At 35.7% G+C, this 1,153,433-nt stretch overlaps 1 protein-coding gene and 1 non-coding gene across 4 annotated transcripts; both read left to right on the top strand.

The window, feature by feature from the left end:
• The first annotated feature begins 105,071 nt into the window (after positions 1-105,071).
• Positions 105,072-105,197, top strand: LOC150011501 (small nucleolar RNA SNORA28). Its single transcript, XR_016511025.1, has one exon. It is a non-coding gene; the product is annotated as a small nucleolar RNA SNORA28 (small nucleolar RNA).
• A 74,766-nt stretch (positions 105,198-179,963) lies between these two features.
• On the top strand, positions 179,964-1,121,431 carry SOX5 (SRY-box transcription factor 5). 3 transcript variants are annotated; one of them, XM_090275485.1, is made up of 19 exons: positions 179,964-180,078; positions 332,283-332,364; positions 364,704-364,780; positions 442,137-442,233; positions 495,629-495,695; positions 798,640-798,766; positions 841,087-841,297; positions 914,989-915,075; positions 923,697-923,869; positions 928,033-928,101; positions 993,780-993,900; positions 1,016,820-1,016,905; positions 1,044,766-1,044,912; positions 1,075,425-1,075,602; positions 1,086,359-1,086,504; positions 1,104,912-1,105,020; positions 1,107,725-1,107,898; positions 1,114,847-1,115,063; positions 1,120,810-1,121,431. In XM_090275485.1, exons 6-19 carry the CDS (start codon positions 798,641-798,643, stop codon positions 1,121,111-1,121,113), a joined length of 2,148 nt encoding a protein of 715 aa, XP_090131611.1. In that variant the 5' UTR covers positions 179,964-180,078; positions 332,283-332,364; positions 364,704-364,780; positions 442,137-442,233; positions 495,629-495,695; position 798,640; the 3' UTR covers positions 1,121,114-1,121,431. The 3 variants fall into 3 exon arrangements, with proteins under 3 accessions (XP_090131611.1, XP_090131613.1, XP_090131614.1); XM_090275487.1 differs by lacking the exons at positions 179,964-180,078; positions 332,283-332,364; positions 364,704-364,780; positions 442,137-442,233; positions 495,629-495,695 and adding an exon at positions 743,894-744,022; XM_090275488.1 differs by lacking the exons at positions 179,964-180,078; positions 332,283-332,364; positions 364,704-364,780; positions 442,137-442,233; positions 495,629-495,695 and adding an exon at positions 743,948-744,022 and having other exon boundaries at positions 798,640-798,871.
• Positions 1,121,432-1,153,433: the final 32,002 nt, after the last annotated feature.

The following is a 1,153,433-nucleotide window of genomic DNA, read 5'->3' as shown; positions in this document are numbered from 1 at the left end:
CTCTTTGCCCCTCTCCTACCCATCTGGATGAATGTTTCTTCTTCAAATCCTTATTTGTTGGGCTTTCATACATTTCAATTTCCTGGTTGTTTTTTGTTTTGAGGTTAGTTGTGATCCTTCTTATGGTTTTGCAAAGAGGTGAAGTGTGTCCACCCATGCCTCCATCTGGCTGGAACTCAGGCACTGTTTTATTTTACTAAATTTTCAGTGTCTCTCTCTGTTCTGCCAGAAGGTGTTGCTATAATATTGCTAGGCTTGGAAAACAAAGTAATGTGGAATGAAGTGTGGTTAGGCTGGATAAAAATGTAAACCATATAAGTATATAGAATTCAGGCACAAAGATATCCATTATATGGGGAAAAGAGGGCTTTACAGTAGTATGAGTCCCCACTATAAATAGTTCAGCAAAATCTAAACATGAAATATTTCCCCAGTGATATTTGCAGTCATATAAACAGTAGCCTTACTTTTCATTAACTCCCATTTCTTAATAAAAGCATTTCTGTAGGGTAGAGTTTGGGCAAAAATAGCAATGACCTGTAATTTTTTTTATAACAGAGTATACATGGAATAAAAACTGGAATTTGAAACCAGAACTTTTTTTTTTTTACAAACACAGTTTGCTTTAATGTATAAAGTTCCATATGTTATAGAAACAAACACAGTGGGTGCATGAAGGAAGATGAACTAACAAAGAATTGAAGAAACTGTAATACAGTCTTTAAAAAAAAAATTAGGATTTCTTCCAATATTAGTAAACAAAGCAAAAACTGAATACGTCTTTTAAAAATCTCTCATAGTCAGTCAAAATTTTAAAGCAGATTATTAAAATTAATGTCTTTTTACTGAGTTGAAAATATATTTCTACTCAGACTTATTCCAGAATATATTAATTTTACTATCAAAATTCAGACAAGTACAACCAATTTTTTATGAAGAAGCTTATATAACAGGAGGCAAAAAAAAGATCAAGCATTTTAAACATGAGACTACTGTTAACTCCAAGTGAATCCAGCAAAGGTGAACAAACCAAAAATAAACTAAAACACAGAAATCCAGTCTCCTTTCAAATACTGGGCTTCAAACTTCCTTCAGTCTAAATTGGTGAAAATGGATCAATGGGGTTTTTAAACACCCTTTACACCTGGTTTTGCCCAGTTTACAAAATTCCACTTATATTGAAAATGTGGGTCCAACATGAATTTGTCCAGAACGTTTTCTTGAATCCCAGAGCTAGGCAAGCACACCTTGTTTGTATTACTGAGCACTCTGCAGCCATTTCCACCATTGCACTTACTGTATTAAAAACAGGGTCATGCTTTATTGGTCTAATGGTCAGCACTGGTTCAGCAAGTTGAATCAATGTCTGTCTGTAGGACTGAACTGAACTGAGCTGAGCTAAGACTCGGTAATCCAAAATTGTTCTTTGGCAATCAGTTTTGGGTTTCCTTTAGTCCTCATTTGTAATGACCTTTGTAGAGCTTTGTTGAAAAATGAGAATCCTGTTTTTTAAAACAAAGGAAAGCAAACCCTGCAGGGACAGGCCTGATTAAGGAGGCCTGCACCCAGATGTGCTTCAATATTGTGCTGTGAATCAAGTGCTACAGAAAAGCTCCAGAGGATGTAAATAGGATGTGTCTAGGGTTTGAAATCTCCATACCAATTTCTTCTTTAAGAGAGAATGAAAAAGGTCTGAGGAGGTATCAAGACTTCAAATAACCAGATTTCAAAGTTCTGAGAACTCCAAGAAGAATTTTGGAAGAGGGTAAAATACATTCTCAGAATAAATTTATGTATTTTAAATTTTAGATATGTGAGTGGCAGGAGATATATGGAAGCACTCATATGATAAACTCAATTCAAGAATGTTAAGCAAAAAAAAAAAAAAAAAAAAAGCCCTTATAAAATTGCTATAACAGTTTCTGGTTATAGAATTAAAAGAAGTTATTATGAGACTTCAGTACAATAATTTTATTTCAAATCAAAGCCAGAGATGTAGTAATTATTTTAAATGGTTTACTTTATCCATTTTTTATCTACATTATATTTCCTGTCATATATTTATATACTTTACTTTAAACTAAGGTAGTAACCAATAGACAAGCTTTTCCACATATGGGTACTTTGGCTATATTTGAGCATCTTTGGTTTAAAAAAAATTGAGATATAATTGACATGTAACATTATATTAGTTTTAGATGTAAAACATAATGATATTATTTATGTATATACTGTGAAATGATCACCACAATAAGTTGAACACCCTCATTTTTATCATCACCTCTGATGTGTATGGAAAAATTCTTGATTAATCCTGAAAAAATTCTAGTTCAATTACTAAGTCACAAATTGTTTTAAAGGGAAATATTTGTTTTGTTTCTATTTCACAACTAACCATTTTCAATTTTATATGAACAAGTTAAAAACTATTATATATTCTCATGGCAACTTTCACTGATCCCAAAAGAAACTCAATAGTAGATTTGATTCTGTTTGGGAAGGAATAAATTGCCTACTTTAAGGTTATTTTCTAAGTATTTCTGGGCCCTTAAGTAGTGGTGAGCCAATAATCTGAACAATAAGCAGCAATACTTCCCTCAATGTGGAGATCAGCCAATGAAATAGCTTTTCAATATATGAAAGATATTAATAAATGGCTAACTTTGTGTGAAACACAGTGAGATGGAGTTTTACACCTTATAGTTTTATTTATTTAAGAGAGAACTATATCTAGTAATTAGCATTGCGACATGATTTGATGGAATTCTATATACCAATTAGATTAATTGAAAACCAGGCAAATCTATACCTAACTTGGGCATGGACTATTTATTCAACAAATATATGTTAAATGCATACTACGTGGCAGGCACTGTTCCAGGACCTTGGGATACATGAGGGAAGCATACAGACAAAGATCCTTGACTTTGTGGAGCTTACAGTCTGGCAGAGGAGTCAGGGGATAGAAGTCCATGTGGTAAGAGCTGGGTGAGCCAAAGGGAGGGAAGGAGGAAATAAGGTCAAAGGGATTTGGAAGGCCAGGTCACATGGGACTCATAGGTCATTGTAAGGACTTGGATTTAACTCTGAGAAAGATGAGAGACACTGGACAGTTTTGAGTCAAGGAGGAATATGATCTGACTTAATTTTGAAAAGGATCCCTCTGCTTCTGCCTGGGCATAGACTGTAGCTGCAGCTGTAGGCAGGCCTGTAAGGAGACTGTCAGTAATCCAGGTGAGAGACAATGATGGCTGGGACCAGGGCTGGGGCAATGGACATCAGAAAAAATGGTTAGATTCTGGATATATTTTGAAGGTAGAGCGAATAGGATTTGCTGTCAGGTTATATGAAGACTGTAAGAAAGTTCAAGTTTTCATCCTGATCAGCTGGACTATGGAAAATACAGCAAATAGGAAGAGAAGAGTTGGTAACAATAAGTATAAACAACTTTTGGGGAGCAGTATATGTAAAGAGAGGAGCCAAGAAATGGCATGCTAATCACAAGAGTTATGGAATGAGGAGAACATTGTTTGAGGTGGAAGAAATAATCACATATTCATAGGCTGATGGAGGTGGTCTAGTAGAGAAGGGAAATTTGATACAAGAGAGAGGGGCAAATTTCTGCAGTAATGTCCTTAGCAGGCTAGAGGGACTAGGATCCAGGGTACAAATGAGGGTTTGGCTTAATAAACAAGTCAATGATTCACCTGTGGTAACTGGCAGGAAGGTAGCATATGTAACTGAGGCAGCACCGAAACTCAAACTTCTGCTGGACTCAGAGTTCAAGCTTTATCCACTTTCCACGGGAAAGGAAGAAAAAATAGAGCTAATCATGGCATTAAACCATCTGCTCAGATGACTTACATAATCTTCATAATCATTGAAACACAGGAAGTATAGTGTATTAGGAAGCAGAGGCATCATAAGACCTCATCTGATCCATTGGGTGTGTGATTTGTTGTTTGAAGGTGAGAATAATATCACCTGTACTACCCTTATTTCAGAGTACTACAGGTTGTGAAGATCAAATGAAACAGTAGAGGTGAAAGTGTTACAAGATATAAAGAACTACAGAGAACATGCTCTAATACACAAAGAGCAGTCACTGGTCCTTTGCCCTCCTGGGTACCTCTGTTTGGAACACTTTTACCCTCGCTCTTTGCACATGTCCCTTCATTTAGTCATTCTTGTTTCAGCTCCAAGAGATCTTACGTGACCACTTGGAAATGGCTCTATACTTCCTACTGACTCAGTCATACTCTGTCCCATTTTTATACTTTATTATCTTCCTAGCACATATATATATTTGATCATCTTATATAATTGTTTATACATTGATTCTCTTCTCTGCTGAAATAGACTCCATATGGGAGGGTGGTCTTTTTTTTTAATTCACTGGGGTAATATTGGTTAATAACTATATAATTTTCATGTGTACAATATTATAATTCAACATCTGTATACTCTTACTATGTACTCACCACCTGAAGTCTAGTTTCTTTCCGTTACCCTTTTTACTCGCTTTTCCCTCCCGACCCCCCTCGTCCCCTCTGGTAACCACCATTAGGTTGCCTGTACCTATGAGCTTATTTTTGTTTGTTTTGTTGTTTTTGTTTATTACTTTTTGTTTTATATTCCACATTTGCATGAATGGAGGACAGTCCTTTTCACCATTTTCTCCCCAGGGCCTAGGACAGTAACTTGTACATAGTGGGTCTTCAATAAATATCTATTGAATAAATAATTGAATGTCATTATTACCTACTTAGAGATAATTTCCCAAATAAAATGCCAATTTCAAGAAGATACTGAAAAGTTATTACCATTTGAAGTTTTATTATTTAACTGCATAGCAATGTTTAGTATCAACATCCAAAATTGTTTCCTGACAATTCTCCTCTTCTGTTATTTCCTTCCAAGTGAATAATCTTATCTGGTGTGCTTAACTACAGTATTAATGTATCACTGTGACAAACATGAAAGAGTTGTAGTGAATTGCATGTCTTAGGAAACATTCAATAAATATTAAGCAAAGAAAGGAGACCTGTCCCTTATTTTAAGAGTGAGGATCTCCCTTTTTAGAGCATATTAAGGCCTATTTATTTATTTACTTATTTATTTATTGTTTGCTTGATTGTAGTAAAAAAATTCTATGAGCCAAGAGAATGTGTAAGAAGGAAGTCTGGGCCTAAGACACGATGAGCTTCTCTCCCTTCTAGAAGGGATTTCAGAGATAATCTGTGGACCTCTTTAAGCCTTACAAGTGTTTATGTGATTGTGGATGACTCCCATCATCCATGTGAACTGTACTCTACAAAATGGGAGGATTACATGCTGTGGTCATTAGGCATTTGCTTCCAAAGACCTAGTTACGTTCCAGTGAGGCTACTATGCACCACACAATAGAACTGGTCAAAGAAAAATTAACACATACCCTTTGCTAATGGGTAGACAGGCAGGGAAGGTGAAATTGACCCAGTATATTTAGTGATAAATGAATAACAATCCAGTGATCAAGTCGATTTACAGAAGGACTGTACGGTAGCTTTTATTCCCCAACATTTCTTTAGTCCCTGTGTTAATTGATGTTGTGTGACTTGTGGTTATTTTTTATAGCAGAAAAAAAACATTTCTCTTATTCCAAATACTATAGCTATCTAACATGCCTTTATTTCTTCCTATTTTCTTCCCTTTCTTTATTCCTCCCTCTCTTCCTTCCTTTTTTCCCTCCCTTCTAGTCTTTCTCCAATGCATTTTCTACATAATGGGGTCTTTCAAGGAACCTATAGTCCATCCTTCTTAGAACTTGCCAAAAAAGAGATAATAAATCTAAAGTAATAGCAAGCTCATCTCGCCTACATCTCTGTAAGAAAGGGATTTCCATCATCTGTTTTCTTTTCCAAGCAAGAGTTCAGAGCTCTGTGTGCAGCTGCCGAGATAAGAACTGTGAGTTATGCTTCAGAGTTGACTCTGACCATGATGATAGCCCATCAAGCAGCAATGTGAGCAAAAATCAATCACTTTCCTCTCCTTCCCTATACTAGGGCATTGGGGTCTCAAAAGGTAGACATTTTTATTGAATTCTCTTAATTTACCAAGAAGATATTTCCAAGGAAGGCCATGTGGATTTGAAGTGATGAAAATCAAGTTTATTTTTTCATGGAACTGTAAAATACAGCTGCCTCTTCAACTATCATCCATCTTTCTAGCCTTCTGTACAACCTATGTTATCCCTTCTCTCTTTGATTATAACTGTTTACTCACCTTCCTCAGTAGACTATGGGTTCTTAAAGAGTACGTTATTTTAGTTACTTTTGGATTTCCTGGGAATTTATTGTGTGGATCATATAATATGTGCTGAGTAAATGTCTGAATAACAAATGAGTTACATTAGAATATGCTTATTATTGAATTCTGTGCTAAATCCTATGATTTTAATCACATAATCTGTCACTATGCCCCGAGGACTGCATAACCTAACTGCTCCCTCAGTGGCTCAACCTAAAAAACAGTGCTGCTTTTTAGCAAAGCGTGATGATATAGAAAAGGTACAAGCTACAGACTAATTCACATCAAGTAGGCTTGCAAAAAACTTTAATGCATAACCACCAACAGGTAGTGATAATTTCCAGAAACAAAATTACAAGGACATTTAGGTGGAATATTACCATTTTCAAACTGCTTTCACTCACAAAGAAAACGCTTTATATTCAGGTGTATATCAATATGAATGACATGTTCTTGCCTAAACGCAAATCTTCTGATGTCTTCTCTTTTATTTTAATGGAGGAAAAGTAAGATCAAAGTGACATGTAATTCTTCATGCACCAGTTATAGCTGATGCCATGGACACATGGTTTCTGGTGCTGGAATCAGACTAGTAGAACACATCACAGGGTGGTTCAATAGAGTTTTTCCATGTTGGCAATTCTAGTCCATCCTCCAGGTTTGGAAAGGGTCACTACTTGGACTCTGTATGAAATCAGGGCATGCTGGAAGACACTGATGGAAGAGTGGCAGTTAGTATAGCTGTTCTTTTACTATACTTTTCATCAAAAGCGAAGTTTTGGGTCCCTATATTTTAAAAGATGAGGGGGCAAAAACACCCTAGCACTAATTTACAACAAACTCACAGAACACACACAGTATGTTCATAACTGAACCACTAGTTTGTTGCCTGGTCTTGGCGACTGGTGGCCAATACAATTTTACCATTAAGTCTTCCACATTCAGAGGATGCTGGAGCGGGCACATTGCTGGCCATATAAGGAATAAAAGTAATTATGTTAAATTTTTAAAAGAGATTATAATTGTAAACTGTGACTTCCTCGTTGCTTTTGATAGAGAGTTTTGTTTATTTGTCACCCCTCTTCAAAGAAAACAAAATCCAAGCCAGTGAGGATGAGGATGGAAGTCTTGTACAAACAGTACAGCTTTGCTTGAACTTCAGTAGGGCAAGAGCAAGCTGGATCTCTCTGCCAAAGTTAGTGCTTACAGCACTCTCATGAAACTTTGAGAAGACCCTTATTTATGCAATGCAGATTATAATGTCAATGGAAATATGCTTAATCAGAGAATTGGGCATAGAGCATCCTGAATATTAGCTTAATAGGCATAACTTAAAATTCAATCACATGACTAAAAGTTAAAAATCAACCACTAATTTTCTTTCATTCACCTCCTTTCTTACCATTTCCAAGGACAAATGGTTGGTAAGGAAAAAGTGTCCAAATGCACATATTTATCCAATTGAAATTCAGTGAATATTTTTATGTTTAGGAAAAGCCTTAATCATGATGGTAGTTTTTAAAGCAACAGTTCCTGAAATCCTTCAGAGCGGAGCAGCATATTAAGTATATATAGTGTAGCTCTTTGATCAGATTTGTAGGGAAGTTAATTTTATGTTCATGTAGCTTGTATAGCCACATTCATCCTCCTACATAGAACTATTGAGCCATAGCTGAATAAATTTTATTGTCATATATTTTTCTCAATGAACAGTCTAGTAAAATTAATGCTCCAGGAAGCATGTTTATCCTGGGTCATTGAATAGTTCTGGCACATCCATTTAGAGGCCCAAATAAATGGAAATTGTGGAGGGAGATAATGCAACTTGCCTCAGAGTTCTCCAGCATAGTGGGGACGGGCAGCACTCAGTGGTGCCACAAGAAGAGACAACAGCTTCAAACTTGTTTTTCATCTGTTCCCTTAGCTTTTCTTGATTATATTCATTTATCTCTTTTAGCTCCTACTATAGAACAGAGTCATTCTATTTTCTTTTATGTAGTTATTGATGAGAACCTCTAGGTGTTTGAGATATTAACGTGGTCTTCTCATAGAAGACCAGAGACTTGGCCCAGGCTCTCTAATTTACCAAGCCCAGTGGGCTTTATCCTAACCAGGGCAAGCTCAGATAAACAAAAATCAGCCAGAAGTTGGAAAACTTATGTCCAGATGAAAGTCTATTTGATCAAATAGAGTGTTACACACAGTACAATGTATTCAAAGTCTGGGATGCTATGTCAAGAATAAAGAACCTAGGGAATGAATCTGAGTTTGGGTCTGATCTCTAACACTTAGCAGAGAAGAAAACATTTGTTGAGTACTTGATCTAAGGAAGGCATGTGCCCAAGCCTTTTTATACACTTGATTTTTGTTATTTGTGGTAGCTGCATTTTATAAGGTTATCATTAACACTGAAATAATAAATAATAAATAATTGCTCCTATGGCAAATATAGGGTTAGGTTCCTACAAGCCCCTGGTCACAACAGTTTTGTCAACTGATATATACATAACCGTGTTTTACGTGTTTCTGTTTAAAGACATTTAATATATATATTATTGATTTGTTAATATTGAACTTATGGTCAATAATACTATAATTCATGCTTAAATAAATCTTATGTAACACATGAATTTTCTCTGTAAGGTACATCATAGCCTTCTTGTGCTTGGGACCACTAGACAGCACTTAAGCACTGTGCTTGGGGGGCATTATAACTAGTGAAATTGTCAACAAAAATACAAAAATGCAAAAAACATGGCATTCAATCGTCGGCAGCCATCCGTCTCGAGAGACGATGGTGTAGCTTCTTAAGAGTCTACCTGCACCGCCGAAAATGGTTGTGCAGTCCGACTCGGGAGTGACACGGTATCTGTCTCCTCCCGTGTTGAATCGACATCTTGCGATGACGCTGGAGTGTCTTCTCCAGTGAAGCTGAAGCTACAGAGCCTGGGCAGGGTGATATGGAGGGTCTGCTGTTGCCCATGCAGCAGACCCCCCCCTCTCTTCGCAGCTGAAGGGTCCAAGGGAAAGACGGAGTCAATACAGTTTGGCTTCAGGTGCGCCGCAGGAGTTGCCGGTGTTGACTACAATGTCAAACCGCCTTAGGGACTCCGGCTCCGGATTTTCCATCGGGGTTTACTCCCTTAGCCTTTCCCCTGAAGAGGTATGCCGCAAGGCAGCGGAGGTTTTTTGGTGTCAGAGTTTTCCTTCTCTGATGTGCCCTGACTGGAAGATCGAACCAGCGACACTTAGCTCGCAGGCCGACGCTCAATCCACTGAGCCAAACCAGCCAGGGGTCATGGCATTCAATATACCATTAAAAAGACACTTAAAAAAGAAGGCAGAGCGTCACCTTGTTGGACCTCAGCTGGGAAACGTATATCAAGTGACTCAATTTTCTGGCTGCTCTGTCCTTGTCTGTAAATGATCATAAGAGCACTTGAAGGACTGATTTTTGGGTTACATATAAATTTTAGCAAGGAGAAAATTCACAAATAATGAGGATCGATTGTATATATCTATCTTATTTAATCTTGCCCCAAATTCTGGGCAATATATTGTATTCCTCTAAATTTACAGGAGAAGAAAATGAAATAAATTGCCCAAAGACACAAAACTAATACATAAACAATAGGAATCTTATCTCTATTGTGTTTTTATTTCAATTCAGTTGCAAATAATTCAGCATGCATCTTAAAAGTCATGTTTCTTTTTAAAAAAACATAAACACAATACCACTGTCACACCTATAGTAATTAGCAGTTCCTTAATATACCAAGATTGCCCTGGCTGGTTTAGCTCAGTGGATTGAGCGTCGGCCTGCGAGCTAAGTGTCGCTGGTTCGATCTTCCAGTCAGGGTACATCAGAGAAGGAAAACTCTGACTCCAAAAAACCTCCGCTGCCTTGCGGCATACCTCTTCAGGGGAAGGGCTAAGGGAGTAAACCCCGACAGAAAATCCGGAGCCGGAGTCCCTAAGGCGGTTTGACGTTGTAGTCAACACCGGCAACTCCTGCGGCGCACCTGAACCCAAGCTGTATCGACTCCGTCTTTCCCTTGGACCCTTCAGCTGCGAAGAGAGGGGGGGTCTGCTGCATGGGCAACAGCAGACCCTCCATATTACCCTGCCCAGGCTCTGTAGCTTCAGCGTCATCACAAGATGTCGATTCAACACGGGAGGAGACAGATACCATGTCACTCCCGAGTCGGACTGCACAGCCATTCTCGGCGGTGCAGATAGACTCTTAAGAAGCTACACCATCGTCTCTCGAGACGGACGGCTGCCGACGACGACGACGAATATACCAAGAAAGGTCACTGTTAAAATTTCTCCATTTATTTCATAAATCTTTTTTTTTTTTTACAGTTGGTTTGTTTGGGTCAGGAATCACGTGTTATGTCTGAATGATCTCTCCTATTTCTGTTTTAACCTATAAAAAGTTCTACCTCTCATTTTTCCCTTCCCTTGGAGGAATTTATTAACTGAAAAACTATCATTTTTTTTCTATGTTTCCATTTTTCCCCCTAATAAGCCACAAAGCTTATAATAGATTGAAGCTCAACTTCTGTAATTATGAAAGATTTTTGTTCACATCATTAGCATACATACAGGTTTTCTAATTTGCTGTTTGTTCTCATCTTTCCATTCTACTATCATTATCCCTTTATTAAGTTTCTTTTAATCCATTTATATTTTTCACGTTATTATATTGCACATATTATTGTAAATTACCTTAAATTTTTTTTGCATGTACAGGGTTATTTCTATAGACATACACATATGGAAACAAACCTTTGCAGACTTGTCTTGAACTCCTACGTCTTCCTATTCTGCTTGCTGTTTACCTCTGAGCTTTATTTTTCCCTTCAAGCTCATCTGGTAAACAGATATGCTAATAATATTTACTCTTCTCTCAGAGTTGCACTGGGGAGAAGGGAGATAAAATATGGGTATGATACACATAATTAATTGATAAATCCTTGCTGAATGAATGACCAAACAAATGCTTAAATGGAGATGCTTTTTAAACTTTAAAAATGCTATATAAATGTTGCTAAAATTATAAAGCACTGGATGAAACAGTCTAAATAGGAAAAGAATAATTCTCTCTCAGGCTAAGATTTTTATTGCTCATTTGTAGAGCTACTGGTAACCTTATTCATGAAGTGGATTATTTAAGGCTTTGGGTTCCTCCCTTTCTTCTATTTCTCTGGCCGTATTCTTGTCCATAATGCCAACAGAAGAGAATGGGCAGAGAAAGAAGGTAAAAGCTCAACTTGCTTTTCTATTTAAGAATCAGGAAGGAAGTTTTGTCGGAGTAAAGGTATAAATTTATTGAGGTTGTTATTATTCTCTTTGAATTTCAATTATTTATATTTTTTCTATTCTTCACACAAAAATCTAAACTCTATGAGGGCAGAAGTATTTGTCATTTTGTTTACCGCTCTATTTCCTTGCCTAAAATAGATCCTAGTTAATACGTACTCAATAAATATTTGTTGAATGAATTTCTAAGTATCACCGATATGTTGACTAGAGTTAGATTTTGTTCATGGATGCTACCTTAGTCAGTTTAGACTACTATAACAAATTATCATAGACTGGGTGGCTTAAACAACAGGCAGTATTTCTTACAATTCTGGAGGTTGGGAAGTCCAAGATCCAAGTGCCTGCAGGTGAGGTGTCCAGTGAAAGATTGCTTTCTGGTTTGCAGATGGCTGTCTTCTCAATGCATCATTTCATGGGAGAGAGCAAAGAGAGAAGCAAGCTATCATGTGTCTTCTTTATTTTTTGCCCTACAAATTCCTTATTTTATTTTATTTTTATTTTATTTTCATCCAGTAATATTGGTTTTGAACACCTGGTGTCCAGAATTGTTAGACAATAAATTCATGTGGTTTAAGATATTACACTTGTAGAAATTTGTACAGTAGCAATAACAAGCTAACACAACCATCATCCAGTTAAGGGGGAGAAATTAATGATTCATAAGAGAGGATAATCATATTAATGACACCCCTAAAACAACAGTTGTGTATAAGATCCTAAGCAAGTTAAACAGATTGCCTTTTATTGAAATAAGAACATGTCATACAATATTAAGAGGAGTAGGATTGACATAAAGATGAATTTGATGGTATAAAAATGAAAGAGTTCCAGATCAGATGCATTTTTTTCTCATGAAACATAAATGAGAGATGAAAGGAATTAAAAGATAATTGAAAAAAGAAAAGTAGATATGAGATCATCTTTTTACACCAATGGAAACATCACATAATAGGGTCAATGCTGTAGACCAAATGTTTGGGACTGGGTTTGTCTTTTCCAAGAGAAAATGATTCATCATATTTAGTTTGAGATCTCATTCAATTCCTTAACTGCTTTTAATAAATCTCTGGTGTCCAGTGTCATATATATCAATTCACTGAATTCAACATTTGTCCAGCACCTGTAATGAGCCAGATACGTTGCTTCATCTTGGAGTTACCAAGAATAATGATATGGTTAGTGCTCTCATGACTTCACAGTTGAGTGGGTGAGATGCCAGGTCAGATGGTGACTTCAAAATAAAGACACAAATTTTATGTTTTCAGAACACAAGAGGAAGGATGAAACCCAAGCATGGTTCACTAGCCTGATGGACAAGAGAAGCTTTACAGAGCATTACATATCTGCAGGGTCTTGAAGAACAAACATAGGGAAATAAGAAGGCTTGGCATAAGTGGTTTACACATAATTATTATTCATACAGTGTAATTCTAATGTTCTTATTTTGGGATTTGAGGACAACTAATCCTGTAAGTCATACTTACTATTTAGTTTTTATAGATCACATAGCATAGTGTATTCTAGGTCTTTGGTGATATTTTATCATGTATCTTCTTATAAGGGCACTAGTCCCATTCATGAGGGTTCCACACTCACAACCTAATTGCCCCCCTCCACCACGCCCCAAAGGTCTCATCTTCTAATACCATCACATTGGGGTTAGGATTCCAATATATGAATTTTAGGGAGACACAAATATTCAGTCCATAACAAATATAGTGGACAGGTTAGCTACATTGCCAGCTAAGTCCACTTTCCCTCTAAGAAAAATTGTCACACTCATAGTTCCCTCTACTAAGAAAGATGCTTTGAGCTTTTCTTAAGCAGAGTAGCCATGGTTTATGCCTTAGATCTCCTCCACCTTCTGTCTAGACAGACCAAAGTCAGGCATCTGATCCAAAGTTAACCAAATCCATAGTATTGCCAGTGATGAGATTATGATCTCGCAGAAAAATTCTGCCTAAAGAAGACCAATGGGGGGGCATACCATGAAGGACCAAGAGAAAATTAAACTATGGGTAAAGCAAAGTTTTGTGTATACAGAAGCTATCAAAAATAGGAGCCATAAGATAGAAAATAAATGGCATTTATTCTAAAGTGACAACTTTGGCTGGTAATCATAATAACAAAAGAAGTAAAAACAGGGAAGGGTTGAGTCACCTGCTGCAAGGCTTTGATAAACTTCTGTGCCTTAGGATGGGTCTTAGGCCAGGTTCCCTGGAAACATACTCTGAGATAGAGATTTGTGTGTAGGAGGCTTAGTGGGGACAGTTCTCTGGGAAATTGGCTGTAAGAGAGAAATAAAAGCATTAATAGGCAGAGGGAGAGACTGAACTCAGATGCAGTGGCAACAGGGCCTCATCTGATCCAATGGGAGCTCTGGAACCGGTGAGGCCCATCAAAGTTGTGTCTAAGTGAAGGAAGAGCCCTTGAACCCTCACATAGACCAGCCTTTATTTGAAGGCTATTTCCTAGCAGGTTATGTAACTTCAAGCAAGAAGACTCCCTTTTACTAAGGACACTTCCTGGAGAGATACTCAACTATGCATTATCAGCAGTCAACTCATGGTGAGAGGGAAATGGAGGGGGGGGGTGGGGGAGGATAAGAAACTCAGTCCTAAAAGGGGAGTTTGGGCAGTGATTGCTGGTATCCACAACACAAAGTGACAAATTAACTCAATTTCTAGAGCTGTCTTAGATTCTTCTTGTTTTTGAATTATGCTTTTATCTCTGTGAAGCTCAAATACATGGCTGTTCTTGGACGCCCTCAAGATTTAGGGGTTTTGTTTGTTTGTTTTGTGTATGTATCCACATAACAGCCTTTAATCCCATTTCTTGAGGTAGCTTGAGTCTCTCACCAAATATGAGGGGAGAATTTATTCTGTTGAGCACTAAGAGGAAGATCATGAACAGGAAAAGCTTATGCTGGAAGATACAATTAATCAGCTTTAATATTAATAGGCCTACTAACGTTAAATCAATATTGAACCTTCCTAGTTATGAATGAATTCACTGAGATCTATGAATTCCGTACCTACATAATGGATATTGAATCTTTCTTTATGAGAATTTTAGAGTGTGGAAATATCCATGAGGGCAAGGTTTAGATTAATTTTTATGAGTAAAAGTGATAATTTTAAGGAAGTTGCCAAATCCCTGAAGCTATGTAGAATGAAGCTACCAAATAACTTTTAAGAGAAGTCTGTCAGCATAGCCTATTAGCACAGGGATGACCTTTGGACTTAGGAAGGCCCAAATGTGACTCCTGGCTGTCACTGTGTTACCTTGAGCAAGCCCCTAAACCCCTCTGAATCGCCAGCCTTGGTTTCTAAAACCAAAATCACAATGCGTTACTCAAAGAGAATGAAATGAAATCATGTATGTCTTCTATGATAGTACTCACTGTATAGAAACCAGTCTGTATATGATAGCCATTCCTTTTATGCTTATTATTGTCAGTCCTCACTTAGCCCAGAATCTTGATTCATCTTGTTAGCAGTTGAAGGTAATTAACTACGGAATTGAGTTTTCTTCATCCTGTCGCCAAATTCCAGGGGCTCTAGAGCTCTTTTGGGAATATGTGTGTTGGGGGGGGGGGGGGAGGGAGGGGTCTGGAATTCTTACTTTGGCCATAGCCTTCCTGTAAATCAAACCCAGCTGAGGAATTTCTTTGGCACAATCTCTTGAAAGTGGATCCATGGGAAGGCCTCTGCCAATGGCCCTGCTCTAAAAGGATTTGGTTACTTAAACCTCACTTATGGGTTACTGTAGGTGTTCAATACACACTGGATCTCCTCTGGTCCAGCACATCTCTTGAATTTTACAGAATCCCAGGAAGATTCCTTAAAATTTTATCAATTTCACAGGGGTTTTCTTTAAGCCAATATACCAATAATTGATGCAAGTTCCATAAATTATCAGCGTCTAGTTTCCCTGCTAGGCTCTCCAGGTGCTAAATTATTATATCTCATGGTCAGAGTTGGGCCTCAAGGAGTGAAAACTTCTGTCACAAGTGCTACTCCAGGGAATAATATTTCTGGCTTTTGGTCAGTCCCGTAACAAAAACTATAAAACTCCCAGCTGAATGTGAAGCAAACACCGGCACCCTGGGGGGCCATTCCAAGAGCCTGCATTCAAGTCTGTGGTCTCCAAGCACAGAAAATAATCCTGAATTAGATGTGTTCTTATAATCTAGGGAAGGCCTTTTAAAAATGTTGGAACAAATAGTGTCCCAAATTGGTTCCGTAATTAAGGTATGCAGAGCTCGGCTGCAAAGATCCCTTACGTCTGTTTTAAGGGATGCTGTTAGTGAGCAGATAATTGTATAGAGTAGCTGTAGAGCCATTAGACGAGCTTAATCTGTACAGAAAGCTTTGGATATTAGGTGCTTCTGGGACATTGCTTCTACAGTAATGTCTCATCTGCAGATATTACCTCAAATGTGCACTTTTCCCCATTATATTTTATTTTTTTAAAGCCAGGGAGTTTGCATTTGGGTACAGTTTTGTAACAGGATGAATAGGTACCCAAAAGATATTTTGATTGCTATGAAAGGTAACAACATAATGAGAAAACTAATAAAGATTGTGAGGATACAATTCTCATGACCTGTTCAACTTGTGTGGGGGTGGAGAAGCAGTCCCAGTATGGCCCTAGAGAGAGAAAGTTATGTTTTGTTTAGAGTCAACCATGTACCAGACACGTTTTAGGCACATTATCTTATCCTCAAGAAGTCAGGACAATAAGAAGGTATGAAATTGAAAATGAGTCTGGGAGTTTGGTTTTTCCTCAGGGTTTTGGTAGAGAACAGATTAAACATGGGAGTATGGCTAAGAGAAAAATATTGTGGACAAATATTCCTTCTGGATAGTCAGCTTCCAGCTTGCTTCACCCCCCAAATATCCCTGATGTGTAATAAATGTGTATTAATTCTCAAACAACTAAAGAATAAAACCAAATCACCTCAAGCAGTGACAGGGTTAAGGAGAAAAAGAATTCAAATTCCTCACTCAGCACTTAAGTAGTGTAGGGATTATCATTATTATTAAATTCTTTTAAATGTCTACTTATATTCATCTCCTCAAACACACACCCCCTTACACATCCTGTACACACACAATTTTAACTTTTATAGTCTAATCTCTTGCAGAATGAACGACATACAAAGGCATGGTTTAAAAAACAAGAAAAATCCTCCTCCCCGCTTATTGCAATATTTATAAAGCCCTTGCTTTTTAATACATGGTGAGAAGGGCTTAGTAAAACAAAGGACATCATAATTTATTGTTTTAGATTATTGATTCAATAAATTAACAATAATTTCCATGAAGGGTTGGAACCTGGGTGCCGTAAACATTTATTTATTTCTACTTTAACTAGCATTGATTAGAGTATTCAAATTGTCCCAGTGCTCTATAATCACGCTTTGTAGGTGAAATGCCCTCCACTGTGCAGGAGTCAGTAAAATAAACATTCAACCAGAAGCGACAATGGCTCCTTTAAAAACCAGAAACACTAGATTTTTTTTTTTTCAAGAAGGAAGGAATAGTTCAGATAGTGCTTTTAATATGTGCTGTGTGTATGTTGACCCCTGCTCCCTGATATATTGTGAGGACATAGTTTTAAGAGGCTATTGCAATTGTTAACAAACAGATAGGCTCTAAATGGTGATATTTATATCCCATACCTCAGATAAAGAGATTTTTTTGTTGTTGTTGATGCTTGCGTTTAAAGTATCATTATATATTGTATTTAAGAACTAGGTAGATTTTTTTTTCAATGCAAGTATTGTTTCAGTGCTTTTGTTCCTCAAGTGGTTGCTAAACCTTCAAGACAACTTGGTGAGGGCATTGTAAAACTGTTAATAACTGGGAACAACAGGTACTGCTTTTCATTCCATAGCCATGGGGCAGAAGAGATGGAAACAATGGGCAGCCTGGCTCATTAGGCCGTGGAGGCCTGCACGTGGGTCTCTCCATCCTCTGGGTCCCTCTGGGTCGGTTTTCCTTTATGGCATACCAGTATGATAGGGTAATGTTTCGCTCTCCTATAGCCACCCATTCTCTTTCCCTCCTCTCTTTGACATCTGGATAACATGTCTTATTTTTGAGCCTTAATGCTATATTTTCCAACGTGATTTCTTTTCTTTTCCACCAGCAAGAAATCTCCATGCTGAAATATGACTTAGATACAGGCACTTGCAGTAATTAATAAAAATGAAATGAAATAAAATATAATAAACCTCTTAGTAACCAAAGGCTTATGATTTACATAGGCTTTAAATGATTGTTGGTGTTAAATTGTTTCTCAGAATGCAACTCAGGAATTTGAGGTTGTCAGATTAACTGCTGTATTTATTGGTCTGTTTGATTAGGTGAGCATAGTTTATATTCCCTCTTGGAGACCTAAATAGCAACCATTTCCTACCAAAACAGCACTGAGAACAAAAGCCCCATTCACAGGGCAGCGGGCACTGCTCTATAGGCCTTTGTGTCTGAAACAACATGGTTACTAAGCACCTCGAAAGGAAAAGGTGCAACTAATTTTTTAAATGTACACGTAATAGGCAGAAAAAAGAATCACATAGCATACCAAACAAATATATTCCATCAAAAATGAATAGAGTGTTTTTGTTCTGCGGGCCTATTTTCCAAGGCTGCAATAAAAAAATCACTCTGGTCATTTTTGAAGGACACCAGACAACAGCAAGACAACATTGCCAGGGATAATCTGCTCTCACAGTTTTAACTACTCACAAACACTCTCAGGATTAATTAATATTATTTTAGTCAATAACCCTGTTTTTGAAACCCTGCCATAAACCAGCCTCAGTACTAGTCACTTGAGGCATAAAAGCTAATAAGCTCCCTTTCTCCCCTGCTCCTTGGTCCTACAGCTCACCTTCTAGAGCTCAGACAATATCGTGACAATGATTACATTTCAATGACTAAGATGAAGTACAGAGGAGGGGTGGCTTCTTGGAGAAGATGACCTCTAAGCTAAGTCCTAAAAGCAAGGCCAGGGCAGCATTGCCAGGCAGAGGTGATTACATCAGCAAAGGGTAGGAAATACCAGGATCTGTACAGGAAGCTGGAAGAGGTTCCTGGTGCTGAATCATCACTTAGGACTGAAAAAAGAATAAGAGACAGGATAAAGCTGGATCCACAGAGAACTCCCTGTACCATGCTAAATAGTTTGGACTTGATCCTGTAGGGAGACTTGCGAGCCTTTAAAGGATTTTGAAGGTTTGAGGGGTAGGGAGGCAGATAAAATGGGCCAGTCTGCACAGTTTCAACTCCAAAGTAATTAACTGATTAGCTCTGCATTTAGGATCCCAAAGCAAATTCCATCTCACCTGTAATATATATTTTCTTGACCTGCCTTTCCTCACCTTAGTGTCTACACTGTTTGACTTCACCAGGTAGACACTCAATAATTTACTTTTCTTGGAAAGTTAATGCATTATTTATTGAGAGAAATCATTTGTCACCCACAAAGACACACACCAATCATTTTATGGAAGGACTTTCAAATGGATAAACATGTGATAACCCAGCTTAGCATCTGGAGGGTGGTAGCCTTGAAGAAGTTAAAGAAAATTTAGAAGCACCTCCCAGGGTCATGGGGGTAAAGTAAATTGCATTATAAAAATTTTCAATCTGGCCTTCCCTGTCTCAGCTGCCATATTCCAGAATTATTTTCCCTTTTAAATTCTTTTAGATGAAGGAGATATCTCAGTAAGCAAATGTTTTCAACAGTTAAATATCTTGAAAAATGCATATTTTTTAACATAGCTGTATGTCATTCAGATGTAATGTATTTAATGTTTGATTCCCAAACTGATCACTTCAGTTAGTGTAGTGACTTGGCAAGACAGCTGTGTGCATTTGCCCAGACTACAAGTTTTTAATCTCTCGAGTTGAATCATCATCACTCTACAATAGGAGAAATATATATATATAGGGGAGAATGGGATTCAGGATATTAATCAAGGATGGACTCCATTTACCTCTCTTATCTCTATGAGGAGAAGAATCATCTTGGGTGCTTGTTACATTTGCAGATGATTAGATCCACCCTCTGTAAATTTTGGGTCAGTGGGTCTGGTTTGAAGCCCAGGAATGTGTTTTTGTCAAGCACTCCTGATGTTCCTGATCTTCAGGGAACTTTGAGAAACATTGCAAAAATGATTAAGTAAATTGAGTAAAGCCACATTTTTCAACTCACCATATACTATTAAGCTTTAAGAGGAACACTGTAATATAGGACCTTACTGAACATCAAAATAATGAGGAAATAGTTAGGGTTACACATTCTATAATTTTCAAGCCACTTTAGTAGAAGGAATGACGGCAATATAAAAAGCAACTGTGCCAAATTTTTTATTGGGTCTCTAGATTACTAAAGTAAGTATTGCCAATTAGGTTGGGATAAAAAACTGTAGGTCAAGCTATGTTTTCCTTTCATTACAACATGAAATAAATTTGTCACTTGATGTTTTAGTTAAGGAAAAATAAGTGATTTGTTTCTTCCAAATACACTTGATTGCATGTTTATGACAATGAAGGTTATCTTTCGGGTCTGTGGTATGTGCCATGTAATCTTCCTCGTCTATACCATTTTTCCAAACAAGCCATCAAAAATGAAAGTCACTTAAGGCAGAGAAAAACATGATTTTCAGCAATGGTTTTCAAACTGTTTCTAGCAGCTGGATCCATCCCCCCTCCCCCACCTACCTTGCCACAAAGCTCCAGCATATAAGTAAGTAGAAGCAGATATATTTTCAGTGGAAGCTAGAGGAATAGGGGCTGGGTGGGTAGGAAGATGTCTACAGGGTCTTCCCAGCTCTAAATCAACACCTTCATAATGCACCAGCTGGCCTGTGATAGGAGAGGAGTATTCAAGGCATTAGGATAATGAAGAGTTGATGTTATATGGAAAATGATGTTTTGGTCACTCCTAAAACACCTCCACAGACAATGCAGAACAGAGTTTGAAAAACTCTGCTAGAGTTTTTCCTCAAGGATGATAGTCTTGGTTCATTCAGTCAACTCAGTGCCTACAACGTGCCAGATCCTAAAGAAAGATTTATGACAGGGCATTTTTATGATATGCTATGATAAAAATGTTCAGTTTCTATCCTTTCACAAAGAAGGATTATGATTTTACGAAAGCACATAGGGTCTGTGGATAGAATGGCAGAGCATGTTGTTGCTTGATTGAGAAGGTGTGCATGTACTTTCAGAATAATGTCTTGCCCATAATGGTGATACCCTGACTTTGTGTGTGGGCAGCCTCTGGTGTGCAGCTAGATGAACTGGAATTAGAAGGCATGGCTGTTTCTGTTTAACTTGCTTTGCACAGTACTGTCTGTAGGTGGGCACTCAAGAAAAGCTGCCAGTCTTAGCATCTGGAGATGTGGTTGTGATCAGTCATCATATTAGTAAATTATTCATCTCATACAAAGTGACCACGATTTCAACATTGGCTTCTCTTGATAGATGTACAATTCATATAGACTATTGGAACTATATTCAGGGCGTGCTGTGATTTCATTTACAATGCCACTCATAGTGGGAAAACTATGCCACGCTTTTTTAAGCAAACAGGCTTCTTTTCACAGTGGACAGAGAATACTGTTAAACAGAGGAAACACAATATCCCTTTTCATAGCAAGAGATCAAATGTCTGAAGAAGAGTTTAATTTATACTTCCCCATGTGCCAGAGCTCAGACTGAGACATAGCAGCATTTCAGTACTTTCAATCAGGTCATAGTTTCCACCCTGGATGACTTCATCCTTTTTAAAATAGAATAAATGAAATTCCACATTATACTATGGGTAGGGATTATAGGACATTAAAAGATGTATAGTGCTCAGCACACTAAATAATTGTGACATTGAGCTGAGAAAATAACACTTATGCAACAAGTTCTTCTTGGGTGTTACTTGTTAAAGAGAGTTTGCTCTAGCTTTCCAGGAGAGCAGAAGAGAAGTACTGCATTGGGGGCCAGGAAGTAAATTCTATGCTGTGCTCACTCAAAGTGTTCCCTTGTAAAAGTGCATGTCAGCATTAGGTTAGATCAGAGGTCTGACTTGATTTCATTGTCCATCAGCCCTGCAGCTTGACTCTTTTTGGATTTAGTTCTCTGGTTTTCGTGTGTTGGTGATGGGGTATAGACAGAATGAAGTCTAGTGGCTTGCAGCTTGAGTCGAATGCTATTCAAGAGGTTGGGAGGAATCTTTTTCGGCCAAAAGAAGGCTCCCAAGTTAAAATATGATCGTGCACACTGTAAATGCCCTGAAATGTCATTATCCTAAATGAGCTGAGTCATTATAAAAACTAGAGTTTGTTGGTTTATATAAAAATTACCTAGAAGAGAAATCTATGAAGGCCAAAATTAAGAGAAAGGCAGATTCTGCCCTGGAGGACCTTCTCGTCACAACATATATTTTGGCTGACTTTTGACCTTATTTAACATGGTTTTGTAAGTGAAGTAATTTGATGTGTTTCCCGAACAAATGAATATACACACTAGACCCGTCTGTGGCGGGTATATTACATATAAGCCTTCTGTTGATGAGTGACAAAAATACAATATTTTCATTTTGCACATTTGTGGCATTAAATGGTTGCAGTGTTGAGGTTTGCCTGCCTTTTAAAAAAAGCCCAATGAGCAGGGCTTTCCTTGGGGAAGATTACTGCAGGAAAAATGAGGGTTCTGAGAGAGAGTGAATACAAATCCATTGCAGGTGAGCCAGCACAATTTAATCATATAATACATTTATAATATATCCCAAGAAATTCATGTTTGCTTTGAATCTGCCTACCAGATAGGCCACAAGGAGATAGAAATGACTTGCAGTGGTTTCAAGAGTGGTTTCTAGTGCCTAGAGCTGAGTGTACACTGTGTTTCTGTTCACACATAATCAACAAACAAAGCAGGAGGCGGCAGCTGCTCAAAAGAGTTCTAGGGAGGGAGTTGTACAGGTGGGAGTTTTTAAATCTTGACATACTGATAAGATTTCAGCATGGCTTCAAAGCTTGTTCAAAATAAAACGACCTACATTGCCAGTATTTCTTTGAAATCCTAATCTGTTGCTAAAACAGAGCAAACCAAGTTCTCTTTTGTGAACTTGAGTAAACACATTCTTCATCACCATCAAAGATTGTGGCAAGAAGAGGGAAGGACCTGCCTTTGTGATTCAAGAGTCCTCATCAAGTATTCTGTGCATATTTGTGGGTACAGTCATATCTTTCAAAGCACAGCCCAAGCCAAATACTTCTGGCACTTGCCAGGCTTTTAATGTGTGACAAAGCAGGGTAATGGGTTCAGGCGTGTAATTTGGAGCCTTTCTGTGAATGGAATAGCAAATCAATAATCACACTTGCTCTTCTGGGGCACCTGCTTATGGAAGGAGTTCAGAATATTGAAGAAATAAGCATTACACAAACAGATGGGGAAACTAAAGCAATGGAAAGCTCTTGACCTGGCCAGAGTCGATATGATTGGTCAATAGAGGAGCGGAGAGCAGAGAACCTGCATTCTCCAGCTCTCTGTTATGATACCATTTACAGAATCTGATGCCTTTGAGTTCATAAAAAGAGTGATCAGGGTGAGTCTCGAGGTCATAGAGACTAATGTGCTTCACTACAGAAAACAGAATCTCTCCATTTACTTAAATTACAGTTATTGTTATACTTTGTATACATTTAAAAACAGGAAAAATGAGCCCCAATCTTGTTCTTAGTTTCTATGGGTACTTTTAAAAATGGGAAGCAAATTGAAAATGGGTTGGTGATAAAGATGGTGTTAGTCAGGGTTCTCCAGAGAAACAGAACCAATGGTGTGTTGTGTGTGTGTGTGTGTGTGTGTACATGTGTAGAGACAGAAAGGGAGAGAAGAGAGAAATTTACTTTAAGAACTGGTTCATGTGATTGTAGATGCTGGTAAGTCCAAAATCTGCAGTGTGGGCCAAGGAAGAGATGATGCTGTAGTTTGAGTTCAAAGGAAGTGTGTTGTCAGAATTTCCTCTTCTTTTGGAAGAGGTCAGTTTTTCTCTATTAAAGCCTTTTACTGATTGGATTAGTCCCATCTATATTATGATTGTATGACTAATCTCCTTTACTTAAAGACTAATGTAAATGTTATCTCATCTTCCAAAGCCTCCATGGAAACATCTAGAATAATGCATGACCACATATCTAGGTACCATGACCCAGCCAAGTTGACACATAATATTAACAATCTCAGAAACCAAGCAGGATAATTATTCAAATGGGAGACTCCCTAGGAATGTTGAGTGCTAGAGACCTGGCTACACTTATGGCATCCTGATCTGCTCACAGAGGTCATAGGCAAATATATTCTTAAGTGGCTACCTTTCTTTTTTATTGACTATGGTAGAAATTTTTCTGAAAGTCATTTAGAGTAAATTTTATACCCAAAAGGAAGTAATATCTTGGGAAGAAGGAATGTTGAAAAATTATCATCGTAGAGTGATTATACACTCTCATATAGCATGCAAACACATGTATAAACCCACAAAACATTGGCCCCAAATTCTAAGTAAGCCATATCCAAAGGAAATGAGAGAAGTGAAAAAGTAAAATTCAAATAAATATTCAAAACATAAAAATCTATTAACAAATATCTAACTGAGCTCTTACTATATGATGTGACATGGTATCAGAGCCAGATCAATCATTCTCTTTGGTGAAGTTTTAAACACTTGTTTGTGCTCTAGGTAAAAAGACGAACTTTAGAGATTATTATTTTGACAACTCCTGTAGGTAGATAAGTGGGAGTATTCCTACCTATTATATTTCTATATTGCCTTTACATCAAAAAGTACATAGGTCACAGGCGCCCTTTCTTTGGCTATGGGTGTGTATGCTTCCACAGATATGTATTCTTTACTTTCTCCCTTACACACACACACACACCCACACACATATACAAAGGCATAGAATATAAACTTGATTTCTATTGTGATGATACTAATCAATCAACAGACATTTTCTGAGTACTTATTATGTGCTAGGCCCTGTGCTAATCTTAGGAATATAGTAATAAAGAACATGATGGTCATATTTTATCTTATGTGCAAAGTGGAGCTTATATTCTGATGAAGGAGATAGATGTAAAAAGTAAACAGATATGTAAAATAGTTACAATTTGTGTTTAAGAAGATAAGGGAAAGGGGCTTAAGATAGAAATCAAGGAGGCCTACTTTAAATAGAGAGGTCAAGAAGGATATCTCTGAGAAGGTGATATTTAGCTTGAAGGCCAGAATGAGAGCATTACAGGCAGAGAAAACAGTCATTTGAGGCATTTTCAGAATGAAGGAATTGATACATTAAAAAACAAAAACAAAAAACCTGGGGTATTAGAGTGGTCCGCACATACTGAGGAAGAGCAGGGGCAATATGAATTGAGACTGGGGAGGTAAACAGGACCTCACAGGCCATGATAAGGGCTTTGAAATTTATACCAAGAACTACAAGATATAAAAACAGTAGAGTGACATCAGACAAAATTTATATTCTCATAAGATGATTATTGCTGCTGTATTGAGCATAGCTTGGTAATAGGTAAGGATGAAAGAGGCAAGATCAACTGAACTTAAAACAGTTCATGCAATGAGAGGATGGTGAATTGTCTAAGGTGGGAGGGGTGGTGTATAGGGGGCTGGGCAGAAGAGATGTAGAAAAGCAAACTGATTAAGATGTGTTCTGAAAATGGGTTTTATAAGACATGCTTTCGCATAGATATGGGGTATAAAAAAAGGGAAAAATCAAGAATGACCCTATATTTCTCACTTGAGCAACTGAGTAACTGGTGGTGCCATTTACTGAGAAGAAGATTGGAACCTATGATGAGAGAACAGGTCTGAGGAGGAAATCAAGAATTCCATTTTGAATTTGTTAAATTTGAAATGTCTGTAAGGTATCCTATTTTAAAAAGCAATGTTCAGTGTGAGTATGGAACTCAGAAGTGAGGTAACAGTTTGGAGTCATCAAAATAAAAACGGTATTTAAAGCCATGGGGAAAATAAGATTTCTAAGTAGGTTATTTAAAGAAGGTAAGCTTCCTATTTGAGCCTAGATTTCTATTTAGAGACTAGTTATAGGAGAAGAATCCAGCAAAAGAGAACAGGAAGGAATAGCCAGGGAAGTAAAAAGAAAATTACAAAATGTGTATTTCAAATGCCAAGGAAAAAAATCATTTCAAGACAGAAGCAGTATTTACCTGTAAAAACACTCCTGCAAAATTGCATTTATTGAGGATAGCAAAGAGTCCATTGAATTGGGAATCAAGTGGTCATGCCCCTCCTTTGAAAGTGCTTAGAGCAGAAATCAGATTGTGGAAAATTAAAGCACAAATAGGAGGTGAGGAAGTGGAGAGCAATGTAAGTAAGTTCATTCTTTTGAAAGATTCATATATGAAGGAGAGCAGAAATATGGGGTAATTGCAGGAAAGAGATTTGATGTCATTTGTGGTAGGTACCAAGTGTATATGTTTTCTGATAACATTGACTGCCTATGTGTAAGAAAGTACAACTGAAGGATTCAAGAAGTAACCCTTGAACTGAAGAAGAGAAAGAATCAGGAGCATATGTAGATGAATTGAATGGTAGTTTGTAATATAACTTATATGGAAAAGAGCTATAATAAACATTCTAATATACATTTCTTTTTCTAACTCAATGCCACCCTAAACAGATTGTTCAAGGTTTAAGAGATTAACTCAACCAATGAAATGACTTAATATCACTGCAGCGTAACTTTTCAGGAAAAGACAGATCATCATAGAGAAAGTAATTCAACTATAGTATTTCTTAGAAAGAAAATGTGAACATATCTTCAATTTCCTGATTCTTTCCTTCTGAGTCTGGAATGCCCAGTTTATCTGCCTCAAGAGGCAGATGGTAGAAAACTCTCTCCATCCTTTGTAAAAAAACAGCCCCACTATAGCTGTGGCATTCAGGTTTCCAAGCTCTCATGATTTCATGTGCTGATTTTAAAATAACCCTCTACTTGACAAAATATGAATCTCTAAACTCAGTGCTCAATTAATGTAACTTTATTGGTTTAAAACTGGATTTGATCCTTCTTTTGGACAAAAGGCAAAGAACTTACTCTCCGTCAAATCAGGCCTCCTCCATTTTCCTTGGGATTGCTTTTTTAAGATCTGGAGGGATTGGGTAGTGCCATGATATGGGGACAGGAGTGGACATGTGCTCCTCTTCTTTGCAATTTATCCATGTTCTCATCTACTGAGGTGCTATTATAGCTATCTGGTATTTGGTCATTAGTCCATACAGATTAATGCTATGAGTTCCTTGTCCCTTGTAGTCCCTGGGTTTTTTTTAAATATCTGAGCTTCTCTAGGATACTGGGAAACATTCCACTAATACACCACTCTGAACTGCAGAAAACTCAGTCAAGCCGTCTCGCTGCCAAGTGCCTGGACACCTGTTCAGGTCTGTCTGCTTTAAAGTCTTGGGCTACAAAAAAGCAGAAAGCACATTTCTCTCTGTTCTCACATTCTTCAAAACAATCTGGGAATTTCCACCTACTTGGCCTGTGGTTAGGGAGGTGAACAACCTAGGAGGCCCCTTTTCCTAGCAGTGTACATTACCCTGTATTTAGACTTCTCTCTCTCTCCCATGTCAGAAAAATATTTATTTAGTTTAACTGCAGGGTAGCCTGGTTCTTTGTCTTCTTCCAAATCTGTGGATTATGGCCTAATCTCAGCTTTATAACTTTTTAAAAAACAGCTTTATTGAGGTATAATTCTGAGACCATACAATTCATTCATTTTCAGTGTACAATTGAATTATGTTTAGTATATTCATAGGGTTATACAACCACTACCACAATTTCCAAGCTAAACTTTTAAAACTTTTGAAAGCCAAGGGTTTGATTTTATTTTCTTTGCTTTGCATTTAGTGAGGCATTGGAAGACTGCTTGAAGGAGGAAAAGAATAAGAAAAAGCACCCGGGAAAATCTTAATTAATATATCAAAATATTAGCCTGCCACGATGCATAGATGTCAGTTTTCTACAGCTGGACCCTGTGGTGTTCTTGAGTGTGGTAGAACTACCTGAATGTAGGATATAACATGGATGTGGAATGCTGCATCAAGCATGGTTTGGTATGTGTGCAAAAGGTCTTCATCTTTCTTTACTTTTGCTCATTCCATCTTTAAGTTTATATTGTAGATGTTTCTCTTACATGGGTTATCTAAATTCAGAGAATGAAATGGCACAGTGACTCTGTCTCTTAGGTAATTTATTCCCTCTTCATGTTTCTCTTACCTCAGCCTCAGTTTCATCTCGTATAGCTTTTGGTCCAAATTAAAATTTTAACTGTGTTTCCTTGTACATTTAGGTATTAACACCATATCAGGAGAACAGTTTGACTTAGGGCAAGTTTCACCTCTCTAATAAGGATTTGTGGGGTTACCAATGGTTTGAAGCACAGTAAGATTTCAGGAACCCATGAGCCATGAACTCACCCCACGTGTTGAAAGTTAGGCTGAAAAATACAACGAGGTGTTTTTCAGCTAAGCAATTTCATGTCATGGCCCAATCACGAAGAGCCAAAGCAGGAAATCTTGACTCTACCTCTACAACTTGTTAATTTTCATAGATACAGGAAAACCTACATATTGATGTCAATGATCTACATTTATGATATACAGTATCCCCACACTTATTGCTGGTATTATGTTCAAGAACCCCCCACGAAGTAGGAACCTTACATTTATTCTACACTCTTAACCCTACGTAACTTTAACAACATACATATACAGTACCGCAAAATCCCACGATATAGCGAAAAATCCGTGATAAATAATTAAATATAATATTTTCAAAAACCTCATGATACAGTGAGGCTGCGATAAGTGAACCATGATATAGCGAGGGACTACTGTACAACAAGAGAACCTCAATCTTGTCACAAATTTTGACTACCTGGTTTCCCACCAATATGTGGCTATAAAAGAAGAAAGGAGAAAACAACTTTCTCTTTATGGAAATCTGTCATTTACACTTCTTATTTTACTTGAGAATGGGCGATGGAGAAAGAAGTGAAAAGAAATATTGGAAAAACTGCCAGACCAGCCATTAACATTTTCTTGGATCCTAAGAAAATGTCTGGCCACATTTAGTTTTTGGTTTTTTTTTTTTGCTTCTGTCAAAGGTGAAGGCCAACAGGGCAGGTCAAACATTTTACTCTTTGTTTTGCCAACATTTATTCCTTATGCTTGTTGTGCCTCTCTGTCATATTTCAGGATAGAAATTCCCTTCTGAGCCACATGATTAGAAACGCAATGAGGTCTATTAAATATATTTGAATACAGACAGAAAAATTGCCATGCAGCCCATCTTAGGAGACCGTCTAAAAGTGTTCTGTGTGTACATGAATGAATCCTACTGATACACCATCCCTTCATTTGGTCTGTTGTTTTGTCCTTCCTTTCATGACCAATACCTTCAGTGTGAGTGTAGCCTCTCAGTTCTCCAGCAAACTGACTCTTCGACTTTTTCCAACATCAGGAACAAGCAGAGATGGGAAAAGAGAAGGGGTGAGAGAGAGGAATAGGAAAGACCAAAAGGCATGAAATGAGAAACAAAGGGAAAGCTGAAGTTTGGAAAGCTTCTGTCCTGTGGTCTTTTTGGAGACAGGCCTCTGACACACGTCACTACTCTCTCCCAGTGGCTCTGGAACTGAGGGTTCAGCTTTCACCAATGAAAAGAATGTCCAGCGTACCTGTGGTTATTTGAAGATTAAATGTGATATTTGGCAACTTCTTAATATGGCCAGCCAGGTTCCATCTTTTTATGGGTTCCATCTTTTTATAATCTCACGCAATGGAAAAAACAGATTTTAAGTTGAAAACGTCTCAAGAGCAGTAATCTAATGGTAACAATAGCTCACCTCTATTAAGTGCTTACTGTGCTGTGTCCCAGAATATAATGACCTGCTGCCTCTACTATTATCTCATTCAGTCCTTACAACAATCATATGAAGAATGCTCTATTATTATTCTCGTGTCACAGTTAAGAAGCTAAGGCTCCTGAAATTTCTCTGAAAAGCAGGGAGCAGGGGAAGTATTCCTCTGTTAAAAGCCTTAAAGAATGAGCTGTATAAATCTTTGGAATGAAATGTTTTTAAAAGTTCCCAATTAATTTTCCACTTATCAGACACTTGAGTGCTGCATGGAAACCCAAGAGCATGACAAACTAATGTCTCCTGTTGGGAGAGCTGGTGGGGGCCACATCCCACCTCCACCTGCCAGTCCCTCAGAGCACAGTACAGTCCCATTAGAGCCTGTGGGTAGCCAAGGACAACCCCTTTGAAATCAAAGCACTCTTCCCCGCCTATACTGGGGAATATTAGCTGTTAACACAACATAGCTTCATTAGTTATTTTTAAAAGTCTCAGACTTCAGTGGATTTTGGGCAGCGGAACAACTGAGTATGTGTCTCTAAAGATATCATAAAAATGTGGGTAACTGAGGTTGGAAGTGCGCACACATGCACACACATACTTCGCCTTGTGAAAGTAATCTCTTATGAGTGTCAAATGGTTGCCATCCAAGAGAAACAGAAATGAGGAGGTATCCAGAACAGATAAAATGGTGCTGATTAAAATGGAAACATTTACATACATTTATTGAAAAATGCTCAGACCACCTCAAAGTTGTATTTTTCCTTTTGATTAAAGTATGATGTACATGCAAAAAGGTGCATCAATCATGAACATACAGTTTGACAAATTTTCATGAAGGGAACACAGCAATGTAACCAGTACCACGTTAAGAAGAAAATATTACCAGGGCCCCAGAAACCTCTGTTTTCCCCTCCCAGTTACTGCTTGTCCCCAAAGTAATCACTGTCTTGACTTCTGACCCCTAGAAGAGTTCTGTCCATCTCTTAACTAAATTTATGGAATCATATAGTATGTACTTCTTGTGTGACTGCCTTCTTTGGCTCAAGTCTATGTATTCCATTTTGTCCACATGACTCAGCTTATTTATCTCTTCTATTGTTGGTAGACCCTTTGATAGTTTCCAGTTTTAGGTTATTATGAATAGGGCTGCTATAAATGTTCTCGTACATGTCTTTTGGTAAACATATGTTTCTACTTCTGCTGGGATAGCTATAAATGTTAAAAACAGACTTTTACCTGTTTTATACTACCTTCTGGGTGATACTTATCCCATGCATTTCTGACTCTATTATTAAAAAAATACAGTTGTATTCTATTCTTTTTAATCTTGCCTCCTTCTGAACTTTGTTTTCCTTCTTCCTGAACTTTCTTTCTCCCTAAAACAAAACTGACTTCAGACACTGGGAAAATCTAAAATGCATAGCTCCAAGCTCATCATCTGAGGCTGTAATAATGAGTGTGTTGTTTTAAATTACTTTTCATCATGGTCCATGCTGCTTTCAAAGGTCAGGCCTTCACCCATTGTGTGTTCCGTGGGAGTACGTGAGGCATGTGACCAAAAGTAGAGAAGTTTTCAACACACTTCAAAAAGGATTTCTGGTCTTCTCAGAAAAGTATTTTTTTGAGGTAAAAGAATTCACATTTGAGTCTCTGACTTTATCTCATTTTAATATGAGCCATTTTTGTATGCAAAAGACTGCTGACACCAGCAAGTTTTATAGTACTGATTACTATGGAAACATTTATCTATAAATATAAAATCCTTTAAAGCTTAGCCTTTTATCTTTATAGAAAAAGTCCTGTTTATGTCACTTCTAAGATTCCAGCTTTAATGTAGACATGAGCTATTCTAATGCCAAACAAGATAACCTCAGTGCTGGAGCTGGCTAGCTTTGAAAAGTGGGATTTGTACTAAAACGATTTTTTGATAAAATATTAATAATAACAATATTTAATGATGCTCACTTAAATATGCCTATAGCTCTGGTTTGTTGAATTCCTTTTATTGAATTTATAACCATGTCTCACATTTTTTCTCTTCTAGTTCATTGTTCTACTCCATTCTTTTAGCAAGTGTACATGGGTTTGTGTCCATGTTTAAGATAGCCAACCTTTTTCTTTGGCACATTTTTTTATTTTTTTCCCCCCAAAGTTCATGTAAAATCAGACATGATGTTGTAATATCTTTTTATTATTACTTCCTTTCTTTTTCCTCTTTTACTAAAACAACAAAATATACAATTGTCAAGCTTTCAGACAGTACCTTATCAAAGCAGTTTTAACAGAACCCTAGACATGATAGAAATAGAGGAGGAGAGAGAAGCTGAGGTGTAAGAGAAAGACATGTTCTGCAATTTTGTGTGCCCACCAGGTATCAGTGAAGAGTTGCAGTGCTGTAGGGCACACTCCAGGGGCGCTCTTCTTATCATGGCCAGGAGAATGGGACTGAGATGACAAAAAACATGTGGCTGTCACAACAGACCTAATTAACTTTTTAATTGCCAAACGCACACTTACTTATCTTGGTGGTACATAAGTAGAGGTTAAGAAAGTATCTTTAGATAGCATCAGTTTAGGCATTTGGGATGTTGTCAGAACCAACTTCAGTTGCTAGGTCAGTCTTTAGTCTGAAGGAAGTAAGGAACCCATTGACAGAACATAGAACTGTAGAATCAGAGGGCTGGAATTCTGACCACCCAGGTCTTAGCTATAAATTTTTAAACACGGAAGGAAAAAACATTTAATAGATGCTAAACAATAAGGGTCACAGAGTCAAGTCTCTTTTTAGCATTCTCCTTTGATCTGCTATTTTCTCATTCCTTGGAGCACCAGGGAAAGGGATTCAAATCTGAAATATTTGGCTAACACTGTGGATAGCAGCAACACATGTGGGCTATGTGCCACTATTAAGTGGCTGAGACAGGGCTAGCTCAGAGGGGATTATTTCATAAGAAATGTTCATTGGCACGCTCTTACCTTCACTATATCTCTTTGATGTTTCTCTCCACACTTCTCACCACCCCCTCTTTCCTATCCCACACCAAGATGTACCTTACCCATAAGATTAATCTAGCCTTGATTTCTTAACCTATAACATAGAAATAATAATTTTATGCATTTCACAGTGCTGCAAGGATTATTGGAAATAATGTCTATGTTGTCCCTAGTCCCATATCCAGCACGTACTAAGGCCTCAACGATTGATAGCTTTTATTATTTCTGCTAATGGTGAAAGATATAACCCATGTAAAGGAATTTAGAATGTAAAACAGGATTTGAAGATAGAAAAAGCAATTAATGGATGGGACTGACATTTGCAAACAGAGAGCTGCCTGTTCAATAATTATTTTGAGGGCCTCTTTTGTGGCTCAAACTCTCTCCTTCAGGACTAGAAATAAAAGATTAAAACAAATTCATTTTTCTTCACTTTCAGGAGCAGTTTACTGAAGGAAACCAATGATGAGCAATAACCACACAAGTCTTTGTATAATCGCAATGGTAATAAAGGCAATGAAGGAACAAAATAAAGGGAGACAAGAGCAGAGCATGCATAATATGGGGGTCTAATTTCACAAGTGAAGATCAGGGAAGTCAGTCTCAGAAACACCATTTAAGTTGAGTTAGGCAACAAAAGGGCAGTGGGATGGGAGAAAACTTCCTGGCAGCATAAATAGGTATGTTTCTTGGGAGACTGGCCTTGGGGAAAGTGGAAGAAATTGTCAAGAGAAGAAATTGGCCAATGTGGGGACATTCACTTTTTCCTCCTCTCCTCTACCCACCCTACCCCCCCCCCCCCCATCTACTGGTTCACTTGCCAGGAGCTCAAGTTGTACAGTTCAGTGACTTCTGAGGTTGAAATGCAGAGGCCTGGGGCACTTCTTTTACTTCTCACAAAGCAGATCACCACTCCCTATTTCATCCTTTGCTTAATAGGCGCTGCATGAAACTCGGCTCGCTGTCTCTCAGTATATGCCCACCTGATGATTCAGGCTTCTGAGGTTAAGATCTGACCTAAACACACCTTTTAAATCCAAATCATAAGAAACTGCAGAGTTTGCTAAACCTGATACGAACCTGACTTTATTGTTATTTTTTAACTGAACTGTGAACTGAACTTAATCCATTTCAGAGAAAACCTAAGGAACTTGTTTGAACCAGGCCTAAGCTCATGTTTTGCTTTGTTTTGTTTTGTTTTAAACTAATAAATCAAAAATAATTCAGAACATTGAAATATTTTACAACCTGAACCTAAACAATTATTGTATTTACTTTGATCACCCATCCTGGAAGAATATTAATTATGGGTAACTGAAATATTTTTATTTTTGAGTTAGTTGCAATCAGAATCATGCTACTAGATGTTTGATAAATTTCAGTACTAGTTTTCTTTTTTTTTTGAGGAAACTTTTGGCAAGAAGTATGTATTTCTTGTCAGTCTAGGAATTCCACATTTCCCTCCTGAAAATTTCAAGTAGTACCTCTAATCCCTGTAAGAACCCCTAAATCAAGATTTATATGGAAGTTAAATAAAAATTAAAGGTTTGATTTCTTCTTGGGGCTCCCTCTTTCCATAATAATTATGTTTTAACTTAGATCTGGTGAAGGAGAAAAGGATTTGGGAGTGTTTTATTCCTAGTCAAAAGATTCTTTATGTGAGGAAACATGGAAAAACCATATGAGATGTGGCTACATAGAATACACACAAAATTTTTTTTTTAATTTTAACTGAAAACATGAAGTCTGTTTGAGAAAGCGATGACTGACAGTGACAGACATTCTGGGTCTGGACACTGCGGTGAGTAGCATCTTCTCCCTTCAGGAAGAAGCTAGTTCTCCAGGGTCAGTGATTTCTACTTAATGCTTCAACCCTTGAGAGGTGTTTCATAACTTGACTCTGGGTTTTAGACACTGAGTCCTGACTAAAAGCACACAAGTTCGCCTTCATCTGAGCTCCAGCTGAACTGAGCCATCCAGTTTAATGATAACCTCACAATTAGTAATGCTAACAAAGAAAACTTCAAGTTGAGCTAGTTTGAATTTCTAATGATCTGAACTAGTTTTTGACTTTTGAACTAAGCAGAGTTCTGTGTGGGATGTTTCACAGATAAATTTGGATTTAATTGCAAACAAAAAAACCAGCCATATAAACACAACTCTTCCAAATACCCATCCCCTCACAGCAACCCCTACCACCGCCCCCGTAGAAACATGTCTTATTTTGAAAGGAAAATAACATTTTTGAGTTCATAAAGTTCTAAAAATGGGTTGTATTTTACCATTTTAGTCTCATAATAATACTGGGACATGATTTTTATTATCCTAATTTTTCAGATAAGGAAACTGAACTTTGGGTATAACTCTTTCCATATCACAAGGCTAGTAGGGAACCAAACCAAAATTTGGCTTGTTTTTCTGACTTCACAGTTTATTTTACATGATACCATATGCACAAATAACACGAGTACAAAACAAAAAGCACAGAAAACCTTTTATCAAAAGCACACCGCCGTCATTATTGGGTCCTTCATCTTTACAATGTGGCAGCCCCACAGCACACCATGTCAAATTGGTTGGGAGCACCTGTAAGGTGGCACATAGATTTCCTCTGTCATTATCTTCTGTGTTAGAAAAGACTAAACAAGTAAGAAGTCATTTCAAAAAACAAAAATAAAAAAAAAGTCTGCTCCTTTCCCCCTCGCTCCAGTTTGAACTTTGGACCTGTAACAATTACACAAAGGGTAAATACTTGGATGGGGATATAAGTGTCCTGGGATAGTGAACTCTGAAGCCTCTCTCTATTTGTTCTCAAGCATCTCTGAACTTGCTTATTGTTGGACTTTCTGGTTCTCTTTTTCTCCATCTCTTAAATGAGGACCATACTTCCTGGGTCTTCTTCACATCAGTGATGTGGTAAGCTTTAATTAGCGAATACCTACAGAGTCTTTGAACATCTTTGGGGAGACACAGTGCTAAACAATTCTAACATTTGATTTCAAAAGATACTTTTTCTTTAGGGAGTTAACTAGTTAAATGCAAAATTTTAATGCAATAACCGCATGACCATTTTTGCTCACCTGCATTAATGAATCAAAAATGTATATAGATGATTAATGTCAATTTTACAAATTCAGAACTGAAAGAAATTTAATAATTGCATATTTGGCCTTTGTTGTTTATATTTATAAATCCAAAGTTATACTGATTGGAATGGAAAGCTTCTGGCCTTAGTAATGTTTGAGTTAAATCTTTCTTCAGAGACTTTAAAGTTACCACCTCTTTGAGATGAGTTAAAGTGGGAAGATAAGTTATACTTCTGCTAGCATAAAGGTGAGGATTGTCCTGCATGCATTAATATGAAGTGAGTGTCTTTTCTCTCTTTAAATGATGTAGATGTAGCTTTTGAACCATAGCTCAAGGAAATCAAAAGAATGGGCCACCCCGCTACCACCACTTGCCCACATGTACATACCCCACTGGAATATTAAAGAGACAAGACCCCATTAACTCAGTAAAATGTAAGCAATGTAGTATAAGTAATGGCATTGCCTTTCATTTGGTGTTGCCAGATATTTTTCCAGCATCATATCCCCATTAGGAACTACTTGGTCAAGAAAATACAAAGACTTTAGCTTTTAAGAGCCAAATCCAATCCTGAACTCTAATTTACACACCCTGTCACCTCCCATTCAACTAACTTTTAAACTTCAGAGATACGTGGTAATGAGACAAGAAAATAAAAATGACAGTGCCTTATATGCATATCACATACTCAATGAAAGTTTGTTGAATTAAATTAAATTGAATTAAACAGTGACCACACTAATCCAGATTAAGACATTCCATCCTTTAGCAGTTTCATTTTTGTTGTTGACTTTGGACTCACTTCAGAGGAAAAGAACAAAGTATCCCTTTAGGAACTTATTTTTTTTAATGGTCCATTTTGGTTTATTTTAAATCAAGTGTGGAACCTAGAGGAGTTTGAAATTATACTTCTATTGACTTCAGCTCAACAAATGATAAATCACCTGATGAGAAATTAAAATCTCCATAAAAAACCCTCTCTCTTTCATATTTTCTCTTTCTACATCTTCTTCCTCCACTTCAAAGAATCATTTCTAGTCTTTATGGAAAAGGCTTCTTTCCTTTGGAATAGATTTGGTAGTTTTGGTTACTATCTTAAACATAAAGCACTTGATGTTTTCTAAGGAAATCATCTTAATGAGATGAAGATGTAGTGGCCAACATCACCAGAACTGGTGCTGGTGTCTTGAGCCTCAGTTTCCTCATCTATAACATGGAGTTAAACTAATGTCTGTACCGGCCTTAATATTTAATCAAATTAACTCAAGATTGTGAAATCCCAAGAAGCTGAAGTTCAAAGGCCTCTGCAGGGGAAAAGTATCCAGAGGAAATGCCACTTGTAGTGACAGCTTCTGCATCCTAGAAGGGAATTTGTTGGGATATCGTTTATTATTGAAAAGAAGATTTGTGGGACTTCAGAAGTCTCAAAAAGTTCTTAGGTCATATCTACACATAATTTTTCTTTGTTTTGTTTTTTAAGTGCCATTGGCTTACTGTGCCCGCATAATTAAGATTTGCTTTATACAAACAACCTTTGAGTTTACCCTTCTCTCTTTATCGTGTAGGAGTTCTAGACTATAGAAGTTAGAATGTGCCTTAGAATTTTGGTTCACTCCCATCACTTTCTAGTTGAGGAGCTTGTCAAGAAGAAAATTAAAAAAACAAAAAAACAAAACAGAACATAGATTTTCTTTTACATCAGATTTATTTCTGATTTTGTAGGTGACGACAGCAACATGTCTTAGGTTTATGTGACTATAATAGTAAGAATGCTTATAGCCACAAAACTATCATATTAAAAAAAGAAAAGGTATTTGCTTTAGAAAAATTAAATCCTCCATAGTGAGATGCTTTGGTTGAAACTTTCTGATATTATCAATGGTGGGTTTTTATGCACTGGAACTAGAAAAACTTTAAATTTAACTCTAAGAGAAAGATTGTATTTTACTGTCATCTTTCTCCTTGCCATTTTACTTCCCTTCATGAAATGTTTTCTATCTTGTTTTTCTAAATAACAGCAGAAAAAGAAAGCATGCATCTACGCAAATTCTCAAATTGTCACAGGAGGTCATAAATTTGTTTGGTGTCAAGGCTATGAGGGATATATGAGTTTACAATTAAGCTAACAAATTAACCTGTTGCAGTCCATGGATGTTGGTCAAAGACACAAGGCTCTTGGGTCAGAGACACAGGACAGTTTATACTCACAGGAACAGCAGGAGCCAGAGCATCAGCAATTTTACTTTCCTTTCCTGAGTCCCAGTTCCCACAGAGGGAGTCACAGAGGGTCAGGTAATACCTTCACATCAGTGCATTGTGTTATAGGAGAGGAGCTTGTACATAAGAAACTTGGTTCTTTTATAATATAATAGGCAGTAAATACTTATGCCAATTTTTCTGGAGGAAGGCATTATCTTTATTATAGTGAAGTCACAACTCTACCAAACAATTTTTTCATGTTTCTGATACACCAAAAACCCTATGTCAAATGTTAAGGTTATTATTACTGGTAACTTCTAATTCAAGTTTGGGGACCTCTTGACTCTGTAGCCACAGACATACTGCTTTCCAACTGGGGCTCCAGGATTTGTTTTCTCTGGGTGATTTAGGATTGACTTGCACAGCATCAACCTTCTTTAAAGATTCATTTTACTCTGGAGAAACTGCTGGCTGTTACCAAGAAAAATCTTAAATTCTTGCCCAGGTTTACCTAAGAGTTAGGGGAGTTTCCATGGGCAACAATACTGAGCACAAGAGTTTATGTAAATTTCTTTGAGTCAGTTTTTCACTCTCCGTTGGTCAACTTCAACAGCATTGTAAAGCCAAGCAGGGAAAAAAGAACAACGTTCTCCTGGGAGTCTGCTTCAGGGGAGATCTTCCTGAAAAAGCCAGAGGTCCCTTTTATCAGCCAAGATCTATCACCAAAAACTCTGAGAACTTTACTGTCATCTTCAAATACATTTTAGGTTAGCAAGATAACAGAGTGTTAGCCATCAGATGGGCCAACTGTTTTCATTCTTCCTTAACAAGTATTATGTCCCCTGTCCCCCTATATTCTAAGCTATCAGGCCTCGTTTTAATGATACACCTGGTTTCTACTTATACAGTCAGACATTTCCTCCATTGATGCTCAGTGTGGGTGTATATCTCTGCAACTCTTGTTTGAAAGGCAGGTACACTGGGATGAATCTCAGAGCTGTTTGCTACAATGTGGGGAACTTGGGAATGATTGCCAGATTGAAAAGAAAATTGTCTCACCCCCACCCCACCCCCTACCCCAACATACCTAGAGGAGAATTAGCAAGAGCCAGAGTAGTGTGTTGGCAGCTGTCTTTGAACTATTTCCTATTTTCAACTTAAATTATTTTCCAAATGCCTCCTCATTAACAGACAATACAAAGGAGGAACACTTATTGCCTGGTACACGACGCAACTTGGCTAACATTTTCACTACTGACTGCCTAGCCTGTGAGACCTCCCACCCTTCCATGTCGCCATGTCTCAGTAAGCTTCCATCCTCAGCTCTAAAACTGCCAAGCACAGTGAAGGCTCGAAAGTTTACCCCACTCGCAAACAAGCAAGTTAGCCTGCCACAGTATCTCAGATGCTGGTAGAACACCCAAGTCTCCTGGATTAGAGACAAAGAACAATTTGTATCTCACAGCAACAGAAGCAGTCAGAGTGTTAGCATTTTTGTGCTACTTCCGTTAGCTCCCACTTGCACAGGTTGATGCGCAGAAGTCCAAGGGACACCTGCACACACAGTGGGTTGTTACAGGAGAGGAATTCTGAGCTTAGGAAACCAAATTTTTTTTTTTAATTTAACTTTATTGTTTTTCTATTACAGTTGTCCCATTTTTTCCCCGATTGCTCCTCCCTTACCCAGCCCACCCCTTCTCCCACAGTCATTCCCCACCCCGTTGTCCATGTCCATGAGTCATTTATACTCGTTCCTTTACTAAACCCTTCTCCTACTCACCCCTCTTCTCAAAATATTTTATAATAGTCAGTGCTCATACCTGCTCTTTGTCCCAGAGAGAGACACTATTTCCATCTTCCCAAGCTGTTAAGCAAACATGCCCTTTGCTCTGAAGAGAGACACTGTCTCTATTCAAAGCCTATTTGTGATACAAACTTCCTTGAAAAGATAGTCTGGAACAAAGGTCAGTCAATACTTCTCTTTCAAGATGTGCAGAAATACAATAGACCCATAGAGAACTGTTTCCAAAGACTTGGAAGGAAGAGGAAAGAGTACAATTACAAGTAGCCCTTGTTTCAAGATTAGAAGGACTCACTCAAAACAATAGCAGAGGAAAACAAGCTTTGCAAATATTAATGATTTTTTAATAGCTGCAAAGAGCATTTCAATGTACAATATATTTAGCAGTTTATCAAATGGTATATTAATATTACAGGGTTATAAAAGATATGCACTGAGATTTCTTCTGAAAGTTCTTACATGATACATTCTCATGAATCATGATTCTTCCTAATGAGGGAGACAAGATCATAGCAATTTAGAAAATAGGCCTGGACTCAACTTATTTCAGTGAATTCCTTAGATTGCAAAGAGCCATTAAACCTCACAACAAAAGTGAAATCTATAGATGTTCTGCAATGAAAGTATTGAATTGGGCAGTGATAGCAATTTGATTGTTCTATTTCCTCCTAAGAAACATGATAGTTACACTCCTTTTGTCAGGTATACCTTAATCGAGCTGAAGAAAAAAAGAAGAAATATGATAAGATTTTGTCTTACTAATAAAAAGGAGCAACACCTTTTAACTCATGCTGAGACCTCGAACATATATGCATTTCTATTCAGAGGGGTCTTTCCATAGCTGAATATGTTGTGCAAGATTTGGATAGGGCTAAGTGTAGAGCAACCATTTTTTTGCTGGATAGATAGATTTTATGCTCACTCTAGTTGCATTTATTATAGGGAACATCCATTGCTGGGTTAAATTGAGTTAGTCTTATAATACTAACTGAATTAAGGTCTTTCAAATTTTGACACTCGGTAAACTTGAACAGGTTATTTAATCCATGAGACTTTGGGGTTTTTGTTTGTTTGTATTGTTTTGTTTTGTTTTTCCCCTCTGTGAAAACAGAGGATAGAAAACTCACTTATGAGCAAATTTTTGAGTTCTCCTGAGATAAAATTAGATAAAGTACCTTTAAAAACCCTTGTACAGTGCATAGAACATAATCGGTGCTCAATAAAATATGTCCCCATTTTTCCTATGTGATCTGACTACAAATTGATAGAAAGTCCTCAATCTTCATTGTCATCTTATTCATTCATTTACAGATTCATTATTGAACCAAGAATGGAAATTAATCCTTCTTGATAGTTTGCCTTCTTCTACCAGAGAACATACTTCTCTGCTCACTTACTTGATAGCCTATTGTTTATCACGAACTCAAGAACTGCATCCATTTTGAATAGTAAAGATTCACTATATAGACATCAGATAGGTCCTGGGACTGATTCCATGTGAGTGTTCCTAACAGAGGGGAGTATATTAAAAAGCTCAAGAACAGATTTGAAAAGCTTAAAATCCTTAGAATCTCAGCTTCAGATCCTGGCAGGACTGAATTAGCTTTTTTTCCTCTGGAGTAGTTAAACTTAGTTTCATGTGTTTTGTCTGAGTACTGCATGTGGGAGTGGGAATCTATATCATTCAGATGGAAGCTTTCATCTGTTCCAAGACTGTATGTATATTAAAAAAGGCATGAAATTTTATATGTGCTCAAAGCCTAAAAATATCAGCACAGACCTTAAGAGAACCAGACAGTGGGTTGAAGAAAGATTTAATATTCAGTACTTCTCCTTTCTACTTCTTTTTTACATTATGTTTTATAAAAAGTTGAGTTGATGGGAGCTCTAAAAATGTCCTCTGAAAACTGAGCAATTGTCCACTTAATGCTCACTTAAGGTGAAAATTATGAATACTTTAAAATAAAACAAAACCACAACCTTTTCCTCAATAGCAGAGTTTTAGGGCTCAATTTGTCCAAATGAGAGACTACATCTCCTTTTTATTTAACATCTTTTTCTAGTGTTGCCAACGTAATCTTGAGTTTCTTCAGTTTGAACACACAAGTAACAAAATGAAGAAGTAAGAATGCCTCAGAGGGACAAATGGTACCCACGGAAGGGAGTCTATCCTGAAAATGGGTGTTTTGGTGTCTTACATTGAGGTCATGTCCCTGAGAAACACTGGGACAGTGAAAAGCCACTTTCTCCCCATCCAGGTCTTCCTGGAGCCATCTGGGTATGTTTTGGTCTCCTAGGCCGATGGCTTAGTGGCCAAGGAACTGTACGTATATCATAGAACTCATTCATTCCTTGCTTCATGATCTTGAGAAAAACATGCCTTTGCTGCATTCAACCCCACAACCCACACATCTTCCCTTTTATCTACTCCACATGAAAGTAGGAGCTAGAGCATACAAATACCTATTTTTGGTAAATGTCATGGTTTTTCACATCACTGAGTAAGCATGAAAATTTCTCTCTAAATATTTGAATCACTTCATTTATAGTCAAGGACACTTTCTCAAAATGAACATTTTAAAGCCAACAATTTGACTACACATCTGGGTTTGAGTTTAAGAGAGGCAGAAACACTATGGTTAATCAAACTAATTTGTATTACTATTCTTATCTGGTGGTCTCACTTTGAGGAAACCACAAAGATGTCATTTTGGGAAGTGGCAGCTTTAGGGGTGTGGCTGAGTTGGAGGTTTTGAATCTTTTGTTGGTCACTGATTGTATAAAATAACATAAAATTGTGAAAAAGATTTTTAGTGAACTTTTTTTTTTTTTTTTGCTGGACATGTTTTCTTTTCCAGAATAGTAATTTTGAATGATGACAATTTGTAAGGAATGAATGCAAAGAACAAATCACTGAATTTAGGCATTAGGATAAATTGAGACCTAGTCCTGTCTGCCATTTAAAATTTTTTGTTGTGTTGGGAAAATTGCATAACGATATAGTATCAATTTCTTCTCTATAAAATAAGGAATTGGCTTAGATCGGAGTTCTCAAAATTTATACTTTGGACTTGTGAAATTGTCTGCACAAGTAAAATTGTAAAATAAATTAAAATAAGTTGGGAAATTCTGCATACTATGCCCTCCAGATTTACATTAGCATATTATGAGCTGTGAAAAGTTCTGCAGTTAAAGATCCCAACTTATCGTTAGTACAGTATTTTCCCAAAAATTTTTTTTTAGTGATGCATCTTAATATCTTTTGGAAATAGAGTACAGGGATACTTTGGGTTTGGTTCCAGACCACCACCATTGATTATCAAAATGAAGCAGCTCACACAAGTTTTTTAGTTTACTGGTGCATATAAAAGTTATGTTTGCACTGTACTGTAGTTTAGTAAGTGTGAAATAACATTACATCTAAGAAACAATGTACACACTTTAGTTAAAAATACGTTATTGCTAAAAAAAGCTAAACATCATCTGAGCCTTCATCAAGTCAGGCCCTTTGCTGGTGCAGGGTCTTGCCTTAATGCTGTTGACTGTCAGGGTGGTGGTTGCTGCAGATTGGGCTGGATATGGTAATTTCTTAAACTAGGACAACAATGAAGTTTGCCACAGAGATTGACTTACAAACAATTTCCCTGTAGCATGAGATGCCCTTTGATAAAATTACTCAAAGTAGAACTTCCTTCACTGAAGTCTTGACCTTCTCAAAGTCATTTATGAGGGTTAGAATTAACTTCTCTCAAGCTCCTGTTAATGTTGATATTTTGACCTCTTTCCATGAATTATGAGTGGTCTTAATAGCATCTAGAATAGTTAATTCTTTCTAGAAGGTTTTTAACTTACTTTCCTTAGACCCACCAGAGGAATTACTATCTGAGGCAGCTATAACCTTGCAAAAAGTATTTCTTAAATAATAAGGCTTGAAAGTCAAAGCTACTCCTTGATCCACGGGCTGCAGAATGAATGTTGTGTTAGCAGGCATGAAAAGAAAAACATGAATCTTATTACACATCTCCATCATAACTCTTGGGTAACCAGGTGCATTGTTAACAGATAGTTACATTTTGAAAGGGATTTTATTTTTCTTTTTGAGCAGTAGGTCTCAAAAGTGGACTTAAAATATTCAATAAATCATGTTGTTAAACAGACATGCTTTCATTCAAGTTTTGTTGTTCCATTTATAGAGCACAGATAGAATAGATCTAACATAATTCTTAAGAGTTCTAGGATTTCTGGAATATTACATGAGCACTGACTTCAACTTAAATTCACCAGCTGCATTAGCCCCTACCAAGAGAGTCAGCTTATCCATTGAAACTTTGAAGCCTGGCATTGACCTCTTCCCTCTAGCTATAAAAAACCTACGTGGCATCTTCTTCTGATATAAGGTTGTTTCATCTACACTGAAAATCTGTTGTTTAGTGTAATCAACTTAAATAATTAGATCTGGATAACTCGCTGCAGCTTTTACAACAGAACTCACTGTTTCCCCTTGTACTTTTATGTTATGAAGATGACCTCCTTTCTTAAATTTCATGAACCAACCTCTGCCAGCTTCCACCTTTTCTTCTGTTGTGTCCTCACCTATCTCAGCCTTCATAGAATTAATGAGAGTAAGGGCCTTGCTCTGCACTAGGCTTTAACTTAAAGGAGGGTTTTGGCTGGTTTGATCTTCTCTTCAGACCACTAAAACTTTCTCCATATAAGAATAAGGCTGTTTGGCTTTCTTATCATTCATGTGTTCACTGAAGTAACACTTTTAATTTCCTTCAAGAAATTTTCCTTTCATTCAAAACTTGGGTAACTAGTGCAAGAGACTTAGCTCTCAGTCCGTCTCAAGTTTAAACTGGCCTTCCTCACTAAGCTTAATCATTTCTAACTTTTGATTTAAAATGAGAGACGTATGACTCTCCCTTTCACTTGAACACTTAGAGGACTTTATGAGGTTATTAATGAGCCTAATTTCAATATTGTTGTATCTCTGGAAATACAGAAGCCCCAAGTAGAGAGAGAGAGAGAGAGAGAGGGAGAAAGAGAGAGAGAGAGAAGGAAACAGCCAGTGAAGTGAGAACACATACATTTATTGAGTAAGTTCACCATCTTATATGGACACAGTTTGTGGTGCCCCAAAGCAATTAAAATAGTGACATTAAAGATCACTGATCAGAGATCACCGTTAAAAGATACCAATAATAGAAAGCTTAAAATATTGTAATGCTTGCCAAACAGTGATGCAGAAACACAAAGGGCACAAATGCTGTTGGAAAAATGGTAGTGATAGACTTGCTCCATACGGAGTTGCCACAAACCTTTAAATTGTAAAATAAAATTTAAAAAAAATGCAGTATCTGTGAAGGTGATAAAGTGAAAAGTAATAAAATGAGGTATGCCTGTATAACAAATATCTTTTGAAAAGTCTGGATTCAATCATTTCTAAGACCCTTTCCAGCTAGCATTCAATAATACTGTTTGCTCTTGTTATGTTTTTACATTTCATCAATAAGAGAGTTTTTCTTTGTTGATTTTTGGTAATTTCTCAAATAAAGACTCATTAGATATGTGATAGGATTCATTAGAATGAGTCACTGGTCAATCTACTTCATTTAAAGGAACTTTCCAGTATTAAAGTTTATGATTCTAAGATTCTTATTTGGGACCAGGGGCAATTCTTTCTATAAGAAAAATGCTTTGCATTTCTTACCTTCTAGAATGCCATGTTACTTCATGCACCTAATAGCCTTCAAAATGTTTATTTTTTCCTCAAATTATTATCTTAGCACAATGCTAGACTTACCTTTAGGCATCAGAGACATTTTCTAGCCTTATGTCTAGTATTGCTAATGTTTCTGAAATTCATGTTTCTCATTGCATAATCTCTTTAATCTAATTAAAATTTAAGGTATATGTTGGTACAGGTTGATATAGCCATAAAAATGTTTGGTACTCTAGATATTGCATGAGAGTATATATGTTGTTGGTTTTATTTATTGTTTGAAAACTTTTTTTGTCTAAGCTGTCTTCATCTTTTGTTCAGACAAATGAAAAGGAATGCGTGCATGTCTGCACTATTATTTATTTTTAAATATTTTTTTCATTTTTAAGTTACAGCTGACATACAATATTATATTAGTTTCAGGCATACAGCATAAGGGTTAAACATTTATATAAGAAGTAATCATTTCAATAACTCTAGAACCCACCTGGCACCACATATAATTATTACAGTATTATTTCATGCATTTCCTATGTTGTATTTTACATCCCTACAACTATTTTGTACTACCAATTTGTACTTCTTTATCCCTTCCCCTTTTACATACATCCCCCCAACTTCCCTCCCATGTGGTAACCATTAAAAAGTTCTCTGTGTTAGGAGTTTATTTCTGTTTTGTTTATTTTAATTATTTTAGATTCCACATATAAGTGAAATCATATTACATTTGTCTTTCTCTATCTCACTTATTTCACTCAGCACAATACTCTCTAGGTTCACCCAAGTTGTTTGAGATGGCAATATCTCATTCTTTTTATGGCTGAGTAATAATGCATTGTATATATACATCACTTCTTTTTCCATTCATATATTATTAGACATGTCGGTTGCTTCTCTATTCTGGCTATTGTAAACAATGCTGCAATGAACATATGGATTCATATTTTTTTAAAATTGGTATTTGGGGTTTCTTCAGATAAATATCTAGAATAGAATTGCTGGGTTCTCTTTGTCTCTTGTTATAACCTTTGTTTTAAAGTCTATTTTGTTTGGTATAAATACAGTATTGCTACTCCAGGTTTTTTTCTATTTGTTTCCATTTTCGTGAAATCTTTTTCCATCCCTTTACTTTCAGTCAGTGTTTGGCTTTTGATCTGAAATAAATTTCTTGTAGAGAAGATATGTAAGAGTCTTGTCTTCTTAACCATTCAGCCATTCTATGTCTTTCGATTACAGCATCCAATCCATTTACATTTAAAGTAATTGGTGATAGATACGTAGTTATTGCCATTTTATTATTTATATATGAGGTCTGTCCAAAAACAGTCCAGCCATTGTTAATATAATGATAATGGTTTGTGGGACATCAATGTAACCTAGCAGCCAAAGAGAATGGACTGGAATACACATGCATGAACAATGATGACTTCACTGTACTAGTCAGTGGGAGCAGTAGATGCCATTGAGTGAGCATGTGTACTGTGTGGCCATCACATTCAAAATGACTGAGAAGTAGTGCAACGAATCTGCATCAAATTTTGCATTAAGCTTGAACATTCCTTCACAGAAACTATTTGGATGATTCAGAAGGCCACAGCTATAAACACATGGTGATCGGCAGCCTCATCACAACACTCCCACTCAAGCATCATGTCTCATGCAGAGCTGTTTGGCAAAACATCAAATTACCCAGATGACTCAGCCATGCTACCGCCCAGATTTGGTGTTCTGAGACTTCTGACTTTTCCCAAAACTAAAGTCAGCTTTGAAAGGGAAGAGATTCTAGACCATTGAAGAGATTCAGGAAACTACAATGGGGTAGCTGAGGGAAATTCAAGAACTGCGTGAGGTCCCAAGGTGTCTACGTTGAAGGGGACTGAGACATCATTGTCCTATGTACAATGTGTCTTGTACCTTGCATTTTCTTCAATAAATGTCTATATATTTCATAGTGCATGGCTGGATACTTTCTGGACGGACCATATATGTAAAATATTTTAATTATTTTTAGAGAGAGGAAAAAGGAAGGAGAAAGAGAGGGAGAGAAATATTGATTTGCAAGAGAAACATCAATTGGCTGCCTCTCGCATGTCCCCAGCTATGGACCTGGCCTGCACCCATGCATTTGCCCTGACCAGGAACCAAATTGGTGACTCTTCACTCTGCAGGATGGCACCCAATCCACTGAGCCATGCTGGCCATGGCTATTATTTATATTTTTTATTTTTTTTTTCCCTTTCTTCTTCTTAAAGAAGACCCTCTAACATTTCTTATAATACTGGTTTAATGGTAATTAACTCTTTTAGCTTTTTCTTGTTTGGGAAGATCTTTATCTGTTCTTCGATTCCAAATGATAGCTTTGCTGGGTAGAATAATCTTTGTTGTAGGTCTTTGCTTTTTATCATTTTGAATATTTCTTGCCAATCACGCTGGACTGCAAAGTTACTGTTGAGTAATCAGCTGAGAGTCTTATGGAAACTCCCTTGTAGGTAACTGATTTTCCTTTGCTGATTTTTAGATTCTCTCCTTGTTTTTTACATTTGGAATTTTAATTAATGTGTCTTGGTGTGAGCCTCATTGAGTTCATCTTGCTTGGGATTCTCTGCACTTCCTGGGCTTGTATGTCTAATTGCGTCACCAGAATAGAAAAGTTTTCCATCATTATTTTTTTCAAATAGGTTTTCAATTTTTTTTCTCGCTCTTCTCCTTCTGGTACCCTTAGGATATGAATGTTTATATGCTTGATGTTGCCCTAAAGACCCTTTAAACTAACCTGTTTTTTTGGATTCTTTTTGGTTTTGCTCTTCTGAGCTTATCTTCCAAGTCATTAACTTGATCCTCTGCTTTCTCTAATCTATTGTTGATTCCCTCCAATGTATTCCTTATTTCAGTTATTGTAGTCTTCATTTTTGACTGGTTCTTTTTTATGTCTTCTATCTCCATTTTTATGTTGCCTATCTCTTTGTTGAAGTTCTCACTGAGATCATTGAAGATCCTTATAACCAGTGTTTTAAACTCTGCATCTGGTAGATTTCTCATTTTCATTTTGTTTAGCTCTTTTTCTAAATTTTTGTTCTGTTCTTTCATTTGAGCCATATTATTTGTATCCTCATTTTGGCTGCCTCTCTGTATTTGTTTCTATGTATCAGGTAGAGCTATTATGTTTCTTATGTAGATAGAGTAACTTTATGTAGTGGGTGTTCTGTGGGGCCCAGTGTGTGTAATCTCCCTGGTCACCTGAGCCAGGTGCTCCAGATGTATCTCTTCTGTTAGTTTTTCTGTGCCCTCCTATTATAGTTGAGCCTGGATTGCTGTTGGTACATCCAAAAGATGGATTGAACTGCAGACTGATTTGTTGTGAGGACTGGCCATGACTACAGTGGAGAAGCTTTTGTTCAGGGGTTGATCCTACAGAGTAAGATTCATTCTCACAGGGCTTTGGAGCCTGTAGAGTCTGCCCCTTGAGTGTGTCACTTGTGGTGCTTGGGTGGTGCTCTGGTGTGGTTTGAAGTTGGCCAACCAGTGTATTAGTTTTGGGGTCTCTTGGGAGGTGCAGACCAAGGTAATCCACTGCTTGTGTCCTGTCCAGGGCCACCTGGTATTAACTATGAAGTTATCTGCAGATAGTTGCCACTTGTGTTGGGCTTGGAAGTGTCTTGGAGAGGCTAATCTGTGAACAAAGGCTGACTGCCACTAGATCCAAGGCTGGACTTGGGACTGCTTAGCAAAAGGTATGGGGCATGCCCATGCCAGGTGCTGCTTGTTTGGGGTTTGTGAACCTTTGAGAGATTTTAGGAAAATTCACTATGTGAACCAAGACAGGCCATTCGTATGGAACTGGAAGCTGCTGGGTGGGCCTGAAAGTTGGGTGGTGCAGAGTCTGAGAGAATCATCAGGGTGAGGGGAACAGTTTTAACCAGGTTGATGGAGACTCAGATATGGTACCTACCTGGGTCTGCAAGGGGAGAGCTCAGCAAAGGAACAATGACTTTTGCCAGTACTTCTGTCTGAGAGAAAGCTGCCCCTCCAACTTCCTCAAGCCAGACAATTCAGTGCCTCTCTGTATGTCCATGGTGACTTTGGGGCTGCTTCCGCAGTGCTGGAGCTCAGAACAAATGAGTCCATCAGTGAGTAAATCCCTGTGTGGGTCCTTTAAGAGGAATTCCTGGGACTCTAGAAGACCACAATCCCAGTCAGTTTTTATAGGCAGAAGTTATGGGTACTTCTCTGCTGAGCACTGGGGAGCATGGTGTGGGGCAGGAACTCCTTGCTCCTCAGGTGGGACCTCTGCAGCCAAGATATCCTTTCTGATTTTTAACCACCACAAGTTGGTGTGGGTCCAGCCACTTCCATGTCTTCATCCCTCCTACCAGTCTTGATATGTTTTTTTCTGTATATCCTTAGTTATAGGATTTCTGTTTAGCTAGACTTCAGGCAGTTCTCAGTGATGGTTATTCTGTAGTTGAGTTGTATTTTTGAGGTGGTCGTGGGAGGAGGCAAGTTTAGCATTTATCTATGCTGCCATCTTGACTGGAACTTCTGCATCTTTAAATAGACATTCAAGTTCATTTGTAAAGAAGATAATCTTTTTTTAAACATTATACTCTTATCACCTTCAGTTTATTTATTTCATCAAAATGATTTAAGATGCATTGTATTTTAGTAAAAAAATAGTTTAATAGTTTTAGCATCAAAAAACAAATACCATGTGTTTTATTTACTATAAAAAATTGTTGAATTTTTTTCCAGTTACTCCCTCTGTAATTGGTCACTCTCCAGTTATACATCTAGGTTGGTAAAATACTCCCAGTACCCACAAGGTGGCATGGCCTTCATGTGTAATTCAGTTACATTTGTTTCATTTCCACATTAGCTGCTGCTTTATTTTAGCTTCTATTCTTTTATTCAAGTTTTGAATTTTACTTTATAGTTTTATTCTTTTTCACATGCAGCTATGTACAGTGCTTGATTTCTAGAGAGACGTATTTTTAACAAACAGAGGTATTCAAGTAAAATTCCTCAAGCTATTCATTGTTTCAGTCCATTCTGGAGCTGAATTTTAATTGTGTGACTTTGTATAATACCTGGTACTTATCATAATGCCTAATAAATACTAGACATTCAATAAGTATTTGCTGTAGAATTTCATGACTAACCTTGCTGAAAAAGTATTCAATTACTCAATATTATCAGAATGATTTATGGATACTTTTTATCATTCTACTTACTGGTTAAAAAAGTCCCATTGTCCAGGGTATACAGTTATTTTATGGGAGTACAAAATATGTTATGGATTAGGGTAAGATTTTCATCCTATGTAAATTGTAAGAAAGGCATGGTTAACTTAGTTATCTATTTACATTTTGGGGGGAAAACATTTGTGCATGCTTTGTCTATACCCAGCACTGTGGTTAAGTGCTAAAGAATATGCAAGAATGAGTAGAACACAGATCAGTGGCAGGTATTTAATTGCTGTAGTGTAATATTCACACACTCATTCATTCATCAGATATTTATTTAGGGTTTACTGTGTGCTAGGTGTTGTGGATGGTGAATAGAGAATAATAGTAAAAAAGTTTTACATTAGAGTGAGGGAAACACTTGATAAACTAGATAAATAAGATGTATGAAAGACATAGTACGTTCAATAATGACCTATGTTGAAGAGAAAAAATAAAGTGGAGAAAGAGCCAGTAGGGAGGACTGAGAGTAGTTATACTTTTGAGTAATTGAAGACCTCTTTAAGAAGGTAAACGTTGCAAAAATACTTGAAGAAGGTACAGAAGTGAATGAAGTGTATGGTTATCAGGGGAAGAAATGTTTGGGCAACAAACATTTTGAGACAGAAAGTACAAAGGCTGCAAAGTGGGAATGCGCCACGACTATAGTTTGTCCCACTACAGCCTTGTGTAAAATGAGATGCGAGCAAACAGGAGTGAGGGGCTCCTGGGGGGAAAGCTGAAAAGGATTTGACAGAGGAAGGCAAGGTTGCCCAGGACTGAGTAAAGAGAATGGCACTCCTGGTGGAGAGAAGGGCAGGAACAAGCCACAGACACAGGAAAGATAGGATCTGTTTCTGGGGGAAGCAAGAAAATGAGACAGTAAATGGGACCAGCATGCAACAGCCTTGTATGCACAACTCTATTTTCTGTTTACTTCAGAGGAAAAACAATACTTTAACCATACTAAGTTTGAGAAAAAATTCTGAGTTTTAATTAAGGCAAATCTTGAAAAAGAAATTAACAGTATAGGTGCAGGGTAATCGTAACAGATAATTTAGAGCTGTTTTTCTTTCCAGAGAAATTTATATTTCCTGTCATTGGGATCAGGAAGCTTTGAGTCCAGAATGCCTAACAGGACAGACAATAGAAGGTCTGAGTGCCCTATATTTTATAGATGTCAGTTCTGCTTTTGAGATAAAGCCTCCAGTATGCCTATGCAGTGCCTGCCTTGGAATACACTAACGTGTTGATATCTGCAACTTTACCAATGGATAGTTTCTTTTATGAGAGTTTTCACCAGAGGGAGAGCTCAAGTGATTATATCTGATGGCTTTTGCTAGGTTTTAAACCTTTAATAAGGGTCAGATAAGGAGATGGAAAAATATCTTTTAATTGTTTTTGGAGAATCAAAACCTGACATATTCAACTGTAACACCACAGTTCTAAATGAATGTATACATCTGCCACTGCAGTTATGTTTATTTACTTTTTTTTTTTTTTAAAGATAAAATAGTGATTTTAAGTCTCAGGCTATAACATCAGGTGTGTAAGCTAGCATTTATTTTTCTAAAATTCAACTTAATTTCTACTTTCATACATCATTCCACTGGCATGGCAGAAAAGTTACCTTAGGAACTCGGGCTGGGACATTCCCTGGTTGAAGTTCTGGAAAGTGTTTGAAGGCCATGATGAAGTTCAAGGCCCTATGTGGGGTGGGATCTGCTCCACACAGACCACCGCAGAGAAACTGCCAACCATCTGTTTATATGGCACCTCCAAGTCTGTGGATAGCCTGCTAATTCTGTGACACCTTTTGGAGCTGGAACTTGCTGCTTCCTCCCTGGCATGATAAGGCTATGAGCACCCTTGCTAGGTCACCCTTTGTCCCCTAGGCCTGAATTCTGGTTCCCGGCCCAGGTTCATGTCATTTCTCCTGGGTTCTGCCCTAGACATTCTCAGCCAGTTTCCTCTGGGCACTAACTTGTCTCATTTGTCTGTCTTCCTCACATCACAATAGAAACTTTTGAAGTCTGGAAGGAAAGTCTTTTGCTTTTGTGTTTTCTTCAGTAGTTGGTCTACACCCCAAATCATCAATATTCTCCTAAGAGTTGGGCTCTTGAAAACCAGGTATACAAAGAGCAGAGTATTGGGCTGGCCAAAAAGTCTGTTTAGTTTTTTCCACAAAATAAAAGACACACTTGTCATTTTCACCAATAACTTTATTGACTTGGATATTTTGAGTATGTCGGCTATCTCCCACTATTGGTTTCTAGTGGGTAGAGGCCAGGGGTGCGGCTAAACATCTTCCAATGCATAAGGCAGCCCCACAGCAAAGAATTTTTTGGTCAAAATGTCAGTAGTACCAAGAAACTCCCCAGACCACTTTTGACATGTTTGATCAGTCAGTCACAGCACCTTCTTTATACATTGCACAAATTTTTTTTTTTTTTGAGTTTCAGTTGTGTTTTTACCTTTTTTGGAATAACACAGCATAATATGCTGAAATGTTGCATATTTTCCTCCATCTTCAATAGTAAAATAGTTGCACAAAAATTCACCAATTCTGGTAAGTTTTTTTGAAGTGCACACTGATGTGACAGTTGTCATAATACAACCTAACAAAATTGTTTTGAATGAAGTTAGAGGCAACTAAGCACTACTAGAGCCATCATACAGAAAAAAGTAAATGAGCATTTTGGCCAACCCAATATATTTTCTGCCTCTCATGTGGGCCTTCTGACCCAGTAGCTGAAGAGAAATACAGAAGAAGAAAGAAGTTATTATTTCAGAAAGATTTTCATAATTTCATATACATAAAAGTTGTGTTCATAGTTGAAGTATTTATTTATATGTGTTTATGTGTTCCTGGTGGGAAGACAGGGTGACTTCTCTACTGGGCAGTCTTAGGCAACTTCCTTAACATCTCAGAACACCAGTTTCCTAACAGACAATCAGTGCACAGGGAGCCTGCCATTTCTTTCTGAAAGATCATTGGGTGGATTAAATGAGGCAGTTGTATGAGTGTGGTTAATCATTATACATGTCGTCGTCGGCAGCCGTCCGTCTCGAGAGACGATGGTGTAGCTTCTTAAAAGTCTATCTGCACCGCCGAGAATGGCTGTGCAGTCCGACTCGGGAGTGACATGGTATCTGTCTCCTCCCGTGTTGAATTGACATCTTGCGATGACGCTGAAGCTACAGAGCCTGGGCAGGGTAATATGGAGGGTCTGCTGTTGCCCATGCAGCAGACCCCCCCTCTCTTCGCAGCTGAAGGGTCCAAGGGAAAGACGGAGTCGATACAGCTTGGGTTCAGGTGCGCCGCAGGAGTTGCCGGTGTTGACTACAACGTCAAACCGCCTTAGGGACTCCGGCTCCGGATTTTCTGTCGGGGTTTACTCCCTTAGCCCTTCCCCTGAAGAGGTATGCCGCAAGGCAGCGGAGGTTTTTTGGAGTCAGAGTTTTCCTTCTCTGATGTACCCTGACTGGAAGATCGAACCAGCGACACTTAGCTCGCAGGCCGACGCTCAATCCACTGAGCTAAACCAGCCAGGGCATTATACATTATACATGTATACACATACATATAGCAACAAAAAGACATTTCTGTTTTTAGTTCAAAATTCTGTGTTTTGAACTTCAAGTGACCTATGTTGTCAAAAGTAGTAAGCCTAATGATGAAGCAAAATTATTACACTTATTAGATAAAATAGTATTTTTATTCTCTTTCCTAGGAAGAGTGAGGAATCTCACTATTGTTGTAGATCTTCTTCTATGCTCAAACCATAAATCTCTTTCATTCCCTTCATTTCCTTCTTAACAAAAGTAGCAGCTTCATTCATATGGGTGTTATTTTGTCCATATCGCTGAGAATGTTGTAGCATATTCAGAGCTGAAAGATGGGGTGATGTGTGAAAGTTTTTGTACCAACCTTGGCTGAGCAGAGGAGAGGTGGCTGGAAGCTTGCACCTGCCTTGGGACTTAGCACAGCACTGAGTGCAAGCCAGCTTCCATATTACTGTTCCTCCAATAATAGGACCCTGGAAGGTGAAGTCCAGGACATCTGAGAAAATGCCCGCACAAAGGGGCAGCAGGAGTTGGACGGCAATAGAGGGCCTGGAATCCCAGGCATGCCAACTGTTGCTCTCTTTTCTGGCCCTTCCTCTGTCTCTTCCACCTGCCCACAACAGATACACAAATACCCATAATGAATCCTGTGACCTGGGACAAAGACATGAGACTTTTTAGACACTCTTAACCCCACACTTATGCGCATGATGCATTTCAATTTGGGTCCTTTTTCTTTTTCTTCTCATGCTGCTTATTTATCTCTTATACAATTTCTCTGAGATAGATGTCAGGTTGAGATGTTGTTTTTATTTTACATAGAAAAATAACAGCTATCATAAATTGAGCACTTATTATTTGCCCAGCGTTGTGCTAAGCACTTTATATTTACTATGTCAACTGATTCCTACGACAAACCTCTGGGGCAAAAATTATTTCCTTACTTTGCTTACAGATGAGGAAACTGAAGGTGAGAGAAACTAGATGGATTGACAGGATGTCACACAGCAAGTGGCAAAAGTAACACTTTGAATCCAAGTGGTCTGACTCTAGTGCTTAAACACATCAGTTCCTGCAGCCCTGGTTTCCGTAAGCTTTCCCTGATCCAGGGCCTCTGCTCTTTCTGCTTTACTGTCCTGTAGAGGTGGCTCCATGGGACTTAACATTTTGGAGGGGTCACTTTATAAAACACACAATTACAAATACAAAGTTAGAAATATTTATTTATTTAGAATGATAAATGAAGTCAAACCAAGTAACAAACCTCAGAGAGCTAACAAGCACCACAAATACACTAAAATCCATAGACATAATAAAACATTTTTCTTAATGAACCACCTGATAATCTCCATACTACTTTGTTTCTTTATATTTTTCCCTACATAATTTGGATTGCCTTTTTATATAACAACCAAAAAAAAAAAAATTCAGTCATCTCCTTAGGATGGTTGATTGTTTTGTTTTGTTTTTTTAATTCATAGTTGAGATGCACAAAACATCAATGACTTTGCAAACAGGCATATTTTCTCTGGGTAGAGTCATTAAAGGTTTGTGCCATACAAACACAGGAATCCAGACAAATTGTATTTTATGAAATTCATATTAAAAATGTAAAGTGTGCCCTGACCAGTGTGACTCAGTTGGTTGGGCATTGTCCTGCAAGGTAAAAGGTCACAGGTTCAGTTCCCAGTCAGGGCACATGGCTGGGTTGTGGCTTTGTGCCCAGTCAGGGTGCGAATGAGGGACAACCAAAGATGTTTCTCTCACATTGATGTTTCTCTCCCTGTCTTTTCCCTCCCATTCCTCTCTCTCTCTAAGAAAACAAAAACAAAAGTGTGAAGTGTATTCGTAAGTTTATATACAACATTATCAACTATATTCTTGACAGGAGAAAACTTCTATTATGAGTTTACGTCAAGGAAAACTCAATTTCCTATATAAAAGTGTACCTGTTTAAAAAATTATTCACAGACTAACTTCTGATTCCATACATTTCTGACCTTGGTTGTCCTTTCCACATGCTCCAGTGCTGGGTGGTGTGGGACACACTTGCACCACGATAGAACCTCTAACTCTGTGTCTTCACGACGCAACATGAGGAGAGTCAGCACAGTGAGAAAGAGAAAGCCTGGAGTCCAACACCACATTGAGATGGTTCGTGGGGCCCCAACTATGCACGAAAGTGCCTGCGAACCACATTAGAATAATCTACTGAGCCAAAAGATGTCCATCCACAACCCAACCTCACCTTTGTCATATCTGAGAAACACCAGTGGCCACACCAGCACCATCTGAACAGAGAAAAGTGGGACAGAGTGGAATGAGACAGTTACCTTAACCAAAATGTCTTTAGTTAATATCTATTTTTTCAAACTTTACAAAACTCCTGGCCATGTGAACACATTTCCAGAGCCTCTCCAAGAGCCTTGATTGTAAGCTGTGTAAGAGAAGGGGTCTGATGCTTAAATTTCATTAACCTTATTGGGCAAAAGAAAGCTTTCCATCCATTATAATGTCTCTTTTCTTGCATGTGAAACAGACATGAAGGTACTTTCTTTCTGCATTGTATTTAATTATCAAAGTGTCAAACTCCTTTGTAACAAAAGCCTTGACTGTTCAAGATTTATTTGCACTTAGTCTACCATTAACTTAGTCTACCATTATCTTTTACAAACCTGAGGTTATGAACATAGATATCTTTATGAAAATTATGAACCATAAAACATTTAAGATTCTCAATTTATTTCTCTGACCCTAGGTTTTAAAAAAAGCAAAGGCAGAGTTGGAACCTGGCAGGCAGACAACCAGAGTTACAATTATAATACAATTTAATTATGACACAAAAATTCAATGAGTCACAGAGGGACACCAAATGAACTTATTAAAAAGTGTAAACATTTTTAACCAGTTGTTTTGTTTTCCCACACAAACAACTGGTTTAATTTTCACATTGGATAAATCCATTAAGTTTTCTCATCTGTAAATGAACATAATTCTACCTCCTTCTAGACTGTAAACTTAATGGGATAGAAACCATGTCTATTAGTTTACTCTTATATCCTCCTCACTTTCTAGAGTGTTAGCAAACATGTAGTAGCTAGTATGAAAATATTTGGTAAATTAATGAAATTAAAGGATATCAGTTATTCAACTTCTGCTTTGGCACATATTAATACAATTTCCTATTGCTATGGTAACAAATTACCACAAAGTCAGGACTTAAAACAACATAAATTTAGTATTTTACGATTCTGAAAGTTTGGTTTGAAATGAATCTATGGGGGCAAAATCGGGGTGTCAGCAAGGCTGCATTACTTCTGGAGGCTCCAGAGGAGAACCGTTACCTTTTCCAGCTTCCAGAGGCCTCTTGCTCACCTTGGTTCATGGCCCCTTCCTCTTCTTCAAAGCACATCTCTCCGACCTCTCATTCTCTTGTCCCATCTCCTTTTTCTGATTCTGAGCCTATTGTCTCCCTCTTATAAGGACCCCTGTGATTTTATTCGATCAGCTGAGATACTTGAAGATTATCTCCCCATCTCAAGATTCTTAGTCCCATCTGCAAAATTCCTTTTTCCACTTAAGGTAAAATGTTCAGAGGTTTTGGTGATTAGAAGGTAGATTGAGGGGCTTGGCTATCCTATCACAAAAAGCAAAAAACAATCACTCCCAGAATATTTGTTTAAGGAACCATTACTGGAACTCTTCTGATTTATGGGCTAGTTTTGCTTGTTTTCACTGAAATGGCACTTCTACTAAAGAGTACATTTTAAAAAAGCAGGTCATTGTTCAGGAAGATTTACTGGACACAATGACCACAGAAAAGTCTATATTCATACCAAGAAGTAGTACAGATATTGGGAAAATTTGCTCTGTGGGAAGCCTCTCTTTGCTTTAGCAATTTATAATCTGGATGAGTGGATATATCATAGGTATCTGATTCTTACCACCCCTACTTTATCAATTCTTTATTGCTTATTCAATTCTGGTAAACACTCAATATGCTCTATTTATAAGGACTTACTCCCTTTACTCCATTGCTTCTCTTCTCTGTATGAGTTACACAGAAAAACTTAACTCAAGATGTTTGTTTAATGATGCTTCTCAGAGAGCTGATAATAACTTAATTAAAAAGGGCATATGGTAATAACTGAAATGTTTCAGAAGAATATGGGTTACAGAGTGCTTCAATGTGAACTAATAACCAGAAGAATTTCTGACACATTCTAGGTGCTCAGTAAATATCTTTCAGCTAATTACACATTTATAGATAACAAGGATAGTAGGAGGATCACTTTAATTCCATAGAGTAGCTAACTTCCTATAGATGTCCTGGCTGAGATGTAACAATGACTATGAAGGCACAAATTCCATGATTAAATAATGAAAAGATAAAAACAAGAAGGAGGTGGTACTAGGATCTAGTGAGCACCTTGTAGACAGTGGGCATGGAAAGACTTTTTTGAAACTTGGTCCACTATTGCACATTGAAACATCACAGTATCAGTTCTCAAGTCTGACTCAACAAAGTGCCACCATTGAGTCATCTGACCACTTCCTGGGTTTTCCCCCTCAAGATCTTCACACCCAGGGTCTGCTTGTACCCCACCCTGATGGGTGATGATCTCAACAGGGCTCATTAACTAAAGCCTTGACAGACCCTGCTTATGTAATTGTCCCTGTGGAGACCAGAATCCCATCTCTGGAGACTGACATTGAAGAAGGTTTAAACAACAGCAGTTAGTTGGGAATATTCTCTCACATGTCATCTGTGAGAACCATCTGACCTCACAAGCAAGACTCTCAGTGGTGAGGAAGGGTGGTATGTGCCTTACAGAAAGTGCAGAAATGACTTCAGGGCATTACATACATAATTACCCAGAGAGTAATGTGTAGTACTGGAATCTTGCTTCCTATTCTGAGAGTAGAAAGAACTAGGGGGAGGAACAAAACAGAGGTCGTTGATGAAGGCTGGGGTTGATGAAACAATCTGAGGCAAAAAAGAGCTCTTGGCCTTACTCAGTGATGCATCAGACACGTATTGAGCACTTGTGATGGGGCGAACCACTGCTCTGCTCCCTCCTCCTCCTCACCCCAATTTCCCCCCACTGCCAGTTGTCTTTTTGTTGTTTCCGATTTGAATACTTGTCATACTCAGAGCTGTATAAACTTCTCTTCATCACCAGATTCTTTGATCTATGAACAATAGCAGCCCTTTGAATAGCAGAATAGGAATATTTGTTCTATAATTTTACTTTTTCTAGAGACTTTGAATATACCCATGCCAGGAAAATTTAAAATGAAAGGGTTCCCATGGTTGGACCACACCCTGACCTCTTTTTTAGTTCTCTTATTTCCTTTTCATAGTGTTTTTATTTTTTCACCCAATTTGGTCACACTCTTTTGAGGCTAATTATATACTGGCCTTGCAATCTTCACAAGATTTGCACATGACAAGTTCTGATTTGCTTGTTAGTTGGTGAAGGCAATCTTCAAACTGAAGCTTCATAAATAACCAAAAGGAAGATTTTATGCTCAACAGTAAAGCTAATTTATACTTACAAAGATTTTTTTCCATGATGCATTATACAGTGTTAGGCATAATATTTTAATCTCCTACACTTTAACACACATTTCAGCCATCCTGACTTTGATTGACCTATGGCATCTGGATGCTTCATAGTGTACTGCAAGACATACAACACTCTATCATGAGCCATAATATGTTATTATTATGCAATTTCTCTGAACTCTCCCTCTCTTTCTTATATACATACATGTGGAAATGCACATGCATGCACAGACACACTTTGATAATTATATTTAATGGTCCCCAAAGTTAAGTGATATTTCTCCCTCTTCTATTATCTATTAGTTATTCTGTTAGTGGAACAAAAGCAGTTCTGTCCATTTCTGAAAGAATCTAAAGATGTGTTTATATAGATAAGCAACATATGCCAATAACCTAAATATGGAACAATTATTCCTAGGGTTCTCTCAGCACTCATCATCAAGTACCATAAGTGACCTGACCAATAAATAATCTATCAGGAAAAAGATATGTTGTGGTAAACAAAGTGCATAGAGACCTGGGTCCTAGAAATAGTTCAACTACTAATTAGTATTATGACCTTCAGAAGATCATTTAATCTTTCTAAACCTCTTAAACAGACTCTTACCCATCATTGCAGCTTCCTGGGTTCTCAGGACAAAATAGAGTAATGCATGTGAAAGCAGCTTGAACAACTTAATCTTCTGCAGAGACAGCCTTTAAAGTCAACTATATCTAAGTGTATAGAACTGTAGAGTGAAAATGATTTCTTCAGTGTTTATCAGCTGTGAAACCATTTTAAAAATGGGGATTGATTGACTTTCAAGACACTCAACCACACTTATTAAAAGAAACTCTATGAGCCACTACAAAATCCCTTTGTTTACATTCCAAGATTCAAATCGCAGCCCATTGCATAACACTCAGAACTCTTCATCTTTACACCTAATCAGACTTGACCATTTAACAAAGTACTGACAACTTGTGACAACTGTAAGTATAACTCTCCTTCAAAATCCAGGTGGGCCTGAGACTTAGCTTTTCATCTGATTTCCTGCATACATAACCAATGAAGAGATTAAAAGGACAAACCAGTTATAAAATTGGTTCTTTACTGACACTGCCAGTGTGTTGGCACTGTGTTTTGACTACACTGACAGGAACGTATTTACAGGGAAGAATTCTACCTCGATTCCTTTGTTCAGCTCATTACAATTGATTTGTTACTGGTATAAACTCGGGGTTATTATAATAATTAGCGCAGACATTCATATAACAAAATAAATAGTGTTTTCCAGTTAAAGTCATATCCAAATGCAAGCCTAGTTTGCCTCACCTATTAAAAGTGAAGGCCTTTCAACACTGATACCAAGGTGGTTCTTAATGCTCTGTATTAAGCTGAGGTTCTTTTATTTTTATCCTTTTCGGGTTTTTTTCTTGAACCTTTCCAGGTCACAGTTATGCCTAGTTGGTATCATTCAATGCCAATGAAGTGGCAAGCGCTCTCACATAAGTCAAAGGCAGGATTTGAAGAGTGCAGGTGTTCAGAAGATTACATACCACACAACGTTTGACTGTGGGATTCATTATGGCTCATGGGAAGACAGCAGCACTTGAAGGATTCAAATGACAGAAGCACATTTGCAACTTGCTGCCAAGTCATACAGATGTGGAGGGAATGTTTAGATTCATCTGATAAAGACATGTTCAAGACCACCTGAGCCACCCCTGTGGCTCTTGTCTCTGGTTTGTTAGAGGCACAGGCTTACACACCTGACAAGAAGTGTGAACACCCCTCTAGGTCTTTGTAAAATGCATCTGTGTGCAACTTTGATACCTTATTACAAAACGTGCAATTACTGTTCAGAATAAGTTGCCTTCAGCTGCTTTCTAGTCAAGAGAAGTAGGTGTAAACACTTCTCAGTGGGCTGGGATTCCAAATGCCACTTGGATCCTGGGCTTCGGGCCTTTTATTATTGTCTGTGTATGTATTTTAGGCATGTTCCAGCTACGAAGTTTAGGGTTCGAAGGACATGTAGTTTGGAAAAAACACGGGTTTGTGTTAAAAATTCACCTTTGAAGTAATTTTGTGAATGTTGATTGGAAAGTAATCAATAACAAATCATTCGGTTGTGGCAAATGAAATGTGTCAATATGCTTTGATATTCCTATTTAGCAATATCATTTGCCTTTTTATGCATAAAAATCATGAATAAGGAAATTTTAGGGGGATTGGAAGTATAGGCTGAATTGCAAACTCATTAAGATTTGCCTTTTGAAATAGGATAAAATGACATTGAAGTGGTTGCAGCAGTCTTCGGGGTGAAAAGAATAAGGAGTCATAACAATGAGGCAAGAGACCCTATAACACTAATGCCATTATCCAGAACACTGTCCTGCCTGGCTGATACCTGGGTCAAGGGACTCCAGGGCTTTCATAGCATCAGAGGCTTTGGAGTTGCAAATCAAATTCTTTACATTCGCCCATATCAAAATGACCCATATCTTTGGAAAAGTGGAGCAGAAGCAATGGTGACTATTTTACATTAATTTATTTGGCCTGTGGTTAATTAATTCTCTGCCAGATTCCCTTAACATTGGAGTCTTTCCACGAACATGAATTCTTCTTCTCTTGCTTAAATCCTCTTTCCCCTTCACCCTCCAGGTTTGGCTCTGCATTTTCTCAGAAGCTGCCTTGTGGGCCCTCCTCTCCTGCAGGACCTGCTCTGTGGTGGCACTAGAATTCTGTTTGCCCTTGGGCCAGAGAACAAGTTCTTTCTTAAGACTATGGCTTCCCTTTTTCTGCTCTCCCCCTCCCTCCAGGAAGTAGAGCTTGAAATGTCCTCTCAGTGTAGTTTTCACAAGTTCAGCTACTAGAGATGGTAAAGAATAATGAAAGGACCAATTAGACATAGTAAGTGATCACAAATATAAAAAGTGCTTAGAGAATCCAGCTCAGGAAATAACCTTACTTAGAGAAGCTATTCTTTTCTTTTCCCCTTCCTTCTTTCCTTCCAAAATACCTATTAAGTTACTTCTATGTTCTGATAGGTCAGAAAAGCTATAGTACATTTAATTGAGGTAATTTGCATAAAGTTCAATAAAGGGCAAATTTGCAAAGGCGTGGGCTGAGGTAAGGACACTAACAAGGTGCAGTGCCAACCAGGGTCATGGTAACAGTGGGGAGCCTTTGCCACCCCTAGGCCCTAATGGGCAATGGTCCAAAGAGGTTACTACCACCCAGAAAGGAAAGCTGCATGGTGGGGGCTTCCTGAGAGCAACTCTGGCCTTAAAGAGAGGGATGCAGCCAATCCTCAGCAACTTGACTTAATTTCAGACCTCATTCTCTTCTTATCTTTGAATTGTAAGCAGGGGCCTCCCATAGGCCTAACAGCCTAACAACTGACAGCCAAATACCAGAGAACCTGCAATTCAGCTTTCTGAAACACCCAGGTGGGAGAGGGGCAAAAAGTGCATGTGAGGGGACAAGCTGAGGACATGCAGCCTGGTCACTGGAGTGCACCTGGTGATATAAACAGGACAAAAGTAAAACTTGCTACTCACTACTAGGGAAGCTTACATCCTTGGCGGGGGCAATAAAAAACATAATGGAGGATTATAATGTGGACATGGAGAAGCGGAGGACATTTAAACCTGGTTGAAGACTGCTGTGGCAGGAGGAAATGGAGGACAAGGCTGGGGAGCATTGTCATCAAAGGCTTCTCAGAGGAAGCATGGCCTTGGCTGAGTCTTTAATAGGATGTAGGTAGATGGGTGGCAGAGCATTAGAGCAGATAGAGTAGTATGTACGAACGCCAAGAAGTGACAGATGGATTAGATGCTGCAATTACTGGACCATATAATGGTTGAATCCAAATAGCAGCACGTGGCAAACCTAAGGGACACAGTAGTAGAAGGATGTATCACAAGGAGAGAATTGCTAGGAGGGTAGAGGAAAATTACAACAGTTACAATATACTGGGCATGCATTTTGGGATGTGATAGCTTATCTACACGACCTTTAATGCTCATGATAATCCTGTAGGGTAGATGTAATTTTTATCCCTATTTTATAGGTAGGTTCACTGCTGTTCAAAGCAGTTTTTCATTCATCAGACATTTACTGGTTTTAGCTAGATGCTAGGGATAGTGCAAGTTCAGAACCTTTTCCAAAGCCACTCAGCAGGGATGGGTTCTGAACTTCAGCTGTCTTGAGTCAAAAGACTAATCTTGTCACTACACAATTCTCCTTTTCCAATCCAGTTGGTTGTAGCTTTGGAGCAATAGCTCCTTGATTCTATTGTATTAGCATAACAGTAACTTTTCAGAACACTTGTGTTGCTGCAATATTTTCAGACTTATAGGGTTCAGGTAGCATTTAACATAAACTTTGAAGCATTTTAATATTCCTTGAGTGTTTTTTCTCTGTGAGACAGTAATCTAGGCCCTGAAAACATGATGTTTAATATGACACTGATCTGCTTGAGTTTAAAGTCTAGACAAAAAAACAGGTAACAAATAAGAAGACAATTTATTTCAGATAGTAATAAGTAACATAAGGAAAATAAAATAGAATAGTGTATTAAAAATATATATTAAATAGACTAATGAGGGAAGACTTCTTTGAGGCAGTGAATTTTTTTTTCAATCCTCACTGGAGTATATGTTTAATGATTTGAGGGAGAGAAAGAAAAAGAGAGAGACAGAGACAGAGACAGAGAGAGAGAGAGACTGATCAGTTGCCTCCTGTATGCTCCCTGACCAGGGATCAAATCTACAACTTAGGTATGTGCCATGTGCCATGACCTGGAATGGAACTTGCGACCTTTTGGTGCATGGGATGGTGGTCCAATCAGTTGAGTCATCTGGCCAGGGCAAGGCAGTGACTTTAAGTTCAAACCTAAATGATGAAGAAGTTAGAACAGTTTTCTAGAACATTCTAGAAAAAGAGAACAGAGTGCATAAAGGCTACGGAAATATAAGTAAACTAAGAAAAAACAGGAAGAAGCTAATATGAGTAAAGGGGAGAGTTTTAGATCAGGGACTGAGATCACAGATGGGTGCCAGCACCTATAAAGTCCTGTAGGCAATGGGATGAGGTTTAGATTATATAAAGAGGGTCAGAATAGGAGTGTGCCATGGTCTGATTTATAATTTAAAAGATCACCATATAGAATAGACTGTAGAGTTCCAAAGTGTAAATAGAGAGACTTGTTACAGGACTACTGAATAGTTCAGAAGAAAGATGATGGTGGCTTAAATGCCAGTGGTAGAAGTATAAATGGTTCAATATGCAGGACAGTTACAAGAGAACTTTTGGAGGTTGAGCTATGAGGCAATAGCATGAATGTGAGTGAGGGTTATGGGAAGAGAACTAAAGAATGACTCACAGTTTTTAGGTTGAGTAGTTAGGTCATATCATAATTGAGATAGGAATGAGTTGGGAGAAGAGTGGGTTTTTGTGGGGGGTTTTCCTTGATGGGGATTGAAATGAGGGGAACCCAGAGTATTGCTTGCTCTGCCTTTTAGGCATCCAATAAAGATGCCAAGTTGGATATGAGTCTAACACCCAGGAGAGTAGTCAGGGTTGGATATATAAATGTAGGGCTTATTATTGTTTTAACTTATAGATTGTATATTAATTCTTGGGAATGAATGAGATAGCCTTCAATGCAGAAAAATAAATAGAGTTCAAACCTGATTTCTAAGTCAATCCAAATTTAAAGATTAGGTAAAAAGAGGGGATCCAACAGAGGAAATGGAAAGGGAGAGGCCAGTAACTTAAGGGAGGAAATAAGGTGTGAGTGGAGGCCCAGGAAGCCAGCAGGAGGAAGTGTTTCAGGAAGGCACATGTGATCTCTGGTGTTTGCTGATGCTGAGGGGCTGAATGAGATGATGACAGAGAATCACCGCAGAACGATATGGAAGCCAAGGAGACCAAAGCTTGGTGAGGGAGGAATGGGAGGTGAGGAGGTGGAAGTAGCCAGAAAACCAAAGCTTAGGGAGATTGAACTTAATTCAAGATTTGAAACCCCCAAGGAACCTGACTTCAAAGCTAGACTGAGAACTTAGCTCGATGTCAGGGAAAAGAGTAAAGGCAATACTTAGTCAGCACTCCCCTTCTTTTCTGAGTAACCAGTGCTCAGTGACCTCAGGCAGCCAATGATGCGTGGATGTTTTCTGACACTGGCCATGTGGGCAGTGTGAAGGAAAGGGAGCATGCCAGGCAAGGCAGTGTCAGGGGAAAGACCGAAAGAGAGCATATGCATAGGCCTTTACATTTCATAAAGCATTATATTGTACAGTCTCTGAGTTGATTGCTACAGCAACCCAATAAATTAGAAATAGTTCTAATGTGTCAAGAAGACATAGCTGAATGGTAATTCATGAGGCAGGCAGGGCAAGGATTATAATTACAAGTCATTTGAAAGATTAAGGAAGTTATTTTTGTTTTCAGTTAGCATAACTATTTGTCCTCTCCATACAAATGATTGAAAACCATGTTTTATACCATGCATTAATATATTCATTCATCCAGTCATTCATCAAAACTACACGGCACACCTGGCTTTAGGATCATCACAGGATCTTCATCACCAAAGCATGGAACTTATTCTTAAGAAACTTAGGTTGAGATGAAAAAGTCATCAACGTGCACAAGGGCAAGATTTGCCGTGATCAACATGCCTAAGTACCAGGGTGGGCAAAAGTAGGCTTGCAGTTGTTCATACGAAAAATCATACACTATTTAAGAAATAATAATACAAGAATAAACTCTGTGTTTCGCGTACTCACAATAGTAAATCTGCTTTTGCCCAAGCCTGTACGCCTCACAGTGCTAGGGTCAATACCTATTGGAATTTGCTGGTTAGAAGGAATGTAATGGGGCTAAAAGAAGGAATTGATTCATTTTCTCCGGATGAGGTAAAATGGCCTCACTGAAGTACTGTCAGATTGACTTGGTGTATTCTAAAGTACAAGGGTATAAAAAAGGGAGGGGGAGGTGGCAAGGCATTTAGGACAGGCTTTTCAGACAGAAAGAGTGTTATGAGTGAGGACACGCAGGGGTGAAGCAGTATCGGTATGCCAGTGAAACTGCTGTCAGTTTAGCGTGGCTGGGCGCAATTTGGAGAGTGAGAGCGGGTAAAGTGAGAAATTATATTCACTACCTAGTAGTAATAGCTAATTATTATATACAAAAATTATTTCTTTGAAATTTCAGACAAATCCCAATGATATACATCAACATACCATTAATGATATACCATTAATGATATACCAATAATGATATGCCATTGTTACCGTATTTGATAGATGTTAAAATTGAGGCATTGGGACTTTAAGTAATTTGCCCTAGATTGCAAAGCTAGTAGGTGGCCGAATTCAGATTTAACCCAGGTAATTTGGCTGTGAGTCCTATTCCTTTAATGCCACTTTGGGGGTCCATTGTGCAATTCTGGAAAGTTTGTCTTATAATCTATAGAAAATCTGGTGAAACTTCATATACCACCACTTCCATGGAATTTCATGGTTCCTGGGAAGAACTCAAGGGATCTGTGCATTTATATATTTATATGCATTTATATTTATAAGGCAGAATAGAGTTTGTACCACTGTAGCCATAGCTATTGTCACTGAAACGTGTTCACCCTTCACAGTGCTACCTGCCTTAATGAATGAATACGAGTTCCTGAATAGAGTGTTCAAAACGAAGTGTTAAAATCACTTTCCTTCTCGTTTGAATATATTGGTGAAATGGAAAAGGACTACATCTGTGCTGTGACACCATTATTTGAGGTTGCCTTAATGGATAGGGACCTTGTATACAGACAGACAGCTAGTGCAGTGGTACAACACATGTCACTTGGGGGTTATAGATTTGGTTGTGAAAATTCACTGAATCACTTCTGGAACTATGTGTGGCCCAATGTGTTTGAGACATCACCCCATGTAATTCAGGCAGTTATGGGAGCCCTGGAGGGCTTGAGAGTTGCTATCGGATGATGTAGAACGTTACAGTATTATTTACAGGGTTTGTTTCACCAGCCCAGAAGGTCAGGGATATGTACTGGAAAATTTACAACTCCATCTACATTGGTTCACAGCATGCTCTCATAGCACATTACCCAAGAATCTACAATGATGATAAGAACACCTATATTTGTTATGAACTTGACTATATCTTATAAGTACACCTTTATTTACAAAAATGTCTAGTTGTACTGTAGCATTTCTAAAAATTATAAAATTGGATAACAAAACCCCAAGAGTACCTGTGGCTGGAATATTTTCACACCACATCATATTTGTTGCATGCCTCTTGAAAAATCATTTACACTCACTGCTATTCAAAATTCCAATAGTTATTAGACATTCTGCTAGATCTTATTCTTTAATGCATTAATAAAGATACATATTTATTATATGACTAATTTATTTTTAAAATGTTGAGAACCACCTTTCAATATCATTGGTTTCCTTTCTAACCCTATACATTTAAAATCATTTTTAGGAGAAGGGAGCCACAGGCTCTTTCAGACTGCCTAAGGAATCAAGGTACACACATTAACAATGATAAAAAAGTTAAAAAAAAAAACTCTGATCTATCCCAACTTTCCATGCAATATAGAACACCCCTTGGTTTTATTGCTCAGGGGCAATTGGGTAGAATTTGTTTAATATTAGAGATTGAAGAGTTTACTATCCAATAAATAAATACTTTTTGTTTCTTTGAAGCTCAAAATTTCTTTAAAAAAATCTTTTTTATATTGAAAATAACAACTGCATAGTTATACTTTCTCCTCCCTCTTTTTAAAACTGGCTTTTCCTTTGAGTGACATTCCTTTCAAATAATATGAACAATTTCTATATATTTTTAAAAATCTGTTTTCCTGAAGGCCAAGGTATATTTCTGACTCTTCCCATATTTCCCACCCCTCACTCTTACAAATCTGCAAAATATCAGGGCAATCGTCTCACAAGTTTCCTGTCACTGATACATCACCATCTAGTCCTTCCCTGAAATTTATAGTTGAGTTGTAGTTCTCCTTATTGCTTCCTCAACCATGTGAGACAGAAAACTAAAGTAAACAAGTGAAGAATTGGTCAGATACATGCTTCAATAAAATGAAACTTAGAGCAGCTGTCTAGATAAAGCCCCAGCCTCACCCCTGTCACTTCTGAACCCTGTTTCTTCGTCAGCATTACTGGCCGAATTGAGAAAACACCCTGCATCTCCTGTCTTTGGCAATTTAGTGTCAAGTTGACTTTCACAACAATATCAATTCTGTTTCTCTCTCCTTTTGTCATCAATGGCCAAATGGTCTTCACCATATTTATACACTTTGCTTCATGAATTTTCATACAGGTGCATGCCTTCCTGACAAGTTCGATCTATTTCTTTTGTAAATGTGTGTCTTCCCTCTACCATCTTCCAGTTGGCAATCACCTCCTTCCTTCCATCAAGTGACAATGATTTCTGTTTTCCTTGGCTGCCACTGTGAATGTGCAGAAAGGAAAGAATTTTCAGTTCCTGGGGACTATCTATGCTGTGTTGGGTGTAACCACACAGTTAGAAAAGATTGCTACAGGCACCACGCAAAGGAAACTTGGCAATGAAAATGCACTTCCCATCCTCTTACCACAGCTGTGAATGCCATTGTCAAGCAATTTATATTGAACTTTAAAAAAGTGTTTAAAGACAGAAGACTGTAGTGGGAGTTGGTACAGTCAGTGCTGTTTTTATACTTCTCATTTGTTCTTTGGTGTATCAGATATAAGTTCACTCAAGAAAAAATGTCAAGAACCAGTTTACTCCAAATGCCAGAAGAACAGCACTCTCAGTTATTTTCTGACTATAAAGGACAGAATATTACATAAAAGGAATTTATCAATACTACTTTTTTTCTCTTCCCCAAATGTTTTGTTTTTATTTTTAAGTCTAGGATAAAATCTCTCAGGAAAAGTATGAAAAAAATGAAGGGTAAAAATGCCAAGTACCCAGTTTTGGAGTCCTTGACCCTCAGTATATACACTTTTTTCATAGTATCAATAGTATTTCACAGTATTTTTGAAGTTATATTTCCAGAGAACAAATCCATTCATAACATAATACATTTGGTTTATGCTTTTTTTTTTTTTTTTGGTAGAAACTAGGATAAAACCAGCATAATTTTAAGAAGGTAAGAGCCCAAAGCAATAAGAGAGCCTATGGCTGAGAATGCCTGCATGTCTGAGATGTGTGAGGAGAGAAGGTAAGTAAAAAACTGCAACGATTACTGTTACTACTGGATAAAACTTTGTGATGGCCTCTTTGAAAGATAGTAGGGAGTAGAAGCCCAGTAATAACAATAGAGTAAATGTTGAGTAAATTATGTACTCTGATATAGTGAAAGACCTCCATATTTAAGTGTAAAGATTTAGGGATCTTAGACACCTTCTTCTCTAACCTGTTCAAAGGATGAGAGCTGTCAGTCTATAGTACCAGATAGTTATGAAGTGAGGTAAGGGCACAGGGCCAGTAACTGCCAGTCTCTTGGTCAACCAACTTCCTTGAAGGAATTGCTGGATTTAACACTGTCGAGTGCTCTCCCCTGTTCTTTAGTTTCTATAGCACCATTGTTTCTTTGGTTTCCTCTTGCCTCTCCTCTAAATCTCAGTCATTATTCCTTCAACCATATGCTTCTGCTCCTTAAATGTTCAAAGTCCCCAAGTTTCCACCTCTGTGTTTCTTCTTTTCTAAATTGTCATGCTCCTCATGGGCACACTTGTCCATTGCCATTTCTTCAATTACCAAGAGACACAGGGAAAGTGAACAATGGTGTCAAATGAGGCAGAAAGATTTACTAAGGATGGGAAATACCCAAAGAGTTTGGTAAAAGGGGAGTTATGACCAAATTTCAGTATTAAGATTGTTGTTTCATAGATTTATCTATAGTTACTCATAATGGGAAAGTAGATTTCATCTCAGGACCAGCAAAAGAAGTCAAAGTACATGACATTTTTGAAGAAGCTATTTTCACATAGATCTTTGAACATGATAAAATATTAAATCATCAAAATTATAAATCATTGTTATTTCTTAAAAATTACCAACAGGGAGAAATGAACACCTTTTCCTCATCCTGATCCTCTTCCTATTATACTGCTTATTGCTGGAAAGAAATATACCAATGGACTGAAACTGGGGTGAGGATCAGAGATAGCATGAACAGTGGAGTAGAATTCAAGTAACATTTGGTTGATGAACCAAATTTGACCAAAAGTTATTTATTTTCCAATTTTGTTCATTTAAAAAAGTCTCATCAATCTCTGTAAGCTTTTTTAAAAATTGAAATATACCATATTTTTTGCACTATAAGACACACCTGACCATAAGATGCACCTAGGTTTAGAGGAGAAAAACAAGAAAAAAATATTCTGAACCAAATGGTGTACTAAAATATTTAATAAAATTTAACAGAATAATATTTCAACCATGTAAAGTAAACAGCAGTCAACCGTGGTATTAAGAACCATCATCGCTGTCATTAACAAATGAGGAGAGACTTTAAGGTTCAAGTACTCTTCTAGTTTTCTGGGAACCCCAAGAACTCATCATCACTGGTGTCTGAATTTATGAAGCTCAGTTGCTCACAATCATTGATATCACTTTCTTCGCTATCTGCATACTGACCAGACACCCTGAGATTCAGCAGTAAAGTGGGACATTTAAGTGTCCCCAGGGTTTCACATGGGCCCACTGCTTTCTCTTCTAACAGCTGTCACCACTGCTAACAGGTCAGGTAATGCACATCACAGTCTGTGATACAATACTCACTCCATAAGACACACAGACATTTTGCCCCCACTTTTTTGGGGAAAAAAAAGTGCATCTTATGGAGAGAAAAACACGGTAATTAACATACCACAAAATTTACCTTTTTAAAGAGTACAATTCAGTAGTTTTTAATATATTCACAAAGCTGTGCAACTATCAACACTAATTACAGAACATTTCATCACTCAAAAAGAAAATCCCATACCCATCAGTAGTCATATCCTTTTCCCCCTCTGCTCAGCTCCTGGAAACTACCAATATGCTTTTCATTTCTATGGATTTACCTTTTCTGGACTCTACAAATAAATGGAATTACACAATATGTAGCCTTTTGTGTATAAATTATTTTATTTAGCACCATTTTTTCAAGTTTCATTTATGTTGTAGCATGTTTCAGTACTTTATTTTTTTATAGCTGAAAAAATATTCTGTTATATGAGTATACCAATTTTTTTGTTCATGAATCAACATTTGAATTGTTTTTACTTTTTAAATTTATTTTGAGTATCATTTCTATATACCTTCATGTACAATTCCATGTATAAACATATGTTTTAACTTTTCTTAAAACTAGAGTTGTTAAGTTATATGGTAACTCTATGTTTAACTTTTTGAGAGACTGCCAAACTGTTTTCCAAAGTGGCTACATCATTTCACATTTCAACAAACACTTGCTAGTGTCTGTGTTACTGGTTAAAGCCATCCTAGTATATATTAAATGGTATCTCACTGAAGTTTTAATTTACAGTTCACTAATGACTAATAATATTGAACATTTTTTCATTTGTATATCTTCTTTGAAAAAATGTGCACTTAAGTTCATTTTTAATTGGGTGACTTATTTATTTCTATTATTGAGTGGTTAGAGAATTTTATGTATTATGTCTACTAGTTACTTATCAGATATATAATTTGTAAATATATTCACACATTCTGTGGGTTGTCATTTCATTTTCTTGGTGGTGTCCTTTCAAGCACAAAAGTTTTAAATTTTGAAGTTCAGGTTATTTTTTTCTTTGTTGCTTGTGTTTTGTGCCATATTTAAGAAACCATTGCCCAGTCCAAGGTAATGAAGACTTATGACTATGTTTTCTTCAAACAATTTTATACTTTTAGCTCTTACATTTTGTTCTTTGATCAATTTTCAGTTGTTTTTTATATATGATGTGATGTATTCTCAAAGCATTTTGAATGTTCTACATTGCTGTAAGTATTTTGAATGGTCTGCCTCCTAAATACTCTGATTTGTCTCATAAAGTTACAAATTTGATGTTGCTTTACTTTTAGTTAATACATAGATGTATTTATGTAATAATAAATTTTATTCTCCTTTTAAAATATAAATAACAGACAACTCTGTATGTTTTAAGGTTTCTCTTTTAGGCATTTTTCTTTTTTGGATATATACTAAATAGTAATATGGGCATATATATTTCTTAGTCTCAGTTACAGGGAATCCTCAATTAAGTTTTAAATAGCTCTCTTTGTATTCTGTTGGAAGACAGACATGATAGTATTTTTAGGACCTTGCTCTAGAAGACTATTACACTTTTTTGTTTCTGGATATAAAGGTTATTTTTATACCTATCAGAGTCAAATAAGTGAAGTAGAAACTCCAAACCTCCTTTTATCAGAATAGATGTTAAGGAGGAAGAGTGTCATTGGTGTCTGTTTTAAGCATTACTTGGAGATTTTAAAAACTGGATTATTTTATAATTGTTATTTTACATCAGAATGGCTTTATGGAAATATCCTTCATTAGCAATAAAACTTTCTTCAAATGCGTTTTTTATGAAGCACATTTTAAATGATTTTAGTACATATTTCATCAAGCGGACACTTCATCTTATTTATTTTTATTTCAAAATTTTGTGCTTTAAGAAGATTGCAAACTGATTTGTCTTGTCCTGTATGAGTATGCTTGATATTTGGGTGAGCTCTAACCAAGCTTATTGGCTAGAGCTATAATAGTGTATTCTCTCTTTCTCTCTCTCTCTCTTTCTCTTTCTCTCTCTTCCCCTCCTCTCTATCTCTATCTATCTATCAGTCAGTTTGTGATGCTCTTTGCAATAAATAACTATTACGCACCCAAAGGATTTTTGGCTATATTAAAAGAACCATATATGAAATCATTATTTTTCTAAATGTGAATCTCTCAAGGTTTTATTTAATCATTGGTATTTTTACTTTCCAAAGTGAGTGAACTAAATAAGCAATTTTATAAAAAGTAGAAAATTTAGCCCAAAAAGAAAAACAAAAAAATTATTTGTGTACTTGGTAAAGGGACATAGAAATATTATTTATCTGGATGAGGCAGCAACCAGTGAATAGAAAATAATGATTTTCTGAAAATTTTACCAACATGTCATTCATTGTCCTCCCGTGTTTTCTGGAAGGCTCTCCTGTGACACTGACCTTAATACTGGTCTTTGATCCACAATGTAAATCATAGGTTCTGGGGCAGACTGCCCTGCAAAACTATCCAATAGAATGAAAGCAATATAAATGACAAATATATGGAAAGAAAAGAGTGCAAAAATACTTAAGCTCTAAACTTAAAATATGCAGTGCATTTGCTTATTTGCTTTGTCAATATTAGAGAATTTTATGTTACAGGAGATTAGCTGAGGTCGAGAGGCCTTAAAAGGCCCAAGTGAGATATTAAAATCAGTTAACATTTAAGAATCATTAAGAGTTCTTTTCCCTATTTTTCAAGGCATATGCTAATCATCAGCTGAAATACAGTATTTCCTCTCATAGAGCATTATTCCACAGTTAACTAAAAGATAGCATTTTCTTTGAAGTATATGATCACTCCTTATTATAGGGGAACTGACAAGATCAGGCACTCACTTTTTTTTTGGTTCATAAGGGTGACATTTATCTTAGCTATTGTATTGAATATAATATTTCCCTTGGACTATATTTGCGTTCACTCTTGGTATATTGTCCATTATTGTATTTAATCATTCAACTCTTTTATTTAACTGAAATTCTCTCCTTCACTCAATAAATTTGCTCAGTTAGCATTTATTGAGTAGCAAGTAGCACTAGGCACTGGGGTCCCTTTACTTTCTGAGAGAGAGGCCCTTGAGTTATTTGGGGGCTTAACAAGCAATTTAATAAGGGTATAATCGGCCACTGTATCAAAACAGAATTGTGTGAACTCCTTGAGGCAGGGACTGCTGCATCTTTGTATCTCCAGTTATATTGTAGGCACTCAATTACATTTTTGTAAAATTGAATCAAATAGAATCCTAAAGTGTTAGACCTGGAAATATAATGTCTAAGAGGCTTATAGAAGCACCCAGAGATTGCTAGAAGATAGGGTGATAAGGCAGACCTCTGGGAGTCACTTACTAACATTTCACCTAGAGTAGCCTCCCTTTTATATATTAGGCTTTTGGATAAGGTTTCATTTTGTAAAAACCTGTCTATTGCTAAGAAAATATCAGGAAGTCATCGATAATTCAATGGCCTCATTTACATATGAGGTAAATCTTTTTTTCAGCAATCTACATCAGTTACAATTTATTTAATCTTTCTAACTAACAGAAATAGTTTAGATCATGTCCCCTCTTTCTTTTCTTTTCAGTTGTTTTTTAAAAGAGAACGCGGGGGAGGGGATGGTGTGACAGCCTAAAAATAATTTTCTCAAGAAATGATGAAGCAATAAAGCACAAAAGCCTTTGAAGATCTCTAGCAAGCTATGTCAGTGTCTGTAATGTGAAACTGCTTGAGGTCCCTTCAATGCTGTGTGCCCTCACACTGTGAATGAATTCATTAAAACAATGCAGGATTCATCTGGGGCAGGAAAATAAGGAAACTAATTTTTAAATGGCTAAGGACTGAGGAAAAGATTTGCTCTTAATTTCCCTAGCCTAATGGAGAGCACACATATGCTATCAGCTCATTCTGTCATTAAAAATAAGTTAGAACTGAGAGCATGCACAATCACATCGAGGCTTGTCGATTAAAAATAAACCCAAGCAAGATATTTTGGAGATTAACAAGACTGAATAATCTGTTTTGAGATTATTGCTCCCATCAAAACTGAGAGGAGATTGAGAGAAAGCCATTGGTTCATGTTGAGATCTTCGTCACAAAGCAAAGCAGAACTGTCTCATTCAGGTAACTTGGCATCATCTTCTGCCTTAAGAGGACACTTTAAGATGATCAATCTGATTATGTGTCATACATTTAAACTTGGGTGCTCTAGGAAGGGTCAACAAGACTGGTTCAGAAATATAAGAACTAAATTTCATGGAAGGCATATCTCTCCCTTCTGAAGCATGAAATTATGGAAAACACGCCAATAAGCATTTTCTTCCAACTGAAATAGTGGATTTTTTTAAGTTCAGAGGATGGAATGCAACTCTTGGATGAATGTTTGTCTTCAATTTCAAAACTGTTTTATAAGCTGCAAATTTCAAAAACATGGTTGAAAATAAATATTATTTTAAATTCCAGAAGCCTATTAGCTTCCTTTTCTTTACAAAATGGTCATATTGACTCCAACTGAACATTTTGAACTCATGTATATATCAAAAAATGTAGACAAAATAAATTTCTAAGAAGCTAACAGAGACTATGTGATTGTTTAGAAGCACAATACCAAGGTAATAAAGTGAAGGCAGTCCTCATGATACCTTGGGAAAAGACAGTCATTATAGTATTAAAAAGTCAGAATGATGAAGGAAAAAGGTTGGGTAGTTTATCAAAACAGAAGAGTTAGTGGCCAAAAGCAAAATGTCAGTAGTCTTCTGTAGCATAAAAAGAAGGGCTACAAAAGTGGCCAGGAAGGAGTAAACAGTCAATGCAGGAAAGAACAGCTAGTTGAAGAAGCAGAGCTAGAGAGTTGTTGAGGCAGGTAGGGGAGAGATGGGCGTGGTAAAGAAGGGCTGCTTGGCCAGACATGGAGAAGTTCCATTGAGAAATAAGGAATCAGAAGATATTAGACACAAAGTGTTCATTTAGATGGAACACAATAGGTAGTGGGGAAAAGAGATGAGTTGGTATAGATCCTTTCCCTTGATTGTATTCTGTCACTATAGAAGGGTAAATAATATGAGGGAATTGTTTTTTACAATGGGAAAGAAATGTCCATTTTTGCAAGTTATTTGTTTGCCGTGGGTCTAAAATGTATGCTGCACATGTCTTGGTAAGAAAGAATAACTTGTCCTTGTCTCTTAAATCCATTATCTTTCTAATTGTATTTACTGCATAAATACCCCCCAAAGGACAATGCACATTTGGTTGCAGAACCATAATCTTTGAATTTCTTGTTAAGATTTGTCTGTTTTATTTTGTATCCTTCTTTATGGTGATCATTTTATAAAAATAAATTTCTATACTTTAAAAAGTCACATAGGCTTATAACAGAGCTTAAAACAAAATAAAGCAAAAACAATGTCTACTATATTCTTTCAAAGTCTGCTTTCTACAGAATTTACCTCTCTATTTCCAAATACTGTACTCACATATATGCACTTCTGTTATACACACACATGTGCGCACACACGCTTGCCTGGAATAGAAATAGACAGTTTTTCTCACATAAACTATAGACTGGCCCTGAGAGACTTCTTTAGGTGATGTTCTGCTGAACAACTTGAAAGAAAACTTTCCCCATGTCTTCATGAGTCCTTATGATATGTGGCACTGGCCAAAATAGATCCAAAAGTCAGCTTAAGAATATAATGTTCAGAATCCTGGACCCTAGACTGAGTCTCTGGCTTTTCTGAGAGAAATTTTAGATACTACTTGCTAATTTGGATGGTGTTATTGTTATTCAGAGTTCATCCTTCTAATTTGAGTCACATCTGTGACTGCTTAGCTGAGCCGGGAGCCCCAGCATTGAGCTCTATCTTCATTTGCTCAGGGGACACATGGTGTGTGTAGGAGCCATCATGCTTTGTTTTTACAAATCAAACTCTTAATTAATTACTTAACATACTGCAATTCACTAATCAAGCTGTATTTTTTGAGACATTTCTGACTGATAAATATCTAGTCATCTGGCTTTGCAATATATCCTCTTGTCTTTGCTTTAGACAAAAATGGTGGGAGTTATTGGGAAATTTTTTTTTATTTGTGATTTGTTCATCATCATGCATGAACTTGGAAGAAGATAGCTTCCCGTAGAACATGGTCTGTATTCTTTTGGCCTACATTGGAAGGCAATGTTTTCAAATCAGAGGGTTTACTGAATGCAAAATCATGAAACTCTTGGGTTCACATTCTGGCTTTCCCATTTCTAGCTGATTGAACTTTAAATCTCAGTTTCTTATTTGTAAAATTTGTTGTGAAAATTAAGTGAGAAAAACCACATAAAGCACCTACTGCTGTGCTTGGCATGTAGTGAGCAGGGAAGTTTACAATCATTCAGTCATTCATGCACTCACTTACTCCCACAGATAGAGCACATGCAATTTCCTGGGCTCTTCAGCATGGAGGTGATAGTGGTGGGTAAGACAGACATAGCACCGCTTCACATGAAGTTTTCACTCTGGGGAGGAGGATCCATAATAAACCAGAAACAAACAAATGAAATAGTTGCACATACATTATAATAGCTCTCTATTTTGTTTTTAATAATTGCATGCATATCTCATTTTCCATTTTTTCCATTAGATATTATAGAAAGCTTTGTGAGAACAGTACCTTATACCCTCTCTGTATCAAGATCACTATTACACATATTAGGAAACATACCTGTTGAGTAAATAAATGAGCAAATGTAAGAAAATCTCTCACATGTCTATATTTAAAATGGCTTATTGTTATTTAGTAATATTTTAGTAAGTGTATCACTTACAAAATTATAAGTATTCCTGAGATTCTTAAAGAGGCAGTATAGCACAAAGGTCAAGAACAATAAATGTTCTGTACCCAAACTTCAGAGTGCCAGTTATGGGCTGTGTGACTGAACCACTCTGTGCCCCAGTACCCCCATTAGGAAAATGTGGATAAGTCGACAGCCGTCCGTCTCGAGAGACGATGGTGTAGCTTCTTAAGAGTCTATCTGCACCGCCGAGAATGGCTGTGCAGTCCGACTCGGGAGTGACATGGTATCTGCCTCCTCCCGTGTTGAATCGACATCTTGCGATGACGCTGGATGTGGATAACAAATACCTATATAATATAGTTGTCATTCATATTCAAAGAGTTATTTCATGCAGAGCATTTAAGAACAATGGTACATGGACTTGCTCCAGGAGTGGTGTGGCTCTGTGAGAGGAGACAGAACCATCTAAGTGCAGAGGTGTGGGGGTGATGAGGATCCCAATGCTGCTGCCTCTTAAATGAACAAGAGTTCTAAGAAGGAGGCCAAGAAAAAGTAGTAGAGGAGGGGGCCTGTGGAGCCAACTGGGTGGGATGGGACCTTGGGAGCAGCCCTCTTGGGACTCAATGTCTTGTTCTCCAGCTCTGTCCCAGGCTCAGAGTCTGAGGTGGCTGGGACCATCTCTGATCACAGAGATCAGGACAATCATGAAAGTCCCAGGCCCCAGCTGGGCAGACTACTTGCTCCTCTTCCAAGGGGACTGAAACATCTTGTGAGCAGAGACTGTGTTAGGTTTTTTTCAGAAGTGGGGTCAGCTCACAGAGTTATGTTTCCTTACTCAAACACACTGTCCAGGCTTTAGTCATCCGCCTTGGAAATTTACACTACATTTCAAGGTCCTTATCTAACGCTGACGAGCACTGCCCTCTCCCATTATTTGTGCACCACAGATGTCCAGCTAATCAGCCACCTTTGTCTCTGCTTGTGCAGATGGAGCCAGGCCAGGCCTCACCTGTTTGTTTAAGTCAAAACACTGTGGCCCTAGCAATGTTAGTGGTCCCAGTAGTGCCACAGCCAGATCTGAGAGATGCCTGGCATGAGAGCCAGAAGAAGATCCAGGCCAGGGTAATGCCTAGTTCTCCTTCAGAAGATGGAAGGAATTTGGTTGAAAGAGGGCAGGTTTCTTGGGTCCAAACTTTCTGATCCTCTGAAATGAGGGGCTTGTCATTTCCAGACCAACCTCTTCTCACTCCAGTATAGCCCATTCAAGGTGTGCCTTTTGGCTTCCACCTAGTCAATTACACTCCTCACCCCCACCCTGCTGCCAAGTCTTTCCTCCTCTGACCAGGAAGGAAAAGTTTTTTGGGGAAAAAATTGCCCCACATATTAATTTTTTTTAAAAAAGGATAAATGGCACGCACTCAATAAATGTTATCTCTTTTTCTTTAACTAGAGAGCTATTTATCAAACCAGTTTCAGTAAATAGATGGGAGTTCTTGGGAAAATACTCAGGAGTCTTCTATTTTGTATAAGAATTTTAGATTTTGTATTTTCGCATTGTGAAAAATTTCAGAATATTAAAGCTAGCCTATTTTGGAATATCTGCCAATTTCAGTGCCCATATTTGTATTTACCCTTAAAGTTGCTTTGAGTGATCACCTTACATGACAGTGTTTAACTTTTAGTTTCTTAAACTGAGATTTTATATATTCTTGGGTGTTTAAAGTTTTTTAAAATTGAAAAATACTATTTTAGAGCATCAAGCACACATGTTCCATAGACCATAATATAAATGTCCAAAATGCAAAAGTCATCTGTCATTCAACACATATATATTGTGACCATCACTCATGCTGTCTCCCATTTCTTTGGGGTTCTATGTGCTCAGGATACATAACAGAAACTTAATTCTTGGCCTTGTTTATATTTTCCTGGTAAGGGAATCGGTGGCTCCTTTTGGCCAATGAGTGTTGAGCATAGTTGACATGTGATCCTTCTGCACCAGAACCCATTTTTCAAGTTTTAATTTTTCATTGGCTGAAACTCTGAGCTTCCCTGCCAACTTATGTTGAGGATGTTAGCATGCATGAGAAATAATGTATTTGTTGATTTAAGCTATTGATATTTGCATTGTTTTACACCTTTGCATCCTGACTAGTATGTACTCTTAATGCATCTATTGTGTGTAGGACATCATGATAGTTGCAGATTCTCTAGTGCAAACTTTTCTTCTCAGTTTATATCCTGCCAGGCGATATACCCTGAGACAATGTAAATCTTCTATTACCTTAGACTTTCACTCAACTTGTAATTTTATCAGGTTTGTATTGCTTTCTTTTATCAATGAGGAAAATAATAAAACAACTATAGTCTCGAAATTTCTCACCAAATGCTAAGTAAACAGGAAGGATTTACATTTTATTCCCCCAAATGAAATGAAGAGCTGACACCAAAAAAATTATTGCTTGGCAAGATGGTCTTTCTCAGCCTGATATGCTACTCCTGCGCTGGATCTCTAGAGCTGACTAGTAGTGGTTCTTATGGGCAGCTTGAGACAAGTCCAGAGACCAGTGGTCTTTGTTAATAGTGGTTTCCTGATGCTCCATTTTCTCTCTTGGTTCTCAGCAAAGGCCCAGAAATCTTTCAGAAGTCATATCTGCATAAGTTATTCTTAGTCACAAGACCCACTGAGTCCACTGGAACTAAATGGATGTTCTTTAAAATAATAGATCCTTTAAAGAATTGCCTATAGAATTGCTCTGGCAGCAGGCTTAAATCTAGTGATCTAGTGGGAAAAGCAAATGGTCTTCTTGCCTTTATTACTATGCAGTCTAATAACATCTCCACTTTTATAAAATTAAATGTGGGTTCAATGTCCTACAGATTCTTCCTTAATTCTAAGCTCATTTTCCAAATCCCCTCAGATGTTTTTCTAAGAAGTTAGAGTTTATATCCCAATATTTTCTTGTTGCTGGACCTGAACTCAAAGAGACTTGATTGCAATAAAAAAGTCTATTTCATGAACTACCCACTTCCATATGTTTAGTCCAAAATTTTCTCCCAGACATAAAAACGTTCTAGCTCATATTTGAAAGTCTGAAGCATAAACTTTGTTGCAAGATACCCTTTTAGCAACATTTAAACCTTATGCCACATTGAGTAATGCATTCAATAATTTTTTTTTCTGAAACACCAGTATAGGCCCCATGTTGGACAGAAGTGGGGTATGGAAAGGAATAAGGCTGGAACATTTTATGGGAACATGATCATGAAGGATTTGTAAAAAAGTTCGGATTTATCCTGAGGGCAATAGAGAACTATTAAAACATTTGGTGAGATTTTTATTTTAAAGGATCATCCTGGCTACAACAAGATGGTAGGTTAAGACTGGGAGTAAAGATAGAGGTAAAGAAGTTGTTCCAGACATTCAGATGAATAAGGTGGTGGGCTCTGAGTTGATGATCAAGAAGCAGACTTAAGAGGGAGGTACTAATTTGGGAGTCAGCATAGACCTGGGCACTGAAACCCCAGGAGTGGTTGACAGCACAGGGAGTGTATGAAGAGGATGGGATCAGGACAGAACCAAGGAGAATATCAGTCTTTACAGGCTCGGCATGAAAAATAACTAGTGAGGGAAACTAAGAAGGATCAGAGAACAGATATGCCAGGAGCCTGGTATTGGAGAGCTTCAGGAAGAGATGTCTTGAAACCCAGGGTTGTTAAAAGCTTACATGTGTTAGGGACCAGAAACTTTCTAATGGACTTAGTAACTAGAAGGTTTCTGTTTGAGCAAACAGTGCCAATGAGCCATAGTAGAAAAAAAACCAATTTTGAGAGATTGATGAGTAATAGGAAAGAAGTAAAGATAATAAATATCTATAGCTCTTTGAACAAGTTTGTCTTTGAAAGAAAAGAGAGAGGAGAATAGCTGGAAGAAGACATAGGGTCAAGGAAATTTTCGTTTGTTTCACTGCATGGGTGGAGAAATTTAGATATTAGGGACAACATTTCTTCTATTGTAACCAGAAGGAAGTAGGAAGAATGGCTGTGGAAACAGCTAAATTTCTAGGTTTGGTAGCATGCAATTAAGGAGAGTTTACCTTTTGGCTAACCCTGGCTGGTTTGGCTCAGTGGATTGAGCGTCGGCCTGCGAGCTAAGTGTCGCTGGTTCGATCTTCCAGTCAGGGCACATCAGAGAAGGAAAACTCTGATTCCAAAAAACCTCTGCTGCCTTGCGGCATGCCTCTTCAGGGGAAAGGCTAAGGGAGTAAACCCCGACAGAAAATCCGGAGCCGGAGTCCCTAAGGCGGTTTGACGTTGTAGTCAGCACCGGCAACTCCTGCGGCGCACCTGAAGCCAAGCTGTATTGACTCCGTCTTTCCCTTGGACCCTTCAGCTGCGAAGAGAGGGGGGGTCTGCTGCATGGGCAACAGCAGACCCTCCATATCACCCTGCCCAGGCTCTGTAGCTTCAGCTCCACTGGAGAGGACACTCCAGCGTCATCGCAAGATGGCGATTCAACACGGGAGGAGACAGATACCGTGTCACTCCCGAGTCGGACTGCACAACCATTCTCGGCGGTGCAGATAGACTCTTAAGAAGCTACACCATCGTCTCTGGAGACGGACGGCTGCCGCCGCCGCCGCCGACGACGACCTTTTGGCTATTTTTCCTTTGGAGTTGGAGGTGAGAGCGTCCGTTGAGATTGAATGGAGAGGCTGAGGCTGGAAATTTGGGCAGTGAGTGGAAATTCTTTGAAATGATCCCTGTAAAAGACAGAAAGGGATGATGATGGAAATACAAAATGAGAATGAATTCAATATGAGAATGATTAAGTCTTGTTCACAATGAAGGGTTAAATGATGAATGGAAAGTTTTATGTGGTTGGTAAGAAATAACATAATAAATAGTAGCTATTGTTACTATCACTAGTTCAAGCTCTCATTTGTAGCTTCACCTCTTCCTTTAAGTTTGATCTGTTTGGTTTCTCTTAGTTTCCTCCTTCGCGCCACTTTCAGGCACTTGCTTTTTCATCTTTTCACTTCCATCTCTTTCAACTCTTTCAGCTTGGTGATTTCATCCAACATCTTTTTAATACTGGCTCTTCAAAGATGGCCTGGCTCCCAGTATGTATATTTAGTTAGATTCTTTCCCTGCATGACAATTCCTCACCTCTCTCCTGAACTCCTTGTCAGAAGCCAAACCACACTGGGGCCAGGAAAACCTATGAGCATTCTGTAGTTCACTTTAGCTTATTTGCATGTGACATCCTAGTAATAACCCTGAGTTCCAATAGTATGCTTCTATAATAATAATCAAGGAGATTAGAGGATCAGATTTAACACTTATAATACAATGAAGCTGAAAGTCTTAGAGATATTTATGGTTCTAGTATGCAAAATGAGGTCATTATTTTGTCCTTTATATATTTGCAATGGCCAACCCATATCTTAGGTTAATCTGTTTTTAGAAACTTCTCTGTAACAAAACACAACTGGTATTCTCTGCCATCCTCTCTCTTCCACTGTTTGAACTGTTGTCACAGAAACTTCTGCCCATTTGTCTAGTGCTTTATTCCCCAACTTGATCTCTTATCTCTAGCTTCTGACCTTCTCTCCATGTTCCATATCTAGAACTCCAGGGTCTTGCCTCTATATATAATTTATAATTTGAGAACATGGATCAACCATCCTGCCTGTCTCAACTCTTTCTGAATTATTATCATGGCTAAGCTTTTCCCATTTCTTATTTCCAGAGCCCACCCATGTCCTCCTCACCTATTGCCACAACCCAGTGAAGAACACGAAACTGAACACTTTGTAAGTGAGTGACAGCAAAAACGCCCAAAATAGATGGCTACTGAACACCATGGGGAAACTCATCTTCCTCTTCAAAAAATTATAAGCTCTTCTTATTGACTAGCAGTCCAGAAAAACATGTTATGAGCTTGACTGAGCATATGTCAGACTCTAAAACTTTTGCAGCTTATGCCTTGACTGCAATTTTAGGGATATCCAGTATCTATTTCAATTTGATTATTAAGGCAGTGCAGCTTCATTGCTGCTCACTGCACAGGAAATCATATGAAAGTCTGTTATAACTTTAGAAGTACACAAGGCATGTGTTTTTGAAGCCTGGCAGGGGGCACGTGTAGACACACCAGAACATCATCAGTTTCTTTTCCCAGTGAAGTTTGTTTGAAAGAAACTGAGGATACAGGTACCAAATGACTGAGTGATTTTTTTTTTTCTGACCAACAGAGCTGCTCGTTAGCAACTTGAAAGGACGCCTAGATCCAAAATAGTATTAAACAAGTGTTTCTTCAATATGAGATCATTATGTTTCTCTTCTAAATCCAAATACTAATTGCAACCTTGCTGTGAGCATACAATATTAAGGCCATCATAGCCATGGCAACAGAATGCAACATGAAGTGGAATCCTATCATCTGCACAGTGTTGCTAGTGATTTGGGTGGCAGACGAGCACTTTCTTCCAGTATCTCTAATGTTCAGCTCTAAAGAGGGGATTGCATTGCATACCTTTAGGCAATTTTGCCGTACAGATTCTGTTGTCTTTGAATGTTTTGTATATCTCTGTAATTAATTTCAATACAGGATGGCTTGTTAATCCATAGACAAAAATAAAAGCACAAATTAAAATTTCAACAGGCACTTCACAATGGCCATTTATATTTCAAAATTAAACTCATAATAAAAACTTTTGTGTACTTATAATTGGACTGATTTTAACACCCAATGATAAACATCTATGTAAATAGCCTCCCAAAGATTTTACACTTAAGAAAAAAAGCACTTTCAATGAGCTGCTTAAAGTCACCTTCTCTGCTTTGCATGATAATTGTAATGTGAAATAATAAACAGCACAGAGCAAGAGTACAACACTTCTAGGATGATAGGGTGCCATTTATATAAAGATAATTAGACATTTAAAACCTACCAATACCAATTTTAAAACCTACCAATTAAAAAAAAAAAAAAAAAAAAAAACAGTGTGCTTACAGTAAACTCATTGAAATAAATTTCCATTCCCCTTTACCATGCTTTCATTACAAAAATGTCCACAGCTTGTGCAGCCCCAAGGACCCTGCTTTTGTGTGTAGGAAGTGCAGTGCAGATTAAGAGTTCATAACCCAGGCGATCTTTCTATAAAAACAGAGAGAATATTTTGTAGAGACTTGCTGTAAACACATGCAGCATATGCAATTGTTAAAAAGAAAGAACACAGTTGTGCGGGTGGAAAGATTTGTTACTATTAGGAAGACTGAGGGAGGTACAGAACTCCATACTCATTTTCTCCGAAATGATGCTGGGAAGAGCAAAGGAGACAATGGGACCTGCCATCAACATTCGGAGGCAAATGCGTTAGGCTTTGCTTTTGTAGTTAATAAAAGAAAATCAGCTTCTCAAAAATGTACCTGAAAATGAACCATGAAATTCAAGTGAAAACAACAAAGAGGTCATGTAGCTTTCCCAAATATATAAACCATGGTGTCATTTTGACTGCAAGAAAATTTAACACTTTAATAATAAAGAAATAGCTAGCAGATAGGTCAGTAGATTATTTTTACTGTTATTAGTGCTGCATTCATTCATTTATTCACTCCTTTATCAAACATTTACTCACTTACTTTGTGTTAGGCATTATACTACATGCTGGCAATTCAAATAAGAATTCAGCTCTCAAAGAAAATGAAATATATATGTTAACAAGTAATTTGGGTAAAATAGGGAAAAATTGTGCGTGAGCTGTATGTATAAAAAGTGCAATGGAAGCAGAAAGGAGAAAATGACTCAATCTGCTGCTATAAAGGAAGATTTCATAATGAGCAGTGTTTGAACTAAGTGTTGAAAGATAAAGAAGGTGTTTATTGGAGGATGAAGAGAACAGGTAGAGAAATCTGGGAGCAGCTTTAGAAACTGGTGACACCAAGGCATTGGATTTTGGTTCCTGCAAGTAATGACGTCTAGAACATAGGGTGTTCATCTGGAGGGTATTCAGTGTTTTTGTATTTACATTTTCATTTTGTCTTATTTCTTCAACCTGATCTACAAAGCCTTTCGTACAATACAATATTTGACTTAATAATGGTAAAACTCAGGAGAATTATTTCAGGCACGGCTGGATTTAAGTGATTAGAAGAATCCGTCTCTATCTCATGAATTTGCTTTCTTCAGTGTTTGTTCCATTGTCAAAGTTTCACTCCATATATAAGCTTAGCAAACCCACCAGATATTTGCATTTGTATAGGGTTGATTTTTTCCAAAGAAAAAACTAGGATATTGTCCCTGAATTGTTCATGAATTTCCCAGAATCATTTATTGAATAATCAAAGTTGTTTTATATGTACCAAAAATTGAAACAGGCTTTGTTCTTGACTATGGAATTTGGTTGAATTCATGAACTAATTAACTTAATTACTATCTATTAGATGCTTACTGTGTGTCAGGCATTGCTTAAGTGATTTTTGTATATATACTTGACACAGTATTATTTTTTTAAATCTTCACAAGTTGTTTTATTGTCTGTTGAGTCAATATTTCACAATATGTGGAACACATACTTCTGAGGATACTGAGGTTATTTTACAACCAGAAATGAAAGATGTTGCATCAAGCAGCGTGAATTTTTTTCCCTTTCAGTTCTCTGTTAATCCTTCTAATTATGTCAGCAGAAAGTCTGTTTACTACCTGTTGCATCCTTCTTAAAAAAGAGCTTCTGGTAGGCTTCACTCCTAGCCAAAATTTAGTGGCACTGTTTTATTGTTTTATTTATTTCAAAAAGATTTAACTAAACAGCTTTTATGTGATTTTTAATGTAATTAGTTTAGTAACATTTTTATATAAAATTATTTATTATTATGTATATAATTTTATTCTAGTAAAGGCAAAGTGGCTGACTTTACAGTTAAATAACTTTTTTAGTAAAGTTGTTTAATACATGCAAACTGTATTAAAAAGATTTGAAATAATTAAGTTTTTTATGATTTGAGAATAGGATAAAAATCGTGTGGGCAATAGGTAAGCAACTGAAATTTGGAATATTCTGTAACAGGGCAGGATCTTCCTGCCATTGTACAATTTCTCATATATTTGTATATATTCATTAGTTCATATGACCTATATAATAACTTTGTCAAGTTCTAAGAAACATCTCTGATATCTTTTATATATCTATAAGTTAATATATAAATGAAAATTTTCATTGTCATATTCACTCTTCTTGTCCAGGAACTTGGTTCATTTCTTCATGTAAAAATCATTTGTGCATCTTGTTAAGATTCTTTCCTTTTCATCATTAAGTCCAATGTATTTCCTTTTAAACATGTACTTAGATATTTATAATTTTGCTTTTGTTAAAGAGAATCTTAAAAATATTTTTTATCTAATTATTACCTATATATGATACAGCTTTTACTTTTGCATACATTTGTGTCCAGCCAGCCTTCTAAATTATTTTGTTAGGTGAAATACTGCTTTGTTTTATTTTCACTTTATTTCTGGGCAGACAGTCATATTTACAAATAATTATTGTCTTTTTTTCTTTCCAATAGTCATTATCCTCATTTCTTTTTAATATCATACTATCTAAGACTTTTCAAATAAGTTTACAATTGTCAGTGATGATAGCAGGTTCTTATTGGTGCTTAATTTTTATGGGAATGCATCTCTTTCACCACCAGTACCATGTTGCATATTGGTTTATGGGTATTTTTTCGTTTGCTTGGTTGTTGCCATTCAAGAAAATATCCTTCCCCTTCTACTTAACTAAGAGTTATAAAAGCACAATTTTCTATTTTTATAATACAACTGTAATTTTAGTCTTTAAAACATAAAGTGTGTTTTTCACATAATACTGGCCAGAACCAAGACTCTGAATTTATTTTTTCATTTTATAATTTACAATTTTCAATTATAGTTAATTTTCAATATTATTTTGTATTGGTTTCAGGTGTACAGCATAGTGCTTAGAAAAATCACATACTTTAGGAAATGTCCCCCCTCCCCCCAACTATTACCAGTACCCACCTGGCACCATACATAGTTATTACAATATTATTGACTCTATTTCCTATGCTATACTTCATATCCTCAGATTGTAACTACCAATTTATACTTATTAATCTCTTCACCTCTTTCACCCAGTCTCCATCCCCTTCGGCAACCATCAGCCCACTCTCTGTGTCTATGAGTCCAAGACTCTGAAAATAAATTGTTGGTAGAAACTTTGTTTTCAAAATAGCCAATATGATTGCATTCAGCTGCCTCTTTTGCCCTAAACTAAGCTTCATATGTGGCAAAACCAAACTTAACCAACGTTTTGTTTTCTCCCAATATTTTATTGTAAAAGTGCTTACAAATTGACAAAAACATTTTTGTTAAAGTACAATAATTACTATCTAGATTTAACTATAGTTAACATTTCACCATTCATATGTGTGTATATGCATATATATGTATATATATTTTTTGAATTGAAAGATATTGCTGAACTAAAATTTTTGCAACATGGCAACTTGGGAAGAGTATATATCAAGAGGGTAAAGTTTCTTCATTTCTGAAAAAAATCAGAACTTTCAAAACTAGACTAGAATTTGCAGCTTATTGAATTAAAGCACTTATATTTTACAGATATCCAGCAGAATTCTATAGCGTTTAAATGACTTTGAGCAACGTTGTGGACTCTGATTTATTTTTAAGACCCATTTGCATAAGTCATCAGTTATTTATTTTGTATTCGTCTATTAGTTTTAGTTAAGAAAGCGCAAAATTCTTATTCTTTATTGTTTTCAAATTAGTTTATTAAGTTCAATCAGTCTTTATGCTTCCTAATTTTTATTTTACTATACATTTATTTAGAGTTGATGAAAGAAAGCAAGGAGGTTTGTTTTTGTTACACTAGCACTGAGGTTTTTGTAGACTATGGGGTTAGAGATAGCATGAGTTTTTCAGAAGCTCATATGCTTTAAGGAGAGAATTTGGAGTTTGGAAGAACCTGTAGGTAACAGAGGAAATTAAAAAAATGTTGAAAAATTCTCTTAAAATGGAGGGAAGATAGAAAACAGCCCCAATGTGTCTATCAGTATCAAATTAATAGTTAAATTTAATTAGAAAATGTAAAGACTTTAAAACATCAGAAAAATAAAAAATTATTATAAAGAGAAAAGTGGTCATCTATTTCTTTTTTTCTTTAAAAAAAACATAAAATCATGTAGACCTTTAATTTACAGTGTGAAAAAAAAATTACTGTCAGGAATGAAGGTGAGAGAAATTGACTTTTCTTTCACTACATCTCAACGCCACATGATTTCCTTGGCTTTTTTTTTTTATTATTATCTTCAAAACTAATGTTCACTGAGTAATAAATAATAGATCAGATAAACAGAGAAATAAATCTTAAAATACCAAATTAAAAAAGGAACTATTTCGGCTAACTAAAATGTTTGGATATTAACAATGCTTTAAATATTAAATTAGCAGGCAATAATAGATTAATTCTACCATGATTTACTTAAATTATTGTTACATATCTTCATAATTATACCCTAAAACAGGAAAATATAGGATAAATTAAAAGTGGTAGGTTTTAGTAAATGTAAATAATAGTTCATACTAAATTGAGATCACATCTTTTATCTTTTTTCCCACCAATGGCTCATTTTTATTCTTACTATCTTGTTTTCAGTACAGCATTATCACCCACTGTTTTCAATTACAGAGGTGCCCACATTGATTCTACTCTTGATTTTAACTCACAACTGAAAAATTACTCATTTAGTCCTGTAAAGCTGTATTCTGTAGCTAGTTTAAGATCTTTTAAAAAATTATGTGGATTCAAAATACAGAAAGATAAAGCTCATAAACAGTACTGTTCAGCTATATGAAGCTATTGGGAAACAGGCTTTAAATGATTTTAACTCAAATCACCATTAAAATGTAAGAAGACAAATAGTAATCAAAAATGTCATCACCATATGGAGAAAAACTTGATGTCAGTCACAGCATTTATAAAGAACAGGTGGCGCTTCAGCAATCAGAAGCCCCTTATGGAATTATACAAATGTAACCTAAATTCCATAGATCTGTGGTAAAGTGATGTACATAAATTAGACAAAAGATCTTTCATTAACACATACATTTTAAGTTATGTGACTCTAAATTTCCAACGTTTCAGAAGGAATGAAAATATTCTCTTGCATATCACATTGTTTACTCCTACAATTTCTAAGGAAGTAATTGCATCTTTTATTTCCTGTCAAATACTGTGCATATAATTGATTTTAATAGGGATCCATGTCTCTGAAACCACCATAGTTGGTTTAATACCCTCTGTCTCAACAGAGGATTTGGCAGCAGCAATGCGGGAGGGGTGGCTATTGGGGTCAGACTGATCTTGAAGACTATCAACTGAGCTATTTAGAGCCTGACTAGTTCAAAAGTTATCCAGCCCTAGGATCTGCTGTCCAGAGAAACTGTGCTGAATCCCAACAGTTTGAGACAGTGCTGAGCATGCAAATCTTAAACCAGAACCTATTTTTCTGAATTCAAATATTACACGATGTATAGGAAGCTATTTGAGGGATAAAGAATGCTATTTGGAGCAAGTGAAAATGTTGAAACAAAATCAATACTTTGAAATGTTTTGAGGAAGAGCAGATTGATATCATGACCTGTGCTTTTGTAGTACTCTTGTAAGAAAATCTCTTTATACTTTGGCATTTCCAAATAATATTGATGGTTATGCCCATTGATAATTCAAATAAAACTCTCATTTTGAAAAAAACACCCTGGGGTTATATTTCATTTCAGGTCGCCTATCTGACTTGAGGGGAGCAATTAGTGGCTGCAGATTTTCCATTGTTAATAGGTGAGCCTTGTAATTACCTCCGAAAGGAAATTCCCCTTTCTGAGTTCTTCCACATTAATCTAATTTCTGGAATTGACTGAGTGGTGCAAAATCCCAGATGGCGGACTGGAGTGCTACTGACTCAGTTTGTTTCACATTTTTATTCAGAATTTACATAAATGTCAACTTTCCACGGATTTTTTTAACTTGAAAAGAAAACTCAAGGTTAAGTTTTTTGAAAAAAATAAATTGAATTTTTTTTCTTTTACTAACCGGATATGCTAAGGAGAACTCAGGTACAAAAATCAGAACTAAGCTGCTTCCGCTTTTTATGCATTGTATTGCTTTTATGTCTACATTGTTTAGACTATGTTAAAAATATACTAGTTGCATTTGAATTACATGTTTTTTTGTTACCTTCTCTCTGATTAAATTGTTATACCCAACCATAGATTTACAAGATGGTTGATACCACTGAAAGATCGAGATTCAAAGTCATTTCTCACATGCAGAATTACTTTAATCATAAAAAAATTATTATTATTAACATTGCCACATACTGATTCCTATAGCATGTATTCTTTACCTCTCTTTGGGTGCTTGCCACTTTCTATGTGGCTTGGAGTACATTTTAAAAGCTCCAACTGAACCTCTCTGAGTCCCATGAGAAAAGGATCAGGACCTAGCTATGTCTCTATTTGTATGCTGTCTCACAGCACCTGGCATGAAATAAAATCAATAAGTATCTATTGAATAAATAAAAGAAAGAATGAAAGAAAGTGTGTTACATTATCCTCCTAATATTTAAAAATTTATCAAATCAGATACAACTATTTCTTCAGTAGTGAATGAATTTGTTATTCAGCCTTTAATCTGGGGTAACAAATTCTTACATTAGAAATATACTTATTCATATTTCTAGGTTTATTTAGGTAGATTCAGCTCTAACATTATTTTTAAATCTGTAATACTTCCCACCTAATATATTCATACTAAGTGGAGGAGATAAGGGCTGTTCCTAAATTTTATCAAGCATCTTTAAAAACCATTTATGATGAAGAAATTGCTTTCATTTTTTTGAAATTTCCAGGGCACACTGAATTGCTATAATATAAGTAAATAAATGCAAAAATATAAGTATAAATTATATAAAACTAAAACAGGGAAAAATTGAAACAATAATATGAATTCTTCTGTTGAAACATAAAATAACAAAAACAATAACTGCTGCTATTTATTTAGAATTTATAATTATTCAGAATGTACTATATGTAATTTCCAACTTAATCCCAACAATCATCCTATGCTATGGGTGCTATTATTATCTTTTTTTCCCAGGTAAGAACACCAACATTTGTAGAAATTAAATAACATGTTTAAGGGTGACAGATGATAAGCAGCAAGGTAAAGATTAAAACCCAGGTATATCTTGCCCTGTGCCTTCATTCTTTACTTTGCTATATGGTCCCTATATTGTTGTGTGAGGTTGCTGAAAACACAGTAGCCTGACCAATGGTGGGTGTCATGTCCAATTAAAGATACCAATATCTATTTCCTATGTTATATCTTCCTCCTCCGTTCACCCATAAACATGGCAGTCAATGCCATTTTATTGCCAGTCAAATTTCAAATAAGATCTCTTCCTGGAAATGTACATTGAGGTAAGAGATTTGAATTTGTTATCCCCTGACCCAGAGGACGTAGCTCTGGTGCTCTTGTCTAAGAAGAAGAAATAGTTATTTTTTTTCTTAATCTTTAAAAGTTGATTTGAGAAAATGGTGGGGGGAGAAAAGGGGGAGAGAAAGTTGATTCTTTTATGTGCTCTGACTAGAGATCGAACTCATAACCTTGGTGTATCTGGAGCATGATCAAACTAACTGAGCTACCCAACCAGGGCAGAAAAAGGAAAAATGTAAATCTTTCTGCAAAATAAGCTTTTTTTTTTTTTTTTTTTTTTGGTAATCAGGGGATTTTCCCCCACTGGGTTCAAAGGGCTTCCCCCTGCTTTGTTGTGCAATTTCTAAAGCATTGTGCAATACACAAAGAAAAGACCAAGAACATATCATTGCCTTGGAAACTGCTATGGAATTTGACAGACTGTAGGTTGTTCAGAGCAAATGTTCTGTTGCTGCACCGAGTCCATGCAGTAGCAATGACTGGCAAAGTGGCTGAATGCTCATCTGCTGATCTTGATGTCAACTTAACTTGTCATTCCTGCCCTAAGGATAGGATGGAAAGTTTGTCTTGTTTTGCTTTCTTTAAATAAGGACATTCGAATGATTTCTTTCCCAACTGTCAGTGATGAGATGCAAAGATAAGAGCTAAAGACAAAACAGCAACTTTCCAGGGTAATTATCCATTTGGAGATGAGAATTTGCAACCTATATTTTTAATAAATGAATTCTAACAACACAATATTGGAAAACTATACTGCTTTATTAAAACATAATTGTGACTCTTAGGGTGCGTTTCTAATAGCAAAAGGGGAAAAACCTTCTGGATTCAGAGAATGTCACTCACTGTTGTCCTTTTTAATGAATGGCTGGGAAAACAAATAAAATTCTATGTAAAATAGGAACAAATCTTAAGAGATGAAGGTAGGGAGTCAGTCCCTAGGAGCTGTTTCCCCAGAAGGAACTGCTACACTCTGGCTAATTATAGCTTTTTATTTATTTGTTTGTTGGTGGGAATACTGTGAATAAAAATAAAAGTGATCCTTTTGTGATCCTGTTTGGCCGTGACAGATTCCTTCAGCATTGCCATAGTAACTGAAAGAATTGCATTTATGAATAGACTTAGATTTCTAAGGCTTGAGTTTCCTGTCAAGAAGAGAACACAGGGTGGAGAAAACAGAGGAAAGTCAAGGCAAAGGGGAAAGAAAACAGGATCGAAGTTTTGATTTCCCAGCTCTCTCATTTGGGGAGCGCAGGCACGCACCAAGTCTTGGCAACCTCACCTTCTTGGGCCTTCTGAGATGTTCAGGTGTTGAACTTAGTCCTCTTTCAGCTTAATGAATTTAGGCAATTTCTTCAGCACCTTTTGATGCCAAGAAGGGGAAACAATACTCTGGATTATCCAGATTTATGCATAAGAGGAAGGAGGTCACCTCAGACTTGGTTAGATAAGGACAAGGGATGGAGGTGACAATTGCAAATGCTTGTAGGCAAGTAACACATTTAGAAGTGAAATGACCCCAATTAAAGAGAAATCACCCAGCCACTTTGTCCTACTTTTTATTTGCTAAGTGCCTTGAGAAATATTTTTAAACTAATAACAATAAAACAGAGGATCACAGAAAGGTGATAAATGGCAATGACATGCGTTCTGTCCAAGAGAACAGGGTGGTGGGGGGTTCGAGGGGAGCACAGGCCCCAGAGAAGCCCCCGCCGCGCACTTCCAGCTGGTTCCTGGCAGGAAGGAACGTGAGCTCGGTGTTGCCAGATCTTCCTATTTTTCAAGAGAAGCTGAAAGTTGGGACTTTTACAAGAAATCTTCTGATATTTTATTTACACTCAAAAAATTTTAAATACCTTTAGGCCGAAACAAATACGCCTAGAAACTACATTTAGCTCATAGATGAACAGTTTGTGACTTGCAGAATCTCACAACAAACTCTTAGTCGTGTCTCTAGAGCATGAGCCCCCAGTAACAAGGATGTGGCCGGACATGAGAGAGATTCAGAAGGTGGAAGCTGGCAGAGGGGATGATGTCATAAGAAGCCGAAAACAACGACCAGATTGAGAGACAGGTCCTATCAGTCTCCGGGGCTTGAGCTAGAAAGCAGATACTTTGGGCTTCACGTTTTAATATTCAGTATTTGTGGAGTGCCTGCTCAATGTCAGAGAGTATGCTAACCAGGAAACAGCACGTGCTGCTCGGTTTGCCAGTGTGATTTTTTTTTATGTGTCATGTAATCTTTATTAAGAAATAATAAACATGTGTAGGATTAGGTATATTTACAAATATTGAATTATATGGGGGATATTTTGAAAATTTAAGGAATAGTAATAAAATGAGCATCCATCTATCCACTTCCCAGTTTATGAAAGAGGTCATTATGAGGATTTTTGAGGTTCTTTGTATGCTGGTCCCCAGTTATATCTCTCTGTCCTGCTCAGATATAATAGCTATCCTAAATTTTGTGAAAATAGCTCCTGTGCACTTTTTTCTTTTAGTTTTTATTATCTTGCGTGGCTCTTGATATTTTTTTCTATATGGTTACTTCTAGTTTGTTGTTTATAGCATAACATACTATATGTAATAGATATTATATATAATATAATATATAATATACTATTCGTCGTCGTCGTCGGCATCCGTCCGTCTCGAGAGACGATGGTGTAGCTTCTACTGAAGCTACAGAGCCTGGGCAGGGTGATATGGAGGGTCTGCTGTTGCCCATGCAGCAGACCCCCCCTCTCTTCGCAGCTGAAGGGTCCAAGGGAAAGACGGAGTCAATACAGCTTGGCTTCAGGTGCGCCGCAGGAGTTGCCGGTGTTGACTACAACGTCAAACCGCCTTAGGGACTCCGGCTCCGGATTTTCTGTCGGGGTTTACTCCCTTAGCCTTTCCCCTGAAGAGGTATGCCGCAAGGCAGCGGAGGTTTTTTGGAGTCAGAGTTTTCCTTCTCTGATAATATACTATTATCATCACTGTATTATTATATACATATGGCACATTTGTTTTTGGTTGCTTTTTATAAGCATTTGGTTTTTCCCATATTTTAATTCTTCAGAAATGAATTATACTTCGTATATTTTTCTAACTTGCTTTTAAAAAATATATATTGAGATACAATAGTAAGTCCGTTTCAGATGTAAAACACAGTGATTTGACATATATATTCCTACAATGTGATCACCACACAAAGTCTAGTAACCATCTGCCACCATCCAAGCTATTACAATGTTATTGGCTATCTCCTGTGCTGTACTCTACCTCTCCATGGCTTATTTATTTTACAACTGAAAGTCTGTGTCTCTTATTTCCCTTCAACTCTTTCACCCATGTCCCCATCTCTACCTTCTCTGACAACCATCAGTTTGTTCTCTGTTTCTATGAATCTGTTTTAATTTTTGTTTGTTCATCTATTATGTCTTTTAGATTCCACGTGTAAGTGAAATCATATGGTAGTTACCTTTCTCTGTCTGGCTTATTTCACTCAGCATAATACCCTCTAGTCCATCCATGTTACAAGTGATAAGGTTTCATTCTTTTTTATTGCTAATATACACTCAACGTATATACTGTATCCTCTTTATCCATTCATCTGTTGATGGACACTTAGGTAGCTTCCATATTTTCGCTATTGTAAACAGTGCTGCAACCAACATAGGGGTAAATATATCTTCAAATGAGTGTGTTTTTATTTTTTGGATGCATACTTAGAAGTGGAATTGCTGTTCTGTTTTTAATTGTTTGAGGAATATCCATGTTGTTTTCCATAGTGGTTGCTCTAATTTACAATCCCACCAAGGGCACAAAGGTTCCCTTCTCTCAATATCCTCACCTATACTTGTCATTTGTTGACTTTAATAATAACCATTTTGACAGGTATGAGTTTGTATCTCATTGTGCTTTTGATTTGAATATCTCTCATGATTAGTGATGTCGATCATTTCTTCACATGTCTGTTGGCCATCTGTATATCTTCTTTGGAGAAATGTCTATTTGTGTTCTCTGCCCATTTTTAATTGGATTGTTTGTTTTCTGATGTTGAGTTGTATGAGTTCCTTATATATTTTGCATATTAACCCCTTATTGGATATATTATTTGTAAATACCTTCTTTTTGTTTTGCTAATGGTTCCCTTCACAGTGAAGAAACTTTTTAGTTTGATATAGTCCCACTTGTATATTTTTGCTTTTGTTTCACTTGCCTAAGGAGACATACCCCAAAAGACATTGCCAAGGCTGATGTCAGAGAGATTAATACCTATGTTTTCCTCTAGAAGTTTAATGGTTTTAGGTCTTACATTTAAGTACTTAATCCATTTTATGTTTGTTTGTATATGCTGTAAGAGAGTGCTCCAGTTTTATTTTTTCCCACCACCACTTATGAAGAGACTGTCATTTTTCCATTGTTAATTCTTGCCTCTTTTGTCATAGATTAATTGACCAGATGAATGAGGGTTTATTTCTGGGCTCCCTAATTTGTTCTATTGATCTATGTTTCCGTTTTTGTGCCAGTACCATAGTGTTTTGATTGTTACAGCTTTTATAGTACAGTTTAAAATCAGGAAGCATGATACCCTCAACATTGTTTTTTCTCAAGATTGCTTCAGCTATTTAAAGTCTTTTGTAGTTTTATATAAATTGTTAGATTATTTGTTCTTGTCCTAAGAAGAATGCAATTGGTATTTTGAAAGAAATTGAATTGAATCTATAGATTGCTTTGGATAGTACAAACATCTTAACAATATTAAGCTTTCCATTTCATGAACATAGCATACACTTTCACTGCTTTATGTCCTCTTCAGTCTCTTTCTTTAATGTCTTATAGTTTTCTTTTTTCAAATTTTGTTGTTGTCCATTTTCTCCCATTGCCTTCTTTAATGTCTATTAGTTTTTATAGTACAGGTCTTTAACATCCTTGGTCAAATTTATGTTTAGGTATTTTTAAAATTTTTGTTTATTCTATTATAGTTGTCCCAATCTTTCCCCCTTTGCCCTCTTCTGTCCCACCCCACACCCGGATCCCACAGTCTGATCATTTGTTACCAGTATATAGAAATACAATGAATTATTATATATTAATTTTGTAGCCTGAAAATTTACTGAATCCATTTAGTAGTTCTAATAAAATTTTTTTTGTAAACTTTAGGGTTTTATATATATAGTATGATATCACCTGCAAATAATGACAGTTTTACTTCTTTCATTCCAATTTGGATACCATTTACTTCTTTTTCTTGTCTGAACTATGGCTAGGACTTCTAATACTATATTAAATAAAAGTGGTGAGAGTGAGAATTCTTATCTTGTTTTTCCATATTTAAATTCTATATAAATTGAATAATATTCTATATTTTTCTACCTTGATCTTTTTTAGTTCAGCAATATTTTTAAATTAATTAACACTGATATTCATAGCTATATTTACTATATTCTCATCACTGTGTAGTTGTTCCATTGTACTGTATTTTGGAATGTGTATGTCTCTTCTACTGTTAAGAGCCATTTATATGGTTCTGTTTTTTACTGTCATAAACTATGTTGTTATGAACATTTTCACCTATGTTTCCTATATTAGAGTTCTCCAGAGCAATAGAACCAACAGGAGAAGGGAGAGGGAGAGAGAGAGAGGGAGAGAGAGAGAGAGAGGGAGAGAGAGAGAGAGAGAGAGAGAGACAGAGAAAGAGAGAGAGAGACAGAGAGAAGATGAAAGAGATTATAAGAAATTGGCTCATGAAAATATGGAGGCTTACAAATTCCTGGAGCTGCAGTCAGAAAGCTGGAAACTCAAGACAGTTTTAGTCTGAAACCAGACACTCATATGACCACTAAAACCCAAGAAGAGCAGCGGATGTTTTGATTCATGTCTAAAGGTCCCAAAAGACCAATGTCTTAGCTCAAGCAGTCAGGCAGGAGGAGTTCCCTTCTACTTTTGAGAGGACAAGCCTTTTTGTTCTGTTCAGACCTCCAACTGATTGGATGAGGCCTACCCACCTTGGGGTGGGAGGACCAATCAACTTTACTCAGTATACCAATTCGAATGCTATTCTCATTCAAAAACACGCTCACAGAGATACCTAGACTAATGTTTGACCAAAAATCTGGGTACCCTGTGTCCCAGTCAAGTTGACACATGAAATTAACCATCATACTTCCTGATCTACTTGTGCAAGAGTTATTCTAGAAAATATACACAGGGATACAATTTCAGAATCACTGAGTAGGTGCATAGTAAACTTCAGTTTGTTTTTCAAAGTGGTTCAACCAATGTACATTTCTACCAGAAATCTCTGAGAGTTGCCATTTTGACCACAAACTTGCCAGCATTTCATCAATCTTTTTGATAATGTGGTGGATGTGGAGTGGAATTTGACTGTGGTTTTGATAAGCATAAGCTAAGCGTCCCACCGAGGAAGCAGAAAATCTAAAACAGAATATGGCCAAAGAAAATAAAATGAAGGAAATGGTGAAACAGGTGCAGAAATCAATGTAGTATTTAAAAAAGGATACAATAGAGATAAAATAAAGCCCAAAGCTGATTCTTTGTAAAGCTGTTCAAAATATCTTCTAGCCAATGTCATACTAGAGTTCCTGACCAGCAGATAAGGCAAGAAAAAATAAACTTCATATTTTCAAGGAAAATAACTGCTATTATTCACATTTGATTTGATTATCTATATAGAAAACTGAAGAGACTCCATGGTCAATTTATTAAAATAAAAATAAATAAATAAGAGAGTTTAGCAAATTTTCTAAGTATAAAATTAACATAGAAAAGTCAATTTTCTTTCTATAAAGTATATAAAAATACTTAGAAATTTTAATAAAATACAAAACTACTTTAAATAGTAACAGAGTTATATATCATACAGAAATAAATATAATAAAAATGTTCAAGAATTTTAAGTAGCTAAAATGTAAACTTTATTTAAAGACAAAGAAGATATAAATAATGCAGAGACACATCATATTCTTGACTAGAAAGACTTAATATTCATTATATGGATTTAATATTATTTCAATCAGTCTCCGAACAGTTTTTGTAACTTGGTAAACTGATTACTATATATGAACAAAGGGTAAAGAATAGCCAAACACTTTAAAAATGATGTTATCCAGAAATCAAACCTTATTACTACAGTATAGCTAGTATATTCTATACTCTGGCTGGTCAAAACTTGAGTATCTCCTAGATGTGTACAAGCTCCAGCAATACTCAGGTCACAACTTCCAGTGTTTATTCTTTTGCTGGCTTCCTAGAATCTCACCCAATGCATGTGCAGTTTAGTATTCGACCATAAGCTGAAAGAGAACTCTGAGCATATTTCTGGAGCTCTTTGTCTGCTTAGCGGCTCTCTGGTACTCTGTTCATCAAATTCCAGCTTTTTCTCATCTACTTACACTCCAATCTCTGTCTTTTGAACTCAGAGGCTACTGTGCTCCTCTTAGACTCCCTTTCTGTGCCACCTCTGGATTGAAAGCTTGGGAAGCTCATCTTCCTTGTATCCTTCCTCTTGAGCATCCCGTCCTGTGTGGCCTGCTCTCCAGTGTCTGAAGAGAGGTTCAAAATATTGTGCTGTTTTCTGCCATTTATAGCAAGAGTTTTAGTATGGTACCAGTTAGTTCATGGCACCTTCTGAAATCTGAAGACTTTTTTCTCGCTGTTATGACAAAATGTCACATATAAATCTTACAAAAAAACTTTGGCAGCAGACTTGACATTGGTTCTTTGTTTTTTGTTTTTTTGTCTCTAAGGAGACCTCTTTTTTTTTTTTTTAATGGGAAATGGTATTTGAAGACCACAATCCAGATGTTAGAAGAATTCATGATATTGAGTTAATTGCTTTTCTAGATTCTTTCAGCTGACAAAGCTAGGATTTCTCTAGATCTGTATCTACATCAACAGCTACATCTAGATGCACAATAAATTCATACTATTTTTTCTTGAAAAAACTCCATCAGAAATCACCAGTGTCCCAAATCATGCAATCATCAGTCTTTCATCATTTTCATCATATCAGCAGCTGTTAACACAGTTGATTCTTCTCCCTCCTTTTTGAAATACTTTATCCTTATCTTCCAGAATACATCATTTTCTCCTCTTGGATAGCCTCATATTTAACATGTCCAAAATTAGACTCATTATTTTCCTTCTGAAATTTTCTCCTTACATAATCAACTTCATCTCAGTAAATAGTAACTCCACTCCTCCAGTTTCTCAGGTTAAAACATTGGAACAAGTCTTGACTCTGCTCTTTCTTCCAGACCCCACATTCTATCCATCAAATCTATTCTTCTTGGCTCCATCTTCAACATATATCTAGGCTCTGATCACCTCTCACCACTTCCATCACCACAATCCCAGTAAAGGTCACCATTCCTTCTCAACTGGATTATTGTTTTATTCTCCCAATTTGTCTCCCTGTTTCCACAGGGAGCCTACGCAAGAATAAAACCATTAAAATGTAAGTCACTTTACACAGCATGACTCTAAACTCTTTAACATCTTCATATATTTGCAGAGTAAAAGACCAGTGTCATTAAAATGGCCTACAAGATTCTGCATCTAACACCTCCTCTCACTTTACCTTCCTCTCCCTGCTTTCATTCTTGCTATTTCTTGAGCAGGCCAAGGATGCTCCTGTATTAGCAGTTTGTACTTGCTGTTCCCACCAACTGGGGTACACTTTTCCCATATATTTTCACGGCTCATGCCACTCCTCTTTAAGTCACCCTCTCCATCACATTTGTCACTTTCTATGATTATATATATTTTACTTATTTACTGGTTTATTATATATTAATGTCACTAGAATCTAAGTTTCACCAGGGCAGGAAGATTGTATAGACTACCACAGGAATTTAACAAACATTTTAAGGAATAAACAGATATTTATTGAGCACCAGCTATGTGTCAGGGCCTGTGCCACCTGCTAACACATGTATGTAACATATCATCCCTTCCCTCAAGAGCAGTGGGAGGCAAATGGTTAATTTCCTTGTGAAGACTCTGACAATAGTCTTACACCTCCACAAATCTAGTCTACAGTTATTCCCACACATTTTTTAAAGTTTTATATGTATGTACCTTTACTATATTATAGCCCTTTGACCTTTGAGAAAAACACATTCTAAAAATAGTCTAGAGGACCAGCTCTGAGAAAGGCAAATTGGAAACTGATGACACCTCTTTTGTGCCTTTGGGCAAATCCAAGAACCTTTCTGCTTCTGTTTCCCGAGCTGTAAAATAGGATTAATAGTTCCTGCTTCACAGGGGTCTTTTGAGGATTCTTTCATTCATGTAGTAATATTTATTGAAAATGGTAAGTGCTAAGTAGTATTATGCCTAATTAATTAGGTCCTCATCTCCCTGGTGTGGGTTATGGTGTCTGGCTGGTCATTAATAAAATATGCTGGAAGCTTTGCAGATTCCACTCGCAGAGCTCTGCTGAAGGCTGTGTAAGCAGTGCACGGATTGGGCATCCAATCTTGTAGTTAAACACATACAGCTGTTTGAGTTCTACTGTGCTCATATTTATTTAGTTCTCAGACAATACAAAATTGGAAGGTGCTGAAAACATCAGTTAAGAAAAAGAAATACTACAAAGGATCCTAGGGTGGTTAGTAATAAAGCCAGGAAATAAAACTAAAACTCAATTTGGATTTGCCAGATAATGCCAATGGGAATCCTAAGATCTCCTCTGAAAAATGTGATTAGTAGTGAGATAATAGTGAAGTAATAAGCAATGTTGTAACTAGGTGCCAGGGATGACATTATAGAGGAAATTATATAGGGATGGAAGATGACATCACTAAGGGATGATATTTAATATATTATTGTTATATCACATCAGAACAGCATTTTTTTGAATGTACTTATTTTTTTTTAATGTGTTTTATTGATTACAGTGTTACTTTTGTTCCAATTTCCCTTCCCTCTGTTCCCCTCCACCCGGTGGCCCCCCTCCCTCCCCTTGTCCCCCTCTTTTAGTCCATGTCCATTGGTTGTGCATATACTTCTTCTCAACCTCTCTCTGTCTATTCTGTTCCCTCCTACGATGTTTCTTGATTCCTATACCATCTCACTCCCTCTCCCCCTTCCCCTTCCCTGCTGACCTCCCCCCAATATGCTCCCCATACCTATAGTTCTTTTTCCACTCTCATTGCCTGTTTAGTTTGCCTTTGTTTCAATTCCCTAGCTTCTGCTGTTGTTTCTTGTGATGCAGTTTTCATTTTAGATTTCATAGTTTTGATCCTCCTTTTTCTAAACCAGTCCTTTTAACATCTCATATAACAGTGGTTTGGATCTAATGAACTCTTTCAGTTTTATTTTGTCCTGGAAACACTTTCTCTGCCCTTCTATTCTGAATGACAGCTTCGCTGGATAAAGTATTCATGGTTGTAGGTTTTGGATTTTCATTACTTTGAATATTTCTTGCCAGTCCCTTCTTGCCTGCAGGGTCTCCCTTGAGAAGTCAGCTGATAGTCTAATTGGGACCCCTTTGTACATGATTCTTTTCTTCTCTCTTGCTGCTTTTAAGATTCTCTCTTTATCTTTAACTTTTGACATTTTGATTATAATGTGTCTTGGAGTGGTTCTCCCTGGGTCCAGTTGTTTTGGAATTCTCTGTGCTTCCTGGACCTGTAAGTCTATTTCCTTCCGCAAGTTTGGGAAGTTCTGCTTTATTCTATTTTCACTTAATTTTTCAATTTCTAGTTCTTCTTCTTCACCCTCTGGCAATCCGATAATCCGTATGTTGGATCTCTTATAGCTGTCCCAGAGGTTTCTGATCCTCTCATCATTTTCCTTGCTTCCCGTTTCCTCTCTCTGCACTGGTTGACTGTTTGTTCCTTCTCTATGTTCTGGTTTGTTGATTTGAACTCTGGATTTTATTTCCTCACCATCTGTCTCGTATGTGGTTTTGTTCCTTTCAGTATGAGTGTTTTTCAATTCTTTCTCATCTTTTTCCAGATCTTTTGTTAATTCTGTAAGCCACCTGAAAACAATGGCCCTGAACTGAGCCTCTGACAGGTTTCTTATTTGTTCATCTGTCAGGTTCTTCATCTGTTGCCTGGTGAGCTGTGCCACCGGGATTTCTATAGTTGTCTGCCTCATTTTGACAGGTGAGTTTTGTTTTCTTGGGTTGGCTATAGGGGGCAGTGCCTGTGTACTCGTCACAACCCAGCGACTGGCGGTGATCCGCAACCTTTTTCGCCGCGCTGCGGCACTTTGTCATCACTGCCCAGGGACCAGTGGCTATCCGCAACCTATTTTGCAGCGCTGTGGCATTTTGTGTGGGGGCGGGGGTCCAAGATGGATTCCTGCAGTTATTCCGCTAGGAGACCGGGATCCGTCCTCCCGCCCTCTGGGCCTCACTGTTCAGGCGATGTAGGGGCTGCTTTTCCCAGCGTTGGGGTTGCAAGCTGCTGGGGTTCGACTGCAGCTGGGATTGTTCTCCCTGCAGCTGTCCCTGGTGCTACCACAAACAGCACCGCCCACTTTCGCTCTTACCTGCCCAAAGAGCGCCGCTGGTTTATAACTTTGTACGTTGGGCTTCCATGTAGTTTTATTTTCTGGAATTTCTAGTTATCTTTTGTTTTGAAGTAGTTGTATTCCTCTCTAGTTGTAGAGGGGGACTGAGCATGTCCGTCTAAGCCTCCATCTTGGCTGGAAGTCCCATGCATATTGACTTCTTATTATTCTTTACAAATTAAGCTGCTGTAACCACTTTTAAACATACATAAATTAGGGTCACATCTGCATTGGTCTGTTTCTTTTTGGTTCAGAGAAACATTTCATAAGACTCAAAGTCATAGGTTTTCCTTGTACCCATTAGCAGGTGTTTTAGTTTCCTAGGGCTACAGTATTTAATTACCACAAATAGGTGGTTTAAGACAATGAATTTTATTGTCTCACAGTTCCAGGGGCCAGAAGTCCCAAATCAAGATGGCAGTAAGGCTATGTTTTGAGACTCTGGATAGAATTATTCTTTGCCTCTTCCTGATTCTGGTTGTGCCTGTCGATTTTCAGCATTCCTTAGAATACAGCTGTACCCCTCCAATTTCCTTCACCTTCACATGACCTTCTCCCCATGGTTCTGTCTTCACATTGCATTTTCTCTTCCCTGGGCTCAAGCAGAGGCAAGGCAGAGAGGACTGGAGACCCTTGGGGAGAGTTTGGCAAGGTGGCTTTAAGGAGAGAACTGGCTGCAAGCAACACTCTGTGGCAGGTGATCGAATCTGCCTGCCACAATTTGTGCTTACTACAGCAACCGAGTCTAACCTATTCCGGTGCTCTCTGCTCTGTGAGACTGGCTGTTATATGGACTTAGACAGCGAAGAAGAAGGAAAAAAAAAGGAGAGAACTGGGGGAGCAGCCGACTGGGTCCCAGTGCTGACTCATCCCCAGTACTGCAGACAGACCATTCCCCTGAATGTCATCATCGGCAGCCGTCCATCTCGAGAGACGATGGTGTAGCTTCTTAAGAGTCTATCTGCACCACCGAGAATGGCTGTGCAGTCCGACTTGGGAGTGACACGGTATCTGTCTCCTCCCGTGTTGAATCGACATCTTGCGATGACGCTGGAGTGTCCTCTCCAGTGAAGCTGAAGCTACAGAGCCTGGGCAGGGTGATATGGAGGGTCTGCTGTTGCCCATGCAGCAGACCCCCCCTCTCTTCGCAGCTGAAGGGTCCAAGGGAAAGACGGAGTCAATACAGCTTGGCTTCAGGTGTGCCGCAGGAGTTGCCGGTGTTGACTACAACGTCAAACCGCCTTAGGGACTCCGGCTCCGGATTTTCTGTCGGGGTTTACTCCCTTAGCCTTTCCCCTGAAGAGGTATGCCGCAAGGCAGCGGAGGTTTTTTGGAGTCAGAGTTTTCCTTCTCTGATGTCCCCTGAATGTACTTACAATAAAACTGTTATCATCTGAGTTCCCCAGAAAGCAGAATCTAGGTGCTCTTAATTTAAAACCAGGTACAATCCAAGGAAGCAGTAATGAGTCATGAGCAAAGTGAAGCATAGGAGGAGGGAAAAGCAATTCTAGACTATATTACTGACCTGATCATTGCTATCTGCAACTGATGGCTCAATCCATGGAATGACATCCTTCTGGACCTTCTAAGGAAACATAGTATGGGTATGAGGTCTTAGGGCTTATGCTGCCTATCCACTGAAATATCCTCACCCCTCCCTGAGCCTTCTAACCTTTCCTTTCATACTATGCCAAGGAAGAACCGGTGCCCCAACTTTATTCACTCTTGGCCATCACTATATACAAGTGTCAAGGGACCATTCTAATAGACTGTTAAAGCTGGGTCCAGAAATCCTTGACAGAGTATTGACTTCCGAGTGTCTCTTGTCAATAAAGTCACTCCTGCCCAGCCTTCTACCTAACCTCTTCTCATTCCCTGCTCTCCTGTGTCAGAACATACTATCTTAGAGTCGGAAGGATGGACTGAAATGATAGTTGGATGCAATCTTTACCTAATGAATGAATTAACCCAAAATATTGTTTAATGGCAGTCATTGAGTCATTATTTTCATAATTCAGTGATGAGGTGTTCATCTCATAAGAAAACCTGTTCCCTTTTTCGTTGTTCCTGTTAGACAATCCTTTATACTGAGCAAAAAATTAATCCGACCCTATTTTCACTTTTATCTTTTCTATTCTTGGTTTATCTGACCTCCTTTCAGCTTTGGGCATATGTCTGAAACTTTTCTTAGAGTTCAATCCACCCTTAGCCTTTCTGATACCTGATTTTTTTCTTTTATGTTTATTACTACTTCTTACCAAGTCTCATTTATGAGTTTCCCTTCCTCAACTTGTCCTTGAATGGCCATATTTCTCAGGATCTTTCTTTGCTCATCCAATTTTGTCCTTCAATTAGTATTGTGTATCCTTGTATAAGTCGTTCACTTCAACTACATGCTCCCCAGCCTCCATCTCTAATTCAGAGCACTCAGAGAGGTCCAGCTCTGTAACTTCAATTCTCTGCTAAATATCTTTAGTTGGATATGCCCCAAAGGGAACTCATATTTTCCTTTCTAATCACTTATTCCAACAGTTTCCTTATCTTGGTACATGGGACTATCAAGCAACCATCTACCCTACCAAAGATCTAGAAACACAATTTAGATGCTTTCTTCCCTCATTAGCCGGCCCTCTATGTAAATCCTCAAGGGATTCTAAATCCTTCAGAATTTTTCTAACCAGTTAGGACAGTGCTTATCCTTCACCAACATATTTTTAGGAGTAAATTAATTATGATTCAAAACCTATTTCAAGTCAATGCCAAACATGCAGGTATCTTTGGCCATTGATCACTTGTCTTCTCATCACCCCCACATTGCTTTATACTTTGATGAGCTAACCCAGACCTCCACTTATCCCTTGTTTTCTAAACTGTTCATAGTGCCCTCTGGGACTAAGTGCCACTAAAAGCTCATTTCAAGATATCATGAAGCTGTTTTGGAAGTATTTCCCACACCTTCATTCCTGTATCTGATATATCTACCTCTTACTGAAGAATACACTTTCCCTGCAATTCTTCACCAGCCCTTAAATTCTCCCTTCTCACCCATATTCCTTAGAGTGAGAGACTCCACCGTGTTCTTGGTTCTTAGGGATAGGTGTTGTACATAGTAAAAACAAAATAAATATTTTGAGTAAATGGACCCACACTCGTCACTTTTTTCCCATTGGGGCTGCCTTATAACTCAGATTACTAACAGCACAGTTGATCCTCATTATTTGTAGATACCACATCTGAAAATTCTCCTACTTGCTAAAATTTATTTAGAACCCCCCACATCAGTATTTTCAGGCTTTCACAGTCATTCTTAGACATGCTCAGAGTGGAGAAAGATTCAAGTTGCCCAGTGAGCACGTTCACAGCTGCATAAGGCAATGCTCTGCCTTCTTGTTTCCGCTCTCATGCTATAAAAAAGTATCCTTTTGGTGATTTATTTAGTGCTACATTTTTTTGTGTTTTTGTTCTTTTTTTGGTGATTCTGCTGTTTGAAATGACCACCAAGTGCATTTCTGAAGTACTGTCTAGTGTTCCCCAAAGCAAAAAGGCTGTGATGTGCCTTATGGAGAAAATATGTGTGTTAGATAAACGTTGTCCAGGCATGAGCTACAATTGGCATAGTTTTTGTTAATGAATCAGTAGCACGGTACATCCAGAAAAAGGAAGATGAAATTTGCTGATCTGAGGTGCTCGGGAAGTGCTAGAGTAACATCTATAGTGCATAATGAAGCTATGGACAAGATGGAAAAGTGACTAAAATTTGGATTCATGAGATGAAAACCCTGATCTTTTTCCCCAGAGGCAATGACTCAGTATTTGCTAATTCATTGCTTGCCATAACTTCATAGAGCATAACTACTGCAAATAATGAGTTCAACTATACCTTCTAACTGGTCCTAAGCCTTCAGCCTGGCCCCGTTATTGCTTGAAGAATCTTTCTAAAACTAAAATCTAATCATATCACTATCCAGTTTTAAATGCTTCAAGAATCCACATGGCTTCCAAGATAAAGCTCAAATTCCTTAGAGTACACCTCAGGCCTCACTTCCTGTCAACACTACCATGCACATGTCCTTTCTTCCAACAACCAGACCTAGTGTTTTCACCAACTCCTTTATGTTCTTTAGGTTTTCTCATATATTCACACATGCTGTTCTCTCTGCTTACACTGTCCTTACTTCCTCTGCCTACTTCAGCTAGTTAGTGCCTATTTTATCTTTCTAATCTTATCTCAAGTACACTTTTCTCTGACTGCTTCACTAACCTCAGTCTGATCCAGATGCCACTTCTCTGTGACCTAGGAATACCTCTAGTGTAGAACGTACTGTGATGCTTGACTTTCCTTTGTCTTTCTCACTAGACTAAAAAAGTCTTTCAGAGCAGGAATCAAGTGTCTTTTTTTATTTATTTTTATTTATTTTTTAAAGATTCTATTTACTTAATTTTACAGAGAGGGGAAGGGAGGAAAAAAGAAAGGGGGAGAAACACTGATGTAAGAGAGAAACATCGATGGGTTGCCTCTTGCACGCACCCTGACCAGGGACGGAATCCACAACCCAGGCATGTGCCCTGACTGGAGGATTTTCAATTTGCAGAACAACACCCTACCAACTGAGTTACACTGGTCAGGACTACAAGTCCTTTTTTTTTTTTTTTAAATATTTTCTTCCCAGTACCAAGGACAGTGCCTGACATACTTAGCATATAGCAAAAGCTAAATGTTTATTTGTTCAATGAATTCAGAATGAATGAATAACTTTTATGATATCTACTTTTTTAATATTTGAGGAATTTTCAGGTGAAATATTCTAAGTACATACTACTTTCTCAATGAACATGTTACTGAAAACTTCTTTCATGTCTTCTCACCAAGATCCCTCTTGTGTCACAATTCAATTATTCAAAAGTTCATTTTAAATCCTGGTACATTTGAAACACTGTGACCTGTATATGAGATATGGTGTGAAGTGTGTAGAGTGAAATGGTCTTTTATTTCTTTTGATTCGTCGGCAGCCGTCCGTCTCGAGAGACGATGGTGTAGCTTCTTAAGAATCTATCTGCACCGCTGAGAATGGTTGTGCAGTCCGACTCGGGAGTGACACGGTATCTGTCTCCTCCCGTGCTGAATCGACATCTTGCGATGACGCTGGAGTGTCCTCTCCAGTGAAGCTGAAGCTACAGAGCCTGGGCAGGGTGATATGGAGGGTCTGCTGTTGCCCATGCAGCAGACCCCCCCTCTCTTCACAGCTGAAGGGTCCAAGGGAAAGACGGAGTCAATACAGCTTGGCTTCAGGTGCGCCGCAGGAGTTGCCGGTGTTGACTACAACGTCAAACTGCCTTAGGGACTCCGGCTCCGGATTTTCTGTTGGGGTTTACTCCCTTAGCCTTTCCCCTGAAGAGGTATGCTGCAAGGCAGCGGAGGTTTTTTGGAGTCAGAGTTTTCCTTCTCTTTTGATTAGTATGAATTAAATAGAAATCAATGAACGAATGAATGAGTACTAACACAGTGTTAGGATTTCTCCCTCCTCCTACTTCATTTGCCCACATATCGCTCTGCTGAATCCCATTGAGGTTGCTGTTAATTAAAATCCCTGTATCGTTTTCATATCTATTGTTGGTAAAAATATCCTCAATGCATATTTAGAAAGATTGCATTTTTCTATTTTGAATGCAGGATTTATCATTGAATTCTTATTTAATTTTACCCAGTTAGATTTGGTTTATTGTTATACCTTGTACAAACTTTTAAATATGCATTATCTTATATAAAACATTAGCTATTCTTCTTAACTTCATGACATGTTATTACTCATGTCATTGATAATAACATTAAGTGGGCACGAGGACATTGCCCTGAGTTTCACATCTGAAATTTCTCAAAGAAACTTTCGTACAACTATTTATTTATTAGAAATGCTTCCAACCATATTATTAACTGGCTCACATTTACACATATAATTATAATAGAGGCTGTGAAGGACAGGGGAATACTATAGCTTAGGAGAAATCTACATTCATAGCCATCTCTACCTCTACTACTTGACAACTCTGGCAAATTATTTAACCTCTCTGAGCCTCATCTGTGATTTATAAATATTGTACCAATGCAGGGCTTTTGTACGCTTTGGAGGTAATGAACATAAACTGCCCAACACAGTATGGGCATATAGTTTATAAATAGCTAAAATGAGAGAAATTCAAATGGCCTCCTGAAATCTAGATATCAACATCATATTGAACTTCATTTGGTAAGCATTTCAAGAAAGGAAGGAAGGAAGGAATAAAGGAAACCAGAATGAGTTTAATGTTCAATTCATGTGATTTTGATAGAAACTGGCCTACTGATCACTTTTTGCTACCTCTAGTAGTGCAAAGATCTCTTTTAGCACAAAAAATTGTAGGTTGCAATAATTTACTGCTCTGGTCCAATTGATTATTTTTTAGTATTTCCCAAAAGTAGTCCAGAGAAAGATGTGAATTTTGCCCAACATTATTAACACATGATAATAAGGGGTGGTCATATGTACCAATCTATTCTTCTGAAGATCAATACTCGTACCCACTTTGTTTCCAGTCGAACATTAACATACTTCTGCTCATTTTAACATTTCCTGCGAGCACTCACCCAGAGTTCTTTTCCTTTCTAATACTCCAGCTGGCTGCTTTCTTTGCAGTTTTTTTTCCTGCTCATCCCAGTTTTACCATTAGCAACCTAGAGGCAAATACTGATTTGGTCTTTTATTTCCTATACCTCTCCACCTTCCTTTCTTTCTTTCTTTCTTTCTTTCTTTCTTTCTTTCTTTCTTTCTTTCTTTCTTTCTTTCTTTCTCTTTCTTTCTTTCTTTCTCTTTCTTTCTTTCTTTCTTTTCTTTTTTTACTTTGCTTTTTTAGATCATTTAAAATTCCACTCTCTTTCTTCATCCTGTTCCTCACATGATGCAAGAGGCATCTTGGTGTGTTCTGGTCTTAGCAAATCCCTACCGATTCTAAAATGTTGCCACATTCTTCTCAACGTACTTTTTAAATAGCTTTTTTAAAAATTATTTTTTATCCTTATTCTATTAAAGTTGTTCCAATTTTCCCCCCTTTGCCCTCCACCACCATCCCATCCCCACCCCCACAATTGATTTCCACACTCTTGTCCATGTCCATGGGTCATTCATATATTTTTAAATGAAATTCCCTGACACTTTTATAAGGGTTATTGATGATCACAGCATTCCCTTGTGTTTGTAATATACCATTTTCCACTTGCGGAAAATCAGGCCCTTTACTGGTTTCCAGTCTTTTGCCATTACAGCTCTTCCCCAGGAAGATGCAATGGCTGCCACTGACAGTGCTTCTGAGGTCACACCTGCAAATTCCTTGAGTTCCTTGGAAATAATTTTCCTGAATCTGGGGACTTGGATTTATTTAAAACAGTGAGGAGTTCTCTCATCATCTATTCACCTAATTTGGCCATTATTTTCCTCTTAACCATGTTTTTCTTCTTTTTTTAACTTGAAGATAATTTTTCTTGATAGAAAATAGAAGTAAATGAGGACATGAGTTGTTTTTTCTTGCTGTAATTTGTTAGTATAATAAGATGAAAACCCAACACTGAGCATTTTTACCTTGTTCCTTTTTCACTCTAACAGAACTTTGAAAGATTTTTCCCCTCTGGTCTGTGGCTATTTTATGCACTCAATCTTATTTTGTAGTTTGGCTTCCTTGGTGAAATTATCTTATCTTTTCCTTTTTGTTTTTATTTTTAGTTATGTGTTCTCTAACTCTTTTTATGTGCTCTTTTAAAACATGAACCCAATTGCCTAAGTAGTTTTATTCAATCTCTACCTTCTCTTCATCATGTTTGTATAATTTAAAATTAAATTTGATATTTTAATATATGAGTGGGTTCCAATCCCTACCGACCTGAGCCATAGAAGCAGACTGATCTGAGGTGGAGCCCCCACTCTGAGCTTAAGCTGCCACTAGAACAGGTCTTGTAAGCCAGTGTGGTGAGCCTGCTAGACATCTATTTAGTGAGAGACTTGGGAGTTTTGAGGCAGAGAAATCCTGTGAGGCGACGGAGACAGACATGTCAGCTTGGCCCAGTAACAAAGCCTCTGATAAAACAGACACCATTCAAGAAAGAAAGTGATTTTTAGTATGATGTAGGGTGGTGACTGTCACTTGAATTCATCCTTGTCCTTACCTCGTTCTCAGGAAGAGAGAGAGTTCTTAGCTGGTGCAATCAAATATATAAACTTGGCTCACACTCCCAATTCCATGACATGAGAAAATCTAAATCCCTTTCCTGATTTCTGAAAATTCCAATAATTGGGTCATTTTATGAATACTCCAAAAAGTGTGTATGTGTGTGTTGGGGGGAAGTTGTAGGGTCTGAAATCTGCAAGCAGCTTAGAAGCTAGATTTAAGGAAATATGAGTTATTATCATTAATATGATACATTTGAATTAACAACATAGTGAATCTGGAGCAGAGGAAAGGAGTTCTGTTTTTTCTTTGATCTTCTTGAAAGTCTTCAAAGACAAAGACTCTTTCTATACACATACACATACATGCACACAAACATACCCTGGTGAATAAGCAAATATAACACATAGTAGGTTCTTGGTAAATATTTCTGATTTAATAAACCATTTCAATCTGGGGTATATATATATATATATATATATATATATATATATATATATATACAGTATTACTTTATTTGGTTGCTATGAAATTTAAAATGATATACTTCTTTTCTCTCAAATTCCATATGATGCTTACTTGAAAAAGTACCTCTTCTTTGTACTCACAATCAATTTGAGATGCAGTTCCTTCTGTTACTACCTCTTCTTTCTGTGAAATGACACAGCCAGCAGGCAAGTCAGGAAGTTACCAGACATTCCACTTTTAGCAGAATGATTTTCCTAGCAGCTCCCTTGATAATGGAAGCCTCTCAAAACCACTACATCTGATCTCCTTGCCAGTTATATCATGTGGGTTAGAATTATGTTCAGAATCACATAAATGAATACAAAATGTTAAAATTAGACAAATTTTTATTTGTCCTTGTTCTTACTGTTACTCTTATTATGTTCAAAATATCTTCACATCATCACCTTTTTAGTATGTAACCCTGTAACATATTAGTTGTTCCAAAAAAGATGTCCAGTTCTCTATTCTATACACTTCTGACATATTCTTAACCAGGGAGTAAACTTCATATTGGAGGAAATGCATTATCTTCAAGGGTTTTTATTGGTTTTTCAAATTTACCCAAGTCCAAAGATACATGTAAATGAAAGTTTGTGCTACATCACAATCCTTCCTCAGCTGCCTGAAAAACTTAAGACCCATCAAAACTTAAATGGCAATATGTCCTTGGCAAAGTCATCCTTGTATGTCATCTGAACTAGAACTCATTCTTGTATATAGGTGTATTTCTATTACAAGAACATTCACATTATTTCATAATAACTTTGTGTTAGATAAAAAATAGCATGTAATTAATGCTAACCTTTCTTCCATTTCTGGCTGCTAGAGATTATTGGCCCAGTCAGATCTCTTTCTTCCCTTATTCCCAAGATGCTCTTGGGCAAGTTTAAAACAGAATCGAGAGATGAGAATGTTTTGAACAAAATTTCATGGTTGTTATGAAATTGGAGGGAGGTAGATAAACAAATATCCCGGGAGTTTGGAAGAAAAACAGGAACAGCTGCAATGAGAATAAAATGGATGAGAATGGGATTTTCAGAAGGTAAATTCCGTATGCCTCACTTCTTAGAGTTGGAAATACACAAGTTTACTTACTTCAAAAGCACTGTTTTGATTGGCTGTGCTTCGATAACTGCTCTGAGACTGTAGCACATGAGAGCATGGTTTCCATAAGGTTACATTTTGATTAGTCATCTTTCTGATTTTTTCTGAAAGCTCCTTTTGGGCAGGGCCTCATTTGTTTCCATATCTCCAGTTCTTAGCCAATAACAGGTATTTAATAAATATCTGTTGGATGAAAAACTAGAAGTGTTTTATTTAACAAATAGAGAAGTCAGGAGGTCCCCCAAATCTTCCCAGCAAGCCTGAAGTGCTTGAAATTTTAATACTATCAACACTTGATTTAAAATTTCTCCTTAACTAATGCCACTTTTGTTGCTGCTAATTTTAGTACAATATAAAACAGAGGATTTTCTAATATAATCAAACATTATGCCAGAGTGAGCAATTACAATAGGAGATTTAAGGAGAGATATATGTGACCTTCTGACCCTAGGGCAAGTTAAATACAACTGTTAAACATATCTGCCCTGTGACATACCGCTCCCTCTATCCAGGAAGTAACTTGTTGTCTAAGAGGTCTTTGTGGGCAGTGCGCTTGAAGTGTTATGCACTAAAATGTTTGGGGTACCTCTCTCTCCAGAGATAGAATCAAAGCTTTTTAAAAGCACTAACCTAAAAAATGAAAGAGATAATAACCAAGGTCTGATTTTCCTGTGGTATGTATGTATTTGAATTTCTAGAAATTATTAGGTATAAAAATCTTTCACTAACATTTTTTCTTACCCTTTTGAACTAGCTCTGCTAGGGCTCTGTCTATGAACACACAATCTTTCAAAACTAAAGATAGCAAAATGTTCATAAAAAACTTTCTACTGTCCTCTTATTAATGAAGGAAGGGTGGAAGTTTGAAGTGATGGGAAACATAAGCATTTGAGTTTTGGGGACTTAAACACCTTTTCAGGCAAGGAATTTGAAGTCTACAGAGCCCAAGACAAACTTTTGTCAAATGCCATCAATTATGTGTCAAGAAAAATAATCCAGACTTTGACTTCCATTCCAGTATTCTTTCAGCCATACCTGATATTTCAATACAATCCTAATTTTTCCAGAGCAAAAATAATAAAAACCTTCCTATGCCTTTTTTATGTTTTCCCTTACATAAAATGAAAGGAGAAAATATTATTCACTCAAGTACTTATTGACTCTCTGCTATATATTGAGAATTATATGAGATGTCATGAAATATGTTAAAAAGAAGAAAAAATAAAGTATTACGCCTGCCAGCTCTGAATTTATTACACTGTTCTTATTGGTTTTAGAAAATCAGAACTTGTTTAAAGGGTATAAATGATAGTTATGTTACTGATAATTAATTTTAATAATCATAAAACAAACTCTCATTTGTATAGCACTTTAGAGTTTACAAAAACATAATCTCAGATTGTCTCAAGGTGGCAGAATCTGAGCAACAAAGGGAGACAGACTAATCAAATCTTACTTGTACTATAGAGCCAGTGTGAGGGACATAGTTTAAAAAATGAGTGTTTTTCTAGTAAGTTAGTCATGGAAAATCCTGTATTAACTTAATACTGAAAGGTTATAATGTACAAGAACGTTGAACATCAGCAACTATACAGTATTAAAATGATAGAGTGTGCACCCAAAAGAGGAAATCCTCATTATATTTTTTAAACAACTTTACTGCAGTGATGGTATACAATAAATTGTACATATTTAAAGTATAAAGAATGTTAACTAGGCTTATAATATATTATTTCACAATATATACAAGTATTGAATCAGGTTGTACATCTGAAAATCACATATGTCAATTATAGCACAATCAAAAAATAAAATGTATGATTTGATGTTTTGACACATATATATCACCGCAATCAAGATAATGAACATATGCATCATCCCTCAAAGTTTCCTCCTGCCCCTTCCTAATCCATCCCTCTTTTTTTCAGGCAACCACTGATTGGTGTTCTGTGCTATAGATATTTTGCTTTTCTATACTTTCATATTAATATGCAATAATGCACTATGTATTTTACCTCTAGATCATTTTACTCAGCATAATAATTTTGAAATTTTTCTATGTTGTAACAAGTATCAGTAATTCATGCCTTTTTATTGTTGAGTAGTATTTTGTAGGACGAGTATAAGTTTGTTTATCCATTCACCTGTTGATAAACTTTGGGTAGTTTCCAGATATCCGGTATTACAGTACTGTTTGAACATTTGCATATGTCTTTATAAGGACTTATGCTTTTATTTCTCTTAGATAAATGCCTGGGAATGAAATGGCTGGTTTAACTTTGTAAGACACAGCTAACATGTTTTCAAAAGGGATAGTATCATTTTACATTTTCACCACCATTTAATGAGAGTATCAATTCCTTTACATACTCACCATCACTTGGTATGTCAGTCTTTTTAATTTTAACAATTGTAATAGGTATATAATAGTATCTCGTTGTGATTTTAATTTGTGTTTTTCTAAGAACTAACGATAGAAGCATTTTTTTTTCCTTTCTTCTGCTTATTTGCCATCTATGTATCTCCTTTGGTAAAGTATATGTTTTATATATTTTTATTGTTTTTTTCTTAATATGGACATCAATTCTCTACATAGGCTGGATACACATTTTTTTTCTGGTAGATATAATATTTGAAAATATTTTCTACCAACATCTGCTTTGTCTTTTTTATTCTATATACAGTATCTTTCAAAAGCAAACATTTTAAATTTTGATATAATCCAGTTTATCAATTTGTTCTTTTCTTGTTTATGCTTTTGGTGTCATATTCAAGAAATATTTTCCTAACCCAAGAATGCAAGGGTTTTCCCCTATGTTTTCTTGTAGCTGTTTAATACTTTCAGATTTTACAGTTAGGTATATAACCCATTGTGAGTTAATTTTTGTATATTGTGCAGAAAATCTCGCTTTAATATAAGATAACTCTTCCAATTCAGGATAGTCTGCCAAGAAGAGTTGTGGAAACAGTTCTGTTGGAGTAATTTTCAATAAAATTGAGAAAAGCATAAAGAAATTGACTAAAGAAACAGTGCAGCATGTTCAGAAAATGGTACCAACTGGTGAGGCTTTCTATTATGTCATTTGCCTATTTTCTGATTCTTTGCCTGCTTTCCTGAAATAATTTTGATCTGTCAAGGAAAGTAAAATCCCTAAAGCTTGCAAGTTGATTAATTCCACATAATTTAAGGTTACTAGATATTGTTTTCATGCATGTTCCAACTGCTACTCATTTTATTTCTTTGAAAATAAGAGAAGCATAGGTTTCTCCCCAATCCTCTAAAAAATTCTGAGTATCTCCTTTGAGTAGCCCATCTCTTCTATTTTTTGTGACACTAATTGATATCTGGGGTGATATGTAAGAGACTTCTTTGAATTCATTTGCTTCATTTTACAAGGAGAAGATTCTCTTGAGTACTAGCCTTTATATTGAGTTTTAGCTGGGAGATGGTATCTTTTCAAAAAATGATAACTTACTGTCATATCCATTTTTCCACATAGATTTCTTCTTTGTAGTCTAATCTTTATAATTAAAAATTTAACTAGGTGAAAGATAGGCTACCAGAGTTCTATTTAGAATAATGACTAATGTCGCCTTATTCAAAATGGGGTCCTAACCCCTTAGAAGTTCTAGAGAGATTTTGGGAGATATGGAAATTTCCAAAAGTATCTCAGAAACCTAAGTTGTGTGGAGCATTTAGCTAGCTTGCATGTAACCACAGATTTATATGCACTTGGGAAAAAGATGGTTCTTCCATCTCTAGAGTCTTTCCCTGCCCTTTACTATTCTCCACTTTAAACATACCTTAAAATACAGATATTCATCTTGGAATTGAGACCTTCAGTTTTATCCTAATACTTACACTTGCAAAATGAACTGTTTAGTTTTTGTGTAAGAAATACAACATAAAATGAAATGTAAAGCTGAGGAGATTTTAGGGGGAAAAGTTAAATATTTGTGTATAAAAATTACTATGTACATCCAGGATTAACAAATTAGCATCAAGCAATTATTTGTTCAATTGACTTAATTTGCCAAATTTAAATTTATTTTAATTTCCTAATAAACCTAGTGCATCCCATGTCCATTATGTCCCTTTGTTCCTCCACTTCAGGCATAGAACAAAGGCAGAAAGTCCACTTTGGCTGCTACTTCTACATAACTTTTTCAGAGCAGCCAATACATACTTCTGGCAGAGGCTGCTAGATGCTAACCAGTGCCTGTAACCCCTTTTTTCTTAGTAATAGAAGCTCAGGTTTTTCAGGACAGTGTATCCAACCAGAAGACTAAATTTTCCAACCTTTTTGTAGCTGGGTACATCTACATGGTTAAGTTCTGGCCAATAAGATAAGAGCATAAATGTTCTGTGATATTTCTAAGTGAGTAGTTTAAAAATTAATTGCCTTTTTTTTTTGAGAGACCAATAAACTAATGTATTTAAATCTCTGTGTTTGGAGTTTTCTGTTATTTGCAGATGACCATCATCCAACTTGATACGATATGACATTATGATTACAAGCAGATTCTAAAAGGAGATTGTAAAAGGGCAAAATCAGTATCTCAACATGCCCTGGGACATCTCTGAAAACCCTCTTCAGTCTGAAGTTTTTATCTAAATCTTGAGCGTTCACTTTCTGTCTAGCATCAACCAGGAAGGAAACACAGGTGATCTTTGATTTAAAATGAGATTACATCCTGATAAACCCATTATAAGTTGAAAATATTATAATTTGAAAATGTATTTAATATTCTTCACCTACCAAACATAGGTTAACCTAGTCTTCCTTAAACATATTCAGAACACTCACATTAGCCTATAGCTTGGCAATTATCTTGAGTTTCATCCAAAGAATAATTGCCTTCCTCTTCTTACCAGAAGTAGGAGACAGAGATGGGTGTTTTGAAGATGTGAGGGGATGCAAAAGCACAAAACACAACATCCAAAAGATGCTGGCAACACAGTACACTGTCCAGTCAATTGTTCACCCTCATGATCACATGGCTGACTGGGAGCGCTCTTCTTGCCGCTGCCCAGCATCAAAAGAGAGTGTTGTACTGTATATTGCTAGCCTGGGAAAAGATCAACATTCAAAATCCAAAGTACAATTTCTACTGAACATGTATTGCTTTTGTACCATCATGAAGTCAAAAAATTGTAAGTTGAATCATCACCATTAGTTGAGACTATCTGTCTTGTTCTAAGAAATATCTATACAACTCTTTAACATGTTTCTGTACCATATAAATAAATCATATATTATTTTGTACTCTGCTTTTTATTCCTCTTAAAAGATGATAGAAACATTTGATGCTTTATCTACCTAATCATTCACCTATACTGTTGTGTATTTTGGCTTCTAATTGATAATGTGATACAGCAATAGGAAAAATTAAGTGTATAACCCTATTGAAGTTTTGACTCACATAATTTGGTCCCAGATCTGTTGTACATTTAGAGAAGTACAATATAATAGGCAAAAATAACTGGAAAGGCTTTGGAGGGTTTTCCAGGTTCACTGACCCCTGAGTAATGTAGCTGAGTAGTAAGTTGGTAGTTATTAATGCCTACCTACAATACAGTATTCATATCTATGTTGAGGGGTGAAAAGGAGTTCTTCCTAATTCATTAAGAAAGTATTCCTACTACAATTTGAAGAAAACAATGAAACCAATTGTTCACAGCCCAAGAAACTTCCTGAGTTTAATTCACATTTCATGGAAAATGAAGCCAAATTGGATGGAGAATTTCCTATTCAATATGATATGATTCATTTTTTTTATATGCTATTTTGACTTCTAGTCAAGATGGAAGCATAGGTAAACATGGCTCACCTCCTCACACAACCACACCAACAATTGCAACTAGACTACAAAATAAATATCACCCAGAATCTTCAGAAAATAAAACTGTATGTAAGTCTGACAACCAAGAAATTAAATAAGCCACATTGATCCAGACAGGTAGGAAGGGTGGAGATGTGGAGAAACGTGGAGAGGTAGAGATGCAGATTAGGCAGTCTCACATACACCTGTGGTGGATAAAAATCAGGAGGGATACCTCAGGAGTGGGGGACCATAGCTCCACCTATGATCACCCAGTCCAGGGTACCAGCACCAGGAGGATAAATAACCATAACTTCTAGTTGTAAAAGCCAGTGGGGCTGAGGCAGTGAGAGAAATGCGGGATTCTCAGGAGTCTCTTAAATGGCTTGCAATGGACTTAGAACTTAGGCAGACTGATTCCCTCTGTGCTGCAGCACCAGGGCAAGAGCTGGAAGGGCATCAGTGGCATACAAGGAGAAATTGAAATGTCTGACACCAGGGCAAGTGCAAGGAGAGAGCTTCCTCCTGGACAAAACTCCAGAGGTGAGGCAGTGACATTGCCTCCTCCCTGAGCCCTTCCCAACACAGATACTCAGAGTGGTGATATGGGTTGATTGGCCCTGGTGATTAACTAAGGCTCTGTCCCATCCAACTTACTGGTGTGCTTTTCTACAATAGGCAACACTACTAAGACAGGGAGCCAAAGCAGCTGTACCAAATACAGAGAAACAAATACAAGGAGGCTGTCAAAATGAGGAGACAAAGAAATATTATCCAAATGAAAGAACAGAACAAAACTCAATAAAGAACTGAACAAAATGGAGATGAGCAACCTATGAGATGCAGAGTTCAAAACACTGGTAATTAGGATGCTCAAGGAACTCATTGGGTACTTCAACAGGATAAAATGACCCAGGCAGAAATGAAGGTTTCACTAAGTGAAATAAAGAAAAATTTACAGGAACAATAGGGAATTGGATAAAATCGAGAATCAAACCAATGATTTGAAACATTAAGAAATAAAAAAAAGATTATACCCAAAGAATCTTGAAACAGCAATTCAAAAGAACTTATGCACTCCTATGTTCATTGCAGCACTGTTTACAATAGCTGAGTGCTGGAAACAGCCTAAGTGCCCATCTGTAGATGAGTGGATCAAAAAACTGTGGTACATTTACACAATGGAATACTATGTAGCAGAAAGAAAGAAGGAACTCCTGCCATTTGCAACAACATGGATGGAACTAGAGAGAATTATGCTTAGTGAAATAAGCCAGGCAAAGAAAGAAAAATACCATATGATATCACCTAATACAGGAAACTAAAGAACAACACAAACAAAGGAACTAAATAGAACAAAGAGCAGAATAGCAGTCAATAGGGGGAAGGGGGGAGGGAGAGAAGGGGGATAAGTAAGGGAAGGGATTAGTCAAAGAACCTGTATAAATGACTCATGGACATGGACAACGGGGAGGGATATGATTGCGGGAGAGGGGGTGGGTTGGGTGGGGGAGAGAAATTAGGGGAAAAATGGGACAACTGTAATTGAAAAACCAAAATAAAATTTAAAAAAAACGACTATTGTATAAGAGAAAGGATTATATAAGAAGATATAAAAATAAATTATAGACTTGATAAAAAAAAGAAATAAAAAAAATATTTAATCAGGACAGCAGAAATAAAAAAGAATCCAAAAAAAGCAAGGGTAGTCTAAGAAGCCTCTGGAATATCTTAAAACATACTGACATTTGAAAAGAAAGAGAAAGAAGTTGAAATCTTGTACAAAAAAAAAAATAATGAAAGAAAACTTCTGTAATTCGGTGAAGGAAATAAACATGTAAGTCCAGGAAGCACAGAGAGTCCCAAGCAAGATGGACTGAAAGAGAACTACACCAAGGTTCATCATAATTAAAATGTCAAAAGTTAAAGATAAAGAGAGAATCTTAAAAGCAGCAAGAAAAAGGCAGATAATTACTTACAAAGGAGTTCTCATAAGACTGTCAGCTGATTTCTCAAAGAAACTTTGTAGACAAGAAGAGATGACATGAAGTATTCAAAATAATGAAAAACAAGGACCTACAACCTAGATTACTCTATCCAGCAAAGCTATCATTTAGAATGAAAGGGCAGATAAAGTGCTCCCCAAACAAGGTAAAGCTAAAGGATTTTATCATTAACAAACCCTTATTATATAAAATGTTAAAAGGATATATTTAAGAAAAAGAAGCTCAAAATTATGAACACTAAAATGGCAATATATTCACAACTATCAACAACTGAATCTAAAAAATGAACTAAACAAATAAGCAGGACAGAAAAAGAATTATAGATATGGAGATCATTTGGAAGGTTATCAGTTAGGAGTAGAATGAGGGAAAGGTGCAGGGATTAAGAAGTACAAATCGGTAGGCACAAAATAGAGAGGGCGATGTTAAGAATAGTATAGGAAATGGAGTAGCCAAAGAACTTATAATGCATGGGTATGAGATAAGGGGAGGGATTGCTGGAGGTAATGAAGGGTACCCGGTTGAGGGGGACAAAGAGGGAAAAATTAGGACAACTATAATAACTTAATCAATAAAGTATATTTTAAACTATGCTATTCTTCTGGAAAGAAGGTTCTTCATAGATTTTAACAATAGTTAAGATCTTAGAATGAACGACTCATGTGAAGCATAGCATGACATGCTGTTTTTCTCAACCAAATATTGGGTTGGCCAAAAAGTTCATTTGTTGTTTTTTTCATAAGATGGCTCTAGTTGTGCTTAATTGTCTTTAACTTCATTTGAAACAATTTTGTTAGATGATATTGTGACCACTGTCAGATCAGTGTGCATTAAAAAAAAAAAACATCAAAATTGGTGAATTTTTGTATAGCTATTTTATTATTGAAGATGGAAGAAAAAGTGCAACATTTTCAGCATATTATGCTTTATTATTTCAGGAAGGTAAAAACACAACTGAAATGAAAAAAAAAGATTTGTAGAGAGGTGCTGGGACTGGTCAAACATGTCAAAAGTGGTTTGCGGAGTTTCATGCTGGAGATTTCTTGCTAAACAATGTTCCACATTTAGATAGACCAGTTGAAGTTGATAGCAATCAAATCAAGACATTAATTGAGAACAATCAACATTGTACCACGTGCCTCAGTTTACATTTATCTAGTATGTACATAAAAAGAACTAGTTTGTGATTGTAATACAACTGAGTCTTATGATCCACAAAAACAAACTTTTAAACTCTCAGTGAAATGCATCATAAACTGCAAAACATACTTGATCTTCTATTATTATCGATAAAATCAGAATGGCTTCAAAATCACAAACCATAATTTGTTTCAGGAATGGCAAGTGTGGCTTCTATATTGTACATTAAAGTCTATTATCCAAGAGACATATTAAGTAAATCTTGTGTGAGCTGAGTTGATTTTTGTCTTACCACACAGAAAGGCAGTTGGATAAAGAAGATGACCTTTGTTAAAAGGAAAAATCTTCAGTACCTTCAATAGCTGGTGTTCACTGCCAGTGGGTGTTCTGGTATTGGTTCTTAAAAGGAAGTAGAAATCTATTGTCATTTCTTCTAGCTTTAATGATGAAATTTACTTTCAAGTCTGTGTTTAGTCCCAGGCTATAAAAGTTCAGTACCTCCCCAGCACTTGATTCTAGGTCATTTCTTGGGGACCCTCACTATACTCTGAGACAAAATAAGTGGCTATAGAAAAAAAAAAGTAGCTATAGATAAAGAAAAGAAAACTTCAAGCTTCAGTTTGAGAGACTCAGCGCTGTTATCTGGTACAAGAGCAAGGCTGTTAATAGCAACCAAATTGAATTTGAGCTTCAGGAGATTTGCCTCCACCCTGACTCAAGGCTTTGCTCTGACTTAGATCAAAGCTCTATCTGTTTAAATAGACAGAAGCTATATTGTTATAGAGGAGGGGGGAGCAAGCAATAAATTATGAATTACGGAAGCACAAAGAGGCATGCAAAAGCAATCAGGGACTTTGATGGAACAGTATAATTTATAAGCCATTCGGGATATTAAGTCTACATTATTCTTAAGCATTTTAGAAAGAGATTACAGTTGAGTTGACCCAGCTTATTAGTAGTTGAAGGCAAATAAATATCCTTAGTCTGATAAAACATTCATGACTCTAGATGACTCTATTTCAGAGAAGAGAATGAATAGTTTAGTTTGCAAATTTTTTACAATGAAGAACATGAATGTTCTGGAGTCCTCAGAATATATAACTAAGAGATTTTTCACAAGACCTTCAGGATATCAAATATTTCTTCTCATCAGGAAAACATTGGCGAACACTATTTGGTATGCTGTAGCTTTCCTCTCAGGCCATTTTTTTCTCCCTTTGGCAAATTGTGGAACTAACATAGCAGCAACTGACTCAACTTTATCTCGTGAGAGTCCATCTAGTGTGTGTTGCTTCGTTAACGTATGCATTCATTCATTTAAATGGGTGGTTTTTATTCATTTAATTAAAGCAATACTTTATTAAATGCCTGATATAATACAAAAGGCTGGAGATATACATGAAAGCAAAATCTTTTCCCTCAAGGGGTTTCCAGTCTGTTTAATATAAGGCCAAGTTTTCTAATTCATCTATTCCAGAAGTCCCCCTAAAGGTTAATGATGCTTCTGGTTTATTTTTCAACCATGCAGATCTGGAATTAATGCTCAAGCTGCTTTCCGTAGTATAGGTGTAGCTTTTGCCTAGGCTTTAACTCATTTCAGTTTGAAGGCAGGATAGCCGAGAGGAAAGAGGCCCCTCTCTCTTCCTTCATCTCCATCCTCACCCCTAATGCCACTACCTTTAACAAGAAGAGTTTGGATACTTGTGCTAATTCTCATAAAAATTTAGAAAATCAGAAATGGTTTCTCTTTAGTAAATGACAAGAACCTCTGTTGTAGATGCTACTTTGTCTTGCCCTTCCTTGCTCTTTTTTTAAAATAAGTTTTGGCAAGTGAGTTATATATAATAGGGACAAATCGCAACTATTACATCTCAAACAATAGAGACAATTTTAAGTTATTAAATGAAGGCAGGTAAAGGGAGCTCATTAAAATCCTAAGAATTGTATTTGCATAAGAAGTGAAAAACACTTTTGAGTCAAGCAATAGAGTAATTCTTAATTGGATATTTATGACATAATACTACATCCTGTCTAAAGCTAGAAGATAACTTTAGGCATTGTTTCCATTGTAATTTCAAGATTTGGTCATGGTAACAAAACAAGACTTTAAGTGTTCCATATGTTGTATGACTAAACCACAACCTGGGAAATCTTTTAGGTATTTAGTTAAACTTTAATGTGAACATTTCTTTCCTAATAGAGGTTGGAACATAAACAATTGATAAAACATGACAATGATAAGACTATTCATTAGATTTTGGATTTTGGTAATAAAACATTATTTTATATTAAATAAGTAATGAAAAATATATACATATTGCAAAAAATTAAAATGCACAGAAGTAAATAATCCCATTCTTCCCACCCCCACCCTCCAGCCAGTTCTCATTTCCTTCCCAAGAGGGAATTGCTAGGGTATATCATTTTCATGGCATTTATATACATGTATGTGAGTATTTGTATACATACACACTTACACATTTATGTTTTTCTCATAAATGTGATCATATCATTCTACAGTTTGATTTTTTTATTTACTATCATGTCTAGCAGATTGCAAATGTCAGAAAACAAACTGAGATCTGTCCGGAAAAAGTCAAGCCATTACTAATGTAACAAGAATGGTTTGCACGACATTAATGTAACTTGGCAGGCAAGAAGAGTGGGCTGGAATGAACATGCATGAACAATGATGACTTCACTGTACTAGGCAGTGAGAGCAGTAGAAACTGTTGAGTGAGCCATGTACTGTGTGGATGTCGCATTCAAAATGACTCAGTAGAGCAACAAAATGACTGAGTGAATAGAGCAATGAATATGCATCAAATTTTGCATTAAGCTTGACCATTCCTCCAAGGAAACTATTCAGATATCAAAAGGCTGCAGCTATGGGCAACTGGTGATTGGCAGCTTCATCGTGACAATGTGCCTGCTTATGCATCATGTCTCATGCACAGTTTTTAGGTAAAGCATCAAATCACCCAGGTGACTCAGCCCCCCGCATACAAACAAGATTTGGTGTCCTACCACTTCAGCCTTTTCCCAAAACTAAAATCACCTTTGAAAAGGAAGAGATTTCAGATCATTGAGATTTAGGAAAATACAACAGGACAGCTGATGGTGATTGGGAGAACTGTGTGAGGTCCACGGTGCCTACTTTGAAGGGGACTGAGGCATCATTGTCCTATGTATTATGTTTCTTGTATCTTGTATATTTTTCAATAAATGTCTATTTTTCATATTGGGCATTGTCATTCTTGATAACCAATACATTTTATACAGTACTATATGATCTACTTGATTATTCTTCTTAATATGATTATTTGTGAGGTTTGTTGTTTTCACTATTCTAAGCTAGTGCTGAAATAAATACCTTTGCACATTCGTATCTAAGGACATATATATGTATTTTTATAAGGTAAATTTTAGATTAATATAGGTAAAAATTTACCCCAAATGCCATACCTATAACATATCTATAATGTATGTATGTTAGTGTTCATTTCTGCTTTTATCAAAACTAGCTAGTAAATTTTTATATCGAACACTCTGGAGATTATATATAATTGTTCTACTTGAATTTTTAGAATTACTAATTATGCTTTATTTTTACATTATATAAATATATGTTTTTGTCTTTATACAGATACATATGTTCTGATTTGCTTACATGTATTCCATTCCCATTTTTTCTTACTAGACTGTTCTTTTTTAACTGATTGTGGATTTTAACCCTTCATGAGTACTGTAGTTTTATCTTGTTTTCTTACTCTGTCATATGTCTTTTTTCTTGAAGCATTGCGTTAGGGCAAAAAAAAAATTAATATTTTCATGTAACCAAATCTGTGATTATTTTGTGGCCTCTGAATTTGGATTTTGCCTTATGAAGCTTTCAGCACACTAAGATACTAAAACAGGACTTCCGGCCAAGATGGAGGCTTAGACGGACACGCTAGGTCTCCCTCTACAACTAGAGAGGAATACAACTACTTCAAAACAAAGGATAACTAGAAATTCCAGAAAATAAAACTACACGGAAGCCCAACATATGAAGTTATAAACCAGTGGTGCCATTTGGGCAGGTAAGAGTTAAAGAGGGCAGCGCTGTTTGCGGTCAGCAGCGGGGCGGCGAAAAAGCCCGGGGGCAGTCAAGCCCCTGGCGGTGCGCGACTCTGGCGCTGGGGAGAGCAGCCGCCGCATCGCCTTGAACAGTGAGGCCCAGGGGGGCGGGAGGACGGATCCGGGTCTCCTAGCTGAATAACTGTGTGAATCCATCTTGGACCCCCGCCCCCAAAGAAAGCACCACAGGGCTGCGAAATAGGTCGCGGGACAGGCAGGCGCCGGCCGGTCGCTGATTTGTGACGCGTACACAGGCACTGCCCCGGACAGCCGGCCCAAGGAAACAAAACGCATCTGTCAAAATGAGGCAGACAACTATAGAAATCCCGGTGGCACAGCTCACCAGGCAGCAGATGGAGAACCTGACACATGAACAGATAAGAAACCTGTCAGAGGCTCAGTTCTGGGCCATTGTTATCAGGTGGCTTACAGAATTCACAAAAGAGCAGGAAAAAGATAAGAAAGAAGCGAAAAACATTCATAACGAAAGGAACAAAACCACATACGAGACAGATGGTGAGGAAAAAAAATCCAGAGTTCATTTCAACAAACCGGAATATGGAGAAAGAATAAGCAGTCAACCAATGCAGCGAGAGGAAATGGGAAGCAACGATGAGAGGATCAGAAACCTCTGGGACAGCTATAAAAGGCCCAACATAAGAATCATTGGTTTGCCAGAGAGCGAGGAAGATGAACTAGAACTTGAAAAATTGAGTGAAAATATAATAAAGGAGAACTTCCCAGACTTGGGGAAAGAAATAGACTTACAGGTCCAGGAAGCACAGAGAATTCCAAAAAAACTGGGCCCAGGGAGAACCACTCCAAGACACATTATAATCAAAATGTCAAAAATTAAAGATAAAGAGAGAATCTTAAAAGCAGCAAGAGAGAAGAAAAGAATTATGTACAAAGGGGTCCCAATTAGACTATCAGCTGACTTCTCAAGGGAGGCCCTACAGGCAAGAAGGGACTGGCAAGAAATATTCAAAGTAATGAAAATCCAAAACCTACAACCATGAATACTCTATCCAGCGAAACTGTCATTCAGAATAGAAGGACAGAGAAAGTGTTTCCAGGACAAAATAAAACTGAAAGAGTTCATTAGATCCAAACCACTGTTATATGAGATGTTAAAGGGACTGGTTTAAAAAACAGAAGCTAGGGAGATGAAACAAAGGCAAACTAAACAGGCAATGAGAGTGGAAAAGGAACTGTGGGTACGGGAAGCATATTGGGGGGAGGTCAACAGGGAGGGGGAGTGGGGAGAGGGAGGGAGATGATATAGGAATTGGGGATCATGGTAGGAGGGAATGAAATAGACGGAGAGAGGTTGGGAGGAACTGTATGCACAACTAATGGACATAATCTAAAAGGGGGGGACAACTGGAGGGAGGGGGGCCACCAGGTGGAGGGGAGCAGAGGGAAGGGAAATTGGCACAAATGTAATATTTTAATCAATAAAACACATTAAATCTGAAAAAAAAAAGATACTAAAACATCTCTACATTCTTCTAATAATCTCATTGATTATTATTTTATTTTCTTTTTTAAATTCCCTTGTGATTTATTTTCATGTGTTTTGTTATGTAGAACTTAATTTAATTTTTTATATAAATTTCCAATTTCCACATACTATCAATTATAGGATAATTTCTTCTCATTCATAATGCAGCCATTTCTAAATGTTTATATCAGTGGATTGAGCGTCGGCCTGCGAGCTAAGTGTCGCTGGTTCGATCTTCCAGTCAGGGCACATCAGAGAAGGAAAACTCTGACTCCAAAAAACCTCCGCTGCCTTGCGGCATACCTCTTCAGGGGAAAGGGTAAGGGAGTAAACCCCGACAGAAAATCCGGAGCCGGAGTCCCTAAGGCGGTTTGACGTTGTAGTCAACACCGGCAACTCCTGCGGCGCACCTGAAGCCAAGCTGTATTGACTCCGTCTTTCCCTTGGACCCTTCAGCTGCGAAGAGAGGGGGGGTCTGCTGCATGGGCAACAGCAGACCCTCCATATCACCCTGCCCAGGCTCTGTAGCTTCAGCTTCACTGGAGAGGACACTCCAGCGTCATCGCAAGATGTCGATTCAACACGGGAGGAGACAGATACCGTGTCACTCCCGAGTCGGACTGCACAGCCATTCTCGGCGGTGCAGATAGACTCTTAAGAAGCTACACCATCGTCTCTCGAGACGGACGGCTGCCGATACGATATATGTCTATCTCTTTCTGACCTCTGTTACATCAAATCAATAAATATTCATCTCTTTGCCTAAGTGACAATACTTAAATTCCTGTATTTTATAATTTTCCATGGTATATAATAGTGCAAATTCTCAGTATTGAATTTTTGCCCATTCCTTAAAAGTTCCATGGTAATTCTTATACAGTGTCTCTTCTTCGTGAATTATAGAATTAGTTTATCAAGTACTATAACAAATTCTGTTATACTTACTGCAATCTTTATTAATAAGTTAGTAATGATCACAGAAATGTCAATTTCAACATTGAAAATCATATATACCTTAAAAATAACCTAAAATATTGTTGGAGAAAATAATGATTTCTACAAACTCTTTATGGACAGTTTCCTAAGAAGGTCAAGAAAAGCATTTACCACTTGCCTCAAGATCACTTAAAATACTAAAATTATCTTCAGTGGTTAAGTAGAAGTCATTTTTAAAAGCATAGCACAATCATTTTTAAATAGTTCCTCCACTTGAGGAGCTTTAAATACCCTGATAAATGGCATCACCAATATAATTTCTCAAATATTATAATGTCTCAAGTCAGTGGGAATGTCAAACGATTTAAATTCATTTAGACAACAATAATATAATAAATCATTTAATAATAAATTGGTTGTGTATTTGCTTAATTGTATTTTTCTTAAAGTTTTTGAATAAGAGACTATGTACTCCTACATGAACCCATGAAATTATATATGGTCTTTTTTTTTAAACTACAAGCAATAAGATAATTTAATAAGGTGGCATGGGGAAGATAGTACCCAGAAGTGTCCACCAAATGGCAATGGAACATTTAAGTAAATTATGCTACATTCATATAATATGATATTAGGATGCTTTTAAAAATGAAGACACTCTCTATATCCTGACATGGTAACATTTCTAAGATGTATCATTAAATTAAAAAATCAACTTGCAGGACAATGTATACAGTGTGCCTTATTTGTATAATGGATCATAAATAAGCATATTTGTGTAAGGGAATGCTTGAATAATTACAAGAAACTATAAAAGTTTTTGTCTTTGGGCAGAGAGAGTGGAGAGCCTGGAAGCAGAGTGGACAGTATGGAGCAAGGCTTTTCACTGAATATGTTATTGAATTTTGAATCATCTGAGTTTAACACCTATTTAAAAGACTTGCAACAAATACAAAATTTTTAAAAAACCAGCCCCAGGCATGCGAGCAAGTCCAGTGTGGTCTGTGGGAACCGAGGCTTGGCATTGGGCAGACCTGTGTTTGATTCCATGCCTCACTGACTAGTCTTTGGAGCTTATGCAAGTCATGGATTCCCTGAGTCACAATTTCCTCCTTTATAGTTTGGAAATGACAATCCTCAAAATAAGCTTTTAAGTGAATATTAAGTATAATAATGTTTGTAATATGATTAACACAATGCTTTATATAAAATTAGCACTTGGTATTTTATACATGCTTATGATATAAACAAACATATATAAACACATACATATAAATTAATCTATGCCATTAACATATATACTTGTGTATATATCTATATAAGTATGTATATGATTAATACACTGTACTGATATTATCAAACAACCTGCTTGTGTCTTTCTTTCTCTGCATCCACTCTCACTACCCCTCTCCCAGACCCCAGTAGCCATAATTTATTCATGTTTTTATCTCTAGTACAACACATTGTAGTTGCTCAAGAAATAATAGTTAATCTGATGAACTAAGCATGGCCAGTTCTTAAGAACCCTCCGAACAGAAGAGGGAAACCAGCAGGAACAGCCTGAAAATATATGGTTTTAATGCTTCAGCATTCTGCCAACATTTGGCACATCAAAAGCTTCTTTACATAGTGCTTATAAAGGCATTGGAGAGGGAGAAAATTCCAGTATGACTTGATCCATCATATCATACATTTAAAATTATACATTATAGATTCAAATAATAGTTATAAATATCTTTGGTCCTAGGTGCCCCTACATAGACTAATATCTACATACTCTATCCCCATTGCAAACTACACACACACACACACACACACACACACACATATATATACTTTAAATAGACAAAACTTTACAGATGGACATATACATATATGCATATATCAACACACAAATATATATACTTTGCCACATGCATGTGCATACATTGGAAAGAGTAGAGCCAACAAAGAAAATAAACAAGGAAAAATAAAGTTAAAAGATGAAGATACATACAGAAAACACTGAGAAAGGGACCGTGGGTTCAGAGTAAAAGAGAGCATGGGAGAGGGTGAATATACATGAAAAAGGTAAGGAGTGGTGGCGAGAAACCTGTACAGCAGTATAATCACTTAACACGAAATGCAGCTACTTCAGCGGGTATTGTATCTGACCTAGATTGGCTTAACCTTCTCACCTCCCCAAAATGCAGAGACAGGATTTTGAGAAGGCCCATGTAGTTTTCTAAAATTGCATCTGAAATGAGCTTAATACGGTTATGAGGACTCCCTTATTTGGCTAAGAATGAATTCACATGTTTGTTCTAAAGAGGTGTACATACCAAATAAGAAACAGGGTTGTTTTAGAACATTGTTCTATGTATATATGCTAGCAGAAAAACAATACGTTTCTTGGGAAGGGAGGATAGTGTATAGCACCTAGTGTCAGAAAACTATTTCTAAATTTTCTCACTTCCAAATGATTTTTTTTATTAAGAAATAAAAGTGCTTTTATCAAATTTGCATATAATGTAAAAAAGGTGCACTTAGATGGAAAATACTGATATTACTTGAATAATATCACCTTTAGCTCACTATTGATATACATGCTAACACCTTATTTTGGATACCTATGAATGCAGTATTTTTCTGAGTGAATGAAGTCAGATTCATAGACAGTTATTCTGAAGGATATTGTGATTCTAGAATAACATGCTGTGGTTAATGTGCCTCCTGATATATTCATTAAAGATTAGGCATCATGTAAATGAGACATTCTATTTAAGGGGATGCCTTTGGTTCAATGCCAACTTTTATCTTTCTAAAAAGAATGTTTATTGATATGGCAACTTGCACGAGAAATTAATGATGTGATGAAAGGTAATCATAGGGCCATCCCTTCTCTAATAACTAGCATCAATAAAAACATATATTTCTTTCAGATTTGATCAATAGAAGCAAGAATATAAACATCAGCAAAAGCTTCTAGAGGGTGAAAGAATAAGTGGTGTTCTCATGCACAGTTATCCAGCCCACAGGGAAATGATGCTTTTGGTGACCATTGGTGAACACTTAAAGCTTTAAAGTGAAATACAACCCAGTCTAGGTCATTCTGCTGAGGGCCAAAGTGATATATCCAAATATGTGGTCATTTGTTGCTAATGTTAAACTCAGAAAGTTTTGTAATTACTAAGGGAATGACTTGGTACATTATCTCTTAAACCAATATTCCTAAAACAATTTCTCCCACCAAGGCTTTTTATAGGCACTGGGTATAAGACAGTTATCCTCTCTATCGAGAACCTGAAATACTGGTACCCCAATTGCTTTGGGACAGCAAATCAACAAGTAATAAAATTAATATTCTGTTATGAAAATCAATTTATTCTTGTCTGAATAAAAATATATCTCACTCACACATGTAGCCAATAAAAGGGTCTTCTGCAGGAGGTATTCACCAGAGACCATGGCACTCCATTTGGGAGTGCACAGCCAAGATTACTGAGCCTGAGAAATGTTGGATGTGTAAGTGGTCCCAGGCATCCTATCCCTAAGCCATACAATATCCTCAGTAGCCCTTGAAAGGGTCCTTGGTAATAGGGTCCTCTGCTATGCCATCGCTCAATAATAATAGACAGTAAGCCTACATCATTAAATAAGTTAACCTGCTACATGGTGTCTTGTATATCTCCCCCCAGTGTGTTGGAAACTATCTGCCCACCAGGTGTTTCTCAGATACTCATTATAGCCCTTCTTTTTGATAACAAGTACATATTAGACTTACTTATCCCTCTTTTAATAATGTTTCTGATCAATTCTCCACCTAAAAATGGATATTCATGCTATGTACTCTGGCAAGTATCCAGTTCACATAAAATCCATTAATATAGAAAGAATGGTAAAGGAGGTTAAAATGCATTTTTTGAGATTTCACACTTTTCTTTGTATACTCTTCTAACTTCTTGTTTCTTGCCCTTTCTTGGCATCTCAGATCACGCTGCTCTTTTGATCTCCTCTCTTCCTATCTATACCTGACTTCTACCTGTACTCCAAAATCAAAGCTGCTTTAGTTCCTCACTTACCCCGCAACATTCCGTGTCCATAATGCATATGATACCAGCTAGTCCTAACACATTAGGCCTTTAAATTTATTCATATTAAGTTAAAAGGCCTGATAAAACTAAAACTAACTCTCCACAGGGATACTAGCATTTAAAAAGACATGTTTATTACTTCAAATTAATCTCTAATTATGAAATGCTTGGGGAATGTGCTAGTTTGAGCAGTAACTTTTGTCAAACTATACTCCCTCACTCTCCTAAACCATGAAATCAGAATAATATTTATCAACAGCACTTTTGAAAGGTTGCCATCAAACATGGGGGAGGTATAGCTAACTAAGGTCTTCCTTGTGCGGGTGAACCACAGCCAATATAAAACCGTGTTCCATTAAGATATTGTGCCAAAAATTGAGAAAGTATATCTAAGAGTGTTTCAAGCTAATAGTTTAAAGTAATTGATTTAGTCATATATTGTGAAATAATCAACTTCACAAGGACATGAAAGTTAAAAGGAAAAGTACAATTTCACTTAGTGACGTTTTGATAAGGTTAAACACCCAAACCCGGAATTTTGAAAAGGGTTTTATCTAGGAAGTTATCTCCATCCTACCGACATAAAAATCATGAGTAAATTAATTTTAAACAAGCATTTATATAACATTCAAGTTGTTTTTCAGGCATTCGATAATAACCTCAGATAATATATCCAGACTGAAAGCAAGATTCCTAAAGATAACATGCTTTATTTTGAGATGGTTTTATACCATCAGCTTTCACCCTTTTTCTATGATCTAGGTTTTTACAACTATGTGCTAAACCTCCTCTTTATTTTTGTCCCTTTCTTGACTTTCATGTCTACTGGTTTCAAACCCTTATAAGTTCTGATTACATAAGATCATTTGATCCACCTATTTTTACCAATGCCATCCTATACAGACCACTTTTATCCTACTCTGGGTCTATTCTAACAGCTTTCAAACTAGGCACCTCCATCCCCAGTCTGGACCACTCTACACACTGTAAATAATGGCTCTCAACACCATTGCTCAAAACACAGGCTCCTGATGACCTATCAAGTTAAGACAAATTTCATAGATTGAGGTTCAAAGACAGTTTTTGCCCCAAACTACTTTTACAAAGTTTGGCACATTTTCTCTCTCCTTTTTATCATGCTGCAATCAAATTGTACTCTACCCTCATCATTTGCTTGTCCTTTTCCTATGTATGCCCCCTTTGTTAGTTTTGCAGGTTGAAAATATGTGTTCTTTAAAGTAGTTCTCAGTTCCAAAAGCCTTTTCTGATATCCCAGTATCCTCTACTTTTATTCTTAAATAATTTGTATCTAGTCATGTAAAATTAATCTTAGTGTTATCATTTGTGTACTTCTAGTGATATTGTAAGCTCTATGAGAGTAAGAATTGTGTTCTGTATACCTATTTACTAATAATACTTTATAGAAAGTAAAATCTCAATAAATATTATAATTGAGTTGAATTAAAGTTGATATAATTTTTTAATTTGGCTTTCACTTGTATGTGACCTTTTTGAATTCCATGTGTTGTCTTGAGAAATAGCATTTCCATTATACAAATTTAAACATAAATATAAAATTTAACATTTTCCTCCTTTTTCTCTCCCAATGATTATATGTTTTCAAAGATGTGTATTCTTGTGAGGGTAAAACTTTGATGGTACCTTAGAAGCCAAAGTTTTTTCAAAGATGTTCCAAACATGCAATTATCTTTCCTTATTATTGGAAGTAGATTTGAGGCTCATGAGGGTAGTGTCTCCATTTTTTAAAACATTTATATAGTTGAAATAAAACATTTAAGTTAGAATAGTCAAGTGCAAAAACATTTTTTTCTCTCCCTATAGCCACCATGTATGACATTCTTCTTATTTTGATAAATTAAAATGTTTCTGCTTTTGAATTTAAGAAATGTGTCCTAATAGACATTATTTCTCCCTCTCGGGGCAATAGATTGAATGTATCTAATGTTGTAAGAAAGAGTTCTGTGTTTTTGGCCTTATTGTGGCATAAGCTGAAAACTGCTACTTACAGACATTATTATCTTTAAAAAAAGAAAGAAAGAAAAGAAAAAACCTTTGTTTTAAAATTTGCTTGGACTGAGGGCATGGAGTGCATTTCCTGGAGTGTAGAATGATCTAGACTGTTACATAAATAATGAAAGGTACTATAAAACCTGTGTCCCACTAATACTCCCTTGATATTAAACAAGGGGAGTTCTGTCTTAAAATTATAACCCGTTTACTCTTATAACATTCGATCTCTTCTAGGAATTTCAACTGCTTTTGAACTTATAGATTGTTTCAGATTATCCCCAGTGAGCGGCCTGTTTCTTTGAATTGAGAAGTCCCCCAGGGAGGCCAGAAGAGAAGAGTAAGGAAACAAACCTGACTCACCATCGTCTAGTTAGTTTACAGTTTAAAGTGAGTAATTGAGCTACATGACCAGCAGCGTGACCTTCAACTAGTAAGTACTCCTCATGGACTTACAACTTGGAGCCTTTTAATTCAGGCTCTAGTCCTGTCCAATATAAGGCTTAATTCATCCCTTTGTCGTTTTGCAGCCTAACTAACTTGTAACAGTAATACTAACAACTTCTGGAGGTGCTATATTGATTTAATTAATCCATGCTCTGCCAAATGTCAGCATTCAAATACATTTATACATTAACGTTAACTGACTGATCCTGTTCTGGAGGTGGTAATTATACACACACGCGCATGCACGCACACAAATCTGGTATTATTGTCCTTCTCTCATGACATTTTTACTGACATGGTTTTACTGTTTATTTTAAAAGATAAAGTGTTGAAGAGTTTAGAATAATGTTATTTCCCCCATGTTCATAATAAAAGTAACGTGAAACAAGGAATACAATCTTACTTTAAATAATTATATTGGCTGAGGGCCAGTTAGGACAAAAATATTAAATCCCAATCATTCAAATGACAAGGATTTCCTCTTCAGTCAGCTGCAGAGGCTGGTGCATACTTCCACTGGAAGGGACGTTGTATTAGGATTATGTTTTAGGTGCATCCCCTGATGTTACATAGAATTACTTACATATAAGCAATTCTGCTGGCAAGATAGAAAAATAACAATGTATGAATATCAAAGATTAAGAATAGTTATTCTCCATTTTTCTCCAGGCTGAGTCACAATCTATGCTTTTGATCTGGGTACCTCAAGGGAGATTAGGCTGGTAATATTTATTGAACACCTTCAAAGTGCTTGGAAATGTCAGTCAGGGGAGAATATAAGAGAACATAACCCCTGCATTCAAGTGTCTCTATTAAGAAGAGACATGATCTTTTGAGGCTGTTCCAGGTACATTTACTGACTGTAATACTATTCCTAGAAAGATCAATGTTAATTTATAGTTCTGCAAACTGAATCAGGTTTGTCTTACATGTTAAATGTAATCTTCATACCTGCTTTACACAGGACTCTGCCTGTCTGTCTAAGTAGATTCCCTAGAATTTGAAAATCCAGTGATAAAAAATCATTTCAAGGTACATAGAACAACTACTATCACAGTTCTTTCAGTTTGGAGAGGTGTAATGAGCTTGAGACGAGATCATGGGATTTCTCTAGTTTGCTTCAGAAAACAACCTCTACTGGAGTGAGGTACCTGTCTCACATTTCTCAAAGCCAGTGTTAGCTCAGTTTGCTTCGGTGACATTTAATATGGAACCCCTCCATGGGTGAGTGGTTGATAAGCCCTGGATGAGTTACTCCCTGCCAGCGTTGATATGGTTGCTGCTGCTTTTACTCTCCGGGAGAAACTACTAGGCTACAGGAACCTAAGTTGGAACAAGAGTAAAGTTAGAACCACTTTGTGACGAGTTCATGAATTTCTCTTTAGTTAGAAAACTTATTACACACTGTAAGAACACAAGGGTGTGTGCTAGGATGTAGCTTTACTTTTCACCATCCCAAAGAGGTGCCATTTCTCTCTTCTTACTGATGCTAAGAAAGATACAGCTGTATATTGCAAAACACTTAGGTCTCTATAAGTGATTTTCCCACTTCATCCAGTTTAGTTCCTCAGTAAGGAACTATGAATGCTGAACAAGATCAAGGGGACATGGCCTCATGGGATTCTCCAAAGATTCAATTGCCGTAATTAAGACTTAAGTCAGAGCATCTCTGAGAGTATCTTCTATTTGAGATAACAGCATTTCCCCTGAGGGGAAGAAGAAGGACATATTTTAAAATACTCTTTGAGCTTCAGCCAACTTAACTAAAAAGACCATCATCCTATAAGATTTTTAAAACTGGAGTCTTACTGGATTTTCACTTAACAGGATTGGCTTGGTAACTTCACTAAACTCTTTCACAGGCAGGTGGTAGTCAGAAAATAAACTTTTAAATGAGAAAAGAAGTTTTGAGAAAGGTATAAACTTTTTGAAGCGGGGGGACATTTTTATCATTTGAACCTAGAGCAGTTAGAAATTTAGATATGAAATATGTGGGACTTGGAAGTGATATAATCAAAGAAAGTGACTGACCCGAGAAGCAGATGAAGCAGGTGCTGGAACTGGCAGAGGAAAGTGTTGTGATGAGAAGAGTGAAGACTGAAAATAAATTTAAAATCACAATTGTAAAATATAAATCAGATGAAAAACTAAAATCCAGAATACACAAAGAATTCTTAAATTTTAATAATAAAAAGGCAAACAACCTAATTTTTTAAACGGGCAAAAGATTTGAAAAAACATTTCCCCCAAAAAAACATGGAGGTGGGAAGGAACACATAAAAAGATGTTCAATATTTATTATTCATTAGGGAAATTAAAACCACAAAGGGATACCACTATGTACTGATTAAAATGATTAAATTGATAATGACTGACCATACGAAGCGCTGGCAAGAATGCAGAGCAACTAGAACTCTCATACACAGTTTGTTGGCATATAAAATGGTAAAACGAACTGAAAAAATAGTGAGGCAGATTCTTATAAAGGTAAGCATACACTTAATATAAAACTCAGTTTCTACATTTATAAGCTTTTCCTGAAGAGCATTAAAAGCATATGACCACACATAGACTTGTGCATGAATGTTTATAGCAGCTTTATGTATAATGAGCAGAAACTGGGAACATCCAGGTTCATCAGCTGGTGACTAGATAAACAAATTATGGTATATTTATAAAATCAGCTATTACTCAATAACAAAAAGAACAAACTATGGATGCATACAACATGTTGAAAAAAACAGACATACAAAAACTACATGCTATAAGACACATGCTTATGAAATTCTAGGAAAGGCAGAACTATAGTGAGAAAGAAAACTGACTACTTGAGTCAGGATGTAGAGAAAAGGGCATGAGAGGACTTCTTGGAGTGATGAAAAAGTTCTGTATTTTAGTTACGGTGGTGGTTATACAGCTATGTACATTGGTCAAAACTTATTAAAGTTTACTATTGGTGAATTTTGAAGCATGAAAATTATACTTAAATAAATCTAATTTTAAAAATTGACTCCATGTAACTGATTTTGAAAATGAAACCAATGAAGGAAGGGATTAAAGAGAACAGTAGAGATATAGTTGTACTTGAAGCTGAGAGAGATCACATGCTGGAGAGAAAATATTATCTCACTTAACTAAATGGGCAGTCTTGAACAAATCACATGACCTCTCTGATCCTCAGTTTCCTCAGAATTAAAACAAGGAGATTGAACAAAAGGACCTTTCTTCACAGCTCTAAAATTGACAAAAGATTTATGTGTTTTTGTATCAAGGATAACCAGTTTTGAGGAACTTTTAATCAAGTATTTTGGTTCCATTTTATCCGGCTATATCAATAAAATTGAAAAAAGAAACTCTGATTTATGTAGTTTGACAGTATTTCAAAACAAGTCGAAATGAAAAGGTTGAATAAGCAAATACAGGAAAGAAAGTGGCTCCCTAAATACAGCTTTCATATAAAAAATTCCTCTGATGTACCTCTATTTGTACAGAAGGTTTTAACAGTTCTGAGGATTAGTCACTATCAACACAGACCAGCGGAGTTTAGGGTATCAAAAACATATGGTGTTATTAAGTGGTAGACTTGAAAATATCCATTGGTGCTTGTCATTAAGGAAAAAAGGAACAATAGATGAAGTGTTAAAATGGTGGAAATGTAACAGGGAAACCTTGTGTTTTAAGAGCCACAATACTGAAATAACTTCAAGGGATTGGCTTACACTCAAACAGGAAATTGACCAAATCAACATTTGGCTTGAGATAATGAAGTGATAAAAGGAGCAGTGGGGGGAACGCAACTGTGAGTGAGAAGGAGGCAATGGATGTTCTGTGTTAGCCTACGAGGCTGTTTCTAAAAAGTGTTTTTAATTAAACCTCTCCATCCAGCGCTCATGAAACCTAAACACAGTACTGAATTAGTGCCTTTGGGAACAGGTATAATATTAAAAAAAAAACAACAAAAAAAAAAAAAACCGCAGTAACAAATTGGACCAGCAAAAGCACCTCCATCTTTTCCAGTCCAAATGCAACACCATTTTTCTTTATTGATGGTCCTATTTCAGCTAGTAACAAGGCAATTAAGAAAACAAACCTATTGTGAAAGCAGATGAAGAAGTGACCAAATTGCACAAAACCGCCTAAAAACGAGTGCTGCTGTTCCTCAGTCCCCACCTCCTTGTCTCTGACTGTGATTCAGCTCCAGGACCTGGTAGTGGGAATTCCATGTTAGAAGGCAAGGCCTGGCAGTGGGACCCAGGACCAAAGCTGAGCTGAAAAGTAGGCCAGTTGTTAAACCAACTAGCTTTAGAGTCCAAAACAGAGTTAGTAAGTAAGCACAAATGGCCTGGGATTGAACTATTAAGACTTTCAGAAGTTGCACCAATATACCTAAAAACCTCTCTCTTTCTTTTTCCCACTCCCCACCTCTGTAATTATCTATTTTCTTATCCAAATCTGAAACTAGATTGCTGCATATCAGAGTTGTCACAGCACTCTAAATGGCATAGGGTATTTCAGTTTGTATGCTGGGAAGTCTTTGAAGTCATAAAGAATAATAATGGCTAATGCCCACAGAATAACTTCTATGTGCTGGGCACTGTCTTAGCATTCTACAAAACAAAGCAGCAAAAAAGGTTGAGACAGGTGCTGTTAACACCACCATTTTACAATGATCCACCATGTTTAAGTGACTTGCCAAAGGTCACAGAGCTTGAGAATAACGGAGCAGGAATTAAACCCAAGAAATCTGGCTTTAACTCAGAGCTGGTGATGTAGCTTGGAAGGGACCTAGATCAAAATAAAAACTACCTTTAGGATGGGGCTAATCTCTGGGAGAACAAGACTCAGATGCAGCTGCAGGAAGGAACTTGGGTCCTGTGGGCACAGCATGGTGTCCAGAGGGTGTGGCAAATTTAACAGGTGGTGGTACAGTCCAGCAGTCAGACCCAAAAAGAGGTGCAGCCTGGGGTTAAGTTCCAACAGGTCAAGCAAGAGTATCGCGAGGAGATGCAGACAGCCAGTTATCAGCAGGGTCAGGCAACCCCCTCAGGATGCCCCTGTTCTAGAACTAGCTACTAGAAATGGCATGAAAATAGAACTTAAGCAAAGAAATCAAGAATGGAATCTAGGTACCCTTACTGCTGAGATTGAAGCCATCACCGTAAGTCTCAATGTCTTACCCCATCCACTCCCACCCCACCCCAACTACTCCCAGCTAATGACTGAGTGGGGTGGGGATACTAAGGCAGATCATGTTTTGGGAGATGTGGCGCTCCTTGGACAAGAATATTTGGCTCAAAAAGCCTTGCCTGACTTTTCTTAGATGGTGTAGTAAGATTCCACACAACCCTCCTTTCTTCTCTTACTCACTCAGCATCTATTGTGATCTGAGAGCTATCCCGGCACATCCACTCTCCTTCCTACCCATTTCCTCTTACAGATGTTTCTCCTAAAAAAAAAAATCCTTCTACCTTTAATGCGATCTGGGCTTCTGCTACTTGGAAGATCCAGACAAGTAAAAGCATCTTACATATGTTTGTGCTTCAGAGTTTATGAAGCATTCTGGCATAGAGTTGCAGTTTTGAGCTGTCGAGTTCAGTGACATAAACAGGGTAGGTACACTTATACCCATTTTACAGGTTTGGAAATTGAAGCTCAAAGAGTTCAAGTGCTGAGTCTATGATAGGAAGCCTCTAATATTACCTGACAATCCCTGCCTCCTGGTCCTCATGTCCTTGTGTATTCTTCACCCCAACTCTAATGAATAGGATATGACAGAACTAATGGAGTGTCACCTCAGAGAGTAGATTATAAAAGACTGCAGCTTCATCCTGAGTGTTCTGTCTTGCTCTCTCTTGGATCATGTGCCCCGAGGGAAAACACCTGCCATATTGTCAAGCAGCCCCATGGAGAAATCCATGTGTCAAGGGATGAAGGCCTGCCAACAGCATGTGAATGAGTTTGGAAGTGATCCTCCCCCTTCCCTCTGCATTAAGCCTACAGATGAGACCACAGCTCTGGCGGACAGCGTGACTGCAATCTCATGAGATGAACCATCTTGAGCCAGAAACACCCATCTAGGCCACATCAGGATTCCTGATTCACAGGAAGTGTGACATCCTAAGTGCTTATTATTTTAAATTGCTACATCTTAGAATTAATTTTTTTTTTATTTTGGTTTTTCAATTACAGTTGTCCCCTTTTCCCCTAATTTCTCTCCCCCACCCAACCCACCCCCTCTCCCGCAATCATATCCCTCCCCGTTGTCCATGTCCATGAGTCTTTTATACAGGTTCTTTGACTAAACCCTTCCCTTACTTATCCCCCTTCTCCCCCCTTCCCCCTATTGACTGCTATTCTGCTCTTTGTTCTATTTAGTTCCTTTGTTTGTGTTGTTCTTTAGTTTCCTGTATTAGGTGATATCATATGGTATTTTTCTTTCTTTGCCTGGCTTATTTCACTAAGCATAATTCTCTCTAGTTCCATCCATGTTGTTGCAAATGGCAGGAGTTCCTTCTTTCTTTCTGCTACATAATATTCCATTGTGTAAATGTACCACAGTTTTTTGATCCACTCATCTACAGATGGGCACTTAGGTTGTTTCCAGCACTTAGCTATTGTAAACAGTGCTGCAATGAACATAGGGGTGCATAAGTTCTTTTGAACTGGTGTTTCAAGATTCTTCGGGTATAATCCTAGTAGTGGAGTCGCTGGTTCAAAAGGCAGTTCCATTTTTAATCTTTTGAGGTAATTCCATACTGGTTTCCATAGTGGCTGCACCAGTCTGCATTCCCACCAACAGTGCAGTAGGGTTCCCGTTTCTCCACATCCTCGCCAGCACTTGTTGCTTGTTGATTTGTTGATGATGGCCATTCTGACTGGTGTAAAATGGTATCTCATTGTGGTTTTTATTTGCATCTCCCTGATGGCTAATGATGTTGAGCATTTTTTCATGTGTCTATGGACCTTCTGTATGTCCTCTTCGGAGAAGTGTTTGTTCAGGTCCCTTGCCCATTTTTTAATTGGGTTGTTTGTTTTCTTGATGTTTAGTCGTATCAGCTCTTTATATATTTTGGAAATCAGTCCCCTGTCTGTGATGTCATTGGCAAATATGTTTTCCCATATGGTTGGTTTCCTTTTCATCTTGCTGATGTTTTCTTTTGCTGAGCAGAAACTCTTCAGTTTGATGTAATCCCATTTATTTATTTTTTCCTTTATTTCTCTTGCTTTAGGAGATGTATCTGTGAAGAGATTGTTACGTGAGATATCTGATATTTTCTTGCCTATGTTTTCCTCTAGGACTTTTATGGTGTCACGGCTTACATTTAAGTCTTTGATCCATCTTGAGTTTATTGTTATGTGTGGTGTAAGTTGGTGGTCTAGTTTCATTTTTTTGCAGGTCCCTATCCAGTTCTCCCAGCACCATTTGTTAAAAAGGCTCTTCTCACTCCATTTTATGTTCCTTACTCCTTTATCAAAGATTAGTTGACCATAGAGGCCTGGGTTTATTTCTGGACTCTCTATTCTGTTCCACTGATCTATATGTCTGTTCTTATGCCAGTACCAGACTGTTTTGATTACAGTGGCTTTGTAGTATTGTTTGATATCTGGTGTTGTGATTCCTCCAGCTGTGTTCTTCTGTCTCAAGATTGCTTTTGCTATTCGGGGTCTTTTTTGGTTCCATATGAATTTATGGAGTATTTGTTCTAGGTCTGTAAAATGTGTCATTGGTATTTTAATAGGGATTGCATTGAATCTGTAAATTGCTTTGGGTAGTATGGCCATTTTGATGATGTTGATTCTTCCCATCCAAGAACATGGTATTTGCTTCCATTTATTTGTTTCCTCCTTAATTTCTTTCTTCAATGTTATGTAATTTTCAGAATACAGGTCTTTTATCTCTTTGGTTAAGTTTACTCCTAGGTACTTTATTTTTCTTGTTGCTATAGTAAATGGTATTTTCTTTTTTGTCTCTGTCTCTGCTATTTTATTGTTGATGTACAGAAATGCCTTAGATTTCTGTATATTTATTTTGTACCCTGCGATTTTGCCAAATTCACTTATTATATCGAGTAGTCTTTTAGTGGAGTTTATAGGATTTTCTAGGTATACTATCATGTCATCTGCATATAATGAAAGTTTTACTTCCTCTTTCCCAATTTGGATGCCTTTTATTTCTTTTTCTTGTCTGATTGCTGTGGCTAGGACTTCCAACACTATGCTGAAAAGGAGTGGAGAGAGTGGACAACCTTGTCTAGTTCCTGAGGTCAGGGCCACAATGCTACAAGAACTAGAACAACAACAACAAACAAAGCCTAGGGCAAGAAGAAGGAATGAAATCATCAAGATCAGAGCAGAACTAAATGACACAGAGACTAAACAAACAATCCAAAAGATCAACAAAACTAGAATTAATTTTTTAAAGCAATAGAAAACTAATATAGTACCGAATGTTCAGAGTAAGTGGCAGAATACACCATTGAAACTTACCCCAAAACTTTGTCTAGCTGCAGTTAATTCTCATCTGTACCCCAATTTTCAGTACTACCTTCCTCTAATTCTTCTACAAATAAACTTGAACCACATATTCTTCTTCTTTTTTTTTATGATGTGGCCTATTAAACATTTTTGCTGTGGCAACAAACATCCCCCAAATCTCAGTGGCCTTCAACATTGACCATTTAGTTTTGATTCATAGGTCTGTCAGTTGGCTATGGCTCTGTTCAGGTTTGCTCTGCATGAGGTCTGTCCAGAAGGTTTCCAGCCATGTAACACGAAAAATAGAGACATTTATTGAAGAGGATACAAGATACAAGAAAAATTGTACCTAAGATGATGATGCCTCAGTCCCCTTCAAAGTAGGCATCTTGGGATCTCACACAGTTCTCCCAATCGCCATCAGCTACCCCACCATATTTTCCTGAATCTCTTTGACAGTCTGAAATCTCTTCCCCTTTGAAGGTGATTTTGGTTTTGAGAAAAGCCAGAAGTCATTGCTCTACTTGCTCAGTCATTTTCAATGCAACGGCCACACAGTACACATGCTCACTCAATGGTGTCTACCACCCCCACTGATTAGTGCAGTGAAGTTATCACTGCTCATGCATGTGCACTCCAGTCCACTCTCCTTGGCTGCCTGGTTACATTGATGTCTCTCAAACTGTTCTGGCTATATTAAGAATGACTGGACTTTTTCTAGACAGACCTCATATATCTTCACATCCCAGGCTAAAGAACGCAAACTAAAGGAGCTGTCCCTATTTGGAAATGCTGTTCTCATGGCACAGGCAGGGTCACAAATCAAACTCAACCATCCAAATATGTTAATAGTTTCTACTCAGAAATTGGATACATCATGTCCATTCACATTCCATAGGCCAAAGCCAATCATTTAGCCAACCCAACAACGTGATGGGATAGTATATGCTGCTTAGAGAGGCATGAGCAGTTACAAGGCAAAGCACATAGACTTCTAGTTGGAAAGAACAATATAACCTACCACATATTCTATTGAGTGCTTATGAATTTAAATCGTATCAATAATGAAAAATTAATGCTTAGAAATTAAAAAGATAAAAGAAGTATAGCAAATTAATCCCCTTAGAGTACATTATGAAAACACTGATGCTCACTGAAACCATTGAGCAGAAGGGTAGAAAATACTAGACTGTCATTTGAAAGAGGAATGGCAGAACAGCCACATCCAAAATGAGTTACCAGGGTTTAGTCATGATATCTTTGCAGTCATAACATTTAGAGATAGGAAATTGGTTCCTTTCAATTCCACACTCATTTAAGAGGTATTTTTCTACTCTGTTTTTAAAATGAGCATGAAGTCCCATTTAAAAAAAAAAAAAAAAAAACCTGTTAGATCCCTTGCTTAACCCATGAAATAGTTACCACAGCCTATCAACTCTGAATTGGCCTTGGCCAAGAACATTATTAGAATTTCTGAAAAGTTGTTAGCACTATTGCTTAAAGGAAAAAAGAAAAAAAGATGCAAATTTTTTTTTTTTTAAAAACAACCAAATGTTCCGGTAATGATTTTCCACTCTTTGGCTATCTTGATGCTTTAAATAGATTCTATGTTAAAAATATCTGCTATAATAAAATAAGAAATGATCAGCTAACAAATCAGGAAGTAGGCAAAGCTAATTAAAACAATTCTGTAGACTATTGAAGGTACAGTCCTACTAGATTTTTTAAAATAGAAATATCAGTGTTTCAGCCTTTTCTAGACAGTATTTCACAGCTGATTTTGAGGTTAACTTCAATGGCAGTATCGCACTTTTAAACAAAAATATCACAGCAACAATATGTTCTGATGTTTGGCAGTCCTCTTTAAGCTATAACTATATTCTAAGCACATCCCCTGTGCTTTCTGACAGCCCTATACAAAACATGCTCCAATAAGTACAGTGACCACAGTGGAGAAAATTAGAGTTGGAGGAATCAATGGTACCCCCACGTATATCATGCAACACAAAATTATTTTGCTTCAAAGGAACAGCAGTGGGAGAGAAGATACATATACACACATAGATATGGTAGGCTTTCTCTCTTTTCACTACACAAAGCTGAGAGAGACCAACATTTTCAGGTTTGTATGAGCTTAATTTTCCATTTCCATGTCAAAGGTTAGGCCATCTTTTTTTATTTTATTTTATTTTTTAAATTTTTTATGGTAAGAGAAATAGGGAACTTCAGTTCTGTGAGCTACTTCTAGCCTCCAGTTTTTTCAGAGCTAGTTCATCTGAGTAAAAACAATTACTTAGGTGTAATTTACCTGTTTATACCTGAAGTTGTAAAATGGAAACACATTTTTTGAGTCCTATAGCAACATCCTAAACACTACAATGAGGGATTGTTATTCCCTGAAAGTGTGGGTCATTCACTCATTCTCTAGGTCCTCCCCCAAGTCCCTGGATCCCTGGCTCTCCTTCCATTTCCCCCCGCCTCTTTTACTCTTCCAATACATATTTTTAAAATGTCTCTCATACTTAACTAACCATAGAACTGAAAATCATTTTTATGTGTTATGTAGGACTTCAGACTTGCTCTTCTTGTTAGTAATTTTGTAATGCAGATCATGAAACTTTCTGCCTAACTGTACTTTTTTTTCCTTATGTACTTTATTTTTATATTGTTATAAGGGGCCTGATCAGTAAATAACAACATACAAAAAGACCCTCTACTATTTCTGTAACACAACGGGATTGAACATTGGAATGCTGATGTTAGAACCCCCAAGAGAACAACACTTAAACATCAAGTATTTTAGTAGGTGACTTTCATGTTAAATAAGATTAATATATCTTATTGAGTATTTGACTTCATAAAAAGCTATGTAGCTTGCTAATGTTTTAAAAGAATTAATCCATAAACAAAAATTTAAAACTCTTTCTAAATAGATAAAATTCACATAATGGTTTTGGAGTCTCTTGATATATTTATATTGGGCTACACAAATTTTAGGCCTCAGTTTCCTTGTAAAACAAGGTGAGTGAGTGACTTAAACAAACTTCAAATTCTATTAATTTATTTTATTTATTTATTTTCTGAAAGTCATCAAACCATCTTTGCAAGTCACATGAACTTCAATTACTCCTTTTTCAAGAGTTTTCATAGGGAGGATTGTAAGTCCTTAAAGCTTAAAAACATGCATATATTGAATAAAACTGCACATTTTAATTTATTTTTTTATTGGTTTTCTATTACAGTTGTCCCATTTTCCCCCCATTGCTCTCCCCTGCCCCACCCCACCACAGTCATTCCCCACCCTGTTGTCCATGTCCATGGGCCCTTTACACATATTCCTTGACTAGACCCTTCCCCTTCTTTCCTCCCCTTCTCCCTCTCCCCTTTCCCCTGTCAGTCTGTTCCTTGTTTCCAAGACTCTGGCTCTATTTTCTCATCTGCTTGTTTCATTCATTAGGTTCCTGCATTAGGTGAGATCATATGGTATTTTTTATCACTGCCTGGCTTATTTCACTTAGCTTAATATTCTCCAGTTCCATCTGTGCTATTGCAAAAGGTAGGAATTCTTTCTTTCTTTCTGCTGCATAGTGTTCCATTGTGTAAATGTACCACAGTTTTTTGATCCACTCATTCACTAATGGGCACTTAGGCTGTTTCCAGTATTTGGCTATTGTGAATAGCACTGCTATGAACATAGTGGTGCATAGGTTCTTTTGAATTGGTGTTTCAGGATTCTTCAGTTATAATCCCAGCAGTGGAATGGCTGGATCAAAAGGCAGTTCCATTTTTAGTTTTTTGAGGAAATTCCATTTTGTTTTCCACAGTGGCTGCACCAGTCTGCATTCCCATCAGCAGCGCACAAGGGTTCCCTTTTCTCTGCATCCTTGCCAGCACATGTTGTTTGTTGATTTGTTGATGATGGCCATTCTGACTGGGGTGAAGTGGGATCTCATTGTGGTTTTAATTTTCATCTCTCTGATAGCTAGTGATGTTTAGCATCCTTTCATGTGCCTATGGACCTTCTGTATATCCTCCTTGGAGAAGTGTCTGTTCAGGTCTTTTGCCTATTCTTAATTGGATTATCTGCCTTCCTGGTGTTGAATTGCATAAGTTCTTTATATATTTGGAGATCAAACCCTTGTCTGAGGTATCACTGGCAAATATATTTTCCATATGGTTGGTTCCCTTTTCATTTTGCTGATGTTTTCTTTAGCTGAGCAGAAACTTTTTAGTTTGATGTAGTCCCTTTGATTTATTCTTTCCTTTATTTCCCTTTCCTTGTGAGATATATCAACAAAAATATTGCTGTGTGGGATATCTGAAATTTTCCTGCCTATGTTTTCCTCTAGGACTTTCATGATGTCATGGCTTACATTTAAGTCTTTGATCCATCTTGAATTTATTCGGGTGTGTTGTATAAGTTGGTGGTCTAGTTTCATTTTTTTGCAAGTCCTTGTCTAGTTCTCCAAACACCATATGTTGAAGAGGCTATTTTTACTCATTTTATGCTCCAGCTTCCTTTGTCAAATATTAATTGACCATAGAGGCCTGGGTTTATTTCTGGGCTCTCTATTTCATTCCATTGATCTATATGTCTATTCTTACACCAGTACCAAACTGTTTTGATTACAATAGCCATGTAGTATAGTTTGATATAAGGTATTGTGATTCCTCCCACTTTGTTCTCTTTTCTCAAGGTTGCTGAGGCTATTCAGGGTTGTTTTTGGTTCCATATACATTTTTGAAATATTTGTTATAGATCTGTGAAGTATGTCATTGGTATTTTAATAAGGATTGCACTGACTCTATAAAGTGCTTTGGGTAGTATGGACATTTTAATGATGTTATTTCTTCCAATCTCTGAACAGGGTATATATTCTATTTATTTGTATCTTCCTTAATTTCATTCTTTAGTGTTATGTAGTTTTCTGAGTATAGGTCTTTTATGTCTTTGGTTAAGTTTATTCCTAAGTATTTTATTTTTCTTGTTGCTATAGTAAATGGGATTTTTTTCTAGTTTCAATCTCTGCTATTTCATTGTTGGTAAACAAAAATGCCATCAATTTCTGAATACTGACTTTGTATCCCACTATTTTGCCAAATTCACTTACTAGGTAGAGTACGTTTTTGGTGGAGCCTATAGGGTTTTCTATGTATGCCATCATGTCATCTGCAAATAATGACAGTTTTACCTCCTCCTTTCCAATTTGGATGCCTTTTATTTCTTTTTCTTGTCTAATAGCTGTGGCTAGAACTTCCAAAACTATGCTGAATAGAAGTGGGGAGAGTGGACATCCTTGTCATGTTCCTGATTTTAAGGGGAAAGCTTTCAGTTTTTCCTCATCCAGTATGATGTTGGCTGCAGGTTTCTGATATATGGACTTTATTGCACATTTTAAAAAGGAATCTAAATCCATTAAAATTGTAGTCTAATATTTATAGTTGTGATTTTATGAATTAATATTTTGTTATACTTAAACATACAAAATTGTAATTTACCCAGTTCTATTAAACATATTTTAATACAAATAAATACAAATGAATGTGGTTCTGTACAGTTATAAGACTCACATGTTAGTTTACTATTCATACTTTTGTATTCCCTTGTTTTAGAGTAGAAAATCTAAAGTTATACATCTTTGAATGCCAATATTATATGTATAGATTTTGAAAAATACATGAACTTATTATTTTAACCAAGAATATTTGTAATAACCAGAGAGTCACCCAGGAAATGCCATTAAAATCTAGTATAACTAATAGCCACACTTCATTCAAATTCTTCAGTGATTCAGAACACTTGGTTAGGGCTCTTTCTGTCTTCCCAACAGTGCTTCCTGTTCTTGGTAGGATGCACAGCCACACACAGAAGCATCAAAAACTCTCAGAAAAGCCATTGTTGAAAAGAGCTAGAAACTGAGCCATTCTCCCAAGACTTCTAGATACAAATTTAAAATGACAGGGTTTCAGAGACACAGAAGTCCCTGGCTATGCATTAAAACTGTTTCCAAGTATGTAATATGCCTCTATCCAAATTGATGATAAGAAATGTTACTAAAATGTTTACATAAAAGAAATAAAAATCAGTGACCATAAACATTATTATTTATTTCTCTGTATAATGCTACTATCAATACTATGTTTCCATTTCTACTCAAGGCTCTCGCCTCAATGACTAGTTGAAGCAGCCAAAGTCCAAGTGAATCATCCTATTGATGGTCTCTGGCTATGCAACTTGACAACTCTGACAAGGATAGCCTCCTGTCATACTGTATAGACAAAACTGATATTCACAACCTGGTGCTCAAGCTGCCTATTGTACAAGAAAAGCTTTTGGGAGTAGGGCCAGAATTTGGGCCCAGACAGTGATGCTAAATGAATGCTACTCATTATAAATAATTTTCCTTTCATGTAATATAAATTCATTTCTCCAACAGTTGCCAAATAGTTGGTGACAACCAAAATGAGGACTACTGTCCAAAGGAGCAATCCTGTGTGTGCATGACTGCCTTTAGCATATGATTTCAAGTTCTAACTGGAGACTCTTGCTCTTAACTTTTGGTTTCCACTGTCTTCTGAAATTTATCAGTAATAATTCCTTCCACTGAAGTACAGTGGATTATAATACCTCTCCAAATGCCTGTTGTTCAATACAGATATTTTTGGGAGGGTGCTCAAGTTAAATAGCCAAAATCTTAGAGTGAACAGATTTTTCAGGTATTTTATTCATTCACCTTTTCATTCATTCACTCATCTTATTGAGTCTGACAACTGAAATGTACAGTGTGCCTTCTACATGCTAGGCTCTCTTCTAGGTAATGAAAATCTTGAGTTGAACCCTCGAGTAGCTTGTCCCAGGTTGTCAGCAGAACACTGAGCTAATAAGAGTGCCCAAAGGAGGGAAAGAGGCACAGAAAAAGGAAAAGAGATCTGCCAAGTTTGATTCTGCTAGTTCACAGTTTTGCCTAAAGCAGGCACTGACAGTGCCCACAGGTGTCTTGCCCCAGCCACAGTTGGTGAAGCGTGCAAAAACTGCCTTGAAAAGGAGAAGTTGACTTCAGAAATACAGGATTCCCTTGAGTCCATGATTTCATTGATTGAGAGCTAGTTTTCCTCAGCATTTAAAAAATGTGATACAATAAATGCTCTAGTGGCAGAATCTAATTAGTCTCTCAAAGAAGCTGCTCAACATGTTAAGATGCATATATTCAGCAAATGTAAAATTGAACATTTCATGTTCCTGATCAAGCCAACTGCCCTATTTTTGCAAGTGGTACCAGACAGACTTAAAATCATGAAGTCACCTTTGATATACATTCCCGTCCTCTTTTTTTTTTTTTCTCACCTCCCACATTGCATTTTTGACCATGTTCTAGTCATTCTTTTTGCATTCTCCCTTCCTTCTCTCTATCCCACCTAATGTATCAACAACTTCTTCTCCCCTGACCTCAGTAGTTCCTTCCTTCTATCAATCCTGAAAACTGCCACAATAACATTATTTGATTGTGTTGTTTATTAATTATTGCCCTTAGTGGAATCAATGTGAAGTTCCCTGAAATTTAGCTTCAGGACTTTGTTGTACTTCAATCACTATTTGTGCTACAATAGACCTTTAATCCTGCTGAGTGTCACATAAAATCTGAACTCCTTAGCTTGGTATTAAATTTGTACTTAACCACCTCTACCATCTTATGTATAACTATTCACTTTAAGGCTTCTACTTCAGTACAAATGGTTTACTCACCACACAGCTCTTTACCAGCTCTTCATTTTCCCACCATTTTCAACAACTTACTTATAATGGTTTTACAGAGAGAGAGGGGGCGGGGGGAAGAGACTACAAATTTAAGCTTTGTGCTGCTTCTGATCTGACCATTTACAAAACTATGTCTTTCCTCTCCTGGGGTCTTCATGAGGTCAAGAGAACTCATATTTTTATCAACCTTTTGTTATGTGCCAAATAGACTTTGCTACTTTTAGCAGTGTAACATGTTATCTTATTATAATCTTTAGATGATTCTGTGATATAGGTAGGTCTTATTTTTATTTTGCACGTAAGGAAACCGAGGCAATATTTTGTATGCAGATATTCTGTGGACTGAGAAACAACTATAAAAATGTGTAATTTTATCTGTTTTTTACCTCTTATTAAATCTTCTATTTTATGCAATATTAGTGTTTTCTCCAACTAAATTTTAAATTATTTTAAGGTATAAATAATTTTATGTATTTCTCTCTATCCTCTCATGATAATTGTTAGAATTAGTAATTACTTTGAACATTTTTTGAAATTTATTTTGACATACAGCATCTGTGATAGTTGATTAATGGTTTCATTTTTCCATCAGAGTAACATAAAATTGTCTTTCCTATATTTTGTCTATTAGGTGGCAGACACATACCTGACAATAAAGAGGCTATGGGAGAGTTACCATAAAAAAAAGGTAAGTCTCAAATATGTGGGCTTTCTCAGAGTGTGTATACATAAGTATAAATAAGATTTGTTCTGTTTGTAAGTATTTCAATATATATTTAAATAAGTCAATCAAACCTGACCTAATGGAAAGGAAAATATTAAGAGTAATTCAAAATGATTAGCAGCATGTTAAAAAAAATCTTTTAGTGATGAGGCAACTAAGGATAACCTCACTTCACTAGTGATAAATACAATAGACGAGATAATGACAGACACCCATCACACACTAGCTTTGAAACTTGGCTTTGATGATTTAAACAGAGAAAGTAAAACTAGTTTATACTTGAGTAGGGATTTGTTTATTTGATTTACTTGAAGTTAATTCCAACCATCTTATTAGGTTGAATGACCATAAGTCTCCATATTTAAGCAGATCTTAATGAACCATTTGGTGATAGATGAATTCCAGAAAATAAACGAGCTCCCAAATTTGTATGTGTGTATACTACGTATTATGCTACCCAACTCTAAAAACAAATGTTCCTTATAAAGACAAATTTAAACTATAGGTTCTAAATGATTTTCTTTATAAATAAAGAAGCTAAAATCAAAAGGGTGACTCATTTAATTTGTGAAAAGTTACTTAGGTATACCTAATGATTAAAACTTCCTGGTTAAAAAAAGTGAGTTTGATTTCTGCTATTTTTTTCTCTGATTAGAAATAACTTGCTTTTATGGTGCTTTGCTCATTAGAAGTAAACATTTTAAGATGACATCCTCTAAGTCCATTCTTTTCAATATGAAACAGAATACCTGGCATGAACTCAATTTCCTTTATTGCACTGTGTTAAATTCCAAACACTGGTATACACTTTAATATAAGAAATATGTGTGACATAGCACCCTTTACAAGACAATATGCTTGAAATAAACTATGAACTAGGGAAATTAATTCATCAACCTATTAGATGATAACAATTTAAGGAAACCAAATCTATCTTTTCCAGTCATCAAGGCCACGTGTTTTGGCTTTATCCACTAGGGGGGGTAATGTTCTTCCATCTAAAAGGCCATGAAAATATCCCAACAAGATTTAATACACAGTGGCCTTATTTCTTTTGAAACCAGGTTCATTAAAAATTGTTATATAATGGATGCTAGAAATATCAATGAAAGTTTGCTTCAAATGCAGTTGTGATTCAAAGATCAGAAATGGCTATTGTTCTTGTTCATCCTAAAATTTTGCAAAATCTGTGGTTGTAAAGATGGGTAAATTTGTTTTAGTTGAGAGAAGAAATTTTACATAAATTAATGCTTTCTATCACTATTTCAAAAATACTGTATATTTTTCATGCAATTAATTTCAACATATTAAGAGTTGACAATTGAATTGTTTGCTTCAGCAGGGAGGCAAATCAGCTATTTATTTTTTAAGGATCTAGTTAATAAGTAATAGGGGGAATTAAGTAGGTTTATAGAAGTTTATTATAAATATAAATACATAAATTAGACATGGTATAACATGGTTAAATAATGACTCTGTGTTTGGCAACTTGAAGATCAGTAACATATATATAGAACTGTTTGGGTTTTTTTGAAGATATATGTATGATTGTCACTGATTATCATGGTAACAATTTTCCTTTAATAAATTCCAAGTCAGTAAGACAAGAATGTTATTTTTCTTTAAGTCTACTGAAAAACAGTTTGAATTGCAGTATAGCCAATCATATTTGGTTGTTAAAATATAATCAAACTAATTGGTTAGAAATAACCAGTTGCCAAATTGATGAGATGTCATAATTATAATTAACTGTGCTATTAGGTCAGTTGTTTAGTTATTTCTATGCATAAGAAAAAAGCCTAATCAAAATGCAGACTAGTTAGCTCAGTAGAACGAAGAGATATAATTTGTGTAAAGCAAGTATGTTACATCAACCATATTCTGTGTAATTCTAATCATTTTCCAAAATGAAATATATTTCTAGTTCCTGGACATTATTTCCCTTAAGTAATAGCTGCTGTAGTGGTTTCAAATGGTGGGTGAATACCAGACTCACCATTCAGTTTTTGAAAACATCATGCCTAGAGTTCCCCTGCGGAAATGCTGATTCTGCATTCGGGTTGGATCTCAGCATGGGGACTTCTAAAAACTCTCCATATGCTAATCTGCAGTCCTAGCTGAGTATCACTGAGCTGCACAAGGAGTTCACTGTACCTGGCTAGGTTTTTCTCCTTGCTTTTGACCCCTAGTATGTATAGTATTAAAGTCTTTAGAGGCAAAAGAAGAAAATCATAGTGAATTATTATGACTTTTTACAGGAAAATCTCCTATTGTTTGAGTGAGAGTAAAGTCCTCAAAATACTTACGTGTGATAGTGAATTCCACACGATAGTGCAAATAAACATGCTTTTGAAGTCCTGTATTGTTTCTCAGTAATTTGTGTTGCCTGGAGATCTTCCAAATACAGTGAACAAAGGCTTGCAGAAAGGACTTACAGCATCATGGAAAAATTTTTGCTCTAGACAAGAAAAAATATTTACAAACAAAAGTTCCAAACAGACCAAAAACCCCATTAATAACTACTGTGTTCTTGTAAATATATTACCATAAAAATACAGCTATTTTTAAAAGTGAGCAATATATTTATCTACTATATACATTAAAACAAAGTATTATGGGGTCGCTGGGAAGTTAAATTATATGCATCTAAAACAAACTGACCTGGCCCTGACTGGTGTGGCTCAGTGGGTGGGATGCTGTCCTGCAGACTGGAGGGTGACCAGTTTGGTTCCTGGTCAGGACACGTGCCTGGATGCAGGACAGGTGTTTGGTTGGGGGCCTGTGAGAAGCAACCTACTGATGTTTCTTTCTTGTACCAATGTCTTTTTCCCCTCTTTATTCTCCCCTCTTCCCTCTCTAAAAATAAAATAAAAGTCTTTAAAACAAATTGGCCTGTTTCATGATGAAATGTCACCTATAACTTCTTTTATTATAAACAGGGTTTTCTATATATATATTTTTGATACCTGTTATTAACTTACAGCACATGATTTACTTTAATCAGTATAGTAACTAACTTACTGTAAAATAGAAAAAAGAGCCATTTCTTTCCTCCTAGAGAGTCTTTTCCACTCATTTTAAACACACTGAGAAGACAACGTGGCTACAAAGAGCAACAAGGTATAAATCAGAGGCCAGTGGAAGAAATTAATATGTATCCAAATAATTGTAATGTATTAGCACATTTTGCATATATTAAGGAAGCTATGAGTACCCAGAAGAAAAAGTGTCCAAATCTTCCTGTAAAAGTCAGAGGTAGTGAAGGTGGTAGCTATGGATAATCACTGAAGAGTCAGAACTGGTCTCAGGATTTAATAATTCATTCATTTTATCAAAGCTTGTGGGATATTTATTCTGCACAGTAATGGCATTTTCATTCAAAAAGCAAATAATACCTATGAGATATGTCCAAAATTAGCAAGAACAACAATGCAGAGTGTAACGAATACCATGTGAAGTGCTATAGATTATTTAACAAAGGAATGATCTCCAAGAGGTCTGTGGCATTGAAAGGGCTTTGAAATCCAGCTAGGATTGTGTCTGGAGAAGGAGTAGTCTCAGATGGCAGAGGCAGGAAAACCTGGGGGAAACCTTGAGGAGATCTGGGGACCCTTTGTTTCTCCAGTGTGCTTCCAGAGCATATTTTATTCCTTAAACCTAGATCACACCCTCTACTCCAGGAATAATTCCTGAGCTGTTCCACTCAGATCAGTACCTGAGTTTGTACTGGTTTATAATTGGAACCAGTTAAACATTTAATCATATGCAATTTTGCACTTTTTAAATCGTTTATTATATTTTTAACTCCTTAACCCTTTACATTGTGAATTCTCTGATGGCAAAGATTAATTTGTACACTTGTGATACATTTCACACTGGCTACTATACAATTCAGACACAGATTGGACTTAGTAAGTATTTCTTTATTAACTGATATGACTTAATGTAGCAGTGGGATTGCCAGATAAAATATAAAAAACACATTTAAATTTTAATTTCAGATAAACAACAACAAAAAAGTTTTAGTATACGAATATATTAATGGGACTTACATATATCCCAAAAATTTTTCTCCTAAATCTGGCAGCCCTAGGTAGTGGTGTATTTTTTGTGGCTTTGCCAAAATTTCCAATATACTGAGTGTCAATTCCTGACCTTTCATTCAAGAATAAACTCACTTTTTTTGTTGTTTGGAGGCTGTTTATTCCCTGAACAAATGAACTGCGTAATATAAGAAGACTGGAAAAAAAAAAAAAAAAAGGAAGACAATTCTGAACCAAAGAGCGGTGACTGAAGATGACTGAATGAACAAAATCCAGGCATTGAGTCAAAATGGGTGCACACGAGAGCCCAGAGACTGCACAGAAGACAGGGGTGATCCAGATGAAAGGAGAAGGTTGTCTGAAGACATAGACAGGAAGATGAAATGGAAAATAAGAAAGTTAAAAACAGGAAGAGCTAGGAGAGGCAAAGTTTCTTTTTTAAAAAAACAAAAGTAAAAAGAAAATGAAAAGAGAAAAGAGGTAAGAATGAGAAGTTGATAAAAACAGAATACAAAAAAAGCAGAAGATAAAGAAAGAGAATGAGAATTGAAAAAGTATAAGGAGCCAGGGAGCCCTTTTTCCTCCCACCTCCCCCACCTTTGTCCCCAGGCACTTGATCTGTTGCTGCTACTGGTGTTGCTGTTGTCACCAGTCACCCTAGTACACAGTGAGTTTTCATATTGCTCTTCTCAGTATAGACAAGGTGGAGAAGCTGGTCAGCAGTTCCAGGAAGGAGAGTCAAGTGTAATGAGATGTAGACAGGGTTGCAGAGGGGACAGCAGGCTACACACCCCCACACACAGTCATGAGGAAAAAAACCCTCATTATTAGGACGGTATGGCAATGGTAAGTTCTAGGACAGGAACCTCGGCTAAAGATATAAGCCCTTTAAAGTACATCAATACTGGGACAACTGTAATTGAAGAACAATAAAATTTAAAAATGAGAAAAATAAAATACATCAATGTTACATACAACGAATCGTTATTGAACCTTTAAAAAGAAGGAAATTCAGCAATATACGAAAACATGAATGAAACCTGAAGACGTTATGCTAAGTGAAATAAGCCTGTCAAATACTGCATGATTGCACTTACATGAGGTATCTGAAATAGTTAAATTAATAGAGACAGAGGTTGGGGGTTTGATAAGAGGGGGTTACTAATCAACTGGCATAAGGTTTCAGTCAAGCAAGGTTAGAAAGTCCTAGAGCTCTGTTGAACAGCGTGGTACCTATAATCAATAATTTTGTACTGTACACTTAAGTTGTTAAGAGGGTAGATTCCTTCCTATGACAAAGTAAAATAATAAAATAAAATATTATATATTATAAAAATTGTAGTCTGTGAGTATACTTTTTCAAACTGATGACAAATAATGTGTATTTGCGTGATAACTCTGTCCAGATCGTTCCCAACAATTTCTTCTTCCCAAACTGCAGTACGTAGTCAAGGATCTAGATTTCCAAATGTCATATTATTGGCTTTTTGTGAATTGGAAGACTTGTTTTTCTTTCCTTTTGGAGGTGTTGAGACATTAGGCAAACATGAAACAGGCACAGATAAGTAATGCTTTTAAAAATTTTATTCAATTACAGTTTACATTCAATATTATTTTGCATTAGTTTCAGGTGTACAGCATAGTGGTTAGACAGTCATATACTTTATAAAGTGGTCCCTCTGCTATTTCAAGTACACACCTGGTACCATACACAGTCGTTATGATATTATTGACTGTATTCCCTATGCAGCACTTTACATCCCCGTGACTATTTTCTAACTACCAATCTGTACTTCTCAAACACTTCACCTTTTCACCCAGTGCCTCAACTCCCTTCCCCTCTTGCAACCATCAGTCTGTTCTCTGTATCTATGAGCCTGTTTCTAATTTTTTTTGCTTATTTTGCTCTTCAGAATCCACATATAAGTGAAATAATAGATACTTGTCTGACAACAAGTAACAGTTCCGATTAATTTATTTTAAACTCCTGTAACATTTACCTAGAATCTTCCATAACTGCTTGAAAGGCAGTTTTGTAAGCCAAGTACTTGCTTCTCCCCCTAGTTCCGGGACTTCTTGATCACACCAAACTGATACATGGGATAACATTTTTTAAAATTAGAATATAATGGAAATAATTTTTACTTACAACTCTGATTCTTAACATGTATTCTTTGCATGCATGGGTGGGATGGGGAAAAGGATTCACTGAAAAATTGCATTGTTTTGTTCCCAAAACTAATGCACAACAAAGAGAATCTGCCCTGATGGTCCAAGATTGTTTTCATTTCAACTTTAAAGAGAGAAAACCTGCTTTTCTAAGGAACTGCAGGAGGGCTGCTCAGCTGTCCTGCCTTCCACATAAATCAGCTGTCTTGACAGACAGTACTTCCCTGTAAGAAACCACCATTTCTTCCTCTGTCTCCTGTTTATCTTTCATGCATGGCACTTATCAAACCTAGCGAGGATGAAGAATTATGGGCCACATAACCTTGTAATATCATACATTATTACTTCAGTCCAAAAAAATAGGACTGAAGCTCTTATGTCTATTTAGAGGGTGGTCTCTAGAGGCAAGCCTAAGATCTCTATGTTGTCCAAGTCATCTTTTTTTTTTCCTTTTTTTCATTTTATCAGAGACTTAGATGAAGATCTAAAGGAATGCTTATAAAATTTGCATTGAAGTGTATTTTGGGGAGGTGAGAAAATTTCATGTATGATAGAGTTAAGATACACACACAAACAAAAACAGAAACTCCAACATATGATAAGAATGGTCAAATCTAACAATATATAATTTAATGTGAATAAATTTAGAACTTAACACTTGGGTCTCTCTCTCTCTCTCTCTCTCTCTCTCACACACACACACACACACACACACACACACACATGCTCACACACACATGCTCACAAACACACAACTGCATTACTATAGGCTGAGGGGAGCATGGTTTATTGGCATTTGTTTAACAAAGATTCATAAATTTATTTCAATGAAAGCCAGCAATATGATGTGGCTGTTAAGGCTAATGCACCTTTTGAGTGTGGTAAAAGATCTATAAAGTTTGAATGAGGGCAGTGATTGTTCTGCTCCAGGAGCTGGTCAGGACAGTCCTGGTGTGTTACATTCTGGTCTGAGGATCTGGGAAACATAGACCAATTAGACTCTATTCAAAGGGGAGTAATATTTGGATGAAGAAAATCAAAGACTTCTGTAAGTTTCATCTGAAGGAACTGGCAAGATTACCTAGAGAAGAGAAGATTCTTGGGCAATGATAGTTAACTTCAAATTATTCTTCAGAGATCTGAAAAGGTATTTAATGGAAAGGAAACTAGATATTCTCATGAATAGAAGAGCTAGAGCTAGTAAGTTGTTGATGCAAAGAGATAGGCATTGGCACAATATTAAAGAAAACCTGGCTGTCTGAACTTAGTGTAGGTTGTTTTAGACAAATTCCCCAGTTGGGGAAATTCAAGGGTAGTCTGGAATCTGCTGGTTTGCATGTTAGATAATTCAATATCAGAAGAATAAATATATTAGATACTATTTAAGGCCTGGGAGATGGTATACTATAGCCAGTAAAGTTACATTCTTTGAAGTCAAACAAATCACATCTAATATTTAGAGTCTATGTGACATTGACAAAATATAACTTCTTTGGTCCCCAGTTTCTTCATCTACAAAATAAAAATAATAGAAAATAACTCAGGGTTTTGAGGAGGACTGAGAAATGCATATACAGTGATTGGTACAGAGTGATTACTCAATAAATAATGTTTTATTTTAAGATTCAGGTCCATTCCGACTCTGTCAGTTAGAAGTGGTTTGTAAACAAAAGTTTATATTTGATCTGGACAATCTATGCATTGAGTCTTCTTGCAATATTCTCTATTGTTACCAGAGTTTATCTATCTGTTTATCTGTCTATCATCTATAGTACTTAGCATGATACAGAAACTCTGATAAAACTGTAGGACTCATTCACATTCTGCTGGCTGGGACTATAGCATAGTTATAGCCTATTAAGTGCCCAGAAAGTTTTTATTTCTTGTGAGTATCAATGTCACCTTGGGAAAATGCAGGTCTTTATTTCAACCTTATGACAAACTTCTCACATATAATTTGCACCCCATTAATTAACTTAGAGTGCTTTTTTAATCATTGCTTCTGATGTGGCCTATTAAAACATAAAGAGAACTATATGGATAAGCTAGAACTCTCAAAAGTTGAGTAAAGACAATGAAAAGAGGTGTTCTTTTTTTAAAAGAATATTTTATTGATTATGTTATTAGAGTTGTGCCAATTTTTTCCCCTTTGCCCCCCTCTGCTTGGTACCCCCATTCCTGCCAGCAATCTCCCCCCCACCCCCCACCTAGTTCATGTCCATGGGTTGTTCATATGGCTTCTTTAAAACCTTGGTTGTTGGACATTTATATGGTTTGATTTTCTGGCAGTTCTGAGTGTTTTTTGATTTGAGGTTAGTTGTGATCCTTCAGTTGGTTGTACAAAGAGGTGAAGCGTGTCTATCTATACCTCCATCTTGAGCGGAAGTTCTGGAAAGAGGTTGATAAGAAGATAGGGACATATGATGCATCCAGGCTAGTGAGCAAGCTGCCCTTCAGTTCTTACAGTACCCTGGGCTGTGATTCATCTGGACTGGAAGGTCTGAATTATTTTGTGCAATGTGATTGGATTAACACTTAAGTATGGAACCACATGTTTGTAATATCATCTTTCTTTTCTAAAAATATAACCCTGCATTCAATAAAAAGAAAAATAAGAATTTTTGTGTATGTACATAGTGTGTGTGTGTGTTTGTGTGTATGAATATAGAACCAGCTTCATGAATATCCTACCTGTATGTTTGTATAGAACTCCATACTTAGAATTTTGCACTTGGTTTAATGCTCTGTGGTTGAGTATTCAAATTCACAATAGTTTTTTAACATAGAGCACACATTTTATTTTGGGCCCTACCAGTTAGGTAAATATGTGTGTGTGTGTGTGTGTGTGTGTAATCACAGAAGTAAGAACACTTTACCATTTGTTTAATTGAACACTTCTTCCCACCTCCATTTCTTCTACTCCATGGTTTTCTATAACATATGTGTCTCATTATTCATTGCATTTGCTTTTAATTTTCATCTTAAAAATAATACCAATAGTGAATACTTGATGAACATCTTTCTGATTGTTTTTTATTAAAATAGATGAATATATATTATTACATTTTTACATATGCAAGATCATACAATACGTATTCACTCTTGTTTCTCTTGATGATGTGCGTTAGCAATCTTTAAAAAAAAAATTAATTGTTGACGCTATTACAGATGTCCCCTCTTTTACCCCCCTATTTCCCCCTCCAATAAGCTCTGCCCCCACCCCAGCCTTCACCACATTGTTGTCTGTGTCCATGGAAGAGATTTTAATACATTTGCACATATTAGTCATCATGATCACTGAAGATTACTAACAGTAGTTTAGCAATCCATCCATTATTTCTTACAGTACCTTGAGCTGTGATTTATTTGGACTAGAAGATCTGTATTATTTTAATGCAATAAGCACTCTCTTGTTATTTCTGCATATTTTGGACTTCAGCTGTCTTTGGCTACATTTACCATATTCTTTCCTGTTTGAAGAGTTGTTTTTTTTTTTTTTTTTTTTTTTAATAAAAAAGTGGAAACAATGGAGAAATGATGCCATTCTTCCCCTATCCTCTCATCTATTGAACTATATTATCTTGAGTAAAAGACATCATTCTTCCTCTTTATTTTTCTGTTAAGTAGCTGAAAATACTATTTGGTTGGCTTCAAGATTTTTTTTTACTTTTTCAATAATCTCATCTTATTCTGTACTTTCAACTTTTCTGACACTTTTAAAAATTTTATATCATTCTTTTGTATTTATTCTTATCTCACCTCCTTTGTAATGCATGCTTATCTTCAAATCTGAGCTCATCTGACAGTTCCCTAGTTTCCTAACTTACATTATATGCCTTCTCTGATTTATCCTCATTGAAAATAATTAATACTAATCAAGGTACTGCTTTTAGAGAATCCTCTTCCCCAACCAGCCTCTAAATATTTTGTTTGTTAGACTTTCTGATAATTAAGTATAACTTTAGTTTCTTTGATCCTTCAAAGATGTGTTTTGATTCTTGATTCACACACCCAAAATAAACATAAATGAGATTTTAAAGAGATATTTGTAGTCTAGGCATGTGTTAAAGGACTACATATGCTTAACTCACAACAGGTCCTAAGTAGTCCAGTATTGGCAATAGTATTAGTAGAATGAATGAATGAATGAATATATACATGAATTTAAGATCAGGGTCATGTAATACCTGCTTCTTTAGAAAAATATATAATTAGCTAAACTTTGTAGTTGTTATTGTAGAGTTTCTCTCTTATATTTTTTCTTACATTTCAACCTTAATCAACTTAAGGTTGAAATATAAAATACTAACTTAAATGTAACATTCTTACATTTATTGAAAGAATATAATTCTTTTAATATATTTTTGAATTCAATGTTTTAATATTGTGCTGAGGTTTTTTGCCTCTATGTTTATGAGATTATTCATGGTCTGGTTTCTTTTCCTGTAATATCTTTATTTGTTTTTAGAATTAGATTAAGGCTGGCTTCAAAGAATAAGTTGGAATATATTCCCTCTGCTCTTCTGTTTGTTTGTTCATTTGTTTGTTTTTGCAATTGTAGAGAATTAGTCTTATTTTTTTCTTCAACATTTGGTAGAGGTCACCAATGAAATCATTTGGACCTGGTGCTTTCTTTTTAGGAAGATAATTATTGATTAATTTCTTTTGTAAATATAGAGTAATTCAGGTTATCTGTTTCTTTGTCTGTGTTTTGATAATTTGTGTCTTTCATGGAATGGTCCATTTCATCTAAGTTACATAACTTATAAACATGTAGTTGTTTATAGTATTTTATTACTATACTTTCATTGTCCACGAGCCCAATAATGATTATCTCTCTTTCATTTTTTATACTGATAATTTGTATCCTCTTGCTTTAATTCTTGGTTAGCCAGGACAGGATTTTATCAATATTATTAATATTTTAAAATAATCAACTTTTGTTTTTTGCTGATTTTTTAATATTATTTTATGACTTCAATTTTATTTATTTCTGCTCTAATCTTTATTATTTCTTTTTCTTTCTCTTTAGGCTTAATCTTTCTCTTCCTAATTTTCTAAGGTAGGCTTAAATATTGATTTTTAGATATTTTTCTTTTATAAGATATGCATTAAGTGCTATAAATTTCCCTCTAAGCACTTTGTTTGTTACGTCTCACAAATATTGGTTAAGTTGTAATTTCAGTTTCATTTAGGTCAAAATGTTTTAAAATTTCTCTTGAAACTTCCTCTTTGATTATGGATTATTTAAAAGTGTCCTAATATTTCCAAATATTTGGGAATTTTCCATCTATCTTTCTTATTACTGATTTTCTACCTTAAATTGTGGTTAAGAATATAGTTTATATAATTTTTATATTTTTAAATTTGTTGAGGTATGTTTTATGGTCCAAATGTGATTCATCTTGGTAAATGTTCTAAATAGAATGTATGTTCTACTGGGTTGTTAGATGGAGTATTTTATTAATGTTAATTATATCAAGTTGATCAATAGTACCGTTCAGTCATCTATAGTTTTGATGAATTCCTGCCTGCTGGAATAATTAATTACTGACAGAGAGATGGTGAAGTCTGCAATCATAATAGATTTGTCTAGTTCTTTCAATTGCATCAGTTTTTGCCTCATGTATTTTGACACTTGGTTGTGAGGTGCTTACATGTTTAAGATATATTTTTTGGATATTGACCTTGTTATAATTATGTGGTGCCCCTCTTTGTTCCTGGTATCTTGCTTGTTTTGAGGCTGGCTTTGTCTGAAATGAATACAACTACTCTAGTTTTCTTTTTATTAGTTTAGCTTGGTATATCTTTCTCTTAGCCTGAGTAATTATATTTAAATTGATTTATTATAGATAACATATAGTTGTATATTCTTCTTCATGTATTTCTGACACTATATATCTATATTTTAATTGCTAAATTTAGACAATTGACATTGAAAGGATTATTGATACAGTTAGATTAATATCTATCTTATCTGTCACTTTTCTTTTTGTTGCATTTGATTTTGGTTTCTCTCCTTCCCTTTCTCCTCTGAGTTCTTTGGTTTAATTGAACATTGTATAGAGTTGTGTTTTATCTTCTTTCTTAGTATATCAATTATACTGTTTTTTAAAAATTAATGATTTACCCCTAGAGTTTAAGGTACATGTTTTAAACTAGTCTAAGTCGACATTCAAATAGCACCGTACTACTTCTCATATAATCCAAGTTACTTAGAACAGAGTGTTTCCAATTCTTCCCTCCTGTCCTTTGTGACATTGCTCATTTCATTCATCCATTTGTCCTTATGAGCCAATACATTGTTACTATCATTACTTTATACAGACATTTTTACATAATTTAAGAATAAAAAATACTTTATTTTACTTTCACTTATTGTTTTTAAAGTCAGCAAAGAATGCTTTTTCCATTAGAGCCCTTAACATACTGATCAGAGTTACATTAATTTTTGTTTGATAATTCCAAATCAGATCTCTAATACCCAAGTCTGATTATGATGATTGCTTTTTCTCTTCAGACTGTGTTTTTCTTGCTTTTTAGCATGCTTTGTAAATTTCTTTTTTTGTTGAAAGCTGGACATGTTGTATCACATATTAGAAACTGGGGTAAATAGTGCTTTACTGTGATAATTTCTATTAATATGGCTAGGAGTCATGTTGGGTTTATGTCTGCTGTAGTTGTAGGTGCCAGATGCTTCAAATTCTTCTAGTGTTCTTGTTTTGATCTCCCCTCCTGACTTTGGGCTTCCCTAAGTACTCCTCCTTAGAGAAAGTCTGTGTCTGGCAACTCTTTCAGCTGTAATCACTGTTATACTGAAGCCCTACACAGTGGTGGTAAGGTGTAGGGGAGGGGAAACATTCTATAGTCTGATTAAGTCTCAGTTTTTTGGTGAGCCTGCATCTTGGGGCTGAGCTGTGGTCTTCACAGCATTTCTTTTATGTTATAGCCCTTCCTCCCAGCTGCCTACTCCCTTGTCTGGCTGTAGGGATCCCCTTAAAGCCCTGTTGGGTATGCTTCCTTTCTCTTAGACAAGGCAGGTGAGACAGGAAGACTAGAGGGGCTGAGTGGGAAAATGCACTCCTCTAGTTGAAATAAAGCTTTGGTATAGTCTTCTCCCCTGGAGAGTAGACTTTCGCTGTAGAGAAAGCTCTGAGTGTGTTATTATAATGATTACCTATCACCTTCCCTTACCAGGATCATGAGGCAATGCATCTTCCTAATGAGAAGCTGGTGGGGCTCCTGGAAGAAAAGTACATGGTGAAGGCTAAAGATAGGAGTTTCTCACTCTCTCACCAGTTTATAGCCTCCAGAAATTCATCAGAATTACCATATAAGTGTTCCTACAAGTTTATGGCTCCAGCATCTCCTAATGTAGGTAAACAGATCTTGACTGCAACTCTTGGAGTGTGCCTGTCTCTCCATATTCTGGACAGTTTACCCTGTGATCTCAGTTTTCTGATGGACCCAAGAAGAGTCATTGAATTCTAGCTTTCCTAGCATGTTCTTTTCTTAAGGATACAGGGTTGGTCAAAAGTACATTTATAGTTGCAAGTACATAAAGCAGTTTACTCTGATATTATTATTTATTAATTACTATACTATTTTCATACAAACAACTGTAAACCTACTCTTGCCCCACCCTGTATTGGAGTGATGTCTTCGAAGCTCCTTACACATCAGAGCTAAAATCAGAAATCCATTTAAATATATTTAATAATTTTTTCTAGTCTAAATACTTTTTACTTATTTATAGCAGTACATTTACATATCTTTAAAATATAAAATAAGAATTTAAAGTTTTCTTACATATTTGGTTCCATTTTCTTGAGATATAAATTCATACCACAGAGGGTGGTTGTTTTCTTTGCATTTCTCAGCATTTCTATTAGGCATATATTGTGTGGCTTTGGGACAGTTACTTACGCTCTTCGTGCCCCCGTTTTCTCATTTAATATATAGTATGAATAGTACTAATCTTTTAAATAATTGTGGAGGCTAAATGAGATAATGTATACATGAAGGCTGAGCATAGTAAATACCTGGCACAAAACATGTTCTCAATATTGTTAACTTCTTATTAGTACTTTTGTTGCCAGTTTCATTCTCCAGATAGAGAAAATGAAGTTAAAATATTTTTCAGTGCAATTCTCACTTCTGGATTTTTGGGGGGGCAGCAGGAGGGTTTGTTTTAGAATTTTCTGTACTTTGGCCTGCAGCTGGTGGTAGAGATGTCGGAACTACAGACTCGATCACACTGGAACTGGGTCAGATGAAGAGCCATTCTTTTTTTTTTTTTTTAATAATTTATTTATTTGTTTGTTTGTTGATTTTTTTGTTTATTTATTTTTAGAGAGAGAGGAAAGGAGAAAGAGAGGGAGAGAAACATCACTGTGTGGTTGCCTCTCACTCGCGCCCCCAACTGGGGATCTGACGTGCAACCTAATCATGTGCCCTGACTGGGAATCGAACCAGCGACACTTGGCTCGCAGGCCGACTCTCTACCCACTGAGCCACAGCAGCCAGGGCTAAGAGTCATTCTTTTAATTGTGTGCTGGGGCCACAGATCACTGAATTGGTTCTTTTGAATCCTCCTGTCCCTTCCTCATGCTAACAACATAATATAGAATAAGCTTCATATCAACCCAACATGAAAATGGCTCTGGACAAAGGCACAAAGTAGTCTTCTTTGTTAGTCTCTTACAAAATTTTGAAATTAAAAATGAAAGCTTTGTAGTTTTCAGTTATGATAGAAATGCTCTATTTAAAAGATTTCAACTGGTTTATTTTAATTTTATTTTTCTAGGAAGTCATCCTCTCTTGATTTTGCTAGTATTGTATTGTATGTACTAAGATATTGGTGATGGGGGAACATGGGGTTAGCAATCTCCAAGAAGGCCTTGCATGATTCAGAACTGCATAATCGTAAGCTCCTTTCTAAAACTCCATTTGCAGCAGGGGCCAAGGCTGGGAGATTTGACAATGCCTTAGGGGAGCATTCTCCTTGGAAAACTGGCATTGAATGATGACGAACACCAGTGCAAATCAGGGCACATTTAAAGAAATTCAACTTTAAAGGATGCCTGAATCTTATCAAGTCCTTTCATGAACTTACAATAGGCAGATTTTCTTCACTGATATGTAGAAGAGAGAAGTAATCTAGGTCCTATGTCAGAATTCCTTTTTTTTTTTTTTTACATTCAATTCTTGGAGTCTATTTCACTTTTTAAATACAGCTATCATTTCTTTTCTCTTGAAATTATGGTTAATGTTTATACATATGCAAATGTTTTAATGTTTAATGCTTTTGTGTTATTAGTGGGACACTTGATGGGACAGTCAAAGTTTGCCTAGTCCAGCTCTTAGTATGTTCCAATCTGAGAGTTTATCAAAGATGATGGGTTTTCTAGGCTTTCCTTTCAAATGAACAAGAATGGAATTCTATAACCTCCCCATTGTTTTTGATGAGTGTATATATAGTATGTTTAATTTTGACAAATCATTATCCAATAGCACTTGATTTAATCATCTTTGAAGCCTATAAAATATGTTGCCATCCATTTATTTGATCCTTATATAACACAGGAACACAGAGAACAAGCAGCTATTGCTAGAATTCTGATATAACTGAATCTGCATACTTGTCTAGGATTGTGGGTATCAAAACAGTGTCTAGGAATAGTTTTAACATAACGATCTGACATTTCCTGGTGAGATGCACAGAGGATTTTGCATTCTATGTCTCCAGGATTCTCATGCGCAACAAAGAAGGTGAAATTTTCCCCTAATCACTGGTATTTGGCATGAACAAGGATGGCCGGATAAGAGTATTCTGGAAAGCAGGGAACTCACCCCGAAGTAGAAGAGAAAAATAACACTGATCACAGTTTTAGGAAGATCTTTCTTAATTCAAAGTAATTCTTGGTCCAATGTAATTCTTTCTTGTGACAACATGGATGGACCTAGAGAATATTATGCTAAATGAACTAAGTCAGAGAAAGACAAATACTGTATGATTTTACTTACATGTGAAATCTAATAAACAAAACAAGTGAACAAATAAAACAAAACAGAAACAGACTCATAAATATAGGAAGAAAACTGGTTGTATGCCTATCATTGTACACCTTTTCATTTTCTTTAAAGCACTTAACACTCTGTGATATTTTTAGTTGTTATTTACTTCTATAGCATTTGTCTTGCTCTTGTAGAATTTGTGATTTTGTAGAACAAAGATCTGATCTTTTTGGTTATCACTGAATCCACAGGACCTAGAATAACACCTGATAAACAGCAGGAACTTCATAAATACTGCTCCCTGTGATATTAGTTCTAGGTCTGATAGGAATAAGCTTAAGGATCGTGTCTCTTAAATGAGCTCCATGCTGGTAATTTAAGAGTGTCTTAGTCTATTTGGGCTGCTATAACAAAAATACTGTATAGGCTGAGTGCCTAAAACAACAAACAATAATTTCTCGCAATTCTGGAGACTGGAAGTCTATTATGAAGGTGCTGGCAGATTTGTTATCTAGTGAGGACCTGCTTCATGATGCATAGACAGTGGTCTTCTCATTGTATTTTCACATTCTGGAAACAGTGAGAGAGATCCCTAGGGTCTCTTTTATAAGGGACCGGATCTAGATCTTATTCATGAGGGCTTCATCCTCATAATCTAGTTGTCTCCCAAAACCCCATCTCCTAATGTTACCACATTGCAGGTTAGAGTTTCAACATATGAGTTTTAAGGGGACACAAGCATTCAGTCTAATATAGGGAGCTCGCTTTAATTCCTATATTAGTTGCTATGCTCTTGAAGATGACAGAAAGTGATCTTGAACAAACTAAAGCAAAATAAAAGTTATGAAATCTATTGGAATGATAACTAGAGTAGATCAAAGTGAGACCTATAAATGTGAGTAGAAACTAGGGTGGCTTGGATGGCCTTTCAGGATGGAATACTGGCCTCATGTGTCTGACTTATTTTCTCAGGTTTACTGCCATCACAAACTTAGATCCATGGCTGAAAGCAGCTCCTGGGCCTACATTCTCACAAATGAAGCCTGAGTGGAAAAAAAAAAAAACAACAGGTCTCTCCAAGAAGGCGGGTGGGACACGGGAGGAAAGGACACTGTAATTAAAGCAGTGGGAAGGCCTTATCACACAGAGAATGGAGGGCAGTTTCCAGAAGCAGAAGAGAAGGATGCCGGACCCCTCCCCCAAATGTTTACTTTGTAACTGTACTTTGTTTCAAGTAATAGGAAACAGCAAAATTGTGGCATACACATGGAAGTATTATTTGTCTCAGGCAATGAAAAACTCAGAGCTAGGCAGTTGAACAGACTTGGGAAATTTCCTGATCACTTCTAGAGTCTAAATCACTTCCTCATTTCTTCTCAACCTTCCTTAGTATGTACTTGTCAGTCTTGGTCAGACAGCCTCTGCCATCATGCCAATGTTCTGGGTCATTCCAGTAGGGATGTGCTATGACACTTGATTTGGATCACCATTACATTTTTTTGTTTAAGCTGCATGCAATGGCACCAAATAGTTGCAGCCTTGAAGTTATACATGACACACCCCAGGGAAGTGAGGGCCTCGGGAGGAGTGTGCGAATTTGTATCAGTCAGAATGAAATAAGGTTGTGTCAATGTTTATGTGTGTGCATCTTTGAGAGGAGTCACATGTGACTCTGCTCTTAATGGCATCAGGTACAACAGAGAAGTTTGGAGCCAGCCAGATCTGTTTTCCTAGCTTATGGATGGGGATGATGAGCCAGCAGCAGGTCAAACTGCCAGCTGAAACTGCTGCTTCTTGCCAGGCTCCAGTGCTGGATCTGGGAGATAGGATTTGTTTCTCATCATTTCTCACCTTGCCCTTAGCATCGCTTCAGATCTGAGGTGTTCCCTCTGCAAGTGCTGGGATTGTGGTTCTTCCATAGCCATGGAATTAATGTGTCCCCCCCCCCCCCCATAGTTATGACATCACCTTTCTTTAATCAGCTCTGACTTCGGATCTAGACATTTTGTCTAAAAGGTACATGCGAGACAAGACATTTTTACAAAACTGATAGAGATATATGATGTCTTCCATTTTGACCTATGTGGGCCACATAGGGGAGCTCAGTAAGCCATGTACTAAACCAAGTACTCATCAACCTTATAATCTAGGAGTTTGTCAATCCCAAGAGATATTTCTGGGTGGCTGAACCAGAATTAAGTCTGAGGTCTCTGCATCCACTTTTGTCTGGGCTGCCGCTCAAAGAGTAGGTCAACCAAAATGGCTCAAGATTGCTGTTAGGGAAAGAAAGACTTGGCATGTCTAAGAATGGTCATGGGTACGTACTGTGCATGCAGTGGGTTTGCATGGCAGATGAGGAACACTGAGCTTGGAGAATCCACTGCTTTTATAACAAACAGTAAAAACCTATTTTTTGTTTTGGTTGGAGACATTATCTCATCTCTCAATGTCTGCTAATTGTAAACATAACCCTGAGAAATGGCCCATGTAAAGGTCAGGGAATTGCATTCTTCATGGCATGGAGGAACTGAGAGACCACTGAGGACTATGTCTCCCAACAGAACTATAAGAAACAATCTTCTGAAACTCATTACTGTCTTCCAATAAAATGTATGTTTTAATATGACTCAGTGTTCTTGAGAAGATGACCCCTGTTCCAGGAAAGTTTTCTCTTGGTCTTGAAAAAGTGGGCATCTCCCTAATAATTTTAAATATAAAAATAGACCCCTTTTCTTCTTTCCTGAATGCTGAAGAGGTTGAAATTAAATATGCATAGTCTCTGGCACAAGGAAGTCTTCAGTAAATAATGTTAATGATGAATACAGAACTATTAAAGTGGGATGTGCATTTGGTAGTGAATTCTTGGTTCCATTTTATTCCCTTATTCTCTGCTCTTTTATAGCTTTATCTTGGTTTTCTTTCTTTTACTACTGTATCAAAGATCCATATCTTTTATTTTTAATAAGCTGGAATTCAAATCCAGGTCTTCTGATGCCAGTGCTCTATATTGTGTCTAGTTCTATTCTCTTTGAAGTTGGAGAACAGCTGGTCCATATTTCTATCTTTAAAAATTTGTGAGGCAAGTTATTCAATCACCCATCATCTGTCTCTTCCTCTGTCACTACCCTGTTGGTTCTGTTTTCAATGGTTTAGTCAGTTTTGTCATTTTTCTCTGTACTCCAGACTCTCTTATGTTTTGTACACTCAGACCCAGACCCTCTGATGTTAATTTGAAGGTTTCTTCTCATCTTTTTTTTTTTCCAAGCCAATTCAACATTCTCAGACCTTTTAGCTGTTTATATTACTGGATAACCATCTCAAAGCTAATTTTTTCTGCAAACAATACCACACTCAATTATGTCCATTGACCTTCATTCTGTTTTGGACAAATCATATCACTCTTTCTTTCATTTCTTTTTGGCCTGAAAAATCTATGAGTCTTTATAGTTGTGATTTTCTGCCATTGGAAGGCAGAAAAAGTATATTGTAAGTTCCAGCTATGTCCAGATAAACACTCAACATTCAGTCACTACCTACAGGAATCACAATTTTTATTGTATAAATGTTTTGTCATGTTTTTGTTTATACAACAAAAATAAAAAGTGGCTGAAAAATTAATGGGCACATTGCACAATCAAAGGGGTGGTTAAAATAAGTGTAAGTGGTATGACTAAATATGACCAGTGGGACAGTGATCTCAACTGATTACTCTGTCCTGGATCAAAGTTACCTGAAAAGTAGCAATTTTGAGCATGCAAACAGTTTAGTTTATGATGTAATAATGTAGCACATTCTTTTTAAAAATCAACCTATGAGTTAAATTCTAAATTTGTTCAAGGCTGTCAGCCCCAATGAGAAGATGGGAGTAGAAGTCCCAGAGATCTATAGATTGTATTTTTATTTATTCTTCAAGTAATTTACTGGGATTCAAATAAGTACCCTTTTAGTGACTTTTAATAATCACAACCTTCATGCTATTTTCAACCTTTCATTTTGTCCATTCTTTCACTTGCCCACCATATTTCACATATTATAGAATGCAATTGGTAATGCAGTACCAAAAATCTGAAAGAAGTAACAGAAAAAGGAGTTATCATGAGTTCATAGACCCAAATACCTACATCTTACTGGCACTCAAACTTAAAATATTATTGCTTTGCTTGGTAATTAGTTCTGACACTAGTTCTAAATCAGCAAAATATATCAGTCATTACCCTTTTCCTTATAAATAAAATCAATGTATCTCACTGCATGCAAACTTTTATATGTATATTTATGATACAGATTTATTAGCAATAGAGAACACAGAATATATTGTGAAAGCTAAGTCTGAAAGAAATTCACATATAAAAAATGATCTTTCCATGTTTAAATCCTCCCCACATTGTTTACTCATTATTTAAAATTAAAGGACAGAAGTCAGATTGAAAAACAGTAAATTAAGAGACACGATGTAGGGACCACAAGTTGTTTCACTTGAATAGAACCAATCATGTTCTCTCTGGTTTTCCTCCCAGGAAAGGAAAATTTAATAATCAGAATAATAAACACACTTAACTAATAAGAGCAATGCAGTTGTGGTTTTGGTTGTGTAAAGCAGATACATTATTTCTCTTTTCAAAACTGTGGCTGAAATTTTAAAAGTTCACCCTAAAGATTTGCCAAAATGAGAAAGTTTAAAAAAATTAGAATTTACTTTTAAATGAATATGCTGCCTCACATTTCAGTCACCTTCAGTAACAAAAGCAGCATTGGCAGTTTTACCAACTGTTTTTAACTAGTTTAGTTCAGTCTGGCTGTCAGTTGTTAATATAGTACTACCAATCCTTAACTCGTACAACCACAGGGGAATGCTTAAATAAAAGAACACTTGATTTCATAGTAGTTTTTAAATGAAAACATATGTATCTGTAATAGGTCTTTAAAAGTTCTTTTTCAGTAACAACTTAATGTGTGGCATCTGTTAGGTATAGGGTGTCTCTTTTAGTTTTCTGAAGAGGTGCATTAAGCCCAGTAAAGTTAATAGCTTAGATGTTGGTATCTCAGGAGTTGTCAGGATTAAGAGCATCTAAGAAGGGAAGATAGCTGGCAGTTCGTTTTCCTTCTGTAGATAATCCTGTATATTTTATTTAGGGAGAAAAAAAGAAAGAAGAAGATCTCAAAATAGTTTCTGAACACTGAATTTGAAGATGTTCACTCTTAAATTTTGATATGCATATTGTGTTTGGTGAGACAGGTAAAAATAGACATCGGATAAACTACTCATACACTTGGGGTTCTTATCAAATATTTTAAGGTTCCTTTGAGCAGTATCAATGCTTGAGTCCATAATTATTAACCTTAAATAACTAGTTTATAATATACTCTTGTAAATGGAGGATTGACAAATTACCCTAATTTTTAAAAAACAGATAATTCATAACCATTAATATGACATGACATTTTTGGTCTTTCCCATTAGCTAAATTTCCCTCCACTTCTCAGATGACAGATACTTATGCATATTAGTATCCCAATCTACCTTCTTTAGGATTCTTAAGAATCTTGTCTCTGCTATCTTTAATATATATGATCAAATAAATTCAAAATAGACTTTGTGCAAATCAGATAGGGTCAAATATTATATACCCTTAATATTTGCTGGCGTATCTCCAAAAATTTGGGGGGGATTGAGGGTGCCTCCAATATTTTTAGAAGAATCTTGAATACCTTAACGAATGTGAAGCTCTTTCCCATCAATATTTCTTGTTGCCTCAGGATGCAGTTAGAGTACGGGACTGCTGACTGATACAAATCTCAGTTGGTACACCTTTCTTTTTCCACTATGTTTTGAGAGCTACATATAATATATATCTGCCCATGAATACATATATGTACATTGTAAGTATATCAAGGAATGTATATGTATTGAAGTGAAGACTATAAAAGTGATTGAGAGTTTTGAAGCTAGATTACTTCCATTTGAGTCCAGGATGCATCGCCTGCTAACTGTCTAATTTTTGGACAAGTTATATATAATCTCTCATGCACCTCATGGGGTGGTTGTGAGAGTTAAATGAGGTCATACAATTAAAGTACTTAGAACAATACCTGTTAAAGTTACAGGGATTCAAAAACTTCAGTAACTGTTATGATTATATACATCACATAGATATATATAGGGTGGAGCAAGAGTTGGTTTACAGTTATTCCCATCGAAAATAATATAATAATTACTAAATAATAATATAAGAATAAACTATATTTTGCATAGTCACAAATATAGACCTACTTTTGCTCCACACTGTACATATGCATATATACTATATAATTGCTTAGCCTACAAAATAAGACAAGTTCACATATTGCTAAATACCTTTTATATTTAATATGTAGCATGTATGTATGCTCCACATATGACACATATAAAGTTCTTTTTTGAAATTTCAGTTATCTAATGACCAATGTGAGTGAAAATACCAACATAGCTCATAACTAGACAGTATGGAGTATAAGGCCCTGGCTGGTTTAGCTCAGTGGATTGAGCGTCGGCCTGCGAGCTAAGTGTCGCTGGTTCGATCTTCCAGTCAGGGTACATCAGAGAAGGAAAACTCTGACTCCAAAAAACCTCCGCTGCCTTGCGGCATACCTCTTCAGGGGAAAGGCTAAGGGAGTAAACCCCGACAGAAAATCCGGAGCCGGAGTCCCTAAGGCGGTTTGACGTTGTAGTCAACACCGGCAACTCCTGCGGCGCACCTGAACCCAAGCTGTATCGACTCCGTCTTTCCCTTGGACCCTTCAGCTGCGAAGAGAGGGGGGGTCTGCTGCATGGGCAACAGCAGACCCTCCATATTACCCTGCCCAGGCTCTGTAGCTTCAGCGTCATCACAAGATGTCGATTCAACATGGGAGGAGACAGATACCATGTCACTCCCGAGTCGGACTGCACAGCCATTCTCGGCGGTGCAGATAGACTCTTAAGAAGCTACACCATCGTCTCTCGAGACGGACGGCTGGCGACGACGACGATGGAGTATAAATTCAGTATTTTTAATCTACCCCTTTAATGAAATAATATTTCTCACTGGAAAGTGGACCCAATATAAAGTGTAAGTGGTATCAAGATGAAGTAAAAGAGCAAAAGCTTACAGCTGGAGCAGTCTGGATTCGCACTCTGGGACCCCTACTTAGAAGCTGTGTGTTTGGGGCAAGTCATTTAACCTTTCTGAGCATTAGTTTTCTAATTTGCAAAACAGAGATGTAACATTTCTTGCAAGTTTATGGTAAGAAGTAGAGATGACAAACATTAAAAAAGTGCTTGGCCAATATAGTAAATGCTTGATAAATAGATACACTGATCTTCAAATAGTCAGTCTCACTTCAAATGTGGGTGTTTCTGTTTTCAAAGTCCAACACAGACAAACATCCCACGAAGTGTTTGATCATTTATGCTGTTTCTATATAATGATCATGGGTTAATCTGAAGGGCATGTGGTTTCAATAACCATGATGGCTTGGAGTTTCGCTGCCTGTAGGAGCAAAAGGGAAGAGGCTGGTGTAGTTCAAGGTTTACCAATATCTTACCAGTTGGTTTGCAGCTTGGCCTCCTCTCCCTCTGCCCAGCCTCCCCTCTCCTGTAGATAGAAAGCCTGCTTGCCCCCAAAGCTGGTACACTGAAGAAGCAGTACATGCTGAAACCCTGAGGAGGTGGCACCTCTTAACTTGGTGAGGTTAGACTAAGCAGGCACCTTCATCCCCCTTGGCCAGAGACCCAGGGGAAAAGGACTCCCTCTGTCCCTTTATTTATTTATTTATTTATTTCTAGGGGAAATTCACTATAAATGACAATCTCTTTTCAAATGTTATACATATTTTCATATACTTGATAGTGAGGGGCCTTTTTTTTTTTTTTTTTTTGTAGTTGGGCCTGATTTGCCTCTTGCACATTATATAAGGATCTGGACCCGATATAGTAATAGTAATTGTGAGAAGCAGCTGCATAGGTATTAGGAGAATAAATCACTTAATGTATACCAGGAACTCTTTAAAATAAAAATAGCACTTAAATTCAAGGTACAGTACAATTGTTGATGAGTTCTTACATTATTGTTAAACAAGTATCTCTGACTTGAAGTTTGGATGAGATGGGAAATGTGAGAAAAAATAACATGTAGGAAAGGTGTTTCATGTACATATACAGAGGACTTTTTTCACACGGTTGTTGATGCCACATTGATCCAACAATTTAAATATTATTATTCATGGTCTCACTCATTAAATACTTAAGAAAGCAGTTAAATGGTTGAAGGATACACATTTAAAATGCCAGATCCAGAGCTATATCCAAGCAGCAAATGATTACCCTGCTTATACATTCTAGATAGATGATAATTTAGAGTGCCCATGAAAGCCCCGAGTTTATTTGCTTGCTTTCTTAATTACTGGGCTCTGTGTGATCAAATATTTGTGGGAGAGGAAGCTTTTCTTTGTGGGAGTGGATAATAACTGTGCTTATTACACTTTGAAATTTTTGCCTTGAGTTATTAAGATTTGCATTTCTCACTTTTGTTCTAAGGAAAGGTGTTTAGCCAGTTTTAGAAAGCATGTACCAAATAATCAATCATCAAACACCCCAAAAAGTTTCCACTCCAGGCAAGTGCAAAATCTCAGGTATTAGCAATGCACCCCCAGCAACAAATCTACAAAGGGTGGAAAGGGGGGAGAAAGGAAGTATCACTTTTCTAAGTGAATACATTGTGATTAGTATGTGTTGCATGCTTTAAGAAACTGTATTTGCTTACTAGCTGCCATTTAGAAGCCAGCCAGAAGTCTGAGAGATCGCACGGACAGGTAAGCCCTAAGCTTCCCTCCCATGCTGCTCTTCCAGGCGCGTGAAGAATAAACAGACTGTGGTCATTGATCCCCTGCTAGTGGTGGTGCACTCTGGGAAATGCTCGGGGTGCCCAGGGACGCAGCTCACTTAATGGATGCGCGTCTGTAAAAGAATCACCGAGATGAAGACAGAGAACATGCAAATCGGTATAAAGCTAGAGAGGAAGGGAACGGAGAAGAAGAAACGTGTTGCTTGTATTGTTTTAGTCCCCTCTCCGTGGCCTTCATCCAGGCCCGCTGCCTCCCTCGAGACACCTCCCTCCTCGCCCCTTTCTAGACAGCAGTTCTGGGGAGATCAGTCAGGATCCTCCCTCCCGCCCTGGTTTGAGATTTAATAGGATCCCCCCCCACCCCCCACCCCCGGCAAACCGGCGGCGGTTTTAAGTGAATGAAAGTAAGATTGTTAGAGATAAGCGCCGGAGCAGCCCGGGAGCTGTCAAGAGCACACTTAAATCAGTCCTCAGCGCCTGCTCAGGGCAGTACCTAGAGTTCCGTCCGAGGCGGCGTAACTCGGGGGTCTCTGTCTCGCCTTCGCGCGCCAACTCGGGCGTCGCAGAGGAGCCGTATCCCAGCGCGGAGCTTTTTCTCCCTAAATATCATTCCCTGGGTCCTGGGCATTGGGTTTTCGGCTTCACCCATACAAAACAAAACCAGTTCAACCACCCCGGAGAGAGGGTTGAGAACGCCTTAAAACTTTTCTCCCCCCACCCCACCCAAGTAGGAGTCGGTGGGTGCCAAGCGCCGGCGGCGCGGACTCGCGGGCACAGAGCCGGGGTGGAGGAGGCAGTGGTCGCTTTAAAAACGGACCGATCGCGGCTCCAGCCTCCGCGCTGGGCAGTCGGCGGCCGCCTCCGAGAAGGCTCCGTGGACAGCCGCAGCCCCCACACGCGCCCTCGCGCTCCGGACGAGCTTTGCTGTGCGCAAACCCGGATGGGGGCAGGCAGGGGTCCGGGTCACGGCCACCGGGCAGCTGGTGCGGTTCCAGCGCAGGGAAGAAGTTGACAAAGGGGACTTGACTAAACATGAATGCGTATTTATAGACGCGAGCTCCATCGAGATCTAGAGAGAGAGCGCTCTCCCGGCTCCATCCTTCCACTCCTGCCATTTCATTTTATCGCTCCTTTAAGTGGAGGGCAGATTTTTAAAAAACATTCCTGCACGGTGTGGGTGATCACGGCGTTATTTACAATCTAGTTACTCTGCAGCAGCCGGGGAAGCAAACTCTGGGGCTCGTTCTCTTCGCATGGACACAGAGGGCTGCGGGAAGGAGGTCAGGGTGGGTTTGCGGGAGCTTCGGGGCGACCTGGAGGGAGTCCTAGCCCCCGGCACCGCCCCCGCGCCCCGCGCCCGCCCCCGCCGCACCTCCCGGGGCGGGCGCCGGGCCGCGTTGACCGCCGGCTGGTGCGCTGCCCTCGCCTCTCCCATTGTTCCTACTGTCTTTTTGCCTTTTGTTATTTGCACTCGCATTGTGTTGTTTGTCTCTGAAGCCGCCTCATGACCAGCAAAGGGATTTCACCTCGTCCTTGAGAGCTACACGGGGAGCGCCAGCGAGCGAGAGACCTGGGAGAGGGACGCGCGCGCGCACACACAAACACTCACACACACACACACACACACACACACACACACACGAGTGAAAAAGGCGAGCCACCAAAACCCATCTCCAGTCTCCTCCCGGGGGCCCCCAGCCCGCCACTGTGCCACTTTGCATCCCACGCCAGAGGAGACATTAAGGAGACCCGGTAAGGTGCGTGAATCGCAGTGTTTTAACTTTGTTGTTCGTCCCGATGTTGTGGGCAGACCTCCAAGGCGCAGAGCTCCCCTCTGCCGCTCTCCGTGCCGCCACTCAGCGCTCCTTCCCGGCTCCAGCTGGAGAGCCGGCTGGGGAGGGCGGGGGCCGCCACCACCGGAGTTTTCTCAAGTACAGAGGGAGAGGGACTGGAATGGGGGTGAGGGAGAGGCGGGAGGCGGCTCGAGACGGGAAGCGGCCCTGTCATCCTCGAGGGGCGCCTGTTCGGGGACGGGGGGGAGCCCTGGGGTGTGTGCTTGAACCCAGATCAGGAAATGAGAAACTTTATATTTTTGGTGGGGAGCCTGCGTGCTTTTGCCGGTATTGTTTTCTAGGTGGTGATGAGAGCTGAGGGCAGGAGCGCAGAGAAAATCCTAGGCTAGTCTGTGCACCTCGGTTAACGTCAAACGACAGACCCTAAAAGTTGGACAGAGCGCCTTCCCCTCGCTAGAGTATACACTCGACTCCCTCCAGCCCATCCCACAACCTGAATATACCCCCTTTTTGTCTTTTTGTTTCGATTTCTGCAATCCCTCTCCTTACCACTCCCCCTCCCTACCGCCCGGAATTTCGGAAACAAGTCTCATCCTTCAGGATTCTAGGGATTTCAGAGACCGGAAGCTTTATTAATTGCAACTACCCTCCCCCGCCCCCCTCCCTCTCTGCATACGAAGTGAAGACCTCTCACGTGTTGTCACTTTAAGCGCGGGTTTGGGAAGTCTCGCCTGCACTTTGGGGCTACAGTAATAAGCAAGGAAAAGAGTTGAAATCAAATTGGATTTGGAAATGTTTCCATTTGATAGCAGCAGTTTCTTGCGCATTGATCTGCTGGCATCGGATGCACACGAAGCATTATTTACATATTTTAATAGTAATTTCCCTTACACTTTGCAAAGCGAATACGTTAATTAATCGTTTGACCCTGGTGAATGTCTGAAGACGTTGGCCTCTGTGGGTAAATTCAGAGTGTGGTGGATGTGAATTCATTTCCATGTCTTTCCTTCTCGACTGAAGTAGGTCAAAATGAAGAATTCTGTGAATATGCAGGGTGGTATTCTCAGTGTCAGCCTACTCAGGCACCCTGGGTAGCAGTCAACTGTACTTCTTTAGAGAAGTTTAGGAATTTGTGCTATCCCAGTTGGATCCTCACAATATCCAGATATCCAAAGTAGTTTGCCAGAAAGGCATGAGCTGATTTCCCCAGAGGTTGCCTTCAGGCTCAGCACTCTTTTTTAGTCAAGGGCAAGACCAAGGGAAATCTGTGGGATTTTGCGTAGTAACTGTGGGAATCTGCAAAGGGACTAGACAGAGTGATTTGTTTCCTTGATGCTGATAAATAATGTCCCCTAGTATCCTTAAAAAAAAAAAAAATCCACACAAACAAAACAGACCAATGCAGTAGGCGCGTGGGAGATTCATAGGCAATGGACATTTCAAGAAAAACCAGAGCGGAGTTTTTGATCAGGATTACAGGAGTCAGGCTCGATTGCCAAGAGTCATTAGGTTAAGGACCAGATGGTTTTAAAGTATATGGAACTGTTTTTTAAGTTTGGCTTTTATAGAATTTAAAAGGATGACAATTTCTTAGGGTCTTTACAGAAATGCTGGATTTTGATCTAATTTTGAAGGGACTCAGCTGTATTGTGAACTGCTGTGATAGGGAAGGAATCTGGTTTCAATTGCAGATACATGGGACAAAGTTTCTGAGGGTGCTTCTCCCTGATTTAAATATAGCTCCCAGGCTGGAGCCTAGATAAATTCAGCCACAATGATTTAAAATCATGAGTACAGTACTTACACTGAAAGTTCTGTCAGGCATTGTGCAAAGTTCTCCTGCAAATTATGTCATCAACTGTTTACTCCTCCGAACTATACAAGATAAAAATCATAAGCATCACTTAAAACTGATGCAATACAGCCTGAAATCCTTAAACTGGTAGGGATTGCTTTTGTTTGCCTAAAAGGTAGATCTTTCATCAGATGAGTTGTTTAAAAACATTTACTTGTGGGGGTGGGAAGGGATGTGCATAATTATTTAGTTATTTGTGTTAATTATATACTAGCATACTCGCTTGAAATTATTTTTCTTTCCAGTGGTCTTCTAACAACCTTATGCATAAAGAATTTTTAGAGTTTTTTATTTGCTTGTGGGTTTTTAAAAATCTTTTTGTAGCCTTTTGAATGGGCAATAATGAACCAATCTGACATAGGCTTAAAAGATTAAACACTTAATATATGAAAAAAAGAGCTTCGACTCAATACAGGAACCCTGTACTAGTTTTGTTGTTGAGCTTAAACAGTTCTGGTTGAATGGCATGTTATATACAGGCTTCAAAACTCTCAAAGGCATTTGGTAAATAACCGGACATTTGAGATCCAGTAGTTATTTCAAGTTAACTTAGTGCTATACATGTAAATGCACATCCTGTTTAGACTGACACATGGTTTTGTAAAAGGAAAAAAAAAAATGAATGTATGCTTATAAAGATGTTATATGTGGAGTATATGGAGTAAATAGTAAAGAATAAAAAAGTGAAGTTTATATTCAGGTGTGATGGTTTCTTTTTTTGTCCTTGGTGGGGGTAAGGCACGAGCCATCAGGAGAGTTTAAAATTTCATTTTCCAGTTAAAAGAATAAAATTGAAAGTTTGAACAATTTTTTTCTTATAAAGCAAATGAAAAGGTACAATACAATGATTAAAAGAGTATACTGTCTTCTTGAAATAGCTCTATTCTTTTAATGAGTGATAAGCAATCATTTTGAAGGCATGTTCACTTTATATAAAAAAGTAATAAACAAGGCAGGGTAAAACTTGTTTTTAGTTATCTAAGATACACCAGATTTCAAATAATTTAGAGTTCCAATGTTGGACACTGTTGAGATGTTCACAGGTAAAGTTGTTGGATATGATTGATTGGCATAACCTGGATGATTCACCCAATATCAGTCACCTCCAGTGGTAGAGAATGCTGTAATTTGAGTTTTGAGAGTAACGTGGCAGATTTATTTGTCTAGGCCCGAAGTCAATGCATTCCCTCACATACTCGTCACAATTTCTTAGCCTGAGAGATGTAGATTTATTTTAAAGTCGAAGAAAGTGCTTGGCTGCTTTAAATAAACTACATCCTGAACTTAGATTTGTAGATAGTTAATAAAATAAAAGTCCAATTTTGTTGCAAACATTGTTTAAAAACTCCCATTTGTAAATTGTCTACGTTTGGTTTTCATATGTTAATGCTTTGGGATCTGAAACTTCTTTCCAAAAGGCATTTTGGGTTATCTTTAAAAGCACTGCACAAAACTGTCTAAACAACTCTGTAAATAAATGGTTCCAAATGCCTCAATTTGATGAATGAATTAAAGAATTATAGTTCTTAATCCAATTATGATCAGTCTAGTCTTGTTATTACAATTCCCACTTGGGGGAGTGTGGGGAGTAGTAACGGTAAATGATTCTCAAATGTGAATGGGGGCTTTGCTCTTTATTTTCTCTGTGTGATGTAACATAAATAATTAGTCATACTTAACTTTTAGGAGAAGGATTTTAGAGGTAGGGAAGTTAGTTAATGATCATCAATTAAACCAAGAGTTTATTTGCATGAAAAGTTATTCTTAATAGAAAAGTAAAATGAAATTCTTGAGAATATGAAGCTGGGGTTTAATCTTTTGCTTAAAAATAGTGAGTTTTTGTACTGAAAGGGAAAGAAGTAGAGTAGTTGAGACTCAGGAGTAGGGCAGCCACTCTGGCACTTTTAATCATTTTCCCTTGGACCATATTGGGACATTTGGGTGGTACTATTTAATAAGCTCTACTGTAGTCAGTCCCCTTGTCTTTAAAATTAAGGGGAATTTGCTTTTTGGGTTGCTTCCTATAAACCTCTACCCAGTTAGCTGTCTGCATGGGTGCTCTTCACTGCTGTCCTCATCACTGGCCTGAATTTTAGGATGGGCACTTAATAACAGCCCAGTTTGCTTTGATGGACTCTTCTAAATTTCTGGCTCATTTGCCCAGTTTAACCCCTGGCTCAGAAATTGATTAATTCAAAGATATTAATAGTTTATTATTTAATTCTCCAGTTATTATTATTGCTATTATTGTTGCAGTTTATTAGGACCATCTAATTACTTAGGGAAAGACACGTGGGCATTATAAGTATCAAGTGAAACTTCCAAGAAGAAATATTTTTAAACATAGGGATTTATTTTTTTTAGTACCACTCAAATCATACTTTATAGGCAAGTAATTACCCCACTTACAGGTAAGGATGACATTCAGTGGGAGCAACATGTTGATAAAGCTAGAGGAAAAATGAATGCATTTAAAGAGTACATTGAATAATGGCCTTTTAAAAATTGAGCCTTAAAAAGAAAAACAAAACAAAACAAAACAAAACAAAACAACAACAACAAAAAAAAAACACCCAGAAAAATGTGGTTGTGGTGGTGGTATTGATTTCTATAAGTATAGGTCCATTTATTCTTTATTAGTTTAAAGTTTATGATAAGTTTCTTTAAAAAACAGTCTTTGCTGCACATTTATTCATTATTCAATTTATCTTCATGGTTATGTGGTATCTCATGTCCAGCAGAGTGTGGTAGGGCTCTGTTTTGACCTCTAGCTGACATTCCCTGGAAGCTCAGGTGTTGAATTGTCACTAAGTCACCAATTAAGTCTTGGAGGAAATTCAGGAAAGAACCAGGATGTGGAAGAGGTGATCCCACTAGTTTTTGGAACATCTCAGTTTATGTCTATTTGCAATTCTTCCATGATTTGGAGTTCTGAACTTTAAGTGCTCTGCCCCTTTTCTGATCCTCTAAAGCTGGGGATTATAGTGCTTTTTCTTACAGGTATATACATGAATTACACTAGATACATGCCAAATTCCTAGAATAGGATCTGACGTGAACTAGGTGCTCAGTAAATGTTAGCTGCACTCTTCTCTCCCTCCAGCCAAGGTTTTTTGATCATTAACAATGTTTGGAGCTTCATTTGGTACTTGCTTTGAACATAAATTTGAGTCCAAGGAGAAAAATATATCACCTCCTTGAGGCTGAGATCAACATTTTAAAATAGTGATTCAGTTAACATGTATACACAATCTCTGACAATGTGGTTATATTAAGATGCTGTATCTGGTGCAAGTGTGACTTCTATCTTTAATTCATATAAATCTTCCTTTAGTGATTAACATTTTATCCTCATAATAGGCAAAAGCAAACAGAAACTTTAGGATCTAATTGTAAATCTCTTTTCTTGTTCTCCTTTCTGGTTTCCCATTACAGATATAAACTAGTGAAAAAAAATTGTGATTTTTATCCATTGGTAATTATCCACCACTGGGTTATATTAAGTTGTAATACATGTAGATAGAGAGAAATTCTACTTGAAAAAACAAAGAAGTCTGACTTTGCAATATTTTGCCCTATGGAGTCAACAGTTCCTTTAAAGAGAATCTCATAGGTTTGTTTGTTTAAATTGGTTGCAAGGAGAAAGGCACAATAAATATATCATTGCCTGTTTGAAGAGATGACATATAGTAGTAACATGGAGAACTTAGTGGTTATTTTCCCTTCCCAATGATAGAGAAACATTCTCTGCAAGTACAACTGACCAAAGATAAAGGAAAGGCTTTTTAAAAAGCAAATAAATGACTCGGTTATTGCATTAATTTTGCTCCCTCGAGAAGCACATGCCAAAATGGAGTTAAACATGTAAGAAGATTATTAGGGGAGAGAGCAGAAGAAGGCTGGGACACCTTTTGTCAGTGATCCAGGTTTGACATTTATGTAAAGAGAGACAGAAGGAAGGACAGAGGAGTGAGGAGGAAAAAGCTGAGGTTTGTCTAGGCAGAGGAGAGATAGCCATTGGAAGAGAGTCCTCTGTTTCTAAGGAATGGCCTGCATCTGCACCCCCACTGTGCTCAGTCATTGGCTAGGAGCGGCCCCCTGAAGCCATGGCCTTGTGCACAAATGGAGACATAGGGGCAACTGGTGGGGGCACCCAGTCCATTGTAATTGTGCAACAGGAGATCTGAGTGATATAGTTATGGTTTGGCAGCATCGCCCAGGGGTTAATAGCCGTCACTCTGGTCAGGTGGAACTACCACTAAAAAAAGACATGGCTTTTCTTTTTCTTCTGTTGAGCTCTCTGATGCTTTATTTGCCTTTACTGTAAAATGAGCATAATGATACTATCACTTCACAGAGTGCTAGATTAAATGAGATTATGTGAGATTATGTGTAAATCTATAGCATCATGCATGGCATAGAAGAAATGCTCAATGTATTGTACTCTTTTTAATGTACTCATAAAATGCAACTGAGAGGTATAACTAAATTGTATCAGGTGATTGTAAATATATTTAAACAATTTTTATTTCATGTAATCAGAAGGCATTGTTTGTGCAAGCAAACATCCCCAATGTTTGCCTTTTAAAAATAGCACAGTTCATTTCCCATGCTTTAATCCTTAGTTTTACCATGTTATAAACCGTCCGTCCAGCAGATAGACCAACTGACCTTGAGCATCTTCAGGTAAATTGCCTTAAAGCAATAGGTGGACAGAATATTCTCCTAATTTTCTTACCCCTCTAGGCTTCCTATTCAGTTGAGAAGGAATTTGCACTGTAAGTCTGCATTTTATCTTGAGCCTCAAACACCTTGCCAGTCTCTGCTTCCCTGTGTTACTGTTCCTAAACCAACTTGCTGCACCACAAAGCACTGAACTCAAGTGGCCCTCAGCGCGAACGCCTGCTGTGATGAGTCACAGAGCCACCAGCACTTTGTTGCCTTAGATTTGATCACTGCCATGAGCAGTCCTTCACTTGTCAGCTAAGAGACCCTTCAGGGAGTTGTCCCTTAATAGAAAGTCTCTTTTCTTCCCTCCTGTTGTAACTTTAAATTAAAAGAAACTGTAGAGGAGCTGGTGGCATAGCAGCAGTTCATTCTTCTACCCACTGGGAGAACAACATCTGAGAAAAGACGGTATTGGACTGAGAATTGAGTTGTTGCTGTTTTGGGGGGGCAGCATGGGGGCTTGCAGTAGAGGGAGAATACTGTGCCTTTTAGGTTTAGTCAGACTGATTCTCAGTAATGTAATGGAGAGCAGTTCTTCTGCAGAGACAAGGGACTGTTTTATTTTGGATATAAGACATTGCCTTAGCATGTCAGTTTCAAGTGGGATTCATGAGACCACTGGCATTTCGCTCCGTTTTTTAGGTGGTTCTGTGTATTGTACTGTGTGGGAAACTGGCCCTGGGACAACCTCAGAATCCAAGGAGGATGGGAGGCAGGAAAAGAGAGCTAATTTTTGACACATTCCTCAGACAAGTGACCCCTCTGGGGAATCTGTGCCCAGGATAAAGACGGCTCACTGTGAGGCTTCTGGCAGACTTCTCCCCAAACAGTGAACGCTGGTTAGTTACTTCAATGACTCTAGTTTAAAAGGCCAACGAACTTAATATTTGCGAGAAAAAAGAAAAAAAGATTAGTATGTGTGATGGCATGTTTGCTAGATGCTGTTTCTCACTCAACTTCTGATTTAATTCTTTGCTGACCCAGGCTTTCAATTCTCTGGACAGTAGTTGCTGATCTATTCCCATTCTGAGTAGGGCCTGCCCTCAAATCTGATGTCTGCTAAGATTTCCTGGTGTAATTCCTGGCTACTGAAAGCTGAAGTTTGATGTGTAGTACCAGCAGCTGACTGAGGGTTGCATGTGTGTTCTCGCGATGCTTGGTGTTACTATGCAGTATTGGCAATCTGTCGTATGTGTCTGGCACAATCAGTCTCATTTACTCTTGCACTGAGCCCTGCTTTGGAACAAGTGCATACCACTTCTTATAATTCTGTCTTGATTTTTCTTACCTCACTCTCTCAGTCTCATTTCCATCGTACCTTCACTACTAGGAGAATAGTAGGTAGTGTCTTTTCTACATTAAATCAGGAAATAAAGTGATCATTTTAATGCACACTAAACAAACAAACAAGTAAATCTATCAGTATATAAAGAAACTTAACAGGCCCACTATTTATTTCCAGGAACTTTTTCAGCCTCCCAAGATGCTCTTCCCTGCCTTCTTCCCTTTCCCTGTCACTGCTTACTGTGCCGTGTTAAACCTTTCTCTCCCCACGAGGTCCTTATTCTCATGGTGCCATTGACCACTCTGCGCTGTGTTAATCTCACTGGCTGAAGTGAGAAATGAACGGTGTGCTGCATGCATGGCTGCATGGTTTGAAAGGGGTAACCATAGCGTGACAGAACATGTAGCAGGTAAGCTCCCTGAGGACACTGTGTTGTATCACAGCACAATCATGGTGCCTGGAACAGGGCAGCAACAGAATACATGACTGCTGAGCCAACGTATCTCGCAAACCAAGCTTCATTTCGGTTCAGAGCAGCCCTGCATGATGGGAAAGTGGTAAAACTAACAGCAGTTGAGCATTTGGCTATGTTCTAGGCACTATGCTAAGTGCTTTACATGGATGATCTTATTTAATCCTCACAGCCCTCCAGTTAGGTACGTATTATGTCCTTTTCACAGATGAGACAGGTGCTTGCTCCTTTTCCTCAGCTTGAACAGGAGAATTAATGCCTGGATTTCAGTCTCTTTCGACTCCACCATTTGTACTTTTTCGTCGTCTTGTGGATAAGATACTGATGTGGATTCCTATATGTATAACGGGAACACTAATCATACTTGCCTTTCTACCACAGGAAATAGGAGGAACAGGTGAAAGAGAAGTCATCTGTCACCGAAAATGATGCCTGAGCTGCAGTCATTTCTAAATGTCGTTATTATTGTCAAGTATCCACTTCCCATTTATTAACCAAAAAGTATTTATAGAACACATAGAGGCATGTTGCTTACACTTTACTTAAAGAAATACATTCTTGCTTGAAGTGGAGATTTCAAATACATACAAATCGACATCACAGAAAGTTAAAGAACAGGATTTCTCAAAGGAGATTAACCAGTCATCTCATTGAAAACCACTTGGGATATTTAAAAAGAAATCTACCTCTCTAGCCTCAACTCAGACATAAGGACCCCGAATCTTTGTGGTTGAAGCCCCGTAGCCTGCATTTTTAACAAGCATGACTGGCAATTCTTTTGCACAAACCAGTTTGAGAACCAGTAATAAAAAATTGTATTGATTTAGTTTGGTAGTAAGTTATATATGTGGCTTATGGAATTAAAGTACGGTGCTCCAAGAAGAGTAGCAGTGCCAAGATAAAGCACCACTGACTGTTGGATTGCCAGTATTTTGATCATGTGGTTTTAGAAGTTTTGAAATAAAATGTGAAGAGCCTTTAGTAAGTTCGAGCATATAGAATATTAGCATGTTTAAAGTCAACAGTGAGGGGACTTAACATGAAGTGGGTCAGGATTGGGGGAAGGGAGACATTTATGTGCATTCTCACCTGGGCAAGGACTTTCTAACAGGACAAATCTAAGGTGGCTAAGTAAACTGAAGACCAGAGGTCGATTTATGTATCCAGCTGTGTATCCCACATCGTTAGAACAGCGGCTGGCACCCAGTCGGTGCTTAAAGATCTTTGTTTAACGAATAGGTAAAAACAGAGGAAGCATAATATGTAGAAAATTGATTGGAATAGTTTGCGTATGATTTTGTGGATAAAGAAGTCAAGCTAGAGTATGCTGAAAGGACTCCTAGTGAGAAGACACGTATGGTACTTACAGGAAAGTGCCTTCATACATACATGTAAACCATGCAAAAACAGATGTGGGTTTGTGTAAGATCAGATCATCAGGGTCCTGTTTGTATTATCTTGGGAGCAGGAATCACTACATGAGGGCAGGGACAGAATCTGTTTTGCTCTTCATACGATGACAGACAGTACTTGATAAATATATGACAGGGTATGCCCATGGACTGGAAAAACAAAGGCTTCTCAAGATACAAAAAATATCTTGTAAAAAGAGAAAATAATCTTCACAGATGCTAACCATTAGATTGGTGGATTGTGAAAATAACAAATCTTCACAAAACTGCACTTTCTTGGTTTATTTAGAGTTTAGTGATTGCCTGTCACCAAGCAGTGCTTTGCTGCTAATGACACTTTCATTTTACTGTTTCGAATATCCACCATGGTGCTTAGCACAGCGCCTTGCCGATATTAGCTATTTAATAAGCATTTACTGGGTAGTTCAATCAGTGAGTAAACAGTATTGACTTGGGTCTGTGGGTGGGGGCGGGGTAGGTGGGAAATTGAAAGCAGACCAAGAGAATTGCCCTCCTTTACTTCAAATTCCTGGAGTGACATGTGATCCAGCGATCTTTAAGTAGGCAGACTTTCCATATAACTTCAACGCCTGGTTATTGGAATCTTGCACAGAGGGATGTTTTGCTAAGGTAATGACTGCAAAGGTGGATTCAGCATTGTTAGAAGAGGCAACCATTCGTTTGATCTGCGAAGTCAGGCTGGAAAATGTATTGGGGGAAAAAAGTAAAAAGTAATTCTAAACCTAACAGGACTCTCAGCAGAAAAATGGCTCTAATTCAAGCAGCGTAATGTTAACATCAATGTGAGTCTCATGGCTCAAGCCCGCATATGGCTTTGGAAATAAAAGGAGATTGTGTAAAGAATTAGCAATACAAGGCATTTTTAAGTGCTTTATTGCAGAGGCCTGTGATACTCTGTGAAATCTATGCAGCCTCTTTCTTCCTGCTGTGCTTAATTTCAGAATCTGATGCTATTACCTATCCTTGGAGAAAAAAAAAAAACAAAAACTCTCTTTCTGTTAACTCTTAAACACCGAGTTGAACGTTGCCGTTGCTTTCAACATAATCTTTCTGATATTTCTTGGGAAGAGTGGAGTGGTGTACGTAGCCACGGTGGGTTTGTCTCCAAGTTTAGTCTATGGCATAGCTTCTGGGGGGGGCAACATTACAGCAAGGGGGACAATTGGTCATAAATTTCAAAAGCGTAAGTTTAGAAATGGCTTAAGCAGCTTGAGGAATAAGGTCTCTGAAAGAGTCAGAGGTAATTGTGTTTGGCATGAATCCAGCTCAGAAGCCAGAACAGGAGTTAACCCTTTATAAAATAGGTAGCTATTTTCTTGTGTCATGAAGACATGACCACCAAAAATAAGTTTCCTGGCAAGCCATCACTGTGCCCTTGTCCTGTCTAGCTTGAAAGAATAGTTGATGTCAATGGATAATTTACTCTTGCCAGAGTCTGTGCTAAGCAGTTTATTTTTATTGATTCTTTCTAGCAACTCTCTGATGTAGATACAAATGTTGCCCCATTATACAAATTATGGAAAGTGAATTGCCCAAAGTAGTGTACCTGGTAAATGGTGGAACTGAGACTTGAACCCAGATTGGTCTGATTTTGAAGACTGGACTCTTACCCAGTAATACAGGAAATATATTTAAGTCCTATTGAGTCAGGCCTCACAATGACACTGTATTTTCCCTTTTCTTCATATATGCACTTCTATCCATCTAGAAGAATCTTTTTTCAGCTAATTTCTGAGCTGTTGAAAAGCTCCCCATGCTAGGATCTCTCTTTACAATCTGTTCTATTTACCACTGTCAGGTCAATCTTCCTGACATGCTATTTAGATCATGTTGCCCCTTTCTCAAAAATTCAAAGTGCCTGGGTACTACACGTGAATGGAACTGAGACCCTTAAGCCTGTTTTTAATGGCCTTACAATCTATCTCCAAATCTATCTTTTTAGGCTCATATTTGAAGCATTGCCTTTGAGAACAATTTGCTTCTGATCTGGATTCAAGCTGAACACAGTTTCCCAGATGCCTCCCAAACTTTCTGACTCCCAACTCCCAAATACATCTACCCTATCAACTCTTCTCAGAAGGCTGATGTCACAGGCCATGGGCACTGCATAAAAAGCCACTGCTCACATCTGAACCCCGTATGACTCAAGGAATTCCCCTAGACTGGCTTTCCCCATCTACTTCAAACCTCCTCATCAGTTGACTTTTCTTGGTTCCCAAACCACTTAACTCTGTCTTTGGGCTTTTTCCTTTTGTTTTATATCTTCATTCATTCAATAATCAAAACCTATTTATTGAACTTCTCCTATGAGCCGGATACCATGTTAACTACGCAAGAGTCAGTGACGTGTGGAACAGGCACACCCCTTGAACACAAGGATTTAAGTTTTATTAAGGAACATAGTCTTTAATCAAAATATTACCTGCATTCATGATGGCAAATTGTGGAACTGTATTTCACAGTGGTACTGACAACATATAGGAAAAGTATATGATATATTTAGGGGGGGGCAGCCAGAGAAGGCTGCCATGAGGAAGTCGCATTTGAAGGATGGTTAATGAAGTAAAGAAGACAAGAGAAAAAAACGTTGAGATGTAGGGAGTAGCATGTGCAAAGATTCCAAAGAGAAAGGGAGGAGGGTGTGTTCTTGAAATTAGAAGGCCGGCGTGGGTGGAGGCGAGTGACTGGGAAATGGATATGCATTAGGCTGTAGAGGTAGGTGGGGATGACATCATTAGGCCTTAAGGGCCATGTTAGAAAGTTGAGCCTTTATAATAAGGGTGAAAAGAAACCCACCAAATAGTTTTAAACTAGGCACGAATAAAATTTGTGGCTATAGGACATAGATCCAATTTAAGAGAGGTAGGAATGAATTTGGGCACACTAATAAGGAGACTATTGCAGTGACCGGGCAGGAGGCAGATGGTGGCTTGGACTTTTATAGCAGTGATGTTGGAGAGGCACATTGGGGGACTCAAAAGCAAACGTGGAAAGAAAATCATCCCGTTGCAGGTGATCTGTAACAATGCTCCTCTCCCCAAATCCTTACTCCACCAACCTAATGGGATAATCCCTCTGGTAATTACCCATTGTTTTCATGTTCCATAGGTTCAGAAAAGTGAGGGCCATGTCCTTACCACTCCCAGAGACTCTGCTGCTGGGTCTGTGCCTGCTTTAGCCACTGCATATTCAGGCAGAGAAATCTGATGCAGAAAATGTAGTGCTTCCTGTTCACGTGTACATATTAGCCTTCACATTTCTGTGTCTGTCTTTATATATTATCCCTTCATTTAGATTTCCTGAAACACTATCCATCCTTTGATTCCAAATTATATTTTACTTTTTCACAGTATCCTCACAAAATATATTGACCAAAGACTTCTCCTTCTGATTTTATGATATTTATATTTATAACTGCTTTTATGGCTTGAACTCTGTTTTGTACCATATTGTTAGCATGTTGTGAACGTGTCTTACTTTTGGAGAGATGCTGTGAGTTTGTGCCTAGGAATGTGGATATTGTAGTTCAATGTTATACTCTTGTTTGGGGCCATCATTTAACTCCTAACTGGGCAGTTTATGTAACTTTTATCAGTCTCTGATTCCATATCTGCAAAATGGGAATAAATATATTTGCTTTGTAAAGCAGTTGTGAGGAATCAAGACAGAATGAATACAAAGTAGTTTTAAAAATCCTTGGCATATAATAAACTCTCCAATATGATGATACTCTATGGTTATAAATCAGGAACCTGTATTTTATTACCACTTTTGTCTACTTGAAGCTCAGTAAATATTTATTGAATTCAAATTTGAATTTAAGTATTATTTCTGCCAGAGGATACAAATATAAAGTCATAGTTGGTTTCTGCAAGAACCTGGATTTGATAGGGAAGCTAGTAACATAAAGTGGTAATTATAATATATCAGTGTGATAGGTATAGTGAAGGAGTATTCTGAGATCACAGAACAGAAGTTGGGGAAGGTTTTCTAAATGAATTGTATGAGCTGAGTATTTTATTAACCGATTAAATACATACTAAAATAAAGCGTATGTATGTATCGTATAAAACTCAAAGTTATATAATAAAGTATCACTCAGTCTTACCTCTGATCATGCCTACCCCATCTCTACTACTTCCAACTCTGTATTTCTAAATAAAATATTTACCCCTTATATTTCTTATTTTTATTTTTCAATCTTCACCCAAGGATATGTTTATTGATTTTAGACAGAAAGGGAGAGAGGGAAAGAGCTGGGGGAAACGGAGAGAGACAGACGGACAGGCAGACAGACAGACAAAAGATGGGAGAGAAACATCAGTTGTTTGCTTCCTGTATTAACCCTGACTGGAGATTGAACCTGCAGCCTAGGTATGTGCCCTGGCCAGGAATCAACCCTGCAACCTTTTGATGTATGGGATGACAGACACTCCAACCAACTACCCAGCTCATCCAGGGATATTTAAATGTTAGCTGTTGACTGACTTCCTACAGCTTGGTTTTGTTATACTCCTCCTCCCTACCCCTACTCCTTAATATCACACATATTCTTTTTCCTATTGTTCCAGTATCATTTCCTGCTTTTTTTGAGGGGGAGGTAGTTAAATCAGTTGAGAAAACACAGTTACTTTGGCTCTGTAAATGTTGTTTATCGCCGAGAATATTACATATTGATTATTTTACTTTGCATGCAACTTATTTGGTTTTCCTGGAGTTAATAATGGCCTATGTTTAAACCCACATGTTTTACTAGAAGTCCTCAATGTTTGCTGGAATGTCTGAGTCAAGGCTTACCATGTGTGAGTGGCACATTCAGGGAGGGCCATGGAGGTACTCAGCCCAGGTGGGAAGGACCATTTTATTACTGGTATAATTTAGATTGTAGGAGACAGATGATATTCAAAAGCTCATTGACTTTTACTCAGTTATCTTTTGCTTCTTCAAATTTCTGCAACATTGCAGCACCTTATTGCCTCAAGTGGGCACACTGCTCCCACCAACCTGCCCTTGCTAAGGCGCTGTGTTAAGCTAAGTAGGGCAGGGGGTGGTGCTCTGTGAAGGCAGCAGAGTATTCCATGCAGACAGGACAACATGAGTTAAAAAGAAAGGTGGTGAGAAATAGTATGGCTGCTTTTGAAATTATAGAGTTTGGTGTCCATAGGATATAAAGCACATGATAGGGTGCAGTAGAGGTGTGTGGCTGTAATGGTTAGTAGTGGTCATATCAAGGTGATCTTTTCATCATAGACTCATTCTCACCAGATTCTGTCCTATAAGCCATGGGGAACCTTAGAGTGTTGAATAATATGATCTGCCTTGCTTGAGAATGAAGTCAGGACACACTAGCCAGGAAAAAAAAAAAAAAGAAAGAAGAAAAGAAAGAAAAGAAAGAAAGAAAAGAAAGAAAAAAGAAAAAGAAAACTGAATTCATAAGTATGCAGTTGGAAGGCTATCTTTGCATATTTGGTGACATGTTAATACTTTAGGGGTTCCCATCAGTAAAATTTTTAGATTCCACAATCCTCCAGAATGTGTACATGTACATGTATGCACATACACACATACAAGCTCTGTCTTGGAGAAGTCCAGCTATTGTTAATACAGTGAGAGTGGTTTGTGTGACACTAATGTAACCTGGCAGCCAAGGAAAGCGGACTGGAATGCACATGGGGGAACAATGACAATGTCACTTACTAGTCAATAGGGGTGGTAGATGCCATTGAGTGAGCATGTGTACTGTGTGGCCATTGCGTTCAAAATGACTGAGCTAGTAGAGCAATGAATCTGCATCACATTTTATGTTAAACTTGAACATTCCTCTGTGGGGAGCTATTCAGGTGATTCAGAAGGCTGCAGCTATGGGCAACTGGTGATTGGCTGCTTTATCATAACAATGCACCCGCTCATGTATCACGTCTCCCACAGAGTTTTTTGGTGAAATATCAAATCATCCTGGTGGCTCAGCCCCTCTACAGCCCAGATTTGGTGCACTGCTACTTCTGGCTTTTCCTAATACTAAAATCACCTTTGAAAGGGAAGAGATTTCAGACCATTGATGAGATTCAGGAAAATACAGGAAGCAGCTGATGGCAATTGGGAGAACTGTGTGAGGTCCCAAGGTGCCTACATGAAGGGGACTGAGGCATGATTATCTTACATACAGTGTTTCTTGTATCTTGTACCTTCTTCAATAAATGTCTCTTATTTTTCATGAAACATGTCTGGATACCTTCTGGACAGACTTCATATATTGATAATTTATATACATGTGTTGTACTTTAGTTAATATTCAGAGCACAATAAAACTTAGAGCGTGGTTTATGCTAAATGATAGTCAAAGTAATCTCACAGTTCACTGGAGACCATCTCTGACAGGCAAAGTTGCATGCAGTGGGTTTGGTTGATTGACAGGGCTCTTGAGAACAACACCTGCAAGAGGCTGGGAGATGCAGGATGGGCTGAAGGAGAGGATGACTGTGATGCAGCTGAGGCTTCAGCTAACCTGTGGGAAGCTCTGGAACTGGTTGGAGGCCAGGGCGCCAGACCTCTGTAAGCTCACGTTGGTGTTGGATGAGTGCCATCCCTGGGTTGGGGTGGAACTTTGGCCAAGGGCTACTCTTGGGAAGGGCGTTGGATGTGACCATTCAGCAGCCAGTTCTCCTGGGTAGCACACCACAGCATGCACTAGACACACATTTCATGAAACTTATTCCTTTGAATTTTTTGAATTTTCATAGATTTTTCTTTAAATATGGCTGACAGAGAGCAGTGAGTCTAAAAGTTGCAGTTCTGTGCTTTTCCCATACTCACTTATATTTGCATTATTAATATTGCTTGAAAATCCCTGGATTTTGTTTGTTTGTTTTCAAGGAATATTTTTAAAACCACTTGTTACCTTTGTAAGGGTTGATTTAGCTGAAAATTACACAGTATACCCCATAACTACTTCCTTAAGCGTATGAAAACTATAATGTGGCACAAAATGACAAAAGAGAGAAAAGAGCATTAACAGTAACTCCTTCCTCTAGTGATACAAGGGCCCTGTGCCCTGTGACAGCCTTTCAGTAGTTAGCATAGAAAATAAAACCATGGGGATCATCTTGAACTTCCAGCTTTGGAGACCTTTTTTCTTAATGGAATGAGACCAAGGGAACATTTTAATTGGAGGTGGGACAGCTGACTGAACGTAGCCATGTGGTGGGAGAGGAATTCTTGCCCAGTAAGCCGACAGCAGCGTGGCCTAGGTTTTCAGGTTCCCAAATGGGCATCGAAGTCAGTGTTTCCTTATTTGTTTCTGATCCTGTATATATACCATGAATAAAAAGCTGACTTTACTAATATTAAGTGCAAAAATAGAAATTAAAAGGGAATAAACGATACCCTATAGCTTAAGAAATGTAAATAGAAGTTGTAATGTTTTCTCCCAGGATTCCTGTTAACACATTGCATCGTCTTTTCTCACCCATCCATCTTGAAGACATCAGAGCTAGATTTCAAGACCATAAGTTATGTTCTGGATGGGGAGAAAGTGTACTGGAGACAAATTTTGACAATTTTATGAATTTGACTTATGCAACTATATAAATGAGATAAGTATGAACTCCCAAGTATACAAAATAAATAAGGTTTTAGATTATAGTTGTGATGTTTTAAACTATTTTAAAAATGACAGAGGGAGCTTGTGTGTCCATGTATGTATGTGATTTTCTTTCTGTATGTATGTGCCCTAGCTGGGGTCACACTGACTTAGCATTTCCTCTTGTTTAGCAATTCCTCATAATTAGCTAAAAGGTTGGGGCCGCACTGACACTATTACCCCTCTGTATATCTGGCTTCAATTTATGAGCCATATCCTGCCTTCTACTTCAGAATGCTTTTGAATAGTCTCTTGATGCTTCTTTTTCTCTGACTCATAAATTTATAAATCAGTTGCATGCAATAATTAAAAGATATCTTTATTGGTGTTGTCTCAGCAATAGAGAACTTGAAAAGACAAAACCTTTCATAAATGTACTATGTTCCTTCATGTCCTTTTGGGATTCTAAATATTTATAAGCATTTTTCTGGAAAAACTCATCCTGGCTTAAAAGAATTATCCCAGATTCATCTTGTGCCTGAACTTTACATAGCTTAGCTTCCTTATTAGTATCTTGTATTTTATAAATAAAAATTCATTTTAGTTGTTTTCTCATTTTTATACTTAACAGTGCCTGTTGCTTTGAATTTATTGGAAGGAAGGGGAGAAATACATTTCACGTAGCATTATTGCTACTTTTTTATTACAGATAAAATAAAAGGTAGCTGGATTTGAAACCAGCATATAGAAATCTTAATAAGGATATGGTAATCAATGTTAGATGCTTAAGAAAACCTAACCACATAGTCTTAAATATAGTTCATAAGTTAAAAGACAGAAACCTTGTTATGCTAGAGTGCTTTTAAAAATAATAAAAGCTTGGCATTCTTTTTATATATGTACAAATGTTCTTTCCATTATTGAGTAAAAAGTGTATATTGTCTTAAAAAAACAACTGTGCCTTAAAATCTTCAGGTGATTCCATCCATACTTGTACTTATTCTGTTCGTAACTATCTGCATATTGATCTTCCTAGTAATTTAAAATAAACAGTGCTGTTGTTTTTAACAAATCTTAACTATTATACACTTATTTAAAATACTTCTTATTGTGAGTCTGTTCTTTGTCACATATGGCAAATGTTGAGTAATGGGGTTACAATAATAAGCAAAAGAGATGTGGGCCCTGCCCATATAGAGTTTTCAGTCTATGAGAAAGATGGGGATTGATCAGCTAATTGTTCCAACAAGTAGAGAGGATAGGGAAACATTCTTTTCTCCAGTGTGACTGGTAACAGGACTGTTTTTTTAAAATTGCTAGCACATAGAATCTTAAAGAAATGATGGCTATCTTAAATGTTTTATGATTTAAAACATAATGTATTCTATCATATTTCATTGTTCATCAGTGTTTTTCAATTAGCCAATTATTTAATTGATAGTCAAGGCTTTTGAGTATGGATCTGTTGAGTGATGATCCTTGTCATCTTCTTGGGAAGTTAAACCCATAACAATATGTTTTACTTTTTTTACTTTTATTTACTAAAAATATTAGGAGAGCTTAAAGGCATTTGGCAAAGAATCTAAATGCAAAATTTGTCCAGGTTTTTAAAAATTCTTTTTACCATTTTATTAAACTGTTTGACACTAAGCATTCAGTCTAATGTCACTAAAATAATTCTTCTTTGCCCCTTTGTTTTTTAAAAGATTTTATTTATTTATTTTTAGAGTGAGGGGGAAAGAGGGAGAAAGAGGGGGAGAGAAAAGTTGGAGTCTGCACGATCCTTCCCCATGTGAGAAGGCCACCCTCCCCTCCACACCCCCACTCTTATTAGGGTTTTCTGGACCCAAGGGTAGGTAAGACGACGACCATGTCCAGCTTGAAGCAGCTAGAGGAGCTTGAGACCTTCGCCCATTGTCCTTTACAAGATTACAAAGGGTCCTAATATTTGAGAGGGGGGGGATAGTTAATTTTTATGAACCAGGAGTATGGACTTGGGGGGGATTGCTGGGGGAGGGGGGTGCTGGGTGGAGGGGAGCAAGGGGGAGAAAATTGGAATGGTTGTAACAATATAATCAATAAAAAACATAAAAAAAAATAAAAGAAAAACATTCACTGGTTGCCTTTCTCATGCCCCCAGCTGGGGACCGGGCATGTGCCCTGCCCGGGAATCAAACCCGGCAGCCTTTTTGTCCACAGGCTGGAGCTCCATCCTCTGAGTCACACCAGCCAGGGTCCCCCATATTTCATTAGCTACATAATATTTATTGAAGTTGCCCAAATACAAGAACAAATGGAAATGACATAAACCAGACTGGGGATCAAGCAGACAAAATGGTCAAAGTGGAAGTGTGCGAGTTTACTAGAGTAGCCTTTTTACTGGTAAGGGTGCCATTGCCAAGAGTATATTTGACAGAGGGAACGCAGCACATCATTACTGTGGTAACCAGGTGAATGTAGGCTAAGTAGAGAAGTTCTACCTTTAGTCCTGGTGGTAAGCACTATAGAGGAAGAGTTCAGGGAGCTTTAAGGAGTTATAAGGTAGTCCCATTTAGTTTAGAAGTCACAGGAGGCTTTCATGAAGAAGGGACCTTTGGGTTGGGATATGAGGGAAAATAAGGGCTAACTAGGTAAAGAAAGTGTGGGTGAGTATGGAGTCGAGAACTGCATAAGCAAAGCTCTGAAGTGTTGAAGCTTGGAATACTGAGGAAATAAAGGAGACCAGAGTAGTTGGGGCACAGGAGAGAAAGAAAGAAGCTGTGAGGGATGAGGTTGGAGGAAGGGAGGAGGCAGGAGTCATCTCATGCAGGGTCTTGGAGGTGATGCTAAGTTTTTAAGTTTGTATCATAAAAGCAATGGCAAATAATGAAAAGGTTCAGAATTGCATGTAAAACAGATCTCCCTGGATGCTTGGAAAATGGAATGGTGGGGCATCAGTTATATGGTGATTAGCGCAGTCTAAATAAGAGATGTTGTCTTTGTCCTGAAAACTATTTGTTCTACAATTTTTCTGGCCCTCATCCTGTTCCATGACTGAATGGGTCCTCAAAATACCTGAGTCAAAGCAAAACCTAAATGTATCAGAGGTGTAAATCTTTTCAATACTCAGGAAGACCTTGGAAGGTATTTTTTATAGTGCACTTTGCTTACCATTTTCTTCTTTTATTTTTGTATTTATATTCACGATTTCAGCACCACATGTTTTGAAGACAATAGAAAAAAAAAAAAGGAAAAGTCATTCTTTGAAGCTTGTACCATGCTATTGACTTTCTTTGAAAAGACAGCTAGTGTGTTTATTTTATTACTATGGGCCTAAAAATTAACCATGAAACATCATTCACTACTTCTAAATTATGTGTAACAAAGAAATGCTTTATTGCAATTTCATCAATAATTCAAATTCAACTTAAATGAAAGTAGGGCAGCATAAGGAAAAAAAGCACACTTGTTTCAAAATTGAGTAGATTAAATAGTATTGAGTACTGTTATAACATTTATATTGATGAAACAACTTTTATAACTACAAAGAGTCTAATAAGAAATAAGACCGCTGAATTATGAGGCAATGTCATGGACATTTCTATTTTTTTTTTTTTTTTTTATATTATAAAATAGAAGTAGGGAAATCAACGCTGTTCTAGCATGCAATAATGAAGGAACAGCTTTTGAAGGGTGCTTTTACTGGGATTTTAGTATTTTCAAGGCTGTGCGTAATAGCCCAAGCTATTTTAGAACTGTGCATAAATTAGTGTTCTGGTGCCGCATGATACAATAATGTGTGATACAATAATGTGTGAAAAAGTATACGATCACACCTTGTTTAAATTTGTAGTCTTTGTGCATAATCCCACAGTGAGCTCTTGTCAGGTTTTTATTGTACATAGGAGAAAAAGGTTTGTAGAAGCCTATGGACTGGGGTTGGATGTAAATATCTGACTATGAAAATGAAGCTTTTTATTGTATTTTTTGAAATATCATAACAATTAAATTTATATTATATATAATATTTTGCAAACTGACCTGTGGAAACTTCAGAAAGTACATTTATAACCATCTAAATGAAAATGTATATCTGCTCTATTTCATATTTGAAAAGTACAAGTGAAAAGTATGGAGTTTGATTTTTAAAAACAGTGTTTGCACTATAATTTATGTCTTCATATTAATGTTTTTTTCCAGAGTTGTCACCCAGAAAAGCAATGATTCCAATGCTGCCCTTGTTCAAAACATTTTGGAAAACTTCCTCTCCAAATTGTCTTTTGAGTCATTTGCAAGCCTGACTAAAAAACATCCATCTCATTACTTTCTATTCGTATTTTATACCAAGATTCATCATCCCTTTTTTATTCACCAGAGTTGGCTATAAATGTCTCTCTGAAATGATGAAAATGGCTAAAATTGACTTTCAAATTATGAAATTTGTCACCATTGTGGATATTGGGAAGAGTGCATGCATGTGTGTGTTGCAGACTTAGAAAGCAGTTTCTAAACGAGGCAGAACTGGGAAGGCTGATATTTAGTGAGTGGTTGTTCTAAGGTGGCCACTATTTGGACGACATATTGTGTTTGTTTAAAAACCAGTCACATTACTTTTTTAATGACACTGCATATTAGTTTTTACAATGTATACAAAGAAAAATGCAAATATGTCTTTTGGAATGTGAGGCCAAAGTACTTTACACAATTAGTAGCATATTTTATTATTAAGACAATTAAATCATTGAGCAACTATAATGCCAATCCTATGTTGGCAGATTCTTCAGATAATATTCCTCCTATGGGAACGTCTCTGTAAAATTTTATCTTATTTAAATACTGCCACTTACCGTGTGATTTATAAGTATGTGCATTTCAATTAGAACCTTACATAATGCATATTTATTTTCATGTTATTTAATGGTACAGTTTGGTACCATTTGAAATTTTCATTTCAGTTGACCTCTTTATGTAAGTTTTTGACCCAGTTTTCAAAACGATTCGTGCTTGTTTTCTTAACCATCAATTAAGAACCCAAATAAATTGTTACATGTACTTGAAATGTAAAATAATCTGTGACTATTTAGTACAACTCACACCATGTGTTGAAAGAATTATGAATAAAATGAAAATGAAGTAGCAATGTACATATCCAGGACATTCACCCTTTACCTCCACACTGAATGTATTTTCTAGTGCGTTCTTTCTTTAGTGGGGAGGAAATAAAAGAAATGATTGCCAGAGAGACTCAGTTAGTATTTTTTGTCTTCTGAGTATTAGAATTTGACTGAGTGCTAATACAAGAGAGCAAACATTTCAAATATAATTTTGCTGTGATCAGTTTTTGTGACCCTGTGCCCTGCAGTTTCTGATTCCCAGCTTAGGGCATTAACAATAGGGAGCAAATGCTCTTTGAAAATTGGTAGATTGAAGTGCAAACTAGTGTTTGCATACTTTTCCTCCACTTTTCAGTGCAGCTAGCTCACCCTTTGGAGACAATAAAGACTTCTTGTTTAACAGGGCATGCAATTGGTGTGGATGAATTTGTTTCATACTGAAACTTTTATACTGGTTAACTTGCTGTGTTAACATTCTTTTTCTTCAGGTTTCATAGAACTAAATAGGGTTTCTTTTCATGAATTCCTTTCTCCTTGACTATTCTAAAAATTTTTAAAGCACAGGGTTTATGCAGGTTTTATTCCAGACTAATAGCTACTTCCTTCCTATTAAACACCTTAGTGTGTGTTAATAAAATTGAGTGCTGTTTTGTTTTTGCCCAGAAGTTTGTTTATCTAAAAACAGAAAGAATTTTGAAACTAAGCATGTACTATACCTTTAGTTCTCAGGTGACTTTATTTCACCTATTAATTGTTGTGGATATTTGACAACAGATGTTGTATTTAAAATTCCATCGAATAAAAGTGATAATGTTCACTTGCAATTTTTAAAATCTGTTATTAGAAAATAAAATCAGAGCAGTATTTTTGTTCCCCATTAAAAAAAAAGTAGATTTAGAAATCTTGTATTATAAATGTATTATAGTACTACTTATCAAAAGTTGGGGGAAGTTGGGAGTTTTATTCTTGTAGGAGTTAGGCTAGTAAGTAATGTTTATATAATCCTGCTAAACATTTCTCCATGACTGAATTTTGAGTGGAAAACTTTGTTTCCTAAAAGACTCTAAGTGAAAAAAAGAAAGAGCCCGCTCTATTGTGTGTATTGTGTGTGTGCACGTGTCCATGTCTATGTGTTTAGATCCAGCTTAATGCCAACTAATGCCAACATCTGGCACAGAGATGGAGATCTGGGAATTTGTTGCTTGAAACCCTGGGACAAAGTGTTCTCTGATCTGAGTAGCAAACATAGCTGTGGACTTGAACTGGAATCTTCAGGGGCAGAACCGTCTTAAGTGTCTGGAAAATTGGCCTGTTGAGTCACCATGAAGGCACTAAAACAAAACTAATTTTAAGCAGGTCAAAGTTCAGTGATTCCCTCTGGAATTCAAACTTTTTTTAAGAGTCTCATGTTTAAGTGAAAAGGGTCAAAGTTGATGCACTGTTACAATGTTTTGAATGCTTTCCCTTAAGAACAGCCACCCAGGCTGGGATTAGCATGAGGAACTGCAAGGCTGGCACTTCAGAGTCTGGGTTAAAAATATTTTAAAGCAGTAAATGCAGTCAGTACAGAGAGATCCCTGGGAGCCTTTCTATTCAAAAATGTGTGAGCTCAGGGCAGCGACTGCAATGTAATTTAGGGCAGTCTATGCTTCATAGCTTTGGAGAATATTGCTTCCCACTAATGTTCCATCAGAGGATGGTAGGATAGTAGCAATTTTAGAAGGTGATATTCCTAGTTGTCTTACATCGAAAACTTCAAAATAAGTAACAAGACACATCAGCTGTACAGGGAATGTAACTATGGAAAAGTACTAATGAATCTAAATTGGAACTGGACAGATACAATATCAGCATGGCTATAGGAATATTTTTAAGGCAGAAGCTGTGGCAAAAGCAACCCCCCAGGGAATGGACTTTGCAGGTACTTATGATGTATGACACATTGTCTGCAGAAACTCAAGAAAGTGCCTTGTCAACAGTGAGGCGCTTTCACTATGACCAGATATGTAATGCTGTTGAATATTTTTGACTTGAGGAATTATTTTAGCAAATGGAAGCATCGGAGGTCTAATTACAGTAGCTGGCATTCGGATGATATCTAGATGTCAAGAGGATGCTAGTCAGACTTCCTTGAATGAGATTATATTAGGATCCTACGGTGGCATCACCTTGAAGTGTGTGACTCCAGTACTTTTGTTGTTTAAATATTATATCTTGCAGCTTAACCCTTTGAGTGCCATGCATAATTCGAAATTTGGATCAACATGAGAAAAAGTTATATCAATATATAACCTGAGGTACAACAAAAGAGAACAAGACATAAAATACAAATTATTCCATTGTTATTTACATTTATAGCCATAAAAAAAAAAAAAGAATCGCCGGGAGTGACGCTGGCACTTTTGGGAAAATTTGTCAGTGTCGCTCACAGTGATGTTGGCACTCAAAGGGTTAATGTAGTGGACTAGGCATTTTCTCAGTCTGAACATCTTGTTGCTGACTAGAATGAGACCTAAACAATACTCTTAGACATTAAAAAGAGCCTGTCATTTTATGGGTTATATTTAGGAGAAGGGAGAGGAGCATTTGTCCTGCTTTCAAATTTAGAGACTCACTAAAACCTCCATGGATCTATGAAATTTGGCTGATCTCCACGGTCTACTCAACTCCCTATAAAACTTTGATTGTTCTTATGAGCTGTTTTATTTTCCATGGTACCAGTTGCAGAATAATTCTGTTGCTCTTCATCATAAACCTATGATACTCACTTTGAAGAAGCTTTAATTATGTAGTTATTTATTCAATAAATATAAATTATTCCAATTTCAGAAAATACATTTTCCATTGTGTTTACTGTATCTCAAGAGAAATGAACTCAGTTGTGTCTGTTTATTTTAATGAGATAAACTAAACACACATGGTAATTTTTTTTTACCAAAACACAGAATATAAATGCATGAGGAAGAAGGAAAAGCCAAATTATTATTGTATTAGATATTATTGTATGGCATTGTATTGTATAATGACTCTTTCTTGTACAACTGTTAATCCAAAACTGACCCAACTTTAGCTGAAAGGTGAGAAGATGTCATACGTGCTCAATGTATTTTCTTTACTAATATCGGTTAATAGAAAGCGGTCTTCTATTTGGATTCTTGAGCTCAGTTATGTTTATAATTATTAGCATTCCAAATGCTGCTTATTTTATGGTAGTGATGAAGGAAGAAGAATAAGAGAGAATCAAATATTGCAAAGGTTAAATTTTACAAAGTAAAATAATAAATGTTTTCAAGAACTAGAACTATAATACAGAAGTTATTCTAGGGTAAATTTTTAGATTTCACTGAATCTTAATTATGGACCAGAAGTTTAAATTTTTGAGCAGGACATTTCAAAAATGAATTTTCTTTTTTTTTTTTTTTTTCACCATTTGAATGATAGGAAGTAGAAACATCCATATCTTCTATATTCTATTAATTTATTATTTCAACAGGAGTAGTTAATGGTTTCATCACAAGTGACCTTTGAAAAATAGTTGTTGCCCTGCATTTCTGCCCCTCTATGTGTCTTTGCAAAAAGAGCTTTTGAAGAGGACAGTCAAATCTGTCTGATAGTAAAATGCCCTGATCCGTTTCTGTTTCCCACATCTCTGTCAGCGGTTAAGCGTAGGCAGGCTGACTGCTGGCTCCACATGCTGTGCTGATGCTTTTGTTTAACTGGCATCGCCCTTAGCTTCCCCACGTAAACTAGCTATCAGAATCCTGTAGGTCAGTCAGACGGTGCGCCTCATCACAAGCTCTCCTGCAACACCTTTTGAGGTAGGACCTATGATTTTATGACAAATCATCACCTCGGTGGGGAGCTGCAGAGCTCACCTCTATCTTCCAAGGCTTAACAGTAACCTGTAATAATAATTTGGTGACACAAAATGCTTCTTTTTATGCATTACCTATTTCCAGAGGCCTAATTTAGGTTTGTATCAGAATGGATATCACAAACAGTGTAGTTTCCCGCTGCGAAGCGAAGTGCTGCTGAGAGACTTTCTGTGATTCTTTTGGTGGTATCTGGGAGGGGTGATGGGACATGGGGGAGGGAGTTTCGGGGGGGAGAGAAGCAATTGCCAGTCGCTTATCATGGGGCTGGGACAAGCTGCAGTGGAGAATGATTGTCAAAGGGAGAATAGCTTTGTGGAATTGTCATATCAAGAACCAAACTTTGTTCTGTTGTGCTCGGTACGAGGCAAACTTTAGAATGAGGAAAACAGCAGAAGTGGTTTCAAGAGATGCCTTATTTTTTCCACGGGATTTTCATACTTCATGCTCTAGCAACAGCGGCAGCACCTACCGAAGTGTAAATACAAACGTAATAATAGTACGGCACTGAGGAAGCTTTGAACTTGAAGAGCCTGTTGAAAGTCTTAATTCCTCATCACAGAACCCCTGGCTGTGCCAGAGGCAGTTCAATTGGAAAAGCCAGAAAAGTTAGTCTGTCAGCGTGTCCCATCTTTAACCTTTTTCCCTGTTTTTAAATTGCCAGCACCTACCCCAAATGTCCTAGGCTCCTCTATTGTCCCAGTTCTTTTCACAAATGAAAGCACATGCAAATTTATCATAAATTTTCTTACTTAACTATACCCAGGAGTATTTGTACTTTAAATAGAAGCGTATGAAGGGTTGTTTGTCATAAATGTTTAGAGTTAGGATTTCTGCCTATTCCGGTAGTAAGAGATGGGAAAATATGGCAATGTGATTTCACAGAAGGGGTCTTCCAGTGAGCACCCACTTTACGCCTTACTTATAGGCTAAATTCCCATTAACAGCTAAGCCTGGAGCTGCTTTCAGCCCAAATATGGGATGGTAAATGACCTGCATTTTAGAATTTAGTGATGCAGGCATTTATGCATTTCAATTGTTTACTCTATGGCTGCTTCCAGTTTCAGCCTTTGCCTAGACTGTGCCAGTTGTTACACCTGGTAAAGGGATGGGAAAACCTCAGGGACCTGGGCAGATTATCAAGAACTCCATCCCAGAACTTCAGCTCTGGCTCCCACTTCAACATTTTGCTCTTGCATGTTTTCTGAGAGTGCAGGGTTTTTCTTGGCCTGCTGCTTCCCCAAGTGGCCAGCCCTTGCCTCCTTTGCCTCTTTGCGGTACTCTGGGGATGTGTTCTGAGAATGCCCATTTCCCACCCGCCCCTGGGAGCACCATGAAGGAGCAGCTGTCCCTGCTTTCCCAGACCTGCTCCAGGGAGAAGCCTGGGTGCACAGGCTGTTGTCACATACTTAATTGGTGCATCTCAAGCACAGCTTGCTCAGTTCTGCATTCTTGGCTCAGTGAACATGTTGAACATATTCGTATAGGTGGTCATCTTGGGGTTACACTCATGGAAGGGTAATAGATACGGCTTCTCAATTCCCATCTAAAGATATGTTTTTAATGATGTTAAAGAGGAAGGTGGGGGGAGAATGTCGATATGAGAGAATCATTGATAGGTTTTCTCCCTTATGCACCCTGACTGGGGACAAACCTGCAACCTATGTATGTTCCCTGACCAGGAATTGAACTTGCAACCTTTTGGTGTGTGGTATGATCCTCCAAACAACAGAGCCACCTGAACAGGGCTCAAGGACTCAGTTTTTAATGACTATTAGAAAAAGATTAATTAAAAAAAAAAAAAAAAAAAGAGCTGCAAGTGACATGCTCATGGCATTCTTTTGGAGTCTTTAAAAAGCTGTGTAGAAACTAGAATCTTAAGAAGTTTCTACTATAAAGACTGCTTTCAGACACATTATATCTATTTCCTTTTTTATTAACTACAATTCTTTTTGTAAATGTTACTGTTTGGAAGCAGAAAGACATTCTACCACCATGGTCTGAGAGTTCGGTCACTTTTTTAACGATTGCTCAGACTTTCCTGAAGAAAAACCAGAGAAAAGAAATAACATCAAACCTTCAACTGCAGCTTTTGTCCCATTTAAATTGCAAGGGATAATTTTGAAAAACTGTAAGTGGGGTGATGATGTAAGATGGACTTTTAGCTCTCTTTTCAAAGTTTCTTCCAATTTTTGTGCTTATTTCAAAACCTTTACCTAGAATGAGAGTGCATTTGTCATTTAATGCCCTTTGTTTACGTGGCTTTGTTTTTTATAATGATTGGTGGCTAGAAATGTACCAGGGCCACGCTTTGGGATCTGAGCCTCCTTTGGACCCCATAGGATGTCAATGGACTCATTAGGATTTAGCCAAGTTTTATGCATTATTCATAATATACATTCACAGCATGAACACTAACGACCGTCTCCTGTGTCTGCTTAGTCAGAACCATTTGCATGCTGTATTATGGAACCATAATACAGAATGCATTTTCTGTATTATCCTTAATACATATTGTCATCATATTCCGTTATGAGGTATGTGGTGAATGTGTTTAAACAATAGCATGCACTTGTGCATTATGATTTCATAAAAACAAATGTATAATAAAACTCTTGATGGAAGTAATTATTGCATATGTGCAATAATAGTTTCTAAAAAAGGCTTCATATCATTTCTAGTTTGCTGTTATTGTTTGATTATCCAGTTATTTGTTTTATGCTGTTTTATGCCTGCTGGACTGATGTCCTGAAAATGTTAATTTTGAAAACAACGTACCTTCTTTATCCCTCTCATATCTCACCTCATTAGTTTCCCTAAATGAGTAGTTAAAAATGTAATATTTAAGAGACCCAATGATTAGAAAAAGCATGTTTCCTAACTACCAATTAAAGATCTGTAGGGTATTTGTTATAAAGAGCCTGTGTTCCGTGTAGCAACAAGAACTGTGTTATATATAAGAGAAATTAACATCAAATTGTCTTCCAAATTTAAGATAGAGAGGTTCTGAGTTCTGAAGTGAACAATGACTTTAATTCACTTAAGGAGTTAGCACTATTCTTTCTGTCTCCGACACTTGTTTGCAAAATGGAAATGGTCACTATTTAATTGCAATAGGATATCAGATTCATTGTCTTTTTTTTTTTTAACATCAATTTGGAAGAGAATGAAGAAACCTAGAAATTTACCTCTGTGTCACAGTTGTGAAGCAAACAAAGGATTTATTTAAAACTTTACATGATAATTTGTTGAAAAGTTATGCTATAATGGAAAACTTTAGTAATACAGTACAGAATATAGTGAAAATATTCATTGAAATTATACATTTTTTCAAAAGATTGCTGGTGGTTTCTCAATAGTTTGAAGTCATATGGCTTCTGGTTAGCTACTAGTACACACATTTTAGAAAGTTTGCTTTGAAAACCCTACATATTATGTAGTGTCCTCAAAATCCAGTGCTTTTACAAATGACCACTTTTTATTTCATTATGAAACCATTTAGGAACAGATTTGGAGTGAGACGCATATAAAAATTGGCAGTCTTACTGTGAATGACCATTTAGTCTTTTTATTGATAGTGATACTTTAAAAAAAATATTAGGGTGGCATTGGTTAATAAAATTATATAGGTTTAAGGTGTACAGTTTATCACACATCATCTGTATATTGTATTGTGTGTTCACACACTAAGTCAAGTCTCCTTCCATCACCATTTATCCCCCTTTCCCCTCTTCTACCTCCCCCACCCCCTTTCCCTCTGGCAATCACCATGCAGTTGTCTGTGTCTATGAATTTATTTTTTGCTTAATCCCCTCCCCTTTTTACCCACTCCCCAAGTCCTGCTCCCCTCTGACAGCTGCCAGTTTGTTCTCTATGAGTCTGTTTCTATTTTGTCAGTTTATTTTGTTCATTAGATTCCATATATAAGTGAAATCATATGGTATTTGTTTTTCTCTGACTGGCTTATTTCACTTAACATAATGCTCTACAGCTCCATCCATGCTGTTGTAAAGGGTAAGATTTCCTTCTTTTTTTTATGGCCAAGTAGTATTTCACTGTGTAAATGCTCTATAGTTTTTTTTTTTATCCACTCACCTATTGATGGACACTTGGGTTGCTTCCAAATCAAGGCTGTTGTAAAGAGCACTGCAATGAGCATAGAAATGCATATATTCTTTTCAATTAGTGTTTCGTGTTTCTTCAGATATATTCCCAGAAGCGGAATTGCTGGGCTAAAAGGCAGTTTCATTTTTAATTCTAGACATTAAAAAAAAATTTAATCTTTATTGTATTTTTTCCATTTCCATTTTGTCCCCTTATCCCCTCCTCCCCCCAGTAATTACTACACTGTTGTCCATGCCCATGAGTCCTTTTTTCTTTTTGCTCTTCCCTTCCACCCCCTAACTTCCCCCCTCCCCACTTACTGTCATCTGTTCTCCATTTATGAATCTTTCTCTGTTTTGATTGTTCAGTTTGTTCATTGGATTCCACAGATGAGTGAAATCACATGGTATTTGTCTTTCTCTAGACATTTCTTGTACCAATACTTTTTTCTGATATAGCTCATTGGGCAAGGGAAACAAAAGGAGAAATAGATGGGACTACATCGAAATAAAAAGTTTTGCACAGCAAAGGAAACAATCATCAAAATGAAAAGACAGCCCACTTAATAGGAGAACATATTCACCAATGATACACCTGATATCCAATGCAATACCAAAAAAAAAGCGAACAATTCAACTAAAAAATGGGCAAAGGACCTGAATAGACACTTCTCCAGAGAGGACATACAGATGGCCAATAGACATATAAAAAGATGCTCAGTGTCACTAATCATAAGAGAAATGCAGATTAAAACCTCACACCTGTGAGAATGGTTATCATTAGTATCAACACAACAAGTGCTGGCAAGGATGTAGAGAAAAGGGAACCCTCCTGTACTGTTGGTGGGAATGCAGCCACTGGGGAAAGCAGCGTGGAGTGTCCTAAAAAGATAATGACACTTTTATCACTAATCTGTTTTACTTGCAATCAATCTTATGAAATGTATCTGTTCTGTTAAAGATTAATAGTGACTCTGATTCAGATAAATATCACTGAAGATTTGAATTGTACTCTCTTGGTAATGTTGTCAACCATCTTTCTGTAGTCATCTCTTTTCAGCAAGTTTGATATTATGCATCTGGATAAAATGGCACTGTTATTAGTATCCACATTCTTTGGGAATATGGAGGAAATATAAATTTGATGCAAGATCTGATTGGTATTTTTTTTTCTGCCTACTTCAGTATATTATTGTCTATTTTCCCATTGACTTTCATGTCTGCATATTGGGAAGGCAATAAATTAAAAACTTTCTGGTACTAGATACAGTTCCAAATGTGGTGGATTGTTTTCCAAGTAGCCAGACCTAAAAATGGGTTACGGATAGAGTACTCACCAAAACCTAGGTATTTTGGTTGTCTGCAGCAATGTGACTTTGTGCATATTAGGGAGGTAGCTAAAAGGGTCCGACTCCTTAAATGAATGCTTTTCTGAAATACGGGGAAGTATTTCATTGGCTTCTGTTTAACAAATTTTCTTCCTTCTACTTTCATTTGATAGTTCTGCTCAGTAGGCTTACTTCACACAGTTGATCACTTTGTTTAACTTTTTTTGCCAATTTAAATAGCTTTTCTGCACAAAAACATCCAATTGTTAATTTTGGTTATTTTTTTTTCAATTTTGTAAAAAGAGCAATTGATCCTCAATGTATATGTCTGCGTGGAATGAAATGCATGAAAATGTTTTATTTATAGTTTTACTTACTAAGATATATTTATAAGTCAGATGACTAGAAACTAATTCAATTGTTTAAAAATAAACTTTTTTTCAATATAGACAGTTTTTAATGTTATTCAGTGTAGTCACCTTCAAGGTCTTCCAGATATTTCAGGACCGCCTCCTTTGGAGCTGCCATGGAGCCTGAGGCTTACTCTTTTGATAACCTCAGTGGGCAAATATTCTAACTTTGAAGAAAGGCTTTATGTTTCAAAATAGTCAAATATATGCTTGAGCCAAGGCTGTTGAATAAAACAGGTAGTCAGAAGGAGAGTGTGAGTCCAGGACAGCACAAAGGGTGGAACTAAAGTGACAGGTCTGTTTTATTGGGTCAATTATAAATTGGAGGGTTATGAAACAGGGTCTCTGAAAGCGTTTAAGCAATAGTAGCAACAGGGAGATGGGCTTATGGTGTCTTAAGTTTGGTTCTTTGAAGGACCGTTTATTTGTCTGTAAAGATGTAATTATGGCTTAAAATAAATTTAAAATATATTACATTACTTTATAGTCATACCTTATATAATCACAGTAGATTTTATCTTTTTGTGTTTGTGTGTTATAACTGAAATGTAAAGAAAGTGTCCATTTTTAGATCAGTGTACATGTTCTTTCAAAATTATGACAAAAATGCAGTCTTTCGAAACCATTAATTTTGAGCTAAGATAAGTTGTTCGAATGGAAACATAATTTTGATGTAGTTTCTTTTGTTTTTCAAATAATTAAGAATTTTCAGTGTCTAAGTATATTAAATGTATATTTTTGTTCTGTTTAAGCTTGGTCAGAGGTTGCTCCAATTTTCATAATAATAACATTTATTTCAGAGGGTTTCTTCATTTGAGTTTATTTCTTGGCTCAAGACCAGTCTTGTCACTTGTAGACTGGTGCAGTTGCTTGCAAATAGATCATTTCCATAGATAAAGGGTAAAAAACACGCACAATTGTATATATACATGGTGTTTCATGACTAATGTCTATTGAATGACTAATGTCGTTTTAAATAAGTTAAAAAAGACCATAATTTTGGAGACTTATTTAAAACTAAAGTGTATATTCACCAGGTCATATGATTTTCATTTTGTTGTGAATCCCAGGTATCACCATGTCCAAATCTTTTGTTTTGATGGCTCCAAAGATTCAACAAGAATGTTGGATTATGAGGAAACAGTTGCATACTATTTAATCTTATTGCAGATAATTTGAAAACTCAAATTAGGGAATTGCCACTTCTTGAGGAGGGTTATGAAATGGAACACTTTTCCTAGTTAGTTGAATAAAGGGGAAAGTTATAATTAATACTAAAAATAAGGCTTGGATTAATTTGGATGAGTTATTATTTTTTAAAATTTAAATTAAGGTGGCTTAGGCTTTGTAAATTTGTGCTACATCCATACTAATGCAGTGAGTTACCACAGGTAAACTAGTATCACAGAATCCTGGAGTTTTAGTAGATTTTTAACAGATTCTTTATCTTAATATTTCTGTCTAAATTTCAATGACAAAATTTTTGTTTAACTTTAAAAACCTCTCAGTTTACGCTGTACAATTGCCTGTTGCTATCACTCTGTCTAGTCCAGAGAAAAGAATACACTCACTTAGCTAGGTAAGGAAATTTCTCCTCTGTTTCTCTCTCTTTCCCTGTGTCCTTCCTGTCTCCCTTTCTGTTTTTCTTCACTAAATCCCTACATTAGCTCTTCCTGCATATTGGATAAATTTTGGCTTTAATAAATATTGGCTTTTTAAGAAAGTTCTAAATATTATCATTATAAGACTTTTCCTAGTTCTTAGTGGTTTAACTGTATGTGCCCACTCGTCCCATAATACAGCCCCATCCAGTTCTGTGTTGTTACATCAGAAATAGGGTAGGGGATGGGTTTCTGTACTTAGGCCACCGAATTCCTCTGACTTCCCCTTTCTTCATCTTTAAATTGGGTTTAATTCATAGAATTTTTGTGAGAATTAAATATGTTAGTGATATGAGCAGATTTTGTAAACTTTAACCATCAGATAGATGTTAGTTGTTCATTCCTTGATTTAGTGAAATGCAGAGCAGAGATTGCTACAGCTAGAGTTGCAGTTTTTTATCAACGGGTTTATGATCTTTTTTATGTTGAATACATTTTGATGAAGTTCAGAATTCATCACTTTTCAACTGGAATGACACTGGTCCTGCAAGTTATAATCCCTGAAAATCAAACCAAACCAAACCAGGTCTGCTATTGGGTTATGCTCATTGTAGTCATTCTGGAGTTTGGAGAAAGGTTTCTGATGGCACCACTGAGTGCTGACAGCATCTACTGTGACCTTTATTCTTGAACTCTCCTAAGACTCTACCTCTTGTTTTCTTTTTCTTTTTCTTGAGTAATGGAAATATAAATTTTAGTTTAGACCTGGGGGATAATGTATATATTTTCTTTATGTTAAGCGGTATGTGGTATATAAATTGAGTATTTATATCTCTTTATTTTGATAACATGCTAGAAAGATCCCAGTAGCTGTATTTAATACTTGTTTTAGGAAATTTGCCAGTGCTGACAAATTTACTTTAGACTGACTTCTCTGAAGAATGGTGAATTAAATGGTGGGGGAAAAACCCCAATGTGGTAATGTGATATATTATCTGAGTTCATGGGAAACATTTGTAATCTTGTCTCAGAGGCTTTTTTTTCTCCTCACCATATTAACTGCTGGTTTCTATTTTCTGTGTAGCAACTGGCCTCTAGAGGTGGGCCTGTACTGATAAGTTCTAATTCCAAGTGAAGCGACAGAGCCAAATAATTCCAGGTGCTGATTGTGGCACCTTCATTCTGACCTTAAGCAAATCACTTCATCTTTTTCTCTCCTTTACTCTTTTTTCTTTCCTAGCTTGTCAAAGACATAGTTATAACATAGTCCACAAGACCGCTCAGAAGAGTAAATGAGATAATAAAAGCTCAAATATTCTAAAATTGAAAAGTAGCATGCTAGCTATCAAAATACTAAATATTTGCCTATTAAAAAAGACAGACTATAATGGATTTCTGGTGCATTTACCAAATTTTCTTGAAGATTTTTAATTGGTTGGTGGAAATAGAATTTTAGAACTGAGACGCTGTTCTATAGCCTATAAGTCTTCCACTAAAGCCTCAGAAGAAAACTGAGGTCCAGGGATGCCGGATGAAACTTTTAAGGTCCGATAGATATGTAGGAGAATTGATCATAGAACCCTGGTCTCCTGGCTCCCGTGCTGGGCTGTATTCTGCATTCTGGATGTGACCATGTCTACAATTTGGCCTCCTTTGGTATTAAGAAGTCTTTCAAGTGAAAGTGATGTAATGTCAAATAGCATTTACCCGTCTCTCAGAAATGAAGGACTCTAGAGATGAATTTTCCTTTTGCTTTCTTTTTCCCTTTGTGCTTATTGACAAAGCTTGGATCATGTTGAAACTTGTTGCAACCACCAGGAAACTCTTTCAACTTTTAATAGTTATCACCCTGCTACTAATTAACAAGTAGCAAGCATGATTATATAAGTAGTAAGTTGGAAAGACTTGTCAGACTTTAATATTTAGATGAGGAAAAGACCTCCAGCCATGAAAAAAAAAAAATCCCTGTTGCTATTTTCCATAAAAGGGGATGTTCAGTTCAAAACCAGCAGAGCCGACTCTGCCACTTTGTGTAAATGAGATCCTGAGAAATGGCTATGAAGAGAGCATTTAGTCACGGCTTACATTAACGCAGTGTCCCTAGAATTTGTTGGCTTTCTTCTCATGAAAATGCTGCATAACAAGCCATGAAGAGGTTATTCTTTTCCTGTGTTTTGCACTGAAATAAAACAAAAATAATAAAAATTATTAAACTTGCATATATAGAAGTACGTGATAAAGACAGCTCTTTATAAATGAATGTTTTTGCTAGTTTAAATCAAGTAAGTAATGTGCCTCAGAGGAAAACTAACTTTTAAAAATCATGTAAACTTAATTAACCTTTTGTAAGTTATTTGATGTTTACACGTATTACAACTCGTGGTTGGTTACTCTCTCTCAAGGGATAAAATGGGTTTTTTTGTTTTGTTTTGTTTGTTTTCATGAGAAATCAGTAAGACATTCAGTTCCCCTGAGAACTGGTTGGTTAAGTGCTCCTGTCTGTATGTATCCCCCGGCTGCTCCAAGGTGAAGAGTTGGACCTAGATCAGTGATTTGCAACGGGTGTGCTGCAAGAATTTTTGAAACATGCAATTCCTGACTATTTGGTCAGGGGCAGTGGCCTCTTTTCCTTTCGATTGTCAAATAAAAAAATGACAACAGCCAGCATAACAATAGCCGTCTGGTGTGAACGACTTTTTTTTTTTTTTTTTTTGGTTGGATTAGCAAAAAATAGAATGTATTTTTTGGTGTGCTGCAGAATTTTAGTAATTAGTTTATGTGCCATGAGATGAAAAAGGTTGAAAAACATTGACCTAGATGATTGAACGTGATGCGGAGAAATGTTACCTGAGCTTCTTGCAGAATGTCACAAACCTCCCTTGATTTTCTTTAGATTATATTTGGCAACATTTAAAGAGATGAAAATAATCCATACTAGAGAAAATGAGAAGAAATATAGAAATAGAGTCTCCATTACTAATCATGTTTTTTTATTGGACTTTGCAAACTGAATTATGGTGTCAATGTCATATCTAAAGGTCAGTTCCAGCCATGTCCCAACCCAGGTTATAACTAGTTTGAGTGGTCTTGTCACTGGTCTCAGCAAGGATGTGGATGCAGCAAGTTCTAAGTTGAACTGTCCAAGTGATGATAATAACAAAAATACAACTAGATTTACTTCACCTCTCTCTTTTCAGACCCTTTATTTATGTGGGTTATGTCCATTTGAAATCACATTATAGAGAGACACCTACTCTAAGCAGATGTCCCATGTAGACAACACATCTCTGGGGACGTTAAAACCTCCCCACTGTAGCCCATAGGGAGGTGAATTGAGTACCTACTGTGTGTCATGTATTTATTTTTTTTATTTTTGGCATTGGGGATAAAGCAGTGAACAAAATAGTCCTTGTCTTCAAGGAGCTTAAAATCTAGGGCCATGATCAAAAACAAACTATAAAGAAATATTTCTTTAATTCTTTAAATGAAGAAGAATAAATAGCATCATAAAAGGGGGAGTAGTTCTTAGGATCTGCTTTGTTTGGGGTGGTTAGGAAAAAGACAACATGACAGATGAAATCAGTGATGAGGAGGAAGAGGCTGTGTGACCATCCAGGATGATAGAGTTCTCAGTAAAAGTAATAACGTGGAGACCCAGGGATACAGAAGAGCACAGCTTGTTCTGATGCAGAGATCCCATTTCTTTCCTCTCTTCTCACACTTGTTCCACTTGTCATGTCTCCTCTCCCACTGCTCTCAGTCCATGATCTTGCTTCCTATTTATTTTAGATAATTAAAGGAACAGGAAGAGGACCTCTCAAAATCTGTCATCATAGCCACACACCTTCCTGCAGGTACCCTGCCTTCTCCTGGTCCGATGTGTGACCTATCTATGGTCCCAGGAGCAGCTGACTCCTCCACACGTGCACAAGGCCCTGCGGTTCGATCCCTGTGGCCTGTTCTACTTACTCCACCCACATTCCTCTCTCTCCTGTATTGTCAGATTTCCCCTCTACTAAAGCTTTCCCATCAAACTACCAACTTGTTATTTCTTCCATTTTGAGAGGAAAAACACTTCCGATGCCACTCCCCTTTAGCTACTCCACATTTGTCTCCATCTGTTTAAAGAATTCCTTGAAAAGTCTTATAAATTTTCTCCAGTTTTTCCCTGGAAGCCACTCCAGAGAGACATTTCCCTTTATCATGCTACTGAAACTCCTCTCTATTCCATCAGCAGTGTTGCTAGGTCGTGATCAGTGGTCAGTCCTCACTGTGCTTTTTGCATCAGCAGCGTTGCAGACTGTTATTTACCCTTGTTGCCTCACAACCCATTTTTCATTGGGTTTCCAACTTTTTGATTTTCATTCCACTCACTAGCTACTGCTTTTCTTTCTTTGGGCCCTCTTTATCACTAATTTCTGAAACACTGGCCTGTCCCAGGGCATGCTTCTTGAACTGCATTTCTTTTCTATCAAAACATGCCTTCATCCAGTCTAATGGCTCTACATGCCGCACATGTGTTGATGACTTTTAAATATGTATCTAGAGCCCAGAGCTTCTTCCTAAACTTTAAACTCATATATCTACTGCCTACTTGAGGTCTCTCAGTGAATGTCTCATTGGCAATTTAATATAATAGCTACAAAAATGAGCTCCTGATCTCCTTCCATCCTATACCCCCAGCTTCCCTACCTCACCTTAGTTTTGGCAACTCCATTGTTTCAGTGGATCAGGCCAAATCCTTGGACATTCTTAGGCCACTCTTTAATATTCGAGTCCCCTGGGAATCCTGTCTTCTCTACCCTCAAAGTATACCCAAATTCTGACTGCATCTTTTCACTTCCTTAGCTCCTATCATAGTTCAAGCTGTTATCATCTCTAATTTGGGTTATTTCAATAGCCTCCTAACTAGTGTCCCTGCCGCCACCATGGCCCATCTTTAGCCAATTTTTAACACACAGCCAGAATGCGTATGTTAAAATGTGGACAGATCATGTTGTTCTCACATTCAAAGCCTTCAGGGGTTTCAGTTCTCCGCATGGATCAATAGCCTACAAGGCCTTAATAATTTGTTATTCTCCTATGACTCTGACTTCATGGCCAAATACTTCCTCTTTTGCTTACAGCCCCATCTACACTATTGTTTCTGAAACCCTATTTGTATCCTCCCACCCCAGAGCTTTGGTAGTAGTTGCTCTTCCTCCAGTCATCTGCATGCTTGTGTTCTCTCCTTTATGTCATTATTCAAATGTATTTACTTAGTGAGTTCTTTCCTAGCCATATCTAAAATATCTCCATCCTTTCCACTTCTCTCCAAGAATATGCATTCACTCCCTTTTCCCCTTTGTTCCTTCTTGCTTTATTTTCCTCCTTAGCTCCTGCTATCATTTTGCGTTTGCTATATATTTTTTGACTCTTCTTGTCTCCTTCAACTATAATGTAAGCTCTCCAAGGAGAGAAATATGTATTTGTATGATCTGATCATTGCTGTATACCCAGACCTTAGAAGACGTCTCAGTAAATATTTTTAAATGAATTGAATAAATGAATGATTGAATATGAGAACATTCTCGAAACCAGAGGAAAATTAAAGTTAGCAAACACTGCACAATGATTTAATGGGATTGAATTTCATTTCTAGGGTTCCAAGATATAATGCCATGTTCAGTATTCCAGCTCAGCCTTGCTTCCTGGGCATAAACCAGTTTGACTTTAAAAGAATAAAAATTTTTACATTGTCTCTTGGCAGTATGATTGTGGAAATCCTACATCCTCATACCTTATTTAATGAAGTTAGAAATACATAAAAGAACTATAGAAGATTGCTGTATAAGCTGCAGAAACTTTGTTTCCTAAATATTAATACAGATTTCATGTTAAAAGTAAAACAATTTAAGGTAATGTGGTTTTTTTTAAACTTCCAGGTGTAAAAGAGAAGCATATGGTTGAACAGAGATTGCCAATGAAATTGAAGATGATTAACATTCATTAAAACTTTTAATTAACACCTTGGAAAATTCCATAAAATGATACTTCATGTAAATGACTATGTGTGATATCTTCAAGCATTCTTTTACCTGTTTTACAGAGGGGAAAAAAGTGGATCACAAAACTGCTTATGATAATGATTTTCCCTAGCTCTGAGTTTGTTTCTGGTGTTATTTGCTAGTGCCAATCATGACAATTTGAGCTGCCAATATTTTAAATATATTTGGCTGAGATATGAGTGATTCTCTCTATTTTTTGGAGGAAAGAAAAACTACCTTTTAGTTTCTTATTTCTTTTTTCAACATTTTTCTGGTTAAGTAAACTATGGGAGAATTTTAGCTTTAACATGGAGCATTTCTAAGCAGATTTAAAATCAGTTTTGTTTAAAAGCTGATTAGTAACATTTATGATCCATAAATCATATCTAAAATAACACTGAAAGTTGTGAGAAAATGATTTTCTGACAGGTTTAAAACACTGAATTGCACTTCTATATGTGGACACTATGTTTTCTATTCACTGAGGTGAATTCAGAGTGATTTTCCACTTGAAAATAATGGTAGTTGGAACAAATAAAATTTCAGAACTTTTGTAGAGGTACAGTCACAACAGAATTTTTGTTTCTAAGTTTTGAGTCCTGATAAAAGACAGCTGTTTAGTGTTTGGCTGAGAGAGTTGTGGTACAAATACAAGTTGACCTACCTGTTGTTGATTTCAAAGCCTGGGTTTGGGAATGATAAAAGACATAGAAATATGTCTTCTTTGATGGAAATATATTTTAGTTGTTTGGTCAGGGTTAAACATCCATGTGGTCCAGGATAATCATTAAGGGCATGAATTATTCTCCCAAGCTGCCATCTCTTAAAATCCTGAAGGACTACTGCAAAGGGTATATGACTCTTTTTTCTTACGATCTGCTTACAATTGTTCACTTCCTCTGCTTCTCTCTTTTGCTACATTCTCCCCTTCCCACCTCTACTGTTTTATCTCCTCTCTGCCTTTCTCCGGTGAGTTTTCCATGCTTCTGGGTTTAGTGTCTGTTAATTCGGTCATTAGAGCCACACCCAGCAAGTGATGGCCGTCTTGTTGGGCTGCATGCTTATATTGTGTTATGAATGATTTTAGGTGTTCTTGGAGATTTCCATTTTAAAAGTCTATTCAGAATTTATTAATTTGCTGCTCAAGATGTTTCCTCTGTGGTGAAATGACAGCAAAACAAGGCAGAATAGAACTAGATATTGCAACTGTTTCAGATGGCTGAGGTTTGCAGAACACTTGCTACATAAAAGAGGCATTATTATAATTTAAATTACTAAGTATTATTTTAATGGATCAGTTATAATATGCCTGCTTTTGAAAACTAATGTGTATTGTAAGTACAGTATTTATGTTTCTTAGAATATTTTTTTATTCTCTTGTTTATTGCTTAGTAAGTATTAATATTTTAAATTATTCTACAGATTAAGGAGTTAAAGCATTGGAACTAAAATATAAAAGCTTTAAAGATAAAAAAGAACAAATTTATATTATTATTTTTATCTTTTTCTTGTGTTAGAAGCTAAGTGTTTTGAAGCTGAAGCATAAAGAATGGAGGAAGAAACAAAAAAATTACACTGAAAACACCAATTAAGCATGAATGTTGCCTGATTTATAATTCCATGTATAGAGATTATAAAGAAGAAATATAGCTCATGAAGAATGAGATGCTCTAAAATTGTAATTCTGACTGTATAATTGAGAATTATCCTACTGTGAAGAAAAAGGAGTTAAATAAAAGTGTAACTATATCAGGAGCTCTTTGATAAGTTCAGAATTTAAAGGAGTAAATATCAAAGATAGAAAAAGGGGTACAGAGCTAGGGCTTATTAAGAAAGGCACGGACTTGAGGAGAGGTAATGATCACAGTCATTATTCACACATTCACACATTCAATGAACATTTATGGGGAACCTTTTCTATGCCAGATTTTCTTGTTTGCACTGTGGGTACTAAAACGATAAGAGGTTTTTGCTCTCAAAAATCTGCTATGAAAACACTGGAGTATAACATTAGTAATTGACATAGCAAAGGAAGAACTTCTCCACCTCTGTTTTGTTTCAAGAATGGAAAATGGAGCTTTAGCTTCTGTATACCTAGGTGGAAGTGCAAGCCTAGGCTGGGATAAAGAACAGAATAAGAACTTCTTAAAATGAATCCAAGCTTCCAATCCCAAGCAAAAGTATATTTGAGCTTGCAAAAGAACTTGCCCATTTTTTTTGTGAGAAAAAATATTGGGTAAATAATAGCATGAGTTATTTAGGTAGATTTTTGGAAGGTAGAATGACTGAACTCATAGATAATTGATTCATATATCAGTGTTCATGGAATATGGACTCTGACCTTGCCCTTGACTTTGAGTGTTTATCCACAACCTCAGTAAAAGCAAGATTACTGTAATAGATCTATTTTTTCTTCTAAAATATGTTTTATTTGATTATGCTGTTACAGTTGTCCCAATTGTAACCCCTCAAATCCCCTGCCCCCATGCAGCACTCACCACTCCCTCAGCGAATCCACACACCATTGTTCAAGTCCATGGGTCATGCATGTAAGTTCTTTGGCTACTATATTCCTGTGCTGCTTTTTACATCCCTATGGCTGTTCTCTGACAGCCAATTTGTTCTTCTTAATCTCCTTACCTCTTCACCCATTCCCTCAAAGCCCCCCTCCCATCTGGAAACCATCAAAATGCTCTCCGTATCCATAATTCTGTCTCTTTTCTTCTTGTTTGCTTAGGTATGTGTTGATAGGTATGTGTTTATTGCCATTTTGTTCTTTTTCTTATAAATTCTTTTAACATTTTATATAATAACGATCTGGCGATGATGAACTCCTTTAGTTTTTTCTTGTCTGAGAAGCTCTTTATTTGTTCTTCCATTGTAATTGATAGCTTTGCTGGATAGAGCAATCTTGGCTGTAAGTCCCTGCTTTTCATGTCTTCGAGTATTTCTTGTCAATCCCATCTAGCCTGTGAAGTTTCTTTTGAGAAATCAGCTGGCAGTCTTATGAGAACTCCCCTGTAGATAACTAACTTCTTTTCTATTGCTGCTTTTAAGATTCTCTCTTTATCTTTAACCTTTGGCATTTTAATTATGATGTGTCTTGGAGTGGGCCTGTTTGCATCCACCTTGTTTGGGACTCTCTCTGCTTCCTGGACTTGCATGTGTGTTTCCTTCTCCAAATTAAGGAAGTTTTCTTTCATAATTTTTTCAAATAGCTTTCCAATTTCTTACTCTTTCTCTTCTCCTTTTGGCATCCCTATGATATGATTGTTGGTACTGTTGAAGTTGTCCCAGCAGCTGCTTACACTATTGTCTTTTTTTGGATTCTTTTTCTTTTCCTCTTATTCTGATTGGTTGTTTTTTGTCTCCTTATATTCCATATCATTGCTTTGAGTTTTGACTTAATCCACTCTATTTTTGATTCCCTGTAAGTTGTTCTTTATTTCCATTAGTATATCCTTAATTTCTGCCTGGGTATTTTTTATGCTGTTGAGGTACTTACTAAGTTCCTTGAGTACCCTTACAACCAGTGTTTTGAATTGTGAATCTGATAAATTGTTCATCTCCATTTTGTTTAGCTCTGTTTCTGGAGTTTTGTTCTGTTTTTTCATTTGGGCCATGTTTCTTTGCCTTCTCATTTTGGCAGCCTTCCTGTATTTGTTTCCATGTATTAGATAAAGCTGCTTTGACTCCCTTTCTTGGTAGTGTGGCCTAATGTAGTAGGTGTCTAGTGGCATGGCTTCCCCTGTCCTCCAAGCTTGGTACTCAAGGTGCACACACTGTGTGGGATGAATACATCTTCTACTTGTAGTTGAGTCTTGATTGCAGGTCAATGAGAGGGATTTATCCAGGTCAGTCAGCTGCAAGCACTGGCTGTGACCACTGACTATCACCTTCTGTTCTCCATGGAGAATCATTTGTGCAGGTGCAGGGTGGTGGTACTCTGATGTGGTCTGTAGTTGTCCACTGGTTGCCCTGGCTCTGGGGTTCCCTGGGGGGTGCAGGCCAGGGTCAGCCACTGCCTGTGTTTTGCCTAGGTCAATCCAGCATGAGCTACAAAGCAATCTGCAAATGGCTGCTACTTGTGCTGGGCTTGGAGATTCCCAAACAAAGCCAAACTGTGATCCAAAGCTGGCTGCTGCTAGTGCTGGGACTGGGGCTGCTTAGCCAGTGGTATGGGGTTGGGGGCTCACTGAGGCTGCTTTTTGCTTGTTTGATAGGATTTAGGAAGATGTGAAGCCTGAGCTGAGATCAATCTTTCGTATGGAAAAGCCACTATTCCAGCTCGGGTGGGCAATAAGTTGGGTGGGGCGGAACCTCAGGAAATCTTTAGGGTAGGGCAAATAATGTTAGCCAGGTTGATGGAGTTTCAGATATCATTCCCACCTGCCATTTCTGTAGCTCTGAAGATGAGGGCTCAGAAAAGGAACAATGGCCTCTGCCCACTTTTCTGTCTGGGAGGTAGCTGTCTCCCATCTCCAACCTTTATGCCAGACACTTCAGTTCCTCCCTATATGCCACTGGTGCCTTTATAGCTGCTACCCTGGTGCTGGAGCTTGGGGGGAGGGTGAATCTAAGTAAGTTTGTGTGTGGCACCTTTCAGAGTCACTGATCTAGTAGTTCCTTTCACCAACTTATACCTGGTTGGTTTTACAGCCAGAAGCTATGGGAGCTTATTTTTCTGGCACTGGAACCCGCACATGGGTGTGGGGCCAGTCTGTTTGGTGTCTCTGTGTGTCTGCATCTCCTACCAGTCTGCATAGATGTGGTGTCTTTAGTTCTGTAGTTATCAGACTTCCATTCAACTTGATTTCTGATGGTTCTGCATGAGTATTGTTCTGTAGTTAAATTGTAATTTTGATGTAGTTGTGCAAGGAGGTTAACTGTGTTTACCTATGTCTCCATCTTGACCAAAGCCTCCCAAGGCTTCTAGCTTACTAGAGCTTTAGGTGACAAATTTCTTGGATGGGTCACATATATTTGATCAAGTTATCAGGATTCAATATTTAGAAAAGTATAAACATAGTATGTAAGGTTAAAATGGTAGAAGCTATCTTGAGGCAGTTCCTAGGGGAAAAAGAAGAAAAGATTGTGAAGTTTAAATGGTTAATAAACCAGTAGTTTGATGGTACTATTGAAATCGTCCAGCAATGGTGAGGACAACCCTGTAAAGCAATGAAATTTTTGTTATAGAGAAAAGAGTGGGTCATTTACTTTAGGACAAGAATTGTCTTAGAAAATCTTTAAGGTTTCACATCTTTTCACATCTTTGAAATTGTATAGTTCTGTCATTTCACAAACTTGTCATGACAATTTGAGAAGATAAGAGGAATTTGCTTCAGGAGAAATAATATGCACATGAGTGGGGCATTAAAAACAACTGATCAAACTCAGTGGCAATCCTGAAGACTGTAATTAAAGTGAGAATGGGGAGTGGCTATAGCATTTCTCCCTCATACATTCTGTGCTATTCCCAGATAAATACAAAAGCATGTAAAGTTACGCAGTGGGCCGAATCTGACCCCTAGTTTGTCAGAGAGGTAAAACATAGGCATTTAGTGGAGTTCTCTTTAATTATTTCCTAGTGTTCTGCTTCTTTGATTAGAAGGAATACTTGCCAGGTTATAAACAAGAGGTTTCATTAGAGAAACCAACAATTCTTGCCTTTGTGTTGAGATAAATAGGGAGGTTTCATTTGTAAAAAGAAACCATGTTGGATTTCTAAGTACCTAAAAACCACATCAAATGTTGCTCAAATTAACCTCAGTAGGCTTACCTGATACACATTTACTTTTTGTCAAGAAAACTCAAAAGACTCTGGGGGGATTATGTCTTTGGCTGAACAGATTCTTCTTGAATATAGAGATGAGTGTACATTGGGATCCAGGATTTGGGAAAGAACTGAAAGATAAATTAATATGAAATTTCTAATTTTTCAGATACAGAATTTAGTTTTAGAGCTATTGAATGATTTACTAAAGACAATTTTGTTTAGTTAGAACCAAAGTTAAGATTAGAACCCAGCCCTTCCTACTTCCAGTGAATTCACATCTTTTTCTGTTGTACTGCACTATATATTGTTTTAAACAATGCTAAAGGTATGTATTGGTTCAAGATACAGAAAGAAAAAAAGAGCATGTATTCACATTGTTTCCATTCAATTAAAGGTATTTTTAAGTCTTAAGTTTTTTAGTTTTATTAAACTTTGATCTCTGGAAATTAAGTCAGTTGTTAAACTTCTGGTGGAAACAAGATGGAGATAGGATCCTGTGGTTAATTTCCAAAAGGATTTAGAGTTTATGACAGTTTAGTGACTTTCCTAAATTATGTAGATTACTATTCCAGTAGTAGATAGGTCATATATTCATGTTTCAGGACAGCGTTTAAGCTGGGCAAATCTAAGACATCACTTTGCCTAGAGTTGATGCAGGCTTCTGAACTTTCAGCAGAGGGGAAGGTCAGCATGCGTCAATATATTTTTTAAAGATTTTATTTATTTATTTTTAGGGAGAGTGAAAGGGAGGGAGAAAAAGAAGGAGAGAAACATCAATGTGTGGTTGCCTCTTGAGTGCCCCCAAGCCGGGGACCTGGCCTGCAACCCAGGCATGTGCCCTGACTGGGAATCAAACCAGCAGCCCTTTGGTTTGCAGGCCTTTGCTCAATCCACTGAACCACCACAGCCAGGGCAGCATGCTCGAATATTTTGCTGCAAAGTCTTTAAGAGTTAGAATTTCTTTCCTTATGGTTCTTTCATTTTTTCTGCCTTGTTATTGGAATGTAGATTTAAATAGTAGTGCTCATTGTTTTCCAAAATAATTGACTCATGTTGGATTTAATCACAATAATGGATTGTCAGTTAAAATATATTGCAGTAATAATTTGAATGTGGTTTTTATTGAGCAAACTTCAAAATGAGTACTTAACTCACTAAAATTTATGATTAAAGCCAGAGGTGCTCCAAATTGGTAGTTACACAGACAACAGTGTATTGTTTACCAGGATATAAGAAGGCAGGGGGTGGTGGGTATAGAGGGGATAAATGGTGATGGACGGAGACTGGACTTGGGGTGGTGAACCTAAAACCTATATAATTTTGTTAACCAGTGTCAACCCAACAAATTCAATAAAAAGGAAAGAAAACCAAGTTGTTAGTTACAAAATAGTCATGGGGAAGTAAGTAAAGCATAGGCAATATAGTCAATAATGTTGCAATAACTATGTTTGGTGCCAGTTGAGTACTAGAAATATCAGGGAGACACTGTGTAAAGTATATGATTGTCTAACCACTAAGCTGTACACGTGAAACCAATACAAAATGAGTTTTAAAAAAAGGAGATATTTTCCTAAGGCTCTATTTTTAATGTCTATTTTTTTATAGAAATAACCCCAAATACCACACACATCTGTTCCATTAACTGTAACTTATGTATATTCTAAAGTATAAACCACTTTAAAGAGTACATGTAAACCAATTGAACAGGAACCAATTACAGTAAAACAATATTGCATATGAAAAAAATCAGAGGTGCTCAATAAATGTTTATTAAATTCCATCAAGATTTTGAAAAGTGAACTTATACATTTAAAAAAAAAATCTTTAGAAATAATCAAATTGATGCAATTTAATATTTTTGGACTATTCTTGATAAGTAAATTAACAGAGATTTAACATAATAATAGGATGTTGTGTGTTACAGAGAAGGAGGTATGAATAAGTTAAGTGAAATGTGGACAGATTTTCAAATTAATGTTAATTTAGAAAATTAAAAATAATGAATTTAAAGCTTGGATTTATACAGAAATTAGGATTTTTGGAAGTGAAAATCAAAAGAGAAAAAAAATTCTGGTTCATGTGACTTCAGAGTGGAAGACAGAGCAAAGGTAGGAGGAGTGGTTTAGAGATTTACTTGGAATAAAGCAGTTACAGTAATTTATTGCTTATCTTCTGTATACCCAGCCTATTCCAATGAAATATAAGTCACATTCCCTGATCCTGTGGAATTTGCTTTCTTTGGGAGTAGAGACAGAATAAGACACTCACACATGAAGCAGTTTGTTATAACTGCCTAAGATCTGTGTGATTGTGAAAAAAGTGGGATGCGCCCTAAAGACCGTCCTTGGCTTCTTTCTTCATTCGTCCTTCCAGCTAGATGGACTCCTTGTTCACCGTGAGTGCTCATATGCTGAGTCCAGCTCCTGACTGAGATTCATGTGTGTAGGAAATTTTTGTTGGGGCCAGGTCCTCACCTCAATGTTATGCTAGTGACTTTCATGTGTTCCTTCTCTTTGGATCTCCTACCTTGTGCCCGAGACCCCTTGACTTTAGTCCTGGCTGATCATCAGAATCACCTGTGGAATTTTAAAATTCAGATACTTTCAGAATTTCTGGGGCTGTGGCCCAGGCAAGTGTATTTTTTAAAAAGACATGTACATGTGTTTCTGATAACTTGAACTCTCTAGCTTCTGGTGCCAGTGGTCTGCATCTCATTTGCTTATCTATCTGGTCCTTGCTTCCTACTTGGTTATTCTCATCATGCCACTATAATGACCCCTTTAGGTGTTTAATCTGATTTGTCTTAATCAACATTTGGGGGCACACTCTTTTATGATTATGAAAAATTTGAAAATTTGAGCCAGTTAATTGAGTTATAGGGAAGCAGGACTCAGTTACAAATCTCTGCCATATGCATAACATTGATTCATGTCAGTGGAAAACACATTTACTCACTCCATGATTATTGTGTGGAATATCCTGCTTTTTGTATCTTTAGTCTGTGTCCTGTAATTGCTTCCAAAACACACTGTGCTTACCTGTGGGTTGATTATAGATAGTAAGATGAACAAATGTCTATTTTGAACTTGAAAATACACTTGTTTCTTTAGCTACCAGATTGTGAGAGTAATTTGAGGAAAGTGATTTGAGTCTATTTGGATCATTTCTCTGATGCAGTAAACATAAAACTTAATCAGATGACAAGTTTCTTATTTAATCTTAAAATGGTTTGTGAAGCCATTAATGCTGATTAAGTGAAAAGAAATCAGGTAATTTTTAAACTAAACTTTGTGGTCCATATTCACAATGTTTATCAATCAAAGAAAGATCTGGAAGGTCAGATTCATTGTCTGGTCTTTTATGACTGTAAATGGATTTCTGATACTGACATTAAAGTACTATCATTCTGACATGATTTAAATATGTAGTGTAGAGAAGACCAAAGTCAACGGATTTGCCAGAGTAACATGAACTAATTTTTTAGTTATTTGCTTGGCCAAGAGCATGACACCATATGTAAGTGTAGGGCAAATAGGAGTGAGGACCTTTTAATAGCTTGCTGTCAAGGCCAGCACATTCCACATCCATGCATCTCTCTGACTTCCCACAGCTCAGGAGAGTCAGTGCTGTACGCTTTCATGATTACTTGCTGGCTTGATGGCATTTTGGCTATCACTATTAATTACTCTTGATCCCCAAAGAATGTTTTAGAAATTTATTTATTACTCTTTCTTGTATTTGTGAACTACTGGCATAAATAAATGCTGGGCCTAACATATTCCTGCATCTGTCATCTTTTATTTGTTGCCATAAATGTCATGGTTATTTTTCTCTTCATATGAGGTCCATCACTTTCACCCTGAAGCAATTTAGAGATGTCTTATAGAAGAGAAAAAGGCGGGAGAGAAAATGAGGATGAAACAAAGGAAAGAGAGTGGGTAGAGCAGAAGTCCGGCATAAAATGTAACGGATCTCAAAGTGAGCACTTGGCTCTTATTATCTTCAGAGCATTTTAAACCAAAGGATTTGCTTGTGTAGATTTTTAGAATTGAATGTAACCTTAGAGACACTATAGATCACAGGCTGCATTCAGAAAGGATAAATGACATGGTCACGGTCACACAAATAGTGGCATTGTCTACTGACTGGCCATCATGCTGCTACTCATCTTTATTTCTAGAGTGAGCAAAGTAGCTCATTTGCTTCAGAAATTCAGGAAGAGTAAGATCATCAGGTACCTCAGTTTTGCCCAGTGCATGGGACTTTCACAGACCTGATATATCCTTTCTTTAAATTCTCTATTCTTTCTGTGGCGCTGTTGTCTCAGTCCTTCTTCTAGTCTGAACTTTATTGTTCGTTGCCTTCAAGGGACCTCCTTCTGTGTTGACTCCTTAACATTGTGCCTCCAGAGTTCTGTCCTTAGTCCATTGCTTTTGAACTTCTTATGTTCTCTTTGGGCAATCTCATTTACCATTTATTTAATTCTCATGGAGAGCCCCGCACCATGCCATATACTGTGCTAGATATTAGATAATGACAGACACAAGCCCTGGGCCTTTGAATGAGTAATCTTAACTATTCCTGGAAGTTCAGCTGCTGTCCAGATTCTGAGAAGTCTTGAATCCCTGACTCTGGTTGTAATCGATGCCTTGAGGTGTACGTGTATAACTAGCTCAGAAGAGCCACAGAAACATCAAACTTGGCATTCACTTCCCTTTTCTTCTCACCCCTTTTTTTCAAAGTATGCTCTTCCTTTGGAATTTTGTATCTTAATGTCAAAGTCACTGAGCCACTCCTCCAGAAAGTTGAGTCAGCCTTGATTCTTGTTCTTTCTTTCCCTTCCAATGACTAATTCCTCGTCCCTCTACTTTACTCCTGCTGTGTCTTACTCCTTTGTTGTGCATTGTCTTCCATTTTGTAGTAGGCTCCTAACTGGATTTCATTTCTCTGGGCTTGGTTCCCTTTCTACCACCTTCATGAAGTCCGCTCTGCACAGAGTTGCTGGAGTGATGGTCTAGACTAGAGTGTGATCTAACCATGTATTTCTCTGCTTAAAACCCTTGCTAGGTTTCCTGTTCTCTAGAGTGTAGAGTGTAGAGCCCCAGCCCCTTAGCTTGGCATGCAAAGTCCGTGTGACCCGGCCATGCCTGCGCTCCTTTCCCTTTCTACTCAGTGGCTTGCTTCCCTCTGATGATGTCATGCTGTCCTGCTTATGCCATATTCTCTGCTGGGTACACGAGACCACAACACTTGTCTCCCTACTCCATATCTCTTGACTAAACTTAAAAAATTATTATGAAAAGTTTTAAATAATGACAAAGGAAAGGGAAATATACAAAGAATTCTTGTATTCAACATTAAGATTTTGATACCCTGGTTTAAATTTATCCCACCCTCCTTTTTTTTTTTGCACAGGTATTTAAAAGCAAATCCAAGATACCACACAGTTGCACCCCTACTTCAATATGCATCTTCAAAAGTATGGACATTTTCATACATAACAACAAAGTCATTATCAAGCCTAACAAAATTGACAGTAATTCCTTGGGATTATCTAATTACCTAAACACACTGAAAATTTCCAAGTTGTTGCAAAAAAAAAAAAATCTTTTTATAATTAGATTGTTTGAATCATGATTCAGCTAAGCATTACATACCAAATTTGGTTAAGTCTCTAATTTTCACCTAAGAAAAACTGTTCCACTGCTCTTTTTATTAATGCTATTTTCTGGTTGCAAAAATCAGGTCATTTGTCCTATAGAATATTCCATAATCTGTATTTATGTCTTGTTGTGTGTTACTTGTTTCTATATCTACTGTACTTCCTATGAATAGAAATTAGCTCTAGGAGTTTGATTAGATTCAGTTTCTATTATCTATCACCTACCCATCTGTCTTTTAGGATGTTAAGATTGATCAGTGGGTTCAAGTGGTGACAGCCTCATCCCTGCCTTATGAAATTCACCATCAATCATTGTGCAACTAATAGCTTAATCCTTTGATGATACTGATTAAGTCAATTATTTTATTAAGGGTTGCAAAACACTAACTGTATAATTTTATAATTTCTTCCATATTTACTAATTGAAACTTTTCTACAAAGCAGAATTTTTACCTCATCAACTAAGAACGTTTGGTTACCCTGAAATACAGGTTGGACATACAAGATAGGACAGGAAAAAAATGCCTTTTGTAAAAATTTTGATTACCTGGCTAAATCTTAGCCATCCTTCAAGACTCTACTCAGGGGATTTCCCCTGTATGAAGACATTATTAATCCTGTAGGGAAACTACATTTACTTTCTCCTTTCATGAAATTCCATACTTATGTCTGCCATTAGCTTTTTCACAATGTATTGAAAGTATCATATTTTTTAACTGGAAATTCATTTCACTGTAGATGATTTGGTCTAATACAATGCTACTGAAAGAAACTTAATAGAATACAAACTACCCGAATAATTTGTTCAAAATCATCATTGCCACTCTTTTTTTCTCTGGGGTAGTTTTGTAAACTTGTATATATCTCAGGGCATTTTGGGCCATTTTCAGTTTAAATTAAAAAAAATTAATTAGTTGTCAACCAGCTATGTGTACTTAGTATACCTGTAACAGCTAAAGCTTTAAAATAATATAAATGTTTTAAAATGGGACATTGCTTAAGAAAATTATGGTATCCTAAGCAGTGGAATAGTATTCAGTCATTAAACATAATATTCTGAAAATATAACTATTGTCAAGGAAAGATTTCTGTCCTATTATGAAGTGATAGAAGAAGATTACAAAAAATAAGCTATGGTCCCATTAATCTTTACATCACTTATAGAAATGTTGCCTTATTGTTGTTGTTATTACTGTTATAACATGAGGAAAAGTTTAAAAGCTGATTTATAGAGCAAACAAAATATGGCATCAAATTACTCTCAACATTCCCATAAATAGTCATAAAAATGCAGGATGCTCACACTTTGAGGAAAGTGCTAAGCTCATATCTTCCTATGGTCACCGTAGATCAGGTGCATGTGTCCTCTGGGTGGACAGCAGTGGGGAGAGGTGAATGACACTGCTTTCCTGCTTGCATGTAAAATATCTGAAGGACACATACAAGGGTGGTAACAGTGTGTCCCAAAGTGGCCTGGACTTTTGCCCTCAAATGGAAAGCAGAATAAGTTGTCTATAGAAATAAACTGTAAATGGCTGTGGTCTAAAAAGTATTATTAAGACTAGATTTGAGGAGTTGTCCTGATGAAATCATTACTAAAAGTTATATCTATGAAGCATTGTAGTCCATATTAAATTGAAAAACCATGATACACAAATGAACTTTGTAAATGCTATCCTTTCAAGGTGTGTACTGTTTTGTGCCATTTATGCCTTGAATAGGGGTTCTTAAACTAGAGTTCATGAATGACTTTCAGGGGCTATGGCTTCCATGAAATTGTGCATACCGTTGTAGGTATATGTACTCCGTGTGTATGTGTGTGTGTAAAGAAGCCATAGACTTTATCAGATTCTGAAAAGTGTCCATTATTTAAACTAAGTCTCTTAGTTTTTGTGCCCAGAACTGAAATAAAGCAGGTTTCTGCTCATATGGAATTTTGGAAACATCTGCCTGACCTGAAATTTGATTAGTAAGTCAGCCTTGTACACATAATAAGATATATTCTGATTTTTCATAACTTCCACTGTGGTGTGAGTCAGAAGCGTTTACTGTATGAGTCTTATCCCAACAAACCCCCATTTTACTTTCTTTCATTTGCACATGAAATATCACATACATTTAGAAAATATATTTTATGTGTTTGCAGCTTGAAGTAATTGCACTATTTCCATTAATATTCTGACTTTTTCTTTACTAGTTCTGAGCTTTTCAATGAATAGTAACTAGCTCTCTATTTTCTTATGTAAGTTATATTACTTTAATTATCCCTAGAAACTGAAATGATTGGGTAAGAAAAATTCCACACTAACTCAGGGACCTAAGGAGACAGAATTAGGGAATTCTGTCCTCTGGAAGTGGAGCGCAGGAGGCAGGGATGTGCCTAACCAGAAGTGGCAGTGAGTCAAAGGCTCAGATCCCAGAGGTTTCGGGACTGCAGTGGGTTTTTTTTTTTTTTTTTTTTTTTTTTTAATGACAAAGAAATGGGCAGGGCTGTTAGTGCTTTAAAGGCATGTTGAGTTAAATGAGTCATGTGTTGGTACCATTCATTTATTCCAAAAGATAACTTTTAGAAATTCCCTTAACTACGAAAGAGAGGGTAGACACTTAAGAATATCATATATGGCACCAAAATCCCCAGACTACTCTTCTGTATCTCCATTTCCTCATCTGTAGTAATGTAACTCACCTCCCAGTGGTTTTTTGAGGATTAAATTTGCAAATATGTATGAAATTCTAGGACAAAATTCTGTAAATGTGTGCTTCAGCTATCCTGGACAGAGCTGTGGAAAGAGTTGAGAAACACGGAGTGCACAAAATGCCTATGGAAATGGCGGTGTATGTTTGTTGAAGAAATTTCCCTCCCTCTGCTTGCTGACCCTCATCACCATACACAACACACACAGACACCCAACCCTTCATCTTCCAAGTATGGGAGTGATAAGATCTTAATCTTAATGACATATACTGTTAGGACAGTGTTTGGCATAAAAATTGCTGCATTCACGGGGCATATGTTGGAGACGTTATATAATAATTGCCTGTAAAATAAAGAAAAAAGTTGCTTTTTGATCCACTTGGCTCGTTGGTTGCCTCATGTGTAGAGGAATTTAGCTGTGTAGTAGTGGTGTGACGCCGTGAATAGGTTTTTGTTACCAGAGCACCTGTTTTTCTCTGGGTATGTTTACAAAGATCTTATGGTTAGGTTTATTTACCTTATGGCTAAATATTGACATATTCAAAAGAAGTCCCATGCTAAAAGAATGACACATACTGACTCTTCTTAAGTTTTTCAGTTGTTAGATAATTCAATAACATCTCCGGAAACCACAACCTTTTTCTTATTTTTAATTTCCATAACATCTGTTCACTTACATTGATCTTATTCTTCTGACAAGTTTCTACTTTACTCTCTCTTGTTTCTATGGCTTCTTTCTTTATTCCAGATATAACTCAAGGTTTTCCACATTGCAAGCTGTCATTTCAAAGCCCAGTCTTGATATTATACAGGTATTGATCTAATTTAGCAGTTTGAGCCATTGCTTCTGAAGCTTAAAAAATATAGATTGACAACAAATAGGGCACAATGGGGCTTCCTTGTCTTTTCCAGATTTAGGTATTGGTTTACAATGTGATCAGATCCCAAATATTTTGCTAGTGCTACAATTGAATCTTAAAGCCTCCTTCAAATATTCTGGTCTTTAGTCTCTCCTTATCTGTATTTCCTACTCTGTCTGCACAGTTTGCCAGCCCTGGGAGTGAGAGGTAATACTTGAAGTAGTTTTGATTTTTTTTCCCTCAGCTTCCCCTCATCTTATCTTACATACATGCAACATGGAAAAAAAAAAAAAGTGCAAGCAGCCAGAGTGTTGGAAATATTGTAATTGCACCTTTTCGGATTAGCTCTAGGCTCAGTTTGCAAGGCTTTTTAATCCACTCAATTACCACGGTAGATATGAACCCAAAGCAGATCAGGTTTTGTTTAAGAGAGGGAAAAAAACAAAACAAAACAAAACAAAACACAAAAAGCTAGAATTAGAGCTGATATCATTAACCATCGTGAGCAAAAATAAATGAGTAGATTCTATTTGAATGTTTATGTATGCAACTTATTTATATAGTTCTCCACTATTTTTGCATTTGTCATTAATCTTTAAAACACAGGAGGTATTTTGAAAATAATGTACATATACTTTAAATATTAGGTTTGCCATGAAAGAGATTGTGGCATGCTTATAACATTGTTAAGTCTTCTTAAGACAGCTATATTTGCATATTTTGTTGATAACTATTTTTACTCTTAAAAATATATCTGAATTAAGTATAGTTTAAAGCAAAAAGCCCTTTAGTGACCTGTAATTTTCATATTCTTTAAAAAGTTTTATATTTGAATACATTATTTTTAGGACCCTAAGTTTGTTCTGGGCTTATGTTTAGAGGAGTGATGATATAGTCCTGTAAGAATAAGCACAGTGGAACTATGGACATGACCTAGAGTCTGATATTCAGTTTAAAGACATAATTATTGAAAGTATTATGTGGAATAATGATTGGAATAGTCCTATAAGAAAATTAGATTATAAGGTAGCCAATTGAACACAACTAGCTGTAATTACATTTAAAAAAGACTGCTATGAAGCAAAGCCACAGGAAAATAGCTCTAGAGATAAAGAAAATAAAACATTTATTTTATGTTCTCCTATAATTTTGTTGGAAAAAGCTTTGAATTTTTAATCTGAGAAACAAAAAAAATGTAAATTATTCAGTCTGGGTGACTATTCATTTAGATTGGTGATTCTACAATGAGTTTTATCAGCTTCATTGTAGACTCTCTGACACTATCTTCTTTTCCTTTAGACCTATGATTTTTAAAAAAGATTTAATATTTAAATGATTTGAGACTTAGAGAAAAGTTACAAATTAATATAGAGTTTACTTACATCATTTAGGTTCTGCTAATGTTAACAATTAATATAACCACAGTACAATGATCAAAAATAGGAAATTAACATTTAGACAAAATTGTTTCTAAATTCAGACCTTACTCTAATTTCACTTAGTTTTCTACTAATGTTATTTTTCTGATCCAAGTCCCAATCTAGAATCCCACATTGAATTTAGCTGTTGTGTCTCCTTAGATTCCTCCTATCTCTGACATTTCCTTAGCCATGACCTTGTGTTTCATGACCTTGAGAACTTTGATAATTACTGGTCAGTTATTCTGTTGAATATCTCTCAGTTTAGGTTTGATTTTCCATGATCAGATTGAGGATATGCTTTTTTTTGACTGGAACACTATAGAACTGATGTGTTTTTCTCAGGGGATCCTATGAGGGGTTATACTATATTTTATGACACTAGTTTATGTTAATCTTGATAACTTCATTAAGGTGATACATGCTGCATTTCTTCATTATAAATTTGCTATTTTCCATATTGAATTAATAATGTCCTTGGGGGAAAAACAAGATATTATGCAAATATCTTGTTTGTTTTGAACTTTTGCTCACTGATTGTAGCACCCATCAGTAGATCCTGCTTGCAGCAATTATTACTGCAGTGTCCTAATGGTGATGTTGCATTTCCTTCATTTATTTGGAATTTTTCTATAAGGAAGAGCTGTTTCTTCTCCCCAATTTATTTATTTAGACATTCAGTGATTAATTTGTATCACCAATAAATTACATTAATCATACATTGTGGACTCATAGATATATATTTTTTATGATTTGCAGTTTACTAATACCTTTATTATTTTGTTGCTCAAATTCTTTATTTTTTGGCCTTTGCAAACTATTCAGGTTGATTTCCTCTGTTCTTTTAAGAGGTTCCTGCATTATTTCTTTTTTTTTCCCTAGCACTTTCATATTTTCTGGCACCACAAAATGTTACAGGCTCACCTTGTATTTCTCCTGCCCCATCATTGGAATCAACTACTTCAAAGAGTTCTTTTATATCTAGCTACTTACTGCTGGAGGATGGTATTTAGCAACTAAGATCTTGTTCTATTAATTTATTTTAAAAAGACCTGTGTTTTTAAGAGCATGTTAAAAAGAAAGAAATGTTAAATAAGTCAATCAGAATATTTAGAACTGTGTAGCTGCTGCCAAGAAGGCAGATTCCTAGGAGTAGGTTAGGGAGCCAGTACAACGTAGAGTATCCTCTTTAGGATGTGAAGACACTGGAGAGCATTGCAAGTGGATCTTTTCCCAAGATGACCTAGAAGCATTTGTAATGATCTTCACTTTTTACACACAATCCATTTTCTTTTTTTTCCTGTTTACAACATCAGCTAAGAATTATACTGTGCCAGCAAGGAAATGTATTTGTTTTTGCTACTACTTGAAAGTTTGGGACAAGTAACAGAAGCAAAAGCAAAATGTGACCTATTAAAATAAACTGTTAGGTTAAAAGTCTTGGGTTGCAGGAATGTAGAGCTTGTTGATGTTATTTTTCCATGTGCTAGATCTTCTCAGCTGCCATCATGCAACAAATATACATGTTGCCTCTGTCTTGGGTGCTCATCCCTGACAACTAAGTGGGCATCTTCATGGAAAGTAATGAAGACTCAACTAGGTGACAACCTTAGTGCTAAAACTGCTCTTAATTAGGTGCTGTGTATGAATTAATTAAATGAGTTCACCACTCCTCTGGCAAGCTGTGTTTAGTGTTTGTCTGGTTGACTAATTTATGAGGATTAAATTGTGGTAGTCACTGCCTTGCTTGTTTTCATCAAAGAGATGGGCTAATTTGTAATGAAACTTGATCAATCAGATCATGCAGTGGGTTCACCCTCCCAGCTCTGACTAATGACGTCGGGCCATTTTTCTTTCGTAGGTGACACGTCCTGTTGCCTCTGAGGGGGGAGGGTGCCTTGGCTATACATCACCTATAACATGGATTGCTTCTCTTCTAGCAAAGAGAGAACCACCTTTTCTGTTCTCTGTTTCTTGGTATGTTTATAGATTTATGGTTATCTTTTTATGCAGGATATGAATTTAAAGTGGACAGTGTGTAAAAATGCTGGTTTCTATTTGTTAGGAGAGACCAACGATTGTGCAGTGGTAGCTAAGAGTGCTCAACAATGGGGGAAGAAATAATAGTACCACCGGCACAGAAATGGAGAGTTTTGACAGGCAATATTCTTCAACGTTGGGAAAGTAATGGAAGGTCAAAATGAAACTCAATAGAAAAGCCATTATGAAAGGAAGGGGAAGAATTTGGCTTTTATGTTACTGTCAGGATTTGGGATTTGTTTTCTTTTTATTCTGACAAAACTCTTTTGGGGTGCGTTTTTTCTCTTCAATTTCAAACAGTTTATACAAGTGTTATTTTAAACTTCCTTGTGTTTACATCATCATGCCTTTTAAAAAGAGACTTTTTTCAATTTTGTTATCTGGGAAATTTGAAGGACCAAGCCACTGTTTGTAAGGCACACATACACATATATGTGTTAATGTGGGTGTTTCTACTTCCACTGCTTGATTCAGAAAAAAACAAATTAAGTACAGGAGAGTGTAAGGATACTTTGTAAAGGACTTCATTAAAAGTCTATCTATGTATTTTGATGTATTAGTGTGATTACCAGTCCCTGATTCGTTAATATAGGAAACATTTGCCACAGAAAGATTTTATAAATACAGAAATGACATAAAGCTCCGTCTCAGACGGCAAGTCGGTGGCAGAAGTGGATTTAGGATTCTAAGGTCTGACTTCTGTACTGTCATCAGGCTGCTAATCTGCTGGACTTTCTGAAAAAAATTGAGGCCTGAGAAAAGAAGATGCCAGAGACGTACTTCCAAAGAGATGAGTCACTTTGGGTGGTTTGATATAATAAATCTGTGTTTATTTTGCAAAAGGCTTTTGAACAGATATTAGAGAAACAAATTTCATCATTATGTTCAACTTTATGCTTCATAACATTGTACTTTCTGTTCCAATAGTTAACAGCACCAAGCTCACAGTTCTTTTCTTCCTGTTCTCTTTAAGAGAGATTTCTGTTTTAAAAAAGACAGAGATTTTTAATTTAGTTTTCTTTTTAATCAGAATGATTTAAAATGTTATTAGTGTCATTTGCCTGGACTGTTAAATCAGTCTTTAATCTTTCTGACACTTTACTATGCATTGCCTATGTCACTTCCTGGCTATGGAACATTCTGTGGATCCCTACTACCCACAGAGTTCTTTCTCTTTACTCTGAAGACCCTCCATGATGCTAATTCAGTCCACTTCTATGTTTGGATGTATACCTTCCAAACTATACTATTCTATCTTTCCTGAACATGCTCTTGACGTCTCTGCATACTTGCTCATGTTATTCTCTTTCCTTGCAGTGCCCATAGCACTGGTCTCTGCTGAGCTGCCACATCTTTTTTAAGGTGCATATCTCATGCGATTAACTTTGTGAAAATTTTCTTGTCCAGGAGATGCAGGAACAAGGTTCCTGGTCTCATGGGCTTTGCCCTCTGGTTGAGGATGGGGTTGCAGACCATAAACAAGTCAATACAATTTTAAAATACTTAATTGCTCATGGCAATACATGCTATGAAGACAACAGATAATGATGATAAAATTATACTTGGGGTAAGGGGAAAGAGTGTAGGCTGGATTAGGTTGACTCGTTCAGGACAGGTCACTTCAAGAAGGTAGTATTACGCTGTGACTTGACTTCAAAGAAGGAGCCAGCCCTGAGAAGATCTGGGAGAAGAGGAAAAAGGCACAAAGGTCTTGAGACAAGAGAAATCTTGGTGAGTTCCAAGAATAAGAGGAAGGTCAAGTGTCTGCAGCACACTGAGCCAAGGGGTTAGTAGTAAGATTCCCTGAGACCGCTGGGGAGAGGCCAATTCATGCAGGGATTTGTGGACCAGTACAAAGTGTGTTGATTTTAAGATCTCGGTAAAGATTTAGGCATAAGAGTGTAATGATCTGATTCATTGCAATTCACTTCATTTATTTCAATTATTTGTATAGTTCTTTTAAAGTAATGGATTATGAACTCTTTTGGGGTAGGGATAATATGTTTAGTCAGTTTTGTTCATAGATAATAGGCAATCAAATCAGTAAATATTTGTGGAATTGCTGAGTGTAAAAATCAGGGGTTTCTGAGAAATTATTGTCTTAGGTGTTACAAGTTAATGTTTTACAGAAGCAGAAGGAGTCAAGATAATACTTGGCTCTTTACTAGTGGCCATGATCATGACCCTGTGAAGAAGAAAGAGACGGGAAGAGCATAAGCTAATATAATCGGGGCAATACAGCAAAGGGGAGGGGAGTGTGCAGCAGGCCGTCAGACTGTCTGAGCAGAAACTTCAGTTCTGTCACTGACCTGCTGGATCTTTGGGAAGTTACTTAATCTGTCTTAGCCTTTGTTTCTGCACCAGCCAGATGGTGGTCATAATATTATCTGCCTTGCTAGTCTGTCATGAGTCTTCCCTGATATAAGCCATGTAAAACACTGAGAATGATGCCTGGCGGATGACAAAGATCCAATAAATAACCCCCCAAAACGTTAGAACAAAGGCTCTCTGCAGCGTCACTGCTGTGAGGCTCTTGTTAAAGGTCTTTCAAGCTCTCCAACCAATCCTTGACCTCCTTACCCACTTTATCTGGGATTTTAGGATGATTCTGTTGGTAGTTAATAAGGTGAAACAGAGTGGCTTAGTCTTTACAAAATAGACAGACTCAAACAAAAACTTTTTTTTTTTTTTTTTTTTTCTTATTTGGCATCTGAGAAATATATCTTTAGCAAATTATATTTTTGGAGAAAGGGATTACAGCCATTTGGTAAAAAGTCATAATCTAAATGGATCTTATTAATTTTCTTTTGTAATTGATTCAACTATAAAATTATATGAGAAACTATAGCCTTGCTTTAGCCCTGATGATACCATGTTCTAGAATGTCTATCATTATTTATGTTATTAGGACTCTCTTTAGTGTCTTTGTTGAAGGATTGTGTTGTAGGTGAGATCATTTTCTAACAGCTTCTTCAGTATGAAGTTCCAGACAGCCCTGTGTCATAAGAAATTCCATGCCTAATGGCTCTTGTAGAAACCACAAATTGGGGAGAGATGAGCATTTTAATTTCAGGAAGAAGCCAGTAGAACTTGTATATGCATAAAGAGCAAGGTATCAAGTAATCAATTCAGTCTATGTTCTTTAATTAAATTATGTGTAGAAGTTTAATTTCAGGCAACCTCATATTATATCAGCACATTTTTGGGGTGCTCTTTCCTTTTAGTCTCATTAACACACTGAAATATTGGATTGGAAAACATGGTATAAACCAATGGCAAAATTCAGATTGGAGCTCTTTGAGGGTGTGGTTTATTGTTCCTTTTCCAACTCTTAAATAATTCTGAAACATTTTAACCAGCCAAATAGAAAAATCCCTCAAGGCTTTTTGTACAGTTGTTTTGTTTCTCTTCTGCTACTCCCAGTAATATTACATAAGTTACCTGGAAATTGTGAAGCTTGGGTACACTGAGCCAGATGGTCAGAATTTCTGTAATTTTCACTTCCTTAATCATAAGAGTGAAGCTGGATAATTTCTGGAAGATAAGAAAAGATCTGGGAGAGTGTTAAAAATGGTACAGCCACTGTGGAAAACCGTATGGAATTTCCTCAAAAAACTAAAAATGGAACTGCCTTTTGAACCAGCGATTCCACTGCTGGGATTATACCCTAAGAAGGAATTCCTTCCTTTTCCAACAGCATGGTTGGAACTGGAGAATATTAAGCTAAATGAAATAAGTTAAGTGGCCAAAGACAAATACCATATGGTCTCACCTATATGAGGAACTTAATGAACAAAACAAACAAGCAGAATAGAACCAGAGACATGAAAACAAGGAACAGACTGACAGCGACCAGAAGGGGAGGGAGATAAGAGGGGAAAGAAGGGGAAGGGTCTAGTCACAGAACAGGTGTAAATGGCCCTTGAACATGGACATCAGGGGGGGAATTGGCTGTGGGAAGGGGTTGAGGGGGCAAGGGAGAGCAGTGGGGTAAAATTGGGACAACTCTAATAGAACAACAACAAAAAAATACTTTCTGTAATTATTGTTCTTTTCCATATAGGCAAAGCCAAAAAGGACAGAGGCAAACCTTGTCTCCAGGGATTTGTAGCTCAATTTGACTTTTTCAATAAGTTTGGGGGAAGTGTAAATAACTTCTCACTATTTAGGCATCACTCTTCTTTACAGGTACTTTTGCTTGTGTGGGGGTTACTTCAAAATGACCAGAAGTTACAGTTGTTAAGATTCTGGAGCTCTACCCTGCTTCCCCAAACAAACAAACAAACAAACAACCCATACTTTTTGGATATAAGAGTATAGAGAATACTGTTCTTCAACTTTAAATCTCTTTGGTTATGAGTTAGGCTGTTTTAAGTTTGTTCTACTTGCAACAGTTTAGATCATTGTGGCATATTCAGCTGAATTTATTGCCATAGAATAAAGTCATGGGATTTATTTCATGTTTATTTTCAAATATAGTTTAAAAACCTAGAGTAATTTATAATATAAATTATCCAGAGTCAAATCCTGGCTCTGTCTTTGACTTGGCTAGAACAGGGATCTTATGGACCCTCACTATAGATGTGGGTCTGGATTCCGTGCCCTACTACACTCTCCGCAACCCTATGGTTCTTTTGATTTTTATTCTAAATCTACACCTTCTATGGCTATGTTAATTAATAATTCATAAATGAATGCAATCACGGGTGTTAGTGTTGCATGAGATATACTTTACAACCAAAAACACATTCTTTAATCAGATCCTTGAACCTAAACCAGAAACGACTTGGATCTTTTTGACGTTATTATTCTGGAAGTTGACCTCAAAGTAGCCATTGTTCTCAAATGTGCAGTCAAACTGAAAAGAAACCAAAATCTAGATTCATTATTGGTTGATACTTTTTAATGAAGCCAGGTTAAATTCTCTGGAATTAAGTCCATGAGGAGCATTTTGCAAATGATATTTTCTGAATTACTTTCCTAGTACTTTACTTTTGGGGCTTATTTGTAGTTCTAAGAAGAGGAAGGAAAAAGAACAAAAGGACTATCAGAATATTATTCCCTTCAATCTTCTGATTCTGATCTAATTATACCGGCTTCCCTTGGTTACAATTAAGTTGCCAATACTCTGGGGCCATGCTTTATTCATATTAGGTCCACATTGTGGTGCGGTGCCCATGGAAGACATTGAATAGATAATCACTGAATGATTAACCCACTCTGATCCTTTTTTTAGTTGCGGCCGAATTAAGGAACTAAATTTCAGTTTCTTGAGTAAAGGCCATGTTATAACTAGTTATCCTTTATTTGATAATGAATCATTGGAAACAAGATGCGCTTTAACTCTTCTGTTAGAAATTTTATAACAAAAGTGGCTCTCAGTGGCAGATTAGCAAGTAAATATTCCAAGTTGCCATGCTATCATGGTATTAGAGGATAAAATTACTTTTTTAAGGCAAAGATGATATAAGATGCCCTCGTCAGATCCAACATTCATGGCACGCTAGTTATAATATTTCGAGATGAATCTCTTGAATTCTGTAAATAATTAATTCTGAACTTAATTCTGTAACAATACTATTTTTCAGTATTTGTTTTTAATACATGGATATTAAGGGAAAGAACTTTGGCTTATGGTATCATCACCTTTTCACATTATTTATCATTAATGTTTTACAGGAAATTGTGGTACATTGGAACTGCCTCACCATAGACTTCTGTTATACTTAGAATGATGTGCACCGGACTATGAAACACAATATTAAGATAAGAAAATTATTTTCATGAGAGCACATTATTCCCAGGTATGAGTTAAGGTGGGAGGTTGAGAGTTAGATCCTTGCTTGAATTCTGTCACTTACTGATGATGTGACTTTAGGTCAATTTCATAACCTTTTCATCTCTTTGTTTTCTCCATAAATTTATGATAATAATAACCATTATCATCTATGCTGTCTGTTTCATAGAGTTGTGAGGACAAAATGAAATAAATGTCAAGTACTTTAGAACTTTCAAAGGTATTATTAGCTGTCATTTTCATTGGAAAGCCTGGCTTAGAAAACATATTTCTTGCCTTGACAACTGATCATCACGGAGCAGTAAACCCACAAGGCCTCACAGTTATCTTGCCTTTATTTACTTCATAAGTGCAAGAGGAGCTGTGTGTACGGTTTTCATTTCCCGGCCTAGTCCTATGTGCTGTATGGGGCAGAGAAGGATGCGGAGTTCTCCACGTGTATGTGCAACACATTGGTATGATTTACTCAGATATTTTCCCTTTTTTTAAAGCATGAAACCCTCGATGTCATTTTCACTGTGGGCAGGGAATCTCAATAGATATCATTATTTCTAAAGGGCCTGTGTCAATTTTTTCAATTCTTTCACATCACCCAATGCATTCTACAACTGACACAGTTATCAAGTGATACAAGTACTTCTACAATTAAAAGAGTGTTCAGTTGCATTATTACTGGCACTGACTTTTAAAAACACACTTTTTATTTTAGAGGAGTTTTAGATTTATAGAAAAGCAACAGTACAAATAGTTCCCATATAACCCGTGCACTGTTTTCTCTGTTATTAATATCTTACATTAGTATGGCACATTAATTACATTACAATTAAGGCACCAATATTGATACATTATTATTAACTAAAGTCTATACTTTGTTCCTTAATAAACCTTTTTTTGTTTTGTTCTCTGTCCAAGATACATTACATTTAATAATATATCTTTCTAGGCTTCTCTTAGCTGTGACTGTTTCTTAGACTTCTGTTGTTTTTAATGATTTTGACAAGTTTGAGTACTGCTAACATTGACTTTTAACAAGAGATTTCAAGCCTTCTTACTATAAGAAAATGGTAATAGACACCCCCCCCCCAAGCAGACACAAATAAAACCCCATAGTGGGAAGAAGGGTGTCATTTATTGGAAGCTGTAGACTAGGCAAGGCTCACAAAGTCCAACCAAGGAACTCTAACAAGAGATGGGATTCCTTCAGGACACCATGCTTTTCTGGCAAAGCAAGTTGTAAATTAGATAAAAGGATTAAACAGTGGGGAAGAACATGTTGTATTATCAGTTGTGCTCATGGCTCATGACAATTAAAATATTTTAATTAATGAAGTAGAAAGAGAGAAAGACGACATCAAAATCCTTGACTAGTATTCATATATATTTGAATTTATTTCAATGTATTCTTTCTTAAAGTAGTTTTTTAATATACACATAAAATTCCACATCTTAAACCTAACTCCTGAGGCCTTAAGTAGAGCAATAAATATAAACTATTTTACAGCTTATTCTTTCATAAAAGGCCAATTTTCATCAGAAGTATCAAGATCAAAATACATAAGTATTACTTGTAGACTCTAAGAAACGGTTCAGTTATGGTAACATTGTTTAGCATCACTTGCTAGCGACAAGATGACTTTAAGTGTTTATTATAACCCTGATTTTCTGTTTCTATTAATACTTGAGGGGATTGAATCACTGGCTTCAAAGCAACTTCACCAAAGTCTATAAAATGATTACTTATCATCATTTCAGGATCATTATTTGTCTTGTGTCCTGTGATCTAGAACCTATCCTTCCTTTTTTTTTTTTGCAGGTGTTTAGTTTTACTAAAACTTCCTGAAATGGATGTCCTAGAGTATACAATTTATTTTACTTTAGGAAAGGTATTTCCTTTGGGGGGAAAATGTTATCTTTGCTTCACACCAAAGGGGGTGAAACTTTTCAGGGGCTTTTAAATCAGGGTGAATGGGGCTCAACAATCAACCCGAAGGCGTTTATTTCCTTTGTTTCCTGACGTAGCTTCCCACCATCCTCAGTTCTCTCAGTGGTTGAGTTCCATCGGCGCTACACTTGCACTTTGCCCTGTGAAGCCCCGTTAGCCAGCCTGATATGAATGAAGTTAACAGGCTAACATGAAGGGGAGTTCTTCCTTCCTCTTTTGATTAGTTTGGGTTTGAGGATTTCATTATGACCAAAAATTGGGTGAAGCTAACAGGCTAGCGCAAAGGGGAGGTCTTCCTTCCTCTTTTGATTAGTTTGAGTTGAAGGATTTTATTATGACCAAAAATTTGGTGAGTGTGTGTATCTGCTTGTAGTTCTTGCTTTAACCAAAGTTGTTTATGCTTTTATCTCCTCAAAGCAATTAATTGGAGTGTAGATGTTGGGTTTCGAATTTGGCAAGTGCACTCTGAACGTGTAGTGACTTGCTAGTTCATAATTTACCTTAAGAAAATTCTACAAGGAGTATGGAATAGCAAATCCCTACGATGGTGTAAGGCGAAGCATTTTCTCATGCCACAGGGAACAACAGTGCAAGAAGGGAGACTGAGCTCCATTACGTACATTCAGAGTGAGTGTTAATGGCAGTGGACAGCCTTGGATTTGAAATGCGATTCCAGTGTTCATCAGAACTTCATATATCCATTCCTTTTTCTCCATTATTCCCTAATCCCTTTGTTCTTCGTCATGGTTACCTCTGTTAGTCATTTTAATACGTTTTGGTTACTACTTTACTTCTAAAGACTTTTACACATCTTCACTTTTTGATTTAAATATTATTTCTACTATTCAGAACCAAAACTTTATCAATTTGCATTGCCTGAGAGTTTTTTAACCACACGCCAGCATGTGACTCGAGTGAACGTTGCTTTGGGGATGGGTGTGGGAGGGTTGTTCAGAACAATTATGATTAGTCTAACAAAGTATTCTGGCAAAAGCTGCAGTAGGAAGAGTAGGTTCTTGCACCCTTCCCAGAAAGCCTGTTTAGGTGCTGCCACAGGCTGGAAAAATTTCCATGTAAGGGCTCGATTCAAGTTAGGGTTACAGATCAGTTGCCTTGGGTTTTTACCACAAATGTAAACATGAGAACCCGCCATACAGAGTCATCTGTAATTTCCCCATTAACTAGTCCCTTCACTCCAAGTGCACATAAGCCAGAATGAATGGCTACCACCCAGGCAGCTCCCCTGGCATAAAGACAGACAGAAAGAAAGAGACGTTAGGTTTATTGCTTGTTTGTTTGTTTGTCTATCTTGGTTGGCTTTGGGTTGAAAAGAGTAGGGGTAAGCTCTTCTTATGTCTTATTTTAAATGTAGCAACTCTTTTGGTGCTTTGTTATTTTTAAATACTTTTTTGAGGGGGTTGATAGTATTTTCAGTCATGTATTTTAGAAACCTGGTGCTAATAATGGTTACCTTAAAATATGCATAAAGGAATATTAGAGTATCATGCTACCAGTAAGTTAGTCAATGAGCAATAGACAATAAAGAAGGAAATGAGTGAGTTTCTCCGTGTCCATTTTGGATATTTATATGGATCTTGGAGCTCTTCATGTGCCTCCAACCCACCCACACGACACCATTAAAAAAATATGGTGTGTGTATCAAATGCAGCCTGAATTTCCATGAAAGCATTCCAAAAGAAACTGTGAGTTGCCCGTGTAACCAATTTTTCCCTGAATTTTCCAGTGTAAGTGGAAAAAAACTAGCTATTCTGGTTTCAACCATACTCGGACATACTGGCTTCATACCTGTTTCAAAATTTGCTTGTGTAGTACTAATGATCATCTTTAAAGAAAATGCTTTGCAAAAAAGTTCAGCAGGCTAGTTTCCTTTATAGAAAGTAAAAGGAACATTATATTACAAGTGCTATAAAAGCTATCTCTGTCCTTTTTTTCTTTCTGATGTTGATTGCCCATATCAAGAACAGTCTTGGGAAACCACAAGGCAAAATTCCAGGAGGGGGGCAAAGGGGAAAAAATTGGGACAACTGTAATAGCATAAACAGTAAAATAGTTTTAAAAAAGAAGTCCACACAAGCTCAAAATCTAAATCTGTTCTAGTTATCCTGGGTGCTTTTCTCTTGACCTGAATATTGAAAGAATATGTAACCTGAAGAAAACCGTGCTATAGAAAAAATGGGCTCTGCTATTCATTGCGGCATGTGTTTTGTGCCATTGTTTGCCACCAAATGTGACAAAGCAGCACGCTGAACGTGTGAAGTCTGCCATAAACTGCAGGAGGACCTGTGCACCCCAGTGAGGTTTGCTGTAAGGTCTTCAACATCAATTTTGCCTTCTGTCTCTGTGAGCAGTATGGAGTGAGCTCAAACTTAGGTGTCCTTCTACATCACATTAAAAGTAGAAAAATATTTTATGTGCACATGTGGGTTTTTGTTTTTCCCCCATAGGCAGAAACCCTGATGTGTGGTTAGTAATGCTTGAGAAAAAAAATAAGCCCCAGCTGATCTGGAAGAGAAAATCAAAGTATACTTTGTTTTATTTCCATTAGAGCCTTGTTTGCTGTTAAGAGATGTCCTGGTACCCCTCTCTGGGGCAGCAAGGAATATGGCTAACTTGTCCCCTGAATATGGGTTAATGTTAATTGGACAGATGTATATATTTTTACCACTTGACAATTCTGAATTTCACTGAAGCATTTGGAAGCAAGAATGCCTTAAAGCCCCCAGGTATTTCCAAGCCTGAAGATTTTTTTTTTTTTTTTTCTGAAGTGCCATAGCGGGCAACCTTAACTGTAGGCCTCCTTTTCTTTTTATTCCTCTTCCCTCGTTCTCTCCCTCTTCTGAAGGAGGCATGCTCTGAGGAAACTTTGTTGAGTTTTTGCCGGGCCTTGCACAGGATGACTGTGCAGCTTCCCAGAAGCCCACTCAGGTCCCAGGGAATGAAGCATCCCCCTACTCGCAAACAGATTTTACCACGTGCCTCTCTCTCTCCAACAACCTCCCTCTCATTTGATAAATACAAGTTGGGAATGTGCCCCTCTTCAGTCAGACGTTCAGATTTGATACCTGGCTCTGGTAGTTGACCAAGTACACTGAGATCTACAGCAGGAAATGATTCTAATTTCTCCATCAGAGGCATTTAGGAGGAGGGAGTTAAGTAAGTGGAAATCAGAGTGCAAACATCACCGCTGAGCTCTCTAAGAGATTTGGACATCTGTGTTGGCGTACAAAGGTCATTTTAGGCCTGAGGGGTTTCACATTGTTCCTTTAAGTCAGACCTTCAATGTAAACTATTTTCAACACTTGCCATGAAGAACAAATGACCTTTAGTTACTTGCCCAGAAGACAAATGGTACATAAACACAATAAATATAGTTTGCTGGGATCTTATCCTGTCTTGGCTTTGACTTTCTATTAGACTAATTTTAAAACTACAGAATCCTTGAAATCATTAATGGATTAAAATTAATTTATGATATATTACTTTTTGAATTCTGTGGAGATTTCATGATAATGCCTCTAAATGGAAATTACCGTTTATCAACTCTTTGCTTCAGAATACATCTTGGACTAGATTATTTAGAGTGGATACGCTTAAAAGGGCTTTGGATAAGAATGGAGTTGGGGATCCAGGAGAATTTTCAAGTATTAACACTCCTTACTTACGGCAAAATAAAAAGATTCAATAGCAAACATCTCCAAAATTAAATGCAAAATTCTCTGGCCAGATCTAACTGCAGATACAGTGATATTACAGGTCTTTTTGAAACTCATTGAGCAGGAATGCATTGTATCTGGGAACTTGGCAACTCCTAACAGATAAATAATAGGACATGACCTATAGAATAAATGGCTGAGGAATTTTTTTAACCTTAAGTAAAAGCAAACATTTTAAGTCACTCTTTAACAGATCCATGATGGATTATTCAATTATCTGCATTTTTCTCTCTTTTTAAGATCTGTTTCTTTGACAATCTGACAAACTAAATATTTTAGTTTTGCTTCAGGGAAATAATACTCATTTAGTTTTTCTCCACTGTGTTGTAATTGGGAGATAAATGTGTTCCCTGATCCTGCTTTGGGAGAAGGACAAGAGCCAAACTCCTGTTATCATCTATGCCCTGGGTATGGAATGCACTCAAGTTGAATGTCATCCTGACTCTAAAACTCTATTCAAAGTCTATTGAAAGACATTGACTACTGTGAACCTGATGGGTAGAGGCATTTGTTCACTTCCTGGCAGCTGCTTCTTTAGTAAAGCATACATTAGAATTTGTGATGACGGCCACCTATTTGAATGGGATCCTGAACTAAATATTTATTGTCTTGCCTTGGGAGAAATATCTCTAAAAGTAAAATGTTAGCAATTACAGAGATAAGTTTTGTTACTCTGGAGTAACTTCCTATCTTAAGTGGAATGTTGAAGATTATTATTATTTTTTTTAATGAAGAAATAGGCTATGTAAAATAGCCAAAGAAATAGTAGGGAAACGTTTGGCTTTTTTTTTGTGAATCCAGTCTTTTCATGTACCTGTTTTGTGTCCCTTTAAATGAATAGTCATAAAATATTCTGTGTTGTTCAGACTATAGTCTGTAGTATTGACCTTTAGATTTTTGTGAAAGAAATATTGATGATAATAATGAAAATATGAAATATTCATATAAAATATATAAAACTATAACATATAAGTATTATAAACAAAGATTTTTCTAAAGGTTTTTCTTTTATTTTTTTAAGTATAGTTTATTGATTATACTATTACAGTTGTCCTAGTTTTATTTCCCTTTGCCTCTGCCTGGTACCCACCTTCCCTACAGCAAACCCTCACCCCTTAGTTCATGACATAGGTCGTGCGTGTAAGTTCTTCTATTCTTAACATCCTTCTGTCTATTTTGGACCTACCAATTATGCTTCTTCATCTCTGTACCTTTTTCCCCATTTCTCCCCCTTCCCCCTCCCTGCTGAAAACCTTTCATATGGTCTCCCTATCTATGATTTTGTTCCTATTCTAATTGTTTGCTTAGTTTGTTTTTGTTTTTTAAGATACAGTTATTGATATTTGTGAGTTTATTGTCATTTTAATTTTCATAGTTTTTATTGTCTTCTTTTTCTTAAATAAGTCCCTTTAACATTTCATATAATAATGGCTTGGTGATGATGAACTTCTTTAGCTTTACCTTGTCTGGGAAGCACTTTATCTGCCCTTCTATTCTAAATGATAGCTTTGCTAGATAGAGTAATCTTTGTTGTAGGTCTTTGCTCTTTATAACTTTGAATACTTCTCACCAGCCCCTTCTTGCCTGCAAAGTTTCTTTTGTGAAATCAGCTGATAGGCTTATGGGAACTCCTTTGTAGGTAACTCTGCTTTTCTCTTGCTGCTTTTAAGATTATCTTTATCTTTAACCTTTGATATTTTAATGATGATGTGCCTTGGTGTGGTCCTCTTTGGGTCCAACTTGTCTGGGACTCCCTGTACTTCCTAAAGCTGTATGTCTGTTTCCTTAACCAACTTAAGGAAGTTTTCTTTCATTATTTTTTCAAATATATTTTCAATTTCTTGCTCCTCCTCTGCTCCTTCTGACACCCCTATGATTTGGATGTTGGTACATTTAAAATTGTCCCAGCGGTCCCTAATCCTCTCCCCCTTTTTTTTCAATTCTTGGTTCTTCTTTCTGTTCAGAGTGAAAGCTTATTTCTTCCTTTCGTTCCAAATTGTTGTTATGAAACTCGGCTTCCTTTCCATCACTGTTGATTCCCTATTTTTCTTTATCACTTTGTACAACCTTCACTTCTTCTTTTATTTTGTGGCCATACCCAATCATTTCTCTGAGCATCATGACCACAAGTGTTTTAAAATCTGCACCTGATAGGTTGGCTATCTCCTTTTCACTTAGTTCTTTTTCTGGAGTTTTGATCTGTTTTTTCATTTGGGCCATGCCTCTTTGTATCCTCAATTTGACAGCCTCCCTTGTATTTGATTCTGTTTCTTAGGTAGAGCTGTCGCACTTGTTATGTTGTAAGGGGTGGAGCCTCAGGTATTTGTCAGTGTTGGGCAACTTGTTTCACTGTCTTATGGTGCTGTATGTGGGGGAGGGAGCAGAGGTAACAATGGTGTTTGCATGGCACTTACCCCTTTTCTAGTCACTTTACCCACTTACTGTATGTGACTGGTGCCCCTCTAGCTGTTATCCTGGTGATGGTTGTGGGTGGGTTTGCATACGTTCGAAGACCGTGGGGCCCTCTAAACAGATTCTCCTGAGAGCTGGGCACTTTTTTCCACCTCCCCCACCCCCGCTGGCTTTCACAGCCAGAAGCAATGAGGCTTTATTTTCCCAGAGCTGGAAACATGAGCTGGGTGGTCTAGCCTGGGGCTGGGATTTCTTCTTGGGTGTCCCTCCTGGCTTTTATCTGCCACAAGTGAATACAGGACAACTTGTTCCCCTGGTGCAGCTGCTGCCCTTCCACCACTGCCTCACCTCCACCACCCTGTGTCCTCTCCACCTTTGCTCCCCATATCTACCCCTCCTACCCATCTGGATGAATATTTCTTAATTCCTTGGTTGTCAGAATTAGTGTTCAATTTTCTGGCAGTTTTAGTTGTCATTTTTTATTTTGAGGTAGATGTAATTGTTCTTATGGTTGTGCGAAGAGATGGAGTGTGTCTACCTATGCCTCCACCTTGGCTGGAAATTCTTAAAAAAAAAAAATTAAATTTTGTTTTCAGATCAATGAAGCAAGGCATAAATCTTCTTTTGGTTCTAATTCTAGATTTGTAGTAATAATTTATGATTTCTCTTACTGGTGAAGAATAGGGAGATAGGCTGGTCAATGATAAAATTTGATCAATTTTTTGATCAACTTCTGATTTTAATAAGTACCTGTGGCACAGTAGTTTGTTTAGTGTTTTTTTCTAGGTGGCTAACAGGCAGCTATAACCACTTTTTATTTATTTTCTGGGAAAGCCAAAGCGTCATAGCAGATGGTTTATATTTCTTTTCTGAATTAAAAAAAAGACATGTGGTTGATGAAGAGACTACATTAGCTATAATATATTTAGATATCAGCAAGGAATTTGTTAATGACAATGACAACGATGGCATTAGAGCTAAAGAATGCTGATTACATTAATCCATATAATAGTGAAAACTTCTAGTGTTTTGCCAAAGAGCTTTGTCTCTGATCATGGTATATAATTCATTCTCTCAGTGAGTGCCTTGCTGGTTGGATGATCAAAATTGAAGAGCCTTCAGGACTGGAATAAATTAACAGTATGTTGGTTGATAGTATCAAGGTTCAAGCTCATCTCAGCAGCATAAAATAGGTCTACTGGGATCAACTATGTTATTGATATCAACATCAAGTCTCTGCATGCAAGGAGATAATAAAGAAGTGATTTCCTTGTATTGCAAGGGAAAAGTTGATGACTTTAGGAAACTTAGTTGGGTCAACATTGTGATATTATTAACATTGTTCAGGCTGCTTCCCAAACTATTGTGATGTTGGGTTGCATTAACAGAAGTTGAGCTTCTTTTCAAGAGCTATATAATACTGATATGGAACTGAAACTACCCTGTAACATTCTAGGAGTCTTATTTTTAACTAATTTAAAGCCCTACCTTAAAAACGATTATAGGAGATAACCAGAATAAGGGGACTTGAGGAAGAGACAGGAGAAGAGAGACTCTCAACTGTAAAATACCTTTGGACCCACGCGTACTTAGGTGTGGTCTCAGTCAAAGACAAAGCCTCTTGCATAGGTGCTTCAGATTTGAGTGGGCTTTCATTAGAAATAGTGGCCTTCCTGGACATATTTCACAGAAGTTACATTAATTATGTTAAGATGTTAGAGATAAACTTCATACATTTGGCAATGGTTGGACCCAGTTGCTTCTAAGTCTCCTTTAGTTCCTGAGATTATTGAGTTTCACCTGATTGATTGAAAGGGATATGGTTAATCAAGCTATTTGTTTCATCTCAAAAAATAATTACAAAAATTGAAAGGGCTTTTAGAAAAAAAAGTATCAGGAGGCGTGTAGTGAGTATGTATAAAATGTAGTGGATTATGTATGAATGTAATGTAATTCTTGACAGACTACTGTTTTTGACAGGTAGGGGAGGGAAAGAAGCATTTCAGGGTTGAGGGCCAGAGTGATAACATTTAACCATATTACACAAAGAAGCCGTAGAGTGGGAAAGTATATAATAGTAATAGTTACCAATTATTTATACCTATTATATGTCAGACATTTTTAATAGGTGCTTTTAGTCACATATTTCTAATCATAACAAGAAGCAGTAAAGGTACTTCTTATAGACATTTTACAGATTAAAAAACCAAGTGCAGAGTGGTTGCCTCATAGAAAGCCAATGGCAGAGTCACAGAGAAGTCTTCCTGGACAAGTCTGTTCTCTCCACTATGCCACTACAAGTCTTTCTAACAATTTGTTTGGACAATTCTGTGCTTTTAATGCCAATTCTGAGCTACTCATTTCCTAATCTGAACTACTGGTAAAGTTATTTTTTAATAGCCTCCAAGATTGGAGTTTTCATTATGAGTGCTGGAAAAATATTGGAAACTTCATACAATCTGAAGCCAAGAACCCCACAAAGGTTATCTATTTATCTGGCCTATATTCTCATTATTATTTGTTGGGATTTGGTATTCATATTTCACAGTCTTTATTCTGTGGTGATGTATTATTAGTGTTCTGTTGGATACCTTGTGTTTACTTCTATCTACTATTTTACTTAAACCCATCTCACTTTTTCTTTTCAGGCCATACCCCCGTTACCTTAAATACTCTAGTCCCCTCTCCACCTGTCAGAATTTTGTGACTCCTCCTTTAAATCCCAATTCCTGAATCTGCTTTAATTTTTTTAATCCCTCAGAGTTTTCCACCCTTCTGCAATACAAAAACATTTTTTTCTCCATGGGGTTTAAAGTTATTTTCAGTAAAAGGCCTTATATTTAATTCTATCATTTGCTCATTTTTTCCACCTGATTTAAACTTTTTGGATTCAATCTTGTACAAAGCAGTGGGTTGAGAAGAATACATGTTAATTATGGCTATAGTTACTTGATGGACAGAATGCTATCTATTTGGGGAAATAAAGGTCCTGATTCTTCACTGGAAATTAAATTCAGAAATCTATTTACACAAATAATTTTTTTAAAGAAAAACAAGGACTGCTTGTTTTGATGAATATACATGGGTGATTGCCACTGGGACAATATAGTTCAATTCTTTTAAGAAAATTATTTTATCACAAGGCATTCAGTAGTAGTAACCCAACACACACACACACGCACAAACACACACACACACCATGCACATGCACATGCAAGCACACACACAACTCCTCTGTAGTCTGAAGGTCTGAAGGTGCTCTGCTGTGATTCATTCTTCCCTAGAAGGAAGCAATAAATGGAGTGTTCCTAATTAATATGATTTAAAACATTGTCATCTAGCAAAAGGCAAGGTGATGCAAGATTATCTCCAAGAAGGCATTTTATTTCTGTAACTAATTTTTAATTCAAGAAAACATGGTTCTTGCTCTCAGTAAGTTTTTAATCCTTTGAATTGAAATAAGAAGAGGGGGAAGTCTTTAGTAAAATGCAACTAACTCAGTAAATGAAATGGAAACAACCAGAGTCAAGGAGCAAGAAAGATTAATGAGTTAAAAAGACTGACTTATGAGAAAAGACTGAATGAGTACTATGGTAGGAGACATGATAAATAGCAAAATTTACTCCTGTGTAAGGCTGCTGAGACCAAAGACTCTTCGTATAGGCAAGATGATGTTTATCTCTGTTGTAAACATCCTACATTTCTTGCAGCTTTTTTATGTCAGCAGCGTATACAAACTTGAAATGCAATGGACAATACAAATAGAGTTACTGCCTTAGTGACATAATGCATATCTGATTCAGCACACTTTTCTTGCATAAAAAATGAATTGCTATTTTTTAAATCTAGGCAAAGCACTTGGAGGACTTCATGTGTTATGTAGAGACAGAACATTAATGAAGAAAATGTAAAAGATTGTAAAATGAGTTTTGTGTGGATTTTAAAATATGAAAAAGACTTAGAAAATGAATTTGTAGCCAAGGTTGGCTCATTGTGGCCAATTTTTTTTTTTTTTTACCACCTGGTAGCCAAATGAATATCTAGATAATTTGGGTGTTGATCCATGAGCTTACTATGTTTTAGTAAAATGTCCTGTGTGGGCAGATGTCTCTGTTACAAGAGGCTGAGAGGCTGTAGATCGTACTTGAAACAAAAGAGTTGCTTTACTTTAGCAAACCAGAATGGTGGTAAAATACACAAGTACTCATTTACTTTTCAGTTTTGACTCAGAAGAGGGCTCCTATGATTAGCATCTCAACTGAGAGGAAATCTTATTGTGCATTTAAATAACTAAATTAAAGTGACAAAGACTGGGGATGCCCAAACCAAGCATTGGTTTCTGTGGTGAGTGATTCAGAGATGCCCAAAAGAACTTTCACTGAAAGAGAAAATTGCTGTAGAGCTAAGTTAATTCATCTGGTGTTTCCACGGTCCACAAAAATTCCACATGTTGTTATTCTCTTTTTTTGTTTTGTTTTGCTTAAAAGAAAAAGAAACATTATATTCTACAGTTTTATTTTTGAAGATTAGAAAAGCCTGATGCTTTTTAAAAGAAAAGTGAGGAATCTATCTAAAATTACTCTCATTAGTCAACAAACTAAAGAAATCAATATCATTATAACTGAATTTGAATTGTCCTAAACATTGTTTTAACTTTGCATTTTCACTGTGGTTCTCTGTATTTTCACTTTAGCTGCTACACTGGTGTGGAGGTGATGGTTAAATATATTTATTTATATGTATATTTATATATGCACCTGTATATTTATATATTTACATACATACACATTAAGTAACAAGAACATCTAAAGCTGATCTTCCATTAAAGAACAGTATCAACAGAAGTGAGATTATATCAATGTGATAATTTAGAGCAACCTTTTATTTATAGTAACTTTTACTATAAATTTTAAAGTGTGCATACATAATGTATCTGTAATCTACATTTACTTGGTTCCTCTTCTGTGTGGTCCTTTAAAGATACATTGTGCACAAGTTTAAAAGTAGTGTCATAAAATGAAATCACAACAATGAAAAGTTACTCTGAACCAAATTTTCTAGAATGAAAAACTTTAGAATGACTACTTATTGGATAAACATGCTTATAAATATGCTATTTGTGGAAGGGTTGTACAGACTGAAATTGAATTTCAGTGAAAAAGCATGAATACTTTTTTTTTTTTTCCTTAGGAGATTTAACATTTTACATGGGTCGAGGATTACTTACATCTTCACTCTGGTGTATATTGATATGTACACTAGTAATAGTGAGGAGAATGTCATTTCTGGTAAGTGTCAGCATTTCAAAGGCTGAAAAATCTATGAGTAAAATTGTTCTTAATGTGCCATCATTGCCAAATGAAAGCTGTCCTGATTTCCCCATTCTCTCCTCTGGGGAGTTACACTTATCTTTTCATTCTGTGTCAGGAGAAACTGTCATTTAAGGACAATTTCTGTTCCTGTGCTGGCATATTTCTTTTGTTTATGTTCTCTCTTTTCCCATATGGGAATCTTTCTCAGGGAGTGAGTGTACAGTTTACCCATGCAAAAACAGCAGCACTGGCTGCTGCTGCTTGTCTTTGGAGTTGTTGCTGTTAAGAAGTGCTGGGTAGGACGGATATGGAGGAGAATGGCAATTTTATTCTCACGTCTGAAGTTAAAGACAGTTCTTCCGTTCATGTGCTTTGTGATTCTACTTAACATCTCTCAACCTATAAGGCCTTTGATAACTATATTAGTTGCTATCATCATGAATAATTAAGGGTTCTCCCAGTTCACATTAGGCAAATTTACCAGAAGTTATTTAAAATTAATTAAAAGAATTAATTTTAAAATATTTCTGAATTTAGGTACCTTGCCTCATAGTAGCAGAGCATGCAGAATGTACTGAGATCCTTGAGGGCAGAAGGAAGCCCAGTCTTGAGAAAGTAGCATGACACCAGGTTTTAGCATGCAGTGTCTGGGGCCAGACTACCTCAGTCCAGGTTCTTCTTTGTATCTGAGCTAGCTCTGGGAACTTGGCAAGGTAGCTAGTTAGCTGTATCTTGGTACCTCAGTTATCTGCTTCTAAAAATTGGAAAGGTTTATCTCTCAGAATTAAATGAGTTAACATTGGCCAAGTTCTTAAAATGCTGCCTGTGATAGGAATCCAATAAGCATTAGTTATATTTCTTCATGAATTCTCCAGCACCTAACTCATGATAAGTAAATGTATACAAAATTCAATAAATATCTGGATATCCCTTAGATAGTTAACAATGTAAAAATTTATAGGACTTTTTTTCACTTAATATATCTTCAATTTTTTTATTCTCAGCTGAGGACTTTTTTCATTGCTTTCAAAGAGAGAACATGATAGGGAGAAAGAGAGGGAGAAGCATTGATGCAAGAAACATCGATTTAAGAGAGACACATCAATTAGTTGCCTATTTCTTTAGGGCATGCATCCCAACTGAGGATGAAACCCGCAGCTGGATATGTGCCCTGATGGAGAGTTGAATCTACGGCCCTTAGGTCTGTGGAACGATACTCCAGCCAACTGACCCACGCTGACCAGGGCATCATTTGATGTGTCTTTAATTGAAATAATAAGTGCAAATATTGTCACAAACACTTCAGGGTTGGAGATGCATTACATGCTAGCTCATATTTCTCAGCTGCAAAGGGTGGTCACGAAGAGTAAATGACACCCTAAATATAGATATATGTGTGCAAAGTACTTAGCTAGTGACTGGTCATAGTAAACACTTAATAGATGTTAGCATATATTCTAGCACAGGAGTTAAAAAATGTATAAAATAAATATACAGGGTAGAAAATGACACAATAAGGAGATTAATGTGTTAGTTGTGCGTATTTCCAAGGGGCTGCAGTGGAGGTTTGGGAGGAGTGATCAAGGAAAGTTAAGAGGGGTCGGCATTTGACCTGTACATTGAAGGATGCATGGAATTTAGACAATCTCCATGCAGAGAAATGGCATTTCAGGTAGAGGGAGCAACAGATATGGAGACTCAGAGTTAGGACATCAGGCTCTTAATGGGAACGGTGAGAAATTCAGTTTAGTGAGATTAAAGGACACATTCATTCCTACTATCAGCAGGGAAAATAATGAGAAATAAGAGTTGGAAAGGTAGGTTGGAACTAGATAAGAGGAGTTCTTGAATAAGTGGGATGTTATTTGTCAGACATTTGAAAGATTTTAAGATTTCTGATGAGGGGAATGACATGATTGGGACTTTCCTGAAGAATTCAGGAAAGTTTCCCTTGGCATTTATAAGTAGGATGTTGTAGAGATGAAGAAATTGGAAACAAAGGATTTAACAGTAATATGGAATGGAGAAGGAGTTGGGTAATGGATCAAGCAAGAGAGAATGCAGTCCTGAGCCAGTAGCATACGTGAGAACGCAATGAAAGGAACAGACTAAAAACAGGAATTTCAGTGCAAGCAAAAGGATGGACAGACTATGCTCCAAGACTTTTAGTTTCAGGTAACTAAGAAGACGATGCTGTGATGAACAGAAATAGGGAACACAGAACATGGACTGATTGAACAGGGATAGAAACAGTATTGAGTTCCATTTAGAATTTATTGAGCTTGAGATATTGGCCTCCGTCTGGGTCATTTGGGTGGAGAGGTCTTTCTTTAAGTAGGTGGGAAGGAATACAGTTCCTTTTATAAACTGTGAAATTTATGGATAGATGGTGATTATTTCAGTGTTCTGATATAACTATTGAGTTACAGTGGGATAGGAGAGTACCTTGTTTCTTTCTTTCAAGAAAATAAAATGAGAAAAGTACAAAGAGGAAAATGAAAATGTGTTCTATTATCTTAATGCATAAATGGAAATCTGATCCTTTATGAAGTTGGGATTTTAATATCAAATACAACAAATTATTTTTAAATAGTGGTAAGGTTTTATGATAGGACAGGCAAAAGAAGAAAATTCAAGATTATTTCTAACATTTCAGTAGTAATTTTAAAAACTCTTTTAATATACTACCAGACACATTATTTGGGGTGTGACAAAGGAAATAGTGCTTGATTCTGGATTTCCTAGGTATTGGACAATTTTTAAAAAATGTTTGATTGTATTTATTTTTAGGCTTTTGTGTTTCTTTTTTTGGGAAGTTCTATTTATTTATTTATTTATTACCTACTAACAAATAAATTTGATAAGTTAATAAAGTAAGTGATTTTTAGGCAAGCTATTTTATTAACTTGTAGCTTCCATTAAAGGTAACTTTATTTAACTTTTTCTTTTGTTTTAGTAGGCTTCAAGAAAAAGACTACTGTACTGATCAATTAGAATCTAAATAGTATAAATACAAATACATAATAATAAATACTACTTACCAAGCTCTTGAATTTACAATAGCATTTGATGCAAGTTATGACAATAATTTTTCTCATTCCAAAGAGAATCTGAAACCCAAAGAACTGAAGGAATTTGCCTATTTCTTTAAAAGTGGTTCCTTATAATTAAACTGAGACTATTGTTCATAGTAATGAAGAATTTATCTTTTCCATGTGTCCCTCACATCCAGTGTATTTAATGTTTCTAAAAACTGCTCAACAGTGGTCATTTTCAGCATTCAGTGGGTGAGATTGTGATTGTATGTGGGTTATAAAATTCTTTCACTAAATCTAATCTGTGGCAATATATAAAAAACATTTAAATTTTCATCCTAGACCTTAAGTATGAATATGTAAATAGAAATGATATGGGGAGGCTGTTACCTCTTTAATTTTGGAATGGTTAACCTTATTTTTGAAAGGTGGCATGAAATTTACTTCTGATTGGAATTCTCATTCTCATCAAGCCCTGAATCACAGAGTCGTAGATCTCCAATATCATGTCATTTGATCTGGATGTCAGAGATTTATTTTTGCTGTACACTTCATGAGCCTCCATTGTTCTCCGAGACCAAAGGTGAATAAAACATGTCCCTGCCCACAAGGAGGTCCCAGTCTAATAGGGGAGGCGGGTCCACAGAGAGGCCCGCTGTGCAGTGATAACTGAGAAAGGGCAGCAGAGAGCTGTGCCAGTCCAGGCTGGAGGAGGGGCCGACTCCGCTTTCATTCCCCCCTCCACCTTCCTCTTGAACTATTACTACAATGGTCAGTTCACTATATTTTAGGTCAGCCATTTCTACTCTTGGTTAGTTTTCCTTGTTAAAAGTCTCTTTTGCTTTATTTTGTTCCGCTTTGACGATTGACCCAAAATTGACCATCACAGAATATCTATGTATGGGTGCTAGCTAGTCTAATTCTTCAGAGTAGCACTGCAATCCACACCAGTGCTTTGCAAGCTATTCGTGACAAGGACCAGCTTTTTATTTTATTTAATTTTTAAAAATCTAATCTGTCTTGAACATACGCTGTTTAAAAGATAAAGAATTGATTTGAAAAATGGGAAAAAGAAAACCAAAGAGAAACAAAATGCAAGCCCTGGCCTTTCGTTGTTAGTTTCAACAGCCATAAAAGGGCTCTGTGAAACTTGTTTCTGTCCTTCTTCTAGATGCCTACCCCTCTCTCTGCAAACCGGCAGCAGGCGGTGAAGGGACGGTGGGCCACAGAGCATACACAGGTGGCCCTGCTCAGCACGCGTCAGGTTGTCTTTCCGGGGAGCTGGCTGTATAATTTTCCCTTCTGCTTCCAATTAACACTTAGAATTAGCCTGTTGACTTTAATAAAAATTCATTCTTTTTGTTCTTTCTGAAAGGTAGTGTATCTGTAGCCAGGTACTCTTTGTTCCAGTACACTGATAACACATAGGATGGCCAGAGCCAAGAAAACTAGAAGCGGTGACAGCCCTGGTCCCCACAGTCTGTTCAGTGTCTCTCATTACTTTGCACATCACACTCATCACTACCACCTTCAGCTCAGCTTACGTTTGGGCGTCCTTACTTTTTGCAAGATATTGTGCGAGCTGCAGGGGATGTGAAGACAGCACGTGCTTCCTGCCCTCAAAGTACTTTCATTCCTGTGGGAGAGGCTCTGCCCAAAATCTGTTTTTATGTATGTTGAATATACTGAACTTTAATATGCTATCCCACAAATGCTCCAAGCATTATTAACTTGATAGTTTTTTTGAATTTTACTACTTCATATTTCAAATGAATTGTAGAATTTTTAAATATGTGGATCTAAAGCACATGGCAGAATAATTAGTCCATACAGAATTATCATTATTAGTTTCCATAATAAAATAATCTAAAATCACTTAAAATTATGATATAGTAGTCCTCTAAATTTTCTTATAGATCAGATTTGCCCATGATAGACATTAATACTTAAAATGCCACTACAATAAACATATCATTCAGATGGAGTTATTCAAATATGATTTTAAGGCACCAAATATAGGCAACCAATTTCCTTAGTTTATAAGTCAAGTTATTTTTGTTAGAGAAACCATTTTAGAAGGGTTCTGTTTAATCAATCTTGTTAAACCAAGCATTTCTCTCAGCCAAAATTAATTATATTTATATAGTATCATTATTTATGTAACAAAATGTGTATAAAATGAATAAAACCTCATTGTTTTAGTTCAAATTAAATATGATCCTTCAAATCTGATAACTTTTTTCCTTTCCATCTACTTATGTCTTCTAGTCATTTAGTCCCTTAAATGATGATAATTTATAACATCTTTTATACAAATAAAACATATTTATGTATTTCCTTAAAAGTTTAGTGTGCTATAAAATGGTCAATTATGAGACAAATTATTGATTAACAAAGATTTTATCACATAAATAATTTTCTAGTTTTCTGAGCATTGTTTGCTTTCCATATTTTATATATCCACAAATAGCAGTCAGATATGCAAAATAACTTGATAAATTAACACAATAATCACCTAGTTTCTTTTTAAGTTACAAGTCTGCCTTTAAATCTCAGATGTTGGAAAATACATTAGGATATTAAATAAGGACTAGACAGGCTAGACCTTTGAAGAATCTGTTCTGACTGAGGGCCAGCTCCAATCATTCCTGGTAGGCTGTCTCGCACCTATATTCACACTCATGAAGATGAGAATCATTTGGATTAATTCAAAAGCAATTGGACTCTACTTTTTGATTGTTTGATCTGGAGAAGAAAGCCTGAAAACACTCCCTAGATTTTGTGAGATCAGAAGACAACAGATTTAAATATTTTAAATTTAAATAGTGGGATTTCACAGAGGTAGATTGGGGAAAACACCATAGTCAACTTAAGTCCTATTTGGGGGATTTGCTGTTGTACTTTTGAAGGGTTTTGAGTTCATTTAGTGGTGTGACAGTACTGGCTCCTGCAGGCTTGCAGTGGCTCGTGTGAGCCCATGTGCCGCATCTCTTCTCAACTCTGTTCAGTGACTCCGTGGTGGCAGGGTAGCTTGAAATTGGCCATCAGCGGTATTTTACCATGAAATGAGCAAATGCTACAAGTCTTGGCATTCCCCCCACCCCTGCTCCCCCCCCCCCCCTTCTGGAGAGTCCATCGTTAAACGTATACCAGCACAGCATTGGCTTTAGCTTTAACTCTATTATGAATGCAGGTAATAGTGTATGCTGATTATATTTACTTAGTTTTATAAGTGGTTCTTCCAGACACTTTAGTAAGACCCTCCTCTGTGTGGTACTATTCTAGGAACAAGGAATGTAAAGATTAATAGGAAGATGAATGTTTTTTGAGTAGGCAATATTCTGTGAGTAACCAAAGGGGGAAAATCTCTTAGCAGAGGTTAAAATCATATAAAGACTTAAACAATTATTTCATATACTCATTGGTGTTATGTACTGCAGGATCAGTAAAATGTCTATTAATGCATACTGGTTATGCATTAAAAGACTCACTATAGGTGACACAGTAGGTATCTATGTTTATTTTGTTCATGGCTTATATCACATATAGCATTATATATGTGTATGTATAGTAATACTTAATTAGCACATTATTTCTTAATTAAAATAAGGCAGTGTATCTTATACAATGTTCTTATTGATGGCTCTGGCAGCTGAAGCCTTCTCTGTCTCCAGGAACTGCTTTTACAGGCTAAGGAGGTGAAAATTCAACATGCAAACAAGCCCATGTGTTGCTGTGTGAATCAAATAGATTCCAAGTACAATCTTTAAATTAATGACCATTTTGGGGGCCCTAGAAAACTCAGGCCACTCATTGAAGGGCTCTTTGTTTGGACATAAAATTTAATGAAAACATCTGGAACTTCGTGAACCAGTCCATAACTGATCTTTGAACTTACATTTATTTATTTATTTTAAACAATTTTTAAGTTTATTTTTAGAAAGACGGGAAGGGAGGGAGAAAAACATCGATGTGCTCCCCCAACCGGGTACCTGCCCTGCAACCCAGGGCTGTGCCCTGACCAGGAATGAACCAACAACCTTTCTGGTTTGCGGCGCGAGACCCAAACTCACTGAACCACACTAGTCAGGGCTGATCTTTGAACTTTTAGGTGCACCAGGTCCTCTTCTGGCAACGTATGCTAGGGTAGAAGGAACGATTTGTCCATAATTAGAGGTTCTCTTCTAACTAGGACTATCAGGCTTGCTACTGCTTACCACATTCCAAACTAAGGTGCAGTCTTTTGTGAGGGAAAACGATGAAAGGATGGGTAGTTTCAGGCCATGTGCCTCTCAATTCCCTTTAACCTTTCAGAGATTCATTCTCTCTGCTTCACTGGGCTGTCAATCCAAAGAACAGCCCTGACTTCCTCTGGGTTCCTTTCACACACACTTTGCTGATCTGTCTGAGTGGTGTTTGTCTGATCTTTTCTTTTGCATGTTTTTACTTTTAAGATCTTCTCTTTCTTATGTAAAAAAGGCAATTAGACTCGTATCTGTTTATTTTAAACGAAATGGCTGTTAATTAGCGTGATCAAAAACCTTGCTATTGTAGACTATGGGTTCCACTTTGTAGTTGCACTAAATTGAGTATGGTTTGGTGCCAGTTGACATGATAACAACTCAAAGTCTGGCTTTTTAAAAATTAATGAACAAACACATTTATGAGGCTTTGTTTAGTCTGGTTCAGATCTATAGGCTCTGAATGCATCAGAGTCCTTGTTTTTAACTGATTAATGCTGTAGCTTATTAAAAGTGCATAAACTTATTGAAAAACTTTTTTGATAACTTAATATAACTGATATGTGAAAGCTAGAAATCTACATCATTTTTATCTAATTGGTTTGCTTATGATTTTATAAGCAGTAGTACAAAGTGTGCTTATTTATTCCGTTAGTAACACATACTAACATGTCTTTGTATTAAGTTAAAACTTACTAGAACTCTAGAAACATCTTACGTTATCAGCCTCCTGTGTACCTCCTGAGACCTATTTAACATTAAGAACAAGATTTATTTATTATAAAGAACAAGCTATTTGCTTATTATAAAACAATTTCAGGAACATGGGTTGATATGAAATAACTCAATCTCATATATCTTTAACATCCTCAGCACTTATCTTGATAATTAATGTTCAAAATAATGATGATGGGTGTATTGTAAGAGTCTCTCCTAAAGATTAAAATATGTTTATGCTATATACTACTTCTAAGGCAGAAAGCTGTAATGATATGCACTAATATAATTTTTTTTATTGAGGATTTAGATAAAAGTAAATTTCTAGTTAGGTAGTCAGAAAAAATAAATAAAAGTAAAATGTAATTGACCAGAACAACCCAGCTCTTTAAAATTTTGATTAACTGAAGTTCAAAATTCATAATTTATTTTTTCACTTAAAGAGAAAAGAAGCAGCTGACAGGGGTGTCAGGGAACAAAAGACCCAGCTCTCTGAATGTGTGCTGACTGTGAATTGCATTAAAATAAGAGCACCTACTTTAACCTGACTTTTGGTAGATGTCTAAGAAACCTTTGGATTTAAAGCTCGTGCCTCAGATCATTCATAAAACAGCTATGAATCTTTATTTTTGATTGACTACTTTGAAGAAAAAAATATACTTATTTGTGGATGGTAATGGATTAAAATGCCTTACTAATGTTATTTATATTAAAGTTTAAAATCTAATAATAATAACAGATAACATTTATTTATTGTTAACAGCATTCCAGGCAGTATTATGTTCTCAATAAGTAATTAACACATGGATTGATTTATATATTATCATGTTTAAATTCTACAATTACCCTGCAAACCAGGCTTTATTATATTCCTTTGCATTTGTGGAAACCGAGGCTTGGAAAGTTTAAATATCTTGCTCAAGTTTAGTCACTCAGTAAGTGACAGAGGTGAGATTTGACTTCAGATCCTTCTGACTCTCAGTGCTTTGCATGACAGTTTCCTAATTCTTGTCATAATGATTTATTTTGAAAAAGCACGTCTTCATATTTTTGCGAGGAAGTCCCATTGTTAGCCTATTTCTTTATGTTTAATTTTTCCAAGAGATTAAGTGTTTTCCCATTTCTAGCTCTCTCCCCGTTTGGAATCTCTTATCAGACACCATTTTGAATGAAAAGCTGTTCTAAATGGATTTGAGTGTGTTAGTGATCTTCATCGCTTATCTGGGAAGGTTCCTGCTTAATCTGTCCTCACTGTTGAACATTCTTTCTTGGTATTTAGCCTAAATTTACTTCTCGTCATTATACTCATTACTTCTAGTTACCTCCCTTATTGTGGATGTGTCAGTAATAATCTATCTTTAGCCAACTGGCCTTCGTTTATAGTCTTTCCCACAAGATTGAAGCTGATGTTTTAATGATGCTTAGAGATGATATAATATAGATGTGGGTAATTGGGCAATCAAACTCAAAGTAGAGCCTAAATGTAGAATTAGTTGAAATGTAATAAATGGCACTCCGTGTTGGCTTTCTACATCATCTGTACTTTGGTTTACATTTAAAAACATCTGTATTTGATGTTTTAAGCTTATTTAAATACAGTCATTTTGTATGGCTTATAATATTAGCATATGCTAGCCTAATTAATAGTTTAAATGTTTATTATATATATATGATTTGATATGACACCAATCTTTTATTTTTTTATTATTTTGCACTAAATCAACATCTCATACAAAATAACCTTTGATCATATTAGCTTACAGCTTCCTGCCCTCGAGTCCTTGATTTCCATTTCCTTTTCGGTAGTAATTAGACAAATTATCAAACAAGCTCATTTGAGAAAACTCCATTTGTAATCAGTTAGCTTGATGGAGACAAAGATTTTCGGTATGCAACATTCATCTCCCCTCTGGATACCCAGTATTGTAATTTAAGGTTGAGTTTAGTGTATTGAGCACCCACAAGGCGAGCTTTACAAAGTAAAACCAGATTTCTTCATTCCACCGAGAAGAGATAATCTATTCATAAGCTGCTTAGGTCTGGGAACTTCTGTTTTTTTGTGTAACGTTTTCATAATGTGCTAACTTGGGGCAAGAGAGAAAGTGGTTCTTTCTGTTCTTGTACACAATTGAAGCTCCGAAGGCAGGAGTTAAATAAAAAGCATCGCAAAGTTGTGAACCTAGAACCAGAGTGCACATGGGGGAGAAACCGAACCCAGAAATAACAAGCCATCAAACGGGAGAAGCCAATAGGAGAACCCTAAAATGCAAATCAGGAACCGAAGGAGAAATAGAAGGAAACAAGTTTAGATGACAAAATTTAGGGCAGAAGCAGACCAGGTACTGTGAAGCTCAGTAGAGAAACAACTCATCTTTTTTTGAAAACATCCATTCAAATCCCCGAAGACCAAGAAAATGGAAGTGTAGAAAGAGAAATACAAATATTTAAAAATAAAACAGCTAAAGCGACAGATAATAGACAAGAAAAACATAAAGACTTTAAACACTGAAAAACTAGGCATATAAAAGTAATAAAAAACTGTAACACTGGGAATAGGAGCGAACATGCGTTTACTTTTGTGGAAAAACAGCACTGGCTCTGTCAAACTGTCAGATTACCCGGGGAGCTTTAAACATTTTAGATTTCTTGGACTTCATCCTCAAATATTTAATAGGTTTTTGTGGGGGCCCACACACTGAGTTTTTTGAGAAGCATCATGGGTAGTTCTGATGCCAGTTAGGATTGGGAGCTTTTCCTTGAGTGGGTGTGTATGTGAAATATTTGCTGTTTGGTACAACAAGAAGATGCCTCGTATATATTGTTTGGTGTTGTAAACCTTAGGCCATATAGGACCACAGAGACCATGACTAGTCCATGCCCTTTAATTAGCAGCTACACATCATGGCTATCTGCACCTCTGGTAGAAACTAACCAATGTGTGATCTATGGAGTTGTGCCTATGCCAGGATCTTTGGAGGATCAAGATAACTTCCTAATTGATGAGAATTTCAAAAGGAAAGGGTAGTTCCAAAAGGCTTACTTAAAGGATTTTGGAGTAAGAAGTTTTCTCTAATTAAGATCTCCTATTTACTGACTATATCCTCCCATATTCTGTCCCTCTAAATGTATAGAAAATGTATGGAAAAAAAGATCCAAAACTGAAAAAACCAATAAACAAAGCCTTTGCCTGGAGTGGCATATAGTTACAATGGTGTTATTAGAATAAGTGCTATTATGATGTTGTAGTATTATTGGTATATAGAGGGGGTGGGACATTTTCCATCTATAGGGCAGTGCTAGAACACATCATGTCTGTCCTCAATAGTTTTTTTGTGTCAGAGACTCTCTTGAAGGCCTCTAAAGCTTCTGTGGGGTTGGGATGATGGACCAGGAGTGATTTGGAGTCAACAATGATCTCCTTTACTAGAATTTTGGGTGCTGTTTGCAAAATTGATCTTTATCTTAAATTTATTTTATCCCTAACTGATATTTCATTTTGCAGTTGAATTGTTTGCTTCTTTCACTTAAGTGACTGATACAGCTGTGTAGAAAAGATACAAGGTCAGCAGTCTGCCTGGGTTCAGGTCTCACATGTGCCAGTTACCTGTTTGTAACTTGTGCAAGTTAACTGTCCTCTCTGGCCTCGATTTCTCATGGGGCTGTGAGCATAAGACGGACAGGAACAAATCTGTTTTTTTTTTTTATTTTATTTTAAATCATTATTGTATGTTTAGCAATCCAAAAAGAACCCAGACTACTTGATGTGCTCAATAAAATTAGTTAATTGAATGAATAAAAATGATACCTAAAACTGAAATGTAATTGCTGTGGCTGGGTAGCTAAGTGGGTTGGAGCATCAATACACTAAAGGTTGTGGGTTTGATCCCAGGTTGGGGCACATGCAAGAACCAATCGATGAATGAGTGAATAAATGGGACAATGAATTGATGTTTCTCTCTCTCTCTCTCAAATTAATAACTTTTTTAAATTAAAAAAATAAAATTGGAATACAATTTAACTTAGAAAGTAAAAGTAATGTGTAAGGGCACTTAGAACAGTGTCCATCACATAAGTGCCCAGTAAGTGTTAGCTATTATTATTAATTTGAAGGTAGAACACTGTAACCATTAGGAGTAAGGGTGTCAGAGGTAGTTTGTGTTTAGTTCTGGCTATATCATTTATTAGTTGTGTGACTTTGGATCAGTTACTTAGCCTATCTTAGCTTCAGTTTTCCCATCAAAAAAGAAGGACGAAGATATTACCTCTCAGAGTTGCTGAGCATTAAATGAGATATAAAACATAATTACCGGCACATGGTATTTATTCAGTAGTAGGTATCTTTTGTATGTGACTGCCAAGTAGGTACTCCCTATTTGTCAATACACTTTTAAACTCATGAAATTTGAGATTCGTTTTTAAATTTTTATTCCTTTTAAAAAGCAAATGAAACAAATTTAAAGAGAACTACCCAATTTCAGTAGAGTGAATGAGGAAAGAAAGGTTTGTGTTTCTGGTCATGTAAGAAAAAAATAGCTGAAGAGTATAGTGTTCATTTTCAGTGTTCCACAATAAAAAATAAAAATGATGCCCAACCAAGATTGTAAGCTTCAGATCAAAAGGGCAATTTTAGAAAATTGTGGTGAGTGAATGAGAGCACTAATTTATTGAGGAATTCAATTTGCTCTCTTAACCATGGCACCAATGCCATCCCTATAATCTCTGAAAGTAGATGGACACTTTGCAGTTTACCAATCTGATTGCATCTGCTTCCTTACACCTGGCAAGCTCACACACCCTTTTCAAATAAGATAGTATCACAGGAGCTTTGTGGGTTTATAAAGCCACAAGTTTATTAGTGAGATAAAATCTCTGAGCGTTTAGAAGTTTAAAACTGTGTTGTCAAACCGTATTTCAGTTATAATGGCAATTTCCAAAGTAAATATGACACGGTAACTTTTAAATCTTGTCATTCTGTTTCCTTAAGAGTGTGTGATTTGTGATAATCTATGGCAGGGCTTCCTGTCATTGTTTTCAAAGTCAGTTGTGCATAGAGTGCAGCAATTGGCATACTGGAAACGTAGAATCTACAATTGATGGAATGCCTCCAATTGCGCCAAATACTTCTTTGGATAAAGTGGGGCAAAACGTTTAAAGGGAAAAAAAATGGCTTACTTTTTAAAATTTAGATATAATTGACATTAAACTTTAGTTTCAGGTGTATAACATGCTGATGCAAAATTTGTATATATTGGGAAATGATCAGCATAATAAGTCTAATTACATCTATCATCATACAGTGTTACACATTTTTTTGTTGTGATGAAATCACTTAAGATCTACTCTCTTACTGAGTTTGAAATATACAATACAGTATTATAACTGTATTTCACTGTACTGCACATTACATCCCCATGGCTTATTTATTTAGAGTTGGAAATTTGTACTTTTTAACCCTCTTCACCCTTCCCTCCTACCCACCTACCCACACCCTCTGGCAACCACTAAATTATTCTCTGTATCCACAAGCTCAGTTTTTGTTTGTTTGTGTGTTTGTTTAGATTCCACATATAAGTAAAATCATATGGTAATTGTCTTATTCTCCCTGACTTATTTCACTTAGCATAATGTCCTCAAGGTCCATCTTTGTTTTCACAAATGGCAAGATTTTATTATTTTTTATGGCTGAATAATATTCCAGTGAATATAATTTATGCACCACTTTTTCTTAAACCATCCATTCATCGATGGGCACTTAGGTTGCTTCCATATCCTGGCTAATGCTGCAATGAACATGTGGTGCATATATTTGTTTGAGTTAGCGGTTTTATTTTCTTCAGGTAAATACCCAGTAGTGGGATTGCTGAGTCATATGGTAGTTCTATTTTTAATTTTTGGAAAAACCTCTATACTGTTTTCCATAGTGGCCGCACCAGTGTGTATCTCTACCAATGGGTCTATGAGGGTTCCCTTTTTCTCTACATTCTAACCAACACTTGTTATTTCTTAACTTTTTGATAATAGCCATTCTAACAGGTGTGAGATGATACCTCTTCGTGGTTTTGATGTCTATTTCCCTGATGATTAGTGATGTCAAGCACTTTTCCATGTATCTATTGGCCATCTCTATGACTTCTCTGGAAAAACACAAATATGGCTTTAAATGTATAATGCAACAGTCAAGGAGAAACTAATCCTGGGATGGGGGTGGGGGCATTTGTCTCCTTTAAATATCAAAAAGTTCTACAATAAAACTTCTCAGAACTCAGTATTCAAAGGCCTAAATAAGCCTTTTTTTCTTTTCTTTTAACATTTGACTTTAGGAGTAGAAGCAAATCCTAAAGAAATACACTGATAACCAGGTAATGGAAAAGCTAATTGCTGGATGTTCATTTAGATTATGATATTTTCAATCACATTTTAAAAACAGAATTGCTAAATTAAAATGAATTTTTGCTAGGAATTATTAGTGTAAAGTTAGAAAAGTGAAGTTTTCCAGTTAATCCCAGGCTTACTATATTACCGAGATATAATTGTGAACATTTAGCTACATTCTTAACATTACCAAATGTTCTCTGTGAAAGAGTAACAGTAACATGATGATATACATCTTGCATATTATTGGATACTCTCCAGAGCTTTTCCACACATATTATCTCATTGCATCCTCAGATAATCCTATGAAGTCAGAAGGGCCAGAAGAATAAACTTCATTATACAGCTGAGGATATTGTCAAGAGTGGGGAACATGATGTAACCCCAAATGCTGAGAATGTTTCATTATGGAGATGATTATATGAAACACAATTGGTTTATAGTTTATTATAAACCTTAAAACATGGGTGCTACATACATACCAAAAAGGTGTCTCAAAGAGCAACAGGTTTTTATTTTGCTTGGCTATCATCACTGCTAAACTGTTCAATGGAGGTTAGGTCTTTTATTACACAGATTTTGATAAGTTACTAGACATACCACCTAAGCCAAAGTAAATTAGTGCTACTTAAAAAGATGATAATTTCTGATATATTTATGGCAAAGGACTATTATTAAGTTAGCAACATTGTTGCTGTTTTCACCACCAGTCAGAAAGCAGGAATTTCTTCCTAGAGATTAATTAATTAATGTGAATTGCTATTTTAATAGGGATGGAATATAATGGCCCATGCATTTATGCATTTGATGTACCTTCCCATCAAATCGTCACCCTCCCATTTCTCTTATCTAAGGTATAAATCTGTTGGCATCTTTCATATTGCACAGTGCCAGCATCACTAGTAACTTCAGATACAGTGTGTTCAAAACAAGAATCATAGTGGCCACTTTACGACCTACTGAAATGACAGTTGAGAGCATGCCAAACTAGTGCAAGGAATCTGCTTTCAAAGTAGTGTTGCTTGTTGTGCAGCTTGGTCAATGAATTCAGTATGCATCACTGGGTGGACCTGCTGTACTTAGACATTTATTCTTATTCTTCCTTCTGCAAATGTATCATCATTTAGTTGAGAATACTGAAATCTAAATCCAAACATACACAGATACCTGAGAATTTATGTTCTCAGGAGAGCAAGACTAATGGTTATTCAATTATAGGGAATATCAATTTGATAATACCAGTTTCAACAATGTATGGACATTTTAATGTTGTTGATTCTTCCCATCTATGAACATGGTATATGCTTCCATTTATTTGTATCTTCCTTAATTCCTTTTTTCAGTGTAATATAGCTTTACAAGTACAGGTCTGTTATCTCCTTGGTTAAGTTTATTTCTAGGTGCTTTATTTTTCTTGTTGCTATAGACAATGGGATTTTTTTTCTAGTTTCTATCTCTGACATTTTATTGTTGGTGTACAGAAATGCCTTCAATTTTTGAATATTGACTTTCTACTGTGCTATTTTGCAAAATTCAGTTATTAGGTAGAATAGTATTTTCATGGAGTCTATAGGGTTTTCTATGTACACTACCATGTCCACTGGCTGGTTTGGCTCAGTGGATTGAGCGTCGGCCTGCGAGCTAAGTGTCGCTGGTTCGATCTTCCAGTCAGGGCACATCAGAGAAGGAAAACTCTGACTCCAAAAAACCTCCGCTGCCTTGCGGCATACCTCTTCAGGGGAAAGGCTAAGGGAGTAAACCCCAACAGAAAATCCGGAGCCGGAGTCCCTAAGGCGGTTTGACGTTGTAGTCAACACCGGCAACTCCTGCGGCGCACCTGAAGCCAAGCTGTATTGACTCCGTCTTTCCCTTGGACCCTTCAGCTGCGAAGAGAGGGGGGGTCTGCTGCATGGGCAACACCAGACCCTCCATATCACCCTGCCCAGGCTCTGTAGCTTCAGCTTCACTGGAGAGGACACTCCAGCGTCATCGCAAGATGTCGATTCAACACGGGAGGAGACAGATACCGTGTCACTCCCGAGTTGGACTGCACAGCCATTCTCAGCGGTGCAGATAGACTCTTAAGAAGCTACACTATCGTCTCTCAAGACGGACGGCTGCCGAATACCAGTTTACTTTCTCCAACAGAATAAGGTATAACAGGAAACCAATTCCATGTTACCCAAGTTAGTTTGGATTGGCCATGTGGTACATAAAATACCCAGGGGCATCCAGGTGTGAGTTGAAGTCTTCTGGAAGAGTCTATGTGGAGGAAGCTACACTGAAGAGCATTTACCCCTGCTGTTCTCTTGGTAGTACCAGTACAGTGCTGTTTTCTCAGAAACCTAAAATCCATCCTCTAAAAGAGGGGCAATGCATCTCTGGGGGGAGTACATGAGAAAAGAAAAATGGAGTGGTCAGATGTAACCCCATGCAAATTACTCCTCATGATGTGAAACTGCTTTTACAGGGACCAGGGAGATTTCCAAACTGATTCAAGTCCAAGTGAAAATATTTCTGGAAAACACTGTTGTTTGAACCCAATCCACTTAACTTGGTCTGTCTTTAAGTTGCCCACTTACTTAGAAGTTCATTCTTTCCGTTGAGTATCTCTGTCATTGAGGAGTTGTCGGATTAAGTGTGCTGTCTTGCTTACTTGCTGGCTGAAGTCCTTTTTGTTGCTTCTAATGTAAGCTTTTAGAAAGCTACAAAGTACAGTGACAGACACTATCATATTCAATTGGACATGCTTTCTGCAGATTTGTTAAGGATTTACTCTACACATTTGTAGCATTTAGTTGCCATGGAGATGACCTCAGTGGTAAGAGGAACAGCCTTTAGGTTGGACCTCAGATTTTCCTTTTATTTCCATTTAATTTGATTTGGCTGCAAAATGTCACTTCCACTGCATTGATTAAGCTTCATTCCTGCTACCAGCCCTGTTAAAAAGGTGAAGGAGCAGGCCAGCTGCTGTCATTTTGCACCCCTTCCCTTTTCTGATATCAATACAGATAGGCTTTTGAGATGAGAAGCTCCTTCACTACATTGATGTAGACACAATTTCTCTTCCTCAGTTCATGAGATATAATAAAACTAAAATTATGCTCAGTAATCTTTATTCACCCAAAAGCACAGTCTGTGTAACCTCGATTTTTCTGTTTCAGATTCATGTTCCTGTAAGTTATAATATATAATGTATGGAAACTAAAAATTACTATGTCTTAGGTTTTCTTTACATTTTTTGCAGATTAACTCAGCAGTTGGTCATCTTGAAAGAATTCTTCTCTTATAGTTCAGTGAATTATAAATATATTACAAAAAATATATACAAATATAAAGCATTAATTCTTGTATTCCCTTACCAGAACCCCAGAGCCTTCAGTAACCCAGAACTTATCCACCTCTCCTTGTAAGTAGGTAGGTAAATAAATAAACAAAAACACTGTATTTGAAAAAATAAATGTGTTAACTTCTTAGGAATACAGCATTTATAGTTAACTGGACCAGAGGACATTATTATTATTTTTATCTTTTTTATCTTCACTTGAGGATATGCTTATTGATTTTAGAGAGAATGGAAGAAATGAGAAGACAGAGAGAGAGAGAGAGAGAGAGAGAGGAACATTGAGGTGAGAGAGAAACATCTATTGGCCACCTCCCATACGTGCCCCCAACTAGGGACTGAACCCACAACCTAGGCATGTGCTCTGACTGGGAGTAGAACCCGTGACCCTTCGGTTTTCAGGGCAGTGCTTCAACCAACTGAGCTGCACTAGCCAGGGAAAGCAGAGAACATTCTTTAACACAAGAAACTTATTGATAATAAAACTGCAGTTGTAAGTGTGAGAAGACAATTTGACAGGAAGCATTCCAGACACTTTTCAAACCATAGCACCTAGATTTCAGCCTTTAAGTGAACACTTGGTTCTGTGTTTAGGAGGTTAATTTGTTAGGTTTATTAAATACTTCCATGAGTTGAAAAAAAGCAGTCAGTTGCTTGCTGGGACATATATAGGAAACCTGTGAGTTCTTGGCTGGAACACATACAAGTCACTGATCACTAAAGATTTACCAGCACTGTGGGGGCAGAGCACTGTGACTGGGTCATAGTAACTATATTTCTATAAGAAAGGTGACTTTATTATTTATTAACTAGGATTGATGTTAGGGGGAAAAGAAGCCATAATTGCTATTTAGATATCGCTTTCTTGGCTTGTGGGGTTACTGCCCAAATCGGGCGTGCTGTCCTGTGGGAACTGATAGTAGCACTCTATCCAGGGTAGAATGGCTCAGATGATGTCTATTGGAAGTCTAAGGTGATGTGCATTGAGAGAGGACTGAAGATTTCCTTTCTAGCTTCTGTTACAGTAATTGCACTTAACTAGACAAGTGGTATTATTTTGGAAAATTCCAGAATTCCAGTTAATATAGTGAAAGTCATAAGCATGGTGGCTCCATTTCGTTATCTCTAAATGATTTAGAGTAGTGTTTGTCAAACTGTAATGTGCATATGAATAATCTGATATCTTGTTAAAATGCAGGTTCTGATTCAAAAGGCGGTGGGGTGTGGCCTGAGATTCTGTGATTCTTGCATGTTGCCAAGTGAGGCTGGTGTTGGTGATTCCCAGACTGCACTTTGTAGAGCAGGGACTTAGGGCAGGTTCTCAATCTTGGCTGCACCTTCGAATCACCTGGGAAGATTAAAAACATGAATGCCTGGGTCCTATCTGGCCCCCAGTGATCAGTATTTAATCGAGTAGCACATGGCTAGGTAACCGGAGTCTTAGAAGCTCTCTGGATGATTTTGATGTTCAGTCAAGGCTGAACACCTCTCATTAGATAACGACCTGCAATGGTGGAAAAAGGTAACTGTCGATGATGATGGTGTAATATTTTCAAAATCCTCCTCAGGGTTTTCATCTTTGCTATTAATCTGGAGTTTTTAGAGAAGACAACGAACAAAATATATAAATAAAAACCAAGTCATCATTCCATTTATTAATTGCAAGTACTGGGTACAAGTAAACATTTAACATTATTATCTTTAGCAATTTTTTAAAAAGTAATTAGGATAGGTTGCCAGATTTAGCAAATAAAAATTCTGACTTTGAGACACCATCCCCGACGTGCTGAATCAGAACCTCATTTTAACAAGATCTTCAGGTGATTCATATGCACAATACAAATTGCATGGGAGACACTTAAAAACGGTTTCTCTGAAATTTACATTTACTTGGATGTCTTGTGTTTTTTCTCAACCCTATTTTAGGAAGGAATTAACATGTATTTAGTATATGGAGTGTAGATGTAACAGAACCCACGGGCTGTTTAGTTAGGGGCCCGATTGCCCGCCGCCAGAATTATAACTCTCAATACCAGAGTTTGGTGAAAAGAAAAAGAATTGTTTATTTACACATAGTCCTGCCTCCCCCTCCCAGACCTGGCCAGTCTTAGGAAAGTCAGAAACACCATTTCCCTACTTCCTAGACACAGTTCAGCTTTACCAGTAGCTGCCAATGACTCGGTTCTGATTGGGGAGGTCCTTTCTGTGCTGTGGTGCCCTCCAGCTCTCAATGCAGGACTGCCTGGATTCTCAGCCTCCTTGCAAACTTCCTTCTTCCTGCAAACCACGCAGATAGCAGCCTGGAGAGCCCCCTCCTCCAAGCCACATGGAGGGAGCCCACAAAAGCCAGAGAGTAAGGGCGTGAGGGCCAGAGAGGGCCTGAGAGAGACACTCTCCTAGAGCCAGAGCCAGCCCAAAATGTCCGCAGCGCCTCTCTTCCTCCCTGCCTCCTCTCTCTCCCTCACTCCGTCCTCTCACACAGTGAGTCTTGCAAACAGTTCTGACCATTCACGGAACCCTACGTAGGCTCTGTCTGCTTCTTCAGTACCAGCCCACAGTCCAAGATCCCTCCCAACTTCCTGAGTCTTGGAAGTAAAGCGGATCTTTGCAACAATGTTTCCAGCCACTAGCCCCAGGCATGCAAGGGCATCCTGAAAGCTGCTTCCTGCTCCCTATCTCCCAGCCGCAAACTCTGGGGTTTGTTTTTGGACTCCCCTGTTTCTGTAACATAGAGAACACGTTTACTATCTTACCTCTCATTTCACCTCATCTTCCTGTGTCTGTAATGTCTCCCGATTTTTAAGCCTAACAAAATAAAACCAGCTCATGGACCTCATGATGTCACACTGTGTATTGGAAACATAAAGACACATTTTTCTGTGTATTCAGAAATAGGAGGCAGCTGTATCACTTTCAGGGCAATAATAGTTTACATTGAAAACATCCACATTTTCATTAACTTTATTTAAAAATTGTCACAGATTTTACAATTCTTTTATTTATGGGATTCAGAAATCACCTTGTTATGCATACGGTGTAACAATTGGTTGTGCTCATAAAACTACAAACACTAGAATTCCCCAGAAAAAGAATTATCCAAAGGCTTACCTTACCATGAAAACACAGTCCCACAAGATTAAAAATGTTGTCTCTCTATATATGCAGATAACAAATGCTAATCTTTTACAGAATTACTTAGATTAACTAACATGTCCACGTCTGGCATCTTTAAAAGTGACTTCTGTTTAGTAAACTCACATTTAACCTGGCTCCTGTTGTTGACTAGCAGTCTCCTTTGAATCCCAGACATTGAAAAAAACAGATTATAAAGTTTAGTTGTAAAAATTAATTTTCAGGTTAAGGTAAAAAATACATTATTAATATTATTACTATTTTCTTTTAACTGCCTCTCCTTTTGGAGTCTTTGTCACACATCTGGTGCTCTATTAAGAAAGAAGACATTTACATGCTGGTACCGAATGCAGTGATTTGCGCTTTAAAATGTAGTGTTGAGAACTCTATTTGGAATGTGTTGCTGTATATAACATTGAGCTTTAATAGTGTTATATTTCAATTTATAAATAACTTCTGCTTCCTATCTGACATTTAAGCAATGTATGGCATTTGGCAAAAAGTAAACTGCCAAATGATTTCTAAAGTGCCTAGTTAAGGGATGTCGTTGTAAATTTTTTACTATGGTAAAAACCAGTAAGAATGTGCCTTAGCTTTACAAATTCCTCAAATTAAATGATTTGCTTTGCCACTATAAAATCATAGATACTAATCAACATTCTGAAAGGTGTGGCATTGATTTTTATTTATAGTGAGTCAAGCGAACAGGTATATACTGTCATGAAGCTGTACTTAATTCGTGAGAATCAGGAAGGTAAATGATGATTGGCACTTGTAAACACAGCAAAGCAAGGCAGGCTAGAGAGTGCTTAGTGAGTCACTGCAGTGCGTGGACACATTAATGGCTTCATAGTCAAATCTCGCATGACCAAACCGGACCTTAGGTCCTTCATCTGTAAAATGAGAAAATGACTGCTCCTTCCTTCATTGAGTTGTTGAGAAGATTAAGTAAGATAACATGTAAAGCTCCTTACTTGGTTCCAACAGATAATTCAGAAAAAAGTTAGTTTTCACCACAATCACCCCGATGCCCTAAATTCCTCCAACCCATTGAGACCATTGATCATTCTCCTTCCTTGGTAGAGATTTTAGAAATATAATATGGCATGTGGGATGCTGAAAAAAGATCAACTGTTGATTGTTACCTAGTCAGACTTAAGCCCAAATCTGATTTTTGTGCCCTGGATGGTGTGACTCACTGGATTGAGCACCAGCCTGTAAACTGAAGGGTCACCGGTTCGATTCCTCATCACGGCAAATGCCTGGGTTGTGGGCCTGGTCCCCTGCTGGGGGTGTGTGAGAGGCAGCCAATCGATGTTTCTCTCTTATATCAATGTTTCTCTCCCTCCCTTTCTTCTTCTTTTCCCCTCTATTCCCTTTCTCCTTCTTTTCCCCTCTAAAGATAAATAAAGTCTTTTAAAAAGTGTGATTTTATTAGGTAAAGTCAAGTTAAAGTCCATTAAGGAAACTGATTTCTAACAAAGAAAAGAACAGCCACTTACAAATCAAAAGATATAGGATCTGGTTCTGGAACTTCGTAGACATTTGATTGCATATTATTTAATTGTTCTCGACTGAAGTTTTTTTACTTTTACAAAATACGTAGAGTAGAGCTGTGATGTTTCTCTGTTGCTCTCAAGGTCCTCTCAGTAATGTGTCTTGGGCTGGGTTCACTGAAGTGCTGAGTTGGGATCAACACCTGTTAGGGAGTCAAGGCCCTTGGGAGCAGGAAGAGGGAGGAGCTGGCCTGAGGAGCGACTACAACTCAGGCCTCAGTTGATCCCACAGGGAGCTTGGATGAAGCATGGCCCTTGTCGGTTATGTTGGGATTGAGGCAAGGATGCCGGGCCTCTACCGCCCCAGACCCTTTTTAGGCGCCTAAATATAGGCAAAGCAGCCACCTCCTTCTCCTGGGAACAGGTCCTGAGGAGGAACTACTGGGAAATTGTGAGCAGCCAGGCCTCCTGGCAGCTGGGATGAGTGGCTGGTCTGGAGGAGGATCTGACCCAGCCTCTGCCGCGTGAGGTAAGCTTCCTAGTGTTTCAGGGTTGTGGACTTATTGTCAGCAGGATACCAGGCTTTTTCAGAGAGGTCTTGGGGAAATGCTAAGCTTTAGGATCTTTGGATGTACTTGGGAGTGTTATTTTGAGTGTAGTCTCTACTTAGGCATTATCTGTAGTGAAATTAATCAAAATATGTACTTTGATGTGAATTGGCTGCTGAACTTTGCAGAAGGACAGACTAGTTCTAAGGGGTCTCTTTCTTAAAAAAAAAAAAAAACTCTCTGAAGGCACCATGTAAAACCACCCTGGCTTTTAGAATTTCATTTGTAATTATGACCAAAACAAAAAGTACAGTACTAGACGTTTAAAATGTAATAGCAGTCATACAAATCAGCCTACTTTGAAACTCTTAAAATAAGATCCTGTTCCAGTTTTGAATAGGGGAATTCTCATCTCAATACTCTTCACCCATCTTTAATTAACTCATCATTTTTCAAGCTTTGGACGGTATGTTTCCTGGATGATGTGCTATGGACTAGCCCTCTGGACTGGATCCTGCAGTGAAGGAATTTTAATGTTAGTTTTAATGGGGCTGAATGGATAAGAACATTAAAAAGATAAAACTAACTTTATTATCTAAAGAACTTCAGTATTCAAATATCAGGGTATTCTTTTATTGGTCTTATTTGGTGGAATAAAGTGTGAATTTCTATATCCCATTAGTTGGCCTGAAAATGGAATGACAAACAGCATATAATCATCTTTCTTGTTTAAAAAAAGTGAGAGAAATCGATTTCTATTTGTGTCATATTTTAGATGTCTTAATATTCTTTCCTGTCTAATTTTGCAGAAAGTGATAATAGAGTCCCCATCAAATTAGAGGCTGCAGACTTTTAACCTATGTCATGAAAAAACATTAGTTATTATTACCATAAACATATTTCACATAAAAATTTAGTTTTAATACCCGTATGTTGAAATGTGAAATCCAAGCATATAATTTTGCTCATTAAAGACATTAAAAATTCAGAAAGACGGTGTATTGGAGAACGAATTAAAAAAAAAGGTTTTTGAATTAATTCTTTTGCTTTCTAAGATGGAACTTCAATGTAAACTTGTAACTGGAAAAATTAGAATGAAAGTGATTCTCATAAAAAAATCATTCATCTCTGTTACTTATGCAACTGAAAATTAATTTTTAAAATACCGTAACCTGCCACACGTTTGTATCTGTAAGGAGACTAAAGTGAATAGTGTTGAGAGTGAGATAAGATAGAAGCAAGTGGAAAACTCACACTGTATCCAACTTCATGGAAACATCTACACGCCAGTGATATTTCTGATCTTTCCAATGGTTGAACATGTTTTAGTAGTCAGCTGAGAATTATGTGCTTGAGTGGGATTGCTAAATGCGAAAATGACACTGGATCAATTTTTAGAACTTTTCAGACCTCTGTTAAAACCCATGACAAGTTTGACCCTATTATCACATTTTCCAAATGCCGGTAGACAGAGCACACTATTTTGGCAGTTCAAGTATATGCGTAAAATATATAAGCAGGTGAATCTGGGGTGTGAAAACGTATTTTATCAGCCAAATTAATGAAACAGGAGAATAAATGAGAAAACAAAGAGCATAAATCAAGAGAAGAGGTCCACTCTAACATTGCTTTTAGCAGTATTATCAAATTCAGTCACAGATAATTAGATTCATTTGCGTACCCTAAAGTTTTATTTGGAGAAATGTAATGTAGTAACTCTCATTGCTCTTGGATATCTATAGGATACAAGAAAACAGAAACACTTGGCCTTCAAAAATGAGAGTGCTATTATTTCATGCTCAATCAGAGAGATGTAGACACTGATAGAGCATCAACATCTGAAGCCTTTACATTAAACCAAGCGTCGGTATCATAAGCAAAAGTCACAGACCATTGTCTCATATTTTGCCTTTTAAGCTTGCTACCAGTTGGTTTCCTTTAATTGGCTATCGTGTTCCTTTACCAGACATTGGCTCTGCTTTCTAGCTGCTGGATGTCTGAGTGATTTATGTGTATGGCTGTGCTCAGGGTTACACTTGTAAGAATATAGTTTCAAAATCAGTTTTCTTAGAAAAACTACTAACCATGTGTATCTGAATAGGTATACTGCAAAGAAATTACCTAACCTTGCAGCTGAGATGCATTTCAGAGTCTGCGTGTTCCTGGAGACGGTATTGGAAAAGAGGGGTTGTGAAAGCCTCTGGGTGGGCTCTGGTCTACAAGGTATTATTAAGGACAATTTAAGGACAGAATCAAAGGAACTGAAAAATAAATAGTACAGCACAATGTTTGGTGTAGGTATTTTACCTAATATGTGGATAGCTTTTAAACCGACATCTTAATGCTACTCTGATTAGAATGCTTTCATGTTTAGAGCATAACCACTTAAGCATGCACTTTTGCTCAACTTATTAAGAAGTCTGCTTGGATTTTTTTTTTTTTTTCTTATTTGAAATCATAGTGGCTTTTTTTAGAAGAAAAAATTCCAGCATTTAGCTTTGCTTTTCTGAACTAACAAGCATTTCTGGTTATCTAATTACTTTAACCATGTATTTCCTGAATTGTGCTTGTCCGCTAGTAGTTTTAACCACAAATACAGATGCTCTCATTTCTACTCTTCTAGGATTTTTGAATTAGGTCCATTCCTATCATCAAGGAGATGGTTAATGCAAATCTAGAATAAATATTTTAAAAATAGAAGAAGTGGGTACTTTGAGTGTAAAGGAAAATAAATGTAACATTCTCCTGAAACAAGTCTAGTAAGGATTTTAAGTTTTTAAGACTTTCTATTTAATTACTTTGCAGTGAAGCCAGCTGGTTTGGTAACTTTCATGACCTTATATTCCCTGAATGTTCTCATAAATCAAAGGAAGAATATGCTCAATTCTAACATTAGTCCTGGGGAAAATTCCATATTTGAAAACAAAAGAAAGAAAGGTAGAATCAAGGTTGCTTTGGGAATTTTGAGGTCCTTCGTAAGGTTAATTGGGAGGGCATAAATTCCTTTATCCTCAGATTTTTCTTTTCCTTTCTCTTCTCTCCCTCTAAGCTTTTCGGCCCTCTAGCGCATTGATTGCTCTTGCAGCTTCAGCCTTCACACTTTAACACCGAGCCTGGAAATACAAAAGTATTATAACAGGCAGGGGGATGGCCTTGAGGATCTCCAAGTTCTTTTTAGTGCTCTGTTTTAAATTCCAATGATTTCATAGAAATTCGAGGGTGAAATGGACCTCTGGAGGCCATCAGAGTGCAGCTCCCTTGTGGCAAGAATGCCTCCCACCTTCCGGGAGTTGGCATTAACAGACAGTCTCAGGGGACCTCTGCTTTCTCTGGATTTCTTCAGCACTGTGCACTCTCTCACCCACCAAGTGGGGGAAGTAGGTGCACTCTGGAGAATTTTTTAAACTATAGATTTTACCTTCTTCTTAACTTAGATTTTAGATCTGTATATCATTGCCCTAGTGAGCCAATCTTTTGAAGGAGGTTGATGTTAAATATCTAGGTATTGGTTTGAAGGGGAATGGGGTTTCCGGTGGATGAGAATTTTAAGAGGTCAGAATCCATTGACATCAAGCAATTCAATAAACATTAATTGATGACGCCTGTCTAAGAAGTAGCAAACTCAAATGCCTTAGAGGGCAAGGCTGATGACATACGTCCATGAATTAAGTTCTATGTATATAAGGCAATGAATGGTGTGAGGCCTGAAATATTTAAGACATTGTGCTAGCCAGTAAAAACACGTGTTTGGGCCATATTCTTCTGGAAGTGTTCAGTTTGCAAACTCTTAAGTCTCTTTGCATGATTGTTGTTAGGTCTTGTGGGAGATGCACAAATGAACACCTCAGATTTGACTTCACTAAGGTATAACAGTAATTAAAGTTATTATTATTCTGCTGTTAGCTACCATTGATACAGTAGTGGCTGCTAAGTCCCCGGCACCATGCCACTATTATTCAGTCATTATACTAATCCTATGTGGTAGTCATATTCAACTCTTATTTAAAGACAGGGATGTGGAGATTCAGAAAGAATCAGTTACTTGCTTATGATCACTTCTCTAACAACTGTTGGAGCCCAGGTTAAAACTTAAGTCCCCTAAATTGCTAACTTCTAAACCCCATGCTCTTAGCCATTCGTCAGGTATATCTCAAGCTGTCTTCTGTGAGATGTTAATAGATATCTGTTTCTTTTTCCTCAAAGACAATCGATGATTCCATAGTCAGATAATACAAAACAAAATTTGAGTTAGAGAATGTTAAACCCCACACATTACTTACTGTGGAACTTTTTTAAAGAGACTTTAACATAATTGTATGCTGTGAATCTCCCCCAGGGCGATATGTATATATTTTGCAGTGTTTCTCAAGCTAATGTGAATTTTACAAATTATCTCAAGTTCTAGTGTTCTAAGAAACTTATGTAATAATTCTCAGCCCCCTTACTGAGATAAGTGCTGTCATTAAGTAGCAAACTATTCAGGGTACATGCAAAATAGATATTAATTTTACAATCAGAGACTACATCAAAGGGAAGGTAGTGTTTGGAATTGGTCTTAAAAATGGATAATATTTTCACAGATGATAAAATTTAAATAGGTAATGAGGATTAAGAACATTCCAGGAGAATTTATTTCAGTCAGAGGAACACTACAAACATACATAGAGACAGAAAAGCATAAGAGTGAATTTGGGTAATGTAGAAAAAAATCAGTAGGTAAGTGTGATTTGGTGTTTATTATTAATCTTAATTATATTTTAAAAGATTGGCATTATTTATTTATATATTAGAAAAGCTCACTTTTAGAATATTAAGTCAGATGATAAAAGATGTCATCTTTATTTACATTATTAAAATTATTAATTCAATGAACAAATATTTATCGACTGCTTATAATATTTGGGCTTCTGAGACTACAGTCATTAATAAAGTATGCAAGGTTTCTCAGACAACTCACAGACAAATGAAACACAAACATAAACAAGCTAAGGAAATGTTAGCTAGTCATAAGTACAATGCAGAGAAAGAAAATAGGCTGATGTGATGAAGAATGCCTTAATGGCTATTTTAGAGTAACAAGAAGGAAGCACACATTTGAAGATATGAGGGAAACATATTAGGCAGATAGAGCAGCTGGTGCAATATTCCTAAGGGAGCAACAAACTTGAGGCTCCAGAGGAATCGAGAAAAGGCTAATGCAGTTGGAGCACTGGCAAAGAGTAAGAAGAGTTCAGAGAGATTGAAAGAACCTGATCAGAGTAAGGGGTTAAAATATTTTTCTCTAAGTACAATGGTTAACTATTGCAGATATGTAAGAAGGGGCTTGACCGTGTGTGTGTGTGTGTGTGTGTGTGTGTGTGTGTGTGTGTGTGTGTGTGTGTGTATTGAGAGAGAGAGAGAGAGAGAGAGAGAGAGAGAGAGAGTGATGGCTGCTTTGTGGGAAATAAGTTGTAAGGGGAAAGAGTAGAAGCAGGGGCCAGTTAGGAAGTGAGTGTGAGAGTCTAGGAAGGACTAGTTTGGTTGAGGGGCGGTAGTCATGATGTAGAGAGTGGACCCTTGAACATATAGGTTTTAAGGATGTGCTAATGAAATGGAAATGGGGATGGATGGAAGGAAATTAGGTGTAGGTTGGTGGTATTTGCTGATAAGGAAGACTGAGGGAACTGCAGGTTTGGGTGGAAGATCAGAAGTTTTGCTTTGAAGAAATTAAGTTGGGAATGCTGATTAGACTTTCAAGTGGAGGGGTCAAATAAGCAATTGGATAGCTGAGTCTTAAATTAAAGAGTGTTGTCTGTGCTGGAGATATAGAAATATATTATTCCACATTCCATTAATAGAGTCAAGAAAGTCTTTCACAGTTAAAATGCACAGAAGAAAAATTTAAAAAATGCATGAAGAAATGAACATATTTGCTAATAATAAGTTTAAAATGAATGCAGTACACAAATTACTATAGTGTGGTATGGATTTTGGGCTCAACCAGTTTTCTTTTCGTTTATTAAGTGCTGATAGGGAAGCAAGAAAACATTACATTTTAGTATTTTATACGTAGAGAGTCTCCTGGAGTTCAAATGTTAATCTCCTCTACAATGTCTGGACAATGTCTTTCTAGCAGCGGTGTGAATGCTCCGTGTGGGAAGGGCACATTGTTTCCCTTTAGGATAGTGATTCTAGGTGTCTAAGTTCTTCCTTTTCTTGAATAGATGTTTTCTCACTCATGATCATCCCTCCATTTTTACCAAATCCTACAACTTGAGACTAAATAGAAGGTCAAATTCTCACTTTTTATAATAACTCCTCAAATAACTTGATGTAGTTGAGTCCTTCGTGTTTTCTAGGTTAAGCTCACCCAGTACTTTTAGTTGCTTCTCATGTGACACAACTTTAAGCTCTTTGTCCGTCATGGTTACTCTTATTTCCAGAGCGTTTTTCAATGCCCCTCTCCAAGCCTGGCACCTGGCATTTCTACGTTTCCCAGCGTACTATGGCTATGTGTCTGCAAGACTTAGTGGAGGTGGAATTGGCTTCCAGTCTCTGGATGCCATACTTCTGTTAATGGGAACCAATCCAAGGCTCTATGCTATTTCTTCTTTCTTTTTTAAAATAAAACAAACCTTTAATTTTACAATAGTTTCAGATTATAATGTTGAAGTATGATATAGAGGTTCCCATACACTCTCCAAGCAGTTTCCCCTATTGTTAACATTTTGTATTACTGTGATAGGTTTGTCACAAATAATGAATCAACATTGGTACTTTACTGTTTAACCGAACTCTATACTTTATTCAAATTTCCTTAGTTTTTCTGTTTCTGGATCCCATCCAAGATACACATTGTTTTTAGTTGTCATGTTTCATTAGCTTCCTTTGGACTATAATAGTGTCTCAATTTTCCTTGTATTCTATCACCTTGACACTCAGGTGTTTTGTAGAATATCCCTCAATTTGTATTTGTCTGAAGTTTTTATCATGGTTGGACTTAGGTTATGGGTTCAAAGGAGGAAGATCACAAAGATGAAATGCCATTCCCATCCCATCATTTCAAGGGTACATGCTGTCAATTTGGTTTATCACTGATGACACTAACCATGGTCACCCAGTTATAAATATACTTATTTTCTCCCTTTCCATATTCTCCTCATTGGAAGAGAAGACCATACTCAAGAGGCAAGGAATTAAACATATGTTATTTACATCAATTATTTGGAATTCTATATGGATGGTTTCTCTTTCCCCAATTTATTTTTCTATTCAGTCATTTATTGATACCGATATGGGACTCATGGATATTTATTTGATACTTTGGATTGTAATCCAATAATGCATTACTTATTTGTTGCTCAAATTGCTCCAGCTATGGGCCGTGGTCGCTTTTTCAGGTTGGTTCTTATGTCCCTTAGACATAGCCCCATTATTTTGTTTTACCCTGTGCTTTTAAGATTTGAGATATTGCTAACTCATGAATCTCCTGTCTTATGCTTGGTATTAACTGGGGGGAACTGTGGGTATCAAAACAGGTCTTGTGATTACCATTACTAAATTTTATCTTCTTAAATTCATCCATTACCACCATCTCTTGATGACTGTTGCAATAGGCTTTTTACCTGGTCTTTGAACTTCTGTTCTAACCACTCCCATCTGCACTGTATTCAGTTCTTTAAGTAGCAGCCAGAGTGGTCTTTCTAAACAAATCAGTGCAAAAAGCTTTCTGTAGTCTGATTCTTGCTTATTCCTCAGATCTCAACTCTTAATCTTTACATCTTGCAGTCAGTATATTTTAGCCACATGACTGTCCTTTCTGTTCTTCAGAGGTAGTGTAAAGACCGTATGCATAAGACTTTTCTAACATTGTGTATCTGCCAGGAATGTTCTTCCCCCATTCCTTCAAATGGTTGTGTTTTCCTTGCTTTTCAGGTCTTAGCTCAGATGTCACCATGTCAGGAAGACCTTTTCATGAATCTAATCTAGGGTAGCCTTAGTCTGTCCCTATTATATGGCCATATTTTGTTTTCTTTATAGAAATCATCCTAATGGAGTATTTTCTTAATGATTTATTAGCTATTTATTATCATTCTGGACCTCCCACTGTGAGACTGTAACAGGGTCTTGTATCACTTGTTCACAGCTGTATCTCTAGTGCAGAAAGCAATTCCTGGAACATAGGAGATGCTCAATATATATGTGTTAAATGTTGATTGTTAAAGGCCCAGTTATTTCTTTTTTTACATTGTTTATGCTATTACAGTTGGCCCACTTTTTCCTCCTTTGCCCCTCTCCGCCCCGCCCACCACCAATTCCATAATCAATCCCTTCACAATTGTCCATGTCTGTGGGTTCTTCATATATGTTATTTGACTAATCCCTTCATCTTCTTTCAATCAGTCCCCACCTCCCTCTTTCCCTCTTACAGCTGTCAGTCTTTTCCATGTTTCCATGCCTCTAGTAGTTCTATTTTGATATTTTGTTCATTAAATTCCTCTTGTTTCACTTAGCTTAATAGTCTCCATTTCCATTCATGTTATTACAAAAGGGAGGAATTACTTCTTTCTTCCTGGCTGCATATTATTCCATTGTGAAGATGTATTACATATTTTATTTTTTAAAACACTCATCTACTGATGAGTACTTAGGTTAGTTCCAAATCTTGACTATTATAAATAGCACTGCTGTGAACATGTGGGTGCATATATCCTTTTGAATTTGTGTTTCGGGATTCTTAGAGTATATTCCCAGCAGTGGAATTCCTGGGTCAAAAGGCAGTTCCATTTTTAGTTTTTTTGAGGAAATTCTGTACTGTTTTCCATAGTGGCTGCACCAGTCTGCATTCCTACCAACAGTGCACTAAGATTATCTTTTTTTCATATCCTTGCCAGGACTTGTTGTTTGGTGATTTATTAATGATAGTGATTTTGGCAAGTGTGAGGTGATATCTCATTGTGGTTTTTTAAAAATTATATTTTATTGATTATACTATTACAGTTGTCCTGATTTTTCACCCTTTTCCCCCCTCCACCGAGTACCCCCCACAACCTCAGACAATCCCCCCACCATTGTTCATGTCCATGGGTCATGCATATAAGTTCTTTGGCTACTCATTTTTCTGGACTGTACTTTACATCCCCATGGTTATTCTGTGACTACCTATTTACACCTCTTAATCCCCTCTCTTCTTTACCCATTCACCCACATCCCCTTCCTACCTGGAAACCATCATTTTCTTAAATAAGTCCCTTTAACATTTCATATAATAATTGTTTGGTGATGATCAACTCCTTTAGTTTTTTCTTGTCTGGGAAGCTCTTTATCTGCCCTTCAATTCTAAACAATAACTCTGCTGGGTATAGCAATCTCGGCTGTATGTCCCTGCTTTTCATGACTTTGAATATTTCTTGCCAGTTCCTCCTAACCTGCAAAGTTGCTTTTGAGAAATCAGCCAACAGTCTTATGAGACATCTCCTGTAACTTATTTTCTCTTGCTACTTTTACAGTTCTCTATCTTTAACCTTTGGAATTTTAATTATGATGTATCTTGGAGTAGGCCTCTTTGCATCCACCTTCTTTGGAACTCTCTGTGCTTCCTGGCCTTCCCTGCATGTTTATTTCCTTCACCAAGTTAGGGAAGTTTTCTGTCATTTTTCTTTTTTTTTTTTCAAATAACTTTCCAGTTTCTTGCTCTTTCTCTTTTCCTTCTGGCACCCTATGATTTAAATGTTGGACCTCTTGAAGTTGCCCCAAGGGCTACTTTTACAACTTTTTTTTTTTTTGGATTCTTTTTTCTTCTTGTTGTTCTTGTTCTGACTGGTTGTTTTTGGCTTCCTTATGTTCCAAATCAGTGATATGATTCTCAGCTTCATCCACTCTATTGTTGTTTCCCTGTAACTTGTTCTTTATTTCAACTAGTGTGTCCTCGTTTCTAACTGGATCTTTTTTATGCTGTTGAGGTCCTCACTAAGGTACTTGAGCATCCTTATAACTAGTGCTTTGAACTCTGCATCTGATAAATTGCTTATCACGATTTTTTTTTGCTGTTTTTCTAGAGTTTTGGTCTGTTCTTTCATTTGGACCATGTTTCTTTGTCTCCTTGTGTTGGCAGCCTCCCTGTGTTTCTGTGTATTAGGTAGAGCTGCTTTGATTCCATGTCTTAGAAGTATGGCTTAACATAGTTAGTGTCCTGTAGGGTCCAGTGGCACAGCCTCCTCTATCACCCAAGCTGGGTACTTGACGCTCACTTTTTGTGTGGGCTGAGTACACTCTCCTCTTGTAATTGAGCCTTGATTGTTGTTGATAGGTCAATGGGAGGGGTTTACCCAGGCCATTCAGCTGTAAGGAGTGACTGTGACCACTGACCACCATCCTCCACCCTCTGTGGAGGATCAGCTGTGCAGGTGCAGGGTCGTGGTGCTCTGATGTGGTCTGTAGCTGCACAGGCTCTGAGGTTTCCTGGTGGTGTGGACAAGGTCAGCCCCCACCTGTGTTTTGGCTGGTGCCATGATACCTGAGCTATAAAGTAATCCAAAATGGCTGCTACTTGTGCTGGGTTTAGAGATTTCGCAGGCAGAGCAAAGCTGTGAATCTAAGCTGTCTACTGGTAGTGCAGGGCCTGGGGCTTACTGAGGCCAGCTGTTGCTTGTTTGAGAGAATTTAGGAAGTTGTGAAGCTTGAGCCAAGACCAGCCATTCATATGGAAAAACAGCTTGGGTGGGTCCATAAGTTGGGTGGGGTGTAGTCTCAGGGGATCTGAAGGGCTGGGCAAACAGTGTTAGCCAGGTTGATGGATTCTCAGATATGGCATCAGCTTGCTGGCTCTGTGGAAAGAGGGTTCAGAAAAGGGACAATGGCCTCTGCTTGCCTTGATGCCAGGCACTTCAGATTGTCCCTGTATGACACTTGTGCCTTTAAAGCTGCTACCCCAGTGCTAGAGCTCAAAGGGAGTGAGTCTGAGTAGGTGAGTCCATTTGTGGGTTCTTTAAGAGGAGCTCCTTAGGGCTCCAGCAGTTTCTTCCATTGACTCAATCTCTGCTAGTTTTCTGCAGCCAGAAATTGTGGGGTCTTATCTTCCTGGCACTGGAACCCTGGGTTGGGGGGCCTTGTATGGGGATGGGACTTCTCTCTCCTGAGATAACCCTTCTGAAATTTTTAAAAAAGATTTTATTTACTTATTTTTAGAGAGAGGGGAAGGGAGGGAGAAAGAGAGGGAGAGAAACATCAATGTGTGGTTGCCTCTTGAGCGCCCCCAACTGGGAACCTGGCCTATAACCCAGCATGTGCTCTGACTGGGAATCGATTCTGCGACCCTTTGGTTCACAGGCCAGTACTCAATCTACTGAGCCACACCAGCCAAGGTCCCTTCTGAATTTGTATCCACCACATGTAGATGTGGGAGCAGCCTGTTCCATGTCTGTGTCCCTCCTACCACTCTGGATGGATGTGGTTTCTTTACTTCCCTAGTTGTCAGAATTCCATTCAACTTGATTTCTGACAGTTCTGAGTGATGGTTGTTCTATATTTTTTTGTAGTTTTGATGTGGTTGTGGGAGGAGGCAAGCCCTGTCTGCCTATGCTGCCATCTTGACCAGAAGTTCATTGTGGTTTTAATTTGCATCTCTGTGATGGCTAGTGATATTTAGCATTTCTTCATATGCCTATTGGTCATTTGTATGTCCTCTTTGGAAAAGTGTCTATTCAGGTCCTTTGCCCGTTTTTTAATTGTATTATTTGTCTTCCTGGAGTTGAGTCATGTAGGTTCCTTATATATTTTGGAGATTAATCCCTTGTCCAATGTATCATTGAAAAATATGTTCTCCCATGCAGTTGGTTTTCTTTTCATTTTGATGACGGTTTCTATAGCCATGCAGAAGCTTTTTAATTGGAGTAGTCCCATTTATTTATCTTTTCCTTTATTTTTCTTGCCCTGAGAGATATATTGACAAAAACATTGCTATACAAGATATCTGAAATTTTACTGCCTATGTTTTTCTCTAGGATTTTTATGGTATCATGACTTATATTTAAATATTTTGTCCATTTTAGGTTTATTCTGATATATGGTATAAGATTGTGGTCTAGTTTCTTTTCTTTTCTTTCTTTCTTTCTTTCTTTTTTTTTTTTTGTGTGTGTGTGTCCAGTCCTCCCAACATCATTTATTGAAGAGACTGTCTTTACTCCATTGTATGCTCTTTCCTCCTCTGTCAAATATTAATTAAGCACAAAATCATGGGTTTATTTCTGCAACTCTATTCTATTGCATTGATCTATGTGTCTGTTCTTATGTCAGCACCAGACTGTTTTGATTACAGTGACCTTGTAATATAGTTTGATATCCGGTATTGTGATCCCTCCCACTGTGTTCTGCTTCTTCAAGATCGCTTAGGCTATTTGGGGTATTTTTTGATTTCATATATCTTTCTGGTATATTTGTTCTAGATCTGTGAAATATGCCATTAGTATCATAATATGATTTGCATTGAAACTATAGATTGCTTTGGGTAGTATGAACATTTTAATGATGTTAATTCTTCTACCCGTTATTTCTTCTAACACTTTTCTCTGAGGTCTCCATAATCTGTTCGCCTTTGTGTTGTGATACTTTGTTATTTTATGTTATTGCCTTGTAAAAGATTGCCTTATACAATTCTGATTAAGATTATCCAATCATTCTTCAGAAAATAACATATTGTTTCTATCATAGCAGATTTTCTTCTTAGAAAATAAAGCTAACCATGTTCCCATAAACATTTGCTTCTAGCCAGTCCACACCCTCCCTGTGATTCCTTTGCAGATCACCAGGCCAAGGACAGAGAGCTAGAGGCAGAAGTGGGAGCTACCAACCTTTTCCCTTCTGACTAATATCAATTAAGGTAGCAGTTCTCTCTGGATATGGTTGTCCAATATTTTATAACCTCAATTATTTATATTATTATCCAGCTTATTCTCAGTCTTAACCTCAGCATAATCAGCCTGAGGTCAGTAACTTAACTGAAACCCAGATATGGTGTATCTGATCTTTTTTTTTTTTTTTTTTTTTTTTGTTATCACTGTAATGCACTCTGACTCCTGTCATGTCTATTTTGTGGTCTCAATGCTCAAAAGCCATCACTTTAATAATCCATTTTGGAATCTGTTTTTGGATCTAGATGAAAATCAATAGTCTATTGCAATAAAATTTACTTTCTCCTTTTACTACTTTTTATTCCCCTTGAACTCATACACACTTACATAATTTTTAAAAAATTAACAAGCTTCTCAAGCACAAATAATATTTTACCATGTTAAGGAGTATGTAGTTAATTAGACATACCTGATACCATGCATATTTGACCACCATGTAGCCTAGATGAGCTATATAGCTCTTTGTAGTCACTATAAAATTACTCATTAATAATTTCTCACTTAATCCAATGATTCATTTTGTTTTAACTAACCTAAACATAAGCACTTCATGACAATGCAACTACCTGTGCCTTGCTTCCAGTTATAATGGGAATTTCATTAGAAACTAACATTAGCCCATAGAGGTGCCCAATAGAATCAGTTACTACCTTTTAATCTCAGTTTTTTCAAGTGGTATGAACAGCATCATCTAGTATTTATTCTTGTAGTCATGTTGTCTTTCGTCAGTTTCCTTTGGAAATACATGTTGGACTCTGACATTGCATCTATGAGGTTTATAGCTGTGTACTCTTGGTAACAATACCTAGGAGGGTAAGGGAAGCAAGGCGGGCAGATTCATGTGTAACAGAGGGCTCAACCAATGCTATGGGCAGTTCTAGAGCTGTGAGAGACCTTCAGAGCTCTCCTGAATTGAGGTAAGGGGCTGTCCTTTGTACTTTCTCACTGAGCAGTCACTAGATGTTTGCTGCCCCTGGAGAGAAGTATAACCTCTGGCTAGCCAGCTCCCTTCAGCCAGCCAGTGCCCAGAGCGTGTTAGCATGTATATAGTTGTTCCCCTTATCTGCAGGGGATATAGTCCGAGATCCCCAGTGGATGTCTGAAACCATGGATAGTACCAAACCCTATCTATGCAATGTTTTTTTTTCTATAGATGCATATGTCTGATAACATTTAATTTATAAATTAGGCTCAGTGAAAGATTAACAACAATAACAAATATGAATAGAACAATTTTAACAATATACTATAATAAAAGTTAGGGGGATGTAACTCTGTCAGAGGATAGATTACTGTACAGTACTCACCCTTCTTATAATAGTGTGAGATGATACCATGCCTGCGTGATGAGATGAAGGGAGGAGAATATTGCAACCATGGTGACAGAGCCTGAGACTACTACTGACATTCTGAGGGAGGATCTAGAGCCATGGAGATGTCATGTCTTCCACAAATTGAATACCTTTTCCATCTTAACTAAGTACTTACAGTTTGAGGTGCAACAGCAAAACTAACATGGATTTCTTTTTCCTTCATCACAATTTCATGGATAGCAGGTTCATTCTCACCACAGGTCTTAGCAACCTCAGCATATGGTTTCTTAATTTACTTATGGAGAACTTCCACCTTTTCACTTAAGGTATGCATGTTACAGCTCCTCTTTGGCATATTCGAATCACCAACATCATTGCTCTTGTACCTGGGGGCCATTATGAAGTAAAATACAGGGTACTTGAACACAAGCACTGGGGTATGTCCATCTGATAACCAATGACTACTAAGTGGCTAACAGTGAGCAGCGTATAGCACCTGCACACGCTGGACAAAGGGATGATTCACGCCCTGGGCTGAATGGAGTGGGTCGCGTGAGACTTCATCATCACGCTACTCCAAATGGTATGCCACTTAAAACTTACAAATTGTTTAGTTCTGGAATTTTCCATTTAACATTTTTGGACGAGGTTGACTGCGGGTTACTGAAACCATGGAAAGCAAAACCACAGATGAGGAAAAGCTACTCTGCTACTCTGCTGCTGGCAGCTGGGCAGTGAATGTTTCTGTACTGAAGGGACGATTTTACGTTGTGGGGACAGCACACAACAGCATCTCCTACAGGAGACTTCAAATGGAGTCCATGTCTGATTCCTAACTTCCTACTTTGGTGCCATTTGCTTTCACCTTGGAATCATGGCATTCCTGTTCTTGCTGAAGGTTCTGTATTGACCCTGAATATCTCCCCTTTCAGTTTCCTTATCTAGAGAGTGGCTATAATGATATCCATGTGCACACAAATACAGTGACCTAGCACATAGCTGAATGCTTAATAGATGGTAGTTTTTTCTGTTAAGACTTTGGAATGCATCTTTAACTAATGGCTAAAACTCTATTCCTCCCTTTCAAATAAAATAGTTTCCTCTGTTTGGACCCTGTGGGCATTTCAAGAAGGATGTGTCATTTAAATATTAAATGTGTTTGGAGAACCTTAAAAAATCAGCAATCCATTATCCAGAAGTAGCTCGACCCCTCCCACTCCCCCCCCACCAACCCCTGACATTTGTCTCTTTGTTAAAAACACTAGTTTAAAAACTGCAGGCTTCTGAAAGCTTCTTAAACTTCTGAATGCTAGCATTTAATGAATAATAATATAAGAATTTACTGATCCATCGTTTACTCATAGTTGACAAGAGAGCAGTGCATTTTTTTGTGGCTATTATAGTTGTGCTATACTAGAATGTATGTTGAAAAAGCTGCTTTTCCTTGTTCTTTCAAAACATTTTTTCTGCAAAGGAAACTTAGTCTCAACCTGTTACATTGATAATGCACAATAACATCTGATTTGAGTCAATACTGATTATTGTACAGCTTGGCCTGCCAGGAGATTTTATCTTTCCGGCAGCTAAACATTCTCAGTGATTCTTTATCAAATCCGTATATCTGAAACTGTGACAACTCATTCTTGTTCTTTCGTCTTACATGTGCTGAACAAAACAAACAGACATTTGACTGATGTCAACAATGCATGTCCCTTTTCTCTTTAGGAATCTAGTTTATGTAAGGAAATAAATTGTCTCTCTAAGATATGACAGAATCAAATTGGTTTGGAATGCTGAACGGTTACATTATTGGCTGTTACCACAAATCCAATCAGTGATTTTCAACAGGGTATGATGGAAATTGCTGAATTCATGTAGCACCTTAGCTGTTAAGTGAAAGAAAGTGAAGTCCCAGTAACCATGTTAAATATTCTCATTTCAGTCTTCCTGGGCCTATCTTATCATTTTAGGGTTTGAGGCTTAAGAAATGTTTTAAAAATATTCCCCAAACTTAGAAGTTTTAAAAACTTACATGTTAGTTTGTAGACTAAACCCATGGCTTCCCATCTCCCTCAGAATAGATGCTACTGTCTTCATAATGCCTATGATACCCTGAACGTTTTTGGTTCTCTGATTGCTTCTTAATTCATTATGAAGCATCTCACCTCATGCTCACTTCCCACCAGCCTCTCTGTCTACCCTCCCAGGACAGCTCTCACCACAGGACCCTTGACTTGTTTTCCTATCCTCTTCAACTCTGAGCAAATGTGACCAAACTTCTCATTAATATCTCCTCTCACAGCTTCTTAAGTCTAAAACAGCAGACCATCCCATCCTTTCTAATATACCATGTGTTTATTTATTGTTTGCTCCACTCACTAGAATACATTGTTTTGGGGCACATGGAGTTTTACATGTTCTATTCACTCATGTATCCTTATGCCTGAAATAATTCATGAAACGAAATAAATTTTTGTTTTAAATGCAAGGAATACAAATAAAAGAACATAATCTGTATTGAAATGGACCTAAACAAGACATCAGTTATAGGGTGAATGATGATTGGTATGGGATCACATTCCAACAATATAAAAATTTTGCCTCTTATACAAATCTCATTACTCAAAATTTTTTTCAGAGGTACCTTTAGAAAATGTATCTATAAAGTATTTAACTTTTTTTGTTAGCTGCTTCTCTTTTACTTCTTGCTTTGGCTCTTGCGGCATATAGTCCAATTTTTCACACCTTGTTTAGACTTAGGTGTTTACTGTAACTCTCCTGTTTTAAGTTTCCTACCTTCTTAAATCCACAAAGCACTTTAAGAAAGGATTTCCATGTATTATATTTTGTCCAGAAAGCCTTATCTCAGGCAGGCATATTTACCCATTTTCTTTTTTATTAAAAAAGTTTTATAATCATTATACATGCAGTATGCTGTTCCAACAGACTGGGTTAGTATCTTTCCATGAAACTACATACAATAAAACAGTTTCCTTAAAAAAAAAGTTAACAATGCATAAAATGTTGATACAGTGCTTCAGAACACTTAATTATTTCTTTTCCCCTCATTGTTTATCATTGTTTTGTCAACTTTCCATATCACTACCCACAATGCTCTGGGTTCGGTTTTCTTTGAACATTCCTTTCCTCTGAACTTACCATGAACTTGGGCCTGTAGCATTTTGCCACAGAATGCTACAGCCACTTTATAAAGGGGAAAAAAAAATCAACACTTTTGTTGTAAAAGGTGCTAAAAGCAAGCTCAGATAATATAAAATAGTAGACGCACTTTGTCCAGTTGCTGTTTTAGGCTGATATATGATGCTTGCTTTCAAAGACTGTTAGCGTACTAGTTTGCACATACTTCAGAAGAACCAGGAATGAAGTTTGTGTAGGGAGGAGGAAGAGAGAAAAGAATTATGTTCATAAGATTAGGTGGACTGTAGGAGGAGGAGGATTGTCTAAATACCAAATATGATACAAGAGAGGATGGAACCCATTATCACACATGCAGTGGGGGATGATGTAGAGGATTATTTGTTTCATACAGAAGGACAGGAGGAGGATTGCTTTGCATTTCTGATTATTTCTCTGCTTACAGGGTTACATTAGAAAATTATTATTCCTCCTATCAAAGTGTCATAGAGGGACTCTGGATTGGGAATTAAATCCTGGGTTCTCATCCAAGCCCTACCAGTGGATAAAAGTGAATGGGAATGTCCTACAATAAGGATTCCTGGCTCATTGGCAACCTCAAGTGATTATTTGGTAAAAGGAGGATCCATCTTCTCCTTGAACCACTCAAGTCATAGCAAAGTTACGTTTTTCAATAATGTCCCCTATATAACAAGTTGTTAAATGTGACTGACTGTGTTGCTTCAGAGCTGCAGCAAGGCTCTAAAGGACCAAGAATAATGTGTTCAAGCCACCCATTCAGGATTTGCTGGGAGATTAGAGATCTCATTTGTTGTTTGTTTTTACCGGTTGCTTCTCACTCACCTGAGAGGATGCGTGAGGGGAGGAGGCAGAGGATGATAATAAGACTGATGAAGAGTGTGATAATAAGAATTCCTGAGGAGAGAATTAAGAGTGTGAGGTGTTTCTCTCATTCTACCCTCATTCTTTCCCCCACCCCGCAAAAGTGCATGTGAACAGGAAGTCAGGGAACCACTCAGGGAGCTTGATGTGTATAGCCTGGCCTGTCGTGCAGAGGTTCTGGTATCTGATGTTAACAAAGATCAGAAGGGAGGGATAGCAAAGAGGCAGAGAGGCAGTGGGAATTAAGCCCTATTTCTACAACTCACAGGACAAAGATGTAGTTTTCTGGAGGTCATATGTGGATCCTATAGAAGGGAGCCTGTTCTGACCTCTTCCGCCACTGCTTCCCTCCCTGCTCCCAGCCAAGCACTGAAGACTTTTCCACAGGGAGGAAGACAGTTTCAGCAGAAAGAGATTAAAGTTTGATAATCTGATGTTGAAGTTGAAGGGATTCTTCAGTAAGCATCTGTGGCATGATCAGTGTCCAAGAACTACATTCTGAGGACCTCAGCAAGGCGAATCTCTGAGGAACCCATAAAAACACAAACTACGAGAAAGAGCCAGCAATGGGACATTGGCCAATGGCAGAATATGAGTGTCCCAGCCAAGGAAGACTTTTTCTGTCTCTTAAGTCTTCTCCTCCTCCTTACCGTCTATTCAGACAGAAGTCAAAATTTGACTCAGATTTTTCCCGACTAAAATTTTAAACTGTTTTCAACTCAGTTGTTGACTTAATTAGTAAATATTTATTGAGGAAGTAGTACGTGCAAGGCGCCATACTAACATATGTATTTCATGGCCTCAAGGAATGTGTCTAGTAATGAGTTTTTCCTTAATCTTGTCCTTAATGCAGTGCAATTTTAGTCTCCTCCAAAAAATTGACATTTGTATAGATAATTTCCAGAACAAGGAACATAGTTTATAATATGAAATTTCCACTTCCACTTGAGTGAACAAGGTGAGAAGGCGATTGACCTGAGAAGATTGGGCAGGAATAAGCATGCTGAGGATAGTCTCTTTAGACAATGGAGAGGTACAGCAGCAGACCAGATAACTATGTGTTTTATTCATTGTGCTCTGGTTGAATTGTTGAGTTGTTTAATTGTAGCTCTTGATGTTTGGATGTAAAAGTTTCTTTTGCTCATTTGCTTCTTTAGTAAGTATTTATTGAACAGGTACTATGCCTAAGGCATTGTGAGAGACATACATCTTTCCTGCCCTCAAGAAAGATATAATTTAGTGGAGGAGAGAGAGTGCATTAAAACAGATTACTGTGGTATTCAGAAGCATGGGATTAGTGAGAAATGAATGGTATTGGGACTCTTTTATTGCAAATGATCCAATTTGAAATAACAGCCAAGGAAGAGATTTATTGACTCTAATAACTAGAGAGTACAGGGACTGATACCTACTTCAGGCACAACAAATATCATCAGAACAGGATACACTTCCATCTTCCCATTGCTCTTCTCTGCTCATTTCTGTATCAGTTTCACGCACAGGCAGCTTTCTTCTTACAGAAGCAGCTCTAGGCTATGCCAGTCTTTTAACTAGTGTATCCAGAGAGAAGCGTGCATATATTTTGTTTTATTTTTCTGATAGGCCCAGGAGGTTTCTTGTGACAGGCCCACTTTGGAATCTCTGCACTTTTTGAACCACTCACCGTGCTCAGGGAGATAGAGTGCTCCCATTGAGCTGTCCTTGGTTAAATACCTACCTCTTTAATAGTAGAGATAGCTAGTTCCAGACAAATTACTTGGGATGTATCCTCCATAGAAAGGGGTGTTCTTTCACCAGGAGAGAGCATGGGGAGAAGAATACAAGCAAAAACCTACCTCCATTAGCTGGTTGAGTGACAGAATAGAGAAGGGAAGGGTCTTCCTGGTGGTTGCAGAAGATGCACAAGAAGTAGTGGCAGTAATAGGCGAGCTTTTGTGATTTCAATAGAGAATTTGGTGGGATACAGAGGAAGGCTTCCCCTTTCGGCAGAGGAACCAATCTATGATATTTAGAAACCTCAAAAAAATTTAAACAGTACCCTAGGACTCTCTCTATAGATCCTAGCATCTTGAAGGTAATCCATTCTCTATAATTTTTTCCTCAGTTTCTCCTTTTCCCTTCCCTCTCACTTTCTACTGTGATCACCATCCACTCATACTATGTGACTTCCACTGCTCTGGAAAAGGTCACAGGTCACTTCCTAATCTGCAAATCCCGTTGCCCCTTTACAGCCCAGTCTGACTTGATGTCTCTGAGTGTTTGACACTATGAGTCATAACTTCAGGAAATTTTCCCCTCTTCTTCTGAGACACTGCTTTCTCTTGGTACTTTTCTGTCCACTGTGCATTCTTTCTGAGTCACTGCCATGGCCCCTTTATTTCTGACCTCTCCTTAATGTCTTCTTTCTCCAGAGCTCAAACCCGGTTCTCTTCCCATGGTGCACGTTCTTTCTTGATCCTTCCCATTTATTGTCATGCCATCTGTGATCACCTCTATGCTCCTGAGTATCAACAGCCCTACCAGAGTTCTGATCCCTCACTGTGTATCCTAAACTCCGTGAGTCACAAAAAAACACAAATTGAACATTTCCCTTAGGATATTTTTGTATCTCTTCTGTTCTTACCATTCTTGCTGCTGTCACTCTAAAATTTCATTTATAATTTATATCCTGCCAACAATCAAGAAAGATTTAATGGTGCTCTGACTCCTATTTAGGCCTCAGTCCTCTATTCTAACTGGTATCCCTGAATAATTTCATATCGTCACTGACATTGGACATAGTAGACCATGCCCTTGTCCACAATTGAAGGGCAGGAAGCTAGTACTTCAGGTTTAGTTTGAGTTTTAGATACACAACACAGATTTGTAATGCAAAAAGTGAATGTGGGGGCAGTATATGGAGAGACCAGGCAAACAGACTGGTCTGTATAATTCACAGAAAAGGCCTAATGCAGGCAGAACTGTGGAAAGGTTACTGTGGGTCAGGAAAGGGATGAGGAGCACTACTGTATTTTCAAGCCTATGGCTACAAAACGGACCTCAGTTTCCAGTGCTATGGTTTTCCCCCTCAGTTTTTGCTGCATGATTAAAAGCATCGAACAATTCAATATCAGTAATCACATCGCTGCCTTTAAATAAATGTTTATTCTTAGTACTTTATAGTGACTAAATTAAGGCAAAACAGACTTCATTTTTAGTCAAGTGAATGTTCTTACCCAGTTAACTTCCACTGTTTTTATCTAAAAGAATATTCTGGTTGACTGCTTCAAGAAGCATGTTTCAAAGGTCCATATGTTATTTTCTTTAGTCTCACTGAGAAAAATTTGTTATTTTTCTAATTCACATTGTAGAAACATCACATTTCACTGTGGTCAACTTTTTTTGAATAGATAATGACCCATATTATAAACCAAAAATATATTTTGGTGTTAAAAGATATTTGTAATATTTCACCCATGTGAAGATTGTTTAAAACAAATGAATGTTGAATATTATACATTATAGGTTACCCAGGATATTAAAAATATTTAGTGTTAGTGTTGTTTTATCATCTCTGTTGCTTAAAACAAAGGCATCATTTTAACCACCTGAGAACAATCACCTTGAATTTTAACCTTCCTTTACCTAGAGAGTAGGTCATAAAATTGTATCATGGTATAAACTTCTGATATTTTATTACTTAACATTTTGTCTGTTTATAGATTGGCTTTTATTTTATTTTAATTTTTGAAGCATAAATATGATCCTTATTTTAAGAAAAATAAACAGTGAAATATTTGTTACAAAATACATGGTTATTGCAGGATATTCAGGAAACATTGTTAAGGAAGAAAGGAGCAAATTAAATTTTATTCATGATAACCCACTGTTAAGAGCATATAAAGCTTCAAAGCTTAAATTTTGGAATATGACTTATTGTTTTGTAAGAAACAATGGACCAGACGTGTGTATGCGTGTGTGTGTGTGTGTGTGTGTGTATGTGTGTATTTTCTCATTTTAATAAAAATATCATGCATATCCTGGATTTTGCTCAAGTTCAACTTTTTCCCACCATCTAAGAAAATTACTACTAGGAATATTATCCTATCATCAGGATTTCTATAAAAAATGCGAGTTCTCTTAGTCTATTGCTTTTTGATAGTAACAGCCAATTTTTTGTCTTTTTTAAATTAAAAATTTATTTTTAATTACAGCTTACATTCAATATTATTTAGTATTAGTTTCAGGGATACAACAGCTAACTTTTATTGAGGGCTTCCTGTGTGATAGGCACTGTGCTCAGTGTCTTACATATATTATCTGGTTCCTCACTACAATTCCATGAGCTTCCTAGTAGTAACCAGTTTGAATGAACAAGAACCTGAAACACAGATATATTTATTAGTTTGACCAAACTTACAGCACTAGTAATTGGCAGAACCAAAATTCAAATCCAGGGCTTTGGTCTCCAGTCTGTGCTGAAAACTAAAGAACAATGCAGTGAGGACATTTAGAATACATATAGTAAGATGTCACATTGAGTGTGGTTGCTCTCTTGTTTTCTCAACCTGCCAATTTTTGAAATTCCTAAGGTGGGGTAATATTATGACAAGGCTAAAAGGAAACCCTAAATCAGGTGTTAGGAGTGGAATGATTTTCACTGGTAATTCAGAGAATGATCCTGGAATCCTATTGGAAAAGCCCGATAAAGTACATTGTTCAATTTCTTCTCTCTGCTTAAACACTGTCACCAAAGCCCATATTGCTCTCTAGTTTTTAAGAGGTACCATTATCATCAACAAATGTATTATCAACTACCATGTCACTTACATTAATTCCTGCCTTTATAGGCACCTATCAGCAGCTTGCATCGAATACTTGAATTTTACTTCCCTGTTGCAGATAAAAACTCTTTTTTGGGGGTACCAAGAAATGGATAGAACTTGCATAAGAAAAGGAGAGAGCAATGGTGACTTTAGCATTGGTGGATTATTTAATAGATTTAGCCATAGAGTTACCTCTCAATTATCATGGTTCTTAACGAACTTGTTGCTGAGACGGGAAGCATACAAGCTTCATAGTCAGAAAGGTTTGTGTGCCATCCCCAGCTTTACCACTTACTAGCTCTATGATCGTTGGTATATTGAATAATCTCTCTGAGCCTCTCTTTGATAAAAGATATAAATTTATAGATGGAGCTAGATAGATGTACATCATCTGGTCTATAGTAGATGACCAATGAATGTGAAATCTTTCTTAGAAAATACTAAGACAACCTTTTGATTTGTATTTGTATTTGTGGGACGAGGAACACATTTTGAGCACCTCTTCTGCAGTAAAGTTGAATTTTGGTTAGATCCCTATTTGGAAAGTATAACTTAATTATAAAAATTTCAGGCATAAGACACCTCATATATAATCCAGCTCAACACTGCTTGTAAAGATGAGTAGATCTGATGCACAGAACTGAGAAATAAGCTGATTAATGGCAGAACCTAGACTCCACCATCTTGTCCATTATGTTGGCATAATGATTAAAGTTACTGCTGATGGCTGACAAGGAAGATAAACTTTAAGAAGCTTTATTATGTGAATGCTCCTTGAAAATAAATTATATGCAAGATTGACCTCTGTAATCCAAATGAAAACTCAAGTCTTGGAAATGTAGTAGTTAGTACATCAACAAGGAGAATACGGTTAAGTCAGAAATGGTCTCTTAATTCCTAGAACTGGGATCTTTATAATGAGGAACAATTGTTGTCTTCAGCAAAATATTATAATATATCTGTATATGTGTGTATGTAGTACTTTTAATAATTTATTTCATAGAGCAAATATGTGTTTTAATTTTATTGATAAGCTTAAGTACAATAAAGTTTACATATTAAATACAAACATACTTATAAATATCATACACATACATTTAGAATTTCCTTAAATATAACTTTGTTGTGGTTAAATTTTTGTGCTAGTTTTTGAAAGCATACCTTCTTGTCTTAGTGGTAATAAAACTGTGGATTTATCACTTTTTATAACTGTATTTTGAAAGTTTTATAGTCCTTTAGACAAAGACTCATGAGAAACCTTTCCAGTGAGCTAACATCCAAGATTAATAATGTGAATGACTTGATGATTTTGGCATATTGCAAAAATTATGCATTAGGTTTTCTTTAAAGAAGCGTAACATGTATTTTCCACTTTCAGTTCTTCAACTTTTAGCTCATGTTTCAAACAGACTCTTGTGTACTTAAATTGCTCCTCCAAGATTTATAAAAATAATTTGATGAATGATGATAATGTAAGTTCTAGAGTAAAACACATGGTAAAAAAACTTCTATTAATGGATTTGGCTTTTTGGAATAACATTGACTTTTCCTTTAAAATTTGAATTTCATATTAGGCAATATTTGATAACTAGTAATTTCAGTTTTATTTGACCTGACTTGGAGAATATGTGAAAATGCAAATGGCAGATACTATGTATGAGTTTCTCATTGTAATACTTGTCTGCTTTTTTGAGTTGCTGTTTTTCAAACTGAATATATATATATATATATATCGTCGTCGTCGTCGTCGGCAGCCGTCCGTCTCGAGAGACGATGGCGTAGCTTCTTGAGAGTCTATCTGCACCGCCGAGAATGGCTGTGCAGTCCGATTCGGGAGTGACAATCCCTGCCGCACTTGGTACAGGCGAAGGCAGATGGCCGTTGTTGCTGCTGTTGACGCTGCTTCCGCCTCGATCTTTTCTGGACCGCCTCCTCGTTGCGCGCAGCCTCCGCGCGTGACGTACCTTGCCTGACCGCGAGCCTCCAGGCTAGGCGGTCGTCTGCTTGAACTTCCCATGTGTTGAGATTGATGGAGCATTGTGTCATGTCCTTTTTGCAGATGTCTTTGAACCGCAGTTTTGGGCGCCCTGTCATCCTCTTGCCTTCTGCTAGCTCGCCGTAGAGGAGGTCTTTGGGGATACGGCCTGCATCCATTCTTTTGACATGGCCGAGCCACCTGAGGCGTCTCTCGCTAAGAACTGCATGCAAACTGCTCATATTGGCTCGCTTCAGCACCTCGGTGTTGGGGACCTTATCCTGCCAGGCGACATGCAGGACGCGTCGCAGGCACCTCATGTGGAAGCTGTTGAGTTTCCTTTCGTGCCTTGTGTAGGTGGTCCACGTCTCGCTGCCATAGAGGAGAGTGCTGAGTACGCAGGCTTGGTAGATGCGCAGTCTGGTTTTCTCAGTGAGGCTGGAATTGTTCCACGCTCGCCGGTTCAGTCTGGCCATAACTGTGGCTGCCCTGGCGATTCTCCGGTTGACCTCCAAGTCGACTGACAGAGAGCTCGAGATGGTGGACCCGAGGTAAGTGAAGTCGTTGACAACCTCCAGGGTGTATCCGTCGATGGTGATGCATGGGGGAGTCCCCGTGCCTTGAGCCATAACATTCGTCTTCGTCAGGCTGATGGCTAGTCCGAACTCCTTGCATGCGTGGGAAAGGCAAGTGACTAGCTGCTGGAGTCCCTCTTCGGAGTGTGATGTCAAAGCTGCGTCGTCGGCGAAGAGCATCTCACGGATGAGCACCTCTTTGACTTTGGTCTTGGCTCGTAGACGGGCCAGGTTGTAGAGCTTGCCATCGGATCTGGTGTGAATGAAGACACCCTCGCTGCAGTCCTTAAAGGCGTATTGGAGGAGCATGGAGAAGAAGATTCCGAACAGTGTAGGCGCGAGGACGCAGCCCTGCTTTACTCCGCTGCTGACTGGGAAGGCCTCAGAGGTTGCGCCGTTGTAGGACACCGTGCTGTGCATGTTGTCGTGAAAGGACATGACCACAGCAAGCAGATGTGGTGGACAGCCAATCTTCCGTAGCAAGCTGAAGAGACCGCTTCGACTGACCAGATCAAACGCCTTCGTAAGGTCAATAAAGGCGAGGTAGAGTGGTTTATGTTGCTCGTGACACTTCTCCTGCAGCTGGCGTAGGGAGAAGATCATGTCCACTGTTGAGCGGCCAGCTCTGAAGCCACACTGGGACTCTGGGTAGACGCGGGAAGCAAGGGTCTGCAGGCGGGCAAGAGCGACCCGGGCGAATACTTTGCCGACGACGCTGAGGAGAGAGATGCCCCGGTAGTTGTTGCAGTCGCTGCGGTCTCCTTTGTTCTTGTACATGGTGATAATGTTGGCATCTCTCATATCCTGGGGGATGTAACCCTCCTTCCAGCAGAGACAGAGTAGATGGTGGAGCGGCTGTAGCAGGACTGGTTTCCCGCTCTTTAGGATTTCTGGAGGGATTCCGTCGCTTCCTGGTGCTTTCCCGCAAGTGAGGCGGTCGATGGCTTTGCCGAGCTCTGCCGCAGTAGGTGGGGTGTCTAGCTCCTCCATGACTGGTAGGTCTGGGATGGCATTAAGAGCAGTGTCTGTTACGGTGTTCCTCGTTGCGTACAGCTCGAGGTAGTGCTCGGTCCACCGCCGCATTTGCTGTTCCTGGTCAGTGATGACCTCACCTGTCTTGGACTTAAGGGGGGCGATCTTGGAGGGGATTGGGCCTGTTGCCTTCTTGATACCCTCATACATTCCTCGTGCATTGCCTATATCGGCGACTTCCTGAATGCTTCTGCACAGGTTTAGCCAATAGGTGTTGGCACAGTGGCGGGCGGTCTTCTGGACTTTGTTCCTGGCAGCCTGTAGAGCTTGAAGTGTACTGGGAGTGGGCGTGACCTTGTAAGCCAGTAGGGCCTTCCTCTTAGCCTCGATCACGGGTTCCATTTCTTCCCAGTGAGCCTCGTACCAGTCAGCGTTCTTCCGCTCTTTCTTCCCGTAAGCAATAATGGCGGAGTTGTATATGGCGTCGCGGAGACGTGGCCAATTGGATTCGATAATGTCATCTGCCGCCACTCCCTCGCCGAGTGCATCTTCCATCTTGTTGATGAATTGCTGGGTCTTAACTGAGATCCACCAGGTGTCATGGAGGCACCCCCGCTCCCGCCATTGGCACCAGCTTGACCTCGTCATCACCAGAAGAACGGATATTGGCAGCACCCTCCTCACCCGCAGCTACCACAGTGCAGACTGCGACACGGACCATGCCCTCGTGGTAAGCAAGGTGAGCATAATGCCGAAGAGGTTGCACCACTCCAAGATGAAGGGTCGCCCACGCATCAACACCAGTTGTGCCAGCAACCCAGTTATATATATATATATATATATATATATATCCTGTTGCCTGCATGTTATTCTGATGATTCTTGAGATTTTTGTTTGTTTAATCAAATAAAATAATTTAGAGGCTGACTGATAGAAAAACATTTGTGTATTTACCTGTTTTAGACATTGTAAAGAACATGTTAGGTGATCTAAAAAAAAAAAAAAAGAGCTTCTTTCTAATGAATTGAATTTTGAAAGGGAGGGCTTTGTGCCCATGCATGCGTATGTATATGTGTATGGGTATAGGTAGGTAAATGTATATATAATTGTTTCAAGAAAATAGGTAAGAAAGGAATAATTAGTGAATAAATTCTTTTAATTTCTTTTATAGAAGTTCTTCTTTTATGTATCTTCCCCACCCTGTTCCTATTTGAAAAATGTTGAAATCATTTAATTTATCTTTAAGTTTTGAACATTCAGTAAATGTTGCAGGTCTATTGTGATAATAAAAATAAGTAATGCCTTTCACACTGCATGGCATGTACTATTCCAACAATTTTGCACTCCCTAACTCAATTATTTCTCAAAACCATATGAATAAGGTACATAAGATTATTTATCTTGTCCATCATCACACACCAAGTAAATGGTAACATTGGTATTTGAACCCAGACTGGCTCCATCCCCCCAACCCCCACCCAACACACACACACACTATTTACCAGTTCACTGCACTGTTTGCAAGTTGCCAAATATTTTTAGAATGGTCACTTCCTTATTTACTTATGAGAGCAATGATATAACGAGCAAATTATATTCTTAAAAGAAGGGGTTAATGGGACTTTGGATTTTCCAAGTCTAGTTAATCCTTGCTGTGAAAGTGCTATTCCATTGTCCTGTCATGTCTAGTTGTCACATTGATTTTGAAAATGGAGTGAAGCTTGGTTAAGATAGAGAGTTTGTGTCTTTGAAATTTTGAGTAGAAGAGCAATTAAAAGAGTGTAAACTCTCCCAAGTTGTTCCAGTTGGTCAGGATGGTCAGTACTCTATATTCTCGTGTAAAATTAGGTGTTCTGTCTTTTTTGATAAAAAGTATCAGTGAAGTTAACAGAAGATTCATGTGAAAATATATAATATGGAGAGTTAACATAAATAATCAGCTAGTCACAGCATTCACCCCACTCTCACAATAACTGAAAGTTTAATTTGAACTTTCTCCAGAAACTAATTGGGAATATAATGTATTATTTGAAAGGTTTATCAAGCACACCACTATGTTGTTTGTTTTTCAGTCTATGTTCAAAATCTCTTCATTCAACAACAAGCATCAAAGAAAGGATCGATATTTAAGCTCGTAAATTCTTGATGGGGATGTAAGGGCAGGTTTTTCTACCTTTTTAAGTTGCCCCCTGATGTTTTCTAGTTTCCTTGTTCTAGATTTTCTTGAGATTGGAAAAGGGAAAAAAATTTTATCAGCCCTCAGTGGATAATTCCACCATTGTGGATTTCTGCCTGTTGGTATTTTACTGTTACACGCATTCACACCTCATTTATTTCGCTCTAAAAGCAGAACATCTGAGATGATTCTGTGGTTGAAAAATATCTCAGAGAGATGGAAGATAGATTTAATGTTGCCATTTTTTAGATAATGCTATAAATAGAATGGCAACCATCTTCAGATGCGTAGCAGATATATAGTACATATGCTGAATAGAAACAGATAAACTATTGCATTCAATTAATCCTCTCCAAAAGCTACGTTTTAGCCATGGACTCAGTCATCACGTTTTTAACTACAGTGCACTTTGAATGTGTCTTAAGAAGGGAGAAATGTGCTCTTTTCCTCAACTAGGTTTAAAGCAATCTGTAAGATTTTAGTTATTTGCCTTTACCCCTCCCCCCTTTTTATAAATCCTGTAAGCAATTCAGACATTTCTAGAACAACTATTATGTATAAGGCATGCTTCTTGGTGATGAGGGGGATGAGGAAGGAACTATTTCTTATATAGAAAAGGCATAAGCAGAAATTTACCATGCAGGGTAGACTGTGACAGTTACTGTAAGTGAATTCTGACAAATATCTTCACTTCAATAACTGTTGAACATTTGTAAAACAGTATCTCTGCTTCAGTTGTATTGCTAGCAGTTACTGTGGTTAACAAGATGAATTAAGCTCAGTTGTCAAGAAGCTCTCCTCAGGGGAGATGGCATGTAAACTAATAATTACATTCAATAATTGGATATGTAGTTTAAATGTTCAGAAGGAGCAGAGGAAGGGAAGACGAACTCTTCTGGAAGGTGTTGGGTAGGGCAATGTCTCACAGAATAGGTAACGAGAGACCAGGATTTTGAGACATGAATGAAAGTTTAGTAAATAAATAATGGGTGATAAAAGCAATAGAAGGAGGAGAAAGCATTATAGTAAAAGCGAGTATCATGACCAAAGGTAAGGCGGCATGTGACTGTGTGGTTAATTGGGGACACTGAATTGTCTGGGGTTGCCCTCCTCCAGTACAATCTCTGCACTATGGGAAGATATCTGGAATGTTCAGCAAAGACACAGGGTTACGAGAGTCAGGCTAAAGACAAAGGAAATTTTATATGAAATTATTGTTTCTGTGACAGCAACTTATACACTTTCTCTTTAAGACAGACCTAGTTTTGAATCCTGACTCTGAAACTTGTTATTCTGTGATCTTGAGCCATTTTCTAAATCCCCCAGCCTTGAGCTTTTCAACAGTAAATGGGAGTTCTGATATCTAATATAAAACAATGCACTGTCTGATATCTAGTATATAAACGATGACTTTAATTATTGCTTTTTTTTTTTTTTTGGTGGACCATCCTTTGGTCGTTGCTCACTGAGGGGTAAAAATAAACTGCACTCCATCAATGTAATGTAACCTGGAATTTAAATATATGGGAGAGCAAATAGGAAGAGCTCTGGATGGGAGTTTGGAAGACCTGAATTCTAATTCTACCTTAACCACAAACTGAGACTAGTGATCATGACTCCAATGTGTCCTGGGAGTTTATTCTTCACTAAAGGGAGTGGGGGCTGTCCTAAATGTCTGACTCATGTCCTTGTTGCTAAGAGTAGTTACTGAGGAGCAGCCCAGTGACTTGGGAGATATATACCATACAGCTTAATTCCAGTAAAGGCTTACTCAATCAGAAATTTGCTAATACATTTTCTCTTCAGGGGGAAAATTGTCTACGGCCACTGACCTCATTTTAAAGAATGGTAGTTTCCCCATTGTTGTAAAAATGACAAAATATGGAGTTAGTATCCCCTAAAAGTCATTAAACATGCAGAACAGTGTTTGGCCAGCCTTGATATTTCCTGCAAAGATCAAGAATGGTAATTATGGAGTGCGGCTTGATGGTCTGGGGATGCGACTGAGAGATCATGATGGGGTTGGCTCTCAGGAGCATCTGATGCCCGTTGAGGTTCTGTGCATCAAAACGTGTAAAAAATACCAATGAATCATGTTAATAATCAAGGACGTTTACTCCTTGAGAACACATAGATGGTGTTGACTAAGGAACATAGGGCTTTTCTCTCTAAATTGTTATACTCCTGAATAATGAGTGTTCATTCACCAAATACAGAGAAATTAACATCCTGAAGAGTAGGTAGTCAGTCGGGCCCCGTCAAGGAGTGTTAACTGCAGATTCCAAACCACAGCCCTTTGATATTACTTCCTCTCATGACAAAAATCTTAACTGCTGTTTTCGCTGTACATTAATTTTTGATATCATTTTGAAGCAATAACATGTATGGCTTTATAGTTTCTTAAGACAGATAGTCTTATCTCTCCCCTCTAGTTTCCTTGCTTTCTTTCCGCCGTTAACCACTGGTAACCAGCCACTTATTCTACTGATTATCTTGTAATTGAAACTGTAAAAGTCATGGCAGGTAAACCTATGGTAGGCAGATGGTCTTCTCAATATATCAGCTGTCTTGAATGTGGGGCACGGGCTTTTTTTTTGTTGTTGTTGTTGTTGTTACTACAATGAAGTCTGGGGGAAAAATAAAAGCACCAAAGAAAAAAGCCAGATTATGATTTGAAATTTAACAGAATGTATTTGCTAACACTTTCAAAGTTGCCTTAGACCAAAATTGATGATGGAAGCATCTTTTGTGGAGCGTGAAGTGAAGGAAACAGAGGGGAAACTAGAGTGTTAGGAAGAGTATAGAGGCTGTTACAACAAATTTTCAGTAGCAATGCTTTTGGTCTTTTGGTGGACTTAATCTTCGAGGGTCCTGGGGAAGCAGAAAAGCCCCCGACTATTGATTGTTTCTGCTTTGTCTCAAAACAGCCTGAGTGGGAAAGTGCTTGTTTAAATACTAATATATTCCAAAAAACCAACAATTATGGCAACGTTTTTTTAAAAAGACAATTACATTAAAGATGAATGAAGAAATATTGAAATAATTATGTTTTAAGGTGTGTAACATTAAAAGATATTGAATAGAGTATTGACTGTTTTGTGGAAATAGCAATAATGAGATTCCAGTCACCTAATCTTACAATAATTGGGTTATTACTATGCAAATGAAGGTATTACTTTTAAAAAGTAAGGAAACAAGACAGATCCCTGAGGCAGTTCTTTATCTGTTCTTAAAGCTATGCTGTCAATTTTCCTTAGACTGAAGATCCTTTCCCAAATAATTTGGACATGCTTATTTCAATATCTGCCCTAAAGTTCCACTATAATCCTTTTCAGCTCCCACAAGTGGCAGATTAGTGATTGGTGATTTTATATATTTTTAGCTCTTTGTGGAACCCAAAGAAATAATTAAACTATATAGTTTATTGCCCACTATCTTTTTTAAAAAAATGAAATGTTGTGAATTTCCCTGCCAAAAATGCACAGTGAAGCCCTTATCTCCACCTTCCATGCAGCACTATCATTACTGTGTAGTGTCAGGTGGTACCTGAACATCACAAAAGCCACCAGGTCATTTTGGGCTAGCAGACACCTTTGTGGCTGAGGATGAGATTTCATTAGTCTTCAGTCATACTCACATCAATAGTCCATACGTTGCTGTCTCCAGCATGTCTATTTAACCTCCTATGACTCCCATCAAATGAATAGAAATATTCAGTTCAATTGCCATTTTAGTTCATGACCCAGGTAAACAACTGTGTGTTCAGCAGGCAATGGTATTTCAGATTATTGATTGTTGTGGCTTTGGGTAAAAGGTGATTATATTTCCTGTGAATGTTGTGTGATTTTTACACACTGTTTGCTATGTGAAATGCTTTCTGTATAAGGAAAGATACAGAGTTCCACTTTAAAATTTCTCTTGTTTTCCTACATAGAGAAGGCATGAAACAAAAGTCTGGGAATTTGTCATATTGAAATCTCACAATGGACTTTTTATAGCTTCAATACTCTGATATCATATACTAGATAGATCAGAGCAAGTAGATTTGAAGGAGTTATGAAAGACAAATTTCGTTTACTAAGTCTTTTTGGTTCCAAAGATTAAGAGGTCAAGAAAATATAAGTCTTATCAGTTTATTTCTGAATCAGTCGAGACTGAAGAGATTTTATAAATGTCATCAACAACTGCTTTTTACCTTTGGTCCTTCCATAGTTCTTAAGGTAGAACTAGGCTCCAAGGGACTACTGCACGTTATAGTCATACCATTCTCTGTTCAGTAGAGAAATATTGGAATACATTTCTATTTATATGGGTACAGATTTGTTGTTTTATTGCTATTAGGCATGATTTATGAAGGATAGTTGACATTTTCAAATAATTCACAATCCTGCATATATTAATTCTAGTTGCTTACATTTTTGTAAACCAACTAATTGCGTTGGCCTCAGTAAATCAATATGTCCGTGGAAAGTACTTTTGAGAAAAGTGCAGAACTCACTCACATCATTTGGGTTAGAATAAGTTATACTGCTGTTATAAACAACCCTAGAATCTCATTTATGAGTTTAAGTGATTCAGTGGGTCATCTACCTTCCATGTGAGGGTTTGGCTTTCCAGACTTTAAATTCATGGTCTCTCCATATAATCTTGATGGAGAGTTGAGCACTAGTGATTAAAATACATTATTACAGAAGTGACAAACAGCATTTCTTCTATTTCCTTGATCGGACTAATTACATGGTCACTCCTAATTTCATCAGGCTGTAAAAAAATAGGAACACCAGATATTATTTAATATCAGTAACATTGGTTAGATCTAGTATTGATTTATTCCACTTATTGAGAACACCTTTGAAATATAAAACAGCACTCATGAATGCGTGGTGAAATTATAGCAAGGAGCATAAAGAATGATTTTTATTAAAACAATAAACATTTTCTTTCTATTCATTGATACACTCGTTTGACTAGATGTCCAGGGACCTTGCTGTTCTTGGGTTTTATGGAACAGATTTTACCTTGACTAAGGTCACTGTGCAGTCAACCCTCACAGATGGGATTATAGTGAGCTTTTAAACTGAAGCTGTGACCAACCTGCAATAATGATAAACATCACAGAAGAATATCCTTTGACAGGTTTGATAAGTGTTGGTGACATGAAATGCAGCTAAGCTAACAAGTACTTTGGTTGGAAACCAGGCTATTCTATTTGCAAAAGCAGAAAACATTAGAATCAGTACATTCTTTTACTCATTCTGATAGGATCTACAAAGAAAATAGAGCACACTTTTAGGGTAATGAATGCCCCATTATCTTTTTAAACAAAGAAGAATATTTGGAGCTAATAGGTGTTTATCCAGTTACAGAAGTTTGTATCTTATTTAACTTTTTTGCATAGCAAGCGAGAAGAAAACAGGGATGTATTTTAACATGGAAAGGGGCAGTGGTATTTAAACACTTAGGTGCAACAGCTTCCTGTCATCCTCAGAAGGTAACAAAGTGATTTCTTTTAAGTATTGTCATGAAATCATGAATTTAAACATATTTGATGAGTTTGATCTATTACAGTTCTTACCCATTTTGATCAAATTGTCTCATGTTTGACCAATGGAAATCTTTCAGGTTGTCATCTGTGACTGCTTGGTTGGTATCTAGTATGTCAGGATGTTCCAGGTGCATTTTTGTACATATCCTGCCCCCATCCACATATCTAAGAAGCCTTGTTTTCTGAACTCTAGGTATCTCATTGCTACTGGCTTGGTCACTATTTATAGGCTTAAATAGACAGTTCTATTTTATGTGCTTAGACTTTTCACCTCCAGTACTCAATTATTACTTTTGAAATATCAAATTCTATGTCAAAACAAAAAACATTTAAAATTGTCCTAATGTCTATGACGTGTATCAGAAACTTTATTAATATTTTTAAAGAATCACGTTTTAGGCATAGAAAAGTGCCATCTTCTCGCTCTCAACATAATGTATATATTTAAAATGTTCCTGATCTTAGAATTTTTTTGGCTGAATACAGTGGGCAAATTTTTTTTCACAGTTTAATTCATAGTTGGCTCTCTTTTGGCTAGTGGTAATCAAGTCTGCTACAACTTATTATCTCTACAGCTTCTTATGCATAGAGTTCTACAATACTTTTATTCTTTAGCATGATTATTTTATCTTGATCACCATGTACCTTGTATATCTGCTGCAATAATTTCTTCATAAGTTGTCATATATACTATATTACTTATACATTCCTGTAGTTAAACATTTAAAAATTATTTTTAAAAAATAAGGGAATAAACAGCAGAATTATCATTTTACTAAATTAATATAGCCCATATCTTAGTTGATTTAAATGGTTAATTACACTACTGTAAATTATATCCCAATGCATCATTTGGCAATGAAACAGGAAGTCACAGTCAATAATATTTGCTTGTTCAGAAAACCATTTTCAAGCTGGGCCTCATCTATAAATAGCTCTTTAAACTAATATGACCCTAGAATAAAATGCCCCTACTCATAGTAGCTGTGAAGGAGGAAAGAAGTGTAGAGATGTGGGATCTAAAGTTTTTATGTTTATTAGAACCTTGATTAAGTATAATTTTGGAGTACCCTTGTTTGACAAGAATGCCTGGACCAGTCTGGGTGACTTTGACAGCTAACTACTTCATCTTTTCAGAGAATGGTGTTTGCTTACCTGAAATTGATCACCTGGACTAGTGTTTTCAAATACAAATGGATCCTCCATTTCATACCTATTCTGAGTTCTATTTTTTGGAGTCTTCTGGAGGCTCTAAGACTTACCAGAGGGCCATGAGATTAGATATATTATTGGATCACAGCCATTTGCAAATGATACAGAAATACTGGGTCATTGGAGTATTTCAATAAGAAATTAAGGTAGTTTTTGAAACAAAAAAAAAAGGTCCCGTCAGCTCTGGCCAGATGGTTCAGTTGATTAGAGCATCATTCCATCAATGAGAAGGTTCAGGGTGCGCTCCCTGGTCAGGGCATGTGTACAGGAATTAACCGATGGCTGTCTGTTACCCATCTATCTGTCTGTCTCTCCCTCCCACCCCGCCTCTAAAAAAATATCAATAAACATATCCTTGAGTGAGGATTAAAAAAAGGTCCAACCAGATTTATTTATTTATAAATATAATATCTCAAATAACCAAATATTAGAGGTAGGGTAGATTCTTGGGTTGCCTTTGTCCAGTTCTTGCAGCATCTGCTCTCTGCAATTCCCTGAGCTCCACACTTCATAACTCTGTGTGTCAGCTTTATTCTGTAGTTGAAAGCAGATGGCTCTGCAGTTCCAAGTCTGATAATCATAGAGTTTAAGGAAGAGATCATCTCTTTTGGGGGCTATGTCTTAACAGTGAGAAAATTTTTTCCCAGAAGCAAATCTCATGGATGTTTTATTGGCCCACATGGCGTCGTATTTCTGGATTCAAACTATGTTTCCAGGGGAATGCTGTTTATAGATTGCCAACCGAATCATTGGCAACAAAGACTGGATTACCTTGGTTGCCTTAACTTTAACAGGACCCACCCCAGAGGTTGGGTTCACTCCCTCAAACTACACAGCTCTTACATGCTGACGAAGGGATATTTAGGAGAAAACCCCAATATGTATTACATTATGCCTTAGAGCTTATTTGTATATGTATGTTCATTTGTTTGGCTTTAGAACGTGAGTAAAATAATGAGCAATTACAGTTGGAATAGGAAAATTTAAAAAAGCAATATGATAAAATGTATCCAAAGATATGTGATTTGGTGATAAAATTTTTTCAAATAATTTCTCTGGTTTTTATTATTTTTAAAATTTTATTGAGTATGGGTTACATGAGCAACCTAATGTCATTCCTTTGTAGCTCTGGATGAGCTCAGTGAAAACCAGCTTTTGTGAAATGTGATTAAACTTGCCCTTAAGAGCTGTCATCCACATTGCGCTATTTTTTCCAGCTGTTCTTCTGTGGCTTCTCCTTGCAAACCCTGATGCAGGTCAAAGACTGTCCTGGCTTTAGCACCACCACCCAAACTCTCCTAGACCTGTTCCTGGAATATTGTCTGCTCTTCCCCCCAACTTCCCAGATCTTTCCTCAGACCCCAGCTCAAATACTATGTCTGAGAAGCCTTTTGGTGTCAAGCCTGGCTTTGGAATCTTTTCTCTCTCTTTGCTCTGATGACGAAGTATTATTTTGTATTCATTTCATTTCCTAGTCATATCATCTGCTTCTTTTTGAGACTTTTTCTATTTTATGTCTTTGAACTATTATTAACATCTTCTGTTATTATGATCTTGAAAATAAAAATCCCTGATATCTTCATGAGTCACATGCAAAAAAAATTTTTTTCATACAATTCTCTAGGAAAGGGAAGTTTAAAGAATCTCTCATTTTGGACATAAAAATAGCTCAAATTTATTAAGCATTTGCTATATGCCCAACACAATAACAAATGCTTTATGGGTACTATCTTATTTCTTCTTCACATGCACTCACAAAAAATCCCCATGTAGTAGGTTAGACAAAAACCTGTCTCAAAGTAGTTGAAGCTAGAAAGGGAATATAGCGCTACTCTAACAGAAAATAACCTTTAAGATCACAGGGTATTCCTAGGCATGTATCTCTTACTCTGTTGTCCCATGTCTTAGCTTTGGCTTTCTCTTAGTTGAGTTTTTGGGGTTTGAATGGTCTTTAACAACCTCAGTCATAGAGAGAGATGAGGGAGGGAGGGATAAAGGGAGAGACAGAGAAGAGAGACAGAGAGACCTCCAGCAATTGTTGGGGTGATGGGGATGCCCGCATAGGTTCCCAGAACTAGTTAAAGATTACTCAGGCCTAAGCAGTCATGCCTAAAGTGCAAGTGGGGGCGTGGGTCAACCCTTCTTGAGCCATGAAGTCTGAGAATAGGGCTAGCATGTTTTTTCTATAAGATGCTAAATAATAATTACTCTGGTAAATATTATTTCTAATTTATAGATAAGACTCAGGATTAGAGACTAAGTACCTTGCTCCAAATCATTCAGGTAGAAGGATTCAACCCAGCATAAACTCCAGAGTTTATGCTAGTAGCCACTTTGCTATAATTATAGTATTTTAATTAAACTACTTGAGTATCAGTGCTCACAATAAAGGTAGCCTGTATACTGTATGGACCATACTTATGTATCTTCTGAAGCAGTCCTCTTCAGGTGCTCAGTGCCTCTACTTTCTCATAAAATCTCGTCTTTTTTGCCAAATCAGGAAGTGAATGCTTATTTGAAATTATTCCTTGCTAGTTGAGTGACTGGATTTGCTTTCCTAAGGCTTTGTTTCAGTCACGATGTTCCTTTATTCATATCTTTTCATTTGGATACTTTCATAGCTTTTTGTGGCTCAAAAGATAGCTATACTTGACAAAGAGATTTCAGATGTTGTCAGTGGGAGGGACCTTTGTTGAGAAAAAGCAGGTTGGCCGATGAAATCTCCCTTCATTGCCTTGGGAGGTGATGGGGTATAAGGTGGAGATTTTTGAGTATTTTACATGGGCTAGTCCTAGCTCTCTCAATAGAAAGACACTTGGCCAACCCTGAGGTATAAGAAATAGGACAGAGTGAGCTGTGGATGCTGAAGACCTGATTCTTAGAGCTCCTGAGATGAAAGTGTATGGGTCCTGTTATCTCTGGCTCCTTCCGAAATCCAGAGCCTGCCCTCCTCTTGCTTGGGCCTGCCAGCAGGCCCTGTTCTTCAGGTTCTTCCTGCTCTCTCAGTGCCTCCACGAGACCACCCACTATATCCCTGCAACTCTGTTCCCCTTCTTCTCTTTCTCACCAGGAATCCCAGGTATCTCAGATGAGTTTTCTATTATTTTTGACATTATTATATTTTAGGTGGTATCTAATTTTTTATATATTCACACACAAACGTACGGTTTGCAGCAACAACCCCTTCCCTAACATTCTGGAATGCATTCCTCATTTTACTTCTTTCTCTGCTAATGACTTTTCCAACTTTGAAGTAGTTAGATCACAGCTTCTTTATTAATAAGTTTTAATGACTTTGTTTTTTCCACATCATCTAACAAAGTGTACGTTGCAGATATTGCTCAACAATATATTTAATTTGACTTAGTACTCAGAGATAGGTTGAACTTTCTATGACACTAATATGAGGACCAGGAATTTCATCCTGTTTGAAGAGGTGGCCTGAGTACTGTTTTCCTCTTCACTTTCTGCTTGGGCTAAGAGCTGTAGGATGAAACAGTTTACCAGCCTAAACCACCGACTGGTACGTAGTCCTTACTGTCTTTATCCAGTCAGTCTTTAACACAGCTAAGGGGTTAATTTGGGATCACTGTTTGTTTTTAGAATATAGAATTTGGTGTTTTCCCATGCTTTTTGCTTCTAATCAGGAGGAATGGCTTTGTGTTATAAAAAGCATTAAAATATTATATGCTGTCTTATCCAAACTAGATGTCAGTTATCTTATAGTTTACATTAAACCTATGATGGTACTGTAGCTGGAAAGGGGAATGATACTTTTTATGTTGAAAGGTGGCGATAAACAATGAAAAGTGGATTTGTAGATTACTATCCTGTTAACAGTTCATGTTGCATGATGAAGGTATTGGGTCTACTCACCTACTGATTTTTTAACTGACAAACTATACTTTCATCTTTGGTTCATGAACATCAGCATAGAGGTCTATCTAAGTTACTTTTTAATGTGGTAACACACAAAGTCTTTTCTAAATTAGCAGGAGGCATTTACATAGCAAACTGGTGAGAAATGTTACCAGCTTTCATTAGCTGTTTTGGTTTTAGCTACCACTTTGGGGCTTTTACACTTCTCTTCCTTTCCCATCCTATCTGGAGGAGGCAAACAAAGAAATATAATTTGCATCAGCTATACAAATACCTCTGAGACCACTGCTTTATGCGTGCTGGGGATTTGGAGTAGAAATCCTGAAAAAGAGCGAAAGGCCAGGGTAAATGCTCTGTTGACAAGGGAGTTTCATAGGCATGTGATGAGAACGCAACACCGGGCATGTGAATACAAATTCTGCAACCTTTCTCTCCTCCTGTAAAAAAAGGTTCAGAGTGTGGAAGTTCTGTCTGGTTAAAGAGTTGGACACAATGACAGCTGTAGAGCTTACTTTTTTCTACTTTTTTCTTTCTGAGAAAGATACTCCCTGTTGGAGAGTTTAGCACTTCCGTCCTCCTTGCCCTGCTCCTCACCACATGTGGTACCACCGGTTGAGAGGCAGGTAGCTGGCTTGCTCAGTACATGATGGTGATCTGTGTTCTGTCTTTGGGCAGCCCACTGAGCTGGAATGGAAGGGCGTTGGAATTATCACTTTGGTGCAGAGCTTTAGCACACTCACTCTTCTGGCATTGGGTCAAGGAACCCAAGTTAGCCTGTGAACCGAGTTTTTCCCTGGAGTAAACATAGTATGTATACTTGGTAGGAGGTCAGCTGTTAAAAGATGATTTCTTTTTTTTTTTTTTCAGAAAGATCAGATATTTGTTCAAATTTAGAAAGCATAGAGGTAATTTAGACATTTAATCAAAGCAAAAATCTCTTCTAAAAAGAATAGGGAGATCCTATTAAAGTTTCACAAATCTGCATATTTGTGTGCTCAAGGATAATAATAATACTGGAATATGTTTCAGACAAAAGACATGTGTAAAAATTTAAAAAAAATTTAATGGATCTGAGCCCAAGTAACTGAAACTTTATTATTTAATTATAGTATCTGGCTGTGAATATAAATAGGAGATATACAGTAAGATTTTTTTCTACAGTTTGGATCATAGAAGATTCATAACTAAAAGGGGAAGTCTGTCACTCAGGGCAACAGCTAAACGTTTGATCTTTTATAAAATGAATCAAGGAGTATAAAGTATATTTTGGGAATTGAGGACAGACCCTTTTGCACACACTCAAATGTTTTTTACATCTAAAGTGAGTAAAAATTTCATAATATGGAAAATATGCCAGTGTCCTTCAAATTTGCCATTCTGTGGTAACCTGAATAGATGGGGGAAAAAAATCACTGACACACAATGTAAAAGAACATGCTAACTCTTTTTCTGTATGTTTTATTGATTATGCTGTTATAGCTGTACCAATTTCTTTTCCCCTTGCTCCCTTCCGCTCAGCATCCCCCCCACCTTCAGCAGTCCCACCCCCTCTTAATCCATGCCCATGAGTCATACACATAAGCTCTTTGACTTTACCCTTTCCTCTACTGTTCTCAATATCCTCCTGTCTATTCTGCACCCTCATACCATGCTTCTTAATTCCTGCACCATTTCCCTCCTCCTCCCTTTTTCCCCCTCCCAGATGATACCCCTCCCAATGCTCCACAAACCTATGATTCTGTTCCCACTCTGGTTATCTGCTTAGTTATTTTTTGTTTTTATTTTTTAGATTCTGTTGTTGATAGTTATGATTTTGTTGACATTTTAATGTTCATAGTTTTGATGTTCTTTTTCTTAAATAAGTTCCTTTAACATTTCATATAATAATGACTTGCTGATGATGAACTCCTTTAGCTTTACCTTGTCTGGGAAGGACTTTATCTGCCCTTCCATTCTAAATGATAGCTTTGCTGGATAGAGTAGTCTTGGTTGTAGGTCCTTGCCTCTCATCACTTTGAATATTTCCTGCCAGCCCCATCTTGCCTGCAAAGTTTCTTTTGAGAAAGCAGCTGATAGCTTTATAGGGACCCCTTTGTAGGTAATTCTTCTCTTCTCTCTTGCTGCTTTTAAGATTCTCTCTTTACCCTTAAACTTTGGCACTTCAATTATGATGTGTCTTGGTGTGGTCCTCCCTGGGTCTAGTTTGTTTGGGACTCTGTGATTCCTGGACCCGTATGTCCATTTCCTTCCCAAAATTAGGGAAGTTTTCCTTCATTATTTTTTCACATAATTTTTCAATTTCTTGTTCTTCCTCTTCTCCTTGTGGCACCTGTATGATTTGGATGTTGGCATATTTAAAGGTATCCCAGAGGTTTCTAAACTCTCCTCATTTTTAAAAATTCTTGTTTCTTCCTTCTGTATTGGTTGACTGTTTATTTCTTCCTTATGTTCCACTTCACTTATTTGAGCCCTGGTTTCCTTTCCTTCACCACTAGTTTTGTGTTAATTTCCTTTCACTTCACTTAGTATAGCCTACATTTCTACCCTGTTATGCTTAATCTTTTATGTCAAATATGTGAACATCTTTACCATCGGTACTTTGAACTGTGTATTTGTTAAATTGGCTATCTTCTCATCTGTTAGGTTGGCTATTGCCTTGTTGCTTAGTTCTCTCACAGGACCCTTGATCTGCACCCCCTTTTGGGCTGTACTTTCCTATTTCCTCATCTTAACAGCTTTCTGTGTTTGCTTCTGTGACTTAGGTAGAGCTGTTGCATCTGTTACATTGTAAGGGGCGGAGCCTTAGGCATTTGTCAGTGCTGGGGACCCATTTCACCACATTGTGGCACTGTACATGGGGGAGGGGCTTGAGAGGGAACAATGCCACTTGCCCCTCACTTGCTCCTTTGAGACCGGTAGTTTCTTCCTCCACTTTACTCCCACACTGGTTTTCACAGTCAGAAACAATGTGGGTCTGTTTTCCCTGACGCTGGAACTGCAAGCTGCGCGCTCTGGTCTGGGGCTAGGATGGGTCTGGTTTGGGGCTGGGATCGCTTCCCAGGTTTAAAATGTATGCTGCACTTTTTGCCATGGCGACAGTCCCTGTGCCACTGCTGCTGCCGCCAGTCCCTGCTGTCACCAGGCACCATCCCTGCAGCTACTGCTGCAGCATTGCACCTCCTTCTCTCTGTCCCGGCTTGGCCCCTCCTACCTTTCTGGCTGAATATTTCTTCTTTATTTATTTGTTTGTTGAACTTAATGTAGTTTTGATTTTCTGAATTTTCTGTGTTTCTTTTTAAATTTATTGAAGTTCTCATAAATTAATTTTTAGTTGTCAGGAAGATGCAAAGTGTCTAATTACACCTCCATCTTGGCCAGAAGTCTCCCCATATATCGGACATGCTAAGTCTTAAAATTTCATTTTTGGAACCTCTTCTGGGCCAGTGTCTGCAATAATATAGATGACTGGGCCATTTATTGACACTTTTGGCAAGTGGGTAAGTTTAAGCCCTGGTACCCTGGTGCCCTCGTTAAATTCCAGTGTGGATGAGTGATGATATTTCATCTGCCATGTTCTTATTTTGGCTTCCTTAAGGAAATGAAGCATATTGCATTCCCATGCAGATAGTTGATATACTTTAGATAAAATTTTAATATTTTTTAATTCTTCATTGTGCAGTTCAGTAACATCAGACTTTGGTTCTAGACTCACTTCTGTTACTTACTTGCCTGGGATTTTGTACAAGTTAAATTTCTCTCTCTAAAATGTATTTTCCATTAAAGGTGAACAGTAGCTTAGGTAATTGTTAAGCCTACTCATAATTTTAACAGATTATTAATTGTTGATTGTCCATATCCTTGATAAATCCAATAAAGAGAATTTTTTTCAGACTTTAAAAGACTTTTCAGATTTCTACTCTCTTGAATGCATTAAAAAACACATTTTCTTAAACATTACCTTTAAAGTTGTCGATCCAAAATAGTATATATCAAATGACAGATATCTTAGGGTTTCAAATCAGTCAGGTTTTTCCACCCTCACTAATCTCAATTAGTTGCTCAATTATCGTTTTAGTGGAGATATGACTATGTTCTAGATGGGGAAAAACAGGAGAATTTGTGGGAAACAGAAAGAATATCTCACATAGCTACATTGACTCTGATATATATATATATATATATATATATATATATATATATATATTTTTTTTTTTTTTTCATCTCATCATTTTGCAGAAATATTCAGTAGGGCATGATTCATGGAATGCTTCACTCAAACTGGTAAACTGATGGCACCATCAGACTATGATAATTGTTTGAGCGTATTTAGAAAAAATAAAATCCAAGTATATTCTGTCTATAAGAAATTCTCTTTAATTATAATGCTACAAATAGGTTGAGAGTAAAAGATGGATAAAGATGTATTGTGCAAACATTAATAAAAGGAAAGAAGGAATTGCTGTATTAATATCAGATACATTAGACTTTGGAGCAAGGAAAATTACAGTGACAGAGAAGAATATTATATATGACCAAAGAATGACTCCATCATAAAGAATGGTGATGCTAAGTATGTATGCATTAAATTACTGAAATGCAAAATACATGAAGCAAAAAAGAAAATGACAGATTTAAAAGAGAAATAGTCAAGTTCACCAATATAACTGAAGATTTCAATACTCCTATTCATCAACTGATAGAAAACTAGATGCAAAATCAGCAAGGATGCAGAAAACTCAACAACATCTCTAACCAACAGACTAATTGATGCTTCACCTAATAGCAACAGGCCACACATTCTTTTTCTGTGACATGGAACATATACCAAGACAGACCCTATGCTGGACCAGAAAACACATCTCAACAAATGTAAAAAAAAACCAAAAGTCATATTGAATGTATTCTTTGACCACCACAGAGTCAAATTAGAAATCAATAACATAAAGACAACAGGAAAATCTCCGAACACTTGGAAACTAAGCAACATATACTATAAATAATCCATAGGTCAAAAAGGAAGTCTCAAAGGATGTAAAAGTGTGCCATGCTGAGTGAAAATAAAAATACAACCTCCAAATTTGAGGATCACAGATAATAAAGTGCTTAAAGGGAAGTTTGTAGTATTACATGAATACATTAGAGAAAGTTTTAAATCAGTCGTCTGAGCTCCCAGTTCAAGAACCTAGGGAAAATAGAGCTGAATATACCTAAAGCAAGCAGAAGGAAGGAAATAATAATGACAACAAAAACCAATAGCATTGAAAAAAGAAGAACAATCAATTTTTAAAATTTGGTTCTTTGGAGAGATTGATAAAATTGACAAATCTCTAGCAAGAATGACAGAGAAAAAGAAAATGAACAAATAAATAATATCAGGAATGAGAAAGTATTTATCACTGTAGACCCTTCAGACATCAAAAGGGTAATATGGGAATACTGTAAACAACTCTACACACATAAACTGGACAATTTAGTTAAAATGGACTAATTCCTCAAAAAAAAAAAAAAAAAAAAAAACCACAAATTACCACAACTCACCCAATATTAAATAGAAAACTTCAATAGCCTTATAACTATTAAGGAAATTGAATCTGTAATTTAAAAACTTTCAAAAAATAAATACCCCATCCCAGATGACTTTACTAAAGAATTCTAACAAACATGTAAAGAAATAATGCCACTCTACACAACCTAATCTAGAAAACCGTTTGCTTTATCAAAGTATTACCCAGATACCACAATTGGACAAAGACAGTACAAAAACAAAAAACAAAAAAAAACTAGAGACAATATCCTTCCTGAATACAGACACAAAAATCCTTAGCAAAATATTAGCAAATAAAATTCAGCAATATATAAAAAGATCATATACCAGAACCAGTTTGGGGTTTGTTCCAGAGATGCAAGACTCGTTGAACTAAAAAAACTAACACTGTGAATCCCCATGTTAACTAGCTAATGAAGAAACGGCACATGATCCTGTTCATTCATGCAGAAAAAAAAAAAAAAAAAAAAAAAAAACTGACAAAATTCAAAACCCATTCATGATAAAAACCCTTAGAAAAATAGGAACAGAGTACTTCCTTAACTTGACATAGAACATCTATTGGAAAAACACATAAAAACTACAACTAACATTACTCTTAATGATGTAAGTCTGAATTCTTTCCTCCCAATTCAGGAACAAGGTCAAGAATGTCTGCCCTCACCACTGTTATTCAGTATAGTGCTAAACTTTCTAGCGAGTGCAAAGATGAGAAAAATTAATTAAAAGCATAGAGATAAGAAAGGAAGAAATGAACTTTTCCTATTTACAGGTGACATGATTACTTGTATAGAAAATCCCAAGGAACTTCAAAAAAATTACCAAACTAATAAGTGAATTCAGCACAGTAGTAGGATATAAAATAAACATGCAAAAATTAATTATATTCATGTATAATATCAATAAAAATCTGGACACCAAAATTAAAAATATAGTACTGTTTATAGTCACTCAAAAAATCAGACTTAGGTACACATTTAATAAAACATATATATGGACTTCTGGCCAAGATAGAGGCATAGACCGACAAGCTCTGTCTCCCTCCACAACTAAGAAGGACTACAACTACCGCAAAACCAAAAATAACCAGACGTTCCAGAAAATAAAGCTATGTGGAAGTCCAACGTATGAAGTCATGAACAAGTGGTGCTCATCTAGATGGGTAAGAAGTGTGAAACCATGGCTGAAAAATCAAACTGCGCTGGTGGTGGCAGCTGCAGCAGCGAACAGTGGAACCCGGTAAGCAGACACCTGTATTTGGGGGGAAGAGAGAAGTGCCTGGGAGCCGGCCCTGGCTGCAGACCAGACCCATTGGCTTGTGATCTCAGTGCTGGGGAAGGCAAGCCACATTGTCTCTGAGGGTGTGTGGATAGAGGAGGCTCCTCGTTCCTCAGCGGAGAGTAACAGCAGGAATCCATCTTGGACCCCCGCCCCAACACAAAGCACCACAGTGTGATGAGAAAGGTTATCAGGTTGTGACGAGCACACGGGGCTCTGCCCCATATAGCGTAGGAGATGTGACAGCGCCCTGCCCAAGGAGGAAAGATAAACAAAACGGTCAGAATGGCAGAATTAATGATTGAAATACTAATCACCCAGCTAACAAAAAAACAAATAAAGGCCTTGACCGATGAACAAATAGCGAATCTTTCTGAGGCTCAGTTCAGAGCTATAAGGCAGCTTACAGACCTAACAGCGGGGCTGAATCAAGACAGAGAAGGAATGAAGGCTAGTCCTGCTGAAATGAACAAAAATACATACAAGACAAGTGGTGAGGAAGGGAAAGCCAGGAATAAAATCAACAAATTGGAACATATGGAGGGAACAAACAGTCAACCAGTGCAGAAAGAGGAAACAAAAAGTAAGGAATATAAGGAGAGGCTCAGAAACCTTCGGGACAGCTATAAGTGAGTGAACATTCAAATTATAGGATTTCCAGAGGGTGAAGAAGAAGAACTAGAAATGGAAAAATTATGTGAAAAAATAATGAAGCAGAACTTCCCTAACTTGAGGAAGGAAATGAACTTGCAGGTCCAGGAAGCACAGAGAGTTCTGGATAGGCTGGACCCAGGGAGGACCACACCAAGACACATTATCATCAAAATGTCAAAAATTAAAGATAAAGAGAGAACCTTAAAAGCAGCAAGAGAGAAGAGAAGAATTATGTACAAAGGGATCTCAATTAGACTATCAGTGGATTTCTCAAAGGAGACTTTACAGGCAAGCAGGGACTGGCAAGAAATATTCAAAGTAATGAAAATCAAAAACCTACAACCATGATTACTCTATCCAGTGAAGCTGTCATTCAGGATAGAAAGGCAGAGAATGTGTTTCCAGGACAAAGTAAAACTGAAGGAGTTTCTTAGATCCAAACCACTGTTATATGAGATGTTAAAGGAACTTGTTTAGAAGAAGGAGGATCAAAACTATAAACATTAAAATGAAACTGTATCACAACAACCAACAACAGAAGCTAGGGAATTGAAACAAAGGCAAACTAAGTAGGCAATGAGAGGGGAAAAAGAATTACAGGTACAGGGAACATACTGGGGGGAGGTCAGCGGGGAGGGGGAAGGGGGAAAAGGGAGGGAGATGATTCAGGAATTAAGAAGCATAGTAAGAGGGAGTGGAGTAGACAAGAAGATGTTGAGAAGAACTATATGCACAACCAGTGGGCATAGACTAAAGGGGGGGGGACTGGAGTGAGAGGGGATTACAGGGTGGAGGGGAGCAGGGGGAAAAGAAATTGGGACAACTGTAACAGCATAATCAATAAAATTAAATTAAATTAAAAAATAAAAACAAAATCCAACTAAGCAATCCAGGATAGGAACAAAATAATAGGTATGGGGATCATTTAGAGGGTTAACAGCTGGGACAGTGTGAAGGGGGAGAAATGGGGAAATGGTGCAGGGACTAAGAACTATAATCGGTTGGTACAAAATAGACAGGGGGAAGTTAAGAATAAAACAGGAAAGGGTGAAGCCAAAGAACTTATATGCATGACCCATGCACATGAACTAAGGCGGGGTGGGGTTGCTGGAGGGAAGAGGGGTACTGGGCCAAGGGGAGCAAAGGGGAAGAATATTGGGGCTACTCTAACAACATAATCAATAAAATATACCCCCCCCCCAAACAAAACATATATATGACTTGTAGGATGAAAACCACATATCCTGATGGAGCTCTCAATAAATAAATATATTATTTTCATTGACTGGCAGACTCACCACAGCAAAGATTTCACTTCTCCCCAAACTTATATACAGGTTTAGCACAACTGCTATCAAAATCCCAGCAAGATATTCTTTTGTAGATACAGGCAACATGATTCTAAAATTTATATAGAAAGGCAAAGGCATTTGAATAGAGGAATAAAGTGGGAGAAATTAATCTACCCAACTTCAAGTTTTATTATACATAATGTATATTATTATACATTAATCAAGACTGTGTGATATTGGCAGAGGGATAGACCGATCTATCAATGGAAGAGAACAAGGAAACCCCAAATTGACCATACACCTGACTGATATTTGACAAAGATGCAAAATAAATTCAAAGGAGGAAACATGGCCTTTTCAACACATAATATTGGGGCAATTAGACATCCATAAGCAAATAATCAAGCTTGACTTGAGTTTTACTTTTTATATAAAAATTAACTCAAAATATGCTATGAACCTAAGGGTAAAACTTAAAGCTGTAAAACTTTTATGAAAAAAGTAGAAAATCTTCAGGACCTTTGGCTAGGCAAAACATTTTTATCATTATACCAAAAGCATTATCCATAAAAGGAAAAAATGATAAATTTGACTTTATCAAAATTCTTTATCAAATTAAAAACTTCATATATTTGACAAAAGACTAGTATTAAGAATATAAACTTTCAAAACTCTATAGTAAAAAAAAAAAATTAACCCAATTAGAAAATGGACAAAAGGCATGAAGAAACATGTCCTGGGAAAAGATACTACAGACATGAAATAAGCACATAAGAAGGAATTCAACATCCATTAATCATTATAGAACAGCAGAAGGGCTAAAATAAAGCATAGTGATACCACCAAACTCTGCCAAGGATGTGCAGAAACTGGCTCACTTAAGTATTCCTGGTGGGGATGTAAAAAGGTGCAGCCATTCTGCAAAGCAGTTTGGCAGGTTTTTAAAGAAAACTTAACATACTACTCCCATACACCCCAGCAACTGCACTGGTGGGCATTTATCCCAGAGAAAGGGAAACCTCGGTTCACACAAAAACCTGTATATGAATGTTATAATAACTTTGTTCCTAATAACCCCAACCTGGAAATGTCACCGTGTCCGTCAATGAGTGAACGGTGAAACAATTCATACCATAGAACAGTGCTCGGCAACAAAAATGAATAAACTATTGATGCACAGACTAACCTGGATGAATATCCAGATACTTAGATTGTATATATGATTTCATTTATATAGTCTTGAAATGACAAAATTATAGAAATTGTGAATACATTAACAGTTTCCAGATTTTCTTAAATTTTATTTTTCAATAACAGTTTACATTCAATATTATTTTGTGTTAGTTTCAGGTGTACAGTGTAGTGGTTAGACAGTTACATACTTTACAGGGTGTTTGCTCAATATTCCCAGTACCCACTTGGCACCATGCATAGGTATGACAATATTATTGACTATATTCCCTATGTTGTACTTTATATTCCTGTGACTGTTTTGTAACTACCAATCTGTACTTCTTTATCCCTTCACCTTTTTCACCCAGCCCCCAATAAAGAGGGAGTGGGATAAGAGGGAGTTGGGCATGACTATAAAAAGGCAACGTGAGGGATTCTTACGGTGATGGAAATGTTCTCTGTCTTGACTCTATCAATGTCATTGTCTTGGTTTTGATATGGTACTCTAGCTTTGTGAGGTGTTACATTTTGGGGAGAGTGGCTAAAGAGACACAGAGTCTTTCTATATTAATGTCTCATAACTTCATGTGAATCTACCATTATCTCAAACAAACATGCTTACCTAACAAAGAATAGAACCCTCTAGTAGATTTTAGATTAAAATCCGAAGCCTTCCCATGGCCCTTTCCAACCTCATTCATTTGCTACTTTTCTCTCCCACCCATCATGCTGCATGCAGCCATGGGGGGCTTTTTACTGTTCATGGACGTGCTTAGCAAGCTCTCAGCACAGAGCCTTGATGCAGCAGCGCCCCTACCCATGGGGATGCATTCCAAGACCCCCTGAAGGGGCCTGAACCTCTGGATAGTACTAAGCCCTATATATGCTATGTTTTTTTCATATGTATGTATGTGTGTGTGTATATATATACACACTCATACATACACACATATATATATGTGTGTATGTATGTATATATTTATGGTAAAGTTTAATTTATAAATTGGGCACAGAGATTAACAACAAAAACTAATGACAAAACAGAACAGTTCTAACAATATACTGCACCAAAAGTTATGTGAATATGCTATTTTGCTCTCAAAATATCTTGTTGTACTGTACTTACCCTTCTTATGATAATGTGGGATGATACAATGCCTGCATGATGAGATAAAGCGAGGTACTCAGACCAGCATGCAATTTAAAACTTACGAGTTTTTTATTTCTGAAAATTTTTATTAAATATTTTTGGACTGCAGTTGACCACAGGTAACTGATACCACAGGTAGTGAAGCCTTGGATAAGGGGGTGCTACTGTACTTGCCATTCCCTGTCCCTGGAAAGCTCCTCCCTCTGGCTCTGCCTAATCACCCTGGTCTCTGCTTCAATGTCACCTTAAACACTCAGTCTAAAGTAACAGCCCTTGACAATCTGTGCCCTTACCTGGATTTATCTTTCTGCTCTCATTAGAAACAGATTTAATATTTTTTAAATTTTAAGTTCCTAGGATGGGAACCTTAAATTTCTTACTATGCCTCCTCATTTTTATGTGTTCTGGTATTTGGATAATTTGATTTCAAAAGCAACCTGGATTTACCTCAAAAAATTAAAAATGAAACTGCCTTATATCCCAGTGATTCTACTTCTGGGAATATATCAAAGAAACCCAAAACACAAATGCAGAAGAATACATGCATCCCTATGTTCATTGCAGTGTTATTTACAATAGCCAGGATTTGGAAGCAGCCTAAGTGCCCATCAGTCAATGAGTGGATAAAACAGCTGTGGTACATTTACACAGTGGAAAACTACTGGCCATAAAAAAAGAAAGAAATCTTACCCTTGACGACAGCACAGATGGACCTGGAGAATATTACATTAAGTGAAATAAGCCCGTCAGAGAAATACAAGTACCATGTGATTTCACTTATATGTGAAGTCTAATGAACAAAATAAACTAACAAAATAGACTCATAGATACTGAGAACAGACTGTCAACTGTCAGAGGGGATGGGGGTTTGGGGGGCTGGATGAAAAAGGTAAAGGGATTAAGCAAAAAAAAAAAAAAAAGCCTTCATAGACAGACAACAGTATGGTGACTACCAGAGGAAAGGGGGGTGAGGGATGTAAAAGAGGGTAAAGGAGGGATAAATGGTGATGGATGGAGACTTGACTTGGGGTGGTGAACACACAATACAGTGTACAGTTGACATATTATAGAATTGGACACCTGAAACTTTATCATTTTATTAACTAATATTGCCTCAATAAATTCAATAATAATAATAAAAAAAAAAAAAACCTTTAAAAAAAACATTCACTCTGTTTTCTTTTTTTCTGCTGACGGCTCCTTACCTGTCTAGGTAGAATTTAAGGGGTCTGTAGAATTATAGATGCTCTATATTCTGTAGTGCATAGCTTATCACCATCTACTGGTATTTCCCCAAATAATTAAATTTTTAAAATAGTTGGCCTTGACTCCACATACCATGAACCTGCCTCTAAATGACTTAGCTCTTAATTCTTTTCTAGGCTTTTTAATCAGTCCACAGTATAAGGACATATTTCAAGAGGATCCTTAGAAGTTTTGGACAAGCCTTCCCGCATGTGGCAGGTATGTCTTGTTTAGACACTGAGTGTGCAAGAAAAGTAATTTTATTCTTCTGTAGATAAATCTAAATTATATTTAGATTCTCTACCATATTTGGATTGTCCCTTTAACCATGTGGTGACATTCTGAGTTTGCATCTAACTTCTGGGTGAGTTTATGGGGCACCAAGCTTTTGAGTGGTGATGGGCCTGCTCCTTGGCTGACTGAAGAAAGAAGTACAATTCAAGGAAATGAGATAAAATACTGGAAATAGTATACCCTATGTGGTATAATATTTTGAGTACCTACCATGTGATTTTTAATCTTTATAATGGTCCTGACTGTTTTATGTTAAGAATTTGACATAGAAGGAAATCAGATGTATTAATTTGCTAAAGCTGCCATAACAAAGCACCATAAACAGAGGGTGTCTTAAACAACAGAAAGTTATTGTCTTGCAGTTCTGGAGAATAGACATCTGAAATCAAGGTGTCAACAGGGCTGGTTCTTTCTGAGGGCTGTGCGAATCTGTCCCAGCCCTTCTCCTTAGCTTGTAGTTGCCATTTTCTCCATGTTTTTACGTCATCTTTATCCTATGAATGTCTGTCTTCATGTCCAAATTTCCTTTTTCTTTATAAGGACAGGAGTCATATTGGATTAGGACTCACACCAATGACATCTGCTTAGCTAATTGTATATACAATGACCTTATTGTTCAAATGTTCATTCTGAGATATTGGATTTTAACACTCTAAATATGAATTCTGGGGGGACACGATTCAACCGATTACACTAGGGTTGAATGAAGCTCACTGACTTCAATGTCACACAGACCTTGAAATGCCTTTGCAGGGATTCTGCAACCATAACTGGTGACTCTAGAGCCCATGTTCTTTCTGTTCTATTCACTTCATCTCAGATGACTCTTGAATGCAGGTCTGTGCAATGAGGGGGATGCTGTGTTTTCTTTAAACAACCAAATTAGGCTGGGTGAGGCATGGATCAGTCTAGGGAAGGAACTCCTCCTTAAATATAGATCATACCATTGTATAAACTCAGAATAACACACCTGACACAAAGGGGAGACAAGAATGTGTTTGGGGAGATGTCCAGTCTCATACCATCATATGCCATCATACCATAGCCTAGAGCTACAGGTAAAGATTCTGCCCACATTCAGATATATCTGAAGCTACTAAAATGGTGTCAGCTTGAGTTTGGTGGTGTTATTTCCATGACCTGTGGTTTGCATTTTTGGAGCTCTTGCCTTGTATTCATATCTAAATATGCCACATGTATGTGGTCTGCTCCAAGTCGTCGTCGTCGTCGGCAGCCGTCCGTCTCGAGAGACGATGGTGTAGCTTCCCAAGAGTCTATCTGCACCGCCGAGAATGGCTGTGCGGTCCAACTCGGGAGTGACACGGTATCTGTCTCCTCCCGTGTTGAATCGACATCTTGCGATGACGCTGAAGCTACAGAGCCTGGGCAGGGTGATATGGAGGGTCTGCTGTTGCCCATGCAGCAGACCCCCCCTCTCTTCGCAGCTGAAGGGTCCAAGGGAAAGACGGAGTCAATACAGCTTGGCTTCAGGTGCGCCGCAGGAGTTGCCGGTGTTGACTACAACGTCAAACCGCCTTAGGGACTCCGGCTCCGGATTTTCTGTCAGGGTTTACTCCCTTAGCCTTTCCCCTGAAGAGGTATGCCGCAAGGCAGCGGAGGTTTTTTGGAGTCAGAGTTTTCCTTCTCTGATGTACCCTGACTGGAAGATCGAACCAGTGACACTTAGCTCGCAGGCCGACGCTCAATCCACTGAGCTAAACCAGCCAGGGCCTCTGCTCCAAGTAGGGCATATTTAAACAATGTCTGCTAAGACAACATTTTTAAATCATGAAAAAGAAAAAGGGGAAATTCTCTGCTATAAAATTCTTGTAGGCATTACTAGATAATGATAATGTTAGTTCTACTAAAAAAGAATAAAATATGTTGAGCTTCAATGACGACTGTATTTAGGAGAATTATCAGATTATTTTGGACATCTTCCTTTTTAAAATAATTTTTATTGCATCCTAGTGGGAAATAGGAATTGTGAGTGATTCGGAAAAATGGATTTGTGCATATGAACATAATTTGAGCCTTGTAGTATTCATCTGTTTTATTCCAGATGGCAAAAAAAAAAAATTATTATTTTTTTTCAGTCAGTGCCTGAAATATATACCTACAGAAATAAGTCTATTATAAAAATTTTTTTGCCAAAATTCTAGTAGATGCTCACTTACCAAGAAATATGTGTACTGAGAAATATTTAAGAAAAATACACTTTAATGAAGCTGCACTAACGATATTTATTTACCTAATTGTGTACAGGGATCGAAACATGATATCAAGTAAAGTAGACTGTTGGCAATGTAAATAAGCCCAGCACAGGGGTGCAGTTTTGTGAATTAGATAGCAGATCTAATGAAAATCAAAGAAGCCTCAAAGAAATATTTTATTGTAAGTTAGATCTTCCATTATAAAACAAATATAGCCACACAACAAAAATAGTTTTACATAAGGGTGAAAAATTGCTAACAATACCAATAAGTAAAAGCAATAAAAGTAACTTTTAGTATATGTTCTCCTCCTCCTTTTTAATTCATTTGTTCAGTTGAGATTGAGTGAGTGCTCACTTAATGCAGACATTTGGGAAATAAGGAGCACTAGGACAAGGTTTCTTCACTGAAGGGGCTTTTAAATTATCAGGGGAAATAGACAGTGAATGAGCCCTTATAATAGGTGATAAGTGCAACACTGGAGGATTGTGGGCCAAAGAGCTCGCTATTGACCCTTGTTAGGTCTGGGAAGGCTTTATTAGGTAAGTTGGGACAGAAACAGGTGAAGAAATCTGTTAGCCAGATAAGAGGAGAAAGTGTATTTTAGTTTGAGAAAAGAACATCTGCTTAAGTATGGGAGGACTGAAGTAACATCATACAGGTGTAAATAATGCGGCATATCTGTAATGACAGAAAATGAGGTTGGAATAGTAGGTAGAGGTGATATAATAGAAGGATTACTGCCATTTATCCTGTTGACAAGAAAATTTTCAAGTAGGAAAGAAATGTGTTTAGAATTTTATTTTAGAAAAATTGATCTTTAGCAATAAGATTGGCTGGATGGCTGAGAAATTACAGACATTAAGAATGAAGGGTTTTTTGGTAAAGAGCCAGATATAGATAGAGATATCAATAGATACCTATATAGACAGAAAGATATAGATAGATCTATATATATGACATAGATAAATATGTATCTATATCTATCAATTTTGTGTGTGTGTGTGTGTGTCTATACACACACACCAAGAAGCTGTGATAAAGGTTAAATAAATGATAATTGGCTTGCCTGGGCCTCTGCCAGCATTTTGATACAGACTCTATAATGTATTCTCATGGTCATTGGTTTTTATAAAATTTGCAAAAAGTATAAGTCTTTAACTGCAATCATCTGTACTTTTGCTTTCTATACTACTACCTCCTTGTTATGCTTCTCTTAATGTTGGCATTGATGACAGATTTCGTATTTGCAATTTTACCTTTTTCTTTAAAAGGGACCCCAAATTGCATAAGTTTAGGCCTCACCTTGCAGATCCATCCCCAAGATGATATTGCCACAGTCCAGAAGAGAAATGGCAGGTTCTTAAACCAAGCTAGTAGCTGCGGGGATTAAAAAAAAAAAAAAAAAAAAAAAAAGACATGGAAGACTCAGGGGGAGGAATTACTAGCTATCTCTTGTGAGGGAAAGAATAGTTCCAAGATTTCTTGCTCCTATAGCTTGGCTGTTGACAGAATAAAAAATGATAGGGGTAAGTCACTATTGTAAATGACAGCTTATTAAACATATTTGTGTATATGTTTCATATTTTTGAAGTGGATTTACTGTATCACAGTGTATAAGTATTTTAATGGATTTTGCTATCGATAACCAAATTGCTTTTCAGATAGAGTGTACCATTAAACACTGCTACAATTAATGTATAAATGAGTTTTCTTGTCTACTCTTACTAGCATTGGGCATTATAATTTTCAGAACTAAATTATTGGGCAAAATCAGCACCTCCTTTTCATTTTATTACCCTGATGTGAGATAAATACCATCCATTATTGTGAACTCCCATAGGAGTCTATTTTTAAAGGGTGGTTATTGTGGTCTTTTCCTGGTAGTGATATAGGAAACATCAGAAGGTCATTATAAATCTTTTATGTAAGTAGTTATGATACATACTCCAAATGGATGCATACATACATATATTATAAAAGCTAGAAATAGGTGGGGCTAATACAGATTTTTAGATTAGATAGTTTTAGACCCAGTATCAGCAATTTTTTTTTCTGATAAGGACTAGATATAAACATTTTAGGCTTTGTAGGCTATGATATGAAATTGAGGCTAGTGTGTAAATACTTTAAGAGGGAAAGTTTTTTCCACAAAATTTTTATTGACATAGTTCAAAGTGTAATAATAGTAACTGAGTAAATTTGTCAGAAGAAGTCTAATAATGAGAAAAATTGAATTCTTTTTGCGAGGAGGCATTTCACTTAATTGTATTTCAAAGTTAATGTTCTGTATCATCAAATTGATTGTGAATGTTAATTCATTAAGCCATTCTTATTTCACAAGCTGTGCCAACCCCTGTTTTAAACAATAACATTTAAAAGTCATTTTCTTCATTAGGCTTTGTTAAATGTTTTATTTGATAATAAGTTTCAGTTCTCTTGTGTACTTTATTTCAACCCAAGACAATCTACAACTTGCAAAACACCGAAATGCACTTGCGCACGTGTATTTGTGTTATATGTGTGGAGGCATGGATGGCTTAATTCTCCACTGGCAATGGTATTTTGGGATATATATGGGGTGGCAACACTATTACAATGAAGCATTTTGTCTATTTAGGTTAACAGATCAGAGAAGTGAAACAGGAAACTAGACTCGGCAGATCCAAATTTGGTCTGTTGGAGTATGTATTGGAATGACTTTGAATGTTCCCTGTTGTTGACTTCGAGTTGGCCATAATTGGTTCTGCTCATTAACATCTGTTTCTTCAAACTTTGGGAGGTTGTGCTTTGGTTATAGCTTTTCTGTTGCTCAGCAACATTCCAAAATGTCTTAATTCTTCCTCAACCCTCTCTCTCCAACTTATAAAATATATTTTATAATTCACATTTCATTTACTAATGGTTTTGGTGGAAAGGCCACCCAGTTCCTATGGTTTCCTGAAAGAAAAGAAAGAGGAACAAAGAAAATAAAGAAAATGGAAAGATATGAAAAGTTAAAAAGCTAATAAACAAGTCACTTCACCCACTTCAGAGATTGGGCTGTATATCTCAAAATGTCAACTGGAATTTTCCTTTAAGCTCTTACTGAATGGTTTGGGAAGTCTTCTAAAATTTGGATAAGTTCAGCTACTTTTGTGAATATGCTGAATTATGGACTGGGTTTCCTTTTATTTTAATGCTTTTTCCATCTTTAATATAAAATTGTAAACATTTATTTACACAAAGCAAGGGTGTAAACAAAAGTCCCAGCACCTTTTTGAGTCATGCCTGCTTAAGAACTGATGATTTTCATCATTATGGTACAAAGAATTGGTATCTTTCTAATGCATAATCAAATAGAATTCAAATAAAAATATAAAAACCTTATTTTTAAAAATGTAAAACGAATTTCTTACATTAATGCTATGTAGAATATTTTGTTTAATGAATAAATATGTTATACCTATTTATACAACCAACATAGCCATGTGTAATTTTTAGAAATAATGTGTTATTAGATTGCAATTTGTGTCTGATAGTCAGCACAGGAGAAAATTTCATCAAAAATAATTTTGGAATTACTTTCTTCTCTCATTTATTTCCATAAGCTCTTTGGAAATCAAGGTTCCAAATGCATATTTTCATAGTTGTCCTGCCATTGGCTAACTCTTAACTGCTTTCCTCAACCATTATCTTGTTTTTGCAGCTGCTAATATATGTGGTGATTAAAAAAAAAGTTTACTTTCACCTTTTCTTTATCCTTTAGATACTGAAGGTCTTTGTTGTTGTTGTTGTTTAGAAATTTAGTACTAACAGCTTTATAATTTTTTTTTAATTTTATTTTTTGTTTTTCAATTACAGTTGTCCCATTTTTCCCCCATTGCTCCCCCCTCCCAGCCCATCCCTTCTCCCACAATCATATCCCTCCCCGTTGTCCATGTCCATGAGTCATTCATATACGTTCCTTGACCTGACCCTTCCCTTACTTATCCCCCTTCTCTCCCTCCCCCCTCCCCCCTACTGCTTTATAATTTTAAGTCCAAAATTTGCTCCAATACCTTTCTTTTTTATTTTTCACTGACTTCTCCAACTATTAAATACCAGTTAGAATCAGCATGTCTTAAAATAAATTATTTTAATAGAAACTTATAAGCAGTTATTGACAAATATCTGATATTTGTTATTAAAACAAAATTTTTGTTCAACTAGAAAAGGAGTAAATCATTTCACCAGAGGCAAAAGTAAGCCTTAGGGTCCTTCTCTCTTTCCCAGGTTTGTGGAGAAGCTGTAGGAAGTGTATACAATTGATCACACACTTTGTAAAATTTGCAAAGTAAGCTATTTTAATTGCAATTATTTATGACCATTGCCTCTGCTTCAAACTTCCTTCATTTCTTTTCTGTTTTGCATTGGCTTCGGAGAGGTCATGGATTTTGGGGGGGGGAGTATTTGAGGGTATTTTACCAAAGGGGGAGTCCAAATGGGGATATAGTGATTTTAAATTAAGTGGGATATAGTTATATTGTTTGCAAACATTTCTATGCATAGTAAAGCTGTTGATAATGCTGCACTTTGCCAACTCACTGTGATACACAGGTGAGGAACCAGAGGCCATAATGTCCTATGGACACATCCTGCGGCATTGATACCTCACACATGAAGGTAGAGAAGAGACACTAGATTTGAAACATACAGAGCCAGAATCTACTCTGTTGAAAGCCATTCTTGTTATTAGATGTGTAAGATTATAAACAGAGGATATAGTTTGTATCAATGCCCAATCACAATAGAAGTTCTCTCCTGTCAGATTTAATGACTAATGCAGTTAATACTACTATTAACACATCATATATATTTTTCTTTTTTCATGGATATTACATAAATAGAGTTTCTTAGATACCTGTGTTTTGAGGGCACAAACTTGTAGCAATAATACAAGCAGCAAGTACCACTGTGTGTGTGCTATTGCATATATTATGAATCTCAGTTACGTATAGTTAAACATAAATTTTGATTAATTAAACATACTAGATAAAAAAATGGATTGTCTTTCTATTTTTTTAATAGAAAATGATATTTACAAAAAAAGGCAATCAAAGCATATGCAACCAACAACTGCAGGAGAAAAAGCATTAGAGAGGTGTGGTCAGAGCATTAATTAATATGAATAATGGGCTTTACCCCAGATTTTGTGATGTTTGTGATATGTCTCAGAATTTTAAAGTAGTAATTTATTGGAATTTTTCACTGTAAGCAAATATTTACTTTTACATTAAATACAGATTTTTAATTTGTATTCTTATCCTAACATTACAGAAGCTTTAGCCTTTCACAAAACCTGGATGCATAGAATTAATACTTATTAAACATTTGGATACCTTCAAGGCAAGGGTCACTTTTAGCCTAGCATAGAGCCTGATATATAATTGTGACTCATTATGTGTTTGGAATTGAATGCATTTCCGTAATAACAATTAGTTACTTTTTTCAGTGATGACTGGTGCTTTACATGGGCATTAATAATATCTATAAGCTGTAGCTAAGAAGAATTTCTACTTTCTCAAGGTCTTGAGGTGATGAAATCATTTATTCTACAAAGTACTTTCTTATGTGTGAAAAACTATTAAAAGTCCTTCATTTAACCAGGGATTTGATCTATGGAAATAGTATGTACTTTATCATTTACCTAAACTACCTGTTCTGGTTTAACTTGTCAATGACGGTGGGGAGGGGTAGGGAAAGGAAGGAAGGAAGGAAGAAAGAAGAAGACAGGGAAGGGGAGGAGGAAGGGAGGAGAAGAGAAAGCCTCATCAGTCAGAAAACCTTCTGGTCAAAACAGATTTTAATGTTATAATGATAGGACAGTTTCTAAACAGGTGCCTCAGATTCCGAAACATGTCCAGGACTCAGTTGGTGGAACTCCTAGGGAAGTAGTAGCAATGTTTTATTAGGATTCTCTATACATAAGTCCTTTTTCGTGGTAAGTTTTAGACAAAAACTGGTGTCATTAGTATTTGATGGTGTGTACCTGTGTCTTAAATAACTCGTTGTCACAGGGCCATTCTTACAATTTTTCAAGCAATTAAGCCAACATCTTCCCTTGATAAACACATTTTAACAAAAACACTCTGTCCCAAGCATCTGTGTGCTCACCTAACTTCCACTTGTACCTGGAGATTTAGACATATTCTGCACAGGTACAGACAACCCCCTCTTAAAGCACCCATTTGGGTACACAAATGGGCAGGAGTTCACCAAGATGCATCCAGGGATGACTGTTCCTACATCATTCACCTGATTGCTTCAAGGCATGGTGATAGATGGCTTAAAAAGTGTTAGCTGGAGGAAGCCTGAGTGTGGATGCGTGACCCAGTCGGGGCAGCTGCCGTGCCGGCACCAGCAGGGTTAACCAGCCTTGCCCGCATGAACAATGGAAACAGGGCAGCTCTAAATGAAATGAGCTGAATATTTCATTCGGCCACTCAGCTGCCTGCTCCAATTGCCTCCTTTACTAAAATAAGGGCTTAATCTAAAGTGACAACAACATCAGTTTCTGTGTGCTCCAGTCACACTGAACATGATTTCCTTAACATAAACACTATTTACATGGGCCGTCTGGATATAGCCAGGAATCAGGAGCGTGCCCAGCTAAGGCACAGGGTACAATGAAGGACAAGGAGCAGGCAGCTGAGAATTAACATCAGCAAATGAAAGCCTGACCCTCAGAGGGCATGTTCCTGATACATTTTAAAATGAAAGAGCATTGCACCAGTAACCTTAGCCTTTGTAAAGACTATGCCATTTAAAATAAAACAGCACCTTTTTGGTTTAGACACTTAACCAAATGCATTATGTCTGACCCATTTTCTAACTTACGTGACATGAGAGGATGGATCCCTAGCTGCAATTATTAGAATCTTTCAAATGATTGCAACCAATAACCTCCCTCTCCAGACTCCTTCTCATGGCAGTCTGTGCTTCTCTGAGATAAAGAGGGCATTTTGTTCAGTGAGGGCAGGCCAGACAGAGATGTCAGGGGAGTGGGAGAGAAGACATGACACTTGAACTGCAGGCTGTGATGTCAGCGCTTGTGGTGCCCAGGAAATCCCTGTTTGAAAGTGGTTTATGGCTTGATAGTTCTGGAAGATTAGAAGCAGAAGTGTGTCAAGGCACCAGCCTGTCAGAGTCCACAAAATAACTAAAGTTACTTATTTTCAGCACCCCGGAATAGGTAATGCGGTAGATAGCAATCCTAAGTATGCATGATTGATGACTTATTTCCACAGGGAGGATGCTATAGTATTATTTTCACTGTGCCAGTCACCATATGGAGACTTTAAGGGTCACAAAATGTAGAAATATTTAACTTGATCCTATTAGAATTGTTGACAATTAATGGGGTTTAGTGGGATTTTTTCCACTAGCTTCATGTATAAGGAAAGGAAGGCACAGAGAACTTGCTCACACATACACATCTAAAGTCACACAGCACATCAGAGAACAGTAGGAAAAGTTTTTTTTTTTTCCCCCAATTATTTCTACTTCTTTCAAGTCACCATTAATTCTCTCATTTCTAAAATGGCTCTTCTCTTAAAATTTCCCTTGATTGAGCTTTAGAGAGTCGATACAGGCACTGATTTGTGGCTTCTAGGCCCTGAGGACCTGAAGCTGCTGACAAGATGGTAGCTCTTTTTAAAATTTAGTTCTGTATTATGTGTTCTCATCTTCCAGGCTCTGTGCCTGAGTGAATGCCCCTGCAGTCCCCTCTACCCCCTGTGTTGGTATGTCTTAGATAAAGCTCTTGTTCACTGAAAGAGAAAGGGACTGATCTTTTAAAATTAGTTTCTTCTTTTAAGAAAAGCAAAATGAGTGGCAGGGGGGGAAATGAGAGAATCGTCAATATCTAGCTGGCCTTAATAGTACACTCATTAATCAACAGGCTTTTACTGAGAATCTATGAGATCATCAGCATTATGTTGGGGAGGAGAATTTTCTCTGACCTCTGAAAGCCCACAGCTCGTGAAAAGGTTTATCATAATCTGAAAAAAAATTTAGATTTCTGTAGAAAGCCAATAAGAATATTATGATTGTGTAAAAATTAAAATACTAATTTTGTTGTTTGAATGAATGAATGTCTTCCTACTGTTGTTATCTTCGTTTTTAACTTAAGAAAAATGTGAACAAAAGAATACCCTATTACTTAGGAAGCATCGATCAGCTCTTTCAGGGACTATTCTAGAGGTGCCTCCCAAAGAATTACATGTTTTCTCATAATCTAATGAGGATACAGACAACTGAACAAATATTAATTGTACAACTTGGCGAGTGCCTTAATAAGACAGGTACCAAATGCTTGAGAGCAGGGGAGAGGTGGGATTAATAACCACACATGCTCTGTGAGACCTCTTCAAATGACAAGGACCTTGACATCTACCCCCAATAGCATCCAGATTTTCAGCGTGGTCTGGACAGTCAACAAGTGTCGACCTGGAATTGCAAAGCCAGTAGGATGGGGACCCTGCATATTGGTGTTGAGAGGCAGCCTCTGCACAGATATTGAAATAGCAGAATTTGTTGAATGTACATGGGAGGCTGATCTGTGCCTGACACTTCTGTCGTGTCTCTTGGCTTCACTCAGCTATGATAAGGTTCTCGGTTACCTTCTCCTTTCATTTGTCAGGTGAGCCAAGGGTTACCTTCTCTTGGGATGCCTCTACTGCTTTGTTGCCTCTTAGCACGAAGGGTTGTGATTAGCCAGAGAGATGCAGGATTTCTTTTAATACAATCCACTTTGAAGAAATTCATGGCTCTCATGAGAAAGTGCCTGGTGTAGACTCAGGTAGTCTACAGTCTCTTCCATTTTCTTTCAGTCGCCTTCTCTCTAATTAATTGATAGGGGTAGGTCCTCAGTTCTGAAATACTATTGTGTATCATTAACTCAGCCACTCTTAGTTAAGTTAAAGGCCACTTTTCCAACATAGGATGTTTTAAGAATATTTTGCCATACTTATCTTTCTGTAGGTGCATATAGACTATTCTGTAAAATTAATCATAAAACCCCTTCTTTCCTCCTTAACTCTTTTAATTTTAAACTTGTAGGGAAAGATGTATTTGTTGTGTTGTATATGTTGTATGTGGCTTTTCTGTCTTTCTTAAAGCACACAATTTCTTTTTTTTTTTAAGAAAAATATTTTATTTATTTATATATATTATTATTATTTTTACTGTGGATCTATTACAGCTGTCCCAATTTTCCCCCATTGCTATCCAACAAAATTTCTTTCATGCTAAAATAGAAGATACCATTATATGATATTTTTAATGAATAGAAGAGTTTTGCCATTTTTAAATATTTCCACAGCGAGTACTAGTTTTCATGAAAAGGGCCATATTTTTAAGCATAATCCCAATGTAAGCTTATATATTTCACAAGTTTCTGCCTAATAAGTTAATGTTTTAAGTTTTACATAGTTAATTATACATACAAGAATTAACTTTTCACATCTCATCATTCAGACATCTAGTTATTGGGGGGAGGAGAGGGTGAATGGTAGATTCGGAACAAGTGACCCTTATACTGTTTATTCCGCAAGTCCTCGCAGAACCCTTCCCTATAATATGGTCCCTGCAAACCCTTCCTTGTAATCTCGGGCTGTCATTTCATCATCTCCCACCCTGACTGGCCTGTAATTGCATGCCATCCGCAAGACCACAACCCAAAAAGTCAGCATCGTGATTTTGCAGCAGCTGTTGCTGCAGAAGGTGAATGCCTTGCCGATATTGATGAGCTTGCTAATGTGTTAGTAGACAGATTTTAGAAGGGGGAACAGGATTTGTCTGCTAGCTGTCATCATCCATCAGCTCCAGGCTGCCCCAGGCACTGGGTTTGCTTTTTGCCAGATTCCAAATTTACATTATTTTCCCGTAGCTTCAATGTACTTCATTCATTTATTATAATTGGGAGAGTGGGGGGTTGAAATAGGAAAAAGTACCTCTCACCTCAGCTTGAGACTGGAGGCTCTCGTATACCGCTCTTTTGATATCAGAGGATTTGGACTGGACCTGTTGGTCTGCTGATTGATGTACGTAGTGACTGAATACCGTGCTGTAACGCAGGGAGCCTAACGCACAGTGTGGTGGGAAGACTGACCACAGTTGTTCTTAGTCCTATGTGTTTCTCCTGGTATCTACCAAGGTCAGAATTTATATTATTAGACCTGTTCTTTGAGGTTCACATTCATTTCATTAAAAAAAAATTTTTGAGCATCCAACTTGTGTTATTTATTATTATAGATGCTGGAAATATATTGTTGAATAAGACAGAAAAAGCCCCTGCTCTGAAAATGCATAGATTTTAGGGGTGAAGATAGAAATAAGAAAATAAATACTCCATACTTTAGGATAGTGATAAGTCAAATGAAGGAAATCAAGTAGAGTAAGGGGTAGAGTTGGAAGTGCTGTTTTAGATAAAGCAGCCAAGGGAAATTCCCTGAGGAGATGATGCCTGAGACATGAGTGATGACAAGTCCTGTGGAAATCTACGGGGATACTTTAGGGAGAGGAAACGGTCAAGGCAAAGACTCAGAAGAGACACTGAGTGTGTTAAGTTCCAGAAACGCAAAGACACCCAGTGAGGTTAAAGCAGGTGGCGGGGGTAAGGGTGGGAGGGAGCATTAGAAAGATGAAATTGGAGAGGAAGGCAGGGTCAGCTCACTGGATTTTATCTAAGTATGCAACCAGGGTAGCTGGTTGTTACTGGAGGAGTGACTTGACCAGATGAACATTTTAAAAAGCTTTCCCTCGCTACTGTGTGGAGAGTAGACTGTAGGTTCAAAAGTGGAAGCAGGGATATCAGTGGGGAGACCGTGACAGTAATTCAGTGCACAGTGATTCTGGCTTGTTCTAGAGTGATAACAGTGAAATGGCAAGAAGCTGTCAAAATTTTATGTATTATGAAGAGCTCTAGCTGATGGTTTGGATGATAACAGGTATGGAAAGGAGAATAATCAAGGGTGATATTTAGATGTTTTATTTTAGCTACTGAATTGTCAAAGTGCCCATAATTAACCTGACATATTGGGGAAGGATATAGGGTGGAGTAAGGTGGTTACTAACTGACATTGTTTTTGAAGACTCATTGTTATTAAAATTGAAATAGCTTGTAGAAGAAATGAAATGTCAGGAGACCTTAGTAAATGTTACCCTGAATTTAAATGGGAAAAAAGCTTATATTCTAAAAATGCTGTGTGTTAAGTGTTCTAGTAAAATCCCAGGTTCTACTATTATATAAATCATTTCTGAACACTTAGAAGGATAACAATGCTCTCCAGAAGCCAGTATGAGTTCTCTGAGGTCAAATCATGGAAAATGAACTTATTTTTAATATGGTTACCCTGTTATCAGATATTGTGTATAAAATATAATTTCATATCATAAAGTTCTGAGCAATTAAGAAGGAAATTGATGTGTTTGACAGTATGGTAATAAAGACTAATAGCTGAAGAACTGTGTCTAAAGGGCATAGATTAGTACATGATAGTCAACCTGAAAAGAGGTCTGTAGTCAGGTGACATCCATTCTATTCGCTGATTTTTTCCTTTTATTGTTTTTATTAAGAGTTTTGATGAAAGAAGAAAGAAAGGAAGGAAACTAACACTGACCTTTTCTGGCAAGGCTATACTTGGGATTTTAACCCATTTTATCTCATCTGTGCTCAGGAAGTCAGTAATAGACTCAATGTTGCCCAAAACTTAATGAGACGCAGTTTAATATTGTTAAAGTAATTCTCTCATTTGATTACAGGTAGGGGATATCTGAATTGATAGTCCATTGTCAAGATAGTATAGTTGATTTTATGTTTAATGTAAGCCAACAGTAGGACACAGCCGCTGAAACAAGAGGTGGTTACCTTTAATGGCATTAGTAGAAGAATTATAGTGTCCATAACCAATGACATAATTGCCTAGTGAAATATACATTTTTCTGTTTACATATGTCACTTATGGGTAAAATAACTTGAAGAACATTGACAATTTACCATATTTTTTGCACTATAAGATACACCTGACCATAAGACACACTTAGATTTAGAGGAGGGAAACAAGAAAAGAAATATCCTGAACCAAATGATGTACTGAAATATTTAATAAAATATAACAGAATAATATTTCAACCATGTAAAGTGAACAGCAGTCAACAGTGGTATTAAGAACCATCATCACTGTTATTGACAAATAAGGAGAGACTTTAAGGTTCAAGTACTCTTCTAGTTTTCTGGGAATCCCAGGTCAGGTAATACACATCAGGGTCTGTGATGCAATATTTGCTCCATAAGATGCATAGGCATTTCTCCCCACATCTTTGGGAGGAAAACGTGCATCTTATGGAGCAAATGTGGTGGTGTCAAAGGCTAGTGAGTTAGACGAGTAAATAATCTAGAAATGAACAGTGCATTAAAAAAGGAATTGTTTAGCCTGAAAAGAGAAATGTTGGGAGAGTTTCAAAATAATCTTCAAAAATATGAAAAAGAATTGGTCTTTGCATCAGTCAGGGTCTGACCAGAAACAGTTGATGGACCTAAATGAAATGAAACCAGGAGAGTTCACTGTAGGGAGTAATTTTAAGTATATTAACAGGGTTAAAAATACCAAGACCACAATAAGATATCACTTTACACTCCCTAGGATGGCTGCAATAAAAAAGACTGATAATAACAAGTGTTGGTGAGGATATGGAAAAATTAAAGCCCTTGTATACTACTAACGGGAATGTAAAATGGGCAGCTGTTTGGAAAAATATCTGGCAGTGTCTCACAATGTTAAACCACGAGTTACCATATAACTAGCACCTCCATTTCTAGCTTTATTCAAGAGAAATGAAACCATAGGTCCACACAAAAACTTGTGCACAGTTTTCATAGCAGAATTATCCATAATAGCCAAATAGTGGAAACAACCCAAATATCCATCATATGATGAGTGAATAAATAAATCATGGTATATCCATACAATGAAATATAATTTGGCAATAAAAAGAAATGGAGTACCTGGCTGCTGTGGCTCAGTGGATTGAGTGTCAGCCTGTGAGCCAAGTGTTGCTGGTTTGAGTCCCAGTCAGGGCACATGACTAGGTTGCACATTAGGTCCCCAGTTGGGGGCACGAGTGAGAGGCAACCACACAGTGATGTTTCTCTCCCTCTCTTTCTCCTTTCCCCTCTCTCTAAAACTAAATAAATAAATAAACAAATAAATTATCTAAAAAAAAGAAATGGAGTATTGATATGCAATACCATGCTAATAACATGGATGAGCTTTGAAAAATTGTTCAAAGTGACAAAAACCAGTCACAAGAGAGCACATATTATATGATTCCATTTGTATGAAATGTTCAGGTGGCTCTATAAAGATGAAAAGAAGGTTAGTGGCTGCCTAGTGCTGAGGGGTTGCTAATGGAATGGGGTTTCTTTTTATAGTGATGGAAATATTCCAAAACTGATTATAATGATGATTGTACAGCTTTATGAATATACTGAAGACCAATTAATTTTACACTTTAAATGGATGATTGAATGGTCGTGAATTATATCTCAATAGAGCTGTTATCAAAAATAACAAACAAGGATTGGTACAGTACTCCGGGGATAATAATTGTAGGGATTTGTCACCATGCTTAGGCCTGAAGGGACCAGGAGGGAGCTGTATGGAATGTTCTGCTTGCCTGGAGAGATGCCACCAGAATGATATTCACCTGCAAGGAGGGGGCTGCAGAAATATGTATCTTCACTCTTCTCTTTCTTTATGATCCTCTGCTGATGCCTCCTATTTATAACCGAACCAGAAGCTTGGGAGTTAGGGAGTCTCCTAATGGGATTCACAAAGATCAGCATCCTGGGGCACAGAGATGGATGAAAGGTGGATCCTGTATCTGCGTGTGAAAACACAAGTGATTCTGTCCAGAAATGAGACCAGTAAAGGAACATTAAAATTGAATACATTGCCCCACAGTGAAGTAAAATTTGATCTCTGGAAATAGAGTTGTACTGAATCTACGATGATGATAGTGAAATTATGTAGAGGATTCCATTTTAAGTGAAGGAATGAATTAATTAGTTCTGAAAGTTCCCTTGCAACTCAAAGTTTCTGCTTCTAACCATGGGCATATTGGCACTGACTGTATTATCATTTGGCCAGCTGTGATCTTGGAAGTTCAAGGTTTGGCCGTTGGCTAAGAGAACATAAAGTAGGTACATTTTGATGAGAGTGAGAAATCAAAGGGAATAATACAAGTATGGGATGTTCACCTTAAGTTTAACTTCACTGAACAAATAAATTGGACTTTAATGTGGACTGAGACAGTCTGAGGAAAGAATTGACAGAAGAAAAACAGAGAAACTTGTCATCAAAGAAGATGCAGAATTTGGAGAAATAAAATTTCTACTTAGCAATTTTACTAATTATGTATGTTAGCCTTACTTTCCTTTTCAGTTTAAAATGACAATGAAAAGATGGCACTTCTATATTGTCCACAAGAAAATTATAGTTGACTTTCATGACGCATGTAAGATATCAAGGAAGCATGAGTGTCTTAGTTTCTGCAGGACGCCTTCTGGATTTAGAGGGGGAGTGATAGATCTCATATGCAATCCACATCTGACTCTCTGCTGCCCCCAGAAGGCATGCTTCATGTGACTCTTCACCCCTTTGTGCAGTCATTATCTACAGGATTGGGTTGAATGTATGAGAAGACAGTGGAAGGTTACTTAAGTGATCATATTAATGGAGATGCTGTATTCAGCAACCTCATCATTTACAGGCTACTTATGTTGATGACTTTAGAGAAGTTATTTGATGCATTTTATGGTTTTCTAAAATTGGTACTTTTACTTTGTGCCATGTTTTATATCTACTACATTAAATATATAGCAGTATAATCATTTACATGGTCCACTGCCAAAATATAGAAATGAAGATGCTCATTTACAACTGTGGACAATATCCAAATAAACCACTGATATGCCCTGCCAGCTTAAATGGATGTAGGATTTGGAAGAAAGATTGTAGAAGTATATTTTTCTATTTATTTTATTTTTCGACATCCATATATATCTTATAAATACTTGATTAGATATTTTTGTGTTTTTAGAAATTACATTGATTCTTCTTTTCCCTTCAGTATTTTGTACAGTAAACTTTACTATTTACTAAAAGTGAATAGTTTTAGATTACATTTCCTTTAAATTTTTATTAAATTGCAACTCATATGAACTATTGTCAGTTCATTGGAATCAATGGCATTTTACTGGTATGTGACATTATATTTGGTATAGGGTATTTGGTATAGGATTATTCAGATAGGCATCTCCCAGTTACATGACAAGTAGCCAGGAGTGCAACTTTCTCCATTGCCTCCCATTCTATATATTTATATATGCTATTCTATTCTTCACTGTTTTTTGGTTTTACAGTAAGAAGAAATTTCTGTTTACAAATGTTTTCCACAAGACATCTGATTATAGTTTTAGAAATATTTGTGAATAATATAGGGTTAATATTAGAATTAAATAATGTTGTCGTCGGCAGCCGTCCGTCTCGAGAGACGATGGTGTAGCTTCTTAAGAGTCTATCTGCACCGCCGAGAATGGCTGTGCAGTCCAACTCGGGAGTGACACGGTATCTGTCTCCTCCCGTGTTGAATCGACATCTTGCGATGACGCTGGAGTGTCCTCTCCAGTGAAGCTGAAGCTACAGAGCCTGGGCAGGGTGATATGGAGGGTCTGCTGTTGCCCATGCAGCAGACCCCCCCTCTCTTCGCAGCTGAAGGGTCCAAGGGAAAGACGGAGTCAATACAGCTTGGCTTCAGGTGCGCCGCAGGAGTTGCCGGTGTTGACTACAACGTCAAACCGCCTTAGGGACTCCGGCTCCGGATTTTCTGTCGGGGTTTACTCCCTTAGCCTTTCCCCTGAAGAGGTATGCCGCAAGGCAGTGGAGGTTTTTTGGAGTCAGAGTTTTCCTTCTCTATTAAATAATGTAATACATATAAAATAACACACAGGACTTGATATGTAGTATTATAAATGTCATAGAGAAAGCTTAACACACACTAGAGCTTAATAAAAATAGCTATGATAATCCTGATGATGGTTATGATGACTGTAAAGTAGTCTACAATTATAAAAGTCAGTTTTATGTAATGATTTGGGGGAATGTCAGGTAACTTAAAGAAAATTTTAAAACATTTAATCTTTTAAATTTATTTTTTAAATTCCACATAAATCTTAGAGGTAAAACATGAAACTTAAAATGTGCTCAGCATGAGGTCTCATCATACACTCTCAGAAGCATGAGAGGAAGTATCTTTGCGATTCCTAGAAAGATGTGAGACGTGCATATCCAGGGATGGTACCATATACTCGTTCTTCTGGAATGTCTAAACTCCAGTTACTTTTCAAGGCAGACCACAAAATCTAAGCTATTACTTTAGCATGTAATACATGCATTACATGTATTGACAGCACGAATTTTGCTGCCTGTGATTATCAGTATATGATGAGTTTTATGGAATTGTCTCTATTAAAACCAAATGGCTGCACACCGAGGAATGCTCAATGTCACTAATCACCAGAGAAATGCAAATTGAAACTACAAGGAGATACCATCTCACACCTGTCAGAATGGCTACCATTAATAAATCAACAAAAAAACAAGTGCTGGTGAGTGCATGGAAAAAGGGGAACCCTAGTGCACTGTTGGAGGGAATACAGATTAGTGCAGCCACTGTGAAAGCAGTATGGAGATACCTCAGAAAATTAAAAATGGATCTGCCTTGATCCAGCAATTCCACCTCTGGGAATATATCCTAAGGAACCCAAAACACTAATTTTTAAAGAACATAAGCACCCTATGTTCATTACAGCGTTATTTGCAGCCATCAAGATATGGAAGTAACCCAAGTGTCCATCAGAAGATGAGTAGATAAAACAACTATGGGACATTTACACAATGGAATACTACTCAGCCATAAAAAGAAGAAAATTTTACCCTTTGCGATAGTAGGGATGAACCTGGAGAACATTATGCTAAGTGAAATAAGTCAGTCAACATCACCTTGATAATATAATTTTAGTCATATGTGGAATCTAATGGACAAACTGAACTAACAAGGAAAGTGGGGACAGATTCACAGAGGGAAAGCAGGATGACAGCTTGGGGTGGGGGTGGGGTTAAGGGGTGGAGGAACTGAACAAAAAGGATAAAGGACTCATGGACGTGGATAACAGTATGGTGATTGTTGGGGGGGCAGTATAAGGGAACTAAATGGTGATGGGAAAAATACAATAAAGATTACAATGGCCATTTAAAGATTTCTGTACTTTTTAAAAGACCATCATTGAAGACACTGCCAATTCTCTCATGTCTTTAAAATAAAGGTCATTTGAAAACAATGGCTTTTAGTGGTAAGAACGAGGAGAAATTTTGAGAACATAAATCTCTTTTACATGGTAACCACTCTCCTGAACTCCATACACACAAACCTAAATGGCGATTTGGCAACTCCACTTGGTGCGTATAAATGAGCTGAGCATGTGCTCCTCACACCTGCCCCTCTGGAAGTCTTCTCCAGCTCTTAAGGGAAAAATCCATTCTTCCTGTTGCTCAGAGTCCAGACCTTTCCTTCTTGACTCCTGCTTTCATTTATACTCCACCAAACTCTGTCAACACTACCTTGGTAATATTTCCAGGATGCAACCACCTGTCCTCATGTCCAGTCTGGTCTAAGCCACTGTCACTTCTGCTTGTGATGTAGGATCCTATCTGGACTCCTGCTTTTGTTCCCCTTCCGTCTGCTTTCGTTTGACAACCAGGGGAAGCCTTGAAAGTAAATTAGTTTGATTATGTCTTTCTCTGCTCTGGACTCTCCATTGGCTTCCTTCCTCAGGGGAATTCTTAGTATGACATGCAAGGAGCAGTCAGCCCCCACCCCACCCTCTCTGACTTCACCTTCTACTGCTCTTCCCCTTGTTCTGCATTAATCATATCGCCCATAGCTCTTTCTCTAACATGGTGGGTGCTGCCCCTCTTACAGTCTCTGTAGTGCCCTCCACCTGCAGTGTTCTTGCTCAGACTCTGCTGACTCATTCCTGCACTTGCTTCAGGTCCTGACTCAAATGATCCTTCTCAGTGAGGACCTTCCCTCTACTCTATCTAACTGCATCTAGCCCTCCAACAAACACTTTCTGTTATCCTTTGCTTTAATTTTTCTGTAGCACTTCCCTAAATTAGTATATATCTTGTAATTTATCTTTTTTTTGGGGTCTCCTTGAGTAGAATATTAGCTGCATGAGGACAAGGGATATTATTTGGTTTGTTCATGGCTCTGTCTCTAGAGCCCAACATAGGCCCTGGCAAATTGAGGCATTCAATAAATATATGTTGAATAAGTGAATAATGCAAAGTTGATTTTGGCTGGTGTTCTGTATTTATGGCCAGATAAGGCATAAATAATGCATGTTGTTTTCTTCTTGAATTCCATGTAGACAAGCTTTGGGGTTAAAGTCAAATTCTTACTAAATTATTTTGTCATTCTCACTCTCCCTCAAGCATTTGTCTGCTATGATAACATCTATCACACCCCTATTAATTAATTACAACTCTTTTAAATTTATTTTTCCAACTTTTAGTTAGTTAGATAAGACTAGCAAGTAATTTGTATAGAGGGGCTATTTTCAAATATAAGAGACAGATGTTTAAAGATAGACTCTTATAATACCCAACTGATACTTTTCAGAAAAAATGTGCTCTCATTCCATCCGCTGGCTATAGGTTGGGGTACAAGACTTGAGTATTTAGAAAAAGATTTCACAGGTAAGTCCATTAACCCACACAACCACTCATTAGGAACCATTGATGTAACATTCCTGTATGTGTGTGTGTGTGTGTGTGTGTGTGTGTGTGTATATGTGTATATATATATATATACACACACGCATATATACACACACACATAATATATACACATATATATATATTTATATATGTGTGTGTATATATACACATATATTTATTTATCCTGTGCTTCCAGACAAGCACACCTTACACCTTACACACTGTCTTATACACTCTCATAGTAACTGAAAGTTCCCTAACTTAAAGAAACATCCCAAATGTTTCTTTATTAATATAGGAAAAAACCTATTTTAAATTTAAAATAAGCATACATGTTTAATTATACTTGTTTCCTTTTTATGAAACAAGATGTTTTGGTTGCTCATTTGTTTTGATTTTTTAGTTTGTCAATGAGTAGAAGTCACCACTTGATCTCTAGCAATGTCTGGCTTTTTGGGTATTTGTTGTGGCCAGATTGACCTTTCATCTTCCTCAGGCCGGGCTGCTCTTGTGGCTTCTGTTGGTGATTGCCACCTCAGGTAAAAATGACACTAGTGCTAAGTCTGAAGACTAATTTTCTCAATCTGTTGCATATTGCCTTAGAGATGTCCCTCCGCCCCCTTAGAAGTTTTACTTGTTTCAAACTTTGGTGGAAATGTCAGGAACTTTTTTTTCTGAGTAGTTGCCTATTAGTGAACATAGAAGTACAGAACTCTTATTGTATTATCCTCATTCATCTTTACATTGGGGTAAACCATGCAGTATAAGCAATTTAATATTATTTTGACCGTAGTCATCAAATTCTTTGATTTCCCTCAGTTTATTCTCTTGTACATTCTATTTTCCACTTAAAAAATATGTCGAGAGCATGGAGAAATTAAAAATCCTTGCTCTTCAGAATAAAAGTACGGTGAGTCTCAGTTTGGTACTAGGGTTTATCTCTGGGTTCTATGAGCTAGATGCATGATAATTTACTAATGCTGGAATCAAAGGGGTTGAAAATCCTTGTTTTCCCACCAGATGGGTTATTTTAAAATATCACAAAACTTCTGGGGTTATTTACATTACAAATGTGCTTCTTTGCACACATCAGGAATTGAGTACCATGTTTGTGTTTTGACAGTAACTCCTTTATGAAATTATATGTTTCACAAGTGGAGTAAAATTCAAGTCATTCTCAAGGGAGCAGGCTTATGAATCTGGATGAGGTCACACCTCTTTAAAGATGCAGTTTGATAATCCGACATCAAAACAAAGGAATTCTGTTAATCCTCTCACAAAAGTGCAAATTGCTAATCAGATCTCTGGGCTGGGCTGGCAGCTCCGCAAACAATGAGCTTGGCAGAAGAGCAACTTTGGGAGAGAAACTCGGGATACCAACTTTGCCCCTGTGTTAGCCCAGTTGGGCCTGTTGTTTCGAAACAATTGCATGTGTCAAAGGAGGTGGTTCTTGCCATTATTGTGTTCTTGTGCTTTTCTCCTTCTATGTTAATGATGATGCAAATCAATCTTCCTGTCTTTCATTTCACTTTGCTGGCTGGTGTATAGGCTACTATGCCCCTATATTCTTTTCACTTGGATGCGTGTGTCTTTTGAATTTTCATTACACATTCCCCTACAAGCCCAGAGGGTTTCCCTTCCTTCCCATAAATAGCATGGTGGTATTTGAAAAAGAAGGAATAAATCCTAACTTAACTGAGAAAAAGCACCTTTTTGCTGAAAGGTGTAATAGTTCTGATTCTTTTTTTGTAAGTGATAGAATGCTATTTGAGGCGGTGTGAGGGAAAAAACACCTGGAATTTGTTGGGTAAAGGAGTACCGGGAAGCCAAAAAACCAAACTGGGGGCAGGCAGGAATGTAGATGGCCCTCGGGAACAGCAGGAACCAGGGAGCCATCCTCTATAAGGCTTCATGCCTCTCCCTTGTCTCCATGTCACTTTGAATGTCGACTTATGTCTTTCTTGCTATGATAGAGATATATCTCCACGTGGGAGGAAGTGATGCCATTGATGGCAGCACTGGAATGTCACAGTCAGCTGCTTTTTCCATTCTGCTTAAATGAAACATCTCAGGAAGGACTTGATTAGCTCCTCTTAGATCGGCTGCTTGTCCTGAACTAATTGATCCTGTGTAAGTGTATACAACCTCATTTTTGTCAGAGGGTAGAAGGTGCATGCTGTTTGTCTTACTCTGTCTTCTTCGGACTCAATGGAACATGTAACCAGTCTGGAAAATTCTAAAACCTCACAACTGTGTTAGCATGTAGAATTATTTTGCACATCTCAACACATCTTCTAACTTTCACTCTGTTTGGCCCTGTTGGCATTTCCAACCTTCACCTGAACATGTCTTAAGAGTTACTTTGAAAGTGAAAAATACAACTGCCTCATTCAAACAAGGGTTTCTGAATACTCCAAGCTTGTGGCATTTCACCTGTTAAGAAAGTATTTGTGAACTGCTTGAGTGCAGTGTGTGTGTGTTGAGAATGAGTGAAAATTACAGTTTTGTGGTGGAGCCATCTTCCAATAGGCAAGGGCAGTGTACTTTTGCTACAGCACAGAATAGGCTGTGGTTGGCATATTGGTTTCAGTTAGAGCAGCGGTTCTCAACCTGTGGGTTGCAACCCCTTTGGGGGTCGAACAACCCTTTCACAGAGGTTGCCTAAGACCATCGGAAAACACATATATAATTACATATTGGTTTTCTGATTAATCACTATGCTTTAATTATGTTCAATTTGTAACAATGAAAGTACATCCTGCATATCAGATATTTACATTACGATTCATCACAGTAGCAAAATTACAGTTATGAAGTAGCAACAAGAATAATTTTATGGTTGGGGGTCACCACAGCATGAGGAACTGTATTAAAGGGTCGCAGCGTTAGGAAGGTTGAGAACCACTGAGGTAGAGGAATAATATGGAACACAACAAATCTACATCTGAAAGAGGCGAAACCTGTCAAATGGGGAGGTCTGGGGTTGCCCCGGTGGGGCCATGCTACCCGCAGCCAAAGCTTTCTGAATAAGGGCACTGTCTTTTTAAAAGCAATAGGGGGTGAGGATTGAGGGAGTGCTCACAGCAGTAAGTATAACACAGCTGTGCTCTGTTTATGCTTCGGCTACAATAAAAAAGCTATAAAATGTGAGATGTCATAGCTCCACTTTGCTTTATTTATACTATTTCCTCTGAGCTCTGTCACACTGCACATTCATCTGCTAAGTTGCAGCAAGAATGGAGATTAAAATATCACAGCTCAAAATAGGAGTCAAGCGGAAGGAGATTCATCATAGCCCTATTAAAAATATGTAAATACGGGAATGAAGTCATTTTAAAGCCATACAGCACTTCTCCTTTATGAGTTAAGATCCCTTGAGCAAGTGGTGGGCTTTGCAAGGGACAGAGCTGGAGGACTGGGTCTCCGTTTTCCACCCTTCGAAAGCCTTTTAAGGTTAAAGTGTCTTTGAATTGCAAATTATACATGTTTTGCTATAATTACGCCTAAATTAATAGTGGCAGGAAATCTGATGCAAAACAAAAACAAAAGACTTGGTAATTAAAGGTTACACATTGTTCACTTGGTTAGAATTATTAAAATTAATATATGAAATCTCCCTTTGGACCTCAGCTCTTAATGAAGTTCGAGAACCCTCCAGAAGTAGCTGTTTGTAGGAAAGGTCCAAGAAGGAAACTGAGGCTTGGACACATGCTCTGGCTTTCCCAAACTTGGTTACTAATGATAAAGCCAAGGCTGGAAGCTAGGACTCCTCCCTAAGTCTTTGCCAGTACACGACTTTCTTTAGCATTTCCGACGTCCCTGGTGCTGAGAAAACTTTACTGTGCTCTCTGTATGGTGTGTTTAGAAGAGTGAGGAATATAATTTTAGATGGAAAGTCTGGACTATCTCTTGGTATTAACAAGCCTTTTATGCTCTTCTGTGTGCTGCTGAGCGGCTCTTTATGTTTTGGCCTCCTTAGTTTCTAAATGTGTTACTGTAGTAATGGTAAAGGCTAACACTTATTAAGTAAGTACTTTACCAGGAACAGCTCTACATGTTTTATATGTATTCATTATTTTAATTCTCACAACAAATGTGTGCAGTAAGCATCATTACTTAAACGTTACAGATGTGGAAACTGGGACACAAGATCACGCAGCTAGCGAGTGAGAATAGGGATTCAAGCTGAGCGAGTACAGCTAATAACCTGCACTCAACCACTGTTGCCTTTACCCAAGAGCAGAGAAGCACTGGAAAGAGCACTGGGCTGCAGAGGAAGACCTGCCTTCCAGGCGCTGTCCTGCCTTACCCTACTGAACTGATTTTCCTCGCCTGCAGAATGAAATGAAGACATGATTATGTCCCGTCCCATGCCAGTGACATCTATATACTGCTACTGCATGGAAAAAACTTTGGAACATTAACTTCTTACTGTATTCTCATTTAACTTTTGTTTCAGAAATGGTTATGTTAAATATTTCTGATATTCAGTGATTCTAGAACTTCCTTTTTCTGCACTTTTCACTGTGTTTTAGTTGAATTATTTTGGTTGCAATTGAAAGGAATATCATAGCTAAAGACTTTTCTAGCGCTGTGACCATGAGCACATTTCTTAATCTCTCATACCAGTTTTCTCATCTGTAAAGTGGGTATAATAGAATCCTTATCCCATAAAGTTGTGAGAATTAAGCCAGATGCTACATGTAAAGCACTTAGCACAGTGCCTACTCATAGTTACTACTACAAAATATCAAAGTGTTTGATTATGATTACTATTGATCACTTCAGCCTCATCTAACATCTTTCTCTTACTCCTCCTGCTGCCAATTCTCCTAGCATTAGCATATCAGGTACTTTTTTACTGTGCCTGCATTCATGAATTAGAAAGGCTAACGTGCTCTCTGAGTTACCGTCTAATTGAGGTAGACATACTAGGTCAGGGCAGAACTTCAGAAATTGTGTGGGCTATCCCTTTAACACGGTGAGTGTAATATGCTGAAAGAACAGGGGACCCTTCCAAGAACACCCAGCTAACTGGAACAGTGCAGAGGTAAAGCCACAGATTGTAACTACAGTTTCCAACATTACACTGCTACTTATGGTGTTATTAAGTCAAACATGTGAAAGTTGTTGAAATTTCTAAAAGGAACCACAAAGCAAATCATAAGGGTTTGAAGTAGGCAAATTGCTATAGTGTCTCAGATTTATAGCAATGTAAGGTTTTAGATTATGTCTTTTTGGAAGACTCCATAAGAGGACTTCACTAGGAAATGTGCTTCGTGCTGGCCAGGGAGTACAAGTGTCCATCTGTCTACTGACTCTTAAGAAATCGATGTTCTTGGTTCCTTTGGTTTGTAGAGTGAGGTATCATAATTTTCAATAGAATGGGAGAAAATGAATCTGATATGCTTAGAGAAGGAATAAAGGTATAAAGAAATATTTTTGATAGAAATTTAAGTAATTTAAGTAGGCAAATAATCTGATACAACATTGTAATAATTTTTGAGACACATCTAATTGGGTCAGAATTTATCCACTTGTACTCTAACATACAAAGAAAATGGAGCTGTTTCCTTAATGTATCCCTGCTCCTGAGCCCCTACTCTACTGGGCACACTGAAAGGTAGTAAAAAGTTACGTGGTGAGAGACGTTTCCTTATACTTTGTTCCCTCCTAGGTGGCCACACACCTCACATTCATGCTGGCCATGCCTGTGCCCACACTAAAAAGTCAAAGTTTGAGGTGTTTTTGTATCACCGTAGCTGGCGGGGGAGTATGAAACATCACATCTGTGTGAGGCCCTGGGGTTGACCTCCATCCTGGCCTATGCCCTCTGATAGTGGCTCTTGTCCTTGGGGCCTCTGTCCTTGCTGATGTTGTTGGCCCCACCTGGATTTTGAGACAGAGCAGCTGTTGCTGATCTACCACTGCCTTGAACTTGAAGTCCTGTTTTATTTTCCCAATTCGGGGTTTCCCAGTCTTCCTCCGTGTCCTGCTTATGTGCATGTGTGTGTACATGTGTGTGTTGGGGATAGAGAGGACGGAACAGAGCACAGAAGTTTTCAGATTCCTTGCACATGCACACAACCTGTGAGAGTTAACTAATTTTAAGTCAGTCTATCTGTGTATCTTACTTCACCTTTCTTTTTTGTTTTTCCTTCTCACTAGGTTAGAAGGATCAATATTATAACAGGAATTCCCTGAGAGGCCAGAACCCTCTCCCATTCCCTCCCCAACAAGTAAATGTCCATGAAACAGGACTCTCAGCCCAAAGATTCCTTTTATCCACCTGATATAATCCTGCCCCACCTCCTTATAGGTTACATACCCAGATATAGCAGAAGCCTAGCCCTGACCCTGAGCTCTGGCTCTCTCCTTGTCCTGAACATCTCTCTTCTTTCTCCATAGGTACATGGGAGGCCTCATACTGGCTCTGTTTACAGTCCACATTTTGCTTCTGCTTTTGCTTTTTCATGGTGAATGTGAATGTTTTGGACAGCTTTAAGTTGCTTTTTACTTTCAAACTCTGTTATTCAGGATTATTGTCTTACTAAGTAAACTGATGAATGGCCCCTTTGTTCTGGGTAATAGCTGACCTCCAGATTGCATACTGGAGTGTCTACTCTGGTCTGGACATCCAGGACTCATAGTTGAAACAGATTATGTGAAGGTAAGGAGGAACTATCTTCACAGCATACCAAAGACGTGTGGGTAGCATAGGTATTTATCTCATGGGCTCTCATTCCTTTCCTCCTGGCCCAGTTCCTACTCTTAACTTAGAATACTCCTCCTTCATTCTGGATATACCCTGTATATCCCACCCTACAGGGGGTTAGGTCCAGGTTCAGCTTCTCCCAAAAGAACCTACTTCTTCATAATCTCTTATAGCTAAGAATTTGGGGGGTGCATACACTTTCTGAATTTTCTCCCCATTATATTCTTTTAATGGAGGTTGCAGACACAAAATCTCATGTGATACAATGTGATACATTTTATTGTATGATTAGTATTTTATGTAAGCACAGAGAAAGGGTATCTCATGTTGCTTGGGAAGGTCAGAGAGGATTCCCAGAGGGGTGAAGCCCTAGTTGGGGATTAAAGATAATCAGTCTTCTAGTTGAACAAGTTGGAAAGTATATTTTTCAAAGAGAAAATGTCAGTGAAGAGTACAACCTTGCCTATCATAATTACCATTGTATTCTTATCACCGAGCACGGAACTTAGCATATTGTACACACTTAAATATTTTTTGCATAAGTGAATGAATGATTTTATCTTGAAGGTCTTAAACATTGATCATTCTGAGTAGAAGTCAACATGTTAAGATTTGTGTTTCAGAAAAACAATATGGCAGCATTGAATAGATGAATAAAAAGGGAATGAGACAGGGAGCAGTTGTAGTAATGTGTTCTAGGAAGACACCTGGGAGAGATTCCTTTTAAGTGACCCCCAATCTTAGTCCAGACGGAGATTCTCTGTACTCTGCATTGAATATATGGTAGTTTCCCACATATGCCTCAAGAAAGCACAATTCCTGTCTAAGTCCACCCCTTAAAAAGGCCCATGGAAACTTGGAGATGATTTACAACATATTTAAAAGTTACCATCTCAACACCTTCCATAGAGGAAATAAAGAGTTGAGTTTTCCAAGCAATCTGTTGCATTCGTGTCTTAGCATGTATGGGTTGCTGTAACAAAATACCTAGAGGCTAGGAAGCCTGCATTCAAGGCACCAGCAGAATCAGTGACTGGTGAGAACCTGCTTCCTAATTGGCTGTTGTTAGGCTGTAACGTCATGTGGTGGAAGGAGCTAGGGCAATCTGTGGGGTCTCTTCTATGAGAGCACTAATCCCATTCATGAGGCTCCACCCCCATGAAATAAGCACCTCCCACAAGTCCTACCTCCTAATACCATCACATTGGGTTTCAACAAATGAATTTTGGGAAGACACAAATATTCAGTGTCAGGGCATAGATCATGGTACCTTTTCTTTTTGTATTGTTCATTCAGAGTGGGTCCATGCATTTTCAGCACTGGCACTGGTAATCTGGAGTCTATGGTTAATGAAACCTAGCACATAAGTGGTACTTGTTTTTAGAGTGAAAAGCTGGAGAGAGACTAATAAAATACATGTAGAATCCTTAGTTCCTATGTGTATAAGTTTTATATTTGTGTGTATCAAATTATCAAAAACTTAGTGGCTTAAAACAGTGCCCGATTATTAGCTCCAAGTTCATGCATGTCCAGCATGGCTTGGCTGGGTTCTTTGCTCAGAGAATCACAAAGGCCGGAATCAAGGGTGGCCAAGCTGAGTTCTTATCTAGGCTCTTGGGAAAAATCCACTTTCAAAGTTTTTCTTATTGGTGACATTCAGCTCTTTGTGGTTGTAAGACTGAGGTCTTTTTTCCTTGCTGTTTGTCAGCTAGGTGTTGCCTATAGTTCCTTGAGGCTCTGTATATTCCTTACCATGTGGCTCCCTCTGTCCTGAAGCCAGCAGTGATGTGTCAAATATTTCGAATGCCTGAAAGCTCCATCTTCCTCTATCTTTCATCTCTAAACCAAGATTTAAAGGTATATGTGATTACATTAGGCCCACCCACACAATAGCCCTGTTTTAAAATCAACTATGCTATATAATATACCCTATCATGGGAGTAATATCCATCATATTCACAATTCTGGGCATTGTGCTGAACATGTTTATCAAGAGGGGGGATTTTGAGAGCCATCTTAGAATTCTACCTACCAAACCATTATTTGTAAAACTGTTTTTTTTTTTTTTAAGTTATAAGCAGTGTCTTGCATACTGCACTCTAAGCAGTTAGGAGACGCTCAGGTATCCCACTTTCTGAAAGTTGCAGTTATGTCACTTTACTTTTATGAAAGACCTACATTAGTACAATAACAGTTTATAAGAGTAAAAATTCTCTTTGGATTTCTTTCAGTTAGGAAAGCAGGTACTTTACACCATTTCAGTTTATGAAAGATTTCATAGGCACACTCTGTTTGGATTGTAGGGGAAAAAAACATGCATATGATTTAATCAATATTTTGCTTGAAAATCAGTATATCTGATAATGAAATTAATTTTCTCACATTTGACCTTGACAGACCTCGACTACTTACCTTTAAAAAGTTTACTTGTATGTGACTTTTTTGTTATAAATTCTACTACCACTCACATTGCCAAGACAAACCGTTTCTATATCTGTTATGGGGAGAAGTTTTTAATTGTGCAAGGAAAAATAAAACGACGACATACTATCTGTATATAAACACCATCACTTCAAAGTAATTTTTAACACGAAAGCTTTGTTAAGTTCACCTGGCTAGTAAAGTAAGATATCTTTGATAGCTTTTGAGCTCTCTAGATTTTAAGAAGGAGGATATGAGGGTTTCACCAATTGTTAACTTATTGGGTTGGCCAAAAAGTTTGTTTTGTTTTTTCTGTACAATGGCTCTAGTAGCACTTAGTTGTCTTTAACTTAATTCAAAACAATTTTGTTAGACTGTATTGTGACAGCTGTCGTATCAATGCGCATTTTAAAAAACATCAAAATTGGTGAATTTTTGTGCAGCTATTTTAATATAAAGATGGAACAAATACACAACATTTTTGACATATCATGCTTTATTATTTCAAGAAAGGTAAAAATGCGACTGAAATGCAAAAAAAAGAGAAAGATTTGTGCAGTGTATGGAGAAGGTGCTGTGGCTGATCGAATGTGTCAGAAGTGGTTTGAGACATTTCTTGGTACTATTGATATTTTGGCCAAATAATTCTTTGCTATGGGGCTGTCTTATACATTGGAAGATAGTTAGCAGCCCCCCTGGCCTCCACCCACTAGAAGATAATAGGAAGAGATAGCCGACATACTCAAAATATCTAAATCAATAAAGATATTAGTAAAAATGAAAAATGTGTCTTTTATTTTATGGAAAAATCTAAACGGACTTTTTTGCCAACCCAATACTTAACTACAAAGTTTAAGGGAGCCAGTCTTCCACACAAGACCACCCTCAATTCTAACACTAATTGCTAGTCTGAGGGGTTTCCAAAACCACTCTTAGGTTTGACAGTTTGCTTGAAGTAGTCACAGAACTCAATGAAAACTGTTACACTCATAGTCAAAGTTTATTACAGGGAAAGAATACAGATTAAAACCAGCCAAGGGAAGAAGTGTATGAGGCTGAGACTGAAGCTCGAGGAATCAACAACAGAGCTTTCATTGTTCTCTCCCTGTGGAGTCAGGGCATGTTACTTTACCAACATTGATATGTGACGATATGCATGAAGCATTGCCAACCAGGGGAGCTCAGCTAAGCCTCTGGTGTCCAGAATTTTTAATGGGACTTGATCACACAGTGTGCACATGGCTAACCTTTAGTCCCCATCCCCTCCTGGATGTCAGTGTTGGACTGATACCCTTAGTCTTAGTCCCCAGTTCCTTCTGGAAGCAAAACTGATGTGCATAGCCCAAAGCCCCAAACCCCCATCATCAGTCATAATTGTAAGACTATCCCCAGGCCAAGGCTTTCAGGCAAACAAAGATACTCCTATTTGGATTGACATTTGGGGGGCCTGGAGACTACCTCTCAGTGGCTGAAAGCAAAAGCAAGACCTCTTCTTGGTTAAGGTTAACTTTTTACTGCACAAACAAAGAGGGAGGGAAAGACAAATGAATGCAGATTGTAGTTATTTATTGAGGGTATACTGTGTGTCAGGCAGTGTGCTAAGCCCTGTTTCCTATAATCCTTTGAACATTATTAGAAACATACTACAGGTGTCTTTATATTAAAGATAAGATGAGATTTAGAGCGATTAAGTGACCTTTAAGTAGTAAGTGGTGGAAGGAGAATTTGGACCTGTGTCAGACTAATTCCAAAATTCATAATCTCAGACACTTCACTGTATTCTTTCCACCAAAACTGAGACAATAAGAATATGTAATGTAATAAGCACTTAGAAGCAATTAATTATTCTTGAGCATTGAGTTTTCAGACTGAAGTTGTCATTCAGATGTATAAGAATGTACACTGCTACTTTAATAATGTAGGATACAGAGGAAGAGTGTTGATATGTAGAATAATTATTTCACTGAATCCAGACCTTCCAAATGGGTTCCAATTAACCCTATGTCATTTAATTAATTAAAACACGTTTGTGGGGTGTGCATTCTATCCCAGGTGCTGTGCTGGCCCCTGGTGACCCAAAGATGATGATAAATATGTTCCTGCCCACAAGGAGCTAGCGATCTACTGAGGTATGTAAACTGTGCATGTTATTACTTTTAATATTAATTTATTTTAAGCCAAGCAGAGAAAGTTAAATATGTAAGAAATATTGGGCTGGCCAAAAAGTTCATTTGGTTTTTTCCATAAGATGGCTCTAGTGAAGTTTTGTTTTCTTTAACTTTTTTCAAAACAATTTTGTTAGATAGTATTGTGACAGCTGTTATATCAGTGTGCATTTAACAAAAACTTGTCAAATTGGTGAATTTTTGTGTAGCCATTTTAATATTGAAGATGGAAGAAAACACACAACATTTTCAGCGTATTATTCTTTATTATTTCGAGAAAGGTAAAAACACAACTGAAACACAAAAATGATTTGTGCAGTGTATGGAGAAGGTGCTGGGGCTGAGCACATGTGTCAAAAGTGGTTTGTGAAGTTTCATGTTGCAGATTTCTCGCTGGACGACGCTTCATGGTTAGGTAGACCAGCTGTAATTGATAGTGATCAAATAGAGACATTAATTGAGAACAATCAATGTTATACCACGGGGTAGACAGTCAACACACTCAAAATATCCAAATCAATAAAGTTATTTGTGTAAATGAAAAATGTATCTTTTATTTTACAGAAGAAACTAAACAGACATTTGGCCAACCCAATTATTTTCTCTACAAATTTTGCGAGCCTTGGGACAATTTTTTTCTTCCATTGGATGAGCTAATGCTAAAGAGTTGATAATTTGGAGATTGTTGTTTATATAACTGAATCAAATAATTAAACCCACTTTCATTCTTCTGATGATTCTTAATAATAAGGTAGATTTAAAAATTAAGACTACTCTAAGAAAAAACAAAAGAGAACAAAAAGCTCTGAGATTTGTGTGTATTTCCCATTTAAAGTGGTAAATGACCTAAAGTGAAGGGGGAATAGAACACATTACCCATGGCAACAGTGCACATTTCTTATTCATACTTAGAACAGTGACTGTTCTGATTTTTACTGGTTACTTTAGTGATAATTGTTATCTTTCATCTTCTACTTCATTGATTTCTCCAATTGAGCAAAGTCTATATTGGGATAAAGAGAACTCCTTGTTTAGTTTGATTGTTGGCAAATATATATTTTATTTGAGTAATTTTATTTAAATTACAGTTTATAATAGTCTATACTTAGAATACACCATGCAATATTCTGGGAGTAGTTCTGAAGGTTTAAATTCAGTAAATGCAGTAAATGTAAATAAGAAAAATTATATGCTAAGATACTTTAAATATTTTATAGATTAATATAGAGGAATAAAGTTGGAAAATAAAGCAATAAATTTAAGTGAACTTGATGCCCAGTAGTTCATACTGCTGCCACACAACCCTGACAACAATATATTTGAACATACTTAATAACTATATTAATATGCTACCTAGATTAACTAGTATAACTGCTGAGAGTGCAGTTCTGATTATTTTAAAAATGTGAGAAAACCAGGAAAGAACATGTCCTTTTTCTTGGCAATATGACTTTAATTTTTAAAAGCATTTAATTTTATAAACCATATCCATCATCTTTGCATAGATAAATGTTGTGGCAATTTTTGAATGAACCGTTTGGTTCCCTGAAGAAATTATGGATACACTATAAATTTACAAGTGAAAGGCCATTCATCAGAGTTATAAATATAAGTGGCTCCTGTGCTTATGCACACGTAAACTTAAAGTGGTTTAATATCTATTGGCTCTTATACACAGTTAGTACAGCAAAAGACTATAGATATTGTCATACTTACATAGTGTGATAACACTGGCAAAGTGGTGAGAAAAACCTGCAATATTTTTTGAATAGCTTGGCATTTCCTTGAATTACTGCTGGCAATAGAATATAAATCAACCTTTATGATGGATATTCCAAAGATGTTTATTAATCTATTCATTTAATCTAAATACTCACTCTTGTCATTTATAGAGCTGGTTCAAAGGAAATAGCAAATGCTTCTAAACCTCAGCAGTTACTTTTAGGGGCTTCCTAATTAGGTCAGCTGTGTCTAGTTGGAATCAAGATAAAAATGCATAAAAATCCTTTCCTCCTAATACATGGTAAAGATATTTGCTCAAGCATAATTTATTTTCTGAGCTAATCAAATCTCAATTTGTTTGACCATTCGCGTAACTTACCATATGACTTTCTATTTGAATCTTCAGTTTTTAACACTGGATCCCCTCCCTCTCTTCCTACTTCCCTCCTTTCCTCCCTCCTTCCCTTGCCCCCTCAACTGGAAAATAATTCTGCATTGTATAAACTTTGACTGAAAAGGATTGGGAAAGTGACCAGATTTCTGTGTACCAAATTAAGAAATAACACATTGCGTATGATTTTGACAGTATATAATGAGATTAATGACAGGTAGGATGGACTAGGATGGACATCAGTAAAGAGTAGAAAGAGGGGGATTTATATTAGATAGGAAAGGCCAGAGAAAGCCAGGAACAGTTAAGCTGAAGGAGTCAGCCATACAAAAGTTGTGGAGCAAGATGCTATGAATGTGTGTATGTGTGTATGTGTGTGTGTGTGTGTGTGTGTGTGTTACCTGTTTATTAAAATATGAAAAGTCAAGGCAAAGAGCTATGTTCTGGCTTAAAATAATGTGATCAGGACTCAATTTCTCTCCATCTCTCAACTTCTACTAACAGAGCTTCAGTCTCTGGCTTTGTTTGGGAGCAAGATGGCAGCAGTAGCATTACTTCAACTGTAACATCCTCTTAGGCTTCAGATATAACAAGAAAAAGAGAGTATTCTTCCTAGAGGCCCTATCAAAAGTCTCTTTATACTAATATGCTTTGATTAGATCTCAGGCTCACCCAAATACACCTCTGTTGGAGCAGGGGTAGAGTCAGTTTTGTAATTTTCCATGGATTAAGGATTGAATCCCAGAGGGAAATGGGGAGTACTAATGACTGAAAGAGGACACAGGGATGCTAGGTAGCAAAAAAGAGTGTTTTGCTGCCAGGAAAATCCCAATGTATATATACGTGGGAAATTTTGCGTATAATTTCAGGAACTTATAGATTTCCTAGCAATCCATGTATTCTAGGTTAAGAAACTCTAAAAGTAATATTGAATCAGTGCTTCCTGGAACATACAAGAAACAACAATTATATTTATAGGTGTTCAAATAAATGAATTGTTACTGGGATTATTTCTTGAATGAAAGAGTCAAAACAAGTATAATCTATAACTAGTTGTTTAAATGATGATATCAAAGTAAGAATGAGGGAGGGGGAGTGGAAAAGGGGGGAAAGAAAGGGAAGGGTCCAGTCAAGGAACTAGTATTAAATAACCCATGGACATGGACAACGGGGTGGGGACTGACTGTGGGAGAAGGGTGGGCTGGCTGTTGGGGGAAGGGACAATGGGGGAAAAGTGGGACAACTGTAATAGAAAAACAATAAATAAATTTTAAAAAGTAAGAATGAAAAATAAGTTATATATTTTCTTGTTACCTAAAGTGGAAAGTGTGGTTCAGCCTGAAGGTACTTATTTAATGTCATTTTGTATAAGGAAATGAGGCTTAATCTTTTATATAAGGTAAGGACTTTATGTCAGCAGCATTAGCAGACATTCATTAAAAAAAAAAAAAAAAGAGGATGATTTTCCAATGATGGTTCAACAACTTTTATTGCCATGGGAGTCTGAATTTTTATGCATCCCAACCCTTCAGTTTAGTCAGTTTAGTTAAAAAAGTAATAATCAGGTTTATGAAAGTAATTTGTAAAGGAAGTCTTTTCTGATAATTGGCCCACACTATCTATTGATTTGCTGACTTAAAAAAAATTCAGCCATATTTTGTTTTGGATCATGTTGGTGAAGTCATTATTTTCTTAACAATTATTTTTACTTTAGAAATGTAAAAAGAATTGGTAGGAAATATAGATCAATGCTAAGAAAATACAAATACTTTAAAAATGCCTACATAGTGATTGTGTAGTTTTCATTAATACTGGAGAAAAAGTAACCTTTCACAATATGGAGGTTAGAGTAACAGCCTGTGAGATTGCAGGCATAACACCACTTTATTTTTACATAGATTTCTCAGTTTATTGATGAGTAGAAGGCTTTAGTCTGGGATTTTAAGTTGCCTCACTGAACACGAGAGTTTTTCTTCTTAAGTGAATCAAAATGCCACTCAAAAGTAAGAAAGAATTCTGTGATAGCCAGATACATTTAAAGAATAAACATGTTACATGAATAAAAATTCAGTAAGTCACCTTCTCTCTTCACACGAAAAAAGACTTTCAGAGGTTAACACTGTTCCTAGTTCTTGAATAAATAAACTTTTTAACCAAAATCTTCTATTTATGACTAACGTGGGTTATCACTGCTTCTTAAGTTTAATACTCTCAGTTGTGAAAAATTGCATCATATTTTTCCTACCAACTAATGCGACTGAAATTCAGCTAAGTTGGAGGATGCCCAGTTTAAAGAACGTTTCTACAAAAGCCATTGTGTATCTGACATTCCAGATTAACATATTATTTTTAAAAATCTTCTCTGGAAAACCGCTGTTTACCACCAGTTCTCATTTCAATTGGTAAGTGTGTGGTTCTGCTATTACTCTGTTTGAGTATGGTTTTTGTTTTGTTTTTCTTTCTAGATTGCAACACATCTATACACAGTGTTAATTATTTTTGACTAAGAAACAGCAGGTAGTTCATTCATTGAAAACTGGTTTACAGATTTTTCTGCTATATGGTTCTGTTTTCCAGATCCAATTTTAATTTTTACCAATTTAGGGAGTTGCTTCTCTCCTTAGTAATATAAGTCATCAATAGAGTTTGGAGAAGTGAATTTTTAAAAGAAAAATAATTTTTTTTATATATAAAAATGTTATTCTTATATTTTGGCTAAAATAAATCAATGGGCATTTTTAAGTTTGTGAGTTAAGACAGGAATAAAATTTTACTCCTGTATTCTTTCTAAAGACAGAAGATAGAGGGCCAAAATACCATAATAGAAATTCAAAATATATTTTTTATATGATGTCCAATTCAGTTTCAAATAAGATTAAATACTTTTACAGATGTGAACTGTCAAAACATTCCTTTTTATTAATTTTAAAGGCTTTTTAAGGTGTAGGAATGGGTTTAATTCAAGACCCCAAAGCACAGATTTTTAAAGACAGCTGCTTTTCTGAATAGAGACAAGCTAGGGAGTGAACAGACAGAGAAAATCCACATACATACTTGAGTTTCACTTTTGGACTCTTGATAGCCTTGGTCACTGATCGGGATTTTCCTCCCACTAGGAGTCAAAGACACAAGCATGTAATCTACATAATCTTTCCCAGGTTTTTTAAAAGTGCCTGTACATGAAAACATGTCAGACGACTGGTCAAATAGGGTCTTAAGGTTTTCTCTGTTTGTTTGCTTTAAATCCATTCTTTACTGAGAAGAAATGAAAGAAAGCCTGAGGTCAGTGACAGACTTGGGCTTTTGCCACATTCCCAGCTCAGTCTGTGGACAGCTCTCTACTCCAGAGAAAGTTAATATTTTCCAGAGATGTTCCATAGGTATTCTAAATCATACCACAGACACCTGCTCCTTTATATGGCTATGTTATCCACCTAGGGTGAATCAGAGTTGATTTTTTTAGTGTGCTTTTTTGCCCCCCAAAACCTCATTAATCTCAGTGTGCAGAATTTAGCGGGAAAGTTGTATTTTGCCAGTTGACACTGTTTAATGTAAATGATTTATGATTATTCTTTATGTATACACAATAGGCGCTTTATAAATTGGATTGTTCTAGGAGTAACACGATACATAAATGTTATTGCTATAAATCTGAAGTTGGCTACATATTTTTGTATCACATAACCAGTTGACTTACAAATGCTGACTATTCCAACCCACACTTTCCACTCAACATTGTAAATGGTAACTTAGGTAAGCCTAGCGGAGATACACACAGAGGCATTAAAACTGCTCATGAACAGGGCACCTTGGCACCTCTCCAGGTGGCTTATGGCTCTCTTCCAGAGGTGACGGCAGAAAGAAGAAAGAGTGAGAGGGGAAACTGAAACTGTATGTAGCCAGAAAGTGAACCTAAATTATTACTATTATTTTTGCCCAAAAATGTCAGGAGCCGAGAGAGAGAGGGGGGGGGGAAGGCAGAGCAACTAGGAGTAAAGAATAAGTAAAACCAATTGAGCAAGATTTAGTTAGATAACATTTCACATGTAAATGTTTATTACTGAAATAATTTTAAATAGAGATATAGGTAAATAATACAGTAACGGCTTTTTAAGTATATGTGTTTTTGTATCAATAAGTATAGAATATATTTGGTGTGTAATAGAAATAATAATATTTAATTACTTTTTTGCATATTTATGAATGAAATATTTGAGGAATGGAGTTTTTCAAATCACTTGATTCTACCGGTGCATCAGGACATTTTATCACATGTATAATGCTGTTACACTAATAGACCTCATTTTTTAACATGATATCTTAGCTTACTGTGATTTTCTTTCTACAATCCTGAAGAATTTGAAACAACAAAATTGAATAATTGATCATTTTATATCCAAGTAATTATTAAATACAAAAGGAGTAACACCCATCTAATTGACCAGCCAGATTAATAGCCAGTTTTTACTGTTCCTGGTGTTTACTCCTTACCTGACCACACAGTCCTGGCTGCAGGGTTGATTTGAATTGTTCATTGCCCTAATCTGTGTAAAGAAGAACCAGGGTGTGACAAAACCTTACCGTGTTTTTACTGTCTATTCTGATAGTGATTTTATAGTCCATTTCATAGGCTGCTTCAGTTGATTCCCTTCCCCCATGTACTCTTAGGTATTAATGTCTAAACAACTGATCTGTTTGCCCATGACATCAGTCCAAATCAGCTGTTACAGTGGCTGGAAATACAAGATCAGTAATTTTAAAACCTAGAGATGCCTGTTCTGCACAAAAGGACTAAGTGTCATCAGGCAGTCCCCAAATGAAAAGATGATGAGACTGAAACCACCATGTGCATGTGTGTGTGTGTGTGCACCATGTGCATGTGTGTGTGTCACTTGTAATAAACACTACTTATTTGGCCCTTACATTGAAGAAAAAATCCCAACATGCTCCTTTATAACATCTGTCATATTCTTGTAATGGTCATACTTTCTGGGGCTATCCTGGTGCATGCATGGGAAAGAATGTGCATATTCATATACCTCTATATTTGTAGGCACTATAGTCAAAGCAACTTATTTGCCTAGCTGGCTTAGCTGCAAAGCTGACTTACCCACCCACCACCAAACTCCCTAGAGGAACTAGGGTATAAAAAGATCAAATAGAAGCAATAAAGCCAATGATCTTTTACCAAAAAAAGTTATTTACGAAGTTCTCAGTGGCAGTGCTCATCTGCTGGAAGGGACATCACTGTTTCCTGCCCATTCCTGTGTCATCAGCAGTCAGTAGTTTTGGATTCATTATAGAAGAAGAAAGCCCATTTCTACATTGCAGCTGATACACACGCAGGTAAGCCCAGACTGAAGTTCTAGAAAGACTGCTTTACCAGATGAGACTCTGGGAAGATTCTGATGCTGATAGGGGGCTTTACAATCCTCAGTTCACTTATCCTGTAGAATTTTTAACCACCATTTCAAATTCTACTTTATCTTACAAGAGGTTGTTTTAATTTAAATGCAAGACCTCCAGATTTAAATACATAAATATAAAATCAGAAAAAAGCTTCATCACTTTTTATTCACCACAGAATACTTCTATCATGTACTGAGGACTTCTTCTTGCAGGTATTGTTCTTGGCCTTTGCCTGTAGTATCTAATTTAAGCTTTCTAAGTACCTCATGAAGTAGGTACTATTATTATACCTATTTTTCAGCTGAGGAAATTGAGAGAATTGAGTAATTGGCCATGACTCAACAGCTAGAAAGAGGTGGAGCCAGGATTCAAACCCAGGCAGAGCGAGCCCAGGGCTGAAGTACACACTCTATGCTAGGTTGGTTTGTAAGCAACATGTCATCCTTTGTGTATGAAAAGACTGCAGTGGGGCCATCGTTTAGTAGGAAATGGAATTTGAGTGCTTTTGCATGTATGAATGGCCATTGTATGTCTCTCTCACCCTGTTGTGACTGATGGCAAACCTTATTTGAGACAGTCAGAAAAACTGAATAATAGTCTATGACTGTAGAAGAGAAAGAGACCTATCGGCTAATGTGGGGATCTGACCCTAAGACCTTGCTTTCTCTTTTACCATAGTAAACAAGTGAGCTAATGAACCATAGATATTAGTGTGTCATCAGTGTTTTGCAGTTTTGTCATAGGGGTAGCCACCATCAAGAAGGAAAAAGTGCCCTCTATGAATATGTATTTACTATGAGATACAGCAATTTATACTTATGAAGAGCACTTTATTATTTTGGTGTTGATAAGTGTATGAGCAATAATCAGTAGTTAGGAGTTTCAAGCTAAAATGGATGCCATTATTAGTGACTTAGCAACTTGGCATGTGAATTCCACTGTGTCACCAAGATTGGATCATGCTACCCAGAGCTGAATATATTCCATTTTTAGGAAAGCCTCTCTGGTGCTACAAATCCTCTAGTTATGGGAACTATAATAGTCATTAATTTCCAAACTGAATATGTAAAATAGCGTGCTCACACAAAAACCTCGGAGGCTGCATAGGTCAGAACATTTGTTTAAGCTAATATAGAATTAGCTTGTTCAGTTCCAGACATCTGCCTTGCTAATAGGTCTTACTTAGTCCTGTTTAGTTAGCCAGTATCATGATCCCTTTTCTTTTTGTATTTTTTAGTTCTGATTTGAGTGAAACTTCTACTTCACATAGAAAACTTCCATAATAATAACAAAACAGAAAGAGTATTTAATAAATAAGGATTGTGTTAACAATTAAACTTCACCTGAAATGGACAGAAATAGCATCTCCCACAACCAAATTCTAATACATTTTGAAATGTGGTCTTGACTGATATTTCTCTGCCCGAAACACGTGTGCTAGTTCTATTTATATAAGAGAATAGTGACATCCTGTGTGTAGCTAGACTAATTGCCTCTGTGATTAACCTATTTGAGAAGGAAGTTACATAGAAGAAAATGTCACTGAGGACTGAACGAGACAACTTGGTCTTAAAGCAAACCTCTAACTTTACAAAAAGGGAATGGGCAAAATACAAAGATTCAGCTCCTTCCCTTCTTGATTTTTCAGCCTCTTCCGCCCTCCCTCATTCCCCTTCATCCTTTTTTCTTTCCTTCTCTTTCTTGTCTGTGTACAATTCTACTAGTCCTTTACATCCATTTTTATCTCTACTATCTTTATTTAACTTATTATAATGTAAGGATCTGGTGTTATTTTATGTGGATATTCTATTTTTAAAATAGAATTAAGAAAAGTTGTAAGTTAAGTGAAAGGAGGTAGTTTCAGTCCTATTGAATGTATTTTTTGGTAAAGGATAGGATATACATAGAATCATCTGGGTGCCTTACAGCTGAGGGAAAAAAGAGCGTTTTTCCTCTTCCTTAATAAAATATGTGTTAAGTTTAGAGAAAGGTCTGGGATCATGGCAAAAGCAGGGTTTCTCTTGACCCCTTAAATCCAGAAGAAACTCTTGGAAGGCAATATATTACAGTAGAAAAAGAAAAGAGCAGTTTGGGAGGGAACAGAATTATTCTTATCTCACCCCAAATATATGGCTAAGGGGGAACTAGAAGAGCATTTTTCCCCCAAAAGTGCCCTTTTCAACATTTTTAAAGGTAATATGGTGCCAAAACACTTGAGAAAACATCGAGAGAAAGCAAGAGCAAGAGGCATATAGTGCCCTGCTGTTTACGTCCTGATTCACCCGCCGAACCCCAGCAAGAGCAACTTGTAGGTCTTCTTGGCCTAGCCCTAGCCTTGAGCATAGTCCTCTACCCCAGCATCAAAATGTCGTTTCCAGTTGTGTCACTTGTTTAAGTCTTCTTTCGTGAAATAACAAATGTCACGTTATAATTGGTGTATTTTTTAAGTCAGGTACTGAAGTTTGTATTTTGCATGTTACACTGACTTGAAAGAGCTTAGTTTAAAAGTCATGACCACTACTAAGAATTTCCTTGTGAAACATTTGAGATTTGTAAGCCAAAGTAAATGTAATCATAATCATTGAATTATACATTCCAATGATAGCTGAATGTCGAAGAGTTTGAAAGGAAATGGTTTGGGGTATCAGAATGCAGTGAACTTGGATTCCTCAACTTCTAGGATAATCTTTCCCTTCTTCAGTTTCTTTATCTGTGATGTGGGGGTAAAAACAATTTTTTTATAAGGGAATTATGAGACTTGAGTGAAGAAACATTCCTGTAACATCATGCCTAGCATCTGCAAGTAAATGCTTAATAAACAGTAGCTTTATTTTTTCAGATAACATTTGATAAAGCCAAATGATTTGGATACTGAATAGTTTATTTTAAAATAATTGAATTGTATCTGGTTGAGCTCTTCTTCAAATGGTTTTAATTAATGACCTACCTTTGCATTTAGTATTTTATAATTTTTACTGTAGTAACCTTTTATGTCTATCGGTAACTTGTATTAGCAATAACTGGATTGTCATTCTTGAAAGATGGAGCAAGGACATTTTTAGAAAGTATTATTCTTTGGGAAAAATATGAAGCAAAAGAGGAGCAAGAAACACTGCAGAGAGTTTTCTTGAATATCACCTTGTGATTAGTCCCGGGATCACTAAAGGTTATCAAATTGCAAAAGAGGCTCCTTATGAGTAAAGGAAACCCTCAGCTTTACAAAAATGGTCATTTGGTTATGGCTATGTTTTGGCAATTGTGCTAATTAAATACAGTATCTATGATCATTGAGGTGTCCAGCAGTTTTACAGAAGTCTCTCATCTGTTTTATTGGTGGTCTTCAATAATATAGGGAATTACATGAATGAGAAACTCAGAAAACTATCCTCAGGAGATTCAGGTTCAGTCACTACTTATTTTGACAAGATAATTCACTTGTCTGTTCAACAAATATATATCGGGTGCACATTTCCTGACACTCCCCGTGCCTGTCTTGAAAATATAGTCATGAACAAAGTAGACAAAGCACAAGGCCTCACAGATTTTATGGCCTGACAGAAAAGGTACATAACATAAAACAAGTCATTATAATAAAACACATAAGTCTTATCAGGGAGGAAATTTTTTTTATCTTTCAACCAAACTGAGACATGAATTTCCCACTTATAGGCAGCAGTAAGGGTTTTCCTTACTCCTTTGAATTTCCATTATATTTTATCTGTATCTCCGTTTGGAAATACATTCCACCTTGCACTCTAGTTCCTTATGATTGTGGCATCTCTTCCAGACTGAAAGTTCCTGAGGAGCCAGGCAGGATACCTGCGAGATTTGCCTTAGCATCTTTCAGAGACCATACGCTTCTGCGTTACATATAATAGACTCTAAATAAATGCTCCCGAGAGAATGAAGCAAAATAAAAAAAAAAAAAAAAAAAAAAAAAAGAAAGAAAGAAAGAAAAGAAAAGAATATCTTGGAGCTTTACTTCTATTGTCTTTTGCCTTAAATTTGTAAATATTTCACTTTGAAATATTTCCTTCTTCATGTTCACAGTGGTCACAGGGAGGTAAGTAACCAACTGAAAATCATTTTTCCTCCCTCTCACCTACTATTCTCTCAAAATGTAATCCACAGCAATCTCCTCTGGAAGAAGTTAATTATTACTTGTAAGAAACTCAAGACTTCTTGTACAGAAGTTTGACTTCAGTTGCCACATGAAGATAATAATGGAAGAAACATCTATTTTTTGTGGTCTGGCACATTTGTTGGGTGTCACAATTAACATTTTCTATCACTGGACCTGTTAGGAGAACCAGGGGTAGATTAATTAGTAGCTTGTTTTAAAAACTCAAAACTCTCCATTGGTTTTGAGAAAGATAGAACATTAAACCAGCCGTTTGGTTTTCATTTGCCATTGCTCAAGAAAATCACTCTGCAGAAGGAAACTCTAGAAAATTAAACGGAATTCTGACCGTTTTTAAAAAGTGGGAAAATAATCAGCACAGATACTGAAATCCAGTCCATAGCTTCACAAAATTTCGTATTAGAAAAGATAAAGGAAGGCTCTCTGCGAATGGAATGATGCCCTTGCATATTCTGGAAGGAACGGAGCTGAGCTGAGATTGAGAGACCTGAGCTGTGTTGCTTGTGAGCTGGGGTGTAATTTAGTGAGCTGACAGGAGGAGTGAAGTATCTCCTCAATATCTGTGTTTGGCAGAGGAGATGAATGCATACATCAGGAAACAATGTTTAAGTGTTTTATTTCCTTATTTCAGGCTGTCAAACTGTCAGTATAGTTAATGACCACCAAGAGAGAAAGAGGGAAAGAGGGAGGAGGAGGGACCCAGAGAAACAAAGGTGCTTTGGAATCTGCAAAGAAAGAAACCAGGAAAGCATTTGCATGTTTCTGTGGCATAATGGTCGGTCAGACAAAAATAACTCACTAAAGCCAGATGTGCCCGTTCCTACCTGTACCCCCTGCACCCCTTCTGTGCCTTTGCTCACAACCTTCAGAGCTGTGTCACTTAGCTTTGATCTCTGCCACTTTTTCACTGAAGTCTAGATTAATTATCAATATCTAATGTATCATTTCATGTTAGATTGGTCATAATACGATTTTGCTTGGTTTTCAAGTTTATGATCTTGTTTGCATTGTTTATAAAACCTGGTATTAATACTGTTTATACAAAAGTGCTACTTTTGTATAAAAATATTCCTTTTTTATCCGTTTGAGTGTTTATAGTCTGCAAAGAGTAAATTGGGCTGGATTTTGACCTATTGGATCTTTCTTTTTTAAAAAGAAAAAAGTATTTCAAATGCCTCAATTAGACATTTACTCTTCAGAGTACAAAGCTACTTTACATTTCCAGAAGAATCTTATCACAACCAAGGGACTTTTATTTTATTAAAGGGAAACATTTATATCGCACCTTTTTGTATTAGAAATAACTTATTTTTCACAGAAATGTAAACACCTTTTATTATTTATATCTTGTCAAACTTAATTTTAAATCTTTGAATTCATTATAGTGATGAATACTTTTCATAATGAAAATTTTAGTTGCCTTATAAACTGAAAGCATTCAATAAGGAAAAAATGTATTTTAAATATAATATAAATTTGAAAATTGTATAAAATGATCTAAGAAAGGCTATTATGGGACATTCAGGGCAGTGGATTCTGAACCTGGCCAATCATCAAATCATCTGGAAGGCATTTAAATACATAAACTCTTAGGCCCCACTCCGGATTGCCTGGAGGAGAATCTTGGGGATGGGGCCCAGCATGTGTATAAGATCCATGCCCCAGTCCTTAACCCCACCTCTAGGTGATGGGGGCTATCAGCCAGGCTAGGAATCATGCTGTCCCTGTCATGGAAATGGCACTGCACTGGTTATCAGTAGAATTCTTGCTGATTTCTAACATCATCATTTGCCCACTGAGTAACCTTCGGGCTAATCACAAGCTCTGGGGGAGCACATTAAAAAAAAACAAAACAAAAAAACTTAACACAATTTGTATGATTTTTTTTTCAGCTTGAAAATCTTAGGACTTTATTAATGAGGTTTAAAACTGTCTTAAACTTAAAAACTGGGTTAAAACAGTGTCTGAAATTTCTCATTAGTTTTTATTTTTAGTTTGAGTTAATAGAAGTAAGCAAACAATAACAGAAGTCAAAGAATCTCCCCTCTCATCCTCAGTTTGGTTTAAGAGTGCTTGATTGGAAATTTCTTTTCATGAATATTTGCTATTACTAGCTTTTACACCTTCAGATGCAAAACATATAAGTCTTATCAGGCAGGAACTGTTTTCCACCCACCCAAATATGATTTTTCATCAATGCCCCTATCTTAACAAATGACACCACCATGAATCTTGTTGTGTTAGCAAGAAACCAAGAATCACCTTCCCTCTTATTTATCTTGATATTCTAGGTTGATTTTACCCCCTAAAATATTGTTCACCTGTCAACATCTTTTTATCTCTACCACCATCTGTCTTGGGCCAAGGTGCCATCGTTCCTGGATTCTGCAGTAAACTCCCAACTGAAAGATCTTTTATACCATTCTTGCCACCCTGTGCACTGGTAGATGCTTAGTAATGCAAAAATTTTAAAAATGCAGATATGATTATAGGTCTTCCTTAATGCAAACTTATCAATGACTTTCCATTGTACTTAGAATAAAGACCAAAATCTCTGTGATGTCCTAAGAGGCTCTGCCTGATCTACTCTATCCTTGTCCCCCTCACTTTCTGCACTTTAGGTGCGCTGGCCATCCTTCATTTTCTGGTGCACTCCCTTCCCATCTTAGCACTATTGAGTTTCTTTTCCTTCTGTCTAGAAAACTCTTCACGTACCACTCATATTTTTCAAATCAATTGATGCCCCAGGTATGATTAAATCAGCCAGTTCTATGCTTTTGTTGGATACCTTGCATCTTCCTACAGAATATTTTTCACAGTTCATCCTTTTATATTAATATTGATATAATGGTTTGGTTAATTTTAATGTAGTCTATAAGATTATAAGCTTGGTAAGAATAGGGACCTTGACTATTTTGTCTACCACTAATTTCCTAATTCTTCAGTGTATAGTATAGAGAAGGTTCTTAATAAATATTTGTTGAGTAAGAAAATAAATGGATCAGTCGAAAAAAATTCTCACATGTGCAAGAAACCCTTCCCCATTCTCACATATACTCTTTTCAGTCCTATTGGAATATGCAAAGCATTATCATTCTTTTCTTACTCTGTTTCTTTTTACCACAAGGGATAGCTATCTGGCAACCTGCCTGTCCCCCACTTCTCATTCTCTGTTCTGGCAACATCTGAACACCTGGCTTCAACCCTTTTCTGTTCTTCTCTGAGATTAAAGAGTGTAAAAGCAGTTGCTTTAGGCTTGTTGCTGTATTCTTGAGATGAGGTCGAAAGCTGTGCATCATTCAATGCAAGAAACAGAAGTAGGGCAGAAGGCCCTCCAAAGTTTCCTTATGGGAAATGAAGACTTCCATTTTCTGAATTTTTCTATGTGTTCATACAAGATACACAAATCTCACATTTGACCTGGTGAATCAGTGTCAGATTCCTTCCTTAACGCAACATATTGATACAGATTATTGGCAAGAAGGACAGCTTTCAGAGACGGAGAAGATTTGAGATATGGAGTTATTTAAGGTAATTTATTGATGTCTGCTTTTAGAGGAGATTATATTCTCCATAAAATATAGTGATCAGGGAAACTGGAAGCCCTGCCCAGCACCTCATGCATTAGAGGGTCATCACCCTTACTCTCTTCTAGCTGTGCCCCTCATCCCTGGGTGGGTGAGAAATCCACTAGGCCCTTTTCTAGGCATGCTCCATGGATTGCATAACTTGTAATCACCTGTCCAAAGACCTCATACCTGTCCCTGAGGCCTTCTTTGATGCTCGGTCCTTTAGAGGTCGTACTCCACCATAGGAGCGTTATTCCCATAATTAAGAGGAAGAATCAACAGCATAAGTAGAAAGTTAATAGCATAGTTAGAATTTACTGTCACGAAAACACCTGCTCATTCATTGCTGTCCTGAGCGAACAAAATCTCAGTGATACTACTGGAGGAAATCAAGAAGGAACAGAGTGTGGTACTTCTTAGCTTTCAGATGGTTAAACAGTGTCATTTAACAGGCGGCTCTCTCCTTAAGCTATCAGCCTTCTCTTGCACAGTACCTTCAGAATATTTTTGCAAAGTTGAAAGAGCTGTAATTTTAATGTAACTATTATATTCAAGACATTAATGACCTGGATCACTGAAAATAACCATGATAACAGGTGAGAAATCAAAGATAGTTAATTTAATTGCCACAGAAAGAAAATAAGTGCAAATAATGTATAATTCTTCATTCCAAATATGTACATGTTATTTTCTCACTGCGTTAATTATCCAATAGTTAGACAGAAATTATTTAGTTGTTGCTTTGCAACTCCCTGTTGCATCCATGTAATGGTTTTCACTCTAATAACTAACCACTATAATTTCTTACCTCAGCAGTTTAGGCTGCTGAGAACTGGGTAACATGTTCATTGAGTTGACATTAACACTTTTCAATAACAATTAAAATGATATTTTAAGTATAGTAGAAAGGAATTAAGCAGTTCTTTCAACCTAGTTACCTAAAGGCCACTCTAATTCAGTGCCTCTCTATAAACTGCTAATGATCTGGGACTGCTTCTTAGAACAATTTCAAAATTCTTCTCAGTTCCTTAATTTTTTTCGGGGGGGGGGGGATGTTGCTAGGATATTCCCACAGAACCTGGCTCAGAAGTGAGCAGCAAGTTTTAGAATCCAATAACTAGGGACATATTTAGAGTCCCTGCAAGGGCTAGTAAATAGTTTGGTGTCAAATATTTTGTTAGGCCTGGGGATATATAATGGTCAACAGACAAGAATAAAGATAGAGGTGATGAAATAGGAAATGATGATTAAAGAATAAGTTTATATAGTTTTAAATTTCATTTCGTTAATACACTATAAAAGATATTCAATAGGTGGTATTTAAATTTCATGATCGTGCAAGAATATTTTATGTAACAATGTAGGGGATAATTAGTTGTGTAATTAAAAATAATACCTACCATTTATGGAGTGCTTTGTATGTCCCAGACATGGTCATTTCATTCTCATACAAACATACACCCACCCTTGTAAATGAAGTCATTTACCCCATTTCACATCAGGAAACTAAGGTTAAATAGTTGGCCAAGGCCATCTAAGGAAATAAGTTAGACACAGCAAATCCTAGTACAGGCAGGGCTCTACTAGGTTCTAAAGTTTTTACAGAAATAATAATCAAGAGACTTTTCAGCTCTGGTACTCATAGCTAGGGCTATCGAACAGGATATTTAATTTTAATTGATTCAGTTTTCCACTCTACTTCCAGGCTACACCAAAACCATTTCAAAAAGTATCGATCAAATATTTTAGATTAGTCTCAATCTCCTTTGGCAATTCTATCTCAAAAACTTTTAGTAAGAAATTATTTTTAAAAGTGAATAAATGAACAAAGGTAGATATATGCTAAACAGGAAATACAGACCCACCTCACACCCATTAGGAAAACTACAATCAAAGACAAATACCATATGATTTCACTCATACGTGGAATTTAATAAACAAACTGAACTAACAAGCACAATAGAGACAGACTCAGAAACCAAGCAGACATCTTTGTGGGTGGGGAATGTTAGGGGGTGGAGGGGTTAGGCAAAAAATAAAAAGAACTTATGATATGTTCATGGCTAGAAAGAATTAACGTCATTAAAATGTCCATTGTACCTAAAGCAATCTATAGATTCAATGGAATTCCTATCAAGAGTCCAATGATTAATTACACAGAACTAGAACAAATATTTCAAAAATTTATATGGAACCACAAAAGTCCCTGCATAGCAACAGCAATCTTGAGAAAGAAGAATAAAGTTGGAGGAATTGCACACCTAATATCAAACCATGCTATAAGGCCATAGTAATCAAATCAGCATGGTATTGGCATAAAAAGACACATAGATCAATGGAACAGAATAGAGAGTCCAGAAATAAACCCACACCTTTATAGATAATTAATATTTGATAGAGGAAGTAAGGACATACAATGGGCTAAAGACAGCTTATTCAATGAACGGTATGGGAAAAATTAGACAGATACATGCAAAAAAATGAATTGAGCCATCTTTTTCCACCACACACAAGAATAAATTCAAATGGATTAAAGACTTAAATATTAGACCTAAAATCATATAAATCCTAGAAGAAAACATAGGCTGTAAAATCTTGGATAATGCTTATAGCAATATTTTTACTATTGATATATATCCTAAGGCAAGGGAAACAAAAGAAAAAAGTGTTCTGGAGATTTGTTGCAAAGCAATGTGAATGTGTTTAACATGATGATGCTCTTAAAAATGGTTAAGATAGGCCCTGTCCTGGTTGCTCAGTTGGCTGGAGCATCATTCCAATACACCAAGGTGGTGCGTGCCCTGTCAGCGCCAGGGCATGTACAAGTATCAACCAATTAATGCATAAGTAGAACAACAAATCCCCACCCCTTTCTCTCTCATTCCTCCTCTCCATCTCTCCTCTCAGTCCTCTCTCTTTCAAATCAGTCAATCAATCAATCAATCAGTCAATCAATTTCTTAAAAACATGGTTGATAGTAAATTTTGTTACATGTATTTTACCACATTGAACATTTAAAAATGGGAAATATGGAAGATTGTATGACAGAGTACCTAGTGAGAGGGGAGAACCTTATTAAATTTGTTGAGTAAAGATACGCACAAACCCATGCAGCCTACTTTTCCCCAAGCCAAGAATAGAGCTCTCCAGGCTGAGGGATCCTCAAACATAAATCCCCAGAAAGAGCCAGATAGGTTCGAATGAAAAGAAGTCAGTCTAACAGCAACAAAGTGACAGATGGTAAGCTTGGAGAGAGGTAAAGGGGCTGATCATAAAGATTTTGGATTGCATTATTAAATAAAGCATTTTGGCTTTATTTGCAAGGCCTCTTTGCACTGTAGGAGATCACAAACTTTAGAGTACCCATTTTGTTTCAAAAAGCATCTCGTTGCATAATTTTAAAAATATTCAGAAGTGATATGCTTACTTGGTAGGGTTTTATTTTTATTTATTAACTATAGTATTTCCTAAGTGACTGCAACCTGAAAAAATGTCCCTTTATATCTACCTTGGTAAAATACCTGTGAAACATTCTTTAAAACACTGCATTTATTTTGTACTTCAGAGTCCTTCAGTGCGTCTCTGGAAGTTTTCTTCGGCCACGTCAGTTCATCAATTCTCACTACAGAGACTCTGAAGGCCCCAAGTTAAGCAATTAGTATTACTGACTTTGCTGAAAACTGTCTAGGGCTGCATTTAACAGCATCAGTTTACACCAGCAACAAATAGTTTAATACTGTGCCACATCCTAGAGTTGTTAACATACAGAAATTAAAAGTTTATCAAAATAGGAACTTTCTTCATTTAAATTCACTTTCTTAAGTATATTACAAAAAGCAAAAATTGCTAACATTCAATGCGATTATTAGTTAAATGGCCGCTTATACATTGATTGCCTTTGATGGAAAAGTCATTGCTTAAAGTATTCACAATCTTGAAAAATATACCCACTTTAATAGAATAATACTTTTACGCTATATTCTACATCATATATATTTTTCTACTTCAAATATGTCGAAAAATCTTATCCAACTTTGAAATATCGTTTTGTACTATTCAAAATTTAAAATAGTGTAATAGTTCTGAAAATTCTCATCTGACCTTTCTCACCCGACATTTGTCTCAGATTATCAGTAACCTTGAAAGATTCTGGGAAAAATTTCCCTAACTGCATCAATGATGTTCATTCCCCTGCATTTCAATAGAAGGTCCTGAATCTGGAAAATTTGAAGTCTGACTTAGAAGAAAAGCAGAAATATATTCATAATGAGATGACATGTTAGTTAAAATTTAAAGCTGCTGAAGTTTAAGTGTGTTTGGACCAATCTACCACTGAGACAGGGCAGTATGAGTAAATTTATGGAATGGAATGAGAAAGACATCTGATGGGCTGCCTTGTTGACAATAACTGCAATAGTAGAGCAGAAGGAATAGGTGTGCTTAAAAAGCAACTCATCAAGCATTCAGTGAATGTGAACAAGCCCGACACAAAACCAGTAGCACCTGAGCCTTACATGTTCTTCTTCATGACAATTCTATTAATGCCTTCAGTGAAGTAGGGATGATCTTTTGTAGTTAATCCTTGTGTAATTTAAGAAATTAAGTGTTTCAAAAAGAATAATGGAGATGAAAATATTTAATATTTTTAAGTGCTTTTAGATCATAGGACAAAGGTTAAGTGTAATAATCATTTCATCATTCTTTTAGAATTATCAATATTAATTGTGTATTTTTTATTTGGAGTATTAATATTCACAGTCTTACTATTAAAATGACTTCTGGCAGTAATGCATGTAATCAATAACAAGTAAAGGAATATAAAGACCATGACCCTGTTCTCAATAAGATTTCTAATAGTTTGGAAGATCCAGCTACAGCATGAAATAATAGAACAAGAAAGTGGTTTTGGGGTGTCCGAGCAGTGAAAAAGTATCCAAGAAAAAGCACATGGGTTGGAGTTCCTGGAGAGCATTCAGGCACTTAGAACATGAACTTGTCCTTAGAGTGTGGGTAGTCAGAGTATGCCCTGAAGATTTAGTTGCCTAAAGTCTTGGAAAGTAAAAGTTCTGTGCACTTTCGGTCTTTATAATAAATACCTGTGGATTTTGCATTCTGTCCCACAGGATAACTGTGTTCATGCTAAAATAAAATATTGTTTCCATTACGTTTAGATTACTTAATTTTATTTTCCCGCCTGATACCCCAGGAGGTTGTGGCCTGTTTCGTGCTTGTCATTTCCCTACCCCAGCACACTGCCCACATCCCCAGGAGTTTGACTGAAACTTCAGCCTGAGAAGCACAGCTTACATGGGATCACAATGCATTTAAACAGAAGAGCCTATCTTGGCCATTAGCATGTAATCAGACTGACTAATTTACAGTTTGTTTAATCATTAAAAGACTCTTATCCCATATGGTATGTGTACACATTCTTTTGTATTAGGTTGATGGGCTATGAAGCCCAGGTTTTCTTTTTATAAGTATAACTGGGGCACAGATGGTTCCATTCTCTGATAAGAGTATATTTTCAATAATACGCTGTGTGATTGGGTGCAAAATCAACATCCTCCAAGTTTTGCTTTTAAAGTACAAGCCTTTGTTTTGTATTCCCACCCGAAGCCTTTTTAACCTCTGTCAAAAATACTTTTCAGTTATTCAGAACACATTGGTGTGCTCTAAAAAAAGACCACCTGAGCACATCCCTTTCAGCTGGAAAGTCTGCTTAGAATGAGAAGTATAGAAGAGTTCTGTAAGTGATGAGAACTACAGATTCATTAGAATGTTTGAAGAAGGTCAAGACTCTTGTCAGCTCACAGAGGTGGTCTCTCTGGCTCTGCGTCGTCACATTAAGTGGTCATCAGCACTCATTTCAAGTTTGGAAACTTGGCCCAGAAGTATTCAAAGAGAGTAGCAGTCCTTGTTGGTGTCAGAACCACTCCCCGACCTGGTTTCTGTTTGCACCAAATACCAAATCACAGCTGATCAAGTAGCAACGAGAGCATACAATGGAAAAGGTAAGGAACATGAGAGGGATTTTTAAGGCATCATTTGTGTTTTATGTGATTTTCATCCCTTTGATGAATGAGCATGTCAACTTACTTTCAAGTACTTGAGTTCTTAAATTCTCCAAAGTTACAAAGCACTAGTAAAACCCATAGGCCAGAAATCCCCATGTTAACAATGCAGACAACTTATAAATGGAGTTCTGGCCACAATGTTCTTCTCTTGTCCCCATCAGATACCTCTCTTTCTCCATTGCCTATTTCTGCCTTGGATTCTTCTCTTCAAAAAGTCAAGTCTCCAGCTTACCAATGACTCAACCAGAGCAGTTTGTTTGTTTGTTTTTGGAGGGAATATTCATTCAATTATTTGTTGAGTACTTGTTAAGTATTTTTTTGGTTTCATTTATTTATTTTTTTAGAGAGAGGGGAAGGGAGAGAAAAAAAGAGAGAGAGAAACAGCAACGTGTGAGAAAAAACATTGATTGGTTGCTTCTTGTGTGCCCACAACCGGGGACCTGGCCTGCAACCCAGGCATGTGCCCTGACCAGGAATAGAACCAGCAACCTTTCAGTTTGCAGAATGACCCCCAACCACTGAGCCATGCCAGCCAGGGTAGTTAAGTATTTTTCATGTTTCTATACTGTCCTTAGAATTGGCAATATAACCATGAATAAAACAAAGTCTAGCAAATGTGAAGCTGAGAACGATTAAAAACATAGACTAAATGTTATAATACCTTATCCCAGCTCTACATATGGATATATATTCTGTCATCTATATCTATCTTTCAGTCATATATATCTATAGAATATCATTTGTATCCTCATTTTGTCTTTCCCTAATGGACTACAGTTCAAATAGAAAAGGTAATGAATTGGGGCTGGGGGAAGTAAAGTGTCAAGGAGCAAACTGGTTTGTCCTAAATGTCTTTCCTTATGTTACTGTGACTTCAATTCAAAGATTTTACAATAGGAGGGATAAATGGTAAAGAGAAGAACACATAGAGATGTGACGCAGGCAGACCTAACACAGACAGTAGAAGAAGACAAGAAGGTGAGTAAGAAGCCAGTTTGGATCTCCAGGAGGCTCTACAAGCTATTGGCCTGGCACTTATTTCAGATCACACTTTAGATGCATGTTAACCCCTTACTTTCCTACATTTTCTTTGGTACAGGAGAGGAGGAGGCTATTAAACTTGCTTCCCTGAACAACTGAGTGGCTAGTTTAAAAAGGTGGGTGTGGGCATTCCCAGCAACAGACATAAATGATGTTAATTAGGTATTAGGTGAACACGGGGTGAAACGAGCTTGCTGTGGTGAGAGGGAAGTGTAGGTCCAAGGAAATGATGAGGCAAAGAAAATTAGAAAGGAGTCAGATCAAGAAGGCTTTTTATTTATCATATAGTACTATAAACTCTAGGCAAAAAAAAAAAAAAGATTTAAAATCACATCTTAGAACACTGAGTGGCAGTAAATTAGGACCCATTTTTCAAATAATTTTGGATTGCTTATGTGTCAGTTGGTAACAAGATAGGAAAACAGGGCCCATGTTTAGCAGTTCTATAGAAGAAATTTAAATTAATACGGGGACTTAGTTGAGATGAGATTATCAATAACAGGAAGCAACCACTATCTTTAAAGCTGGGGGAACCAAGGCGGGGAGGCAGCGTTTACCAGAAATCAGGAGCCAAGGCTCCCCAGTGGGAGCTGAACCCAGAGTGGCCGCTTCCCTTAGAGGTAGTGGCTGTCTCCTGGGAGCTAGACCTCCCAAAGAAATGCAGCTATTGGTAGACATGCTTCCTGAAGCAGAGAAGATGGCTACTCTTTCTTGCCACTTATTCTACGAGTTCCTCTCATTGCAAGAATCTGACTTATTGCTTATTAGCAATAGATCCTGGAGAAATAGATTGGAGCTTTACCTCCCTGTGATAGATCAGGGTGAGGTTTAGTCTAGCCTGGGAACAGACAGACAATTGACAGGCATTCTCCAAACACATTTTTAAAACATTAAAATTATGGTTATAAAAGTAGAATCAATAAGACGTGACCTTTGATTTTTTAATTATTATTAGACAGGTACTTTTGCTCCCACTTACTTCATCAAACTAAAACTATTACAAGTAGATTACTAATCATCTTTTAAAATTACCTCACCACATAAAGACTTTTATATTGTGACATTTCTGTAAGATGTGCTTTTTTCCTAGGTTAGTAGTGCTTAGGAACAAAAAAAACAAAAAAAAAGCAAAAAATGATATTTGGTTGCCCACAAGGCTTTTAGAGCTAGAACCACTGAATACTCTAAATTTACACGGCGTATCAGTGTTCTTGCTGAGTCTTCTCCCCAGATTTAGCTGCCTCAGTGGGGATGTGCACTTCGTAAAAATGAACTAATAAAAGATCCTTCTGACAATTAGACTTCCCATGCTGGGCTTAAAATAAGGGAGTGTGTAGCTCTGTAGTAAAAGGTGTGCTCTTGATATAGTCTATTTTTAAGGTTCTCAATCAAAGGGCTCTGCTTTTTAGTGAGACCTTTAAACAGCATCAGCCTTTCCCTCAAAAGAGAAAGGCTAAAAAGAGTGCCAGACTCAATTGAACTTAACAGAAAATCTATTGGTGACCAATGAAGTAGAAAGGATGTGCTCAAATCACTGGGTTGAATGCTCTGTTGTATAGATCAGACAAACCCATTTAGTGTCTACTGGTTCACACCAGAGTCAGATACTTGATCGCCAGCTTTAGCTCCCAGATGTTTTAATGGAAGTGTTTACGAGTTTAGTGGGAAACCAATGAACGAAAAATCTGTAGGTGGATTAACTGGGTCAAGCTAGGCTCTTACTTGGATTTTAATTTCCTGGGTAGTGAATTGGGTACCAAAGTTTTGCTGTAATATTGTCATGTTGAGTAGCACTTCGTTTATTTGGTTCAATCTAATACCAGATCTAAGATAATCTTAAAATATACATTCTATAAATAGACTATCTTTTAAAGCAGTGTATTAATTAATGAGCGTGAAATAACATATATGATGATTTTAAAACAGATAAGCAAACAGAGTACACTTTGCTGTCTTAGGCTGGATTCCCTAGGAAAAGGCTGAGAGGGAGATTACATACAGTTATGGAAGAAGGCTCTTGGGAACATCTGTAAGGAATGAGACAAGGAAGACTAGGCAGAGGTTGGTGGTGATCTGAAAAGTACACCCTTCGTTGATAACCCTAATACAGGTGAGCGGGTAAGCCGTTCTTCTACCCTGCCCTCCCCCTCACAGGTAGACGCTGGGTATAGGCTACTGCCAGGGAGGATATTCCCTTGGTGAAGACAATTTTTTCAGCTAAGGGAAATTTCCATTTTCCAGAAGTACCTCAGTTGTGAGCTCTCTGCAGCTAATTTTCTGTTGAGCTGAGGAAATGACTGCCTGGATCCTGAAGGGGGACGTTTGTGGCACACAATAGCATTGCCTGTATCTGATTACTACCTGGTCCCAAATGTCCACTTGTCATACCCACCACTGTAATTCCAGCGTGAGCTACTAGCATCTTTTGGCTATTCTGACACAGTTGCCACATAATGGTGTCTTTCACGCAGTCATCTCTGTGTTTTGTTTTCCTCATTTTACCGAATGATCATTGGAAAATACAAATCCGATTCTATCACTCCACTAAAGAACCCATTCGGTGGTTCTCACTGCACTTAAAATAAACACCCAAGTCCCTGACAAGACTTCAAGTTTCCTACTCTGGCTATCTCTGTGGCTTTATTTCTCTCCATTTACTTTTTTTGCTTCTTGTATTATAACCACCACATCCTTCTCACTGCAAAGTCATAGCAAACGTTGTAGCCTCCACCTAGAATGCTCCAGCTCCCTCTGCTGCTCCCTGTCACACTCACGCCCCATTAGCTCCTACCTCTCTATCAGCCTAAAGCTCCCTGCCATGAATCCTGTCCTAATATTTCAGAGGTGGTCCAATTCTTGTCGCATATTCTGCACACTTCCACTGCATTGCATTCTGTACTTTTCCTCAGTAACTGTGTGTGTGTGTGTGTGTGTGTGTGTGTGTGTGTATGAGAGAGAGAGAGAGAGAGAGAGAGAGAGAGAGAGAGGGAGAGAGAGAGAGAGAGAGAGAGGGAGAGAGAGAGAGAGAGAGAGAGAGAGAGAGAGAGAGAGAGAGAGAGAGAGAGAGAGAGAGAGAGACTGTATTTCCGTTAGACTGTAAGCTCCAGGAGGTCAGAGAAGTTGACAGCTTTGTTCAGCATCACACCCTGCAGACTACCAGGCACATTGTGCATGATTAGTTAATATTTGTGAAATAACTAAGATGGGATAATCAACCTGAAAACAAAGTCTAGAGATGGCTCTGGTCTCTTAACAAGTATAGTATGCTGAACAACCACCATTTTAAACATTAAACAAAGCTTTTATGTCTTAATTATAGGTCCAAAGTATAGTATGTTTTTTTCATTTTTCTACATTTCATTATATTCCTGGTCTTCCTTGTTCTCTTTAGAATATATACATACACATACATACATACACAAGCCTATGTATATCCCATATATATAATATGGGATGAGTTTTATAATATGGGAACAGAGCACACCCTTACCTGGTCTAGTCTTGTTTTATAGATATCTTGGCCTTTTAGCATTTTGACACATCCTAGCATATATACCCATTAAGGATTTCAAACAACTTGTGTGAGGTATAGAAAATAATTGAAATATTTAAGTAACTCGCCACTAAAATATTCACTAAAGCATTTATAAGAGCTATAAAATAAAATGTTCTATAAATGTGAAAGATCTTTGACATCCCATACATAAACAAATGACTTGAAATGTTTTACCCATTTAATTATACAATTAAAAACAACAAGGAGCACACCTCAGTCTAGGTAAAATAACTCATTTTTACACAAATTTTTTTTGTGTCTTCATTTGATTACATGTCATTCAAAAAAGTTCTTGCCTCATTTCTTCATGCCAGATAATTTTACATATAGCTTATATATTGTGACCTAGCTATAGTTCATCTGATGAAACCATATTGAATAAAGTTCCAGTGTTTTAAAAGTTTACTCGTTAGCAAAAATTTCTTTTTTTAAGTGTATTTTATTATGTTGTTAAAGTTGTACCAGTTTTTCCCCCTTTGCCCATCTCCACCTGGTACCCCTTCTTCCCTCCAGCATCTCTCCCCCTTAGTTCATGTCCATGAGTCATGTATGTAAATCCTTTGACTTCTCCCTTTCCTATACAGTTCTTTACATCTGCCTATCTATTTTGTTCCTACCAATTATGCTTCTTAATTTCTGCACCATTTCCCCTATTCTCTCCCTCCCCCTTCCCAGCTCATAGCCCTCCAGATGATCTCCTTATGTATGATTTTGTTGCTGTTCTGGTTGTTTGCTTATTATTATTATTTTTTTTAGATTTGGTTGTTGATAGTTGTGAGTTTGTTGTCATTTTTTTATTCTTCTTTTTTAAAATAAATAGATGATTAATTAATTATTTTAACAGTAAAAATTTGTTTGTTATTTTAATGTTCATAGTTTTGATCTTCTTTTTCTTAAATAAGCCCCTTTAACATTTCATATAATAATGTCTTCATGATGAGGAATTCCTTTAGCTTTATCTTGTCTGGGATGCCCTTTATCTGCCCTTCCATTCTAAACGATAACTTTGCTGGAGTAATCTTCATTGTAGGTCTTTGCTTTTCATCACTTTGAATACTTCTTTTCAGCCCCTTCTTGTCTATAAAGTTTCTTTTGAGAAATCAGCTGCTAGTCTTACGGGAACTCCTTTGTAGGTAACCTCTGCTTTTCTCTTGCTGCTTTTAAGATTCTCTCTTTATCTTTAACCTTTGGCATTTTAATTGTGCTGTGTCTTGGTGTGGTGCTCTTTGGGTCCAACTTGTTTGGAACTCTGTGCTTCCTGGACTTGTATGTCTATTCCCTTAATCAAAAGAGGGAAGTTTCTTTCTTCCTTTCTTTCTTTTTTTGTTATTTTTTCACATAAGTATTCAATTTCTTACTCTTCCTCTTCTCCTCTGGCACCAGTATGATTTGGATGTTGGTATCTTTCAAGTTGTCCCAGAGGTTCCTAAGCCTCTCCTCATTTCTTTGCATTCTTGTTTTTTCTTTCTGTGCTGGTTGAATATTTATTTCTTCCTTTTGTTCCAAATAATTGATTTGAATTCCATCTTCCTTCCCTTCACTGTTGGTTCCCTGTATATTTTTCTTTATTTCCATTTGTATAATCTTCATTTCTTCCTTTATTTATTTATTTATTTTTTTTTTGCCATATTCTATGAGTTCTCTGAGCATCCTTATCACAAGTGTTTTGAACTCTGCATCTGATTGATTGGCTATCTCTGTTTCATTTAGTGCATTTTCTGGGGTTTTGTTCTGTTCTTTCATTTGGGCCATATTTCTTTTCCTCCTCAATTTGGCAGACTCCTTGTGCTTGTTTCTGCGTATTAGGTGGAGCTGCTTTTACTCCTTGTCTTATTAGTGTGGCCTACATAGCAAAGCACCTGTAAATTGTGTGGGATGAAGCCTTAGGTAATTGCTAGGGTGGGGCCACTTGATTCACCCCTTTGTGGCTTTGTTGGTGAGGAGGGCGTGGAGAGGGGACAGTGCCGCTGCCTAGCTTCTATCGATTTTCCCTGCTCTTGCCCCATTTCCAATCACTTCACCTATTTCCTGTATGCAATTGGCGTCCTTCCAGTAGCTGCCATGGGGTGTGTGTATGTTCTAAGACCATGTGGGCCCTTTAAGCTGCGAAAATCCAACAGTTTCTTCCACCGGCCCAACCCCTGCTGGTTTTTACAGCTAGAGGTAACGGGGGTTTATCTTTATGGTGCTGGAACCCTGGGCTCCGTGGTTTGGCTTTGGGCTGGGATTGCTCACTCCACAGGGTATCCCTCCCAATATTTATACCCCACACATAAATGTGGTACCATCCATTCCACGGCTGCTGCTGCTTCTTGACTGAGCCACACAGCCTCTCTGCCCTATCTCTTTGACTCCACCCCTCCTACCCATCTGAATGAATGTGGCTTCTTTGAATCTTTGGTTGTTGGACTTCCATATAGGTCAGTTTTCTGATGGTTCTGGTTGTTATTTGTTTTTGAGGTCTGGTTGTAATTCTTTCTGTGGTTGCATGAGGAGGTGAAGTGTGTCTACCTATGCCTCCATCTTGACTGGAAGTGCAAAAATTTCATTTTCTGCTTTAGTGGCAATGCCATTTTTAAGGCTATTTTGTTGCAATATCATTTTTAAGAACTCAAGTAATACATATCTACCAAACCAAAAAGAGACAACACGAGAATCTCATCTTTCAACAATTTGATTCAGAAATATAAAACCGATAAATAGGATAATGGTATTAATACAGTTGAAATATCAGGGTTGTCTGGAGAGTCCCACCATTGTTAATATAATGAGAATGGTTTGTGCAACATTGAAATAACCTGGCAACCAAGGAGAGTGGACTGGAATGTGCATGTGTGAACAATGACAACTTCACTGTACTAATCAGTGGGGATGGTAGACACCATTGAGTATCTGTACTGTGTGGCTATTGCATTCAAAATGACTGAATGAGTAGAACAATGGATCTGCACCAAATTTTGTGTTAAACTTAAACATTCATCTGTGGAAACTATTTGGATGATTCAGAAAGCTGCAGCTATGTGCAAGTGGTGATTGGCAGCTTCATCACAACAACGCACCTGCTCATGCATTATGTTTTGTGTAGAGATTTTTGGTGAAACATCAAATCACCCAGGTGATTCAGGCTCCCTACAGCCCAGATTTGACTCCCTGCAACTTCTGGCCTTTCCCAAAACCAAATCACTTTGAAAAGGGAAGATATTTCAGACCACTGAAGAGATTCAGGAAAATATGTTGTGACAGTTGATGGCAAATGTGAGAACTGTGTGAGGTCCCATGATGTTTACTTTGATGGGGACTGAGACATCATTGCCCTATTTACAATGTTTCTTATATCTTCAGTAAATGTCTCTATTTTTCACATTACATGGCTGGCTGCTTTCTGGACAGACCTTGTATATCTGAGGATTGTGAACTGGAAATAATGTCTGATTAAAGAACCAGAGGAAGTAAAGTGAATGTTGTTCATGTGCTCAGGTGTTGAAAACCATGTAGACAAAAGAAACTCTGCTAATATTCTCTCTGGAGACATTACTCTCTTTGATTTCCCCCCAAACCACCAAGTGGATTATTATTGTGTGGGATCTGGTTAAGCTTTGGTAATGTGATGATCCCCACGCCATCGAAATCATTAACTGCATCAGAGAATTCTGAGATCTCAGAAGACTACAAGAGTGCATTAATTGACGCTTATATTGTATGCATTTGGTGGGTATGTCCACAAAAGTTTTATTTTGGCTCATACAGATCCTTTTACAAAGCTTATTTGCCTGTAAAATGCTCAGAGGTTTGCATGTGACTGTGAAGTATCTTGACCATATCTTCATTCTTTGCCCAACTTGGTATCCTGTTAATAAAAGAGGATTATATATACACCACTCTGTAATGATACATATGATTACAGGTGTCCTTTCTCCTCCTCTCCTGTACTTCTTATTAGATATTTAATTTTATCCTTATGTCTTATGCCTCTAACAGAGAGGGGTAATTCTCTTTTTTTTTTTTTTTCCTTTTTTTTTAGCAAACTATATTTAGGTAGCAGAAGAAGATGGTTTTTATACTGTGCATTGTATGGAAGTAAGAATTATTTTTGGATGAGAATTTCTAAAGTGTTTTATATTCAATTGCATCTGAATGATGTGTTTGAGTCTTTATGCAAAATTTTTCTAGTTGATATTCTAGCCTCTCAGTGGATGCCATAAATGGGAGTTCTTCAATGGCTAGGATCATGTCTTATTGGTCTTGTACAATCCCCCATATGACAAAACTTGCTCTGTAGTGAAGCTGAGGCAAAATATGGTGGCCCCAGTATTATCAATCCCAGGCAGGACTGATCCCAGTGAAATGATGGTCCTGACTGTGCTCCAGATATGCAGCCTGAACACACTCAGGCTCACTTTCTTTGTCTGTTACTGTCTTAAGAAACAGCTTCCTTCTGCCCCAAGGCCCTGCTCATACCCCTACACAGATGTGTTCTGACCCTTCTTCTACCTTTCATCTTGAATATTTTTTATATCTACCTCTTGTGGAAACATGATTTTGAATTTTTTTCATAAGCTAACCTGAATATTTTTCCTCAAAGGGTAATTAAACTTTTTATTTGTTGTCAAAACTGATATGTTAATCTTAGTTTGTCAGAACTTCTTTTAGATCTACATTTTCTATTTTTAATATATTTTTTGGTATGTTTTCCCTGTTTTGTTCAGTGATTTAGGAGTTACATATTGTATTTAAAGTTCTATTAGTGGTTACCTTTATGTTGTTAAATATGTATTTGAAATACCATTTTCTCTTGTGTTAAAAATTAAGAGCACATCACCAATGTTTGAATTCTACCTTTGTAAAATTAGTAATTTACCATGTTTTTCTGTCCCCTTGTCCTACTTCTAAACCTTTGTCAAGTAGACATAAACACCATATTTATTTTTAATTTCTTAATTTAAGTTGTGCTAAACAACTAGATTGGAAGAATGAGTGGGGAAATTGCTGTTTTATTATAATGAACTAATGTGACTTGCTTTGCAGTATATAAATCTTGGTAGCATTTAGTATATAAGGATATGGCAATTTCTGGGTTTGTCTCTTTTCTGTTACAAATGAGAGAAACTTTAAGAGTTACACATATCTTAGTCTTAGCTCTTTGGAAATCAAATTTTATATCAATTGAAATATTTTTGTGTGATTTTTAAGCTTGCTTCTGCCTTACTGCTGAGTCAGATATTATTTAGGGTTTGTAAAAATATTCCAAAAAAGAAATTACCTTGAAATTTTGGTTTCACATTTTAAACTGAGTAAAGTGGGCTTTAAAGACAAATAGTGTATTAAAGCAACAGATAAATCATAGTCAAACAGTTTGAGGTAAAATGAATTGGTAATAAAGGTAGTTTGCAGCTCCCTCACCTTGGAAACTTCTTTTACTCATTGCTGCTGTTTCTTTAAAATTAGTTTTAATTAAGCCATAGCCGTATTCTGACAAAGGTGAAAGAGTTAAATAATTTTCCTTGCTATCCACTTTTATTTTTTTGTTTGTTTATCTGAATAGCAGCTCCACTACAGGGAGATGTGTGGAGGTAGAGAAATATCAAACTAAGCCTTTGCTCTCTGTGGATAATAAAAATTACCCACTTTCTCACAGATGTCAAATCTGGCAGATTTCCATAGAAAATTTGGATTGAATGTCAACTACCCAAATTATTTTAGTGTCTGCTGAAGTGTGTGCTTGGCAGAGATTTCAGCAGGAAAATAGGAAGTGGGTTTGAAAACATTAATAATTTCTGAATACAACTTTTTAAGCTGATTGTTCCATAGATGAACCAAAGCATTTATTGTCCAGGCACACCATAGCCCCTTAAGAAGTCCAGGTGGACACATTGTTAATGTTTCAAATATGGAAGTTGAGACAAGAGCTGATTTAGGAAACAGGATTTGCTATCACGGATAGATCTTTGCCATTTCCTTGAATAGTTTAGATTGGATAATTAACAACTAAACATAGTTTAAATGACACAAATGCCATTTAGGCAATGAAGATACTTAAGTTTTATCAGCCACAAATCGTTTGTAGAAAGATAGATTTGTTCAGAATTGTACTGAGGTTTGAAGAGCTGAGTTCCAATTCTGAAACACCAGAAATTACCATCTTTCTAGCCCTTACCTCCCTCATCTGTAAATCAAAGGGAATATATTGCATCATCTTTATGGATACTTTCAGCATGTCTTTCCTATGTGTTGATAAGGAATAATTGAGATAACTCAATACTAGATAAATCTGGTTACTTTTTTTCTTATGAGAAGAAACAAAGCTTTCTTGCTTGAGGAAGAAATTGAAACTGCAGTAAATCAAGTAACATAAAATGAATTCTAGCAGATATGCAGTATGTATCAAGAGATTAGCTTAATCATCATATACATTTTCCATTACTATGAATGTATCTGTTGTTATTCATCAGAAGTGCTCACCCTTTCTTCTTCCAAATGCTACGTCATTGTAAGGTTCATTTATTCAACAAATATTCTGAGCGCCTACTATGCCTCAGACATTGTGTTAAATAGTAGGTAATGAGGGAAAAAAGACAAAAACCCTGCCTTTGTGAAGTTTACACTCTGATGTGGGAAGACAGATGATGACAAAAGCATTACAAATGGTGTGGACTGTGTCAGATAGCAGTAAATGGAGGGAAAGTAGAATGAACATGCATTGTGTATGTGTATGTGTGTATGTGTGCACGTACACATTTTAAATAGGGTGGTTGGAGAAGGCTTCACTGAGAAACTGAGATTTGAGATAATACCTTAAAAAGGTGAAGGGCGGAGTCATGCCCATATCTGATAGAAGAGCATTCCAGGCAGAGGACATAGCAAATGCAAAACCCTGAGGTGGGAACATGCTGGACATAGTCAGGAGTAGCACAGCATTGCTTCATGGCCTCATTCAAAAGTATTACTCACCTACTATATGCCAGATGTTTTTTATTGTCTCATGGGCAAGCATATAAACACAAACAATTAAATAAAAATGTGTAGGAGTCCTGAGAGGTTGGTGAGGGCACAGTGAGCCCTCAAGGAGGAAGTAGTCAGTTCTCTGTGGGGAAGTCAGGAAAGAATTCATACCAAGACTGTTCCTACTGCAAATTGCATCAGAGGTTACTCTTAATCCTTTTTATCTTTGCAGCTACTCAGGTTAATGAGAACTATAACATGGCTTTAAATACAGGGGTGGGCAAAGTAAGTTTACAGTTGTTTGTACGGAAAAAAGACAAGCAGGTTATAATTATTACACTTGCTTTATTAACTCAGTGTTTCATGTACTCACAATTCTAAACCCACTTTTGCCCACCCCTGTGTATAAGGAATAGCATGAATAAGATTGAGTATTTTTCTTAAGTTTTTGTGAAAGTAAGGAAGTACTTTGTTTACTAGGTGCCAGGTGCAGTACTAGGCACTGTATATACGTGGTCTTACTTTATTCTCACCCAGAATGCACATGGGTCTCCTGGTTCTTGTTTTAGAGATGATGAAACTTTGACTCTAAAAAAGGAGGTTGTCCTCACTTGCAGAGTGAATAAATAGTTGAGCCAAGTTTCAAAGTGAGGTCTTCTTTCTGACTCTCAATGTGCATATCCCTACTTCACATGTCCATGGTTACATCATCAAGTGGGGACTTGGAGATATTATGGGATAAGAATAAAGGTGGAGGTAACAAAGTTATAAACTATTGGGACTGGAATTGCCCATGATAAAGTTTCCACCTAAACTTGGGAGGCTTAACTTATAATTTTTTGGGCAAGTCTTAATAATAACAAAAAGCTAATGCCAAGTATTGAGCACTGTACCTAACACACACACACACACACACACACACACACACACACACACACACTCCTACTTATAGGGTGGATGCCATTATTATCTTTATATAATAAAGTGTTCTATGTATTCTCAGAACAAAGCTCTGAAGATTTTACTGCCTTCAGTTGGGAGATGGTTTATCCATCTCATTATTCTGTCCTTTTTAATATCATATCTAAAATACTGCTCCACTGTCATGAAAATACATGTCCTTCCTCTATAGATACAGCATAAATTTATTCTTTACCATTCTCTACATATTAGATTTATTCTTTACCATCTTTACATATTAGTATATACAGTACTTGTAGGTGGCTATACATATTACTATATTCTTCACTGAGGGGGACACACTGGGATTTTGTTGGCAGTGCCCTATCTTTTTCTGAATCAAGACTCATTCCATATCCTCCTATGTTGGTCTTCCTGTTGCTTCTCTCTCAGTGGATCTTCCTTTTCTGATTTCTTTGTATGATTATCTAAGATGTCTCTGGAAAGTAAGTCTGTCATAAATAAATTATAAACTATTATAATCACATTTTATATCTTTGGATATATAACTTTAAAATATTTCATAGTATAAGCCCAGCAGAAAGCCTACATTTTTATCTTCACAGTCAATTTCAATATGTATAACAGTTTATTATGTTCCAGTAATGCTCTTATTTTTAAAGTTTTATTTTTCTCAAATTTATTCTTACAAATAATTATAATATTAAAACTGATGAGATTACATAATTTTTTAAAGGTAATACAATTATATGCCTTCTAGAACTGGAATTATCTTGACTTTTAATCAGGGAAACTATATCCGTATTTAACTATTTGCCCCACATTGGTATCTCAGATCATTATTAATATGTGGTTTGTATTTTAAGTAGAAAAGAAGAAATAAATACTTGCATTGTCACCTGTAAGCAATATGAAGCTTCAAAAAGATTAAATAACTTTTCCAAGTATAAAAGGTACTAACTACAGTTATAAGTAACTTTTATTGAATATTTCTCAGGAGCTAAGCATTGTATTAAATAAGTCTTTAACATATTAATTCATTGAAATTTGCAATAGCTTTATAAGCTATATTTTGTTAATATTTTCATTTTATGCCAAAGAACAAGGTACAGAGAAGTTTAGGTAACATGCCCAGAGATAGATAAGTACTCGATGTAGAAAAGCTTATCTAGGTAATTTGGCTTCACCATCTGGGCTTTTAACTGCTATGCTATATATTGATATTTGTCACAATAAAAGAAGAGAGAGAGTTTGAAATAATGATTTAAAAAAAGGTGGAGTTTAAGAACTGCTAATATGTAATACAGAATCACAAAAACTTTTCTTTGTTGAAAAAATGAATAAATGGCCCTGGCTGGATGTCTCTTTTGGTTGGAGCATATGTCCTTACACAAAGAGGTTGAGGGTTTGATCCCTGATCAGGGCACATACTTAGGTTGTGGGTTTGATCCCCGGTTGGAATGCATAAGGGAAGCAACTGAATGATGTTTTTCTTGCACATCACTGTTTCTCTCTGTCTCTTACTCTCTCTCCCCCTTTCTTCTCTCTCTAAAAATCAATAAACATATCCTCAGGTGAGGATTAAAAAATGAATAAATGGCACAATCACCTATAGAATTGCCCATGCAAAATAATCCATCCTTGTACTTCGTTATGAATAGGAAAACTGTTCATAGGACATGCATTGTTATTAAAAAAGCATTTCAAAATCAAATTAGAGATAGAGAGTCTGACAGAACTCTAACAACAGACAGAATATAGCTTATCTTGGAATCATTTTAATCTGTTTATCCATTTCTTCTACCAAAGTCAATTTATGGAAATGTTTGAACCTTGATTTTTGCATCCAGAAAAGTAGAGCACTGAATAGGATTAGGGTTTTTCCAAACAAAAAGTTTAATAAATTAATACCATAAATAATGCTTCATTACTAATTGCTACATTTTGAAACCAACTTCCAGCAAAATAACACTTGAAATTTGTAGACTACATGACTCATCTACAGAAGTGTTTCCTTTCTGCCTGAAGTGTAGAATATGAGCAATTGACAGCCAAAGACTGTCCAGTCCACTTCTGTTTTAACTAAGTTCTCCTAGTCTTAAGGTAAGCATCCTTCTTTTTAAAGGTAAAAACACTTAATCACTGAATTCATGGCAACCATTTTTATGCATAGTAATTTATTGCATTCATTTAATAATTGAGGCATTTTCTACATTAACTGAATATTTCCTCATAGTCATTTTGAAATCTTTATTAAAAATGTCAAGTTCCCGGAACTTAGCTAAGGAAAGAAAGTGAAACTTACCCCCCTTTTAATTTTTTACTTTTCCTCCCATCTGAAGTATAATATACTTTACTTACCCCCCCTTCCGAAACAATCCCTTTACTACCACTTCCCAGCTATATCTGAGTATTAAAGAATGGGTATGCCTTTTAGCTACTCTTTAATATTTCAAGAAACCATTTATATTTTTCCAATATTTAAAACTAGGATAAAATACCTCAAACTTGATAGCAATTAGAAGGGGCATTTTTTTCCTCATGAACATTTAAAATATAGCAGTACTTTTTTATTATTAACATTGAAAACTTGTTATAAAATAAAGTTGATATTATGAAAATATGTTAACATTTAAAACATTATAAAGAAATTAATATCATGAAAAATCTACTGCATTATTTTAATTATGTATCATCCTAAAGAAGGGATATGTTTTAATGTGTATGTGCCAGAAAGTTTGTATGATTTGCGTCTGAAGTTTTGAACTTTATTTCTGTCACTACTTGGTCATTAACTAATTTAATAATGTATGCATCTTCATCCTAAAATTATATATCCTTAACTGTTTGTTTTATTCTGCAACCTCACTAAACTGTCTTGAGAATGAATGAAATAATTCATATTGCAAAAATTAATATATTTATTACAATGGTGAATAATTATTGGAGAGCTTATTAAAACAGATTAATGACCCCCATTGATTCCATTCTGTAGGCTTGTGTGGAGTCTGTGAATATCCATATCCTACAGGTTCTCAGATACTGATGCTGCTGAGACCACAATTTGAGAAGTACTGCCTTATAAAAGTGAATGAAGTTAAGGAAAAAAAACCAAAGAGTCCTGGCCAGTGTGGCTCAGTTGGTCAGAGGGTTGTCCCGTAAACCGGAAGGTCACAGATTCGATTCCTGGTCAGGGCACATGCCTGGGTTGTGGGTTTGGTCCCCAGTTGGGGCTCATATGAGAGGAAACAGATTGATGTTTCTCTCCCTTTCTCTCTCCTCCCTTCCCCTGTCTCCTAAAATCAATAAGCATGCCCTCAGGTGAGGATTTTTAAAAAACAACAACTTAGCAATACAAGAGTAACCCTGTTTTGTTTGAATGGGGGAATGGATTTGATTTTGAATAACTTGAGATTTTGGAGGTAATAATGACTAGAGAGTATGACAGAAATAAAGTTTTGAGATTATGACACACCATTGTTCTACACTGCACCAATCCACATTGCTGCCACATCTTTTTCTGCAGAAAGTTGACTATGCAGTGCAGAATTTCATTAACTGGGGTTTCTTGTTTGCAGGTGTTTATTTTTTCCCTCTTCCACTTTTAACTTGTTATCAAGGTATAACTCAGAGAAAATGTGAGACAATTCAGTATAATCTCTGTGAAAAATGTCAGTTCACTGAAACACCAACATAACAGTTTCAGACTTTTGACAGGAAAGAAGATTTAGGTCAGCCCTAAAGATGAATCTATACAAGAATGGATAATTGCACACACACACACACATGTGCAAGTACACACACTCTTTATCTTTCAAGAATGCCATTACCTCCATTCATAATATCAATGCCTCTCACTACTATAAACATTGTTCATTAGAAATAATAGTTACCGCAGTCTTTGCTACCTATTTAGTTCTTAGCTTCCTAATGCTCTCCCTATCTGGGGGAAGATGATCTTTTTAACTTGTCATAAGTCCCTTCAAAAATAGTGCCTTAAAAAAAAAAATAGTGCCTTAAGCAAGAACTTGAATACACTTTGCTTGCTAATAATGCTAATGCATGACAGCTAATGAGAAACAGACCGATGTGTACCTTATTTAAGTTTACCAAACTGTGACAGGGGCTACTGTCTTGATTTTTTCATCGTATGAATGGGATTCCTAAAAGGCCATGATCAAGCATTTAACTGATGAACAGCCTTAGAAATTGAATGATAAATTTGATCTCACTGCTGTTTAGTTGACAGATGGGAATCAAACCGACATAAACTCTGTACTTCCAATTTATTGCTGGGAAGGGAAATTGTGTGCCCAAAATGCCATAAGACAGGTTGTTCTTCCAGCATTTATAGTCTTCTAGGAAGGAGAAAATAAAGGTCCTGTAATCTTTCAAAAAAAGACAGTTTTAAGCCACTTTCAACATAATATTTCAGACTTCCATTTGGATGAGAATGTGAGTATATCAGGGCCAACTTCTGAACATTCTGAGGTTCATTCACTTAATATAACATTTTTTTTCAATTTCTGTTTTCATTCAAGGTTAAATTAAATGAAATTTTTTTACCCAATCTACTGCAGATGTGTAGTAAATATTCTACTTACAGTAACCCTAAAGATGCTTCCTTGAAATGCTAGAATTTGTTTTATTACAATAGTACATGTTCTGATTTTTCTTGTATTCTAGCTAGATGGTCCAAATAATTAATTGTTCAAATATGTTGAGCCAACACTATAATACCAACATGGTCTCTAGTATGGTATGAATATTAAATGAGCACATGATATTCATGGACCTGAAATTTTAAGAAATACATGTAGAGGCTTATCCAGATTTACTGTATTGTATTCTTTAGCTCTTATGTGGTAGGCCTTTTAATACTTCAATGTGAAAAAATTGCAGTGCTCACCTTTTACAAAGATACCAATATTATATTTCATATATCTCTTTAATTGAAGTTATTTAATGGTTGAGCATCAAATTTCATGCAAATAGAAATAGTAATAATCTTATCAGTATGATTACCCACTTGAGATTTTTCCTCTCAAACATGAATTAGAGTATCAATATCTTAAACACATGGAATTATATTAATTAATGAAGAAATTCAGTGATTCACAAATAATAGTTTGTCACCTATCATGAATGAATATCAGAAATGAGTCTAGAGATTTTTAATCCATGGATTAATTCTAGCCTTGCAAGGAGTGAACCTGTTTGACATTCTGGCTATAGTATTAACTCTGGCTAACATTCTCACAGAAACAGGCCTACTAACAAAGGGGCAGAGAAAGGGGATGTGGATGACTTAGTTCAACAGATAGAAAAGAAAGGCAAAGCTCACATCTTACAAATGCTATAATGAATAGAAATCTGAAGAATGTTGTATTAGATTATCCCAGAAAAAAAGTGTCATGACTTTATAATGAGTTGGTTTAGTCGTACAGGTAAATTATGCCCAAGTTTGTGCAAGAGGAGAAAATAGATATCTCACAAATATAGGTAAGATACGATGAAGTCTTAAACAAAGAAAATAGCATCAGAGACCAAGAAAGAGGGAAACTTTTAAAGATTTTTAAGGGGTAAAATTAAAATATAATGATTAATTGATTATGGGGCATAAAGGAGAAGTAGAGTCTAAGTGACTCCCAGCTTTTTGGCTTGGGGAAATATGTTACTGGTTGTTAATGAGAAACATAGGAATGGATTTAGAAGCAAAGAAATAATTCATAACTTCACTGATGGGGGTTTAGAGTGCAGGGGGATTAGCAAGATGTGGGAATGAAGAGGCTTCAGGGGCACTCATAAATATTTATGCTTGTTTTTAGTAGAATCTAAAGCATGTTTATTGACAAGAGGGAGGTGAGTCAATGCGAAGGCAGAAGTTGAATCTACAAGGAAGAGTTGAAATAAGAAAGGAAGAGCATAGGTATCAAGAGCCAGACAGAAGGGTGAGCCCTGATCAAAGGAACACCTTCTTCTTAGGAATGGCGGAAGTCAAACAGGCAGCGTGTGTGAGAAGACAGACTGGGTTAGAGGTGGGTCACTCTCTGCAGAGGGAGTGGATACCTGGTGGGCTCAGTTTTGTAGTATAGGTGTCATCTGGCGAGGTGAAGCCTGGGTAATAGGGAAAAACAATTGAGGATGGTGCTTGCGTGCAGAATAATCATTGAAGGAAATGGGTTAGGAAATTACTAAAGCAAACGGGAGTATGTCAGTATCACGGAAGGCTCAACAGTAGTACCAATGCCTGTAGTTTTGCAGATTTTCCTGGCAACACAGGGGTTACACCTGGATAGTGCTAATTATAATACCCAACATTTTTTAATGCTTATTTTGTACCAGGCACTATTAAATTCTTACTATTTATAACAAATCTATGAGTTAAGGAAAATTCTTACTCTCATTTTACACAAGAGGAAAACTGAGGCATTGAGAAGTATAAATGTGGAGAAGGCTTAGGTTTGTCTTCCAATAAGAGGACAAACCAAAATAGCAGAGGCTAACACAGAAGATCAAAGTTACTTTCTTTGTAAAAATATCTTAAATCCAGAACTAGTATGACCCTCTGTGCTTTCAGGGATATGAGCTCTTCTATGTCACTGCTGTGCCATTTCCATGCTATCTCATGATCCAATTTGGTTGCTGGTGCTCCAGTCATACTTTACACATTGAAAAAAAAAAGGAGGACAGGAAAATCATGCCTCTTCCCTTTCATTTAAAAATGTCCAGTCCCAGAAATGTCACACCCCACCTTGGCTTATGTTCTTAGAATTTTGTTTGCATGGCTCCATCTAATGAAGGCTGTAAAATATTTTGATGTAGAATACATAAAATTTGAAATAAAGGAAGAGCAAATAATGGGTAGGGTTCTTACCTTTGTTTGATTGGTCTAGATTTTGACAATTTCAGGTTAAAATGGATGAAAAAAAGAAAAGAATAAAGAGTTGAGGATATGAAGAAAGAGTGTTGTTAAGTGATGAATTACAACAAAGAAATGAAGTCAAGAAGGGAAAGGAGGATGGAAGGAATAACTTGTAAAGGTCAAAGAGGTGTTCTCAGCATTACTTTGTGGGGAGTTCCTTGAGAGATTTTATAGATAGTAGAGTGTGGGAGTTGAAGATTTTGAAGGTCAGGGAGTCCCACAGCACTGGAATGAATGCTCTTGATATTTTACTGGTATCAGGTGAAGATTCTTAAGGGTCACGTGGTTAGAGAATGGAAATAAAGATCTTAAATGACTAGGCCAAGAATGTTTCAATAATTATTATTCAATATATATCACAGTAGTGTTGATAAGGATTTGGAAAACATTTTTATTACTTGGATAATGATTATACCATTTCATTTTTGACAAATACTTAGTCAAAGTTCAAGTTTGCTTGATACAGATGACATTGTTAGGTTCAAAATTGCAAGTCTTTAAAATCAATAATGTTTCAGATAACTGAAGCCTTTTATTCAATGCAAACCGTTCAGATAGAAAAGTTTCTAAAAAGTGTTACCGTTCAGATAGAAAAGTTTCTAAAAAGTGTTACAAGTTGCTTTTTAAAAATAATACCCAATAACCGGAATATATTTTATGGTTGACACATACGTTAAATACAACTGTGAGTTATTGTCCTGGAGTGAGAGAAAAGACTCTCAGCTCTTCTCCATCTCTTTCATTATTGGAGTTCCTCCATGATGCACTGAAGTTCTTTGATTTTAGAGAGGTGGCTCCCTCTTGGTCATTTTAACAGTTTGATTGCTCCCTGGCTGTCCAGAATGAGAGATTGTGAGATGCTGACTCCTGGGTTAAGATTATTATAATTTTTTTAAAGCTAAATTTATTTATTTTTTAACTTTCCATTTTAAAAATTTTGTTTTAGGACCAAATTATCTTATACCACCACCTGTTTCTTGCTTTCACACTAGACTGTATTTGTACAAATGGAAAACTTTGATTTTCAGAAAAAAAATTTAAATGAAGACTATCCTATCTAATAAAGAATTCCTTTTAAAGCAAGCCTTTATTTTTAATTTAAAATGTTTTAATTTCTCTCTAAATACATTTTGAAATGACATGTGGAATTTAAATATAGTTCACACAGCTCTATTACGATATCCCAATATATATGTTAAGAGATATTGAAGCTTGTATGTGGAATTTAAATATAGTTCACACAGCTCTATTACAATATTCCAATATACATGTTAAGAGATAATGAAGCTTGTGAATTTCTGTGCACTAATTTGTATTTCTGCAGATTTTCTGCTTCCTTCCTCCTTCCACACCCAAAAGTTAAAGAACCAGAAAAGGGAATTCCAGTCACTCAGGGTGAGCGAGTCATAAAGAATGCTGAAAATTTTGCCATTTATGTGGGAAATTTTCAATTTGAAAAAAAAAAATGGTGCCATGGCAGATCATTAAGATAGATTATGCCGATGTCAAGTCTGTGGTTAAGTGTCAGCAAGAGGCAATTGAACGTATGCCTTTCCTCTAGGTGGCAGAGGTGATGATTCCTCTGGACCTGTGGTTGGTAGGTATGAATTGGTGCCAAGACAGGTGTCCCACCCCTCCCACTTCACCCCACCTTACGCCACTTATACCAAAGATAATAGCAAAAGATTCAACTAATCATTTTAAAACAACTTTGAGAGCACTTGGCTTCCTGGTACTTCTTCATGTGTTAAGGACTCCAGTAATTTTTATTCGGTAACGGCAACCTAGAGAAACCACAAGTTACCCAGGTGTCTGTCCATGGCTTGGCCATGCCTGCAGAGGCTGCAAAGCCTTGGAAGCCACACAGGCAGCTTCAAAGCTGTCTAATCACCCAAGTGATGTGAAAGAGAAGCCTGTGAATGAAGATCTTTAGCTTTGAAGGCAGGTTCAAACAGTCACATGCCTCCATTTTCTGAGGACTGAGTTAGATGAACACATATTTCACACTTTCAGGATTTCTTTGTGGGGCCTAAAGTTGTAACTCATTTGTGCCCAAGGCTTTCAGAATAAAGAAGGCCACCTGTTGGAAATGTGTGGCAGGATGGTTCTTATGGGAACTGGTTTCTGCTTTATATTCGAAACTAGAGGGGATTAGTAAAGCTTTCTCATTGATTTACTGAATGAGAATTATTTTAAAAAGAAACTTTTGTATTTACTTTTGATTATTCTACTCTTGATTCTGGTAATGAAAGTCATAATAAAGCCAGTAAGGGATGGGGAGAAATCAAGTTGGTCATAACCTATATATGTATTAATTTGAAATTTTGAAGAAGAGAATTATTTGTATGTACATTTTTACACAACAATAGAAATTATTAAGATGTACAAACAACTTCCTAAGTATGGTAAACTCATGTTTTCTTAAACTATTGATACTCAAAGAATTGAATGAAGATTCTATAATTTTTTGCTTTATAATGTCTTCATCTTTTAAATGTACATTATTTTGACTAAATAACAAGTAATATATTTTAATTGCAAATAGTTTAAAATTTAATAAATGTGTGTAAACACAGAGAGAAAATAGAAAAAAAGTCTTACCTCAATTCAGCCATTTTTGTAGCTATTTGTCTAGAGACAGCTAGAAATGGAAGTATAACCCAACTAGATCTACTTAGAATATTAATGAAAATAACATGAAGATTGAAAAATCCTTGCGAAAGTGATGAGAGGAGACATACACGAGAGGGCAGGGGAGGGAGGGTAAATAGGCAACTCATTGATTACCAGGAGGTTGCATTATGTCGTCGTCGTCGGCAGCCGTCCGTCTCGAGAGACGATGGTGTAGCTTCTTAAGAGTCTATCTGCACCGCTGAGAATGGCTGTGCAGTCCGACTCGGGAGTGACACGGTATCTGTCTCCTCCCGTGTTGAATCGACATCTTGCGATGACGCTGGAGTGTCCTCTCCAGTGAAGCTGAAGCCACAGAGCCTGGTTGCATTATGTAAAAGCTTTGTTTCTTGCTAAAGTGTCTTATTTAATTAGTCCACTAATTCATTAATTAGTTAGCATTTATTGAATATTAATTATGGACCAAGAACTGTTCTTGAGACTAAGGATGTATTAATAAGTGAAGCATAGAGCTTTCAGCTAGTAGAGGGATGCAGTCATGTTAGCATCCAAAAATAAAGAAATACTGAATACCTACTGTGTTCCAAGCACAGTTCTAGGTACTGAAGCCATAATAATGAACAAAGCAATTAAAAAATTCCCAAATAGTGAACATAGTAAAACCAAACAACAAATGGGAGCATGGCTGTAGTGCTTAAGGACACGCAAGGAGATACATTGGCTGGAGCAGAGTGCATAAAGAAGTGAACAGTGGGGCATGAGGTCAGAGGAAAATTGGGGATTATTTAGATGTCATAGGACATTGCAAAGACTTTGGCTTTGACTGAATGAGATGAGAAGCTTTGATAGGGTTTTGCACAGAGGAAACTGAATCATATTTTCAAAGGGTGATTCTGGCTATGTGGAGAGACACAGGCTTTGGTAAAGGTTGGAAATACAGAGGCCAGTTGGGAGGGAGGCTATGCCAATCAGACAGACAAGAGATCATGGTGCATTTGATCAGGGTAGTAGCTGTGGAGGTGATTAGAAGTGGTCAAAACCTTGCTTTAGGGTAGTTTAAAGATTCAGTCAACAAGATTTGTTGACTCATGTGACAATGGGGTATACAAGAAAGAGAAATCACAGGTAACTTGAGGATTTTGGCCTGAGTCACTGGGAGAAGGCATTTTCCTCTCTGGGATTTCGGAAAGAGAGGAACAGGTCTGAGGATAAAAAATAGATCAGTTTTGAACAAAAGTTTACAATTCCTATTAAATATCCAAATAGCAATGTTGAAGAGAATTGTGGGGTGGAAATATAACTGTGAGACTCATTAGCAAGAAATCTTCAGATCCCATACTCTCCTCACACAGTTGCCATCTCAAGAACTATCAATGAAGTTCTCACATTCAGTAATGCAGACAACACCCCTTTGATTTCACCATGTCTTTAGGCCTTTCCACCCTCCTTTGCCTTCTTGATTTCTTTTCTTCATTGCAATCCATCACTGACCTTATTCTTTCTAAGCATATTCAACTCTTTGTTTTTTAAAAAGTTTTCACCCAGTATAACCTGAAATTGTCAAACTGGATAAAATGGAAAGAGAAAGGGGGAATGTGACTATAGATACAAGGACTAAACCCTGATGCCCAATAAAAGTAATCAACTGTCATGTAATGGAAATAGATGCAGAGTAGTGGTCCTCTGGGACCTGCCAACCAAGGGAAATGGTTTTATATCTAATTGCAAGCATTATGGGAAACTCTTAAGAGCATGCTGGGGAAGGGGCATATGTGATCATAAAGCCTTAAAGAACAAAAAGTTGAAATAAATTTAGCAGAAATTTACATTGTGGTTTAAATCCCATTCCCATATATCCAGAGCCAGTGGGATTTGGAAAAGAATTAGTTATGATCTCAAAAGTTGAAAAGAAGTCATTTTTATTCTCTTGGTTAAATAAACCTAAGTCCTTCATATCTTTTCTTTAGTACCAACTTTTTGAGCAATTAAGCTTAATTCTATAGAATTTTAAATTAATTGTTTTAAAGGGTATTTCATAAAACTTTAAGTTCTATATACTTTTTGGAGGTATAGTTTATGATCTTCATAACCTGCTAAATATTTTCCTGGGACCAAGCATGTATTTATGTTGTTGTTTTATATATTTTAAAAGGCCATCCCAGACATTATACTCCTAATTACAGCTTTAATCAGTATGAAAAAGGAAGGAAAGCACATATTTGTGGCTTTTATAAGGGGACAGGTGTATGAAAGATACCACCTTAGCATTTAGACAAAATTAAATGATATCAAGAATTAAAACTATGACCGCCCATTTTCAAAATATATACTAACAGCCTGGCCTAAAAATAATTTCAGTCAGTTTACATAAAACAGTTTATATTATTCTCTGGTGATAATTGACTTAATCATATTTTTATTTTTACCCAGAGATATCAGATTTGAGCTAAAACAGGAAATTTGTGTAATACTGTGTTCAATCCTACTCCTAAAATATCCCACATGCAAACTCTGATTACTTATTTAATTACTTCAACAAACTTGGCACATAGTAGATATTTGATAAAAAGTTCAAGAAATTTAATGGTGGATGTCTGCTCTTGCAGAACCATTTTAAAATTTGAAAGTATGTTCTTTTAAAGTAAAAATGAAAAAAAAAACAACAGAATATCTTTTATAGCTCAGGTGTTTAATTTAAATTATTAATGAATGTTGTATGTTTCCCAGACATATAATTGACAGGATTGAGTTATTTGCACATGAAATTAACTCCTTGCTTTGATAAAACTCAGCTCGTCATTACTCCACTAATTCTCTGTATCCAATGACTTCTTCCTCTGGCTACAATAGTAGTATTTTCCTCACCTTTCCCCCAAATATAGTTAGTTTGGTCAATATCACACATGTCATTAAAATAAATATGTAAGTATTAAGAGGCATTATAAAATAACTTCATATATAACGTGTGTGTGTGTGTGTGTGTGTGTGTGTGTGTGTGTGTGCGTGAGAGAGAGAGAGAGAGAGAGAGAGAGAGAGAGAGAGAGAGAGAGAGAGAGAGAAATCCTAGGTTGTAGGCTGAATTGAGGAAGTTGATTTTCATGTTAAAGAAAATTTTTTTCAAGGTGTTAATACTGTCCAGAAAGCTTTTAAATATAATGTGAGGGTATGTCATTAAGTGAATGCTTTTTGGAGTGATGACATGGTGGCTTAGGAGCAAGCCCATAGACAGTAATAAATAAGACATGTAACTTTCATACTTATAAAGTACTTTACAGATGTTAAGTTTATTGTCTTGGTTAATGATGTATAGTTATTGTTTAACTGTGATTTGGCACTTGAGAAACCACAGTAGCACAAATAGAGATTACCTTTCTTAAGTCCTGTAAGGAAAAGGATAGAATATAAATAAATATAGTAAATTAAAACTATTTATGACATGTGAAGCCATTTTTTAAAGCAATATAAATTGCCTTTAAACATCCTCATTTGGATCCAACAGGAAGTAATCATTTGATCTTTTGAAACACATATATTTGACTTAGTATTTTTTATCTAGCCATCAGATAGGGAGAATGTTGTAGTGGATTAAACATACTTGCTTTGACAAGCTTATCACAAGGATCATATAATTCTGGCTCACATACTGGAACTGGTACTGATAGGGCATGTTAAGAACTTCTAGTTCTCCAGGTTACTACTTGTAAACATGAGTGTAAGGAATAATATTTATCTTATTTGTATCACTTTTCCTAATGTTTTTTTACAACTGCTATTTCCATCTTTTCTGTTACTTTGTAAAATGGTCTTTTATTTCTAGTTGTTATATATTTTATGCTGTATATGTACCAGAAGAATGGAACAAAATATTTTCAAATCATCTTATGCAAGGTAAAAATCAAAAGTCTCCTTGTGAAATTTGCCTTAATTAATTTATAACTTTTCATGACTATCAATAACTGATATTTTAAAACATCGTTTTATCTAAAAGTATTTTTTTTTTTAAGAAAGAGCAATTTCAATAACAGCTTAACTGTTTTCATAAAAACAACTTTATAATCTAAGGTGTAATTAAGTAGAGAAAGACAGAATAATAACCTACTTTTTAGCAAACTACATTTCTGTGGAAAGTTTTTATAACATTTATTAACATACAGAATTAGTCTCAACCTGCTGAAAAGAAGAGAAAATGCAACACCTTTCAAAGATGCAAATTGACAATTAACAAAACAATAGAATTCTAGGCCTTCCTTTGCCAGAGGTGCAAATTGATAATCAGGTTCTGCTGAAAAGCTGGTTGTTTCTATTTAAGGGTTACTTTGAGATGAAGTCTCCCCAAGAAAGAAGAAAATAAGAATTTGACCATTTTTGTTAAGTAGAACATAATCTATAGTGATATTATTATTCCACTGCTCTCTGCAATTTATAAAAATCACAGCCTAAAGCAGGGGAATGGGGGGGGGGGGTGGATGTGTGAATTCAGTTTCTCTGTGTATTTAATAGCGCTGATTTTCACATTGGTTGCTGATGTCATTCTCTTTTTTAACCTTTTCTTATAGGTATGAAATGGTATGAGACGTGCATATGAAGAATTTCATAATAGTTATTTGTCTGTGTAGAGCTATACAGGGGTAGATGAAAGTAGGTTCACACAACTGTAAACCTACTTTCTATAAATACAGGTTCACATGTTGTGCTAAGTATGTGTCTGAGGGTTCCTATCATGGTTGTCTCCCTCAACGCGTAGTACTCAATTTTCCATAGGTAGAGATTTTAGTTTCTCTGATTTTCTGTTTAATTTGATTTTTATCTGCTTCTCTGTAGTCCCTGACCTGATCATAGATTTAGGTTTACGTTGCCATTGGACGTCTCTGTCTGTATGAAAAGATTTCTTTTTAATTTGATATTTCAGTAGTTATCCCACAGTCAATCTATAGTATTGAATGCTTCTAGGTACCAGGTATTATGCAAAATGTTGTAAAGACAAAGATGATAAGAATTAATCTAGCAGAGCTCTAGGCTCATGAGAGAGAAGTTGTAAGAATTCCTCCCTTACCCACCCCACTTCATTTATTGAGCATTTAGCTAGCTATACAGTGGTGAACAAGAGAGACACCTTTCCTGTCAGATCCTACTTCCTTTATTTGGTCTATGTATTTATTACTCAACATTTACTAAGACAGGTTCTTGTTACACAAGCATAAAAATACATGCAAATATATAAATGAGAAAAGCATAATCTGTGTGCGCAGGTAGTATGATCTTTTGGCTAAACACCTGCACCTTAGCTTCAGTTTCCTTACAAGTAAATAGGAAAAGTAATAGCATATCCAAGGACTTGGCGGGGATAAGGGTGAAGGTAAGATAGAGGAAAGTTCTTCAGCAATTAACCTAAGAGGTTAATTGAATTCTCTTGTTTCAGGAGAGTTCTGTACCATGAATACTATAATTTTAGAAAGAGAGTACTTTAAGTCAAGGAAGAGGTTAGTTATATCATACAATAGATATTCTATTTTATTAACATTTATATTTTTGACTTTTCCCATAGCCTTTGGAGCTCTGTAATGTAGTAAATGTGTAATTTTACTGAGGCAAACATTCAAAATTTGAATTGATAGTCTTAGGGGCAGTAACTAATGGGGATGTGGCATAGCTTGGTGGTCACAGATCTGGGCTTTGGAGTTGGAAAGACCTGGTTTGAGTCCTTCACTACACCATTAGGCAGTCTTTAATCTATAGCTTTTTAATGTGAAATGGGGATAGTAAAATTTATCTCAAAGAATTGGTTGTCGGAATTGCTGTAATATAAAGGGAGTAGACATAAAGATAATTTATAAAGTGTCTGGTACACGGTTAACCCTCAGTAAATGAAATCTACCATTAGTATTAACTTAATTACCAGCTAGAGAAAATTCCTAACTGACTAACCAACATTTGCATCCGATCAAGCTAGGCCTTATTATTCTGCCTTTGCTCTTCTTCTGAAGTATGGCCATCAAGTGGGAAATCAAACTTTAGTGAAAGCTTGATTGTTAACTTGTGGTGTGGAATTAAACTCAGGCAATGCCAGGTTCTCAATAAAATTGTGATGCATGAACAATTAACTCTTGTATACATGTATCTATATTTGCACTTTTGGGACTTGTAGAAGAGTGCAGGATATCATCCCATAGGCTTATTCACTGTACATTTACAAAATGAAGCTTGGAACAGAGAAGGAATGAAATTCAGATTTGTGGTTGGAGGCAGGCAATGAGAAAGTCGCTGTTTAACTCTTTGTTATTTATTTGTTTGTTTATTTGTTCATCCATTTTAGTTATTGTGGATCTGCAGGAAAAAGTCACACATGCTTATAGGAATATGTGAATATACTATTATACTTCTAAATTACTTGAAATTGTTTTGGCAGTTCTCTTTTCATTGGCAAACATGACTATATTTAAGTTTGTCTTTGAAGACAAACATCACAAGTCTTGTGTTTCCTTTGTAAATATATAGAGCAGGTACTTGGTGAACATTACATAAATTTCAATAAATATTGATTGATAATCAAAATTCTTTCACATGGAACACTGCAGGGTGTTACCCTGTGGTGTTTATACCTGGAGGAGTTCTTGCTAACCAACAGCTTCTAAGTCTGGCAATTCCCCTAGCAGTGGTCTCACCACAGCTGAATCGTAAGGAGATTTAATATCACTTTGCCCATTGTTGCCATCTTTAATCAGTCCTGAAACCTTGGGAGGTGAGCCTTGGTCTTTGGCATAAGATGGAAGACATAATTTGGTGGAGGTAACACAGGCCACACAGTATATGCAACTCTGTTCTCTTCCATCCCAGAGTCCTTGTCTTTCCCTGAGTCCAGGAACTGGGCTGAAAATTGAGTAGCTTTCTGACATTGTTCACATTTAGAAGTTGAGAGAGCAAGGTTAGCTACCATTCCCAGCCCGCCTTCCATCCGTCTCCAAAAGGATATTTCCCCCCTTCCCTTCCGTCCTTTGGTTCAGCTATCCTGAATGTGAAGAGAAAATGGCCTGCTCTTTAAGGGTCCTGAAATTTCCAAAGTATTGCCCTTTCAAGCATTATCTGGCTTTCCCCCTGCTGGTCGTGGGTTCTCTTCATGGGCTCTATCTAGGTCCAACAAACGTTTGTCTTCTCCACAAGCAAAGCCAGAAGAATGACTACATTTCCTTATGGTTACAAGGCAGTCTGGAAATTTTCCTTCTGTATGGCTAGCTAGGACTCCCTCTGCTCTCCTTGTGGGGTATGATCTTATATTCCAAATAGCATTCTTTGACTGATCCCAGGCCACAACTTCAGTGGAAGAATTATAGGTTAAGGGGAAATGGCTCTTTGTCCTTTGGGGGTCACTTTGCTACTCCTGGCATTCTAGCATCACCACTAGAAGCTTAGAATTGCCGTGGTGCCAAGCCGCATCTGCTTATCTCCAGGATCTGAGGTGGCGGCACAGCCATCGCCCAGTCTGCGCCCGGCTCCCTGGCTCCTCAGTGGTGAGTAGTGAGTGCCAACTTTCCCCACCCTCCCCATTTTTTTTGCCAGCCCTGAATTCCGGCTCCAGGAGAAATTTGGATGGGTGTGGGACTCAGTCTGACAATGCCTTAAGCAGGACACACTACTCTGTTTACGCCTGCCAAAACCTGTTCTAAATAGGTCAGATCTACACTTTCTGATTCTAACAAAGTTCCTCGGGGAGAACCCACCCCTTTTCAGGAAGAGTTACAGATTTTGTTTGTATTTTGTCTTGTTTTTTAAGAAATTTCGAGTCTGAGGTGGAGACCTTAAAAATATCTTTCCCTGACTCACTCCTAGGTGTTCTCCTAGGAATTGCAGAAAGGATTAATCTCTTTATCCAGATCTAACAAGGCTTCCTCACAACTTCCCTCCAAGTAGTCACCCTTTGTCTGCTTATGGAATTTACAGCCCATTTTCATCAAGAGCCACTGATATTTCAGAAATGATATGTGATCCCCTCATCTTCGTACACCAAGTTTCCAACAGAATGATAATCAGTGTCACAAAGCATATGGGTCCAGCTCTGAGGATTGACATCTCTCTTCATTAGTTATGCAGGCTCCAGGATTTAGCAATCCCTGGAGAGGACACCATGTATCCCGTGGATAAACATCAGAACACAGTCTCATGTGTTTGAGCAATATCATTTTCTTTATTTTATACTGGTCAACATAATTATTGACGTGGCTATCTTATGATAACACAATTAGTCATAATAACACCATTGTTCATTCTCAGGCCACCATTTTAGTAGATTGGTGGAAGATCTAACATGAGTTATTCCTAAATCTATTGAACTCATCCCTTTGATTTGATTGTCGAAACTCTTCCAGGATCTTCCTCAGGACTAAGTCATTGATGAGGATAGAAGGTGCCCCCAGGTTATTCAGTTACCTTTATGTTATGGTAGCAAGACCTTTGACGGCCTGATATAAGCCAGGGATGTTGGGAATGGACAGGAAGAGGTAGAACAACAATCAGTGATGGTGGCTGGGTGGACAAAGGATGAGGGTCTAGATGGCTCATCTCTGTCTTGAGACACAATCAATAATGGTGCTGATGACAAATATAAGGTACGTGAGAAGAGCTCAGGGTTGAAGGGAGGGATGATAACTAAATTGGGAGACACACTACGTTTGCTGTGCTTATTGAGATTTGAATGGACATATTGGAAATGTGGATCAGGAGAGAGATTTGAGCTAAAATTAGAGAGCAAGTAGAGAACATGGCCAGAGGGAGAAGTCTGCAAACACTAGTGCTGTAGAATGTGCTCTCCTTCCTATCCCAGCAGCCACAAACGTCTTTCAGACCATGTTCCTGCCAAACTGCTCACTCTTCTTCCTCTAGGAGTCTTGCCCCATTGCATTTTCCTGAATCTCATGGATGGTCTGGAATCTCTTCCCTTTTGAAGGTGATTTTAGTTTTGCGAAAAGCCAGAAGTTGCAAGGTGCCAAATCTGAGCTGTAGGAGAGTTGAGTCATCTGGGTGACTTGATATTTCAACAAAAAAATTCTGTATGAGACATGATGCCTGAGCAGGCATGTTGTGATGAAGCTGCCAATCACCAGTTGCCCATAGCTGTGGCCTTCTGAATAGTCCAAATAGTTTCAGTGGAGGAATGTTGAAGGTTAATGCAAAATGTGATGCAGATGCTTTGATTTATTCACTCAGTCATTTTGAATGTGACGGCCACACAGTACACATGCTCACTCAGCAGCACATACTACCCCCGCTGACTAGTACAGCAAAGTTGTTATTGTTCACACATGCATGTTCCAGTCAATTCTCCTTGGCTGCCAGGCTACATGGATGTCGTGCAAGCCATTCTTGTTATATTAATAATGACTGGACTTTTTCCTGAGATAACTTGTATACTACAGTAGATATTATTATTTACTTTTGGGTAAGACAAAATCAGTCACTTGACAGAAAATTTGAATTATACAGAGATGGGCAAAAGTAGATTTACAGTTTGTATGGAAATACAATGAACACATAAGAATACAATTAATAAATAATAGTACAAGAATAAACTCTGTGTTTCATGTACTCACAATTGTAAGCCTACTTTTGCTCACTCCTGTACTGGATGTCTGTAGAGTCATATATTTTGGTGATACTAAAAATTCACCTGGAAATTATACTTTAAACCCTTTCTTTTCTTTAGTATATATTTCTGTGCTCAGTGCTTTTTTGATGGCCTTTCTCTAATAACATTAGGTATAAAACTGTCTTTTTAAGCTTTGTCTTATATTACATATACTCTTTCCTTGGGCCTCTCTGGGTCACTATGAATCTTGGCATACTTTTCAATGTGGTACAATTTATTGAGTATGTATTGTTTTTAGAAAATTAGGTTCTTGTTGTTATTACTGTTGTTGTTTTCCCCCACAACTAATGTGAAGTCAGCAATTTCATTTTCCTCACTCTGAGCACTGTTGTCATCAGCTGTCCCTGTACAATGGCTTTTGATATGTCCCATTGTGACACATTGGACGCTGTCCCTCGTTAATCACTCATTTTAGGAGACTGATTCTGGGCAACACTGATTATATTCTCTCTTCACTCTCAGTGTTAAAATCCTTGGCAGTTCATTTTTCTCCACCGTTTTCTGTGGGCTGCAACTTCAACACCCAGCCACATTACAGTCTCCACAGAATGAGCAATGCCTCATTTCTGATTATCCTGAGAGCTGTCTTAACTGCTCTAGTGGCCTGGGACCTTGTAATGCTTAGAAAAATGTTCAAGTTCCATGTGAGCCATCCCTACGCAAACTGTTTTAGAGCCTGCTTTTCCCATGTTTTATAAGAAAATAACATAAACCTTAAAGCTCTTTGAAAGCATGTTCTAAGTCCATACTTACAAAGTGCTTCTAGTGCACATTACAGTGAAAAAGTCTTGTATAAAACTATTCCCTATGGGCCTTTGCAGGTATATTCAGTGATCAAGAAGTCAAGATACTCATGAATCTCAATGATCCTATATTTACATAAGCATACACATTATTATCTTAGCTCGCAGGCCGACGCTCAATCCAGTCAGGGTACATCAGAGAAGGAAAACTCTGACTCCAAAAAACCTCCGCTGCCTTGCGGCATACCTCTTCAGGGAAAAGGCTAAGGGAGTAAACCCTGACAGAAAATCCGGAGCCGGAGTCCCTAAGGCGGTTTGACGCTGTAGTCAACACCGGCAACTCCTGCGGCGCACCTGAAGCCAAGCTGTATTGACTCCGTCTTTCCCTTGGACCCTTCAGCTGCGAAGAGAGGGGGGGTCTGCTGCATGGGCAACAGCAGACCCTCCATATCACCCTGCCCAGGCTCTGTAGCTTCAGCTTCGCTGGAGAGGACACTCCAGCGTCATCACAAGATGTCGATTCAACACGGGAGGAGACAGATACCATGTCACTCCCGAGTCGGACTGCACAGCCATTCTCGGCGGTGCAGATAGACTCTTAAGAAGCTACACCATCGTCTCTCGAGACAGACGGCTGCCGACGACGACGACACATTATTATTTTGTTATACCTTCTTTTAATCAAAGAATGCCTTATGGAGATACATATGTAGTGGTGTGTGTGTGTTTGTGTGTGTGTGTGTGAGAGAGAGAGAGAGAGAGAGAGAGAGAGAGAGAGAGAAGAAAGAGAAGAAAGAGATAGCAGTGGGAGAGAATGAGAATTTATACACACAATATAGAAATGCCTTAAGGGCTGTTTGTTGACCTCTCTGAATCCTCTTGCATCTGGATGGAACCATGTTGAAAAGATGAGAACCTTCTACCGGTTGGATATTAATATTTTATTTTTTGGCTGAAACATCAAAGGGAAACAGTGGAAAAAAAACTATTTTGCTAGTTATTAAGATTTGATAAAGACCTTATTATGTGTATTTATATATGTGAATATGAGTATGTATGTATACACTTTGTAGCAAAACTTACTTTTGTTTTTTGTTTTACCAAAAGTGATCCAATTGGTATGTATTGCCCAAATAGAACTGAAGAAAAACATGTCTGATCACAGTAATTTTATCCTTGATAGCTGCATTGCTTATTGATTTCCTGTAGCCAGAGACAGAAAAATACATCTCTCTCCATCCTCTACGCAGGACAACAAGAGTGTACATGTGGTCACTCACATTGGTTTCATAAAATAACAGAAAAAGAATAACTTCAGAAATAAATGTGCTTTAGTCAGATAAGGAACTGAAGAACTTGGAATCTTTTACTTGCTTTATTTTATAACAGTATTTTATCAACTCGCTAATTACTGTAGCTTTGCTGGAAACTTTCTACAAAATTCCATTTTGGCCCCTGCTCTTCTACTTAATCGTGGAGATGGGGAATGTACATAATTCATGATTATCATAATATATCATAAGATATATTCATGGTTGTATGCAGTTTATCAGAAGATATATATGGTCACCATAAGAAATATTCCAGAGATTGATGCTTTCCATGAATAATCTAGACACATAAGACAAGGCTTTGGGGGCAGCCTTTGGAAACAGCTGTTCCAGCATTTCAGCACAAAGTGGAAGAGGTCTCAGAGCATTAAATTGCTGATTGAAGTGGAATACTTGTTTTCAATAGCTGATATTGGTATTACATGTCAGGATCAACAGTGACTTCCTGTATGCAGTTGGAGGCAAATTGGGAAGCAGAGCTTGCAGGTTTCTCGTGCCTGAGTGTTCCCTATGGTTGGGGGTGGGGGTGGGGTAGGCACAGATGTTGGCCCACAGCTGGAACCACTGAGACAGCCTCAGGGTCGTGCCAAGTGTCTGGAGATCCTGAAGTTTTCTTACTATCATAGTTGCCGTGGTGGAAGGGGGACATTTTCTGCAAATTTCATTTATACACATATAAAATATACACAGCCACAAGATAGTATAGCAGAAAGACATTTTAAAATGTGCCTGATCCCCTCCACATTAAAATCCTGAGGCTGGGTTCTTAAAACTTCTGTCCCGTTAACTATCAGTTACTCAAGGATTGGAGGCTGTCTGAATAGGCAATATACTGTTTTTAAGATGCAAAGTATGAAAATTGAATAGAGATAATAGTTTTGGAAGAACGATTACTGGATGGCTTCCTGGAAGAAAGAAGTTATGAGGAGAGATCAACAGAAGGAATAAAAAGACTCTTGGTCCACAGATTGAAATCCATTTTGATATAGGATCTTTACCACAATTTCGGTGGTCTCTTTTACTGCTCAGTGGGTATGTTGCTTAGTTTTGTTGCAAGGATAATGTCCTGAGTCCAAAATAGCTCACACATCTCTCTTGTGTTTAGTAATAAATTGCCACTAACCATCAGGTAAAAGTTCATTTTACAAGATTCCAGATGGTGCATTTAACACCATTTTTAAGGCTTCCTGTAACTAGCTAACGTGTATAGTTAATGCAGATATATCTGAATCGTAGTATACTTTAATTCATATATGTAGAGTTTCTCTTCTATCTTTCCTCAGGTTTTTCCCTTTATAGCACAGTTTTCTATTTTTCTGAACCCAGAAATTACCACTGGCAGGATTTCAGTCTCAGATTTTTGTCAATCTTTAAAGATTCAGTATTATGGCTTTCAAGAAGTTATTTTAAAATAAGTTTTAAATTGACAACAGCAGTGCTTTATTTGGTTATCGGATGTTCTCTAAATTCCAGCATTGTTTTTTCTTTGCTGAAGTTTATACAGAAAAGTTTGTTTGTTACTTTAGGAAAGTGCCTCTAGTATTTTATTTACTTTTGAGATTGTCTTGTGGAAATGAAAGGTTGTTATGCCCTCTTTAGTCTTAGCAAATTAAATACCATGTAACATTCTGGATACGGGGTCCTAAAATCAAGGATAGACAATAATGAGAAGCATCAGATCAGAAGACATACATTTTTGTCACTGAAAATAAACTTTTGTTTGATGCAAACCTTTGGAAGCACTTAATTGACATAGTAGGAAACAATGACATTCACTAAGGATAGATTAGGTTCCTTTTTTTCTTTCTCAAATTAATTTATTAAATAAATTCATGCCTGTGATCCAGAGGGAAAACATATCAGGAAAATTGAAAGTACTACCACATAAGCTGTCTAACATTTGTTTATTTTGAATTTCTGTAGCCTCTTTTCTCTGGAGATTTGAAGATGCTCTGCAGAAAATTTTAAATCTTCTAAACAATAGATAAGAAGTTGTAAAAATATAAACCCTACCTAAATAAATTATAATCTCTAAGGTTTTTTAATGTATATATATATATATATATATATATATATATATATACACACTTGCAGTTAAAAGGGAAAAAAATACTTAATATATGAGATTCTCACCTGGCTGGACACCAAGAATGAGAGACATTGTATGAGCCTTTATTCTTTCAGAATTATGTCTAAATTTTCCTAGTTATACTGACTTTTGAAGTTAGGGGTTTAACCTCAAATATGAAACATTTTGTAAGTTACTACATGCTCTATCACATTACAGAGGAATTGAGAATCAAAGCTACACCTGCCAGTCATTGAAATGTGATTTACCCCAGGACCAGCGGGAAGAGAATATTGCAGATAGCACAAGAGAATAAAGACTCACCAGAAACACAGAAGTTGACATTGTAGCTCTTTGTGTGGGGTAATAAAACGTGGGTGAATCAAAGTACTTCCCTCATAGTATTTCTCTGAGCTTTAAATGAAAAGAGGATATGTTAAACACTAGAAATGATGTGTAACATATGGCAACTGTTATACTAATATTGACACTATTGCTATGAGCAACTATAGAATATTTGAATATAAAATTTCTACGTCTTTTTTTTTTTTTACCTTATTGCTCACTTGCATGGAGTAAATATATCTTATCATTTTCTTAACTGTTATTAGGAGAACATATACATTTTAATAGTTAAAGTTGGACAGAACTTTGATAGTATTGTGCAAGATCTTTGAAAATCCATTTCTTTTCACTTAAAAATCGTCACAACTGTAGAAAAAGTCATTTTGGGAGTAGCAGTAATGCTTATTGAGGGAGGTTTAATGACTTCTCATTGATAGTTAACAGGCACATATATTCAAATCTGTCATCCAGAATGCAGGTGGAAGTGAGAATTGGAAGGAAACGGGGAGCGGCAGGGGGAGAGGGCAGTAGGAGCCGGCTGCGGAGCACCCCCGTTCTGATCTCGGAAGCTGCGTGGTTGCCCCTGCCCAGCCGACGGTGCCGGTTATGAGCTAGCAGTTGGAACACTATGCCCTTACACGATTCTTTTCCTTCGGAAAATGTTCTGAGCAGTCACACACAGTTCCAGGTTTACAGACACTGTGTTTGCCTGTATAAGTCAACTCCCCTCCAGCTCAGGGAGTGCAATCTCCTTTTCCACCGAAAACAGAAGACTGCATTTTCCCAGCTGGAGCTGGAACACTGAAGATGTCTCACCAGAGCAGACCAGATATGACCAGAGCTGTCTAGTTGGAGAGGGGCCTGGACCCAGGGCTGCCTCACCCCAATACACATCCTATATCACAATTGAGCTGTTTGCACTGAATAGCTTTCTTCTTCCCTGTGCCCCAATTTGGGGATTCCTGTTGGTGTGAATTGACACCAAGGACCTTCAGTTGAAAGGCTCCATCCATCCAAAACCAGTTTTTCTTCTACTACTTGAATACTTCCAATGTCTGATGACATGGGGGATGTTCACAGTATGATGTGACCTCTGGTCCTAAAACTTGCAGGTGAGCCAGCAATAGGATTATTCCTAGAAGCCATTCCATAGAAGAACATGACTATGGGGGATGGGGGATATAAATGCTTCCCATGCAACCCAAACTCACTGTATTCCCCAAATCAACTTTTCTTTACATGAATCTCCAAATGCCCACATCACTCTAATGTTACAAGTATAAGGTGAGACATGATGGAGGGGGAAATGAAATAAAAGTAGTGATACTGTTTTACAAATTTAACTAAAACAAACGCCCATGTTATCACATTACTAGGATTCAACCAGGGCCATGGAATGGATTTAAGCTTCATTCCCTTCAAGGTAAACCACCTCCTGGAGCTTAAAATGTTTTTAACTTTTGTGACCTTAAACTTAAGGTGGTTCCACTGGCCATCAGTTAAATCATATACCAGTTAAATCATATACCATAAACTAATATGTCCTATAAATCTATTATAATAATCCTTTTAGAACATACATGGTCTTAGCTGTACCTACAAAAGGAATCTTCAGCATAACGTACAAATACCTCTGGACACACAGCGTCAGTAATGGAAGAAGGTCATGGGCATACCAGAGACTGCTAAGTGGCAAAAATAAAATAAAATAACAACAAGAAAATTAGGGGGGAAATAGTCATGGAATATGTCATTTAGAGACATATTATACATTATTATTCCAGCAGGTGCACATTTGTATACCAACATCAGCATGGTGAGCTTTGACGCTTTACTGATTTTCCACTTTCGTTCTTTTTTATTTTTATTTTTTCAGCCAAGGGAGTAATCCCACCACCCTGTTGCCATAGAATATCAAAAGTTAAATTACACATTTCTACTATACTATTAAAACTGGGTGTTTATGTAGGTTTTGTAAACATTTCTCCTCCCCAAAAGGCATAAGTTATCACATCTAGTTTATCTCTTTTGACCATCCTATAGCGTGTCTAGTGAAATAACTCACCATGGCACAACAACAAATATTAATAGAACAGCTACATTAAATAGTAAAATGCCAATTTTTAATATTATACTGACAACCTTAAATCCTGCAAAAGCTAAGCTATGGCAGTGGCTCATTGGCTCATGTAAAATATCAGAAAAACATGTGTTTGCCACTGCAGATTGAAAATGCTTATACAGAATTCTGGTGTAGGGACCCCATAGAATTTGATCATATGTATCCATCTGTTCACCTTCGTGTAAATAACGCTAACACAACCAGTGCTGGGACCTCTCCTAGGACAGACCCTGAGACTTTCATTACATCTGTCACCTCCTCTGCTTACAGTTGCCTCATCAGTAACTCACGGGATTTTCTTCCTAAACACTTGAAAACAGCATCCTGAGGAAAAAGCACCAGGAAAAATGCCACTTAGATATTTCTGCTCTTTCTACTTGATTTCTGACTCAGTAACTAATATTAATAGCCAGCGTAATACCCTCTTCATGGAAGCAAGGAAATGCTTCAAGAAAGCCCTCTGGTTTCTCATTTTTGCCTCTTGAACTCCAGGGAGACTATTTCATAAGCAAACAGAAACACCTCCAAGTACACGCTCACACTCTGAGAAGCAGAGTTCCTCTCACATGTCCCACCTCTCACATGCGGCACACGAAATGGAGTCATCAAAATGCACAGACTCCAACTGTTTTAAATCGTCTACACTGTTGTCACCTCTAAAAAAACAATCTCAAAGAGGAAAACAATACTGCACTTTGTACCTTATCTGTGGACGTTTTGGGTGACTGCGTATTACTCAAGGCAACCAAGTTCCCATGAAAGTGACGGGAACTTGCTGCACACAAAGTAGCTCTGACCCAACAGAAGGATGAAGCAGGCTGGGTCAAGTTTGGGAAATCTAATCTATGCAAATTGAAGGATTCATTGCTGTTGGGCTTGCAACCGGCCTCTGACTGCATTTTCTATGCTCTTTCCTTTCCAAGAAAACCCATCAGGTGTAAACTATGAAATTTCAAGTTTGTAGGATTTTACATTTAGTAATGATAAATCTCCTGCAAACTTTTAGCATAAATATATCTAATCATAAATGCGTATTATTTATACATATGAATGTATGAAATTATAAATAATAGAAATTATGTCTCACACACACATTTGTAGTTTGTTTATTGGCAGCAAATATTTACCATAGCTAATTACTCTCTTTATTGCTGGAGGACCTTATTACTATCTTCTACAACTGTTAAGACTTTCCCTCCAATTCCCTCTTGCTTTTAAGCACACATCAACTTTAAAATCTTTAGTGCAACATAGAAAATTGAGTGGAGGAGTGATGTATGTACTGGCTGTTTCAGACATATAAAAATACTTTAATCCTGAAGTTTAAAATCGCATGCCTGGTATATCTAACCTGGAGAATTTTAAGGGAAACATGTGAACTTTAAAGTCCTTACTCTGCATCATTTGTGCTCATTAAAGGATATTTTGTTCCATGAAATGTATACTGTGTCTACACGGTACTTTTCAATTGGTCCTTTTAATATACTGCCTTTAGACTATATGAATCAGGACTTGTGCTTGTGTGTGATACCTAGCAGACTTATGTTGTTAATGAACATGAACTACAAACCTCCTTTTACCCAGTGTATAATTTTGGAATATTCTCTTCTTTAAAACCTGAGCCACTCATAAAAAGAATAAAGGAAAATTAAATCTGAGAAATAACATATCCTAAGATGGTGCTGGAAAAGTTCATAATATCTTTTACTAGAACACTGAGCAAAAATTTAACTGAGACCCTAGCACAGGGCATTTCACTTCTGAATTAGAAGAAATATTTTGTATAAGTTGATTTTATTTTTTTTAAGATATGATCACCAAAATTCACCTGCCTTGTTTTTTTTTTTTTCTTTTTTCATTAATTTTTCAGTAACAACATAGTGTAATAACTTAATGGGGAAAGTTATCACATTATTCTGTTATCGTATTATGGTGAGATAGCTTGATTGACACATTAAGGGAAGTCACAAACATTTAAGGCTATTTTACACTGAAGCCACAATGCCCTTTCTACAGAACCCCTCTCCAAAGCTTTGTGTCCTTGGTTAGGACAAGAGAATTCTGAATAGACATCACAGTGTTTTACAGTAATAAGGTCCTAGACCTGCACTTTTGATGTGTATTTCCCCCTTCACCTTTGACACAGTTGTCTGTTATAAGCATGACTTGGGTATTTAAGTATAAAGTCAGACTTATGAATCAGTAAGAAAAATATATCTTGAAGACTAGAAAAGCAACTGCTGTGGCATTCTCATTGTGATTTTTGATAACCCAACTTTCTGACAATAGAACTGTGCAACATGAACTCTCTCCCCTATGTGACCAACGTATTTTCTGGATTTCTTTCCTAAGGCATTACTACTTCATAGTTCTACAAGGTAAATCTGTATGAATCAGATACTGTGATCAGAAGAAGTACTTTGAAAAAACGCTAAACCTGTTTATTTCTTAGAGAGTATAATTTCTTCCACCGGGACCTTCACACACCTCACATGGGCCTACAGAGACAGACACACACACAACAACAACGTGGCCTACCTCTTTGCCCTAATCCACGCATTACGTGAACTGCCAGACAATTAATTGAATTAATTATTTTTAAAAATATTTAACAGTCACAGACATAAAGGTGGTTATACAAAGTAGGTTATAGTTTTAACTTAGATGAAACTACAAGTAGATTCTTCCTTATTCCTATGCCTACATTTCTTCCTTGTAATTAAAATTGTGGCTCCAACCTATAATTCAGTCACAATCTTGAACAGCCACTGATGGGTTATTACAAGAAGGCTAATCTAACATGGTGTACATTTCAGAGGACAGCATTTATGGTTTTTAAATTGCTGGGTCTTTCTGTGCAAAACAATCAGTGCTGAGCTTGCTCCGTTGCAGCTTTCCCATTCTCAAAAGGCTTTTTGCTTTCTTTCCAATAAAACAAGCTGTTCTTTCCTTTATCCACACATCACCAGCTAAAAAGCAGCCCAAGACTGCAGCATGGGTATCTGGAAAAGGGATTTCATCAACTACTACAAGTGACCCACAGGCTAAATCAATTAACCAAAACAAGTAAAAGCTCTACGCTCTTCCTTAACTGTTGCTAAAGCTACAGAATTGCTTTAAATAATGAATCTAGTCTGTGGACAAGTTTTTCAAATCTTGTTTCTCATAAGAAACTTGATAAAGATTTTCTCAAATTTGATACAGTCTGAAAATTTTTCACGACCTTACCAAAAACAAGTTGTAATGATAGCGTTTTCAACTATTAATAACATCAAGGATAACAACAAAATCTATCAACTATGCCTTTGGAAAGATTAAATTATCTTTCTCTTGTATCTGTGTCTCTATGAAATCATCTATGTAAATTTCTATTCTGTACATAACGTTCCCTCTGTGAAATTATGGTTGATATTTAAAGGTCATAATTTTATATTCCTTGAAAGAGGGCATCCCAAATTATGTAAGTTTCAGGTCTCATAAAACTTGCATCCTCCCCTAAAAAGGACATACTTTGCAACAGTTGCATAAATGCCAAGTGTCTAATGATCCTTTCATTGGTTTAAAACTGATAATAAACAATATCTGCTAATATTCTTTAAATACTGAAAAACATTTGCCACATGACTAGTTGGTTTGAATTAATAGAGTATCCTAAGTTGGATTCTAAGTATTTTTTAATTCCCAGTCAAAATTTTATTTATGCAGCTTTAAGTAGTTTTTCAAGTAATTAAACCTCAAGTATTATTTCCTTTTTAGTCAAATTCTGTTTAACAATATTCAATGTTTTTTATCCCCAAATAATTCCTCAATTTAATGAGATTGAATAATATTGACTATATTGATGTCAGTGATTCAGATCCTAGGCTGTCATTGATCTTGGTACACTGTCCCATTGCTCACTTCTGGTTCTGATAAGAACTGTAAATAATTGAACTTGAAATGCCAGAAGCCCTGAGCACCTTTTCTTCTCCGTAGTTCCAGTCCTCACTTATTCCTCACTTATATTTCTTTAGTTGTCAGCCTATCATCATGACTTGATAGGCACTTCCCAAATGCGTGTTGGATGAATTACAGTAGTTATTTTATTTAGCTTTGTATTACTGTTACCTCTTCTTCCACTGGAAACTATAGGGCATATTCATAGCGTATCCATCTCCATTTTTCCTAGCAACCATTGAAGTAACACTAAATGCAATATGTGTTGGTGATGATATTGCTGTCCTAAAAAAAAATCAATCTGGCCAACCAGGGATATTGTGGTAATATTTTTACTGTTTTGATAAATATACTCCTTGATACCTCACTTCCCAAGTCGGAGTACTGTCTACCAAACCATACTGAATCTCTATTAAGTCTATATGAATATATTGTACTCATGTATTGGGAAGTGTTACAACTAGACTCAAGTCTTTTTATTGGATGTGATTTCCTTGAATTTTTTGCTTTTGTTTTCTGTTCCTGTATGAAAACTTTATGTGAATAGATGAACATTAGCAGATTTATCTACATCTCTTCATTTCTATTCTACGGCAATAGCTCCTTAGAGTAATATATGAAGTTAGAATAATTTTCTTCATATCAGAGAGTTTCTAACTATGTTAATGGAAGTTAGACTGGTTGCAGAAACATTCGTGAGAACTACCTATGCTGTAACATTTAAACAATTTATTTGATCTCTCTTTAGCTTACCTGCTCATGCATTTGGAACATTGGTGTTGACCTTGTTGGAACTTTGTCTATAATCATTATAAGTCCTTCAATAAAATCTAACAGAAAATGATATTTAAATTTCCAAATGATTTGTTAACCCTTTGAATACTGTGTGATGTGCAATGACCATCTTAGCAGAGAGATACTCTTATGACATTGTATTTCTATATTATTTCCTTGAATGCTCAACAGCTAATGATTTCATATTTACAAAACAATAAAAGAGAAGTAATAACTATATAAACACTAGAAAATTCTGAGTGTTGCTTATTGCCTGATAAAGAGTGAAGAATAATTTTTGAGGGCAGCAAGGGATAGTAAAAGTTGAAAAACCATAAAACTACAGCCCTTTTTTTCCAAAGCAGCTATGTAGCTTTGGCCTTGTGTCTCTGAGCTTTCTTTCCTCAAGTGTAAAATCGGAAAATGCATTACCCTTACTTCTATACCAAGCCTACTCCTAACCTTCCTTCAAGATTCATCTCAGTCATTCTTTAGTTCAGCAAACTATGCCTTCCCAACGGGGGTGCTGGTCCCTTCTCGTTCATACTACATTGAAGCCCTGATAGCATTCCTTGAAGGTACTTCTTAATTTCTCTGTCTCTTTAGAGCATGAGCCTCTCAGGGGCAGGGAACATGCTGTTGTACCACTGGTGTGTCACTTGTAGTGGGAAGCAGGAAAGAAAGTTGGTAAGGATATAAACTGAGTTTACATCCCAACTCTGAACCTAGATCCTGGCTCAACATTAGATCTTGGCTCCAACATTGACAGTTATGCAGCCTTGACCAAGTTTCTTAATTTACATCAGTCTTTGTTTCCTCTGGTGGAATGATGATAACAATGGCTGTCTCATCAGTGTGACTGTCAGAATTAACTTAAGTAATATCTGTTAAGCTTCCAATAAAGTGCCTGGCATGCAGAGAACTCTCAATCAATTCTATGACTACTGCTATTATTAGCTAAATGCATTTTTGTTGAAATAAATATAACATAGTATTGTTTGTTCAGATGTTGAAGTCTGTGGTCATTCCATTCTATTTACTAAGAAATAAAAATAGATACTTTTAGCCTTCTGAATTTACATATGGGACAAAATAGCCATCTGTGAAAATGGTATGCTTAATGTAGTTTGCATGCATTGTTAAGAACTGTGAAGGGCTAATACATCAGCCTGCCACTGTTCCATGGATGCTGGCAGAAGACACTGGAATCCTGGATCAAAGACAAATAACAGTTTATCACTCACAGCAATAGCAGTAGCCAGAGTAGTAGTATTTGTACCAGTTCCCTGAGCCCCAATTCCCACATGGTGATTCAAAGAGAACCAGGTGCTGCCTCCACTTCAGGGAGAGAAAATATGAGCTTAGGGATCCCAACTCTTTCATATCAAGTAGTAAGCATGACTAAACTTTGCCCTAGTGAGACATCATCCTTATTATACTGGATGGTAAACAAGCCTGCCTTTTGTTCTGGAGGGAGACACACTATCTCTATCTTCTTTGGCTTTCTCTACACAAATATGCTAGACACAGTACACCTAAAGACAGGATAGTCCCAAAGGGTAGTACCTTGGTGCCTTCATTCACATGAACTACAGAAACATGAGACCCATACAAAAGGATCTCTCAACATGGAAATTTACCTTTCTGTAGAGTGGGTTTATAGCTTTCATCAGATCCTTAAAGGGATATGTGAACTAAAAGTTTGTCTCTAAATCCCTAATTCATTATTTTGGTGCTAACATGTCTGAGGACACCAAAGGGTAAACAGCAAGGAAGCAAAAGGTACTATGAGGCATCTTTATGGCTGAGACAACTCGCTGCCCCAGAATCAGGGATTTTATTTAGCTCACATTAAAGCTGGAATTAAGTTCAGAGATAGTACCCTGGTCCCTGTGCATGGGAAACAGAGTTGAGATTCCTGGCTTCAGTGAAGAATGTTAACAGGGTAAGAACAAAGAGTGTGAGCTTTCTCTTCAAATAGGATGTCACTAATTATTATAATGCTTATTGAAATGACTTAGTACATAAAGAGATCAATTCATTTTTAAGATTGAATGTGCATTTTTTGTGAATTTTTTGATGTAAGCTCTATGTAACAGAGAAATCAGAGGTTATTTTCTTAACTCACATTTTTATTTTCATATTATTGAAAGTTATGCTCCTTACTCTCCCCATTTGCATCACTCTATTTTCAAAATTCTTATAAGTGAACTGCTATAAACACCCTGGCAAAGTATTTTACGATCCATTCGTCTCAGCAATGGTGACCTACGTCACTTGAACCACTGTCCAATGTATTGTCAAACAGCGAAGTTTAAAGCAGAAGTCATTTTGTGCAATTAGTGGCTACCCAAGAGCTGATAGCCGTATGCCAAACCAGTCATTAGCACCCAGCAAATGTTACATCATGAAAGCATTATTACGATTGTGTAACAAAAATAAAAGACAAAAACAGATGGCTTAAATAAAAATGCCGCTAATCCAGGGTTTTTCAACTTCAGCGCTATTTACACTTTGGATCGGAGAATTCTTTGTTGTGGGGAGCTTTCCTGTGCATTGAAGGATGTTTAGAAGCATCCTTGGCCTCTACTCACTAAGTGCCAGTAGTACTGTGCTCCCCACTGCCCTGCCCCAATCGCAATAAAAAAATGTCTGTATGTAAGGTCCCACAGGGGGCAAAATCGTCCTCCATTGAGAATCCCATTTTTAGAAGTGGAAACATTAGGAGCATTCTATCCATGAATGAGAAAGTAAATAGAGAATGTAGTATAATCTTGATAACGGTCATAATTCCCTCAGTGAATTAATGCTTCTGTAGTTGGAGGGAATGGAAAAGGACTTCTCTCTCAGTTCCTCATGTAGTGTGTGTGATCTGTGTCAGAGCATCGTGGACAGGAAGGAAGACCGGACTTGGGTTCTTGACTCTTTTCTACTGCTTTGTGGTTTTGCAATTTGGGGTCATGTCATAATTTTCTTAAGTTTTTTATATTTTTTAATTTTTTTCAGTTTGCAAGGAAGGGCTCATTTCCTGTCATACCTGCCTATGAGAATTACTTTGTGGAGCAAATCAGATAGTTAAATGAGAACGCCCTGAAAAGTTTAAAGAGCTTTTTAATTGTTAAGACAAGAAAAAGTAAAATGATTTTGTTTTAAGAAGTCCTTGACAAATTCAGTTTTCCTTGAAATAACTAGGGTAACCTGCAGGGCATTACAAAATAAGGATTTGAGAATCCCTTCTTTTGAAGATGCCCTTTCTCCCTGCTTAGCTCACTTCTCCGTGTTCGAGTTGCCTTGTGCTGAATGGCTAGGGCAGAAGGCACGGCTGAAGGAGTGACGGAAGGGCTTGGCTGACAGTGGCAAGGGAGCCGCAGCCCTTAGTGCTCAAAAAGCAGAAATATGTGTTCATTTCCTCAGTATCTGAAAAGTATCTACCAATTGTGTAACCAGGGACTTTATAAAAGGACAAAAAATAAAGTTAATATCACAAATTTTAAAAAAAGTGCTGGCTCTGGCCACGTAGCAACTGGCTCTGGCCAGTTGTTATAGCGTTGTCCCTATATGCCAAGGTTGTGTGTTCGATCCCCAGTCAGGGCACATACAAGAATCAACCAATGATTGCTTACATTAGTGGAACAAAAGATCAATGTTTCTTTCTTTCTATCTCTCTCCTTTTTCTCTCTCTAAAATCAATTGAAAAAATGGATATTGCTGATTTAAGTAATTATGTATCTTATGATGTTATGTATGTTTTATTAACGAATAATACGTTATGCTTTATTTAATAGCTTCATCTTTGCTCTAAAAAATAAATACCCTTTTTCTATATGATGCTAAAACCATTTTAATAATGCAGAATTGCTGTAAATTTTTCTCCTTTTTAAACATTTAGTGCTAGTCCTCCTTGCCTGAAATTGTATGAAAATATATGCCTGAGCTTTAAGAAATAGGATAATTCGGTCTCAGATTAGAATGGATCTTAAAAGCTAGATGATCCAATATACCATTTAATTCAGAAATCCTATTCTCAGATGTCTGACAGGTGGCCCTGCAGTTTTGCTCCATCTCCTACCTTCCCTCTGTAAAGGTTGTATCTGAAAGATTTTGCAGAAGAAACAACTGAGTCACAGACTGGTTAAATGGCTGTAAGCAAGATCCCTTGGTAGTTAAGTAGCAAAGCCAGAAAGTGACCTGTTATGTCTGAATCTGGAGCCCTTGCTTAAACTTTAAATCATTTGGCTTTGCTCCAATGAATCTTATTGCTTGATAATTCATTTTTAAGAAGTTATTTTCACAATGCACTAAAACCTACCCCTTGATAACCCTGACATCAAAATACAAACAAAAATAAAACAATACCTTGTTCTTTCATGTGGAGCAAGAGACAATATATCTAGTCTATACTTTTGTAAATGGCCTCCTTTAAAATATATGATTCTACTTAATGATTGCCCTCCTTCCCTAATCTTGAGTTTGATGTTTATAGGTTGAACATACCTTCTCCTCTTCGTTGGACCTGATTTAACACAGTTGTCCAACCCACTCTGTTTCTGGTTGATCTTTTCTGGGTGTCGAATACTTATCCAGTTTCCCACCTAAAAGAAACCAGTATTTGAAATGGGCATTGGTTTTATCTGACTTTCATTTGGACATTCTACAATTATTAGCTATATTTTCTTTTTTCACTGCCACCTCTTGTTCTTTAAAAAAACAAACATTATATATATATATATATGTAAATTTATTTATTTATTTTTAGAGAGGGGGAAGGGAGGGAGAATGAGAGGGAGAGGAACATTAATGTGAGAGAGAAATATCGATCGATTGCCTCTTGCACACACCCCAACCAGGGATCAGGCCCACAACCCAAGCATGTGCCCTAACCGGGAATCGAACCAGTAACCCTTCATCTTGCAGGATGATGCCCAACCAATTGAGCCACGCTGGCCAGGGCTCTGGTTACTTTCTTGCATTATGATAGTTTCCATTAAAGAGTACAAAGTCTTGTGACCTTTTCTTAAAGCAAATCTTTTTATTTTGATATTTTTATAAAATACTTCATACTTAAGTTAAAGTTTCAGCTTGTATATTTAACTCCGTCATTTCAAGTTTAAGATCCTTTTATAATTTAAAATTCCTCACAGATTACAGTTCAAATTTGATAAGTATATATTCATTTAGCTATATGATTACTGCATAATTTTTCAAGTGTTTTGGATAAGGTAAAATCATAAATATTATTTGTATTCTTTCCCATTAATTATTAAGCACATGTCTCTTTTAGGGAAATTTAATCTATATCCCTGATTCATAGTCCCATAATTTTTCAAAGTGTAATTTTGTAAGAGCCATCTAACATCAGTCATTTTTATAGAGTGCTTGTGTGTGTGTTCATTTCTAACATCAGAAGGCCATGCTTTTTATGGAAAACAAATGCTTACATGTTAAACATGTCTTATCTAAGACATAAACTTGGTTAACTAGTCCCTGTCATTTACCACTGGAAAACCATATTTTCATTACAGATTGATCTCCTTAAAGCAGACTGGCAGATTCCCCTGATATTAGGCACTGGGGTATAATTTCTAGGAGAAGTGGTAGATCTCTGTAGCTCCTTTATTGGCCCATAGATTAAGAAAAGTAAGTAAATAACAGTATATCAATAAACAATCGACAAGAGATATAGAATAAGAATAGATTGTCTGATACATGACTGTATTCTGAATATTATATATAAAGAGACATAATTCAGACAGGTAAGTATTGGACCAGCAAGCGGGGATTCATGCTAATGAAAGGGTCCTATACTTTAGTTTTCCCTGGCTTTCTTCAAGGAAGCTGTGAATAAAAGATAAATAATGGTTCTGCAACTCGGTGACAAAAGGTAAACTGAGATATGCACTGTATATGGTGCTCATTTACTTGTATACAGGGACCAAGCAAAAAAAGGGAAACCATTGTGATTATTTGAAAAGGGGACATACAATGTTGGAAAATTATTATACATTGACAATAATAAATTAAAAAATAGCAACCTAGAAGTCTCGGGCAACAAGAAGTTACTACCGCCCATATGCTGGGAGACAAAAAAGGAAGAGGCGAGCTTTTCGGGGTCACTGAATGGAAGCTAGGACAAAGGAGACCTGTCTGGCAGGAGGGCAGCCGGGTAGAGATGAAGCTGCTGCTTGAGACACCTGGAAAAGTAAAGTAGGAGAAGCAGAAGGCAGATAGATGTTGATGCTTTAGGAGCATCTTGATGGTGGTTTGTTTTTACTGGTGTCTCTATTTTGTTTCAAAAGGTAAATGAAAGAGAGGGAGATAGCACGGGGCACACCAGCACATATACAGGCACACATGCACCCATGCACCCATGCACACATATGAGCGCACCTTGGTGTGTCCCCCACGTTGAAATCACTTGGAGGTCAAATACCAGAGGAGCCTGGGAAACTTGACCTACAGGACCAGAGAGTCTGGCTGGCCCTCAGCCAGGACAAATGAGGCAGTTACTCCTCTCACTTTCTGAACCCCTCAAAGGTACCCTGTAGTTAAACCTTTTTGTTGCTATAAAAGTGGGATTGAGCATGCACAATGTGATTTTTTGATTATTACATGCATTCTACATAGTAGACTATACAAGTATTTATAAATTTTGGACAGACTCCAGATCAGTTTGAATAGTCATAGTTTCAATTTGAAATCCTTACCTTGCATGGAGAGTGAAGAGTTGAACGAGAAATGATAATTAAAACTTTGGCCTCTTACATAGTAATGGTGTTTGGCACACATTTATTGCATTTAGTTGATAATAAGAAAATCCCATACTTAAGCTTTTATATGTTCAGTCATGAATAGTGAAAATTAAAACAAAGCGTAGCAACATGGGAGCATGCTAGCTAGGTCGTTATTTGAATTAACATATAAAATATTACTATGCTGGAATTCATCTATACTGATTTTGTATTAAGAAGTGGACACTTGGTCCTCAAAATTTTTAGTTCTAAAGAAGATTGGGTTTAATATTAGAAATAACACCTTTCTAACCACGAAAACTATAAAGTCTCCTCCAATGCCATCCTGTGTAGGTTGTGCAGGTAACACATTTTCTGAATGATCCACCTAATGGTGCATTTCTCGTATTCACACAAAGCTATTTTTTGTGCTGGCAAAAGCCCTGATATCCCAACACTGATACTATTGGGGGAAATATTGTCAAGAGAGGTTTCATGGCCTTCTTGAAAGAAGTTTGACTTTTCGTATCCACATCGGGTTTCTAAGAGGCCCCCTTGCAGACTGTCTCGGCTCTGAGAAGCACAGAGCTACACTCAGGTTTTAGATTTTCAAGTTTGCCTACTTGCTTTTAAAGCCAAGAATACTGTACTTATCTTTACTACTTTCTTGTTAATCCTTTGTGTAGTAGTGAAACTTTTCACTATATTAAGATTAAGGTGGGAATCACAAAATGTGTTTTTTGTTCTTAAATGATTATATTAAGACCATGGCATGTTCTTCGTGTACATGTACTATATTGTACCTTTGGACCAATAGGAAAATTAATATTGGTATATTTTTACAGAAGCTAAAGTATTGGAATAACTGGGTTTAAAGAAACTTGTGTAAGACCTGACAATTTAAATTTTTTAAGTGCAATTTGGTTTCTTTATACAGAGGTGAAGCCATGTACACATTGAGGAAGAGATTTTTCACTTGGGTCAACATGGTTGGACTCCAAGGATCGGAAGGCCGTGTTCGGCTGCTGTGAGGCTGGCAGCTGTGGCATCAGTGTGGGTCAGAGCCCAGAACCAGCACTGCCTTAAGGAATCGAGCGCAATTCCTACCCTCCCGTGCCTCTGTGGGATGACATAGTTTCTGTGAAAATTAGGTCTCATGGATCTAAGGGGAAAGCATTTAGAAAGGTATATTTCAGATAGCATTGAAAAACAAAATCTCGTATTAAAGATTATTTTCGATTTAAAAAGACCAAGTTTTCTTGAGTGATATTTGTTTTCATGTTCAGATTAGGTAACGCTTTCTTCCTAGGCTTTCTTAACCTCCTTGCCTCTTTCCTTGGTAGCCTCTCACCTCTCTCTCAATGCTCGTGCCCTGATACTGTTCCTGAATTGCACTGAGATAGTGAGTTTTTGATTCCAAACATCTGGGCACATAGATATTTGGTGAGATGCTCCTTATTTCTTATTGTGTATTTTTTATTTACATGTATTCTTCATGCTCCTAAAAATATCCTGCTTATCGATCATGTATGTTCCCTTTGTCTGAGGAAGAGGATATTGGAAAATACGGCGAAGTGCGGTGAAATTAAGACTTGGTTGTGTATCTCTGTGTCTCCTCCCAGTTTTAAAATTATTTGAGTCCCTGAATTTGAAATATCTCTAATTTGATAGGTGATACATTTGAAATTACATAGGAATATAGTTTTTCCCATACGTCTTGTGTGTGTGTGTGTGTGTGTGTTTACTCAACATGTGTATATTTCCTACTTTCCCTGGCTGGCATCTGCTTGAGCACCAGCTTCACTAGCTGTTCTATGTCAAGAGTACTTTAGCCTTTTTATTATGAAAGAGAAAGAAATGAAACAATATCAAAAAGAAAACGCTCCCATTATCCTCCCCAACCTCACTTTTCGTTTTGTTGTTTCTAAGCAAGTTTCTTGCCATTTACCTTTGCATTTGCATTGCTTATTGATTGGCAATTTTAAAATTGTTTATTGTGCTCTTTTGTTTCACTGTTGAAGAGCTAGAACAAAAGCTACTAGGCCCTTCGAGGTATACATTTGCATGCAGTAAGCGTTGCCCGAGGAAAAAGTAATTGCTAATGCATATTTATGTGGCACAAATTTGCCATTTGTTTATGCATAAAATTATCAATAGTGCAGGGCGGCCCAGCCATAGAAAATGGTGACCTTTTTAGCTTAATAAATAGAAATCAGCTGTTATTGTGAAGAGATCAGCCATTTATTCTGTGTTGAGGGACATTGCCGGGAAAATGCAGATTGGGGATGGCAATATCATTAAATGGAAGGCCAGTGACCCTTTCGGTAGAGTCTATTATACTTTATCTAATAGGGGATAAATGACTCTGGTTGGCAAATGGGATAAAGAATAACAGTTTTTTCTTTTTTCTTTTGAAAATGTACATCTCTATGAATTTTCAGCCAGTAAAATTGAATAGGAAATCTCATGCTGACCTGTTGCTAAAGTTCTCTCAAAAAGTATGTTTTACAGTTGCTTTTTCTATTCATTATTCTCTATTTCAACTTGTACCCATTGAAACAAAGTAAATCAAATGATATTTTTTCCAGGAAAGTAGGTCTTCCTTTAATTTTTAGCTTTTGTGGATTTTTTTAACCATACTTTTTCTTTTCTTATCCTCATTTGAGGGCACTTTTTTATTTCTTTTAGAGAGAAAGGAAGAGAGAGAGAGAGAGAGAGAGAGAGAGAGAGAGAGAGACAGACAGAGAGAGACAGAGACACAGAGAGAGAGTCACCAGTGTGAGAGAGAAACATCAATTATTGCCTTCTCGTGCGCACCATGACTGGGGATCGAACCTGCAATCTAGGCATGTGCCCTGATTGGGAATCAAATGTACAGCCTTTCTGTCTGTGGGATGGATGATGCTCCAACCAACTGAGCCACACCAGCCAGGGCCCATATTTTTTTCTTTGCATTGCAGGTATCTGCATTTTACAGGGTGGCTCTCTGTTTGATGTCTTAAAAATATTAGAGATAGAAGAAGAGATAATCAAAATAAAGTTCCCAGTAGATTGTAAACTGAGGTTTTTGTTGTTGTTGTTGGACTAAGCATAATACTTTCTAAGTGATACGAATGGCTTTTGAAGTAGTACCTGTGTCCTTTGGATTAAAGAATATTCTGTAAATTAAAAACCTCATCAACATATTTTCTTATCATGTAAAAAACCAACAGTTAGTCATTGTATATTTCTGAATTGCCTTGTTCATGTCTCTGATACATGATGAAATGCCCTCAGTCTCCCCAGAGCTCATCTGTGCCTACATTTTAACATGGTGAGATCTCACACTGTCTTTATTTGATATGTTGTGAACATTTCGACCTTTAAGGATTTTTAAATAATTTTTCAATCATTATAGAATTCACTGTTAAATGGAAGTTATGTTTGTTTTTTCAATATTATCAGGTAATATTTGGTGCACTCAAAATTTCAAGTTGTGAAAAAAGATAAGGAAAGAGAGGCCATTAAACCCACCTCAGAACATGGCAACGTTCTTTGAAGCTACCTGCATGCTCCCCCTGCCGCTATGTCTTGTAACATGCTCAAGGTGCCAGGCTTAACGTATCTGAGGTGTTGGTCTTTCCCTCGCTCTGCACTTGAGCACCACAGTGCTTTCTGCAGCCTATCACCAGAGTGACTAAATAACCTCTTACTGGCAGAAAGGAGTCTGCTGTCCTTTTTTTAAAGAAGAAGGTGTAAATAGGATTTAGATACTAGGGTACAATAGTCCATCAAGTGAATATATTTTAATGTCATTTATAAGGTATTGATTTTAGATCATTTTGATTCCTAGTCTCTAGTGGGAACAACAACAGCAAAAAAAAAAAAAAAAGAAAGAAAGAAAGAAAAACCTACAATGATTGGATTTCCAGAGGAAGAACAATAGTGATTAACCACTTCTTCAGCAGCTCCTTGCCCCTGTTATGTAATATCCTCAAGTAGCTGAGAAGAGGACCGAGGGGACGAGGGGAGGGAGATCTCATCATCTTTTTTCCCTGTACTTTACAAGGGATCACAAAACAAATTTCAACTGGGTTATAACTGTGTTTCTAAACGTGATAGAATGGATTATTCTGGGTTGATAGAAGTTGCCAAGATTATTTTTTATAAGGTGAGTTTTAAGTTAGTGAATACATTTTATTTTTAGAAAACTCAGAGTATATTTATTTAGAGAGTTCTATTTAATATATTGTGTATGGAGATTATAGAATATGAAGGAATCAAATTTAGATTTTTTTTTTTTAAGAAAAAAGATCTTTTTTTCAACTCGAAGAAAGGAAAGTTCATCATGGTGGCATGATAGCTATATCCTTTTGGAGGCAAGTATTCATTGATATTAGTGAGAATGGCCATCGCCATAATCTTTAAAATGGGGTGTTTCCTGTTCCATAAATACGTAGAAAGTTATAGTTTTATATTAGCCTCTTTTGTGATAAGAGGATGGCTGAAATATCATTTTATTGCTGTGTAATTAATTAACCAGTTCAGAGGACTTGTAATAATTCTACTCATTTTTACCCAACTAATGTTGCTACCACCTGAAATGAATTTTCTCTTAAGCTGCTTTGGCAGTTATGTCTTTATTCTTATATCTGAAAAGAAAACTAATTATAATATAGGTAGGAAAATTTTAAGATTTTTAATTACATATTTAATCTTCTGAAATGCTGATATGTTATTGTTGAAGAAAATTATGCCAACTGAAATCTATCTCAAAATTTGATCTGACATAAAGATTACGGTATCAAACAAATTTTTCAGAACTTTATATTTCAACCCAAGTTTTTTGAGTTCCGTGACAGAAGTATAAAAGTATAAAAATACAGGCTCCCTCTTGTGGGTAAAATTATCACCTTTATATTTCTGTTGCCCACATATAGGATATGGCACAATATCTCTGTTTCACTTTTAAGTAAATTCTGTGGTAGTCAGATGTGACATTTCACTTAACTGGGAAAAGAGTAAACTTTGGAGTACATTTTTAAGCAAAATTTTTGATGAAAATACTTTTTTAAACTGGCAGACAACTTTTATTTTACTGCAGCAGTATAATTTCTGATGATCAAAATTTTTAATAAGTCTTTTCATTTTTGAATATTCTCCTAATGGCGTAATTAGTGAACTAATGAAGTAATGTGCTGTCTTTGCTTTGTCTACCTGGAGACTTTGGATTTCTGTGTATATTATCAAGAATTCTGATAATGGAATGAAGTAACATTCCTCCCTCCCAATCATCCTCCAGATAGGTACTCTATGGCAGTGAATTTCAACCCTTGTGCCACAAGAATTTTTAAAACATGCAATATCTGACTGTTTAGTCAGGGGTACTGACCTCTGTTCCCTGAGATTGTCAAATTTAAAAAATAGCAATGGCTAAAAACAATAGCTACCTGGTGTGCATGAATCGGAATCACATCTATTTTTTTTCCAGAACAGCAAAAGATACATCTTTTGGTGTGCTGCTTAATTTTAATAATTAGTTTGTGCTATGAAATGAAAAAGATAGAAAATCACAGCTCTATGATAATAAATATATCAAATATCATTAACCTTGTGATCAAAACTGAATAATCAGTGACATAATAGAACGAGCACTGAAGAATTTACTTGGTTCTCCAGGAATTGACCTGATAGCAAAGAGACTGAGCTGGAACTGATGCTGTGGCTGCCACCATATGTATGTTTCCTGCTTTCAGAGAAGGCTGATGGCCCAGAGGCCATCTCTGTCCACCTGGGGAAACTGATAATAAAGCCAGGGTTTTATTAACTCGTGAAAGTGGCAAAAGCGGTGTTTCTGAGGTTGACCCGGGCAATGACAGCGATATCTAGAGGAAGGAATGTGAATGTAGAGGTAGCTCGGTGACTCTGAGTTGACCATTGCTCTCATATATTTGAATGGAATCAAGTAAGGGGCCTGTGAGGACACCTGATGATCCCTCATAACTCGTTTCCAGAAATAAAAACTTTCCTATCCTGAAGTGTCTGTGGGATATTTACATGAAGATTAGACAAATGAACAACTTCTACAAGGATTAACATATCTATCTATCTATCTATCTATCTATCTATATTCATATAACATAAATTTTATGCATATACATTTTTAGATTAACTCTGGTGGCATTATAATGTCAAATTAATGCCTCTTTATCCATAAACAATATATAAATTTAGTTTGAAAAGCTTAGATATTTCCTGCTTCCAGAAGTCATATGTTGATATATTTACTAAAGAAGAAATATGCACGGTTAATGGTCTAATTTTATTTTTTCTAGCATTCCTTTTGCTGATGACACGATTCCTGCTTGAATCTGTTTACAAGATTCTGAAAGCTGAACAGAGAATTTCGGCACTGCACTGGACAGGAAAAAGGTATGTTCATAAAAAACATAATACACACCTTTGAAAAATTGATTAATACATTTGCTACTTCTCCAAAATGGAAGTTTATATGCCTTCTCTTATTTTTAATGTATAAGCAAAATTTATGACTTAGGCATATGAAACTATAGTACATAGCTTTTTTTTGTATTCAGATGACAACTGGATACGTAATAACAATTTTGAAACTCATTATAAAGGTAATGTCGGTAGGCTGGCAGATGATGGCAACATTTTTTTTCATTTTCTTAATGAGAGACACTTTTTCTTGAAGTTGCAAAAGCGTTTTATTTCCATTGAAAAATGTGTTTGAAAACGGTTGTTACAGCTTCTTGATGTTGCCGCAAAAGAAATATTTTGGGTCACAACAGGTAGGTCACATGTTTTATAACAATTTCATAGGCTATTAAGTATTCCAGGGTATGCTTTTATAAACACATACACAAGTCAATTTGACAAGAGGCCAGCTACATTCCAATTTTCTTGACAGAAAAATTCATGGGTATCTATCTGTTTATGCATTTATGAAATGCTCATTTGTTTTTTCAAAGAAGTTATACTCTTGGGAACAGGAACTGAAAGTTTGACCACAGAGTAGAGTTGAAATTCCTTTTATAATCCCGTGGCTGACTAACGGTCATGTGGTGGCAACCAAAAATTTTGGAGGTAAAGGATCCTGTTGTTCACAGAGGTTTGTCCCTAAGAGCCTGGAGAAGGCATTTTCTTTTGATGCCTAAAGAGAATAATGAAAAGTGGTCTTCCTGAAAGTGAACTAAAACTTATTTGTTCACTAATCCTCTCTTAAAGTCTTGTGACTATGTTTCTAGAACTTCCAAGATACACATTTGTGAAAAATCTCTAGAAACAACAGTGGTTTTTTATCTTTTTAAAAACCTATATTGTTATAAATTTAAATGTGTTAAAATATTTATAAATAAAACTTCATGTAGTCACTGACCAATGAAATATAATATGCTTGGAGGCATAGTGAGTAATAGAATTTATGCTAGTAGAAGTGGAATTAAGTCACAAATATTCCAAATACGAAACTTCTATAGCTTCACAAGTAAAACTACCAGTATAAGTAAAAGTCTAATGACAAACCAATGCTACTTCTAATAAATATGACAAACATAACATGTAAAGAGGTGTTATTATATTATAAGAAAGACTAACATTTAATTTAAAAGATAAGACAAGATGAAATCATTAATGAATAATGTATATCTGATGCAAAAAACTAAGAAAAAATGCTAAGTTACTATCTGTTTAGTAAAAAGTTATTATTACTTTCTAACTAGTAAAAAACAGTTGGAATGACAGTATTTTACTCAGAATGTGGGGAGACGGGTGCTTTCAATAATGTTGGAAAAAGGTTATATTTGCTCAACTTTCCAGGAAGTTGGCCATCTCTGTTAAAAGCCTTAAATGTTTCCAAAGCATTCTCTATAATATTCCCACTCTGTTTGTTTGGGAAACATTTGGTTGCAAGTAATCCAAAATAGTTTTTAAAAGATTGGACTTTATATTTCTTTGATGTGAAGCCTGTATAGGCAGTTCAGAGGTGATTGCTTAGTTCCACATTATCAGGGACTCAGATCCTTCGTCTTTTGCTGTGCTACTCTGAATGCATGACTTTACTTCTCATCTTGGAATATCTAGTGTTGGTATACCAGCAATCATATATTCATATTCCTATAAGAGAAAGGAAATATTTCTAGAAGGAGATCATGTTTTCTCCCTTTAAGGATATCTTCTGACAGGTGTCCATACTCCTTTCCTCTATAATCCCTTGGCTAGGACATAGTCACATGAGTGTGCCACACTGCAGAAGAGGCTGGAACATGTAGTTTTTATTTTGGAATATAAATGTGGGGGAGTTGTTACAGTGGAATAACAAGAGAACACATATTAGGGCCTAACTAACAGCATCTGGCAATTTCACTTCCAAGAAACTAACTTAATGAAATAATTAAAGGAGATAAAAATTTATTATGTAACTGTTAATTTTGATATATTTATAATGGGAAGCATTTGAGATTGACTAAACTGTCCAACAATAAAGTAGTGGTTAGATTAATTTGAGTATTTTCATATGATATGATAGTATATATGTCTGGATTAAGAGTTTTATAGAAGTCTTTTTATAGTGTTCTGTTAGGTAGGAACCTGTGAGAAATTCTTTGCAGATATCAGAGTGAGAGCATTTTACCTCCTGAACCTAAGCAGACTTCACTCTTCAGAACTTGTAATGGAAACATATGTCGAGGAGTATAGGCATTAGAGACACTGTTTCAGCTATTAATTCTCCCACTTATGCCTGTCTGTTGTTGGGCACATTCCTTAACCACTGATTTCCTCATGCGTAAAACCTAAATAATAATAGAATACACTGGATTGTGCCAGTACTTACCCTGTGTCACTGGTGTAGCTATGCTAGTGTTAGACAAGATAGACATTAAAGCCCAAGTCATCACTGAAGATCCTCACTTTATAAATGATTCAAGTTTCAATTCAGTAAGAAGATAGAATACTTTTAGATCTAAATGTCCATAACATTATAAACTTAAAAATCATTAAGGAAACGTTGACATAATAGCAAGGGGAAATAAACAAATCCACACCAACAGTGGGTAGTATCTCATCTCTCTCATCAGTGGGTAGAGTAACGTAGACACAGAACCTCAGTAAGCCTGTAGCATTGAAAGGCAAGATTAAGAAACTTGACCTGATAGACATATATAGAACCTTGCATAGTTTTACAAAAGTCACATTATGTTGAAGAATACATGAAATGGTTATAAAGTTTAGTAGTACACTAATTATAAATTAGTTCTCAATCATTTCAAAGAATTGGAGTCAAAATGAAATTAAACTGCAGATGAATAACAAAAATATACCTTGAAAACATTTCAAAATTAAAGAAGAATCATAATAGAAATTATAAATATGTTAGATTAAACATAAGTGAATATTCTACATATAGCAATTATATAATGCCTATAAGATGTATTTACTAGGAAAATTAAGTCTTAAATAAATGTATTAGAAAAGAAAAAGGAAAATTAACAGGCCAATGGTTAATTTCAAAAAGACCAAAAAAGAACTTACCATAGAAGGAAGAAATTAATTAAAGTAAGAACAAAATTAATGAAGTGAAAAAGGAGACAAAGAAAGTGAAAGATTGATTGTTGCAAATGATGAATGAGTTTTCCAAACCTTTGATGAGACTGAGCAAGAGAGCAGGTGACAGGGGGCAAATAACTGTTATCAGGAATAACAAAGGCACATCACAACAGCCAGTGCTATAAAGCAAGATAAAGAAATAATGTTATTAAAAAAAAAAGAAATAAAGTTATTAGGATTAGAAAAGATACACTTATCTTCATTTGCAGGTGATATGAGCCAATAAGAATATTTAGTAAGTTGTTGCATATAATGTACTGCACTGAAATCAAGCATATTTCAGTATATTAGTATCAATTTTTATCCAGCATACAGTAATAATAGATGTGCAGTACCTCTGTGAAACTAATAAGAAATATTTTCAAGGCTGTAATAAATGATGAGCTAAACCATGATTATATACCAAAAGATCCAATATTGTAGAGATGTTCATTACACCCAGATTGATTAGTAAGTATAATATGATCACAATAAAAATAGCAACTGGTTGTTTTGTGTTTGTTTATTTGTTGAGCTTGTTGTGTGTGTGTGTGTCTGTGTGTGTGTGTGTGTGTGTGTTGTGACAAGTTGATTCTGAAATGCAAAAGGCAAATATAGTCAAGGAACTCTTGAAAAAAAAATATATGGGTAGGAGTACTTGCCCTACTACCATTATAAAGCTCTCAGAAAGGGTGGCATTACTACAGGTATAGACAAATAGACAAGTGAGAAAGAGCAGAGAGCTCGGAAACCTCTTGGATATGTGGACATTTTATTTACAATAATGATGGTACTTAAAAGCAGTATAGAAATTGAAGTAACAGTCTTAAATGCATGGTATTGGGAAATTTGATTATTAATTGAAAAAAATGAGTTGCGTCTCAACCTCATACTACTAGCAAAACATTAATTTCAGTTGGTCAAAAATTAAGTGTAAGAGGCAAAACAAGAAAATCTCCTAAAAGAGTCACCCATATTCTCATATAAGAGAATCTAACAAAATTTTATGACCTGGGAATAGAGAAGGATTATTTAAACAACAAAGCACATATTCTACATTTTTTTTTTTTTTTTTTAGTAGGCAGTTGTTCAGAGCAGTTTTGGTTCACAGCGCCATTAGCAAAAGGTACAGCGATTTCTCATATACTACCTGTTTCTTCTACACACACACACACACACACACACACACACTCATACACACACATGCATCTCCCCCATTATCACCTCCTCACCCTAGTGTGCATGTTTTACAATTCATGATTGATGCTTCGTTATCACCCAGAGTCCATCATTTACATTAGGGCCTACATTAATTTCTTTTCTTTTGTTTATAAGAAGCACCATAATAAGAGTGAAAAGACAGGGCATGGAGTGGTAGAAAAAAATCTGCAAAACATCATCAACACAAGTGGTATCAATATCAAGAATAAATTTGTTAAAACTACAAATCAGTGCAAATATTCACTCAATCCCATAGAAAAACAAGAAATCCAAACGTCCAATAATATATCCAAATGCCCAAACACAATATGTAAAAACGTGCTTAGTCTCAGTATTTGTCAAGGAAATACAAAGTAACTCATAATGGAATCCCACTGTGTATGCTTCAGAATGGGAAAGCAAAAATGGCTAGCAGGTCAAAGCATTGACAAGCATGCAGAGCAACAGTAACAGTCATAGAGTGCTTGTTGGCATCTGAATTGGAATAACCACTTTCTGACCTAGCACCTATTAAAGCTGAAATTCATAGTCCTGCTCAAGCATACCACTCCTAGACATACTTCCGACAGAAATATGTGCATATGTGTATCAGGATACATGGACAAGAATGTTCACAGGAGAAGTATTTGTATTTGTCAACTTTTGGAGACAATGCAGTTGCCGTCAACCAAATGGAAAGTGTAGAGTAGTCATTCAATAAAATATCAAGTGATGAAAACAGACACATTTTAGTGATTTAATTAATAATAAGTGGAAAAAAGCAAAGACATAAGAATACATACAGGATTATTTCAGGCAAACAATTATATTGTTCAGAGATGCATTGTAAACAGTAAAACTATAATAAAAACACAAGCAAAAACTACTGAAAGACCCAGAGAGTGCTGATCTCTGGGAATGAAGAAAGAGGCTGAGCTGAGGAGGGAGATTTGGGTCAGAGCTTTTCTCACCCAAGGGAGAGTGTCAGATGTCACCCTGGGTGTGCTTACACGTGTGCATGCTTTCTTACTATTTGTTACACTGTATATATTATAAATATTCAGTTCTTAATAAATATTGAAATAAAACAGCAAATAGTTATGACAAATTTTATTTCTTTAGCTATGTGTTATGTTTTATGAGGGAGAAACATGGTTACAAATAGTATACATTAAATTGATACATCTTCCAAAATTAGGTAAAATAAGATGCTCGTAAAGAATTTTCCACATTGGAAATGAAGACTAACAGGATATTAAAATCAACATTTATTTTTTTCCAGTATTCTTTTTCTAAGAAATCTAATACAGGCTCTCAAGCATTACCAACACGTTCTCAGAACTATAAAATCAGGAATATTTTGTGTGTGTACATATTGAAGTAGATCACCATGTTAAAACACCCCTTGCATGAATCAACAATATGCTACAAAAAGTTAGTTGAATATCAGATTTTATACTGCCTTGAACAGAAATAACACAACAAAAATAGTACTTCACATAGGCATTGTGAATCTTAGGTTTTGCAGAGGTAAATTGAAGTTATTGGTTAGTTATAATATTGGTGGCAGTTATTTTTGTTTTCCTTATCTCCTGTGATAACATTCTTTTAAAATGTTACTGCATTTATAACCACTTAGCTAGTTAATAATTTGTGATCCTACGTAGTTGTTTTTTTAAACATATCTTTTGGTCACCTTTCTCTATTATTTGCAAAAAGCAAGCTCTTTGCTATAACTGTTTTATCAAATTCTACCACTTTTCTTCTCAAAAATCACCTTCAATCTAGAAAACAAAACTCTTTATTGCTTGAAAAAGAAAAATAATCCCAATATGTTGTAAATTGTCAAGTGAATTCTTTATAATTAAAGATTACTCTGCAATATACAATTTTTAAGGCATTTATCTTGACAGGGTTCACTGGCCTTTGAGAATGAGCCACTTTGTTGACTAATCTATTATCTAAATTGTGCAACATTAATGAGAACTCTGAGCAGCACATGCTTACATTTTAATATGGGTGGCAGTTGAAGGGGAGTGGGCAAACACCACCAAAACAAAATACTGAATATGACTGAGGCTGACTTTTAAAAAGGTCTGCCACCTGTGGATAAAAATGTGCATTACTCCATACACATAATAATTCACAAGAATTGAAAGGCCATGGCAAAATCCAATGACTCTCTGAAATCAAAACCCTGGTTATTAAAATAAAAACATACAAAACAAAAACAGAAAAAAAGAAGGTACCAATTTACAGTTATATAGATACAAGGATTGTGATATTTATACTTGGGTAACTAACTGTCCATGCTCTATGCTCTACCCCTTATTCCACAGTTCTTTGGAAGCATATGGTAGAACTGATTCCTAAAATTAAGTTCTTTTATTTCAATCCCTTGTTTCTTCATTAATAACTCATTAAGTGATCATATGTTTCCTTATAAATCACTGGAAATCCTCTTTTATTGCTACATTCAATCTCTTGAATAGACACCTTTTAAAAATATACTTTCAGCTTAGTTTTCTCAAGTTAATGAAACATAGGCAAAAAACACCGTGAAAAGCATGCTAAAGGAATATTTAACTCTAATAACATTATACTCATACTATTTTCTTAACTCAAAGTTATTTATTTAAATGCCTGATCATGCTCATGGTCAAGCTTTACCTACAAATATTAAATATCCATCTCAATAGTTTAGCACGAAGTGAGAAGCTTATTTTTCTGGGTGTTTCAAGTGTATATACATATGCACTGGGGGCATTTTATTAGCACAATTTGAATTGCAGAGTTCATTTCGAAATGTAACTTAAGTAATATAATGCAATTAAGTAGAGATACTCCATTGTACTAGTCTTGGAACAAGATTTTCTTACTTGAGTGGCCAATGCTAATCCACTTGAAGTAGCTCTAAAACACAAGCCTAGCAGAAAATAATGGTCTGTGTTGAATTCCTTTGACTTTCACCTTCCTGACTGATAAAGAATAATGAGTGAGAATCATTCAAAAGCTATGGGAAAATTAGAATTGCATCATTTTATAAAAGTCAGATAATTGTTTGTCTTACTGATTTAATAACAATTGCTTGAGTATTGTTTTTCTTATTCAGTAATTGTAAATAAGAGGATTTTTCCTTCTAAATAAAATTATGCATGAACGGCTGACCAGAAGTCTTTAAAATAATGTATGTGAGCAAGCAATTGTTTAATTTTGCATCTTTATTTGGAATAGTAAGCAACAAAGAAACAGTTCTAACAATAGTAATTTAATTTGAGAAAAATCCTTGAATGCAAAGTGTCTCCATAAAACTTTTTGCATAATTAGGTTATACATATTCTCAATGGAATAAGTCTTGCCCATGGTCACATTCTGCAAATGAAAACACATTTTGCATAAATTAGTAAAGCTGAACTGCTGAGATTCATTATAAAATGTAATAAATACTTACTAATTTTTAAAGCAGCGATTTTCAACCAGTGTGCCACAGAATTTTTAAAACATGCTATACTTGACTATTTAGTCAGGGGCACTGACCACTTTTCCCTTAAAAAAACAAATGACAACAGCCAAGACAACAATAGCTGTCTAGTGTGAATAAATTAAAGTTATATCTATTTTGTCAGATCAGCAAAAAACATATTTTTGCTGTGCCACAGAATTGTAGTAATTAGTTTATGTGTGCCATAAGATGAAAAATTTTGAAAATCACTGTTTTAAAGTTATTATGAACTATGAAATTTTTTACTTTCTTAGATGATGTATCTATCTATGCATCTTTTATGAGAGAATTAAAAAATATTATATATAACATAATGTAAACATGATGTTAGACCTGTCATCAGGGAATTTAATTCCCTCTTAATGTGAGAAAGCTTTTTTTTTTCTTTTTCTACTGAGAAAGCTCTTTTATACAAATATAATTTAGGAATTTCAAATCTGTGTGAAAGAAATAGTTGTAGGAAAATTTTATAGTGTTTAGAAAAACGTCAAATTTCCATATAATTGCCATTATAAATCCTAGAAGTACTAAAGATTTAACTTCTTAATAAAATAATCCATAAAGTATTAAGAGATCGGGTTGGTGAATATTTATAGGAGTTGGGGAAGGTTGGAAGTTGTTTTAAAGCATTATATCAGAGGCAAATTACAAAAGAAACATTTTTGCTAGGTTTGATCCATAAATGATAGCAGACAAACAAAAGAAGAATGGAGAAAGACATTCGTAATATATTAAACTATATAAATTTCCATTTTTTGTGAAAATGTCAGACTACTAACAATTTCATACGTTCAACTTATGTAACTGAAATTCAATTTAAACTGCTTGCAAATTAACAGAAAAATAAAGAAATAATTCAAATATTCAAGTAATAGGAGGAAATCAAATGAGGAAAAACATAAAATATTTGATTTTCATAAGAATTCAAGAAATGTAAATTAATCATAGGATTTTAGTTCATTTAGCAAGCTGACAAAGATTTAAAATGCCACTGTAACCACTGCTGCAGAGATTACATTGGGGTGAGGCCTCTCATTTACTGTGGCTAGTACTATCAATTGTATTACTGCACCAGAGTGCTATTTATTTTACACAATGCATGCTAATACCTGTTAATGTTGATCTTAATGCTTTTCGAAAATTAATATTTTCTGTATGTGTTTATACAAACACAAAATTGAAAATAACCTATATACTGAAAAGTGGGCTCTGGGTTAAAAAATGTTGTGTCTATGTATTATGGAATATTAATTTTATTTTTAAAATGATGTTTTAATGACATGGAAACCAGAACTCAGGTCGTTGTAAACATATAAGGAATACACATGTGTATCATGAGTAGAATTAAAGTACTGGAAAAATATATAAAAATGCTAAAGGACTATACCTAGACTGGAGGGCTATGGCTGATTAAAATTTATTTGTGCTATTTTGATGTATGTATTAGCTACCTTCCTTTAATGAACATACTGTTTTCATTTTAAGAAGAAATGCACAGTAGTTTTTAAACTTTAAACATCAAGGAGTTTCCCCCTACTTTTCCTCTAGGAATTTTATGGTTTCAGCTCTTTTGCTTGTCTATAATGTTTACTTTGAGTTAATTTTTGTGAGTGGTGTAATATAGAGGTCCAATTTCATTCTTTTGCATGTAGTCATCCAGTTTACCCAGCACCATTTGCTGAAGAGATCCTACTTTAGGCATTGAGTACCATTTGCTCCCTTGCCAAGTTTTAATTGACCATATATGTAAGGTTTTTTTTGGACTCTCAATTCTGTTCTGTTGGGTTATGTGTCTATTTTTATGCCATAACCTTACTGTTTTAATTATTGTAACTTTGTAGTATTGTTTGAAATCAGGAAATATGACGTGTTCCACTTTGTTTTTCTTTCTCGGGATTGTTTTGGCTGTTTGGAGTCTTTCTTGGCTCCACACAAATTTTAGAATCATTTTTTCTTTTCCTGTAGGAATTTCCATTAGTAATCCATAGTTCTTTTTTCTAATGATAGCATTTTCTTTATACATAGATTGCTATCAAGGCGTATCTAAATTCTTGGTTGTGATTTTTTAATTAGAAACAAATTAAGAAAAACAACATATTTGGGGGATATTTTCAACATATTACACTAAAGCCTGCTTGGCTAGAGAATATACTCTAACACTGCCAACAAGTTTACCTAGGATATGCTCAGGAAATCTCCATGGGAAAGGTGGGGTCATACTGCTCTGGAGTTGATCAGTCTCAGGTAATGCCACATGTCATGCTCACTTTTGCCTTCACTTGAATTCTACTTGGTCCCACTGTCACGAGAAAGATCCTCCAGAAATAGGAATTTTAGAATACTTTGAAAATAAATTCTGGACCCTGTATAATGGGAAATAGATAATCACTCCTTATTAATATACTCACCTTTTGAAAACCATCATTAACTTCTACTATTCTAGTGTTTCTTTGATCACTTTTTAAAAGATGCAGATATCTCACTGTTGTAAGCTTAACTCATGTCCATGAATTCACAGATGTATCTACAGTTGGGTTTTTAAAAAGTTCTACTGCATTTTCTCCCTTTTTATTCCTTTTTTAAATAACCAAACACCTCAATAAATAGTGATTATTCCAATCAAATGATCCAGGGGATGATGTACTTTATTAAAATAAAATTAAATATATTTCATAGATTGTTCAAATAAATTTATCTTTTAAGATTTAAAGAAACCCTCTTATGAAATGAATGTTATAGTCTTTTATTGCCCAAGATACTTCAGATGGATACTTAAATAAGTGAATTTTGGTGCATGATCATTTAATCTATTTTTAAACTTTACCTGAAATGGTATTAAAAATCATAGACAAATATTTTAATTTTAGGAATAGAAATATTTTTTCAACAGTAAACAATATGTTTTTAAAAGGAAATTTATACATTAAGACTAGAGATTTTAGAAAGGAGAGACACAGAGACTTACTAGAACTCAAGATATTAATAGACCCTTAAATAGCAAATAGCAAAGTATCCATCTAATACCCTTGACATACAGAAGAGGGGGCTGAATTGAATAGAAAAGGAAGGTCAAGGTAACTTTAACCTTTGTATTTATTAACAAACCATTGCATTTATTATATTTATTTTTCCTCTCTCCCCTTTGTTTCAAGAGTATTATTATTTAGAAGCAAAAGCTACTGATGTCAGAATGCCCAGATTACATTAAATATTAGACCTACCTCAAGATTATCTGGGAGGTAGAAATAATCTGACAATTATGTCTGGTATAAAAAGTGTTTTGAGTAACATCATTTGCCCAGAAGCCATTTTCCAATCTAATAACTCTTGGAATTATAATCTAAAATTTCAAAAGGATTAAGGCTGCATAAGTGTGCAAAAATATGACTAGAGGTAAAATCTGATTTAAAATTTCTTTTCAGAAGCGGTAGTTTGGAACAGTAGCCCTGCGCAAGCAGAAATGCTACCTATGTAAATATTTCTCAGCAAGCTTGTTTTAATTTAATGTATACTAAGTACTTGCATGGCAACCCGTGAGACATTCATTAACTAAGATTTTAATCTATTTTCTTCATTTTAACCATTTGCTTTAGCACTCCTTGAACAAAATAATCCAAAACAGAAGAAAAAATAAAATAAAATAAAAATGGATTCAACACTTTCTGTATTTGTCTTCTTAAGCAATTTTTTTTGTGAGATATTTTGGAAGGAATGTGTGATGTGCACCCAGTCTTTGATGGCAACCCCATTTTGGGTGTGCCCACCACCTATCTGTTCCAGTATTTTGTCAGAGTTATGTTGAGCTGGGGGGAAAAGAAGGAAGCAGGAGGCATCTCTAAATAACAGAGTTGTACCATTAACATGCCAAGCATAATGCGGGTTGTTTCAGAAAAAACAACAATAAGTAAAATGGGATCATTGGCCTCAAAATTGTTAGAAAGTCCTGGGGTGTAAGTGGGGGCAAGGGTGGCAAAAGTACATCAGCTGCTCTGGTGAGAGGCAGAATGAAAGGTTAATAGCTCACTTCTGAGGCCTTTGCATCCAGCTGCTGAATTGCCGAGGCATGTCAGTTTTCTCAAGATGGGGTCAGTTTGCTACTCGTTTAATCATTTGCACTTCATTTAATGTTTGACCATAGAGAATAGATGAACTCCAGTTCTTTTAGAGGCAAAAACCTCAAATCTGCTACCACACCACGTCTAGGAGATATCCAGTAACGACAAACAATATTAAGGGAACATACTTTGAGGTATATGCAGTTCTTTTGAGATGGTCTGAAATGCTTTTCTGAACTAAACCAAAGATGTCTAGAGGTGTGTCCCTCAATGTCTTATTTAAAAAAAAAATTATATTGTTCCATTACTATTTATCCCACTTATACTCCCTTCTCCCCTGCAATCACCACACTCTTGTCCATGTCCATAGCTTTTTTTCTTTTTTGCTCAATCCCTCCACCCCAAAATCCCCACCTCAATAGTAACTGTCAACCTGCTGTCTGTCTATGAGTCTGCCTCTATTTTCCTTGTTAATTCAGTTTGTTCATTAGATTCCACATGAGAAAAATCATTATGGCATTTGTCTTTCTCTGACTGGCTTATTTCACTTAGCATAATATCCTCCAGGTCCATCCATGCTGCTGCAAAGGTAAATTTTTCCTTTTTCTTATGGCGAATTAGTATTCTATTGTGTAAATGTCCCATGGTTGCTTTATCCACTCATCTACTGGTGAACACATGGGCTGCTTCCATATCTTAGCAATTGTAAATAACACTGTGATGGGCATAGTGGTGCTGTGTTCTTTCAAATTAGAGTTTTGGGTTTCTTCTTCAGATACATTCCAAGAAGTGGGATCACTGGGTCAAAAGGCAGATCCATTTTTAATTTTTTGAGGTATCTCCATACTGCTTTCCACAGTGGCTGCACCAGTCTGCATTCCCACCAACAGTGCAGTAGGGTTCCCCTTTCTCCACATCCTCACCAGCACTTGTTGTTTGTTGATTTATTGATGTCAGCCATTCTGACAAGTATGAGGTGATATCTCATTGTAATTTTAATTTACATCTCTCTGATGGTTAGTGACGTTGAGCATCTTTTCATATGTCTGTTGGCCATCTGTATGTCCCTTTTTGGAGGAGTGTCTAGTTGGATCTTTACCCATTTAATAATTGGATTGTTTGTTTGTTTGTTTTTTGGTGTTGAATTTTATAAGTCCTTTATAAATTTTGTATATTAACCCCTTATGAGATGTGTCTGTGAATATGTTCTCCCATTCTATAGGTTGTCTTTTAATTTTGTTGATGGCTTCTTTTGCTGGTTCCATATAAATGTTTGAGATATTTGTTCTAGTTCTGTGAAATACATCATTGATATCTTGATAGGAATTGCATTGAATCTATAGATTGAGTTGGGTAGCATGGACAGTTTATTGATATTAATTCTTCCTATCCATGAACACGATAGGAGCTTCTACTGATTACCTCAAGTAAGTAGCTCTTATGCTCTATGCTTTAGTGTGGTGTCATTGGCCCTGAATAAGGTCTGCTATAAGGAAAAGCCCCATAAAACTCCTTATGCCTACCAAGGCTTGTGTTCTCAGAACATTTCATTGCAACCCACAGTTTGCACTCTGTGATACTGCTTGGGAGACATTTCTGACTCCTCTCTTATGCTGTTCCTGATTAGTTGATCTGCTGATGCCTGTCAATTGTATAAATTACTTTTGCCCCTTTTGTCATTCACTACTAAAAAAGCTTAGTGCCAAATTAGTCTTTGTAGAAAAAGTATAACATTCGTGGAATATATTTACCGTAATTACACCCCTCCTTTTGCATTTATTTCCACTATCTCATGTACTTTTAACTGATGCTCTCTATTATAGTTCATGTATCAGAGAAGGAAGAAATTTCACAGTCAGGGGATGGAAGAGGGGGAGTCTGCCATGTAGAAGAGGGAATTCAAAAAGCTATGGCTAAGACAATGGTGTTCGCATTGGCTTTGTCTGTCAAAATGAGGAGAGAATTGAGAAAGCACGAGCAGCGGTGCAAAGACTGAAAAACTGGGTAGTTCAGTTTGGCTCAGAAATATTAAGTCCTAGGTAGTGGCATGTCAGTCTGTCAATTTCAGGTCCTTAAATTCAACCTAAAAAGCTTATGCATTATCTTGTCTAATTTGATAGAAACGGCATAGAAAAAATTTTTTTTTCCATTGGGAAAATGTTGATATTTTGCATGCCTTATCCAGAGCCACAGATTTCTCTGGTTTGTGGTGTGATGTAGTTTGTGTATGTATGGAAGGGAGGGGTGATATTAAAATTAAAGAGACCCCACCCCCCAAATGTAGTATAAGTTTCTCAATAGAAACTGTAAAATTGCATTTAATGAGAGTAGGTGTTGGTAGCCATGGTAAATCCAAGTAATACCAATTCAGTTAATTGATACTTCACACCAGGGTCCTTTATGGCTTATATTCTCCTAAAGTGTTCAGCTGAGTCCATCAGCTAACTTTCATGCTATAAGTTTTAGTGACATCGATTTAAGGATTAAAAAGGGTGAATAATAAAACTAAAAAATAAAGTTAAAAATGTATTCTTACCTTAAATATATAACAGCTATTTTTTTGTCTAAAATTTAGAATCTCCTATTTTTTTCACATTTTATATTTTAAATCTCAGTGACAAGGATATAAGTACATATATTGAACTTATAAAGTACTTTATAAGCACTTCACATTTTAAAACTCATTCAGTCTCAGAACAATCCTGTAAGATAAGTTGAATTATGTTGGTTTTACATTTGGGAAAACTGAGGCATGGGAAATTTAAAAAGCCTTACACAAGCTTACACAGGAGAATTAAAAACTGTGCTTGGGTTTGTTATACAGTCTTGTTCTAGAGCTTCCATTCTTAATAGTATACTACTTCATAACTCAAAGTTGAAGAAAATAATTGCCTATATTTTTTTCTCCAAAGACTTAAAATTATGAATTTCTTATTAACTTGCAAAATTTACTGTTAATCAGTTAGAACACCAGCTTTTGAGAATGAGAGGGTACATAAGAAACATGTGTTCCAATTTATCATTTATTTCAGAAAACCTCTTCACAACATTATGCTAGATAATTTTTCCTTCTCATCATAAATACTTCAATAAAAATAAAAATTTACTTCTTCTCAAGGTAGTCCATTCCCCTTTGGAGTAGCTCTGTTAGAGAAGTATATCACCCCAAATCATCTCTCCTTGTCTTTACCATAAAGTTCATGCCAACTAGACATATATCATAATGTATTGGTTATCAATAATGTTGTAATATTAATAATAGCTAAAATTTATCAAGTGCTTATAATGTGCTGGAACTTTATCTCAATACTTTGCATGGATTAACTCTTACCTTCATTCACAATCCAGTGATAAGGATATTGAGGTAGAGGGAGGTCAAGTAATGTGTCTGTGGTCATAGTTAGCAATGAAAATTAGATTTTTATCCCTGAGATCTCAGTAGCAAACTTTAGCTGTCTCTTGATTCACTTTTCTTCCATTATGCCCTTATCCTCTATCCACCTCATCTCTTACAGTTGAATTGATGAAAAAACCTCCTGATCATTCTTTTTTTTTAATGTATTTTATTGATTATATTGTTACAATAGTTCCAATTTTCTCCCATCTACTCCCCTCCTCCCAGCATCCCCCTCCCCCAGCAATCCCCCCCCAAGTCCATACCCATGGTTCGTGAAAAATAACTATCCCTCCCTCTCAGATATTAAGACCCTTTGTAATCTTGTAAAGGACAATGGGTGAAGGTCTCAAGCTCCTCTAGCTGCTTCAAGCTGGACATGGTCGTCGTCCTACCTACCCTTGGGTCCAGAAAACCCTAATAATATTGGGGGTGTGGAGGGGAGGGTGGCCTTCCCACATGGGGAAGGATCGTGCAGACTCCAGGTCAGTTGGCTGTCTCTGGACAATGGCGTGCTTGGTTTAACAGGCTGGCATACTTGTTGTGTTCTGGGGGCAACAGATTTGGTGAAAAGGGTTAATCTGATCATTCTTTTGGGGAATTTGCCTCCTTTTTGCTGAGATAGCTTTTTTATTGTTACTTTCAAACCACTCCCCACCACACCATCCTCACCAACCCTGTTCCCCCAAGTTCAAATTCATATTTTTTTCAGGTCTGTTTAACTTATATTTTTCATAAGGGTTTATTATTTCTATCTCTTTATCTTTGCATTTGTAATTCTATTTGTTTGTTTTACTCAACAGTTTTTAATCTCCAATTAATCTTTCAAAGTCAAATTTAATACCAAATTTCTTCAAAATGATTTTTTTTGTAAAGAACAAGTCAAATAAAAGTTCCCTCCCTTGATAATGATTTATTTTATGGAATTGTGGAATCTAAGATGCAAGGTGATGCTAGACAGTACATAGGCTGGCTCAACCTTACAACCATTGCAGAAATTCCTATATATCATTCTTTATAGATCACCACTGGACTTGAGTGATGGGTATTTATTACTTATCAAACCAGACTGATTTCATTGTTAGTTACCTCTGATACTTAGAATTTTTTTCTTTTAATAAGTCAGATATTCCCTCCCTGTAAGGACTTGTCATTGATCTTAGCTCTTTCATTTAATCTACAATACATTTCACAAATTGTATTCTATTTAGTTCTTTGTAGTGTGTTAATTGTATGTTTCTCAAAATTCTGTCTCTTTAGTAAGTGTGAAAACCCCTTTTAGTTGGGAATCATAATTTATACCTCTCAAGGATAGCTGGAGTAATCTGCAACATTTGTGAAACTTTTTCTCTCTGCATACACACATACACACACACAGTTTCACTTTAAATGTACTGACTAAATATACTAAATGCCAAGTTCCAAAGAGGTCCAGCACATTTTTGGTGTCATATTTTTATAAGTATTTCAGTTATGTTCATTTATTTTGCTATTTTGGAAACACTCCTAGAAATCTAGATCCATTGCCTATTGAACAGAAACCTAATTAGGATAATATCTTAGTCCCTGGAGAGGTGGTATAGAAGAATAGTTAAGACTAGAAATTTGGGGCTCACCAGTTCTTGGCTGTCATTGACTAGCTGTGCAACCCTGGACAATTCCCTTAACTACTCATTGCCAGTTTTTCCGCCTCTAAAATTAAGATAATAGTACCTATTTTATAGAGATTTGAGCATTAAATGGGTGCATGGATATAAAGTACATAGAGCACATATGTAGACTTCAATAAATGTTATTATTGCTAAAAAGCACCCATCTTGTATCTGAAAATATCCTATAGCAAAGAAAAAGTAGGAAATAGCTCTAATGATCACTAGTGACCAAATTTACTTTAGTTTTATTTTCTAAAACTTCATACACCTTATTTTTTTCAAGAGAAATTCTTCTGATTTTTCTTTTCAGCAGAATATCTTGTTCAGGAAACTTTACTATATGACTGTTTAAACAAATAGTAGATAGCTACTGTGACATAATTAAGTGTTATTATTAGAAAATGGCTAAATTCTCCTTATTCTTTTTCTTCTTTTTTTTTTGCACTTGTTGTCCTTTTATTATTTGACCTCGTTCACTAATAGTTTCATGATGCGAGGTTACCATACACAGATAATGTCTGCATTGCACATCTATAAGGCTATACAGCAAATGAACCAGAAATAGTACAAATACGAGAACTATATTTACATTCTGTATGCCCAAGCTCCAAATATCAGGTAATATTTACATAATAAAACATAAAAATTAGAATCTGAAATTTACAATGTATATTGTTGCTAATATGCTCAACTCTACTAATGCATTTCTAATTACTGAAGAATTTAAATCTGCAAATAAATATAACAGTATCAAAGGAGTTTAGTTTTATATGCCAATAATGATAAAATACTAATTATGACATAGTATAGCACTTAACAGTTTTAAAGTGCTTTCTTATGTATTGTTATTTTAAATAACAGTAATTTTCATTTAGAGTTACTACTGATATGTAGATCATAGCCCTTGTTTCCTTTTGTCAGCTAAAACTGGCTAAATTAGGGAATTTTTAAGAGTCCATGGGCCAAGTGCCAATTATGGCCTAGTTTTCAGTATAAGAGTTTTAAAATAAAATTTAAAAATGTATTCAGAGCTACCAGTTGTGCAATTCAAAGCATTGTCAACTGATTCCTTATGTGGGAGTCAGGTAAAAGGACTAAATAAAAACTGGAGATTCAATCTGTCAATCTAAAATTTAGATTCTAAATTATGACTTAGAGAAATCAATAGTCTCCCTGAAAAACTATGTGCATAATTAATCCATATACACATGCGTGTAAGTGCATATCATAAATGTGTGAAAATACTATTTCTGAAAAATGTGGCTTCTCCAATATACAGAATATAAGATCAAAAGGAAAAAAAAAAAAGGTACAAAAATGATCATTGATGCTAATTTGGAAATTTTGTTTTTCCTAAGGACTTTCTCTGACTTTTCAATTCATTTAAACATCCTTTCTCTTCAGGAAAGAAACATTTGAAATATGGTTCCATGTGTAAGGTGGCTGACCATGACTTCAAATACCCACAAAGCAAAGCAGGACACACAAACCTCTGAAAGCGCTTTCCTTTTTATTCACACTTCCAGAGGGTTAACTGAGAAGTGCTCTATTGTATTCCTGATGATTTTCTCAGCAGAAGCCCAGTGGGCTCTTTCAAGGGACTCTAAACAATGAGCTCAGTGAGGCTGTTCTGTCTAATTACTCAAAGACAGGGATGCTAAAGAGGAATTAATGACAGTTGACAAGTGCAATTAATAATTATAGCAAAGCCGGGAGTCATGCGGCAGGCAGATGACAGTAACGGGGTAACTGGCCATGGCAGCTTTCATCGGTTTGCGCTCTCTGTGTGTTTAAAGTGAGAGGCTTTGTGTGGGACAGGCCGCCCTTCATACTGACAGGGTAGAAACTGTGATGCAGCAACTCTAATGCTCTAATGGATCGAGTCTGTCGCATTCCTTCTCATTTTCTCTCTTTTCCCTCTTTCTCCCTCTCTCCTCTGCTCCCCCTCCCTCCTTGCCTTTCGCAGTTTCAATTTGGTGAAAGAAACGTAGTGTAACTTAAAACAAAACTTAACAGGAAAGAGCTACACCTCGCTTTCGCTATCAGCTGGTGACAAAGCTACTTAAAATTCCTGTTGGGCAACTGGAAGAAGGGGCCGGGAAAAGGCGGTCGCAGAAGTGGGATTTCCATATCAAAGGGCAAGCCTTTGGCTCTGAATGGTAATTAAAGCACCCCGATTTCATCTTCGTGGTCTAGTCATGAAAGGAGGAAAAATTAGAGAGAATTTTTTCACTCCCTTTAAACTACAAGGAGGGAAGCCGTAAATTAAATGAAAGTTGAGCTAAAAGGTGTCTAACTCTTCAATCTTTACATCTAATAGAAGTTATGATATTTCTCAAGCATTTATTCAGTTCACATCTTCATTCTGCCCTGATTGTGAAGGATATAATGTCTGCTTACATTTATTGGGCACACATCTCTGGCTTCCCCAGTTTGCAAAGGTATCCGTTTTCATTACACTGCCTTGGCAGCCCCACCATTGGGGAAGGGTGTGTGTACTTCGGGCAAAACTAACCTATTTTAAGAATTACTTCTTCAGGTAACAACAACAACACCAACAACAACAAACCCAACCGAAAAATCATAAACAGACTTGTTCAGTTTTAGATAAATGTTGGTACAACTTAACAACTACTTGTATTTTAAAATGCTGCAGATATAACTTTTATTTCCTATAAATTGTACCTCTTTTTGCATTGCTTGCTGGAGCTATTGACTGTCTCTTCTCCAACACTGCCATTTGCAAGGTCATTGCTTTATGAAATAATTATTTAAAATTGAAGTATGAGACTTATAAGCAGTTTCTAATTTGTTCAGGAAGAATGCCACTTATGTTCTGGGAAAGAAGAACTTAGAAATATTATTATTATTATTATTATTATTATTATTATTATTATTATTTTGGATGAGATGTTAAACTTGGACCTACCTCTCTGTTCTTTAGAGATCACAGAGCATTTTTTTTTTTTTTTTCAAATATGCAGAGAAGCCTGGCCAAACTCCAATGTAGATAATTACATTCCACCTACCTAATTCCCTGGCTGCTTTAATTGGAAACAATTCCCTTTTACTGTCCATCCCCCTTTTCTTATCAATAGACTGCCTTGTAGCTTCTTAGGCATGTTTCACACACTACCATATATCTCCCATCCTCAAAATACTGTTTTGGATTTGGGGTAAGATAAATTATATAGCCATGAATTAATATTTAAAGATTTACTCAAAACAAAACACAAATACATAACTATTGCTGAATTTCAACTCACCTTTTAGAGATAGATTGGATCCAATGTGCTAAGCAGAAAGCTGTTTTCCTAACAAGAATTAGTTCATGTGTTCTCAAAGGGTAATTTTGCTGCTAAAGGGGCAAAAATTGATCCTTAGGAGGCAAGAAAGGGTTTATTCCTTTTATGCAGTAAGCACTGATACAAATATAGTATATACTCTATATCTGTTGGGTTAAAATTTCATGGGACGGATATTAGGGAAGATTTTATAAAGAGGTTCATTGGGGGTGATGATAGTGAAAAAATATTGAGAAACTGACTCAGGCTTACATCCACCCTTATTTATTGATGATGTGAGAAGGAAAGAATGGCAGAGTTCAGGAGGACTCAACACCATTCTTTTTGCCTTGCTTCCTTTTCTTGTTTCTCTTCATTTGTTATCAACGTCTGTGGTACAAATGAAGAACCAGTATGATCTACTCCTCTATTTCTTTTCCTTTTTTTCTCTATTTTACTCTTTACAAGTAAAATGGATGGACTAGTGGAATGCAATAGTGAATGACTGAGGAGTTATAAATACACATTAATCCAAGCACTTAAAAGAATGAAGAGTAATCAAATTAAAGCCTAAGGAGAATGGTCATAAATAACATTAAGAGTATAACATATTAAATGCTGACTTAAAATTATCATTGGAGAGATGGTAGGGAATATTTATTAAAATATATTTATAGAGGGAAAAGGCAAATACTGCCTTCTGCACTTTAGTAGTTAAATAAAAATTTAAAAAGTTAATGGATTGGGTATAGTAAGAGAGTATACTGAAGAGTATACTGAATTTGGCATATCACAAAAAAAGTTGAGAATATTTAAAAATTTTGTCCAGTATTATGCAGTGACTGGAATATGATGTTATGGATGTGTTATGAATACATTGTTACCTTGTATTGTTATGAAGTTATAATTATGAGTGCATTGTTACTTTATAGGTTAAATAGAATATGTTAACACCCATAAAAGTAAAAGTATGTTGAGAAGCAATTCATGGTGAAGGTTGTGATGATGTTGATGATGATGATGATGACGTTGATGATGATGTTAATGATAATGATGATTACACTTATGTGGTACTAACTCTGGGTTAGAAGCTGTTCTAAGCACTTTACTTACACAAATTATCTCAAAAACTCCGAGTCAGTTACTATTATCATCATCCTATTTTTATAGATGAGGAAATTAAGGCATAGATATTTGACTAACTTGCCTAAGAATTTATTTTGAGCTGAAGGGTTACAATACTATATTATCTATAAAGCCTTATTAAGACTATAATTCCTTAATTTTTATTCCCATTGCCTTAAGAAGAGTTAAATAACAGAAAATGTGATATTATCTCTTCAAAGGAAATTTGGTGTTTCAAGGTTTTATGAAATAATCTTTTCTCATTCCATTCAAAAGACAAAATGTCTTAAAATTTTCTCTTGAAAACATGTCACATTCCTTTGATATGATAACTCATTCACTTATTTTGTGACTTATAAAATCAATCCTAAATAATATTTATATTGGTATTTCCCATTCCTTTTATAAATAGTCACTGTGTTCTTGCTTCATTTTTGTTTTTCCCTTTCCATCTTTTCCTTAAAGGCAACAAAAAACATAAATGACTTGAAGGGACTTCAGGACATGAATAAAGATAGATTGTGTCTCTTCTACCATTTCTAGTTCTGTTTTTTTTTTTTTCCTGGATGAGTTTTCATGTGTGGATCCTATGTTGATATAAGTAATCAACCAAAGAAAAGTAAGATCTCAAATCCTTTCCAAATTATGTGCAACCTTACAGAACAAAGAAGTAAACAAGGGTGTCCATACGTTTCTCCTGTCATATCTGTGAGGAGCTGGACAAGAATCCAAATAATAACCTTACCCTCAAACAAGTTTGCGAGTGAACTGTGTGATAGAGACACACTTGCCTCTTAAGTCTCTTGGCTCTCTCTTTGTTTCCATTTCTTTCCTCTTTTTTTCTTTTTTTGTCTTTTCTTATCTTAAAGTCTCTATGCATCTCTCTTGTTTTCTAGCTCAAGTGCATCATTTTCTGCTATTGTGCTTAAAGAACTTGGCTGCAGGGGCTCTGAAATGAATAAAAATGTAATCCTCACTGTGCCCATTGTGTGCTCTCATTTGTTTTTGCTGTATCGATTTATCAGCAGAGGGAAATTACTTGCTGGAAGAGAGGATGCCAGTCAGAATGACATTTATTTCATAGTACAAGGAGGCTCTCCAGCGTGTTTCCATGTAACCCAGATATTGGAGCTGTAAAAGGGCTTGTAACAAGGTTTAGTGCTATGATTAGATCGTGTGGAGCACCTTGCTTTCATAACAACAGGCACTCTGCAGGAGCTAGGGCCTCGGGTTATGGTCAACCCCTTTTATTTTTTTTTAAACATAGATACAGAATTCAACAATTCCCTCCCCATCTAAACTCTTTCTGTTCCAGAAGCCAAATCTTGCAGACTTAGAAGAATAAAAGAGGTATATTTTTAGATGCCTAAAGCTTTTATAACATCAAATTAAATGCAAAAAAGTACATGAAACACTTGCCTATTAATCCCTTTAACTTTTTCTTGCCCTTTTCCCTTTTTTTGGAGAAGTTGTTCCATTTTAATTCACCAAAGCAAATCTTTTCATTCAGTGATTGTAAGTTACATGTGCTCAAGGCTACCAATTACCTATGAAACCAAACACATTCTCTATGTAAAAACTAAGGCAAGGACAGCACATTGTAACTGCCGTTGTTTTTGGCTTATTTACTTAGAGGTAAATTTTCATAGGTTTTTGCTATTATTCTTATAAGACTGGTATTCAGGAAATTAACTTGTTTCATTTTCTTCCCAATTTTCATAAAGTTGATGTAATTGCAGTATTTGCCGTAGTCATTTTTTTTCTTCTATGTAATGAGAGATACGAGTGTTTTCCTTTCTATAAGAGTACATAGATATTTTATTTCCCCCTTTTCCTCACAACTGGGCTGACAGTTGTTCATTTTGTAATGTTGGTAAGGCAAAAATGATTGAGATATGTGGAACAAAAAACACATACTAAACGTAAGTTGGAAAATAAAACAAAATTCTGCACTTCTTTTTTGAACAGCACTTCTTTTAACAGCTGGGTTTGCAGTGTTGAAGCCTGTTGGGCTATGATAGAATACATGCCTTGCTAATTCCTTTTTTGAATATCTGGCCATCCTAGTTCAGTAAGGATTGAGATATCCCTTAAAGAAGACTGGAACTTTCAATCAAATTTAGATTTATGGCATAACATGGATCAGAAGAGACAAGGAAATAAGTGGTAGTTATTTATTATGTTTTATTCAATATAGAAAAGTATTTATTTTTTGGAATTCAAAAATGTCATATAAATATTAGGCAAGGGACTAGAACTTTCTGCCACGCTAAGTCACACCCCTCACCTATATTTTTAAGACTATTGTTCAACATGAGCATGCTTTTGGCAGTTAATTAGATTAACATTAACATTTTTCCAATTCCATAAAAAAATTAGGATAAGAATGAACCAAGTTAATTTCCTAAATGCCAGGTTTATAAGAATAACAACTAAAACTTGTTATTTATCTTGAAGAAATATGTGTTAACTGTATAAATCTTAGTAGAAGCTTTTGTGTTAGTCTCAGCTGACTCACTCAGCCTGTTGCTGATACCCAAACACTGTACGCTTCTCTCTTGAGTATTTCAATACAGAGTAGTATAGCTGCCAACTCCAGGAAATTTAGTCTTGGATGTTGGTCTTTACTGTAATACTGGGAAGGTAAGTTTAACTAGAAAAAAAATAAACTGTAATAATTATAAAAGACAGATGATTAGGGATCTGATTTTTGATATTCTGAATGGAAAAGATCTTCAGTGTGAGAGCCAGTATATAAAAATAAGAATTTTGGGTCCTGTGTCTGTTAAGTGCCTTTCAACTTAAATTATTGGGAATGCCCAGTGGAAAGGTAAGATGTTTAAATTAAACTTATTAACATACATCCAATGAACTTTTTAAAGTATTTCTATTATCGCTTTTATTTTTCTTAATTTCATTTTTCAATTACAATTTACATTCAACATTATTTTGTTTTAGTTTCAGTTGTACAGCATAGTGCTTAGACAATTACATACTTTACATAGTGTTCCCCCTGATATTTCCAGTACCCACCTGGCGCCATACATAGTTATTGCAATATTATTGACTGTATTCCCTATCTTTACATCCCCGTGACTATTTTATGACTACCAATTTGTAGTTCTTAATCCCAACTTTTAGTGATCTTACTTTGTGTTTTTCAATGAATTGACACCCTAAATACCTTGATATAATATTTTAAAAGCTGAATTAAAATGGAGTTTTGAAAAACCCAATTGTCCATGTTATTTTTTGTTGAGCTTTATAAATTCCAAGATGTTTCAGAACTTTAAGGAGAAATGCTGCTGCCTTTAGTTTCTTAACAAAATTCAACAGTGGCTGAATCTTTCAGCAAATCTGTCAGCCTCTCTGCTCCAAGAACAACTGTGCTTTCATTTTCGATTCTTGCTAGTGTTAATGGAAAACCAACCTTTTGACGTGTTCAGACTGTGTCTCAAAAGTTCTCTTATCTCTTGTTGGGGTAACAAAGGGTAGAAATCATTGGTTGCAAGCGATTTGCATATTGGCTGAAATTCTTTCCGTAAGACCTGCTTGGAACTGTTATGCATAAATATTGCAGCGATGATGTAAAATGTGCTAGGTGAATAAATTATATTGAGGAAGATGCTCCTCATAAATTTTTACAAATTTATTATATATGTATGCAATATACTGTATAACAAAACTTAGCATCACAGGTTTTCCACTTTCAATTCATGGTACTGGTAGCAAGTTTCTTCTACCATACTTCAAGCTAGAGATGGTTTTGGAAATAATGCCTATTTTCAAATAGAGTCAAATAGTTCAGAGAGATTTCTGAAGTCTTATATCTTTGTGATTTAACTTCTGTTTCCTAACTCCTATGATACTTCATTTACTGAATTTAAAAGCAGTGTTTGGTCATGTTCTAAGTGGAGATATGCCTACTTCTCTATGTTAAGGAGAAGGATTTCCTTATGGTCTAGATACCACAGCACCATTTCCTTTTCATTTATAGAAAATTAACTTGAATAGAAAGGGAAGAAAAGCACTAGTATCAGGATTATGTACCAGAACAAAAGTGCTCTCTGAGTACTGAGTGAAATAAAAGGCCATTTAATTTGAATGTGGTGGTAGCTTTTTAATGGCGAGCTGCTGAGGTTAAATGCACTAGTGTGGGGTCTGATTTATTTCAGTGAGGTGGTTTCCAGCTGCAATGGTTCCTTCTAAGTTGATCAAGGGGCATGTTGGCCTCATATTTCTCACTTCACTCTTTGTGATGCCATGTGATTGTGAAGCAACGTATGTGAACTTGCCTGGTTGACAGCTGTCAACTGTAAATGGCCATATGTAATGATGAGTAAAGTTGTTGTCAACTGTCAATAGGCCATATGTAATGATGAGTAAAGTTACAGGCTGCTATCTGATTAGATGTGAGATTAGATAAAAAGGAAAAGCACTGAAAGGTCTAAAACAGGTATGCTATTTTTGAAAAGGGTCTTGTGTTATGTATTATTTATGTACCCATATTTCTGTCTTGATGCCATTTCTCTGTAGATATATAAAACGAATCCCGATTCATCAATACTGACTCAGTTGAATGGGGAAAGTCTTATAAACCTTACAAAATAAAGGCTAGAACCTGTGATTGCACAGGGGAATGTTCAGAGTAGAGGGAGTTTGGTTTGTAGGGCAAGTACAGGCCTATGAAAGGCCTCTTTGTATTCACTGTCTCCTCCCCAGTACATAGAAAACGTTTCATTCAAGACTAAGCCTTTACTAAGCAGTATTCTGACGGGCAAGTGTGAATTTATTCCTTTAGGATAAATAGTATTGTCAGCCCAGAGAGATGATCAATGGCAGAGGCATGATAGATCGATACAGCCAAGCCGTCATTCTTTGGCATCTTTTCTACTGACAGGACATGTGTTTAACCACCAGCTCCAAGAAAGATCCTTATTGTGTGATTTCTAAGCCTTTTTCTGGGCACCACATTTCTTCAGTCATTTTTAATGAAAAGATCCCCTTTATCATTTCCTTTGTGACTGTCATGCATCCACCTAGAACAAAATATTCTGAAAAACATACATGAGCTAAACCAAGTTAGCAAGAAAGGCACTGTGTAGAGAAGGAGCATGCAACAAAGAAGCTACAGTCAAAAGGAGACCATGAAGGGGAGAGACTGAGAAAATGGGCCGAACAAGGCTAAACAAAAGAAAATGGAAGAAAAGAAAGGAACTTCCCATTTCTACCTTCTTATAGAACAAAACCTGGGTTCCAACTTTTCACATCACACCTTCCTGAAGGCTGCAATCTATTAATCTATTTATCTCAGAAATATTGTGTCTCTGAGCATGGAGTTTGAAAAGACCACTCCAAAGACATCACCACATGCTGAATTCAAGCTCTCTTTTAAAACATGCCTCCCATTCAGGTCTCTCAACATGTGCTTCCAGAAAATTCTGTTTTCACTATTTCTCCTCCTCTGAAAAGGGAGGCTCAACACAATTCTTTATTATTTATTTTCTGACAAGGTCAATAAGACTTTATCTTGAACAATAAGCCCCAGAGAGATTCTCCTAGATTCTCTAAGAGTCTGTATGAGAAATGGTCTTATAGAAAATGTCTTACCCTGACCAGTATGGCTCAGTTGGTTGGTCATAATCCCACAAAGCAAACAAAGGGTCACTGGTTCAATTCCTAGTCAGGGCACATGCCTGGGTTGTAGGTTCTGTCCCAGGTCAGGCATGTTTGAGAGGCAGCCAGTTGATGTTTCTCTCTCACATCGATGTTTCTCTCCCTCTCTTTCTCCCTCCCTTCCCCTCTCTCTAAAAATAAATAAATAAAATCTTTAAAAAATATTAAGAAAAAGAAAACATCTCTGGTTTCTCTTAGCTTTGTTTTTTTTAAAAATTAGTTTATTTACTTGTTTGTTTTATTTATTTATTTATTTTTAGAGAAAGGGGAAGAGAGAAAGAGAGGGAGAGAAACATCACTGTGTGGTTGCCTCTCACTTGCGCCCCCAACTGGGGACCTGACATGCAACGGAGTCATGTGCCCTGACTGGAAATCAGACCAGCGACACTTGGCTCGCAGGCCTACGCTCAATCTACTGAGCCACAGCAGCCAAGGCTCTGTTAGCTTTTTGAACTACCATCAATAGTACTTAATATGTCCACGAGGCTCTGCTTCTCTAGCTCCTACAGAACTTCCTCAGCCTTATCTTACTGTGTTCTGTGCTTCAACCACTCCGATCTTTGCTTCTAATCTTCAAAAGCCCCCAGCTTTCTCCTGCCTTTGGGACTTGGCACGAACTCTTCCCTTTCTCTCTAGAATGTCTTCTAAGCAACCTCATCCTTTTCTGAGTCAATTCTTAATCATTGAACAGATTTCATTTGCAGCCTAACTTCTTCCTGGAGACTTCTGTAGTCTAGATATGGTTCCTTATTACCACCCTTATATTACATTCCTTCCTACCAGAAATATCTCTGCCAAAAATTATATACTATTTTTTTGTCATTGGTTGATTAATGCTTTTATGTGTGTGTGTGTGTGTGTGTGTGTGTGTGTATGAATGCCCCTCTGCGATGTCTCCGAAAATAAATCACTCATGTAAGTTGAGGGCTGGTACATATCTCTCATGTCTCTTTTCTTGAGGAACAGGTAAGCTTTCGTTTATTATTTTTAATGTGTTCTTATATGCCATCATATTTTCCTTTGAAAATGTTTTTTAGAAAAAATATATATATGGAAAAAGTCCAAACCATTGCTAATATAATGAGAATGCTTTGAGCAACATCAATGTAACCTGGCAGCCAAGAAGAGTGGACTGGAATGCACAGGCATGAACAATGATGAGCATGTGCACTCTGCGGCCTTTGCATTCAGAATGACTGAGTGAGTAGAGCAACAAATCTGCATCAAATTTTATGTGAAGCTTGGATAGTCCTCCACGGAAACTATTTGTATGATTCAGAGGCCGCAGCTACAGGCAACCGCTATGGCAGCTTCATCACGGCAACACACCCACTTGTGTATCTTGTCTCACGCAGAGTTTTTTGGCGAAGCATCAAATCACCCAGGTGACTCAGCCCCTCTGCAGCCCAGATTTGGCGCCCTGTGACTTCTGGCTTTTCCCAAAACTGAAATTACCTTTGAAAGGGAAGAGATTTCATATTGTCGATGAGATTCTGGAAAATACCATGGTGCAGGTGATGGCAATTGGGAGACCTATGTGAGGTCCCAAGGTGCCTACTTTGAAAGAGACTGAAGTGTCATTGTCCTGTGTGCAGTGTTACTTTTATCTTCTTCAATAAATGTCTCCATTTTTCAAAATACATGGTTGGTTACGTACTGGACAGACCTCGTCTGTGTGTGTGTGTGTGTGTATGTGTGTGTGTGTGTGTGTGTTTATAATAATTATTATTTGTTCCCAGTTGTTAGAGCTTCTCTTAGTTTTTTTATATGACTGTTTCATAAATCCTATTCTTCTTTTTCATATTTTACTTGTATTTTATTATAAGCCTTTTGGAACTACTATAGGTATACAATAATAAATGAGATAAATTATACCCAGGCAAGCCCATTTTCCTTATAATGATGTTGGAATAATTTATCCTTGTGTAAACATGGCTAAAGAAGAATTTAGTGTTTTTTTTTTTCCCTCAGTTTAGGGGAACATTTAAAAAATTTCTCTTACTTTGCACCTGTACACTACTTCTCTTCCAAGAATATTTAAGCTTGAAGCACTTTCCAATCATTACTTGACTAGCTGCCAACATATCAGTGTTTATAATATGGAGGAACTGAGGCAAAAAGAGCCAAAATTTCAGAATTAAAAAAAAAGTTGATAACATGAGAATGTATTCCTGGCTCTTAGTCTCCTGCAGTTTCACTCAGGTGGTATGATGCTAGGTTGGTAGTCATGGTAGTCATTGCTGTGGAATTATTATTTTGAGGTGTTTTTTTTTGAAGCATTGAGTTTTATATGACTGATATGACTGTCATAAAATATTTTATTTCAAACACCCTTTAAAAATCAGTTTGATAAATTATATAAATATATTATTTCTATAAATATAAATAATGTGAGAAAATCAATGGGAATATAATATCAAAAATTGAAATAAATAATTTTTAAATAGTCAGTGTGATGTGGCACCTATGTAGAGATTTTATGAAAATAATACTATTAAAATATAAGGTTCAACAAGACTAAAACCAAAACTTCAAATACATGTACACCGGTTATATAATGTTGAAGGCATAAATTTATTTCATGACCAAAGACTGAATTTGGCTAAAATCTGATAGGGTCACTTGATGTGAGCCACTGATATTAGCGATTCACAGGTGAGCAAATAAACACAAAATAGTTGATGCTTATACAATTCTACATTGAAGCCATTTTTTTCTTTTGGATAAGTAGAATATAGAATTTCCCACAGGTGAAGACAAAAATATGAAAAATGGATACCTTCTTCTCTCTTTCACTAAGGTTTTTTTTTTTACCTCCTCATTTATTAAATTTGAATTGTGTATTCCCATATATCTTTTTTTAGGCACTCTATATTTTATCTGTGTTATATATTTCATTTATATTATCACTTAGTTGAACTTCATTGTTGTTACTGTTTACATTTTAATTTTTGTTAAAAATTAGCCAAGTTTCACATCAACTAATACTAGTTGTGGGCCAAATAATATACACATATGGCACGTGCAAACATACACTCACAGTCCTTCCTCCATAACCCAAACTGGTTAAAGCCCCAACTCATATTTTAATGAATCAAATGTGTTACCCTATCTGCCCATTTGTATTAAGGTGCCCAGGATATAGAGCAAAATCTAAGATCAAGTTATGGGCAGATTGACTTAGTTTTTCCAGCTCAATCTCAGACAAGTAGTCTTGTTTGCAGATTTCTTAAGTGCGTTGCCTATTTTTCTTTCTTTAAAAAAAATGCTTCTTATTTCCTATTTTCTGTGTTCATTAACTATTGCATTAACTCATTCACTAATATTTATTGGAGTCCTATATTTGAGGATCTGTTCTCTCCCAGTTATAAGTAATGGATATGGTCTTTTAAAATTGTGTCAGTTGGATAGAATTGTAATGTCTCATTGCACTTTTAATTTGCATTACTTTGATTATTACGGTATATTTATTTTTGGAAAACATCTGATATAAGAAGAAACAGATCACTGTTATGTAGCTCAGTGAAAATAAAGATCAGGTTGGCTTAGAAAGTTTAAAATAGATCTTGCACATTAGCCTATTCCATATCTTCCAGTGTTTCCAAAATGCTCTCATGCTTGTAAAAACAGTTTGCAGGTCGTGATGCATACATTGAACCATTTACTTCAGTGGAAGAATGAGCAGAACTGTAGCAAAACCTTCTTTATCACAAAATTATTTTAATACCTTTCAGGCAAGAAATTAGTTTCATCAAGAAAATTGATTCAATTTGGGAGAGGTGCAGTATTTATAGCCATAACCAGGTTAAACATTTTTCCTTACTCCTGTGTCAGAAAATAGCTTCTAACCAGGATATAGCTCCAGATCAATTAGTTCAGTTTAAGGTTTTCAAATTTTATTAATATTCCTCCCATCTTTAGGACATTTAGTTTTCTGTGCAAATCTTTGAAGTTCTTCATATACCTTGACAGAATACACGAAATAACTTTTTATGGCCAGCTGACTGGCGCAAAGAAAAAAAAATTGCCATTGACAGTATTTAATTATTTGGGTTCATAGAGTGAGATAGTGACAAATGATTTTAACGAACTTTTCTGGTTGACTTAATATTAATTTTGTTTTCTTTCCAAGTACCTGAATTCACTGAAAATCTCAAACTATATAGTACAGTAAGAAAACTTACTTTATTCTCGATGGCTTTGAAAATTAGTAGTTGATTGATTTTTATGAATCATCCAATACTTACTGTATTTTAGAAACATAAACTGAAGAGAAATCCAGAATATTGATATCCTACAAATGGTAACTTTGCTGTTTGCCAGACCTGCATGTTATAGCTCTTAGCTGCACAGTTTCTGACTGGCAGCCTAATGAGCTAGACTATTCCAATGGGACCGAAAGAGCAGTAAATATTTCTCCTTGTCTTCTCCAGAGGTGCCTTTGGACATCTGAGTGCTGCAAACTAGAAACGGAGCTTTGATCCATAGAGCACTACTTGTGCAGAACTCATGCAAATAGAGGGTGGCTTTTATTATTCATTGAGTGTTATTTTAGATCTTCTCTGGATGTGCACCTTAGTCCTGACTTAAGAGATCATCTGCCATAATCATAGCCAGTAACAGAGAGAGCGAGATGGTTTTTAATTGTCCTGAATTTTGTTCCTATTTTGAAAAAGTATTCTATGTTTTAAGTTTTCTTTGAAAGAAATTTTAAATCATAAAATAGGATCAAAGAGGCTTTTGGAATCAAAGCAGGCAAAGACACTCATGTATTTAAAATCTGTCCATAATGAAATTATTTTAAGTTGTTACCTACCAAACCTACATTTCTTTAACTAGTAGGAAAAACCTTGTTGTTTTAGATTTATTGATGTATCTTGGTATTAGACTTTAATTGCAAAATAATATGGCTTAGTTACAAATAAGGGAAATCTTGACAATGAACCTTAAGTTTTTTCCAGTAATGTCCAGGTGTGCTCTGCTTAGGTGTTTTTTACTGTTACAGGTTAAAAAACCTGAGGGAGGGAATTCAGAGTACATCTAATCAATCTTTCTATTCCGTGACACAACATATAAACTATTATGCTTAAGTAAAACTCTAGCCATAGAAAAGAGACTTAGCAACCTATTCACAGTGAATACTTGAGTTATACATTTTTTAAAAATCATGTCATTAAGAAAAGTCTGTGTAGTGATAAATATCTCAACTTGAAATTTTATAATACATGTTAATTTTAATGAAAACTAGAATAACTGTATATGAAAAATAATACCATCACCATAGATGTTCAAGAGGAATAACCACGTGGTGGAATCACTCCACTTCACATGTAAATTTTCTCTGCCTGCTCATCCAGTGTTGGTTTTTCTGGAGTGAAATTCAGCTGCCAGTCTTGACAGCCTTACAATTCATAGTTAGATATTAGCTTGGGATAAAGGTTAAATATTTTTCCTACTAATTATATTGGAGGGAGGAAAGGGTATATGACTTACTGCCTAAATAGGAATTTGGCCTATAAAGCAGTAAAGTGTAAGATATGGAATTTGAACGTTTGGACACTTAAGAATTTAATTTTATCATCTGGAAATCTTTGCTTTTGACTTCAAGCTACAGCATAGCCAAATCGCCATACACAGAACATTTTCGTTCTTTTGGAAAGTATGGTTTTATAGGATATGTTACAAGCTGATAAAATGAACTTTCAGCATCAATATTCCCAAGTGAAGAACAGGAAACACAGTGGCGAGTGAGGGATTACAGCAGACAGAGTAATGAGACCTCTAATTTCGAGCCTAACACCAGCTTCCGTGATCTTCCATTAAATAACTTGTACCGAAATCAGAATTTTAAAATTAGTGTTATGATTTAGCTATTCTTACAACTTAGAAAAAAAAAAACACTTTAGATAAACTAAAATGAATTTTTGAGACAGTTTAATATGAATACAACCACTCCGTGGAGTTTTTATTTTTAAAAATGGATAGTCAGACAGTAAATAGGATTTCAGTATGTCACATTAAAGGGTCTGTTTATATAGTGCCATAACTTTGCGTATATAAAAAGATGCATACATTTTGCTAAAATTAGCATAAGACCTCATATCTGGAGCTGTGTGTTCCCTCTGTGGCAATGCAGTTTTATTCTTCATGTCTTCTATACCCTCATCATACGTATATACTTGGGACATTGGCTTGAAAGGCAATGGTTAGGTTAAATCTCCTTTTTAAATTCAAGCTTAAAAAATGGCGTAAAAATAAATTGCAGAAATGTCTTCAGTCCTTTAGAACCATAGGCTGACTCTAAAATGAGACTTTTCCCAACAGAAAACTTTGTTTTCTTGTCTTTAACCATTGAATCCCACTTTCTCTTCTCAGTTTAAACTGGCAGATTAGACATTTTCAAGGGCTTGTTCAGTGTGAAGTTTTTCAGGTGATTTCAGTTTAATGCAGCCAGATAATTGTAGCTCCAGGGCTTAGTTAGGTTGTAAAGCTGCTAATCCAGACAATATTACCCAGTCACATGTCGTGCTTACAGGAGACACCTCTGCCTTTAATGGTCTCTCCCCATGCTGGCGATTTCTAGTTTCAGAAGTCCTATAAAAATGAGGCACACCAGGCCGAGATTAAGTCTGGGGGAAAAAAAAATCAGAATATGCACTTTGGGGCAACAATGTGAAACATGATATTTTTTGCCAAAGATTCAATTGGATATTTTTGTGGCATTAGGTTCTCTTTTGTCCCTTATCACCGCTAAGAAAAGTTAGCACTGAATTTGAGAACTATGTCCTTTCTGTTGTTGTTGCTGACTGAATGAGCCACTGCCAATGCAGCCATACTCTGGGCGTGTGTAAATAGTTTAACCAATTAGTGCAGTTATTATTTGGTAGAACTCTCTCTTTTAGTGTAGTGCAGTAATTCACTTTCCACTCAGAGCCTCTTCTGGACAGCAATTGTAATGCAATATTGAATAATGATAATATTGAGATTTTGAAGGTTGTTACCTTTTTCTCTCATCCTGACCAAAATTTGATCTTTCTCTTATAGTTAACATATAAACAGATGCTTATAAATAAAAGGCAAATCTATTAATTTGTCAAACCTTTGTTATTAGTGCCTGTGGCCCACATACTAATAAACAACTGGGGAAAAAAAAATGACATTGGGGAGAAATGGTTCATTGGTGATTAAACTTTTTTGTTCTGCATTGAATGTTAGAGATGGCAGAAGTTTTCTTTGACAGTATACTTAAATATGGCATGTACCAATGGGAATTTGAGTTCCAGTGTGTCTAAGGCTAGGTTCAGGATTTGGACCATGTGAAATGTGTAGGCTCTAAAAGGACAGAAAGCAAAGTGGGACTTGAGAGCTCAGGCACGGGGATTGTGGAGCCTAACAAGTCACCTCGTGGCAGGAAGACCACTCTGTAAAGTGCCTAACATAGAGCGCGGCTCCCTGTAGATGTCGCCTTTATTTCTGCCTTGCTCGTCCTTTTCTCTTTCTTCCATCTGTTTCTCCCTCTGCCTCTCTACTATCTATCGTGGGAGGGGGGAAGGTTGCATAGTTTTCTCTTAAGGGGTCTTCATCTCTTATCCTTTCTTTCAGTAACTTTATATTGTCCAAAATTTAATGTGTCAGGGTCACAGTTATGAATTATACTCAATTCTCTTTGTTATCCTAGAAGGAGTCTAACAATAAGAAATTGAAGAGTTTCCACTTGTATGTATTCCTGGTACCTGAGGTTACAGGGTGAGCCTTTCCTCTCCAGCTGAGGTTGTCAACACCAGGAGCATTGTTTTGCTTCTTAGTTATTATGGCCCAACAGGGTGCTCTCTGGGCCAGGCTGTGAAGAGGAAGGACCGGGGATGCCTATGGGCTGTACTGGCCATGCTATCCCCTTGCCTACCCTGGTCATATTCCTTCACAGTCTGAAAAGCTGCCACCATCCTCGGTGGACATACATGTGTACCTGTGGCAGCACTGTAGCAAAAGAGGGACGCTAAGGGGGCATGGTTGTGGGGAGGGGAGGGAAAGAGGGAAAAGGAAGAAGAGAGGATCCTTACTTCATTATAGACATGGAGGGATATTCCATATGTTTCTTTAAAAATATGTATATGAATGTCATTATCCTAAGTGAAATTAGGATGGAGTTATTTTGAATATATTCTGGTAACCATTAGATTCTTTTAATAAAAATACAAAATTTTAACATTTGCTTAAAGCATATTTTTACTTTGATCTATTTATACCTTAGAGATGATTATCATTCATGCTTGATGCTATGGGGAATTGGAATCAGGCATACCCCAAAGTGACCTACATGAGCTAGCTGTGTAAACATGGTTTTTACATAGGAAATAGATAATTAAATTAGACAGTAAACAAGTTATAAATACATTATTCATGTTTCAAAAAGTGCAACTTGATTATTTCAAATACTTAATAATTATTATTTTTTTCTTCATCATGTGCTTATTTTTTTAAAAGCCTAAGAAAGATTTCCAGATTTAGAGTTTAAGTTATTCAAATTTTAAGTTACTTTGAAGGAAATTGCAATATAAATTTGGACTTTTAATTGCTAGAATGTTTTATTTTTAGTTTTCAATACTACATCCTCGCTTTATTGATGACTTTGGTATTCACTAGTTGGAGTCCAAATAATCAATTAAGGTTCATTTGTTCCCACATCGCAGTAACCTAGCTAGCTTTTTGAAAATTGTAGAGTATTGGGGTGTGGCAGTGCCCCAAATCTCAGATAGGAAGGATCTAGGGCAGCTCTGGGCAACTGTGTCTCAGGAAGAGTTTAATGAATACCCCCTGTGCCCTGCTTCCCAGGGGCTACCACTGAAATGAGTCAGCTACTCTGACTTCCAGTGGAGGCCTGATATTAAGACATTTATCTGGACCAAATAACATGTTAAATTGAGAATATACTCAAGCCACTGGTGCTTGTACTCTATAGTTATGACACCAATTCCTACAGAAAATAAAGAATGTCTTTGCAGCCACCTCATTTTCCAGGAGACATTTGTGCCTCTAAAGATTAGGAGACTTTGGCAAGGTTCCTTGATCTTTCTCCCAAGTGATGCCCTGTTCTGAGCTTCTAGAGGACCACCGAGCATACCAGATCTGCATTATATTTCTGAGCTGTAGATCCTGACCTATTCAGAGTGGGGGGGTTGCAGAGTTTGACCTTTCACTGAACTCCCCAATGTGTTTATTACTTTCACCTGCTTTCATACCCTTATGGCACTACCTGAATAATTACCAAAATACAGACTACAGTCCTTATGGTTAAAGGCTGAAACTTCCAAACAAGAAGTGGTGTCTGGTAAATGTCTTTTATTGCCAATCAGCTACTTTGCGACCTTACTCCGCTCTGCCTCTTGCTTATATTCCTTCTCTGGTTTAAACTGCTGAATTTTAGATCTTTCTAATTAGAAGATAAGAAAACCATAAGCAAATAGTCCTGTGCACATAAATCAGGGAAAGATTCACCGAGGTAGCGGTGGCTGCAGTGAATCAGAATCGAGGTCTCTGTACTACTGGTCCAATTTCTTCCCTGCTAGCCTGCAGTAATCTGGAGTTTTAAATATTTTTCTGTGGAAATTCTAACTTTCTTCTTCATTTCTGACATTTCCAGATGGTAATACTTTTATCATATAGTTAATGAATTATATGTGTTCTCTGATTGATTAATGCATTGGGTTATAACACTAAGCAGTGCTCCTTAGCACTAAATATACAGATTAACAGAGTATGAGAAGAAAGGAACAAGTCCTATCATATGATTAAAATTAGTTTTTTATTAATTCCAAAATGGTTATAGTTCCAAAATGGTCATAGTTTCACAACTTTTTTACTAATTAAGAGGAAGTCTTATATAAAAGTAACCTTATTTAAAACCTGACTATATTACTCTTGAATACATTAAATAGCTAAAGTTATAATTAAGTTATTAATTAAGTTATAATTAAGTATATAAAAAATTAAGCATATGTAATAAAGGGTACTCTCTTGAAAAGATAAACATTCTACCCTTCCTCTTTTAATACTTGTTCATCAGATTAATTTCTCAATAATAAATCTATTACTCAAGGTAGAAGGCACATTTTAGCTCAGTTTTTCAAATTATTAATTTGTTATTAGTAGATTAATACAGGGTGTTTGTCATTGTTATTTGGTTTCATGTGTTTTTCTGTTGTTTGTTGGTTCTTTCATTTTGAATAAACCACAGCAATACTTCACATATTTGAAGTCTGGTAATCTCTAGTAATTAGGATATGAATTAAAATAAACTCAGAAAAGTTAAAATTATTTCATTAATCTATGTCTCTGAACTACCAAGCTTTACTCATAAGGTAGCTCTAAAGCCTGCCTTTCATAGGCTCTCTGGTTGTATAGTAATAAGCTTTAAAAAAACGTCCAAACCCATATCAGAATAATGTCACAAATCAGAATGGTGATGGGCCATTCTGAAGGCCTCACAGGGTGAGACAGTACAGGGGAGGAACAAAAATAATGCAAAACAAAACAAAACATAAAAATGAATGCAAGTACTGCAGGCGTATTGGGTTGCTCCCATTTAGTGTAGTGGAGAGTTTCTTATCTTCAGCACTGTTGACATTTGAGGCTTTATAATTCTTTTTGTAGGGAGGATGTGGGTGGAAAGAGTTGTTCTGTGCATTATAGGACCTCTGGCAGCAATCTTGGCTTCTATCCACTAGGTGCCAGTAGCACCTCCCCCACTTCCCTCAGTGTTGACACAAATAAAATTGTCTCCAGACTTTGGCAAGGTCCCTTCGGGGACAAAAATCAGCTCCTGCTGAGGACCACTGATGTAGCATTTAACCTTGATAATCCTTCAAAGTATAATTGTGCTATTTCTTATAATAACTCTAGCCATCAAGATGTTTATCTTTAGCTCTCTGTCTTTAAGGTAACAGGTGAATATGTGATATATTTTAGGAACCCCTGTATTCTAGTAATTATAATTTTTAAAAATTGGTAATGCTTATATAGTAGATGTCAGTGATTCAGGAATCCAGATATAATCCTTTGCATTCGTATGACACTGGAAAAATAAATTATTGAGTATCATTATTTTGTGAAATATTTGCCTGCATAATTATCAGTTAGATATTATAGGTCCTCTGGCATGGCCCCTTAAACTGATACTAAAATTATCTTCAGTTTCCTGAGCACACATTATAGGCCAGTGGGTGGAAACAGCCATAGCACAATGGGAAGTAGGAGGGAGTTGGCCTTGGATTCCGTGTTTAGATTTGGACAGCCAAAATTGGATGTGAATCAAGAGCTCACGAAACAAAGAAAGTTTACCTAAAGATTGTTCTTGATAGTTTGGAAAGGAAGTTGTACTTTTCCTTTATTCTTTTGAGCGTATCTTCCTGAATAAGAATCATGACACATGATCTATTCAAAATTGAACATATTGGAGAAGACTGCTTACATTTCCCAGCTTATTCTTTCTATGGATCTATTTTAAAAATCTATCTGGATATTTAATCCCAAATATGCATATAGGACTTCCTTGTGCTGGCTACACCTATATCTACATGGGATCAAGTAGCATAGTGGAAAGTTCTATCTATTATGATTTTATTTTTAATACCTCAAATTCAGAGGACTCTCAGACCTTACCCACTAGGTAATATCTTCAAAATAGCCCAGGTGTAGAAGGACACCTTTGTGGGAGATTGGCTGCCTGTAATTGTTGTTACCTTATGGAATGGGGGGGAAACTCCAAAACCCCCTCAAAACTTTGGATTTTGCATTGCCAACTTAAATTTAACTTTTTGCCTTTACCATCTTTTCAATATTGTTTTTGATCCCCTAGTTTCATAACTTGTACCTGAAATCTCTTACCATAATTTTAATTTATGAAATTAATCTCTTGTTTTTGTGTATACTTTTTATATATGAATTTTTATCATTTGTTTTGCCTTCATAACTGTAAACACTTAAAATTTATCATTATCTGATTAAATTGTTGGTGTATTTTATGTATTTTCATTGTAATTCATATATAGTTTAGAATATTCTATAATTTTTTTATCTTTATCCCCTTTCCTTTGTATTTATGTGTATTATAAGCATTATTCATTTACTAATTTCTTGTGTGTGACTTGTGTTATCTGGTATTTTTAAATTGATTTTCATTTTTGTCTTTTGTAATAAGGCTATGTTTGAGAGGAATAGCTGTAATATCTATGTTCTGAGTAAAAGTTTTTGAATATTTTATTCCTCCAATCCCCTAAAGCCTACTCTAAAAACTCAAGGATCAGAAAGTCAACTAAGCATAGGAGCCCCACAGAACTGGTGAGGACTACAAAGAACCCAAGAGTTTGTATCTCTCTCATGTGGGCACCTTTCATTTAGTATCAGTATATTGCTGTCATGTGCAAGGGTAAACATAGCATTACCAGATCTTCCATGTTTTCAAAAGGTGTCAGAAATATGGGTTTTTAAAATTTCTAGATATTGGAAAATACTTTTTAAAAGTGTTAGTACTGTATGGGTCAAAAAGAACATAAGACAGTGGTGTTACTATTTCTCAAAGCTACTGCAGGTGCTATAAAACTCCGGTGATGTTGCTGGCCAAAGAATAATTAATTAAATTAGAAGGTCACTCTTATCCATTAGTAATATTTAAAAATAGGGTCACAGATTAGTAATATTTACCCTGTTTATCTGTCCTTGGACCTTTCTCTAACAATTTTAATATTAAGGGTCAGGGTCCTTTCCATTTTTAGGAATAGATTTATTTTTCTAATATTTGATTACTTAAATCCTGAACATATAAAGGATCAGTTGATTTCTCTTTGTGTTAAGATGTTGCCCTTATATCTTTATAGTTAGCATGTGTAGTCCTGTCCTATTATTGTTGTTTTGATTTTATTACTACCTATAAAACTCTTATTAGATGTAAAGGGAAATTTCCCAATTTTACTCAAGTTATTATAAGGACAGAGATACTAGAAAAATACATTAAGAATTTTAGAGACTATTACATAACTAGGATACTTCATGAATAGAAAGATGAAATTTGTTGAATGAAGTGAAACTTAGAAAAACTATTGCTATTTTTTTTGAGAAATGATGTGATCTTGCTTGTAAGAAGTCATGGTGAATAGACAAAAAAAGCGGAATTAAAGGCATGAAGAAGTCAGCTGGGATGGAGGACAGAAAGTGATTATTCCTAGACTGATTTCTAAACCTGTTCAGAAAGTTTGAAGAATTATGAAATCTCAAATTGTAATCCTATTGTAGATTTCTAGTTCCTAAATACCTTGTATTTTGAATTCAGTGCTATTCTAGGAACATGAAGGGCAGTCAAATCGGAAGTAAATTTATGGTTTTTTGAAAACTTTGACATATATAGTATCATCTGACACTTAAAAAAAACCCTGTGGAGAATTACTATCCCCATAGAAACTGATACCAAGGAGAATAAATAATCTTTCCTACTACACGCAGTTCTTAGATGTCAGAAATATAACTTTGGGTTCTTTCATTCCTAATCTATCATACTGTTCTGCTATTCTGCCATATTATCACTGGGAAATGGCATAGTCATATCAATCATAAAATGTACCTGGGAATCCTTATTCTTTGTGGATTTGTGTGTGGAGACACTAGATAAGATTCTCAGTAATTGATAATGTGTTTTTCACTTCAAGGTGGAGGGTTTTTTTTTTTTTTTTTTTTTGGTTTATTTGTTTGTTTTTATACTGATTTGAATGTGCAAGCAGCTAATGGGTAAACCTCTAACATTCACTCCCTTTCGATTATATAGTATTTTCAGTGGATTGACCTATATGCTTAAGAATTTTTTTCCTGAAGTTGAGTTTGTGGTTGAGCTCATTAAATCTAAACCCTTCATATTGAAAAAGTGACAAGTGAGGGAAGCAGTCACAAAACAGTCCCAGGGGATTTTCTTGTTTCATCCACATGCAGAGTTTCCATTGATGGTTCTAAACATGCGATTTGAAAACAGAGGAGCAAGACTTGTCGCTGAGCTTTAAAAAGAAAATAATTCTAGTGTGGCCTTATCAACTGAAATTTGAAGAGAAGGAGCCGAGCCATCAGCCCCTCTAATGGCTCCCTTCATCCTCCTGGTCCATCTCAAAGTAAGGACTTCAACAGGAAGTAGAGAGAGTCAAGGGTGCCTCTCTGTGGTCCTTACTGGTGTTCTTATTTGTTCTCGTAATCCTGTTGAAGCCTCACACTTCACGTAGATGGAAAAGCTCCTGATTTGAAATCTGCAAAAATACAAAATGCAAAATGAGATGAGAGCCTTCAGTAATCAGGTTTTGTGACTCAATGGTTTGCTCAATTTTCAGTAGGTATTTTATAATATTTGTATCTGGTCAAAAAACAGGAAAGCATAAGTCAATATAACTATGCTTTTGATATTGATGTTTTTATCTATATGGAAGGTATTAGAAAACCTCTGAAAACTGCAAAAGTTGAGCACTGTGTGGTTTTTACTGTGATAAAAAACTGATCTAAATAGATTTAGTACTCACAGGACAATGTTGCTTTTTTTTTTCCTTTTGTTTTCATCGTCTGCCAGTTCGAACCCTGATCCTAAGAGTGAAAATTCACTGCAACAATTTGTCCTTTTTCATTGATTCCCTCCTGTTCTCTGTCTCCTTCCTCAGCGTCCCCTCCCTCCCCAACCGGGTGCACTGTCCCTGGGAGTAAACAGTAGATGCTACATACATTAGCAGTGTGCTCTGGTACAGTGTGTTTGGGTGTGCTCTCTGCAATTCCCTGGCAGTCATAAATTAATTGAAAGTAGACAGGAACCGCGGAGAAACAAAGTTCTCCCTTTTCCTCCCCCTCCCCCGCTTTCTTTCTTTTTCTGCGGGTAAATAGCTAGCTCCTTTGTCCCCGGCTGCACTATTTCATTTCTGCCATCATTGTCCTCATTGTTCTCAGAAACAGGAGGGGTCTGGGCCAGGAGCACCAAGGTCTCAGCTAATGACGGGAAGTCTTTAAAGTTTGCGCTGCATTTCATCTTCTCTGTGGGAGTTTTAGGACGTATCCAGTGTTTGATCCCCACCGAGCAACTTTGCTTCTAGTTAATTAACAGATCCCCCATTACACACTCTCATCTAGAAGCACATGGGAGGCCTATTGGGAGGTAATTCAAGGCCAATCTGAGTGATGGCAGGAATTAGAGAAATCAGTTGTTTTAGGGCTAATGTTCAAGAAATAAAGATGTCCCATTTTAGAGATCTCATTTGAAATGTTTGATATTTATTCTATTGAAGAAACAAGATGAGGGTGTTATTTTGTCCATTTAACCTTACCTTGACTATTCAGGGAAATGTGAACTTTGAACTCTTTATACCTGCCTGAAAGAAAAATAAAAAAGAATAAAAATAAAGACAGATAATATTATGAGATGTAGCAATGCTGGCAAGAATTCTGGTCTCCCTTTTGTTGCTAGCAGTCTCTTTCCTGCCCAGCCTATTAGCCAGGTCGCAACTGTCCAGAGCAACTTCTCCAGGGCCCACAAGGCAGAATAGCTGGCAGGGACATCTCAGTAGTCGTTTATTTTATAGCCAAGCCTAAATCAGCCTCTGTTCCAATGTTGTTGCTTTTGTTCCAAGGGTGTCGGAGTGATTTACAAATAATAAATAATAACGTCAGTATTAAGATCACCTCCCCTTTTAGCCTCTTTCCAGGCAGACGTTTCAAAATAAAGCAAACTCGCCCAAAGTTAGATGTTCACATGTGAGTGCCAGGAAGAGAACCCTTGTGTTTCAGTGACTCTGCTGTCCCAGATCACAGATAGCCCTGCTTTTTCATGGTATTTGAAAGGTGAATACCTTGTTCAATTTTTTATCCTTCTACCACTTCCCTAATCCTATGAGCAATGACCCCCTTTATTCAATGAATTAGGAGCCACTCCTGCCTTGCAATTCTCAGTTCGACACTTGGCAATGAGAATCAAACCGGGGCTATTTAGTGCAGCGGTAAATGGCCCGCCACATTAGCCCCCTGGCATGCTAAGCTATTAGGTTGTTTTACTGTTGTTAAAGTTACATTTGTTAGGTGGAGTGGCTGCCTCTCCACACAAACTCAGCCGTGCCTGATTCTAGAGGCGGCAGCACGTGTACTGAACGTGTGCCATCCAGGACCCAAACGGTCAGGCCGTGAGTGGCTGTGCTGCGGCTCAGAAGCATTCTTCTGTTGGGAAAAGCAGGGGCGTGGATCATTATGATCGAAAAAAAGAAAGAAAGAAAAGCAGATCGCTGGACAATCATGGTTTTTGCACTTGACTGTGACTAAACTAATTACATGGGCTCGATGAACTATTTATCTATAACATTTGTTAAGTGTACGGCTAATTGTCATCGTGCCATGCAGAAGCAAGGCCAGGGGTGAGAGGCCCTGAGTCAGCTGGCGTGGCGCTCCACAGACCTGCAGCCCGTGCTCCACACACACTGGAACGGGACAGGATCCTGCAGAATCGAAAGATAAGCATGGAAATGAAGGAGAAATATTCAGAATGTTTCAATGGGGTGGTGTGTGTGTGTGTGTGTGTGCGCGCGCGTGTGTAGGGAGAGAGACAGAGACCGAGAGAGAGAGAGAGAGAGAGAGAGAGAGAGAGAGAGAGAGAGAGAGAGAGAGAAAATGAGAATATTTCTGCAAAGAACAGAAAATGCCAGTACTATATAGCTTCATGCAGCCAGCTTGCAGGGTTGAGTTGGCATTTGGTAACTTGGTAGCGGCTGCCAGTGTGTGTGTGGTGGGAGAAGAGGGAATAGACAACAAGAAAAACACGTAACGCTTAAAAAAAGATGTAAAATGATTCACTTCATGCCATATGGACTAAAATGTTGTCACAAAAATAAGGCCAAAAAATAGTGCCAGGTTAGACTTTTAGTTCAAAAATATATGTATAATCATCCCCATGAACATGAATTTTAATTAGTATTTTGATAGAGAGAAACCAGATATTTTTTTAACCTGCTCTGTTCTTGTTTTCTGTTCCTCTCCCAGTTTTAGCCTCCATTAAACATTCATATACTGTATGTTTTGTGTCTGTATGAGGAAAATGCCTTATCCCTGGATCAGTGGGAATGCAAACATCTTGGTTTTCTGTGGCATACAAAATATCTTCCCAGTGAAGCCTGCACGCAGACGCAAATCACTGGGAAATCTAGAGCTCTCTCTGAGCCCAGGCACTCCAGGAAGGAAGGAAGCCATATGCCTTTTTCCTTTGTCAGTGGGGCATCTGCACCCATTTGCTTCCCCAGATCTATGCTTCACACCCATCCACATCTCATCTCTCTGGGATGCCTTTTACAAATGAAGTACATTTACTGTACATACACAATACTCTGTGACAGGGCAGTTTTACAGAAAATTTAATAAGGCTGCGACCACAGAAACTTAAAAAATGGACCATGAGACTTCTTGATAAACATGAAGGCTCACATTTTACTTATTAGTTACACTCTACCTCCTTCTAAGAAGGATTTGGGATGACACTAGACATCAGAAGGTACTGTGCTGAATGACCATCCTTAGCAAAGCTCTTTCCCACCTTAAATGAGGTGCTTCGATTAATGCCCTGCATGTGGTAATGAAACGGTGATACACTAAAATGCTTATATGAGCAATGGTTGTGTTGCTTAGGCAGCCATCCACACCCCATTTTTCCTCTCTGAAGTCATACAGGGGAATCAGATATTTGAATTAAAAATGATATAAGTGAATAAAATAAAAACTGTTATTAAAAATCAGTCAAATCTTGGTGCAAAAGCATTAACCTATTTTATATTCTCTCTGAGAATCCCTGAGCTTTCCTCGGAGCGGTAGCTGTACTGCAGTCTGCTCCAAGGGAAAAGGTAAAATCAACAATAGTTGTAGGGAAGGTACATTTTACCTCCCTCTTGGGATTTCTCAGTCTTTCATTTCTTGGCAAGCCCTAACACAACTATTCTTTTTTTCTTTCCACCTTTCTCCCCTGAGGAACTCTGGTCCATTCAGCAAGAGTGTGATGCCTCACAGGAACGTGTTGAGTAAAACCCTGTTGGCCTTGGCATTTTTCTCTTTGCTTGTTGTCTAACCTCTTCTTTTCCCCCAAACCATTAGTCACCATTCCTGTAACAGTTATGACAACACAAAGGAATGTGTTTTTGGACACACAGTGACCTCAAGCCACGGAACGAGATCCATGTCCATCCGTTGCATTGGGACTGTGGCAGAGATGGTCTTGGCATTATGTTTGGCTGCCCAGTCTTTGGAAGAGTGGAAAAAAGCTAATAACATCTTTCTGCTTTCAGAACTCTTAACTCAAGCTTATATTTCCTGGAAACTATTCCCAGGCCTTTGCGTCCAGGTTCTATTGGATCTGATAGATCCATTCATCCATTCATTACATCCATCACTATTATCAAGCCCCTAATACATGACTTCTCCACTTAAAGAAAGTTAAGGGCTGTTCCTTGCTACAAAGATGTTTGTACATAGGAGAATATTTTCTATCTCTTATGTGTTCAGGACTTCTAGTGAGTTTAGGTTAGTTTAGGCTCTCCAAGTCTTGTGAAATGAAGAAAAATTTAGAAAAGTTCTAAAATAGGTTTCTTTCCCTTCATATCAACCAAGACTATTTCATATTTACTTTATTCACAGAGATCTATATTCAAGAATAGGAGTAAAACTGAGCTCTGATGACAGCATCAAAGGTAATTCAGGCTCACCAAGTTCACTTGGCTCACTTAGGAGATACGGGGAGGCAGCCAACACCAGCTCAGGTAGACTAAGGCGACTGTCCTTTCTGAGGCTCTTCGAAGGATTATAAAATACTCATATAGGTAATTAATTGTAACATTATTTGCCATTGTCAAGTATTGGAAATAACCTAAGTTTCCATCCATAAAAGAACTGTTGAATAAATGGAAGTATGTCCATACAATGAAGTATTATGAAGTTATAAAAAATAATGAGGAATATCTCTGTGCACTAATATGGAGACATTTTTAGGATAAATAGTTAAATTTTTTTGAAAGTTAAAAGAGTATAGGCAGTATGCTATCTTTTGCACAAGAAAAAATAAACAGATAAGAATAAATACATATATGTGCTTACTATTACAAAAAGAATTACAGGAAGGCTAAGCCAGAATTGATGAAAATAATTACATATAATGTGTGGGTGGGATTGAATACAAGGGAGAAGGATGGAAGTAAGTCTCCTCAGAGTTACCTTTTTATATATATATTTTACTTTTGGACCATGCAAATATCATATACATATATTCAAAATTAAAATTTACTCAACTGGGATGGAAAAGTATCGGTGGTGTTAGATACTGAGATTAATAGAAAGCTGAATGATAATCATTGTCAATGGTACATCAGACCAATACTTTACTAGAGAACAAGGAGGAAGTGAGGGGGAAGCATTTAAAAGATTTACACCTACCGAACTATATATACAACTTTGTATTACTGGAATTTTCCCATTAAATTTAATTCTGAAATTTTAATTTTTAAAAAATCTTACAACTAACAGAATCTTTTCTCCCTGTTTCCTGCACCCATTTAATAAGAGAAGAGAATAAATGAAACTATTAATAGCTTTCTTTACTTTGGCAGTAATTTGAGTCAATGACGTGATTTCACATCATATACTCTGGGGAGAAGAGGGACAGAATCCTTTGTTAGTGTCTAAAGTCATAATCATTAAAAACATAGCACATTATAGGAAGTATTACTAGCTTCCTGAGCCATATTGTTTTTCTATTTAATTTTTACTTACTACACAAACAATACCAGCTCCCTGAAAGTGTAACATGCTTTTGGAGTTCACCCTTTCAGAAGCAAGAAAGTAGCAGCTATTAAAATTATTTTAAGAAAGTGAACTATTATATTGGAAAAATAGGGAAAGGTCTGATAATTATTAATTGATTTGACTAATGGGTTTCAAGTGCTCCCAGTGTGTTAAAGAAAGTTTTAGACATTTTCCTAGCTTCTGCCATACATGACTCTGATTCACCAAGTTCATATGGCTCTTATATGAAACAAACCTGCCAAGATGTGTATCATTTAAAAGTTGATTTGTATTGGGCCTACTTTTAAAAATAAATTCACAAAGACAACCTGACTTTGGTGATGGTGAAGTACAGCTGTAGGTTCCTGTTCTCCACGTTTAGTCCTGATGTTACTGTTCACCTGAGGGGAGCAAATGGGGATGGGCTGCAATCATGAAGTTCACCTTCTTTATCTGTGTAGAATTTGTGTTCAATTTAACCAAAATTTATTGGCACCTCCTGTGCGTCTTCCACTTTAGTCATTTCTTTACCCATTGACTTTCTAATTAAATAAGTAAAATGTCATAGCATTTTACACAGTGCAAGGCAGCCTTAGACACATTGAGTAGAGACAAAGCAAGAAGACTGCTAGAGCAAGATGTACAGTGAGAACCCTGGATGTTTCCGAGGAGAACAAAGGGAATTAAATCACCTCTGCTAGGGTAAGGTTTTAGTTATGACATGGGTCAGTGATCACAGTCTTAAAGAAAATTGTATCATTGTACATATCAGTGCTTTGCATCATGCAGTGACATAGGAGAAAATTAATGAAGTAGAAGTGTCAGTTCTCCATATCAAAAGCTGTGAAATATATGTCCTCCCAGCCAAAGAAGGCAAGATCTGGGCTTTTTTTTAAAAACATGGATCTATAGAATAAATATGCAACCCTCCTGATAATGTTGGCTGATGAAATGAAATTCACCAACTGTAATTCTGGCACAGAGAGACACACATAGTGCCTGCATACACACGCACACACACGCAGACCCCCAGCATATCCTTAATCATTTGCTATCTTATTTACATTTCATTTGCTAGAGTAAATTCTATCATTTGAACTTTTAAAAATATATTTCAATGTTACTTAGGGAAAAATAGGAAATAATGTAATTGGCTTTCAAATAGCTTATTGCCATTCAAATACTCTCCAGATAAATTATATTAGGAAAAAAAACACACCCTGTTTTAGCTTCTGAAACATTCTAAATGGAGACTTAGCTCTAAGTAATCAAAATTGCTTTAGTTATGCAGAGCAGCATTAAAAGCCATGTCCACTAATTGAGTGAAGCGGCATTACTGAAGCAGCCCTGTCCCCTCATTAGATGATTGTGCAGGCACTGTTTGTCATCCTGGGTTCCTGGGCTCAATCTAACAGTGCTGCTGGCTCAAATGAATGGTTATTCATTATGACACACAATGTCCTTCCAATGAAACAACATTGTGGAACCCATGGGGCCTCTATCTGTCTGCTGCTGGTACTCCTGGACCACGTTTCTTCCACTTTAGCTCAAGTGACCACCTTTGCATGAACCTTCTAATTTCTTTAGCTAAGTGGTGACTTAAGGTACACCTTAACTGAAGAATGGCATTCAGTTGCCTTCCACTAATGGTCATGGAGAGAAAGAAGGTATCTAACCATGGGTCAAGTCAGTCTGAAAAATGATTCCATGTTCTAAAGGAAGTCAAGTGCAATCTAGTGTACATGCATGTGCAAGGACTTCTTCTGAACTTCAAATACCTCACCTGTATCTATTCATAGGGAATATTAATAGAAAATATTGAAATAGAATTGTCATAAGGTAATTCAACATATTTGGGGGGAAACGTCATGTTTATATGATGAGCTTTGCTTTTATAGTCTAATGAGCAGGCAGAATGCTGTCACTGGGGGAAAGATTCCAGCAGGGATCCAAGTGGATGCTTCCTCCTGGCAACTCTAAGTTGTATGTTTGTATCAATCAGATCCTTGCGCTGATTCAGATAATTACTTTTGTCCTTGAAGAGTGACTGAAGTCTGCCCATAAAGGGTGTCTAAAAAATGCCTGGAAGTAGCATTTTCTCTGCAATCCTTAAATTGATCATGAATGTAGAAAAGGTTGTGTATATTGACCAATTGACTCCATAATGCTGGAAGTGGTGGTGTTGAGTCAGTGTGAGCTACAGGACAGTGGGGGCACCCACTGTTTTCCCAAGACTGAGCTTAATCTCTCTGTAGGAAGTCTACGCCGAGCAATGTGGACCTGGTGGGGCTTTAACAGCATTAAAAGCCTACCTACCCACACAGAGTTTAATGTTTGAAATTCCACTATTGTAGTTATTCCTCTGGATTATTTTAAGAAAAAACAACAAAAAAAAAACTTTTCATGACATAACCTAATTGCTTAAAATAGGTAATAGATGACTATTGGTTATGAGTAATCATTTAGTCATCTAAAGTTTATTTCTGTTAGCCCTGTCCCTCCATAAAATGCATGCTAACACAGTCATCAGTTTAGAACTAGTGCCCGTTACCTCGTTTTACAAAATGTTTGATAATGTATGCCCATCTACTCTTACATAGTCGTTTTTAATGCGTCTTGACTGAATGCCTGCTTTCTTTACCAGATCTGCTCCATCCACATTCAGTCTTCACAATTTCGGTGAATAGCAACTACATCCTTTTATTGGCTCATTCCAAACACCTAAGCATCATGTTTGACTTCTAGCTTTCACTCATGCACACATCTATTTGACTGTCAAATCTCATCTGCAGAAAACACATATATTCTACATTCATTGCTGCCACTCTGGCTCAAGATAACCAACTATAACCTGGAATATTAAAATAGACTCTGCCTTTATATCCAGCCTCAGTCTATTCTTAACATACACCTGGAAATAAAATGAGGGCATTGTGGTTGTCCAAAGGCCTAGAAATTACTTCCGTTAGTTAGTGGGCTGAATTTAGAGATGCTGATGACCTACCATGTGCTCAATGGTCAAGGCAAAGAGGAGTTGCCCACCCAAAATGCCAGTCGCAACACTGCTTAGAAATAAAAACTTAAAAGTCACATCATAACCCCTTCTGCTTAAACTCTTCCAATGGCTCCTAATTTTTCTGAGAACAAAAGCCAGTGTTCTATAAGAGTTACAACAGAAGAGCCTCCAGTGTCTCACACAATTGGCTTTTGTCCCTCCCTCACTTACCTGATTTCGATTTCCAGCACTCTCTCATTCACTCAATGCAATCCAGCCATCCTGAAAATGCAGTCAGGCCAGCTTGCTATTATCACTGTGTGAAAAGTTCTTTAGATCCAATATGCATATGTCTCAATCCCTCAACTCCTTTTTCAGATGTCCTCTTTACCAGTTACCTGTCTTAAAACTATAGATCCTCCTCTCAGATTCCTATTCACCAGATGTTTGGTCTCCGAAATAGTCATCATCATCTAATTTATTGTTATATTCTTGTCTGTCTTCACTCATCAGATTATAAAATTAGTGAGAGATTTTTGTTCCCTGCTATTACCTCATTGCTTAGAACAATATCTGGCATATAATAAGTGCTCAATAAATAGTATTTTAATGAATTAAGTTAAACTCATTAGGCACAATTGCATTAAAGAAATGGGGATATAAAAGCTGAGAGGCTAGTAGATTTGTCCAGAGACATATAGCTAGTAAAGAGAAGAATTTACACATGTCCTCATGAATATATTTATTCATTCATCTACCAAGTGTATATTAAAATCCAATCTAAATCAGGTACTGTTCTTAGTGCTAGAGGTAAGCAATGAACACAATAAGTAGGTTCATGAAACAATCTAGTTTTAAACAGTATTCATGAAATAAAAGCAAAAAAAAAAGGAACAGTGACAGGTGGTGTGTGGATGCTTCCAATTCTTGTATTTTTCCTCACTATAACCTGATAGCTCATTTCCATATTAGTAAGAATTACTTAATATGATACATTAGTCCCCAATGGTGACAAATGCCTTGAACCATGTCTTCTGGCCTGCACTTGTCTGCTTTTGTGTGGGCATAATATTCAAAACCTCATCCTTGAGGGATGCCTGCAAGAAAAAGTCAATGATCTCAGATTCCTTGGTGTGCAGGCAGAAGAGATAGATTTCTTCTAGAGACCTGATCTTCATGTCCTAGACCAGGTGGCCCAGCTTGGTGACGGGGATCCACTCCTTGTCGTGGCCCTTGCCTCCTTGACCACTACAACCTCCAGCCCACTTTGACCCAGCCACGACCTTGGTTCTGAATGTTGCAGCAAAATTTTCCATGGAAGCTGCTGTGGCCTCCCATTTCAGAGCTCCCGGGCCTCGCATTCCAGGGCTCCTGGGCTTCCCACAGCACCTACATCATCTGTCATTTGCTGCTTCTTCAAAGAAGAAGCTACTTTTTATGATGGTTTGGCTTTTAATGTACTAGACGTTTTCCACATTTATCACTGAATTTATACTTAAGTATTTTTCATGCTGTTGTAAATCAAATTTTTTTAATGTTGCTTGCAGAATATTGATTGCTAAGGTGTAGAAAGTCCATTGATTTTTGTATGTTGGGCAAGTCTATTGGACTTGTTTGTAAGTTTTCATATTTTTTAATGAATTCCTTAGGAATTTAAAAATGATGTTATATACAAGTTGAGGTAGTTTTTTTTTAATTTCTTCTCTTCCAATTTGGATATGTTTTATTTCTTTTTCTTTCCTAATGAACCTGGCAATAAATTTCAGTACTGTGTTAATTAGAAGTGGCATGAGTGGGCATCCTTGTCTTAGTCCTCATCTAAGAAGGAATAGAGTCAGTGTCTCACCTTACATATAATAATTGTGGATTTTCTGTAAATGCCTTTTATTAGGCTGAGGAAGTTCCCATCTGTTACTAGTTTGTTAGTATTTTTATCATGAAAAGGTATTTGAATTTTCTCGTGTTTTTCAGCATCTATTCTGATGATTATATGTTTTTTCATTTTATTTTATTAGTATGGTATGTTACATGAGTTGATATTTAGGTGTTAAACCAACTTTGCATTCCTAGGATAAATCCAACTTGGTCTTGGTGTATATTTCTTTTACTATTTTATATACTTTAAAAGAATTTAGGTACTCCAGAAATCACCCAAAATTATTGAGGCCTTTAAAAATGAAAATGAAAAGCCTTATGTAAACTAATAATCAAAAGTTATACAAGTAACCTTGTCCTAGATCACCTGTAAATCCCTGTCTCTAGCATGTTAAGCCAGTACCCCAGAAGTGGGATTCCATTACCCTGAAAGTATCATATTGAAGTTTTACTTAAAATACTGCTCGCATAATCAGGCTGGTGATACAGGTAACTCTACCATCCCAGGGCAGAAGATTTATAAAATTTATATTTTCACAGTTTTAATAATTCTGTTGTAAACAGGATCACATAAATTATTAATAAATGTATAACCATTTAAAAACCATATACCTTAATCATTTTTGGAGCCAAAGCTTAAGAAGCTAAGAATAGCTGATGAACTTCCCCTTCTAAAAATTGATCTGTAGCCACAAATTAACAATAAAATCATGACATTGAATAAAGTAGTTTCATGTATTGTGAGTTTTTTTTTCCATTTTAAGTTCATGTCAAGCCTATGAATCCATTTACAGATCAGTAAAATAAGCTTTCAAGAGGTTAGATAAATTTCCAAAGACATATAGCCCTTCTGTCATGGGACCAATGAGTAAATCTTGTTCTCTATTACACTGGAGTCTGTCTCTGGTAAAGTGACTGAGTATAAATAGAGTGTTTCTGTTTCTATTTTACTGTTTCTGTTGTTGTTTTTACTCTAGAAATTATTCAGTGAGTTTGTAAACTTTATATTTTTGTACAACTTAGTAACCTAGTATAATGTAGCACTGTGCTTTGATAAGTGCTTGTCTGTATTTAATAAATTTTAGTGCCCATTAGCATGTTTTCCATAAAGTACTGTAGCTGTAAGCAATGTTGTATTATAGGGATACTTTAGGTTAACCAGCATTGACTATAAAGATGGTTAAAATTATTTCTCTCAATAAAACTAGGCCCCGAGCTACATGCTCACACATGTATTTATATGACCGAACTAATAATATAAAGATGTTTAAAAAGTGATTTAATCAGTATAGCTCCAAAATAACTGGGGTGTGTGTGTGTGTGTGTGTGTGTGTAACTGGTTCATATTTTTACATTTAAACTGTCATTTTATCTTGACTGTCATTTATAAAAATTTGTTTTTCGACTGTTCATTATTCATTCATCAACCATTAACTGGCACAGTGCTGCGAGTCTGACATTGTTGTGTGACTATGAAACTGATCTTTTAAAAGTTATTACAGTGAAAATCACATAGTATTTCTTCCACAGTTTTGTTGTAGGAATCTTGTGTAACTCCAGAATGTTTTTGTTTTTGTTTTTTTTTTTTACCTGAGTATTTTGGAACTACTTTGATTTCTCGCTAAATTCTTTTCTTTTTTATATTTTTTAGCATTGCAAGCTATAGATAATATCAAGGACATCGGGAGTAGGAGAGATTGGACTGGGAGACTCAGCAGGTCAGGACATTTGAATTATCATTTGCTGATCATTCTTTTGCCACCGGTTCTAGAGGTCTCACATCTCTTGCCACTTATTCTTATATGTGCTGCCTTGGTATGTTCTTAGCTTTTGCAAATCATGACTAACACCTTTATAGAAAAAGTCCAGCATTTGGGTATTCTCTTTTTAGGATTTAAAACTGAAAAAAATAATTTAACAAAATTTTCAAGACTAGAAGAATATTTCTGAGCTATCAAGATATATAGATAGACACCCTGATTTCTATTATTCTTTATGGTATATAAATTGTGTTGAAATGAAGGTTTCTTGTTAACTTTTCCAGGTTTAAAACCTTAAAACATATAAGATGTGATTTGTTATGTAATTGTAGTAGGAGAACACTTGACTCAAAAATCAAGTTTTCTTTCTACTCTGCTGTACTCTTGGGGCTTGTGTATATCTCTGAAAGCTCTTAACACTCTTCAGAATCAATCTGTTTGCTAACATTAATTTTAAGTACTGGATGTTGACTACCATGTGTAAAATGAAGGTTAATTAAAACAGACAATTTCCATGTAAATAGGATGATCCCAACAGTCAAAGGGTCTTTTATGAGCATTTGTCAGCCATTGTGGAAGGTTTGGTGTTAGTCACACTCCTCAGTAAGCTGGAACCATGCTGACATTTGCAGTCCCATTGCCCTGGGTGTTGCCATGAGTGACTGACGGCTTTGTGTTCATCTAGAGCTTCAGAGAAGCCTCCCACTTTCTTTAAACAGTCATTATAACTGTCACTACTATTGCTTAGTTATTGACAGAAGCTTGGGGATGCTTCCCTCTCTGTTGCCCCTCTGGTGTTACTGTTTCCACAGCGCCTCTGGAGTTTGACTTAGCTCCTCCACATGCAGGTCTCCTATTGCACAATTGCAAGTGGGTTTTTAGTTTTCATCACACACAGAGACAAATGCCTTTGTCCTTCAGTCTGATCACATCTCTTTAAGTAAAATGGCTTATTCAGAAAGGAGCTAAGCTTAAAGTTCTCCCTGCATGTTTCAGGGATTTAATGACCTTGTAGCATTAGTATTAGGGTACTACACAGTGTACTGTTGTCATTTATCTTGAGAGAGCACTACCCTCCATCTTAAAGGAGAATAATTTCAAGTAGATCTTGTTGTAGTGCAAATACTGACATCTCTTCATTTTAGCTTACTATGGAGAGCCCTGAAAAAAAAGAAAAAAAGCTATATTTAGAATGATATGCCTAACTAATTTGGTTTGTAAGTATGTCTGCAAGGATTCTTGCAGAGTTGAGAATCACATCTGAATGATACTTTTATTAAGAGTTTTTTGGTAGTAAATATCCCAAATTTTCAGTTCACAAATATCCTTGAACTAAATATTAAAATGAAATTTATTGAAGCCCCAAGTGTTGGTTTTTCTTGGCATCCAGCTGTTAATGCCAACATTGACTTTAAATTGAATCTAGTACTTCTTTGGGTTTTCTATATTTGGAAGCAAAGTCAAGAAGAAAGAGACAAATACCTAAGATATCCCTAATCTTGAGAGGTAGAAAGAACCTCAGTGCGGTCCACCTATTTTACAAACCTAAGTTGCCACCCTGTGTCACATGAACTGTTACTAACAGAGGTCAATCTGTGTCTCTTGACATGATGCAGACCTAGTGCATTACGCTGCCTTCCAGTTTATAGGATACAGATAATCTGTGCACAGTGTTGTGCACACATACAGAAAATACCAACAGCATGTGCTGTCTTTGCTACTTTATGATTTGATACAGGATACAGTTGATACTAATACTTTGGATATTTGAAGAAATCAAGAATTTCAAGATTTTGTTGTTTTACTGTTGTTTCTCTGGAGAAGTTTCCTGTTCTGCTAGATAGAATGAAAAGCTGCTTATCCATCCATTTATTTATTCATTCGTACAACAGAAATTCTTACTCTTCTGGATATTCATTCTAGTGGAGAAAACCATGAACTGAATATTTTGATATATATTTTTATGGGGATAAGTACTAAAAAGAAACTAAAATGGAGTAGAGAACAGTGGGAGACCATATCAGATAATGTCTAAGAAAGGCCTTTCTGATAAAGAGAAAATGGAACACAGACCTGAATGCAGTGAGAATAGGAACCATTTGGATATACGGGTGAAGAGAGGTACATTCAGTGGCAAGAACAAGTATAAGGCGTGTGCTTGGTGTGTTGTTGAAGAAGGTTAAGGAAAGGCAAGAGGGCAGCAGGAGAGGAAGGAGTGGGCAAGAGATGAGAATGGGGAGGATGATGTGGAGTCCATCATATAAGACATTGACTATTATTCTCTCACATGTTTTAAGGTTCACTCAGACTTACATGTTGTATAAATCATATTAAAAATTACACTTTATCCACAGAATATAAATTATGAATGAAAATAAATTAACACTGATCATGGCAATTTTATCTGATCAAGACATTGTCTGATGATTGTGGTCAAGGAACTAATGATTGATAGTACATCTATTTTTCTTTTGCATGTCCTTAAATAGCAAAATTCCTTTGAGTTTGAATCATGTTCTTTGACTTCGTATAATAACTTACTGTTTTATAATAGGGGCATTAATGACAATGACATGTAATAGTTAAAAATAGTGTGCATTTGAATTGTTCTTTTGCATAGTTGAATTTCCCATTCATTCGACATTTATAATTTCCACTGAAACTAACTACATAGTCTCCTATGAAGACACAAACAATTATGCATTTTCTGTGCTATTTGCAAAGGAAGATGTTTGAAGATTATGCTGTGGCTTTACTTATCACATGACTCAAAAGAATATGTATTGGGAGAAACATGAAATAGTTTATCACATAAGAACTTAGTGGGAATTAGAGGAAGTGACTTTTGGAACCAGCTCTGAAACTACTGGACTGATTACTTGGGCTCTTTATCCTGTGTCTGCCTGCAAATGACCAACACTGTTCTCTCCTAAAAAAAAGCACAGTTATTGTCTTTACAGTTCCTTTACAATTTTTAAGCCTGTGTGCTCAAAATAGGTGATAAATAAAAGTTAGTTAAAGTATAAGTCACCTACATTAGAAGTGACCATTTTTAATATAAATGATAGAATAAGGCATATTATTTTATATAAGTAACAGAGATAAATGTCCATATTTATTTTTAGAAAAGTATCAGGTTAGGGATTTGTCATTGATCCAAAGAAGGAAGGATTATTTCTCTTTTTGTATCTTGTTTTTTATATTTTATATGTATATTTTTATTTTACTGTTGTTCTATTATAGTTGTTCCAATTTTTGCCCCGTTGCTCTCCCCTGCCCTGCCCAACCCCACTCCCACAATCAATCCCCATCCTGTTGTTTATGTCATGGGTCATTTATACTAGTTCCTTGACTAAACCCCTTCCCCTCCCCTTCTTTTCCCCCTTACCCCCTTCCCCCACCCTTCTGATCACTGTCACTCTGTCCCTTGTTTCCATGCCTGTGGTTCTAGTCTGCTTGTTTGTTTGTTTTCTTCATTAACTTCCACTTATAGGTGAGATCATATGGTATTTGTCCTTTGCTTCCTGGCTTATTTCACCAAGCATAACAGTCTTCAGTTCCATCCATACTGCCGTGATAGGTAGGAGTTCCTTCTTTCTTTCTGCTACATAGTACTCCATTGTGTACATGTAACATAGTTTTCTTGATCCACTCATTTACTCATGGGTACGTAAGCTGTTTCCAGCACTTGGCTATTGTAAATAGTGGTCCTATGAACATAGGGGTGCATAGGTTCTTTTGAATTGGTGTTTCAGGATTCTTCGGTATAATCCCAGCAGTGGAATTTCTGGATCAAAAGGCAGTTCCATTTTTAGTTTTTTAAGAAAATTTTATACTGTTTTCCATAGTGGCTGCACCAGTCTGCATTCCTACCTACAGTGCACTAAGATTCCCTTTTCTCTGCATCCTCACAAGCATTTTTTTGTTTGTTGACTTGTTAATTATGGTCATTCTGATCAATGTGAGGCAGTACCACATTGTGGTTTTAATTTGCATCTGTCTAATGGCTAGAGATGTTGAGCATTCTTTCATATGCCAATGGGCCCTCCGTATGTCCTCATTGGAGAAGTGTCTGTTAGGTCCTTTGCCCATTTTTTAATTGGATTGTTCGTTTTCCTGGTGTTGAGTCCTATGTGTTCTTTATATGTTTTGGAGGTCAAACCCTTGTCTGAGATATCATTGATAAATATGTTTTCCCATAAGATTGGTTCCCTTTGCCTTTTGATGATTTTTCTTTAGCTGTGCAGAAGCATTTTAATTTGATGTAGTCCCATTTGTTTATCTCCCTTGTCCTAGGAGATATATCAGCAAAAATGCTGTTGTGTGGGATATCTGAAATTTTACTGCCTATATTTTCCTCTAAGAATTTTATGGTGTCATGGCTTATGTTTAATTCTTTTATTCTGTTGTATGGTATAAGTTGGTGATCTAGTTCCATTTATATGCATGTACTATTCCAGTTCTCCCAACACCATTTGTTGAAGAGGCTATTTTTATTCCATTTTATGCTCCTGCCACCTTTGTCAAATATTAATTGACCATAGACACCTGGGTTTATTTCTGGGCTCTCTATTCTATTCCATTGATCTATGTGTCTGTTCTTATGCCAGTACCAGACTGTCTTGTTTACAGTGGCCTTGTAATGTAGTTTGATATCAGGTATTGTGATTGCTCCTACTTTGTCCTTCTTTCTCAAGATTGCTGAGGCTATTCAGGGTTGTTTTGGTTCCATATAAATTCCTGAAATATTTGTTCTAAATATGTGAAATATGTCATTGGTACTTTTTAAATTTACTTGTTTGTTTCTTTCTTTGTTTATTTATTTTTAGAGAGAGGGGAAAGGAGAGAGGGAGAGAAACATCACTGTTTGGTTGCCTCTCAATCACACCCCCAACTGGGGACCTGATGTGCAACCTAGTCATGTGCCCTGACTGGGAATCAAACCAGCGACACTTGGCTCACAGGCCGATGCTCAATCCACTGAGCCACAGCAGCCAGGGCTGTCATTGGTATTTTAATAGGGATTGTGTTGAATCTATACATTGCTTTGGGTAGTATGGACATTTTAATGATGTTAATTCTTCCAATTTATGAGCACATGAATTTTACCGAACATTAAGGAAAAGCTAATTTATATCTTTCTCAAACTATTCCAAAAAATTCAAGGAATGGAGAGGCACACAAACTCTTTTATGAGGCCAATATTTTCCTAATTCCCAAACCAGGTAAAGACACAAGAAAGAAAACTACAGGCCAATATCACTGATGAACATAGATGCTAAAATCCTCAACAAAATATTGGCAAATCAGATCCAGCAATACATTAAAAAGATCGTACACCATGACAAAGTGGGATTCATACTAGGCATGCAAGGATTATTTAATATTCACAAATCAATAAACATAATACACCACATAAACAAAATGAAAGACAAAAATCACATGATTACATCAATAGATGTTGGAAAAGCATTTGATAAAGTACAACACCAATTAATGATAAAAACACTCAGCAAAGTGGAAATCAAGGGAGCATACCTCAATATAGCAAAGGCCATATATGAGAAACCTATAGCCAACATCATACTTAACAGGCAAAAACTAAAAGCTCTTCCCCTAAGCTCAAAAACAAGACAAGGGTGTCCGCTTTCACCACTTTTATTCAACATAGTATTGGCAGTCCTAGCCAAAGTAATTAGACAAGAAAAGGAAATAAAAGGCATCCAAATTGAAAAGGAGAAAGTAAAACTGTCATTATTTGCAGGTGACATGATAGTGTACATAAAAAACCCTATAGGCTCCACCAAAAAACTGCTTGATATAGTAAGTGAATTTGGCAAAACAGCAGGATACAGAATCAATATTCAGAAATTGGAGGCATTTTTGTAGAGCAACAATGAAATATAAGAAATAGAAACTAGGAAAAAAACCATTTACTATAGCAACAAGAAAAATAAAGTACATAGGAATAAACTTAACCAAGGAGGTAAAAGACCTATACTCAGAAAACTATAGAGCACTGAAGAAAGAAATTAAGGAAGATAGAAATAAATGGAAGAATATACTGTATTAATGGAAGGGTTATTTCTAAAGTTATTATTACTATTATTCAAAGAATCAAAGTGACTATTAAAAATGAAAATTTAAAATGAAGAGGTGGGGTACCTTTTACTAATGGACTTGTAGCATTAATTTCCAATTTTCAAATAACTTTATTTTATTAAAAATATTCAAATGAAATCAATACATTAAGAAAATATTTTAAAGCTATAATTATGTATCTAAAGTTTAGAGTCCCATGATTTAGCTGCCAGAATCTTCATACAAACAAGTATATAGAAACCTATTAATGAGTATTAATATAATTTTCCTGAAAATTCTCTTTTATTCTAAAGTTTTTTTTTAAACCATAAGACTAGGAATCATATTTATGATTAAACAGAGGTATTAGGAAAGTATTCTTTCACATTATTTTTTGAAGGAAAGTGCATGTCTACCTCACCTTCACATACACACCTAAAATTGTTGTTAAATCTAAGGTGATTCCCATCCCTTTGTGGGTGAAGGAGGTTCTCTCTCTCCCAAAAGGTTCAGGGTCTTCACCTATACTTATACTCCGTTTTCTCTGACATTTTCAGAAGCATTGATTTTTTGCTCTAGTATCTTGAACTTTACTGAAACCTTTAATATTTAAACATGCTCAGGTTTCTCATCTTAACATAAATAAACAAAAACTTCCCTTTGATCCTGCCTCCTCTAGCTACCTCTCCTTTCAAATACATAGTTCTTTAAATTTTTAATTTATTGTCTTCATTTTCTTTCTTGCCTTTTTAATTTATGTACTTTTTCCATCTTTTTCATCGATGGAATCATGCCTTCTACATCTTAAACTAAGTTTCCTGATTTGCAAGTTTTGGTTAGGGTAGCTATAAAAGGAAGCGATGGAACCCTGACCAGCGTGGCTCAGTTGGTTGGGCATCATCCTGCAAAGTGAAAGTTTGTTGGTTTAATTCCCAGTCAGGGCACATGCCTGGGTTGCGAGTTAGGTTCCCCCTTATGAGAGGCAACTGATTAATGTTTCTCTCTAAAAATAAATAAATACAATCTTTTTAAAAAGAAGTGATGGAGAATGTTGCTTTTACTTTCATAATAACAGGAAATACATTCACTTTGCTGATTGCCTTTAGACACTTGTAGGAAAATATTTAACTCACAGATTATTTAAGTTGTCCTTTTTAATGATGGTTAAACATGCTGATGATACAGAGATCTGACAAACATAACTCTTATCATATGACTAGAGAAAAGTTTGTGGGCAGACGTGCCAGTTAGAAGAAGGAAGCCCCATCTCTGGATGCTGAATGAGCACTTGCCTCGGGTGTCCCCAGGAACAGGAGCTGACAGGTGTTCAGCACAGTTGCTTACTGTTTCCCATCAAGAAGGATGGGGGTTCTTAGCGCTGCTGGTTTGTGGCACTCAGCATATTTGGCAGGCAGTCAGGCCTGGCTGTGGATTTCCCTGGGGAAAATAGAAGCCACAGGGAAGTCATCAGTGTGACCTTCTGCTGGGTAGTTGGCACACAGTTGCTCCACAGGAAGGCTTTCAGTTGTCATTTTCTGAACGGGTAAGATATCAGGTGCTGATGGAGGCTCCCCATTCAGGTGGGAAAAGGAGAAGGAAAAAATGTATTGAACAAAATCTTACATAATAATTCCCAGTCAGGAAGCTTAATACCAGCTGATCTTCTGATAAAGGGACGTTTTTGGGGGGTGATGGTGGGGGAAGAGTTTCTTTGGTTTTGTAAGCACAATTATAAGCTTTCCTATTTAAGTCTGACCCATCATACTGAAATGCTGTCAGTTGTATCATTAGCAAGTAAAGTGTTGATAAAATAGTCAAATGCACAGCAGAGTTCTGGCTCTTGAGTGTCTGGACTAACTCCCAATATTAGGAGTAGAAGTCAAACTGCCATCACTTTTCCCGTGCTAACAGACGCCCTGCCATTAGCAGTCTGAATTCAATTTTAATAAAATACACAGCCCTGCTGAGCTGGTCTCAAAAGATAAATAAGCAACGCAGAAAAGAAGCTTTTGTTTAAAAGTAATTATTTAAACTATGCATTACAGGTAATTTTCTTTTACCAGTAAGGCAAATGCTATCAGAATTTCAATAATGATTTGGTGGCACTTATCTAAGTAATGTGATATTGTCATTTGTCAGAGTTAAAGCATCTCTTTATTTTCACTAATATACAAAATGAGGGCGAATTGGATCCAGGTACCGTGTGCATGTGTTTTACAGTTTATATTACATTTTTTAGGTGAATAGTGTTGTATTCTTAGACAGATTTATGGAAATGTAACAAGCTGGTGATAGAGTTCTGGGAGTTGCAGACTTGACTTCCAAACGCAGATTAGAACAGGAGGGCAAAGAACATCTTTTTATTTTCCTTTGCTGTCAGAAAGGGAATCACATTTCAGTCTTTTAAAAACTCTTTAATAGGATGCTTGTACATAAACCAAGTCACAAAGGAGTAATAATCATGCGCCTGTATTGGTGGAGCCAAGGCTTTGTTTGCCGAAAGGTAAAAATCTCAGAACACTTTTTAAGAGTCTATTTGTAAACCATTGAAACTACCACCTTTCCTTTTATTATTAATAGTGACACAATGGTCTGAAGTTCCTTATCTAGAATTAGCTCTGGCGTTACAGTAGGGAGCGTAGGAAGCTGCCTACATAATTATGACGTAAGAGGTATTAGGAATCAGGAAGTGAAGCAACATGAACTTTGGAATGAAGCAGACCCCAGTGGAAATTCCAATCAAATCCCAATTCTTTTTTTTTTCATGATATATCACTTTAGGTGAGTTATTTGTCTTCCCTAAGTCTTTGTTTTCTCTTCTATAAAATAGGCGTAATAATAAAACCAACCTTGTGTGATTGTGATGAGGGTGAAATGGGACAATGTATGTAAAGTATTTAAGATGGTCTGTGGAGCAAAGTAAACACCCAGGAAATGTTTGTTTTTATTTTAATTAGCTTTTAAAATTTTTATCAGGATAATACTGTCATTAAAAACGTAATGCAGAAGTTTCTATGTTGTGCATTGTGCTAGGAGTTGATCAATGGATGGTTTGACTTTAAAACAGGAGTCTCTTGCTAGACAGGCATTTAAGCAGATAGCTCAAGTACTGTGTGCAACTTGTTGTAATATTGGTATGGGTCTTGGGGATGGATATAAAGGAGACAGGACTTAATCTTGACCATGGGAAAGTTTACTATAAAATCTTATTGGTTTGTTAAGCTTTCAGAGGGAGGATTCTAAGCTATATATTTCTGTCCTCAGCTATTGTGATCAAAGCCAACTATTTTTTTCAAGAATGATTATTTCTCACCTCTTGTTTTTCCTGTTCCTATTCCTTTACAGTTATGTAAACCTTTTCTCTGATTGTTAGCACTATAGTTAGATATCTATAGTCAGAGAGAAGAGGTAAATATAAATCAGCCACTTACATGCTGCTCAGCATCTCTGTGAAAATGATTTTGGGGAACACAGGCTCTATTCTCATAGGTTGCTGATGGTGAGAAAAATTGGTACAGCCTTTTACATAAGAATTAGGAAATATATAACAAATCTACATATACACATCATTTGACCCACAGTCTCGTGTCTAGGAATTTATCCTGAAGACATACCTTCAACAATATGAAAATCACATGCCTAAGATTATTCACTGTGGCATCGTTTATAATTGTAAAATATTAAAAACTATCTAAATGATCATGCATAGGAGAGTAGTTGAATTTACTGTGGCAGCTCTACACAGTGGGGTGCCATTCAACTATATAAGTAATGAGTGGCTATGGAGTGATTTCCAGGCTATACTGCCAAGTGAAAAGAGTTCAGATAGGGCCTAGAAGCAATAATACTTCAAGAGTGATGAGCACACCAAGTACCTAGAGCTTGGTTTCTGAATACCATTATCCAATAAAAGAAAACAAGAATTCTTGTAGAAATGGATGATTTTAGGGCTAGAGCTGGAAAAGCATGTATATAATGAGATAATAGAACATCTTGTGGTACAAAAAAGTAAGGAAGAACTAAAAAAAATGATGGAAATATGTTGAAAGGTCACATAGGCCACCCTGAAGTAGTTCCCCATGGTCACATTTGGGGCATTTGAGCAATAACATTATGATAATAATGGATTATACTCAATATAGTTCATGATGTTATAAAATGTATTGAATAAATGGGCGGGAAAGGAAAGCTCTTTTATAGCAGTAGAATACTAATTAATAACTGTAGAAGTCATAATGAAAGTATAAAATCACCATTTGGAGAACACCACAGTAATACTTTTTTTAAACAACAATCATTTCTGGATGTTAAATCAGTGGTGGAATGCAATCATAAATAGGGTACTTACACAATGTCAAAATATCTTCTCTCCAAATGCTTATTAATTACAATAGGGAAAGCAGTAACTTTAGTGTGGGAAAACCTGGCAGACACCACCTTAAACAAGCGATCAAAGTTAACATCACCAGTAATGAGATATATCAGCATCATGTGCCACTCCTGTAATTCACTGAGAAAAGCACACACAAAAATTATTTCTGTCATGTTCTTGCCAAAAATGCACAATATGAATTTTATCATGAGGAAATATCAGGTAACTCAAACTGAGGGACATACCACAAAATAACTGGACGTTGCTTTAAAAAGTGTCAAGGTCATGAAAACCAAGAGTCTGATGACTTGTCCCAAATGGAAAAAGATTAAGAGGACAACACTGCTAAATATTGGCTCATGGTCCAAGAAAAGGACATTAATGGGGCAGTTGTTGGAATTTGAATAAGCTCTGTAGATCAGCCAATTGTTAGAATATTATCAATTTTAATTTCTTGCTTTTGATCACTATACTATGGTTTTGTCTGATGTTAATATACAAGGAAACTAAGAACTCTGAACTAGTTTTGTAATTTTTGTAGGTCTGAAATTATTTCAAAATGAAATGTTTAACAGAAAAATACAGAATTAAACTGTATACCTCAAATAAAATTTATATATATATATATATATATATATATATATATATATATATTATCTCTCTTTATTATAAGGAAAATAGTTTGCTATATGAGGTTAATATCACTAGGCTCTTGGAAGAAAGGAAAAACTGTAATAGAGTGGTAAGTATGTAGCCTTGTGAATTGGGTTTGATTCTTGTAATGGGCTCTGTCACACACTGTATAAGCCTTGAGGGTCCTCAAGGCTCTGCATTTTCTAGTCTATTTGCCAATAAAATAGGAATAGTGATCTTAGCAATATGGTTTCTAATTATTCCCACCAATGGAGGAGAACAGAGATGTCGAGTATGGAGCCCAGCAACAACCTTAAGAAGCACTCACATGAGGATTAAGATTTAATTACAGAAAAGGAGCAATTGTATTTTGGTAGGTGTAAAACTCCAGGTTATAAAAATATTTCAAGAAAGAGCAAGAGTGAGTATGGTCAGTTCAACACATGCAGTAAAGAGATCAGTAATCACAGAAATGCTAGAAAGTCAGGCACAGTACACAGTGCACCTGGTCAGTCAGTCTCTGAGGGTTCAGAGTCTCAAGTAAGATACAAGGTCTGGTGACTCACAGGTCCCCAAGGCTGATGGTGCCAGTGGGGCAGGGGTAGGGCTCATTAAAGCTTCACGACAGTCTCAAAGGGATAGAGTCCTAATTTAATAACAACTCAGAACAATAGCAACTTAGAGTTGCACAAAGTTCTGTGTACCACTAGCTGGTTTCCATATGCACTCATATTAAAAAGTTTCATGTTCAACATGTTTATAAGATGTAGGCAGAAAGATTGATTTCATTACCTTTGTTTTTATAGGTGAGGAAACTCAGGTTCAGCATGTCCAAGATCATACAGCTACTAAGTACAGAAAGGATTTGAATTCTAGACCAGGATGTTCACTTGAGTTTATGATCCTCCTTCTAACATCAGAGAACCCCTTAAGTTTACATGAAAATTACTGTATAAGATTATTTGGCTGCTTTTTGTTTTCCGAGGAAAGGGTACAGGTCAATTGATTCTATCATATTTTTCAAAGGGGCCTGCGACCTTATGGAGGATAAAATATAGATTTTCTTTTCACATCAGTGCACAATATGGAGTAGAAATGTTTTTGCCAAGCTTGGAAGTGCAGAATTCTCAGAGTGCACATACTCAGGAAGCATTATTATCAATAGTATTTCATAGAGGGATTGTAGAACTTGGCCCACAATCCCAAGAGTTCGTGCCAGAAATAAAACCAGAACTCAGGTGCCAACAGTCAGGGCAGCGGCTATCCTACTGACCACATTACAGATTGTTTCCAGTGCAGATAGTTTGTTGATAGTCTAGCATCAACCAGCTAGAATGGAGCTCTGCTTTCCTGACCAGATATTATATTACTCCCTGGAGGAGGCTGGGCCCAAAGGAGCCTTGAGCAGCAGTCCAAGTTCCATGTTCTATTGAGACATTAATTAGCATTTTGAGTATTAGAGTGATTTGAATAAAATTCTATAGATTGCTTGTGAATCCTGTGAGTGGAGATATGGGCAATAATACAATTATGTAGTTGTCTTACCTATGTAAAATGAAAAACAGTTTAAATTTGACAGATGCCTTGAAGTGAATATTCTGAGTGTGTCGTCTCATTTAGCAACCTGAAAGTCTCCCCGGTGGTTTAGTTTCCTGAATGACTCTGGGGCACTGGAGAAGTTCCTTCTGTCTAGTGGCAGTATGCGCTTTTCTTCCAAAAATACTTTGATGTCAGATACTTTATATGGCTTTGACATTTGCCAAAAAGGTTATAGTATCTGCCAAGAGACACAAATATTGCCCCTATCTATAAATTTGTGTAATGCCATGTCATAGTAGATCAAATTAAAAAACAACAACAGCACTATTTAATTTTTTACCATTAGAATTAGGGTCCTTTGTCTATTATACATATTTGACTTCTCAACCCAGGAATTATGAAAGACTTAATATCAAGATAGGTTATAAAGACCACACAACATTTAAAATTTAATCTGATCTCTAATGACTTCTGTATAATGCTTATCTAAGTCACTGATTTGGTAGACAAGGAACTGAGGCTCAGAGAGGTTAAATTTTGCATAATTTTACACTGTTCGTAAGTGACAGAGCCAGAAAAAGAACCCAGATTTCCTGACTCCTGGCCCAGTTTCCACTCTGACATGGTGCCTCATGACACGTATGAGATTAGAGTGTAATTATGTTTATTGAAATGCATGAAAAATGTTGTGGGTCTTTGGATAATGTTTTGTGGAGGCAGTGAGGTCATTCTATTCTTTCCTTTTTTTCAGTTTTACACTAAAATTAATAAATGACTATCCTTTATCTACCTCAAATTAATAAGGTTCTACTAATTTTTTCTTTTTACAATCTGCCTATAGTTTTGAAAAATACCTTCTTGTTTCAGAATAAACATGTGCATACCTTTGAATTGCTAACACTTGCGTTGTTAATCCATTAAATTACTAATCTAAGAGATCACCTCTCGTGTTAGGTGCACTGGATTGCAAATGCCTTTTGATAGCATTGCAGTGGTAGTGTAGGGATTTGCAACTGGCAGGCAGGAATTGAATTGCCATCATTTGGCTTTAGCAGGAGTTAAAGTCTTGTCTCCAACATAAGCATGAGCCAAGGTACTGTCTCCTTTTTTCTAATTTTAGTTGGAACCATTGGCACTGATCTTACCTAGACAGACTAGTGTTATTTCTACCCAGCACAATCTGCTGGCATGGGCTCTATTCCAAGCCATGCAGTTGAACTTCTCCCCCTGGTTTACCAAACAGAGATACGACTGGATATAAAAGATAGGATCTTTCACCTTTTTTATTAGAAGGCATCCTTTCAGGCTCAGAGATTCTAAGTTTAATGGGTTCAATGAATGACTCAGAGAGAACTGACTGTTGTGACTGAAAATTGCCGCCTGCTGTAATTGTGGGTCACGAAAGAATTGCTCTGACATTTTGGTTCCGGGACATGCCTATTGATACATTTAACTACTCAAGAGTGAGAAGAAAGGCGAGAAGTGCTGTCTGCTTTCAAGCCCTCACCTATTTTTGAGTGGTACGGGTGCGGTTGTGCACCGTCATGATCTCTGGTCATGGACTTCCATCCCTGCTGGCATCTCTCAAGACCTCAGTCGCATGGGCCGTGTTGCAGCTCTCATCTGCATCCCTTTATCACAGCCCTCAGTGAGACCCCTTCAGACTGTCATCACCCTCCATCAGCCAGCTCCCATGCCATGGAAATTCGAGAGGGGGCATCGGGGCCTCTCGACCCTTGACCCTCTATGCAGCCATACCTGTGCCCTCTTTGGGTTTGTCATGGATATGTGAGAGGCCGCTACCTCCCAGAGAGCCATGCGGGAAGATGGTGGTGGTCCTCTTTTTGCTCAGAGCCATCTCATCCCAGTCTCTCCTGTGGACTTGCCCTGCGGTAGGATAGCACAGACCACACACCTCACATAAGCATCTGAGGTCTCTTTGCCCTGGGGACTCTTTTTCCTCCATAAATTAAAAGTGCCCACAGCACTCAAAATCTTTAACTCTTACACATATACAGTGACCTTTCCACATGGAAGAACAGAGGATTTTTCCTTTGATTCCTTGTGACCCAAATGACAAAGACTATACCTGGAATGGGGGGTGGGAAGTGTTGACGCATCAGGTTGCTATTTCATATATTATCATTCAGGGGACTCAGGGGTAAATAGAAGACAGACTCTGTCCTTATGGGGGTCACAGTGCACTCACATGGAGTTTGTTTTTGTTGTTCTTCAAAACAGTAGATATAAACATACCTTTAAATAGAGGGAGTTTGATAAACAATAGAGATTATGTTTAAATTTAATGAAAAGGAGGGCTTTGAAGTAAATATCACATCCTGAAGATCTAGTTGAAAAAAACAAACCATTATCCAAGTGGAAAAGAATGCCACATATTTAAACCACTATTTATTCTCTCTCTCTCTCTCTCTCTCTCTCTCTCTCTCTCTCTCCCTTGTAGCGTGTTTTTGTCCCTTTTTTGGATACTGATTCTGGTAGAAGGTCTAGGTTCCCTGTTTGCCACATTCTGGTGCTAACTTTTGCCTAGTCTTGAGCCATGATGAGCTCCTCTCTTATAAAGGCCCAATAAGATCAGTGACAATGAATAACAATCAATAAATACTTGGACCTTTGTTTATGTGAATTAAATGGATTATGTCATTTAATAATTTCAGTAAACCTTTGGGGAAAGTATCACTATTATCCTTATTTTACAGATGATCAAACTGATGCAAAGAGAGAGCAGGCAATCTAAGAGTGTATGATAAGTGGGCAGACCAGGATTTTATCTGACACCAAATTTTGAGTCCCTTTCACTTAGAAGTTGTCGTCAGATACAGCTAACAGAACCCAAGTGACAGTGGTTTGAACATAGTAGAAATTTGTTTTTCCTCCATAATACAAGAGGATCATATACAGTCCAAGCCAGTTGTTCCAGCATGCTACGTGGGACCAAGGCTCCTTCTAGCATTCTCTTCTACCACACTTACAGTACCTCCTTGCTGTAATGCTTATAAGCAGGCTGGTAGGGTTTCAGCAGGCCAACTCTAGCTCATGTCAAGGCAGGAAGTAGGAGAAGCACAAAGAGCAAAGAGCAAAACTACCAAAGTAGTCAGAGCTATTCCCTTCTAAAGGGGTTTCACTGAATCTACCAAGTACCATTTATATCTCAGTGCTATTATCAGGGTTCTATGTACAAGGTCTGTCCAGAAGGAGTACAGCCATGTGCTATGAAAAAGAGACATTTATTGGAGAAGATACAAGATACAAGAAACATTATACACAGGACAATGATGCCCCAGTCTCCTTCAAAGTAGGCACCTTGGGACCTCACACAGTTCTCCCAATAGCCATCAGCTACCCCGTCGTATTTTCTGAATCTCATCACCAGTCTCAAATCTCTTCCCTTTCAAAGGTGATTTTAGTTCTGGGAAAAGACAGAAGTCACAGGGCACCAAATCTGGGCTGTAGAGAGGCTGAGTCACTTCAGTGATTTGATGTTTCGCCAAAAAAGTCTGCACAAGATGTGATACTTGAGTGAGCCCATTGCCCGGATGAAGCTGCCAATCACCAGTTGCCCATAGCTGCGGTCTTCTGAGTCATCCAAATAGTTTCTGAGGGGGAATGTTCAAGCTTAACGCAAAATTTGATGCCGATTTGTTGCTCTACTCACTGAGTCATTTTGAATGTCACAGCCACACAGTACACATACCCACTCAACAGCGTCTGCTGCCCCCACTGACCAGTACAGTGGAGTTGTCATTGTTCATGCATGCACACCTAATCCACTCTCCTTGGCTGCCAGGTTACATCAATGTCGCACAAGCCATTCTTGTTATACTAACGATGGCTGGACTCCTTATGGACAGGCCTCATATATGTTTAATTGCTTTATTATAGTGAGGGGCTATTACATAGCCATTTGTTATTCTTTGATACAGCTTTTAATCCCCTGTCATACCGTCTTTTCCATTCTTATTACAAGAATGGGGGATTTATAAAAATTATTTAAAATAAACCATACGTTTTTCTTTGTCTATGGTTTCCTTTGGTTACACTTACTAATCTATACACACACATATTAACAGATGCATGAAAATGTGTCTTTCTTGAATGGAAAGATATCCATGCTCTGATGGAATATTTTCTGTAGAATCTTCAACAAATATTTAGCACAAACCTGCTTATCAGGGGTCATTAAGTGAATCTGGAAATAAGAAACTGAGACATTACCCAAATTTAGAGTAACTGTCAACCAATTAAACCCTTTCTCCATGTTTCAAAATGCTAATTGACAAATAGTTATTGGGACAGAAATGTTTTCCTGTAGGATAGACCATTTTGCATTGTATATTTTTCTTTTCAAGCCTGGTGAAACAAAAATTACTGATCAGAATACTATCTGTAGAAAGCAGTATGTTTCCAACTGCAAGGGACTAAAATTTCATGAACTTACTTATCCCTTTGTATCCTAATGTTTGAATAAAAACAAGAGATTTCCATTTAAGCAGTGAGAGTGTGTTGGTTGAAGATTGCTGTAAAGGATAGTAGGTTCTTTACACAATTGCCCTTTCTTTGACAAAAATTTATCTTTTCTCTCTGTTGCCTTGGTTTCTTCATTTAGAAACCCTCTCATAAGGGGAAAAGGGGACAACTGTAATTGAAAAACCAAAATAAAAAATAAAAAAAAAGAAACCCTCTCATATGTATAGGACTTGTTCATGGAGTTTATTTTAGTAAAACATATAATGAAATGACAATTCACAGGAATTCTGAGTAATTCAATGCTGACGTTTTACCTATGTCTGTAGTACCTGTTGTTTTATCATGTCATTGTGAATGCGCTTAGTATATATATATTGTTTTGATAACAAACTGACCCTCAATTGCTTCATATATGGGAACCATGTGCTTCAAAACAGGTAGTGAAAATATGGGCCTAACAAATGTTTTTATAGATGAAACATAGTATAAACAATTATGTAGATTATGCCCATTCCAGGATATTTTAAGTTTCTTCTTAACAAATCCCTAACATCAATGTATTTTCTAATTGATTGAAAATGCTGGTTAATTGAATATTTTGTAATCAAGGATATATAGACTTTTAACATTGAAATCAATTCTATACATTCTTGTCAATTTTGACTTACCTCCATAAGAGGAAATGAAGGCAATTGGTGAATATAGACGAGAGATAAGCAGTTTGGATAATTTAGGTTCATAACTTCCTCTCTTATTCAGTAACTTTTTAATTTTAAATAGAGGTATACTGAGTTCTCCTTCTTCCATTTTTAATATTAAAGTTGCCAAAATTTATCATATGCTCAAAGTAAATATGGATGAAAAGATAATTAATATAAAGACATTTAGCTCTATTTGACTATTTATGTGAAGTACTTAATAGATCTAGGAATAATTATCTCAGTTCTCTCATAGTTTGTATGTTGAAATAATGGCCTTACATCATTACTAAGAGGTTTTTTGGCCACAGGAAATGACTGAGCCTTACACCATTACTAAGAATTTTTCAGCTGCAGGAAGTGAGTGAATTTAAGTCAGTGGTTGTGAATTTACTTCTTTTTAAAAGATGACAATTCAGTATAAAATTTTATGGGATAATATTTTTCATCAATATTCATGATAATTATCATATAAAAATTGTTCTGAGGTTGTTTTCAGTGAACAATTTATTTTAGACAGCAGCTAGTAGATAATTGCTTTGAATTTTAAAGATAAAGATCACTTAACGTTTGTAATCCTCCAAAACACAAATATAGAGATTATATACCATGTCCATTTCTAATGCTAGCCCTTTAGTAAAACTGAACCTTGCTATCAAGCCTACTATCTAAGGCATACCAACCTTCTTTTCTATTCTATGAACTACCATAGTTGGCAAAAGGGATTTCTAAAAAGATAATTGTATTGATTAATTCAATTTCTGGGTTGAACATAGGTTGTAAATTGGAGATCACTCATAGAAATAGAATATAAGGGGAAAATCTTTTTAACTCTCTTTCTATTTTTTTTTTTTTTTGTGTGTGTGTGTATTGAATGATTTATGCTGAACTAAAAGCTTTCCAACCTCACAGAGCTTCAATAAACTTCTAATGGAGTCCTGAATGCCAGCTCTATTTTTGTTGCTTGTACAGTAGGTGGGAAATCTTTCGCTAGTAGGATGGGCCTTTGTTGGTGGGGGAATGGCCTGAGGGAGTATGGGGTGCTGGTTGGAGGGGGCTAAGGGGGAAAACTCCGGACAACTGTAAAAATCAATAAAACATATTTAAAAAACCCCAAAAGATTAGTAAAAACTGTTTTTAAAGAAAAAAAAGAAAAACTCATGGACAAACACTTAGGGACTACTGAACCTTTAGTAAAAAGTTTTCTGGTGTAACCTAATATGTATTTATGTATGTTTAATTATATATTGATATACTGTTCCTGAAGTATGAGTATAGTTTCATATCAATATATTTAACCAAACCCAGCTTTTATGCATATGTATATACAAGCAAATATCTCCACATGTGCATTATAATGTCTGTATTTATTGTATACTAACTGTGATTGGATGTTTCATCATATAATAAGTTCTCTAATGCAGAAACTGTTTTTTCCACATTCCATCACTCCCAACAGAGTATAATATACAGTGTCTTTTACACGATGGATGCTAAAGTAATGGCTGTAGTGAATGGTGACCGAAAGAATACACGTTTATTCCAGGGAAAATATGCCATTTGATTTTGATACAGGGAAAGACGTCACTTAAATCAAGTCCCCTTTATTGTCAGTTACAAGTGTTTTATTCTTATATCCTTAGATGGAAGCTAAGCTCTGCCACTTTTATATAGTTTTATTTATAATTGTAAACACGTAGAACCACATGGGGCCATCAATCAGTAGAGCAATGAGGGCCCAACAGAATTATTTCTGTAGGTGGCCAATTTTTTTCAATCAAGGACAGCTGAAAGGTCATGATTAAAACAGTGATTTTCCTGAAGTTGCAAGTAACTGTTAGTGACTGTTTCCCACAAAAATGTCAAAGCTACTTTTTTCTCTAAAAAGGAAAATTATAAGCTCTAAAACATTGGCAGTTTTCCAAATTTCACTTGCACTACTATAATGCGTTTTAATTACTACACTTGAGTCAATTTCTTTAAAAAAATATGAGGCAAAAGTAAGTTAGTGTGATAGGAAGCATGCAGAGATTAAACAATAGGCATCTAATGCCTCACTGATAGGTGCATCCTCACTACTCAATATTAGCCAAGGAGTAGAATTTAACACTTTTTACTCAAGAAGTATACATAACATTAATTCATAATTCAATATAAAGATAAGGATTATATCACAACATTTTTCTTTTAAAATGTGGCAGTGATACTTGAGATATTTAAGTAATTTGCTTCATGTAGACCAATTACCAAAGGCATTCAAGGGTAGCTGATGTTGCCAGTGAACTCTGTAGTCGGCCCTTTATTTTCCAAGTTAGAATTGACTTCAATCCCTGGGTAGTGGCATGAAGGACTAACTGCTGGTTGTCATCATCTTTCAGATGAGGTGTAGACATGAAGTCCTGACCATTTGTAGTCATTAAAGACTCCTCAGAACACATGTAGCAAGGAGGGTTTAACCATAGTGTCCTGGTCAGTTTCCAAATGGGGTAATTACATTCTGCCTTCTAATGCCTTCCTGCAGCTTCTCTTTTTGTTTATTTGTTCGTTTGGGGGTTTTATTGTTGTCATGGCTTGGCTATATGGAAGCTATAGCTTTTGTGGTGCATCTCTCCTTGTTTTAAGTTCTTGTTTGCTTTTAATCTTCTTTAGGCTGTACTAGAAGAGAACTGAATAGTTTTGTCAGGTGCGTATTATTTTAGCTTGCATTAATAATTTGTGTTCCATACTTTACACTCTGCTTTACTTTAATGTTTTTTAAAGAGCCACACATAAAAGAACAAATGAACAGAAATAATGGCAAGAGTAGCAGAGATATGGTGACAGACATGGGTTGCTATTTGAGACATGGTCCAAGTGCAACTGCTCCTCTTTATCTTGGAGGGAGACACTGGAAAGCAGAGAAGATTAATGACACTGGGGGAGGGGTCACAAGAGAATATGTGGTGTGAGTTCACTTAAAATTAAAAACTGGTTAAGTTTCATTTGAGCCCAAGATTGACATTTCCATGTTATGCCATTCTTTTTTTCCCATTGTAAGCATGTTAAATTTAGATTTGTAAGGCAGAAGGATATGTATCTGATTTTAAGAGCAATATTTTGATATGTCATAATTTTGATGGCCATGTTTTGAATTAGATATTTCATTCATGATTATTTTTTATATCTACAAGATGATAACATTCTATCAAATTAACATTTATTGGATGCCAACAATATTAAAATAACTGCATTTGATGTATTACTTTTGAAGATACCTTATTTAGTAAAAAAAAACAAAACAAACACACCACCCTGTACCAACTATTTATCTTATTATATTTCTACTGGGTTGAACGTGACATTTTTTTTAGTTTTGTTATTTTATTTATTCAATAGGAAAAATGGTAAAACAAAATTAAAATAATTTAGACCTAACCCAAGCATAAATGTCATCCATTTATTTTACAACTTATCTTGCCAACAGCATTATATAGTAGGAGAAGCATAAGCCCATGTGTCAGGAGAGCTGTTTTCTAATGCTGGCTCTTAAAAACTCATTCATTTCCAAATGGGAAGTTGTTTAGCTTCCCTGTCCTAGTTATTTTATTGTGAATAGGAAAGATTCTAATATTTTTTAACCTATCTAAGTTGTAGAAAATAATGTCCCTTTAAAATAAACTCTAAACTTTAATATAGTATTTTTCCTGGTAATACTTTATCTTTTATCACATTAGTTTTACATATAATTCTCAATTAGAAATTACTCTTCATAGGTTTTATGGATTTTTAACTAGAGATTAAACCTGTTCTGGGTTCTGTGTGATGGAGCTGTTTTCTTCCCCAATGTCACAGCCTCTGAAATGTTTTCTTCCCAATACTGGACAGTTCTGCTTTTCTCTAATTCATCTATTTTCCATACCCGGAATCCATAAGATAAAAATAAAAGAGTTTAATCTTTCTCTGCCATGCCTAGTTAATCTGAAAATACCTATACCTGACAGAATCAAGGTTCAGTTGTCATTAAGACTACAGAAGGCTGAAACTGAGTATTGGACAAATGACCAATGAGAAATAGGCTGTTGGAACAGATCTCAGTAATATGAGGAAGTTCATATACATCAAGCATCAGATGATCTCATAGTAGGAAATTCTCTCAGAAGATGGGTGCTGAATGTCTAGCTGTAGGCAGTGGGGGGTATTCCAAGGAATAAGGGTGGAGTGCCATGACTGGAAACTCTGTCAATAAATAGCAAGAAGCAGTCAAAATGATAAACTGGCCTTGAGCAACAGGGAAAGCTGGTAGAAGAAGTAAATTTTCACCCAATATATATATATATATATATATATATATATATATATATATATATATATATATATATAACTCAATGTAGACTCAGTAAGTGAAAAAAATACAAAAATTAAGTTACTGAAATTGCTGAAAAGTGGGATCCTGGCTGCTAGAACTATTAAGTCTGCCTGGTTTTGGGGGCCAGATAGTGAAGTGACAGGTCAATATTAACCCCCCCCCCCTTGGCTTTCTTGCTTTAAGATCTTCTAGTGGCCGCCTCCTTTCTCTCTCCCGAATTCATAAAAGAAAGAGAAAGGGTGTGGTGGGATTTATATACCTTTGGAGAACATGATCCTCATTATGTTCTCCCTTCTCTTCACTTTTATATCAATCAAAGGAAGGTTATTCCCTATCATATTTGATTCTGTTTTCTCTTAACCATCATCAGCTTTCTCTCCTTGGGGATTCTGTAATCTGGCTACAAAATTACACCAAAATTCATTATTTCAAGACACATTTTAGCACATTTTAACGTATGAGATTGGGATGCATCTTACATCAAAAATGTGTCATAATTTAATTGCCAGAGTATTTTTTCTTGGTGCTGCATAATAAAATATGGGGTTGCCCTCAAGTAAATGGCATCTTGGATGAAATACAGAGCTTATCTAAGTATCTATTGCTGCCAGCAATGGCTTCATACTGATCTGACTTATAAAGACCCAAGAATATTTATAGTGTCATATGATGTCACTGACATTGACTGTCAATAGGGTTTGATAGAGCTGCAACAGTTTGTAAAATCCCCAAGTGTCTAAACCACCTCTTCCCCACCTTGCCATGTTCTCATTATAGAGGAAAAGAGCAATCACAGACAGCTCTCTGAAAGGGGAGACTCCTGTACAGGTTTTTAAGAACTATTTTGTGTCTTTCCAGTAGGAATGCATTTATTGCATCACATACCCCTTTTCTCCTAATAGAATCTTTAAATCAGAATTTAGAGAATCTCTGTGTCTTCTCCACCTCCGTATATGTATGCATATGCCCAAAATTGACTTCCAGGCATTTGGAAATGAATACAGGTTCTCCTTTCTTTAGCGGAGCCTATCCCAGTCAAGAACCTCTTGGGCACATTCATGTGTTTTCACAATTCTTCTGAGTTTCCTGAAAGTTTAACCTTGTGTTTTCAGTATTGGCTTCTTCGGTCACAATATCTTTTCAAAATTCTCATCTTTGTCTAAAAGGAGCACAGATTTGTGACTGGGACATCTGCATAACGCATAGAACTGGTTTTTGTTGTTGTTGTTGTTTTTAATTGCCTATCTGAAATGAAATAGATACTTGCAAGGTAACATATCATTGCTTAAATTTCTTTTGAATTACTATATATTTTGTTTTGTCATAAATAGAAGCTCTTCTCCTATTATCACCCATTGGTAAGCTTGCTATTTGGAATGCATCCCAGTATTGGACCTTAATATTTGGGCAATATCTTGATTTCATGATTTTATCAAACATATATACATAAAATTTTTCACGTAAAGTTTTCATAGGAAGAAAATAAATGAGAAAGAAAGTGCTATGTAACTATTTGAACAAATCTGAAAGCATTGTGGGTAAGCACTAGAATCTATAGACTAAGAGAGAACAGCTATTTACAATAAGGAATTGTAGACTGCTTTTCTCAGAGACAGAGACTTCATTTGAAGATGATATCAAGCTTCCATTGAAATGTTAGGATGAGACCTCCTAGGTGAGAAGTGATGACACTCGTACTTACCTGGGGTCCTTGCTTGGAAATTAACCACTCATTTAGCACTACATTTATAGTCGATGAAGTTTTAGAGATGATATTTGAAATCATCTTTCAACAGCACCCCAACGAAAAGTAATGTATCCTGAAAATCTCTGATTACAGGAATGTGACAAAAACTCTCTTACAAAAAAAGAAATAATATTACATAGTTTCAAACTTACAAATTTAAAAAACTAATAAGAGGTTTTTTTAAAATGTGGATGCATCATTGTCTTTTAGGCCTTTGAAGTATTAGAAAAGAGGCAGGCTCTTGTTTCTTAAGCTTTCGTGATACCCTTCACCAGTTAGATCTCCTAGGGAGAGACTCTGGATGCTGAATGTCTGTGCTATTATGGGAGTTCAAGTTCTAACAGCCATTTCAAAACCTTGACTAATGAAAAAGTTTCCAGTAATTGCTAGTGAGTATGTGGAATCTTTGAGACACATATGAGGGAGTTATTGTAGCAAAAATGAAATGTAATATGGAAGTTGACTTGGGATAGACATTTGGTTTAAGATTTCTTTTATGGTAGATAATGTTTTCTGATGGAATATATCTCAAACAACATTAAAATAAAGCTGTATCATTTTCAAATCATCATTTTTGCAATTTGCTTTCCTATAACTACTCATCTCCTTCTTTATAAGGAAATATGTGAGTCATTGTCACTTCCTACTGACACCATTTTGTTAAACTCTTAGCTAGTTTCTCTACCTCCAGGCTCTTTCTATGATAATCCATTGTTCACACTATGAATGATTAATCTTCCTGTTCCTGGTCCTCTTACTCTCCTGCTCAGACATGGTAAAAACTCCCTAAATGACCAGCTGAATGACATCTAACCTTTTTAGTCTGATGATAGTCAAGACCCTATGTGCTTGGTCCCTGTCCTTGATACTGTAGTGAATGCTTAGCCACACTCTTTAATGCCTGTTCAGATATCTTCCTCTTTCTGAAATCTTCATGCATTGTTTTGGAAATAATGTATTTTTTACTTTTAAGTATTAAATAAATGTTCGTTGGTTGACGCCTCCTCTTTCTCCATGCAGTCCGTACGTAATAGATGCATTTGCTATTACAAGGAATGAAAATACATTGGATAAGTTAACAAAATTTCAGTATATGTATCTCAAAGTGCTGATTAGCAGAGAGCTCTTTGTCACTTGTGAATTTTCCCAAATTTTGTTCTCCTTGCCTCATCTTCATGCTGCCTAACTGAAGCGTCTGCCTTACTCATTTAAATTCTAACTTAGGAAGTACACAGATAGAAATGAAGTACTAAAATCACTTGAAAAGAGAAGGGATGCATTCGGCTTTTGTTCTCTCCTGGCTTTTGATCATAACTATAATTCTCTGTAAGCAATCCAATAAAAATTCCCATTGAGTTGCAGTAGTGTTTCCTTTGAGCTCGAATTTACAGCCTGCCGTTGGTAGATTAAAAATCCTTTAAAATCTATAAGAACAGCAGAAGTTACATATTCCTTTTGCTGTAGTAAAGATTTTCTAAAAGATTTTACATTAAAACTCTGCTGCTAAATAGTGATATTAATAGGCCATTTTACAGTCAAACTTGACTTGTCCTTAAGGCACGGAAGACTGCACCGGAGTGGCTTCCCATATTCCATGAGATTGCATTTTGGACAGATGACTGAGACACAGTTAATTTTTTTAATGTCAGAAAGACAATGCTAGACCCCATTAACGAACAGCAGACAACCTCAAGGATAAGTGGTAATGAGGAGTATAGTTGGCAAAGAACATGCTAGGAAAGGGCGATAATAGATTCAGAAAAAGTAGTTGTCCTGTAAATAGCAAGAAAAATGAAACTGAAGAAAAGGTGAGAGATCAAGGATAGAGATATAAATTTAAATGAATACATAGATTAATAGTAACAAAAAAAATCACATCACAATGTCCAATTTTGTAAAAAACACTCAGGTATAATAGAGCTATAATGAAAATGTATTTCCCTGCATTTTTTTCTAATTGATGCTTTCCTTTTAATGTGATGCTGTATACTCTTTGCTATAAATTTATATGCTCATAGCATCTTACTGTCTTTGCAGATATTTAGAATTATATAACTTTAATGTTCAAATGTCACATTTTAGCTCAGAAGGCAAGAAGACTTCAGTGGGTTAGAATACTGTATTTCACTGTTTTCCCAGGTGATTTGCTATCACCTGGTCTTAGATCAATCAGTTACGCCAATAAAATATGATACTATTAAATATTTCCTCTACAGTTGTCTTTGTACTGGATATGATACCCAAACTCTTCTTAGTTACTAAAAGTAAAAGTTATGAATATAATATGCTTGGACGGGATTGATTGACTTTTTAAAAAATATTTAAGCCAAAGTTTATTCCTATTCAAAATTTTTAGACTGTCCAAGGCCCCAAGGATGTGTGAGTTTAATATGAGACTAGTCAGGTCTCCTTGCTAAAGCTGGTGCATACTGGACAGTTCTACAGCTTGAAATTTTTTCTTGTGTGAAAACGGATGGCTGGTTTGCTTCCTAAAAGCACATCAGTCCAGTGATGAAGAAAAACACAGTGCTGGCAACGGTCCTTGTCTTGTCTTTGCAAGGGAGAAAGTTGTATGATTCTATGACTAGAGAACAAAGTCATAAAGACATTTTTTTAAAGAGATGTTAATTGTTTTTTAAAAATATTTTTATTATATTTGTATTTGTATTTAGAGAGAGGGGAAAGGAGAGAGAGAGGAAGAGAAACATCACTGTGTGGTTGCCTCTCACGTGCCCCCAGCTGGGGACCTGGCATGCAACCTAGTCATGTGCCCTGACTGGGAATCGAACCAGCGACATGGTTCACGGGCCGACGCTCAATCCACTGAGCCACAGAAGCCAGGGCATAAAGCCATTGTTGAGTAATAATACTGTTATTGAAAAATAGACTAATTGATCATAGACCTGTGTTTTCCCAATCTCAGTGGTGTGGTCATCTCCTCATCATGTTTAGATCAAATTAAAATCCTCATTCCTCTGCTTCTTCCTGATGTTCTTATTTAATTGTTTCAAAGTTTTGATGATTCTGCTTCTCAGAACATATGTTGGAATTTTCCCCTGCTTTTACTTTTTATTCAATATGTTATATTATGTTTTCTTTTCTACAAAAGCATTCCATGTTTACTGGAGAAATGCTAGGAAGGAAGAGAAAAACAATAAAAAATATTTAAAGTACAAATATACTTCTGCTGCTAAAAGAAGATGACTAGTAAGATTTTTAGCAAACGGTTTCAATTGAAAAATGTAAACTTGTCTAATAGTTAAGATAAATTTATATTAACTATATATGTTTTTATACAGACTGACCTACACTGTAATGTTTTTAGACTCTCCTTTTTAATTTAATGATATGAACATCTTTTCATGTAGTAACATTTTCTTTATGCCCCGTTTTAATGATTGCCTAGTATTTTATATTCTTCTATATGACTGTGCCAAGGTTAATGCATCAAATTATTTTGGGTCAATTAGTTTCAGTTTCTTTTGTTTTTGTGTCAGTTTGCTTTCTCTTGCCTACTTTCTATTGACATTGTCACTCCTGGGGTTAAAGCGCTCATCAGACCTTGATTGGACAATATTAATATTAGTTCAAATGATTGCTTGTTTTCAGTGAACTACTTAATCCTTACAAAATAAGTTACACCCACAAATAAACAAATAAACAACTCATAAGATTGAGGCATGAAGAAACGCTCTGATGACTTTCAGGTTTCTTCAGAATAAAGTTCACGTTTCTTAGCATTTATGTAGATTCTTCTCTAATTTAATCCTGACCTATGTTTTTGACTTGATGTGCATTCATTCACTCATCTCATGCTACTTGTGATTCCCTGAATACCTTGCCACTTGAATGCCTTTGCCCGTCTTCTTTCTTTTCCCCCCAAATGCCTTTACTTTTGTCTGTACCCTGTCACACCTCACCCCTTTTTAAAGGTAAGCTTGAATTCTATGCCCCTGTAGCATGTTGTTTCTGCCCTTGCTGTGCAGTCTAAGGAGAGGACATGATATAATTTGTCTGCTCGGTTTAATCATTCATTTGTTTGTTCACCAGATATTATTAAATACCTCCTGGGTTCCAAGCCTTGTGTGGAAACTCTGAGATACAACAAGGAAATAATATTAGTAATGGGTAATATTTATTATGGAATGCCTATGTGTTTACATGTGTGAACTCATTTAATCCTCACCACAAGGGCTATTACCAGCCCCCTTTTGTGAATGAGGAAGTCCTGGTACCAACCAGTTAAACACCGGTGAAGGTCACATAGCTAATAAGTAGCAAAATAGGGTGGTGTGGTTCCAGAATCTTTTCTTATAGTCAACAAACTTTATTGCCTCCTAAAACAAAGAAAATTAGACATAGACTCTCCCTGTGTGGAACTTCCAAGTTAGTTGGGGAGTCACACATCAAATCAGTAGCAAGCAAACACATATAGAAATGACAGTATGGCACGTGCTGTGAAGGGGAGGGACGTGCATAGTACTATGAGAAACGATAATAGGTTTTACGTATTTATTGGAGTTATGTTTCTTTCCTTTTCTCCTAACATTGTGGCATTTGAGCCTAGATATGAAGGAGAAGTAGGAATGGAGCAGGGAAGGAAAAGAGGGAAGTGTGTGGCACGTGCAGGATGCAGTAGGTGCAGGAGCTCTGTGGCTGGAGGGAACGTGGCGTGTGGGAAGGCTCGGGAACCAGCAGCGAGACTGGAGAGAAACTGAGATTGCAGGTAGTTAGGACCCAGAATCCTTTGGGCTGTGTCAACTCTTATCTATTCTAGGGGCAATGGAAAGTGATTAAATGTTTTTAAGGAGGTCATTTCATGAGTGTATTCTAATTTTGTAAAGATCCCTCCGGCTGCAGTATAAAGGATTTTTTCGGTAAGGATGGTAAGACCTGTTAAGAGAAGTGGGATGATGTATTTGAAAGTATCTATCACAGTGTCAAGCTTGCGTGAACACTTAACACATGCTGGTGTCCTCCGTCCTTTGTTATTTTATTCAACAGATCTAATAAATTGCTCTGCAAAAAGTAGCGAAACAATAAATGCTTGTTGACTGACTGAATTAATAAATCATTCTAGTGACTTTCCCAGAACATTTTCAGAAACAAGGAACTCTGTGCCTCACAAAGCAGTCCATTAAACAACTTTATGTGAGAATATGTTTTCTCATTTTGAGCCAAAAAGATAATTTTCTATAATTCTACTTACTTTTGCCTTTGAACCTCCATAGGATACATATAAATAAATCCTCTTATATGGTAATCCTCCAAATAATTAAAAGCAGTTGTTTGAAACAGTTCTGTTCCAGATCATTTTAGCTGCATAATGTACCAAACAGCCTCTGCCACATCCTGAAGACCCTTTCTTTCTTTAGCTGTAGAGATCATAATCAAAACAGTTCATGTACTCTACCTAGTGGAGAAATAGTGAGGCTATTAGCATCTTTATTTGGGGTCACCATTCTAATTAATACAGCTCAAAACTACAGTAACTATTTTGAAAGGAATCCAATATGTTAACTCACACTGGATTCTCAGTCCACCAAATGCCTTTGTGCTGAGACCAGTTCTTTTATCCCATGCTTGTGCCATGGATTGTTTGAGCTTATCTGGGCAGCTTGACATTTATGAATATTGAATTTAAATTTAATCATTTGGTTAAAATCTTTTTGACTAGTGATTCCATCATATAGTTTAACTGTTATTTCTTTAATATTTTGTTTTGTACATATTTGCCTAAACTTTTTTACAATTTACCTTTGTTGTTGGTAATCCTGTCAAATAAGAGAAAACCCTGCTGAAAATTGGAATCAAATTTTGCCTATTCCTTGCTTTTGAACAAAGCCAGTGCAGATAATGTGAAATTATACATTGTCAGTAAACAATACCAACAACCAACGTAAAGAGTGGTTGCTCTGTGCCAGACTTTTCTGAGTGCTGTTACACATTAAATCAATTAATTTTCACACAAAAAACAATAAAATAAATACTATCAATATAAGTAAGGCACAGACAGTAAATCATTTGGCAACTTCACATAGTAAGTGGTGGAGTCAGGATTCAAACCCTCACAGTTTGACTCCAGAATCTCTGCGCAAACCTTGTTGACTTCTTATGTGCTATACTAATATGAAATCAACCTAGTGTGGTACTTTCCGTAAGAATTATTTGGAAATTTTGGTAATTTGGGAATATTTTCTAATATTCCATATATTTAGGACTTCACAATATGCTTTTTTAAGCCTAAAGCACATTATGCACTATATATCGAAAATGACTTACTGGGTGTCTACTGTCTAATGAAAGCATAGATGAGGAAACTCTGACTCAGATAAGTTACACGCAGGGACAACTTAGTTCTGTTCCTTATGGTGCACTGACAGCATAATAGTGAATGCAAAATAAACTTAGCTGTGAAGAAATACAAGGAGACCTTTGCAGTCATTCATTGAGTGCAAGAAAACACATGCATACTGTTTTCAATATGTTTTTTAAATTGTGGCAATATCAGCTGTTTGTGAAATGGAAAGAAAATGAAGATTCAAAATACTTTTCCAGTAGTAGAGTAGTATACAGTTTTATTGGAACTTAAAAAAAAATAGCCTGATATGACCCAAAATGAATACATAAGCTTTTAGAAAATGAATACCAATAGCAAATATTTACATGATTTTTTTGTATTTTGGTGCCTGAATATGGTTCTTAGCATCTTTGTGGGAGAAATCTCACAATTGATGCATATTATAATCCTGGTAAATGTGGCACTATCTCAATAAGAATTAACTATATGGAATTTCTGGAGTTTGTTTTTAAATCATATAGTTAGGGCTTTTCCAGTGGATTATATCTATCATAATAATCTATCATTAAGATGTATTGGGTAAAGTTTTACTCTCATGGAAAGTATCTTGTAGGTGAAAAGAAAATAATATCAATAACATATTTGTCTTTTTGGGTCTATCAACAACAACAAAATCCTAATTTGGACAACTAATATGTTTAAGTATTTTCCGAAAAGAGCTATAATATATTCAAACTGTTTAGTTGTTCCCACAAATCATTTTGCTTTACAGCTCTGATATTGAAATATGTGGACTGATGTCTGATTTATGCTCTTGGTCCTTGTTGTAGATACTTAAGTGTTCTTGCTTAATGTTATTAAATAAGCCCAAAGCTGCAAATGGGGCTCCTTGACTCAGGGCTTTTGAAAAAGACCTTTCCCTTTAATTATATACCTTGTCCTTTTAGTTAGTTTTGCTGTGGTCCACTAATGCCTTTCTGTCCTTTAGGAGAGTATTTGTTCACTGTAATTTTCACTTGTCATCTCCTGAAATCCCTTTATCTTGATTTATAATTATTATCTCTAAAAATTTGGGAAATAGTATTCAAAGAAGGTTATTTGACTGCAAAATCTTTTATGCTTTATAACCTATGCGTTGTCTTCTAATTTAATTCTACACTGAAGGTATTTCAGATGAAACAAATCTGGTACCACAAAAAATAAAAATACAGTGATCTCTCACTTATTGCAGGTATTATGTTCTAGACCCCCGCGATGGGTGAAAATCCACGAAGTAGGAACCTTACATTTATTTTAGTATTTACTGTAACGGCAGCCGTCCGTCTCGAGAGACGATAGTGTAGCTTCTTAAGAGTCTATCTGCACCGCCGAGAATGGTTGTGCAGTCCGACTCGGGAGTGACACGGTATCTGTCTCCTCCCATGTTGAATCGACATCTTGCGATGACGCTGGAGTGTCCTCTCTAGTGAAGCTGAAGCTACAGAGCCTGGGCAGGGTGATATGGAGGGTCTACTGTTGCCCATGCAGCAGACCCCCCCTCTCTTCGCAGCTGAAGGATCCAAGGGAAAGACGGAGTCAACACAGCTTGGCTTCAGGTGCGCCGCAGGAGTTGCTGGTATTGACTACAACGTCAAACCGCCTTAGGGACTCTGGCTCCGGATTTTCTGTCGGGGTTTACTCCCTTGGCCTTTCCCCAGAAGAGGTGTGCCGCAAGGCAGCGGAGGTTTTTTGGAATCAGAGATTTCCTTCTCTGATGTGCCCTGACTGGAAGATCGAACCAGCGACACTTAGCTCGCAGGCCGACGCTCAATCCACTGAGCCTAACCAGCCAGGGGCAGTATTTACTGTACAGTACTGCAAAATACCACAATATAGCGAAAAATCCATGATAAATAATTAAATATAATATTTTTTAAAATCCTTCAGTACATTGAGGCTGCGATAAGTGAACCGCGATATAGAGAGGGACTACTGTAAAAATAAAAAGTTGGATTTGTTTACAAGTATATGCATAGAGCTAAAAACTAAGAAGATTGTAAACATATGCATTTGAAAACACTAGGCCAAATTCTAAGAAAGCATATATATGGCTATTTTTGAATTATGATTACTCGTTTTATTTTCCTTTCCCACTGAACTTTCAGCTATCTAAGGGTAAGATCTTATTCATTTTTTGATTCCCAAACCTATAACATTATTCAGTACATTGTAAAAACATAATGACAACAATAATAATATGATGTATTTTATTGTTTACTATGTGCCAGGCACTAGCCTAGGTATTCCCATATGTTACGTCACTCAGTTGTCACAATAGCTCTACCAGGCATATATTGTGACACTCATTTGCATGGAAGAAACTGAGGCATGGGGAGTTTAAGAATATTGTTTCATGACCATATAGTAAGTAGAGATGTATACGCTAAAACAATATAAATAGGTAAGAATAACAGAATTTGTGTGTTTTATTTCTGCATTTATTAGTTAGCTATATTTTACTACTCAGTTATTAATTTAGATGTTTTAATTCCACCCTGGTTTTCATTGAGACAGGGTTGGTTGACAGATTATGGAGCAACTGGGGAAGATGAGCAAACCTACAAGGGCAGAGATGAGAGCAGAACTATATTGTTAAATATAGGCATGATCTAATTTCTGTTTTAGTGGAATCAAACCCAAATAGGGTAGTCAGATCACAGAGTCCATGTTTAAGGTGAACAGCTAATATCATGAATTCTTGAAAAACTCCAGTAATTCCTCAGTAAAGAGCAATACAGTGAGTTTTTCCTACAGCACTGGAACATTCTGCTACCTCTTCAGTGAGAGGCAAAGGGAAGTAGACAGCTTGTGCGGAGAGTCACGTAATATGAAAAATGCTCCTCTTTAAACACCCTAATCATTCTAATGGTGATATGCTGACACCGTGAGCGACAGACAAAGGAAATCTGAGACTTAGAAAACTGCAGATTCATCTCTCCCATTTCATGCTTACTCTGGGCCGTTTACGAGCTGAGTAGAATGGTGGTAGATACATCGCTTACGTTAAAACTGCACATTACATTGAAGTATAATATATAATCATGCAAGGATCCTACAATTTGTAACATCAACAATGCGTTAACTTCTATGCAGTTTAAATTTATTCTCCATAAAGTTTAGAAGGGGGCAAGGATGAAGAAGAAAACCAAAAGAATGTTGACTGAGAGAACAGATTCTAGTGGTGCAGGAATGGCAGCTGTAAAAGGGCCTTCGGTGCATTTCCCATTATTGTTAAGTGATTGCAAAATTCAGGACTGGGCTAAATGAGACATTGCAAGTTTCCTATAGTCACTACAGGTCCTTAGACTAAAGATTTAGAAACATATTTGCAGTAGTTCTTCTGGGGGGAACTGAATCCCTGCAACAAATTTGTGTTAACCAAGAAGGCTTTGAACTGCGCAGGTCCACTTATGCACAGATTTTTCTTCAATGAAAACGTAGAGTACTGTAGATGTATTTTCTCTTCATTATGATTTTCTTAATAAAATTTTCTGTAGCTAAGTTTATTTTAAGAATAGAGCATGTAATAAGTATAGCATATGAAATATATGTTAATTGGCTGATTATGGTATTAGTAAGGCTTCCAGTCAACAGTAGACTATTAGTAAAGTTTACGCAGAGTCAGAAGTAGCTTGTGCATTTTCTACTGTGTGTGTCTGTGGGGGGGGGTGTTTGACACTCCTAACCCCTGTATTGTTCAAGGATCAACTGTATACAGTTAAAACATTTAATTACCAACATAACTAGAAATCTTATCAGTAGAGAAGGGACCTGGGTCACTTGTTAATATATTTTTCAGGATTGCTTCATCAATATCGAGGGAGGGTAGGGGCAGTAAGATGCTTTTAACTGAAGTCACAGGTCTCTGAGTCTTCATATGCCCTCTTCTAACTCATTCACTCCCTGAATAGATCAGAATACTTAGCCAAATGTCGAGGTAATTTATCAGAGCACCTTTTCATTGGGAAGTGTAAAAAACGAAATGGCTTTCCCTGTGGTTTCTTTGCTTGTGGGTTTTCTAGATACCACTCAGTTAGATAAAGAGAGCTGCGTAATGTTAAATGTTTATTTAACTCACAGGTTAAATAACTTCCATTAGTTATATTTTAGCTTTCTTGATAACATTTGAGATACAGTGATCCCTCACTTATTGCGGGTATTACGTTCTAGACCCCCTGCGATAGGTAAAAATCCGCGAAGTAGGAACCTTACGTTTATTTTAGTATTTACTGTACAGTACCGCAAAATCCCATGATACAGCGAAAAATCCGCGATAAATAATTAAATATAATATTTTTAAAATCCCGCGATACAGTGAGGCCACAATAAGTGAACCGCGATATTGAGAGGGACTAAATTTAATAAGATTTAAGAAACACGGATATCGTTTATATGTTGACAAACTATGTTATTGAGTCTTCTTTTATTTTTCAGGTGGTAAAGCTTGTCCATTTTGCATTGATTTTTATTAAATATCATTGCAGAGGATTATATTCTCTGAGATTGTCCTCAAATTCTGTTCCTTTGGAGCCTGTCAAAGAGTATTGGTGGGAAAAGTGTGGGCTCTGGAGTGAGGTGGACCGAGAAGAAAGCACTAGCTGAGTGATCTTTGGAATATTACTTGCTCTCACAGTTTGCCCATCAAGTAAAACAGGAATAATTAAACCTATTTGATGGGATGGCATGGAATATAATCATTGTTATTTAGTACGTTGTAAATAACAGCCTCCTTTTCTATATTAAAAAAGTCTTTAGAAGGAAAACAGGATGAAATAAGAAGTCCTTAGATATTACTAACAAGTTTTGTGTTGTTTTGTTTTGTTTTTACCAAAGGGCAAAATATAGCCTACACGTTTTTTTGTTTTTGTTTTTTTAATTTATTTTCGAAATAATAGCCAACTCTAAACATCAGTAACTGTGATATAAAAATCTGTATTTCTAACTTTTCTTTAAGAAGTATATCTTCTGGGACACAGCATCCCCATTTCTGTACAGAACAACAGACGGACGCTGAGTATCAGCTGACCCTTTAAACAGTCATTTTTCTAAACCGTTCACAGCAGACCCTCCAGTCCACTTCAGTCATTCCAATGACCTTGCTAGGCCTTTGCACTTGGGACTCCTTCACTACATTATCCTTTTCCTAATAGCCCTTCATTTCACGATATTTTGAGCAAAGAAGAACAAATGTGAGTAGAAATAGGTATTTGCCATGCTTAAATTAAAAAAAAAAAAAAAAAAAGGAAAATTAAACTCTTGCTTTGGAACAGTCTAAGGTGATCATATTTTCCAAATTGAAAACTCACTTACTCATGATCCAAAGCTGACACTGAGTAGTTGAAAATAAGGCTGCCGTAAGTGAACTTTGTTACTGTGGCTCTGAACGACATGGACACCTAATTAATGATACCAAGTGATTACTGTGTATTTTCAAGATAGTATTCATGGTTTTATTGCCGTTGTCTGGACTTCCCTAGAGTCTGTTGGCAACTACACAACATTTATAAAATTAAACTGCTATGTTCATCTTTGAACAAAATAGAAAAGCTACTTAGGACTGGTTTTAATCTGATATTCTGGAAAGGATCCCATTGGGACACACAAATTAAAACATAGTCCTGGTTCAGTCATAGCAGTGAATATCTTGAATGGGAAAGACTCAGTGACTGGTGACCCCACTGAATGTTATTAATTTCATTGTCCTAAGAGAATAATGAAAATAAACCTATTGCTTGGCCCACAGGAGAAAATTGTACACCATTCCCTTTATGAACAATTTCTGAAGTATCACCCCAAAATATACTTAAAGGAGTGGAAGTTGAGCACAGTTATACCTTTAATATAGAAACAACCATTAAGTATCGAAATGGCATGACTATAAATCCAAAATGGAGAACATATGGAAGAGAAAATTCTGGAAACAAATCTTGGGCTCAATTCCTGGATTATTCTGACACTAATTGTCTCCATGATCTTCTATTTAGGCAATAAATGTAAAGTATTGCAGTGAATTTGACAAAATAACACATTTGAATTTTTAGGGTCCTTCTCATGATTTTTCTGAGTATATCCGCTCAATGAGACACAATAGAGCAGTGGTTAAAAGAGATATTTGGAATTAGGTTGCCCGAATTTGAAGTCAGGAGCCAGCATTTATTAGCCAGTTTGGGAGCTTAACCAAGCTTTCTCATCTCTAGATGGTCTCACTTTCCTCAACTAAAAAGTGGGGTCATAACAACACCTTCCTAACAAGGTTAGTGAGAAGAATAAATGGCAGTAAGCTCTTAGACCACAAAAAGGTCCAAGAAATATGAGTTTTTATTGTTGCTTACCTTGGTTTAAGATTCACTTTACACACAACCCAGGTTTTGATTAAGAAGTGTTCTCTGATTATATTAGTCCCTCTCCATATCGTGGTTCACTTATCATGGCCTCACTGTATCATGGAATTTTTAAAAATATTATATTTAATTATTTATCCTGGATTTTTTTGCTATATTGTGGGATTTTGTGGTACTGTATATGTATGTTGTTAAAGTTACATAAGTTTAAGAGTGTAGAATATGTTTAAGAACATAAGTAGTGTTTATAAAAGTGTGAAAAAGGTTAATAAGGGACTGGGAATGGTTTATAAGTGTGTGGGAAGGGTTTATAAAGCCTTAAAATATATATAAATACGAAAATAAATGTAAGGTTCCTACCTCGCAGATTTTCACCTATCACGGGGGCATCTAGAATGTAATACCCGTGATAAGTGAGAGAATACTTCATTCCATCCCAAATCTAAATCAAATTGATGAAAACAAAGCTTGGCTGGGCTCCTCTGAATGTAGTGTGAAATACTTTAAATTACTACTTCCTAAAGCAATAGTTTGGTCTGTTAGTTGACAAGTAATCATCAGAAATTAGCTGTCTGTCTGTAGCCTGAAGCTGCAAATCCAAGTGCCAAGGAAAAGGCACCTTTCAGAACATTTGGAGGAGTCAAAAATATTAGAAACCTATAATATATAAGTCCATTCTTACCTTGGACTTCTGCTTCTCTGATCTATCCTTGGCCTTGTGCAGTATATACAGTAACAAAAGGGAACAGGAAGAGACCTCTCACTGCTGTGGTGGTCTTGAATTTATCAGTGAACCTTCTTTATTTTAACTCAAACCCTCAGTAGTCTATAGGCTATACACCGTAGGCTCATGGTCACTAACTCTCTAATTCCCTTGATGGGAAACGTGCTGATTCAGCACACTCCTTAAATCACGGCAAACTGTGTGTGGAATGGATACCTGGCCAATGATTTAGTTCTAGATTAACCACCATATGTTTAAATAATATTTAAAACATACTATTAGTAATTTTTTTCTCCACTCATTTTTAAAGATTTAATCATGTGCACTTTCTGCAGTCAATTTACTTCCCATGCTTGTTTGGCTTATTTTTATTTATTTATTTTTTTAGCCCGATTTCCTCCTGTCTAAGGAGTCTCTATGGGATTGTTTTTAATGGGACATGGAAGGCCTTGTCTTTGGAAGAGATGCCAGCTAGCTTTATGATAGAGCGGGTCATTGCCTAGGACAGGTTGTCCAAGATGAGAAACCTGAGATGCCTAGTAACAAGATCTATGACATCAGGGAAGCTCTCTCTAGTAAAAATCTTTTCTTTTCTTTGGGGTGGGGGTGGTATAATTGGCAGATAATGTTAGCATCCACACTCATTTCTAATTCATTTTCTGTTTCTTACCATTCATTCATATTATGATCTAAGGTAATGAATGGTCCCTTCCCATGTTGACTCCAGGGATTTGTGTCATCTCATAGTGCCCACTGGGGATGAACAGAGAAGGAAGGAAAGAAGTATGTATGCACAGGGTCTGTACGTGCAGAAGACTGTGCCCCTGTACTTACGATGAGCATGTGCTGTGCTTGCGTTGTTGGAAACTGACAGTCTACCCACTGTTATGGAAACAAAGCTTCTTAGAGCGGAGTACTGCATCCAAGGAAATACTGTCAACTCAAATCACCACTGTACTGTTTTGAAATGTCCTAGTTTTAATTTGGTTTGAGTTTATTTTACCCCTTTTGGGGGATTCCCCATTTAGTCATCACCCAATCACTCAAGTTTAACTGAAAATACTACTTGGAAAACTGCTGAAAAAGTGTTACTATTATAGGAAAGATGCTGGAGATCGGGAAAAAAAGCAATGCCAGGAAGACAAACTATGAGATTAAAAGGAGGGATATTTAATTGCCATGCAAAACTTAAAGTATGATTCTAAATATAATCAATAAAAGTTGAGGACATTTGCATCCTTCCTGTAATTTTAGGACAACTGTGAACTATGTTTTGGGCTTTAGGTAAGGTCTGCCAAAAAATGCTTCATAATCAAGAAGTAGATCTTAGTCCCTGCACACGCACTTCCTGAGGTATGACTAGTCCAAAAAGGTTGGATGCAATGGATTCCTTTAACATTTCTGTACTTTTCTTTCTGCAGATCTGTAATCATTCATAGGTTGCTTAATGAATATTTTCTCCAGCAAGTTGTTTTCTTTTAAGACCGGAAATGTATTTCTTCCTTGTTTTTGTTTGGTGTGCCCCCGCCCCCCACCCCACCATTCTCCCTCTCACCGATATACCTGGAATAGTAATTTGGCAGGGCCCTAACGAGTATCCCCCCAGGCTCCTCCTAACTCCCCAAGTGATAATAATGTCTGCTAGAATTGACGTCGTTAGAAAACAAAGCAGCTAATTGTAGTCTTTGCAGAATGATTTTCAAAAGTTTGGTGAATCTAAAATTTACCTAAGAAGCCTGTCGAAAGTCAGGCTTTAGGCTTCCACTTTGCAAGATTCTGATTTATTAGGCCTTGGTAGTTCCTGAGAATCCGTAGTTTTGCATGCTTTCCGAGTGCAACATTGCTTATAGATCAGTCATTTCTGGTGTAAATTGGAAGTATATTGTTGATACTGCGTTAATATTAACTGTGACTGAACGTTAAAATTTTCAGTGGCTGTTTAGAAAAGTGCCCAAGCTTTCATATTAAAATACCACTGCTCTCGCCCTGAACCCCTGTCCCTTTCCCCAACAACACTCCACAGGTGACTTTTTTATGTGCAGCCAAGATTGATAACCACTGCCTTAGCCCTTAACCTCATCATGTCCTTATTTGAATACTCCTCTGTGATTACCAGGTAGAAAGCTGGAAAAGGTTGCTTTCCTTGTGAATAACTAATACAGGGCAGGAGAGGCCAGATGATCAGCTGCCCCTCATTTATACATTGATTAGGTCTCAAAATATGACAAGCCAGACTTAATTGTTAGGGGAAAAGTAAAGGAGACCAGCAGATAGCTGGAAAACAGAGACCTCTCAGTCCGTTGCATACATGTCACATCAATCCGCTCAGTTAAGTGATTAAAGCAGAGGCTCTAAACTGCACAGGGAACCAGTCCCTGATTTGTTCAGGGTCATGAGCAATGGCTCGAAACCATCTTGTTTGCAGATACTCCTTTCATGTTATTAGGCTGTCAGTTGACAGACTTTGTAAGATTTATGGCTCAAAACTCAAGTGTCCACATGTGTGTGAGAGGGTGGGATGGTGGGACGGGTGAGATGAGGTGCAAGGAGAGGAAAGACAGCCTCTGAGGATTACTGAGAATGCCGTGGCCAAGTCGTCCGGGCTCAACCTCACAGTCTCTCTCTGTCTCTCTGTCTCTCTTTTCCCTCTCATCCCAGTAAAACTTATTTTTAGTTTCTGGAGTTTTTGCTATAGGAAATTAAAATAGAAAAAGAGTCTTCAAAGGGAAACAGCTAATTTTTATGAAAAGATTCCTAGGGTGACTTTAACCACATCCTATTGAGGGTATAATAATAAAGATGTAGGATACTGTGCCCAGCAATTGACGGCATTCCTTGCTCTCTGGATAAAACTTTCTTTTTTGTTTTTCATAGCTAAACAAACTGTATTTCATTGGGCCTGTTTGCTTCTTTCTGCAGTGTTTGAATGGAAATTTCTGATGTTTAAAATCTCACATTCTCTTCACAGTAGGAACAGTAACCTCCTGCCTCTTTCTCCTTTTCCCTCAGATATTTTTCTTTTTCCTGCCAAAAGGAGACCTGCTGCTCATTTCTGTGAACTGCCCTCCTTACTGGGTTCTCTCCTTCAGTTCCTCCATTCTAAACCGAAACTTTCTAAAGGCAATGTTAGCATGGTACTCGTCTGCCTGAAACCCTTCTGTGCCTCTCCAGGGCATATTAAATCCCATCTAAGAACAGCATGCAGGGCGTGTTTGGTGCCTAGAAGTTGTTCCTAATCCTGATCTCCAAGCCTGTTCTCTCTCTCTCTCTCTCTCTCTCTCTCTCTCTCTCTCTCACGATTCTCTAGTGAATAATTGACATTCCTCAAAATGCCATGTTCCCATACTCCCTCCTGTCTATCCACATTCTTTATTTTTGCTTAGATTTATCTTTCTCTCTGTAAGACCTTAAAAACTCAAACCCTAACTTCAAGACACAACTTAAATTCCACTTTCTCAGTAAACGTGGAGGCTTTCCCCTTGACTCAGAGAGTGCCAGCGGTCTCCTCTTTAGATGCATCTGGAGTACACGGTGCATGCTCCACCCTGGACACACTCTGTTGTCATTGCTTTTTATTGTTTGTGTCCCTCAGAGATGGTATTTGAAAGTAGGTTCTGTGTCTTATTTATTTTTCTCCACTGCCTCATAAAACGCTAAGCAATAATAGTCCAACTTAAAAAAAGAAAAAGTCTATTGGCTAGTAAAGGGAAAAGAAAATTAAAATCAGTACTAGGGATTTCCCCAAAAATATGTTTGGGGGGAAGTGAAAAGAGCTTACAGGTAAAATATTTTGGGAATAAATAATCAAGTTTCAATTTTGTACTGTTTCTAGGGCACGCTAATTTAGCAACCAGACTCACCAAGGACCATTGTGTTCTGGAACCCCACCGGACCAAGCAGAGTGGATAGCTATTTGCCAAGTCACATTTCTTCCTTATGGTGGTGCGGGGAGGGAGAGCAGTTATTCCCAAATCCTACATGAATCCATAATAATGCTGTAGATGAAGTAGTGTAGGTGCAGTGACTTGGCAAAGGCTTCTCATTTGTGACATCTCAATATGCTGTGTCCTCTGAATCCAGAGCATCACTTTGGCTAATAGATTAGCTATACGATTGAAAGCCAAATTCAACACTTTTTTAAAATAATTAGGAAGAGTATTTTGTGCATCTGTATTTCTAATGCACTTGATAATTTATGTATTAAAAAAAAACATGCAGTTATTTTGTTTAAATGTGAGCTAAGTAGTATAAACCTTCATCGATTTTCAAGTTTATTCATATTCAGATGTGCACATGTGTGAGGAGATGGGGTTTGCAGCGGGTGGAAAAATAACACCAGAAAAACTACACCTGACAGAGGTCCTAGCACGTCTTAAGTCTCCATCTCCCATTGCTGTGAATGTCTGAAGGTGAAATCAGCTTTCCCATATCGGGGAAAGCACGGTGACTCTCACCCACTCTCCTGGCTTCGTCCCACCTGAGGATGTGCCTCCCAGTTCCTGCAGATATGGTGCCCGGCCTCCCAGGCCTGTTGTGCAGTGTCTGCCGTGTCTCTTGTTCTAATGAATGCAGAGATGTCACCTGCCACCTTACGATCTCTTTGCAATGCAGCACAAGTTCCCTGTCCTCGCGTTGCTGCTGCCTGCTATTTCATGGGCTGCGAAGGAGAGCGGCCTTGTGTTTTTAGTGCTTCCCATGAATTTTGTGACACAGCTCTTTTATTTCATTGTTGTCTTTTTCTTTTCCCAGGATTCTGTCACAAGCCCCTGAGAGAATTTGTGGGGTCAGGAAACAATCTTAAAGCGTAGAACCTGCTGTACTTAAAAGTGCCGCTCTCCTCTGGAACTAACTCGTTGGCCATAGACTAAGTTTACGAGCCTCTGTTATTGTTTTCTCCCAGGATACCCTTTGTGGGTCAGGCAGATAGACACCTTACGGGCATATTCTGCCAGCCCTCTGCATAGCTGGGTATGTTGAAATTGGGCAGCTTTGACAGTGTGGAGATGAGGATGGCATAACATAGCATAGGTCAGTCAGATCTATAGCTCAATACATATCTATAGTGAAATTTATTTAGACAGAGGGGTAGAACATCCCCAAAGTCCTTGAGGGTAATAATTTGCCCAAGGCTACAGTTATGCTGTATCTCATTTGACACTATAATCTAGGTCTAACTCAAGAGTTCTACGTTTTTAATACTTCTCATTTCTTGTCTAATTTTCTGTCATCAGCCTGGTGCAAAACATACTGTAGGTGTACCGTGAATGTTGAATGAACAAATGAATGCTATGTTTATAGTGGCATCAAATGCATTGTTTGGCAAAATGCTAATGCTGTGGGAACACTGTGAAGTACATCTATTGTGTATAATGTGTTTTTTAAATACCTCTTATTAAAAACTGCTTCTGAGGAACTGATTTAGAATAAGAATTTATGTAAGAGCTTAATTTTAAAAACAACCCAGAGTTTCTATGGTCTGCCCTAGAGCTGATAGTCTGACAATAATGATTTGAAGTGAGTTTTATTTTTTTTTTCCTGGAGACTTTAAACAAATACCTTATGAAGTTTTCTAGAAGGTACCTTTTTTAGGAGTATAAAAATTTAAACAGTACATTTTATAAGTCCAATATCATATTTTTAAAGTGAGAATATAGTAAAGGATGGTAACCTTTGTCATATCACAGTATAAATGATTTTATTTACTTGAGAAGGCCTTTTTAATCCTGTGGAGTTCTTAATTTTTATTTATTATTGTTTATTATAAGAATCATTTCATTGTCCTTTAAAATTCAGCTTTATTTATTTATTTAAAAATAATTTATTTGTTTTATTTATTTATTTATTTTTAGAGAAAGGGGAAAGGAGAAAGAAAGGGAGAGAAACATCACTATGTGGTTGCCTCTCACTTGCGCCCCCAACTGGGGACCTGATGTGCAACCTAGTCATGTGCCCTGACGGGGAATCGAACCAGCGACACTTGGCTCGCAGGCCGACGCTCAATCCACTGAGCCACAGCAGCCAGGGCAGCTTTATTTTTTTAAAGCAGTTTTTGTCTACATGGGAAATGTTACATTCCAGTGAATTTCTTGTTCTCTTTCATGGTCATTCATGTTGTAGTGATAATGTTTATTTTCTGTTATTCACAATAGTGATAGCACACTTGGCTCTGCATAGAAAAACATATATGACACATTTGCATCCATATACATAAATAGATACACAGGAATGAATCCCTAGTACCGACAAACAAATGCCTGCCCGCCCATCTTTTCATAGATATGTAAGGTACTGCTTCCACCCTGGGGGCTAGATTTACATGATGATGGGACTTATTTGATACCTGCTAATTCTATTTTCTATTATATTCCAAAAGACATCATATTATCTGCTGTGTCTGATTTGCTTCTATGTCTCATTAAAGTGGTCTGCCATGAAGATAATTTTTCTTGCTCATTTTATTGATATTTTGGGAGAGTGAGATATCATCTAAGCCATTCTGCTTTAAGATAGGATTGTAGTAGCTGTCAAAAGAAGGCTTTAAAAACTTCTAAAATGAAACAAAATAAAGCAGCATATTTTAGTGTCTCTGTTGATATATAAATTACAGATCATGACATTTCCCCCCTTCCTTACAGTTATTTTAACTGAAACAAAATTTTAAAGCGAGACAATGCAATGTATTTGAAAAAAACAAGTAAACAAACATCAATGATAGGAATAGTACCCAGTATGTAAATGGCAATAACAGACATTTAGTAGAAGGAAAACATGAAAAAAATTCTAGCTTTGTTGCTATTTACTACAATGGAAAACAAAGTGCAGCAATAAAAGGTTAGCAGAGTTTTAAATTAATCTAGTCACACCGTGTTTGGACGTTTTAATTATAAAAGCTGAGATTCGATTATTCATATCAAGTCAACTACTTTAGTTATATATATATATTGACATATATGTATCTTTAATATATAATGAAATATAGAAATATCTAACATATATATGTAATGTATATCTACATAATAAATATAGATGTGGATATATAAAGTATATATATGTGTACATTGGAATGTATATTTTTAAAGAATAAATACTCATGTATAATAATATAATATTTATTTATAATAATGTGTTACAAAACCAAAAAACAGGTGGAGATGATGGCAATACAAGCAACACCCTTTAAGAGACGGCAGTCATGTGCTTAGCCTGTAAGAGGCGGATGGCAGGTGAGAACATGGATGGAGAAATGCCTGTTTTTTAACACTGGCTCAACTGCTTCTCTTCATCTCTTGGAGCCTAAGCTTGCCCTTCTGCAAACTAGGGATAATTAGAGTGCCTAATTTTTATAGAGCCTTTGGAGGGCTTCAGTGAATTTATATTTGTAAAGCACTTAGAAAATAGTGCCTGGCATAGAGTAAGCACTATCTTGTGTTTGTTAAATAAAGATCTTGGTAGCTGGAACTGATCAGAAATAAAATAAATACTGTTTAGAATAACCAGTTGCTGTTTTTAATGGAGCAGAGGAAAATGTGTACCTTCTATGTATCCTCTGAGGATTTGGCATTTTAAGACAGAAGACATTGTTTTCCTTTGCAATAAATTTTTGACTAGAAGTCCCAGAGTGGTGGAGGGTCAGGGAAATCATGGGAGGGAAAGTCAACATCCTGTTACCAGGGGCAAGTTCAGAGGGCCAGCAGAAACCACAGTGCTATTTCTGGGTTTATCAAATCACTGGTGAACGCTGAGTTAAGCTTATCTCCTCCAACCTGCTCCATGGGCCACTAGTTTTATAAATTGTTAATAGATATGAACCTCTTCAGGTTCCTAAGTGAAATAAGTTTGCAGAACACTGAATTAAACAACAATCTTTGGAGCTTTTAAAAGATCTAATATATATTTCAGTGCTACAAGAAATGCACACATACACCGGACCCAAAATTTATTTCACCATTTCTTTCTTTCTTTTTTGTTTTAGACCATATAACTATAGCTACCTTAGAAAATTAAGACATCATTAGGAAATAATAGTTATTTTTTTGTCCATTTTGTACGCTTATACAGAGAACTGAATAAAACAATGTTAGCTCTGAAAAGGGAACAAAATGTTAATAATAGCTAGCAACTGAATAACACTTTACAGCTGAAGCATATTTTATATCTATATTATTTTCTTCAGTAACATATATTCCTTGTTTGTATTCACCAGCCCTCTACCTCATTTGCCATCTTCTGAAATTATAAGGATGGACACCTGTTTCATTATGTTTTAGGAGAAAATCCCAGAGATGGGACTGTTGAGCTACAGTCATGTTTTAGCAATATACATCAATAAATTTTAGTTTTCTTGTTTTGGAAAAAAATGGGGGGCAAACACATTCCAGTTCCAAGTAAATACCTCTTCATTAAACTCTCTGCTTATATGATAAAGGACATTGATTGAAATGCTGTTTTCAGGATCAAAAAAAGTAAAAACCACTGTGTTTACTAAAGGTGGAATGAATAAGCAAAGTTCATGTAGACAATACATGTTAGTTGAAATTAAGGAACTAGCTGTATGTATAAGAGTATGGATAAGTATTAAGCACTGTTTCAAGTGAAAATAAATAGAACAGAATTTCAGAAGCAAAAATATGATTGAATCTTTTAAATCATTAGCGAGTAATACCGAGAAAAAAGAGTTAGTAAAGGTAGCGGTGATGTGAGTATGGTAGGCTAATGGCTCATCAAAGTTTTGGTAATCCGATCATTAATATGAGGCGTAAGAAATCAGGAGAGAGTGCAGTTGCATTAATGCCCTCTCCTTTACTGTTTCTTTTGTTGTTCTGTACTTACTGCAAATCTCCTTCCTATTCATGATTTCATATATCACCCTGTACGCTAATGACACGCACATTTGTGTTTCTACTTCCCACTTGTCTCTTGAACAGTAGGCCTGTAAATCCATGAGCCTGCTGCACATCTTCCTTGGCTACCTCATGGATGACTCAATTATGAAACGCCCCAAACAATTCGATATTACACACCACTCTTTAACTCTCCCCCAAAGAAATAACAATGACCCCTCTTTTTTGTACTTTCCTTTTCCTTACAAATGACACCCAACCTAAAACCTGGCTGACACTGCCAAATTGCCACCCTTCCCCTGCGTCCTGTCATTTCTTCCTCCTAAATTTCTGTTCAGGTCAGCCTGTCCTTTTCATCTCTCTCCCCATTTTCCCAGTTCGTTTATTCTGATTCTTCCTGGGTCGTTGTAGTATCGTCTTAAACATCTCTCTGCCTGTAGTCTTGCCGTTTTCTAAAGATGTCCTGCGCAAGTTTGTCAGATCTTTCCAAACTCCAAGTAAGATATCTCTGCTTTCCATAAAACCCTGTGATGGCTTTCTTTAACTTGTAGATTGACTCTAAACTCCCTGTGGCTTCAAAGGCTTCCTTAAACACTGCTTACCCCTTTAATTCTTCCCTCTATCCATGCCTTCCTTCTCTTTTTCTCTTCCTCATCCTTCTTTCTCCCAGATTTCAGTCCTATCAACCTACACATCTTTCCCAGTGTGTTTCTGTCTGGCTGGGATGCCCTTCACAACTCAGGTGTCCTGGTGTGCTCTTTTATTTCCTTTGTTATTAAGAAATACAGCTATCTTGTATCTTTGTAAATCAAAAACTATGTAAAAGAAGTGACATATGCATTTCTACTTACAGATAATTTTGGTCCATTAGAACAAGAGCAGTGAAAATGAGTGCACTGACTTTCTAAAAACAATGCTAGAGTCTATCGCTCTAACAAATCTAAAGTCTAGAGTAGTATATGATTGGATGGTAATTTCAGAAAAAAAGCAGGAATTTTTATGATTTATGAGGTATTCGTGGGGTTTGTAAATTCAAATAACTCATCCTTTTTGTTTTAAGCTGTTTGAGGAAAGAAGCTATGTTTATTTTATAAGCTTCGTAGTCCATAATTCCACAATTTATATATACCAGGCACTGAACAGGTTTGCTATATTGAGAAAAAAGGGTGAATTAATGGGAAAATGCGATAACATTTTATAATTTGTTATTTTATGTCATAGCAATAATGCAAATGTTAACTGAGTGTACTCAAAAGGTCTTTAAAATACCTTTTGGAAGTGTGAATGCTGTTATGTACTTGTAAATACATGATGAAAGAAAATGGTATTTGCAAGATATTTAGAAAAAACTATATTCAGTTTCCTCTAGACTAAAAGATGGTCTATTAAAAACACTTAATTTTCTTCTGCTTAGTTGTACTCCAGATTTTAAAAAATATGACTTTCAAAAATACCTTTATACTTGTAAAATAATTAGAACACATTGCTATCAGTGCCTTTCAATATTAACACTAAAATTACGTCATAGAATCTAATTTTTTTTTGAAGGCAGTTGGACAAAATGGCATATTAACTATCTTTTAATAATGATTTCTACCAACTTAAAACAGAAGAGTAAGGAAATAAAGCAGTAATATTTTGAGGTAGGAAAAATTCAGGAAACACAGGTAAAAAGTAACCTTTAAGACGTTCTCCCTCTATTTCCCCAATTTTCAATTTCTTGTCATATATACTTACAGAAACACAAAAGAAATAGTAGCCTGCAAGTCAGCACATTGATAATAATTTAGTATAAGTTGACTACTTGCTTCCATTCACAGACACCCAGAATAATTAACAACTGAGAGAGGTGAATTTAATTTACATTTTACCTTTTAATAGAGTTTCATAGGGCATGGACTTAAATGCTAGATAGCATTTTTTTTTCTTGGTAAATAAATTAAACGATCATTTTGGTTTCAAAAGCAAATATATGCCCAAGAGTGAGAAATTAAATGAGAATATATATGTATATTGGAGCTTTTTTAATTAAAAATGAAAGCATATATTATTGTAATGTTTAGGTTTGACAGTAATTTAAGAAAGTTTTAAGTTTATACACTCTGAAGGGTGTACATTCAAACAATAAAGTATCTTGTACCATTGCTACCAATGGGTATTACATCTGTCTCATAACAGCTAGTGTGTTCTGTGTCATACAATACCATATTATTGCGTGCCAAGGGACTCGTGAAAGAAAAGAGAGTGAAAGGTACAAACTTGTGGAATATTCCCTCACTAGAGATTATTCTCTGAGACCATACGTAGAGGAAGGATTTGTTGCCCCATGGGCAAAGATCCATGTTTATTTTTGTAATAAACCACTCAAATAGTCTATAACATATACTATACAATTTAATTTCTACTACATTATTTCTTTTCTATTGAAATAATTTTATCTTGATGAATACTTTGAATCATGTCTGCCATTTTTATTATTTTACAGTTTGCAAAACCAGGGCTTCCGATGCTTTTCCTTGCCTGGGAATAGAGCAAGTGTTGGGGAGGGGGGTAGATATGGATAAATGATAGGTGATAGACAGACAGATAGATAGATATTCATCCATTTTAAAATCAAGGCAAATTATAGAAGAAAACATTTTTTCTGGATAAAACTTAAGTTAATTACTTCCGTCTTTTCTTTCACTGTCACTAACTTTTCTGAAGAGAGTCATCATTATTATCAGAACAACATTTTGAAGACCCATACTGCATTCACACTGTTGAAAGCTGTTTATGTTGACAGAATCCTTGTATTCTAGGTACTCATAATCCTAACCAGATATCACTGGCAGGAATCTACACAACATAGATTGTACAATAAAGCACAGAATAAAGACCAAAAAAGAGAATTGATTTAAGAGAACACCCAGATGCAGAAGTGTGATGATCACTAGACAAAAAAAAAGAACATTGCTGAAGTTTGATCTCCTCTTTCTTAATGCATTTCTGCAAATAACTCTGGCACCAAGATCATTGTCATATGGCTACCTCCCTGAACCTAGATCAGGAGTCTACTCTTTATTAAGATAAATGCAGATATATCTGCAAAGGAGCATTTTCAAATAACAGACTTTCTTAATGCTATGTGACTAGTTTGGGATTTAAAAAAAATCATTTGCTTTTAGGTAATTTCTGAAAACCCTACTGTATTACTAACTAGATTATACTATGATTTGAGCTTATTTCTTCATATCTGAAAAGCTTTCCAGGGCTACCCTTTTATGCTTTGCACTTAAGTGAAATTAAAAGTCTTACTGTTAGGTATTGCCTTCAGACCAGCTGAAATAGCTCCTCCAGCTTACATCCTTAGGGCCTCATTAGAAAGAGGCTCACAGCATGCCTGCCACAGGTTAATATTTGCAGAGCTCATTTACCTACATTGGAAACAAACCAAAAAAAAAAAAGGCCAGACAAGTCCTACTAAAGCGAAGAAGGCTGAGGGCATCAGTGCCCATCATCTGGGTCACCCTTCTCTGTGGGAAGTGAATGACCCAACAGGCAAAGTGAAAAGAGACCTGTTGAAACTGTCTGTTCAGATACCTTTTTTTTTTTTTTTTTTTAAAGATTCCACGGGACAAACTAGGTAACCTGTACCTTGAGAGAAAAAAGGAGTAAGTAAAGCATTCCTTTCCCAAACGAGATATGTTTCTTACATAAGCGTAGTTAACCAGAGTTCATTGTCCAAGAAGATAAGGGGTAATTTGCCTGCGTTGCGTCTCTGTGCTGACAGCATTCTAAGATGATAGTTTTTTCCTTTTCCGAAATGCAGGGTACAGTGATTCACAGTTTCTCTGAGAAAACTGGCCAATATACTCTTCATTCCTATTTTTCTTTTTACTGATTTAAAACTTCACTTTGTGGTATTGTATGATATATGGCATTTGGATTAATGCATACATATGGGGGAAATCTGGTGTGAGTAATTGTTGGTAGACGTCCTCAACAATTGAACTTTGTCTTTGCATTGTATCAAACTTACTTAGGAGCCACTGTGTTTCTTCAATTGTGAAGATGCTTTTGGCTAAATCTAGATAAGTGTGTTTAAACGATATGCACTAGCTTGTTAATCTAGAAGTATCATCAACTATTGTGTATCTCTGGGCTAGCTAGAGATTATGGATTACCTGGTCCGTGTGTTAAGGGGGGTCTGGCTTATTGCACTATTTTCAATAAAAGCATACGATAAAATGTGTCAGAAGCTCTTGGACCCTGGTAGGATTTTCATTAACTTAATTATTGTCCAAAAATTACAGTGATGAATCCTAGGTTCAGGATTTTTTTAATGGTTGCTTTACTTATCTTTTTCTTTCCTTTTACTGCCAATATTGTTAAAGGCATAAAATGTCTTTAAGCATAGCCCAGCAGTTTTCTCACCAATGATTTCTATTAAATTTTTATGTAAACCACAAATTTTTCTTCAAAAATTTATTTTTGTATTCTTAGTGTGTTGATGTAATTCTTATTGTTGTTTAAATGGGAAAAGTTACTGAATTTAGAATTGTTGGGAAATAGTGCACACATATATGGGACTCTTGTTACTTAATACAGCGCTGCTCCAATTGACATTCTAAAGAGCAAAGTGTGACTTTTTCTTTTCCCTGGACTGTGTTTAATTATTTTGCAAAGTTCATGGGTGACAATTTTATTATTATGGACACTAACTTTTTAAATTTCCAAGTTCAATGAAATGTTACTAGCAATCACTCCCTTTTTCTCTTTGCAATATTTAATACAGTTTGGGTATATGCAAGAACTTGAAACTCTTATCTCCTCACATTTTATATTGCTGCTCTTAATTGGTTTATATCCTACCATTGTTATTTGGCATTCTTAACTAATGTTCGTTAATAGTGTACATACAGGCCTTGACACTGACACCTAATATTTATGCTCTAGGAAATAAATCCTATGGATATATTCTGAGTTTACCTCCATATACTTTAAACTTGACATGTGAAACAGGGCCCATTTCTGCTTGATATAGTAGGTATCCTCAAATATTCAAAAAAAAAAAACACCAAATTAAGAAGAGTGCTGGACAGTGCCAAATGTACTTTAAGTACATTATTTTATTTTACTGTCACAACAGCTCAGGTTCAGTGAGAAGTAACTTGCTTGGCCAAGATTATTATATGGTTAATTGGAATAAGTGGTGTATGTGTAAGATTGAAGACTTTCTAGAAGAGGTCCTTTCAGGCAGAAATATAACTTGGTGTTAAGTTCACAACATCTCAAAGTGGGAAGGTTTGGAGTTAAGCCTGCTGAAGATTCACAATTAAATGACCTCATAGGAATAGAATCCTCGTTGTGTTTCAGTATATTCAACTGCAAAGTGGGGGTAATGATACTTATTACAAGATTGTTTTGATCATTAAGGAAAGTATATGGAAACACTTTGTTAACTTTAAAGCTCTGTTAATGAGGGGTGTGCATGCTTGTGTATGTGTGTTATTATTGTTTATGTCTGGGATTTTATGTATGAATTGTCATCTGAAAAACTATTTTTATAACTTTCCTTTAAAATACATCATATCTCCATGTCTAGAATTTTGTATATTAAGCTACTCTTCTCATTGATACCAATCCAATGTTTAGTCAATTCATTCTAGGCCATGAAAATGTAGGGAAGGAAACGCTTCAGTGGAGTTTAACCTAAATACATTAAAGCGTCTCTTGTGTCTATCCCTTCTTCCTGGCACTCAATGTAACCCTGATTTTATTTAATGCTGTCTTCATTTTTTCATCTTATAATCTTTAATTAATTGTTCTTCACCCATGTTCCCCTCTTTCATCAAACTTCCACACTACCAATAGTGATCTTTCTAATAATAGAAACTTTTGGGATTTAATATTTATTGTAATTTTCGCCATTACCATTTTGTCCCCTTCTATGCCCTCCCCCGCAGCAATCGCCACACTGTTGTCCACGTCCTTGAGTCTTTTTCCTTTTTGCTCAATCCTTCCGCCCCCTCACTTCCCCACCCTGCCACTATCTGTCTGTCTCTGTTTTGTTTGTTAGTTCAGTTTGTTCATGAGATTCCCCATGTGAGTGAAATCACACGGCATTTGTCTTTATCTGACTGGCTTTTTTCACTTAGTATAATGTTCTCCAGGTCCATCATACTGTCAAAAGGATAAAATTTTCTTCTTTCTTACAGCCAAGTAGAGTTTCATTGTGTAACTACCCCAGAGTTGTTTTATCTACTCATCTACTGATGGACAGCCTTCTTGGGCTGCTTCCATATCCTGGCAATAGTAAATAATGCTGCAATGAACTGAGGGGCACTTATGTTCTTTCAAATTAGTGTTTTGGGTTCCTTTGGGTATATTCCCAGAAGTGGGATCTCTGGGTCAAAGGCAGATCCATTTTTAATTTCTTGAGGTATCTCCATACTGCTTTACACAGTGGCTGAAAATTCATTCATTCTAAACCTTCAATGGTTGAACATTGCTTATAAGACGTAACGCTAATGCCGTAACAGCTTATAAAGCTCACTGAGTCTCCCATCTCCCTCATCACCTGCCATTCTTCTCCTTTTACCACATGCATCATGATCAGAGTTCAAGAAATATGATGCGCTTTTATTTATATGTTTTCTTACTCTAGATATTATGATCATTAAAACTTCAGGAATGTTACAAAATGTAACATGTCTAAGTGCAAGTCATTTCTTGTATACTCATTTTTCATCATTATAACTTACCAATCACTTTCTGGACTGAATCAACTTTGACATTTTTATCATTTCACTGTCTTTATATTAGAGAAAATAGTGTCATGTAAAGCTGAATGCTACATGTTTAATTTGTGTCTCTTGAGTGAGAGAGTAATATTTATGACAATAATCAGTAGATTTTTGTTTATATTTTCTAAATGTAATGGTTATTTATATTAAACTGTTGATTATTAAAAAATATATTGATTATAAGATACCCAGGGATAGAAGCTTTGCCTAAAGGCATATCCTGTTTTAAAATATTTTATTACCAATGACATGCAAATTTATAAAATGTATAAGAAATAAAATATTGCAAATTATTTGTTGTTTAAAAGATTAGAGATAATATAATGTTTTGTCCAAGTATAGTATCCTGACTAATGTTACATCCATAAGGATTACAGATCTTTGCAGTCTGTCATCATTATGTTTCTGCATAATTATTCACCTTGTCAATTAGTCAGATATGAGTGTTGAATGATACTGATCCCAGAATATTCCCTGGAATCTGTTCCTTAAAATAAACTGATAACATAAATTTGTTTGTTATCATATGCTATCTTCTAAAGTAGAGTTAGAGAACAAGAATAATATATGGTTAAGAGTTCAGCTAATGATATTATGGGCGATAAGTCATTTCTATGCCTAATTGATGTATAGTTAGTTCATCTTGGAAAATTTATTGAGTTTTAAAACCAAGTGACAGGTTATTATAGTTGTTAACAGGAATAGGGAAAACATAAGAATGTCAATATCAGTAAATTCATTGAGTAGTTTCTCTTAGAATAGACTTTTGTTCCAAAATAAATGTTTCCCTCAAGAGTCAAAGAATTCTAAGAATTATTTTTTCTATTTAGGAGGGGACAATTTGCAGTATTTGTGGGAAAAATCTAAGGACACAAAAGAGAAACAAGGACTTATGTCTAATTCATTTTTGCCCTTGGATTTAGCCTGGCACATTGTAATAGTTTATTAAATATTTGATTAATAAATGAATGAGCAGTTAAATGGATGGATGGATAGATGGATAGATGGATGAATGGATGAATGGATGAATGGGTAAATGAATTAATGAAATAAAGGTCCAGAAGTTAGGGAATCAGATATAATAAATGTTAACACTAGTTCACAAATATCTGTGTATGTGTTATACCTAAGGATAATTTCATACCTAAATACATATTCCTTCAAATGATAATTTCATTTTTCAGTATTACTACTTTGGTCTATGAAGGCTAATGTTTAAAGTAATTTTGAAAATATTATTATATATTTAATTTCAGAATAATTTTGAAGTTATGTAAAAAACCAGCCTCAATACTTCATTATTTTATAGGAAAATCTCAAAGATTTAACCCAATATATTACCTAAGTGTTCTTATCCAAGTCAGTAAACATAAACAAGCTTAAAATGACTTCTGAGACTCAAAAACTGTCTATGCTATCAGAGGAGTTTGGTTATTGAGATATATCCCAAAGAATATACTGCAGTTTCTGAAAGACAATTCCAAAATCAACAGAACAATGGAATTACTAGAATAAGTAAACCCCCCACCCCCAGTAAAACTGCTTTGAAGGGGGAAAAACTCATTTTTTTTTTTTGTTTAAAGTTTCACTAAATTATTGCCTACTCCTTCGTCGGCCGTCGTCGGCAGCCGTCCGTCTCGAGAGACGATGGCGTAGCTTCTTGAGAGTCTATCTGCACCGCCGAGAATGGCTGTGCAGTCCGATTCGGGAGTGACAATCCCTGCCGCACTTGGTACAGGTGAAGGCAGATGGCTGTTGTTGCTGCTGCTGACGCTGCTTCCGCCTCGATCTTTTCTGGACCACCTCCTCGTTGCGCGCAGCCTCCGCGCTTGACGTACCTTGCCTGACCGCGAGCCTCCAGGCTAGGCGGTCGTCTGCTTGAACTTCCCATGTGTTGAGATTGATGGAGCATTGTGTCATGTCCTTTTTGCAGATGTCTTTGAACCGCAGTTTTGGGCGCCCTGTCATCCTCTTGCCTTCTGCTAGCTCGCCGTAGAGGAGGTCTTTGGGTATACGGCCTGCATCCATTCTTTTGACATGGCCGAGCCACCTGAGGCGTCTCTCGCTAAGAACTGCATGCAAACTGCTCATATTGGCTCGCTTCAGCACCTCGGTGTTGGGGACCTTATCCTGCCAGGCGACATGCAGGACGCGTCGCAGGCACCTCATGTGGAAGCTGTTGAGTTTCCTTTCGTGCCTTGCGTAGGTGGTCCACGTCTCGCTGCCATAGAGGAGAGTGCTGAGCACGCAGGCTTGGTAGATGCGCAGTCTGGTTTTCTCAGTGAGGCTGGAATTGTTCCACGCTCGCCGGTTCAGTCTGGCCATAACTGTGGCTGCCCTGGCGATTCTCCGGTTGACCTCCAAGTCGACTGACAGAGAGCTCGAGATGCTGGACCCGAGGTAAGTGAAGTCGTTGACAACCTCCAGGGTGTATCCGTCGATGGTGATGCATGGGGGAGTCCCCGTGCCTTGAGCCATAACATTCGTCTTCATCAGGCTGATGGCTAGTCCGAACTCCTTGCATGCGTGGGAAAGGCAAGTGACTAGCTGCTGGAGTCCCTCTTCGGAGTGTGATGTCAAAGCTGCGTCGTCGGCGAAGAGCATCTCACGGATGAGCACCTCTTTGACTTTGGTCTTGGCTCGTAGACGGGCCAGGTTGTAGAGCTTGCCATCGGATCTGGTGTGAATGAAGACACCCTCGCTGCAGTCCTTAAAGGCGTATTGGAGGAGCATGGAGAAGAAGATTCCAAACAGCGTAGGCGCGAGGACGCAGCCCTGCTTTACTCCGCTGCTGACTGGGAAGGCCTCAGAGGTTGCGCCGTTGTAGGACACCGTGCTGTGCATGTTGTCGTGAAAGGACATGACCACAGCAAGCAGATGTGGTGGACAGCCAATCTTCCGTAGCAAGCTGAAGAGTCCGCTTCGACTGACCAGATCAAACGCCTTCGTGAGGTCAATAAAGGCGAGGTAGAGTGGTTTATGCTGCTCGTGACACTTCTCCTGCAGCTGGCGTAGGGAGAAGATCATGTCCACTGTTGAGCGGCCAGCTCTGAAGCCACACTGGGACTCTGGGTAGACGCGGGAAGCAAGGGTCTGCAGGCGGGCAAGAGCGACCCGGGCGAATACTTTGCCGACGACGCTGAGGAGAGAGATGCCCCGGTAGTTGTTGCAGTCGCTGCGGTCTCCTTTGTTCTTGTACATGGTGATAATGTTGGCGTCTCTCATATCCTGGGGGATGTAACCCTCCTTCCAGCAGAGACAGAGTAGATGGTGGAGCGGCTGTAGCAGGACTGGTTTCCCGCTCTTTAGGATTTCTGGAGGGATTCCGTCGCTTCCTGGTGCTTTCCCGCAAGCGAGGCGGTCGATGGCTTTGCCGAGCTCTGCCGCAGTAGGTGGGGTGTCTAGCTCCTCCATGACTGGTAGGTCTGGGATGGCGTTAAGAGCAGCGTCTGTTACGGTGTTCTTCGTTGCGTACAGCTCGAGGTAGTGCTCGGTCCACCGCCGCATTTGCTGTTCCTGGTCAGTGATGACCTCACCTGTCTTGGACTTAAGGGGGGCGATCTTGGAGGGGATTGGGCCTGTTGCCTTCTTGATACCCTCATACATTCCTCGTGCGTTGCCTATATCGGCGGCTTCCTGAATGCTTCTGCACAGGTTTAGCCAATAGGTGTTGGCACAGTGGCGGGCGGTCTTCTGGACTTTGTTCCTGGCAGCCCGTAGAGCTTGAAGTGTACTGGGAGTGGGCGTGACCTTGTAAGCCAGTATGCCTACTCCTTAAAGCTACATTTAATGACATAAAGATTAATGTGATTTACCTATTAAGGAAGTTAGAAATATATATATGAATACAATTCTATGAAATCAGATGATTTTCAAATACATATTTATTCTGGGTAAATGTGAATTATTCCTTTGTCTTCCTGGGCAATGATGGTTCAGTTTGATTTATTCTATAAAATATCTACCTGGATAGAAAGAAATTCTGAAATTTTAACATAGTACTAATGGTTTGTAAATTCCAAAAAGATCAAGAATTTTTGTTTTCTTAAAGAAACATTTTTATCGTGTTAGCTATTGAGGTAACAGCAGCGGCATATGCTGTCTTTTTACCCCCTTTTATGGGAGTGTTATTGTGACCTACATACTAATTAAATTAGTAAATAATTTGAAAGGTTTTTGGTTTTTAAAATGTGTTGGATTTTTCATTTGAAAAACTGACCTTGATACAACTGCCTTTGCTTTAATAACTAGTTCACCTTTAACATGAGTCTTAAAAACTCCCCTTTTTAAGGAACAAAATTAAAATATAATAGGTAAGGTGTTCTGAATTTGTAAATAGTAAAAAATTGCATGTATCATTTTATTTTGTAACATTCAGGATTATTAAATAGAACACAGACAAATCAAATATAAAAGAGGAAGAGGTGGAATCTGATGAATACTGAAGCTGATGTATATTACTATATTATTACTCTATTTATTTCTCCTATGTTACATTTTTTTAATGCAGTAAATATTAGAACTTCACTTAATGTGACAGATGGGTTCAAGGGGAATGACTTAGTTGACTAATTTATTCATCTACAGAATTTTTAAAAAGCAGGGTTTATTAGGTTTCTATTAGGACAGGTCATCTAACAAGAATTCATTTGCAAATCAGTTGTTGAAGGTCAGAGAACATTTGCCCATAGGATTACTGTTGTGAAATGGATCTTCAATCTACCCTAACCAAATCCTATCTAATGTTTATTGAAAACATTTAGTAATGTTGCCCTAGACCTGTTAAATTAATCAGTCAGTGGACAAATAAACATTCAGAGATTAAAAAAAAAAAAAAAGCCTGTTAAATTATAATTGAAAGATGAGAAGAAAGTTGTGACTATAAGAGTTGCATTTTCTTTTGTGCATTTGTTTAATTATTGTTTTAATTAGGCTTATGATTTCTACAGCATGTAATGTTCAGTATATTTCACCTATTTTGAACTTAATGCCATTGTTAAATGTGTTACAATAATTGTATGCAATTCTAAGTATTAATTTAGTTGAATGAAGAATTTTAATGTTTTTTTATTTATATTTACTTAACCAAATATTTATACATTTTAAGAAGTTTAAAAATGTTTAACTATGCATAAGAATGCTAAAATACCATAGAAATGCTAATGGAACAAAAGTAGAGATCAAATAGATTGTGAAGCTGAAATGAAGCGCCACTACAATAAAAATGGAAGGAGAACACTGAAGAGGAAAAAAATGGAGACGGGAAGGAAAGTGAAGTGCCATTAGAGTAATCAAAGAGAAGTACTGAATGTTAGAAAAAATGTAATCACCATGGAAAAGTATAAGATAAGATATGTCTTAGAACTTGGAACACTACGGAGAACTTAAGTACTTTTTTTCATAGCATGTATACCTCTTGTTTCATGTAATGAAACACTATTATTTACAAAAATACATTTTCCCACCAATTTCACCTTCTCAATTAACTAGTTCCTGAAAATATTTTTAAGTGCATGGATGAAATATTATTACATCTTCATAATCATTTGTTTCCTTTGTTATGGACAACATGTTGTTCTTTCAAGAATTAAGGCATTGAACTTATTTCCTATTGAATCTAAGATATGAATACCTAAGTTAATTGCATAATATTTTATTAAGTGCTAAGTTCTACTAGAATTACAGTGGATACAGCTGGTTTAATATGCAGAACAGACAAAGGAATAATGGCCAGGACATGTTCTGGGAACTGGTACCTGGGAGGAATGAATGCAAGAGGGCAGAAGAAGAAGAAGACAGAGGAAGAGGAAGGAACAATGGCTGTGTGTACTGATTTCTGTGGCATATAGTATTAAAGTTCCTCAGAAGCAGAACCAGAGACAAAGGTTCACGTGGAAGTTATTTATTAAGGACGTGCTCACAGGAGAGATCAGTAAGGGACTGGGGGATGCAGGACAGGGAGGGCTGAAAGCCAAGCAGGGTACGATTTTAAGTGAAGTCCTGACCTTGCCTTGGAAGGGGACTTGGAATGTAAATTACACCTTAGAGTTATCTCCTAAAGGCAAATGAGTTGGACTTCCACAGTGACTAGGCGGTCAAGCCTAGGGGCAGAGCATAAGGGGATAAGATACACATTGCCAGGCACTTCCAGCTCCCTGCTCCTGTAGTGCAAGATGCCACCATAGCCTTAGGGAGGGTCCTCAGAAGAAAAGTTGCAGGAGAAAAAGCACCTGCGAATGGTGGTGTTGCGTTCTCAGAACCACAAAAGAGTAGGTCTGGTCTGAGTCCCTATAGTGTTCATAAATAGAATTTCAAAATAGAAGCCTTCATCTTTGTCTTTGTTGCCCCCCCCCCTCTTTCTGCATTTATTTTCACCTCCTGCTCTGGCTCTTTCCAAGTTTTTTCAAGTACCTGATACCCTAAAGCTGACAACCAGGTGCTCAGGTGCCCATATTTAGGCCCACCCTCCTTTCTCATGCTTCACCACCAATATTTTTTTTAATGAAAGTCTCATTTTCTTAGCACAGCTCAACGAAGAGATGGATTCAAATTCATTCATAACTTTATTTGTTCACCTAAATGACTACTTTATTCATAATAGTTTAGATAGTTTAAGTAAAAGAAACCTAACATGATAGGTACAAGGGAAGACGTTTTTTAGCGTGGAGGCCGCCATATGAGCAGAAAGTGGCCTTAGATGGCTAGTTTTGGTTTTTGCACCTCTGAACCCAAAGGTTTTTCAATATCTGCAACTTGGGGGAGGGTTGTTTTCAAAATAATTGCATGTCGTGATAGTGTATCAAGAAACAATGTCCAAAAAGTAGAGAGTTTGATTATAAATAATTTAGGAAGCTCTTTCAAAATAATTAAAATACTTTCACAAACAAATGATAAGTAAAAAAAAAAATCTAATGGAAACATTTCTCATTTATCTTAGATATTATGAAAGACTTTTTTTCTATTTACCTGCCACCAGTAGGATATGGCTGACTAAATCCCCCTATCCTATTTATGTAGGGTTGACATACAGCTAATGTGTCTGAAAGAAACTCCTGTAAATAATATGAATCTGGACTCTTCATTATATCTATTCTTCAGATATTTATAGAAGAACTTCGATGTGCTGAGACCCATTTGGGCAGTGCTGAGAGCACCGTAGTGCCTGTTCTCAAGGAGTATACACTCATTTACATTCAATTTCAATTTCTTAGTGGTGAACAGGGAGTCAAATTTTTAAAAGATAGAAGATATTCTCAAATTGTTTATTCAATAAATTTGTTCCTGATTGTAAGGCATAAGACTTACTTGTACAACTAAGTTTGATAGTTTTACAGATTAGTCTATTTTCAAAATAAATTTTATATTCATTTTTCACATAAAATAACACATTTTAATAATGCAATATACTAATTTTAATTATATTACATTATTATGAAAAATTAAAGCAGGAAAAAGAAGATACACAAAAATGCACTTGAAATGGGCTTCTTTCCCATCCAAATATTTTGTTCTTTATATGTATATTCCTGCACCTTTTTTTTTCAATTAACATTAAAGCATAGCATTTCTTCTGTTGTTACAATCTCTTCATAAATCTTTGTTAATGCCTCCCAAACATACCATCGAATATGTTATTAAGCTAATGATTCTTTGATTGTGGGGCGCCTAACTTGTTTACAACATTTTCCCTTTTGCCCTTTCAAAGCGGGTATCAGCCAGACATTTTGTGATCAGACCTTCCTGCAATAGCTGTGCAGCTCCCAGAAGGGACATCAACACTTTCCAGTCCTTGTTGTTCAGTGAGCCTGGGCAGTGCACTCATGGGTCCTCCTCTCCTGCTAAAGAAACCATCTATTTGGAATACAAATTCATACATCAGCAGCAGGCCCCAGACAGGGCTGGTTAGGCTTGGGGCTTCTCACAACTATCAAAAGGCTAGCTACCTAAATCTATTCAGTGTAAGTCTAAAGGGCTTACACTTCAGAGATCTTTCCACAGGCCTACCTCAGGTAGAAGCAAAGGGGTATTTGTTTCTTTTGAGGTCAGATGGAACCTTGGGAGTTTTGGGAGCGGGATGTTGTGAAAGTTACTACATTTCTCCTTGTTTACCAGAGAAACCTAGAGGACTCTCCTGATTTGCTTGCCTAAAGGAAAGCCCATTAAATTGGGGGTGGGGCCTTCTGGGCACGGTGCTGAGGACTAGTTGATAAGCTGAATGTTTCTTCCCAATCTCCTAATTTACTTCTAGTGACTGAAGGTGTCAAGGCCTAGGAGGATGAATGTACTTTGGAGATAAATACACATTTAGGTGTGTGTGCATGTGTGTGTGTATAAATTATGTTTTATTTTTTAAACACCCAACTAGTGCTTTGAAAGTAATGAAGTCCCTTGCACTTTCATAGACCAGGATAATCTCTCTGATAAGAATTTAGGGCAGCAATTAGTCTTGCCTTGATTTCTACACCAGAACTTTTATGTACGTTTGATATCTTAGAATCACTTTAGTTTTATTGTAAAGTCACTTCTCGCCATTGTTTCAGTGAGGTATGGAGGAAAAAAAAGTAAGTTTACAAGGATTCAGGGAAGAAGATGTTGTTAACCTATATAAGTGTTAGAAAAGGATCATAGATATCCTGATCGTGACCAGCATAAGTGTAGTTATTCCAATAGCCTGAGATTTTCTAGAAAATGATTTGTAAAAGCATATATTACTTTGAATCAGCAGTAGGCAATGTGAGATCAAATTGTGATGTAACCATCAAGAAAACCATATTTGTATTAAGGTTAATTAAATTTGCTGCAGTCTTGAGACAAGCATCCTGTAAGTGTGCCAGTAAACCTGGTCTTGCTTTGTCAAACTGAAGGACACCCCTCCTCCTCCCAGAACAAATAGTTCATTGCCAGGGGACACACACGGGCTGGCAACAATAACTAATTCGTGATGAGAGGCTAGACAAGTTGAAATAGAATTCGTCTCTGAACTGAGGGGCAAATTGTAGGAAATCTCTTTGTCTCCTTGTGATGCTGTAAAATTGAAAGCTCAATGGGAGGTTGGGTAGAAGCAACAAAGGTTGAAGTGACGGCCTGCTGTTTGGAGCAAGCATCCCTGCTCCGTGGATGGTCCAGACATCTGCTAATAACAGCCACTCCTTGTCAGGTTCTGCCCCACACAGGGCACAGGAACACTTTGCACCATTTAACTCATCAGAGTCTTTGAGCTCTACAGTGTGCTTTCCATCAAGAATGTTTATGTAATAAAACAGAGCTAATTTAATTAAACCTTTCAAAGGGAACCATTATTTTAACACTAATTAAATATGATTACAATTATTTTTTCTCTATGCTAGGGCTGAGATGCACTGAGCACCTTCATTTGCCTTTCTTTGCTGAATTTTGTAACCAGGTCTTACCAAATAATGTTATGCTGTGTTATGGTGTTTATTCTAGTATGTTGACATGTTTGAAAACCTCTACCAAATTCAGGCTGATTCAAAAAATGAAACAAAACACTAACAACAATTAAATTGAATGTATTGGTCTGGATAGAAAGACATGTTAACACATCCACCTAGGGCTTTTTTGGGACACTTTAAAGGTAATGTTCTATAATTTTTTATTTCAAAATTGTCATGTTGGTGCGTGAGTAAAGTCCCCATTTCACAGGTGGGGAATCCAGGGAACAGATAGGATAAGATCTTTGGCAAAGCCAGGATGGCTAAGATGTATAGCTTCGAGATTGCTTTCTGGGGGCATCTCTGTACAAGAGCTATCAAAGTACTTTTTGCTCAAGGTAGTTAAAGTCCACCAGATCAAAATTCATAAAACATGCATGGAAGTCATGCTGGATTGATAATAAATAGACAGGAGGCCTCTTTAATCAATGTCATATGAAATGCTAAATATACTTTTAACTAATCAATGGACCAAAAATCTTTGAACTCTTAAAAACCTAGTTTTACCGAAGACATATGTGACAACTTACATTTTTACTTATGTACCTAGTATATTAATGGAAACTTAAAGGAATTCACAAAGATTCAAGATAAGATTTCTACAGAAGAAAAAAAAAAAAAAAGCCTGTTTGTTGGAAAACAAATCAATTGAAAGCATTTCAGTGATATAGGGAAACTAAGGGTTTTAAGTGTTTGAATATTTCTTAATGAATTCAATGAGATGAGACATTTTCCTAGCTTAATCAAATCTCTTTAGGATTAAGAATAAAGTATAGAGAAATGTGTATCAAATAGTATTATGATTGAATATATTATATGTGGTCTTGAGAAACAACAGTAAGCCTACTTTTTTACTTCTTTCCTCAAATTCTGTGAAATCATAATACTTTTTTTTAACAAATAGAGAAACTGGTTCTCTGCAGTCCTAATTAAAAAGAACTTCAGTGAGCTGTGTTTTTTTTTTTTTTTTTTTTTACTTCCAACCCAAGCTTGAGGGCATAGCAGTAGCTGGTGAGTATACTGTGTTCATTTTGCTGTTTGAGTAGTTCAGGAAGGAGGAATCATCTTTCAAGCACCAAGCAACTAATCTGATGCCCTCGGGACACTGCTGTCACATCAAATTCCTTGAAAACACACTGATCATCATCATCATGTCATCATCACCAAATAGCTAAAGCTTTAACAAATATATCAGAGAAAACTTTTCTTCAATTATAATTATGCAGTTAAAACTGTGGCTGTGATTTTATCAATAACAGCAAAATCAATGATAGATGATACACTATCTCATTAAGTCAGCATATCTAATTTTTATAAAACTTCTAGTGACTGTGTGGGATTTCTTTGTCATGAATTATAGATTCATTATGCATACTTTCGCAGGTACCCCTAAAACTTGGACTAGGAGATGAAAGAACAAAAATACTTAGTAAATTAAAATGTTCCTCTCTTCTTCAACCAGGTCTCATACCCAGCTTCCTTATTGCTAATTAATATCCCTATTTTTTTAATTCTGCCATGATTTTAAACATGGAATTTCCTTTTAGTGCTCAGTCTCCTTTGGCCTTTATTTCTACTACATTTATAAGTTATATGATATTTTCTCTGTGATGTTGTGCAGTGTTTTTCCTTGCTATTCCACTGACAGCAATTTTACAGACTCTACCTCACTGCAATGCACTGCTTTACAAATGATCTTCCTTCCAAATTATCTTTAAATTCGCCTCTCATGCAATTACCATGGTATGTTCCTAAAACAAGGCCTTTGTTGTGTTGATTCTTTATTTGAAAACTTCCTTCCCACTGAGACCTTGCCTTTACCACGAACCCCACCACAACCCGATTCTTCCCCAAGACCCTGTGGATTGTGATTCAGCCCTTATTTTACTTAGTACATGTTCTGCATGTGAGCTGTTGACTATTTTTCCCTTTTTAAAGTATTATCTCTATGGGACAATGGTAAATTGGCCTTTTCTCCATCATTCTAGCTACCCTATCTTAATCTTCTTTATATAGTGTCTTCTTCCCCAGTCCATTCCTTAGGCGATGGTTCTCTTGTAGGTTCTGTTTGACCTTTACCTTCTTACTTTGTCAACTATCTTTGAGTAATTTCACTGAAGTCAATGTCTTTGACTACTATCTAACTGCTGGTAGTCACCAAATTTTTTATCTTTAGTTCATAAACTCACTTTATTTCAACTGCTTACTAAACATCTGCATTTGAAGGTACCACAAACACCTCAAGTTCACATTTCCTAATTGATATTATTTTCCCACTTCAACTAAAACATTTTCTTCATTCTGTTTCTACATTTGTGAATGAACCCACTTCTTCTGCACTTGGATGAGTCAGATCCTAAGAACCTTCCTAGACTGCCTATCACACAAATATTTATTTAGCACCTACTATCTGCCAAGCATTTATTTAGGCATTGTGTATATAACAGTAGAGTAAGCGGGCAAAAATCTTTTCTCGAATAAAGCATATATTCTAGTAGAAGAAAAAATATTATGCATATAGTATAATAATAGTTTATATTTTACTGAGGTATAATTGATATAAACTGTACATGTTTCAAGTATAAAATTTGATAAGTATTGATATAAATATAGACCCCTCAAATAGTCACCAAAATCATAGTGAACATATCCATCACCCTAAAGGTTTTCTTATATTCCCATGTCCTTTCTGTCACTATAGATTCATTTTCATTTCTCATATTTAATACATATGGAATCATATATTATGTACATTTTTTTTCTTTGGTCTGTTTTCTTCACTCACCATAATTATTTAGATTTATTCATGTTATGTGTACCAACATATGATTTCTTATTATTGTTGAGTCATATATATAGACAATTTGTTTATTCATCTGTTGATACATGTCTGTGTTATTTCCAGTTTGATTATTACAAATAAAGCTGCTATTAGCATTCATATCCACAACATTATTGGCTCTATTTTTTAGTATTTCTGGAGTAAATATTTAGAGTGGAATGACTGGATCATAGGGTAGGCATATGTTTAATTTTTAAAAGAACTTGCCGCTGTTTTCTCATCAGTAGTAAATTGGGTTCTATAATAGTGCTTCTACATCCTCACCATCATTTGGTATGGTTGGTCTTTTTAATTTTAGTCATTCTAATTAATGTACAGTTATATCTCACAGTGGTTTTAATTTACATTTATCTAATGACTAATGACATTGAGAATATTTTCATTTGTTCATTTGATATATGCTTATCTTGTTGGTGAAGTGACTGTTCATATTTCTTGTCCATTTTGGAATTGGGTTACGTATTTGTTTTCTCATTGAGCTTTGAGAGCCCTTTATACATTCTAAATACAAATCTTTCATCAAAATAATATTTTAAGGAATTTTCCTGTTACCTATAACTTGACTTTTGAGAAATATAACATTTTATGTTTTATGAAGTCAAATTATTTTTTATTTCTATGGTTTATGTTTGATGTTGTATCTAAGAAATATTTGCCTAACCCAAAGTCACAAAAATTTTCTTCTGTGTATTCTTCTAGAAATTCTATAGACTTAGGGTTTATTTTTAGTCTATGATCCATTTTGAGTTAACATTAATATATGACACAAAGTGTGGATCAATGTTTTTATTTTCCCATATGGATAGCCAATTCTTCCAGCATCAATTTTTGAAAAGAGTATACTTTCTCCACTGAAATTCAAATTTTTACCTTTGTCAAAAATCAGTTTTTCATATATTCACAGGTCAATTTCTAAATGCTCTCTAATGTTCCATTGGTCTATTTGTCCCTCTTTGTTTCAAAACTACACTTAAAAAAAACATTAGTGTAGCTCCAGAATAAGACTTGAATTCAAGTCAGGATATTACTCCACTTTTGTATTTTTTCAACAGAATTATGTGGTATTTCAGGGCCCTTAAACTTTGTATGCATCTCAGAATCAATTTGTTCTATTTATAAAAATATCTTCCAAGATTTCAGTTGGGATTATGTTGGAATTGCTGTATGTAACCTATAAAATGAGAAGAGGAGAATTGACATCTTAACAATATTGAGTCTTCTAATCAATTAAAAATGTACAAATTGTATATCTCTCCATTTATTAGATTTTCTTTGTTTTCTTTCAGCAAGTATTTATAAAATTCATTGAATAGGTCTGGTACACTTTTTTCAGGTTAATCTCTGCTTCACAATTTTGATACTACCATAAATGGTATTAGATTTTAAATTTTAATTTTTGAACTTTGTTTTTGGTATAGAGATACAAGTGATTTTTGTATATTGCTCTATTTCTATGACCTTCTAAATTCATAGTTTGGTAACCTTATTGTAAATTGAATCAGATTTTCTGTGTAAAGACAGTTTTCATATTGCTTTTATATTTAGCTGTCCTGTATTGCTTTTTATTGCCTTAATGCACTCCAATACAATCTCCAATACAAAGTTAAATAGAAATTGTAATAAGTGGTCACCTTGTCCTATTCTTGATCTTAGGAGATAGCATTTATTCTTTCATATTAAGTATGAGTCTGCCTTTAAGTTTTTTTGTGGATGTTCTTTATCAAGTTAAGAAGTTCCTCTCGTAATACACTGAGAATTTTCAAGAACAGATGTTGGCCTTTATAAATGCTTTTTCCATACATCTGGTGATATGATTCAGTGTTTTCTTTATTTTTTAATATTGTAAATTACATTAACTGATTTTCAAATTTTAAAGGAACTCTGCGTTCTTGACGTAAACTCCATTTGGGTTCAGTTGGTTATCATTTTAAGAATGTATTTATGTTTATGAGTGATGCTTGTCTTAATTTTTCTTGTATGTCTTTGTCTAGTTTGCTATCAGGATATGATGACCTTAAAGAGTTATTTGAAAAGTGTTCTTTTCTTTTCAGTTTTATCGGAGTTTGCATAGAAATTACTTATTAAATGTTTGAAAGAATTTACCAGTAAAGCAATCTAGACCTAGATTATTTCTTTGTGGGGATGTTTCTCATTACTACAATTGATAATTTTTAAAAAATCAACATAGCTATTTATATCATCTATTTATTCTTTAATAAGCATTGGTATTTTTTATCGTTTAATGAATATGTTCATTTTGTACATATTTTCAAATTTCTTGACATAAAGTTATCATAATATTATCATCATTTTAACATCTGAAGAATTCCATTGATGCCACTTCTCTCATTGGTAATGTGTGTCTTCTTTCTCACTCTTTTCTTTTTCTAATCAGTCTAACTAGAGATTTACCAATTGCGTTGATCTCAAATAGCCAGATTTCAGTCTCATTAATTCTCTCTATTGGTTTTTTATTTAATTGAAGTCATTCTAATCTTCATTACTTGCTATCTTTTGTTTACTTTTTTTTTCTCTTTTTGTTTAGGTTCTTACAGGAGAAACTGGGGATACTGGTTTGAGACTTTTTCTTTTTTCTAAATAGGCATTTAAAGCTAGAACTTTCCTCCAAATATTGTTTAGCAGAATCTTACAAATTTTGGTATGCTATGTTTACGTTTTCTTTAGTTCAGATTATTTTCTAGTTCACTTTTGAGTTCATATTTGACCCCTGGGTTATTTGGAAGTGTAGTATTTAGTCTCCAAATATTTGGACTGTTCCAAATATCATAAAGCCATTGATTTCTAATTTAATTCCATTTGGTCAGGGAACATACTACCCAAGGATGAATCATTTAAAATTTACTGAGACATGTTTTATGGACTGAATGTGGGTTGTCTTTGTAAATGTTTCACATGGACTTGGAAAGTATATATACTCTGCTCTTGTTGGATACAGTGTTCTATAAATGTCATTCAAATCAAATTGTTTGATAATGTTCTTCAAATCTTCTATCCTCAGTTATTCTCTGTCTACCCTTCTGTTAATTCTTGAGAGAAGAATCTTGAAATCTATGACTGTAATTGTTGTTCTGTCTATTTTACCTTGCTGTTCTATCATTTTTACTTAACATATTTTTTCACCTCTGGTGTCTGGTTCATAAATATTTAGGTTTGCTATGTCCTTTTGATAAATTTACCTTTTTATTATTATGAAACACTTTTATCAATTCCTGGTTATAATCTTTTTTATGAAATTACTTTACCTGATATTAATACATCTGCTCCAGCTTTTAAAAATTTGTTATCTTGCAGCCCTGATTGGTGTGGCTCTGTTGGTTGGGTCTCGTTCCACAAAATAATAAGTCACCGGTTTGATTCCCTGTTAGGGCACAGGCCTGGTTTGTGGGTTCCCTCCCTAGTTTGGGTGCAGGTGTGTACATGAGGCAGCTAATCAATGTTTCTCTCTAACTTGTATATTTCTCTTCCTCTTTTTCTCCCTCCCTTCCCCTTCTCTAAAAATAAATAAATAAAATCTTTAATAGGAATTTGTTATCTTACAATATCTTTTTGTATTCATTTCCTTTTAACTTTTTTAATGTCTATATATTTCAAGTGGGTTTTTTTTGTAGCATGTATTTTTTAAAGATTATATTTATTTATTTTTAGAGAGAGGAGAAGGGAGGGAGAAAGAAAGGGAGAGGGAGAGAAACATCAATGCATGGTTGCCTCTTGTGCACCCCCAACTGGGGACCTGCCCATAACTGAGACATGTGCCCTGGTTGGGAATCAAACCAGTGACCCTTTGGTTTTCAGGCCAGCACTCAATCCACTGAGCCACTGCAGCCACAGCTAAGTACTGTTTTTAAATTCACTCTAACAATCTCTTTTAATTGGGTAATGCATACCATTTATATTTAATTTTACTGACATATTTAGATTTAAATCTGCCTACTTGCTATTTGTTTTCTAGCTTTCATTTGGTTTTTACCCCTGTTTTCTTTTCTGTTTTTTTGAATTTCAATTTAATGTAAGATATATAATCTAAGCATCTTCAACTTGTCATACTTTACTCTTATGTTATATTATAGCATCTTCCATTTGGTATAAGAACCTTCCAATATTATATTTCTATATTTCCCTCCTGGCATTTGTGCTATTTGTATCATATACTTTTTCCTGCATATCTTGTAAACTCAATGCTACATAATTATTATTTTTGTGTCAACTATACTTTAAAGTGATTTAAACAAATAGAAAACAATTATAATTTACCCAGGCAGTTTCCATTTCCAGTGTTCTTTCATTCTAATTTGTAGACTCATATTTCCATCTGGTATCATTTGTAATCTTCTGCTTCAAGTGCTTCCTTTAAAACTTCTGTGTGATGGATATACTACTAATAAATTATTTTGACTTTTATATTTCACCTTTGGGTTTTTGAAGACATTCTTGATAGGTATAGAATTCAAGGTTGTCGATTGTTTTCATTCTTCTTTTATCTGAGTTTATGCTTTTCATCATTGTTGAAATTTTTCTGCCATAATGTTTCATACATTGTTTATTCCCCCTCAGCTTCTGTTACTCCATCTGCACATACATCAGAATCTGGAATGTACAATTTCTTGAGTTGTCCACAACTCATTGATTCTCATCTCTTTTTTGTGTCTTTTTTCTCTATATGTTCTATTTAGGATATTACTCATTTCTATGTCTTCAAGTTTACTAACATTTGTTTTCCTTGGTCTTTGACTAAAATCTCATCCAATATGTTCATAATTATATATATTATCATTAAAACTCTTTTTGCCATCAATGGAAGCATTTTAGTTTTCATATCTAAAATATTTTAAAATATTGTACTTAGTTTTCCTTCTTTCCTTTAGGTTTTTGAACATGCGCAATGCAGTTAAATAACTGTTAAAATTGTTTTTTAACATTTCTGCTAATTCTAACATGTTAGTTTGGTGTCTATGTTTAGGGATTGACTTTTCTTCTAAGTCATATTTTCCTGTTTCTTTGCATGCCTGTTTCTTAAAATAGATATCAAATTTTGTGACGTTTACCTCCTTGTATCCCGGATTCTTTTATTTCTATATCCTTGAGCTTTCTTCTGGGACTTGGAGGAAACAGATTAATCCTTTTTTGAGTTCTTAATTTTATGAATTTTCAGTTGAGACCAAACCAACATTTTTTCTAGAACTCATTTTTCTCTACTCTTATGGCAAGACACCTTTGAGTACTCTAAATGAATTGTAAGCCTTTCCAGTATGGCTGGTAGAAATGGGCCCTACTCCCAGCTTGTGTGAACACTAGTTACTCTTTCCTCTAATTGTTTTCCATGGTTCTTTCCCTAGCCTTAGGCAGCTTTCTCACACAGGTACTTACCAGTACTCCATTAAATGCTTGAGGGGGAGGGGAACTCTGTAGCATCTTCCATATTATCTCTGTAGTCTTCTCTGAGAGTTTATACTTTGAATATAGCTGCCTTTGTCTTCTTGGATTCAGCTCTTTTTCCTAAACCCAGAGAACCTACCAGTTCTACCTGAGCGTCCTTTTCCTGAACTACAGCACGAAACCCTTTAAAATGAGTAACCTGGGTCAGTCATTGGACTGATTGTTTCTTGGTCTTCAAGGATCAATGTCCTCTGTGGCCTGATGTGCAATATATTTAAAAAGCATTATTTTACATATTTGTCCACTTATTTTTGTTGTTCCAGATGGAAAAGTAAACACAGTCTCTCTTATTCCATCTTTTCCCAATAACACGTGTTACAAAAACACATAAGTAGATAGAAAATGTAAATGCAGATGAGAATCAAAATAGGTTTACCAGATATGAGGAGGTATCTTTATTAAACACCCACTCTACTAATTTCCCATGGGAAAAAGGAAAATGAAAATATGAAAGATGATAACTGTACACCACTATTAACAGTACTAGCAACAAACCTTCTTTGTACAAAGTCTAGAACAGATTTACTGTAATCCATATATTTTACCTCAGCAGAGGCTTGACACATTAGTTAGGTATATAGAAACCAATACATTAAATCTCTCTTCTGCATTTAGGGTCTCAGTTTTATAGGTATCTACAGTTTAAACCCAACCCCAAGAGATGGAATAAAGAAAGAAGTTGAAGATATCCCCCTTCTCTTGGTTCCTTCTCTCCTTGTCCTATATCAGTGAGTGCCTATCTGTGAGTTTAATTTTCTTCTGTTTACTGGGGAAATTTTTCCTTTGTTGATGATGAGAGATCCTTTTTTGAAAAGGTAGGGAATGAGACATTTTATATATTCTTCTAAATATTATTCAAAAGGAAGCACATGAAAGGGGAAACATAAAGTAAGTACTACATAATTTGAGCCCATCCATTTTATTATAAAGAAACCTCTAGCAGACTTTTAATGCTTACCTCATTTTATAATTAAGAACTTCTTTCCATTCACAAAGTTTACCACACCTAAATGTAAACATGATTCAACCTCTGATTAATTCAACAGTCTGGGTAATTACATTTCCCAGCCTCCCAATAACTATACCAACTTGCTTTTTTATCAGATTTCAGACCTTAATAACATGCATTGTTATTACCACCTGTCTACATTGTTACTAGAATTTGGGGCATATGGCGCATTGATATAGTAGTATGAATAATAAATAATCAAACAGACCAGTTTACAGTATTTGAGAAATACACAGTTATTTAAATCAATTTTATAAAATGCATTTCATTTGTTTATTAAGATTAACCAGTGTCAAAGAAGGTACCTGTCCTTTGGGGCAACCGGTGTCCTTTCTGAAATGGGTAGAGTGATCTTTTGGCTCCTGATGGGTTTTCCAACAATTTACAATGTAATAGGGCCTCTTGAGAAAAAAAAGATCATTTAATGTAGTATCATTTCTTAATCAAAATCTTTCTCCATCCCACAGGTAATATTATTACTATACTTGTGTTCTATTTGTCAATCTATATGCACATTTAGCTGTGAAAACTTTTTAACTTCCTTCAGTATATTCACCATCTTCCATTACCCAAGTATAGTCCACAGCCATTTGTTCATTAAAACTTCTTGCTGACAGATTTTACTTTGTTTAATAATACTTTGCAACACTTTGGATATAAATATGTTTCACCTGGTAAACTATTTTAACAGAGATCTGAATTAAATAATGGCGAAAAGAAATATTTAAAAGGAGGTTTAAAACACTGCATATATATCTTGTGGTTTTTTTTTTTTTAAGCACAAAAGAGAGATGTTTGCATAAAGTCCTCAAAGTCATTTATAAAGTTTTGGGAAGATGTGTCTTTTTCCCCTGAATGTTCTAATGGTTTTATATTTGTTCTTTCATTTCTGATCCAGAAATACCTACTGTACATGCTCTGTTCTTTCCTCTGAAGCTTTTGAGGTTTAGTGATCTTCTCATATGTATGGTTTGATAGAAATATAGTTATATGCTACTTGGAATATTAGGACATTTAGCTCATTTTTATAAATTTAATTGATAATCTGAAGCTGACTTCAGCTGGTATTAAGCAACCTCAGTCTTCTAAAAAAGATTTTGGTGGCACCTATGCATGCTTTGGAACAGTAGAACAATTATTCTGACTTCTTATTAAATGACAAAGATGAATTGGAGTACTTGATGAAAAGATTCAAAGATCTTATAAAGGTAAACGAGTTTGAGTTTGGTATCTATCATTGCAGTGTAAGTTACTAGGTTTAGTCTTCCATCCCAGATAGAGAGCTCTCAAACCTTTGACTTTTTTGTTCATCTGAATATGTATAAAGCACCTCATGATTCAAAACGGAGCTATAAAACCAAAATATATTTAGATGACATTAAATTCTCAATTAAAACAGATCATAGGGATAATCATTACCTATGCAACTATACTTTTTATATCTATAGGGTGAAGAAGATCAAATCCACATGTCATTTTCCAAAAATGATTGTTTTCCTCATTTACAGTCTTAATCCACATCACTTCTCTAGGCATGCATCACTCATTACATCTCGATGAAAGAAGCCTTGGTCCATTCACATTTTCTTCCTAACAAAACCCTTTTTTTTTTTTTTCCTGAACATAACTCCCTCTCTAATTCTCCACTCACATGCCCACCCCATCTCACCCCTGAGTTTCCCATCAGTGACAGCATCTGTATAATTAGTATCAGAAATGCCAATGGGCAAGCATCGACCTATACCATAAGACCATTCACTTTTTGAGACTATTTATCCTCGATAAACCCTTAAATAACTGTGGAATAGGGTATAGGCTTTATGTATTTTTTTAAGAATCAGAGTGAACTTGCTCATAGAAATTAAGAAATAAGCTCTCTATTCAGAAAACAAACCCTAATAAATGGAATCTACATCACATCTATAACTGTCTAAAGGCAGTCATGTTTTCTTTTCAGTTTGAATTCTAACTACTAACATGTATTCATTAAAATCTCCAAAAGAAAGCATTCTCTGATCCATGCAGAGGGCAGGCAGGTAATGCACTTGTGTCCCTTAAGGCTTGCCTTAGAGGTCTCTTCTGAGCACCCCAAGCAGTTTCCCTAAGGCAAAATTCCATTGGATAAAAAGAGTCACCCTCTGAGCCCAGTTTGAATGCTCTGATTTCAAATATGGGCACAGAGAGAGCAAATGTGCTCTAACAGATTAAATATTACAGTATGTATCTTTAAAAATCAAATTGTTCAAAAACAGCATGATAGGTCTGTTTTTTGAAAAACCAGCAAACATAACACTATTTTGCGGGCTAACCACAGAAACAGATTCTAAATACATTAAAATATTTTATCCCATTATTTGTTTTGACCAATTGACCACAATATTAAAAATTCAATCATGGAGCAGCTGACAAGTGCAGTTGCCTAATTTTATTTAAGAGTTTTTTTCCTTTTTCCATTTTTCCATCCTGTTAACGCTGCTGCCTGTGCCCAGACAGTAATGGGCTTCTTGTATGCCCACGACTGTTATGATCATGTAAATTTATTGGTGCTTAGAAGAAGCGAGCTATTAAAACATTACAACAGCCATTACAGCCGGGCTCGTGTTGGCTTTCGCTCCCAATGAACATATGCTTCCGAGTGAATGCCTAAACTCTTATTTATGGATTTAATTTAATATGCGGAAAGAATTCAAAATTAAATTTTGTGTCTGCCTCCAGAGAGTGTCAGTGTATAATAACATGGTAATTTTTACACATCTTTATGAGAAATGGGAAAATTAATTCTTTCTGACAAGTTGTAATTATTCGACTTGGAACAGTTGCAGCTGAGCAGTTTGCAGGCCTGTTGTCTGGTGTTTCGCAGTGTAAGGGGAAAACTCAGGGATGGAGATATATTGTGCATCTGAGAGTTTCTAATAGCTTCTGACATTTTAGCCTTGCATATTATCAGGGTGCTCTTTAAGGAATCAAGGTATAATCTATTATGTTGCCTGGGACACACACCGTTGCGGTAGCTGGAACATCCTGCAGCAATTTTTAAAACGGGGAGGATGTCTCCAGGATTATCCTATAGATGTACATGGTGGAAATTGATGTGACGAATTTTTATGCCTCTTAAGTGAACCTATTGTGATTGCTCTTCCACCTCATATACTGAGAACGTAAGATCATTTTGTTAGAGCAGAATTTGAGGCCTGTATTTTTAAGACTAAATATGTTTAAAATGAAAATATGTGTTTTCTTGTCTGACCTACCAACATATTTTCCCACTCCCACCCAACAAACACACACATGCTTCTGTAAAAAAAAAAATGCCCGCTATCCCCATAAATCTTTAGATTTGATGTTTAAGTGCTCATGAAAATGTAGGATTAACTTAATGCACAACTGAACCAAAACACCACTGGCTATGTTAGCAAAGAAAATATGGAACATGTTGTATGGAAAGAGACGGTATGTTGATTGACAGGCCAGCCTGGAGGGGAGTGGTGTCCTCTCTGTGTGTAGGATCAATATAGTCTTTGCAAAATAAATGCAAACTACAGTGTAAGAAAGTGTTAGCAGATGAACATGAGAAAAATTCAATTGTCAAAAAGCAAGCACATTTCCTTTTTTTTTTTTTTTTTTTTTTTTTTTGCTTTGGTATTTCTGCTACAGAATACAGGGATAAACAAGTGGGTATGCCTCTGTTCTATCAGTTGGTGCACTGAAACTTACTCTGATATTGTATTTTTTTTAGGTGACAGGATTTTGCTAAAAGTTTATATTTAAGAATGAGATGTAAAGCAGAGTTCTACCCACCAGTGGCTTCCAAAATAGCACAATGCCTTCTGCATGTTAAGGCTAGTGTACCGCTGAGTTCTCACCACGTAACTGCATTGCACCACGCACACCTTCCTTGGAGGTTCTATTAGCTACCAGGTCCTTTGCTTTCCATTTCAAACTGCCCAACAACAGGGCCCTCTAATCCAAGAGATGCTGCCTCTCAGCCACTGGTGGTGAAGTTGATCTTCTCTGGTTAAAAGGCACACACAACAACGTGATCATGGATGAGGACAACTTTGGACTTTATGCATTTTCTTTTCAATGATCTCCACAAGTAAGCCCTCATGTATTTTCTCATTGTGATGTTAGATAAAGAAATATGATGTTTGTGAATTATAAACTTAGAATGCTCCAAACAGAGTATAACAACTCAGTAAAAGGAGATTGATATCTGAGTCCTCCAGCCCTCTCCACTCTTATTGCCTCTTCTCACTACAGGTTACAGCAGAATCTCAGGAGAGAGGGTGCCTGACATAGATACATGAATTTGTTAGACCACATTTGCCACCCAAAATTGTCAATAATGATGGCACTTATTTTGGTGTTTATTTGACAAATTACCTTTTTCTTTTTCCCTATGCATCACAGACCTATTTTAAAAAGCTGAGTTTTTAGAAACTGGAAGATTCCTTTGAGATGGGAATAGTCACTTCATTCTTGCCTGTTTTTATAAGATGCAGGTACTTTAAAGTTCCAGACCTTTATTTACTTTGTTCAGGAGTGAGTGATATTTTTGAAATACAACACAAGATTTTGAATGAGAACAGATCTGATAATCATAATAGGTTTATTAAAATTCCATTTTTTGAGGTAGAGTAACAAATTAAAAGTTCCCAATCCAGTCTGAATGCATCAGATAACATTCACATTTACAAACAACCCCAACCAAACAGAAAACAACTTTAGAAGAGAAAACAAAGGTTCCTTTCCAGAATAGGAGTTTAGTGCTTTTATTTTTTAAAGTGGGTACAGAAAGTCATCCTTGTTCAGTATGCTTGTAGGGGGATGGAAAAAGCCTCTGGTCAGTCAAAACTGCTCTCCCCACTCCCACCCCCACCCCAATTCCCCAAAGTCCGAATTGCATTGAAACGCCAGCAGCTCTGGCCAAGCACTCCCCAACCCCTACTCACTTAATTTAGTCAACACAACACCTCTATAAGACAGGTACTATTATAGTCCCCTTTGCACAGAAAGATACTTTGAAGGTTAGAGAAGTTAATAATTGCCAAGTTGTCATATCTAGTACTGAATAAAAGTGATACTTAAACTCTCATTTCACCATAAGATATTCACATCCTTTAGTTGAAAGGGTTGCTCAGGCTCTCTCCAGGATAGCTGTTAAAATAAAACAGACCATATGGGGAAGGGGACTGCTATGGACGGGATTGTGTTGGAATGTAAACCCAAGACTCTGATCCACTGTGTTATCTCTCCTCTAGATTTTCCTACTTCTTTTCTGGGTTCCATAGGTCTTATGGTCGGTTACAATTACCCAAGCTCCACAGTGCAGTCCTCCCTGATTCCTCTCTCTTGCTTCGCATGTACCACCTGTCACCATTGTAGGATACTTGGCCTTTAGTGTCTCTTAGATGTTTCTTTCCTTTCCATTCCTGTTTTCACCATCCTACTTTAAACCCTGGTTGCTGCCTATTGAGACTATTTTAAGAAGTCTTCCATCTTCTAGCAGTCTCTCCTTGACAAGACTCAGTATACTCTTGTAACTGAGCAAACTGGGGCTCCTCCACTTGTCCCCTTGATATATGACCCAACAATTAGTGTTGAAGGAAATGGGTTTTTATTTATAGGATTCAAACCTGGGGTTGGGGCCGGGGACTGAAAGTACTCCTGCTCAGAGCCCTGTTCTCCCACAAGACCCAGCCCTTCCCTTGCTCCCCACCAGGCTATAAGCCAAAAGCATACCCAGAAATTCCTCATTATCTTTATCTGCTCTTAAGCTCATTGCTCAGACAGGTCTCCATTCCCTCTGGAATGTACACGTGTGGGTTTCTGCGTCACCATCCTCTTGCAGCAGCTCTCCTTCAGGATCTAGGGTACGTTGTCCTCAGCCTCCATGTAGTACTTCAGGGAAACATGTGCCGTGTTGCACTGGATCATGGTGGAGTCATGGGAGGCACGCATCCCAAGAGAGTGGCTTCTTTGCACATCATTCAGAGAAGCAGAAGTCAACATTCCTGGCCACAGTTCAGTTTCAAAGCATCTACCGCAAATCCGCGCTTGGTTGGGCAGGTTCCTCCACAACTCCATCAGCTCTCTCCTTACACCCTTTCCTCAGCCCACATGGCTGTCTTCCTCACTACCCCAGACCACATGGCAGAATCCTGACTCCCAGCCAGCATGGCTTCTGCTATACACTTCAGCCCTCGTGGTGGACTGCTTCACTTCAGACTGCGTAGCCGCTTGCTGCTTCCTCTGTCAGACCTCATGGCTGAATTTTCCTTCTCACTCTCAGCCCGCTTTTATTTTAAATGGTGACCTGGAACTTCCTACGTGACCTCATATCCAGCCCCTCCTACAATCGGCTACTTTTGCCAGTTCCCCCATATCTTTTACCTTCTTTCATCTGCCATCTTTAGTCAGGGCAAGAGTTCCCCGTGACACGGGAGCTTCCTACTCCCTGTCACTCAGGAAAGCACTGTATAACCTCCCCAAGCTGCGTGAAAGGCCACTATATGCTCTGAGAGTCACATAGTCCTTTCACCCTGGGGGGCAGTCTGCTTTCCTTCAGGAAGGACATGGCTATCAACTTTCCACTGTCATGCAGTGTATCTTTACTGCCTTTTTGGCTCTCCCTTCCCCCAGTTGAGGTTTGTGGGGAATTTCTCCTATATTCTAGGGATCCCTGCTTTGTACCCCATTACACTCTGAACTCTCTTCTAACTAGGCCCAGACTTCTATGCTTTCTAGTTCCCCACTGCATTGTCTAATTTTAGCAAGAGTCTTGCTGAGTCAGGTTAGCCATAATCCCCTTCCTCAGTATCTAAGTTCTTCATCTTTCACCTCTGCCAGTTGATGTCTGATTACCATGACCTGCCTTCAGCAAGAATCCTGTCAGGTTTCTTTAGCCATACATCTCTCCTTACCCATGATATTTCCTCTTACTAATATTCCATCCACTGACCACTTCCACCCCTCCCTGCCATTCTGCTCCTTTGCTATAAATCCCAGTTCTCCTTTTGTAGTCTGAGTTCAGCTCAATCTCTTTCCCCTACTGCCGTACCCCATTGGAGAAAGATAATCCCTGTCTCTATTGATCTAGTCCCCTGAATAAAGTCTACCTTACTGTTTTAACAAGTATCAAGAATGAATATTTTTTCTTTAACCCTTTCAGTTTCTCATAACATTATAGGGTAAATGACCCTAAAGTGTACGTCTGAGGGAGCCAGTTCTATGTTCAGAAACCTTTAGTGATTTCATATCATCTACCAAATAAGATATATTAACATTAGTCTCAGATTTCAGGCTGACGTCCCAGTAATTTCAAGTGCACACTTTGTGTTTCAGCTAACGTAGGTTGCCATTCTCCTAATGCTCTGTTCTCCCCAGTCTCCACATTTGGACTCTGGCTTCCCATTCACTTAGACTGCCTGCCCCCAGGCTTCATGAGATCTGTTTTAAGGTCCAGGCCATATGCTACTTTTCCTCCAAGCATCCACAGATCTATCCTGACAACCATCCTTCTGCCCTTTGAACATTCAATACACTTTGTTTATACCTGTCTTGCATTAATTATTATATGTGGCATTTATTTGCATTATTTGTATATCTGTCTTATCTTTCCAAAGTAGGAGAACCTCAGGAAAACCAGCGATGCTACTTACTTTATCTTTCCCAGAACACCAGTGCATTCCACATAGTAAATACCCAACAATTGCTTCCTGAATGTATGAAACCTAAACAGTCAGAGATCACCAGGAACAAGTCTGCACTGGACAAAATCAGACGTGTAGTGAGGGAGGGGATTCCAAAGAACCAAGAGAGTCCCTTGACAAGAGCTCAGAGGGAACAACTTTTGAGGTTAGGTTCCTACTGAAGGATTCTAAGGAAAGTCTAAGGGAAGGATGGTTCAGTTTTGGATTGGTTGCTGTTTCTGAGACGGGATCAGGAGCAGGTATCCATTAAGCATTGGATTCTGTCCCAATTCCTGATAAGAAATGAAGTTATTAAAGTGAGTCGGGAATGCCGTTGGTAATAATGAAGGGGTCTTATGACATTTTGCAGCTCCTGCATAACCTTGGAAGAAATAACATTTTCTGGTTTTACTATTTAACTTTCCTTGTCTGTCCTCTTAGTCTGACTCATGACAAGGCTGCTTTCTCTTCTTTTCAGCCTGAGCTGATACTCCTTCTTTTGGTCCAGGACAAATTTTGATTCTTTCAAGACAGTGAATGAATCCTAAAAAATACAGAGGGAACATGCTTTTATTTTTCTGGATTATTACTTAAATAGCTAGAACCTGAAACTAATAGTTTTAAATGGTCAGTAGAATATTATTCTCCTTGTGTTCAGTAGTTTATAAATGCATATTCATGAACATTTAAGTCTCAACTCAATTGTCTACACTTATTTTTACTATTCCTTTGAGTGACTTTCTTTTCTTTGTGCCACCAGATAATTCTGTTTTTATTCAATGCTCCTGTCTCTGGCTTGTTGTTTATTCTTAATATAGCTCTATAGCTATAGAGATGTGCTAAGAACCTTTTCACAGTTTCTTCACTTCTTTTTTTCATATCTTTGTCCTTCAAATGCCTTTGGTCTAATGGATCAGAAGCCTGGGTTTGTTATGTGTGTTTGTGTATCTGTGGTGTAAATAAGTACACATTTACTACCTCGCATCCACACGCACAAAAAAGGGGGTGTGCCTGTTTTTATTAAAGATTTCCCTAGAGAAGAAACAAGTATAATCAATGCTAGAAATTGTAAAGCCATTTTCTTCTAACACTGCAATCTTTCAAATTAGGTTAAAACCCTTTGATTATGCAGTTCTTCATGGTATCTTTAGACACTGTGTTTTGTGTTACAGCATTCCTTATGGCAGACGTTTTTAAAAGGTACTCGATTCCATCCATTCCAGGTTTCTCTCCCTCATTCCTTCTGAATGTACCCACTCATAAAACCCTAAAAATATATTATTTTTTCTTTAAATGGATACCACAGCTGAAATCATATATTATTTGGCTCAATTTAAACATTAATGTTTCTTCACCTGCATTTATCAACCTGTCTGCAACCAGAATGTTTAGAAGCAACAGTTTTTTAAGAAATGACCTCACCATTTTAGAATTCACAAGGAGAGGTGTTCCATTAGCAAACTGCTCAATTTTTGATTCAGTAAAACAAGGTCATTTGTCCTAAGGTGGAATATCCCTTCTCAATTTTGTAGAATATTACCTGGGCAGCCCTGATCACATGACAGAGACAGCATGTCAATATTTTTGGCATGTGCTATATATCAGAATGTGATTATAATCATTATATCCCTATTTGCATTTCTCTGGCTCTCTGTTTTCTTTTTAATTGGGTTATAAAACAATTAGTTAACACCATGTCTTTTTAGAACTCCCCAAGTGGGCCCAGAGCTGTTTGTTCTCCTGGACCAATGGGGGAAGGGACCCTCAGGAATCTCATTTTATTTACAGCAGGGTGAAGGTCAGAGAGAAACAGTTTTTGTTCTTGTGCTGTTGCTTTCTGTTGTGACCTCTCTTGCATTGTTTGGCTTCCCTACCCCCTCTGGTGCTTTGAAGAGCCGAACACCAGGTGTTCCTGTTCTGAATTACACATGAAAGAACTTCATCCCTGGACTAATTAACTAGTAAACTGTACCCCTCTCCCCTGGGTTTAATTGATGCTGCTCTTAAAAGGGGAAAGCAGTTCCTCACCCTTCCAGCTCCCCCACCCCCATTTCACACCACACTCATCTCTTCTTTATCTTTCTTAAATGCACAGGATGTTCCAAAAGATTGCGATATCTAGGTACAGTGCCAGGGCCTGTAGCCTAGTTCATAAACTGATGACGCTGGATGAAAGAAAGCGACGCTGGACTTTCCTTCGTGACTTTTTAAAGCTATGCATGTGACTCTTTCTCCAGGGAGTGATGCGTCCTGTGTGATCTACTTACTCACAGTAGCAAGACCCAGAATCTCATCAGTAACTTTCTACATTTGATTTTTCCTTCTTATTAAAGCAGAACAGGAAGCTAATATGCCGGCCACTGTTCTCTATTTTTTTTAATTGCAGTATTGAAAATAATAGAGCAATATTAAATCTATGGAATCAGATAGTATATCGTCTTGTCTTTCAGAATCACAATGCTAGGTTGATTATATTTTTCACCTACCAGGCTTCCTGATCCCCTGGTGTAGTGCATTTACAATACTGTGGGCGGTCTTCTCTGGGCATGGACATGTATTTCAGGGAAATGCAGCACTAGCTTCACCCTGTGATACTTGCCTTTTCTTTCTCCTCGTCCGCTCCTTTAAAGTGTCTTTAAGAATGTCAGGATTTAACATTTAGTTTATGAATTCTGTAATTTTTTTTTATTCTCATTTGGTTGTGATTTATTCTATTGATGTCACTGGTTTTGCTTTTATTTATTTATTTAAATTTATTTTTATTGTTTTTCTATTACAGTTTGTCCCACTTTTTCCCCCATTGCTTCCCCCCACAACCCAGCCCATCCCTTCTCCCACAGTCAGTCCCTACCCCGTTGTCTGTGTCCATGGGTTATTTATACTAGTTTCTTTACTAAACCCTTCCCTACTTACTCCCCCCCCCCCCATAACGGTTACTCTGTTACTTGCTCAATTTTGTTCATTTGTTTGTGTTGTTCATTAGTCTCCTGTATCGGATGATATCATATGGTATTTTTCTTTCATTGCCTGGCTTATTTCACTAAGCATAATTCTCTCTAGTTCCATCCATGTTGTAGCAAATGGCAGGAGTTCCTTCTTTCTTTCTGCTACATAGTATTCCATTGTGTAAATGTGCCACAGTTTTTTGATCCACTCATCTACAGATGGGCACTTAAGCTGTTTCCAGCACTTGGCTATTGTAAACAGGGCTGCTATGAACATAGGGGTGCATAAGTTCCTTTGAATTGGGGTTTCAGGATTCTTAGGGTATAATCCTATCAGTAGACTTGCTGTTTCAAAAGACAGTTCCATTTTTAGTTTTATGAGGAAATTTCATACTGTTTTCCACAGTGGCTGCACTGGTCTGCATTCCCACCAACAGTGCACTAGGGTTCCCGTTTCTCCACATCCTCGCCAGCACTTGTTTGTTGATTTGTTGATGATGGCCATTCTGACTGGTGTAAAGCAGTATCTCATTGTGGTTTTTATTTGCCTCTCTCTGATGGCTAGTGCTTTCACATGCTTATGGACCCTTTTTATATCCTCCTTGGAGAAGTGATTTTGCTTGCTTTTACAACTAGAATTAAAAGTCAGGTTTTATATGTGAGGGCATTGTAAAAGTCTCTCTTTAAGAATAATGTCTTATATAAGAATAATTTTCTTATAACTGAATATTGTATATTCGAAAGTTGCTAAGAATGTAAATCTTGCAATTTTCATCATGGGGAAAAACTATAACTATGTATAGTGATGGAGCTTAGCTAAACTTATTGTGATAATCATTTCACAATTTATATCAAAATAAAGACAGTAATTTTTGGATACATTTGACTTTCCCGGCCTGGTTCTTAAAATTCCAGCTCAAGACCGAGATATTCCTGATGCAGTTTTGTCCTGAATAATAATTTAAGATTAAGGCCCCTCTTTATCTTTTCCTTGCTTCTGCCTCCCAAGAGCACTGATGGACATTTATTATCCTGGTACTACCTTACAGAATAGGACATGAAAAATGAAAAATAAGTTTTAATCTTACATATAATTATTTATCCAAAGTATTAGTAAGACAAACTTTGTTTTTGTAAAATGTATTAAATAAAATTTAAAAAAAAATCAGTCACCCCTGTTGGAAAACTTTGCTCTGTGGCTGAAGGATTTACTTTGTGGATTGCACACTGGGTACCTGTGATTAGATTTACAAATTTTATTCTGAACTTTTAAGTTTTTTAAATTGAAAGCTACTTGAGAATGGGTGTTGTCTGTATTGATCATCCCTGTATCCTGGCCCATAGCAGAATGCTTTGGATCATGTGCAATCAATTAATGTTTGTTGAACGTAACTGAATTGAACTTTTTTCTAACTTTTTGCTTAGCATTGGGTGTTAAACAGAGCCAGGAATGCGAACTTGACAGAGTGACAGAGCAAACAGTCTTCCTTAAATTATTAACAAAGATGTGGTCATGCTCCCTGAGTTCTTTAGGTTTATAAGTGCGGCTGAATCAGCCTCTGACATGAGAGGGAAAAAAAAGAAAAAATGTTGAGAATCCAGTTCAGTGTAGACAAAATGTGGTAGTACCAGATTTGTACCCAATGATCCTGTGAAATCTGAAAAATACTTGTTTTAAACATAGACACCGTTATAATAACACAGATGTGTATCACTTCTCTCCCTCTCTTTTTCTCACATATCTTGCACATGGCAATCACATAAATTTATACTGTATGCCATTACTCACAGAGTTCATAATTCTTTAAGTGTAAATAATAGCAGCTGCAGATCTAAAATCATTTACCTGATATGTACTTCTGTTGTACATTTTCATCTTTTCCATCTTCTTATGGTGAGACTATAAATATGTGTAAAGTTAATGCTGCATATTTAAAATGTTAATTTGGTAACATTTTAATATAAAATAGATTACTATTTAGGAAATGACATCAAACGGTTTAGATAAATAAATTTTAATGAACAATAATTGAGCTTTTATTATATGATTAATACACTACTAGATTCTGGATTTTGAAAGATGAATTAGATATATATCTCTTGCCCTCGAGAAACTCCCAGTCTAATGTCAAAGAATGCCATGCAAATAAAACCATGTAATATAGTGTTATAAATGCTATAATAAAGACATTTTAAAAGATACTACAGATGTACCTAGAATAGTTTTAACTATGTGGAGGTTAATTAAGTTTTCAGAGGCCATATCATTGAAGTTGAACCTTGAGTGATGAATTTTTGAAAGCAATTCATGTATAGCTCTCTCTCTCTCTCTCTCTCTCTCTCTCTCTCTCTCTACACACACACACACACACACACACACACACACACACACAATCGATTTTGTTAGAATTTTTACCACAAGCATTTTAGAATTCTGCTCTAAAACAAATGAACAAAAACCCAACACTAATGTTGGCTTTTCAACCTTCTAACCTTTGACACTTTTCACCTAATATCTTTTTGGTTTTCTTCATTAAATTTATCTACTTTTATATAGGACTTTGTCAGTTGTAGTGAAATAAACTCCTCAGACTAACTTAAACTAGTTTGATTTGAGTCAACTTCTTTTCTATTATCATCTATTTAATACTGCTCTGAATTCAAGCTTCCTCTGCCCTCACAGACAGTTCTAGGTCTCTGTCAGGAGGGAAGAGGCCCCCTCTATGCACAATTCAAAAAAATGCAGAGAAGTCCTGAGTTGGCTGTGTGCCCATCCCAGTGCCATTGTTCTGTGGTCACTCAGATAAGGTACAGCACCAAGCATGGGCCATGCCCTAAATACAAGTATATAAGAGGAATATCCTTTAAGAAATTTGGATGTTTTTATGAAATGAGGAATAAATGGGCCAATGAAATGTATAGCTAACATAGTCCACAGAATCCCTTTTAAAATATTGGTAAAAGGAACATTAGTCATTACAAAAATTTTATTCCTATTGTACTGAACTTGTTTTTAACAGACTAAAGTTCTTAATATGTTGCTAATGACTATAAAGGGCTTATTCAACTGAAAAGGTGTTTAACATTGCTTTAAAGAAACCTTTATTATGGATGTATTTTCAATATTTTCTCTAAATTATTCTTTGAATTAAATTAGTATCATCCATCCAACTGATTATACTCATTATAATCATAATTTGAACTTAAGTCGTGATTGAATATATAGATTAATAGTAGTCAGATATTCTTGAAAATGTGCATAATTGTGTTTAAATTCATCAACAAGTCCCAATGTTTCTATTTGAAAATTATATCTTGTAGCTCTCCACTTCTGTTCTTTCTCCATTGATGGCTTCCTATCCCACAAGTTTTCTTCTGGACTCAGCAATAGTTTCCCAACCACTTACCCTCTCACTCCATTCCCACAAATCTGTTCTCCACAAAACCCACAGGATCCCTTTCGAATATAAATCAGATTATATTATAACTATGTCATGCTTTTTCCTGTTTAAAGACCTCCAGTATATTCTCATTGTAACTGGAATTAAATCCAAATTCTTTGTCTTCTTCAATAAAGCCCTTCAATATGTAGCTTCTGCTTACTATTGTGATTTCAACCTGAGCCTCTAATCTTTCATTTATGTAGTTAAAATCACACTACAATTCAGTTTGGGGAAGATGGCAAAAGTGGTCCCAAAATCAAGGCCTTTGCACATACTGTTTCTGCTGCCCCTCCACTATGTCTGACTTTGTTTCATCCTTCAGACCTCTACTGAAATATTAAACTTAGAGAATTCTTTACCCTTTCTAAGTGGTATCCTGCCCCTGTTTCCCTCTAGCTTTTTACCATGTTTGCTTCCTTTAGGTGCTAACAGTATAGAATTTTGTGTCATTGTATTTACTTTTTTTCCCCATTACCATTTAGTCCCCTTATATGTCCTGCCCCCGCAGTCACCATACTGTTGTCCACGTCCATGAGTCCTTTCCCCTTTTTGCATAATCCCTCCACCTGCTGACTGATCACCACCCCCAGCTGTCAGCCTGATCTCTATCTGTGAGTCTGTCTCTACTTTGCTTGTTAGTTCAGTTTGTTCATTAGATTCCACATATGAGTGAAATCATACGGTACTTGTCTTTCTCTGACTGGCTTATTTCACTTAGCATAATGTTCTTCAGATCCATCCATATTGTTGCAAAGGGTAATTTTATTCTTTTTTTTTTTTTTATGGTTGAGTAGTATTCCATTGTATAAATGTCCCATAGTTGTTTTATCCACTCATCAACTGATAGGCACTTTGGCTGCTTCCATATCTTGGTGATTGTTAATAATGCTAAAGTGAACATAGGTGTGCTTATGTCCTTTTGAATTAGTGTTTTGGGTTCATTCGGATATATTTCTAGAAGTAGGATTACAGGGTCAAAAGGCAGATCCGTTTTTAATTTTTTGATGTGTTTTTGTACTGCTTTCCATAGTGGCCACATCAATCTGCATCCCCACCAACAATGCAAAAGGGTCCCCCTTTCTCCACATCCTCGCCAGTACTTGTTTGTTGACTTATTAATGATAACCATTCTGACAGGTGTGAGATGGTATCTCATTGTGGTTTTAATTTGCATTTCTCTGATGATTAGTGACGTTGAGCATCTTTTTATATGTCTATTGGCCATCTGCATGTCCTCTTTGGAAAAGCATCTATTCAGGCCTTTTGCCCATTTTTTAATTGGGTTATTTTTATTTTATTTTTTGGGGGTTTTGAGTTTTCTAAGCTTTTTATAAATTTTGGATATTAACCCCTTATCAGATGTATAGGCAAATGTGTTCTTCCATTCTGTGGATTGTCTTTTTATTTTTTTGATGTTTTACTTTTCTGCGCAAACCCTTTTTAGTTTAATATAGTCCCATTTGCTTATTTTCCTTTTATTTCCCTTGCCTGGGGAGATATACCTTATACGATACTGCTATGAGCCATGTCTGAGATTTTTCTGCCTATGTTTCCTTCCACAATTTTTATGTTTTTGGGTCTAACATTTAGGTCTTTAAAATCCATTTGAATTTATTCTTGTGTGTGGTGAAAGAAGGTGGCCAATATCCCTGATGAATATAGATGCTAAAATCCTCAACAAAATATTAGCAAACTGAATACAGCAATGCATCAAAAAGATCATATACCAAGGTCAAGTGGGATTTATTCTGAGAATGCCAGATTGGTACAGCATTTACAAATCAATAAATATGATTCACCACATAAAGAACGTGAAGGATAAAAACTACATGGTCGTATCAATAGATGCTGAAAAACCATTTGATAAAATCTAGCACCTGTTTATGATAAAAACTCTCAGTAAAGTGGGAATATAGGGAACATACATAAAATAGTAAAGACCATATATGACAAACCCCCTGCCAGCATCATACTCAATGGGCAAAAAACTACAAACATTGAAATTGGGAAAGACATGGATGTCGCTTTCACCTTTCTTATTCAATATAGTATTGGAAGTCCTAGCGACAGCAATCAGACAACAAGAAGAAATAAATGGCATCCAAATTGGAGAGAAAGAAGTAAAACGGTCTTTGTGGCAGATGACATGATACTGTACCTTGAGAACCCCAAGGATTCCACCAAGAAACTACTAGAACCAATAAATGAATTCAGCAAAGTAGCAGGATACAAAATAAATTCCAGAAATCAGTTGCATTTTTATAAGCCAATAATAATAAACTAACAGAAAGGCAAATTAAGAAAATGCATTCACAATTGCTTTCAAAAGAACTAAATACCTAGAAATAAACCTAACCGAAGATGTAAAGACCTGTGATTGGAAAAGGATAAGATACTGAAGAAAGAAATTAAAGAATTTACAAATAAGTGGAACCACATACTGTGTTCATAGGCAAAAAGAATTAACATCATTAAAATGTCCATACTACCAAAAGCAATCTATATGTTCAACCCAATTTCTATCATGATTCCGATGATGTATTTCATGGAACTAGAACAAATATTTCAAAAATTTATATGAAACCACAAAAGGCCCCTCATAGCAACAGGAATCCTGGAAAGAAGAACAAAGTTGGAGGAACCATGTTACCTAATATGAAACTATAATATAAGGCCATAATACTCAAATCAGCATGACACTGGCATAAAAATAGAAACTATACTATAAAGCTATAGTAATCAAAACAGCATGATACCGCCATAAAAACAGACACATAGATCAATGGAACATAATAGATAGCCCAGAAATAAACCCATACCTTTATAGTCGGTTAATATTCAACAGAGGAAGCAAACACATACAATGAGCTAAAAACAGTTTACTCAAAAAAATGATGTTGGGGAAATTGAACAGATCCATGCAGAAACAGGTGCTTACTTGTTTATTGTCTATCTCCCCTACCATTTTGTCAGCTTCATGAGGGAAGAGTAAAGGCTAAGGCTGTTTCTTCACAGTGTACTGTTAATATTTAGCACTGTGGTTGACACAGAATTTTTGCTTAAGAAATACTTATTCAATGACTAACAGAATAAATTTAGTAATCTCATTTTAAAAATCAATCCACTTGCAAAATAATTAAAAAATATACTTCTATATGATATTAATAATTGGGGGGGGGGGGCGTGTCCCTGAACAACTACAACAGCAAACTGCTAAAAAGAAAAAGTAAGTTCATTAAGAGGAGGGACCAAACCAAACCAAACCAAATCAAAAAACCCTCCAGAAAAGTTAAGGGATCTGGCTGGATGACTACAGAAAGAAAAAAATAATGATTCACAGGGTAAAAATCATTGTTAATAAAGCATTTTTCATTGAATCCCAGGAGAGTGTGCTAAGTATCTGCCAGAATGGGTCTTATTTTTCTAAGGAAAGTGGTAGGCTGCCTTGGGGACTTTAGGCTAATCTGAGGGCTACAGGGAGCAACTGATATAAAAATTAGATCAAACGAGCCAGTGTGTTTGGCTTGGGGCTCACGCTTCCCAAGTGAGAGTGTGCTGGTGTTAGAGGTGGGGCTGCAGGCATGTAGCACACTCATGCAAAAGGCAGTGGGGATTTGTTGTCTCATTGGGAGGTGCACTGAGGACTCTCAAGAATTCAAATGTCTTGCCAAAGCTATGGCGTTTCATTTCTCCACTATGGCATCAGGGGAGATAGCAGAAATATGGAGGGGAAGCCTAGGAACTTCCTCAACCTCTAACCCTAAATTGCTTATAAATGAATATAAAAATAGATATTTAGAAGTCTCATAGCAGTGACCTAATGGCATTAATAAGGCAAAGAGCTAAACTAGGTAACCAACTTATTGTATTTGACCTTAACTTGAAAGTTTTGTGATATTTGTTTATAAGGTACAGTCTTATGTTAAATCCATCTGTAATATATACCTATGATATCATAGTTAATATAGCCACATAACCATAAAACTAGTTCGTTGAGCTTCAAGGCAGGCATCCCTGAGAAACCTTTTATGATTAGACCTAAAGCAAGATGTGGTACATTAAAGGGTGAGAGGAAAGAAAGAATTTCATATAAGGATCAATTTCTGTGAAGATGGGAGCTGAAATGAGTCAACTCCTCACAGACAGTGACTCCTGAGAACGGTATGCTGCAGCCCAGAGGGCAAGGGGCACAGAGGAGTGCAGGATGGCAAGCTGGAGGGCCACATACAGCTAGACTAAGAAAGATTCTGTACACAGGTGCAAGGTTTTGGCAGAGGGAAGCCAAGCAACTTATTTTAGCTAGGGAGTGACAGGGCCAGATTTGCATTATAAAACAGGGTTTCTGTAGTTCTTTCTTCAGTCCAGAAGGAAGTTGGTAGTGGGCTGAATGGGATGGTGGTAGTGGAGATACAGAGAAGGGTCAGATTAGAAACCTATTAAGGCATGGTGACTCTGTAGGGCATAGTTATTCATTAGTTACGTGGCAAGATAGGGTAGGCTGGGGAAAGGAGTAAGAATGATTTCCTGCTTTTTCTCTGAGCAGCAGGTGCTTTCTGGTATCTTTATGGAAATGAGGAATGCTAACAGGTTTGTACAAACGTAGGCGTCCATTTTGGGGCATGTTGATTTTGTATTTTCTGAAAGGCCTCCAACACAGATGTTGAGTAGATATTTGAATAAGTGGGTTTTGGAGAATGCCATAAGGGTCAAGGAAGGAGATACTGATTTTGAAGGCATTGGCCTGTAGGTGGAAATTTAACATATGGCAGTGGTTGTGATTTTATAGTGGATCAGAAGAGAACCTGGAACACAGCTCTGGAGAACTCATACATTCAGGGTTTGGGCTGAGGAGGAAAAAGTTGAGAGAGAAAGCTGAGTGAAAGAGAACCCATAAAGTAGAGTGTCCTGAAAACCCAGGGAGCAGAGTGCAAATGAAGGAAGTGGCGATGGTGGGTAAAATATCCTGAGACTTCAGGCAGAGCTTGGTACAAAAGTGCCCTTGGATGCAGATGTCATGTTGGTCCAGCTGCCTTGGAAGGATGATGGTGCAGAAACCGAAACAGCATGAGTGGAGAAGAGAGTAACAAGTAAGAGAATGTTTAGAAAGAAAAAAATAAAAAATCCTAAACCCTTTCTATCTTTGCAAGTAAAATCATATCCAAGGAAAGTTTATTTTTTAATTTTTGATTTTATATATTTAAGATGAAAGAAACTTTAGTTTGTTTAAGACTGATGGAAGGGAAGGAAGAGGTTAAAGTATATGTATTGGCAATGTATATTATTTTAACTTCAACACATCTCATGGACCAACAGAGAGACAATTTTTAAATGTTCCCTGATGAGTTTTTTTTTTTTTTTTATTGATACTCAGAGGTCATGGTCAAAGAGAGTTAGGAAAATAGGGGGGCAGTGAGGCTCCTGCAATGACTGGGAAGCATGATATTAGAATACGCCAGAAGTAGTTATGTTGCTACAGATTTCATAAGTACTGGTAGCTATTTGCTGAATGATTGAATGAGTGTTTTGTACCTCACGCTATTCTTGAGGAGAAGAAAGAAATGGGGGAGAGGAAAAGATTTTTGAAACAGGGTTTAGGGTTGGAGAAAAGAGAGGTGAGAAGAAGGAAGGTAGCGAGGAATAAGTTTACAACTGATATCTCCTAACTGGATCTGTGTTTATATCCTCAAGGTCTTTATATCCCTCATTAAATTGCTCTGAAATTCCTCCTTTAGGAAATTTTGACCTGCATAATAAATCCATAAAAAGAAATTTTACAATGGGGGATTCTTTTTGCATAAAAATAAGGGTTTTTATATATTTTTGACCCAGGATTAAAAGTCAATCTAATTTTAATGTAATTCATTATTCTCTTTTTAAGAAAAATTAGCTATATTTATAATCGTTAGGAAATGTCTCTCATCTTACTTTCACAGAGATTCCCTTTGTGCTTAGAACTTGAAGAAGTCTATGATATCACTGCATCATTCAGAATGGAATTTGGGGAAAAACAAAACCCTGCTTTACACATATAAGTGTATCTGATTATGTGTCACAAATACTAGCATCGTGTATTTATGGTTATTCTTCATTTATTATATGTTGAATGACTAGATTATAATAAAGGCTGAATAACCCCTTTTAGATTTAGAAATGATAGTAGCTATCTTTAAGAAATATTTTATTCCAGTAAGTCCATTAGTCTCCAATGGAGACCAGTAGTGAATGCAGCTCACTGGACCCTAATTCTTCTTTTCTAAGTAAAAGACTCTTGACCAAATATGTATCAGGCTGCAGTCCTGGGGATTTGTCCAAAATGAGATCCATTTTCTCTTTTCTGGTCCTTTTCCACAGTATTCCACAAGTGATTCATGTAAGAACATTTGCATAATGGAAGGTGATTCAGTGTATGCTCTTTTCAATGAGGCCTGCACTTTCAAATTGTCCTTTGTGCTGGAGGAATTGCTGAAGTGTACCAGGAGTTGGACTTTCACACTCTTCTGTGAACTAGTCAGTGAATGGTTTTGTGGGAAAAGCCATAATCCAATGTCCTATGGCTATTGTTAGAACTGACCTGTTGTATGTGTTTTATGATTCTGGTTTCCAAGGAATTTGTGTGCAGGAGGTCACAGAGCAAAATTTTTTTCTGCCTTGCATTAGCCAGTAAGAATGGTTTGCTGCTGAGCAGACACATTATGAAAGATTATTATGTGGGAGAAACAGTACATATACAAGGTGAATCAGAACAGCAGGGGATGGGGATAGCTTTTTTAATTAAAAAAAGAAAAGAAAAACTGGCCTATAGTTTTTAAGATGAGTTCATTACTATTCTAGAATTTTTTACAGAATGAAGCTCTACCCAAGTATTTTACCAGCCATTTGATTGAATTTTTGGAATCAACATAACTTCATAAATTTTTTATCACAAGAAGGATGATACTGTTCTATTGGGGAAAGGTGAGACTCTTGAACTTAGAATCGACTTCTGGAAGGAGACAGTAAAAATGAGAGGGGATGGGATCACTTAACCCAGTTTGGATGGAGTACCAGCTGCTCAACTCTGATCCTCAGTGGAGTGAAAATGTTTTAGAAAAAACATCAAAACATCTTCATAATCTACATGTCAGAATGATATGCAGTTTGTTTCGTCCACACAGTTATAACGGTTTCTCTGTTTTGGAATATGCCTGATATTTATGCCAAAATGATTTATCATGAGCTCTTGATTAAATCTGAAGGGTGGTACAAGGAATAAGAAGAAAGAAATATCTCTTATTGTAGTTTATATTGCTTTTGAAATACGTTGTATGACTTACTGCAGCACACACAACTTCCTTATAATGTTCTTAGCTAAAACTTGCTGGTCAAATCTTGACTTTTGTTGGTGAGCTTTTATGCTTAACCTCTCACCTTGGTTGACATTGAACTTGCCTCTAATGGCTTCACTGCACCACAACAGCAATTTCTCAGCTCCTTAAGTAAACATCACATTACTTCAAGTTAACATCACATTGTGTCCTTCATCCATTTTTCCCATAGAATTATGTTCTGCTGACCTCTACTTCACTTACAGAAACTGCTTTTAAGAAACTTCATTTTTTATATTTTTCAGGAAAGAAATATAAACAAAATAGCAGCAAAGCAAAGAGATAATAGTTCAACTCACTGAGCTATTCCAGGGGTTATTATGCTTTATAATGTAAACTAAATATCCAGTAATGCTACATTAATTTTACTGAAGAACCTAGTTTCTTATTTTCCTACTCTGATGTATTTTTAATATATAGATTACCTTTAAATATTCTGATCTTGTGGTTCACTTTTGTTGACAAAATATCAAAAGGTCATGTAACCATCTATGAAGGGACTACTATGCTTGGGGTGATAATATACTTTAATCTGTAATGGCAGTTTGTCTTGAATCATAACCTTCCCCTTCTTAATGAACCAGACTTAGAGCTCGTACTGGTACTTCTGATGCCACTGTGGAGCAATTTAGAATTTTATAACTCTTAAGATTTGAGTACGAACTTCTCTGTGAGGGAAGATAGTGAGAATCCCAGCTCCAGGGTACTTCCTGGCCTGTAGGTCAGATCCTTTCCTATGTTACAATACATTTATAGATCTGTAGTCGTCAATTGTCATAAAATTTTTTTCTAAAATTCTCTAAGTCCTTGATAGCTTGTTATGAAATGTTGGTACCACAAAGCAAGAGTCTGTTTTTTAAGCAGTTAGTCCCCAGAGTTAAGAAGGTAATGCCACTTGTGAATTGGCTCAATGTAAGAATTCAGCTCTGCCCCAAATTTTGATTAGATGGTGGTCAGTTCTGCTCTGGGCCCAGGTTTCATGTCACAGATAATTGGGGATAGTGGGGACCCTCGGAAACTGGACAACACCTGCCTCAATCAAAGGAGACTGTGGATTTTTCTTTTGTTATGCGTTTTTACCCAGTCTTGTTTTTTTTTTTTTTTTTCAAGAAAAGACAGAAACCTAGATGTTTGTGACAAATGTCCTGATTTTTAAATGTTCCTCAAAAAAGAGGGACAAAATCACACTGAAAATTAAATAAAATATATCCCTTGTGTCAGATCAAGTCCTTGGATCATCCATTTGAGTCCACTGACATAAGGAAAAGTTACAGGTATATTGTGCTTCCATTGTTCTTAATGAAATATATTGTCACTTTATTTAGTTTTAAATGACTAATAGGTCAGACAAGAGATGTTGAACCCTCTAATTTTGAAGGCCTGTCATAGTTTCTAAAAATATCTCCCTCTTCCGTTTCAAATAAAATTATTCTGCTTTCCGTTCTTAAGCTAATAGAGAGTTGGATAGTTCTGAAATAATAGTTTGAAAATGTATTTTAGATAATAAAAGCATCTTTCCTTTCTGGATCTTTATCACTTGAGGTATTTAGAAAAGTAATACATTTAAAGTGGTTAACATTCAGTAAGTACTCAATGCATATTTACTGAATTAAAAATAAAAATGCCTTTTCAGCAGAAAATATTGAGTGTTAGGATATGGAGAAACTGTAGTTTTAATACATTACTGGTTAAAATGTAAATTGGCATACAGTTAAGAAACTGATCAGCAGTGTCTTCTAAAGTTGAACTTACGGGTGTCTAACTGTAACTCCAGTTCCTCTTCTAAGTGTATATCCAACAGATAGCTATACATATATATGTTCACTGAAAGATATGTACTAAAATGTTTAGAGTATCACTGCTCATAATAGCCAAAACAAGAAACTACCCAGATGCCTAAAAAATATAGAACACATAAATAAATTTTTGTTTATTTTAAAAATGGAAAACTATAGAGTAATGAAAACATATGATCTATAACTGCACACAACTATATATAATTTTACAAGCATAATGCTGAGCACATGAGCCAAACACAAAATAGAATATACTGTGTGATTCCACACACACACACACACACACACACACACACATATGTATATACATACATATATGTGTGTACATACATACATACATATATATATACAAAATTTAGCAAAGCAGATCTATCCTGCTTATAAAGCAAGAATAGTTGTTACCCTGGTTATATTAGTAACTGGAAAGAAGTACTAGAGAAGGGCCCTCTGTGGTCCTGGTTATGTTTTAATTCTATATCTGGATGCAGCATTACACAGCTATGTTCAATTGTTAGTTATTGAGCTGGATACCATGGCTTGTGCACTTTTATTTCTATGTTTATATTCCTTAATGATGCATTCAAATGGAAAAGTAATAGGTATTTTATATTCAATGAAATCATTATTTGTGACTGAAGGAAATATATTTATTTTTAATATTCTCCAATATCTTATTGCCTATTTTAATATAAATTTAGGATAAATTGAGTGGAGTAGATTGTTAAATGGAAGTACTCTTTATATTATTGTTTTATGTAATTACATTTAAAGTAAGATTCTTGCCAAGTTTAGATATGTTTTTAAGACTCCGCATTCATTTCACAAAATTTATAAAGTAAAATATAACCTCAAGTGTAAATCAGCTAGTATATGTACAGCATACCCAATATAATGCCTCTCATTTTTTAACGATTTCTTACAACACTTAATGGTGAATAGTGCCAATGGTGCAAAACTTTTTTTTTTTATAAAATGGAAAAACCTCTTTTTAATTCTTGTTCACTATTAAAGTTAAGGAATTTTAGATTTCTTATACAAAGTATTATACCCAGAGGAAGTTGCCTCAAATTGTGCTTGCTCCCTTAGTAGTTCTTAAAGAAATATTCCTTCCAAACAACCAAATGCTCATTTAGTTTCTACTGCTAATAAAAGATAACTGTAATAGAATAAGAACAAATATGATTTAATTTAAAAAATTCCAACTTAAATTTAAAACTTAGTCTAAACTCTGAATTTTTAGAATTACGTGATTACAGGCTCCCCCTCCCCCTTTGTTTATTCATGAAGAAACAGACCAGAAAGGTTAAGGAATACGACTGAAGATATATCATTAATGCTTTTCATTGCTGAGACCAAAACTCTTCAATGTATTTCAATGTTTGTCTTTTCAGTCTACTAAGTACATTCACAAGCATAATCTCAGTAATTGCTAGTTTTAATAGAAACACATTTGTGTAATTTAATGTCATTCTCATATTATTTTCCAAATGCTTGTTTACAATAACCCTACATTGGTGTTGGTGTATTTTTATGTTATGTTATTCTCCTTGACACTGTAGATGCCTTGGTTAAGGAATAACGAACGTCATTTAGATTCTATTTTACTTAAAGCTTTTTCAGGTTTAACCAAGTCTGATGTCTGCTTTCATCTGCAGATGAATTTTTCTGCCTACAATTACATAAATACAATTACAGATGGAGAGATTTCATAGGATTTTAAAAACTGATCTGTGATCATGTAGTCTCATCCAATTATTTTGATATTATCAAGATGTTTAATGACCTTTGATAATTTCTTGTCTTTTATTGGGGCATTGAGAGCTGTCTGTATTAATGACTTCAAGGTAAGTAAGGACCTAAGAATTTTTCATTTTTAGGTAATTAAACCAGGTTTGAGAAATATAATGTCTGAATAGCTTATATCATATACCATATTATATCAATCATCATATAATATATACATATACATATGTATGTACATAATGCTTTATATAGACAAGATTTAAATTTTAAGTGTTTTAAATGTTTTTATCAAAGTGATACATACATGTGATTTTAAAAATTCAGATAGTACATGGCAGCAGTTCTATCCCTTACCATAGTCCCAAACCCTATGGAACTTCCCAGGGGCAAATGTTTTTATTTTATTTTGATTTTTTTCTCCATAATTTTATATCAAGAATTTTTAACCAGGAATTGATGAATATGATTCAGGAGATCTGTGTGCTTGGATCTGGGTGGGGTGGGGGTGGGAGATTATATCTAAATTGAAATTAAGCACTGCCAACAATCCATAGTAGTATTAGCAGTGATATGACTTTATCAGATATGAAATTCAGAATTATTTTGTATTACAGTAAGTTATTGCAAAATCTATATTGAAATATTGCTTATACTTATCTCCACTTCCAAATTAGATCTTGTTATTTAATAAAGAGGCATATCTATTGTTATAATTCCCATTTGTTTAGTATTTTTGAATTTCAATATAATTAATTTCTTTGCAATTCTATACATTTTGTTTTATGTAGTTAAAAATTATTTTGAGAGTAGTTCCCTAGGCTTCACGAGACTGACAGTGAAGTCCATTCCAGGGTATGTTAAAAATCTTTGCTGTAACTATTATGTGTATCCCACTGTTTCTTTATTTACCAGATTAAGACATTTGAGGCATTCTTTGCTATGATACAAGAAGATTTACCTCACTATTTCTTTTATTCCTCTTTCTCCCATTCTTTGATATGGTTATATTATTCTACTTTGTTTCTTTATTGGTTATCTTTTAAATTTAGGAGTCTACTCATACTCTTAATTACTATTGCTGTTGACCATATCTCTTGATGTTCCATTTTACTAAAGAAGGAATTAGCATTCCTGTCTTTTTCTTTGGTTTTCATTTCCACCTTCCTCCTTCAAAATTTCTGTCATTTGTACTTCTCTATTAACAATATAATAACATTTGTATTCGGTTCTAAAAGCATAATGATATTCTGAAAACATAATTACATCCCCAGTTTTTATCTGTATGTTGATTCTAAAAGTTTAAAATCAGTAAACAATGTTTACCTTGTTGTGACTGTGCAAATTTTCACCGTGCATCTAACAAGCAAACTGCCATTAGGTCCTCTGTTTTTCATGTTGAAGATTCTAATTGCCTTCCTTTAATCTCATTAATTAATTTATTAATTTGCAGTATTTGCCTGTATACTACCTCAATTTATTCATACTCTCTGATATATTACTGATTCTAGTAAACTCCTTCCTCGTGCTTAGGGTTTTTTTTTTTGCTGGCAATTCCCATTTTTGAACTCTTCTTCTGACTGTTCAATTCACACTATTCACATTGTCTTTTAGCCTTGCTGCAGAGCTTATCAGGATACATCTGAATAGGAACAAAGAAACTTTGCATAACAACTAAAATGTCTCATACTTTACATGTCTGAAAATGATTGTACCCTGCTCAAACACTTGCCTTATACAATTTGACAGACTGACTGATTATGGAATTGTAAGTCAATAATCATTTCAGTTTTCCAAAATGTCATGAAAATATGTTATGATTAGTTGTTTATTTAATTGATATTTTGCTTTAAAAATAATTTTAATTTTGAATAATAAGACTAGGTCATCTATGTGTCCTTTTATTAAGAATAGTAGTGTCTTTTGGATTGAATTTTCCTCCTCTAATTTTTGTCACTTTGTTTTCCCTTTTTTCTTTTTGTATATTTACCTTTTTGTATTGTTCCTTCATAGCTTTTTTCTTGTATATTTCATTTGTATATTTGTTCAACTCAATCTCTAAACTTATCTTGGAATTGGAAAAAAAACTTAGGCCTATTCATTTTTAATTCTTAAATATATTTTTCTGATACTTGATTATTCATAGAATCTTGTCACTTTATAAATTTTGTATCTTTGCAAGTTTTTCTGAAAATTTTAATTTGATATTTATTTAAAATTTTTTCTTCCCTGAATTATTTGTTTCTATTAGCATATTTTTCTTTTAATTTAGTCACTTTTTTCATGCTGCAAACTTTCCTCCAATATTTGCTGATTCATGACTTGTCTATAAAGAGTTGTAAAAAGAAGTTGACTCAGGTCTGTACATCTGGACAGAGCTTGTCAATAGGCAAGCTTTACTTAGGGGGAGGGTCAAATGGCCAGCCATAAATCTAAAACTTTCTCACTCCTTCAAACAGGAGAGGTCATTTTTTTTTGGAGGACTGTCAGTCTGATTAGCAAAAACCCTTCTGGGAATTTGGTATATTGCTGAATTCCAGGCAATATGCATGCAAGGATAAAGCAGGTGATTCAGGAGTTGAGCCCAGTAATTATCAAGTTTCCCGTTGCACATTTCCTTCTTGCCTTCCATGCTGGCTAGAGTTTCTAAGTCCTGAGCCTTCCTGAAATATAAGAGGGTAGGTGCCCAGTTACATTTTCATTTGTAGACTCTCCATGACTCTTCCAGCTTATTGTTTTCTCTCTTTGGTTTTATGTTATTCTTTCGCCCACACCTATTCATTGTCCAGAAATCTGTTGAAAAGTCTTATCCAGTGGTCATTTCATCCCATGTTCTTTATTGTGGTCACTTTAAAAATCTCTTTATAATTCATTATTATACCTGCAAGGTGTCTCTGAGAGATTGGAGAAGTCTGTTCATAATCTTCAACCAGAAGCCCTGAGTATCACAGCGTAATAATAAAAATTGTATATTGTTTGACCCAATGACCTAACTTTGTAGTATATATCAAAACAAAGTATTGTTTGTACAGTTTAATATATATTACTTTTTCAGAAATGCAACCAAAAGTGGTAAAACAAAGAAAGATTATATTTAACTTTGTTCTGAACTTTATTAAGGGTGTTCAACATTTCAAAATATCACTTCACCTTATGATATTTGAGTTACTAAATAACAACCCAATTGTATCAATATGAACATTTACCTCTGGATTTTTAGTGTTCTACATATAGTTGCAAATATTAGACTTGATCATTTTTTCTTCCAGTTCGATATATTGAATATTTATGTACATGAATAATATAATTCTATTATAAATTACTTTCTTTTTATATTCTCTTTTATATTATAGCTAGGAAATTATATTGATTTTGTTGAAATCAGTATCTGAATATTGACATTATTTATGACTTCTATTTGAGAATAGTAAGAGACAATAAAAATCTTCATTTAAGAATTTGTCTTGGGTCTGATAAAGATGATAAACAATAATCTAAATCACAGAATTAAACTTTTTTTGCCTCTCAGCATTTGTAAGGCACATGGAAATAAACTTCCAAATATTAAAAGAAAAATAAAAAGAAACTCTTTCTATTGATTCTTTTTAAAAGCAGTGAATCAGAAATAAGTACCAAGAAGTGTTCCATATCCCTGAATGTGATTGTAAATCAGCAACATTCCATCTGCCTGTTCTCTACTAGATGAAGTCTTATTTGGATGTTCTCCAACAGAAACTAACAAACCTTTCCTATAAAGGACCAGAGATTAGACATTTTAGGCTTCAAGAGCTAAACCACCTCTGTTGCAACTACTTAAAACTGCTATTATCACACAAAAGCGGCCATAGACAAGTTACAAACAAATGAGTATGGCTATGTTCCAATAAAACTTTATTTACAAAAAAATAAACAAGAGGCTGGATTTGGCACCCAAGCCATAGTTTTCCAAACCCTTGATCTTCATGATTATTAATTATTTCAGTTTTAATGGACTGTCTTTAGTGATGACATTATTATCCAATAGCAAAACCATTTAAACATCTTGAAATATTTACCTACATTTTAGTTGTTGATCCATGGTAAACATGCCTTTGGGAGGTTCTTTTTTTCTCCTAAAGGTTTCTTGTTCTTCATTCAGTTGTTTGTTGTGATGATTGATATGCTCAGTTACTTTATACATAGAAAGAAAAACACTACTGTTAAATCTCTCACCATTTTTGATGATGGCAAGATCCTTTAACAAAAGCTGAACCAAGTAGAAATCATTCCATTAAGAAGGAATGTAGAGGGAGTGGAAAACATCTACAGTGGATTAACCTAAAATAATTAAAGGTCAAGAAAAATAATTTATGAGTAATGATTGAAGCTGTGATTAGTAAAGAAAAAGAAAGGCTTTTGAGGGCCTCCTATGAGTCATCACATATTTGAATAATTACCATGAAGAAGAATTCTAAGGTTTAATGGTTGCTGGTTGTTTTTTTTTCAGCCTTGACAGTTTAACAAGAAAAGCTTTCAAACACACACACACACACACACACACACACACACACACACACTTGATTAGAGGTTTACATTTAAAAGCCATCATAGTTATAAGAATTGGTACCTATCACAAGTCAGTTGACAAAATGAAGTATTGGAATTTCCCATTTTTTTGAATGCCTTTTTACTTCAATTATGATATATCATAAATGTCCTTCTAGATCAATAGGAATAGCTCTTAATCATTCTCTTTAATGCCTGCATGATATTAAATCTTATGTATGTACCAATCTCCTGCTGGTTAACAATTAGGTTATTTCAAGTTACAAGCCATTACAAACAATGTTGCAGTACACATCCTTGGGAATATCTACTTATGTGTTTTCCATTTTATTTATTTATTTATTTTCCTTTAAGTGTTTCTTTTTTACTGAATCTATTGTGGTGACATTGGTTAATAAAGTTATATAGGTTTCAGGTGTACAATTCTATAACACATCATCTTTATATTGTATTGTGTGTTCACCACCCCAAGTCAAGTTTCCTTCCATCACCATTTATCCCCCTTTTAGTCTCAACTTTAAAATATATAGATATGATAAACATTGGTTTTTGAACTAAGCTAGACGGATAGCAGATTTGTTTTTCAATGGTATGCACAAAGTAAAACAACTAATATAGTAATGCCTTTCAGTGCTATTAATCATGATAGTAAAATATAGCTTTTATTTCTGGTGATTGATTTAGTTGGAAGTGATAAGACTGCTGGGTTGACTGGCCTAATGTATCCTTATAGGCTGCATTGTGCCCACTCTTCTTTTTTTGCAGTGCAACATAGATGGTGACTGTCACCTTTGCCCTCGGATAGATGGTAACTAATGTTTAAAATGTTCCATGAAGACTTATTCCAGATTTTTCTTGGTAATTTCAAGTTTAGAAATGTATTTGTTTAGTGTAATGCTCCCGACTGGGAGTGATTTTAATCTCCTGGGATCAGTCAGCCATGTCTGGAGACGTTTTGCTTGTCACAACCAGGAGATGCTAAGGGTATCTAGAGAATAAAGTCCTAGAATGCTGTCAAATGTCCTATAATGCATAGCACAGTCTCCCGCAATAAAGACTTAACTGACCCAAACTGTCAATAATGCTGAGGTTGAGAAATTCTGACTTAGTTTAAAATTTAGGGAATATGCCTTCTGAATTCTTCAAATCCATACTGTATAAATGCTCACCAGTGAGGTCAGTATTTTAGGTCTTCTTTATGGAGATATATAAAAATGCAGCATCTCTCTGTATAGCCAAATCATAGGGAAATCAGTGATTGTCAATATTTCTTTCCAGGTCATTCATTCATTTGTTCATCAAATATTTAATGAACTCTTGATGTGAGACTTAGGCTGACTATACAAAACTAAATAAGAGATGATCTTAATCTAAATTATTGCTAGACAGTAAAAGTACCTGTGTGGTGGTGGTTCTCCATTGACTTTTGTTATGTTTTGGTACTTGATAGCAGCTCCTTGGGCTTCATTAAAAAGCAAGGATAGGCTTTTGATGAATTTTTGGAAGCTGTATTTGCACTGGCAAGAAAATAGGGCAAGATAGTTGATTTAGAATCTTCAGTTCTGTGTTTTTGCTTAAGTAACCCTAGGCCAAAACTGTTGAAGGACCACTAGTGAGTGATAGCTCTTAAGAGCAGACAGATGTAGTTAGTGGCTCTGTTTCTTTCAAAAATGTGACAGCGCTATTCCAGTAATACATCACTGCACACAAATTTCAATGAAATTAGCATTATGGCAAGTTTGTGCTATAGCATATTTGAACTTGCAGATATAGTTTTCTCAAGGACTCTGATTCTGTCTTTATTTTTTTGGAAACTAAAACATGGACTGACTGTAGACTTAATTTCCAAATGTGGGTTTAAAAATAATATCTTCTAAAAATAAATATTTAAAAATATTTTATGTTAAAAGATTTTAGCATTTATTCTGTTGAAGTGTTTTGTTGCTGTTGCTATTTACAACAAAGTTTTTGGTACTATTAAGTGAGAAAGAAACAAAGCACTTATCAAGAGACCAATCTATTTTTACTGTGTAATGATCCCCCTAGTGGATACAAGAAGCAGCTAGCTTCAGGATTTGCATAAAGAAGCAGGTGATGGTGGGTGAGACTTGCCCCTGGTTTCTCACTTTCAGAAGTCCTTTACAAGATCAGGGCTGTCTTTTCTACTTTTTATCGAGGAACTCCCAGTGATTCAATTACCTTTGCAGAAACCATTTATGAAGCACAAAGTGACAGAAGTGCATAATCCTTTAAAATTAGAAAAACAATAAATATCTTAAAAGTTGGAGTCATGCATTTACAATTTTTCAAAAACACTTCTTACATGAAAGGGTTTTCCTAATTATTTTGTGTTTTTTTTTTAAATTTAAAATGTCTAACTTTTTAAAAGTGGTCATAATGCAGTCTGGTGCTTTTGTATTTCTAATCAGTAGTTAGAAGATTTTTTTTACGCACAAATAAATGTGTAGGAAAATTGATAATATGGAAGTCAATTACATATGAGGAAAGTGCTTGCAAAAGCCATGCTATCAGACTAAGATGTTTATGCCATCTATTTGGAGTTACCTGTGCAGTAAAACTTCCAAAATAAATTTTATTTTGACTGAGTAAAATATAATGTTAAGCCTGCAAGTTTCAAATATGCTACTCTCTAGAACATAGGAAACAGGACCAGGAGAATAGAGGTAAAGGCTCTGTGAAGTTGTGAGGTGAAGTCTTATATTGCTAGCTCAAAAAGCTTTATAATGTTCAAATAAGAATAATATTAATGATGAACACATGACGGACACAGTATCGATAGAACATTGTATTGCCTAAGTGAACAGTGTTATTATTTTCCTCCTTTGAAAAACATATTACTGCTTCATGAAATTGCTACTGTTCTCAGAAAGATAACACTTAAGTAGAAAAATAGCCGGTGTCTTTGTAAAGGACTTAAACACTGATCTGTTAAATAAGATGTGGTTTTGCAAATGCAGCTGTCAAAAAGTCATGTTTGGTAATAATCATTTTCTGATATAAAATCTATATAAAATATAAAACGAATGCATGTGCTCTTTATGTAAATAGAATTGTTTTATTTTATATTTATTTTTTAATAGCTGTAGTTAATGTCTTTTAAATGATTTACTTTTTTTTTTACTTTGGAAAATATCTATAGAAGAAATAACTAAATACCTAACTTGTTGACAGAAGTCAATGATACAAGGTGTGGGATATAGTACAATAAATGATGCATAACATCAATCAGATAATGAGAAATTCTACATGTTTTGTTTGATTTATTGAAAAAAAAATCCACATTTTTCAGTAATTAACATTCACTGATGACAGTAATGATGATGCATGATTGAATGAGGAGATAGGAAACAAGAAGATAAAAGGATAGAAAATCTATAATTAACAAAAAAAATACACAAACAATAATTAGTGTAAGTGAAATATATTTCTGCAGAATAAAATTGAAACACAGTGAACAATGAAAATCAGAGACAATTAGGGAGGATGTAGCTTGGATCACAGACACGGTGAAAGGCAACAGATAATGTAATGCAACTTGTATGTAGAAATAGTGGAAATCTGCTCAAAAGCTCTTTTAAAAGGCCTACCCCTCATGAAGCATATCTTATTCTGCCTTTTCCTGAGCATGTTTTCTTTAAACTTTCTCATTTACAAAAGGCCTGAGGAAAATAAACATGTGGCTTGGTTTTCAAACTTTATTTGTAGCTCTGCCACATCATATTTTGAATAAGCCATTATATGACATGGGTTTACTTAAACATTCACTTGGCTTTGCTTTTGAGTGGACTGTTAGTCCGAATTGCCTGATATTTAAATGTTACCATAGTGATGAGTAGTGGACACTGTCATCTTTCTCTTTTTAATTAAGGAACAGATGCAGGTAAGGCTGATCTCTCAGTGACCCTCTTTAAGCTGGCATCAACACATTGATTGTTTTCCATTTTTTTTCTCTCCCCTGCAATCTTAGCTTTGTCCTTTTTTCATATCAAGGTCCCCATCCTCTTAGGTTAAAGATTCAGGAACTCCTTTTAAACCCTTCCTTTGGGAACTTTATCTTGGAAGGAATAAAACATACTTCACTAAACACCACTGAAACACTGATGCTTCTTTATTTTTTATATTTTTCAACAGGATGCCCTGACTTTATTTAAAATTCAGTGATGTTTGAGCATTAGTTTGTTAACATTCTGTTTAGCCTATGAAGTTCATAAATATTTCTATACCCATACCTTTTTTAGAAGTAAACAAAATGCTCCTTCACATTTAATGTATTTACCAAAATGGTGTATTTGGAAAGTATAAATGGATGTTTTGAGCACCATCATTCTTCCATGGGCTATAATCTCCTCAACTACATTAATACTGTAAGAAGTATTTATTGAGTAACTTACATTCTTGGCATTGTTTAGATGTTTTTTCAAATAAGAAGAGTTTGAGCCCAAAGATGCTTACAGTTTGTCTGGACATGAGGCAGAGAGTAATGAGTGTTTTAACCCCCTGCATGCTCTGGGTGGAAGAAACAAAAATTTCCTAGAGGGATTTGAGATAAAGATTAATGAGCACCTAGTAGTCAGGGATGCAGGCCAGAGGAATAGTGTATACAATAAAATTCCTGTCTTAACTAATTTTCATTCATTTTAGTTAGAATTATTAATATTAACTGAGTACATTTAGGGTTCTTCTTTATCTCACCTCAATTTTGAGGCAATTTTGCCTCATTTGATTTTTGCATCCGATTTCATTGGTATTTGAGACTAGCTAATCAAGTTTATCATTCCTTTTGGGGTACTTATAGTTTCTTTTATTTGTGCTATATAACATGGATTCCAATGCATTTTTCTTATTTTCAACCCTTTTGACTTTCCTACCTTTATAATCTTTAGCTGTTACATTTTACATAAAACATTTTGCATTTTACATTGCCTTGTTTATCTAGAGACTATGTGTACATTTGACTATTTCCCAATAGAATACACAGTTTTAAAACAATGATTTGTGAAGGTACTTAAAAAAATTATTAAAATGGTTTAGTTTACATTCAATTAACTGTGTTCACTTAATGTATATAATTCAATAAGTTTTGATATATGTATCACTATCACAGTGAAGTCAGTGAGTATTTTCATCCCCCTGAAGTTTGCTCCTCCCTCTTGTAGTCAGTCCCCTACCCCTGGCCCCGGACAACCATTGATCTGCTTTCTCTAAATTAATTTGCCTTTTCTAGAACTTCAAAGTAATGGAATCATACAGCATATATTCTTTTATGTTTGGCTTCTTTCACCCAGCATAATATTTTAGAGATTCATCACATTGTGTGAATCAACAGTTCTTTCATTTTTATTGTAAATTTCATTGTATGGATCTATCACATTCTAGTCATTCATCTGATGATGAGCATTATGATATTTTTACTTTTTGCCTATTCTGAATAGAAATGTTATGAATGTATATATACAAGTCTTTGGACATATAGAGCTTATGTCTCTTGGGCAATTATATATGTAATCTTAATAAAAAATTGGCAAAGCGTGTTCCAAAACAGATATGACATATTTGTGTTTCCATCATCAGTGTATGCATGTTTCAGTTGCTCTGTGTCCTCACAAATATCCAGCATTGTCAGTCTTTTAAATTTTAGTCATGTAAATAGTTATAAACTAGTTTCTCATTGTATTTTTAATTTGTATTTCCAAATACCTAATGAAGCTGATTGCCTTTGTGTGCTAGTTGACCATTCATATATCTCTTTTTTTTACAAAAAGTCTATTCAAGTATTTTGCCTATGTTTTAGTTGAATTATTTAACAAATGAGTTGTGTTTCCTTTTTTCTTTTTCTGAATAAAAGTTGTTTGTCATATACACTATTGCAAATATATTCTTCCATTCCTTGGCTTGCCTTTTGTTCATCAGTCTTGCCTTTTGAAGTGCAAGTGTTTGCTATTTACAAAACAAAAATCCAACTCACCAGTGTTTTTCTTTTATAGTTTGTTTGTTAACATCTTGTTTGAGAAATCTTTGTTTAGCCCAAGGGCAAAGGTTTTCTCCTATGTTTCCTTTAACATTTTTTAAGATTAGGGAAGTAGTAGTATGATAAACTAATTTCTTTTCTTACTGATGGAAGACATTCTCAAGTATTAGGTAAAATAATTAGACATTTCCTAAATTGTGAGAAAGGGAAGAATGCTTGGATTATTTATGATGACACTAAAGCTTCTTTCTGTCCTTTTTATCACTGATAAAAACTTATTCTGAATACTTTACCTATCAGAAAATTCTCTGTAATTCACAATCTCTGAATTTTGTAACATTAAATGACCTGGTGACTAATGAGGAAATTTTATTGTCTTAACAGTGAGGTAATATTTTACATTTATGTACAAATTGAAGAATATCAAATATATATTTTAAGAAATTATATTTCATCAAATATTTATTTTCCTGGTTACAGATTTGTCATGGTTCTGTCTGAACATTTTATAAAGCAACATGGCTTTAAATCACATTTTTCCAACATGAGGACCTAGGTAAAAAAATGATAGTATAAACTCTGAATAAGTATGCTTCAGGGGGAACTTCATCTTTGACATGGCAAATAAGTTAAGATAGAGGCATTGAAATTGATTTATCTGCTACCAGCGATGTAACTGACATTATCAGAAGGACTAAACTAACGGCTGCCTTCATTCTGCAGTGAATAATGTACCATGTCTCTTTTTCTCAGCCGTATCCTTTCCATACAGAGACTTATAGACCATTTTGAAGTGGTGATCTGAACAACTCAAAATAAAGTCAAATCTGACAAAATATGTGACTTGAGTAAAACCATAGAAGTCTGATACTTCATTTACTGATGATAAAGGCCCCCAGTTATATGGCTGTCCTGGAATAAAGCAACTGAATATAAAATCCAACTCTTGTTATGGGACGTAATATTGCATTCACAATAGGCTAGTGCTCTGCTTTTATCTGAGCTCATCTGCAAAAAGCTCCTTTGGTAGATACATTTCTGAAAGGGCTCCTCCTTGTGCTGCTCACTGGCTTAGACTGATAGGATATCAGAATGGTAGATACCATGTCACATGAGCTGTGAGGTAGTAATCGTTTGCAGTGACATTGTATCAAAAGTAATGATTGTGATGTCAATAAGCATGAAAATTAACTTCCCTTTAAAATCTTTAGTTTAATGGAAAAGTTTGAGAGGTTGCTTAAATCCATGAAGTGTCCAGATTGCGTGATTCCCTAAAGATGTGTGTTTGGCTTCCCAGACGTGATCTCTAGATTATAAAAAAAATCCTTTTCAGTGAGCAAATTATTTTTAACCTTTAAATAAATAAAATCTGTAAATGATATAAAATAAATAAGAAACTGAAACTAACATGTCATTTCAGTGAAGAATTTATGAACTCATTTTATTGTGATAATCTTTTCTAATTTCTGTATTTCTCAACACATTAATTTTCAGTTTCAGTATCAACATGCATTCAGTAAACTTTCCTGCATGTGTGTTCACAATGAGCCAAGTGATAACACAGTTAAAATTTTTACCCACTATTTATATCAGGATGTGCAAGAAATTATAACATTTAAAAAACAAAGGTATTCAAAACTTGGTTGCAGAATAAAGACTCAAATCTTTTAGTCCCTGACAACAGAGAAGACTAAATAATTTATAAAATGTAAAGAAAAGATTTTAGTGTTTTCTCAAACAAAAAATCAACTGCTTAGGTAACATCAACAATTTACTCTGAATGCTTCTGAATTTATGCCTTGTATGCGGACCTCTTGTACAGCTCATAACAATTAGAGGCATACTTTAAAGTGCTTCACAATCTGAACTTTGCAGTAACAGTGCATATCTATTAGGATCCTTGGAGAAGCCTCTTGGGCTCTACTGGAGATCATCCTCCCTTCTTCACATCCTCACTATTGCTGTGTTAGCTAGGCCTATTAGTCAGGGATTTCATTTTACCACCTCAAAACTGCAAAGGCAACCTTGTCATTGTAATTTTCACGCCCTTTCTTTTTCTTTGTTCTATGTGTCAGTGAAATCTTATCTCCACAGTCTCTTGTCATAGCTTAATAGCTTGGAACAAAGTTCAATTAGAGTCTCTAACATAATAAAACAAAATGCACAGATGAAAAAAATTAGTAGTCATTGCCCACTCCTGTACTTTATTCAAGCACTGTTTGTTGAATTCTGCCCATCAGTGAAACTTAATTACTGAGTAGGTTGTGGAATTGTCAAATGTGTGCAATCACATGATTTGAGAGACCTTAATACAGCTGTGCTGTTCTAGATATTTCAATGACATGGTATAGTACTCTGGAGAAGTTCTGAGTGTAAATTTTATTCTCTTGATGATGAGAGGTTTAACCATATTGTTAGATCTAAAACTCTGAATAGTGTATGGAAATTTAATATCTGACCACTATCTGAACATTTCAAATCTTTTTTTATACAGGAGTATTGGTTCATTTCCATATACTGCATTTATTCAATTAAAATCACCTTTGCTAACAGGTTAAAGTCATGGGCCACTGTCGGTACTTATTCTTCTTATGCTGCTGTTCAAGGTTATTTGGAAATCATGTCGCAGAAAATTTTCCCGAAGAAATAGATGGTATTATTGCAAATTTACTAGCTGGATTATTTGAGAAGAAATATATTGACATCCCTGAACATTATCAACAATCCCACTGCCATCACTTCCTCCTCCTCTACTCAATGAGCTGTTAAAAGACACAATTTGTTGTACTGTGTAGCTAACAAGAAATAAATAACATGCAGCAGGTGCTACACAGGAAGGCACTGAGTGTTATTGTACTAACTGTGCCTGACTAATTCTAGCCAAAACAACAATTCTGTATTCAGCAAAAAAAGAAGAACAGATAATTTAATGGAGATTTGGAGCCTATTTATTTGTAATGCCAGGGTTATACAGTACTTGGAAAATAGAACCAAATGAGCGACATGGCTAGAGGAAATCCTCTGTTGCAGAGATTCATACTCAACTCATGAGAATCCAGTTGAATGGAAGATCATGGAGTGCAGATGACTTAAAACATTGGATAATCCAAAATTGTTTTCCATATATTTTTAAAAAGAACTCTGTGATTATTTTGGAATGGGTCTACACTCCACATTGTATTTTTGTTTAGCTTAATGAGAAAGGTAACTTGCCTTTCCTGAGTTACCAATTTATGCTAAAGGCAAGTGAGAAGCACAGGATACCAAAGAGGAAGAAACCCAGCATTAGCACAGTTGACCCTTCACTTCTGTCACTTACTCTTCTGTGTTCCTCCCAAGTCACTGGGTGCTTCTTTCTCAGCCTCAATCCTTGCACAGTCTCTTAAAGTTGAGTACTTCAGTGTAAGTTTGGGGACCTCTTTATCTGCACTGTCTTTAGGTGATCTCTCTAAAGCCAATGGCATTAGATGCTGCTGACTCTGGAAAAAAGTGGTACTATTCACCTTTGAGAAGAGCCATTTCAGTGCATTAGTGGAAGTGGAAGCAGAGTGGAAGGAGTGGATGTAAGGATGAGCTGGGTGATTTGGAAGTGGAGAATGGGAGTTTTCGAAAGATGTTCCAGAATGTTAGCTATGGATAAGGAGGCTAAAACAAGGAGAATAGTAGGAGATTTGGAGTTCAAGGTAAACTGTGTTTTTTTAATTTAAGATGGAAAATACCAGAATATGTATTGATATTCTAATACCCACGATCCAGTGAAAAAGGAAGAATTGTAAATGGAAATAGAAGCAAAAACTAAAGTAGATAAATATTTGAAGAGGAGCACTGTGCATATAAAAGATTCTAAATTAATGGATTATATTTGTGTATGTGCATTACATTTCCTTGGGCACAATATGATCATAATTATAGAACAGTAGAACTGGAATGCACATGACATCCAAATTTCTTATTTTATAACTGACCAAAATGAAGCTACAGGTACAAGGTAAGACTTACACCTTGTCTTATAGCTTTATTAATAAATTAGGGAGTGTACAGGGAGCACTATTTGTTGATAAAGGGAGAGTGCAGGGAAGAGAAAGCATTTTCCTACTTAATGTCATAACTAAGGCATTTACACCCATAAGTGAACCTCGTACCTCTTCAGCAAGCCAGTAGCAGTAAGAGTGGCTCAGACTGAGATGGAGTTACTTTAGTACATGCCACTCTGTGTCACTCCTCAAGACTGAAGCCCTCACTCCCCAGCTGCTGCAATTGTTAGCAGCCAATGACTCTCAGCTCAGTCGCTCTCTGAGACTTGCCTCATCTGAAAACAGCTACTTTGCCTCATGTCAAACTCTCTTCCTGTTGGCATGCTGCATCCAATGATTGGTTGGTGAAATGTAACAGTTCAACTCCTTCATCCAAATTTAGAGAATTCTCAATGGCCACCAAAGATTGCTGAAGGATCTGCTGAGGTTTTTGTTTGAATTATATCACAGTTTAGCTCCTCTCTCAGGCAAATCCTCTTTCTTCCCAAGTGGTTGACCCTAAGAGCATACCAAAAAAACTTTTCTACTCCCAAGTTTTCACCTCAGCATCAGCTCCCTTGGGAATCCTGATCTGCAAAACCCACAAAGGATATGAGCAATAATTAAAAGTTCACTGCAACAATATTGGGGTTAATCAGATACAGCTTGGATAGTTTAAAAAGTCACAACTCGTAGTTGGATTATTTTTAGCAAAGAGAATGACTGAAGTCATACTTTATGTCAGGGTTATAATGGTGGGAAAGTGACTCAATTCGGAATAAGACCTTAGCTAGAGGTTGGGAGTTGTGGTTATCAGGTGTGGGCCTAGTGGAGGAGTAGCAGACAAAAAATTTGGAACTATCAGAGCCCTGGGTAAGATGTCCAGGCTCAGAAGTGATTTCAGGTCCAACAAATAGCCTTCTTTTAAGCACAAACCGTGTCGAAGCCCAGTGAACTAGGAAGTTGTACTTAGGGGAAGGCACTGTAGATGCCCAGGGCACGAGTCTGAGAATACAAGTACACAGCTAATTCCAGACCTTTCTTTCTGGTGGAGATATGGCTTCTGGTCACTGCTTACTCTGGCCATTATGAGCTCAGTAGCTAGCCTAGTGTGCCTCTTCAGGGATGGGGGAGGAACAGAGAGCAGCCGAGGAAGATGAGGGCTGAGCGTTTAAGACAAAGAAACAATATAGATTTCTGGGAAGGAAAGCTGCCTTACTAAAGAGAATTTTGCTCTTATTCTCACATTTCTAGATTTCTTCTGAAATCCAAGAGCATGTAGTTTATCAAAGCAGTGGTAACATTCAAATTCATTTTTTGTAAGTTCTGTGGCTATTTTTCAAAACCTTGCCCTATTAATAAAATTTGTAACCTACTGAAAGAGTCCATGGTAGGGTTGGAGGGTAAATGAACTCAGTAAAAGCGTCAAATTAATACCAATATCCCAAGTAATTAAAAATTCTGTGTGCGTATGTGTGTGTGTGTGTGTGTGTGTGTGTGTGATTTGCCCTCTCCCTTAGTTTTTTGTTTTTGTATTTGTTCTTTTGAAACATAATCAAAGTCTAATTTTAGCATTCCTGACAGAAGATTCCTGATGCCTCTTTCTTTTCTTCTGTGTTGGGATCCCTTTGATAGTACTGTCAAAAAATAACTTTTTAAATAGCAACTTATTTCTTTAGACTCATCTTCCTTCTTAGAATCTGACATTGCATTCCAACATTGTACAAGGTGAGAAAGGAAGAGGTCAACTACTTGAGGAAGATGATGTTATGTTAACAGAGTTAAGAAAGAAAACAAATGATTCAAATTCTATTTCATTTAATTGTAAAATCCAGTAATCTGTAGGAATTTTTATTCTGTTCTTTAGAAGGTTGTTTTTTTTTTTTTCTAGAATAATCGGAATCAACCTCTCTCTCTCTCTCTTTCTCTCTCTCCCTCTCTTATTTGTTCTTGTGGCTGAATATAATGAAGAATTAAGAGAAGACTTATAATGCATAGTCTTTACATTGAAGAATATATTACCAATCATTCCCAGAGGGAGACTGTTCTTATCAATTATTTAGAAAAAAGGAAATAGCCAGGACAATTTTGAAGAAGTCCAAATTTGGGAATGACTTTCTCTAAAATCTCATTACTTATTATGAAGCCCAAAACCCTAGACAGTGTGGAACTGGCATTGAGTTTATTATGTAGACCATGGAGGGAAAGAATTGTCAGTCCAGAAACAGTTAAATTCATATATGAACGCATGATACTTCACAGTAGTGACTTTAGGAACTGGTAGGGAAAGTATGGGCTCTTCAGTGCATGGTGCTAGGACAATTAGTTATCCATATGGAAAAAAGTAAAATTAGATTCTGGTGACAGAATAAATTCCAGGTGGCCTAAAAAATCTGAAAGTGGAAAGCAAAACTTTAAAAATTGTACAGTCAAAAATAAAAGTCTTCTTATGACCTCAGGTTAAGGAAGGATTTCACAATTGGCATTTTCTATGCATTAAAAGGGACCATAAGACAATTAAAAATTAAGAAATGAACCCATGACGGAGGGGAGATACTAAAAAGTTTATAATCAGCAAAAGATAAGCATTTAGAACATGAGCAGTAGGAAAAAAACAAAAACCTAGTAGTAAAATGAGTAGAGGGCATAAACAGCCATTTTATAGAAAAAGAAACATAAATTTTCAATAAAATTATCTACAACTTTACTAGTTACGATAGAAATTAAAATTAATACTCTATTCCGTACCCTGCAGAGTGCCAAAAATGAACAACTGTAGCAAAGTTGGTGAGGGTAAGGAGCGGTGGGAACTCACCTATGATTTTGGTGGCAGTGGAAATTCGTACAGTCACATGAGAGAGCAGTTTGGCAACATTCACCTGGAAAAAATGAAAATGTAAAATATTTTCAACAGACAAAATAATTGTAGGGTTTACTCATACAATGGTTAAATGAATGAACTAGGATGACAAGTATCAATGTAGATACATAAGCAAATGTTATATTTTTGATATAATGAATTATTTTTTAGACAAAATGGAGAAAGACTGCTTTGAAGGTATCAATCACAGAACACATAATTTTTAAAAATTGTTTTTCTATTATAGTTGTCCCATTTCACCCCCATTGTTACACCCTACCCTACCCCCCAATATTCAATCCCCACCCTGTTGTCCATGTCCATAGGTCATTCAAACTAGTTTCTTGACTAGGCCCTTCCCCTTCTTGCACCCCCACCCCTGCCCTGGCCATGGTTAGTCTGTCCCTTGTTTACATGCCTCTGGTTCTATTTCGCTCATTTGTGTTGTTCATTAGTCTCCTGTATTAGGTGAGATCATATGGTATTTGTCTTTTATTGCCTGGCTTATTTCGCTAAGCATAATACTCTCCAGTTCCATCCATGTTGTCTCAAAAGGTAGGAGTTCCTTCTTTCTTTCTGCTACATAGAACTCCATTGTGTAAATGTACCACAGTTTTTTGATCCACTCATCTACAGATGGGCACTTAGGCTGTTTCCTGCACTTGGCTATTGTAAATAGTGCTGCTATGAACATTGGGGTGCATAGGTTCTTTTGAATTGGTGTTTCAGGATTCTTTGGGTATAGTCCTAGCAATAGAATTGCTTGATCAAAAAGCAGTTACATTTTTAGTTTTTGGAGGAAATTCTGTACTGTTTTCCATAGTGGCTGCACTGGTCTGCATTCCTACCAACAGTGCAACTAGGGTTCCCTTTTCTCCACATCCTCACTAGCACTTACAGAACACATAATTTAATGACATTTTAACTGGTTGGATAGTCCTATCTCCAAAGTATTGATTAATGGATTGGGTAAGGTGTTGTACCATTAGCATTTCTGATCATTAACAAACCATCCCAAAACACATTGGCTTAAAACAGTCAACGTTTTACTTAGCTCATGATTTTGTTGGCTGGCTGAAATGACTGAGACTTTGGATGGTGGGAGCCTCTCATTATGTGGTCTCACATCTTTTAAAAGATTAGCCTTGGCCTTAGAAGGCAATCTGTGGGTTCTAAAAAACAGTAAAAGAGTACACAGTCCCAAAGCACAGGAACTTTCTTAGACCACAACTAAGGTTCAGTGGTCCAAAGCAAGTCACATGGCCAAACTGAGATTTAGGGGTGGGGAAATAGACCTCACTCTTAATTGGAGCAAGTGCAAAATCACATTGCAAAAAGGTATCCGTGGATGTTTTTGCAATCAATTACAGGTGTTTTTACACAGGTATCTGTAACTTGGACTGTGAAACATTTATATAAGTCACTTGGATAAGGATCCATCACTTAGGACCAGGTTATGATCCAGCTTTTAGTAAAATGGCTTTACCCCCATTTCAGTGCCCAGGGCCATAGTTCTAGCCAGTTTCTGCCAGGAGAAGAGGCTATAGGCTTCCTGGGCCAGACTCTCTCTAGTGAAGAGGGATTCCCTGATGAAGCAGCCTACTTCAGGGGCTTCTTAAGGTTAGGAGAGACATCACTTTCCAAGACTGAGTAAGAAATATATGATTCTGCTTCCCCAATAATGTAAAGGCCCTATTGTGAAGAGAGAGTTCCCCTTGCTGGGGTATTTAAAGTAAATCCAAAAAGATAATTGAAAAAAAAAAAAAAACAAACCAGCAACATTTGGCCCTGACATGGAAAGTCAATACATCCTTCTTTAGATTCATTTCACTCGGAATATCAGAGAGAGAAGACAATGAATCAGAGAACTTCAGCCATATCCACTTCTCTGGAACACGAGAACTTTCCTCATGGATAGGGGTGGGATGAAGACCCATTCCCTTGCTGACAAAGGGACTTCCCTTCTTTGGCACAGACGTTCTAGATACACTCTGATTGAAAGTATGTAGCAGTAGTCAGTTAAGCAGTAACTGATTTAGCTTCTAACTCTGATCACAGATATTGGGGTGAGGGGCAAAGGATGGAGAGAAAACCAGAAAGAGAGAGGCCAAACCTTAATTGATAGCTGAGGTATGGGTCATCAATGTTTTCTTCTTTATGTGTTCTGAAGTTTGCAATAGCTTTAATGAGCACATATTATGTTAAAACTCATGGGAAATGAAACTTCCCAGAGCTAAGGTTTAAATCCAGGCGAGAGACAGTATATGACTTACATTTATACCTCGTACCCATTTTAATCCTTAATAGGTGCCGGTCTCTAAATGTTTATGGCATGCATGTACAGATCATAGGAAGTTCACATTGACTCGCTGTGAAAAAATAATTTTCTAGGATGTAAAGTAGTTAAAAAACGCAGTGCTCTGTCAAGCAGTAAACACCATCCTAAAAGCATCCAGACAGAGCTGGATTAAATATGCAGTGTCTTGGAAAGAGTTAATAAATTTGACTCTAAATTTCAGGTTAGGCATCACTGGGGAGTTTGCATTAAATGGATGAGTAAAGGACAGGGTAGGTAGAAATGAAAGAACAGTTAGAAAAAAATAAATGACTAGATGCCTCCAATAAGCCCCCACTGAACTATAAGTTTCAGGTATCACAGCATGAATGATTGGGTTCTTTTAAAGAAAAATAGTATATTTTCAATCTTAGCATGGATTCCCTATTTTCTAGTAAGTAATTTTTATTTGCATCTATCTCATCCTATAATTGGACTTTTATTAAAATTTATTGTAAAATAGTATCCCCAACTCACTTTATACCTCTTTTGTGAATACCTAATTTGTATTTCCTTGTTTTAGAAACTTTTCAAATTTCAAATTTTGCCATTAGCTTTAACCACTAAAACACCATTAATACAGTATACGATAATAATACACCATAATTTTGTTATGATATGGAGTTATATTTTGTTCACATTCTGTGTCTCTTTATTGTGTAAGATACTTATTAAGATAGTTTGAATAAGAGATATGTACTATTTTAAAAAATCCATGCCTGCTGTGTATTCCTCCAAGAAGTCAAACATTTCTGAAATACTGTAATACCTTGTCAGGCAATGTCACAAAGCAAGTTTATTTTTTGAATCTGTGAACAAGGAATCAAACCTAATAATGCACTTGCGCTTTGTTCTTCAAAAGTTGTTCAGAATGACAATTAAAAAAGAGAAAGTAAAGAAAATATAGCAGCAGAACTCTTTCTCACTGGAATGATTTTCAGGTTTTTCCATAAGGTGTCAACAGTTCTCTGTCAACCTGTAGGCTTGAAAAACAAAAAATGGTCTTGTTTTTCAGGTGTTCTGCTGCGTCCCTCCCCAAATCCTCCAGAGTGCTCCAAGCTCTATTTCAGATGTCCACTGTTAGGTAATTTATTCTGTCTCTAAATGCCAGTCCCTCTCTATCTCAGATCGATGCCTACAGCAGGCTGCCCATTACTCTGAAAGTGCCTATGACACAGATCTTGGTCTATCTGACATTGATAGTGTATTGGTAAAATTAAATAATTAATAAAAATAATGAAAATTTTATAGTAAAATAACTGTGTATTTTGGATGTATTTTAATCCAAATATTTCAATTTATGCAAATATGTGTCAAATATATTGGTATGCTTTTCTGCAGAGTGGGCTCCTAGATCATACAGTTATTTTGTATTTTCTTTATTGCAAGTTATACTACTACTATATAATGTTACTGTCTCACCTACTGGCATTATATATGCCTCTTTGGACTCTTAGGGTGATTCAGTGAGATCTTTGACTGAACAGTAAGAAAGAACATTTTATAATTCCATTAGTGTTCTTTGTGGTCACGTAGAAATATAAGTGAATGTGAGTTTATACTCCTCTTTAATTAGCCAACTATCATTTCAAAGTGAGGTAAATGATTACTTTCACTGAGTTTGAAGTTAAAAATTTGAAAAGGGTACTTGTAAACTACACATTTGCTGTTCTATTTAAAATAAAAAATTAAGTAAATACAGAACTGTGGAAATATTTTACAAGGGTTTTTAATACATTTAAAAAACAGGGTAATCAATTTTTGGAGATTATAAGGTATTTCTAAATCAAATACATCATCTGTTAATTATCTAAAATATTTAATCAAATGTCTTTTGGGGCATACTGATTCGTTATCTTTAAATTGTTCTACCTCGTCTTATGTATCAATTCTTTCCACTGAAGAAATATGGACCTATGTGCTTTCCATTTTTTATATAATTGAGGTGGTGTCATAACTGCAAAGAACCACTAGAATCACCTTTATTACTCTTTTATTACATAAAACCCTTGTGGAGGACCAACTAACCTTCCAGAAATGAAAAAGGAAATACAGTAGCTGAGAATTCCCATATTCAGAATATATCTTACATTTAATTTAACTATTCAGGTCTCATCTTAAAGAATTCCTTATAGGAATCTCTATGGCAATCTGGTGTTTAGACCAGAGAGGAAAGCACATAAGGCCTGGGCATTTTCCCAGTCTTTCTGCTCTTGGTCATATGCTGTTTGCTTATCACCTAGAGGATACTTCTGTGCCTCAATTTCCCACATTATCAAAGATGACAATATAGTTCTGGAGTACATGCACTAAGAAGTTTAACAAAATTATAATTTCTATTTGGTTAAATGTTTTCTGTGCATGACTATATAAAGGCATATATATGAATAGTCCTATATAAATTTTCTAATATTCATATATAAATACAAAACCTAAAGCTTATTCTTTAGAATGGCAGAACATTAATATATTCATGCCAGCTTTTCCAATATATCAATTTTGGGGACTAGGTCTGGCAGAGCTATTAGTTGTAATGACAACTGGAATGCAGTTAGATTTTAGTGACTGTATGTAGGAACCTGGGGGGGAGGGAGTAGCAATCTTTTTTATTTTTTGGAATGAAGCAGAAAAATCTGCTCTTTTCAATATATGGAGGAATTTGTTAGAAGCAAGGACAAAACAAAGAATTAACAATCAGCTAAAAATTACATTTCTTTTATCTTTCCACTTTACTAATATTTTTACCCTCTGAAAATGTATGGATATGTTTTAGGCAGATATATTACTAACTTTTGGATAAATACCAATATTTTTCACTTGCAACCAGGAGTATAGTCCTGGTGTTATCTAAATACTTTTTAACGAATTATCAGCAATTTCATTATAGGCATCTGAGGCAGAAAACTGAAAATTAAACATTTTGTTTCATTTTTAAGTAAGTAGGACAGGATTCTCCATCACAGGATACCATTCTTTGGGGTGCAATTCAGAAGGCCATGTGAAGAAGGGACCTTTAAAAATATACTTCTCTTTTAAATATATATTCCTAATTAAGATTTACTGCCATAATGGGCCACTGTTGCCAGTAGGATCATATAATGGCCCTCAAGTGTGTTGAGATAGAAAAGTTTGCAAATGACTGATGTAGATTTGAAGATGTTTTATTGATATAAGAATCTATAGCTATGTTCAAATAGAAACAACAAATTATTGGAAATAGTAGTGATTAGAAGGTAGGTAGATAGAAGGAAGTTAAATAAGTCACTCAAAATATCTTTATTAATATTAAATTTTGAAATCATTCATTTACAACCAAGTAATGAAATTCATAAATGTCTTTCCTCTTAATGCTTTGCCTGTTCACCAACTAGTGTTTTATTAGCTTTTCCTGATTCAGCAGGTATGCATGCAAAGGTCTGGTAGTTCAGTGTCTACAGCAACCTCACTAAAGCAGCTTTTAGTAGCAGAAGTTGTGATACTAAACTGGTTTTAAACAGAATAATTTTACTACATTATATGATTGACAACAATAGATAGTTGCTAAGACAGCTTATTTGAAGCTTGTAATTACAGGGAATAGGGGGTTGTCCATCCTCAGGATGAGACCCTTTCCCCTAAAATCTACATTCACCATTAGATTGAAGTTGAAAATATTTAATATCAATATGTTTTAGAAGTCCTGTGTTGATATATACATCCTTGATTTTTTTTAAAATATGAGATTTATGGGAAGGTATATTTATGATATCAGTAGAGGATTAAGAGCCCTATTTCTTTCTTCGTTACACCGAGACCCTGATGGTTCTATTAGCAGAGGAGGGAAACAAGACATGCTTGTAGTTTTGCCTATTGTTTGAATAAATGAAGGCTGTGAATATTTAGTGGAGTCTATTTTTAAATACTAAGTTCCTTCAGTATTTTAAAATGAAGACTTATTATAGTAAAATATTTAAGATCAGGTTCTAGAAAAGAAGAATGTGATTTTTCCACATAGTCTAAACGTTTTATCTCTAGTAACAAATTAAATGATCCCAGAATTTATAACTGCTAGTTACACCTTAACATGAAAGTTCATTGATTACCAGTATATCATATTCATAATTCCTTTTCAGAGTATTTACTCTCAGTTGAAATAAAATATACATAATCTTCCATGTAAATTAATTTAACAAAGAAAAAAAGTAATCGAACCCACAAAGACCTAGTAACCAAGTAAATCTACCTAACACCTGAAAGCACCAGATTGCTTTTATCTTGTACACTTAAATAAACACATATGGTAAAAATAAGAACTACCAGGTTGGATAAAGTTTGTTTAGTTTTGTCCACAGCATGGCTCTAGTAATGCTTAGTTGTCTTTAACTTCATTCAAAACAATTTTGTTAGATTGTATAGTGACAGCTGTCATATCAGCATGCATTTAAAAAAAATAAACATCAAAATTGGTGAATTTTTGTGCAACCATTTTAATATTAAAGATGGAAGAAAATGCAACATTTTTGATGTATTATGCTTTATTATTTCAAGAAATGTAAAGATATAACTGAAAAACAAAATAAAAGATTTGTGCAGTGTATGGAAAAGGTACTGTGACTGATCAAATGTGTCAAAAATGGTTTGCAAAGTTTCTTGGTACTATTGACATTTTGGCCAAATAATTCTTTGCTATGTGTCTGTCTTATGAATTGGAAGATGTTTAGCAGCACCCCTGGCCTCTACCCACTAGAAGCCAATAGCAGGAGATAGCTGACATACTCAAAATATCCAAATCACTGAAGTTATTGATGAAAATGAAAAAGGTGACTTTTATTTTATGGAAAAAAAGTAAATGGACTTTTTCACTTTTGGCCAACCCAAGATGCATAATAAAGATAAGAGATATATACTGCTTCATGTTACTCTATGTTACTCTTTTAAATATATATGCAGGATAGGCATTGCAATTAAAGCATACTGTCTCTGAAAAGTTGTCAGTATACTCCTTTTGTTTTATCAACACCTTGCTCATAAATTATGACAACATTTTAGTAATTTATGGAACAATAATCATGATTACTTATTATTTGTATTGCTTATGTAATAAAAGCAATTATAAAATTACATATATGGAGCGAGAGAGAATGAGGACACATACTCGATAGCCCTTTCAAACCTGTGGTTGTGGCGTTGTAGTGCAGCTGCCTAGACAGTGTCCAACATGTAGACACATATGCAGAAGCTCTTGGTACTCAGTTAATTACGTGTATAAACAATTAAAACAGGCCACTCTAAATTTCATGAAACTAGGATATTTATATGTCATTTTTGTTTAATAATATTGGAATCCTGTCTTTGGTACTTTCAGAAATATTCTTAAAATATCACTGTGACAAAAATAAGCATTGAATGAATTAATATAACATTCTAAACCTTGACTATTTGATTGTGTTTTTGTATTTGACAGTTAAGTGTTGACTGAGTTTGGATATTCTCACCAACCTTAGTGGATTTGTATCTAGAGAATAATTTAAAGACAGGAAAAAAAGTGTGACTGTCTCCTTGACTAACTCTCCTGGGCCCATTAGGCCACTCAGATTCCACAGAGACAACCATGGTCACTAGAAATGAAATAATAACATTCCTTCTAAAGTTTGGTTTTGAGGGCCAAACAGAAGTACCTGGGAAATCATTTCTGAATTTTCTCCTTCCAGCTAGCTCCTATGATATGTTTTGAAACTTGTCCTAAGGCATAGCTCTTTCTCCTTCTCCTCTCCTACTTCTTGTTTGCTAAATTCTATAATCCACAAATTTATAAGTTTAAGATCACCTTAAAAGCAAGCAAATCAATTTTCTATTCTTGTGGATTTGTATGAGTTTTATAGGTATTTAGCACTATACTCCCAGTTTGTTTCTTGAATCATTTCTCAAAGGAAAATGGACATTTTAGGAGTCAATGTAGCCTGCAGCATATAGTGATTTTACCCAATTCCTCAGAGTTTTAAATAATTTCCAACCAAGAGTTTCTTAAATAAAGGTTTATTTTGACAATAATAAAGATTACACAGTGTTTTTTGTCCCTTAACAGCCAAATTGTGTTTGCCAATGCTTCCCTTGGAAACAGATAGTAATAGGTAAGATGATTTTGAAATCGTTTTGAATATTCTTGGCTTTCTTAACCACCCAAAAGTAAACTTTTGATTTGGCAAAAGTAGTTTGAGTTGAGAAATACTGTAAGAAGTATTTTACTACCAAGTAAAATATTTTTAGTGTAACTTAAATACTTTTTTTTTTTTTTTTGAGCATATGCTTGCTTGTCCATGTGGACAAATTACCTTTGAGATTTTTAAAATTATTATTAATTTAAGTGTACTGACTAAGCCTTTATTTTGAATAGGGTGTCAGATGATGGAATATTTTCAGAGTTAATTTTATTACCCGTATACAAATTAATAGTAGTTTTATTTTTCTGTTAATGACAAGATTTTTTTTTCAAAATGAAGAATTTGTTCTTCTTTCAAATATGACAAATTTGAAACCATTGGGGAAATACCTTCCTACACTCACTTCCCTCTGATTTATTAGGAAGTAGTTGCATAAGGGAACAGTAGATTACAGTGTACATTTGATATTTACTCAGCCCATGACCACTAACACACATGTATATTTAGCCAAATAATTGACAGCATATAATTATGTAAAGTGTGAAAAAAATTCTTGGTTTAACATAATGATACTTATAATAATTTATTCTGACTAAGAATGAAGGATCTGAGTTCAGAATGGCCATCTGACATTTTGATGTTGCCACTGACTAGCTGTGACCTCAGGCAAGATAGTTTACCTCTATAAAGTGGGCTCAATAATTGTGCCTAATGCAAAGAGCTGTTGTGGGCATTAACAGAGTTAGTGTATATGGAAGGCATAGAACAGAGTTCCTGGCCTGTGGTAAGCCAGAGCCCCACACATGTAGTGTTTACATGGCCCAAAAATGCCCAATAGAGTATATGATTAGGGAGTAAGTGGAGCTGAAATTTACCCCCTGCACATTTTCTGCGGGAGTTGCTCTTGCTTGCTGGACAAGGTCACTCAGAAGGAGGTGTCTTTTTACTTCAGAGATGCCAGTCAAGGTAGTGGTGGCTTTATATGTCAACTCTCTTTATTATCATCACATATCTTACTTTTCCAGTGGTTCTGGGATTTTGAAGTGAACCCCTATTTCATGTAATCATTATGAAAATGTGATGTTAACAATACTTCCGCTATGAGGTAGTTGAAAAGTGTATAAGGCAAATAACTAAGTGATTATATTTCAGCTCCTTTTTGCATCATTGATATTATATAAGACTTATTAATTAGGAGAAAGTTAGTTATAGTTAAGGATTTAGCACTTACACTAATTAAGAAAACCTGCATAGTGTTAGGATAGGGCAATTTGTAGTGGGATGGCTATTAAAAGACAATATATGCTTTTTGAATTTCCACTGGATATATGGAGTAAAATGGGAGGTAGGACATGATTACAAACTGCATGAAGAAGACTATTTTTGAAATTAATAATGATAACTGATACTAAGTACAAAGTTGTTATAACTGGTAAGATGTATGGATGTTTGAATTGGCGAAGTGCTCCATATTCATTATTTAGTTTCAATATTTTTCCAGTATGTATTCTAAAGTAAAATGTACAGAAGATGATTTTTTTAACTGAAATTTCATTTTAAAAACTGTCACCCAGGAGCTTTCATTAAAGGACAATGAAGAAGCAAAATAATATATCAGGTCCCTGAGGTCTTGGAGAGATACACAAAATATGAAACCTGCTGTGCTTTAGAGCTAACACTGGGAAACAGGGGCTCTCCTCCGCTCCAGGGCGACTGAAGAAATGAGGTGGGAATCCTGTCTCTACGAGGGACTGTTTCATGTAACCATCTCACTGACTGTGCTTCACCCTTCTGCTTCCCAAGTCTAAACACAAACCACCTTGTTCTCCTTGGATTTTTCTTCTCTCTTTGCCACATATTCAAATAATGCTTGCATGTATTAGATTGGCAATTTCACATAGTTCAGTCTAATAGGTAGGGCCAGCCTGGTGCAAAACCTTTGTGTGCGTGCTGACTCCCTTCCCCTACTCAGTCACCAACCATATCTGGCTTCCAGAGCACACTGATCTTTTTCTCCATTTCATACATCCCCTCTTTTCCTTTGGCACAGCAGGAGCACTGTACACTCATACCTTCTCAGTTGAAATCCTAAAGTTGCCTTAGAATTCCTTTTTCTGGCTTTCTGTCGCTTTCCACACTGCTCAGGTATACCAAAGGCTAGCATTTGAGGACCGCAGACTACACCGTGGCCCCAGTCTGGATTCCCAGGCCTATATTGCTCTAATTCCATATATATGGCCTCACTGTAGTCATAATGGGCCACCAAACAGTCCTTATGATGATGCATATGTTTCTGTTTCCTTTACATTCCATTTCTTCTTGCTCCTCTGCATCTTCTTCAAGGCAAAAACTGTTTTTCACTCTCAGCCCTAATACACTTACCATGATCATTTTCAAATGAGTACTCAATGAATGCCATGGACAACATTCAGCCTTCCTGATATGGTTATGGGGATTTTGTGTTTGAATTATAAAATGAAAGAAATCCTATACTTATTTGTGTATCTACAGCCCTTCACACAATGGGGGTGATTCCTCTGGTTTAGTGTATGTCCTCTAGCATAATATAAACTGCATTAAGACATCTTCCATGTGTATTGTACTGCATCATTGCTTGGTACATTATCTGGCAGATAGAATATGTCCAGGAAATAGTGTAGAATAAATGTGGCAGAATTTTGGTACTCAATACATGTTTTAAACTACATACATGTGACAATATATATTTGGTCTTTATAACTCAGAGTATCTGATGATGTATTTTAATATTTTTTCTATCTGCTATACAAGAGGTCCCTAAATTTACTTTGCGATATTTAATCTTTCATGTATAGAAAGTAAAAATGAAATTTTTGTATATAAAAATAATTGAATAGTTATTTGAGAAATCATCAGGCATTTTATTGGGAAATGCATTTTTAGATTTCATAATACATGACAACTTATATACTATAAAGGAAATGGTCATTCCAGCATTTAAGAATTGTACAAATCCTGTTCTATGTTTGAGAAAAACCCCTCTTTTAATGTTAGGGCAGCTGAGCATATCCAAAATAAAGTTTGTTGCCATTACAATCATTAAATATATTATTATATCTTTGTAAAATCGTCAGACGAGATAAGATATACTCCTAATAATTAATGGTTTAAAATAACTGTGAAGAAAATAACTTACAAAGTATATTAAGAATAAGCAGATTACCTGATTGAAATCTCAATAGCTTAGATATCTATGAGTTATTAAAAAAAAATAAGGGGGAAAAAGGCCACACTGTATTTGTACTCCTGCATTTCAGGTGAGGTATTTACATTTTCCTTGTCTTTTTCTTTTTCATTAACTGTAGAAACCCATAGAAATAAGTCTCTGTGCAGCTCCAAATTCCCCTCTTTCGTTTTAGATGCTAGTTCCAATAAGGGCAGTGTTTCTTGCAAAGAATATTATATCTCACTAATTGTCCTACAAATCCCATTCTTAATTAAAATCAAAATCTTCATGGTAACAACTTTACTAAATAGCTGGCAAATATGTGTTCTTGTTTGTTTGGAAGATGATGCTCTGGATACATCTTTTTTTTTTTTTTTTTTTTTTCCTTTTAAAAAGGAGCAGCCCTGGTGAGAAAAAAATATACAGGAATTGATTTTGTTTGTTTGTGGCTACAGCCATAAAAACTCCCAAGCAAAACTAAGTAGTGCTTACGGGGCACAGACATGGCAGTTCACTGGCAAACAGTAAGTTTGATAATACAGTTAACGCTAGACAATAAGACAAAGTATAGTAATTCCAGTTTCATCATTTGACTTATTTTATACTGACCTGTACACTCCATCGTGCATATGCTGGCTATAATGTGACATATTTTATTCTGCATTTAGTGGCTGCTTTGTTACTCATGCACAAAAATGGCAAGTCAGCTTCTCAAATGCCCCGTACCAACTCTCTTAACAGCAACAACAACACATTAAATGCAAAATAAGTTTGAATAACAGTAATGGTGGGAAAATCTATCCCAGGATTCATTCTTTTTACAGGGAGTTGGCAAACCAGGAAGAATAGACTTTGTCATGTGCAAATATGGTGGCCATAAATGGTACTGAAGGCTTTTCCATTGTCCTCTGGGCTTGCCATGAGAGAAAGCGGGTGAGAGAAAGAAAGACACGTTTGATAGAGTTGTGAAGAATGCTTGAATGGCTATTGGGTGTTGAGCATTGTCTTGCAGTGACCTCAATTCGGTACAGTAGAGACCCTTGAAAGCACTGTCTGAAGTCACAATACCACTATTCTCTTCCATTTACTAAAAGGGATTAGTTAAAGGGGTGACGTTCCGTTCAGAGAGTTCCAAGTATTCTATGAAACAAAAGGCTCTGAAATGTTTTTGAAGTTATTTTTAATTGAGTTGAACTAATTTAATAAAGGTCCTAAGGAGGGAAAAAAAATAAAGGAATGTGATTGTTTTATGATTCCTCACAGATGGAATGGACATTTATAGCATACTTTTCCTTTAGTGTTCCAGAGAACAGTAGCTCCATTTACAGCTACTGTTAGCAATTTAAAACTGCTCCAAAATGAAGTCTTTCAAGAAGTTGACAGCTTATAAATAAATCTGTCTGATAAAATTGAACATAAACTGCATCTGTGGTTAGTTTGCCAAAGTTAATTCTACATTTAATTAGAGATAGCAGTCAAACATATTTAATAAAAAACAGTCTTGGAGAGTAAATCAAATGAAGTCAGATTTTAGCAGACGTTTTGCATTTTTTTGCAAAGAGTGATGAAATGACCTCACCTCTTCGAATCCCAGTTATATGGCAGCGTGAGCTCTGTAGACTTATGGGGAAGCCAGTGAGTTCACACTGTTTGGAAAGGTTCCTTGCTCAGCTTAGAGTAAAGAGAAAAGACGATCATTTCGTGATTTTGCTTGTCTCCATCATTGGGTTTTACTCTGATGCCATGTGTATTAAACTAACAAGTTAATAGGCATATTATTGCTAATGATTATAGAGACCAAGCTAAGGTACTCCTAATTTATATATGTGCAAGTAAATACAATTGTCCTTACATTTTTGTTTTGTTTTGGCTTCCTTGGCAATCTTGTTTTCTCCCTTAAATTTAACCGTCACAGTGAGATGTATTAAAATGCCATTTTTTCCCCCGCAAAGACTTTTTTAAAAAATCAGCTTTGCTTATCAAATATTTGTGCTTGCTTTGAATGGTTTAAGCAATGTGGCATAGTGCTGGAATCCTGGGGAAGATGCAAAAACACATAAATCAATCAAAATGTAGCAAACAATATTTTGGAACAAAAGTGACTTGCAGTTCAAAGGGCAGAGAAGCAGATCTTCAAACATTGAAGTTTCAACACACAGTCCATAGTCCTACGGAAAGTGTACAGACAATGGAAACTAGTATTAGCAGTATTAGTTTCAAATATGTGTAAAAATTATATGTGCCTGCACAAGGGCATACAAAAATTACATTAATTTAAGTCAAATATTTTCATTCTTTTAAGTATGTGTTGTTACTATATAGCAATAGGGAAAAATTTTTAAAATCTTATGGGAGATAACGTTGTACTTAGTTAATATCAAATTTGAACTAGACATTAAATGTTTATTTATTGAGCTCCTCTATATTCTTCGCATTGCAATTAGAGAGATAATTAATCTATACTAAATATTTTTCCAAAGTGTTTACATGTTTTGGTGTCAGGTAATTTCTGATGGAAATATGCAAAGGCAATTTTTCAGTTTTTTATGTTTCATTTAAATATTTTTCTTTTCAGAGAGTATTTTTATATGAACCACCCACTCAAGTAACTTTTTCAAATTATTGCTAAATTTATTTAGAATAATAGAAGGTAAAAGTAGTATACTTTTTTCTGAATTTAAACAATATATCATTGTTTTGACATACGCACCTTGAACCTTGCATTGATTGTACTCTGAAGAAATAAAGCAGTAGTGAATGTTTACAAAGCAAACATTCTCTCTCTACCAGTCACTTTTAGTTCTGTGTGGAATAATTGTTTTGTTTTAAAACTCATAAGTGGACTTAGATGCTAATGCATTATTGTTATTTCATCGTTTATCAAAATATAAACAACCTAAAGGTCATAATCAGAAAAAAAAGTTATTAAAATAGCAGTCTCCAAAAGAAGAGTTGATCAGTTCAGTCATGGTATAACATCTAAATCATCAATTACGTATCCCAAAGGACTGGCTGATATCAATTTATATATTGAATTTGAGAAAACAATCATTTAAATTAATGGTTTCAAATTAGGTTTGTGTGTTTTAGTGCCATTGCAGAATTAGGATATCTTTAATGAAACTTTGTGAACAATTATTAAATGATTGTCCCTCTCATTTAATAAAAGTATAAATAAAACAAACATCTTCCTTAATTTAAGAACTATAAAAATGTTCAGTATTTTCATGTCATGCTTTTTGTAGGTGCTTGGGAAATAACTTCTTTTGAAAATTCCATTAACAACTTCATAATTTATAAAATAAATAGCTTCTGAATATGAGTTAACAGTTACACAGTTCCTTGAGGTCTTGTTAGAAAATCCTTTTTAACGGTTTATTTTATTTTAGGCAGATTACTTAATCTCACTGGGTCAAGCTTTCTCCACTTTAGAATGAAAACGCTAAATAAATTCTAAAGCAACTTATTAGTCTTTAATTCCACGACTAGAGCCTTTCTACCCATTCTACTTTTTCTCCAATTTCAAACAAATACCATGTCCTCTCACCTTTTTGCCAGGTACATGAAGTAACATTAAGCGGAGCAAAACTAATGGGGAAGAGAGAACCCCGTCTGCAGCAGAACACAGTTGCAGTTTTTGTAGCATCATCGGGTGTAAAAGATAATGACAAACAGAGAAGTAGGTCACTTGATGCTCCCAAATCATTGACCTCGAGGCACTAAGGCCTTGTAACAATACTTTTACTTAAAAAAAAAAAAAAAAAAAAAAAAAAAAAAAAAAAAAAAAACCTACGCTGAGAGTAAAAATTGCCTCCCTTTCATTACTAAAGAGGTTGAGAGGTTTGGTTAAAACATACCCCCCAAAAGGTGCTCTAGAATCATTGCTATACACCTGAAGCTAATCTTATGTAGTATATAAAGTATACCTCAATTTAAAACACAATAACATGACCTTTTGGATATTCTTAAAATTGAAAAATAGGTGTTCTGCAAACATATATTTTCTAGAAATTCTAAATAAACTTTTTAGAAAGCATTGTAGTATTGTATATACTCAATAGGGTTAGAGTCCTATCTAGAGCAGGAAAAGTCTCTGAAGCATCAATGCTCACTGGGAGTTCTCACTCTCTGTCCCGGTAGTGCACAAGTTCTCCTGAGTACACTCCTTGTCTCTTGCTGCAGATCCATCTATCTCATTGATGATGCCAGTTATCTTTTCAAAATGCAAATCTGGTTATGTCATCTCCCTGACTAAAAACCTCTGGTGACTTCCAGTGGCCTAATAGATGAAATCTGAACACCTAAGTCAGGTAAATAAGACCCTTATCTGTCTCACCCCAGCCCAGTCTCCAGCCTCCTCTTTATACAGAGGTTTACCCTTGTCCAAGATTCCAAGGTGTGCATTCAGAGCCTTTAAAAATTATTGCTCAAAATTATTGCTCCAGTTCAAAAGCCAGAACAAACCTCATCTCTTCTGTGAAACTTCCCTTTTCCCGGGTACTTTCCTTCCCTCTCTCTCTCCTTCTCATTCTGTATCTCCCACTCACCTCACCCCACACCCCTTTCTCCCTCCCTTTCTCTCTTTTCCCCTTCCCCCTTCTCTTTTACTTCTTCCATACCTACTATGCTTTTTAATCACCTTTTATGAAACTAGTTTTTAAATATGTATCACCAAGCACAGCATATATATTTAAGAATAAAGAAAAGTTAACTCTGCAGAACAGTAAAACGCAACTGATAGGTGAAATTTATTTGGTTGCCAAATATATTTTATGGAGGTCATTTCACTTGTCTTTTCCAATTTCTAATATTTTGTCTACGAATTGTGCTTCGATGAAAATATAATAATGAAGTTCTCTATTGTTTTTGATATTATTCAAATATTTCCAAATTTGCCTTAAGGTTTTTCAAAGTTTATATATAATAACAGTCATAATTGCTGTGGGTATGTTGTTAAGATTTTAAATTGCCGTTTTGAAGCCAAAACTAAGTTACTGAGATTTCAGTTTATTTATTTACATATTTATTTATATGAAAATATCTTTCAAAGAGAATTACCACCTTATATAAATTAGTAATTTCTTTTAATTGCCTCACATGTTTCAGTCGCATGTGGATTTTTGAAGTTGTATGCAGCTTTGATGTTTTATTAATTATTTTCAAGGTGGCTTTCTTTCCAGAGTGAAGCATACATATTGATTTTGTGTATGATGAAGACTGAAATTTCTCTCTTGGCACTGGTACTTCTTGCAATCAGTTCTAGAAAGGGTTTGATCGTTTTTGAGCAACTCTCCAACAGTTAACTGTTGGCTGCCAAAGTTCAATTTAGATAAGTGGAGGGGAAGAGTTTAGAAATTTCACACATTAAATGTGTGATGGGAAAAACCCAATATAATGTATTAAAGATGCAGCCTTTGGAAGGAAAACATGGAATATCGTAAGAATTGTGTGCCAGTCTCCAAAGGTTTGCAGTCAGGTTTGGTTCAGAAAAGCCCTTGCATGTGTGTTGGAAGCGCATCTTGGAAGGGGCGGTGTGGTGTGTCGGGGGAAGCACCAGAGTAAGTCTTGGTTCCACGGAGACTGTAAAGTCGACGGTGGTAGCGTGACAAAAATGGGTCTGTGTGGTTTGCCACTGCCAATCTTCATGATTGATACAGATTGTTGGAGCCATATCTATCATATGGTGCTCCATATTGATTGTTAAAATCTGCAAAACCTAGTTATTTGGGGTGTATTTTTCCATGTCATTGGCTAATTTTTCCTGTGCCAAAGAGTTTCTAAGCATTTGACCTTTGCTCTGAATTCTTAGTTGTTACCATGACTAGAAGGAAACTATATCACCATTTCTTTATTTATAACTTAAACAATAATATTGTATTCTAATTCTGAAGGAATAAAGCATAGCTGCACATTTGAACATTCATTGTATAAAGGTTATCATAAGTCAGTTCCTTTAGAGATGGCTTAGTTATTTTATTTTTAAAATTGTCATCTAGACTTGAAGATAATTCGAAGTCTCATGTCAAAAATTATTTTAGAAGAGGTTTTGTTCTTACCAACCATTACAATAAAGAAAAAGAAAAAAAGAAGAAGGAAATAGTTTGGCTTTTTTTAAATATTGGGATTGGTCTCTGTTTTTTCTGTAGAATTCAACTGCAATCAAAATGTATATTAAAATACTCCAGCCTTTTTCTGATTGAAAAATTTCAACATGTTTGCAAAAGGCAGGTGACATAAGAGAGTTGCCTTTCAAGCACCTATAATGACAGGATCATTATAAAGTAAGCAACCAGAATGCTGGATTGTAAGACTGGAAAGAACCCACATAAGAATGAAAACAGATGGTATTATCATTTTGTCCCAAGTGCTGTGTGGATTTTTTTTGGTCAGGATTTGATTAAGGTTTCTGAAATTATTAAGTAGAAAGATAATGGAGAATAAGAAAATGAGAGCACAGAGGGTTTGCCAAGTCTTTAATGCTCACTTAAACAAATCTGCCTGCAGGTTCAACAAACCCATGCCTCGGTTTTGTGGGTTTACAAGGTCTCTCTGCAGAAAAGTTGTTTTTGATGATGGTCACCATTTTAATTAATGGAATATCAAACTATATGTTTAGAACGATAATAATAAGCCATCCAAACCCAGATGCTAGATGCCACACATGTTGGCATGTTGGAGAAGGGCTCTAAGAAAAAAAAAAAAAAAAAAACCCAAACACTCCCTCATTCTGCAAGCTGGATTTAAATGAAACCAATGAGGGAAGTTACAACCATTTCTGTTTTCCGTCTTCAGCAGTCTTCTTCCCCACCTTCCTCTCTCCCTTCCTCACATCTAATTATCAGCTATCTCCGTTTCTTCATCTGCAATTACTAACTTCATTTCTTTGGTTTGCTTATCTACATTATACATATGTCATGCTCAGTATGTGTGTTAACATATGAGGTCTGTCCATAAGGTATCCAGCCATGTAATATGAAAAATAGAGACTTTTATGGAAGAAGATACAAGATACAAGAAACATTGTACACAGGACAATGACGCCTCAGTTCCCTTCAAAGTAGGGACCTTGGGAACTCACACGGTTATCCCAATCGCCATCAGCTGCCCTGTTATATTTTCCTGAATCTCACTGACAGTCTGAAATCTCTTCCATTACTGAGGTGATTTTAGTTTTTGGAAAAGCTATAAGTCACAGGGCGCCAAATATGGGCTGCAGGTGGGCTGAGTCACCTGGGTGATTTGATGTTTTGCAAAAAACTCTGCACAAGACGTGATGCACGAGTGGACGCATTGTCATGACGAAACTGCCGATCACCTGTTGCCTAGAGCTGCACCTTCAGAATCATTTGAATACTTTCTGCAGAGGAATGTTCAAGTTTAACACAAAATCTGATGCAGATCCATTGCTCTACTCGCTCAGCTATTTTGAATGCAATGGCCACACAGTACACAGGCTCAATCAACGGGCACCTACCCCTCCCCACGAATAGGTTAGTGAAGTCATCATTGTCCACACATGCTCATTTCTGTCCACTGTCCTTGGCTGCCACGTTATACCAATGTTGCACAAACCATTCTCATTATATTAATAGTGGATGGTCTTTTTCCGGACAGACCTCATATATACATTAAGGGAAGAAGCATCATGTCATTGTGTACAGGCATTTGTGCATTCTGAGTGTTTCCTTTGTATCACATTACACGGTAGTATGATTTTACTCTGTACTGCTTAACTCCTTTAAAACATACATGAACTAAACAGTTTAGCAAAAGTCAAACAAACAAACAAAACTCAAGCCAGGAGATTCTGTGATTGCTTTCAGTATGATTGCAGCTGAGGAACATTTAAATTTTGAGTTTGATTATTTCAACCATGTTTTTTTTAAACTATGGTTCAGCCATGTCTTTTAAGGTACAATCTCCTGAGATATAACAATATCAAGTTTCTCAAATTCAGGTGAGCAGCTTTGGATTATGGCTTTATTCCCTATAGATCTGTCTGCAGTTTTACAGTGACCACTTTTAAACTAAATACATATTTTTCATTCCTTCTATAATATTGTTGACTTAGATCATAGCACTCTGATGTGAAAGTATAGGATGTGTACTGACACTCTTGTCTCTTGAAAGAAGAGTTTGATAAATATATTCTTGATTTTTTTCATTGAAGTCTCACGTGGTATAAAACTAAGAAACCTTGCAGGCTTTGTTTCTAAATACCAATGACTATGAATGAAGTAAATGATCTGTCAGCAGGAAGGTAGCAAATTTATGTTTGGAGGGTAAAAAAGCAAAGCAAGCCAGATTTTTCCAGGTCATGCAGTAGTCATAGTTAAGATATCTGTGTAAGGCACGGAACTTTTGAGAGAGGTGTGATAAATGCTTCAGCTTTGAAAGGCTTTGGAATTTTTTTCTCCTATGTACAAATTTTGTTCATGTGAAAAAGTGAGACATCTTACATGAATATTGAGCTTTTCTTGGTAATTTACAGGAATAAGCATTGAGTGTGACACCAGGTATGTGTGGGAGTAAGGTAAATTTGGGCTAAATGACTGATATACTGTTTGGTATAAACATTCAATTCCATATTGCTGCTGTCTGCCACTACCCTTGTTATTAATCAAATAAATACTAAAACGTACAGCAATGTTTAACAGTATGTAATGCAGTTAGTTTTTATAATCAGTGCTGGTAGCTATCCAAGTACAGGTGGTAGCTATTTATTTTTCTTCCTGCTTTAAGATTGTGAGATCATTCACTGTCTTTCTATAGAAACAGAAACAGAACCTGAGTATACAGGTTTGATTTGATCTGTTGAAATTGGTATTATTTGAGATCTAGTGACAATTCGGGATTTAAATATCATGGGCATTACTTAAGTGTTGGGGGAGAAGAAATAAATTCATTTGGTTTTTTTATGTGTAGCCTGATTAGAGGTCAAGCACATCTATATTCCTATTTGGAAATATCTATGAATTTGGATGTAAGAAGTGAATTTGGAAGAAAATAGAAGCAGTATGGTTCCATTGAACTCTGTCTACATTGAACTTTTATAGAAACAAAGGTAAACATATTTTGAACATGAATTAACAAATATTCAATATTGTTATAATAAATAGTAGTGTTTAATTTCCAGTGGGACAATTTGACTTTAAATCTCACAGATTTAAGATTTAATGTAACTTTTAGAGAGAAGATACCTCTTAATTTTTCATGCTAACATCATTTAAATTGATTTACTCTTTAAAAATCATGCTAAAAGGGACCAGTTGGTAAAAGCAACAAAATTTCTAGATTTTCTGAGAAAGATTATTTAGACCACTAAGATTTTATTAGAAATTTATCAAGAAGTCATCTGATATGTTTCACTTTTTTCTCTAAGCTCAAGTTTGTTCTTTTGTATTTTATCTATCAAATAACCAAAAGTTGGGAGTAAGAATAGAAAAGCAATAAATAAATAAAAATTGTCTATTTGTTCTGCATGGTTAAGTACAATTGCTGCAATTCATTTTATATTATTCCTTTTTTTTTCCTTTTAGAAGATATCATAAGTGTGTAATTGGAGCACTTGCTAGGTAAAAGGTTAAATTTGAATCACTATTGAAAAATTCTGGTTTCTAATACAGATGTTCATTTGAAAAATGATAGATGGTCCTTCAGGGACCCTGAAGTGTTTTCATGGATTCTCATGCCTGGTTGGCAGTTTTATTGAAAATGGCTGCCAACCAGGGAAGAGAGCTGAAAATACATTTTATGTCATCTCTAAAGCAACTGTAAGTTATCATTCCAAAAAGTGAAGAGGCCATTTTTATAGAATGCATCATGATAAGGTGTTGAAACCAATAGAAAAAAGAAAAGTTCCTAGATAATTACCCCCAATAGTTACTCATTAATTACACTGTATATGGGAGGGGTATGGAAGATGAAGATTAAAATCAGGGTTGTCCATGAAACCTACATTTTAAATTTGCAGAACTTGGCATTTTGTGTGTATGTTGGGGAGGGGTTGGTAGTTGTTGTTCCTTTACAAAATGTTTGTTGGCTAGCAAATTGAATTAAGCTCATATGTATAGGAACCAGGTAAACTCACATTCTCCAAATGCATCTGTTGTTTGCTTCTTCCAGAATAAATATTATAATTCTTGATGAACAACAGCTGGAAGGCTTGCATGTGGTTGCAGTTCTCAAGGGTTCACATAATGAAATCACTTGTGCACCATTGACTATTTTAAATGTAGAAGAAAAGTATATTCCATCATAAGATGTCAGCAGAAATTCTTTTTTGACAAATATATATTTTCCATGTTTACTCTCCTTTGAGCTATATATTTTAATAGAGTGAATGAGTCAGAAGATGTATGTGTACCCCAACATGCTCTGTGACTTACCTAGGCTTGTTTTTTTCTTTTATCTGAAAGAAATTAATGTATAATTAAGTGCTAAACTCCAGTTTGGCCATGCTTTCAAAATAATAGCAACTTGATCATTATTCTACTAAGTAATACAATTATCGGTCTTGTTTAAGGCATGTGAGCCATTTCATTAATGTTTTATTTTACAGTTTTGGGTGAAGAGTAGTTTTTCTCTGTCAATGTGTCATGGAGAAGGTGATAAACTAGTGCTCATGGACAGAATCCTGGACTGGAAGTGAGTGGCCATGACCACTCTGCCTACGAAGGAGTCTGTCTATAGGCAAAAACTGCCTTCTCCCTGTGCAGACTTCCTCCTGTGTAAAACAAAGAATTAGCATTAACAATTTCTCTTCTCAAATCTATGAACCTAGGATAACTCCTAAACAGGTCTCCAGACTGTTGATATTTGCTGCCAACACTGATCTCATTCCTTCCTACTTTCATTGTGGGTATTATCTGTTCCATAAATTGTGGTGGTTTAGTTATTTAATGATATACTTTATCATAAAATCTTTTATATGGCAATCTGTTTTCTTCTTTTAGGAGTGCCCATTTTAATAATTTTGACTGTCTCATAAGGTTAATTCTTATCTTGACAATGAAATATCTGAGAATCTAAGGAAAGTACCTTGCACTATATTACTTTTTTCCCCTTTCTCCTCTTAATATATTACAAAATTGTTGTCACAGCTATCTGAAGTGTTGATAAACTTATCAAATGCAATTGCAAACTTATTTAGAACCCATGCGGTATGCTTGATTCAGAACCATAAAAAAGCGCTTAGCTGACACTTGAATGGAAATCAGGGAACCTGAATTCCAGCCCAACTTCCAACATTATCTGACTGTGACCTTGAGCAGGTCAGTCTGTGTTTCAGTTTACTCATCTCTAAAATGAGGGAAAGGCACCAAGTAACATCTAACATTCCATCTAAATTTCAATTTCTGTAATTTTTTTCCTACAAGTTCTATCATGGAAGTGATGAAAAACTTTGCTTATCATTTCCAAAACATAGTCCACTCTTCCTCAAACATTTTTATTCACTCTTTAATGGAATGATTCAACACATATTTTTTGAGTACTTGTAAACCAAGCACTAGGAGTCAAAAAGTATAAGATTTGAATCCACTTATTATTTAAATGTGGGCAAATATTTTCACCTTCTTGAGCCATCTATTAAATAGAAATAGCAATAGCTGCCTTATAGGGTTGGTGTGAGGATTAAATGCAGCAATGTAGTTAATGACTTAGTCCAGTATTTGCCAGATAGAATGGGATCAATGTTGTTATTGACACTGTTATTATGTGATGAATTTAATTTTTAAACTATTAATTGGGGATCATATTTAATGGCATATACAGTATAAGTAGGGCATTACTGATTATTTGAATGTAATAGATTAAAAATGTCGAATGCAATTTCATGTTGAGCTAGCTACTTTATCCTCTCTCTTAGAAACTTGGGACAGAAATAGTAGTCTCTTCTTATACTCAGACTTAAATGAGTTTAAAATGAAATAATGTATGGAAAATTTGCAGGATGATGTTTGGTATATAAGGTTTAAACATGTTTGTTTCAGGCAAAACTAACCTATGGTGATCAGGCAAAACTAGTTTAGCTTTTTTCTAACAAAACTACTCTGTGGAGGTTATATCTAGTGGAGAATTGACTGAGAAAGGGCATAAATAAAACCTCAGGGATGACAGAAATATGCTGTATCTTAATCTGAGAGTTATTACATATATGAATCCATAGGTAAAATTTTATTTTTTCATTTTACTGAATATAAATTTTGCCTGAAAATTGTTTTCTTTCCTAATAATAAAAAATATATTGCATTTTATAACTAGGGAAAAATCTCAATAAATGATAATATTTTCTTGAATTCTGTAACCAAAATACTATTCCCATTCAATATTTTTTCAACAGTACATAAAAATGAAAAATGCACCATGATACCTTGAATCCCTGATGTCTGAGAGCAGTTGGAGGAACACTCAATGGTTCTATGTATTTCACCACCCATTTGCTTCAATTTGCCACACCATATTTTAGGATTTTTATTGCCTGACTAGTTCTCGGATCTATGCTTTTCCCTGGTGTAGACAAACTGTACATTAAGCAGTATAATTCTTACAAGGACCTGGTCAAAAGGACATGACCAGTCCTATTGCCTCTTTCTTTATGTATTTTTCTGAGATGAGGAATAGCTTATGATTTATTCCAATCAAGCTGTGTTTAGGCTTGGGTCTGTAGGAAGGGGTGGAAATGGTGGGGGAGGGAGTGAAAGGGACAGCGTAAATATATACATAGTGTGTGTAAACAAAGAAAGGCCGTTTTTGTTACAGTTGGTTGCAGAAGAAGTTTCTGCTTGCATTGTTGAAGATAGGATGAGATTAGTGAGCGGTGGCAAAGTCAGGACAAAGACAGGCTGTGTGAGTGGGATCAGGTTGTTTGCTCTGCGGAGGTTTCTCTCCAGTTGTTGACAGATTTAACTGGTGTAATGTTAGGCCTGGCTAGCTCCTCCCTGTGATTGTCAAGAGGCAATGGTTGCAGTAGTAAATGGCCATGTGGAGTATACCATGAATTCCCTATTTGTGTAGTAGCTGTAGCTTAGGGTAGGGATTTGATATTGAATGGACTCCAGATTGTCTAAATTGCAATCACAGTGTTTATTTAAATAGTCTGTGGGGACCATTAAAGCATTTTAACTTTTGCTCCTATATTTCTCCTCTGAAATCTTGAAGCACATTGGGGAGAAGAGAAAAATTCAGCCTTGTAAAAGCATTAGGATGCTAAAAGTTCTCCCTGCTGCCAAAAATTGTTCAAGAGTTTTATTTCTATGAACTAACATGTAATGTGATGGATGGGATCCTGCTGTGGTCCCTAACTAGGGATTTTCCTTGTGCAGATATATTAATCTGTCAGAGTGTAATCACTGCTATCTCAGCACACGAGATCTTTCCGATATTATTGGAGCTCCTCTTGTAATGCTCAAGTCTGTTCTTCTCACAATAATTTTTATAATGCTGTAGCTTTAAAATGACATATAACTGTTTTAATCACATGGTTGCTATGAAATCATTAAACTTTTCACTTTACATACAGAGAAGCTGTTTCTTTTACTCTACTGGCAGAGCCAGGGTTACGCTGAAGCTTAAGTTTGGTGTGTGGCGACATGAACTTGAGGTGTGGAGGAATCAATGTATCTATTTCTAAGGCAGGGCTTCTGAATAGAAAGCGCGCCTTTCGTTTCCTTGCTCTGATTTCAAACAACTAAATTGAAAACACTTTACAAATCATTGTCCCTTAACATGCTCACAGAAATTTCTACAATTGTTTCCCTTCTCCAGGAAGATTTGCCTCGGTTTTTGAAGACCCTAAGACTTGCAGGACCTTTTGACAACACTAAACACGATGTTCTGATTACAGAAGCAGCCTCTCTGAATTGCTGAACTCAACTTTCAACTTCTGTTGATTTATTGACTTTAGTTCTTGCTAAGTTTCTAGGAGAGTGCTAACTTGCTTGGTGGTGTGTTAACATGAGTCCCTGTTTTTGAGGCTTCAGTGCTGGGTGAGAGAAGGAGGTGTGTCCCGTTAGGCTAGTTTCAGGGTGCTCCCAGTGCCCACTAAGCCAGCGCTTCCATTGCCTTCTGCCGTGTGTTTATACTGGTGATAACATACCTTATCTATCTCACAAGTTAACTGGGGGCTCATATGCTAATGTATATGAAAGGCTTTGGCCTTTCTTTAAATAAAGATACTAGAAGAGCTGTTTTGCTAAGGGCGTGAGAAAATCAGCAGTGGCAGATTCTTAAAGATAATAACCTCCATTCTGCAGCAGGGCAGTGCCATTTAATTTGACTGAGATCATGTGCAAGTGAAGGTTCTTTTCCATGACAAGTTTTCAAAGTATCATTTTATTTATCATCACGATATATACTAAGGCTAATTATTTCCAAATACATCATGATCTAGAAGTAGATTTTTCCCCACTGAAACTCTTTACATTTCTCTTTATTCCATACTGTGATTTGATGTTCCAAATTCTTGGAACAATATCATCAAAACTTCCCACTGTCCTGTTGCATACTTGCCTCTCATTTCCAATTCTTTTCCTAGGACACAGTGTTGACTAAAATCCATTAACTTTATAGAAGCTCCTTTTAATCTGCTGATTTTCCTTTTATTAGCGCAATTAAAGTTTTTTTTTTTTTAAAGAATTGATCCATTGCTTATTTAGTTTCCCTCTTAGTTTCATCTTGTTTTTCAAAAACCTCCCCTCCCTTCTACTCCTATCCCCTCCTCTCTTCTCCTCTCTTTTTCCTGAGTGTGTAAGCATCGTGCACTGTCCAAAGAAAATGCAAACTGTAGAGAGGGAAGTGAAGAATGTGTGTAATATATAAAACTGTATAACAAGAATAGTGAGAAGTTCACCATATGTCTCCTACTGTTTAATAGGGAGTGATAAAGTATGTATAGTTAATTGGAAGAATCTCTGCTTAAGAGTTATACTAAATAATAACATCTATCTTTTATAAAATATACTTCTACCTTCTAGAAATATTCTTTCCAGGACTATCACTCTCCAGAAAGGATATTTTAACTTAACATAATGATAAAGGCGCTAGAGTTTGGGACTACAAGGGAATCTGTACAGCAATTATTTTATTTTTCTGGGACAAACCCTTGGTATTAATGCTGTTCATGGTTGTTTTGACTATATTACATTTTGCTGAGCCTTGGGACTGCTTTTGGAAGGTTTAGAAGTATCCAGGGAGGCGCCTGCCACTTTGATTATTCATACCCAGCTCTTTATTTTTATTTGAGACATAAAATAAAAACACACCCTGGCTTCTGCTCAGCCTCAACTGGCGTTCATCTTAAAAACAAACCCTAAACTGACCAAATGGCAGTAATGCAAGTTGTATTTTGTGTGTGTGTGTGTGTGTGTGAGTGAGTCATCTTTCATGTCAATCAGAGTTCATTTATGGAAGCATTAAATTCTAGTGCTGGCCAGGCCACCTTTAGACAAATTAAAATGGGTTGGGTTTTGGTAGGCTTGGAACGAAGGACCAAAAGGAAAACCAGGGTGATGTTATGACTCAGAAAGTGACTCTTTTCCTTCTGAATCAGAATTAAGCCACTGGTAGAATCAGTTCTTTCAGGAAGATGGCAATTTTTAGGTGAAAGGTTAAATGGAATATCTGACCACCTGCGTTCATCTTGTTGTGGTTCAACTCTGTGCCATTTTGGATAATTACTTACCCTTCACCTTTTCCCCCATTGCTTAGTTACAAATAGGAGTAACATTTTCCTTTCTGTTTTCTTAAAACATTTTTAAGGATAATTTTGAACTTTTAACCACTGGTGCCTTTTTTACCAAAAGGTGACTTTGTTTCAGTAATGTTTTAACTAATTTCTGCTGAAGTGTAACACATTAGTTTTTCTACTCTGCTCTTCTGATAAACATTGGAGGATACCTTTCTAGATATTTACACTCTGGAATTTGCTTCTTATTTTGTTTATGTACAAAAAACATCACTTCTAGTTTTCACACTTTTTGTTCATTCTGTTTTCTTGTATGTCTATCTATATACTTCTAACAAGGATTTTTCCAAGGACTCATTCAACAGACACTTGTTGAACAATTTATTGTGAGCTGCTAGTTCTTCTTCTTTTTTTACTATGCCTTCATCAGAAGCTATTTAAGGATATTTTTGCCTCCATAATTGATTGATTTCTACTTCATGCCATCGAAAATTCAGGATTTTATTAAATTTTACAGATATCTACATGAGTCAGATTATTGTTTTTTGTTGTTGTTTGTTTGTTTTTGACCCTTGTTAGTTTAGCACCAACAGAAAATTTTAAGATCTTTGTGCATTTATCAGTCCTCCATATCAACTGATAATCAAGAAAAGAGTTTATATATTTTTGGCAAATTCGTAGGGTTAGTTCATCACAGAATTATAGCTATTTTAATCCGAATACACTTGTTCATGTTGTATTTATTGATTTAATGCATAATTATTGATTTCCTACCAAGTATCATTAACTGTAAGTGTCTAGAGGCATTCTATTAACTTATGAATGAAAGAATAAAGAAATACAGGCTCAATAAACATTGTCCTGTCTCAAGAACAAAACTCGTTCCTCGTGAAGTTGAATGTGCCCTCACTTATTCTGAATTAATTAAAGATTCAGGTGGTTTTGTAATTATGGATGTTGAGTGTTTATTTTATTTGCAAAGCAGAGCCAGATAGGTAAGGATGATGTTTTATGAAGACCATGAAGTGAAGAGATGGGAATGTTGACAATGGTCAGTGTGGGTGGGGACTTCACAATTAACAATCATGGACTTTAGCATTGAACCATTTTAGTAATTATTTGTTTTGGAGGTGCTGTGCCCCAGCCTTTACCTTGTTAACTTACATATTCTCAAATCCATCTCCATCTACTCCTAAGTGTAATTAGAGCCAAATGTCATCCTGTGGAAACTGAACTTACACTCTCTGTTTAGCAGGGATATCTCTGCTAAGCGACATCCATACGGTCCTCTTGCTTTCTTCTTCTCACTGTTCCTGATGCCTACAACTAGTTCCCTTTCCCTTAACTTTGAGGGATTGGAGGATGCACAGTGGTCTTGCCAGGAGTGGAGTCCAGGGCACAGCAGCTAGTCAAGATTAGGCTCTTAAACTTAGTATCTCTGCCGGCCCATAGTCATTCTTCTCATAACTACAGGAGAATTTGACCACTACTTATACTCTATCACAAAACTATTATACCTTTTTACCCCTCTTGCAAAGTGTTCTTCTTCATCCAGGAAGGCCTTTCTGTGCAACTGGGTTTAATTTGGGAGTAAAAGCACCTGTAAATTGGAGAAAATTACCTTCCAGTGTGCATTTTTAACCTCGATTTTAAAGTTAGTGTCTCAGAGGAATATAAACTCTCTTTAACTGGTAGCCTATTTTTGTATCCTGTGTCCCCACATTCTTCTGATAAACAGACCTTGGGCTATAAATTCTTTCATATGAACCAATCCTTATGTATGAACAGGTGTACTTTAAGCCAACAACTTTTCTGAGGTGTGCATACTTCCTATATATTTATGTATTCATTGTTCTATTCAACAAATATTTATTAAGCATCTACTCTGTGCCAGACCTTTTTTAAAGCCAGGATACAGCAAAGAACAAAGTGAGGTTTTAGAACCAAATAAAGCTCATCTTCATAGGGAGATACAGACAATAGCCACATACATGTGTTAAGAAAAAACAAACAAACAATATTTAAAATTTATTATGGCCACTACTTTATCTTAATATTGTATCATCTCACATTCCTACATTACTATAAAGTTTTAAAAACCATTTCTCATTGTTTTTAATCTTCTGTTTTATGTATTTGATAGCAGTTTGTAAATTGTAAAGAAGGGGGATATATAAAATATATAAGTTAAGAGCACATCCCTTCTCTGACCTTGTGCCATAGCTACTGGATGTTCAAAAGTAAATTTAAAACCTGTTGTACTAGTGTACATAAGAGTTATCTTGGGTGCTTGATATATTGCTTTAAAATCTTCTTGGATGAGTTTTGGGAGCCTGCATTTTTACAAGCCAACTAGCCAGATCTAATGCTGGCTGTGAGAGGACCACACTTGGAAGAGCATCATATTAGAGAGTTTATCAGAAGGGAGCATGGAAGGGCCACTCTGAGACTTGAATATGCATACCTTGCTGGTGCCTTCAGTTCAACCACTGAGGTCGGTGGTTCATTGAGTTTTTTTTTTTTTTTTAAGGCCATGTGCTATGTAGATGAATTAATGAGATAAATAAGTTATGAACCCTGAGCTGAAGGATCTCACAGTTCAGTCACATCCTAGACTTCTCTGCCATGCTATAATGTGGCATTCCGATGTATATGCTACTTTTGCATATGACATTTGACTTATTAAATTACCTCATTGACCCTGGTTGTATGACTTTTTAAATTACACATAGTTGTCATTACAGATTAATACAGACACTTAGAGAAAACTGGTTAAGTAGAGTATGTATGTGGCAGAGCTAGATTTGCTGATTCCAAGTCCATGTTTTCTGTCCAATTCATCACATTTGGGTGCCTTAAGATTATTAGATGAAAAATTTAGAGTATTTCTTCACCTACCACAGGTATATTATATTATTCAGAGATACTTCAATCTTTGTAAAAGATGTAATGTACCATGTTCCCAGCCATTAAAAAAATTGAAATCATTCAACATTCTTAAGTAAAGCCAGATGTCTCCATTGAGAATGGCAAAGATCTTTTATAATAGGATTACTTGTGCATTCCATAAAGTTATGACAAGTGGCAAATGAACTAATATTAGGAAATAACATATAGATTTTCTGGAAAGGAGCCAGTCTTTGACCACCTCTATTCTAAATATTTCTTGTATTAGAGACTCTTCTTAGTCTAGGTAGTGTCATTACTAAGGTTTATTCTTTGATGTACTATGTCTGACTTATCTCTTTGTTCATTCACTCATTCATTCAATAAACATTTGGATTATATACTAGAACAGGGCAAGTCACTAGTTGTAAAATTATGAATAAGACATGTTCCCTACCCAAATATGAAGCAAACTATATGTAATTACCACAGAGATGTGAATAAGGGTCTGTTCTATGATTTCTCAACTCTGACAGTTACCAGTGGAAATATTGGTTGGAGAAGTGAGTGTGTGGGTGAATTTGCTGAAAGGGTTGAAATTTGTTATAGCTACGCATCTGGCAGTACTTAAGAACTATGAATGATTTCATGTTTCCATGGGCACATGGTACATTATAACACATTATGTAATATGCTGGTTGATAAAGCACTTTGTAATAGCATAATATTGTACCTTTCTTCCCTCATTCCTAAATCACTGGTCATGCATTAATTCTTACAATATTGTTCCTAGGAGTTGTTGTTAGGATCTTTTTTTTTTTTTATTAGCAGTAATAGCAGTGGTAGCACCACCACCAGTCTATAATTGAATAGAGTGAGACATAGAATAACTTGCCCAGGGCCACTCCACAAAAGATTGGCATCATACGATCTCATCATTTTCTGTCCGGTTTCTAAGGCTCTGAATTTCTTTGCAAGAATTGCCGGACTGGATATTTTGATCATTTACGTGCTTATAACTTAGTGCGATGGTTCGTATAAGCAGCAGAATTTTTTGTGGGTGGCCTGCTGGCAAGCTCTAACTCTTTAGGGCCATGTCTTTAGAAAGCTGTCGGAAGGCCCCACCCTGCAACTGCCTACTACTTTTTCCTACAGAGAAACCATAGTCGAAGAGTTCTGGTCTATAATAGTGGTCTGAGTCTTTGTTGGCCTGAATTTACGGTGCTGTAATATATTTCTTCATCAGTTTCTGTCACACAGGAACATTTAGAGCTCCTGATATTTGACCAGTAGCCCAGTTTAGTTTCTTTTTGGCAAATAGCTGCATTATTCTTATATCGCATATTCTCTAACACAACCCCAAAACTAACAATGTTAAAGATCAACTTTGCTGAAACCAGATTGAGAAGTCAGAACTAAAGGTGATAAACTTTCAGACACGATTCTACTCAGTGCTTATTAGCTCTGCAGTAGAGAGGCCTGGAAGAAACTGTAGTGTTTAAAGTCAGAAGAATTTTTTTTGCATGGGTAGTTCAGGTCAGATTCTTGTCCCTTTCTTGCTATTGTTGTACCTCAGTTTTACAACTATACCGTCAGGATGTGAGCCTGCCTCTTGAGTCTATGAACATACAATGTATGGCTTCTATGCAAATTTGATGCTGCCATTTGATGACAATTAGTTGATCCAACTCTTTTAATATTGGTTTGTTTCTTGAATAGAACTCCAATTTTTTTCTCTCACTCAAATTGCTATGTTAAAAAAAAGGAACAAAACTCCCATTTGAACACAACAATTACTCGAAACCATTTTCCACAGAGCAAGAGAATACTTTATACAGTAATAACTAGCAAGCCGTGTTTTAATGTCCACATGATTGACGCAGTGGTTCACAATGGTTCCTCTGGAACCGTCCTTGCTTCTTGCATTATAAGGCCTGTTCAAAGAAGGGAGCCAAAGAGGGAAAGTTTTTGTTTTTGTTTTTTATCATATTGATGCAAAGGGTATATGGCAACCATATAAACCTTAAGTGATTCAGTTATTACCAGGCTCCAATTACAAACGTTAGACTTTTGGGTGACATGGAAGAAAGGACTCAGAACCAGGTTTCTGAGCTTTTTGCAAGGCCCAGTGTTTTGAGTTTTGCAAAAAAGTTATCACTGACACTGCAGTAGCAGCAAAATTAAGCGGGGACTTGGTTTTTATAAAATGCTATTTCCGTCGGGAACATCATTTATATATATGACCCTGCATTGTGACTAAAAGCAGGGATGTGGTAATAGTTGGTTCTGGCCCCTCTGGAGACACAGTAAGGCTAATTTGGAATGCTTACACTGTCTGGGAAGCAGGAGAAGCTAACTTTTAGTGTTCCTTAATACTTAATACTAAGACTTTTAAAAACTTATCCCTTTGTTCTTTGATTATAACTGGCACAGGGAAATTGAACTATGGTCATTTCTTCTGTCTCCATTCCTGCTTTTCATTGGAGAACTCTAATATTGGCATGGAAATATGACAACTGTAATAACTAAAATAACAAGGAAAACAGCCAACACTCACTGAGTACGTACTAATTCCAGGTATCTTGAGTTCTTCACATGCATTGTCTTTGTTAGGCGATTTATTAGCTTGGGCTATTTTGGCTGTAAGTGATAGAAACCCAATTCAAATAGTCTTGGACCTAAAAGAGGAAGGAGTGTTGTTGTTTCAAATAAGGGAAAATACCAGGAGCTGCCCAGCTTCTGGCATGGCCTTCCCGGGGCTCATTCACTTTCTCCATCTCGCATGTTTCTTTGCCTTTCTCTGTGCTGGCTTCATTTTAAGGCAGGCTTTGTGCTTATGGTTTCTGCTCAAGCAGATCTAAGTTCTTTATCCTAAAATTTTAAAAGTTAGGGCTTCTCTCTTTATAGCTCTATCACAGTTCTTATGTAGCTCATCTATTAGTTTAGCTTGTATATTGGGTCCAATACAGAACCCATCCTTGTGCTGAGAAGATAGTGTTTTTTTTTTGTTTGTTTGTTTTTTGTTTTTTTTTTTTTGTCTAGAGCATGGCCATATGCTTAGCGCTTTTTGAGAATGGGAGACCAATTATTTCCCACATAAGATGTTTTTGTTGGTTGTTGTTTGTTCGTTTTAAAGAGAAGATACCAGGCAGGCTAAAACAATCAATCTCCATGACAAAGCTGCAGTATTGTTTTTCCTTGTTTACAAATGTAAGAACTTCACCTCAACTCTCATAGTGAATATATTGGAGAGTGTGGAATATAACCCCATCTGTTTGAGTCTAAATCCCATGTGCCCACAAAAGAGGTATCAAGGTTGAGAGTTTAAGGCTTGAGTTAGAATGGGTATGTGTGATTCCTGGCTCCACTACTGAGACCAGCTCTGTGGCCTTGACGAAGCATTAATCTTTTCAAGCCTTGATTTTATTACATATAAAATGTGGGTACTAGTTTGATCTACTTTTAATAGTTTTATTTACTTTATAGTGTAATTGTGAAGATTAGGTGATATAAATGGATAGACTGCTTTGTGTAGTCCTGAACGTAAGTGCTCAATAAATCCTGGTTATTATTGGTGCTTTATTTTGTTTTTTAATAACTACACAACTATGACTGAAAACACCAATTGTTCTGACTTCACTTTTATTTGCTGATTTACACCAAGTACCCAAATGATCACCCGATTAAAATCTAATTTCTTATATTGCTCAACACAGCCAATTCCATATATTTATTTTTTTACATTTATTTTATTTTATTTTATTATATATATTTCATGGTCTGATACTACTATTTTACTCTTATATTATTACTTGATGAAGTGATAAGTTTGTAGAGAAAGGGAAACACGTATTTTTCTGACTCTGTCCTTCAAGTACTTAGAATCCTGTATAAGTTATGTACTCAGTAAATATTTGTTGATTTTATTTGTTTTTTTTTTTTTTTATACTTTGAATTGTAAGTTGTGTCTTGAAAGATCATCCATAGGGAATTAGCAGGGGAGACATGATTCCCTTTTCTTGAGCTTTCTAGGTGACTACAGATCTGAGGCTGGGACTGGGCTTCAGAGATGGGCTCTCTCTGGGAAGGGAGAATATGAAACCCTCCACCCCTAAACACACACACACACACACACACACACACACACACACACACACACGGCATGTGAGCCCTCAGAGAAAATTTCTTCCTGAGGATCATTCATCTTTCTTTTCTCGTCGATCTCATTTTTAGATAAAGTTATGGCAGCATGGTGAAAATAAATTTTTTTTTAGCCAATCCATTAAAAAACAAAACAAAAAAAGTTTTGGACTAGGCAAGTGGGTTCTCTAAATTGTTTCAATGCTTTGCATTGCCCAAGTGCCAACTGTGGGCTTTATTTATCCGAGATGAAGAAAATTTGCTTTATTTATCTGAGATGATGAAAAGTAGCTATTTAGCAAGTATCACTTTACTAAGCACCAATTTAGCCCATTTCCTTTGCAGATAATTAAAGTTTTTGGTATAATGGGAGTTTTTTGAATATGGATTTACTATCAATAAAACACAGGAGAGCTGTTTTCAGAGTAAGGTGAAACTTAATGCCAGAATTTCAATATTTAAATGTCTTAGAGATTAGGCTGTAATGATAAAATAAAATATGATATGCATACAGGGTTTCTGTATATATATGTATAAAACTATGTATATAATTACATAGAGAGAACATCTCTAGCAAGTTATAATTTTAAACTCTTTAAATGTTACAAAAAGTAAAACAGCAAAGTTAGATTAATGCAGTGTTTCTTGAGTCTTGGCTATAGACTATTCAAAAAGGAAGCACATATTTAAGGTAGTGTGCGCACAAGAATCATGGAAGGCCCCTTGACATTCCTCTTTACCTAATTTGATCCTCCCATCAGAAGAGGAGGCTTGAATAGAGCCTTATACTTAACCATTTAAACTGACTTGATCCATTTTTTAAGGGGCTTATTACAGCAACCTGGTTCATGTTCAAGGTCAGTTTACTACTTTCATGTGATAAAATAGTTTGGTCACTTTCTCAATTGGTAGCATTTGGACTAGCAGCTTAAAGGCTAAAATGCCTATATCTTTTAACCAACTTAAGATGATAACTATTCCCTCTATATTTACAGCTTATTTTCTTTGCAAAAGTAGTAACACTCAGTAAACAAGAATGTGCTGCTAACATCGTGGAATTTTCAACTAATTCCTCAGCAAAGAAAATTTACTGTGTCCTGTTGTATTTAATATAAAAAAATAAGAGGAGCATCTTGGAGACACAAATGATTTTTTTAGTTGGTTACCTACATGGAGATGTATTGATTTCTATTCTTAATACTTGTTCCTGCCTACAGTTGTACATGGTGTCCAGGGATTTAGAAAACAGAGCTTTTAATTCTTTGTAAATAGTAGCATTGTATGAAAGCCCCCCCTCACCCCCCACACCCCCCACCCCGCCACACACACACACCTTTTTTTAAACTGCAACTACAAAAAATATTGTGCACATCAGTTTAAAATGAATTGACCTTTGTTTCAATGAAGGTGGTGTGTTACTTGTTATGGAGTGACTCTATTTGCCCATGCAAATAAGCACCAAGCCAGGATATTATCAGGCAATGGCAAAATTAAGAGGTAGGTCAGATTTAATGGAAACATCTGTCATTAACCCTTTTACAGAAACTGCCTCAGGGAATCCTTGCAGATAAAAGCTCTGCTAAGCTATCTTACCTTGCTTTCCTGAGCTGTAAAGGGTTGGCAGTCATAATGTACAAATTATACACATGTTAGAATATATGGAAGAAAAAAAACAAGGTTTATTCTGTGTGTTTTTCTCTTTACAAAAAATTTAAGACTGTTACTGGTTTTTAGATTTTACACCAGCAGACTTATCGCCTGCTTTGGGCTACGTTATGTCATTCCATTGAGTGTATCTCTATATTAATACCTGAACTCACAGATGAAACTGTTATATGCTATCATCTGAAAACATAAAAAACACAAAATTAGGAAAAAAATGTTGTATCCATAACTGCACGTGGTAGTATGTTTATGCCTGTGTTGTGCCATGGTAATAAGAAAAAGTTCATTTTCTTAACTAAGCATTTATTGAAGATAAATCAACGTATGAAAGTTTAACAAGCATTTGGATGCCGTTTATTTTTGTTGTTTTAAATTATGAGTTACTAGTAACACAAATATATATGAGTTGGTCTGCATTTGCAATGAAATTTAAAACCCAACTTTCAAAGATTACAAGTCAGGCAATAAAATGCACTTGAAAATAGTTATAAAAAAACCCAAAAGTTTATGTAAGTGAACACAGAATGTTAACAATAATTTGTTAGTAGATAAAGAGGATGGAAGTGGGGATCCCTGGTTATTTCCACAGGAAAACAAAAATCTAAAGCAATGTGTCTGATGCTTTAGTTACATTTATTCACAATATAATTTCCCTAAGATTACTTGGCCCGTGTTTTCTTTGTGTTTTTATTTTCACATTTACTTTGCTTGTAATATTTTATTAATTCCTTCTTTACATGATTATTTCTATCTTTTCTTCCTTAACTTTCTTTGTCTTGCACACCATCCTTATGTCAATTTTGTCTGGCCTTGTTTTTCTTTTTCCTTTTTCCTCTTTTTTAAAAATATTTTTGATGGTAGGATGCAGAGAGTAAAATGTACCACTCTTTTGACTACTTTTTCTTCTAAGCTTAAGCTCATCTAACTAAAAGTAAACATTGTAGAATGAACAAAGTACTCACTTTCTCTTATTTAGGACTTTTTTTTTTTGAGTAGGAGGGGCCTGCAGAAGTTTATGCAAGCAGCTGAATGATGAATCATGTTAACATGCACCTAAGTCCTTTAAAGCCATTGGACTGAATTGAGCTGAATTATTCTGACTACTACTACTTTGAGCAGATTAAGGGGTGTAGAATGAAAGAAAAGTAGTGGAAATATGTATATTGATCTGCTTTAAAAATCCAGTATTCATTTTGTGACATTTAGTATTAATATGTTTGAAAACAATTGTTGGTTTAAAAGGAAAGAAAAGAACCTTAAGCTCCAAATATATAATTAAATGAACTTAAAATTATTTTATGCTGTTACAGAATTCACCTATACATACATATTTATCATGCATTTGCATTTTATTTAAAAATATAAATTATCTCTGCCGCATTCATACCGGTGCATCTGTTCGTCTTTGACTCTGAGCTCCTCAGAGCTCAGGCTAACTATCTGCGCTGACCACTGTGACTCACTCATTTCAACAATATACACAGTTCAGTACCTAATTAGTGTGGGTTTGAAATGACAAATGGTTCCGTACACTAATAATACTTCCATTCAGTACATTCAGGAAAGTATGGCATAAGAACATTTTTAAAACTTTCCCTATGACCCTAGAACCGATTAAAGATCCAGAACTATTAACGCCACCCCTTGCTCCCAAATCGCAGTGCTGTGGGCTCTCCTAGAGGTAAGTCTGACCTGCTAAGCTAATTGGAAAGCAATTCAGGCTTTGTGGCATGTCAGGTACCTTCAGTCCATTCACAGGAATGTGGGATTTACCAATAAAACGCCGCCTTTTCACCCAGTTAAATAAACCATGTTGCCTCAAAGATGTCATTGTAGTTCATACTTGTATCCTCATTTAGAATATTTTTTGTATCTAATGGTTGATCAAGATGTTTTGGGATATTACAATTTGGCTAACATGTCTATTTTGAAAGAAATCTTACTGTTTTCATTTTATCGGGAGTTAATGATTCTCTTCTAGAGAACCCTTTTGGTGATTAAATGCTCAGAGCAAGATCTGTCAGTCAACAAACATCAGGTTCCTGGTTTGCAGACAGGAAACACTACGCATTGAAAAGAAAGCATATGCCATTCAGAGCGTTAAAATGAGGATTTATCTTTGATCTTTGCAACTTTTATGTTACAAAGAGAGAGGTGTGTAATTCTCTCTCTGATTTTTTAATTTGAGGCAAGACATTGACTTTTCTTTTCCAAGTCCCATGGAACATTGACCTGTATCTTAGACACCCCTCTCAGTTAGCTGGGCTGCTGAGAACCTTTGCCACTTTTTCTTTCTCTGTGATAATCAGAACATGAATCCTTGGCATCAATCAATAACTGCCTCTTTCTTGAAGGAGTTATCTGGAGAATGAGCAGTATACCTGACCGATGGGCCTATTTGGCCTAAACCTAGATTTTTAGAATAAAAACATTTTTCTGTTGCAGGTTTTACCCCCAAACCAAAACAGTTCGTTGCTATGCTGACAGCGATTCAGAATGGTCTATTGGAATTATCTTTTTATCCTCACTTTTTGAATAATTCAAAGTTTTAAATTGCTTTTTAGAATATAGTCCCATTGTTCAGAATTCAAAACATATTAAAATGTGTACAATGAAAAATATTTCTCCCATTCTCGTCCAACATTTACCCAGTTTCCACTCCCCTTGGTCCCTAACAATTGAACTGGGACCTCGTCTGTTCTTCCAGACTGTCTTTTCTTGCTTGATCCTCTTTAATAGGCTGTACCTATTCACACTTTGACAAGCTATACACGTCCATGTTCACTTGATGTTCATAAAGTGTCTTACTATGACGTGACATTTAACAATGTGCATGTTGAATCTGGGTACTTTTCGCTTGGCTTTGCATTCATCTTTCCACTTATGTTTTGAAGAGAAATTTCATATTTTCTTTGCTCTAATTCTGGTTGCCAGGATGGCTGAATGCCATTCCTGGAAGGGGTGTGTGTTAGAGTTGGCAGGGACAGAACAACTGGCACAGGAAAAGGAAACCATTCCTGTGTCAGAGAGATTTATCTATTCATTATTTAAAAAATTATTTTTTTTTTACCACCATTGACCATTTCTTGTGTATGACCTGTGTCCTGAGTAACATTTTAAACAAAAAACAGGCATGTTCCTGGGTAATGCCCAAGGAACTCCCAACTGGGCATGTTAGGACTCTGTAGTAAGATTATGATTTTGGTAGCCAGATCTTTAACAATAAGTACAAAACAGTCTAAGACAATTGTTTTCACTCTACTCTGAGGAAGGCTGTAGGTTTCTGTAGGTGACTCTGTGATCAGTTAGTGAAGGGAAGAGGAAGGGACATAACTCTACTACTTTAATTATTTTGCAGATTGTGTCCTTGTAAGATTTCTAGTGAAGAACTATTTCAATGGCTTTAAAAAAGTTTGAAATCCACTGTTCTCAAAGGATAACTACCTTAGATGGAGCCAGGAAACCACGTTACTTAGTCGGCTGTGCCTGATTTTCAATTCCATAGAGCATGGGGGTGCAACAATAGAATGAAAACAAGTTTTAGCTCACTTTGCAAAACTGATACAATTTTGAAAAAGTTGAATATAAATGTATGTTATGTAATTGACTTACACTTTTCATGCATTAGAGAAAATCACTGTTCAGAAGGATTCCATAGGAATTTTTTTAAAAAGATGAAGATATCTTTGTAAAGTGGATACACCCGATTTTAATTGTTTGGATTTGAGTATTATTATTTATATTTTATTTAAGGGAATAATGTGTATCAGATAAGAGATAGCACAGTAGCACTGACTTCCTAAATTACTTGAAAGACGCAGGATTAGGTGTGCAAATATCAGAGGACAGAAAAGAAGTAAAGGATCAAAAGAAGCTTTATTTACAAATAATGTGTGAAGTTTTACAGAAGTAGGGGAAGAGATTACAGCTGCAGAAAATAATCTGGCAATAATTTGGAGATGAGAGAATGAAAAACATGATATAGTTTACAGAAGAATTTTTATTGAGAGTTGATAACCATATAATAAGGAATTTGAAGATGCCTATGTGATTGTCTTTCTGATATTTTTGCTTAACTTTACTATTTCGTTACAAATTAGAGAAAGTCTTTTCAGAGTTAATATGATTAAAACATTATCAATTTCTTAAAATTGTTACTTTATATTCTGAAATCAGTTCAATTTATGTAACACCTGGTTGAAATTTATATATTAAAAATGATTATAAAAACAATGTTTCACATGTCACTGGTATTCAATAAATGATTGCTGAATTCTAAATTGCAGATACATCCTAATAAATTTAACAGCACTTGCTGACTTCAAATTCAATAGTCAAAGGGTTAAGAATCAAGATTATGTAAAATTAGAAAACTGGTATTTTGAGTTTAAATTAGAGGTCTACCTGAAAAAAGTTCAGCCATTGTTAATATGGGAAGAACATTTTGTGTGACATCGATGTAAACTGGCAGCCAAGGAGAGTGGACTGAAATGCACATGCGTGAACAATGATGACTTAACTGTACTAGACAGTGGGGGTGGTAGATGCCCATTGAGTGAGCATGTGTACTGTGTGGGGATTGTGTTCAAAATGGCTGAGCGAGTAGAGCAATGAATCTGCATCAAATTTTGCATTAAGCTTGAACATTCCTCTGTGGAAATGATTTCAATGATTCAGAAGGCTGCAGCTATGGGCAAACTGGTCATTGGCAGCTTCATCATGACAATGAGCTCACTCATGCACCACATCTCATGCAGAGTTCTTTGGCAAAACATCAAATCACCCAGGTGACCCAGCTCCTCTACCACCCAGACTTGGCACCCTGCGACTTCTGGCTTTTCCTAAAACTAAAATCACCTTTGAAAGGGAAGAGATTTCAAACTGTCGATGAAAGTCAGGAAAATACCATGGGGCAGCTGATGGTGATTTCAACAAAGAATTTTGCAGTTTTAAACAGTGGAAGAGATGCTGGGAGAACTGTAAGAGGTTTCAACGTTCCTACTTTTAAGGGGACTTAGGCCTCATTGTCTTATGTGAAATGTTTCTTGTATCTTGTGTCTTCTCAATAAATGTCTCTATTTTTCATATTACAAGGCCAGATGTCTTCTGGACAGACCTCATTATGTAGCTGTCAATAATATATGTATGACAAGTGAACCATAGCAGAAAAGACATTCATGAAGTTAAGTATTAAAAACTTTTCATTATTAGCATGGTGGTATTAAACATATTGAAGGTAACATAGGCAGATATTTTCCATGTTGCAATGTGTATTTTTAAAAATCTATTTCATTTAGACTGGAACCTGAAAAGCTGAAAATCATGGGCAACTTTTTTGTTTAATGCAAGTTTAGATATAGTTTTAGTAATAGTTTAGTAATAGTTTTCTGGTTATCTAATTCCTTTTAAACTCTGAACTCCATCCTGTGGGTAAGGCAGGACTTAGCGGGGTAATGGTAGACTTCTGGGGACCTTCCATGTTGAGGAGCAGGTAGACCAAGATGAGGCAGTAAAAGGCTGTGAAAGGCCAAAGAGGCAGGAAAGTTAAGCAAGAGACATTCTTAAAGCTGAGGGAGGCAACTAACTGAAGGGTCTGTGGACTGGTTTAACTGCTAAAGAGAGGTTAAAGAGCTTGAGGCCAGAGGGTCTTGAAGTTACGTGGATATTGGTACCTTTAAGAAGTGAGCTGCAAAAATAGGTAGAAGTGTTTGCAACAGGTTGAAAAATGTCCAAGAGATGAGTTAAGAAGTGTAGACCAGAACCTGGTTTGCAAGCAACGTGGTTGTTGGTGAAAGGAAAGGGAAGCTAGAAATAAGGAAAGCTGGGCCATTTTTGATAATTGGACTACTTTACCATTATCTATGTGTTTTAGTGCTATTTATGACAAATATCCTCCCATAGAAGGCAGTTTTCTTCTCCTTGTAACTTCTATTAGACAAGTCTGGAATGGTTGGCACTTATTTTTTCCCCAAAGACTTTTAAGCTATTTGCCTTTGGCTTTTTACCTTTTGTCTACTATTTTAAGTGCTAAAAGTTACTTAAATATATATCTCCATATTGAACCAACCTTTCATCCTGCAATGAACGCCATATGGTTATGATACCTTATTCTTTAATTTACTCTTGAGGTCTACTTGCTGGAATATTGCTTCTTTATTTTGGAGTGAGTTGGGTCTGTGGCGTGTGTGTGTGTGTGTGTGTGTGTGTGTGTGTGTGTGTGTACACTACACTGGATTGGTCATGCCTTGTTTTCAGAGTTGTACTAAGATTGTAAAAGAACTCTGAGTCTTATACTTATTTTAATGTTTTGAGACTGAATAAACAAGAAAAAAGTATTATTTTGAACTTAGTTTCATTGAAACTATATAAAAGTACCCACTACATGGGTCAGAAAAAAATCTACTTGGCATTTTTTAGAAATGGCTCTTTAACAATCTTTTCAACTTCTTTTATCATTTGGTAGTTTATCTTTAAGACAATTATTGTCAGGGCATTTTAGTATATTTTCAGCTTAAGAGGAGGAATTAGTGAAGAAGGAATTTATGATAAAAACTGACAGAAGAATTATGTAATTAAAGAGAAAATTATTCTGGTGGGAGGAGTGATGGAATAAATGTAATTGGAAGGGCCAGAAAGGAGCAGAGATATCTGCTGTTTCAACTTGAAAGAAAGAGGTAAGGACAGGCAAAAATAGGTTCAATTTAGAGGTGGAGGAAAATTATTAATTAAGGGGGAAGGAAACATAAATTTATTTGTTTATTCTCTTCCAGACATTGTGCAATGTGTTATGTAGATATAGTCACATTTAATCTTCATTCAGCTCTGCGAAGCAGGTTTTATTTTCTCCATCCTATAGTTAAGAACACAGAGAGGTTCAGTAATTTGCATAAAAGTCACTCTGAAAACTATGAAACTTTTATTAGTGTTTACTCAATAGTATTACAGAGCTTTAAGTCAAAATATTTGTTTTTGTTTCCTGTGATTGGGCAAAATATATCTACTATATTATGCATGTATACCTTTATTTGTACAATTTTGCATATAAGTGCACAACTATATGTAGACTTTATGTGTGTCTAAATATACAAATACAGTTTATAAGGTTAGGTATATATTTATATAATTCATATGATCAACTTCTACATCTAGGGATTTAAACCAAAGTAGTCCTATCTAGATTATGTTAATATCAATAATAATTATAATAGCTTCATCTATTGAGCAACTACAGTAGTCCCTCCTTATCCACGGGGATCCATTACAAGACGCCCAGTGGAAGTTTGAAACTGTGGATACTACTGAACCCTACATACACACACCTATGGCAAAATTTAATTTATAAATGAGGTACAGTAACAGATTAACAATAACATAATAAAATAGAGCAGTTATAGCAATATACTGTCATAAAAATTTATGTGAATGTGGTCTCTCTCAGTGTCTCAAAATTGCTTATGGTGCTGTATTCATCTTTTCCCTTAATGGCAGCACCTGATAGCTTCTCTTTGGCATATCCAAATTGCCAGCATCACTACTCTTCGTCTTTGGGGCCATTATGAAGTTAAATAAGGGTTACTTGCACACTAGCCCTGCAATACTGTGACAGTCTGTTTGATAACCAAGATGGCTACCGAGTGTCTAAAAGGTGGGTAGGGCATGCAGCATGAGTACGCAAGACAAAGAAATGCTTCATATCCTGGGTGGGATAGAGTGGGATGGTTTAAGATACCATCACTCTACTCATAATGGCATGTAATTTAAAACTTATGAATTCTTTATTTCTGAAATTATCCATTTAATATTTTCGGACTCTGGTTAGCCACAGGTAACTGAAACTATGGGGTGAAACCACAGATAAGGGGAAACTAATGTTCGTTCTTTCTAACAATTTGCATTTTTTATATTTCTAATCTCACAACAGTAATAAGAGGTAGCATTGTTATCACTGTTTTTTATGCAGGAACTTATTGAAGCTTAGAGAATTTCAGAAACTTGCCTTGGGTATTGTTGCTGGCATATTGCTGGGTAGCATTCAAACCCAACTTTAAAAAACTGTACCACTCTATGTACCTGGACACTGTCTCTTTTGTGCTGATTATTTATTATCTCTCATAATTCTTTAGGATGCCCCTCTCTTTTCATATAAACTATTCTAATAATGATTGCTTACTTCCCAGATTCAGTCATGTGAATCTTTGCTAGATTTTTAAAAAATTATGACTCTACTAAGTAGATATCCTTTCCCTTTGATAGTCTATTTAAATAATCCACATAAAACAAAAAAGACCCTCACTTTTATTTTGCTGAAATGGCTAACCAAGTACTTATGCACAGGGTATACACTCACCAAATGTTTGTTGATGATGCTCATGATCTCTGAGTAACGCATGCCTACTCAACAGGACCGAAGAAACCTTACACCTGTTTATTTGTACAAAAATGAAAAATGCAGCATTAAAAAAAAAAATCCTGGCACCATATGACTGGTGATTTTTCTACAGAATAGAAAATAATTCAATGTAGACTTTGGGAAGAGTCACATTTCAAGAAACTTCCCAGGCATTGGTATGGTCATACACAGGCACTCACTTATCCACTCACTTTTTCTTGTTCCATTTCACTTTCCTGCCTCTGCGCCCACAGCATGTGGAAGCATTGAAAGAAAATAAGAATCTTAAACTCATAAACATACCTGCTTACCATCTGGCAGGCATCCCAGCAGTCTGGTGATCTCCTTAGTTATCCAGCAGATAGTAGAAAAACAAGAGTCCTGTGAAGATTTCACATGTTGCCATATTCCTGCCAGATGGTGATTTGTAAAACATGGACGAATTGCACTGGCTCCACTTCCCTCCAACAATCACAACAGAAACACTGCAGCGATGCTGTTTAATTTAAAAGCAATTTCAATCGAGTAACTTTTAAGGTATAAACATCTAAAAATTATCAGGATAAAATGTGTCAATCTCCAGAGAGCTGGTCCTTCACAAACCTACTATTCTGTGCACTGGTACTTCTAAGATTCTCTCTTAAAACAAACACACAAACAAACATCTATGGAGGCTTGGAAAACGCCAACCTCATGGGACATTTGATTAGTACTTACTGATTCTTTGCCACAACATGATGTTTTCCCATCATCTAATGATGGGCTACAGGACTAAAAATTATATTGATGAAGTTACCAATCGGACAACTTAATTCACATTGGAACATGGGGAACTGAATCGGGGTAGAAGCAGGAATTGTACTCTAAGTGTTAATAAAACTGTAAGCACTTTTAAAATAGGACTTTCCTACTTGTTCAGTTGTTCTTTGTGGTTGTCTACACAATACTTAGATTACTAGTCAGTTCAGATGAAAAATGTCAAACAAGCGGTTTGGCATTAAGTAAATAAGCTACCAGTTTGTGGTTCTAACTTTTTCAACAAACTTTGGTCTCAAAGCACACTTGGCCAGAGAGGGATAGCTTTTCAGTTCTCTCAGTGAAGCATAAGACCACCTGAATCTAGCCAACTAACAATATTTGCTGATGTTTAGGGGAACTGATAGAAGATAACCAAGTCTTCCCTCCTACTGCTAATTTCCTTAGTAGTTTCTCTTCTCCATAGGGGCTGTCCTGCCTACTTCTTCCTGATGATATAGCTGCAAACATCTTACACAACTAAATATTTTTAGTAAGAGCTTTATTGCCTTGACTAGGTTGCTCAGTTGGTTAGAGCATGGTCCCTATACGCCAATGTTGTGGGTTAGATCCCTGGTCAGGGCACATACAAGAATCAACCAATGAGTGCATAAATCAGTGGAACAACAAATCAGTGTCTCTCTGTCTCAGTTTCTCAAAAATCAATTAAAAAAAATTTAAAGACCTTTATTAATATATATATATATATATATATATATATATATATATATATATAAAATATACAATTCATTCATTTAAAGTACATAATTAAATTGTTAATATATTCACAAATTTATGCAAACATCACTGCAATCAATTTTAGGCCATTTTCATCACTCAGGAAGAAATCCTATATTCGTTAATAGACACACCTCATTTCTCCCCCAACCACACAGCCATAGGCAACCACTAATCTATTTTCTGTCTCTGTAGATTTTTCTATTCTGGACATTTCAATTAAATGGAATCCTATAATATGTGGTGTTTTGTGGGTGGCTTCTTTCACTTAGCATTAATGTTTTTAAGGTTCATCTGTGCTATGTGTCAATACTCCATATCTTCTTATTTCCAAGTAATATTCCATTATATGGATATAGCATAATTTATCCATTTATAACTTGATGGGCATCAGGCTTGTTTCCACTTTTTGTGAGAAGGTGGTACAAGATTTTGTGTGTGTATATATTTTTATTTATTTTGGGTATATACCTAGGACTAGAATTGCTGGTCAGTTGGTAGCTCTATGTTTTACCTTTTGAAGAACATGTGGACTATATTAGTTGTAATTTCTTATTTTCTACTGGTGAGAGAAATAGTTGGACTGTAAACACATTGAATTTTTGTAATTCAGTATTTTCACTCCTATTCTAGAATTGAGAAGGGACACTGATTTTAGAATTAGTATTAGCTAAATTTGAATCCCAATTGCACATTTTTGAACTCTGATCTTAAGTATATTGCTTAATAATTCTTAATTTCATTCTGACATCTGTAAAATGAAGATAATAACACTAATTTTGCCTGAAGATTGTGTGCATTGAATGTGATGATATACCTGAAAGCAGCTAGTAGCTAGCACATTTATGATTATGTAGTCACTCTCCAATCAATGCTTTCTTTTTTTTTATTCTTTGCTTTTGCTTCTGAGTACCTGAGGTGTAGGGATGGACTTTAAGGAAAAGCTTGTTGGGATGATTTAGGTATTCATGTGAGAGGCTTCTTGGCTGATTAAGAGGCTCCCTGGAGAAAGGAATCACAATAATTATCAGAAAACAGAACACTATCTAGAAAGTATCTCTGTAACTGTGAAGAACTTAGTGTTACAATGAGACTTTATTGGAATTCTTACACAGTTGTGTCAAACACATTTTAGAACTTGGGCCTCATTCCACATGCAGATCAACTCATACAGAATTGACAGGAAAAGCAAGTATGATTCTGAGGAATATATTTTTGTTTTAATTAAGATATAATTGACATATATTGTGTAAGTTTACGGTGTACTGAGGACTAACTTCTAATGAGAGCTTTAAAGTGAGGCAGGAAGAAAGAAACAATCTATGATTTGCAGACATCTGGCCCTTGTCCAACACAGGGGATATCCACACAGTTCCATAGAAAAGATTAGGGCTCTCTGAAGGAGGTGTTAGAAGTCATCAACATATACAGTCTCTAAGATGTCATTAGGGATGTCCTCCTTACTACAGCATAAATCAAGCTTATGGTTTATAATGACGTGAGTACTGAAAGATCATTAGTAAGGAGGATTTCATTATCATCTTCCCAAATTGGAATACCCATGTGAAACAATTTTCTGCATGCAAGATCTGGCCTTACCTGTAGCTTCATTTAAAGTTCATTTTCATTAAATTTGCTTTCCTGAGGCAAAAGTATTATTAAATAGCATAACAATCTGTTAAGAGCACAGGAAAAAATATGTGTCTAGTTTAGCCAGTTTTCTCCCTGTCCCCCAATTTTTTTTAAAGTATCTCAGGGAGGTTCTGATCAGCATAAAAAGTTTGACCAGTGAAACTGAGATGTTTTCTTTTGCCATGTTGTTGGGTGGTCATCCTGCAGACCTTTGAAATTCTAGAAGGAGTTGAAGAAACCAAGAAAGTTTTATTCATACCTTTTGAAGAGGAAAAAAAAAATGAAAGGAAGAAAAATTATGACAGGTTAGGAGATGTGGCTCAGATAAACCCTTGTTTACACTTAAATTCAGACAAAATCTTAAGCCAATTTCGTGGCTTTAAGTTCCAAGCTTGGGTATCATTTATTAAGTTTAAGTTGTAAAATAATGAACTTGCCTTTATTAATTGTATGCACTATCACAATCCTATGTTTTTGAGCCAAACCAAAGAGATACTTGAATTCCAATATTTATTTTAATTTTAATTATTAAAAAAATTCTACAAATATGATATCATGGATATTAATAAGCTTTGTAAACCATTCTTCCAGACAACTCATGCTTTCTTTTAAAACTAAATTTGAATTTCAACCCTAGATTACTTCATAGTGTCACTGTAAATTGATAACATCTGGAAGGCAGAAAAGAAGTTTGCCTTTTAGCTCTTTAGAACAGATTCCATTTCCAGCCCTCCAGAAAATGTAGACCTGCTGCAAGTTTAAATTTTGCATCAGTACTTTTAAAAAAAATTCTTCTCCTCTCCCACTCCTCCACTCTGGTTATACTCCTGTTCTCTCCTCCCCTGCTCTTAAACGTGTCTATTACCCTCAGGCTTTGACCTTGGGCAGACTGTGAGCACAAAGTCATGTTATTTAGAGTGAAGTAACACCAGTAGTCAGGAAGGAACAATGTAGTTCAAGCCAGATAAAATAAATCTCTCATTTCCTGTCAAGGGACCGAGCCAAAAGCAATGATGAGAGACAGAGGGGGCAAACCGCGCAACTTGAAACACAGACGCTGGGGATAGACGCAACCACAGGCCTCCTTTATATACAGACAACAAAACCAAAACAGCCAGAGTGACAGCAGACTCATAATAGCTGTGGAATAAACCAAAACATATAAAACAGAGGGGAATCTGTGCAACAACTTGGCCACAGAAAACATTCGAATTGCATGAGGAGGGAATCCTAAGAACAAGACTGAAACTTGGGAGGGATTCCCCTGTACAGACCGGTGTTTCATAAACTCTGAAACACACCTGTATAGCTTCCACTTTTGACCAAGTCAACTTCAGAATGAACATCATACACCGTGATTTCTGAGTATCACTGGTCTGCACATTGAAATGTGAAAAGAGCCCGCGAAGGAACTTCCAAATTTTAATTCAACAGATACCGTAGTGGTTATCATCGTCCCCATCTGTAAGAAAGTGGACTTCTAAATGACTGCTGATTTAGTAAACAAATTCCAATAGTGCCTGCTATCTACAGGAGCTGTTTCAAGGTATTTGAAATATTTAATCCTGCTAATCCTTAAAACAACCCTAAGAGGGAGGCATTGTTGTACTCTCCTTTTATAATTGAGAAGCCTGAGGCACTGGGAGGTGAAGTAACTTACAGTCAGTGGCAAGTTAGGGCTAGAGTCTCCATTGGATACCAGGCAGCAGGGGTCCAGAGTCCTCTCTTAATTACTATGGTTTGCTGAATACACGGCCATACATTGTTAACATGACATTTTACAAATCTTGCTTGCTAGTTTGCTAGCCCTGCTCAGATTCTTTTGAAATCTATTATTTGTTTCAGAGCCACAATGAGGCTTCTGAATGTGTATTTCAGATCCAAAGATGTATAAAAAATATTGAGAGAATGCTACGTTCACTAACAATGCTGAGTATTTTACTTTTGTCCAGAGCTCTTTCAAGAAGGTTAGGGACTGAGAGTTCATTCATTCATTCGTTCTTTCAACAAATGCTCATTATTGAGCGCTTACTACACGTGAGGCGCTGGGATGGGTGATGGAACTGTCACCTGGCTGACACACAGTCAGTCGAGGATGTGTTGTAGGTCTAATTAATTACAGGAACAGGAAGGCAAGAAGAGAGCAACATTCTCAAAGATGAGTACTAGTCATATGTAGAGATAGAAAACATGTTAACTCAAAATTAAATATTAGTTAATCTTTTGAAGCAAATATTTTGAAGTTATCGCAGAGATGAAAATATCCTTAGTGCCATGATGACGATGGACAGAAAAAGAGCGTGCCTCATTGAGAGAATGTTTTTAAGAAGTGTTACAGTCTTAATTTGTATCTTTTGTGATCCTTGCCACTTCTAGACTGGAAAATCTTGAAGTATTTTGGCTCTTAAAATATATACACTGCACGTAATACTATTGTTGCACATAGATATTATATTACACTTACCTATTAGATGTAGCAGAATTATACTGTACTTACCTGCTAAACTAAGCTTCCTGAGTAAGGGTATTATGTTCTTCATCTTCATCTTTGTTTTCCAGTACCTGTCACAGTACCTAGTATATTGAAATCACTCCGTATCTGATTATTAAATAAATTAATTAATATATTTTTGCACACGTATAAATAAGAGGCATGTTCATGTACTTTTATATGTGTAATGTGCAAATTGTGGATTGTCCATGACCAATTGGGCTGTTAAAGACAATGATAATTCCTTTTATAAAATAACAACTATAATATAATAGATAATTTATTTGAATGTTTACTATAGAAGGCCTAGTAACACTTGCTTGCATCTTTCTAAGATGGACTATTTAATTTAATCCTTAACCTTAATACATGAAGCATATATGCTTTTTTTTTATAAGATTAAATTGAAAATGAAATAAGTGAAGATGGATATCTTTACTTAAAATATTATGTAATTAAAATTATTCTTTAGTATTACTAATAGAAAAGACATAGGAAGATAAAAATATTATTTCCCCCTCCCATTTCTAAGAAATAATAAAGTATTCCCAAGTTCAAGTGGTAACTATAACTCACATTTTTGTTTTTATAACCAATTCTTAAAAAATGTCTGTATTCACAAAGAAGAAGATTCATGTAGCTCAGGAAAGATTTTCTTTGGGCACTGTATGATTGTATGAAGCAACCTGTGCGTTGTTTGAATACAGAAAACAAAGAAATGCCCCCAAGAGCTCTTGGGGAACCATTGCCTTAACTCCTGGATAAAATCAGTAGGAAAATTCTGTTAGACCAATCGAATATATGTAGGTGGAGCAGAAGATTGTTCCAGCTGTGTCATTCTTTATTTTGAATTGGGCAGTTACCTTTATAGACCTTGAACTTCATTTTAAAAGGTAGGCATTTGTTTATATATTTACTAATCTGTTCATATATTATGCCTACACCAAATGCAGACCATTTGAACAAAATTAGAAAATTAACTCAGACATTCTGAACTTCTGTTCTTGATGCCTTCAATATTTGCATATAAAGGTACCTGATAAATACTGGCTAGTCTTTTGATTTCTGATATGTATTGACCTTTTAACCTCTTTGCTTTGTCTTCCGTTGACAGAAAATGGGACTTTTGCTTAATCTAAGCCAGGATATTTCCTTTAAACAAAAACAATTACTTCCTTTTTGCAGGAAATGCATGAACCAGAAAATCTGTGGAGACAATTCATCTTTTCTTTAGGTAGTTTGCAACACTGTGAACTTAAGGTCAGCTCTGGCTCTGATGGAGAACAATATCAATTATTTTTATATGATCCAACATTGGGTTCTCTGTTCCTATTTCTCCTGTATTAATACTCATATTTAGGATACAACTGTTCAGCTTTGATAAATATTACATAACACATTCTTTAAGAAACACACTTGCTGAAGGTTCTGTGTGCTTCACAGAAGTGGAAAAAGAAAATATTGAAAACAATAAATAACAGCACTGTATTGTCACCATGATTAAAAGATGAAACTCAGATTTAAAATATCCTCTGTATGGACCAATAATGATAATGAGAAATACATTTAATTGGTGTAATTCTTTACCTTTCTTCATGAGGAAATGCCCAATGAAATCATATCAGTTAAAAGGAAGTAATTTTGTACACAACACCGAACTTAACTGCAGAATTCATTGGGGCAGGCTATCATTGAGCAAATGGCACTAAGTATACCTTTTAAAATGGTAAATATTTTTTATGGATATGAAGAACATTTTGATTGCATTATTTATAGAAATGCTAAGAAAGTCTAGTCAGTCAACTTCAGAACCGATCAATAGCTTGGTCAGGAAGAAATATTTCCTTAATTTTTTTTTTAACATAACACACTTGATGTATTATTGAACTCTATATTCTACTGTGAATATTAGGAAATATTCAAGAAATACCAAATTAGGACAAACATTGTATATCTATCAATTTTAACTGATTTATAACTACCTTGTGTATATGATACCATAAAGGTAGATACTGATATTATTATGCTAAAATTGAAACATATTTATTAGAACTAACAATAATATCAAGGCTTCCTAAAATTCGAATTCTTTGTATGCCTTATGTGTGTTTGTGTTTTGTCCCTTGTTTTTGTAATAAGTTATTTGTATTCAATTCTACACTAACTTTATTTCATAATATTTGAAGACATCTTAAAAAGGGTTAAATGCAGTCAGTGTTGCTTTTAACTTTAAAATACAGTTGAAGTGCTCAGGACTGTATCTTGTGCTTGGTAGATGTTAAACAAAAACTTTAATTATTAATTCAAGGCTTTGACAAGAGGACTTGGTGCTATTTGTTGTGCACTTAATTTTAATTTTGAAATGCACATCTAAGCAACAGTTATAACTTATTATTAACAAATTATGGAATAAAGCAAGTCTTACCCAAATTCATTAGTTTGTCATTATCACAAACACATTCTGAAATTTAGGGGTAGTGTTTTTAAAGATTGACTAACAATTTCTTTATAGCCAAGCACTGAAGTTTTTATCTAGGAGTGTTATCTCATGTTCACTTCGGCATCTTCCTGTGTCCTGAGCTTGGGTAGCAATTTTTTTTATTTTACATGTTTTAATTTTTATAAGGATCTTTTAATATTTTGTTCACCATTAGGCTCCTATCAATGTGAACAGTTTGGAAGGTGGTTGTTTTTTTCTTGCAGCTATAAATTCATAAGAATGGTTTAAAGACTTTAACATGTAGTTGTGGTGATATATTTATATAGAAATGACAGAGAGAGAGAGAGAGAGAGAGAGAGAGAGAGAGAGAGAGAGAGAGAAAGAGATGGTCTTTAATCAGAGGAACTCCAAATACTGTGACAATATTTCTTACGCCCCAAATCGATTTCTCTGTCTGCCTTCTGAATCCAAGATTTGACATTTCTCTTGATACTTCTAGTAAGCAGTTCTCTGGAATATTTCATTTCAGTATTCTCACCCTGACAAATATTTCTAATGTTTATGGTAGAAGGACTGAAAGTGTGCGCATACCTAAGGTAGATGTCACTCAGTTAACTGTATTCAGTGAGTCTTAGGATACACAAAACTCTTTAGGATTCAGAAGCTAGGGAACCCTTCTTACATATATCCCAAGGAACATTAAAATTAATATTTTGGATTGTTCAGCTCTGGTTCTTTTATATACACAAATTTTTTCCTAGATACACAAGTTTTCTAGTTTAAGAAATATTAGTATACTTTCATGATTGATAAGGGTGAGATATTCTTTAATTTAGAGGTATACTTAACTTATTAAATGTTAGATATTTTTTTACAAATTATTTTCCCAGTGACAAGTATTATAAATAGTTAAAGGAATTTTTAGTAAGTATTGTAAACATATAGGTCAGTTAAATATTTAATGCATGTAGGAAAATATCAAAAACATTTTTTTTAGTTATCAGAAAATATTCATGCATATTATGAGCAACCAAAGGGCATAATGACTTATGACAATATAATAATATTGCTACAATTACATCCTTGTTATCCTGTGCAAGTATTTGCAAGGAATTTGTGTTTGGTAAATTTGCTATCTTTTTTTCTTGATGAAGTTTCATCACAAGCCATTTATAGTGTAGAAATTAAAAATTCAAGATTGTTAAGCAATTTGTCTAAGGTCACACATAGTGAGAACATTAAGACCTTGGGTATTTTCAACTTTAATTTCTGTTTATTTTTCTAAGTCTAACTGATAAAGAAATGATGTTTAGAACTAAATGTTTTTCCACATGCTTGTTCTTTGGATTTGTCTCATGATATATCCATAATTATGTATTAAACACCCACCATATTCTTACCACAATGGTAAGTTTCAAACATATAGAAATCATTTTATCTTCCTGGAAAAATATTGCTAACATAATTGAACAAGGACAATGCTATAAACTTGCTTGTTTGATCACATTTGCCTGAACTAAATTTTGATTAGAAAAATCAGTATGCCTACCTAGTCTCCATAATAAGATTAAGATGAGGAAGTTTAGAAAACAAGTGTTCACTTCTATTGTATTTACATAGTTTAGCTTCCTACAGGACTGAGCCACTTCCCCTTAGACAAAAGAGATAATTGATAAAAAGCTTCTTGATTAAATGAATGGTTTTTCTTTGGTTAATTTTTAATTTAGTATGTTTATACATTATCTTCTTTATATTTATGTCTGTAGAAAAAAACACAAAAGATTTAAAAAGAGGAGGGGAAATTAATATGTATATATTGTTAGATTTATATAAAATTTTCATTGATCTGAAAATGGCAATATTACTCTATCATCATTATTATATCTAGGAAAACATTTTGCTATTTTTGCAAGCATTTGACCTTCAGCTACCTTAAGTGTATATCTTTTCTCTTTTATTAAATGTGAACTGTATCATATTTGCTAATATACAAGTAAGAATATTATATTTTTAATTGACATTTTTGGTTGCAACAGTGTTGCGAGTATTTTTTTTTTCCTGTTATCAGTGAATCCAAGGATAGCCTTTTGATTCGAACTCATCTCAGTATTACCGATCCAGTGTTGACTTGAATGAAACCTTGAAGAGTCACCACTACACAATATACTTTAAAGTTTTAAAAGCTATTTGTTTTGGCTTGTTTTAGTCTAGCAATTGAGAAATTATTTAGTCATAGCCAATCATACTTAGACACAGGAAAAACCATCAAATCATCGTCTTTTTAAATCTATGATTTTTCGGGAGGTTTCATTACTTCTGGGGATATAAGTGACTCATGTGTGTTGTGAAAACTCACAGTTTCCATGATTGCTCACTTTTTTTTACTTCAGTATTTACCATTAGAAATGGTATTTTTTCCTGTTAAGGATGTAAGAGGGGGGAAGATCTCCGAAAGTCTATTTCCTAATAAAACTACGATTTGGACAGGCTATGCAATAAATACAAGCAATTTGTCTTATTTTGAAGTTAGGGATCAGACAAAAATATAATAAATAAACTAGTGTTTAAAAGCCAGTTCAATTATGAAAATAATATCCCCATAAAAATCATAGGAAGCTCTGCAACTTAGTGGAGCCTAATATTATTGATAGACATCTGTAAACAGTCCGTGGGGGTTGTAAATATTAATGAAAATAGTATAGCTTAGAAGACTCAGAAATAGTGGACAGAGTAATTTCCATTCATTCTCTAGCACAAACCGCACAAGAGTGAATAGTACAAAGTTGAATTATTTTTTATTGGGCTTCAAATCTAAAATACATAATTTCCTACCATGGGTAGTGAATCAAAACATTTTGCCTTTTTTCTTCCTTTACTTGAATTATATTGGGCTCTACCTGAATCTCTTTTTACTCTTTTGAACAAATACAGAGCAAAGTGGGGGTTGAAGTCCCACTTATGTCAATAGGCCTTAAGAATGTGGCAACCTTTGGTTGTGTAATTAATTTGTTTCATGAAAGGAAGAGCCCCCTTTAGGATTGTTGGATCTGACACTGGAACTCCCTAAGCCCAGTCACATGTCACAAGACTGTGGTGAAATGCTGCTCTGCTGCTCTGTGGGTCTAGAGTTGGTATTGTCACTGCTCTCAGAAGGTAACAGGAAAGCCTGGGTGGGAAGAATATTCAGGACCCCTGAATTCCAAGTCCTTGCTGTGGACAGAGCTTCCTGGGAACTCAAGGCACATGTTTTGCTGTGAAGAAACCTTCACATCCACATGGTTTCTGGCTGAAAGAAAGGTTTACTCAGTGACTCATTTATATCTATTTTCCTCTGTTAATTTTGGTAGAGTTTTGTTCTTGCTTCTACAAACTGTGTGGCTAAAGCTCTCTAAACATTAAGAAAATGTACAAAATAACTTTTTTCCTATTTTAAATCTTCATTTCTACTCTTTTCTCCTTTTGCACCTTTTTTAAGGGAAAGAGAGAAATGGCATACATTATTCTTTATGCATTTAACTGTCAAGTTTATGTTACTACTTCTGTCAGTGTTCTGTGTAAAAGAAATTGCAGTAGATCCAATACTACTATCATTAAGTGTACATTTAAAACAAGAGCACATAGTACCATTGAAGTGGAGAGGTAGTGTTGGAAATTGCTAGACAGATACTGATTAGTCTCTATTTTGAGGAAATATTTTAGTGAAGATGAATAAATAATTCTCGTAGCTATAGACATGTACACATTTATGAGATGTAACATCTTTTCATAAAATTTTATATTTAGCTTTTGGAATAGAAATAAGTTTAACATGGCTATTTTAAAAACTTTAAACTAAATATCACTGAAATGATATATTTCATCATATACTTCTCACTGCATTTTATATTTGCCAGCCTCCTTGACACTCCCCTGGTATAATTATGATCATGCATTACATTTTTAAAAGTTATTATAGGAATAAGGTAGCTCCCTCTTTTTCTTAACTCAGTGAGCTCTTTTAGCTATAGTTGATTTATTTTAAGTTTTTATCCCCTGATTCATGGTTATTGATTAAAGTCGTGAAATGTCATTACCTTCTCTGTATGGGAGTTCCACTTGTGCTATCAATGGCAATGCCAAGAAACAGGCTCTAAGATGGTCAATCTGTAGATAGCAACCTATCTATTTCATAAGAATTCACTGTTTTGCTATCTATATATCTGCTCTGTGTATGTGTATTTATGTTACTTATTTGAATTGTCTTAAGTGCATACTTGAATAGCTTGCAAGGGTCAAAGACAGTTCAAATGATAGAAAAATGGTTTGTTTTCTCCCTTCCCCTCCCCCCTATTGCTAATGCTAACTGATGAAGAGTGCAGGCAGTGTCCTTCAATTTAAAGAGACAACCTTGTTCATTTTGAAAGTGTGAATGCCATTGCTGTGAAATACTGTATATAGTAATTCACAAGAGGGTGACTTTTTTATTACTTTTACATTGATGACATGCCTTGTAAAGACTTACAGTTATTCTGCTGAATTTAAGAGAGATAAGAATGGAATGTGTGTGCTAATTTAAACATCTGTACGTACATTAAAAGAACCCTTTATTGTCAAGAAATCAGAACCTTTTATATGTTTACCAGTTTTAAATACCTTTTAAAGTTGTTATTTAATATGTAACTACTTTATTACTTTACTCAGTTTTCCTCCTGCTGCCTCCCTGAAACACTAAGAGGAGGGCTATGATCATAATATACATCACCAAATCTGTGGTTTATAAAAATTAATTTGAATCACATCTTAAAGCAGTTTGACTTGCCACAGCAGCAGCGGGCTGCAGAGCAAGCATTAGCAGCACAAGGACTGAAAGTAGTTGTCAGTGAAAACCGGGATGCAGCTTACTGTTTATTGAATTTTTATACAACTTCTCATTCACCTTAATAAAAACATAATGCCCACATATAAAGGTGATTGGCAAATGTAAATATATAGCCCGGTTCAGTTCTTAAGAGATATAGCAGAGCAATCCCAGTCACTTACCTTGCAGATTAACCTTGTCAGTGTGCCTTCACAGTTTTTAATTATTTGGTTAGGTACAGTAGATGCCTTTGAGAGTTTGAGTGCCCAAAGCTGTTAAGTAAGTGTAGTGTTGGAATATTTGATGGCATCAATTGTCATTTATACATGGAACTACCCTCTTAAGACCCAGGAGGCAATGACTCACTGGGTGTCATTAACTGTTGTTATTGCTAGTAAGGTCAACTTCCTATTCATAAAAATAAAGGAAAAATAATGGTGAAAACAGGTCATTCTATAATACAGTATTTGTGTTTCTAATTAACTTATTCCGTGTTTTAGAATTCTCTTGGCATTTTGAAATGTTGATAAATCTTAATATTTTCATCACTCCAGTTAAAGCCTTTTTACAGGACTGGGAGTGTGCGTGTGTTTGCGTGTGTGCAAATTTTCCTTTCACAAGGGTTATCCTGGTATATTAAAAAAAAAAAAAAAAACTTTCGAAAGATCTGCAGAGGATTTTTGTTTTTGTTTAATTTGATCATTTCTGAGAGGAGCAGAGATTAGTTTGGAAGGCAACTGCCTGGAGATAGAAGCAAACGGTGGGCCAGCTCAGGGCGAAATTTCTCCAGTCTGAGGAGATGGCACTGTACAGTTAAGCCTCTCACACTTTGTGAGGACTGAGGGGAAGGCAGGAATGTAAATAGTTGTAGAAATTTTCCGTGTATAAAATTAAAATATTCTCAATGATATATAGTAAGGGAGACATTTTTCCTCCTTTTATTAATAAATTGTTTACATGTAAGTGCCAGATGAATTGAAGGACTGTGATTTATTTATTTAACCTAATATGCTTATTGCATGTTATTTACGGTCACTGTTCCTGGATGTGTACATGTACTTTTGGTTTCTGTTGAAAGAAGGAAAACTATTCCCATAACTTCCCTTTGTGCTGTTGTTTCATTGCTATATTCCTTTGTTTTAGGGATGCTTATCCATTGTAATACTGTCAAGTGATCTTGTAGGAAAGCAATCTTTTTCTGATTCAAAATCTTTATTTGTAAATGTTTATTTTTAACTGTTAATAGGCATAGGGGTTTGCGTGCTGTGTGTATATGAATACATATAAGAGGCTGAAATGAAAACTGTAGGTGTTATAAATCTTTATCATTTGTTGGCTAAATGCATATACTAACATCCAAGTTGGTAAAATTTTTTGAAAGTAAGGGTCACTAGGATAAGATATAAGTACAAGTTGTCAAAAATAATTATATTAAGTTTTCTACCCTGAGAGTCACTTAGAATCTTCTCACAATGATTGTTACTGCCATCATTTAGTATTTATTGAGAACTCATAATTTTCTAGGTACAGAAAAACACATTGGAAAGAAATGACTGTGCTTTCAGACAGAAATGTAAAACAGGATTTGGGAAACTTTGTGAGCCCGCATGGTCAGGAGATGCTGGGGCTTGGCGTTCTGTTTCATGTGGAGACCCACAGTTAATCTGGTCCTTGTTGAAACCTAAAACAGCTCTATTAGTAGCTTGATTGAGAAGGGGGAAGAAGCGTAGGGTAAACAAAAGTGTGCATTTTCAAGCAGCGTAATTGTATACAAGTACATTTGCTTCTGCAGTTCCCTCTGATCCATCAAATAGGAAAACACCCAAATTTATTGTATTAAAGTAGATAAAATTGTTTGGTGAATATAATAGTGGACCAAAAGGGGAAATAGCATCTGTTTAACAAGTCTCTATTGTTCAAAGGATCATACAAGTTCTGTTGCTGGCCTGTTGCAGTCCATCTAGTTGGGTAAAATGCCGTTTGGAGAAAAGGAAGGAGAAGGCTCTGAAACTATCTGCTTACACCTTTTTTCAAAAATTTCTCTGGAGGGATGGTGATGAGAGTCTCAGGCAGGGGAGAATTCTGTTTTGTGAAGTGAAAGAGTTCTTGGTTTTCCTTCGCCCCCATTCCTGCCTTTGACTTGGGTACTGCCCAGGAAAGCGCGTGGCAGTCGGAACTAATTGTAACTCGCTCAGGAAGGTCTTCATTAGCACTACCACACATGGTCACCAGATGTGCTGAGAGACGAGGGCGAGGTGGGCGAAGCGGGTGAGGCATCCAAAGAGGGGAGAGAAACTGGTAGCTTCACTTCGAACTTAATAATCTGCCTTTTGGTTCTCAGTGCATTATGTTAGAGACATGAGAAGGGAGTTTGGGAAAATGAAATACCCTCTCATTCATTCCCTCCAAGCTGAACAGAATGCTTTGCTTTCTTTAAAATAATCAAAACTCTATTTCTATCAGTGTGTTGGAAATGCTTCACTTTGTCCATCAGAGTAAATGAAAATTAACCTGGATGTTCAAAGTTATGTTTTTTTTCATATCTGAAATGGATAGTCCTAAATTTAGGGTCTCTGGATAAAGACTGGACTTAAATAATTTGTAAATGACTTGTAAAAACATTTACCTGCAGATTGCAAAACCCAACTAAGCATCCTGGAAAACAAGGGGACAAGGTTCTCATTTATTCCTAATTCTGATCCGACTCAGGCATGGAGTGAGATGACATTACATCTTCTTTCCTACAACTGTGTTACAGTCAGTAGTAAAAAGTACTGATTGCAGACCCTTGAGATTAAATATTTCAGTTGTACTACTTACAAGTAAATTCCCTGGGAATTTGGATTTACTCCCACTCACTATGCTCCACAAGATATTAAATGAAGTCATAAGAATTTCTATTATTTCTGAAAATGTATTCACCATCTCCTCACTTACTGTGGACTCATGTCTATACACATAGATTATTTTGGAAAGCCGGTGAGAACTAGTCTGTCTAGATGAAACCACTGGTTTTCAAAATGGGACATTTGGACGTTGCAGAAAATTGTGACTTAAAATGACATCATAATCTGGATTCTCATAAAAAAGCATAGAGACTTTATAACTATTCTTTATTTAGTGCTTGGATTGATAATTTTTAAAAACAATTTCACTTTGTATTGATCCTAGAGTTTCAATACTTTTTAAAGTCAGACATAAAAATCTTGACTAAAAAATAACTTGAATAATTTATAAAAATCTTGAATTTTACAACTGAAAATTTCAAGACTGGCTAGGTATTTTACTAGCAATTTTATGATAGTGCTTTTTGGGTGATGCTTTATTATTTCCAGTCCTGAAGTAAAGTCATAAAGACACTTGGGAAAAAAATAACAAATTAGAAAAGATACTTCAACTGGCTTTGCAAAAACAGGGTTTAGATTCATTTCCTATTTAGATAAAAGACCCACTGATTTTTTAACCTATTTGGGATCATAGAACCATTTGAATTTTTGATAAAATCTATAGACCTTCTTCTCACAGATGTAATTTAGGACCTCCCCAAAATCAGCATCCAGTTTGAGAGTTTGCAATCTAGAGTCTTTCATATTTCCCCCACCAAAATAAAAAATAAAGAAAAACCCTCACAAATTTCAAGTGTTACAATGTATGAAATGTGTGACCTGCTATATTTAGTTCTAATAAGTAGAAGAGAGTATAGTCTGAAAATTTAAATGAAAGGTTCTGTTTTTAAAATGTTCAGTTGCTACTGTTAGAAAGAGATGTACCTATGCTTAGTTTCCTTGGTTAAATTTTAAATTTCTTTCAGAAAGGAATCATGCTTTCTTTTTTACTTAGAATTCCCAAATAGTTTAGTACAATTTTACCCATCCCGTACTCATCTGACGTGGTCTAGTTGAAAGAATGAACGAATGCATGAATGAACAAATGAGTTAATTTTAAATGTCATTTGTTGGTAGCTACTACAGTTAAGAGCAGGGAACACTGTCACACTGAACTAATTCTTCATACAAAATTTGCTATTTAAAATGCATTTTTAAAATTGCACAAGAAAAATATATTCAACCTTAAATTTTTAGTGTATTATATTAAATCTTTGCTATAGAAGTATTTAACTGGTTAATGTTAGTTGATTTTATTATAAGTAAAATTTTTTCAAGAAGTATGTACTAGTATTTTCAGGAACTAAGTTATTTTAAATGCTATTCAAAAATGCAGATATAAATGGATTTTCAATGACATAATGGTATATGACAAAAACTTATATTTATAATGCTATCTCTTTTTTTTAACCACTGTGGCTTATTCTTATACTGTGATTATTTTTAGAAACTCAAATAATATCAAAACATTAGTGTTTATATAGTACTAGCTGTTAGTATAATTTTCCCCATAATTTATTACTCATGAGTAACCCCAGCTGGTTTAGCTCAGTGGATTGAGCGTCGGCCTGCGAGCTAAGTGTCGCTGGTTCGATCTTCCAGTCAGGGTACATCAGAGAAGGAAAACTCTGACTCCAAAAAACCTCCACTGCCTTGCGGCATACCTCTTCAGGGGAAAGGCTAGGGGAGTAAACCCCGACAGAAAATCCGGAGCCGGAGTCCCTAAGGCGGTTTGACGTTGTAGTCAACACCCGCAACTCCTGCGGCGCACCTGAAGCCAAGCTGTATTGACTCCGTCTTTCCCTTGGACCCTTCAGCTGCGAAGAGAGGGGGGGTCTGCTGCATGGGCAACAGCAGACCCTCCATATCACCCTGCCCAGGCTCTGTAGCTTCAGCTCCACTGGAGAGGACACTCCAGCGTCATCGCAAGATGTCGATTCAACACGGGAGGAGACAGATACCATGTCACTCCCGAGTCGAACTGCACAGCCATTCTCAGCGATGCAGATAGACTCTTAAGAAGCTACACCATCGTCTCTCGAGACGGACGGCTGCCGACGACGAACCCCAGCATTTTAAGTGGCTAAATCAAAACTATCTACTGTATATGCTGGTGTTTGCCCCGTTCTCCTCCTCCCACTTGAAATGCTTTAATTTAGGCCTTATTATTTCTTAGTGACAGGTAATAGTACTTAAATAACATCCTTGCCCCCAGCTTAGATTCAATAAGTTCCCCTGTTATGATTCTTCAAAAGTATGGATTTGACTCGGTCATACCTCTACTTAAAAACACTTTGGTTCCTCGTTACCTATGAATAAAATCGAGAAGTCATTACTGGCACCATAGTTCTTTCTAACGTAGCCCCTGCCTCGGTTCTTGCTGCTTTCAACCATACTGTATTTCTCTCAGTATTTTTCTTTTTTGGTGTGTTGCACCTCAGTTATTCTGATTTTTTTAAGATGTGTAAAAACAGAGCATTACATAATACTTTATGGATTAATGTAGTCAGAGTATTAAGATAACAATTTATAAACGACTTTCAAGAAAACTAGTAATTTGGAAGTTAGAAACCAACTTACATAAGAACTCCATAATCTGAGAGCATATTTTGTTCGTGAACTATGCAAACATTACCACTATTTGTGCTCTCCAGAGTTGACATAACACAGCCATATGGAGAATGGACTTCGGAGCCAAACTGACTCCATTCACACCCAAGCCCCTTCCTTTACCCGCCCTGGAAGGAAGCATGTGACTTCACCTTTCTAGGCTTCAGTTTTCCATCAGTAAAACAAAGGTGAAAACAACACCTGCTTCACATGTGTTCGTACATATAAAGCAGTTAGAACCAAGGCTGGCATATATGAAGTGTAACATAGATGTGATAAATTTGAGCCATCAATATATCTCAATTCTTTAGTTAAATAGAGCTGTCCAATAATACCTTATGAAACACAATGTTGAAAGCTGATTGTCCTATTTAAGTAAAATACATTCATCTTCAAAGGACTATATTTTGACATCTTATGGAGTGTCTTTATTTATTTCTTCATCATAAAGGAACTTTAAAAAGCATAGGAACTTATAGGCACTGCCCACCCTGTTGTTCAGGTCCATGGGTCCTTTATATTTGTTCCTTCATTAGACCCTTATAATTGAATGACAATTAAAAAAGCATAGGAACTTAGAAGTAAAGTAATATTTGAAGTTAGTGTTCAACATTTTGAAAAAATATAAATGCAATTAAGAGCTCATCCCAATTAATGAAGGATTTATTGGTCTGGCAAAGATGGGCAAATGGAGTTTTATATATACAAATAAACATGTTGGGAAAGTTTTGGATCTTGGTAAATATCCCATTAAGGCACATTTCACTGTTATATAAAACTGATGAGGAGAGATCTCAATTTAAAAGTAATTATGAAAAGTTGCTAAGAAGTATAAAATATAAAACAATTACAAATGTTATTATTTTGGGGGAAAACTATATTTAAAATTTTCTTGCTGTGTCTCCTATATATGAATATATTCCCATCATCATTATTTCTTATAAAAATAAATTATGGTTATTTATTTATAATATATGATTAGTTTTGCTACTATGTAGCATGAACTCATTTGTTGACTTAGGTTCTTAACATTGTTTTCCTGCATAAAGTGCCCTTTCTGTTATTTGTTTTCAGAAACAAAAATTATATATATATATATATATATATATATACACACACACACACACACACACACACACACATATATATATATATATATGTTTAAAACTGACTAAACATTAAGTAGATGTTTACTTCTAATTAGTGTATGCTTTGAATTGTAATTATGTCATCCAAAGGGACTTACAAATATAGTCTAGTTAAAATGTGATTCAATCTTGAATCATTCACAGCCGCATACATTTATTATTATTCATTTAGTGCTCTCTGGTTTGAGCTCTAAATGTAATCCAAGAAAAGATGGTGGAATTTTAGTTTTATTGTCATGATTTAATATAGCATATCCTGTAGTTATCATACTGTACTAATCCAGGGATTATTGCAACTTCTTATAGTCTGTTATTTGATTTTTAAATTAATCTGTTTATCAAACCAACAAAGCACCATGTAAATACAAGTGGTTAGAAGAAGATGCCACATTTCCTTATGATACAATCAGCATGTATTTTTCTAACTGTACACCTTTTAGTTTAACTTTAAACAAAGCTTCATTTCAGTTATTTGATATATTACTACTTTAAAACTCTTATTCATGGCTCCTATTAACTTATATTATAAAGAAACTACCAACTACATTCATCCAACTAAATGAAGTCAGTAAGTCCTTGCTGTGTGACAGGCATCGGGCTAAGTGCTAGGAGTTTTGTACTGAATAAGACAGTTATGATATCCTGCCCCCAGGGATCTTATAGCCAATGTGGTCATTCAAAAGTGCTATAATTAAGAAAGTGTAGACTGCTGCAATAGTTTTGACTGCACAAGTTGCCTAAGAAGAAAGTATCATAACTTAGGCAGCCAAGGAAGCTCCTTCCACCCCCAAATGACAGAAATCACAGGTGCATTTTTCAAGGCCTAGAGTGAGAGAAGGCATTATGAAATCAGGGAACTACAAGGTTAGAAACATGGGGTAGTTGAGAGAATAGTCAAGACAGAATGAACAGGAACCAGACTGGGGAGGACCCTGGAAGCTTGTTAAAAATATGGGACTTTCCTTAGAATTGTGATAATGGAAAAATATTTGATGTGATTGGATTTGCATTTTCAAAAGTTGAGTTTAGCTATAGGGTGGAGGATGTATAAGAAAGGAACAAGACTGGAAGCAGGGAGGTACGTGAGTAGCACACATTAGTGGTCCAGGGAAGAGTTCTTGGTAACTTAAAAAGGCAGAGCCAGGTTCTAATATTAGGTAACTTGGAGGCAGGAAGATGACTGATTGATGGAAGAGTGGGCACCTGATGAATAGTGTTCCCTATGAGGGCCTCTGTACATGTCTCAGTCTTGCTTCCACAATGCCCTCCTTATGACTTCTCATCCTGGTCTTAAGAAATATCATGCTATATTTCTTTCAAATAGCAACCTGAATAACCTTCCAACAGAAAAAGACACTGCTTGTAGAAATCACGTTGAGAGGGTGCCGTCTTCCCCGATCAGCATTTTGTCTGGCTGTACTTCCAGGTACAGTGCTGTAACAATGGCATCCAAGTTGAAAGATATATGGGAGGATGGATTCATAGGATCTAATCTTTTCCTGAATGCTGGAGATTATTCCTAGATCTCTAGCTATGGAGTTTCAGCAAATGGTGGTTTCACTTAGAAAATGTTGAGGGGAGGGGAGCAGTGGGAGATAATGAATTGAATTTTAAGCATTCTGAATTTTGGGTGCCTGCAAAACATCCAAATGAAGATGTGGAAGGTAGTAGAATATTGTTGTGTGGAGTTGAATGAGGAGTGTCTTTTTTGTGTAGATGGTGCTTGAAGTCATGGGATTGATAACACGTAAAGTAAACAAAAAAGGACCATGAATAATTTCAAAATTGAAGAGTCTGGCATAGTAGGCTGAAAAGTCAGAAACCAAGGGAGAAGATATGTTTTGAGGAAATAGGAGTATTTGGTAATAACAGACTTGCTCTGGAATTAAGCAAGAGAAGGGATATGTGAATGAGTGTCTGCTAGTTTTCTCAATATGAATGAAGAGTTTTGGTGGGTTAACCTGTGCTAAGCAGTGAATTAGAGGAAGATTTTATATATATATATGTGTGTGTGTGTGTGTGTGTGTGTATACATATATTTGCTATGATATATATATTACTTAATATTGCTTAATATTAAGCAATAATATGATAACTATACCAATATAATATAAAGCTTTATGGGTTCACTTGGCTTTCAGATTAACTTTTAATGTTTACCTATGTATAAATCTTAATACTTCATTAGTGCTGTGGTCTAGGGTTTTATATTTACAGTTGCTGCAAAGTCCTTGGGGCCGGGTGTGAGTCTGTGATCGTGATACAGTATTCCCTTGGTGGTTTCCTCTTCTCAGCATGGATGAGGTTACATTCACTCAGCTGCAGAGGTGCAGCGGAAAACTGTCACGAAGTCTTGCCACACACTTCAACACCCATAGCCAGAGTTAACAGCTTTTTTGTAGTCAAGGCCTCATCAGTTCTATCCACAGTATGGGAACTTCCCAGCCACTCTCTAATTATAATTAAGATTTTCTGGGAAAGAGTGAGGTATTTTTAGGCTTCTCTCTTTTGAGATAAGAAACCTTTTATACTCAGAACATCCAAAGCAGAGTTGGAGAAATTCTTTGCACGTTAAGATTATGTTGTCTTCTGTATCCCAGGAGGTATCGTGGAAAGCATCACTCCCATGACCAGCCTAAGTCATTTCTTTCAGGAAGTCAAGGAACTGAACTGCCAACACAAAATTTAGTTTTCCTTTGCTTCCTCTTTCGTGATGTTTACCCGAAATATCATGGAATATTTTGTTTTCTTCTTACTGCTTTTTAAGAGTGTAGCTATATTGAGTGTAACCATTCAAAAAGAAGTTAAGCTGGGCCGGGTTATGTTCAGATGCTACGATTTTATTTAAATACAGTAACCTACTAGGGATGTAGATTAGAAAGAAAATCTGGTCTCCAGGAGCTAATTGTTAAGTACACAGAGTCCCAATGTTTGTTATTCCATTCCTGCTAGTCTTAATATCACCTTAGTGAGATCCAGCTCACTTTTCTAATTTATGTGAGAAGAAGAAATTTAGGGGTCAACAAATGAGTATAGTCATCCCGTGGTATCTGAAAGACGTTGGCTCCAAGACCCCCAAGGATGCCAAAGTCTAAAGATGCTTAAGTCCTTGATATAAAATGGTGTTTGCATATAACCTATGCACGTCCTTCTGTGTACTTTAAATCAACTCCGGATTATTGGTAATACCTAATACCTAATACCATGTAAATGCTATGTAAAGAATTGTTATACTATATTGTATAGAGAATAGTGACAAGAGTAAAGTCTGTATACAGCCATTGTAGGATTAACTACATAGTATTGTCAGTAACAACATAAAATCCGTTTTTTTTTTCCAAAAATTTGCAATCCGAAGTTAGTTGAAACCGCAGATGCAGAAACTGCGGATATGGAAGACCAAGTGTACTGTTATTTACAGAATGGAATGTTTCTTTTTCAGTAGTCATTGTAGTCATTGGTATTGTTTTAGTGCGCTATTTTATTTTGTAAATAACTTTGAAAGTTTTATTGGCATTTTATCATTGCCCATTTGTTTATCAGCTATCAACTAATTTTGGGATGTGGGAGTATTTTACTCTTCCCTGTAATAAGCATTAAGTTCCACTAGGTAGGGGTAGACAGTCTCTACAGCCAAAGAACTCCTCTCTGTTAATATTGAAAGGCCATACTGTTCTCTGTATCTAAAATAATATTATCTTTGAGAAAACTTCTAGGAAATGTGTTAAAAAGAAGAAATGAAGATGTTTGAGCAAGAGAACTAGAGTTGAGCTAGTAACTTTCAGTTCTTTTTCTCTAGACTAGATTCTTTTCATTGTTTATGTACCCTTCAGACCTTTTTTTATGAGTTTAGGAAATAGGTTTCTTTGCTTAATACACACGCTGAGTTTGCTGTGGTCTCAGATTCCCAACATTCATACTCTTTGAATTCCCATCCTTATCTTTCCATTTCTCATTCCAATGCCATCCTTTAAGTATGAAGGCCCGTCTTCTCCAATTTTGCCTGGATCCCCTATGTTCTGGAGTTTTCTTTTCTTTTTTCCTTTCTTGTTTTATTTTTATTTTTAATCCTCATCCAAGCATATGTTTATTAATTTGAGAGAGAGAGATAGGGAGACATCCGTTGCCTCTCATATACCCCCCAAAGAGGGATCGAACCTGCTATGTAAGCGCATGCCCTGACTGGGAATAAAATCCACAATCTTTTGGTTACAGGATGATGCTCCAACCAACTGAGAGACCTGGCTGGGCAATTTTTCCTTTCTTAATTTTTATGTACTATATACCCCCCAAAGAGGGTAATTAACATCTAAAAATATTTTCCACAGGTTTCTTTACATTATTATGAAAGAACACTTTTAAATTAACTGCACATTTAAAATTTAGTAAAAAGAAGGCTTTTAATAAATCTTTACAGAATGCAGGTTACAGTTTATTTTATTTACTAGTAATCAGATTTTAATATACATATAAATTATCATGTTCAGAGAAACTACATCTGAAATTCCCTACAGGATCTTACTCTACTTTGCTCAGTGCAAATCTAAGTGCTTAAATTTAGGCCTTATAATTATCATAATTAAGTCAAATAAAATTCTGAATGCTCAGAGTTACAGGTTGGTTATATTATGGAGATTAAGGATTTAGTTTCTTTTTCACATATTCTGTTCAACCCTGACATATTATGGAACCCCTTCCACTTCTTACTTTGACATTATCTTTGACCATAATAATTTGGAAATAATAATTGAAAAATGTTACACATATTATAAAAATCTATGAAATGTGGTCAGTTTTAGTTAACTAAACTTCTTTTAAAGCAAAATATTCATCTTGAGCAAATGCCTGTGAATTCCCATATTTTCTAAATTCCTGTGGTTATTTTTAAGCTGTACTACTTGCTTTTCATAACTCATATAGCAGTTATTTAGGAGGATAAGAGATTTGTATTGCTATAAAATTTGGTTTTAGTTAATGTGATACAGTGCGATGTAGATGAAATAGACTCTATGATTTAATTGTCTTGATATAGAATTAATTTGATATTTTGACTGGATAATAAGATATGCTTTGTAATATATCAAAAGAAGTTGTTTTGAAGTTAAAACAAAGTATCTTTACAGTGTATAAAATGGAAGTTTTCCATCTTAGAAAGCATAATTAATATCTAATTATTAAACTTCATTTCCATTATATTTCAAAATACAGAAGCAATAATGAATATATTTCTTTGTATTCTAATAACTTGAGAATATTCTCAAAGTACTTATCTTAGTCTAAATTAGCTTCTGATATGAAGGAATCTAGCTAAATGCTTATCAAAAGGTCAAAATATTTTAAGGAAAGCATAGCAGAGTAGTTAAAACCTAACACTCTAAATTTCAGAAGCATGGGTTACCGACTATGTGACCCAGGGCAATTTGCATATTTCTATACGTCATATTTTCCTTACATGCCTAAAAGACAATGAGAGCACCTTGAGGGATGGCATTTGTCTGTTTTTTTTCACTGCTATATTCACAGTGCCTGGCACCTAGCAAACACTCAATAAATATTGAATGAATTAATGAATTGATACCTGCACCTCATGACTCTAAGGATTTAGTTAAAAATAAGTTATTAATAAATATATACATACATGTATATATAGCTGAGTATAGGATACATTTAATTGCTCAACTAATGGGAGTTACTTTTATGATTCTTCCATGTCAACTCTAAGATAAACATTTAAAATAACCCCAAATTTTATACTGTACATGCCAATGTCAAAATTGAGTCAGAGGAAAAATCAAGTTTAGCACTTAATTTGGTTGTTCATTTGGTTGACTCTAATTTGAAGTAATGCTTGCAAACTACCTCAAAACAGTCAACAAGTTCTATACTGAGATATATTCTTGTTCTCCAAATCAGACACCATAAAACTTAAATGTCTACAAGATAAGTGTGCATTTTATATCTGGTATTCAGAAAGCTTTTCTGGGTTTCAGACTAATATAAAGAATGTAACATGCATCTAATTCCCAAAGTTTGTGTTAACTATGCAGATCAAGTAATAGTGCTTTTCATAGAGGAAATGAAGTGGCTTTAAGAGAAACTTGAAGAGTAATCCTCCAAAAGCTCTTGATGCAGCTGTTCTATAATGTGTAACAAACATCTGAATATGCTTCCTGAATGTGCTCATTATTTGATAGTTGCATGTCACATAAGAAACAAAGCTTGCATGAATGCTCCCTGGTAATTATGACTCACAGATACATTTATAACTTTTTTGATACCCATTAAATTGAAATATAAAACTTTAGGTTTCAGATATGTGGGTTAATTTGCAAGAAGGCATGCCATGACATCTTTGGATGTCTCAGACAAGGAAATTATCATTTTCCGGAGAGAAGTCATCCAACCCAAACAAGAGCCATAAATTTCAGGGAGAAAAACATGCTGGCTCTTTACTCACGGTCAGCAGTTTGTTGAGGGTGCTGATGGCCATCTTCCAGTGGTGCAGCTAAGTTAAAAGCCATTCATTCATTCAATGGTATTGAACAACAGCATATTAAAGTGCTTTTGAATTTAATTTACTTGAAATTACCTTTCTTTAAAAAAATGGTTTTCCTTCTCTGAGAAGACCTTCTTCTTCAACAAGCCTCATGGTTCAGGCATGGTGTATACCTATGGAGCAGGTGGTACTGAATTAGCCCTGCCAGTCCTTGAGAGAGAGAGATGCCGCTCTACTGTACAAAGCATTATGTTAGGTGCTGGAAAAGGACAATATTGAATGGCTTTCAGCCACTGGAGATCTTGTAAGATGATGGGCATATTACAATGGCTAAACATTCTGATTATATCTTGGCACTTCCTATTACAGAATTTCCTGTTTTCTACTGTCTTTGGAATGACATTGGGATTCTTACATGGCCTAGAAAGCTGATGTTAATGTTCTAGGGTCCAGCTGGCTCCCCACAATCAGCTCCCACTGCTCTCTGCCTTGCCACCTAAGTTCTAGGCCCATGCCCCTTGGAGACAATATACTTGTCATGTCAGTCAGACAATAGAATCTCTGCTCCTGTCTTCTCTCTTTCTACCAGGTTGAACTTACATTTTACTTCATGTCAGAGAAAAAAGTGCCAGTTCCTCAGGGAAACCACCCACACGCTCTCTTAATAGGTTAAAACCTCATGTTATAATGTACTTTTTAATGAAACATAACACAATTTAGTTTTACATTTATCTATGCATTAATTTGATGATCTTTCTCACTGACTAAACTGTAAAGACCACGAGAACAATGATGTTGTCTGCTTTCAGTTACCCTTTTATCCTTAGTAAAGAGCGTGGTGCCTGACATATGATAGGCACTCAGTCAATATTTGCTCAATGAATAAAGGGATTAATATAATATAATATAACATACATGAGAAAATATTACACTCGATAAAGGAAGTCCTAAGGAAACACTATGGGAGTTCAGAGGAATGAATGAATTTTCCAAGTGACTAAATATAGAATACATGAAAATGACAATGATTATTGCATCCTCTGAAGAAGGCAGAGGCTGGAAATCTTGCCATATCTGCATTGGATGGTACAAATCTTGACAGTCCACAATTACTGAGTGCCTGTCTAATGTAGGGGACTTGCTTAAGTACTCCAGTGAGACACGCAGATAAGAATTCTATTTACCAACATTGCCATAAGATACTGATGCTGATTTCATTATGCCAAAGGGCTGCCTTGGAATTCTCCTTATAATCCCCCAAAGATTATATGTGTGTCCTTTGGGAGAATTACCTACTTTGCTAGAGTTTCTTTTGCAGAGCGTGGGGCCTTGATTCTATAGGCCAATTTGCAGAGCACAGGGCCTTGATTGTACGGGCCAATGTCGCAGTGGTCCTGAGAGGTTACCATTAGTGGCACCTTGGTGTTGACAGGGTGAAAACTGTTCAAGCTGCAGTGTAAGTCATCACATCTTCAAACCACTTAAACCCGCCTTGCTAATGAGAGTCTGCCATTTGCAGCCTACAGCAGTCCTGAGCCTCCAGGGAAGAAAACTCTGAATGTGGATGAACTTGAGAATGGCTGGGGTAGGGGTGGCTGTGCCTGGCGTATCCCCCTCACGTCTCCGGAGGCACTTAGACCGATGTTCCCACCTCATGCAGAGCTTCTAATCTAGCCATGGGAGAGAGCTGTCTTCTGACACCTGCGATCCCACAGACTGTGCTTCTCAGTCACTTTCTTTTTATTTAATAGGCAGAAGTTTTTTTTATCTCATCAACTCTTGATAAAAGTATTGTAGTACTGCAGCCCTACCAAGGCTCTGCCAGTGACATCACCCCTGGGGCGGGTGTGCCTCTGTCGCGGCTGGTGAAGACCTTTTTGGGGAAAGGGAGCAAGCTCTGCAGGCTCTGTGCCAACAATGTCCAGCTTCCTCTGCAAACCAGCAGTTGTTGGGATGTTTTCTTCAGGGCAGATCTCTTCTTCTTTAGTCGCTGGTAATAATGAAGTGTTTGTCATATTAAAAGGGAAAGAAGAAGCGATTGAGAATAGTGTGAGAGGATGACTGTGTCGTCCCTCAGGTCCAGCGACAAGGGGACTACAATGGGTAGCTTTCAGAACCACACATGGTCTTCCTTCTGAGGGAGTTGATTAAGCGACTCCGGATGAAATTGAAATCCTGTGATTTGACCTTTGTCTGGCCTGGGAGGGCTGCAATTCGCATAACAATTTCCTTTTGTTCTTTGTTTGGAGTTATTAATCCAACATGAGCCTTGAATTAATCAGGGGTAGTGCCTAGCTACGTTTCTAATTCACAGCTCTGCTGCTTGTGTCTTTTTAAATTAAGGCGGAATGATAGCAGGCCTTAGCCCCTGATTGCCACACTTGCTAACCACACATTGAGGGATGAAGAGGCTAAACAGGCAGAATGAGATTACTTCAAGGTTTCACTTAATTGTTTTCTTCCTTTAAGTAAAGAGCACTGACTGCATGTTGTTAATTCTTGGTGGAAGGGCTTCTTTTATGTGTGTGCTTGTCTTGACTTTGAGATAGAGTAGACAGAAATCCAGATTCTTGTTTTTACCCTCAGGTGTAATGACCAGAGGAATTACCCGAAATCACAGTTTCAGTTAGATTTAAACCACACAGCACATCTTCATGTGGGTTGGGAGGCTGGCTGATGGTGGGATCAAGTCAAAGAACTGTGACCTTTGGTTATCTATATATTGTGTAGAGTCTGTCACCTTTAATGCTTTAAGGACAGATCAATGTTGCTGAGTCAAAATGGAGTAAATACATTGAAAACTTAATGTGACTTACATTATTTTATAATAAAGTATCACATGGTTCTGTCTTCTACTTTTCCCAAAGGGATTTAATTACTGGAAGGACCTAATTATAGTTCAGCTTCACCAAACAGGCATTGCCACACAGTGTGGAACCCAGCATGTATAATGTGGGATTTTAGTAATAACTATTTTTCCTTTGGTGAAAGTTATTAATTGCCTCCATTCCTTTACCTGCTTCTCATATTTTAGAAGGGGACTATAACATACGATATAGATCAAATGATGTTAAGTAAAATTGAACTCCAATTTGCAGAGTTACTATGTCCCTCTGTGGAAGAAAATGCTTCCCTATAATGCTAAATCAGCTCTGATACTGGTTTATTAACCACTATTGCAGTGAACTTGTTAGGATCTTTATACAACTCCACAGGTAACTTCCCCAAGTGTCTGAGTACCCTAGAAGAAATTGACTCTTCATTGTCACAGAGTTCAGGCTTGGACAAAGGTGTAGAATTAAATAAAGCCACTGAGTGAGTGTCTGATCTTTTTCCTTGTGGGATTCAGCTTTCCAAATAAACAAATAAACATCAAAGAAATATCAGGAAGTTGGGCCAGACAATCTAGGTGGTTCTTTTCATCTTTAAAACTATAATTCTATACTTACATATTCTATTCCAAATCCTAGATTTGGTCATTTATTTTTCTAATCTCTGTTTTTCTCTGCCTATAAAAATTAGTGGGCTCTCATTGGGTAAAGACGTCTATTTTCCATAGAATTAAAGGCTGAAAAGCATTTTAGTTTAAATGTATTATTACTGTATATTTTCATTTGACTTCCTCTTATGGTCGCACTCAATGTCACATTGTGTTTCTTCGTATGTAAGTAAATATTATATGTGAAAAAAATATTTTAGAGACTAGAATTCAATTTATAAAGGAAATAGCAATAAACTGGGAGCAAGGAAACCGTAAGTCAGGTTATACCTCATCTCTTAACTTGCTGTATTATTTCCAACTTAGGCAAAATTAGGAAGAATAAAGCAAAGGTTTCTTTCAATTCTGACTTTCTATGATTCTGATAGTTTCAAATTTTTGAGGCTGGTCAAATGTGTTGAATATTGTTTTCATTCTAGAATATTTCAGCACTTCATTGATAGATAAAAATATCAGTAACATTTTTAGCAAATAATAAAAACAACAGCAAACATTAAGGGAAAATGTATTTTCATGTACATTTTGAAATCTAAGTTTTACTTTCAGAATAATAGGCTGCAAAAGAGACCAATGAGCTTGGGATGAAAAGAAGAATCTAGGAGAGAGGTGATAGGGTGATACTAAAAGGGATAAGAAGGTGTGAGGGAAGGATGGAATAGGATGAGGATGATTTGAACATGTTTATAGGTTAACGAGAATGAGCTGATAGAACAGAAGCTATACCACGATTGGTGAAAAATGATGAAGCAACATCCTGAGGTGATGTGAGCAGAGTGGATCCCAACTATTAGTGGCGAGATTAACCTCCAACAGTAGGAAAGGTGCTCTCTCCTATGACCCTGCGGAGAAGTTGACTAGGTGGGTTGCAGAGACTGGTGTGTGTGTGTGGATGGGTGAGGTAGTGCATACTTATGGGAAGTGAGTTCATCTGGAAGTGGAGTGGTGTATTAAAGACAGTGATGAAGTTTTAGGAAAGCTAACTACAGATGGGGAGTGGAGGTGAGAAATAACAACTAAACTGATTCTTGTATGGAGTTAGAACACAAGGCTGGGTAGGGTAGTGGCAAGGATCTGTGCTGCTGTATAATTTCTCCATTTTGTTCAGCTGTCCCAGGGTGGGTGAGCTTCAGTAGAAGCAGATTGTAGAGCTGACTCAGGATAGGAGCTCCTGGGGAGGGGTGTGCAAGGATAAAGATAAGTTAATATGCCTTGGTGCATTGATTTAGTAATTCCTCAAACAATTTTGGAAGATGAACACATTTATTGAAAGTTTGAAGAGATGGAAACAGAGGTTTCAAGAAAGTAGGTGATGTCGGAAAGTCAGACATTCTTGTCCTTACACTGTCATTTGATAATGTAACAATCCCTCTTCATTATTTCCTTCAAGATTATTATCTTGAGTCATTCAGTGAATTTTATGGATGAGACTATTTCTTCTAAGGATTCCATAAAACTCAAAGTAAACCTTGTTTGGTAAATGGAAAATCCATGGAAAATCTTGTAGCAGAAGCCCAGGTATTTATGACCACCGGTCCTTGGCTTTCATCACTGTGTCACAGCCATTTGCTCTCTTTCTCTCTTGGCTAAGAGTCAAAAAAATTTTTTTGAAACCTTTGGAAGAGGTTAGTAGCCCTTTTCAAGTTAAGATATTATTGCGACATTTCCAAAATGTGGATGCCAAACTCTTGGGGTTGTGATACACCCAGATGGTCTCTTCCTTTTTTTTTTTTTTTTTTTTTGCATTTCTGCAAATGTTATTACCAAATACAACAAATTTTCTTCCAAAGTCATTAGAGCCCATTTGGCACCTTCTCTAATCTGTCCTACTTGTTACCTTTTAATTACTTTGTGAGGGGATCTAGTTGTCTTGTTGCTGAGGGCCAAATGAGCAAGGGGTTGCTTTTTCTGTCCTTAGCCAATTGGTTTCTAGTCAGTAGTTATTTATGGGAAGGTCCAGGGGCCATTAGTTTGCAAGTGTGTGCAGCTGTACTCATCCCAATTACTAGTCCATAAGCAAATATGGACTAACTTTTTGTGTACACTTGTCCCCCCCCCCGATTGGTTAGACAATCTGTTGCCATTTATGAATGATTCTTGTTGATGCAAAACATGGCGTTGAATTCTAGTTTATTATTTGGATTCCATGTTCCATTGGCTGCTGTCATCTTGATTCAGACAAGGCACAAGGGAATACACCTCCTGTCACTGGTGACAAATTGCTCCTGTGTAGCAAAATGTCAAATCTTGCCCATTGCATGTTAGCTGTACTAGTCTCCATAAGTCAGCATAGGTGCTGATGAGCCTCTTTGTGAAATCAGTGACTGGTTGGCCTTGGCCTTTTTTGCTCATGCTCTGTTCTTTTGGACATAAGGTAGAGATTACTATTAATGGTTCTTTCAGTTCCTAGGAGCTCCTCCCTCTGTGCTGTCTTACTGTGATTTTTTTTTTTTTTCCTGTCCTCATTGAATGGTAGTCTTTGATGTCACTCAAGAGAATACTGTTGGCTAACAGTCTGGAGGCGGCTTCATTTGAGCTAACTACCACATGAAAACAAATGTGATCCATCATATTTCATTAACTAGCTGTCCTCCTTTTGGGTGCCCTTTTTTGATGTCAGAGTGCATCCTGACAGGAATCAGAAAGATATGTGTGATTAAGAATAGTAATAATGCTTATTACATTGTATTGTAAATTACCTTCCTGGGCCCTGCTACTTTATCAGCCCCACTTTGACTACTCAGTATATACAGTGTATTAGCGCAATGGAGATCATTATGTGGCCTGTATTTGAGTCATTTTTATTTAAGATGCCAAACAATAAGCTGTTGATTGGGGGAACAAGAGGCGAACAATAATGTTCTGTGTCACATAATACACCACCATTTTCCAGCTTTGCTTTAGAAGGGCCCTCTTTATTGTTTTTGTATAAAAATGGTTCTTAGGAGGAGGAATATTTTGCTGAGGTATGTCATTATTTTGCAAATTTCTATTATCTCATCATGTTGTCTTCATTGTAAATTGCAGCTAATTAGGAACCTAGTTAGAGCCCCAGCTTTGAGGCTGGCTTTTTTGTGAAAAGAGCCCACCGATTACCGCACTACAAGAGAGGAAGGGAGAGAAAAAGGAGATTAATCTGGTTACCTAGGCGACACTCGCTTCCATCTGCGAGGAACAATACATTTTTGTTTCCTTGGCTCAGTTCAGATCTGTTTTGTTTAGAGGGGGAAAAGGAGAGAGAGGGAAAGAGAGAGAGAAAGAAAGAGAGAAAGAGAGAGAGGGAGAGAACCCAGCTCCACAACAATGCTGAAGTCTGTCTAGCCCAGGCTTACAGGCTTGATTCCTCTGCAAGTTAGGGTCTCAGGGGAGTGAGAAGATGAAAGAGATATAAACTCCAAAGTTGCCAAAGGTCATGACCTTGCCACACAAAGCCCGCAGTTTTACCTCTAAATCCCCTTCTCCCAAAAAGCACTTAATGAAATAATATACTGTTCTTCTCAACACCCTGTAGTCAATGTTAGGGAACAAGGCCCTCAGATTGGGGGTTTAAGAAGTCATTCTTCATTTTATACTAAATAACCAGTGACTCTAAGAAGTTACTTATAGCTCCAGTTTTTGTCAAGGGAAGTTAACTTTGACTTTTCTACTTTTTTTTTCCCAGTTGGCTTTCTCAAAACCTACTGTTCTATTGAGGTGACATACAATGTTTAATGATTTTACTTTCCAGTGAATAAAACAAACCTATTGAATCAACCCAATATTGAAGCTTATTAACTACTCACATCTAGTTGCTTGTGTTGTACAGCAAACTTTTAACTCCTCAAAATGAGATAGCTATTTAGTTTGCTTAGGCGCAGTGTGTGAGTGTTGCCAGCCTGTTCGCTGCCTCTTATACAGTCACCAGAGAAAGGGCTGAGTGTGGCACAGAAGCTGAAAGAGTTCGACTAAAAAGCTCAGAAGTCTCAGGGTTTCTTTCTGAGAATTGGCTAAACCCACAGCCTCTGATGAGAATAATGCTTTCTGCATCATGTTCTCACTGGTTGGGGTGCCATCGTGCATAATGAATAGTTACAGTTAAAGGAGGCTCCAAGACAGGAATGTTGGCTGATCTGAGCTTTCTAGTCATAAAATGTATTGATTAAATTGGAGCGACCAGCTTATTTTAAAATACCCTGCAAAATCCATGCTTCACACCCGTGAATGTCTCCTCATCAGTCCACTTTCCAAAAATACATTCTTAATAAAAGGAAAAATAAATCTTCTCATAACAACTATGAGTCACTATCAAATTCTCAATGTGCTACATATGTTAATAGACACCTCTCTTCGAAGGGCATTACCCATTTCTCTTGTTTACTTACATATAAGAAAAGGATACCTACCCAAGTTGATTCTGTGCTTATCACGTGTCCTCTAGAGCATCTGTACTATTTCTTATTCCCATTATAGCATGTGGGCAGCTACACATGATGCATCTCATAGGATTTATAAGCAGTCTTAGAAATCTATGAAAATGTTCATGCAATTCTAATTTGTTCTAAACTTTATTAGATTGTATGCATAAAAACAGAAACAAAGTCTGGTTTCTTATGCCAAATTTAAGCCCTCAAAATTGTACTCTATTTGTTTGAGCCTTTGCAGGCAATTAGATAAGTTTTCTAATTTACTTTTGAGTACCTCAAGTAAGACAAAAGACAAGTTAGTTTACGATGGCAAACCCTCAACAAGAGTCTTCTCCCTGTAACCTCTTACTATGTAAAGACAAATTACCAAATACAATGTTGATATAAAAAGCTGGAACATCTTTCTGAAGTTTGTGAAATCAAGGCTACTTCTGGCAGCCGCAGGGACTAAATGTGCAAATGTATTTAAAATGCACTTTTAAATAGACAAGTGAAATGGTCTCTTCTTATGTGAGTACGAGCTTTTTTCATTAAATTTATAAAGCTATTTTAAGGTGTGAGGACATGTGCTCCCAATACCTTTCTTTTTAAATGAAGAACTTAAGTAAGTTACATACTTATGCGGAGAAATAGTTGTAGCAAATAAGTCAACACTGCTCAGAATAGCTTTCTTTTCAGAAAGTATCTGAGCTTTAAAGAGAACTCTCTATAAGGACCCACACACCTCTTTCCTCATGGACTGACTGCAGAGTCCACCCGTCCAATTCCTGTTCTCAGCTTCCGGGAGTCACACATAGAACCTAATCTCTTTATAAAGGCTTTGATTGATTCTGTGCTGAGCAGATAGAGAAATAAAAACGACAAAACTGTTTAGTATGTGCAGAAACCTATTTTGTCCATATTGGATAAGACAGGATCCTTCACCCACAAAATGTGTTTTAATCTAATATAGGGGTGTAGTGGCTACTTACCAGTATGACTGGAAGTAATAGATATTGAACAAGATTGTCTCTCTGATACATTTAGGAAGGAATTGGTAGTTCTCTAATACATAAGCGACCCTTGTATTCAGTGCTGAGTTATTATTGCTCGCTCAAGACCTTTGGTTTTCCCCACTTAGAAAGTAACTTCTAATATCCTGCCCCGAAAAAGTGGTTCAAATGGATGCATAGGAAAGAGTGCCACCTGCTGATTTCTCATCCTAAAGCAATTCTGAGTTCCTTGGAGGATTCTCAGACAAGATCTAGCAATACCTGCTATTCTTTATTGTCATAAGCTATAAGCAACAAAGGCTGAATTTGTGGGCTACAGTTTTGTGACCATGGAATTAGTTACTAGGTTGATTCAGAGGGCCTCAATGATTGACTACAAAATGTTTTTATTCAATTCAAAATTCTCTCTTTCATTTTATGGCTTTCAAAAAATTCCAATCCGTTATTTCATCAATTTTTAAATATTGTTCTTCTTAGTACTAGAGAGAAAATGACTTCCTTGTCATGTGAAATTTTATTGTTCTGCATTTCTTCTGGACTCTTCTCAATGTGGAGAAGCATGTCTAATGAAAGCTATGTTTTTGACATTGACTTGGAAGTTGCTCCCATGAACATGACTTTTCTTCATTGTCTTGCAAGAAAGTATATTGTTCTAGTCGCCTATGTCACCGTGGAAGAAAATTATTTAAATTAAAAGTAAAGATTAACTTTGCCATAGAAGGCCCATTTGTAAATCAATATTGTAGAAAGTTATCATTTCTGCTTTTCCTGTTAAACTTTGCAGTTGTGAAAATTTTGTAAGTTTTTAAATAATGATTATATGTAATTACTCACAAAGTATTGGCAAGTTAGGAAAAGTGATGTGTGTTTAAGAAAGACATGAGCCTGTAGCTGATGAATAAAAATAGATGGAAGCCCTGGGAATAATTTTCATCTGAGTGTGATTCTGACATCAGAAATATGTGTAATTTTTTTTGCCACACTTATGCCATCAATTAATAGGAGGAAACACTTTTTTATTAGTCAAATGACAGAGGAAATGGTTCCTGCTAATACCCATTCTTAAAAAAAAAAAAAAAAAAGAAAACCTCTCAATTTAAATATAATTTTAAAAGTTGACCAAGATAATTGGTGGGCTGATGCATGCTTATCCAGAGTGGAACTCATCAGCTATTGCAGTTTATTTATTCTTAATTGTTACTTTAGAACACTTTCCATTAACCTGTGCCTCCAGTGTTAAGGTGATTTTTATCTCCAATCAACTCAGGCATGAATCAGGTTGCAGGCACAGCGAGAAGAATGAGCAACAAAGGAGTTGTTACCACAAAGGAACAGCTCTAAAAATGGGCCAAAGCTGTCAATATCGCTTCCTACTGTACCAAATTAAAGTTGTTAACAAAAAAATAAAAAGATGGAATCCTTTTCTTTTGGAGAAAATAAGAGAATTAGACAGAAAGAAAAAATGAGGAAATTTAGTTGCAAAGGGTTCAGGAATAATTTTAGTGAAACAAAACATATTTACCTGTCTTTAGAAAATAGGAAACCATTGATATGTTCATGGTGTCTGTTTTTATTTAGGTGAGGTGAATTTGAGTGTATGTGTGTGTGTATGCGTGTGTGTGTGTGTACATACACATGTGCATTATAAGGAACATTGTTTGCTATTTTTTAATTTTGATTAATATCAAGATAATAGGTGGGCTGATGCATGTTCATCCAGAGTGAAACTCATCACCTATTACAGTTTATTTATTTTTAATTGTTACTTTAGAACAATTATTTAATTTCTAAAGTCCTTCTACAAATAAGCAATCCTGTCTATGCATAAGTAACCCTACCATATTATAAACAAATTTCTAAATAACATTCTTCACTTTATTGCTATATTATTGCTAAAATGTTGATTTCCCCTCTGATATATCTGATATTAACTTTTTAAGCCATGAAAAAATGATTAGCAATTGTGTATTACTTGGAATTTAGTATACCTATATCTTTGTCATCAAAATCTATTAATATTTTAGACAACTATTCTAATTTCTAAAGAAAGATTTTTCAAGAAATACACAGCAACTGGTAATGATGGCAGTTTTTATATAAGGTGCAAAGTCTTTCTTCCATTGCCCTGGATGCTGGTACTTAGTCCTCTGATTTAACTTCTTGTATTACATATTTAGGCTACCTCCTATTTTTGTTTCTATAATATTTTTTCTTCTAGGAATCATACCTAGAGCAATGTGTCACTTCTAGTGACTTCCTTTCAGTACTTCTCCCAACACCCACACACTTAGTAATTTGTTTTCCACATACTTATTGAGCTCCTGTATGTGCCAGGCATTGTTGTGGGGGTATACCTTGGAATACATCAGTAAACAAAACTGACAAAGATCAACTGACCACGTTGAATTACATTCTAGTAGGGAGAGAGGCCAACACATAATAAGCTTATCTTGACTGAAAATGTTGACAAATGCATTGAGTAATAAGAAATAGAAAGTTCCTGGCTCACCATAGTTATTCAATAAATTTTGTTGTTTTAATTGAAAAGTTGTTTTATTGTGAGGAAATACATGGAACATAGTTCTTTTTCGGTTGTAGTAAACTGAATCTGAAACTTATGCTGTAGACAGTGGAATGAAGGTAAGAAAATACCAGGTATGAAGGACCATGCCAGAGGCTGGAAAGATACCTGTTTTGGGAAAACAAAAAAACCCACAAAATAATTCCAGAAAAAAATCTCTACTTTTGTCATGCTCTTTTGTTAACTCTTTAAAACTTGTATCTTAATTTAGGAAATTTTTCTAGTGAAATATTAAGCATATTAGGGATGGGCGGAAATAATACCATTCTGATGAAAAATATTTTAAATGTTCTTAAATTAAAATGTGACCTGATAGCTCTTGCTTATAAAAATTGAAAATATTTTTAAAATTCTTGATCAACTACTGTAGGTTAATCTTTTAGCTTCCATTTTCCTTTTGGCTTTCATAAAATTGTGGAAGTTTGAGACTGAAGGCTTTAGGGATATTTTGGTTTCATTAATCTCTTCTTGGGGTTTGGTATGCCATTGACAATCTGAAAGCCATGGGCCCAAAGTTTAATATATATATGTAAAAGGCTACTCTACATTTTTGGCAATTTGTACATACTATGAATCCATTCAGTGGCCTTTCACATTTGACTTAGATCTAGTCTAGTCTGTTCATATTATAGATGAGAACATAGAGATGCAGGTGAATTGTGATTTATTTAAGACACACGAGTAGTAGTTTCAGCCAAAAAATGAAGAAGCATCCTGATTTGTACGTGGTCTGACTTCCTTTCATTCTAGTTATTTCTCTTCTATTTATCTATAGCTGCATTACAACCCACCCCAAAACTTAGAGACTTAAGTCCACAATTCATTATGCGTTATGGTTCTGAGATTTGATTCGGTTTACCTGGATGATTTTCACTTAGGGTCTTTTATGCAGTTGCAGTCAGAGAAAGCTAGGGCTGGAGTCATCTGATGGCCTGACTGGCTGGATATCCTAGGTAATTTCTTCATTTACATGTCTGCTATCATAGTTGAGATAGCTGGAGTAGCATCCATAAAGCCCCTCCACATACCAGCTCTTAACAAGCACAGCAGTCTATTAGATGGTAACTGGATTCCTCCAGAGTGAGCATTTCAGAAGACCCATATGGAGGCTTCAACATTGATTATGGTCTACCTTTGGAAGTCAGGTAACATCATTTCTGCTATATTCTATTGGCCAAAAAATCTGATCACAGAGTCAGCCCAGATTAAGGTCATGGGTATGAATTTGGGCAAGCAGCATTCATTGAGAGGCTGTCTTTGGAGACTAGCTATATCCTCCCTGCCAAGTGTTAGCCATATCTGACTTTTGGAGAGGAACTTCTTTAAAAGCATAGAAATTTAGCTGCAAGTTTTTCAGAATTTGAATATTTAAATTATCCTCTTAAAATAATCTATTTTCTAATAGAGTATTTATTTTTCTAGTTAATATTAAAATAGGGGCTCATAATACTTTAAAAATTGAACCTCAGGGAATTGAGATATTGTATATTTTCTCTTGGGGACTAAATCTTAAAAATATATGTGCAGATTTAATTGAACCTCTGATCGAGGATGTCCATCTATTCCTGGTAATTGAATTCCACTGACTGATATAATTAGGCCCTATCTTTTAAAACTGTTGTGTCAAAATCTTGAAGTGTCCTCATTTACATATTTCAAATGTTGCAGAAACAATCATAATAGTTGGTTCTGTCAAGTTCCATTGTAGAATGCTTTCATTCTCTGATTGACAGTGATAATAATTGATACTGTGGGTCCTTTCTATTAGAATAGTTGTTTATTTGGCTTAATATTCTAGAAAATGTGGGACAAAAATCCTTAAAAAAGTATTTTGGTAAAAGGAACTTCACAATATTTCATCCACTTTTTTCACTTCTGTCATCTCAGATGGTTTGGGTCAAAGTGTCCCTAAATTAGTCCACTGGAAAAAGAGCAATCTTAGTCTCTTATTTCATGCATTTACTGTTTTCTGTAGTTACTCTTCTCCATAATCATTTACAGTTTACTAAGTGGAATCTATACATAAAAATATCTAAGGGGTTTAAACCAAAGAAAAAAGATATTCTTTTTCTTTTGGCCCATTTGTTAAATTTAATTAGGAAGACTTTCAAATACCATTTAGTAACTAAGGAAACCAACACATTATAAAATCTTTAAAAATATTGATCATTAGAGACTTAAATTCTCCCTAATCCTCACTGCCTCTGTTTTGTTTTGTTGTTGTTATTCTTGGTGGTGGTTTTCTATTTTCAGTTAAGATATTAACACTGGTCAGTTATGACCTATTTCAAATTGTTTGAGGAGGTCTAGGAAAAAGAGCTGCTCTGCCTGATTTTTTTTTTTTTTTTTTGTAAATCAACAATTATAAAAAAGAGTAAGGTAGATTAGGGCTAAAAGGTTACCTTAATTACTGATAGAGGTGATATCAGAGAATGTGGATAGGGAGTCTTGCTAATACTGAATGTCAGAATTAAGCAGATTTGCCCCCCAATTGTATGAGTGAATATGGGCAGGTCTCTTCCCACAGAAATATAAGCAAGCAGAACTTGGGATCCCTGCACAGCCAGGTCCCAAGAAGAAGAGGAAGGAGCTGAGAAACATGTTTAGTGTCTCCCACCGCTCCCCACACGTACACACAAATTACTGTCGTTCCCAGAAAAAGCAGTAATAGGAGAGTGAGAAACCGGAAGTGTATGAAAATGGGATTGACTCCACAAGTAAGGACAACAATAAATAAAGCATTTTGTCACTACTCTTCCCCATTAAAAAAAAAAAAAAAAAGAAATGTTGGGCTTAATCATTAAACCATTCACAAGATAATATATGAAAATAGTTCTTACCTTTCTTTTCAAGAGGGCCTCGTATTTTAATATTCTTTCTGTTCTACCACCCAATGAAAAGATGGGACTGCTCTTTATATGCATAAGAGTGACCATGGCATACTTAGACAAAAGCTGTCATATTCATTGACTGCGTAAAGAGAATAATTCTTTTCTATTCATGATTATTCTACAGGCTTTTGGCATCAAGAGTTCATTTAAATAAGGCCATGTTAAACCTAGCCAAGGGAGTGAATCCAGAATGGATATCAATATAAAACTGTTCTAGATGCAAATAGAGGGTTCAAGCTTGATTTAGGGGATTTTTTTCCCTTATAAATTTTGTTCTACTGGAAAATTTTCTGAAATGAATATATAGTAATTTTTTCAAGTTTTAATAATTCATGTAATAGCTAGTGAAACACATGTACATTTTTGTTTCTTTTAACTGCTCTGTACTTTATAAAGTTTCTTTTAAAAAAACATAGTTTAATGCTGTTACTCATGGTGATAGCTTTATCTGATAGGTCATTCTTTTATTTAATAATAGACTTAAAGGAAATGTAATGAGCAAAATTTATGTAAGTAAAAGGGACAAAAGGGTATAGAAAGCCTATTTTAGATAGAGAAGACTTCTTCAAAGAGCTGGCAACTAGTTAGTTGGAAGTGAAGGAATGAATCGTGAGGATGCTATACTAATTTTGGAAATGGATGCCATACAGAGGGAATTTCAGATGCAAAGGCTCTGAGACAGAAACATACTTAACACACAACTTGTATTAGAATGGACCAGATATGACAAAAAATTGACTTCATCTTCAACATGAATTTAATATTTAGTAATGAGGAAAAAAGCCTAAATATTTTACTGAAAAAATTGTGTTCCTCCAACTTCATTCTTCTTTTTCAGAGTTGTTTTTCTACTCTGCACCCTCTGCATTATTGTGTAAATTGTAAAATCAGCTTACAAATTTCTTCTGGAAAAAAATGGGGGGGGGCCTGCTGGCTTTTTGAGGGATTTGGTTTAATATATAGATAAACTGAGCAAGAATTTCTATGTTAATATATTTAATCTTCCAATTTGTGAACATGCAATATATGCATTTATTTCATTCTCTAATTTCTTTTAGTGATATTTGGTAGTTTTCAGTGTATGTCTTGTACTTCTTTTGTTAGTAATTTCTTAATACTTTTTCTTTTTGATGTTGTTCTGAATGAAACTATTTTCCTAACTCTAAGATGATTTATTGCTCTTATGTACAAAAGTATTTAATTTTTGTATATTGATCTTTTATTCATCAGTCTTGCTAAACTTGTTCATTATTTTTCCAGTTTTTACATCTCATTTAGATTTTCTTTATGTATGGTCAAACAATATGTGGATAAAGACTGTTTTACTTCTTACTTTCCATTATGGATGACTTTTATTTATTTATCTTAACACATTGCACAGCTAGAACCTTCAGTACTATGTTATCTAGAAATCATGAGAACAGACAGTTTTGATTAGTTTCCTGTCTTAGAGACAAAACATTAAAATTTTCACAATTAAATATAATTTTTTCACACTGTATAATTTTTAATTTTAAAGTATATTTCATTGATTATGGTATTACAATTGTCCTGATTTTTTCCCTCTTTGTCCTCCTCCACCCAGCAACCCCCACTCCCACAGGCAATCCCCCCACCTCTGCTCATGTCCATGGGACATGCATGTAAGTTCTTTGGCTAGTCCATTTCCTATACTGTAATTTACATCCCATGGCTATTCTGTAACTCCCTGTTTGTACTTCTTAATCCTGTCACTTTTTCACGCATTCCCCCATACCCTTTCCCATCTGGCAGCCTTCAAGACACTCTCCATATCCATGATTGTGTCTCTGTTCTTCTTGTTTGCTTAGTTTGATTTTTAGATTTATTTGTTGATCAATATGTATTTATTGTCATTTTATTGATCATAGTTTTGATCTTTTTCTTAAATAAGTCCCATTACATATAATAATGGTTTGGTGATGATGAACCCCTTTAGTTTTTTCTTGTCTGGGTAGTTCTTTGTCTGCCTCTTGCATTGACCTACCTACAGCAATTAAAGGCCAACTTAGTGTGTATAGTTCCTTCTCTATATTGCTCAGTCAGTTTGATAATATATTGTTGAGCACTTCTGCATCCATATGTGTGATGAACACTGGTATGCATTTTTCTTTTCTTGAAATGTATTTATCTGGCTTTGGTACCAGGGTGCTATTGTCTTCAAAAAATAGATTGCTAATTGATCCTACCTCCTCCTCTATATTTTTGGGAGACTTTGGGAAGCATTGTTGCCATTTTTCTCTCTAAATAATAGAATTTACCAATGATGCCAGTACAGCTGAGCTTTTCTTTGTAGGGAGATTTTAAATTACTAATTCAAAATTTTAATAATCATTGGCCTATCCAGATTTTTCTGCTTCTTCCTAGTCATTTTTGATGTGTGTGTCCTATTAAGAATTTGTACATTTTGTCTAGTTGTCAGATTTGTTGACATTAAATTTTTGATCAAATGCCTTTATAATACTGAATTTCTACAAAGCCAGTACTAGTATTTCTACTTTCATTTCTGATTTTGGTAATATATGGTTTCTCGCTTTTTTCTTCTTGGTTAGTCCAGCTACAAGTTTGTCAATTTTATTGATCTTTTTAAAAAATCAAAGGTTTCATTGATTTTTCTCTCTTGTATTCTGTTCTCCATTTTGCTGACTTCCACTCTTATCTTTATTTTATCTTGCCTTCCGCTTGCTTTGAGTTAGCTTATACTCTTTTTCTACTTTGTAGAGATGGAAACTAAAGCTTTAAAATTTTCTTAAACACTATTATGGTGACATCCCATAAAATTTATTTTCTTGTTTTTGTTTAGTTCATACTATTTTCTAATTTCCTCTGTCATTTCTTCTTTGGTCTATGGTTTAATTAGATATGTGTTTTAATGTCCAAACACTTGTTGATTTCTTAAATTATCTTCTGCTGTTGATTTCTAATTTAAATTTATTTTCATCAGAGCACATGCTTTGTATAATTTCAAATAATTTAAAGTCATTAAGACTTTTTAAATGGCTTATGATATGGTGTTTTAAGGAGAATGTTCCATGTGCACTTAAAAATAATGTGACAGAAGTTATCTATAGATATTAGCAAGTTCAATTATTTTACATTATTATTCAAGTTATTGAATATCCTTGCTAATTTCTGTCTATTTCTCTTATGATTTGTTTTCATATTCTGCCTTTTCCATCTTTATGCTTTTAACCTATTTGTGCCTCTGAATCTAAAATAAGTTCTTAACAGACTGTATATAATTAAATATTGTTTTAAAATATGGCCTTATAATCTCTATCTATTGATTGTAGTATTTAATACATTTATATTTAATGCACTTAGGTTTACACCTGCCATTTGTTTTCTATATATCTTATGTCTTTTGGTTCTTTTATTCCTCATTTATTTCCTTCTATGGGAAAAATATGTATTTTCCAGCATACTTTTTATTTTGTAAACATAAATTATATATAGGATATATTATTTATTAGCGGTTGTCACATTATGCATTTTTAAATGATGCCAGTCTAGTTTAGATTGATACTAACTTAATTCTTAAAACATATACAGATTCTGCTCCAATATCATTCTATTACTCTCCAATCTTTGTACTATTATTACAATATTATGTATCTATGTCATGTACTCAATAATACAATGTTATAATTATTGAGTCATACAGTCTTAAAGAGGTCTGAGAGAGAAAAAGGACAAAAATATATTTTAAATGATTTGTATCAGTTCACATATTTACCATTTTTGGTGCTCTTCATAACTTTCTGTGGGTCAAAATTACAATCTGCCTATCTGCTTTAATTTTATTGATCTATTACAGTTTAATTCCTTCACCTTAATAAAATGCCCATATACTATGAGCCTGAAAATATATTTTCACAATTATTTCATAATTAGTTTTGTGAAGTTGTATTTTATTAAATTATCTTAAAAGATTTAACAATAAATGTTTTTACTGTCTTTACAGTCACATTACTTATTTATGTGGAGCCAAGTTACCATTTGGTGTCATTTCCTTTCAACCCCAAAGATTTTGTTTAGTATTTGTTTCAGAAAACTGTACTAATAATTATTTCTCTCATTTTTTGTTCATCTGAAAATAATTTTATTTATTTTTTGAAGGATAACTTTGTTGTCTATAAAATTTTTAGTTGACAGTATCTTTTGCCCTAGCACTTCGTTATAGTATAGTATTACAATTATTGCTCTATGGAGTTTATGTTAAATCACTTAAGAGAAGTAAAAGTGCACACACAAACACACACATGCACAAACACACACTGTTGTGCACTAACCTATATAAATATCGTTCCCATAGCCTTCTGGCTTCTACTGTTTCTTTTGATAATTCTGCTGTTAAATTTATTGTGGTTTCCTTGTGTAGCATGAGTCATTTTTCCCTCAATGCTTTCAAAATTTTCTATTGTTTTCTTAGCTTTTAATAGCTTGGCCATTATGTTTCTAAATGTAGATCTGCTTTATCTTATTGAGGTTTTGAACTTCTTGTTCTTGTAATTTATGTTTTACAGGAGATTTTTAAAGTTTGTGGCCAGTACTTCTTCCAATATGATTTCAGCTCTCCCCTCCTACTTTCATTATGCAAATGTTGGTGTAGTTGAAGGTTTTTCACATCTTTGAGGTATTGTTCATGTTTTTGAAGCTTGTTTCTCCCCTTCTATTGAACCTCTTTTAAATGAGCTAATTTTTTTCCTGAAAACTCAAAAATACATCCAATCCCTCCAGTAAATTTTTCATTTTAATTCCTATGTTTTTTCAACTCTAAAATTTTCATTAAAATAACCTTTTGATGATATTCTATATTTGATGAATCATTGTTGCCATACTTTTCTTGCTCCTAAAACATGGTGTCTTTTAATTTTTTAGCATAACTATAACAGTTTGTAACAGAACCCCTGGGCTCCTCTGATTGAAACAGAACCCATGGGCTGTTTAGTTAGGGGTCCGATTGCCCACTGCCAGAATTATAACTCTCAATACCAGAGTTTAGTGAAAAGAAAAAGAAGTGTTTATTTGCACATAGTTCTGCCTCCCCCTCCCAGACCTGGCCAGTCTTAGGAAAGTCAGAAACACCGTTTCCCTACTTCCTAGGCACAGTTCAGCTTTACCAGTAGCTGCCAATCACTCAGTTCTGATTGGGGAGGTCCTTTCTGTGCTGTGGTGCCCTCCAGCTCTCAATGCAGAACCACCTGGATTCTCAGCCTCCTTGTAAACTGCCTTCTTCCTGCAAACCGTGTGGTGAGAGCCTCTTCTTAAAGCAGCCTGGAGGCCTGCCTTAAAGCAGCCTGGAGACCCTCTCCTCCAAGCCACATGGAGGGAGCGCGCGCCCGCTAAAATGTCCGCAGCTGCTTATATATCGCTGACTATGTCCTCTGAGGCATTGGATGTTGCAAGCCATTCTGACCATTCACAGAACCCTACGCAGGCTCTGTAGGCTCCTTCCATACCGTCCCACAGTCCAAGACCCCTCCCATCTTCCTGAGCCTTGGAAGTTTCAAAGCGGATCTTTGTGCAACAAAGTTTCCAGCCACTAGCCCCAGGCATGCAAAGGCATCCTGAAAGCTACTTCCTTTTCCCTATCTCCTAGCTGCAAACTCTGGGGTTTGTTTTTGGACTCCCCTGTTTCTGTAACAAGTTGTTTTGAAGTTTTTGTCTGCCTATTTCAATATCTGGGTCACCCCAGAAGATGTTTCTGTTAACTGTTTTTTCCCAGCGGATAGGTTACAGTTTCTTCTCATTTTATTTTTGGAAACTGGACATTTTTATAATATATTATAGTAACAATCAATTCCTTCCCCTATCACTTGGAGTTGTTGCTGTATTTGTTTATTTGTTTAGTTACTTGCTTGGAATAATTCGTGGATTTTTATCTCACCTTCAATATGCATCATCAATGTCGCTTCCTTGTGTTCTTTATTTATTTAATTCTTTTTTTGAAGTCTGGCTTCCTAGATTTCCTCCAGATCAGTTCAGTGGTCAGCCAATGACTGGTCAGAGGTTGTACTTAAACATCACGAACAAATAAGACTTCTACCCTTTGTCCATGGATACATGTATGAGTTGAGAAACATAGAATACAAGCAGTTTGTTAATATGCCCCAGCGTATATTTTTTCCACATATAGGTCCTCACATGCTTGTAACGGTGAGTAAATAGCTGGGGCTTTCTATGTGGTTTTGCAGTCACATTCACAGTGTTCCAGATCCCCAAGGTTACGCAGAAGTTTACCAACGTCCACAATGTCTATTGCTCTCACTGGATAGCCCCATAAAATTTCGGATTGTCTGCAGGTCTACTGCTTACCCCAACCAGTCTTGTGACCTCATATAAGCTATGACGTTGTCCTAACCTGATTGTTTGTCATAGATATTGTTGTTGGTTTTGACACCTCAGGATATGGACCTTTCAATTTCTGCTTCAAATCAAGTCTTCCCTGAGTGGCAGGAAAGCTGATGTCCCTTACAAGTCGCCAGACCCTGGTGAAGAAAACAGCAATGGGAGTGCAGGCAACCCCAGAATCAAATGCTACATAAACTCACAATGCTTTCCTGAGGATTCGTAGTTTTCCTTAAATAAACATTTTACTACATTGATCAAAAATGTAAAAAAAAGTTTCAGAGCTCTGAAATGGTGATTTTAGCAATTTTATATAGTTTTGGTGTTGCCTCATGTAGAAGATTTTCTGAGCACTTGTCCATTTAGAAAAGCTCCTCTTCAATTATTTTTTATTGAAATTCATGTAACAAAAATTATACATCTTAAATTATACAATTCAGAAACATAATTATTTACAATTTTGTGCAACCACAATGTCTGTATATTTCCAGTCATTTCCATCCTCCCCCCTCCCCCCCAAAAAACCGTACCCGTTAAGCAGTCATTCCCTATTCTTTCATTCCAACAGCCCCTAGTGACTACAAATCTGCTTTCTGTCCTTTGGATTGACCTGTTATGGGTATTTCATGTAAATAGAAACATACAATAAGTAACCTTTGTGTCTCACTTGTTTCACTTAACTTACTGTTTTCAAGGCCCATCCATGTAGTAAGTGTGTTAGTACTCTTTATGGCTAAGAAATATATACATATGTATGTATGTAAGAGATGGTCTGCCCACAAGGTATACAGCCATGTAATATGAAAAATAGAGATATTTATTCAAGAAGATACAGGCTACATTGTACATAGGACAATGACTCCTCAGTCCCCTTCAAAGTAAGCACCTTAGGACCTCACACAGTTCTCCCAGTCACCATCAGCTGCTCCCATTGTATTTTCCCAAATCTTATCAATGCTCTGAAATCTCTTCCCTTTCAAAAGTGATTTTAGTTCCGGGAAAAGCCATAGTCTCGGGGTGCCAAATCTGGGCTGTAAGGTGGCCAAGTCACCTGGGTGACTTGATGTTTCATGAAAAAAGCCGCACGAGATGTGATGCATGAGTGGGCGCGGTGCCGTGACGAAGCTGCCAGTCAACAATTGCCTGTAGCTGTGGCCTTTGTAATCATCTCAATAGTTTCCATGGAGAAATGTTCAAGATTAATGCAAAATTTGATGTACATATGTTGCTCCACTCACTCAGTTACTTTTAATGCGACAGCCACACAGTACACATACCCAATAGCATTTACTGCCCCCATACACTACTACAGTGAAGTTGTCACTATTCATGTGTGCATAATTCAATCCATTCCCCTTGGGCAGGTTACATCGACGCCATGCAAACTATTCTTGTGATATTATGGTTATGTTAACAATGGCTGGGCTTTTTCCAGACCGACCTCATATACATATGTATTTTCACATATATATATATATATATATGTGATTTTGTTTGTATTCATCTGTTACATTGGGGCTGTCTCCATCTTTTGATTACTGAAAATAGTGCCACCATGAACATGCATGTACAAATATTTGTTTGACTACTTATTTTCAATTCTTTGGGTATATACCCAGTAGTAGGATTCCTGGGTAATTTTGTGTTTAACTTCTTTGAGGAACCACCAAACTATTTTCTGTGGCAGCTTTACAGTTTTATATTCTCATCAGCAAAACGTGTATTCCAATTTCTTCACCTCCTCACCCACACTTATTTTCCATCTAAAAAATTGCTATAGTCATCCTAGTGAATATAAAGCAGTATCTCATTGTGGGTTTGATTTACATTTCCCTAATGATTAGTAACATTGAACATCTTTTCATTCTTCTTCAAATTATAAACTAAAATCATAGAACAATCTATGGATTAGTTTTCAGGGCTCTATAATTTAAGTTCAGTGGTCTTTTCTTAGTACAGCAATGTGTTTGGCTACATGTTACATGATGTCATTTAATGTCTTGAATTTGTCTTGCCCTTATTCATTTTACCCAAACAGTGAATAATGCAGGTCTATCTTTATTGAATAAAATAGACTTATTCTAATGGTCAAAATTAATCAAATAAGTTTCTCTTATATTTATATTTAGAGTTTTATTTTTCATTTTTTGAGGTGCCACATATCCTAAGGTAAAACGTATTAAAGAACTTTCATGGTTGAACCTCTCACATTGGACTTCATTTCATGCAGAAATTTAATTTGCTATTGAAATACACAATTATATTTTTGTTTCAGTTATACAAGTTGAAAAAATTCTAGAGATATACTGTATAGCATAGTACCTATCATTAATATTGTCCTATGTACTTAATATTTTTCTAAGAAGATAGATCTTATGATAGGTGTATTTATTACAAAAATAATAACAGTACTCATAAATAAGTCTGAGGGAGGAAACTTTTGGAGATGCCAGATTGGTTTAGGGCGTAAATTGTACATAGTAGTTTCAAAGGTGTATACTTGTCTTGAAAGGCATCAAATTGTGTATATTAATTATAAACAGCTTTTGGATGTAAAAAGGCAATAATGATAATATAAATACTTGAATTATAGATATGGGAAAATATTTTAAACAAACACTTTATCAGGTAAGATATACAGATAACAGATAAGCACATGAAAAGATGATTAACATCATTGTCCATTAAAGGATATGGAGATTAAAACCACATTGGAATACCACTACATATTTATTAGAATATCTAAAATTAATTTTACATATTATTAAGATGCATATATAAGCATGTACATTTATAGTCTTATATTTCACATATATCATTTGTTGGCTTTTGGGGATGTATTGTTAAGAAAAGAAAAACAAAAGCCAGATAGAGAAATTTTTTGTATAGTATGCCACCATGTAACCAAGAGAAAGGGAAAAGGATATCCAGATATCTAAAAAGGGATTGATCTAGATATCTCCCTTATTTAAAAATCAAAGGAAAACCACATGTTGTGTTTTTTATGGGTGAGAAGCATAGACGGGGTAGAAGTTAGACTTACCTAATGCAACGAATTTTGTAGGTTTGCCTTCAACACCAGTAAACACATATATGTTTGAAATGAAATTACATGAAAACTTAAAAGATGAAATTGTTACTTATTAAAAGTAAACTTAACTGAATATAAAGGAAATATCCACTTTAACATTCATACATGGAAAATTTTATTAGGTGAATAATGTTTAACTTTTATGAGCAGAGCATTAGCTTTTGATGTTACTTGCCACCATCCTCATAAATGGAAATTCTCAAATAAGATCTGATCACCTTTGAACTCATCAGCATTGCTATTTTTCTTTCATATTTGAAGATATAGTTATCTTTTCTTCTTCTCTCATTATAGTTGTAGGACTTTGTCACCACACAAATATTAATAACTCTAAATTATTATTTAATGTAAATGTGCTTTTTTTGCCTACATATTTTTTGTCTGTTTGAAGAGCATAGGTTTAGATTGTCTTCAGGAAACTACCAAAACTTTTAGTTCATTAAAAACACAAGAAACATTTTCTAAAAAACTGATAATAGACCTTGAATGTGATTACTCTATGCTGAAAAGCTTATGTTATCAAATAATGAAGATGAGGAAGATAATGAGTGCACCATCTCACCATTTCATTCATTTTTTTAATTTATTTAGTCATCCAGTGATATTTTTTGAGTACCTAACATGTGTACCAAGTGCTCTATTGGCCCTATAAACACAGTTATGAGAAAGAAGCATTATCTTCTCTCCATTCATAGACCTTTCAGTCTAATGGGAGGTATATGTATTAATCATATAATCACAAAAAGTAATAAAATGCAACTTTACCAGTGTGCTCGGAAGCACAGTTGACAGAGCTCTGGGGAAGAGCCACATGAAGGCTTCTCTGAGGGGTGATATTTGAAACCTATAAGGAGTTAATTGAGCAATGAGAGGGCTGGAAGGGCCTTCCTGATAGAAGAGACAATAATTGAAAAAATTCCATTGCAAGAGGAGTTTGGTGAATTTAAAGGCCTAGAAGACTCAGGTGACTGTTGCTTGCATCGAGTAAGAGAGCGCTTGGTACCAGATCAGAATAGAGAGGTGGAAGAGAAAGAGCATGCTTCACCTTGTAGGCTCTAACAATACAGTACACGTGATCCTGGGTGACATGGTCAGAGTCACTTTAAAAAAAGTAATTCTGCTGTTCTGTAAATAATCAAGGAAAGTACAGCACCAGTGGATAAGAATAGACAAAGTAACAGATATTATAGTGTCCCAAACAAGTTGTCACTGTTTCTGGAGCTAAGCTAAGAAGATGCAAGGACCTGTGTGGAATACAGATCTTTAAGAGTTAAAATGTCTACCGTCGGATTCCTTAGAGTATGTATTTATACTACAGATTACCTCTGAGTTAGTTCAGGTGGACAAGTAATGACAAGTTAATTTATCTTTCTCTCTCTTCCCCTCTCCCTTTTCCTCTGCCCCTCCCAAGCATTTATTTTTCCAGCAATATTTATATACCTAATATTTCTTGCTAAATGTTAAATGTATATATTTAAATATCATGTCCTCTGTTTCATTTACAATGCAGCTAATAAGAACCTAATAGACACTAATTGTTATCAAATTTGCCAAGAAAAGACTCTTACAAATCTTGTTAGTTTTTAACATTCTGTTCATTTTGGAGCCTATAATGTATCCCCAGCAGGGACTGTACTTGGAAGCACCAGGGACTCCTTGGAAGAAAATAAACTTGACAGATCTCAGGTCAAACCATAATCATCCTTTGCAAACATTGATTCTGGACATACTGTAGGTAACTGATATATTTTTATACTACTGAGATATTTTTAACTATGTTGTTGAATTGTTCTAGATATTTTGTCCTCCAACTTCTGAGGACCTACAGAGGTGTATGCAATAACAGCTTGTTTTCTTATATTAGAACAAAAATGTTCATTCCAACTTTTCCAGCTCTATCTGCACTTCATATAGCGATCATAAATGTAGATATATTAGCTTATCAGGAAAAATGTCATTATTACTTTAATTTGGAGCTCACCTCTCTTTCTCTGCAAACAACCGCCTTTCAACCATGAAAAATCTTTCTATTTCATTATTGCTATTCTTCCTTTATTTTGCTTTAAACTCTGCTCTCTTTACTGTATCATTTATTTCATTATTCCCATATGTCTTTACTCATTCATTGCATATTCCCTCCTTATGCTAAATATTTTAGAAACATCCTTTTGTATTTATTGTCTTTTACTTTTTCTCACTATCTTTACTTCAAATAATGACTAAAAAGAATCTTTTACCAAGGATTCCTGAAAACATCTTTCTTGTTTTAGATCCCTTGTGGCTTTGAGGCAATGAAGGAGTAAGCTGAGGGTAATAGAGGGAGAGGGTACTGAGTCTGGACCACAAAGGTACCTGGGAGAATTATTTGACATGTTGAAAGTCTGAGATGAAGTTGTCGTGATGCAGTTGTCATGATGACACTTTGGACTTTTGTCTAACTCGACAGCATTGACTTGCTAAGCTGCTCCAACTGAAAAAATAAACATTGTGTCTGGGGACTTAATCCACTTGTGTGTTCTTGAACTAGATTAAAGGTAGATACTAAAATGTCTATGTGGGTGTTTTTTTTTTTTTTTTTTTTTTTTTTTTTGTTGTTGTTGTTGTTGTTTTTGTCTTGTTTTTAGTAGTATAAACTGATTTAACCAAAGTTCTGTTCTCTAATATAGCTCATTTATTGTATTTAAAAGGAAGAGATTTGAAATAGGCATTGGTGTCACTGTAATGTCAGCTTGTTAAAAGTAAAATCCAATATTTCATTGATATATGTTTATTGTTTTGAATAATCAATAAATGTGAAGTGCCTTATGGTGTTTTAATTCCAAATAGTCCAAGATATCTAACCTATGGACCAGAGTGTAGACCAACACTTTGTGGAATTGTTACAATCCTCTGGGTAGGTTTAGTTGTCAGTGTGCCCATTAATAAGGAACGGACAGAGAGGAACAGCATGAGAAAGTATTATAATAACTTTGTTAACCCTTTTTTTTTTTTTACTCTGTATCCTCCTGTGCAAAGTGGTTCAGTAAAATTGTTACCAGCATAGATTTATTTCTCTCGTCATGCATACTTTTATGGTTGTGAGATGGAGCTATCTAAGCAGATTTTCGGTGGTAATAAAGAAAGTTCACATGGGCTTTGAGAAACTTGTTAAATAATGAAAGCAGAGTTTTCTTATTTGGCAGGCCTAAATATTAGTTATATAATATGGACCTCAAAGAAGAAATTATCAAAAAATAGGTGTTGTTGTTAAATGACCATGCACTCTGCAGTCTTTTTAAAAAATAATAATTTATTTATTTGTATGTTTGTTTATTTATTTTATTATTAGAGAGAGGGGAAAGGAGAAAGAGAAGGAGAGAAACATCAATGTGTGGTTGCCTCTCACTTGTGCCCCCAACTGGGGACCTGAGGTGCAACCTAGTCATGTGCCCTGACTGGGAATTGAACCAGCGACACTTGGCTTGCAGGCCGACGCTCAATCCACTGAGCCACACCAGCCAGGGCACATCTGCAGACTTAAGAGTTCTAGAGACAATTTATTTTTCTTAACAGCTACAAAATGGGTATTGGACAGTTAGTGAACTCATGGAAATAGATTTTCTAAAAATTAGATGCATTTATGGAATAGATATAGAAGATATTAAACTTTGGGTGACTTACTGTTTTAATAATTAATATTATAAAAGAAGTTATTGCAAATATATTGAAATTATGTTTTAATAGTTTATTTACAAAGCTTTACTTTGAAACAATGTCAATAAATATATTCAAATTAATATATTGATTAGGGGAATAAATTTTTTTTGTAGCACATCAATTTCTATGCAAATTTCCTGAAATAATAGTCTAACTGAGGACAATAAGGATAAATTTTTAGCTTTTAAAAATGTCTCATTGTTAACTAACAATGTTATTATTGATGTTGTCAGGCCAAGCATCAAAGCTCCTCAGAAAATATTTAAAAGCTATTGAGGTACAGATTTTAAGGACACCTTTTAAGGAAGGTATTTCTTCCTTCCGAAGCTCCAACCAACACTGATCATTTTTTCCTAGGACTACAGATTTATTAGATTTTGCTGTCATTGATGATTAGGCCTCATAATATTATATGAGTACGAATTATAATTTGTGGAGAGCTGCATAGTAGAAAATAGGTTTTATATTGTTTCTCTCTCTAAAGGCTTTCTAAAAAGAGAATAATGCAATTAAGGAGACAGATGCCATTATCTGTAGCATAGTCTTTTGATTCTAATGTGTCAAAACATACCTTCCTGCCTTTCTATTTATTCCCTTTTTTTCCCTCCCTCCCTCCATTTCTCTCTCACTCATTTCTTTCTTTTCTTCTGTTTTTCCCTAGAGTTATATTATTTATGGTCAATAATGACACTGTGTCTTCACATACTTTCATAAATATTTGTATCTCAGTGTCTTCTCTTTCTAAAGTTAACCATTTTTTGTTTTTGGTTTTGTTTTTTTGCTATCTTGTTGTAACAGTGTCCATGCCTCTTTTATGGGTGACTAGTGTTCATGAACTGCCCTTTCAATATCCTCAACCAGTCTGTCTATTCAGCCAGTTATTTGCATGACTAAACCTCATTCCTTAACATCCCACATCTGAAATCATAACTTCCCATTAACACTCTTACCTGCGATTTTCTGTACCTCCAACTTTCCTCCAAGGATGCCACGTAGAATGACTCTAGGGAACACTTCCCACTTTGTATTCTATATGAACACAACTCTCAGGATTTAATACGAATGATGTCCCCTGGAGTAATGCAAAGAAAGCTCTTTCTTGCTCCAACTACACTTGTTTTTCAGTTTTATAAAGCTTCAATCCTTTCAGGCTTCCCTTGTCTCTTAACCCATCCGTTCCTTTAACTTCACTTAATTCCCCGTTGATTCTAGACCCATTTGAACATCACTGTTCTCACTCTTAGGAGAGCTTTAAACTGTCACTTAGTTCTTTTATTATCACTTTTACTACCACAAGGAGGTTGGTTTAAACAACCTTCTTAGTTTCTATATACCTAACTCTTAAACATTTCTGAAGGAAATCAGATAAACACATTATTAGGGCTTATTAACTCATGGTCTTCTCTCTTTATTGAGTTCTTATACCAAACTGCCATATCACTCTTGAGTCCGTTTGATGGAAAACACATGTATCTCCCATAACAGAGAACTCTTCCTTTTTCCACCACCCCGCTTCTCTGGTTTTTTTTTTTCTCCATCTCTATTAATAGCACAATCTTTCAACTGCTTTCTCAATTCAAAAAACATGTACCGATTCTTTATCTCTTCCACATCCAGTCAGTCACCAAGTACTTTGTACTACCCCCAAGAGATAACACAAAGCCAGCCAGTGTTCTTCATTTCTGTTACAATATTTTAGCCAAATCACCATCCTCACTCACTTGGATTAATGTAATAAAATCTCTACTTTTTTTTTTTTTTCACTACCTGCCCCTCCCCCATTGATTATCTTTTCACATAATAGCCAGAAGGATCTTTTTATAATGTATATTAAATAAAATTCTCTTCTTGCTTTAAACCTTTCAATGAATTCCCATCATCTATTTTACCATGGCCTTCAGAGTCCCCTCGATGTGCTTGTGGCTACTTCTCTAAGACTGTTTTGTATTACTGTCCCTTCAGCCTGCTAGCTTGTTAGCCTCCTGTGCTCTGGCTTCACTTGTCTTCTGTATCTCAAACACAACAAACTTCCATTAATGTTCATTTCCATTAGTGGTCCCACCAGACCAGTGCAGTGTACTTCTACCAATCTCTGCATGGTTGGCTTCTCCTTGTTATTATGATCCTGGCTTAACTGCCATCTTTTGAGAGAGGTCATCTCTGACCATACAAGTTGGACATCCAGTCACTGTAGATTACACCATTCATTTTAATTCTCTGCATAACAGTTATCACCATTTGATCCTTGTTTTCTGGCTTATTTGTGGATTTTGGTCTCCCCTTGTCTGTCTTATTTTCTACTATCTGCACACCTTCTAGAATAGTACGACACTTAGTAGGCACCCAATACCATGTTAAAACCAGTTGTTAAAGTTAGCTTCATTAACTGCAGCAGCAAGTAAAATCTGTTAATTAATTAAACTCTACCACATTTTGTAGTTCAGAAAATGAAGTAAATTTTTTTTTTCTAACAAAGACCTAGGAATATTTTTTTAAGTGAGTCTTTGATTAGCACAAAAAGAAGAGGAGCCCAAGTAGAGTTTTAAGCATTTTTTTTTTCCTGGAGAATAATGAAATATAAAGGAAAAGGTTGGCTAACTCGGTAAAGTCTATAATACAAACCTCTCAAGGATCATAAATGGTATTGTAATCTCCGAAGTATTTTTCCTTCCTAGAACATCAAAAGGAGACATTCATAGATACTATGAAAACCTGGCACCACCCCTATTTGATATTACAATGGCCTGCACTTCAGTGAAAAAAAAAAGTTCTTGTTGATGAAATAGGATATCATTCAAATCAGTTATTTAGCACCACATAGCTTAGTTGGCTGAATAATTTTTTTTTTACTTTCTCTATGGGGATTGATGAATCACCCAATTGATGAAAGACATATTTTTTTCTTCTTCTAATAGTACATTATGATTTATGCAATGAAATATAATTGTTATTATTGCAACATTATCACATTAATTTGATTGATGTTGATAATGACAGTGATTATTTCTGTACTTAATGAGTACTTAAAGCGGTGCAAGCTTGTTGTCCCAAAAGATTTCTACTTTGGACATGGGTGTGTGTATGTGTGTGTGTGTGTGTGTGTGTGTGTGTATTTTTTCTTTTTGCAAACTTCATGAAGACAGGAATTTTATCTTGTGTCTTCTTTGAAAATTCACGAAAGTTAACATCACATTCCCATCAGATATTATTGGACAAAAATAAAATATAGTTCATATACAGAGTAGGTTAAAAAATGAATTCAGTTTCTTACTCTGATTGTTTCCATGGCAGGGAGAATAATACCCCCCCCCCAAAAAAAATATCCACATCCTAATCCCCACAACCTGTAAATATGTTATATTACATAGCAAAGGGGACTTAAAGTTGTCCATAAAACTGAGATAGCCAATCAGTAAAAATACAGAGGTCAGCCTGGATTATTCAGATGGACCCAGTGTAATCTAATCACAAGGCTCCTTAAATAGGGAAGAAGGGGCAGAGAAATGGCATTCTCAGAAAAGATCAACATTGCCAACTTGGAACACAGAAGGGGGTCATGAGACAAGTAATGCAGCCTCAAGAAGCTAGAAAAAGCAATAAAATGGAATATCCCCAAGAGACTTCAGAAGGGAATGCAGTCCTACCAATATATTTATTTTAGGTCAATGAAACCCATTTTGGAATTCTGACCCCCAAATTGCAAAATAATAAATTTTTGTTGTTTTCAGCCACTAATTTTGTAATAATTTAGTAAAGCAGCAATAGGAAACTAATACAGTTTCCTTTTTGGTTTTTGCCTCAGAAACAAAATATAAAAAAGCATATCCAGGAAGGGAAGTGGGTGGTTTGTATATATACCACTTAGCAATGATATTACAATTTTTTCAAGTTCTTTTTGTTCATTTTGCAAAATCTTTAGGTCACATATGAAAAACTGTATTTATAAAAATTATGTATTTATCCTTACATGTTTAAACTTCAGTCACCTTCAAAGTGCTCTCCATTTGATGCAGTACACCTATTGAGTTTTTTTCCCACTGCTCAAAATAGTTTTTGAATTCATCAATTTTGTTGCCTTTTAATGCTTCTGCTCTTTTTTTGTGTCACCTCTTCCACATCAGCAAAACATTTCCCTTTGAGGACTTTTTTTACCTGGAGGGGAAAAAGAAGGTCCTCAGGGTGAGATCAGATGAATAGGGAGAGTGGGGCACAGGGGTCATGCTATTTGTTGGTCAAAAAGTGAACAATGAGCGTGGTGTGGGCAGGTATGCTTGTAAATCACCCATCATGAGATGGGTGAACATGTTGAAAGAGTCTTCAAAAAAATTCACTGAAGCCAAACGCAGCCTCTCACAACAACCCCAGCTGGTACACTGATATAGATGGGTTCCTAGAACACTCACCTAGCAGGGGAAATCTATACTACGAGGGTCCTGCCCTCTGGAAGATAATTCCATTTTGGGTGTGCCCCCCCTTGTACTGTGAGAATGCAAAGACAAACTTAGACAATGTAATTTAATTACAAATTTTGTCATCTCTTTTTAGTATGCACATCAGTTAGAAAATAAAATGTATAAAAACGAATACAGTAAAAAACTTACCATCTTAATTTTGCGAAGTTAGAATATATAGCCATTTTACAAATGCTGGGCAACAGCTTCCTTTTTAACAAAATAAAAATAATATAAATTAAGTTTCTATTTGAGCTAATGGGGGGGGGCACTTAAAATACGTAAGAGAACAAATTATTTTAATGCACTTTAAAATACTTTAAGAACACATTTACAAAGAAACAGTTTATATATGAATTACAATTATTCTTACCTGTCCATTATATCAAATGCTTACTCAATATTCACTAAACAACATTTTCAAACTTTGATTTTCTAGATCTACAGCAATATCTAATTTAAGCATAGTGTTTAATGAAAGCAATAGGGTTAAAGAATAAAAATGTAGATAGTTTGAAATTTACCCCCATTTTGGCATTATTATCTGTTTTGTTATTCAGATAATCTTTATTGATTTTCTCATGTCTCAGAGATGGATGCTAAGAACCCAGATTCCATAACTTCATTCTGTCTGCCATCACTACTTCACAATCATATTAGATACCCTACTATTGCCCAAAATGGGTTGCGTTCTCTCTTCTGGAATTGTAAGCACACTTGTCCTTATCCGGAAACGTGCAGAACTTCAGCCAGCCCCAGCTTGCGCCCATTGGTTGGTTTCTAAATCACTTCAGTTTAGAAGTCTTTTCCTGAAAATGCTTTCCACAATTATTCCAGGACTAAGCTAAATGTTTCTCTGTGCTGCTTTGTGCATTTTGTAGGCCCTTGTAATCCAAATTTACTCCTTTAGTAGCACTTAACACAGCATGTTGAAATTGCCTTTTTGCTTGTTTTCCTCCCTCAATATCCATAAGCTTCTTTAAGGCAAGGATTATGCCTTGTGCATTTTTATTTCTCTGATGCTTATTAGCACAGTACTGGCATACAATAGGTTTTTAGTAAATAGTTACTAAATGAATGGACCAATGACTCTATAAGACTATAGAGAAAGAAGTAGTGAAAGAAATCAAAGGAGGAGAGGTTATTCTTTTAATATTTTTCTCTGAGCCCATAGCTTCAAAGCTGGAAAATAATTTAGAAATTGTGCTGTTTCTGGTATTGCTTCAGATGCTTCTTGAGAGTCTGATTTCCAAGGCTACACATTAAGCTTTACTTTGTTTTAATTTTAAAAATATTGTTTTAATTCACTTTGACTTAAAATTGTTTAAAGGACACTACCGTCAACTACTGTTTTCAAAAATAACTTCTCTTTATTCACATTAAATAATTTGACAAATAATAAGTTAGGATAAAATGTAAGAGAAATCTAGTTTGTAAGTTCTTGGTGACATTCTAGTCCACAGAAATCTAATCTACTATTAAAAATAAATAAAAACGTCTTCTCTGAGGTCACATTTCATGATTCATCTTTTCATAGATTTTGATAGCAATTACAATTCTGAATTAATGTTTTGAGTGCATTTAATAAATGATTTTAGATTTATGCTTTTATTATATTTTATTAATTTTTATAGTAATTAGACAGCTTCAGCCCAACTCCTGATATTGCAGATGAGGAAAACTGATTCCCTCTTCTGCAATAACTGCTCAGGTGACCTCAGATAAGAGACATAAACTACAGAACCCAACTTTCTGAATCCTATGACTGTTCACATTATACCAGAATGGCACAGTTCTGTCATTTAACGATGCTTTGGTGACACTAAATGTGTAATCAGAAAGCATGATTTGAGCTTTGGAGTTACCAAATACTTTGGAGAGGAAGGGACCAAGGGGATGCTCACAAATTCCTAACACAGCGCAGTCTGTTCCAGTGTCCCAACACTGATTTAAAGCAGAGAAGAGAACACTGCCTGCCCATTTCTAAATACAGATGCATCAAGCTTTCCTTAGGGATCTTGGGTACCAGGGATTTATCAGCATAATGGACTCCAGATCCCAGCGGCTGGCAAACCTGAGTATTTCCTGGGGCTTGTTCTCCGAGATTAACTCAAGTTCTTGATCATGCTGGGCTTGTTGAAAAGGGCTGGAAAAGGCATAAATGACACATCTGCTGCACTGTCCCACAGGGTAGCACTTGTTATGGATGGTCCATATTGCAATGTGCTAAATTTGTACTAGTTTCAGAGCCCTAGTAAGAAAATATTAATTTAAAGCATATTACTTTTTAATAAAAATACGTGTTAAATTGATTGTATGTTGACCATATCAGGTTAAATAAATTATTAAAATTACTTTCACCTCTTTCTTTTACTTGTTAATTTGGCTACTTAGGAAATTTTAAATTATATATGTTATTCATACACATATTTTTATTGGGCTGTGAACCTTTAAGGATTGGAGTAGGTAAGATAAAAACTCCAGTATCTGTCACTGGTACAAGACTCAGTCGCCAGACTACGATTACCATCACCTGTATATCACAAAACATTCCTAGTTTATTCAAAATGTACAATCACTATGAGGCTCTAGGCACATTTATGCATGTCTATAAATGGACATTTGGGAGATTTTATAGGCTTATGAAATAAAAAAGCAATGATTCTCCACTCCCACTGCTCAGTTCTCTGTACCATATATATAAAGGAAGTGGGTAAGTTACATCCACTTGAATGTGACAAGCATTTCAGTTCTTTCCTACTTCAAAGGTAGAAGTGATATTTCTCCTGACTTAAGGGTAGAAATGGTGTGGTAGGGGAATGCATTGTTCTGTAAGTCATCAAATAGACTTTAATGAAAAGCAGGCAGTATATGTTATATTCATTCAAAAGACTCTTTCCAAATACATTTCCCAAAGCTGAGAATTAAAATTTGAGTTCAGAATGTTCTTCAATGCTCACTTCCTTCTCAAGGAGGTCATGCTATGTACATAGTTCCATCAAGCATACATCATTCACTGACTATTCTGGATGCTGATCATGTATGGAAAACAATATGATCATTGCCCTTTAGGTAGCACACTTAAGACTTATTAAATTATTAAATCAATATTACATATTACATATTACATGTTGCCATAAATATTCCAGGGACATAGGCAATATTTTCCCATATCAAAGAATGTGAATAAATTTTTGTATTAATCATTGAGTACACTAGTAGAAAACAAGGGTTTATATTTATGAGTTGGGAAAAATAATTATTGGATATTAAGCAAGAATTTAGAAAAAATGAACATCAATTTGATAACATTTCTGAGCCTTTATGGGAAATATATCTAAGAATTTCCATCTTGGAAAACAAACAAAACAAAAACAGACAAACAAATGTCAGTCTATATTTTCAGTATTCTTCACTCAGAAATAATTTAATAAAGGCCGCATTCAATGACTTGTTTTTTTCCAGAAATAAGCAATGAACTAAATAAATCGGATTCTAAAATCCAAGCTACTCACAAATGTGTATGTGTGTAAAATGTGGAGAAAATAAATATATGTGGTGGTATAGTCAAAGAGTAGTAGTTAGTCACTGCTGTCAGGGAATGCCCTGACCAGCAGCAACAAGGCCATATGTTGAATAGGATGTTGGCCATTAAAGACTAGGAAACACAATTGAGAAAATTTAATCCAATAGATAAAACCTTAATGTATTTAAATCATTATTCCAACACACCTTGAAGAGGTTTTTTATTTTTGTTTTTGTTTTTTAATTTTGAAATTTCAGTTAAAAGAAGTATCCCCACCCTAACCCCCCCCCCCTTTTTTTTTTCATTTCATTGAAACTTTGAGTTTTCCAGATGGAAAAATTTAGCAGTCCTCTAAACTAGTGTATTGGAGTGGGAAAGGAGTATTAATAAAATTACTAAAGGGAGAGCTACTAACTTCAATTTTGGTTTGCCTCTAAAGGAGGCATGTAGGGATTAAAATTAGAATTGCATCTCTGTTAGTAGTTCCCGGCTATTGGTTGAGGACTACTACCATATAGACTTAATTTAAAAACCTCTTAAAATAGACTGTACAAGCTTCAGACTAACTTCAGACATCGAGTAGCATGGCATTTAGAGGGACCCATATTGACCCTGCTCTGGCCATGACACTTCTTCATGAGAAGATGTGAGGGGCCAACAGTATATGCCCATAAAGACCCAAGATTCGACCTTCTGCACTTCTATAACATACTTCAAAGATACAAAACTAGAAATCCTTACCCAAATAGCCTAAGCCACTAATATGGTTAACCCAGGTCTTCCCCAGCCCAAACGTCAAGGAAGACCTTCTTACTGTAGGTGTTCACCCTCGAGTCCAAGAGGTAGTTCAGGAGCCATGAGGTGGGGACAAAGAGAAAACATGGCTTGTGGTGGTAGTGGTGGAGGGTGAGGGTCAGAAGGAGAGGATTCTGTGTCTGAAATGGTAAATAGGGATATACCAGAAGTATTGCCATACTGGCATATTTTTTGGGGTAGGTTTAAGACAACAAAAAATGGAAATTATTAAAAATATTTATTTTGCCATATATGCGCTTAGATTCTTTGCTGATATTACCTTACAGTTTTGATGGTCATCATTTCATAAACAAGGTCTATGAAGGATGTTTCCACATCTTAACAAATTCTATTCATATTTTAGAACCTATTTCCTCCTCCAAAAATTTATATAAAATGGAGGGGGGCATACATTTAAAGGAATGAGAATATTAAGACATTAACATTTTATCAGTGGCAATGAATACTCAAAATGAATCAATGCCTTTAAAGCTAGGAAAGAAATAAGTTATTTAACTGCATTTTATATTATTCAAAAAATATTTTCAATCATGCAATAACTTAGTATAGTATTTACTCACCCTATATGAAAAAATTTATTCAAGAGGACTCATTAGGTAAACAGAAATGAAATTTTAGAAAAAGGACTATATGAAACACATGTAATTATAGTAGCTAAATATGACCATACAAAAGGAAGGAAGCAAGAATGTAAATGAGAGTGATTTTTTTAGATACTGATACTTGGAAGGTTCCCCTTCAAAAATTAAAAAGAAAAAAAGACATAAGATTACCGTACTTTTTGCACTATAAGAAGCACCTGACCATAAGACTCACCTAGGTTTAGAGGAAGAAAACAAGAAAATAAAATTCTCAACCAAAGGTGTACTAAAATATTTAATACAATATAACAGAATAATACTTCGACCATGTAAAGTGAAGAGCAGTCAACAGTGGTATTAAGAACCATCATCACTGTCATTAACAAATGAAGAGAGAGTTTAAGGTTCAAGTACTTTTATAGTTTTCTGGGAACCCCAGGTCAGGTAATACACATCATGGTCTGTGATGCAATATTTGCTCCATAAGATGCAAAGACAGTTTCCTCCACTTTTTGGGGGGAAAAACTGTGTCTTACGGAGGGAAAAATACGGTACATTTTTTTATGAGCCCAATAATACTGCTCAGTCTACACTTAAAAACAATATTGTATTACTACATTTTAAGTTTTTAAATCAAACTATAGTGGTCCTAAATAATGTGACAAAAACTATGTTAATGATAAACCTTCATAATATAAAAATTAAATTATAGCTAATTTTTTTGAGGTGAGGGAGGCGGTGAGATAGAGAAAAGGTTTACTAACTACTTCACCTTTCATAATAAAAAGTAGGTATTGATGAAATTTTTAAAATTGACGTTTAACTATCTTAAACTTAGAAAGTCAATGAACAAAAAACTAAGGAAATACATCTAAAAACTAAAAGGAGGAGGGAAAAGATGTAATAAGTTAAGTTTCCTTAATACTTATTTAATTTTTTTTTTATTGTTGATACTATTGCATATCTTCCCCATTTAAACCATTTGCTGCCTTCCACATTGTTTTCTGTGTCTGAAGATGATAAATTGTTTAATAGAGTACATATGAATTTTTAAAAATTCTTTTTAGGTGTAGAAAATTAGACAGCTATTAAGTAACTTTAGGTTAATCTTGAGCAGTCTTAAATTTCAAATAAGTGAGCAACATTATTTAAAACTAGGTAAGGAACCCTGAGTGAGAGCAATCTAGATGTTCTCATTGACCTGACTTTAAGTTGGTTTATGATAAAGGCAATAAATTTTTTATCGTATAAATTTAAAGCAAATATTTCACTCCTATTTCTAACACATACTGTGAAGAACAATTGTGTAATGGTTTCAGAGGACATCGAATGAATCAGAAAAGTGATGTATGGCATTAATGGTATGGCTTTTTGGGAAGCTTGATATAGCATCTACAGCCTCTTGTTTTAGTTTTTATGTATGATTAATATTGTGGACAACTTCTATGATTAATTCCAAAGTTTTGCTTCCTGTATAAAACATCAATGAAAGGAAATGGTTTTAAATTTTGATGTTCTTGATTGGTTTGCATTTGTTATTGACTACATTGGTATCTCATTTTTATTTAAGATTGAAGAAGACATGTTGAAATGTGCAACATGGTATTCTTTATTACGGAAAGATAAATTTTTGGACATTGACAATATCGTGAGTCAATCTGTTCTGAAAGTTTACCAGTCAAATTTTGTAGAGGTTTAAATTAAGTTAGCATACCTTTGGGTAGTTACTCCAGATGAATATATTGAAGAGTAATAATAGTAATACAAATCACATGTCTTAATACATTTTTATCAAGTAAGGTGTTATTTAACTTCTTAAATACAAAACACCCAGTATGCACGCTGTCCCAAACTTGTGAACAGGTTGTTTCAAATAGGATTTGGAATTCACAACACCATTTCCTACAGAAATTAAGTTATGAATTGTATTTGAATAACTGGGCCAGCCCACAAAAGCCATTTAATCTATGAATTAGTGTCTGGGCTATGGTGCTAGCAGGTTTAGAAGTGGTAGTCAGAGGGGTACTTGCAGTTCAAGGGGATAAGAAAATCATTTGTTTCTTTTTTGTTTTTTAGGCAGAGGGATGGCCTGGATGAATTAATGAGATAAATTTTATCTTTAACACTTTCAGCCTCTCTTTATGCATCTTTAAAAGAAATTTTTTATCAGACTTTTAGAGTGACAGAGAGTGAAAGAGAAACATTGGTCCATTGCCCTACCCTATTTTGTGTTCATTGTTCACTTCCTGTGTCTCTCCTGACTGGAAATGGAACCCACAACCTTGGTGCCATCGGGATGATGGTCTAACCAACTAAGCTTCCTAGCCAGGGCCTACATATTGACTTTTTTCTATTACACCAATTTTCTGTTTACTCAAACTTCAGTCTCATCAACTCTTACTTTCGGGGATGTGGGAGCTGGGAGGATAGAGTAGTACAGTATCATTTTATAGCATGTTCCAAATTCCAGAATTATTGCTTACTACCTCCCCTTTGAGCCTTCTCCATATTGTGGGGAGGACCTCAGTGAAATGTTGGGAGAAAGTAATAGTGATTGAATTAATTCATATTAAGTTATAGATGATAATCTCTTATAACAAATCTTATCTCCTCCCTATTGTCCTTATTTATCATCCCCAAATAGTTTTAATACAAGTATGAATTCAACGATATGCCAGAGAAGCTGTTGAGGTTAAATGCCAAATTCAGTTACAATAAAGCAGGCAGTGTATTTTTACTATTTTGGGAGAAGGGCCATCTTGCAGAATATGAATCTCTTCCTTCTAATTTCTTACCTTTTTTAAATTTTATTTTAAAACCTATATTTGCTTTTCACAGCATATTTTTCTTCTATTTCTAAAATAACAGATATTTAAAATAAAAGTTAGATTTTTTTCTGTTTGTTAAACAAGTAATGAGTTTATTGTGAATACAGGGTCTTGGTTTTGACTTTCTCTGTACACTCCAATAATATAAAAGGGATTCAATGTATTATAGAGAGAGCTGTAGTTCCTTGACTTCTGTGACATCTATAAATACACCTTCAAATGAATGTCTAATGGACTTCCAAGTCACTTACTAAATAATATTCTTCTGTTATCCAAAACTTAAAATCACATGATTTCTAATCCGAACAAATCTTATGTTCATCTAATCTTTAATAAAATAACTAAAATTAGAACAATCCTGGATTCGTTTTTGAGTTCTACTAACTTTTATGTCCCTCAGTTTTTTCTCACCTTGTTTACACACCTTATCTTCCACTTAGTTTTTTAATAGTGTTGACTTCATAGAAGTGATTAAAGACACAATCAGTAAGAGACCAGAATTCTTTGGAAAGACAGTTTACCTATTTTCCTGAGATTTAGTCAAACTGTCCAATGTCAGTTTCTTAGCAATTTTGACAAAATAAGTTTTAGGCTTATTAAATTTCAGACAGAACATTTTTTGTTTAATCAGTTCAGAGAATAATATTTTATGACTATTCAAGGATTCCATTAAATGCCTTACTCTGAAGGAATTTAAATTACTCCAATTTTATATTAAAATCAGCTGTTTCATGAGAGTCAAATAAAAAGTTGGTTTGTTCTTTAAATTTATATATTTACAATATATATAAAACATATCTTTTTTACTCATTGCTGTGTTTAATAGTTAACATGAGTTATATAAACTATATTTGAAGCTGATGTGCATTATCTGGGGAAAAACATGCTAATTCTAATTTATACCCATTGTAATTTTGCTTACAAGTAAGTTGAGAAGGATAACCTTTTGTTAGGTTAAGTAACATGATGTATTAAATACAAGTCTCAGTATAAAAGTATTGACTTCCTTTCTGGTCTTAATAGCAAAACTACAAGAGTGCATGTTATGTACAAGGCACTTATGCATATTCATTGATTTTATTCTTAGCATAACCCTTGCAAGTAGGAATTATTATTATTAGCCTCCCTTAGCATATGGGAAAACTGAGGCTAATGAGTGGCAGAGAAACAAGTGAACCCTATCTAAAACCCTCAATCTTAGTCAGTCGTGACATCACACTGCCACACCAGAAGGAAATACCTTATATTCCAAACCTTCTGTAACTCAAACAAATGATTCATAGCAGGGCACTAAAAGCCATAAAAAGACAAAATAAACCATACTTCAAAACAACCAGCTAACCAACACAAAGTCAGATTTGAATATATGAGGTATAAACAGGACCATAATCAATGAACTTGGTATTTGATCTTTCATGTTTTATAATTAATCCTGCTTCACTTTTATTATTTATATAAATTCATCAAATTATCTTAATAAGTAGGCTCTGTTTAGTTGTCTATTGTTATAGTACTGAATTGTCAATAAAAAAGAAATCAATAAAGGAAAATTTAGATGGTGCTCTTCACTGGCTATCTACGATAATATTTTAAGATCTTTGAAAAACTATTTTCACTTAAAAAAAGTAATTGAACAGTTTCCATTCCTAGTGCTTAGGAGTTTAGAATGTCTATTGCTAGTGCTTAGGAGTTAAAAAAATAAAGACAAATAAGTTAAGAAATACTGACAAATTAATTTATATTATTCTTATAACTGAAAAATTTAATACACCACAAATTTATAGTAAACTGGAAGTGAATTACTTTACCTATCTTCAAATAGAAATAATTTGCCTTCAGACTTATACTTTAGTTTCTCTTTGTCAACATGTTTTTATGGATTTTTTTGAAACATATCAAGATTACTTTCTTTCTTAATGTTTTCTCTTTTCTATAACACATTTCAAAATGTTCTTTTGTAAATTTTTCCTAATTCTAAGATTTTCTGTAAAGGAGTGTTCCTTATTTTTCATAAGACGAAGACTTCATCCTTAATCATGGTTTGCCTTTTATGCATCAATTAATTTTTAAGATTATGATACCACAAACTACTTTTCATTTTCATTTTCTTATTAGGTGATCCATTCTCTACTCCATACTATCTTCCTCTCATTCCTGGCCAGAAGACTAGTTATTTTACAGAACTAGAGCATGGACCTAATTTTTCTCAGGAAAATCATAATCTGGATTTTGAAAAGAAAGACAATAAGCTGGCTATGAATTTATCAAGCTATGATGAGTCTACTCCCCCTAATCTCATCATCTTTTTTTGTTATTGAATTTATTGGGATGACATTGGTTGGTAAAATATATAGGTTTCAGGGGTAAAATTCTATAATACATCAGCTATATATTGTATTTTGTGTTCCCCACCTCAAGTTTCTTTCCATCACCATTTATCCTCCCTTTACATTCTCCCACCTCTCCCCATGCCCCTTTCCTTATATTATTACCATATTGTTTGTGTTTGTGAGGTTTTTTGCTCCCACTTTTTTTATCCATTCACCTTTTTTGCCACACCCCCACTTCCCCTCCCTCTGACAGCTGTCAGTCTGTTCTCTGTCTCTCTGTGTCTGTTTCTATTTTGTCAGTTTGTTTTGTTCATTAGAATCTACATAAAGTGAAATCATATGGTTCTTGTCTTTCACTGATGGGCATATTTTATTTAGTTAGCATAATGCTCTTGAGGTCCATTCGTGCTGTTGCAGAGGATGATTTCCTCCTTTTCTACAGCCATGTAGTATTCCATTGTGTAAATGTATAAGGTTGGTGCAAAAATAATGTCCGATTTTGAGGTCTATTAAAAATGAAAAAGCCCATGATTATGAAAATATTTATTTATTAACATAACTTCCTTTGCTTTCTAGAACCTCATTCCATCTGTCAACTAGCTTATAAATGCCACACTTACAAAATTCTTTAGGTTTTGAAGCAAAATATGAATGCAACTCATTTTCAACCTCTTCTCTTGATGTCAACCTAAGACCATCAAAATGGTTCTGCAGTCCCTGAAACAAGTGATAATCAGAAGGAGCAAGGTCAGGAGAATATAGGATATGAAACAATATTTCCCAACCAAACTCTTTCAAGAAACTTTTGGTGAGTCGAGCTGTGTGAGGATGAGCATTATCAGGTAGAAGATGATGCCCTATCTGTTGACTAAGGAGGGTCGCTTTTGGTTCAAAGCTGCTTTCAAATGACAAAGTTGTTCACAGTAAAGATCAGCAGTAATTGTTTGATTGTTGTCTAACAGTTCATAATGGACAATTCCTTCTATATCCCACCATACACTCAACATGATCTTCTTTGGATGAAGTCCTCCTCTTGGTTGTTGAACTCTTCTTCCTCCTCGACTGATCCACGATCAGCAGCATTTAACGTTATGGTAAAGGATTCACTTCTCAGCACTTGTAACAAAGCTACCTAAAAATGGTGCCTGAGACAGTTCGTGTGCGACCCATTTTTCAACTACTGAAACCTTTCCAATCCTTTTTAGTTGGCATAGCACGGTTGTATGGGCTGTGTTAAATTGTTCTGCAAGTTCCCTAGAGGTAATAGTGAGGTTTTCTGTGACAACAGCTTCCAACACTTCAGAATCAATTTTTTTCGACGACCCTCTTTTGGCTCATTTTTCAAACAGAAATCCCCACTTCAGAAACGGGATAACCACCTCCTGCAACTTCTTTCAGTCACTGCATCGTCCCCGTAAGCACTCTGATAGACTTTGCTGCTGTACGTGCATTGGCACCTTTATGAAACTCATAGCGTACAACATTTCTAATGTGTTCTTTAGATGGGACGAACATGGGTGCAAATATTGCAGGCCATTATGAACAATACTTCGGTAATCTGAAAAAATAAGGTATAAGTTAGTCACTCTGACACCAAGAAATTATAAGAAGAGGCACAAATTTAACAAATACTATCTAAACCTTTCTCTTAAAAAAGTCAGACATTACTTTGGCACCAACCTGCCACAGCTTTTTTTATCCATTCATCTCCTGATGGGCACTTATAGTGCCAAGGTTTGGAACCCCATCATCTTTAATACTAGATTATGTCTAGGTGAAATTTTATGTTTTGTTTTAACTTGGAATGAGAGAATAGAATTTTGAGTCACTAAGATAAATAATACCAGTGCTAACAACATAAAGCAAAAAGATTTAAAATTAAAAAAAAAATAGGAACTTGTCCTGTGTATGTTTAGTTTCTTAGCTTTTCAGGTTTGTAATATGTGTTCTCCTGAAGTGTTTACGCTCGGTTTTTGATTCCTATATACAACTGCTCAACTGACATTATAGATTAAGGTACACTGGTATCATCTAGTCTTTTTTGTGTGTATCAAACTGCAAACCTATGGGAAACCTTGGAGAGCAACAACTCATGGTGTATGTCCTGACTTTCCCCCCAACCTTTAACTAAAGCAGTACAATTTTGATATCTTTTATATTTGGAAATGCTTTGTAAGGTTTTAATAAATACTTAATACATATTTATTAAATGCAGAGATGAAAAACTAGTAAAAATATTCCCTGGCCAGTGTGATTCAGTTGGTTGGAGCATCGTCCCAAGACTGCAGCTTCAATCCCTGGTCTGGACTCCTATGGGAGGCAACTGATCAATGTTTCTCTCACATCGATGTCTCTCTTTTTCTATCTCTCTCTCCCTCCGTCTCTCTCTAAATTCATTAAACATACCCTTGAGTGAGGATTAAAAAATGAAAAATTAGTAAAAATTTGAGAACCATTAAGTTATTCTAATCCTGCTACTTTTATAAATGTAATTATTTTATAGTCTCACTTTTTTCATCTATACAATGGTAAATAATAATTACCAATTATTATCTATTTTGAGGAATATATAATACACTTCATATAAAAGTGCTTGCACAGTGTTTAGCACTTACTAACTTTCAATCTGTGTTGTATTTTCCCGTCCCTAAATCTGTTAATTTGCAAAATAATTAACAGACTTGGGGAAGGTAAAGGACTTAACAGAGATTTTAGTTCTCTCTTAAAATATCAGAATTATTGAAAAGGCACTCTAGTCTAATTCTTTTTTGTTTCCTAGACCAGCAAATGTGAAAAAAAATTTACACAGCTTACCATCTGTTACTCAATTATATAGTTATTGTATTGAATTTAGTTTATATTTATTTAAATCTAAATTTTTTCCACTATAGAAGTGGGTTAGTAGTGATTGTGGTGATAATTGTCCAGGATAAATTTATACTAGCTGCACAAAAACGAGTCAGCTGGCACACCTACTAGGATGGCTATAATAAAAAACAAAATGCATAAACAAAAAATGCTAAATAACAAGTGTTGGCAAGGTTGCGGAGAAATTGGAACCATCTTGCAGTTGTAGTTGAAATGCTATGGAAAAGTTCAGTGGTTTCTCAAAAAGTTAAACAGAATTGCCATATGACCCAGCAATTCTATTCAGTGACATGTACCCCCAAAATTGAAAACAGGGACTCGAACACGTACTTGTACATCAGTGTTCATTGTAGCACTATTCTCAATAGGCAAAATGTGGAAAAAACTTAATTTTCCATCGGTGGATAAGCAAATGTGGTATTTGCATACAACAGAATATTGGTCAGCCATAAGAAGGAATAATAGATGCTACAGCATGGATGAACCTTGAAAAAAATTATGGTAACTGAAATAAGCCAGGCACAAAGGGACAATACTATACGATTTCACTTATATTAAACATATAATGGGCAATCCATAGAGACAGAAAGTAGATTAACAGTTTTAGAGGTTGAAGGGGATGGAAGGATGAAAAGTTACTGCTTAACGGTTACAGAGTTTCTGTTTACTTTGATAAAAACATTTTGAAAATAATAGTAATGGCTGTACAACATTGAGAATGCAATCAGTGCTCTGAATTATACATGTAAATTACTAAATTTTATTATATATATCCCCAACTTTAAAATTAATAATGTAATATAGTGTAGACCGTTGAAATATACACTTTAAATGGGTGAATTGCTGGGTATGTGAATTATATCTCAATAAAGTTGTTAAATAGCTGAAAGTCTGTGAGGTGCTCCTTTGTTAGGAAGATGGGAGTCCATACTTTTCTGTCCCTGTGATAGGCAGTGGGATAGTTCATATTAATTCAAATATCAGTGTAAAATAGAATGCTACTGTAATAAACTTACAGAGCAGTAATGTGGTATGTGTTAATAGGGTGAATTTGTGCATTTCAGCATGGTATTGTGCTATAAAATGTTTCTGGGCTTCTCCCGTTTGTTGAATTATGTGGTTAGTTGGGGGTAGGAACAGATGACTGCAGAACTTTGTAGTTTCTTAGTTAGAAAGTCATTGTGGAGCTTCGTCCTCACTTGCGTACTTGAGCACCTGTAAAATATCTGCGCCGTATGCTGGTTTGCCCGTGAGAGAGAGGATAATGAGAATTTCTATTGTGGAGATCTCGTCAACCACAAAACTAAAATTTCATATTCTTCAAAAAATTTCTATGTAGGAACACCAAAGCCAGGACAGAGAGGAGAAATTAAGGTCTGTTTATACTGATTTTAATTACTAATAGTTGGTTAAAAAGTCTTTCCAATTTCCCTTTTTTATAATTAAATATTTCTTACATGTTTCTTACTATCCTAAAATGTTTTATTAATGAGATAAAGTACATTATTTTTGTTACATCCATCAGATAAAGTTATTGTGAAATTTTAAGGGTATTTTTAAATTATTGTTTTTAATAAAAAATACATTTTTCTGGGGAAATATTATTCTAGATAACTTACAGACTTTATAATATCTCCTTCTCTGTTTCTACTGTATGTTGCATATTTTCTGTATAATTTTATGGAAAGAAACTTTTGGCAGATGCTGAATTTCTAACTTAAAAATAATTTAGAATATTTTGCATATTTAGTTACTTTTTATATTTCCTATTTATGTATATTCTATATACCTTTTCAAATACCAATTGAACTTTTCTTTCTCTTCATTTCATCAGGTTTTTTTTTGGAACTGTAATGCATCTTTTTAAAACAGAGATGTTTCTCATATTTCAATTTAAAATGTTCAGTTCATTACTATGGACCCACCTAGTGTCGACTTTTCAAATTCATTTCCTTACTGTGTGCATATGCTTATGCTAAACATCATATAAATCATATAATAAATGAAATGCTTAAATAATCATAACATTTAAAAGCTCATTTCAGAATCTTAATGTTGTTGCTTCCTTTTTATAATATGCATTGTATGCAATGTAAACAATCTGAAATAATTGACTATGGGTTAAACATGCAGCTGCTAGAAAGCATCCTATTGCTCTTTTAAGGATCATTCACTGAAGAGGAAAAATATAATCACTAGCATGAAAAGTGGCATTACTGAAAGAGGTCATTTGACCTAAGAATTTGTGTGATTTATCTTACGAATGGAGTTACTTTTCTTAGTTTATAAACAATACCTTATTGACTGTGATAATTGCTAACATAGTTGCATTTCACAATTTACAAAACATTTTTCATGTATAGTAAAATTAAAAATTTATATCATCTTTACAAGATAGCTATCATTATCTTTCCCAATTTGCAAATGAGGTAACTGAGGATCAGAGAGGTATTAGAGCAGAATTATGACTTGAACCTGGGTTTTCTGGCTTCAAATAATAAATGTTTGTATTTATTCACTATATTATATTGTTTCTGAGATTTTGACATATAACTCAATCAATGAATATCTATTATAGCTAATTACATACTCAGTATGAATGTTACATAAAATTTGGACTGGCTATCATGACATAACATGTCAATGTTCAGAAACTGGCCTATTTGCTAGTTAAATTAATAAAATTTAATTAACTTTACTGGGAAAGTCCAGTATATCTTTCTTCATTGCATTTCTATAATCTCATTTGTGGTCAAGTAAAATATTTTATTTAGGCCAACTTAATTTTAATGTGTTTATTTTCAATATATACAATACACTGAAATATAAAACTTATTACTTAAATGTTTATGACAATCACCGTTCCAAATTTCCTGCCCTTCAATTTCTACCTAAATGGAAACAAACTTGGTCCTTTCCCTTGTCTGGGGAGAAAAAAACTCTAGTATAGGCAATTTACCCAGGCAAACCTTGTAATGTAGTCAGTTGTCTTTTTTTTTTTTTTTTTTTTTTTTTGGATATCAGGTTTCCCTCTGTAATGGAAACGAAGAAATGGAGGGTAGAAGGAGAGGGAAAAAGGTGTTGGATTCCCATCCCTTCTTCCCCCACACTACTACCTCTCAGCTTGGAACACTGACTATGCAAAGGGACATTTATGCTGCTTCTTTGAAATCTTGAATAATGAAATAATCTGCACCGAGTAGTAGACCAAACAAGAGTTCTAAGGCTGACTATCACTGTGGTCTGGCAGTAGGTCTCAAGGTGCTACAGAGCCAGTTGTAAGAATGGAAACAGTTATCACTTAGGTCTGTGTATCTGCCTAGTGTTTGTGGTGGTTACACTGAGGGCATCATCAGTGGGAAGGTCAGCCCACAATTTGTGCAGGAAGTTGTACAGTGCCAGTGCACTTTATTTCTGGTCCTTTTTTTTTTTTTTTTTTTTTGCCACAGGTCACCACCACCACCTGGCTGTGGTGGCTGGTGTTTTCCGGGCGGAATCTGCCAGTGGTCTCATGTGCTCTGGCCACCAGGGTTGAAAGTTAAGTCATTGGTAAAACGAAATGACAAGTTGATAGGCTTTTTTCTCAAATGTGGCAGAACCTGAGACTGATTGGATTCTGGCCACTCAGTGTTCAGGCCACCACGCATAACACTGACCACCTGGTCTGGATCCTGTGTGTGGATAAGTTGCATAGGCTTCACCGGAAGGGTGATCGACAGTGCCACAGAGACAGCCCTGTCCTGCGGTACATGGTGTGTGCATAGGGCACACTGTGGATATTGATGTGCACACCAGGCATATTCTTTTCCTGCCCCGCCTGCCCTGAGCCTGTGCCCACCAGCCGCCCTTCTTCTGGCCTGCACCCTGTTGAGGTCTGTACCCTGCCTGAGGTCTGCACCCTGCCTGAGGTCTGCACCCCTAGTGGGTGCTTCTTCAGCTTTAGTTGTTTGCATGTGTAGCCTGCTGGCTTTGTGTTGAGTCACTGTCAAAGATTCGTCTCTCAAGGGGGCCAAACTTAGTGGAAATATGTAAATATATTTTTAATTTTATGGATAGATAGATGTCCATATATGTGTATATATATGTACAAACCTACTATCCATTTATACTTAAAATAATCAAGTAAAGATTTTTTACCCTTTTGAGGTGCTTGATGTGTTTGAGAAACACTGAGGTAAATGATTGCATTGAGTTATTGGTTTACCTGGTATATTTTATACACACACACACACACACACACAAGGTCTGTTCAGAAGGCATCCAGCAATGTAAATTGAAAAATATAGACTAATGGGAGAAGATACAAGGTACAAGAAACATTGTACATAAGACAGTGACACCTCAGTCTTCTTCAGAGTAGGCACCCTGGGACCTCACACAGTTCTCCCAGTCGCCCTCAGCTACCCCATTGTATTTTCCTGAGTCTCACCAGCAGTCTGAAATCTCTTCCCTTTTAAAAGTGATTTTAGTTTTAGAAATAGCCAGAAGTCACAAGGTGCCAGATCTGGGCTGTACGGAGGCTGAGTCACCTGGGTGATTTGATGTTTCATCAAAAAACTGCATAAGATGTGATGCATGAGTGGACGCATTGTCGTGACGAAACTGCCGATCACCAGTTGCCCAGAGCTGCAGCCTTGTCAATCATCTGAATAGTTTCTGAGGAGGAACGTTCAAGCTTAATGCAAAATCTGATGCAGATTTGTTGCTCTGCTCAGTCAGTCAGTTTGAATGTGATGGCCACACAGTACACATGTTCATTCAATAGCATCCACTCTTCTCACTGCTAGTATAGTCATCATAGTTAAGTCATCATAGTTCACACATGCACATCCCAGTCCACTCTCCTTGGCTGTCAGGTTACATTGGTGTCCTGAAAACCATTCCTTTACATTAATAATGGCTCAACGTTTTCTGGAATGAACATATGAACACTTAGGGAGGCATTTTATGCTGGACTTTACACAGCAAAACAATTAACATGCTTCTTTAGGAGTATATTATGTTAGGTTCTCCTTCACAGTTGGCCTAGAAGGAGATATGAACATGTTACATTTTTCTGGATATCTTATATTGAAACCCCTGTGCTAACAGGAGAGCTATGTGTCTTCAAAGAAAGAATAAAATACTTAGTAACTTAGATATGATTTTTCTGCCCCAGGATTGATAGTAACATAAATAAAGGAGATAGTTAGTGATTGTTTCTGAGGAATACATGTGAATAGTATGGAATATAACAATTATATTCACATAGTATTTAGGATAGTGAAAAAAATTATAGATATAGGAAATAAGAGCAAACATGATAAAATTGGGTAATTTATGGTATAACTTATAAAATAACTGTAAGCATCTAGTTTAAATTATTGTAATGTTCCAAAAGTTATCTCCCATAATATATCTTAATTTGCTTCTACAGATATTTAGAATTATTTTGGTGTGATGTTTTATGAACTATACTTTGAAGAAAGGGATTTAAGTGAAATACTCTGTCATCACACCTGTACTCCAAATCCCACCACAAAAACTCACTCCTATTCTTTTGTTTAATATTTCTATTCTCCTCCAGTTTTATTGTTTTGTTTTTGAGAAAGTTTTTAAAAGGCTAAAAGGTTTGAAGACAACTGTTTTAGATTTCTATTAACCAGTTATAACTAGTTTATTAGAAGCCTGTTTTTATTTGCAGAATTCTCATTTAAATAGTGTACACTTCAAATGCAAAAACCATTCACTGAATACAATTTGGAGACTTCTAACCTGTATTGCATTCATTCATGCATATATGCATGCTAGACTCATATATAGTGGGTTGTAATCCTGCTGAACATGTCTCTGAAAGCTTTATAAAGTCAAGTCATTAAATTAACCAGTCTACTTCTCCCTGATGCTGTATTTTGCTTTTATATGGGTAGTCATATTCAGGATCAAGGACAATTCCTTGAATCAGCTTTTATAATTTCTTTAACTGAAAGTATGCAAACAAAAATGTATGTATATGACTTAAAGGCATAATTATATGTATTTGATAGAAATTATAGGAAATTAGATAAATTTATTATTTTTGAACTAATAGAACATAAGTGATATCTCATTTGTGTTTTTCATAACTACGCTTATGCTCAGGCAACATTTCCTATTTTCTCTGGACTTCCTCAGCATGATAATAAGATAGCTTCCTACTTGTCTAATTGGCTTAAGAATTTATTTAAATATATTTTAATTTAGAGGAGGTTATTCGTCCCTTTTTTGTACTTAGATGTATCCATTAGAGTGCTTTTTATGTAAGAGTGTAGTTTCCTTTTGAAAGAATTTGCTTGCTTTCCTTTAAACTACAATAGAGTGGGCATCTTTCACATGTGTTGGTATTTATTGTTCTCCTGCGATGCTTCCAGAATATCAGAATGATGAGGGAAAATCATTAGATTCTCTCCATTTATTTTAACCGTTTTAATTGGACAGAGGGTCATTATTACATTTTCTTCTAGTGAATTGTGGGTTGGTTTTTTTCAGTGAATCAAACTGTTCAGGTTGCTTATGAGGTTCAGCCCTTGGCATAATGTCACTAATGATTTCTACAGGACCTTGAAATAAAGCAACAGGAAAATCTATCAACAAAGAGATATAAATGGAATATTTGTAGATCAAAAATAAGGTTCAGATCTTTGTACTGGAAGGAAAGGGCAACAGTGGGCAATTTCATACTTGATCACTTTAAACGCAATAAAAATGGCAGTGACTGCCTAATTGCCAAAACAGCATCTGGACACATGAAACATCAAAATGACTGTTGTATTGGACAGGGGTGATTGCCATTATGAAATGAATGAAGAAGTCCATTATGGTATAAAAGAAATGGCTAGTTCATTACTTTTTTCTCAAAATCTTTATATGTTTTAATTTTCACATGTTAACTGGTATGTTTTTCCTAGAGTATGCCTTCAGGTAATACTTTCTCTTTTCGGTGCAATTCCTAATAGGGAGACCCTATATTCTTTCTGGAGTCCTTATTTTTGAGGGAAATAAAATACGTGTGTGTGTGCATGCCTGTGGTGTGTGTGCATGTAAGTACAGAGGGGTAGGGGATGGCTATAGAATTTATTATTTCATTTGCCAGAGATGAACTCTCTCCTCCTGGTATTTTAAGAGCATCTCTCACCAGTGACTGCATTTTTGCTCAGATCAGTGGCTTTAACCAAGACCTCTTTAAAAAAATCATTGTTATTTATCCTTTCTTGAAATTTTTAACCTTTTTAGTTTAGTGTTTTACTCAACTTATAAAATAGCCTTTCATATGTATGAATAAAATTTACCTTTTCTATGATATTTTTACATAATTTAGTGGAATATTTCCATCTCTAAGTTGGAAACCTTTACTTATATGTTCTGCCATTATGTCATATTCAATGTAACATCACTTTTCCGACAAGCAATGCCAACTTCCAAACTTCTGTTAATTTCACTACTGTTGTCCATGAACTTGAACACTTCGGGACATGTTGTTTCTTGTACTTCAATACTTGTCCAGGGGATGCTTTCTTGAGGAAAAAGTATTTAAACCTAGATGTAAAGGTAATGATGTGAGCGGGGTGTGTGTTCCAATCTTAGGAAACAGATTGTCAGATTGTACTTGAAAAACACTGAGGTAAATGATAGTATTGGGTTACCTCTTACAATAATAATTATATATATATATATATATGTATATGTGTGTGTATATATATATAGTGTGTGTGTGTGTGAGTGTGTGTGTGTGTGTGTGTGTGTGTGTGTGAACTGGTATATATATACACCAGTACACACAAACTTTGGGTTCTGAGTCTCTGGATTATTTTTTTCTTCTGCTAGACAATGCCATGGGTATTACAGAACTTGATATGGTTGATATAGAGGATCTAACAATGAGCAAATCAGAACCATCTATCTTTATAAAGCTTAGAGCCAAGTAGTGTAGGAACTTATGTTCTACTTGGTATTATGGGAATCCCAGGAAAATTAACAGATGAGGGATGAAGCTAGGAGTCCAATAAGGTTTGACGCATCAACAGATCTTAAAAGACGAGGAGAAATTAGCCTGCCAAATTGTGATAAGGGAGTTTGGAAGATATTCTAGGAAGAATATACAGTTCACACAAAATCATTAAAGGAAAGAACAACAGGCTATTTGCCCACAACTAGACCTGTCTAGTGAAGCAGCAGCATAAAGTTCATGGTGTGTTGGGAGAGAAGAGGCTGAATAAGGAGGCCATGGCAGAGTTAGAGTCAAATACTGATTTATAATAAGGCTGTCACTTCTCAGGCTTGAGTTTACACAAGCTTCATTTAAAGAAAAAAATTTACATACTCCAAGAACATATTGGCTAAGATCTTTGAATTTTTATTAAAGGAACATTTATTCTAGAAAAAAAAATTATATTCTATGAAAATACCTTTACATTGAGAATTATTAAAAATGGGAACTTTTTTCCTACCAGGTAAAATACTTTTTAATAATAAAAATCACACAGTAAGTATAGACCTCTGAAAATATGTGTTGGGTCTGTTTATCTGAATTTGGGAAATATTATATATAGTTGATGGGTAATGGCTGAGGAGATTTTACTTTAATTAGATGTGTTTTTAGATAATTTAACACATATATAGTTACCTACTTTTGAAAAAAAATAGACTCACATTGAAAAATTGCTCCATGTTTTTTCTCATTCGAGGACCCAGGCTGATTGAACAGGCTCTCTTTGGGATATGTTATTTCATGGTGGAAGTCAGAAACAAGATAAGGTGGCTGAGCCAAATGAAACATTAGTTACATGTCTAAAATAAAGTCAGTGAGATAGAAAATAAATGTCATCAACAGGGCAGTATAGTAAGGGAGATTAACAATTATATATGAGTAAATAGTACAATTTAACATAAAATGTTAATCCAAGTTTTGATTTTTTTGCCGAACTGATATTTTTTTAAATGATTATCACATTGTGGTTGTAAATTACATTTCATTAAAAGATGCTGAACATCATTCCTTTATTTAAGAATCATTTTTACTTACTTTGAACAATTTATTTGCCTGTTTTAGATTACCTTTTTCTTATTGATTTCAAAGAATTCTTTATATATCATGGTGGCATATATTTTTTTCCAACCTGTCTCAAGTCTTCCGATTTGTTTAGAGTGCCTTTTGTCATTTAGAATTTTTGGTGTTTATACTATTAGATTTATTAAGAGTAAATGGTCCACAAATGAGGAAGAACGTACACATAGATATATTTTTAAAGATGTGCTTAGAGTGCTGTCATATTTTACAAATGCTTGTCATGCTTTAGTCTATGCCTTGACTTTAAGCAAAATTTAAAATAAATAAATGATTATAGACCCATGATTTGTTTAAAGTTCATTATTATTTAGGTGTTTTTAAATACTAATGTATCATTTGATATCATTAATATTTATAAATTAGTACCAATTTATCTTTTTCCTATTTTATGAAAGTATTCAGTATAAACAATAAAATCTTAATATAAAGATGGTTTACAATATGAGTGTATTAAAGTTCCTAAACATATTTGTTGAGTAATTGAATGGATGCATTCTTTTGGTAGAGTCTGTTTTCTTGCATTTTTTTATCCCGTGCATAGTCTTAATGAATTGATCTCTATATTATTGCAGTAAGTAATTTTTTAACAATAACATGACTAATAAGATGCTATTTGGCAGGAGTTCTATGGAGTGTTCACAAACTTCATTTCAAAAACCAAGTTTTCTTGAATACAATTTGCCTGTCAGGATTTCTCACATTTAACTTTTTAGTCTGTCTTTGAATTTCTCATTTGTGTTTTGAAATTCTGGATAATAGCAGACTTTGCATTTATTTCCCCCTACATGCCAGTCACTGTCATCACACATGTGACATGTTCAGTATAGTAATGAACTGCTTTTAATTCTCTCATGAATTAGGTCATGCTAATAAATGTAATTGTACTTAGAGAAAAACAGAAGTTGTGACTTGAAAATTCAAGCACAAAAATTTTTCAGATTTACAAGTAGATTATCTCAGTTATAAAATTAGTCATTTTGAAAACTTGATCTATTTTTTGTGATCAATTAAGTTCTCCTGATCATATTAAATTAATATAATTTAGATGAATTAACTTTAGCTAGTAAGTGATTTATTTTCCTTACCATCTTATATTTGTGTGAATGTAGTTATGATATACTTCAAAGAGTTAAAAAACTACAAGTCTTAAATATTTTAAAAGGCTATGTAATCATTTTATTTTATTTTATTTTATTTTTTTAATTTTGGTTTTTCAATTACAGTTGTCCCCTTTTCCCCTAATTTCTCTCCCCCACCCAACCCACCCCCTCTCCCGCAATCATATCCCTCCCGGTTGTCCATATCCATGAGTCATTTATACAGGTTCTTTGACTAAACCCTCCCCTTACTTATCCCCCTTCTCTCCCTCTCCCCTGCCCCCTATTGACTGCTATTCTGCTCTTTGTTCTATTTAGTTCCTTTCTATGTAACCATTTTAAAAGTGAGAAGGGTAAGAAATTTTATTTTACAAATTATAAATTGACTCATTGGTTCTGGCTGGTGTGGCGCAGTGGATTGAATGCTGGCCTGCGAACCAAAAGGCTGCTGGTTCGATTCCCAATCATGGCACATGCCTGGGTTGCAAGCCAGGTCTCTGGTTGGGGGTGTACAAGAGGCAACCAACTGATGTATCTCTTACACGTCCATGTTCCTCTACCTCTCTTTCTCCTTCCATTCCCCTCTCTCTAAAAGTAAATAAATAAAATCTTTTTAAAAAATAAATAAATTGATGTATCAAAGAATAGATTATTGAATCAGCATTTGAGAGTAAAGAGACCACCTTAAAATTCATCTTTCCTAAGATGTTAGGCTTAGGCAAGAGAGCATCACTAGTAAGGAAGGAATCGAGGCTCTCTTTAGAACACAGGCCTCCTAACTTTCTTATGCATAATTCGTTCTTGATATTCTAGATAGAAGTACACTGAACATTGTTAAGGGGTAGAATTTTCATTTACTATGAATAAGATTTATTTATCACTTAGTAAGCTATCAAAGGAGAATATAGAGAATAGACAAGTATAAGCAACTTAAAAATGAAGCTAAAGTGTTCAAATGTTTTCAAACTTTACTCAGTTTTAGCTCCTATTTCTGCTCTACTTAGTATCAAGAAATACAAGCAATATCTACAGTGGAAAAATTTTTCTGAAAGATGTGTACTAAAATATTTTGCAGAAATAACATAATAAGTAAGAAACCAAGCCATGTTTTAGCAAAATCATGGTGCTACTACTTCTCACTTTGTTGCTGTCACATTTACAATAAAATGTCACTGTACGGTGTTCCCTGGATTTATTTTCAGGTTGAGAAATTACTATGTGGTAGCCAAGAGCACTTTTTTTCCTGATGTGTTTTATTATTATTTTTTAATTTAAATTTTATTTTTTCACCACCATTTAATGCCCTTATACCTCCCCCCACAATCACCACTCTGTTGTCCGTGTTCACGAGTCCTTTTTCCCTTTTCTCAATACCACTATCCCCTAGTCTTCCCCCCTCTTAGCTGTCATCCTGCTCTCCATCTATGAGTCTTTCCCCATTTTCCTTGTTAGTTCAGTTCATTAGTTTCCACATATGATTGAAATCATATGGTACTTGTCTTTTTTCTGACTGGCTTATTTCACTTAGCATAATAACCTCCAGGTCCATCCATGCTGTCACAGAGGGTAAAATTTTCTTTTTTATAGTCAAGTAGTATTCCGTTATGTAAATGTCCCATAATTGCTTTATCCACTCATCTATTGATATACACGCAGGCTGCTTCCATATCTTGGTGATTGTAAATAATGCTGCAATGAGCATAAGGGTGCTTATGTTCTTTCAAATTAGTGTCTTGGGTTCCTTTGGATATATTCCCAGAAGTGGGACCACTGGGTCAAAAGGAAGATCCATGTTTAATTTTTTTGAGATAACTCCATACTGCTTTCCACAGTGGCTCCACCAATCTGTGTTCCCATCAACAGTGCAAAAGGATTCCCCTTTCCCCACATCCTTGCCAGCACTTGTTGTTTGTTGATTCATTGATGGTAGCCATTCTGACAGGTGTGAGGTGCTACATCACTGTGGTTTTAATTTGCATCTCTCTGATGATTAGTGACATTGAGCCTCTTCATATGTCCATTCCCCATCTGTATGTCTTCTTTGGAGAAACAAAAGAAAAAAATGAACAAATGGGACTAAAAGTTTTTGCACAACGAAGGAAAACATCAATAAAATAAAAAGTCAACCCACAGAAGGGGAGAACATATTCTCTGATACATCTGATAAATGGTTAATATCCAAAATTTATAAAGAACTTAACAAAACTTAACATAAAAAGAAACTAATTAAAAACTGGGCAAATAAATTGAATAACCAAGAGCACTTTTGAAAGATATGGTCCCATTTGAATTGCTTCTCTTCTCATGAGATCTATGGATATTTTACTCACGAGGTATTTTCTGACTTTTACCACCAGAGTGAGCGGTTCATGTCTTTCTCATCCCCATGAACTAACAGCCATTAAACATCACTACTTATCAAAAAGAGAGATGATTGTGTAATGAGTAAAAATATTAAAGGTATAAATTCAATTGGTCTTATCGTCCTAATCTTCCTTGCCTGAAATGATTCTTTCTGTAAGATAGAAATACCACTGCAAAGCAGTAAACATGCGGATTAGAAAATAGGTATTTTACCTCAGATTCCTGAAAATGTAATAATAAGGAAGAGATGTTTATAAATTATTTTGAATAGAGAGCCAAATTATATTATTTCTGCTAAGTCTGGTGTTTATGATCATCAAAAATGCAATACAAGTACTTTCTTAAACTTTTTAATGCTGTGTAAAAATCAACTTTTGTAAAAAGTTATTTGTCAGGATGGGGCAATCACCTAGTTTTGTCCAAAGTTTGGACATTCACTTAGCCTTAAAGCATAATTATTAAGCAATTTCCTTGCACTCAATATATAATTGCTATTAATCTATTTTTGAAATGAATTAGCATTTGGTGCCTTTTGAGAACTTTGGAGGGAGGCAATTCATCTCTTTGATTTCTCCATCTCTGCACTTACTAGTTTTGGGACCTTGGACACATCAATTTCCTCATTTTTAATTGGGATAATACAACTACATATCTCCTATTGTTTTATTTTATATGCATCACAGTGACTGGTAGAAAGTCCTAAAAAATAAAATTATTGTTTTTAAATTTCTTCATATTATTCTGAAAGACATAAAGAGTAAGCTATCAAACAGTGGGAAGTATTACTGAGAATGACATCATTTCTTTCAGAAATTTATGAGACTAGACTTTCTAAAGTGAACACAGTTTTAATGTGTTCTTGAACAACACTAGGTCAAAAATGTGATCTGAGGACAATTCATATTTATATTCCAACTAAGTAACTAACTAACTGACAATACCATAAGTAGGCTTATGTGTCAATCCTCTGCCATAAATGTGTTATAGATAATTGAAGTTTAGGTCTTTAAAAAAGGAAATAAGTGTGTGTGTGGGAGGGGACTGGTGAATGAATGTTAAAGCCAGGCAGAATCGGGTGGGGCCTGGGTGGGGGTGTGAAAAGTAGAGAGGATGGAGACAAATGTAATAGTATCAACGATAAAAATCAAGTTAAAAATAAAATAAAAAAATAAAAAAGATAAGCTATTGAATTTCTTAGGCATTTTTCTGAAGTGTTCCAATTACAAAAATAAAAGTTTTATGCTATACATGTTAAGTCAATGATTAGCTCCTTTCTTGTTTTTTTTTGAAAGCAAAAGGTTCTTTTTTAATGTCTTTGTGACAAAGTAAGGAGAATGAAACAGTGAGGAGAAAAAAATTTGGTGAATATTTTCTTAATGCCTCTGTGTCAGGTTAATTCAATATAATTTTTTACTGTCTGACACCACTTTGCTTTAAATTCATTGTGATTGTAACACTAAAAGTTTCATTTCTCAAAAATCGCCTTTCAAATTCCATAAAATGCAAAAAATAAAGATTGATGGTAGAAACATATATCAAATATTAAAAGATAATCTGTATCTAAGACCACATATTTCAATTTCAGTTATTAAAATAGAAAATATTTACAATTCTCTTAAAATATGGGAACATATATTAGAAATGCTTGCTTGAAACAATACATGTAAGGGGTGAAATTTGGAAATAATTTGTTTATGATCTTTAAAGATCCTGATAGTCTCTTTGAGAATTTTCCAGCAGCATTCAGTAGCGTATCTTACATTTCCTTAGTCTGTGTGAGCCTCCTTTTTATATTTGCAATGGAAACATGAGCTCAAAACACACTTTTTAGGTTCATTCCATTTTCCATAATAACTGCTGCAACTGTGTCAAAGACACTCATTAAATGAAAAATTGTTTTCTATAGGTTTATATTGTAGTTTGTGCTCTGGTCTTCTCTGAAGATGCATTTATTGTTTTTATATTTGTGTTTGTAGATCATTTTCATATTTTCACCAATTTAAGTATTATTCAATTAAGTTCTCACCATTGTCTTTTGTTTATTTGCTTATTTATTTTGGTTTTAACATTTTTCAACATATTTGCTGTAGAGAGTTTGGACATGAAACAATTAAGTTGAATTTTGGTCATATATATTAGATTTGTTAAACATTTTTTCTTGAATTCTTTTTAAAGTCATAGTACTTAACATATTGGTAAGCATTTATTAGATGTTCAGTGAATGCTAAGTGTATCTCAATCTACATATATTATGAAACCTTCTGGAGATCTACTTATAATAGTATAGAAAAGTCATATTCAGATGTTAATGCCTATGTAGAGAATACCAGATACATAACCATTGATTATGTAAAACATTTTAGGTAATTGATAAAGAATATGGTTTTATTTAGCACATATTATATGGTAGTCATTAACATGTTTTATCTTTAAACATTTTAACATTTAACATAAAAGAAAAAGTTTATAATAACAATTTACTATTCATCATTGGATCAATTAGATCAGTCCAGTCCCTTATTGAAATTGCCAATGATAAGCTTTGATGAAAACATTTTGGACCTGCCTTCTCTTTCGCTGACATTCTAAATCTTACAGAAATTCTAATTTGTGATATAGAATTCGAATGAAAGAAAACTTTTATAGCCTGGAGAGCTACACTTAAAAATATTTATTCCATTCAACCATCAAGTACAGTACTAACTTCATGCCAATGAGATTATATCAAATATAATTTCATTAGCAATTATTTGAAAGCTTTTTAGGTCACTTAAAAAGTGAGTGCCATCCTGGGGTTTTCATTCAGCTATAAATTCTGGAGTGTTATTTTATTCTGTATTATGGTGTCACAAGTGAAGTAAGATCTGGCTTCAAGTAACAACTGGACCACTAACCAGTTGCATGACTTTAAATTTCTTTTGCCCAAGTTTAAACACTGGCAACTCAGGGCTATACATAACCCTTTTTTCTGTGCTGCATATGATTCATGAGCTAATCTATGGGAACAAAATTCCTTATGAGCTTCAGAGTTCCATTAGTTCAAAATACCATTATTAAAATGATCATCATTATATTTGGCAAAATTTCTGTCTAGTTTCTAGTCTATTTCAAATCATTCAGCAGGGATGATTGTGCAAGAAATAAATCGTTTGTGAATGGCTACGGTAATGTTTATATGTTGAGATCTTAAACTGACTTCCAAACCATTTACTGTTTTCTTGTATATGCTTTGTGTTTATTTGGCATAGGTATACTTACACATACATATATTAAGTGTCTATAAAAACAAAACCAAAGACAAGGAAGATTCTGATACGAGCATCTTTCCATTATACTATAGTTGTCCTCAAACACTCATGCTCTCTTTCTTACCTGTGCTGCTGACCTTCTGGATTAGAGTTTCAGAGAAACAACCAGAGGTACTAGCTGTAGCAAGACAGCAGCTGGGACCATACGGATCTCAGCATCCTGCCTTATGGCCATTATCTTTGTTTCTATCTTTATGCTGCCACTCTCTCTCCTTGTGCTCTCCCTGCATCCTCTCCTCACTGCCTCCTCCTTTTCCTGACTCCAGCTCCCATTGCCCCTGCAACTTATCTCCCTCCTTCTTCATTTTTCTCTATTTATATAAGAGGAAACAAGATTCTCTAATGAGGAAATTTAAAAAGAAAACTATTTTTAAAGGGTGTGTAATAGCCGTGCAGCTACCATTCCCTAATTCCCACAACCAATATTAACAATAGAAAACATTTATTTTTTGTATACTTTATTAATTAGAGTATATCAGATTGTAGGTCTCATAAGAGCTGAAAAAACAGATATTTAAAATAAATGCAATAAATTTCTCATTTTTCTATGTAGGAGTGGGTTGTTGCTGTAATAAAAAATAATTTGAGGCTAACGACAAGAAAGAATAGTGAGTAATATCCTTCCCCCTTCCCCAACTGCTGAAAATGAAAATCATGTCAGCATCAAGTCATTTTTGCCACATCCCTTCTTAACAGCTTTTTCAGGGTGGGTCATAATTCTGTGTTTTGTTAGTGTCTTAACTCCATAGTGACATGCTTAAATCTTATTCCACATTGATTTTGTAGTAGACATATGTTTATTTTTAGGATACCCTGTGAATGATGGATCTCATTATTAAGTTATTATCAACTTTGTCCCAAAATGTATAAGCTTTGAATGAAGAATAAATTTATTAATATTAGCATGTTAATAATTGATTATGATATGTGGAATATATGTATGGTGTCACATTGTGTATGTCTAAGAAAGTAAACTTACTGTCTGCCTGTCGCCAGGGGAAAAAAAGTGGGACCTAATCAAACTGCTGTGGGGTCAACCCTTGTGGTTTTAAAGGCCCTTAATGTTGTCCAGCTGCAAAATAAAAGGAATTGGGAGGGGAAGTTGGAAGGAGTGGAGGGGGTTGTGGGGGGGGGGATGTGTGGAAAAGAACAGGGAGTCTGGCTTTTATTTTTTTTTAAAGTGAGTTCAGTGCCAGCCTGGACATTGGCGGTGCAGACTATTGAGCCATTGTCTGCTCCATTTCCAGAATAGCCCCCAGTTAATCACTTCGGCTTTGAAGGGAATTTCCTCGTGGAATTCTCCACAGAAAATCTAATCAACTGACCTGCCCTCTCAACAATGGAAGGCTTTTTTTTCTCTCTTTCCCTTATTGGGGCGGGCTCTGTAATGTAGCCTTTTGTGCAGAATGAACCCTCCCAGTAGGAGTGGAGAGCGTGTGTGACTGGGTGTGTGTGTGTGTGTGTGTGTGTGTGTGTGTGTGAAGAATGCACACTATCTCGTGTTGGTGAGAGTGTGCTTACTCCCTGACCAGATGCTGCAGTGCACGGGGCAGCCACCATCTCTGCATGCGTGTCTGTGTAAGTGTCTGTGTGTGTGTATGTGCCTCTGTCATTTCATGTCAAAGGTACATTACCTGATTACCTTCCTCGCCTGCCAGATTTTTATCTAGATAATTGGAACTGCTATGGAGGCTGTGCCTTGCCAGCCAGCTTAGGGATCTGTAAAGCCATAGTTTGTCCACCTTGTTATCTGTGGCTGCCTGGGCAGAGGAAATTAAAGAGACCCACAGCCAGGGGAGTGCTTCCCACCCCTGACCTCCTCAGCGATCCCAAGCAGGACAGTTTCTTAGTCCCATCTTTTTGTTTTCATTTGGGGGGGGGGCGGGTTGGTTTGTGTTTTTTTGTTCCTGTGTGTGTGTGTGTGTGTGTGTGTGTGTGTGTGTGTGTGTGTTATGTGGGCATGTAGATACCTATTCCTCTCCACATCGCACGTTGTGTTTTATGGAGTTTGGAGCTGAGGAAACTTTGGTTGGGTTGCCAGGACGTTCGCACCACTTTGTGGAAAGCAGGAGCTAACAGTGAGACCGACAGAGTGAGTGACAAGTTGTTTACAGGTTTCCTTGAAGGGGCCTCTGCTATATTTCAATCTGTCAAAGTTGCTTTTCTTCGCTCAGAACAATGCCTGATTGTTGTGTGTGAGTGTGCGTGTGTATGTGTGTGTGTGCGTTTCCGTGTGTGCGTGCAGAGAGCCTAGAAAGGGGTGAGAAGGAATAACAATTCTTTGTGTAAAATGCGATTATTATCATTTCTTTGCTTAATAAGTTAATAATGCAGTTTAATCAATTCTGTTAGTATACAGATTTCTCTTTTAATCAGCAGCAAATGCATTTAAAAAATCATACTGGGGTGTGCATATGAGAGAGAGGGGGGTGAGGGAGGCTTATATTATTTAGAGGAGAGTATGGGAGATGTGTTAAATGAGTTGACTTCTCACATTCGGTGATGTCTAGGAGAGAGAATTAAAAGGAAAGGACAGGCATCCTGAGGTTGTCTAGTGCTTTGCAGCCTGAGAGAGCGTGCGGCTCCGTGGAGGGGGGAGCAGCCAGACCCCGCTGCTGGAAGTGCGCTACCCCTTTAAGAGACTGGTCAAGGAGTCCTAGGAGAGGGAGGGGGAAGAGGGGGAAGAGAGAGAGAGATTGAGAGTGAGAGAGAGAGAGAGAGAGGAGAGAGAGAGGAGAGACAGACTGAGAGAGAGAGAGAGAGAGAGAGAAAGAGACAGAGAGAAAATCAATTGGTTCAGAAGGTTTGGACTCACTTGACAGGTTCAGTTGGAGCCGATCATAGGTGCTGCTGTGACAAAGGGAAATTGTGCTTTTCCAGCATGCTTACTGACCCTGATTTACCTCAGGAGTTTGAAAGGTGAGTACAGTTTTTACCCCCTAATATATTGAAGTACAACTCTCCCATTTTACAGTAGTCTCTGAATCAGTTGGAAGATGCTCCCCTGTTTGTTAGAAAAGCCTTTAGCTAGTGTTTCTGCAATCTTGTTAACTGATTTTTGTGGTGATTGCCCAGACCACATTGAACTGATTTGTAAAGTCTCCGAGATTTCAATGTTTTTAGGTTGCGTCCTATAACAGGAAATTAAATGAACATTAAGCATCTCTCTCTCCCCCCACTCGCTGCTTTTCTCTTTCTAGTTCACTCTCTTACTTTCTCCCTTTACTGATATTTTTCTTCCCTTCTACACCTTTTAAAATGCTTTTGTGCAGAGTGTTAACCATTTTCAACATCTCTGTCTGGCAATTCCTGGGGTGACAGAAGATTTTAGTGGTGGTTAAACAGAGGCTATAAGTTCTTATTTGATCCTTCCGTAAAACTTTGGAAGCTACTCAGTAAAGCACATGACCTTTTGTTGATATAAGAGAGCAGATTTTTTAAAAAGAGCATTTAACATAACCACTATCTATTAGCAGATTACTTTGGAAATGTCAAAAAGGGGTGGGGGGTAGTGATGATCTCTTTCTAAGTTTCAGTGGCCACTTTTTGCACGAGCTGTCTTAAAGTAAATTTTGATTTGCTATATTTTCTCCTTTTGCTATGATGAGAGTAAGTGTATTTGTAATTAAGTAGTTCCTTTTTGGAGAAATACGTGCAATATCCTTTCATTTGATGTTGTTGCAAAGAAAGCGGGGCTTTGAAAGAATTTTAGCCCTCTTAGTGTTCCTGTAAGTACACATTGCAGTTTTTAAATTTGAGTTCTTATCCCAGCATGAGTTCATTTTTAGAACTATAAATAGAATTTTGTTTGCCATTAAAAAGAATTCAAACTTTGTATTCTGTATGGTGAATTTTAAAAAATAGCTAAAAAAAGCCAAGATGCATGATACCCAGGCTTTTTTTTTTTTTTTTTTCAATTTCATGAAAGCTACCTTCTGTATAAACATTTGTTGTATCTGACTATGCAATGCAAGCTAGGTGCTAGACCAGCTGGTTAAAAATATGCTAAGTCAAGCTGTTCATCGCTCAAACAACTGAATTTGATATGAAAAGATGAAAAAAGAAAGGACAAAGATTAAAACATTCTAGAATAAAGCAATAGAAGAGAAAGATATTGAGAATAAAATAATGCTTGAATGTGGCCAAATATTAGAGAAGCCATTATCAGATCAGGGCAGAAAGTAAAATAACCAACATATATACTTTACTACTGTCTTCTTTCATTTCCTCTCCGTCTTTTTTTTTTTTTTAATTAAGGTGAATCCTCACTAGATGATTCCAGCAAATGACTGCACTTTCTTAATAGTTTGAATTTATCTTTTCTAAGTTCTAAATATTAACTCTTTAAAATAGCTTTTGTTTGCAAATATAGCCTATTTCAAATGTAGATGTTGAAGTTATTAATATTGGAACATACTATTGCTTAATGTAGCAGTTTGTCAATATACCACAGTAAGTTTTCCAGCATGTGCACAGAGTAGCACTTAAATAACAGTATTCTTCAACTCTATACTTTTTGGAAATAAAACTCTTGAGTCTGATTTCTAAGCATATTAACAGACTGTTCTTATAAAAAGGTAGTTACATATTAACAGGCTGTAGCCTATTTCTCTATATAGGCAAGTTTTCCTGCTGTGAACTTTATTTGTATTTTTTTTCAGTTATCTCTTTTTAAACTAAACTTTTCCCTTTCTATTCTGATGCTCAAATCTCTTTTAACAATTTGATTTTTTTCCTCCTGGTGAAATTTTATTTTTCTTTCTTCTTTTTTTGTTTTTTGTTTTTTGTCACCCAGAAAGAAGCATGCTTTTCTAACTGGCTAATTAAATAAGCAAGTGATAATCAATAAAGTTGTTAGTATAGGTAACATATATGTAAATAGTAGTAGCTAAAATAATTTTGGAAACTGTCATATAAAATTTCTTAATAATTTCCCCTGTGGTTATACTTGATAATGTACACAAAAATTTCAGTGGATCATAACTAGTTTACATTCAATTTATATGAGTGAGTATATATATATAGTCATCCACATAGAGTATATATCTTACATTTTCAATATTGAATATTCATATTCTCCAAAGGAGGTATATATTCTATAACTACACTATGATAGTAAGTTATTTTTTGCCTTTTTAAATATTTGCAACCTTCATTGAATAAGTGGGTTATTTCAATCAAGCGTTAATTTTTATTCTGTTTATTCACCTGTTATAGATGAGTTGTTCATTCAAACTTAGGAATCTGAAAAGAGGACTTCAAAATTTTTTTATGAAATAGAGAAGTTTGTTCTAGAAGATATAAATGAGTTACTAGAGGGTGATGTATTTTTGAAGTTTTATGTGATTTTTTTCCTAATTTTATTGGTGGAGTTACGTCCATCTTCTGTTATTCTCTGCAACCTGTAGACTAGTTGGAACTTTAAAGAATATTCAAAACTTAAATATCAGGGTCAAAATTTGGATTTAGATTTGTTATGTGTGTGTTATCAGCTCTAGAAATATACGTGGTCAATACTGTCAATCTAATAAGCAATTAAGTAATTCAACTCTAGTAACACTTTCATTGTCTGTTAGAAAACATTCAGGAGGTAGAGTGCATTAAATAGTGATTCTGAAAAGTAGATAAGTTGAAATATTTTATTTTTATTTTAAAGCATCCTTATTATAACTGGTTATGATTAATGAAATACACAGTTCTTAGGTGGGAGGTGAATAGGCTAAGTATGTTCTAAGGAATTATTTGTAAGCAAAGTCTTTTAGACAATTTAGAGGAAATGTAATTGGCAACATAGTCTAAATGTTAGTAATAGTGTCATTAGAATGAACATATGAACTCTCCTAAAAATTTTAAAAGAAGATAGTGAAATTATGTATTTATTTGAAAATAAATAATAAAAAATTGAGTTAAGAGTTGTTCTTTAAGAATTCCATTTTTTTGTATTTCTAGAATGAAAATATTTAACAATTGCCTTAAATAGCAGTATTAGTTTGTTTCTGCTGAATAAAAAAGCAATTTTGATACTACTAGTATTCTACTAATTTCTTTTACATTTATTTTATTTGATAATGTAATAGTGTTATGAATAAGCTATTTGTCATTTTCTAATTGCTCTATGTTAGAGACTTCAGTAAAAAGCAAGTGGAAGATACTTGCTGAAAAAAAAGTTTGATAGTAGAAAAAAATGGGATTGACTGTAGTAGAATGCACAAATTAAGTTCATAGTATCACCTATTTGGCTGCTTCTCTCAAAACGGGTGCAGACAACAGACTGCCTCTTTTCTACATGTTGGAGATAACAGTACAAGAGTAAAACCTTCTGTAATGAAAATTTAAACTTATTTATTTGTGGTCATATTGACTAAAGATAATTTTACACATTAAGAAATTTTTAGGTGTTTTTCTGAAGAAATATACATCAGGTATTGTGAAAAACTAATTTGTTAAACTACCATGACAAATTGCTATTAGCGGTCTACAAAAATACCTGACATTCGCATTACTTTAATTATCTAAAGTTTGGCCATATTAATAAAATATTTATTACAGAAACAGATTTATTTGGTTTAATTAGAAATTAAAAAAAAATCATTGTACTCATGTGATAAGCACATTCAAGTTAGCAGGTAATCTCTAGCTGTGGCTCAAAGGCAAGTTACCTTCTCTTACCTAATGGCAACTTTAAACTTGTAACTTTGAAATTAAGTTTTCAGGATGCTCTGATATCTGCCTTTGTTCATTTTATTATTTTTATTTACTTATACTTTGTAGAGGAAAAGTTCCCTATAATTGATTAGACATTTTAATCACCATCTCAATAAGCTGCAAGTTAACTGAGCTAAAATATTAGTTTGGAATGCAGCTTGCATGAAGCAGTGGACAAACTACACCTCTGTCACGCTCACACGGGAGTACTGTCCTGAAGACTTAGAAGACTGACTGGTCACCAAAAACGATTAAGGGTTAAATCAGGTGGCATTGCATACTGCTCAGTGTTTAGCAGGTTAATAGATATAGAAATGTGTGAATATGATGATTACTTCACACGTTGGTATGTTCTTTTCTTATATTTCTCAAGTATAATAAGCATACAATAAAGTATTTACCTGTTCTTAGGGAGCATTAAACTAAAATCTGTATATGCATCATACCTGAGAGGCAAATAATAAGACCTGTTTTAATACTTTAGCACATTACTCCTCCACAGGGCTGGAAGCTATTTCATATGCGTTACATTCATAATGCATTTAAAAAACAAAATTACATTCATGGAAAAGTCTGATTTTTATTGTCTATTGTTTCCACTGTCAAATCTCCAGCCTCCTAATGAGTATATATGCATAATGCAGATATGTATTGTGTAGGTTGAACACCTCCTTTTTTATAGATTTGTTAAAGAAGTGTAACTGGTGGGTTTTCATTTTCTTCTATAATTTGTTATTCATTTATAATTTCAGTGAGGTTAACTAATAGGATGGGAAATAAACTAGGATATTTCTCTTGTGCTAATTCATATTTAGTTTATACTATGTCAGGTCTCTGACTCAGATGATGGCAATCAGATCAAAAGATGTTCATAGATTTAACCATAACATGAAATACTGTCTTTCTAATGGAAAAATTTTGTTGAACAAGAAATGGACTAAAACATAGGAAGTTCTCCTTTACTTCATTCATTCTGTCCTTGCCTTTTCATTGCTTGGTATCATCACCATTTATATTAAATACAACATTTGAATGCTTATACATGTTAACGTACAGTGTTTGTTAGATAGGTAATTAAGTCATTTTGCTAGAGAAGAAAAATTTAAAGACTGATACTATTTGCTTAAGTGAACAGTGCTCATTTGGACATCCTTTCGGAAAATGCTACATATTCCTTCGTATTGATCAGGAACTGATAATGGCTCAGAAGATCTTCTCCTATCTTTTATTACCCTGTGTGTTTTCTCCTGTAGTTTGAAAGCTGCACTCCCTTCCCATTGGTATTATCTATTCTTCTCTTCACTTTCTGGTTGAGAGTTCATACATCTCTTCTGGAGATACAGTGGCGTCTGGTTCTGCTTGTCCAATAGGGGGGTGTTGCATTTCTACACATTCAGTATCCTTTTCCGTTAGAGCCTGAGTAAAACCTCAGCAGTACTCCCTGCGTTTGCCAGCCTGAGGAGTCAGAGACTCAAAGTTGCTCCCAGCTCTTGCGCCTTCATTGTAGAACTGCATTCTGCTCAGTGGGCTGCCGAGGAGGACCAGACCGAAACAAGATTTAGAAGAATTCTGGTGAGAACTGTTTATAGGGATATGGTATTTTAAAAGAATGTAGTAAACAAACAGAATTGTGGCATAAACAAAGATAATTAGCATAAACAATGTCGTTTTACGACAGGTGGTTTAAAAAAACAAACAAAACAAAAAACCCAAATATGAACCCAATTGAATGCTGCCAGTTTGGAACCACTGAACCTTAATCTGTACTTGATGAGAATTACCCAGGTTTGTTGATAAACTTGTTAACGTGCTTTTTCTGATTCTTTTGTATCATTTTCCGGTCATTATGCCCTTTTGTCACCCAGCTTGAAAGCAATTAATCTATTACAAGGTAGTTTAAGGACTTTTTACCCATAATACATGACAGAAGGAAAATTAAAAACAAAAGCTTGTAGATGTTCATAGACATTCGAAATCACTGTCTAACCTTAAATCAATTCAAACCTGGAACTTGGCTTATTGTATTTCAGATCTCTTTCTTTTATTTAAGTAACATTTCAGGCATTTGGCTCTTTAGTTTTATCTTAGCTTTAAAATTCAGAGATTTTTTTTTTTTTTTTTTGCTATGGCTGAATCATCACTTGTGTTACACATTTATTTCTAAGTGTTGCTTATTTCATCTTCCTCTTTTTTCTCTATAAGTTAGTGAAGGTGGTACAGCAATATATAAATGTAGCAGGTGATTATGCAGTATAAGGATGCTAGTTACTGTGAATCGCATTATCTAAAACTACTATGCCATTGTGATGGATTTTGATGTGGAGACATTTAGGTTTATTACTAAAAGATTTTTTTCTTCTTTATGCTGAAATATTTTGACTTAATTTAAATATGAAGTGTGGCAAACAGAAAGCTGTTTATTTTTCTTGCATTAAGGACCAAAGTTCTTTATTGAAGTTAATAAGATTTTTGTCTCTTCGTTTTCTCCTAGAGAATGGGGACCAGGAATTCAAAGTAGATATCTCTGGTGTTCTGTAGCTTTTCTCTTTGCTGAAATGAAGCATTTGTGAATGAGTTTTGGTTTCTTGAAGTTATAAAGATGTGTGTAAACTAGTAAACCATGTCTCATTCATGTGCTACGGAGATTTCTCATACTTCAGGGACAAAAATAATTTGGCTACTAACGAATTAGGGCTACCTGCCAGTGCCGACACATACTGTAGGTAAAAGAACACTATCAAGAAAAGCTTCTGGAAGCAAATCCGTTGCAACTTTCATATGTGACAACATTTCTATTTTCTGCATCTTACATCTTTGAAAGAATGCTTTTTTTTAGAAAAAAATGTTAAAAACACAGAATATATGATAATTCTTAAAAATGTATTAGTAGCTTCACTTTTAATGCCTCTTACTGGAGATATACATATTTATTATGTCCTGTGCATACGTGCCTGCTCTACCCATCCCAATCATTACTGTCACATTGAAAACCAAGAATCAGATGCATTAAGAAAAGATGTATTTTGAAGAAATGAAGTTCACTTCGTAGGGCCCCCAGAAAAGGCACCCTCAGAACCTTATAAGATTTTTATATTGACAGTTTAGAGTTAGGTCAGATGGGACACTGAACAGCAATTTCATAAAAGACATGTTCTCTCCTTTAGGGCTTTAAGAACATTATTGAGAAAAGAAAGGGAAGAGTTAACCTACTTTGTATGTTGATAATTTTTAAATCTAGTAGTAAAAAAAGACATAGATCCAAATAGTGTTTTCCTGCTACATTTAATTCAAATTTATTTTGAAATATAGTAAATCATTTACTTGAGAACTGATTTCAGATTGGTTTTCTGTTTTTCTGTTAATTGGGGTGAAGATACCAAGGTGGAAGATTATTTGAGAACTGGTTGTGGAACTTTCACATATTATCCGTTGACTTTTCATTTTAAACAAATTCATATTTATCTAATAAAAGGGCATCCAGTGGAAAAAGAAACACAAACACTGAAAATGAGAAATACGCGTTCACGTAAGAGAGCACAAAATGAAAAAAAGCAATGCTTTATTTATGCTATTAATTTTTTTATACACAGTTAAAATATAGTGCTTGACAAAGTTTCAAAACCTTTTAATTCTGATTCTTGAGTTAAGGTGTTACTTGTTTGCCCACAACTCTTCCTTTTGGTTATTTACCTGGCCCAGTTTGTTGGGCAATACTTTACTAAGTCCAAAGACTTTTTTTACTCCTCTCCTGTTATCCCTTTGTTTCAACACCTCCCCCTCTTTTTATTTGCTATTGAGTTTCATAATATGTTTGAAAAGATTTTGCAGGATGATGTCGCATAAAACTAATGTTAATAGTCTTCTTTTCTTCTTCTTAATCTGTTCTACAAGAGGTATATTCAAGATTTGTTAAATAATGTATAGTGTTCTTACCCTTTAGTAGAGAAAGAAATAAACTGGTGATCAAACTATTTAATTTCTGATTCATTCAGAAATTAATTTGAGCTTGAATGAGTGATAGCTGAATATACAATAGCAGATTTATATTGTCATCTCTCCCATAGTGTTATCAAGATGTGAAAAAGCATTCATGTAATATTCTAAACACCCTTAATCAAGCAGAAGACCTCAGAATGGACAAAGATAACAATGAATGCTATTTCTGAAGCCAGAACTTCTTTTTCTCTCTAGTTTAAACATATCCAGAATTTAGGAAATAAAACAAGATAGTATTTTTAGAACTCTAAGGATTATGGGATGTATATATGGAAGTGTAATTGTTTCTTGAAAAATTAGCATTACTGGAAAGATAAAATGGTTCTAATTTGACCTAAACATAGTTTAGGAATATTTCATGCTTTAAAAGCATTTTCCTAGAAAAATAAAAACATATCCAGGAGATGCTGATTGCAATTTAAAGATTTAGAGTGAAGGAGCAGAGTATATAGACTTTTATAAGTAAATTAAAAGATAATGGAGAGTCAGTAACAGTTATATGAAGAATTTAATAGCTATACACACATAACACATAAAAAAAGTTGGAAATTTAGGAGAAACTCTTTCACTTATAGGGTAATTGAATTTTGAATAAATCCTACTAAACATTGATGAATCTGCAATCTGGGGGAGAAAATCTTGAAAGGAAGAAATATTTTATGGAAATACAAAGAAGATCCATTCCACTTTCTCACCTGAAACACAGAATCCTTTGGCATCAGCTATAAGGAACTAAGTATTATTCCAGCTTTAAAAATCTATTTAATGGAAAACTTGAATTCAAGAAGTTAGGTACATTATCATTTGCTTGCTTAAAAGCTGAGATTTCAGATTGAGATGAAAAAGTTGAGTGTTAGAGGCCTAAGGCAAACCTATCAAATGAGAGTGTTTTATGGATTTTGAGTACTTACTCCTGAAGCATAGAACAGTTTCCTCCTCTTTAGTAAAAAATATACATTTGCCAGTATCAGCACTAGTTTTGAGGGGAAGTGTACCATAAAAGAAAGTGTTATTAGTTGACTGTAAGGTCTCAAGTTCTAGTTCTTTCTTACAGATTGAGAAGAAGTTTTGGGTCTTAGTGTATGCATCTGTGAAATGCAAAGATGGGCTGAATCATTTCTAAAATCCCTCAAGATCTCAAAATGTCATCACTTTGAACTACATTTGGAAGGTCCCTAGTTCTTTACTTTTGTGGTCAGAATTCTTGAATTTATGTAGCCTTTTGTAGACAGAGTATCTCATATAACAACCTTTAACATGTGGAATCACTTCTCAATTTGCCTTACCTGTCAACTGAGTGGTGGTGTGCAGGAACAAGTAACCGTAGTGTATTTTAAGACTTTCAAATCCAAATAGTATATATAATTCTTATTTAGGATTAAGTACCCAAATTTGCTATGAACTATTTTGAAGCAATGTGTTTCAAAGGTAAGACTCATATTTTATGTATTTGAAACTCTCAGGTGCATCAAATCACCATCCTCAACTATGACAAATATTGTGAAAAATAAATTAAATATGGATTATTAAACAAGACACTCAGGGGTAATAAGAAAAGCATGAGAATAGCATTTTGGGTCAAAGTGGTGAAAATCTTGATAAGACTAAGATAAAATATTTTAAAAAAAGAGTAGGGCATTAGGACAACACAGGGCTTGTAAACAGTATACGTTTTTATATGAAACTATAAAACATAGGGCCTGAAAATGGCACAATCAACTAAGATTACAGATTGGTAGTATAAAAGATTTCAAGTGGTTTTCAAAATAAAATAGACAATTATTAGCATTAGCATCTGGCCAGCCAACCTATCATACATTAGTTGACGTTTGGCAATTTCAAGAAAAGTAACGCTGTACCCTATGAAGCAAGGAGTAGAGGAATAACCAATGAAGGATGCATTTACAAAGCTATATTATCTCAGAGGAGAAGGTTCACATATTAGTAATATCTTGCATTCGGCAGATTGCATGCTTTTTTTTTAATCCAGTGTTCTGAAAATTTTTGTAGTTACACCATCAGCAGCATAATCTTAGACTACATATGCAAGGTCCTTCTTTATTACGTATACCTGGAAAATATGACAGTGGTATCATGAAGTCTTCGTATAAATTAGTTACAAGTTTTAAATATCGTTCATGTATGGGTTAACAATAGAATTGGCAATATGTTAAAATTAATTATATTATTAATAATTATAATATCTATTTTATTCTATTCCTGTCACTCTGATTCCAGAAATAAAAAATTGGTGTTATTTTATTCTCCTGGAATAGATATAAAGGTTGTAAAATACAAGCAGAAAAGTGCCTTATTGAACCAGAACTACATATAAAATTAGGACTAAAGGGAAATGTGCAAATATTCTACTCATATAAGAAAATCTGGAAATCATTCAGTTGGACAGCTTATCGCTAATATATTATATCATCCAGCATTTACTAATATACAAAGTTGGCATATGTTCCTACAGTTTCTAAATCAAGAATTACAACTTCTTGATGTGTAAGTCACTCAAATGCCTTGGGTTTTAGCCCTGCATGTACAAAACGGGCTTTAGAATGAGTATAACATTATTTATCCCTCAATGCCAGTGAGTCATCTTAAACTTAGAAGATTTAGAAAAATATTTGTATATTTATGAATGCAAGCAACTGAATTCAAACTTTGAAAACTAGTTTGAAGTTTTGGAAAATGTAAAATGATCAGCACTTCAGTAAAAATTATATATTTTTGTTTGATAATATTCTAGTCTGATAGTTGAAAATCATTTTATCATATAAAATAATACCTGTAAAAATATATTGATTTATTTTTTTAATTTGTAGTTAATACAACTGTAATTGTTTTAAATGCACTTACGATTACTGATGCCAGGTAAGTTGTACCTAAATAGTAGCAATGTAGCTGTAGTTTCTTCTGACAGCTGACTGTTAATAAAATATCCTAAGAGAGATCTTTCCCCACTTTATATGTAAGAAATCTGATACACTAATCATTTTCGGAAGTATTAGTATATTGAGTATTTAAATAATGAATTTGCTAATTTATCTTATTCTTATGCTTTAAAACCTATAATAATTAAAATGAATTTATTTGTGTACAATCATTATAATGAATAATTTTATAGAACAACTTATTGGACGACAAAAAAAGAGTGATTTTCTGTAAAGGTAAAAAATGGTTACATGCCATTTACTGCTTTTTAAAGTATTTTACAATATTTTGGAAATTAGAAAATATTAAATAACTATAAGAAACATATACACAAAAACAGTACATTATAGGATTTTATAGTAAAAGTAACAAGAGATGTGTTGCATTAGCTAGCTACTTATTCTTTAGACTGTAGGTGAAGCTTGGGCAAATCAATAGATTTCTTTTCATGAACAGTTATATTACATGCAAACAGAAACATCTGAAAAAAAAGAACCCTTATTTTTGATATAAAGTTGTTTTCCACTAAAATAATCTGTTGAAAGCCAGAAGCTATCCAAAGTGCTGATACCAATTTAAGAAGATGATCTTTTGCCTTAATTATACATCTGGGAAATATTAGCTGAACATTTTGTGGAGAACAGTGAATACCTTAGTTGCCAGTTGTCTAAAATGCTGCTAATGATCGACAGAGTGCCAGTGTTTTGATGGCTAAAACCTAGGCTGAATATGAATACAAAGAACACAGTTGGAGGAAAAAAGGACACATTTTATACAAAACAGATTTCAACCATCTGCTTGGCACTTAAGTTTGCGACTATAGGCAATATATGAAAGAGACCACTGTCCACGTTATGAATGGTATCACTTTTATTGGTGCCTTAGAAAAACCATAGGGTTTGAAAGCATATATAACCCATGATTTTCTTCAGCTAAATAATGAAAACAAGGGCCTTATCCAAAATTTTGTTCCCTCTGTAATCTCTTCTATGTCAGTCTTCTTTTCCTAGCAAAATGAGTTTCACTAATAAAGTAAGTCTTATCACTGTACCCCTCAGGACATTAAAATACACCAGACAACAGTACGCAGTGGCCCTAAGGACATGAACCCCAGATGGTTATGAGATAAAGTACTGTTTGTTTTAGGAATAGGTTATATTCCTGAGTCTGTTGCCTGAGCACTATGGTGCATGTCAAATCAGCATGGAAGTTAATGGTCCAGAAGCACTTCTGAATTTAATGCTTTCCCATTTGTTCTGAATTTATAGTATTAAATCAGACTGATGCTGTTTCATCACTAGTTCAGTAAAGAAAAAACATGCCATAAATAGTAAATTATAGGCAAAATCTAATTATTTCACCCATTTCATTTACCTTAAAGGTAAGGAAGAAATCCTCAGTAAAAGAATATTGGCAAGTATTATATACTAGAAGCTTTTACATTTATAGAGCTATTATAGACTGTTACTTAGCACATAATAAGCAGAAATAAACAAATTTTGACTAAGTGATTTCATCTATTTTATTTTCCTCAGTTGAGATATATTTTGAATTTTTAAATATTGGAAAAAATGAGCTATTAGAATGTGTTAGCTTATTGATTTATCTAGATTGTATGAATTACCATAGCTATATTGAGACCACTTTAGCTCTTCAGAAAGAAGTATGTGATTTAGTAAAAAAGGATAAAGAAATGCCCTCAGAATCCTTTGTATCTGTGCTTTCCAATATTGTAGCCAGTACCCACATGCACTATTGGAGCATTTGAAATGTAGTCTGGATTGGGATTTTCTATAAGCATAAATATGCACTGGATTTTGAAGACTTAGTTTGAAAGAAAGAATGCAAAGTATCTTACTTTTTCAAACATTGATTATGTGTTGAAATGATAATATTTGGATATGTTCGCTTAAATAAGTATGTTATTAAAGTTATTTTCACCTATTTCTTTTTACTTTTTTAATGTGGCAACTAGAAAATATTAAGTTACATGTGAGGCTCATATTTGTGGCTCACATTATGTTTCTACTGGATGGTGCTATGCTGTTTTATCCCTTTCTGTGGAGGGAGGAAAATTAAAACTTTTATCTGTATCTAGATTCTAATAGTTCACAGCTTAGTAGGGTAGTAATGAGTCAGAAAGACTTGAGATTTTATTAACTGTCTTCCTTCTTAGCTTTCTTTTACAAGAAGGTGAAATTTTATCACTTTTTAAAAAGCCTTAGTAGTAACACTGGCTTGTACAGATGTTTATGTCATTTACCCAATGAATACAGTCTGTTTCTCCAAACTTCCATGGAGTTAACATTGGAAAGGAAGGTCTTTGATTAAGGATTGTATAGATTATTTTAGAGATTATAGGTTTGAAAGGGGCAATTATATTTACTATTTGAAATGCCACCTTGTATATCTGTACTTTCTCCACTGGGTTTAAAGAAGTTTGTGGTTGGGTAGGAATACTTTATCCCTTTTGGATCACAGCTGAAACTACATACAGTTTCTAAAATTGATCCGCAAGATGTGATCTGAGCTCTTTCTCTATTCATGTAGATATATACTTATGGAGATAGATACAGAGATAACATTAACATTTAACATGGACTTACTATGTGCCAAACTGAGGTCACAAAAACCCTATTTGTTATCTCCATTTTACAAATGAAAAAGAAAAAAAAAAGAAAAAGAAAAAAGAAACCGAGCTGCATAATCCTCATAGGTATTAAGGGGCAGAGCTGGGATATAAACCCAAACATTCCATCTCCAAGGCTCAGGAAGTTTATCTGATTAATTTTATCGCTGCTTTAATGGGCAGGAAGCCTCTTTACAGTAATTTTTAAGTATTTAGGGTAAACATCTTGTATGGTGATATTAATATGGAAAACTTTGTGATTAATTGGTTAATAATGATATAATTAATAGGATATTAATCCTTGGATTTAACTTGTAGCAATGACATATTGATTTTATTGGGTCGCAGGCAGGAATGTTGGTAATTTTGAGTAGAAAATTCAAATTGGTGTAACAAAATATTGTGACTGATCAAAAGATTGCAGGTTCCTGGGAACAATAAGGCATTTGGGAATGGAGATGAACCCCGTGGCTTAATTCTATGTATTTTTTTCAACTTTACTGTTAAATTCATATACTTTGATACAGTTTTGAATTGTTCCAGAAGTCTCTATTGAATCTTAATCTTTTAAGTGTTTTTCCATGTGTGGGTATGGCTGGTTTCTGGTGCTTTCTCTAACTCCTTGATACCTAACTGAGGAGAGATTGTCAGTGGGCTTTGGAGTCAGTGTGCTTATGTTTATTTTACAGCCTCATTGCTTATTAACTACATGATTTTTCAAGTTAAATAAACTCTCCATGCCTGAATGTCTTTATCTGTGAAATGGGGATTTTAATAATTCCCATCATTTAGGTCATTTTATTGCTTAAATAAAAAAGTATATGTAACTTAGCATGCTCAGGAAATGTATATTATTATTCCCTTGAAAAGATTTTACCCATGTAGAAATAATTCTAAGTATATTTCATGTAATATGGCAAATAATACTGGGATACATATTGACACATAAATATCAGGAAATTAGTAAATAATGTTGAAGCCTATGGATTGTACAAGACTAATTAGAACTTCAGATGCTTTCAGAAAAGAGTAAAATGTTTAAAATTATATTCATGGCAACAAAACCACATATTTTACATATCACACATATGTGTGTTATATAAATATAATATATACATATTTTATAAAAGTATATATTATATATAATATAGACACCATATATATTATGTAAGTATATGTGCAGATAAATAAATAACAAAAAGGAAGATAATTATTTCTAAAACTATGGCTAAGAATAACTGTGTTACCTGACAGTCGTAACAAGGATAATGATCATCACTTTCTGATTGAAAAGGAAATGTATTGTTTTATCAATAATCACAGCTTTTTTTTGTAGCCTTGATATCTGAGGGAGTAATTTATGGTATGGATCTTTAAATAATCTTCAGTAGAGGTATTATAGAAGATTTATAAGGCATTCTTCACATTACCATTTTCAGTAGAGACCAGATAAGAGAAAGAATATTGAGTGAAAACTTAGTGAAGGAAGACATTTTTTAAAATAATGAAACTAACATTTGCCAGGTACTGTATGTAGATTTTTTGATGCAAGGATACTGCAGAGTTCTAAGAAAATGCTAATGTGTCCCTTTAACTATCCCTTTAAATAACAGTAGTTACACTGAAGCTGTTGCTAAGAGATGAGGAAGAAGTTCTTGACTGAGTTGTATTCTTGCCTAAATTTAGGAGCACTCGCAACTCTGTCCTTAGGAGTGCATAAAGACAAAGCAAGATTTTTTCCTCAGCAAACAGTTTTGGATCCGCTTGAGTACCCGAAGAGCATCCCACTGAGACACTGGAGTTTGGTGGAGTACAATATAGCAGGGGTTATCTTCATTTAAAGCACATCAAAGTTGTCTATTAGTAATTGTCCGTCCTGATAAATGTGTTGTTTCTGCAGATACGGGACAATACAGCATCTCATTGGGTCCTCTGAGTTGACTCAACTTTGAAAGTCATCCAAGTTAATGAAAATAAGTTAAATTAGCATATCACTTTATAAGTTTTCATATGATTTGGCACTATGTGTCTATTTAGAGCCTACTTATTTCCATGTTAATTTATTCATTTATAATATTTAGTGAATACTTACTATGCAGATGATTTGTTTGGCAAGGTAAAGGTACACATTAATGTAAATAAAAAAATGAGAGAGTGATAAAGCAGAAAAGAGAAGGATAAAAAAGATATTTACAATTTATCACTTCATCAATATGACAGTGTTATTTGAAAGTGCCTCTGTTTTCCATTTACAAACCAAAGTATCCCAAAACCGATGGTTTTGGTTTAGGCATAATTATTTTAGAACTGCTCTTCGTGATAACATTCAGACACATATAGATCACAATGGCAAATATAACTCATTAGACAGAAGATTTTTTACTACATTTGTTACAATTACAAACATCCCAATCATCTAAAATATATTAAAATTACTTGGATATAGAACTTTCCTTAATGTTTCTGTCTCTTTATTTTAAAAATTTGAGATTTACAGGCAAGTTTCAATAGTAGTACAATGGATATCATATATGTCTCAGCTTGTTTCGCTAATTATTAACTTTTGGCCTTTTTGCTTTCTCCTTCTCTGTCTTTTTCTTTTCTGATTCCTTTGTAAGTAAATTGCAGTCTAACACTCCCAAGAAACTGGGACATTCTTCTACATTACCATAATAACATTAGCACATCCTAGAAATTAACCTTAATGCAGTAATATTATTTGAAATAGTCCATAGTCAGAGAAGGAAAACTCTGACTCCAAAAAAACCTCCGCTGCCTTGCGGCATACCTCTTCAGGGGAAAGGCTAAGGGAGTAAACCCCGACAGAAAATCCGGAGCCGGAGTCCCTAAGGCGGTTTGACGTTGTAGTCAACACCGGCAACTCCTGCGGCGCACCTGAAGCCAAGCTGTATTGACTCCGTCTTTCCCTTGGACCCTTCAGCTGCGAAGAGAGGGGGGGTCTGCTGCATGGGCAACAGCAGACCCCCCATATCACCCTGCCCAGGCTCTGTAGCTTCAGCTTCACTGGAGAGGACACTCCAGCGTCATCGCAAGATGTCGATTCAACACAGGAGGAGACAGATACCGTGTCACTCCCGAGTTGGACTGCACAGCCATTCTCGGCGGTGCAGATAGACTCTTAAGAAGCTACACCATCGTCTCTTGAGACGGACGGCTGCCGCCGCCGCCGACGAGTCCATAGTCACATTTTTCCATTCTCCCAATAGTTCTTTTCATACTTTTCTTAAAAACTTAAATCCGGGTTCAAATTCAGCATCAGGTATTGCATTTACTTTTCATATCTCTCTAAGTCTCCTTTAATTATAAATAGTGCCCTGCCATCTTTTCATCTTGACATTCACATCAACATTTTTGAAAAGTCCAGGTCATTTTTGTCATATACAATCTCACAACCAGCATTGCCTGATTGCATTCTCATAGTTAGACCCAGGGTGGATACAAACTTTTTGGACAAGTATTAGACCATTGTCCTTTTTTAAGTCTCTTAGGATTATAATCTGGTCAGTCAGAAGTAAATATATATACCAAGTTGAAATTTGGTGTACTAAGTTCATGGAGACAGTTTTTTTCCTTGGCTTAGATTTTAAGAGAACTAATCTGTGTTGAGAAAGCTATCTGAGTTAGTGATTTCTTTTGCAGAGAGCTGTTTGATGGTATTTGAGAAAATAGTGCTTCCTTCATCCAAGAAACCATCATAACTTATCCATAAAGTCTACTTTGAAAATGGCCACAAATATAAAATTTTATGCAAGTAATACTCTCAAATATTGATTACAAAGTCTATAAAATAGCAAAGTACTGTAAATATGTATTTTGTTGGATTGGGATTCTTAGAACTTCAGTGTTCATTGTTTATGAAAAAAATGCTAGAAGTCAACTATCTCAGCAAAACAAATTGAATTATTTTCCTTAGTCTTCATTCACCATTCTCATATTTTGAAAATCAGAAATAGTCTTTTTAAAGTTTCTAAAATATTTTGTAATTTTGAAAAATATTAAGGAAAAGTACAAGCTATTCATTTCTGTTTTATCACTACCACTCTACTATTTACTAAATATATGTTACGATTAAGGACTGGAGATCTTTCCCAAAATTTTCCAATTCTTAACTGCTCTGCAGCACAAAGCAGTTATTCAATCAGAGAATTTAACACTTTGAAAATTGTTCCTGTTTAGAGGTAGTGCACAGTTCAGACTCTAGAGTCAGATGCTTGTGTTCAGATCCTGATTGTGTATTTCACTAGCTGTGTGATATGGGGCTAATTAGTTAACCTCTTGAAATTTAATTTTCCTTTTATGTAAAAAAATCGTGGCTATTAAGTAATCTAATATAAAGTACTTAGAACCGAAATTGGGATAGTAAGCACTAAGTACATATTAACTACTATTGATGAGGAATTGTTAATATTTGTAGTTACTAAGAGAAATTTTTGAATGGCACTTGAGAGGACAGATTTTTAAAACAATACTAAAATGTTTGTGCATTTCTTTATGAGATATTAATGAGTGCTTTGTATATACAGGACAGTGCTAGCTTCTGGAGATTTAATAAGGAACAAGAGATGCACACAGGTCTCTTGTCCTCATCAAGCTTATAGTCTAAAAAGAGAGACAGACATTAAGCAAGCAATCTCAATATACAGAGTGTAGCAAAAGTAGGTTTACAGTTGAGAACACACAAAACACAGTTTATTCTTGTATTATTATTTATTATTATATTTCTATATAAACAACTATAAACTTACTTTTGCTCCACCTTGTATAAAGGCAGATATTGTGAGTGGAGAAGTATAAGGTGTCCTGAGAGAACACAAAGAGACCTGCTGGTCTATGTGTTAGAGCCTTTTTGAGAAGGGCTGAGGATAGAAGATGAAGATTGCTAGAATTTTCCATAGCTGGGCAGTAGTATGGGTCACAGTTGTGGGCTCTAGTGGAAGACTGTCTAGTTTACAAACCTGGTTCAACCATGCACAAAACTGTTTCCCTTGCATGAGTTTTCTAACCTGTCCATGCCCGCCTGTTTCTTCCTTTACGAATTGGTGACAGTAATATCTACCTCATAAGGTTGTTGAAGAATTAAAAGAGGTGATTCATGGACAACTCTGAACTGTCATTTTGCATTTTAAGTACCCAATAAAATGTTGGCTATCATATCAGAAAATTCAGCTTATTCACAGTCCTGATAATGCCAGTATAATCAACTGAAGGACTCAAAGTGTCTTAATTTATTTCTCAGATGTGACTGTGCCATGATCCTTTGTTGCTAATTTCCTTCAGCTTTCGTTCTCCTTCCCCTACAGATGGTTACAGAGCTTTCTTTTGTAGGTTCACATGAGTCTGATGTTCAAAACATAAGTCAAAATATCAAGCTGAACACATTTATTTTTTTTTCCTGGGTGTGTTAATAGAAATGGCATTTTGTGAGAGCAAGAAATAACCGAGTCAGATTGCTGTAGTCAGGTAAATTTTAAATGGGTTTGAGTGAATTAAAAATGAAGCATTCTACCAATGTTCTTGGAAAGTTTATGGAACAAAGTCTGCTTTACCAATGTGAACAACTTGGCCATTTTCTCTGCGTGTTGCCCTCCTCCCCACATGACTCAGTAACATAGTTACATTTATTGGTTGTTTACTTACTTTTAATGCCCTTCATTCCACTAAGGTTTGTGAGGGGTGAGAAAGGGAGCTCCAGAATGCATGGTTTGAATTGAAAAGAGTTGTGTGGTCAGAATGCGGATGAGTAGAGAAATTGTAGGGACGTTTTAGTTTTGAACAGCCTGTTGATTGTCCCATTTTATTGAATGGAAATGCTAAAGATTGATTTAATTTGATGAAACTGTTAAAGTCATTTTTATCCTGCTCATTAATGGAGTCTGATAAAACTTAAATGCTTTTTTTCTAACTGAAGAATTTCTAAGTATAACATTTTGTTGATTCAATACAAGCTGTCATGTTAGGGCTCAAAAAATCAGAGTTTTAAAAATTGTTTTCTGAAGATATTAGATTTCCCCAGGTGAAAACATGTATGTTCATAAAAATTAAAAATCGCTATACAAGTACAGCTTATACTTATCCTGACATAGGCTTTTTAATTATGTTCTCTGATGTGACCTTATTTATGCTCAGTTGAATTTCCTCTGTTTAGAAAGGTTGGGTTTTGTTTTGTTTTGTTAATTTTCTTTCACAGTGGTCTTAATTTCACTTTTTATTTTCCTGTATTGGATATTATTAAATGATCAGATAAAGGGCAGCCCCCATGATGTTTGAACTTTGACTTTTATTTTGAAGACTCCTTAATTTAATTGGCTGTTCAGTATTATTCAGCTCAAAATATAGAACCTGGCCTTTTTTTTAAATTTAAAAAAAGGGTAAAAAATAAAGAGCAGCATTACCTTTATAACAGTTTCTTAACTGATGGTTTTGCTTTTAATTTATTTCCTTTTCATGTATAGCATGATCTAATATATAACTTTGCTTTTCCTACATGAAACATAGTTTTGTAATATTTTCAATAGGACTTTATATTAGTTTGTTGATTTTTACACATTTTAATGTGAATGCCCATATTTGGGGAGAAATGGGCCATTGTTATGTAAGGAGATGCTCTCTGTAGGATAATATAAAATTCTCTGCTAATTGTTCCACTTCTATATCTCTTTGAAATACTACTACATTTTTAATGTTGAATTTATGTCTGTATTTTTTTAGAAGGCTGGTTTAAGATAACGTTATCATAGAATCTCATAATTTATTATAATTTAAACTTGAATATTATACTTGTATAATTAGTGGTACAGCTAATTAAATATTAATAGGCAATTTTAACATAATGGTGGGTGATAGAAATTAAGACATCTATACTATAGACAGTTTTCTTTTGGGTTCCTGATTTTTAAGAGTTCAAATTTTTACTCATTAGCTCTTGCTTGCCTCTTTTATTAGCTGTAAGGGATGGGATGCTTAAAGATCATTGCCATAAGGACAAGTGAATTTTTTTTAATTGAAAAGTCAGGCCGATGAAAATGCTATCTGTTCTACTGTACCTAAGAGCAGCCAAAATAATTTTCTTACTTATAAATTACTATTTTTATATGGAATGAGTATTTAAAAATCAAGGAGTGTTTAAATTATTTTATAATAAATAAATTTATATTTTCTATACTTTATTTTGACTTAGAGATGAATCAAATACTTAAAAGTATTTTTTTAAAGGTTTAGAAATTTAAGTGTCTAATAAGGATTAAAGGTGTAAAATTTATGCATCTTTCCAAAGTCAGTGTGTTGGGCTTTAATATTAAAGAGTCTCTTTTGGTTAAAGTGTGACCTGTCAATTCCCATAAAATTCCTTGGCCACATGCAAGTACTGAACTCCATTAAGGCCAGAAAGCAAATCCACATTTCTGCCTCCAAAGGACCTTCTGCTCATAGATATTGAATCTCAGAGATCTCAATTTTCTTGTCTGCTTCAACTCACAGCAGGACTTATGTTTTTTCTAGTACCTTGCCCTATTCAGATTTCTTGGTTTTTACTCTGTATTTTGGGGGGCTGGTCTGCCTTCCTTTCAGGTTTTGTTACCTGTTGCTCCTATGAGTCACACCACAATCCAGTGTCCTCTCTCATTTGTTCAACGGATTTTCACTGGGGAGCTCCATGATTATTAGCTGCCCTGATTTCATTCTCTCCCTCTGCTTCTTGATGCTCCTGTTTGGAGTATATTTCAGAGCCCTCAAAATGGACTATAAAACTTTTGGATTCTGGAAAATGTAACACCCATTCAGAGACAAATCAATTTCAAGGTGAACTTCCTTTTGAGTTTTTGAGGATCTCTATGTTTTGTAGAATATATGATATCACACCTTTCAAGTATAAGCCACTTATAGCAAACTACCTATACAGTAGTCCCTCTCTATATCGCAGTTCACTTATCACAGCCTCACTGTATCATGGGGGTTTTAAAAATATTATTTTTAATTATTTATCGTGGATTTTTCGCTATATCGCAGAATTCTGTGGTACCATATACATATGTTGTTAAAGTTACGTAGGTTTAAGAGTGTAGAATATGTTTAAGAACATAAGCGATGTTTATAAAAGTGTGGAAAAGGTTAAGAAGGGAGAGAGAAAGGTTAATAAGGGACTGGGAGCAGTTTAAAAGTATGTGGGAAGGGTTTATAAAGCCTTAAAATATATATAAATACTAAAATAAATGTAAGGTTCCTACTTCATGGATTTTCACCTATCGCGTCAGGTGGGGGTCGTCCAGAATGTAATACCCGCAATAAGTGAGAGAATACTGTATATAGTTCTTGAAGACCCAGCAAAATCAAACAGAAGTACAATTTTTCATATTTATCTAAGGTGAATTTTTACATCATAGTTTGTTCTTTGGAAAAAAATATTGATATAACTCATCATCAAACAATGTTGGACAGTGATTTGTAGGTATTACAGAACCTGTGAGGAAAATCAGAATAACTATTTATTATCATTATTTTAATAAGGGGGAATATTTTCCACTAACTATGGAAAGTATAATTCTTGGGTCTTCTAACCCTACTGGTATGTGTGAAATGGGTGTATATATGCATATAAAATGAGAATGAGAGTGGGGGCAGAAGGGAGAGTGAGAAAAAGAGAGAGAGCAGGAGAAAAAGGCGGGGGGAGAGGTGCCTGCTCTGAGACAAGTAGATTAAGTGATGAAAAATGAGAGGGAGTGCCTTCAGTAAAATGTCATGCATTCTGCACATAAGGGATGTGCTTCCAGTGGAAAGGGTAACTCTACTTTCTCACAGAGGTAGACATTATCATAGAATCAAGAGCCTCCCCTAAAGAGGTTATGGAACTAATTTCAGGTAAATTTGAATAGTGCAGTGATGGTTAGGGGCAGTGAAAAGGGACTTTGCTAATTTATAGGGATTTTGATAATGTTAATACATTCTAACATTTTGGTTGTGGAAGTGGGGCAAAGAAATAAATGTTCATTTTTAAAATCAAGTGTGAAAACTAATTGCAATTGTCCTTATTTTGTTTATATTTGTATTAGGTAGGCCCTTTCTTTTTCATTTTTTTGCACTTAAGATAATAGATAAGAAAAGTTCTCTATCCTATTACCTAGTGTGAATCTATTTAAGTTGTCTTTGAAATAAGCTTCTTGACATCTCCTTGTCTTCTGAGGTGAAGATTGGTGAATCTTCCAATCCAAGTTTTTAAGAATTGTGCTTCTGATTAGGAAGTACAGATTGGTAGTTACAGAATAGTCACGGAGATATACAGTACAGTTTAGGAAAAAGAGTGGCCAGAAACTTATATACATTACCCATGAACATGAGCAATGGTGTGGGGATTGCCTGAGGAAGTGAGGGGTGCTACGTGGAGGGGGACACAGGGGGAAAATTGGGACAACTGTAATAGCATAATCAATTAAATATAATTTAAAATAAAAAAAGAACCCATGGGCAACTGTACCCATATGTATGTACTCTTTGACACAATTTTTTAATCACTCAAATTTATTATCAAACTGATGCCTCTTTGGTAGGACAAAAATGGATGTAGTAATGTTTTAAATCAAAAGAAAAAAATAGATTTTGAATATACTAAGCATCATTCATAAACTCAGTTATCTTCAGTAGAGCATTGGCCAAAATTAGATTTAACCTGTGAATAGAGAAGATTTTATATCTTCATATTTCCTTTTCCCATGTAAATGATTCCTTGCTTGAAAAACACAGTTCACTTTTTTCCCTCTACCTTCCCAGTATTAGAGGCTCTGACAAGTCCTACATGAAAAAAAAAATTGTTTACTGTAGCTTCCTCCTAATTTATTTGATGAGAAAAAAATTATTTCTCACAATGCCCGCTTTCTTCTTGGGAGAGGTACCACTGAATACCATACTGAAAAAGCCTATGTAAAGAGATTGTGAGGGTGAGGAATACCACTCCTGATTGAACCAAATCCAGTAATATAAAAATTCCATAGTGAATAACTGAGTTAGTTAGTAATTACCATATCAAGTCATCTTGGTGTTGTGGCTATAGAAAACTCTGGCATCTTACCCTTACTGAGTCAGTATCCTCTTCAGTGCCCTTCAAGTCTAATGTGTAACAGCTACCACGAATACTGGCTCTGTTGGTTATTGATAGCCAGACTACATTCTCATTGGTTGGCACCATGCTATGCTCCCTAGTGAGATATTTTAATTGTCATCTTTAGCAACAGGTTGTTGTGAGGATTGAATGAAATAAAATATTATGTATCATTGTGTCAGAGCAACATATGCAAGTATAACATTTGCCACTTGGTTTCCAAGATGCATTTATTTATGGGAAAATTGGGATAAACAAATAACTTATATATCACATTTTGGATTTGAAATATTTATTCTGGTAAGATCATTTATGGGACTTAAAACAGATTTACTTAGGTGAGATCATTTATGATATTGAATATTCACCCCAGAACAATGTAATGTGATTATAAATACCTCAAAATTAAAAAAAACAGTGCTATAATTACTTCCTTTTTTTTTCATTTGCATAAACACAACAAGAGCAGCAAGTGATCACTTATGATCTTTAATTCTGCTTTGCTGGAACTTACGCAAGGAACATTTAGGGTGACCTTCAGTCTGCCCTTCAGGGCACAGAAGCTGAGCCACATACCTGGCATTCAGCCTTGACTGTAAACACCTGTCTTTTCCAGGTCCTCCTGGTTTTCCATTGTGCCTTAAGGTCCCTTCTAGCCATCTTTCAGGAAAACAACCTTCATTTCTTCCCTGGAAAGATTGCTATGGACCGCTCATCCATCCAAGGTACCAGGCCTTTTATCTCATGGACTTTTATTACCTTTGAAAGTCAGTCCCAGTTGCTCAGGGTTTTTTGATAACAACCAAAGCCCAAGCATGTCTCCTTTAGGCATAACATTCCATTCAAAGTCTTAGTTAAAAAAACAAACAAACAAACAAAAAAACCTCTATTAACAACTGGTCTTATTAGTTTTATGCAAAGAAACTTAGGTCATTACTTACTTCTTTAGAATGCCAAATTCTGGAGGGATCAGATAGGGAGAAAAATATACAGTGTGAAGGAAAATCCTTGTCCTTCTAATATTCACTGAACTTGCATTTCTATTCTTTATATTTTTATTTTTCCCCCCACTAAAAGTTTTTCTGTTTGTTTGTTTTTCCATTAAAGTTGTCTCACTTTTTCCCCCCTCTTGCTTCCCTGCACCCTGCCCCCCCTTCTTCCACATTCAGTGTCCACCCAGTTGTCCATGTCCATAGGTCATTTATACATGTTCTTTGACTAGACCCTTCCCCTTCTTACCACTTCTCTCCCTCCCATCTCCCCCTTTGTTACTGTTAGTTTATTCCTTGTTTACATACCTCTGGTTCAATTTTGCTCATTTGTTTGTGTTGTTCATTAGTATCCTGTAACAGGTGATAGCATAAGGTAATTTTCTTTTGTTGCCTGGCTTATTTCTCTAAGCATAATTTTTTCTAGTTCCAATCATGTTGTTGCAAATGGTAGAGGTTCCTTCTTTCTTTCAGTACTTATTCATTGTCATTTTCCCCCTTTGTACTCGTGTTCCTCTCTGTCTCTCTCTGTTTCTTCATCTTCTTAAAGCAGACCCTTTAGCATCTCTTGCAATGCTGGTTTGGTGGAGATGTATTGTTTTAGCCTTCTTTTGTCTTGGAAACTCCTTATTTCACCTTCCATTTTGAATGAGAGCCTTGCTGGGTAGAGTATTCTTGGTTGTAGGCCTTTGTTTTTCATTACTTGGAATATATTTTGCCATTCCCTTCTGGCTTGTAGTGTTTCTGCTGAGAAATCTGATGATAGCCTTATTGGAGCTCCCTTGTATGTTATTAGTTGTTTCTCTCTTGCTGCTTTTAGGATTCTCTCTTTGTCTTTGAATGTTGGCATTTTAATTATGATTTGTCTTGAAGTGGGCCTGTTGGGGTTCATCTTCATTGGGACCCTCTGTGCTTCCTGGACTTGCATGATTCTTTCTCTCCTCATGTTAAGGAAGTTTTCTGTCATTAGTTTTTCAAAGAGGTTTTCTATTCCTTGTTCTTCTTCTTCTCCTTCTGGAATTCCTATGATACGGATATTATTACGTTTCATGTTGTCCTGCAGCTGTCTTAGAGCCTCTTCAGTCTTGTTCAGCCTTTTTTCGTTTCGTTGCACTGTCTGTGAGTTTTTGTCTACATTGTCCTCCAGCTCGCTGATTGGATCTTCTGCTTCCTCTAGCCTGTTTTTAATTCCTTCTACTGTGTTCTTCAATTCAGAGATCGTATTCTTCATTTCCTCCTGGCTCTTATTGATAGCTTCCATGTCCTTTTTGATGCTGGTATAATTCTCAGTAAGTTCCTTATAGTTCTTCTGGAGTTCACTATAGTTTTTCTGGAGTTCTTTGTAGTTTCCGCTGAGCTCATTGAGCTTCTCCATAATCCATGCTTTCAATTCCATATCTGATAGTTGGCTCCCCTCTATTTCATTTAGCACTCTTTTTGGGGACTCAACCTTTCCTTTTGATGGGGGGTTGTTTCTCTGTCTCCCCATTTTTGTGACTCCTATTGTTTGTTGTTGCTTCTTAGAATCTAATTACTTTCTGATGTACAGATTACTATTCATCTTTTGTATTTACCATTGATCTTCATATCTGACTGGACCTCAAGATGGAGTTTTCAAAAGAAAATACAACTTCTGGCACCTATCACTAAGTGACCAATGATATTGTTAAATTGCATGTGACATTTTTATGGTTATGTAAGAAAAGAGTCTTGAAGAAATGAGGTAAGGGACCAACTAAGAACTACTTCGAACATCAAGGAGATGCTAAAAATAACACTGATGTACCGCTTGCTTTCCACTTACCTACTCAGTAAATTAATTCAAATATAAAAGAGTTATCAAACCACCATATGCATATTTCTTGTGTAAAAGAAATGCCGCTGAATTTTACCTATAAGACAATGCCAAAATATTTATTCTGATGTATGAAGTTGTATTTGTGGTTTGTAACTATATTACAAAAGCAGTATATAGCTATGATGATTGCAAATTTTTAAATTCATGGTAACATATTTGTGATGATTTATTGTTATGATACATGACAAATACACCATGGCTTGAGTTTTCTATTAAATTATTTCAGAAGACACAAGTAAAAGAAATTTAAAATTAAAATATATGGACTTAACTCTATGAGCTTAACTAAGCTTTTGTTAGGCTGGAAATGTTGACTGTGTTTGATGTCCTGAAGTCAATAGTCGTCGTCGGCAGCCGTCCGTCTCGAGAGACGATGGTGTAGCTTCTTAAGAGTCTATCTGCACCGCCGAGAATGGCTGTGCAGTCCAACTCGGGAGTGACATGGTATCTGTCTCCTCCCGTGTTGAATCGACATCTTGTGATGACGCTGGAGTGTCCTCTCCAGTGAAGCTGAAGCTACAGAGCCTGGGCAGGGTGATATGGAGGGTCTGCTGTTGCCCATGCAGCAGACCCCCCCTCTCTTCGCAGCTGAAGGGTCCAAGGGAAAGACGGAGTCAATACAGCTTGGCTTCAGGTGCGCGGCAGGAGTTGCCGGTGTTGACTACAACGTCAAACCGCCTTAGGGACTCCGGCTCCGGATTTTCTGTCGGGGTTTACTCCCTTAGCCTTTCCCCTGAAGAGGTATGCCGCAAGGCAGCGGAGGTTTTTTGGAGTCAGAGTTTTCCTTCTCTGATGTGCCCTGACTGGAAGATCGAACCAGCGACACTTAGCTCAGAGGCCGACGCTCAATCCACTGAGCCAAACCAGCCAGGGCGGAAGTCAATAGTAATGATTTAAATATTAAATAATATTTCTATGTGTTAATTTTTTCTTCATAGTTAAACTTTTAGCAAATATTCATTTATTCTCTAAGGATTATAATGAATGGAAGGTTAAGTTATTAATAGTCTATAAGTTTTACACCTTACAATTTTTATAATATTTTCCTATTGCACCTAATTTAAATGTGTATCATTTTTACTCAGAACTGAGGAACATCTGATAAAAAGAGAAAAATATATTACTTCATCATTTTTGGTGTTTTGACTAAAACGTCAACTTAGTTTGTCAAATTACATAAGATTTGTAAGTTTAGTTTCAGATACCTTATATCAGCTTCTATAACTTTAAAAAATTAAATTTATTGGGGTGATATTGGTTAATGAGAACATATAGGTTTCTATTGTAGATTTCTATGACACATGACCTGTACATTGCATTGTGTATCCACCATCCAAAGCCAAATCATCTTCTGTCACCACGTATTTGGCCTCCTTTACCCTTTACTAGCCGCCACCCCCTTCCTTGTGGTAACCACCGTACTGTTGCCTGTGTCTATGAGTTTCAGTTTTATATCCCACATATGAGTGAAAGAATATATTCTTTATTTCTTCTGACTGACTTATTTTGCTTAGCATAGTATTCTCTCGGTCTACCCATGCTGTTGCAAATGGCAGTATTTCACCTTCTTTTATGGCTGAGTAGTATTCCATTGTATATAAGTACCACATCTTCCTTACCCTGTCCTCTATAAAAGGATGCTTTGGTTATCTCCATGGCGTGGCCTCCATGAATAGTGCCGCGATGAACATAGGGGTGCATATATCTTTGTGAATAAGTGTTTTCAAGGTTTTCAGTTGATACCCAACAGAAGGGTTGCTGGGTCATATGGTATATTCATTCTTAATTTTTTGAGAAACTTCTATACTGTTTTCTGTATGGCTGTACCAGTTTATATTCCCACCAGCAGTGAAGGAAGGTTCCTTTTCTCTACGTCTCCAACTCTTGTTATTACCTGTCTTGTTGATAATAGCTGTTCAAACAGGTGTGAGATGGTAGCTCATTGTAGTTTTGATTTGCGTCACGACCTTTGGCTAAGATCAAGCATAGGTATCTGTTCTTATCAGTCTATAACTTTTTGATGTTAAAAATCTGCTTCTGGGTAAAAAATAAATTTGGAAAGCTTACCACAATATTTGCACAGACTAAGGAAGTAATGACATGCTTCATGTTGCTTAATTTCTGGTGTTAAATTCATATTTTTTTTGTATTTCTGTTACCTTCATAAATTTTAAGATCACTTTTAAAAAGATTTTATTTATTTATTTTTAGAAAGAGGGGAATAGAGGGAGAAAGAAAGGGATAGATACAGCAATGTGTGGCTGCCTCTTGCATGCCCCAAACTGCAACCCAGGAATGTGCCCTGACTGGGCATCAAACTGGTGACCCTTTGGTTCACAAGCTGGTGCTCAATCCACTGAACCACACTAGCCAGGGCTAAAGTCACTTTCTAAAAAGTAAACAAACATAATGGAATATTTTATCTTAATACAATTCAATTATATTCATTGAACATATACTAATGCAAAAGCATTTTAAGTAACATTTGGGGGTAAAAGAAATCTTTCCTCATGTTTCATTTGCATGGTAGAAAACTTCATGTAAACCTCACAAGAATATATTTTGTAACTACAATAGACACAGAATGCCATTGGAGTTCAAAGAAGGAATACATAAATTCAAACAATGAAGACAGAGGAAGTTTGTATAAGGGTGCTCACTTTTGAACTGGGTTCTGAAGGTTCTTGGGTCACCTGACATAGGGTTGAAAGATTGTTGTCCATTGGCATGAACCAAGCTGTATCACCATGCTCAGCTTTGGACATGGCAAGAATCTTGTGTGACTATGACACAGGAGACTAACCATTAAGTAAGGGACAGGCTGTGGAGGGTGCCACGGCCCTGGATTGGCTTTTATACTGTGGGCAATGAAAGGTATTGATTTTTGTACTTAGGGGCAAGGATTGCATGTTAATGCAATTTTTGTTAATGTATTATTTGGTCATGGCTCTGCTTAATTTAGTCACACCTGGTAACTCTCCAGCATCCTCATGCTCCAGTGTTAGTGAACACAATCTTGGTGTTCAAGACTTTCTGGCTATTTATTCTACCATTTATCTAGTTATTTACCTATCAATTTCCATCTGTACACTATTCTCTAGTCACTCTATATCACTATACTTCTTTCAATTCTGTACTTTTCTCTCTCTCTTTCGTATAACCATATTTTTATTGAATAAGTAACCTTTTGAGTGTTGCCTGCTCTCTAGATCCTCCTTAGACTAACTGAGGAAGTCATGTACTCCCTCCATGACTTTCAAAGCATCCTTTCTATCTCTATTTATACTATTTCTCACTGTTGTGTCTCCTCACTAGATTGTGATGTCCCTAGATCTTGAGTGCATCAGCTAAGATTAATCCTTCTTTACTTCCTAGCACCAAACACAATATCAACATTCAAGAAATGCTTGTTAAATTGAATTGACCTTTTTCAACATATGATTGCAGTTGACTTACATATTTTTAACAATGTATATATGACACATTTTGCCTATGAATATTGTGTAAACTGTCATTTATTTATAAGATCTCATTTTCTCTAAAATATTACCATCTAAAAACTCATTTGAACATCAACTACACATATGAAGTTAAGTGTGGTAAGTCATAGAAAGAAATATTTGTAAGACAGAAGTCACCCATGAATGCAGGTGCATTTCCTGTTCTCTTTGTACTCATACAAATAGAGATACTTTTCTTGACACAAAACCCTGGTTTCATTTTGTGGGTGGTTGATTGTAAATTTAAAGGGGAAAAATATGAGCACTGTGTGTGGGTAGAATTTCAAAACAGTATTTTTTGAAGAATCTTAGTATTATTCTTGTATTCTAAACGATATATTGATAATCAATGGCAACATGGCATTGGGCATTTTGTTCTTTCCTATTATTTTCTTTCTTTCCTTTTTTAAAAAGAATCAAGACTGAACAACAGGAGGCTGTGTTGGCAATGACCATATTGGGCAGAATTTAGGAGTAGGTATGCTAGAAAGGAGTGTAAACAAAGATTGCTTTGGTCTTTTTTTTTTTTTTTTTTTTTTTAAGGAGGAACACACCAGGTAATTTACAGTATTATTCTTTTTTAAAAAATAGTGGGAACCGAAGGGGAAATTGTCCACTGTGTCAACTAGTCTGCTTTCTTTCTTTTTTTTTTTTTTTTTTTTTTCAGCCCTGCAGACGGTAATCATTTCTGTATTCCTTGCTCCTAATGAAATAATTGTTATATGCTGGAAGTTCGTGATTGCTGTTTTGGATAGAATGGAGTTGTACTTTGGAAAAAATAAATTAGTAATGGAGTGGCGGGGAAGAAAAGACAGAACAGCTTTTCTGTTTTCCGGTTTGGATTCTGCTAGTGGCTTTGCTGCCTTGCCTGCAGTGATGGGTATTGCCAGAACTTGGGGGAAAAACAAAGCTAAAATGGCAACATCTCTTAGGAAAATCTGTAAGATTGTAAGAAGGCTGGGTGGTTGTGGGGAGTGCCGAGTTGGAGAGCAGATGCCTTTGGTCTGAGTTTCAGTCCTCACAGTCTGTTTGCTTTCTTGCTTTGAAATATTTTTTGTTTCTACCTCCTTGGTTTACAGGGAGCTGGGTGGCTCATTTTTGTTGTTGTTTTGAAATGTGAGTTTGCCAACAAGTGAAACAGAAAATAACTGCTGTGACAGACATGTCCCCTAAGACCTTTGCTTCTCAGGGAAACACCTCTGTTTAATGTTTAAAAACAGAAGCCCCAACATTGTAAAACCAGATCCTTTTTTGTCTGCTGTGCAATATGAAAAGACAAAATTGTCCCTTTGGATTGTTAATTTTTTAAAAGTTGTATCAACTTTAAGGTCTTAGAGCAATAATTTTGCTGCTGCCATGATTTGCTTTTTTTTCTTCTTAAATTCTTAGGGCAGACATTGTGCTAGTGCTGAACAGCTGCTTTAAATTCTACTTATGAACGGAAATTTGAGGTTTTTTAAATGCTCTTACCTAATCATGATCAGACCTCCTCTGATTGATGCACTGCTCCTGTTGATTATTTTTGTACTTTTTTATTAGGCTTTCTTGGCAGTACAGAGCCTGTTCTACCTAACATATTCCCTTTGAAAGAGTGTATTAGGTGAATTGTATACCAGTAATTATTTAAACAATATAGATGGAAGAATTATTTTATGTATTTGGATAATCGCTCAACAAAAACACACTGTCAGACACTGTGTTAGCCCAAGATAGATAGAAATAAAAACAATATAATACACAAAGTCTCTATCCTCATAAAATTGCCAGTCTAAATAGTGGCTCACTTTGTTATCTATTAAAATTTTTATATATTCTTTCATAACACATTATTCGCTTTTATCAGTATTGTTTATAGCCCTTATCTTAATGAACAAAATTTTTAAATTTGAATCATGCATTCTTACATATAATTTATAAACTGCTTATTTTGAGGCCCTCAGTTACTATAGAAATGTAGATCTAGATAAGATATCTTTTAGATTTTGTCCACTAATATACTCCCCCCCCTCCCCCCATTGATAGGTAGTTTTTGGCACGTATGTTTCATAAGGGCAGCTCCATGGATCAGGCCAATGACAATTTGGTTTTCTTTTGGCTCTTCATGAGAAAAGCCATGGAAACAATGGCAATTAGCTCATACTTCCAATTCACATGGAATCTGTGTGAAAGTTATGATTCCTATACTCACCTGAGACTGAAACCAAAATGAAAAATTAAGTGACATAAACAAGAAATGTCATCGTTCTATGATGGAAATTTTGTCTTGGAACACACTAATCTTAGAGAATTACCTGACCAGACTACCAGATTCCCTTAAAGACTAGACTAGGCACTCTAAAATTTTGTCTCATACTTGAAATACTTTGAGGGCCAGCAGCAGGTGAATTACAAATAATCTGGGAATTAGGAAATTATATTTTGTGTAAATTAAAATTAAACAAATTGAAACTCATATAAATATGGATATTTTTCTATTGTTTTGGCATAATAATATTTTTACATTAGAAAATTTCAATTTAGAAGCTAATCATTTCAAACCAGTTTTTCCTTTGGCAGCATAGATGAGAAAAACTATTTTAGAAAAAGAGAATATACCATAAGTAAATAGACATTTAGGCAAAAAGAGTGCTGGTTAAATAATCCTGATAGTTGGCACCAGGGCTACAGACAATATATTAGATTTAAAACAGAGTCTACTGAAAAAAAAATAAAAAAATAAAACAGAGTCTACTGATCATGTATACAGGATTTTCTGGGATAATTTTAGCATCAAATATAATATACCATCTAGATTATCCAAAGATTTCAGCATTTTGGAGTGTAAATTATATTTTCCAGACTGTCTTACTCATTAAGAGGTATAACTATATTTACCAGAAGATATGTCAATTTTGGGTAAGTTTTTTTGTTTTGTTGTTAAAGTTGGTGTATTTGATGCACCTCATAGACATTTGCAATAAAAACAGTATAGTGGTTAAAGGCACAGACTGTTAGGACTGAATTCTGCCTGTTCCCTACTAACTGTATGACTTTGGGCAAGTCACTTTACCTTGGTCCCTTAGTTTCCTTGGTCATAAGTAGAAACAGTAATAGTGACTGTTTGTAGGGTTGTAAAGATTAGATAGGTAAGTAGGTAGATAATGGATATATATTTCATTTAGTGTTTTATGTTAGGTGTTATGTAAATGTTAGCCACATTTTGTCATTACTACATTTAAGTGAAGAAAGTATAGCTGAAGTGGCAAGAAACGCAAAATTATTCAGAAATAGTTCTAATACCAAATGCTTTCTATTCACTGTTAGAGTCATATTAAACCAAAGGTCACAAACTGATGAATGGGCTAGGGGTACTTGTTGTTCTTGTTTTGCTATCATAAAAATCTAGATATTTGGTTTTTCTTCATAATTGGAAGTTTTGATCACATTGAGCCAACAATGACCTCCTGAAAAACATGAACCTGAGTGAGGTCACAGCAACCAGTCTAGTCTGGTAATATATTCTGTAAATTTCTACAGCCTGCCTGTCACTGATACCCTAATACAATGCAGGCATTTGCACATTTATATTCTTTACTCGTGATATCTGTCTAGTGCCTTTTAGTCTCTGGATTTTTGTGACTCTCTGAAATTCATTCTGATTTCTAGTTGATTTTTTATAATATTGACTATTTAGGCAAAATGTTAAAATAGATGAGTCAGAAGCATTATTATTTTTAGATGTGAATTTCTGAAATATAAGTGGGTAAGCATCTGAGAGGTATGATCAAATATAGCAGAACTTTATTATAGCAGATTCTTATACCCTATAGGGTTGGCCAAAAAGTTCATTTGGTTTTATTTCTCATTTGGCTCTAGTAGCACTTAGTTGTCTTTAACTTCATTCAAAACAATTCTGTTAGATTGTATTGTGACAGCTGTCATCTCAGTATGCATTTAAAAAAAAAGAACTTACAAAATTGGTGTATTTTTGTGCAGCCATTTTAATATTGAAAAATCAAAGATAGAAGAAAATAAAGCAATATTTTTGGCATGTTATGCTTTATTATTAAAAGAAAGGTAAAAACAGAACTGAAATGTAAAAAATGATTGTGCAGTGTACGAAGAAGGTACTGTGACGGATTAAATGCGTAAAAAAGATTTGCGAAGTTCGGTGCTGGAGATTTCTTGCTTGATGATGCTCCACTGTCAGGTAGACCAGTTAAAGTTGATAGCGATCAGACAGAGACATCAATTGAGAACTATCAGCATTATACCACATCATAGATAGTCTACATATTCAAAATATCCAGATCAATAAAGTCATTCGTAAAAATCTTTTTTAAATGTGTCTTTTATTTTGTGGAAAAAAACTAAACAACTAAATAAACTTTTTGGCCTACCCTATATATAAATATAGTCAGCAAACAAAGAACCAGATTTATTATCTGAAATGAGTTATATGGTAAAATTTTTATTCTGATTTCTTTTGGTTGATCCAAGATGTTGGTAATTACTAGCGTCAGGTATTTTAACTGGCATTGTAAAAGTTGACAACAGGCCTTTCTTTGTTGTAGAAGATCACATGACACTTAGACGGAGGCAGGAGGTGTTAAAATTGTATGCCCGTGTTCTCTCAAAATAGAAATCTCTAGGAACCATATGCTTTGAAACTTAAAATGAAATACTTTGAGTAAAGAAAAAATTCCAGATAAACTCCCTAAAATCATTAATAAGTGGAAAAACTTAAATCCAAAGGAAATATTAGAGCTGTATTGTTAGTAGGCATAAAACATGCATATACTATACTGACATGTCTCCCTGTGTTTATAGCAAATATAAATGCATGCTAAAAGAAAAGAACGAGGAAGGAGCAATCATGTCAAATCTACCATCAGTCTTAAAATATAACTCTTATGAACTATTATCAGTTTTTGAATTACTTTAAAACTGAAGGACAGTATACTGTGTAATTTATAAAATAGTCACATTATCAGTTACCATGTTATAAAGAATTATCCGTAATTACATAGCATATAGAGTAGGACAAAAGTAGGTGTACAGTTGTGAGTCCATGAGACACAGGTTATTATCTTATTTTTTTTATGATATCACTTTCCATATGAACAACTCCAAACCTGCTTTGGCCCCACCCTGTATGTCCAGTTGATTGGTTCTCATGAAAATTCCTATTTGTGCTCTTATAATTCTCATTCTCCAATATTTTTACTATCCTATTAGATCCAATAAATGCTATTGTTCATTATAACACATACCATAATAGAAATATTGGCAAATCATACTTGATCTTTTTAAGAAGAGTAAAACACTGAAGCATTGGAAGGAACCATAAAGGTCAACCAGTTCAGTCTTTTAAAGGTATGCACGAGTCCTCTCCGTAGCATTTCTGATATGTGATCTGTCTTCCCTTTGGATGCTCCAAGTGTTGTGGCACACACTGTCCTATGAGACAAGCGATTTCATTTTTGGTTGCCTCTCACAGTTAGAACTAATGTTCTTTTTAACACTGAGCCTAAATGTACTTTCTCTTAACTTTTGCTCTTAACTCTTCTTTTATTCTCTCATCACTATCTGTATATCTTTTGTATATTACATAGCATTATAATTTTCTGTTTATGTACTAGCTTCTGCAAGACAGGACACCCTGACACATAACAGATCTTCAATAAATATTAACAATAAATGAATGAGTGAATGATCCGCTAATGTCCTCTAACACCACACGAAATAAATACAAAATAACCTCTGCCAAAGCAGTAGGTAATGTGTCAACAATTTTCAATATATATATATATATTGAAGAAATGTAGTTTCTAAATACACTATCATATACATCATATATGTGTGTATATATGTATGTATATATACACATATATGTGTATGTATGTATATACACACATATGTGTGTATATATGTATGTATATATCTACACATATATGTGTAGAGAGAGAGAGAGAGAGAAATCCATATATAATATTTTTGAAGTTAACACATTTATATATATTCAAAAATCCCTGATAAAAATTTCTCCATAGGTGGAAATTGCCACACAAGTTGGTAAAAATGTTAAGACCTGAACTTTAGTAGTGGCTCCTGGATTGATGCTCATGTTAACAATGAAGTGGGAATTCTAGTAATACTATCCTTTGTAACGCTCTGTGGGTTTCAAGAATCAGCAACGCTACCTTGATTATTTATTAAAAAACATTTTATTCCGTGTTTGCCTTTAAAATAATATATAAAATAATATTGGTAGTTTGAGAGTTTACATTTCTTTAGGGTTCTGTGACAGCGGTGGTCATTAATTCTGAATAGTTTCTGAATACTCCATTGAGCTGAGGGGATATAGTCTATATGGCAGTAATTGGTGGTTTTTAAACTCTCTTGACAGCACTCAGTTTAGAAGTAGCAGTTACTTCAGTCTGCTTTTTGGTGATAGCCAGAAGATATCTACCTGCAGCTTTACATTTTAGATTGACTTTCCTTTGCCAGATGCTGATGGAGCGTGCTAACTCAGTTGTTTTCTCTCAGAGTGTTTGTGGATAACTTCCTTTGTTTTGAAACATTTTAGTAGAATTACAAAATATTTTTAGGTGAGCTACATGGGTCATTTTAGGAGTGGGGATGGCTAAAATTATCGATTGATAATATATAGGGAAAGAACAGTGTTCATCGGTCATTTCGGTAGCTGAATAGTAACAGAGATTGAAAGTGAATTTCTTACCAGTTTACTGGTTATTTTTTTCCCCACTCTTTTGTGATAGCTTGATTTTTTTCGGGTCAAAACTATCCTTTTTGGGTTTGGCCTCATGGCCCTCAGATGGCCGCACAAAATGTCAGGTATCTAAGCCAAACTGACAGTTTCTAACAATAGTAGTGCAGCAAGTTCAGTGACACAATGCACCTGTCTTCCACATTGATTTTTCACAGTGGAAACCCATCTTTTGGTCTGGAAGTCTTAAGTCCTACACATAGAATGGGGAAATTGTTAATGTGAATAGCAATTTCTAATGAAACCTTTACAATGACTGAATCTAATAATAACATGTACTACTTCCCTTTATCATAAGAGGATTCACCTTACCCTCTGAAAGCAAATGGAAGGGATCTGTTTTATAGAAGTTGTCTGGAAATAAATGTCATGTAGCAAAAACCATGTTCTGAATTCCTAGCAACGGGGTAAGATTTGGGTACTTTAGTAGTACAGAGACTGCTAGTGTACTTCTTGGTGTCCCTCAAGAGTAATTTCTTTGCACTTAGATTGGAACTATAATTATTTGAAGGCCGAACATGCTGTATTGCCAGAGAGTAGAGTTTGATTAGTCACTTTTCCAGCAAGATTCAGAAATCTTATCCTAGTGCAGTGAATTCTAAATCATATTTTTAATTCAAAAATAAAAATATGGCTGTATAGAAATATTAAAATAACTCTTGACTCTTTTTCATAGGTCAAAATATATTAAACACAGATGGCTTCTCATAGCTAATTAGCTGTTGTACCCTATCCTTAATTATGCTTTACAACTGAGTTGTTTAAATTCGATCGACTCAGTTCAATTCCAAATAATAATAACACTAGATAGCATTTAGTCAATACATATAGTGTGTTTTGATGAAGTGCTACATGCTTCTATATGTACTTATTTACTTCCTTCAAAATGCAGCTAATATTTTCTACAGTAAGAGTACAGAAACTCAGAGAGGTTAAGTAACATGATCAAGGTCACAAAGCTAGGAAACAATGTAACAATTTCAGCCCAGGTTTGTTTAATTGAAGCTCATGTTCTGCAATACTACCAACATTCTTCCACTTCGGTTTATTATGCTCTGTGCAAAATCCTGCTTTAGACTGAAAAAATGAGTAATATTGTTTGTGGGTCAAAGAGTTTGTAATTCAAAGTGAGTAACTCACAAAGTAACTCATGAAGTTCAATATCCAACGTGAGTAAACTCACCTTGATTTTGGTTAAAAAAAGCTTCTTCTGGATTAAAAAGTCTGATAGATGGGTTTCAGTATTAGAGATAAAGACCAGAATGTGAGGTTTGTATTTTAATCTAGAATTTTTAATTAGATTGCTTACAGTAGTACAAGAGTTGTGCAAAGATTAAATAAAGATAAAAATAAATAAATGTGAACTATTAGAACAGATGTGAGAAATAATTCTTTAATTATTAAGATAATAGTAGTTGATTTGAAAAGGATCTGGGCCCTTGGGAATCAGTAAGCTTAGATACATAATTTTAAGTTATTATTGTTATTTCACACATGTCTGCCTCTCCTTCTAATTCATTTTACTTCCATGAGAAAGTCTAAATTGTTTTTAAAGAAATAAAATTGAAACACTTGCTTCTAGATTTACCTAAACATTTATTTAACTAAGCCTATATTGATTTAACTTAATTCAATCAATTCAAACTACTAAAGCATCTTAGGATATATTATAGAATATTAATAATCAAGGACCATGTCCTACTTTTATGATTGTGGATATGTATTTGTAAACAAACTACTAAGAAAAATTAAAAACACACTCAGGTTATACATTCTGCTTCCCTACCATAATTTTTAAGGCTTGATTACACAGCTAGCACTGACAATAGTTGATTTGATAGGAAATGAATTAATTTGGGGGCTCAAGATAATTATTTGGAGATGGTTCCACAAATTATTTACAAAAGTTGTGATTTCTTTAGAAGCTTCCGCAGAGAAATTGGAGGTTAAGTTACCTTCCCAAAGCCTTACCTCTATTAACAAGATTGAAATGCTGGATCAAACTGCTCCAGACTGAACTATTTTGGAAGTATGATAACACATAATATCTTTTATAAGCATTTAAATGAAGAAATTAGTAAAAACCCAAGTAAAAATTGATAATCTACCACTGTGAAGATATCATGGGAGAAGAGGAAATCATCGGTCTGATGTGAGCATGAGGAATGACTCTGTATGTTGTTTTCTTCACAGTCGTTAAGTATTTGCATATCATGGTTCCACAAAAAGAGGGTGTAAAAAAAAAAAAAAAAAAAGAACCTAATGAAAAAGACTTAGAAGCAAAGAGAACATTACTGAGTGTAGGCCTCACAACAATATTCAGTGAAAACTCACATAAATAAAAGCAACCAGAAATTATAATTCTGTTTTTGGAGAAAGATATCATTTAAAAACATATATTGAAGTAATTTGCTTTACATAAAATAATCATTTAAATTATAAATTTTCTTAAGATGTCACAGAATTGTGCTATTTTTGTAGTTTGAGGGTTTTTTTTTTTTTTAAGATTTTATTGACTTATTCTTAGAGAGAGTGGATGGGAAGGATAAAGGAAAATGGAGAAACATCACTGTAAGAGAAACATCAATTGGCTGCCTCTCGCACGTGCCCCTATGGGGGACAGCTGCAACCCAGTCACGTGCCAGGACCGGGAAAGAACCAGGGATCTTCCACTTTGTGGAATGACACCCGACCACTTCAGCTGCACCAGTCAGGGCTAGTTTTCTTTTTTATAATAGTGTTTCAGTCGATTCTGTGATTGTTCAATAGATTATCCACAGTTATTTCTGGAGAGTTTACTAAATATGCTAAGGAAAGGCAAGGTTAGAAGTTCATGACTGTAAACAAGTGTTTAACTGTCTCTCTCTTTTGCAATTGAGTGTATTATTATTTTCTCTGAGTCCTACTTGATTTGAAGACAACATTGGCAGGTATTGTTTTTGATACATTTTGAGGTGCTCAGCTTGTTTCATCAGAACCAAATATTTATTACAAGGGAACTATTTAATTACTTTTGAAAGGAGAATACCACATGAAGCAAGTAGGAATGAGTGCCTGTTGCCCTAGTATCTAAACCAGCTGTGCATGTGGAGAGAGATAAACTCTGAAAGCAACACAGTTTATTGTAAACAAAACTATGTATAGTATTATAAATACACACTTTATAGCAGATTCGCAAAAGAATCACATTTACCCCATCTCAGAAAGGGTACTCCCTTTAGGGCATGGACAGCACAGTGTGAAGAAGTCTTACATTGCAGCTGCAGCAATCTTTGGATAAATAGAGACTTTAATAACACTCAAGTATTTGTCCCAACCTCAAAGGACACCCTGAAATAGAACTTTACAGATGATACAGCTCTCTCCATATAGGTTCTGGTGGCTCTTGCCCAGAGACTTCCTTGCACATTTAATATGTTTCCCTGACTCTTTAAATGCAGTGATGGTAGCTCTCTTTGTGTGGAACTTGGCTTTAGTCCTTTATAAATAATGTCAGCGTAGTATGTTAGAATGACAAACGTGAAAATAGGAAATGCGTATTTAAGTCTCTGGAAAATCATCCCCATGGTTTGATGTTCTTGGACACATGAGAAGAAAGTTTTGAAAGGACTAATTAGCTCAGTCTAAACTTTCCTTCAAACTTCAGAACCATATCTCACAGCTGCTACACTGAGTGTGCACATAGCCAGTTCTTTTGAAATGTGTGTTCTACGGGAAACGTTCTTTAAAATGTCCAGCACTCATCCTACTTCAGCTACATATGTTTTATTATCTTTTAAGAGAATATATATTGTTCTGGGGTCCTTGGCAGAAGTAACTATCTTGCAATCAAAAGCTGTTGATAATATTTAGTTATATTAATGGTTAATAAGTTTATATAGCCATTAAAAATGTTTTCAGGGAATGACATATGGACAGTTTAATGGAGAGAAACCAATATTTTAAGAAGTCTTTAAGTGATCAAGCCTTCAGCAATGAGAGAGAGAGAGAGAAAGAGAGAGAGAGAGAAAGGAGAGGGGAGGTGGGGAGAACTCTGTCCCCTTTGGAACACAAAGGTCTTTCAGTTGTGGGGGATCGGAATTGGGGTGTTTGGGTAGTGGAAAAAAAATGTTCTAGCATGTGGTAATGAGGTTTAAAAAAAAAAACCCAGCAATGGATGATTACTTTTCTCCATCAAGGCTCCTTTATCCTCATAAGCTCAGACAGTGGTCAGCATGTTAGACACCCCTCCCTGTTTTATCCATCCCTTAACTATGTTCTTTGACAGGACTGGTTTATACAGCTGGGCCTTTGTTAAGCTTTGGGGGAAATACTACAGAACAGCAGAAAATATGGCAGAGGACCCATAAAAGAGTAAATGGTAAACACGCTATTGAGTGCAAGATTTCACCTTGAAAATTTTACTTTTGGTTGATTAGTTTTTCTTTTATAGATTTGTAAAGTGAACATCTTTAAAGATTTTAGGTTCTTTTACTGACAGATTTCATGGTGATATGGGTAAATTGATTGTGTCAATCAGTAAACTTTCTTATCAGCTATATTTAAGTGAACAAAACATGAAAGAACTCAGCTATGTTACAAATTGAAATTACAATAAAAGTAGACATTTCTGTTGCAGTAATATAGTATTTTAAAGAACATCTACGTTGTATGTGCTTAGCCGTGGAACTGTTTGAGAAGAGAAAGCAAATAGGAAAAGAATTTTTTAAGTTTATCTATATGACATATTTAAAAATACTTTTTAAAATTGAAATTTGATAATTACATTACTGTTAGCCCCGTTTGAACTCTAGTGTAAACCATGTACTGAGATAATTTTCTGTTTTTATACCTGTCATACCTTCATAAGAGTTTGAGGATTTTTTTCTCTACAGAATATGCATATTCATTGAATTTTTATTTCATGGGCAGGAAACTGATAACCTTTAAGTTTCTACTGAACAGTTTGTATCCATTTATAGAAAAGAGCTAACCTTCCTAACTTGTCCACAGTGGCGGTATGAGCCATGCTTTTAAAGCTTTTTTTTTTCCCCCTTAAAAACAACAGGCAATGTGCTAAAACCAGAAAGATTAATGGGGGAAGAAGATAAACAGTTAAGACGTAAAATGGGTTTAGAGGTCAAGCTAGAAAAATAAGAAAGCTTATGGATTTAATTCATATTCATCCAAGCAAAGAAGCTTTGGCATGAAAGGAATCAATGAAGAGCCTCAGCATTCTCATAACATGAGCCCTGGCTGCATCCCGCTGTTTCGGAGTTTGGGTTGATAGATGCTCATCATCTTTGGCATCGCACCCTTACTCTTAGACTTTTCATGATTATAATGGCAAATTCTTTTTTTTGCCGGGAAGTTCAGAAAATGTGTCTCTGCCTAGTTTGCCTAACTTGGACGCCAGAAGCTGTTGTCCTAGGAAAGATTTTTGCACAGTGTATATGTTCTTTGCAGTCTATTTTGAATATAACATAAATATTTTTTACTTTGTTCATATTTCAACAGCTGTTGTAGAAACAGACTGCACCCAAGTGTGTAAGGGGCTGAAAAGGAAGAGTGAGTCCCCTAACTTGGCCAGAATTTAGGAAAGCGTAAACTTTTCCTTGCAAGGGTTATTTTGGTTCCCAAAAGGGTAGGGGTCATAATATTTTTCTTCATTGCACTACTTAGTCATTCTCAAAAATTTTTAAATTGAGGTCCAGTGTTTCTTTTAGTTATATGCCTCCTTTCTCATTTCTGCTAGGAGGAAAAAAAGCAGCACACCATTCTCTAGAGGTTTGCTTTTGAAGGCTTAACTTGCTTGATTTCACAATGACCTTTGAAAACAAAAGAAATTAAAACAAGACTGGTTACTTAATTATTTTTGTCACCCTTATTAGATCCTAAATAAATTAAACATGCCACAGATTTTATTTCAAGGCATATACCATGCTAAGAATAAGTCACTTTTGATTATGGAACAATTTGCTATTTATTTAGACTCAGCCAGTAATGTGAGAAAGGAGGGAGAGAGCAGAGTGGGGGTGGGCTTTTCAGAGGATGCTCAGATATAAGGAGATAGGGAGGGAGGCTCAAAATAAGAACATAAGGGTATTTTGGAAAATAAAAATTTATATCCTATTTGCAGTTCTGCCAAAGAAAGAGTCTCCTGGGAGAGTCAAAATGACAAAGTCATTAAAATAAATGAAATTATATTTTTACAGAGGGGTCAACAGCATTAAGCTTAAATAGATATTCTTTCTTGCTTAAAAACTGTGTTTTTTTTTTTTTGTTTTTTTTTTTTTTTGCATATGCAGCTTACTTGACCAGTGATGTTTATGAGTGGAAGTATATATTCTTTAACTATAAATATGAAAATAGTTATATTGTTATAGGTTATTAGAAGCATGTCCACACATATGTGAACATGTGTACATATGTAAATATGTACATATCCTCATGAGGGTACCATGAAAAAATGACTGGCATTATTTTAGGAAAAAAAAATTATAGGGTACTATCACTCACTATAGTAGTAAAGTTACCTATTACATTTCCATTGGGTTGTTTTTCTTTTAACTTGTTTATAGGTTAACATCTGGAAGGGGTTTGTTTCTACTTCTTTATTTTCTCCTTTAAAATATGCAAAAATTCCAACCAAATAGTTTAAATTTTGTAGTAAATAAAAATATTAGTATATGATTAGGATTAAATTAAAATGGTGTTGTGCAATTCTTAACAGAGAGATGGTATAAATAGTGAGTATTAATTTCCACTAACATATCATTATGCAGTAAAAGTCTTCTCTGAAGTCCTCCTCCGCCTCCCCCTCCTTCCTTCTCTCTCTCTGTCTCCCCCACCCCACACACACAGGGTTGCACATATACACAGGACATGGATACTCGCAAACTTCCCTGTAAGATTCATTCAAGGATAGAACAATAGAAATTGAAATAGTCCCTGATTCACTAGCAATTGTTCTGATAGAGAGCAGTAAAGATTTTTCCTTTGCAGGGATTCTACAGAGAGTTCTTAAAATTTATCTTTGCAAAGGTCTTGAGAATTGATATGCATTTCATACAATATTCTTTCACTATTCCATCCAGTTATCTATACCCTGAAATTTATACATGTGGCAACCACATGTCTGAGAAAAATCCAAAAGGTTTCTGATTTGTTAACTTTATTTCTTTAACTCAGAAGCGTACAATTACTTGTTAGAAAATGTGCCCCAACTTTTGGTCTGAATGAATGGTACTCCTATTAAATGCATGGGCTTTTGCTGCTGTTGTTTCTTCTTATTGTTATAATAGAGTTGCTGTACAGCATGCCCTGCAAGAGATAGCTTTTACTACTTTCTAGATTTTCTCCTCTGATTCTCTGTCTGTCCCAGGACTGGAGTATGTGGCTACTCAGTGCTCAGCTTTCACATTTACAAGGAGCCGAGCATCTGGGGAAACTCAGGAGGTGAGCACTTTCACGCTGACTCAGAGACCAGCCGTATGACTCCAGTCTGGCGCTGTCATGCCTGGTTATGGAAAGGCAAGAACAATGCCTCCCTTGAGAAGGGAGAAAAAAAAGTCTAGTGCAGTCACAATTTTGATGTAAAATTTAAATCATCCCTCCACATCCTGTGGACTTAGAGCTGTCAGAAAGGCAAAACTCATGCTCAAATGGAAAAAGCTTTTTTATTTCCTTAAAAAGTATACCTTCTCTAACTATAATTACAAGTTTTTAGAACCACAAATCTTAATGCTAGATTATTCAAAGTAATTTATAATCAGAACAAAAGAACTTTGGTATTTTTAACCTGTAGGTGGCTGTAGGTTAAATGTTATTTTGTTTGTTTCTGATTAATGACAAATCTATAGCAATACATGAATCAAATAACTTGTAGCAGATTAGTATTTATAGTTTTGATATTTTTCCCTCTAAACTTAAGCATTTTGTCATTTATTTACAACTTTAAAAATTTCTCTTCAACATTTAAAGATCTTAATTATTTATATTGTTTTTTATAAATTCATTTGATTGAAACTTAATGTATTTAGTGATTAAGAAGATTGTGTAATCAAACGTTTAATAATTCCCATATAAGTGTTTTTTGAGATAAGGAAATACAATTAAAACAATTATTAAATGAGTCTAATAAAATTAGATTTTTTTAAAATAGAGAGTGCTTATGGCCATTGCCTTATATTGAAAATTATGAGAAGATTTTTTATTATATTTTTCAAAAACATCTAGAATTCTGTAAAAACACTTAATGGCTCTTCTCTTTATAAAAATGACTTTGTAGTCACCTGTTATGAAAGTTCCCCTAACTAGTTTTCCTTCAGCTTGTCAGACTCATAATGAATTCTATCTTTTTAAAGTAGAATACTATGGAAAGATTACAGTAGGGTTTAGTTAAGTTTAATAATTTTTATACCTTATATATATCAAGTATATTATTGTTTTAGGCTCTTTGTAAGTGTGGATCAATTTTAAAATAATACCATATAACAGAAACATCAGAATTTTTATCTGGCAGATATATTTATTTAGGTAACTTTGGGCTCTAGAGCCCAGCTTTGAGTTTGCTCATAATAATGCAATCTTGTTATTTATATAAGTTTCATGAGGTCTTCACCCAACAACACGTGTTTTAACATTGGAATAAAGTATAATAATTTACAATTATTAGTAAAACAATCAGAAAAGAAAGTAGAAAAGGAATAAAATTTTGAGTTCTGAATCATCGTAGGATGGAATTTTGCTATCGTAAACTATTTGTAAATGCTTACCTTTGGTATTTGTCTCCCTTGATTAGAAAACAAAAATAAATGGAAATTATAAAGGTAATTTTATTACACACTTGGGTTACATTAATTCAAGCACTTCTGAAATATCCTGTGTCCATCTAATAAAGAAGCACTCATTTCTTTCAGGTACTGACAAGAATTAAGTACTTTTTCTGATTCATTCCTTATCACTCTTTAACTTCTGATTTCTTTTTCTTTTCATTTTCTACACATTCTGTACCTCTTTATCTTTTCTTCTCCTTAATGTTTCCCTCTATTTTCTGACTTTTTGGTGGTTTAGACAACTCTAAGGAAAGCTATTTGGTAAGAGCAGAGATGCTACAAATAGGGCAAAAAGGTGCTGTACAAATTATGAAGGGATGCTATTCTTATCAAAGAAAAGAAATAGTAATAAACTAGCTGACTTCATTGCAGAGAACATCTCAGAATCTAAACATATGATAAGGTAAACACAGGGAACAGCCTTAGGAAGAGTGAAAACTCTTAGTGACTACATTGTAAATTAACACAGTTTTAAATACAATTTCAACATTTGTGATATTTTTATTACATTTTAATCTAAATTCAAGTTGTATTCCAGAACAAAATAATAAATTTCCTCCAAAGTAGCTGTAACTCGAAAACTACTTCAATTTTTAGACTTTAGTGTTATGGTAGGTTTTGTTTATAAAGACTAGTAGAAAGAAACGTCTACTCTGGTGAAAAGATAGTAAGTATTAAAAGGGAGTCTACTCTTATTTACTATTCTTTGTTGTCTGTTTTTACATTTGTATGAAATCTGTGTTTCTACTTCCGTTTATAGTATACCAAGATATGATGAACTTGTTCATGCCTCTAAATAACAATATAATGAATGAGGTCATTGTATGTGGGAAGCAAGAGGGAAGGAAGTATAGAGATTGGCATACTCTATACCAGAAATTGATGGCAAAGAGGATTTAGAGAAAAGAAAAGAAAAATGTTAAGACCACAAATCAATTTTCTATTTAAAAAGCTTCTGAACATTATATATGACAGAGTTGGTTATAAAATATACATGGAATGTTCACAGGGTAAACACAAAGCTGACTCTAAACTTGTAGGAAAATGAAGATAGTAAAAACATGTTATAAAGAAAAAAAATTGTAAGATAGGAGGAATAATTGAAATTCATAGTTAAGGGTAATGAACTGATTTTTTCTTTAATAAAATGACATGCTACGTTTGTATAATGCTATGTTAATAAATCACATAAAAATGTTGGTTGTTTCATCCATTTGAATCAAAACTTGTTCATCTATGCTAACTGTCTATGTTGATGTTCCACATTGAATAGATAACATTCTATTGTGAAAATATCTTTGATATAGAGTATCATTTCATTCCTAACTTTGATTAGCCTTCTTAGGTCAACATTAATTGCATAAGGAACCAGACAATAAATGTAAATGTTCTGAACAAATAGTCCCATTGCTAGAAAACCTTGAGGTGCATAACTTCTAGAAAATAGTATAATCTTTGGATATGAAAGATTGTCAATTATTATTTTATTTTGTAATACCCCATATTAATTGTAAGTGTTCTGTTATGCTTAAAATTTAACACGAGAAACTGACTATTAGCAGGTACTTAGGAGAGCAAATCATAGAAGTTATAAATTAAATAAATGCCATGATACAGCATTTTAAAAGTTCATATTCAGAGTATTTAGTTTTCTAAAATTGTTCAGAGAATAATTAAGCTGCTTTGCTTATCACTTTGACTCTCTTTATCTGTCTTGTTTACTCAACCCTTTTTATACACTGGTCTCCCTAACTAGGGTGGACTGCAAGATTCAGATTGTTCTTTGCCTCTCCTCTATTTTCTACTTATTTTTCCCTGCAAAAGACAATTCTGCTCTTAACTGCTCTCTATGATAGTGCCAAGACCAAGTAGTGTCACAAAAAGTATTTAACCACTTTGTGACTTGGTTTTCTTTTTTATAAAAGAAGAATAAAAACAACATTGACTCAGGGCATTATGGACCAAGTCAATGAGAAATAATTACAGTTATAGGTTAACTCTCTGCTTGTGTGTAAAAGGCTGCATGACATTCATTACTTTCACAAAAGTCTTGCATTTTCTGAGTATGTGCTACTTCTTTTCTTAAATCTTACATTCAACAAAGATGTATTTCTAAACCGAATTTCATATTTCCGTACAACTTGGTCTTTCTTTCTAATATATCAATATATTGTATCTAAATATATTTATCTAAGTAGCAATATTCTCTAAATTACACATTCAAGTAATCTCTTTTTCTTTGAAATATCTCGCCACATTTTTCCCCATCTGTGCTACCCACCCTAAACCTTCCTTCATTTACTAATTTCTGCGAAGTTTTCTTCCTAAAATACAAGTTTGATTTTGTTATTATGTGACTCACAAACCATCACCAATTCCTTACTGCTTTCAGTATCAATTTCTAATTTTTGTTTAGACATTCAAACTTGATAGGATTTACCCAAAATCATGATCATATGGTTCCTACCTTTCATTCTTAGTTGCATTAACTCCTCCTAGAATCTACTGCTTACCAAACTATTCTGCTCACTATCCCATAGCATTCTATAATTTTTTTAAATTTGCTGTTGTCATTTCTGCTGTCTGTAATCTTCTCCTCTTCTCTATTGACATCTAATCCATCTTTTATTACCCTGTTGAATTCTTGTAATCTGTAGCATTCTCTGATGATGTCTCTTTATCATAGTACTAATATTTATAAAAAGTAATTTACCTTTAAACACTCTTTATTGATTTCATAATTACATTGCTATCTAAAGGCACAGTAGTCTTTCAGTAAGTTTTCTTTCATTAAATTTTTCCATTAATAAATGAATGGATGAATGGGTATATTTCTTTCTATTTTCATCTAAATTATATTGCTTTAAGGGTAAAACAGAAGGGTCTTCATATCTAAATTTTCTGTTTCCCCATAACACAAAGGTAATTTGCCTAGCACAAAGTAAACACTCATTCAATTCATTCATTTATTTATAGAAAACTACAGTGAGTGCCAACCATGTTCTAGAAATCATGCTGCCATATAATTAATTATATCTCATTCATCATAGAGGATTAGACTACTTAGGGAAAAAATGCAGACAAATGTGAAAGACCTTTATCATGAGTCAATTATAACCTTAGCATTGATCTTAGAAAGACCAGGTGAAATGTTAAAAAATAGACCTGTACTTACCAAAATTTTATTAAATGCAAGACATTCTAAGTGTCATAGTAAATTTAAGAAATGAAAAAATGACATCTGGCTTTCCAAAAGCTTGTGTTTAATTTTAGATACCATATATACTAGTAAGTGGAGAAGGGAAAAATAAATGATCGAATAAATGTCATAGGTTACACTGATGTTCAGTTTTTCACGAGGGCAATAACAAGAGTTGATGTAGCTTGAGGTGGGGTAACATCCCTTTGACTATGGTGGGAAAGGATGTATTTATAGAAGAGCTAGAGTTTGAGTTTCTCCTTTATAGTTATTTTTTTCAATTTTTTAAATACAAAACTACAAACCTTAAAAGAAATACTAACACACCAAAAGGATAACCAGTAGAAGGCACTGCTTCCTACTACTTTATCTCTGAATTAACAACTTAAAGTTTAAAAAACTTAGAGAAAAAAAAAAACGTTAAAGATAAATTTGTGTAAAAGAAAAGCAATTGTTATTCAGAGTCTTCCATTTTGTGTTTGTGCCTTATACAAATTCTTAGACTTTGTAGCTGTCATTTTTCCAAAACGATTGCAGCAAAGAACATATCCTAAGCAGACAGAGTTAAGTTTAGAGGAGTAGTAGATGATTCCTCAATAATAGATCTGTTAATAATTGATTATGCAGCATTTTTATAGTGACCTCGCTTTTTATAATCTTTTACTTACCCACTTGAGAAAGAACTGTAAGATTTTGTAAGTACTTAAAAAAATGCAATTAAATAGGGTTTACCCATTCATTTAAATGGAAACTTTTTAAAAAAGTATACTGTGTCGCTGAGCTAGATTTCCCTTTCTTTTCTGACAATATGAAGACATTGTCTATACTTGTCCTGTAAGACTAGATCTTATAACTATTCATAAAGAATAATAAGAGTGCCGCTGGTTTTATTTAGTAGCTTTCATGAAACAGATATTTACTTAAACACTACTCCTCAGAAATGATTCTAAGTACTTGGTAAGTAGCTGTGAACAAAAATGAACTCTACCTTCTTGTCTCTTATACTGGGAGAGACAGATAATAAACAAAGAAACAAATATGAAAGTTGCCAGGTGATGATAAGTGCTGTGAGCAAAGTAAAGAGCATCAGAGGGAGGAGGTGCTGGTGTAGGGGGAAGAAGCATGGGAGGCCTTACTGGGAAATGATGTTGGAGCCGAAAGCTAAATAAAGTGAGGAACAGGCAAGTGCATATCTGAGGTAGGAGGGTTTGAGATTGAAAAAAAAAAAAAAAAAAAAACTTTGAAAAAGATATGCTTCAAAAAGTGGTATATTAGTTTCCTGTGGCTGTTGTAACAAGCTATCACAAGTTTCATGACTTAATGCAAATTGTTCAGGAGCTCAGAAGTCTTAGAATTAAGGTGTCGGTGGGTCTCATTGCTTCTAGAGTCTCAGGAAAGAATCTGTTTCATTGCCTTTTCTAGCTTCTAGAGGCCACCTACACCCTTTGGTGCATGGCCCCATCATCAAAGTGAGCCTCTCCGTATCTTTTAATGTCTTCCTCTGACTATAATCCTCCTGTTTTGCCCTCTTGTAAAGACCTTTATGATCAGCCAGAATAATCTCCTTATCCCAAGATCCTTAAACGGATCACATCTGCAAAGCCTCTCTTTGCCTTATAAAGTAACATATTCACAAGCTTCCAGGATTAGGATTTGGGTATCTTGGGTGAGGGAGGTTATTCTGGCCAAGGAAAATGATTTGCAAACTTGGTGCATTAGCATGGCCTGGAAGCGTTAAAAAATTCTGATAACCTTGCATGCTCTCAAAGACCAATAATAACAGAATGTCAGGGAGTGTGACCCAGGCAGCCATATTTTTTAAACTTCTCCATATAATCCCAATGTGTAGCCAAGGTTGAGAACCACTGGCTTAGTTTTGTGTTCTAGTCTCACACCCTTTACCCTACTCCTGAACCTGCTACCCATGTCTAAGTACAATTGAGCACATCCTGGTTACAGTTGTGCACACAGAGAGCCTTTTGCCAATAGCAGAGGACTCCAGTAGTTTTAAAATTACTTCCACATATGGACTAGAGTAGACTGATTATGCAGATGGCTGCAGGGACAAGCAAAGGAAAAGCAACTCCTTGTAAAAGCAAGTTACCCCTTACAAGGGAGGCTTTTTCTTATCTCTTCCATGCTGTCACTTAGCAACCGTAGGAGTGTCGTAGACTACAGATGGGATTTTGTCCATATTCCTCAATCTCCCCCTTTTAAAAGGAAACTTGAAACAAATTTATATTGTGTTTTCTAGCATTGTCTCTGCATCTTTGCTTTTATCATTACTTCCTATGTGAAACTTCATGCATCTCAAAGTTTTCAATTCATCCTCATTTTCCTCCAAGTCTGACCTGGTCAGCTGTTCCCTGAAGCACTCCAGGAGGCTTGGGATCCCAGGAAGCCCTTGGGGTCCTTGGCTGAAATGTCATTTTACCTTTAACTAGAACTGTCTTTCATTATTTTTCTCCTTTTATTTAAAGTCTTGTCAACAAATTTATAAACTCTTTCAATTCGAGAGCCTGAATTACATGTTTTAATTCTCATTAGGTAAACATCTTATACATAGGAAGTGCTCAGTAAATTGTTAATGATTGGAAATTCCCCTTTGCCCTGGAATTAAACATCAGTTCTTTTAAGAAGATTTTCTTGTCTACACACCAAACTTAGTTAGAGATTACTGTTGTCATCTTAGCTCCACCAGTTAATTTCACACTGGATCATATTTATCTGTCTCATGTCAGTTTCTTTGAAGTCCGAGTTTTGTTCATTGGTAAGTCTAGCACCTGCCACAGGAATAACAAGAATCACCTCTGAATTAATACATAAGAGCATACCTCAACCTAGTTCCTTAAATTGTTTCCAGGTATCCTTTCACTGCAACACATCCCTGTAGCTTAAGCTGCAGGAATTGGTACCCTACATATCCCAGACAAACGGTATAAGGAAGTTTGCAGTGTTTTCTTAATGCTTTTTAGAAATGAATGAGGCTTTTCTCTGTCCAAAATGAAACCCTTTAGTAGATGAACAAAAATTTAAGAATCTAAAGTTATTGGTAATTTTGTTACCAATATTTTTAGAAGCAGTGCAGATTGATGTCTCTGTACATAATTTGTTGCGTTTTATTATTTTTAAATGAGTAGCCTGTTATTGAATTATAACTATGATTATTTTATTATATTTATTTAAAAAACCTTTAAGAAATATTTTCCCTGAATTGTATAAAAATACTCTTTAAGTTCAACACAATAGAGATTATGTGTCTCTGAAAATAGAATTAAAATAAACCTGAAATGTGTCATATTTCAGGATCAATTACCTTCTGGCACCGTAATTTCTTCATGTTTAGTGTTTTAGACTTTGTAATTTTTGCTTCATAGAAATATTTACTTATATAAAACTTGATATGTATTTATATAGGTATAAGTATTTATCTAGATATAAGTATTTATATAGAATGTTTATCCAGTTGTATTTAAAGATAATTTAGGTATTGAAATGACTGCAAATTTTGAAAAGAATAGTGATATGTATCTGTGTAATGTCTACTTTTGGACTTTCAGTTTTTATAGTTATTATTGACAATCATTTATTATAAATAATTAATAGTTATATTTACAAAGTAGAAGTCAGCAAAAAGGCCATGCCTTCTGAAAGTCATAGAATTGTGTATTAACTTAGAAAAGGCCAGCTGATCCAGCCTTCTGCTTTGATCACCTGGAGATGGTCTCTTTCCAATAGCCTGGAGTTTTCAGACAGTAAGGGATTGTACATAAGACTGAGGCAGACACCAGAATACCAATTTAGTAATTTCCAGCAAGAATGATAATACCCACACAAAATGCACACTCTCCTGGAAGTATACTGCATGTAAAACAAGAAATAATTAAAAGTGCCTTTACTATTTATTCTGATAAATCACAAACCTTAAAACATTTTAAATCTATTCTGTTAGCCCTTTTTTTATTAAATATGGGAATCAGAAGTTCGCTTGGAGAGCATGGAAGCAGGACAGTGGAAGTTAGATATCCCCACGTTCAGAGTTAGTATGTATAATTTAATACATCAGTTTGGTGTTGCCAATGAGACTAAGATTATTCTAATTCTGTTAACTTCAAGCCCCTTATTTCCTTTCTCCTTAATTGAAATAAACCTTGATAATGAGATCAGAAATAGTTAAGGACACCTGAAATCTGTTGGCTCAGTCTACTTCTTTAGAATGTGCTTACATGGTAGCCGCCAACATTTCCTTTTCTTTCTCTGTTCTTCAACTGTTCAAGATCTCTACTAGTAACAAATCTTCTTTAACATTTGCTCATACATTTCATCAGTTTATTGTCAAGTCTGTCTGGCCATGGAATATTTCTCTATCAGGAGCTTTTGTATTTAATGTTGATTTTAGAGTTTAAGTTTTCCAAGGCAATCTGCTGTCCTATTTTTGGAGTTTTGGAGTTTTGTTTTTGGAGGAGGGTGTAGGTCATACTGTAGTTTTAAAATTTGTATTAAAATAAACAACAACTATTGTATATTGAGTATTTACTCTGTGCTAAATGTTCTACAAGTCATTTTTCATATGGTACAGAGTTCATTCTCAAAAATCTTTTTAAGTAGGTATTACATCTCACTTTAAAGATGAGCAAATTGAGATACATTAAAGTCTCTCTCTCTTTGTAAGTAGTGGAATCAGTTTTTTAATCCATATTTGTCTATCTCCAGAGCTCTTTGTTTTGCTACAGCCCTATTATTTCTTAATAGAATGTCTTCAGTACTCCAATACTTTTCTTTTGAAACTTCTAACACTAAGAATAGTATTATTCAAGAAAGGTTAGAGTCATCATGTTTTTGCATTATATTTTAAATTTAAAAGCCAGTGACATGTATGAAGTAAGTGGTATTACAGTTAGTTAATACCCAGCCTCTATCCCACTAGTAAATATAAGAATGGATGATTCTGTTAACACTCTTTGTTTGTTGAACAAAACAGATTTTTCAAGGTCAGATCAAGGTGTATAGAGAAGATTTTATTTTTTATTAACAATTTAACTCTATATACATCTATGTAAAGCTTTTAATGAAGAAAAATGAAGTAAATATTTAAGTAAAAATATTTGCCACATATTTTTACTTCTGATTAAATTCTCAATCAGATGTAATTACAACAAATATTTAATTTTGTTCAGTTTTCTAAATGCATTTTCATGTAGGCATTAGCTTAACCAAACAAAACATTCTTATTTGATTGTTTTTTCTTTTACTTAGGTATACAAGGATTAAATAAGTCTAATAAATCATATCTAAATCTGTCATAGAATTGTGGAAATGATATTGAAATATTTTATAGCCTCACCTTGTTTACTATTTCGCCAATTTGATATTAGAACTGAATGCTTAAATTGGGTGATTTAGAATTTGAGAAAGGAAAAATCCTCAAATGTTTCAAGATGTACAGTGATTTTATAATTTACTCAATTCTTAAGCTTTAAACAAATACCAAACTTTTTGTCCAAGTGTTCTGAGGTTTACATATAACCAATATTTCTGTATTTCACAATGATCTTTTAATAAAATGTAAATTTTTGTCATAGCATTCATTTATTTTGTCTATTTTCGATGAAATAAATTTTAGTTATTTCCTTTCTTTTAACTCCTAACCATATTTGCTATTCATAATAGATGTTCTGTTTTCAGTAAGGTCTATCAAAGTGTAAAACTAGATGGGTGTTTTTCTTTTCTTTAAAATGGAATGGTCTTTCATTGTGCAGTATTCTTAGGTGAATTCTCTTGTTTAAGGAGCCAGAATACAAGAAAGTGCTTTATTAGTGTATTATTCTCCCAACAAACAAGCACTGCTCTGTTGCTACCTGCTTGGCCATTGTTTCTGACTGTGTGTGCTTTGCAGTGGTATTTGGATGGTTTCCTGCTCTCTGCCAGCCCAGAAAGGCATTTCTGTTACAATGGCCCCTAACCACACAATGACGGCATTAAGGATTTATGTGGAGGTTTCATTATTTTCTCCTCTTTTGTTCCTTCCAGGATGTCTTCCAAGCGACCAGCCTCTCCGTATGGGGAAGCAGATGGAGAGGTAGCCATGGTGACAAGCAGACAGAAAGTGGAAGAAGAGGAGAGTGACGGGCTCCCAGCCTTTCACCTTCCCTTGCATGTGAGTTTTCCCAACAAGCCTCACTCTGAGGAATTTCAGCCAGTTTCTCTGCTGACGCAAGAGACTTGTGGCCATAGGACTCCCACTTCTCAGCACAATACAATGGTAGGTTTCTCATACACTATTGTGCCTACACTCACTTTTTGACCAGTCTAGTTTGGCTTCAGTCCTTGCTTTATAATTATCATCTACTTAATAGCCATCCACAAGATTCACTCCTACCATCTTAGAATTCTTTATAAGTAAATTGATATCAGTAGGGAGTAAAAGATATGCTATTTTTTGTTTTTAAAAATCCTGCTTTTGAGATAGTTAAGATTTAATTTGAGGGAAAAACATGTAAATATAAGAATAATTTGAGTAACATACTTAAAATTAGTCAACAAAAAAGGTAGATGTCATACTATTTCTAATAAAAGGTTCTTCCAGAGAGAGTTAAAACATAATTTAAAGATTTGCACCATAATAAATCTTTTTTTCGATTTTTTTTTTTTGCTTTGCTTAAATTGAATTCCAGTATTCCTTAAACTATTAGAAATATAGAATATATTTCATAAGGACTATAGTTTTCAAATGTGATCACACTAATTTCTAGCTCAGTCCCATTCATGCTGTTGTTTTCATACTTCAGTAATTCCCTGGTGCATCCTATTCCAAAATTTGAAACTCCAAATAATTTGTCTGACCTCTCTTCCTGGGGTCTGGATCACTGGGAAACTGTGGTTTCATGGATGAGAAGAAAGAAGGCAGCATACACCTTTGGCCGAAGCTTAAACAGCAGACACACAAATAAGGCTTTCAGTTCCATTTTAGGAACTCAAATACATGGAATCCACTTGTTGGCAAGATGGCAGGGCACTTGGCTGCCAGCAAAGCCACCCTTGCCTTTTCCACATGGCTGCTTGGGTGGATGTCACGTTTTTGTGACCTCTTCTACTCTTCACCTTCAGGAATGACAATGCCAGTAATTTAAACCAGAGTACAACAAAAATGTTTAATAACACATTCTCATACATTTAAAGACAGCTCTCATTCTATTCAATAGTTTTCTTGCTTTCTCTAGGAAATTACTATGCATCATAAATGTGCATAGTACTGAAATATGCCCAGCTGTTTATGTTGTTGCATAAATATACGTGGAGTTAAATCAACAAGAAGAAACAAATGTCCTCTAATAGCTGTGACATAGACACTGATCTTTGATAGTCACATTAGATTTAAATATTCTAATTCAACATTTTAAGCCTTAACATTTCTCTGGGTATTTAACTGTGTGCAAGGTTTTTCTACCAATAATAATGTTTTAGCTAACACTTATGTAGCACTTACATAGATTTTAAGCACATTACTTATATTAACTCCTTTAATCATCACACTATTTCAATGAGGTGTTATTATTAATCTCATTTTATAGGTGAGGGAACTGAGGCACAGAGGGGTAAAATAACTCATCCAGGTCACAGCTAATAAGCAGGAGAACCAGAGTTTTACCCAGGCAGTCTAGTAGAGTCTATGCTTATACACATTATGAGCACTTCCCAAGAGCACTGGCATGTTTTATTTGGCAAGTTAAATAATACTGCCTATAATTCCCCCCTTCTCCCTCTACTGTGAGTTTATGTTAGTTGTGTGCAATGACATGACTTTGTGGCCTCCTCTCCCAGAGGTAAAACTAGGAAAAGAAAGTGGGGAAATGGTGGTGCGCAGTTTAGCAGGGAGGTGGTGTCAGACTCCTCAGTTGACATTGCATCACTGCTAGTGCTTTTTCCCTCAATATTTTGACCCTGGCTTTTTCTCAGGGCCTACCCTATTAAGATGGCATCTTGGTTTGGTTTTCTTGAGATACTACTATAAACATAAACACACATTTGAAGAAGTGGATAGAAATATAACTATTTATATGATTAGAAGAAAACCACAAACATACAGGTGAGATTATTTTAAGTAGAGTCAAGGATGGACATAAAAAAGGCGTATTACATTACATACTGTAGGTAGCATGAAGTGATTCTGTGACGCAGGATGTTAATGAAAATGAAGCCATTCAGTTTGTAATGGAGTATTCAATTTCACTAAATGAAACTATAAACTACCTGCTTTGTCCCAAGTTTTTTGTTGGGTACTCTGGAAATGGCTTTGAATCGGACACAACTCTCTTCCTCAAACAACTTCCTCTAGAGGGAAAATTTTCAACCAGGGTGTATGGATCTGAAAATGAATGGAGAATTCTGTGTGTGCCCATGTGTGAGTAGGAATATAATTGGTGTTCATCAGATTTTCAAAAATATCTGTGACCCAAATAGGTTAAATCTGTTTTTCTAGAAGTTAAAACAGTTGGAATACAAATGATTTAACTTAGCTTTACTGACATCACAACTGACAGTTTTCTCTTACTATATGTCTAATTGGTTTCTAAATTTGTTTCTCCCTCAAATGTTTCTTGATTCTACCAGCTTTTCATCTCTTGAGTAGGCAGTTGGAAGAATCTTCTATGTGATCTCAAGTTCTCAGCTTCTTTTCTTCCCAGTCTTTCCTTCAACTTCCACTAGACTTCTTTCCCTGAGAAATGAGTTAGCTTATTTATCCCACTTTGGAATCTAATGTATCCTTGTTGCTTATAGGATTTAGTATAAAGCTCTTTATCTTAGCATAAAATTCTATATAGACTAGCATCACAACAATGGCTTTGATCTCCTCTCCTGCCACATACTGCCATGGAACCAAAGCTGCAGTCATGCCAGGCATTTGAAATGTGTTCATAAACACACCAACTGACCTCAAATGACACAGCTTTATTCTTTCTACCTGGAAAACCTCTCTTTTTATATTTTACTTTCCTGGGGAATTGTGTATCTCAAAGAATACTAGGTTCAGAAATTGCTTCTTCTTAGATGTTTTCATTGACTTCCAAAGGCAGAATGGTTGCTGCACTGTTCTTTTATCTGTGGCACTTGTTTGTATCTTCTTTAATGGCCTATATTATAAGTTATGTGTTTATATGTCTACTTTTCTACACACTAATTGATGCGTAGTCATATATATTTGTATGTCTGATACCCAGTATATAATAGATAATTAATTTATGATTACTGATTAAGTGACAGATTTTATATGGATAATTAAATACGTGTTTTGGGCAAAGTTTTTAAGACACGTTTCATGGTGAATGTGCTGATTTTCTACAACTTTTAGAACTCAGAAAGAATCTACTAATGTATATTCAGAAAGCAGAAAGTATGTTATAAAATAGCTATGATATATTCAACTGTTAAGCTTATTAAGACATATTTTACCCATTTATCCAAATTATTGAATGTATTTGTAGAATTGTTATTCAACACAAATACTTTATATTTTTGTCAAGATACTAGGTCATTGTTATACTCACATAACATGTCCTTTTATTTCAGTAGAAAAATATATTTTATATATATTTTCCTATTCAATATCTTTGAAAACAAGACAAGGTTTCATGGTCTTTATATCATAGAGTTCAATTAGGGGGGGAAAAAAACAGCTTTTGAGATTTTGTTGCCGATTTTTGTGTGACATTCACGCTACATTCTTAAGTAAAAAAAGAAGATATTGAGAGGTCTACATTTTGTATTTCTCACATAGTTTAGAGACTAAGTAAAACTGATGAGTAACTTTTGTAATGGTAGTTTGAAGTTCTAGAGAGAGAATTTCAATATAAAATTCAAGTTGGAAATATTTCCTGAGATATACGTTCTGTATACTTCATAACTTTTGTCACATAAAAGTTTTGAGGAATTAAGGTCCAGGTCCTTTGTTCATATTCAGGGTGTGCAAGTGCTCACATTTGGAATTACCAGTTAATGATGCAATTATTCCTTTCTGAAGTTGTGTTTTTTACCTTCATATTTTTGAGAAATAAACTAAAGTCTGAACTAAGGGTCACTCCCTAACAGTTGTAACTGATGTGAGTGCTCCAGCTCCTTCAGAGTACACTGTAGATGAACTGTGCTAAGTAGATGGCATACATGTACTTATAAAGTACTGTCAGATTTTTAATGAATATAAGATTGAGACACAGATAGTTGTAAGTATGAAAAAGGCTGTTGATTCCTACTCTGAAGTGCTCATAATCTTGCCAAGCAATTAACAGCAAAATTTGATTCTCACATAATCTTCAAGAAGGTAAAAGGCAAGGTTGGCAAGTCTGAGTATGATATGAATGGAAAAGCAGTCCTCTTTCATTTTTGTGGAAGGTCTGATTTTGCTCTACTTTACTCCTTATTTATTTATTTATTTATTTATTTATTTTTTAATGGAGTTGGAGGCTGTCACATCAGAGTTTCAGAAACAAACAAGATTCACTAATTTCTGGTTCATTTTCAATAGTAGATATGATGTAGATGAACTTATTTCATGATGTGAAGAACTATTCTGAATGTGTTCTTATGTCAATCAATGTGATTATTTATGAGCACAGAGGGAGTAAGTCTGAATAAAAGTCAAGCAGAGCATTAGAGACAGCCCGGGGACTCTCGGGTGGCCGTTGGGGTGCTCGTCCTCTATCATGCTACTCCTGTTGGTGAGATTGTTGTTCTCGTGTCAAATGTGATGTGAAATGAAAGTCTTGACCACCTGTGGTTACTGAATTATCAGTTGCCTTTATTTTTTTTTCCACAAAAATTCTACTCTTGTCTCAGCCAAACTCTCTTGTGAATCCATAAGTGTCTCTTGAGTTGATTGAATGATTTTGTATAATGTAGAGTGGCTGCTTCCCAAGATAGATTTTTAAAATATAGGTATTTATTTTAACAATATAATATTTTATTAAAAAATAATTTGAGTTGCCCACTCTACAGATAGCAGAATTGCATATGAAATAAATACTATGTGTGTATGTAATTTTTTTAATGTTTAAAGATCTATTTGATTTGGAAATTTGTTATGTTTTGATATCTTATATATTGTTTATACTGATAACATTTTCCTGCAATTTTTAAATAACTCTGGGTATATATTAGGTTTAATGAAAAGCTTGTTATATCTTAATGTGTTTAAACATTTCAGGGACACATTATCATAAAGCAACATTGAGTGCAGATCAGTTTCTTCCTTAAGTTCATCAAAAAAAGAATAAGTTGTCTACTTAAGATGATATTCTATAGAAGTTGGACATATAGCTGAGAATCAAGTATAGCATTTGCAAGGCTGCAATATACAAAATTCAAACTTAAATACTGAAATAATTCAGTGCACATGATAGAGAAAGGTTTTTACTTGCTTGGGCTCACTGTCAACTCCTGGGATTCTTTATTTACCTAAAATAATTTTAATTGCTCTATTATAGCTTGTCTTGAAATATCCTTTATGTAAATTTTGCTTATAATCTAATAGTCATTAGTAATGTAGTTAAAATATTTTTCTTTATTGGTTTGAGAGAGAGAGAAAGAGAGAGATTGATTTGTTGTTCCACTTATTTACGCATTTATTAGTTGATTCTTATATGTATTCCCTGACTGGGATTGAACCTACAACCCTGATGTATTAGGACAATGTTCTAACCAACTGAGCTACCTCACTGGTGCCAGTAATGTGTTTTTGATGTGTAACTGTTATAATGTTATGTGTGAAGTACTGCTCAGGAAACCAAAAGAGGAAAAAAGAAAAATGCATGTGTTATTTAAAAATAAATCACAGAATAAGACTTTAATTATGATATGGTAAAGATTCTTATTTTTATATGGTGGTTTTTATAAGCTTTTAAATTTCTGGTACCTTTGTACATTAAACGTAGCATAAGTTCTTGTGATAGTATAATGCATACTGTTGGTAACACCGGTGTGGGTATTATGCCAGTTCTAATAATGAGAATTTCATTGTTTAGGGAGAACATTTTCCTACACTCTAGATAAAAATATAATTACTTTTGAATGATGTGGAATGTGCTCAGTTTAATAGCATGGTGAATAGATTCAGAAAGATTCAGATAAAGTAAGCTTACAAGCCATATGTGCAGTGTGGCAATATAAAACTATGATAGTAGGCAGTATAATTCTATGCACACATACTGGATTTCAAACAGTTTATCTGTAAACTGTTGTTTCTGTAAGAGATAGGCTTGCTTATCTGAACAAGGCCAATTCATTTGAAATAAGGTGAAAATGGTGACAAGTTTGTATTTGATTTTTATGGTAAATTGATGTTTATCATACAATGAAATGATATATTGTTACAAACATTATTCTGTAAATGTCAGAAAATACCACATGAAGTTGATTTTCTAGATAGAAACCCAGGCTTGTGTTTGTATGAGGGTGGTTCAATCTTTACAGTGTCATTGTTTCTGAAAATTACCCCCAGGGGTAGCAGGAATGAGGACACATGAAAAATAATCAGTTGGGGTCCAACAAAGCCATTGGATACGTTGTGCAATAGATCGTTTTGTCTGATTGCTATATGATTCCATTTTCCCTGGTTGGGGAGGGTCTAATATCAAGTTGAGAACCCCTTGATCCATATGATGTCCACAGTATTTGCTGTTGAGTTGAAAGTTAACTGAGCCTTGAGAAATCAATGAATGTACTCTCACATAATGAGTATCTTCATATGGGAGTTGTGAGATAGTTGAGGATAGTTTATGAGGGTCTACTGTAAGCGTCCCCACACAGCGCTGTGCAGTGACAAGGGAATAAGAAAGAACTTCTAATGCTGTGGTAATGGGGGAACATGTGTTTGCAAAGGAAGATTTGGTCTAATGGGATTTAATGACTTATTTAATAGGGAGTGTTGTGCAAAGATTCAACTCAATACAATGAATACCTATCAGCAGAGATAACAGATATAAATAATAACCAGTCTCTTCCTTCTTATAGCTTCTTGTAAAATATGGATGTAAGATAAGCAAAGAAATCACTATAATGTTATATAAAATATTAGAATCCTGACACAGGCTAACAACTGCTAAGGAGATTCACAGTTAAAAGATAACCCATTTGTGGAAACAAAAACAAATTTCTTTGAAATTGTTCCCACAAAAAAAAAATACTAGATGCCAAAATATTAAAAAATATGTAACATTCGATCAATTATTATTAACACAAGATCATTAACTTATAGTATAGTTTTGATTTTACTGTATTTTATCCCAGAATAAATGTGAAAGGAACAGAGCAAATTAAAACAACACTGTAGACAAAGTACACGGTAAAGGTGTTACTATCAAAGGTGGGGAAATTATTAAAATATGTGCCTCATATTAATAGAAATGAAAACAGCTATTTAGTTATTGGAGTTTTAAATGGATGAGCACCTCCAATGATGTGGAAAGAGTGATGATCTGCTTGACTGGGATACTGGAAGTAGCAGGGACACTAAGAAGCCATGCTGGAAACTTAACTTGAATGGCGTTTCTTCAGATTTTGTTGAAAGGATAGGTGTTTCTTTTTCATTTCATTTGCTATTCTGGAACCTGCATAATAGGATCATTTGTACTTGGATGTTAAAAATAATGGAAAGATTGGGAGCCAAGCTTCATTCTATATATTTGATGTTGTGCTTTCAATTCTTCATTAGTTTCTTCTTTTGATTCTTTGGTTCCTTTGCTCCTCTTTTTTCTCTATCCTTTAATTTGCCTCTATCAGAAAGCATTCTTAATGGGCCCTCTTGTGGATCTCAATGGAGCCATTATCAGGAAGGGAGACAGGGTCAGAGAATCAGCACCATTGTGCCCTGATATATACTTCCTTCTTATTTGCATATATTACCTCTTGGGTCTTTGCCAGACCTTCCTGCAGTAAGCCTAAGTTTCTCTTACTGTATGTGATTAATGGATCAGTTGGTTCTGTGGTGAAGTTTTCATTGATTTTTAGTCAACAGGGACAGTATAGTGAGCACAAAACTATATTTCTTCAATTTATTCAGATTACATTCTTTTACTTTTCTCTTATGAGCCAATGTTAATAGTAAATGATAAGTTTAATTTTAATGTCCTTACTTGGAGAAAAACACTTAGAATTCTATAATGGTTCCAAAATTATTTTTTTATTGTACTTACCAGCAAATCCAAATGTCTTTGATCTAGTGTTTTAGTGTTTTTTTTTAATGCCCTTTGTATACCTGTACCAGCTTCCATTTAAAAAATTTTGACAGCCTCTGTCAGTATTTTCAATCAGGCCTCTATTGTGTCTTTAATTTAGTTGATTTTTGTCTTCATATTTTTTAAGGAAATTCAAAAATAGGAATTTTACAGTGTCGGTGCAGGAATTCTAGGAATTAGAATAAAGTCTGCAAGACTCAGTAACTCAATTGCCAGTGGAACCTCAAAATATTTCAGATAATACTTTCACCATGTTCTCCTCTGGCTACATCAGCTTGATACCACTCTCCACTGTACCTGAGAAGGGAGAAGAGATCTTTGTATAGCAGCCTCTTTAAAAAGCACATTTAGCCATTAATTTGGATCTTAAAGTAAAGTCATAATGTAAGAATGTATTAGATTATTATTGTAATTTATTTCTCTCACTTATTTTGGCAAATAGACTCATATAGCTTTCTGTTTTAAAAGTACAAAGACAACTACCTGGATTTGTGGGGCAGGGGATTAACAAAATAGAAAGGAACTCTATAGGATAAAAAAATTTAATGAGAAGATGGAGGGGAGTACTTTCAAGAGAAATGATTCTTTAAGAAATAACAGTCTGAATTCAAAATGCTTAAACACTATTGGTGCTACATTAGGTGCATTTAAAAGTATTATGTGTAATTAAATTGTTTACTTCCTCCGGAGTCTGAGATGTCCATAATTTGTGCCGGCATTAAAGCTGACATTAAATTTATGACAGTATTTTAGTATGCTTCCAGGGTTTGATAATCATGTGCCATTTTTCCCCATTTCTTGTTTTAGAAAGTAAATTTTATCTTTTCTCTGTTTTACTCGAAATGGGGGAGGGATTCTTTGATATTTGAAATAGGAAATAAATATAAAGCTAAGTTGACTATGGTAGCATGTGCCTTTGTTTACATACCTTCTTTGTACAGGCAAAATGATTTCCCTTAACTCTCCTATAGGCCATGGTTAGGCATGAGCTATGTGAACAGATGAGGTGTGATGTAAGGAGAGCAGCTTTGCCCGGCTCAGTGACACCAGCATCGCGTCGTAAAGTAAATGAACACAAGCGACTGGATTTTGTGTCTTATTTAGTCAAGGCGGCTTCTGTGGCAGCAGAGCAAACAATGTTATCATTATATAGAGAAGCCGTGTTTACTTCAGTGTCTCCTCTTAGCTCTTAAAAATCCAGCCTGTCTCAAGGTAAAACAGTTAATCTTGATATCCCTAAACAAGAAAATAATATTCTAAGGGTTAATACAACATTTAAAGTGAAGATAGAATATGAAAAAGGGTATAATTACAAAGGTTCTGTAAAGTAGCTTTGTATATATTTACAAATATAAAATACTTACCATATTAAAAAGTCAAAACATTTATTAATAGGTACCAACTATAAAGCACAATAACTTACAGTGTTACAGTTAATAACATGCTTGAGTCTTGTAATCAGCTCTCCTGCCATCCTGGACCTATATAAACATATATCCTGGAGAGGGGAGTTGGCTGGGCTGTTATACTATCCATCTTCAGGCTCTGTGGCAGTGGCTGGAATGTTTTACACACTAGGGACACAGAGCCAGAGAATATGCTTCTTCTGTATCTGAGATTCTGATTTCCCCAGGGTCACCGGTAGAACATACAAAACAACTTTGAAAGTCTTGTGTGAATATATCTTACAGCCTATCTGATCATTGCAATGCAAATATGGGAGATTTCAAACAATCAGTACTGTTTTGAATATGGTATTTAATAATTACTAATAATATGAATATGTGATTCTTCATGTTTTCTATGTACCAGCCACCTACCTTTATTAGCCAATTTTTATGTCAACTCAGTAAGTTCAGCAACTGTGATTACCCCTGATTTACTGATGGAAAACAGTTTTGGTTGAAGTAATTTGTCTAATAGGTAAGTGGTAGAATTTGGATTCATGACTTCACACTTAATAACTGTGCTCAGTGCCTCACCTCTCATACAAAATTAAAATTATCTTTATAGTTTAGCAGAATAAATGTTTTTAAAAAGCCTCTAGAAGGACTTATAAGGACTCATTGCTTGATTATTCTATCTTAACTGAGAGACAAATTGAATGGACCTCGACATTTAACTATTTCAGAAGGTGTACTAGAAGTTTTACATAGAATGTTAGGCAATATATGGCATTCCAAAGGAATATTTGCTAAACCTTTCACATAAAGATTAGTATTAATTTGTGCTCTGGCTATACAAATGTTGGCATAACATGGTTTAGCACATGGCTGTTGGTGAAAAAAAAATTACTGAGTGTATTCCAAGTTCTTTTGTTTGATGGCTGCATGGCAGTTGGCAAGTTCTTCTAATTTTCTGTATCTTAATTTTTGCCATCTGTAAAATGGGAATGAGAACAATCAATAGCATCTAACTTAGAGTGCTTATAATATTTAAAGTCAATATATATAAATCACTCTGGTGCCTGGAATATATCAGGAACTTAGTAACTGTTATTTATTAATTAAACAAATGTCTAAAAGAAATGGATATATTTGTGATCTTAGAGAATTAAATATCATATGTTTTTAAGTTCTATAAATGTAAGTATCCTACAAGAAAATTTTAAGCTAAGGGAATACATTTTGAAATGAAAAATGTATTAGAAATTTCAATCTCTTGTCATTAAAATTTTTATAACATTTTTAACTATTAGAAACGGATTCAACCTGAGATGCTGTTTCTCAGTGAAATATTTATGACATATTCAATTATTATAAATATTGTTCATTTCTAAAGTTTTGTTAATGTTGTTTAGTCTGTTCATCAAGTGTAACCATCACCACCATGAAAATTTACCTAAGCCAAGTCAGGTGTGATTGTGGGATGTGAAATGCAGTGGTAAAGAACTTAAGTTCACCCTTAAACAGCATGGGTTCCAGCCATACTTCTCCATATTGTGATGTATGTGATGTTGACTGTGTTTTGTAGTGTCTCTTTGTGGCCTTTGTTTCTCATCTGAAAATGGGGATCATAACAGAACCTCCTAACCTACGGAGGTGCTGTGAGGATGGAGTGGTAGAATTCTCAGAAGTGGCTTTGAACCATGCCTGACACATAGCATGAACTTGATAGAGGCTATAGTTTTTGAATGATTTGTACCTTATGAGCTAATCACTATTAATTAATGGAATAAAACCTTCTGTTTTCTTTTGGGCTCCCAATAGTCCTGTTTTCTTTTTATCCACCTGGAGGAATGACACCCATGTTCCTGTCCTACTTTAAGTGGTCCAGTAGTCTCACCAGTAAGTTATGTTGGTATTTTTTAATATAGTTCCTCTTGAACATGCGATGCAAACTCATTTAAAAGAGAAAGCTCTATGGTCCCCTTGGGGTAATATATCTTCTTATTCAACACTGTATTTCTGGAGTCTGGCACTGTGGCAGACATACTGTAAGTTTTTCAAAATAGTTGAATGGATGAATGAAGTCTCCAGTGCACATGCTCATAGAAGACACTGAATGCATCTTTTCTTACCTAAACGTTAAAATTATGATATTTAACTCATACATAGCTGACAGAATGAATAAATGCAATGATTGACTAGCATAGTGCTTGTCATGTAGGGAATATTGATTAATGTGAATTCCCTTTCCCTTCTAACTCTCTCAGACCAATTACTCTCCAAATCACTCATAGAAGATCACAGCATTCTTCTGTAGCTTCACATATTTCACTTCTGCAAATAGTTTACCGGAGAAAAAGAACATCAACACAAACAAAAGAGCAAAAATATTTTGGAACAGAATATCTTTAAACATTGCTGAAGTTTTCTTGCATGAATATCCTAGAGGCTACATAATGATTTTCTTTTAGGACATGGTTAATGAAGTTCTTGTTTATGACTATGGTTTTATTAGCATATCCACTTTTTTTTATGTTGTTTTTATGTTTCCATACATTTTAAAACTTGATTTGAAAAATTTTGGAGGTACTGTGGAGGAATTCAGTCCTTTGTTTGTTAGTATTGCATTTATAGCCTTTTAGTCCTTTAATCTATCATTTCTGTTTACCCAGAAGGGCTGTTTGAGATGAGGAAAACAGGTTGTGATATGGATAAGAGGAATAATACAATGGATAAGAGGAATAATACAATGGATTTTTATATAACAGCTCGACCTGTCAAAAATCTGACATGTTGCGTCTAAAACTGTCACACCTAACCAAAATATGTTCTTCTCTATCTGTTAATTCTTCATGATTAAACATATTTCTCTGCCTTTGTTTTAACAGATAAAACTTGGACTTGTCGCTTCCCTAACGGGCTTCAGGGGATCTTTTTATTTCCTGTCATATAAACTCTTCCTTGTTCGTTTATGTCCTCTTTAGTGATTCTATAATTATTTTTGTTTTACATAGATAGAAACATGTTTTTCCTTCTTTTTTTACATATGGTGTTTTGCTTCATGCAGAGAGAACTACACAGATGACATTTTTTTAATCCAAATTTTATTCACTTTTACATTTTTATGTTTATAACCCTGAATATCTCCAAAATGTCCTTACCTAAAATACTTCATCGTTTCATTATTAGATTTATACCCGTAAAGATACATCAGCTTTCTTAAGGATAATCTTTAAGCAGAACTTAGTAAGACAATCTTTGAAAATTATCATTCCTAGGAAAGTAAATCTCGAATCACGGAACATCAGTTTAATCTCTCCCCTTGACAATTTAACACGACAGATTGAAATATAAAAGCCGACGCAAGTGGGATCAATGGATTATCTAAGTCCCTGAACATCTTCTCTTAAATTGGGGAACTTGACAGAGTGGTTGTGAGAGGGATGAGTATTGTGTGTTTCTTGTCATGTGCAGAGCATTAAGTTTTCAGAGCTTTGGGCTGAGTGCATGTCCTGTACATAGATGTGAAGCGGGGAGAAAGAAATTGGGAGGAAATGAAAGAGAAAAAGGGGGGTCCACAGGAAGTGAGGGATAGAGAGATTTACATGTGAGAACTCAGAGAGCTTTGTCATGGCAATTGTATAAAGTGAGAGTCAGTGCAAATCGACTTGAGCATGTCCCTGGATAGCAGGCGGTTTACAGCCTCCAAGAGCAGAGATTACTGCTTTATCTTGTCATACTAAATTAACATGGCAGCACATTGTTAAACACTGGTGACCTCTTCATCTGGGGAAATTGCTGCTGCCTAGAGGAGAGATGGTATTTAAGTCTCTCTCAGTCTCTCTCTCTCTCTCTCTCTCTCTCTCTCTCTCTCTCTCTCCACATACACATACACACACACATGCACACACACACACATGCATATGTATTATATATATATATAATATATATATATAAAATATTCTATACATCTATATTTATCTATCTATATACCCTTAAAGCATTTTGGGGTTAGATTGTTGCCATTTTTAAAATTGTTATGGCAAAAATGATTTTTATATTAAGGTGACAACAGATAGGTACAATTAGATAAAACAGACATTTTAACTAGAATAATAAGATTTAATTTATCTAATGTTCTAAGCATGGCATAGCATCTTTATACATCAGTACATTGGGATTAAAAATATATTTGCTGCTATTTAGTTCCTTATATTCTACAAATAGCCTAATAATTTGTGCAAGAGTTAATTTCTGTACTTTCCATAAGAATTGATTGATAGTAAAGAAATAAGGGAAATAAGCCTCAGGCACTTGTTTTCCCACTAGCTGGGTGGAGGGATAGCCCAGGAAAACTAGCAATGGTTTTGTGTCTTAAAGAGTAGTACCCAAGTTATCGCTTCTTCCAGAGTTTCCCAGGTACAGGTTCCTTTCTCACATTCTTTATATTTCTTTATTAACCTCTAGAGCAAGTGTTTTCAACATGGGTGTTGAATCACTTTGAGGGTTGCAAGAAGAGCTTTATAGAATCTGTGAACCTCCTGAAACTGTGTGATATAGAGAGTATCCATAGCATTCATTATGTTCTCCAAGAGGCATGAGCCAACAAAATAGATTATTACTTCTCCAGAATTTAAGTGTGTTTTAAGGCATTACTGCAATCTTTATACTGGGGCTATATATCTAGCAATTAAGATAGTGACTTATAGACACAGTTATGATCCCACTTATTTTGTAGTCAGGAACTATAGCCACCAGGCCTGCCTTGGAGTGTTTTCACAGGGCTGCCATGTGGGATTTAGTCCTGTGTCTACTGATGGCTCCCGGCCCCTTAACACTTTCTTTTAGCATCCTTTTCCTGGGCCCACTTTTTGAGCAAAATAGCTCAAGAGCCTGGCTATAATTCTAGTATAAGGATGTGGTTCAATTCTTTAGCACCCTGGATTCAGACTCCAGACCATAGAAACACAAAAAGACCATTTAGCTTGCAAAGGATGTGGAACAATGGTAGTGCAGTTTTTTCTTTTTTTCCTGATAAGTTGCTATCTTCTGTCCACTGTCCCCTCGCCCCTCTTCTCAAGCCAGCATTTTGCCAGAACTATGAAAAAGAAAACACAATTATTTAGGAGTGACCTGCTTAAATCCTTCCTAGCATGCTCCGGGGCAATACTGTTGGACTAACATGGAATTTTTTAAGTCAGAGCAATTTGTTTATGTTCGATATCATCATAAAAATCATGTTTTGTTTTGTTTTTTCTTCAAAGAAAATAAAATGATCAAAAGTTTCACCAAGTTGCCTTTGGATGCTTATAGTATTTGGGAGCTAATATTAAAATGGCTATTGAATTCAATCTGTTTCTCCTTCTCCTGTTGACAGTTTTTTCTTCCCTAGTATTTTGCATCAGTTTAGATCAGCGATTTTCAGTCAGTGTCCAGAGCACACTGGTGTGCCATAATAAATTTTAAAACATGCAATACATAACTATTTAGTCAGGGGCACTGACCTTTTTTCCCTTAGATTGTCAATTTTTAAAAAATGACAATAACCAACACAATAGCCATCTGGTGTGAACAAATAAAAATTATACCAATTTTTTGTCAGATCAAAAAAATATATATTTCTTGGTGTGCCACATAATTTTAGTATTTAGTTTATGTGTGCCATGAGATTAGAAAAAGGTTGAAACTCACTGGTTTAAGTGCATTAGCAACTCTTGGTTAAATTAGAGAATCAGTGAGTGGCCCCTTTTATCTATGTTAAACTATTTCCAGCCTTGAGAAGTAATTCTTTTAGTTAAGTTCAGGACTTAGAGGTAAGTTAATACAGTGTTTGCTTTCCCTTCTCCTTCACTTCTATTCCATCTTGTTTATTTAATAAATATGTTTAATGAGTACTCTAAATAGTCATATATTAAAACATGGAAGACTTTATTTCAGATAAATTGGGAATTTGATTTAGGAAGTTATGGAAAACAGATGCAATATTATGTCTTATAAAACAGCAAGATATCAGTAAGTAACAAGATAGGACTCTGGCAAAATTTACTCTTACCTCCTAACTTGGAGCCAACCTTGGGGGTGGGGGTTCAATCTGTAACAGGCAGCCATAACCCCCAGAAATATGGAATAGTAAAGATCCTTATTCTGGGATTGGATACCTGCAATAAGTAGACTACTTGAATACTAGAGATTCTTTTTGAGATATTTATTATCCAGAAACAGTATTTTCCACAAAAAGCAGAAAAATTAAGAGAAAGAGAGAAATATATATAAACAGACCAGAAGAGAAAGCCTGTAAAAGAAAGGTAAAAATAGTCAGCAGTTATCACACTAAATATAAATGGGTAAACTTTGCATTTAAAAGATTAATATTTTCTAAATGTATTTAAATATAGTTTTATACTTCTTAAAAATGTCAGAAATATAAAAATAACATGAAATATTAAAAATAAAAAGGAAAGGTAAAAATATAGTGGACATCCACAGACAAAAATCACAAGTAGCATTATTATTATTAGATCAAGTTCAATCAAATACAAGGGATCAAAGTCTTTTATGTGTTATATACAGATGAAATGTCATTAATATTTGTATATTAAATTAACTATATAAAGAAAAACATTACTTCAAAACATTAACCTATAGAAAGGGAAAATATTAACAATAGGAGGTGTTAATGGAAAAGTATACTTAGAGGTAATAAATTATTCTTTTCCCTTTCACATAAATAAACAAATGCTGAAATGCTGTTTTCATGTGTCTATTCACCTAAGAATTCAGATTAGGTGATATTATTTTGAATCTTACTGGAAATGAATTGTCTTTAGGTTTCTAGGCCAGAGAAAAAAACTATTCTCATTTTTTCCTTTTCTTTCTGATATGATTTGGCTTTATACATTTTCTTAGGCTTATTTCTCATTCCTTGATGTTTCAAAAAACAGAATATAGTTTCATGAATCACCATCTTCAAAGAACCTACTAGCCAATGTTTTTCTTGTTCAGACAAACCACTGAAAAAAGTCTCACGGTTAACCATACTTTTGCCAAAGAGCCCTTAACTCAATAGTAAAGTCTATCTGTTGGAAGTCTTAGATAATCAAATTATCACAAAGCATTTTTTATTTAATAAGTAACCACAAGTAGGTTTTCAACCTTGCTTCATAAATCTTTTAAGTAAAATTCATCCATGTGTGCTTTACAGTCTTTCCCCAGTGGTAGTAATCCTTTCCCAGTAGATTTCTGTATATCCTTTATACCAAAGAACACACAATAATATAATCTAAATCAGAAATAAGATATTGTTTGGCTTAAAAATGAGTATCATATGGAAATTACAATATACATAAAGAATTTATAATCGACCTGTGGATGACAATGATTTCCTTAACTAGCAGACATGCAAACTGGTACTTTATGATAAAGGTTCATTAGCATGTAAATAAGTGGTTTATTTTTGGTGTCAGCAATGACATTGGAGTTAATTCTTAGCCCTGAAATCAAATGCTCAGAGATATGATTTAATAAAAAACACAAATATCAAACTTGAGTTACAATGAAAATAACATTTTTCCTATTAGCTAAAATAATGTAACTTCTTAAGAATGATTCCTTTTCATTTGTTAAAGCTGTCTCATGGGAAGAAAGTAAGATATCAAACTAAACTTTGCTAATATTTTACATGTTTAGAGAATTTGAGAGCAAAAGTCATTGCATTGTCTATGCATTTGGTGGAAATATTGATCCCACTAGCTTAGCATTGTCACTGAATATGAACAATCTTCCAGGGATATTCATCACCCCTTTGATTCCCAGGGTACATTTGGTTAACGTGGCTGGCTAGATTTGTGCCTCTTTATCTTGCAGTTCTATTCAACCTTCAGCATTCTTTTGAAGGCTTCCATCTTCCCAATTGTTCTATAATCAAGGTGTCTTAATAACTTTGCAATAGAACTTCCATGCTGTATAGCAGCTAGTTACCAATAGTACAGTAAAATAGTAACCTGATCATGCAAGCGTATACTAAGCATCTGTGATTTCATAGTCCAAGAAAATCATGGGAAAAAACTTTAAATATAAATTAACAAGTTTTTTTTAATAGTTCTGCCAGTCTGTACCTAGAACAAAACATACATAAAAGATTCAGTGAGAATAAATACAATAATGCTTGTGTTAAATCAAGCTTTGCAAAGATGTTATACTGCCAAATGTTCTTAGAATAATCAGGAAAAAGAGAAGATAGGGAGAAAAGCTATTGTCATAGACAGGGCCTTCTTTTCCGTTAAGCATTGCTGGCACAGTGCCAAGGGTCCACAGCACTTTCAGGGGCCATTGAGGATGTTTTGGTTTCCTTTAAAATCAGAATAGAAAAAGTGAACTTTTAGGTTGAAGAAAATGCTTTAATTTATATTTCATATGTATTTGTTTTTATACAAATGTAGTCAGAAAATGTATTTTAAAATGTATTGTATTATATATATGTGTGTATGTATATGTCTGTTTGTTTTTATATTTAGGGAAGGAAGAGGTTTATGAAGGCAAAAATGCTTAGAGCCCAGGAAAGTTATGATATGGCCCTGGTGGTGGGTAAAACACTTAAAACAATTTTGAAAAAAATGTGCAAAGATACCCTTTATGTAAAGCCACTACCACTTTCCTTCTTTCTTATCATCAATCCTCATACCCACTCATTTACATTCCATGGTTAGTCATTCTGTGTCTGAAATTGGGATGTCATTTTTATTCAGGTCATTTTGTTATCACAATCCTTTAGTACGGTGGTTCTCAACCTTCCTAATGCCGCGACCCTTTAATACAGTTCCTCATGTTGTGGTGACCCCCAACCATAAAATTATTTTTGTTGCTACTTCATAACTGTAATTTTGCTACTGTTATGACTCGTAATGTAAATATCTGATATGCAGGATGTATTTTCATTGTTATGAATTGGACATAATTAAAGCATAGTGATTAATCACAAAAACAATATGTAATTACATATGTGTTTTCCTATGGTCTTAGGCGACCCCTGTGAAAGGGTCGTTCGACCACCAAAGGGATCGCGACCCACAGGTTGAAAACTGCTGCTTTAGTAGCCTAAATTGTGATATTGAACCTACTGATTTCAATATTCATCTGCTGTCTAGTCCAAAACAAAGATCAAGTTATTTATCAGTTTATACCCATGTTAATTAATTTATATATTGTATAAAATGTAGCCATTATACAAATAGGTAACTATGTAATACAATTAACAATAAGATTAAAAAAAACAGATTTAATAGAATACTAAAACAAGAAAAGATGTTGTTTAGTATTATTTTTCTTTCCATATTTTTTATTTCTTCTTTACTTGATGCAGTTTATTCATACATAATGAAACAATCTAAAGCTAATATCAATAAGACAATTTATGATTGTATGTAATTGAGATGATTTTAGTTTAAGATATGTGCTATATATACATAGGCATTTTGTTTCTTTAAATATTTCTCTTAAGGATGTTATTATTTTTAAGGAAAATGTATGCCTTCAAATTTTTTATTTTATAATTTAGAGGAAAACAGTAGTTCCATCATCTGATTTTGAGTAGTTAAGTATTTTTGTAACATTCAAATAGCTAGAGATTTTCATGGTGGATAAAGGGATTTTTATATGATCCCTGTAATTATGAAGAGATTTCCTTAGTAAGTGAAGTGCCTCACTGATGCACCTCTATTGGAAAAATATTACATCATAGTAAATCTTACATAAGTAGCAATAGTGAAAAAATGGAAAGATCAGTAAAATTAGAAACCATAGCTAAGAAATAGGAATACAGTAAAACCACTGGGAATGGCACAAATCCAATTTAGAATAAAATTTAGCACCAACTCCTGTTTTTATGTCCAAACATAGCTAAAAAGGAAAAGTCAGTTGAATAGTTATTGTTGGTTTGTGATAAGAATCTTAAACCTTATAGGTTAGCTAAAAATAGGCTTAGCTGTGGTGTTGGACGTTGCAAATGTGTCTACATCAGTTTTCTGGTGCAGCCTAAGTAGTTTGAAATATTGCATTTTTTAATTTTAAAAGCTTTATATAATGTTACATATATGTATAAATATACATATATTTGTATTCAGAATTATTTTCTTATTTTAATTACTCTTTATAATTTGCATTGTTACATGCTTTCTTGATTTGTGAAAGAATGGGTGGAGTTTGTATTTGCTGTAGAAATGTATTAAGCTTTGAAAGACCTCTAGATTTATAATGGAGCCCTCCCCCCACCCCCCAAATTGGAACCTTTGGTATAGAAGAAAAGTTTAGAAATCAGGTATAATTCTCACTTTTCTGAAACTATTGGTCCATTTCCTCATCTCCATAATATTCTAGTTGAACAACAGATGGTTTCTTAATACTGTGATTTCTCATAAATCTGTGAGAAATTGTTCAACTTTCCTTTTACTCATGGCATAGACGTCTATATATTCTTTTCTTCATTTCATTTTTAATTGCTTTTTTCTCAGTCTTTGTATCATTCTAAGCACCCTCTATATTTAGCCCTTCTCTCAGTATTTTCTTTTAACTATTGTAGACACCCTGTGTGCATTATGAGTACCAGGATGATAGGAGAAAATTCTCCCAAAGGAGGTGGTCATGTTTTACCTAAATCATAAATGCCTCATTCTGCAGTGTAATGACATGGGAGAGAAATCAATTCAATTAAACTAAGGTTTATCAAATATCTCATGTATAAGATATATTGGATGAAAACATGCAAAAGGCACATTTTCAGCCTCTGAGAATTCACAATCTGATGGAGAAAATGGGTACACACAAACATTCTAATTAAGGCTTTGATAATATTGTGGTGAGTGTTACAGATGGAAGAATTTACGATTTGTTATGGAAGTTTATGGAGGAAGAACACTATCTGACTGAAGAAGAAAGGACATTGCTGAACAAATGGTTTCTAAACAGTGTTTCTCAAAAATGTGGTCTGTGCTCCCTACTTCATTTGAGAATTCTTGTTAGGAAAAGATCATCAGCTGACTTAACAGGGTGATTGGTGCTATAACTGATTTCAGCTCCGGGGCAGCTACTTGTAGACTTGTGCCTCAGGGTTACTCCTCTAGAGAACCATGACGCACATCTGTACACATGGACCAGTCATAATAAAGCAAAGTGACTGGGGTCAGTTTCAAAAGGGCACTAGGATAGTACATGGATGGGTTTTAATGAGAGAGTATTAAGTAAGGGTTAGCATTGAAGAAAGCCTTCCTTGAATGTAAGATAATTAAGCTGAGTCATCTTGGATAGGTATGATTTAAAAAAGTGAGTTGGGGTGGAGAGGAATTAAGGGGAAGGAGATAGTGCAAGTTGACTCAAGGAAGAGAGCTCACAAGAAGGAGCAGACCTTCTTGTTATGGTTGGGAAAGTTACGTAGTGCACAAGCTGAACTATTTGTGTCTTAACAGAGAATTTCTAGGTATGTGTGTGAAAACCTAGGCAACTTGGTGCTTTCAAGGAGTCCAGTAAAAAGGAAGTATCGCTTATCTTTAAAAGGTAAATATAGTATGGGCTAGGAATTATGCTAAGCATTTATATTTATCATGTTATATAATCTTTTCAAACCTCTACAAAGTATTATTATCCTATTTTCTGATGTGGATACGAAAATGGAGATAATAATATAGAGTCACACAGCCAGGAAGAATGGGCCTGACTCAAAAGCTCATGTTTTTATAGGGAATAGTTGAAAAGGTAGAGTAAGGCCCAGTGTGAAGGGTCTTGAATACTATACAAAGTTTGGAGTTTATATAACCCGTCATGGTTGGGGAATGATGAGAGTTTGTGGAAGCATAAATGGCTTTATAAAAATCCTATGTCATGAACTAAATATTAGTATATGGTTTAATTTAGACTCTAAATATGTATCTTAAGGAAAAAGAGAAACAAGTTAAATCCTCCTTTGATTCCAGACTTGATCTAAGCAAAACTGAACCAAGGTTTAGTCTAAGTTGGGGTGCAAATGAGAAGAGGTAGGTGTCCTGTTAAAGAAAAGCCTTCAAATATTTTGGCTGGTAATTGGCTTATTTGTAGTTTAGAGAAACACATTAAGTGTCAAGTAAGTTCTGTGGAAATAAAAAACCAAACTTTTTTTGTCCATTATGTATTGGGGGAAAAAAAAAAAAAAAAAACCCTTGCTCTATGTAAGCCAGGATTGGCTTATACAGATATTGCCACAGACAAAACAAGTAGGCTTGTTAGGAGTTTGAGAAACGACCAGGGCTTTCTCTATTTACTTCTCTTGGTCAATATGAAAAAATAATTTTTATTTGCTTCACAGGACTTGCAGTTTATTTTCTTCTCAGTCTTAACATTATTTATTAAGCCAGGCCAGTCACACTGTGGCAAAATCAGATGAATAATTAAGCATTTTGGAGAGATAAGCAAAAAGAAATCTTGCCTGATGTTCCTAGAAATACTGAGTAGAACTGTAACATAGAACAGCTCACTGCAACCAGAAAAGATAAAATGTGAAATCTAGATTAAGCCAGCTAATATTAAAAGACATTGAAGTTTTAACACATTTGTTGTAAAAAAGCAAGAAAACAGGAATTAAAGAAGAAAGGAAATTAAAGTTACATACCTCAATTTTTATGTCATTTCTTCACATTTTCTTCAAAAGGTCATTTTCTTTTTAATTAAAATTAAAACTACCTGGTTAGCAGTTTTATTTAATATATAAACATAGATATACACAAATACATGTATGTATTTTAGCAATGTAAGTCAAATCTTGTATTAGACATATATATGTATGTAGAATTTTTGTTCAAAACTGTCTTCTTCGTTATTTATACCCAGCTAGAGCTTAATGTACAGATCTGCTTTCCAGAGTAAAGGATACCACTGTCCACTGGGCAGTGGCATAGTGTCTAAGGAAAAAGTTATTCCTTACCATAGGGGCAGGCTTTGGCCATTTAAGTCCATTTCAGTGGTGGAAAATAATAAAAATTCCTAATTGATCTTACTGTAAATTCAGATTTTTTTAAATGTGAACTATTTAAAGAAAGATAGAAAGATCATAGTTTTAGAATGATGAAAGACTGCAGGTAAGACCTGTTGTGTTTTCTTACATTTGTTAGGTAGCAGCTAGGAATGAGCAGTGGGGGTGGGGGTGGGGGTGTGCTAAAGCAAGGCTCTGCCATTACAATCTAATAAAGAACTTAAAACAGGAGGCCAGAAGCAAAAGGAAGACAGGTCTCACCCTTTGACCCATCAGTCCTGAGCCGGGTTTCGTAAGATCGCCAGACATTCCAAACATCACAAGCAAAACTGTAATAGCGAAGGAGGAGGGAAGCCCTTGAAATTCTATGTGTACTATCTTCATCGGCTGGGATAGAAGGACTTTGTAAACTGTCCCAAGGTCTGGAAGGGAGAGGAGGAGGGGGAACCTAGAAACTAACAAAAGTTTATAACCCCTGAACCCCAGTAGCCAGCACACTCAGATTATGTGAGTGGCCACTTGTAGCTGCATGATCAAGTGTAGAGAACAAACTTACTAATAAACTCGCGAACAACTTTATTTCCTCCTCACGTGGGGCATTCAGACTAGCTGGGCGCCTGCTTGCAGCTCTGCTCACGTGCGTCTCATAAATAAACTTGCAACCGCATTTCCACTCTACATGTTGTCTCTTGCCTAAATTCTTCTTTCGCCGGCAAGACAAGAACTGAGGAGAGGCAGCCCCCAGACTCAGGTCTGCCCGGTAACATAGTCACCACTCACAGGCCAGTGGAATTTAAAACTAGCATTATATTTTAGGTGGCTTTTAGTCCATATACTAATTTTGAGATGGGCAAATTAAAGTTCATAGAGGTTAAGAGACTTGTTTAAGATCAAAAATAGTGAATTTTGCTTCACTGTGTGACGGGGATAATGCTGATGCCACCGGAAGGAAGAAAACAAAAGTGAGCCAAGAGCAACAGCCGGTTTGGGTGACAGGATTCTGAGTTCACATTTATGTACGTTAGGTTTGAGATACTGAGATATTTAGGTGGAAAACAGATTATTGGAAATATGTGATTGAAACTTTCCTGCCAAAAAGATGGAAATGTGAAAACTACCTGCCTAGATGCAAGTTTTGAAATTGTGATTTTAAGAAGAGTCATTATTCCACAGATATTCATGGAGAATTTACAATCCCCCAAGGACTACACCTAAACCGCATTTTTTAAAATTTGTTTGTTTAATTGTTGTTCTGTTAAAGTCGTCCCAATTTTCCTCCCACATCCGTATTTTAAAGCTTGAAGTTGCCTTAAAAGAGGAAGGGAAGTGAGAAAATAAGGAATGCATGGCCTGGGGAAAGGAAGGAGGTAAGTTATGGTTGTATCACTAAGTGGAGTGGGGAGTGATGATAAAGTTTACGTATCATACAAAAGAGTTCTAAGTTTTTCCTGAAAGCTGCATGGAAAGACCTTTAATAGATAATGTCAAGGTCATATCCCTAAGAGAGAGAGAAGTAGCAAATTATTATGGCTGTTGAATGCATTTTAGAGGATTTAAGATCGAAACAGGCAGTGCCTGGGATAAGAATGAACAGCAGACCATGGACCGTCAGAAATCTAAGGGAACTGTTCAGTCACCACAAATATTTTGAATATGTTATGAAAAATGTTAGGTTCAACTATATATTAGAAGATTATTCATATTTTCTCTGGCACTCAGTATGATGTTTTTCAAAAATTACACAACGTAGTTAACAATTTTGCATTCATGCCTATTGATGTGTGTTTGGGGAGCAGTGTTCAAAATGTTATTCAGAGTTTGACAAACTGCTTAATTTTCATTCAGAAATACAAGTCAAGGAGTTTGAAATGTAAAATGTAGCCAGTTAAAAGTAGTATAGAGCCCTCGCTGGTGTGGCTCAGTTGGTTGGAGCACTGTGGAACCAAAAGTTTAGGGTTTGGTTCTCAGTCAGGGTACATACCTGGGTTGTGGGTTTGATCCTGGCTTGGGCATAGGATTGGGCACATGCAAATCCCCAGGTCTGGAACCCGACGATTCCTAGTCTGGGAGTGTCCGGGAGGCAACTAATCTATGTTTCTCTCCCATCAGTGTTTCTCTCTCTCCCTTCTTCTCTCCCTTTCCTCTCTCTCTAAAGACAATGGAAAAAATGTCCTCAGGTGAGGATAAAAAAAAAAAAATAGTATAGAAAACTGAATAGGTATTAAAGTATATTACAAAACCAAACTGGAATAGTAGAAATATTTTATAGGATTGAGAGATGAGCTATATGAAGATAAAACAAACTTTAACTAGAAAATTAGATTAAGGTTGGTAAAATTAGAACGATTAGGTATTTTCAGTCCAGTGAGAATCTGTGTAACATAATGATTAAATTTACATTTGAAGGAACTAGAGAGGCATAGGTTCAAATTATTTCTTATTTAACTTGAAATACACAGTTTAAACTCAGTTTCTGTATGTGTTAATTCAGTAATAATAATACCTACTTCACAGGTCTGTTAAAAAGGATCAAAGTGTAGTGATTGACACATTGATACATTTAATAAATGATACTTTTATTATTTTGCTAAGAATATGCCTTCAGGTTATGAATAAAATCTGAGGTTAATTATGATAAAGAAATTGTAATACAAATATATTAAACAAAAGAATTATCTTCACGCATATTGCAAAAATAGTTGTATATGAGTTGGCCCTATAAAAATACACAGCTATTCAAATTGTCAAGTTTTGGAATAGACACTCAAGTGAAAGTGTTGAAAGCTTCATCATATAGGTCATTTTAAACTAGATTTTGCCACACTCAAGAATCTCTGTGGTCAAATTCTTATCCTTTCCACTCGTTGCATAGGTCTTCCATGCACAGACCTGCTATTGACTTTCCTGTTTCCATGCACAAAGCAGCTATTCACTTCCAGGAAAATTGGTGGCTCTGTGGAATTGGATAAGAATTTGGCCTACAATGAGTGATTTGAATGAATGAATTTGGAATTGGCAAGAAAATACAAACATATGCCACGTTTACTTGGTACATTCATGCTTCAAGGGAACTCAGGTAGCACGCAAATTCTATATAAAAAGCCAGAGATTTTCAGCAGGAAGCTATTTCAAAGGCAGCTTAAATCTTCTCCATGTACTTTTGTCATATTCAAAGAACAAGGCAAGAATATATTTAATTACTTCTTACTGGAATGTGAGAGACTGAAGTATTTCTTCTGATAAAGTCATGTATAGAACCCATTCTTTACAATGCTGGTATCAGACAGAAGACAGGACTAATAGTAATGTTATAGGTGAACATGTGGATTTATTTATTTATTTATTTTGATACACTGGATTTTAAGCCAGTCTTTAGTGGCTGGATTGATACTGGACTACTTGCAAGTTAAATGTTATCCTTTGCTTTTTGTAGGCAAAATACAACCAAGGTGTAAAGGTGCCAACTTGTGAGCTGGCATTAAGTTGGAGGTCATCTAAACCTTCTTCTATTTTCAGTAGCAGACAGATTTCTTCTCTTGATATTATTGCTCATGCAATTTTCAGTACCAGATACTTTGGGCCTTTAAAAAAGGAAGAGAAGTTACATTTTTGACAGCTTCTGCCTTCCACTGACTGAAACAATAAAAATAAACATGAAGCTGTCGGAATGGCCTCTGCATATAATGTCATTTGCATGTGATTTTCTTTGCTTCTCTAGATAATTTAATTTATTCAGGCAATTTATTTTTTAAACGTGTAGTGTCTGTGAATGGAAACATCTTAACTAAAGACAACCGTTTTATTTCCTCTTAATGAAATATATATATATGTGTATACTTCCATTAAAACTAAGGGAGTAGAAGAAAAACAATGGAAACACCAAAAATATACTGTAAAACAAGAATTGTGTGTGACTCTCGTAACAAATTATTCTTTGTGTTTACTCCCTATGTATGTTGAGGGTCTCTAGGCACTCAATAGGAGCTGTTTAATTATTTTTCCCTGTTTGATATTGCTAAGTATAATAAATGGATATAGCAAAGAACTTTTGTAAGAAGATCCTGTATGTGTGTGTCATCTCAAAGCTGGTAAGCATAACGATACCTGGCTGGATCCCATCTTGAGAGGTAGTTCTAATAAATTACAGGCTTAAAGAGAATGACTGTTTCAACTGAGCTCCCCATTAGTCAAACAGTGTAGCTGTATAACGCAAGTAAAGCTGATATTCTCTTGGTGTGCGGAATATAAAGAAAACATGCCTTTATTTTTGGACTGGCATTTTTGTGGGCTATTGACACCAAGATAGAATCACTTAGAGATATTAAAAATATCCAGGTACATTCAGAAGTCAGGGATTCAAGTAAAATTGTAGAATATGTCTGTCCAAAATCCAAAATTATTTATCTCCTCTCTATACTACATAGAATTTAGTATGACAAATAAAATTTTTATTTTTTGTACATATATCCTGACTTCCCTTGACAGAATGATTTTTTAATGGAGCAAATACCACTTCCTCTTATTTACACGTGTGATCACAAATCAATAAAGCACTCATGGCAGTAGGTTTCTGTAGAACTTTTTGGTGTTGATAAATTTTATTTTTTGATTTCCCCTCATTCTAACATCTATATGACACAAATTGTAGAGGTTAACAATAAACACTCTGAGAGATAAATTATTGTAAATAAGGGGAAAATGTGTTCACTTCTTATTTCTCCTTCATACAGTGCTATCTTTTTAATCATACTTTAGTTTCCCTAAAATAACAAATACCCTTTATACTAACATTTTCTTCCTAAAATTTTCTAATTTTTCAGTTCCTCTCTCTGCTTTGCATATTCTATAGGTGTTCATTGTTATTTCCATGTATGCATTTTTCTTTCCAAAACATCATTCATCTTTCAAAATCTAATTATAAATAACAATAAACTTCCAAAAATTTACATGGCAAATCCAAGTCACTGAAGGAGATGGTGATACCCACTTACAACTTCCTTTTCTAGACATAGTGAAGAGGATTTGGCCATTTGCTCATCTCCCTCGGTGGGTAAGTTCTGAGAGTTCATGAACTGAAATGGATTTAACTGTTCACTAGAAATTAATAGTTCATAAATCATCATTCTACAACCCCCCTTTTCTTTTTTACCAGAATCTTGTATTGTGAGGCCCATCTACATTTGGATGTTCCACATACAAGCTTAAAGATTTTCAGCAATATAACTCATCATTTAAATACTGAGGGAGATTATACAGCACTTATTATTTGCATTGCTGGGGTCAGAAGTTAGAACTAACACTCAAGTAATAAACTAATTTAGTTGTGTGCATTTATTAACTTTTTAGTTATACTGATTTTTTTTAATAATCATCTTTGTTTGCTAACCATTCTGGTCTTTGTCTATACTGTAATCACTGTTTCAATCTCCCAAGCAAGAAATATGTTTATCTTTGTTTCGTTCTTCCTTAGTTTCAAGTTCTTTAGTTTTATCATTACTTGTTTTGAATTGTCTTTAGGATTTAATGGTTCTTCTCATTTCTGACAGCTACAATCTAGTGGAAAACTTTTTATCATCACATATGTAGCATGGTAAAAGTTTCCTATTCAGTGGAGACCTTTACTTTCTCTTCTACCCAATTCATTCTCCTTATCACTACTAGACTAATCTTCTTAACAACCTACTTTAAAGGAATCACCCAACATAGAAACAGGAATAGTTCTCTATGGCCTTTCAGGTCAAATGTAAACAATTTTACTTGACTTTCAAAACCCTTTATAAAATGACCATCTTATGAGAGTCATTCTTCTTATTTATTATTCTTCATTATTTGGGTCAAGCCACTTCTTTATATGTTTGTTTGTGTGTGTGTGTGTGTGTGTGTGTACACTATAAAATTTTCTGGATAATTTTTCTAGGGATGATTGCGCTATACCTTTTCTTTTCTTCCTATTTTTTAGGCTTAGACCAAAAGATTATTTGTACATAAATATTTAAAAAATTAAGTAATTGACTCAGTACGTATTAATTAAGTACTGATAATAGGATCTAGGGTACATCGTAAATAATTAAACATGTTTCCTGCCTTCATGGTATAGAAAGAAAATTAAATAAGTGATCCCAAATAGTGCTCTAAGTACTATGATAAGAAGTTTCTACCTTCCTTTGATTTCCAGTGTTATTTCTTTTTTAAACATATGCATTAATAATTTTCTGCTATATAATTTAGTATTTCTTATAGTTATCATTACTAATTTTTTGTGTGTGTGAATGACAAGGTCTGTCTAGAAGGAATCCATCATGTAATATGAAAAATAGAAACATTTGCTGAGGAAGACACAAGATATAAGAAACATTGTACCCAAAACAACGATGCCTCAGTTCTCTTCAAAGTAGGCACCTCGAAATCTCACACAATTCTAGCAATCCTATCCGCTGTCCCATCATATTTTCCTGAATCTTACTGATGGTCTGAAATCTTTTGCCTTTCAATGTGATTTTAGTTTGGAGAAAAGCCGGAAGTCACAGGGCACCAAACATCAGCTCTGAATTATTTAAATAGTTTCCACGGAGTAATGTTCAAGCTTAGCACAAAATTTGTTGTAGATTCGTTGCTCTACTTGCTCAGTCATTTTGAATGTGTTGGCCACACAGTGCACATGCTCATTCCACATTGTTGTTAGCCCCCACTAACTAGTACAGTGAAGTTGTCAATGTTCACACATGGGCATTCCAGTCTACTCTTCTTGGCTGCCAGGTTACATTGATGTGTGCACACTGTTCTTATTATATTAACAATGGCTAGACTTTTTCCAGACCAGCTTTGTCACAGATACATGCCACTCAAATTTAATTTTAAACTTTTTGATTAGAGAGAACCAGCTTCATTTCTTAAATTTACATTTAACATCTTTTATAGCACCTGAGTCATTTGAAGAAGGCAGTATAACTTAATGATGGCCAGCATGTATATTAAAATTAGATGGTCTTGGGTTCAGTTCCCTAATTTACTATTTTCTACTATTACTTTGGGTGAATAACTCTTAGGAGCTTAATCCCCTCCTCTGTTATGTACGAATAATAGTCTTTATGGAATTTCTCTGATAATTATAAAAGATTATGTCGATAAAACTTTTAGAACAGTGCCTTTCAGAACTCCAGGAATGATAGCTACACTTTTACTGAAACATTAGTGTCTTTACATAGACTTTTTGTAGTTGATCAGGGAAATCCCTAATAGTTCAGTAATATTCTTAAAAATCTTCAGAACTGTAAGAGTAAAATAAAATTTATACATAACATTACTCACATAAACCATGTGAAAATAGTGTTTGTGGAGAACAGGATATTTTATCTATAAGAATGCCAGTGTCTCTGATTATGTATACTACTAAGTGGTCCTTAGATGCCTGGTAATGGTCCTGATGTCCCTGCTAAAGTAGTGTCAGCAGACTGATGCCCAACATAGAGGCATAGGTAGACAAGCTTTACCTCCTGGAACAACCATAAGAAGGATTACATCTACCTTAAAACAAAACAAAACAAAAAAAATCAGAACTACCAGAAAATTAAACTGCATGCAAGTCCAACAAATAAAGATATAAAGAAGCAATACTCATCCAGACAGGTAGGAGGGGCAGAGCTGGGGAGCCGGGGCAGAGAGGAAGCGGTGTGGCAGTGGCAGCAAGGCAGTGGCTCTGGTCGGCCTGCAAAGCAAGCAGTGACACATTGTAAAAACTGTGAAGGACAGCTGGGGAGCAGTCCCAACCTCAGGCTGGACCCCTCAGCCCATGGTCCCAGTGACAAGAAAGCAAAGCCTCATTGCTTCTGGCTGTGAAAACAAGTGGGGGTTGGGTGGCAGAAGAAACTGCCCATATCTCAGGAGAGTCTGTTGAGAGGCCCCCACATACCTAGAATGTACGCAAACCCACCCATTCTGGGAACCATCACTAGGACAAGAGCTAAAGGGGTGCCAGTCCCATACAGGAAATGGGTGAAGTGACTGGAAAAGAGGTGAGTGCCCAGCAAGTGGCATTATTCCCTCTCAGACCCCTCCCCTACAAACAGTGCAAGAAGGTGGTGAAAAGGGTCACCCAGTACTGCTAATACCTAAATTTCTGCTCCTTATAACATAATAGGTGCAACAGCTCTATCTAATACACAGAAGCAAACACAGGAGGCTCTCAAGTTGAGTAGACAGAAAAGTATGGCCCAAAAGAGGGAGCAGATCACAGCTCCAGAGAGAAAACAAATGGAGGAGGAGATAGCCAAACTAACTGATGCAGAGTTCAGAACACTGGTGATAATGATACTCAAAGAAATGATTGAGTAAGGCAAACATATAAGGGAAGAAGTGAAGGCTACACTAAGTGAAATGAAGAAGAATCCACATGAAACCAATATTGAAAGATGGGAAGCCAGGTTCAAATCAACTATTTGGGACAAAATGAAGAATTAAACAGCCAACCAATACAGAATGAAGAAACAAAAATTGAAAAAAAACAAGGAGAAGCTTAGGAACCTCTGGGACAATTTTAAATGTACCAACATCCAAATCATAGGGGTGCCTGAAGGAGAAGAGGGAGAGTAATAAACTGAAAATTTATTTGAAAAAATAATGAAAGAAAACTTCCCTAATTTGGTTAAGGAAATAGACATGCAAATCTAGGAACACAGAGAGTCCCAAATAAGCTAGACCCAAAGAGGACCACACCAAGACACATCATATTTAAAATGCCAAAGGTTAAAGATAATGAGAGAATCTTAAAAGCAGCAAGAGAAAAGAAGAGTTACCTACAAGGAGTTCTCATAAGACTATCAGCTGATTTCCAGAAGAAACTTTGCAGGTAAGAAGAGACTGGCAAGAAATATTCAAAGTGATGAAAAGCAAGGATCTACAACCAAGGTTACTCTATCCAGCAAAACTATCATTTAGAATGGAAGGGCAGGTAAAGTACTTTCCAGACAAGGTAAAACTGAAGGAGTTCATCATCATTAAGCCCTTATTATATGAAATATTAAAGGGACACATTTAAGAATAAGAACAAGATCAAAACTGTGAACAGTAAAATGGCAACAAACTCACAACCATCAAGAAATTAATCTACAAAACAAAAACTAAGCAAACAACCAGAACAGGAACAGAACCAAATGGAGATCATATGAAGGGTTATCAGCAGGGAGGGGGAAAAGGGAGGATGGGGGAAAAGGATCAAGAAGCATAACTGGTAGGTAAAAAACAGACAGGAGGACATTAAAATAGTAAAGTAAACTGAGAAGTCAAAGAAGTTATATGCATGACCCATGGACATGACCTAAGGCAGAAAGATTGCTGGAGAGAAGGGAGCTATTGGACAGAGGGAGGCAAATGGGAAAAAAAAAATTGGGACAACTATAATAGCAGAATCAGTGAAATAGATTTAAAAATAAATAAATAATAGTAAAAAATAAAAATCTAACACATTCACAGAAAAAAAAAAAGTAGGCTCAGGAAATTATGATTTATACCATGAATAAATAGTTTGGCTAGTTGGGAAACTTTGTGTGTATGTTGACTGCTTAATGTCTTATCATTACTTTTAGAATGAGAACTGATGCTTGTGCTTCTTGTATCTCAAACCATTGCTTAATGTCAATTCCCTTTCAAAGACAAAGTGTTCCTTTTGCTATAAACATGGTGCTCTATTGAAAGCTTTGATTAATACAGAAAAATAGGCCTTTATCTTTGTTGTTGTAGCTTTTCATTGGAAAATTGGATTAGTATGGTGACATAACAAAGTTGACTGACATTGGGCTATGAAGTCATTAGCCTGATCTAGTAAGGAGACAAAATGCTGCTCGGGTTTCATGGAGCATAGGGGATGGAAGCTAGCAAAAATAAGCAGTACTTATCCTAACCTTCCTCATAGTACCTTTGCTATTGTTTTGTACGCACAGTGTGAGGAACCTAAGAATTTATTTGCCAGAGAACCTAGTGGTGCTAATTTTCTCATGAGTAAACAAATATCTTGATATATCTCTCTCACGAGAAAAAGAAGTGGTATGAAAGTAGAAATATGGCACAATAAGTAATTGGTGTCATGTATTTATGGAAAATAATTTATTACTCTATTTTTTCAGACATTGACTTTAAAAAGTTTTATTTCATAATGAGGAGTAATTAAACATTCTGTCTTTGATCATTTCCCTGGGTTATCACTTTGTAGAGAACCATGAAACTGTGAAATTTAAAAATTGAGTATGCAACAGAGATAAAAGCACATTAACGTCACATGACATTTTGTGGACTATATTTTTTTCTTTAAAAATGTTTTATTAGGTTATCTTTAAAAACAGGTCACCTTAAAATATTTAAATTATTCTTTAAAAATTGATTCAATGGATGCAGTTTGATTTCAGCTGAAAGAGCTATGAATCTAATTGTTTATGTATTTTCTTTTCTTTTTTTTTTTTCCTCTCTCTCTTTTTTTTTTTTTTTTTTTTTGGTAGGGCAGTAGAGGTGGGGGCATTGTCTCTTCTTCTCCCTTTCCAGGTAAAGGGCCTCATGTTTCTTTATTCAGTTTTATATTTTCTGTGTTTTAGTTGTCATTAAACCCTAATATAATTGTTGGATCATACTTACTATATACCCCTGGCTGGTTTGGCTCAGTGGATTGAGCGTCGGCCTGCGAGCTAAGTGTCGCTGGTTCGATCTTCCAGTCAGGGTACATCAGAGAAGGAAAACTCTGACTCCAAAAAACCTCCGCTGCCTTGCGGCATACCTCTTCAGGGGAAAGGCTAAGGGAGTAAACCCCGACAGAAAATCCGGAGCCGGAGTCCCTAAGGCGGTTTGACGTTGTAGTCAACACCGGCAACTCCTGCGGCGCACCTGAAGCCAAGCTGTATTGACTCCGTCTTTCCCTTGGACCCTTCAGCTGCGAAGAGAGGGGGGGTCTGCTGCATGGGCAACAGCAGACCCTCCATATCACCCTGCCCAGGCTCTGTAGCTTCAGCTTCACTGGAGAGGACACTCCAATGATGTCGATTCAACACGGGAGGAGACAGATACCGTGTCACTCCTGAGTCGGACTGCACAGCCATTCTCGGCGGTGCAGATAGACTCTTAAGAAGCTACACCATCGTCTCTCGAGACGGACGGCTGCCGACGACGACTTACTATATATCTCTTGTCATTTCCTAGTTACTGTTTTATGTATTTTATACTTTGTAAAACAAATATTAACTAATATACTGTAATTCCTAACTCACATAACTCATTATTTTGTAAGGAAACCCACTAATAACTCAATAAGGTAGATAATAGTATTATCATGCCCACTTTACAGATGAAGAAACCAAGACATAGAAAGATTGAATAACATGCCCAGGGTCACCCACCTAGTGAATATGGAACCAGGATTTGAACCAGTGAACCAGACCTCTTTAGTTTTAGATTCTCTGTGCTAAACTGAGAACATAATTATGCTGCCTCACAAGTTAGTGTTCAATACATTTTATTACATGAATGAAAGAGAAAATTGAATAAAATATTATTTCATATTTTAATCATTTTATTACTATTAGGTTCTGAAGACCAGTGATATTATATAGTAGCACATATGAATTACTTATCATTTATTATCCCATTTTATAGATGAGGAAACTGAAGTTTGGAGAATATAGATAACTTGTCCAAGGTTACATAGTTAATGAGGACAGAGCCTGGATTTTAACTCAAATATCCTCACTCTGGACTCCAGCTTACTTAACCACTGTTTTATACTGCTTTGCTGACATCAGACTCTATTGCAAGGGGAATCACAGTTTATTTCACTTGTCAATGAACATTTAGTCAGTTCTCAATCATAAGTGATGCTAGCTGTTAGCTTATTAGCTTTACTGATTGTCTACTCTACGTAAGAAACTGTGCTCATTGTTCTGTGGGATAAAAAGATGTCATTACCCAGATTACAATTTGAGAAATTCCTCCAGTTTTTCATGTCTTCCTTCAGACTCAGGGTGAATAAGTACTTAGGCAAGTTTATTGACAACTACAGTAAGAATATTCTAGAGGCTTATTTAGAAAATGATAGATGAATTATTATATATAATTAGTGGCTAGTTACAGTACTTTTTCTTTATAGCATAATGTATTTTTATATAATCCATAGTGCTAGTGATAAATGGAAGTGTTTTGATGTGTAGTCTAATTTTTGTTTAGAAACATCTTAGGGTTGACCTTTGAGCCCCTGGGGAAAGAGATCATCAAATGTCTTGAAGCGTATTTACTAGACGTTTGAACATAAGACAGTGCACACATCATCAGCAGGAAGATGATGAGGCTGTCCTGGCACAATGTGTTCTTTGTTTTTACAGGTCCTATTAGTTAATGTGTTAGAATTCTCTAAATGCCACTTTTGTTATTAAGTGGTTTTGAGAGCACATGAAAACATACATTTTATTCTTGAACGTAGCATTTCTGTGATTCTTAGTAAGTGTGATTCTGAAAGACCAACCATCAGACACTTCTGCCCATGTAGCATCCACATACAAATGAAGGTATTTTCCAAAACTGTTTTGCCCATTTGCACAACCACTTATCAAATCAGAAAATTTGGCTTTAAATTTGTTTCACTCACTAGGATTAAACTATATGGCAAATATGATATTGATTTTAAAAAGACAATGGAAACATACTGTCATTGTTTTATATGAATATTATAAATGAGATTAAACTATTAATAAATTTAAACTAAATTTTAGCACATGTCTCAAAGCAATCTCTTTCCACAATGCAATTTTGACATAAAACTCAGATTCTCTAACCTATACAGTTAGGAAGAAAATCATAAACATAAACCCATTTCAACATATGCCAACATGGATGTTAAAAAAATTAAGTCATTGTCATTTTCCACCAACATGTGTTTGTCATTTTTCCTGCATGTTGATAACTCTTCTCCCTCTCCCCCACCCTCCACTTCTCCTTCCTGGAATATATTACCATTTAGTACTCCTCTCACGTCCATTAATTCCCATCAGTTTTATGACACCTTTCTTCACCACTGCAGCTTTTAGTCATCGTCCTCTTTTTAACTCTTTCAATATTTCCTATATCTATTTCTCAAACTTTATCAGTCTGTCAGTCTCCCCTGGAAGGCTTATTACATCACACTGTTGGACCCTGCCCTCTGACTTCTTCATTCTAAAAGCCCACCATTTGAAAATCACATTTATACAAATCACCTGTCTTTTGTTGTTGTTTAGTACCATGTGAGTACATAGTACACACTTTTAAATGTTCATTTAGTTTTTTAGTCAATAATTAAATATGAGCATGAGCTAATCTTTCATCTCAGTGCTTGGAAAAATGTGGCAAAAAGAAAAAAAGAAAACTTAGACTTTTGTTGAATTTTTATCCTATTGCATAGCAGAGTAATCTTTAAAAAATTTGGTATTTTTAGGCTTTGGAGAAACATCAGTTTTCACTTTTTCTGTTTTCACTGTTCAAAATACAGAAAAAATCTTTAAAATATGAACTAGGTAGTGTATTTGAAATATAATAGAGCCATTTTTATAAAATAATAATCTTTTACCTAATCTTGGTGAGGCCTATAACTATTTAGGATATTAGATCTTCCCTCAGAATAGTTTGTATCTGCATTACAGAGGCAGATGAACCTTTAAGGTTCCTGTAGAATTTTTTAAAAGTTAGAACTGAGCAGAATGTAGAGTTAGAAATTTCCATAGATCCTAGTGCAAAAAAGAAACAGGTACATTTTTGAGTATTTTAGAATTTCTGTCCACTTTTATATTGTGTTGATTGAATAATTTTAATGATTTATAGTACTAATATTTAGGGAATGTAATGACAGATAGGTAAACAACTCCTCTAATATCTGGAATCTCAATTAGTTTACCTCTTAGTTGTTTAGGCTCTAAGAATTGTTAATTTTATAAAACTCAGTTAAGTGTCAAAAGTTTATCAGCGATTTTTTCTCTGACCTACAGAGGAGACCAGTAGTGATGTGCTCTCTCTGTAGGTGACTATGGAACTTGCCCAAATAAAACTGTCTCTGTCAATTTTCCTTTTTGAACTGCTGAACTAAACACACATTAGGCATCTTTATTTAAGGCAAAACTTTAGAAAAGACTTTAAGTTGGATAGCTTTAACCCCAGCCTTAATTACAAGTATAACGGACACCCTTCAGAGACCCATCTATAAGTGCTGGTTTTGTTTTACAGGTTTGGGGAACTGACCCTATCTTCTTCCTAGAATATTGAATTTGACCATGTTAAGCAAAGAAAGACTCTTACTGCTCTCTATTGAGCATTTTAAGTGTTGGTTTTGCTTCAGAATATCCTTTATATGTTTACGTTATGTTTTCAGGAAAATTTGTATTTGAAAATTGAACTGCTATGTCTTGTCAAAATGATAACATTCATTTATAAAACTTAGCAATTTGTTCTGCTTTCCATTTCAAATTCATGTATATTATCACAAGATGATTGCTGAGTAAGAAGACAATTGCCATTAATAAAGCAATTTTTCTTCAATGTGTTTATTATACTTTAAGTATAACTAAAATATTGATCTCTTTCAAATGCTTACCTTGGGAACAGTAAAAAAAAATAAGTTATTGAAATATATACCTTTAACTAAGGTTACCTGAATAAAATGTCAGATACTTTCAGTAGTTTGAGGCTCTCTAGCAAATAACTGGTCATTTAAAAAATATCTAAATTTGTATTTATTAATGAGTTTATGGTACTTGTCTGTGAAGATATGCACTTAGGTCAGAGCTTCTTATTCTGTAATCTATGGATTTTAACAACTTTTAGGAGATTTCATGGAGGAAGTTCATAGTTGAAACTATAAGAGTTGAAAATGAACTTTCTAAAACTATGAAATTGTATGTGCAACTACATGAGTGTGTGTTTGCTGGTGCACATGCATATGTGTTTGGGAGAGCATCTGTAGCTGTCATCAAGAATATGTAATCCAAAAGGAGTATGCATTACTGGTTTAGGTTGTCACGCAGAGTTCTTATGAAAAATCATCTTAACCAAGGAAACTCTAAAAATAATTGAGTTTTTATGCAGTAATTATGTATTTTTTTCTTTTACCAAATTAATTTTGACAAAATAGGTTGTAAGTAATACAATTTTGCTTAACAATAAATACTTGTAATAACATATTTCCCATTTTTAAAGAGTTTAAGGAATAACCAAATAATATAGCTTTTTATTTGAGATATAATTGACTTATAACATTATATTAATTAGACATATATAACAATGAGTTGCTATTTGTCTATACTGTGAAATGATCACCATGATAAGTTCAGTTAACATCCATCACTGCACATAGTTTTAATTTTTTTCTTGTGATGAAAACATGTATATATTTGTAACATTTCTTTAAAAATTGGAGGTATGGGGCAAAAACCTCTCATATTCATAGATGCTTCAAATATGTATAACAATATTATTAACCACAGTCACCATGCTGTACATTACATCCCCACACTTACTTATTTTATAATTGGAATTTTGTGCCTTTTGACCACCTGCACCCATTTAAACCAAATAATATAGGTTTTAAATATTTTTCAGTTTTTTTGGTTTTTTTTTTTTTTTCTGCCTGTCCTGGTGATATTTACAAGAGCAGCCCATTACCGAAAGAAGAATATGACCATGTCAAAACTTATTCATCATCAGAGCACATTCTCCATGTATTTGTAGCTCATTTTATGTAACTTAAAAATTAATGAACTTTTGTTACTGATAATCTAGCTTAAAATAGTCCAAATCTTCTGTACTATTTTTATACTAAGTTCGAAACTTTATTATACTAGAAAGGATGCTAGAGATGCCCACACATTTTATAAAGATAGATTAAAAAGTCATTAATTACTGAACATCATTTCTTTGATTAGCCTCTTGAAGGTCAATACTATGCATTTAGTTTAAATAATTATTTAACCCTTAAAGTTTATCTTTTTAATATGACAATAAACCAAGAATATTTGAACCAAGAGAGCTTTATAAATCTAGGTTATATTTGTATTAACTAATTTCAATGCATTTAAGAATTGAACAAGTAGGCGTGAAAACCTCTTATTTTTATACATAATTAATAAGAAGACAGTGTATCTTGTTCACTGTTAGCATTGATAGATATAGATGTAGTTTGGGGTTTTGCTTTTGTTTTAAGAGACAGGTGGTATTAGTACTGTGGATGAGAATCAGGGCTCCGAAGCCGAACAGGTTGAGGTTGATTATCTCCTCTACCATTGGTTCATACAATCGCAGGAATTTATTGAGTCTATGTGCCTCAGTTTCCCCAGTTACAAAATGCAATCATAATTAGGCTTTCTGGGAGACTCAACTAAGTTAATGCATGCAAGACACTTTAAACAGTGTCTGACACAAACTAAATATTCAATAAATACTGACTATTATTCTTAGCAATTACTGTCTGATAGGTTGACTATTAAGTGTAATGTTTTCACTACTCAGTATGAATTTAATTTCAGTTGACAGGACCAAAAGTAGGCATGATAATGAGTTTCTAGTGGCCAGAAGTCAAAGATGAATGTCATTTAAACAATAAAGAAACACATTTATGTGGTCAGGTCACATATAACCTCTATTTTCAAATGAGTTCATATTTTTTAATCCTCATATTATTTAAACACAAATTTGGATATTAAGGTTGAAATGTTATTTCTCTCCAAGTGTTCATAGCAAAATTCTATCTTTAGAATTAATTAACAAGAATACATTTTTAAAAAGATATTTTGCCCTGGCCAATGTGGCTCAGTTGGGCATTTTTCCACAAACCAAAAGGTTGCAGGTTGGATGCCAGGTCAGGGCAAATGCCTGGGTTGCGGGTTTGGTACCCAGTCAGGGAGTGTGCAAGGGGCAGCTGGTCAATGCTTCTCTCTCACGTTGATGTTTCTCTCCCTCTCTTTCTCCTCCATTTCCCTTTCTCTGGAATCAATGCAAAAAAAAAAAGAAAGAAATATATTTCAACAAGGATAGATTCATTAGGCAGATCCTTTCCTCTGTCTCATGGTTGCAAAGGTGACAAAGGGAAAAAAATAAGTAAACTTATTCAAGAATATGAAAAGGTCATCAAGCTCATCATAAAAGTTTACAATTCATTTTTTATCAGTAGACTTTAGAAGTCATATATCACAGTTCTGAGACCTCTTGGACAAGATACTGAGTCTGGTCCTTACAGTTCCTTAAAGTTCCTAAAACTTGATTAAATACCTATTGCTGGTTTGTACCACTAATGCCATTGCTAGTAGACTTTCTGGATGGTCACCTGACAGAAAAAAATGAAGAGAAACAAACAGTCATTATTTCAGGCATGGTAAATGCGATCCCAGGGAATAAACCAAAAAAAAAAAAAGAAATGTACGACTTCCTTGACTGAAGACTGTGCCAGCCCCTTCACAAGCTATTCCCCATGCAGATGAACAATGGAGTCCCACACTGAAACATCTGTTAACTACATAAAACTCTTAAAGGGATTAACAGTGCCAGAGGCTGAAATGTAATCAGACAGGTGAAATAGTGATAAGACAGATATTCCTCCGTGAAATAGCCGTAACACTTAATTTATTTTTATACTGTGTGGTAACTGAGTTTATAGTACCTGTGAAATATGTTACACTCTTTAAAACGTGCTCTTCCACCTTGTAAGGTGTAGAGAATTAGAGACATGCAAAATGGGAAATTGTTGTATTTTATATTCATTTGAAATATTTTCTGATATTCTAATGAACTTAATTACATACAGTTTGGGTGTTTTTCTCTCTACTGGTGAGGCTATAGAAAGATGTGTGTAATTTTTAATTTGGGCAAGTGAAGTTCAGCTGCCAAGTTCTTGTTTGTAAACTTTGTCATCAGATGTGAAAACAGAGACTAATGTAGAAAGGTTAAAAGTGAAGCTAAAACTGTGATTGTCTGCTTTTGACCCTAGGAATAAACAAGAAGAAAGATCTGTGAAAAATGAATATAGAAGTTTTTCTATGTCTGGTATGCACATTAAACTGAGCTAATGTGTTTTATGGGCCATTCATGAAAATATCCCTTAGTTTACTGAATGAATTTGTGATTGCTCTGTGTGTGTGTTTATGCATTTGCTTATATTCATGTGTAGGTTTTAAATAAATAAGTCCAGAAATGTACCTTCACTTAGCAGGGGCTTGTAATTACTACATTATGTATATTGATTTCTAAATCCAAGTATCTTATAAACAAAGGTTCATCTGTGAAAGTATTATCTATAGAGTATCCATTCAAGACATAGTAATTATCAGGGGCATATTCTGTCATGTTTATAAGAAATAGAAACCATTTTGGGGTTTAGAGTTACAATTTCAAAGATTCTGGCAACAACACACTTTTTTATTTTTACTTTTGCTTTGACCCTATGTTCCTGGCCCCTCCCAACAAACTGATATTTGTACCATAGCTAATGTCCTTGTACTCATTAATACTCATTAAAAAATTGTATGAACATACTATGACTATCTTTGTGTTGACATTCCATTTTAAATCTGTTTTTTTAATTAGAATGACAGATTTACTAAGTATTTTTTGGATATTTTTAAGTGAGTCAAAATGTTAATATTAGCCTTAAAACATTAGATATCAAATCAGTATGATTTGTCATTTTCTGGGGTCAACATATTCTATTAACATGTCTTAAACAGAGAAGACATGTGTAGACAGATTTAATCTATTATTCTGAATATTAAATATGCACACATTTAAATATATATATTAAATGGAAACTTAATAATGTGGAATTAAGAATATACTTAGGGGAAAAGTAACTTCCTCAAAGACCTTAAGATACAGAGTTATTTCTAAGAAGAACTCGCTTTGTGGAAGTCAAAGGATTATGGAAGTAAGTAAAAGATTATGAAAAAAAGGAAAATCTTTAAATAAGACTATTATTTTTTTCATCATTCTACTATCACTTCTATTGACACTGTCTGAAAAATCAATTTAGTGCCTTTTATACAATAGATACCCCAAATATTATACAGATTGCTAGAACTGTGCCAGAGATTGTGGGGAAAATAATGAAAAAAGGAACACCCCAAATATGTTTAAATTTTAGTTATAGAATAATCATTTTTATACAAATGCACAATTATAACTAGATAAAGACTGCAAGAAACTTTACTTTGTATGGCAAATGAGGCTTAAAGTATAAAATAACGGAGTATTGACAGAAACAGTGCTTGAGATAACAAATGAAATTGGAAATATCTTCAGCGTAAGCATAAGTAAATTTGCAATATTCTTGTCTGATGTCAAAATAACCTGGGTGGCTGATGCTTCTTTAAAAAATAAGAGGGAGGAAGAAAATCGAAAGAGCACCCTACTTTAAGAGTGCCATCAAGAAGAGGTGTCTACTTAAAATCAGAATAATTAAAGTATGTGTATATATATATATATATATATGTACATATATATAAATAAAATGTTATTTGTTTAAATTTTACAATGTCATGAAGTTGAATTGCTAGAGACAACCACTACATTTAATGCTCATATGAAAATCTAAGACTTGCAAACACAATCAGAAACATAAATGAATCTAATCAATAACATAGGCTTTGTATTAGGCTACATTGCCATTCGTACTCAGTCCAAGGGACAGTATTTTCATATTTTTATTACTGTGATGAATTAATCTTTGATTCAGGTGCTAGCCTGTAAAGTTAATGTATTCTTTTCAGAAATTTCTTCCTTTCTTTACTTCTTGCAGAGTGATGTTTCATTTTTTAATGTTTCAAGCCATATAACCATTAAGAAAAGAAACTTACTGAATTTAAACGCAACTTTTATCTTTGCTCTCTTTCAGGAAGTTGATGGCAATAAAGTGATGTCTTCATTTGCCCCACACAACTCATCTACCTCACCTCAGAAGGCAGAAGAAGGTGGGCGACAGAGTGGCGAGTCCTTGTCTAGTACAACCCTGGGAACCCCTGAACGGCGCAAAGGCAGCTTAGCTGATGTTGTGGACACCTTGAAGCAGAGGAAAATGGAAGAGCTCATCAAAAACGAGCCAGAAGGTAAAGGCTGAAAAAGAAAGTTGTTTCCATCTACTTATTTTAATAGTTTGATTATAACATCTAGTTCTGTTTTTGACTTGTCCCCTCTAAGTTAAATAGGACAACATGGAAACCTAATGCTATGAGAAAGGGTACTATTTAAATCTGGTTCTTCTGTTTTTTTTTTTTTTTTTTTTTTTTTTTTAATCATCAAGTTCTGCTGTGATGTCTTATTTTCACACATGAGTAAGTTGCGATTGAGGAAAACAGACTTAAGAATAGACTGTGGCTTATTAAGTGCCTATGACAGGTGAATGGGAAGTTTTCGCCAGGAGGGGCTCCCCAGCTAATAGGAAGGAAAGAGCACTTTGTCACTGGAGTGGTTTCCTCTGTGTTCTCAAGGTGCTATTATAAACATACCTCAATTTGGCACAAACGTTGAGTACTTTGTCCAGCAAGCAACACAATCGGCATGCATCCGTTTCCCTTTTACTCCCTGTGGTCAAGGAGTCTTGTATTGTTAACACGGAGTGAGTAGTGAATTGCTTGTACGAGTACACAGATGATCCTAATAATCAATTATTATTTACTGAATGTGTTGTATGGCTTCACGTTCCTTAATTAAAACACTAATACAATATTAAGTTAGAGCTGCTAATAAAAATGTTTCATTGATTAAAAAAAAAAAAAAGGATAGAATGTGGCAGCAGAGCCCAAGAGGCCATTTTACAACTTTGTTATATTTTATAACCTTTATAAATTAATGCATCTCATACTACCCTGGTCACTAGGACTATATCTTGTATGGTCCACAATTAATATGACTAGGCCTATTGGAAATTTGAATAGTAGTGATTCTCTAACTCTCTTGGCTATCCTGAATTTCACATTTGTTCAACTTACAGGATGCCTTGCTTTTAAGATACCATCTTCTAAATCCCTTTAATAGTTACTAATAGCAGTCTTCATATGATATGCATGTGGACTAATCTTAAAATTAAAGCAAACAAACTAATAAAACAACTGATTCTAGTTGGATAATATATGCATAACTGATAGCCATACTTTATGTTACAGATGTTTTCTAAATTCTACTTAAACCTATATCCATCCAAATCATGGTCACCCTATTGCACAAAAGAACATGCTGCCTATTTCAGAGTCAGATGGAACATAAAAGCAAACAAAAAAACAGGAGCATAAAAAGACATACTTTGTACCAAAAATATATTGTATTTGTACTATATAGTACTCAGATTCATTTTTATTCTGTTATCAGGAAACTAGTAAATTAAGAATATAGCTGGTACAAAATGTGTGTTAACCAGTATATTTGGGAGTCATGTGGTAATTAAAATTTCTGGGTCTCTACCAGATGCATAGCTGAGACATGGATTTTAGTTAAAATTTATGTAATTCACATGATCTTACAGTTGGAAGGAATTTTAGAGATAATCTAGTCAAAAACTTTTTGGCTCCCATCTGGATGGAGATAAAAATGGGATTTTGAGGAGGACCCAGACAACTTTTATTTTAATATTCTGCAATTTTTTTTGGACATTATAAATACTTGTCTTACTATAACAATTGTTTACAAAACAGAAATATTAAAAGGAAGAAGATAAGAAATCACCCAAATAGTAGCTGGTCCATACTATTTCTCTTAACCTTATGATGTGTTCCTTTATCTTTCTTATAGATTCTGTTCATTTTGCATGATTAACTTTCTACTTTTAATGTTACTTTTCATCAGGCATGCTGTGATACATTCATGGGTTGACTAAAACCCACAGTTTATTCAGACATCTTTATTTTCACCGAGGGTGCGTTTTTCTGTTCTAGGATGCCTTCAAGGTTAATGCATTACATTTAGTTGGTATGTCTCCTTGGGCTTGCTTTTGGCTGTCAGTCTCTCAGCTTGTTCTTGTTTTTGATAACCTTTGAAGTTTTGAGGAATATACTTTGCAGATATATTGTAGAATGCACCTCTATTGGAATTTGCCTGGTGATTTTTCTCTTAATTAAACTGGGGTTATGGGTTTTGGGAGGAAGGCCATAAAAGTAAAGTACTGTTAAAAAGCACATCATATCAAGGGTAAATACTTTCTAGATGATTTGTAAGTGTTGGTAATGACCTTGATGAACTGGCTGATGTGGTGTTTGTCAGTTTTCTCCACTGAAAAGTCTCCCTGTCCCCTTTCCACACCACACTCTTCAGAAGAAAGATGCTATGTACAACCCATGTGTACAGAGCAGGGAGCTTTGCTCCCTGTCTTTAGATTGGAGTATCTACATGATTTATTTGGAATCCTTCTCCATGGGGGATTTATCTCTTTACCATTTATTAACTGTGTTCAGTTATTCATTTGTATAATTATAGACTTGTGGATATTTATTCTATACTTTGAGTTATAACTTAATTCTATTTTATTTTGTTGCTCAAAATGTTCAGCTTTGGCCATTGGAAGCACTTTTAATTGATTTCTATGTCACTTTGACATACAGCTATGATTATGGGTATCGTTTTTTGAGCATTTGTTTACTTTCTGGCCCTAGAAGGTGTTATGAACTCATATTACCTGTTCTATTATAGTTTTACGTGTAATGTATTTATCTCATGTTTTTATTAAGATAATACTGACTTCATAGAAGGAGTTAGGAGGTGTTCCTCTCACATGTACATTTTTAATTTGGGGTTGAGATGTGTTCCTGGTCCAGGACCAAGGCCTAGGAAGAACCAGCAATGCTGTGGAATGTATGGAGTTACAAAGTAGTTTTGGGGGATGGGTTATCTTTAGATGATGTCTTACAAGAGATTTAGTATATGACCTTGGTGTTTCCCCATTGTGTCATGTTGACTTCTGTTCTAGTGGATACACAGACTTAATTTGGAAGTTTATGACATGGCAAAGCCAAATGAATCATTCAGAATAGGAAAGAGGGCAGGAGAAAGTGACCCCCAATTTGCTTAGTAGAAGATATCCTGAGATACTGGGAATTAGGAGAAAATACTAATATCTAGTAATAGCTACTCAGGCAAAAGAGGAGAGATAGAGCATCTACAGAAGGAAGAGATGACACAAGGAGACATCACTGTTGCATGTGGACATTAGACTGTTGTCATTATTGTATTTCCTATGACTTTTTTAGTCCTTTTCTCCGTCAAATATAATAGAAGCTCAGCTCAAAAATGACTTGTTACTGAATAATATAAAGATATTGAGAAAACACAGAGATAGTCTTTATGCAAAACTGGAATATAAGTTGAACATGGCAATCATCTAAAAGCCTGAGTTCCAGAAAGAAAATTTTGGTGTAAATACAGAAACTCTAAGATACATTTTATAAGTATGCAGATTGCTTAGATGTACATCGAATATACAAAAAAAAAAAAAAAATGTAAGTAGATTCACTATTATTGATAAAGATATTTACCATGGCAAGGATGTTCAATAACTGTGACAACTGGGAGATTTATCAAGGAGCAACTTAAGTATTTGAATAAAAGGATGATTTTAATCATCAAGAAGAACATAATAGCTTTTTCAGCCAAATAGCTCAGGTGGTAACAGTGTCATCCCGATATGCCAGGGTTGCATGTTCAATCCTCGGCCTGGATGCATACAAGAAGCATGAAATGAATGTGTGTATAAGTGGAACAACAAATTGATATTGCTCTCTCTCTCTCTCTTTCTCTCTCTCTTGCTTTCTCTTTTTCTCTCCTCCCACCTTCCTCCCTCTCTATATAAAACCAATAAATAAAATTGTTTTAAGAACAGTAAGTAAAGAAATAAGATGTTGAAGGAAATTTCCAGTATTTTAATTTTGTTTACTACAAAGAGAGAAAAACAGGGAACTAAAGTCTCCCCAGCAAGTAGAAAGTTGCACTGGCTTTAAAAAGACCACTAATCAAGGAGCCTGGTTGGCGGTGAGAGTGGACACCTGACATCATTCAAGCATCAGAACAGTGACCCTGTGTACTCTACCAACAAATGATCTGTAGTTCTGTGAGGTACTATAGCAGCATCAAGCGGACAAATACTTAGGAATAAACTTAAGAAAACAACTGCAAAATCTATATTTGAAAAATTGCAAAACATCGGTACAGCTCTTGGATGGGAGCAGCAATGTGGGGATGAGGGGAGCAGAGAGAGGATGAATGAAAGTAAATGCTAAGCTCACAAATATATGCCACAGAAAACTCTTTTCTTCTCTCAAGCTATTTTTCCCATTGTTTTTCAAAGGCCATTAAAATGAACAGCAGGTTGTGATGAAAATTTCATTAAGTCATTAAGTCCCAGCTAAATCATTATGACGGTGCCATATTCATGCCTTTGCTTCCTCTCATTGAGAAGGGAGAAGAGATTTCAATAGAAAGCCGATATTATTTCCTACCTTATCCCTGCCAACAGCAAGCTAACAGACATTCAGAAGTTACAGGAGAATGGTGTGTCATACAAAAGGAGGCCACTGAGGTGAAATGCTTAGAAAGAAAATTAGATTTGCAAATGGGTTGAAAAAAAAAAATGGCTCTCTTATTCCAGCTAGCTTGTTTTTCAAGCAATTAATTAAAATATTTTAAAAGTTGTAGGGGGACATATATTGATGTATTTTTGTTTGTGTCCTTTTCCTGCCTCAGAATTTTTGCCTGTCATGACACAAAATGGTCTGCTGCTAAAGATTCTTATTTATGCAGTGGCACTTAGCTGGCATGGAACATGCTGAGGTTCTTAGTAAACTCAAAGTTCAAAATTTCTGGCTGATATAATATACTATAATATTATATTATATAATATGATATAATCCAATTAACGTTTAACTATTAGATCTAGCAGTTAAGAATGAAACTGAGTTTTAATAATATGTGACACAATCCTTATATAAAATATTGAATAAACAACTATGTATTGGGGAAAAAGGTAGCATATATTCAGTGCATATCTTGTTTTAACTATAATGTTAAGTAATTTATATGAATCACTTTATTTAATCTTTACATAAACCTTAGAACCAGGGCCACCATGTATGGCTATTCCAATTTCAGAAAGTGCCATACACAGGAACTAAATTATCTGATTCTTATTACCTCCATTTTCAGATGAAGAAACTAATGATTAAATATGTCACAGGGTGACTTGTCAGGGTCATTATTCAAAATGAAGTCAACCTTAAACTAGAATCCATGCCTTTAATCACTAGTTATACTATTTCTTCCAATTAGGAATTTTGCCGGTAATAGTTTAATGCATTTCTTTAGCACCTGTGTGCCTAAATTCATTTGAAATAATGAATAATAATGTATTCAATAATATTCTGCTAAAGTAAATTTTTAATGCCTGAATGGTGATCAAATTTCCAGAAAATTTTAAAAATTATCTCAACTTAAACAGTTTGAATTTAAAGTATACAAGAAAAAAAAGCAGAAAAAACAAAAAAAAAAACAAAAAAAACACCAACAACAAACAAACAAACAAAAACTTAGACTATATCTTAATAAAAACCTGTTTTAGAAAAATGGGAGCAAAGTAGCTGTGGTATAATAGAAATTTGGTGGAATGAAATGTAGGCACATTTTAGGGCTGTGTCCTGATTTTTAAGAGAGACTAAGGTAGAGACGCACTTGAAATTATACACCGAGTCGGTGTTAAAGTCAGAATGAGAATCCAGTTCACATCCTACAGCTCCAGATATCTTTTTTTTTTTTTTTTTTACTGTTTAGTTACATCATGGTTTTGATATTTTCCTTTTCTTGCTTTTTCAGAAATAATATCATCACCTCCTCTTACTTCTAGAGAGTTTTTCATTGTTCATTAAATTTAAACAAATCTAAGAAAACCAGATATATTAATTTAGCTAATAAAACCAAGATACACAGGTATCCACAAATACCCTGTGTTCTCGAGTCCCAGATAGCTAAGAATGGTTTCCAAAAATAAATAAGCATTTAAATTTAGGGTCAGATTCAGACTTTAACTTGATTTTCATTCAAAATTGAGGTTCATTAACTCTGCAGCTGAAAAACTTTTTAACCTTGATGAGAACTTTCAATATCTCAATTAAAAGAGAATCATTTTAGATGCAAAGATTACAACAGGCCTCCTAATTTAATTTTTTATATTAACATTTATATTGCCTTTAATAATTCTTTGGAACCACTGTTTCAGATTATAGACATGTTTACATCTTTTCCTCCTAGAAACACTACAAACTTCTTGATCCCATCTCCTGTATCTATAATTCTATTCCTCATTATCCAAGTCTAATTGCTAGAAAGAGTTATTTACACTCCTTGAGTTATTTTTTTCATCTTTTAAAGAACTGTTACTTGTCTCTATTGTTACCCTTTCTTTACTGTAATATACTTGTCCATTTATTTGTCCGTTTCTGCACCTGCGTGAAACTCCTTAAGGGTGCGAGTAGTGCAACAGTGCACACACTATTAAAAGTATTTGTTGAGAAGATGTTTAAACTGTTTCAGTGTTGCCCCCTTGGTGTTGTGGGGAAGGGAGATGAGAGACCTTAATAAGTACATGACCCTTCTGCCAAATGTTATGTAAGCTACCTCTTTTAATACCCCCAAACTCCGCAGTTGGTATTACTTCTTATCCTAAAATGAAAAACTGAGGGCCAGGAATTTGCTGTTGTTCTTGTTATATGGAGCAACTAGCATTAGACCAAAATTATTAGCCTCCACAAAACTACTTGGTATTGAACACAAAAGCATATACAATCTGACCCAACCTTTTTTCTCTTCTCTTACCTTATTTTTCCACCACATTTTAAGGTACATGTTCTCATGATATCTTATCAAACTGCCTGCACTCTGTTTAATATTACTGTCTTTTTACATGCTGTTCCCTCTGCCTAAATGGTATTTCTTGTCTTATCTACTTAATGAATTTGCATGCACCTTTTATCTGTCAACATCTTCTCTGAACACCTTTGTCAGGATTCAGCTTATGTGGACTCATCTCTGTTAGTTCTAACCACATTACCACCGTTGTTTATTTACTTTTGCTTTCCACAGTAGTAAGTATGTGAATATTGAAACAAAGCGTTCTTTGTTCAATTATCTATGCCTCCCTGCTTCCTAATCATGCACTTGGCACATAGTAGGTGATTGCATTCTTAGTGGATGAGAGTCAGCCCAGTACTTGACATTTTATTGCCTTTCTCACACCCCTCTAAAAATTGACTAGGTTTCATTTGTCTACGTCTGAGTTTACTGTCCTCTGTTCTTCATATCCTACTCAGACTCTTCCTTAACCTCCCGACCTGTTTATTTCATTCATCCTGTCTTCTCCAACCTTCATCTTATCGTATGGATATTCATACCATTATTGAAAGTTTGAGATCATTACTTCCGATTTTTTCTGTGACTTGGAGTTTAGAGTGTTGTCCTAGGTCACAAATCTAGATATTATAAGATCCAGGACACAAAACTAAAATACCCACATAATGAGAAGTTTACATTCATATTTATCTTTTAAGTAACTCTAATAATGAACATTTTTTAAATGAAAGTTTCTGGCATTGCCTATGAATTTCTGGCCATATAAAATAGTTCTCCTCCAGTGAATTGGATTGATCTATAAATACTTTTTCCAAAATTCAAAGCAATAACTGGTTCTTTAATATTGTTTCAACATAATGGAGACTAATACCCTTTTGTAGGTGTACAGAGCTGGCATGGGAGAGAAGGTTCTCATTTCGTATAATGGGCTCAAGATGGGGATAGCTTATTATTGGATCTTCCACTCCACAATCCCTATCCCCACCAACATTTGCATAATTCATCTTTGGGGGGCTGTGATAAAAGAAAAGTAACTGATTCCTTTCAACACATTGCTTCTTTCTGCATAGTCTTCCAAGGACCCTAACATGTTAGCTCAAGGGTAGTTTCCAATTAAGAATTCCTAAGTTCCTTCAGAGGATTTAGAAATCTTAGAAATTGGATGCAAAATGGTGACAATATATGCTTTTGTGCTTTTTTTGAATACATAGTCCATAATTCTTATCTGACATTCAAATCAACCCATAATGTAAAAGAGCACCTACACTGTGAGTCAATGTTTGGATTTCAGTCTTGATTCTGCCACTGATTACTATGTGATTGTGGTGTAACCTCTATATAGTTTAGTCTCTGATGAATTTTTAGGCAATAAAATAAGTATTTAACAATATATGGGAATGCTATTTTATCTATTTTGCAACATTTTGGGGAAACACAGATTTTTATTTTGAAAAAGGCTCTCTTTGCATAAAACTGAGCATCAACCTTATACTTTGCATTGTAAAAAACATTATATTGACTTGCCTTTAAGTTGCTATAATAATTGTATTAATGTAATGAATATATGCCCTCAATTGATGATGCTAACTGCCCTACTTTCATCGAAGGGTTGCTGAAGAAAACAAATGAGGTAATGCATGTTAAAGTACTTTATAAATTATAATAACCAACTTGGAATTGTACCAGTTATTGTCATTATCACATCTTGGCTGGTTGGAAACATTGTTATTTTAAGCATGACGGAAACATTATATAGTTTCCAGTACTACTTTCCCAGGATGCTTTTATGGACTGAAAAATTCTGATTCAGGCCTTCAAAATTCTGGAAATTTAGAACATGTAGTCAACAACAAAAACAACAACACACCCAACATTCTTAAAGGTAGTTGCTTTGATATATATATATATATTTCCCTAATCAAAATGTGGGCAGGTTAGTTTCTTTCTGAAGAATTAATTTAAAAAAAGAAAGAACATTTCTCTAATGATTTAGAAGAAATAGGAAATTTAACCAATGCAAACTAGGAGAGGCATTTCACATTGAGTGTGGGTTTCTGATAATCTTCTTTCTACAATAAATGTGAATGTGTGCTAAGGACACATGTAAGTGAGGTGACTGAGGGCTCTCTTGACCAAAAGTTCCATAATTTTTTAACATTTTAGCTTTTCCTTTTGTGTTCTAAGCAGTATTACCTCCCTCCACTAATTTGATTTTTTTCTTTTTATTATTAGTGTGTGTGTGTGTGTGTGTGTGTGTGATCTTCCTTTCAGATCCCACATATGCTTGGCTTTTATTTAGCATCTGTATCTGTCAGTGTTCTTCCTTCTTAGACTGTAACACCCACAGCTCCAAAATTGTCGTGCCATGATGAGTATACTCCTTGTGTGTAGGAAACTGCATTTATTTATGAAATTTTCTTTCTATTCAAACTAGACTTTATCATTATTTACACAACAGGAACTTTTTTCAGAACTTTAGGAGATCTTTGCTCACAGTTTTATATTACAAGACCCCAAAGGCACAACCTATTAGCAAAATAACCTCATATTACTTTTCAGGAAACAATCCATTGCTTTTAGTACAGATTTCAGAAAAAGAATTAGTTCTTTTCTTGTGAGAACTGAAAATGGAATGAGTTGGAAAAGTATATGTTGTGGCGGACCTCAAGCCATTACCCTCAGCATCATCTGTAGAACATAGATCTGTCATTGGGTGAAGAAAATATTGGGGTTCTCATTCATGTTTATTCATCCTCTCTCTCTCTCTCTCTCTCTCTCTCTCTCTGTGTGTGTCTCTGTCTCTGTCTCTGTCTCTCTGTCTCTCTCTCTCTCTCCAGCAGACCCACCAGGGAAGATTGATATTTTAGGTGGAAAAATGTAACTAGGTATCACTTTAACATCATGTAGTGCAATACAAAATCTCAGTGGTAAATATAAAAAAGAAGACTTCCACTTAACGCCATTTGAACCATTTGTAGAAATGGATGGAACCATTTTTAAGTTTATAACTAGTATTTTATGAAACAAAACTGTATTAATTATTGTTTATTAATTATATCCTCTATTAAATCTTAAAAGTATGTATTTTTATTGTGTAACATATCTCTTTGATGTTGGCATCTGTCACATCTACTGAAAATAACTCAGTTGAGTTGATTGCACCTTCTGTGTTACTTTACTTGTGCTTTTCCCCCCAGATATAATTATGTGTTAATGGCCTTTCAATTTTTATTACAAATGTGTTGACATATAGAACCATTAGATCTTCTAATGGATATAAAGCTTTTCCCCCTTGTTTTAAGACTTATTTTAGAGCTCTTAAAGTAGATGATATAAGCAATATATTTTCATCTGTGGTGTGCTGCAACATTATATGTGATTCTTCTGGGGAAAAGACGGACCCTGGTGCGTGATATTTGGCCTTGTGAACGTCCCTCCAGGCATTGCGTGTGTGATGTTTGAGTTTACATTATAAATCACAATGCCTGTTCTTTTCATTTAAATGTTGGTTGTTGAGCAGCCATTTAAAAATTAAATTGAGCCCTATTACATTAACAGACAAGTTGAAATAGAAATTAAAAATTACTCCCTAATTTTACCAACTTTTTAATTACTGTTTTTTTAACAGGGAATTATGGAGATTGGCTTTCCTAAATTCAAAATCCCAAAGTATTCCATTAAATTAAGAATATTGAAATTCACTTTGAAATTCACTCTTGTTTTAAAACCTCATTTGATGAGGTGAGAAACATAAAAAATGAATGGATCAGGGGAAAAGCCTAAAGATACTTTAATTGGCAGAGGTTTGAGTTGCTTTGTTTAGTTACTCACTGTCCTTTTGACGTGTTGAAGAGGCTTTGTAAGTGCTGTTCCACTGAAGGACAAACAAGGGTATTTTTCAATCGAGGCCTTTTAAGTTCTGTGCCTCACACTCCCGCGGCTGGTGGAGGCTACTCCTAATGCGTCGTGGCTAGTGTTCATCTCTGCAGTCTGTCACTGAAAAATGTCTCTCTTCTTGTTGAGCAAGCTGGAGTCTAACCTCCAGGCACCCTTCTCAAAGGCACCGCTGTATGGAAATCGACACTCATAAAATGATGACAAAGAAAAGAGTTTATTTTTTAAAGATCAGGACAAGAAGACACCTTCAAATGCTATAGAACCTATTTCTTCGGGAATAAGTGTTTTAGCTGTAGCATGCAGGAAGCAGAGTCTGAAGCCTTGTAATTTTTCAGCACTAAAGTGAAACTTGTTCACTGTCATCTCCTTTTCAAGCAGTTTATCTTGATGTCGTTGACTTCATTAAGTGCTGTAGAGAATTAATTTTTTTTTTTTTGAAAGGACTTTCTACTTGAATTATAAGGGTTCGGGGATAGTCTTTGAGGGTCTACCAGGAGTAGGTTCCTGGGCTGCGTGAGATATAAGGTTGTCTGTACAAGGACCTCATTTGGCCCAAGAAAGCTTCTATTTTTCTTTTTAAGTAGAATTTGTACTTCTGTTAATAAAACATAATCATATTTAAGATTATGTCCTTAATTTTTATCCTTTCGAGAATCATCAATTCAACATTCTTTTTTGGAAGATGGCTGCTTGTCTGTTAATATAAGAGTGTTTTATTTCATTCCTGCTCAGACATGATTTTATCTACTATAACAGGACTGCATGTATCATGACAAATATCTCTTTACCCAAATGTTTCTAATATTTTTTAACCCCCTTTTACTTGCTTTTAACTAAAACTGTCGGTGCCGGACATTTAGTTGTAACACATGGATCCCTTCAAAAAGACCCACTGACCCAGGCTGTTTATTAGAAATAAACGTTATGGGAACGTGCCAGTCCTTCTTGTTCCTTATGTGCCTCGGCCTTTGGATATACAGTATCATTTATTCAAGAGTGAAGAGCCAGCCACCTGTTTCCAAGGCCTCTTTTCTCCTCAAATGAAAGGTTCAGGCCCTTGCTGAATAGTAACACTCTAATCTGGGGAGCACACACAGCAGTTTTCTGAAACTGATTTGTCAGACTCACTAGCTGGAGGATTTTGTGTGTCTTGTGCGTTTGTTTTTCACTCAGTTACCCTTGAGGCACTTGTCATGACCGTGCATATTAAAATTAATCAGACCTCTCAGGCCTGTGTGGCTGTGTGTTTAACATGAAGAAGTGGGTATTGAGCAAATGACCTAATTAAATTGGCCTGCTTGGTTTTCTTCTAGTGGATGCTTGGTCTTTTTTTAAATAGGAGTTGTTTATGGGGAAGGCACGGATGGCACTAGAGTCATGGAGAGCTCACTCAGAGTTTCCTTTGCCACCTGCTCCCAGACTTCAGAGACCTCAAGGACTCCCTGTGTGCCTTCCTTAACTACCCTTAATGTTGTGGAGAAATATGGCCAAGATCATGCGAGAGCCATGAGGGTAGGGCAAACAGCATGAGCATATGACCTGAACATTTGGATTGATTAACATAGTCCATCTTACATGTTGATGAATTTTGGATACTAGACTGATCCATGCTCCCACTTTTGGATATGAGCTTGGATGGCTGGAGGAAAAATCTTATGTGAAATTCAGAATAAATGCCCTTTCTCTGATGTCTTGAACTTGAAAGCCGACTTTTATTCATCTACCTCTGCAAAATTAATATTTCTTAGATCATCTATACATCATATAAAACAATATATGAGGCAACTCATATATTATAAAGAAAGATAGATTATATATTATATTATTATATATAAGTTTACTTCTACTCTCACAGTTTAGACCTAGCCTACTTTCTTTTATGTTAAACTCTCCCCATAGCTTGAAGGAAGACTGTCACGAGACATTTGGAAACAAATTTTGTTGAAGAGAAAGCTTAAAATACTGAAAATGTCTCAGGCTGACCTAACACAGTAGATTTCTTGTTTGTCTATTTAATGTCATAAATGAAGTAAACTCTTAACACTCTGATCACTGAGTTGGTGAATTTTAGTCTTTATGCATATTATTTGGACTTTTTATATTTTAGAAAATGAAGATGGAAAGATTTATTCAGAGTATTTCAAATGTGATCTCAATTGACTTTCCATGTAACAAAGCATGGGCCCCACATTGGAAACAAGTTGAAAAATAAAGTAGACTGCTTATTAAGGTTAAAGAGTTTGGAGGTACGGTTTAGTAAATTTCCAAGTAACCGCAGCAAGTTATCTGAGAAAAGATTACTCTGGCAGGACATGGTTTGCAAAATTGTTTTATTTCTTCCCAGATTGAAAGGGTTGGACAGTTCCAAAAAACAAACTGGTGTTTTCCAATTTTTCTTCCTTTCCTTCCATCGTTATGTAATAGATAAAAGGATCCATCCATTAGCCCATGGGCTCTCTTTTCCATGTGGGAGTGCAACTCACTGTAGAGAACTGTATCAGCAGTGCCAGGCAACTGTCTCTTACCTGACAGCATCATAGAAACCCCTGCTCGGTCCCCTTGGGTTGCTACTGGTTATTTATTAACACAGTCCAGACTGTGCAGTGGGGGTGTATAGAAAATAGAAAGGAAAATAAAAGCCTCGAACAAGTAAATACATCTTTCAGCATTTCTTTTGTTTGCTGTATTTACTGTGTGCTATTCTTGGTCAATAGAAGTTGTTTGACAGTTCTGCAAAAGGGTGAGAAACCTTTTCTTGAACTTTATCTTTTTTGTTTTGTCTGTAGGACAGGTTTTCTATTTGCTATTCTCTTTTTAGTACTACCTGTCTATAAAATTTTTTTTGAAGATTGTTATTGCTATTAATGTAAGTGCAGGTGATCATGAAACATGATAGACAGTTTTATCTACTTTGAAATGGACAGGTAAGGGACTAGAATTCTAAGATAGTTTTCATTTTTCAACTTTTTAATTAGAAACTGAAAATGAGGTATTATACAAATCACCATCTTTCCCTCCTTCTAAGAAACAGACCATTTGTTCTCAGGCCTTGTGTAAGTTTACTGACATGTTGAGCCTCGATTTAATTTGTACTTAAGTTGCCTCCTCCCTACATATTAATATAATATCAATGTACAACTCATTGCATGGTATAATTACTGCAAATATCAGTAGCTAGGAAAGCACACTGTAATTGAGTATGCCTGTTTATTATAACAGGACAGTGCTCCTATGCTGGTATTTACTGTGTTAATAGATAAGAATTGATTTGCTGTTTCAAAATGAATTAAATCTCTGTTGCATAGGCCTTTCTCTTCTGAGAAGTTATGCTTTGCTTGTAGAAATTTGCTTGAAAGGTTTATACACCACCGTGTAACATTAGTCATGTGGAAGACTTGAGAGCAGAAAGCAATACAAATGAACAAAATGCACCCTCCTCCCTTTGGAGTTTTGTTTTCTTTCCCTGTTTTGTTTTGTTTTTTAACCTAATATTTATGCTTTGGTCTTTGGTTGGGCATTCTAGTATTTTTAATCAATGTCAACATACCATGTGTAAGTGAAGAAAAGGACATAAACAAGGGAGTTTGCAATGTTGAGACGAGTACAGTGGAAATAGGAGGGGTCAGTTCTCAGCCTTCCTATAGAACTCCAAATTCCAGAAAGAAAAAGACCCAATAGCAAAATATGAGGGATGGGAATTAGACATGTTTGCTCGTGTTTTACTTCCTTGGTGCTTAAGTTGAGCTATTTCTGTTTTGTGCTAAAGAAGGACAATTGCCCTGTTGATTTACTTAGTTCTTTTTCTCCATGGAGCTCATGGGAATCATTAAGAATGAGCCAACAGAATTAAATATAAATTGAGCCTTCACATTTTTAGACATCTTTTTTCACTTAAAGAATATTATAATTAGGGGTTAAGAAGAATATCAAGTCAAAATAGTAACCTTTGGAGTCACTTACTATTGCCAATATTTTTATTTGTTTTCTAAATTGAAAATATTGAAATTAAATAAATTGCAAGTTTCAAAGTATATTGCATTATTTGAGATGTATATAGTCTTATGCTTTGAAATGGTTTATCTAAACTGCAAAAATTGTGAGACGTTCTGAAATGTCTACTTGTTTTTGAAGACAGAATTTAAAAAATATTACATCTCTATCACTTTTTTAATAGATATCTATGCTTATATACACAGGAAAAAATCTTGCCAGCTCTGTTAGATCTCCAAAATTTATCTGGAATAAATGAAACACACACACACACACACACACACACATTCTATAGTAAATAACAGATTCTAGTTGAATTTATCTCATTTTTAATATCCAAGCTAAAGATTTTGGCCTAGAACAATTATTAACAAAACAAAAGTATACAAATCAGGATCTCAGTACAAAACTGAACTCCCCATTCTGTTCTAGATTTCACTTCCCATTACCTTTGGGCTCCTGTTATCATCTTATGTGAAGTCATTCTTGATGCCCAGTGTAGACTCAATACCTCCTTTCTCCTGTAGCATCATTTGTTTTTGTTTCTTCATCTAGTCACTCATTCTATGATTCTGACAGAAAACATTTATTGAGGTCATGTTATATGCTAATTATTTTATAACATAATAAGAAGACAGAAATCGAAAATGCAGTTTCTGTTCTTAAGTTTTTCATGGTCTTTTGGAGGAATCAAACCATGTGACTTAATAGTGATAGGAACTGCGAGTGAGGACATATAGGAGGTTCTAGAAGTGGAGAGGAGGGGCCTCATACTGCATGGTTAGATTCAGTGCATAAAATTATCTTCTAAATTGAATTAATATTTTACATATTTACACATATTTTTGTTGTTTATGTTACCTGTGAGGTCATTATGAACTCTCTAGCCAATCCTCTTCAAGTACTTGTGCAGAAAGATGTCATGGTATTCACTGGGTCCATCTCTCTATGACATAACTTCTTTTACTGTGCTCGCCATTCATCATCCCATCTTGTCTGGGTATTTGCAAGGCTATTGATTTCTGCTTATCCACAGCTTTCTAAGAAAAATTTGTATCTCTAAAGAAGATATTGTAATTGCTTTCCCCAGGTAATCACACTAATAAGAGTAGACATATAATGCATTATTTCCCCTCTCTCAGTCTTTAGCCTTTTCTTACTAAAATAGTAGAGGATATTATTTTTGAATTTTAGTTTTAGTACTGCAAAATGATGTTTGGAAAGTTGAGCCAAAATAATAACGATAATAATGGGTACCTAAATTCAGTTTGACTCAACCAACTAAAATACACTTAACTTTGTAAGTTGGTTCATGACAAAAGTTTAAGAGCTTAGGTATAACTCATTAAAAGTTTGTAATTGTAACCTTAATTTTAAACAGAACTCTTTGAATTTTAACACACACATATATTCATGTGTGTTATATATAATACATATATAATAGGTACATATAGGACAAAGTATAAATTTTTTTTCTGACATACTCACATGCCATGCTGGCAGTTAATAAAATGTAATCCATACTTTTAAAAAATTTGTTTTTCCAAAGAGGAAAAAAAAAAAGACAATGGTGGAGCAGCCTCAGGGATATGGAAGTAGACTTATTTAAATTCTTCTCAAGTGTGGAGAAAAAGCCTCAGTTGGCATGTGTTATCCTATGCAGTTTATTGGGTCTCCCACAGATCTTTATTAAAGTGGGTGTGTAGTCAGCTGGCAGCTGGAGTGAGTTCACTTCCTGCCTTACTCTCAAGCTTCATTTCTCATTTCCTACCATTCCCTGCATCACACTTTATGACTTTTGCTCTAGCGATGCTGAATTGCCTATGGCTTTTCACAGCCACCATGCTTTTCTTTGCTTATAAGGTCTGGCTGCAATGGCTTTTACTTTGCTTTGCACCTGGATGATGTCCATTTGGTCTTAATATTTAGCTTAGACTTCACCCCTACCAGGAATTTTCTGCTGACTTTAACTGCCCCATCTTCCCTCCCTTAAGAAATTTTGTGTGTGTCTCTCTCCTCCTTTGCATTTTGATCTTCTAGGGCATCAGTCAGCAAATATGGCTCATAAACCAAAGCTAGGCTGGTGCCTGTTTTTTTATGACCTATGAGCTAACAGAAATATTTTGTGACACTTGAACGTTATGTGAAATTCAAATATGTCAATAAAGAAAGTTTTATTAGGACACAGCAATGCTCATTCATTTTCATATTGAGGTAGTGTCTTGTAATGAAAGTACTTTAGTGTTACAATAGTAAAGTTGATTAGTATACCCCACAAAGCTCCAGATATTTGCTTTCTGGCCTTTTATAGAGAAGTCAGTGGACCACCATCACAGAGGCCAGGAATAGAGCCTCAGTCATCCCATTATCCAGAGTTCTAATTGAATGAGTTAATTAAATGGCTGATTAAGCTATCTCTGACCTGGACCAAAGTATTCATCTCAGGGTTTCTTGCTCTCTTTCTAAAGGGAGTTTAATAGAGAAATACAGAATTATGAAGACCTGGGTGCTAATTTTTCTCTATCATATGTGTAATCTTGGACGAGTGCTTCATTTTTTTTCTATTTGTTTTCATTTTATATATTAGAAAATAAAATTATTACATTAAATGAGTTTTATACTTTTTTCCAGATATAAAATTCTAGAGATATATCAATATTTTTATAAGGTCAACAGGTACAAATAAGGAAAAAAACAGAACTGGAGAACTCTTTATTAAGAGTTATGACCAAAAGAGAAAGAAAAACAGTTTACTCTTATAGACCTATTATACACCAGGTTTATTATTATCAGTTTTGATTAGGTGTTGTGCAGTAATCCAAATAAAAATAAAATTCGTTGTTGATTTCTACTATGCATCTCTAGTAATAACGCATTGGGATAGAAGATAAGATCTTTTATTGTAAAATTTGTCACTTATAATTATTTACATTGTGTTAAGTGATTATTTTGTGCAAATAATAAAAGACAGACACTTTTACTGTTAGTTTTGCTAGAATCCCAAATTATCATGTTTTCTACTCTCTCTCTCTTTTTTTAAATTATGTTTTCTTCTCATATGAAGCTGCCTCCCCAGAGATACTGCACACTAAGTGAAGGGCAATGTTGCAAACCAATCTGCATACCTTATTTTATAGATTTTGAGAATTATGAAGTCATTACATCTCGAAAGTGAATTCTCTGATTCTAACAGAGGTGCCAGTTATAACCTTGGGCAGTCATAAAATTATCTTGAATGAAAACATCACAACATAGTTTAAATTCTTTGAGTAAAAACCCTTTTGCAGTTTATACATATTTCTAACATATTTTAAAAAACAATTAAAAAGGCAAACAAAATTTTACTTTTGTTTTAAAATATCCTTACCTCCATGAGAATATGCCTGAGAAAAATTGATAATCACACAAGTCTATAAAAAGAGTACAGTTAAAAGAACAAAAAATGAAAATATAATTTTAAATATTTTAAAAAATGGATAATTACAAGTGTTTCTACCTTTTGCTCTATGCTGCAGCAATGAAAAAAAAATTTTTAATGTCTGTGCTGTTTGCTAAAAAGCACTGGTTATGTGGAATATCCACAATTGGATTGCCCTTCAGATTTTTTTTCCTGGTTTTCCCACATGTAGAACTTTATCTAAGTTGATAAATAACAGAAAAATATTTCCAATAATATAAAAGCCAGTAAATGAGTGTATATGTATAAAACCAGGAAGATTTAGAAAAATAAATTTTTTTCTAGTAGCTCTAGGTCAAATTTTATGACATAATCTCAAGAACTACCTTTAAAAATAAATAATTTTACATCATCTTCCCAGTGCTAGTATTAGGGTCATCCTGCTCCGTCGTACAACCTTTTCCGTTGCCTTCTACAGGAGCCTCTTACACTGAGAGCCTGCAGCCCTTCCATATGGGATATCTTATTGTGGAAGAGGATAAGTTCCCTGCAAACCCGCCTGCTTCTGGGTTTGCTGTGTGGTCTATCATCAGATCAGGTCAGCTACCAGCAAGTGTGTGAAGGGCAATGCAGAGAACCAATTTCAGTGAGATAAGAAGATACTATTTGTAAAATATTTCTAATTATTCACAGTATATGTGTTATGAGAAATTAGTACTACTCTTACCTCTCATTTTTTCATTCAGTTTTTCACTCAACAGATATTTGTCAAGCACTTGTTTCTCCACTTGGAATTATGAATGGCATTAAAAACATAGCTGAACACATCTATGTATTAATATTCTATTTTTGTTTTACCTTATTTTTATTTTTAATGTACCCATTTCCCTATGCTATACTCAGGTAAGATCATCAACCCTTATTGGGCAAAGATGAATATTCTTTTAATTTAAAAAACTTTTAATACTCTTATATTCCCATTTAGATTTTTCATATAAAAATCCATCATAGTTTATATGTCAACATTTACCTTGTGACTGTAAATGAATAAGATCACCCTCATTTTGCTGCAGTTGATATAATTCTAGCCTAATTAAATGCCAACGTATCAGTTGCTTTATATTATTTGTTAAAATGTATGCACTTACTTCAATAAGAGTAATTTAGCAAGTATCCCTCAAGTTACAGGCATCACGTATAAGGAGCTTTTTAAAATAAAGCTAAAAATATAGACACACGCTTCTCAGAACTCAGAAATTAACTTCCTTAATAAAATTCAAGTATGTATGCTATGTCTTCTATAGCAAAATGGTACCGAGATGAGGAATGACAGTTAAAAAATACTAATTTGTGTCTAAAACAAAATAATCATTTACTTGCTAAGTATAGGTTTCAACCTGTGATGATGATTTCAAAACATGTGCATTTCTTAAACAGGTTTGAAACAACTTCTTTCTATATATTTACTTCCTGCTTTTCCTGAACTCTTTCAATGTTCAGAAACATGATGATCAAATCCTGTGATTTGCATGGAGGTGAATGAGCTGATGATGCATCTGCACCCTTCCTGTTCCGTATCGTCTCTGGGTCTCTGTGAACTCTTCCCAAGCTGAGACAGATGGCTGCTGGTTCAGTTATGTGCGTGGGAGAGAGGGACTTCCACATGTGATTTTTACCATTTGGTAGTAATTAGTTTGTTGTATAAATTAACATTAACTGAACCATTCTTCAGGCATTGTTCGTAATTATCTGCTTTGAGTCTCTGAGTTGTGGAAGGAGATAAAATGCAGGGAAGAAACTGATCCTTATTTTATTAAAGTTGAAGAATCTATTATTAGACAGAATAGATCAACAATTATTCTTGTATGCCCTATAGACCAATAACTGCTTATAAAACAGAAAAACAAAAGATTTTTCTGGAACTTAATGATTTAGAAATACAATTAGATTTTTCTGAACATGTATGATGTTTTAAAAGATAGACCTGAACGTAAGAGAAAAATGAAATACAATTTGAAGGATTTTTCTTCACATTTAACAAATAATTTCTTTTTCGTTTTCACAGTAACTGCCACTTTGAAGGTCACAGTCTGTATTGCCTTTTTTCATTAGATGCTACATAGTTTATTTAGATGCTTTCAATTGGAAGTATTTTAGTGTATATTTTATGAAATAAAATATGCTTGTATTTGTTGAGGTATAGTATGTTGATACTCATCTTTTTAAGGCAAAATTACTTATTAGTAAGTGGGATTTTGATACCTGAGGTTTTAAACTTTGTAGAGACACTATTCTCTCTCACTTATCCCAAATGAAGGCATTGGATATAAAAGAATCAATAAGAAAACTATGCTTCTTAAAGTCCCCCTTGAGTTTGGTTTTGACTTTACTCATATTATTTCTGGGTTCAAAATTTTCTTCTCTGTCTTTCTCTAAAGAGATCTAATAACTAATACCATGTAACAGATTGTCTTTTAAAGCATAAATGTTGTTTTCTTTAAAAAATCCCCATCTGTGTTTTTCTTTGGAAATTGCTCTAAGAAACTACTGAGAAGAACAAATTATTACTAGATATACTCTGACCCAAAGTACTTAAAATATGTCATTGCACTTTTAATGCTCATAACACTGTCATAACTTTGATGTTGACAAGAAAAAAATGATGGCCATTATTTTATCAAAAGTTTCTTTTATTACAGTCCATTAGGTAATAAAACCGCAGTCACACCAGAATTAATATTTGTGTGATCTGTTATTAGAATATTAATAAAAATAGACACATATACCATAAGTAGCTGTCTTCTATCATACAACTTCAGTTACCGACCTGATGTTAGTTGTAGAAACTATAACTACCAGAAGTAATTCATTTCTTGGCTTTTTAAAAAATACTGTTGCAATATATTTCATGGAATATAATTATCTAATGGGTCTCCAAGATTTAAAAATATCCCAATACCATTGCAATTTACTTGGGAAAGTAAGAACAGTATGCCCTTATTTAGAATTGCTTCACTTACCGCACTTTTCTCCCCCTCAATGAGTGAACAAAATTGCGGCATTATTTTTTTTACTATGACAAGTAGGAAATTTATTCCTGAAATGCAAGATGGTTTGACAAATGAAAATCAATCAATGTAAATTCATTAAAGTTTAACGAATGAAAATTTAAAAGAAGAGAAAACACACAAAGCATGTTCTCAGGAAACAATAAAACTAAACTAGAAAACAATAGCAGAGAAATGCCTAGCTAGAAAGTTCCCAAATGTCTGGAAATTAAACAGCTCACTACACTTTATAAAGGCTGGGTTTTGTTTTGAGCTGTTGGGTAGGCCATGTTATTCTGGGGTTAACAGATATATGCCTTTTATAATGAGAGTGTTTCAAGAAGAGTTTCTGGACTACTGTTGATGAGGTTTGTTTTCTTTAATTACTTCTAATGAAGAACTTATATTTTTTGAAATAGGAGAACTAGAAGTACTGTGGACTCAGATGTTGGCCTACCCATAAAGTATATCATCCTACATTCCCCTTAATTAACCAAGATTCTAAATCATGTTTTTGTTTTAAATGTAAAAGACTCTTGAACATTTTAAAACCTCCCAAGTTTCTAAATTTTCAAAAATGGTGCTTCCTCAAAATAGCTTATGCACATATATTTTTTCCCCAAATGAGAAAAAGAAAATCATTATTGTCTTATCCCTTTATTTTGGCTGTAAATCAAATAAACATAACAACCTTATGCTCTGCATTTTTGAACATCCTGAGCTGGCTAAGAAGGAAGCAGCCTTAATCCTGAAGATATTCTCTTTTCTGCTTCACAGGATAGATGTATATTTTCTTTAAAATTGAGCAGGTATAAAATTTGGGCAAATTTCGAAGGGCATAATTTGTGTCTACTCAAAATTCGCTCCATATTCTACATGGTATGTGCAAATCATAGTATAAGTTAGCAAAATATTTTTAAATGATTTTTTAAAATTTGTACATATTAGGATTCTTAATATCAGGCCAACATATATTCCTCTTTGGGAATGGAAATCAGTCTTTATGTTCCTCAAGTAAATGTATATCCTAATTCCTGGAAGTGAAGCAAAACAAATACTTCTGCTTCTAGACTATTTGATTTTGCTTCATGTATGTCCTTGTGTTAATAAGAATGCATAAATCTAGGCCTACATGTAACTCCTGAGTAAATTACAGTATCCTATTATCCTTACCCATACAAACCTAAACCTTTCTTCATTATTCCCCAATTCAAAAAATTCATTTTAATATTTCTTCTTTTGGAATAATCATTTTTTTAGATTAAAATCACCAACTACTGACAAATATCCTACACAAAATCCAACTCTGAATAATTTTTAAACAACTATTTGAAATGCAAAGTCATGTATGACATGATATATTTTAAAAGCAAAGAAAAGAAGGGAGGAAAAATAATAAGCAAGCAGCTCCTCTGTGGCTGTGACTGTGAAGCTCAAAGAGAATACATTAATTAACCCAAGAGAATTTCTAGGAAGCTGTAGTGAGAAACTGTACCTTTGAAATCAAGTGATCTTTATCCACTGTTGAGTTTGGGTCAAAGACCTTGGACAGAGAAGGAAAAAAAGGAAGGAGGTACATTATAGGAACCAGATGTTAAAAACTGATAAGGGCTGACCAACCCCCTGCTGCTGAAATCTAACCCTACCTCCAAGGAAAGGTGACATTCTCCTCTGAAGTCCCTATGTCCTTCCAGGAGAGAAAGAGACACGATTTTGGCTCTGCGTTTTTCCTTCGGCCTACCTTGTCGAATGGCCCTAGAAGACTAAACAGGTGTTATCTACTTTTGATTTCAGTGCATTTAAATTAATCCTGTCAGCTCAGCTGTTAAAACAACTGTCATCTCCAGCTGTTAGTAATTTTGGACTGGGCACTTTCACAGGTTGCCAAGACCGGAGCCTGCATTGTGTGTCTCTCTGAATGCAATTAGAGTAACAATTTGTGGCGTTTTAAAGGGGCTGGTATTGTGATGCTGCACACATGGAATGATCGTTATAATTTCAGAAGACTCTCTGGTGCCTTGTTTTGTAATATATAAATAAACCCCGTGCTGAATGCCACTTCTTTCTATATTCTAGAGTTATGTTACATAACTTTTGGGGGTATTTAATTTAATGACCAATAAGTCATCTTAGTGTGAGAGAGGGAGGTATGATAAAGTTAGTAGATAAAAGATAGTACTGCACCTGCCTACAATGATTTCTATGTTTCTAGAAATAATAGTTCCTTCTGGTAGATTTGTGATTTTTCTTTCACTGAACTATGCAGTAAAATTATTTTTTTAACAGTTTGAGTAACTGCACTTTTAAGCCAAATATAATGTTTCTGGCTAGATTTCCTATTAAACATTTTAAATCATAATGTGCATTTCATGTATAATTTAAATATTTGGAACCTATTTCAGTAAGTAGCATGGAAAGCTAATATTGTAGAAGGGGGGAAAGGCTATTAGGAAATTCAGTCTATATTGTCAACAATTGCAATCCACCGAAAATGAACAGTAATCTCAACTCTTTCAAAACAAAAAACAAAAACCACCCTTTTTTATTTGCCACTGATATAACTGTTTGGTACCAATGAGTTTTCTTCCTCTCCTAACCTCATACATTGTAAAATGGAACAATTACAGGTTTTTTTTTTCCTTTACAAAGTCTAAATTTGGGTGCTAAAAAATATATTTCAAAGGAAAAATAAAGGTAGACGTGGCTTAAATTGATTTAAAGTATGTTTAGGAATAATGTGCAATCAACAGTGAAAATGATTTTTAATCAGATATATCTGCCACAAAATTTGTGGCTGATTTACAATTTTTATTTGAATTTTTGCAATGCAGATATTGAATGAATTTATGCTGATTTAGATACTGTGCTCTACATTTATTAATTTTTGAGGAATTTATGATTCCATATTTATTTAAGTTTATAAAAATGTAGCTAATTTTTAGGAGGATATCACATGAATGAGGTAAACAATGAAACGTGTAATAAAATGTGTATAATGGACAGTATTTCTCCTTTCTACTCCTGTTCTTCAGTCACCCAATTATTCTTCTAGGAGTATCTTTTTAATGTTTTCTCCATTGTATCTCCAGGGATATACTGTGCCCACACAGTATAAATGAGTGTGGATGGGTCGGTGGAGGCTGTATATCAGAAGAATATTATACTCACACACACCCTAACTTGGATGTCATTACCCCAGATTTAATTATATAATGTTATTATCTAAAGAAGCATATGTGTACATGAGTGTAAATGGTAAGGTTACAAAGTGTATACGATACATACTGATGTAAATTACATAATTAATTATAGTTGATGATTATAATTCATACTGAATAAGAATTTTAGTAATGCTAATAAGAATCAATTACTGATGGATTTTGCTTTTAGTTTCTGTAAACATTAATTTGCATACAAATAAATAGTCATTAAATACTGTTGTCGTTGTCGGCAGCCGTCCGTCTCGAGAGACGATGGTGTAGCTTCTTAAGAGTCTATCTGCACCGCCGAGAATGGCTGTGCAGTCCGACTCGGGAGTGACATGGTATCTGTCTCCTCCCGTGTTGAATCGACATCTTGTGATGACGCTGAAGCTACAGAGCCTGGGCAGGGTGATATGGAGGGTCTGCTGTTGCCCATGCAGCAGACCCCCCCTCTCTTCGCAGCTGAAGGATCCAAGGGAAAGACGGAGTCGATACAGCTTGGGTTCAGGTGCGCCGCAGGAGTTGCCGGTGTTGACTACAACGTCAAACCGCCTTAGGGACTCCGGCTCCGGATTTTCTGTCGGGGTTTACTCCCTTAGCCTTTCCCCTGAAGAGGTATGCCGCAAGGCAGCGGAGGTTTTTTGGAGTCAGAGTTTTCCTTCTCTGATGTACCCTGACTGGAAGATCGAACCAGCGACACTTAGCTCGCAGGCCGACGCTCAATCCACTGAGCTAAACCAGCCAGGGCTTCATTAAATACTAATGCAATATATAAAATACATATGTGAGAGCACTAAGTTAGGGGTGAAGGGTTGGAGAACAGGGCAATGCAGAGGATCATAATAAAGGCATTAAAAAGTATGGTGGATAGAAACAGGGGATTCGTTTTGCTCCCTTAATTTCCAAAGCCATATTTACAAAAATATCTTCCCTTTTAAAAAATGGTGGGAAAACAGGAAAAAAGCTCATTGGAATATGCTCACACACTTGACACATATCAGGAGTCTGAAAGAGAAATGAATATGCCTTGCTCAATAATATATTCTGAACACATTGTGGGAAAGATTAATGTACTTGAATGAATAATCTACTTTGTATTAGTTTCCTAGGGCCGCTGTAACAAAGTAACACAACTTGGTCTGCTTAAAACAGTGGAAATTTGTTCTTCCACAGTTCTGGAGGCTAGAAGTCTGATGTCAAGCCATGCTCCCTCTGAGATTCTCGGTAGAATCCTTCCTTACTTCTTCTTAGCTCCTCACGGTGACTGTCAAGCCTTGTTACTCCTTGGCTTGCACCTCAATCACTCTGACCTCCGCCTCTTTTGTTACATGATTTTCTGTGTGTGTGTGTGTATGTGTGTGTGTGTGTGTGTTTACGTGCCATCTCTTCTTATAAAGACCCCAGTGATATTGAATTAGCCCCTCCATGATAATCTCATCTTAACTCAAATCTTAAAAGACCCTCTTTTCAAATAAGGTTAGATTCACAGGTATTAGGGCCTAGGACATCAACATAAGTTTTTCGTGGATACACTTCAACCTATAGCATTCTTAAAAATTGAACACAGATGGTGGGCCAATTGACCCTTCATAAATTGCTATGAATTTATTTAATCACAGTATGAGTTTGAATTGCTATATAAAAAATAAATATTGGCTTATAAAAGAGGATTACATATTTCAATTTATAGATACAGACCACTCCACCTACACATATTTTTCAATGGGAAATGTGGGCACCCAAAAGTTGACCTAAAGACCCTGGATGGATATCTACAAGTGGGGAAAATGTAGGAAATTATTTTGAGAGAAAAATGAGAAAATTACAAAGTAGGAACAACAACTTTTTTTCCTTATAGCAGAAAATGTTTATGTGACCCAAAAGCCATCTTATTGCCCAAAGATGCAGATCCTGGCTTATTGTAGGCTTGAAGAAAGTGACAGGATCTTGTGAGGGGAAAGCTATATAGAGAGTTTGTGTGTGTGTGTGTGTGTGTGTGTGTGTGTGTGTGTGTGTGTGCTTGTTTTTTGTAACTTGTATCCCATTGTTAATGCGATTGTGACTCTGTTTTGTCAAAAGCCCTATTGTTTAAAAAACAGAGCCAGAAATTACTGGAAGTTAAAACCCTGTCTTTTTCCCTTCATACCACTATTCTTACTAAAAGAAAAGTTTTCCTTTTCTTTCCTTGTCTTTCTTTCTCTCTCTCCCTTCTTTCCTTCCTTCCTTCCTTCCTTCCTTCCTTCCTTCCTTCCTTCTTTCCTTCCTTCCTTCCTTCCTTCCTTCCTTCCTTCCTTCCTTCCTTCCTTCCTTTCTTTCTGTCTTCCTTTCTTTGTTTTAAATAGAACAAGGATAATTTTTCCATCGTAACAGCACCTCAGTTTTTGGTTTACATTTTACATTGATTCCAATGTTTTAAACCAAAGATCAAAAGAAATGTTTGAGTAAAACTGACTCCAACTAACCTCTTTGTATTTATGTCAGAGTTAAACATGTCCCCACCACCTAGTAGGAGCCGAGTGTTGTAGTCAAAGCCACTCCTCCAATGTGAGTGCTCATGACTGGGGAGGATAAGGCGCTGGTGCAGGCTGGTTGACCTTTCCTCCGAGAGACAAAGATGTTTTCTGTAGTTCTGCCCTGTGCTTTTCACGGCATTCTTAGGTGCTGCGTTGAGAAATGTTAGGTCTAAGTGTAGAGAACTGATTGTTCATTGAAGTATGGAAGGTTAATGGAAGAGAACAAAACCTGAGAGGGGAAATGGAAGATTCTTCCTTTCCCAACGTTCTGCAAGGCATAAGTCAAAGCAGAGAAAGAAGTGAGAGGATTGTCACTTGCCTTTTCTTTCATTTTTCATTTTGCCAGAAAAAAATGCAATTACTTATAAAATTGATTATGTAAACGTTAAAACATTCCCAGTTTCCTAAGTCAGAGAATGTATTACAGTGATGCATTCTATTTGTATCTACAAGACCCTTGGAAGAGTGTCAAGCAAATGCTTTTCACGGCATATATCATCTAATCAAATATTAAAATCTAACTGCACATACAGTGAATTACTCAGTCAAGTATTACACTTCAAGGCTATTAAGAGGACATGATAACAGTATATAGGAAGTGTGCACATTTCTAAAACTTTCACTTAGATGATCTTAAGTTAATTCTGAATACCTTGTTTGGCTGTATATATTTATATAGACCAGTCTGACTCTGGTCTATCAGATTCCTAACACATCATGGTCAGGTTATAGAAAATGCATAAGCATTTTTCTCTTTATCATTTAGGGTAGGAAATAGAAACAGAAAAAACAATATTACAAACTAATTTTGATTAGCTTGAAAGATTGTACTAACCTTGGTGATGCCACCTTTGAATAATAGTAGAGAATGTTTATTGAGCATATCGTTTTTCTCAGGCAACATGCACTATAGATATCAAATATACATAGAAACATACCTAGATGGGCTAAATAAATCGATTAAAAAGTTAGTAAGAACAATATTTGACCCCAAACATATCTCATGCAAAATTAGTTTTTTACCTATTATACTACATTATTTTTCACAGCTTCAAATATTATGATGAGCACAGTTAATATGCATTTTTGAGGTACTGAATGAGTTAATTCACTTACTCATTCATCCCACAGATCATTTTTTTTAAACACCTGGACTTGCAAAGTTCTTTGACATACAACGAAACAAGTACTGTGCCAATCTTGTCATAGAGAAGGTTAGATTCTTGTGTTGAAGACTTTTTTTCTGAGTATATCCATAACTGTATGCAATAATAGGTAGAGAAAAAGTCAGATACCAGGAAATGATAAAATTCTATAAAAAGGCACAGCTGTTTTTTAGGAGAAAATAGTGGATTTTTTCATGATAGAATAATGTTATTGAAGATGGCAGTATATGAATAGGCAGAGATGAAAGGGGATACTCAAGGACTTTTCTGAGGGGAATTGAGTTAGCATGAAAAGTTGAATAGTTTAATTAAAAGCACAGAGATTAAAATGAACCAGATATTATCAGGGGTAATAAATAAATAATTTAGTTTTGGGGAATATAGGGCAAATAAATTGATAAAAGGAAAACAAATTAGATTCCAAATGGTGTTTAGGGTCAAGTTTGAGAAGCCCCAAATGCCACACTAAGGAGTCGAAACTTTCTATAAGTTAATCATTGAAAGGCTATTGATTAATTTCCAACAAGAGAGTGGTCTGATCAGAGTTCTGTTCTCAGAATCCATTTTCACTATTGATTAATTTCCAACAAGAGAGTGGTCTGATCAGAGTTCTGTTCTCAGAATCCATTTTCATCATTGATCATTCCTCCTTGCTTGAATTTCTTTGGCTAACAACAATAATCAAACAGCAGTGCCATGGATATGCCAATATAGATCAATATCTATGCATTTATTTTCCATTTTGGTGGGATTTTAGGTGAGAGTTGTTAAGATAGTGTAATCAGTTAACCTCATGTCTGTATGATGCATCTACCTAGGCTTATGTTATTTTTTCATAGAACTTGTTTTTTACTATAATTTTATAATGTAATAACTCATTTCCTCTATTAAATTTTAAGTGCCTTGAGGCCAGGAAATTTTTTTATTTACTAAATAGCATGATTCAATAAATCATGTTTGCCTAATTGTTGTTTATTGAGTAAGGGGATTAATGAAGAAATGTTGGATGCTTAATAAAATAATTATTTGCTAAATGGATAAAATTTAAACAAACAAAAATCACGCAACTCTTTGTCTTACTCTACCTGTAGCTATATCTGAACAGACATTCACATCTGAGGTTTTGTGACCATATCATCGCTTTTCACACTGATAAGATACTATTAATACTGTACGATTGTTTTGAAAGCTTTTAACTCCTTGCTTTCTGGGATAATGTTTATAAGTCCTTTCAAACTCAGCTACACAGTACCTAATCTAAGAAAAACTTGGTTATCTCTTATCAGGCTGGTTAGAAATGCAACCTCTGTGCTCATTTTTTATGCTTCCATAAGATTTACTGGTTATACCTCACAGCACTTAGTCACAATATTTCACAGTCTCTTTCTTCACTAGATTATATGAGTCTTGAGGGCGGGGACTATTTCATTTTGTTTTTGTGTTTCTACGCTAAACAGTATGTGGTAGTATTAAGTATTTGATGAAAGAGTGGTGGACTAAAGGTTGTGAGATTGTTAGGAAGCTCTCAGTGTTCTGTGATAAAGTTAGTTAAGACCAAAACAAGGATTTGAACTTGATGGATAGAGAGTAGAATGAAATTTCAGAAATATATTGAAGGGCAAAACTTAATGGGACTCTGTAGCAGATGGTATGTGAAGATAAAAGCAGAGAGAAGTTAATGATGCAAAATGGCTTGCAATATGAAGATGCCGTAAAAGGAGGTAGATAAGTCTGGTGTGAGACCTGATTTTTTTTTTTTTTTTTTTTTTAGACAGATGATAAGGACCTCTCTTGATCGTAGTAATTTTGAGTGACCATTGAGCCATACTGAGATGTTTAATATGTATTTTGCAGAAATTAGAACTTGGAAGAGGTCAGGAAAGGCCATAGGAATTTGTGAATTATTCACATAGTAATGATAATTTAGTGCAGGAGTGGAAAGATTATAACAGTGAATTTAGAGGAGACAAGAATGATGGAGTTCTGTGGGACACCTAGTTGTAGCACATTCTGAGGAAGAATACCAGAGAATACATAATGAGAGAGAAAAACAAGGAGAGAACAATTTCAGGAGAATTAAGTTTAAATACAGTTTTTTTTGTGTGTGTTTTTTTCTTCCAGCTGTGCTTAGGTATAATTGTCAAATAAAATTGTAAAATATTTAAAGTATACATACATGTTGATAATTTGATATAAATATACATTGTGAAAAGATTCCTACCATCTGGTTAATTATGTAGTTTTAAGAATGTTGGAGAAAAGTGGCTGGAGTCAAAGTTGTTAGCAGTATGATATTCTGTAATGTGGCTTAGAAGTAAATAGTTACTGATCTGGTCAGAAGTCAGATTACAAAGGATCAAGGGTACAGAAAGGCAAGACATAGGATGCTGTTATGTGAGTAGCAGAGTTAAGATAAATAATTGTTTGGGGAGCATTTCCACTTGTAAAATGGTGTACAAACCCATCGGGAATGTTCATGTGGTTTGCATTAAAATGTATTGTTGAAACACAAATTTTACAAATAATTATAGTCACCAGTTATATTCCCTCTATATCTGGAAGACATAAAGAGTAAGGTGTACTTTTTGGGAACAGTTTACATTTCAGTATGAAGAATAATCACATAGCCAAACTATTCTGATTTTCACAAGTAAACCATGTGTTATAAATGTGTTATATTTTGAGACGTAAGACTCCAGAATTAGTAAGTATATGAAGCATCTGAATGGCTAGTGTTTGTAATCTAAGTAGCATTGTGTATATCCATAGGCTGGCTACTTTATACATCTCTTAATTAACTTGAAAAGAATAAGAAGAGAATTAATTGTCCCCTAAAGTTTGTTTCATGTCTACTATTTTGAATTTTACCATTGTAGAATATAATTTCTGAAAAAAGAGGGCTTAAACAGTGGATTCTGAAGACCATCATTTCCCATAGGATTGCTAAGATATGGCGGGAGCAAGGATGGTGAAATGAACTGAAATAGCTGTGGGGACGGGTGAAAAAAGTGAAAGGATAAAGCAAACAACAACAACAACAAAATCATAGACATAGACAACAGCATGGTGGTTACCAGAGGAGAAGTAGGGGGGAGGGTAAGGAGGAGGTGGAAGAGGGTAAAGGGGGCATAAATGGTGATAGATGGAGACTTGGCTTGGGTGGTGAACACACAATACAAAATACAGATGATGTGTAATAGAACTGTGCACCTGAAACCTGTATAATTTTATTAACTAGTGACACCCCAATAAATTTAATAAAAATAAATAAATAAAATAAAATACCTCGTTTGTTTCTCTCAACTATAAATGTTTCAAGGCAAGTGAAAGCGTAAATACCATTCACATCTGAACTCAGCAGTACAAGTGGAATACAAGTATCATTGTAAAATAATTAATGTGATAGAGTAACCAACTGAAAAACTGTGCATAAACAAATTTTAGTAAAATTAATCGTGTTAAAATATAGAGAAAACACTAGGTGTAAGAATTCATACTTTGCTGAAAAGTAAAATATTTCATATAAAATGTATGGGATCTTGTGGTCTAATATTTGACTACATCAAGTGGATTCTTACAGTTTTACCAACAAAAGATGTCTTTTATTAAAGAAATCACTCAGATAGAGATTTGGAAAATTTAATGAACAAAATTAAGTAACAAGCAAAATAGTGACAGACTCATAGACAGAGAGGAAGCTGGCAGCTGTTAGTTGGGAAACTAGGTGGGGATGGAGGAATTCAACAAAAAAAAGAAAAAAACAAGAGCAAGAGAGACAGAAAGAGATACTCGAGTTCATTCTCTTGAGCTTTAGCGTGATGGATAATCCACTAAATAAACCAGATTTTGATTGTGATTAAATTACCATTATCTGTTGAAAACCACCTCCAACAAAATCCTCTGGCGGTCTGGGTTTGGGAGATTGCAGGAAGACCTTAAAATAGCATCTTATTTTCTTATACCCTAGTCATCATCCTCTCCAGTTCTATTCTCCTCCTCTTTCTCTTCTTTTTCCTGCCTCTCTCGTCCCCTTTCTTCTTATGGACCACTGTTTTATAAGTAGAACAGGTCGTTGGTTATATTATTGCTGATAAATTTTATGTACTGGGTTTTGCTGATATGCTGTGACTAACTGTGGGTACTGTAAAACTGCCTCTGGAATCAAAGGTAACAAGGTGCCCTGTTCCTGGGAAGGCTTCTCATTACTTTTTGGAGAAATAAGCCCGAACAGTAATGGAATGCAGCAAAGATGGCAATTTCCTAGAAGAGTATTCCTTAAAGTGTGGCCCAGTGTTCTATTGATTGCCTCATAATGACACAGAGTGTTTTTTAATATGTCTGTGTTTTAACAAGTTCTCCAGATAACTAAAAGCTTTACATCACTTAATTAATTTTACAGTTCTATAAAGTAAGATCATCCCTATTTTACAGATAAAGAAGCAGTCGTAAAGGCTATATATGATACTCACAAAGAAATTTCTAATGAGAACACTTGTTCATTTCTTGGTGTTCCTTCCTCTCTCAGGGCTGTTAGTGTTGCAACATAGTTTGCCATGTGAGCAGCCGCATCTTTTTCTCCGAATGCAGGGCTTTAGAGGAACATTCGCTCTGACAGGTATAAAAAAAACAGTGAGAATCAAATTTTCTGCTCTCTATTTCTATTAGTGGATTAATGCTATAGATAATTAACCCATTAAACATTTTTATACAGAAGTTTTGTTTTATAAAGAAAGTGATAGCTACACATTATATAATTTATGTCCCAATTTCAAAGTGTTGCTGTATCTTCCTATTCATTGATGTGTATATTTTAAGCACCTCTTTCTCACCATGTTCATTCCTTTGGTTTATCATAGGACAATGGTTTATTCATATATTAACAAATATGTGTGGAGTTCTAGAATGTTTGGGCACTAGGTCGACACAGTTTCATGGAAGTCTTATCAGTGTTTGATACTAGATGAAGAACTCGTGGACAACAGTGGTGATTGCTGGGAGGCAAGGGGAATAAAGGGACTAAATGGTAATGGAAAAAAGTGAAATAAAGATTAAATCAAATAAAAAAGTATCATGACATTTTATGTTATTCTCACTGACATTTGAGATCTCACTGTAAGAATATTTCAGCCCTTTTAAAATGTTCAAATAACAGTCAAGTGCACTGTTATTTTAAAAAGTTTACATTTGCTTTCAGTACCTTCAGGAGATTGGCATTGAAATTATATTATTGAAAATGTATCTAGTTTATTATCTGTTGTGAAATATGTTATGTACACATTTAAATTATAACAGATAAAATAGATAGGTTGTTAAACTTTATATAGTGTTTCAAGCAAAAACAAGCTGAGTTATGAAATATGGTCTGCTTAATCTTGACTCTAGAACACTGTAATTTTTGGTTTGACGAACTTTTTTTCAGATTAATAATACTGAAAAGGTTTTCTTTATTGTGCACTTTATAAAATGTTAGTTGAGAATGGCTAAACTTACCTGGTGGAATAAACAGTTTAGGAGCTTGTTAATGTCCATACAGGGACAATTCTCATATAAGAAATCTCCCCTGTGTAGACTTTTACTCTAGATTATTTCTTCAGTTGCTTTGTCAAACTTTACCTTTAGCTGAAATTGCTGAGGGTTTTGCTCTTTGCCTATATTATAACCACAATGGGCAGGATACTTCTACAATATCTAGTTTGAAAATGCATTAAGCATTTTAGAAAGATTTGACTAAATCAAATAAAATATTTCTTATACTTTCAGACTTCTCTAGAACAGTATCAATGTTTTAGAGGTGTCAGGAGTTATACAAGAAGTTTTAATCCAAAATCAGATAGGTACATGGAATCTCCTCTCATTTTTGAAGCTTTTATTCAAGGTTCCGTTTGGACCTGCTCTAAGATTTGCTTCTATTGTTTTGCTTTTCTGTGTGTTTGCTTTGGAACCAAATAAATAAAATTTTCTGTTTGCAGACATTATTTTTAAGTTTGTTTACAGCCACAAACTTGAGTGGAGGGTGACTCAGTAATCCCTTTATTGCTCCATAATTTAGGAATTGGGCTAGGTGATCCACATATCCTGATAGGTTCAGAAAGAGAATGTTTTATAGCCAAGACACAGCTGTCTATTTTCTCAATACTTTAAAGGCAGATTTCTGAACCACTGCCCAAAATGTTGTTAAGGAGAATATTCTCTATTATTCTGGTCATGTCAATACCTACTCTAAAAAATAATATGCTTTCATTTTAAAAGAGTTAGAACAAATAAGATACCAAAACAACAGGAGGGCATGAGGAATCCATCCCAGTAATACGATTTTAACTCATTAAGCATCTGGCGATGATTAAGGCCACTTTGAAGCTGTATTAGTTTTCAAATTTTATATTCAAGTTAGATTGCTCTTTTTTTTCAGATGTATAAAATCAGTTACTAATTTCTCTTTAAATAAAAATATCTATTGTGAAATTGTGAGGACATAAGATTAGGAGGCCACATAAGACTAGCTCTACCTCTTATGTATTTATAAGTATATTTCACTTTAAAGATTTTTACAGTGTAGAAAATGTTTAAATACACACACATATAATACTTAATAAGAATGAATAAGCAGGCTAAATTAGAATGGAAATTACGATATTGCTGATCTCTTTAGGTAGTTTTCAGTTAGCTCTTTCATGCATTGGAATTGTAAAGCCCTATCATTTTGCAATTAGGAACAATTGGTCTTCATTTAGAAAATCCAGTTTAGGAGCTAAACACAGTTTGAGAGTTTAATCCAGACTTAATCCCTCCTATTTAGTTCCTAGGAAGGCCCATTGGAATATGAAAATTCCACCACCAGTGATAATTCATATATTTTGCCTTCCTGTTCTCCAACTGTTACTGTCATTAAACTCCTTGATATGATTTTTTAGCATTAGTTATGCAACGCAGTTAGGAAAATGTGCCCTTTGACTCCTGATAACTTATGAAATTCTGGCTACTCACTAATATATACTTTTCTTTTGCCCTTCCCCTGAATTTTTCCTCCAGGGATATTTAAACATCTTTAGAATAATGGTACATTTACTTGCCCGGCTTATCTCCATTGACTACTGCTATCTTACTGGCTTCTGCAGGGTTTTGTTTAATGTTGCATTATACTTTATACTTCTAAGAAAGGAAGGATTTAGCTATCAGGCAAGACTTTAGGCAAAAGAACTTTGAATGAAATGGCAATGTATAATTTAAGCTGTAAACACCAAGGATTCATTGCAGTGTAATAGCATTCATCATAACTTAGTTGTACTGAAAAGGACATGGTAGAGGATTGGGTACAGATAGGTGCCAGTTAGGGGGTTCCCAGACTTCCTTTTATGTGGCTGAATGAGAGCTGCATGTCAGGCAGGTTCAGACTCTAAAATTACACCCTTTCTAGACATTGTCGTCCAGACTCCAGACTATTTTTTAGTTTATTAAATACTACCCAGTAATTTAAATACTAGAAAGTTTCTTTTTTTTTTCCTGAAGATTATTTCCAGGAAGAGAAAATGGTGATCAATAAGATGTTACAAATTATTTTATATTTTGTGTACATGCACACACACACACACACACATGTGCACAAACACATGTCCTTGAGGGTGGCCTTCTGTAAACTGTAGCTTCATTGTATAGTAGCAATCTTTGGAAATTCACTAACTAATAATGCACAGCAAAGGCTCTGTTCCATGGCTAGTCCTACCCACAAAACTTCCATTCAGCATTTTTCTGTTTTCCTGGATTATTTGAACAGTTAATAGGCACATACACATGCGCACACACTCACACATACGTGCTTATCCCACATCACAAAAACCACCCTCGCATTTGGCTCTCATCTGATCCTCAAGTGAGCCACAAGGCAGAACTTAACAAGCCTGTGTTAACTCTATTAAAAAGGTATCCAGAAGTAGTCCCAAAAGGTACAATCTGAGCAACATATTTGAGGTAAGGAAAGGGGGGAATTATATTTAAAGTCATAATGTCACTTTTTTGTACCAAATAGAATGTCTCTAGAATATCTCTTGCTAGCATTTTTATGAATGCTCTGTTCTTTAAAATTTTTATAGAAGTCCACTGCCCCCCCCCCAAAAAAAATAGCGGTAAAAGATATCTTTGTGAATCTATTTTTTTTTTCAACACTATTTTTAGGGCCATTTGAACTGATTCCTCCCATTTTTTCAGAAGAAAATTCAAAGTATTACTCTGTTCTAGATGTCAAACACTGAGTACTCACCTTTAGATAATCTTTCAAAATACAACATTTAGGGCACTGCATCATGAACAGTTATGAATAAATCTGCCAGTGTGACTTTAAACAGAAGGGTTGATGGCACCAGTTACTCGGTAATATTAAAGTTTAATTTTGAGGTTCTCTTATTGTATATTCATTAGAAATAAGTTATTTTGTTTTTGAATGCATCAGTTGGATTGTTAGAAATCAGCTTTTTAACAGAAGTTAAATAGTACATTAACTTTTAAAAACTATTATTAAGACATGATTAATATTTATGAGAGCCTACATTTTATTTCACTAAGAAGTAATAATTATTTTAATGCAAAAACTATGAAAATGAAATATTCCCTGATAACCCTAAATAAATCAGTCCCAAATTAATCTGCTATATTGTCAGCTGAATATATGAACATATATGTGTAGCAGCCATTTTTTGATGAAAAAGACTAAATACATAATTTTTGATTTTTTTCAGTAATATATTTTTAAGTTTTATTACAGACAACACAACATATTATCCGGAAGGATTATGTTTTGCTTTTCTCATGTTTATTAAATGACCACTATATGTAAGCTATACTGTCTATTGCAGGGAATACTAAAGTAAATAAGCCTCATCCTGTCAGCCTCCCAGGGGAAAAATGAAGACCAACCAGAGCACGACACAGCACTTTTCTTATGGCATCTCATTTAACCGAGTAGTTTACAATCTCCTGGGAGACATTGATACACCACATATCTGTAACTGTCAGAAAACAGGATTTGTGAAAAGTATTCTGGTATCAGTTGTATGATTGTAGTTTTGAAAAATTTCATAGTAAGAGAATTTTCTTAAAAGAGTTAAGATTTTGTAGGGAACTAGAATTATAAGTCTACCTATATAAATATATATGTAGGAAGATATGTGTATAATACTTATTTTTGTATTCTCCCCCAAAAAACTAGTAGAAATAGCACACTGATTAAAGAGAAAGTCTGTAAATTCTTTTATATTTTATATGACTATATTAAAATAAAGGGTTATTCTTTGATAGATAAAACTTTTTCAATAATCTTCCAGTGTGGTTTCAACGAAATACTGGTTAATCTATTTTATGTTAATCATTTCAATGAAGGATTATACAAAAGTATATACATTTTTATACGTTTATCTTTAACAAAACAAATGGCCATAGTCACCATACCCTGTACAAGTAAGAAACCTGGAGACACATTCTGTCTCTTGGGATCGTTGATATAAAATGTTAGTACTTAGATCACAAAATTTAAGAAGACATTTTATCTGTGTCTTACAAATGAGGGCTGACAAGTGCAGGCTCTTAAGAGTGAGAGTTTCCTAAACTTTTGCACCCTGGGCACCTCTCTGCCCTCATCCTTATCAGGTGCAGCTCTGAAGGCAGAGGCTCCTGGCTATACCATATAGTTGTAACACAAACACATTTAATTAATGTACTAAATTCAGAACCTTACTTCCTACATCTTCACCATTATGATGCTTAATCCTCACACATTATCTTGCTTACCCTAAACATGCATCAGGCAATTGAGTAAATTCTGCAGAAAGGTAGGAATCATTTTTTTTTTAACATTCATTTATTTATTGTTTTTTTCTATTATAGTTGTCCCACTTTTTCCCCTTTGCCCCTCTAACCCCCACCCCTTTTCCCACAGTTCATCCCCACCCTGTTACCCCATTTTCCATGTCCATGGGTCATTTATACTAGTTCCTTTACTAAATCCTTCCCCTTCTTTCTCCCCTTGTCCCCTCCTCCCTCTCTCCTGTGCTCCTTGTTTACTTGCCTCTGGTTCTATTTTGCTCATTTGTTTGTGTTGTTCATTAGTTTCCTGTATTAACTGATATCACATGGTATTTATCTTTCACTGCCTGGCTTATTTCGCTAAGCATAATTCTCTCTAGTTCCATCCATGTTATCGCAAATGGTAGAAGATCCTTCTTTCTTTCTGCTGCATAGTATTCCATTTTGTAAATGTACCACATTTTTTATCCTCTCATCTACAGATGGGCATTTAGGCTGTTCCCAGCACTTGGCTATCATAAATAGAGCTTCTATGAACATAGGGGTGCTTGGGTTCTTTTGAATTGGTGTTTCAAGATTCTTAGGGTATAATCCTAGCAATGGAATTGCTGAATCAAAAGGCAGCTCCATTTTTAGTTTTTTGATGAAGTTCCATACTGTTTTCCATAGTGTAGGAATCTTTTAGAACTCACTACCCTCTTCCCAACCATAGGTTAGGGATTTGATGGCGTTCTTAAGTACAGAATGGCTTTCATGTTTATATAGGCAATCTGTGTATTTCTCCTTTACTCTAATTTAGTTAGTTCTTAAATATTCATGTATTTGGAAGTTACTCTTTAGGGGTGAGTATCATAAAATGCATATTATACCTTCTGGGCAAACACAAACTTTTTCAAGGTTATTTTTCTTATAAGCTACTTTTGGCTAATGTGCTGATTTCAGAGTCCGTCCCTTACCCCTCACCTGAGGGCCTAGTGGACAAAGATCTACCAGAGCACATCGCCCAGAATAGGTGCTTCATAAATGCTTGTTGAATAGTGGCTTATATAGTAGTTATCAGTTCGTTTGTTTTTTCCACTGTACAACTTGGTGTTACTTATGATTCATAGGTATTTTATCAAGAATTCTTGCAGTGATAAAAAGAGTGTGCAAATAGATATCTAATTATTTTCACAAAAGGGACATTTGCAGTTAGGGAAAGATTACTGCAACTTTAATGGTAGTTCTAAAATCTCTAGGAATTAGTAAAAGAAGAAAATTTCAGGTTTGTTTCATATGTTTTGCCTTTGAAATTTTTTACCCTGATAATTGGGTTTGAATTTCAAAATCCTTAGTTAAGATTTTAGTTGTTTTCTCTGTAATGACCCATTTTACATATTATAGTTTTCACACATAAAAATTGAAACGTATAAATACAATTTTTAAGTCTTTTCTGATTAGGGGAGGTAAAATGATAAAGAGCTGTGGGATAATTTTACCCCATTATCCTCTACTTATTTTTGCTAAAGTCTCTCATCTTGAGACATAGTAGACACTATTTCAAACCGTGGGAGCATCAGTATTTCAGATAATCTATGCTACCTACAAAGAGCCAGTAATGGAGTCCCAGTATTGCATATGAACCAACTACTGTAAGTGTGGCTAGCCTTCACAATTCAGACAGTCTTGGAGATATTTTTAATTGAATGAATTGGTAGTCTAATTAATCCAAACTTTAGTATTTGGTGGACATCACAAGAACACAGGTTATGGATATGGAAATTGTAATAAGATTTCCATAGAACATAGTTGTCCTCTTGTACTCAAAATAGCTGTCAATATCCAACTCATTATACACTGCAGATGAAATGTTCTCAAAAACAATGTTTCTCTCCAATAAAAACAACTGGTAATTTAAACATATCTCCACAGTTATGTAAACTATGTGTTAGAGAATAGAACTGAAACATAAAATAATGTATTCCATATTCATGAATGGGACCCCAACACGTATTTTTTTTCTTGTGTAGCTTGAGTTCTGTGAGCTCACACACTCATGGTCATAGCCATTTTGTGGTAAGAGCCACCTCTGTGTAATTAACAAGCCTTGATTTCTGGCAGATATATTGAGAAATAGTGGAAGTTTGCTCTGAAGTCTTGATCCTTAGCAGTTGGTAGATTGGTTCATAGTTTACTGAGATAGGGAACACTGGAAAAATTGAAGAAACAGAGTTTTGCAAAGTCTAAATGGAAATTTTGCTAATTACTTTTTGTAAGAATGTAGGTAACTTTTCCTCAGGTTTAAAGGAATATTAATTATCTCCCTCAAAGAGCAGGTGCATGAATTAAATGAGCTTGTATGCATAAAACCCTACTACTGTGCTTGACCCATAGTTTGTACTCAATAACTGGACACTAATTTTTATTATGAAGATGCAGTCTGATTTGAATATGTTAACTTATAATTTAAAGATAATAAGAGACATTTAGGAAACAGTTGAAAATGTGTATCACAGAACTTTTCCTGTGTGGGGGGTGGTGGTGTGAGGTGACAGACAAAAGGTAAGGTTTGGGAAGCATTGAAAGGAGAGCCAGTGAAGTTCTAAAAGAAAGAGGAGAACTGTGTGTAATATAAAACCATTATTGAGTCGTTTATTGTATGCATCATATCTAAGTCTTGACATAATTTTTAATTTTCTAATGCTATTCTTTTCTCAAAAATTTATCCAGATTTAAGAGATGCTTATGTATAATTTGCAAACCAAGACACTTAAGTTGTGAATATGAAATAATAAAATGCACAAACACAGAGAAGATTATTTAAATGAATAAAAATATTATCATCTGGTGATTAAGTAGAGCACATGAACTAGGAAGATTAAAGCAACTGTTCTGTTACCAATTTTATAGCTATAATAATTCTCATATTGAACACAAACTTGTAAATATCATACATTTGATAGGAATGCATTTTTTTATATTTGATGCTCTAACAGACAGATTTATTATTTGTTTACTTTACTTAGTTGTCTTATTAACATGTATTTAACATCCAACAACAGTAACATCTTACCTATTTTCAACAATATACAAAGAATACATGCTTTTCCCTATTCTTACTGGTATCACCCTTCAAAACGATGTAACAGAAGGCATGCTTTCTAGTAAATGTGATATGAGTGAAAGGGTGAACTATTTGTTGATTTTAACACATTCTTCCTTTGGCCTATTCTTAAAGGAGAATACAATATTTCTTTTTTACATTATTCTCTAAATTAAAGCATCATGTGTACAGGGGCAAAGTCACAGGTTAAATACCTACATGAGTCAGAGAGATTTAAACCGTTCCTCACCCACATGCTATTGATTACAAGAAGCCCAGAATATGTGAAAAAATCACTACAAATATATCACCACTACTTGGAAAGCTTTCAAAGCAAGCTAGTTTTTCCTATAGTTTACTTATAAGGGGATAGAAGCGTTTGTCTCTCCATTCAAACAAACTCCTTATGGGTTAACTTCAAATAGATTTTGTCTGGCTAACTGTTTCAAAATTAAAACTACTTACAGGCAAGGTTTCTAAATGTGGTATATAGTTTAGCTTTCTTGACTAACCTATTCCAAGAACCAAGTTACACACTTAGAGAGCCTCAATTTTTAAATTATCGTGTTAGAACCAATTACCTTCATAGTAGTATAGAGAAATATGTTAACCTAGATTTCTGAAAGCTGATTTCCTATTTTGTTAATATAGACAGTGTTACCACTGAATTCTCAGGATAATTTATCTGCCAAGTGAATAAACATTCAAAAGATTTATGAAAGTAAATTGTATTTACAAATATGCCAACTTCAAATTCAGAGTCTACCAGGAGATCACAGAAAAAGATAATAGAACACAAAATCACTTTTTCTGTTGTTCGAATACAACAAACAAAATCAAATCTTCTTGATCTGGGTATTACCAGATATATGTGAGAAGGAAAATAATTTAAAAATCATACATAGAAATATAGATACATAACCATACTTTTAAAAAATAACGAATCTGTGCCTTAGGAAAACAGAATATTCCAGCTTTATCAAGCTCAAACCCATGTGTCCCTCTTATAAAGAATTATATAGTACCCATCACAGGATGTACTCTAAAAGTATCCCAAGAACAGCACATGACAGTGTTCATCATATGTATTTTGAAAATGTTACCATAATTTAACACGTTTTTGTTTCAAAAATGATTAGAGTTTAATTAGAAAAATGGATAGTCCTTGAATGCATTTTGATTCATCATTCATTCAATTCTCTCTCTGGCTATCTCTTTTTCTTTCCTTCCTTTCTTCTTTTTATAGATCCTCTGTGTCATAATATCATATAAGTTGTCAAGTATATAGGATATCACAATGACTGGTATTATTCTTATCTGGGTGATGGGATACACAAAAATTACCTTAAACTGTGCTTTGTGGACACACATACAGAATATTTTGGGAGCGAAGGAGGGACATCTGGGAAATAGGCAAGGAGGAGAGTCAAAAGTAGCTTACTGATATCTTCTTATAAAACTAGATTTATTGGACATATTTTTATATCAGTCATAGAGATTTATAATTTATCTTTTAAGGTTTTGAAACATTTTTATTTAAATACGACAGTTCTGCTGTCTGAAGGAAAAATTCATTGAGAGACCATACAGATAGGTTACAAATATTCTCTATGGCCCTTCACATACTCATTTTTATCTTACATGGACTTCTTTAGCTGCAATAAACACAGAAAAGTACAGTTTATTGATACATAATCTTTCTCTTTGTTTAAACTATTATCCTTTATGTCCCATGAAGGGTATCAGACATACATTATATACTCAATAAATATTTATTGAATCTATCTGGTAGTAATAGATAATTTCCATGGTCCATGTTCTTATCAGTCTGTATAACATCTGAATTGTCTTTCAATTGTTATCAAAAGTTCAGTTGCAAAATAGAATATTTATAACTGATTAGTCTAAGTCCAAGCATACCTGGAGGTTTAAATTTGTTTTCCCTGAGTAAAGCAGAATTTCATTATTTCCACTCTTACTGCATATACAATATTGTACAATGCTTTTATTAAACTATGCTTTGTCATTATATCATAAGACTGCATTGAAGAATTTTAAAAGAAATGTTCATTAAAAACATGCTATTGCAAAGATATATATAGTTCACTAAATCAAATCAGGCTTTCCATTAATGAGGACCCATGGGAAGATTTTCAGCCAGATTTATGCATCAGGACAAGGTTTCTTATACCTTTGCAACAGATTTGTTTTTATCTGATAGACATCATAAAACTGTAAACTGCTTCTCTTGTAGCTGAAGTGTATGAAGTGCCAGTAATTGTACCATAACTTAGGTTTATATATGCTACTCTGCAACCTGACCACTCAATTCATTTTATTTAAAATTGTTTTTTCTTTTTCTGTATTTTCTCACTCTTTTGTTGTTGCAATTTAAGTCTATATGTAACTTCAATTTTTTTTTTTTTACATTTTTAATAGGATGTTTAAACTTTTTCAAAATACTTTAACACCTATTTTGCCTATCATTTGGTCTTACTTACCTAGTATAATAAATGCAGGAATACCAGTGCAAAATAAATATATGAGCAGTCATCCTGCTCACTGTGTTTGCATGATAATACAACTTTCCCTCTTTTCTTAAGACTAACTACTTCTGCTGCATCTTAGATTCAAAGAAGAGTACTTTCTCTTTCTCCATATACGTCCCCTGCAAATGTTGGTAACAGACATGTTCATTGAACCTTGAACTATAATGCCCTGATTTATAACTCTCACTTTACAAAAAATAGCAGTAATATTTCTAGATGTCACAGTACTTCTGTACTAAGCTGAACTAGCTTTGATTAAGTAGAGGACAGCAGACATTATGGTTTATTTCTAAAAAAGAAAAAAAAAGCAGTGTAACACACAAACTGTTCTTGTAAGAAATATAATTATGATAATAATTAAGTTGGTATTGATATATTTTAAATTGCAGTGTTGTCGTATGTGCAAATCTTGGATCAAAGCAAATGTGAAATTCTTTTTAAACAGTAATATGGAAAAGAGAGATTTTAAATTGCCTTTCAGTATAATACAGTCTAGAACATATGGGGCCAGGAGTCAGGAGATATGATCTACTGCATGCCCTTCTGCTGACTCAACATAAACATCTCAATTTCTAATAATTCTGTCATTTCAGTTTCCCATTCCTATCATGTTTAAAGCCCCCCTGAACAATACCTTACAATGGCATTTTTAGGATGAATAAGATTTAGAGTCTCACTGTTCTCTCTTTAACAGTTATTGATAATAAAATGTTTTCTTAAGAATTCAAAAGCATTTTAAAGCCAATACCTTGTAAAATTATATGACCGCTATATTGCACCCTTGATATTTTAAGAAGGTGAACGAACATACTGCAAAGTACAATTATCCAATTTTTAATTGTCAAACCATTTAGTTCAACCTCTAAATTGATACATGTAATTTCATATACCCAATAAATATGCTCTGGTTGCCAACATTTGAGTTAGACAGTGTCCTAACTCTTGGGGATACAAAGTAAATAGGAAAATATAGACTCTTCTCTCACGGACTTTGCTGTTTAGTTGGGAGACAGAAAAATTAAGTTTATACTTCATGGCACATCCTGACCAATGTTTTGGTAAAACAAAGTTGATATTCATCAGCTGCACATTAGTAAATATTACCATTAGTCTTCATTATTGGTGACATCCAAGCTCCTGAATGCCCCTTTACTACTATGGCTGCCTCAGCCCTTCCCCCAGGACCATTTGGGCCTCTCTAAGGTCCAAGAATTAATGCCTGGAAGTTAATGTAAGGCCTCCTTGGCCCTGCTTTTCTTATTGGGCCTGCAGTACTGGTGGTTAATGTGTTGAGTTTGTTAAACATATATTTTGAATATAATCCCAGGGTACAGATATACACAAAGATATTCAAAACAAACCTCAAAGAGGGCTTTCTGGAGTAGGCTGTGCTTAATCCGACTCCAAAAGAATGAAGTAGGCATTAGTTAGAGGCAAATAAACTGATGACCTTTTATGGCATCTTCAGTAATTAGTTCGTCATTCAACCCTTACCTGAACAACCTTGAATGAAGAAGTACCTCACAAGGCAACTGAGTCTGTCTTTGGAAACTTTGAATTCTTAAAATTTTTTTCTCTTAGGGGAAGAATTAGTTAAAAGTATCCCTTCCATGCCTTTGTTCATGCTTTATATTCAATTTAAAATAATTGCCAAATCAAGATCCTGTTTTGTAATTAGTGAATCTGAATTGCTTTTTAGAAATAATCAAAAAGACTCGATAATGAAATAAGTGAGCTAAAAGTTCTTAGTATTTTTAAAAATAGCATGTTTATACTACAGAAATCTTTGGTGCTTTAGAATTTCATATCTTTTCCTGATCCATATATTCAAAATCTTAAGTATGTTTACCATATAATTTACTTTCACATGTCAGAAATACCAGCTCTTATCTATTCCTTGTACTGAGACTTAAAAATTTAATAAGTATTTAAGTTTTAAAAATTATAAGGAATATATCCAGAAATTATGTGGTTCTAGTACATTCTTCACTCCTAGTGCCTGAGACCAAAAGATGTTCTGTGATTTACCTAAAGCTACTTAACTTTGGGTGAAATCATCTCCTCTATTTTCTTTCTTTCTTTCTTTTTTTCTTTTTCTTTTTCTATTTTTTTTTCTTTTTTCTTTTTTTGTATTTAAATAGTGGTATGCAATAGTTTGAACTTATTGCCAAAAACCTGTGACCAAAAATGCAGAATTTATTTTTCAGTATTCTAAGTGGAAGGATGGCTTTCTGGTCTGATCTTAGTTGTTATGGGATAAACCATTAATTCTTATAATCAGTATCTTATCATATACTTCATTATCCTTGAAGAAAGAAGTGAGTGAGGAACAGAAAAAGAAAATTCCAATGGTTCTTTTTAAAATACAAAGCACTGAATTGATAACAAGAAAAATTGTTCTTATTTTAAAATAGAAGGATCTTAGATAACTTGTTTTCCCCACTATTTAAGATTTCTTCATAATCTGCTTTCCTGTTTAATTCTGGCCTAAGTAATAAAAGGAAATGCCAACAAAAAAGGAAGAAACAAATTTTAATTTAGTAACACACACAAAAATCTATAGTTCTATTCTTGTTTAATTTTTGAGAGACTAAGTAGCTTCATACGAACTTATTACAGTTAAGGAATCGTATTTTCCTTAGATAAAAAAAGTATTCCAAATGCATCTAGTAGTGAGTATATGGTGTGTGTTTGTGTGTGTATATGTGTAATTTTACTTCAGTGTTTTATAAACTTTTCAAAAATGCATAGCATTGATTAACATTATCCATGTAAATGATTTATTCATGGTTTCTAATTAGTGAATTTGGAATTGATAAATAACAAAACAAAAAACAAAACAAAACAATGCTTAGCTATTTATTCTGTTCATATAAGTTCTTGCTAGGAAAGTAAGGTATTAGATAAAAAATTCTTTTGAAATAAACATCAAAATTTACTAAATATTTGTAATGATTTAGACTTTTTATTGAAATGTTTTTATTTAATTTTGCAAGATTCATCCACTTGTTATATTTTCCACAAATAATTCAATGTTTAGTTTAAACACAAATGACACCAGTTCAGCATTCATACTAATCCTATAACAACAAACTGATGGAAATGGAAAAAATTAGGTATTTAAGAAAGTAGATTTTGATTTACAACTTCTAAAGACTAATTTTAAATAGTGAAACATGAATTCTATGGCTCGTCAAATGTCTAAATTCTCAATAAAATCTCCCAGGTTGGAAAGCAATCACCTCGTAAAATTTGCTTTATATAAATCATGTTTTACATGTCTTTGAAAAATATATATCAAAACACTCCTCAGTTGTTGTGATCTTTCCAAAAGAGGAAGTTCAAAGCTTTAATTAAACAGATGACAATTTTGTAATGCCATGGAGATAGGATTACAATAAGTAGTCCCCCTTTACCCACAGGAGATACGTTTCAAGGCCCACAGTCAATGCCTCGAACAGTGGATAGTACTGAACTATATATATACGCACACACACACACACACACACACACGCATATATGCGTGTGTGTGTGTGTGTGTGTGTGTGCGTATATATAATGATTTTTTCCTATACATACATACCTTAACACTTAAAGGAAGCATTTTATGCCTTCTCTTTGGCATATCCAAGTTGTCTGCATCACTACTTTTGTGCTTTGGGGTTATTAGTAAGTAAAATAAGGGTTACTTGAACACAAGCACTATGTACTGCAGCAGTTGATCTGATAACCTAGACCACTACTAAGTGACTTAAATGAGTGTATATAGTGTGGTTATGCTGGATAAAGGGTTGATTCATGTCCCTGGCTGGACAGAGTAATAAGACGTGAGATTTTCTGACACTACCCAGAACAGTGTGTAATTTAAAACTTGTGAATTGTTTATTTCTGGCATATCCCATTTAATATTTTTGACTACAGTGGACTATGCGTAACTGAAATGATGGAACGTGAAACTGCAGATAATGGGAGTTTGCTGTACTTTTTCAAAACTGAATAATTAACAGACCTTTAGAGGAAGCTGTATACTCACACAGAACCACTTTCGCTGTATATCCCCATTTTATTTCTGTTTATATATAAATGTAATGTGTTAATCAAATGAATCTGAGAGCCATTCCTAGGTCCAGATAGAACTTTAGAGGTTCTGTCATCCAATCTTTCATCCCACCAAGACAAGACCCACATAGATATATGTTTGCCTCTTAACTATCCAATGACTGATAGAAAAACAGGGCAGGAACCAGGTTTTCTTACCTGCTGGCCTATATTCTTCCTATTACTCCCTGTTTCCTTGTTTTGTTAGGTTATTTTAAAGATTTGTGTGGAAATTTCAGATGTTAATTGTACAGAAATTAAATTCTGGTTGAGATAGGTTGTTAAGAAGACTAAAATACCTGGGTCACAGAAGTTTAGTTTACAGCTATCCTCTAGGTTATTAACTCCATGAAAGTAGGTGAAAGTGCCCAACTTGTTCATCTCTGAGTTAGCAAATTCTTTTTTTTTTAAATTAATTAATTAGTTTGTTTGTTTATTTATTTTTAAAGAGTGGGGAAAGGAGAAAGAGGAGAGAAACATCACTGTGTGGTTGCCTCTCACTTGTGCCCCCTACTGGGGACCTGACGTGCAACCTAGTCATGTGCCCTGACTGGGAATTGAACCAGTGACACTTGGTTCACAGGCTAATGCTCAATCCACTGAGCCACAGCAGCCAGGGCAGAGTTTGCAAATTTTTGTTCAATGTCTGGTACATAAGAGATTCTCTGTACATATTTGTTGAATTTTAAAGGAATGGACTTTAGTGGTTTATCTGGAGCTTGTCAATTCCATATCAACTAAGTAGAAACAAAATACCTGACCTGTTTTCCATCAAATTTGAATAAATTTATTGTGACGTTAAAACAGAAATAAAATTTGGCCCTGGATGGTGTGGCTCAGTGGATTGGGTGCTGACCTGCAAACCAAAGGATTGCTGCTTCAATTCCCAGTCAGGGCACATGCCTAAGTTGTGGGCCAGGTCCCTAGTTGGGGGCACATGAGAGGCAACCACACATAGATGTTTCTCTCCCTCTCTTTTTCCCTTCCATCCCCACTCTCTAAAAATAAATAAATAAAATATTTTTTAAAAGACAAAAGTAAAATTTGTAAGTATATCTTGTACTAAATGATTTTCATGTTATTTAATTTGTGGATTAATGTCTTACTTTCTACTCGTGTCCTTGCACTATATTATTATTATGTTCTTTTGTTTGTTTGCTAGAATAAAGATAAAAGCAATATTTTAGACAGAAGAGTCTTTTTCAAGTTGAATTTGTTTGGCTAAATAAAGTGAACTATTTCAACTCAGTCCCTCAGAATTAGGTCCAGGATTCTATATTTCTAAACTATATTTTAACTATTTTAACATTTTGCTTAATTCTAAGCAAACAAAATCATTTGATATCTTCTTCTCTCCCCAAATTGGTATACCTTCAAAAATTGCACAATGACTAAGAATCTATTATTTGCATCAAATTACTACTTTTTAAACTTATGGAAACTAGGCATACTTTTCTTTGTTCAACATTAAACTAAGATTTCAAAGTTGTTTTTATGATCTACATGTTATTTTAGACACCAGGGATATATTGATTAGCAAGATAGACTATCATAAGACATATATTACAGTAGACAGACAGATAAGATCCTTTCAGATAATATGAGCTATGAAGAAAATCAGTTAGTATAATAGACAGTGACGATGATGAGTTAATTTAGATACAATGGTTAGAAAAGTCTTCTAAGAAACTGGCATTTGAACTGAGAACCAACAAGGATGGCAGTGTGCTGTTTTTCATAAGAAAGGTTTTCAAGGCATCTTACAGGAGAGTATTCATTCACTCAGTGATCAAAGAGCTTACAGGCTTATAAATAGGATTTTACCAGCTCAATGAGAGCAGATCCATCTCTTGGCAGTAGAATCCCTTCATCTAAGCTCAGGAGTTCATTTATATAATCAGATGCAAAAGTATAGTATTAAAATAAAGAGTAATTACTACAAAGTTTAGAATGCTGTATACCCTTATGACAAAACAACCTTTTTCTATTCCTTAGGTAGATTCATGAATTAAGCCAAATAATCATCTTAAAGATGTTGGTAAGCATGTTATTAGAATAAGGGAGTTACCTAAAATTTGGTATTTATAGCTAATGTAACTACAACAATAGTAGTAGTTTTGCCAATGGGACTAGCTTGGCTTCTGTTGGCTGTAACTTTAGCCCTCCATCTCCACCTTAGGCACGGCCTTGACAATGTGTCCAAGTCCTTCATCACTTTGGATGAGTCTCCTTTTCTGCTCCTTCCCTATATGCATCCAACCTCAATCCTTCCCTTCAATTTTTGGGTGCCTAGAACTTCCTCTCTTACTTACATTCTTTGTGAGATGCGTTAATACCTTCGAACAGGTTTAATTAAAATTTTAAAGACCTGAGGATCCATTCTGGTTTTACATGTCTGATTTCATCCATTATGTTTTGATTCTGAGGTTTTCTTTGTATCTCTATTAGAGAATTATATATTTTTTTACTACTAAAATCTTGGAGAAAGTATGAAACCCCCATATATTCATGAAACTTATGTCTACCTAGTTGAAGATGATACAAGATAAATGCTTATATAGAAGAGTATGATTCTATACTATTATTTTTTAAAATGTATATTTATGTAATGTAAATACTTTTAGCTCTATAATTCTATTGTTGATTGTAAACCTTTCCCTGGGGTTGGGAACTGAAGACTAAGAGAGAGGTACCCGTGTTTTGGATAGAGACAAGGCACCAAGGGTAAGACTTCTAACCTAAGAAGGATAAGTAGATCAACTTTTCTGCCTCATTCCTTTCATGCTTTTAATGAAAACCTCTTCTGTTACTATGGAAAGTTTTTGTTTATTGGTTTGTTTGTTTTTTAAATCTCTGCTCTGGCCAACTAACCATGGGGTTAAAAACTGCCTCCCTTCTAATCTTTGTGTTATGATTCTGCTAACAGATGACTGTTACTAATAAATAATTTCAGAAATCATGAAAGTAAAAAAAAAATACAATCACACAAGATCTGGTTGTTAAAACATCTGTGTTGGCCTTTTCTGAAAGAAAACAAAAGAGAAAACAAAGCATAGTTTAATTTTATTACCCAGTATTTTCCTGCATTTGAAGTAATTCAAAAATTACTCTTAAATGATGAAAAGTAAAAGAAACAGTTTCAGGTAGACTACAAAAAATGAAGAGCAATATTAGCCAAAGAAAATTTAACACAAAGTAAAACTTAAAACATATTTGAAAGTGTTTTATTCTCTCTCTCTTTGTCTCTTTGTATGTGTATTTTACTCCTCCTGTTCATTCTTTAGAACACAATCAGTCTTTCTTTAAAGAGTATGTTTTCTCTTTATTCCTAAATCAACATAGTTGAAGGAATTTGGAAAACTGAATCTAAATTAAAGGCCAAATCCAGACACTGCTTTTATTTAGGCTAAGTCAAACTAAATAATGAGCCATGATGATTGTTAAACTGACAGAAAGTAACTTTTTTTAAAATAGTGGCCATGTGACTTGCTTTGGCCAATGAAATATTCATAGAATGTATTACTTCTCAGTGAAAGCTTGTTTTCAGTTATTTCTTTTTTATTGAATTTATTGGGGTGACTGGCTAATAAAATTATATAGGTTTCAAGTGCACAGTTCTATAATTCATCTGTGTGTTGTATTATGTTCACCATCCAAGTCATCTTCTTCCATCATCATACTCTCTTATACCTACTCCTGCCCCCCTTTTATAACTTCTTAAGGTTAAAACTAAAAGGAACTTAGGTTAAAAAACTAGGATTTGATGATGAGGCAGAATACATATGGTTTATTTACAAACTAGTGAATTCTATAGCGTTACAACTAGCTCACCTGAGGCATCCAGTAAACATGAAATGCCAAATGCTTTCTAATCTCCATTAGTATATATGTGTGCACATATATATTTATGAATGTATATGTATGCATGTGTATGCACATGCATGTGTGTGCATGCATATATAATCATATACTAAAGAAGTAAGTGAACATTTTGTGAAATTTTGCAAAGCCATATGTTTGAGATAAAAAAAATTGCTAGAAAACTGAAATAACAAGTTCCTATGCAATTAATTTTAGGCCAATATTTTTTACTCGTGTGTGTGTGTGAATATATGATCATATACTAAAGAAATAAGTGAAACTTTTGGGAAATTTCTCAAAGCCATATGTTTGAGATCAAAAATTGCTAGAAAATTGAAATAAAAAGAAGTTCCTATGCAATTAATTCCGGGCAGTATTTTTTTTACTTATAATGTACTTTGTGTCAAACCCTCAATTTTTTAATTTCATCATATGGACCAGAAATGATTTTAGCAGAGAATATGACTGTATTTATAGTTATGCATATTAAATCCACAGGTATCTTCAAAGTAGTCTATGAATTTAATCAAAAAACTGTCAAACTAAGCATAATTGCCTGTTTTTGAATTTATGTACTAATATTTATTAAAATTCCTTTCCTACTTGTTCATTTATTTTTGTCATTTGAATGTACTTGTTGGCACACACTAGGTAACAAGTCTCAAAAGTCTTACAGAGGTCTGAGTTAGACCATTCAGAAGAAGTAAAGTCAAGTGATTTTATTGGATTCAGATGATTTTGTGATGAGTGTAATCCCTCCTTTTAGCAATAATTATTCTTGAACTTGCTCTTGTGGATAAAGTGTCATGAGGAAAAAATTAGTATTTCTCAAAACAACATTTATTAAGACCTTTATGAGGTGAGGTATTGTTAAATGAAGATTTATGAAAATTGCCATTTTATATTTGGGGGCACAGAGTTAAACATTAAAATTCATTATGTAAGTTTTACTGTGTGTTTTACATTATGGAAAACTTTTGCCTTATGCTGGAAGCAGTCAAGATACACATCAGTCTTTCTTGCTACCATGGCCTTTTCCATATTGCTTTCCTTTCTTGGGTGATAATGACCTTTTCATTCACATGGAAAACTCCTTTTAACTCTCAAAACTTGTCTCAGTTAACCTACTTTTTTTGTAGGCCTTCTTACATTTTGACCTTCCTACTCTGGGCTACCCCACCTCACTTTGTGCTCCATAGCACCTGAGCCTGTTTCTGCCATAGCTACTGGTCCAGAGGTAATTTATGTATCTGACTTGTAAGCATTTTAGGACAGGGAGTAGATTCCTCTTTGTAACTACAGCACATAGCATAGTCCCTGGCAAAAATTGGCCTAGAATAAATATGAATGAGTCATTCCTATTCTCAATTCTTAAAGCGTGTCAATTTTTGAAAAGATTATAAAGATTTGGAATATAGTGTCCAAAATTTTAGAAAATAAGAGGAAGTGGAAAAATATAACATTCTCACTTGTATGTACATATTAAAGTAAAAATTAAATACTTAACTAATCTTTTATTTAAAAGCGCTACAGTGGTGTCACATTTAAACCGTGTTTAGATTCTAAAGTCAGTGGGAAGAACATAATCACACTTGGAAAGAACTCCAGAACTTGCCACAGTGAAAACCATCTCACCATTATCCCTTGGCCAATCCAGCAAAGCATTGCAAAGCATGTGGGGTTTCTTTGGTGGGATCTTACATAAAGTTGTTGACTTGAGTTTCATAGAGAACGAAAAGTATGTGTTTTTATACATGAAACTCACCTCAGAGAGTGAGATGCTCAACAGGAACTGAAACCAGCTGAGGGAACAGTAGTCTCAAATCATATGTGTCATGTGTCAACTTGGTGCAATTGATTGATGGCAGTGACAAACAACTATATGCCCTACTTAAATTGTTAGTTTCTTTACTTAGTTTTTTCACAAATGAACTTGACTCCAGATGTAATTACATATGTAGCTTTAAATTTAGAATATAAATATTAGATTTGGATGTAATTATAAATCTAAACTTAGATTTAGAATTACAGATGTAGTTGAATTTAGGTGAATTAAATATTTGTATAATGTAACTCCTCAGTAAATCAATTAAAGTATTTTTTCTCTATTTGCCCAAATAATTGTCACAGTTTTATAGTTCTTTCAGAAAACATGCACATGTAGATGTAAGTCAAATGTATGTACAATAAGAAATTATGTGCATATTTGCATGTCATGTATATACAGAAATTTGGAGACAGACAGATATTAAGGTTATTGGTTATATATCTCTAACATAATTAATACATCCAGAAAGAATCTGAACACACCAAAAATTAGGAAAGATGTGAACCCAAGACAGGGAAGTTATATGGATAATACTGTTCTGATTACATTTTCTCTTGATATATTTAATTAGAGATAACAACTATAGCCCTGCCTATATCCACAGTGTAGCTCTTTTATGTTATGGGAGATAATCTAAGAACTTGGAAAATGCAAATTTGTCATTTTATACTGTAATTATGTTTAACTCAAAGAATTGTCTTTCCACACATCAGAAAAAACTTCCAAATTCTAATAACCTTGAATTATGTTATTGCAAAAAGAAAAAAAAAATTCAAGAATCTGGCAGAAATTCATATATTCATTCACTTATTCAATAAATATTTTTTGTGTGTCTGTTATATATCAGGCTTCAATTTAGGGAATGAAAGTACATAGTGAACAAGGCATATAAGTTCTCAGATCTCCTAAAGTTCATATTTTAGTAGGAAGAAAGAGGAAATAAATAAATGAATAAATAAGATGATTTTCACTAGAAATGAGTGCTATAAAAATAAAGAAAATTGGATAGAAGTTAACTGAAAATGATAGTAGGGCTATATTGCTTTAGACGGTATGCCAAAGAAGGCCTTTCTAAAAAGGCTAAATACAAGTTAAGATGTGAATTAGAGGACTCAGTCATGTGACGTTGTTGGAGAACAGTGTCTGAAATAAAATGAACAGAACTCAAAGTAGAAACACACAGAAGTGAGGGTGAACTTAGCTAGTCACAGCATAGCCGTGGCTATGGTGGCTACGGCATGGTGGGAAGCGCAGTAAAAAAGTGACTGGAGAAAGTGCTTATGTAACTATCAACCTTGGTAAGAGGTTTGCGTTTTATTCTAATCCCAAACGGATATCTTTAAGAACTCAGAAATCATCACCAGCAGGAGTTCAGATTGGTATTATATTATATGCACTCAATTCTATTTTCACGGTCACCTATTATTATTAGTACGCTTGTTGAGTCAGTAGGGTTACTGGTTAAGAGAGTGGACTTTGAAATCATCGAAAGATGTAAGCTTGAATCCTGGCTTATTTCCTCACTAGCTGTGTGTTCTAGAGAAAAGACTTCACATTTCTAGCCTCAATTTCCTCTGTAAAATAGTTGATAATAGTACCTGCTTCTTAATATTGTTTTAAGAATTAAATGTGATAATGACATAAACTATAGTACTATGCATGATACATAGTGAAGTCAGATATTAATGACTTCATCATGATACTTAGAACATTGGTTTAATTGATTTGCAATAACAAAGTTGTCTCTTTGGTCTTGTAATTTTTCTTATTTGTTAAGCTATACAAGTTTTTCATGGCCATAACACATACAGAATCTGTTATAAGGTAAATTCTATTTTGCATACACACAAGAGAAGAGAAGTAGCTTAAATCTGCATATTTTAAAAGAGGATTACTGGGAAAAATCTTCCTGTAAAGTCATAGACTTAGATTAAAGATGTATCCCAGAGAAGTTATTTTCAATAGTTACATGTTTACCCATGTAGACTGTATAATCCTACTTTATTCAAAGTCCTCCACTTAGTTGGTATAATTTTCCAGTATTATATTTTTCTTTAGAGAAAGTGACATAAAGAATAAGACTCAGTGTAAGAATAAGCTTCTCAATACAGAATTGCCCTTTTCCTTAGGGTGAAGCACTTCTCATCTGCCTTTACTTTCTCTCTTTGCTATGCCAATACTATCAGAGGATAATTATAATAGTAGTCAAAACATTAATAATTTCCCATGATTTTAAAATTTTGGGAGAAAAAAAAAACAAAATTATTTTTCAATCCCAGTCTTTTATTTTGTTCCAATATTTAAATGAAATTCATTAGATAAATATTCTGGCTAATTCCATTTATAATTGTAGCCAAAATATGTGAGAAAGCAGTTTCTTCTCTTTTCCATTTTTTTTTTTGTGTGTGTGTGTGTCCTTTCTCCTACCATTGTCCCGTTATAGGGTCCCAGATCAAAGCATCAATTTGTTTTAGAAAACATATATTATATATTGAAATCCACAGTTACCTACTTGGAGTCCTTTGTTCCAGCATACTGCTTAACAGGAAAATTGTTCTGCTTACATGTTTATATTCACAATGGCAGTGAAAGGGTAACATGATGATGCTGATGAAGATGACGAGCATGCAGAGAGGCTGATGTCATCTGTCCTCCATTATGCCCTTAGTGTGTGTTAGACACCATTATCATGTATGTCTGTGTCTCTTTTCCTTTCTCCCTGGGAGGCAAACAGACAGCATAATTTCACTTTTAAAAATGAGCAAATTGAAACTGTTGACTAGCTTGGCCAAAGCCACTTGGGAATAAAGAGCAGAACCAAGATTCAATTGATTCTGACTCTACAGTTTTCTTCCCCATATGCTGCACTACCTTTGATAAAGTCATGAAACTGATTTCCTTCAGCGACCTGCAAATGACAACTTTATTCCACTTGATTCTCGTTAACATTTTAATGTTTTATATGGAAATTTAGGTTTCATAGCTGGTATCTTTGTATCCCCAAACCCGATTAAATGTAAAAACTCAGCTGTTTTTCTCCCCTCTAAAAAAAATCAGCAACAAGTACTAACTTAGTGAATGTCCTCGTTATAGTGAAACGACTCCTTACAATTTATAGTTTTGTTTTTCCGGGATGGATTCTATTCCTCTTAGCAATAACTGCCATCGCATTTGGTGAACAAACTATTTCTAGTGACAGATGAAGAACAAGAAATTTAGAAGTGTTTATGCTTTCATATATAATAACCAAAATAGTCATGCCTAACACTTTTAGCCAGAATTAATCATGATTTAAAGAAACCCAGTGTAGAACTCAGACACCCCTGAGTGGCAGAAAAAAGATTAGAACTCTTTATTAGAATAGTCTTTTGGCTACAATTGCTTTGCAAGCAGCTAAATAGAGTAGATGTGCATTAAATGAAAAGTGTTATTATTAGTAAGCCCTCCAAATGTAATATTCTTGAAGGTACTGATTTGCTTGAAGAAGCAAAATGTTGCTATAAGCTCTGTTACTCACTGACTTGCTTGACATTTGATTATTTGAGCAGTATGTTACTTACAAAGATGGAGATGAAGAGGAGGAGGAGAGCAAGGATGATAAACATCTAAAAATACTATCCTGAGAGACTTTCCTTAGAGAAAGTCATTTAATGCCTCAGTAGCCCTAGATGGTAGGTATATTAGGCAGGACTAATTTTACAGATGACGATACTGCAGCACAGGAGATTGCCACTTCACAGGATGTCTAAGTTTGTAAGTGAAGGAGGAAGACTTTGGCCACAAAGTCCCTGTTCTTAACAACTGCAGATACGATTTGGAGCGAATTAAAAAGAATGATATGTAAAGCACTTAGAGTTAACACCACTTAAGCATCATATCAAGTCTGTCCTTGTTAGTATTACTCTTGTTTAGCTATTAAATTACAATATAATTATATTAAAAATTTTTATTGTGCGTTTAGGGGGAACTTTTCTTCCTAATTTTAGTTACAGATTTTAAAAAAAGACCTCTGTATATTTAAATCTGTAAATCATTTCACAGAATACTGCTTATTCTTCTTTTTAGCCAGCTTTGTTATTAAATGTTGATTTGCTTTTTATATAATCCAGTGAATATCGCTTAAACTTCTAGAAGGAATCTATATTGGTGACCTTAAAGATAAAAAGCCACAGTGGTGAAGATAAGATTACACTGTGTAAACCACAAGTTAATACCAAACATGGAGTAAAAATGAAAGGTCAAAGATTAAGGCATCAAAAAAAATAAACTTCCTTTATCATTGTTTGATATTTCTATCATTTCTGTTATCCTGTGTATTGTATTGGAAAGGGCTCATTCAGGAATTTCAGGTTTGTAGAGATTTAAGAAAAGGATTTAAAATTCTATTTGGTTTTTTTTTTTTTCTTCTTATGTCACAGCCACTTTGCATAAAGGTAGGCATGCAAATATGTCATAAAAAAAAACGCTAGGTCTTCTTGATCTTGAAGAGAGATGCCTACTTTCGCAAAGGGGGAGGTACTCATTTGGATAAATTTATATGTACCCCTCGAATTTGGGTGCCAGTCTGAACTGCCAAACTTCAGAATTTTCACATTTTTAATATACCGAAGTGGGTTAAAACAACCCATTAGTATAAGGAGTATTTTTGAAACTGTTGACATTTGGCTACTGTTCTTTCATCCACTGTTCTGTAGTCTTGACAGAAACTTGGTTTAACTTGCAGAGAGAAAGTGAAAGACAGAGAAAGGTGTCTATATGAAATGCCCCGGAGAGAAGCAGAACTCCTGGAAGGCAACATTTAGGCATTGAGTGTGACACTGTATTAACCTTTTTAATGGATGTATGTAATAAAGTGACATGTAAATGGAGCACAAGGGGAGATATGACACTATATCTGGAAAAGGATAAAACAGTTGGTTGAATACTGGGCTATTATAGCAGTTTGCAAACCTTGGATAAACTCAGTCAGCAGTTGTATAATTGGTTATTCAATCCCGACCCTTGTTCACAGCTCAAAGCCAGGAACACTGAGACCTGTTGCCAATTTGAGTGAATATAGTGACTGTACTCGGCCGGGGCCTAACATTGGAGCCAGGCCTTTTCCTGTGGGCTGCTTTCCACCATGTCTGGGACTGGCTCGGTGACAGTGGGTCTTTTGTTGTGAAAGGCTGGCTGGTACTCCCCTCCTTTGCAAAATGTCTAACAGCTACACAAATATAAGAAAATAGGAAAAGGGACTTACTGTAGCTTTTCTCTTAGTAAGTTAATGTGGAATTATTACTTTTTCTTTCTTTCCTTCTTTCTTCCTTTTTTTTTTTTCTCTTGCTCCTTTTTTAGGCAAAGTCTGAATTAAGTAAATAAACTTAAAGAGTGAGATAAAAGCCTGCTTTTGGATAAGAATGGAACCTTGGTAGTCCCTGATTTGAATATGATATGTATGGAGAAATTTATAGCAATCCGATTCACAAAAATTTCGAACAAAGTATTTTTGCTTTCCCTCATTTCTCCTGTCAAAGTTCATGAAGAAGATTGTTTTTACTCCATAGCTCCTCCATAACAAAAGATCTAGCATGTTTATAAATCTGTTATGTATTTCACTTTATGAAACAAGCACCCTACCTTCTCTGCCCAAACATACTGGAGAGAGGCCAACAGACTAACCACTTACTGCTTCTAGTCTAGTAAAACTTGAGAAATAAATCAGTGAAGATTTTGATTTGAGTGTGCGGTATAAAGAATGCCCAGTCTTCATACAGTGCCCAATTCATAAAGGAATCTGTAACAAGCTGGTAGTATTTGCCAGTTAGGTGCTGCTTACTGATAGGGTGACAGTTCCCAGCTGCAATCAATTATGCTTCCATTATTGCTGTTGTTTAAACATACGGAGGAATACCAGTTCAGAGGATTTCACAAAATGCATCGAAGTTCCAAAACAAAGTAAAGAGCATATTAAAAAAGAAAACACCAAATACATTCCGAATTGAGAATTTTTTTCTGAGAGCATTATAATCTCTTTGCCTCCGTTCTCCCCTCCCCGATTCCACCTCACACACCCAGCATTTATAAAATCACACACACACACACACACACACAACACATAGTGTTTGATTTAATGCGGGGTTGCAATTCAATCAAGAGACTGCTGAGGTCATATAATATAAATGGCTACAGTACTTCTTGGCTTAGTTATAGCCTTGATCTCTCAGGGCTTTGTTTTTCTTAATTGAGTAGCCTCCTGCTGGGAGGAGCTCCTAAATATTTTGGACTATATGTCACTAAAAAGAATTTGGAGTCTAGAAGGTAGTAGGGGGAAGGGGGAAGGAGGTAAGTCTCGCCGGCAAAGGATAAAGGAAAAGGAAAGAGGTTGTTCTGAAACCATGACAGGACAAAGGAAAAAGAAGCAAATTGTTTTTGAAGAGAAAATTAATCATTGAAAGGGACTGGCTATTGTGAGGCGAACATAAAAATAGAGGGAGCATTTAACTTGAAATATATGAGAAAAAGCGCCATGGAAACTCCAACAGAGGCCTTTAATGGAAAATACTCCTGGCCATCTCATTATAAGTACATCCCTGGGAGCCAAGTGTTATGAGCATTAGTAAGAAGGTGGTATTTTTTTAAAAATTGATTATAATCAAGCTTAATATATTTGAGGCTTAATAAAAGTATTGCGTGGGGGCAGTATCATAGCATAATAGAGACCCCTCAGTATCGCATTCTTCGTAAGTATTGTATTTCATAATGCTGATCGCTGGAGGCTGTTACTTCCTGGTGGGAAAATAGGAACCTGAATTGTTAAAGAGAAGATCACAGAGTTGGAGGCAGGCCCTATTAACCCCAGAAAATATAATTCAACATATATCTTATCATCTTAATCTCCCAAACATTTGTCTAGCTGCTATGACAATACAATATTGTATATAAGAAACAGATGTCTCCCCTAGGTCACTATTTGTAATTTAGTAAATTGTAGGTGTCCAACTGGAGAGCCTAGAGCTGCTGGTGGAGAATGAGCGCTCGAGATGCCTCATTAATTTAATGTAGGTGAGAGGCTGGTGGGCTTAAAGGATTTGGTGGTAGTCCCATAGAGAACTGCTTGCATGGAATTCAAATCATGTGAAATAGACTTGTTTTTTTTCTATTATTTTTCCCCTCCACGCTGTGAACCCTCACTGATCATTATTTTTTAGGAACTTCAAGTGTCACAACAAAACCAGAAATGCTGAGATATGTATGAAAACAAGAGTTTCAATTAAACTCAAATCAAGCATCTTTTAAAGGTGTTGGTTTTTAGTTTTTATACAGCTTTGTTTGGCAGCGAAGTCCTCACATGTTTTGAAATTTGGCTTTGCTGCTTTGTAATTTTGAGGGTGCTGCGCTGTCAGCTTGGAACAATTTGCTGAGAAGAAAAGAGAAAAATAAATAAGTTAGGTTTTACATCGAGGATTATGGACTAAAAAAGTAAATTGACACCTACTGCATAATAGGAAAACCTGTTAGATTATGTGTCTAATGTAATTAATAAATTTTGGAAATTTTCCTATAAATAATTTAATCCCCTCATTAAACAAGTAATTTCTCTCTTGTTCTTTGCTAGCTGCCTAGGAACAATGATGTTTTCCTCTCTTTCTTTGGAAATGGAACTCTTTTATTTTTAATTTCATAAACATATATTTTAAGTAGATAATTCACCTTTTAAAGATCCATTTCGCCGATTAAAAATTTATTGCAATGACTTACAAGTTTAATTTACCAATTCTTTTGTTTTGTTTTGTTTTTTTGTCTTCAGCAAATAAGATTATAGCTGCCATACTTGGAATGATCTCTTTGGAATGCCTGTAATTTAACCGAAGATGCAACTCTCTATTAGAGTATTCTAATTTATAAGAATGATTAAATCTATGTTTCTAACATACCACAGTTGTTAACAATGCTTTATCGGAATCTTTTTCATGAGAGAAGTATGAGATTTTTCCAAGTAGCTGAAATCCGAGAAGCCTTTTGGAAACTTTCTCCGATACCTAGGCCAGTGTTCACATTGGGTGGGAGACCTAACGTCCTGTCACAGAGAGCCTGTGGAGCTTAAACATCTTCTGCACCTTCTGTGAGAAAGGAGATGGCAGGTTCCTGGGGGTTCTCATGTGCCTCGGAGAACAGAGTCAGAGGTACAAACCCTTTTGAATTTTCAGCATGTGGAACACAGAGCTTTGTGGCTTTTGAAAGACCATCCCCAAGTTTGTAAAGCTTGCTCTCTGACCCCCAGGGCAGAAAGTTGGGTCCTCTGTCATTTCACTAGATTCACCCATTCTTTGTTATAAAATACGGATCTATATTTTAATCTTTTAACTGCTAGTAGTTTATTACACTCCCCCCAACATCCCTAAGCTATTTTAAATCTGCTTTATCTTTTTAAAACATTTTATCCTTTTAAATCAGTGAATCACTGAAAAAGCATGGGGGGCCCGTCCTAGTACGTCGAACATCCCTTCAGCTCTTCCCACCTCGACTCACTTTTTTTTCCCTCAGATACATTTGTAATGAGTGAATTCAAATTTTATATAAATGTATATTTATGTAAATATTATATATTAATAATTACTTCTGGAAAGCTAAGCATAAGAGAAAGGACTATTCAACAGATCTGTCTTTTTGGCTCTTCCTTCTATTTCTTTATCCTTCCAAATGTTGATGTATCATGTTTTCCTCTCAGTTACCAAATGTGAGACATAATCCTACTGATGTAACTGATTGATGTTTTTAAGAATATGGGAAAATAAAAGTCAAAGGCTGAACCCTGTCTGGTGTGGCTCAGTGAATTGAGTGTCGGCCTGTGAACCAAGTGTCGCTGGTTCAATTCCCAGTCAGGGCACATAACCAGGTTGCTCGTCAGGTCCCCAGTTGGGGGCGCGAGTGAGAGGCAACCACACTGTGATGTTTCTTTCCCTCTCTTTCTCCTTTCCCCTCCCTCTAAAAATAAATAAACAAACAAACAAATAAATCAATAAATATTTTTTTTAGAAAGAGTCAAAGGCTGCAATGCTGTGTGTTAATTATATTCAAGGTATAGATTATTATATTTTCTACCATTAATACCCTTTCTAGGATTAGTAATTTGTTGTCCTGTCATTCCTTTAAATGAATAATTAGGGTATTGTCCCATTCATTTTTTTTCTCAGATTTACCAAATTACTTGTAACATTAATTCATCATCTTTTTCCACATCACTTCTTAACCATTCAGAGAGGATGTCCTGCCATTTGTCTGGCATCTCAGGAGTCTCTCTTTTCTGTTTACCACTTACATTAATGTATGTACATCGCCTATGTGTGTGGCACATTATATTGAAAAATATATATGTACTTCTAGCATTATTTGTGGCCCCTTTGAGATTTTTGAAGGAAAATTTTATTTACAATACTCTGGTAGTAATTCTTCATTTCTTCCCTTTTTAATAAATAAAATACATATGAGTTCTTGGTAGTTTATTATTGCATTTTACTATGACTTTTTAAAATTTGATATGCTGTATTTCACTGAGTTGTTAAATAAGAAAGTATTGGTATGTATTTGAATTTTTCTTAGTTGATAATGGTTAAATTATCACTTAAGTGACACTATGGTGTTGGTAAACTTATTTTACCTTTCTTAGAATTCATTCAATTCTACTTTAGGTCTTATTTACTTAAAAAATGTTTTCAAGTCAAATTTCTGAAGATTTAATACAATGTTTTTATCCATATTTTATATACTTAATCAGTTTTCATTTCACCAAAATTTACCTGAGGTCTTGAAAAAGTGCAGATTCCTGGGATTCAATGAAGGCGTAAAGAGCCAGACTCTCCTATGGTCCTGGAAATCTGAATTTTAAGGAAGCTTCCTTATGACTATGAACTCTAGGTAGATGTCCAGTTTTGTTTTGCCCTTGTTAATATACCTGATGCCAACAAAAAATACCTTTTAATTTAATTTCATATTGTTAGCACGATTTAATTCATATTATTTTTCTAATTATGGATTAGATAATAAATTGATCCCATTTTTGGAAATTATTTTCTAGTAAAATTTTTATAACATGTTTGATTGATAAACAGAAGAGTATTTCCAAACTCTTTATGGCCATACTATGATAGTAATTTTAGAAATAATCTATCACCATTATTTACTATAATACATCAAGTAAGGCACTGTTGTTCTCTTTACTTTTACTTCAACAAAGGAAACAATAGGAGAGCAACTCAATGACACTAATAATGTGAGTGAAAGGTTTAGTGTCTGGTCAGTTAGTCTTTCTGTCCTCAGCAGGAGTCGTGAGTTACTTGAGGTGCAGAGACCATGTTTAGTGCCTATCACAGTGCCACAGTAGCTGCTTAATAGACAACTGTTAGATAAATTAATGAATAAATAGAGTCTGCTGCCTCCCAGTCTTGTGTGTGTGCATGCATGTGTGTGAATTGTACCAAATAAGGAAAATGGCAGTACCTATACATGACACCAAAAGAAAAGATAGTGCAGTAGTTTTGTACATTCACTAAATTCAGAAATTAAATGAATATATCAGTAGACTGTACATGCCCAAGTTTACACCCACTGCCTTTGACCTTGAGAATTGTTAAGTCTGGTGATATAGGAAAAGTGAAAGGCAAACTATGCTTTTCTCTTTTTCTATTTATTCAGATAATTTTCTTTTTATCTGTTTGCTTCTTTTTTCACTTTATTTTTTCACTTTTCTTTCTTAAATAAAAATGTTTTTTTAAAGGGAACTCTTACAGATTCTTCTCTTGCTGTTGGGCATTTTGGGGTCACAGCATATTATATCTAACACACAACTTTAGATTTCATTTTTGACTAGATTGTGTCTAAGCTTGTGAACATTCAATGCTTTTTTGCCAAAAAAAAAAAAATAATCCTATTGTATTTCCTCATCTAAAATTACTCTAACAATGATACAATCTAAAAATCCATGAAAGGTTATGAGAAATATAACAAGTTGTTAAGGCAGATGGACTACTTGGGTTGAGAAGGATATGCGCAAATTTAGATATATGATTTTAAGCAAATTGGAGGATGTATTTTTAATTTTAAAATCTGATGTTATGTATTGAACATAAAAATATAATCTGAATTATAAGTAGCTCTTCAGCTCAACTGTTCAACTACCTGCATATCTCAATCTCTGATTTATCATATGAATCATGTCAGTTTTATTGTTCATATCTTTTCAGGCATCTGGCAAGCTGAAACTGCGATTTGTTTTCACATATGTTGTGATAGAGAAGATTCAGGATGTGTAGTGGTTTAGCATCAGGCTGCATGCGCTTTAATTCTCACTTCCAGTGGTAAAACATTCTGTCATATTTTTAAAGTATTGGAATTCTTATTCTAATGTATGTTAAGTGGTTTTCTATTTCTATGCTTTTTGTATCTCCTTTATCATCTCTACTACTCACTTTTACAATTTTAAACAACACAAATATTCTATAAATGATCATTAATTTTTGTTTCCCAAGTGGTCTAGATACCTAAATTAAATGGACGATTATGTTCACACATTTTTTTAGAAAGATAATTGCTTCATTTATCATTCAAATACACAGTTAGGTAATTTTTGCTTAAATATATTAATAGACATAATATAATTTGTTTAGAATTCCACAAATTTAGTCTCATCTTCACTAAGCTATGATATGTTAAAACTGTCCTAAACTTTTCCTATTTGTTTATATATTTGTATTATGAAATTAAGACTTTAAAAAAATGCCTGATTCTCATATGCCTTTTGCTATAATTTAGTTCTTATAGATTGTCTTCTATTTTTCTTTCTTACTCTCACATATATACAACTGAGAAAATACTATTTCAAAGAAAATTATACAGAAAGTAACAGATATATTACAATTAGTCTCTGAGAAAGTTGGAAATCTTTTATGAGAAATATTTTCACTTTTGTAAGTTGACTATTACTGATACATCATGAACATCTTTCTCCCAATTGTCTTTTTATCAGATTGCTTCTGCTTTTATTTTTACCCCTCTTGCCTTACTCACCTTTGCTTCCTCCTACTCTCCACTCTCACCCTTTGCATTGTAACTAATGGCAAAAACTTAATTCACATTTCCCCGACCCCCCCCCCCCTTGCTAACATCATAAATTATTTGGATACAAATGGACAGTATTCATTAGCTGTGCACTTTACTGAGAGATCTTTACACAGGAGTGCTGCATGCTCCCATTTTTATTAAAAGTTAAAATGCTTTTGCTGTCATGGGGGTTGGAGTGAGTTAGCAATGATAGAGAACAGGGCTACACTGCTAATAAATAAAAATAATAACTATTACCGTTAGCTGAGTGACCCTGGGAAAAGAGCACTACAAAGCTATTTGTTGTTCCCTTTCACTTGTCAACAGCACTGACTTAAAAGCTTTAGCCATTGTTGAGAACCTAATAGAACCTTTGGAAAGTTAGAAAGATAACTGTCAAAAAAAAAAAAAAAACAGGCAAAGATTAGTTGAGTGTTTTTGTATGTCAGTGTTGTTTTGGGACAATTCATACATTAACCTAATGGAAGTGACAAATTTTCTTGTCCTTCATAGTACTGCATCTCTTTCTGTGTCATCTTTACTGACATGAACCAACTGAAAAGTTCACAGGAATCATAGATAATCAATGAGACTAAGGATTGCAGGTCATTACTATATTAATGTATAGCGATAAAGATCACCCTTTGATGGACCTTTTGATTTCTAGGTAGTTTCAGTGATGGGCAAAGTGAAGCATATTTTTATTTCTTTCATTTGATTTGTGAAGTACTTTTCTAGGATTGTTGTATACTAAATTGTACTTGTAATATTTGTCAACATTTTTGGATGTTATTGTGTACCTACCACTGTTTTAAGCACTCTATATAAATTAGCTCCTTAAATTCTTTTTAGAAAAATATGAGATAAATACAGTTATTATTCCCTTTACAGATGAGTAAGTTGAAGCAGAGAGGTTATATTACTTGCCAAAGATCACAAAACTAGTACATGATAGAGACAAGTTGTATGGCATCAAATTGTTATTTTTTATATTTAGTAGCAAAATTTGAAAGATTGTGCATATGAGAATAACTGTATGCAATTAGTTTTTGAAAGGCTGCCCTCAGATTATTTGTTATTTTTGCTGGAATCTAATATTTGAAACAAAAACAAACCAAAGTGTTGTAGTCTATGCAAGAGAATGCACTTATTTTCTGAGTAATGAACTGGATAAAACAAGGAGAATTTTATAAGGCTGTCTTTCAAAGGAAATGTTGTGTAGAAAGTATAAAGTCATCTTGTGGGGAGTACTCCCACAGTTATTCAAGGTTATTGATATGTAGCAATTATACCATATTGTATGGCATATTTAGTCATGTTAGTCTTCTAAAATGTGATATAAGATTGGGTATAATTGACTAGTTTCTTAATAGTTTCAGTTCATGCAAGAAGAAAATCTAAGCCTGTGAGTAATGATTTAGATATTACAATATTCCAGAAATTAATTTCATATTAAAAATTTCAAAACTTGTGTCAGCAGGCCAGACAACTTTATTTGTTTCTGGCACTACTAAATGTAAAGTATTTCTAGATTTTAATTCATTTCAGGATAACCACATATAAAAATAAGGCTTATTGAAATCCTCATGCTTTGGAATTTCAGATGTGTTTCTGTTGTGTGTTGTGGTATGTGTTATTTTTTAACATTTCCTAGAAGAACTTGACATTTCCAGTGGCAGACTTGCTGCAGTGCTTGGCTAATGGGACCGTTCCAAGGCCTTCTGGTCTTCATTGCACAAAAAACTTTCCAGATATGTAAAAGTTTTACACTCCTTCCATTGCATTGTTTAATGTGTGCCCCCAAATGTGCTCTCGATATGCAGCTGTTGTCATCATGAATTGAACTCTTACTGATAGATGAATTCCAGATTTGGCTCAACCTTTTGGTAATAATTTTAGTTATTGAAATAATTAAATATCAACCTATTGAGTTATAATTAGCTTTTAGAAGAAAAATGTATTTGGCCAAGTGCATTAACTTGCACTTAATTTTCAGTTTTATCAGGGCCATCAAATGAAAGCTTCTAAGGGGAGAATGTTGAGTTAACATCACCTAATTCTAACAAAGATTAGGGATCAAGGCCATCTATCATATAACTGTTGTCTAAAACTAGATGAGGTGAATAAAACTAGACTAATATTTTCTTTTTGAAAAGTTTTGATCTTTATTAAAAGAACTTGTGTATAGTATTTTGCAGAGGGCACTGAATTGGGAGTTAGGCTTCAAATTCTACATTTATCATTAATTAGATTTTTGATCCTAGGCATCTTTTAACCTTACTTTACAATTTTCAGCCCGTGAAATGAAGAATTTGATCTATACCACCTATTGCCAAATTGTATTGAATAAAACAGTCATCTCTTAACACTAACTAGCTTGGGCAAATATTTAAATACTACTATATAATGAATTACTCACTTAAAGGTTGACAGTAAGCACATAAGTTCTAAATTTTTTAGAAAGAAATGTATATATGTTTAAAGTTAATTAGATTTACGTGATAATGAAATACTTATGTTATTTGTTTTAGTTTAAGTAAGCGAACAATTTATGTTCTATTTATGTCCAATATGTCTTTAATTACTTTTATGAAATGCTTATCTAAATGATATCTAAAAATCTCCTCAGATTTAAAATTCTGATTCTATGACATGAATAATTAACATATACTTTTATTTATTGACTTCAAAGAAGATATTCGTAGATTTTGAAGTTTAGCCATAGAGTTGTTCCTTTCAAAAGAGGCCTCCCATTCCTACACGTGCATGCTATCACATGTCAGAAATAGCACAGCTTAGTCTAAGCTACAAAATTAAAATATAAACAGTGGTAAATTTGGTATGACCTAACTCCTGGGACTTTGTTTAAAAAGTCAAATATTACACATACATATTTTTTACTTGTTTGATTTTTCAATGAGCGCTGCCACTGCAGCTCAAAGGAGCTTAAGGGGAAAACCTACATAAACACAAAGCAAAAACCTGAGCTTGTGTGTAAAGCTACTGCACTGGAGCGAATGTGGTTTAATTCTTGGCACTGGCAGCTTGTTGGAGAATTACAATATGTTGGCACGAATCTCTAGGTCTCATTGTTCCAGATGAGAGAGTCAGTCTTAAGAGTGTTTGGCACTGAAGGGAAAAAGGAGTGAGAGTTATAGGGAATGAACAGGCCCTAAAGGGGCAGGATGCTGTTGTAACAATGGCTGGCACAGTTGGGGGGGACATTTGCTGGTGGGGATTGCTCTAGTCATTGATGTGAAGAAGCATATGTGAGCAGGAGAGGCAAGGCTAAGAAGGGAAAGCAAGCAAACATATCAAAAGGGTCCAGTTAGCAAAACAGACAAAAGTCATCCAGTTAGAGCCATCCAAATATTAATATGCTGATAAGGATATCATTCGTATCTCCAATTTATCTTACAGTTTATTTATTAACATTTATTTTATTTTCTCTTTTAAAGTATATACATATTTGCCTTTATTTTAAAGGGACTGATCCTTGAATTAAAAGTACCTAGTTTTGTATTTTATCTGTTCTACTTTCTGCCCAGGTGATGTAGACAAAGTACCTTTTCAAGCCTTAATTTTCTCATATGCAAAATGGATATAATAATAATGCATACCGCTGACAAAATTTTTGTTTGCATTTGACATAATTATGTAAATGAGCTGCTATGCAAATAATAACTATAATTATTCCCCACATTTATTTTAATATAGAGAGCTCTAGTTTTCATTTTCACATTAACTGTGATACTGCAGTGCTTAGAAGAAGTAAATCTCAGGAAAATCTTTAAAAGTTTTTTAATTAACCTCTGGGCGTATGGCTTGATTAGTTGGAGTATCGTCCTATACCCTAAATAAGGACTTGGGTTTGATTTCTGGTCATATATGGGAGGCAATCAGTCAGTATTTCTCTCCACATCAATGTTTCTCTCTCTCTCTCTGTTTCTCTGTCTCTCTTTCTCCTTTCCTCTCTCTAAACGTATCTTCAGGTGAGATTAAAAAAAAAATGAAAAAGTTTTTCAATTAAAATTATGATATATTTTAACATGAAAATAATGAGTAATCCAGAATTTGAATATTTGGAAATAATTAAGGACACAAACATTCCTTACTCATAGTAATATAAAATAGACTTTGATATGTATTTATAAAAACACTTTGCATTTCAGAAAATAGAATATTTAATAGATAATTACTATCTCTTTTACTCCATAAGCAACGAAGCGGAACTTACATATTAAATTTTTCATACTTTCTCGAACAGTGTATCATAAATATTGAGATTTTGATATCTGGTCTTTTACATTCCTAATTATGAATAGTCTATAGAATCTTTACCATTTTTGAGGGAAAGTTCAATAATTTGTACATGTCCATCCATTGTGCTCATTATTGTGAGATCATATCTTGCCACTCCTTCATGAACTACATGAAAACAAATTGAAATAGTTGGAGTTGATAGACTAGCAGATGTGGATTTGTTTAAAACTTTCTGTTTTACAGTAATTCGGAGAGAGAGGTGAAGTGGGTAAAATGATGCGCTTTTGGTCACTCTGAGCTAGCCAGGGTGACAGTCGTGGTGAGAACCCAGATCATTTCACTTATATTACATAGCCCATTGGCCTTTCCACTGTATGAACGCATTTTCATTTCATTGTAACTCTGCCAAATGGTCACAGGTTCCCCTTAAATTACTCAGAATTCTAAAATGTAAAGTCATATTGTGGGGCTGTATTCTGAATATAAAGAGAATTGTAAGAAATCTTGGCTTTTAATCTTACCATCCTGCTCATAGGTACATGTCACCAGGAAATTCTACTTATTCTTTCAAATTTTTACTTCACCCATCTAATGAAGTCAATAATTGGGGGGGGGGGGGCTGAAAAACTTTCCCCATACCCCTTTAGTTCTTCTGGCTGTTAGAATAATTCAAACGCCATACACCAGATTAACAGAAGAAAAACAGAATTTAATACGTAGGCAGGGGAAATTCACATAGCATGAAAATTCCAAAGACATTGAGACAAAAGGAGGTTTACATGTCATTTGGACTAAGGAGGAGAAGGTAGGAAATTCACAGGTAGATGAGAAAGAGCAAATATTTGGTAAAAACAAATTCTTGCAGGGCCACGTGGGAACCGTGGGACACCGAGGGGAATCTAGAGAACAGATTTTTGCTTGCATCCTCCCCATCACTGCACTTAATGTATGTGCTAAGATGAGTATGCTAAAGTGTCCTTCGTGGAGCAGATTTTCCTATCTGCATCTTTTTAGGCAGGTAAGGGGGAGGTAAAACACAAAATAAATAAGAAGTTCTTCTTGAGCTGCGATTGCTTTCAGATGGAAGTAATCGGACTGCCAGGGTGGCACATTCTGGGGAGACTCCCTTCAGATCTCCACGTGGCAATAGTTTTCCATACTGTCCACTCTTGTTTTGCAGATGAAGTGAAGTAATGTGCATGTACTAGAAAGAGCAAAGACTTTGAGTTTCAGTAGCCTCAACTAACTTCCTATTGAACTATCACAATAGTTCCCTAAACTTTGGTTTCTTGGATGGTAAAACAGATGTATCAAAATCTAATTCAGACAATTATTGTGAGAAATTTCAGATACCACAGGTGAAAGACCTGGTACACTGCTTAGTATTTAGCTTTCAAAATAATAGCTATATTCGTGATCTCATTGTTGTCAAAGGAGGTAGGGATTTGTAGGGAAAAGCAAACCAAAACTTAGTTCAAGACTCAAGTCCTTTTCTTCTTTTTTAAACCTGTAAAATGGATACAGTTATGCAACTTAAGTCTTTGGGTGTTTGCTATGACGAAATGACAGAATACAGGTAAAAGCATCAAGCATTGACACATAGGTTGCTCAATAAATGTTTATTTGATCTGAATTTAAAGTCTATATCTCACCCAAATTGCAAACATTAATGTCTTTATTCCGCCATGGACATGACAACCCCGAGTTAGATATATTTCTGATTTGCATCTTTCAAATTACTTGATCTCAAAGAAGCTATTCAGTTTTCTGTAGTCTATGTTAAAAGTCCAATACTTAAAAAAAAAACAGCTCTGTATATGAGCCTTATATCTTTATGCAAGTTAATAAAGAGGCCAGGAATGTTCTGCAGGTTTCAGAAAGCTGGTAGCTGTTTCTTTAACTCTGCAACTTAGACAGAGGAGTTCTGTTTCTTTATGAGCACACTACAGTGAATATTTTGTCTAGCTGCAGGGGAAAAGCTTTGTCATGGACTTTGCAGACAATAGCCTTAAAAGTAAAATGGTCTGCGTTTGGTGCCGGGAGGTTCAGGGGCCTATTGTTAGTGCACAATGGATCTCTATTGCTGCATTCCTGCTTTGCAAAGGTTTGTTAGCTTTTAATGACTGACAGTACTCTATTGCAAATACCATATTGGCTGTGCCCTGTTTACATGCTTCTCAAGAATTTTTGTAGAGTGCTAGAAAAAAGAAACAGTGGTGTTTGTTTGACCTACTCTGATAAGGTTTAAAAAATAATTTCACTCATGAAGTGTGTACTGGGAATGTAGAGACATTGGAAATCCTTGCAGAAGTATTTAAAGTTACCTTTAAAGCTTAAATAAATAAATATTGACCACAGTAAGAATATATTTAATTCATTTTATTGCTCATAAAATTGTCATTACCATTTTTAAAAACAATATGGTATTAAAAAAAAAAAGGAAAAGTAAATGTTTAGGATGTTTTCCCTAAATGTGAAAATTGGAAATATATATTTTGTTATGAAGGAAAAAATACATTTCACACATTCTATAGGTAAATGTTCACATAATAGTTGTGATAAAGCAATAATCATTTTTCCACCATTTTATTTTCCACATGATTTTTGACATCTGAAAACAAAACATTGCGTATTGTTACAGTTATTCCAAGGAAAATTTCACCTTCACTTTGTTGAAAACTCCGCACAGGCTTTGAGATTCTGATAGCTGATGGCAGCGAGATCACGGCCTTAAGAAGAGAAGATAACATTAGCTAAAGAGGAGGATGAAGGGGCCTTAAAATGCATTTGATGTGGGGAAAATTAACCAGTTTCTAATAATCTTCTGGTCTCCGGTCCAGACGGTCCCTTTGATAAGTTAACATGTACTCCCTTTATGCCCTAGTAGGGGGTAGACAAATGTCTGCACAAACACAAACACACATGAGCACCAGTGAGGAGAATGGCAGTGTACGTCTCAGATCTCGATAATAAGTGTGGGTATTGTTATTTAGATGGAGCATACTGGGACAGTTATCTTTTAGTACACTCCATTTTCTAACTGAATGCAGGCTAATCGCGGGATTGAAAGCCATTGTAATTGTGTACCCATCTAAATGCTGACAAGAATATACAATTACATTGTTTGGAACCGAGTTTAATGTTTGGGAGTTTTATTAGCATTTATATTTACTTATACATTAAAATTCAGACACAAAAGGAGAGGTCAAAACCGTGAGATATATAGAAACAAATATCAGACTAAAACATAACTTGGCTCTCTAAAATATGTGTGCCCTGTCCCAATGCAGGGCATTTTAAAAAGACTGTGACATAAATCTGAAATAAGCAAATAATAGGTTTCCATTATAGGCATTACTCACTTCTCTAGATTTTGCAATCTTTGTAAAGCTTCTTTTGTACCAACTTTTTTTTTTTTTTTTTTTTTTAATGTTCAGGGCAAATCTTTCCACAGTGTGCTTACCACCACATGATGTTAAACACATATTATAAAGTGGTTGTAATTGTAAACACACAGAGGGATATAATTACATGTAGCAGATTTAAGAGCTAATTCTTTGCCTTTTTTTTACTCTGCATTTTATCAACATAATTATTTTTTGACTGCAGACTAACACCCTGAAATTGACAAGCATCCATTATAGCAGGAATTTATTCACCAAATTGAAAAACAATGAACTGCAGGCTTATATGTACCCATTGTCATAAAGAATTAGAACCGCTTTGTTCTGCAAAAGGAAAAAGCTAATGATTTTGAAACAGCAGGTGACAAAACATTCTTTTCTTTCCTCCCCTGTTATCAGTTTGTTGATAAAGTCATTATGAACTGGGGCTGGGATTGGGATGGCCTTATTTTTTGCAGATAGACTTTTATTTATTTATTTATTTAAAACAATTTTAATTGATTTTAGGAGAGAGAAGGGCAGGAGAGAGAGAGAAAAAAAAAATCGATCAATTTGTGTTCCACTTTTTTATGCACCCATTGGTTGCTTCTTATATGTGCCCTGACTGGAGATGGAACCCACAACCTAGGCATATCAGGACAACGCTCCAACCCAACGAGCTATCCGGTCAGAGTCTAGCAGATAGATTTTTAATGAGCTCCTTTGTAAAAATAGTCCTGTTCATTTGCTTACATTGTTTTTCTTTACTTAGAAACCCCCAGTATTGAGAAGCTACTATCAAAGGACTGGAAAGACAAGCTTCTTGCAATGGGATCAGGGAACTTCGGTGAAATAAAAGGTAATGTTTTTGCAATTATTTTGATTCAGAATGTATCAAAGTGAAGTTAATATTTAGGAATATGAATGGTAATAAAGTACTTCTGCTCCAACCCCCTTCTGCCTCATACATACGCTGTCTTTGGCATTTTGTTTCTAGCTGGAAAGTGGATGTACCAGGGTTCTTATTTTTTCCTGTGTTTGTACCTTGTGGGACAAGGGGTGTGTTGTTTTAGTAGAATAACCTCACTATATATCTTTAGCAGGCTTTGACTTTCATCATTTGTAAAAAAATTAAGTGGTTTACTTTTTAAGTAGGAATGTGTCTAAAGGTTTAAAAACTGCATATTACAAGATGACTTCATAAATTCTACATATTAGAAGTAAGGACATGCATATTCATTTAAAACCAGAATGATGAATGGGGAAAGCTTCAAAGAAGGTTGCTTTATACTAATAAGGGCAACATTTTTGTTTTTGTTTTTGTTTGAGTCAAAAATTACATTACAGCTAAGAGAAAAATTCTATATGGACTTCAGACAGTACTGACTATTCATGACTTTGCCTAATAACAAAGGGAGAAGATTAAATTTCAAATTAATTTAAAAGTGTGTTTTCTCAGAGCATAGTAGGCAATGTGTGGTTTTCTATTTGTTGCTAATAGGACATTTTTGATTCTGAGTTCTAAAGGATGACTTTTTAGAAAAAAGTACTTATCAATATTAAAATATTGTTATTTATTCCTCTGTATATTTTGTGATAGGGACTGAATATCTATTTAAGATATCACCAGATTTGTATTGATATACATGTACAAATATGTGTGTAAATAACTTTTTTGCATATGTGTGCATACACTTGTGTTCTTCGAATGAGGGAGGCCATTGTCTTTCTCTACGTCTGAGCATCATGGAGGAAGGTGAAGCATAAATTGTTCCTCACAAAAGTCTGGCCTACATGGCATTTAACATCTCAGTAATTTGAAAATTCCAGAAAATGTTTGACTGAGTATTTTGCTTTTCATGGATAGTTTGGAGTTTATGTATATTCACGCTATGATTATGTATGAATTGGTGGTGAGAGAATGAATAGGTGCTAATCAACAAAATCTGTATTGGAATCTAATTTAAACAAATAATAATATGCCTTAAGGGGCTTGAAGACAAAGCTGAGAGAGAACAAAGAAGTTTTTTTACTGAGGCAGCATATATTTTATGTTATTTTGGGGGGTTTTAACCCATTTGCACCTGCGATAAAGGGTGTATTATGCTCCAAGTTTCTCTGTTCTCCTCTGACCTAGGTAATGACTGAATGTAGAGCAGAGAACTTTGTGATCTCATTCCATTGGAGGACAAACATTTTTCCCTCCCTTGTTTCCCTCACAAGTCAGACTTAAAAGCAGCAACAGCAGTGATGATAAGGTTAGAGGAAAGAAGCTCAGCTGTCCTTTCAGGCTTGCCTGTGGGGTTAGTTCAGGAAGCTGGAGTGCAGTCACAAAAGAAGTTTCTGTCTTTAATTTTGAGTTTTTTAAGCTTCACATTCAGAGCACAAGTTTGGTTATTGTGCTCTGGTTCTGTTCAAAAAGCTGTTTTCTGATGCATTTTAAAAGCAACTGTAGATCTTTCTTCTGAGGGGGGCATGGTTACTAGGTGCTCAGATCAGGTTTGGCAGAAGACTGGGAAAATTGCACTGGGTTACTTTCCCTGCTGACTGCCCGTGACAGTTGCAATTACTATCCATTGTTCATAGGTGGCTAGAAAGTGGAGAGGATACAATAGTGTGTTGCCCTCTGGGGGTAAATAAATTTGACTTAATGGTTCTTGGGGGTCAGACTCTGATGATTATGTAGTGCCCAGGAATGTGGTTTTCATGTCACCTCAGAAGTGAGACAAGAACAGTGACTTAGCTGTTTAGCAGCTGGTTTGGTTTTGTTTTTTAATGAGGCAAATAAAGGTGTTAGTCTCGTGGACTCATACACTGTTTTCAGTCAGGGTGGGAAAGAATAAGTAAGAGCTTTTTTTCCATCTGAAAATATGAGCGTATTCCATTATTAGATAATTTAATAATGATACCTGAGAATAATTATTTGAATAGAATCTTTGCTTATATGAGGACGTGTATACCCTCTATGGTATTTACCAAGTCTTCTCATGTATCGAAGCTTTTCTCCAACATTTACGCTGACCGGCTTTCATTTAACTTTTAATTAGTTCCAGGAAAAGTGCAAGTGAGTGGATGAATGTGCGTGTCTGTGTGCATACGTGTACACACATCAACATGCACTTATTCTTGAGTATCTAAGACTATAGCCAAGTAAAGACAGAGCTCAGTCCCTAAGGGCTGGAGGCTTCAAGTTGATGTTAGTGAATTACTTTTAGGGCATGTGGACACAGATTATAATTACAGTTTGGCCAAGTTCAAAGAAGTGTTTCTTACTATTGAAAAAGTAAAAATAATAGCTCTTTAAAAGTAGGAAAAATAAATAGCATTTGGTTTGGATAGTCTAGCAATCAGTAGTAAATTGTTGTCATACCTGCTTAAAGTCAATCTCACTTTTTAAGAAACAATGTGAGTTAGTAAAGGTCACCACTTTTAAAAGCATAAAATTAGTTTTCAGGTTAAACTATTTTGTCTGTAAGAATTTATACCATTTTACGGTCTGGTACTTTGGAAATGTGAAGCAATTAGATTTTAAAGTTACATTTGAAACAATCCTCTAAAAATACACACCAAAAGGACATTAGATCCAATTTTGCAGTTTGACAAAAAATGCTCTGCAGACAGCAAACAGTCTGTCTAATAAACTGATTAGCTGCCTGAAAAAAATTTTTTTTACTTCTTCTCTAATCAGCCATATAGTGTAACTGGCCAGTTTACAGAGCTTTTTTGCCCTTATCTAAAGGTTCTGTGAAAGATAAAGAAAGACCTTTTATAGTCTCATAGTTATTGAGGAGGGGAAAAAACAATGCCTGCGTTCCAGCTGACAGTGGATTGTGTCACACATTGTTTCAGCCGGCATGAAGGTCATTGCCTTGGCACTTCACCTGGGAACAGTATCTGAGGATCCATGGTGGCTTGGACTAATCTAAACAGATCATTTGTTTTTTCAAAAAACTTATTGCACGTTTGTATTTTACTGACTTAAATTTATTTGTAGAATCAAAACAAAAATATCTGCATGCGAACTTCTCTTAAATAGTATTTTTATTTGATGAGGGCATAAAAGAACGGCATTGTTTGAGAGGTTTTCTGGCTAGGCCACTCAGAAATGCCTGGATCAGTTTCTCCACCTGCCTTATTTAGAGCCTGGTTTCTTTCCCTTGTAGACCCTTCTCACCCTGCTCAGAATGCAGTAATTGAGGCAGGCAAAGTGTGGTATCTGGTGTTAAGGCAAATGCCAGCTGAAGTTAAGATAGTAAAAGAATGGCTGTTTTTGAAAGCTATAACTTTATTCTTTCTAGAAGCTGGGACACAAATGCAAACACTGAACAGCTCTGGAACGCCAGTAGTGAATGGATTCAAGGAAATAACCCATTCAGCAGTACTGTGGCCTTTCAGAACTTATGAATTAAAGACATCCTCTGTGGATTAAAGTAGATACACTCTTACGTGACATAACATTTTGAGATAAAAGAGATACATTGATTCAGTATGTGGCTTGAAAGAGATGATTCTGTTTAAATACATTAAACAATTTGAAAACAAGCAGCTCTGGGATGAGAATCAGATTCCAAGTAATGAATCTGAGGGGGTCTGCCTTTCTGTGTTGTTGGCTAAGCATGCCACCTAAAGCAGCTTTCGCTGCAAACTGAGACTAACTTAAATTAGTCTGTTTATTCACTATATTTTCAGTTAATCCAACAAATACTGCTATCTGGATGAATCTGATGGATTGATTGATTGATTATCTCTTTCATTTAAATGTAAAGTCTATAAAGCAGACGTTTTGGCAAACCTGTGCACTGCAACATCTCCAGCAGGCAGACCAGTGTGAGGCTCATGGGAGGAGCTCTGTGTACCGGTGCTGAATGAATTAAAGAAAAGAACCAGTCTTTTGATGTAATTCTCAACTGCAATGATTTTGCTCTACCAGGGGAAATTTGGCAATGTCTGGATACATTTTTGGGGGTGTTACAACTAGGTGGGGAGTACCACCAACATCCAACATCTATCCAGAAGCACTGCGTATAGCTCCCAGAAAGAGAATTGTATGGCATAAATTGTGAGTGAGTGCCCAGATTGGGAAACCCTGATTTAGGGGGAGAACTTTCCAGGGGAAACAATTGGAGTTCAAAAGCCCTAAGGTGAGAGCATGTTTGTGTATTGGTTTTAGAGAAACTCGAAGAAGACCATGTGACTGAAGCATTTCTGCAAAAGAGAACATGGGACGCAATGATGCCATAGAAGTTGAGAGCCTGACCATTCAAGGCTTTGTAAGAGCAGGGATTTTGGATTTTATTCTATATGCAGTATAAATGTAACAGAACCCCTGGCCTGCTCCAATTGAAATAGAATCCACGGGCTGTTTAGTTAGTGGTCCGATTGCCCACCGCCAGAATTATAACTCTCAATACCAGAGTTTAGTGAAAAGAATAAGAATTGTTTATTTGCACATAGTTCTACCTCCCCCTCCCAGAACTGGCCAGTCTTAGGAAAATCAGAAACACCATTTCCCTACTTCCTAGGCACAGTTCAGCTTTACCAGTAGCTGCCAATCATTCAGTTCTGATTAGGGAGGTCCTTTCTGTCCTGTGGTGCCCTCCAGCTCTCAATGCAGAACCACCTGGATTCTCAGCCTCCTTGTAAACTACCTTCTTCCTGCAAACCACATGGCGAGAGCCCCTTCTTAAAGCAGCCTGGAGACCCCCTCCTCCAAGCCATATGGAGGGAGCGTGCACCAGCTAAAATGTCCGCAGCTACTTATATATCCCTGACTATGTCCTCTGACGCAGTGGGTGTTGCAAAGCGTTCTGACCATTCACAGAACCCTACGCAGACTCTGTAGGCTTCTTCTGTACCATCCCACAGTCCAAGACCCCTCCCATCTTCCTGAGCCTTGGAAGTTTCATAGCGGATCTTTGTGCAACAAAGTTTCCAGCCACTAGCCCCAGGCATGCACGAGCATCCTGAAAGCTGCTTCCTTTTCCCTATCTCCCAGCCACAAACTCTGGGGTTTGTTTTTGGACTCCCCTGTTTCTGTAACATAAAGATATAGCATGGTTTTACCCATGCATGTGACATGATTTGATTTACCTTTCTGAACATGGCTCTGAACTTTTCCTTGGAGAATGGATTTGGTAGGAGAAGAAATAGAATCATGTAGAATGGGTTAGAAAACTGTTGTAGACATCAAGGCAAGAGGTGATGGTGGTCTGGAGTAAGGAGCAGTAGTGCATGTAAGAATTTATGGGCTGATTTATAATATGGTCTTGGATTAACAGGATTCCCAATGCATTGGATATAGAAAGTGAGGCAGAAAAAAGGAATTCAAACATTGTGTGGATGGTGATACCTCTTACTGAGATGGGGATGACTAACGCTGGTTCCCTTCCCTTCTGTTATATTAGATTAAGGAATGTTCTGGCCTGTGCTTCTTCTATGGAACCTACAGAGCTATAGGAATCATTAAATTGAGTTGCATTCCTGTAGTTATTAGGCAGCAGGGAAAACTGAAAGACAGAGTATATTTGTCTTTTACTTCAGTAATCCTTCATCCTAAGGAAATTGAAGCCAGACTAGAAGAGATTAAAACACATAAAAGTGCAAATAACTAAGAAAATGAAAATAAATTACTATCATTCACACACACACACACACACACATACATGAACTCATAGTCTTAGCTATTTGAATCTGATGGAGCTAGGCCATACATAAATGATTGTGTCCCCATAGTGTTACGTATTTATAGAAAGAATAGTAGAAAATTCAGTAAAGAGAGAGTAGCTACTCTTTTTGTTTCATGGGCCTCTGGGATTTCCTAATGATCTTGTTAATTCTTTTTTAAGTATAGGATGTTTTATAACTATTGCTAGAATTTCCAATGTTCATAAGATCATTTATTAGAATCTCCCCACATACTGAGAGATTATTATAAAGAAAATTATAATTTAGAGGTGAAGCCATGGAACTTACTCCTTCATCTTGATTTCATACTCATAAAAATGGGGAAATTTTCTTTTACACAAGCTTAGGTTCCTTGGCTTAACTCTCTTCAGTCAAAACCAGAATATGCACTTATGCAAGTGTTTTATAAAGTTAAACATCTCCCCATTTTATCTGACTATATGGCATGCCTAACCTTCAGAGTGCTATATAGGGAATGGACTTTGTTATTTATGTTATGCATTAAACGTATTTAGATGATTTGCTATATGCCAGGTTCTGTAGTAGGTAATGAAGACATAAAAATTGGTAATTTTATAACTGTTGCTATCACAACCATCTCTGCAACTTTAGGAGACTTTATGTAAAAATTAGATAATACGATTAGTGATTAAGTACCATAATAAAGATATATAAAGATACATACTCTTTGGATTCTTAAGGAAGGGAGCGGCTGTTATTGGTGAAAATAAGGAAAAGGATCATAAAGAATAAGACACAGGAGCTCCAGCATGAAGAAGGAATGTTTAGGTAGTTGACACTTGTGAAGGGTGGTATTTGGGAAGAATAGAAGAAAATTCAGTGTGACTAGAATTTAAGATGCATAAGGCAGTGGGAAGGCTGGGTTATATTTTGAAGGAATTCATTCATTTTTAAGAATCAATTGACATTTTATTCAGAAAATAGTGGAGATATTTAAGCATAGAAAGTGACATTATAATATTTGTTTTCTAGGAAGATAACTTTGATGCCTGTTTAAAGGATAGGCTTGTAAAGGGAAAATTAATGACAGGAAGGTCTATTAAAAGTTTGCTATGACAATTCATGAGAAAGATGATGGAGCATGACAATGGAGATGGCAAGGGGGATCTGGAACAAGAGCTCTCTCTCCCTAAGTACTGCAGAACAGTGCTTATGTTATATTGTCACTTGTGTGAACAAAACTCTTATGGGTTGACTTTCCTATAGTTTTCTTGTGCTACATTTTTAGAAGTGAAATTGCACCCTTGAAGATGATGCGGATTACTTTTCCTAGTGTGTATCCTAGAAATGGGGTACAATTTACTCCTTTACTGACACTCTATGAAGATGTACATCTTACCATCATTTGGATATTTTCATTAAAAAAAAAAAAACCTTCCCAGTATTTAGATTATGTAATGTTAGGGTTCTAATTATAATAGTCACATAGTTATTCTTTTAGTAACTATCCATCTTTTTAATAGATCTAAATATCGGAGGTATAATAAATTATCAGTGTCAATCTAATGAACACCTGCAATGAATAAGGCAGGAGTATAAGGCATGATTCTTGCCTTAAATTTGCTCAGGATTTCTTTTATGGATGTTTCTTTTCTAGCCTATGTAAATTGCATTAGACACTTTATCTCCATTCCCAATGGGCAAATGAAAATTTTAAGCCACAAACTATAGCTACTACTTCTTTAAAAAGCACATGCTTCTTCAGCATAAATTTTTAGGGAGAGAAACACAGTGGAATGGGGAAGGGTGACTGACTTATAACAGATTTTTCTATCTAATTACATATACCGGTGGCAAATGCATTATTAAAATAGTGCTTAGTGTCTTATGTTTCAAGTGAAAATTGTAATTAAAAAGTATGTTCTCTCCTTCCGCTAGTACTTTATCATAAGGGTCTTGTCTCTGACAAATTTTAGAAGAAAAATTAAAAGCAATAATGTTTCTGTTTCAGTGAACCACTCACCTTTCCATTGTATCAAATAAGTATGTTAACCCATCTAAGATGCTTTCAAATCTTGAGCACGCTATTTATTTTAAATGACTGCTGTGACTTCTCCAAATTTTAGATTTAACTGCAATCTTGAATGACCATAATGCGGTCTGTTTATTTTCAACCATATTACATTATTTCATGACAGACTAAATTTATATCTCAAACTTGAATATTTTCTTGGCTAGCTATATTCTATTTTTTAAGAAAGTCTGAGTTGCATGCAAGAAACCAGTCTAAGACTTAATTAATTGGCTAATAGATTTTTTCCCCTTTTAATGTAGGATTCCTTAGTTCTTATTCCTCAAGATTCCTTTTAAGGAATCATATCACTGATAGTAATACCTTGAACTCTTAATAATCATGGCTATTAAATTTTCATGTCTTTGTGTTACCTGTTTAATTTGATCTGAAAAACTATGTAGGTCCAGGAGAACTGTGCTTTAAACTTCTTTTTATTTCCATCAGGCTTCAATGTAGAACACTAAATATAGTAGCTAGTCAGCATACAGCTTTTGGTTTACTTGCAAAATAAAGGGGGAAAAGCTATAAATTATTACTTATTACAAGTAAAAAACAACCAAAATATTCATTAATTCTGATATCTTGTTATGGGTAAATAACCATCACTTTTTACTGCTGAGTTAAAATCCAAAAGAAAGTATCGTTTGTGTATTGAATCTTATATTTGGAACAGTTCTCTATACATCAGAATCATTGGCATTGATAAATTCTTTCACCTCATTTCTCCTTTCTTATATGTTTTATCGGCGTCTTATTTTCAGGGACTCCTGAAAGCCTAGCTGAGAAGGAGAGGCAGCTCATGGGTATGATCAATCAACTGACCAGCCTGCGAGAGCAGTTGTTGGCTGCTCATGATGAGCAGAAGAAACTGGCGGCATCTCAGATTGAGAAGCAGCGCCAGCAAATGGAGCTGGCCAAACAGCAACAAGAACAGGTGAGTAAGAACTAGAGACAAAGTCAAATTCCTTACGCTTTGTTTTGTGTGCTATTTATGTCACTCTCCTAGGAATACAAAGAACAATTAAAGCCTCTCTCCCCTTTCCCCCACATAAATAAATAAAAGGGCAGAACACCAAAGCAAACTCTGATCTGAAGAAGGTTATCAGCTTCTTTAGTGTTAATGTAACATGGAAGTAATTATAATCAAGGTGAAATGCTGATCAAGTATATGAGAGGTACCACAAAGAAACATGGAGAGTCAAGAACATTTCCAGACAGGGACATTATAAAAGTTCTCATTAAAGAGGTTTGTTATGAGTTTTGAAGAAAGGTAGGATTCACCAAGTGAAGTAAATTTTCAACTTACAGGACAGGAATTTTAGATAATAAGAGTGAGAATCTAAACTAGAAAAGGTAATTACCATGGGCAAAAGAAGAAAGGAATTAACAGGTGGAAGAGGGACAGTTAGTTGAGTTTTTTGAGTGGGCAAAAGGCAGAGGAAAAGTGTTGAGCATGAGTCATCGAGGAGGTTGGGGGAGGGCAACTTGGAACAGCAAATGGATGTATTATATTGAATTAGAGCTGTTGTTAGGCCATCCCTCTAGAGGTACATGACAGGCAGGTGGAAATACCAATCAATGGTTTGGAAGAGAAGATTGAGCTTAAGGTTTTAGATTATCCACGTAGAGATAATAGCTTAAAACACAGGAGTAGATAAGTTTTAGTCATCTGTTCAATCAAGTGCTTCTTATGTGCCAGGCTCTGTCCTAGCTCAGTTAACCAGAAAGACAAAGCCCCTGAATTCTAATGGCAAAAATGGTTAACAAAGAAAAAGAGAAATTAACAAAATGTTTTTAAGTAGTAATAAGTAATTTGAAGAAATGTAAGAAAAGTAATTTGGTAAATAGTGATTTGTATGGCAAGGCAGGGTATTTTTAGACAAGGTGATTGGATTTGGCACTTAAACTAAGATCTAAATGACACACAAGAGATAGCCACATTAATATCTCAAGCCCAGGCTATTCCGTGCGGAGAAATGGAAGATTTCTAGGCTTTAACTGGTAGATCCTTAGGAGGTACTAGTATATAGCTGCTAGACATAAGGAAATGAACAAATCTAGAACCAAGAAGTTACTAGATTTGTCATTTAGATTCTCATTGTTGGTGTTTTTTTAGGGTGTGGCTTCTGTGGAGCTTTAGTAGCAGAAAGCAGACAATATGTATATGTAGTGGACAATGAATGACAAAGCATGAGAATTCTTACTTAAAGGAAAATTGGTAGTAATCTGAAGGGAAAATAGAGCGTGTCATCAGCTCAGCTTACATATAGACATGGTTCATCTTTTATAGGCTAACCTCCTTTAACATCCCATGTTCATGGCTCAGTCCACAGTGGAGGAGAATCATTACTTAGTCAAGGGCATTCAATACAGCTTTCAAAGGGCAGCCTAGCATAGTGGAAAGAGGTAAAGAATATTCGAATTTAGTTGAAGAAATCCCCTTTCTTCCCATTTATTCTCTCTACTTGAGGGTTCATATCTTCTTGAAAGATGACGTTTTTATCTATAATGAAATGCCTCCTTAAAAATCTCTGAATGACGTTTAGCAGTTATTCCTTAAAATATGAGTTCGGTTTATCTTCTCTTGAGAACTTCTTTTCTGACTCTCCTAACAATCCCTACTTAGTATACTCAGTATAGTATATGACTACTCTCCATGGACTAATCTTCCTCTGAAAGCCCTCAGAGATGCTAATGAACCTTTTTACTGATCAGCCTTTCCACCATACTCTGAGTTCCATTCCACTTTCATTTCTTCAGCAAATATCTATTGTGTACCAATTGGATTCCAGGTTCTGTTCTAGTTACTGGGACCCAGCAAGGAACGAAACAGACAAAAATCCCTCATATATTGAATTGTAGTTGGGAAGAGATAGACAATACATTTTTTAAAGTAAAATATAGTGTATGTTGATAAGGATTATGGTGAGTAATAAAGCAGAAAATTAGGGATGAGGACACCAATTACAGTAGCCAAGTGATCAGGGAAGACCTTATTGACAGAGTCATGTTTGACTAGAGACTTGTAGAAGGTGAAGGAGTGAGCAATCCAGTTATCTAAGAACAGGGTGTTTCAGACAAGGGGGAAGTAAGAGGTCCAGAGGCAGGAGTAAGTATCCTTGGAAAGTAGGAGCATCCTTGGTGTTTTCAAGAGATAGGAGAGCAGTGTGGCAAGAATGGAGTGACAAAAGGAAGAGAAGGAGGAGTTGAAACGAAGATGGAAGCAGGTGGCTAAATCGTATTGGGCTTGCAGGCATTACATGGGCACTGACTTTTACTCTGAGTAGAACAGTGTTTTGAAATGATGAATAATATAACACAACTTATATTTTCAAAGGGTCTCTCCAGGTGCAAGTTTATAATCAGCTTTAGGGAGCAAACAGAGCAAATAGAAGGCTATCACAATAATCAAGCAAGAAGAAACAGTAGCTTGGAACAGGAATAAGGGTGGAGGGGTGTGAAGTGGTCAGTTTCTTGATAAATTCTTAATATGCTGGTGAGAGGACTTAAATACCAGCTGAAATACTGTTATGTGGGAGGAAAGAACTGGACTTAAGGAAAAAAGCTATATTGCCTTTTCTACCGTATCTTTTCCTACCTCTCTTCAGAAAAAAAAAAATCCTAAAATAAAAGAAAACTTTAAAATAATTATAGTTGTGCCATCATCCACATGGGAAATAAAAAGTTCATTGCCCAGCCATGTAGACCCATCCCCTTCATATGGGTTCTTTCATTCATACTAAAGGACTCTGCTTATATCATATTTATCCTGAATTTTTAGCTCTCTGACACTGAATATAAGGAAATACACTTTTTAATGAAAATGATCATGTTGAGGATAAGAATCAGAGCTTACTTATAGAAGAGTGATGTTAAGATCTCATGAGAAGATTACCTACCCTTTATAATGCAATGGAATGTTTAAAACGTTCTTCTCATCTATCCAACCAAGAATTCTTCATCTACTATTCATTCCGTACTCCTTCGGCTCCAGGCTTTTTGCAAACGGGAACAAAATATATATGATCGATAGCATAGTATGTATGAAGTAAGAGAATGTTATCCGGGCAAATAACATGGTGATTGTGCTAGTCACTGGCTTAGAAAACATTTCAGATGACCACATGAAGGGCTAAGTCCTGAGTTTAGTTTTGAACCTGTTGAATTTGAAGTACCTCTGTGAATGTCATTGGATAAATGGGTCTGAAGCTCGAAGCAAAGGTCTAGTCTAGAGCAACAAATGCATAAGCACTGGCGTACCTATGGAAGCAGGTATAGAGGGATAAGAATTGAGTCTAAAATTCAGCCTTAAAGAACTATAACATTGGATAAAGTCTTTGAAGGTGGCTGAAAAGAAAGAGACTGAGAGGCAAGGACAAAAGCAGGAGGATGTGGTGTCCTAGAAGTCAAGAAAGAAGGTTCAGGATCACTGAAAGCACTTGAGTGTTCACTTCTGGTGAAAGGTCAAAAGATGAGCACTAAAAAACACTTCAGAATTTTTTAAAAAAGAAGAGGTGACTGGTGACTGTATTAAGAATCGCTTTATTTGAGAATGGGAGGAGAAACCAGAGTGGAGTGTGTGGAGGAGCTGGCAGTTTAGACATTTGTGAGAAACGGAAATGAGGACAGTGTTTACCAAGAAACAAACCAACCAACAAACACAGAAACTAACACCTCGCTACGAAAGAAAGCATCTTACAATGCTTTGTGCTACTCTGAACTCATTGGTTCCAAAACCCCATTTAATCAACACTTTCTTTCATAAAAAGCAGCTGAAAACATCAGAGACAGTAGCTTCTTAATATATTGCCAGGAAGTAGAATTTTTGAAACTAACCGTTCAAACTGGATTAGATCATTGCTATCATGTCTAGGGCTTCATTTGTTCTAGCCCAAAAGAACCATACGTGTTCCCCAAAACTGAATGTCTTGTTTGACCCTACTTAAGGATTAATTGCTGGTACCATCCAGACACAGACACATCTATTTGCATCATCTTAATAATCAGTGTCAAATCAAACTTTTAGAAACAGAACATTAGTAATTTTCCCCTAAGGCTACAATATACTTAAAATTTTCATGTGCAATTTCTCCACAGATTGCCAGACAACAGCAGCAACTTCTGCAGCAACAACACAAAATCAATTTGCTTCAGCAACAGATCCAGGTCAGAAATCATAATTTCATACATAAGTTCCAATTAAAACTATTTTGTTTCTCATTCTTAAATGGACCTAGTTGAAATGATCTACAAAGTAAAAATTACTTTCAGCATAATTCGTGATGCATCGTTTCCTGTGCCATGAGAACACTGCAGATAGTGACTCTCTGTCACAGGGAGCTTCAGCCTAAGCAAGCTGACGGTCATTTTTATCCCATATTGAATGGAATTTAATGTTAGAAATGTTTTTGTTTTCTCTATGGTTTAATGTTTAAGGTGTGCCTGAAAGTGTTCTTAATGGGGGAGGTGCGGGGAAACCTAAGCAGAAAGGGGTAACAAGCTTTCATTTAGAGCAGCGATTTTCAACTGGTGTGCCATGAGAATTTGTGAAACATGCAACACATGACTATTTAGTCAGGGGCACTGACCTCTTTTCCTTTAGATTGTCAAATTATAAAAAAAAGACAACAGCCAACACGACAATAGCTATCTGGTGTGAATCAATAAAAAATATACCTATTTTTTGTGAGATTGGCAAAAAATAATTGTTTGGTGTGCTGCCAAATTTTATTAATTAGTGTACATGTGCCGTGAGATGAAAAAGGTTGAAAATCACTGATTAATGAGCAGTGGTGGTGACAACTGGACTATGTGCTCAAGAGCCGTGTGTGATAAAGGTGGAAGTTAGGGGACATATGATTTTGTGTTCAAGTAAAACCTCACCCTTACCATTGCTGGGAAAAAGCAAGACATAGGGCTCTATATCCTGATATTTTTTCTGATATTTTTCTTATGTGGAAATTTGCAATGAAGCGAAGCATCAATAAAGAGGAAATAAAGCAGCTGTGTTAGTAACAAAAGGAAAAAGTAACTTTCCGACGATGTCCTGTCTCCATCGCTTGCTGGCTGCACAAACTTTGACAAAATGTGTGTCTCTTCCTGAAAATTCCCTTTCTGAAAGCACTTATTTCATAAGAGTATTTTTGCGGATTTAATGAAGCCGTGGATGGATAGCTTGAGCCTAGTATCAAGACAAATAGAAAGTTCTGAATGTATACTTGCTATGACTATCAACAAAAGGAGCATAAGTCATGAATCTGTGAGTCCAACCCCGTGTAACTTCATCTGGAAGTAACTATTCAATTTGCAGTTAAATATATCTGGGGAAAATTTCATCATACTCTTCAAGTTTTATTTTGATAATGCAACATCTTATTAAATGTGAATATTATAAATGACAGAAGAAAATGGGTCTAAATAATTTCATTCATTTGTTAATCATGTTCAGACATCTTTGCCAACAAAGCTTATTCCATTTTATCTAATTGGGTCAGGTACTCAATTTCTATAGCCTAGGTTATGTAGTCTACAGTGTTTACTCATTCTTGTTGTCCCTGAGATTTCAGTGAACGGGTCATAGCTTCAATGAGGCAGAAACTTTAGTGAGATGATCCAACCCCAAATCTTCACCTTCCTTAACCATAATTATAAATACAGTTCTAATGTGATATGATCCATCAGTTTATATCTGGAGTGTGGTTGCTATTGGGTTAGAACTGTTTATGGTATTTCCATGTTCAGTCTTATGTATGCTGACTTTGAGTACAGTTTTAGTTGATGGTACCAGGTTTTCTAGATTTAAAATGTTTTTGATTATTGAAAACCTATGATGATAAAACCATTATGGCAATCTCTTACTATAAATAAGATACAGTTCTATAATCAGAGATATGGCCCTTTGCAAGTCATTTGGTTTCACTGTAGTTTGATGAGGGTGCCAATGGTTTTAAACGCTTAAAATTTTTTATGAGACTGAGAGAGTCCTTTGTTAAACAGAATTGTAAAAAAAAGATGTGTCTACATTATAAATATGTAGAAGCCAAAGCTTTATTTTGACCATTTAAATTTAGCCAACACCTTCAGTTTATTTTTTGGAATTATGAATACTACATTCATAATGTGGGTTTTAAGCTCTGTCATAATGTTGAAATGGATGAATTCTTCCTCCAGAGCATAGAACACTCTAATTTATAAGTCAGAGCATTTTGGAAATAAAGAGCCTTAAAATTATTTGTGCTAGGAAAGATCGTCGTCGTCGTCGTCGGCAGCCGTCCGTCTCGAGAGACGATGGTGTAGCTTCTTAAGAGTCTATCTGCACGGCCGAGAATGGCTGTGCAGTCCGACTCGGGAGTGACATGGTATCTGTCTCCTCCCGTGTTGAATCGACATCTTGCGATGACGCTGAAGCTACAGAGCCTGGGCAGGGTAATATGGAGGATCTGCTGTTGCCCATGCAGCAGACCCCCCCTCTCTTCGCAGCTGAAGGGTCCAAGGGAAAGACGGAGTCAATACAGCTTGGGTTCAGGTGCGCCGCAGGAGTTGCCGGTGTTGATTACAACGTTGAACCGCCTTAGGGACTCCGGCTCTGGATTTTCTGTCGGGGTTTACTCCCTTAGCCTTTCCCCTGAAGAGGTATGCCGCAAGGCAGCGGAGGTTTTTTGGAGTCAGAGTTTTCCTTCTCTGATGTGCCCTGACTGGAAGATCGAACCAGCGACACTTAGCTCGCAGGCCGACGCTCAATCCACTGAGCTAAACCAGCCAGGGCTGCTAGGAAAGATATGACTATAGAAACTGTATTCCAGAGAACTGCACCCAAAATTAATAACTTGCCCAAGATCACACAACTAGTTACAGGGAGAGCTAGGGTCAGAGACAAAGTTTTCGGACTATAAATAGAAATGTAGCTAATTATGAGCAATTTAAAAGCTTAGAATTATTATCTGATCAAAATGTAAAGCTGCTGGCTTCCACGAGTTCACAGCGATGATAATTCGGGGGAAACATTCAGAGAAATGTTGCGATATTGTATCTGTGTAGTTGTCCTCTTTCTAGATTTAACAAGATAAATGATACTGACAGTCAAAACCCGTAAAAGTATTATTTAAAAAAAAGTTTGGGAAGTAGGGAATGTTTTGGGTAAAAAAATATAAGTACTCAGTAAGACTGCAATCTGAAAGGAATTCATTTTCACAGCTTCTAGTATATTCATTAACTAAAAGCATAATTCTAAAGCATATTTTATAAATTGTTAATTTGGGGCATTCTTACAAGCACTCAATGGTTATGAAAGTCACAATATATTTAAAATGGTCTGTTGAGAAATCATTCAGACAGTTATGGGAAGCACTTATGTAGTGGTATGTGTACAAATGAAAGATTAAAAAGTTAGGATATATCCTGTTTTTTCTCACATAAATCCTTACCATAGTTCATTTTTGAGAAAATTTTCTCTTTCTTCTCCATTGCACTTTCTCCTTTCCCCTGGGAGCACAGAACAAAGAGGAAGAAGAGTAAAAATCAAACCTGCTGTAGTGAAAGCCAAGTAAAATACATAAAAAATTTTATTATACAGTGTTTTTTTGTTGATGCATATATAGTAAAATGCTCGCATGAAAATTTACCACAGATTAAAATCTCTTTGATATCTGAAAATACTTATGCATTTTTAAGTTGATTTATTTTTCTCCTTCTTAAATATGGAGCTTTAAGACCTTGTGGAAATAAACATACCAATTTACATTACTCATCTTGATTTCATTTTCTTTGATGTTTTGTTCTATTGTTGCTCTGTACTTTAGAAAGCAATACGTTGCAGTTCCTTTATTGATAGAATAGTGGACGGCAATGTTTCTAGTCCACAAAAAAAGGCTGCTTTTAAAATTTGTGTTTCAATTAAAATGCATAAGACATTAATTTGGTCCCAATATTGGTAAAGGATGACATGCCCCAGCATTTTTGTTCGACTTTTACTCAGATCTCTTTAAAGGAGAGGTTAATTTAGACATGTTTATTTTATTTGAAGTACGTCATTGAATGTTTGTATGTGTGTATATGCACAAACATTTATATATTCTAATGACCAGGTTATTTAAAGATTATTTGGGCCTGTTAATTTTATTTCATTCCAGATAAAAAGAGTGATGGTAGGTTGTACTCTAGTTATTTGAAGAGAAAGTGCCATAAGATTTAACAAGTAAACTAGTTTTAGATAATAACTTAGGGCCAATTCTTTATGAATTATTTTTCTCTCTTTAAAAAGCATCCTTAGCTCTAAAGTGGCATGATTATAATTGGATTGAAAATATAATCTACATTACTTCCTTGTAAAGCCTTGATAGAGTTACAGTCGTTTTCCAGGTTTACATGTAAGTTAAGATTAAAAGAAAAATTAAAGTTTTCTGTTATTCTTTATAACATCATAAATCAGTTTAATCTACAAATAAAATTGTATTATAATACCAAGAAACATCCTATTATCTCTCAAGAAATTGTTCATTTCTTTATTAGATTCTTAATTTTAGGAACACCAAGAAGTTTCTCTTTTTTTCTATTATTTGGCAATATTTCCTTTAATTGTCCTTAAAAAAGAACATTTTTCTTGCATTTCTACTTATAGCAACTAGCTCACTTTTAATATATATTAGTACATTAGATGAAATTTATGTCACAAAAAAGTATATTACTATATTTTTGAGGGTAACATTTTTACTCTTTTGCTTCTGCTACAATGCCCATATTTTAGCAATTTTATTTTCCAACTAATCTATTTTTATATTGAATCAACCAACTTCTAGTACTGATAGTTGGGTGGTTTATGTTTCCAGTAATGATCCTAGACCAGCGGTTCATCTTGACCTGATTTACTGGTACCAAAACTTTTTAAAGTAAATGAATGTGACCTCTGCTGAGCTTCCATTGTGGTAACAATCTGACTGTCCCTGGAGTCCCAGTTTCTCTTTATCTTGACGCTCTGTATGGGACAGAATTTCTACAGCTTTGGGCTAGGGAAACATGTCCTAGTTTTACATTTTTTATTATTTTTAAATAGTACTTAATGGAATTTAATGTTTTTATTAGCATCTACTAGGGCCAACTCAACAAAATGCTTTACTATGTAAACTAAGATATTTCTAAGAGCAAATTTAAAGATATTGTATTTCTTGTCAAGTGAGTATTTGTAATGATTTCCCTACTGAAAGTTCAATGTTTGAATTTTCATAAGAGATTCCTTAAATTTGTTGCATTCCCCCTTCTGATAAAGTTTTCCAACTGTTGTTCATTGTGTTTGCTTGGGGGCAAAGAATTGATATTTAATAACTCCATTATTGTTTCTGATTCACAAATTAAGCATGTTTGGGTCCAGTAATAGTTTGGGGTTGCTGATTCCATCTGGAGCTAAATACAGAGCGAAGAACCAACCTCTGTTCCTTTGTACAGTTAATTAACCATTGTATATTCCATGGTATATAGGAAAGAGCTTGGTTCTTTAGGTGATATAGGAATATATCTGTGTAAGATACAATTTTAATTGTATTAAATGATTTTTTTAAAAAATAAGAGATGAGGTTTTCTGGAATTAAACACACCCAAATTTAATCTCTGCATCTTCACACCTCATCTGCTGTGTGATCTTGGGAGAATTGTTTAATCTCTCTGTGTTTCATTATTCCCATCTAATGGAATTATAATATGTAAATCACAACTCATTCATCTGAGGATTAAATGCGATCATGCCTGGCATGTAGTAAGCACACAATGCTAAAAAATTTTGCCTAAGTCATTAGAACAAAACAACTTTTTCTTTCTGTATTTCTGATTATGAACAATTTAATGAATATTACTAGCAAAAGGAGAATTTCTAGGAAAATTTGAATATAATCTACATGGCAATAGCCTCTGAAAACTATATGTTCAGTGTTTCAAATTCATATGATTTTAGAATTACAAGGGATTTTTAGAAAGCCTTTATTTAGACCTTTCTTTCTTTTTGACATTTGTAAACCGAAACCGAGTAAGGTTAGATTTTCCCAAAGTCAACAGAAGTTTTCACTTGTGGAACAATGGCTGGATTCCAAGTTTCTTGAATCTTGGCTCAGTTCAGTTTTATTTCACTGATATTCTACCATTTAAGGCTTAATGGCCCAAAGTTTTAAAATGAGTTTTCTTTCACTGGGAACTTACTCCTACAAAGCAAAAATACAATTTGACTTATATACAATTGAATGATTAAGTTGTAGTCATGGGCTCAACCAATTTGTGACAAAGGTTTTATTTTATTGGAGCCAAAGTTCTTGGAGCTTATTAAGAGTTTTGGTAATTCTTGATAAATTATTATGCAGAATGAAATCCATTAAAATATTTTATTGAAAACATAATAACATTAAAGGTGAAATCATAGTACCTGACTGACCTGCTGATTTATGATTTCTTTCTCTGAGTGTGGTAAGTTGGAAACATTTCACCCCCCTCAAAAGACCCCACACACGTACAGGAGCACAAAGAGATTGCAAAGTAACCTTGTCTGTTTAGGAGACTGGAAATGCCAAGAATAAACACCATGCAATTAAGGTAGCCTTTCACCCTGAGAAGGAAATGCATTAACTCCTTGAGTTCCAACTAACATTTGCCATGTGAAATAAAATATAGCACAATTGAAAGGAATATAGTTCTTGACATTCAGACAGATTAATAGAGGAAAAAAATATGGGCAATACAAAGAAGTAGCTTTATAGATGACTTTCCTCTCTTCTGTGTATTTTCTGGGAGCAGAAAGATAGGTGAGGAGGTAGGTCACCTCTTCTAAAAGAGTAGTGATCATGATTGCACCTCTGTCCTTTCACTCAGAGGGAGCTACTTTTAAGTCCTTTAAGCAAATTTTAAAATACATCACCTGATGATTACCTAATGATTTCAGTCCTTCATATTATTTCTGTATCCAGACAAGTTTGTCTCTGTAGATAGAGATAAAGATAGATTGATATGCATATGCATTTTCAGTTTTATTGATATAATGCATGCCACATGGCTAAAAGAGCATAAGGGAGTAATGAAATCAACTGTCCAGAGCCCAGATTGATATACTGTGCCCAGTCCTTTTACTCAGAAGGAACCACTTTAAAATCTTTACAAAGTTTTTATTTTGAATATCCAGAGCTACTTCTATCACCATTAAAATATGTTTATGTATTGTTTTCTGAATAGTTTTAATAAGATGCTCCTATTTTCCTTTCTGTGTAGCTTTGTGCTTCCTACTTGTCTTTTCTTTTTTCATGTTATTTGCCTTATTATTTCTATGAATTCTCGAGAATAAATCAAATTTCCAAAATCCCCTTTTCCTTGATACTTGCTTCTTTGTCCTCTGTCCTCCTGCTTTCATGTAGATTGGCTTGTCCTGCTGACATTCTTAGATGTCCATTTATAACTCTCCAGAGTTGGAATCACTGTTTCTAATATTATTCTTTTTCATGACATCTCTCCTTGGTTTGCTCCAGAGACACATCGAGAACCTTCCTAAAAGAAAAGGAAGTTGGAAATAATTTTCTTTATATTTCAAATCCATTAAGTTATTATCTTATAGCATCTATGAGAAATCTGATGTTGATCTGATATTTCTCCCTCTCTTGTTTGACATTTACCTCTTTTATTTTCCACTTCTTGCTAACTCTCCCATTAGGCAGATCTTATATTTTCTGAGTTAATAATTATGTTTCTTATTGTTCATATTTTTTGTCTCTGTTTCTTGATTTTTTTCTAGAGGATGGCCTAAAAATTATTTTTAAACTTCTTAATTGAATCTCATTTTAGAAATTGCCTTTTTTTTTTATTTTCATGAGCTTCTTCTTGTTCCCTGATAACTATTTTGTCAGGTTATCCTATGCTTGTGTTATGGATTAGTTCTCCTTGAGTGTCTCAAGATATGCAAATTTGAGGGTGTTTTTAAAACATTTAATTTTTCATTTCCTTAAATTATCTTTTTCTTTATTTTTTTACTTGCTTATGAAGCTTCTCTTTCAGCTTCAAGTTCCACTTGAATTAAAACAGTTACCCGTTGAGATTTAAGAATGAGAGAAGAAAAAAATATATTAGGAGCTCTGACTATGAATGAGGCTTATCAACAGGCTTTAGTGTGAACAGGAAGCTAACCATGTATTATGTGAACACTGCTTATAAATAAAGAAATTCCTTCGTTCTGAGTTACCAGTGGTCATGTTACCTATCTTACCTTTCCCCAGACTGTTCTATTTCTGTTGATGGAGGGTGATATTGCTGGAGTAAAGGTGGACTGATGAGACTCAGTTTCAACTAATGTTAATGCTTTCAACCCAGGCGTCACTCCTACTCTCTCATACCTGAGATTTCAAGTCCCAAGACTTGCAGTAGCGGGGGTTCTTGCAGCGCTGAGGGGGTTCAGAGAGCAAATTAAGCTCTATTTGCACTTAACCCCCTCCATGTATACTCCAGTCTGATTCACCCACTTCTATCATTTAAAATTCTACAATGGCTCTTAATCTTCCAGAAATTTGATCAGATTTCTTGCCTGGACATGTGTCTTATTCTTTTTATCTTAAGTGATATAGGTTTATAAATGTATTTGCTTTTATCATTTTAATGGTGTCTTGGGAAATAATGGAGATACTCAATACATGCTTAGTCTATCAACTTGGATGGTAAATCAGGGCATAGTTTTTTTCATCTTTTTTTTAAAGTAGGAGAAGATATTCTAAACAATAACCAGTGACTGGGAATGAAGGAGATTTTGTAAAGTGGATGAGTTGTAGAAAAATGAAGCTTCAGTATCCAAAACCAAACTTTAACAATTGTAAGATTTATATAATATTTAATATGCTTTTTAGTTTCCTTGATGGGAAGATAGTGGGGACAAGGGACATAGATATATAAGAGGAGTTCCTTGACTCTTTTTCCTCTTTTGATTAATTTATCAAGCAAAATAAGCTTATATTTATATAGAATTTTAAACTATGTCTTTGATATTTTAAACATTTTTAATATTATTATTGAGAACATAGTTGGAAAAACTGTATTTGATGTGATGTTGACAACAGTTTTTAGAAGTTGTAATCCTGGTTCTATAATTCATTTAGCCAGATGTGGGCTCTTCATTAAAAACACAAAGAGTACGTTTAATGGAAAGGGATTTTTCCCCTCACTTTTTATGTGGAATCTTGAAAAATCTTCCTCATGGTTTTTCTTTTTCTGTTACCCCATTTCTGTGTTGTTTCTGTGTTTCTTCTTTCTCCAATCTTTGCAGTATGATTTCTGAAGTGAAACTTGGGTTCTTTTATTTAACATGGATATTTTGGAATCACCAAGACGGACCCAGCGAGCAGACAGCAGTACTCCCCATGGCTTGGCAGCCTTTTCCCAAACAACAGTACCTGTGGAAAAAGCTGAACACTGGTCCTCACCGATGCTTTGCAGACCATATCTTAATCAGTTAACAAAACCAGGTCCATCAGTACTTAGACAAAACCCCAAGAATGTGCTCACCAAATAGTGGGAAAGAAAATAAAACAAAGCAAATTAACAACAGATTGAACTATATAGGCCAGGAGTCAATGTGTTGGTCTACAAGGCTCCTCTTTGATTCCCCCTTGGTTTATGCATTCATATAGTAAAATCAATCAATACTGTAGCAATGACTGCTCAAAAAATCTTTAGAAAGATTTTCTGTCTCTTGTCTTTGAAGAGAGTTGATAAATAGGTAGAAAATTAGGTGCCAATGAAATTAACAGAGTGTTACCATAAAATGAATTATTCCATGAGGAGCAGTTACATCATGAGTCAAGATGTACATTTCAGACATCCCTAGCACGTGACAAATTTGCTTCAGCCTTCTAGTCAGAATACTAATTTCTACTCAAAGACTGGTAAATTGTATGTAACTTACAGTCAATGAGAACCTAATTAACTTTTTACTCTGCCTGTGTGTATTTGACTCTTATTTATCTTTAGAAAAGAAAGACTAACAATCAAATAAAATGGGAAAGGAAAGATATAGAACATTGTGGTTACCTTTATGATACTAGGATGGTCCCAAGTAAGGAGAAGCAAAAAGAAAAACTGAAATTACTTCTTCTATGAATATTCCACAAGGAAATTCACAATCTTCATTATACTTGAGCTCACTGCAACATTTAATAAAATTGATCACTCCCACTTTCTTGTTACACTCTTCAGTTGGCCTCTAAAAAGTCACAATCTGCTTTTCTCTTAAATTCTCTATTCCTCATTCACAGCCTCATTAGGTGGATTCTTTCCCATTATTAAAAGGATAATTTGCTACAATTCTCCAACGTCTGACTTCTTTATCTTTACTTACATCCTAAGTGATCTCATCAATTGGCATTATATACTGTTCTAAAGATAATACTCTAGAACAGCGGTTCTCAACCTGTGGGTCGTGACACCTTTGGGGGTCAAATGACCCTTTCGCAGGGGTTGCCTAAGGCCATCGGAAAACACATATATAATTACATATTGTTTTGTGATTAATCACTATGCTTTAATTATGTTCAATTTGTAACAATGAAAATACATCCTGCATATCAAATAGTTACATTACAATTCATAACAGTAGCAAAATTACAGTTATGAAGTAGCAATGAAAATAATTTTATGGTTGGGGGTCATGACAACATGAAGAACTGTATTAAAGTGTCATGGCATTAGGAAGGTTGAGAACCACTGCTCTAGGATTTATTTTTTTATCTTTTCTCTCTCTCCTGGACCACAGCATCCAGTACCCAACTGCCTATTCAGTCTATTTAAATAGATAACTAATAGGTACTCAATTGTAATATTTCCAAAACAGAACCTTCATCTTTCCCCAACTCATTTCCCTGTTTATACAGCTATGAATAATAAACCATTTGCCTAGTTGCTGTTGCCAAAGACCTAGGAACTATCCTTGAATTCTCTCATTCTCTTACACCTCTCAGCTAACTAACACATCAGCATTAATTTTTACCCCCAAAATTTATCAAATGACCAACTTCTCCTACCATCGCTCTAGTCTAGGTCACCACCTTTTCTCACCTAGACAACTACAGTAGGCTCCTAACCAACTTGCTCATCCTATGTCCTGTATTGGCCCCCTCAGTAGATTTTTTACATAGCTGCTGGGGTGCTCTTTTAAATTTAACTGTGCTGTAATCATGTTCAAAATTATGTCCTTTGAAATAAGTTTTCTCACCTTATCCCATTGGGCTGTACTTCATCACACACTGCCAGTCTCTAACTCTCATTCCTTCTACCCCAGCCACATGTCCTTCCTGGTTTCAAGGAATATGCCAACAATGTTCTAGCACAAGACATTTGCATTTGTCATTCTCATGGCCAGGCATGCTTTCTCTTGGTCATCATATAATTCAGACCTGCACTTTATTCAGGTATCTTTTCAAATGCCACCCTTCTCAGAGAAGCTGACTCTGACAACACACTCCAATATAGTCTCTGCATCTCCCAGTCATCTCTGTCACTTGTACCCTTACTTTTTATCACAGCACTAATTACATACTTATATTTATGTGGTTTTTGCTGTACCCCTTACCATTACCACAATACACACAGGCAATACATTCTGTGGGATCAAAGATCTTATGTCTTCATCAGTACTGTACTGAAAGTACTTAAAATAGTTCCTGGCATATAAGAACTTTAAAATGCATTTATTTAATGCATGAATGAATGAATCATTAAAGTAAGATCACTTTGCCTACTCTGTAATGTATGTAATAATAAGCTAGACAATAATTTTCTCCAGGGATTCAAATAAATATTTCAGGAGCCATCAAACTAGATAACCATCATTCTCTGTGCTGTGTATGATTTGTAAAATCATTTTGTACTTGGAACTATACTGGTGAGAAGGAGCAAGCAGCCCACTGCTTCTTAAGTGCTTATCACTCTGCAGAGGTCATTTCATATAATTATCACAAGAATTCAAATAAGTTATGGCATTATCTCCATTTTATAGTCAGTGGAACTGAGGAGTGTGTGTGTGTGTAAGTGTCTGAGATCCTGACAGTCAAGTTCTATGTAAACTAAAAAGGTACCTTCTTTCTCTTTCTCCTTAGTGGAGTAGCAATATGTGATTTAATTCAGATAATTTCTAAAAAATAAGAGTAATTGATTTTATCAAACTGAGTGAATCTTTTAAACTGGCAAATATGGAAGGTGTTTTTGTTTTTAAGTAACTTAGTTGTCTTTCTATAGTAAGCCAGGTAAAAGAGTGCTCTTCTAGAAGTGAGGGATGTTAATATTTATAAATGGAGGAAAGATATGTTTCACATAAGCAAATGTTGCATATAGCTGATTTTCACCCACAAATGCCAGAAAAAAGTGGATGCCATGTTTATAAAAGATACATATCTTTAAAAATAATTATTTCATATTGACAATCTTGTTATACTTAAAAAGGAAATTAGAAGCGGTAAACTCATGAACTTTCATAGTATACCCATGTGTTTAACTAAAAGAGGTAAACCAATAAGCTAATTTTTATATCATACATATATTTAGAGGTTTATATTAATGTATGTGTACACATATAGTCAAGTTTCTATAATTTTTAAATCATTATTTTAATTCATTTTTTAATTTATTACCAAGATATGTATTTGGAAAAGTTTTCTTCTACCATCCCATCATCTAATTCTGAATACATTTTTTTCACTCCTGCCTCTACATTCCATTTCATGACTTTGCCAGCACCTGTATCCATACCTGCTGCTTGACTTTCTGACATAGCCTCTAGCCGTTTCCTTCACCCTTTTCAATTTATTTTCTCTCTCTCATAGTCCTTTCTCTGCCTAACTTTTCTCCTCTTTCTTTTCATTGTTCAATTGGATTTTATGTGTCCATTGAATAGAAAGTTGTTCACTAATAAACAAAGTGGGAAAAATTGTTTTAATTTTACAAGCAAATTATTTGAATTCTTGTGGGGCAATTCAAGAGGGAGAGAGCAAAGGAAACATAAACAGGCTCGAAGAAAGGTTTCACAGAGTGTGAGTGTAATATATTATGGCAATTTTTCCATGATAGAGGGTGTGTTGCCATGAGCCGCATGTCACGCAGTCAGGAAAAAAAGGAAGGATCGTGCAACCGTAAGGTAAATCAAGAGATAACAATAAATTTTTTCTGTTGCCTGGTCTGGATGTGTTCAGGATGTGTTTTCTTTATATCTTCATCCGCCCCTAATTGAGGATGCTTTAAAATTGAATGACTAGCAGTCAAAACATGTTTGCTTCAAGCTGAGAAGAAAAATGCCGGTGTCTCCACTTCTAAACTGATTGCGCTTTGTACACAACTGACAGCTACAGTCACTTTGAGTGACTGATAAGTGGGAAGCTTTGCCACTTATCAAGGAATGCAGGATGAAAAGAAAAGACTGGAGCCGTTTAGATGCTTTGGCATGTGCAAAATAACATCTTACATCAGCCAGACTCCAAAACACTAAAAGACATTTAAGATGAAGCGATGTACGTAGAAATGTGGTATACGTGTATGTGGGTATGGAGAGGGACAAAAGTTATTCAACAAGCTAATAGCTGCAGAGGGGTGAAAGAAGAAGCGTTGGTAGGTGTCAATCGATGGTTAAATAATTTACACATTTTGATGAAATTAACACTTAGTTTGAAACATCCAAATTTAAAATTACGTACCTATATTGCTCCATCCACCATTGTTTATATAATCAACTAGCTTTGACCAAATGAATGCCTCAGAGCACCTGAATAATAAAAATACCAGCTACTTATGTAGTCATCTTCACCCTGAGGAAGAATCCTTATTCTCATTCTTTTCTGTGTGCAAATGTTTAATATTTAAAATATATGTGTAAAATATTCTGTTATATCTAACTTAAACAACATGACTACTTATGATACATACTAAAGTCCTCAATTGCTTGTAAGCTGTCACTCTGTGAAGGTTATTACAGGGTTCTGATGGTAAGATACAATACTGTCATCATTGTTCTTTCTTTATCTGAGCGAATCCTCAGAAGTCTGTTTTATCTAAAATGGGAAAGATGTACTCCTCTCTTAAGCTTTTCAGTACCATATTCAGAACCACATGGAGTTAATATTCCCCTTTTGCCAATCTCCTCTCTATATATTTATTTCAAAGCCATTTTTACACTCTTTTCTTATCTGTTTTTAAAAAGCATTTGTTTGATTTTCATTTTGAGACTTGAAGAGAGAAAATATAAAACTATGAAAAAATTAAACCCCTCAAATTAACACTGATGTTTTATGAGGTTTTTGATACAGAATAATATATAATGACGTCACACCTGGAAAATGGAGAGAGAGAGACTTAGGAAATCTAAAATTATCTGAGTTTCCACAGGAAAAGATGAAAGGACAAGTGTGGTTTGTGAAAATATTTTATTTTTCAACCATCCTGGTTCAATTTAGATTAACCTTCTGTGATAGAAATCCATCAAGTCTCTGAAATTATGGGCCCTAACATTTTGACCTTATTTGTCCAAACTCTTTTTCTAGATGTAAAGATTAGGGTAGAAAGTTTGGTGCTCCCTTATCTTTAAGGGGTTTACAGCCTCAGAATGAAACTGAAAGGCCAACATAAAGAAATAAATCTTGAATTTTTTGTTTATTTTCACCGAGAATATTCTAGAAAGCTCAAGGAATCTATATATCCCAGAATAATTGCCCCAGTTCATTTTTTTAACCTCCTCTGATTTGTACCTTGTAATAACATTAAGAAGTTGTAATATACTGAAGTTTTCATATTCAGTTTGAAACATCTACCCCATAAACACCATTATGGCTTGGGTCCTTTTATTGATTCTTTTGCATAAAGTTTTAAATATTAAGTATCTCAAACTTGGAGTGTACCTTTGACTTTAAAATGTTTTAAGAGTGTCCACAACATGTTTAAGAAATTTTAAGTTTTTGCTAAATAAAAAAACAGATAGTAGAGCACACATTATAATTTAGCTATTAAAGTCATGGAGAAAAAAAGCTCATCAAGGAAAGATGTGCAAAGTTAAATGGGCATCTTCCGCAGCACAGTTGATGATTTAAATGACTGCAGTATGGTTAGGGGACTATTCTCCTTATGGCACTGCTTTAAAACCAAAGGAGAAACAGAAAATAACCTCAGAGTGTATTGCATTTATTTTATTACTACCTGTCCCTTCTCTCCACCTTGACCACTATTAAGTGTTGTTCTGTTCTGGCTGCATTAAGCTGTACTAAATGTCAGTGGGATGTCTCCGCACATCATCTGCTATAATGATCTGTTCCTACTCATAGGGACGCATTCACTGAAACTCTCCTTTTACAATCCTACAAACCCACCTACTTGCATAGGAAATATAATTCTCCCCTTATGCAGTCCCGAGCTGGTCTTAATAAACACAGTGGTGAGAAATGCTACAGGCCTCTTTTCTGTTCATTATTTAATAACTTGCTAAAAGGGAAAGAGCAGTAATTAAGAATACAAATGCTTGTTGTTGGCAGGTAGTTATTGAGGCAAAAGGAAAAAATTAAGGTTGAGAACTGACTAAAAAACATGAAATATATATTGTATTTTCTACATATTTTTAATGCATAAATTTTAATTTATTACAATGTATGTAACTAGCAAATCTGGATGTTTTGGCCTTTTAAAATTTAGTTATGGTGCTTACATACCTTTATGAAAAGTATAGGGGACTTTGAAGTACTATCAATTGGGTAGAGATCAAATATCTCAGATATTCTCTCAACTATAATGAGGATATTTTTGCCACCTTTTAAACAATGCTCAGATATTACTAAGATTTTCAGAACCCAGTGGGAAAAAGCCAGTAATATAGTTTTATTATAAGAGTAAGCTAAGGCCATAATTGTAGCTATTGCAATGAAGGATGAGACCACGATAAAGGACTTGGAAGGACTAAGCATAGAAGTGCGAAGGCATTTCTTTGTGTATGGATTTGGCCATATCTAATCTTTTAGGAAAGGGCCCTTGAAAGGGCACATGGGTACAAGAATTGAGGATGAATGATGATCTTTTCCTTGAAAGGCTATATGGGCTGTACACAGATCATAGGATTTAGAAACTAGAGATTTTACTATTTTCTACTTGTATGACTTTGGACAAGTCATTTAATGTCATGGATTCTCAGCTTCTTCATCTGTAAGTTGGAAATTTTAGTATCTCTTATATGATTGCTGAGATAAAATAATCAAATAACAATTTGAATATGTCTTAAAATTTGTAGAACCCTAGTACAAATGTACATTGTTATGGTAATCTATTTTCCCCTCCTTTGCTTCATATCGTTACTATTAACATGAAATTTGAGTAATCAGCATCCTAGAAAGGTTTTTGTTTGTTTCTTAGCTGTTTTCCCCGGGGGAGGGGGGGCAGAGTATGAGAGAAAAACAGAATTATGAATGTACTTTACAATGATATAATTAGCTTTAATTTGTAGCATTCATATTACTATGTATATTAGTATGTGTCTAAAGGAGTTTGTTGATTATAGCCTCATTTCCCAATGTTATGCCTTATACCACATTTCGTTATCATACATATGAAATAACCTGTCTGCTTATTGTCTAGAACAATGATCTGACAAAACCATTAACTATTCCAAGGTTCTCTTTTCTTTTATTAATAAAAGTAAATGCTAGCTTTCAGTGTCACTATTGGACTTACATTTCTGAATTAACTTTGTCCTTAATCAAATTGAGTTCAGGTATTAGTCTAAATGAATTTTTATGTAAGCACACCAGGTTATATGATTTATCAAAATCTAGTTTGAGTTTCACAATGGGTCACAATATATTCTGTGTTGCATAACTTATGGTTCCTCTGCATTTTTGGATTCAAAACTTTGGTGAACTTGAAAAAACTAGAATCATCTGAATGAAACATTTAAATCAATTTTTAATTATGAAAACTTTATCAGGTCTCTGCAGACAAGGAAATAGTTAAGCTAAGTCTGTATTTCATAAGACGTATTACTAGTGATAATTATATTTAGATGATAGTGAGATAAATGTTCTTTAATTGTTAACTAAAGTGTTAATTGTTTGAGGCCAAGCATTTCTTTGGAGGAATGACTACTCTGTCCTTTTAATGTCACTTACTGGACAGTTGCTGCGTTCTTTACCACTGATATTTCTGTATAGAATTCATTCTTTAAAAGGACCATGTGGGAGCAGTTGATTGCTTCATCACAACTGGCATCTTGCTTCCAGCTGTGTCCAATAACCTGGCATAGCTGTAGTATTTAGTGGAAAACTACTAATGTTGTTACTGGTTATAAAAACTGTTAAGGTACTTACAGAAATAATGGGATTTCTGCAGAGTAGGAGTAAGAATATAATTTCTATCTGACCTTTTTAAGTGTCACTAACCTATCCTATAATATAAAATTAATATGTGTGTTAAACCATTTTATTTTATTTCAAATATTGTTTCCAAATTTGTTAGTGTTTACTGCATCCTATTTCACTAATCAAGTGGTATGGAATTAAAGACTCATACTTAGTTATAAATTACAAAAAAGTAACTTTGCCAGTGCAATCATGGAATCTATTTTTTCAAAATAGAAAATGCTATGCTTCACAAAAAGACAATTGTAAATAATTTCATAAAATTTCACTATACATTATTTTTTTAATTAATATAAATTCCTTACTGGTGTATCTTATTACATGCATAGATATATGCCCTAAACATTGTAAATATTCTTACTAAAAAATGAGACTTAAATATTTGAGTGGAGTATTTAAAGGATACTTACATTGATTTATTCTTTTGAAAAATAAATACTTCTCTTCAAATACAGAAAAGTTTTCAGTATATTTTTACATTTAAATTTTACACATATTAAATCAAGTAATCTCAAAGCCAGACATACTGATATAGAAAATAACATACAATTGTAGACATACTGTTTAAAATTACTTTTAAATATTACTAACTTAAGTGGTAACTTACAGTATCAAAATTAGCCTATTGCTGTTGCCTTTACATTATACTTTAATCACTTATTTAGATATAAATGTATATGGCATGCTCATACAATGGAATATTGTATAGATACTAAGAAGAATAAGGCTGAGAAAATATATCAGCCAGGAAACATGACCAATACAGGGTGGGCGTATAGTTGTTCATATGGAAAGTAGTACAGTAATTGATAAATAATAATAAGAATAAACTCTGTGTTTTGCATATTCACAACTGTAAACCTACTTTTTTCCCACCTTAGATACATTCTTCATGGACCAATGCTAGTCATGAAATAAAATATATATTATCTTCTAGTTCAAATAATTTAAAAAGAGAAAAGAATAGAACATGAACACATCTGTCTCTTATCCTATTAGTGGAACATAAAATATGTAAAGGACAATTACATAATGCCACAGCATTCATGATTCAGATAATATCAATAGAGTCAACATCCCAGAAATCCTTTAGGGCTGAATCAATCATGTTAGACTCTTTACATCATCCAGGACAACAAGAAAAAATTTACATAATTCAGTACCGTATATTGGGGAAGCAAGGTTTCTGTTTTCTATTTTTAGAACTGCTAACGTGTTAGGGTCATAGGCTTGCCATAACAAATCCCCATAAACTCAGTTGGTTACGATAACAGAAGTTTATTCTCTCACAGTTCTGGGAGCCAGAGTCTGATATCAAGGTATTGGAAAGGTTGGTTCATTCTGCAGGTTTTGAGGGAGAATTCAATTTTTAATTATGAAAATTTTATCATATTATGCCTCTTCCTAATTTCAGTTGGCTGCGCAGCCTCCTTGGGGCCCCTTGGTTTGTAGGTACATCACTCCAGTCACTGCTCCCATCTTCTCATCATCTTGGCCCCTTCCTGTCTGTCTCAAATATATGTCTCCATTCTCTTACAAGAACTCCAGTGTTTGGGTATAAGGCCCAACTCAAATTCCAGATGTTCTCAGCTCTGTGTTCTTAAATTAATTACATCTACAAACACCCCTAACACCAAGTAATTTTGGCCATATTCACAGGTACCAGGGGTTAGGACTTGGATGTATCTCCTTGAAAGACACATTTCAACCTATTACAGCTATTAAGATTATTTATACATTGTGCTACAGTTATTTTTATTTTTACTACTGGATATCTTGTTTCTTTGAGAAAGTATTGAGTAGAGAGAAGAATGACTACCAAGAACACTGTCAATACATGAAACTGCTTTATCATGCTATACATATGTAAATTTTAACTTTTGGTCAGAATGCATAGTTGTTTTTTAGTGTGGCTGTACTTTGTAATGATACAGAATTATTATTGAGTGATATAGTTGGTAATGTTCAGAACTGCGCTTTAGTTTAGGCTCTTTCATTGAGTAGTTTTATAAGCTGAGAACGATATTTAATCTTTTGTAGTTCCAGTTTATTCATATGTAAATTTTAGGCAGTGCTGCAGGTGTAAAGTTCGTAATTAATGATGATTATTGTAATCATATGTTTCCTCCAGGTGGGTTCTGGCTGCTTGGTCTTTCCTGAGGTTACAATCAATAGACGTCTCTTACAGCTCTGCTGCTGAGCATGTGGACACAGCCTAAGGGTCATTTGTACCTAATGCATATTTGTTCAGCTGCTGAAATCTGTACAAATTGTCTTTATCATTAAGAAATTTTAAATACCCAGTTTAACATAACTTTTATTATTCTTATCATTTTATACTAGACTTCTGACCATCTGGCAAGAGAATTATGTATCACTCTTGGGCTATGTCTAATCTGATGCCAAAATATTTGATGAATTCCGTCAGATTTTGTTTTTTTTTTCACTTGGGTGAATTTAATGAACTTCCCTCCATGTCACTTCAAGCTCCCAGCACACAGGCCACACCATGACTCTTAATCTTCTCATCAGCTCTTCTGCTGAAGTATTTGGCCTTCACAAAGACAGGCTGCTTTGGGACCTGTCCCTTCCCCCAGAACTTTGTAGTAGCCTGATCGCACCATGTCAGTGAGGGGAGCAGCTCCAGTCCTGCTTATGGCAGCATTTACCCGTGTCTGCTCACTGACCGAGGTCCGCAGTTGATCAAGGTTGACAGTGGGGTCTTTAAGTGGTAATGCCTCCTACCAGCTTTCCCAAAGTAACCTGGGTGGTATTTGGTGAAGTAGATCCTGTAATGATGCAGCCACCAGCATGACCTTGGCCTCCCCAGTGCTTCCTGTGCTCATCGGCGTGGCCGTGGCCATGGCTCATGTGGCCCCGAAATTTCCAGGTCTTCCTCAGCCTGGATGGCATGTTGGTGGCCAAGATGCAAGAGGGCCAGTCAGATTGTTAAATAAGAGCTCTTGATTAAGGTTTTATTGCATTGACCACAGTGGTGGCTGGTGCATTGGCATTGTTCTGACATGAGAGATGTCATATGAGAAGTGTGGTGTAAATAGGAAGGACACCTTAGTCAAATAGAGCAAAGAGTAAATGGCTGCTGCACTAGCTACTAATGGTATGACATGAGCGATTTACTTACTCTCTTCCTTTCTAAAGTACAGGAAATATATCTTTGTTTCAAGTTTGTTGTGCTTGTTAGAAATAAATTAAAGCACCAAGTTAGTGAGCAGCTAACAGAAGGTGCTTAATAAATGGTAGTTAATATAAAATATTAATAGCGTCTATAACAAAGATGATGATAGAACTTCCAATGAAATGAATTGTTTTATTTCTTTTTTGAAGTAAGAGCCAGGATTTGTCACATTGTAGCAGAACAACTACTTTTTCAATATAATACTTCAATGCCTTCCAGTTCTGTTTTCTGAATGCAATCACTTTGGTTTCCTGTTAAAATTCTTCTGTTTAGTTTTGTTGACATATAGCTAACATTTCATCTTATGTTTTATAAGCTATATCAAGTTGATCAGCATATGTTTTCATAAAAATGCATTTATATACAGAAATACATATATCGGAACACAGAGATATGCTTTTAATCTCAAATGTATTAATTAAATACTATATTTTGCTTCAGAGATCTATAGCAGATGTGTGCCAACATTGTTGATTTTTCATAAATACATATTCAAATGCATAACTATTTTCTTTGTATATAGACACACACAGACTTTGTTGCCTGTATTTTAAATTTTGAGAAATATCATTCCAAAACAAGACTCAAAATGTGTTTAGAAATTATTAATTGATGGTTCTAATTTTAGAATTCTGTGAAACTATCCAAATGTATTGGGTGATGTACATTCTCTACAATGGCTTCCTACCTATTTTGTCTGACTCTAGTAACTTCGCTCTCCAGTTCTCTTTGTGCACTGCTGTTCATTGATCAGTTCTTTTTTTTTAAATCCGTAAATAGATTTTTTGAGGTATGATTTACACACCATAAAATTAACTTGTTTTAAGTGTCCCAGTCAGTGATGTTTGCTGTCAGATTAGTCTCCAGAAAACATCTCTTGTGCAAAACCTTGAACAGTCCCAAATATTTACAAGATTAAATGTTTCATTATTAGCCTGTCATTCAAGACCCTTTACCATTCAGTGCTAGCTTTATTGTCTTTTAGTTCCCTTTATGAACTTTTTTTAAAGTATATTTTATTGATAATATTGTTACAATAGTTCCAATCTTTTCCCCCTTGCTCCATTCCCCCCAGCACCACCCCTCCCCCAGTCATCCCCCCTCCCTTTATGAACTTGATGATCCAGCTAACTTAACTTTTTTTCTGTTTCTCACATTTTGCACTCTCTGACCCCTGTGTTTTACTCATGTGGATTCCTTTTCCTGTATTTCTTCTCCCCATGTCAAGTACAGTCACATACGTTAAGACAAATTTACATGTTCTCTTATCCATCATAGTTCCCTAATCTTCCAAAAACAAAAAGTTCCTCTGAACTCCTATAACATCGACCATTCTATACCTCTTTGTGGTCCTACTACTTTCTACCTCATGTTACACTTAAGCAATGCTTTATCTTTCTTATTGAAAGAAGAATCTTGATAGACTTTATCTTTGTATTTTCATAGCAGGTGTTTGATTTTCTTATGGGAAGCATACTCATTGCTAATAAAGACATCAATTGAAAATAATTAAAAATCCCCAGCTTCCTCACCTACAGAAAGCTGGTATAAATAACAAAAATTATAAATCTCAAGGGTGCTTTAATTAAATCAACAATCTTCACGATCAGCAACATTTTCAAATTGTTTTTTTTTGTTTGTTTGTTTGTTTGTTTTGTTTATTGTATATTTTCCGTTACCATTTAGTCCCCTTACACCATCCTCCCCCGGCAAACACCACACTGTTGACTGTGTCCATGCATCCTATGTATATGTGCAAGTCAATTTTTAGTTAACTCCTTAGAAACAATGAAAATAGGTGCCTATCTTGAAACACTAGTGCCATATGAAAATAGAAGAAGTGCCTGTATACACTATCCTTATCTCTAGTGTAGAAGGCTCTGGCCTCTTCAGAATGTACCGTTTCAGGGCATCGCGTATTCCCCCTGAAGCTGAACTAAAGCCACCGAGATTTAGTCTGCCTCACACTCCTGAAACCTAGACTAATTCACTCAGTGGCCAGGACCACAGGGCTCAACAGCCAGGGATTTCTGCAGTTCGTTTGGTGTTTAGAAGTTACCTTAAAAGTCTAGTCCTGTGGTAGGGCTCTGTTGATATCTAGTACTTACTAAAGACTGGGTGACCTAAAGAACCCTCCTAGGAGCAAAATAACCTCTCAGTGGTGCCAAGAAAATGAATAGCCTTTTTTATGAGGCCTGAGGAGAAAGTTCACACTGATGGCCAAAAGGCAGTACTTGCAATAGAATAAAACTTAAATCTGGCCCTATAACCCTGCACAGGTTAATTATTTTATGCTTTACTTCATATTCATGTATAGGAATTCTAGTTTCTATTTTTGGACATCATGGAGAATTTTTTATAACTATGAGCTAAGTTAAAATGTCTTTGAAAACATGCATTTTAACTGTGGAAATACAGTTTGTACTGTTATTTGTAACCTATTAGCTGTGGGTTGTATAGATATAGTTATGGTATAGCATCGATCTCATTCTGCAACTGTTTCAGACATATTTATAGTAACATTGGATTAGCACTAACGTATCCTATCATCCACAGATAGGTAATTTGTTTTGACATAATATTTTATTAAATATAAAATTTCCCAATTGTTAGTGTTTTCCTTTGGAACAAAAATATTTAGATAATCTGTCCTTATACAATTAAATTTTCTTCACTTAGCCAGAGATATCATGAAGTGAATATATATTTTGTTCTTCTGTAGGAGAGCCTTCCTGATATTTTATGACTGGTAGGAGTGCTGTTGTAAACTTCCTGGGGCAGGCATTAGACATGCTTTCATTTTAAGTTAGTCCATGCTACCCAGTCCTATAAGAATTTATCTGCTTAACACGATAGAATTTATCCAGCAATTGACTAAATATCTTATTTGTAGGATTTATGTGCATCCTGATAACATTTGGTCTTTAATTTCAATAAGGTATATAAGTACTAAGCATAATATTTCACACCAGAGTCAGTAATTGGGAAAGATCATCAGACGACTGTTATTTGTACTCTTTTTATCTACTTTTATGGCTGACATATAATGTTTTTCCCCGTCTTTGCCTTTTGTTTACTATGTTCCAAATTGTTTTTAAAGTGTTACACAAGGGATTATGTCCCTTGGGAATGGTCCATTACATTTTGAATATCAGCGCCATTCCAAGTTATTTCAACCATGGCATTAATCTCACTTAAAACAATAAAAAGCAAATAGTGGGAAGAGGCAAGATGCATAAAGCATTACATTAAACAGTTAAAAAAAGATGTTAAATGTTCCCTCTGTAGGAGCTCCTGCAGCTCTTGATACATTTGTGAGCAACTGAGCTAGAGAAAAGTAGCAGTGGGATTATTAGTGGAGAGAGGAGTTTACAAGGAACATGAAAAGGGGACCGCTTCCCATTCTGGCTTCTTTCTTCCTGCATGCAGTTACAAAGAGAGAAGCGTTTAAAGAACTCCTGTAGAACTCCCTTTCATTGGTTTCTTTTCTTACGTAAAGTTACCAACAGGTTCATTCATAAGGTGATCTTGAAGGTTGTTTCACTGTCACTGAGCCACAGTTAAGGTGGTTTGTAAAGGGTATCACCCAAGTATAAAGATGCCTGGTAGGAAAATAAGGCCTTTATACAAAAAGAGCAACAGCCCATCAGATCTTTGCTTTTCAAACCAGGCAGGTGCCCCCTTGCAAAGATTAATTACAGTCAGGTTGAGCAGACAGTCTTGCTGTGTGTGTGTGCATGTGTGTGTGTTTCCCCATCTAACATTAGAAAGATAAAGGCTGTGATTAGTGTGCACAAAGCCTCTGATCAAACCAGCTCGGAGGTTTGTGACAGGAGGTTCAAACACTTTATGGATCAGTGGTGCTGACAGGTAGATCACACAGGCCTTAAACAGATGTTTAGTGAGAAGATGAATGTGTGAGATCTCAAACGCACAGCGTTCTTTCACTTGGCCACTGTAGTCTGTGAAGTATTAAACATTGCTAAAGAAAACTCCTCCTCTAAAAAGGGTGAGAATGTTACTAACAAGCTTCCATTAAACCTCAAACTTTCTTTTATTATCAAGATTTAATACAGCTTAGATTTGAAAGTTATCAAACTTTCTGCAGGAACTGATGAAAATTTTATCTTATAGTTTGTGAAGTGCTTATTAATGAGTCTGTGAGTACTCCGCCTCATGAACTATATTTAAGTTTAGTTGGAATAAGTAGAAGATTCAAAGTAAATTAAGTTTAGTCATAACCCAGAAATGTTCAAGTAACATCTCTTTTTATTTTTCATATGTAATTTTGAAATAATGTGGGCTGAAAAATTAATAATCATGAAAATATGCTAAATATATATTTAACTGAATTCCCATCATGAACAGTATTATCATTAGTAATTTTTACGTGTGTTTAACTAAGAAATGCTTAGAATGCCTTCTATTTCCTTCGTTGACAGGAAGTTAAATGCATAAAGTGTGTATGTATGTGTGCATTTATATGTGTAAATATGTGTATAAATCCCAGAGCTAAATAGGACCATCAATTATTTTATTATTTTATCACTACTACAGGAGAAACATGGACCTGAGGTTTCTGTCAGTTGTAGTACTTTGTCTTGCTGGTGGTAACAGCTTTGTTAGGTACCCTGATAAATTGTCCTCACCTTGTTATTGTAGAATTAAAGAAGCTGTTGAAAGCAGCACTCAACTAGTCTTGGCACTTTTAATACCTTAAGCCATGACTCTATGCGAAGGTTCTTGTAAAGTCTTGGGGAAACATTTACATAAGATGGACAATACGAGCAAAAATGATTAATTTTACATATTTTGCATTAGAAAGTACAGTTGTTATTAGAAAATGTCAATTTTTCAACTTCTTCAGTATTAAATTCAGTTTAAACAAAAGATGGCTGTCAACTGGATCACCACTAATAGGAAGATTTGTAAAATAGTGGAACTAATAGTGAACTAATACGAAGATTAGTAAATTGGTAGACACAGAAAATTATTTTGAAATATTGTATATGAAAGCATTTTTTTAAATAATACCAACTTTATAAGGGTGCAAAATTTTTAAAAAGGAGGAGTAAAAGGCTGAAAGAAATAGGAGAAGAAAATAAGAAACAGAGAGGAAAGGATAGTAATTGTTGAATGGAAAGAGCCATGTAGTTTTATATACTGCTTTCTATTACAGTATTATATAAGATGATCTTTTAGAAATCATATTATACAATCCCTTTCCTGTTTCTGTATTTATTTTAGTTGTGTTGCCAAAATTGTTGATAATTCAAAAATGTCTTCTATATTTAGCCAATACTTACTGAAGATAGTATTGTGTATATTATTAACACTCACAGACAATAAATAATTTACTAAGATGCATTTCTTGTTCCTGAGGAGTTTAGATGTAAGGGAAAAAGGTGCCTAATAGTATTGGAACTTGAAATAGTTTTGAAGCGTTTCTCAAGCTATATCATGGTGTGTATGATGTGTACCCACATTGTGTTCATGCATGTGTGTTTTCCATGAGCCTTTGGTATAAAGCCCAAAATTTCATATTAAAACATACTTTGTCTATCTATAATTTAATCTGTACAAATATATGCTGACTTCCAGTCACCTTGAATGATCCATTCTGCTGCAGTTGAATTCTTAGTCTCTGGGATGTCAGATGAGAAACCTGTTTCTCATTCTCCCTCCTTCAGCTTTTTCACTCACTGTATTTTTTTTTCTTTTCTTAAAACAATAAAGATGTAGAGCTGTTTGTAAGCAACTTTCACAATTATTTCTTACCCTGAGTGTGGGACTGCCTGTTTGAATGTTTCCAAGAAAGTATTGTTCTTATGTGACAACAGGTCAAAAAGACTCTGCATTAATTACACTAACATATGGTTATTAACAGATTCTAGCTCAGGGAGCAATACTTTACAATGTTATCTTCCACATAGTCAGATGTTAGCCATATTGTCAGTGCTGGCAGCTATTGTTTCACTCATTTACTTCACAGAGCTAATTACTCCCTAATAATAACTTTACCTTGGAGTTTTTCACTTGCTTGTGCCAGCAAACCTGTTCACACTACATATGCTAATTATTGGCACTTATTCATTATGTTAAGATAGCTTTAAGTTCAAGCTGTGCAGCCTGGCTTTCGGTATGGAGCCAGCTGGCTGCAAAGTTCCACCTTTTTTTACTAAAGTCATTAAAAGTTTTAATATGGGCCCATCTTGTTCTCTTTACAAGATTCAGTCTTTCAGGAATTCAAATGAATGTTCAGTTACCCACAGACAATTGCAAATTGTAATAGGAAGTTCCTTTGTTTCTGTGAGGCTTGCACTCATTGCCTTCTTTGTTAGATAAGAAAAGATGAGTGAATTATTTTACATTTAAACTATATGGTCAGTTTTTCTTAATTACTCCATACACAGACATGCATGTAGACACACACACACACACACACACGGCTCTCTCTTGTTGGTCTTATTCCTTCAGAATAAGTTTAACTCACTGGTGATATTTATGTAGGTCTAAATGATAGAAAATCTGGAATTTTACTGTTTGTGCAACAATCCTTCTCAAGTTTTTCTTTTTTCTTTATCTTTTTTTTTTCTTATCATTTCAAGAGACTTAGGTTTACTGCCAGGGCAAAAGATTGTCCTTGAACTCTGTTCAGGATTCCCATTGTTATCAGCAGGAATTGGTATTTAAGTGTTGATTCAGTCAGAGTAAAATATGGTTTCTTTAGTTTTAATGAATAAATAGCTTCATTTGGTACACATCCAAATATAATCAATGACTAACTACTACAGCTCAATTAAATAACCCAACTTTGATGTGTATGAATAAAAATGGATTTAAATATTTTAGGTGGTAAATTTTTAGAGAAATTCTTTGAGACCCAGAATTGAATATACACTCAGGCATCAACCCTGTATAAAAGTAGTTTTTGTCTTAAAAGATAATTTTTTAAATATTTAACCTTCTGATCTCCACCTTAGATGGGGTCTCATTAATCTCTGTATTATTTAATATTGTAACATAGGCACTAAGTGCAGGAATCCTTAATATACAGTTAATCTATTTGAGATATTTATTATTCAATGTAAAGGAGAAAAGCAGAAAATATGAACCTATTTCAACCAAAGGTGAAGACAAGAGACCTGGGTTCTGCTTTCAGCTTTGGAGTCCATGCTGTAAATCTTTCTTCATTTTCTTCTCCTTAGTTTCTCATATATTTTGTTACTTAGTAGATAATTTGATACTAGAATACTTGTGGGTAGTATTCATTTCAGCCTATGAAAAGGTAGCTACCAAGTTCTGGTATTTCTAAGGATTGGTATAATTTAGTGTGTGTTGGGGAAGGAATAGTGGAAAACAACTAGAGTTAGAAGAAAATGTAAACATTTTTGGTTTATAACTATGGGGACATAAGCAATGGTAATAATTGGAGAGAGCTCATACCAATTATCAGGATGTAGATAATGGTTGCACGTCTGTACAAATATACAGTAAGGATGGAGGGCCTAAAAATTTTTTTTTTTGCTGGAATATAACCTCTATAAAAGGTTTTGTTTACATTTTAAATAATCATTTGATAATATGGTTGGCTGATGTGAAACAATCAATATTGAGGGTATTAATAATTGATTGCCAATTCTAAATACTGACTCAAATTGGGAAACAGACTTTATTTGAATTTAGTATTATGTTTATAAAGATTAATAATTCACTTGTTAGTTTAATGTTTCAATGCATGAATTCTCCATTGCTATGTCCACGATGGATACAGAAAAAGAGTTTGGAAAAGAGGATGAACAATGTTAACAAAAGTTAGGTGTAATTTAAGAAAAAGATGCTTCTCAGTAAAAAATGTTCCCTTGAGATTCTAAAATTCTAGTTTGTATTTGCCATTTCTCATAAAGGTTGTGATGTTTGGTTGCACAAGGTCTGTGAGAGATAAGAAAACATGTGGTTACTGTGCCACCTGTATTGGCACACACGAACATTACCACAGCTTCTTGTAAGAGTAGCTGGAAAGTTTGATCGAAATCAAATAAAAGTACAATTGTAGTTTTGAAGAGCTGTAACTGAGAGGTCTAAATAAGCCACTTCAAGTTTCTTGAGGTAATTTAAAATCTATTTGTATACAATGAAATTATAGCTAAGTAAGAATAATTCAGTGAAAATAAATTTTAATTTTAATTTTAAAACCACTAAATTCTACATAAAAAGTTATAAGGCTGGGGCATACGTAATATGTTTCTATTTGAAACTTGTGAAACTTTTATTAGCTATCAACCTAATAAAAATATTTAAATATATATAAATAGGCACAGTGACTAAGGAAGACCTCATTTGGACTCTTCTGTATTTTCTGGGTAATCCAGTTTTATGGTTTTTCATTTGGTTTGAATAATTTTGTCACCTTGATTATTCTCTACACGTTTATAAAAACTGTTAACCCATTCTTTACTTCAGAAAGGGAAAGTGTTTGATTAATTTCTACACTACTTCCATGTTTTAACATTTAGAATTGCAGTGGCCATTGCCAAAGGTAAAGAGGTTTTTTGAGTCCTTATGACCATGAGAGAGCATGCTTAACATTTGCTCCTTTTCCTCCACTCACCCCAGACTGTGAGCTTTTATACATGGCTACATGAAGGAACAAGTGCTTAAAGACTCTTCATTCTACAGAACAAACAAACAAACGAACACATTTCTGGGTAAAAAAGTCATTATATATATCATTATATATACTATCATTTTATATATATATATATATTACATATATATAATTTCTACGCTTACACAAATTAAGGGAAAATCTTAACATTATATATAAGAAAGATAAATGGTTAAGGTGAGTCCAGAACATAGAGGACTACCCTGTAAGCTCTCATAAAAGCTGGGCTTCTCCTAGGGCCAAATACCAATACTAACATTGTTGGATCAGAGAACAAGCTTTGGGTTGGTAATCCATGCGGTGTGATGGAGCTTAACCTGAGAGTCCCTCATCAAGCTTAGGCAAATGCATGCTGCAGTAACAGCAACAAGAATAAAGCCCACGTCTTAGAAATATATATTGCACTCATATTTATGTCCATTTTCTATCAGCAACAATTTTGTTCCACCTTCTCTTCAATCCAAGATCGAGCAAGACTTCAGGAGCAACTCTGGCCTGCGACATGATAGTCGAATGACAGAGGGAGAAAGGTTACAGCAGAAATACACAAGGGCTCTTAAGGCTTTGCTCGAAGTGGCACCCATCACCTTCTCTTATTTTATAGGCCAAAGCAAGTCACATGACTAAGGCTGAGATCCGTGATATGAAAAGTAAAATCCTGCTGCATGGACCTATGTAAGAGAAGGCATTAACTATTTTTAAATAAACTCTACCATAGGGCCTTAGGTGTTCAAGTTTAGAATGCCCCTGAAAACCTAACAGAATCAAATAAACACCCTGGAGGAAAGTGTCTCTAATTTAGTTCCCCAAGGTTCCTGCAAAGTAAAATGAAAGAAACATATACTGAAATTAAGAAATTGTATAACACACAAAAAAGTAATCTGTAAAAATTAACAGTCAGGAGAAATACTTCCCACTACACTCCAAGGGCTAAATACGGATATTGGAAATGCCATGCAGACAATATAAAAATAAGTGTGAAATGCTTAGGAAAATGAATAATGAAATCACAGAAAGAAAGCATCTAAAACTCTCAAAAATTAATAGGACTATTTGAAAATTAGTTCATAGAAATGAATATATGATCACTGGAATTAAAAATTTAATAAATGGACATCTTCTGGTTTCTCATTACAAAGACCAGATTAATTACACTACCTTAAACATTTAGAAAACCAGAAAAGAAATATAAAACAAAAGTATCCAGACATTGGATAGTAGGCAGTCCAGTGTTTGCTGAGAGAGAGGCAGAAAGTGAAGAGAATCCAGTGAATGTCCCCAGCTCTCTGCCTAAAGAGAGTGAGGAGCCCAGACAGAGCCTCATGGTCTTTCTGAGTTAAAGAGATACACAGCGGATTTCAGGAATACCAAGGTAGATAAATAGATGTATTTGCAGAATAGAGCTATGAAGGACAGCTTTTCATAGGAGAGAAAAAAGGAAGACTGATTTCCTCACTGGAAGCCTACGGAGGGTTTCTCTGTCAGGTCTTAGCTGAAGAGTGATCGGTGTGTATGCATGTAAACTACTAAAGACAGGTAAAGAACCTTAGCAGTGAAATCAGATTAGTTTTAAGCTGACAGCTATTCTAAATTTGACCTAAAGAAAGTTTTAAACAAGACCTGAAGGATCAAATTGTTTCCAAGTTTAAAAAGTGCATCCCAGAATAAACCCTAAAGTATCTGATGAGATTACAAAAAGTAAAAGCAAAATTCAGAATGTTTTTCATGTTTCAAAAACTAGCATGCATATAAAGAAGCAATAAAATATAATATATAATCAGGATATAAGCTAATCAATAAAAAACAAACCCAAAGCAGCACAGATGTTGGAATTAGTAGACAAAGATGGTGAAACAGCTATTACAAATACACTCCATATGTTCAAGAGCATGCTGAGGAAATGAATGGAAGTTTTTTTTTTAAGTTCAAGATTGAAATTTTAGAGATGAAAAGTGTAATATTGGAGATGAAAAATATACTGGATGGGGTTAGGAACTGCAAATGATAAGATAGTGCATTTAAAGACAGCACTAAAGACATAAAAAAATAAGAATACCAGTGAGGGCAGGGGGTAAGAGAAGGCAGAGAAATTGTTCAAGCAAATAATACCCCCAAATTTTCAAGATCTTTTGTAAACTATGAATTTATATATCTGAGAACCTCAGTAACCCTTAAGGAGAAAACACATGATCAAATTGCTGCAAAGCAGTGATGAAGAGAACGCCACAAAGCATCCTGAGACAAAAGCCATGTTCCTTGTAGAGAAAGTAAATTTATGAAAGATTCTTCTTATACTGTATGGGAAGTGGTGTAACATTATTTGAAGTAGCCTGTGATAAATAGATATACTGTAAAGCATAAAGCATCCACTGGCGCAGAACAAAACAAACAGTTAATACCCAAAAGCCAATAATGGAGATAAAAATCGAATCAAAAAAGAGTACTTAGACCAAAGCAAGGAAATAATTTAAAAGGGAACAAAGAACAAATGAAATAACTAGGATAACAAGATTGTAGATTTATTCACAACTGTGTCATTAGTCACATTAAATTGTAAAACATCTAGACAAACTAAAAGCCAAGGATTTTCATATTAAGTTTTTTTCTTTTGTTTTTCATTTTAAATAAAAACAAGATCTACCTATATGTTGTCTTCAGGAAATCAGTTTCAATATAAAAATTCAGACAGGTTAAACCAAAGGATTAGGAAAAAATATAACAAGTTAACAGCAATTAAAAAAGAAAACCACAATGGCTATACGATGGCTATACAATATAAAGTAGATTTCAGAGCAAAGAATATCAGAAATATTGAATATTATTTCACAATGATAAAGTGTTCAGTTCATCAAGAGGATAAATTCGTAAATATTTGTGTACCTAATAACAGAAGTTCAAATTCTGTGTAATAAAATGCTAATAGAACTAAAAGGTGAAACATACAAACCCACGATTATAGTTGGATATTCCAATAGCTCTCTATCGACAATATATTGGACAAGAAATTGGAAAGAGTCAAGCAATACTATTCATAAGCCTGACCCCACAGACATTAATAACACTCTCCATTTAACAAGAGCACACTAATTACCCTTTTAAAGTACATGTAGAAAATTTAGCATGCAGATCTTATTCTGGACCATGAAAAGTCTCAATAAATATAAAAGGACTGAAATAATTTAAAATACTGTATGTTCTCTCATCATAATAAAAGTAACTTGAAAACAGTAAGGCAGTAATAGCCATAAAATTCCAAGATACTTGAAAATTAAAAAAAAATACAATTCTAAATAATGCAGTCAATCAAATAAGCCACAAACAAAATGAGAAAATATTTTGAAATGAATCTAAATGAATTCCTTACGTAGTCTAAACTTGTGACACATAGCTAAAGCAGTGCTTAGAGGAAAAAGTATAGCATTAAAGGTTTATTAATCTATGTCACCAAAAAAAATTTAACGAAAATATTAAAGTTGACAAAACCTTGAAAAAAAAGTTTATATTGGAAAAGGGAAAGATTTCGAATCAATTTGTTAATATGCCCCTTAAGAATCTAGAAGTAGAAGAGAGAGAGAAAATTAAATACAAATTATGCATAAGGGAGAAAATAAAGCATAGCAATAGTTGGAATGTAAAATAGAAAAACAAAAGACAAAAAAGTGAATTAAAATTTACTTCTTGAGATTAAAAAAGAAACATTGCAGCAGATTCTGCAGACTATAATAGGACAAGGAGCTATTATGAAAAACTTTATGCCCATAAATTTGACAACTTAGAGATAAAAGACACATACCTTGAAAGACAAAGTACCAGAGCTCACTCAGGAAGAAACACAAACCCTGCATACATATACAATATTAAAGAACTTGAATTTTCAGTTAAAAATCTTCCCACAAAGAAAACCCCAGGCCCAAATGTCTTCACAGGTAAATTATAACAAATATTTAGGAATATAATACCAATTCTATACAAACTATTTCATAAAGTATTATAAGTTGATTATCAATAGAAAAATCATCTTAATAGATGCAGAAAAAAAATTTGACAAATTTCAGTGCCTATTCATGATAAAATTAACTCTGCAGATTAGAAATATAAGAAAATATTCTCAATGAAATAAAGAATCTCTACAAAGAACATAACTACCTTCATATTTAATGTTGAAAATTGAACATTATTTTTCTAAGGTTAACCACTCTTAATTTTTTTATTCATTATTTTACTGGAGAGCCAATTCCTCAATGAAATAAGTCAACAAAAATAAATGAAAGGCATATAGATTAGAATGGAAGAAACTAAACTATATTTATTCAGAAATAACATGATTATGTGGAAAATACTAAAACCTATTTAAAAAGAGACAAGTTCTGCAAGAACACAAGATACAGTGTCAACATACAAAATGTAGTACAAGAATTAATCAGAAATTGAAATATGTAAAATGCATTTAAAATTTTATAAAAAATGTCAAATATTTGGGAATAAATTTACTATAGAGATTCAAAACATGAATAATGTAAATTATAAATTTTTGCTGAGATTCAATATTTTTAAAATGTTACTACTTCATAAATGTATCAATGCCATCTGCATTAAATATTAGGGTTTTTTGTCATGATTGACTAGCTTATTTTTTCAGTTTTATTGACATTCAAAACATTTTTGAAAAGGATGGATAAAGTTGGAGGATTTATACTTCCTGAATTTGGTTTACTTTAAAGCTGTGCTAATCAATACAATATGTTGGTGTAATGGTAAATGTACACAGATCACTGGAACGGAATAGGGAGTACAGAAACATACACATACAAATATATCTTCACTTGATTTTTGATAGAAGTTTCGAGGCAATTCAATGGGAAAAAATTCAACACACGGTGCAGGGACAATTAGATATCTATATGTAAACAAGTGGATAACAACCGTTCTCACACACCATATTCAAAAATTAATGCAAATGGATCTATAAATGTAAATATAAGAGATTAACCATACACTATCTAGAAAACATAGGATAATTATTTTAATGACCTTGGATTAGGCCAAGATTATTCAATAAGAACCCCCTGAAAAACACTAACCATAGAAGACATTATAATAAATTGGATTTCACCAGTGCTAAACCTTTTGTTGTTTCTTTAAACACTATAAAGAGAATTAAAAAGTAACCTAAAACTGACAGAAAATATTTGAAAAAAATATGTCTGACAGAGGACTTCTTTCAGAATATAGTAAGATCTCTGTAGACACAATAGTAAGAAGTAGTTCAATAAAAATGCCCAAGAGTTGAAGATCTAAGGATGGCAAACAAACATATAGCAATATGGACCTCATTAATTATTAGAGAGAGGCAAATTAAAACCTGTACACAGACAAGCATGGCTAAAATTAAAATGACTGACCATATCACGGGCAAAAAGATTGTGGAGCAGCCAAAACTTTCATAAATTGCTGATGGGAATTCAAAATAGCACAGTTCATAGAATGTTTGTAGGTCAAAGAATTAAAAATAAGTCATAACTTATTTTTAGATTGGGCAAATACCAATCTAAAGAAAGCTAAGAAGTTATATCAGCATTTGACAAACTGTAGAGTTCAAGCCAAAAAGCATTACTAGGGATAAAGAGGGCTTCTACATAATTATAAAATATACTCTTCACTGAAAAGATAATGACATTCTAAACTTGAATTTATCTAATAAAATGTTATCCAATTATATAAAACAAAACCGACAGAAGAAGTAAAATGAGAAACTGTGAAACAAATCATGTTTGTGGAAAAATATTTTACGTTTCTTTCAATTATTGGAAGCTTAAGAAGATACATTATTATTAAAGATACAGAAGAACTGGAAAAAGTGAAAGACATGATCTAATTGGAATTTTGGAACCCTACATCAAATATATACATAATAAATACTATTCTCAAACACACATATACAAAATAATTTCTCAAAAAGCATTGTAGAATTTAGTATCACACAATATTTACTGATAATAATGTGATCAACTTAGAATTCAGTAACAAATGTAAACAAAACCAAAATATAAAGAATTATGTTAACAATCTCTTAAATAAGTGTGAGGAATTTTTAAAAAGAAACATGAACTATTAGAACTTACTGATAATAACTAATTAAAATTTTTGACAACTGTAATAGGAGCCTTGTTTAATATTTAATTATTATAAGTAAGTAAAGAAAGAAAAATAATAAGTTATTGTTCACAAGGCATTAGGAAAATAATAATAGACTAAAATGCAGAACAACTAAAAGAATAATAAATACTAGATGAATTAATAAACTAAAAACAAATATTTTTAGTACAGGTCAGTAGAGTCAATGGGATTTTGTTTGTACAGACATGTAAAATAGTCAAAACTTTAGTAAGATTTATCACTAATGAAAAAGAAGACAATAAGTTCTGAGGATCTAGTATATGACATGCAGAGTATATAGTTGGTAACACTCCATTGTGTAATTGGCATTTGCTTATAGGTTTGAACTTAAATGTTTTCACCAAAAAAAGAAAGAAGAAAAAGAAAAAAATTGCAGGTAATTATGTGAGGTGAAGGGTGTGATAATTAATTCAACAGGGCAAATCCTTTTACAGTGTATACGTATATCAAATCATCATGTTGTACATTTTAAATAGCTTACAATATCATTTGTCATTTATACTTCAATAAATCTGAAAAAGAAGACAATAAATAATGCATATAATAAAAAAGAAGTTGAGCTACAGCAAAGATTAAAATATAATAATAATAAAACATTGAATAAATTTACTAATAATTTTATTTAAAAAATAAAGTAAAGAAATTCTTAAGAAAAAATAAAATTGATAGAACCTTTAATCAGAACTAGAAAGCCTGAATGATTTTATAATCATTAAATACATTGATTTAATAGTTTAAAATCTTCCCACAGAGAAATACTGGATAATTTTACAGATCCATTCTACCAATACTTAAAAAAATAGATCATTCTAATTATATGAGGCAGGTCCCAAAATATCCAGAATTATCTTCTGGAGGGCAGGCCCCTTGTGACAGTAAGATAGAAAATAATAGTGTTTGATAGTGTGACAGAGTTTAAGAACTTTGCTGCTCTTATTGCCACTTCCTTGTTTTATACCCAGCTCCTCTCTCACATAGTCATTTTAATATTCTCTTTGCCCCCTTGCCTTTGGCCTAGCTGCCTGTCCAGATTCCTTCTCAATGCTCTCAATTTGGTCTTCCTACTTAGTCTTTATCATGCTTAAAACCATTTATCAACCAGCCATTGGTTCTACTAACTGAGTACTGTTTTGAAGATACAGAGACTAGGTGATAAAAAGAAAATGAAATGAGTAATTGTAATTAGTATGGTGAGTGTAAGAGTGTAAAAGGATGCTCCTTTTCCTCAGTCTAGGAAGAGGTGGGTTGGGGGATGGAGGGAGGGAAGAACCAAGAGTTAGTAGTAAGGAAGGCTTATTAGAGAGGGCAACCTGACCTGATGGCTAAAAGGTGAGTGCAAGTGAGTCATTTAAGTAGGTAGAAGGACTTCTCCGGCAGAGTGAACAAAGTGAGTAGACCATAGAGATTCTGGCAATCAGGCATATGTAGGAGATAAGGTAGGAGAAAGTTAGGTCAAGGTCATTCTGCAGGTTGAGGAATTAGTGCTTTATACTCTAAGGATAGAGAACTATTGAGTTGTTTTGAAGTGGAGAAATTTGCATTTTAGGTGCACTTGGCAAATAAGTAGAAACCAGTTTTAAAGCCTATGAATAGTGGGAGAAAGAGATTAAGAGACTCTAAAGTACAATTGGAAATTGGTAGGAATAAAGAGTAAGGGATATATCCAAAAAATATTTATCATCTTGACAATTAATCAGACCATTTCTTTATAATATTGTCTATCAATGTCTGGTGTATAAAAGGCAACAAAATAAATCATTGAATGTAAAACTAAGTGAATAAATATGTCTGTGTTTTTTACATGTATTTCACCGAAAACTGAAGGAATAGAATTTGACTGTCACTTAATCCCAGTTCTGATGTATGAGATCTGTACAGAAGGTATTTAGCCATGAAATATGAAAAATGGAGACATTTATTGAAGAAGATATAAGATACAAGAAACATTGTACATAGGACAGTGACGCCTCAGTCCCCTTCAAAGTAGGCACCTTGGGACCTCACACAACTCTCCCAATCGCCATCAGCTGCCCTGTCGCATTTTCCTGAATCTCCTTGGCGGTCTGAAATCTCTTCCCTTTCAGAAGTGATTATAGTTTGGGGAAAAGCCAGAGTCACAGGGTGCCAAACCTGGGCTGTAGGGGAACTGAGTCACCTGGGTGACTTAACGTTTTGCTAAAAAACTCTGTACAAGATTTGATGCATGAGCGGGTGCATTGTCCTGATGAAGATACCAATCATAAGTTGCCCATACCTGCAGCCTTCTGAATCATCCAAATAGTTTCCACAGAGGAAAGTTGAAGCTTAACACAAAATTTGATGTAGATTCATTGCTCTACTAGCACAGTCATTTTGAATGCAGTGGCCACACAGTACACATGCTCACTCTATGGGCGTCTACCACCCCCACTGATTAGTACGGTTAAGTTGTCATTGTTCATGCATGTGCATTCCAGTACACTCCCCTTGGCTGCCAGGTTACATCAATATCATGCTCTATTTCCGGACAAACCTCATACACATTAGTTAAAAATTAATTTATTTTATACTCTGCAGTATGAAATTTTAATTCAATGTGATGAATAAAATAGTGCCAGTATGTTCTCTCCCCCTTACTGGGAAGTGACCAGGACATAAGTAAACATTCAAGGACCAGGGATATCTTCCTAGAGAAAGTGAAGCTGGAACTGAATGTACCATGAGTAGAAGGTAGGCAGTGAAATTATTCAACTGATTAAGTGATCCAACTTGAGATAGTGACTAAATTATTTAGAAGATTGTAAGTAAAGTGTCTAAACTCAGTTTTATCCATGATGAATTTGAGGTTTTGTGAAATAAATAATATGCAACATGGAATTGAGTACATATATGTCAATATCAAAAAGTAGGTCCTCCAAGTAGTTTCAGTGATAACATTGTGCTTCAAGTGTATCTTTTAATATTGAACATGTCTCTCAGTGTGAGAGATTATGCATTTACCCTTCTCTAAGGTATACTTTCAAATATCCTCTTTCTCAACTCTTGTTTTTTCTGTCATGCCTCTCTTTAACAATGCCTTTTTTTTCTTTTCTTTTCTTCACCTTCTTATCATGACAAAATCCAAACATCATAGGAAGTAATGTATATAATGTGTATAGTTGGGCTTTGGGATGAAGATTTACAATCTGAATGACATGATGGAGAATACACTAACTAGGTGTTATCTGACAACAAAAGTATGCAAATAGATGAAAAGAAGTAGTTAGAGCCAAAGATTGAAATAGACTGCGAAATGACTTAGGTAACTTGGAGCAGTGCAGTCAATGAAGATGAAAGTAGTATAGCAGTGTATGTATGGGGGAGGGGGTTGGAGGGGAATAAGAAATATTTGAATGCTAGTCTATGAATGAGGACAACAGAAGCAGCCCCGAGCCAATGAAGACAAGTTGGGCAGCAGACTATCAAGTCTGCCCATTTTTTTAAGTTGGTTCTGAAAACATGTAAAACAATCGAACCTAATTAAGAATATACAACTTGGTTATCTCAATAACTTTATATAGATATGAAAGTTTAACAGGGAAGAAGGCTGATAAGGAAAGAATGATTCATTTGAAATACGGTGTTGGAGGACAGCACTATAATTTTCTTGGACCACCAGAAAGACAAGTATGTCCTCAGACAAATTAAGCCTGAAACATGCTTGCACATCATAAGAAGGCAAGTGGTTTTTTTGTTTGTTTGTTTGTTTTTGTTTTTGAAAAAACTATAATGCTGAGGAAAAGTAGAAGGCAGCAGGAAAAGAAAAAGACCAACTATGAGATGGATTCACTCAACAGAACCATAGGCATGAGACCGCAGGAGCTGAGCAGGGCTGTTGAGCACAGGTCATTGTGGACAATACTCCTTCATGGGGTCACCAAGGGTCGGAGTGGACTCAACGGCACATAACACATGCATCTGGGACACAAAATCCTCTGTATGTATTTAGTTATACCTGTAGGTAAATTCTGTGGCCAATCTGGCTGCACAGAAGAAAATAAAGACTACTTATGCATTAGGAAAGGTTAAAGAAGTAAGACTTAAATGGCTTGGGAAAAAAAAAGAATGTTGGCATTCACATAATAACAAATATCAAATATAAGAAGAGCTGTTTCTGTTTATGTGGAAGGGACAAGAGCAGAAAATGAGCTTATTTCATAGCTTAGGGATTGTTTCAGGTAAAAATTTTCTGAAAGATATACTTATGAAATATTAATGGAATATATAAGGAAGGTTAGAAAAAATTCCCTGATCTTTAAAATAAATATATATTTTTATCTGTTTAATTATTCATTTAACACACATTTATTGAACTCCTTCAGGTAGTTCTTCTACTTGAATGGTATAGTTAAAATAAGAGATATCCAATCTCTGCCCCTGTGAATCTTACAGTATAGTGAATAGATAGATATTATTTGCATGATTGTGGGTATATTGACATGTGTTTTTCTAGTTAATGATGGAATTATTCACACACACAAAATGAAAAATGTGAGACTCGGCTGTTGGCAATTACTTAGGCAGGATTTAGCAGAGGATTTCTGATAACTTACTAAACTACTAGAAAATAAGTAAGAAAGAGAAAAGAGATATAGAATGTAAGTGAGGCATAAGAAGCCACTATAACATAGACTGTTTAAACTATTCATATGTATTACAGCCACTTACATTTTGTCTTTTAAATTTTTTTATTTATTATTGAGTAGTCATATGAATCCAATGAAGTTATTTTACACTAGAAACAAGTTACTATGTTGCTCATAAAAATTGCCTCAGTAAAATATAAGATTTGCAGTGTTTCCAATACTGAGAGTATATCAAAATCATTTGATTAACTGGAAATGTTACTTACAGATTATTTAATGATACATTATAGTTAGAAGCTTGTCATTAATGTTGTCATATGTCTAAAAATAATTTTCTAAGTGCAGCTCCATATTAGAGGTGACTAACTATCACATTATAATTGAGATGAAAACTGTATCATTGTATCTTTGAATTGGTGATGTCAGGCCATTCTACTTCAGAGCCCCAAAGGACCATATAAAAGGCATTTGAAAGTATAGCATCAGCATAATTGTAACCAAACAGATCTACAGAAAGAGTTTGTGTGTGTGGGACCCAAAGGTCCAGCTGTTCTTGAAGGATTATCAGGATTTAATGGAAAGCACAGATGGAACCATTACTATTGTCTAGAGTATTCTAGGGCAGAGGCTAATATGTGAAAGGTGATCAGTGACAGGCTGACTGTAGCACGAAACAATACTTTTTTGTTAAGATGAAAAAAATCGGAACCAACTCTACCCAGTAACACTAATTCAGAGGAAATAGTCCCTGGTGCTTCATTTTGGCCATTGTAGAAATGGTCATATGTGGTCTGCAGCTGTAAATGGTTCTTTTTGAATTATTGGAGATTGAGCCTATTATTCTAGGTGTTTAGTCAGTTTTACTGGATATGGACAAATATGGACAATTGCAATCTTATACGCTCTCTATTGTGTGACTACTAATTTAGAGTGATATCAAAAACCAGCTTCAAGATCCATGGCTTCTGTGAATGAATGAGTCATGTTGTAAAACAGACTCTGAATATGCAGTCTCCAATGTGTTATTTAAGAATTTAGATGTATTTGAAATTCTATGAATTTCTTGCCGAAAGTTTAGTTGGGTTAAGTCAATGAAAGACATTATTTCCTTTTAGAATCAGTTCATCCAAGAAAAGTGTTTCCTAAAAATAATACTTGTCATTTCTCAGGTAAGCTGTGTGTAATACTGGCTATGTTGTTGGATTTGGGTGTGCATTTCAGAAGCCCCAATACTTCTGATCATAGGTTATTTTGCCTTAGGTTCACAAAATTCCACTTTGAAAATCCACTGTTGTTCCACATGTAGGCCTGGACAATTATTTAGGCTAATGGCATTACCATTTATAATATACATGAAAACACTTAAATGTCATAATGCTATTTCATTGAAACTCAATACAGTCATCTTTGCACATACCCAATATCAAACAGTAAAGTAAATCTCCAGTAACAAAATGAGTTTACAGTGGTTCCTGTGTAACTTGACACTAAACTCCTACCAGAGGCCCTCTTTCACAAAGGCTCCTGTCAATTGAAATGATTTTTTTAAATGTCTGTGGAATTTGTTTTAATGGAAAAGCACCTGAACATAGTGAACTATCTTTTATTCAGTGTTATTGTCTCCTCTAATTTTCAATAGGAAATGTACCTCTTTTCATTATTTTCTAATCTATATCAATAAAAAAAAATAACTTCTGAGAGGCATAATGTGTTCTTGAGGACTGCAGAAGGGAACTCCCGTTTTTGCTACTATCCTACTCAAAGAAACAACTTAACCAGGTAATTAATGCAGTGTTACAAGATAAAGAAAAGATATGTCATATGCTTCTCTTAAAAGAGAATTTGTATTTCTGTGAAAGCAATTGATATTTGAATCATTTCCTAGTTTTCTTTTGAATAATTAAAATCAGTTTGAGAGCCCAGTATTTGTGAAGTTTGAATGGCATTAGAGAGTCGCCAATTGGCATTGCTTGGTAGTTCTACTATTTGTTTCAGTTTTGAGTGGGGGAATATTTTTGTATTCTGGGAGAAGCTGTTCTAAAATATGTCATCCATTTCACATTTTCCTTTCAGAAGCTGGTATTTTTATTCAATGTAAAAATAAATAAATAAAACACTTACTGGGGCTACAGGATGGTCATAATATTGGAAAATTGGCCCTCAGACAAATTAACCAGGAAATGGCAAGGAGATAGTCAATTTATTTTTCATTCTGAATTTAATATCTGGCTCATTGTTAGGCATAAATTTTGCACTAAATTGAGTTATTTTCATTCAGAAGAACCTGATCCTATTTTGGCATTCTCTTTTTATAAACTATACTCAGTTCTACAAATGTTTGCCCTCTGATTATGGCTCATTTCAATACCTGAATTAAAGAATTAGAAATTATACCAGGGGCTTATACTGTATTATAAATGGGTTTTATGATAAAATAAATTTAATTCTATGACTATTGTGTAGAAGATGTTGTTTTTAATTTTTATTTAGAAGGTATAAAGACTCTTCAGTTGGAATAGGCCTGTGTATTATTACAAATTACAGTTATATGACACCATAATAATTGAGCATATAATTCTGTTAATTAGATGCACTAATATGTACTATATCATCTATATCATTAGATGAGTAATCATAACAGAGGAAAGTGTTAAATTAGTGATTTTCAAATTATGTTGACAGGATCTCATCTGGTACCTGGGATGGGATCATGTATTAGGAGACAAAGGGGTCCCGGTGAGTATGGATGAGCTGAGTCTCCATGCCAAACTGCCATCATTAGGGTAATATATTAGATTTGTCTGGAAAAAAGATGTCTGTAGCTTGAAAAATGTTTGAAACCATTGTACTTAAGGCTGTCTTGGTAGACTAACATAGTTCTGAAGGTGAGTAACCGAGGCATAAAGAATCCTTTGACAATATATTTTACCACCTTATTATTCATTCATTTAAATATATGAACAGACAAAATTAAAATTTTATGTTGCCAGAATCCTCAAATTCCCTTTTCTTTATGTCTAAGATCTTTTCTTATTTGGGGGGTATATTTAGCATAAATTACGATGTTTCTAACAATGAAATGATCATTTCTGTACCTCTTTCCCTGTATACTTTCTAAAGTAAAAGTGGAAGGACAGGAAAAACCAGAGGAAGTGGAAACAAAGAGATTAGAAAAGAACCTGGGGAAGAAAGGAAGACCTCTTTCTTTTATGATCACTTATGTCATCTCCTGCTGCACTTGACCACTTACCTGTTCCCGTTCACCACTGATGACTTTGTTTCTCAATAGCTTCCAGGGTTAGTCTAATATTCGTCTGTGCTTATGAGAAATAGTTGAGGGGATGATCATTTTAATATACATACATTTTTACACAGGTGCATCAATTATTTAATTCTCTATCTCCAAATATTTTCATAGTGCCATGCTTAGGCACCCCTACATTTTTGTTCTGATAAATTTAAATTAATGTTAAACTAAAAAACAATGCAAAGTGAACTTTAAACAGCTATGATTAGGTGAATTGCCTTTATTTCCATTTTAAAAATTAAAAATATAGAATGAAGGTTGACATTAAGCCAGTTGCACTGTTAGAAAGTCATGTAATTTAAATGATAGATGAGATCACCCACAGTTCCGAAGCCTTTACCAACACTTTAAGCACTACAGGGTAGCTGTAAGAAAGAGTTTTGAACTTCAACTTTTGATTTGCAGCTCTTTGTATTAACTATGTTTTTTTTTAAGTACATTTATCCATAGGCTTATATTTCCAGACTTAAAAAATTTCATGTTCTTTTAAAAATATGCAAATGTGTAATTAAAAGAACTGAACAAATATTCAAGTTCATACAGGAAAACGTGACGACGTTTGAGATGTTCATTAGGACAGATATGTGAAAGATCCTGAAAAGAAACACCGAGCAGATCAATACTAGAAAGTTCCAGCTGATCTAGTAGCTACTTTTATGTAAGACAATAGATCTTGTGAATATTCCTCTTTCTCTCCAGGCAGCTAGCTAGTTTGGTTAACCGAAATTGTTGAGTAATTGCTCTGTGGTTGAGAACAAAATGCTGAATTAAACTGTTCCCAGCACAATAATTGTGTGATTATAGCATTTATGTTGCTGGCCAAAGGAACAGTCATTAGGTTTGGAAGGCTTACCAAAATCACAAGTACAAAAAAAAAAAAAAAAATGCAAATCACATGTAAATTGCTGTTTAATACCTATAGTGGTTAGAAATGGAACTAAGAGCAAAGCACATTTCTAGTTAAAGGGGATAAACCTTGGTATCTTCATTATACATTTAGTATAATACTGAAACCAGGAAGATGCTGAAAATGCATTTTCTTTATGTTTTTCCCTTCTCTACACTGTCTATATTATGTTAGGCATTTATTTCTTTCACATCTCCTTGGACCCTTTCTTCCACCCTTAGTCCCATCTTTCTTAACCCCTTGTTAACTTTGATATTTTTTAACTCTGTAAGCCTGTCTGAAAATTTTTTTCTTTATTTTTCTCCTACTCAAAATTATGTGGTGAAAAGAACTTACAAACCAGTGGCATGTTAAGATTAGTGTAGAGAAAGACTTAATACAGAAACTGTCAGCAAATACCTACAAAATGTCAAGTAAAAACCAATTGTTAATAAAATTGAAATACCATTATTTCTCTTCATTCTGAACTATTATGATTTCTATTGCTGACAAATACACTAAGACATTGGTTTTTCTTCTTTAACAGTTTTCTGCCAGGTGACCCATTCAGAGACCAAAGCCTGTCTTTGATAAGAATCAGGTCTGGCTAAATATATGTGGTATTGAGAACCACATGTGAACTTTAGGAGTAGCAGCTATGTAAGCAATATTAATCGTGCTAAGACTAATAAGTAAAACAGTAGTTTTAAAAGATGAATGATCCAATAAAAATGTGATAGATACACTGGCATTTTTTAAAATCAGTTATGAAGTGTGTTGAGCCTAGAAAGACAGTTAAAAATAGGGCCTTAGTGAAAATGTTCAAGATTTTAGTTTTATCAAAATCTATACTCAAATTGTTAACTGGCATTTTATTTTACAAGATCTGATCAACATTCACTTTATTTATTGTTAATATCTTATCAATTTTATTTGTATGGTTTTTTCCAAATGTTTGAAAAACATTTTTATATATACCATTTTTTCAAACATCTACAAAGGTTTTAGTCCTTTATGTAATTTTAGTGAACAAACTATTTTTAAAAGTTTAACATACATGTTCAGAGTTTAAAAGCTTTTATGTGTGGTATTTGTTAACTTAAAAACAAAAACATAGTGGCTTTAAATGTATTCATCTTGTTTGTTTTCCCCAGTAGTGCAATCTTCAAACTGTACAAGTTTTGAATTGCTAACCACTACATGATATTAAATAACCTCTAATTCCTGCCAACTACCCACACATTAATTAGAACAAACACAGCAATTTTAATGATCCCACTTGTCAATAGAAAAGCACATTTAGAAAATAAAGCTAATCTTTCAATAATCAAATTATATTTTTATTAAAATATAAACTCAATCCCAGGTAAATATTGCAGTCTCTTCTAAAACATACCTCATAAACCTGAAGTTAGACAATACCACTCATTCAAAAAGAGAAATTAGGTTTTTTTTTTTTTTTGGAGTCTGCTTTTAAAAACTAACATTTTTCCCCTCTATGTGAAACCAAATGCTTTCATCATAATTTTGCACAGTATTAAATCTCTGAAATTTATTGAATCTTGCTTGATGGCTTAATGTGTGGACAATTTTTATAAATGTTCTGTTTGTCTTGAAAGTGTTTGTATTCTGTAATTTTCAGGTGCAGAATTCTATAAATGTCCATTGGATTAAGCTTTCTAATTGTGTTGTGCAAACTACGTGTATCTTTACTATTTTTTTGTGTATTTCAGGTGCTAATAATTTTGTAAGTTATACTAAAATGGCCCTTGATAATGAAGGTTTTCTAATTTCTCCTTGCAGCTCTCTCAATATTTGCTTTATAAATTATCAGACTCTTTCAGTAGATGGATTAACATTAACATTAACATTTTAAATCTTCTTGATGAATTGCAACTTTTATTGTTACATCTGGAAACTCTGTACCCACAATAATCTTTTTTTGTGTTAAAGCCTAATTTGACTGGTACTAAAATAGGTACTTTAGCCTTTTAATTTACCTTTTTATTTGGTTAATATTTGCCTGATATATTTTCCCATCTTTTTTTCAACCTTTCTTTGTCATGATGATGTAAGTATATCTTTTTCTTATAAACTAGATGGAGCTGAATTTTCTTAAAAATTCAACCTGTTGTTCTGTTTTTTAACCTATGAGCATAGTCCACTTAATTCCAATGCTTTCTATTTGTATGACATTTTGTATGTACCTTTTATATTTTTTATTTATATATATTAATTTTAAGTTTTTTCTTATATCATTTTCCTTTGTCGGTTTGGTCATTATTTCCTCTGTTTCTATTTTTATGTGTTGTCTTTGATAACTTAACATTTCTAATAATGTTTAAGAAAACCTAACTTTGACAAATATTGTATTTTCATCCTGAATTATAAATTAAACTTATAATTCTTAACTATGAATATTTGTCTCTTGTTTTACATGTTATTGGTTTTGGATTTAGTTCTGTTTTCTTTTTTAATCCACATATTAGACATTATCTTCATTGAACAGTTGTTGGTTTTTTTTAAATTTTTTTAGATTGCTCAGGTTCACCAGTTTCTTTACTCATATTCTTTCTAGGGTTCTTTTCTATCTCTCTCTTTCTCTCTTTCTGAGAAATATTGTTTAGAAATTCCTTTAGTAAAGGAATTTGTGATAGACTCTTTTTTGGTGAAAGGGGCTTATTTTGCATTCATTCTTCAAAGTGGGGAAACACTTCGAAGTACTTTTGTTTTATATCTCCATTTACTTCTAGTATTACTATTTATAATTTGCTTGTCAAACTAATCGACATGTTTCAGTTGATGGCTTCTATCTGGCTGCTTCTATATTTGTGTTCCTTTGTTTTTCTGCAGTTTTATTTCCAATTATTATGTGATATTTTATCTCACTCTGATTGTATATATTTTGTCTGTTGCATCTGTGGGCCTATACTTTTTAAACTTAGAAAGATTCATAACTACTTATTTTTAGAATATTGTCTACCTTTATTTTCCTTTTTCTCTCCTAAAAATTTGTCTAGGCATTTGCTAAACCATCTTTTTCTAGTCTTCATGACACATAACTACTCTGTCATGTTTTCTACCACTTTGTCTCTGTGGACTGAAATGTGGCTAATTTCTTTAAATTTCTTTTTCAGTTAATGACTTCTCTCATCACCTGTGTCTAATTTGCTCTCTAGCCTTCAATTAGTTTTAAATTTCAGTTATTTTCATTTATCAAAGTTCTCTTCAATTATGTTTAAAGTATTTCTGAATATCTTTGTTAGTGTTTTTTTATTTGTCCTTAATTGCTATTCCTTCTTTTACTTCAGTAAACATTTTAAGGATATTATTTTATTCTTCATCGGATAATCCAATACTCATATGAATTTGGGTGTCTAAATCTGTTGCTTAATGATTCTGTTTTACACATGCTGGATTATTCATTATTAATTTGTCGTGAGTTTGTATTTGGCTGAACTTAATCTGTGGATCAGGGTATGTAAATTGGTGCTGCTAGACTACTGTACTGAATTATTCTGCCAGGCTACACAAAGCAATACAAACCAGAGATCACTAATTTTTAATTTTCTTGCTTGGTGTTTCTCTGATCATATAGGAAATTTGATTTGCATTCTGGACCCAAGCGATGCAAGGTCTGTGGTTGAAAAGTAGAAGAGTATTATTACGAGTAGTATTTCTTAGTAGCAGAATGTAAACCCATGAAATCAAGAATTTTAATGTTCGGGGTTTTGTTTGTTTGTTTGTTCATTTGTTTTTTCCTCTGGTTTCCAAGTACCTGGGAAAATGCTTTGTACATTGTAGGCACTCCATAAATATTTGTCAAAGAATCATCATTATCATCATCGTAATCATCAGTGGTTTTTTACCAAAGTTGTTATAGAAACATTCCAGTATGTTTGCCTTAATTGCAGTATTTTTAATTGCAGTCTTTTACTGATGATATACTCCCCTTTGATTGTCCTGGGTTTGTGCAGAAATCAAAAGTTTAGTTTTTTAGAGACCCTGGGCTTCCTCTTGTTTTTCAGATGCTGTTACCTACATTTCTTACCGAGATAACCCTCATATGCCTCCACCTAGGTTCAATTTACTGGTCCTGCCTTGCTCCCATGTCAAACTTCCTTGGGAAGTGCTTGAAAAAAAATATGTTGGTTATTATGTACCAGGATCTACTTGTATTGTAGTAGCAGGGATTTTTAGGAAGCTAATATTTAATACTTTTTTATTATACTTTTAAAAATTATGTCTCGAAATAGTTATTTTCAAACTTTTACTCAAAGTTTTTGTTCATTTTTAAAATTTTCAAGCAAGTTATAATTTATTTTTATATGGCAAGATTTATTTATAATTATTATAACTTTTATTCAAGTGACTTTAAAGCATAGTGGTTAAAAGCCTACTTTGTAGTGAAACTGTCTAGATTTGAATTCTAATTCCTTTACTGGTTAGTTTTTTTTTTTTTTTTTTTTAAGTATATTTTATTGATTATGCTATTACGGTTGTCTCATTTTTTTTCCTTTTGCCTCCCTCTGCTCGGTACTACCCTTCCTTCCAGCAATTCCCCACTTAGTTCATGTCCATAGGTAGCTTTCTGATTTTAGGCACTAGTCCTTCTCCACTTTTGTAAAGTGGAGTGATGGGGGGATTTTTGTGAGTTTGGGTGAGTGAAAATAGAATTGTACAAAAGTCAACATGAGAAAAAGTGTACCATGAGAGAAGCTTAGGGAGAATAGGTATTAACATTAATAGCCTCTATCATCTTCTTTTGGGAAGGGGAAGGAAAATGGAAAGAATTTACATAATCTGTGTTCTCTCTATGTCTAATAAAATATCCATATAAAACTAGAATTGTCACAGTTTTGGGGACTAAAAGGAAATTTTTTCATTGAAAAAGCAGTAAATACCTGTGGTATTGTATAATTCATCTTTAAATAATGTCATCATGTATAGGCAAGTTACAGTGCTTTTTGATAGAAAATATCAAGTAAAGTTGTCAAGTAGTAAAGTTATTTATTTACATAGATTGTTGCAAGTAATATATAATTCCCTATTATTTAATGTATTTACATTGGTTTGTCATATAGTCATCTTTCTTGACTAAAGATTTTTAAAACTTTTATGTAAATGACACTTTTCAATGGACTGTCAATTAAAAATATATTTCACATTTTCAGCTTAAGAAACATCTACAATGCCCTTTCTGGTAATTTCACACATTTTATTTTCAGTAGCAAATGTTTCAGTGAGTGGCTTACTGCTAGAGTGTCCTCAGCTATCATAGAGTTAGACAAACATCTGAATACCAAATTCCAACATGGACTGTGAGGCAACAGCCATTATTATTCAAAGAGTATGGATTCCTCACATCCTAAGGAATGAGACTAGACATTAACATGTTCCTACTGTGGTTGCATTTGGGGGAGATGTTTGAACGTTTTTTTTTTTTTTTTTTGTTTGCAGGAATATTGCCATCAGGGCTTCTTCCCACATATATAAAATTTCTCACTTGGTATACTCTGAAAGCTACAAATAAATCCCCATACACTAACCATTCACACCAATCTAGCACCTGCTGACTAAAAAACTGAAATAATGCACTGGGAAACATTTGGACAAAACAAACATAAGCAGTATAATCACAGTTATTTTCTTAAACAAAATGAGAATAATATTCAGAGTTTAAGGGTGCAGTTACTTGGATTCTTTAATCAAGAGGTTATTTTTTTTAACACATACAAGGCCGTGTCTGCAAATCAGCTCTATGTTCTTTAAGTGTTTCCATACTTTGAAGATACATTGTTTTATATATTGTTGATAACTGAGATAGCCAGTTATTTTGTGGCAATGTGTGACATTTGAACTTAGCTTCTATATTTTTCTCTTTATTTTTGCTGTTGACACTATTATAGATGTCCCCATTTCTACCCAGCCCCCCCACCCCAGCACACCTCCACCCAGAGCCGCACCCCCTTCTTCTGACCATCACCACACTGCTGTCTGTGTCTGTGAGTTGTGCATGTATGCTCTTTGGCCAATCCCATAACCTTCTTTCATCCAGTTCCCAACCCGCCTACAGCAGTCAGTCTGTTCCATGTGTCCAGGCTTCTGTTTCTATTTTGTTCATCAGTTTATTTTGTTCATTAGATTTCACATATATGTAAGATCATATGGTATTTCTCTTCTTCTGTTGTATTTCACACAGCATAATAATCTCCATGCTATTGAAAACAGTAAGATTTCCTTTTTTTTTTTTTTTAATCACTACATAGTATCCTTTAGTGTGAATATACCACCACATCTTTTTATTCACTCATCTACTGTTGGGAACTTGGGTTATATCCAGATCTTGGCTATTGTAAATAACACTGCTATAAACATCAGGGTGTATATATTCTTTTAAATTGGTGTTTTGGGATACTTAGAGTATATTACCAGAAGTGGGATTGCTGGGTCAAAAGGCATTTTCAATTTTAATTTTTGAGGAAATACTATACTGTTTTCCACAGTGGCTGCACCAGTCTGCATTCCCACCAACAGTGCACTAGTGTTCCCTTTTCTATACATCCTATCCAGCACTTGGTGTTTTTTGTTTTATTGATGGTAGCCATCTGGCAGGTATGATATTTCACTTTGATTTTAATTTGCATCTCTCTGATGATTAGTGGCACTGAACATTTTTTCTTAGGTCTATTGGCCATTTGTATATCCTCTTTGGAGAAGTGTCTATTCAGTCCTTTGCTCGTTCTTCATTAGTATTGTTTGTCTTCCTGTGGTTGAGTAGCCCCTTATCAGATGTATCATTGGTGAATATGTTTTCTCATACAGTGGGTTACCTTTTCATTTTGTGATAGTTTCTTTTGCCGTGAAGAAACTTTTTAGTTCAATGTAGCCCCATTAGTTTATTTTTTTCCTTTATTTCTGTTGCCTGAAGAGAGAGATCTGAGATTTTACTGCCCATGTGTTCTTCTAAGATTTTTATGGTTTTGAGTCTTATATTTAAGTCTTTTATCCTTTTGAGTTAATTATTGTATATGGTGTAAGTTGGTGGTCTAGTTTTATTTTTCTCATGTACCTGTCCAATTTGCCAACACCATTTATTGAAGACACTGTCTTTATTCCATTGTATGCTCTTGTCTCCTATGTCAAATATTAACTGACCATATAAGTGGGGATTGATTTTGGGGCTCTCTGTTCTTTTCCATTGATTTATGTGCCTGTTCTTAAGCCAGTACCAGGCTCTTTTGATTACAATGGCCTGGTAGCATAATTTTTTATCAGGTATTGTGATCCCTCCAATTTTGCTGAGGTTATTCAGGTTCTTTTTTGGTTCCATATAAACTTTTGGAATATTTGTTCTAGATCTGTGAAATATGCCATTGGTATTTTAATAAAAATTGTGTTGAATCTATAGATGTTTTTGGTAGTATGGGCATTTTAATGATGTTAATTCCTCCAGTCCATGAATTCTGTATATGCTTCTACTTATTTGTATCTTTCTCAATGTCTTCCTTCTTTGTCCTGTTGTTTTCCAAGTACAGGACCTTTTAACTCCTTGGTTAAATTTATTCCTAGGTATTTTTGTTGTTGTTGTTGCAATAATAAATTGGACTGGTTCTTAGTTTATCTTTAAAAGAAGTCCTGTACCGATTAAGTCACTCTCATTTCAACCCTCCCCACAGTGATAATTTTTTGAGGTATAATATTTTAAAAAACTGATGTTGAACTAAGATTTATAATGCATAAAAAATCACTAATAATCTGTTATAAACCCTTGATCATAAAATCAGAAATCAATAAACAGAAAATTTTATTAAATTTCTAACCATGGACTCCTGGGAAATAAAATTAAAAATACATTATATTTTATGTTGACCATTATATTTTTGTCATCTTTCATTTGCATGTAAATGACAACTGACATAGTAATGCATGATATGAAATAAGATTGTACTACTATTTACAAAGCCTGATTGTGTTTGTATAAACAGAGAACCATGCATCCTTGTGTGAACCAGTCCTTTTTGTTGTAAAAAAAACATGATAAGTAATACAAGCAGCAACACACATTTGAGGAAACAAATAGAATTGAATTATAAAGGAAAATTTTGGTTTTAATCAACTAACAGCTATCAAGCTAGGTAAGACATTGCCTTTAAGAAATAGATGATAGCAACCCTAATAATGCATTCTTTGAGATATTTTAACCATTGTGTTTTTAAATTCTGACTTTTGGCTCAAAATTGTTCTTGGCCAATAAAATAGCTATTTTTTAAATACATTTTCCCATTTGCTTTCTTACTTAATATTGTATTTTATTCCACCTGCCACGTAATGGTTATCCATTTTTAAAATAGGTTTTATCTTGAAGTCAGCAAATATACTTTGTTTAAGCTTGTGCTATCTTTATAATAAATATCTTCATTTTTGTTGACATGAGTTTGGTATATATTAAAATAGTCCTTTATAAGAATGTAATGCTTAAGTTATGGAAATAAATAAGGGGTAATGCTAGGGAAAAAGAATATTTAAGTCAACTTGTATTAAGAATGAAATATCACTGCTTTCAAGTGACAGAGCTATTAATTCTACATTATTTGAAAGTGGTTGTATCCTAGTAACAATGCCAACAATAAACACATCATGCAAAAGTAAAAATGCAATAGTGAAATGAGCCATTGAAAGAAAGAGTCAGTGACCATGTAATATTTCGGTTTCTATTATATCTAGTAGCAATCTGGTTAAAAAGAAATGACAGTTGCCCTGAAGAAAATAAAGTGTAGGTATTATTGTAGTGGTAGTTCTGAAAGAAAATTGCCACTGTTTCTTGATTGGATTATTTCTCTACCCTTGCAAACTATCTCCTACCTCTCTGTGGGGCTACTACTTGCCTTTTTTTTTTTTTTTAATACAAATTGAGTTTGTATCATGTAAACTCATAGGACCCAGGGGCCCTTTGGTGACAGGGAGGAGGGAGAAAAAGAGGAATTAGGAAAAGAAAATGTGACAGGCAGTTTTGAACAGAAAAGCAATTTTCCTTGTGGGTCTTTTCTTAAATAGGAGTCCTTCAGTACAGGCAGTCAAAATCCAGTAAGTGTACGCTCGTGCTGTTTTGTGGGGTTTAGCACTGACAGGTTTTATTTAGGAGGGGTGGGAATACAGGGGGGATCAAATGTGGGGAAGTTAGTATTTTGGCTATATCAGCCCAGGAGGCAGAGTTAGCACTGCAGTGGGACAAAAGTATTTGTAGTCATCAGATAACTTTGCAGTCAGCTTCAATAGCATCACTCTTTTTTTTTTTTCCTACTTTTTTTTTTTAATTTTGGCAGCCAAGCTCTTAGTAGAACCATCTGTCTTTCTATTAGTATTTTTGAGGCCTGTTTTGAAGCCACTTTGCTTGGCAAAGTCACTTTCATCCTTGGAAACGATTTTTTAAAAAAGTTCTGTGGCTTTTTGCCGAAGAAGAGTACTATGTAAAAAATCCACATGGCTGTTCATTTTTGTTCTAAAAGAATATGGCTACTTCATCTTTGTCTTGAATCAAATGAAATTAGAAGTGATACAATTCCAATGTGACTGTTGGGAAGTGAGAGGCAGAGATTTCAATTTTAGTAGTGTTGTTATGTTCTCATATCTATCTCTCAATGAGATTTTCTTTAGTCTTCCTAGTAGATTAATTGGAAGATAAATTGACTCCTTTATTTTTAATTTTAGTGTAGTTAGTTTTTTTCTAAAGACCATTGCATTGGGTAGGATAAACTGGCAAATCAACCTTCTGTTCCATGAAATGGAAAATCACAGACTATTAGTGGTCATTGAAGATCCCATGCCTCTTCTTGTTAATGGTGGAAAGTCAACTTTGTTATCCTGGTGACTCCATTTTGGGTAATTATATCCTCCAACTTAAACCCCTATCGTAATCTCATTTAGATATTATATTCCTCATTTTCTTAGAACTGCTGTGTAGTATTGCTGTGTGCTTCTAAACAGCTGCTGTGTTCCCCACCGAAGGTGTCTGAATCTCAGTTGTAGCTGCACTGATCCCGAAAGATGATACGTGCTTGAACACTATGGTAGTCATCGGAATAAACACTTGAACATTTAAAAGTTTTAGATTTTACATCTTATTTGTAATTGTGCTGACTTAAATCATATAGCTGCCTCTCATTTTGACATTTGTATATGTATTTTTAAAAAGTCTTCTTCCATAATTTCCTGTTTGAGCTCTCCTGCAAACTGCTCCTTGATAGTGTAGGAGTTTCTGTAGTTCTTTGATTGCTATATTTTCTCCAGGGTAGTAATGCCTTCCAGGCCTCTCTTTGTGGGATAAAGCCAAAAGCCAATTGTTGTTCCAAAGCAACATTGATTTCCTCATAACCTATGCTTGCCCGTGTCCCCCCAAACCCTTTCTCTTCCCCAACATGAATGCTGTAATTACCTTCTCATCTTCTGTGACCAGCTACTCTTAAAACACACACACACACACACACACACACACACACACACACACACAAGACTAACAGCATCATAATTTATGTGGTCATTTCTAAGACCTTAGAATTTTTTATCACTTTTTGTAATTTTCCATGGTTTACTTTCTTTTTCATTTCTCACAATGAATATAGAACACCCTTATCTTTGCTGAATGCCCTCCCGCCCTCCCAGCCCCTCTGATTTTTAAGATACTGTAACTGAACAAGCTGCCTGTCACCATAAAAGCCAATCTCATGAGGGAGATGCTGGTGCAAAAGGAAAGGGGGTTTATTCAGGTGCCGTGCAAACTGGGAAAATGGTGGATTCCCATCTCAAAGACCATCTCCTATTAATGTCATTGGGAAAAAAGTCCATGCCTCCTCAGCAAGACCAAGACAAAATCCAGTATGCAGAATCCCCACTCCATTTTAAAGTACGGTGCTTTGGAGCCCACAGGTGGCTACTAAGTGGTTTTCGTCCCCGTCCAAGTAGCTAGCTAGCTTGTTCCTGGCTGATGCCCATTTCAGGCTCCCTCCTGGAGCCTGCATGTGGAGCTGGCCCAGCCATGAGCCACGCAGCTGCCAGCACCACGCGGTCACGTGCTCCCGGGTGAGTAAGTGTGCAAACCCACAACTGAGTGCATCACCAGGTGGGAGAGAGAGAGCGGGAGAGAAGCTCTCTTTTCAATGCTATGGCCCCCATGGCTGCTAGGGCCAAGTAGCCATGGAGAGAACAGGCAGATACACTGTGCTAGTGTAGGTCACAAGCAAGTGAGAGCACCTTTGTTCCCCTAGGATTGTATTAGATGGGTGTAGGACCGACCAGGTGCTTTCTCAAAATGACCAATCAACTTCCCAAACTTTCGCGTGCTTCAGTCTGTCTGTTTCCGAATCAATCCCTTCTTTCTCCAGGCTGGACTGAAATCCCTCTCTGGTCTAGCACCCTCTAAACGCCCTGTGCCATTTTGACTCCTATGGCACGTGAGCCTGCATTCCCAGGTCCCACCCTCAATCAAGTACTAGAATTGGGGGGAAAGGTATTTTTTTCCTACACAATTATCTTGCTAGCTTTCACGTGCTCACTGTAAGACCCTCCCCCTGCCGCCGTCTTGGCCAATGGGGAAGACTTCCTGAGGCGCCAACTCATTGTTTTACAGTAACAGTATGGCCTTGCTACATCGAGAGAAAATTTCTTCCATCAGACTTGCTTTTCCTTGCCTTCCAGTTTCCCTAGCTATACATAAAACACATCTGCTTATTTCACTTAGATACCTCTATTCCTCAGGGCTCGGAGGATGAGATGTCATTCGCATTCAACAGTATCTATACCCCTTTCATGTTTTTCACTCTTCTCTGAAATTTTGGTTCACCACTTAGTCTCCTACATTTAAAATTTTCAGTTTCTATTTGCTCCTTCTAGCCAATTAATGTACTCAAAATTCTGCAACCTAAATAGAGCCCTCACGGCTGCTCTCTAATGTTCCCTAACTTCTCACCCAGCCTCTCTGAAGAATAGCCTGTCTCTGCTTTCTCTTCTTCCTGCTTGTCATTCAGTCTTTTGTAATATGGTTTCTACCCTCTGTTCTAATGGACTTGAAGTTGTGAGAGTCATCACTATCTTCTAATGAACAATTCTAGAAGATATTTTTTTGTATCTACAGTATTCTTTCTGATTTTCCACTATTAGTCGCTACCTCAGTCTTGAAATTCTGTTGGTTTTTGTGACAATACAATGATGATTTCCTTTATTCTTACCTTATGTCCCTGCTCATAACTTTTCCTCTGCACTTCATTGAATTATTGTGTATCCCAGATGCTTTTGAGCCGTTTCTTCTCTTTATCATTCAGACCCTTTCTAGATTGACTAGTTCACTGTCATCAGTGAATGGCTCCTCATACCATAGCCTCTAAAAGTCTCTTCTGTAATTTCAGACTGTAGTATCCAGTCTGGAATATTATTTAGGCACCTCAAACACATCACATCCAAAATCGCAGTCATTATCTTTCCATGAAAATTATCACTGTTCCTCTATGCTTTTTTTCTTTTACACTTGTATAAATAGTTATATAAAGTAGACGCCTGAGCTTTATCTTTGAGTCTGTCCTTTTCTTCACCTCTGAATTTTCAACATATGTGTATTTATATATATTCAAGGGTGGGCAAAAGTAGGTTTATAGTTATGAGTACTTGAAACAGTTTATTTTTATATTATTACTTATTAATTATGGGCCCTGGCTGGTTTAGCTCAGTGGATTGAGCGTCGGCCTGCGAGCTAAGTGTCGCTGGTTCGATCTTCCAGTCAGGGCACATCAGAGAAGGAAAACTCTGACTCCAAAAAACCTCCGCTGCCTTGCGGCATACCTCTTCAGGGGAAAGGCTAAGGGAGTAAACCCCGACAGAAAATCCGGAGCCGGAGTCCCTAAGGCGGTTTGATGTTGTAGTCAACACCGGCAACTCCTGCGGTGCACCTGAACCCAAGCTGTATCGACTCCGTCTTTCCCTTGGACCCTTCAGCTGCGAAGAGAGGGGGGGTCTGCTGCATGGGCAACAGCAGACCCTCCATATTACCCTGCCCAGGCTCTGTAGCTTCAGCGTCATCGCATGATGTCGATTCAACACGGGAGGAGACAGATACCATGTCACTCCTGAGTCGGACTGCACAACCATTCTCGGCAGTGCAGATAGACTCTTAAGAAGCTACACCATCGTCTCTTGAGACGGACGGCTGCCGACGACGACTTATTAATTATATTATCATTTCTTTGTATTACAACTATAAACTTACTTTTTTCACCCCTGTATAAATTTATACATATGTACAGAGATTTCTTTTTTTAAATTATTTTTCTATTACAGTTGTCCCACTTTTTCCCTCATTGCTTCCCCCCACCCCGCCCATCCCTTCTCCCACAGAGATTTCTTATATACCCTCACCCATCCTCAGTGTTTCACATATTCTCCCTAAATAATTTTTGGTTTTTTCTCCTGATTTATAACCCTTCTATTACTGATCAAGCCCTCATAATCTATTGTATAGTTAACTGTATTAACCTACCTGCTCTCTATGCTTGGCCTCTCAAATCTCTTCTTAATATACTCATCAGAGTATTCTACCTAAGCTCATTTAAATCCCTCAGTGGTACCCTAGAGCCTAAAGGGGGAATCTCAAATTTTTCACCCCAATACACACACTGATTCAGGCAAACTTTCTCACCGCCGCTGCCCTCTTACATTTTCTTGTTATGCTCGACTGTTGTTGGTGTTCACTTCACATGATGATTTTTCTTGTCCCTCTTCCTTTGCTCATGCCTCCCCCTCTTAGAATCTTTTTCACATGCTCCTGTTTCTTTGCCAGGCTAACTTCTACTTAACTACCCACTGTATGGTATCTCCATGAGGCCTGCCTTGACTTCTGGTCATGTTAGGAGTCTATTGTCTGTGCTTCCATAATGTGTTGTACAAGTCTATTTTGTAGAATAAATGACAGTGTGACCATCCATTTGCCTCACCAGAATCAGCTCCTCAAGAACAGACATTCTATGTGAATTCATCTTTGTATTCCTAGTTATCAAAAAAGTGTATGTTCTGCTTAGTAAAGATGTTGATTACATAAATAAAGTAATAAACAGACCCAATGCAATTGGAAGGTAAATTAATAATCTTAAAGGTCTATTTGATATATTACTTTCAGGGAACCAGTAAAGTGTTGCAATAGAATATTTACGTAAAATATAAATATTTGACTATGATAATTGATAAGCATTTACTTTTTTCTTTTATAGTCTGATAATGTGTTTGATTTGTGTTGGATTCTTAAAATTTTAGAGGGCAAGTCTACATGCAGTATCTATGTGGTAGAATTATAAAAAGTGTTAAAACATAAAATTTCATCTTAAAGTTAAAAAAATATAGGAGGTAGCCTCTTAAATGTCATTGGGTTGTTTTTAACTTGTGAATAACATGCCCCCTAATAAAAAAACTAAAATTTTGTGACAAAAGTGTTTTACAAAAACTTAATTATAAATGTCACACATTTTAAAATTTAATTAGGAGCTTAAAGAGAATTTTATTCATTAAGTGAAAGGAAATAAATGAAGTTAATAGTGAATAGGATTTGGAAATATTCAACACTGGCAAATATGTAAGAAGAAATAGCTAACCCTTATAACTAAATTAGTGGTAGAATTTATCCAGAAAATATTATACTGTGTTGATGTAATGTGCCCTTTTCTTCCAAAGAATGCCTAAATTTCAGCAGCAGTGACCTGAACATTAATTAAGATATAGTAATAATATAGTTGGTCCTCATTATTTGCACTATTTATGTTCTATAAAGTTGCTGTGAACACTGAGTTCATGAATATTGAACAATTGCCCGAGGACAATATACAGAGTTAGGTTCCTGAGAGCCTTTAGTCACACCATTTTCATCAACTGATCAATACATAACCCTATTTTATGTGTTTCTGATTAAAGAGACCTTCTTTTTATTATTCATTCTAAATGCATTTTAAACAGTGAAATCACCAACAAGATTTCTTTCTACTTTGCACAAATCTGAGAGTGACTGCAAAAGCACTGGCACAAGTTGGGCTACAAGTACATTTTAATAAGTCAAATTTGCAAACACAAAATCAACTGTATAATGAGGATCAACTGTATTTTGAAATGCTGTTCTAGTTGCATTTGTGGACTAACCATGCATTTTGGGTCGTATTAATTTCACTTTTTACTTTATTCTCAATATTAGTACAATACTCTATAAACTGTTCTATGATATTCTAAAGAAAATCCATAATTGGGACTATAAAATTAGGCTCATTTTCTGTTTTTGTTCCTCTCTGTCCCTTGGAGGTCCTTCTGCTTCACTCCTCTCCCCCATACACTTTCCACTGTGTGAAGGAGCACTAAAGTCAGAGTTAGAAGATGTAGATTCAGTGTTAACTTTGCGGTTACCTAAATGTGAAATCGTAAACAACTTATACGGCCAAACTAAGTCTTATTTCCTTATTTTCACAATGATTGTGTTGTACCTGGTAACCTCTAGGATCTTTCTCAGCCTTAAAACTCTGTTATTCTATATACGTAGATCTTGGAAAACTTATACATTAAAACAAGTTATAATACTAAATCAAAATTAATTTCAATAATTACAATCAGACAGAAGTTGAGATTACCCCAATTTTATAAACCTTGGAATTCATTGCAATTTATTCTTTCAAATACTAAAATTTTTAACTGAAAAATATTATAAATTATTAGAATATAAATGAATTAAGCGATAAAAATTGTCATACAACAGCCAGTTAAACAATATAAAAGGAAAGCATTTCCTTTATAATAGCAATAAAAATATTTTTTAAGATTTTATTTATTTATTTTTAGAGAGAGGGGAATGGAGGGAGAAAGAGAGGGAGAGAAATATCATTGTGTGGTTGCCTCTCACATGCCCCCATCCAAGGACTTGGCCCGCAACCCAGGCATGTGCCCTGACTGGGAATTGAATTGGTAACCCCTTGGTTCATAGGCTGGCACTCAATCCACTAAGCCACACTAGCCAAAGCAGCAATAAAAATATTTTTTTAATCTTAAAAATAAAATCACCTAAAAAGCTGTAAGAATTATATAAAGCAAAAGAAGATTTAAATAAATTGAAAGATATAACATGCCGTTAGCCATCAAACCATCAGGTTAATTAATTCAAATAGAAATTTTATATCCTGAAAGTAATGTGGAAAAATAAATGTCAAAAAAGCCAGGATGTATTTGAAAACAAAATAATAAGAATAGAGTACTAACTTTTATTAAAGCATATCACAAAGTGATAATAAGTAAAATATCATGTTACTAGAACATAATAAGCAGGTATATCTGTTCATTAAAAAAATATGTAATAAATTTCTAATATTTCTGGAGTCTTTTTATTTCTACATATATGCATAATTCCAAGAGTCACGGATATATCATAATGTATAAGACCATTTTGCTAGAGCTTAAGAATAGGAACACAAAACAATTGGTACTTTATTCTTCTTGGTGAAATTGAATTTCTTTGTGGTCATTAAATAACTTTTTTGTTCACATGCCTTTTTTGGACATTTGGAGTTGGTACACATGAATATAAATAGAAAAATGGAACTAATAATTAATTCTTTATTTGTGAAGTATCAATACATATAACAGTTTCACCTAGTGTTCTGAGCTCTGAAGGTGCAATAATAAATACATTACAACCTCTTTCCTTACTGAGCTCATAGGTCACAGGAACACTCAACTTTTACAAGTAACTATTATTCAATACAGTAAGAATTACATTAGCTTTATGAGTAAAAGAAGCAACAGTTCTTTCTGCCTAAAAATCTTCACCATAAGAAAGAAGTGCTTCATAGGCAAAGACATTATATGGGTCTCAAAAGCTTTTGAGAAATAAGTAGAATTTTTCCAAGAAGAAAAGGAAAAGAGAAATTTCTCAAAACAGAAAATACCTTTGAATGCATTCAAGCATGGAAAAAACACCGACTATGCACAAACCCTTCCTGGTCCATGTGGCAGGAGTACAGAGTATCTGAAGGAGGACAGCAGAAGTGTCTGGAAATAGACTGGTGACAAACTGTAAAGAAGCTTGCAGGCTGAGGGCTTTGGTCATTATTTCTAGGTAAAGGCAAACCATCAGAAGGTTTTTCTTTTCCCCAAGAAGGAAATGTTAAATACAGATACAAGATTCATTCCAAAGGAATTCTATGAGGAGTATAGCTTAATATTTGATTTTATCCTGTGGGCACCAGAACCTGTAGAAGTCAGGCAGAGCCCCCTTTCAACTGCTGATATATATGAAGGTGCTTTGTAACTCAAGGCAAAAATGAAGAAGACAAAAAGATGCACTGACAGTGACTGGAAGTATTCTTTGAGATAGCACTTCTCAAGCCTGGATGCACAACTGGAATCATCAGGGAAACTTTAAAAAATGCTGATGGCTGGGTCTCACCCCTAATTCAGATGTAATCGGTCTAGGAAGCAGTCTGAGCATTGAGAGTTCTTTCAGACCTTGCCCAGTGAGTCTTATAGACATTCAAGTTTGAGAGCTACTACACTAAAGCAAAAACTTGCTGATTCTGTAATTCTAATAGTTATTTTTCTCAAATCCTAAGGTGTGTGAAATTTAAATGGCTCTTACAATCAATGTATGTGTTCCATTTTGTTTCTCCTACCCTCTGAAATTTTCTTATTAAATTTATGACACATCTTAGAACCAATGTTGTCTTAGAAAGGAAGAGAAGTGCTGTATAAAATATAAATTACTAAGACTGAAATATAAAGGATATACAGTAGCTGGTGATAACCCTTACCCAGTGTGTCTGGTTGCTTGTTTGTCTCTCTGCATGCTATCTTGGCCAGCGTCCTCTGCTTACACTGAACTAGCCCTTATACTGTTTTGCCTTCCAATGTTTACCTCTTGTTTGAGGCCACTTATTCCTGCATACTTTGCTCAATGTATAATCTCTAATTTTTTGAGTCTTTAACCACTGGATTTTCATTGATTTCTACATAATTTTTATCTTTTCTCCAAAATATTAAAAAATGCTGGCTGAAGTGGTATAACCTTCAGCTCTAATCTTAAGACATTTTTTCCCCTGGTTGTTGCCGTTCCATTTTAGTTTTACTAAGAAGGTGTGACAGTGAAAGGTTTCAAATACTATTGGCTAAAAGAAATGCTTCCGAATTTAGAGTCATTGCTGAAAACAGATTCCTCATTCTCATAGTGCTCATTTCTCTTGTCCTCTCTCTCTCACTCGCTCATTCTCTTCCCCATTTCCTCCCTCCCTTCCTTGCTTTCTCTCTCTCTCTCTTTCACTTCCCACCCCTAAAAGGACACTCACCAATCAAAATCTCAGAAATAGTTCAGAGGTTTACCATGAAAGATGAAGGAGAAACTGAAGGTGGACTTTTAGAGTGAGAAATGATGAGAACTATAAGAATCTTAAGTAGCCTAGGAAGGTGCAGTGCCAGGGGAGAAAGGAAAACAAGTCTGAGAGATATCTCAGAGTTGCTGTTAGGATTAGCCAATTAATGGATTTGTAAATTTTTTATATATCTGTCTTACTTTTTACTATTCTTTCCACTGTAATGTAAGCTCCATTGGTATAAGATCTTGGTTTTTTTGTTCACTATTATACTCCTACTGCCTACTTCATTTTCTTGTACATAGTAGGAGTTTATCAGATATTTTCCAAGTAACTGAATTAATGTGTGGAAGGAATAGTAAATGAAAATAGAGTGTTGATAGATAATTTTCAGCATGATCCTAAGTTCTCATTCACATATTCAGTGACAATCACTAACGAATGTTTGCCAGGGTGGTCTTGCTTAAATATTTGGAAAAATTATCCTAGGTATTTAGTTAATGACATTCTCTGCATTAGTCGCTAAATGTGATGTAGCTGCAGGAATGACAGCATTAGGTTATAGTTCTGGAAATTATCGTTCAGTTCAAAGAAGAGAGTTATTACATTGTGCTGTATTATTTATTCATTTGCTGATGTAACCCGGTATTTTGAGAGTTATACCAGCTAATTAAGGTATAGGCTGGCAACCAGGGCAGAAGCTATGTCATTTGAGGAGTGATGTAAAGCTTGAAGAATGATAGATGAAGACAAAAGTAGAGTACAGAGCAGGATTTAAGGGACTGGATTCTAGACCTAGTTTTGACTATCCCATTCAATGACCAGTTCTATAAAAAGTGGGCAAGTATTACCTGATAAGCTTTCTTCCAGCTATTATATTCAAGAATTATAAAATTTCAATGTTATGTGTCACAATAAGAATCATCTTCAACTTCCGGCCAAGATGGAAGCTTAGACGGACACGCTCGGTCTCCCTCTACAACTAGAGAGGAATACAACTACTTCAAAACAAAAGATAACTAGAAATTCCAGAAAATAAAACTACACGGAAGCCCAACATATGAAGTTATAAACCAGCGGCGCCCTTTGGGCAGGTAAGAAGAGCAAAAGGGGGCGGTGCTGTTTGTGGTCGCACCAGGGACAGCGGCAGGTAGAGCAGTCTCAGCTGCAGTCTAACCCCGGCAGCTTGTGACCCCAACGCTGGGAAAAGCAGCCACCACATCACCCCGAACAGTGAGGCCCAGAGGGCAGGAGGACGGATCCCAGTCTCCTAGCGGAATAACTGCGGGAATCCATCTTGGACCCCCGCCCCCACACAAAGCGCCACAGCGCTGCGAAATAGGTTGCAGATCGCCACTGGTTGCTGGGCAGTGACGACAAAGGGCCACAGTGCAGCGAGAAAGGTTGCTGGACCACCGCCGGTCGCTGGGTTGTGACGACAAAGTGCCACAGCGCTGCGAAAAAGGTTGCAGATCTGCGCCGGATGCTGGGTTGTGACGAGTACACAGGCGCTGCCCCCTGTAGCCGGCCCAAGAAAGCAAAACGCATCTGTCAAAATGAGGCAGACAACTATAGAAATCCCGGTGACGCAGCTCACCAGGCAACAGATGAAGAACCTGACAGATGAACAAATAAGAAACATGTCAGAGGCTCAGTTCAGGGCCATTGTTATCAGGTGGCTTACAGAATTAACAAAAGATCTGGAAAAAGATGAGAAAGAATTGAAAAACACTCATACTGAAAGGAACAAAACCACATACGAGACAGATAGTGAGGAAATAAAATCCAGAGTTCAAATCAACAAACCAGAACATAGAGAAGGAACAAACAGTCAACCAGTGCAGAGAGAAAAAACGGGAAGCAAGGAAAGTGATGAGAGGATCAGAAACCTCTGGGACAGCTATAAGAGATCAAATATACGGATTATCGGATTGCCAGAGGGCGAAGAAGAAGAACTAGAAATTGAAAAATTAAGTGAAAATATAATAAAGCAGAACTTCCCAAACTTGCGGAAGGAAATAGACTTACAGGTCCAGGAAGCACAGAGAGTTCCAAAACAACTGGACCCAGGGAGAACCACTCCAAGACACATTATCATCAAAATGTCAACAGTTAAAGATAAAGAGAGAATCTTAAAAGCAGCAAGAGAAGAAAAGAATCATGTACGAAGGGGTCCCAATTAGACTATCAGCTGACTTCTCAAGGGAGACCCTGCAGGCAAGAAGGGACTGGCAAGAAATATTCAAAGTAATGAAAATCCAAAACCTACAACCACGAATACTTTATCCAGTGAAGCTGTCATTCAGAATAGAAGGGCAGAGAAAGTGTTTCCAGGACAAAGTAAAACTGAAAGAGTTCATTAGATCCAAACCACTGTTATATGAGATGTTAAAGGGACTGGTTTAGAAAAAGGAGGATCAAAACTATGATCACTAAAATGAAAACTGCATCACAAGAAACAACAACAGAAGCTAGGGAATTGAAACAAAGGCAAACTAAATAGGCAATGAGAGTGGAAAAAAAACTATAGGTATGGGGAGCATATTAGGGGAGGTCAGAAGGGAAGGGGAAGGGGGAGAGGGAGGGAGATGGTATAGGAATTAAGAAACATCATAGGAGGGAACGGAATAGACAGAGAGAGGTTGAGAAGAAGTATATGCACAACCAATGGACATGGACTAAAAGGGGGGGACAAGGGGAGGGAGGGGGGCCACCGGGTGGAGGGGAGCAGAGGGAAGGGAAATTGGAAGAAATGTAACACTGTAATCAATAAAACACATTTAAAAAAATAAATTAATTAATTAAAAAAAAAACAAAAAAAGAATCATCTTCAAGCAATGAAGACCTGTTCACATAAAAAATGATACTAGTTTAGCTTGTTTGTTTGTTTTAGACAGTAGAATCATTACTAACATGTGGGATTTACATGAGGAGATTTTAGTTCAATGTAAGGGATAATTTTTAACTATTATATTAATGCAATGAGAAGACTTATTGTGTGAAGTAGTGATGCTTTATCACTCTCAACGATATCATGTAGGGAAATTATTCATCAGGTTAAAAAGTGAACTTGATAACACTTTTCAACTATAGTATATTTTGATTCTCCTAAATTAATCCCAAAGCATGACTTCTAACAAGTTTGTATGCCAATATATTGAACTGGATACATGATTTTCTTTTATCATAAAGTAAGGAGGGTGGGAAGCATGGAGCACCAAAACTTCTTCTCTTTGATCCACTTTATCATGTTCAGCAGGTTCAAGGTCAACTACCGCCATTAATGATTCCCGTATTCCCTCCTGATCAACGGACACTGGCTGCAGCTGCCCAGCAAGGATTCCTCCTTCCTCCAGGCTTCAGCTATAAGGCTGGATGTAGTAAGTACCACTGACTTTTCATTTGGGAGTGGGTGGAGGATATGGCGTTAAATTAGGCAATTTAACATTTCTGCCACACCAAGAAATGAGATCACCCATATAGCATTTTTATTTTAAAGAGGAAACACACAGAAGGTATTGAAAAGGATTTATGTTGGTATTTAAAAGAGCTTAGATTACTTCTATGCTTCTGAAGCCAAAATTTACTTTTTAGAACTCAGTTTCATAACTTCTATTTCCAGTGTATTCTTAAAATATGAATATAATATTCAGGCTAAATTTATTTCTGCATAGATAAGATAAAGCTATGCTTTTCAATAACTTTCCATTGTCCTTTAAGATAAACCCAATTTCCTAATGTGAATTAGTTGGCCTTACATTATCGATCTCAGCCCTATGTTTGCACCCTACTTTTTCCTTAGTCTTTTTTTTTCCATTACCAGTTAATTTCCTTATACCTCCCTACCCCCAACAATCACCATACTCTTGTCGATCTCTATGAGTCTTTTTTCCTTTTTGCTCAATCCCTCCACCCCTTAACCCTCCCACTAACTGTCATCAGCTCTCCATCTATGAGTCGCTGTTTTGCTTGTTAGTTCAGTTTGTTCATTAGATTCCACAGATGAGTGAAATCATATGGCATTTGTCTTTCTCTGACTGGCTTATTTCACTTAGCATAATGTTCTCCGGGTCCATCCATGCTGTTGCAAAGGGGGAAATTTTCTTCTTTTTTACAGCAGAGCCATATTCCATTGTGTAAATGTACCATAGTTGTTTATATGGAAGCAGCCCAGGTGCCCTAGTCTTCATTCAGTTCTTAGACCAAACCTCTTTCTCAGCTCTGGGCTGGAATTGTCAGTGTTCACTCTCCTTGATATTCTGAACCTCTTCCAACTCAGACCAGGGAGAGCTTGCCCTACCTAGTTAGATCTCTTTCTTCTTGTTCCTTTGGATCCTGAATAAAGGAATTGGACAAAGTAGGTTTACAATTGTATTGTATTAATAATACAATAATAAAATAATAATAATATTTAATACAAGAATAAACTGTTTTGCATACAACTGTAAACCTACTTTTGCTCACTCTGATTTTTCTCTTTCGCCATAATTGAATGCTCTATGAGGGCAGGTGCTGATTACCTCTTATTTATTGTTGTAGCTAGACTTTTAGTACAACATTCAACTATTTGTTAAGTGAATATATGAATAGCAAACAAGTACTCATTACAAAGATTACAAGAGTATTTTGTACTAAGTAGTAAGTTACCAACATAACTGTTAATATTGCTTATTAACTTTGGATGCCTATCATTTTACGACTTTTTTTCTTTTTAGCGAAACTGAAATTGCATATTGTTAGTTTCTGGGTTTTTTTTTTTAGGATTTTGTTTACAGTAGTCCCTCTCTATATCGTGGTTCACTCATCACGGCCTCACTGTATTGCAGGATCTTTTAAAATATTATATTTAATTATTTATCATGGATTTTTCACTATATTGCAGCATTTTGTGGTACTGTATACGTATGTTGTTAAAGTTGCATAGGTTTAAGAGTGTAAAATAAATGTAAGGTTCCTACTTTGGGGGAGGGTCTAGAGCGTAATACCCGCGATAAGTAAGGGAATACTGTATTTTTAGAGAGAGGGGGAAGGAGGGAGAAAGAGAAATTGAGAAACATCAGAAATACCAATATGTGAGAGAAACAGCAATCATGTGTTTCTCGTAAGCGCCCATCTGAGGACCTAACACACAAACCAGGCATGTGCCCTGACTGGGAATCAAACCACCGACCTTTTGCTTTGTGGGAGAGTTCCCAGCCAACTGAACTACACCAGTCAGGGCCATTTAGTTTTGAAAACAATCTAATACTTCATTTCTAAAATTTAAATAGTGAAAATGCCAACAAATTATATATTAGATAATAATAGTAACAAATTCCAAAAAGGGTCTAAGCTGATCATCTAAATATCTTCTAAAACATCATTACCAAGGCTAGAAAGATTACAAGGAAAACAAGTTTATTGAAATATTTTCCTTGATAAAAGTAGACAACTGAAAACAATTAGTGAAATAATGTCATTTTAGATATTTATGTAGAATATCATTTTGTAAAAACCAGTATATTTTTGTTCAGTCGTATATTAATAAATTAGCATTTTATTATGCTTCAATATTTATTACATTTGCAAAACTCTATTCAACATTAATAGAAATCAGATCTCAGTTTTCTGTTAAATATTTTGAATTTTTATATTTACCATTAATAGTCTTTAAACCTTTCTCTATATATTGAAGAAATGGGGTATAATTTTTCAAATATACAAAATCATTTGAGATGCATAATTGCAACTATGAAGTCCAGATAAAAGGCGAACTGAACTCAGGACTATAAAAATTCACACTTTTGTGGTACTTGACCCTTTGCGTGTCCTCTAGTATGTTTGCACATCTTTTTTCTGACTTCAGTTTCCTATGTTTTAAGATGGTGTTCTCATGCTGGCTCCTTAATTTATTCACTTAATATTATTTGCAACATCATTCTATCTTCGTAGATCAATAATACCAACATGTTTAATAATTAAGAGTTATATATTTTAAACATTTATATTCTAATAATAGTTTAAATTCTAAAAATGAAATTTTAAATTATATTGCTACACTAAATTTTGATATTTTAATCATAAAAGATTTTTGCGCTTTGTTTCATTTCCTTTTACCTAAGGAATTACGATTCACATTGAACATATGTTTTCAAAGTGGTTTTGGTAACCTTGGTTACAAAAATGAAAAAAAGAAAAGGACACTTTTAAAAATCATCAGTTGCCTCAGACTGCACCTGCAATATATACATATAGACTAGTTCTGTTTTCCAAAAAGAACTTTTTTAAGCCACTATAGAAATAAGTCCCATTAGCAAATATTGTGCTGAAGGGAAAACCACATCGAGTGTGAACAATAGCATAACTGTAGGTTTGGAAAAGGTCAAGAACACCTCAGCCTCACTTCCAGTTGACAGAGTTGGCATACTAAATTTGTTCAGTGTGAATGTAATATGACATGCAGAAATTTTTCCTTTTTAAAATTGTTAGTGTATTAACCATTTGATATTTGTTCCTGCAGTGCTTAAAGTTATAAAACAATGCCATTTCTTTTATAACATTGGAAATAAAATAGAATAAAGTCTCTACAGTTGCTGGCATTCTTGAAGCCAGCATCATGCCACATTGTAAAATTAAGGGGCAGGTAGCAAAAGAAAGTGCCACCTTTTGTTGACAGCCTGGTACTTCGAGTCAGTTTGATCAAGGAGCCTGGTGGAAATGATAAATCATCCAAACTACTTCCTACCTAATCACATTGTAGGAAAGGAATAGAAGTGGAGGGAGAGACAAATCCTAACATCTCCTCTCTTCAGTGCCTTAATTTTTATTCTCTCTAATTGCCAACCATATGTGACTTCTCTGGTTGTCAGTTGTTTAGAGTAATACTAATAGTTGTCAATGAAAGAGACTGACTCATCATTCTTGATTTGAGTTTCATGTAAATATGAAAGATATACCATTCGTTGTTATCAATAACTCAAATGTTTTTCATTGACTCATTCATAGAAAGTATTGATAAGTTTTCCTGTTTAGACTATGTGTCTTGATAATATAAAGAAAATAAAAATCTCTGGGACCTCACACACACACAAAAAAAAAGCTAAAATGTTCTCAAGAGTGAAAAAATAAAATAAATTACAAGACAGGAGACCTAATCATCATACATTTATCTAATATCTCTTTCTCAAAAAAGAAGATTTTTGAAGGACATAAAGATATTTTTTGTTTAAAATGCATAATGGTAGAATTGGAAATATGGTGTGCAATGGAGGCCTACAGAATAGAGCTGCACATCATTAAACAATGTCAGTATAAAAGTCATGGTTTTAAATTATATTTATGGGTACTAGCTCATTTTCATTAGAAAACACTCAACATAGCCCTGAGATAAATTTGAAAAATTAAATAACCAAGGTTCCAATTCTGAATTATAAAGTAAATGGGTGTATAAGTGGAGTACATTTTGGGTGGTGGAGTAAATGAGTGTATAAATGAAGTACATTTTGGGTGGTGGAAGAGTCTAAAGACATAGTCCATGTGCCTCTGCTGGGAAGTCTGAGTAGAATCCTAACCTCTTAACCAAAGACTTCAACCTGTGAACTGCAAAGCTTTTATTGGGTAGCTATTTTTGAAGTAAAATATAAATACCTTTGATACTTGCTGAACAATTTTTGTTGTTAGGAAGACATCTCTCTTGTATTTACTTATCATAGAAAAATGTCTACCAAAATTCAAAATCTTTTTGAATGTTGGTTTTAGCCTAACATTTTAGACTTGAGAAAGACTTTTAGATAAGGTGGTTGAAAGTTCTAAGTTTGACCAGTACTAATTTCTCTAATATCAGCTTCGAGTTCTCTTTCCCCAACACACAGCTTCCTCCATCCTACTCTTAGGTTAAGTGCTTATTCCATCAGAGCACACATTTTATAAGCAGAAATGAGAGAAATAGGTGCTTCTGTTCCCACTAATAACTATAGTCCTCTGACCATCTCCTTTCTGTTCAGGAGTATAATTTCTAGTCATATCATTCTAATAAATACTTCAGAAGTTTTTGACATGAAGATGTTTTATGTGATTATAAAAAAAATCTAAAGAAAGGCAAAATCTAATAAAATAAGCCATTTTCTATATATATAGTCTAAAGTAGTGTCAAAGAGTCGGCTTGCTAGTTTAACCCAAACTGACCAATTGAATGTGTCAGTTACATAGCTACAGATACAGAGCCTTTCCCCGCTGATGGGCCTGTGCCTGGTGTTAGTTTCCAAACTGTGTGCTAAAGTTCCAGGGTGCTATAGCTAAGTCACAGGTGCATGCAACATATTTTAAAACTGCAAGGAAAATACAGAGACACTACGTAAACTACCTTAGTTATTTGAACCTTCCTACTTCATAAAATGGAGTAGTTGGATGTTTCTTTTGTCCTAGGGGTGGCATGAAAAATTATTGAACCACACAGGTGGTGCCTGAATCCAAGAAAGTTTAGGAACTTTTGGCCTAGTCTAGTAAATTATTATGACTTTCTTTACTGAGAAGTTGTTCACCTATCATATTTCAACTACAGAAGAGAATATGTATTATAACGAAGTTTACCTGGCATTTACAGGGCTATATAGAATATTATATTGATAAATAATTGATTCCTTGGTCTATATTATTTTATATAATCCAGTGTTTTGTTTGTTTGATTTAATTAACCTAATCTCAGATAGAGCACTACAAATAAACAGGTACTTGGAATGAGATATCATGGACTTAAAATCAAGTTTGACCTCTTTCTGCTGCTTTGATTGTCCTTGTACACGTTACAGAGCTTCATGTCCCTCACCTACATAATGGATTAGTAAGTCCCACTTTACTGAATCATTAGAGATTAAATAGGATTAAATATGAAATAGTGCCCACCATTGTTTCTCTTATTAAGTTATTTATACTGATAAATACAGAGTATAATGCCCGGAAAACATAGATCCTGTTTCAGAAAAAAGAAGATTCTATTCTAAAACCCCACCCAGCAATTAACTGCATTTTATATTCTATCTAGGATCAATTTCATTCTGGCCACAACTGAACAAAGTTTCCTCTGAGTAGGAAAACATAACTGTTTAGAGAAAAGTATTACAGTGCTGATGGAAACATTTATCTCATATAGATATAAACTTAACCTTAACTATTTTCATTATAATCACTGAGTTTTAAACTTTTTTCTATTGTCATTTTCCACTTGTCTATCAGAGTTCCAGTTGGAAAAGATCATGTGATTTAAGAATGTATTTAGTCATTGTTATATGGCAGAATGAAACTAGAAATGTATTCAGATACTCATTCTGCATTTTAATGCATTGATTAATTTTTCAGGAATGCGCTAAATAAAATACCCATATAGTTACTGATTGAAATATTAAATTGCCTTATGAGATTAGTTTAAATAAATAGAAGTTGATGAGCCAAGCTTAATAAACTTAAAATATGTTTTATTTACTCTTCATCAGTTTTCTGAACAGTATTTCCGTTTCTAATAAAAGAGGAAACTCTCAGTTAATTAGTTCCTCATACACCACAATAAAATTAATGTTTAGGAGTTAAATACCATAAACTTCCTCAGGCATATTTGCTGATGTGTTCCTGTTTTTAGTTAATGTCACATGTTTTATTGTTTAATGGGGTATCATGTGGTTTCCATTATATCTCTCATGTGCAAAAGGTCCTTGTGTCTGGCATTTTAGGAGACTGCATGCTAATTTCTGATTTAACTGTGTCAGCGCACATACAGGTCATCCACAGCCAGTGATGAAACAATCACCAGATTACCAGCTAAAAACCATTGACGTGGTACGGTTTTATCAAACTGACAAAATAGGAAGCATGTTGTCAGGATCACATACTATATAAGCAGAGAGAAGAGGTGGTAATCAGACCTCAGGCTGTTGTGTTTGTGTGTGTGAGAATTACTGTGACCCACTCTTCCCTTTTTCCCTTCCCTGCTCCCAAATATCTTATAAACCAAAAACTGGGGCGAATGTGACTTTGTTGTAAATAATTCATATTTTTATTTTCCTTTTTCCTATTTTTTATTTCTTTACTTTTTTTCAATTACAGTTTACATTCAGTATTATTTTGTATTAGTTTCAGGTATATAGCATAGTGTTTCCCCCTGATATTTTTATGGTACCCACATGGTACTATAGATTGTTATTAGAATATTATTGACTGTATTCTCATGCTGTACTTTACATCCTATGACTATTTTGTAACTACCAATCCCTCCCCCTTTTTTAACCAGTCCCCAAATTCTCCATCCCTCTGACAACCATCAGTCTGTTCTCTGTATAAATATTTATGTTTTTGAAGAATTGCTTTGGTACCTGAACAGCCAATCATTTAAATTCCCACCTGAAGGAAGTTAGATTGATGGCTTAAGATTATGAAATGATTAAAAAGAAAAAAAGAATGTTATATATTCTATATAATATTTCAGAATTATGTGGTAACAACCACCCTCCAACTCTCATAAGTCAATAAAATGTTTTTCACTAAAATAGTTTATAATAATTTTACAAGTTTCATCATTGAGAAAAAGGAGACAGATACACATTTCTTTATGGTGATGAAGTATCATAACATGATATAAAAATAATAGCTTACATTGTGCAATATTGCTTATAAAACAGATACATAATTAATTTTAAGCATATAACCCTATGAGGTGATAACTGAGTTATGTTAGTAATCATTGTTTGATCTAGTCCTCCCCTACCACCACACACTGCCACCACAAGCACACACACAAGCAAACTAAAGGAAAAGCCCTTTCTTTGATGAATCCTTCAAATCTTATTAGATTATAACTATATTAATATTTTAATCCACATTATTTGATTTTTAACAATTAAGAACATAATATCATTCAATTTAAATATTAGCCCCTTTAGCTCAGTATTTTATTTTTGGCATAATTCTCATTTTTGACAATGTAATAAGGTCAAATGAAAAGAGTACTCAGTCAAGAGGCCACGAAATGTGGTATTACCCTATGAGTTTGTCCCAGTCCCACCTAACCCTCAGAAAACATGAGAAAACATCTCAGTAGTAGACTTATGCTAAGTTGTCAAACTACAATGCAAGCCCAGAAGAGCAATATATGATTTTATGTGAATAAGTGTAACTGTTAATGATAACTGGACAACTCTGTTCTCCAGTAAATGTGCTCTTTCACGGCAGAAGGCTCCATTAGAAGACAAACTTCAGTTATAAGGTTGATAGGAAAAGTAGGAAAGCAGAAAAATATTGGGTTGGCCAAAAAGTTTGTTTGTTTGTTTTTCTAAGATGGCTCTAGTAGTGCTTAGTTGTCTTGAACTTCATTCAAAACAATTTTGTTAGATTGTTTTGTGACAGCTGTCATATCACTGTGCATTTAAAAAACTTATCAAAATTGGTGAATTTTTGTGTAGCCATTTTAATATTGAAGATGCAAGAAAATGAGCAACATTTTTGGCATATTATGCTTTATTATTTCAAGAAAGGTAAAAACACAACTGAAACACACACACACAAAAAGAAAAGATTTGTGCAGTGTATGGAGAAGGTTCTAGGACTAGTTGAACATGTCAAAAGTGGTTTGCGAAATTTCGTGCTAGAGATTTCTCCCTGGATGATGTTCCACTTTTGGGTAGACCAGTTGAGGTTGATAGTGATCAGATTGAGACATTAATTGAGAACAACCAGTTTTACCACATGGTAGCCAACACACTCAAAATATCCAAATCAATAAAGTTATTGGTGAAAATGGAAAATATGCCTTTTTATTTTACAGAAAAAAAATGGCTCTTTGGTTCAAACCAATATTTAATAAAACAAGCTAAGATAACATTTTGCTTCTAACTCTACAATAGACATATATTTGTCCACAAGGACTGAGTAAACCATGCTCTTGGAATATCATGTGGAATCAGATAACTGTTAAATTTACTTACTGTAAAAGGGCAAAATAATACCAGGATAACATGGGAAAAGAATATTTTTACTCACATGATAGTGCAAGTGTTCATTGCTCATTTGGTAGCTCCATGACATCAGGTCCCCGAATTGTCCTCTTTTTATTCACTGGCTTGTACAAATTACAGCTCCCATTTCACTGTCTCAGACATTTTCTCCAGCGACCTCATCCATATTCCAGTCAGTGGAACGTGCAGAAGCAGGGGGAACCATAGATCTTAATTAAGCAGTACTGTTTCTCTAATAATTTTTTTTGTCTCTGGTTTCAAAGAATACATTTGAACTTTTCTTAAACTTATTTGTGTAGTCGGTTCATAACCCTTCACATGTTTTCTAATAGATTAAGGATAGCATTTGCAGACTGCACAAACCTCAAATAATGCAGAAGTGTAGAAAACAGAAACTAAAGTATCTGCCTTTGTTTATATACTCCTATAATGCCCCCCAGAGGTAATTACTGTTGTCAATTTGATACATATTTTCCATAAATAGATATAGATATAAATATGTATGTATTTATATATAAATATATATACATCTTTTTATATTAAGATATAGATATACAATAGGTAGGATGTTAGCATATCTGTATATTATAATATGTCTCCTATGATACCTATATATTATATAGGTTGATATGTACTAGATAATATATAATGTATATGAGGTTAAAAAGAGTATAGTCTACTTAATAAAGAATATATTATGGCCATCTTTCATTTTTTATACTTTCAGACCTAAATCATACTGCATCATATTTTATTAAGCTGGATGTTCCATATTTTATTTTTGTTTTCCACTAATGTAAACTTAGGTTTGTCTCCAATACGGAGAGTTTTAAACAATGTTACAATAAAGAGTTTGTATGTGCACATATTTGCCCCAAATGAATTTTTCATGTAACCAGCTCCATTCCCAGTATATGGAATTTTAATTTTATTCATTTGTTCTGTTTTGAACATTTTTCACCTAGAGAGGTTGTCTCAAAATTCTAATGCTGAGTTGGTTATTGCAGGCTTTAAAACTTTCAAAACTGACTCCTCTGATTTAAGCTATGAATAAGCACCAGTGAGATATAATTGAAACTATTGTCTGGATTTAATAAATTCTTCCAGAAAAAAAAGATTAAACAAGGTATTAGAAGACGTTGGTAGTCACACGCCATCTCATATTATTTTATGTTCTTGGGCAAGTCAATGTTTTCTTTGTGCCTTAGCTTTTTAATCTTTAAGGTAGCTACAGACATTAGTAATGTCTGCTCAACTCACCTCATAGGAGATTATAAAAATTAGATGGAATGAGCGTCTGCATTTCTAAAGATGTTAAAGTATTGTATAGGTATAATGTATAACTATTACTTATTAAATGTATAAACTCATTTTGAAAATTGTGAATGTGACATAATGAAATGGATTTCAGGAGATTATTCTAGGTCACTATATTTCTGACCATTCAAGACATTTGGATTGTTTTTCACTTTTTAGGGGGAAGGGAAATTTCATAACACTTGTTAATTTCCAGAGGTTTAAAATTCACCATTCCCCTAGAAAGCTCCAAATGTATATCCCATAGGCTTATTTTTACTTGGTTTCGGAAGCTTCCTGATCTCAAACTGCAGATCGCAGACAATGGCTACACTCCAGGGGGAAGGAAGTGTATCAGAAAGCCCAGATAGGAAAGGGGAAAGGTTATAAAATGTCAAAAAGGTGTCGAATAATGAAATGCTTGTTAAAACTTAATACTAAAAGTGGAAAATAAAAGCGAAATAGCTCTTGATTTGGCGTTAAATGGCTCATATAAATGACCCTCTTCCAAATCACTACTTTCTAAGACCTGAATCTTTTTTTTTTTTTTTTTTTTGCTTTTCTCTGCATCACTTATATCCTCAGAAGACACAGGAGCAAAATTAGGCATAGTGTTCTAATATAGATCTGGATATAGAATTAGTTCCTTAATTAATATTTCTCTTTGAGCTGCTTAAAATGAGTTATTATGCAATAGCTTAAATGATGCCTTAGTAATAATGCTGGAATACATAAGGAAAGAAGACGTTTTGATTCATTGTCACCTTTTCAGAAATATTCAAATTTCTAGATAATTAATCCAGGAATTTTCATCGGTATTAGAATTCACTCAATTTATGGGAAAAAATGGTGAGGAAAGAGTGCTGTTATCTTTTATATTCAGAAAAGTCTTCCCATTTGGAGAATGAGAACTATGTAACTATTAAGTAAGATAAAGTTTTTATTTGCTATGCTACATTAAAAATATATATATATACTTTTATTTTTAAAAATATTTTACTGATAAAAGTGAGCCTGTGGCAAATCAGCTAAGAACTAAGTTACCTAAAAATATCATTTTAAGATAACTGTATAGTCAAACAAGAGATGATTTATTAATTTCACCTTCTCAAGTATAATTCATATGAAATATTCATACTGATTACTTATTTTATGAGCTCACCACAAAATATAGGCATTCATAATAAAAATTTTAAATAATAAAGTCATAGTATATTATTCTAACAAATCTGTAAAGGTGTTATAGATCTTCTGCACTTAGAAACCCCTTCAACTTTACTTGTGTAGAGCATATCAGTCATTCTGAATTTCTTAGCTTGGATTCCACAGATGATTTAGGAGAATTATTATTCAGCTACCTAAAATGAAGAAAAAAATATAGCTGAGCTTATTGCTATAAGAAAGCTAATTTCAATTTTCTTGGATTTCAGAAAGTCTAAAGTGATATGAAACAATCACAATGATGAAAGGTTTTGTTTTTATCATTTGTTTATACATAAAAGATCTTTTAGTCCAGTAGACACCTTGGCCATACTCAAGTGCTTTAATGCTATTCTGATAGTGGATTTTTGTTCATGAACACAGATCATTTTAAGATTTAGGAAATTCATAATATTTATTTTTAATATCCAACAGGATATGAATTGTTTTTAAAATAAAATCTTACAACAGAGATAAATAACAAAGGATTTTAAAGGAATCATTCAATGTATGAGAACATTTCACAGAAAATACTTTACCTCCTCCATGTTCCTATTTCCTCATATCCCAAAAACTCTAGGCCTTTCTTTCCCCTTTCATTTTTTATTCTACCTTTTTGTCATTGGTAGCTGACCTAAAACTCCATTATTGTTCAAAATAAATCCCATAAGAAAAACTAATTTGTTCCTTTAATATTATACTTATTTGTTTTTTCTACTAAAATTTGAACTTTTGACATAGGTTGAGTTGTCTCCTGTGTTTGATATTTATTAATTTTTGAGTTAAATAAATTATTCATTCATTTATTTACTCAACAAACGTTTTAACAGCCTGTATTATGTATTTAACAGAATTGTGCATTTTAACAATTCCTACGCTTGGAACTGAGGATTTAAAGCTGAATAAGATATAATCTCTGCCTTTAGGATGCTCATGGTTTAGTTGGGAAGAATGACGGTGTAAATAGATGCAATATGATAGATGCATGCATGAAATTTAACACTACTCAGCAGAAAGGCAATGAATCTAAATCTAAGAGTGGTGGAAGGTGTCATGGATGGTTTATTGGAATGGGGATCCTTAACTCAAATCTGAAAGGATGAAAGACAAGTAAGCAACTGAAGAATTTTGGGGGGTAGAGGAGTACAAAAAAGACATTGCAGACAATTTTAAAAAATCCTGCTTGGATGAAGTCCAGAAAGCAAAGGCTAAATCAGGTAGTACATGGACCTATAAAGAGTTTGGTGTTGAGAATATATTATAAGGCAAGATATGACAAGTAAGTGCTTTAAGGACATAAGAAGAGACAACTTGGAAATATTTATAGACATTAGATGTGGGAGGTACTGAAAAACCATTGAAAATCTAAAAGCCAGGATTGAGATCATACTGGCATTTATTCATCCATCCATCCAGCCATGTCAAAACTTACTTCCCTGGTTCAGTTTAGCAATTTTCAGTCCTTAACACATAGTATACCATGATCAATACAATTTATTAAATTTTAATTACGAGCAATGAATATTTATTGTGTGCTTGTAGTGAGTGCTACTGAAAGCTGAATAGACAATTAATTTCTTTAGCACAGGACTGGAGCCCGGGAGATGGATTGGGAAGCTCTTCTAGTAGTGAGAAATAAAAGCCTAAGAGCTATAGAAGAAAAAGCTTGTGAGCGACTGGCCATGTCATGTCAAAGGGAGGGAGAAATCAAGGATTTGATCATATTTATAGCCTGGGTGATCAAGAATAAGCTTCCTATGGAAAAGCTGGGGAAGCAGGGAGTGATTGTCTCCAAAACAGTGGGAAAAGTCTAGTTTGGAGACACTGATTTGGAATATATTAGTTTATATATGGTAGTTGGACCACAAGATTGGATAAGGTCAGTCAGATAAAGTGAAGAGAAAGAGAAAAGAGAAACAGAAAAGATTAAATCCCAAAGACCACCAATATTTAAAGAATGAGTGAAGGAAAGTAGAACAGCCTATTGCAGAAATAATAAATTCACCATGAGCAAGGTAAGAGGAGAATCAGAAAAGCGTATTATAAGAAAACTCAAATAGTTAAAGTAGGGAGTCATTAGCAATATCAGCTGCTGCACAACCATGTTCATTAAAATTTGCAATATTGAGATCATTCGTAAATGTATAAAGCACTTCCAGAAAAAGTTGCAGGATTGAGACTATAAGTGTTGGAAAACTAACTTCCAATTTATATGAGAAAAACTAATGTAAATAAATCGTTGCTTATTCAACACTAATACTGTTTAGAGGGGTTATAGAATCTAGATATTTGGTTGTTTTTTAGGATTGGTGGTAACTGTGCATATGTTTAAAGACATGATAAGTATAAACTTTTACACTGATATTTGAAGTCCTCAATAGACTCCAATCAACCTTCTAAATACTTCTCACTACTATACGAAAAAGGTATAATTCCAGACTCATTCATTAAGACACTTCTCTCACTCGTCTTTCTGCTCCTTACTTTTAGGGTCACCCATTCATTCATTCAGTAAATATTTATTTAGTATGTAGGTGTGCAAGTCATTGCAGCTCTAGGGCTTCTCTCATATTTTCCAGTTCTTTCTTTTTTTAAAATTTTATTTAAGACCAGCTTCTTCTCTGATTCTTTCTCCAGTGATTTCAGCCTAAATAACATTTTTTCCTTCTTTGGTTATTACTGCCTTTGTTATTCATTTGATTCTAATCACATGGCTTTATTCATCTCACTTTCCAAATTTGTATGTTTTATTTGTATAATTGGAAGTATCACGAAGGCAAGGACTGCAGTTTTTATTCCTTTGTGTCCTCCACATAGTGTTTGATATGTATTTAGTGAATTAACATCAAATGACTATATCTAGATCTAGATCTATTTTGAATGTATCTATTTTGAAAATTGTGTATTTTTTGCATAATGTTCTAAAAATAGCCTATAATGATTTCTTACTAAATCAGTAATGACTATATTACTTAATGTGAGATCCTGGAAATATTTTTATTTTTAATTTGTAGAATGAGAATAATATTTTCCTTACTTAGTTGTGTAACCCTGGCTGGTTTAGCTCAGTCGATTGAGCGTCGGCCTGCGAGCTAAGTGTCGCTGGTTCGATCTTCCAGTCAGGGCACATCAGAGAAGGAAAACTCTGACTCCAAAAAACTTCCGCTGCCTTGCGGCATACCTCTTCAGGGGAAAGGCTAAGGGAGTAAACCCCGACAGAAAATCCGGAGCCGGAGTCCCTAAGGCGGTTTGACGTTGTAGTCAACACCGGCAACTCCTGCGGCGCACCTGAAGCCAAGCTGTATTGACTCCGTCTTTCCCTTGGACCCTTCGGCTGCGAAGAGAGGGGGGGGGGGTCTGCTGCATGGGCAACAGCAGACCCTCCATATCACCCTGCCCGGGCTCTGTAGCTTCAGCTTCACTGGAGAGGACACTCCAGCGTCATCGCAAGATGTCGATTCAACACGGGAGGAGACAGATACCGTGTCACTCCCGAGTCAGACTGCACAGCCATTCTCGGCGGTGCAGATAGACTCTTAAGAAGCTACACCATCGTCTCTCGAGACGGACGGCTGCCGACGACGATGACTTAGTTGTGAAGATCAGATGAGATTTTTATATACACACATATATAAATATCTACATATCTATATGGATGTATATATGTATATTGATATGTACATATATAAAATGTTTTAACAAAATGCTAAAAACAAATATTAGTTGCTCACATTAAAAATCAGTGGGAGCATAATAAGTACTTCAAAATGAAGTTGAACAGTATAATATATCTTTGTATAAACAATAAGCCTAAACTATGTTTTTCCCCCTTTTGCTCCCCCTGAATTTATTTTCCCCCATCAAAGTGATCAAGTCTGTCTCCCAAATCTGTTACCTCCTCTCTTTCCCTTATGATAAGTTTAGGCCATTATCATTTCCCACTAGATTTACTGAAATAGTTTTTAACACGTCTCCAATCTCTCCCTCTTCCAATCGATTCTAGCCCTTGTCACAAAATTGATCTATCTAAAACAGAAATAAGACCAGGTCACTTTCCTGCTTAAAGTCCTTCAGTGACTTAACATTGCCTTCCAAATGAAACACAATGCACTAGAAGATACGTGCTTTTAGCTGCACAGATTACCATTTCCTATCAATAACAGAGGGCTCCTTCCAAGCAGAAAGAACCCACTAATTCATCTATCTGTTGGCCTATGAGATGAAAGAAACAACTTCCTTCAAAAGTTCCATCCATGGTGTCCTTCTAAACTTTCTTTTATCTCAGACTTTTACAGAGCTCCCCGCACCTGAAAGCTAGAGTGGTAAGAGCAGGGTGTTTTAAGCACCAATTTGAGAAGATTAAAAATGAGCCATTCCAGTTTCACTAGATAGTGGAGGCTTACTGTGTGAGGCTGACTGTGTGATCCTCCAGCAGTGAGAAGGCATGGAAAGTAGATAGTAAAATGGTCCTGGAAGATAAGTTATTGTTGAAGTAGCCATTTTTAATAGACACTTTAGCAAATTACCTTCATCAACACTCTTTTACAAGTTCAGTTCTTTTTTTGAGGTGTCTAGAATACCTTCTACACTCTTCTGCTTTGCTCCTTGTATCATTGGATTGATTTCATGTTTAGCCCCCTCACTTAATTCAAAATTAGTCTAGGGCAGGGATTTTGTGCAGGTACATGAATAGGTTTAATTTTTATACTTCCTGGCACCTAGAGAAGTTAATCTAGTGTTTGTTGAGAAAGCAAAACAAAACTAAACCAAAAAACAAACAAAACCATGGAAGGCTAATAAGGGAAAGAGTCTCCTTATTTCAATTAAAATAATTCCAGACACTTTCCAGAACTTTTACATTAGTTCAGTGGATGAGAGGATGTGTGTGTGTCGGGGGGATGTCTTTGACCCAAGGTAAAAACATAATTGCTTTTAACAATCTTCCTCAGCGTAAATAAACAGGCTGGAAAATGTTTTTCTTACTCTGTGCTTTATAGCATGGAAATGAATTTTTCATAGTGTTGCTGGAGATAATTATTATCTAAATGTTTATTAATTTAATATTAATGCAATTAACATACTTCCTGAAGGGTTGAGTTATTAAATTTTAGCTATATCATTTGTATCAATAGATATCTATTGTAAGGTAGCTAGTATTCTGAAAACAATTGACTAACATGCCGCAATATATTTTTCAACTCTTTGAAAAACTTTAGATTTGAGCTAGAATTTTCCATACTTGGCTTTGAAATAAGAAGCAAATTAACTTTGGAAAAGCTTAGGGAAAAACTGTTCAAATGGTTAAAACCTAGGAAAGAGTAAAAGTAATTGCTTTTAACTAGTTGAAAGTCAATTTGAATAACTTACACACAGTTGAACTTTAAAAGTCAGAATTTTCCATTATCTAATTTTGACAAAATAAGTACCTCATGCAGTATTTACAAAATAAACCTGTTGTAACGTTTTGTAGTACAGTTAATTGAGGGATGCCACAAATAGATGACATTATTTACTTCAATAAAAGATTTTCCTCAACAATTTCTGAATTTTTCTTTTCCCATTAAAAACTACCCTTGACCTTGTTTCTAAAGTTTTATAGATTCTTATTGTCCACTTTAGAATACCAACACATGCATGTAACATATTTTGAAATTTATTAAGGCTTGAGTATTTATGTTGGCCATTTTCACAATTGTTGTATTTGTATTTACTTAGTAACTTGGAGCAAATTTCTATCAAACTGGATATTTTAGAACTGAAAAATTGGTTGTAAGGTAGACATGCTTCAAGTTATGTCTGCTTGTATGTAGGCTGGAGGTGGTTGCTCTATGCGGTACATTAGACACAAACCTTTGGAAATTATATATTTTGCCTGTGATTATGTATTTATGTCTTGGAAACTGTATACAATTACAGATATAATATAGTTATAGTAGCCTTTTTAAATTCCACTGCCAGTCTTTTGTTTTCTCCAATTCACTTAAACATCAAATATAGGGTTGGCCAAAAACTTTGTTTAGTTTTTTCTATAAAATGCAAAACACATTTTCCATTTTCACCAATAACTTTATTGATTTGGATATTCTGAGTATATCAGCTATCTCTCACTATTGGCTTCTAGAGGGTAGAGGCCAGGAGTGCTGTTAAATATCTTCCAAAGCACAAAACAGGTCCACAGTAAAGAATTACTTGGACAAAATATCTATAGTACCAAGAAACTTCACAAACCACTTTGGACACGTTCTGTCAGTCATAGAACCCTCTCCATACACTACACAAATCTTTTGTTTGTTTGTTTGTTTGTTTGTTTTAGTTTCGGTTGCATTTTTACCTTTCTTGAAATAATAAAGCAGAATACACTGAAAATGTTGCATATCTTCTCCCATTTTCAATATTAAAATTGTTGCACAAAAATTCACCAATTTTGGTAAGGTTTTTTAAAATGCAGGCTGATATGACAGCTGTCAAATACAATCTAACAAAATCGTTTCAAATGAGGTTAAAGACAACTAAACACACTGCTAGAGCCATCCTACAGAAAAAAAACTAAATGACCTTTTTGGCCAACTTAAAACATTGATATGTGGCTTTTTATGAGAAATATTTCATATTACTTAGCGAGGGCTGCTGTAACAAAATACTGTGTTGGATCAAACCACAAAATTTATTTTCTCACAGTTTTGGAACCTGGAAGTCCCAGATCAAGGTGTCTAAAGGGTAAATTTCATTCTGAGGCCTCTTTCCTTGTCTTATTGATGGCAGGCTTTCTCTCTGTCTTCACATGGTTGTCCCCCTGTCTGTCTCGTTTGTGTTCTCATCTCTTCTTCTGATAGAGAAAGCAACCATATCGGATTAGAACCCACACACGACCTCATGTACCTTAATTATGTCTTAAAGACCCTATCTCCAAATATAGCAACTTTCTGAGGTACTGAGGGTTAGAACTTAAACATATAAATTTTGAGGGGAACATAATTTAGCCATCTATATATACATATATAATTATTAAGCTTGTATAAATGTTACACATGTATATGTAAATTTATGCACACATGAAATATAACATGTATATAAATACATACACACATACAAGTTGGCTGTGAACAAAGCAGGGGTTAGGGCCACTGACCCCTGTGCTATTGAAAAGTTGCATATAACTTTTGACTTCCCTAAAATTTAATTTACCTTGGTATCCACAAGGGATGGGTTTCAGGACCTGTCATAGATACCAGAATCTGCAGGTGCTCAAATTTACTATATAATATGATGTAGATCAGTATACAGTCAGCCCTTTGCATCTGCTGACTCCCAGCTATAGGTCAAGAACAGTGAGGTGCGTACAGAAAAAATCCACAGATAAGTAGACCAGTGCAGTTCAAACCTGTGTCATTCAAGAGTTACACACACACACCCACACACATACACATGCACGCGTGCGCGCGCACACACACACACATCCAACGGAAAGAAAATTATATTTATTATATTAGTACACATTAATGAACTTTAAAAATGAAAAAAGATAAGATTCTAATATATGCATTTTAATGTTATGGAATAGCCTAGATTTTAACTAAAATGTGCTCCAAATGTATGCATAATACTCAATTTGTTATTAACAAGTAGATGCTAGTAATTTGCAAGTGTTCAACACACCACTGCAGGTGTTTGCTATCAATCCAAATTTATGAGTAAGTTTTTGTCCCTGGGTTCCAGTATCATGTTTAAGACCTCCTACTAACTAACTTCTTTAATGGCACTTGTTAAAACTTCATTTCATATTCATTGCTTTTTCATGTCCAAATATCCTCAAGTCTAAAGTATGAAAAGTTTTCCAACTTCCTGCTTTCAGTTTCTTCACTCCATATTATCACCTATCAATTAATCTAGTTTTCTCTCCATTCCTTCAGCATGTCATAGTCAATCTTGGACACATTTCACCCTACCCGAAACATCCCTCCTCCCCTCCACCTGCAAATTTTTAAAGGCTAAGCTCACTCTTATTTTTACCTTTGTTCTCTGAAAGGAATAGATTTCCCTTCAGTCCTAAATGCTCCCTGATTGGCAGTACTACTCAAATAGACACTTAATTAGAAAATAGAGATGTGTTACCAAAACTAAGTTTTATTTTGTTTTGTTTTATTGTTTTTGTCTCCCACAGTGCCAAGCAAATTTCTGGTCACATGGTAGATGTTATAAGTGCTTATTAATTTATTAATTCACAAAAGGGAAAAGTAAGTTAAATAAAATGAAACAATCATTGTGAAGAGCACCAAAGCTTCTGTACTTTCACTATAGTTAATTTTAGTATATTCATTAAATGAAGAATATAAATGAATTACATAGTTTGAAGTATTTAAATTGTCAATTATAATATTTATTATTTTAAGGTTGCATAAATACAAATTCAGCATTTAAACATTCAAAATTCCCTCTACTTGATGAAATATGATAAGTGTTTTCTAGGTTAAATATTAAAAATACCAAATTATAAGTAAATTCTTATAATGTAATATCAACTGTGCCCCCTCATCATTGATTTTTTCCCCCTGTTTACTGGATCTTTCTCATTGGTGTACAAGCCTGCTATAATTTTAACAAGCACATACGTTTTAAATAAAGTTTCTTTGAGCATACATCCTTCACTAGCTGCTGTGAAACACTGCAGCACAATTGTTTATTTCGGTACTTCTCAAATGAATACACATCTTGTGGGGCTCTTGTTAAAATTTAAATTCTGATTCAGAGCATATATGCTTGCTTCTTTAATAAGTTATCTTAAAACGTAGTGGCTTAAAACAACAAACATTTATTTGTACACAGCCATACTGGGTACCCCTGGCTCAGGATCTTTCACATACCTGCAGTCAAGGTGTTGGCCTGGACTGGATCATCTTGAGGCTTCCTTGGAGTGGAGTTCTCTTCCAAGCTCCCTCCTTTGGCCGTTGGCCTCTGTTTTGGCTTGCTATTGGCCAACGACAGTAATCCTTTGCTATGTGAGTCTCTCTGTAGAGCACCTCACAACATAGCTGTTTGCTGCACAACAGAGAGAAGGTAGAGATGGGGGAGGGGAGGCCAAAAGGAGCCAGAGACATTATGTAACCTAATCTCAAAAGTAGCATCTCAACACATTTGTCTTCTGTTCAAGAGGAAGGGGTTACACACACAGGCATTGCCAGCAAGTGGGACTCCTTGGAGTTTCCATCTTAGAGGCTGCCTGCCACAGGAGACTTGGGGCAGGGTCTAAAATTCTGTATTTCTAAGCGACTCCTGGGCACTGCTCTTCAATGAGTCTCTTTCAGCAAACAAAGATCTACACTTTCTGCCTCCAGTTTCTTAATTTCAATCATTCCCACCCCAGTTAGCTTTTCTTGCCACCCGCTCCACTTATACTGCCCTTTGGCTTCCCCACTGCCTTCCACCTTACTAAATTCAGCATTTGAAAAAAACTGATCACTCTTTTCGGATATCTTTCTTGACTTGCTTTCTGGAACACCAAATTTACATTTCTTCTCAGTTTTTCTGCTAGCTGCCTATCCCTGACTATAAATGTAGTATATCCCACAATTTAATCAATTCTTGGACCTCCGATTTTTGTTTTTTGTTTTTAATTAACTCCAAAATGGTCTCATGAAGGCTTATAGCATTAAATCCCAGATATATGCTGATCACTCTCAAATGTAGGTCTCTTCTGTGGATTTCTCCCCTAAAATCCTGACATGTTTAATGTCTATCAAGTTCCTCAATGAACACTTCTACTTGGATATCTAATAGTAATGTCAAGCTTAAATATTCAAATCTGAACTATTTCTCCCTCCTTCCTTCCCTTGCCTTTCCCCCTAACCAACCAAACTGGTACTCCTGCTTCTTATCCATGTTTGAAAACCCAACAACAAATAGTACCACTGTACAATGACCTGTTCAGGTCAAAACCCTGGCAAGTCACCCTTGAGTTTTCTCTTTCTCTCATTATAAACAATCACTAAATCTTGACTGTTCTGCCTCCTAAATATCACTTGACTTTTCCCATCCTCCATCCCAACATCATCACCCTGGTCCAGACCATTACTACGTATTACATACAGAGTTCTGCATCTTCCTACCGCTAGCTCAAAGATTTTACTCAGCCACTCTTTTTTCCATGCTTATGCTGTCTTTTATTCTATAGGATAAAGTTTAGATTATTTGAAATTGTTTATAAAACCATACATAATATGGCCCCCGATTCTCTCTCTATCCCCACTTATATCTACTTCACCTGAACTTCAGTAATTCGGTGATTGGGCTATGATAAAACCCTCCCATTTGAATTTGAGTCATGAAAATTTTTTCCCTTCTTGGAGTGCTTTTGCCTCCCTTCCTTCCCTGGCTGGCTTTCACTTGCAATGCAGTCTATAGTGTTATATTCTTCCTTAACAGTCATTATATTTTATACTTGTCTTTATCTTTTTCTTTTGAATTATCTTTATCATTTTCTTCCATTAAGCTCTAAGATTTGGGAAAGTCAGCTCAGCAAAAATAAATTCAGATATTGGTATTTTGAAGCCTGAAACATATAAGGGGGGGGCTCTTTAAGTATAAAAATATGAGAAATATATACATAAATACTTAAGTGAAGTTTGAATATTCACTTATAAAAAGAAATTCCAACAAAGTAAAAAAATTAAAGAAGCTGAAAAATATAAAAACTTATGACCCTATGAATACTTCTAGGGGCCCTCCCCAGAACCCCAAAAGATAAGCTTTATTAAATTCCTAATAAATACACCTGTGCATATTAGTCTTCTTTAAAGTGGTATATATAGTATCAAGAGCAATACTTAACAACAGAGCAGGTATTCAATGAATATTTTTGAAATGAATATATTAACAGTTATTGTCCGTTATATTTTTAACACATTTTTCACAAATTATATTTTTAAAACATGTTTTATATACTATATAACTGTTTTTATAGTTATTATTTTCTATTATTTGCTGTGATTATGTTTTAAGTACTAATAATGTACATATCTGGGCCCTATTCAAAAAGTCTGTTGCATCTCTTTACTAAGTGGAAAAAGTCTTTTTACATAAAAAATATACATTATAATCTTGTTTATGTGTGTATATGTTTATGTGTGTGTCTATCTGTTCATGGGTTGTATATATCAAAACTTTAAGATTGATTTTAAATTACTAAGATTTAATTTTTAGATAGCCTCACACATAGAAATCTTTTGGGAAGAAACCATCTATTTTCTATTTTCTTTATATTTTTATAAACATTTGTTTCTGAAATAATAAACGTACCAATATTTTATATAACTTAAAAAGCTCATTAATGTTTTCTTTATTATAAATTTGTCCACAAGACATTATATAAGTGGTTACTTGAATCATAGCATTCAAAAGGTAAGCTACTGGCTTAAATCTTTAGAGTTTAGTTTGTTAAAATGCCATTAAGTTTGTTACGTTCCTATTATAACAGCATTTTAAATTTGCTGTGGAGTTGCTGTGCTCATATCAAGATTGTCAGGTGTGTATGTGTGTGTATTATAAAGTGCAGCCCTCTGATCAATGTGCACTTTTTCCTCCCATTTTTCTAAATACATCATGAAAAAAGGATGAGGTTTCCGCCTTAATTGCTTGTGCCTTTTATTCCCATTCCTCTCTCAGCCAGAATTGTGAAAAGAGTGTTAGTAAAAGGCTGCACAATAGAGCTTTTCATTAGGCCTCAGCAAGGCACACAAAAGAAGGCTTTTGGAAAGAGTGAATGCATGAGTTTAATTTGCAGGTGGAGAGCAGATAAAAGGTGCTGACGCCTCTATTATTCTCTTACTTAGGTGACCCTTACCCTGTTCAGCTGATCCCAACTACCATGGCAGCTGCTGCCGCAGCAACACCAGGCTTAGGCCCACTCCAACTGCAGGTAAGTCGGGAGACAATACACGGGACACAAAGGTTAAGTAAATACTGAACACAGCTATTACCCTGTTGAAGCAAAATAAAAACGACCCGTGATATTTGTCTCGCATGCTCTTGTTTTTGAATTTATTTGTGCTGATCCTCAACCAAAAGTTGAGATGTTGATTCTTTTAATTTTTAGCCCTGTTTTCTGGACTAAAGATAGCTTATTGTCATTGTTTTAATTGCCTGGTATGATTTAACAAAACGAGCTGTAGTTTTGCTTTGATTACCACGTGCCATAATTTTGTCACAGAATGGTCCTCATTAAGATTCATAGAACAAAAAACCTACAAAAGGTATTCAACCAGGTACTTATGGATCAAGGCAACTTAACCAAATTAGATTTGAAATTGTTCAAGGTGCCCAGGAGTATTACTGAAGCACTCTATAGATCTCTTTATTTCCCTGAATGCAAGCTGTTAGGCAAGTAAAGGTAAGCAGACCGAATAAGCAGGTTCCTAAGTGAACATGACTTTATCCAGACATCCCAATGAAGACCTTTTATCCCTGCAGCATACTTATCTAACCAAGAATATCAGAGATAACCTTACTAGACAACCAAGTGATTTTTTGGAAACTTGGTCTCTGGGGTTGGAAACAATATCAATAAAAGTACATAAAAGGCATTTTCATTAACTACTTAAATCTTTGAATCAGCATCCTACGAAATCTTCCCTACTTTCTGTTATTATGGCCTTTATAATTATTCCATTAATAGGAATAACAGATCACCTAATAATAAGATTAATCTCCCCTTTCAAGAAGTTTTATATTTTTCTTTGCCTGTGAAGCCAGATATAAAGGAGTTGTGCTTAATACAATTAATTCATATTCATGAGAGTGCATTGTCATAATAGATGATCTTAGTCAATGCTATAGTTTTATATTGTAGCATCAAGAGACAGATACATCTGGTCAGCAAAGGGGATTGTCAGAAGACCTGATGGATTTTGAAAACCTAGCTGAACCTCACAGGACCAACTGAGACATATTGTGTTCCACAGAGGTTAATAACAGTCATTCCTATTTTACCATTTCTGCAAAAAATCTACAGTGTGAGTATGTTTCTTTGAGCTGGAAATACCTTGGGAATTGTTGGAACCATAGGGACGATAAAAGTAACATGACATTTTTTATGCTCTGAAATGGCATCTTAGAAATTCTACAGTACGGAAAAGTAGTTGTCATAGGTAAAACTAAAAAGAGTGGTAGAATTAAAGATAAAGGAAAGAATATCCAGTAATAGATTTGAATGTGAGAAAATAAGAGCTTTAGAGATTTAGATTGTCTGTTTTCAAAGCAAGTAGGACGTTATCTTTTCCTTTCGCCATTTGGATAAGTGGGAAGTGGAGGCGAGGGCAAGCTGGAGCCATCCCCCATGGTTCATTGTGCCATTCTTGTAGAAAGTAGCTTCCTTAGCCAACAATCCATACTTCCTTTCCTACAGAGATAGTATTAGAATATTTGACACAAATTAAGTTTAATTTCAATCCTTACGATATAATAGCAGATTCCCTTAAAATGTAAAGGTATAAAATGTTTTTCTTTGTCAAAAAACAAGAAAAAAAGACACCACACATGCTTAGTCTATAAAAAGAATAAGGATCCTCTATATAAGTGGCAGTGTACCCATTAAAATATACAAGATGTTTTATTGTATTTTACCATTTATGCTATTCCAGTTGGCCCTACTTCTAATATAGAAGTTTTAATTAAGTTCTCAGTAAGTCAACACTGTGGTATAACAAGAAAGTTAATAATCTAAAACTTGTCATGGTAAACTATTAGCTACTGTTAACACACACACATTTTATGCTCATGATTTAAAAATGGTATTCAAATGCAAACACATTCCAAACTTAGTCGTGGCTGATACTCTAGCTTTTCTTTGAAGTGGATTGAGTCTCACCTTGCTGGGATGCCTACATCAGTTTACTTTCTACTCATATTACTGACACTGTATTCACAGATCTCTGACCTTGACTTCAGCTTTCCCCAGAGCTACAAGAGACCTGTAATACTTCTCCCCTTGCTTTAAAATAGCATCCAAACTCTTTGCTTTAAAATACCATCCAAACTCTTTTTCTTCTCCACAAACCTACTCACATAGGTCAGAGAAAAGTTAACTATAATGGCCAGTCAGAAGTCTTATTTTAACTCTTATTCAACACTCACTCAACCTTGGGAAACTGTTTCTAAGAAGTTTCATCTCAGTGGAGTATAATGTATGAGCCAGTTTTAATTTTCTCCAAACTCTGCTTTTAATTATATGCTGTTAAATTTCAATTTCCCATCCCTTAATATGCTTTTCAAGTCACTTTCAGTTACTAAGATTCTATTTCAGTTATATGTGGAGTTACCAAAGAACTTCCTTGCATGACCCATGGACATGAACAAAGGAGTGGGGGATGCTGGAGGGAGTGGGGAGTGATGGGTGGAGAGGGACAAAAGGGAAAAATTGGAACAACTGTAATAGCATAATCAATAAAAAATTAATTAAAGAAAGATTCAGTTCTAGATTCTTATGCTAGATTCTCTGGTAAGGCATTCACAAGGATTATATCATTTCATTCTTATCATACTACTTTGTGGTATATATTAATATCTCCATTTGACAAAGAAGAGAACATTGGGCCACAGAGTCCAAAATTCATGGTTTTTAAACAATTACATTTGCTTTTCCCAATACAGGTGATATTATTTTATAGTTTGGAGACATTGCCCCTCTTACAACATTTGCTAACTCAGTAGTCTGCTAATCAAGTTATAACAATAATGCTGATTAATTGGCACTAATACAAATACTTTTTATGAATTGCAGTACTGAAAGAAGTAGCAGAATTCATAATAAAAGCTATCTACTTCAATTTTTGCCTTTTTTATTTCATCCCTCTTTATAAAGATACACACACACACACGCACACACACACGCCTCTTTTTAAAAAATATCTAGGTCTAAGAAGGGACACTGTAAATATAGTCTTACTCATGGTTGACTTCTTTAACCTGCCATTTGTGTTTCCTTTTGAAATAATCTTATGTATATAATTTGTCATTCTAGGATAGTATTATGTTAAGTAAAACCCATAAACAATCTTTATTTTAAAAAGAATAATGATAAGTACAATTATTTTAAAAGTAGAGCAAATTGACATGTTTTAAATTAAACCACCTTTTATTAGCTAAATATTATTTCTTGTTCATAGATAAAATAATGAAATATTTACTATGTAATAAAAAATACCTTTTATTTAAACACCACCTGTGTACTTTTTGATGCAGTTAAAATAATCTAAGCATTGGTGTGTATTTATTTTTTACAGAAAAAAATTACTTATTTGGATTAGGTACATAAAACATACAAATTAACATTTTCATAGGCACCTTTGTATTTATTTCTTTTATAATGAAATATCTTTGTCTCTTCTGCATCTTAAGTCTTTCCTGAACTTCATATGCATATAGGCAACTATTTATTGGCTATTTGTTTGATATTCAGAGGAAATCTATGGATATTTACAGACACTAGAAACTGAGAATAAAATAAAACTCATCATTTTTTTCCCTTGCCCCCAACCTGCTCTTTCTCTGGTCTTGCAAATAGCTTAATTCCATCTGTCACTCAACCCGGAAACACGAGTTACGCTTAACTCCTCCTCCTCTGTAATCCATTCATTCATTCCACCTACTAAACACATCAGGAATCCATTTATTTCTTTCCTTTGCTTATTTCCCTTGTAACTGTCACTCTTCTGGGTTGGGCTACCCTAATTGTGTGGCTAACTTACCACAATAGCCACTAAACTGGTCTTTCTGTCTTCATCTTGCCTCCTTCAATGTACTCTCCACTTATAGATGAGTCAGAATGATTCTTCTGGTTTTAGAAAAATCTTATCACATCCCCTCCTCACCACAGAAAGACCTTAAATGGCACCCTGGTATTATCAAATTCTCTCTCCTCTCTGGACCTTTACATGTGCTATTTCCTCTTCCCTGGAGCTTCACCTATATCTTTACCAAGCCAACTTCCACTTATCACTAAGATTGCAAGTTTGAAGATCATTTTTTTTCAGGGAAGAAATCAGTGTCCCCAAGTCTGGATTAATGCAGCTCTTATATGTTCCCAGAGCACATGGTATTTCCCCACTCACACAGCTCTTAAGGAATATGTTTTAAATCGTACTTTCTCACCTCTACCAGATGGCAAAATCTATGAAGTCAGTGACTATCATTTGCACTTAACCAAGTGCTTGAAGTATTTATGGAGTCAATAAATATATATTAAATGAATATGTGAAGAGTGAATCCTAGCATTACACTTTCAATAAATTAGTCATCTATTATTCTCAATAACTATTCTGCTTTATAATTTTGGAATTAAGCTGAATATTGATTATTAATTTCATATATAAATTTATTTTCATCCTTTAGAAAAGGTAATAGCAAAAATACAAATATCATAAACACTGGTGGTTCATGGAAGAAAAAATTAAAGTTTGAATTTAATTCAATAAAATATACACTGAAATTTTATAATAAAAACTATTTCTCATTTAGTGAAAGAAAGGAGACTTACAAAAACACTATATGCTTAGTACCCTGTTTGGCACTACAGTATTTTAAAAAATTACTTTTATAATGGTTTTAGTCCAGACTAGCTTAACTCAGTCTGCTCCAACTGCACTAGGTTCAGTGCTGTTCTGCAATTTGCTAAAGCACGCTCCTACCTTGGTTTTGCATTAGCTGCCCCTCTACCTGAAAGCCTCTTCCCATTGCCTCTCACCTCATTCAAGAACTTGCTCTAATGTCACCTCTCTGAGGCCTTCATATCTAACCTATTTATCTCATAAGATAACCCTCCCCAAAATACCATACTTTGTATTTCCCTTATTCTGCTTTCTATAGCACTATTTGTCCTAAAACATGCTATATAACTTACTTATTATGTCCCTTATTTATTGTCTGTTTGTTTCAAATATTTTCTAAGCTCCACCAGAGCAGGAAATGCTATATTTTTTTATGTTATTCATTAATGTATCTTAAGTGGTCAGAAAAATACTTAGCAAATAGCTGGTGCTGAATACATAATTATAACATGAAAGAAACCCTTATAAACTAAGGGTCATAACCATTTTTATTCAAAACAACAAAGAAATATATGATTAATTTCCTGAACAAGTGATATTCCTTTAAAGACCAGGGAACTTTCAGTTTTTCAGCCCCTATTAGAACTTTCTCAGTACATATGTGAGAAATCTCCAGCTCTATCTCCCCATGCATTCCTGCATTTTGCTTCCTTTATCTTATTATAACCATAAAGAATGTGTTGTAGCAATTTGTGTATGTAATTCCTTTAAACTCATATTTAATAAAAAAGACCAAACATTGCAACATTGATTTTCCCTATATTGTTTGTTATGGATATGAATACATACATAACAGACAATGCATAAACATACATAAGTATATGAACTCTGAAGGTACTTTTGACTCAATATGGCTCACCTTGCCAATATAACACTAAAGTAAATTATTCCTAAACAATGGAAGGATGTATTATAAAAGTAGTAAGTAGCCAATTATCAATCTCTTACACTACACTTACCTTCTTTTTCTTACTCGCCGTTCTTTATTTTTTTTCTTTCCTCTCACTCCTCCAACTTTCTTCCAAAAGCCAAAGAAGCTTTTGACATTTGTTCTCCTGATACTGTCTCTTTTTAAAAAAGCGGGATTAATTTATATAGAAACCTAATCCAGCTTCATTTAAATATTAAATACTTAGTATACTTATTTAAGAAAAATAAAGTTACACTTTAAAACTTTTGGACCTTTGTGACTACATAAAATGAGGTAGGCATGTCTATTTCTAATTAATAAAAGCAAACAATAGCAACAGTCCATCTAACATTTATTTCTCATCTTTGTTGTCATTAATTTGCATTTTACTTGATGGGCATCATGCATTTTGTAATAGTAATAGTTGCAGTGTAGTATGTTATTTTTAGAACTGGTTTAGCTCAGTGGATTGAGCGTCGGCCTGCGAGCTAAGTGTCGCTGGTTCGATCTTCCAGTCAGGGTACATCAGAGAAGGAAAACTCTGACTCCAAAAAACCTCTGCTGCCTTGCGGCATACCTCTTCAGGGGAAGGGCTAAGGGAGTAAACCCCGACAGAAAATCCGGAGCCAGAGTCCCTAAGGCGGTTTGACGTTGTAGTCAACACCGGCAACTCCTGCGGCGCACCTGAACCCAAGCTGTATCGACTCCGTCTTTCCCTTGGACCCTTCAGCTGCGAAGAGAGGGGGGGGGGGTCTGCTGCATGGGCAACAGCAGACCCTCCATATCACCCTGCCCAGGCTCTGTAGCTTCAGCGTCATCGCATGATGTCGATTCAACACGGGAGGAGACAGATACCATGTCACTCCCGAGTCGGACTGCACAGCCATTCTCGGCGGTGCAGATAGACTCTTAAGAAGCTACACCATCGTCTCTCGAGACGGATGGCTGCCGACGAGTATGTTATTTTTAATTTTTAACTAGGCTTCTAAAATCTGGAATTAGAAGAAAATATTTATCCACATATTTCTTACTTTATAACTACTGAATTTGTATTGGCCAAAAGATGGTTGCCACCTGTTTTGCATATAGGAAGCCAAAATGTTGACTTTGACCAATAATTAACAGTGAAAAGCACAGGAAAAGAAGATACAAATTCTTCTTTAATCATTTTTATTTTATTCAAAATAAGCAAGTAACACTCATTCAGGAATTTTATTGAATTAATTAACCATCTAATAGTTTCAGCTGGATTATTTTTAAATCTAAAACAATATTTTTTGAATAAAGACTCAGCATTAGAAGTTGTCATCAATTAAATCACATGGGGCTACAGCTTCAGTAACCAGTGACAGCAATAATATGCATTTTCTGGGACAGAGGAAATGAGGGATGACATGTGATCACGGTGGAGAATGAATCATACAAAATACCAGCTGATCAATCTCTTGTCATAGCTACCAAAGATACATGGAATCACAGTGGAAGTGGCTTAAGTGTCTTATCTAATAGAAAGTAACATCAAGGTAGATGTGGATGAAAAAACAAAGTTCATCTTTTTATCAACCTCCTGCCAGTGCCTGAAGGATGTCAATAATTATGACGGGGCACAGATAAATGCTCCATATTTCCCAGAGCACTGTAAGTGACTGATTGTGGCTTTCTGTGCCTTACCAAGAGAGACACCCAGAAAATCAATAAGGAATAAATAACCATAGCGAGAGGTCTAGATGTAAAGACTTTTACTTTCTTATTGAAGGAATCACTTAAGGAATAAATACTTGTAAAGTATTCATCTTTACCTACCTAGATACTCTACTATTCAGCTTAACATTTAGGTCATAGTCATTTCCATACGGGGCGAAAAATGATCAACTGCTCCTCATTTTAGTGGCAACCCTGGAGTGCTGTTTGCTGTTGGACTTCTGTCTGCATGAGTGAGTTTTCTTGCAGGTTAAAAGAATGAATTTCCTCTCTTCCTTTCCCTTCGACCCTGAGCCTGCAGGGCAGACAGACAGAAGCACACATATGATTAATACAGCACAGCTGCAAGCGTGAGTCATTTGCATGTGTATTAATAGAGGCAAAAAACGCAACAACAATTAAATTATATACAGAGACATTCTGCATACTAAAGAACATATGCAAATAGGCCTGAAAAAGTGCAGCCAACATTTTCTCTGACTTTTCTAAGCACATATGGGCTAGAGTGAGAACCCAGCCACATTCAAGAATCTCCTTTAAGGAAGGACCTGGTAGGAGCTACATCCATAGCTATTATGACCCCCAGAGTTCCCAGGAGCTGTTTGACATTTGGACAATGGAGACAGTACAAGCAGGGTCTTTTTCATGCTATTTCTGTATTTGCTTGTTTCCAGCTACTTTATGGTGTATCAATATATACTAATAAAAACATCAGTACACATGTGGTTTTCCACAGTATACATTTTTATTGTAATGACCAATCAAATAAGTGGTAAACTTCAAAATTGTATTTGAAGTTTTAGCATGTTGTACTCTAAAGTATTATGAGTATTTGCCAGTGCCAAAATTTCTGGTCACCAGGCCATGCCAATTCCTTGATGGCATTCTGTCTTCTCTTAATCAAAACATGGTTAGGTTACCCTAAAATGTTTCTGGGCTAATTATCATACATCAGAGTATTGCTAGGTTCAAGGCCAACAGTAGATATAATACTAGGAACAATACCAATTTATTGAAATGTTAGAAGTATGCAGTTTATACTTTATCAAGAAAAACAGAACTGCTTTTCTAATCTTGGCTATATATAAAAGGAGAGAGCAACTAATATTCTTCAAATTCATAGATTGCATTTATATTAAAATTTGTCTTCAATTTAAATGGCCATTTAGTTTATATTACTAGTATCCTTTAAGTTATTAAAGGAATGTTTTATGAACTTGAATTCAATCTTAGTCGTAAAATTTTACATAAGTGAAAGTTACCACCTGAATAGGGCCAATAAGAATCTTGAGCCTAAAGAGCCCAGATGAAGACCAGTGCCCCTTAAGAGAAACAAATGCTGTGTTTGTTGGCACTAGAAAACTGTTGAATATTATTCATTGTGTGTATGGCTAAATCTCAAAGCATGCAACTGGAACATGTAAATTGCATTACATCCAACTGGTGAACACAGGGCCGACATCTTTGTAGTTAATTGAATGTATATAGAAAAAATTTTGCCCTGGCTGGTTTGGCTCAGTGGATTGAGCGTCGGCCTGCGAGCTAAGTGTCGCTGGTTCGATCTTCCAGTCAGGGCACATCAGAGAAGGAAAACTCTGACTCCAAAAAACCTCCGCTGCCTTGCGGCATACCTCTTCAGGGGAAAGGCTAAGGGAGTAAACCCCGACAGAAAATCCGGAGCCGGAGTCCCTAAGGCGGTTTGACGTTGTAGTCAACACCGGCAACTCCTGCGGCGCACCTGAAGCCAAGCTGTATTGACTCCGTCTTTCCCTTGGACCCTTCAGCTGCGAAGAGAGGGGGGGTCTGCTGCATGGGCAACAGCAGACCCTCCATATCACCCTGCCCAGGCTCTGTAGCTTCAGCTTCACTGGAGAGGACACTCCAGCGTCATCGCAAGATGTCGATTCAACACGGGAGGAGACAGATACCGTGTCACTCCCGAGTCGGACTGCACAGCCATTCTTGGCGGTGCAGATAGACTCTTAAGAAGCTACACCATCGTCTCTCGAGACGGACGGTTGCCGACGACGATATAGAAAAATTTAGTCTCTCAGCAGTAGATAATTAGAGGGAAGATAACATAAAGACTAAGGTAAAAGTTTGTATTCTATTAAGGCATTATCTTTAAATTAATATTTTAAGAGTCACTGTTACTTACTGAGAATCATTACAACCTAATGGTTTAAAGTGTGGTACCTGCAGCCTTGGATCATGGTTCTGTTTACTAGCTCTGACTTGAGGCAAGTTACCTGACCTCTTTATGACTTAGTTTTTTGTCTGTAAAATGTGGGTATAATGGATATTGTGTGAATTAAATGAGATAATACATGGAAAGTGCTTAGAGCAATAGAAGAGTTAATTACCGCTTATCAAATACTATGTGCTAGGTAAAAATAAGTGCTTAGTATTATTAGTTGGTTAATAACTGTTACTAACTGGTATTAAAACTTTTTTATTATTTAAAGGAAGTCTTTCAGATTACAATTTAGTAGAACTTTTTTCTGTGGATTTACTTTGCAGAACAACATCTAAAGCAATTTAGTAAAATAGAGGCATATTGTCTTATTTATGAGGAAATGATTTTATTCCCCTCTGTGGCATAATTTTAGGTCCCCTCACAGGCATCTATGGGAGACAATGAGTTTACTTATCCAAACAAATCCCAAAACCTGACTATGTAGTTATCTTGGGGTATAGTGTTTTGTATTTTGCTGTTGTTCACTCTTTATCTAATATTTATATCTATAACATAAAAACAATGCCTCCTCTTGAGTCTTATTTTTCTATCGGTATAATGTAAATGATTTGTCTCTATAAGCTGCCTGCCACTATTCTAAATAAATACTTTATAAAATTTAGAATAAGTTATTTGCATAGATGCTTTTCCGGTAATTATTTTAAATAAATAATATAAGATTTTCTCATATAACTCTTCAAAGCACACAGATCTTATTCTACTCTTGTGTACAGCTAAGCTGTTGCTCATATAAATCAGAGACAATTTATAAACTTGCATTACTTCCTTTAAGGAAATAGTTCCTATAGTTTCAAACTTAAATGTGGAAGCAAATTATTTCTATAAACCTCATAGTATCCTGGAGTTTTATTTACTCAGCAAATATTCTTTGTAAGCTATAAGTTAATAATCATAAGGAATTCAGATGAGTCTCTTAAGAATACTTGGTGTCATAGAAGAGCTTGAAATTTAAGAGAATGTATTGAGTATGAATATGGAATAGAATTTGAAGAAAGTCATACAACTTCCTGTCCTAACAAGAATAAGTGAAATGGAAAGGACCTCAGAGACTGTTAGAAACAATTATCTCAAACTATTTAAAGAAGTTCCAGTGGCTTCAAGCACCCCAAACAGTACCATTCACTTTTATTTGTTTTATAGATTGACTTCTACTGGCTAAGATTGTTTGAATGAAAGATTCTGCTGCTAAAACAAAATTTAAAAACCATTCTTCTATTTCAACTCCTTAATTTTATTGATGAGGCAATTTAAACTCTAAGTAGTGATCTAACTAAATCAGACATTAACAGAGATGTGCCTGGAATCCTAGTAACTAAAAACTAAATCTAGCTTATGCCATTTTAACATGGTATCTTTAAAAATAAATGCATATATCTATATATTATTTTTAAGTTATTTTGGGTAAAATGAAGGGAGAAAAATTGCTATTTTTGCATTTAAACTATTAAATAAGGATGAATAAAATAATGGGTAGGATTTGCATATTAGTAACAATGGCAACCTTCTGAATTGCCTTCATTCTGCTGAGTTCAGTGATTGTGCTCTGTGAATTAATTCTTTTGTGAAAAGCTATTGAAAGATCAAGGAATTCAGAAAACAAAACAACAGAGAAGTGTGCTGTTTCATATCTATTTGTTCATAGAAGGTTCAAAGTGAGATTGTTTACATCGCAAGTCTTGTTGGTATTTCATTTGCTTCTTAGAAGAAAGATAGTATTCAAAGATGATTATATAATCATGCAGATAAGATTTTGCAGTCATGAATGAACTGTTCTAAGAGAAAGCCCAAGGAGAAAAACCGCATTACAGTTTTGAGTTGTGTTTGGTTGGCAAGTATCTTCATGAGGGTTGAAAATAGAGCCTTATTCGATTCCTGCAGTTAAAAAGCTTAAGCCAGCCCAGCATATTTCAAATTTGCTGTTTCCTGTGGAAGTTTCTCAGTATTGGCTTGCCAAACTGAGGTCATAAAAATAAAAGGGAGGAGGGGGAAAAAAACTCTTAATTATTCCATTTTCTTAATCCTGACCTTTCCCTTAATGCTGTACTCTTTTTTTTTTTTTTTTTTTTTTTTTTTTCTTACTCAACTGCTTCTTGGATAAAGAAAGTAGATGGGAAGGAATGGAGGAACAGAGTCAAAGTGTGCTCCCAAATGCTTTGCTACAATGAGCATTGGACCAGCATAATTAATGCCTCCATCCTACGACAATGTCCTCTTGCATGCACCATTACTAACAGAACTTCTTCAACATAGAATGAAAAAATTAGTAGTGGTAGTTAAAAATCACCATTACTTCCATTTTGGAATGAGGTAGAATTACTGAAAGTGTGGTCCCTCTGTCTGTTGTAGTTGCTTTAACATGTTTCCCCCTGAAATTTGACTATACCATGCTCTACAACTTCTACTGCTTCAAATGTGTGCCCTATTTTTATATGACTAGTTTTCCCCTAAATTTAGTTCTTTTGTTTTCAAGATATTTTGAATGATTAGAAATAGTATACCTAAATCATTTGGTGGGCATATAGAAGATAAGCCAAGACATATAACTAAGCAATAAAGAAAAAAGCAAAGACTCTTGAATGTGTTTCATTTTTATTCTTATCTCGATTTTGTTCATTTTGCATCTTGTTTACCTCCAGAACAATTTTAAGTTTGGTTATTTTAGTGTCACCTTAGACAAAAGCTAGCATTAAATACAGTATTAAACCATAAAATACCTAATTTTTCATAGGTTATATCTTTGCCTTGTAACCACTTAGAAGTATATTGGTATACAGCAGTGGTTTTCAACCTTCCTAATGCCGCGACCCTTTAATACAGTTCCTCATGTTATGGTGACTCCCAACCATAAAATTATTTTTGTTGCTACTTCATAACTGTAATTTTGCTACTGTTATGAATCACAATGTATATATCTGATATGCAGGATGTATTTTCATTGTTACAGTTGAACATAATTAAAGCATAGTGATTAATCAGAAAACCAATATGTAATTATATATGTGTTTTCTGATGATCTTATGCAACCCCTGTGAAAGGGTCGTTCGACCCCCAAAGGGGTTGCAACCCACAGGTTGAGAACCGCTGGTATACAGGTACAGTAGCCAGTTAGGAGACTTAGATGAGAAGCTTTTTACCCCTTTCTTCAAAGGATGTTCCCCCAAGTTTTAAATATTTTAAAATGTTAAATCTTAAAACTAAGTACTATTTAAATGGTGTATATAGTATAATGTGTTATGAGCTTGAGCTTTATAATAAAAGACCCTATCTGTGTGTGTCTTTGCTCAAGATACTGAACACCTTTGGTCTCAGGTTTTTCACCTGTAAAATGTGATAATGTTGTTCCTACATGATAAAGCTATTTGAGGATTAAATGAGATAGTATATACAAAATGCTGAATCTAGCAGAAGTATTCAGACATTATTAGCTGCTATCACCCTCATCATTTTCTCCCAGATTCAAGAATTTCATACTGTCTGAAATGAGCCTAGTAAACTCTTCCATATTTCAATTTAGCAAATAATTTCCTAGGATATAGCAATTATGTTATGTAGTACAAAGGTGCATGGCAAATGGAGAAATCCATCTAATTCAAGTTGAATTGTATACCTTTTTTGGGAGCCATCCTCCCATATTTAATGCAATTAGAAAGTCTTTATGAAAATAGAATATCCTTCCACTATAAAAAACCTTTGTTCTACATGTAAGATTAAAAAAAAAAAAAAAAACATAAAAACCTAGGTTTCAAGTGTCCTAAGAATAAAAACAATTTCTCTCTCCATTTTTTTCATTCCATAAGAGTTACTGGAGCATCTTTGCTTTTATGACATTGAGGAATATTTATTAAAGGAGTAAAATTTTCCCTTTGTGGGAAAAGCCATGTTATTGGAAAGTAGTAGGTAGTGTTTTGCTATAGTAATGAGAGTTTCCCAGCAAGATGGATATTTAGAGTATAATAAAGGTAGCCAATGGAGTTTATCTAACTATCATGACCCCTCTAACCTTCCAAATAGCTCAACAATTGCAGTTTCACAAATAAGGGTCCTACTCTCGACCTGTCTTTGAGGTGATGTGTATGTCTGATTTCAAATTATTTAACCTGGCCAGGACACAGGTATCTTATTTTAAAAACACATATAAGAATTGCTGTCCTACTTATATCACAGAGGAATGGGGAAAATGAAGCAAAAGAAGCTGTAATAAAAGTAGCCAGGAGGAGCCTTTACAACTTACAAGTGGACTTCTCTGATTCATTAATGCATTTTTTTCATGTGCTGTCAGGAAATACTGAGAGAAGGGTGATGAGGCAATTATTGATCCGAGAGTCAAGAAAGAAATGTCTTATAGATTTAAAAATAGTAAAAAAAAAAAAAAAAAAAAAAAAAAAAAAGTCAGGCTAGCTCTGAAGATCCAATGAGGAAGAAAGTTTTAATTATTCCTGTGACCTCTCCATGGAATGAAAGGGAAGATGAGCAAGTTGGACAAGTGCTAGGTTACCCAACAGACTATGTAACCACAAGAAAAGGAAGGGCTCTGTGGAAATAAATAACACTGTGACACAAAATAGCTTTATAGCAGTAACCAGGATGCTCTGTAACTCTGAATTACACAGCCAACTGTTCAGGAACTATAAACATTTTGGTCCTTAAGGCTGCTCAAGATTTTAAAATAGGAACCTATTGCAAAAAAGGTCTACCTTTCTGTTCTTATTTCTTGAAAATATTTTTCTCTCTCTTTTTCACTTTTTTATCTTCCTTTTTTCCCTTTCTCGTCTTTTAACTTTTGATTTGTTTTTTTGTTTGTTTGTTTTTTTAATTTCTGTTTTAGCTACCTGCTAATGTTAATCTTTCTCTACCTCTTTTTTTCTCATCTCTTTTCTTTATTTTTCCCTCTCTCTTTTTTATCAAGTTCTGGGCCTCTGGCTAATTTTTTATTTTCCCACAATTGTGAAAATAGAGGAATGACTTCCTTTAGAAGTGCTTGCTGTTGACTAAACACTTATAACAATAACCAGATAGGAAGGAGCAGATGAGTTGAGAGTTAGAATTGGCTGTGCCAAATGGCAAGGGATGGGAACTATATCTGTCTCCCCTACCTTTTTTTCGTCTAAATAGTATTGATAGCATCCATAATTTACCTTCTCTGTTAATAAAATCAAATCATGCCATGAAAACATCCACAACAGAGGCAGTCATTTAAACCATAACACTGTAACAGTCCTATTTTTATCCATTGTCCAGTTAGAATTGGGATGTTTTCAAACTGTACTTGAAAGAAGGGTGAGTTCTCCTGGAAAAGAAAAACAAAGAGGTGGAAATACAGCTCATTATTTTTATACTGAGAAAGTACTGCACAACTGGTCTCTTAGCATCAACTGAAATTGAAAGAATCGCTTTCACCCCATTTATAGGATCGTTTACTATCAGTGCTTTATACTCCTCTATCTCAAATAGTGGGTGGTGATCCCCAGAGACCGGCTTTCCTGCACATTCAAACCACTTGTTCTTCATTCTGTAAATCCATGTGGACACGTTAGAGATAAGAACTATCAATTCTAAATTGTGTAGTGTTTTAAAAAATATTCATAATCTATAATATTATCAAATTCCCAATTTTCCTGATATTTTCCTTGGCAAAGAAAGCCAAAATGTTTAGGTCAGAATTGTTGAAGTAAGATTCTTTTTGTGGGTGTGTTGACTGAAAGAGGGATAAATAAATGAATGAGTACAAGAATAAATACTGTCTCCCATTATCATCCAGAGCAGTTGATTCTCAGTACACCACTAGATTTGCTACCTGCGGAACGCTCCTCCTTAACTTTGCTAGGCTACATTTTCATAATCTGTAAGTGGGGATATTAATGCCTGCTCCATAGATTTGTTAGGCAGATTAAATACTGTGTAAAATACTTTTAAAACAGTAACATATCAATGTGAAATTAAAGCTTGCTAATAAAAATGTAGTTAATATTTGTAATTATCTAATCTATTTAAGTTTTATAATACTTAAAATGCTATTATTTGTATTTTCTGCTGTTCTTATGTTAGGAGTATCGTTTTAAAAAATATAAAATATTTTTTAAAGTGTAACCTTCACAGGAACTAGCTCAGTATCTTTCAAGAAATATTTGTTAGCTAATTAATGAAGGATGAATGAATAAATATGTGTGCACACACGCATACAGCTTAAAGTTGCATTTGACCTGTATGGGTTAAAAGTTTCACTAAGTGGCTTTTCACATTACTCACAGTAAATCCAAAGTATTGCATTGCCTCAAACTCTATTGGATTGATATTTAAAGATCTGTTAAGTCTCTGGTAAAATATTGAGTTGAAGGGAAAGAGCAAAAGTTGGTTTTTGGCTTTTTCTGTTTTGATGGCTAAAATGAGCTATAGGTGATTTTATCTGATTTTTGGTCTTTTTTCTGATTATTTCTGTGGCATTAGGAATACCATAGCTCTTATTTTTTAAATATAAAATAATAGTGATAATGTTTACTGATTAATTTGATGAGGGTGTGGTGTAGCATTTATAGAGGATTTTGTGAATCTTTCGTTAAAATTTGTGGAAGTGTGATAGACTGGTAAAGTACAGGATCAATAGTAAGTCAATTTGGCATTGATATAGTTTAATGGGTAAGTTGTCCCAATTTTACGAGAGGGAATGCTACTGAAAAATATGTGTACTCTCCACTAATGTATTTTTACTTTAAATTAGATTGACTTTATCTTCATTTTGTAATCATCCTTTTTATTTTCAAACTGACGGAGATAAGAAGTTGGCCTTACATACTGATTTCTACCAAATGTTGAAGTGTAGGGTCAGAAGAGGAATAAGAGATAGTCCAAATAAAAAAGAGAAATGTTAAGATTTTTTTTAAAAGCTAATTTGTCACTTCACTCATTGAGTATGAACTGAATAGACTTCTAACCCTTAAAATACTTTTCTCTTTTTATTGCCTGGAATCTTAAGAGCTTTATCATTGCAGTCATAAAATGAAAATATACACCAAACCCTCAAAGGGCAAGTATGAAATTAAATTATATTTGGGCAGCTGTAACCTTTTAAAACGATCAGATTCCAGTTAATGTATTTCTTCCTGTTCCAAGTGCTGCCATGGTGTTTGATGGTGGGAAGCAGTCCAAAGGGCATTGGGAGATAATAAATTCACTGTAAATTTCACCCCAAGGCATGTCTCGATACACCAAGGCCTCCATTTAGCAAGGCTGACCTAAAACTCTTGTCACATCCAAAGGTCATTTAGGTTGGGGTTGGTGTGTCCCATCTATCTTTCCTTGATGTAAAGAGTGACAGTTGAAACAGGATTGAGCTCATAAACAGTCATGTGAATATGAAAAAGAAGCTAGCTCTGGAGTAACAAGGAAAGTGAAGAGAGAACTACCTTTTACAGTAGGACTGGAAAATGCTTGCATGTGCCGTCAGTGAAGGATTCACATGATCTTGTAGTGTCTCTTTCAAAGCCACCATTAATTTGAAATTGGCATTACTTGATTTGGTTGATTTAGAATCAGGTACTTTTGCATCTTGCTTTTATTTATATGTGTTTCCAAACCCTGGGGTAACGTTTAGTAATTGTGTTTAAGACTAATATTTCCAACCTCTTTTTTTACTTAAAATAACAGTACTGCTTTCTCCTTTTAAAACTGTTCTGAATTAATGTACAAAATGACCCAACACATAGAAGCAAATTAGGAGAAAAATTGTTTAAAAAAAAAAAAAAAGCTTAATGTGGTACTGAAAACAATGAGGTTGCTCTTTTATTTTAAACAATAGTTTTTTATTATTGTATTTTTTCCATTACCATTTATCCTCCATGTACCCTCTTCCACCTCCCCCCGCCCCTCCCCCCAACAACGACCACACTGTCGTCCGTGTCCATGAGCTCTTTCTGGGTTTTGCTTGATCCTGCCACCCCCAAACTTCCCCCCAAGAGCTGTCAGCCTGCTCGCTGATACTTTTCTATCCCCTCTTAATTGATACTTTTTTAACTGTGGTAAAATATGAATAACAATAAATTTATAAACTTAATCATTTCAAACATTTAATAGTCTTAAATATTATTAAATGTACAACTTAGTAGTATTAAATCCATTCACAGTGTTTCCAGAACTTTATGTTCATTCCAAATGAAAATTCTGTACCCAGAAATAATAATTTCATTCCCCCTTCCTCCCTTCCCTCAGCCCTGATAATTTCTGTTCCACTTTCTGTCTCTGTGAATTTGCCTGTTCTAGGTGCTTCATGTGAATGGAAGCATACAATATTTGTCCTTTTGTGTCTGGCTTATCTTTACTTAGCATGATGTTTTCAAGGTTTAACCATGTTGAAGCATGTATCTCTCAATCATGCACTTTTAAGAATGACTTAGTTCTTTTAAGAACAATATTTATTTACAAATGTTAAAAAACATGGATATATAAATTCCTCTCATGGTAAGTTTAAGTAATACATAGTGTCATATGGAGAAATTTTAGACAGCTACTGGATAGATATAATGAAAGATTAAAGTCTTGCATGTCTCTTGGGAGGGAAAAAAATCAGAAATCCTTTCGTTAAGGAAGAGATCTCTGTTGACTGATATGTTGTTCTAAGTGTCTAAAACAGAGCTTGGCATATAATAGGTGCCCATAAATAAATATTAAGTGAACCAATTGATTTAAAGCAGGAAAGCAGAAGTTACAATTGTTGATTATGTCTCTGGACGATTTCAGTGATATATGAGAAAGGTGTCCTGTGCAATCGAAAGGAAGCCTGTTGTGATGAGAGGAGCTAATGAAAATCAAAACATACTATAAATGCAAGGTGCTACTACAGTGTGTTTTTGTTATTTTAATTGACTGAAGAGTAATGTGTGATTTGGACAGTGCAAATGGCTCCTTTTTAATTATGTCTGTCTTACTCTATTTAAATGTTCTAGAAAAACCAAGTTTAGTGACTATGTATTGTAGCCAAATATAGATTTTTTTAAATATGATTAAGTTCTTAGTATACATTATACAGGAAAGAGCAAATATTAAAGTAAGAATGAGACTCAGAATGTTGAAAATTATATATCCAGATTTATTCTACAATTGATTTTGAATCAATTTTAAATTATGTAAGAAAAAGCGATTAGGTAGATGTTCTTCCAGTTAAAAGCGGGTTACAGATGAACCAAACTCTTTCAATCAATTCTCTTTATTATATCCAGACTAAGCTTGTAGAAATGCAGATCTAATTATGTCATCCCTCTTCTTAAGCTGTGATAGTTTCCCATCCACCTTTCCAAACATCTCTCCCACCCCATGGAGCCTCACTGGCCTTCTTCCAACACCCTGTTCTTGTCATGTTCTCTGCCACCACAAGGATGCCCTGCCAATACTGTCTCCTGCTCCATGCATGTAGTTATGTTTACTTGAACTAATTATATTTATAGGGAAGCCTTTCCTGGTCTGCCTGAGCACATTATAGCACTGTCTTACATATTCTTACAACACCATAAATTGAGAAAACCAAACTGAATTTTATTTATTTATTTATTTGTTTGTTTGTCTGTTTGTTTATTTTACTGTCAATAGCCAAGAGGAAGAAGGAGGATGAAAATGCTAGAAAAAGCATCCTCTGGAATACTTGTCACTTCTGCCCTCCATCTGCAGTAATATGGTTTTTATCAGAACTGCTCTTAGCATTGCCCTCCCTAGGCTTGTCCAGCCCTTTGACCTAAAGTCCCAGACCCTACCACTGTATTCAAATGACCAAAAAAAAAAAAAAAAGGGTTCATAAGGCATAGAGGTTAAAAGGTATAGGCTCTCTGAAAAGGCTTGGGCTTTAATCTCAGCTTTGCTGCTTACCTGTATTACTTTGGACAAGTGATTTTTACTTTCTCTGTTCTTCAATGTCTTCCTCCATAAAATAAGAATAATATCTATTTTCTAAGGTTTTTGAGAAGGTTCAGAGAAATATGGCATGGACATGACACATGATTAACATCCATCTTTCAATTTTAGCTCTTATGGTTATTTTTGCTGCTGTTGTTACTATTCTGTGCCCATATTTCTCTTGAAATTTAGATTAATTTATCTTAACTTATGTACTCAGATAATCAACACTAATGTTAATATGCAATATTTTCTTAATCCAAAAGATTTATGGGGAAAAATATGAAAAAATAAGGGGAAATCCATAGGAAGAAGTAATTTTAATTTTAACCCATCGTATGTGTTGTCTATTAGTGCTAGCAGGAAACAAAAGAACTAAAGACAAAAGTCTCAAATGGCTATCTGCTTTCTTCAGGGACAGCAGAGTTGTCACCAGAGATTCTAGAAGTCCTTTACTCTTGAAGCCTTAACCCCTGGCCTTGGAAGTTATCATTGACTCAGGGCCTTAGGGACCGTCCCTATTTTCACTGACCAGCAGGTTGGGGAATCCCATTTCACATAGTAGCATGGCTACCCACATGGCAAGTTTATATGGTAGACACTAGAAAGAACTATCAGGAATACTCAGACTTCTAAAATCACCAGTTGATTAACCACTATTGAACCACTGTGAGCCTTCATTTTCGCCCCTGAGCACAGAGTTGTTTTAGTGGTCCCTCACGTGGCAGGCAGGCAGACTTCTAGGTTGGCCCTGCAGAGCCACTGAGAAAATCTTGGCTCTTAAATTTCCTCTCTTTTATATGTGCCTTACATGTTCAAGAATCCAGAATTATGTGTTCTGGAAGTGAGTCTGATTTTTATAATATGCAAAATAATGCATAGTCTGACTTAATATGAACTAGCAATTCCTTTTTATATTGAGATAAAATGCTACTATTAATGTTTTGAAGACTGTTACACACACACACCCCATCTATTGGGATAAAATGAACAATAACTTCACAATTATGAACTTAGGCAAAGGTATTTGCTTTAAAAATCTTCCTCATTATACTCAGCTTTCCTGTAATAAATGACGAACATGCGGTAACAACGGAACTCCTCCCAACCCCGCCCAGTACACAAGCATTTCTTTTCTTATCGTTACTTTGAAAGGAATCTCAGCAGTGTTTTTTCCCCCGTAAATTAAACTAATTAGAGATGTGAGTATTGCAACTGATATATAAAGATTTGAAGAGCTTTGCAGCTAGTGTCCTTCTTACCTTGCCAAATGGAGATGTATTTACTGGTTGGTGACCTCAGGAATAGATGCATGTTCATCCTCCCACAGTCCTGAACAGCAAGTCTGGAGCAGCATAAAAAGGGTCAATCGAATAGGTCATACATCATATGGGGAGGCAGATGTTAGAACATATTGTAATGGATTACTGTGCAGTACGTGGAGATGGCTTGTGGAATAAAAAAACAGGGAGGGAGGGAGAACGAGAGATAAACTATCAGTTGGTGTTTTCTTGCATGACTTTCGCAAATAGAGCTGGTTCTTTATGGAACTGCTTCAATTATAAAAGTGAAAAAAATTTTTTCTAGCTATTCAAGATTTATTGGTGTGTAATAAAATGAAGAAAGCCTTTTAATCCAGTACATTTGAAGTGTCTGTTATTTAGATACTGTGGTATCTGTAATGTAACAGAAACAGCATGAGAGCATCATACCTGTGAAATAGGTCTTGAGATTGAAGGTCAAATGCATTCTTTAATTTTTAGCAGGATGCCATTTTCACACCCTCTCAACACTCCACTCCTAATTGATAGCTCTGTATTCCACCCAAGTATCACAGTGAGTGAGACTGAATTTGGAATAAAATAATAAAGATGATCTGTGTATTATTAATATTTGATGATAGCAGCTGCACACAGATAATATTATAGCATTGTGCATGTATTCACTATAGCTTTTTTAAAAATCACAGTTTACATTCAGCATTACTTTGTATTAGTTTTAGGTGTATAGCCTTGTGATTAGACAATCATATACTTTACTATGTGATCCCCCTTATATTTCCAGTACTTCCTTGGCACCCTACAGCTTTTTAATGGTAAAACTGCACTACAGCCAGACATAATATTTTATTTTATTCCAGCCTTTCCAAGGCTTATTGCCCAGGAGTGATACACACACACGCATGCACACACACAGACGTATGCATGCACGCATGCGCGTGCGGAGGTGTGGGTCATAACAGTATTAGTTTATGCCTTGGAGCCCCTACCAGCCAGTCCCTTGTTTCCTCAGGCATGTTTTCCAAGTGGCTCCCCTGCCTTCTCTGGAGGCAGAACCTTCCTTTTCTGAAGTTGGTAACTTTTATGTTTCCGTTGTGGCTTGTCCTCCTGCTGTCTTGAACTCATCTCTGGATGTCAGCTGAACATCAGCCTTTTGGAGGCTTTATCCACTCAGGCCATTTCCTTGCATATACCTGCTTTTGAAACTCCTATATTCCAATAGCTCCAAACTTGTTCGTTTTTTTAAATTATGCACCGTTGATATGGCTATTAGATTTCTTCTATTTGGACAAATGTGTAAGTAACTCTGAGTTTACTTACTTTTTCAGTTGGTTGTATTTCTTGCTCTCAAGTTTCCTTAGGAATTATGTCCAAATACTGAAGATCCTGAATCTCCCATGTTGTGAGTGCTTACTTGAACTTGCCCCCTCAAGTGACTGCAGAGTCCCTGGTTTACCCAGACTGCTACTCCCTTCACCTACTTGGGATACACTCCCCAGTTAGAACTTTAAACTGGAGAAGTAGTAAAAATTCTTCCCAAATTCCCCAGTCACCTTATCCCATGGTTTTTATTACAGCCACAGAAGCAACAAGAGAAATGCTTCACTCCTCCAGCCTCCACCTCACTTCTATGGATTAACTAAGCACCAAGGTGGCTGGGAGAGAATCCTAACCATTTCCTCCCTCCTCCGAGCCTTTCATCCTTACACAGAATGGACCTAGAGTCTCCATCTCGAAAGCTAGCTGTCAGCTCTAACTGTCTAGTCTTCATTTTCTTCCAGTACTCACCCTTGTGGTTAATAAAAGCCATTAACCTTCAGAGCCCACAGTGGCATGCTAGCATTCCTTGATGGGTACAAGAGCTAGTATTCTGTTGACGGACACTGGGGTTTCTTTCACTTTTTGGCTATGGTGACTAATGCTCTTCTGAATGTGGGTGTACGGATATCTGTTCCAGTCCCTGCTTTCAATTATTTTGGGTATATACCCAGAAGTGGGATTACCTGATCATATGGTAGTTCTGCTTAACTTTTTGATGGATTGCCACACTGTTTTCCATAGCAGCTGCACCGTTTGACATTCCCACCAGCAATACACAAGAGTTCCAATTCCTCCACAACTTTGCCAACTTTTGTTATTGTCTGGTATTTTTTAAATTTTTTATTTGTTTTTTAATAATAACCATCCTACTGTGGAATGGTATCTTGTGATTTTCATTTGCCTCCAGGTATTTTGAAGGTATGTTTGTCAAGATGGGAGAATGAAACATATTTTATTAAATACTTTATTAGCTTCATTTGTAAAATGTAATTCTTTATAGATTTGGCATTTGATTGTTTATGTGCACCTCTGCCCTGGAATCCAGTAAATTTAAGGCCAATCCCCCCCTTTTTTTACAATATATTTGAATAACATCAAAAGGAATAGTGTTAGGGAGTTACTTTGATAATTTTCTGAGAAAAAAACATTGTGAAAACTAATGTGCAAAGCAGATTTATTCACATTGAAACAAACTGGTATGTTTTTAAAGATTTTCTCCAGTACATTAGTTTCTCTTCAAACTCCACATTTAAGTTACATTAAGTAGCTGAAATTAAGCTATAAAGATAACACTTATAGAGCCTTGAAATTATTTTCTGAAGTTTTTCCTCATAAATGTTATTTTTTGTCTCTTCCCTTAAAAAAACAAATGCTTTTCTTATATATCACATCTAACTTATATCATAAAACTAGAAGTGTATGTTTACCTATTTTAAAAATTATAATAAAGGACAATGCACACATTTAAATATTTTTAATCCAAGTACTTAACAAAGTGAATATATATTACTTTTATTGCCAGATTTAGTCCTTACACTTAAAAAAAAAAAAGAATCACCAGCCATTTCTATGAATGTGTTTGAACTTCAGGGTGATATTACTCAGGGATATTTTAGCTCTATAATGTTATTTTTGAAAACTTAGGTCTATATGTGTTGTTTATTCGAGAGCTTAGAAGTCACTACTAATTTCTGAGTAAGGACTTTTTTGATCACCAAGGGTGATAAAGGACTTGAATCTCCAGATCTATGCCTATTTATATTACTAGGGTAAATTAAAACAGTCTCATTTAATTTAAAAATTAAAATGTTGTAAAACTGTCCCTGGCTGGTGTGGTTCCATTGATTGGAGTGTCATCCCACACACCGAAAGGTCCTGTGATTCCCAGTCAGGGCACATACCCAGATTGAGGGTTTGATCCCAGTCGGAGCATGTTCTAGAAGGCAATCAATCAATATTTCTCAATCTCTCTCTCTCCTTCTCTCTCTCCCTCTCTCTCTCTATCTCTATTCTATCTCTATTTCCGTTTCTTTCTCTAAAAATCAGCAAAAAAGAACTGTTCTTAGGTGAAGATAAAAAAATATGTAAAATTTATTTATAGTTACAGTATACCTCTTTTATCTCTCTGTTACTGTATTGGTGTTTCATATGAGATATTGTCTGGAGAAAATGATTCTACTTATAAAAATAAATTTAATTAATTCAGCAAAAACAATATTAAATGGTTTTTCAGTCTGTTAGCACTCTCCATTCTGATAATGACAATGTAATGTTCACCAATTTTCCTAAAGATTCAGTATGTTTTATCCTGTAGCATTTAGGAAAGGCAACATTTTCACTCATACTTTTAATGTCCTTTTTGGTTTCTTTGAGTGCTTTTTGTACCCAGCCCTCCTATCTGTGAGAAGTTAATGATATGGGGAGGAAAGATGCCGGGTGTGAGAAAAAGGGAAGGGAAGGATGAAGAGAGAATGGTGGGCATGGCTTGTTTTGTACTGTTTCTCGTTAAAATATGAATGCCCCTCCATGCCTGTAACTGTGGAGGATAAAATAGCTGGATCAAACCATATATTGTCATATGCTACTGACTCCTGAGTATTATTGTCAGATGGAATGTCAGCACTGTCTCCTGGGTCTTTATTCAAATTTTATTTTCACACAAAAGGAACTCTTGATAATAAGTTCCACTTCAAATAGAAAATTAAGGTTTGACCTAAACAGTAAAAAAGGATCCCCTCAAACAGTATACATCTATGAAAACCATAGCTCCTACTAAATAACTTTGTACTCTCTAAGTAATAAATATTTAAGATTCAGTAAGTAGTATATATCCATTTATCAAAAATAAAGCATTTCTCATTTGTCTTTTTCAAAATACTTAAGAATATTTATGTGCTTAAAGTCTTTGTTTTATTGTCTCTTCACAAGATATTAACTTTTTCTAATAATCTTTACCCATTTCTTTTCCTGTTTATAATTTCAAATTGACTTCTTCACTTACAATTAAGATTATGGCTACAATGAGTATATTAAACTATCTTTTTTTATGCTGATGCAATTTTGAAATTAATTTTTTGTCCTTTTTACGTAAATGAAATGAATGAATGAATGATGAAGGTTATCAATAACACCAGTAAGCTTTTTCCCCCTAATTCTTTAAATAGTAAAACAATGTTAATTTCTTTCCAGATTTTAAAATTCATATAGTCACTATTATCATTAAATATTAAATATGTCCTGGAAATGTAGTTGTATTAAAAATAAATGATATTATTTTATACAGTTCATTTCTGCCTTTACTCATTTCTTCTTTTTCTTGCTTCCAAGGTTTTCTGAGAAAACATTAAATAATAGACATAATCCCTGCCTTCAAGGAGTTTACTAGTCATAAATGCTTTGAGGGAACAAATAGTGATAGATATTTTCATTACTTCTCATGCTTTGAATCCAAATACTCCAGATGGCAATTAGGCACTAGGCTAGTAGCCAGTGAGAGAAGTTCTGTTTTTAGCAGTTTGAGGAAAATAACTTATTAAGGAGAAGTGGCAGGAATTTACCCTCTCAAGGAATCTATGAAATAGTCTACCATAGACTTTAAGTAGGCTGTTTGGTGGAATTTCTCCTGAAAAGTACTAAACACTAACTTAGAATATTTGGGTACAATAGTTACTTTTATAAAAAAATAGTTATATCTAATTAGTTAAAAGCCGTGTTATCCGAATACAATTGTACTATTTTCCCCAAATTAACAATTAATTGATTTGTACAAATTAATTAGTACTGTTACCTGTACTAATTAATTAGTCAAGTTAAAATATCTGTTCTTTATGATCCCATCAGACTTTTTGGTCCCTACACTGGATCAAGAATTCCTACTAATGAACTGTGTGTCAGCTGAGTAGCACTTTGGTGTACATGTGCATGCCATGGAGAAAACACTGATTAGGTTTGGCTAAGATAAATGTAGTTCAGGACATCATACTCTTAATGGTTAAAGAAGCACTTCATGAGCTATCCTTTAGGGGAAGCCTGTGATTGAATGATTCCAGCAATTGTACACTCACGATGCAAAATTATAGAAAAATTTCTCTGTGTGACTTCTTCCTTTTGCAAAAAAGAAAAAAAATGTGTATGTATGTTTTGGCTATTTTACAAAGATAATCCAATGGCTATATCGTCGGCAGCCGTCCGTCTCGAGAGACGATGGTGTAGCTTCTTAAGAGTCTATCTGCACCGCCAAGAATGGCTGTGCAGTCCGACTCGGGAGTGACACGGTATCTGTCATCTGACATCTTGCGATGACGCTGGAGTGTCCTCTCCAGTGAAGCTGAAGCTACAGAGCCTGGGCAGGGTGATATGGAGGGTCTGCTGTTGCCCATGCAGCAGACCCCCCCTCTCTTCGCAGCTGAAGGGCCCAAGGGAAAGACGGAGTCAATACAGCTTGGCTTCAGGTGCGCCGCAGGAGTTGCCGGTGTTGACTACAACGTCAAATCGCCTTAGGGACTCCGGCTCCGGATTTTCTGTCGGGGTTTACTCCCTTAGCCTTTCCCCTGAAGAGGTATGCCGCAAGGCAGCGGAGGTTTTTTGGAGTCAGAGTTTTCCTTCTCTGTCAATGGCTATATATACCAATGGGAATGTATGATAGGTGAATGCTTACATATTATATCTATAAGTGAAACTATATAAATTACATGATTCACCCTGTTCTGTTTCTTTTTCTCCCCCGTAAATATAACTTGGAATTATTTTTCCCTCTTCACTGTCACAACTACAACTTTTCAACTCAAGTTATCATTAAGATTATCACTAGTAAATTTTAATAACTATATAAAAGATAACCTTGCCTTATCTTTGTTTTAGTTCAAAACAATATATATATTGCTCTCAAATATTCAGTGGCTTTCTCTTTTCTACATATTAAGTTTAAACTTGTTTGTCTGTGTTTCAAGCTTTTCTATAAGGTGAATTAAGCCTACAAATCCAGTCCTGTTTTATTCTTCCCAGGGCATGCACTCAATTAGGCCATTGTCCTTTCTACCACCTCCTCTCCACTACTCACTGCTCCACACTATCCTATACTCCCTTTGCAACATCCAGCTCACTCCTCCTGTGCCTGTCTTCAAATTAATCTCCCTCTCTAGAATGAAAAAGGTTGATAGTCTCTGGTTTAGACAGTATTCCTTAAAACCCTAATCCTCAAGATAAGTCCAGGTTTGTCTGTGTTTATATATTGTGAAGTAAAGTAGACTTCTGGTAAATATCTTAATTTTTATCAGTGTATGTGACTAACTAGATAATGTTCTTCAGACTTTCCTTCCAATCCCTCTCAATGACTTTTTAAATTTCAACACAATTAACAATCACAAAAAAAATTATTACAGGTGCTCAAGTGCTCACTTCAATAAGTCAAAAAAAGAAGATCCCAAACTTGAAACCTTGATATAAAAATTACTTTGTATATGAAACTGCATTCTTTTGTAACACAATGTGTAAATTTTAAAATAGGAGAAAAATAGGTCTTGGCCAGAGAATGATATACCTGCCTTCCAGAGCCATTGGAAAAGAGTCAATATGGTTGACTGTGATTTGCTTAAGAGTCTCTGGACATACTGATGCTGAATCTCTTATATGTAGTATCTGTTATCTATCCCCTAAGAAATACATCATGGAGGTTTACGTGACAGCTTTTTTCTTAAAATATTCCAGGCCACGAAGCAAGAATACACACAGGAAAAATACCACATCTGAACATGGGTACTTTCTGAAGGGTACATTAATTTTATTGCTGATGGTCTTTTACATTTTTCCTCTTCCTCTCTTTTTCTCCTGTAGCAGTTGTATGCTGCCCAGCTAGCTGCAATGCAGGTATCTCCAGGAGGAAAGCTCCCCGGCATACCCCAAGGCAACCTTGGTGCTGCTGTATCTCCTACCAGCATTCACACAGACAAGAGCACAAACAGCCCGCCACCCAAAAGCAAGGTACCCTTTTAAAGAAGCTCCATGTCTTAACATTTAGAGTGTTACTTTTAATTCAGTGGTATTTATGGAATGTCTATCATGTGCCAGCATGAGTTAAACTGTGGATCTTCAAGGAGAGGGTCAGTGAAGTGTGTGTGTAAATTTACATACATACATTTAGTCATCTGTTTATTCCACAAACATGCATTGATAGCTGTAGTAAGAAATGTGAATGATACAAAGATTCATAAGGTAGGTATACTGTACCCAAAGAGCTTACAGTGTGATAAAATATAGATACCCATTCTCTGTGATACAAAATCTTATAAAGAGTTACAAATAAAGTGTTTGAGATGTTATTAGGACACAGAGATTACCTTCAGTGAGAGATCCTGGGAAGGGTTTCCCAAAGAAAAGACAACTGAAATAGAACTTAAAATAAGAGAATGATTAGGGTATACAGAAAATGTTTAAGTATCAGTAACTGTTATAATGTGTTACTGGTATAGATATAATTTTAGATGTATCATTCATCCAATGAAATTATCATGTAAAGATATGAAGATAATAATAGTGTTAGAAATAAGACTGTTTAAAGTTAGTTTTGTTTTAGGAGCTGAAGAAACATTCCTGAGAGAACATGAAAAAAGATCAGGGGACTTGTAAATAATTTGTTTTTTTTTTTTAATTGTTTTATTGTTATACTATTACAGTTGTCCCAATTTTCCCCCTTTGCCCCTCTCCACCCAGCAAACCCCACTCTCCTTGGCAATCCTCATACCTTATTCATGCCCATGGGTCATGTGCATAAGTTCTTGGGCTACTCCATTTCCTGTATTGTACTGTACATCCTCATGACTATTCTGTAACTACCTATTTGTGCTTCTTAATCCCCTCATCTCTTCACCCATTCCCCCACACCCCCTCCAATCTGGCAACCATCAAAATGTTCTCCATATCCATGATTCTGTCTCTGTTCTTGTTTGCTTAGTTTGTTTTTTAGATTCAGTGTTGATAGATATGTATTTATTGCCATTTTATTGTTCATAGTTTTGATCTTCTTCTTTTTCTTAAATGAGTCCCTCTAATATTTCCTATAATAATGGTTTGGTGATGATGAACTCCTTTAGTTTTTTTTCTTTTTTTTTTTTTTTCCCTTGTCTGGGAAGCTCTTTATCTGCCATTTTATTCTAAATGATAGCTTTGCTGGGTAGAGCAATCTTGGCTGTAGGTCCCTGCCTTTCATGACTTTGAATATGTCTTGCCAGTCCCTTCTTGCCTGCAAAGTTTCGGTTGAGAAATCAGCTGACAGTCTTATGGGAACTCCCCTGTAGGTAACTAACTTCTTTTCTCTTGCTGCTTTTAAGGTTTTCTCTTTAATCTTAATCTTTGACGTTTTAATTGTGATGTATCGTGGAGTAAGCTTCTTTGTATCCATCTTGTTGGGACTCTCTGGGCTTCCTGGACATGCATGTCTATTTCCTTCACCAAATTACAGAATTTTTCTTTCGTTATTTTTTCAAATAGATTTCCAATTTCTTTCTCTTTCTCTTCTAGCACCTCTATGATGCAATTGTTGGACTTCATGAAGTTGTCCCTGAGGCTGCTTATACTATACTCATGTTTTGGATTCTTTCTTTTTCTTGTTGTTCTCATTGGTTGTTTTTTGCTTGCTTATGTTCCATACAATCGATTTGATCCTCAACTTCATCCACTCTATTTTTGTTTCCCTATAAACTGTTCTTTATTTCAATTAGTGTATCCTTCATTTCTGACTGGATCAATTTTATGCTGCTGAGGTCCTCACTAAGTTCCTTGAGCATACTTATAACCAGTGTTTTGAACTCTGCATTCAATAGAATGTTTATCTCCATTTTCTTTAGTTCTTTTTCTGGAGTTTTGATCTGTTCTTTCATTTGGGCCATGTTTCTTTTTCTGCCTATTTTTCAGCCTCCCTGTGTTTGTTTCTATGTGTTGGGTAGAGCTTCTATGACTCCCTGTCTTGTAGCTTGGCCTAATGTAGTAGGTGTCCTATAGGGTCCAGTTACACAGCCTCCCCTATCACCCAAACTGTGTACTCTAGGGGTACCCTTCATGTGGGCACCCCTTCTCTTGTAGTTCAGCCTTGGTTGCTGTTGGCAGATCAATGGGAATGATTTTCCCAGGACAGACAGCTGCAAGGATTGGCTGTGACCACTTACCACCAACCTCCACCTTCTGTGGAGGATCAGCTGTGTAGGGGCAGGGTGGTGGTATTCCAACGTGGTCTGTAGCTGTCCACTGGGTGTGCAGGCTTTGAGGTTTCCTGGGTGGTGCAGGCCAAGGTCAACCCCCACCTGTGTTTTGTATGGGGCCACCCTGCCTGAGCTATAAAGCAATCTGAGATGCCTGCTACTTGTGCTGGGCTTGGAGATTCCCAGGTGAAACCAAGCTGTGAATCTAGGCTGGCTGCTGCTAGTGCTGTGCCTAGGGCCACTTAGGAAGAAATACAGGGGCTGGGGACTCACTGAGGCTTACTCTTGCTTATTTGAGAGGATTTAGGAAGTTGTAAAGCATGAGCCAAGACCATTGTTTCTTATGGAATAGCAGCTTGGGTGATTTGGTAAGTTGGATGGGACAGAGTCTCTGGGGATCTCTAGGGCGGAGCAAACAGTGTTAGCCAGGTCAGCCTGCTGACTTTGTGGTTCTATGGGGAGAGGGGTCAGAAAAGGGTCAACGACCTCTGCCTGCCTTTCTATCTGGAAAAAAGCTGTCCCCCAGCTCTCGCCTTGATGCTAGATGCTTCAAAGTCTCTCTGTATGCCAATGGTGTCTTTAAAGCTGATTCCCTGGTGCTAGAGCTCAGAGAGAGTGAGTCTGAGTAGATGAGCCCATGTGTGGGTTCTTTAAGAGGAACTGCTTGTGGCTTCAGTAGTTTCTTTCACCCACTCAATCCTGACCAGTTTTTGCAGACAGAAGTTATGGGGACTAATCTTCCTAGCACTGGAACGCTGGGCTGAGGGGTCTTCCGAATTTTTATCACTATACGTGGATGTGGGACCAACCTGTTTCACGTCTCTGTCCTTCCTACCAGTCTGGATGGATGTGGTTTCTTTAATTCTGTAGTTGTAAGACTTCCATTCAACTCGATTTTTGATGGTTTTGAGTGATGGTTGTTCTATATTTTAGTTGCAATTTTGATGTGGTTGTGTGAGGAGGTGGCTGTGTTTGACCAGAAGTCAATAACGTTTCTTGACTTAGAAGAGGCATGCAGGAAAATTAATTGAAAAAATTTTGTGTTTGTTGAGACCTTATGATCACATGATATATGACTATATTAAACTTTCTGTGGATGAGTTAAAAGAGTAATCATAAAGTAGTTTCCCTGAAAATACTCAGGGAAACAAATAACAAATATTTTCTGACTGTTAGAAAATGTTAACTAGAAAACTGACACAGTAATGTACCCCCCCCAAATAACAGTTTGTCTTTTGCTGAACTACCTAGAAAATTGCTTCTGTTCTTCATTTCATCAAAGTCATGCTGAAATGTCTAAAGAATAACAGTTCAAGAGTATTCACAACAGATTTAAAAATACACAGGGAAAAAATAGAAAGTATTGAAAGAGAAAAAATAAATCAAAGAATTTTTTTAACCCTCTTGTGCTCCAACAGATCTCTTTCACTGGGAAAGATGAGATCAGTTTGGAAAGTGCACTCGTAGCTCTATTTTCTCAAAACTCCAAAATTCTTTGCTGTATTATTAAGAGATAAATATATTTGGAGGTATAACTTAACCTGTAAAAGGACCTTAGAAGGTAATTTAACAGCAATATATGCACATATATAGTACAAATTATTGTACACACTCTTGACATTAGGAAATACACACATGCCACGTCTAAGATCTCTTTCAGCCCCGTAACGGACCTTGCGTAGTGAGTGCTTAATATATACATAAGGCCTGTTCTGCTTTTCTTTACAATGACAGCAGAACATACTTTTTTTTTTTCCAATTACAGTTTACATTCAGTAGTATTCTGTATTAGTTTCAGATGTACAGCAAAGTACCCAGAAAATCCGGTACTTTTCAGAGTGGCATCCCTGATGCTTCAAGCACTCACCTGGTCCCACACACATTCATCGTGACTATTGACTATATATGTCCTGGGCTGTAATCTCCATCTTTGTGCCTATTTTGTAACTACCAGATTATGCTGCTTAATCTGTTTACCTCTTCCACCCAGCTCCCCTACTCCCCTCCCCTCTGACAGCTGTCAGTCAAAAACATACATTTTCTATAACTTGGTGATAATTATAACATTTAGTCAATAAAATTTAATTTTAAAACACTGATATTTTGGGGTCTCATGGACCAGCGGAATTTTTTTGTTGTTGTTTGTCTGTTTTTAATTATTTTTAGTATATTTTATTGATTATGCTATTACAGTTGCCCCAATTTCTTTTACCTTTGCTCCCCTCCACCCATTTATACCCCTTCCCTCCAGCAATCCCACCTCCCTTTGGTTTATGCCCGTGGGTCATGCATATAAGTTCTTTGGCTTCACCCTTCCCTGCACTATTCTTAACATCCCCCTCCCTCTGTCTATTTTGAGCCTACCAGTGGGATGCTTCTTAATCCCTGCACCATTTCCCCATATCTCCCCATACCCCCTCCCAGCTGATAACCTTCCAAATTATCTTCACCTCTATGACAACAGTTTTAATATATTACATATACAAGCCAACTTCGAGTAAAATAAATAGCTGTAGCAGCATTGTCATTGTCACACACAATTTAATAATGTTATTTTATATCATGCTTTATAATGATGTTTTATATTAGGACCTTTTTTATTTTTCAGTTACAGTTTGCATTATATATTATTTTGTATGTGACATGTTGCTTTATTATTTGTTATTTTTTAAAAATTTATCATTAATGTCTTCTCCCCAAAGCACTTAATCATGAAGCTTTTGATGTTAGCCTTATCCACTTAGGCATCCATCAATTCATTCACTTATTCATCCATTCAGATACTTACTGAGCAGTTGTTACAATGATACTTCTGTTAGGTAACCATGGCAAACATGAAAGTGACTGAAGATTTGTTCTGCAAAAATTAGGATGCTGCTTTATGAACTATATGGTTCTAGACACTTATAGAATTTTATAGACTAAATATAGAGACTGATTATTAAATAATGTTAAAATTCTGCTACATTTTATGGTTTCACATATCTGTATTTATTTAGTACTAGTGAAAGTGCATTATTTTTATAGCTATGATTATACAAATTTAACAAATATATTTATACTTTATCTCTAAAATTTTTAATTTTAAATATTAGCCCTCAGAAATTTTCTATCATATAAAGTTTAATATAACTGTGGACATTATATACCTTTCCATCTGCAATTATTGTAAAGTACATAAAAAGTTTAACCACAAATAAAGTGCTTCTTCTTAAGTAACAGCAACAATTTAATGAAAAATATGTCCTTTCTTTGTTCAGTATCCTCTAGCACACTGTCTACAGAACTCATTGTCAGAAAAGATGTCTTAAATGTGCTTGTGTTTTAACTCAGCAATAAAGTTTAGTGGGTTAAAAATAGCCTGACTAATAAATGTTGCCATTGTCATTTTAGTACAGAACATGGACAAAAATAAATAAAACCAATAGTAAATAAAGAGGGCCTGGGATTGACATTTATACATAGCCTAATAAATATTTTTACTTCACAAGATATTTTACTTCTATATAACAATCATTTATTATTATATTTACATTTTAATAAAATTAGTTCTAAATGTCCTAGGGGCATTTTCTGTGTGATTTATTAGTGAATTTTCATGTCTGTCTTATATATTGTAGAAGTATTTTATTAAAGGGCTTTCTCTTGTCTGCGTACCTACCCAGCATACACCAAATTCATAGTTTACATGGAAGTACATTTATTGTTCGAAACAATGGACTTGTAAGTCACATCCAGGTGATGATGTAAGAAAAATGATCTTATTGGCAGCTGTCAAAAATCATGTTCTCTGAGCTTTTTGCCTGCCCTTCTTCCTAGGTGTGCCTTTGCCTTTGACTCACAACTATAGAGAAGGACACAAACAAAACTTATTTGCAATTTGCAAAAAAAGAGAAAGGGGGAATGAAAAGGAGGGGGACTCCAAAAGACTGTAAAATTGTACAGCATGAGTCCTCTGATGCATGCTGTTTTCAATCTGCTGTGTGCCAGTTGGAGGCTTGGGGAGAGTGCGCGCGTGCGAGAGAGGATAATGCTGAGAAATGATAGAGTGGCTGTGACCTCCAAGCTCAGCCTGGAAATCCAAGACATTGATTTCACTTAGCATTCCTGCTGAGAAATCTGGCGGAGTGCAGTTGTAATAAAAGAACAAGATTCTGTTCTAATGGTAATGGCGTATGACAGACATATCACTTTGTCTGTCCTCGGCACCAGAGAGAGAATTGGAGAAAGGTCACCTGACCTGCGCTTGGTGTTGTTCGAGTGCTGTACTGAGCTTCAAACTGCCACCTCAGAACATAATTATTTATAATATTCAATGGTAAAAAAAGGGAAAACCTTTAGAGAACTCACAGTGAACCTCTAAAACCTGCACACAGGAAGTGGGTTCTGTGAATGGGAAGACTTAAAAAGGAATCTGGTCCCTTCAAAATGCACTGGCAAACGTAAACGGTGTTGTTTGATGAGTTACACATATGTCCCTGAACTTACTGTTTGTGAACTGTTTTCATTGATGGCTGACATCATGTCATTGATTAACTTTTCTAAAAAATACTTTGATTTTATTAGGCACAGGACAAGAAAAAAATGTTTTTTCATGCTCTATGTTGCCAAAGGGTCAAAATCAGATCAACAGGTATTTAAAGTTTCTCAGGTGTTACATGAAGTCTTAATTCATGTATACTTGTCTCTTTGCAGTTATTTAATTTTTGTCCCCTTAATTCTACTCCAGGACAATTTTTTTTCAATGAAAAGAAATACATTTAATTCTTCAGAGATATTTTAGTAGCTTGTGTCCTCACAGCTTGTGTTTATGACTAAATATTGATTAAAAAACCAAATTCAAGTATAAAATCTTTGAACTTTCATGCACAAGAGATCTTGTTTAAAGGAACTTGTAGAAATAATTTTACTTTTCATGTTAAGGAAAATTAGTTAAGATATTATTTAGCAGAATTGGCTCTTAAATTTCAAATACAGTATTGCTATTTTAAATCTGCTTATATTTCTTAACAAATTTTTTAGTTTAAATTTTTTACAGTTTAGCTTCCTGCACAGGATGGACACAGTGCATTCAGTGACTCATTTTTGTACCACATCTTTCTTTTTTTAAATGATTTCTGCATTGTTTCTTTCAGGTTTTTAATAACCAAGATAGTCTTTACTTTGTGATAGCAATTGATCTCTTCATAACATTTGTTTTGGAAGAATAGTTATATTTTTAATAAGAAAATTAATATCAGGTTTAAAATAGTTCTCTTGGGAGAGGAGTGTTTTTACTCAATTTTACACATTACTCACACAATTATTAGGCTTACACTTCCATGTTATCAAGAAATAATCAGCCCTGGCTTGTGTGGCTCAATGCATTGGGTGCTGGCCTGCAAACCAAAGGGTTGCTGGTTTGATTGACAGGGAATGTGCCTGGGTTGCAGGCAAGGTCCCCAGTTGTGGGCATGCAAAAGGTAACCAAACATTGATGTTTCTTTCTCTCTCTTTTTTCCTCCCTTTCCCTCCCTCTAAAAATAAATAAATAAAATAAAATCTTCCAAAAAATTATCATAAGTCATAAATGTGCTAACCATCTGAACTTCATATTTCAAATGTTTTCCTTGGCAGAAGTAGCTAAATATAGCCATCTATTGGGAGAATTATAAGAACAACTTGTAAATACTATTAAATGTCTCTTAGTATTTGATGGAAATTCATTGCCTCCAGTAACCAAGAAGAGTTAGTTTGAAAAGCTAATGACAAGGGAGAATTTCTGGGTGCTTTACTGTTAACCTTTCACCCTAGTCATCCCCCTGGTCACAGTTATGTCTCTGTCAATGACAGGATCACATAGATCATCTGAATCCATTTTTTGTTGTTGATTTAAAATACTCCTGGCAGTGATGTTCCCACTTGTTCAGCAGTAGCACCTGGGAATTATGACAAAAAGAAGAAATATTTTTTCAACAAGCCAGAAAGAGTCCTGGCCAGCTTACCAGACACAATCAAATTTTTTGAAGTGTAATACCTTTATAAATATTGCTTCAAGTTCAGAAGCAAGAAGTGGAGCTGTATTGTGAGCTGATCCTGTGTCACACATGCACAGTATTGAAGATCTTTTCTGATTTGCTAGCCATGTGCTTATGTTAGTAATGTTAGAAGTGCCAGTAACTCCTGTTAGAGCACTTATTTTTTGTGGTAATGCTACCAATCAAATAGTTTCATGCTATCAAGGAAGGATTATATCAATACACACTACAAGGCAGAAATTCGTAGTGTAATACTGAGTCACAAACTGGTATGCATTCACACAAGATTATTTAGCAATGTGTATATGAGAAATCACATGATATTTATAATTCATCTTAATGAAAATTAGTTCTAACAGAAGATTTGGGAAATAAAGCTTTTTTGCTAACTTTGAAACAGTGTTCTATAATGCTGGAGGAGGAAGTCGGGCCGAACACATATAGTATATCCACACTCAAGTCAACTACCACCGCACTCACTATAAAAGTACTATTTTTAATATTTGACAAAAACATCCTTTCAAGATAAAACACAAGACATCAAAGAGATTTCATAAGTTTGAAATAGAGATGTGCTAAGGCCTCCACAGGAGTATTTCCATGAAGGAAAGTTCAAAAAGCACTGCTCAGTATAACTATAACTTCATTTAGTATCTTTCACATTTTATCTGGCCATGAAAAATTTTGAGTCATAGTAGTTGCTAAAATGTAATTCCTAATCTGTGAGAGTGCCTTGAATACTACTATTTGACTTATTCTTAGAGCTTTCCAGGTCAAGATCTCAAATAATTGTTACTCACTACACAGGGCTAGAACTGGTCTCTGAATGTTGCAACTCCAAGTAATCCACTTAACCAGTATCAAAAAAGAGAAGCTGCCATCTACTTACATATATAAAATCAAATAAAATCACTGATCCATTCTAAAACTGTTGGACCTGTTATTTTTGTAGATTTCGTTTCTCCTAAAACTTCAGAACAGAAAGAGATGTTAGTCTCAGCTAATTATAACGACATTCAAATTGACTGTTTCTATTCTTTTACTTTAACTATTGTCTGGCATATCAATTAAATTCTAGAATCTCCATAATACCTTGCTGTGTAGAGCTGCTTTGTGCTTTGTTGAATAGCTGTTGAACACTCTTCTCTCCCTCATATTTCAATATTTGTGAAGTACCTATTTTGTGAGCCTTTGAAATGTGATATGCATGTGTTGTATGCAAGAGGTGAATTCATTTGAGAAGAGTTAAACTGTAAATGTGGCCCATTATCATTATCATCACTTTCTGGGTGGGATATTATTTACAGTGGCTATAACATAGTCGCCCTGTCATTTTAAATAAAATAGTTTTCTTTTTATAGTCCCACATTGGTAAACTGAAATATGTTAAATGAAGTGTTATCAACAGAACCCCCGTGAGGAGCCTCTTCCTTCCTTTTTTCCATCTATCAATATATTCAGTTGACAGAAATCTCCAAAAGCTAGGTACTTAAACAGGCTCTTCTGAGCACAGTGATATTAAATGTCCAAGGAGGTCATTCAGTGATATATTCTTATGACTTAGGAAAAAGAGGGTTGGTTACATGTGTGACATAAAAACAATAAGAATTTAAAAAAAAAAAGAGATAGACTAGTTATATTCTTGGCATTAGGTAATGTCCTTTGAATTCAATGGGTCTGACCTGTGTTTCCCAGTGTACTCTCTTGTTTTGACAGGTCTGTCTTGCACACAGCAGCTAGCTCTGATGAGTCATGTCAAACCTTTTAAATGATGCAAAGCAAGATGCTGAGCATGTTGCAGGCACAGGAATATGCACCGAATCACATTTTTTAAGTGAAAGTTGCCTTCTGCAATAGGTCCAGCCTGAAACAGATTCACCATCTAAAAAGCTATGTATTTAAAGCTTTTTCATTTTAAAACCAGGCAGTTAAAACCTAAATAGTGTATGAAAGAAAAACAGAACAACATGAAAGGATGTTCCTGCATAGAAGTCTGTAGTACAACCTCAGTGAACATCCAGGCTTAACATGTGTTGTACAAAAAAATGTTCACACTCAAAATTTTTTCTAAAGAAAGGATGTATTGAGCCATATTCTGGCTCAAAAAAGGACCAGGTCCTGGGGTGTGCAGTCTAATCAACGAGCAGCAGTGCTCAGTGAAGACGCAATGTTCACCACACTGGGATCGACAGGGCTCTTATATACAAACAGTTTTTGGAAGAAAGATGTAAGCTATTTTGAAAGAACTTACATTGGCGATGGATAAAGGGGATTAGAGAAGGTGGAGCAGGGATAGTTCTGGGATAGGTGCGTAGTCTGTAAGGAAGAAGTGTTTCCTTTTTTGGATTGGTCGTGGTTAACAGTTTTGAAAAGATCATGTCCCACTTGGAAGTCAGCTCTTCGACTATTCTCTCTGGATCAATGTAAAAATAGCCATCTGGAAGTTCATTCAAAGTTTCAACATACATTTAGAAATCTTATCAGACTTTTGTTGGTTGTTGGTCTCCACCCGCAGTTGTTAGTGACATCTCTTGTCCCTTTCACTCTCTGGCCTTGTCAGAGACTGAGAAAGCAAAAGTATACTTCTGTTATCCTTCTTTGTAGCAAATCATTTATCCTTTTGACTTCCTACAACATTCTTCAAGTCAATTAAAATCTTTTATTTTCTATCCTAAATAATTGATCAGAGCCTCATTTGAGCTACTGATGATTGACCCCTTTTCACCCCTTTAGACTTCCCCTGGATTACAAGTGTTTGAAAGGAGAATTGAGAAGTGACATCATTAAGGATTACTCTACACCTCAGATTTCTTTCTCTCTGTATTGAATTAAATATATTCTGCTTAAAAATTCTTTCATATTCCTAAAATAAGAAGAATGTTAATGGTCTCTTTCAGAAACACCCCAGAGTATGGATGTGTCATTAAAATAACAATTACTAATGTTTTATTTAGCTGATGAAAATAGTATATATGTATATTTATTTGTTAGATTTCATTAATAGATTTTTTGAGAGAGAACAAAGCATTCTGTTAATGCTTTCAAGAGTTCACTGGAGATAGAAAACAATGTAGTAATTAAACAGATATAGACATAAGAGTCAAAAAATAAAGAAATGTAAGATTCTAAGCTGAAGACAGATAAGTTCAAAACCCCCCAAAAACAGAAGTTTCATCTATTTAACAACTTGTATAAGACATTTTGTTTTTTGAATTATGGACATTTAAGTAAGAAAGAAACCCAGTTAGTGTATAGCCCAACACATAATAGCCAGTCACGAGGTCACTTTGCCTCTGCCTAGACTCCTACTAGGTACTCCATGAGGTGGCATTATTTTATAAAGAGTAATTATTAATACCACAATATTTGTATTTAAATAGAGCTATAATCAACTTTCCAATATTCTAACTTGTGGTTCCATCAATTGTGTTTGTTAGTGCCCTTTCAGTTGCAAGTGATAGAAAACCCAGCCCAAATGGACTAAACAAAAAGGAAAAGTATTCATTAAAATATTTTAAAAGGTTATTCCAAATTCAGGTGTAGCTTAATCAGCAACTCAAACAGTGGGACATGGAATTGGTTTCTATCTCTTAGCTTTGTTTTTCTCACATTCTTCAAAGGACTGTCCCTTTTTAGTGTTCTGTAGCACCACATGCTTACACCTACCATTCATTGATTCAACAAATCTTAATGTATGCCTAGCATGTGCCAAATTCATTTCAAGGCAGTAGAATTACAGCTACTACAGTAAAGAACATAAGAGTTTGCCCTCTTAAGATTTTGCAGGTTAAGTGTAAGAGACAAACTATGAGTAATTAACCAAATAGGTGATTTCATACATTGGTAAGTGCTATGAAAAAAATAAAACATGGTAAAATATAGAGTGCCTGGGGACAAGTGAGGGGATCTTCTTGAGTTATAAAGGAAGCCCTCTCTGAATCATGAAAATGAAAGTACTGCCAAGGTCTGGGGGAAAGGTCTTCCAAACAGAAAAAAACAGCAATTAATTGCAAAGGCCCTACTATGTCAGGGAGGTTGACAGATTCAAGGTTTAGAAAACAGGCTGGGGTAGCAAGAATGCAGGGAACATGTGGGGGAATGATATGAACTGAGACTGGGAATGACAAAAACTAGATTACTTAGAACTTTTTTATGATCAGGAGTTTGACATATATTCTAAGTGTATTCATTTTTAAAGAGAAGTTATCTATTTTCCAATTGTCATACCACTTATTAAACTGTTGTAATTACCTACTTACTGTCTTCCTTTCTTAGGGTAATATGTCCTTGAAGCAGAGAAAATTTTGTTCTCTTATCCCTTGGACTAACTGATATTTTAATCATCTCTACAATACTTCCCTAGAAACACTCTAATATTCAAGCCCTAATAGCATGTCTTGGACCTAGCCATTGGAGAGACAGGGCATTTAATTCAACAAATATCTGTTAATCACCTATAATGTGGTGGTCTGAGTCTTTGGACATGAGGATACTAGTGAACAGTATCCTCATGAGAGTTTATAGTGAAGACTATGGTGAGGGATATAGACAGAAAGAGACAATCATATATACAGGCAAGTAAGTGCCAAGAATATGGATTTAACTTTGCATATTTCATAAAAGTGATAGTACTTGTCATTACCTGTATAAAACAAATTAAAGGTTGAGTTTTTGGAGTGATATTTGGGTACTAATACTAACACATGAGTATTGATTTGAACATAGCCACCTTAAAAAATTAGAATTGCTATTTACAAGTGCTCATAAGAGTTTTGGAATTTTAATTTTACTTAATGTCTTTTGAGCAGGTTAGAAAACCACATAAGAAAATAGATCTTAATTTCTAATTAATCTGATTTTTGCTTTTGATATTTCTTTCTTAAAAATTTAAAAATTTTACCCCAAAATTTAAAACCCAGTGTTATTTCAACAGATCTGTCAAATGCAGCAGACTTTTAGCTGTCATTGACTAATGTGCTGCAATCTTAAAAGAACTACAACAGCGTAGTTTTGAAGTTTAAATAGATCATTGTTGTCCGTGGGCTAAACCTACAATCTCCTAAATAGAGAATGTTTGAGAGGACAACTGTCTTTCAAAATCAATGCACCCCTTATTTTCTCCACCTCTTCCTCTACTTCCTCCCCTCCCTCCCTTCCCTTTCTTCTTCCAGTTACAAGTTTATTAAAGTTAGGCTTTTTGTCATAAATATGCAGTGCTACACACACTTAAAAAAACTTTCATAAAGTTTCTGTGCAAGTTTCATAGCTAATATATATTTTCTTGACAAAATATTCATTCTATAATTTATTTAAGATTGTACATTTATAATGCACTAACATTCTTTTTATTTTACTGATTTTGAGTTTATATACAAAGTTCTGATATATCTTTTATTGTTCTATAAAGTAAGTTTTTTTCAGCTATCTGTGTTTTTATTTCCTCAAGGATATACAATATGGAAGTGGTATTAATTGCACAATTAAGTGAAAGAGAAATAGAGACTATTTTAATCCAGTGCCTGTCGAAAAAGTTATAAGATAGTGAAGTTTTCCATCATCATTCATACCATTTTTCATTACTGCTGATAATCAGCTGAAGAATACATATTCTTAAGTATGGTTCTTTTAAACAAAGACTGGTTAAAATTATATAACTTGATTAGTATTTAATGTGAAAAAATGTCTTTAACTGATGCCCAGTGAATGGTATAATTCATATTGATTGTTAATTAAGGTTTACGGTCTGATGTCTGCTTAATATGACAGAGAAATTTGGAACCACATATTTCTTATCTCGTGTATCTTACATTTTTTAAAAATATTTTTAAATTTATTTTTAAAGAGAAGGGAAGCGAGGGAGAATGAAAGGGAGAGAAACATCAATGTGTGGTTGCCTCTCACATGCCCCTAACTGGGGACCTGGCCCACAACCGAGACATTTGCCCTGACTGGGAGTCGAACCAGCAACCCTTTGGTTTGCAGGCCGGCTCTCAATACACTGAGCCACACCAGCCAGGGCTCATGTATCTTAAATTTTGAGAACATAGGAGACAGAACATCGCTGAAAATATAAAATAGTTCTTTTTTAGGAAACAGGGAAATTTTTATAACTCTTTTACTTGAAAATATTGAATTTTTTCTATACTGAAATAAGAATTTTGGTCATTGAATTTTTGATGTTATAAGTATTAAATTTGAAAATATATTTGTAATGGCTCAGAATATTGACTATAGAGAAGAACTTATTTAGCAGGCGCTCCTTGGGAAACAGCATACCTATAGATGTACATGTCTAAATATCATGAAGAGCTAACAATTTCCCTTAACCTGGGTCCTAAGATGTCCTAAGGTGTCCTAAACTTCTCATGGAAAAAATGTACCTTTTCTACTTTGGGGCATCCTTGAAGATAATATAATCAGATGCTTCTTAGAATTACAACCCCCATCCCTGTGAGCAGCAAGACTTACAAATGCAGAATCCCACAGCTTTTAGCACTCGTACTTCCGACTATGGACTAGCTGATTCCATTGAGTGACTTTTTTCAGAACCCAACAGTATTAAAAAAAAAAAAAAAAATCTTTAATGTTTTGGTTTTCAGTGGGTAAAGATGACATCTCTTAATTTAGAGAAAACAGTGACCAGAATTTTTATTTCATAGATTTACATAACCAAAATAATGTGAAGGAAACAAATATACACTCAAATAGATAAAAATTCATTTTCTCCCAAGTTGTTTGCCAATACCAGAAAATAATAAGAACCTTATATTTTTAATAAAACCACAAAGAAGTAAGTTATCAGTAATGAGATTCTATATGAGACTTTCACTTAAAGTAGTTCTTTTAATAACCAAGGAATCATATTTTTTCAAGTTTATCATATAATTTTAGCTGTTATCATTTCTTGTCCATTTTTTATAACTTTTGGCAGTGTACATATTTCATAAATAGGGGAAAAAGAAATTTAGACCAAAAATAGAAAAGATGAAATTCTGCGAAAAATTTTCTCTTGTGCTATTTCCAGTAGCACTTAAAATAATATAAGAAATAAATGCAATTGTGAAGTATGTATGAAAGCATTAAGACAGCAATAGAAATGTCCTTAAATAGGTATAGATTTGTGTTTTCTGTACTTCTCTATGCAACTCTTTTGATGATCAAAGTTTCATTTTAAGTTGACAGGAGCTCAATATTCGGGTCAACACTATATAAATACAGGGCAAGACAAGAATTTTAGGTCAAATGATAAAATTTTTAGTGCCAGTTTTCGTGCATATAGTGCTGTCATTTATTTTTAAAATAATGGTTCTGATCCAATTTTAAGAGAACCTCTGGGTAATTTTTGTTGGATTTGGTTTTGCTTATCTTTTTCTATTACCATGCATGATGTTGCAATGAGCTACAGTTTTGATCTGTTATATCTGAAACTATAATTTATGGACTTGCAACAAACTAAGTGAAGGAAAGATCAATTCCACATTGATCATATTAGATACACTTTATTTATGCATTTAACTTTAAGTGACTGGCTCATAATATGTGATCAGTAAGTGTTTACTAGATAAAATGTTTATATTCTACTGCTCCATTTTAATAATAAGTAGTTAAATCTTAGTTATCGCTATTTGTGAGATAGTTTTCACTATATGTATCTGCAGTTACATTTTTTAATATAACATGGTTTAAGAGAATGTGTCTGTATAAGGATTCTTTAAAAATTCACCAATATGTTTTTAACTCTTTTCAACTAAACTTCAAAGCCTTTGATGTAACTATATTATTATATAGAATTCCAGGCATGTAAAATAAAACACTAAGAATTTAATAAGACTAAAATAATTTTGTTCAAAGCTCTAAAATATTCTTTGAAAATATACTTGAATCCTGTTTAACAAAACAATATCCACTTAAACTGCAGTTAATAAAATATAATTTATCCTCAATGAGATATCTTCTACCAGGAAGAAAATGTCTTCTGTTGGAAAAAGACATGTTCCAAGCATTAGACTTTATATTTTGCTTGAAACAAAGATCTGTGTTTCTTAACATATTTATATAATTTATTAAAAATTGCATGATGACTATGTTAGTCATAAATGAGGTTTCCAGAGTCACTTTTAGAAGATGTCAAACAATATTTATTGAGCACCTACAATGTGCTTGACACTGTAGTAGAATAAAAAAGAACAGTAATTAACACCCTGTACAGTGTATTGAGGAATGCAAACAAAGAATTAAAATACTATCAGCTAAGTACAGGTCAAAGAATAATACAGAGGTAAAGACAATAGTTTCCAGCACAACCCGAGGAGAAATAAGATAAGGAAAGTCTTTCAGAAAATGTGCCATTTAGAAGGTTTTGGAAAGTAATGAAACAGCCTGTGCAAAGATACATAAGTATAAAAGAGTTGAGTGTTGGAATTTGTCTAAATTTTAAAGAAAAAAGGTGGACTATAATGTATCTCTAGAACTTTGGGAGAGAAACTAAGAATAAAAATGTCAAGAAAGATAGACATGTCTAAAGGATGAAGTCTAACCTTAGCATGCATTCTATGATCTAGCCTCGCCTATCTCACTGGCCTCATTTATGACTTCTGCCTTTCTCCCCATCCCAACAATTTGTGCTCAGGTGATATCACACTCTGCCTCTGTGAATTGCTGTTGCCCTCCTAATTCCACTTTCTCTCTAGATGCAGATTGCGAAATTTGCTTTTTCAGGTATCTTGAAATTAGAAAAAATTTACCTTAAAAAAAATTCAGCAATACTCTGGTCAGGTATAAATTAATTAATTGGCACTCAGGTTTGTGCATTAACCTCGTATGTTTATTTAGTACAAATACATGTTCAAGTGAATGGCCTCCCAGACATATGCTGAAGAGTTAAATTGATGCTGAAATGGAAGGCACAGGCTTATACTAATATTGGTTGTTTTATTATATTGTTTAATTGACAGGTCAAATAAAGCTTGAGGAGGAAAACTATGATTTCCCCTCTTATTTTTGTAAGATTATGTTTCTCTGCTTCTCATTTACAGCAAACAATCTAGCTCAAATGTGGCAGAGAAATTATGTATACACAGTCATGTTTGTTTACATTATATGTATTATGTATATATATATATTCCATTTATTAATGCAGGAATCAAGAATGTAGATTCATTTTATTTGCCAGTCTAATGACCCAAAGCAACATTCAGACTAAGGTAAAATCAAAGCAAATGTATTCATTCTTTCTCCTTAGTTGCATCTAAAAGATATAACCAAAACTCTCATCTAGTAATACCCTTACGGTTCCCATATAAAATCTTTTATGCCATCCAGTCTGTGAAATGTATTATTCTTTTAATTTTATGGGTTGGGACAAAATTAGTTATGAGGCATTACAGCAGAGTTTCACTACACATTAATTATTTTAATTGACTTTTTCTTGAATGAATAACTGATAAATCAATCTTGCAATTCCTCATGCTTCATGACATCCTTAACTCGATACAGACACTTAAGAATCATTATTCTATGAGAGCTTTAATACAAATTTGAGATTATAATTAAAATCAGACTCTTACCTGATGCTCAATTCTAAACCTTTTCATCTTTATTGAATTTTCTTTGCCCTATACTTTAAATTTAATATTATAACAATGATAGGCAGAATATATAATCAAGCTAAGCATCCTCAATATGTTGAGAAAAAAATATTTTTTCTTCAGGGCACAACATAAAAACCGTTCTTAACATTGTATATAAATGGTCATCTCACCCCTTAGAATTCTTTACAGAAGTCAGGCCCCTCCTGGTCACTGCAATGAAGACAAAGAATGCCTTAATGACTCTATTGAGGTTATCATTAAAATAAAAGGAGATTTGCAGACAACAGCTATAAATCACTATAAAATGGCCTGTGGGTAACCTTTGACACAATTCATTTGAAATAAACCTAGGATAGATTCATACATAGCCTTTGGTCAAGCCACTAGGTGGGCTAAAGGTCTTTTTCATTCCCTCCTTCATTTCTTGCAATATTAGTTCCTCTTGAAATGACTGGACAGCACCTGGATATGCAGAAGTTGACATGTGTTTCATGTCGATATAAAATAGCTCCATTCAGAATATAGTGTTGAAGATGTTTATGGCATTTACTTGAAATAGTTACTCTTTTGATACATACTTCAGATATATAAATGCATTTGGAATTTGTAACTACTTTGTTAAAATCTGTCATGACTGAGTATTATAAACATTTTGCAAGAGTTCAGACTAGCGTTACCCAAATTGAGTTCTGCATGGTCTCTATCATAATGGGAGATAAAAATCTCTTTAGAATGAAGAAGAAATTACAAGATTTCATTGGTTAGTCTGATTTTTCAAGGAAATTATTGCTTAACAAGACTTTTCCTTGCTGGCATTTAGATGATAGAGGCAGCTCTGGAAACTTGCCTAAGCACCCACCCCAGTGACTTGAGTTGAAATCCCAGGCGTACTCTAATTTTGGCTATTAAATCAGAATATCTCTAACCTCGGTTTCTTTCTCAGTGAAGTGGGATTGATTCTATCTTATACTCTTCCTCTGAAACCAAATTAAGAAAATATATCAAGATTCTTTGTAACCATTAAAATAAAATTTAGATTTCAGAGAATAAAGTGAATGGTATTAGAAATGAACAGATACAAAAATATCTAAATTAATTTTAAAATGTATTAGTTTTTAGGTTACTAAACTTATTAAGTATACTTTATATGTCTTCTAATATTTAACTGACACTCCCCCTAAATGTTTATGTGATTATGTGACTAAGAGTGAACCTATAAGTGTTTATTTCTTCTTTGGAAACTAACTCTCTTAATGAGAAAATTGCATTTAAAATTAGAATTTCTTTTTGAGTAGGGAGAAGTTCCCAGGCAAAAATTGCATAATTTCTGTATTCAATTAGTCATATACCATAACTTTTTGTTTTAATTTGCTCTCTAATATGTTCATTATGAGAGGAGTAAAAGAAAAAAACACTTTGTCAAAAATAGTTATAAAACAATTGCTTTTGATGACTATCTTGAGAAAGAGGAAATGAAATGATGTGATCCCAAATAGAAAATTTCATAGAACTTAATGTCCCACGAGCTCATGCACTTGATACCTTTTTGTGTTTTCAGACTCTTCAGAAAAAACAGATGAGGATCCACAAATAAGGAAGTTATAACCTCATGAAAAGTCTTGACATAGCATTTAAACACCTAAGATCCAAAATCTAAATCCCAGTCCTACACTAGGGAGCCAACACATTTGTGACAAAGAATTTGCTCTAAAAAATACAGATTAAATGAAATACATTTTTTTCAAGGGAACTTCCTTTGTGACATTGTTTTAGATTAATCACAATGACATTTCTTTAAGTATTACAATTTTCCAGCAATTGACATAGCTTTAAACTGTATTAAGATTTAGGGTCTGTGTACTGCATCACCAACTAAAAATAAATCCCTTCTCTCTCATGACCACCACTTTTGGAAACAATGCCTAAAAGATGCTTTTGTAACAAATTAAAGAATAAATATACCTCACGAGAAAAAGGAGCATATAAAACAACTCTCTTAATTCCATATTCAGAAATGAAAATCGCTAGTACTGCTCTTAATCTGAAGGGTGAGAATCAGTCTGGGTTAAAGCAAGTGGGAGGAAAAAGACTGCGTTTTGCATTTAATTTTATTTTTACTTATCTTTGGACTTTGTACCCTTTATCTTTGATGACTGCCCCTTTTTCTCTGTCTGCAATGAATAGAGTGAAAAGAGCTGTAGCTTGGTTCTACTGACTAGTAAAGTTTCAAGCGAAATTAATAGGAAACCTGTCTCTAGGAAGTTCTGACAATGGCTCTGTTAACTGACATCTCCAAGTAGAAAGCAGTGAGTCCCAGAGATGTCAAACCTTCAACTCCAAGGGGAAAGCAAGAGGAAAAGAGAGCAAAGCTCTGAAGACTGGCAAGAGCTATAAAATTCAAGTGGTGAGAGGAATTCATTTAAAGAGATTTACACGTGAAGGGATATATTATGGCAGTGCATATGCTTCCATTTTGTTATTCACTAGTCAAAGTGACATTTGTATTGTACGAAGCTGTAAAGAATTTTAAAATACTTATGAAAGGTAATATAAAGCTTGGAATTTATCAAGATTAGTCATTGATTTATCTTAACTCTCCGTGTAATTAAAATTTAGTAGTTAAATTGTTTATTATTTTTAATTAAGGTATATGTGAGTGTTAAAACTGATTAATATAGTAATGCTTACCTTCAAGAGTATTGTACGGTAAAGGGTGAGAGTATTCAAGAATATCTTCAAAGATTCCTTTAAAGAGTAGTCTTCTTAAACTATTTAAAATCTAATTATCTTTCCATCAACTCAGGAAAACTAATGCATTAAAATGAAATACAGTGATATGATTGTTACAGTGAGTGATAACAGGATGCTACCTTAGTCTTCCCTAACCAGCTTGCTTTTTGTCTAGTTCACCTTCAAATCCATTACACACACATGAATGCACACATACACATGCTCATTCTTCCCCAAGGTTCTATGCCTTAGACAGTGTGACCCTTACTCAAGTCTCCCAAATGTACACCAATACACTAGCTAACTGTCGTAACTGTCATTAATTGTTAACTAGTTAGTCATAGTTGGTTCACCAGGCTGTTAGAGATTCGTACCCATTAGAACCTGCACATGCATGTCTGTGGACATTGGAAATTTGGTCTTCTATTAATATTTAGAGTTAGCATTAAATGACTTATGTATGATATGCCTTCTATTTTTTCTGCCCCTTTCTTCAAGGTTAGCTACCTAAAGATGGTCTGTCTTCTTAAACCAGGCCAAATGTTCTCCAGGATCTAGAAAAACTTCAATTCCTAAAAGAACCATAGATATATTTTGCAAAGAAACTTTTTTTAGCCTCCTGAGGGTCTTCCAAAGTATTTGATTTTGTTTGTTTCAAAATCAACTCATTTTTTTTAATGTTTTCATGAATGGTACGCCCCCCCCCCCCCCAATAATAAGGCTCTTTTATAGCACTCCAGTGGGACACAGGTTCTGTAGTCATGTGTACTGGTGGTGTTTATATTGTTGTGCTGTCCTTTTGATATGAACTCCTTTTGTAGGTTGAGGTAGAGAGGTGTGCTCATTTTGTGCATCCAAGTACAGGTAGATGTGCCACCCCCAACACAGAGGTGGTCATAGAATTTGATCAGGATGGGGTCTGTTTTGTAAAGCTCTATTGCTCTGAGAGCTCCTACTTTCCTTACTTATAAATCCATCCCATCATTTGATAATTTGTAATTCTTCATTATTGTTTTCATATATTTTAAGTGGAACTAATAAGAAAGTGACAGTGACAAATGCTTCTTAATTATGAAGTTAAGGGCTGATAAGGTGGTGCCAGGAAAACATTATGTTCTTGTACATGGAGTGACCAATTTTTTCATTTTTCTAGAGGAAATTTTAAAGCTTTTGGAGATTTGCATTTAGAAGTAAATAAAAGAAAGTGGTATGATTACGATAGTCCCTCCTTTTCTGCAGGTGATTTGTTCCAGAACCCCTCCCAGCGGGTGCCTGAAGCTACAGGTAGTACCAACTATATGCTATGTTTCTTCCTATACATACATAAACTAATGACTTCTCTTTGACATACTTGAATTTCGAGCATCACTACTCTTGTGTTTGGGGGCCATTATTCAATAAAATAAGGGTTACTTGAACACAAGCACTGTGATATAGTGACAACTGATCTGATAACCCCCGAGAGGTACTAAGTGACTGATGGGTGGGTGAGTAGCATATATGAAATGGAGACACCGAACAAAGGGGTGGTTAATGTCCCCAGAAGGAACAGTAAGTCAGTGTAAGTGTTCATCATTCTACTCAGAATAGCATGCAACTTATGGCTTTGGAATTGTTTAATTCTGGGATATTTCACTTAATATTTTTGGACTGTGGATGATTATAGATAACTGAAAAGGAAGAAAGCAAAACCTTGGATAAGGTGGGGACTACTGTATTAGCACCAACTCTTATTAATCTATGCAGTCATTTGGAAGTTTGACTGGTGCCACTTTATCCACTTTCAAAGGCACTCGCTCATATTCTCACGTGCCTAACAAGGCAGTGCTGGTTGTGGGCAGAAGGAAGGCCTCAGTTCCTTCCAGGTGAACATCTCCCATAGGCTGTGTTGAATGTCCTCATGACATGGAAGCTAGCTTCTTCCTGCAAGTGATTTTGTGCCCCAGGGAACATTTGGCAATGCCTGGAGGTATATTGGGTTTTTGAAGCCTGGGCAGGAGTACTACGAGCATCCAGTGGTTGAGGCCAAGGAGACTGTAAAGCTTTCTACAATCCATAAGACAGTCACTCACAACAAAGAATTATTCATTCTAAAATGCTGGGAAACCTTGTTCCAGAACCAAGCGATCCAAAAAAGAGGAAGGTAGAAGCTTTAATCTTTTAGGACCTAGCATCAGAAGTCAAACTATCATTTCTGCAGTATAGTATAGGGTATGTAGATCAGCCTTATTTATTATGGAAGAAGAATACATGTGGACATAAATACCCAGAGGCAAACATTACTGTGGGCCATCTCAGAGGCTGGTTGTCACAGAAGCATTTTATGTACAGAGAGAATGGCATTTTTTGGTTTAGACATTTCAAAGCATTTTTTAAATTAAAAAATGAACGTGAAATATATGATATTCCAGAAGCCAGGATTTTCATCTCTTCCTCTCTGTTTTTAAGTTTATATGTATCTTTGTTTGTGGATATAACTTACAGTTTTAAGACATTAACTCACTAAAGTCAGAAAACAAGGAAATACTCTATTGAAGTATTAATGGCAAAGGAACGGGAGACACTTTATACAAAAAAGTAAGTAATGAATACTATGTAAACTGCTTTAAAAGAGCCAACAACTTAAATGTAAACTCAATGGTAAATTACCACATTGAAGCAAATACCCCCAAACTACACTACTAGCATCTACTTTAAATGCACATTAAGCAAAAGTATAAAATGGCAAAATAAGGAAGCCAAAAGGGAAACTAGAACATATTACCCTCGGCTAAATAATGGAAAACTTGCATTTAAATGGGAATCAAGTCTAATGATAGCATTAACATTGCCAAAGCATACCTATCGAGCCTTCCTGGAGCTCTGTCTGCATGGTTAGTAAGGCATCTTGCAATCTCTAAATCTAAAAGCAAGCATGTGTTCATGAAAGAGCCTTCAGGACTCTGTAAGATGACCCTGCTAATTAAGTATGGAGTTGGGGTGGCCACAGGAGCAGGATTTCCAATTCTTCAGATGTTAAAGAAGTAATAAGATTGTTAAAGTTATTTTTATATTCTATGTCTTTAATTGATTCTTGCACTTAAATGTGAACCTTTTCTCATCTAAGTTCTACATGAAGAAAAGACCAGGAAAAGATAGGGCAAACTTTTTGGAGATCCTCGTTATATTTCTGTTGTGTTTTGTTTTTCTCTTTAGTAAACCTCTGCTGAATTGTAGGAAGACATGTCTTGTTTGGGTGGGGAAGGTGAAAGGGGGCACCCACAGGAACAACAGGGATGGCAGAAGGAAAAGATGAATGTGACCACAGGCTAGGGAAGAGAGGGGTGGCATTAGTGCACATGATGCAGTGCAGGCTGTCATGTAACGTCCCTACTTAATTTAATATGATTATTTCATCAGAGAGGATAATAGTGACAGCGTGATTAATTTTGCAACATGTTTCATGAATGCTTTTGCTCTTGCCCATATGTCAGTATTGCTACTTACTTCACTTGAGTGTTTATGATAAGTATGAGGACAATCACAGTTTTCAAATTGTGCAGAGAAAGTAGCCTGAAATTTTATATATGTATATTTGTGTGTGTATATATATAATTTTATATATATAAAAAATTTCAACCACTGCATGGCTATTAAAAGATTAAAGCATATTTATAAATGAAATAACATATTAAATGCATAGACAAACTATCCTCAAAGAATTCAGTTTAATAAGATGCAATTCCACATACGTGCACATCTAGGTCTCAAATAGAAAACAAATGCATTTCTTTGCTCCTTTATTACCGAACACACAAAACAAAAGCCTCAAAGCCACATACCTTGTTGTTAGGTCATTTGCATTTTCCTAATGCCTGACATAGAACAACCATTAATAAATAGTTGAAATTTTATGTAATAAATAATGAATGGGTGGATGAATGATTGAATAAATTTATATGGTCTTGTGCATTGCCATTAGAGTGCTATAAATTCCTTAACTGCCAAATAAATGTTTGATTTTACAATAATTACGTTAGGTAAATAAGGAAGTCGAATTTTGAAACAATTGTGATATGGCATAAACTAGATCATCAATTAGGTAAAGAGAATGAATAAATACAAAATTATTTTTTTCTGGAGGCTACAATCATTTGCACATACTTCGTGGTCCATCTTGTGATCCAAGGTCCACATGTGGGTATATTTCCATGTTGTGAAGAACAAGGATGCAAAAAGGAAGGAAGGACAGAAGGAAAGAAGGAAGGAAGGGAGAGTGGGAGGGAAGGAAGGAGGGAGGGAGGGAGGGAGAAAGGGAAGGAAGGAAGGTGGGAGGGAGGGCACGAGAAAGAAAGAAATAGACTTCTTTAGGATAATGATATCCTTCTTGTCTCATTCTCTATTAAAATTCCTTAGCAATAAAATGAATGAAGGCTAAGGAGTGGGAAAAAAAGAAATAACCCTTCAGGATTCTGGAGAATGTTTTTTCTTTTATAAATTATCATTGATTTCTGCAAGTCATCAAACATCAAAATGTATTTAGTCTTTGTGCATTATAAAATTTGACTATTATACAGTTATATTAGAGTAACATATTTTTCTCTAAAGTAAAATTATTTGAACACCATCTAAATTAAATATATTTTTCTAAATGAAATATATTTTAACTTTATATTTTACAGTGTTTGCTAAGTTTACATGGAATAATCCTGCATTCATGATGACAAATGATATTTCTCCAGTGCATCTAAGGCTATATATTTGTGTCAGATTATTTCCTTATCTGATTTATTATTCATATGGATGGGGGTTCATTGTCTGGGATAAAATTTCATTAGGACATCCGTGATAATTTTAGCATTGTGACCACAAGATGATATAAAGTGAAATATTTGCTTGCAGACAAGTTATAGTAGCTACAGGTAAATGGAAGATGCCTGAACTATTATGGTTGTTTGGGTTATACACTATTCCCTCACTTATCGCAGGTATTACGTTCTAGACACCCCCGCTGTAGGTGAAAATCAGCAAAGTAGGAACCTTGCATTTATTTTAGTATTTGTATATAATCTGAGGTTTTATAAGCTGTTTCCAGTCCCTTATTAACCTTTCCCACTCCCTTATTAACCTTCTCCACATTTTTATAAACACTACTTATGTTCTTAAACATATTCTACACTCTTAAACCTATGTAATTTTAACAACATAACATATACAGTACCGCAAAATCCCACAATATAGCAAAAATCCGTGATAAATTGTTAAATACAATATTTTTTAAAATCCCGCAATTCAGTAAGGCCGCGATAAGTGAACCACGATATAGAGAGGGACTGCTGTATTTGCTTTGCATTCTATCCCAGAAAACTAAGATTAAAAAATACTTTATTAGGAGAAGCTTAGACATGAATAGTTTCCTAAAACTTGTCATTGGATGTAAAAATAATATTCTCTTAGACATTATTTTATACATTGTTATATTTCTGGCATATTGTACACAAACGCTTGGTATTTTTTTCTCAACAATTAATCTAAGTTAACTCTTTAGTATTAAGGAAGGAAATATTTGATGCTATATAGTTAAGAAAGAGAGAAGCATAAAAAATTTAAATAAGTGAATGATTTGTGCCTGAATTTTTAAACTCATTATAAAATAACAAATATGTTTATTACTTCATTTTATTATTTTATGTGATTGACCATTATGTGGTTGTATTAATATGGTTAAGCCTGAATTTCAGAAACTACATCCCATCAACATTTTTTTTTTTATATTCAAGCTTAAATTTGTCATGTGAATGAACAATACTGTATGCTGAAGTAAAAAACCTGGGTTCATCAGAACTTTCTGAACCTTAGTTTCCTCTCAGGTTATTCATTACTTCATAGTTTTGGAAATTAAATAAATGATTTGAAATATTTGTAATTCTACAAATGTAAATAATAGCCTCTATTAGTTAAAACTTACCTACCTTAATTTACACCTTACCTTTAGCTTACATGTTTGTTTTATATTTATCATATACAGGTGTGGAGCTATTCAGCAGGCACATAGGACTCTCTTTAACTATCACTTTTTATATAAATGTAATAAGTATATATGCTGTTTTCAAAATTTTGAACTGACAGCAATTTAACAATTGGTCAAGTAATTAAAAGAAGATTGCTTTCTGAACTGCTTGATGGTGTACTTGAGAGAAATGCTCCTTTACAATGCTTTCTTGACCTTAAAAATTGCTTATATTTGTTTATATGTAAATTATTTATCTTCATTTTTAAATGTATGTTTTATATGTAAAAATAAGGCTTATCATGCTAAGTTTCCAATTTTCTTCTAAATGAGATATTACAAATAATATAGTAGAAAAAGCCTTACATTTGGTGTTTATTCTGGATATTCATAATAATGAGGCTATGTGTCATAAACAGTCTACTTACATTTTATGGTTTGGATTTTTAAATCTTTATCTAGTAAATTAAAAAATAATAAAATAGGAAAACTACTGTGATTTTTGTATTCTTCATGAATAATAGGCATTTGGCATAGTCGCTCTCTAATAAGTTATTAAAAGAATCAGATTCTGAAATAATATCATGCAGTGGCTCAAAATTATTTTTATAGTTACCAATATAAGGATCAAGCATGTGGGTTCTTATTAATATACCGTTAGCCTGGTCACACAGTGAAAGAGAAGGAAAAGGCAATCAGGAATGACATTTCTATCAACTTTGGAACTGTCAACCTCTATTATGTCCTTGGGGCTTTGCACTTTTTGGCTTTCAGACATCTGTGCCGCCTTGAATGGAGGAGAATATTAAGAGTTCCAGTGGATCTCTCACTCTGATAACTGCCTTGGGTAGTCATTTTTTTAGTATGCTCGTGCAAGAGTTCTTAGTGCTTAAAGCACAGCCGGTGGTATTTCACCTCATCAGCACCACATCTGCATCATCTTCATTGACACTGCTCCCTCTCTCTCTCTCTCTCTCTCTCTCTCTCTCTGTCTCTCTCTCTCTCTCTCTCTCTCTCTCTCTCTCCCACACACACACACACTCCTTCCTCTGTGCTCATAAATCTCTGTTGCAAAGCTGTGAATACATTCCCTCCTCTCTTTTTTTTCCTGCACAGTCAAGTGAAACAGCCACCTTTAGTTTCCTCAAGCATACCCTCAAAACTTCTGCTAGTCCTGATGCTGTCAAAGGAAGTTTGCAGGCTGTCATGACAAAAGCCAGTGGTTTAACACAGAAGCTAGCAAGCAGGTGCAACGTTTGATGGGGGAAAAGTGCCTAGAATATTTACAGCCATATAGTAAATAGTGAAGATCCTGGATGAGTAACAGGGAGAAAATTTGGATTCTAATCCTTATTGGCTCACTCAATCTCAGTAGCATTTAGTTTATTATGCATGTGCGTCTTTTTATTTATTATTATTATCATATATGGTATGTTCTAATAAAATTTTTAAGTTTGAAATAATGTTACATAATTTCTAATGTTACCTCCTTATATTGAGGAAGTTTTTAAAAAGGTTTTGAAGCCAAAAATTTATATTTAATAATCTCCCTGTATATTATATAAAGCAGTGTCTCTCAAATATTAATGTGCATCATTTGGGAATGCTTGTTAAAACACAAATTGCTGGAATCCACTTTCACAGTTTCTAGGGTACAGAATTTGTCTTTCTGATAAGTCCTGGTGGTGCTGGTGGTACCAGTTCAAGGACCACATTCTGAGAAGTGGTCCTTCATGCTGGAGTAGATTTAAAGAAGGGGACACAACACCTCTGGATTTCTGCCAACCATAGCATCTTGTATATGGATCATGGCTGATGAGCTCAACTAAAATTCAAAATGAGAAATGGAGGAGTGATTTTACCTCTGACTTTTAAAATGCTAAAGTCGTCGGCAGCTGTCCGTCTCGAGAGACGATGGTGTAGCTTCTTAAGAGTCTATCTGCACCGCCGAGAATGGCTGTGCAGTCCGACTCGGGAGTGACATGGTATCTATCTCCTCCCGTGTTGAATCGACATCTTGCGATGACGCTGAAGCTACAGAGCCTGGGCAGGGTAATATGGAGGGTCTGCTGTTGCCCATGCAGCAGACCCGCCCCCCCTCTTCGCAGCTGAAGGGTCCAAGGGAAAGACGGAGTCGATACAGCTTGGCTTCAGGTGCGCCGCAGGAGTTGCCGGTGTTGACTACAACGTCAAACCGCCTTAGGGACTCCGGCTCCGGATTTTCTGTCGGGGTTTACTCCCTTAGCCTTTCCCCTGAAGATGTATGCCGCAAGGCAGCGGAGGTTTTTTGGAGTCAGAGTTTTCCTTCTCTGATGTACCCTGACTGGAAGATCGAACCAGCGACACTTAGCTCGCAGGCCGACGCTCAATCCACTGAGCTAAACCAGCCAGGGCAAAAATGCTAAAGTAAACTTTGCAAAATTATATATTAAGCCAGTCATGGAATTATCTTACTTCACCTTCTTCCAAAATTCTAAGAATCCATATAAATTTGGTATAATGGTCACTAATTTATTATGCATCTAACATAATTACACACTGCCATTTGATTATCTCATGGATTTTCAATTAACTGTTCTTTTCTATGAAACAGAAAATAGAATTGAAAAGGTTACTCTCTCTTCCTAGCCTGTTCATGGGTTTCATAAGTGCAGCTAACTATAAAATCTAATAACAATAAACCACTTTTAAAAATACAAATTTGAAATAGATACTATATTATATCATTTTAACATTTTAATAAAGTACCTTGTTTCAGTGGTTTTGTAAGTATATACATAAAATTTTGTGCACATTAACTAACGTGTTTATTAACATGTTCCCATGTCACCAAATCACACCATATGATTCTAAGTAGTTCTACTTTCGAAAAGTTACCCTGCTACTACTGGTAGATATTTTATGTACTTAATTCATGAAGATTAAACAATAACTAATTGGAAACTATTTTTATTCTACAATAATACCTACATAAAATCTGATATAATGTAAACAGTAAAGTGGGACAGCTGTAATAGAACAACAATAAAAAAAGAAAAAACAAATGATACAGTATTTAAATTTTAGAGCACAAAAAAGAATAACTTTTTGTTTGTAATGAAATAAAAGCGATGTAATGTTAATATATGATTATTATACATGTGATTAAAATGTCATTGATAATTGTACCCATAAGGGCTAATATAGATATATATAAAATAAAATCTAAACAATGAAACATGACCCATTCAAGCATAGAACAGTTGAAAATCACTATACCTGCTGAACTGTCTACATAAAAATCTTTATTCCATTATGTATTATACTGTAAAGAAAATCTATAAAACAAATTTGGATTTTAAAAATATAATATGTATAATGAATATGAATATAATGAATAAATAGTATATATTTGTATAATGCCATATCTATTTTCAATTTTAGATTAAAACCAAAAGTACTTCTGAGAAAATTAAGAAAAATAGTTATTTTATAAGAGAGTTATAAAGTTTTTTTCTTTTTTTGTATTTAGTTTGGAAAGCAGTTCCGATTAGAGGTACACATCATTTAACTCCTCCATTACAGATGTTTCAGGTGCTCTGCCTAAGCACCAGAGTACAAAGAGCTTGGGACTCAACCCCTGTTCTCCAGAGGTTGGAGGAAACCTACCTGCATCATAATTTTCCATGAACTATGCATTATGACAAGTAAAAATAATAGCTCTTTCAGAATATTTCTTACAGGTGATATCACGTGCTTTCTGGATAGTTTAGTGAACGTATACTTTATCTTATACAAAAGGTATTTCGTAACATGCAGTTGAAAGTGATGTTTTTGACAGCTGATCAAATGCTTATAATGTTCAGATGGAATGTTAAGATCACTGATTGGTAGAGTAACTTACTGGGAAATGACAGGCACTATACCTGTGTTTTTCTAGACATTTTAAATCAGCTTTTCCTTATCACAGCTCATGTTCTAATGATCATTGCAGGATGAAGTGGCCCAGCCACTGAACCTATCAGCTAAACCCAAGACCTCTGATGGCAAATCACCCACATCACCCACCTCTCCCCATATGCCAGCTCTGAGAATAAACAGTGGGGCAGGCCCCCTCAAAGCCTCTGTCCCAGCAGCATTAGCTAGTCCTTCAGCCAGAGTTAGCACAATAGGTAAGTTCTGTTTCTTTTGTTCTTGCTGATTTTCTGTTTATGGCAATTGAATGGAATCATCTTTTAATGGTAAATCACGCATACCCTGTGCATGGCTTCAGTTTCATACAAGAGTTCCAATGTGATGAACCCCATAGGTCTGTTTTAAACATGCAATTGAAATTTATAATTGAACCCTAAGTTATAATGTCCCCCTGAATATCAAATTGAATTGCTTATGTGCTTTGATATAACTGATGTTATTTAGGTTATGTGAAAGAGGCCTGATGACTAATCACAGAGAGCAATAGTTCCAGAATGTTTTTGTTAGGTGACTTGCTTTTCCCATCACTGAAATTTATTTCTATTTTCTGTGATGTGTACAAAGTATACACAATAATGAAATACCTTCTGTCTAGATCAGTAGTCAATCATCAGGATGTAAAGTTTGTTTAGTTCCATACTGCTTGAAATTTAGCTAAATATATTAAAGTATTATAAAAGTGGATAGCTTTATTTTTCTGTAATTGTCATTTAAGTAAAGTAACCAAACATTAGAAAATGCTTATACAAGCTAACTTTTTTAATGTTTCAATAATTTATATTTTAGTAACTCATAAATTAGACTGTAAATACCTACCTGAACTCACATTTATTGATGTATTTATTATTTGCAGACAGCAATGAGAGGTTAGCACAGAGCAGCTCTCAAGTAGCTCATGGTTTAGTTGGGGGAAAAGTCATCTTATAGTACAAGTCAGCCATAGCAAGTTCTATCCAAGAGCACATATACAATCCTTTGGATATAAAGAGAAGAGTGTTGAATTCTATTTGGGAAGGATCAAGGGAGGCTAACTGGGGATAATTTAATTCAAGTGGAGCCTTGAAGAAAGGACATATTCCTAGGCATTTTAGACTGTAAGGGAAAAAGGGTAAAATAGTATTTTAAGAGAAATATACTGATTTGGCTAGATAGTGCAAAGTGATCAGAGCTAAAACTGAAAGGGGCAAATGGAATCTGAGTGAATGTTACCCTAAGAAATTTTGACTTTTTCTCCAGACAGCAATCTGATCAGAACTTTAAGAAGACTATTGACAGCAGAGAGAGATTGGAAACAGGGAAATCATTGTTTTATTGTAGAAGAAGAGTAAATTGCATGAAATAAAAATAAGCAATGATAAGCAAAGGAGAGGATAGATGTCAGAGATATTATTAAAGAAGAACTGGCATAATTTAGCCGTAATATACCTGGTGAGCTTCAAGTTGGAGACAGAGGCTAGGATTTTGAAGTTATAAAATAAGGATAGTGCCTTAACTGTGAAAGAGGATACCGGAATGGAAGCAGGTTTGGGGGAAGATATAATATAAAAATCTAATAAATGATGAATTTGAAGCACAAGGAGCCATTTGTGTGAAGTTGTTCATGAAAAGACTTCAAATATAAGTCTGATATTCAAAAGCATTGCTAGAATTTTTGTTCCTTATTGAGCTCGTTGAAGTCATCAGAGCAAATAATTTCACACACACACACATGAGTGTGTATGTATGAAGAGAAGTGGGGTAAAGAATCATAGATGTTACCTACTGTTTTAGTTATCTGTTTCTACCTAACTAATCAACTCAAAACTCAGCAGCACAAAACAACCAACATTTACTATCTCACAGTTTCTAAAGGTCAGGAACGTGGGAGCAGATTAGCTACGTGGTTCCAGTTTAGGGTTTCTCTTATGGTTTCAGCCAAGATGTTAGCCAGCTTGCAGGCCCTACTAGGGATGGATGATAATTTTCTAAGACTTACAGGGCTATTAGCTGGAGAGCTCAGTTCTTTGGCACAAAGGTCTTCCCAGAGAGTTGCTCCTAATATGGCAGCTAGCTTTTCCCCATACTGAATGACCAAGAGTGAGAGAGAGCAAAGAGAAAACCACAGTGCCTTTTATGACCTGGTCTTCAAAGTCACACATAGCCAGTTCTGCTTTATTCTTTTTATTATAAGAGAATCAGAAAGTCCAGCCCAACTCAAAAGAAGGGAAATTAGGCTTCATGTCTGAAGGGAAGAATATCAAAATATCTTTGGACGGACTCCAAAACCATCACACATTTTTAGGGGGAAAACCCCTAAAAAGCAAGTGAGTGTCTTAGAATCAGAATGAAGATAGAACAGTGTCATGCTAGACTAAGAAAAACATAGTCCAAGAATGAAGGGTTGTTAATAGTGTCATATTTGCAAAAAAGTTACATATGATGAAGAAGAAAAGCATTAGGATTTGGTTGGAGCTCATGGATAGGTAGACTCAGACAGAGAGCTTTTAGAAAGGTTTAGCAGAATCCCAATTACAGAAAGTTAAAGAATATGGGGGATGAAAGTGCAGTTGATATATAGACCAGTCTCTGTAAGATTGGTGTTGAGAAGTGATTTTGAGAGGGCTGAGTGGAGACAGATTTTAGAATCAAAAAATCATATGATGTTCAAGGAGATGAGATGATGAAAGAGGATTAATCATGGAGAGGAGAAAGGCCAATTATATTTTCTGAGGCTGAAGGAAATGAAGACAAAAAGGGTAAAATTATAGAGAAGTTATGGGATCGATAGAAAGAGAGCTGAATGTGTCTATTTCAATTACCTCCATCTTTGCAAAGGAGAATTTCAGGCTATTTGCCAGGAGGACATCAGTGTGGGATAGTATAGGCAGCAGTGAGAAGAGAAACAGTGAGAAATTAAGTTCTGAGAAGTTTGAAAAAAGTTTGGGATATATGTATGCTTCTTACTATTATGCACCATTCTGTTATGGTTGAACTCTTGGTTCTCTGCTCAACATCCTAAATGGACACCAAGATAAGACTTGCTTTCATGTCCAAGTAGGTAAAAGAAAACATGTTTTATTTGGCAAGAATGATTTCTTTCCATAGTGGACATGAAGGCTCATAAATATCAGTGTTGGTATATGAACTACCTTTGTAATGCCATCAGAACTAGAATATTAAACTAATGGACAAATGCATTTGCACGTTTATCACATGCGGATCTTATGCTTGAGCATTCCAAGGATTAAGCAAGGCAAAGTATTTTCAAAAGACAAGAATGAACTTAATGATATTTATCATCTGACTTTCTCCACTACTGAAACTTCCCTTATTTTGTTCCCCAAAACATCCCTTCACCACATGCACATCACTTATATTTTCCAAGGAGTTGAAGGCACTACAATTTACTTTTCTCTTTTCAGTGAATGCAGATGTTGAAAGCTGAAACTGTAATGAGTAATAATGTAGTTGGATAAAAGCTGTGAGCATTAATGGTGCTGTAAAGGTCACTCCTGAAAGACGAATTAATGTGTTACGCCATTAATAAAGCATGGAAAACTGTGAACCAAAAGATAACTTAAGATATTGTTAATGACGTGGGGCTCTTTGTGACATACCTATCAGCTATAAATATGGAAAGTGAGTTTTTGAGGTTGGTGACCAGTATTACATTATATTATATAAGAATGCCTTTGATATGATGGGCAAATGATAGGCAGCTCCAAAGAAAGGGAACACTTAAAAGCTGTGAATGGTTCAGGAGGATGATGGGTAATTTAGAATATCTGGGACATATGTTATATTTCCCTTATTGGACTTTTTCACTTATGTTGTACATATATAGAACATTTTAAACTTTTTTCAAAGCATTTTTAATCTATTTTCTCTCTGTAGATAATTATAAAATTATAGATCCTTCACTAAATAGAGAAAATACCCATGTCATCTGGTGAAAACTTGTTATTTTACAGATGAGCAACAGAGACCTCAAGTGGCTAAGTGCTTACCAGGTATTCTAAGTGTCTCTCACAGTGTAGGCAGGTCTGTGATTCTGTGTGTATCACCTCCATTTTAATTTCAAGAAAACAAATGTACATAATGACTTAGTAACTTGCTCAAACTCCTAACCAATGGAAGTTAAGGCCAGATAGTCAGAATCTTGGGGTTGGGATATTTTTTAATTTATTTTTTAATAGCTCATTTTTATTGTTTGTTTGTTTTTTTTCCATTGCCATTTATCCCCCTTATACCCACATCTACTTTTTTAGTTATTGCCTATGGGTAGTCTGTCTTATGCTTTCCTCAGTCATCTATTTAACCTTTCACTCATTCATTCAATGAAAAGGTATTAAACATCTTCTCTATGCCCTCCATTTTGCTAAGTCTGGAGGATAAGCATGCAAGTGTTGGACCGAGGCTTTAGATGCCTACAGTCTTTGTTCTGTCAGGAGTTTGAAAAACAGTGGAATGTACTCTTCTGATCCTTTCTTCCTCAGGGGAATTAACATGTGATAAGTAAAATTTTACCTGAGCAAATGTAGTAGACAGAGATAGATTCAGCAAAATGAAGGGAAATATATTCAGGTCTATTAATTTGGTACTTTATTTCTACAATGTGCTAATTTAAAATATGATGACATAAAAGAGAATATTACATCAAATACATTTACATTTTTAATGAGAAAAACTTCTATGAGGGTAAGTTATTGAACAAGAATATTGTAATAGTTACATAAAAAGCCATCGGATTATCAAGACATTAGGGGTATCATTCACCATCTGGCAATTAACATTTACAGAGCACTTGATAATTTACAATTTGGTTTCACATGTATTAGTTCATTAATTCTTGTGAAGTTTCATAGATGAAGAAATAGCATGGTGCCAAAAATTTGATGATAATGTGACCTCAAAAATAGAAAAAAAATAATATTTGTCGAAAACAAATTGAAACACCTGTGCCCTTACTTTTGCTTATAACTTAAAAGTCTTATGTAAAATACATATGGAGTAAACAAGAAGTATATTGTCCTGATAACATCTGTTAAACCCATGAGTTTTAATAAATCTATGACATATGGTACAGGCTTTCATTGATAGGATGACATCAAAAATCAATGAACTTGGTATTATAAAACTGAATACTTTTAATTTACAAATATGCATTTATTCCTTCAACAGTTTACCACAGGCCAAAGGAAAAAGGACTTAAGAAGGAAAAAAATGCCCTCCAGTAGTTAGTTCAAAGACTGGAATGAAAGCCATATTTAGAAAAATGAAGGATAATATGACAGAAAAAGCATTTACAAGATTTTGAAGAAGCATATAAATGGGAAGTACTAATGTTGCCAAGGAGAATGTCTGGGGTATGTCAGCGAAGTCCTTACAGAAGAGGTGACATCTGAATAAATTCCCAGACACACGGGGAAGAGAGAGTATTTCAGTAAAAGAAGAGCTTGGGAGACAGAGGTAGGGCAGGAGGAGCAAGGCCTGTCCTTGGAACCGGAAATAGTCCTGTGTAGCTTCAGCAAGAAATGACATGGGAAAGATAAGCAGAGTTGACATCATCAAGAGAGTTTTAGGCCATTTTAGAGTGTCTGGAATTTATCCTAGAATGACATTTTGGGGGAGACAATTGAAGTATTTCTTGTTCCAGTATATTTTGGAAAGGCTGCATCTTGTTGTTGCTTCTTGAAGATTCACAATACACATTAACATATTCAAGATCTTAGGAATTTGTGCGATGACGAACCCTTTTTAACTTTAATTAGGATTTCCCACATTTATTTGAACATGGAATTATTATTCTTCACAGAATATTACAGATTATCCTCTTATGAAATGCTCCTTTAAAGCATTAGGATACCAAGAGATGGGTTTTTAATCAGGTAAAGCAACATAATCCACATTCCTTAATTTTGGAATATTTTAGAATGCTTTTTCTGGAAGCAGACTAGGTGATGGATTAAAGAAGCATAAGCCTGGAGAAGCAGCACATTTGAGATCTGCGGAGGAGACAGAGCCGTCAGGGCTTGGTTTCCTTTTGTATGAATGCTTAAAGGAGGTATCTTGGATGACTCCTTAAGTGACTGATTGCATGGGTAACTGGAATTGGATATGAAAGTAGAAAAACAGACTGGGGCAGTGGGAAGATGATAAACACTGTTTTAGACATGCTGCATTTCGGGTACTCATGAGACTTTCAAGTAGAGAAGCTTAGGAGATAGGCATAAATATGTATCTCAGAATCAGGAAGGATCTGAGGCAGATAGTAGGTACTTCACAGTGCCAGGAATCACCCCTTGATTGTTAGGATTACGTTTAAGATTGATTGTGAACTAATGGGTCTAAGGCTGATGCAACAAATCATAAACTGAGTGACATAAGACAATTTTTTTCTGTCACTATTTGGAAAGTAGAAATCCGAAGTCAAGGTGTCAGTAAGGATTAGTTCCTTCTGGAGTCTCCGAGGGAGAATCTGTTCCATGCTTGTTGCTTAGCTCCTGGAGGCTGCTGGCCGTCCTTGGTGTGCCTTGCTTTTTAGATGCATAACTCCAATCTCTGTCTCCATAACCCCATGACTTTTGTCCCCACGTCTCTCCATGTCAAATCTTTCTCTCCTTTCTCTTATAAGGACACCTGTCATTGGATTTAAGGCCCACCCTAAAAACAGGTGATCTCATTCCAAGATCCTTAATTTAATTACATCTGCAAGGACTCTATTTCCAAATCAGGTCACATTCACAGACACCAGGGGTGAGGACTAGACACAGCCATATCTTTTTGTGAGACACAACTTAACCGATTAGTAGTAGTTTCCTGTTTTTCTTTTCACCTTTCAACCGCTTTTTTGTTGTGGAGCAGCCATTACTCACTTTTTCTGTTTAAATTTTATCCTAAGATTGGCTTTTGCAGTTTGTACATTTTTTTTTCTGTCCCTGAAAATATATAAAAGGGGCCTTTTTTAATTTTGAGAATTTTGTTGGTAATGGTTAAGAAAACACACTGAGACCTAAAACATTAAATTGTGGTAAATTTTATAAGGTTACTATGGTAATAATTCCTAACCTGCATTTCCCAAATGTCATCCAATATGCTTATTAGGGCCATATTGGCCTTTGCCCTCTCATTTTCCTCTTAAGATTGAGGCTCACGAAACCTCTCCTAAATATACACCTGCCTACTGGTCCTGCCTTTAGATAGAATTGCTGCTTCAGTATACAATGAAGGAAGAATAAAATATATCAAGTAATAATTTTGGGTCTTTTTGGACTCTGATGGGCGACTTCCATTTAATTGAACCTCCCTACCAACAAGAAATGATGTCTCTTCACACACTTTATCATAATGGTTAAAACCGTGTATTAAGACCACTGAGGGTAAGCATAGATAGGAAATGAAAGCAGAAAGAAAAGAAAGGAATTAGCATTTTTTACTCTCTCCTCGGGTACTAAGTGTTCTATACACCTTCACCTGTGTTATTTTGTTTAATTCTTCCAGACCTTACATTTATTTTACAGGTTAGGGAAATGGAAACTCAGTGAGATTGTTATAATTTGTCAAATATCACACTTTCCAAGAATTAGTAACCAAGACCCATCAAACCCAAATATTACCTGTATCACTAATGCTATTTGGCAGATAAACCAATGGTTACAAAATAACTGTTATGCCAAAGAAAAACTATATTAACTAATTTAATCTTCACATCTGTGTTGTCTGGTTATCCCCATTTAACTAATGAGTCTATTAAGACTTACAAGGGTCAAACAACGTGCGCAATTTTTATAGCTAGTAAGTGACAAAGCTAGGATTTTCATTCGGACTTGTCCACCTCTAAAACACACACTTCTCCTGAGGATTGAAACCCTGCAGCAAAATCTAAAGAGCAGTTGAAGAAAAGGATCCCAGGAAGGAATATGAGGATGAAGGACGCAAGAAGAAGGGATCCAAGCTGTCACGGGAAACAAGGGAGGAAGGATTTTCAATGAGGAGATGCTCAGCACTGTCATTCTGCAAGGAATGGAAAATGCCTCTTGGATCTGGCGATTAAATGAACAAAGGGACCAGAAACAAGACTGCAGTAGAACTGGGAGAGTGAGGAAGGACTGAGAGAGTATGCATCTTTGAGAATCTTGGCTTACAAGGTGGAGAGACCGGATTGGAACAAGGGGCAATGCAAACTTGAGGAAGACTTTATTTGCTTGTTTTAGGAGGAGAACCTTAAGTACTTATAAATCCAGATGGTGGAGATGGGAGAGAAGGGCAGAGAGATGACAAACGTGAAAGAGAATAACCAATGACAAGGTATAGGAATCTAGAACACAAGTGTAAATGATTTGCCTCAATTGAAATTGGAGGCACTGTTTTCCCTGAAGCAGGAAGAGGCATAAATGGAGATAGATCTGAGGCTAGCACAGAGTAAGAATGATAGGGGGAGCAGGAAGGTGCAAGTTCAGTCTTACTGCTCTTCCCAAAATCAAAGACCAGACCATTAGCCAAGAGAGGGGGCATCAGCAAGATTGGGAATTTGGTGACTGTGATAAGAACAGAATGTAAAGAACCACCGAACAATCGCATTGATTTAACTCTGTAGTATAGAAATGGTTTTTATGATTTAACACAAGAGATACAAATATTAGAATTTCATATAGCATGTTAACTAAAACTCCAGAATCTCTAAAAGCAAGAATGTTAACTTTAAAGTGAACACTTATTTCCACCTGCACACAAACACATACTTCAACTTGGAACTAGCCATTACAGAAAATAATCTAGCAGTCATTTATCCCCATAATAATTTGCATTCCTTTACATATATATTAATCATTTTCTCTATACAATGTTACCTTGGAAGCACCTATAAAGCATAAAGAATTTACACTTTTATTCAGTGCCATGTGCCAAACCATTTCACATACATTTGTGCTCTGGAGAAGCCAAAGAGACTACAAAAATGTGTAACATCAAGTTGTACATAAACAGGAGTCAGAGGGTAGGGAACTCAAGCTAACCCTCTTAGAGTGTTACTAAATGAACGTATACCAAGATCATCACTGCCATATAAGAACTGTATTTCTTTCTTGAGTGGTGGTGTTTCTGAACAGAATAGTTCAAGAATAGTATATTAAGAAAGTTGTTCAAGTCAAGACACTATGATATTAAAAACAACCACCTTGTATAGTAAATCTTAACCCTAAAGGTCTGACCTAGGTCTAAAATGTTTTCCATATGGAAAATAATACAATAATTAGTAAGTGATAATTCAAGAATAAACTCTGTTTCATGTACTCACAACTGTAAACCTAGCTTTCACACACACACACACACACACACACACATACTCTCACACACACACACACACACACACCCTGAGTGGTAGTCCTGGCTCCCTCTTGTACCGACTACACTGGAACTTATCTTCCTGCCTGAAGGAGATCAGAGGATGAGGTCTGGTCTGTGCATAGTGAAGGGGGTTGGGGGGAGGCATTGCTGCACTAATCTCTCATCAGCTTCTTCAATAGAAATGTTTAAGCAGCAAGAAAGTATCCTATGTTTTTTGGCAATCAGCAGATCAGATAGAAGAGCCTGGCTACACAATGAGGATGTGTAATCTGACATGATTAGACAAGGCTCTTTAGTACCAGAACATTCATAATTGAGACAAAGAAATAGTATTAATAACACTTTCCTAACACGGCAGTTAGCCATTTTATATTTCCTTTCTTTAATCTTTGTGTTTTTCAACAAATCATGGGATTTAATAGTGTGTTTTGGCAGATTAGAGGATTTATAGCCCAGATGTTTTTTGTTCTAAAAATGGATTAGGGTGTAAAGTTTGCTGGAATCCATGGAACATGTTGAGGCAAGCCGGTCATTTTATGTGTGATTAGTGCCTGCCTTCTGTCTCACAGCCCCTCCATCTGTCACAATTCACCAATGGATCTGGTTAGATTTAGCCTCATGTCACAAACAAGTCCCTTTTCTGGGCAATTTCATATTATAGATTCAGTTTATGCCATTTTATGCCCTAGTTAAAAAATAAGGAGAGTGAAATATGAGATATTAGCTTTCCTTTCAATATTTGCAAAACAGTCTTTTCTCATTAGTATTCTACCTTAAGGTCATGCAGATTATTGTAATAATGTGCATCAAATAAATAAATGACCGGTGTTAAAGTGAAATTTAAATTAGTTTTGCTTCTTATACCTGTTCTTTTTTAAAATGTATATTTTGGCTTTTTTGTTTCTTTTTGGCTAACTCTGGATTTGACCATCTTATTAAGAGTGTGAATTAAGTGTGATTATACTTACCAGTAGCCACAATTTTTTTTAATGAAACAATTACGGGTGTTTGGTTAGTCTGTGCTTGAAATTTAGCCTCTTTACTATTGCAAGTATGCACCATAGCAAACCGCGTCCACCTGTAGTGTATTTCACCATAAATGGATTCAAGCAAAACGCTCTTCTTTGTCAGTTAATAATGATTTATTATTTCTGTAAATAACATCCTAAAAGTGCTATAAACTTTAAATTGACCTTTTTAATGCTATGAAAATGTCAGTAATTACAGTGATAATTATCAATATCTATATCCTATGGTAACATTCAAGTAATCCTCACATGATAAAAAAATTAAAGATAGATTTTATGTTTACACTACAAAATATTCACATAACTAAAAACAGTTTATTTAAAAATGATATTTTAAACTCCTTTCCAAATGTGTGAGAACAGCTGTATTTCACTTACATATTATGTTTTTATTACAGATGTTTGGCATCATGTTCATATATGACTATGTGAATCAGTCATCATCAATTACTTATTCATTCATTCATTTAAACAAATTCTCCTGAGAATTATTCATGCCAGACACTAGCCATTACCTCCAAAGGAAGTGACTGTTATGGTTAAAGGTTAACTTATCCATGCATTTGCACAAAACATATCCATTGTTCTGTCACATCTTCAGGTTATTTAAATGACCACGATGCTGTCACCAAGGCAATCCAAGAAGCTCGGCAGATGAAGGAGCAACTTCGGCGGGAACAACAGGTGCTTGATGGGAAGGTGGCTGTTGTGAATAGTCTAGGTCTCAATAACTGCCGGACAGAAAAGGTTAGTTCATAATAACTGATTTTCCAAACATAACTTAAATTGCCTGAACGCTTTTCTTCTTTTTTATCTTTTCAACCTTCTCATCAGCTCAGAATCATGGTTCTCCTCCCTTTTCTTCTTCTGTCAATGCAGAAATCTCCATGTCCATTCTAATCAAAGCCAGTCAAAATTGGCAGGGTTATAATTATCTTGTGTCCGTCTTCAAACTTTATTGACAATTAATATCTCCTTTTCTGCCATCTGTTTGTATTAACATGAAATGGCATTTGTGATAAGTCTAAGTGAAAGTTTTACTTTACCCAGATGCTTAACTTGTGTTTGGGGATGAGCTGGATTTGAAAATGCTGAATCTTCTTTAACCAGCCTAAGCTTGGATGATACCCATGCTTATAGTCTAAGTATCTAGGATCATGAGCTTGTCATATGTTTCTAATGTAAAGCACTGTGCAAATTTTAGGTGACTGCACGATTAGAAAAGTTGACTGTATTATAAAACAAAATGTGATTTTTAAAACTTGGACATTTCAGCTCTTTTGTCTAAACTAGATTGTATTTTATTCAGAAAAATATAAATTATAGAAAGCTTGCAGTGATATGCGTCTTTTGGTAAGGTTTGATATGTTTAGAATTGAAATGTTAAAGTGTTATTGAGTCTCCTTTAAACCATTCTCTAGTTATATAAATACAATAAATAAAAGGGAAAAATTGATCAGCTACTTAGCAATAACTTGAGAGTTAATCATCATGGGAAACATGAGTCCAATAGTATTGTACAGAATGAGCCGTTTGCTACTTTGGATAGCTTTCTGGTTTCCCAGGTTTTATAATCTCTAAAATGTATAATCCCCAAGAAGTTGGCAATCTGCATAGTGAAGGTGAAGTGTATGTATGATCCTATCACAACCACACTTTTTTTCCTGGTCCAAACATGGGTCAAAAAGTTGAATTCTCTTCTGTTTCTGAAGGGGAGAGCAAAAGATGGGTCAGTATATCATCCCTTACAGTCTCACAACATATGAAGACATTGGTGCGGCAAGAAGGGCACAAATTTTTTCTAGCTCAGCGCCAGAAGGGAAGGGGGAAAGCCAAGTGACAGCTCTGAGAAGGAATGATAGCATGCATAAAGGAATTTCTATTCAAATATTTAAACATTCTTGAAAGGATGCTTGAACAGAAATTCCTTTTTTTTTTCCTGCTTCCCATGTAGGAATGAGTTTAACACTCAGCCAGATGCTAATGCAAAGTGACTCAAGCTATTCCTCGCAAGCATAGCTAAATTGCCGTTATTTGTTAAGCGCATTGAATTCAGCTGTGGATACAGCAGTTGCAGTTGGTTGCATTCAGCAAGCATCTGTACCTTTCTTTTTTTTTTTTTTTTTTTTAATCCTCCAAAGCAGAGACAACTCTACCTATATCCCCCACCTCCTCCCCTGTGCTGGCTGGGAATTGTCAAGTGACAACCGACCAAATCCTTTTGGACAGGAAGCCTTCATCCTAAATTCTATATACTTGCAAAACAGGCCTTGTGGTTGGATCAGGGAGCCCATTAAAAGCACTTTGATGGTATGGAAATTCATCTTCATGAAGCTCCTAGGCCCCTAAGCAGCATGCTGGTTAGCTCTGGTTACAGATCAGTCATTCACATCGGAGGGCAATAATTGTACGGACGGCTTGTAAGGCAATGGAAGTACATAAAATAATCCCGGGCCCTCCACCATGGTACTGCGAGTTAATCTTCTCTAATACAGATCAGCTGTTGTTCTAACACATGACTTTATCCCGGCTCCAGTGACTCCGTCAGTCTTTTGATTAAGTAACGGGAGTGGAACCATCTGCATTCACTTTATTCCATAGTTGTCCATGGTTAGGGGACCTCATTTCCACTTCTTGTTCCACCTCCACCATCATACTTTATTTTATTTCTCTGATTAGCACTTCCTCTTTGAGGTACAGGAGTCAGCGTTGCCTCTGTTGAAAGCTACTGCTTTCAGTTTTCCTCTTTTGCAGAATTATAATAACTTTTTTAAAAAAGACTATTTTTGAAGTAATACCTGCCAACATCTGCTGGCCAGTTAAGATGTCTTTGTTCTCAAGAAGGTTATCATTCCCAAATCTCTTAACCATATACTTTCAATGCAGTCATGTTATATCTTCAGTTAAAGTCTTATATTTTATAGGTTTTTAAGTGAAAATCTTAAAATATGAATGTGAGCAGTTCCATTATTGCAATAATATGACAAACTCTTGTAATGTGTAGGTAACCCTTTTCAGCAGGATCCAAACTAATTCACCCCTTATGTTACCCTTGACACCTGAGAATGAAACTGAGCTAATTGCAGCTCTCTTAGAAGCAGGTATTACTATGCTTGCCTTTACTTGTTGGACTAGCTTGGGTGTCACTTCTATAATATCAATGATTGATATATATCTGTGCAACTCATGGGAATGAGATGATGTCAGATTTATATATTTTAATTAGTAATTATTCAACATTCACACCTACTATGTATTAGGGATGGTGCTGTGTACTTGAGGTACTGCACTGAATAAGAAAATATGCCCTCTGCCTTTATAGTGTTTAGAGTTGATATCAAATTATTTTGATCATTAATCATGATGTATTTATGTTTGTAGGTCTTCCTATGGGAATTGAATAAAGACCCCATATTGCTTAGCATATTAGATTGGTTATATGCCTGAGCTGACAAAGGTGGATGCTTGTTCTTCCACATAAAGGACATCACTATATATATTGTGTATTTCTCTAGTACCTACCTTTTTATAGATGTTTATAACCATCCAACTTTAGTCATGTCAAAGCGTAGGTAGATTAGTAATCGGTTTGACATTTCCTTTTGTAGTTCTTAATGAAAGACAAACAGAATATAGGATAACTTCCTTTTATAGTTTGCATTATTATCTTCTTATATCATTTGAATTACAAAGGAGATTTTTTTCTCTCTAAAACAATACTTCCAATTTTCATAACCCAGAAAATAAAAGGAGTGAATATGACAATAGGAGATAAGAAGATAGAAAGAAGCTGGGAGAAAGGAAAGGGGGAAAGAAATTTAGCCTGATGCTTTCCATTAGCAAAAGGTGATAGCATAACCTGATATTCAGGTAATTGGAATCCTGTATCAGAGATCTGGTTTTTTGAGTACACAAACCTTAACTTTTCTTCACATTTTCGAATGACTAATATGGTTGTCCCAACTAGAAGTCTTAATTCTGAAAAGCTGCAATTGCACAGTGAAAACCATTAGAGGTGAGAAGAAAGGGGTGCGTGTATTCTGGTAACATGTACGAAAACACGCAATGAAAGTCATTTTTACTGAAACACATTTTAATTGAAGACTTCTAAAAGATTTTTTACTTCTTAACTTTTCTTGGAAGTGTTTCAACATACTCAAGAACTGTGTGTGTCAGGTTTCTTGGAAACTCTGGGACAAAGTGTTATTTATAATTGTCATCTCTGGTTAATTATAGCCTGATTGTATATTCAAATAATGTTATCTTTTTACCACACAGCTCTGTTACAGATTAGTGTTATGGATGAATACATAAGCCTCTTAGGTAGAAAGACTCAGAAAGAAGACCCTTATACATTTGTTTTATAAAAAATACCCACTTTGCTTCATTAATATCCAAATGGCAGTTTTAACCATATATTCAACTGCATACTCAGATTCTGACTTTGAGTTTGAAGGTATCCATTACCTAATAGGCAATCTCACCAGGCAATGCAAGTGTAATGGAGACCCAGTGCTCTGAACTGAAATAAAGAATACTGTATACCAGAAGTTTCTCTGCCCTTTTCTCTCGCCCCCCCAATGTTGTTATCTTAGAAAGATAAGACTTATGCTATAATATCAGTAAGAAATGTATTTAAACTTTCAGTCAACATAGTAAACATGATACTCACCTCCTCCCACAACTACATCAAAGTTACAACTAAACCACTGAACAACCATCATTCCGAACCACCTGAAATCGAGCTGAATGGAAGTTCTATAACTAGGGAATGAGAGAAGCCACATCAAGGCTGGTAGGAAGGGCAGAAATGTGAAAGGGTCTGGTCCCATATCTACATGTGGTGGATAAAAATTGGGAGAGATATTTGGGCTGTGATGGTCTCCCCTAGGGGAGCAAGGGGTCCCAGCCCCACACCAGGCACCCCAGCCCAGGGTTCCATTGCCAGGAAGAGAAGTTCTCATACTTCTGGCTGTAAAAACAAGCAGTGATTGAGGCTGAGGGAGATGGAGGCTTCTAGGGTTTCAGGGAGTTCCTCATAAAGGGCCCAAGAATGAACATACTCAGATTCATTCCCTCTGAGCTCCAGTATGGGGAGCAGCAGCTTGAAAGGCACCAGAGGCCTATGGGGAGGAACGGGAATGTCGAGCATCAGGGAAAGTACTGAGGGACAGATATCTCCAGGAAGAAGAGTTGGCAGAGGCTATTGTTTCTTTACTGAACCCTCGCCACACTGAGGCAGCAGGCAGGCACCAAATCCAAGCCTCCTTCAACCTGGCTATCGCTGTTTAACCTATCTGGTGATTCCCTGAGGCCCTGCGCCAATCAACTTTCAGGCCTACCCAAGATGCTTCCAGTGGCTTTCCTATACAAACTGCCTGTTTTGGCTCATGCTTTAGATTTTTCTAACATCTTTCAAACAAGCAACATCTGGCCTCAGCAAGCCTTGTACCTCTTGCTAACTGGCCCCAGCCCTGGCACAAGCAGCAGCTGGCCTTGGTTTGCAGCTTAGCCTTGCTTGGGCACCTCCAAGCCCAGCACAAGTAGCAGCTATCTTCAGATCACTTTTGTAGCTCTTGTTGGGTGGCCTCAGACAGAACACACACAGCAGCTGACAATGCCCTGCACATCCTGGGAGGCCTCAGAGATAGCAAACACAGTGGAAAGATTAGACCATGCCAGATCATTACCACCCAACCACTTCCAGAAGTAACACACTCAAGGGGTAGACTAATTGTGCCCCAGAGCTCTACTAAAGTAGGTCTTGCTCTGTGGTGTGGGCCCATGCACAGCTGATTCTCCAAGATGGTAGGAGGTCAATAATTGATGGTTGCAGCCTGTGCTTGCAGCTGATTGGCCTGGGGATAAATTCATCCCATTGACATGCCAAGAGAAATTAAGGCTCAACCACAAGAGAGTGTACATGGTCCACATGGTGGTGTACTTCAAATGCCCAGCTTGGGTGATAGGGAGGGCTGTGTCATTGGACCCTACAAGACACCTACTACATTAGGCCATTCTACCAAGCCTGAGAGATGTAGCAGCTCTACCTAATATATAGAAACAAACACATGGAGGCTGGCAAAATAAGGAGACAAGGAAACATGTCCCAAATGAAAGAACAGAAGAAGACTCCAGCAAAAGAACTAACGAAGACAGAGACAAGCAATGTAGATGCAGAGTTCAAAACTCTGGGTATAAGGATCTCAATGAATTTAATGAGAACCTCAACAGCAAAAAAAAAAGGAACAGTCATAAATGAAGCATACACTAACTGAAATGAAGAATAATTTTTGGGACTCAACAGTACAGTAGATGAAGCTGAGAATCAAATGAGCAATTTGTAATATAAGGAAGCCAAACACACCCAATAAGAACAGGAAAAAGGAAAAAATCCCCCCAGATATAAATACTGTACAGAGCCTCTGAGATAACTTCAAGTGTACTAACATTTGCTTAATGTGGGTGCCTGAAGGAGAGGAGAGAGAACAAGAAATTGAAGACCTATTTTTAAACTGATGACAGAAAATGTCCCTAAATTGGTGAAGGAAATAGGAATACAAGTCTAGGAAGTGCAGAGTCTCAAACAAGATGAACCCAAAGAAGCCCACACCAAGACACATAATAATTAAAATGCCAAAGGTTAAACACAAAGAGAGAATCTTAAAAGCATCATGAGAAAAGCAGTTAGTTACCTACAAGGCAGCTCCCATAAGACTTCCAGCTGATTTCTCAACAGAAACTTTGCAGGCTAGAAGGTATTTACAAAAAATACTCAAAGTGATAAAAAGTAGGACCTGCAACCAAGATTACTTTGCCTGGCAAAGTTATCATTTAGAATCAAAGGACAGATAAAGAGCTTTCTAGGCAAGAAAAAGCTAAAGGAGTTCATGATCACCAAGCCAGTAGTATATGAAATGTTAAAGGGTCTTCTTTAAGAGGAGGAAAAAAAGATAAAAAACATAAACAATAAATGGTAATAAATAGATATCTATCAACAATTGAACCTAAAAACAAAATAAATGAACAAACTTAACAGAGGAAGACAAATAGATAGAGAACCTCTTGACAGTTTCCAGATGTGAGGGGGTTTAGGGGATTGGGTGAAAAAAATGAAGGCATTAAGAATAACAAATTGGTTGTTACAGAATTGTAATGGAGGTGAAAAGTACAGCATAGGGAATAGAGTCAATAATATTCTAATTACTATGTGTGGTGTCAGATGGATGTGAGATATATTGGGATGATCACTTAGTAAGTTATGTAATGTCTAATCACTAGGGTATACCCCTGAATCTAATATAATAATTTATATTAACTGTAATTGAAAATAAAAAATGATAACTTTTTAAAATGAAATGTGTTTCATTACATGTATCAGGAAATCTAAATAGAGTAGCTTCAACAAGCATTATGTTTAAGCATATAATGAAGTAAGGAGCAGAAGGTTGGTCATGTTAGTTTATCAGGTCAGTGATATCAGGGTTGAAATCTCTGTGATTTTTTTAGTTTTCCTGTAGGGCCACAAAATGTTGTTGCACCTACAATTATCCCATGAAGGTAAACAGTTCCAGGAAGGGGAACTAATTTTCTCTTTGCTAAATTCAGTCGTTATTCACATAAGGATGTTTTTCATTCCTCCTTCATTCACATAGGCATGTTAATTTCATAGGGATGTTTTACTGCACCCTGCAAGCTGACTTCCACAGACCTTTCCTTTGGGTAGTGCTAGATCACATGCACATCTTTAAAACAATACTGGATAAAGGAAGAGAAATAGCTTTTAAGTTGATCATGAATCATTTTCTGGAACTGAATGAGAGATCTTATTCTATCCTTCCTTAAATGAAGGGATATTTAAGATCAAAGATTATATTGGCAAGAAAGAAAAAAAAAAGGACCAGAGTGGCTACTGGTTAAGAAAAGGCCATGTGAGTCACAGCTGCATTAGAAAAATTAGATCAAAGCTCTCAAAACTGCCTAGTTTTTATTAATTTATATTTGTTGTCATCTACCTAACTACTTTTCCTCTTCCACTATGACATGTTTAGGGTCTTCCTTATAACTTTCCTGTGGTTCATAAAGAATTATATATAAGCATGTCCAAAAGAAAACATTGCTTGGTAACAGGTTGAATTGATACGTGGTATTCACACACATGCTCTCTACCTGTTAAGGCCAACTTCTGTATTGCTTTTCTGATATGAAGCAGATGTCACTCACAAAAACAAATGTGCAAATGTGTGCATACATTTCGTAAGGTAGAGAATTTATTCACTAAACATTAATTGACTCCGGTGTGCCTGAACTTTTAAACACTCACACAAGCTATGAATGCATCAATAGCTACAACATAGAATAGCTAGAAAAATGTCTTACTTTTTCTTTTGAGGTTCAGTGAAACTTCTTTGCACATTTCCATAGAATAAGATGAAAATTTGGTGAATGACATGTATATTGTAGATTATAATTTGCTCAGTAATGACATCAGTGTTTCTGTTCAGCCATCAGTCATATTCACGAGAAGCCTTACCACAGACTATATACCTAGATTGATTTGTAAATAAAGGTGACTCTTCATTACCCTGGCACTTGGAAACTCTTCAATTACAATCTCCGCTTTCCTGCCATTGTCATCTCTGTTCTTTCCTTCTAACAGAGTGCCAAACATGAAATGACAGTGACCAATGTTGACTTAATGTGGATGTTTAATAATGGAAAAAGTGTGTCAGTCCCAGCATTAGTTACAAATGGCAGTAAGTGTATCGGATGGCAGCCCTGTAATAATTTTACATCCATCATTCTTTCCTGATGCTTCGCTGGCCATCTGATGGATGGGGGCCAGCAGTGTTAACTCTTCAGACACTGATACAGCGTATCTAGTTCTAGTTCAGCGTTACCTAGCCCATGCTCCTTCCCTTAGATAAGGAGGAGGCACATGAGGAATTGTGAACTACAGGTTTCGCTTTGAAAAGGGAGAATATGAAGAGTTTCAGACCCCTGCATTCAATGGAAGAGCCCACAATTAATTAATGATGTATAAATTGCTTTTATATATGTTGCCTTGGCATGAGTGTGTGTGTGCATGTTAAAAAAAAGTCCCTAAACTTTTAAAGCCACTGACTAGAATTTCCCTAGGAACAAATTAAAATAACAAAAATGATTGGCATTTTATCTTTATAAAAGTGAATATATATATATATATATAATTTTTTAATTTCTACATATTATTATTTATGTGGTGACTTTAAAAGCTGCACAAAATCTGGTATTGAATATTTGTCTTTTATTATTAGAGTCTTTCTACATTGCAAATTTATATAAATGGATGGGGAACTGCTTTCTAGGCAACTGATTATTTAAAAATCTAGAGCAGCTTCTTACATGCAAGTTGGCATTTGATTCTTAGGTTTTCTTTTCTTTTGTTTTTCATTCATAAAACCTTCTTAATTCTGAGGGTCTTAGCTAGGGAACACTTCTTATGGGACAGGAAGGGAGAGGAAAACCCCTCAGTGAATATTATCAGCACAGAGCAGCCAGTTCTGAAAGCCCAGGACAAAAAGGCAAACAGGTATTATGTCATCACCCATCCGTCACTCTATGTGTCAGCCTTTCAATAATTCCAATCGACATTCTCGACAGGCTGGTGCAAGTTAAAGGGGCTGTTTGTTTCTAGAAATTGAGTATAGGCTGTCTATAGTCTTTTGTTCCAGATGGGGCTTTTTTCTGTGTCTTTTCATTTCTTTCTTTTCTTTTGGGGCATATTTAATTGAAATACATGCCGAGATTGTAGACTGCAGAGATCAGAGCTGTTTTCGTCCAGCAGTGGTAACTATGCATTAAACATTTTGATTTGTTTGAGCTTGAAGTTTAGTCCTTTTTTTGCCATTTGCTTCATGGAGTTTGTGTATATTTACAGCCTCTGCATTTAATGGCCACATGCCTTATTTTCACAGATGGCCAGTGGAAGACTTTTTCTTTCTTTTAGTATAGCCTGCTTTCAGTTTTGCTACATTTGTCACAGTGCCACTACTTGCAGCTAGCAAGTGCCCACGCTTGGTGGGGAGCAATTATGGTGTGAGTTTTTAAGGAGCTTTTTAAAGGTTTTTTTTTTTTCAGTAAACTTTTTATGGTTTAATGTTCAAGCCTAGAAAAGCTGTGCATGTTTTCAAACAGAGAGTCTTGCGTCCCTTACATCATTCTGGTGGAGAGGCTCTGCGGGATGGTTCGGGATAACGGGACGCATCAGGCATGCCAGCGTGGGCTTTCAGACAGACAGACACCCACAGGCCTCTCTGAGGACTGAAACCATCTATTCATTTCAAGATCCAAGGAAATGCTTACAATAGTATTCTTTCTTTTTAAATTTTTATTGAGTTTATTGGGGTGACATTGGTTAATAAAACCATATGGTTTCAGGTGTACCGCTCTGTGATGCATCATCTGCACACTGTCTTGTGCTCACCACCGAAAGTCAAGTCTCCTTCCATCACCACCTATCCTTCCTTTGCCCTCCTCTGCCTGCCTCCACCCCTTTTCCTCTGGTAGGCCATATACAAAGCCAGTGTGAAAACACTATGTAGAGAAGAATATAAATAATCTAGATATTTTTAAAGTATATTGTCATGGTAGATAGATATAAGACTAGAAGAAGAAGAAACAATAGTTATGCAAAAGTGAGGGGGTTGTAAATTTGCATAGATGACCCCGCATTTCCAGTCTTTCTAAATTTTCCGTAAGTAAAACAGGAATCACCTTTGCTGTTGGACTGGAATTCTTACTTTTTAAAACGTGGTGTCTTAAGAATGGCCTTTCCCTCTCTTTTCCCTTGCTCCCTTCCTCATCCTGCAGATTATTTATTTTGCACCCCACCATTTTCAGTGCTTTCCCATTAAATTTAAATCTTGTGTCTACTGTAATATAAGGAGAACAGTATGCTTACATTTGCTTTAAAATTTTAAAAATAGGCTCTGGCTGCTGTAGCTCAATGGATTGAGCGTCGGCCTGTGAGCCAAGTGTCGCTGATTCAATTCCCAGTCAGGGCACATGACTAGGTTGCACGTCAGGTCCCCATTTGGGGGCATGAGTGAGAGGCAACCACACAGTGATGTTTCTCTCCCTCTTTCTCCTTTCCCCTCTCTCTGAAAATAAAATAAATAAACAAATAAATAATTTTTTTTAATTTTAAAAATACCCTGAGATTTCAGAAGATGACAGGAATTCAAGTGGTAGATGGGTTTGTAAACCAAGGTCTTCTGCCTAGAACTCAGTCTCTGTTCTAATGGACCAATGGGCCAGGCTGGAAAAGTTCACAGAAGTCACCTAGTGCCTGTTTGGGTAACTTGTGCTCCTGTATTGGTCATGTGTATTATTTAGTGTGTTCTTTTTTGAGTCTTTATCACAAAAATTTCATTTAAGCAATTTCATTTAAGTGTCTCCACAGTTTGTATATCTTTTTTCCCAATTCTTTATTTTTCCTGTTTCTGCTCCCTTTCTAGGTTTTCCTTGCTTTGCCATGCACCAGCCCCTTTGCCAGAGAATGAGCTAGAAAAACAAAAAGAATATGTTCAATTGTACTTATTTTTCATTTTGTAGCCGCTCTGATAAAATGTGAAATTTTAGCATTCATTAAAATGAGATTTAAATACTTGTTTTAATCTACACTTTCTCTCCCTTCCTCTAACAGTACCACGGATAATTGAAAAGTGAACTGTAACCCTGATGTGCCTGCTCGTATTTGTCAGACCCAGCATTTCTGAACCAAACCATGATTCTTTAAAATACTCTAATTATATTTATTTAACTGAGACAACTACTGGCTCCTGAGGCTGCATTTGTGAAGAATGCTGACAGTTGTATAGTTTTTATTCCACAAAAAGGAAAAATAAAAGAGAATAATTCTATACATAACTCAGTTAACGAGTTACCCATTGTTTATAGAACAATTATCATCAGACAACATTCCAGTTCTGTGTTTCCATCTGTGCAGCCCTCCCACCGACTGCACACCCAGTGCATGTTGTGAATTCCGGGATTCGTCTCTGCTAGCCCCCCGTTTCTCTTCCATTCATTCTTCTGATTTGACTCCATGTGCATAGTATCTATAGCTGCCCTTGGCTGAAATAACATCAAAGTCATTTGTAGGCTATAGTTGAACACTGACCCCACATACAGATATTTGAAACCTCAGGTCTGACTGTTTCCCTCCTGCCTTCTCTTCCACATGTACCCACCGTAAGTGCCATCACAACAAATAAACAAGGTCCAGTGTTTTACCAGGACAGTATCCATATCTACCTTTTTGTGAGTGATCTGTTTTCTGCAGATTCTTAGAGTGGCTTTTTTGGGCATCGTACAACCTTCCCCCATGGCTTCTCCTCCAGGGCACTGGTTTCCTTGTTTAAGGACTGAATTAGAATGTTGAATTTGGGCATATACCTGTTTCTATTACAAAATGCCTGAATCTGTAAATCTGATTACTGTTAGACAATCTCTTCATAAAATATATTTCAATAACCATAGTTTTAAAATAATTTAAATTATCTTTCTTGAATTTAAGAGAATGGTTGTATAATTCTCAATTAAAAATGGAGTGCCTTTAAATTTTGAAACTTAATTAACAACTTTTTGAGCAAATTATCATTTATGGATAGAGAAAATATATCAAGTTGGACATAGAATTGCAGATTAGGTTTGTAAGAAAATAAAAAGGATCTTTAATTCAACTTGATATCTGACATTGGATTAACTCTTCGGTATCTCTAATATTCCAATACTTGAAAACCTCCAGGGGAACAAAATTTTTCACATCCCAAGGCAAGCCCATTCAATGGATAGATAGCTCTGACTATTGGAGAACTCTTCCTTCAGTGGTTCATTGTCCTTCACCAGGTAACTTACAATAACTGGTCAGTGTTCAGTTCCTTGCCTACATATGGCCAAATTCTATCTCTTTTCCACAAGTAACGGGACTTATTGTTTTTAAACATGGAGAGTCTTAAGATATTTAAAGATAGCTATTTTGATCTCCTCTTTCCACTCCATTCAACTCTCTTTCAGGATGCTGTGCAATTTCTGCATCGTGACAACAGGATATTGGTAGGAATATATTCCAAAGCTGAGTTTAAGTCCAGAACATTGTGGCCATTGAGTTTTTCTGGCCTGCATTCCAATTCCTGTAGGGACAAAAAACTGAGGTTATTATACCACTGTTTTTCTTAATGAACCCATACTTGCTTCTTGTTATCACCACATCCTCTACTAAGTGCTCTTAGGTAATCCTCATAACCATCAGCTCTGTCTTTTCTGGAACATACAGTAAGTGACATTGGTCCTCACATCTCTTTCTTCATTCATGAAAATCAGATTTAGTTATTTGTCATCAACTTTCTAATATTTCTCCCACTTTAAAATCCATTCCTTAGAAGTCATAAATAGGGATTCTATTTTACCCACATCATTTTAGTATCTTGGAAAGTTATTCATGTGTATTAAGACTTGAATTTATAGAAACTGTGTGTTTCCTTCAAAACCATTCCATTTACCTTCAACTTCATAATACTTCTTAGGAAAATTGATCTGCCAATACATTTCAATTGTATCATTTTGCCCAATGAAATTAAGATTCAAAGAAATTTAGCTTGACTTACGCTTCAAGAAATACTTCATGAAGCTGGCAACCAAATTTCATAACAGGAAATTGATGGTGGAATCATATTATGGCTTCTACTTCATGCTTTTTCCACCAGAAGAATCTAGTGAAATTTAGAAGGGAGAAAAATCAGAATTAGAGAAGGCTGATTTTGTAAATGATTAGACCCGAGGATACTTAAGGACCTTTCCAACTTCTTAGCGCATCTATCCCTGTGATTCTCTGATGGAGAAAATAAATGGAAAAATATTCCTAAAGAACACCAGATTTCAGAGTACCGAAGTGTCTGGTAGTATATTAATGGATACATTAACATTTGACCAGAGTAAAGTTAGTGAAAGATTTCTTCAACTTGCATTATTGTCGATATTAGAGAGAAATGCGTGTGTATGTGTGTGTGTGTGTGTGTGTGTGTGAGAGAGAGAGAGAGAGAGAGAGAGTATGTGTACATATTTTATGTAATTTATATACAATTTACAAGAAAGCCTTTTCTTCCATTTGTGCTGTTAGATTATGTGGCTGGGTTATTAATTTTTAGAAAATGGTGATCTTAATAAGCAATGGTGAAAAGGAGAGGTTGAGGGGTAGACACATGCATTGTTTCTGTGTATTTTACTTAAGCTGATGAAAAAAACTCTCCAACTAATAAATTGTTATGACACTTTAAATAATCTTTCATCCTCTTTGGTGGTCTGTGAGATTCACATAAATGGAGGGTTAAAAACCTTTTTTGTTTCTTTGTTCTTTCCATGTCACTTGTATAGAAGGAGACCATAAAAAAAAGTGCAGTCAGAAGGGGTTTAACTGTTACTGAGTCAACATTTGACAGTCACACTCTGTTTTGTCATTTCATGCATGTGCTTTTTATTTCAGGGATGTCCATTATGATAGCTGATCCATAACCCATCTCTCCCTTTGTGTATGTGTGTCTGGTGGGGAGCAAAGCTCATCACTTATACAAATCCCAATTTCAAGGAGTGAAAGAGGAACCATCTACTGATGAACTGTTTAATTCAGGCTTAGGTATAAGGAAATATCTACTGCTTTTAAAGTACAGTTCGTGTGGTTTTCTGTGTGTGTTGACTGCTCTATTAAATATTAACAAAAGATGTACATTTCAGCCTTCACAAACAGTAAACTTTTAGATGTGTTCTGTTTAAGCTGAAGTAATTGGAATAGGAGAGATTTTCAAATTAAGTATCTAGTAGACTTATATTATGGAGCTGTACATCAGCATGCCTGAGCATCAAATGGAAAGTTTAGAAAAAGATTAAATATATTGTTGTAGATGGTGGACAAGAAGAAAAAGTAATCCTTAAGAAATTTTAGAGCTGATACCAGCATTCTCCTTTTTAACACATTAGTCCACTACTTGGCCATAGAGAATAGATCATAACCATGGCAGAGTACTTAATACTCATTGAACTAAATATTCCTATAGTTTTTATATGTTAGAAAGAATCTTTATCTTTTTAATTACCTTTATTAACTTCTTTACCTAATATTAAAAGTATATCTTAATTTTTTACACTGATGAGAATATATCATATATTTAAGTCCCATTTTACAAATTAGGATTCTGGTACACAGGAAGGATAATTAATTTGTCTAATGTAATACAGCTAATATATATGGCAATTGGGTTAAGATATGATGTTCCTGATCCCCAAATCCATTATTTTCTAAATGGGTTATTGTATTTACAAATTTGTCCTCTTCCCATCAATCCCGGTGTGCCTTTGCCACTCAGAATGTTCTTGACTTAGAAAATACAGGTCTTTACTGACCACTTCTAATCAACTCATTGACCACATTTCTTTAGATATTTTGTGGCTTTTTTTGTTGATTCCCATCATAGCCCGGTATCATGTACAAATAATGTATGTATTTTTTCCCATTTTGCAAGTCATTGGCTAAGCCGCAGAAACCAAGACCAGCTGCCAAATCCCCTAAGTGAATATTAACACACTAATAATAGTTCTTTGAATGTTGACTTTTAGAGGTATGAATTTGACCCCAAGAAACTATATAGTCTAAAACTTTCTTTTCTTGTGTAGATAAGATACAATTCATTTGAATCTTTGAACAAGTCAACATAGAATTATAAGATTTTTCAAGTAAAACCAGACTTTACCTAATGTTTCTCACCTTAGTAAATCTACATAGTTGTATAAAATTTGATTGGCCAGATAAGAAGCATTTTTCCAAAAGAAACCTACTTGTTATCCAATTACTAGGTTTTACTCAAGAGAGAAAGCATACAGGTCGAGACTATTTAATTTTGATTCTTTTCTGGTAATAAATCTGTTTGCACCCTCTACTCTGAAATTACTCAGAGCAGTGCAAAATTTTGCAAGTATTTCTTTAAATGTGTTTGTTTTTCTTTGATTTTTGTTTCATATCTAATAGAAAAAAGGTAGCAAAAGAAAACCAATGAATCTTGTCAGTTTCAGAGCAGTGCTTGGATAGTATTAAGAGAGCAGTAAAGTATAACTATATTTGTGTTCCAGAACACTGATCTCAAAGTGGAGGTACGAAGTACTACTCCTTTTTTTGTATAAATGATTGATTAATGTGGTTTTTATTGGAACCAGTTGGAACTAAGAGTATAAGTTTGATAAAAATTGTCACCTCTGCCCATCAACACTCTTTTCTGTTTCCCCAAATTCAGTTTCTTTGGTGTTCTCCATGTTCAATATTTTCCTGTTTACCTCCTTCCTGCCTGATATATACTGCTCTCATTTTGTTTTAGCTGCTTATATTTAGAAAGAATTAATTTGTTAATGAGAACACTCTCAGTAATATTTTCACACTTGAATAAAAGGCTTTTGGAAAGGGAAATATTTAATCCAAGGAACAGAATCTCAAATGGTTGAGTTTTAGGCAGATAGTACATAGGTAGACTCTTGGGAAGGGGGCGGCCTGGAACATGTGGGATTGGAAGAAAATGAGAGGAATATTCACAGTGTACTAGTATTTGTGCTTTATAACATTTGGCTAATACTTTTTTTCTCCTACATGCCTAAATAGATTGAATTTAAACCTTGACAACTATTCTCAAATCAATTTCTTTCTTTTAGTGGTTCAGTATATTATCTAGACTTCTATCAACATGTAGGCTATCTTTATACATAAGAACTAAATAAAAAATTTTACTACAGGATCAATTGTATATGGAATTATATAACAACTATTTAAAATGTAAGCGCTCTATTTTTATAACCTATATTTACCATATAACCATTTGGGTTTTATTATATCCTCCTTACCTCAATTATTTTATGGTCTTCTGAATTTATTGTCAATGAGGGTTTCTAAAATGTGGCAGTGTTACCATTTTGATTTACATGCTATTGTAAAGTGTTTTAATTAAAGGCACTCTATTTTCCAATTCCTCCACTTACCTCTCATTTTCTCTGTTCACATGTCTAAGAATTAGCATAAATGAATATGAAAAGGGTCACAAAAGAGGTACATCCTACCATGTTAACTACCACTATCTCCTACTGACATCCTCTTGAGAAGTATTGTGAATTTCACTTTTGGGTAACTAATTGAGTCATTTTTTATAGTATGTGCTTTAGAGGTAGATGATTAGAGGTTCCTTATTGTAAAATTTGGGTATGGCTTTCCTACTCATCAGTTGCTAATTTTAGCCTCTTGGTAAGATGGTACAAGGTCCATACAGCTGAACTCAAAACCTTAGAAGTCACTTAACATTTCATTCTTTTTCTACTCTGATTGCTTTCATTTTTCTTTCTCTTCTTGAAAGATTTTGCTTCAGAATGTAAAACTCTAGAACATATGTAGCATAATTTTCCTATACACTGTTAAATCAAAACCTGAGAGGTGATCATGCCCAGTACATTCCCCAAAGACAGAACAGCAGTCTTCATCGACCTGGGGACTCTTTAATTATGTTGATGGAATGTGATTTTTTTTTTAAATGTAACTGTCTTCCACTTTAACAGCTACATTTACTATAAAGAGAGACTGTCAAGCTGGTATCCTTAGTGCTCCTGAGCTCAGTTAAATATATACAGCAGACTCTCAGCAAAAGAAATCCAGAACATATAAAGCAGTTGAAAATACCAACTTTACACACAATACAAAGTGGGACACACTCTATATTTTTGAATTGATAATTTATTTCAATGTTCATACTGGGTAATCCTATAGAACTGAAGTTGATAGAAGTATTTTATTCCCAGTTTCCCTACTGTATTTTATAGTGATTTACAATTTTTAAATATTTTTCATTAAGTCATATACAGAATTTGAAAAATAGAGAACAGGAGATCCAAGGCCACTAAAGTAAGAGAACTTTTTATCTAGTATGTATAACTATCATACTGTCAGAGAGTGTACAGAGATAAAGCATGTACTGTATTAATTTCAATACCCTTTTGGCTCTTGGTGGAAACATTACTTGGGCCCTTTACTTGTAATACAATTATCTTAGTTATTTCCTGTGAACATTTTATTGTGTCAATAACTGTTCCTTAGTGTATGTAGTTCACTTGTTCTGTGTTCCTCAGAAAATGAGATGACTAATTATAAAGAAATATGGGCAAGTTTTATGAAATCCAATAGATGATTTTCTTAAAATTATTTTGGAACCACATTGTCCTCAGATCATTACTGGAGTGTGCTAGAGAAAGTTGTAAACCTTTCATTGTATGCTTTTTCTGTTCTTAAACTCACCCACTTAATGTTGAAGTGGTTTAACATCTCTTGTAGTTTATATTAAGCATTATATATTTCTTGAAAATAATTTAGTTTGCAATGCCATGTTCTCTGTGAATTCAAGTCATACCCTGCTTGCTTTTAAATGACTTGGTTTCTTTGCAAATCTAATTTTGGTATATTTGTATTTCAGATAATTCGCCAACTCAATATTTTGGCTTAGCAATCCAAACCAAATTGTGGTCCAAGTAGCAGGCACTCACATTGAATGTACAGAGCCTTGACAAGCAATTAACAATGAATATTTAAATGTCTTCATTACCCTTTCATGAGGAATGCAGATGGCATTTAAGGAGATGGCAACCAGAGGGCAGTAGTCTTGAATTATGCTCCTATCAGTTGGTCACCTAACTATTGGAAGACTTTCTCTGGGCCCCATGCCACTTCTATACTTCTACTGTCTGTCTAAAAATAAAGCAGGCATTCCAAATGTTACAAAACAGGTTTATTTTATGAAATTTCTATGTACATTGTGTGATTTGGGAAGGTTATCTCCAAGGATCCCAGCATACATCTTTTCAACATACCAAATCCAAATGCCAAGACTATAAAGGGGATTCTAAGAATAAGAGTGTCTTCAAAACTCCTGCTGATCATTTGCTTTAATTACATAACGTGCTGAATGTGCAAAGGTGTATAAATCAACATTCCGTTTCTTGTAGAAGCTGATGTATTATCTATGGCCCAAGGGGAAAAAAGGTCTTTGAATAATTAAAATTTCCAGATTGAGCTCTCATTATAATTTTTTTTTTTTCAGGAAAAAACAACACTGGAGAGTCTGACTCAGCAACTGGCAGTTAAACAGAATGAAGAAGGAAAATTTAGCCATGCCATGATGGATTTCAATATGAGTGGAGATTCTGATGGTTTGTGAAAATTGTGCATATGTATTCCAGTAGTGTGCAGAAGTGTCTATTTAGCACCAATTACAACTACTAAAAAATGTAGAAGACAGTGACCTCATGTCTGATCATTACAAGAGGAGCTCATGTGTGCTGAGCAGGCCCCAGGACCTGAGCACTCGACTCAGTCATCTCATTAATCCCTAGCACAACCTGTGAGATAAGCAATATTACAAATAAAGAGATCGGTCCTTAGGAATTTTGGATCATTTTTCCCAAGGTTACAGGGCTGTAAGTGCCAGAGGCAGGTCTTGGATTCAAATGGAAGGATTCCAAAGCAAGTTTTCTCAATCACCATCTACCCTGTCTCTCGCTTCTCTATTCCTTGTACCTGAAACAAACTTTTCAGAAATTTGTATCTACAGGCTCATTTTCCAGTTTTCATTTGTCAAACCCCAGCCAGAACACATGACTCGGAGGACATGTTTAGGATGGTTTCTTGCATTTTGAAACCCTTCCTTTTATACTATCCCCTTTCTGTAACCCAACTAGAACTCCAGCTGCTGGTCTCTTGCCTTCTTCACACTCCTTGATATTTCCGTTGTCTGCACCTCTGAACATTCTGAATATCCACAGTGACAACTAAGTAAACTGATACTCTAATTTTAATAGCACAGCAAAGAGGAGAAAAGAAAAAGTGCTGTTCCTCCTACACTGAGCCACAACTGGAAATGTCTCTCCAGTGTCAGGTGACATATGTGCATTATAAGAGCACTGTCCTTCAATTTGTTACTGTTGCAGAGGAAGTTGCCTGCATATAGAAGAACCTGCACCAGGGCAAACTATACTTTAGGACAGAGGAATACACTTAAATCTCCCAAAAAACACAAATGCCAATTTGTGCCTTGGGCCAATTCTGCTTTTAAGTTCAGTTCTGCACTGCCAAGGGACTAGCCAAACTTGAGCATTTAACCAGATAATTCTGTCAAAACTTAATTTTACTCAACTGGATAGACAGGAATAGTCTGTGTTTTTCTGGCCTATCATATCCAAACATTTCCTTCTATTTTCTGCTTAGCTTGGATAAGATAAACCTGGCCTAAGTACATACAAAGAGCTTGTTTAGTTTTGATGAAACCACATAACATTTATTTTATTGCTTATGTTGCTGTAAGGTGTAAGAACAAGAAAAGGCAGATGTGCAAATGATCATTTGCTAGTTAAAAACCCATTTTAGAAAGATGTTACCATATATTAGCACTCATTTTTGTCAATAAAAAGACAATTACTTGTATAACACATCTCATAAATTTTAAGTTGTATTAGCATGATAAAATATATGCATGGTAATCATCATTAAAACATCAGCATTTTGTTACTGTTGTTGGTTAAATTCAGTCATGCTTATATGCAAAACAATTCCCAATTTTCATGAGACCAAAGAGCATATAATGAATGAGAGATAATGAGAAACTCCACCAAGAGATATGCTGTTTGTTTTGGTTTTCTTCTACAGAGGTCTTCAAATCTGGGTAATTTTGGTTGATTCCTATTCCTTCAGATTAAGAAACGAAAGGAAGAAGAATATGAAGGAAAAAAAACAATGCTTTTATTAATAATACATGCTCTAAAACTTCCAAATTATTATTTTTTAATTATGCTATCAATATACCTCTCTTCCATCTTTTATAATGATAACTCTGGAAAACAGTGTCAGAGTTCCGTATATTCTTCCTCTCTCTCTATCTCTCTTTCTATCTCTCTCTCTCTCTCTCTTTCTTTTCTCTCCCCTAAACTTACCTCTGCAAGCTTTTTAATCTGCTGAAGCTATTCTACAAAGTCACACGAAGCCAAGAGGAGTGACTGCAGCTCTGTAAGGTTCTACTGTGACACTTAGTTGTGTTTTATTATAATGAGCCTTGTTGATTGGAATGTAACTTTCAGTGGGTCTTCGGATAACTTAGACATCAGGGGCAAAATTAAGGGAAGTGATATATTATGTTTTTATCTCAAATGTGTCTGTTGACTTTTTAAAAAACCAGAGTAATGTAACTATTTATTTGCTCATTTTTTTATTTTAAATATCTCTTGGGGAGCAGACTACCATTGCTGCATCAGCATATTTCATGCATGTATTATTAGTACAAAATTTCAAAGAAAAGCCAGACACGTTACAAGAGATACTATATTTTAACCTCCAAATTTGATCTGGCAACATTTTAATTTTATAACCTCAAAGAGAGGAAAAAGGCATGAGTATTTTATGTTCTGTTAGTCCTTAGGTAGCAGAGACACCTACTTACCTGGACACCCATCCTGTAGAACATATTACTGTTTCAGTTTTGTAAACTTCTGCCCCTATTTAATGTATCTACAGTACTTGCATGTCTATTGATCTAATCCAACTCTTCTCTTCCCAGTTTGCATCAAAGATCACATAGTCAAGCTTCTCTTGTGCTCTTAGAAGTAAATGATGAAATAATCCACCATTGTAAGACAGGAAAATATAGTATATTATAAATGGGTTAAAAGTACAAATACAACATTTGCCACCACAAGTCTTATCACAAAAACTTCATAAACAAACATCTGTCTTAAGAACTGAAAGTACCATTATCACATGTACTTTTTATTTTTAAATATTTTAATAGACTAAAAGAGAGTAACGAAAGGAGTAGAAATGTCATAAGTTTTAACACTAATGTGAAACAGTGTTCTCTGTCTTTAGGAAGTGCTGGAGTCTCAGAATCAAGAATTTATAGAGAATCCAGGGGGCGTGGTAGCAATGAACCCCACATAAAGCGTCCTATGAATGCCTTCATGGTGTGGGCTAAAGATGAACGAAGAAAAATCCTTCAAGCCTTTCCCGACATGCACAACTCCAACATCAGCAAGATACTGGGTAAGAAAAGTATTAAAGGTTAAGCCATGTATGGATTAAATGTACAGTTCTGTTTTCTGCATCTGTTGAAAAATACTAGGTTTGGTGGCCAGTCAGCTCATGTGATCTGCATAAATAAAAATAAGTACCATCATTGGAGCCTTTTGTTCTTCTGATGACACAGTCCATGTTCATTGAAAAATGTGCCCAATTACTACAGCTAATTTACAGAGTTGTGTTTCTCTATACTAACTGATGTAATACAATACAATGTTAGTGACTATATTCCTTATGCTGTACTTTACATCCCTGTGACTATTTTGTAACTGTTATTTTGTACTTTTAATGCCTTCACCTTTTTCACCCAGTCCCCCACACCCCTCCCCTTAGGGGATAAAATATTGGTATGACCGTATTTATCTTTTCTTTTTTCAACTGTGAAATTCATCATGGGGTGGGGGTGGGGGAGGGTGGAGATGGTGTTTTCTCTAGAACTAGAATGAAAAATTAGTTTACCATGTCAGGACACAAGAAGATGTAGAGCGTGCATTTCCTTACTGCCACTGAAGTGTCCAGCTGAACAGGTAACAGGGTTCGTGTTTACCCTACATACATCAACACTGAAGCAAACAGGAAAGAGGGGTAAGAGGAAAGGGTACTGACTGTAGACACCTATTATTGACTCATTTAAGTCCCAGAGAAGAGGAAGGGAAGATTCCATTTCTTGTGTGCACCATCACACATCATTATTGGCATCATTATCATCATCTTCATCTTCAAGGAGCATGATGGCCAGATACTGGACAACCTAAGCAAATTGTGATTACTTATTCTCTGCCTTCTAAGAGCTAGACAATAAAAATAGAATAGGAACACCTACCTCGATCAACAAATTTTAGCTTTAACAAATAAGTAACAAAATTTGTCTTAAGTTATTAAAACTTTATTAAAAGCCGTAATACACTTAGAATTACATGTAGTTAATATAGTGTCCCTTTTAAGTCTTTACATTAAGAAACTGATCACCTAAAAGTAGCTACTAAACATATACATGCATTTTTAGGATCCCATGTTCTCAACAATGGTAATAGGTGCTAGGCAGTCCACAGCAAGCATATGTAAACAGATCAAAACAAACAAAGAATGTTGACCACTTTTAAACTTGTATCTCAGTTTTCTTCTGATATGATTTTGAGATTTTTAAATGAATGTTATTTTTAAAAGGATATGAAGCTTTAGGTGTACTTAAATGTAAAAGCATATATCTATGTATAATTTTAAAAAACGGAACTGATAAAAGGAAATGCACATTTTTTGCATCTCTTACCATCTCTGATTGTTTTTTCATTTTATAACTATTTTCTACCTTCCATATGGACTTATTCATGCTTTAAAAAATATCATACCTGTTTTGTTCGGAAAAACTCTCGAAATGAATAAGATGCTTTATGGAACCATATTTCATATTTTATCAGTCATTTTCAAATTATTGGGTTGGCCAAAAAATTTGTTCAGTTTTTTCCATAAAATAAAAGGTATTTTCTTCATTTTCACCAATAACTTTATTGATTTGGTTATTTTGATTATGTCACTATCTCCTGTGTGGTATAACATTGATTGTCCTCAATTAATGTCTTAATTTGATCTCTGTCAACTTCAATTGGTTTACCTGACCATGGAGCATCATCCAGTGAGAAATCCTCAGCATGAAACTTCACAAACCACTTTGACACATTCTATCAGTCACAGCACCTTCTCCATACAAACCTTTTTTTTTTTTTTTTTTGCATTTCAGTTGCATTTTTACCTTTCTTGAAATAATAAAGCATAATATGCCAAAAATGTTGCATATTTCTTCCATCTTCAATATTAAATTGGCTACACAAAAATTCATCAATTTTGATAAGTTTTTTTTAATGCACACTGATATGACAGCTGTCACAATACAATCTTAGAAAATTTTTTCAAATGAAGTTAAAGACAACTAAGTGCTACTAGACCCATCTTATGGAAAAAAACCAAACAAACTTTTTGGCCAACCCAATAGAAATTCCCACTGTAAAAGTAAAACCAACTAAATACTAAGATTGTTTAAATTGTCTTTATATCACTAAACTCATATGTCTGAATACTATAAAGGTGATAATCATTGATGAAAATTTTATCCTGAGTTTAAGAGAAATATCAGTTTTGATGATGTGGAATATTATAGGAAAATTTAGCAAAAGTTTTTATTGGAAAGAGATGACTACCTAAAAATATTTCTTTCTGTTTAAAAGGAAATAATATTACAATAACCCTATGATTATATTCTAATAGACTACATGAAACAGTGCTGCCTAATTTCACACTTTTCAATGAAGTTGTGTTAATAAAGATATAGCAGGAAAAAGAAAACACTGAAGTGTTTGAGATCTCAATATTTAGTCATAGCTGCAAATAAATAAGTGATCTTTAAATATCTACGAGATTATTCTGAATGGCCATTTCATATAAAAGTACAAAGAAAGCTTGATGTTGTCCTTTTAACTGATTGTTTTGGAAACCAGCCTCCGACAGCATGCCGCTAATTCATTCAGCTTAAAACAGGCTCTTGAGCTGGGTTGACATTTTACGTAGTCTCTGGGGATCCTGGTTGACATTTTAAAGGGCTTCTAAGCATTTTATAATACCCTAAAATCTGGTTTTAATAAGCCATTCTGCTGAAATTGTTAACATAAGGAATCACCTTTTACTGTTTGGCACTAGATCAGGGAATGGGGGACATCTTTTTCTGATTAGATATACAGTAGTTGGCGTGAAATGTGCAAATTCATCACAGACCCCTTGGAGATGACAACGTCACTCAGCTCAGACTCTTCATTTTCATTGGATTGCCAGATTTAGAAAGAAGGAAAAAAAAGCACTTTCAAGACTACTTTTTCCTTTCTTTTGAACATCAAATATTTTTGATTGAATCTTCCTCTTGTCATCAGAAGGAATACCCAAATGTCCTTCTCTATTTTTAATTGTAAAAGGCCAGTCTTTTGCCAAAAACAGGGAACTTAGTCCCTGTATATGGTCCAGGATAAGCAACCAGCCACACCCAAATTAACTTGATGTTTTCATACTTTCGGGAATATAGGAAGTGCTATCCTGCCATTTTCATCTCGTGGATTTCAGAGGTTAACATCACAGCTACATACAGTGTTTGTACCTGCAAAGCCATTGAAACCAAAACATAACTCGTCATTTGGTTAACCCTATTCACAAGCTATTATTAAAGAATAAAACTACATTTACCACTAAACAGAAACACTTTTCTGCCCTGTCATAAAATGGAAGAGTGAGCCATTTTTCCCCAGTCAGTGCTTCAGCTGTCTTTTTTTTAAATACATCAATAATGAACTATCAGAAAGTGAAACTACAAAAACAATCCCATTTGCAATTGCATCAGAAAATATCTAGGAATAATTTTAACCATGGAGGTAAAAAACCTGTACTCAGAAAAGTATTAAGCTATTTTAATTCTTAATTTTAAAAGGACTAGTACCTATGATATGGCCATATTTTAAAATGTAGCTTAGGATTCAGTGGTAATTTCAGAGAAATTATATTACTAAATGTCTAAATATTTTGTTATTCTACGTCATGACAGATTTAGAAAATTTATTCATCTTTTATTACATGTAGATATAATTCTACATATATATTTTTTCTCTGCATTTTAGCCATACTCAACTTTCTTTAAGTTCCTCGAGTTCCTCTTCTGACTACAAGGCTTTGCCCATTCCGTTTTTTCCTCCATAAGATGCTCTTTCTCTGACACCTAGAGCAGTAATTTCTGCAGCAGAACCTTCCTCCCCTTCAGAAGATTGATTTCACCTCCTTACCATGTGTTCTTATAGCTCCTCGTACCTTGCTCAATTATAATTAAAGTAATAAATTCATAATTAGCTGTTTAATACAGTATTCCCTCATTTATCGTGGGTTACATTCTAGACCCTCCTGTGAAGTAGGAACCTTACATTTATTCTACACTCTTAAACCTACATAACTTTAACAACATACATATACCGTACCACAAAATCCTGCGATATAGCGAAAAATCCAAGATAAATAATTAAATATAATATTTTTTAAAATCCCACGATACAGTGAGGCCGCGATTAAGTGAACCGCGATATAGAGAGGGACTACTGTATATTATTTTATTTATTTTTTATTTAATATTTTAATATATTCCTTACTGCAAAAAGAACCATAATGACTCACTACTTCATATCCAGTAATTAATACAGCATCATGCACACAGTGGGAAAACTAAAGAGTTTCACATACCAAGGCAGGTTACTATGAGACATAAACATTTCCAATCCTTTGGGAAACATATTCTTTTTGCTTATAGAGTATTTAAACTTGAGGAAGTATCATTGGTCATTCCTATTTGCAACAAGTTTCCTTGTTCTATTTGGTAATAAAAATAATGAGTGAATTTTAAGACAGCGATTCTTGATCCATTTTTGAGCGTATTCCTATAATTATTCAGTAAATTATTTTTGGTCAGCTCACTTTTTCACTCTATGATACAAGGTCTAAAACTCTGGTATACTATCCACATGTGTAAGAAACTCCACAAAAAGAATTGATCCAATTCAATAGTATTATAGCTTTATTTGTATGTATATCTGTGAGAATAACACAAAGTTTTCAAGTACTTCTAGAAAATAGTGTTGGGCAATAAGGAATCTAAGATTGAACCTACAACTGACAATGTTGGCTACTGCTAATTAAACACAAGTTTGATAAAGGAATAGAAAAATACATTCTATTACTTGAACTATAACCTGGGTTTCTGTCGTAAATAGAATAAAATCATAGTGGCTGTCTAGATTTAAAAAAAAAAAAAAAAAAACCTCTGCTTATAAATCTTTGTAACAGCTGTGTGGATACATCCACCCAGGCAACATCTGTTCCAATAGGAAACAATTCTAAGGGAAGAGTTATTGTTCCTTCCACTGTATTCCTTTAATAAATATAACAGCCCACATTGAGGAATTCTCTGCAAGACCTGTTCACCAGGTGCTATTTGCATTTGAGATATGGAGTGCATATGAATAATGACCCCATTTGAGAGCTTTTAAGATCTTGCTTAGGTGACTCTGGAAGGCAGGTAAAAGCAGCAGTGCCAGGATGTATACCTGGTAGCGATTGCCTCATTCAGTTATTTGGATCTTTTGCATTTGGGTAGGATTGAACTGAATTCTTGCAGATAAATACACTTCATCTGCAAATACAGAGATTTTTTTCACATGCTCAATAAAAAATAAACATTACTACAACATCCTTTAGTACTACACATAGCCATACTGATAGGATCTAAGCTTTAAATCATATTTATATTGAGAATTAGCATAAACTGTTTGTAATTAAGCTTTAATAATTGCTTTTTGAAATCCAAGCTGAATCCAAACCAAAATTAAAAGTAAAAAGAAGGGGGAAATCAATTTGGGTCAATATTATTAATGCACACTATATCACAGGAAATGACATTATATATTATTGACAGTGTTTCATTAAGAGGCTGGTTTGGCTCAGTGGATTGAGCGTCGGCCTGCGAGCTAAGTGTCGCTGGTTCGATCTTCCAGTCAGGGCACATCAGAGAAGGAAAACTCTGACTCCAAAAAACCTCCGCTGCCTTGCGGCATACCTCTTCAGGGGAAAGGCTAAGGGAGTAAACCCCGACAGAAAATCCGGAGCCGGAGTCCCTAAGGCGGTTTGACGTTGTAGTCAACACCGGCAACTCCTGCGGCGCACCTGAAGCCAAGCTGTATTGACTCCGTCTTTCCCTTGGATCCTTCAGCTGCGAAGAGAGGGGGGGTCTGCTGCATGGGCAACAGCAGACCCTCCATATCACCCTGCCCAGGCTCTGTAGCTTCAGCTTCACTGGAGAGGACACTCCAGCATCATCGCAAGATGTCGATTCAACACGGGAGGAGACAGATACCGTGTCACTCCCGAGTCGGACTGCACAGCCATTCTCGGTGGTGCAGATAGACTCTTAAGAAGCTACACCATCGTCTCTCGAGACGGACGGCTGCCGACGACGTTTCATTAAGAGAAAGGTCTTACATACTTGTTAATGAATTTCTGACCTCTGTTAGAATATACATTACAGCAACCTTTCAATTTCATCAAACCTGATTCAGTGTCACAAATATGTAATTTAATAGTTGTGTGACCTTGGGGAAGTTACTTTATCTAAACTTCAATTTTCTCAACTTGTGGGAATAGGTGTAACTGCTGTCTACCTTACAAGATTTGGTGCAAGGTAAAAATGAGACATTTTATGTAAAATTTTGCCACGGTACCTAGCACAGTAGTTAAACAGTGCATGTTCTCTAATGTAATATTTTACAATTAAAATTTGAATGAAATAAAATTTTAAACTGTAATTATTCATGTAAATAAATATACTTAAACATTTTGGGAGAATGAGAATTATATGTAATAAACATTAGAAACCTTTTATAGTAAGTAGTGTACCCCACACAAAAATATAATCAAAACTAGATAATTAACCTCAGATTCAAAATATGTAATGAGATTTTGCATAACTTTTCAGTTCACACTTGAATTATAAAATGGTCTAATATCAAAATGAAAGCTATATCCTTTAAATTATCTGTGAGCTTTTAAGTCCATACCAGACAAGTTTGGCTAAAGTGTTCATTCGCGCCAGAAAAAATACAGACATTGCCCAGTTTTTGTACTTTTTAAGTGCACACTTTCTTTGAGGACAGAACCACTAACACCTCCGTCCTTGTGGAATCTCACCTCTTGAGTCAAAGCTCACGAATCAAAAACATTATTTCTTATTTCTGGGGTTGAGCCAACCTTTTTACTTTAGATTTTCTGGTTCTCAGGTGTATCTTTTCAGGATCCTCAGCAGCTGCGCACATTGGAATGCTAACCTTCCTTTCCTCACAGGGTCTCGCTGGAAAGCTATGACAAACCTGGAGAAACAGCCATATTATGAGGAGCAGGCCCGTCTCAGCAAGCAGCACCTGGAGAAGTACCCTGACTACAAATACAAACCCAGGCCCAAGCGCACCTGCCTCGTGGATGGCAAAAAGCTGCGCATCGGTGAATACAAGGCAATCATGCGGAACAGGCGGCAGGAAATGCGGCAGTACTTCAACGTTGGGTACGGACCTTTCAGTCATGTTTTCCTAGGGAACACGCCTGTTCCACTTAATGAGATATGAAACATATTTGTTTAGTTGGCAAAGCAGGATTTTGGAAAAGAACCTGAACACCGTGTTTTCAGAGACTAAACTCTTCCCCCACACGACCCTGGAAAATAATACATTCTTCACTCCAGGCTCCCAGAACAATGCCGCTAATGTGCATTTTGTTTACGGCTGGTTTGAGAATCCAATATCTGAACGCAAATAATTTTGAAGTTTGCTATTAAAAGCTTAGAGGTATCACTGGTTCTTTTCCTTGTTGGCTTTCATTACTTCCAAGGTTTCACAGAGATAAATACCTCCCCAACTAATAATTTAGTTGAGATAACAAAGAGTATAAAAACGATTTCAAAAGCAAGAAACACTAGTTTCTGAATACAGAGGAAACGGTTTCTGGGCTATCAAGGCATGTGTGTGGCCTTTGCAGAGCACACAAAGTAGGGACTCTCTTTAGGGCACAACCAGATGTGAATGGGGAAATTCCCTTCTGCATTAAGAATGCAGCTCTCTCAGGATGTTTTACCTGCTTCCTACAGCAATGCTGTTGACCACCCCATAATATGCTGCCTCCAACCACATCACTTCTGCAGGATTTTCTCAAAAAAAATAAATAAATAAATAAAATAAAGTTGCTCATATTTGGAACAAAAGTTAGTAAGATCCCAAGAGCCTTTAAAAAATAAATACTGTTATGAAATGGTCAGAGGATACCTTTGAAAAAATATTTTCCAATCTGCCCCATCCCCCCGCAATCCCTTGAAAAGGTCATCCTGCTCTGCCCAAGGGTCTGTGGTCTAGATGCCAGTGCATGGCTCTTCTCAAAGCTGAGAATGAAACCCACTACTTACTAGGAAAAGTGAGCATATGAACAAATGAGAAAATGCACATATGAGCACCACTTATTAATCCCTTCTGACCAGAACCAGCTACATACTTTGTGGACCCCAGTGTCCAATGAAAATACGGGGTCCCTTTTAAAAAGTTATTAAGAATTTCAAGACTATGACAACAGATCTTCAAGACAAGTGTAGGGTCTAAGCCCTTCAGCCCATTCAGCTGCAGAAATTGTCCACCCATAAGACTGGCCCTGTTTCGTACCCCGACCTAAAACTGTGTCAGGGACTAGGGGGACAGTGGCATTGTTCAGTTCTGGGCACTAGGTTTTATTTTCAGCGCTCTTATACTTTAGGGTTTTCCCATTAAAACTGAATTATAATTCTTTTTAAAAATGTTTCTGTGTGCTGTAATGATGAAAAAAGTGAACTCGCAAGGGTCCAGGACTTGGGTTCTTTTGCTTAATCTTTCTGCACCTCAATTTTTTCATAAAAGAGAATAGTAACAAAACAGAACTATCTTAAGAATCCAATGGGGCAACCCATATGTCTCTTATTCTGTAAAACACTACATGGAAATAAGGCATTAGAATCAAAGTAGGACACAGTTTTGTTTTTTTTTTTAAGTATATTTTATTGATTATATTGTTACAATGGTTCCAATTTTTTCCCCTTTGCTCCCCTCCGCCCAGCACCCCCCTTCCCCAACAATCCCCTCTCCAAGTCCATGCCCATGGGTCGTACATACAAGCTCTCCTGCCTCACCCTTTCATATATTCTTCTTCTTCTTTTTTAAAAATAATTAATTAGTTAAATATTTTAACAATAAAAAATAACAACCCCTCCCTCTCAGACTTAAGATCCTTTACAATCTTATAAAGGACAATGGACAAAGGTCTCGAGCTCCTCTAGCTGCTTCAAGCTGGACATGGTCGTTGTCCTATCTACCCGTGGGTCAAGAAATCCCTAATAAGAGTGGGGGTGTGGAGGGGAGGGTGGCCTTCCCACAAGGGAAAGGATCGTGCAGACTCCAGGTTGGTTGGCTGTTTCTGGACAACGGCATGCTTGGTTTAACAGGCTGGCACCCTTGTTGTATTCTGGGGGCAACAGGGTTAAAGGACATCATTCAATCCGTAACCACTAGATGACAAAAGACAGGTATTAATTTTTCAATGTCCCACATTAGGGAAAAGAAGGGCTTCTTTGGAGGAAGGTATGCCAGGTACATCTCACCTGTCCAAAACCCTTTTGCCCATTATACTTAGTTTGGACTGAGGGAAATATTTTAGGTTTCCCCCCTCTCAGGCCTCTGGGTTCTTTCTGTCCAAGCCATTAGGATAGAAAAGAGAAACCAGTTTTAAAGTGAAGCCCACAGACCACCCCGTTCTTCACCAACCCAGCCACTTAGTTCAGCCAAACCATTGAGTCTCAGGAGGCAGCGATGCAGACAGGATTAAGTGAGGCCTATACGTACAAACAATCACTCAGGTAATGAGATCGTAGGTTTATGCCCTTTGAAAACAGAAAACACATGTTAATTTATGTAACATAACCCACATACAAGTCTCTAAATCTGTAGGACTGTCTTATCGGAAAGACATCCAGTTGCAAGACATTTGACATTCTTCTTGCCTGTAAATTAAACATCTTTGATAATGCCACAGACACAGTTTAACTTTCAAATGAAAACAAATTTTAAATGAAAAGAAACTTTAAAGACGGTTAGCTGCACTACTTTATAGTCTACCACTGGGCATTTAGATTTTCTTTGAATCGTGATTTTTCTCCCTAAGATTACCCTCCTTATCATTAAAGGGACTGCATTAAGTCCATTTTTAATTTATCCTGTTCATTTGCATAAACACAACAAGAGCAGCAAATGATCACTTATGATCTTTAGTTCTGCTTTGCTGGAACTTACGCAAGGAACATTTAGGGTGACCTTCAGTCTCCCCTTCAAGGCACAGAAGCAGATCCACATACCTGGCATTCAGCCTTGCCTGTAAACACCTGTCTTTTCCAGGTCCTCCTGGTTTTCCATTGTGCCTTAAGGTCCCTTCTAGCCATCTTTCAGAAAAGCAACCTTCATTCCTTCCCTGGAAAGATTGCTATGGACCGCTCATCCATCCAAGGTACCAGGCCTTTTATCTCGTGGACTTTTATTACCTTTGCAAGTCAGTCCCAGTTTCTCAGGGCTTTTTGGTAACAACCAAAACCCAAGCATATCTCCTTTAGGCATGACATTCCATTCAAAGTCTTATTTAAAAAGGAAAAAAACCCTCTATTAACAACTGGTCTTATTAGTTTTATGCAAAGAAACTTAGGTCATTACTTACTTCTTTAGAATGCCAAATTCTGGAGGGATCAGATAGGGAGAAAAATATACAGTGTGAAGGAAAATCCTTGTCCTTCTAATATTCACTGAACTTGCATTTCTATTCTTTATATTTTTATTTTCCCCCCCACTAAAAGTTTTTCTGTTTGTTTGTTTTTCCATTACAGTTGTCTCACTTTTTTCCCCCTCTTGCTTCCCTGCACCTTGCCCCCACCTTCTTCCACATTCAGTCCCCACCCAGTTGTCCATGTCCATGGGTCATTTATACATGTGCTTTGACTAGACCCTTCCCCTTCTTACCCCTTCTCTCCTTCCCATCTCCCCCTTTGTTACTGTTAGTTTATTCCTTGTTTACATACCGCTGGTTCAATTTTGCTCATTTGTTTGTGTTGTTCATTAGTTTCCTGTAGCAGGTGATAGCATAAGGTAATTTTCTTTTGTTGCCTGGCTTATTTCGCTAAGCATAATTCTCTCTAGTTCCAATCATGTTGTTGCAAATGGTAGAAGTTCCTTCTTTCTTTCAGTACTTATTCATTGTCATTTTCCCCCTTTGTACTTGTGTTCCTCTCTCTCTCTGTTTCTTCATCTTCTTAAAGCAGACCCTTTAGCATCTCTTGCAATGCTGGTTTGGTGGAGATGTATTCTTTTAGCCTTCTTTTGTCTTGGAAACTCCTTATTTCACCTTCCATTCTGAATGAGAGCCTTGCTGCGTAGAGTATTCTTGGTTGTAGGCCTTTGTTTTTCATTGCTTGGAATATTTTTTGCCATTTCCTTCTGGCTTGTAGTGTTTCTGCTGAGAAATCTGATGATAGCCTTATTGGAGCTCCCTTGTATGTTATTAGTTGTTTCTCTCTTGCTGCTTTTAGGATTCTCTCTTTGTCTTTGAATGTTGGCATTTTAATTATGATGTGTCTTGAAGTGGGCCTGTTGGGGTTCATCTTCATTGGGACCCTCTGTGCTTCCTGGACTTGCATGATTCTTTCTCTCCCCATGTTAGGGAAGTTTTCTGTCATTAGTTTTTCAAAGAGGTTTTCTATCCCTTGCTCTTCTTCTTCTCCTTCTGGAATTCCTATGATACGGATATTATTACGTTTCATGTTGTCCTGCAGCTGTCTTAGAGCCTCTTCAGTCTTGTTCAGTCTTTTTTCATTTTGTTGCACTGTCTGCGAGTTTTTGTGTACGTTGTCCTCCAGCTCGCTGATCCTATCTTCTGCTTCCTCTAGCCTGTTTTTAATTCCTTCTACTGTGTTCTTCAATTCAGAGATCGTATTCTTCATTTCCTCCTGGCTGTTATTGATAGCTTCCATGTCCTTTCTGATGCTGGTATAATTCTCAGTAAGTTCCTTATAGTTCTTCTGGAGTTCACTGTAGTTTTTCTGGAGTTCTTTGTAGTTTCCGCTGAGCTCATTGAGCTTCTCCATAATCCATGCTTTCAATTCCATATCTGATAGTTGCTCCCCTCTATTTCATTTAGCACTCTTTCTGGGGACTCTACCTTTCCTTTCGATGGAGGATTGTTTCTCTGTCTCCCCATTTTTGTGACTCCTATTATTTGTTGGTGCTTCTTAGAATGATCTGCACTTCCTGGATCTGCCCCTGGTGGCATCAGATCCTGTACCAGTCTGGGCCTAGGCAGCCTGTTGGAGACTTCCAGGGATCTACTGCCTTTGTCTGTCTTCTTTAGTTGTTAATCTATTCAATCTGTGATCAGCCGTCAGGCTTAAGGACCGTGGGTGTGGCAGCTTAATTCCTGTAGGCAGGGCCTTTGCTTCCCCTCAGGCTGATGCCACTTGGCCGGGAATGGTCTGCCTGCAGTGTGGGGATGAGTCAGCAATGGGACCCGGCCGGCCACTTCCCCAGCTCTCCCCTCAAAGCCACCACACCAAACTCTCCCCAAGCATTTCCTGTCCTCTCTGTCTTCCCTCTGCTTGTGCCCAGGGTAAGTGGGGGCAGAATATTTTCATATGTGATCTGCTTAAGAGCTCTTTTTCTCCAGCTGTTTCTCTCCGGCTAGCAAGAAACCCTGTGGCTTTTCGCTTTTCTCAGCTGGATACTATTTTACTTTCCACTCTGTTGCTGTAGGCTGGGAAGCCCAGCTGGGGGTTTAGACCCTGCCCTTCTCAGGGGGAATCCCCGGCTGCTGAGCTGTTTCTCAGCCCCTTCAGCTGCCACCCGTGTGAGCCCAGCCAGCCTTTCCGCGTCTCCGCACTCCCTACCGGTCACGTTGTGATGTAGCGGCCTTTTCTGTCTCTCCGTGGTTATAAGACTTCTCTCCAGCTGGTGTTCGGTTGGTTATTCCAGATGATTTCTCCAAAATTATATTGTAAATCCAGACTAGTTCTAGGAGGAAGTTAGTGTAGCTTCCACTTACTCCTCTGCCATCTTGTTTCTCAGTACACAGTTTTTAAATGTTGGGCAATAGGGTGAAAATCACCTCCTTAGAGTTGGACAAACTGAGCAAATTAGTTATAGACCAAGGCCTGCACCTGACTGTTCACTCACCACAGTCTCTTTTTGGGAATTTCTCTCTGACAGGCAACAAGCACAGATCCCCATCGCTACTGCCGGAGTTGTGTACCCTGGGGCCATCGCCATGGCCGGCATGCCCTCCCCGCACCTGCCCTCCGAGCACTCAAGCGTGTCCAGCAGCCCAGAGCCTGGCATGCCCGTCATCCAGAGCACTTACGGTGTGAAAGGAGAGGAGCCACATATCAAAGAAGAGATACAGGCTGAGGACATCAACGGAGAAATTTATGATGAGTACGACGAGGAAGAGGATGACCCAGATGTAGATTATGGGAGTGACAGTGAAAACCATATCGCAGGACAAGCCAACTGATAAGAGTCAAAAGATTGTTGTGACCTTAGGACTTAAAGAAGCCCTAGCTGGTTCATCCTTACCAGTGGCCAAGCACATTAACTTTCTCATACACTGACTGTTACTTTAACTGTTAGTCTTAACTAGTTGGGACATCAGCTGACTAATAGACCTCAGCCTCAAAAGGCTTGGAAAGGAAAACAACAGCAACAACAGCAAACAACAATATCAACAACAAGAGATTGAAATAAGCTATGGGTAAAATAATGCCAGTAATTCAGCTGCTACATCCAAGCACTGAAGTCTTACCCGTCAACTTTTTTTTTTAAATAAACTTTATGGCTGTTTGTTCTACAATGTTCTAGAAATTCTCACTCAGGTACACAGTGCCAACAAGTGGCTTGTGAATGTGTTTTGTTGTTTTGTGCTACAATTTTTAAAAAGAAATAAGTTGTGTTTTGTTTGGGGGGTTTCTGGGGTTTTTCCTGTTCTTTTTCTTTCCTTCCTTTCCTGTTTCTTTTTTTCTTTTCCTTTTCTTTCTTTCTTTCCTTTTTTTTTTTTTTTAATGCACCTGACAGAAAAAAGAAAGATGAATTTCTCTTTACTTCTCTCCACCTTCTCCATCTCTATACTTTAAAGATGGAAGTCTGTGCATGAGGGGTGGGGGGAAGAGGGTAAAAGAGCCTGTTTTTAACTTCCTTGCTACCCATCACAAAATAAGCAATTATTTTCTTTAAAAGACTTTATCTATTGCACACCACACTACATCTTTGAGCAAGTGCCAAATTTGTACTGAAGTGTTGACCCAGTGCATTTCTTTCTTTTTCTTTTTCCTGTTCCTTCTTAAGTTAGGACAGTGTTATATCTTAGACAATCCCTTGAAAAACCTGAAATACCAGCAGCTGGTGAGATTTGACTTTTTTTTAATGGAAACTGTAGGCGCTGTTCTCAGGTGAAAAGAGAGAGAGAGAGACATAAGAAATTTAGAGAAAAATATTTTCTGATCTTGGATTTGTGTGTGTGTGTATGTACGTGTGTGATTATGGTACTAATAGGAATAATGTTGGACCATTGTGAGTTAAACCCACACCTGGGGATGAAATCCCACATCCTCCTACGTGACTGGTCTAGAAGCAACCTTGACCTTGACTTTGCACTTCAAATGACAACTTAACCAATATAGGGCTCAGAAATTATATTTTTAAATTTCTAGTACAATTATTATTGGATGAATCAGGTGGCCCTGTACAAGAGATGTGCGCGTGTACAATATGGAAGCTACTAGCAAGCTGCTCCCAGATGCCCCCTCTCCCTGGTCACTTGGTTTCACTAACATTTGCTACTTAATGATTTCTGTTTGTTTTTCGTGTTGATAGCTTCGAGCAAAACAATTGTTTTCCTTGAACATATTTGCCCATTTTGCAGAAACAGAGAATTAGCTTATTTCTTCAACATTCCATCCTCTCCTGATGAGGAAATGGAACTGATGATTTTAGAAGGTATTTTTCATCTCTCCATTACATGAGGAGGAGGCCATTTGCATTTCAAAATTGTGGGCCACGTGCCTCTCATGCCAAAAAGCAGGACTTGATTAAAAGTCATCGCAGCCCAGCACAATGGAGCCTGGCTGAACCCAGCGATCTTTGCCACCACGCTTCCCTTGCTGTCAGACGAATCCACTGGAGTCCAAGTTTAGGTTCCAGCAGAGAGCAACAACGGATGGTGACAAGACTGCTTATTTAAGTTTTGCCAGCCAAATGCTGAGGCAGTTGTAGGGCTTGTCTAAATAAATGCAAACTCATTTAAAGTCAGTTGCCATTGTTTGTGCAGAAGCATCAGACAGTAAATACTCCAACCAGTGGTTTGCTGCGCTAGGATTTTAACTCCAGTCATCACTTTCTTATCTCACCCCCTCAAAACCTGACCCTAAAATTTGATTTTTGCATATAAGTAAAAAAAAAAAAAGTCCTTTTTATTTTCTCTCTCTCAAAAGACTTGCTCTGGGGTTTTGCTTGGAGAAGCTGATCATATCCTGCATGTCAGAGATTTTATTTTGTTTGTTTTTCTGTTTGTTTTTGATGACTGTATTTTCATTTGAACTGCCTCTTTTCTGCTAGTGTTGTAATAATGATGATGATGATAAAATAATAATAATAATAATAGTAATAATAATAATAATGGTCAGCTGTTCCCAGATTAGTAAGTTATGTATAATTTATTTCTCCCTTTCTATTCTATTCTGCTCTGATTTGGAAGTGCAGCCAATAAGCTGTTAGATATTTAAAATTAATTTACACACACACACACACACACACACAAACACACACACACACTTACCCAGATCATTTTACTGCTCCTTTCATAGGTTTTCTTCTTTAAAAGAATTTGGCCCCAATAATGTCAAGTTCTGGTATTTAATACAAAGGAGTGAATTGACAGGAGGGTTGTGTTCAATCTGAATTAACTTATGCTCTCATCGGTCATTTTAGTTATTTAATTGCCACAGTCATCTAGAGCCAATTTTTTTTGTTTTATTTTGTTTTTAAGCACTCTGGATAAGAAAAAATAGACACTTGTTTTTATACCGTTATTATGTACAATGTGAAAACAGATTTTTAAAAAATTTGTTCTCTGTCTTCATTAAGAAATTATCTCTGATTTATGTGGGTTCACCTCTCACGTTTGCTGGATACGTATTTTACTCCATGTTATAAAAATACTTGGTTTTCATTTCATGACTTTGGGCTACAAGAATACTTTGTTTTAGCTCCAGGTAGATGCCACTTGAGGACATTGGTGGCTGAAACCAGTTCTAACATACATACCAGTGAATTGACAAGACTCTTCTGTTTGTCCTTTTTTGTTTGTTTTTTAATTTTGTTCTATTTAAAAGGGAAAAAATCGCTAATGGTGACCTTTAACTGCTGAAATTAATAAGTTAATTTTGTTTAGTTAAATTTGTGTCACAAGAGACTAAACCATGCACGGACTGAAAATAAAAAACAAGTTCATAGTCCTGCATTAGAGTTTCTTGATCTGACAGCTCATTGACATTACGATTTCTTTGCCTTAGTTTTCCCCAAAAGAAACAAAAAATTATATGAATGTTTAAAGTGCTTTGCAGTCATTTGATAAAGGTGCTATGAATAGCAACATACTGTGTTAACACATTGCCTTTTTGGCATTTGATTGGTTTATAATTTTTGTAAAGGATCCTAAGACCTTGTATTCTTTTTCTGTGCCCTATTATGACCAAAAAAGATAAGGTGGAGGAAATGAAAGTAAAATCAAGCTAAAATGAACATAATCTCCCTCCTGTCTTTTTCCTTTCCCTGCCTCCCCATTCCCCAACTCCTCCTCTCCCCACCCTCTCTCTCTTCCTCTCCCTATCCCTCTCCATCCTCTCTCTCTCAAACACACACACACACACACACACACACACACACACACACACACAATTCTGTTTTTTATGGCTGATGTAATCAGTTCCTCTGGAAATAGTCATGTTTTAATATGAATCTAAGAGAACATTACTGGAGAAAAGTAAGTTAAAGTTGCTCATTTATAAGTTACTAATAATTTGGCTAGTTACTATAAGAATACAAAAAGTATTCCTCAGTACACTTATACCTAAATTAGTTTAGTCAATTTTAAACATTTATTTGGCATCTGCAATTAAGTGTTAACCATGTAAAATCACCCCCACTCCCAAGAACATAATCATTATTGAAACCAAATCCTCTTATAAGAGTTTTCTTTGATGAAATCATTTATAGCTTTGATTTCTGGAGTAGACTTTTACCTTAATTCATTTAAAGATAATTATCTTTAAGTATTTCATGGTCCAACTTCAGATATTTTCTTAATCCAGAAGTTGTTACTGTTCTCAGAAGAAACCTCTTATATCACATTTAAAACGTCAAAAGTAATTACATTTTCAATCATGCTAATAGGTAAATTATTGAATTGTAATAAACAACTATATATTTACAAACAGGTTTATAAGATATTTGTTTATCAAGTTAATAGTAAAATAAAAATTATGGGGTCTACAAGGAAAAATATGAAGCCCACTTAAAGTGGTTCAGATATCTCTTTGTCTTATAGGGCGTAGGTTTTTGTTTAGACAGGCTTTTACAGTATTTAATTTTAAAATTTCCTGTAACTATCAGTTTCCCAGGTTGAAGATGATGTTGTGTTGAGTTTTCTACTGATTGACTCCTGTCCTCCCCAGTGTTTCTGTCGCTGGTTCACTAAAACAGTATTTATATAGCTCCACTGGCTCTAAAGCTCTTAGTCCTTCTAACATTTTGGATTTTATGAGTAAAAATGGTAAAAAAGTAGAAAAGAGACAATCAAATGCCTGGAGCTTAAAACAAAGTATGTGCAACCTACCATCTCACTTGAAATTTAATAAAATAAATAATTATGTAAATATAACATAGAGTTATAGATTTATATTTTGTTCATAACACATAGTGTAATATAAGTTGTATATTTTCATGTTTTTGGTTTTATGTTATCATTCATGCCACAATAAAAATAAAACAGGAGTTTATATGCTCTTAAAAAAAAAAAGATGTGGGTTGCCACCAACCTGTTTTTGTTTTGGGTTTTGTTTTTTGTTTTTGCATTCTCTTTTTTTCAGTATTACTGCCATACAAGGCACCAATAAAAACAGCAAATGTGTTCTTTACATATTATACTGTGTTTCTTTTCACAATTATTGTTATGAAGGGGTAATCAGTTTTATTAAGAAAAGTATCAAAAATAATTTCATTTTTGATATAAATAACCCTACTTCCTGAAGTTGACTTTGAACTGAAAACTAAGGGTTTAATTCTTAAAGGTGGACATTCCGAGAAGGACTGACAGACCTTGTTATAGCTTCACTATAATGCCAATAGATAACCCTCATATAAATACTTGAGTCTAATCCTACAGACAGAAGTACCCTTAATGTTTTCCAACACTTGACACTTATTGGGGTGAGTTGTCTACATTTCAGAATTGTCTTTCATCCTGTTGTATGTATAAAAAATCTAAATTTCAAATTATGAAATTATTAATAAGTGTAATTTTCAACTTGCTTTTGTCTAATTTAGAATAACAACTATTCTAAATTGTTTGACAATCTTACATTAGCCTCTGGATTCTACCTCCAACTTTTTAGGAAACATTAAACACAAAAAAGTTCCATTTTTTCCAATGACCATTTTTGTTTAGTTGAGTTTTTTGAGTATCGAGACACTGGATCAGATAAAATATTCTACTAACACTTTGCCCGTCGTATACTTTAACAGAAGTATTTTACAAGTACAAAGTCTTGTCCGTGGACCACCTGATTCAGAATTTACTATTTAGAATGTAGATTCCAGGGTCCAACTGCATATGTAGTTAATCAGAATCTCTAGGGACAGAGACAACGCTGTTGCTGTTGAACAGCTCCAAATAATTACTCTGCGGCTCTCTGAACAACCAGAAGGTGGGGCTATTTTACTCTTCCATCTATCCTTTTACATGTCATATTCTGCAGATCCTATTGCCCCCTCTGCCCCCTTACTTTTAAGTTTAGGCCTATGTGAAAACCTCAGAATTTAGGGTCAGTGAGTAGACAAGAGTTTGAGATGGGAAAGAGTGGTTAGTCTACCTCTTCATAGGTGGTTTCGGAGAGCATTGATCCATCAGGACCATGCCGATATGTTATCCTTGTTTCCCTGGTTCTCACATTGTTCCTCATTGCAAAGCAGTAGGCTTCAGAGTCTCCGTGCTGAAGGAACACTGAAAATATAACTGAAAATACAAACCACACCCACTGAATTTGGAAAAACAAATTGAGGTTCTTTGGAAAGGAAAAAAAGTCACTGTAGAAGTTGAGAAACATTCCATGTGGTGTTTACAATAGACAACCTATGGCTACATTGGTTATGGTCATATCCTGTTTCTTTAGGAAGCAGCATCATGACGGTAGTATATATGGGTGGGGAAAATCATGTCTGATGATGAAACAAGGCTAACCCAGGGTGCCAAGTCCCAACCACAACCCATTTTCTCCTATCAAAGTTCATGTAGTTTTGTCTGATGATACACCAATTTAGAAACATTATTTTCTTGGCCTCTATGTTTTTTGGTTTCTTATGGAATTTTTAGCACTAGCATGCAATAAAACATTGTTTTTTACTGCCAATGCCTTGAACAACCAAACAAATACCGGCAGTAGTGAAAAGGACCCCATTTTTAAAATTTTTTTCTCAATTTTTCCAACTTTAGTTATTGATGTTTGAGAAAGTTCACATCTGTGTTTTTTAAAACATCAGTATACTGTTATTCTTACCAAATTTTAAAGCTCAGCAGTCACCCCTATTTATAATTTGACATTATCATTGGAACCTCAGTTATAATAATGGAGTTGAAGGTAAGCATGGATTAGTTCAATGCCTAGGTTAAAAATTATTTATGAAAAATAATCCAATGTATTTTTCTTAGTTTCTAAAGCAACCTAATAGCTAGCTGAGAAGACCTGTTTTATAAGTAAGCATTGTAATTAGTATGTAAAGTGTATGCAATAGTATTGCTAAAGGTTCTTAAAAATAGTGTTTTCTAAACAGGCTAAACATCTGTCCTACATTTTGTTTGTTCTGCGAATTTGCTTAGCCGACTACTTATATCACCAAGAATGAGCCAGTTCAGCTCTGATCACAATCTATCATCACTTTAAATTAGATCCACATACATGAAATTTTACTTGCTCTGTTAGACCATTTTCTAAACATGCAAGTGGATATGGAATGAAATGGTACTTAGTTGCTACTCAAAATATAACCAAGAGGATGAAAGTTGTTTTATCATTGATATTGATGTCTCTACTGATTTAGTTTTAAAAGGAAAAAATTAGCAGAACCATTGTAGGAACTAAGTAGGCCTAAGTAAACACCATCATTTTGTATATTGCTTTTTCAATTTAGTATAAAATTTCAGAGTCTGGAAAGCAATCTTAATTACAGGCAAACTGTAAAATATATTTGAAATAAAGTTTTTTGTTTATAAAAATCACTGTTGTGATAACTTTTAAATAAATTCATGTGGTCCTGGTAGAAAGTTGGAGAAACCATAGAACATATTTAGATAATTACTTACACACATGACTGACTTTATTCAACTTGCTCCAACACTGGCCCTCAGTAAGCATTCATTCTGCCTTATATTCCAAACCTACAATTGACTGCAGTACAGTTTACAAATTGTGGTCGCATGAACTTAAGTTTGATTCAAAAATAGAGTCATTATTAGTAGGCCTCCCAAAATTACACAAATTGGCTTTTTTTTTTTTTTGGAATGATCCTTCAAGCAACATTGTCTTATGCATTAATGGAATTAAAATCTTCATTATGGTCATAGCTTTTGACAGCTAGAAAATAAAGTGAAATTGCCAGTGGTATAACATTTGGGCACAAACGGCTAATTATAGATAGCTATTACCAAAAAAAGTCAGGTTGTCCTCATTAGAGTGTAATCAATTTCCCTAACTCACTGATTCCACAGATAGATAAGCTTTGAAATTATAGCTATTGTGGCCCCTATATCTTATCTCCTTGCTTATTATAATATTCTCTGGTAGAGATGTATCTTTCTCCTCTATTGTTAAAATAAAAACTAAAAGGCCACTTAATATTTCAGATACTTGAAGATTCCTAAAGTTTATGTTGGCAAACTTTCAGAAACTTTTATAAATTTTACTTTTCACGTAAATTTTAAACACACAAAGCCTGAGACTGCATCATGGAAAGATGTTTAAACATTTTTACAAATAAGTCAGGGACACTGAATGATAAGAAAAGAATCTTAGGAAGTTATGTAGCTTGTGTTGTCTTAATGCTTTAACAAATATTGCATAAATGATGCTAACCTGGTTCTGCTGGCCATAAAAGACCTAGCTCTGGTCAAAGTTGATGAATCTCTGGCTCCCTACTTCCTCATACTGGATTTATGTAAGCTCCTAGGCTCCTTCGCCCATTTTCAAAACTTGGTGTGACTTACAATACACACACAAGTATAAAAATGTCAGCACAATTAGCACATAACAAATAAAGAGGCAAAAGGTAAAGAGTAAGAACTAAGAAATATACACATACATACTATACAAACACACTTGCACACACATATGTCCTTTTTATTTCTTATCTTTACATCTTTACCTTTTGTCTCTACAATAAGGGTGTGTGTATGCATGTAAACTGACTGAGAATGACATTTCAATCACTAAAAATTAAAAATTAAGCTCTTATTTTTATAGTAGGGCAATAAAAAGTAACTATGTGGATTTGAGAATTCTCATTGCTTAATTGAAGGAAATATGCAAGTTTATCATAAGAAATAAACTTTTATTGCCATAAATTTTCAGATGGATTTCACACTTAAGTTATAAGAAACAATGCGAAGAGTCACTTTTTTGTAAGCATATTTACAAAAGCTGTAGGTTTGTTTCATATATACTTTATCAGTCCTTGAGCAGAGCTTTATAAAGACAATTTTCAGGGGGTTAGAGAGAGAAATAGTATATATATGAATAGATAACGATATATGAATTAGACATGGATTTACAAGGATAAAGCTGTAAGAATTGTGATTGTGATGAATATTTATCACCTCACATTGACTACATTTTTTTCAATCATCAAATGTTTCAAATTGGCTTTTAATTATGCTATGTTCAGTATTATGATATGTATATACAAGATATAAAATGTTTTTTCCCTCAATATTTGTAACTTCCAGGGAAATAAGGCTAACATACAATATAAGAACATAATTAATGAACCAAAAACTATAAGTGGTAGAGGATTTTGAATGAAAACAAGAATTATTTTAATATTTATGAAGACCTCAGCTTCTAAATAAATGTAGTAGGTGGTGAATGGGAAACCTCCCACTGAAACAACTAGAAGAAGGTGGAAAATTACAAAGTTATGCTTTAAAGGCATTAGAAAACTATGGAAGAAATGAGGACTAGGTGAACCACAGTTCGGAAAAGCAAGAATCTGCTCATAACTGCTAATCATTTTTATTTAACGAAGGCATTAGCAAATTCTGGGTTGCAATAACAGACTTGGCAACGTCCAGCTGAAAGAGAGAACAGCCTAGCAGTTGTGTGGATCTGAAGTGACAAATTGGAAACTTGAGGGACCTCAAATGCAAGATGATTTTTCTAATGGCATATTTGATGAGTTTTGGAGCTGTGAGGGATGCTAGAGATTTATAGGGGAAGTTTATAAAAGAAAAGTTAAAGTCTCCTGCTGACATTTAGCGCTTAGGAAATAAATACCAACCAAAGTTGTAGGGCCTTCCTCAACTCTACAGCCAGTCTCATTCTCAAAATATTTGCCAATTTCTTGTTCAGGGGGTAGGGTACTGGAGATTTAGGCTGGATGTTTTAGAAGGGCAGACCTGAAACCCCTGTAGTCTTTCATGGTGAGGAGGAAAGTGTCCACCATGCTCACACGTAAAGCTGAGACAAAACTGATGTACCTTAAGTATTAGCAAATTTGTCAAGCAAACTTGATGCACTAAATCTCTGATAAAAATAAAATGATCAGGACTTTCAGCCAAGATGGAGGCCTAGACAGACATGCTGCATCTCCCTCCACAACTAAGAAGGACAACAACTACCTCAAAACTAGAGACAACCAGAAGTTCCAGAAAACCAAGCTGCATGGAAGTCCAACAAACAAAGATATAAAGAAGAAATACTCTTCCAGACAGGTAGGATGGATGGAGCTGGGGCAGAGAGGACACGGTGTGATGACAGCAGCAGCAGCAGCAGGCCAGCAGAAAGCGCAGTCACACATTTTAAAAAGTCAGGAGGAACACCTGGGGAGCATTGCCAGCTCCTCACCAGACCGAGCAGCTCACAGTCCCAGCACCAGGAAAAATAAAGCCTCATTGCTTCTGACTGTGCAAACCAGTGGAGGTTGGGGTGGAGGAAGAAATTGCAAGTCTCTCAGCAGAGTCCATTTGTTTAAAGGGCCCCCACAGTCCTAGAATGTCCACAGACCCTCCCACTCTGGGAATGACGGCCAGGGCAACAGCTAGAGAGTCACCAGTCCCATACAGAAGTGGGAGAAGTACCTGGAAAAGGGGCAAATGCTGAGCAGGCAGCATTGTTCCCTCTTGGACCCCTCCCCCACACACAGCGCCACAACATGGTGAAACAGGTTGCCCTGTACTGACAAATACCTAAGGCTCCGCCCCTTACAATGTAACCGGTGTGACAACTCTACCTAAGACACCGAGGCAAACAAACACAGGAGCCTGTCAAGATGAGGAGACAGAGAAGTATGACCCAAAAGGGGAAAGTGATTGAGATTCCAGTGGGAGAACTAAGCGATGAGGAGATAGCCAACCCAACAAAAGAGGAGATAGCCAATCTTAACAGACACTGAGTTCAAAACACTAGTGATAAAGATGCTCACAGGCTTGACAGATATGCAAACGCATAAGGGAAGAAGTGAATGAAATGAAGGACAATCCACACAAAACCAATGATGAAGGGAAGGAAACTGGGGTTCAAATCAATGATTTGGAACATAAGGAAGAAAAAAATAGTCAACCAGTACAGAATGAGGAAACAAGAATTGAAAAAAATGAGCAGAGGTTTAAGAACCTTTGGGACAATTTTATACATGCCAGCATCCGAACCATTGGGGTGTCAGAAGGAGAAGAAGAAGAGCAAGAAATGGAAAACTTATATGAGAAAATAATAAAGGAAAACTCTCCAAACTTGGCGAAGGAAACAAACATACAAGACCAGAAAGCATAGAGAGTCCCAAAGAAGCTAGACCCAAAGAGGACCACGCCAAGACACATCATCATTAAAATGCCAAAGGTGAAAGATAAAGAGAGAGTCCTGGGGGCAGCAAGAGAGAGGTGGAGAGTTGCTTACAAAAGGGTGCCTATAGGACTACCAGCTGATTTCTCAAAAAAAATTTTCGCAGGCAAAAAGGGACTGGCAAGAAGTATTCAATGTGATGAAAAGCAATGACTTACAATCAAGGTTATTCTATCCAGCAAAGCTATCATTTAGAATGGAAGGGCAGATAAAGTACTTCCCAGACAAGGTAAAGCTAAAGGAGGTCATCATCACCAAGCTATTATTATATGAAATGTCAAAGGAACTTACTTAATAAAAAGAAGATCAAAATTGTGAACATTAAAATGACAACAAACTCAAAGCTATCAACAACTGAATCTAAAAAATGAAAACAAAATCCAGCTAAGCAAACGAGAATAGGAACAGAATCATAGGTATGGGGATCATTTGGAGGGTTATCAGCTGGGAGGGGGGAGGGGGAGAAATGGGGAAATGGTGCAGGAACTAAGAAGCATAATCGGTTGGCACAAAATAGACAGGGGAAAGTTAAGAATAATATAGGAAAAGGTGAGGCCAAAGAACTTATATGCACGACCCATGGACATGAACTAAGGAGGGTGGGATTGCTGGAGGGAACAGAGGTACTGGGCAGAGGGGAGCAAAGGGGGGAAAAAATTGGGACTACCGTAACAACGTAATCAATAAAATATACTTAAAAAATAAAATAAAATGATCAACCCTTCACCCTCTCTAACACAAGAATGGACAACTGCGTTCTGGCAGAAGATTAAACTGAGTCTTTGTATTTCTTTTATAATAAAAACTTAGGGATAAAAAAATTCTGAATATATGAAAAGGCCAAAGAAGACTAAATAATTAAGGAAAAAACACACAGTAGGTGTTGACCCAAAAATGGAACAGAAGAGAGAGCACAGAAATAAACCCACATATTTATAATTAATTAATATTTGACAGAGGAAGCAAGCACATACAATAGGCTAAAGATAGTTACTCAATTAAAAGTGTTGGGAAAATTAGACAGATATGTACAGAAAAATGAAACTAGGCCACCTTCTTACACCACACACAAGAATAAATTCAAAATGCATTAAGAACTTAAATGCTAAACTTAAATGTTGAAAATCCTGGAAGAAAACATAGGCAGTAAAATCTCAGACATAACTCATAGCTATATTTTTTCTGATATATCTCCTCAGACAAGGGAAACAAAAGAAAAATAAACAAATGGGACTACATCAAATTAAAAAGTTTTTGCACATTAAAGGAAAACATCAACAAAATAGAAAAAACAACCCACTAAATGGGAGAACGTATTTGCCAATTCATCTAGTAAGGGGTTAATATCCAAAATTTATAAAGAACTTACAAAATTCATCACCAAAAATAAAAAATCTCCTTGGTTTTTTAATCTCAGTCTCTTTATGATTTAGTTTCCACTGGGAACTTTGGAATTTCCTCTCTTTTTCTCCATTACCGATGACTCCTGCTGGGTTCCCCATGGCCCCTCTGATTGCTCCTACAGTTGAGGCAGCCCAGAGCAGCCCTTCCTCCAGCCACATCGCCCCACATTGGGTTTGGTGTCTCAGGTGTTCCTTCCCATTGCTGCATTAGGTGTCCACAGACTTTGCTTTATTGATCAACAAACATCCCCATGCTTTCTCTATTAAAATGCTGTAGATTAATGGGGTGAGCACTAAAAACACAATATGGCACTTATTTCATGTCAGATATTAGGAATGCAGAGAAGAAGGGCAAATGATCTGTCCTCAAGTTGCTTATTATCCAGAGTCGGCATGGTGGCAGACAAATATTGTTATTATAATGGGAAGGGCCAGCTGTGATGATTTAATCCACAGAACCTGCACAAAATGTCTTTGTATATCTGGAGATGTTGGAAAAAATTTTGGTGGCTTTAAACTTCTATTTCCACAGACCCCCTATCTGATTCTCATCTCATTTCTCAAAGATATGTCCTTCTTTCTGCTCCAAGTTGACAGTTTTGATTACCTGATTCCTGTGTTGAAGTAGATAGCTTCAAATATGCCTTCCAGTTCTAAGATGCTATGTATAGTTATTTTTTTTAATTAAATACAATGAGGGTCCAAAAATGAAGAAATGTCTTGAATGAAAATGGTTCTGAGAACAAGTGAACAGGAGTATAGAGAGAAATCTTTTCAACAGGCTCACAAAAAAAAGTGGTGTGAGAATGAGCCGTGTAGCATCATAGGAAGAACATGGGTTTTGGAGACATGACGGCTTGATTTCAAAATCTGACTTACTTTGAGTGACTAAGCAACTTTTGGTAATTCATCAGTCTCTTTGAGATTCAACTTGAATGGAAAATGATGTCTCAGTTTTTTGTTTGTTTTTTTTTGTTACTGATTCAAGGTAAGAGTAATTCATTTCATTTTAGTATAGTTTTGCTGTGGTTCTCTATTTGTGTCCTCCATAAAATCTTTTCTTTTCTTTTTTTTTTTTTTCAAATTCTCACCCGAGGACATAGTCACTGATTGTAGGGAGAGAGAAAGAGAGAGAGAGAGAGAAAGAGATTTATGTGAGAGAAACATCAATTGGTTGTGTCACCTATGCACCCAACCAGGGACCAGGAACGAACTTTCAACCTAGTTATGTCCCTTGACCAGGAATTGAATCTGTGACCTTTCAGTGTATGGGATGACTCTCCAACCAAAGGAGCCACACTAGCCAGGGCCTGATTTTATGTATAGTGGAATTTACCATTCATGTTTTTGTGTCTCCCTAAGAGCTGCATATACTTTAAAATTATTATTCAAAATAAAATAATGTGTTTTTTTATCTTGCAAATCTGCTTTGCTAATTAGACTGTGAACTTCCTTGAAGGAAGAAGTGTCATTTTCTGGTTGTATGTTCTCAGTGCCTAGGGTAGTACATGACACTTGAAAATAAATTTTGTAGAATAAGATAATAAAATAATGAATGAATGGATGATGGATATGGGGCTTCACTAATAGGTTTTATGCATAATTTTATACCAATGAATCTTCTACTCTTATCTGCAAGAGCAACTGCTTGAAAATTAGCTTAAAATAACTAAGTGATTTTAATAACATTAGTGGGATTGCTATCTAAATTTTTAAGAATTACACCCATTGACACTTGATAAGTTGTCCATAGTTTTACCATAAACAGTCATTTGGAACCCTGTCAGACAAAATGTCAGCAAAGGAGTTTCTTAATGCTGAGTGCATGAAAAACTAGCAAGATAACTGGATAGAAAAAAAGCCCTCCCCACACCCGGTACAAGATTGTGGCTGAAACCCAGCAAAGGCAGGCACATGCACCATAGAAGTCAAAATGGCTCAAGGAGAAATACTGGACCAAAGAGACCTGTGAGTCTAGCCTGGGGGGAAAAGGGATTGTTTGGGAAGTGAACTTACCCAGAGTGCAGGTAAGTTTGGGAAGTTGATCGGTCATTTGAAAAAGCACTTGGTACATCTCCCACCTAACCTAATATAATTTCAAATGAACAAAGAAGCTCCCTCTTGCTTGTGACACGCACTTGTTTGGTGTACTCATCTATTTTCTCCTTGGGCACTTGACTTTACAGTCTTATCAGCCATGTGGCCCATGGCCTCCAGGAGGGAGCCTCTCACTCTGTTTTCTACCCAGTGATGCACTCGCCTGTGTGTTCACCTGCTCTCTCTCCTGGGAGCATGCAACTCTGTGACCCCAAGCCTGAAAGAACCGCAGCCAGGAACAAGCTAAACGACCTGGATGGGAACTAAGGCCTTTTAGCAGCTGCCTGCAGGCTCCAAAGGACTGTACTTTAAAACAGAGCAGGAACTATGCACACTGGTTTTTATCTGGGCCTTGCTCAGGACATGGTTAGACTTTTTTCATGGCAGAAAGAGGAAATGGTCCTTGAAACAGAAGTCCTCCATTCTCCCAGTTCGTACAGCACCTGAAGAAAATCTCTTCCGTTTTGCACCATCATCTATCTGCCTCATGAGTTCGGCTTTTGTGGCAACAGGTAGCCGAACCTCCATTTTTTTGTTCAGTTACACAAAACTAAGCAAACTATATCTCAGCCTACAGGGATTTATCCTATTAATGTCTCAGAGGTAATTCTTATTAAATGTGTTAACGTAAACTGAGGACATATATCCCTGATATAGTCTTTAATCTTTCCTCCTAACTTTGGGAGCAAGCTTTAATTCTTAACTTTCTGAAAAACTAAATTGATGAAGACATAATTTAACCATTTTAGCCAAAACACACACACACAAAATAAAATAAAATAAAAACAACCTGAGTTTTGACACCATGCCTTTGTGAACAAAACAAAACAAAACAAAACAAAAAACACAAGTTCTTTGAAAAGTAATCTCCCAGATTTATCTGATCATAAACTCCTAACTGAGCAGGTCTGGTGGGTAGTCAGGCTCCAGGCCTATAACTTTTTTATTAAAAGTTTTAAGCCAACCCTGTCCATTGTTCTTGTTCGTCTGAGTTAACACACCTTTGAAATCTTGTGCATCTGAAATGCCAGAAGTGATATGACTTGAAGGCAGGATTAACCCTTAAGAGTGCACATAATCCAGGTCCCTGTCCTGTAATCCAGTCCCCACCTTGCTTTCTCCAATCTTCCCAGACCCCCTCCTTAATTTCAAATGAATAAAAGAAGCAGAAAAGCTGTTATTCTCCAGAGCAGTTGAGATCTTACTTCCCCAGCATATGTCATCAGTTTGGCTCAAATAAAGTCATAAAAATTCTCTTCAGGTTTGGATGTTTCTTATGTTGGCACCTTTATAACATTCCATAAAAAGATATATTTTCTTTCCTAAAGATAAAATTCTTACTTCAAGAGGAATAAAAAGGTGTATTGTAACTGCTTCTTTTCCCAGGCATCTCCACTGAAGACACTCTGTCTCTGTGATTTCAGAAAATACTTCCTGCCTTTCTCCTTTCTCTCTTTCATCACTAAGCAGAACACCTTGCAGATGGGTGGATTTTGAGAGGACGTTTGCATATCTTTAGATCTCAATTAGTGTTCAACTTCAGTTGGTTTCTGAATAACACCTTAAAGGAACACTGAAGACACAAAGTAGAAATGATTTTGATTCTCAAAGTTTCTTTTGTCTCTTTCCTGATAGAAAGTGGAGTTATATGTAGGAGGTGGGTAGCGCCATCATAACCCACTTTATTCTGCTTGAATAAGGAAGGTCAATATATTATCCTATCGGGGAGGAGAAAATTGCATAGACAACTCATAGAATGACAATAAAGACATCCCTGACAGCATGCTGAAAACAGTGATAAAACCTTCTTTTTTCCCATGGGGGAAAAAAATCAGTATTTAAAAGACAGATGAAGGTAACTGATGGGCAAAACGCATTATGCTTCAAGTGTCTCCCAATTTTCCTGAAATAACTATTACATTTTGAAGGATGAATTCAAATGATTTTAATAATAATATATCAGTTTACCAATAAGACAGTGGAGCTGTTCTTTGAAGCCACATTTTCAAATTTTCTTGTAGTGTTAGCTTTGTCTCTAAACAACTGAGAAAAAGAAAAAAAAAAAACTCTTGGTTTTGTTTGTTTGTTTGTTTTGTTTTACTGTACGAATTTTTGCATAGAGTTTCCATTTTATGGGCTTCAATTGGGAATAACAAATGATGGTGTTTTAAAGAAATGTTAATGACTATTCTCTTAAAGACTTTAGCTATACAGAAACTGTCTTCCTTTGAACCAGTAATCCTTTTTGCAGCTCAGGAACTCATTTTTATAGTTTGTGGTAATTCTGCAAATTGCCAAAATTGACAGCACAAGTGGGTTAGTCTTGATTTAGGCTAGCATGGTTCCCCCTGACGAGTTACTATTCCATGTCTATTATAACAGAGTGAACTTAACCCAAAATAGAGATTCAGAATATGAAGGAATATACTTTACCAAGTGTACCCCCAATATTTTATCACCGTACACAGTTATCACAATACATTTGACTATATTGCCTATGCTGTGCTTTTCATCCCCGTAGCTATTTTGTGACTAACAATCTGTACTTCTCAGTCCCTTCACTTCTTGCACCCAGTCCCCATCCCTCCTCTGCCTCTAGCAACCATCAGTCCATTCTCTGTATCTGAGTCTGTGTCTGTTTTGTTGGCTCATTTATGTTGTTCATTAGTTTCCACATATAAGTGAAATCATGTGGTATCTGTCTTTCTCTGACTTGTTTATTTCACTTAGCATAACCCCCTCTCGGTCCATCTGTGCTGTTGCAAGTGGTAAGATTTTATTATTTTTTATGGTCAAGTAGTATTTCCTCATATATAGGTACCACAACTTTTTTATCTATTTGTCCAAAAATGTAACTTCCGTATAATACTCTCCATTCCAAGTCATCAGATAGGCAGCTGTTACACTATTCATGCAATCATGGCTTACTATGTTATTAATTTATTTTCCAAGTATGGAATGATGGCATTTTGGAGTCTCTGATACAGAGGTGGACATTTGCCAGGTTACATCTGGCCAGCAATTGACAAACAATGACTTCAGGAAGAAGTCAGTTCCTGTTCCCTTTATCTAACCTTAAGGCTATATCCTCAAGCTTGCTTTTCTCTATTGTAGCATAAAAGATACATTTCAGTTTTTTATTATTAAAAAATAAAGGATTATCAATTTGAGATATCATTATCTTTTAATTTAATAATCCAAATGAAACAGTATGAGTGAGAATTATTTTAAAAAACAGGTATTTCTTTATAGTTTTAAAAATCCTGCACTAGAAATGTAGAAAGTATAAAATAGGAAAAAAATTAAGAAATGGTCTCTTTGGAGTTTTTACCTCTGGAGATTTATCTTCACATGTGATATTTTACAAAATTAAAAATATAATGAATGTAGTATTTTTTTTCTTTCCAGTTTAAACTGTTTGCATTCTCACCGAACATGTAGATATTTTCAATTTTTGCTGTATAAATAATGTTGTGAACATTTATGCATTATATAAATCTGTGTTGGCACTTTTTTCCTTATAAACATTAACAGATCAAAAATTCTGGTCAAGTTTCTTTCCAGAAAATGTAGATTTGCATCTCTTCTTCTTCTGGTTCATTCTGTACCATCTCCACATTACGGCAATTGGATCTCTACTCCAAATCTTGGTTCACTGAGCCTCAGAAAAGATTTCTCTTGTTTCTAAAGGAAGAAACATGAAAGACACAATGACCACCATTTAGGATAAATTTTTTTTTCCACATCAAATTTCTAAATCATGAGTTAAGTGAAACCCCTCATTTCTGCCTGGAAAAAATTTAAAGACAGAAATAGTATCATGAAATAGACAGAATAGAGTACTGCCTAGCTTTACTACCAGCTGTGTGTATAACTTAGGGGCTTGTGAGTCAATCTTTACACCTGCAAATTGATAGCATTGGACAAAGTAATTTTATAGTTTTCTATAGGTTTTTTTTTTTTAATGAATCAACTTCATAAAGTTCTCTGTGATCACTTCAGTCAGAGTTGCGTTCTCCTTCTTCTTACCAAAATGATGTTATTTGTTGTGCAAGTGCCTTGATCCACATAGATGCTTAGGAAAACAATTTCTATATCACTGCCTTAAATGACTTTTAGAATATTTAATAACTATCATGAGCTTATTAATGAAATAACTGCATCACATGGCTTAAAAATAATAGATCTTTTCATTTTGAAAATAACAAGTATAAACCCAAACTGCTTTCTTAAAAAAACTTGTGAGGTGATATGTAGTAACCCATCAATTTTATAAAAATTACTTAGCTGATTTGAATATAGAGCACAGTTTTATGAACACATGCATATTTAAGAATCATTCAAAGGCTATTATAAAAAATACAAAAAATTAGAAGAATTGGCAAGGATGTGAAAAAAAGTGAACCCTTCTACACTGTTGGTATACTATTGGTACAGCCACTGTGGAAAACGATACGGAGGTTCCTCAAAAATTAAAAATAGAGCTACCATATGATCCAGAAAATTTTTCTAGCTATATATCTAAAGGAAATAAAATAAAAATCTTGAAGAAATATCTGCACTCCCATGTTCAAGCAGCATTATTCACAATAGCCAAGACCTGGAAACAACCTAAGTGTCTGTTATGTATGTTGGCAGATGAATAGATAAAGGAAATGTGAGATAGATTGGTCTATCATTCATCTATCTATTTATCTATCTATCTATCTATCTAGATATATAATGGAATGTAATTCCGCCTCTAAAAAGAAGGAAATCCTTCCATTTGTGACAACATGGATGAACCTGGAGAACATATGCTAAATGGAATAAAGCAGACGCTGAAAGACAAATACTATATAATATCACTTATATGCAGAATCTAAAATAGTCAAATTCAAAAATGCAGAGTAGAGTGACAGTTGGGGGGAGGGAGGAATGAGAAGGTCAGAGTACAAAGTTTCAGTTACATGAGATGAATTAGTTCTAGACATCTAATATACAGAGTAGTGACTACAGTTAAGAAGAATATTGTATGCTTATAAAATTTGCTTAAGTATTTTCACCACAAAAAAAGAAAGAAAGAAAAAAGGTAACCATGAGGTGATGGAAATGTTAATTAGCTTGATGGTGGTGATCATGTCACTGTATATATCAAAACAACAGGAGTTACACCTTAAATATATACAAATTTTCTGTGGTAATTATCTCTCAGTAGCTGCAAGGAAAAACAAAACAAAACTGTAAGCTGGTCTTGCTAGAAGAGTCCCTTTTCCAGCTGGATTGAAAGAAGTTAGCTATAACACCATGTCGTGAGCTGCCCATGTAGAGCTCCAAGTGGAAAGGCGCTCGGGGCGGTCTCTGTCCAGGAGCTGGCAAGAAACAAGGTTTTCAAGGCCCTGAAAGAAACTGAATTCTACGAATAGCCACACAAGTTTTGAAGAGGATACTGGTCAAGACTCAGAGGAGACTGCAGACTCAGCCAACACCTTTGACTGCAACTTTTTGAGACTTGGAAGCAGAGAACTGAGAAACTCAGCCAAGATGCCCACCAACTGAAATGGTGAAATAATATATGTGTGTATTTTTAAGTGAAAGTTTGTGGCAATATAGTTAGACAGTTGTAGATAACTTCAATGAGGAAATTGAACCTTAGTGTGGCCCATTAATGGGTTTCATGGAATTGAAGGAACACCTCATCAACCCACCAATGTTTGTTCTTACATGCATTCTTCATGAAAGAGGAAACTTAGTTTTTCTCAGTTTCTCAGAATTCTCCAGAACCCAAGTGGGTAATTGCTATTGGTATGCAATCATATTTTTTATTTTATCTACATGTAATGATAGTTAATAACTCTCAGAGAAGTTATTGAATCAAGCAATTCTCCAAGCACGATAAGAAACCAGATAAACATGGCAGCTCTCTTCAACAGGCAGTAATTAATTATCAGATGAGAAAATGCTTTAAATAAAGTGGACAGAGTAGTCCTAGGAAAGGTTCTTACCCAAATAGTTTGTTTGAGTTATTCCAAATTTTACAATTAAGAAATCCCTGCCTTGCCATATACATTACTTTATTTCTTCTCCAAACATATTTTAGTCTGATACATGAATACAAAATTATTCTGAAAAAACTTGGAGTCTGTGGCTCTAGGTATTGCAAATATTCAAAAGAAGATTTCACAACTTTTAAAGGGCATTATGGTCATTTTTGCTAAATAAAAATGCACCCTCAAGAAAATACTATTTTGGGGTGACAAAGTGATAATGAAAGAAATGTGCTTAAAATGGACAACAAATATGCCTTTCAGACTGAAGTGATTAAATAAAGATATGCCTGTGGAAGTGATTGAAACTAGAGAAGTGCTGAAATTCAAGGCTGCATGCAGAACATCTAAACTGGAATAGCTTTAGCAGTGTCTGCCAGGAAAATCAAACTTCATTTACAATTTTTTTCTTAGAACTTCTTCATGTCAATGACATTCTGTGTGTGAGGGCTCTGTTAGCATACAATCTAACAGAAGCTGTGTTCAGCTGATTGGGGAAAGAATACCATGGTTTACTTTGGTATTTTAAAATGTGCTATCCTCTCCTTGTGTTCTGAATATTTCTGTTCATGGAAATGTGGGTTGTTTTTTTTTTTTTAATTTTTTTACAAGAGCATTTATTTATGACATTTTAGATCTCAGGCAGTCAACTTGCCCTAAAAGCTTAAGCAAAGAGCTTTTAAAAGAATAACGTGAAAGAAAAGTGTAGCTCCAGAGTCATATGACTGGTAGTGGCTTCTAACCTTAACTTCTTTGACAATGGAAGGAACGAGTCAATGGGCCACAATTACTTCCTGAACATGATGGCAAAGGGAATGTAAGAAAAAAATGTGTGCATGTGCGTGAGACTTCACACCCATCTTATGGTTTCCTTAATAGTATAGATTGTTATTATAACTTTTATCATGATTTTAAGCCTGCAGTTACTTTATATAGTACACTCTTTCTTATGAGACTACATTGATGAATTTTAGAGTTTGATCAGTTCCTGGATAAGCCTGGATAGGGCTTCTCTTCTGTACAGTGTGAGATAGTGGATGCTCATTTCCTCACAAAGTCTCAAGAGGCCTTTGTAGTGATCTCATTGAGCTGTTCTCCTGTACTCCAAGAAATGAACAGTGGGGAAAAAATACAAAAAAATTTTACTATTGTTTGAAATATTATTGAGAAACAAAAAATTAGAGGTTAGGTCCTTATACATTTGTAAGAAAATTAAATTGGCCTTTATTTTCCACTGTACAGGTCAGTTTTTTGGCCAAATTTGTTTGAGTTAATCCAATTTTATTATTATGAATTCTCCTCTCTACTTTTATCCACTATTTATTACTTCCTTTGACATGAATAATACCCTAAGATAAAAAGTTTAAACTTTAGCAGTAAAGTATAGAAATATGGGAGATTTACATGTATGATTTTTGTGAAAGACAATTTTTTAAACCAAGATGGTATATCAGAAACCATAAAAAAGATAGATATTTTATTACTTAAAAATATAACATTTTCATAGGAAAAAATACTATGAAAGTAGTAAAGATTTGGAAGATGTTTTCAATTCAGAGGTTAATAACTATAATAAAGCTTTTATAATTTGATAAGAAGATAACAAAAACTTCAATTAAATAGAGGGCAAAGAACACAAGGAGCAATTCACAGAGGAGCAAATACTTGTGACTGGCAGAAATTTGAAAAGAGGGTCAAATTTACATGTCATAAAAAGAAGTGCAAATTAAGTTTAAAATGAAAGATCACTTTACAATCATCATAATGTCTAAAGTTAAAAGAAAGTGTAATACCTGTGTTCAGCCAATAAAGACTTTTTAAAAAGACTTTTTAAAAAGCAAACTGCTGCTATTTAGTGAAATATACACACACATATACTTAGCGTTAGAGAATGCTTGCTGCTCCTCAAAATCTATGTTTTCCTCTTTCCTTGGCAAGTTGTTAGATTAAATTTTTCCTCCTTATTTAACTTAATTCCAGCCAATGACTGAGCAGGATTGGTATGTGCCTGTATTAGTTGGCTTGTGCTACTATAACAGAATACCATAGACTGGGAGGCTTAACAGATATTTTCAGCTTTATTGAGGTCTGAGTAACAAATGATTATTGTATGTATTTAAGGTGTACAACATAGTGCTTTGATACAACTGATGTTTCTTTTCACAGTTTTGGAAACTAGAAAGTCTAAGCTTAAGGTGCCAGGAGATTCAGTTCTTGGTGACAGTACTCTTCCTGGCTTGCAGCCTTCTTGCTGTGTCCTCACATGGCAGAGAGAGAGAGAGAGAGAGGGTGGGGTGGGGAGGGGGAGAAGAAGAGGGAGAGAGGTAGGAGGAGGAGAGCGAGAGAGAGTGAGCAAGAAAGAGAGATATGGCTGGTGTCTCTTCAGCTTTTTTTGAGAATACTAATCATGGAGGCTCCACTCTTAAAATCTCTTATAAACCTAATTACCTCCAAAAGGTTTCACTTCCAAATACAATTGCATTGAGGGTTAAGGATTCAATACATAAGTTTGGGGTAGGGGGTGGGACACAAACACTCAGTCCATAACAGTAACATCACCTCTGCTAGGCCAGCTCAAATAAATATCCCACACATGGAATGCGCCCCACAGAACGTGAGTTACACTGTTAAACCTAAAGAAACTGGTGTGTACTTTAACCTAATAATTTCTGTCTTGGACATCTATTCTAATGAATTAAAAGCATCAATGTGTATGAAAATTTGTACAAAGATAACTATTTGCAATATTGTTCATACTTATTAGCATTTTAAAAAACTGGAAACAAATGGAATGCCTGTGAGAAGAGGTAAAACTGAACAAATTATGGTAAATTCATACTTTAGAATACTATGCAGTCATTAAAAAGAATAAATTTGGATCATACAATTTGACTTAAAGGGATTTCCAAGAACTTTTGTTGCAGGAGAAAATCAAGATGTAAAAAGCATATCTACTATCATCCCATTTTTTTGTAAGATAATCAAAGACCTAAAAATCTCACATGTCTGTGTTTGTGAAGACAGACTCATATACAGGTTGGTGAAAAAGCAATGTCTAATTTTTTTAAAGGAAGTTTTAGATAGTATTTATTAATTTTGTGCCTCTTCTTATAATGTTTTGATGTCACAGTGATTAATTCATACCTTATTTTCTTTTTGATTATCAAAGTATTGTTCATAATGGTCTGCATATTTGCACCCATATTCGTCCCATCTAAAGACCACATTAGAAATGTTTACTCTATGAGTTTCATAAAGGTGCCAATGCACGTACAGCAGCAAAGTCTATTCAGAGCGCTTATGGGGACAATGCAGTGACTGAGAGAACTTTCAGAAGGTGGTTTTCCCATTTCCGAAGTGGAGATTTCAGTATGAAAAATGAGCCAGAAGAGGGTCACCCAAAAACACTTGATTCCGAAGTGTTGGAAGCTGTTGTCACAGAAAAACCCACCATTACCTCTAGGGAACTTGCAGAACAATTCAACATAGCCCATACAACCATGCTACACCAACTGAAAAGGATCGGAAAGATTTCAGTAGTTGGAAAGTGGGTTCCACATGAACTGTCTTCAGAGAATCTGCAACAGTGTGTTGCTTGTTGTGAATCATTGCTTTCAGAACACCTTCGGGCACCATTTTTAGCTAGGTATGTTACAGGTGCTGAGAAGTGGATCCTTTACCATAATGTTAAATGCTGCCAATCATGGATCAGTTGAGGAGGAAGAAGAGTTCAACATCCAAGAGCAGGACTTCATCCAAAGAAGATCATGTTGAGTATATGGTGGGATATGGAAGGAATTGCCCATTATGAACTGTTAGACAACAGTCAGACAATTACTGCTAATCTTTACTGTGAACAACTTCATCGTTTGAAAGCAGCTTTGAACCAGAAGCGACCCTATTTAGTCAACAGAAAGGGTGTTATCTTCCATCACGATAGTGCTCATCCTCACACAGCTCGACTCACCAAAAATTTCTTTAAAGAGCTTGGTTGGGAAATATTGCTTCATCTTCCATATTCTCCTGACTGTTCCATCTGATTATCACTTGTTTTGGGGACTACAGCACCATTTTGGTGGCCTTAGGTGGACATCAAGAGAAGAGATTGAAAATGAGTTCAATTCATATTTTGCTTCAAAACCTAAAGAATTTTACAAGTGTGGCATTTATAAGCTAGTTGACAGAGGGAATGTGGTTCTAGAAGGCAAAGGAGGTTATTTTAATGAGTAAATGTTTTCATAATTATGGGATTTTTCATTTTTAAAATAGACCTTGAAATCGGACATTAATTTTGCATGAACCTTATATTTTCGTTTGATAAAATTATATAAGCATGGAAATATTTAACTACCTATATACTAAAGTAAGCTGGTTTCCTTGTGTCAATGTTTGCAGAAAGTGGTAGCAATATAAGAACAAAAGAAATGGCTTTTGCTTAACTCTTGAGCAAAAATAAAAAAGAAATTTTAACAAGACAACATACTAAAGGGTATACATGCAGAATGCATTATATCATTGTATGTGTGTGTTTATATAAATTTATAGTCAATGGATATTTATATATAAAATAAATGAATAACAAAATTGAGACTGAGATACATATCTTTAAAATAGTTCTCTCTATGTGACCTAAGAACCCTTTCTCTTTCCCTCATTAGATCTCTGGTCAATTTTATTAAAATGAGAGTTGTACAAAAGACTACCCCTTGGAATTAGAATTTTATTTGCTTAATCACTGATTTTAAAAAATTATTTCTAACTTGTAAGAATAACTAGTTAGAAGGAGAAATATAAATGCACAAGTGGCAGATTTTTAAAATTCTCTATACCTCTCATGTTTCCACCTGTAGGAATTAAGTAAGATTATTTGGCATCAGTTTTGTGGAGGATATTCTTCATCTCAAAAGAAATGTGAGTAAGTAAGCATTTTCCAAGAACAGATATAATTCTGCTATATATGAATTATTCACTAAGACAAAGAGCTTAGGGCAAGAAGCAGTAATGGGACTGAGATTTTTTGTTTGTTTGTTTTAGTTTTTTCATTTGGGCACATGCCCAGATTGTATAGGTCAAAGGTTTCAAGGCTTCAGATGAAACTTTTGTTGAACAGATTACTTGGGACACCATGGTGTCCTTCCTTAGGATTTGTACCAGCTAGTACTGCACATGAAACAAGGTTTCATTAACAGAGTGAGGGAAGATGACCTTGCTGAGCCCAGACTTCACTGGTAACATCAAAAGTCCCCAAACAGGCTCATGCTTAAGGCAAGACAAAAATGTCAACAGAAGCTAAAGATGGTGGCCAGTTGATCACCAATGGCTTACTTAATATTTTCCCTTCTATTAAATTTTGGAGACTAATGAATTCTAGAAACAAAATCACATGCCTGACCTAATATTTTCTATTTTCCACATTGTTCTACTCTTTCTTCCAAGACTTATAGGTCTGTTTCAGTCAGTTTGAGCTGCTATTACAAAAATAAGGTAGACTGGGTAGCTTAAACAACACACTTTTCCCATCATTCTGAAGGCCAGGATGTCCCAGGATTCAGTATCTGGTGAGAGTCTTCTTCTGGACATCTATTATAGATAGCATCTCCTCATTGCATTTTTTTTTTGTTTTGTTTTGTTTTGTTTTGTTTTGTTTTGTTTTTGAGAGGTGGAGGGAGAGAGAGAGAAAGAGAAGAAGAGAGGTAAAGAAACATTGATGTGAGAGAGAAGCATCAATTGGTTATGTCTCATATGTGTCCTGACTGGGGACCAAACCCACAATGCAGATGTGCTCCCTGACTGGAATTTAACCAGTGATCTTTTGCTTTGTGACATAGTGCCCAACCAACTGAGCCACACTGGTCAGGGCTAGACTCTTTCTCTTTTTATAAGGATACTAATGCCATCACGGGAGCTCTACTTCATGACCTCACCTGAACCTAATTACCACCTACCTCTTTAACACCACCCATTGGAGGTTAAAATTTCAAAATATGATTTTGAGGGGTCACAAACTTGGACAATATTTCATCTAGCTCAAGAAATACTGTTTGTTGAAGGGTTAACTGGAAAGCTGAGTTTGGAAAATAATTCCTGTTCCTTGCTCCCCGCCCCCCACAAATAATTATAGTAGTAAAATTAATTTGACTGTTGAGGTATAAATGTGATTATTAACCACTCTTCTAGGATGAAACCAGTTGATGTTTAAGACCTACACATTAACAGAAAAGTATAGATCATAATACTTACCCTTCGGAGATGTTATAGGTTTGTGATTTATTCAGTAATGTGACAGACACATCATATGGACCCAATAAGTATTATATTTATTTAGTGTCTATGTAATCTTGATCAAGTTGCTTATTCTCATAGAGCAGTTTTGAAAAATGTTATCTATTAAATGGTAGTAACTTAAGATATGTGAAAATAGGTAATTGTGCAAACAACAATTAAAAATAACAAAAACAGCATTGTGGAAGGGAATTGCCTTTTTTCCCACTTTAGGTATCAAAATCTTCAATAAAATTTGTCACGCTTCTCAAAAAACATGCTATCTATTTTAGCATGTATTTTATGATTCATTCCTGACCTACTATTCTCATACTGCCCCCTTTTTCTTCTTTTAATCATTTGCTTTTAATTTGTACTATCATATTTAATTATTTATACTCGTAAAATATTTGAAATTGTTCCTGGGTAAAGGTTAGGTAAACAAACCAATAAACATATATTCTCAATTACCATATTAGTCATAGATAGATATGAATAGGTCCAGATATTATCTATCCTCTAATAACATTTTTTTAATATGTTTGGCAGGATGTTAATATTTATAATCTAAAAATAGAGTTCCAAGATTGAAAAAAAAGTTGGAAAAATGTCTGAATAAACGAAGCCAAACAATTTCTTTATAGTTCTTTCCAGAGCCTTTATATGCTACTATGAATTATTATACAAGATCAGGGACACAGAGTACAGTATTTCTCGAAATTAGTTTTGTTAACTCAGAATTTTATTGAAAAAACACAGGGATTAGCTGAGAGTAATTAGACCCACACTTCTTACCAGTTCCTTTCAGGGTGCCTTGAAGATGTACAGCTGGGCCTCAGTTTTTTGGGTGAGTTGACAGAATGTAAAACTCAGCCTCACAATGCTTCAAAAACAAAGTCCTACCCAGGGAAAGGGCCCCCACCAAGTCATGATCTTTTCCTTCTCAAGATATTTGCTAGATTTTGAAGTTGCAGAGTGTGGAATGCTAGAGAGCTGAGTTGGAAAACTCTGAAGGACAAAACAGGACTTGCTGAAGTATTGTACAATTAATCAGACACAGACCCAAGAGCTTCTAATCAAAGGCCCAGGAAAGCCATGCCCTAGAAACAAGGGAAAAACAGAGGTAGATTTAGTTACTATTTTTGCAATCCTGCATGGCCCAGAGGAGTGGCTGATTGAGATCATCAGTTCCTCACCTATGTCTTTAAAAGAAAAGGGATATGGCTCCAGGGAAAAAACATTATTAATATAGAGTCTCTATTTTTCTTTTATACCTAATCAAAAATTAAATAACTAAAAAAATTTTTAAAGAGAGAAAACAAAAACAATAATAACAAAACAATGAATAATAAAAAAAACAGAAAGCAAATATTTGGTATTGGAATTATATAAAAATTTTAAAATAACTCTAATATGTTCAAAAAGGAGAAGAAAAAAAAAGAGAGATGAAAAGAGTAGAAAAAAACCATGAAATTTGACACATAAAATTTATCCAGTGGACATGCTGAAACTGAATACTATGATTTCTGAAATTAAAAATTTAGTAAAAGTATTCAACGACAGTTTAGGATAGTCAGAATATATAGGACCAGGTAACTAGGAAGTCGGAAAGTTGACAATACACAAAATAAATTAAAGAGAAAAGAGAATGAAGAAAATATGGGTGGGGTCCTTACATTTAAGGTGATTTGATTTCAAGAATGGTGCTAAGATGATTAAATGAAAAAATTGTACTAACAAAGGGTGTCAGAACAACTGGATAGCTAAATGCAAAAGAATGCAGTTGGACCCCTACCTCACACCATATACAAAAATTAACTCAAAATAGATCAGAGAGCTAATTAGATCTAAAACAAAACAGCTCTTAGAAGACAACATAGGAATAAATATTTGTGATCCTAGGTTATGCAATGGTTTGTTAGCTATGGTATCAAAAGCAAAAATGACAAAAGAAAAACTAACATGTGAGTCATTAAAATTAAAAAGTGTTGTACATCAAAGGATTTTATCCAAAAAGTAAAAACAACCTAAACATGAAAAAAAGGAAGTCATATTAGTAAGCAACCTGCTTTAGAAAATATAAAGAATTTTTACAATGTGACAATAAAAAGACAACCCAATATTAAAAATGTATAAAGAATCTGAATAGACATTTTTTCAAAAAGATAATACAAATGGTCAACAAAGACATGAAAATATGCATTATTAGCCATCAGGATAATACAAATCAATATCGATTTCCTCAATACATGAGGAAACTCTTCTCAATAAAATGGCTAAAATAAAAAATGACAATAATAAATGCTATAGGATGTGGAAAATTTACAGAAAAGTTAAAAAGTACAGCCATTTTGAATAACGGGCATTTCTTCAAAAATTAAACACATAGTTTGATATATTGCTAGACAAATGTCTTGATCTGGACATTTTTAGATCTTTATAAACTTCTTAATAAAAATACCTAATTGATAATACTATGACAATATGCTGTAGGAACATGCTTACATGTCATATAATAACTTATTTCATCAATGTTCACAGGAGGACTATTTTATAGCACTGCTTTAAATACTGTAGAGTTACAGGTAATGTAAACATGCACAGGTTCTATTGTCAAAGGACCTGCAATAAACTGAGGGAAGCAGCTGTTAGCAAATACTAACACCATGAGTTCGGAAAAAAGCAAAATGTGTCCTCATACTGTACCTTTAAGTACCTTTATTGTAGCATCTCTCACAGTTTATCTCACAAATCACATTTTTATCTATCTAGCTACACTGTGCATAGAGCAGATTCTCAATAAAAGTTTGTGGAAATGTCTAGTTTATTTTCTGTTCACTTTATTTGTTGGCTGATTAAACAGAAGAGAGGACTGCACTCATTGCTGAATCATATTTATTACACTGGTGAACATATGGTAAAATAAAATACATACAGTTGGTTTTGATTCTATTCAAGGATCCCACTAACCTTTGGCACAGGTCTGACTCTAAGTCTCAGTTACTCCTTAGTAAAGACTATGGTGACCAAGCATCCCAGGGACACTTCTCTTCTGAACATCCTACATCCTTGATAAATCCCACTCCTAGCTAAACCTGGATGGTGACTCACTTTAGAAAATAATGGAGTTAATTTACCTCTTTTTAATTTAAAAAGTAGGTATAAGATAAAGCGACTCAGTGGATTTGATAAATGTTCAGCATTTACCATATACAGCTATTGTGGACTTGACCTTGTTAATACTCACAGCAGCCCTGGGAGGAAAGCACTGTCACCATCTGCCCTGACATGAGGAAAAGCAAGCACAGAATATTATGGCATAGAACTGGATTTCAAACTCAGGGTTGTACAAAGCTGGGACTGAGTTTCTGACCCGATATTTAAATGTGGTGAAAGAGCAAATTTGTTGTTACTGAGCTTTGTTTCCCAACTTCCATGTCTACCCCAAGTCAGATCTACTTTTTAGGTTTTCCCTGCCCTTAAAAAAAGGTAGCCCATGTAAACACTATAGACATGCCTAGAGAAATTCGTTTTCTCAGAATAAATATGTGTGAAGCCTTTGCAGTCCAGTCGTGCTGAAAGTTAATCAATTTGGGGAAAAAAAACACAAAAACTGACCATTGCACTCCTGCGAAGGATGTTTGTTTGTTTGTGTAGCTTTTAATTAGCTGACTCTGTGGAATGATTCTGGCTGGAGTTGCTTTCTCCAAGTGTCTGATGTAAACATTTATATTCCTTCACATTCCATGGGCTTGGGTGAGCTATTTCAGACAGGTTAGTGATTTCGAGTTTGGCAAGCACTTTGGCTTTTCAGTCTCCTTTGAGTGAAAATCAATTTACACTCTTTGCAAACATGTGACAGCATAAACCAGGCAATTGAGTTCACTCTTAAAACACAATAGGGGCTTGTTTCATTTTGCTGAGGAGATGGACAAACCACTTTCGACTAGTTTCAAACATATCCTGTCATACTGTGGCAATTTGACAAGCCTACTGTTCCACCATACTTAATCCAATAGATAATAACAACAGAAGCAAGAGAAGTTAGATTATCTGTTGAGGGTGGTACACCGGCATGCAGGAATGGAGTCAGGTTCAGAATTCATCGGTTCTAAATACACCCACCATCCCAGTCTGCCTAATGCCTCCTTGTATCACCCCTGATATTCGATGCTGGGAGTTGGTAGTATCCATTGTCTTAACTGACCTATTCAGAGAGTCTCCCCATTCAGATACATTTTAATTAAAGATGGCCTGAAGAAAGTGGAGCATTCATCAAAACTCCAAAACAGTTGAGTGCTATAAAACTAATTTAAAATGGAATAAAGTGGAAAATATAAGAGCTGGTGACAATTACACCACTCAGATTTTAAATGGCAAGTAATTTTAGTGATTAAGAAACTATTGATGTAATGTGGTTAAAAAAGAACACATAGAGCAGAATGGGGTTGGGGTTGGGAGTGGATTGTTTTTCACGTCTGTCCTGGGAACGCTGATGGTAAACGGAAAAGAATGTTCTGCTGTAGGAAAATAACTATCGCTAAAAAATATAATTTTTTGTACTAGCCAATTATGCTCACAAATTCTAACTTTGTTTATGTCATCTCTTTTCTAAATATATACATTCTGAAATATTCAGCTATTAGCTTCTCAATACTTAGAAAAGAAATTATTGTGACTTCCCCCCTTAGTTTCTTAGCTAGATTTTATCAGACTAGGCCTTGTGTTTTTCACTACAGTAGACCAAATTTCTAGTAGTTTTTTGTTGGTTTACTTCACCGTAAATATCTGGAAAATCCTCCAAGTTTTATGTGGACTTTTTTTTATTATTATTATTGCATTTTGTTTGTGTTTAAACCTGTCAGCATCTTCGGTATGAAGGATTGAGAGAGAGAGAGAGAGAGAGAGAGAGAGTGTGTGTGTGTGTGTGTGTGTGTGTGTGTGTGTGTGTGTGTGTGTGTGTGTGTGTTGGGGATGGGGCAGGGGAGGGACTTCTTATGTTTCAGCTAAACTAGACGCTAACTTTGCCTGGAAATAGGATCCTCAGCTGAACGTGGACACATATATTTCTCTTGTGATACTGAACCACTATGACCATCTTCTCCAAAATGAAAACCTCGGACTTAAAAGAGGGTTATTCTAGTGTCAGGGCTACCCCAGTGACTGCTAATGACTCTTGCCTGTTCAAGAATCATTTTGAGAAAGTGTCACTGTACTCACATTACATAAAAAATGGTCGATTCTGTGGCAGATATGTTGTGGCGAACCCTAGTAATTTAGTAGAAATAAAATGCATTCTAAATTGATATGGGGAGTCTGATGACAGATGAAACTTAATAACGTGCTACGGCATTTTGTTTAAAACAATGTCTTATTTTAGCAACTCATATTCATTCCGAGACATGTCAGTTTGTATCTTCATCTTCATCACCACATCTTAATTCTAACAGGCAGAGCTACTGGGACATAGAGTAAACTCAAAAGCATGCAAGTGCTTTTGTAATTTCATCAAAGGGTGAAGCTTGAGTGAGATGGTCAGGGGCACTTTAAAATGATCTCCACATGTTTTTTAAACCTGAGGTCCCTTAGAGCCCCAACCCCTGGGCAGTGCGCGGTGAGGGGATGAAGCTGCACTGGCATTACCTCCTGAGCCCTGCCTGCTGCTCGGC

This window comes from Furipterus horrens, unplaced genomic scaffold, assembly GCF_987537825.1.
Source record: "Furipterus horrens unplaced genomic scaffold, mFurHor1.1.pri manual_scaffold_4, whole genome shotgun sequence".
Taxonomy (NCBI): Eukaryota; Metazoa; Chordata; class Mammalia; order Chiroptera; family Furipteridae; genus Furipterus; species Furipterus horrens.
Note: the sequence above shows the minus strand (reverse complement) of the source record. Positions and strands in the feature narration are given on the sequence as shown.

Excerpts from the sequence above, each read along its gene's own strand:
- SOX5 (XM_090275488.1), top strand. The coding sequence starts at position 743,985 with ATGCTTACTGACCCTGATTTACCTCAGGAGTTTGAAAG. Across the intron at positions 928,102-993,779 it reads TGCTTCAGCAACAGATCCAG|GTTCAAGGTCAACTACCGCC; the intron begins GTCAGAAATCAT and ends CATGTTCAGCAG. Across the intron at positions 1,107,899-1,114,846 it reads CAACATCAGCAAGATACTGG|GGTCTCGCTGGAAAGCTATG; the intron begins GTAAGAAAAGTA and ends CTTTCCTCACAG.